Source organism: Myodes glareolus, chromosome X (assembly GCF_982192425.1).
Source record: "Myodes glareolus chromosome X, mMyoGla1.1, whole genome shotgun sequence".
Lineage (NCBI taxonomy): Eukaryota > Metazoa > Chordata > Mammalia > Rodentia > Cricetidae > Myodes > Myodes glareolus.
In genome coordinates this window covers 108,890,074-110,002,912 of record NC_142053.1, presented here as the reverse complement: position 1 = coordinate 110,002,912, position 1,112,839 = coordinate 108,890,074, and the positions used below count along the sequence as shown (strand labels likewise).

Sequence of the window (1,112,839 nt, the reverse complement as noted above, 5' to 3'; positions counted from 1 at the left end):
TGAAGGCAGGCAAAAAATTTTGCCCCATAATCATCTGCAAGTATATACTACATACATGCCAATTTCATGTTAAACCTTTTAAACTCGGATTAGGGAAAGGAGGTCTCTCAGAACATGAGACAGCATTTTTGCTTTTGTTTTGTTTTTGTTTTTCAAAAAAAAAGATACTTGAGCAGATTATGTAAAATGTAGATACCAAATAATTCGCATTTATTTTGAGGAACAGGAAGGGCCCTGGTCCGCAGCACAGCAAAGGGAGACACTACCATTTGTGGCTCAAGTTCTAAGTCCATGACGTCGAGACTTAATCCCCCTGCAAACAGGCAGGTAGACAGGCACAGAGGCCAGAGAAAGAAGGGTGAGCTATGTTGCTCTTGGCACTGAGGCACATGGACATCTGACCTGGGTAGAGCTCCAGGCCCATCAGGTACTTGCTGGCTCATGTAGCATAAGAGAAAGGGATAGATTCTGGCCTCAAATCCCCTGGGTCACTCTAATAGTATCATTTCCTGAGACAGCTGCATGGACCTAATTCCATATGCACTCTGGAGACTCAACATACGCTTCTCCTAATTGAGGTTAATACCAAATCACACAGAAGTCTTAGATGGGAAGAAAATAGACATTATGTTTGATAGGTGCATGGATGTGGGAAGGTCAGAGGTTGGTGCTGTCACTCTCCACCTTATCACTGCACATAGGGTCTCTCAGTGAACCTGGAGTTAGTTCACTGTTTTGGTTAGACTGCCTGACCAGCAAAGCCTTGGAATCTGTGTGTCTCTGCTTCATTAGTGTTAGAGACATGCACTGCCACACCTAAGCGCTTCTATTGATGCTGGGGATACACATTCAGGGCAACATGCTTAGACAGCGAGCACTCTGCTCACTGAGCAATCTCTCCATGTACACATTATTATTTAAAGGTTATTCATTAATAGAATGGGTGTGAGTGCAGGTATGCACTGACCACTCTATGCCCGTGGAAGCCAGAGGACAACTCTTGTAAGTTGTGGATTCTGAGGATTGAACTTGGGTCATTAGGCTTGTGTGGCAAGCATTTTGATCTGCTGAGCCATTTCACTACTATTGCCAGGTTCATATATGTGATTTTGATTTCTTTTTGTCATATATATCCACTCTTTTCTCTTTGCGTGTGCATATGAATTCTCAGGACATCTAATACACTAAATTATTCCTACTTGTGGCCCTAATGTTATAAGATAGTTATATATTTTTTTCTTTCCAGCTCTTAAATTTTTATAGCACAAGAGCAAAGAGCATATTCAGAAAAATTTATATATTAAGAAACCAGTTCCATTCACTTCCCACATCACTTTATAGTTAGCTGCTATATATATACATATATACATACATATACATGTATATATATATATATATTTACTATAGGGTTGCTTCTTTCTTATTGGTCTATGTTCCTCATCAATTCAATTAAGCTTCAAAGACTACCCAATAGTGACCTCCTGTGGCAAGACAAAGCTTTACTTGAAAAGATTTGGCCCCAAAGTTTTCTCTAAAACATCAGCCTTAGATTTCCCAGATAAACAATATTTTCTCTAGTGACATGACTTTTTGCATTAAGCCAAAGAAACCAAAGCTATCTGCTGTATATATCACATACTACTTGCCAGGGTGTTCCAGCAGGACTGTCAGTTGGAGAATACCTCATTCCAAAATAGGACGAGGACAAAGACATACAGAAGACACTTGAGGTAAAGAAAAAGAGGTGACACAAATTCCAAATGTGTACCCCTAAAAAGTTGGTCTTTCCCAGCAGAGGGAGCAGGGGTGGCTAGAAGAGAGCGCTCCTAGGAGTCATAAGCAAAAGAGCATTTTAAACTTGGTCACTTACTTACTCTGGTCTAGTCTCTGTCTGTCTGTCTGTCTGCCTGCCTGCCTGCCTGCCTGCCTGCCTGCCTGTCTCTCTGTATGTGTGATGCAGTGTATATACACTTCTGTGTTGTAGGTACATATGTCTAGAGGCTAGAGAAAGCCACCAAATTTCTTGCACTGTCAGTTCCTACCTTACATTTTGAGGCAGGGTCTCTCACTGAACCTGGAGCTCGACTGGCAATCAGCAAGGGCCAGTGATCATTCTGTCTCTACCCCCCTCACATGCTAAGGTTACAGGGGCTATGCCTGGCTTTAGGGAACTTCAATGCAGGTCATTATGCTTGAGCAGAAAGAGCGCTTTACCCGCTGTGCATCTCCAAAGTCCTCTCCTGTGATTTTTCAAAGTAGGATCTAGCAAGTAGATAGAGGAACTTGGCATATAAAAAAAGATGTTGTTTCAAACCAGTAGAGGGAGGATGGGTGTTTTAATAGTTCTTGAATGACTAGATAGCTGGTGGAGGAGAGGAGGAATTGGACTTTTATTTTACTTTTTATTCCCCAATAAATGTCAAACGCAAGAAAAATCAGAACATTAAAAGAGAAAAAAGAGGTCTTTAAAATATCTAAAATCGCAAGAGAAGAAAAATTTTAGGAGAAAGCCAAGTGCTTCATAAGTCTAGAAGCCAGAATGTGAAGAAAGCAGAAATGTAAGATGGCTTTCCAGGTTCTTCAGGGAATAAGAATATAAAAGAGGGAGGACATTAAAATTCTGAGAAAATGTCTGAGACTCTCATGAAAAGCAGAGCTGGGATTTCCTACCTTTGCCAATCCACAGGTCAGAGTCTCCACAAGACAACACCAGCTCTCATGGAAAACCCATCATACCAGAAAGGATGCCTGCCCTCGCGCCTAACAACCTGAGCTCACGGGAAGAAATACCACGGGTAACCTGCCTGATATGTTAAATGAAACTAATAACATGCTATGTGAGCAGAGCTGGGTACCAAGATACTGGCAGCCATACTGGATAATGCCATCTAAAATATCATTTCTGAAAGACCCACTTTTGGCATTGTCCACCAAAACTCAAATGGCTTGCCCCTTTGGATTGGTAGTTCTATTTCTAAGAGTCTACCTTACTTTGACAAGTATGTAAAAGGTCAAAGCAAGTCTGCTGCCTCTGGACTACACAAACTACAGCGCTTATGTATGAGTGAGTGGCAAGAAATCACAGGAATGAGGATACACACACACACACACACACACACACACACACACACACACACGGGACTATTACATAGCTATAAGAACAACCATGTAACTGAATGCAGGCAGTATTACCCCCGGGAATAGTTTCTTGCACTGAATAGAATGGAGAAGGAATATTACGACCCAGCATTTATTTATGCATGCTCCCTGACCAAGAACACAATGTGACTAGCTGCTTTATGCTCCTGCTGCCACCCTGGCCATAATAGGCTGGACCTGCAAATCACGAGCCAGAATAGATCCCTCCTCCCTTACAAAATGATCAAGAACCTCTGTTACATAACCATGAGATTACTATTAAAACACAGCAAGGGCGTCTTTTAAAAATCTCGGTGGCGAAGTGTGCACAGCATCTCCGCTACTTTGACTGGTGCTCAAACACCCAACAGAAAAGAACACAGAGAGGAGAGGAGAGGCTTCACTTCGGCTCATTGTTTGAGGAAATGAAGCCCGTCATGGCGGGCAGTGGCTGGTAAGAGGCAGCTTCTTGGTGGCAGGAGCAGGTGGCTCATATTTGCCACATCTTAGGGAAACAGGAAGCAGAGAATCAAGAAGAAGCTGATCGGGGCTATAAACGACAGGGCCCACCCCACAGTGACCCACTTCTAGCCACACTGCACCTCGCCAAGCAGCTGCGGAGCAAGTGTGCAGACACAGGAGGCTGTGGGAACCGTTCCATGCTCAAACCGTAGCGCATTATCAGCTGTGTTTGTGAAAAAGGGGCGATCTGTGTTTGAACACTACCCTAACACTGGAAAGAACAGCAGTGCTTAGCAAAGCTGAGTCACTTTTTGTACTATTCTTTCAATTTATTTTAATTTTTTTTTACTACTGTGGGCTTGTGTGCGTGTACGTGTGTATGTGTGTGCATGTACGTGTTTGTGTGTGTGTGTGTGTGTGTGTGTGTGTGTGTGTGTGTGTGTGTGAACATGTATAAATACCAGGGCACAAGTGTGGCCATCAAATAGTAAGTTGTAGAAGTCAGGTCTCTCCTCCTACCACGAGGCTCCCAGGTGTCAAACTCTGGCAGTCAGGCGTCGATGCAAGTACCTTTAGCTGCTGGGCCATCCCCCTTGCCCCTACTTCAATTTGTCTTTCTGAAAGCATGAATGCTATTTCTGTCTGTATATAGAGATAGTTGTGATAAGAAAAAGGAAAAGGCCAAAAGAACTCTAGGGAATCTACTATTCTTTAGACTTACTTGGACCAAAGTTCTATTTTGTTCTTAATGCTAGACAAAATGGTCAGTCACTGTATGATCAATTGATATGAAAATGTCTCTGAGTGCAGTCCCATGCAGGTGAACTGGTACAGCTAGGGGCTGAGTCAGGGACATGGCTGGCAACTGCCAATGGGCATGGGATTTCCTCTTGATGTGATAGAGGTATCCTAGGGATGGATAATGGTGAGAATTGCACAAATCAGAGCATATACTGCAAACCACTTAGCTTTACACTTATAGGGGGAGCTATAGGCATATGAATTACAACCTGCACCTGATATTATAACCCAAGGTATCTAGTACTCCTGGACCCTTCAGCCTAGGAGGGATCTGATAAATGTGAATAGATAGTCTACCTCGTGACTTTGTGAAGCTTCCATAGCAACTGCAAACATTTCCAGGAGAAATGACGCTGCAAAGACACTCACGCTGTTAAAAAGACCCGAGCAAACCTCAATGTATTGACCAAGGTCACAATTGTGCCCATCATGTTCTGGGCACCAAACCCAACCCATGCCTAGCTGGGGGTTAGCTACCTTAACTGCTGCTGACTTTTATGTATCTCCTTCCTGTGCAGAGGCACTTCCAGGCACTGTCAGTGCTCCCTCTCCAGTTACCGGCCCTCTTTCCTTCTTCTCTTCTGTGCAGGGAACCAAAGTGGCTACTGGACACCAGCTGAGAGCACAATTGTGCTCTGCTGAGAATCAGGGCCTCCGCTGTACTGGATGGGCCTTGAGACCGCTTTGTAGGCCATTCCTAAGTTTCTAAGTGTCATTCTAGGTCTGCAGCTGGGCTGTAGGTGGATGAAGATATCAACACTGGGGAGAAGCCGCATGCGTGTGTGTGCATGTGTGTGTGTGCGTGCGTGTGTATGCCCTTTCCCATCTCAGTACTACCCGCCAGACCACCAGAGTACAGCTCCCAGCACCGTCTGTAGGCAGGCAGGCTTTAGCTATTTCCCATTCTTGTTGCGCCACATACATACATTTCTTTGGAATTTTATTTTGGGCTCTATTCTGGCTACTCTAGTCATGTGCTGGTGTTTAGAAGAGACATACATAGATTTAATCTACATGGGAAATAGAAAGAGACAAGATCTCCTGGATAAATTGGGAGCATGGGGACTTTGAGGGAGGGTTGAAGGGGAGGGGAGAGACAGGGAATGGAGCAAAGAAAAATGTAGAGCTCAACAAAAATCAATAAAAAAAGGACTAATTCAGTCAATTGTATTAATTAAATCCCTTTTTATATAGAGTATATATGTGTTCGTTTTATTTTCATGAATGCTGTGAAATGCAGAGAGAGTGATGGGCTTCTGTGCTAAAGGCAAAGCCTAAGGCCTACTTAGTGGCTCATTTATAGGATAGAGTGTTATATAATGAAAAGCAAGCCTCCTGGGAAAAGGGATATAGCTCAATGGTACTTGCTTACCATCTATGAGGCACTGAGTACTATCTATTCTCAGCAACACACACACACACACACACACACACACACACACAGAGAGAGAGAGAGAGAGAGAGAGAGAGAGAGAGAGCAAGAGAGTGAGAGAAAGCGCTTTTATAAAGCGTTCTTCATGTAGCTTTGTGTGGTGTGTACACATATAAGGAGGTCTCAGGTTAATGTCAGGAATGTTCCTTGATTGTTCTTTTATCTTATTCATTGAGGCAGTGTCTCTCAATTAAAGCCCAAGCCAGTCAGACAGCTCTGGGGATTCCGCTCTCTCTGCATTCCAAGGCAGAACTCAGAGGCAGATCATTAAGCACACCCAGCATTTATATAAGTTCTGCAGACTCAACTCCAGCCCTCAAGCTTGCAGGGCAATAGCTTAAGCCGTGAGCTATGTCTCCAGTACACAAAACAGGCCTTCTCACTGAAGACATAGAGAAATACAGAAAGCAGGAAAGCAGCGGGTAAAGACAGAGATCTGCATGGGATCTCTTGCGTGGTACCTTTTGGCTCCTCCAGCATCTGGGGAAACAATGATACAGTTTCTCCATTCAGTGATGTTCTCCCGAATCCACTGAAGAACTGCAGGTTCTGCATATAAATTATCCACAGGGATATCAAAGAATCCCTAAGGAGAGAAATCAATGTCACTTTGCAGGTTTGTTTTCTGAATGACTATGAGGTTTATTAGAATACATGGTTGGTGGGGTCAGTGGTTCAGCACAGTGGAAACCCTCAGGAGGACAGAGCCTATCCTATGTCTGAAGGACCATGACTGGAGATGTATTTGGCCCACATTCATTGGGGAAAAGCTGCTTCTCAGCTACTATGCCTTCCAATTCATCTGTATTAAACTTGGTGAAGTCTTTGAGATGTGGATTTTCCAGCAGTCAGGGACCTTGAACTTGCCCCTGTGCAGGGTCTCAACCACGCTCCTTTTTCTGCAGGTTGGTACAGATCAACAAGATGGCCTGGCTACTGCGCCCTGGTGCTGCTCAAACGTGTTCCATATACCTATCTGAAGCCTAGAGACAGTGTGAGAAAGGAGACATGACGATCTAGCAGAAAATTCTGTTTCTGAGGTCTATTAGAGAAACCCTCACAAGCAGCATCCCAAGTAGGCTGCTATTTGTTGCCACTGCACACCAGGCCCCATGAGGAAAGGAACATAGTCAGAATAATTGGATAAAGGTTTTTTAAAAGGAAAAAATATCTTTTTAAAAGATAACTGCCATCTCTAAATAATATTTGAATTATTTATCTGAAAGTTACCTTTACATAACCCTCTCCCTTTGGCTAATTGCAACAGAATTAAATCTAATGATAGAGATGTTACAAGCCATCTTTCGGTCCATCGCTTTTCTGGGCATGCTCTGATATTTATGTGATGGCCAGTGCACCAAGGGAAAGAACAGCACTGCAGGGCAGAGGGGAATGCAGGTGGCTTTTTGTCGTTGCCCTTGTCCTAGCAGTTACCACAAATCAGATACTTCACATTCATTGCATCCCACTGTGAAATGTGACCTGTTCTAATGACAGACGAAGGAAGGTATGAAAAAATGAAACATGTGTATGGCAGAACTGGGAAGATGGCCGTACAAGCGTCATGTCCTGAATTGGAATCCCCAGAAACGAGAAAACAGCTGGCCATGATAGTGCATATTCTGTAGCAGCAGTGCTGGGGAAGCAGAGGCGGGGAGATCCCCCGGAGCTCATTGGCTAGCCAATCTGAATTGATGAGCTCTGGGTTCAGGGAGAGATCCTGCCATAAAAACAAGATGGAGAGTGATCGTGGAGGACATTGGGTGTTGACCCCCTGCCTTCATGTGTGTGTGCACACAAGTGTACACCAATATACACAATGCATACTACAATGCTGTCATTTAACTATCTTACAGACGTTTAGATGGAATCACAAAGCACATGAAAGGAATTCCTTGCTCCTCCAAGATAAGTTGGAGGCAAGGTGTGATAGGGATGGCGGCCTCAACAGGAAAGACAAACAGCCCAGAGAATGGCTGTGCAGACTCAAATCTTTCAAAGTCAGTTGCAGAGAGTTAGGGCCTGACAGTGGGCAGAAAGACAATGCTGGTACCTGGATCTGAGAGGCATGCAGGTCCATGGTGATGATGTGATCGGCCCCAGCAACTGACAGCATGTTGGCCACAAGCTTAGCAGAAATTGGAGCACGACTCTAAAAAATAGAAGCAGGCATTTAATATCAGAAAAAGATGGAAACTGTTAGAGTCCTTTTGCAAAGATAACCATGAGGAAATCAAATGGATGGTTTGAAATGGATGTAACCACTAAGGAGAATTACAAGTTATGGCAACCAAAGATATATTCAACACATTGCATTTGGTTACTAAATATTGACCATTGGTTGTTTCTGAGCCTGGATCTTATATAGCCCAGGTTGATCTCCAGCTCACTTATGCAACCAAGGATGACCATGATCAAGGCATGTGCTACCATGCTCAGTTTCTGTGGTAGTGGGGCTGGGACCCAAGGTTTCCTGTAGCCCAGGCAAGCACTCTACCATCTAAACTACATCTCCAGCCTCATAGACCCTACTATGAGGTTATGCTCCTGACACTACAGTAGAACACAAATATCTAAGGAATAAAGTCAAACTGAATGCACTTGACAATAGTTTCTATAATTCAAATAGTAAGGAAGCATGAGGAGGTTCAACAAGATGGCTTAAGAGATCACTTTAAAGGGAAGGCCAGCCAATGATAGGATAAGAGTGTTCTAGAAGGAAACAATGAAATATATGAAGTCTCCCAAGCTAAAACGCCATCAAATAGCTTATCCAAGGCCCCAAAGTCCAGTTATGAAAGAAGTACCATGCCCTGAGAGATGAAAGCTAACCCGACTACAAATTCAGCAGCAGCAACAACAACAAACAAAAAACGCTTGTAGGGTATTGATAATTCAAGGTTCAGAGAAACAAGTTCATTGTTACCACTGTCTTTATGCCCTTTCTAAAGTTATCTAACTTCTTTATAGCTTTAGTTTCCACATCATAAATCATGGGCAATGAAAATGTCCACATCAAAGCAACCAGAGAGTCCACACAGATATCATTAGACATAGTCCAGACATGACGTAGGTGGAGATAGTTATTAACAACATTGCATGCCCATACACAAACCACAAAAAAGAAAATACAACCTGAAAATTATATGAAAATGTTAATGTTATGTTTATTTCCTTTCAAACACAATTCTGTCATTTCAGAAAGAACTACATATCCCCTTATAATAAAATATATTTATAAAATTTATACACTTATAAGTATAATCAATAAATATTAATAGTATACAGTCAATGTTATTAATACATAAACATACTCATTTATATATTAATTTTATATTAAATACACACAGACACACACACACACACACACACACACACACACACACACACACACACACACACAGAATCAGAGGAAACACCCCTAACATTAACAACAGATTTTCTGGAAAGTGAAACGACGGGGAAGGCTTTCCTGTTTTCCATTTTCTGAGATGGACTCTGTAGGAGCCCTCGATGTGCTGGAGTATGCTTTGTACAACCAGCCGGGCTCGAACTCACAGAAATCCACCTGAAGCTGCCTCCAGAGCGCTGAGGCCAGAGGGGGAGTGTTTTTCTTGAAAGATTTTAAAATTAATTTTAGGTGTGTGGGTTTTTTTTTGCCTGTATGTATGCATGCACTGCCCTCAGAGGCCAGAAGAGGGTGTTCGATCCCCTGGAACTAGAGTTCCAGATACCCCCCAGATACCCGTGACCCACCATGTGTGTGCTGGTCCTCTGGAACGGCAGCCTGTGCTCCTTATCATGACCTCCTCTATCCAGCATCTCTTCTTCTTACTTTCAAAATATGGGTTTTGGTTTGTTTTGATTTAGTCTTCTCTATACTAACTATACATCATTACTTACATTCTTTTTTGCTTGTTTGTTTTTTTAACTCTTCTGTATGGTATTCCGTGTTGCCTTTGGGAATGAATAAAATTTTCTCATTTTTAATATCCAAAGGACTGAGGTCAGTCTGGTTGTAGCTAACTCCAAACTTCTCTCCCTTGCCTCTGCTCCTGTGCCCTTCCCTGCAGAGTAGACCAGGGACTACTCGGGTAGCAAGTAGAGGACTCTGCTTGCTCTAGAGTATGCCATACCTCGTCTCACATACTCAACTGCCTCCATCTCACCCCAGATCTATACCCGTGTGACTGATCCTTCAAGGCCTGGCTCAAATATTGCAATTTTAAGTACCTATAAGAACTCCAGAAATAATCCCTCTCTTCTAAGGTGACACTTGGTTGACCAAGAACCTTTGACTAGATAGCTCAAGGACCTAGGGTGAAACCAAATAATACTGGTATAAAAAATGAAAAACGTGTAGTAATTAAAATGACTCGTAATGACATTCTGCCATACTCATAGAGCACTGCCTTGCTCAGCCATCATCGGAGATGTTTCCCCGTAGAGCAGATGGGAACAAATACAGAGGCAGACATTATGGCAAGAGGGAGAAACCTTGAAACACTGAACCCTAAATGGAATGAATGCCCCCATCAAATCTGTCCCTTGAGAGCTCAGGGAACCCTGAGGAAGAGGAGACAGAAAGAGTGTAAGTGTCAGAGGAGACACCAAGAAAACAAGACCCTTTAAATCATGTCAACATGAGCAAAGCTCATATGAATTCGCAGAGACTTAGGCAGCAAATCTATATCTATCTCTCTATCTCTCTATCTCTATCTCTCTCTCTATCTATCTATCTATCTATCTATCTATCTATCTATCTATCTATCTATCTATCTATTTATCTGCACCAGGTCCTCAGTGTATATCTTATGGCTTCCAAGGGAACTTCTAAAAGAAATCATTTAATTGGAAGATTACTAGCAGTTTCAGAGGTGAATCCAAGACCATCACGGTGAGGAGCATGGTAGCAAGCGGGAGGCGTGGTGCTGGAGCGGCGCCCAAAGCTCTCCTTACCCACAACCAGGAGGTGCGGAGAGAGACCGGGCCTGGCCTGATGGGGGCTTTTAAAACATCAAAGTCCATGCTCAGTGACACACCTCCTCCTCCAAAGCCACATTTCCTAATCCTTCCCCAACAGTTCCACCAAGTGCAGACCAAGCATCCAGAGCCTACAGGGGACATTCTCATCTAAGCCATCTCAAGTCTACAGACAGAAAAATCAGTGTGGGATTTAAAGAGCAGGTAAAGACAGCACTTACCTTGCAAATGTGAGTACATGAGTTCAAGCCCCAGAGTCCACATCAAAATGCTGTGGTGACAAGTGCCCCCAATCCCAGTGCTGGGGAGGTGCGGACTGACATATACCCTGCGACTCACTGGCCATCCTAGCCTACCTGACAAGTTTTAGGCCACTGAGAAACCTCATCAAAACAAGAACAAACAAACCCCCAAAGATAGACAGCACCAAACACCAGAAGAATGACATCGGAGCGTGTGCTTTTATTCATGCACACAGATGTATACAGGACTTGCGTACATATGTGTTCTCCCAAACACAAACACACACATGTATGCAGACTCCAAGATTACAGAGACTTGTAAAGTCGATCACTTTATCATTGAAATATGAAGATGACCTTATAAATTATTCGGAAAAAGAAGAAAATATTCAAGTTGACAGCCCTTTACTCTCTCAGAAGTAATTATCCCCTGCCTGGCTTACAACCTGCTGTTCTCTCAAGGGCAGAAAACCAGTAATTACTGAGTGTCTCCTGCAAGAGCCAGCAAACATCAGCTCACAGGCTAGACTTGCCTGATGCCTCATTTGGGGCTAGGGATGGTCTCCACACTTAGAAAAGCACTGGGAAACAGACAAAAATAAGATTTTGTAGCATTTGAATGTGACCTAAAATCCAGACTTTACTGGGCATAAATAAAGTACCTTTGGAACACAGTCACACTCATTTATTTGCATATTGGCTATGTCAGTTTCTACACTAAAATAGAAGTTGAGCTGTCACAACAACCATTTGATTGGCTACAAAGCCCTGAATATCAACACTTGGTTCTTTTCAGAAAACTCATTCACTTGTGTACGATAGGCCAGGATCTTCATCCATAGATGGTCCTTAGCATACAGGTGAGGGCCCGAAGGTGCAGAGTGTAAGTGACCTTCACAAAGGGAAAACTGGGTGAATCATGGTGTTGGAATTCAAAGATGAGCTGGTTCACTGCTAAGCTGCGAGTCCAAGGCTTACGTCACGCCTTTGACAATGACTATGACATCACGGTCATTTTCCTGTGTGAATATTCCATTGTCTTAAGTGGCCATTTGTGAAACGGTTTCTTTCCTGTGAGAAGCTGCCCTTAGGTTCTGGTACTTACAAATCAAAGCTAAATAAACTGTTCCACATACACAGGACGAAGGGTCAAACACATGAAACAAGTTTGAAGATGGTTTAAAACCCCAAGATTTTTCCGGGCTTTTTCAGCAGGCACTTCTTGGTAGAAGCGATTACACAGAATTTCTCTGTGTCATTAGAGGTCATGGGTAATACAGTCCCAAAGGAAGAGAAAAAAACAATAGGCGGCCTGGGAGGGCTGCCCAGAGCTCCTCCCATAGCCAACAAGAATGTTCTGTTTAGGGCCAGAGATTAAGTGTAGTATATGGTTTTCTGCGACATTCAAACACCACCTGGCTTTCTGCCTCCTTAAGTGAAGGAAAAAATAAAAGTACCTTCCTCCATCCCAAATCATGGTTGGTGTACTCACGGTCCCCAGATACCAGGAAACAGCAACAGTAGGCTAAGAAATGAAGTACAGTACTAGGTTCTACTAGTTTCTTATTTTGCCTATGAAATCCTCATTGCCCCCACCCAGCAGCTTCTCAGCACCAAGCTAGGCTGCATGGCTCAAGGGAAGAAGTGAATTATGAGAACATTCTGGAATGCCAGGGGTACAACCTGACAGGTTGACCGATGAAACGGAATGGGAGAATGAGTTTCCTCACTGTCGTTTGAGTCATATTGACTACACATATCCTTCTGAAGTCATGGTTGGAGGGTCCAGCCAGGGAGCACAGTGGGTGAAGGAGCTTGCTCTGTAAGCCTGAGCAGGAGCCACATAAAGGTGGAAGGAGAAAACAGACTCCACAAAGGTGCCTTCTGACCTCCACGTGTGTGCCATGGGGTGTACACACACACACACAGACACACACACAGACACACACACACAGACACACACACACACAGACACACACACACACACACACACTAAAAAAGTAAGATTAAAAGTAAAAGAAGCCATGGCTCCAGAACAGTCCATGGGTCTTGGCCTCCTTACAGGTCTCTTTAGCTTACATAGTTATACAAGAATGGCCATGTATCAGACTTGCTGAGAACAGTGCGAGGGTTGGATACTTGTTTCCCAGCAAAATCATCCTTGGGTGGCCTTTTAAAAAATCTCTGGAGCAATGGTTCTCAACCTGTGGGTCCCCTTCACAGAGGGTCACTAAGACCATCCGGCACATCAGATATTCATATTATGATTTATAACTGTAGAAGCATGACAGTTATGAAGCAGCAATGAAAATAATTTTATGGTTAGGGGGTCACCACAACATGAGGAGCTGTATTAAAGGGTCACAGCATTAGGAAGGGTGAGAACCCCTGCTCTAGAGTGTCCGGCTGGAAGTGATCAATGATAGGAACCCTACACTATGTCAAAGTGTAACTAAGCCCGAGCAATGCTCCCCCATCCATCAACGACTGCATGCACTACTCATCGCTGCAGCTGGGATGCTGGTGCCTGGTTTGGGACCATTGAACTTCAGAGTTAGAAGAGAAGATGCTGCTGCTTTTTTAAAGCCATTCCCATTTGCAGTAATTTGTTGCAGCGGTGCTAAAAAAAAAAATACAACACCACTATGGTTGCTTCCCTACCAGAAAGTGTCAGTTTCCTGAGCGGCACCCAGTGTCTCTCAAAAGTCACCATATCCTCCCCTCTGGATGATGGTCTTATTTGCTGCTAAGTTTGGAAAGGCATGGGACACATGTTCAAGAGGGTTCCACATGGAAAACATATCTAAATATCTAACAGCAGGGAAACCGGTAGATAGCTGGTCACACAATGCAGTTCTGAGAAACAAAGCCACTGGGGATGGGAGAAGGTGGGGTGAGATGATTGGGTTGGTAAAGGTGCTTGTCACCAAACCTGTTGACATGTGTTCATTTGATGCCTGGTACTCACATGTTGGAGAAGACAAACAAAGCCTTCTCATGTGTACCCAAACACTCAAACACACCCACCCCCATCCCCACTCTAAATGTAATAAAAATGTAACAAATAAAGTCACTGGTGTTTTGAGAAACCCATAAAGTTCTTTTTGCAGGCATGGCGGATGCCATCTGTCAGAGGACAGGGACCAAAAGACCAACAGATTTCTTGCAAAGCAAGGGGCAGAGCTAGTTTATCTATCAAAACTTGGGAATAAAAGCAAGAAAAGAAATTAGCAAGTACGACTTCAGAAAATGTTACCAGGTATCAGTGATGTCAACAGCCACCACCAAATGTGTCCCAACATTTGTATTCCTTAAAGCAGAATCTGGAGTTCCAACAAATGCCACCCCCTTCTCCCCAAATGGACAGGCCACCTGTAAGGAAAAAAGTACTGAAGATACACTGTAACTTTATCTTCTGCGTGAAAAACAAAATATAAATCCTACAGGAAATAAACTTGATTCGAATTAATCATACCAACAAACCCCTTGCCAATCAGTTTCATTTCTGTTGCTGTAATAAAACAAAGACAACTTAAAGAAAAAAAGGGTTTAATTGCCTCCTAATTCTAGGCTACAGCTCATCATCCTGGGAAACTTGAGGGGGCAGGGACTTCAAGCAGCTAGTCACATCCACAGTCGGGAACAGAGAGAATGAATGCATAAACGTTTATCCTTAGCTCACATTTCTCTTATTCAAGCCAGAACCCAAGCAAAAGGAATGGTGTTGCCCACTTTCTCCCTGGGTGAATTCACATAACCAAGATAATCCCCAAAGACGTGCCCACAGCGGAACCCAACCAAGACAATCCCTCATTAGGTTTTTCTTCTCTCAGGTGATTCTCAGTTGTGTCACATTGACAAATAAAGTTAACCATCTCAGTGAGCAACTTCCTACACGAGTGTGTTATGAAAAGAAAGAAACTGGTCCATTCCCACTCTCTCATTCCTGGCTCACACATATCCCTTCTACACGTGGCTAGCCCCTTTCTCTGCCACATTGTGAACTGAGTGTAAAGCTCCACAGCACCCTAATGCAGCGTGGCTGGTAGACGAACCTAACCTGCTGCATGTTTGCTACTGCTTGTGAGCTCTTAAGTTTCTTTTGCGTGTTTAACTGATTAGGGGAAAATGAAAATAGTATTTCATGGTGTATAAAATTGAGAGTCAGATGTGTCTATAAATAAATTTGAATTCTGATTTGTTTTACGGTTTCACACACACATGCATCCCACAGTGACCACTGTCACCTTGAACCTACCCTGTCACTTCTGTCCACCCTCTTCCTCCCCCAGTTATATATGGTCCTCTAGTTCTGTTTGTGAGATACACAGTTGGGTAGGTGCAATAAAAATCAGCCGTTTATAGAAGAAACTGGCTGACTCTTTCTATCCATATACAGTAAATCATATCTTGAGTGCTGAATGGAATTCTTCATGTCACATTTTAGTGAAACCCTGAGTGACTAGCTGGGTTCGGCATAGACTCTGGAAACTGGTCCTGAAGATGCTGGGATTAATTTTCAAGGAGGTCTCAGGACATGAACTCATGTTAATACAGGTTATTTTGCTTTTCAAATCTATGGGAATCTTGAGTGCTTTTTTGAAACAAGAGCTTCAAGTCACCACTCTTGTAAAGTGAATGCTGTCATCCCAAATTCATACCTGCTTACAAGTCTGGAATGGGATCTCACTGTAGAAAGGTCTTCGAAGATGCTATTATGTAAAGATATGGAGAAGTGATCATTTTGGATAAGAGTGGCCCCAAAACTGATTATAGTGTCCTCATATAGGATAGAAGTGTGTTGTAAGAAGGCCGCTAGTTAGTTCCCGTTGTTCAGTCCCAAAATAATTACTCAGAAAACATATTACTTGCAATACTGTTTAGCCAATAGCTTAAGCGTAATTCTGGCTAATTCTTGTATCTTAATTTAACCAATTTCTAGTAATCTGTATATTGCCACGTGGCTGTGGCTTACTGGGTAAAGTTCCATCTGGCTCCAGTGGGTACATGACTTCTCCCTGACTCTGCCTCCTTTCTTCCAGCATTCAGTTTAGCTTTCCCCGCCTAGCTCTACTCTACCCTATCACAGGCCTAAGACAGTTTCTTTATTAACCAATAGTATTTACATCATACAGAGGGGAAATCCCACAACAGAAGTGGAGACACAGAACTTAAGAAGCCATGGCATGGAAGACCGAAACAGAGACTGAAAGAATGCAGCCAGAATGAAGGGATACCTGAAGCTCCAAGGAGCTGGGCAAGGCGGGGAAGATTTTTCCCTAGGGTCTTAGAGGAAGCTGGATAAAATTATGAAGAACTGAATGGAGGCCTCAAAAAAGATATGTCTATGTCCTGAGCCCCAGAACCTACTAATACCACCTCGAAGTAGCATCATTGCAAATGTAATTAGTGAAGTATCATGAGATGCGATCATCCTGAATAAGGATGGCCTTAAATTTAGTGACAGTGTCACATCTAGAGAGAAGTGTCTTGAAGACAAAGGAAGAGACTGAAATAATGGGGCCACGGACCAAGAGAAGCTCATGTGTCTGGGGACTTGGAAGAGGCAGAAGGATTCTCCCCTAGAACAGGCATAGCACTGACATCCTTTGACCTCGGACATCTGGTCTGTGAACTAAAGAGTAATTGCCTGTTCTGTAAATCTACCCAGCTCCTGGTAATTTATGATAGTGACCCAAACCAACCAAGAAAAGCTCCTTCAATATTTGCTTCAATTCCAACTTTTTCTGATGTTTTATAAAGTCTAAGAACAAATATATTTTCTCCAACTTCTCCTGCAAACTTACAGAGCCTCTACTAATGGGAATTTTGCTAAAATAACAAGCAGTATCAGCGCTGTTTCCTTTATAAGGCTAAAAAGAGATAGAAGATTGATTTTAATTAAATTTTCGGGGGCCACTGTGGATTCACATTCAGTTGAAGTCCTATGGACCCTTATCTTCCAGTGGAAACCACTTGCAAAAACACAGTATTGAAACTGGTGTCTTCACCTTGATGCAATGTGAAGATGTGAGTTAATTTGGATGGTCTTCAGTTCACCTGTACTCACTGAGGTGTAAGTGTGTGTGTGTGCCTTGTGTAAATGTGTATATTTAGCTCTATCCATCACCTTACAAGGTTAATGGTATTTGAATAATCTTTAAAAATATACATTGCCTGTGTTGATACATACAGTAGGTTCAATGACAAATCTGAAACAGACAAGGTGAGGGCACATATTTACATAATCATTGACAAGGAAAGTTAATGCTTCTCGGAAGTCTAACGAAGTTAGTAGGTAAGGAAACTGGTGAGCACAGCAGGTTTCTAGGGCAAGACACACCTCGCCTACCTTGTCCTTTTTATCTTGCCGGGCATACGGGAAGCAGGGTATCACAGCAGTCACCCTGGATGAGGATGCAATCTTGCACGCGTTGATCATGATGAGCAGCTCCATCAGGTTGTCATTAATTTCCCCGCAGCCACTCTGGATGATATAGACATCTTCCCCTCTCACACTTTCACCGATCTCAACGCTACAAAAGAACAGTGCCATCTTAGTTTGCTTTGCCTATTGTTGCTTAAAAACACTCGAGAAAAGTGACTTAATGTGTGTGTGTGTGTGTGAGCACTAATTTTAACCCACATTTCTAGGTACATCCCATTATGGCTGGGAAGTTAAAGCGGCGGGACCTCAAAGCAGCTGGACACATTTCACTCTTGGTTGGAAAGCAGAAAGTATGAACTTAGGTTGTTTTTCAACTCCCTTTCCACTTACAGAGTCTGGGGTCCAGTCCGCGGAATGGGGCTACACACAGTGGATGGACCTTTCTGCATCCAAGAACACAATTAAGATAATTTCTCACAAGCTGGCTCACAGGCCCATCTCCCAGGTGACCCTAGGTTCTGTCAAGCTGACAATTAATAATCAGCCATCACAGCATTGGGTAATATCAAGGTCTCTATGACTCCCCGAGACCACCTCCAACTTTAGCAATCCAGCAGGTCCAATCATGGGACTCAGCACAGAATCACAATCTTGACTGTGGCTTATGAGACAGCATGAACACAGAACAAAATCAGCAAAGGCAAAAGTACACCAGGGAATCTAGGTGGGAACTTACAGGCATTCTCCCCAAGGGGAGTCACAGAAGTCCAGCTCAAAGTGTCCAGTAGTGAGCTATGACAAGCGGTAAGTGTTACCTACTAGGGCAGACACAGAGACTTAGGGCCCAGGCTTTGTATTGGAAGCTGAAGAGTGCAGTCACCCACTGCCTAGTGCATACCAAAATGCTAGCTTTGCACTGGGCGGGTGGGAGCTCAGTGTAAGCCACATTGTTTTCTGGCCATTAATGGTTCACACACAACAAGCCATTCTTATCAAAGAATGGTGTGGGAATCCCTGTGAGAGCTAAGTTCCCATAGGCCAGTCGAGAGCTGCCCGTACAAAGAACCTTTCTAAGTTCTAGGCCTTCTCTGTTGATTTTTTGTGGTAATTCTTCTGTTATTAAAGTTAAGCATGGATATTGTCTTAAAAATTCCAATCACGGGAGCTGGGGAGATGACTCATTTGGTAATGTGTCTACCGGTGCATGCATAGAGGACCTGAGTTGGGCTCCCCAAAACTAATCTTTAAAAAAAAAAAGGCTAGGTGCAATGGCATCCTTAACCCCAGCTCTGGGAGAGCAGAGACAACAGATCCCTGGAACTCGTTGGCTGACCAGACAGCCAGCTGAATAAATGAGCTCCAGGTTCAGTGCGAGTCCTGTCTCTAAAAGTAAAGCAGAGATGGATGGAGGAAGACATCTGGTACTGACCTTTGGCCTCTACATGTACATGACCAAAAAAGCATGTATACATACCACATGCACACAATCCAATCATGATCAAAGTATGCAAGTTCAGCCTGTACTCCTAGTACTCAGGAGACTGAGATAAGAGGATTCCGGAGTTCCAGTTTCTCTCTCTCTCTCTCTCTCTCTCTCTCTCTCTCTCTCTCTCTCTCTCTCTCCAGCCTGGAGACAACCAATTTCAACCTTTGATGATTTTTTAGAGAGAGATTTATTTTCAATTCTCCAGCTACCATGTGAGACTTGAGTTGATTTTTCATAAGGCATCCACCAGTTATTGACTTCTCACTATGGAAGACGAGGGCTTAGCATCTATCTCTTCCTCTCTGCTCCATGACACAGATGGATGCATCCGACCTCATCATCACGTCAATACAGATCAGTATTCAAGCTAAAGTTTGCCTGCTACACTTGAACTCTCCATGATGATCAGAGCTGAGCTGTGAAGTAAACTAAAACCAACTTTTGTATGTTTCTTTCATGCACAAGTTTCGACGTGTGTGTGTGTGTGTGTGTGTGTGTGTGTCTTTTCTCTTAGCCTTTCTCTGGTGAATTTTCTGTTTTCTACACATTTACATTCCACCCTGCACACCCCATTAATAATTGCAATCTCCTAGCGCCAGTCTTTAAGTCCATCTCCACTTTCCCATTCTGCCAATATCCTACCCACAGCAGGCTGACATGGATGGCCCAGCTGCCGTAGGGATTCTCTCCACCTCTTCGTTGCACTCCATTGATCATTTTCTGTATCCCTTTACGGTATACTTCCTTGTTCTGCTAGCTGTCATCCTGTAGCTCCTGAAGAGTTAGTAGTGGCCAACAGCGTGAAAATCATGTGTCTAAAAATATCTGTACTTGAAGGTAGAGAATCTGGGATATTTAGGATTGGAAATTCAGCCCATCCATGTTATATGGCAGTTGCGCAGAGAAGAAAACATGACACACTCTGGCACAGCCGTCCCAGAGTATCAGAGAACAAAGAATCAGATCAGCTCTGATAGAACTCTTGCTTTAAAATGACAGTACTATTCCAATAGTTGCTATATTGGGGATACTATGGACATCAGGTGGATTTTGCTTCTATGTAACTTATCTTGAGACAAGCAGCAGAAAACGGGGGCTATGAATGTTCAGAGCTCAGTGGGCGAGCATTTGCATAAACAAACATGAAACCCTGGGGCCCATCCCCCATAGTAGAAAGTGACTAGAGAAACCTAAATAGAGCTACTTAAAAATCCATCATCAGAATCTGGAGTGATGGCACACACTCGGAGTCCCAGCCAGACTTTGAACTCCTCTTCCTTTTGCCTCCATCTTCTGAGTCAAAGAATTACAGGCATGTGCCACCATGCTGGGCTCGGAAAATGAGTTTTAATATTCCATCCTACTCCTGCATAAGGCTCTCTGTTATGGCTGTTGACAGTACACTGTAAATCCAGGATGAAAGGAACAGAAAGAAACTGAAATCGATCTCCTTATTTTGAGTGCTAAAGAATGAATACAATTCTTGGGCTAACACGGCGGCTTAGCAGATAAAAGCAGACGCTGCACAAGCCTGAGAACCTGTGTTCAGTCCCTGGACTCCACATGGGAAGCTGAATGCTCCAGCTATTGGATTCACACAATCACATCAAGGATAAGGCTAATTTAATTTGGCGTGTATCTGCAACCCCAGAACTCCTACACTAGAGGTACGAGGCTTGGACAGGACAAGCACCCCCAAGCTTGGGAGTCAGCTAGTCTGAAGCCTGCAGCAGGGCAGAAACACCCAAAAGCTTGGCAGCTAGCCTGGAGAACATAGCATTGCAGAAAGGAGAGAAGAAATCCTACTTCTACAAGTGCAAGGAGAGAGCTGATTCCCGAGTTCTCCTCTGCCATCTACATGTGTCGTAGCATTCGCGTGCACATGCATACAAATAACCTACGTAGCACAATTACATCAAGTATAGGGCTGATTTAATTTGGAAAGCAAGTATTGCATAGTTCAGGGCTGACAAAATACAGCACACAACCTCTTTTTGTATAGCCCCCCCCCAACCCAATAAGAATGGTGTGGTAGTCCCAGTAATGAATACCCCCATCCATATCCTAATCCTTTGAATATGTTACATTATATGGCAAGGAGGATGTATATGTTCAGATGGAATTGAGCATGATAATCCACTGATCGTAAAACAGAATGGTCAGACATGACCATTTCAATTTGTCCCATGTGATCACAGCTGACCTTCAAATTGGAAGAGGAAGACAGAGTAGAAAGGGATGTGATGACTATAGCAAGTCAGAGATTCAGCTATTGCTGAAGATCTTGAGATCCCAGGGCTGTGAGGGACCTAAAAACTGAAAAGGGGACTGGGACTTCAGCTTGGTAGAGTGCTTGTCCAATATGCAGGAAATTTTGAGTTTGATCCCCATCAGTAGGTAAAAACTAGGTATGGTGACACCCACCTGTGGTTCTGATACTTGGGAGGTGGAGACAGGAAGATCTGAAGTCCTTGAACTCAGAGTTCAAGGCTAGCCTAGGCTACCCAACGCTGTCTGTAAGCAAAAGAACAGAAAGCTAGAAAAGGCAAGGGAATCGAGTTTTCTGTGAAGCTTCAGGAGGAAAGGCAGCCCCTGCTGACCTATGTAACGCAGCAGTAACAGGGACGGCATGTGGCTGGCAATGCCTAAAATATTTACGATCTGGCTCTTTATGGAAAGCTTCCCAACTCCTGATCTTATGACTGCTTATCCCCACAAGATCACATTCTTTGGCCTGCCTTTCCTCACCAAGGAACTGCAATCCTCCTCTGACTAGCAGTCCAGGGGAGCACAGGAAACACCATGGCAACATTTCTTCCAAGTCAGTTCTGTTTCTACTTTCAAAGGAGACATCCCCACCCCAGTCTGTGGTGTAGGTCTTTAATGGGTTGCGTGGATCAACTCAAGGACAAGAGACCCTCAGACAAGAAGACTGAAGCAATGCTGAGTGCCCATGACAACTTAAAAGATGGGGCTGCAGAGATGGCTCAGTGGTTAAGAGCACTGCCTGCTCTTCCAGAGGTCCTGAGTTCAATTCCTAGCAACCACATGGTGGCTCACACCCATCTGTAATGAAGTCTGGTGCCTTCTTCTGGCCTGCAGAATACATATTGAGAATACTGTATACATAATAAATAAATAAATCTTTTTAAAAAAAAAGATGGCTGCATATTTGATAACATTTCTCTCTATTGTGGCATAGGATCTAAGTCTCTTCCCTAGACTCTCCATCTCTTCCCTAGACCTAAGAGGGCTTTGACCAATACAAAGTCAGAGAAGTGATGATATGTCAGCTTCTAAGCTCAGGTCTTAACAGACTAGTACTTAACCACTTCCTGTCTTTTGAAACGCTCCCTCTTGGAAAACTGCTTCTATGCTAGAAGGCAACCCAAGCAGCCCTGTGAAGTGGTTCTTAGCCAAGCATCCAGGCAAAAGCTAGCCAAACTTATCAGCCACATGAGTGAGCTATCTTCAGAAATGGGTCTGGAGGTCCCAGTACCCACCCTAGCTGACAACAGTAGAAACAGAAATAAACCTTCCTTGCTCTGACCTACACAAATTTGGGGGCTCGGAGCCCCATAAACAGATTGTTTAAAGCCATTGAGTTCTGGGTGACCTGGTAAATGGCACTAACCAGAATACTGGGTCCCATGGTACACGTAAGGACTCAGACAGCAGTAAATTAAGCAGGGTAAAACCCTACAAGAGACCTGGGATACCATAATGATCAGTGCCCTGTAAGTTATGGAGGGTTCACTGGGGTGAGAAGAGAAGCTGTAATATACTGCTCCCTGAAAAACGGAAAGAATTTGGAGAAGGTAAAAGTGGAAGTGTGTCTGTCTCATTAAGTAGCAGTTAAGAAAACTAGGAACCAAGGCGCTGAGGGCTAGGGCACAGCGTCCGGACTTCTCACTACACAAGAGACACTGAGGAAACAGGACCTTACATAAACTGAATCCATTTTTTTCTTGTTTCTGCTCTTTGTTTTCTCATTTCTACAGTCAAACAGGAACAGCCAATTTGAGAACTATGTGTAAAAATCAACCTCTGTCCCCATGTAGCGCATGAGGAAAGTTAGCACATTAGCCCTGTAAACTCTTGGAGCCAACAGAAATGTGAGCTGCAGCTAGGTGTTCTGCATGTTGGCACTCCCAGCACTGGGGAGGTGAAGGCAGGAGGATCATGATTTCAAGGCTAGACTTAGTGACACAGTGAGCTTTGGAACAGGCTAGACTACATGAGACCTTGACTCAAAGGAAGGTAAAGCAAACAAAACAAAATCCCAACCCATTCAGCAAAACACAAGAAACAGAACATGCACGGGCCTGAGGAGTCTCGGACGTCTTATGATTTCTAATGGTCAAACATGGGTAAAAGAGGACCCAAACTAACAAAAACAAGTCTGCTTTCTATTTCAAATAAATGTATGAATAATTACACTTGAAGATCCCAGTGAGTTTCACTCAATAGCCCATATAGGACTTGTAGCAGAAATCCAGTACTAATCCAGCAATGAATTCTAGATTAGCTATGCTCTGCCGCAAAGGATTGTGCTGCCCTGGGATAACATGGAAGAGATGCTTTACTTACTTTCAAAACCCACTCAGTCCAGAAATGTCTCCTTTATTTACATGACAACACCTTCTGAACAAAGACTCCTATTCTATTAGAGTTCCCAGAGCTGCTGAAATTTGGACAGGACTGAGAAAATCCTGCAATATTTAAACCTAGCTCCATTCTCCAAAGTCCTCGAGAACCTTCCAGATATTAAACTCTACAATGGGAGCTGTGGATGTAGCTCAGTGGTTGTCTTCTTGCCTAGCATCCACAAGGACCTGGGATCCATCCTCAGTACTGAAAACCAACCAACCAACCAAGGCAAAGTGGTCTTTAAAAAAAAGGCATTGTTTTATATTTAGCTAAACAGGTAGCAAACCTCCTATGAAGCCAAGGATGCTCTTGAATTCCTGCATCTCGTTTCTTCCACCCAAGTGCTGGGATTGTAGTGTATGCTACCACATCCTGTTTTGATGTGGTACAGGGAACCAAATCCAGGACTTCATGCATGCTTGGCAAGCAAGTCTACCAACTGAGCTACATCCTCAAGCCCAAAGGGGCATTCTTAACCTGCATTGTCTACACAGTAATACCACCTGCCTTCCACAGTGTTTCTCCTATTATCATCAAGGAATCTTAATGTTAATGAAGTTTGCCACCTGGAAAAGGTCACATGGGATGCATATAGCCTTTAGAAGAATAATCTTTGTCACGATACTAATCTAACTCTTAGCTGGGTTTGGTGATACACATATACTTGCAATTCTATACTTGGGAGGTAGGGGGGGTTCTCCTGTGAGTTTGAGGCCTGCCAGGGCTACACACTCAATTCAATACAATCCCACATACCATAGACTAATCCTGTCTCAGAAAACCGAAACAAAACAACAAAAAGGGAAAAAAAAGCCCTTAACTTCAAAAATTCTCGATTGACTCAAAGTCGTCAAGATTTTCTGCTTTCTTCTCAAAATTTCAAAGTACTAGATTTGACATTTCTGTCTACGATCCATTTCAAGTTACTTTGTGTAAATACGGAGAATGGTCTTTCTCTATATGATTTTTCCGTAAACTTGTTGGATGAAATGCAACCTTGCCAAATGTACAATGGGTTACCTGTCACTGAATAGTTGGTTAACTGGACTAAACAGAAGGAGGAAAAGAAATTGGCCTCGGGCAAGTGGAACAAGGAGCCCCCAGTTGAACTTCGGAAGAGGGCTACCGTCTGCCTGATTGCACTGAATACTGACTGGTGACCACCTCTTGCTCACGTGAGAAAGGGGTGGAATTTTTGCCAAACTGAGGTCTTGCGGCTGTGCGCAGCTGAGTTCCATAAACACAAAGAACCGATTAGTTCGCGACATTCGTTGAAGCAAAGTTAAAGAAAGCCCAGGGGCTTTCAACACGTGCGTCCTATGTCCCCAGGTTCTTTCCAACTCCCACACAAACCCACCCTTCTGAATAAGACAGGGCTCAACACCTAGGCTACTCGGAAGAGTCACCTGAGCAGCTGGCAGCACTCTGATCGCCAGCCGCTGGAAGAAGCCTTCGAAAGTTCCCCAGGTAAACCCAGCGCCCGGGACCCGTGCAGAACCTTCTCGACCACGCTCTAGTCTGGGGTGCCGCCTGGCAGAGACTCGGAAACTAGGGCGGGCGGATCCACAGATGTCTCCCTGCCCCCACCATTCCTGGCACTGATGTGATGCCCACAAGCTGCGCCCACTCTCAGACGCTCTGTGACTGCACCGATGTCGCCCTTCCGGACTGAGAACACCAGGCTAGGCGGCGCAAAAGAGGGGCCTGGGGTGCCAGGGGACGACTGGTCGCCAAAGTCCGGTGCTGGAGGTCTGGCCACTAGAGGGACAACAGTGCGCAGAGACTCCAGGGTGGCGGGGTGTGTGTGAGGGGTTGGGGGGGGCTCTCTTGCTGGGCTTCTTTCTCCCCGGGCGCAGACGCGGTGGCTCTGAAGCCGCGTTGCTGCCGTCCCGCCCCGGAAGGGAGAGCACAGCGCCCTCGGAGGTGGCCCGGGCACGCGTTGGCTCCTGCCTCAGCCCTGGTGTAACTCCCACCTGGTCTCCTGGTTGCTGAACTTCTTGGTGACCACCTTGCCCAGTTCCAGGCCCAGGCGATCGGCCACGCGCTGCGACAGGTCCTGGTGAGAGCTGCCGCTGAAGAGCACGATGTTGGGCATAGTGACGCTTCGGGGGTGAGGGGCACTCTGTGAAGGAGAAAGCAACAGCGACACAGACTGCTACTGCTGCTGCCCCTGCTTCTGCCGCTGCCGCTCTTGCCGCTACTTGCCGCTGCCGCTGCTGCTGCTACTTGCCGCTGCCGCTGTTGCTGCTACTTGCCGCTGCCGCTGTTGCTTCTACTTGCCGTTGCCGCTGTTGCTGCTGCGGTGCCCACGGCTGCTGGTGGAGCGGGAAAACGCGGCGGGACCTAGGGGAGGAGAGGAGATGAGGGAGGAGCCAGAAAGAGAGGAGGAGCAACGGACTAGTCGCTGGAGGGTGCTGGGAAGTGGCTTCTGCCCAGGCAGTCTGGGCAGCAGGTCGTGAAGCTCTGGGTGGTCCAGAAACACCTAGGTGCGGTCGCTCCGTCGGGAAGGTCGATGCTTCACACTTAACCTCTCTGATTTGCCTTTAAGTGGGGAGGTCAAAAAACCAGAAGAAGTGGGCACATAGAACCAGCGACTGCAGGAAGGGGCCATGGGGTGCCTCACATCAAGAGCCACCTTTCAACCCGGAAACTCAGAACCCCGGGGTGATAGTTGGAGTTCAAGTACACCCAGCGTCCACGTGAGAGAGACCCACAGAGCGACCTGCATTTGCACCCGAGAGTGAAGCATGTTTCACTTTATATGATGGTACACACTACTTCTGAAGCTGGACTTGCAAAAAGGTTTTCCCACCAGCGATAATTCCTTTTCTCTCATTAATTTAGATATGCATATTTTGGTTTCGATTTTTCAATAATAGCTGAAAACTCGTTTCCTTCCTTATTACATAAATGTCTACGCAATATCTTTTCCTTTGCCTCGTGGTCCACAAAGCCTGGAAACTTTAGCGTCTAGTTCTTAATAAGTTAGGTGTGATGCTCCTTAAAGGAGCCATTGATGTGAGCCACCATTTGAGCCCTAAGCTAAGTGCCTTGTTTTCAGGTGACCCATTGACTCTACCCAATGGGCTCGCAGTCATCACTTTTATGTAGATATGCTGGTCCTCTGACTTCCTTCACAACACCTTCTCTTTGATTCTCTTGAGCCTGCCTCCTCCAGGATACCTCTGCTTCCCCTGATCCTGGACCTCAGCTTTTCTGAGGAAGTTAATGCAGTATCGGAGCCAAACAATGTGCACAAGCGAAATATCAGGAAAGGAGATTTAGCCTGAGCTCATGGAGGAGCGGGGACACTGGAGATCCTAGTGACCATTTTCTAAAAGCCTTCAGAGACAGATTAAAATTGTCCATCTCTGGTTGGGCTCCTCTAATGTCCACCAAGAATCGGCTTGCCATCCACAGCCAAGGCCACTTGCAGCTGAATTCTAACCCGCTCTAAAGCTACTTCCTATGTTACTGGGATTAGGGAGAGATTGTTCATATCCTTGGGCTTTTTTTCATTTGGATCGTTCCTTGCACTTTGCAAATTGGATGTCGACCGTGGTGGGTGATGGAAGCCTTTAATCTCAGCACTCCAGAGGCAGATATGGGTGGAGCTCTGTGAGTTCAAGGTCAGCTTGGTCTAGTGGAACCCTGTTTGTCACTGCCCTAAACACAAGCAAATTGGATTTACCAAAGGGTTTCTTTTCAAACTCCAGTGAACTGATTATCAAAACGTTTTCCAAAGCACCATTCCAGTTGCATTTCTGCCCCCTTTCATTCTCCTTACACAGGTGTATATGTCCTAATGAGATTTTTCTTACTTTATATTTTCATTGATTTTATTAAGCTATACATTTTTTCTCTGCTCCCCTCCCTTTCTCTCCCCTCCCCTTCGACCCTATCTCATGGTCCCCATACTCCCAATTTACTGAGGAGATCTTGTCTTTTTCTACTTTCCATGCAGATTAGATCCATGTAAGTCTCTCTTAGGGTCCTTAGTGTTGTCTAAGTTCTCTGGGATTGTGATTTGTAGGCTGGCTTCCTTTGCTTTATGTCTAAAAGCCACTTATGAGTGAGTATTATATTTGTCTTTCTGGATCTGGGTTACCTCACTCAATATGATGTTTTCTAGATTCATCCATTTGCCTGCAAGTTTCAAACTGTCATTATTATTGTTATTATTTTTTGCTGTGTAGTACTTCATTGTGTAAATGTACCACGTTTTTCTTATCCATTCTTCAGTTGAGGGGCATTGACATTGTTTCCAGGTTCTGGCTATGACAAACAAAGCTGCTATGAACATAGTTGATCACATATCCTTGTGGCACAATTGAGCATCCTTTGGATATATACCCCAAAGTGATATTGCTGTATGTTGAGGAAGGTTGTTTCCTAATTTTCTGAGAAATCACCAGACTGACATCTAAAGGGACTGTATCAGCTTGCACTCCCACCAGCAATGGAGGAGTGTTCACTTTTCCCCACAACCTCTCCAGCATAAGTTGTCAGCAGTGTTTTTGATCTTGGTCATTCTTACAGGTGTAAGATGGAATCTCAGAGTTATTTTGATTTGAATTTCTCTGATGACTAAGGATGTTGAGCATTTCCTTAAGTGTCTTTCAGCCATTTTAGATTCCTCTGTTGAGAGTTCTCTGTTTATGTCTGTATACCATTTTTTATTGAATTATTTGTTCTTTTGATGGTCAATTTCTTGAGTTCTTTGTATATTTTTGAGATCAGCCCTCTGTCCGATGTGGGGTTGGCGAAGATCTTCTCCCATTCTGTAGGCTATTGTTTTGTCTTGTTGACCATGTCCTTTGCTTTACAGAAGCTTTTCAGTTTCAGGAGGTACCATTTATTAATTGTTTCTCTCAGTGTCTGTGCTACTGGGGTTCTATTTAGGAAGTGGTATCATGTGCCAATGCGTTCAAGTGTACTTCCCACTTTCTCTTCTATAAGGTGCAGTGTGGCTGGCTTTATGTTGAGGTCTTTGATCCATTTGGACTTGAGTTTTGTGCATGGTGATAGATATGGGTCTATTTTAATTATTCTACATATTGATATCCAGTTATGCCAGCACCATTTGTTGAATATGCTTTCTTTTCTCCATTTTATACTCTTTGCTTCTTTGTCAAAAATCAAGTGTTTGTAGATTTGTGCATTGATATGTGGGTCTTTGATTAATTTCCATTGGTCCTCCTGTCTATTTTTATGCCAATACCAGGCTGTTTTCAGTACTATAGCTTCCAGAAGTTCTTTCATTGTACAGGATTATTTTGGCTAACCTGTTTTTTTTTCTTTTCCATATGAAGTTGTGTACCATTCTTTTGAGGTCTATGAAGAGTTTTCCTGGGGTTTCAACTGAAATCAGGAAGAAGACAAGGTTGCCCACTCTCTTCATATCTATTCCATATAGTTCTTGAGGTCCTAGCTAGAGCAGTAAGACAACAAAAGGAGATCAACGGGCTATAAATCAGAAAAGAGGAAGTCAAACTCTCACTATTTGCTGATGATATGATAGTTTACATAAGTGACCCCCAAAAATTATATCAAGAAACTTTTACAACTTATAAACACTTTCAGTAATGTAGTAACTCAAAAGATCAATAGCCCTCCTTTACACAGATGATAAATGGGCTGAGCAAGAAATCAGAGAAACATCACCCTTCACAATAGCCACAAATAGCATTTTATGCTATTTATATCTCGGAGTAACTCTAACCAAACAAGTGGAAGACTTGTATGATGTTGAAGAAAGAAATTGAAGAAGACACCAGAAAGGGAAAAGATCTCCCATGCTCTTGGGTAGGTAGAATTAACATAGTAAAAATGGCAATCTTACTAATGATTTTTTTTAAAAGCCAAGGAGATGATTATGTAAATAATCTCATCAGTAGGGAGGTTGAGATGGGGATCAAGAATCCCTGGCCAGCCTCTGCTACATAGTGAGACTTTGCCTCAAAAACAACTGCAGCAACAACAATCTACCTCCAGTGGGTTTTCAGCTACACCCAGTCATGTGTTGCATAAAGATTCAGATGACAAACCACACCATCGAGAATATATTGTTTAATGACGTTACAACTGTCTTGGTTCATTTATGTACACTCTACAATCCTTACAGGAGCATGAATTCACCTCATGCTGTATTTCTCAAAACATACCGCATGGTAAGTGGCATATGACTGTATCCCATAATTAAATTTGCATAATAAATTACCTTAGAGATGAGATTTATACTCATACCCAACCATATGTCTAAAAATTTTATTGAATGAATCTGCTAACATAATTATGCTTAAACTCATCTAATAAAATTCACTAGCAGTAATGTTACTGTAATTTTTTTCTGTCCTAAAATATTTGTCTCATAGATGAAATTTATTAATCATGACATTTCTCTAAGTATATACATGCTTTTATTAGGGGGAAAGAAGTTTCTGCTCAGTGTGGGTCCTGGGATTCTTTGATAACAAAGCCGATGGAACATAAAATAATATTTTAACGTTCCTAATCTCCAGGTTAATTCTAGATGAGATTCTGAAAGCTAAGATTAAATTGCGACCTTGATAGTAGCATGAGATGAAATCTTTGTGTTGGCATGGTAAGGAAAATGCTTGTTGAGAGACTTTGAGTGTTGAGTGTACAAGGGGCAAACTGTACTTACAGTTGATGAGGATCCTAATGGGAGCCAGCAAAAATCATCCTAAGAAGCAGGCTTGCACCAAGCCATCACTGAGAAATATACAAGCTTAAGAAAGCAGCTATAGATTTCGGATGAACACTTTCTCTCCCAAGCACCTTTGTCTTTGATCCACAGGAGACAGATTGTGGAAAACCGTCATCTACAACTGTCTCTCAAGTTCAGCACAACTGATGGACTGGATGATTCTTTGTTGTGGGGCTCTCCTCAATTTATAGGATACTCAGAAGCATCCTGCCCTGGACTCAACCCATGAGAAATCAGTAGCCCCTCTCCACCTGTTGTGACAACCAAAAGTGTCTCTAGGCTCAATTAACTATCTCCTGGCTGGGCAAAATGACCCTGGCTCTTTCCTCCTCCATACAGACATTTTCTGGTGTCATTCAGGCTCCCCCACAATGTACCTTGAGAGTTCCAGAAAAGAATCTCCCAAAAAGACAAACCTCAATGATAAATAAATACATGAACTGAAACGTAATGAGATTCAGCTTGTACTCTCCTAACAAATTAGTTAAGAATGAGAAAAGCCTGACGAACAAACACTAACACTTTGCTTGTACCTTGCTTTCTAGTACCCTGCTGCCCAAAGCAAGTCACACGGTCAAGATCAGAGTCAATGTGCCATGGATGAATGAAGAGAGTTGCACACTATGTCTTACGAAGTTCCGTCTCAGGGAGTTTCATTGCTCAGTGGGAAGATGGAATCTAGAAAAGAACAGCCTTGGCTCACTGTTTAAATTCAGAGGAAGCAAAGACCAAATTCTCTGTGCATATGAACTTTCAGTCCGTACCCATATTGCACAATGTTCAGCATTTTAAGATTGATATATTCGTGGGAAAAAATAAAATGGTAAGAATTCCCGTTGTTAATATGTGACTTCACTTATGAATAAAGAGGAGTGAAGTGGGGAAAGGAAGGTTCAAACTTGGGGACAGGTTTATATCTTGTATTTTCTACTTCATATTTCTGATTTCTTTTCATGTAGTGAGCTTTCTACATGTTAGCCGAATGAATTTATTTCTTATCTAGGACTAACGTATAGAATAAATATCTCAAAGTTGTATGGCTATTCAAAAGTAGCAAAGGAATCAGAATGTGAGTGTCCCAGCACATTCTTTTTCTCTGTTACCCCAAGCGCATATGTTGCAAGTTTCATAGATAATTCATATTTTGAAAATAGCACAAAGAAAGTGGTGTATCATTTTAATACTGCATATTATTTAATACAAAATATTCAAACTAGTATTACTCCAACACATAATCAGCAAGTAGGGATTAATGGGAAGTTCATTGTCTTGTTGGTAGCAATCCCTCAAACTCTGGTGTATATTTTATACCTACAAATTATACATTGCAATTTGGAATGTGACTTTGCAACGCCTGAAGTGCCAGGGAGCCAGGGATGCTAGTAGCTGCTGCCTTTCAGCTATGGTTTCTAAGAACCCTCAAAGCCAAGGACCCCTATCAAGACCATTCTCTTAGCAAGTAATATAGAGACTACTATAAAGCACTGAAGTGTATCTACAATTACTTTTCAAAATAACCTATAGTGGAGGCCTCAGAAGGTGGTCCAGCTGGTAAGAGAGTTCTCTGAGTATGCTTGAAGACATGAGTTTAGATCCTCAACACCCCAGATAAAGGCCAGGTAAAAGCCTAATGTAACCACATGCCTGCTACCCAGTTCTGGGAGTTAGGTCAGTGGAGACAAGAGTAGCTCTGGATCTTGTTGGCTGCCAGGCAAGCTCCAGGTTCAGTTAGAACCAGGTTCAGGTTCTCAAGGGGAGAAAGAGGAAGCGACAGACCAGGACACCTTAAGCTCCCGTCTGTACACATATGTGTACATCACATATGAGCATTTGCACACACCCTTCCATACCCCCTGTATATCCTAAAGTGGGTTAAACCTTATTCCTCTATTAGTGACGTTTTCATTTGGGGTCCATTACAACAGTCCAGTACTTTTCTTATTTTAATTTCTACATGTTTACTTTTTACTTACTGCTTAAGACAAAAATTTCAGTGGAGTTTTAAAATCTCTCCACCACATATAGGTGTTGGAACTGTTAACGTTGTTGCTATATTTTTTTCTAGCTGCTTCAGATGTTCATCTAGTTCTTCTATTCTTTAGTTAGTATCTGTAAAAAGAATAAGACCATCAAACCACACACACTCATCCCAAATAGATAAAAGACCTCAAAGGAAGAGGTGAAATTATAAAACCCTTGGAAGAAGAACTGCACAAGTCTTCATGACTGTGGCTCTAGCTAAGGTTTCTTTGATATGACATGACAATTATAAGCAGCTGCCACTGTAAAAATGTATGAGCTGGACATCAAAACTGAAATAAAGATCTTCAAAAGATAGCATCAAGAAAGCACAAGGGAGCTCAGAGAGTGATAGAAAATGTTTGCCAGTTCAGTATTTCATGAGGATTTATATCGAGAATATGGTATGGAAAAATGACCACAACTCAGTAGCGGAAAGAGAAGTCAGTTTAAAAGTAGGCAAAGGAACCTACACATGGATTTTTAAAGAAGTTTTGTTTCTACTTGTTAAAACTCAGAAACATCTAAGTCTTCAGTAGGTAAAAGGTTAGGTAAATTACGAGATGTCCAGGTGATGGAGTACCATCTGTGAATAAAAGGAAATAGATCATCTCATCAAGCCATGACAGGACAGGGAGAATAGGGTTGAAGATGCAGCTGACTTGGTGGAGTTCTTTTCTGGCAAGCTTGAATCACTGAGTTCTCTCCCCAGCATCCCACAAACAGGGCATGGTAAGGCATACCTATAATCCCAACACTCGAGAGATGGAGGCAAGAGGATTCGAACTTTCACTGTCTGGTTTGGCTACATAGTGAGACGATGATCAGCATAGCATACATGATGAACTGTATTGAAAAATTAGTCATGAAGGAAACGCAAATGCTTGTAACCAAGTGAATATCGCCAATCTGCAACTGCTGGACAATCTGAAAATGACAAAACTCTAAATCCACTAAGAGAGAAATCAGTATCTGCCTGTGGTTTTAAGGAAAGGAAAGATGGATGAACAGAGGATTTTTTTGTTTGTTTGTTTAGGGTGCGGAAACTATTTCTTACAGAGGGTATGTATCTTTGTACATGTATTAAATCCACAGATGGTAGAGCATCGGGAGTGGATTCTAACATCTACTCTAACATGCTGTACCACAGACATGCGCGGGCTGCATGTAGAGTGGAGCTATGTAGTGTGAGAGTCTACCTTTTTACTTCATTTTGGTTTGGATATAAAACTTCTCTAAAAATAAGCTCTTTTAAAAACCATGAAAATACATTCATGAAAGACCTGATTATATATGTCTCAAAAAAAAAAAAAAAAAACAAACCAAAATGACTACTAAGCCACCCAGTAGGGTGGCATTCATCAAAAAGACAGTCAATCTCAAATGTTGGTGAGAATGGGGAACAAATGGAGTCCTGCTATACAGCTGTGAGGTATGGAAAAAGGTTCATTTGCTTTGGGAAACAGTCTTAATGTTCCTTCAGCTTCGTGCACAGAGTTACTGTATGAGCCAGCAATCCCATCTATTGGGATGTTCCTAGAATAATTGAAGACAGGCACTCCAACACTTCACATAAATACTCTCAGCAGCATGATTCGAAACACACACACACACACACACACACACACACAAAAACAACGAGGAAAGCAACCCAAGTGACCACCATGAGTGTATCAATTAAATACTATGTAACCATTTGTGAAAGTTTGAATGTAATTTTCTCATAATCTCATAAGGGAGTGACACTATTAAGAGGTGTGCCTCTGTCGGAGTGGGTATGACCTTGTTGGAGGAAGCGTGTCACTGTAGGGGACAGACTTTGAGGTTTCCTGTGCTCAGGATACTGCCGAGTGTCTCAGTTGATTTCCTCTTCCTTGCAAGATGTAGCACTCTCAGCTCCAGCACCATGTCTGCGGCTGTGCTGCTGTACTTCCTGTCTTGATAATGGGCTAAACCTCTGAAACCGTAAGCCAGTCACCACCATTAAATGCTCTCATTTATAACACTTGCCGCGGTCGCAGTGTCTCTTCACAGCAATAAAAACCCCAATTAAGACACTATTAAGTAGACCGTTCTTCAGCAATACAGAAAAATGAAAAGCTAGAGAAACAAGTCAGTGAATGGGTGGCCGAGTAAGCATGAGGACCAAAGTTGAAATCAACCTAGATTTCCATCACTTGGTGAGTGCAGGTGGGATCCATATATACTGTAAATTTCACTAAGCCCTTAAAAAATTACTAACTCAGCAGGGAAATGGATAAGGAAATACTATATTAAATGAGGGAACTCATGCTCAGAAAGTAGTGCTGGTTCTTTTTCGTATGCAGATCCTAGTTTCTATTTTCTTTGTATTTATATTTGTGTAGGGACAGGTGTGTATAGAACCCAGGAAACTAAACAGGGATTCATGAAAGGAGAAGAAAGACGCTTCCAGGGAGAGTGCTGGGGACCATAGAATTGCAAGAGGAATGCTGCAGAAAGAATTCAAACAGGGATGAGGAGTAGGGGGATGGGAGAAGCCTGGACAGGAGTGAGGGGCGATCAAAAGGAAGTACATAGGAGAATGACATAAGGAAATCTGCTACTTTGCAGACCAGCTTTAAAAATAAGTTCTGCATGGTGACACATGGTTACGACCCCAACACTTGGAAGGTGGAGACAGGTAGATCCCTAGGCCTGACTGGCCAGCCAGCCAGAAGAACTGGCACATTCCAGGCCAAGGGAGGACCTTTGTCTCATCAAACTGACAAAAACAACAACAAGAACAACATCCACGTTGCCTGGCACTTCAAGAATGACACTAGAGGTTGGCAAGGTAGCATCTGGTGCTTCCATGGTCATAGGTGCAAACACGTACATGTGTCCGACAAAGAAATGGAGTTACAATACATGTTACAGTATGGGTTATCCTGGAAAGCAAGTGAGTGAGCAAAAAAGATCCAGACACCAAAGACTACATACTGCCTGATCTTATTTATGTCGAATATTTAGAATTTATAGATCTATGGAGAGAGAGTAAATAAGACGTTATCAAGGGTTGGGAGGTTGGCAAGATGGAGGGAGGTGGAGCTTTGGCTAGGGGTTGAGTACTTGGTAAGATGTAAAGAGAGTCTTCAGACATCAGTCATGGTGCCAACTCTGTATGTAGGCTAACAGCCATCAAATTTTATACTTTAATTAGGCAAATTGGGTAATAAGTGAATAGTATCTCAGTAAAGTTGTTCAAAGCAAAGATTCTTGTGGCAAATCTGAATAACAATAGTCCCCAGAAACTCATCTGTTTGAATATGTGGTCCCCAGTTGGTGGAAGTGTTTAGGAGAGATGACAAGGTGTGGCTATTGAGGAAGTGTGTCACTAGAGGTGGGGAAAGCCCACACCATTTACTGTTAGTTGTCTTGTACTGTGCTTGGAGGTCAAGATGTATGCTCTCAGATAGCACTTCCATGCCATGCCTGCCTGCCTGCCTGCCTGCTGCCATACTCCCAGACATGATAGTCATGGACTCTAATCCTATGGAACTATGTACCTCCAATTAAACTGTTTTATAAGTTACCATGGTCATGGTGTCTTATCACAGCATTAGAAAAGCAACTAAAACAGAATAAACATCACTTTTGTCTCTAACACCATGATCACACAGAGGGTATAACACATCAAACTCTCCTACAGTTACTGTGAAATCCATTGCTGGTTTTCATGTAACGACAGCCAGTTTCTTTCTATTGTGAAGCTATTTTGAGACCCCTCCCCACAAGCAAACATTCTAATCCTGCCATCCCTTCCTATCTACAGGAATTAGTTGGAATTGCTCAGTAAGGCGCTTCCCTTTCTCTTCTGGTGACAGTTGATTACCCTAATATTTGGTTTGGATTAGAAAGGCACAATACAGGCTTACATTTTAACCCAGCAAGGTTTGTTTGCTATCTTTAAAGGCATTTGCTCTCTTTGGAAGTCTGGTCCATTCAAGTTCTGGGCAGGAATGGATGGGATGTGTAACAGGACTTAGTTGGTTAGGTATCTTGACGAAAAGGAAGTCAAGAGGGGTGGCATACACCTTTAATCCCAGCACTCAGGAGGAGGCAGAGACAGGTGGATCTCTGTGAGTTCAAGACCAGCCTGGTCTACAGATCAAGTTCTACGACAGGCTAAAGCTATATAGAGAAACCCTGTCTCAAAAAACTAAAAAAAAAAGAAAGAAAAAAAAGAAAGGAAGGAAGAAAAGGAATAGGTCAGAAAGATGAAAATGCCAGTTTATGTCAGTTACTATGATTCAAAACTAAGACAATGTGAGCAAAAATTAATTCAACTGTATACATATATGAATTTTTATAAGAATAAAAATTAATAAAATTGTAATGACTTAAAACATAACAAATATGTAAAAAACCAATAAGACCAAATGCAATTACTCAAACAAAAACCTGAATAAACTAAGTAAAGATTTTCATTAAATTCAAGTTATATCTATTTTTGTTGCTTTGAAACTAACTGGTTTTCATAAATGGGAGACGGGGAGGAGGTGGAAATTTTTAATAAATAAATAAAAATAAGTAAAGAAATAAGATATGAATTGTCAAGCATTAAAAATAAAAAAAAATGTTCATTAAAGTCAAAGTTTCCTGAGAGGCAAGGTGTAGGTGGAATGACTCCAATATCTCTGATTATTCCATGAAATTTGATGGTGTTAATGAGACCGTCATTTTCATGTGAGCTGTGTCAGACACTTTTGGAAATCAGGTCAAAGGAGTCTGGTGGCCTCTTTCGACTGCAGATAGCTGGATACAGGAGGGCAGTATGCATAATTCACACAGAGTAGGAGTGGAGGTAAGACAAGTAGTATGGAAATTCCCAACCTGCGTACAGATGGGAGTGTATGGAACGTGTGTAACAGCCAAGGTAGAAGGGTCTTGCAGGGTGTCTCTCCACCATTCATGTGTTGGAAGTTTGATCTCCAGCACGGCAGTGTTGGGAGACTGTGTGAGAACATGAAGAGGCGGAGCCTGTGGTCGGTCGGTGTAGCAATGTTCTGGGAAGAGGAAAGTAGTGCTTGATAGACCCTCAGCTGGCTCTTAGGAGAAAGTTATACAACGAAGCAAAACGATCCAACAAAATGACTCTTTGCTTTCCTGACACATGGGCTCACTTCTATGTGATGCCATCGGCCATGAACTTAGTGCAGACAACCTGGTCCAATTTAACTTCAGTGTGAGGCCAAATGAATAGAGAAGTGGAGAGTTTAAGGTAAGTAAGCACCAATCAAAGCCAGTTGCCTTGAATCTTTCCCAGAATAAAGTGTATTTTGAGAGAAGGAGCCGTTATGCTGTGCCTGCTGCTTTTTGAAAGAGGGCTGACTTTCAAAGGGCTCCGCGAGGTCAGAGAGCTCTGTGTCATGGCTCTCTGTCTCCTTCCTCACTTCATGTAAGCACAAGCAACAGAACCAATTTGACATTGTTGAGATTAAAAAAAAAAAAGAGGATTTCTCATTTCTTGGGACAGTGGATTCAGCTTCTAAATAATACGTGTGTGTGTGTGTGTGTGTGTGTGTGTGTGTGTGTGTGTTGTGTATGGATGCTCATGTGGATGCATGTGCTTGTGGATGCACATGTGTGGAGGCCAGAGGTCATGCTTGAGTATTTTTCCCCAGGCTCCATTCACCTTTTTTCTGTTTTTGAGACAGTCTCTCACTGGCCTGGGCCTTGACATTTAGATGATCAGCCTGAGCCGGTCTGCCAGGGGTGGGTAGGGACCCACCTGTCACAGCTTCCCAGCCCCCACAGTGGGCTTCTTTATATGAGTTCTGAGGTTAGAACTAGGTCCCTATGCTTATATTCCAAGCACTTTCCCTACTGAGACATCTCCCCAGCTCTCAGTGATGCAGTTTGGATGAAGATTGCCCCATAAGTCAAGAAATGCTGGAAAGTGTTTTAACATGCTCCTTCGCTCCCTCCTTTGACCGCCCCCCTCCCAAGTTCTGGTCATGGAATTCAGGACTTCATGTATGCTAGGCAAATGCTCCCCTAACAAGCTACCCCCCGCCAGTAAGCCTTAGCTTTTTAAAATTTTGCTCCTTTGCACTCCCTTTGATGTTAACAATACCCATTACTTAATCCTTCATGTCCCTAGCTTACACCTTTTCTTGGAAGGTCAGAGTTGAACATACAACTATACGCACAAGGGTTAGCAAACTATGGCCCAAGAGCTAGATCCTGTCTCTACCTTATTTTTTTGTAACCCAAGTTTTGCTCACCCACATATTGTCTTTGACTACTCTCGTGCCACCAGGTGGGTTGAATATATATAAATATTTCTGGCCTGGAATCTCCCAATCTGTGCTTCCTCTCACTGGCTCCTCTACCGCTTTTTATCTTGTCATCTTGGCTTAGTTAATGTCACATCCTTACTCTCCCTGAAGACAATTCTCTTTCCTTCATGCTCCCGTCCCCAGTTTTTAATTTCATTACTCTCTGTGTGTATTGCCATTGTAACAGTTATCTTAGTTTATCAATATCTTGGCTCTGGTCACAAACTGATTGCCTTCAGCGTTGTGACTAAAATGTGGGCGAGATTAGTCTGGGGATCACATACATCTGAAGTACAGTTTGATCTTCAGACTCCCCCACACAGTGGCAGTTGAGACAGTAAACATGCTTGGCTTTGTAGGCCACAGAGTCTCTTGTCATTCATTACCCAAGTCTTCAGTTGTAGCACAGATAAAGCAATGGGGTGTGGTGGTGTAACCACAAACATTATTTATGGATACCCACGTTTCAATTTAATTTCATTCTTAATGTGCCATAAAATCTTTTTTTAAATGTATTATTCTTGCGGATTTTCCTCCAATCATTTAAAAAAATCCACAAAACCATTTTTAGTTAAAAGACCATATGGAAGCGGAACTATGCAGAATTTGACCAATAAGCCATACGAAGCTTACTGGTCCCCCACCTAGCACACTGGAAGACAGATTCGCATAAAGAAGATTCTGTTTTACATAAAGAAGGCCTACAGAGATGGACAGGCTGACACATGTCTGTAATCTCAACTTTCTGGAGGCTGAAGCAGGAAGATTGAATCTTAGGGAAGCCCCAGCTATATAGCAACACCAGTTTTCTAAATAAGTAAATAACTAATGTAAAAATAAAGAATTGTGTAGTCAACTTAAAGATCAAAAATGGTCTCCATCAGAGTCTCCTTAAGCTTGCTTTTCTGAGAAAGCATAGTGCATGTTTATATGAAAGCATGATTCCTTTGCAATTGATGGGATGTAGGCAACACCCAGGAGTTTGCTAGGTGTTTACAACCTTTGAGACCCTTTCTCCTTATCCCATGCAGGTGCAGCCACGCTCATAAACAGTTTAACTGTAAAACATCATTGGGAACTGTGAGTGATCCCTAGAAACTTCTTAGAGCAGTAGGTGCTAACAGCAGCAAAAGACACCTTTCTGATCAACATGGAAAAAGGCACATGCAGCTAAAACAGCAGGGACCCGCTAAGTTCTACCACAGGTGTTTTGTCCCCCCAGATCCTGAGTTGTCTCTTCCCTGTCTTCTCATGCATACAGGGATGGGGGTGGGTGGGTGTTGAACATCATCTCATCTAAGGGGGTTTGAGCTCTACATCATGACTCAGATGTTTAGACTGACCCTGTTGCTTTCTACCGTCATCGGGTGGTGAGGACTGAGATTATAATGTTGTTTCTCTTTATTAACCCGTGTACAGGATTCTTTGTAACTTAAAAGACCAGAAATGAAAGCTTAAAACAGGGACAGTAACTAGTCAGGCGGTGGTGGCATATGCCTTTAATTCCAGCACTTTGGAGGCAGAGGCAGGTGAATCTCTGTGAGTTCAAGGCCAGCCAGGTCTACAAAGCAAGTTCAAGGACAACCATAGCTACACAGAGAAACCCTGTCTCAAAAAAATGGCTGAGAATGGTGGTGCATGCCCCTTAATCCCAGTACTCAGGAGGCAGAGGCAGGTGGATCTTTCATTTTAAAGTCAGCTTGGTCTACGGAGTGAGTTTCAGGACAGCCAGTACTGTTATACAGAGAAACCCTGTCTCACAAAAATAAGGAAAGAAAGAAAAGACATCAACAATAACTAAAGGTGGTGACACATGTCTATTATCTCATTCTGGAGGCTAAAACAGGGAGATCATGAGTTCATGTCTGAGTTAAACAGTGGGACCTTGCTTCAAGATAAATAAGATAGTAATTTTTTTAGGCTAATATTTTTTCTCCAGGGCATCGAGGAAACACGAAAATCAAGGCTTCTTTAACATTTTAACTTTGTTTAAAATATTATTTTTTAAAAGGTAAATATTTTCTAAACATTTAATTTTTTCCAAAGAGTACTCAGAAGGAGGAAGGAAGTTCAGTACGTACTCTCTCTGAAGCGTTAGCATCATACCAGGATTGGATTGCATCCACAGTTTGGGAGCAACAAAAAATATGCTTTCCCATGAATGCCAACTTACGTTGAAAACTGTCTCCATACCAATGCTGAAAAACATGATGTGGTTTTGTTTTAGAGCTTTTCAAAGAAGGATTAATGTGACCTTATTCCGACTCGAAAAGCTTCAGCTCAAGTGTCTTTAGGGAAAAAGCCCTGCTTAGTGAATGATTAACTTCACTGGCATGCCTTCAAGGTCACCCTGTCACGGGTAAGAGAAAAATTGGCCAGCCACTACCAGGAATTTTCGATTTTGCAGTCTCCTCTGTGCTGCTGTGTAGACCCTCAATACCAGATGCTTCAGACAAAGCCATTAAAGCATAGTGCGTGAAATACAAAAGCTAGAAATCATATCAATCAGATACAGTAAAAGATTGATCGTTCATTCATTTGTTCACAGATGGGACGCCAAGAGATGAGTTAAGTTCATTTTCTTATGCATATGGGAGTCTCACAACAGCCTTGCTGGGGCATTGCTCCCACCAGTTCAAATGAAGAAACTGAGCCTCACACACAAGAACACATCCAAGGGTGTCTAGTATTAGAGACGGCAGGCTGACCCTAGGGAGCTAGAGGAATTCAAGATATCTTCAGATATCTTGGGTATCACTACTTTACCATCTGTGAGTCCTTTTCGGTTCCAGCATCCAATCCAGGTTACAAGATCGTAAGTAGTAGATACTTTTTGTCGCTTACATTTTTAAATTTTGTTTTATTTTACATGTGTTCATTTGTGTGTGTGTGTGTGTGTGTGTGTGTGTGTGTGTGAGAGAGAGAGAGAGAGAGAGAGAGAGAGAGAGAGAGAGAGAGAGGTGTACCATGACATGGCTGTGAAGATCAGAGGACAACTCTTAAGAGTTGGTTTTTGGCTCCCACCATGTGGGTCCCATGTGGGTCTTCAGGTCATCAGACTTTATGGTAAGCGCCTTTATTCTTTATTCACCAAGCCATCTCACCATGCGTGCTTTGTTTTTATAGCCCAGGCTAGCCTTAAACTCATCTTCCTGGCATAGCCCACACTAGGAATTTTGGATAATTCTTGTTTGTTTTTTTTTTCCTTCCTTTCTGTCTTTTTTTTTTGAGATAAGGTTCCCACATCACTCAGGTTGACCCTGAAGCTATCATACAGTGTGGATGATCTTGACCTTCTTACCTTCTTATCCTCCTGCCTCCATGCCCCAAGTGCTAAAATTGTATATGGGCCTGCACTACTATACTCAGAAATTTGTAAAAAAAAATTGAGGTAGGATTTTACACATTCTCAGCTGGTCTGGAACTGGATGTGCAGGTTAGGAAAACCTTTAGTGTTTGACCCTTCTATCTATGTGAAGATAATCTTGGACCGCTAATCCTTCTGCTCCCATTTAGCCAGTGCTGGAAATAAATAAAGAGGTACGGATCACACCTGGCTGGCATTTCCCCTTAATATATCTTCTAGAGAAAGATAAAAGGAGCTCTGCATCTGCGTCAGTGTATACTTTTTGAAGAAATCATGCCCCTATACCACAGTTAGGAAACCAACTTCCAACACATCTCTCTTCCAGGTCTGCATAGACGTGTTTTGTCGTTGCCTTGAATCTGAGCTAGATGTCAATCAACTGTAAAAATGTGAAAGACTCACATAAACATCAGATCTGTGGCTTCTCTTAAAGAGCAACCCGTCTGGCAACCCTGATACCACCTTCCCCTGCAGCCATGGCAGTCTGCCTGTTCTACAACTGGGACTGACCCCTTTGCCCAGGGTAGCAGCCTTCCCCCTAGCATCTGTACCAGCTGTCTCTACGCTAGTTCCACCAAGACTATATGGTCGTTGTACTTGTCTCATTCGACTGTGCTTGAGTTTGCCATTGAGCCAGGGATTAACCCGCTGCATGATTTGTAAGCTGTTGTAGGCATCTGCTTTTGCCTGTGTGCCTCTAAGCCTCAGGACCCGTTTAAATTAGAGGGCAAATAGCTGCCTGTCTCCAATTATGCTGGGCCTACACTGCAGCTCAGGACGTGCACCAGGCTGCAGAAATATAATTACCTTCCTGGAAGAGAGGGCGCTTTCACTCTGCAATGAAATACAAACAAACCAACAAAAACCCCAAACCCACCAAACAAAAAACAAACAAGCAAGGAACCCACTAAGCAGGTTGAACGAATATGAACAGTACATGATCCAGAACTTAGATCCAGCCACTGTGATAAGACAGCAGCTAGTTCAACTAGAACACTGCAGCAAAGGCCAGGGTGCCAGGGGATTGGGACCTCTCTTCCTCACCGCAGAGGATCTGCTGCCTGACTTCTATTCTTCGATAAATAAAATTTTCATCTTCAAATAAATAATGTAGCCCCGAGAAAGCAGGAACAACAGAACTGTGGGCCTTCTGATTTGTCCTTCAGATGTTGCTTCTTGAGAACGTTCTGCTCCATCTGAGTTGTAGCTACAGGGAGCTGGAGAGCTGCGGGTTTGGCTTAGGGTCCCGAAGAGTACTTATTTTCGAACATATGTCTGCTTTCATTGCATTCCAATAAAAGGATTTATTGAATCATCATGGTTTGAATATTGTCTGTATGACTGGGAAGAATTTAAGTGTGGAAAATAATCGCTATATATGTTAAAACCTTTAGTGAGAATGAGAACTCACCAATTTACCTTTCCAGAAGAAACTTCCGAGGCATTGTTTCTTGAAAAATAAAGAAAATTTAAGAAAATACCACTTCTTGGTTATATGCGCTCATGTATTATAAACTTGCATTTTTGGGGGCAAAGAAAAGAGATGGCTTGTCATGGATCATGTATTATATTACACAAATAAGGCAACCAACTCCTCTAATAAATTAGCACTCGAGGACAGCTACCCTTCAAAGACATGGGTATACATATAAACACACACACACACACACACACACACACACACACACACACACAGAGGTTTTCTTTTAAGTGAGTCAACTTTTGAAAAAGAAAATAACTTTACTAAAACCTTTTCATAAAAGAAAATAATTCTAATTGTGCCTATTATTTATAATGATGAACAATAAAATATTTATTTAATTTTCTTCTTGAGAGCTTTCTTGGAGGCTCTAACAGAGGAGCACAGATACTTGTCCAGTCCTCCTCTAGTCTTCAAAACGGTGAGTGGGAAGCTTCAGGAGGGACACGCATGGAAGAGTAAGTGAGGAAGGAGACACTGTCTAGCCAGATCATCCTCATATCCCAATTTGCTTCTTGAAGTAAATCATTGAACTCTATTCAGCCGTAATACGTGTAAATCATTGATCTGTACTCTATTCAGCTATGATGCCTAAAGAGACCATATTGTGAATTTTCAAACATTCCACCATTTTCATTCATTTATCAATTAATTTTCATAAAACCCAAAGAGGCATAAACATTTTATAGATGAACCAATTAAAGACTAGAGAAAAAACACTAGCCTGGTGGACTTCTATGGAGTGGCAGAACCGAGATTTCAGGAGTTCCTAGTATCCCAATCTGTCTGCTGAATCCCCCACACCTACTGTCCTTACTTACTGTAATAACCTTATAGTTTGTGATTCCTGTATTAGGCAAAAGAAAAGTAGCACCTTTCTTCCTCCACCCCCTACCCCACTCCGTAGCCACTGATGTGAGCAACAAAACAGGGCTCAGAAGTCTCTAGCCTCCAGTCGTCTGGACACCTGCTTCCTGATCAGATATCAAAAGTCTGGAGCTAAAATTATGAAGTGTGTGTGTGTGTGTGTGTGTGTGTGCGTGCGCGCATGCATGCACGTGCACGTGCGAGCATCTGTTTTAATTTTATTTCCATTCCTAAAGGGATTTGGACCAGTTTCAAGACAAACAGCACATAATAACCAGACTAAACCCTACTAACACAGATTATAAATGACCAAGTTGATTTGGAGGAATTATGTTGGAAAGCCCAAGTTACAAAAAAACATGTGAAATGCCAAGCAGCCACAAGCTTCCAGGAAACCATGGGAGATCTAGAAAGAAACAAATGTCTTCATGGTGCATGTTGGTGACAGAGAGAGGAGCCCACAGGCTGGGGCCTTCCAATGATGCCTTTGATGGTGTCTACTTGCAGGAAGAAATGAAACTCACAAGCCATGATAAATTTAGCACCTATGTTCTTAATATACCCATTTGCTGAGTTCTTTACTCCGTTAGAGGATAAACCCCCAAACCAGTGGGCAAGATTGAGTCCATTTAATGTTTCATATATATGTATGGGCTTAAGGCTGACTACCTGGGGTTGGTTCATCAGTGGTCTCAACCATCGAGGAAACTGAGCTCTCTTTACAGGAGTCAGAGAGACATTTGTACTTAGAAGCCAACCCTCCAAAGACCTTCAGAAACATATGTTATAAATTTGAGAGGGAAAGGGGAACATGGGAAAATTTGGAGGGAAATAAAGAAGGGTGGAAATGATGTAAATATAGTAGTGGTATCTGAAATTCTCGAAACAAGAAGCAGAAATTTTAAAAAGTTGTACAAGGACTTCATTCAAAAATCAAAAGAAAGAGATGTCTTTATATGAGTAGAGATTTGACTAGATTGAAGCCACCGAAGCCAAACAGACTTGAAAGTGGTAACCGGCTAGTCACAGCAGACACTGCTTCTTCCACATTCCCAGCCTCATAGGAGTCCTACCTTACTGCACACCCAAGAGTGTGTGCCTCGTCACACAGTGCACACACTGCACTCATAACATATTTCGATTCTACTCCCCCATGTTCTCCAAGATGCACTCCCTCCTCTGCACACGTTCAGCTTCTTGTTGTCTCTCTTTCTTGTTTTTTTTTTTTTTTAAATACCGAGTCTCAATTTTTGTTGCTCAAATACTCCTGGGTCTAGGTCCTACCCTTGACTGTGGTTAACCCACCAGGGGTCACACCTTTTAAAAGCCCCGACTCTCTCTCTCCCTCAACAACCAGATGCCGTTATCTCAGCTGGGGGGGTGGTGCTACTTCGTTCCTGCATCCCTAGCTCTACACTAAGATTTTATCGAGAGCTAGAGATGGAGTAGTGTATTGCTTGTGCTGTCACAGCCACTGTGAGGTGAGTTCAGATGCACATCTGTCCTGCTGTGTCTGGAAGACAGTGGTTCCTTGGAGTCATCCATCACATCTGGCTCTCCCAATATTTCTGCTCCTTCTTTCTTGAGGATTCCTGAATTTTCGGGCGGGGGGTGTGATACAGATGTTCCAGAATTGCAACTGAGTTTTTAAGTGGGATAATGAAAAATAAAGACAAGGCGCCAGTCATCAAAAAATTCTGTGGTGAGTTAGTCCTTAAAAAAGCCTTTCATAGAATAATTGTTTCTAATGATTAATTCAGATTTTTCTGTATTGAACTTGGTCCAGGGGAACGCTGGTAGAATGCATAGATCCCAAATCTATAGAAGAAATTGCATGCCCGGTTCCTAGCTCTGGCCTCTCTTTGCTACTGTGGGTCACTCCACCTCCTTTAGAAAGCTAATTTATTTAATGGAGGAACATCTAGGCTTACATGATCGTCATCAATTTCCCACCCCAGTCATCCTTGGGCCATCCACTTGGCATGCCTATCCAGAAATTTAAGAGCCACCCAGGAGCCTTGGATGCGTGCACACTACAGGAACGGTGCGTCTGTACTTACAGCAGTGGTTAGATAGGATCATCTGTTCCAACAGGTTCTTGAGAACTGGGCACTTCCAAACTCATGCTTGATCCCAAAACTTAGAAATAAGTGCTAAACACTAAGACGCCAGTGACTCCCAGTGATGGTAGCATCTGGAACTTCAAAATATGAATGCCTGGACCACTCCGGGATATCAGGATTTAATTGGTTAGAAATGTGACCTAGACTTCGGGAGCTTTAACAGACACCCCCTGCCCCCGGGTGGTTATCGTATGTAGATATATTTCAGAAGCACTGCTGTAGTTCACACCCCTCCCCTTTCTTAGGGCAAACTGACTTCAGGTCCTTTTTCTTTGGATGATGACTATGATGATGAAGCTCATTAGCATACACAGAAAAACTCATGGCACGTGTACTTGTCAGACTTCGCTTACCATCAGGCATGGTCCTCTACTCCTTTAATCCCGTCACTCAAAAGTCAGAGGCAGATGGAATTCTGTGAGTTCCAGGCCAGCCTGAGCTACAAAGTCTCAAAAAGAGGAGGAGGGAGCAAGGGGAAGGAGAAAGGGAAAGAGGAGGGGAAAGGGGGAGAAGGGAGGAGGGAGTAGGGAGAAGGAGGTGGAGGAGAATTTTTGTTCTGATAGATCCATACTGGATTCTTGTGCCTTGATAAAATAATTTAGATATAAATTTTGTCAGATGTCTTTTTCTTTTTTAAAAAAATCTCCTTGTGTCTGTCATATGTCATATCTTAAAACTTTTGGTTGAACCACATGCAATTTATGCATCAAACATCTTTGAACAAATGCACCACATCAGTTCAAGTTCTTCCAAGTTTCAAGTTCCAAGGAAAAGTTATCTGAGCCTTCTGCATAGACTGACAGTGTCAAATGAATTATTATCAATTTGGCCACTAGATGGCAGGGCTTTATAAATTAAAATAAACCCACAATTTGTAATAAATCAAGCATTCGTTTCTCAAAAGCAAATAAATGCCTGCTGGTGAGGATGACATGATCTTAAGTGGTATTCTAAACATAATTCATTCATCATCGACACATAGAATTTTACAATTTTCTTTCTTCTTTATCTGCTTGTTATTTTGTTTATTAATACTAGTAGTGGAGCATGCATATTCCCTCTTCCACAGTTTTCTCTGGTAGTCTCAGTGCTCCGGCAAACTGAGAAGACCCAGGAGAGCGACTCAAATGGCCGACTAGACAAATTACGCCAACCTCAGGCCCTTTTATGCAAGGCCCGGGCAAATGTTTGCTTGTTTTTGCATTCCCTATCTTTTTTTCAATTCATGCTTCTCCCAGGCAACAACACAACCAGTAATGCCAGGAAGGGAAGCACAGGCTTGCAGCCACAGGATGCCTTCTGTGTCCACTTGGTGGTGGAGGAAGCCAGAGGTTTGTGGGATGGGAGGCCAGCAGGCGCACTGGTTTGGGCACATAGACCACAAAAAGGGAGACTGGAATTACCTCCAGGCTTAGGCATTGCAAAGAGGGAAAGTAAGGATAGTTTGAGTAATCCTAAATTATTACCTGTATGTGCTTGCAGGCAGATGTAGCTGCTTCGCTTTTTTAAACAAATTATTTTCTAGCCTCAGGTAAGGTAGGTTTTGCTCAATAGGCCTGAACTCTTAGAGACACTACGCCTTTTTATGTCTAGCCTTGCTTTTGCTCGTCAGCCCAGCACTACTGTTAGAAGACTTGTTTCTTTTACCAGTGACAGCTCGAAGAAGTTTTCTGCAACTGTGTTTTTCCTTCTTTCGGAGTACCTTGTTTGAGTGGGGAAAGTCCTGACATTCAGTGGCAAATGGTGGACGAGAAACAATTTTTGACATCCTGAAAGTCTGAAAAATGCCGTGAGCATACTTAAAATTTGATTGACTGTAGAATTCTTGATTGGACACCACTTTTCTTCAAAATTTTATACTTGTGGCTCCCATTGTGTCTGTTAAGAGGGTCAGAATGAGTTTTCTTTGTGTTGTTTCTCCTATCTAGAACCACCTGTGTGTGCGTCTCCCTCTTCCTAGCACGTGTCTTAGTGTGGGAACATTTTCCTCCTGCAGACTAGATGACTCTCAGGGACCCTTCCGTTTATGTTTTTCAATTCTGGGGTAATTTCTTGAATGATGGATCCTCTTCTCCCACGTTTTCCTGTTGTTTCTTTCTGGAATTTCTCTTATTTAGGAGTCAGAGCTCCTAGAGAAGAGATTTTCAACCAGCGTTTCAACCCATTTGGGGGTTGCACATCATATGTCCTGCATATCATAAATTTACATTGCAACTTCTAACAGTAGCAAAATTACAGTTATGGAGCAGCAATGAAAATAATTTTATGGTTGGGGGTCACCACAACATGAGGAACTGTATTAAGGGGTCACAGGATTAGGAAGGCCGAGAACCACTGCTCTAGAAAGATAGCTCTTATATTGTTTCTAATTTTTCACTTACTCTTCTCTTTCCTCTATTTCCTAAGAAATTCCTTCAATGTTGTGTGTGTGTGTGTAAGTGTATACACATGTATGCACATGAGTGAGTAGGTGTACATGTGTATGCACATGAGTGAGTAGGTGCACATGTGGAGGCCAGATGTTGACATCAGACATCTTCTCACTTTAGTTTTGGCAGAGAGTTTCTGCAGAACCGGAACCTCCAAGGATCTGCCTGTCTCCACCCTGCCGCAGCACACATTACCTGTTTTAGAAGCCGGTAAACTTGCTCAGCTTTAGGTGGGTGCTCTGGCTCTGAAACGTGGTTCCCAGGAATCCTCAAGAAGCACTTTACCCACTGAACCATCCCCACACCCTCCTCAATTTTTTTATTCTCTTGAGTTTTTCATTTCTGAGTTCATACGATGCTGAAGCATGAAATTGCCAATATTTGAAGATTGTTATCTTAAGAACGGCAATTTAATATACTTCTACACTGATGTTTTTAATTTCCAAAAGCATGTACCTGTTTTCCAATGTTCTGCTGTTTTGACAGCATCCTAATTCTTATTGCAGGATGAAGTCTCTTCTGTTATCTCTCAGAGAAGATATTAATGGCAGGTACCTTTGTGCATTTTTGTCTTCTTGTGTTGTCTTTCAGCAGCATGCTCCTGCCTAATCATATTGTTCTCTTTCACTTTAAAAAGTTTCCTCAACTGATGAGAAAAGCAGATAGTCTGATGTGTTTTCTCTATATTAACTCGATTCATCTTAAGTCCTCCGTGGTAGGGGTTTTTACAGATGAGTGAAGCTATGGCGCACGTGTTGAAGCTGGTTGCTTCTGGTCACAACATGTCTCCAATGAAAGGGTGCCGTTAATGGACCTGTGAACTCTGAGGACTTGCTGAGAGTCAGAAAGATCTCTATGCTTGACAGAATAATGAGCCCGAGACTGTCCACACTCCAGTCTCTGGAACCCACGGATATATTATCTCATATGGCAAAGGGGGACTTTGCACAGGTGATTAAGTGAAGGACTTTGAGATGGGGATCATTTCCTGTATTACTCAGAGGAGCCCCATATAATCAAAAGAGCCCTTTGACATAAAAGAGTCAGTCTGGCAAATAGGAGTCAAAGAGAACATGGCAATAGAAGCAGAGGCTGAGGTGATGTGGGTCCATGAGTCAAGGAATGTAGAAAGCCTCAAGATACTGGAAAAAAGAAATGAAGGGAGAAAATGAATTCTTCCCACTCTAGGTTTTGGTGGATATAACAAAATATTTGAAGCTAGGCACTTTATAAAAAAAAGGTTTATTTAGAAGGTTCAGGTTAGGGTTAGAGTCCGGGTTTGGGTTCTTCACAAAAGCAGGAGTGTGTGTCAAAGAGAGCACATGGCAAAACAGGAACCCAGAGATTGGAGGTCACCTAGACTCTGTCTGTAGTAGTCTGATCTCACAGGGTGTCACGTAAGAGTAAGAACACACTAGTATAAGAACAACATCAGTCTCTTTTACTGACAGTCTCCTCCCTGGTTGGGTGTGGCTCATGGTTAGTGTCTTGGCTTAGCCTTCTCCAAGCTTTCCTTTCCAGACACCGCAAAATAGAGACCAGAGTACTTTTCTCTAAGCTCCTCCCCTTTAAAGTTCCAGCTGTGTCTCACTGGGGACCAAGCATAAGCACAGGAACCGCACATCACATTTAAATTATGGCACTCAGCTCCATTGACCTCTCGATTTTAGTTCAATGTCACTCATTTTGAACTTCTGTCCTTCAAAACTAGAAGACAACAGAGACAACAGATTTGTTCATTTTGAACTACTTAATCTGTACTTACAGCAGCAACTGAAAACTCCTATGTGGTAGGTACATTCTGTCACAGAGACCCTAATACTGTTTGCAGTTTTGTTTGCAGTTAGTTCCTTCCTTCCTTCCTTCCTTCCTTCCTTCCTTCCTTCCTTCCTTCCTTCCTTCCTTTCTTTACAGGGTTTCTCTCTGTAGCTTTGTTGCCTGTCCTGGCACTAGCTCTTGTAGACCAGGCTGAGAGTGAACTCACAGAGATTCGCCTGCCTCTGCCTGCTGAGTGCTGGGACTTTCTTTCTCTCTCTCTCTCTCTCTCTCTCTCTCTCTCTCTCTCTCTCTCTCTCTCTCTCTTTCTTTCTTTCTTTCTTTCCTTCTTCTTCTTCTTCTTCTTCTTCTTCTTCTTCTTCTTCTTCTTCTTCTTCTTCTTCTTCTTCTTCTTCTCTCTCTCTCTCTCTCTCTCTCTCTCTCTCTCTCTCTCTCTCTCTCCCCCTGAGGTAGGATCTGTAGTCCAGGCTGACCCAGAATGAATGATCCCTCTACTTCTGTTTTCCAAGTGTCAGGATCACAGGCATCAGTATCATTTCTTTTGGGTTAGTGCAATTTTCAGGGAAGAATTTTAAATTTTCTGACTGAATGTACACAAAAGAATTTAACATAGCTCTGTTGTTAATCTGATGCCTTAATCCTTAAGCATAGCTTGTTTCTGTAAGTGCAGGGGACCTTTTAATTTTCTTAGTTAAGAGCACAGAGCTGGTTCTTTTCCCAGGGCAGATGAGAGGATGCTTCCTGGTGGGGACAATCACTTGCTCCCATCTTTCACTAGTACTTTAGGGGGGCTGTCATAAAGTACCATAGAGCTGTGACTCATGCAACCAAAATGTATTTTATAACCATTCTGGAGGCATAAACTCTGCGGGCAAGGTGCTGGCACCTTCACCCAGGTGTTACTTCTGAGTCCCATAATGGGTGGTTCCATTATAAGCCTTTCTCTGTGGCATACAGTCTTCTTGTCTTTTCTTATTGTCTACCCTCTGTCTATGACTATGCTCAACTCATCTCTTCATATAAACCCAACAGCTGTAGAGCCATGCTAACCTGATCATCTCTTTAAGGACTCTAACACTAAATAGTGTCATCATCTCGGGGACTAGGGGACAAGCTGCTAACGGGTAAATTATGGAGCATAACTCATTAATGTTCTTTTATTTCCCGCTTCCAGAGAAAACTGGGGTTACCAGTTCCTGAGCCTTCTTGGGGACCAGCTTCTTGACATCTGCATTATGGAGTTAGGATTTGGCTGTCTCCAGCTACCAAATCAGTTACTATTTATTTTCTCATTTTTCCTCGTTCAGTGTTGTTTTATTATATCCTTTTCTCCAATTTCCTGTGTGTGGGTGTATGCCTAACAATGCACTCCAATATTCTGCTGAGGAGACTTTTGAATGGAGCAGAATTACTTCATTTTAATGGTCGTTTTTCACTGAAAGTTCTGGTTATTAAATTGATATTTGTGTGTCTAGACAGGAACCAAAATAAATTGAAAATCTGATTTTAAAAACTCATGTGGCATCCCTTGAAGCTGAGCCAAATTAGCTAGATCAATGTCTGCTCTGTCTATGGTTTTTCCTTCTTCCTATCCTTCTTTCTTCACCCACTCTTCCTTCCTCCCCCCCCTTCTGTCCATTCTTCCCTCCCTCCTTCTGTCCATCCTTCCTTCCTTTACAGGTAAGGTTTTACTGTGTAGTGAGGTTGGCCTCAGACTCTTGGTAATTGTGCCATTCAGTTTCTCCAGTGCATGGATTATAAGCATGTGCTAGCACTCCTGGTTTTCCATTTTCTTTAAATGGTTGGATAAAACTCCTAGAAGAGTTTTGAGTCAACCTCAAATCTCTGTTATCTTTAAATGGCAAAACAAAACAAAAAAAAATGATGGGTGATAATTACCTGGAGAACAGGAAGCAGGAAACTATTAGCATATCTTAACATATTTTTAAATAACTACTTCTCTTAGTCTCTGAGACGTGTAGATTTTGTCATTTACATTTTAACTTTTGTGTTTTTTTAAAAAGCAAATCATCAAACACACAACTCTCCCTCCTCTCCATTTCCTCTTATCTTCTCTACCATGATTTCTTCCCAACCTCATGTGCTCTTATGACAAGAGACCTTGGTCCTCTTAGTGCTGCCAGTGTGTGTCTGTGTATGAAACTGAATCATGGCGTAGCCTCTCAGAGGGACACATCCTTTAAAACTACGTTTTTTCCCCGAGAAGCCATCAACTGTTATTAGCTTCTCAGCTGTGGGTGGGACTTGTGACCCCCCTCATCTGTCCATACATGTATGGCTTGATATTGTGCAGGTCTTGTACATGCATTCATAGTTCATGTGTGCGACAATCCTCTCAAGTCCAGAAAACATGATTTTACTGCAATCATCCTCTATTACTTATAATTTTTCCATACCTCTTCTGCAATGACCCCTGAGCCTTGGGAGGAAGGGGTTTAATATAGATGTTCCATTTAGGTCAGAGCACTCCAAGTTTCTTCTTCTCTCTTCAAGGGCCAGTTGTGAATCTCTATATTAACAGCCCTCTATTACAAAAAGAAACTTCTCTGATGAGAGTTGAAAGAACTAATCAATGGGTACAAAGATAACTATTTTGAGGCAGGTTAATGCAGTTTATTTATAATAATTGTTTGTTTAGCAAATAATGTCAGGCTCTCCCCTCAGGTCTGTAATTCACCCACCATGGGTCTTTGGTTTAGTTATTGATATAACACTCGAGTTTTATCTTGTGGACCAGGCCTTAAATCCAGTCATAAAATGGTTGTTTACTCCCATCCTCTCTTGCACCAGTAAGCATATTCCTGTCAGGCCAGTAGTTAATGCTAACCCTCAGAGTTTACAATGGGGTAAGACTGATGATGTGAAATATATTTTTAATTCAATAGATACTCACATGTCTAAGAAGATCATAGGCTCCATAGAGATGGATATTCCTAGGAACAATCCTGGGACTCTTATATGAATTAAGCTGTGAGAAAGAAACAAATACTTACAATTTCCAATGATCTTTCAGCATACATATCTTTTCATAGCATCTCAATTATGGTCATTATATATTTTCCCCAAAAGATCCCAAGTTCTCGACAGAAAAAAATTACACATATTACGATTGACCCTATTATATGAACATTCATGAAGGAAATTGGTATTTTGTGTAGTTGGAAGTCAAACTGACTCAATCTTTCTCAGGTGTGTTTATCTTCTACCATTCTCCCTTCCTCTTGAATCTTACATCCAAAGCATGCAATACTCTTGAAAAGCCATGCTTTAGGATAACTACTTTTCATTTTGCATGTATATATATATATATATATATATATATATATATATGTGTGTGTGTGTGTGTGTGTGTGTGTGTGTGTGTGTGTGTGGTATCCAAGTTCACCTGTGTGGGGGAAGACATATGTGTGGGTGCATGTGCATGTGTGTTAGGTATAGGCCAGAGGCTAAAGTTAGATGTCTTCTTCCATTGCTCTCAACTTTATTTTTTCATTTTTAATTTATTTTTATTTCATACAATACATCCCAACCACAACCTCCCCAAATCCCACTCCCTGCCCCATTTCACCCCTCTTCCAAATCCACTGCTTCTCCATTTCCCTTGAGGAAAGAGCAAGTCTCTCAGTGATTGCAACTGAGCGTGATATAATAAGGTGAAATAAATCTAGACACAACCCTTTATGTCAAGGCTGGGCAAGGCAACCTAGTAGAAGGGAAAGGATTCCAAGAGCAGACAAAAGAGCCAGAGATACTCACACTTCCACTGTTAGGAGACCCACCAACACCCCAAGCTAAAAAACCACAGCAGCTATGCAGAGAACCTAGAAGCAGACCTATGTAGAGTCCGTGGTTGGCTATTCAGTTTTTGTGAACCCCTATGAGTCCTGCTTAGTTGTTTCTGTGGGCTTTGTTCATCTGGGTATCTTCAACCCCTGTAGCTCCAACAAACCTTCTTCCCCTTCTTCTTCAGGCTTCACTGAACCCTGCGTTATGTTTGGACATGAGTCTTGGCATCTGTTTCCATCTGCTACTGGAGGAAGCCTCTCTGAGGACTACTGGGCTAGGCACCAAGCTATGATTATAGCAGAATATCTTTAGGATTCATTTCATTGACCTTTTGGGTCAGTTGTGTTTGGTTCGATCCCAGTTCTCTGATCCATCCAGCTCCTGGTTCCTGGCCATCCAGGCAGTATCAAGCATGGGCTCCCTCTGGTGGCTTGGGCCACTTTGTTTACTGGAGCTTCATAGTCTAGCTAGGGACCTTGCCTTGGCGATCTCCTGTTTCTGCCTCCCTAGCACTAAGATAACAGGTAGCCTTCATGCCTTGAATCTTTTTTACAAATATGGATACAAGGGACCTGAACGGTGGTCCTTAAACATGTCCAGCATGTGCTTCGCCCACTTAGTCATCTCTTCACCTCCAGAATGTCTACCTTTGCAGACTGCTTTTGGAGCAGTGGCTCTCAAAGTGGGGTCCATGGGAACAGCAACTTCAGTGTGACCCTGGCACTTGTTCGAAATGCAACTTTTCCTTCCACTTCTGTCCCACCCAGACCGTTTAGAAGCTTGGGATTTGATTGTAGGGAGAGTTCTAGGAAGCTCTCCAGGAGACGTGTCAAACAGCCGGGCATCTCTTTTGAGGACTCAAGAAGAATCTATGTCAACAGCTGACATAGTGCCTGGCATACTGAAGATGCTCAAGGCATTCTTCAGAGAAGGAACCCTCAGAAGCAGTCACTGGAGACACAGACTGTTGGAAGAGACAGCCTATTGGGCACAGCCTGTCTTTAATCATTATGCAGAATCAATAGACGACTCCTTCATGCAGACAGTCAATGAGTATTGCTTAAGCATATTTAAAGATATTGTATCCATTTCACTTCTTTAGTACCATGTTGTGATAAATGAGCTTACTTTGAAGAAAATGTTTGTCCCTGAAGAGGAATGAAAACAAAATTTGTAACCCAAGATTGTCAGGAAATTTACAGCTGTGCAATAATTTTCCACTTCCTTTGTCCTCTTCACATGGGCCTTTTTATTCTCTAACTATCTCCTAATGCCTTTTTTTTCTTGACCAGGTGATCAGCCTCAAAGCAGTTGGGAATAAGTAGGTTACAGATTTTCGTTAAACAGTTGCAAGAAGGATTCAAGGCAGCTGGAAAGGCAGAGGCAGGCGGAAGATGCTGAGGCCGGAAAAGTGACCTTTGATCATGAAGTTTTGCAGGAAACACTAAGGAAAAAGCAACAGGTGGGGTTGTGATCAACGGCTTGCCCTTCAGCGCAGGTCATCCGAGGCAGAGCTTCAGAATGCTTGCTGAAGTGACAGTGACATGCACACGAGGAGAACACATGATAGAGAATAGAGAACTAACCAACCTACCAAAACAACAGCACGCCCGGACAGCCACCACCAGCTTCTGAACAGATTCTGCTCATCCTAATCTGGGGACTTGAACTCCTGATCTTCTTGCTTAGCCTCCCAAGGCCTGGAATCACAGGCATCTGGCATCATATTTGGTTTATATAGTGCTGAGGACTGAACCCTGGGCCTTATGTATGTGCTAGGTGTCTTAGGGCTTCTATTGCTGTGAAGAGACCCCATGACCACAACAACTCTTATAAAGGAAAGCATTTAATTGGGGGTAGCTTACAGTTTAGCAGTTTAGTCCATTGTCATCATGGCAGGAAGCATGACAGTATACAGGTAATCATGGTTCTGGAGAAGGAGCTGGAGAGTTGTACTTATAGATCAACAGGCATCAGGAAGAGAGAGTGACACTGGGTCTGCCTTGAGCATTTGAGACTTCAAAGCCTACTCCCAGTGACACACTTCCTCCACAAAGGTCATAGTCACTCCAACAAGGCCACACCTTCTAATAGTGCCACTCTCTTTGGGCTTACGGGGCCATTTTCATTCAAACTACTCCAGTACGCAAACACTCTACATTAAATTAGGATCATTTTAAGCCACAAAGTTAGAGTGTTTTGCTATAGTGATAGACAGCTGTCACAGAAGCTGACCATATGTGTCCCTTAGGTCTCAGAATGTCACGTTCTTATCCTATGTTTTGTCGCTCCTTTCGTACCCCTGCCAGTCCCTTAGACTAGATAGCTGGATTTTCTATACTCTGGTCTTTTCTTTCCTTTTTTGTTCTTTGCTGAGATCTATCTCATGGTTCCATTCAGAATAAATAAAGTTCAGGTAGTCACCCAGCAGCCCAGTCTTCAAACAGACAGTGACTTGTTCATGTTACGGGTGGCATCCCTCTGCTTCCAGCAGAGTGGGCTTCTGTCCCAGCTCCAGAGACCAAATGAGAATCAATGTAAACCAGTCATTTGGTTTAAGTTCATTCCTCGTGGTCTGCCCGAGGAGATGAAAAGGGAAGTTTTCTTAGAAGTTTCTCTTCTCAAAACAAGACATTTCCATATTGGCAGTGAAGTTCTTTTGACTTTGGTCTTTTCCATTCATTCCTGCATCAAGCAGGAATTGTTCTGACTGGATGTTTCAACGCCTAAGACAACATGGCCAAGTGATACAGGAGCACGCTCTCTGCTGGCATTAAGCAAAAAGGGGTCGTGATGAAGATGGCAAGTTGCTTATAGATGCTTCCATGAGAACAGAAGCTATTGCACACAAGAAAAGATTAGAAAGGGCTAGGGGTTAGCATAGCAAAGTCTAGAATAAGAGGACTTGTGGGTGGGTGTGAGCTAACTGAGATAGATAAGAGGCACAGAAGGCCTCTGGGTTGGTGACAGATGCCCCATCCCCCTTGAGGGACATATCTTTGGCACTGTTGTTCTTTATTTTTAAAACAACTAACTAATGACATTACACACACACACACACACACACACACACACACACATACACACACACAGTACAAGGGGACATTCCATGGAACACATGTGAAGGTCTGAGGACAAAGTGGAGGAGACAGTTCTCTCCGTTCACCATGAGTCCTGGAGATGGAGCTGAGGTTGTCAGGCTTGGGAACAAGGTCCCTTACCTGCTGAGCCATCTTTTCTTATATCCTGGTTTCTACTGCAGCTAATTTTGACAGACTAAATTGTGATAAAGCTTACATTGAAAAGGACTACCTTAAAACTCCTCACAGACAAGAAGTATGTCTGTGAGATAACCATGATATGGGCATCCCATAGTCTCGGGTCCTGTTGGAACAACAAGAAAAAAAAAGTGATGCAAAATGAGTACCAGGATTCCCTTCTCTCTGCTTTCTCACTGTGGCTGCAATGTGCATTAGTGGCCTCATTCACCTGCCATCACGTTTTCTCCATCATGACAGGTGGTCCTACCTTTAAACTGCGAGACAAAATAAAGCCCCCTCCCTTTAGTAGCTTGTTCGTTATTTGGTCATGACAATGAGAAAAGTATCGAATAAGTAGAAGGAAAAATTTAAAAAAAAGATATTCCAATGTTCTCCCCAAATTTGGGGACTATACTTTATGTATTCTGAAAGCTTCTTCCCCAATTTTGGTGCATTTCATTCCTGATTTTGAATACCTATCACTTTCATTGAAGGTCCGCCATTGGTTCTGTATGGTTCTGGAACTAGAGCAGCAAGACCATATGATCCATGGCAGCATCTATTGCTGTGGGAGATCCTTCTGCTCCTTCAGCCTATATCCACGGAGATACCAGCCCACTGGGGCGTGGTCTCTCTTTAAAAAAGCAGCAGTAGCCCTCCACTTGCTCTCTTGCTCCTGGCTCTGCTTCCTGCTACTAGACTCCTTTCCTGATTGGGCAGAGGACAGTTGTCTGGGACGGTGATCTGTAAGGTTTTCCCCTTTAAATAAATAACCATTTTATTAATCATAATTCCAAACTGTTGTGGGATTGTTTGTGACTTATGCCTTCATCGGGCGCCCAAACGTTTGGTTTTAGAACCCCTCCTCCCCTCGCTTGGCTGCCTGCCGCCAGCTCAGCTTGGCACGAGCCCTCCCTCAGCAGCAGCCTGTGCCATGTGCGTGGAGTCAGTAGTTCGATATAAATTATCATGCAGTGGCTTTTCTTGCTGTACTTCTTTATATTTTCTCTTTATATGCCTCAGATTGGCTTCAAGTCCCACACACCCTATCGTTGGCCTCCCCACATGGATTTAAACTCCACACCTCCCAAGCTCCACAGGCCTGGAGAGTCTCTGCCCACCTGGATTGCTCTTTTCTAAGTAGTTTTTAAATCTCCCTTGCAAGTGCAGTGCTTAAGTGGCGCAAATCAGAGTGCAAGCGGTTAGCAAAAGCTGCAACCCCTCAGGGTGACTCTGTCACATGGAGGCATATGTGACTTCCGGGTTGCTCTTCTATACTCCTGGATTCTGGGTTTCTGGTTCCGTGTATAGAATTGATTTAATTACATTTACTTTATTGAGTAACTCATATTTCCCAGTTTTTTTTCAAAGTTTATTAAATTATAAAAGTTTCCATTTCCGCCACCCTCCCAACACCCTCCTACTCCCCCCCACTCCCTCTCCTCCTCCCTCTCCATCCCTAAGAGCAGTCAGGGTTTCCTGCCCTGTGGGTAGTTCAAGTTCCTCCCCCTTCCCTCCAGGTCCAGGAAGGTGAGTATCCAAACAGACTGGATCCCAAAAAAATCCAGTATATGCAGAGGAAACAAGTCCCAGTGTCATTGTCAATGGCTTTTCTGAAAGACTCTGGGCAAGCCACATTCAGAGAATCCGGCCACATTCAGAGAATCTGGTTGGATCACGTGCTCGTTCAGTCCCAGTCCAACTGGCCTTGGTGAACTCTCATTAGATCAGTCCCCTTGTATCAGTGGGTGATAGCACCCCTCGCGGTCCTGATTTCCTTTTTCATGTTCCTCCTCCTTCTGATCCTCATTTGGACCTTGGGGGGGCTCAGTCCGGTGCTCCAATGTGGGTCTCTGTCTGTATTGCCCTCCATCATCGGATGAAGGTTCCCTCTGGTCTTGCCTTCTTTGCTCACGTTCTCTTCCCTTCTGCTTCTCATTTGGACCTAGGGAGTTAAGTCCAGTGTTCCAATGTGGGTCTCTGTCTCTATCTCCATCCATCGCCAGATGAAGGATCTATGGTGATAAGCAAAATATTCATCAGTATGGTTATGGGCCAAGGCGGTTCAGGTACCCTCTCCTCTGTCCAGAGAACAATCCGGGGATCTCTCCTTGGACCTGGGATCCCATTTATAATCAAGTCTCTTGTAAACCCTAAAATGACTCCCTTAGTTGAGATATATTCTTCCCTGATCCCATATCCATCCTTCCTCCCTCCCCCTCATCCCAGTCCCCCGAGCTTTCCCCATTCCTCCCCTACTCCCTTCTCTCTAACCCTCTCCCATTCCGACAACCCTCCCACCCCCCCATGCACCCGAGGTTACCTGGGACTCTTGTCTATTTCCAATCTCAAGGAGGATAACTACATGATTTTCTTCAGGTTCACCTTCTTATTTAGCTTCTCTAGGATCACGTATAATAGGCTCAAAGACCTTTAATTATGTCTAGAATCCACTTATGAGAGAGTACATACCATATTCCTGTTTTTGGGTCTGGCTTATCTTACTCAGTAAAGCGTTTTCTATGTCCATCCATTTGCATGCAAAATTCAAGATGTCATTGTTTTTTACCGCTGAGTAAAACTCTAATGTATATATGTTCCACACCTTCTTTAACCATTCTTCTATTGAGGGGCACCTAGGTTGTTTCCAGGTTCTGGCTATTACAAATAGTGCAACTATGAACATAGTTGAACAAATGCTTTTGTGGTATGATAGGGCATCTCTTGGGTATATTCCCAAGAGTGGAATTGCTGGGTCCTGAGGGAGGTTGACTCCCAGTTTCCTGAGAAACCACCACACTGATTTCCACAGTGGCTGCACAAGTTTCCATTCCCACCAACAATGGATGAGAGTTCCCCTCTCTTTACATCCTCTCCAGCATAGGCTATCATTGGTGTTTTTGACTTTAGCTAATCTGACCGGTGTAAAAAGGTATCTCATAGTTGTTTTGATTTGCATTTCCCTGATCGCTAAGGATGTTGAGCATGACCTTAAGTGTCTTTTGGCCATTCGGAGTTCTTCTGTTGAGAATTCTCTGTTCAGATCAGTACCCCATTTTTTAATTGGGTTAATTAGAGTTTTAGTATCTAGCTTCTTGAGTTCTTTGTATATTTTGGAGATCAGGCCTTTATCTGATGAGGGGTTGGTGAAGATCTTCTCCCAGTCAGATGGTAGCCTTTTTGTCTTACTGACGGTGTCCTTTGCTTTACAGAAGCTTCTCAGTTTCAGGAGGTCCCATTTATTCATCGATTCTCTTATTGTCTGTGCTACTGGGGTTCTACCTAGGAAGTGGTCTCCTGTGCCTATGTCTTGTAGACTACTTCCCACTTTCTCTTCTATCTGGTTCAAAGTGGTCAGATTAATGTTGAGGTCTTTAATCCATTTGGACTTGATTTTTGTGCATGGTGATAGATATGGATCTACTTTCATTCTTCTACAGGTTGACATCCAGTTATGCCAGCACCATTTGTTAAAGATGCTTTCCTTCTTCCATTGCATGCCTTTAGCCCCCTTGTCGAAAATCAAATGTTCATAGGTTTGTGGGTTAATATCTGGGTCTTCTATTCGATTCCGTAGGTCGACTTCTCTGTTCTTATGCCAGTACCAAACTGTTTTCAATACTGTAGCTGTGTAATAGAGTTTGAAGTCAGGGATGGTTATACCTCCAGAAGTTCCTTTATTATATAAGCAACTTTTACTGCTTTCTTTACTAATACAATGGATTATATCATGCGAGGTTTATATGACTATGGGGATACCTCAACTTACTAGTTACTAGGTTCCAGCTTTCTTTTCCATATTCTATCATTAAGGAAGAATATGGCACTCCTAAGAATGATACAGTCTTAGACTTAACCTCATAAAGAGAACTTCTTGGATTCTTTCTCGAATTGTACGTGATGCACCAATAACTGGAGCTTGTACATTTTATACTGATGCAAATAAATCAGGGAAAGCAGGTCATAAATCAGAAGAATTGAGTAAGGTGGAGCAAAACCCTTATAATTCTGTCCAGAAGTCAGAATTATATGCCATTTTTATGGTGCTAAGGGATTTTAAAGAACCTCTTAATATAGTTACGGATTTACAATATACAGAAAGAGTTATCTTGCATATTGAAACTGCTGAATTTATACAAGATGATACAGAATTGACTTCATTGTTTATCCAGGTGCAAGACATAATCAGGAATAGGCTTTGTTCTATGTACATAACACATATCTGATCCCACACGGGTCTGCCTGGTCCTTTAGCACAAGGTAATGATCAATTATTGATTGGAAGAGTGTTGCAGGCCTCAGAATTTCATAAAAAACATCACGTCAATAGCAAAGGTTTCAAGAAAGAGTTTCCTATTACATGACAACAAGCTAAGGAGATTATAAAGAGGTGTCCTATTTGTTCTTTCTATAATCAAACACCGTTGCCTTCAGGGACTAACCCAAAGGGTACTCAAGGAATGATATATGGTAGATGGATGTGTTCCACTTTATGGAATTTGGTAAATTAAAATATGAACACCACACCATAGACACATATTCAGGTTTTCAATGGGCAACTGCCCTGAGCTCAAAAAGGCTGATTTGGTAATCACACATTTATTGGAAGTTATAGCCATCATGGATTTACCTGCACAAATAAAGACAGACAATGGTCCAGCATATGTATCTAAGAAAATGAAATGCTTTGTTTGCTTATTATAATATAAAACATATTACAGGTATACCAAATAATCCTACAGGTCAGACAGTTATAGAAAGATCAAATCGTACTATAAAGGATATGCTGAACAAACAGAAAGGGATAGAAAATACCTCCAGAAATAGATTGCATAATACTTTATTAACCTTGAGTTTTCTTAATGCTAATGAGAAAGGAACAACAGCAGCAGCAAGAAATTGGATAATGGAAAAGTCTGCTGAACTAAATCAACCGCTTTATTTCAAAGATGTGCTGACCTCTCAATGGAAGCCAGGAGAAATGCTACACTGGAGAAGGGGTTTTGCTCTTGTTTCCACAGGAGAAGAAAAATTGTGGATACCCTCAAAATTAAAAAAGGTTCAACTTGAAGAGGAGAAACCTCTTGGAAAGGAGAAATAACAGCTCATCCACAAGGATAATGATCATACAGGTGGTAAGAAAACATATAGAATGGGGTCAGGGTTCTGTTCTTATCTCCGCAGGAAAACACTCATCTTTGAAAAATTCAAGGAACCCTGGATATTTGAATACTGACAGATGGAAAAATAACTACCCAATAGGGACTATCAAAAAAACTGAACAGGCTCTGTAAGTATAAAAATCTAAGATAAACTATATTATATTTCTAAATTTATAGAGCTGGTTTTGAAGTTGGACTCTGGCTCAGTCCCTCTCTATTTCCAAGCCTGTTGTTAAGAGAAAAAACCAGAGTTTCTGGAGTTTCTGTCTCATGTCTAGAGCCATAATATGGACAGAAAGAAATATGAGTTTAGAAAACATCTTTTCTTTTCTTCATATCTATCATACTTTTCATTGAATATCTATCATACCTTTCATTGAATATATATATATATATATGCCTGTAAATGTCTATATGATTAATGTTTAAGTTTTCCACAATAAACAATGAGTTTTTCCTGCAGTGACATTCGAAGTTTCCAGGAAGAAGATGGGGCCCCATAACAACAACTCCACCTGGTTGATATGATGTCATGATACTGACAGCACTACTACAAGACCTGTTTTGGGTACTACCTGCACAAGACGGTTCTAACTAGGTTAGCTGAAATTGTGCACATCTTTTACAACATTCTGGCAAGGCCTCTACAAAATACTCAGAGACTATTTGCAATCTTACCAGACATTAATCTTGAAATTTAACCATCATTTTACTTTCACAGGATCCCCTAGAAAGAATGTTGCCCCCATGACAGCTGGAAGTAATTCTAGAGGACTATGTCCCCTTTCCCAGTAAAGTTTGTCCTTGGGTTTAGGGACATCAGTTAGGGGTTGATTATAATTAGTATATGATTGAGGGTTGGGGGAGAAATTTTATAAGCTCAGGGATCTTTTTGGAAAAAAAAGAGGGATAATGGATAATGGAATAGTAGATTGGTACTTGTGAGTTATTGTTTTTAGACAAATATATTGGTATCAATTCTTGTATATTGATACAAAGTTAAATTATATTGAGTATTGTATGCATGTATGCTTCTACCTCTGTTTAAAACATTTTTATGTATTGATATATATAGTATTGATATATGTATATTTACCATATTGCAGTGTACATTTCTACCTCTGATTAAAATACTTATATATTGTTTATGTATTAATATATATTTACCATATTGCAATGTATACTTGTACATTGTGTACATTTGGAGGTCATTGTCCTCATTTATTGCTCAGCCGTTTATTGTCTTAGTCTTTAAGTTAGTTATTGAGAATTATATAGATCAATAGTCATCTATGTCATTTATAATAAGGCTAATCAGGTTCTTTAGATACATAGAGATTATATTCAGTATAGATAGGTAATCTTCAACCTCTTCAAAGAGTTGTAGACATGGCCTTTAATCTAACTCAGAGTTCCGTGGTAGTGAGACACAATCACTCCAGGCAACACTGATCTATTCCCGAGAGAATGTTGAGCACCAAAGACACTCCACCTGTTGCCTTTCTTCTTGGCAGAAATGGCCTTTGGGCAAAGAAATGCCCATACCTCAACCACTGACAGAGATACAGAGTATCCATAATTGGATAAAACAGGACTGTCATATCCTGCCAAAACAGGGTAAGATAGTTTTGAAAAGTTTCTTGCCTTTGAAAATGGTATGTCAGTTAAATTAGGCCTTAGTCGAGCTTGGTTGCTTCAACGTTGATAACATGACTTTGGGTGATTGGCCAGGTAGCCAGTTGTCTCTGTGATTTGTTGCATGTTTTGGAAGTTGTTTGATTGCACTTCCTAATTACTCAGGTAACATTATTTCCCTTCTCAGAACTTAGATGGGGTTGAAGACTATATAAATGTAGTTACTTTCCTCTCATGACTTGGCCAAGTTATTTATTATACAAGACTTAAGCTAAGTTAGAATAGGATATTTGTTCTTATTGTATATAATTTCGTAGTAGGTTTAGAACTCTCTTACTTAAACAAAACGGGGAGGTGCTGTGGGAGCTCCTTCTGCTCCTTCAGGCAATAGCCACCGAGATACCAGCACACTGGGACATGGTCTCTCTTTAAAAAAGCACCAGCAGCCCTCCACTTGCTCTCTTGCTTCTGGCTCCACTTCTGGCTACTAGACTCCTTTCCTGATTGCACAGAGGGCTGTTGTCTGGGACAATGATCTGTAAGTTTTTCCCCATTAAATAAATAACCATTCTATTAATCATAATTCAAAACTGGTGTGGGATTATTTGTGACTTATGCCTTCAATCTATTCTTCTTGAACAGCAGTGGTAGCAGACTGATGGGGCAGGAGGAGGGATGTCTGGCTCCTTTCTCACAATGTAGAAGCGATTTGTGGAGGAAATATACACACTGATGCCCATCATACGCCCTCGGCTACTAAAACAAGAGGAGGATGGAACCCAGGTAGATTACCTCCAGGGTTGAAATGCTTCAATTTGGCACTCTTGCTTATGTATGCACAAGGTACAGAAACAAAATCTAAACTTTATAAAGTTGTTTGGATGTTTATCAAAACCGCATTTAGGCTTTCAGATGTCCCATTATCCTTGAGTTCTTGTCACTATGTGCATTCAATTTTCATATATTTACATTACCATATGGCATTTCATGTTTGGAATTTCTTCTTTGTTACACAAAACACTTTCCTCAACCCACAGTCTTCTCTTCCCAATCCTCTACACTTTGAAAGTCATCCTTTTCGGGACCCAGCTCCACCCCTTCTCAAGGCAGCTGATACTGGAGACAGGTGGAGGGTGCAAGAATTTAAATACTAGAATTAAAATTTTGGCTTTGCTACATCTGAAAGGTGTAATTACTTCAATTCTTGAGCAATTTAATTTCTCTGTGTCACATCTCCCTCAGCTATAACATTCAGGTCATAATAAAGGTAGTGACTTAGTGTGATTTTGGGGAGGCAGAAACGAATATGATTTATACTACCCATGGCAGAGGACCTGTAACACAACAAATACTTAATCCATTACTGGGAACATTACATTTTGCCCTCATTCTGCAATGCCATTCTGGTTGGATACTGGGTTTTTCATCTGCAATTTTTCTTTCCTCCATTTTTTTTATGGTTTATGGATGTTGTTTCACTTTCTTGGTGTGCGAGGTAAGTATGATAGCCTTTATGAAAATTGGCCACTTCTTTCTATATTGTAATATTTAGTATTTTTGAAAATCCTGATGCTAACTCTTGTCTTTATAAGCAATATTTTTATGTCGTATTTTAGGCTTTCATATGTGCATATAGTGTGTAGTAAGCATATTCTGCTCAAGGCACCTTTCCTCCCTTCTTGCTTTCCCCTAACCTCATCTTAGTCCCCTTTATCCTCCTCGGCAGGTTTACTTCTCCTTTCATGTAATATATATAGCACATATATTATATACAATATATACGTATGTGACTTTAAGGAGCTATATAAAACCTTGCAACCAGAAATGAGAGGCAATGTATGACATTTATCTTCCTAAGATTCATTTAATTTACTAAATACATATATCTCCAGTTGCATCCATCTTCCTGCAAAAAGTCTTGACTTGCTTCTTCTGTATGGCAAAAATGTATTCTTCTGGTATGTATGACACATTTTCCTTTTCTGTCCCTACTATTGTTGGACATGTACAATGATTTATTGCAATCTGAATAATACTTATAAGCTTCGCTCTGTACTTCCAGAGATCAAGAATGTTATCCAAGTGCTACTACACAAATCTCTCTGATTATCAGGACTTCATAGAATCTCTTCACCTTCAGACTTATTTTTCTTCATTCCAGGAAAAAAATCATTTTCATTATTTCTTTACTTTTTCGCATCTGGCCAGGCCCCCTTTCCTTTCCAGGAGACTAATTACCTGCATGTTGTATTTTCCCAATTTGTCTTCTGGTGTTTCATCTTGTTCCTTCATATTATTTTTGGGTTCTCTTCTCCAGAACTTTCTCATCTTTCCACACTGAGTTGTACTTATTAAATCATTTCTTCCTCAGCTTCTGGAAAGTACCTTCCTATTTGCTGTCATTGCAAATATCAGCACTATATATAAGTGGAACTATACAGTATCTGCCCCTTTATTGTCTTATCGTATTTCTCCTAGAACAATGTCTTCAAAATTTATCCAGGCAGCAGCATGCTCCATGACTCCGGTCTTTAAGGTTAAATAACACCTTATTGTCTGTGTATAGCATATGAGCATTAGCCTTTGATCTGTGCATGTACATTTGGGTTTCACCCACCTTTTACTTAATGTAATCAATGCCGCTGAGTCACTAATCTCCACTTCTCTGTTCATGTTCCAAACTTCAAAGGTCTGGCCATGTGCCTGAAGTGGGATGGTTGCACGAGAATATAATTCCATATCCAGTATTTTAGGAGCTGCCATGCTATTTTTGCACAGTGGCTTCAAGATTTTAGATCCTCACCAGCAATGCCAAGGATTCTAGTTACTACACGTTCTTATTGGAACTAGTTATTTTGGGGATTTATTTTTAATTTGGTTTATAGTTTTAGATAATATCCATACTAATAGTTGTTGGAGCATCTTGTTGTTTTGAATGGGATCTTCTTAATTGTATGGCATCTTCAGCCCACCTTCTCTGGGGTGAATACATTTTTCTGAGACAAGGTTTCATGTATCCCGCACTGGGTGGAAGGATGATGTAACCAAGGATGACTTTCAAGTCTGATCCTTTTTCCTTCGCCTCCTAAGAGCTGGGATTCCTGGTTTGTGCCACTACTTCTAGCTTGAGTGGTGCTACAGACTGAGCCCAGATTCATTTTGTGTACGTTAGTCAAGCACTCTATTGATATACATCCCCAGACATTGAGGTCAAGGATTTCTGGTCTCTTTGTCACTTTAGTTTCATCCATTGGATTTTATTCATTTAATCATTGCATATTTCTGTACTTACTATGTGTAATGAACAAGGCTAAAAGGAGTGAACAAAATCAATAAATTCTTTTTTGAAAATTGGAAATAACTTGTTTTTAGTTCTATAAGTCTTTTCCTAATGTGGAAGGGATGATTTGGAGATGGGAATCAGAGGCAGGTGGATCTCTGGAGCTCACCGGTCAGCTAACCTAATCCAATGAGAAGTTTTATGAAGTTTTAGGCCAATGAGAAACTAACATTGGACACCCAAGGAATGATACTTGTCTTGGTTAAGGTTTCTATTGCTGTGACAAAAAAGCAAGTTGGGGAGGAAGTGGTTTAACTTTGCACTTCCACATTGCTGTTCATCACTGAAGGAAGTCCGGAACTCAAACAGGGCTGGAACATGGAGGCAGAAGCTGATGCAGAGGTCATGGAGGGGAGCTGCTAACTGGCTTGCTTCCTATGACTTGCTCAGCCTGCTTTCCTGTAGAATCCAGTACCACCAGCCCAGGAATGGTAACACTCACAATGGGCACCACCATCTTCCATTGATCACTAATTGAGAAAATGCCTTTCAGCCGGATCTCTCTGAGGCATTTCCTCAACTGAGGCTTCTTCCTCTGATGACTCCAGTTCGTGTCAAGTTGACACACAAAACTAGCAAGTACAATACTCAAGGTTGTTCCTCGTATCTCCATACACACAAGTACACATGTTCACACACACACATGTACGCACATGTACATGCACCTCCACGTACATGAACACATGCACACACTCATCCACGAGGGAATCTTCTCCTAGTGTTAAAATTGAATTTGTTGAAGTATCTTCTTTGGTCGGTGGTGAAATGTGAAATTATGATAAATAATGACTAGTAATACATACATTATCCACTCTTGTTCCCTATTTTAGGGGGTTTGATTAATTCTTTCCCCATGACTGTTGGGATCCATTCACTGAGAGCTAGTCTTGTATAAGCAAGTGAACTGGGGATGTTGATGCAGGCATGGCAAAATGTGGTACTCTTCTCTTAGGTAGTAAAGTTAGCCCTCATGTAGCCTGGTTGGAGAAACAGCATTTCACTGTCAAGATCTCCATAGCTGTTACTTTAAAGATCTTTTGCTTACTATTTTTCTTCTTGTTGTTGTTTTATCTCATAGGCAAAACTGGGCCGACCTGAGCAGTTATTGCTCACAGGTGTTTTTGGAAAGGAAGAGTCAATGGGCTCTCCTACGATACTGCACACTCAGGCAGAAAACCAACTTCCAAGGGAGAATTCAAACATCAGCAACTCCAGAAGACTGGGTTTCCTTTATTAACTCTATTCCCTTTACTAGAAACTATTGGTTCCATCTTGTTTCTGTTAAAGCATGTTTGTATGATAAGCTTGCAAAGCTTCCTCTAAACCAGAAGGCTTTGGTAATCTGAAATTTTAACCTAAAATTCCTCTACAAATTCTCTCTACTTTCATTGTTTGGGAATGGGATTTGAATTATGGCCACTGGTGAAGGAAAGAGAAGCACTGGGGATAACAGTAGTAGTAAGAGTGATTGAAAGGATCCAGTACAAAAGTTTTAGTTTGGTACTTGGGGATGGAAGTGGTATAGCTAAGAATGGGGTACCCACAGGAGCTCCACACGAAGGGAAACATAACATTATACTTGATACAGTGGAGTTACTTTGTTCAATTGCAGCATCACAATATGGCCAATTTTATGTATCAACTTTTTTTGGGGGGGGTCACAGCATGTCTGGATAATTTCCAAACGCTGTTTTGGGATTGTCTGTAAGGGCTTTTGTGGATGAAGTTAACATTTAAACTCTTTTCATAATGTTGGTGGGCCTCACTCAATCAGCCTAAGAACTGGATAGGATAAAAAGACAGACCCCACAGTATAATTCTGTGGGGAATTATACTGCCTGATAGCCTATGAATAGGAATATGTGCTCATATGTGCTCTTTTTTATTTTATTGCATCCTGATGGCTGTTGGGATCAAAGCGATGTGTCAACTTGGCAGATTCTTGATTTGCCACCCTCTATAATCTCATGAGTCAACTCCATACAACACTTTGGTATAGGTATTCATACATCTGATTGGTTCTGTTACTCTAGGAAAGCCTGTGTAATACACTCTCCACAAGTTTCTGGAGAATTGACCTTCAGCTTGGTGGCTTCATCTTCTCTTTCTTGTTTCACTAAAAGAAGAGTGCTGTGCCTAGGCTGGAGAGATGGCCCAGCAGTTTAAAAGCACCAGCTGCTTGCAGAGGACCTAGGTTTGTTTTTCAGAATCCCAATAACAGTTTACAGTTGTGTTTAACACCATTTTCTGGGGGTCAGATGCCCTCTTCTGCCTTCGAGGGCACCAGGCAATATATGGCACATATACATACATGCTTCAAGCACTCACATACATGAAGTAAAATAAATATTTTTTTAGAGAAAGATAAGTAATTGTTCTTTAAAAGGAAGCCATTATTTCTTGTGACAGTAGACTGTAAACTCCCTTTCAGAAATGGATCAGGTTGAACATCCTTCTCAGTTGAAGGAAGGAATGACTTTACTTACAAATAACATCCATACAACACTCCATTAGTAAATTCCTTATAATTAAATGAATGGACCACTCTGTTAATGTAAGAAATGTGTGATACAGAGATGAAAAGTATATACACACACAGTTTTTCTCTTTTACTCCAGTTAATTGTCTTACGTGAATCTTGGTGTGTTTGCAGTCCATATTGTAAACATTGCAAACCCACTGATCTACCCAGGGCTGAACTGTGGCTGGAGGATGTTTTCCTGCTCTTCCTTCTCTGCAGAGATTCTCCCTCAAGGACATGCTTGTCATAAGACACTATGTGTAAGTGTGGTTGTCACATGGTTTCTACTTTTTTTTGTCATTGTGCTTATTCAGTCACATATCAATTTTATCATTATGACGATGATCTAGATACATGGTCATCTTACTTTCCACTTTAAAGTACAGGGAGTTGAGGATCAGAGTGGTAAGTAGATTCTGAAAAATAGCGTAACTGAGGGCCCAGGATGATAGTACAGTTGATAAAGTGCTTGCATTGCAATGGACTAGAGTTCCATGCCCAGAACCTATGTAATGCCAGCTGTCATGGTATCTGCTTGTAATCCCAGCCCTGTAGTCAGAAACAGGTGGATCCCTGGGTCTAACTGGCTAGTCAGTTTAGGCCATTTGGTTGAATACTAGTCAGTGATAGAGCCTGCCTCAAAAAATTAAATAAAAGTGGGTAGTACTGAGCCTGAGATGGCCAAAAGGTAAACACACATATATCACACAACATGAACACACACACACACACACATATTTTTAAAGAAATCATCAAATAAGAAAATAAAATAAGGGTTGGGGAGCTCGTTCAGTCGTTAAGAGATCTGGCTCCTCTCCAGAGGACCTAGGCTTGATTCCAGCACCCACAAGGTGGCTCATAACTGTCTATAACTCCGATTTCAGGATATTTGACTCCTTATTCTGGCCTCCTAGGCTACCAGGCATGTACATGGTTCATAGATATATATGCATGCAGAATACACATACACATAAAACAAAATATTAAAAATAAAAAAAATACAGCAGCATAACTGAGATTTGATTTCCAATCTCCATAACTTCCATGATTCTAGTTCCAGGAACAGCTCTGTATACTCTGACAACTGTATTGTTGTTGAGGTTTTCACAGTTTAGTAAGGAACAGACTTTACTTCCAGAGTAAACCTGGTCTTTTATGGATTAGCTATTTATTAACTGCTGTTTACACACAGTCTATGAGAACATGCAGGACTTGGGGCAGGGATCATTGATTCCTAAAAATTAAAAATAAAGCTGTGACATTAAATTTAACTAATGTATTCAATTAAAATGGTCATGGGATTTAACATGTTAACTTTACACATTATCAGATTTGGTAAGAATAAATGTTCCCAGAAAATCATGAATTTGAAAGAAATTTCTGTGTATTTTTAACACGACTTACAAATTGGAGTTTGTTCTTCATGAAGTGCCTGAATGTTCATGAGAAGAGCCAAGAAATTATGGTCAAATGTTAATTGGACGATTACTCACAATGAAATAGTTCCAAAAGCAAATTACAAAAACATTTCTTTTAGAATGAAAATGTTTGCTTAGTGTGGGAACAAAGTGACTTTTAAAATTCTGCTTTCCACTGTTTTATAGAGAATTGTTGGAAGAACAATGAAATGATCCCACATGTACTCATCACCTAAACTGAGCAATTGGCAACATTTGTCATAATTTGCCTTGCTCATTAGGCATTTATGAATAATTTTTGTCAAGACCTGAAAGAAAGTTGCAGTGATGATATCATATTACTCATCCCCTAAAATAAGGACATTTGCAATGATATTTTAATTTATTCTTTGAAAATTTCATACATGATACAATGTACTTTGATCATATCAATCTCCCTATCCATGTCTCCAACTTCTTCTAATCAGCCTTCAACATATCTCTTGCCCGACTTTATGTCCCTTTGTTTTTTAGTAACCCACTGAGTCCAGTTAGTGTTTCCCATATGTATACGGGTATGGGACCATCTACTGGAGAATGATCAACTTAACCAATGCCACATTTGTAGAGAAAAGAGACTTTCCCCTATCTCAGTAGCCATCATCTGCCAATAACTCCTCTATTAAGAGTAGGACCTCAGAAGCCTTTTCCCTCATAAATGTTGAAATTTTTACTGTCTCAATCTTGTGCAGGTCTTATGCAAGTGTGGTAGTTTGAAAGAAAATGTCCCCCAAAGGGAGTAGTGCTATTGGGGGTGTGTTTTTGTTGGAGTAGGTGAGGCTTTGTAGGAGGAAATGTGTCACTGTGAGGTTGGGCTTTTAGGTTTTCTTTGCTCAAGCTATGATCAGTGTAGTAGACAGTTCACTTCCTGTTGCCTGCAGATCAAGATGTAGGACTCTCATCTCCTTCTCCAGCACCCTGTCTGCCTGCATGCCACCATGTCCTGCTGTGATGATAATGGACTAGACCTCTGAAACTGTAAGCCACTCCAATTAAATGTTTTCTTTATAACAGTTGTGGTGGTCATGGGGGTCTCTTCACTGCAATAGAGACTCAACTAAGATGACATGTTACCATAGTTGTGTAACATCTATGCCCTGTTCAGAAGAGTACTCATGATCGGTCACTTATTCTCAGCTCTTTGACCAGTTAGGAGTCTCTGCATTAACCATTGTCTACTGCAGAAAAAAAAAAACTTTTCCAACTAAGGCTAAGAAGATCACAGATCTATGGGCATGAACATAAATACTTGATAGGAAATTTGACAACAGAACTGTTTACCAGGACAACAGTCAGTTCCTCCTCTAAGGCCTATGACTTCGCAAGCCTTTGGCCAGCTGTGCAGAGTCAGGCATGAAATCCCTCTTGTGGAACTGGCCTCATATCCAGTCAGAAGGTTGTTGACTGCCTCCATAAAGGTATGCCAGGATCGTACAGTTGGTGCATCTTGCCTGACACATCAGCATTGTAACATTTAGGGTCCAGTGTTAGGTAAAGTCATTGATACCTTTCCCTCCCCAGTAGTTGGCGTAGCACCTTATTGCACTATGAAAGCTAGTCATCTTAGAGTATGTTTCCCCATCAGTTTGATTTCTCTGCGTACTGTAAACAAATTGTGTCGTGTCTTCAGCAATAGAGTATGGCATGTAGTTATGACCGGGAACCATGGACAGAGGCAAATAATAGCCTGTGTTCCTTTGGGTACCTCTGAGGCCTACATGGCCAATAATCTGTAGGGAGATAGCCTGTGTTGGACACAGAGGTTTTCCTTTAATAATCTATGTCTTCTGGGAGGAGTATTGAAGCACATAGTTTTACACAATGTCTAGAACGTTATTGTACTTCAGAAAAGTAATATTGACTTGAGAGCATACTATAAAGTGTACATATGAAACATTATCATTGTTCCCTGTGTATGTTATCTATTGCCATAAAATAACACCCCAAAACTTCATACACCACCCATAGCCAAAGATGTCTTACCTCACTCCTAAGTATAGATTGAGCTTTATTAGGTTGTTCCAGTTGAATTGAGCTCCTGTGTAGCTATGTTTTGTTGTAGATAAGCCAGGTCATTCTGGTTTTGGAAGTTGTCTATCAGACAAGGTATCAAGTGCAACATAATCATTATATCTCTCTTCCTCTGGCAAGCTTGTCTGAGATTACCTAAGCCTAACTACAGAATCTATGGGACAGCCCTCTCTAATGAGTGCAGTTCTTTCCAGGGCTTCCAGCCCTGTTTAACAATAGGTTCATCTTTTGCTTTATTATTTCAGCTACCCATATGGCAGTTACTTAAACCTAGGAAGCATGAGTGACTTATTAATTATGTAACATTCAGTCAATCTCCACTTCTAGTTTGTTTTCTATCTTTTGCCTACCTTTGGGCCTTTGGTCAGTTGTGCCTAACCTTAAGTCACCTGACACAGCAAAATTCATAACAGCAAAAACCAACCATATATATGCATAGGGGGTAGTCAAACACCAACCAGCCAGAACCAGACCATCTACTGCTCTTTAATTTCTGAAACTCAATGTAATCGTAAGAGTTACTGAACATGCCTCCTTAACCCTCTATTCTGCTTAGCAAAGAATTCTAACCATTCTTTACCTTCTTTCTCCTTCCCATTGAAAGCCCTGTGCACAGTTGATGTATTCATGAGTGAGCAAGAAAGATAGCAGAGAGAATTTTAGTACACTCAAATGAGGGGCATTCAACTACACTTGAATTTTCTACTAGAAAAAGAAAGATGAATTCTCAACATCTCCATATGTTCTAAGTTTCCCTAAAGCATTACCTCAAAGATCAGAGTCATGTTTCTTCCCTGCTATTTCCTCTTTTCAAAGTCCAGCTCATCTCTCAGATGTGAGAAGTAAACAGGACCACAGAATTCTTTGGAAGATTTAAGGAGCATAGTTGAAATAACAACACTGTGCGAACCTTGGGAGTCATTGTTAAGACAAGGTCATATAAAGAACAGAATAAAGCTTGGAGATATCAGCTTCTTTCTGCTTTGTTTTTATTTTTTTCTTGGTGAGATAAGGTCTCACTATGTATTATTGGCTGGCCTGCAGTTTGCTATGTAGACCAAGCTGGCATCAAATTCTTAAAGCTCCATCTACTTCTTTGTCCTGTGTTGAGCATTGGGATTAAAGAAATGCATCATTACATGAGACCTGAATCACCTTCTGAATTACCTGGAGTGGAGGGTAATTATTTCTACATTGTCTTACTTAGTATTACTATTGCTGTGAGGTGGCAACATGACCAAGGCAACTTATAAAAAAGCTTTTAATGCGGGCTTGCTAGAGTATCAGAGGGTTAGTCCATTATCATCATGGTGGAGCGTGTGGCATTGGACAGACAGGCATGTTGCTGAATAAATAGCTGAGAGCTCATATCTGGTCAGCAAGTTGCAGATAGAGAGGTAGGGATTGGTCCTGGACCTGAGTCTGGCAGAAACTTTAGAAACCTCCAAGCTCACCAACAGTGCAACAACGGCACAAATCCTCCCACAAGGCCACACCTCTTAAACCTTCTCAAAAAGTTCTACCACCTAGGGGGTCAATCATTCAAACATATGAGCCTATAGGAGTCATTCTCATTCAAAGCACTCCACACGCACTCATCAGAATCTCACCAAAACTGCTGCCTCACTTGAAGAGCGACCTGTCCTTCCAGTGATGAGCAGACATCACAGATCAGAGTCTCTAGCAAATTGTTCCCTTCACTTAGAGCATTCATTTTGTTTGTTTGTTAGAGCTTATTATATAACATATAGTTTGGGAAAGTATCTCTTAAAAAGTGTGCACCATACAAAAATGGTCAAATAGGAAGCATTTTCTCTCTGTCATAAAAATTAGGAGACTGAAACACATTCACACTGGATGTCTCACCCAAATTCACAAGTCACCAAACCAATGAACAAGGAGCAACAACAACAACAACAAAAAAAACCAAATCAACAACAACAAAACCAAAGAAAAAACTTGGGGTATATGATTTCACCAACAGCAAGGTGATTCTAAGTACAAAATTACTTAAAGTCTAAAGACCAAACACCTAAGTACAGAATGTTGTTTTCATTTATGAAAATTCTTGCAACAACAAAAGGTTCTGTTTATTCATAAAAACCAGGCCCATTAGGACAACTCTCGTTAATAAAGCTCACACTAAAGAGCATAAGTAAAAACACTTATCTGGAGAAATAATTCTATGTATCATTAAATCTGAAAATTAAAAAAAATCATTTGGAGCTCAGCAGCCTAAAACTGTATTTCTCTCTGGAGAGTCATATTAAGCACTGAATTATGTATCCTTCATTCCCAGCACTACTTGGTGGGGCATTCTAGCCTAATGATACTTCGACGCAGCCAAAATGAACAAATTTGCATAAAGCTAGGTCCTAAAGGGCTATTGGAGATCAGAGTTTATTACTGTTATTCATTCAACAGTAAACATTTAATGAATATCTGTTATTTGCTGTTTACTAAGGATATCTCTAGTTGTTTGAACATATATGTATGTATATGTGTGTGTGTGTGCTTGTGCGCGCACATTTATATATATACATATGCATATACATATAATTAAAGTACTTGTCTGAACCTGAGGAATGCATTACTCAAGAATTAAGATCTAGTGAGCTGGGGGCTTGGAACAACCTGGAGAAGCTCTTGGGATACAGAACAAGGGTTGTTTATGTGAACTGAGGCTCAGAAGGACAGATGTTTTCTTAATAGAAAAACTGATAGCGGGGAAGCTTTAGTAATTTCCCCATTGAGTGTCCATCTTAAGACTGAGGATTATAAGCCAAGGCTTCAAATAGGGATCCAAGACCCCTTCCTCCTTACAATGTGGGATTTGTGGGATTTTAGCATAATGGGCCACTTTCCCATGACAGATGGTCCCATGACAGATTTATATTTTCATCCAGTGTACCATATATAAGCAGTTAGCCTGTGGCATTTAGGGAGTGTCCATAGGTGGTGAATTTTAGGGGCTTGGGAGCAAATCTTAAAGTAGTGTTTCAAGAGAATATGCAGCAGCAGCCGTCTCATTTGGGAACTTTCCAGAGATGCAGATTCTCTTGCCCTGAACTGGAAACTCTGGGACAGTAACTGTGGGCAAAAATCCAACTGTCATATTCCTTTCCAAATGTCTATGGTGGCTGAGATGGAGAAGTGCTGTTTTAGATAAGTCGACAGATGCCAAGGTGTAAGTTGTATGTGTCCACAAGTTTTAATGTGATGACAGATAGATAGAATAGTATTAATTTAAAATTTTATATATCCACTAGGGTGGGGATGCAGCTTAGTTGGTAGAGGTGGTACTCATGTATAACCTAAGTGTTTATTAGATTGAGACTAGAGGACCAGAGGTTCATGGTCAGCCTTGGCTATATTTTAAGTTGAAGGCCATCCTGAGTTACACGATATCCTGTCTCAAAACAAAACAAAACCTGACAAATAAATTAACCATATTTTGTTTATCCATTCTTATGTTGAGGGGCATCTAGGTTGTTCCCAGGTTCTGGATATTAAGAATAAAACTGCTATGAACGTAGTTGAGCAAATGTCCATGTGATATGGTAAAACATCCTTTGGGTATGTACCCAGGAGCAATATAGCTGAATCTTGAGATAAATAAATTTGCACTTTTCTGAGAAATGACCATACTGATTTCCAAAGTGGCTGTACAAGTTTGCACTCCTCCAGCAGTGGAGGAGGGTTCTCTGGCTCCACATCCTTGTTAGTATGAGTAGTCTTTTGTGTTGTTTCTGATATTAGTTATTCAGACAGGTATAAGGAAAATCTCAGAGTTGTTTTGATTTACATTTCTCTGATGGCTAAGGATGTTGAACATTTCTTTAAATGTTTCTTGGCCACTTGAGATTCCTCTGTTGAGAATTCTCTGTTTAGATCTGTGTCCCATTTTAATTGGATTATCTGGTTTGTTGATGTCTAGTTTCTTAATTTCTTTATATATTTTAAATATCAGTGCTCTTTCAGACATGGTGTTTGTGAAAATCGTTCCCTATTCTGCAGTCTGCCATTTTGTCCTATTGACAGTGTCCTTTGCCTTACAGAGAAGCTTTGAATTTCATGAAGTTCCATTTATTAATTGCTAATCTCAGTGCCTGCGTTGTTGGTGTTTTGTTCAAAAAGTTGTCCTCTGTGCCAATTATTACTCATCTCTTAAAATAATAACACCATGATATTTGCAGGAAAATGCATGGAATTAGAAAAATATCTTGAGTAATGTAACCCAGACAAGAAAGACAAACACGGTATATACTCATTTAAAAGTGGATATTAGTTGTAAAATAAGGGATAACCATACTGCAATCCACAGATCCAGAGAAACAAAGTAAAGAAGGACTCATGGTAAGATGCACAAATCTCCCTGGGAAGGGGAAAAAGAATAGATATCATGGACAGGGGGGGGGGGACTAGGGATGGGTAAGGATGGGCACAGGAGGGATCAGTTTGAGGGAAGGTTGAAGGAGAGAGTACTGGGAGAGACAATTCAAATTGGGAGAGGCATTGTGGGGATAAGCTGAGAACATAGTGCAATGGAAACTTCCAGGAGTCTATGGGGTGACCCTAGCTAAGGCTTCTAGCAATGGGGAACTGGCAAAAATGTCAATGAAATGCTCCCCAATGATATCCTGCTATACTTGTAGACAGGGGCCTACCGTCATCATCACCAGAAAGGATTCATCCAGCAACTGATAGAGACAGACTTGGAAATTCACAATCAAACGTTAGGTGGAGCTCAGGGAATCATGCAGAAGAGGAGAATGAAGGATTGTAGGAAGCAGAGGGGTCCAGGACACCACAAGAAAACACACAGAATTAACTAACCTGGGCACATAGGGGCTCCCAGAGAGTGAACTGATAATCAGAGAGCCTGCATGGGTCTGACCTTGGTCCTGTGTTCATATGTTACAGTTGTGTACCTTGGTCTTCCTGTGGGACTCCTAATAGTGGAAGTAGGGGCTCTTTCTGACTCTTTTGACTGCTTTTGGAAGCCTTTTCTCCCTACTGGATTATGGCATCCAGCCTTAGTACAAGAGGAGGTGACTAGTCTTACTGTAACTTAATATGCCATGTTTAATTGATATCTCTTGGGGTGGTGTCCTTTTCTGAAGGGAAAGTGGAGTGGGTGGGGGATGTGGGGCTGGGAGAAGAGGAGGGAGATGAAGCAGCAGTTATAATGTAATATGAAAGAAGAATTTAAAAAAACAACAAAAATATACTCCATAGCAGTTTCATCACTAACAGATTTTTTAAAAAGTTAGTATTGTAATAGAAGCATTATGAGGATGGCAGCTCAGAGGATGGTAGTTAGGTGTGGTTGGAGGGTCAGTCCCAAATGGCAGCTCAGGAATCTCAAATGTGCTTTCAAAAAGGATGAGGACTGGAACAATGGTTTAGCAGTTAAGAATATATGTTACTCTTGCAGAGGATCCAGGTTCATTACCCAGCACAGACATAATAGTCACATCCACAGCTGTCCAGTTCCAGGTTATCTAATGCCCTCTTCTGTCCTGCTTCGGCATGAGGTACAACACGCGGCAAAGAGACCTATATGCAGGCGAAACAGCCATACACATAAAATAGATGAAATTAAATTAGAGCAGCAGGCCTTCGCTAGTGAATCAAAGCAGGAGAAGGGCATTGTAGACTACTGATGGAAGGCACAGACCCAGGGGACACTTTGGGTGTTCTGGGGGACTGCACAGATTTTTAAGGAGGGGAAGCAGTGCAGTCAAATTTGCACTTCAGAATGATGCCTTTGAAGCAGTAATATCACCAGTAAAATCTAGGGCTCATTGTGTCCCAGTTTTGCTTCTCCGTCACTGTGATAAATCCCTAACTGAAAACAGCTTGAAGAGGAAGGGGTTTATTTCAGCATAAAAGGAATATTTTACTGTTGAGGGATGCCAGGGCTGGAATTTAATGCAGGAACCCGGAGGCAGGGACTCTTGGAGAAGGCATGGAGAGATGCTGTTTATTTATTTATTTTTTTGTTTTCCATCATTTGTTCAGCCTGATTTCTTATAGAACCTAGGACCACATTTTCCTACTGTCTTTTACTTTCAAGTTAGAGGTTATTAGCTTTCCAAGCTGATAGAAAAACAATGGACTAAAGCCATCAATGATATGAGTTAAACCTTCTTCTATATTTGACTACCTAAAGAATTAGGTTATAGTGGACATTTGGCTAGTACAGGCACATTAAAAAAATCCCTTCATCAGTTCTTCCCACTATTTTTTTTACTACTATAATGTACTAAAATGTTTCCATGAGCATTGCTGCTCAAATTTTGCATCATTATATGGGTTTGTTTCTCTCCAGCCTATGAGTGGTATAACATGAAGGGCTGGCTTGTTGGGGTTTCTATCCCGCCCAGTACCCCACAACCGGCAAGGCCCAAAGAAAATCACACAGAGGTCTCCATAAGATTATAAAACTGATTGACCCATTAACTCAGGCTACTTATTAGCTCTTGTAGTTTATATTAACCCATTATTCTTATCTATTAATAATAGATAGCCACATGGCTCAATACCTTTCTCAGTGGGGTAGGTCACATATTGCTTCTCGGTGGTCTGGGCAGGAATGTGGAGGGAGCTTCCTGCTTCCCAGATTACTCCTGTTCTCATCGCCCTGTCTCTACTTCCTGTTTGGTTGACCCACCTATACTTCCTGCCTGGTTAATCAGCATTTATTTAAAACATGATTGTCAGAATACAGACAATTCTCCCACACCAGAGTGGAGTTCCTGAGTTATATAGTAACTACAGTTAATCATTAGAGGAATCAGCAGGATATTGTCTCTATATTTGAAGTCATGCCAAAGCACTGAGTAGAGAGTGGAAAATTTGTTTTATGCCATATTCAACCCTGGTTTCATGCTACATTCAACCCTGACTTCAGGCCATGAAAGATCTCAGTATTGTGGATTATGTATGGATTCCTCTTTTCTTTCTTTTTGTGAAATACAGTATTTAAATTGATTTTTAAGAATTTCATATAATGAATTTTGTTCATATCCCCCCTTCCTCCCCCAAACTCTTCAGATACCCCATCCCAACTTTGTACCCCCTCTTTATAACCCTTTTTATATCAAGTTTAATTTATGATTTTCTCTTTCTTCCTTCCTTCCCTTTCTTAACTTAATGATACTTATTTTCACATTTATATTTTCCTTTCTTTTCTTGTATAACCTTTGTTTTCTACCCAGTGCCATTTACCTTCAGGCTAAACTACTTTACTTCCTATTTCCTGCGCTGAAATTCTGCCAGCAACACATTCTCTGGTCTTGTTCATCAGAGAATTTTTTAAATTATTTTATTTTTATTTTACTTCCCACTTGAAAGATAGCTTCTGGATGGGTGTGGATAAGTAATTACCGGCGATTGCTTCTGACAGTTCTAACACTGCAGTCTAAGAATGACTTGACTTCCTGTCTATCTTGAATCCATAATTACTTTCTGCTTCCTCTCTGCCACCATTCCTGGGGAACTAATAGATGTCCTACAGCCTTCAACCCCCATCCCAACACACTATCTCAAGTTTACACCTGGAGGCACTCTCAACCTGGGCATCCACTGGCCATGCCAGCCCAGAATTTTTTGCAGGACATCCTCCCTCTCTTCTGTTCTCCATTTCCAGTTCTCCCAGTCTCACCCTTAACCCGGTAGCATGCCACCCACAGGGCCCTGTCTTCTTCCTCCATTCCCTTGCAACTCCACAGGTTTTCATGGCAGGCCAAACTTTCTTGCCTCCTGTAGGCCCTCTCAGCACCCTGCACCCCCAGTTCAGTCCCATTTCTTCGGTGTCAGCTCCCAATACCTAGAAACACATTCTACCCAGGACCCCCAGTGGCCATACCTTGCAGGAACTCAGAAGTACTCTACCAAACAACCCACAGCCAGGCCAGTGAACTAAGATCCAAAGAGGATATCAGAATCAAAGAACACCCACCCAACAAAGATATGACCAGATACCAACACCTAGAAGTACAATCATTTCAAATCCAGATGCCTAGATGCCAGCACAGAAACACAATTGACAATCGCCATGGCACTATGTCTCCTTGACATACTAAACATACTAGAGCCCAACAACCCTACTATGGTAGGCCCTGAGAAATGCAATATAGCTGAAACACAAGACAAGAGCTTCAAACAAGCTATGATGAATACATTCAAAGACCTTAAGGAGGATATACATGTGTCCATTAATAAAATCCATGCAATTATTTTCTGTCATATCTTTTGCGTGTTTGTATTTTGAGCTAGTTCCTTGCAGTGTAGCTCTGGGTGGCCTGGAACAGATACATAGTGTAGGTTGACCTTGAACTCACAGAGATCCACCTGTGTCTGCCTCCTGAATGCTGGGATCCTTGTTTTACTGAAATAATGATAAGAAGGAGCTGCAAAAAAAAACTTCAGACATGTTCCTTGTAAAGCAAGTCAACTGGTTTTAGTATCCTCCAGGGCAAAAATGATCACCAATGCTTAGCCAGCCATAACTGTTATCACATTTGTAGAATGTTTGTGGGCAAGTCTCTGTGGACTTCTTAATTGGATCATTAAAACAGCAAGCAGGTGCAGTTTTGAGAAGGATTTCCCACAGAATATTTGATGCCTACAGAATATATATGTAAATTGAAACCATGTGTAATAGGTATAAATTGTTTTCTGTGAAAATCTTGGCACAAGTGGAGCTCATTAGAGTCAGTTTGTTATTCTTCGTTGCATACACGACAAAGGTAAGTCAATACTTTGAGTTTAGTGCTAAAGGTATTTCAGGTCTATAGAGGAATTTGGGAAAGGGACTTCTTAAGCTCAGAACTTCTGATATATTAGGCCAGATATTTTTTAAAAATTAAATGTAGTTATTTATTTTACATCCTGACTACAGTTCCCCTCCCCCTTCCTCCCATTCCTTCCCCCACCTCCCCGCTTCCCCCCCATCCACTCTTCCTCTGTTTCTGTTCAGAGGGGGATAGGCCTCCTATTGATATCAACAAAGCATGGCATATCAAGTTGCAGTAAGACTAAGCGTCTCCTCTTGTATTAAGGCAAGGCAACCCAGTATGAAGGAAAGGTTCCTAAAAGTCGGCCAAAACATTAAAGGCAGCTACTACTCCCACTGTTAGGAGTTGCACAGGAAGACCAAGCCATACATTTGCCACATATATGTACAGTGCCTTGGTTGGACCCATGAAGGTTCTATGGCCCAGGTGGTTTATGTAGGTTCATTGTGATGTCCTTGATCCCTCTGGCTTATGTAATCTTTCTTCCCGCTCTTCAGCAGATTCCCTGAGTTTGGGTTAATGTTTGGCTGTGGGTCTCTGAAGCTGTTTCCATCAGTTAGTAGATGAAGGCTCTCTGATGACAGTTGGGATAGTTATCAATCTTTGAGCAGAGCAGAATATTATTGTTAGGCATCATTATCTTGACATTTTTTTTATCCAATCATGTTTGGTTCTTATTTTTTGTTGGTGTGTGAGGGGGATATTAAGCATTTGCGATATTTTAGGGGTGTGTGTGTGTGTGTGTGTGTGTGTGTGTTGCATTTGCCCATGCATATACATGTGAAAGCCACATCTTAGAATCTTCCTTTATCCCTTTCCACTTTATTTTTGGAGAAGTGTCTCTTACTGAACCTGGAGCTCACCAATTTGTCTAGGTTAGTTGGTCAAGCAAGCAGCCCTGGGATTTCAACTGTCTTCATTTTCCAGTGCTCAGAATGCAGATGTAGGCTGCCATCCCCAGCTTGTACATGGATGCCGGTGATTACAACTCAGACCCTCATGCTTGTGCAGCAAGTACATTACCCTGCTGAGCCATCTCCCCAGTCTTCCACAGCCAAGCACTGGGCTGAGTTCCAGGAATCTTGCTGGAGAAAAGGAGGAGGATTGGACAAGCCAGCGGGTTCATGATGGGTGAACTCACAGAGACATCTCACCTGAGCTCACAGGAGCTCATGGACACTGGACCAACAGTAAGGGAGACTCCACAGGACCAACCTAGGCCCTCTGCACGTGTGGGACAGTTGAATAGCTTGTTCTCTTCGTAAGGCTTCTAGCAGTGATATCAGGGCCTGTCCCTTGTTCTTAGCTGGCTTTGGGGAACTGGTTCCCCATGCTGGGTTACCTTGGCCAGCCTTGATGCAAGGGGAGAAGCTCCATACTGCCTCAACTTGATGAGCTACAGCTTTGTTTAAGTCCATGGGAGGCCTGTCCCTTTCTAAGTGAAAGAGTGGAAGGCCTCTACTCTCTGGTATTATTTCCTATATTTCAGTATATAAAAATAAGTTTCGAACTTGCTCCAAAGTTGCTCATGATAAGCAATTGTCTCCAGCTGATAGAATTACCCAGATAAGTATTTCCTAGTGTGAACCAACACTCTGCTACATCTGTGTACCTAAATCAGAGGAAAAGTCTGATTTTTGGGTGACCAGAATGTACTTGAAAAAAATTACAAGAAGATACAGAAGATTTGAGAAGAATGGAATAGATAAATTTGATAGAGCCAAGTCATATAAGAGGTAGAGTCAACTCCTACTTATTTAAATCATAGAGCTAAATAATAAAAATAAGCCGTATGTAAGCACTGTATGGCACATCCTCCAGTTTTCTTGTCTCTTGGCAGAAAAACCATAGATTCCCAAGCTCAGGCTTTTTGTGGTAGACTCCCTTTGTGTGTGTGTGTGTGTGTGAGAGAGAGAGAGAGGGGGGGGGGGGAACAGAGACAGAGACAGAAGGAGAGACAGAGACAGAGAGACAGAGACAGACAGAAACAGAGAGGGCCCAGGTATCCATTATCTTCGCCCCTAGCACTGAGGTTGTAAGCACATACCATCATGCCTGAGTTTTATACAAGGTTTCTAGGGACCAAACTTACGTCCTTGTGCTTGGACAGAAAATAATTTACTGCCTGAGCTGTTTCTCCAGCCACAGAACCTTCCTTAAAGCTGAGGGATGACCATGTGCACTGTTGTACATGAGAAAGTCCAAGTGTGAGTGTTGGGCATGTGTGGGGGAAGGTTTTGAGGAAATTTTATATGGCAGCTTCTCGTGCCAGATGAACTTTCGCTTGACTCACTGAAGCTACAGAGAGGTTAAACCATGTTTAAAGCCACTGACAAAGGGTTCAGAGTCCAATTTCTCTCTTACTAGACTGCCCATCTGGAGTACTCCTTCCCTTATCTGGCCAGAAATGTATTAATAGGGCTCTCACTTTGTAAAACAATACAGTTCCCCTTTTGATGACCACACCACTGACCCATTCTGGAAAGTACATTTCTCAGTGTGGCTCTGGCAGGTGGTGACCTCTCCATTTTGCCTCCCTCCTAACAACAGTGAGCTCAGTTGCTCTTAATAGGCTCTTAATGGGCATTTCAAAATGTTTCTGAAGGCACTCTGCTTCAGAAGAATCTTTCAAGGAAAGAGCTCAACCTTGGAAAGTCAGAACACTTAACTTGGGACCTCTTCAAGCCACCTGTTGATAAGCCCTTCCCCCAGGATACTTAACTTTAAATTTGAAATTATGATCTGTATCTTGTATACACAATAGTGACTCAATTAAATATATATATATATATATATATATATATATATATATATATATATATAAAACATGGTGACTTTTTATAGAGCAAATGCCTGTGCAACAACCAATCAAGGTGTAAATTAGGGTATAGTTCACAGCTCAAAGCCCCTCCCATCGCCTTTTATTCACATCCTCCTTCCCTTGTAGACAGACATAACGCCTCTCATAGCCTTAGTAATACCCTGCTTGAGCCTTGTTTCAAAGCTTTAGTACAGGTATGTGAATCATTGTCTTTCAGTTTTTCTTGTCTGGTAATGCTTATCAAAACTAGTTTGATTTTTTTTGCTTATTCTTTAATGTTACATAGCACATCTTTCAAAGAATTTGCTTCATGAGAATTTTAGATCAACTATCCTCTAAGTTTAGAAAACAACAGATTTTAAAAGATAAATTTTAAGTAATAGCAAACAAAAAGCATTCATAATGCCGTGAATTTGAGAGTCTTCAGAATGGTACCCAGATTTCAAGATGGCTTCCAGTGATCCTTCCCTCCTACAAGTCATGCATCCTACAAGTCATGCTCGTATTCACATTGTACCAGAATCTATACAGGTAACCGACAGAATACAGTTGAAGTTGTAATATATGTCTTCCAAGATGATGTGTCTTTAGTCTGTTTGTGTTGCTGTGACAAAACACCCACAAATGAGTAATTTATGATAAATACCAACTTCCTTCTGATGGTCTGAAGGCCGAGGAACCATCATTTGGTGAGAGTTTTGCTGCATCATTATACAGAATGAGACAAAAGAACAAGAGGGAGGTAGAGATGGGGCAAAATGATTTTTATAAATACCTTATTACTAAGGCAACACATTTACCCTTGATACCAACATTAATCTACCCATGAGAACACAACTCTTTTTTTAAATTAATTATTTTTTTTAAAAAAAGAAAACAAATAATCCTTTTCATTTTACATACCAATCCCAGGTCCCACTCTGTCCCCTCTATCCCTTACTTCTACCTCGTCCCACCCCATCCCCTTCTCAGAGAGGGAAATGTCCAAGGCCCTCCCTACTATTATCTAGGCTGAACAAAGTATCCATCCAAAGAGAATGGGTTCCAAAAAAGCCAGTAAACGCAGTAGGGATAAATCCTGGTGTCACTGACAGTGTCCCCTCAGTCTGACCCAGCCCTACAACTTTCACCCACATTCAGGGGGACTAGTTTGGACCTATGCTGTTTCCTTCCCTGTCCGGCTGGAGTTAGTGAGCTCCCATCAGCTCAGGTAGACTGTTTCAGTGGGTGAACCCATCATGGTCTTGACCTCTTGGCTCATATTCTCACTCCTCCCACTCTTCAACTGGACTTTGGGAGCTCAGTCCAGGGCTCCGATGCAGGTTTCTAACTCTGTTTCCATCAGTTGCTGAATGAAGGTTCTATGGTGACATTTAAGATATTCATCAGTCTGACTACAGGGCAAGGCCAATTCAGGTCCCCTCTCCTCTATTGTTTAGGGTCTTATCTGGGGTCATCCTTGTGGATTCCTGGGAATTTCTCTAGTATCAGGTTTCTTGCTAGCCCCGTAATGGTTCCCTCAATCAAAATATCTCTTTACTTACTATCATCTCTATCCTTTCTCCATCTCAACTATCCTGTTCCCTCACATTCTCCTCTCCCTCCCACCTCATCTTCCCCTTCTGCTCTCCCTAACCCATCCCCCATGATCTGGGTGGATCTATGTATGTTTTTCTTGATGTTCACCTTGTTACGTAGCTTCTCCAGGATTATAAATTATAGGCTCAATATCATTTGCTTTACAGTTAGTATCCACTTATGAATGAGTACATACCATGTTCGTCTTTCTGGGTCTGGGTTACCTCACTTTGGATGGTTTTTTATCTAGTCCCATCCATTTGCATAGAAATTTCAAGATGTCATTGCTTTTTACCGCTGAGTAATACTCTAATGTGTAACTGTGCCACTTCTCCTTTATCCATTCTTTGGTTAAGGGGCATCTAGGTTGTTTCCAGGTTCTGGCTATTACAAATAATGGCTTATATGAACATAGTTGAACAAATGTCCTTGTAGTTTGGGTATATGCCCAAGAGTGGTATTGCTGGGTGCTGAGGTAGGTTGATTCCCAATTTTCTGAGAAACTGCTACACTAATTTCCAATATGGTTATGCAAGTTTGTACTCCCACCAGCAATGGAGGAGTTTTCCTCTTACTCCACATCCTCTCCAGCATAAGCTATTATTGGTATTTCTGATTTTAGCCATTCTGACAGGTGTAAGATGGTATTTCAGAGTTGATTTGATTTGCATTTCCCTGATGGCTAAGGATGTTGAACATTTCCTTAAGTGTCTTTGGCCATTTGAGATTCTTCTGTTGAGAATCTCTGTTTTGACCTGTAACTCACTTTTTAGTTGGGCTATTTGGCATTCTTAACAGACCTTGTAATAACAATATTCAACTTCGTATGGAAAAACAAAACAATACTGTACAATAAAGGAACTTCTGGAGGCATCAACATCCCTGACATCAAGCTCTATTATAGAGTTACAGTATTGAAAACAGCTTGGTCTAGACATAAAAACAGAGAGGTTGACCAATAGAATTGAATCAAAGACCTGGATACTAATCCACACACCTATGAACACCTGATTTTTGACAAAGAAACTAAAAACATGCAATGGAAAAAGGAGAGCATCTTCAACAAATTGTGCTTGTATAAAACTGGATGTCAACCTGTAGAGGAATGAAAATAGATCCATATCTATCCCCATGCATAAAACTGAAGTCCAAATGGATTAAATATCTCAAGATACATCTGACCACACTGAACTTAATAGAAGAGAAAGTGGGAAGTAGCCTTCAATGCATGGGCACAGGAGACCACTTCCTAAATATAACCCCAGTAACACAGACACTGAGGGCGACAATAAATAAATGGGACATCCTGAAACTGAGAAGCTTCTAAAAAGCAAAGGACACAGACAATAAGACAAAAAGGCAGCCTATGGAATGGGAAAAGATCTTCACCAACCCCACATCAGACAGATGACTTATCTCCAAAATATATAAAGAACTCAAAAAATTAGACATCAAAATTCCAAATAACCCAATTATAAAATGGGGTACAGAGCTAAACAGAGAATTCTCAACAGAAGAATTTCAAATGGCCAAAAGACATTAAGGAGAACATAACTCTTATGACACAAATCCTTCTTTGATGTCCTACCTCAAAAATTCCTCCTTCTGATTCATAAATTCTGGGGACACATTTGAATCATAGCACTGGGCCAGTGATGAAGTTACTTTTTCCTCTGTAAAACTATGAAAGCTCATGCATGCTTCAGATGCCATTATTTCCCTGGATTTCTTCCAAACCTTTTGTAAAGGCCTTAGTAATGTTTTTGAATGATTATGAATTTCTATACAAAAGTATTGTAAGTTCATGCACACTCTCCTCTGCTGCCCAGGGAACAATCTGGGGATCTCTCCTTGGACCTGGGACCCCCTCTAGAATCAAGTCTCTTACAAACCCTAAAATGGCTCCCTTAGTTGAGATATTTACTTCCCTGTTCCCATATCCATTCTTCCTCCATCACACCCATCTCATTCCCCCAAACTATCCCGAATCCTCCTTCTCCCTTCTCTCTACCCAACTCCCCTTACGTCCACCCCTCAACCCCCCACCCCCATCCCCCGTGCCCCCAAGTTTGCCCGGCAATCTTGTCTACTTCCAATATCCAGGAGGATAACTATATGATTTTCTTCAGGTTCACTTTCTTATTTAGCTTCTCTAGGATCACGACCTTTAATTATGGCTAGAATCCACTTATGAGTGAATACATACCATATTCCTCTTTTTGGGACTGGGTTACCTCACTCAGTAAAGCATATTCTATTTCCATCCATTTGCATGCAAAATTCAAGATGTCATTGTTATTTACTGCTGAGTAAAACTCTAATGTGTATATGTTCCACACCTTCTTTAACCACTCTTCTATTGAGGAGCACCTAGGTTGTTTCCAGGTTCTGGCTATTACAAATAGTGCTGCTATGAACATAGTTGAACAAAAGTTTTGTAGTATAGTGCATGAACTGGCCTTGTCCCATAACCATACTGATGAATATTTTGCATATCACCATAGAACCTTCATCTGGCGATGGATGGAGATAGAGACAGAGTCCCACATTGGAGCACTGGACTTAGCTCCCTAGGTCCAAATGAGGAGCAGAAGGAGGGAGAACATGAGCAAGGAAGTCAGGATCACAAGGGGTGCGTCCACCCACTGAGACGGTGGGACTAATCTAATGGGAGCTCACCAAGGCCAGCTGGACTGGGAGAGATGGAGCATGTGATCAAAATGGACACTCTGAACGTGGCTGGCAATGAAGGCTGACTGAGAAACCAAGGACAATGGCATTGGGATTTAATTCTACTGCGTGGACTGACTTTGTGGGAGCCTGGTTTGTTTGGATGCTCACCTTTAAAGACCTGTATGGATGGGGGAGGACCTTGGACTTCCCAAGGGGCAGGGAACCCTGAATGCTCTTAAGACTAGAGAGGGAAGGGGAGGTGGGAGGGGAAGGTGGGGAGAGGGAGGGAAAAGGGAGGTGGGGAAGAGGTGAAAATTTTTAATAAATAAATAAATTATATAAAAAATAAAAATAAATAAATAAATAAAACAAAATAAAGTATTGTAAATGGCATGTGATTTAACTGACATTAGCTAAAAATATTGTCTCTGTCCTGACATCTTTTCCATTACTCTTGTTACTCATTTTTAATAGCAGGAGGACAACTGTGAAAGAAACTAAATAAGGAATATATTTAGCCTGGACATGTAGGCTGCAGTTACCCAATTCTTGGTTGCTTGTGTGTGCACTTGAGTTAATGATTGCCATCTTGGTGTAGGAAGACCTTCTAAGAATACTGCTTTTTCCTGCTGACTTGACTCACCTGGTGATAAGGCTGAAGTTTTATCTCAGTGCAGATATATGCACAGCACCTAGGATTTCAAACAGCAAAGGGAAATCCAACTAGAAATAGCTGAAGTCAGAAGTTAGTCTGTGGAAAAACCCTCTTCATTACTCAAATGTGTACGATTGTAGGCAGAGGATTCAGTTCTGATTTCCAGCTACTTAAAATATAACTTCTCTCCTGTCATAATAAACTACTTTACAATTTATTTCTCAGGGTTTTGATACAAAATTATATCAATTAAGCCATAAAATTTATACTATGATACTACCATACAGACATACTAGTCTGTCAATGTGGGGACCTCACCCCACACAATGGTACCAACCACATGCAGGGTAGATCTTCTAAATTCAGTTAGCTTAATCTAGAGACTCATTCACAGAAGTTCCCAGAGGCATGTTTCTCTAGTTATTATAAAACCATTCAGGTAAATGATAACGATTAACCAAATGCCATCATGCCTCACAAATCCGGAACGGATTCGGATAGGCCCAATCAATATGGCTGACTATTGGCTTCTTAACTCTAGCCTAGTGAGGACCACGAACAGAAAGTATCAATATGTGTGCTAGACCTCTTTTAGTACCCCTTATTTGCCCAACTCTTTTCCCTCCCAGGTTACATGACCCTCTAGATGCCAACCAAGTAATATCAGACAAAGGGTCACAGTATCTTTGTTAATGGCTTACTAGTGTGACTAAGATGCTCCTTGGAGGAGTAAAAAAGACATTTGGAAAGACACTCGGGGTCAGAGAGTGGAAAATATAGAAGCCTTTGGACTGTATCATCTGTGGGAATGTAAAATATTTCACTCCAAATATGTTTCTTTTTTTGAAAGTAATTTTATTAAATTATAAGAGTTTCCATTTCCACCCCTCCTCCCACCACCCTCCCACTCCCCCCACTCCCTCTCCTCCTCCCTCTCCATCTCTAAGAGCAGTCAGGGTTTCCTGCCCTGTGGGAAGTTCAAGTTCCTCCCCCCTCCCTCCAGGTTCAGGAAGGTGAGTGTCCAGACAGACTGGATCCGCAAAATCCAGTATATGCAGAGGAAACAAGTCCCAGTGTCATTGTCAATGGCTTTTCAGAAAGACTCCGGGCCAGCCACATTCAGAGAATCTGGCCACATTCAGAGAATCTGGTTGGATCGCGTCCTCGTTCAGTCCCAGTCCAACTGGCCTTGGTAAACTCATTAGATCTGTCCCCTTGTATCAGTGGGTGATCGCATCCCTCGCAGTCCTTACTTCCTTTTTCATTTTCTTCATCCTTCTGCTCCTCATTTGGACCTTGGGGGGCTCAGTCCGGTGCTCCAATGTGGGTCTCCGTCTGTATCACCATCCATCATCGGATGAAGGTTCCCTCTGGTCTTGCCTTCTTTGCTCACGTTCTCTTTCCTTCTTCTTCTCGTTTGGACCTAGGGAGTTAAGTCCAGTGTTCCAATGTGGGTCTCTGTCTCTATCTCCATCCATCGCCAGATGAAGGTTCTATGGTGATAAGCAAAATATTCATCAGTATGGTTATGGGCCTAGGCCGTTTCAGGCACCCTCTCTTCTGTCCAGAGAACAATCTGGGGATCTCTCCTTGGACCTGGGATCCCATTTATAATCAAGTCTCCTGTAAACCCTAAAATGACTCCCTTAGTTGAAATATATTCTTCCCTGATCCCATATCCATCCTTCCTCCCTCCCCCCATCCCAGTCCACCGAGCTTTTCCCATTCCTCCCCTACTTCCTTCTCTCTAACCCTCTCCCCTTCCAACAACCCTCCCACCCCCCCCATGCACCCGAGGTTACCTGGGACTCTTGTCTATTTCCAATCTCCAGGCAGATAGCTACATGATTTTCATCAGGTTCACCTTCTTATTTAGCTTCTCTAGGATCACGAATAATAGGCTCAAAGACCTTTAATTATGGTTAGAATCCACATATGAGTGAATACATACCATATTCCTCTTTTTGGGTCTGGGTTACCTCACTCAGTAAAGCATTTTCTATTTACATCCATTTGCATGCAAAATTCAAGATGTCATTGTTTTTTACCGCTGAGTAAAACTCTAATGTGTATATGTTCCACACCTTTTTTAACCATTCTTCTATTGAGGGGCACCTAGGTTGTTTCCAGGTTCTGGCTATTACAAATAGTGCTGCTATGAACATAGTTGAACAAATGCTTTTGTAGTATGTTAGGGCATTTCTTGGGTATATTCCCAAGAGTGGAATTGCTGGGTCCTGAGGGAGGTTGACTCCCAGTTTCCTGAGAAACCGCCACACTGATTTCCACAGTGGCTGCTCAAGTTTGCATTCCCACCAACAATTGATGAGTGTTCCCCTCATTCCACATCCTCTCCAGCATAGGCTATCATTGGTGTTTTTGAGTTTGGCTATTCTGACAGGTGTAAGATGATATCTTAAAGTTGTTTTGATTTGCATTTCCCTGATCGCTAAGGAGGTTGAGCATGACCTTAAGTGCCTTTTGGCCATTCGAAGTTCATCTGTTGTGAATTCTCTGTTCAGTTCAGTACCCCATTTTTTAATTGGGTTAACTAGAGTTTTAGTGTCTAGTTTCTTGAGTTCTTTGTATATTTTGGAGATCAGACCTTTGTCTGATGAGGGGTTTGTGAAGATCTTCTCCCAGTCGGAAGGTAGCCTTTTTGTCTTACTGACAGTGTCCTTTGCTTTGCAGAAGCTTCTCAGTTTCAGTAGGTCCCATTTACTCATTGTTTCTCTTATTGTCTGCGCTCCTGGGGTTCTGCTTAGGAAGTGGTCTCCTGTGTCTATATCTTGTAGACTACTTCCCACTTTCTCTTCTATCAGGTTCAAAGTGGTCGGATTAATGTTGATGTCTTTAATCCATTTGGACCTGAGTTTTGTGCATGGTGATAGATATGGATATATTTTCATTCTTCGACAGGTTGACATCCAGTTATGCCCGCACCATTTGTATACCCGGGTCTTCTATTCGATTCCATAGGTCGACTTCTCTGTTCTTATGCCAATACCAAGCTGTTTTCAATACTGTAGGTATATAATAGAGTTTGAAGTCAGGGATGGTAATGCCTCCAGAAGTTCCTTTATTGTATAAGATTGTTTTGGCTATCCTGGGTTTTTTGTTTTTCCATATAAACTTGATTATTGTTCTCTCAGGGTCTGTGAAGAAGTTTGATGGGATTTTGATGGGAATTGCGTTGAATCTATAGATTGCTTTTGGTAGAATTGCCATTTTTACTATGTTGATTCTCCCAATCCAAGAGCAGGGGAGGTCTTTCCATTTTCTGGTATCCTCAATTTCTTTCTTCAAGGACTTAAAGTTCTTGTCAAATAGGTCTTTCACTTCCTTGGTTAGAGTTACCCCAAGATATTTTATGCTATTTGTGGCTATCATGAAAGGTGATGTTTCTCTGATTTCCCTCTCTGCTTCTTTATCCTTTGTGTATAGGAGGGCAACCGATTTTTTGGAGTTGATCTTGTATCCTGCCACATTACTAAAGGTGTTTATCAGCTGTAGGAGTTCTTTGGTGGAGTTTTTGGGGTCGCTTATGTACACTATCATATCGTCTTCTAATAACGAAAGTTTAACTTCATCCTTTCCAATTCGAATCCCCTTGATCCCCTTATGTTGTCTTATTGCTATTGCTACAACTTCAAGCACTATATTGAAGAGGTATGGAGAGAGTGGACAGCCTTGTCGTGTTCCTGATTTTAGTGGAATGGCTTTGAGTTTCTCTCCATTCAATTTGATGTTAGCTGTCGGCTTACTATATATTGCTTTTATTATATTTAGGCATGATCCTCGTATACCCAATCTCTCCAACACCTTTATCATAAAGGGGTGTTGAATTTTGTCAAATGCTTTTTCTGCATCCAATGAAATGATCATATGGTTTTTTCCTTTCAGTTTATTTATATGATGGATTACATTGATAGATTGGCGTATGTTGAACCATCCCTGCATCTCTGGGATGAAGCCCACTTGATCATAATGGATAATTTTTCTAATGTATTGTTGGATTCGGCTTGCCAGTATTTTATTGAGTATTTTAGCGTCAATGTTCATAAGTGAGATTGGTCTGTAATTCTCTTTCTTGGTTGTGTCTTTGTGTGGTTTTGGTATCAGGGTAACTGTAGCTTCATAAAAAGAGTTTGGCAACTCCAAATATGTTTCTTTAGCATATTTAATGTTGATGGTTCAGGTAAGCTATATACAACTGAATACAGGAGGGTTCAAAATGTTGTGCTTTTGTAAAAAGAAATGCACATGTATCTCTGCATTAGTAAAATAAACGAGTGTAGATATACTTGTTAAAGGAGAGCCAGGCCGCTTGTTTGTCCTGGACACCTGGCTAGCTTAGCCCTGAAATAACCACAGAGAAATTGTATTAATCAAATCACTACTTGGCCCATTTGCTCTAGTTTCTTATTGGCTAACTCCTACATCTTTATTTAACCCATTTCTATCAATCTGTGTATCACCACGAGGTCATGGCCTACCAGAAAAGTTTCAGCACATCTACCTCTGGCTGTGGATCCATGGTGTCTCTCTGACTCTGCTTTCTTCCTCCCAGCATTCAGTTCTGTTTTCCATGCCTACCCAAGTTCTGCCCTTTCAAAAGGCCAAGGAAGTTTCTTGATTCATTAACCAAGGAAAGCAACACATAAACAGAAGGACCTCCTACATCATATAGTGGTATATTATTTGTGTTTTAATAATGAATTGTAATAAATAAGGCTTGCTTGAAAATCAGCACAAAGCAGTCATATTAGTCAGCCATACAGGCCAGGCAGTGGTGGCACACACCTATAATCCCAAAGCCACACTAGTTAGTCATAGAGGCCGGGCAGTGGTGGTACACGCCTTTAATCAGAACTAGAGAAGAATATAAGGAGGGATGAGACAGGTGTTTCTCTCAGTCTCAATCTGAGGATTTGTGAAGGCAAGATTGCCCATTTTTGGTCTGAGGTAGAGGTAAGAGCCAGTATCTGGCTGCTTTGCTTTTCTGATCATCAGGATGAACCCCAGTATCTGTCTTTGGGTTTTTATTATTCATGCTGCATGTAGATATGAGCTTTTCTTCTGTACGTTTCCCAATTTCTTCCTAGGGAGATCATCCCATAGAAAGAAGAGATTGAGTGTGTGACATCTACTCAGATGGAGATGGCCACCGGTGGATGCTTTCAGGAAATCTTCTGTATCAGTCAATTCTTGCTCAATATGTGTCTTCTTTTCAAGCTTTCCGTAGCCCCTGTCACTTTCCCTAGTCTCAGATGCCAGAGGTTTACATGACAGTCAACTTGGGTGGGAACTATAGTTCAGTATGGAACACTTCTCCTGGAAGTCAAAGCCCTGCATGGAACCCTCAGTACCACAGAAAAAGGTGGGACAATTATTTGGACCCATGTGAATACTCAGATGTCTTAGAGATGTAACACAGTTTGTGTACTCTTACAGTTTTCTGTCTATTGTCCATTTATTTCATAGATGAAAACTACAGCAACATCAGAAGGATATGAGTAAACCTAAAATTTCCTTTGCCAGAAACTAATTGGCAGTCACTCCATGATTTTGAATAAAATTATTCATACACACTTATGAGAAAAAGGGAGTGAAATGTTTCGATAATGTCAAATTATTAATTATTATTTGGAATGGTAGAATAATGCTTTAAATTATATATAATAATGTATTGAAATTCCATGATTATTTGTTATTTCGGTATTTAGTTTTATAAGATGTAGTGAAATTAATTTTGGTTTAATGTTATGGGAGCTTATTTGATTTATTTGACTCTTCTCCGATAATTTTTATATTTGGCCAATATGGTTAATAAATAAAATGACCCATTCTGGGCAGTGGTGGTATGCACCTTTGATCCTAGCACTTGAGAGACAGAGGCAGGCGGATCTCTGTTTGAGACCAGTCTGCTCTACAAAGGAAGTTTGGAGACAACCAAGGCTGTTACACAGAGAAACCCTGTTTTGAAAAAATAAAATAAAAATGAAAACAACTCTATCGCAGCAATAGAAAAGGAATTGACACAGCTGTGTACAGTGAGCGATTCAAAACGGATTCTGAAGAACTCAACAATCTTCCTGACAAGTGATCACTTAAATTGTAACTGAAAATCAAGATGTATTGACCCCAAAAATCAATTGTTATGATAGTCTTAACTTGTAATGATTTGTGTGTTGCTGTAGCAGGATGTAAATACAGGAAAAGATTTAACCCTTCTCAGACCTAACTTAATTTTTATGTCTTCAGTATTTTTTCTTACTGTGTCAGTTCTCAGCATAGTTGACAGGAAACTGACCTGCATGGAAACTGTACAGAGAAACATACTTTCTCCCTGAAATAACATAAAAACACTATTAAGATGACCAGTGGACCATACTTATTATTAAAACATCTGTCTTAACTGCTCTGTGTGACTTCTGATAGAAAAATTACATGGATATTTTTATTAGCATTTGTGTTTCTATCTTAACCATGCTTCTTCCTTATATTTAGGGTTGCCAAGTGCTTTCAGAAATAATCTTATAATTTCATTTATATAAATTTGCTGTGGTAAGGAAGTGAATACACCAAGATACTTTCGCTCTTCAGTTATAGACTACTTCAGTGAACCTCAAAGCCTCCACAACACTTCTCTAAGTTCTACTTAAGAACTTAGCTATCTATTTCTCTCCAGAAGTCTGCCCTTGACTCTTCTCAATAAAGGAAATTCCCAAGGCATCATCATCCCTGACTTAAAACTCTACTCTAGAGCTATAGTAATAAAAACAGCTTGATATTAGCATAAAAATAGACATATGGACCAATGGAATTGAATCAAAGACCTTGACATTAATCCACATACCTATGACCACTTGATTTTTGATGAAGAGGCCAAAATGGAACAACGGAAAAAGGAAAGAATTGTAAAAGGAGCAGCGGGCCGCTTCCCGCCGCCTACCCGGCTAGCTTTACCCCCGAAATAACAACACACAAATTGTATTTTTTTAAACACTGCTTGGCCCATTATCTGTAGCCTCTTATTAGCTAACTCTTACATATTGATCTAACCCATTTCTAATAATCTGTGTAGCACCACGAGGTGGTAGCTTTCCAGGAGGATTCTAACCTGCAGCTGTCTCAGAGAGGAGAGTCATGGCGACTGCCTGCCTCTGCTTTCTTTCTCCCACAATTCTGTTCTGTCTACTCCACCCACCTAAGGTCTGGTCTATCAAAAAGGCCAAGGCAGTCTCTTTATTAACCAATGAAAGTAACATGACCCTTCTTCATCAAAGAATCTTTAACAAATGGTGCTGGTATATCAGGATGTCAAAATGTAGAAGAATGCAAACAAATCTTTATCTATCACCCTGAACAAATCTTGAGTTCAAATGGATCAAAGACCTCAACATAAATTCAGCTACATTGAATCTGATAGAGGATAAAGTGGGAAGTAACACATAGGCACAGGAGACCACTTCCTAAATATAACACCAGTAGCATAGAAACTGTGAAAAGAAATCAACAAATGGGACATCTTGAAACATAAAACTTCTGTAAGGAAAGGTCACAATAGATAAGACAAAACGGCAAACTAAGTGGGAAAAGATCTTCACCAACCCCACATATGACAGAGGGCTGATTTTCAAAATATATGAAGAACTCAAGAAGCTAGACATCAAATACAAAATAATTCAATTAAAAATGATGTACAGAGCTAAACAGAGAATTCGCAGCAGAAGAATTTCAGATGACCAAAAAACATTTAAAGAATTTCTCAACATCCTTAATCATCAGGGAAATGCAAAAACGACTCTGAGATACCATTTTCCACCTGTCAGAATGGCTAAGATCAAAAGCACTGAGGACAGCCTATGTTAGAGAGGATGTGGAGTCAGGGAGTCACTCCTCCACTGCTGGCTTGCTGGAGTGCAAACTTGTACAGCCACTTTGGAAACCAGTATGGCGGTTTCCCAGAAATTTGAGAATCAATCTACCTCAAGACCCAATGGAAAAATAAAAGACCCAACAATGCCATTCCTGAGCATATACCCAAAGGACGTTCAATCATACCACAAGGACACTTGCTCAACAATGTGCATAGCAGCATTATTTGTAGTAACCAGAACATGGAAACAACCTAGATGCCCCTCAACAGATGAATGGATAAGGAAAATGTGGTACATTTACAGAATGTATTATTGCTCAGCTGTGAAAAATGATCTCATGAAAATTGCAGACAAATGGATGGGACTATACAAAATCCATCCTGAGTGAGATAGTGCAGACTCAGAAAGACAAACACAGTATGTATTCACTCATAAGCAGATATTAGATGTAACACAAAGGATAACCAGACTACAATCCACACCTTCAGAGTAGTTAGGTAACAAGGCGATCCCTAAGAGGGATGCATGGATCACCCTCGAATGGGGAGGTAAACGAGCGCTCCTGAGAAAACTGGAGGTGAAGGAGGACAGTAAAAAGGAGGGGTTGGAAGATGAGATCATGAGGGAAGAAGATGGTCAAACCGGGGAGAGGGACGGAGTGGGAGCACAATAAAAGAGCTCTTGATAGAGAGAGCCATTATGGGATTAGAGAGAAAATTGGGGCTAGGGGTATTTGCAAGAACCCACAAAAATGACCTCAGCTAAAACTCCTAGTAAGAGTGGAGAGGGAGCCCGAACTTGCCTTCCCTTGTAATTAGATTGGTGAATACCCCAACTATCAGCATAGAGCCTTCATCCAGCAGCTGACAGAACCAGATGCAGAGATCCATAACTAAGCACCAGGCTGCACTCTGGGAAGCCAACTGAAGAGAGGGAGGAGGGAATATGTGATCAAAGGAGGTCAAGATCATGATGGAGAAATCTATAGCGACAATTGCACCATGCTCATAGAAACTCATGAACTCTAGATTGACAGCTGTGGAGCCTCCATGGGACCAAACTAGGCTCTCCATAAGTGAGAGACAGTGGTGAAGTTTGGACTCTCTGTGAGGTTCCTGGCAGTAGGAGCGGGATCTATCCCTGGTGCATGAACTAATTTATTGGAGCCCATTCCCTATGGTGGGATGTCATGCTTGGCCTCAATGCAGGAGGGAGGGGCTTGGTTCTGCCCCAAATTAATGGACAAAATTTTGTTGACTTCCCATAGGAGTCCTTACACACTGGGAGAAGTGGATGGGGGTAGGTTGGGGGAGAGCTGGGAGGTGGTGGAAGGGAGAACAGTAGACGGAATGTAAGATGAAGTTTTAAAAATGAAAATGAAAAAAAATGTATTTTGATAAGGAAGTTATATTTTTGCTCTTCCCCCTCAACTTTAGTGAAAGACTACCTCGGTGTACCCTCAAAGTCTCCCTATCACTTCTCTAACTGCTACTTAAGTACTTAGGCATCTAATCCTCTCCTGAAGCCTGCACTTGACTCTTCTCAAGGACATCTGTTCTTTCTCCTTACCCAAAAGCTCACTGATTTTGTTTCACTTTGACTTTCAAACATGCATAAGAGGTACTTGAGGCTCCGAGACAGATGCCCCCTCTTTTTCCTCCTGCATGGAGCTTGACTCTCTAATGCCACTAGCATTACTTCATACTTATGAATGCCCCTCTGTCTTCAAAGATAGATTAAAAAAACAGAACAAGCACGGGCATTATGGTGTGCAACTGTAGTTCCAGCATTTGGGGAACTGAGGCAGGATGATCATGTTTTGGTGGCTAACCTGAGTTACCTAGTGTACTAGGATACCTAGGGATATAAAGCAAGGTCAAGGCCAGTTTGGGCAATATAGAAAGTTCAAGACTAGACTAGTCTACTTAGCAAGCCATTATTTTTTTTTATTTTTTATTTTTTTAGCATTGGAGTCTGAACTCAGAGCCTCACACGTGCTAGTGAGTTCCAACTGCAGCACACAGGCTCGCTCTTGAAGAAACCAACAAACAAAACAAAAAAAGGACAAAAATTACACAGAACAAGATAAAGAAAACATATTCTAACACCACAGCTGAGTTTTTCTGAACAGAAACATCCAATGAGAAGAGAACCACAAAGAAGAGAAATGAAGAACAATAGGGAAAATGACTTTCTGGGTTTGTTCATTGCTTTCATTATGCTATGTTATTTAAGATGCTTTTAAAGGTGACCTAGTGACATTTTCTACATTACTGGTAAAATGATAACATCTTATTTCCTATTCACTTTCATTGCACACCAGAAAATAATTCTAAACTATCATCTTTCACTCATAACATAATGATGTGACAAAAAAAGGGGGGCCTGGTCTCCAGAGTCCCACAACCGACTTTCTGAGGATTGGGCAGTAGGCAGGTTCTGACACCTCACAGAGGGGCACCTCCAGTCTCCAGCCTCGAGCCCTGCTATTGGTCAGGTTCTGGTGATCTGGGTCACAAAGGTTGCTAGGTGCTGGGTGGAGAAAAGAGAAAAGACTCAGCTGTGACAATCTATCTAGTGTATGTTGTGTGGGAGTGTAGTGTGACTGTCAATGTCAGGATACCAGCTCTTTTCACCGTGGACCCCACTGGACGAGAATTTGCGATGGCTACGGCACACAACACCTACCCTTTCATCCAAACACCCTTTTCGGGACTCTTATTTCTTACCACAATCCCCTTCTGACCTTGAAGTACAAAGGTGCTTTCAGGAAGTTGCTGTTGTCTTAGACAGCCCACCGGTGGCTAGTGCAGAGAGCCCAGAGTCACCTGGCCAAGCATCAGAGGACCAGACCACCGACAAGAAGAAACTACTGGTTAAGAAACCTGAGCCGATCCGCCTCATTGGATTGGATGCTGTCTTTGGCGGGTCTATTACAGTCCAGCCACCTAAGTGGACTGGAACCTTCAGAGTTTCAGACACATCAGCCTTCTCTAAAGTTGTCAGTAAGAAGCAACAGTGGCCCACAGGACTCAAGGAGCCTCAGATTGAGATGATCATGGCTATGTGCAAGCAGATGCTACGCTCGATCCTCCTCCTGTATGCCATATACAAAAAGTGTACCTTTGCCCTGCAGTACTCCCAGTAATGTGCCCCCATCTGACTCCTGTACTTCACACCACACTCTATACCTGGAGCCTATAAAGATCTGTCCATGTAAATCAATCTGGAACATCATGCTTGCTAATTTGCTCCTCTGTCAAGATGGGAGAATCCAGAAGCTCCCCCCCCCCACCTTTCTTTTCAGAATCAGGGCCAATGAGCCTGATCAGAAAGGTCATTTTGGCTGAACAGACATTTAAACATGAAACTATCATTGCCATGACCGTGTGATAAAGAACAGTTAAATCACCCAAACCAACCAATCTAGTGTGAACATACTCAAGCTCCAAAGATAACGAAGAGCTGGCAGCAGAAACGGACGATAAAAAAGACGGGCATGGAGTTTTCAGTGTACCAGAAGATGAAGAGATCAACAATCAAAATCTATGTGCGGGTTAAGTGCTATTTTGAGATCAGCCTCCCATCATCAAACATACCCTAACTGCACAACCCTACCTAAAACAAACGTGGACAAAAATATTAACAAATATTAATCTTTACAGACTGACAAGGATGAAATTGGTAGCATCTTTAAGACTGGACTTTTTAGTGAAAGACAGGAGAGTCCTCATTTCAGCTCCCAGTGTTCAATCACCAATAAACTACAATTGCTTTATTTAGAAGGAGTTGAAAGTTTCTCATTTCAAACTGTAATTTAGTCCTAAATACAGAATTATTATATAGCAAATAAACAAAATGGTAGTTTCACCCTATTATAACTGGATTCTGTTAAAATTATGAGTTTGAAAATTGTCCAACAAAAGTTGCGTGTTCTCTAATTAGTGGCTCCAAGCTCCAAATCTTCAAATGTGAATATATTGCTATAGTAACTATAGAAACCACCAAAGTACAATGGGGCCATTGCTAGAAGAAGAGAGTTGAGGAGCAATAGCGAGGGGAAAAGTAGATTACAAGTGATATGATCAGGGAAATGGGAAAGGGGGTTCATTAGGAGAGGGGAAGGAGACAAATACAGAAGAAGGTTGGAAGAGGGCAAAGAGGAATGGTAGGGATACAGTGATCTGATAGCAGAAATGGGAAGGAGGCACTGTACAGAGAGTGAGCGAAGTAAGTACAGAAGGAGACAGGAGGAGGGTAAAGGGAACTAACAGGATATAAATAATCATGTAGGGGCAAGTTCCTTAGGGAAGGGGAGAGAGGAAGATATAGGAAGATGGGAGGGATAAAATAGCAGTACGGATGACTGAAAAGGCCATAAGAAATCATACTATTAACCATTTACCTAAAAACCCTATAACATATCTAATTAAATACTTATATACATACATAGTTTCGTTGAACTGTTTTCATCTGTGCTGATGGTACTTCTTCAAAGAGCCACAAACCACCTAATACAAAAACTCAATACCTGACATGAGAAGTACTATTTTGAGTTTTGGCCAGGGTTGTCTACGAAACTCATCAAAATATTGCTTACTGCTGTTGTCCTTGGTTATTCCTGAGAGTTGGAAGATAAATACCTATTGCTGAAGACCCCAAAACAGGGCCCAGAGACCCATTAGCTAGAACTGACCAGAATTCACCCTCCCTGAGGACTAGCTTTATGATACCAGAATGTACCTTGTAAACTTTCAAAGAAGAGAGGCAACCAACAGTCCTAACTCACTATAACACCCATGAACCGTGCCACAATGGGCTGGACCTTCTCACACCAGTAATTAAAAAAATACCCTAAAGACTTGCTAACATCCTGACATTATGGAGGCAGTTTTTTCAATTGAATCTTCCTTGTCTCTGATGACTCTAGCTTGTGTCAAGTCGACAAAAAAAAAAAAAAAAAAACTAGCCAGTACAACTGACATCCTGTCAACTTGACACATAAACACATCGTTTTTCATTTAGAAACTTTCCTTTCTCATTCATCTCCCATGGCCCCCATGTTAATATTCATATTATAATATAAAATATAAATAGCTTTAAAAGTCCCGAGGTCCTTACAAATTCAAACATATTAAAACTCCAGCCTTTTTAAAATATCAAATTTCTTTAAAAAATTCCAAATCTTTTAAAAATGATTATTAAAAAAATTCCAACTGAAATAACCCCTCCATCCACTCCTCTTCCATTTCCATTCAGAAAAGCACAAGGCAACCCTCCCATGGATATCAACAAAACATCGCATATCAAAGTTGCAGTAAGATGAGGCATTTCCCCTTGTATTAAGGCTGGACAGGGAAACCCAGTATGTGGAATAGGATGCCAAAATCTATTTAAAAAGTCATAGAGAGCCCCTGCTTCCACTGTTGGGAGTTTCACAAGAAGACCAAGGTATAAAACTGTAACATATATGCAGAGGGCCCAGGTCAGTCCCATGAAGGCTTCCTGGTTGTCCATTTCTTCTCTGCGAGCCTCTCTGAGCCCACATTAGTAAATTCAGTGGGCTTGCTTGTGATATTCTTGACTTCTCTGGTTCCTACAGTCCTTCCCCCCACAAAAGTTCAAAGTCATTTAGCTTTACACTCCTGCAAAACTCAAAATTAAATAACTTCACATTTCAAGAGGGAAGAACCAGGGCACAGTCACAATCCGAACAAACAAGACCAAACTTCCAATGTCTGGGATTCACGTATTATCTTATGGGCTCCTCCAAAGGGCTTGGGTCACTTCTTGTCTCTGCCCTCTGCAACGCACACAACTTGTCTTCTAAACTGTGCCAGGCTCCAATTCAAGGGTGCTGCTGTTCTTGGTGACTATCCCATTGTTCTGGCATCTCCAAAGTGCTGGGATCTTCTCCTGCAATTGGGCTTCACTTTCACCAAGAGCCTCTCATAGGCTCTCTTTATGTTGCCAAGCATAAACTTCTTTCCATGACCCCTTCAGTCCTGGGCCTTCAAGTGCTACTGATGCTGCACCTTCACCAACGGCCTCTCCTGGCCTTTTATAGTGCCAAATTGCAGCTGCTTGCCCTGAACCCTTCATGCCCTCAAAACCACTACCACCTGGGTGATGCTTGGACTATCACAATCAGCTGCCAGCTATGTCTGGAGCACAGATTCTGTGTACTGACTCTCTGGAAATACTTTCCAGAAGATTTCACATCAATGAGGCTGGTCTCTCCTTAATTACTGCTAATTTCTCAGCTTCAGATGACCAGAATTGAGTTTCCCAGCAAAACAAAGGCATCACCTTGGTAGTTCTGGTATCTTGTTAATCACAGCTGATTTTTCAGCCCAGCTGACAAGAACCACAGACTCTTAATTTAAAATAACAAATGACCCAATAGAGTTTTTAAATTTCCTACTGAAACTTCCTAAGACCAGACTCCATTGTCTGTACTGTTCTAAACATTATTTGTGTTCTTTTTTATTAAATCCTTCCCATTTTAATTGGTTGAGTAGGAATGTGCTATACATTTCTCCCCTCCCATTTCACCTTCTTACCTCCACTTCTACCCTCTCCCTGCCTTCTACTATCCCAATTTACTCAGGAGATCTTGTCTTTTTGCCCTTCCTAGGCAGATCCATGTATGTCAATCTTAGGGTCCTCTTTGTTTCTGTTTCTGAGGCACTCTAGGTTGTCCTTTGCTTTATGTCTATTTTCTACAATTATATTTGTATAATATATATTTGTATATATATACATACATATATATATATATGTATGAGTGAATACATATTATATTTGTCTATCTGTATCTGGGTTACCTCACTCAGGATGACTTTTTCTAGTCTTGTCTATTTGCCTGAAAATTTCAAGTCATTTTTACTGCTGAGTTATCTTCCATTGTGTAAATGTGCCACACTTTCCTTATCTGTTCTTCTGTCAAGGAACAGTAAAATATCCTTCTGAGGTCTTTGATTAAGGTGAATAATAGATGAAATAGTTATATTTTTCCTTAGTTATGATAAAATATAAAGTAGATATAAATATTGTAACTATAATTCTTACTTGGTACCTGTCTTGTTATATGTAATTTTATTATGTAAAAGTTAAAACCTTCCTTTTTATTTAAACAGAAAAGGGGAAGTGATGTAGGGTTCCCCTCTGTATGCTGTAAATATCATTGGTTAATAAAGAATCTGTCTTGGGCCTGACAGGGCAGAATAGAGGTAGGCAGGGAAATAAGAAGGCGGAGTGAGGAGAAGCCATGTAGCCCTGCCAGAGACAGATGCCGGACAGAACCTTGCCAGTAAGCCACAAACAAAAGGCATTACACAGATTAACAGAAATGGGTTAAATTAAGAGGCAAGAGCTAGCCAACAAGAAGCTAGAGCTAATTGGCCAAGAAGTGATTTAATTTAATTTTCTGTGTGGTTATTTTGAGTCTGGGTGGCCAGGAAACAAGCAGCCTTCTACAACGTGTTCAAGTGTACTTCCCACTTTCTCTTCTTTGAGGTTCAGTGTGGCTGGCTTTATGTTGAGCTCTTTGATCCATTTGGACTTGAGTTTTGTGTATGGTGACAGGTATGGAAATATTCGCAATCTTCTACACGTTGACTTCCAGTTATGCCAGCATCATTTGTTAAAGATGATTTCTTTTGTCCACTTTATACTTTCAGATCCTGTGTCAAAAAATCAGTTTGTTGTTCATAGGTGTGTGGATTAATGTCAGGGTTTTCAATTTGATTGGTTCAGGTGTCTGGTTTTGTGCCATACCAAGCTGTTTTCATTACTGTAGCTCTATAGTAGAACTTGAGGTCAGAGGTGGTGATGCCTCCGGAAGTTCCTTATTTTTGTACAGGATTGTTTTGACTATCCTGGGTTTTTTGTTTTCCATATGGAGGTGAATATTATCCTTTTAGTTCTGGGCCATATTTTGTTGTGATTTTATTGGGTATTGTGTTGAATCTGTTGTTGAATTGTGTTGAATGGTTTTTTTTTTGGTAAGATTGCCATTTTTACTTTGTTAATCCTACCTATCCAGGAGCATGGGAGATCTTCTCATTTTTTTTGCGTGTGTCTTCTTCAATTTCTTTCTTCAAGGACTTAAAGTTCGTATCATAGAGGTCTTTCCCTTGTTTCGTTAGGGTTACCCCAAGATATTTTGTGTTATTTGTGACTATTGTAAAGGGCGATTTTTCTCTGATCTCTTTCTTGGTCTATTTATTATCTGTATAAAGGAGGGCTACTGATATCTTTGAGTTAATCTTGTATCCTGCTATATTAACTGAAGGTGCTTATGAGTTGTAGAAATTCCTTGGCAAAACTTTTGAGGTCACTTAGATACACTATCATATCATCAGCAAGTAGCAAAAGTTTGACTTCTTATTTTCCAATTTGTATTCCCTTGATCTCCTTTTCTTGTCTTATTGCTCTAACTATAACCTCAAGTGCTATATTTAATAGATTTGGAGAAAGTGTCCAGCCTTGTCTTGTTTCTGATTTCAGTGAGATCACTTTGAGTTCCTCTCTATTTGCTTTGATGTTGGCTGTTGGTTTGCTGTATATTGCCTTTATTATGTTTAGGTATGATCCTTGTATCCCTGCTCTCTCCAAGACCTTTATCCCGAAGGGATGTTGAATTTTGTCAAAGACTTTTTTGGCATCTAATGGTTTTCCCAATCAGTTTGTTTATATGGTGGATTTCATTGACAAATTTTTATATGTTGAATCACCCCTGCACCTCTGGGATGAAACCTATTTGGTCATGGTGGATGATTTTTCTGATATGTTCTTGTATTCGGTTTGCCACTATATTTTTGAGTATTTTTGGATTGATGTTCATGTGTGAGACTGGTCTGTAAATCTCTATCTTAGTTGTGTCTTCGTGTGGTTTGTAGCCTCATAGAAAGAGTTTAGCAATGTTCCTTTTGTTTCTATTGTATGGAACAATCTGAGGAGTATTGCTTTCAGCTCTTCTTTGAAGATAGAATTCTACACTGAAATCATTTGACTCTGAACTTCTTTTGTTTGGGAAACTTTTGATTACTTTTTATTTTCATAGGGGTTAAAGGTCTATTCAATTTGTTTATCAGGTCTTTATTTAATTTTGGTATGTGGCACTTATAAAGAAAATTGTCAGTTTCCTTTAAATTTTCCAATTTTGTAGAGTACAGGTCTTTAAAGTATGACTTGATGATTCTCTGGATTTCCTCAGTCTCTGTTTTTATATCCTCATTTTCATTCCTGATTTTTTTAATTTGGATATTCTCTCCATGTCTTTTGGTTAGTTTGGATAAAGGTTTCTCTATCCTGTTGATTTTCTCAAAGAACCAACTTTTTTTCTCATTGATTGCATGTATTGTTTTCCTTCTTTTATTTTTTTTAATTTTTTATTATTATTTACTTATTCATTTATTTATAAAAAATTTCCACTTCCTCCCCTCCTCCCAATACCCTCCCATTCCCCCCACTCCCTCTCCTCCTCCCTCTCCAGTCCTAAGAGCAGTCAAGGTTTCCTGCCCTGTGGGAAGTTCAAGTTCCTCCCCCCTCCCTCCAGGTCTAGGAAGGTGAGCATCCAAACAGACTAGGATCCCAAAAAGCCAGTACATGCAGACAAAACAAGACCCATTGTTTGGATTCTCAGTCAGCCCCCATGTCAGCGACATTCAGAGAATCCAGTTTGATCACATGCTCGTTCAGTCCCAGTCCAGCGGGCCTTGGTGAGCTCTCATTATATCAGTCCCCTTGTATCAGTGGGTGAACGCACCCCTCGCTGCCCTGACTTCCTTTTTCATGTTCTCCCTCCTTCTGCTCCTCATTTGGACCTTGGGGGCTCAGTCCAGGGCTCCAATGTGGGTCTCCGTCTCTATCTCCATCCATCGTCGGATGAAGGTTCCCTCTGATCCTGCCTTCTTTGCTCACGTTCTCCCTCCATCTGCTTCTCAATTGGACCTAGGGAGTTAAGTCCAGTGTTCCAATGTGTGTCTCTGTCTCTATCTCCATCCATCGCCAGATGAAGGTTCTATGGTGATATGCATAATATTCATCAGTATGGTTATGGGACAAGGCCAGTTCAGGCACCCTCTCCTCTGCTGCCCAGGGAACAATCTGGGAACCTCTCCTTGGACCTGGGAACCCCTCCAGAATCAAGTCTCTTGCAAACCCTAAAATGGCTCCCTTAGTTGAGATATATACCTCCCTGTTCCCATATCCATCCTTCCTCCCTCCCCCCATCCCATTCCCCCAAGCCATCCCCAATCCTCCACCTCTCCCTTCTCTCTAACCATCTCCCCTTACTTCCACCCCCCACCCCCCACCCCCGTGCACCCAAGTTTGCCTGGCAATCTTGTCTACTTCCAATATCCAGGAGGATAACTATATGATTTTCTTCAGGTTCACCTTCTTATTTAGCTTCTCTAGGATCACGAATTATAGGCTCAAAGACCTTTAATTAAGGCTAGAATCCACTTATGAGTGACTACATACCATATTCCTCTTTTTGGGTCTGGGTTACCTCACTCAGTAAAGCATTTTCTATTTACATCCATTTGCATGCAAAATTCAAGATGTCAATGTTTTTTACCGCGGAGTAAAACACTAATGTGTATATGTTCCACACCTTCTTTAACCATTCTTTTATTGAGGGACACTTAGGTTGTTTCCAGGTTCTGGTTATTACAAATAGGGCAGCTATGAACATAGTTGAACAAATGCTTTTGTAGTATGATAGGGCCTCTATTGGGTATATTCCAAAGAGTACAATTGCTGGGTCCTGAGGGAGGTTGACTCCCAGTTTCCTGAGAAACTGTCACACTGATTTCCACAGTGGCTGCACAAGTTTGCATTCCCACCATCAATGGATGAGTGTTCCCCTCACTCCACATCCTCTCCAGCATAAGCTATCATTGGTGTTTTTGAGTTTAGCTATTCTGACAGGTGTAAGATGGTATCTCAAAGTTATTTTGACTTGCATTTCCCTGATCGCTAAGGAGGTTGAGCATGACCTCAATTGTCTTTCGGCCATTCGAAGTTCATCTGTTGTGAATTCTCTGTTCAGATCAGTACCCCATTTTTTAATTGGCTTAATTAGAGTTTTAGTGTCTAGTTTCTTGAGTTCTTTGTATATTTTGGAGATCAGACCTTTGTCGGATGAAGGGTTGGTGAAGATCTTCTCCCAGACAGAAGGTAGCCTTTTTGTCTTACTGACAGAGTCCTTTGCTTTACAGAAGCTTCTCAGTTTCAGGAGGTCCCATATTTTCATTGATTCTCTTATTGTCTGTGCTACTGGGGTTCTACTTAGGAAGTGGTCTCTTGTGCCTATGTCCTGTAGACTACTTCCTACTTTCTCTTCTATCTGGTTCAAAGTGGTCAGATTAATGTTGATGTCTTTAATCCATTTGGACTTGATTTTTGTGCATGGTGATAGATATGGATCTACTTTCATTCTTCTACAGGTTGACATCCAGTTATGCCAGCACCATTTGTTAAATGCTTTCCTTCTTCCATTGTATAACTTTAGCTCCCTTGTCAAAAATTAGGTGTTCATAGGTTTGTGAGTTAATATCTGGGTCTTCTATTGGATTCTATAGGTCGACTTCTCTGTTTTTATGCCAATACCAAGCTGTTTTCAATACTGTAGCTCTGTAATAGAGTTTGAAGTCAGGGATGGTAATGCCTCCAGAAGTTCCTTTATTGTATAAGATTATTTTGGCTATCCTGGGTTTTTTGTTTTGCCATATAAACTTGATTATTGTTCTCTCAGGGTCTGTGAAGAAGATTGATGGGATTTTGATGGGGATTGCATTGAATCTATAGATTGCTTTTGGTAGAATTGCCATTTTTACTATGTTGATCCTCCCAATTCAAGAGCAAGGGAGATCTTTCCATTTTCTGGTATCCTCCTCAATTTCTTTCTTCAAAGACTTAAAGTTCTTGTCAAATAGGTCTTTCACTTCCTTGGTTAGAGTTACCCCATGATATTTTATGCTATTTGTGGCTATCGTGAAAGGTGATGTTTCTCTGATTTCCCTCTCTGCTTCTTTATCCTTTGTGTATAGGAGGGCAACCGATTTTTTGGAGTTGATCTTGTATCCTGCCACGTCACTAAAGGTGTTTATCAACTGTAGGAGTTCTCTGGTAGAGTTTTTGGGGTCGCTTATGTACACTATCATATCGTCTGCAAATAACGAAAGTTTAACTTCATCCTTTCCAATTCGAATCCCCTTGATCCCCTTATGTTGTCTTATTGCTGTTGCTAGAACTTCAAGTACTATATTGAAGAGGTATGGAGAGAGTGAACAGCCTTGTCATGTTCCTGATTTTAGTGGAAAGGCTTTGAGTTTCTTTCCATTCAATTTGATGTTAGCTGTTGGTTTGCTGTAAATAGCTTTTATTATATTTAGGTATGATCCTTGTATCCCCAATTGCTCCCACACCTTTGTCATAAAGGGGTGTTGAATTTTGTCAAATGCTTTTTCTGCATCCAATGAAATGATCATATGGTTTTTTTCTTTCAGTTTATTTATATGATGGATTACATTGATAGATTTGCCTGTCTTGAACCAGCCCTGCATCTCTGGTATGAAGCCTACTTGATTTAAATGAGTAATTTTTCTAATGTGTTCCTGGATTCTGTTTGCCAGCATTTTATTGAGAATTTTCACATCGATGTTCATGAGTGAGATTGGCCTGTAATTCTCTTTCTTGGTTGTTTCTTTGTGTGGTTTTGGTATCAGAATAACTGTAGCTTCATAAAAGGAGTTTGGCAATGACTCTTCTATTTCTATTTTGTGAAATACATTAAGGAGTATAGGTATTAGATCTTCCTGGAAGTTCTGGTAAAATTCTGCTTTGAAACCATCTGGTCCTGGGCTTTTTTCGGTAGGGAGATTTTTGATAACAGCTTCTAATTCTTCGCGACTAACAGATCTATTTAGATTGTTCACCTGTTCTTGGTTCAATTTTGGTATATGGTACTTATCTAAAAAAATGTCCATTTCATTTACATTTTCCAATTTTGTGGCATGCAGGCTTTTGTAGTAAGATCTAATGATTCTCTGAATTTTCTCTGTGTCTGTGGTTATGTCCCCCTTTTCATTTCTGGGATCTTATAAATTTGCATGTTCTCTGCCGTTTGATTAGTTTGGATAGGGGTTTGTCGATCTTGTTGATTTTCTCCAAGAACCAGCTTTTTGTTTCATTGATGCTTCGGATTGTTTTCTGTTTTTCTATTTTGTTGATTTCAGCCCTCAGTCTGATTATTTCCAGTCTTCTACTCCTCCTGGGTGAATCTGTTTCTTTTTTTCTAGAACTTTCAGGTGTGCTGTTAAGTCTTTAATGTGTGCTTTCTCCATTTTCTTTAATTGGGCACTTAGTACTATGAACTTTCCTCTTAGCATCACTTTTATAGTGTCCCATTGGTTTGAGTATGTTGTGTCTTTATTTTCATTAAATTCAAGGATGACTTTAATTTCTTTCTTTATTTCTTCCTTGACCCAGGGGTGATTCAGTAGTTGACTGTTCAGCTTCCATGAGTTTGTTGGCTTTCTGGGGGTAGCATTGTTGTTGAATTCTAACTTTAATTCATGGTGATTTGACAAGACACAGGTAGTTACTAATATTTTTTTGTGTCTGTGGAAGTTTGCTTTGTTACTGAGTATGTGGTCAATTTTTGAAAAGGTTCCATGAGCTGCAGAGAAGAAGGTATATTCTTTCCTATTTGGGTGGAATGTTCTATAGATGTCTGTTAAGTCCATTTGATTCAATACCTCCAATAATTTTCTTGTTTCCCTGTTAGGTTTCTGTCTGATTGACCTGTCCATTGGTGAGAGAGGTGTGTTGAAGTCTCTCATTTTTAGTGTGTGTGGTTTGATGACTGCCTTGAGTTCTAGAAGTGTTTCTTTTACATAAGTGGGTGCCTTTATATTAGGGGAATAGATATTCAGGATTGAGACGTCCTCCTGATGAATTGTTCCTGTTATGAGTATGAAATGTCCATCTCCATCTCTTCTGAATGATCTTAGTTTGAAGTCAATTTTGTTAGATATTAGAATGGCCATACCCGCTTGTTTCTTACGTCTGTTTGCTTGGAAAACCTTTTCCCAACCCTTTACTCTGAGTAGGTGTCTGTCTTTGTGGTTGAGGTGTGTTCCTTGGAAACAACAGAATGTTTGATCCTGTTTTCGTATCCAATCTCTAAGTCTGTGCCTTTTTATAGGTGAATTGAGTCCATTAATATTAAATGATACTAATGACCAGTGGTTGTTGACTCCGGATATTTTCCCTTTTTTGGGGGGGAGGTAGTAGAGTGTGTGTTTCCCTTCTTTGAGATGTGCTTGTGAAGGGTTGCTAGATGTCTGAGTTATTATAGGCAGTATTGGCAATGTTGGATTCCTTGGGTTGTGATTTTCCTTATTTTACTTTCTGTAAGGCTGAATTTGTGGCCACATATTGTTTATATTTGTTTTTTATCCTGGAATATTTTGTTTTCTCTGTTGATGGTGAATGATAGCTTGGCTGGGTATAGTAGTGCGGGCTTGCATCCATGGTCTCTTAGTTTCTGCAGTACCTCTCTCCAGGACCTTCTGGCTTTCATGGTTTCCATAGAGAAGTTCGGTGTAAATCTGATAAGTTTACCTTTATAAGTTACTTGACCTTTTCCCTTTGCAGCTCTTAATATTCTTTCTTTAATCTGAATGTTTTGAGTTTTGATTATTATATGGTGAGAAGATTTTTTTGTTCCAGTCTATTCGGTGTTCTGTATGCTTCTTAAACCTTCATAGGGATATCGTTCTTTAGGTTGGGGAAGTTTTCTTCTATAATTTTGTTGAATATATTTTCTGGACTTTGATCTGCCATTCTTCTCCTTCTTTACCCCTATTATTCTTAGATTTGATTTTTTTTATTGTGTCCCACCTTTCCTGAATGTTTTGTGATGAGAATTTGTTGGATTTGCTGTTTTCTTTGGTCAGAGTGTTTATTTTCTCTATGGTGTCTTCAGAGTCTGAGATTCGTTCTTCTATCTCTTGTATTCTGTTGGTTATGCTTTTTTCTGAAGTCTCTGTTCATTTATCTAGATTTTCCATAGCCAGCCAGACCTCGGTTTGTGTTTTCTTTATTGCCTCCATTTCTGTTTTCAAATCTTGAACTGTTTCCATTACCTGTTTGATTTTTTTTTTTTTTTTTTTTGGTTTCCCAGGGTTTCATTTACGGATTTACTCATGTCTTCAAACTTTTTGTTATACTTCTCTTCCATTTCTTTACTCATTTCTTCAATCATTTTCCTTATACTTCTCTTCCATTTCTTTACGGCAGATTTTCACCTCCTGTTTAAGTTCCTCTATTATTTTCATAAAGTTCTGCTTAGAGTCCGTTTCTTCTATTTCTTCTGGAGTAGGGTGTTCAATTCTTCTAGTTTCGTGATCCTTAAATTCTGGTGATGTCATGTTGCCTTTCAGGTTGTTGGAGGACTTCTTGCATTGGCGCCTGCCCATCTCCTCCTTTCTGGATGGAACTCTTCAGCACTGAAGCAGGGACAGCCAGTACTCCAAGGACACAGGAGACAGAAGGGCGACCCTCTCTGGATAGAACTCCTCAGCACTCTCTGAATAGAACTCCTCAGCACTGAAACAGGGACAGCTGGTATTCCAAGGACACAAGAGACAAAAGGGCGACAGTGGGGGCAAGGAAGCATCCTGTGGAACACTGAAGACCCTGCCACAGAAGCTGAGGGGGGGGGCTGTGCTCTCTTCTGGGACAGTCCGCCCCAGCTAGCACCCACTCACCTCTCTGGATAGAACTTCTCAGCACTGAAACAGGGACAGCTGGTATTCCAAGGACACAGGAGACAAAAGGGCAACAGTGGGGGCAGGGAAGCATCCTGTGGAACACTGAAGACCCTGCCACAGAAGCTGATGGGGGGCTGTGCTCTCTTCCGGGACAGTCCGCCCCAGCTAGCACCCACTCACCTCTCTGGATAGAACTCTTCAGCACTCTCTGGATAGAACTCCTCAGCACTTCCTTCTTTTATTTTTATTGATTTCAGTCCTCAATTTGAACATTTCCATCTGTCTGTTTCTCCTGGTTGAGTTTGCTTCTTTTTATTCTAGAGATTTCAGTTGTTCTGTTAATTCACTATATGTGATTTCTCTACTTTCTGCATGTAGGCATTTAATGCTGTGAATTTTTCTCTTACCATTGCTTTCATTGTGTCCCATAATTTTGGGTATGTTGTACTGTCATTTTCATTGAGTTTTAGAAAGTCTTTAATTTCTTTCTTTATTTCTTCCTTTACCCAGTCAAGAGTCAGTTGAGCCTTGTTTAATTTCCATAAGTTTATGGGTTTTCTGCCATTAGTGTTGTTGTTGAGTTCTAACTTTAAGCCATGGTGACCCAATAAGATACAGGGGATTATTTCAATTTTTTGTATCTATTCAGGTTTGCTTTGTTACCACGTATGTGATCAGTTTTAGAAAAGGATCAATGGGGTGCTGAGAAAAAGATATATTTTTTTCTTTTTAGTGGAATGTTCTATATATGTCTGTTAGACCCATTTGAGTCATAACATTTGTTAGTTCTTTTTATTCATAACATAGAATTTGTTAGTTCTCTGTTGAGTTTCTATCCATCAGACCTGACCATTAGTGTGAGTAGAGTATTGAAGTCTCCCACTATTAGTGTGTGTATCTTGATGTATGATTTAAGCTTTAGTAATGTTTCTTTTACAATTGAGTGTGCATTTGTATTTGGGGCATATATGTTCAGAATTGACGACTTCGGATTTTTCCTGTGACAAATATGAAATTACCTTCTCCATCTATTTTGACTAATTTTAGTTTGAAGTCTGTTTTGTTAGATATTAGGATAGCTACATCAGCTTGTTTCTTAGGACCATTTGATTTAAAAATCTTTTCTAAACCCTATACTCTGAGATAATGCCTGTCTTTGTAATTGAGGTATGTTTCTTATATGCAGCAGAAGGATGGATTCTGTTTTCAAATCCAATCTGTTAGTCTATATCTTTTTATGGGTGAATTGAATATATTGATATTAAGAAATAATAATGACCAGTGATTACTAGTTCTTTTTATTTTTGTTTTTGCTGTTTGGTGTGGGAGGTCCTACTCTCTGTGTGTTGCTTTTATCTGTTAAAGAAACTGTCTTGGCCTGTGATAGGACAAAAGAACAGAGCTAGGGAGGGAAAACTAAATTGAATACTGGGAGAAAGAAGGGATGAGTCAAAGAGAAGCCATGGAGCTACCAGACACAGATGCTGGGGACTTTAGCCGGTAAGCCACAGCCTCAAAGTCATACACAGATTAATAGAAATGGGTTAAGTTTTTATGTAAGAGTTAGCCAATAAGAAGCTAGAACTAATGGACCAAGCAGTGATTTAATTAATACAGTTTCTTTGTGATTATTTCAAGTCTAAGCTAGTCTGGCAGCAGGGAACCAATAAGCAATCTCTCTCCTCCAGCAGCTGTTGGTGGTGGTATTTTGTGTATGTTTACCTTCTTGGTGGTTTGCTGCTGTGAGATTATTATTGTCTGTGTTTTTGTGGATGTAGTTAATTTACTTTGGTAGGGATTTTCCTTCTAGTACTTTGTGTTGGGATGTATTTGTAGATAGGTATTATTTAAACCTCGTCTTGCCATGGAATACCTTCTATTCTTTATCTTTGGTGATTGAAAGCTTTGCTGGATATAGTAGTCTGGGCTGGCCTCTGTGGTTTCCTAATGTCTGTCTAATACTTGACCAGAATCTTTTGTCTTTCTTTGTTTCCATTGAGAAATTTGATGTAATTCTAATAGGCCTGCCTTTATCTGTTACTTGACCTTTTTCCTTTGCAGCCCTTAATGTTCTTTTTTTATTCAGTATGTTTAGTGTTTTGATTATTATGTGGTGAGTGGATTTTTTTTTGTTCCAGTCTATTTGGTGTTGTGTAAGCTTCTTGTATTTTTATAGGTATGACCTTTAAGTTTGGAAAGTTTTCTTCTTTTTTTTTTGAAAGTAATTTTATTAAATTATAGAAAGTTTCCATTTACACTCCTCCTCCCAACGCCCTCCCACTCCCCCCCTCCCTCTCCTTCTCCCTCTTTGTCCCCAAGGGCAGTCAGGGTCTCCTGCCCTGTGGGAAGTCCAAGTTCCTCCCCCCTCCCTCCAGGTCCAGGAAGGTGAGCATCCAAACAGACTGGATCCCAAAAATCCAGTATATGCAGAGGAAACCAGTCCCAGTGTCATTGTCAATGGCTTCTCAGAAAGACTGCAGGCCAGCCACATTCAGAGAATCCGGCCACATTCAGAGAATCTGGTTGGATCACATACTCGTTCAGTCACGGTCCATCTGGCCTTGGTAAACTCTCGTTAGATCCGACCCCTTGTATCAGTGGGTGATAGTATCCCTCGCAGTCCTTCGTCATTTTCTTCCTCCTTCTGTTCCTCATTTGGATCTTGGAGGGCTCAGTTCGGTGCTCCAACGCGGGCCTCCATCTGTATCATCATCCAACGCCAGATGAAGGATCTATAGTGATAAGCAAAATATTCATCAGTATGGTCACGGGCCAAGGCCGGTTCAGGCACCCCCTCCTCTGTCCAGAGAACAATCTGGGGATCTCTCTTTGGACCTGGGATCCCATATATAATCAAGTTTCCTGTAAACTCTAATATGACTCCCTTAGTTGAAATATATTCTTCCCTGATCCCACATTCATCCTTCCTCCCTTCCCCCCATCCCGGTCAACCGAGCTTTCTCCATTCCTCCCCTACTCCCTTCTCTCTAACCCTCTCCCCTTCCAACAACCCTCCCACCCCCCCATGCACCCAAGGTTACCTGGGACTCTTGACTATTTCCTACCTCCTGGCGGATAGCTAAATAATCTTCATCAGGTTCGTCTTCTTATTTAGCTTCTCTAGGATCACGAATAATAGGCTCAAAGACCTTTAATTATGGTTAGAATCCACTTATGAGTGAATACATACCGTGTTCCTCTTTTTGGGTCTGGCTTACCTCACTCAGTAAAGCGTTTTCTATGTCCATCCATTTGCATGCAAAATTCAAGATGTCATTATTTTTTACCGCTGAGTAAAACTCTAATGTGTATATGTTCCACACCTTTTTTAACCATTCTTCTATTGAGGGGCACCTAGGCTGTTTCCAGGTTCTGGCTATTACAAATAGTGCTGCTATGAACATAGTTGAACAAACGCTTTTGTAGTATGTTTGGGCATCTCTAGGGTATATTCCCAAGAGAGGAATTGCTGGGTCCTGAGGGAGGTTGACTCCCAGTTTCCTGAGAAACCGCCACACTGATTTCCAAAGTGGCTGCACAAGTTTGCATTCCCACCAACAATGGATGAGTGTTCCCCTCACCCCACATCCTCTCCAGCATAGGCTATCATTGGTGTTTTTAACTTTAGCTATTCTGACAGGTGTAAGATGGTATCTCAAAGTGGTTTTGATTTGCATTTCCCTGATCGCTAAGGAGGTTGAGCATGACCTTAAGTGTCTTCTGACCATTCGAAGTTCATCTGTTGTGAATTCTCTGTTCAGATCAGTACCCCATTTTTTAATTGGGTTAATTAGAGTTTTAGTGTCTAGTTTCTTGAGTTCTTTGTATATTCTGGAGATCAGACCTTTGTCTGATGAGGGGTTGGTGAAGATCTTCTCCCAGTCAGAAGGCAGCCTTTTTGTCTTACTGACAGTGTCCTTTGCTTTACAGAAGCTTCTCAGTTTCAGTAGATCCCATTTATTCATTCACTTAATATCAATGGTCTCAACTCACCTATAAAGAGGCACAGACTTAGAGAGTGGATACGAAAGCAGGATCCAACATTCTGCTCTCTGGAAAGTTTTCTTCTATGATTTTGTTTAATATATTTTCTGTGTTTTTGAGTTAGACTTCTTCTCCTTCTTCTATCCCTATTATTTTTAGGTTCACTCAGTCTTTTCATGGTATCACAGATTTCCGGAATATTTTGTTTTAAGAATTTGTTGGATTTAAAGACTTTTTGACAGATGAATCTATTTTCTCTATCGTATCTTCAACTCCTGAGGTTCTTTCTCCTGTCTCTTGTATTCTGTTGTTTATGTTTGCATCTGTAGTTTCTGATCATTTGCCTATATTTTCCATTTCCAGAGTTCTCTTGGTTTGTGTTTCATTTATTGCTTCTCAGTTCTAAATCTTGAACCATTTCCTTTACCTGTTTGATTGCTTTCTCTTAGTTGTCTTTAAAAGATTCGTTAATTTCTTCCATTTTTGTTTGTCTTTTCTTCCATTTATTTTAGGTAATTTTTCATTTCCTCTTTAAGGACCTCCATCATCTTCATAAAGTTTTTTTCAGTGTCATTTTCTTGTGTTCTGTGTTAGGATAGTCATGTCTTCTTTCTGTAGAGCTACTAGTTTCTGGTGTTGCTCTATTGCTTTTTGGGTTGTTTAGTGTGTTCTTACCTTGTTGTCTACCCATCTCTTCCTCCAATCAGAATGAGTGGAGCCTGTGCTTGGGGGTGGTGGTCCCTCTTCCTCCAATTTGTGTGGCTGGAGGCTATGGCTCTGTTGAACACACCTTCAGGTGCAGGCAGGGCTAAGCCTCCAGCAATTGCTTCTCTAGGTGGAGATGAGCCCAAGGCTCTCAGATAGTCACTATTTTTGGTGCAGACAAGACAATGGCTCCAGTGGTCACTCCTCCAGGTGAATGTGGGGTAATTTCTCTGGTGTTCCCTGCTCTAGGTGCAGATGAGCCTTAGGCTGAGATTGTAGATAAGGTGAAACCATTTTGGTCAAGTGGTATGTGTGTGGGGTAGGTGGGTGGGTATTTGTCAAAAATTTTTAACAGGACTATATTGAGAATGTTCATTTTAGTTTTGTTTGGAGAAGGAAGTTGAATGTCATGTAGTTGTCCATTATTGGGAGAATAGTAATGATGGTAGAGGTACATGATGAAATATTATACAGTAATTGGAAACCAGTATTCGGCTATGGAGTCCATAGAACAACATGGAATTGAATTTTTTACAGTAGTAATATGGTAGACTTAAAAATTATAATAGTAGAAATGAGATCCATAAGTAATATACATGCACAAAACAACACTGTTTTTTTCTAAGATACATCATAAGTTGTGCCTCCTGAATAAATAGGTTCCTTTTCTTTCATTTCTCTCCTCTGTCTCTTACCTTTGTCTATTGATTTGTCTGGGTGTGCCTATGAATCTTATTAAAATTCCACTGCAAATGTTTTTCTATGTTGTCGTGAAAATAACAAAACATTTTCTCATAAAAATAGGAGTTAAGGGGCTGGAGAGATGGTTCAGTGGTTAAAAGCTCTGGTGGTTAAGTAGCATTGGCTACTCTTTCAGAGGACCCGGGATCAATTCCCAGCACCCACATAGTGGCTCATATGCCTTTGTAACTACAGCTCCAGGGGATCTGATGCAATCTTCTGGCCTCTGTGGGCATCACACATGCATGTGGTACTCAGTTCTAGATGCAGGCAAAACACTTATACCTATTATGTAAAATTACTTAAAAATAAAGGTAGGAATTGGAGAAGAGAGAGTAGAAGTGAATTTGATCAAAATGCATCATATACATTCATGAAATTCTCAAATAATAAGACAATATACTTAAAATATTTAAATATGAGCATGCATATTTAAAAGCACTTTGGTTTGGGTCAGTACAGAAGAATGCTATATAAAATAAATAATTTAAATATTTAATTAGGTATTAGATATATAAATTATACATAATTTTTCCTGGAGAGAGCAATTAACATATATCCATGGCTACCTCTTCTTATATATCTCTTTTAGAAAGTCCGTCAACTTTGGTAGCCTAAATATAAGGACACAGTAAGGAATTGACTGTCAATAGAAGGAAATCCAGCATGATGGATGTAGCCTGCTTTGTGCATTATTTTGATTTTGCACTCCCTGTTGCTGGTTAGCCCCATCCAATGCAGCTGAGAAAGCTGGGGAAGAGTTCCTTTTCAACTTTTGCACCTAGACAGGTATTCTAGTGATACATGTCAGGACAAAAAACACAGCTTCAAAAATGTGTTTTGAAGTCCTTTAGCAGCAAAACATTGCAAACAACATGAATATCCACTAAGAAAAGCATAAATTTACTTTACAATACACTACTCTGAAACAATGAAAATAAACGACTGTGAGTTACGGTCTTCAAAAAGTGTAGACTAATGTTAAATTATAAACTAATATTAAACAATAAAATCAATGATTGAACCTTCCCCTGTGATCAGATTGATGACTATCTTCATTGTCAACATAGAACCTTCATCCAGCAACCTGATGGAATCAGATACAGAGATCCACAGTGAAACACTGGACTGAGCTTCTGGAGACCAGTCCAAGAGAGAGATGAGTTATAATATGAGCAAAGGGGTCAAAAGCATGATGGGAACACCCCCTGAAAAAGCTGACCTGAGCTAGTGAGAACTTACTGACTCTGGACTGACAGTGGGGGAGCCTGCATAGGACAAAACTAGGCCCACTGAATGTGGAGGACAGCTGTAAGACTTTTGCAGTCTGTGGGGCCACTGGCAGCGGGTCTCATCCCTAGTGCCTGAGCTGGTATCTAGGAGCACATTCTCTTTGGAGGGATATTTTCCTCAGCCTAGATATAGAGGGGAGGGCCTTGGTCCTGCCTCGAAGTGATGTTTCAACAAAGTCAGACTTTGTTGACTTCTCATGGGAAGCCTTACCCTTTCTGAGGAGTGGGTGGGGGTGGGAGGGAAGGATGGGACAGGAGGAGGGGAGGGAGTGAGAATGGAGATAGCTATGTATAATGAAAAAGGATTGTATGAAAAATTCTTACATCAAAAAATCAATGATTGAAAGGATATGCCCACTAACATACAGTTTCACAAATATGTTTAAAAGCATTGTACATTGTACATATTAGACAAGTTTTGAGGCATATTATTTTAAGGTGTGTGACTTTTGTTTATGATGCATTTGTTTGACTCTGTGAAGCTGTGATTATTGGCCTGTCTAAAACACCTGTTGGTCCTAATAAAGAGTTGAAGGCAAATAGCAAGGCAGGAGCAAGGATAGGCAGGGCTGGCAGGCTCAGATGAAAAATAGAAGGTGAAACAAGGAAGAGAGGTAGCAAGATAAGAAGGAGAGGAGGACATTAGGGACCAGCTACACAGCTACACAGCAAGCCACGGTGAAAGAAGTAACAAATAAGCCTCCATGTATGATTTACTTGGGACCTTGGTGGAGGGCCCCCAAAAAGTCAAAACATTAAAACATCACAAAACAGACAAGCACATAACTTAATGGGGATTATACAAATAACTAGAGGTAGCATAAAATCAAAACCAAGTGTGTTGATTTCTGAGGAGAGAGGGATAAGCATGTGATAGAGAAGGTGACTCAAAATATTTTAGCTGTGTCTCTGGTGATTATTTTTTATAAAAGCAAGAGCCAAAGCAGCTCCCAGAATCTGACAAAAGTGGTAGGTATAAACACAGAAACTGATGAAGAATGCATGCTACCGCTATGTCACACTACCATCACAATGTGCACAGACACTCCCTGAAGGGGAGACATGAACAGAGTCACCCATGTATCTATGTAAATCTATATCATGGTCCTAGCTTGATATCAATATCGGCCATGGCCACACCACAACTAAGGATCATAAAAGTTTCAGAGCACAACTCTACATGCAAAAGAGGATTTCATGAAAATAACCTACATCTTTGCTCTGAATCAATACCTGTGAATAACTCATGATTTTTATTCATTGAATAAACAGACAATGGTAAGACAGCAAAATAAATAAACAAATAAATGGAACAGAAGGAAAACAATCGAGAATTAAAGCAAGACACAAGCTTCTAAGGGAAAAGTGGGTAGAAAGATTGAAAATTCTAGACTTGAAAACAATGTTTCAAAACTGAGATTACTGAGTTTCTTTTTGGTGAAGATGGAGAATACTAGTAGAATAAAAATAACTCATCAAAGTGATGCAAATAGATGCTAGGGCAATGGCATTCATGTGATTTTTTAATTCTAGAACCCTATACACAGTGAAATTATCAATTACACAAGGGGAAAGCAAAGCTATTTTCAAACTGTAAGAATCCCAAAAGGTTACATTCTGCATAATCTTTATGAGGAAATTCCTTTAGGTAGTACTGGGTATAGAAACTTCAGGCTCTATTCTGAGAATGTAGGAAGGAGACAGTTCCTGCATACTGTTTGTGCAGATTAATACCAGGTTCATGCTAGAAATAGAAGCCAGAAGCTCCAGCCACAGCTTATTTCATGGAACAGATAATACAAATGAAATGCTGGATCATGCTGTGGTTTTGGTGCCTCATGTTGCTCCTGTTTGCCTCAAACTTGCTGTGTGCTAAGGATGACCTTGAACTTCCAATCCACCTGCCTTGACCTCCCCAGTGATGATATTACTGGAAAGGTCTACTATGCCCAGGAAAGTAACACTATGCCCAGATTTATGCCAGGATGGACATGTAGTTTAGTTGGTAGAATGCTTACCTAGTATTAAAAGATATTTGGATTTGTTCTCTTGCACTGCATACACTGTATGGTGATGTATGCCTGTAATCCAGTTGTGGAGGCAAGAGAATCAGAAGATCATGCTCATCCTCAGGTAATTAACAATTCAAAGTTAGCCTGGGTTATGGAAAGTACATATGCGCAATTAAAGATGGCTGCACATTTCTTTCTTAATTTTGTCAACTCTACAGTTGATAAGAGAATCATTTCCTTTTGCTTAAATCTGGCTTGCTTTGATGACTTCGAAAGTTATTCAATGAGTATCTAGACTAAGAGAGAAGCCTCATATCTTGGCATGCTCAGACTGAGATTTTCTATCACTGAGAGCCATTCACCATGTAAGAAACGCTGGTTTTCCTCAATGCTGTGATAACAGAAAGTCCAGCCTCAGGGAAATGACCCCAGGTTTGCTAAGGCTTGATAGACCCAGCTAGTCTCTCGGTCCAATGGTAGCTAGCCATTTGGGAAGAATTATCAGACCTGTGTCAAGCTGCAGTAGGTTCTGACTCCATAATCACCTGATTGCAAGTCCTTGGGAGACTTTATATGAGAACCACCAGTTGAGTCCATTACTACCCCGAATAGGTTAGATAGTAACTGGTTCTTTGTTTCCACATCTTGGACTGGTTTTCATTGGTTATTGCTTTTGTTTTGGCAATGCTGCAGACTTGAATTCAGGACCTTGCATATACTAAATAAATGTTCTATAGCTGAACAACATTTTTGACCTTTTGAGATAGTTTCTAATGTATACATGCACAGTGTATTTTCATGTTGTCATTATGAAAAAGGGGAAATCTACAGAAATACCAAGGAAACTTTAAAAGAAACCTAGCAAGTATTGAGTCAAGTATAGGGAATTCAAACGTGCCATAATTTTGAGAAACTGATGTACTTTAATAAAAAATTAAAAGAGAATTAATTATAATTCAGTTCAATGAACATTATTTCAAATGACCCAGGAAACAGGATTTGATAATGTAGAGAAAATTCTCATAGCCCAATTATTATCATAACCGAAATGTTGATTATTTGGCTAAAGAAACCTAAATCAAAGTAGCAATGACTTCTCTTTGATCAGGAAATGGGAAATATTATTCCATACATGGATACCACCACATAGTCAAACTCCCCTTTTGGAAGGAGCATAAATTAGAATTCCAAAATGCAAATACACTAAAAGTTTGTTAGGTAATATGGTGTGGAAAATTGTCTTGCTATGACATTTATAGATTACACGAATTTCAAATTGTATTCTGTGGTGGGAGCTTGATCCATTTAGCTAATGACATTTGGGATGACTAACCCTGTAGGTGTGGCTTTCTCTAGATACTTGATGAGATAAAATAGAAGGGTCACACACCCTCTCTTGGTTGGTTGAAGCAGGAACAAGCCTTGGGATTGGTATGGATTCTTGTATATTGACACAAATGTAAAATTATTTTTATATTACTGTTTAAGATAATTTGTATATTGACACAAATTCAAAATTATCTTTTTATATTGTATATATGTTTCTACTTCTGTTTAGAATACTTTTGCGCATTGATATGAATGTAAGATTATTTTGTCATACTGTGTGCATGCTTCTACTTCTGTTTAGGATATTTTTATATTGAACAAAATTAAGGATATTTTTGTCATATTGCACTATACAGTTTTACCTCTGATTAAAATATTTTTATATATTGTCACAATTTCAAGGTCATTTTCCTTATACTGTTTATCTGTTTATAGATTGTTTATTTTTATAATGTGAGGCTTTAGTCTTTAAACTTTATAGGTTATTAAATTTACAGGTTAATAGTCACCCATATTTGTCACACTTATAGTTATGTTAGTTAGGTTTTCTAGATGCACAATGATGCATTTCATATAGATAGGTAACCCTCAAACACATCAAATACCTACAGAATATGACATTTAAATATTTTAATAACTTAAAATTCTCTTGCTGTGATACATGACTGCTCCTGGTAGCACCCACCTACTCCAGAGAGAATGATTTGCACTGAATACACTCCATATGGAGCTTGTTTTCTTCTTGGCAAAATTTTCCTATTGGACAAAGGACTGCTCTTGACTAGATTGCTGACACTTAGCATGCTGTCCAATCCTGACAAGCAGAGTCAAGGAAAAATGACTGCTGAACCTTGGCACGACAGTCTTTTAAATTTTCCTGTTCCTAAAAATGGTCTGTCAGGTATTCTAAGCCTACAGCCAAAGTTGGATGCCCCAATGTTGCAGAGAAACTTTAGGTGACTGTCCAGGCAGCCAGTTGTTTCTGTCATTTCTTGTATTTTTTGGAAATTGTTTGCTTGTACTTTCTACTTACTCAGGTAATAATACTTTCATTCTCAAGTCTTTGATGGATTGAACACTGGATAGTTATAGCTACAATTATCTTGCATCTTAGCTAAGGTCTAGGTATAAGACTTAAACTCTTCAGGATAAGACAGCTATTGAACTAAACTCTGTAATTTGTCAATTGCTTATGGTCTGGACATTCAGAATGTATTTCTTTCTTGATGTTGTTCTTATTAGTTGTAGTTTCATTTTTGTTTATGTTATTTCCTTTTTTCTTCTGGACAACTTTATAGTTCTTATTGTATACAGTCTTATGTTAGGATTAGAACTTTCTTTTTTACTCTAATAAAGCATAATTTATTATTTATTTTATGTTTATCTGCAGCATGCTATTGATAAACCCTTTTATCATTAATGAATTTCTTTTTTATGATTCCTTTTATTTTTTTAAATTTCATTTTACATTCCAGTCACAGTTCTAACTCCCACCATTCCCTTGCGTCCTCCACAGTCTACCCCCCGATCCACTCCTCCAAAAGGGCAAGGGATCCCATGGGGATTCAACAAAGCTTGGCCCATTAAGCTGAGAAAGGATCAAGCCCCAATATTAAGGTGAGTGAGCATGGCATCCCACTACAGGGAATGGGCTCCAACAAGCTAGTTAATGCACCAGGGATATATGCTGATACTACTTTCAGGGTGCCTCAGATAGACCAAGCTATACAACTGTTTCCCATATGCAGAGGGCCTAGTTTTGTCCCTTGGAGGCTCCACAGCTGTTGATCTAGAGTTCATGAGTTGCCTCAAACTTGGTTCAGCTGTCTCTGTAGATTTCTCTATCGTTATCTTGGCCTCCCTTGCTCATATATTCCCTTTTCCCTCTCTTGAACTTGATTCCCAGAGCTTGGCCTGGTGCTTGGTTGTGGATCTCTGCATCTGGTTCTGTCAGTTGCTGGATGAAGGTTCTATGATAATAGTTGGGGTGTTCACCAATCTAGCTACAAGGCAAGGCCAGTTCAGGCTCCCTCTTTCCACTATTGTTAGGAGTCTTAGCTGAGGTCATCCTTGTGGATTCTTGGGAATTTCCCTAGCATCAGGTTTCTCCTTGACCCAATAATGGCTCTCTCTATTAAGATAACTCTTCCATTGCTCTCCCACACCATCTCATCTTTTTCTCAACTATCTTGTTTCCTCGTGTTCCCACCCCCATTCACTTCCCTTTACTGGCCTCCACCCCTAGTTTACCCAGGAAATCTAATCTAATTTCCCTGGCCAGTCCACTCCATGTGACCCTCTTAGGGTCCTCCTTGCTACCTAGATTCTATGGAGCTGTGGATTATAGTTTGGATGTCTTTTGATTTACATTTGTTATCCAAGATGAATGAGTACCTACTGTGTTTATCTTTCTGAGTCTGGGTTGCCTCATTCAGTATGTGTTTTTAGTTCCATTCATTTGTCTGTAAATTTCATGATCTTGATATTGTTTTTACAGCTCAGTAATACTCCATTGTGTAAATGAAATACATTTTCCCTCTTCATTCTTCTGTCGAGGGGCATCTAGGTTGTTTCCAGGTTCTGGTTACTACAAATAAAGCTGATATGAATATTGTAGAACAAGTGTCCTTGTAGTATGATTGAGCATCCTTTGTGTATATACCTGAGTCGTATCATTGGGTCTTGAGGTAGATTGATTCCCACTTTTCTGAGAAACTGCCATACCGATTTACAAATTTACAATACCACCAACAGTGACTTACTCCAAATCTTCTCCAGCATAAGCTATCCTCAGTATTTTTTTTTATCTTACCCATTCTGACAGGTATAAGATTGTAACTTAGAGTCATTTTGATTTGTATTTCCCTGATGATTAAGGATGTTGAACAATTCCTTAAATGTGTTTTGACCATTTGAGATTGTTCTGTTGAGAATTCCTTGTTTAGCTCTACTCCATTTTTAAAAATTGGATTATTTAGTATTTTGATGCCTAGTTTCCTGAGTTTTATAAAATATATTTTTGAGATTAGCTCTCTGTCATATGTGGGGTTGGTGAAGATCTTTCCCCATTCTGTAGTCTGTCATTTTATCTTATTGGCTGTGTCTTTTGCTTTGCAGAAGCTTTTCATTTTCTGGACGTTCCATTTATTGGTTGTTTCTCTCAGTGTCTGTGCAACTGGTATTATCTTTAGGAAGTGTTCTCCTGTGATGTTGTGTTCAAGGCTACTTCCCAGTTTCTTTTCTATCAGGTTCAATGTAACTAGATTTATGTTGAGGTTTTTGATCCATTTGGACTTGGGTTTTATGCATGGGGATAGGTATGGATCTATTTGCATTCTTCTACATGCAGACATCCAGTTATGCCAGCACCGTTTGTTGAAGATCCTTTCCTTTTTCCATTGTACCATTTTGGGTTCTTTGTAAACAAATCAGTTGTAGAAGCTTCTCAACAAGAAAATAAATAGGAAAATGCTGTGGAAGCTCAATTCATTTAGCCAATGACACTTGGGGTGTCTAGTCCTATGGGTGTGGTTTTCTTTGGATATGTGACCAGATAAAATGGATAAGCATCACACACACTCTTTCTCTCTGGTGGTTGGAGCAGAAGCAAACCTTGGAATTAGTCATCATAACCCTTGGGAAGAATGGCAGACAACAGCAGTTGGATCAGCAGCAGCATCTACCTCATTCTGTATTCACGAGTCTGTTTTTTCATTGCACCCCTTAATAAATTATTGGCCAGGTTTTGTGGGTTCTTGCTGCAATATTCTGTCTACAGGAATGAAACTTGTTTCTTTCTCTTTCAGCCTGCCTTCCTCAAAATTTATTTATAATGACAACATGAGATGGTCATATTGCCATAACAACGTATTTTCAAATTTAGGGAGAGTTACCTTGTTAAAGGATTTCACACAGTAAATTTATGATGGAACAATATCCATTTTGACTGATTGCCTTATTCAAATATCCAAAATTACCTGGAAGGTTTCTCTATTACAGATATCACACACTTTTGTAATTTTCAGACATTGAGGTTTCTTTGGTTGTTTTGTTATGAGCAAATATAAGTGAATATCCCCCGCCACCTACCACTCATGTTACATTTATTCTGATTTCTCTTGTTTAATAATGTTAAAAATCCTTTTGGAAATGTTTATCAAAGACTCTTTGTGCAGATTTAACTTTTCCAATATAGCTTAAAGGATTTAACTTAGAAGACAATGGATAATGGCATGAAGGGTCCTGGTTCTTAAACAGTAACTGTTAATCACTCAACATGCAAGTATCAAATTTGAGTATTCTTTAGGATGATGTGGAAGATATGCTAAGTTACAGATATCTAGATACTACCCAGTTCCTTCCGTTTTGGGTGAAGCCCAGTGGTTGCCATTTCCACCATGTTTCTAGATGATACTGATAGCTGAGGGGCCTCATTTTGAAATCCACTACCTCACAGTAGTGAATTTAGTTAACTGTATTTTCCTTCCATGCCTAGGGATTTTTGCTTTACTCCATGGACGAGCTCTGGATAACCTCGTGATGTTTTGTTTATTTGTTTGTGTACATGTGTATGTGTGCATGCATGTGGAATCAGAGGTCAACATTAGTGTCTGTCCTCAAGTGATAGCCACTTCATCATTTGGAAGAGTGCCTTTCACTGTTTGGAAGGTTGCCAGATATGCTAGGGTGGACAGCCAGTTAGCCTCAGAGATTCCACCTGTCTCCACCTCCCCAGCGCTGAGATTACCATGCCCAATTTATATACCATGGCTTCTGGGGATTGAACTCAGGATACCTGGCTCTTTACTGAGATTTTTTCCTAGTCCAACTTTGTGGTTTTTTTTGTGAAAGAAGTTGACCATGCTGTTTCTCTGGCTACAGTGGTTTAAATAGATGTGATCAATCACTATAGAAAATATTATTAATAATGACAAGATTAATTATGTAAATGGGGAGAAACGGTGGCCTAGGATAGAAAGGAGTAAAGAAATGGTGAGTGGAGGGAAAGAGATGATAGGGACACAAAGTGCTCCCTTTCTCATAGGTGAAAACTCAGAGAGATTGCCTAAAGAGGATTGAGCAAAACAAAAATGTAACAATACAATATAAACTAAATAAGTAGCCAAGACTATAACATAATGATGTCCTCATGGATCACTTGTTAGGGGATGAGAGGATAAAGTGAGGGGTGATGTAAATAAATTATTTAATTGTTTTTCAGTGGTAGCTGACAAAAAACATTTCAAAGTCAGCAAGCCATGAAGTTGCATTAACTATACCTTTGAACAATTACACAAAAATTCCTAAAGACAGAAACTGGGGCCAGGTTGGGCTGGAGTATGTGCTTACGTTATTATTATGTGTTCCAAGGCAAGGATCACCAAAATAAGCAACACTAAAAAGAAGAAAATAGATGAATTATGGATTATCTTACATGGTGGGATGAAAGATAGTTGTTTTTTGTTGTGAGTTATTTGGCAGAGGTTATTTATTTTGTATGAGGGAGGAATGTGCCGTGGTATATGTGTGGGAAATTGAAGGACTGGTTGTTGGAATCTGTTCTCTCCTTCTACCATGTGGATCCCAAGGACTAAACTCAGGTCATCAAACTTGGAGTCAGGAACTGCTGTCCACGGAATCATCTCACTAGCTGGCCTACTTTTGTGGAACTTAACTGAAAACAACAACAACCTACATACTGCTATTTCTTTAGTAAAAACATGTAAGCAGGCTACTCAGTTTAAAACTACAAAGGAAAAGTGCAATAACATTTTTTTAGACAGGTTCTCACTACATAGATTAGTTGGCCTTAAACATTCGGCAGTTTTCCTGCCTCAACCTCCTGAGCCTGATGAGTTCAAACCTCAAGTCTCACTGACATGTATGATTTGGAGGTAAATTGCTTGGAGTCTCTAGCCTCAATTTTCTTTCTTGAAAGTTGGGAAGATAATTTATCACAGATTATTCTGAGAATTTGATGCAATAATTATGCACAAAGATCATTTAACACAGCATAATAAGCCAATAATTTTGGCCACCATTACTATGAACATCATTATAACCACACTGGCAACAGACTAGCAACTGGATTGTCAGGAGTTATAGACAGAATGGAGGCAGGAAAGTCAAATCTGATCCTGCATGGATTACTGAATGGCGTGTTATCGTACACTTATTTACATCCTGTGTAGTAGCATATATGAGTGTCTGGATTACTTTACCATTGTAAATAAATTCAAGAAGTAATAAAGATAGAGTATTCTTTTTCTGTAAATCTGATTCAATAGTCTGTTTACTATAGTTTTCCTAGGTGTGGTGGCTCACATCTATAATCCTCGCATCTGCAAGGCAGAGTGTTATGAGTTTTCTGGCAGCCTGAGCTACCTAGTGAATTCTAGGCCCTCTTGGGCTACAGGGTGAGTGTAACTTGATAAGATTTTGAAAAATAAAGAAAAATAATAAATGGGCATGGAGTTTATAAAGAAATGAGTCACACTTCATATTCATCTTTGCTAGAAGGCACATGAAGGGCACAACAGCCTCTTAAGATACTTTGTCTGGAGGTTCCCAATGCAATCTGGGGTAGGAGCAAGTGACCTGAGCTGACTTCATCCTCCTGCCCTATACGTCCTTGAGAAAGGCATAGTTACACTAAAGTTCTGCATCTTCAATAATTCATCTGTCAGGTTGAATTATTTCATCTAAGCGGATCCTGACGTTATAACTTGACTCTCTAATGAGTGCAGTGAGAAAAGTCATGTTGCCACCAGAAGCTTACCTATAAAGTTAGCACTAATAAAGTCTTGACCCGCACAGGTCAATACATCATAATTATTGGACTTTCCATCCCCGGGGCAACTTGGCATGTTAACATAGAGATATATCTAGAGAATAGGCCTGCACCAGGACAAAGAAGAACACAGGCATCCCCTGTCGTCTTTAAGGACTCTCACAGGGGCTGTATTTCTGCAGCAGAAGAAACGTCTCCATTATTCCTTCTGACCAGGAAACGATGGAGTTGAGTCAGTAGCTGAGGCAAACAGATGCCAAGGTGGTCTTGATGGTTCCTGTCCCCAGTGTTCCTGCCCTGTCTGGTCCTCTCCCCTGAAATCTGAGCAGGATTTGTGATGTGTGATGTGCTTCAAACAGCGCGCAGTAAAGGTAAAAGTTTAGAGATGAATTAAATTTCCAAATAGGTTAGTTTGTTTTTTTAGAAAATCTGTTTGTGTGTGTGTGTGTGTGTGTGTGTGTGTGTGTGTGTGTGTGTGAGAGAGAGAGAGAGAGAGAGAGAGAGAGAGAATTTAAAAGTGAGCGTGGTTGTCCAAAGGGACCAGAAAACAACATTGGATCCTCTGGAGCTGTAATATAAGCATTTTTGAGCTCTCTGATGTTGGTTCTGGGAACTGAACTTATATCCTCCGTGAAAGCAACAGATACTCTGTGGTGGTTCTTCTTGGTTATCAACTACTTGACTACATTTGCAACTAAAACCCCCAAATGGAGGGCAGACTTGCAATGGGTTTGTTGTTGTTGTTGTTGCATAATCTGAAGATTTACCTCTAATCTGTCTCTCTGAGTTTGGAAGATATACACCTTTAATCTAGGTCTCACATTCTGTTGGAAGCCGGTAAAAAGATATAGAAGAAGGAAGCTTTTGTTTTCTGCCTGCTTGCTCTCACTTTGCTAGCAAGTCCTTACCTTCACTGCCATTAGAGCTTATGTCTCCAGAATTGCAGTGTACGGTGAAGGGAGCTGAGACGTCCAGCCTTGTGGACCGAACAACTTCTGGATTCTTGGACGTTCTGTTCATAGTCAGCCATATATAAGCCATTCTATTCACAGCCAGCCTATAAAAGGAACTCAAAGAATATATATGTATATATATATATACATATATATTCTTTCTATAAGTTCTGTTACTCTAGAAAACCCTAAGCAATACATGCTCTTAAATGCTGAGCCATCTTTCCAGCTCCAGTTTTTGGGAAACGAAAAGGAAGATTAACACTAGCCTGATATAATCAGACAAAAACCCTTAAATGGGGACTGGATCCCCCTTTAAGTCAGAATTCTTTAGGGATATATATATATATATATACATATATATATATGTATATATATGTATATTCCTAAAAAATTCTAGAATATATATATATATTCTACAGAATGGCAAACAGCCTCTATGACCTCCTAGAAGACTCAGTTTTTCTAGTCAGCAAAATGTTAGGACTTCAGGAAAATGATTGCAGGGAATATATATTTTTCCAACACCTTGTGTAAGCTCAAAAGCTGACTCATCCTCCACTACATCTTTGGATGAAATTTCAGCCCAGGTATAACCTTGATTAAACCTTTGTGAGACTAGCTATGTCCAAATTACTGATCCATAGAGACTTCAACACAGTAAATGTATTTCATTGTAAGTCACTACTTTGCTTTTGTTTTGTGGAATGGAACTAGGAATCTAACTGAGAGACTCACACATACTACCTTGGCAAGTACTATACGTCTAACCCCTATGTTAATGTTTTGTATAAGTGACAGGAGAAACAAAGGGGAGAAAGAAGACACTGAGGAAATAATGCACCACTGAAGACCATATTTCAATTGGCATCCACAAAATTATGAGTACATATCCATCTGCCCTGCCTCATATCCTGAAAAACATGTTGGGCTATATTCCGTATATTCCATAAACTTTGGAGTAGTTTTGAACCTAAGATGTAAGTTGGATCCAAGCTTAAGCAGAGTAAAGTCCAGACTCCGAGCTCTGGAGTGATATAGGTTCAGACTATGTTAGGAAGGACGTGTTTCAGGCAAAATGATTTTGAAACTCAAGTGTACACAAAATTCTATCTTAAATGTTTAGATCTTGGGGAAGAATAGTTAATTGTGCAAGTCATACACGACTGGATAAGGCACTGTGAAGTACATTTGAGTGTGTCTGTATGTGTGTGTACATGTATGTGTATGTGTGCCTGCACATGTTTTATTTCTGAGAGTTTGCCCAGATATTTCTTTTTTAAAATTGTTTTTATTGAGCTATATACTTTTTTTCTGCTTGCCTCTCTTCCCCTTCCCTCCCCTCCCCTTTGACCCTCTCCCATGATTTCCACACTCCCAATTTACTCAGAAGATCTTGTCTTTTCCTACTTCCCATGAAGATTAGATCACATGTGTCTCTCTTAGTGTCCTCTTTGTTGTCTAGGTTCCCTGGGATTGAGAACTGTAGTTTGGTTTTGCTTTGCTTTATGTCTAGAAGCCTCTTATGAGTGTGTGCATATTATATTTGTCCTTCTGTGTTACCTCACTCAATATGATGTTTTCTAGATCCATCCATTTGCTCACAAATTTCAGGATGTCATTATTTTTTTCCCACTGTGTAGTTCTACATTGTATAAATGTACCACATCTTCTTTGATCTTCAGTTGAGGGGCATTTAGCTTGTTTCCAGGTTCTGGCTATGACAAATAATGCTGCTATGAACATAGTTGTACACTTGTCCCTGTGGTATGATTGAGGAGCCCAGATATTTCTTAACCTAGGATATACACAGAGCTAAGGAATGGAATTTGGGTAAAATGAACTCATGTTGGATCCAAAGAAAGAAAGAAAAGCCTTTATCTGATGCAATCTTTATTAAATATACCATTGAATGTTTTCAGCATTTCCTATGTGAAATGGGTAGCTAAAATGTTAAGTAAGAACACAAGTTTATGTTTAAATTAATTTAAATTGTATAAAGTTATAAAATCAGTTCCTTGGTCAGCCATGTTCAAAGAACCCAGCAGTCACATGGAATTAATTGCTACCACTTTTAGCATCACAGTTAGAAAAATGTCCATTACTGCAGAAAAATTCTTTTGGATAGTGAAGGATACTAGTTTTGAAGGCTGGCTTAGAATGACATGACTTTACATGTCAGAGTATGACAGTCCTCGATATTCATAGCTTGATAAGCATAATTTTCAGTTGCTATGTTTTATCGGATCACTAGTATCTAGCAACGTGGTTTGAATTCTCTTCCTACAGTATGTTATCTGTCATTGTTTAGAGGACCAACTTTGGGGCAAACTCTTCGATCCAAAATTCAATATGTAAATAGAATATGTGTGTGATGGGTAGCAGCCAATCACATCACGTCTTTCAAAGACTGACAGCAACTGCTCATTGAGTACCCACTGGTCAGTTCCTGCCCAGAGCAGAGCCTGTAGCTGCGCTGCCTCCCTCGGTTCCCCGAGAGATGAGACAGACCCAAGAACAGTTTAGAAAAATGGGACACTGGGATAAAAAACCAGCTAGCAAAGCTGAAAGTGCCACAAAAAAAACCAAAAGTGGCTGTGCTGAAGGTGGAGTAATTGAAGCAGTAGCTGACAGTGGGAATGACAGTGTCTTCATTTGGAACTATCGATGTGCAGTCAGAGACATGCCGTGAAGGAGAGTACTTGAGAGAAAAGGATGAAGCTGTCTCAGAGGAAGTGACAAAAAAAGTCACATTAAAAGAACTCTTTGAGGTATTTCATAAGACTCAAAGCACAAATGCAAAAACGGTTAGCAGCTCATCAAAACGTAGAAAAGTGCATGCCAATTTGTCAAAGCATAGAACTTTTCAAAGTACTTTTGATAAGGTTTTATGGGAAAGACCTGCTTAAGTTCTTTAGTTTCTGATGTTCTTTGCTTATTTCTTGAGTTCTTGAGAGTTTTTTAAAATTTGTGTATATTCAGTATCCATTGTGGATGGACTTGACAAAAACAATTTTTCTAAACTATATCTGAGCACGTTGACCATATCTCCTACCCCAATTCTTTATTTTCTAAGGCATAGTCTCACTAATGATTCCACGTTGTGCCCATACCTGGCAGGAGAGTAACTTAAATAAGTGAGTAGAATCAGCCTGCTTTTTTTTAAGTAGGAGACAGAAAATAGTCGTGGATTATTGATGGGAAGGCAGGATAGATAAACAACTGACACTAGTGAAGATGGAAACAGTAGAAATAGCATTTAGTTGGAGGTTTCCAAGGAAGTTAAGATTCCTGGCTAGAAGCTTCTGTAGCAGCAGTTTTCCATTTGACTTTTTTGAAGGTCTATATAGTGTTTATTATCTCTCTTCATACTTACACCCACTATAGGGGAGTTATCATCAGTCTTACCCTCTTGTGAACCTTGTGACCTGCAATATCTACCGGCCTGGCAGGGTAGTCCCACTTGCAAAAATGTTAAGGAAGTAACCAACCATTTTCTGATTTGATTTTAGGCCCACTCCACAGAATTATGCCAGGTACTATTATTTGGTCCCAAAACTCATGGATTGATATAGTCATAAACTATAAGGAGACCTTAATGCCTTAATTCTGCTAAGAGGACATAGTATTAAACTGACCTCCTCTTTCTTATTTCTATATGTATATATTAGTTCTTCTGTTATTGATGAGCTCATCAGAGGAGCTGCTTTTTTCTGTAGTAAATGGCTATTAATACAGGGATCACAACTGACTAGTATTCAGAAAATAAGATACTATGAAGTGCTCAGTTCTAAATTGAACAGCTATATCACATCACCTCCCCAAGACTCAAGGATCATAGTGAAAGAGGGGTAAGAAATATTGTAGGAGTTAGAATCAGTGGGTGTTTGCTGTGAAACTGTTTTATTGGCTATGAGAAGGCTGCTGCATAGACGAAATTACAATGGCTATGACTATGTACACAAGATGTACAGAAGAAAGAACCATGCAGGCAAAATCTCCCCATGAATTTGGAGGGGGCTCACAAACTCCTACTTCTAGTTGAGCAGCTATTGGCAGTTGATAGCTGGTGAGGGAGGGGTCAGTTTTCTTCAGGGATGAACTCCCTGAAAGGCATCCATGCACTAGTAGATAGTCCCACACTCATTCACATAAAGACAGTACTAAGTAGACTCTGTGGGATTAAAAACAGAGCACATGAAGTATGGGAAAAGAAAGTGATAGGGAGATAAGAGAAGGGCTTTGGGAGAGAATGGGCTAAGGCTGTCTTGCACTGGTAGATAGTCCTACATTCACTCATACAAGGGCAGCACTAAGCAGACTCTGTTGGTTTCAAAACAGAATAAATGAGGTATGGGAAAGGAAAGTGATAGGAAGGTGTGAGAAAGGTTGGAGGGGAGGAAATGGGCTGAATTTGATCAAAACACATATTCATATATTAAACTCTCAAACAGTAAGAAAATAAAGTACAAATACCACATAATCTATGACTATAGTGAATTTTACCAATATATTGTGAATAATATGTCACATATGGCACAGAAGTTTGTTTCAAGCTGTGGGGTGGAAATGAGAATAAACAAGAAGAATGAAAATTTAAAAAAAATTGAAGGCTCTAAAATGATTATGTGAGAAGAAATTGGTGTAATTATAAAAATGGTGGGAAAGACCAGAAGCATATCAGCTGAAGGTTGCAGGTTAATTTTATAAGCCACATGAGATAATTATCTATCTATTTCCCAGCAGGGTAGGTTTTATTTTCTTTCACTATTTTGTGCAGCAACAACATTTTGTAGATAGAATTTTTCCCGTGGATTTCCTATGGGGGGCGTTGAAATTACAAAGTGATCTTTCTCAACCTTCCTTCCAAGGCTCAGAGAACATCCTGGTGGGGGGGTGCGTGAAAAATGTGAGAGCCTGAGCCTGGGTAGGAGTCATAGCACATGCTGGTGTGGGAGAGTTGTCTCTATTCTGTCAATCATATTTTAAATAAACAGTGATTGGCCAGGCAGGAAGTATAGGCAGAAAAAACAGACATGAAGTAGAGGGGATGCAATGAGAACAGGAGAATTCTGGGAAGGAGGAAGCTGATCTGCTCCCAGTCCTTCGCAGACCACCAGAGGAAGCAGGATGTGAGCTGCCCCTCTGAGAAAGGTACCGAGTCATGTGGCTAACATAGATCAGAATAATGGGTTGATATAAGTTATAAGAGTTAGCAAGAAATCTGAGCTAATGGGCCAATCAATTTTATAACTTATGAAGATCTCTGTGTGAGTTTCTTTGGGGCTTGCCAGCTGTGGGGTACTGGGTGAGACAGAAGGCCCAACAAACTGGCCTTTATGTTACAGAATGGCGCCCCCGTGGGTAATTGCGTCCACAGAAAGCCTGAGATAGCTTGGGAAAGACGAGAGTAAAGCATTTTGGATTTCAGCCATAGCAGGAAAAAAGCTGCACTGTTTTAAAATGCCGGCTTTCTGGGCCGTCCTGCCAGGGAAAACTCTGACTCTTTCAAGCAGGCAGGCGGTCCTGACTATGGAGCTTTTGAGTCTTGTTTATGGACACACTGTTGCAACTTGCTTCCTGGCAAGGACCTTGAAATGCCATAGAAGCTTTGAGTGTTGTTTATGGACATACTGTTGCAGCTTGCTTGCTGGCAAGGACCTTAAAACGCCATAGAGTTGTGGCAAAAAACGTGGCTACAATAGGTACCTCCACCATAAGGGTGGAATTTCAAAAGTCGAGGAATGGGCTGGATCTAGTAGTCAAAGCCACAGCTTTAATCTTCTCCATATTCCTTAGAAAATTAAAGACCTACATGGTCAGAAAATAGAGATATACAGTAAAGAGAGATTCAAAGAGTAAGAAAACCTCTAAATGGTTTACAGTGTGCTAAAAATATATACAGACTAAAAATTAAAGTTCTCAAAGTAAAACAGAAAGAAAGAAAGAAAGAAAGAAAGAAAGAAAGAAAGAAAGAGAGTAGCCGGCTGTGGTGGCACACAATGGTAGGATTTGCTTGGGAGGCAGAGACAGACAGATCTCTGTGAGTTCAAGGATAGCCTGGTAAACAGAGGGAGTTCCAGGACAAAGATACACAGAGAACCTGTCTCAAAAAGCCAAAAGTTAAAAGTAAAAATAAAAGAAATAGAAGTTAAAATAAAGCCACATAAAGATGGAAAATAAACAGAGAATCTTGATACTGTATGTTATTATGCTGTTTTTAAATTGTTTGAATGCTGAGGATGGAGCAATGGCTGCTAAAAGATATTTGCTTATAAATGCTGCAGAATTAATCTAAGATAGGTATTTTGAAACTACCTTGACTTCAAAATTGAAGTCAAAAGGTATGTTACTTTGGAGAAGAGATTTTTCTTTTGTTTCCACAGAAAGTGAGAGGCTCTGGATTTATTCAGAGTTAAGAAAAATCAGCTTTGATTAAGGAAGATCACCTGAGAAATCTCTGCAGGAATAGATGGCCCAGATGTCTGAGTTATTCATCCAGAACAGGTTCAAGACTGCTGCCTGAGATGATCAAGACTCACAGGATACTTCAGTCAGGACTTGATCATAACTCTAAATTTTTTTTAGGTCCCCATAAAATTATCAGTGCCCCCAACCAGCTGGAAGTAGCCTGGAATACTACACCCCCCCTCAAATCAAATGGACTATGGATAGTTTCCTTTGCTTTTTTTTAATAGAGCGAAAGTGGTGTGGTAGAATTGTCTGTATTCTGTCAATCATGTTTTAAATAAATGCTGATTGGCCAGGCAGGAAGTATAGGCAGGAAAACCAGACAGGAAGTAGAGGTGATGCAATGGGAACAGGAGAATTCTGGGAAGGAGGAAGCTGATCCCTCCCAGTCCTTTGCAGATCACCAGAGGAAGCAGGATGTGAGCTGCCCCTCTAAGAAACATACCAAGCCATATGGCTAACATAGATAAGAATAATGGATTGATATAAGTTATAAGAGTTAGTAAGAAGCCTGAGCCAATGGGCCAATCAGTTTTATAACTTATGGAGATCTCTGTGTGATTTTTCTTTGGGACTTGCTGGCTGTGGGGTACCAGGCAGGACAGAAACCCCAACAAGCCAGCCCTCATGTTACACATGCTGGTCTCTAATCATCGCCTGGCCAAGCCACTCTTTCCCTTGCAACAGCTGTGGTCACCTGCACAAGAGTGAGCCAACTAAATTTCTTCTTCCAGCATGAGTGATGGAGAGACTTAGGTGGCTCTGCCTTTATCTGAGGAAGAATAAGAAGATGGGGGGGTGCATGTGCTGGGGAGACCTGGGGGGAATTGGAGAGGAGAAATTGGAGTGGGTATTTCAGTTATATATTGTGTGAAATTCTCAAAAAATCAATTTTAAAGTATTTTCAATTTGAGATAGGTAGCCAATGGATAACTGGAATAACTAAGAATACCCAGTTCGGTGATGATGATCAAGTTGCTATAAATACAAACTCAGTTTAAAAAATTGAATTCTTGTTCCTTGATATTTTAATGCTGTGTAGCTATTACTATAATCTGCTTTTGAGGGAGGATTAAACACATTGCATCTAAATTTCTTTTTCATACTTTATGTACAATCAGAGAGAAAAATGAATATTGAAATCCATAAAGACACATTGAAAGCTTGTCTCATAGACAAACAGACACACATACACATCAAAAATTGATCATGTTCAAAGGAAAGACAAAATCAGGCTAGAGAAAAATGTAATATTTATGTGCTTTTATCACCCACAACCATAATCTTCTTTGTCTATCTCTTGTCTCTTCATTTTCCCCCTTTCTTTCTTTTCCCTTTCCTTTCTCTCCCCTCCCCTTTACCCTCACTTCTGGGGATGGAACCCAAGGGCGTACATGTAACTTTCTAAGTGTTTAGATAAGAAATTGGCTGAACATAGCTGATTTGATCTCCTTAGATTTCCAATTTCAAAAACAGTTATCAGGAGCCCAGGGAGTGATGAAGAACAAATTGCCCCATTTCCAAGCAAAATTCAGGAAAAAGAGATTAAAGCAACATTCTGAGTGGCTCCGAGATAACGTTAAGGTATATGACAACTTGCATTGGAAGTCTATGGAACCAGAATGTAAGTGGGTGGAGCATCTTTACCATGAAAGATGGAGTTCTTAGCAAAAGAAATCAAACTCTTGTATTGATATTGTACCTGGTGGTTTCAAAACTTATTTTCAGCCTCTCTTTTCTGGAAAATATTTGCCTGTGTGATTAGATTCATTCCTGTTGAACAGAAAGTTGGTGGCATTTGTGTTAACTTTGACACCCAAAGAAACTGTATCAAATAGTGGATCTAACTAATGCTGCAATTGTTGTTCATGTGACACCTCTCCCTGTCATGCCAACTATGTGCCTTCTGATAAATCCACTTGCATAAGTATGAAGGAAATGGGGTCCAAGTGCTCAGACCACTTCTGAGTTCAAAGTTAGACTCAGAAGAATTGAGGACACTGAAATGTATATAGAAACTGCTGATGGGGGAAAGAGACAGCAATTGTGAGTAATGTCTTTGGAGGCCGGGTTTGTCGAGGATTTTTGTTTTCATTACCATTCACTTCTCTAACACTTGTTTAATGATGTGGAGAAACTGTTCATTTCTGATATGTGAAGTGGTCTGGTTATGTTTACAACTTCTTATTCCCAGAAGATTCTTCCCGAGGTATTCATGGATTAAAAATTATGATGTCTGGAATTTGCCTCTAAATTATACAGGCTGGAAGGAGGTGAGTAGAAATAGAGAAAGTGAAACTGGTCAAGAGGTGATGGACAATGAGTCCCCAATTGGTTCCTTGTATAATTGTGTGCAACTTTGCACACATTTGTACCTTTTATAATGACTGCCTAATAAAAGTGGTGGGAGATACACTTGGGAAAACAGGCTGGACACTGAAAGCTAACAAACTCCAGTGCCAGGTAGCTTTGCTCTCCAGTTCCATGCTCTTCAAACTTTAATGACTCCAACTCTACCTGTGACAGTATTTTGCATATATGCACCAGGCTTATTTGTTTGATTGTTTATTTATTTATTTATTTATTTAAAATTATATACATGTACCACTGTACTATTAGCCATTATAAAACATACACAAACATAAAAAAACTAGATAAAAATAAACACAAGTATCATTCTAGTATGTTCTTCCTATACGCTAATGGACCTGGGCTTCAGTGAGAAGCCCCATGCTTAGTGAAGGGAAGGGGGCCTTTTGAGATTTTTGAATAGTAAAGACTGTTTAGGAGAACAGAAACTTACTTGAGTAGCCACAGGAAATATGAGATTGGCTAGAAAGACCCAGAGCTATTTCCCTGAGGCTTCTCAAAGAACCACAATGGACTAGGAAGTTGTTCTAGCTAGATTTGCAATTTGAAAAAGGACCATCATTTCCTTGTAAGCTTCTTTTCAGTATATGCACTACACATAATGTGTTCTGCACACAGTCAGGATACAATATGCATAGAAAACAAATATCTTCCACATAGTATCTTGGGCAATATATGTAACACAACAATCATGATAATTATAATATCTAACATTGAATACTTATTCTCCATCAGATATTGTGGTAAGAACTTTACAATACACAATTTTACTTAAAACTTGTGAAAACCCTATGGAAATAGATCTCATTACTGAAGTCCATTTCACAATAAGGAAATCGAGACTGCAAAAAAGATAGCTTTCTGAAGATGAAAGGGCTAGGGAATGGCTGGACCAAAATTTAAATCAACATGTTTCAGATCCCAAGCCCCACATTTCATAACTTCAAAACCATAATGCCACCAGAAGGAACTAATATAGTGTCCAAACCAAGAGATCGTATAGATGATTAAATGAGATAATACATGTGATAATGTTTAGCACATTGTCTGACACAGAGCACACGTCCTATTATTGTTTGTATTATAGTACACGGAATATTTACTACGATTTTTCCACAGTAAACACCACTAATGTCTCTCAATAGCAAAACACCAAATATTTAGAATTGTAATGAAATAATGTTTTATAATCAAACATTATTTATAATAACACATGTCTGAATGCCTTTCATTGATTACAATCTACAAATCTGTGGTGTGGCTTTTGCTGAGTCTCTGTAGACCTTGCTAGGTCTCCTGCACGGCAGGCTAGAAAAATGGGAAATATTGGTTCTTGCTATACTACTCTTATTCTAAGAAGCCATTTACATAAATAGAATGGGGAGAGCTTGACTACGGAGTGATCCAGGAACTACATATGTACATATCAATTGAACTTATGATCAAAGAGTTTGCCTTCTTTTGTTTTGACCCAAATATAGTTTTAGAGAGATCATAGTTGAGAACACACCTTTGCATTCCCTTAGTTTCACTTGAAATGATCAAATTTGCCATGTTTCTGTTCAGATTGCATATTTCTATCAGCCAAATGAAGTAGTCATTAAATAAATACTACGTTTTGAACCATGGTGTCAATGATCAGAGTAGTCATTTCTCCTTGATTTATTGGAACGTCCTAGATTTGAACTTTTGTCTCAGTAGTAGGCTGTCCTTCCATGATTTGTCGCTAGCCATAGCTCCAATAAGGGAGGCGCCACAGAAAGCTCTTAGAGCTGAGGGCTGGGAGCTGAAGGCTGACATGTGCTTCGCAGGTGCTGGTGTGTGGTATGATTTACAATACCGGGTCTGTACGTTTTGTGATGATTATGTCTTCTGTTTTGTGTAATTCTATGAATATTTTACTAGGTGCTCTCTAAAGGAAGTCAGAAGCTTCATGGTTGAATCGGAAGAAAAGAATGCCTTTGGTTTATGTATTTTGACGTTGAGTCAAAGCAGATCTCTCTTTTGCACTAAACAATTTAATTTTGGCCTTACTAATTCCATTTATTTTATGCAATTAGATAACCCATACCTTTAGCGATTGCCTAGGATCCTGCCCATCATTTCCTCTGTTCTTCTAGTTGGGGAAGTTTTAAAGTCTAGAAATACTGTAAAGAGCGTTTATGTTGACACAATTGAATCTGCCCTACTCCCTGCCCATCTGTAGCATAAACCAAAATTAAATATGTGGGAATTCTTGGAAGAAAGCATCCAATAACAAAACACTATGAGCAAAAGTTAATTTATTATAGATGTTTCCTAATAATTCATAATAACTTCTTGAATTTTAAATATCCTTTTGCTAGCTCCAATGCTTAAAATCATAACTTTTAAAACACAAGAACTGTTTTATATACATTTTGATTTCTTTTCTATTTTTTCTTTTGATTTTTACTTCTAAATATGAATGATAGGGTCTCTAGGTATCCACTTGGAAGGAGAGGGAATAGGACTCATTATTTTCCTCTAATATGGTAGAATTTAAAATTTCACATCATATGCCTGGAGTTTTGACTATATGAAAAATAGCCAAATGCCATCATTTTCTCATATATTCCTTTTACATGTAATATATGTATAATATAAACAGAATACATCTGATTAGGACATTTCAACATTTCATCAATGTAACTTCTATCTCCTATTTTATATAAAAGAACAAAATATACAGAGAGAAGAAAGGAGACATCTGTTCATTGTACACAGAAAGTAAAGAAACGTTCATGTATGGCTTTGCAAAGATAGATTATGATGTGACTTTCATATTTATTTATTTAAAAGCATCTTGAGAGAACGTGTTAGTGTGCTTACAAGAGCGGCCATGGTGGTTGAATGTCGCATCGATAGTCCAATACTAGGATCCCCAGTGGTCTTGCCAGTGGCTGCCTCAGCAGCTTTCAGGAGACAAATATAGTTTATGACCACTTCATCAATCTTCGCTACAATTTCCTGCCGCTGTGTTTCAGAGTTCACGACTTTCACTAACCGCATACATGCTTCTGTTAGGCAACAGAGCACTTGAAAACTGGAACTCATAGCTAGGAGCATCTCTTCTGGGCTTTTCTCGGCCATTGCCATTTTTCTACAGGCACTTCCCAACTGTCTGGACTCAATGGATAACAGTTGCTTATACTGAGAAAGTGTAAGGTCATATGCTTCAGGGCGTGATTCCTCCCTCTTCGCCTTGGTTGCCCTGACAAGGCAGAGCAGCTCATTGGCATCATTCTGGGCTTCAAGGAACCCATCGGGCATTTCATATGTGCTAGCCTTTAGGGCATTTATTCTTGCAATTCGGGCATCAAAAGCCAGACTGCTGAAGTCCAAGTCATCTGGGCCACTGGGGTCTTCTGTCCAGACTTTCAGCACTGGCCCCCTCGACAGTTCTCCTTGTTTCTGCAGTCCAACACTCAGAGATGACTTGCTTGGTTTCTGCATGGCTTGAGTTATCTGTGGTCGATAGAGGCAAGAGACCTGAAGGGTGGTCTCTCCCTCTTCTTCACCTTCATCCCCATCTTCATCCTGCCCTTGGTTCAGAAAACAGTAGCTGAAGGGTCCTCGACATCTCCAGTTGCTGCCCTCCAGCTTCCTCAAGGGTAGGGTCCTATACAGCTTTGAGTCTTTATGAGACACTGGGGACCTTTTGTGAAACTTTCCCTCAGAGATAAAGTGCATTGAGCTTTGGGAAAAACTTTTGGTGAGCTTCTTCCCCAGGGGGAGTTCCGCTCGTCTTTCCGAACTGGCCTCATGTGCTTCTGTGATACCTGGATACTTCAAGCTGACTGCACCCTTGGTTCTCTCTTGGAAGGTCTCCAAACCTACGGGTCCTGAGAGGACACTGCTGCTTTGTCTGAGTGCCCTCTGGCTGGGGGGTGTCCTGAGGCTCCCCCGTCTCAGATCCGCTGGCCACCAGCTCACAGCCTCTCCAAATGCCTGGTTTGCTTGGGAGAAATCATTAGGGTCTTGATTTGGGCTTGGCACCTTGGATTCCAAGTGAATATTTGATGGTAGCAGGATGGGATCAGCTTCAGGATGTTGAGACCAAGCTGAAGGCATGCCTCCTTGTCTCTCCTTCCCAGGCTCTGTCAAAGCTACACTAGGGGTAGTAGAAAAACAGAGAGCGTCGTTAAGCATCTCCTGGGTGAACATTTTCACTACTGCTTTATGTGATACCAGTTATTTTTCAAGGGTCCATTTTCAAAGAACTGCCATGTGTCAGGGCTACCCTGCTTCCCAATGAGTCCTCCCTGACATCACATAACAGCTTCTGATGTCGGTATAGGGCAAGAACTCCTGGAGTCTATTACTCCTGGACCTACTGACCCAGACGAACTTGTCTAGAAATCTGAAACATTTGTATAGAGACAATTGCATTTCATGAATTTTCTTGCTCATTGTATGTTCCTACAAAAGGTTAGACATATGGTTAGTAAATAAACAGCACACTGCATATATTATTCCAACAAAATTGCGATTGAGAAATTTAAGTTCCATCTTAAGGGAGTTGGGTTAATTGTGGCACGGGTTACCATTTTTCAGTGTCTCAATTGAATTCTTGCTAATTAATTCAGCTACCTGTTTTAAAAGGACAATATGAGCTGTGACATTTGCTTGGCACAGGGCTTAAGGTCAAGACACTAGACAAGTTACTCAACTTCTATAGGAAAAAGAAACTGTCATGTGAAGAAGAGCAAGAGGTCATGGAGGAAAAGGCTCTTTGCAAGTCATGTAGGTTAAACGGCACTGTTTGTATTATTTATAGGTGAATGTGCAGGTAGACAATGACTTGGGTAACGTTTATAGACAACTTTCTTAAGGCAGCCAAAGCTAACGGTGAGTTTGGGGGTGAACTAGAAAATCTTCTGAAGACTCTTAAGGATATTTTTAAAAGGTAGAACTAGAAATCGACCTGTATGAGATCTCAGTAACCTTTACTGGCCACTATGAAAAAAAACCCACTAATGTCAGAACAGGAAACATTAAGAGCATCTACTTGGGTCACCTGATGGCCAAGCAAATAGGCCAGAAAGAGGGTAAGCCTGCTGGGTGGTGGGTTAGGGTGGATACAGAAGGTACCTGTGTTAGTAATTCTACTTGATATAGATTTGATTTCAGGGGCTCATCATAACCCTTGGTGTTCTTCCCAACACTGATGCCCATGAAAGCCATGAGACTATTACTTTAGGGAAAGTGTTCCCTAAGGGTGAGGGAAGAATCTATGACTCTGCTGAGACACATAGAATCTTGACAAACCTCCAGCCTCCCTCCGTGTCTGCTCTATATCCTTCCCTAAACAACACAGCAACAAGACTAGAAAGGGGTTATCTCAGCAAGAAGGAAATGAAAGTTCCATGTGACCTTAAGCAATACTATCTTGTAGCCGGGAGTCATATAGGGACCTGTGCACTCAGAACTCAGAACAAAATTTATGACTCCATCAAATCCTAAAGTAAGAGCAAAGCAAGATTATAATGAGAAAACCCTATTTCCCACATTGTTTCAGATTGAGAAGCCACTATTTATCGCCAATGAGTCAATGATTGCTTTTTAGCAGCTCTGTGGCCTCTTTTCTACCTTTTACTCTATATTTTTAGGTTTGTTGTAAATAAGGTTCCCCTGGCACACAAAATAAAACACTAAATCCATCATTGCTGTACCTGTGGTTTCCTTAATCTTGGGCAATCGATGGCATCCATCTCTCAAAGTGCCAAACAGGGGGTCGGCATTAATGGCTGTGTGCAGAGCAGGCACTGACATGCGCGGACACATTCCTTCTGTCTGTGGGTGTAATTCCTTGAAGGTGGCTCCGTGGTTGGGATGGCCAGTGACTCTCTCCTCCGGTGAAATATAACTCCCTCCTTTCCCGGAAGCATCCGGAATCAGGTGCTTCGCCATGGAGGGGCAGAGGGGCGATTCCACAGGCGTGGCGCAGGTACTACTACAGCTGCCCGGGCCACAGCCTGTGTCCACTGAAGAGCCTTGAGAACTCTGTAGAGAAAAATGGCCCTCGCTCTGCAGGGATGACATCCGCTTGGCCAAATGGTAGTCACAAAGGCGGGCCACGCTATCTTCAGTCTCAGGAAGCTTAGTGGCATGGTCACAAGTGGGCGAATCAGCATCTTCAGGGGTTTCTAAGTCTTTGGCTGAGGCCACACAGGCCATGTCTGTTAGGAAGCGGTCCCCTTGGTCAAGTCCTGAACTGTCATTAGCCTCTCCTTCCAGAGTACCATCCTCCTTCCCTTCGGCTTCCCTGTTTCCCAGACCTGGACCTCTGGGAAAAGTTTTCATGGCTGGTGCTTCCACGCCGCTTTTCTCTCCCACCCCACCATCAGAGGCCACATACCATCTTTGGCTGTCCTTGCGAAAGGCAGTTCTCTCCAGGTTAAAAGTGCTGAGGTGTGGACTGTCTCTTGAAGACACAGTGCCAACTTTGCCTTTGGTGTCTTCCTCCATCTCCGCCATTTTGGTTCCTTGCTGTTTTTTTCCTGGCGCATTCCCACTCAGGGAGGCTTTCCCCTCTCCCTCAGCAAGTTTGCTTTTCCTTTTGCTGGTACAGGAATATGCCACTGACCCCATATGCAGTTTGCTAAAATAGTCCGTGACCGACTTGGTCTCCATGGTTTCTGGCTCCATTTCCATGTGGTCTGAGTGAAGGATCTGCTTGGAAGGCACAACTTTGGGTGGGAGGTCGGTCGCTGGGCGAGCAGCCAGGCCATGTGAGGACTTTGGAGGCAAGCCCCCTGAGGGGGCCTTGGAGGTGGGGAACTCTGTCTGCTCTTCTGCCAGAGGGTGATAGCCTTCGTGAGTGGCCAAGAACATGCGGGAGAGACTTTCCGACTGCTTCTGGGCTGCAGCTAGCTCAGAACCCTCTGTCATTTCAGAAGAGTTAGTCTCATTGCCCGAGTCTGATGAAGACTCAGGGCTATAAGCCCGCAAGATGGCTACACCTGTATGCCATAAAAAACAAGAAGCAGTTAATGGCTGGAGCAGAGACACTTAGAGACATGCAAGAAAATGTGACTCATTATTATTACAAAAATGAAAGCAAACAACCACAATGACAAAAATAACAAAATAAAAAAAAACAAGATTTTTTTCCCTTTTCAGTAAGGACTCTGATTTTATTACACAGTTGTTCCAGAGAGGGGGAGGGGTGCCATAATTTATTTTTAAATTAGCAACAAAGGACATCACCTAACACAAAACCCCCATGATGATATATTTATGGATCAGCATATTTATGAAATGGGACATGGATGAAACGGAAAACATCACATAACAGGACTCCAGGGACAAATGGCTCAAAAGGATGATGACAATGGTTATCAGTGAATAAATGTAACAATGGTGAAAGAACCTGAATTGTCACTCTTCTGTTGTTCTTCTGAAAGCGCTTCTAGGGCTTCTAGTGTGGAAACGACAGTAGGGTCCAGTCCCTTCTCACACTTGCCCTCCGCGCTGGTGGGCACAGCATCAATGAGGGACACAGGAATCTCCTCATTCTGGAGGCTGCTGCTTTGCTCCTTGTCCTCCTGGAAGGATGTTGCCTGGCTCTGAGTGTCCTCCTCATCAGAACTGTCTCTAAAGCCAGGCGGGGGAGCAGCGATGGCCATGTTCAGAGAGCGCAAGAGGAAGTCATCCTCATTGTCATCGCCTTCTGGAGGAGGCAGGGTCGTGAGGTCAATGATATCATCGCTTGAGCCTGACAGGTCAAGGATGGCTGGTTGATTCATCTCACCCACCACAAGGTCCTCCTCGCAGCTCACCTCATCTTCATCTTCTGCATCATCAGTGTTTTCTGCATAACAGATGTCATGTAAGAGGGGCTCCTCTATTCCTTCAGGGGCTTCAAAGTTCTTCACATCACCGATGTTCGCATATACAGAATTTGCCACAAACTGGATGCTGTCTGTGTCTGGAGTGAGGTCCAGGTTTTTCATGTCATTGGCACTGCTGATGTAGAGATTCCTCTGCTTCTCCAGCATTTCTGGATTCTCATCTAACAGTCTTTCATAGCCTAGAGTTGGGGGACTCATGCCATCATCCAGGGCAAGATCTCCAAAAATAAAGGACACTTTAGCTCCTCTTGGGGATTCCTGTGCTTTCTTAAGAGTGTCTGGTCCTGAGAGGGTCAACAGGGACCGCTGAGCTAGGCTTCTGTAGTCAGCCTCACAGGGGGCATCTCCTGGCTGAGTCAGTGGTTGGCTAAGTTCATCAGAACTGTATGAGTTGTCAATATATAAATGTCGGTGCTCTTTGGGACATAAGGTGCTGTCTGTCATCTCAACTGTCTTCTGCTTGGAATCTATATATGTGATTTGGGCTTCTTGCTCCCCTTCGCCAATGAAGGTGGTCATCTGGGGCATACAGTTCCAATCAGGGCCAAGGATATTGTGTTTGCCTTTATTTTCTGTTCCTAAAGAGAAAGAATCAGGTAGATAGGTTATTATGCTGTATGGTTTTGGGGATGGTAGAGGTTCTCTCCCTCCTCTCTCTCTCTCTCTCTCTCTCTCTCTCTCTCTCTCTCTCTCTCTCTCATGCAGTATATACATATGTGTATATGTGGGTATGCTCAGCCATGAGTGTGCACATGGAAACCAAACAAATGACTACTATCTAACTCTACCATTTTTTATCTTGTATTTTCCAGTCAGGGTCTCTCACTGAACCCAGGGCTTGGTGATTCAGTTAGGCTGACTCACCAGTAATTCTCTGGGGTCCACTTCTCTCTGCCTTTCCATTGTTGGGGTATAGTTGCACACCACCAGACATGGATTTTCATGCTGTTACTACAGACCCAAACACAGGCTTTCATGTTTGCACAATAGGCATCTCATCTACTCAGTCATCTTCTCAGTCCTGTCTGTGTTTTATAATTTAATGGCTTATACTATCATGGTGTTAGCACATCATCCAGCATTCCAAATAGGGCACTATTTGATGTAAGCTCCAGGTGTTAGATTCCTTGGTTAGGAGATTTGCCCTTAACCAAATTGACACTGCATAAAATAGAGTTGCTAATTAATAACTAGCATCTTGGAGGAGAGGATGATGTTTTAATTCTACCCTTGTTACTATTATTAGGCCTCAATGATCTCTATGAACAGAAATATGTAAAACGACTTTTACAGTCTTTAAAGGTAATATTCCAATGGACAGTTTTCCCAGAAATTATTTTATTTATTTTGTGATGTGATATATAACATTCTCTACTTGGTGAATGATGATAATGGATTTCCTCTTCCTTGGGTTTTGAGAAAGGCATGGATCTTCATAGTTCTATCACATTTATGAGGAAACTAAATGTAGTAAATCTATTTTCAGCCTACTTGTACCTTAGTGGGTATAATATATTCATGTATAAATGCCAGTATTCATATTTATATGTATGTGTATGTGTGTATATAATGCATAAGATAGATCCCTCACAGGACCTCCTTTTGGCTACTTCTGATCATATTTAATATTTGGGCTCATTTCAACGTTTTTTGCATCATGAGAGCTTGCGAAGATTTGTTTGATACTTCTCACCAATTAAAACTGCAAAGCACAAATTTAAATATTATTGTTTCATTTGCTCTTCAAAGATGTTGGAATGTGGAATTTACGTGTGTAGATTTGCTCTGATATTTAACAAGAGAGAAAAGTAGGTCATTCTGTGGCTATTGTTGTGTTGATTCCAGAAGCAACATTCTGAGGAAAATTCAGAGCCCTCCTATCTTTTCCTCAGTCCCATATTTGGGGCATACTGACATCAGGTTTATGTGACATTTGGAAAAGAAAGTCAGTTTTACTAGAGTAGTTTTTGTTCTTCACAAATTATATAATGTTGCGCAATCATACACCGGCCATATTTGCATTTAACTTTGCAGTCAAACTGTCAACCCTGTTTCATCAAAAACAATAACTAGATTATGATACTCTCAGTGTGTTTGTATGTATGCATGTGTGTATGTGTGCGCACACACATGTGTACAGGACTGATTGTTGCCAAGAGACAGAATAATTAGTAGAGCTTCCACTGTAACATGGCCAAAGATTTAGACAAGAATTTGACAAAGCCGTTCTAGAAAGAGGGTCAGATAGTAAATATTTGATGCTTCTTAGACTAATTTTAATGCAATAGTAGTCAGAGGTGATAGATACGTAAACACATGGAGGTATGGGTTAAATGGCAGTCAGCAGTCTCCGAAAGACATGGCCACTTGAAGAATGCTTCTTTAGTGAATGTGTGACCATATTTGGAAAATATTTTTGTATATTTAATTAAGGATCTTGATATGAGATTATCCTGAATAATTTAAGCACTTTCTTAATCCTGTGGCAAGTGGCGTTAAGGCAGAAGAGAAAGAAAAGAATCTGAGCCACACAGGGAACAACTGAAGGCTGTGTGAAGACACAGGCAAAGGCTAGAATCACCGTTCTAACCATAAGTAATGCTGGCAGCTATCAATGATAGGAAATATCTTCACTTAGATCTATTGGAGGAAGGCAAGATATTTTTACACCTTGATTTTAGTCTACAGCTTTATTTTAGACCTCTGGCCTTCAAACAATGAAAGAATCAATTTCTGATTCTTTCTCCAAGTCATTGCATTTACAATTATTTCTTGTCAGAACCTCAGGAAAGTGGCATAATGTATATGACTTCATTTCGATAAAACTTTATTCATTAAGAACAGAGTCAGCACATTTGTCATGGTTTTCTAACTCTTGAGTTTGAATAATAAGTAAACTAAATAGGTCAGAATGCTTAGCACAAATTACACTTATTCAGAGTTTCCTATTGCTAACAATTGCATATGTATGTGGGGTCAGGAATTTTGAAAACGTTTAAAGGTAAAATTTCAAGATAGAATAAAACTGTTAGCTTATAGGTTCTTATTAGAAAGTATTGACTAAAGTCTATCTCAACTTGAGATAAGAAAAAAAATCTGTGCTCAATTTGGGCTTTGTTCTACAGTGTGTACTGTTTACCTTCTTGGAATAGTCCAGGAGACGTAGAAGACTCTGGGATGGGAATTGTGGCTTAGCCTTCACTGAACAAAGCATGAAGTGTAATGACTAATCTCCATTGTTGACTTTCTGATTTTCCAGCCTCTAGGAGACACACTTACTGAAGGTGTTTGCAGAATGGTGTGAACAGAGCAGGGGAGACACAACCTGAATGTGGATGACAGTGTCCCAGAGACTTGGGTACCAAGCTGAACAGTATTGATCAATTGCTGAATGCTATCCTAGCAGTCAGTACTCTTGACCTCCCTACTGCGGATGTGATGTTCCCAGCTGCCTCGGGTTCCTGCCCCCATGCCTTCCCTGCTAGGCTGGACAGTAGCATTCCCTGCCATGTTGGGCAGTAGCCTCAAACTGCTAGCCAAAGTCAACTTTTGCTTAAGTAACTTTGTGCCAGGGATTTGTTCACAGCAAGGAGCAAGGTAACTGATATCAGAATTTTGTTCTTTATCTTTCCTCTATCCCAGGAGACCTTCTGGGAATTTCCAAAGCAGGGGTGGGGGTACTAGCCATTACAGCTCCTAAGTATCCTAGTTCACCTGACAAGAAGTAACTTAGGGCAACAAAGGTTTATTTTAGTTCTAGTTTACACTCCACCACAGACGGGCAAATCAAGGTGACAGGATCTAATGACAATCTATTCACAGCCAAGATCAAAGAGCAATGAATGCATTGCCATTGCTAGTGCTAAGCATACTTCTTCCACTCTTTTTTTGAGACAGGGTTTCTCTGTGTAGTTTTACAGCCTGTTGTGGAACTCTCTCTGTAGACCAGGCTGGTCTCAAACTCACAGAGATCCACCTGCTTCTGCTTCCCAAGTGCTGGGATTAAAGGTGTGTGCCACCATTTCCTGGCACTTCTTCCACTCTTAGACAGTACATAAATCCTGGGAATGGTACCACCCACAGTGGACTCAATTTTCCCATACCAATTAACACAGTCAAGAAAATCCTTTCAAGACATGCCCATAGGCCAGCTAGACAGCTCCTCATCACATCTCGTTGTGGTGGTTTGAAAAGGAACAGCCCCCATAGACTCATAGATTCCAGTGCTTAGTCATTGGGGAGTTTCACTACTTGACAGTCTTGGAGAAAGTATTGCTTGTTGGAGAAAGTATGTCACTGGGGGAAAGCTTTGAGGTTTCAAATACTCAAGTCAGTATCTCCCTCTTTTTGTTGACTGTGGATCCAGATGTAGAACATTCAAGCTATTTCTCCAGTACTATGCCTGCCTGAATGACATCGTGCTTCCCACCATGATGGCAGTGGACTAAACTTCTGAATTGTAAGCCTGCTCCAATTAAATGCTTTTTAAATAAGAGTTACCGTGGTCATACTATCTCTTCACAGCAGTGGAACATTGACTAAGATACTCTCCTAACAGGTTATTCTAGATTATGTCAAGATGACAACTTCTTTTATGTCCCAAGGCCTTAATCCCTAGGCAATCTTGATGCAGGATCAAAGTGTGTGCTAACTGACTGTCACACTAAGTCCCACACCTTAGGCCTAGAGCTTCAACATTTTGTTCTTTCGGTGGCTTGTCTGTGCCACTCTGTTAGAGTGACGAATGTGGAGAGAGTACACATCTGTACCTTCACTCTTGCCATAGCATTGAGCAAGACCACTGAGAGGCTAAACTTCTATTCTTCCTCGCAATAATAATGCCTCTACTCACTACGTCATTTTGCCTCCCACTTTTAACTGAACATCCCATCATGTGTCACTAACAACTGGACAGCACCAAGACTTCTGTCACCATTTTTAGAGTGGTCACTTTCCTTTTCTTCTTGCACCTGTAGAATTTCAACAGCTTATGGGGGAAAAAGGATTTATTTTCTGGGTAAACTTTATGATTTGAAAATAAAAAGCCAGACAGCAGTTTTCCAATGTGAAAAGATTGCACTAAATTGCCCAACTGTTCTTTGGACTCTCAAAGGTCATTGTTGAACGGCTGTAAATCTCCCTCAATGAAAAACATGGTTGTAAAAATGTTCACCACAAGACTCTCTGTATGTACTTACCACTTCCTTTTCATTTTGTCCTTTAAATTTTCTTTTGGTGTTATGTGGCCCAGGGGATGGAACCCAGAGTCCTGTGCATGGTAGGTAATAGTTTTACCATAAACTACATCTTTGGCCCTTTCTCATCATTTTTACTCATTTACATCTCGCAGAGCCTCTCCTCTCTCTTTCTTTGACTTTCATTATTACTTTTGTACCGACCCCCCATGACTACTATTAGATCACTAAACATCACTTTAAGCATTGCACACCGAATCTTTCCTAATTGTTACCTCCCAAGCTAAATTTTTAGTAGAATTATGTGACTGAGGAAACTCAAACTTCAAGAATTTTGGAAACCCATACCACTTAAAGTGGTCTGGAAATTAAAGCTGCCTTCAGAGTATCTTTCTTTCTTCTCTTTATTTCTTTTCGTATGGCTGCCCCTTATCCATGGCTAAAACTCCTTCTGTGTTTCCCAATTATCATAATAAACATTACACAAGACTACATGTACAGATAGGTATGTACATATTACAGTGAAGATTTATGTTTTGGGTTCAGTTTAAAAATAAAATGATGTTTCTTTTTGCCTTTTACAAATAGCGACAATGATTTTGTTCTCAAGAATTCTTTATATATACATACATACGTGTGTGTGTGTGTGTGTGTGTGTGTGTGTGTGTGTGTGTGTGTGTGTGTACACACCATGGTAAGCATGTACAGGTCAGAGGACAACTTACAAATGCTAGTTCTTTTCCTCCACCATGTGGGTCCTGGAGAGCAAACTCAGAATTTAGGTTTAGCAGCAAGTGCCTTTACCCCTTTACCCATTGAGCTACCTCACTAGTCCTATAATTCTTCTTATTTCCTTCTTCCTCTTCTTCTTCTTCTTCCTCCTCCTCCTCCTTCTCCTCTTCCTCTTCCTCTTCCTCTTCCTCTTCCTCTTCTTCTTCTTCTTCTTCTTCTTCTACTACTACTACTATTACTATTACTGTTGTTGTTATTTTGAGACATTCTTCTTATTTAGCTGTAGTTGACCTGGAGTTTTCTATGTATCTAAGGCTGACCTCAGACTTGTGGTGATTCATAATAATTTGTCACTGAGTAAATTCTAGGTACTTGGATTACAGGTGTGCTACTATGTCTAGATGGTAGATCTCATTTTTCTAAAAACAGAAGTGCTATTTGTGGGACCATTGATTCTAATATTTTTCATTGTTCAGTAGTTCTTACTTGCATTGTAGCATCTCTTAGCTATATTTACTGGGCATCCACCCAGTCAGAAAGAAATGAAAACTGTGGAAAAAGTCACGAAACATATTATAACTACTTTCACTCACTGGAACAGCCAATTTAACACCTATGACCCTCCTTGACCTCACTCTGGTATAATTTTTGTCCTATCAAGTGGCTGGCATTAACTTTGTGATATTTTTGCCTTATCAATTCCCATATTATGGCTACAAGATGGTGCCAGGGTAGAAGAAATTCCTTCTGGAACATCCAAGTCCAAACTATGTGTGGTGACTCACACTGAGAATTCCAGCACTATGGAGGCAGAGCCAGGAATGACATAACTTGAGGTTAGCCTGGGACATGGTGAGTTCCAGGCTAGCTTGGGTTGTACATTTTGTCTCACTAAGTAAACACATACACACATAAGTAAATTGGTGACTTTATAAAATGTCAAAGCTGTAGTCTAGGATTTTAAAGAAAGAGAAACTCTCCAGCAGGGAACTTAATTCTCAGGGTCCTGGCCAAATAAGCATGGGACAGAAAAAATATAGTCACAGAACCACGACAGTAGCTTAGTGGCAGAGTGTCTAGTATAGAAGACTAGGTAAGGACCTGGGTTCTATCCCACAAGCACCAAGAATAAAAGAAAGAATGGGAAAAGGACTGTCAAGAGTTCACAGTAATAAAAACCACTGTCTTTGAAGTGAGTACCTGTCATTTCCAAGTTACATTCCAGCTGCAATGGGTAAATCAGCATGTTTGTTTTTAATTGTTATCAGTGCCATCAGTACTTAAAGGTTCCATGTTGTATTTGGATATTACATTTTTTATAGGTGCAACCCTAAATTTTCTCTTTTCTTCATGGTAATAAGGATTGAAACAAGGGTCTCACATATGCTAGGCAGGCATTCTACACAATTCTCTCTCTCCCTCCCTCTCTCTCTCTCTCCATATATATATATACATATATATATTTATGTGTGTATATATACACATATATATATATTTATGTGTATATATATCTGATCATATGTGTCTGTATATGCAGGCGCACATATGTCATAGTATACACGTGGAGGTCAAAGAACAGTTGTAGGTAATGGTTCTTATCTTCTACTGTGTTTAAGGCAGGGTCTCTTTCTTGCTTGCTGCTGAGCTGTATAACACAGGCTAGCTGGCCACAAGCTCTCAGGGATTCTTTTGTCTCTGCCTCCTATTTTGTTGTAGGAGCACTAGGAACACAGACATATATGATATGTCTAGTTTTATGTGAATTTTGAACATTGGAACTCAGGTACTCATGTTTGTGTGAAATACTCTTCCCATCTCCCCAGCCCTTGGAACCAGTATTCTTAAGTATAAGTAAGACTTTACTTTTGAATTCTGTTCCTGATTACTGTTGTTGGGGAAGTCCTCAATAGTTAGGTACGGGGGTCAGCAATTCATGAATTTAGGAAGAAAATACCTGTGTCCTGTGTGCCTGCATTTTTCTTGTTGGCCATGTTAAATATTGATCTCCTGGAGTCCACAAGCAGCCGGTAGTATCCAGCCGTCAGACAGGCCAGGTTCATGGCATCTGATGACTCCATAAGGAGTGTGATGGGCTGCAAAACAAAGAAATGCACAAGAAAGTATTTTTCATTAAAATCTTTCCCTATAGAGTATTTATAAATGCTTAATAACTGTAAGCAAATGAAGGTACTGAGTAAACATTCCGTTGGAGAAATATAAATGAGGGGAGAAACTCAGAGACAACACAAGGTGGTCTCACTGAGAAAACCTTTAGGAGACATGTTTGTTGAAGCCTGTTGCCTTCACAGAGGAGTTGACATACCCGGCAGAAGAGCTCTGAGAGAAACAGGGGACTGACCTAGCCCGAGTCACACTGTCAAGTAGGGAGGAGTGAGAGGAGTGGATTAAGGGTGTTAGAATCAATGGGGAAGATTCTCTGCAGAGCAAATGAGAATGCACCCGTTCTCTGCAGCAGGAAATATGACCATAGCAGAAACAACATAGAGTTCACACATGCTCATTGTGCTTCTGTGAATATATGCACTGAACTTAAAATCCCCTTTCAACTCATTCAAGAAAAAGAAAAGTACCAAGCCCCATGAAACATTGGCTTTCTTTTTATAATAGCTAAACATCTGTAGAGTAATAGTTAAGGCTGCTATTTTACTTACCAAGGATTAAGCCTATGATGTGAAAACATCGGGAATATTAAATTTGAGATTCATGGGGCTGAAGAGATGTCTCTGGTTGAGAGCTTAGTAGTGCTCTTCAGGGGCACTTGAGTTTGCTTTCCTATACTTCTACTTGGTGGCTCCCAAAAGTCTGTAACTCCAGTTGAGGAAAGCCAATGACCTCTTCTGTCCTCTCTCTCTCTCTCTCTCTCTCTCTCTCTCTCTCTCTCTCTCTCTCTCTGTCTCTCTCTCTCTCTCCGTGTGTGTGTGTGTGTGTGTGTGTGTGTGTGTGTGTGTCTGTATGGGTGCACAGACACACACACTTCAGAAAATATCTTTTAAAATGTAAGATCTGTAGTGAAAATGAGTGTTCAAAAGAAATAAAATGCAAGTCAGAATTGAGACTGCAATTGTGTGGAAAGTGTCAAAGAGAGCTGAGAAAAGAATGTTTCTAAAAGAAGTTGTAAATTTACACAAATGTAAACTAGAGCTGAGAGCTGGGAAGAGGCACTGGTAAAACTCGAAACAATGAGCTTGTAAGGGGCCATGTGTCTTGGGTATGGAAGGAAATGCTGACAGGATAATCTTTCCCATTGGCTTGCAAGGCTATGTTCTTGTTGGAAGAATGAGCAAAGGATACAGAAATGTGGGAGCAGAAGAAAGCAGACAGCAGAAAAGATCAAGAGAAGAAAGTGACTGGTCTCTATTTCTCACTCTCAGGAGTAATACACTGGCCAGGAGCTGTGCCTTTGATTACTGGAACAACACTTGCCATCCAAAATTCATGAACTGTCATTTCCACCAGAACGGCAGTCTCTGCTTCATCTTTAAGCCACCCCATCAACATCAGTCAGTCCAGAGAGCAGCCCTGTAGCTGGAAGTATTTTCTGTCCTTTTGGTCCCCCGGACCAGTTTTTCTCTGGCTGCCTATTCCTCAAGTTGCTTATGAAATAACCACTCTGAGGCTTATTAGCAGTTTTATTGTTTAGCCAATGTCTTGGGCTTCTTACTGGCTAGCGGTAACTATCAAATTAATCCATTTCTATTAATCTGTGTATTGCCACAGGCTGCGGCTTACCGGTGCAGCATGTTAGTCCTTTGTGAGCTACATGGCATCTCCTCGACTCTGCCTACTCTCTCTCTCTGTATCTTCGTTTGAACTTTAATCTGCTAAACCCTTGGCTGAAAGAGCTTTATTCATCAACCAATAAAAGCAATACATATACGAAAGGACATCCCATATCATCTTCCCTTTTGTCTAATTAAAAAGGTTTTAATTTTAACATAGTAAAATTATATATAACAAAACAGTTCTGTTCTTGTCTTTGTGGGAAAATAGAAACTACCCATCTTCATTAAGTCAAGAGACCACGGACATCTAGACATCTAAGGAAGAAAAGATAGCTAACCATCTGACTTATGATACCAATATTCTTTGCAGGGTAAAAAGCTCACTACCTTAACATCCATATCTCCTTACTTTTCAATATAGTGGTAGTAGTGACTCACTGAAAAATCAAAGTTGGGTTTGGTGTTATCCTATGGCTCTCTCCTTCTCTAAATCCATGTATGTTGTTAATAGAAAAATGTAGAGTTTCTATATCAGAAGAGCCACCTGGTGTGGGACAGAAGAATAAAAATCTAGGGACTAAGGTTCTCAAAACTCTGCTTTCAAATATTCTACTTTTGCCCTTACCTATTTTTGTCTCTATGGCAACTTTTCCTTTGATATATGTCTATCAAAATTCAAAGTTTCCATTTTGACATTAATAATGCTTAAGTTCTCCAAAATGAACAATACATTTTCCTACAGAAATCTCTGAAGTCTTAAGAAAGAAGATGCGGGTCCCACAGCAATGATTCCACCTGGTTCATATGATACCATTGAGCCAAGAAACACCACTCAAAGACCAGTTTGGGGCTACAAACTGCTCAAGATGATTCCACCTTCACTAACTGAGACAGTACACGTTCTTACAAAACTCTGGCCAGAACTTCAAATAAGAACCTCAGAAAAACCTTACCCACTACTCAGAGACTGCCTACAATTATTCCAGACAGTACTCTTCAGACTTTATCACTGTTTTAGTTTTTACAGGATCCCATAGAAATATCTTTGTCCCCATGACAGCTAGAAATAATTCTAGGAAATGTCATCCCCTCTCCCAACAGATTTTGTCTTATCAGGGCTATAGATACTTGTCATCTGTTAAGGGTTGGTTATAAGTTATATAGGGTTGGGGGTGAAATATGAAGTAGGATCAGGAACCTCTTTTTGAAAAAGAAAAAATTGGGAATGAATGGGATGGGATAATAGATAGATTAGTGATCCATTTGTGAACTATTAGTTATAGACAATATACATTGGTAAAGATTCTTGTATATTGATACATATATAAAATTACCTTTGTATTTCTAAGATAATTTGTATATTGATAAAAATTCAAATCATATTTGTTATATTGAGTACACTCCTATTTCTGTTTACAATATTTGTACACAAATGCAGTTATTTTGTCTTATTGTAAGTATGTATGTTTCTTGCTCTGCTTAAGATATTTTATATATTGATGTAATTTTAGGACTTTTTTTATCATATTGCACTATATATTGCTACCTATGATTAAGATATTTATATATATTGTTCCAGTTCGAGATCATTGTCCTCATTGCTGCACATCTGATTAATCACTGTTTATTTTTATAATGTGAAGCACAATCTCTAAGCTATATAGGTTATAAGAATTACAGGTTAATAGTCAGACATTTTTGTCATGTTTAGTTATATTATTTAGGTCCTCTAGATGCATAGAGATGTACACTGCATACATAGGTAATTTTCAGACAGTTCAAAGAACTGTAAAATATGACATTTAAATAACTCAAGATTCTGTTGACACGAGACATGATTTCTCCTGGCAGCACTGATCTATTTCTGAGAGAATGCTGGACACTGAAGACACTTCACTTGGAGCTTGTTTTCTTCTTGGCAAAATGGGCCTTTGGGCAAGGAATTGCCCTTACCTTGACTACTGACAATATGCATGATGTCCAAACTGGACAAGCAGGATACAAACAAACGCAACTGCCCAACCTTGCCAAGAAAATGTAGGGAAGTCTTTTGAATTTTCCTGCTTCTGAAAATGGTCTGTAGGATACTCAAGGCCTTAGCCAAAGTTGGTTGCCCCAACATTGCGTAAGAGACTTTGGGTGATGATTCAGGTAGCCAGCTGTCTCTGTCATTTCTTGCACCTTTTTGAAGTTGCTTGCGTGCACTTCTTGCTTACTTAGGTAATATTAATTTCCTTTTCATATCTTTGATGGGATTGAAGACTAGTTGGTCATAGTCATTTTTCTCTCTTCACTTAGCTAAGACATTTTTAGTATAAAACTTAGACTCCTCAGGTTAGGATAATTATTGAAATAATCTTTGTTATTTGCTAATCACTTTAGACTGGACATTTAGCATACTTTTTTCTGTTTGATGTTGTTCATGTTGGTTGTAGTTCTATTTTTGTATATGTTTTCGCCTTTTCTTTCTCCTGGACAATACTTGATATTTGTTCTTATTGTATATATTTTTGTATTAGGTTTAGAACCCTCTTATTTAGATAAAAGGAGGAGGTGCTGTGGAATGCATTCAGTCAATAGCCTTTTGGTTATCAGTCCATTAGGGCATGGTCTGAGGTACTATGTGTGAACTAATAAGCACAGACAAAAAGTGTGTTTGCTTTCTTGGGTGGTGGTTGGAATTCTGTTTGCAGCTTCCAGTATCCAGAGAGCAGGGGACCACGGCTCTCTACCCTTATTGCAAGATTTTCTCCAAATAAATATTTGTTATCTTTTATTCTGGGCTCTTGTGGATTTTCCTAATTTTGTCTACAGAGACCATTTTCAGGATCTCCTCACTCATTTCTCTTTGGGACTCACTCTTCCTATTACTAATGACAACATCCAGTTCCCATACATTAAGCATTTTTCCTACAATGTGACTGTTTCTCTCATCATCTTGGATGATGAACTACCAAGAATCTTGCCACACCTGTGTTTGTCTTGGAAGCCAATTGGAGTCATCTGGAATTAAGGTCATCACATCATGTGAACCTCCATGTTCCCTCTATCATGGTAATCTCGTGCTGCAGAGCATGCTAACAGATCCTGATGTGCTTTGCAGAAAATGTCTATAATCACCCCAGTGTCCCTTAATCTTTTTCTCCAAATCTGCCATAGTGGAAGTGACATTAGGGCTGGATATCCCAATTTAACCAAAGAGAATGAGAATGTTAATACACCTAGCGGAGCTCTCACTGATTCCCCATGTGAACATTCTAGTCTAGAAGTCAAATGGGAACACATTTTCCCTGATGTTATATGATCACCAGTATTCTGCAATCAGAAGGGCCTGAGAGATGATGACTTGCTTTTTGTACATAAATGAGGAAACTTTGCTCTAAGAAATATATCAACCGGTCCCCAAATCATATAGCAATTTAATGAGGACTAGAGTCCCTGGACTGGAGTTCTATGGATTTAGTTTTCTTTTTCCTTTTTTTCTTCTTTGCAATATGGCATCTTTGAGACTCTGAGCACAACTCTTTCCTGCATGGTGAGTGTTATCAATGTTATCAGAAATGATCTGTTCAAGCCAGGGCCATGGGTCAACATTTCAAAGACTCACCTTCACATCCAGCACGTGCAACTCCACCCTCACCAAACTCTCCTCTTCCGTAAACATTTCAATCCTGTTGACGTGGCTGAAGTCAGCTAAAAGAGCCACGAGGTTGGTTTTCGTGTTTATGACATGGCTTATGCCATAGCGGGGACCAACCAGAAGAGTCACTTCTGAGCGCTTCTCTGCCTGCTGAGGGAAAGAGAGTGACAGAATATTTCAAAGTCTGGGCTTCTGAAGCACCTTGTAAATCTCAATCTGAGAGTCTGTTTTCATAAGATCACATTGTTTTCTTTACAAAGATTTTTCTGGGTCACACTGTACTAAATCACCCAATTAGAAAGGACTCGGATATGAGTGTATGGAAGCGCTGATAAATTATGAATCGCATAGAAAGTAAATGTTATCATGCTGCAATAAATTTATAAACATCAGAAGCTTTGAGAAGTGAGACTTGTGGATATTTTCCCCTTCTGGTTCAGTGATTGAAAGGCTACCGTTGTTAAGAGTCCTTTGATTTGCCTGTTTCGTTGCTTTTCTTTTTCCAGGGACTGCTACAGCAAAGCTATCTGGTTTGAACAGTTCGCAAACTATCTTTGGCCTGTGATGAAGTCAGTTAGGATTGAAGACTGGGAAAGACTCCCAGCCTCTTTGATTTTGTCATCAGGGACAACTCGAAGAGAGCCCGTGCTGTGGCACCTGGCAGACCTCTGTGACTGCAAACAGAAAGAAAGAAAGAAAATGAAATTACCACTAACGTTGCCTTGAACACACGACCTCCATATAGTCGCAGGTCGCTGAGGAACTTGAGATAGTGAACCTTGGCTTGCAATGCAGACAGCTGAGGAGAGAAAAGAAAACTCAGATGTGGATTCCAGTGGGTGGGGCCCTTTCTACTGTAGAAACAAAGGCACAAGGGAAAGATGCGTTTTTGTTGTTGTTTTGAGACATGGCTTCATGTATCCTCGGCTATCCTTAAATTTGCTATTTAGCCAAGAATGACCTCAAACTTCTGATCATCTTGCCTTCAACTCTAGAGTGTTAGAATCACTGGTGTGTGTCACCATGCCCAGTTTATGCAGTACTGGGGTGGAATTCAGGGCTCTGTGTTCTCTGTCAACTGAGTTTCACCTCCAGCCCCAAAGGATGCTTTTATTGCTGGGGAGATGGGGTGTAAGAAAGACTCCTCAGTAAGAAGGGTAGTAAATTGCTATATCCCGGGTTTTCTGGCGTCAGAATGCAATTTGACATCAAGATTCAAACTTGATGTCTTCTGGAGGTGTGTGTGTGTGTGTGTGTGTGTGTGTGTGTGTGTGTGTGTGTGTGTGTGTGTTGGGGTAGATACATAAGTACGAACACTTGATTCACACCATTCAAAAATGAGAACAAAGTGAGACATTGCTCCCTGAAAATGTCTGCCCACTGGGAGCTTACATTAGGAAAGGAATATTTTCCAACTGTGATTAGGGCCAAAGGAATGGGGCATGTGGCGTGTGGCATGTAAATGCTCTAAGGACACAGGATACACACCTGTACATAAATTTGTGGGAGTATCTGAATTCTATGCAAACTCTTTAAGCAGGCTTGCTCACCTCCCCTCTCAAGCTGTTTCCACTCCTTTCAAGTTTCCAGGGAGAATGAGCTTTCTGAGCTCTGACCACTGGGAATTGGTCTGAGCCTGCTGTGTAAACCCTTGTTTGGTTAATTCAGCTCTGAGATCTGTTAAGAATTCTCTGAGTTGCAATACAAATACCCAGATAGAACTCATCTGTGTAGAGACTTCAAAATTGTAGGCTTTCATATCATTTTAAAAAAATGGAATTTGACTAGAAGTCTGTCTTTGTTTCATATTGAATGCAAAAGGAATATTTCTTCAAGTAAAATTTTCAACAAGGCAGAGATGATCACCATTAAGAGGCAAAGGCTAAAATTCCGTTTCAGCCGTGCTTGACTTTCCAACTCTTGCTAACTTCAATAAGAGATATTGCCCTTTGTGCAGTTGGGATTTTGCACTGTTCACGCTCTTTAAATCTTGCCAAAACCTGAAACAATTTAAGCAAACCACTCACTCATGGCTGGAAATGATAGTTTATAAAACACACACACACACACACACATACACAAAATTGGTACATGATAAATGATAGAACTAACTAAAATTGGTGGTTGCCAAATTATTATGAAACCAGTAGATGAGGCTGGGAAAATAAACCAAATAAAATTAGATAACAGAAATCAATTTTGGGCAAATAAGGACAAAATCCACGAAACTCAAGTGTGCAGGTGTGTGTGTGTACATGTATGTAAGGGTGTGCATGTGTATAAGTGCATGTGTGCATGGAGGACAGAGGACAAACTCAGGCATGATTTCTCAGAAGTCAGTCACCTCATTTTATTGGAGAGTGTAGCTTATAGGTCTGGAGGTCTTTAAGCAGGCTAGACTGGCTGGCAAGTGCCTTCGAGTGAGTTGTTGCAGTGAGTTGCAGTGAGCGTATGTCCATCTTCCCAGAGCTGGGATTGTCACCACATGCAGCATGCAGCATAATTACATGGGGTCCAGGATGGATAGAACTATGTTTTTTTTTGTGTTTTTTTTCTTTTCAATACAGTGTTTCTCTGTGGCTTTGGAGCCTGTCCTGAAACTAACTCTTGTAGACCAGTCTAGCCTCGAACTCACAGAGATCACCTGTCTCTCTGCCTCCCATGTGCTGGGATTAAAGGCGTGCACAACCACCACGTGGCCTGCGGTTCTGGGATTGAATTAAGATCCTCCTCCTTGTGTAGCAAGTGCTTTCCCGACCGAGCAAGCTCCCAGCCCTAGGAATCATAAAACTATTGACGCATGGTATCTTGCTATTTTTCTGAAGCTGAGTGCTCACAAGGAGGTGATGGGGGTCATTTTCCTTTGAAACTGGGAAGGAGAGTGTGGCTGAGAGTGTACTGAAGTTGATCATATGGTTGAAAAAACGTTTATGAGGTGAAACCTTATAAAATGACAGAGAATAGGATACTAAAAGCAAAGGACCACCTGCATGGATGGTGAATTGCATTGGGGTCAGGCAAGTATCAATAGCCCATATCAGCTGCAATGTGCACAGGCCGTTCCCTGTTTTATAGGCTCAGAGATTTAAGACTCCTTGCCTTTCTCCTTACTGGAATTTTTGTTGTGTTATTACTTCTAAGCCATATCTTTCTTTTCCTGACCAACAGTATCCATTTAAATGGACTTTGTGTGTCTCCCACTTAATGAAAACAGAAATGAATACAAGGATTTTAACACCACTGACCAGGGACAGGAATACCTTTGCTCTCTCTTCCCATTGTAGGATTTAATCTAATGGTTGTCACTGGGAATGTTGGTGGGAGGGATTTTGATTATTAGGGCACATTTTTGTTTGTGATAATTAAGGGAGGGGTAACACTGGCATGTGGTCAGAATAGAGCAAGGAAGAATGCTGCTTCATGTTTCACAGTGCCAAGAGTATCACCGTTATATCTTACCAATTGTCCACAGCTCCCTTGGAGAGAATCCCTAAGGACTACAGTAACTGGCCTGCAGGGATTCTTAGTTAGTCTGAGCAGTAACCAGTTGCCGGATAAAAGTGTACAGTTGTCTTGTGATTTGATCCCTGGACAGAATAGTCTCCTGTGAGCACCACTTGCCTCTGGCCCCGTACAATAAAGAGTTTCCAACTTGTGAGAAAGGAATAGATTTCTGGACCAGAACATCCGTCCTTCCGGAGGGGTGAGTGAGTGCTTGACAAGTGGCCAGCCTGACGCCCTGGAAAGGGGAGCTCAGACACCCCCCCCCCATTCCCCTAAACTTTCTGGCCATTCAGCGGGGTCTTCCCCCTGGCTGCTGCCTTACTCTTCTTATCCCATCCCAGCTTGCCTCCCCAAGCACCCTTCTCCATCTGTGGGGTCATAGGATCCCCCAACTCAGCCTGCATCAGGGCTGAGGGTCTGGGGACAAAGTGGTGAGGGAATAGATTTCTGGAAGGATCAACAGTTTTTGTTCTTTTTAGACATATGTGAATAGTGTACAAAGCTCTTCTAGAAATACGGTGTGCCAAGTATGTTCTTTATGGGCTCATCTTAAAAGATGTCTTGAACGAAGGCAAATGTCTCTGCTTAAAATCTAGATTCTATTAAGATGTAACTGGGATACCTTTTTACCCGGTGGTACCAAGTTTTGATTTGCTTTGACAAGGTGGGATAGAGCTTTCTTGATGTTCTTCTCTTTCATGCTCTGCAGCACAGCAGATGGAAGAAATGTCTCCAGGCCCCATTCTTTTCTGCAACAGAAAGCGCATCATTCATTCCCCAATTCTTGTGATGACAACTTTCATAAGACCAAATGTCACTCTGCTATTTGTTGGAAGAAATGGACTCTTGGTAGGACAGAGAAGCAACTTTTCTTTACATGCAGGAAACCCCTTATTGGATAATTGATCCTCATGTTCACATTTCAAAGGAAACATATATATTCCTCACTCTGAAGAGAGAACAATAACAATGAACATTAAAGAGTCATTTTGTTCAACCAATTTCAGTCTCCAAAATACATCCATCCTATATCTAGATACTTCCAATATGTTTCTTTGTCCTCCTCAGTTTGCCCTTATTGTCTTCATTGATTTGCATGCCTTAGGGCTATTTGTGTCTTTATTTTAAAACACACACACACACACACACACACACACACACACACACTCAGACATATGGGGGGCAGTGGTAGAACTCAGAGCTCAGAGACCTACGGTAGAACAAAACATGACTGACCACCACCACCACCACCAAAAACCCAGAAATCAATGAAATGATTCCTAACAATATTCTGCTACTTTCATACTTCAGTGCCTAGACCAGTCTTCATAAGAGAGGCTTTCTCTGGAAGCTGATTGGAGCAGATGAGGATACCCACACCCAAATATTAGGCAGAGCTCAGGAACCCCATGTAAGAGGTCAAGGAAGGATTGTAGGAGCGAGAGGGGTCGGGGGCACCAGGAGAACATGGCCCCCAGAGTGTACTAAGCATAGGTCATAGGGGCTCACAGAGACTGGAATGGCAATCATGGAGCCTGCATGCATCTGACCTAGGTCCTCTGCATATATGTTATGGCTCAATAGCTTGGTGCGCTCTTCAGATTCCTAACTGTGAGAGCGCAGGATATCTCTGACTCTTTTGCCAGCTGTTGGGCCCCCTTTTCTCCTATGGGGTTGTTTTCTCCAGCCTTGATCTGAGGGCTTTGTGCCTAGTCTTATTGCACCTCATTATACTGTGTTCAGTTGATATCTCTGGGAGCCCTGCTCTTTTCTGACGGGAAACAGAGGAGCAATGGATCTGGGGGAGAGGGGATATAGAGGGGGTTACCTGGGAGAATGGGGGAAAGGGAGGCTGTAGTCAGGATGTATTGCATAGATAAGAATAAAAGAAAAATTCAAAATAAAAAAGATAAAATATACACACATATAAAACACATATATATGCATTGGAGGGGCACATCACTAGGGCAGGAAGCCAGGGCCTCATTTAAGCTAGTGATGTGCCCTAGCCCTATATTATTATCTTAGTAAGTTTCCACATCATTGTATCTTTTAAAATACACTTTTTTGGGGAGTTTTCTACAACATGTTTTGATCACAGTGATCCCCACTCTCATCTTCCTAGATTTATCTCCTTCTCTGTCTACCCAACTCTGTGTACCCCCGCTCTCCACTTACCCTACAAATACTAATTCGCAGTGTCTAGATATTCTTGGACGTGTGTTCTTCCACTAATATATCTTTGCACCTCATCTTTACACTCGAATCACAAGGTCCTTGATAGTTAGGATTATATTTACTACAAATTAGTGCTTTCTACTCTCTGATGGAAATACCATGTACAACGCTCAGTCAACATTTGGTAGATGAACTAATCGCTGCCAACACAGTTGCAGACTGCAAGATTGCGAGTGAAGCTACCTATCTTTGAGAGGTTCTGGTCTGCACAATGTTCTCCTTGGGAAGAAGTGGCAAGACAGGAGGGGCAGAAAGGTGCGATAGTTTTCTGATGATAGGGTCTCTCACTGACCTAAATCTCACTGGGTTGGCTAGTCTTGCTGACTTTGCTTCGTCGGTGCTAGAATTACATACACATGCCACATGTATTGCCAGCTTTTAATAGCATGGGTTCTGGGCTCAAATTCTGGTCCTTATGTTTACACAGCAAACACGTTAGTGACTGAGCTGTGTCCCTGGCTCCCCAAATACATTTTAGTTGTCGGAATATGTTTTCTAGTTGTATATAGGTGCCTTTGAAAGTGGCAGTCAGTTTTATTTGTCCCTAGAAACTTTAGATAGCAAGAGAAGGAACATGTGAATGTGTCCAGCTGATTCTGAGACCTGTTTGTGAACAGCCTCTCAGACTACAGCCATTATGCGTATGCCCCAAGGAAAAAGGGATGGACCACTCAATGGAGTGAATCATATAGGAGGGCTTTTCATTATTTAGTTGGCAGTAGGTAAACTTATAATAGTCCGAACAGTAGCACTGGGTGGGGGGGGGGGAGGGAATTGGAGCTCCAGTCTTCCCCATCCCAGGCTCCAAAGCCTGTTGAGAAAAGCCTTCAGGTTGGGTAGTGTGCCATCATGGGTACTTTACAAGCATCCCCTGAGAAAGTGTCTTTAGAGAGTGGGATTATTTTCATGGGTCCTTGTTTTGAGTGCAGATGGGAAGAAATTCCATGCTGTTAACATGGCGTGGAGATACGAATTCAGTCTGGTGAGTTCACCTTTTTGTTACCATAAAGAGCTGCTGGGATGAAGTAAGTGGTGTTTACTTTAGGCTAGAGAATCTCTTGCTGAGAGACTGAGCGCTCCCTCTTAAAGGATGACCCTTAAATAGATGCATCAGCTGGAGGCAATACAAACCACCTATTTTCTAAGAAAAGAGAATTTTCCTTGGCCAAAGAGGGACGCTGCTGGTAAAATGGCATCCTCGGCGAGAGAAGGCGTCCAAAGTTTACAAACAAGATCTGCTTCACAGAGTCAACTTTGTTGCGTGACATCTTTGCCAGCCACTCTACGGCTTTTTTCCCCTATACAGATATCAAGGCACTATGCTTTCTGATTGGGGCATATTTTTAAGATGTATTTTTATTTTACGTGCATGAGTGTTTTGCCTGCATGTTTGTATGTGTACTGAATGCATGCACGGCGCCCACATAGGTCAGAAGAGGGTGCCAGTTTGTGCTGGGACTGGAGTTACAGATGGTTGTGAGTCATCAGATGGATGCGAGGAAGCAAACTCATGTCCTCTGCCAGAGCAGCAAGTACTCGTAACCACTGGCTCATTTTTCCAGCTCACTCTTTATTATATTTTTTGTCATGGTCTTATTATGTAACTTGGGATGGCTTGAAACTTGTGATTCTTGCTCAGACTCCCTCAATGCTAGGATTCTAGGTGTGAGCCACCAGGCCCAGCTGGTCTCCTGCCATGAAGACGCTTCAGAAAATGTCCCTCCGTAACAGTGGTTCTCAACCTTCCTGATGCTGCAATCCTTTAATAAAGTTTCTCAAGTTGTGATAACTCCCAACCACAAAATTATTTCATTCCTACTTCATATCTGTAATTTTGCACTGTTACATATCGTAACATAAAGATCTGTGATTTCTGATGGTCTAAGGCAAACCCTGTGAAAAGGACATTCGAACTCCAAAGGGATTGTGACCCACAGGTTGAGAATCACCCTAGCAAGAGAGGAGGGAGTCTAAAGAGACAATCACGCCCATTCTTTGTTCTAGCAGACTGTTAAGACAAAGGAACGCCTAGAATATGGATTCTTCCAAGAATATCACACTGGAAGAAGGTGATGGCTGAAGTGTGGTACCATCCAGAGGAGGAACTTGCCCCCTAGAAAGAAATACATACAGTCCTCACAATTTATCTGAATACCATGCAACAGAGACCAAACAATGATGAGTAAGTGGTAGGCGGGCCCACACCTTGATCAAGACTGCTGAGTTACATATACCTCTTGCCCTCTATTAGAACCTAAACTCCACAAATCTAAATCTCATGTCAGGACCCTAAAGATAGACTTGGGGCTCAGTATACCCATTTTTTTGTTCCTCTTCTCAATTCTACCCCATGAAATTCATCTTATTTCTTCTTTTCTTCCTATAACTTGTCTCTTTAATTGGTGTATTTTTGAGGGGTGGCCAAGCCTAACTAGACTCTCACAATAATCCTGTCTATCACACAAACGCAGGCACAAAGGGTAGTTCCATTGCTTGAGATTTAACCCTACCCCACCCCTACCCCTATACTGTGAATTGGAAAAGTAGCAAGCTACTTAATAATCTTGTACCTCAGTTTACCCATTTACCTTTGAAGTAAACCCTGGGCCCCAAATGTGCTGATACTGATTTTCTTTCTGACTCTGAGATAGGGGCACAGTAAGTTGCTCAGGTTGGCCTTGCACTCAGTCTTTTGCACCAGAATTTGGGATTCTCCTGCCTCAGCCTCACAGTAGCAAAATTATGGGCCTGCACGATCAGGCCGAGCTGTTTCTTTATGGTGTTTTATGGTATGGACAAAATCTTGTTATGTGGTCCCGACTGGTCTTGTACCTACCCATGGTAAGTAAGCCTTCTGCCTCAGTCCACTCTACCGCTAAAGTTGATGGGATGGCAGGACTGAGCCATCATTCTGGGGCTCACCTGTCATTTTAAGAACTTGCTTTCCCTTTGCCTGCAGTTTTCTAAAGGTGGGTAAAGTGAGAAATGAATCTTTCCTATTATAAAAGACAAAATATTTGTCTATTTTTCCACTAGTGTACAAAGATTTGGCTACGAACAAGATGAACTTTGCAAACAGATACAGAAAAGTAAAAGAAAACCCGCAGCATCTCATTGCACCAAGTGTGAACACTTACTCAATGTACTTGAGGGAGATTTTCTGCGTCTGTTTGGTGGTGACAGTGGCGATATACATTTGTAAGGCGGCCAGCCGCAAGGCGATGTCGTATTTCAGCTCAGGTCCAAATCGCTCCTGAACGACGTCGTTACAACTCTGCAGAGAGACCAGCAGAGGGCGCAGTTCATCAGCGCATGGGCTGCCTTGTGCTCCCCTTTGGAGGAGCAGGTGACAAGCGTTTCCCCAGTGTTTCAACCTTCACTCTTAGAAGTGAAGTACTGAGGCTAAATGTGGAAACGTCTCCACCATGCTGCTTGGAGTCGAGTCAGTCTTTAATTGCACAAACACAGAGACCACACAAGACGTTCAACAGTCATCGACAAGCTGTTATTTAAATATTTAGCTTTTGGTAAAAATAATTAAGAATTTGGGGATGGAGCTGCCAAACACAGGTGCTGAAGCTGAACACGGAAGCATGGTGGAGGAATGTGGTTTTTGCTGCTGGACTTGGAATCCTGGCTTCCAAACTTCATTCATTTCACACAAGTTGTGGCCTTGGGCAAATTTCTAACTTGATGGTGCCTCAGTTTTCCTTTCTCTAAAATGGAGTGATACTGTTTTCTAATTGCAAGGTGTTGTGAGGTCTAAAATAGTTAAACTGTACTTGGAAGCTGTAAGCACACTTCTAAAGATTTATTTATGTCATTCCTAGTCTTTCTTTGTGTGGAACTGGGGTTTGCAGTCCTGGCTTTGCCAACAATAGCTATCATGCTTGAAACTTTACCGTTTATTTGAACTCTTGACCTCAGTTTATTCATCTGTGAGTGGGGCTCATAGGAACCACTTCACTAGAGCTGCTTTAAGGATTACAAGGTGGCGTGTGCTTTATCACCAGGCATTGGTGCATGCTCTAAGGGTAGCTATTAAAATCTTCTATTCATTTCAATGGCTGCAGCCCTCCCATTTCAAACACGGGAGTATGTGAGAGTTATTCTACATCTCTTGGAATCGGTATGTTCAGCGCTTGGGTCAAAATGTAGGCCATGTATAGTTTCAGCTACTTCTGAAGCTGGGGTATGTGAATATCTTAGCTTTTCTATTGCTGTTCTAAGTATCACGAACAAGGCAACTTACAGAAGGAAGAGTTTATTGGGGGTGTACAGTTCAGAGGGTGAGTGCATGACCATCATGGCAGGGAACATGTCAGCAGGCAGGCAGGGATGGTGCTGGAGCAGTAGCTGAGAGCTCACATTCTTATTCAAAGTGAGGCAGAGACCTAACTAGGAATGAAGGCTTTTGAAAAGTCAAAGCCCACATCCAGTGTCACACCTCCTCAAACAAGGTCACACTTCCTAACTCTCCCAAACAGTTCCACCAACTGGAGACCAAGCATTCAAATACAGGAGCCTGTGGGGACCGTTCTCATTCAAACCATCACAGTAACCTACAAATTCAAGGCTAGCCTGAGCAAAATCACCAGACTGCATCTCAATTAGCCAAAGTGCCTGAGTATGTATGGTAAAATGGCCACAGATACTAGACTCGAGTAGTGGATTCTTCTCTCTTGTTAGGAGCAAAGTTGGGAGCGGAGAGTGGAAGGAACATGCAGACTATGTAAGCAGACTCTGTATGTGTGCTGACTGATTTTTATATTGACAATTGGATTCTAGTTCGAGAAAAATGTTCCTGCATCCTTATTGGATTCTTTGCCTTCTCTCAAGTAGGACATTAAAGGGAAACACATGCAGCAATTTATTTTTTGCTTCCTGTCTAAGAGAAGCACCTTAGTAATCACCTCGTATACTGATTTCATGAAGTTAGGACCACATACCACTACGTGGCTTCTGTATGTAATATTTAAACACTGCATACTTAGCACATCATAGGCTTTGTATCTACATATGATGATGCATATTTCTCAGTCCAGCGCTTCATTGCTAACTGAGTCCAGTTGTCGTCCCAATGCATCCCTAATAAGGACTTTTCACCCTTTGTTTCCCAGAAAAACCTTACAGTTTCCTGGAGCACACAGCAGCTTGTGTTTGAAGGGGGTCTGTTCAGCAAGAAGACCTGGGATGGTTGGGTCATACCCTCCAAAACACTTCAAAGCTGCAGCTTTGGTGGTTTTTATTTTGATTTTAACAATCATGCCCAAGTGTTCGAGGCAATCTTGGCCCCAACATGTTAACAGTCTAGGTAAGATTGCTTCATACAGTACAGTAAGAGAACTGGAAGCCCAGAATGTGGTGTGTGCCCATGTGTGCTCACATGTGTGTATGGGTGCACAGGCATATGTGTGCTTATGTGTCTTAGGGTCAAAGGACAATTTTGGATGTTGGACCTCAAAAGTCATCCACCTCTTTATTGCTATTTATAGTTTGACAGGATCTGTCACTAGCTTGGAATTTATCAAGGCTAGGTAAATTCCCAGGCTAGGCTAGCTGGCTGGCAATCCTCTGGGGTCTACTTATCCGTCTTTACTTCCTAGATGCTGAGATTGCAAGCATGTGCTTCTATGTCTTACTTTTGCTTAATGTGAGCTCTTGAGATCAAACTCATGTGTTTATGTTCTTTAAGGACTGAGCTATTGCCCCAGTCCTAGAATCTGGTTTGTGAGAAGTTATTTTGTCAAATAACATTTTTGAAAACTGCTACTGCATAAGGATTCAAAACAGATGTGTGTGTGTGTGTGTGTGTGTGTGTGTGTGTTTGTGTGTAGAAAAAAGACCCAGGTTTGACAGTAGGCTATTTAAATTACCAATACAGTTACTTTAGCCATGACATGTTAGTTTTCTTATGTAAAAAAATGGTTGGACTCTGAAGAACAACTAACTTGAGAGCTAGCTAATTTGAAAGGTTGTTGTGATAGCTCTAAGGTGATCATTCATAAATGGAATGTGTTATAGAAACACGAGTCATTACTTTTACTTTTCCTAAGACCTCTGGCTGGCCTAAGTCCTTTTTTCCATTCCTGTTTTACCTTGATGTGGTGGTTTGAATAAAAATGGTCCCTATAGGCTCATATGATTGAATGCTTGGTCTCCAGTCAGTGGAACTATTTAGGAAGGATTAGGAGGTGTAGCAGTGCTGGGGTAAGTGTATCATTGGGAGTGGGCTTTGAAGTTTCAAAAGCCCATGACTTTCTCAGTTATCACTTTCTGCCTTGTGATTGTGGATCAAGGTAGAAACTTACAGCTACTGCTCTAACAAAATGCCTACCCGCCTGCCACCATACTTCCCACCACGATCGCATGAACTCTCTGAAAATATCAGCAAGCTCCAATTCAATGCTTTGCAAAAAAAAAACATCTGGAAAAAGTTGCCTTGGTTATGGTGTTTCATTACAGCAGTAACTAAGATACTTGCATTGCATTTAAACAGACTTCTGCTTGAATGTTTCAGCAAGGCAATTACTTAGTCACTTAATTATTATATAATTAGTCAAGAATGACCCTGGAGAGTTGGTGTGCAATATGAATTATACACACACGTGTATGTGTGTGTGTGTGTGAAAGAGAGATTAATCATGCTTTTATTACTCTTAAATCTATTATTTAAAATACAGTCTTTCAGGTGAATAGTGTATGCTTATAAAAAGTTCATTTGTAATTAATATATGCTTAAGAGGAAAACAATACTACTATTAACATGTTTGTAAAGATTTTGGTGGCTCATGGGTTGTATCCTGTTTACTAATTGGTATAAACAACCTTGTTTTTTCTGAACAGAGAGTGAAGAGGGCAAATATCAGCAAGCATATAATCATTATGAATTACAACAGTCTAGATCATTAGAGTTTACTGCTAATATATATGCTAAAATCTGTAAAAGACCTCATGGGCTATTAATGACTCAGAGATGAATACATGTTATCACTCCTGAAACCAGTTTGCATCTCATGCTTCATCTGGCCAGTGGTGACTGTCCTCATTACGAGTCTGCTAAGTTAAATTGGTTTTGGTCTTGTAAAGTACTATGTGCGGCTTCTGTTTCCTCTCCTATTCTCCAGGCAGTTTTCATTGTGTCTTTGTAGTAGCTTAAAACTCAACACAGGCTCACAGGAGACCTGTTGACTTCTAGTAGACAGATGGGTTATTTTAGACACACCATACAGTTTGTGATACAGTCATTTCCAAGTAGAGACTGAGGCAAAAAAAAAAAACCCACGTTCATTTCTTATTCTCTGAGGGAGAAATATAAGATGATAGTCACTTGATTTTAGTCTCCATTGCTCATAGTATATGGCTATCCATCTCCCCTGCAGCCTATTCCTTTAAGGAGTAGATACCCCCCCCCCCCCATGAAAGGCAAGGTAGGGAACCAGAAACAACATCAGCCTTTCTCTTCCAGTCCCCAGGCAAACTCTCCAGACAGTTTGTCTTATTTTGAGGCTGGTCCTCTGGTATAAAAGATGTCTTTCAAATGATAAAACTCTCCATGCATTTAATTTGAGCAGACATGCCTTAAACAAAACACAATGAGCGTTAGAGGTACTCCTTGTCTCCCTTCCCCAAGACAAGCACAGCCATGTTTTTCCCCTTTACAAAGGCAGTAGACTTCTTGTGGTGTTTAAACAGAAGCTGAATGGTTTGAAAGCGCCAACCTGTTCTCAAGATGAGACTGTAATTACAGAGAACAGCCTGTACCTGTATTTCACTGTCTAAAGCTTTAGACTATCAGGTACCTGGAGCTATTCATTTGCTGCTAACTAGCTAATAATTGTAGCACATGGTCTTATCATAGGTGACCTAGCCTCTGAGTGATGCTCAGCTGGAGTATGGTGAAGACACAGTAACCAAAAAGCTGAGAATCAAACTCTTCATTTTATACAGCCATAATCGGCTAGGTTTCCTGGTCCCTTGGAGGAACAGAGGTCATTGTTGCCAAGTCAGGGGTGCATATGACCTCATTTAACACTGAGAAAACCCAGAACACGATAGTCTCACTGTTTAGGTTGGAAAATCAATATACATTTAAAATTATTTTTTTTTATAAAAGGTTGTACATACTGAACAGGATTAGACTTATCTTGGAGGAGCAGAGCTATCTTCATGAACATTAATCAACCTCTTGAGCTAAAAAAAAAAAGTCTTGTTCAAAGACCACAGAGATGGGGAAAGTTACTGGGGTCTTTTCTGAGGATCCTGCGTACTAGAATGTTCTTGTACTTTCTGCTTCTTTTTCTCTTTCTGGCTTCTTTTCTGATCTCTAGGGCTTATTGCCACTTGATCCCAATATAAATAATTTGTCATATCTATCTTGTTTGTATCTCTCTTTAACCTAATATCTACTGTCTTTTGACTTGTTTTTCTCCTGTTTTTGTGAATGTGATAGTAAAAAACATGCTTCCAGACACTTTGGGTGATTATATGTACTACATATTAAAGAAATGGATGCTTCGTTGAGGTTTTTTTTATTTTTATGTGTATGAGTGTTTTGCCAATAAGTTTGTCTATGTACCATGTGCATTCAGTGCCCATAATGGCCAGTAGAGTTCATTAGATCCCTTAGAACTGGAGTTACAGGTGGTTGTTAGCTGCCATGTGGAGGCTGGGAATCAAATTCAGGTCCCCGGAAGAGTATCCAGTACTATTAACTCTTGAGCCATCTGTCCAGACCCAATAAATAGATTCTTAATGTTTACTCCAATTTCTTTGGAAAATTTAAGTCAGAATGATAGGATGGATTCACAAAAATATAGGAACATCTAAATATTAAATCACCTAAAGTTACCCACATATATATATATATATCTCAATACATTTCCTCTTAGATAAATTGTTCCAGACACTCATCTCTGGAAGTTTTATTTTGTGGGGAATTATACCTCATAATAAAATATAAAATAGACCATCTAGAGAAGATATACGTATTTTTACAAAACTTAAAATTCTGAAAATTATTAATTCTAATATTAATCATTACTGTGGTGTCTCGGAGAAATTTAAGTACCAAAATGAATGAATAAACATACAGAGAAGGAAAAACTTTTACAGTATGCCAACTGATCAACAAAGAAGACATAATGAGATTAGACATGTCATTTGAAATCATCACGATGACAATAGATTCAAGCAAGAATCCCCCATTAATACTATTAATAAAAATTAGTGGGTGACAATTTGATGAACTATAAGATGATAAAAGTCACAAAATGACTTGCCACAAATTTCATCATCATTACAAAAGAAACGTTAATAATTTTTACAAGGACACTACCCACATAAGGGGCAAAGTTAGCCTCACAATTAAGGGCATAACCTGGCAACATGTTGCTCCTCGTATGCCAGTCTGAGAAGAACACAGTCACTTATGCCATTCCTTGCGAACTCATATCTTCAACCTAATCCTGAGAAAATGCTAGAGAAACCCAAATGGAAAGATTTCTATGAAATACCTGATTAGTACTTTTTAAATTCAATGTCACAAAAGTGACCAAAGGAGGATAAAGGAGAGACTTGATTCACAGACACCAAAGAAACTTGACAACCAAACTACGTGCAAAATTAGATTCCACAGTGAATTCTATTCTGGAAAAACTGATGGTATAAAGGATATTTGGGGTACAACAGGCATCATTTGGATGATAAAAGATGAGATAAGGGACATGCATCGGTGCCCTATTTCTTGATTGTTTTATTGAAAAGAGTTTATATAAGTAAACATCCTTGTAATTGGCAAATACATGGCATATTTAATACAAAAAGAACACATGATTCAAGCAACTAGCTTTCTTATGCTGCAGAATAAATGTTTGTGTGTGAATTTCTGTGATAAAAGAGAACAGGAATATGTACCTGCATTAAACTAAAACACAAATGAGATAATACTAACAACTGATGAATCGGAATGGAGGGTGGAGATTCTTGAAACTTTCATGGGAGTGTAAAATTATTTCAAAACCAAATATAGACATGTAAAGAGTATCACACACTTATTTTATGGTTTGTTGTGCTTAGGATGGATGATGGAAAGAAAAACAATGACAGGGTTGATTTATGTTCCATCTCAACATTTATATAGAACAATCTAAACATTTACCTACCTGAACATAGAGATACTCAAAAGCGACCGGATCTCTCCTTAACAGGTCAATGGGATCCTTTGGGACAAAACTGATCCGGAAAAGACACCTCATTTTATGGGAGCTGGGTCTCTGTGTCACCTAGAAGAACAAACACATCATTTAAGAATTCACAGGTGCTGACTGATAAAGGACTGAGAGTCACAGAATCACAATCCCCTTTCTTTCTCCGTTAACAAAATCTTCAATTTGGCCTTTGCACAAGGCTGGGGTCCCCAGAAGCAGACTCTGAGTCTAGGGGTTGTACATAGCAGACTTGTTATGGGAATGTTCAAAGGAGAGGCTGGGGAAAGAAAGAGAAAGCATCACGGGAAAGGAGAGACGATAACAAGAGCTCATATACACAGCGATATCACACCAATTCTTATCCTGCTCTGAGACTCTAACAGTTTCGTTGTACTGGACAGTTCAAAAGGGTGGAGTTGCTTTGTTTCAGGCTATTTGGCCCATTTTATTAAGTTTTAGATATGTAGTATCACAAAAAGTTTTGATTCTTTGTTCACCTCAACCACCACAATGGTTTTCTATAAGGTCCGTGCAGTAGAACTGTAAGGGAAAGATAAAGTTGTAGAACTTCCGTTAGACTCAGAAACTGGTGGGCTGTCCACATCACTCTCACGTACAGCCACAAACTGAAGGCGGTTTATTACATGTGCCTGTGACCATTGAATGGGTCAGGGAATTTGAGGAGTCATCAGGCATAGCTTGCTACCAGTGACAAGCCAACTGCCTGCTCAGCGCACTCCAGGTAAGTACCACTGACACACGTGTCTGAGGCTGCCACTCAGAGCCCTCTAATTAGATACAGCTCCAGGTCCAATGCTGGAAACTGGCTTGCTGAGAAATTGCTGTTGGCTCCCAATTTACCCCATTCCTATTTTCCACCCCTCTCCCAGTATTGATCATGATCTCTCAGGGAACTTCCACACATTCAAGTGTTTGGCTAAGGTTCTATTTCCAGGGGAACTTGGATACACAGTGAGCTTTCACTTGGGGGGTTCTGAATATAAGTAATGGTTCCCCTACGACATTGCATAAAATAAGTCACATATTTCTCAGAGTGCTTTGCTGTGAGTTATTTTGCAAGTGATTTTAAATATGACTATGTAGATTTAAACCTGATCATAGGTCAAATTCGATACAGAAGTGGCAATCAACATGTGTTGCAACTTTCCTAATCCGTCACATCCTGTTGGGATGCTGTCAAAACAAATAGGGCTATTGGAGGGAATTGATGTGTAAAATGCGAGGTGTTGATTTTTGTTTAAAGAATTATTTTCAGTTTTAATTATGTGTGTACATGTGAGCTGCCGGTCCCCAAAGAAGCCGGAGGCGTCAGATCTGGAGCTGATGTTCTAGGCCATGGTGAGTCACCTGATGTGGGTTCTGGGAATTGAACTCAGGTCTTCAAGAAGAACAGTACATGTTCTTAACTGCTGAGCCATCCCTCCAACCCATCCTAGACAGTAGCTTTTAATTATGCACCCAATAAGAAGCACTTTATCATGGCGATGCTTCCGGTCATTCCATCCCTTGGTGGTATCTTGCTGCTTCAGCTGATCATGCCCCCCCCACCTCCTCTTTTTAGGATTATCTCTTCCTCGAGCTTTCCTGTGCAAGAGGACTTAGTGGATGCTTAGACACTCGAGCAAGAGGTTTAGCTTGTTTCGAGTTGAGACAAGTGAAGGTGGTATGCAGGCTGCAGCAGTAAGCAGTGGGCTTGTCTCCCCAAAGAACAGATGGGGTGTCACCTTTGGAACCAGGAATTGGGACACATCAGTAGATCACATATTTCTAGTGGGCGGGACTGGGGCACTGACTGCAGGCTCCCCAAAATAGTCAAGAGTATGCACCCAGAGCGGAAGACTACATAGATGGCTCTGACTTCGTTTACATGCGTTTGTGAACAGTTTTGTTTTTAATGATCAAAACAAGCAGAGAAACCATTGCAGTAACATAAAATGTCACCCTGCAGAGCTACATTCCAGTATCTGCTTGGCCTCTGAATGACAAATCTGGAGAACTACTGAAATCCTATGACAGATTGGCCAAAAAAAAAGGGAGGCTGTCTCCTTGAGGTGTCTGAGAAATGCTGAAGGTAGTGCTTCCTTCAGAGAGGGCCTGGGGGATAGAGAAGCTCCAATGAGGGGGCTGGAGGGAGGGCCTCCTGAGCTACCACAGGCTCTTCTCCCACCGGCATTATCATTCTTGGGGTTACTCCACAGACCTGGGTGAGTGTCTCCTGCTCATGAAGCAACAGCAGCTTGGTCCCAGCCCCTTCGGTTCTCTGCTCCAGCATGAGGGAGAAGTGTTCGATGCCTTTGATAGACAGCTTCTCTTGCAGGGTTAAGATGACATCCTTACAGAGCAAAGAGTGACACGGAGAGACCAAAATCAACACTGTTCTTTGTCGTTTTTAGAGACTATCATGACCAGAAAGTGTTACATCTATGTAGGCTTTACTTTCCGTAATGGAATACTGTCAATTGGTACGGAAATCAAATAGCATTAAGAGTGAAAAGCACAGAATCGAGGCTCTCTTTTCTTGGCCCTTTATGGCTTCCAGCATCACCCAAATTTCCTGTGGATTTCAATACTGACAGGTAAGATACACAGCTGGAAGAGGAGCTTGGTGTTCATATAAGCTTCTTTTTCTTCTTCTTTTTGTTTTTTAAACGTATTTGGGTGTTTTGCCTGCATGTGTGCTGTATATAGCACTCACAGGTTTGGTGCCCAGGGAGGCTAGAAGAAGGCCTGGAATTGGAGTTACAGGCATTTGTGAGCTACCATGTGGGTACCAGGAATCAAAGCTGAATCCTCTAGAAGAGCTGCCAGTGCTCTTAACCACTGAGCAATCTCTGCAGTCTTGTGTAAGGGTTTAAATTAGAAAGCTTTTTAACAGATAGAGGTCTAGCTTATGTCTCCCTTTTTCTCAATGAGAAAACAATTAAACCAACACTGAAGGTATTCTACATCAGGGACTGGGAAAGTATGGCTTGCATGTCAAATCTAGCCCACAAACCATTTTGATAAATAAAGTTTTAGTGGGACTGAGTCAACCCATCTCTTTATTGTCACGGTTGCTTTATTGTCCATACACTTCATGAACAGACTTGAGCCTGTGAGGCCTGAAATATCACCACTTTAGTCCTGCCCCCAAATAGTATGTGTGCCTGAGACTGTCATTCTGAACGAGCACCACGTTAGTAAAGAAGCTTCTGAGAATGTCTGCTCTTAACTTCTAGTCCTCATGCTTAAACAACGTCCCAGCGCTGGGAAGTTATTCGATTTCTCAGTATCTCAGTTTCCCTACCTGTAAACTGGAAGTGATAATAATGCCTGCCTTGGGATTGATATAGGAATCAAATGAGTTCGTACTTACAAGGCATTTATTATAACACCATTTGCACAGAGAGCACGCCACAGCAGTTTCTGTTTATTTTACATCCCTGGGGAAGGTGAAATGAGCAAGCTATGTCTGTAATCCTTCATAGGATTAAACATTTAGAGTCAGAATGTGTGGAGTAAACAAGGGAAGACTGTACTGAAGGCACAGCTAGTCGGCTCGGCCTTTCATTGGCTCAGAGATTCGAAACTAGCAAATTATCACTCTTTAAGGTAATTTTTAGTCAAATACCAAAGTCTTGTAGACTTGTTCTTCTCAATGCGAGGAAATGGTGTCCTAGAGCAACATTTGGACATTTTTTGGAGACACCCTTTGGTTGTCACAGTAGGGTTGGAATTGTCATGGAATTGGGTGGGTAGAGAGTTTTAGCAATGCACAGGATAGTCACAGCAAAGAATGATCTATTCCACAACCACAATAGTTGGTTGCTAAGGTAAAAAAAAAACCCTTCCCATCTATGAAGTTGGTTTTTGATGGACGGTTTTGCTATTTGAGTCTACTTTATGTTCCTTTGCCATTTCTTCAGGCCTTATTAAGACAAAATCCACAAAAGCCAACCCTACACATACACACCCCGAAAGAATAACTGTTCAACCAAAATGCCTTGATTGTGTTGAATGTGATCTAAAATATTTCCTGCTGTATAATCTTTTTGCAACAAAATCCAAGAAGGAAAAACACAACCCAGGTTTTGCAAGGCTATGTGAACTCTACGTGACATTTTTGTAAACCAGCGGGGGGCGTGGAAAATGACCCTGACAATTGCTCCCTATTATCTAACTCTGTAAGAAGAGTTCTGGCAAGTCGCAATCAACAGTTGTCAGCTTCCTTTCATCACTGCGCTCTTTCCGTTTTATGCCCATCAACCAGTGTCTGTCCTGCCAATAAGGCTATTAGGTCCAAGATAAGATAGCTTGAATTTGATGTGAACTCTCCACAGTGCCTAATCTCCTCCTCGTCACCTGTAATCCACCAGGAAATAAACTCAGACTAGTGTGAGTTGCTGTTATAAAGAAGTCAAAAGGATTAGCAGCAGAACTGTTCTTCAGTTTAGACTGGTTTCCGGTAAGAAATGTACTCAAGTCTTACCATGTGTCTTCAAGTGAGCTAGAAGGTATAACAGCAAGGAGCTGAACAGTTGAGAACAAAGAATGGGTCCAAAAGGCCAGAGAGATTCATAGTAATGTATTTCTGTGCATGCATTCTAAGGTCTGCAAACAACAGCCCATGGGTCCAACTGGGCATGCTCATTTGCTCATGCAAAGTGTATGCAGGAACGGATTAGCACTACCTAAAGCAAGACGTGGCTCTGTTGTGTCACTCTTGGGAAAGGACCTTTTTGCTCTTCAGTGGTCTGCTGGGCCGGAGTCATTATGCTGTCTCTAAAGCGCAGGACTATAGCATACAGTCTTTGCTAACAGTAGTCCACAAGTCTTGGGTCATGCAATATCAACTTGACCTCTAGAGGGGCGAGTTCCTAAATCCACCCATGCAGTTGTGTCTGTGTGACCAACCTCTAAAAGTAAACTCTGGACACCAAGACAAAGGGGAGTTTTCTTAATAATACTCTGTGTATATTGTTACATTATTTCTGGGAGACTATAACACTGTCTGTAGGTGTCCATAGGAAGGAGACTCTGGAAGCTGTCCTATGGGCTGACGTCCCTTGTTGAATCTGGCTTCTCACCCTCTTCTATAATGAACTAGAATGTGGAAGGACAAATGGTTGAGTTCTCGGTGTTCTTCAAGAAGATCATTCACCTAAAAGGTGATCCTGAAGTCCTCCCAATACCACCTCTCTGTGGCTGCTTTTCTGGTGCAACAAATAATCCAATAATCCCTACAGACAATGAAAGACCCCAAAGCCCAAATTCTTTACAGAAAGAATTTTCTGACTCTCCTTTTAGGTGACTGATTATTAGATCAACTATTGTTCCATCATATGTTGGTGCTGAGTGGGAAAAGAAGGAAAAATCTTTTATCAGCCATCACCATTCCAAAGTAGCAGTCTTATAGGAAGGGAACTAGTGTTTCATCTGGGGCAATTAAGGAAGACTTAGTGTTCCTACACCCATCTACCAATATTGTGCCTTCCACTGCCTACTGAATCACCATGTATTTAAGGCAATTTAAACCCAGCTGCTTGCTGGTATTATGAAAATAAGAATGCACAGCAAGTAGGCTTTGTAGAACCGCTTGCACAGGTGAGATCTACTCTGAGTCCTTTCAAACGCACAGAATTAATGGTTGACTATTGATAGACATTTTAAACACAGACTTGATAGTCTCTTGCTAGATTATGGTACAGATCATCACTAGGTACATTTTTACCTCCATAAAATCTTTCTGACTGTGCCATTTGAAGAAAGTCTATTTTAGGCTGATGAGACATTAGGGAGCAATCAATTTCTGAACATACTTTTGTACAATAAGAAAAAGAGGAGACTATGCACTTTTCTTTTCTAGGAAAAAAGCATGGGGGGAAGCCATATGCTTTGCTTTGAAACCCAGTATGTAAAACTCACCTGTGGCTCAGAAATCATGGGATTGCATGGTGGTTCTTCCTTTAACCTCCTTCTGAGAAGTAAACTCAGGTCCAACTTGCTATATAGCATTCTCCAGCAATTGGTTAAAGCAATCAAAAGTAAATGTTATCTTTAAATTATTATACCCCTTGCTTTTGCTGGACACCAAAAGTGGCAGATATTCAATCAATAGTTAACATCCTAATCTTCTTGGTGGCTGAAATTGCTGGGAAATCCTGTTGACTTTGGGCAGGGCGCCAAACCTTCTTGGTGACAGTCATGCAATTTTAATTAATCTGGAGTTGCATTAAAATCACTAGCCCTGGTGTTTCTTCATAGGCAGCATGTTATAGTGTTTGTAGAACCAAGAGTGACAAAAAGCCCAGAGCCATTCTGTTTCTGCACTCCGTCTTGGTTTGATCTCACATATTGAGTACAGGCCCAGAGGTTCGAATGTCATCTTACCTTGATGGAGGTGCTGCAGTCAAAGCGAAACGATTTGGTCTGCCCATTTTCCAAATAGACTTTCAAAACATTTGGCATAAAAAGAAGTGAGTTGTCTTTAACAGTTTCCTGTTTAACAACAGAAAATAGGCATGGTGGCTGCAAAGGTCAGTCAAATTAGAATTTTACTCTTGGCACTAGCAACTTATGTCTATTGTTTATTCTTCTCACAATATAATAAAGGATAAGTAACCAGATGCTCAAAGACCAATTAGGTATCCCTTTGGTGGTAACTGAACTAAGGTGTTCATAGCAATATTGTTTTCCAGCTACAAATAACTCACAACAATCTAACAAAAGACATTTTGCCTATCAGAAAAATCAGATGCAGTCTTTTCTTACAAAGCAAGATTCCCAATGGAAAACGTTATTACAGACATAATTCCTTTGTAGTCAAGCATCTGTGTTTGGGAGCACAAGTCCTGACTTTTGTGGCTCAGGATTAAATGAACAAAATGAAGACCATCAATGGCGCTGTCTGACGGGAGCCTGCTGGTCTCTGGTGGCTGTCATGCAAATCAGTCACAAGTCTAAAGGAGCGCAAGGGTAAAGTTATTTTTTGAAATTCTTTGTAACCCATTTAGGAATGCTTTTCAACTCAAAAGGGAAACGTAAGAGGTGAGCTAGTGAGCTAAAAGAGAAAAACACAGGGTCAAGGCTTTCAGCTCCGTGGCATAGCACTTGCTTGATGCCCTAGTTAGCTCTTTTGTTGCTGTGATAGCACACCAGGACTAAAAGCCACTGGGAGAGGAGAGAGAGGAGAGGATTTATTATAGCTTACAGGCTACAGCTCATCTTTGGAGGAAGCTAGGGCCGGAATTCAAGGTAGGACCTGGAGGCAGGGCCTGAAGCAGAGACCACCCAGGAATACTGCTCACTAATTTTGTTCCAGGCTCCCATTCAGTTGCCTTTCTTATACAATCCATGACTAGAGATGGCTTGCCCTGGGCCCTCCTCCATCAAGTAGCAATCCAAAACAACCCTGGAAACAGGCCCAGAGGCCCACCTGATGCAGACAGTTCCACAACTAACTTTCCCTCTTCCCAGGTGTCTCTGGTTTATACCAAGTTGACGAAAACTAACGAGCAAACCTGGCATGTAGGAGGGCTCTGCATTCCATTCCCAGTGCCACAAAAAAAGAAGCAAAGTGCTAAGTCTAAGCGATAATGAACAGCTCATAATATAATCTAGAAATAACTCAAACAGGATGCCAATTTGAAATATGACCAAGAGTGAACCTGAAAAACACATTCCTTAGGATCTTTCTTTAATTGGAAAGCATGAGAAACAATGAGAGAGATTAAGGAGAGAAGTAGATGTCTTCCTGTAAGAGTCATGCGTCCTTGGAGGAAGCTGTGTTATACGCATGTATTTGGTGTCACAGAGTCACGAGGTTTTGGGGGTGGGGGACTTAGAAATAGCAAAGCCATATATGTCCTTTGGCTTCAAGATGAAGGAACTGAAGACCAGATGCACAGATGTTTCTAAGTGTTTTACAGTCGGAGCCGACTCGGCCCGTGTATAAGTCATTAACTGGTCCCTTGGTTTTCACTGTTCATTTCGTTCTCTGAATTTCTTCTCATTTCTATTGCCGCGGCTTTCCACTGGAACCTTCTTGCTTCCTGTTTCACTGAGTAAGCCCAGCTTTAAATCAAAAGACAAGGCACCTTGTGACTGAAAAGAGCACGTTAGAAAGGGTGAGTTTTCATGGGCCTAGGGTTAGATACGCAACTGAAGGGCCTAACTTTAGAGAATCGTGGCAAGGCAGCAGAGACTGCAGGAGACCACTGTCCCTGCAACAGTGCCTCACACTCCAGCTGCCTCGCACGAGCCCTGTTATAAATGGGGTTGAAATGACATGGTCACAGAAGCTTCTAGACCACTATTCTCTCTTTAGATGCCCAGTCACATGCCGAGAAGCCCTGGTGTGGAAAGGTAAGTTTCTTATGAATTTTTGATGTGATGCACTTATTTTTTTTCTATGCCTGGATTCTTCTGCTCCCCCAGTGAGACAGAGTTCTGGTGACATGTGGGAAACGTGTGCCTAGATTAAGGGACATCCATTGCAGCGAACAGAGCGCATCAAGTTTACAGGGCAGTACAAACTGTGCCCAGGATAACAGTGACAGCCTCAGACCTTTCCCCAAAAGTGCCCCAACAGTTTGCCAGATTGACCAGCCATGATCCTTATTCTCGATGACCAATTAGCTTTGACTGAGAGCCAACTAGAAGACTAGGAAAGCATGTCTCTGTGAGGACTTTTCAAAGATGATTGACAGTGGAGCGAAGACCTGCCTGAATAAAGGGATGTCATTAAATAGGTGGAGTCCAGATGCAAAAACAGGGAAGAAAATCTCAGACCCTCTATGTGCATAGATTTTCCTTCTCTCGTCCTTATTTTATCTGTCGTATCTATCTCTAGCTCAATTTCTCTCTACTTCCTGGATGTTTCGGGCTGAGTACCCTCTGCTACATTCTTTTGCTGCTATGATGTTCTGACCAAAGGTCGCAAATCTTTGCCACTGTGAGGATCCTTCCCCCATTAATTGGTTTAGCCTTGGTATTTTATCATAGCTGAAAGAGAATTATCACATACTTCAACTTGCTGCTCTCCAAGCTGGGCAGCCTTAGGGAGGACTGGTCATAAGCAGACTCAGACGTGCCTTGCTCAAAGCTTGTAGACACATGCCCACAGTTTCCAATCCAGAGCCAGGGCTAACTTCAGGAAAGAGTGTGTGATCCGCAGCAAACTGCCCACAAATGGCTGTCTATCTTTAGGGATTCATTTAAATAACATCAACAGCAGCCAACAACTATCAACAATAAAAATCTGAAATTTCCAAGGCCCCCAAACTAGTAGTACCCTTGGAAAAAGCTTCCTAAAACCTAAAAAAAAAAATAAAAATGAAACAGAACCCACTCTTTGAAAAGTGTAGAAAATGAAGTATCCTCTTGATGTCGGCATTATCCATGTGGAAGATTATGAAGCCATGCTTTTCATGAAGACCTATTTCTACTGACCTGGGGGACAATTCTTCAGCTGTAGCTCTATATACAAAATCTGTTCTTTCAATGACTTTCATACATGCCTTTCATACATGCACACACCATGCAACTCAAGAAAGACATAAATCTTTTTACGAAATACATAAAAGGCTATTCTGTGGAAACATAGCTAATTGACACAATGTAGTAGAAATTTCAAAGGAAGCTTATTTTACATAATATAAATAAGGCAACCTTAGTGCTCCCAGACCAAAATAGTGAGGGTTCTAATACATCAAGTATCATCAGAATCTCTGGGCTAGCTCCTATTCTGGTTGTGTTAGCTCTAACGACAGTGAGATGGTGGTTGTTGTGATATTTCATTTGTATTTTAATAAATAAAGCTTGCCTGAAGATCAGAGAGTAAAACAGCCCCCTGGTTAGCCTTACAGACCAGGCAGTGGTAACACACAATTTTAATCCCAGTAACCACACTAGCTGCCATAGACACTGGGCCAGGCACGCCTTTAATCCCCAAACTAGAGAGGATTATAAAATGAGAGAAGACAGTTCTCAGGCTCAGTCTCATTCTGAGATTCCTGGAGGCAGGATCGCCATTTTGTACTGAGGTCAAGGTAAGAGCCAGTGGCTGGGTGCTTTGCTCTTCTGACCTTCAGGTTGAATCCCAATATTTGTCTCTGAGTTTTTATTAATCATACTTCAGTGGTGAGTCAAGTCCTTTGCAGTTAAGATTTGACACCCCCATGAAAGACAAGATCCAGGTCCAGAATGAGCATTCCAATAGCATTACTGGCTTCACTAGAGTACAGAGTCTCTGCCTCAGTGATTCTCTGCAGAACAACACAGAGAGATGTGAACTTACCGACACTTGGCCATTGATGATGACCTCTTCAGAAAAGCGCACTTTGACGGGGTTCGACTTCAGTCTTGCCTTTTTTGCAGCACTAATAAATGCTGATTTGGGAGACTAGAGGAAATGGAAAGATTTTTATCTGATTACCGGCATGCTAACACAAACCTTGCGACATTGGTTTCTCATCTTTATCCTCAAAGGTATATGCAACACGTTGCTAAATCAGTACATACACGGTTCAAGGACAAACTGCAAATTTTGGGTGTGATTGAAACACTGTCACGACTGCAAATTAATAATCTTGATTTAGCGACCAGACCTATGTTCTTTCTAAGTACAATCCCAAGGATTTTCAACCTTGTTTGAATGCGGAGCTCTGAACACAATTCAGTTGCGGGAAGTGATTCTGCCTTAAAACACTATGCTTTAGGTCTCTAGAACCTGACTTTCCGCTTCATGTTGGTAATCTGTGGATCTTGGATCTTAGTGGGCAGAGTGGGAGGAGACTCTGATTTAACATTAAGAGTTGAACTCCGGAATTCAAGGTCTGCCTATCTTACAGGTGCATTGTATTTTGTGATTCTTCCATGTTTTTCTTGGAATTGAGGACCGAATGGCACAGATCCTCCTCAGAAACCGTAAGAGCAATAGGAATGTTGTTTAAAAAAAAAGTGCTGGGACAAAGGGGAGTCCTTGCTGCCTGGCCTTGCTCAAGTCAATTCATCTGAGAATGATCATTATGTAATTTTAGCACAGCTTAAAGACAATTGAACTCCCATCTATTGAGAGCATCACTGGTTAAAAAACAAAGACAAGTCAGACAGTGGTGGCACTTTGTGCCTTTTTAATCCCAGCACTCAGGAGGCAGAGGCAGGCAGATCTCTGTGAGTTTGAGGCCAGCCTGGTCTACAGAGTTAGATCCAGGACAGTCAGAGCTGTTACACGGAGAAACCCTGTCTCAGAAAACAAACAAACAAAACAGGACGAAAACAACCTTCATTCTCTATTGAATTTAGCAGAGAATCAGATGATTTCTGGTTCATAAACTAAAATGGTCAAACATTGACTATTCCCTACCGTACAGATTGATTAACACACTCCTTATTCTGCAGGCATTGAAGCTTTTGCACAACATGTTCTAGTAACTGACCCTTGAATCTACATAAAGGCTTAATATGATGGATATAATGTTACTTTCATGGCCCCCAAACTAATGATCATAACCCATACTTCTCTTTTTAAACAAAAATAACAAACAATTTAAAAGACTCCCAACCTTGCCAAATATGCATATTCTGGAAATCAATTAAATAAAGAAACCCCAACATGATGAAATGGATCTATAAAATGTGGTATGTCCATACAAGAGAATGTTGATTGATGTTATAATCTTGAAAACATGGTATACATAAAATCAGACAGAAAAGATCAAATATAGTATAATTATACTTACGTGAAACAAAAAAGACAGAAAGTTTTGAACAAGGGCAGAAGAAAAAGGAGGAATAAACGTTTAATAGATATGGGATTTTCTCTATGAGTGATGAGAAGGTTTTACTATGAGATAATAGTGATGCTTAATGCATCACAGATGTACTTAATATTGCTGAACTGCACAGTTAAAATGGCACACTTTATGTTATGTGCATGTATTTTATCATAATATAAAATCATTATTGAGCATATGCAATGACAAATATAAATGTTTGGGGGCACAGATTTTTGTCTTAATATTAGGAGAATACTATTTTTTGCTTATTTTTGAGACAGGGTTTGGTTATGAATTCCTGGGGCTTGGAATTAGAAAAGTAGTTCAGGGTGGCCTTGGCTTACAACCCTTCCAGCTCACCCTTCCTGGCACCGGAATTACAGGTTTGCAGAACTATGCTAGGTGATATTGTTTCCAACACTCCTCTGCACACCTTTCTGAACCTATCTGAATTGGAAGCAGTATCTTAGAAGACTTGTCAGATGGATGATTTTATTATGAAGTTTCAATTTGCCCACTTATATAAGCCATTTAAAAGAGAATGGCTGTCCTCCTTTTTTTTTTTTAAAAAAAAAAACTTCAAAAGGACTCTGAATGAGTGCTCCTCAAAAGATGCCTGTGTTCCGTAAGCTCTGTGTGCGTTTTAGAAGTCATACTGGGATGCTGGAGCAATGTGACAATGTATGTTCTCATAGTGTCTGTGTAATTATAGGCCAAGTGCAGTGATGATTAACGAGCAAATCATACAGTGGTGAGTTCATTTGCTTTTGATATGCCATTTTTTTTAGCTGAAGGAAAAACATTATTCTCCCTTAACGATTCTGAGTGGCAGTATTTACATTGACTCAATGAGTTTAGCACGAGTGAAGTGGCTGTAATGAAGATACCAGAACAGACCTGACTCATAGGATGAGATGTCACAAAGAACGCATGATTGCTCTAGCATTATTTGGCAATAAAATGTTCAACTCGTGTGACCATATTCTCAATTTCAACTTCTCTACTGCATTCTGGGTATTCTATTTAATAATTTACTATATTTTTCTAGAATGTTCTACATAATTCTTTACCTCAATAAAAAGATACACATATTGGAACTGACTTTTGAGATGTGTATATTTGATATGATTTTAGAAACAGTTCATCAGCTTCATTGAAAACCTAGAGTGATTTGTCTAAGTTATGGTTTGAATATGAAAATTTCCCCATAGGCTCATGCCTTGAACATTTGTCGCTAGCTAGTGGTGCTGCTTTAGGAGGTGATAGGAACTTAGGAGCTAGGTGGAGGAAATGGGTCGCTGGGTAGGATGCTTAACATCACTTGTTAATTTGACAGGTTCTGGAGTCCCCTAAGAAACAAACCTCACAGCCCATGCGAATGATTACCTAGATTAGGTTCACTGAGGCGTGAAGGCCCACCTGAACTGTGGGCAATATGATGGCCATGAATTGTGGTCTTGGACTAAATACAAAGACACAGAGATGAAAGTGAGCTGGGCACCTGCTTTCCTCTCTGCTTCCTGTCTGGGGATACACTGAGATCAGTTGTCACAAGCTCCTGACGCCATGATGGTCGGTATTTTCAGACTGTGAGATGAGACAAACCCTTCTTTTCTTAAGTTGCTTTTATCTCAACAACAGTATCTAATACACTAGGCCTGTGCCTCCAAAGGTTTGACCTGGTTTCTGGGCCCTCTCATCTCTGTCTGTTTTCTGTTTGCTATGAGGTGCAGAGTTTCCTTCTCTGACACACACTATTACGCCATGATACTTTGTTTCACCACAGGCCCCAGTCAAGGACTGACATCTGGGGACAGCAACCTCTGAAACTGTGAGCCAAACTCAACCTTTCATCCTTTAAGTTGTCTCGCAGCTACCTTGTCCCAATCAGTTTTCTGTCAATTTGATAGAAGCTAAAGCTGTCAGGGAAGAGGAGCCTAGATGGAGACAATGTCTACACCTGATTGTCCATGGTCTATTTTCCTCATTAATGACTGACATGGGAGGGCCCAGCCCACTATGGGTGATGTCATCCCTAATGGTTCTGGGTTGTATGAAAAAAGCAGGCTGTAAAGGCCATGAAGGAGAAATCAGTAAGCAACATTCATCTATGGCTTCTGTTTTAGTTCCTGCCTCCAGGTTTCTGCCCTGTTTGAGTTCGTGCCCTGACTTCTCCCAGTGATGGACTGTGATATGGAAGTATAAGATGAAATAAATACTTTCCTCCCCAAGTTTCCTTTGGTTGTGGTTTTCATGGCAGCAATAGAAACAGAACCAAGGCACTAATGTAGTTTATAAAGTCAATGACTAGAGAGAGCAGGATGTGTCATGCTGGGGATGCTTCTCTTTTCTTTGTAACTTTAGTATGTATACCCTGGCTAGGCTCTCATTACTATATTAAACCATGTACTACTGACTAACATGGGAGTCGGAGATGATCAAAATAGAAATTTGAAGTCATTAACATGACTTTTTAGGAGCGGTAGAGATGGCTCATCACTTCAGATCAGCAACCGTTCTTCCAGAGAAAACAGGTTCAATTCTCAGCACTCACATGGCAGCTAAAAAACCATCTCTAACTCCAGTTCCAGAAGATCTGATGCCCTCTTTCGGCCTCCATGAGCACTGCATACATGCACGTGGTATACAGGCACACAGGCAAAACGTCCATAAACATAAAACAAAACAAAAGGAATCAAAATACCTCAAAACTTTAAAACTACTTTTTGATGATTAAAAACACAAAAAGTCTCCAAGAAGGCTATCTAATGAGAATTGGCCACATGGCACCTTGCTTACTTTGCTAGCTAGAGTGTCAGGTAGATAGGATAGTGCAAACCAATTATGAACACAGTTTTAACTTATAATCCCCTTTGTTAGTCAAAACACATATCCTGTACAAGCTCAGAATCCTGGCGAATTAGCTATCAGCAGCTGTAAGTGCTAATCCTATGCATTTTATATCACGTGGCAGAGCTGACACGCAATTAACACTTAGAATAATGAAATTCTCCTGCTGTTAGTTGATTTTAACTCTATCACGCCCCTAATCAATTTCTACATTATTTTCCACATTTGCTATTGCTAAGATGGGCCATAGGATAGTGACTATTCCCCAAAGGCCTTTAGAAATGACCAGAACAGTACTTGAAAAAAAAATATACACAGAGAAAGGGCTGGAGAAATGGCTTAGTGGTTAAGAGTACTTGTTCCTTCTGCAGAGGATCCTAGATCAGTTCCCAGTAGCCACATCTAGCAGCTTACAATCACTTGTTAGTCAAGTTCCAGGGGATCTGACGCCTTCCTTGGCATCCTTGAGCACCTGCACACACACACAAACAGGCTCACACCGAAACCAGTAAGTAAAAATGAGTAAAACAGTTTTAAAAGCACAAGTAAGACTGATTTCGGTAACTACATAATATGGCTTTGAACTTGTAGCCTGGGAGTAACCTATAGCTACTAAGTGACTTGTTTTGTAATCCTCACAAGCGGATACTTGGTTAATGCTTCATAAGCTGGTAGCTAGTCCGGGAGGTGCTTCTAAGAAATCTGAGCAGGTGAGTGGGAAAAGGAGACGGGAAGAGGAAATACGCCACTGAAGTTTTCATTGTTAAGTTGGCACCACCCCAGGCAACTGGATCTTATTCCTCCTGAGAATCTCTGGGAAGCAAGGCTGACCACATTCTCCAGCGTTACATTGTTCAAAGGACAGAGACGTTTATCTGCCAGCTCTTGTGATCACAAACTGAATGGCTACTCGGATAAATTTTTAAAGCTTTTGCTTTCCTGAAGTGTCAGCACCCCAGCAAACAGCCTCTGAGCACCCAGTCTAGGCAAGCGGGTACACTAGTGTGAAGAGGTGGTCCTACCAGAAATTCACCTTCATATCCACCCCTGACTTTGACCTATTGACGTTTAAAACCATCTTACAAGTTTTCTTTCTCTTCTTCCTCTTCTCTTCCCTACTTCTTATTCTTTGACAGGATCTTGCTAAGTATTGTCTAGACTGGCCTTGAACTTTTCATTAGGAAAATGTTGTTGTCATCCTGTGTTGTCATCCTGGGTGCTACGATCAAAGGCACATTCAATCAGACCCATCTCTCCTTAACTTTTGTGTATGTTCGCCCCTCACCCTCAATACATGGACTTGTCCACAGGTCCCCCCCCCCTCTCTGTTCCTCTCCTACTAGGTTGAACGCAATCCCTTGGTGCTCCCTTTCATGTGACCCTCCTCTCGATACCTAGAGACTAGGTCTCCTTAGGACCTGTGAGTGTAACAATGGTGCTTTCCTGTTCCTTTTCTGTGTCCTCTTTCGTGAATGTTCTGACTGATCATCCTCATGAAGAACACAAAAATATGCCCTCCAGGACTGGATTCCTTAGCACATCCAGCTGGCTTCATGAATATCGGCCATCCTGGGAGTTTGACTGCCATGCTTAGCAGGGGATGCGGCTTATGCTGTGAAACCACGCGCTAACCCAGGAAACTGTGGCAGCAGAGTGTCCAGGAGAAAGGCTTAGCTTCTCAGGTGCATGGAACACACTTCATTGGAGCCCATCAGGAAGCAGCAAGGCAAACGTCTTCAGAATTTCTTGCTAGCCAGTTCCAAAAGAAATGTAAGTGCTCTAATGGTCTTGAAAATTCACAGATTTTTCTCAGACAGAAGCAGAATCTATGGATCTTCTCTTGTTTGGCTGGGTTATTTGTCATTTTTAACCTATCTTGTTTATAACAATTTAAACCTTGACTTTTGCTTGTTTGTTTATTTTGTTTTGATACAGGGTCTCACTATGAAGGCCAGGTTGGCCTAAAACTCACTGTGATAGCCCAGGCTGGCCTCAAATTTGCATCAACCTTGTTACCTCAGCCAGCCTCGCAAGTGTTGAGAATATAGCCTATACCCAGATTAAATTTTTTTAAAAGATGCAAACTAGAAGGGGAAAAAAATCCGAATATAAAGATACAAGTAAAATCATTACAGTCTCTTCTGCCATCTGCTCTTCTCCGTCTATCCAGTTTACCTATTTCAGTAGCTTCAGAATATGCACATCCACGGTTCAGAGGAGGAAAAAGTCATGTTGGAACAGCAAGGATGGGCATTAGAGCAGTACAGTGGCTCTCTGCTGAGAACAATTTTATTTTGAAGAGACACTTAGCAAAATCTGCAGATATTTTTGCTCGTCATAACTTGGGTGAAAGGGTGCAATTCGAATCTGCTGAGCAGATGTTAGGGTTGGTCGCAAGCGTCCCCTCTTCTGCAGGCCCACCCCCAAACAGGAAACTCTCCAGCCCAAATGTCAGCAGGGTCATTCCATAAATGAAACCCTCGGGCAGCATTTAGAATCAGGGCAGAACCTTGAAAGACTGGAGGATTGGACTGATCAGAGGGAATAGGAGTATTGGAAAGCCTGGCCGGCATCTCAGGGAGGAAGGGGAGTTCAGGGTGAGGGTACCCTGCAATAATTGGCTAGGGAAAGAATGGAGTAGAAGAGTGGCTACTGACAAGAAGTGTGTGCGGCGAGCTCTCCTGAATGGATTAACTCTCTGTGTCAATGTAGAAAAGAAGTCCCCGGACTCTGGAAAACAACTGAGATTATCAAATCCAAGTACCTGGCTTCAATGACAGTAAGGAACACTTCTGTACCAACAAGTCATGAATACTCTGCTGGACAGGAGAGCCAATCCCTAAGCCCTTACCCTAACCTATTAGGTTCCGTTTGAACTTGAATGCCAAAAGTCTCTTTTTAGTTTTCCTTTCTCTTTTCTGCATGGGCTAAAACAACTGCACACAAGGCAAGAAATGAAATTAGTCTGGAGTTATAAAGGTTCTGATCATATGTTTTTAAGCGGTTGCAAAGTAAAGAGAAAATTCAGGTAAAAGAATGCAAATTTGGGAGACGGGAGGAAAACCAGCAACCAACATCACACTTCACTTGGAAGATACATAGTACTCTGTGAGGAGAAAACATGGAAGCTATGCTGGTTAGATTCTCTTCCTGTCTATATAAAGGCCCAACAAGGTGGCTGGCCAGAAAGCCATTTTCTTTGGTATCTTCTGAATGTATGACGCTTACAAGTCAATGTCAACAAGCCTGTAGAAAGAGGTAGATGAGCAGTTGCCTGGGGTGGATGGTGGGAACAGGGAGTAACTGGAAATGGGAAGCAGAGAGTGGAAGCGTGATGATGGATCATTCTGAAACTGGACTGCGGCGGTGAATGTGCACTTCCCTGTGCTTTGCAAAGACCTCTGCCTTACATGTGGAAAATGAGTGACTTCCACACCATGAAGGTTATACCATCACAGAACTGTTTTCAAAAATCCTAAGAATTGGGCTTGACGGTATAGCTCCGTTGGTAGCGTGCTTGGGGAGCACATGCCAGGCCATGGGTTCAATTTTCAATACTTTATTAACTGGGAGTAGCGAGCAATGCTTGCAAGCACAGCGCTAGAGGAGGAGACGGGAGGATCAGAAGTTCAAGGTCATCTTTTGGTCACTTCCTTAGACACATGCAACTGTGTCACAAACAAACCAACAAACAAACCAGAAAGCAGAGGAAATGAAAAGAGTATGATCATAATCAGTTCCTCCCTCCTAACCAAGGTATCTGAACTCGAATTCTGACAGTGGTGTCCCTCGCACGCCTCCTTTGAATCAGGCTTAATTATCCCGTTCTCGACCAAAATAATTAGATGGGGACAAGAATAAAACTTTCACACAACTTCCTGTAATTAGATATTCCCATGAGACTTGTGACTTGGAAGCTGGCAAACAAGAAAGTCTTGGGTTTTGTATTCGTTGCAGATGTGGAGCGCTCCCAGGCCGGCAGAGCCGATTGTCTTTCAGGATATTTAGGGAAGCGCGGTAGTTTCCACGCCAATGAATGGTTTTGGCAACCCAGAACACAATAGAAATGATCAAGAATTTTAAGCTCGCGTTTTGAGCACATGCAGTTTGTCTCCACTGTTATGCACCCCGGTGGATTTCCTGGAATGGGTTGAGGGGATCAGAAGCTCAAGGACATGGAGTGGCACTTTTGCTCACAGAACACTTACAGGGTAAGGCTGGATGACAGTGAGCAGGATCGATTCTTTGCAGCTTCTGAAAGAGAGAAAAACAAACAGATTTACACACTGTGCAAAGCGCAGACTCAAACAGAGACGGCTTGCTTTTGAGAAGAAATGTGAGTAGAGTGTTGACAAATGTTCCTTGGGCTTCCAGGGCAGGGAGAATGAAACAGCTCAGAAGAAGGCTTCAGACCACAGAGCAAACCCCGATCAAGGGTTTTCTGACTGCAGCACACCATCCGATTGGCAGATTCATAAGCAGATTCTATCAGCCATCTGAGTTGTATGACCAAACAACCGGGCGTCTGAATCAGACCCGGTGAGGGAAGAATGATTTCGAAAGCACCAAACTCAGTCAGCCTCTAGACTGTTCTTGGCTCTCAAAATTGATTCTCCCTTTCTGATTTTCATATAGCCTACTTTCCTCTGCTGCTGGAAAATTTCTGTTGCTTTCTTAGAGGGGAGAGATTTTGGAACATTTTATCAATGCATGAAATGTGTTCTCAGGGAAAGTATCATGGAAGAGAAGTGTCCTTGGAAGTTGTTTATTTTCAAATGGTAACATTGGTAACCTTGCTCCCCACACTGTGCAACTCAGTACATGCCATACCCAGGACTAGAGCTGCTGAGTATTTCTGACAGGCAACAATTGGGACATAGTGTTCACAGTAGGAAATGCTTCACAGCTAGAGCAGAACAATGGACTAGAATTGTTTATTTAATTTCCTCCAAGTAACCAAAACCCTTGAGGAAAAATCATATTATGGCTTAGAATATTCTCTTCCCTCTTTCTTTGTTCCTTTTAAATCCTAAGTAAAAACCACTCGCTATTTTTCTGAAGAAGAGCTATTTTTACTTTAGGTTTCAAGGGGTTACTTGTTTTTGTGATTTTTGGTCAAACGAGTGGGGTGAATTCTGTTGCCTTGGAGAAACCACTGTAAATGCCATTTCTTTCACTTTGGTGGGTCAGCATGCTCACTCTGTATGGTCAGACTGTGATCTACCGACTCCTGGAAGAGTGTGCGTCCCTTGAGCCGAAGTATGGTGGCGACGTGAGGGTTTGTCGGGATTAGAAGGGACTCTATCTAGATCTACAACTCAAGGAAGAAGCAGGACACTAAGGATAATGGTGATACTGACAGATGGATTGCACAATGCTATCGGCGAGACCACCCACAATTCCTCAGTTTCCGGGCTGGCAGAGTACCCCAAAACTGCAGTAGGCAGAGCGACAATATATAATGACGGTTTCAGTGGGTATGAGAAAGGATTATGTGGTTGTGGCTGTGGGAAAGGTCATTGGGCATCATTAGGTTAGTTCAATATTTAAAAATACAAAAAAATACTATTACCTAGCCAGTACATCCTGATTTTATTTCTCAAAGAATCCTGCCTCTTTCTCTTAAGGAAGTGTAGATAACAATGCTCTCTGAAGCTGAACGTGTGGGGCTGACATGTTGGAAGCATGTGGAATGTCCATTTCAGGGGACAGCAGATAAAAAACAAATAGGCAGGAAGAAAGAAAACAAAGAGAAGAAAAATGATGCAACTTAGTTTTCACTTCTTGTCCAAATGAAAAAATACATGTTCTACAGATGAAATACAATATAGGGCCATGCAGGCAGCTTAGTCAAATAAAGTGTTGATTCTATAATCCTGAGGACCTAAATTCAATGCTCAGTAACCACACACACACACACACACACACACACACAGAGAGAGAGAGAGAGAGAGAGAGAGAGAGAGAGAGAGGTTGGTGGCACATACTTATAATCCTAGGTCTGGGGAAGTAGAGACATGTAGATTCCTGAGGGTCACTGGCTATCCAGGTTAGCCTTCCTGGAGAATTCCAGGCCAATGAGAGACTTTATCAAAATGAGAAAAGGCATTTGAGAACACCTGACCTACACACACACACACACACACACACACACACACACACACACACACACGTACAACACATTCATATGTTTTACCCACAAGAGCACCCACACACATATAACACACATATGTGTGCACACAAATCATGAAATAACCACCATAGATCACTGTATCTCTCAACCCTTATTAGAGAAGCTTCACAGTAGATGGCAATTAATTTAGAGACCTGCAATCGGTCAGTGTGCAGAGAAGAAGAGTCTGGGGAATGCTCAGCTCTGAATATCCCGTTCAGTTTCCCCCGCCACAAAGTCTCAGGATTCATTGCAGAAAAGTGGGAAGAAAGATTGTAAGAGCCAGAAGGGGTGGGTGACCAACGTGAAATGGTGTCTTCTGACAAAAGAAGGTTTTGTACACGTGAGCTCCTAGTAGTTGTGACCGCATGAGCGAGACCTGTACAAGATTAAGCTGAACAAAATCGCAGCCTGGATGATCGAGGCGCTCATGAAGCCCCACCCTTACCCGAGGAGCTATTGGCAGTCGATGGCTGGCAGGTGGGTAGAGAATCAGTTTTCCTCCAGGATGTCACCCCTGGGAGGCTACTCATACTACAGTAGATGGCATTACACTATGCACTAAGGACTAAGTCGATTCTTATGGTTGAAAGAGTAAAGAGCACCTGAAGCTGGGACGGAAAACATGTTCGACCAAAACATGTTATATGCATGCATGAAGTCATCAAACTATAGCAAGTTAAAACTGTACATATGCAAATAGCTTCTAAAATAGTTATTCCATTCTCTTATATAAACAGAACAAAACAATGGAATGCTGTTGTCGAATATATTTTTAAAAGTGTAACATTTACTCTTGCAGTGGCACATTTGTTTAATGATGCAAAGATGTGTTGCATTCTTTCTCTTCCCTTTGTTTAACTCTGTGAAGCTTTGTTACTTCGTCTGTGGAAAACACCTAACTGGTCTAATAAAGAGCTGAATGGGCCAAAGCCAGGCAGGAGAAAGGAGAGGCGGGGCTGGCAGGCAGAGAGAAGAAATAGGAGGAGAAATCTGGGAAAAGAGATAGAGGAGCAAGAGGAGGAGGAGGAGGACACTTGGGGCCAGCCTCACAGCTGATACCAAGTAAGAAGTAAATATATACAGAAACAGGAAAAGATAAAATCCCAGAGGCAAAATGTAGATGGAATAATTTAAGTTAAGAAAATCTGGCTAGAAAGAAGGCAAGCTAAGGCCTAGAATTCGTAAGTAATAATAAGTCTTTGTGTGTATGTATTTATTTGGCATCTGGGTAGCAGGTTCTTCAAAGAGCCTAACAGGGGGAAAAAGCAACCAATTGCAGAATGCTATTCTATTTAGTTTTAAATTTATAGTCTATTAAGAACCAAATACATTCATTTAAAATATAATATAATGGAACTCCAGAGTGTGGCAGCCAAGTCAAACTTATCTGCTCAACATGGCCTATTTTGCCCAAATTTGCTCCCAGAGACTTCAGTAGTAGGCAGTGGATCCTGAGGACTCATCCTCTGGGACAAGGTGATCATATGAGAATGTTGGAACGAGCCAATCAGATTTCTTCTCTCCCACAATAGAATGAGGAAACATGGAGACTAAGAAGGACTAGGAGGCAGGGTACCAGAGTACAGGATAGAGATGGCCTGAATCCCGAAACAATCTTGACTCTGTCTTTCCTGAGGGCTGCTTGTTCACTGCTCCATTAGAAGTAAAATAATTGATGTAAAAATTCTCAGTGTGATATCTATCATCATTCTAGGGAAGAGCTTTTACCTCTGTTTTCTCTCATCTGTAAGTACTTAATCATCACCTGCCAGACAAGAAGAATTAACTCCATTCTGTTTTCAGATCCCTTAGGATTCTTAAGCCAATCTTAGAAAGAAAAAGACAATCAAAGCCATATGTGTTCATGTGGTATAGGATGCTAAAATGGATTTAGACAGCTTTAGTGGGGCCCCACGCCAATAAACACCAGTCATCTCCACAGGTGAAGGGAGGGTGCTGTGAGATATTAACAAGAGACATTGGAAACCAGGATTTGTAATATTAACTCTTAACTCACTTTCAGGTCTATCTCATATCTTCCTACAACCCCCAAATAGGCAACAGGGAGAAAGAGTCAAAGCAACACACCCCCAGAGGGTAGAAGCTACATTTGTGAAATGTCTGCCCTTCCAACTGAGGTGGATCCAAACGGTGTGCTTCCTGGGGAAACTAGTAGAAGGTACGGTGGAAATGTGGGATCGGACCATTTTATGAGGGCTTCCTGAAAACTAACTGCTTCCAAGGGTGAAAAGGACTTAGCAGCAATGTGTGGAAGCGGAGACATTCTAGCATAGCAGCATAGTTCATTCTGACCCAAGGAGGCTAAAACTGCGGCCTCTCCACAGAGAAATCATCCAGGCATCGGCAAAAGCACCCACACAAGAGAATCAGTGATGGTTCTTGGCAGTGGATAGAGGAAATGAGTGCTGAGTTTTACCGGGCACAGTTAAGGGAAAACTTTCTTTTATTTCATCACTCTGGCCAGACTTTTTTACAATTCCAATGTGTCCACAGCTAGAAAAGAATGCTAGAAAGACAAAGAAACCATTGATGACGTTCCTTGATGCTCTGCAGCTTATCCAAGTCCTCGAAAGGGGACAAAAGAGAACTTTGGTGGAGTAGGGAGTTTAACTATATCACAAATGAACACTTTAATTATACTGTGCAAATTGTTGTGATTACAAATGAACTAATGACTGGAGGACATTTCTGAACCTGTTGAATGCATTTTGGAGACCATCTTAAGGTTTTGTTGAGGCTATAATTAAACACGTGGAGCTGTTGTGAATGGATAATGATAGAAAAACAAGATTGCCTTGTGATTGCACCCTGTAAGATCTGTTTGCCACATCCCCACAAAAAAAATCTTTAATTATGTAGTCTTGAATAGATAGATGATTTTCTTTGAATTCAAGAAATTGACTTACGGCAGGTAGCACTCCAAGAGGGAATAATAAAAACATGAATATACGATTCAAGGCTGAAGATTCAAGGCTGGAGAGATGGCTAAATGGATAAAGACGTGTGTTGCACTCATCTGGAAGCCTGAGTTCAACACTGGAACTCACATACCAAAGTCAGATGCAATGAAGCAAATCTGTGATCCCAGAACACCGATGGGAGTTAGAAACAGTGGTCCAGAATTTGGCGTGACTGCTAAGCATGGAATACACACTGTGTAGCAGTGGAAACAAAAAGAGGGACCCTGGTTCAACGCACGAAAAGACAAGACTCAGGCCACCAAAGTTGTCCTCTGACCCTCACACATGCATTTCAGCATGCACACGTGCACGCCTTCCCTGAAAAATGTTTTGAAAGCAGGGCGGTGGTGGTGCATGCCTTTAATCCAGCACTCAGGAGGCTGAGGCAGGTGGACCTTTGTGAGCTCGAGGCTAGCCTGGTCTACAGAGAGACCCTGTCTGGAAAAAGAATGTTTTAAAAGATCAGTGTAGCTCAGGAGACAATGGATGCAGTGGAGGACATGAAAGTGGGTGTAACCATAACATTTGAGATATGAGTTTCTTTACTTTTGAACAACACTCAGTGTCTCTAGTTTTCTTTATTCCCTTAGGTCAGTGGAGCTGCCCTTCACAGACCTACTGCAGTAGTTGCTCGGAGCAAATGGACTCACTAAGCAAGGTACTCTATTAGCTTTCTTCTGGTACTGTGACATAAAGGATAAAGTTAGTAACTTAAGATACAAATTTACTGTCTATATCTCTGAAGGTCAGACGTCATATAAAGGCACAGAACCCAAGGCAGCATGCGCAGGGCCTTGAGGGGTCTGCATCAGATGGGGTCCTAGAGCAGAATGTAGAGATGGACACAGGCCCCCAGTCCTGACCCAGAAGCTATCTCCAATTGCTAACCACTTGCAAATGAAAATTTAGCTTTTGTCTCCAAGGGAGTCTCCCTGGAGAAACAAACTACTCTCAAAGGTAGGCCGCATGCCCAGCGGTAGGTAAGCAACAGAAATGTCCTCGATGGGACTTTGGGTGGTTCCTGGTCTCATAATATTATTTCAGTGCTTTTCCATTTTTGCTTTTTTTTCCTTTTTAAAAATTATCTTATCATCATTTATACATATATATATTTTCTCTTTTTACCCTGTAGGTCCTTTGTGTACATATTATGGCTTCCAGTTTAGCATTTTTATGGGATTCCTGAGCGGGTAAACAAGTGGATTTCTGTTTCTTGTGTCTTGTTTGGGGGCTCTTTTCCTTCTTTTTGTTTGTTTTGTCCCATCCTGATATATTAGATTCTGTTTTATCTTATATATTTATTTTATCATAAAAGAGATTTTCCTTTGCTAAATCAAGGGGCCAGAGCTCCTGACACTCACAAGTGGTTATGGGAAAGATATAATTTGCCATGCAGAAAAAAATGAAGCTAGAACCTAACCGCTCACCCTGTATAAAACTTAAGCACAGTGGACCACAGGCCTCTACATAAGACAGGATAGTCTCGAACTGCTTGGGGAAAAAGCAATGGGTACATGTTGACTTCCAGGCACAGGGAAGAACTTTCCAAATAGGACTCAAACAGCACAGAAAATAAGACCAACAACTGACAAAGCAGATCTCATCCTAAAGAAGCGTCTGCCGACACAGCAAAGGGAATTGTCAATAAGGGGTGGTGTAGCAAGCAGAATGGGAGAAAATATTTTCCAGCTGTACATCTGACAGAGGGTACGTATAATATTCTAGACGCTAACATTATTAAACATCAAGAAAACAAGCATCCTAAGTAAAATCAGGTTGTAGGTCTAGAAAGAAAGTTTTCAAAAGGAGAAATGCAAATGGCCAGTAAACAGCGTTAAAAGTGGCCTATTTTCTTAGTTATCAGGAAAGCACAGATGAAAACTGCTTCAAGCGTCCACTTCACCCCCAATTAACACGTAATCTAAATGGCAACACATGCTGTCATGGATATGGTGAGAGTGGGCGTCTTACACACTGCTGGTGGGAGTGTAAACCAGTGTAGCACCTATGGAATGTGTATTGAAGTTTCTCCAAAACAATGAGAAATAGAACTACACTATAAGCCAGCTATGGTACTCCTGGGCGTAGGCCAAATGCTTTTCTATCTTACTACTGAGGCACTTGCACATCCATGGTCACTGCTGCCATATTCACAATAGCTAGGAGATGGAACAACCTAGATGTCCATAGGCTGATGAATGGTCAATGAAAATGTGATTCATAAACAACACGGAATATTACTCAACTGTAAGAAAAAGTAATTAAATTTTCAGGTAAATAGATGGAACTATAAAGAAATTATACTGACTGACGTCATCTAGCACCCCAAGGACAAACACTACATATTATTTCTAACAAGTTTTCTTTCTTCAAATCTTATGATCTTAAGTTTTGATTTGGTTTGTTTTTTTTCAAGACAAGGTAGCTTTGGAGCCTGTCCTGGAACTTGCTCTTGAAGATCAGGCTGGCCTCGAAATCACAGCTTCCTGAGTGCTGGGATTAAAGGCGTGCACCACCACTCCCAGCCAAATCTTATGTTTTGTGGGTTGAAATTGGCATGTATGGAAGCTAGGAACCTAGAATTGAGCCATTTGTATGGAGAATGTACTTAGGGAGTAGAGGTCGTAGAATATACGTGGAACAGACCTAAAGAGGGGTAATAATGAAGGAAGATGGGTCAGTCAGGTAGTGGTGATGAGGGAATGACGGGATAGAAGTGTGGACCAAAATGAAGTAAGCATGAAGAAGCTGATGGTGACCTGTGATCTTGTAAACCAAGTGAATATAATAAAAGATGATAGTAGAAACACATGGGACATGAAAAAAACAGACATGGAAAATACTGGAAGCTAAAAAATTAAGTCAAGATGGGAGAAATGAGAAGAGGAATGAGTTAACCCAAAGAAAGGTTTTATGAAGCTTTATGACAGCCTACTAGTTTGTGAGTTCAAGTACTTTTTAAGGGGAGTTTAAACAGAGGTATCACACATGGACAAACAATGCTGCTCCCAGAAGATATAGATTATTAAATGAAAATCTCAGTGCCCGGACCAGGTACAGGTTACCTCTCTGAGTATTGGTAAAGGAGGCCCCCAGGGACACCCAGAACAAGACAGGCTATTGTCATGTCTTTTGGTTGCCCATGTACACTAGATGGTAAGATCCTATTGTTGAAGCTACCTCACATTTTAGGAGATAGAGAAATCAATTCAATAGAACCTCTTGCTTCATCAAAATCAAGAAAAGACAGCCCATTGGCATGATAGCTACAATTTTATGTAACATAATTATGGAAGTGACTTGACCTTTACCATATCCTGTTGCTTAGAAACAAGTCATGGACCCCAGTCATGCTAAAAAAAAAAGTGGGGAATACACAAAGTTACAAACACAAAGAGGCAAGGATCTTAGCCGGCCTTGCATTCTGCCTGTCACACTGGGTTAGAGGGACTGTGACCAAGGGTCTTAGTGACTTTTCTGGTTTCTGTGACAAAATGTCACAACAAGGGCAACTTATAGAAGAAAAAGTTTATTTGTATTTATGGTTCCAGAAGGATAAGAGTTTATAATGGCAGCCGGGCAATGGGGGGTGCATGTCTTTAATCTCAACACTCTGAAGGCAGAGGCAGGCAGATCTTTGGGAGGTTGAGGCCGACTGGTCTACAGAGTGAGTTCCAGGACAGCCAAGAATACACAGAGAAACCCGGTCTCTAAAAACAAAGCAAAACAAAAGTTGGTAAAAGTGCTCATCGTGACAGGGGGGCATGGCAGCACGGGACATGGCTAGCTAGCATGGCTAGCTCCCATCTAGAACCACAAGTAGGAAACCAAGAGAGTGAAGTCCAAATGACATGAGTTCTTAAGCTGTCAAAGCCTGTCTTCCATGACATACTTCCTCCAGGAAGTTCACACCTCCTCAACTGCCGAAACAGTGCAATCAGGGACCAGGTCTTCAAGTACAGATAACTAAGGGGTACATCCCATTCAAATTATCATGCCGAGGGAAACAAGAATTTATTGTGCATCACAGTTCAGGTGCACACATCCAGGGAAGATTGTGGCAGGGAAGGGAAATATCAGACAGAAGCTTGAAGTGGCTGGTCACATGGCATCACAGTCAGAAACCAGAGAGCAATGAAGAATGTGAATGCTCTGCTTTTTTTTTCTTCCAGTTATCTGGTCCAGGATTCCGGCCATGGAATGGTGCTACCCACACTGGTTAAGTCTTTTCACTTGAATTAATGCAATCAAAATAATGCCCATAGGCAGGCCCAAAGGCCCTTCTCTCAGATGGTTCTAGATTCTGGCAAGTTGGCAGCCCTAACCATCAAACTTAAATATCTCAAAAGTGGTTTCTATCCATGGCTTCCCCATATGCAGATTTATTTTCCTACCAACAACTAGAAAAAGTATTGATCTTTATACCTTGTAAATTTGACAATAGGAGACATTAAAAAATGTGTTCATTGTTGTTTAAAATTGTCTTGCCTGTTGTAATGTTCTATAATTTGCCTAAAACATAACTTAGATTGATTTTCAATTTTACAAATTAGGGCAAGAAGTTATCTGAATTGAAACACAGTATTCTAAAATGATATTTGTCATTAAGGCAGGAGATATGCTTCTCTTGTATTTTCTCTCATCTAGTCATTATTTAATTAGAACCTGCCAGGAAGGAAAAATGAACTCCGTACTATTTTGTGTTCCTTAGTATTCCCAATAATACACTCCTAGGGCAAAATGTAAGGCACTTTAAAATTGCTTCAGCAGAAAGATAGAATCAGGAATAGAAGAGCAAACATTCAAGCAAGCAGATAACCTCTTTTTAGGAAGGCCTAAAATAACTTGAGGCTTTTAAACATCTAGGCAGAAGCAAATTTAGAGAAGTATTTCGTAATAAATTCCAAGTAAAATTTCTACTTTTGAGAAGTAATTTTAAGTTCAGTGCCAATATTTTTTACATCTGCATTTGTTAAAATGTTGGCTTGCCAATGTGGGCAGGGGAGACTCCACATAGCCCAAGCCCTAGATGAAGAACTCCATGGGCCAATAGCTGCTGAGAGAGAGCGAACTGGGGAACAATGCATTTAAGAGACTCAGGAGGGGATTAATGGGCTAGGGAGGGCTAGGTGAGGTAGATACAGTGCTTATATACAAAGTTCTAAAAATTATAAAAAAAATCATTTGAATTCCTAACTCATAGTGTTGAGTGGCAGGGGAAAATTAAGTCTAACAGTCCTAGATGACCTTTTCCAAATTTACTCTCAGTTCCTATGTTTTCATTTCTTTGACAGAAGCCTTGTGTCAGCCTTTCTTGATGGAGGCTCCCTTGAGACCTGTTTGGGACACCCAGCACAATCATATGGTTGCCCAGTTTCATTGGACATGATTCTATATATGTAAGCAAACAAGGGGAAGAAGAAGCTCACATTTTAATGAGGTACAATTTTCCTGTGTTAAATTTTTCTGATCCTTTTCTACTTCCCATGTAGATTAGATCCATGCATGTGTCTCTTCGGGTCCTCATTGTTGTCAGGTTCTCTGGGATTGTGAATATTATAGGCTGGTTTTCATTGTTTTATGCCTAAAAGCCACTTCTGAGTGAGTACATATGATATTTACCTTTTTGGGTCTGAGTAGAAAACGACAAGATCTCTTGAGTATACTGAGAGCATGGGGACCACGGGAGAGGGTAGAAGGGGAGGGGAGAAGAAGGGAGAGAAGCAGAGAAAAATGTATAGCTCCATAAAATCAATAAAAAATAAAAAAACAGTACTCATTCCATAACCACAACAATAAAATCTTTCTGACCTAGCCCCACAAGCACTGGGGACTGAAATCTGAACCGAGGACATGCTAGGCGGGTGCTCTGCTGCTAAATTACCTCACTACCCCTAAATTCCCTCTGAACAATGAAGCTCAGCTGGTACTCTCAATTCCTTAGAGCAACATGGTCTGGTACCTTTCTTTAACTGCCTTTCCCATGTTGTAGTTAGACTATTTTAGCTCTTCACCATGTAATCATATGAGCATGGGAAACTTCTACACCAACTAATTAGATCCCTTGATCCAACTCAGAAACTGTTATGAATTTAACTGCACCTCGATTTTCCTCAGAAATTGTGAAAATGAATGGAAATAAAACTCAAGCAACAGAAATCAGCAGCAGAAGGACATTGTTGATAAAAATTTAAATGTCTTTCTTTAAAAAAATTAAATCCAGACAAGTAAACAATTGGACTTTCAACCTGAAAAGAAGTACTCAATCTGGGGAGGCTGGAAGGTTAAGTTTTAAAAGGCAAATAAAGAGGTAATTTAGGACTGCGGAAGGAAGGGATTCTGTAAATTATAAAATGACATTTAAAAATAACTCAAGAGACTGTTCTGTAGTGTTGTTATTTGGAGGGCAATGTGAGACACAGCAAGAGAGATTTGATCTTGCCCTTCTAAGCTAAGCATGTATACACACAGCATTCTTCTTCTCATACTTCAGAGTTCTTAAAAGAGATTAGAAAAATTATTCTTTCCTGCAAGCTAGTACTTGCCAGCCCTTGACCTCCCAGCTTGTGGGCAGCCACTGTTGATGGCAACAATAACCAACCAACAGGATTTCTCCAGTGACCTGGCTCAGGAGGGGCATTCTTTGGTCCTGGTGTGTTTTGATGGGGCGCGGTGCGATCGGTAATTAATGATCTGCCAGACTAGCTTAATACAAAATATATAGCTTCAATAAACAGAAGGAAAACTTACACCAGAATCCCAACGATTCGTCGAGATGCAGGAACCAGGCAAGAGAGCTAGGGGAAGTGCACCCACCAGGTTTATAGGTAAATTTTTGCCTTAGGGCAACACGCCCCACGGACAGAATGTGATTAGCTGAACTCCCCTATCAGTGTTTTGCAATAGAACCTCTTACTTTGATTCTATTTTCTCTATTCGAACTCAGACATGGGAAATAAACAAGAAGATTCTTTTGACCAAATACCCAGTCATAGGGCAGTGTCAGCCTAATCAGTCACTGACAAAGTTGGAGGAAGTACTGTTGTCACCGGCCACTTTCAGAAAAGTCAGCACAGACAGAACTAAACCTGGAATGGGTTCCAGTGCTCCATCTCGTCGATCTCTGCAACAGTCTGAGCAGAGATTGTAATTATCCACCGAATCAATTCCTAACGGGTACTGAAGTCATTTCTCGGAGATACTGGGGATGTCCAGAATATGAGTGCGCTCTCAGCAAAGGTCAGTCAGTTGAGGCTGTACTCTATCTTGGACTAGATGAACCGCTGAATCTTCACTTATTGCTGCAGAAGTCAGAAGTCTGCCATTACAGTGATACCATCCAAGGAGAAGAATGGGGTTATTCATCATTCTCAGTTACCTTGTAGGGTTGCTATGGAAGAAATTATGCACAAATGAAGCCACCGTATCCGTATGAGTAGTAAAGGCAGACAGAAGCTGGATTTAAGAGTGATTGTGCTCTTTTGTTGATCTTTCAGATGACCCAGGTTTGATTCCCAGGACCCACATGATGGCTCATTACTGTCTGTAACCCCAGTCCCCGGGCATTCAACACCGTCGTCAAGCCTCTGCATTCACTTAGCACTCATGGGGTGCACAGTGCATGCTATAGGCCAAACACTCATATACATAAATTAATAAAATAAAGCTTAAAAAGACTCCTCTTATACAGCAGAATTGTCTTGCTTTTTATGAATTCTTCTGACAATGTCTCTCCCATTATCACTTTCACTCGAGTGAGAAGTTAGATTGCCAATTAAAAACACCACCAGTTTAGTTATCAATGGAAGAAGTCAGGGGAATTTAAGAAAGCATCTGTATGAGGCAGTATGTTCTCCCAATACTCAAGGCTTGTCCTGTTTAGCTTTTTCCATTAGCAACACAGAGGCTTTAAAGATGAGCCTTAGACGTATCTGGTGTTCATACCTTCCTGTGGTCTCTATCTCTTGACTCTTAACTAGCCCTGCAGTAGTAGCGTACAACTTCCAGGTTGCATTTGGAAGACTTCGAGAAGCCTTGTATCATCCACATGGGTACCTTAGAATGCTCAGTTTGGAAGAAGCCAGTTGCATGTGCATAGTCCAACAACCCTGTGATCTCCATGCTGTAAAGAAGTTAGCCATGTGAAACAGTGTGGAGAGAGAGAGAGAGAGAGAGAGAGAGAGAGAGAGAGAGAGAGAGAGAGAAGCCTAGCCAACCCTAGTATGTCAGATCTCCAAGATCAGAAATAGTTGTGGATGCCTGGCCCAATCAAGCCTTTCGACAGGGCCTACCACAGCTGTCGTTTAACTGCAGTCGCACTTGAGGCAGCCCACTGAGAACCATCTGGACGAGAAGAGCCACTTTATGCAACCAGGAGAGTAATAAATGGTTTTATTAAGCCATTATGTGTGTTTGCTAGACAGTAACAGATAACCAGAACATCATTTTCCCCCAAAGAATGTGAAGAGTATATATTTAAAACAATAGACAATCAAAGGGGCGAAGTGGATTTGAAACGGAACATGTTTCTATTATCAGGCAAGGAAAAATATCCGAGATAATGACTCCCCAGGATGTTGTAATTATGACGTACACTACAACAAACAAAACACAAACCAAACAAATGGGCAGAAAAAAAAACAAACCTTCTTAGGCAAACATAATGTCCTTATTGCCAGGGGCAGGGTTAACACAACTGTAACATTAATTACGGACTTTTGGAGATTGGTGTTGAAGAAGAAAAAAACTAATAAAATTAGGAGAGAGGACAGGACTCCATTAACATCTTGGCCAAAAGTTGTCCTCAAAGAATAATTTGGAGAGCACAAGTGCAATTGCACCGTGGAACACAGATCTGAATTATAAACAGAAAGGAGCGAAGTCCATTGTAATTTTCAGGTTCAATCTAAACAGCTTACATACAATCAGTGCCTTGATAGAAGCACAAGAGAAACAAGATTTGTTTGCACTGAGGTCACACTTTTAACGATTTCTTTTTCAATGAGTGTTTTGCCTGCATGTGTGTATGCATGCCTCATGTAAGCTTGGTGTCTGTGGAGATCAGAAGAGGCTGTCAGAGCTGCTGGGACTGGAGGTATAGATGGTTGTAAGCCATCATGTGATTTCTGGGAATTGAACCTGGGTCCTCTGCAAGAGCACTAAGAACTCTTAACCTCTAAGCCAACACTTTATCCTCTAACTCACATTTTACTTGAAGATATTTTCTACTTAGGCTGTGATTTTCTTTGTGAAGCATATTAGGGTATTAAAGTTAAAATTCAGATAACTGGTATAGTGATTATCAAAATTAACATTTTAATGAAATCATTTCAAACACTTTATTTTATTGATTTTTTTATACTCTTGTAATAAATTTTAGGAGCTGGCACTTGGAATTTAGAGACTGCTACTCAGAGGGCTTTGTTTACATGTGGTGTGTTTTTGGCTTGGTGTGATTGTTTTGTTCATTAAATTTATGAATGAGTGCTGTCTTTGACATTTGAATTAATTTAATTAATGGAGGGAAATGGAACTTACATTGAAGATTTAATAGAGAGTAGGATCTTCTGAGGTGTTACACATGTATGATACTAAATGGCTCTCACTTGAATGATCCCTATAATAAATATTTCTTGAATACCTACCTCAGACCAAGAATTTGAGAAACATCACTGATTCTCAACAAGAGATGATTTCTACTACAGGGCCTGGGCATTTAGAAAAGTCTGGAGACATGTCTGTCTGGCTGTTTCAACTAGACAAAGTGCTAAAACATAAGCCAGGAATGCTGAAAAACATCTTCAAATTCTGAGTTTGGAAGTGGGAAGATCATGCTTTGCAAGCATGAGGGCCTGTGTTCAATCCCCAGAGTCCATGTGCAAGAAAATTCCAGCATGATATTGGGTACTTAGAATCATGGTGCTGAGAGAGGGAAAAAGCTCCCTGGGGCTTGTTGGCCAATCAGCTTAGCTTACTTGGAGAGTTTCAGGCCAGTGAGAAACCCTGTTCTACAAAATATGGGGTAGAGCGTGACTGGGGTACCTGAGGAAAGACACCAGAGTTTGTCCTCTGGCCTCCACACCCATGAACAAAAATGTACAAACATGTATGCATGTTTACCCATACAAACAGACATATACACATACCATTAAATATTTACAAGAAAACGCCCACAACAAAGTATTATATGTAGCACAATATACCAATAACAAGAATGAAAAGTCTTTGAGCAATATCATGAATGAAAATAGACAATGAAATGTCTAACTTGACACACTTAACCTTCTAGAAAAGGAAGACATCCATTCAAAAATAAATAATGGAATATCTGAAAAGTTTTTTCTTATTTGTTTCTTTTCTTTTTTAGTTTTAGTTTTTTTTTTAAGAAAGTGTTTCTCTCTGCAACAATCTTAGCCATATTGAAACTTCCTCTATAGACCTGGCTGGCCTCAAACTCATAGAGATCTGCCTGCCTCTGCCTCCCAAGTGCTGGGATTAAAGGCGTGCGCCACCACCTCCCACTCTCTTCCCTTATTCTTGACAGATGTTTCAATTTCCCACTGGATGCTCAAAACTATGAGAAGTACAGAACTTTATACTTCCTGAACTTGAGCTCCATATAACCTTGACAATGTCTCTGATAATCAAGACAGATACTGTTGTGATTTGAATGAGAAATCCCTCTCCATTTGGTGGTATTATTTGACAAGGTTTAAGTGGCGCAGTTTCACCTATTGGAGGAAGAACATCACTTTGTCAGTCTTTGAGATGAAAAACCTCCCAGCACTTCAAGTTTGCTCTTTCTACTTGGTGCTTGCTGCTATTTAAGATATAAGCTCTCAATTTCATGTCCCTGTATCCATGTTTCCTACTCGCTCTCATGCTTCCTCCATGATACACTCTTGTTCCTCTGTAACTGTAAGCACAAATGAACTCTTTCTTGTATGAGTTGCTTTGTCATGGTGTTTGATAACAGTTGGAAAGTAACTAACTTTCCTACTAGGTAGGTATCTCATACAGTGTAGCTACGTGGGTCAAAAAGATGATTTTATCTCTCAAGGGATGTGAGCAGGGCAATGGAAGATTTCATTAAATTATGCAGAAGCGTGCACAACGGAAATATTTTGAATTTTAATTTTGTAATGTTCCATTTCATATGTTGAGACCGAGTTGAGCACAGGCGACCGAAACTATGGGAAACAAAACTGGGGGTAAGTGGTCATGCAGTGATCTACATGTAATGACTCACACTTAAGATGATGTGGAGAAGAGAAAGATAGGATGCAACTTATTCCAGAAGTCGAGGATACATTAAACAAATCTGAACATGCTCATGTCAATAGAGCAATATGCTAATAGATGCAGACTTCTAGGAGGATACTTGCTGTCAAAAAAGATTAGCAAATTGTATGCCTTATTTCATACTTAACCAGCATGAAAGATTTACATGTAGATCAAATGCCATTTCTAAAGCAGAACACATTCTATGTGCATTTGTGCATTGGTTTCTTTTGTTCAGTTTTTAATATTTCCATTAGAAACTAACTATCAGGAATGTTTCCTTTAGACAATTTGGTAAAGTTTAATGTTAATTGGGCAAATACTATACAGTCAATAAAAATATAAAGATTTTGCGATGTTACCTAGTATAAGAACAAGATGATGTGGGAATAAAACAGGCCATTTGTGCACGTTCGATAGTATGGACAAGTTAGATCCCATTCTCATTAAGAGGTGTATCCGAGTAGCAATTTAGGAACGATGGCATTTGGCTACGCAGATGTCTCAAGAATGACCCTTTCAGGAATATAGGCATTGCTGCTACAAAGACTTTAGATAGAGCGATAGCAGAGCACTGACAAATGCATCTGGGCATTATCATGTATTAGTTACTTGTCCTTTGTTGTCACCAAATATTTGACAACAAACAACCTAAAGAAGGAAATGTTCATCTTAGCTTGTGGTTCGGGGGAATATGGTTCATCATAGTGGGCAAGGCATGGCAGCAGGATGCCCATTGAGAAGATGCTCATCTCAGGGGGACACAGCGTGGGGAAGGCTTTGCTCAGTAGGATTTCTTCCTTTTGCTTTGTTACTCAGTCCACAGGAAAGCAGCCGCCTACATTCATGACCACCTACAACCAGTTAATACTTTCAGAGAAAAGGCCCTTATGGAAATACCTAAAGGTATAGCCTGGAGTGCTTTTTTCTAAAGAAAAAAATTTAAATCAATCTGACAAAAGAAACTAAATAGCGCACTGCTAATTGTTAAACCACTAAGTGCAAGACCCCATAGAGGGCTCCCAAATGAACCCTTTTTCTTGCCACCTCTTCCTTTTTAATGTCATTGATAAGACTGCTAAAGTCAACGTTCTCCTTTTAAATTTTATTTTATCTTATTACTTAAAAAAATCTTTTAAATTAAAATAGAATCATCATCTGGTTTTGTAAACAATGTTAGAAGGAACTGATGGAACAAACCGAGAGCACAGAGAGTACTTGGGAGAAAATGAGTGGGGATGGTTTCTTTAAATGCCTGTCATGGACAAAGGAAAGTGTACACCAGGTGAAAACCTGTCACTGCACTCTATGACCAAAGTTCAGAATGAGCAATGGGAAAAATGGGGTGGCTATTAAGACAGAGCCACCAGGATTCATTTCTAAAGACAAATTCAGTACATTTGAACGTGTATCTCATTTGTGAATATTTCTCAAATTTACATCACCTAAGACAAGATTTCCCTTCCTACCTCGTTCTTTTCTATTGTCCCTAAATATAAACAGTGACTGAAAACAGGCTGACCCTGTTTAACCTATTTATGAATGGTGTCATATAGCAATTATTCTGATATTTATTTAAGGAAACTTCAGCTCTGGTCCTTTTAACATACTTCATTATTCGGGCTAACTTTAAAGCGAGCAGCATTCTTTAGCATCCTAGAAATTTTCCTGTTCTGGTAATATGGCCATCGATTTTGCCCAGGAAGCCCAGTGAATGTATTAATTCAAGGTGTGTTTGTTTTGTGTTTTGAAACAGGGTCTTATTCTGTGACCAAGGACGGCCTGGAATTCACTATGTAGCACAAGCTGGCCTGGAACTCATGATAAGCCTCCTGTTCCAGTGTTGGGATTGCAGGCATGATCTACCATGTCCAGTGTAGGACCCAGCCACAACAAGCTCAATAGAGGCCTGAGTCTCAGTGGCTTACCCTAAGGCAATACCTGGTTCTAAGAAAGACCACACACTGAAACTACCCAGGTACTACCCAGGTACTACCCAGGTACTACCCAAGAACAGACCATCCAAAGGAAATTTCTAACATTCCAACCATTGTAGATAGGATCACCTGCCAGCACATACCCGTTGCTTTCCACCAAGACACCCCTAGACAAATGTCAGGAAATCAGGGGTCCTGAACCTTAGAAATTCCTCACTTCCACCTTTGCTACTATAAAAACCCAACCCTAACTGGGGCTCTCCGATCACTCGGAAACGTTGAATACTTGTGTAAGAATAAAGACTCTTTGCTTTTACATATAGTATATAGTCTCCTAGTTGGTTGGGGGGACTTCATGATCTGGGCATAACACCCAGTTAAACTCAGGTTTTGATTCCATCACACGGGGCTGCCTTTCTGTTCTTCAATGTTAGGAACACTTATTCCCTTGCCTATCTAACGGTAAAGAAGCCTTCAGCACTCCAATAATCATGGTTTTCCCGAGTGATGGTAACTACAGCTTACACTATAATAAAGTAGAAAGCAGAGGGAGCAAAACAATGTCAATCCTGCAGCTTCCCTAGCTAGCAGAGGTTGGGATGGAAGAAGGGACTTTGTTTCCTGAGACCAAAGTTCATTTAAGAACTTCTAGGATGATACAATCGATATGAACACAGGCTCTAAGATCCCGAGAGCATGCTAACTAATTATTTACTCAATTAAACGTTTAAGGCTAAATATGGACATAGAAACCTATACAAGTCTGAAGAGTACAATGTATTAACTATCGATAAAAGGAAAGGCCACTTGATAGGCAGACATCAAGATGATTTCCAGCTCTCTGTTCTTGTGGTGTTCAGACTTAGTCTGCGGAATAAGGGAGGCCCTGGATGACAGTCATTAAGGAACTGGGGTCTGTCAGTCTATGAAAAACAAATGCCTGTCTAAAGTAAATCCTCTGAACACCTGAGTCAAAGTGGAACCCGGCCCTTTGTCAGTTGGTTCTCAGATGAAACTACAACCTCAGACACTTCCTGGATTACAGTTATGTAAGGGAACTTGAGCCATAGGTGCCCAGGTAAACAGTACTCAATTTCCTTATCTACAGAGAACATGAGTTAATAAAGAATTATTGTTTAAAAATGCTAGTTTTTAAGGTGATTTTTTTATGACAGTAGTTAATTACAGGATAATTCAGTTAGAAAAAACAGAATATTATCAGTACTCCAGAACTCCCTATGCCTTTTCCAAGGTAACTATGTAGAGTAATCTGATTTCCACAACCAGGCAATAAAATAATTTCATTTGAAATGTCATTTAAATGTTACCATGAAGTATAAACTATTTTTCTTTTTGCTTTCCCACAGGACTGATTCTGAGATTCACTTGCGTGTCGTGTACACTGACGTTGTAACCACTGCAGAAAGGTATCACAATTGATGTACTCTGCCTCCCACTGGCATCTGAGTATCTCTCAATCTGGGGTGCAGTGCTGCATGCTTGTAACTATCTCATATGTATGTTTGGGTAAATGTGCATATAGATTTCCACATCACACATGCCTTATATTGAAATAAATATGCTGAAGGATTTGAGTGTGACCCTGTTTCATTTGGCTATATCATTTCTTCCCAATCCTGTGGCTTGTGTATATCTAATTGTGCGGACTCTAATAACCTTCTTTACATTACTCTTCTATGCTGCTTAGCATCTTATGGAGCCCCATTGATTCCACTGGCTATTAGAACGCATTGTAGTCCATCAATACAGACTGTCATCTAAGCACTTCTCTCCGAGTACATGTGGAGATAAATGCTACTATTACTGAACGGCATCATGTTGAATAAATGGTCAATTTGTGTTCCATAAAGAAGAGGCTGGAGAAGAATGTCTGTAAATTATGTAAAGTATTTAAAGCTTTGTCAGCTGACCCAGGGGTGCTGAAAATGAGTGTGTGTATCCTATGCAACACACTCCAGGTAAATAGCAAAAACTATATAAAAATTACTGTGATCTCCAAGCCCCAGTGTGCAGGTGGATTAATAGCTCATGCTCTCCATGCAGAGTGATTTACACAATGTCATTCATTTGGGGGATGCTGCGATACTTTACAGTGATTGCCAACTTGATGAGATCTAGAGTAACCTAAGAACAAAGCCTCTGGGCATGCATGGGAGGTTGTAGATTAGGTTAATTGACGGAGGAAAACCCATCCTCGAAGTAGGTAGCTGCATTCATGGGCTAGGATCCTGAAAGGAAGAAAAGGAGAAAGGGAGCTGATCAGCAGCGTTCATCTTTGCCTCTCCCTGGGTCTTGACTGGGGACATATTATGACTAGTCCTCCAAGCTCCTGCAGCTGGGCCATTTCCAGTAGGGTGGATATAACCTGGAATTCTGAACAAAAGCAATTCCCCTTTCCCTTATGCCTTGGTTGGAGTATTTGATCCCAGCAACAAGAATCTAATCTAAGAGATTCTGTGACACATTTCTCATATGAAGGCTTCCTATCTTTGCACCAATGATCTTGAAGAGTTATTTCAATAGTTGCATATCAAAGTTTCAAGTAACATTTTCTAGAACAGTCAAAGATGCTTCAGGATCTATGTCAACTAAAATCTATAAAATAAAACAATAATGTAACTGGAAGTTTCTCTCCTTCCCACCAGTTCCCAAATAACCACTCTGAGGTTTAATATTAATATAAACTGTTTGGCCTAGTAGGTCAAGCTTATTATTAACTCGCTCTTACAACTTAAATTAGCCCATTTTTATTTTTTTTATATATTTTACCAAGAGGCTCATGGCTCTTTACCTTACATCTTGCTTCCCTGTTGGCTGCCGCTGTCTCCTGACTACTACTTCTTTTTCTCTGTTCCTGTGTGGATTTTCTGCCTAGCTATATTTTGCCCTGCCATGGGCCAAAGCAGTTTCTTTATTAACTAATGGTAATAAAATATAATCACTGCATTCAAAAGGGTGTCCCACATCATAATAAATTCCAGGTCCTCTGTTACATGAGTTACATTTGGGGTGCCCAACTTTCCTATGTAGCTGGAGGCTACCATATTCCATCATTGCAGAATGCTACTATAGATGATATTCTAGAAAGAGTGTCTCTGGAAACAATAAGGTGTTCCTATCCCCATAGATTAGCATGCTTTCTCCCTTATTTGAGAAGCATCGTGTGTGTGTGTGTGTGTGTGTGTGTGTTGTGTGTACGTGCACATGCATGTGTGTGAGCAGCTAGGAACACATTACTATAATGCACAGAGACACAGAAGTGGTACCCAAAAGCTGGGTCTAGAAGACTCATGTCTGTGATCCTACCACTCAGAAGTTTGAGGGAAGAGGGTTGCCACAAATATAAGGAAAACTTGCCTGTAATCACAACACTCAAGGGGATGAGGAAAGAAGAGTGCCGTGTGTGCAAGTCTAGTTTGAACTACAGAAGGACATCTTGTCTTAAAGATAAAAAGAAATGAGGGAGGAAAGAAAGGAATGATGTGAAAGAGGGAATAATGGAGGAAGGGAGAGAGGATAGATGTGTTCACTTGTTCAAAGATAAGGAATTGCCCTGAACAATCCTCCCGGCATAATCCTCACAAAAGCCCATTCTCTTGGTGGAAAACCTTAAATAATTTCTCCCTAAAGTTAAGACAGGCTGTCTTTTGTAAAACTATAGGATGCTTTCTATGGATTTTAAGTACTGATGTCTCACTTTCCACCAAATATATTCCCCTTTGTCTGAGTAGGTATAAAACTGAGAGAAACTTGAAATATTTGTAAAAAGCACTCCATAGAAGAATATGCATTTTCCACACTGCTTAGGACTCCCAGTGAGTCAGTTTCTAGGTACTGGAATCCTCAGTTGGAGACTAGAAAGCTGAGGTGCAGATAAATTGATTTGAGAACTTCAGTTTCAGCTGGGCAATGCAGAGGGAGTACATGGACCCATGATTTTCAGACTCCACAACAGAAACATTAATGGTTAAGTTATTATAAAGAATTCAGGATGGGTCTTCTAGAAGAACAATATAGAAACTAGCATGGTGGCACTTTGACAGTGGTACTGATGAAATGACCCCAACATGATTAGTGTTAATGATACTTAACAGAAGATTCTGTGATTTTCCCTACATTCACGCTTAGAACATCCTATAAAACTAGTATTAGCCTCTTTCCACCCAGAGGACACTGACCTCAGAGATGCTAAGGATTTTCTCCAAATCTCTACAGCTACTTAGTGAGTGAGAGTATGGACTTGTATTTCATGATCTTCAGCTGTCAACTAGAAACAAATCTAGGCATACCTGGGAAGAGGGACTTACAACTGAAAAAGTGCCTCTGTCAGATTAGCCTGTGGGCATGTCTATATGGGATTTTCTTAATTGTTAACTAATCAAAAAGGGCCTAACTTATTGTGGAAGTTGCCATCTCTGGGCATGTGGCTCCGGGTGGGATAAGAAACTAAGCTGAGTAAACCATGGAAAGCAAATCAGTGAGAAGTGTCCCTCCATGGCCTCTGCTTCAGTTCCTGTCTCCAGGTCCCTGCCTTGAGATCCTGCCCTGGCTTCCCTTGAAGAAGGATTATAATGGAAACAAACTCTTTCCTCCACAAGTTGTTTTTGGTAATGGTATTTATCACAGCAACAGAAACTAATCTAGAACAAGAATATGGAAGTTGTATATATTTGTATGCACATGCATATATATGGATAGTTGTATACGAGAAGTTATATATATATTTATTATATATACATATTTATCATATACATATAATATATATACATATAATATATATATATTCTGTTCATCAATCTCTTTTACTTTTATGTTATGCAGACAAGCCTCCTTTCAGTAGTATATCTGAGTTCCTCACTTGGGGTTAATCATACCTGAGAACTATGCGTATATCCTACTATGGTATATATCTGAAGCAAGGGATAATTGAAGATGCAGACAGGAGAATAGAGTAAACCAAAGAGATTATCACAGTCCAGTAAGGCCACTGAAAGTTTTCAGAACTCAACACAGTATGAACAAGGAGTTGAGAACTTCCACACTCATCTTGGCTCCAACATTAATTGGCCATGTGATTTGACAATAAATCACATAAACCAAACAGATTTGATTTGATTTTGAATATAGAAGAACAGAGACCTTAGGCTACACTAAAGATTTTCAAGTAGTGTTCCATGTAACTGTTCTGAGGTAGATTCACAAGTGGCCAATCCATAGATATCCCTGTGGCCTTTTAGACAGATTCCCCCTCTACTTACTGGGATTGTGATATCTCTTGAAACATTTGGAATAGGCAGACTCATAGAGACAAAGTATAAGACGGTGGGTTACTGGGTGCCTGCAAAGGAGAGAACGGAGTGGCAACACTTAATGAGTTACAGATGCGGTTAGAGGTGACAAAGAAATTTTAGAAACAGTGATAACAATTATATAATATTGTTACTTTAAACAATGTCACCAGTTATACACTTTAAAGGAACTAGAGTAGAAAATTTAACCACACACCCCGCCACACACACACACAGAAAAATAAATGTACAGGAAGTCATTGCAATCTTGTCATTATCTGTTAGAAGAAGACAGCCGGCTGGTACAGCCACCGCCTTATGGGACAGCTAGTACATAAAGAGAATGACACCAAATACAAAGAAGGAAGGCAGACATAGGAGTTGTAGAATTCAACATCTGTCCTGTTGAATGAAATCTATCTATCAAAAACAAAAAATCAGTAGTGGTCCAAAGGAAGAAGTGACTGTTAAGGCAATTAGAAGGGATCATTGGCAAGTGGCTCTTGTCAAGTCAGGACATTCCCATGGGGAGACCTTGTATGTAAAATGACTACAGGAATTCAGAATGCAGGAAATATTTTTGAGGTATGAAAATGTGTGAGCCAACATAAATTTGGAGGCCGAACTGGTAGAGATTCAAAAGAGACCGATAATGTCACCTGCAAAGTTGATATACAAAGTCATTAAAAATATATGCTTATGCAATTCAAATCAAGTTGCCTTGACAGTTACTTTCCATTTCCTTTTGAGCTTGGAAGATGTTTCTGTTTGATTCTGTTCTCCCTCAGTGTTCCCTTTGGCTCCCATGCAGCAATCCTGCAGGCTCTCACAATACGGGGATTTAATGCATTTTTAAATGATAAAATTAAGCAGAGGTCCAGAGATTATAATGGAATATGTGGCACAATCACAAATGGGAGGTGTAGGTAGAAGTCTATTTTTTGGACTGAGAATAAGGGGCTAATATCGTCCAAGAAATTAAGTGTTAGCTAAAAGACTCAGCAGCAAGACACGTGACTGCAAAATGGAAATAATAATAATGAGGGGGTTAATAATAATAACAGGCCTGCTCAGGGGACTGTTATGAGAACAAATTATAGACGGGTGAACTGCTTTTAGTGTCTTAGAAGGAAGGTATTACATAAATTCCAGTTCTTTTTTTCTTCTCATTATTTTTCCTTGAAGAGTGCCAGAAAGAAAAAGTCTTTGTGGGTGGATGTGGATAGGAGCGAGAATTGAGGGAGGAGAGAAAATATTTCAAGGAAGTAGGAATAGTGTGTTTGAAGTACTTCTCAGCGAGTGCATTTGCGGCAGTAAACTTCATCTACTTCACCAAATCCCTGCTACCCAGACACACTGCTTAGAAGGAGGTAGAATGATGGGGAAAAGGTTTTCTTTGCTCACTCTGGTCCAGCAAGTGTCTAGAGTCTGTACTGCAGAGAGGATCCCTTTCTTGGTAGTCTGACTATAGCCATCGTGACCATCACCATGTCCTGTAATTTCAACACGCACAGAAAATGTTTTACTGAGCCACGTATAAACTGGTCTCCAGGGTAGGTGCTGATGCTTTAGGCTGAGCAAAAGAAAGTATGCAAAGGACGGTGTGTGTTTTGAATTGAATATTGAAAAATGTAGGTTGAACATCACTGTTTTGCAATTTTTAATGACAGACATTCAATTTCTATTTTGATTCTATAAATAAGAATCTAAGTGAGATGAGACGAGAAGCTTATGGTTTCTGTGACAACTACATTATTTTTGAAATTAATTCATCCAGCAACTATACTTGGAAAAACAATTTTTAGGAAGAAATGGAATGTCTGTCTTGTTTTCCTCCGGTCTGTTTAGAAACAACTGATATGTTGTTCTTAAGACATTATAATGAGAGTCCATGTTCTCCAGGGTTGCAGCTTCTGAAAAGTTACCCATGTTCCAGTAGATGGTCCAACACATATGCACACACAGGCAGCACTTGCTAGATTCAGTGAGTTTAAAAAAGGAGAACATAAAACTGAGGGGGGAATCATGGGGAAGGATGGAGGAGAAATGGCAGGGAAGAGAGGGATGGTTGGTTTGATTAAAACACTTTTATATGCATGTATGAAATTCTCAAACAATAAACATTTATTTTTACAAAATACTGTGATGATTTCCAAGTTCATCATGGTTTCGAACAATCCTTTATCTTTCCTTCCATTAGGAGTCATTCCCTGTAGTTTTCCAATTACTTCCTTTTATCTACCTACACTTTAAAAATTATTAAAGTTCATTCCTCAAGGATTGAACAAGTTCACACTATCCACCAGACCGTTTGAGACTACTTGGACACACTGTGTAGCTTAAGTTATTTCTTGCCCATCCCGGGATGCCATTCCAGGAAAGTAATTAGGACTCAGTTGATGGAAAAGAGGATCCCCCAGATGGCTGGAAATATCTCTGGATATTCTCTTATACGACTTAGCTGTCTTGGTTCTCATCCTGAAGACAGAGAAATTGGAAAATATTTTAAACTACATACATTTGCTTCTTCTAGAAACCCTTCCAATTGCTGCGTGCCCTATAGTAGTCAAGGGAAGGGTCTGGAGAGATGGCTCAGCGATTAAAATCACTTATTACTTATTACTCTATTACTTATTACTTTAGCAAAGGGTGTGAGTTTGGGTCCCAGCACCAAGAAAGTGGCTCCCAATCACATGTAACTCCAGTTCTGGGGTGATCTGAAGCCGTCTTCTGATTTTCACTGCCTCTTGCACTCATGTGGTACACACACATACACAATAAGTATTTTAAAAAAGAAATTTGTATAAACATGTTTCAATGATTTGATGTAGTTTTCTTTCAAATGTTATGGTGCTGGAAATGGGATACCCAACACTGTCAGGATAAGGTAGCTGGATCTCACAGAAGGGAATCGGTAACTACGTCATAGGTGTTTCATGAACAGAGTCATACTATCTCATCAGAGAAGGCTGGTAGAAACTTAGGCTACTCCATGCCTTGGTCACCCTTTGCCAAGATATTAGGCAGTGATGTTTGGTACTTCCACCCACCAGAACTAGAGATCAACTTTTTCTTCTTTTGTTTCAAGCACACACTCTCAGATACTTTGTTACAATAACAGAAAATGGAGTAAGATGGTCATTCATCTAAAGTATTTGGCTAAGTGGTTTTTTTTTTTCAAATATTCTTTGGAACACTATCCAGAAATCACTTATTTTGACACTTCCAAGATTACCCCATCTCTTCTTTTTCTTCTTAGAGCAGAGAGAAAAAAAAATGGGAAAAGAGAGAGCAAGTTTCTTGGACCATTTGTGCCACAATACAATACTGTAATAATACCTGAGAAGAGCAGCCTAAGGAAGGGTTTATTTGGGCTCACAGTTTGAGGATACAGTTTATCATAGCAGGGAAGTCATGGCAGAAAGAGCTCGAGGCAGCTGGATGTAGTACACCCATAGTCAAGAATGGGAGAGAGAAGAACGCCAGTGTTCAGCTCATTTCCTCATTTTCTCTCAGTCCAGGACCCCAGCTCACGGAATGGTGTGGCCAATAGTTAAGGCAGGCATTCCCATCTCAATTAACCTAATGTAAACAACACCACAGAGGCATGCCAAGAGGCTACCCTCATCTAGAGAATCCTTCACGGGTGTGTTTGAAGGCATGGCACCTAGGTGATTTTAGATTTTATCAAGTGCACAGTAACCATTACAACTACAATGTCTGAAGCTTCATTATAAAAACATTAAGAGGTGTTCAGAATCCATGCGTGGCTAGCCAAAGTTATTCTCAGAGCATATTCTTGTATAAGCAGCCATTTATCTCATGTCTGCTGTACGCTAGGTACTGTGGAAAATACCTCATCCTCATGAAGTATTTTTATGTCCTCCTTTGTATATCGGGATGTTGCTGTTAATACTTCAAATAAGAGTTGACTATCAGAGGCTCTGGAGTTTAAAATGTTTTTAATATCAGATGCCATAAATAAAAAAGAGAGCAAATTTCTTCATTCCTTCTTCAATAGCAGGGGCCTTGCTACCATGATATAATCACAGATCAATGCTATGGAAGGATCTGGGTCCAGTAAGGAAGCTTTAAGGAGGGTAGAATACGGGCAGGGCATCATACACAGCCCTTCAAGGAGGGCTTTATAAATGCTGGTGTCCACTGTTGTTGTTCGTTATTAGTAATTATCACTAACTCTTGCCCCTGGAGCTCCACAACACAGCATGTCAGCAGATCCAGGGGAAAGCCTAGCCAAGTGATAGAGTTGGCTCATCTTATTGCCGCATAAGGAATGGCTCTTCTCCCTTCTCCCATGTGGGATGCACATTCTCAGAGCTTCTTTCTGAACCCGCCATCCTTGAGGTTCCCAGAATAACTTCTCAAGAAGCTGAGATGACACTCTAGACTGTTCTCAGCCATGACTCAGAGAACCCTGGGGTGCACTGAGTTGCAAAACAGGATTCTAAAGTAAGATCTTGACACTTGTCCGGGTCAGCAGTATCACCTCTAAGGATAGAATTCTGTCTCACGGGTCTGACAGTCATTTTTTCTCAGGCCTTGTCAAGTCACATAATATTGTCTCCCTCCTAGGGTGTGAGTCTTAGTCTTTCAGGCTCCTACAGGAATGTTGGGAACTATTTGGGGTCCTGCTATCAGAGCTATGCCAGCTTCCATTTATAATTCTTCATGGCTAAGCCAACCTGAGTCAAGCTGCCTAACCCTCATCGTTTCTAGTCTTTACAATAATTCTGTAAGGCGGGCTTTGCTATTTCCACTTCATCTGTGAGGAAATAGACATTCTTCAAAGATATTATGCACCATGTTAGAGGTGCAACAATTCATTTGAGCTAATGGAAGGAGTCTAAACCAGGCCATGAACACCAATGTTTTTTTCATCTGTCCACGACGAAGTCATCTTCCATTTCGAAAGTAGCCACAACCCAGGAGTTTGTTTTTATTGATTGCTTTGTAAACACTTTGTATTAGAGCTACATGCAGAATTAGTTTTTACAAGTTCAAAAACAGATTCTTTCGATCTCTACAGTGCAACTGAAGGGTACCAATCATTCCTTCAATTTGGAGTTCATTCAACTGAGGTGTGGAAAGGTTAAGTAATTTGTTCACTTCGCCTAGCAGGTTGGATTTGAGAGCTACAAGACAGATACTACAGATATCCTGTAAGCAATAGTTAGGCAGGAGAGCGATAAGCAGGACTGCCAGACAGAGAGAATAAATAGGAGGAGAAATCTAGGCTTGAGAGAAGAAAAGAGAGGAGAGGAGAAGAGAAGAAAAGGGGAGGGGAGGAGAAGGGAGGGGAGAGAGAAAGGAGAGGAAGAAGCCACGGGCCAGCTACTCAGCCACACAACCAGCCACAGAGTAAGAAGTAAGGAAAGGTATATGGAATAGAGAAAGGTAAATCCCAGAGGCAAAAGGTAGATGGGATAATTTAAGAAAAACTGGCTAGAAACAAGTCAAGCTAAGGCTGGGCATTCATAAGTAAGAACAAATCTCCATGTATTTATTTAGGAGCTGGATGGTGGGAGACCTAAGAGTGAAAAAACAAAAACAAAAACCAACTAGTTATGTGGGAATACTAAGACTGACGATAACACAGTGTAGTCAGGGGTGGTGGCAATGTGCTTAACACCATCCTAAAGGATGGCATGGAGTGAGGATTGCAGCCAAGTCAGCATGACCCTGATCACAGTGAGTTTTTAATCTATGGGATTAATATAAATTTTGTTTCTGAAAACAGTGCATTAACCCAATATGTTAAGTCTCTGAGTTGAGTGGAAGATAGGGAGACCAAGAGAAAGGCCAAAGGAAGGGTCAGAGAGCGTGGAGAAAAGGGCTCAGGCAGAGGCAGTTCAGGAACCAGGAGTTTGTGACATTAGAAGAGATCCTTTGTAAGTGTCCAAAAAAGTTCAAGGTGTGGAGATAGGAGTTCTTGCTAAACATAGAACGCTGAAAGAGGGGAGAGTGAAGGAGATGGAGAAACTGAGATGGCCTTTACCCGTTGAACATTTAAATGTTGAGATTAACCCAGCATATGGAAGAGAACTCAGAAGGTGCCAGATCTTAAATACATCTAGGGAATATCTTTACACATGGAGAATTTGTGGTGGTACTGTTGGAGAACCTAAGTAGTGAACAGGAACAAATTTTGAAGAGGAGTGAAAGAATAATGGCCTATGAATTAATAATGAGAAGCCAAAAGAATGGCAGGATAAGGTAAGAAAAGGGCAGATCTCAGAAAACAGCAGAGATTAAATATTAAGGTTTGTTCATTTTCAACAGAATAGAGATTCCAGAGGCTACAGTGGAAAATGTTCAGAGCTATGGCAGACAACTGGAGTTCCTTTCCCACTTCTACTGGCCTGTGAGATCACTCTGCCAAAGTCTAACCTATGGTTCAGCAGAAGGGCCAGGGAATTACCTCCCAGAGAAAAATTAGACAGGATTCAAAGTATAATTACTCCAATCAAGTTGATTCTCAGTTGAATAACTAAGGTATTTCACTTAAATTTTAAAAAAGTTCCACTCCAGATGATGAAGTTGCATTTCCCCACAATGGTAAATGGTTTTATAACTTGCCATCTAGGCTAAGCATGGTAGTGCATGCTTTTAATCACAGCACTCAAGAGACAGAGGTACGCTGATCTCAGAGTTTGAGGCTAGCCTGTTCTACCTAGTAAGTTCTATTTTGCTATCTATTCCTTTTTCCTCCTTTTCTCCATTTCTTAGAGAAGTTCATACATGAGTATAGCATTTCCACCATTTCCACCCTTTTATCAGCACTCTCCAACTTCCTCTCACATTTACAACCTCTTGTTCCAAAATTATTGCTTTCTACACACACACACACACACACACACACACACACACACACACACACACACACACCCTAATGAGTCCATTTAGTTTTGCTCGTATGTTAGCCATTTTGATGCATGCCAAGGAATGGCATAACTGGATCATATGCAAATCTATTTTCAGCATTTTGAGAACTCTGCACAGTGATTTTCATAGTGGCTGCACCTGTCTGAAAACCCAACAGTAAACGAGGGTTCCCTTTCCTCTGAATTCTCACTACTATTTTTTGTCAGTTGTCTTGTTGATCTTCCTGCCACTCTGACTGCGATGAAAACTCAAAATAGTTTTAATACATATTTTTTAACTGTTATGGATGTGAACACGTTTTGAGATACTCTTCAGCTATTTTTTCTTTCTGCCTTTGAAAACTCTGCATTCACATTCATAGCCCACTTTTTAATTAGATTATTTGTTTTCTTGATTTTGTTTATTTATTTCTTTAAATATCCTGGATATCAATCTTCTACTGGATGTATAACTGATAGAGATTCTTTCTCCCTCTTTGGGCTCATTCACTCAATTGATTTCTTCTGTTGTGTTAGTTTTATGAGGTCTCACTTGTCAATTGCTAGTCTTAATTTCTGACCAAATAGAGCCTTGTTTAGAAAGTCCATATCCACACCTGAATCTTGTAGAGTAGTGCGTATATTTTCTCATAGTACTTTGTGTTTCAGGTTTTACATTGAAGTCTTTGATCCAATGGAGTTATTTTTATGCAGCATTATAGATATAGTATCATGTTCATACTTCTACATGTGGACACCGAGTGTTTACAGCATTGTTGAAAATGCTTTTCTTCATCCAGTGGACGATTTTGGCATCATTGCCGAACAGCAGATGGTTGTTGTACCATGTATTCATGTTTGGATTTTCTCCGCTGTTCCATTAGTGTGCATGGCTGTTTTGTGTCGGTCTCACGCCGTTTCTGTTACAGCGAACTTTGCTAGCCTTTTCATCTCTTTATCTCTATTCCTCACTCTCTGAATTGAATTTCTTGTGAGTACAGTCGGAATTAACTGTGTACACAGAAATGCTTTCCTCAGAATTGGCTTGATGGGGGAATCAAAATTAACACAGAGGTAGCTACAGGGAGACTGCCAAGTCACAGTAAGGATGGACCTGATGTCATAGAGATGCTGGTATCCAGGGAAATCTGTTGGAAAAAGGCTGCCTGTTTGTTCCCTGGCCTCCTGGCAGATCAGACCCGAAATAACCACACAGAAACTGTATTAATTAAATCACTGCTTGGCCCATTAGATATAGTTTCTTATTGACTAACACTTATATCTTAATTTAACCCATTTATGGTCACCTGTGCATCACCACAAGGTTGTGGCCTGCCAGCCAAGTTTCAGCGTGTCTGTCTCTGGTGGAGACTCCATGGCTTTTCTTTACTCCGCCCTTCTTTCCTTATTACAACAGAAATCTGCGTCCAAAAGTCTCTCATTTGGAGTGTTACTTAAGACTGGGCAGGTAAGAGGCACAAACAGAATTAAGTGCTAATAGAAAAAGGTTCTATTTTCTGGACTTAGTGGCCCTACATTCTGAATGTAGAAGTAGTGCAGGTCTCAGGTGTTTCTTAGGGTTAATGGTCTACATCCAGAAATTGGAATGATGTAGAGAGCTCTGCTAGGATTGGTCCTGTGCTTGAATATTAGCCATAAAGGTAGAGTTGGGAAACTCTCACCCTAGTTGGAAATGTTCATTTACATGGGGGAAGTGGAGCGTCAAAAGGGAAGTACTATTTTAAATGTTGGCATGGGTAAAAATAATGGCCTCAAAGAAGCTTCAATTAAAAGATGATAACATGCAGATATTTATAAACTTTCATATTTATAAACAGACTGGATTATCTTATCAGAAGGTGAAATTCAGGTTAAGGAAGAATGGATGTATAGTTCAAACATGACTATTCTGAAATAAACCTCAAAATTGCAGAAATCCTAGCAATGTCCTGATCCTTCTTAAAAGCTTTGCAGTAAATCACTATAGGATTTTCCCTGAGGGGAGGATGGTGGTGGAATTACTACTGTATTTCTAAAGTGTGCCTCTCGTTTGAGTTTAGTCTCACCCTAGGAAAATTCCTTATAAATTGGTCAATGGCTGTACTTTATCCACAGAAAGGCAAAGAGAAATCTTGTTTTCTGCTCTGTTGGGAAATCTGCTTTGAACATGAACTTGAGCTACACAAACTGAGAACTTCCCATTTTATATTTAGAGAGTTTGTAGTTTGCATTGGGGCTGGCTATGTGAAAAATGAAAGGGTTTCACTCCCCAAAGCTATCCATGTACTACATGAAAGAATCACAGGAAGATTACTTCTCCACAATAGATACCCACTGGGGCTAAAGAAAAAAGATAAAACAAGTAAACAAACACAAGTAGAAGAAGAGCTTCCTCACTACAGAATCCAAGAGCATAGCTTGCTCTGTTCCTTTACACGTCCCTTAAGATAATAACACATAGATTTCGGTAGTCTTGTTATCTCTTGCTCTTTCCACTCTCAAGGCTATATGACACAGACAATCGAGGCTGTGTCGTCCAGCTTTAGTGGTGCTGTAGTTTTCATTCTTGCTTCCAAATGGAGTTTTAAGTGGAAGCTTAGATCCAGAACTAGAGTGGATTACAAAGGATGTTGGTCCAAGCAGAAACAATAACCTTTTGAAAACCAGCTGCTAATTTTCTCACCCTAAACAAAACATTTTTTTCTTGAGTTTGTCAGCACCCAAGCAAGAATCAGTCCTTAGATCAGTAAAAGAGGGAAATGAATTCAAAATGAGGCAAGAAGAAAATAATTTTTTTTAAAAAAGAGACTGATTGAAGCTTCTAAATATTATCTGGTTTGTGATATAATTTATTTTACATAAAGAATAGTGTAAGCGCTTGACCTGGAAGGACACACCTGTATCCTCAGCACTTGGGAGGCTGAGGAAGGAAGGCTGAATCCAATTCAAGATCTGACTAGGCTGAGTAGGATGTTATACTATATGGATCAGGCAGGGAGGGTGCCCTGTCTCAAAATCAAAAACACTAAAACCTAAGAAAATGAATAAGTAAATCTAAAAATAAATACATAAGCAGCAAAAAATAAAAAAAAACAATGAGGTCCCAATGAATGACAATATGAAGGACTATTTCACAGTGATATACAGTAAGTAGAAGAATATTACTATGTGAATTTTATTTGGATAAAACTGTAAAGCTCTGCTGTTTTGTATCTGCTGCCTGCACTATCAACATTTAAAAGTGTTGTGAGGTGTGATAATAAGACACACATTAGAGATTCTTTTAAATTTTTTATTTGCCCAGATGAGATCATAATAGTCCCTTTATGACCCATATGATACATTAAAAATTTATCCTCAGAGTTTGGGGGTCTTAGATTCAATCCTCAGGATAAAGGGTGAGGGAAACAAACCTCAAACAACTCCACACAAACAAAACTCCATGTCTATCAAACTGCTAGTGAAAATCTGAGTAGAACAGGTAGTTACTGGGCATAATTAATAACTAACCATTTACATGTGATTTCTCCATGATAATCTGCTGTGTTTTCAAAAAAGAAAAACAGGACTCTCCATATATGTCCCCAGAAATGATTCTGCATGAGTAACTATTCAGACTTTTACACTGTATCAAATTCAAACCAGGGCTGTGCTGTGGGACAATGGTTTGTACCCTGTCAATTGTATTTTAATAAAATGCTGATTGGCCGGTAGCCAGGCAGGAAGTATAGGCGGGACAAGCAGGCAGGAAGTAGAGGTGGGGCGATGAGAACAGGAGAATTCTGGGAAGAGGAAAACTCATTCTGCAGTTTTGACCCAGCCTTAGAGGAAACAAGATGTGACTGTGTCGCCACAAAACATACCAAGCCACGTGGCTAACTCAGACAAGAATTATGGGCTAATGTAAGTTATAAGAATTAGTTAATAAGAAGCCTGAGCTAATGGGCCAATCAGTTTATAACTAATGTAGACCTCTGTGTGATTTCTTTGGAGCTAAATGGCTGTGGGACTTGGAGGGACAGAAAACCTCAGTCAAAAGGGCTGGGCCCATTACGTAACAGATGTGTGAATTTTCATATGCAACTCCCAACTTCTAAATTTTTCATGTGTGTATTTATATGAATTGATGTCAGCAAACTAGAATGGGGTGTATGAGAAGGTAGGGTAAAGACTTAAAGGAGGAAGTGGGAAAGATAACAGGACATGTGTGTTGGTACGTGAAAAGGGGAATATTGGCAGTCAAATTACAGATGAGGAAGAGGGTAAGGAAATGGGAGAGAGGAACAATTCAATTGAAACTATATATGAAAATGCCATAAGGAAGCTCAAAATGGGAAAATTGATAATAAAAATTGGGGATGGGGATTCTATTCACCTTGGCTGGAGTAGAGCAGACAGCCAGTGAAGCTTCTGCCTATTCTCTTAGCTTAGATGCTTAGATGAGTTAACTTGATGTAGGATACCTTGTTAGGGCTTAGCATCCTCAGAGAAACTGTTTCCCACACTAAACACAGTACTGGAATCTTTTGATATAAAATAGGACCTGAGAAATATTAGTGTTTGGTTCCCCAGGCTACCATTAACAAGCTAAATGCTATGGTGGCAACAACAACTCCATACCTATGTGCAGTATCATACATTTAAAAATGTTTTAAGATCTTAGGACTTTTCATGACAATGAGACATATCTGTTTCTGGAAGCACCAATCTGCTTCATGAGGATGATGGGCACTGAAGAGGCTTCTCGTGGAGTTTGTTAGCCATTTGGGCAAGAAACTGCTCTTGCCTGGACTGCTTTATGCTATGATGTATGAACTGGACATGCAGGACCAACAAAAAAATGACTGATAAAGCTGCCTAAGAAGGTGAGACAGTCTTTCAGGTTTTCTGCTTCATGAAAGAGTCTGCCAGACATTCTTCAGGACACAAAATAAAGTGACCAACAAACTGCCAACATTGGTGGAACTGTCTTTGAAATTTTCTGCTTCATGAGAAAGTCTGCCAGATACTATGGGCCTGTAGGCTGAAGATGGATGCCCACAGTGTTACAGAAGAACTTTAGGTGACTGTCCAGGCAGTGAGATGTCTCTATCAATTCCAGAGTTTTGGAAGTTGCTTATAATGCACTTCCTGTTTACTTAGGTAATATTATATCCTCCTGCAGTCTTTGATGGAGTTGAAGAATAAATAGTTATAATTTTCCTTAGTTATGATGAAAGATAAAGTAGATATAAAAATTGTAACTGTAATTCTTGCTTGATACCTGTTTTGTCATATATAATTTTACTATGTTAAAGTTAAAACCATCCTTTTTTTAAACAAAAAGGGGAAAGGGTGTGGGAAGTCATTCTGTCTATGTGTTACTTTATTGGTTAATGAATAAAGAAGCTGCTTTCAGTAAATGGCTTAACGGAGTGTAACCAGGCTGGAAAAGCTATCTCTCTCTCTCTCTCTCTCTCTCTCTCTCTCTCTCTCTCTCTCTACATATAGATATACATATACATATACATATATAGATAGAGAGAGAGAGAGAGAGAGGGTCATAGAGCCACCAGAAGGAAAAGACACAAGCAGCCAACTGGAAACTTGCTGGTAGGCCACGAGCCTTTTGGTAAGATATAAAATAATGGAAATGGGTTAATTCTAGATGTAAGAGCTAGCTAGCAATATGCTTAAGCTGTTGGCCAAGCAGTGATTTAAATAATATAGTTTTCTGTATGATTATTTCAGGAGTCTTGGCAGCCGGAAAACAAACAAGCAGTTTCTGTACAACAATACAGTATGTCCCAAATTTGTTCGCTGAACAGTTCATGCCAAGGTACATATAACTTACTTTTGGAAGCTTTTCATTAGTGATCTCAGATACTTGTAACGTTGAAAATAAAGCCAAAACTTAACTTATGTGTATGCATAATACATATGTGTGTGCATAGAACGCTGAGGATTTTCTTATACTCTCATGGGCTCATCTCAGAGTCCAGCATTATTACATACTCAGTGGTCAAGCTAGAAGGTCAGGGGCTTCGTTCTATTTCTTGATATCTCTCATTCTCTACTTCTGTGTACACAGCAAAGTCCTAACGGTTATGCCCAGATTTTCTTTGCACCAAGAGCACTGCTCTAAGTCAGTCTCATCCAGACTCTTTTAAGAAGTTTTAATGGCTTCTTGCTTCACCCTGGGTTTCCATTTTCCACAAGGTATATCTAGAATGAAATTATTTTTTATTTCATTATTTCATCATTTTTTAATTTATTTCCTTGTTTCAAAATTGCACTTTATTTATTGGGGAAGGGCATGTGAACATAGTAGCACTTGTGTGTGGAATCTAGAGGCCAACTTACAGGAGCCAGTTCTATCATGTGGTCAGACTTGGCAGCAAGAGCCTGTACCTGCTGAACCATATTGCTGACTTGAGTTTCCTTCCTCAATTCTATTGCCTAAAACTCTTTTGACTCCTCTCTTGCCTGGAATAAATCGCAGACTTCTTTTCATGATCTAGACAAGGGGTCAACACTCCTATTCTGTAAGGAGACAGTAAATATTTTAGATGTTGTGGGCCAGATAGTATGTTACATTTCTTGCACTATATAATCATAGAGTAGAGATAGCCAAACACAATACTTAATTGCAGGACTGTGGTTGTGTTTCAAGAAAAGTTGACTTAGAAACATTGGCACCTGGCTGTTGCTCATTTGTCAACTTATATTCCCAATTACCACCTCTTACTTCATGAGTCATTATTTCTCATCTTTTCACACCATTTTTTTTTCATTTGGAGATCAAGGACCTCCATACAGCTCTTCCTTCACTTCCCTGAAAGTCAGTCAACCTCATTTCCTTCCTTCATTCTTGGCCTGATTGCCTTTTCTCATTTAAACTCTAGGCCACAACTAAAACATCATATCCTCATTGAATCTGAATCTCTTACTCCTGTACCAATATTATTTTCTTTGGTATTCAATCTTTGTTTTTATGACAAATATAATAACTTGTAATACTTATGTGTTTTGTTTCACTTTTTTAAAAAAAATCTATCTTCCACACTAGGTCATACCACCATGAAAAGAATGAACCAGATCCATTTTTTTTGTTATTTCATATAAACAGCACCCACCCTGAGCCTGCAACACAGTGATTATATAATAGCTATCAGTTTCATCTCTTTGAGCCTTAATCTCCTCACCTGTAAAATAAAAATTAACAGTGTAATTTTATGCCAAGTAATAATGTTTCAGTCAAAGATGGACTACATAAAAATGAAAACAAAAAAAAAAAGGCTGGAGCTAGGTGCGGTGGCACACACATTTAATTCCAGCATTCAGGAGGCAGAGGTAGGAGAATCTCTGTGAGTTCCAGGACAGCCAAGGCTGTTACACAGAGAAAACCAGTCTTGAAAATCAAACAAACAAAACAAAAAACAAACAACAACAATGACAAAAAAGTACAACACCACAAACAAGATGGACTGCATACACAATGGTTGTGATTACTTTGTCTAGTGATGTCATAATTTATTTTGCATAGTTATTCTCTATAATGTTCACCCAATGAAAAAAATGTCACCTACTGATATACTCTCCAGTACATGTCCCCAACATTAAGTGGTGAATAAACATTTTTGCCTTAAAGGAGTGCTATGATGATTAAATACACCAAATACCCAGAGAAATGCCCGAGACTCAGACACTTTCCTTGTTCTGGATTTTCTTCTGCATAGATATAGTATTAATGGATAAGGTATTTCTTACCGGTACCATCCATTCTTTTAATTGGTATTTGAGTGGCTGGTGATCTATCACCCCTGTCAAAACTTTCAGGCTATTCTGTTTGCATATTTATAATTTGAGTTAAAGATCAGAAGAGCAGACATTTGACAGCAATTATATTTTTTCTACTTAATTTAGTCCAAAATAGTTTCTCTAGAAATTATAGTCAGTGAAAGTGGAATCTTGCCTATACATAAACTTTAGACCTAAGTATAGGTGGTCTCCATTTTTAGGTTTGGTACATTTCTAGAAAATGAACTAGAATCGGACATTCTTTTTTTGTTTTTTCCTTTTGAGTCTTTGGAGCCTATAGAAGATCACACTAGAAATAGGGGGAATAGACTTCATGTAAGCAGAGAGAATGTACCACAGGGCAGTAGAAAGATGGCACATATACGAAACTAGAGTCCTCTCACTCCCAGCATCCAGCATCTAATTTCGACTCTTTACATAAAATTTTCTCAGATCACTGAGTCTGTGTTACCTAAATATGTGGTAGGTATATGGTGAACCTGCAGGCAAGTCTTTAACCAGTGAGCATCCTTGAAAACACTATCCCTGATGGGACTACTCTTAGATGGCACTCAATGTATCTAGAATTCTCCTGCAGACTCATACCACATCTTTGTTCCCCACCATGTCCTTCTTCTTACCTTCCTAATTCAGTTTTCTTATGAAGTCTTCCTACTGGACTACTTATACACTTCTTATCTTGGAGTGAACTCAGTTCATTCCAGAAGCTTACTCCAGAACTTAAGGCACTGAACACATGTTTAATGATTGAAAGCTAACACTCTTAGTCATTTCCCTCCCACGTCTACACTTTGGGCAAATTTTTCTGGAAAATATACATCACCACACACACACACACACACACACACACACACATATATATATATATATGTGTGTGTGTGTGTGTATAAACCTAAGTTTGGAAAGTCTTAACTTAATGCTCTTCAATAATTCTTAACCAGAAAGAAGAGAAGAAAAAGTAAATAACAATACAACAATAAAAGAGAAAGGAATGACTGAGTTAAAAGTGTAACCTCTCATGTCAGGGCCATACTGGGTACATCTTCTCTGTATTAAAATATATTGAAATAAGCGTCACTAATAAGGATCATTCTATTCAAGGCATGACTGGGACTGTTCTTCTAAACCAAAGAAACGCCAATCTGCATTAGGCTTACATAAAGATTTCTCTGAGCAAAGAGGTAATTACAGCTTGGCAGATGCCTAGAATAGCCTTGATTCTATGTTTCTTTTTCAATCTAGAGGTGGGCAGATAACACCCTAGTGCCTCTCTGAATTAATAGCTTATAAAAGTTAGAAGAAAAAATTTAATGAGTTCTAATGTTTAGAATATATAAGTCTTGCAAGGACCTTCTTACCCCTTCTCCCAAGGGGACTGAACCCTTTGCCCACAGGCTGAATGTAGCCTAGGACAGCTATGAGAGCAGGCCAACACCAAATCATAAGCTGACTTAAGATATAATGATTCTTTTGTGAGTTTTTTTTTTTGTAACTCATTTGCGCAATTCTGGAGTGTGAGCTTCGTAAATGACAACATTGTGTCAAAGCGTCACAAGACTGGACAGCGTGCAAGTTATAACAAATGGACAACCTGCTTTCTTCTTGAATAGTAATGGGTAGAGTCACAGTGACTTCCAGTTCATTTTCCTCTGTGAGATCTTGGGCTCTGGGCCCTGCTATTAACCGAAAGCATAACTGTAAGAAAAAGCACCACTTCTTGGAGTTCCTCAATCCCAGGTGGAAGTTAACAAAGACCCTGTGGGTGAATTTACTATTTTGAGCAGGCGAACCACGTTCCCTACTCAAATCTATTAATTATGGAAGCCCTTATTTGTTGAAAAATAATAGTGACAGACACTACCAATACAGGAAATAATTCCCATGCTATTTTACAGAAGCTTCACGTTGCATAAAGTCAATTAAAAAATAAGATAGGTTTTGTCTGATGTTCACAAGTGTAAAATTCCTGAAAATTAAAATGTATACAACCATTACATGTGCATTGTAACAGGTGGGTTGTTACTTACTTTCTGGGCGGTGGGGGGTGTCTCTGTCAGATCAGCTAAGTTTTATGTTTCCATAGTGGATGATTAACTTGTTCTCACTAAGCTTTTGAGAATTACCATTTGCTTAGAATTCTCTGCTCATTGCTAATCATGCTAATTAAAGTTTTAAATGATCATAAGAGCAATTTAGCACTTATAAACAATTCTTCAAGGTATGCTTTTTTTGATAAAAACTACAGCCATCCTAGAATTATGGAAGGTTGGAAAAATAGGTTGGCTCACTGGACTCCTCCTTGAAAAGATAAGGCATTTCTAAGATACCAAAGGCAAACATCCAGGAATAAAAACACTGGCCATAGGAGCTCGCAAGATATTCCTACGAACTGATGGAGAGAAACTACAAGCACTGTCTGTGTGGAAGGAAATGGGGGGGGGGGCGGCGAGAGGGTCTTGTGGTGTCTTATGAACCAGAAAGCTGCTGAGACTGTTTACAGGTCCTTGTAAGAAGTAGGCAATTCTCGTGATGGCAATCCACCAGAATGCAAGCTCCAGATACACACCTTAACCAGCACAACAGCTGCTGAACCAGAGTGGGGAGACTCAGGCACACATTTGCCTACACAACCATGACTACCACTATATGGGAGACAGGAGACAACTGCATCAGTTTGATTCCGACAGATGTGAATATAATCCACACAGGGGGAGGAAGAAAAACGTTTGAGAAGCATAGAGTGGGAAGCTGCCTGGCTTGTATATATATTAAAGTCAACTGGGAATAAAAAATCCCTGCTTCTACTCCACTGTTCAGAAAGAGAGGGATAGGAGCTAATAAAAGCTTATTCTGCTAATTTCCATAATATATCATAGGAAACAAGTAATCACTTGGGAGAAAAGGTATAGACAGGGTAGGGGACTAAACTATTATATAAATGTATTTGTTTGATAACCACATAAATCAAAATGTGAATCTTTGAAATTTTTAGAAGCTACACTTGTATACACACAAACACAACTATTCACAACTCTGTATGTGTGTGTGCGCGCACGTGTGTGAATGTGTGTGAAGACACAATACAGTGGGTGTTAAGTATAAATTGCTGCAGGAAACATCACGAATAAACACTTGTCTGGTATACCACTGTTTCTAAGAATGGAGAGGGGTTAGATCGCATACTCATATTTAACAATGAGAGATGGAGGATGGAGCTGAGGTGCATGGTAGAGTCCATGGCTAGCATGCACAAAAGTTCTGAGTTTAATCACTAGCAACTTAAGACAAAACAAACAAAAATCCACAATGGAGGATTTCATGGTAAAATTAAATTTTAAAATGAGTGAGACACATAGTGAAGAAAGGAGAATAAAAACAAGGGCCTGATTTGTGTTTCTTTGAATATAGATGTTATAGAGTGGACTTAGGAGTCATGGAAACATTATACACTATCTAAAGGTTCAATTAAAATTTAAGAAGCAATTCCCAAAGATTGCATTCCAAATGAAATGAAGAACTTCCATATCCAGTTGGTGTAATGGTTATAGTTACACATGATTTTAGAAACAAAATTAAATGAAAACGCTGTCCCTGGGAACTACACGTAAGACAAAATAATTAGATCCCTTAATCCAGTTATTGGCAGAGTGACATAAAATGGAGCTCTCCCAAGTGACTATGCAACAGTCACATGATATCCTTGAAGCATGTGCCACCAAGACATACTGATCCATCATTTAAAAAATTAATGAATGGTTTGGTCCTTTCCTTTTTCTTTCAGGTATATGTGTGTGTGTGTGTGTGGTGCACATCCATATATGTGTGTTCACATGTGTGGGAATGCCTACATGTATATGTACGTATGAATACATGTGTATATATCTTTGTATGTATGTGTAGACCCAGGGTTGGTGTTGGGACACTTCTCTGATAATTTATTCACCTTAATCACTGAAGTGGGCTCTCTTATCAGCAAATCGGCCTTGCTGCTATGGCTAGTCTCATTAACCAGCTTGTTCCAGCAATTCTCAATCTCTCCCTTTGGGGTTTGCCATTGCAGGTGAGCAGCCACACGCAGCATCTGCCATTTCCATGGGCTCTAGAGATCTGAACCTTATGGTCCGCAGATTTGGGCAGCAGGCGCTTTAACCAAAGAGACACCTGCCAGTCTGATTGCTGTTTTCATTTGTTTTGGTTGGTTTGTTTTGAGACAGAGTCTTGCTAAGTAGCTCGGGTTGGCCTAGAACTCTCTACAGCCCAGGGTGGACTCAGACTGAGTGACTGTGATTCTCCTACCTCTGCTTCCTGAGTGCTGGGATTACAGGCCCAAGTTACCAGCCTTGGTTAATAAAAACATTTTAATGTGTTCTGTAGTTACAATATTTGTGGTATTGTTGTTGCTCAGAGGCTGCTGTGTATGTGTGACATACGATGCAATCAAAAAATGATGTTGTCAATGAGAACTGGGATTTATCGTTAGAAGACAATGAAATAAAAATTTAAGATAGGGCTGGGATGTATCTGAGTTATCAGAGTACTTGCTTAGTTTCATGAGGTCTGGATTCCATACCCAGCAGCACTTAAAATTGCACTTGGAAGTGGAGGCAGGAGAATTTGAAGTTCAAGGTCATCCTAGGGTATGGGCAGAAGCAAGAGTTAAGATAGGTGAAGTTCTACAAAACCTTTTTTTTTTCCTTAAGATTTTATTTTTTCGAGGTCTGTGAAGAATTTTGCTGGGCATTGCATTGAATCTGTAGATTGCTTTTGGTAAGATTGCCATTCTTACTATGATAATTCTACCTACTCGCCAAAACAATCCTCTACAATAAAAGGACTTCTGGAGGCATCACAATCCCTGACTTCAAATTCTACTATAGAGCTATAGTACTGAAAACAGCCTGGTATTGTCATAAGAACAGACAGGAAGACCAATGGAACTGATTAGAAAAGCCAGATATTAAACCACACATCTTCGAATGCCTGATCTTTGATAAAGAAGCAAAAAATATCAAATGGAAAAAAGAAAGTATATTTAACAAGTGGTGCTGGCATAACTGGATATCAATATGTATAAGTTGATACTCAAGTCCAAATCTATCAAAGACCTCAGCATAAAGCCAGCCACACTGAACCTTATAGAAGAAAAAGTGGAAAATACACTTGAACGTATTGGCACAGGAACCACTTCCTAAAGATAACCCCAGCAGCACAGACACTGAGAGAACAATTAATAAATGGGAGCTTCTGAAACTGAAAAGCATCTGTAAAGCAAAGGACATGGTCAACAAGACAAAACGACAGCCTACAGAATGGGAAAAGATCTTCACTAACCCCACATTAGACAGAGGTCTGATCTCCAAAATATACAAAGAACTCAAGAAATTGTACACCAGAAGAACACATAATCCAATAAAAAATGGAGCACAGACCTAAACAGAGAAGTCTCAACAGAGGAATCTAAAATGGCTGAAAGGCACTTAAGGAAATGTTCAACATCCTTAGTCATCAGAGAAATGCAAATCAAAACAACTCTGAGATTCCATCTTACACCTGTAAGAATGGCCAAGATCAAAAACACTGATGACAACTTATACTGGAGAGGTTGTGGGGGAAAGGGAACACTTCTGCATTGCTGGTGGGAATGCAAGCTGGTACAGCCCCTTTGCATGTCAGTGTGGTGATTTCTCAGAAAACTAGGAAACAGCCTTTCTCAAGATCCAGTAATACCACTTTTGGGTATATATCCAAAGGATGCTCAATCGTGCCATAAAGATATGTGCTCAACTATGTTCATAGCAGCTTTGTTTGTCATAGCCAGAACCTGGAAATAACCTAAATGCCCCTCCACCGAAGAATGGATAAGGAAAATGTGGTACATTTACACAATGGAGTACTACCCAGCAGAAAAAAATAATGACATCCTGAATTTTGCAGGAAAATGGATGGAGCTTGAAAACATTGTTTTGAGTGAGATAACCCAGACACAGAAAGACAATTATCACACATACTCACTCATAGGTGGTTTTTAAACATAAAGCAAAGAAATCCAGCCTACAAACCACAATCCCAGAGAACTTAGACAACAATGAGGACACCAAGAGAAACTTACATAGATCTAGTCTACATAGGAAATAGAAAAAGACAAGATCTCCTGAATAAATTGGGAGCACGGGGACCTTGAGGGAGGGTTGAAGGTGGGGGAAAGGCAGGGAGGGGAGCAGAGAAAAATGTAGAGCTCAATAAAAACCAATAAAAAAGAAAAGAAGGTTTTAGTTTTATTTTAAATTGTATGTGCACACATGTGTGCATCTCTCTCTCTCTCTCTCTCTCTCTCTCTCTCTTTCTTTCTCTCGGTGTGTGTGAGTGTGTGTGTGTGTGTGTGTGTGTGTGTGTGTGTGTATGTGTGTGTGTGTGAAGTTGAGTGCAGGTGACTGGAATTCAGAAGTAGGTTTTGGGTACCCTGGATGTGGAGTTATGGGTGATTGTGCCACCGTATGTGTGCCTGGAAACAGACAAAAGTGCTCATACATTCTCTCCCTCTCTTTAAAAATAAATTTTATACAATTCATTCTGATAATGACCATGGTTTCCCATTTTCCAACTCCTCCCAGATCCTCACTCTCAATGGCTGAACCATCTTAAGTTCTGAATTAGAATTGAGTACATCCATGTGAGTGAGCTCATGATGTATTCAACAGCATTTACATAGTCTTTTATTTCTGCCCTTATCAGTGAGCATAATGGCATTCAGATCACTGAGCAGTATTTCCCACTAACGGGAATAATGGGTCCTTGGAGAATTTACTGATTTCAGACATGAAACAACAAACATACAAGTTGATCCTTGTTATAGTAACAAAAACTACTGGGATTATTTTGAAAGGAAAACAGTCAGTTTGAATAGGCTCCTACTTACTGAAAGTGGGCAAATTGAGCCTCAACACAGAAAATACCAATGGTCTTAAATGCATTCCATATACTTAAACACACTGTATTTTATTATAATGCTGTTTTTCCTTAAAACACCTTTTTATGGTTCTTTGTTGGTACACTGTTTTGCAAAGTGGCAAATAAAGTCACAGTCAAGCACTTTTTTTTGTTTTTCACTGGAATTCTTCCTCCACGTATGCATATAGTTCTTCTTCACAGAGTTATTCAGCTAATAATTGCAGAAGAAATGATGGAATCAGAACAATCCCCTTTTGCATGCAGTCATTAACAAATGGATGGACCCTATCAAGGAGTATCAAACGATGTTTATGTCTCAGCTAGTGACACCTTGTACCACAACCCACTCCATACAGAAGTGTATCAGACTCTCGCAAGACTAATGTGAAATGGCCCTCAGAGATGCAATGCACAGAATTCAGTCTCTGAGACAGTCTATGAGATTAATAACTCTGGTAGTTTGAATAAGAATGGCCCACATACACTCATATATTTGAATGCAGTCGCTAGGAAGCAGCACTATTTCAGAAGATTAGAAGGATTAAGAGGTATGGCTCTTTTGGAGGAAGTATGTCACTGGAGTGGGCTTTGAAGTTTTAAAAGCCCATTAGAGGCCCAGCACCACTTCTATCTGCATGCTCCTATGCTCCCTACCATGACAATAATGGACTAAACCTCTGAAACTCTAAGCGAGTCCCAATTAAGGGCTTTCTTTTATAAGAGTTTCAGTGGCCATGGTGTTGCTTCACAGCAATAGAACGGTAACAAGGATAATGACCTATAAAAAATACAAAAATGTTTTGGAAAATCAAAGAAATGAAAACTGAAACCACAGATTAAAATGATCTTTAAAAGGTTTAGCAACAATCATCACTTTATATAGATCTGGGCTTACATAAACTAAGAAATTATTTTTCCGAGACCAAGGAAGGGATTTGACTGCCTAGATATTGATTCTTGTTAAGGAGACCTTCATTTGTAAGGTATGATTGTAATGCTGTGGGAGTATCTTATAGAGAGGGCTTAGGTCCTCTTCGAGATCGAAAGCAAATTACTGCAGAAGGAGTGATGTGACACCTAGAGATTCTTACAGTGTTACCTAAGGTTGATGAAGCTCCATAGCAAGGGCTTCTGAGCTTAGTGATGAGAGCATAGGTTGACCATACTATTCCCTGTACTTACGATTCTTTTCACAGTTAACCACAATAAAATGTTTCTAGAAAAACCTGCAGCCACAAAAGATCAAGAACAGTGACAAATGTTTCTTTGACTTAACCAGGATCCTCTCCATTCTTTTAAAATGCATTCAGAGTTCCTTTATCGAGCAACCTTCCCCACACAGAGGTGATGGAAACCATGGCAGAGTTGTTCTGGACCCCCTTTCCCAGTGACAAGCACAAACTATCTGTGGTTAATTTTGGGTGCCAACTTCACTGGACTTAGAATTTCAAAGTGTTAAATATATTTGGGGGTGTTTCCAGAGAAAAATGGCATGTGATTATTGAATAGAGCGACATGGGCACCATGCAGCAGGATGAAGTATAGTGGGAAGAGAAAAGGCTCTCATGTAGCATCTGGAGTGGGATCTTACCTCCTCCTGTTGCGCCAGCAAATGAAGCTCCAGGATCTTTGACCTTTGCACTCCAGACTGGTACCAGAAGCCCTCTTGTGTCTCTTAGGATTTCACTCTTAGTTTGACACTACAGCTTGAGTCTACCTACCGCTGAGGCTTCTAGCTTATTGAACTGTGTTAGGCTACAGACTTTAATGACTTGGTACCCAGCAGACAGCCTGCCATGGAACTGACTACCTCTGTGGTCACACATGCCTGTTTTATTGCTTCCATTTCTTTGGAGAATGCCATTAAACCTTTCTAGGATATTCCACACCAGAGTGGCCCTAATTTATTTGAATGTAAAAATCACCATATTGGGCCAATAAATGCTCCGAAGAATTGATCTCGTGGATTAATTGAGAAATGTGAAGTTGATAGAACGCAACCCCTGAATTTGTGAATAATCACAACACGACTTAGAGATTGCATGGGGATGGGGGGATGAGACAAACATAGGAAGAGATGGATAATGAAAAGTGTCTCACCGAGTCAAGTCTCAGCAGTCAACTTTCCATTTGCCTGGCCATCTCTGCCTTTCATCTTTTTGCATTGCCAGTGAATACATGGCCTTCATGGCTTAAGGCGCCTTTAATAGTGTTTCCTTCACTTTAGACCTACAGGCTCTTACTAATCGCAGCTGGGCTACTTTAGGAAACACTGTACATTTGAGAACCCAAAGAGAGGGGCCTTGTGGAGGAAATTATAGGGAAAGGCTACTTTTAAGGACCTCTCATATATTGTGTTGTTTTGTCAAATAATGGAAACTTGTAGATCATTGTGCTGAAGAAACATAATGCAGGCAGGAAATTAAAGGGGATCAGAAACATGTTCTCTAAAAAAATCTGCACTTTTAGAAGCGTTCCCTAAATTGTGTATTTTATTATAAGACCCAAGAAAGGTTTTCTTTGTTACCATGTTAGGTGATTCAGTTTTGAAATTACCAAGAACCAAGCTACCCAGATACCCTGATGTGCTTCACCAGAAAGAACATTCCAAATGTTATTTCTGGAATTCAAAGTGAGCTGATTCTGTTGATTGTACTCAATGAAGAACAATCTGTTCCACTTCTAATATCCTTGATTTAACATTAAATATAAATGAAAACACCCCGGGGTAGAGTTTCAGAGCGTGTGATGAAAATTTAGCTTTGACATGTTTCTTGTAAAAATCCAAGAGTGCTCAGCCCACAAAGCAATCCCATCTATTAGACACAGAGATGGGGGTTGTTCTGTTCATAAAAATATAAATAGAACAGCAGCAAGGCGCTACAAGGGAAAGATAAATTTTAACATTGGTAAGTTCTTCTATGGATGAAGAATAACAAAACTTTTATCTTATGGATCCTTCAGTATTTGACAAAGATGTGGCAACAGATCTGCCCCTTAAGCTGTTTTAAGTTTGAAATAAGACCAGAGTGTAGCAATATGAAGTAAAATGAAAGAGATAAGATATAAAAGGCAAAGGTAATGTTATTAAATGAAATCTCAGTGGGAATAATTATATATCACAATTGCTTCTTTCAAATGTCAAGATGCACAACTTTTGGTATGTTTCTGTCCCACGTATCACTGCATGAAGGAAATGAGTATAGGAATTATCTTTTCTGTTGCTATCAAATGGCTTATTAACTGCTTTTAAGTATGTGCAATATGGTGGTATATTACTTGGTGCACTTGAAAAGGACAGATTTAAAATGTGCAGATGGCTGATAAGTAAAAATGTTGAAATACAAATGAAGTTATATCTTGAATAAGAGCCATTTGATAGACATGATCGCCTATTGTTGTACATGGACTCAGAATGGATTTAGAGAACAATAGAATCACTAATGGAAGACTTCATTTTCTCCATGTTCTCCATTTTATCTAAGACTAAAGCAAAACCATGTAATATTTATAGAATATTTACTTTATATTTCATTTATTCTAAATATCATATTCCATCTCTTAACTTTTTATGTGTGTATGTGTGTGTGTGTGAGAGAGAATGTGTGTGCACGCATGCTGTGTGTGCATATGGGCTCATGTATGTGGGCATATAGGCACATAGGTGTGCATGCATGTGCAAGCGTGAGGTTGATGTCAAGAATCACTTTCGATTTCTTATCGATTGAAGCAAGCTCTCTGAATCAAACTCAGAGTTCACCAATACTGCTAGTCTTGCTTTGAGGATCCTGGTTTTGTCTTCCAAGCCTGGGATTGCAGGTGTGCTAGCACTTTAAGTGGACTTTTGAGCATCCAAGTTCTGATCTTCATGCTTATATGGTAAGTATTTTAACCTTTGAGCAACCTCCCAGTTCTCATGCCTTTATTTTTCACTGGACTGTGCTCTATTTGGGAAGTGTTCCTCCCATGACTAGGTCATTTGAAGTTCTCAGGAGATGTTACCTGCTCTCACATTCAGAATCAGCTGTCTAGTGGCTCATCCCAACCAATCACTTCACACTGGTGCCCTCACTGAAATTTAACTCAGGCTGTTTCCAACAAAAGAGCCTCTCTTTTTTAACTACCTCTGGAGATGAAGCCCAGTTCTTTCCCATACTCTACCACATTTTTATCCCTCTACACAAAAATTTATACCCAAAATGGCATATGTATGGATATAAGGTTTACTTCATGAGATTATTCATATTGTCCAAGTGTCCTTGAAAAAAATTTCAAATTCCAGAACATTTCAGTAGAGTATGGAGGTCTTTACATCACTTGTCTAATTCTGTTCCCTCAACTGTAAAGCAGTCCAATTATTTCCACTCACAGAGATGTGCAAAGACCTGGTCCACTTTGCCCAAAGGATCACTTAATAAATGATGGGTACTTCTTTTCCTGCTCCTCCTTCTCCTCTTTCTCCTTCTCATTTCCAAATTCAGTTCAAGTGCTTCTTTCAGTATTTGTTTACACACACACACACACACACACACACACACACACTAGCAAAGGACTGGCTTGAAACCACAAAAATTCCTTTGCGCGTCTTACTTATTCAAAGAATAATTTTGTGCCTGAGTTTGCAGATATAGAAGCTAATACATGCTACAGGTCTCATTATAACTAAAATTCACTTCTTCCCATTTAGTTTATAAACATGCTATCATACTGTCTCAGTTCCCAGTACGGAAGGATCAGATCTTGGTCATTGCCACCTCTTGCTCTCTGTTCCATTGCTTGGGTACAGGGACAGAACTTGCCTAAGTATCAAATATCTCTTGAATATGCTCCATCTTGGAACATTCCTACCCACTAAAGAACTACCTACCTTTAGGTGAGACACTTCTGATATCAATCATAGTATGTTTAAAGTGCAAATTGGAAGTAAGGGGGTAGGGAGAGGTGGTAGGAGAGTAGGGAGGGGAGAAGGAGATCCAGGAGGAGAACATGAGGCATCAGGAAGATTAAGTTGGGTAAGACAGAAAAGGAGAGCAAGGAAAAAGATACTTTGAAAAAGAGAGCCAATGTGAGGTTAGTGAGAAACCAGGCACTAGGGAATCTCCCAGGAAACCACAAATAGGACTCCAGCTAAGAATCTAAGCAATAGTGGAGAGGGTACCTTTTAATTGCCCTTCCCTTGTAATCAGATTGATGACTAACTTAATTGTCATCGTAGACCCTTTATTCAATAGCTGATGGAAGCAGATGCAGCGATCCACAGCTAAGCAGTGGGCTGAGCTCCTGGAGTCCAGTCATAGAGAGGGAAGAGTGATATAGTGAGCAAAGGAGCTGAGACCATGCTTGGGATACCCACAGAAACTGCTGTTTCGAGCTAATGGGAGCTCCCTGGCCCGGGACTGACAGCTGGGGAACCGGCATAAGACCGAACTAGGCCCTCTGAATGTCAGTGACAGTTGTGTGACTTGGGAAGTTTATGGGACCACTAACAGTGGAACCAGTATTTAGCCCTAGTGCATGAACTGGCTTTTTGTAGCCCATTTCCTATGGAGGGATACCTTGTTCAATCTAGATATAGTGGGGATGGCCTTGGTCCTGCCTTAAGTTATGTGTCAGACTTTGTTGACTCCCCAAGGGAGATCTCACCTTCTCTGAGGAATAGATGGGGGTGGGGAGAAGGTGGGGTAGTCGGAGGGCTGGGATTGGTATGTTAAATAAGATTATTGTAAAAGTAAAAAAGGTAAAAAATAAAAGTTCTAATAACACTCATCTGAAGTAGTTCTCAATGGGGTGAGGGCATATTCTATTAGTGGAGAGCACCAACAAGATTTAATGAAAGGGGTCCCAGACTTTCAAATGTTTTCCATGGAAGGACAGATGTGTACAAAGAAGAATGATCCCAGAGAATTAATAACTAGGATATACAAAAAATTCAGCTAAACATCAGGAAATCAAACAACCCAATCAATTATCAGGCTGAAGTGAACAGGTGCTTCTCAAAAGATAAAACACAAATGTTTAACAAATAATAAAAAATGTTCAGCCTACCTACCAATCAGAGAAGTTAAAATTAAACCCACACTAATATTTTATCTCAGCCCAGACAGAATGGCAGTCATACAATAAAATCAGAACAAATGCTGGTGAGGATGTAGGGAAAGAGGCATCTTTATACATTGCTGGTAGGAGATTTTTCCAGCCAGTATGGAGGTCGGGATGGAAGTCTCTCGAAAAAAAAAATTCAACTAAATGTTCCACATGACCCAGCTTTAAACTCCTGGGTATTTATCCAAAGGACTCTAAACTGACATATCACAAAGATATTTGCCCATTAATGGTTACTGCAGCAGCACTCCCAGTAGCACAGTAGCTACATTCTGGAAGCAGCCTCTGCAACAAGAGAAGATGGAAAAAGAAAATGTGATTGTATACACAACCATTTTTTAACTTTTCAGCCATAAAGAATAAAGTCATATCTTTTGAGGAAAATGGAAGCAACTGGAGATCATCACCTTAGGCAAATTAAGCCAGTTTCAGAGGGACAAATATATGTTTTCTCTCATTTGAGGTTCCTAAATACTATGTATGTACATAAAATCATATGTGAATATTTGACATGAATGTAGAAATGAAACTGTCCAGGGAAACAAAGGGAGTTATGGTGTGGGAAATCAAGGGGAGGGAGGCATTGAAGGAAACAGTATCTTGTGTCCAGTGAATATACAGAACGAAACATTTAGAAGTAGATAATAAATATTCATGCTTTAAAAACAAAAAAAGATAGTGCTTTCACATAAAATGCCTGTAATGTCTCTTTCCAGCTGTTGGGAGCACGAGACTCTGAAGGTATTATATGTAGTCGAAAAAAGTTGCTCAGAGAATTCCTAGTATAGAACTGGAATCTTCTCTCGCCTAGAGGCAAGTATCTCCTGAGCATAATGGCATCTCTGCATAATGACAAGTGGATGAAGGGAAATTATACAGCTTAGATAGTGATTCAGTTAGTGGAGGAGAAAAAGGTTTAACTGCATATTGATGTAAATGATACATATTACGGCATAAATATAACCCCCTAAAAGTCCTCACAAAAAGGTCAAGGAATGTTTCTGCCCCCGAGGAATTGAATTTAGTGAAAAATTAGACTTCAGTAGAAATCCATGGGATTCTGCTTATCCTGTGCATGTGATTTGACACAGAATTAGGACAGCAAGCACAGGAATGGCTGAATTTAGGAATGATGATTTCAAAGACTACCAAACACTTCATTTAATGAATGGAGCCTATGGAGACATGAAGAGAACATGAGGACAGGAAAAGTGAGGCAGATGGCGATCGTCCAGTGAATGGCGCTGACGAAGTGATGAAGAACTTTGGACCATATGTTATGTCAAGGATAAAATCAATGGAGTCAAAATCAGGAAACTTGCAATGGGCCTGCTTTGGAGTACAATGTGGATCAATTAAATTTGATTTGATTTCCAAGATAAATTGCAGTGATCTTTTTAAAGATGAGTAGTTTTCAATTGATTTGGGGGTGTTCTTTCTGCAAACATTTCATTCTTTCCAATTTAGCGCTGAGCACCAGAATAGACCCAAAGGCCAATATAAGTGATTAAAATAGGATCAGAGTAGAGCACAGCTGTGTGCTTGGAAAACCTGATCCCCGAACTCAGGGGCCATTTAGGCGGGCTACACGTAGCTTCCTGAACAGGTCGAGTATGGCTGGTTTCTTGTCAATGGAAAGGCAGTAAAAGTCTTTTCCACCCCTTCCACAAGTCTTTGTATTCTTTCCCCTCTGCCAAATGGCAAGGACTAACTGGGAGTTTTGTGTTGACAGTAGCTGAGCTACAAGGTGGCCAGGATCTGGATCACGGTCCGGTATGTTTCTCTTTGAAGGAGAGGTATCTTTCTGCAAGGAGAAGCTGTCACAGACATTCCATTCTCTGTGTCTTTCAGCTGTGACGGAGCATTCACCTAGTTTGGGGTTTGCAGCTCTGATGCTGCCCCCATACTGGTTCTTGTCAGCAAGAATTACAGAAAGCAGTGACAAGGAAAGACAATCTTGCAAATAATAACAGGTGTAGCACAGAGCATAATGACAGTGTATTTACCTCTCAATGGGTAAAGAGATTTCCCTGTAACAACCAGGGAAACCAACAGAGAAGTCTGTGTTGTTTTCCTGCCTGTTTGCTTACTGTCTTTCCCACTTGACTACTTTCTACAAAAAGACTTTAGGTAATAGCTGCTTTATCTTTATCCTTCTTTCAAACACAAAGTCTCCACTTTATTTTTTGCGTCTGTACTCTCGATTCTTCAGCTTGGGTTTCAGGATGGTCTGAGTACTAAATTTGGCTCATTCATCTCTTTTTAGTTTTTATATTGCTGTGTTCACTTAATTTTGAGTTTTTAATTATATTTTGAACTCAAATAGAGAGTTATCAATTTTTCCTTTCCCTTGTTTCTCTTAAGCCCTTCTTAGGTACCCCCCATCAGTCATTTCCACTCCCAGCCCTGATGCAGGATACCCCTTTGTATTTTGTGAATATATTTTATTACCATTGGTTAATAGAGAAGTTGCTTTGGCCTGTGGCAGGTAAGAATACGGCTAGGTGGGAAAGTCAAACTGAATACAGGGAGAAAGAAGACAGAGTAGAGGGAGATGCCAGCAGCCGCTGGAGAAGCAAGATGTAAGGTAACACCACAGCCATGTGATAATATATAAATAGAAATGGGTTAATTTAAGATGTAAAATCTAGTTAGTAACAAGCCCGAGCCATTGGTCAGTTTGTAGTTAATATGAAATCTCATAGCAGATATTTGGGAACTGGCAGACTGGAGAGAAACAACCAGTTCTACCGCTCCTACTTTCAAGTTGATAGACTCTTCTTTGATTATTATTATACATACATACTTCTTTTTTATTGATTTTTATTGAGCTCTACATTTTTCTCTGCTCCCCTTCCTGCCTATTCCCCCTTCAACCCTCCCCCAAGCTCCCCATGCTCCCAATTTACTCAGGAGATCTTGTCTTTTTCTACTTTCTACTTCCCGTGTAGATTAGATCTATGTAAGTCTCTCTTAGTGTTCTCATTGTTGTCTAAGTTCTCTGGGATTGTGGTTTGTAGGCTGGATTTCTTTGCTTTATGTTTAAAAACCACCTATGAGTAAGTACATGTGATAATTGTTTTTTCTGTGTCTGGGTTACCTCACTCAAAAAAAATGTTTTCTAGAATGCATACTTCTATGTATGCACAACTCTTTAAATATAACCTTCCAAATCCATTTTTGTTGTTGGCCTTCAATTTATAGAGATCACCTGCCTCTGCACCCTTGGTGATGGGATTAATGGTATGGTCAACCAGGCCCAGCTAGCATACCCATTGAAAATGGCCTTGTTCTGGTCTTGTTTGTCAGCTCTTTCTAGGACAGACTGCTTTTATAGCAAACTTACTCATACTATGGCTCTTATATTCTCTCTACCCTTTCTTCCATGATGTTTCCCGAGCCATGGATACAGGAGCTGTAGTACAGATGCATCCAATTGACCTGGACTCTCCATGATCTATTGATCTTTGCACTGTGCCCAACACCTTGATGGATAACCTGCCATGATGGTCACTATTGTGGGTCATAGGATGCTGCAGTTGGGTAGGACTACTACCTGCTTCATTCCCTTGAAACCTTGCGCAGTATTTTTTGGTACCGTGGAAGCTAGAATGCAGAAAGTCTTTCAGGTCAGATCCAGCTTGAATCATCTGATCATGTGTCCTAAGTGTGTGGTGTCTTTAGCAATAGGGACTTACCTTAAATAGCTACTATAGCACTAGTCAATATTGTTTTGCGAGTCACTTGGACTAACCTAGCCAACCATTCAGAATGATGTTTCCCTCCTTCTCCTTCTGTACTGACTTCCCTCACACCTTTGCAGTGGGAGCCCCTCACCATTATTCCACTTCTCACTTCATATCACTGGTATCCAGTTATTTCCCTTCCAAGCCTCCCTCCTCACCTATGGTCCCTTTATACTTTCCTGGTTTCTGTGGTTACTCTGTGTTGTATAAACACATCTGAAGATTTACAGTGAGAAATCTCAAATGAGAGCAAATATTTTGTGTTTGTTTTTCTTGGCCCGAGTTACCTCTCTCAATATAATCTTTTCTGGGGCCACCCATTTACCTGTACATTTCATTATTTTATTTTAGTTACAATCAAACTGAATTCTACTGTCTACATGTACTGCATGCCCATTATCCACTCACCAACTGAATGACATTTAGGTGTTTTCATCCCATGTTTATTGTGAACAGGGTGACAATAAACACTGTTGAGCAAGTATCTGTGGGGTAGGGTGTCAAGTCCTTTGGGCATGTGGCAAGGAGTCATATGGAATATTTATTTTTAGTGTTTGAGGATTCTTCACACCACTTTTCAGAGTGTCTACACCAATTTGCATTCCTAGCAACAGTGAATGAGGGTTTCTATTTTCCCGCACCTCCTTTAAAATTTGTTGTTATTTGTTTTGGTGATCTTAGTCATTCTGACTGGGGAGAGATGAATCTCAAAATTGTCCTAATTTGTATTTTCTGAATGCTAAGGACGATGGGTACTTTTTGAGGTGTTTATTGGCTATTTGCTGTTCCTTCTATTGAGAACTTGTTGTTTAGATCCCTAGCCCATTTTTTAATTGGGTCATTTGTTTTCTTGACTATTTGGTTTTGAGTTCCTTGTTGACAGCCAACAAAAATTCATATTCAACATATGAAGGCTAAACAGAATACTGGAAACAATTCTTTGAAGTAAAGACAGGAATAAGCACAGCCAAGAGACTCTGGAAAGAAAACAAATGCAGCTGTAATTTAAGGAAATACAAAGCATAACTAAGAACACAAACCAGCAAAGAACAGCAAAATAACTTCAATCTCCACACCTTTCAATAATAACTAACTCTCAATGTCAACGACCTCAATACTGCAATCAAAAGACCAAGGTTAGCAAAATGTTTTAAGAAACAAAATAAATCTATCTGTTGTCTACAACAAACTCATTTTAGCTTTAAGGAAAGGTATCACCTTAAAGAGAAAACATGGTAAAAAAAATATCTCACACATATGGGATTAAGAAGCAAGAAGACATTGCCATTGTAATATCTGAAAAAATATAATTGCACTTTAAAATTAATAAGCAGATACAAAGAAGGAAAAATCACTTCATTCTAATCAAGGGATCAACTAATCAAAAAATATCACAATATAAAACACAGCTACATCAACCTCTGGTGATTCAAATTTTATAGAAATCCTACTAATGGTATTAAAGATCCATATTAACACAAACCCCCTACAAATAGTAGATAATTTTAACACTATACTTTCTCCAATCGGTAGGTCATCTGGACAAAAAAGTAAACATGGAGACCTTAGAATGAAATGACATGTTACATCTAACAGATACCTACAGGATATTCCACCTAAATAGCAAAGAATATGCATTCTACTTAACAACATTGTCTTAGTTAGGGTTTCTATTACTGTGAAGAGACATCATGACTATGGCAACTCTTATAAAGAAAAGCATTTTATTGGGGTGACTCGCTTACAGTTCAGAGGTTCAGTCCATTATCATCATGGTGAGACATGGCTGTTTGTAGGCAAACATGGTGCTGGAGAAGTAACAGAGCATTATACAACTTGGTATGCAGGCAACAGGACATGTACTGAAGTACTGGATGTGACTTGGGCATATATGAGATCTTAAAGCCCATCCTCACTATGACAAACTTACTCTAACAAGACCATACCTATTCTAACAAAGTCACATGACCTAATAGTAATAGTGCCACTTCCTATCAGCTTATGGGGGTCAATCACACACCAACTACTACAAAGGCATAGAATCTTCTCTAAAATAGACCACATGTTGAGGTACAAAACAAACTAACACAGACCAACTGAAATAATCATATGTAACCTATCCAATCATTAAGCAATAAAACCTAAAAAATGACAGCAAACAAAACTCCAGTAGGTACATAAACTCATAGAAATTAAAGAACTTATTACTCAATGATCAAAAGGTCAAAGAAGAAATAAAAAAAATCAAACTATTCCTGGAACTAAATGCAAATGAAAACACAACACAAAAATCCTTGGGACGTATTGAAAATAGTCCTCAGAGGGAAGTTTCTGACTCCAAGTGACTATATTCAACTATCTAAAAGAGCACAGATAAATGGCTTAATGATGCAAACCAAGAATTTTGAAAAATTAGTACAAACCAAACCCAAGCCCAGCTGATGATAAGAAATTAAAAATGTCTACATATGTATTATGTTTGTGAGCAACATGTTGTATGTTTGTGTGTGTGTGTGTGCATTAACAAAAATCATGTTTTTATATGTGTGGTGTTTCTGTATATGCAGATGTATATGCTGTATGTGTGTATGTGTTAAAAATCTCTCATGTCTGCATATGTGTGGTGTTTGTGCGTTTACAGATGAATATGTTCTCTTTCTCTGTGTGTGTGTGTGTTTTTTACATGTGTAGGTAAGAGAAATACCCATCTCAGGTGTCATTTTTCAGGTGCTGACCATTTTTTTAGATAGATTCACTGACCTGGTATTTATCACTTAGGCTAGACTGACTGGCTCCAGAGATTTGCCTGTGTCTGTCTTTCCAAGGCTGTGATTACAGGCACACACCACCACACCAGGTTTTCTCGTGGGTTCTAGGGACAGAACTGAGGCCTTTACACTTGCAAGGCTGACACTTCCCCAACGGAACTATCTCTCTGGCCTGTTACCTTTGATTTGCTAACTAAAATTGTATTTGAACCTGGCAACAAATATTTGTTATATACCATTTATGGCTGCTTTGTTGTGCTCCAATCGCAGAATGAGGATGGAGACACGATCACAGAGCTTTGCAGAGGCTGAAAACTTTCCCATCTGGTCCTTTACAGAGAAAAAGATTTGTTGGGCTTTGATTTTGTTTGTTCTAAACTGATTCTTCATCCCTGCACAACAGATGCTGGGATTCTTGTATCTGTATAACAGAACACTGAAGTAACTGTTATCCTTGTCACCGTGTTGCCCCATTGCTTTATTTGTCTTACTACCCTATTTTGTTCCCAGCGTCATGCTCAACTGCCAAGCACTGGGTTCCAATACCACAGTGGTGAGTCCTGGGTGCCTGCGTCTCAGAGACTTTTAATCATTACTCAAGTTATCTCTATCCTAAAAGGCTAGATTTCTGGCAGGTTATTTTCTTTGGTTTGATTGGATGTTCAGGCTTGTGCTCACTTGCCCTATCCTTCAATTTCAAGAGTAGTAATGGCAGGCCTCTCCTGCAATGACTTAACTGATTACAAGTCACAAAGTGCCCTCCCATTTGATCCTTAGACAAAGGCTTAGAAATTAGGGGCACATTTACAGATGAAGGGACTAAGATCCAAAATTTAAGCAATTTGCTTAAAAGCACCAGCTCTAGTGATGAAGTTGATGAGAACTTTGATGAGGACATCAACAGTCCTGATTCATTAAGTGCCGATCACATGCTCATAGTCTGCCGAGAGCTTTCTTCACTGTGCTTTAGCTAATCTGTGCAATAATTCTGTAAGCCATATCTTTATCTTATAGGCAAGAAAATCAGAAACTATAAAAATCAAGTTCTTCGTCCAAGGTCACAGAGAGTCAGCACGTAGGCATAGGATGCAAGTTCACAGTGTTCTGATTTCTATAACTAGTTACTCTTGGCTGTCAGCCTAACTGGATCTGGACTCAGCAAAAAGACGAAGCACAGAGGACACTTGTGAAGGATTTTCTTGATCAGGTTACTGGTGGGAAGACAGAGTCTAAACATAGGCTACCACCAGAAGCCAAAAAAAAAAAAAGAGATGGAAGTAAAGAAGTTTTGACTTTGCCTACTTGTGATCCTTCTCCCCAGCCAGTTCATGTACTCTGTTGCTGCCACGTTCATTTACTGACATAAGAACCCAGCTTACTTTGGCTTCTAATATGTATTGCAAACCAGAAACCCCCCAAAACTCCTTCCAGCCTTCAGCAGTAGATTATTGCTACTGTCGCACCCAGCCTTAGTAACTGAACCACTAATGAGTTCCCAGTTCTATGTCTAGGGAAGCCTGGCTGGTACAGTACCAGGTGTGTGTTCATTAGGTTAGTAGAATGGTATTTTGAAATACTTTATATAGTTCTCATCTCGATCTCATTATTTTTTGAAAAAGAAAACCAACAACTCTGCTTGGTACTTATATTTTTTTGCCCATTTGGTCAGCTGGATCTTACAATATTTACTGTTTGAGGACTAAGTACTTACAGAAGGAAGTAAAGGGCTTTCTGGGTTTGAGAAACTTGGGGTAAATGTGGGAAGTAGATCCAATGAACCAGAATAAAGAATGCTGATCGCTACAAAGGGACTAATCCAACATGGGGGAAATTGGGCATCTCTAGGGCAGACACAAAGGCACAGACTTCGTGCGGCCTATGAAAGGATAGGCGAGCTCTTCGTCTTCGCAGAAGCCATTTCTAGAGAAAGAACTAATTAGGAATCCCCAGATAACCTTGGGGAATTAAAAAACCTTCTTTCCTAGTCAGATCTCTAAGATCTGTAGGTCCTGGAGGAAATTAGCTCCAGAGGTGATTATATGTCTCAGTCTGGCTCAGGAATGGTGGTTATATCTGGGATGACAGAGACATGACTGAGAAAGCATTGAAAGCAACAATTAAAGGACTGGCATCATGGCCCCGTTCTTCTGTGAGTGACTAAAGACAGACTGACTAGGCACAAGGATATCTTGGGAAATTCTGGAGGGCAGATAACCCCAAGGAATAGATCATTGTAAATCTCAGCTCAGCACCGAGGAAAACAGAATGAATTGGTTGAGCACAGGAATGTGGATATGAAGAAAATGATGCATTATTATGGATTGTTTATAGGTAACACACTTTAATATTTCATCAGACTGCAAGGCAGTGAGTCTTGCTCAACAGTTCCACCCATTGTGCAACGTGTAAAATGAGCTTCCACCTTTGAGTTCCTGAGAACTTCTACTAAGCATCTCTTGGAAAGTAGCCCTATTTGCTTATCTGTGGCATCTTCTTTATATATATATATATATATATATATATATATATATATATATATATATATATACACATATATATATAGTCAATTCATTTTCTTTTTTAAGTTTATTATTTTTAAAAGGAAAACAAACTTCTTATTTTTCATTTTACTAACCATAGCAAAAAATGTGTATACTCTCGACAGAGGTTTATTAATCATGATGGGTGATCTTAATAGGATTTAGAGCCACCAAGGAGATTCATCTCTTGGGGTGTTTATGAGAACTTTTCCAGAAAAGTTTAACTGAGGGGGAAAGTCACACCCTTGTATGTGGGTTGCACAATCATATGGGTTGGGTTCTAAGACTGAATAGGAAGGACAAAGTTAGATGAGCATCAGAATTCTTCTCTCTGCTGCTGCAGTGTGACAAGCCATGTCCAGTTTCTACCAGCAAAGCTGGGGCATATTTCACCACCAGACCATCATGACCATGATGAGCTATATCTTAACTATGCAGGTCAAAATAAACTCTTTCTTCCTTAAGTTGCTTTTGTTGTGTACACAGCAATGAGAAAAGTATTTTATGTACTTATTTATATTTTGTCTTCTTTTCAGCGACTTAGAGAAAGGGCATGCAATGAGTTATAAACTTACATAGTTCCAAGTGATGACAAAATAATAATTATCTTCTATCATTTTTGCTTAATACAAGTAAAATGTTATGACAGTCCGTCTTGGCAAGTATACGGGATCATTGAAAATATGCCCTGATTTAAATTAGTTCTGGTTCTTCAAACCTAAACATTCATTTTATACACATGAGTTGCTCAAAAGCTCTCATAATAATAGAGAGATTTGATGAGCGAGTGGGAGATGGTCATTAACAAAATCTATGAATATTAAAATAATCTGGCTGAAGCCATTTGCATCCTGATTTTCACCATTATGGGTTGTTATAGCATTTATGAACTATGAACTCAGGTTCCTTTTCCTCCTTAGTCCTCAGGAGAATGACTTCTCAAACTTTGCATTTTCTGGACGTACTGACCTCTTTCTCCTTAGGCTCTGTAATTTGCAATTGTCCGAAAACATGTATACTGCAAGTATGGATTAGGAGAAACCACGATCTGTAATGTCAGCATAGCATGGGGCTGTTTCTTTTGTGTGTTTCCTGAAAGTGTTTACTGCTCTTACTCTAATAAGGTCTTATTATATCATACAGCACCATACATAATTTATGGGCAGGTTGTTCAGTAGAGATCTTTGCTTTGTTATTTCACTAAGTGAAACCATGATGCACCTCAGACCGGCTGAAATTAGGCAGGAAGGTGACCTCCTTAATGTATTCTGTAGACACAGTGCTCCTAAAACACAATGCAATTTGACTTTCCATTATACTCTTCAGGAAGAAGAACTGATGAAAAGGAAGACATGCTGAGAGCTGATCTTTAGATGGATCCCTTGTCAAGGTACCCCGCCTTAATAGTCTTGCCAATCTCCCACTGACTGCAACCAAAAAGTCCTCCTGAGTACTCTCTGTGCTTAGTGAACCTAAAATAGGAGGCAGGCCCCTTGTATCATTAGCCCCAAATAGAGTGCATTTATGTGTCTTCTGAGATAAAGCTAGATTATAAAGGCCAATCAAAGCGCTAGGGTTTAGCATGATTGGCCTTCTTTAAAACACTAGAACCTAACAGTTTGCACTGGATCCCTCCATTCCTACCATACCTTCCCCCCTTTCTCTGACCACCAGACAAGGACTGGTACCTTGCCCAGCTTTAGGATCCCCCATTTTCATGTAATCACAATAGACCTTGCTCACATAGCAGCTGTTAGGAATGTGTATGGCAAAATTTTGGAAAGCCTTCACCTAAGAGCAGATTGGATTGGAAGCCATAGGTTACCTTCTTTGGAGTTTTGTGAAGGCCTTGTATCATTCTGTGCTTCTGTTATCTCATCTCCAGATTATGGTTAACCTGCAGACCCATACACCATTGGTGAACACTGAATGTGTTAATATATCAAAATATTTAACATATTAAAATTAGCTAGTCTCAATAAAAGGAGGTAGCAGGTTTATCACAAAATAAGGATGTTGATTCTCAACATACAATGATATCAATATTTTTCTTTCCTTTCTGATATGTCAAAAAGCCATCCTTAAAAATTATACACAGCTTTGACTTTAAACGTGGAGGTGATTTGGTCCATTGTTTTATGGTAGGCATGTATGTGTTTTAGCCATACATGAGTTCTCCTTTTAAGCATTCTTATTAGAATTATTAGACTAACCTTCCTATTCTTAAAACAAACTTTGGACACAGGAGACAGTGTGCTAGCTAGACACAACTTGACACAAACTAGAGCCATTGAGAGGAGGGAGCCTCAAATTGAGAAAATGCCTCCGTAAGATCCAGTTGAAAGACATTTTCTTTTCTTCTTCTCTTTAAAATCTGGTCTTCCCTCATACAATACATCCTGACCACAACTTCCTCTCCCTCTACTCCTCTCAGTCTTCCCTCACCTTCCCTTTCCTGTAGATCCACTTCTCCCATCTCCTCTCAGAAAGAACAGGCCCCCCCAGGGATATCAACCCAACATGGCTTAAGAAATTACAAGACTAGGCAAAAATCCTCATATTAAGGTTGAACGAGGCAACTCAGTGGGAGTTAAAGGGTCCCAAGAACAAGCAAAAGAATCAGAGACACCCTCCACTCCCATTGTCAGGAGTCAGAGTGGTACAGTGGAAAATGCCTGTAAGGCATTTTCATAATTAGATGCTGATTGGGGAGGACTCAGCCCACTGTGAACAGTTCCATTCCTGGACTTTTTGTTCCTGGGCTTTATAAGAAATCAGGCTGCAAAAAGCCATTGTGGGCAAGCCAGTAAGAAACATTCCTACACGGCACCTCCATCAGTTCCTGCTTCCATGATCCTGCCCTGTTTGAGTTCCTGCCTTAACTTACTTTGGTGATGAACTGGGAATCTTTTACTCACCCCAAGTTGCTTTTGGTCATGGTGTTTCATCACAGCAACACTAACCCTAACAAAGACAGGTGGTGCATTCATATTAAATGTTCAACTTAAACAGTCAGTAGAATAATGTTTTGGTCTCTCATGAACTAAAGTAATAGTCAATAATTCATCATTGACTCCCTTTTTTCTCACTTCACTAAGATCTATTTGATGCATAAGCACATACACATTGTGAAAACAATATTCACATTCAAGTTAGTCTGCACATCCATCACCTCGCATAATGATGAATGAGGGATTGAGAATAATAAACTTCTATTCCTTTAGCAGATTTCAACTGTATAGTATAGCATTGATGATGCCTATAATCATTATGGGTTCACTCTGCGCTAGTTGTAGCAGACGGACATAGACTGCTTAATTAAGAATGAATACACATTTATTGGCCAAAATGTCTAGAGAATGGGAAGTCCAGGATTGAGGAGACAGAATCCAGTGAAGTCCTTTTTGTTGCACCACCCCACAATAGGAGAAGAAAATGCAAGAGAACTCACGATGGGAAAGACCTCTCTTAAACCTTTGGTCATTTCACAAGGGCCCTTTGTGTCCTCGCAGGAGGGCTTGCTATTATGAAGTAAGTGCTGTTTAAAGGCCTTAGTTATTAATATTGTTCATTATGTTATGGATTAGGCTTTATCTATTAATTGTGGAGGGACAAAAATCACTTGAACATAGCTTTCTGTTCCTGGTCCCTCATTTTCCCATTTGTTATGTCAGTATTGCTGTATACTAGGAGATCGAATATTGGGTGCATATATACTTAAAACAGGATCTTTTTGATAAAGTATGTTTTCTCTTAGGAGACATTTTGAGTGAAACTTTACTTTTCCTCATGGAGGTATAGCCATCTCTCCTCTCTTCTGATTTCCATGAGAATAGAGTATCATTTTTTTCCCATCCCTTCACTGTTCAGCTCAGCCTGTGGATGAGGAGCTGATATGACTTTCTTTGTACATAGAATCTTGCTACATCATGTTTTCTTAACCACTCCATACCCTATCTTTTGACTGGAAAACTGAAACTGTTTGCATATATACTAATCACTTATTGGTAAGGACTTATTGATAGTCTAGTCTGTTCATTGGTTTCAGACTTTTTTTTTTTTTTAGATATTTCGAGACAGGTTTTCAGACTCTTTCATTGTTCCTTTGTTCCTTTCTTCCTCTGTTTCTGGCATTGCTTTTGATTTACTGATACTTTTTGATACTGTGGTTTTATTTCTATCCATTTATCCTTTCTATGTCTGCTAGAAGCTTTTCTTTTGCTATTGTCATATGGTTTGCAAAACCGTATTTTACAATTATAATAATTTATTTCAAACAGATACTTGACTTCAACCTCATAGAAAACCTCCACACATTTACTTCTCTCAGTACCCACAATTTTCTGCTACTTCCATCAAACTTTTTCTTTTGTTATGTAATCCATTAGCATATTATTATGGATATACTTGCTGGGATTAAAGGCACGTGCTACCATGCACAGCTTAATGCTTTCATTTTTGATTAGCTATTTTTTGTATTTTAAAATTTATAGTTAAAAGCTATTTATACAAATCATCACAGTGTGTTTTAAATTAGAATTTAGTTATGTTTTTATCTTTACCTGTACAGTTTCTACTTTCACAGATTTTCATGAAGTTTAGCTGAGAATCCTTTTATGTAAAGCCTTAAGACAGGCCGGGAGGGAATGAACTCCCTTCCTTAGCTTTTGTTTATCTATGAATAGCTTTATCGCTCCGTTTTTGAAGAAGAGCTTTGATGGGTATAGTATTCCTGGTTGACAGCTTTTCTTTCAGCATGCACAATACAGTGTCCATTCCCTACGGGCCTGCAAGGTGGCTAACGACCAACTTACTAGTATGATCATTGAAATTCCCTTGGATATCACCAACTATTCTTGTCCTTTTGCTTTCAGACTTCATTGCATTTGTCCTTTGGTATTCCGACTCTGATGTATCTCAGAGTGGGCTTCTTCGGGTGACCTTGCTTGGTATTCTTTGAGCAGCCGGAATCAGGATGTCTATGTCCTTCCAAGGATTTGGAAATATTCACATTCACTAAATAATTTATTGACTAAATATTTTTCTCATCTTGCTTTCTTCTCATATTCCCATAATCTATATTTTGATTAAATTTATGATATGCTATAGGTCCCATATGCTTCCTTTACCCACTTTCCTTTTCTTATTGTTCTCTTAACTGGCTAATTTGAAACAACATGTTTTCAAGTTTGCTTGTTCTTCTGCATAGCTGTATTATTACGTTGCCTCCTACCCCCAAATTTCTGTCTCAGTGTGTCATTCCTTGTTTTTCTTTTGGAGGCAGGGTCTAACGTATCCCTGGTTGGCCTCAAACTTCATATAAAACTGAGACTTGTTTAGAATTCCTGGTACTCCTGTACCCACCTCTTCAGTCCTTGGGTTACAGGTGCTGCCATGGTGCTGCCATGCTCACTTGTTTCATGCTTTTTGATAAAATATTTGTATATTAAACTTCCCATTTTGCTCTTGGATCATTTTCCCGGTGTCGTTTAGTTGTTTGTTTATGATTGCTTGCATCTCATTAAGATCCCGCACGATGACTATTTTGAATTCATTTTCATGCAGTCCATAGAATTCCATTTCCTGGGGGGTTGCTATGGAGAGCTTCATTAGTTTTCTTTGATGGTGAATGTTTGCCTGATTCTTTATGATTCTTATAGCCTCGAGTTGGTGTCTGTGCATTTGAATGAGCAAATACTTCTTCTAAGTTTGAGATCAGTATTTAGGCTTCAGTAAGCAAAACCTTTTCTTGTTGGTCCTGCAGGCTAGCTGGATTTCCTCTAGGATGACAGTCAAGTGGCCCTGAAAGCACACCATTTGGCTGCTTCAGGATCTTCAGTGTGATCCACAGCAGTCCTGTTATTAGGGTCTTTGGACAGTTTGGGTTCCATCTAGACACAGACTGAATTTATTGTCCCCAGGATCTTGGTCAGTTGGGCTGACATTTAGAAAAGGTCATTCATAGCTGAATTTTCAGATGATGGGCCCTGTATAATGTATCCTACTAGGTTCATGGGATGGTTCTTACAAGGTCACTGGACAGGTCCTCAGATGAGAAGTAAGGACCCAAACTATTCTGAGAGAGGCTGAGATTGAAGCACAGGATAGCCTTTTAATTCTCAGCAGAGACTGAGATCCTCAAGTTAGCTTCTGGAGACATAGAAGGACATGTTATTTATTAGGCCACTGGGTAAGCAGAGCTGCTCCTGGATCATAGGAGTGTCAAGAGAATTCAGGGGACACCGTTTATCAGGTTTACCTCTCATGATATGCATTCTTTTGTCTACTCCTGATAGACCCTGTGCAGTCAGAGCTTAATTTGGGGATTGGTTAAGACAGGAGGAAGATCAAGTCAGGGATTATTTCAGAATTCTCATCTGGGACTGAGGTCAGCAGGTATGGGATCCAAGGCATGTACAGGCATAACTCCTAAGTAGCCTGAAAGATGGTGCTAGTGGAAGGACCAAGCTCAAACAAACAAAACTCTGGCTAAGTCTATAGAACATGGGCATCTCCAGATCAGTAGCCATAGTCAGTATGATATCTGACTATCTAGGCATGAGTACATTATTTTTTTTAAATCTTCCTCTTCAATCCTGAGCTCCACTATTGTTTCACAAACCCTATCTGTATTCCAAAGCTCCCATAAAAGTACTTCAGGTTGGAGATGATGACTTCAGCTGGAAAAACCACAAGACCTCTTATCCAGCTACTTCACTAAGTCCTGGCTAGGGAACTATCATTTTTATTCTTTCCATTACAATTACTTTTCTTATTAAATTAATCCTACTGCATTTGGGATTTTTTTCCAGTCCCAGGGTAATAGTTTAGCAATCGTGAATGCCTCAGAGACCCAAGTTGCTTTCTATAGCTAAACGGTCATGGTTATAGACCAGCAAAAATAGTCAGCATAGCAAATGAAATAAAGCAGACGAAGGAATAGTTAGCTTCCTTCTTACAGAGGCTGGTACAAGCAGGGATATGTACCCTATTCAGCCTTTTGTCTTCTTATTTTGAGATTGGTATTTCTCCTTTTCTACAGCTGTGTTAGAGAACTGAGTTGCTCTGTGTTTGGCTTTTCCGTGCTACCTTCTGGTATTCCATATGGGGAAGAAGAGGGAAATGATTTTCAAAGTCCGATGCCTAAGTTTTAAAACTGGGATTGGAGTTCAGGGCCATGATATGTTGTATTATATGAAGAAATTTTGTGTAGATTTTCCTGCCTGGAAGGAGAAGTCTATGCCATTTTCAGGCTCTAAAATGGATCTGTAATCCAAAAAGACTAGTGATCAGGTCTGAGATAAAAGAGTAGTTTTCCAACACTGCCTTGAAGGGGCAACTTTTGAGGTTGTGCTTCAGGACAGCCTCCTGGGTGATAAATTTGTATCTGCAGGCTTGAAAAAGAAGTATTAATTGAAAGGGGTTGAGGTTTGCAGGAATAAAGGGACATGATTTTTCACAACCATTTATCCATGCACAAAGCTTCCCTTTCACTCAATGTTGACGGCTACTCTTCACCCCCAGAACTCCATTCTTGAACCTGACCTTTTAGCATCTTCATGAAACATTTGTACCCTCTTGCAGGTACAAACACAATCCAACCAATCTGAAGTCTCCACCAGGAGGGCAAGGATCATGTCTTCTGTATCTATACATGTTTAGTGCCTTCCATGGTGTACATAGTCAGCGCTCAATAACTGTTGAAGTCCAATAAATGTAACTAGCTTGGCCTTCTTTGGGAGAATGAGGCAGGAGTCACACCACTTCTATGAGCGATTATAGAATGTACTGCTTTCAAAAGTGTAGGAGGTGTTTTTAAGTTGCTCTTAATTGTGAAGAGTCAAAGAAAATGACCTGTGGGTACTACTTCTTTAAGGGAGGATATGGTAACTTGTAGAGGGCATAGATTCCTCAAAGATTTGTCTCCTCTATGACTATAAAGCATACGTTAGTGTTAGCAGCTTAGAAAACTATAAAACGAATGGCACTCATCTAATTTCAGTGCAGCAATTATAGCACTTCTTGAGATGACATAAAAAAAGAAATGTGGTTACTATAGCAGTAAATTGGTCTCCAAGAAACTCTTTCATTTTCTTAGGAAAAAAATAATAAATGTCTATAACAGAGTAGCCAAATGATAATGAAAATAATCCACAATGAAAAGAATCTATCTGAAAACCAAGGAAAAAAACCCATAAATAAGTGCTGTAATGGGGGGGGGGTTGGGATAAAGAAACAAGACTAAACCACTTAGACAAGCAAATAGATGCCAATATTTAAGGAGAGAATTTTATAGTGTTATTAAAATGATGAGTGTTTTTCTGAATTTCCTTAGTGGCTAAGAAAATGGGATATTTTATTAAACAGAAGGGGAATTTATCTTGTGTAAGATACAGACATTAAACCACATACTGGCTGAGGAGACCAGTAAAAAGGGGATTATTTTTTAAGAGCTAAACTTTTAGGTCAGTACACATTATGGCAGACGGATGACTAAACTTACGGCAAGGCACAGGAAAGTTTCGTAATGCATGAACACTTTCATTATTGGGAAATCCACTAGTTCAAATGTTTGGTTTAATGAGTTTTCAGATATAAGATGGCACTGTGTCATCATACTTGAATTATTTTGCTAAAATAAAGCATCCCAATACTTCTATAAAGATAAATTGATTGTCTGATGATTAGAAGGCAGCATTTTTTAGGATCACATTTTTACTTTTTCAATTTTATTCAGATTCCCTGGCTTATAGCCACTAGAAGAATTCCTTTCAAATAATCTTTCTTTGATGTGTTCAATGTTGGGGCTTGTCTGTCTTAATTAACAACTTTAATTGAAATCATTGCTCATAGTACTCTAGATTGCAAGTGCACTAATAGGCTCAGGTTTATTTCATTGATTCCTGCATTACCATTACCTGGATCTCTGTATTATATAGATCACAAGCATGGCATACAAATACTTCATAAATGAGTGAAAAATTGTTTAATGGGCATGTATTCAATAGGTGCTATTCAAATATTTGCAGAATTTTGAGTTGAAGAACTTGGAGGGGACCACATAAGTCTAATTTTCAAAGGGTGCTTTAAAAACCCATCAATACACTATCAAACACAGATCATGAGCCAAGCATTGCACAGGGAGGAAGGTATTTTTTTCTCATGGAACTTGTAGTTCAGGTCAAATGGCCTTCCACATTATAATTGCTTCTCTCTCACATATCCATGGCATACACACAAATGAATACATGCATTACATAATAGAATGAAATTTAAGTGAATGGGAAACCCATACATTCCAAATAGGAGGGAAAATGGACTCTGATAACTTCCATCCACCTGCTCAACGTCTTTGCCTCTACTTCCTCAGTTTTTATGAAAAAAAATGGTAAAGAACAGAAGAACACCTGTGATGTTATCAGGTATTTGGTTGTCTTCTGTGACTTAGTGTTTTCTCCTCAAGTAGCTATCTTGTTGAGTAGGGAGTTTTGTGGTCTCTGAATAAGATGATGATGATGATGATGATGATGATGATGATGATGATGATGAGACACACACACACACACACAGAGAGAGAGAGAGAGAGAGAGAGAGAGAGAGAACACTCAATTCAGACCTCCAAAGGATGGCACCATAAAATAGTTCTATCGGCACCCCTGTTTTTCTTACGACTAAAATCTTCATATCTGAGCTTCATAGCATAGGCAGTATGTAGGTGCGGGCAAGACAGAGGGGCCCAGGAATAAATAGTAGTGAGAAGAGCACCACAGCTTCCTCAGGTGATCCTACCAGGAGTAGTGAAATCAAAATACATCAATATTATTTTCCAACCTGACCTTCACTTCAGAGGGGGAAGGACTTTCAGAGGGGAAAAAGTGGTTTTGATTTATCTCATTTTTATTGTCCAAATTCTATTGCTGTATCAAAATATCTAAGAAAGATAACTTAGAGGGGGAAATACAAACTTTGGCTCATAGTTTCAGAGACTGTAAGCCATAATTTGAATTTCCTGTTGATTTGAGTTTGTGGCAACATCATACATCTGATAGGAGTACTTAGTGTAATGGAGCCTATTTACATATGCGCGACTGAGAAGCCAAAAGAGAAGAGGATAGGGTACTAATAATCCACTCAAGGGAATACTTACAGTGATGTAATTGTTTCTACTAGGTTGTAAGTAGAAGAGATGCCTAGGGTATCAGTAAGTCATGGTTTTGGGGTATGTCTGTGAGGGCACTGTCGTAGGGAATTAATTGAGAAAGAAGAGGCTAACTGGAATATGAGTGGATTGATCCAATGGGCTAGAATTCTGGAATAAAACAGAGAGAAGTAAATATCCAATTGAGTTTCCACAGGCATGCCTCTGCTCTGCTTTCTGATCCATAAGCCTTTCCCATCGCCGCAGATCCCTCATAATGATGGACTACAGCATCACAATCCATAAGTCAAAATAAACATCTGTTTAAGTTGCTTCATGTTCGGTATTTGGTCATATTATTAAAAAGAATAACTATAACTAAGAGACACCCCTCATCCTAGCAGTGCCGTGGACTAGTAAACAAGTATATACGCATAGCTTGGTGGGGCACATTTTGATCATCGCTTTAAAAAGCAAACAGAGGATGTGGTTTTGTAAATCAAAATCCAACCCTTTTCTCTTCAATTCCTCATGTTGAGTTTAGCTCTTTTCTAGAAAGAAGAGGAGATGTAGTTTAAGTGACCATATTGGAGCTTCAAATTGGTCATTCCCAAGTGAGAGTGTTTATGGGTTCTGCCCCAGATAATGTTAATGGTCAGGAAAGGACAACTTAACAGCACACAATTGAAGCCAATGATAGGAGAAAAATAGACTAGTCTCAGTGAATTGAAATTGCTCAATAAATACACATGGAAAGTGGGAATGTCTTTCCGATTGCAGCCTCAGGATGCTGTTCTAGGAGGACCATGGTACAGTTAGAATGTGTTGAATGGTGTGGCAATAGGTTAGTGAGGGCTTTAAGGCCCTTGAGGAGAACTCCCACAGTCATCTCAGAGACTCCAGTCCTTGTCAACACTTCGTTTTCACTTGAAGTGAGGAAGCTCGAAACATGGACAGGGATTTGATAGCTTTTTGATTGGTGATGCGTATGTGCTGATGTATCACACGTTGTTTATCTAGATCGGACACCGGAATAAAATACTACATGGTGAGAAAAAGGAAGGGAAGAGAACCAAGAATAATTTGTTCAAGCATGTCCCGCACCTTTGCCAATTAGAAATACTGACTAAGAAACTCTTATAGTCCCTTTCCCTGTCATTTTCCATGTGAGAATGACTTTGTATGCAGTGTGTGCGTGTACATGTGTGCACATGCTTGGGAAGGCCCAAGGTTAACATTCCCAGGTCTTCTTGGATCACTTTTCACCTTATTCGTTGAGCAGGGTCTCCTGACTGAACCCAGAGTTCACCCATATCACTTGTGTGGTTAGTTAGCTTGCTTTGGGCATCCAGTGTCACTTTCTTCTAAGTGTGGGAATTACCGGTGGGCAACCATGCCTACTTAGGTCCTAGAGATCCAAACTCCAATCCTCAGGCTGACTGTTTACATGTGAAGAGCTTTAAAATTTCTGAGTCATCTCCATAGAATCTTCTCCCATTAACGGGTCATCCCTTTGCTGTGATTTCTCCTAATACAGATTATTATAAGGCTCTATGGCCCCAAGTTTACTACGTGAATAAAAAAATCTTTCCCCATGTTTCCAGCATAACAGAGACATGGAACGCACACATGGTTCCTAGTTCCGTGTCCTGAAAACACCATCTCCTCATCAAGTGTGTGAGAGAGATTACAACTGCATTTTGGAAAAAAAGTCTTTGTATATTATTTAGGGCTTCAGTCTAAATTACGCTTAACCAAAGAAATGAAATCAAATCAGGTTATCCTGTAAGAGTAGACAATACTTTTCTGGGGAGGGCCTGATCGAAAGCACTTTAGACTTGGTGTGCCACATGATGCCCGTTCATCTCAGCTAGGGAGAGAGCATCCTTAGATAATATGGAAATGAACGAGTGTGGCCGCTTCTACAGTAAAACTATATTTACAGACTCAGAAATTTGAATTTCATATGATTTTCATATGCCATAAAGCATTCTTCCCCTTTCTTTATTCCAACATCAAAAAATGTTTCATTTTAAAGGAAAAAAAGCACACTGCTATCTCACAGGTTTTTTTAAATTATGTGGCAGCCCGAATTTGGACTTGGAGCCATTGCCTGCCATCTTGTCTTTTTAATTGGTTCATTTATTCTTTTACATATAAAGTCAGATAGGGTTTACAGTTATGTAATTTTACTCTGACAATGCATTAAACGAGGAGGAAAACAAACAACTTTCTTGGGGGGAGGTAAAAGGAAATGTTTCTAAATGCCCCAGGTAAGATTGCTAGGAAGTGATCACACTTTTAGATAGCTTTTTCTCCATCTCTATCCTGCAGCCAGCAATGCAGGCACAGATATATTATTTCTTCAACCCTTCCGCAAGCGCAAGAATCAATAGGACTAATCACAGAGGTATATACCCAGAGGAAAGCAAAATGGGACTTCTGCCGTTAGACATCAAGATAGCCCCCCAGGACACAAGCTGAAATAATGCTCAGCTGGATGAGGCATGTCCCTTCTGACATCCACACACATCCCAAGATATTAGTGATCTGAAATGGCCTCAACCCAGAGGTTCTAAAAATAGCCTTTCCATAGTTCTGCCTTTCTGATCCACAGAAAGATTGGAACCATTCATTCTCAGGGCAGATCTTGTTCCTGATACAGGTGAACGTGACGTAAGTTTCAGTGTTTGTCCCCATGGAAGAATGTTTTTTGGAGATCTGAATACTCCCTGAGTACAAGCATGAGCTAGCATTCTGGTTGAAGGCTGTCAGTATATTTGTCCCAGACGAATAAAGAATGATCTAGTCTGTTGAGGCTACTATAAAAAATATTTTAGACAAAGTAAATTATAAATAATAGAAGCGTGTTGCTCATGGGTCTGTAGCCCCTGAAGTCTAGAACACAGGTACCAGCATATTTATAATTTGGTAAAGGCTTCATCCTTAAATATAGCACCTTTTGGCATTCTTATTTGGCAGAAGGAGCCTGACAACCTTTCATAACGGCATATGTGAAGGAAAGTTCCCACAACGATGCCCCCTGCCACTCTTCGCCAGCAAGTGGACTTTCTGCAGGGCTGATTAGCTGATACGAACATTAATGGCTGTGGAAAGGTTGGGAAATTGCAGATCTAGAGCCAAATAACATTTTATCTTCGTCTATCTTTAACCTCCTAAATAGCCCTTTCTTGTCTATCTCTGTGTCAGACCTAACATTTTGTAACTAACAGATAAAAATCTTTGGAATGTACTAACTTAATAGAGCACTAGCTTCCATCACCCAAAAGCTAAGAGAGTCATCAGATAGTATCTGAGGCCACTAACAGAGGTTTCCCCATTGTGTTACAACTGCTTCTCTGATGTTTCCATCAATGTACTTGCCTTGATTTATGACTTTCTTTGTTCTATTAGTACAAAAACTTCATGAAACTACTTCCACAATGGAATTTAAGGTGATGGAAATCTCTGTTCCTGGGCCATGACCAAGTGATATGTGTATATTTGGCTCCAGAATAAACTGTTATCCCCTTTGAGGTGAAAGTTGTGCTTTTCCATTTAAACATGTAACGGTACTAACCCCATTCCTGAATACTCCTCCCTTATGACTTAATAACTTTCCCAAAGGCTTCATCTCCTGAAACTATTACAATAGATATTTGGCTGAAAAATATTAATTTTGATCTGCAGAAGGCACAAAGGTCCAGACCATGGCAATGACTAACTGTTTGGGGACTGGCAGAATTTTCTTAGCATGTGGACTTTTTTTTTTTTTTTTGCTCATGTTAAGACTGATAGTTGGTCACTCTAAAATGACCACCCCCTATTTTTCTATTTCTCTGTCTTCTACCCATTTCCAAATTCTTCCAAGGTCACTTAACCATTCATGCATTCACTGTGAAGCAGAAACAAAATTTGAGACCAAATGGTTTCTTCCAAAATTTTCAAAAACACATAATACATTTCTTAAATGCAGAGGGTTTTTTTTTCTGAATGAGCATACATGTTGGGAGATTTTTTGTTTTGGTTTAAAGTGTTGTGATAGTTTTAGCAACTCAGTGGACTTTAAAGCAGACTCTTGACTAGTATTTGGAAGGTCATATAAGATGTGGTTTCTGGTGCCCAATTAAAAATGTCACATAATAATCTTTGTCTGCAATAAAATTAAACTAATAAAAACCATATTTTTTTTTACATCTTGGCTTTGACCTAATTATACTTTTGTTTCAGTTGATGATTTCAAAGTGAATCACTCAGGCAAATATGGAAAAAAATCAGTGAACTTTGTGTATTCATGGAATTATGTATATAAAATTATTCATCACTTTATGCTTTATTTAGCCCTTGCATTTTAATCTCCCTGATTACAGAAAAATTGATGTGTTAGTAATTCCGGAAAGAAATGAAATGCAACCTTTGGCTATAGTAATGTAAATAGGAGTCTTTAAAAGTTTGAAGCTTTCTTTCTTTTTTCCTTCCTTCCTTCCTTCCTTCCTTCCTTCCTTCCTTCCTTTCTTTTTCTTTCTCTTTCACCAGAGGTTAGCATCACTGAATGTTTTATAACATGAACATGTAGGCTCAGGATTCTGCCCTTCATTGTCCCATAGGAAGTTCTTTCTCTGCCAGATAAGGCATAAAACCTGTGCATCAGTCTTTGTAAAAAAAAAAAAAAAAAGCATAATGAGGAACAGGTGGACGAGCATGTCACCTACCTGACCAGGTCGATGACCCGCTCTCTGGGTGCAGCACTGACTGGTTCATCATTAATCATTACAATCTGATCTCCTGGGATCAGTTTGCCTTCTGAGGGGCCGCCTGGAGACAGACAAGAGCAAAACACACAAATGAGAATTCCTGTGGCCACTCATCTGAAATTCCTTCTCCCTCCATGGCTCATTATGAGCAGATGATGCTTTCAGCAAAGGCAAGCCTCACTAACACCAGGGTGTTCTGTGGGAATATATGAGGACCAGGTTGTACCCTGACTTGTCAGCTTCTCTAGGAGTGGACTTGAGCATCATTGGCTCTCTAAAACTTCAACAGCAAGACTGCTTCTACTATCAGTGTTTCCCACATAGTTTCCCTTTATTTTGTTTTATTTGTGTGGGCGTTTTGTTTGCACATATGCTTGTATGCTACGTGTGTACAGTCCCATCAAGTGCCAGAAAACAGAATCCGATGCCCCTAGAGTTATAGACAGCTGCGAACAGTTATGTAGGTGCTGGGGATCAAACCTGAGACTTCTGCAATGGTAGCAAGTGCTCTTAACTTTTGAGCCATCTTTCCAATCACCATCGGTGGGATGGGAGCCAAGATATGTCTTCACATACACACTTCTAACAAACCAGGTACAGCTGGATTTGAACAAAATTGCATGCGTTTGTCCATTTCAAGAATGGAGACAGCACACTCAACCATAGAGTGCTAGGAAAAGACTTCTTATAGAACTTGCTTGTGTGTTAAATACTCTTGGGACAGGTTAAACGAAATGGGGTCTTCTGTAGATTTGATGCTAATTGGATGTGGGAGTAGTTTCGTCATAAACATCGAAATGATTTGCTTATGAGGTTAAATGAAGGACTCATGGGTTTGGGGGGATGGCTCAGTGGTTCAGAGCACTGGCTTCTCTTCAGGAGACCCTGGTTCAATTCCCATCGCCAGCTCACAGCTGTCTGTAATCTCAGTCCCAGGGGATCTAGTGCTCTCTTCTGGCTTCCTCCAAGGGCCCCAGGCACACAGGTGGTATACAGACAGACATGCAGGCAAACACACACACACACACACATACACACACACACACACACACACATATAATAACAAATAAAATAAAATGTATGAAGAAAGCAGACCTAGCTGTGATTAATATTTTAGAAATGAATTTGTTCCTATGTCCAATAGCAAAGGGGTGTGGTTGGTCAAATTTGTAACTTTAAGCATATTGGATGTTTGTGTCTATGTTCACAGGTTCTGGTTCATCATGGTTAATGGCATTGCCTGCTGTTGACGTTTGACATCTAAGTTCAGAGTGGCTCACCTCTCTTTTGAACTTGTTCTCCCAAAGCACAACTGTTTCGAAAATTCAAGCAACAACCCAGATTATTCAACTCTTTGAATTATTTTCACTTGTACAACTGGGTTACCTCCAAAATGCAAACGTGGTGCTGTCTGGTACTGTATCCTTCTCACTGTGTTTCTGGGGACACAGCTCTGGGTGCTATGTGCTGTTCAAATACAGCCTTTCTAATAAGCTTTTTACTCTTTTGTTTAACAATTAAAATGGATGTTTCATGATGAGAACAAGAAATTAAAAGTCGTTTGGCTCTTCTCCAGTTACTGAGACACTTGGCATATTTGCTCCTTGATCTGTATTATCAATGTGTTTTCATGGGAGTGAGAGAGTAGGGAACTGTAACAAGCACCCATATAAGTGATGGAAAACATTCATTTGGGGGATCTGAGAACTGAGCGTCAGTGTTTGCACATACGGAATTCAGACTACGTGCAAACAGTCACACCTATTCAGTCAAGCAGGTAGTTACAAGTCAAATGCTGGTTAAACACAGAATCAATCCCAGAGAAATGGATATGAACTTTTTGGGAGAGAACACCACTCTCAACATAGTCTTAAATTTCACCTAACGATTTTATCTGCTTGTTTGATGAGACCAGGTCTTGCTCCATAGTCCAAACTAGCTTGACACTCACTATGTAGCCCAGGCTGGCCCTGAATTTACAGTTATCCTCCTAAATCAGCCCCTCAAATTTTGGTAGCAATGGCATGGCTTATGCTTTTAGATCAAATGGGAACATTCTTGGTTAATCAACTTGAATCAAGGATTCTAGAAGCGGCAACACAAAACTCCTTCCAAAATATGAAATCATTGCCTTCTTCAGAGAAGTGCTTTATGTCCTTTGCTCTGATGACTGGTTTGTCTCCTATAGAAAATCTGCTCACATCGCTGAAATCACCTGGGACTTGAGCACAGTCACTTTCATGAGCGTTTATTTGACCAACATCTTCACTTACAAAAATAACCAGAAGGGCCCTTTGTCCTATTTTCACGTCCTTTCTACTCTCCTCGAAAATGTTTGCCATGACGTGTTATAGTGTCTCTGAAGCTGAGGGGAGTTTCGGGGCACAGAAAAAGAGAGGGCGGGAAGTTTCTGATGCTTACAATGTCTGCTCTGGACAGCCAGAATTCTGTCTGTGCTCTGTCTATGGGAATGCTGGTTTCTATCAACATGAGTTCCGGAATTCTCTTAGTTATCTTTTCTATAGTGCCAGGTGTGTGTGTGTGTGTGTGTGTGTGTGTGTGTGTGTGTGTACATGGATCTATTTTATAAAACATAAGAAGAAGCAGTCATATTTGGAAAGTACAATCCTCAATGATTTTAGACAGTATTCACAGAGTCCTAAAATAGGATTCACCTCTAACGGATTACAAAGTTCTAAAGATCAAGTAAGAAGCTGCGTGTTGGGACAGCGTGGAGTGAAAATAGTCTTTTAAACCCCAGTATAAAGTGCTCAGTTGTATTTGTGGTGCTTGCCTCGGGCAGGTTATGTCAAAATAATGGAAAATTAAAAATTTAATTAACTTTAAAAATCTATATCACCTCACTAGTCAACTTCTCCTTCTCACCGTTGCCTGACTAAAAGACCAAACCCTTGAGAATTCAATCATAATAATCCAGAAGCTATGGAAACATCTCTATGTACCTCCCTCAGCTTTCTAAGTTAGATGCTATGAAAATCTCCATAACCTGGGTAACACAGAGAAGCTGTATCCAGCTGATAAAGCAAGGGCTGAACATGGATATTACCAAGCCTAATAAGGGCCAGAGACAAAACTCAAATTTAGGTAACATTATGCCAGAATCTTTGGTCTTTCCTAAATGACATCTCCAAGTTTTGTGTTAATGTATCTTGTGCCTGTGTGTACATGTGTATGTGTCTGCATACACATGGAAGCCAGGAGATGATTGATGTCTAGTGTTTTCTTCCAACATTGCCTACCTGAGTCTCTGAGAGATGGTCATACCTTATGGCAATGACATAGTTCAACTATACCCATGCCCCCTACTGCTTAGATAGTGTTAACCAATATGTCATTGGCCAAAGTCATTTACTTGGTCCATGCCAACAGCAATGGGGCTGGAAAACTGTCTGCCTCTAGTGAGAAGGAAAGGGTGTGTATACTTATAAAATCATTCAACTGTCCCATGACTAAATAATACTGTAACTTGAAAGCGCACTGTGTTTCCCAGCAGACAGTACATGCACTGTGGTGCCTGCCTGTCATTATTTGCAGTATTACACTCAGAAATGGTGCCATGGCTACCAACGATACATGACTGCTCTCCTCAAGGCAAGGGATAGGATGGACTGGGCAGTCTAAAAATCTCCTTTGGAAGCCAAGGACAATGGCACTGGGTTTTGATTCTACTGCATGGACCGACTTTGTGGCAGCCTGGTTTGTTTGGATGCTCACCTTTATAGACTTGGATGGAGCGGGGAGGACCTTGGACTTCCCACGGGGCAGGGAACCCTGACTGCTCTTAGAACTGGAGAGGGAGGGGGAGGTGGGGATGGGAAGGGGAGAGGGAGGCGGGGAGGAGGTGGAAATTTCAAATAAATAAATAAATAAATAAATTTTAAAAAAATACTAAAAATAAAAATCTCCTTTGAAATCAGGCACGGGATGCAGGTCTGTAATCCCAGATTTGTGTGGCTGAGGCAGGAAGAGCGCCATGAGCTTTAGACTAGGCTGGGTTGCAGATAGAGTGCCAAGAAGATAGGCCAACACAGCAAATTCTGTCTCCAAAACTCCCCCAATGCACACACACACATACACACACGCACACACATACACACATACGTACGTATGAAAAATCAAGTCCATTTTGATGACACACCTCTGTCTTTTGTTGTCACTCTCTCTGGGTATGGGAAAGTATTGCTTGGTATTCACAGCCTGAGCACCCACAGAACCCCACTGAAGCCACTGCGACCAGCTGCGACATGAAGATCAGAGTTGGTTTGGACACTTACCTGGTGTCACTGAGCGAACAACCACGGGCTTCTCACTCCCTGCCACGAACCCAAAGCCCAGCACAGGGTCTCTCCTCATCTCCACCTTCCGTGGAGCTGGAGGGATGATTTGGCAGCTGGCAAACCGAGGGTCATCAAATGGGATTGCCTGTGTCATGTGACTGTAGAAAACATAGAAAAGAGAAGGAGGTATCAATGTGGGGATGAAGCATTGGCCTTGAAATCACATGCTTCCTTGTTGGAAACTTATTATCTCGGGCAGAGAATGGGAAACATCTAGAACCCAATGTCATCTTTTATGATCTCTGTATTGTCCCTTGGGAACACTGTAATGTGCACGTTAGGGCTTTGCATTGACTATTCATTCGATGTGGAATGTTTGTCCTGCAAATATCTGCAGGTCTCGCCTCTGCCTCTGTCAAACTTCTGTTCACATATCACCATCTTATAAAAACCTACCTTACAATACTATTTTAATATGGTTTTTCTAGTTCAGCACTTCACCAAGCCTCCTTACATTTGTCTCCCCACCATGGCACTACTTACCTATAAATATACTACAAAAAGCATTTATGTTTATAACAATTTTATTGCTCTGCTCTCCACAACAAAATGTACAGTCTTTAAGGATAAAATACTTACTTGTGTGCATAGACATGGGGGGGGATGAAACCAGGGCCTCATGTATGCTAGCTAAAGGCACCATCATTGAATTATAGCCCTAGTCTTCTAAACTTAATTCCAGTCTCTGATTTACTAAAGGACCTAGAACTGTGTCTGATCCACGGCAGGCTCAACAATAAATTGAACTAATAAGCAGGGGAAAAGTTACTTCTTTGTAAAACACTCTCAAGTTATAGCTGAAATGCTGACCAACCGTCTCATAAAGTAACAACCAGTTTTGTTGGCAGGTAGTATATAGGGCACTTGAACCTAGCAAATTTAAAATAATATGGATGATGTTGGTGGTGATAGGCTATCCTGCTACCAAATACATTCCCCACTCCAAAGAAACTGCTAATTTAGCTTTTGGCATTTACTTTAAGGAAAAAGGTGTGAATGATTTAAATGAACTTACTCATTAACACCTCCATTTATGAAGTTGTAGTAACAATTCAAAATTGAATATTCTATAACATTTGGGATGTATAATTCTCTTCAGTGGTGTAACCCCTACTAAATTGCCCTTGTTCCAAAAATAGCCTTCCACCCACATGTGGGTAAAAAATTCTAACTAAACTCAGTGATCCTGCAGAAAGAAGACATGAAAGTACAAGGGGAGCTTAAGAAAAAACTGACTCCAGCAGGAAAAGGAGGGGCATGAGAGAGGGGGGCATAGAAGATGAGAAGGATTAAGATTCGTGGTATAAATGTATGAAACTGTCAATACTCAATAACACTTAAAAAATAAAAATACAGCCAGGGGGTGGTGGCACACACTTATAATCCCAGCACTCAGGAGGGAGAGGCAGGCAGATCACTGAGTTTGAGGCTAACCTGGTCTACAGAGTGAGTTTCAGGACAGACAGGGCCACACAGAAAAACCCTGTCAAAAACAAGTAAATAAATGAACAACAAGAACAAACCAAACCAAAACAAAAACCCTTAAAGTGCTTTTGCCTCATAGTCTTCTCACAGAATAAGGGGATAGAGCAGTCATTGATATCATCCTTGTCAACAAGAAAATTAAGATCAAAATCACGAAGTATCATCGCTCAAGGATCCCTGGCCAATTGGCCAGAGAATCTATCTGGTCAAAACCCGGCTTCCACAACTCCTAGTGAAGTCTTTCTGCACAGCATTTGTCCAAGGCAGCTTTCTTTTAAGGAAGAGCTGTTTGCTGGACAATAGCAATCTCCTTCAAGAAATTCTAGCGACATAAATGACTGACATGGGCTTAATTCAACTTGATTTCATTTTACATTTATGTAATTATTCTGTATGCATGCATATGTGGGTGCACCATGATGGACATGTAGCGGCAAGAAAGCAATTTGAAAGAGTTGGTCCTCTCCATCTATCATGCAGATCCTAAGGCTAAAACTCAGGTCATCATCATGCTTGGCAACAAGTACCTTTATCCACTGAGTCATCTCTCCGGCCCTTAATTCACCTTAAAATATTTGTCTTTAATAAGTAACAGAATATCTTTTTAAGTACCTTGGATGCTGCTGTTCTATATGTAGTCCAAATGCAATAAAGAAAGACAGGGAAGGAGGATGCATGCTGTTCTTCAGCACAATTAATAAGAGTTAGGGAAGATCAACAAAACCTCTGGCATCTGTCCTTTAAATATATATCTGTGCTGGTCAAACACAGAATCCCCTTTAAACAGAATGTAACTGCTTGAGACATGGAACACTGGGAGAAACAGAATGGATAAATGTGTCATGTGCTTTGTTTTAAGGCCGTCTGTTTCAGGATTTAACTCTTAAAGATCTTTCTGTGACGGAAGCGGTCTGACTCTCTTCACAGTCTCTTTGCAAAAGCAATGACAGGAAAACCGCTGAACAGAGAAAGGGGCCATGACAGTGTATGCTCTAGACAACGGGAAAAGAAGACACAAATGATTTGGCTAGCTTCTTTTGTAGTAGCTGTTGGCAATTAAATTGGAATATTCTAAACATCTGTGACTTGATTAGCCTCTTTTAAGGAATAACAATAAAGTAACCGTAAAGGTTCAGTACAGCATCCATTCAATAACTCTTCCATTGTTATAATTTAATAACATGACAGCTATTAAACATCAATTCCATACTAAGCATTGTTTACTCTAAATGCTTTCCGTATGTTAGTTTTCTTAATTCTTCAAGACAACTCCATAATACAGTTATTTATTCATTTAGTCAATTTATCAAATACCCACTGGGTTCTCTAGTCTGGGAACACAAAAGGAACGAAAGCAGACAAAAATAAAATGTTCATATTAGGTTATGGTTAATTCTAAGGAGAGAATCAGCAAAGGGAGTGTAGGGAGACAGCTGCTGAGTGAGGATGCTGCAAGATGCTCTACCAAGGGTCAGGCCAACATCTGGGTGAGGCTGTACTCAGGACACAGGGACCTTGAAGTGCAACACCTAGAAGTACAACATGCCTCCAGGGAAGAGAACATGCCTAGCAACTTGTGCAGTCCAGTGAAAGATAGAGTGGGAATTTGGAGCAGTGATGGATACGTAAAGTAATGATGGTAGCAGTCCTATAGAGATTGCATAGGTTCGTGCTTCTGTTAAAACATGAAGTCAATGGAAAGTTTGAATGTTAGCAATGGACTCAGCTATTGCGTGAACAACATAAAGGAAAGTACATGAAAAAGAGAACTCAGGGCCCATGGCATTCCTTTTGACAGCTCATAATGGCTCATACTTGGGGGAGATGGATAGATATGGCAGAAATTGTGGGACTTTTAATAATATCAGAAGCCATTCGGACAGATCTATGGTCAGCCTCCTACTCTGGACCCTTTCTTCTGCACAGACCTTTTCTCCACATGACTACATGAGTACATGAGACCATGAGTACATGTCCTAATGTATCTTCACTATTGGAGACATGTCTCCTTCCAGTTTGCTTAGGAAACAGGTATTTAAGTCTAGGGTGGACATGGAAACCAGCATGGTTGTTTGTAGTAAGAATTTGAAGCCAGATGACTTGGCTTTGGGTTCTAATTCCACAGAGTCCTAGCAGTATGTCCTGCTTCCTTCCTTCATGCATCATTCGGAAACTGATGACAGTAGTTATAGCAATCTCATTGAAGAGCTGTGCAAACCAAACAAGACATGAAAAGCACTTTCAAAATGTTGGGCATATACTAAGTGCTCAGAACACAATAGCTTTTATTTTTACCTCTGAAGATCAACAAATAGAAGGGAACAAATTTCTCATGTGATGAAAGCATTCCATTGGGAAATCTGAAAAACAATTGTGCTGGCTAGTTTTATCACAACTTGATACAAGTGAGGGTCGTTTTGGAAGAGAGAACCTCAACTGAGAAAATGCCCCTACAAGATTGGTCTGTGGGCAATTCTGTGGTGTATCTTCTTGATTGGTGTGGGAGGGTTTGTCTCACGGTGGTCAGTGTCATCCTTAGGCCAGTGGTCCTGGTTGCTATGGAAAGCAGTCTATATAAGTCAAGAAGAGCAAGCCAGGAAGCAGCACTCCTGCATGGTCTCTCTATCAGTTTCTGTCTCTGGAATTATGGCCTGCTTGAGTTCTTGCTTTAGCTTTTCTCAGTGATGTAGTGTGACCTGGAAGATTTAGATGAAATAAACCCTTTCCACCCCAAGTTGATTTTGGTCATGTTATTTTATCATAGCAATAAAAACTCTAGCTAAGATGCTGGCCTACCATTTCAAATATTTGTAACTCAACTCTTTGAGTGAAATGCCTCATCAATCTCAGGCAAACTCCAAGGCTTTCAATTAAACAATTTAGATCAACTGTAATGACAGAAGGGATACAAATAGGACTTGCCATACCCAAGGCAATACTAGACCAAGGACACAGAAGAATAAAAGAAGATAATCAGAAAGCACTAAGCTTCCTTGTCTGTGTTTCTTGGTCACTAAGAACCATGAACTACCAGGATGGGGGCTGAGCTGAGTCTTGAGAAGTGTTCATTTCTAATCTAAATGAGAGCCAATGCAGGAGGGAGTCTCTTTTTCTTAGATACTGCCTTTCCCTGCGTCAGCACTGTGTCCTACTTCACTGCTGCTTCCCACCCAAACAGTTTACAAACTCAGTCACATGCATATTTTCTGTTCGCTGCTAGTTTTAGCTTTCGGTATTTATTAAAGATTTTTGATCCGCTTTATTTTGCATGTACGTTGAGGAAGATCTTCTGATAGAATTACTATTTTCTTACTCATAAGGTTTCATTTTTAGATTTTAATGATCTAAAACTTATCACTTTCTCTTTTTCAGTAGACAGATCTGCACTAAAATATCCTCATGCCATAAAATGTCAATCTGATCTTTGTAGCAAGGAAAAATTGGGGAAACCTGAACTTACAAGATTGTGTGTGTGTGTGTGTGTGTGTGTGTGTGTGTGTGTGTGCATGTGGATGGTGGAGAGTTTTTATAAGGAGCTAAAAAGTCACATCGTTTCACCCCTTGAACATGCTTCGGTAAATTCTAATGCTGAGACTAGAAGAATGCAAGCGATGTGCTACATAAACCTTCATTCCTGCGCCAACGTCCTCCAGTAAACGGGTATAGATAAGTCAGGAATCTATGACCTGAAAAGAGAGGCTAATAATTGAGGTGGAAAATGGGCTTATCAGGATTAACCAAAGAATCTTGCTATTTCTTGGGGATTTCATTTCTAAAGGGACAGTGGGAATCTTGCTACTTGATTTCCCACGACAAAAGGAAAGGAGTTTTCTTGAATTCCAGGTGCTTTTGCTCCTCAGCAACAATGAAAGAATCATAAAAAATTGCATTGACTGGAAGAAAACCTGTAGTCTTTTCCTGGACTTGATAAGCCCATTTGAGTCAGCAAGATCCTTTTGTTGAAAATGTGCTGAGATGGAAGATTCTAGAAGGGAGAACCAGATTTAGAAACATCACCTTTGGTGTGAATATTAAGGTATCTGACCAGGCACGTGATAGCAGATTGGTCTCCTGGGAGGTTAAAACTTGAACCAAAATGGATATAAATAAGCATCTGTGTCTGAGTTTAGCCCAATAAGGTCACTTTAGTACCAAGAAAGTCCAGTGGAGACTTCAGGAGAGCACCAGTCCACAGCATTTGTATTCTGTCCTCATCTCTGTCCTAGCAGCACTGGCCTGTGTGGGAGAGCAACTTCATCGCCCTTCACTCAGCAGGATGTGCCTTGCCCACCAGATGTCACCATTCTTTCCACTGCCTTCCATTAGGGTTAGTGCAATTTTGCCATCCCTTGACTTTAATATCCCTTTGCCCCCGAAACATTACATGGGTGAACCTAGATCTGACAAGCAAAAATCCTTTGTGTATTTGTGTAGGTGCTTTTGCTATCCTGTCCCCATACTGAAAAGAGCTAACGTGAGCTTCTGTCTCTTCAACCTGGTCTCCAGAATGTACACATGAAAAACAACCCAGTGTCCAAGCTTCATGGAGCAGCCAAGGGGAGCAGAGCTGCCTAGTCCATTGACTACATTAGTCATGTGAATGAGGGACAGTCAATAATAATTGTGTCATGACACTGTATTTGGAAAGTGTTTGTTATGCATCAGAAACTGATTCCTACCATCTTATAGTCATTGCTTTCAATAGCATTAAGAAATCTCTGAAGTTCTGCCTTTCAAAGGGAGTATCTCTATGGACCCATTCCTCTCATCCTTCACAAATAAATATATGGTAGCTGGCAGTAACAGCAGACACCTGTAAAAGAAACCTATCTCCTGACTATCCGTGCAGTGAATTTGTTGGGAACTTCCAATAGCCCTGGCAGGCTTTAGGTAGTCTGTCTTAGAATGGAAGCTTTCACTAAAAGTGCTAAGCTAAACAAACCAGACTTCTCCAACACCGGGAAAAAAAATCAACCTGGAAGGGACAAAGCCGGCAAGGTATGCATTGTTAAAGTCGATAGATTACAACAGAAATCATGATGTAGAGGAGACTATATGACAAGGTCTCCATCACGTCAACATTACAGCAATACTGTGGCAAAATAATATATCAAAAGTATTTCGTTTGCTCCTTTTCCTCACTGAGATTTTGTTCGACCAGGTCTGAAACAGAAGATGACGTTCATTTCAGTTCAGATTTGGAGAAGATGATTTTATTGGGGCTCAAAAGAAAAGCTGACTGCAGACCACTCTTTTCCGACCTTTTCCCCCTGAAAGTATGAATGACGACTTAGTGGAAGAAGATAAGGCTGAAGAATCTAATGAAGCATTGGAAGGATTAGAAGTAGTTTGGTGCTTTGCCTAGGAAGGCAGCATGACCCACAGGTTGAGTGAAATGAAATGGCAGAATCAGTAAAATTTAAGCGACCACACAGATTACCACAGAAGTGGGCAAAGGGAAAGAAAGACGTCGAGGTCTAATGGAATTTCTACTCTGCAGGAGATCCTCGGACATTTTGAATATTTGACATGATCATATCCAAATGGCCAGCCTATAAGAGTTCAATGCAATGATGACATTAGAAATGAGAGTCAGATCATGTGAAGCTAAGGAGATATCACAGATTAGAAGAAAGATGACTAAGTGACCATACGCTGACGGGACAAAATGTTAGGGAGTTCAGGAATTCCTGCTATTGAGCAACCCAAATCTGCCTGTATCCAGAGCTAACACTGGCAGCTGGTTTTCCAGAAGCCAAGGGACTTAGCTATACACTTCTGTTTCCATGTCCTTGGGATCCATCTCTCTTACCATGTACATGTACATGCTTTCATATTCAACTCCCATGTTCTGAGCAAGTCACAGTCCTTGGGGATCAAGGGAGCCAAAGCACATCCCTCCATTGGAGATGAATTAAATGTTTTTCAACAAACAGAAATACCTGCAGCACACAATGGGTTGTCACTGCACGTAACAGTGTGTCTCCTGCTTTTTGCCTGCATGAGCATGTATCTCGTGGGCTCACAAGAATTTAACCTTCACTAATCAATTCCACAGGCCACTGTCAATCAATTCCCACAGTGTGTCAGGAGCACTTAAAGATTCAAAGCTGTTTCGTCAAGCTTAGAAACTTACATAGTTCTTGAAAGCCCAGAGAATCCAGCATGATTAACCTTAAAATCACAAATAAAAGACTTTTGTTGGAGAATTTCAGCAGGCTTTGGAATAAGCAGGGCTTCTCTGCAATCGGGTAGGCTAAATATGAAAAGTTCAGTTCATTCCAAAATAAATTACAGATTTAATGCTGCCCAATAAGGAGATGTGAACAGCCCTTTTTAAGAAATTCAACGAAATGAATTCTAAATTTTAAATGGTATTATAAAAGAACACTGAGTGAGAAAAAGTTATGTGTAGTCTGTTATAAAATGGCAATTCTTAGAACGGTATGATACTAGCAGAAATAAAGAGAAAAGAAACAGTCAAAGGAGTTGAAAAGATAAAGTTCTGTGCAAACATGGTGACCTTGGATCCCAAAATTGTACATCAAAAATTGTTCAATGTGATTCAAAAGACTGCCCAACAGTTCAGAGTCCTTGCTGCTTTTATAGGTAAGACCTAAGTTCGATTCTCAGCACGTACACTAGGTGACTGACAACTACCTCTACCTCTAGCTCCAGAGGATCAACACCCTCTTCTGGCCTCTGTGGGAACTACACACACAAACACACACACACACACACACACGAATTAAAATTAAAATAAAATCTTCCAAAAATATTGGCTGTAGATGATGGCGCAGCCTTGTAGTCCTGGTGCTGAGAAAGCAATTTCAAGAAGACTGCTGGGGCTTACAGGCGATCCTGTTTAGTCTGTGTGTTGAGGTCCAGGTCAGTGAATGACCTTGTTTTATTTAAGAAGGTAGACGGCATTTGAGAATCAACACCCAAGGTTGATCTCTGGCTCCTACACACACATGCATGTTACAACACCCCCCACCACACCTACAAAAATAATGCAGCTATGCTGCAGCAGCGTTGACCACAACAAAATGAAGTTTCCAGGGTAAACTTAGAGGTGGCCACTCCTGAAAGAATTCAATGAAGCTTAGGGTAACAAAGAAACCTAAGTGATTTCACATGCCAACCATGTAGTTGCTTTTGGAACAAACCAGTAAAATGACTATGGAAATTTATTGTCCTCCAATAGAGGTTGTTGGCTACCAGCCGACAAGAAACTTTATAGAGTGGTCTTCTCAGAATAATGGAGATACTTTAATAATGAGTAATAAAGTATTTTTTTTTACAAATAAACTTGGTTTGTGATGAGCATACAGGGAAACAGATGTTTGGATGTAACAGTTGTCTAATTGTTTTATTGAAAATTATGCAAATATGTACAGATAGAAGCTGCAGTCTTTGAAAGCTTGGAAATGGATTTTTCTAACCTGTTTAAAAATCTTCCAAGTGAAGCATTTCAGTGGATTGTGAAATCGTTTGTTAAATATAGGAAAAGGCAGCATTTTCCATATGGTTTGTGAGAACAGTTGATTGGCTTCAGAGAAGTTTCCAGCTGAATCCCAATAAACTCCTTTGTAGAGACGAGAAGAAAAACCAAGCACCAAGTGAGAAGCCCAGCACCACCATTGTTTTCTGTGACTCCTATTCTTTCCCCAATGGTCTGGCTCAACTCAGGGAAAGAATGAAGCTACACTCACAAGAACCCCAAAATTTCGGCAGTGAAGTGATGAAACAAGAGATTTATAAATATTGTCTTCAGGCACTTTGCTTGTCACTTAAGACACTGAATAACTGAATCCAGCAGTGGTACCAAAAATGATCTTAAATGAGGACAAAATGTCTATCTCACTTTCATTTTCTCTCGTTTTGTTTGTTTTGTTCTTCATGTTTCTTTGGTTTATTTAGAGGCTGAGTCTTGCTATGAAGCCCAGGTTGGCCTTTAACTTAAGATCTCTCCACCCCAGCCTCTGTCTGGTGTTGACATAATAGGCCATTCCACCGCCCTAAGCTTATTTCATTTTTAATAGCATCTCATTTCAATATATTTTAAAGATGCTTTCGAGTCCTCAACACATTCGTGGCATTACTTATGTGGCCTGGAGAGATGACTAAGTAGTTAAGAGTATCTGCTGCTCTTTTAGGGGACCCCAGTTCAACTCTAAACATATCCAGGGTAGCTCACAACATTTCTAATTTCCAGTTCTGTAGGATCTACTATCAGGAATGCACGTGGTGCGGAGACATCCATGCAGGCAGGCCCTTATAAAATAATAAATACATAAGAGAGTAACTAAAAATGTAAGTGAATATATATCTGTAGTTGTGTATACTCAATAAAGGTATGAAAGTGAATTAGAAGATTTTGTTTTGTATGTTTCAGAGAGTTCCTGGCGTATGGTGCAAGTCCTGAGGGTGGCTTACATATTCAATAGTGGGCAGACTCATCTATCTTACAGAGACCACTACAGCTCTTCAAAAGCCCAGTTTTCACATTACAATCCAGGGGCATTTTTAGGCACTTAACAAATGAGGGTAGAATCTTATGGGAAATGATGCATTTCCATGGCTTATCTAATCCTACCACAGCAAGCAAAATGAGATAGAATGGCCCCAGGTTTGAGTCACTAAGGAACAGACAGACTGATGGTTCTTATACACACGCTTTGCTCTGGGCTCCAACAGACTGAGTCCTTTGAGGGTTAAAATTCCAATCATCCCAAACATTTCTGAAGTGTCAACATCTGTTGCTCACAGAGCATGAAATGCTGCATGGCTGGGAAACCTTTTTCTTCTTGATTGATTATCTGATTTTTAACCCATAGGAAAATATGTTTTTTGAACAAAAGATTTGATAAGAAGAAGAAAGAGTTTCTTAAGCAAAGCCTTGAAACTTGGTAATAAAGAATAAAGCATTTCTCAAACCAATTAAAATCATCACTTCAGGTCTAGCAAACTGAGTTCCAGCTATATTTTAGGGCAGGAATAGGGTGAGGGTTTAAAGAACAGATTGCTATATTGTGTGTGTTATATTAATATATACAATATATATGTTATATTGTTATCCTTCCCATGCCAGATTGTTATATTATGTTTCCTATGGTACACTTGTATTCTTCAAAAATTACATTTTATACTTAAGATATGATGGTTCAAGCAAATACAAAGTAGAGAAATATGTGATGCAGAGACATACATCGATTTTGACCAGAGATATTTTAAAGAGTTGTCTATATTTTTATAAATGTCCCCATTTTATAATCTGCACAGAAGGCTTTTTTTAAAAGTGATTAACTGATTAAGAGCCTATTTTGATAACTAAATGCTTCTGGAGGAAGTGAAAAGCAGCTGATAAGAAATCCCAGAATCAAAGTTTTGAGATAATATCTGTTTGAACTTATTTTAATTCCTTAGCTAGGCATGTGCCTGGAATCTCAGTACTTGGGAGGCTAAAGCAGTAGAATTTCTCTGAATTTGGAGCCAACCTGGTGTACAGAGTGAGACCTTTTCAAAAACAAATAAATAGGTAGATAAGTAAAGCTAACAAAAAGATATGCCCTTTTAGCCTTTTCCGTATTAAAATAATTATTTCTAGTTGTCACTTAGAGAATTCACTCTTCCTGGACGGAAAGTTTTATTACTGTCTGATTTTATCATCTTTTGTTTGTGTTTCTTTTGTTGTAGTTACTACGCCTGCGAAGTTAATTTCACCCACTACTCAAGACACATTCCCAAATCCTTCTGTGTCTCTCTACCACTGAAGTTAATCCTAAAGTAAATCTGGATTTACCTGGTTTTCTATTGGCTCCAAAATCATGAAGCACAAGCAAGGAAACTGGGTAGAAGGACAGAAAGATTAGGGTCTGAAATCTCTTTGCTGACCTGGCTTCAAAGCAGTTGCTTCAACCATTGCCTTTCATTGCTCCTTGAGGCTTCGTGGTGCTCACAGGTCTCAGCTGCATTAGTCTTTGGTACCCCTGGGTGACTTATTGGCTTTCTTATTGATGTTAACGCCTGTTTTCTTTTCTTGTCAAGACTCTGAACCCTTCACCATGCCTCTCTCTTCCATGGAACAACTTCGATCCCAATGAGCCAGTTCTGCTACTGATGTCACCCAAAGGGCAGTTTCCTTGCTCAGGCTTACAACTGCAGCTTCTTTCCTGATTCTCACCCAACAGCAGTAAAGGCTTTTCCATAGAAAGTAACACCGACATCAATTATTCAACTAACTTAAGTCAACCCTATTTGTATACGCAAAACCGGTCATGAAAACAAACAATAAACAAAATCAGCTCATCCTTATAAAACACACATCCCTCTAAACATGGAGCATTTCCATATATAGACCTTAATTATTGTTTATTATCGTTTATTTTGTCTATATTAATGTCTACATTCGTGTGTCCACGTCATGTCTGTCCATGTGGAAGCCAGAAGTTAATGTTGTTGTGCCTTCTACCACTTCCCTCCTTCCTTTGTTGAGACAGGCTTTCTCTTAGGCCTAAAGGTCCTTGATTAAGGATGACTCATGAGCTCCTAGGTTCCCCCACCTCCACACCCCACGACCCCCAGCCTTGCTAGGATTACAGCTGTGTAACACTACATCCAGGTTTACACCCGTGTGCCGAGCATCTGAATGTAGGTCTTCATGGTGGCATCGCCAGCACTTTACCCTCTGAGCGGTCTCTTCAGTCTATTGTGTTTTTACATTGGCCACTACGAAATTCACATCAATTTAGCTCATTCAAAGGAAAGAGACTTCCGGTTTATCCCAAGGTAGACATTTCTTTGATTCTCTATCAAACTTTTCTCAATAAACTTTTACCTTTAAAGTCAGTATTCCCTACACAGCAAACGGAATAGACTTACAGTACACTTTACAAGAGTGATAACATCACTACATTTCAAACTTGATGGGTCTCACACTTTAGAAGAACTGATATTCTTATTGGAAGATTTTGGTCTACCATTTTCACTTGACTTGGTAGAAATTGGCTTTTCAAATTATGTTCAGATTAGTCTTTTTTGTTATAGTGAATCAAATTCATCCACCATTTATTCAACAATTGTTTAATGAAACTTTCTTGGTGCCTAACATACAATTGTGATTTAGACAGACAAGTAAATTTATATTATCATGCAAGGGCCAGTAAGCGAAAGTTCACAGGCCAAATCTGACATTGAAATAAAGATTTATTGGAATCCAGCTACTCACACTTATTTGTGCAATTCAGTTGCTTTCATGCTACACTGGTAGAGTTGAGTGGTTGTCACAAAGGCTTTGTAGCCTTTGAAACCTAAAATATTTACTAATTTGAACGTTATGGAACTTCACAAACCTGACAGCCCCCACTCTTGTAGAAGGACTGAGACAATAAAAACAGACTAAACATAAGACTACACTATGAATTTTAAGGCACAATAAAGTTGTTTGGGAAAAAATGGTTCATAATTAGCCCATGTTGGCTCAAACTTTTGATCCTTCCGCCTTAGCCTTCTGAGTATTGGGATTCCAGGTAGGCACAATCACAGCCAGATTTTGGGTTAGAGAGAAAAAAAGCTACATCAACAAAAATTGTGGAGGAGGGAAAGGACTGTTGTAACGTGTGAGACTGGAGACTTCCAAAGTATACTAGAGGCAAGATCAAATCATTGTCAAAGACTGAGGAAAGAAAATACCTTCAGGCAGAAAAGCATGCCAGGGGGATTGGATCTTTAGCCAAGGGACTTGAGAGAACTCTCTGCCGGCTCTTTATCGTCTAGTCACACACTCAGCTCTTTACCCAGAGAACCCCATCTTCTCCTCTTCCTTTCCTCCAATATTTTACAAGGTTAGGACGAGAGCCTAGCCTTGGGCATGTTAGCCAAGTTTCCTACTATACTACTGAGCTATAGCAGCGGCCTTCAGGAAAGTCGAATGATTATTAATTTACTATTTTCTGCTTCTGTGAATATAGTGACTTGCAGTATTCATTCACTGCCCTCAAAGAAATTCCAGCTCAGTAGGGGGAGCCAGAGCTATCAGTATCCAAGTATAGCAGGGTGATAGGGAAGCAGGTCCTAGAGAAGGTGGTTTGATCCATGTGGGACAAAGGCAACAAATCGGGGCTAGAGAAAGCCTGGAGAAGGACAATGGGAACTGCCAGGTGGAGAAGGAAAAAAATGGCATCTCAATACAAGAGAAGAACAAAAAACAGTCATAGAAGGATAATAGAAATGGTGTTTAGAAAACTATGCCTTGCTGGGTACTGGCCAGGATAGAGGCTGGGGAGCGGGGAGGTGGGGGGGCAGTAGCATAGCAATGAGCTTGGTGTGGAAAACAAGGACCATGTTAGAACGCTGTCTAGTATCTTCAGTGTTCATTTGTGTAAGCAAGAACACAGCATCCCTAGAAATCCCAGGGACTGAAAAACTACCAATTGACTAGGATCCAGTGCATAAAGAAATAACAATTTTAAAAACCTGAATGTTTTTAAAATTATAGGAGATAAAAGGTGAAGTATTTCAGAAAGCAAGTTACTGTTAACACAAATGCACATGTTAGGAATTGTTTACAATCTGATGATTTTTAGGATTAATCATTTTTAGGATTACAGTTGAAAGGATCATGGTGTTTATGCAGAACCTAGTCTGACCCATTTTTTTTCTCACTCATGCTTCCAGCTTTAGAAACTGAGATGCAGTAAATCAGGGATCTATTAGGGTTTAGAGAAATTAATGCCCAGAATAGGTTCCATTAACTTGTAATCAAATTTATCCTTAACAGCCTCAATTCCAATTGCCAATATCACTACTGCAAACCATTTCGACAATTAGTCTTTTGTCAACAGAGAGATCTTTGCCATCGTTATAGACGATGAATTTGGAGCCTGGGACATGCTTATTGACTGTCACTTGTGAATCTAATTGTAGGATCTAAAAGGGCAAGATGTTTGTCAGTTTTCCTAAAGCTGCAAAATCCCTACAGCTAGGCTGGTAATCAATTACGCTAATTGAGTTCAGTTCAATGTGTTTAAGAGATGACTTTTATGTTAATGGCATGCTAATGTGCAGAAGGCAATAATAATAATAAAGCCATGTCTTTGGGTTTGTTGAGATGGTGAATGGAGATGCTAGCTCTTAACCTTATCTTATACCATCAGCTTCAGATATGTGTGATGCTGACGTGCTGAGATACATCAGGGTGATGTGTTTCAACATGCAACATAGTTTGAAATGAAAGCCATTGGAAGGTTCTGGAAATCACAGAGTCCTTCTGTCCTCCTTTTCCTTTCTTCTCTCCTCACCTCCTCTTATGTCATAGAAACTGGATCTCATCTTCTCTAAAGTTAGCCACAAAACCTAAGCAGAGCTTCACTAAACTTTTGTAAGCTTCCTGTGTAAGAGGTGGCTGCAATGAAATTCAGAGGGGCTAGAGCAATGGTTCCATGTTTGAGAGCACTTGTTGCTCTTGTAGAGGATCAGGATTTGGTTCCCAGAATTCCCATGGCACTTTACAACTGTGGAGTTACAGACATATCCAATGTCTCCTCTGATCTTCACGGACTCCTGTACTCGCATGGTGTATGTAACATGCATCCAGGCAAATTGCTCTTGCACATAAAGTAAAATTAAATACAAGAAAAAACTAGAGAAACTCCCTGAGCTGTCTAGTCTGACAGTAGGTCATAGGAACCTCGTTCCAAAAGAAGTCTGCCCTAATCCTGCTGTAAGGAATGTCATACAGAAAGACTGCAAAGAATTGGAGCACACGTGTCTTGCCTGTTTTTTTTTCACAGCATCCTTTTTGTTTTTCCTAATTTTTTTGCTTTTGTTGTTTTGAGACAGGGTTTCTTTGTAGCTTTGGAGCCTGACCTGGAATTAGCTCTTGTAGACCAGGCTGGCCTTGAACTCACAGAGATCTTCCTGCCTCTGCTTCCTTAGTGCTGGGATTAAAGGCATGGGCCACCACTGCTCGGCCATCCTGTGCATTTGATCACACTGCTTTGCTCAGTGATACTTCTTCAAGTCTATCGATGCTTCATTAAATCTGAGCAAAACAACAGATCATTCTCCTTAAGTCTTTTGGTGTTTGCTTCTGAAGGTTCCACTGTCACATTAAAAAAAGTAACAGAGACAACAATAAAGGCTTCTGTGTTCTGTTTAGTGATATTCACTATAAAGTGTGTTATTTATTCAAGTATCAATATGAACTGTATTCTAGGGGAAGCTGTAGAAGACTTCACACTTCACTATTAGGACTATTCCCAGAGGGTAAACCAGCACAGTCATGTTAGAAAGCTATAAGTAAGCGCAAGCCTGTTTTCTTCAGCTTGAGTACAAAATCATCGGCCAATTGTCCTTTCGTGACACTTGACTGGCAGTGTTTTTATGAACATACTCCAAAGGCTGTGGGTACAGGTCAGTGATGAAGACACTTTCTTATCATGTATAAGGCAGGCCATGGGTTTCCAGGAAGTGATCATGCACACGTGTGCACATACATGCATGCATGTGCATACATGCACACACCCACATACACAGAAGACAAACCAAACAACATCAACAATTACAAAAGAAAATGTGGTGGTTTTTTTGAAAGAAAATGCCACCCCCACCCGAAAGTGGCCCTATTAGGAGGTATGGCTTTTTGGAATAGGTATAGCCTTGTTGGAGGAAGTATGTCACTATGGAAGCAGGCTTAAAGGTTTCATATATGCTCAAGCCATGCCCAGGATCTCAAATCACTTCCTGTTGCCTACAAGTCAAGATGTAGGACACTCGACTACTTCTCCAGGACCATGTCTGGCTGCATGCCACCATGTCACACCATAATGACAATGAACTAAACATATGAAAATGTAAGCCACCTAAAATAAATGCTTTTCTTCATAAGAATTGCCATGGTTATGGTGTGTCTTAGAAACAGTTGTAATAGAAACTCCAACTAAGATACTAAAGCAAGGTAAAAACAAAGCAAACTGAATATACCAGCTTGAGGTGCTGGTGATCAAGGGGAAAATGTGTGAAAAGAAACTGGAAGATAAAACCAATCACACTGAACCTCATAGAAAAGAAAGTGGGAAGTACACTTGAAAGCATTGACACAGGAGACCACTTCCTAAATAGAACCCCAGCAAACACAGGCACTGAGAGAAACAATTAATAAATGGGACCTCCTGAAAGTGAGAAGCTTCTGTAAGCAAAGGACATGGACAACAAAACAAAATGGCAGCCTACAGAATGAGAAAATATCATCACTAACTCCACATCAGACAGAGCACTGATCTCCAAAATATACAAAGAACTCAAAAAATTGGTCATCAAAAGAATAAACAATCCAACAAAAGTGGAGTACAGACCTAAACAGAGAACTGGCAACAGATGAATTTAAAATGGCTGAAAAACACTTACAGAATGTTCGACAACCTTAGCCAACAGAGAAATTCAAATCAAAACAACTTTGAGATTCTATCTTATACCCATCAGAATGGCCAAGATCGAAAACACTGATGACAACTTATGCTGGAAAGGATGTGGAGTAAAGGGATCACTCCTCCATTACTGGTGGAAGTGCAAAGTGCCACAGCCACTTAGGAGATCAGCATGACGAGTTCTCAGAAAATTGGGAGTCAGTCTACCTCAAGACTCAGCAAACCACTTTTGGGTATATACCCAAAGGATGTTCTATCATACCACAAGGACATGTGCTCAACTATGTTTACAGCAGCATGACTTGTCATAGCCAGAACCTGGAAACAGCCTAGGTGTCCCTCAACCAAAGAATGGGATAAAGAAGATGTGGCACATTTATACAATGGAGTACTACATAGTTGGAAAACATAATGACATCTTGAAATTTGTGGGCAAATGGATGAATCCTGAAAACATCATATTGAGTGATGCAAACCAGACCCAGAAATACAAACATAATATGTACTCACTCATAAATGGCTTTTAGACATTAAGCACAGAAAAATCAGCCTACAATTCACAATCCCAGAGAACGTAGACAACAAAGAGGACCTTAAGAGAGACTTACATGGATCTAATCTACGGGGAAAATAGAAAAGGACAAATTCTGCTGAGTAAATTGGGAGTGTGAGGATCATGGGAGAGGGTAGAAGGAAAGAGGAGGAAGGGAGGGGAGTGGAGAAAAATATAGAGCTCAGTAAAAACAATAAAAAAGAAGCCAGAAGATTTGATGATTCTAGTCTCATTCCATCAGGAATGCTCTTTGTTTCAGTAGAGAGCAATGTATGCTCTAGAGTAATCCTGGAAAGTAGATGGGCTGGGATTTTTCACTGTAATAAATTTCCCACCATGAAGCTTCATTTCAAAATATAAACATTGCAATAGCTCAAGTTCAACAATATGCTACTTTCCATAATATTTTTGCCTTCAAGCTATTCATTATGAAATATTTCATTTCCTAGTTACTGTTTGTTCAATAGCCTAAGTCATACTTAAGTTCTCTATTACTCAATTCAACATTATCAAACAATCATAATTCAAAAAGTAAACAGATTTGCTTGTTTTTTATGTATATGGGTATTTTGTCTAAATGTATGTTTATACATCATCTGTATGCAATACTCTAGAATTCCAGAGAGGGGGGTTAAATCCCCTGGAACTGGAGTTGCAGGTCGTTGCTATCAGCTGTGAGGGAATCCAAGTCCTTTGCAAGAACAGTAACTTCTCTTAACCACTGAGCCATTTTTTCCAGCCTCCCCCACCCCTGAATCATTGTTTTTAATAGGAATTTTGGAAGTTTCCGTACAGAGTTCAGTGATACATTTTGAAAAATACTAGTCCTGTGGGAAACATCCAGGTAAAGAACTCAGGAGGTGAAGCAGATGATCAGCGTCCATATATATTGCAATTTTCAGTGTTATTCTCACTACATAGAAGCCTAGAGTGCCGGCATTTGTAGTATCGTCTTAATTTCCTGGGAACTTTCTGGAGAATGTGAGTTAACATCAAGAAGTCTTTACAGGAAGGCAACAGCAATTACTTATGATAAACAACGTGATGAATTCACATTTGCCATTACATTTGCACGCATCAAGCCTGTTGGAAAGCACAGAGAGATTAAAGGCTCATTTTTCACAGTTCCTACGCTCTCTTCTCAGAGCTGAGGACGCACAGACAAAGAAGACAGCTCTCCATTGTCGAAATTTACTTTGCTGTGCCTACTCTTTCACAGACTAGGGCTGGGGCTTGAGACATTTTCTTCCTGAATATCCTGGAATCCACACCAACGTGCCTGTGTGTTTTTTTTTAATGGACTCTTGAGTATAACAATTTGTGTTTTGATTTACTAAGAGACCTTTAAGGAAACGTTTACTTCATTTTTTATTGTTAGATTCATTTGGATACGCTCAAAATAGTTCAAACTTTCAGAGGCCATGAATGCTTAATAGCATATTGAAAATTTTAAAGCACTCAATTATTTTGCAGAATAATTAACATGTGTCACCAGTATCCATTTTACTCGATGCAGATTTCTTATGCGCATAATTAATGTTTAACAAAATATGGAACATAGGCATTTTCAGTGACATATATTTAGCAATTTTATGGATGTCTAATTAGCTTGTCACAATAGTACTCATTTAATTCAATTTAAGGGCTGAAAACTACTTTCAACTTTTATTACTATGACTCTTATTTTCTGGGCTATACAGTCCGTGGGAGAAGCAAATTAAAGTCCAAAAATAAAAATGGCAAAAGATTTTACTCCATCTATCTTCACTCCTATCTCTCTTGCTATGCAGATGCAACACATGGGACTCAGGGCCTCTGTACTTTAGGGAAGTGCTCTACCACTGAGCTATATTTATAATCCCTACCTCTTTGCTTTTGTAACAAAGATGTTACAATTATATTCCTATCATTCCTCCATATAAGTGATTTTCATCTTCATAAGCCATTTATATTTACTGAGGTTGGGGCACAACTTAGCGTGTGTGAGATTCCGGGTTCAGTTTCCACTACAATGATAATCATCATCATCATCATCATCATGTCATATTTGCTTATCCATCCACTGAGATAGATACTGAAGAAAGGAATCATTGGTTTAATACAGCAGTTTCTATAAACAGTCACTGAACTCAACAAGAGCTGCTGTCATTTATACTTATATGGATAACAATTTCATCTTCAAAATGAACCTACAGAGTGGCTATCAACCTTGTTGGCATTCACAGTAGAAAGCACTGGGGAACATAGTAACATAACTGGATACTGGACAGCTTTACATGACAGTGAAAGTAGTCCCCAGTAAGGGTTACGTGATAGAACAAGACATTCTTTCAAGCAAACTGATAAATGCTACAATGGAAGAAGTGTGGTTCAGAAGCAGGCTGGGGACATAGTTTAGTTGGCATAGAGATTGTCTAGTGTGATTGCCAGTACTGCATAAACTGAGCATAATGACACATAACTGTAATCCTATCACTTGGGAGGTGGGAACAGGAGGATCAGGAGTTCAAGGTCATTGTCATTATCATAGTGAGCCCAGGACAGCCTGTGCTACACGAAATTTGGTCTCAAAACAAGGCTTGGGAAGATAGTGCATCAGTTAAGAGCATGAACTGTTCTTCCAGAGGATCCAAGTTGATTCCCTGGACTCACATTGGGCAGCTCACAATTATCTGTAACACCAGCTCCTGGGGATACACCACACTTTTCTGGGCTCTGCAATCTCTATAGTCATGTACATAAACTCAGACATACACACATACACACCCACACATATAATCAAAATAAATAATACGTATTTTTAAAAGAGAGGAAGAAAGAAAGTAACTAGAAGCAAAGCATACAAATAATTTGTATGAAGAAAATGAATAAGTTGTTTCTTAAAATGGGAATGAGAATACTGGAGGTATGGCAGAGTCTTTGTGTAGCATCCTTGAGGGCCTGGGTTTCATTTCTAGCTCTGAAAGAATACAATTAAGTAAAATAAAATGACAAAGTATATTTAGCCGAATAAGCTCTATATACCAAGTTATATGCAAGTTATATATACCACATATGATGTTAAATGTTTGATGTAGAAAAATGAAGTTATGAAACAACTAGAAAAATTATTGCTGACTAGGCCTATAGACTTGGAGTAGAAAGGGCATATCAAGAATAATCTAGAACTCAGAAGCCACAAAGGGAAAGCCAAATATGATTGACCTAGTAACAATTTTAAATAGCAAGATTGTAACATAGTTCTAAGACATCAGTAATGAATCCACAATCAAGATCTTGTGAAATTCATACAAAAGAAGAAAATCTGATTTAAAAAAAAAAAAACATGCCTAAGGATGTTAAAAGGAACAGAGAGGAAAATAAGACAAGTGACCAATGCATTCTTAAAGACACCCACTGTCTATACACATAAAGTAAAAATACTGATATGTAACTTCCTCACTTCCAAGAAGTAGATGTAAAAGTTGATGTTACTTGTGTTTAAAGAACCATAGGCAGCTTTAACAATTTAAATGTCTATATAACACGTCTCTCCAAAAATTCGGTCTTAACTACTGGATAGAGACATGCAAATCAGGATGTACACCGTAAGTTGTTTATTAATGATGAAATATGTATATGTCTACATGCACACACACACAAGAAAAGTCATTCTAGAAATTAAACACTTAATTTCACACTAAATTCACTATGAAGCTTGCAGGAAAAGAGTCAAAATCTTCCAAGAAGTCAAGCCAAAAAGAAAAGTGTGTGAATACAAGAGAAGGAAACAAAATGAGGCAATAATTTTAAAAGATACACAGTCCATAAGAAGTCCTAAAATAGAAAGAAAAAGAATAAGCAATAGAGGAAAGATTTTTTTTTAATGACTCTAAAAGGTCTGAGCTGAATGACCTGAGAATCCACACTGAGAGCCCTGAGACTGACAACAAAAACACTTTCACACCTGGATGCCTCACAAGGAACTTTTAATTACCCATGGATAAAGAAGTTATCTCCAAAGGTATATAGAGAAAAGGATAAAGAAATTACCCATTTGTATATATGTGTACACACACACACACACACACACACACACACATATATATATATATATATATAATATATATCATCAAGATCATCAAGGACAAAGAAGAGAAAATGCCAGCATTATATGACTATAGGCCCCAGATGTGCTAATATAGTGCGGCTTGCCTAGAAGCTGCTAGAAAGACAGTTGAAGAGGTTAATGCCTGTAATCACAGCACCCCAGAGGTTGAGTTGTAAAAGACTGAGTTTGAGGCCAGCTTGGATTACATGGCATAAACATTGTCTCAAGAGTTTAAAAAAAGAAAACATACAAGCAAACAAAACAACTTCTATAGGGAATTCATTTTTTAACCTATAAGTTTATAGACATTTCTAGATATGTACTGATTTTGAAGGTTTACTCCTGACACATCTTTTTGAAGTGAGTCATTGAAGGATATACTCCAGAAAAATGAAAAGACCATGGGATCAAGGAAACAAAGGATCTAATAGAGGGGAAAAAAGCAGTGTCATTGGATGGCAGTATTAACCTAAGAAATCATCAACTCAGCTTAAAGCAAGAAGAATGGAGGACTGCAGGGCATGGGATAGACGATGCTTCCAAAAATTAGACTCCACACCTAAGAAGGACAGCACATTTCAGACAGATTATGTGTAGGGAGTGAAAATCAAAGACGATTAGAAAACAAGCAAACAAACAAAAATATCCTTTTCATTAGTGAAAATCAAGCCAGCCATCTTAAACTGCACCACACAACAAATAACACTTCTTAAGTACTAAAACACTATCCAGTGAGCATTTAGTGTTCAGAATCAACTTAGAGGTAAGGCACAAAAGAGTTGTTGAAATTACAGCATGATGGCAAATATTCTCAATCTTTGTATTACTAAAGACAAGAGATAGAAAACAATAGTGGGGAAAGGAAATGGTAAGGGTATATTGTCATTTTACAGAGTAGCATTACTAGAGTCAGAATATGTTGTTCTCAAAGAAGGGGAAAGAAAAAAAACCCTGCAATCTGTTATTCTAAATTACACAGTAATTGGCGAATACAGAAGCACACTGGGGAGGAGTAAGGTCATCTTTTCCTGACCTCATCATAAGAAAAGCTGCCAACACTTGAACAAACAAAGGCAAGGGGATGAGAGAAAAACATATGGATTTAATTCATGAAAGTTGTATGTGACATGGGGATCTTCAGAAAAGAAGACGCTGAAGACGCAAGGACAGTGTTCTATTTCCATGTTCATGTGGGAGGAAGTAATGGACCAAATGATAGTGGAGCACTTGGGAAAAGCGAGAAGCTTACTCAGCAGACTCCTTATAACTTCTGCATAGCTTCCTCTCTCTGTGGCAGAAAACCAGAATCACCTGCAAACATCAACGCTTGACAACTTAGCACTATTCAATGGTTAATGTACTGGTTGGTTTTGGGGTACTATTGCTGGTTGCTTGATGATTGATTGCCGTGTAAATTATTCTCTGTTATTTGAATACCATGAACTATGTAGATATTTGACTTTTAATTCATCCTTTAGTATATTTACAATTTTATTCTATATTTAAAATACTTACAAAGAAGATGGAAATAATGAAAGTCATTATATGTGTGTGTGTGTGTGTGTGTGTGTGTGTGTGTGTGTGTGTGTGTACACACACACATGCACAAGTTTCGGAAGAAAATAGCAAGTATATGAGCCTGGCATGGTGATACACACCTTTAATACCAGCACCTGTGGGTCTCACTATGCACCTCTGGCTAACCTGGAATTCATTATGTAGACCCGCCTAGCCTCAAACTCATAGAGATTCCCCCTGCCTCTACCTCCAAAGTGATGGCATTAAAGATGTGTACCACCATGTCAGGCTCATGTATTTTCTATTTCCTTCCCATTCTTGTCTCTTTACATTTCTCTTTGCTGCTTTTTCTAGTTTTCTGGCATCTACCCACATTCCTTCCCTCATAACTACACACATATATGGTATACTTGCAGATAACGTGATGTGCACTAATGGTTGTGTGTTTGTTGCACAAGCAGGAGAGCTAGTGGCCATGAAGATTGCTCAGGTTTGGGAGACTGTGGTAGTTGTCCGTTGACTTCAATCCAGCTGGATAATGCTCAAAAAAATCGTGCTTTGCAAAGGTTCCATGGAGAAAGTCAAATTTGCCTTTAAGTTTTAGGAATATGGTTATTGGTACAACACGATAAACTAGAATTCTCGGATATGGTAGGGAGAATAAAGTCTGGAAAACTTAAGCCAACTCTCTTTCCTTGTTTGTCTCTGTTTAATCTTTATAAGGAAGGCATTAAGCTGAAAAGGCTAGTGAATGTCAATAATCCCAGCACTCAGGAGGCTTAGATCTACCTTTATGGCTTCAAATTTGACCTTGACTCACAACTAATTAGACAATAGAGAGTGTGCCTAGATCAACCCAAAGCTAACAACACTAAAAAAACTGTCCATCAAGTGTACAGTTTCTAAGTTCACCTACTGGTAATTCAGATTCAGTGAGACTGGCATTCTGATAGAATTATTTTAAACATTCTTTAAAATGTGTGCGTACGTATGCATTTTTACAGATTGTCTTAGGATATAATAAGTATCCATAATAAAATACTTCAACAACACTTTCATACATGTACATAATATGTTTGGATCATAATCATTCCCTAGTGTATGGTTTCATGTACCTTCCTCAGTCCTGATGATATGCTCCCTATTCCCATCAAGAAAATTTTATGACTCATTTTTTTCCCTTTTTGGTATTTTTGAAGCTGGAATTTCTAGGGCAACAGGAGACTCATATACTTACCCTCAGGAAATCTGGAAACACTGCTCTGTGGTGTCTGCACAATTGACCATTGTATGATAAAGCAGGCTGCATTTTAAGATACTGCTGTTTAAATATGCCCCTACAGTAAACAACTGAAGCTTTGAAATATACTGATCCTGGGTAAAGTAGGAGGCAGCTTAGCACTAGGATTACAATGCTTCACATTAATCTGTAGTTAGACAAGTGAAATTCAGTCAAACTTAGTTCATCTGCAAAATACAACTTAAAAATGTTTCATGGGTTGTTACAAAGATGTTCTGCCCCACATGGATAAATTTAGATTCATTTCAAGTTGGGCTAGTCAACTTTGTCTTATCTAACGAGAAGAAATGGGAAGACTATAAATCAACATTTTCAATCAGTGCTAAAAACACTTGTAAGGCTCATTTGGGGCTTCAGAACTGCATGAAAAACCATGGGTCTTTTTCAATAGGTTTGGGAAAGGCCACTCTAAAAGCTTCTGAAAATATTTTAAGGCAAAAGTCTCAACGTAATGCTGATTATTAGCACTTTTCCAAGCTTGTGAAGAGGCAAGCATATTAAAGGCTCCATTTATTGTTCATTTCAGGAAATTGCCTTTTTCCCTGAAATTGGAGAAAAAGATCCCCAGGATGGCTTGAACTCTTAAAAATTGAATAGCTTGTTTGTATCCCAATGCCAGATACAAGCTGAGCGTTCATATGCAGCAGCAGCATACTTAGGCATGGGCATAGTGTGTTATTTGATTATCAATAGTTTCATGGGATAATTATGCAAAACAGACTTTTGTTCTACTTCAAGTTAAGACCTGAGAAGTATGGATTCAGTTGGTGGAAGGAATTAGCTGATGAATTCTTGCTAGGGAGCATTGAACACCATTAATCATCACCCTGAAGCATGAGTAGAGGGCAAAAGGAATTAAGAAGAAAATGTTCAGTAGAAACATCTGGAAATAAATCTTACTCTTCTTTCCTGAAAAGGGCTGTCTTGCAATGTTATGCCGATAAGTTTTATTTTATGGGCATTATAAACTCATGCACAATTAAGCAAATTAGGCGTGGAAAGGTCAAAATCCATGTTTCACAGGCATGCATCAGCATACAAAGAATATATGAAAAGAATCTGAAAATAAGGATTCAACAACATTCAAGCTACTGGTTCTCAACCTGTGGATTGCAACCCTTTGGGGGTGCGATGTCAAACAACCCTTTCTCAGGGTCGCAGATCAGATATCCTGAATATCACAAATTTGCATTACTATTCATAGCAGTAACAAGACTACAGTTTTGAAGAAGCAATAAAATAATTTTATGCTTTGGGGGGGCACTACAATATGGGGAACTATACTAAATGGTCATAGCATTAGGTAGGTTAAGAAAAACTGGTTTAAGTACTTCTCTCCTGCAGGCATGGAATGTTGGGTGTTGGAAGTAATTAAAAAAGTGTTAATTATTTCCACTGTACCTATGTTACATGAAAAGATAAATCCTTTCTCTGTGAGACTATTATTGCTAAACAGAATGTAACACCTTCACTATTTAATTTGAGATATATTAAAAACCCTAAGAAAGTTCACACCTACAAGCAGTTTCTCTCCCCATAGAATTTTCCTTGAATTCCTGAGAATTTGTTGAAAATGATTAAATAAACAATGGCTTGGTCTTTGGGGAAATACATGAGAGCATCTCCATTTCCTGAATTTTCAGTTTTAGTCTAAAAAAAATCAAGTTAGGTAATAGGTTAATTTAAAACTAATTGGAACGTTTTTAAGGTACTAAGAATCAAATATATCTAAATATTTGTGTTGCCAAAATAGCACATTATGAAATTAATCTTACATCACTCAGAAAGTAATCCAAGTTATTTCAATTCATTTCAACCAAATATTTAGAAGATATTGACTTAGAAGTCCTTTATTTTATAAAAGACGAATAATGAATCTCAAATATCCTTTGATAATTCATAAGAGAATAAATACTGTTGGCAGTATGTTTTAATACTATATTGTTTTCTTTTAAAATACATGTATATAGAGACCATGGAGGTGGTTTGGTGGGTAGAAATGCTCACTATACAAGCATGACAACCTGAGTTCAGATCCCTAGGACCCTTGTTAAATGCTAGATATGGAAGTACACATCTCCCATCCCAGGGTGAAGTGGGAGAAGAAGGCAGGAGAATCACCTGGCAGCTTGTGAACCAGTTAGCTTATAATATTCAGCACAGAAGCATAAATAAGAGAGGGCCTGCCAAACAGGATGGCTGAGTTGGGAGCAGGATGGAGAGGGAGAGTAAGAAAAGAAATATCTTAATATAGGAAGCCATTAGAGGGTTAAGAAGAAACCTAGTGCTAGGGAAAACCTCAGAAATTCACAAGGATGATCACAGCTAAGACTCCTAGCAAAACAAATCAAAACAACTCTGAGAGTCCATCTTCCACCTGTAAGAATGGCCAAGATCAAAACACTGATGACAACGTATGCTGGAGAGGTTGTGGGGAAAGGGAACACGTCTGCATTGCTGGTGCGAATACAAGCTGGTACAGCCCCTTTAGATGTCAGTGTGGTGATTTCTCAGAAAATTAGGAAACACCCTTCCTCAAGGCCCAGTAATACCACTTTTGGGTATCTATCCAAAGATGCTCAATCATGCCACACGGACATGTGTTCAACTATGTTCATAGCAGCATTGTTTGTCATACCCAGAAACTGGAAACAACCTAAATACCCTGGAGTACTACACAGCAGAAAAAATAACGACAGCTTGAATTTTGCAGGCAAGTGGATGGAGCTAGAAAACTCATCATATTGAGTGAGATAACCTAGATACAGAAAGATAATTATCACATGTACTCACTCATAAATGGTTTTTAAACATGAAGCAAAGAAAACCAGCCCAAAAATCATAATTCCAGAGAACCTAGACAACAATGAGTATCCAAAGAGAGACATACATAGATCTAATCTACATGAAAATTAGAAAAAGAGAAGATCTCCTTGGTAAATGAGAAGCATGGGAGCATTGGAAGAGGGTTGAAGGGGAGGGGAGAGGCAGGGAGGTAAGCGGAGAAAAATGTAGAGCTCGATAAAAATCAATAAAAAAGAAGAAAACAAAAGACTCCTAGCAATAGTGAAGAGGGTACTTGAATTGACCATGCCCTATAATCAGATTGGTGACTACCCTAACTGTCATCATAGAACCTTCATCCAGCAACTGATGGAAGCAAATGCAGAGATCCACAGCTAATCCCTGGGCTAAGCTCCTGTAGTACAGTTGAAGAGAGGGAGGAGGGATCATGATGTGGGATGTCCTTCTGTATATGTGTTGCTTTCTTGGTTGTTGAATAAAGCTGTTTTGGCCAATGACTTAGTAGAGGGAAGCGAGGTGGGAAATCCAAACAGAGATAGAGAGTGGGCAGAGTCAGGGAGACACCATGTAACTGTCAAAGGAGAAGGACATGCTGGAACATTAGAAACTTTACCAGTAGGCCATAGCCTTTTGGTGATTGAAAGAAATTGGTTATTTTAAGGTGTAAGAGCTAGCAAGAAATATTCCTGGGTTGTTGACCAAACAGTGTTATAATTAATATAGTTTCTTTGTTATGATTTGGGTCTGGGCAGCCAGGAAATGAATGAGCACTCTCCTACTACAAAATGGTACTCTAACGTGGGGCAACTACATCCACATAAAAACTGAGGAAGCTTGGGCAGGAATTCTAGACACAAAAGAACAGAGTCAAGCACAGCTTCTTGGTAGCCACATTTATTTTTCAGACAGACTCTGTTTGATGGTAGCAAGCAGAGGCACAGCTCTTTAAGAGAAGTCTTTCTGACTCAGTGCTAGCAGCAAAAATTGCATGGCTTCTTTAAGATCTGGCTTCCTGGTTTGTGCTGGCAGCAAGAACTGGTATGACTCTTTTGGGAGGTCCTGCAAGTAAATGGGGTTTGTGAGCACTGCTACTAGTTGCTTACTGGTGACATAGACCCACTGCATCCTTAGAGCTGGGATGGTGAGCATGTCTCACAGAGGTGGTGAACATACCTCTGCCATGTTGGACAGGGCAGAGCCAACACACAGGGTCACAGAGTTGTTTCTAGCCATGCCTGCTATCATATAAAAAGAAAGGTGCTTTTGGTCAGAAAATTACTATAGATAGGCAGTAAAGACAGCTTCGGACAAAAAAAAAAAACCTCTGAATGGGTCACAGTGTGTTTTAAAAATATATAGGCTTAGGAGAGAGAGGAAAAATAGTATAGACAGTTATCAAAAGAAGCAAATAGTTTTTAAAAATCAAACAAAGTCCTTAAAGAAACAGTAAAAGTAATATAAAGTGGTACAGGCAGATATAGATTAAAGAAGTAAAAGGAATTTTAAAAGTCATGTAAAGATGGAAAATACACAGTCTACTAGGTATATTATTGTTTTCTTTGAATGTTTTGACTACAGAGAAATATTTTCTTCTGGGGGCTGCTAAGTTAAATCAACATATATATTTAAAATGTATCTTGACTTCAAAATTTGAGTGTAAGCATATGATACTTTGGAAAACATGTTCTGGTTTTGTTTCCATAGAGGGTGGGAACCTGTGGATTCCATCCAGGCTAATGTGGTGTGATGGAACAAGACCCCCTGAAAGGTGTCTGTGAACCCTAAAAATACTTCACCCAACAAATAGCAGAAAGAAATTTGAAGAAAACTATGCTCAAATTTCCAAAATGATTGTTTATAAATGTTGGTTTTGTTTAAAGAAGGATATGATATAGAAATGAACACATTGGTATGGACTTTGGTCTATTGATACAAATTTAAGATCAATTTGTAACACTCCGTGTATGTATTTCTCCTCCTGTTTAAGGTATTATGTTTTTGCAGCTTACTTAAAAATGTAATGTACAATTAAAATTACAGATTGATATATAGTCTTTTTATAATAGTCAAACTTGTAGTCATGTTAGTTAGATTTTCTAAATGTACAGAGATACATTTCAAATGATATGTATTCTTCAACCTTTTCAAATACCTACAGAATATAGCATTTAAACTGTTTTAGGAACTTAGACTTTTCTCAACAGTGAGACATGTTTGCTTCTGGTAGCACCACTTACTTCAGAGAGGTTGTTGGGAATTGAAGAAAATCATTATGGAATTTGCCTTCAATGTGCCAAGGGTAGCCATTTGGGCAAGAAACTGCTCTTGCCTGGAATGCTTGACGATATGCTGTATGAACTCGACTCGAAGGACCCACAAAAAGTGACTGCTAAACATCCCTAAAGATGAATGGTCCTTCAGGGTTCCTGCTTCACAGAAGAAACTGCCAGACATTCTGCAGGATACAGAAGAAAATGACTGACAAACTGCCAAGATAGGCAAAACGGCCTTTCAAATTTTCTGCTTCATGAAAAAATTTGCCAGATACTATGGGCCTATAGGTTAAAGATGGATGCCCCAATACTACAGAAGAACTTTGTGTGACTCTCCAGGTAGCGAGATGTCTCTCTCAAATTTAGAGCTTTGGAAGTTGCTTACAATGCACTTTCTGATTACTTAGATAATATACCGTTCTTGGGTTTTTGATGAAAATGAAGACAAATGGCTATATTTATAGTTTTCCTTAGTTATAATAAAAGATAAATTAAATATAAAACTTCAAACTCACAAAGAAATAGTGTAACTTTAATTATTTCTTGATAACTGCTTTATATATGTAATTTTACTATGTTAAAGTTAAAGTCTTTCTTTTTAATTAGACAAGAAAGGGTAGGTGATGTGGGATATCCTTCTGTATATGTGTTGCTTTATTGGTTGATGAATAAATCTATTTTGGCCAATGACTTAGCAGAATGAAGCCAGGCAGAAAATCTGAACAAAGATAAAAAGAGAGATTGGGCAGAGTCAGGGAGACACCATGTAGCTTTTGAAGGAGAAGGACACACTGGAGCCATAGGAACCTTAGCAGTAGGCCATAGCCTCATGGCAATACACAGATTGATAGAAATTGGTTAATTTAAGATGTAAGAGCTAGCTAGGAATATGCTAGAGTCATTGGTCAAAGAGTGTTGTAATTAATATATATTCTGTATAATTATTTGGGTCTGGGCAGCTGGGAAACGAATGAACAGTCTCCTTCTACAGGATTATATGAGCAAAGGAGTCAAGATCATGATGAGAAAACCCATAGAAACATTTGATTTGAGATTGAGGAAGCTCACTAACTCTGGACTGATAGCTGGGGAACCTGCATAGGACCAAAATAAGCCCTCTGAATGTGGGTGACAGTTCTATGACTTGGGAAGTCTGTGGGTCCACTGACAGTGGGACCAGAATTTATCCCCAGTGCAAGAACTGGCTTTTCAGAGCCCATTTCCTTTGGAGGGATACCTTGTTCAGCCCGGAATCAATGGATATTGCAGTGGGGGAGAGATTTGGTCTTGCCTCAACTTGATATGCAAGACTTTGTTAACTCCCCATGGGAGGCCTTATACCTTCTGAGGAGTAAATGAGGGGGATGGGGAGAGGTAGGGGAGGGAAGCGGGAGGAATGGAACTGTGGTTGTTATGTAAAATGGAAAAAAAAACCTTTTAAATAAAATATTTTTAAAAGTGTGGGAGGCAAGAACTAGATCCCAGACTTATCTTCCGACTTCCAAGCACATATATATATATATATATATATATATATATATATATATATATATATATGTATGTATAAACACAACTATACATATGCACATTTGAAACAGGCAGAAGAAAATTAAATTAAAAAGCTTTTGAGATATACTGCTAAACCACTGTTATTTTGAGTAAATTGACACTAGCTGTGGAGTGGGCTATTTCATCGCAAAATGAATACAGTGAATTGGAAATTTATGGATTTGTATGCATTGCAGAAGATCATCTGGATTGCTCTTAGTGGGAAAGAAAACAAAGTGAAACTTGAAGATTGCTGCGAAAGCTTGTGTTACCTGTGGCTAGGTTCATTTACCTAGTATTTTGTAAATATTTCTTAGATCTTTGTCAGTGATGTTATCACTATTGATCTATGTAGTGAGCAGAAAAATACTTTGGTTTTCTCCCTCCTTTCCTTCTTCCCTTCCTTTCTTTTTTTCTTTTACTCTTTTCTTTTCTGTTTGTGTGATCAGGGGATTGAAACCAGGATCTCGTGTATGCTGTATATGTGTTTTACCACTGTGGTATAGACCCAACTCTCTTTTAACCTTCTTTTCCTTTTGCAACACACTGTAGCCCAAGGAAGCCTCCATCTTACAAGCCTCTTGCCTCAGTCTCCTGTGGAGTTGGGACATCAGTCCTGCGCCACGAGAAGGAGTACTGGTTTTCATTTCAGATATTCACAGGCAGAGACTATATCCACTTGTCATTAATAGCACTGTGGGTTGTGGTGGTATAGGTCACTCAGTAGACTCGTTTTACATTCCCTGAAGGAAAGACATCCTGGGACGTGGTACTTTGTGCTTCATGAAGATTCTTCTATTATCTGAACTACCTAAGTCTTTTACCCTCCCCTGAACTTAAATATATCATTATTTAATATACCAACTAAGAACTTCTTTTTAAAAACATTAACCGCTTCTTCTTCTGGAAAACACCAAATGGCAGATGACGCCAGTGAAGCTGGAGGGCTCAGAAGACCCAGGGGCCCAGGATTAGGAGGCCGTGGCCTCTTCTGTGAAGGAGTCCGCAGCAGTCTCAGCTGCCGTGGTCGAGGCAGTGGCCAAGGTGAGGTTGTGAAGCCGGCGGAGATAAAGCTGAAGACAAGGAGTGGATTTCTGTCACCATGCTGGGCTGTCTGGTTAAGGACATGAAAATCAAGTCCCTAAAGGAATCTACCTGTTCTCCCTGCCCATTAAAGAGTCCAAGATCATTGACTTTTTCCTGGGAGCATCCCTAAAGGATGAGGTTCTGAAGATCATGCCCGTGCAGAAGCAGACTAGGGCAGGCTAGTGGACCAGGTCCAAGGCTTTCATCACTATTGGAGACTACAATGGTCACGTCAGTCTAGGTGTTAAGTGCTCCAAGGAAGTAGCCACTGCCATCCGAGGGGCCATCATCTTGGCCAAGCTTTCCATTGTTCCTGTGCGGAGAGGCTACTGGGAGAACAAGATTGGCAAGCCCCACACTGTGCCTTGCAAAGTGACAGGCCACTGTGGTTCTGTGCTTGTGCGTCTCATTCCAGCCCCCAGAGGCACTGGCATAGTCTCCACTCCTGTGCCCAAGAAGCTACTGATGATGGCCGGCATTGATGACTGCTACACATCAGCCAGGGGCTGCACTGCCACCCTGGGCAACTTTGCCAAGGCCACCTTTGATGCCATCTCTAAGACCTACAGCTACCTGACCCCCGACCTCTGGAAAAAGACGGTGTTCGGTGTTCACCAAGTCTCCTTATCAGGAATTCACTGACCATCTTGTAAAAATCCACACCAGAGTCTCTGTTCAGAGGACCCAGGCTCTAGCTGTGGCCATCACATAAGGGTTTTTATACAAGAAAAATAAAAGTAAATTAAGTCTGTTAGAAACAAACAACAACAACAACAACAAAAACCCCAAAACATTAATCTTGGTGATTCTTCAGTATTTTACTCCTAAGTATCTTCTAAGCAGAAGTAAAAACAAGTATTTTCTTAAAAAAAAAAAACATGTTCAAGAACATTGACAGCAATGCTACTCATAAGATCCCAAATATGTAAACAACCAAATATCCGTGTGGATGGATGGATGGATGGATGGATGGATGGATGAATCGATGGATATGCAAAATTTGGTCCACACACACATGCACCCATGTTCATACGTGATTCAGGAATAAAAATGAAGGATTGCTGATGAAGTGTAGCTACAATATGAATGGATTTTTACAGTATGGTACTAAGTGAAGGGAGTCAGTCCTAAAAGGCCACCTATTGTGTTGTTCCATGTATATGTAATAGTCAGTAGCACTAAATCTGTAGCAGTTTCATTTGGGGGCATGAAAAGTGTCCAGGAGGTATTTAGCGGTGACACATGAAAACATTAGAATATACTAAATGTCACTAATGCCAAGTTTTAAGACACATGTATGATAACACAATTAAAAATATACTGAAACACCTCCTTTTGAGGAGCCTATTTCCCCTCCATTTTCTACATCTCCCTCCTAAGTTCTATGGGAAAGTTCCTAGGAGATGGAATAACATTTAAAAGAAATGAAAGGTCCCTCAGGAAGTAAAAGCATTCAACTTCCTGAGCCTTTTTGTCACATGACCTTTGCTGAGACAGGGGTTGGAAAGAGGAAAACAATGGAAAAATATAAAGAAACCTGAAAGCAATGCACTATTGGGCTCAGTGTGGTGATACATTCTTTTCATTCTGGTACCTGAGAGGCAGAGGCAGGGGGATCTCTGTGAGCTGGAGACCAGGTTGTTCTACATAGTTAGTTCCAGGATAGCCAGGGCTACATAGAGAGACCCTGTCTCAAACAAAAGAAGAAAGGTGTTGGTGCCACATGTGGTGTTAGGGAGTCTTTTACATTTCAGGCAGGTTTTGAATGGAATGAACTGTGTATGATTCCAAGAAAATTCCCTGCTGCTGGGTCAGCTTTCAACTCTCACACTTCTGGGAGTCAAGAAACAAGCAAACTGCTGGGAAAGATAATGTTGCAAGTTGCGGTTTCAAAAGCTAAGCTAAAAATTGCAGGTCATGGACACAGATCCAGCCTTGCAGGAGGTCACTAGCACTGATGGATGTTGAGATCAGCAATAAAAGAGAACACCACACTGTCTGGGATGTTGCTCAGTTAGTATTTTCCTAAATATAAAAACTTCTGGGTTCAAGTCCCAGCAGTGCATAAAACTGGTTATGGGGGTGCTTGCCTGTAATCTCAGACTTCAGGGAGTGGAGGCAGACCTTGACCTAATAGCAGGCCCATCCTAGGCTTCATGAGACCCTGTCCCAAGCAAATAACTGTGGGTTAAAAGAATATAAGACACGAACACTGTCATTCCTTCCAGGCACCACCAGATTCACAATGGGATTGGGACCATACTTTGGTAGGTGACAGCAAAGAATAAGTTTTGTGACTAGTTGAAACTGCAAGGTGACTGTGTTGGAACCAGTTTGGTGACGGAAGTCCTAATTATTTGGGCATGACTTCTTTGTTGGCTTTTAGGTCTTTTAGGATCTAAGCAGACTAGTTTGGCACTATTTAATCAATTATTGCCTCTGGCAATACAGAGCAATAGGAAAGTCACAGGATACAGTGTGACAAGTTCTGGCTTTGTCACCAACGAGCATCTGGCCTTTAGTTTCTCCTTCCACAATGCACTGAATATTTCTTGAGTATCTCTAACAGGCAAGAGTTTTCTTGAAAGACAAAGTTGCATTAATACATTGACCAATTATTTTGAGAGCCTTTGATGTTCTAGACACTACACACATATTATTCATAATCACCATGACCTAGATTTAAAGAAAGTCTCATTATATTATCATTTCCAATTTTTGGAAGGCATAGATAGAGTTGAGAGAACAGAATTTGAAGTTCAGTGAAGGCTGATTGGATGTATTTATAATTTAAGGCACCTTAGAATGTATTAAGTTATAGAATCAAAGAATCAGTGCCATAAGAGGGACCTGATTGATCAAACTACAAACCTTTGGAATGAAGCTCCTTTTCCAGGGACAGGAGGAGGAATCAGAACTCAAGAGCAAGAACATTAGGAGTCAGAGGAATAAAAGGACCATAGGATACTGAAACTTCATAGCATCCGAAAACCTGCTTGAGGTATAGTGGAAGGAAGAAAGGCAAGTTCAGCAAAAGAATAAGTAAAGTCCAGCAGAAAAAAGATATGGTTGTGGGTACCAGAAGAAGAGAGTGAGAATCAGGCTGAAAACAGTTCATGTTCTTAGTATAATGTGTCCCTATTTCCAGGGACCTTTCACCATGTCCCTCTGTCATGCATTCTGGAAACCTCACTCCAGACAGCCAGTACTCTCAGCAAGAAACAGCTTTGCCTGTGTGCCTAGGCAGCTCAAGCCATTTAGGACAAAGGGAAAGGAACACAGAGGGGTAAAGGGTACCACTTTATTTCAGTATTTTGTCCCTCCCGATGGAGACAAGCAGGCAGTGTGACCTCCAGTGTCTGATGAGTGCCCCTACAGAGCTGGGCAGTAGTTGTCTGTGAAGTTCACATTGTAAACAGTGGCTTCTAGCAATTTCATTTCAGCTATCACATCCTTGCTAGATTGCTTCTAGAGGCTGCCATGAGTGTGACGCAGGACTCAAACTGGAGTAGAGTTTGAGTGAATGAGGTATACTTCTTTCTTTCTTCTTTCTGGATGACCCCCTTTTCATCTGCTACTAGGACTCACCAGGCCAAACTCTGGCCCCTTGGTCCTTAGGCAAAAAATAATATAGGCTCCTTATTTGGAGTTTCAGCCAGATGATATGGAGCCAGCTGTGACTTTCATACCTTTAGATTCAAAGCCAATGGTAAAGCCATGGCCATCTTCCTCTCCTCTGTGTGACCTGGTTCATTTGCAAGTGCCTGGTGTCAAGTATTGTAAAGTATCTTTTAACATACCCAGAAGTTAGAGTTATTTTATGTACAAAGAGCAGGCTGGTAGGTTTTCATGGTCGCACTGGAAGTAGATACACATTTTTACTTTTAGACAAATCTGTAATTTGAATGCTTTACCCGTCTAACAGCTGTTCTCCTAAGGGAACAGAGTCTTATTGTCTTTTCCAAAGCCATCTAGTCCCTCGTGCCAACATCTCTGCTTCTACCCTCATCTGTCTTTCCGGGAAGCTGTAACAAGAAAGCATTTGGAGTTTTCTTTTGTTTATTAGGACTATCTTTGGGCTGAAATGAAGCATTCATGAAGGAAATCAGATCCAATTTTTCTCTCCAGCAAGAACTTAGAGAAGGCAGCAATTCAATAATTTGCTTTTGCTGCATCCAAAACTGGGTTTTCTCTACAAAGATCCATGAATTTTTAAAAATAAAATATCAAAGGCATTGTTATATAACAATGAAGCTACCCAGTTACACAGCCATTGCCAGGCTGAACAGAGCATGGCCAGGCTTAGTTCCTGATTCAGGGTCGCTGAATGTGACTTCTACTGGGTATCCACAAGAATTCGGGATCAAGGTCAGAATGGGGCTGCCCCTGAAGCTGAACTTGTCCAAACAATCCATTATGAATTTGCTCAGTAGATGGTTTTGAAATGCATCCCGATGAGACCAGTTACTGTCTCATCCAATTAAGAGAACCACGATGCTCGTGGGGGCTACACACTACTCAGTTGCCTTGTAACAAGCCTGGGAAGTCTGAGATAATTGTTGAATTATCATAAAATTGGAAGGGTGGCCTGAAGGTTGTTTAAAAAAGGCAGAAAAGGAAGAATAGATCTGAGAACTTCTGTTAGCCTTTTTAAAGAGACAGCAATATCATACTTATCAAATTAGTCCCATTTTTTTACTTATTACTTATGTCAAGTTTTATATGTTAAAGTGAGGGTTGGTTCACAATATTTCTATATTTTGGGTGACATATTCCCAATGACTATTTAATTTACTTCCTTTTGGCTTAATGCTCTTTAAACAGTTTCTTTTCTCTTACTTTTTCTCTCCTGCCCTCTTCTACTACTTTGATTTTCCTGACTCTTGGATTAAAGTCCAGACTACAAATTTCCTTAAAAAGCTACTCCCCATTGTCAATAACATTTAATTGGGGTGTGGCATAGGAATATTGGGAATTGAACCCCAGACAGAGCACATGCTAAGCACATGTCATATCATTTGCTGTTCTTTCATCATATATGTGTGCATGTATATCCCTTGCAGACATATGCATATATTTGCATGCATGAGTCTCTCTCTCTCTCTCTCTCTCTCTCTCTCTCTCTCTCTCTCTCTCTCTGTGTGTGTGTGTGTGTGTGTGTGTGTGTGTGTGTGTGTGTGTACATTATTCTTAATGGGGGACAGTGTTGTCATTCCTGAGATGGGAATACTAGTTGTAAATGAGTCTTGCCTTTTTATAAAGAAAGCACAAATGTTCTTTTATAAATAAAGTTCATACTTACAGTATATGTTGACATTGCTAGCCTAGAAAATGGAAGAGTACCACAAGCCAAAGAATGTGAGCAACTTCTAGAAGCTAGAGACGACCAGGAAGAATGGTTTCTTATAAATCAGTGGTTCTCAACCTTCCTAATGCTGAAATCCTTTAATACAGTTCCTCATATTGTGGTGACCCCCAACCCTAAAATTATTTTCATTGTTACTTTGTAACTATGATTTTGCTACTGTTATGAATTGTAATGCAAATACTTTTGGAATAGAGGTTTCCCACTGGGGGCATGATCCACAGGTTGGGAACTATTGCCTTCAGAAAGGAGCCAGCCTTTCTGGCAACAATTCAATTTTAGCCATGTATGATGTATTTCAGACTTATGACCCCCAGAACCATGAAATAATAAACTGAGATTGTTTCATGTCATTGACTTTAATTTTTTGCAGTAGCACTGAAGAATGAATACAAAGCAATCTCTTTATACACACCCAACTTGGTATGTATGTCCAGGTGGAGTTGGCCTTCTGGTTAAGTATCCGGTAAGGACCTGGTAAGGACCTAAGCAGTCTTTGCTGCATGGCAGAAGCCAAACCTTGTAATTTCTGGTCACTAAAACTCTTTGTATTCACAGCTAAAGAATTTAATTTCCACTCAGAGCCATATTCAAACCTCAGTTAAATGTTCTAATAAAAAAAAATCAAAGTTTTAGCTGAAAGTTGGGTGAGCTTTTTTTTCTTTTTCCTTTTAAAAACAATCTTATTTTACATACCAAATGCAGTTCTCTCTCCATCCTGTCCTCCAGCTCCCTGTACCTTCTCCCCACCCCATCCACTCCTCAGCGAGGGTGAGGCCCCTGATGGAAAGTCAACAAAGTCTGTTACATCACTTGGACCAAGCCCTACCCCTTGTATGTATGCTGAGTAAGGTATTGTTCAATAGGGAATGGGCTCCAAAGAGCCAGTTCATGGACTAGAGATAAATCCTGGTTCCAAGACTAGTGGTCCCACAAACTGCCCAAGATACACAATTGTCACCCACATTCAGAGGGCCTAGTTCAGTCTTATGCAAGTTCCCCAGCTGTCAGTCCAGAGTCAGTGAGCTTCCACTTGCTCGGGTCAGCTGTTTCTGTGGGTTTCCCCATTATGGTCTTGGTCCCTTTGCTCTTAATATTATTCCCCCCTCTCTATGACTGGGCTCCACGAGTTTGGCCCAGTGCTTGGCTGTGGATCTCTACATCTGCTTCCATCAGTTACTGGATGAAGGCTCTATGACAATTAAGGAAGTCATCAACATGATTAGAGGGGAAATGTAGAAAAAGGCACCCTTTCCACTATTGCTTTGATTCTTAGCTGGGGTCATCCCTTTGGATTCCTGGGAATTTCCCTAGTGCCTGGTTTCTTGCTAACCCCATAATGGCTCCCTGTTTCAAGGTATCTCTTGCTCTCCCTCTCTGTCCTTCACCCAACTTGACCTTCCTGATCCCCCCTGTTCTCTCTTCTCACTCCTCCTCTCCTCTCCCCACTTCCCTACCACCCTCCCTCCTCCAATTACAGCCAATTTACTAAGGAGATCTTGTCTATTTCCCCTTCCCAGGGAAGGGGAATCCATGTACATCACCTCTTAAGGTTCTCCCTGTTTCCTAGTTTCCTATCTTCTCTGTGGTTGTGAACTGTAGACTGGTAACCCTTTGCTTTATGTTTCATTTCCACTTATGAGAGAGTACACACCATGTTTGCCTTTCTGGGTCTTGGTTACCTCTCTCAGGCTGTTTTTTGTTGTTGTTGTTGTCGTTTTTGTTTGTTTGGTTTTTTGTGGTTCCATCCATTTTCCTGCAAGTTTCACGATGATATTGCTTTTTAAACTACTGAGTAGTACTCCATTGTACAAATGTACTACATTTTCTTCATCTATTTTTTGGTTAAGGGGCATCTTGGTTGTTTCTAGGTTAAGATATCAGGAAATGGAAAGATCTCCCATGCTCTTGGATAGGTAGCATCAATATAGTAAAAATGGCAATCCTACCAAAAGCAATCTACAGATTCAATGCAATCCCCATCAAAATTCCAGCACAATTCTTCACAGACCTTGAAAGAACAATACTCAACTTCATATGGAGAAACAAAAGAAACCCAGGATAGTTAAATCAATCTTGTACAATAAAGCAACTTCCAGAGGCATTGCCATCCATGACTTCAAGCTCTACTGTAGAGCTAAAATAATGAAAACAGTTTGGTATTGGCACAAAAAAGACAGGTAGGTCAATGGAATTGAATTGAAGACACTGATGTTAATTCATACACCTATGAACACATGATTTTTGACAAAGAAGCTAAAACTATACAATGGAAAAAAAAGAAATAATCTTTCTGTCTTTTTAAAGTGAAACTAAAATAAGAAAATGAGGTTCAAAGCCAACTTCTAATTACTCATAGCAAAATAGCTTGTTTGATTTTTGCCTTGTTCTGAAAAGAACTCGCATTAATGTGGATACCTGAGAATTGAGTGGGTCTTTCTGTCCAGAAAAATTTCTGTGTCCACCACAGCACGTCCCCAGCTGCTACAGGCCTGCAGGCTACATCCTTGAAACAAGCAAGCTGTCAGTCTATTCCATCACCACAGGACCTGCAGGCGCTCTTTTGTGGGCATTCAAACACGCAAACCCAATGCTTTGTCAGGGTTGCAGGAGGCTGACTGATAGTCATGGCAAGATAGACTGAATGCTATTGCTCACAAAGGCCTGCTGGGTGGTACCCTGAGTGTCGCAATGAGACTCTTCCTATACCCCCATGGCAACTCACTGCTACAGATGTCATTAAAACCTCATACATCATCTTTATCACATTGTTTAGACACCAAAAAGAAACAGAGATCATTGAATCTGGAGAATGCAACTAGGTTTTAAGTCACTGTTCTGTCTGTAGTAAGGAACTGTGTAGGCGTGGGTATTGACTCTGAGGTAAGTTTAATGAGCTTTGCCTGTCACTTGGGATGGCCAGAGGTCTTTGAGGGATCAGGGATGCCTGAACTCTGTGATGGCTGTCACATTAAACATCTGATTCCTGTTAACTTCTAAGTTCATGGACCTGTCTTAAGACACCTACTGAATTTGAGCCTCTTGGGGAAAACAACTCATGTCTGACTCATTATCCTTGCACCACACGGAAAGAAAAAGCTTTGTACACAGGTGACAGTCATGTTTACTAGTTATTGGGAGCAGAGGGCACTTGAGCTCTCATTACCAGATATGTATTCATTGCAGCCTTATGTTAGGAGCTCTTACTCTTTGTTTGCTAATACTGTAACAGAATATCTGGAAGTAGGTAATTTGTGAAGAACAGGTGTTTGTGTAGTTCTCAGCTCTGCAGCTTGAGAAATCCAAAATCAAGGGGCTAGCATACGCTAAAGTCCCTCTTTCCATGTTATAGAAAACTCTAACATAGTGAGAGAAAAGGAAAATTTCTGTCCCAGTGTCTTTCTTTATAAAGCTACTAATGTTATCAAAAAGGCCTCACCTTTATGACTTCTAACCCTTATTTAACTTCCAAGGCTCCCATCTCAAAAAATCAACATAAAATTTACTGACATTTCCACCAATGAATTAGCGGAGAGGACATTCAAGCTAAAAAAATGTGGCATTCTGAAAGAAATCACCAGAACCAAGTGTCTTCCCAAGAGAAGGCCGCACTCTTGTATGAGAGAGTAGCCCTTATGCATATATTTGCTATTTTACTAAAGCAGTAAGCACAAGGCACACGCAGAAACCAATGAAAAGGACGTTTACAATAGGGAGTTGCTGGTTCTAGAGGGTGATCTATATGCCATTTTTCAGATGAAGATGGTGACGGAGAAAGTCCATAAAGGGATGGGAGGCTATGGGGGCCCAAAGCTGGAAAACTAGGCTAAAGTTGAGGTGCTGGGTTAAAGGAGGAAGAATGAGCTATTTATACACAGGCCAGGCCAGAGAGTAACTCAGAAGAGAATGAAGGTCTGGGCAAATGCTCATGAGAAATAAGGGATGGGGAAAAAGGCACAAGAGTGGACAAGACCCGGAAGCTAAGGAACCTAGAAAAATATGGCAGGATAGGGGCCAGGCTTGAAGGTAGGTGGTAAGAAACAGCAAATAAGAGTGAAAGGTCAAAGAAAATGTTTTCAAGATATTTAATCATTATTATTACTGGACATTTTCATACATGAATACTGCATTTGCATAATTTACATCACATGCTATGCCCCTTCTGGCTCTTTCCCACTCCCTCCAACTTCATCTTTAATTATTATTGTCACAAACACACACACACACACACACACACACACATATACCCACCCACCCACCCACCCACATATGTAAGTACAACATGCTGCTGAGTTCTTTTAGTGTTACTTGCGTGTGTGTGTGTGTGTGTGTGTGTGTGTGTGTGTGAGAGAGAGAGAGAGAGAGAGAGAGAGAGAAAGTGTTTGTGTGTGTGTGTGTGTGTGTGTGTGTGTGTGTGTGTGTTTAATGCTGACCACTTGGAATGGGATAACCTATTAAAGTACTAAGGTGCTTATGCCTGGAGAATACTGATTCTCCCACCCCCAGCAACCATTAATTGCATGTAACTCATAAGCTAATGGTGGAACCTTATGAGGCTTCCCCATTAACCTTGGCATGGCATGGCAATTGGTATTGTCACTCATTATTCAGGCAACCACGCTGTTGCAATTTCCTGGGTACAGCTCCCTGGGATACATAGATGACACCACTTGTAAAGGATATCTTGCTCTTCGAGCCCTTCTTTTATCTGCACCCCCTTCCATAATGTTCCCTGAACCTTAGGTGCTGGGGTTGCGGTGTAGATAGTATCAATTGATAAATGGCTTTTAACCTGACACAAGGGTTTTGTGTCTTTATCCATTGACTGACTACAGCCTCACAGTCTTTCATCGTTGGCTAATATTTTTTAAAATCCACACAAAGAAAATGGAGCCGATGGTTAGACATTCTTGGCATTTGCATAAACAAAAGGCTTTCCAAGGTAAGGGCAGTGATGGGCATTGCTTCCCTCATCACCGGTGGCCTTTGGCATTCAGTCTCTCTTGAAACCACACATCCTGAAAATGTCATTGTACGCTTGTGACAGAGCCAGGCCACAGAGAACAAGTAACATCTGAGGATTCTGGGGACAATCGTTTTGATAGTGGGCCCCTGCATGGGTACTGAGGAAGCCCAGGAGTGCTTTGATTATACTCCGAGAAGCACAGATGTAGTACGTATCTCAGCGCACCATAGACTCCAGTTAAATAACACCTTGCAGAGTCTAGCAACTGCACACATGGGCTGAATTAAGAGAACAGCTGTCTTACAAAGAACAATTTGACTTGCCTCAGGATGGGTTTTACTTCCTGTAAATGAAGTTAATCTTTGAAATGATAAGAGGCAAAGCCAGCCAGGCAAAGGCTCAGGCTGGTCAAACCCTTTTATGCTAGACCTCTGTCTGCCTGTGAGAGAACTACTTCTTATCCCCCCTCACCCATTGTTTTAGGAAAGTTTTCAAAGTAGAAGAGATTTGCTGTTTTTTAAAGTTATTAATCAGTGAGCTAAAAATAAGTGAAGTTCTCCCTTTCCATCTTTTTTTAACGAGTTGAACAAGCAGAATACTATTAATAATGCTGTCACAGGCAAAACTACAGCACTTGATCGCTGTCCGCAGTGAACACTCCTTAGTCTGGCTAAGGCTAACTTCGAATGTTTTATTTTGCTCAACCTCAAATATCAGATACCAATAGAAGGGAGACAAACTTTGGACCCATTGTATTTCAATGTGACAATCATGTCTTTCCGGGCACATGTGGCACTATCTGGTGGCAATTCAGATTGCCATAACTAAACATGGAGGTTCTTCTAGTGGATAGGGAATAGAAACAGCCTATTATGCACAAGACAGCCTCATACAATAAATAACAACAACAACAACATTTGGCTTCAATTGTCAAGAGGGACAAATAAGAGAGGCTGTATTATAACAAATAAGTTTATACTCGGCTAGGGAGATGGTTAAGTCAGTAAAGCTCTTGCAGCATAAGTATAAGGGCCTGAATTAAAAAAATACAATCCCAGTATTAAGGAATTGAAGAGATCCCTGGGACGTGCTGGCCACTTAGACTTGCCAAATTACCCAGTGAGTAACAATATCTCAAAGAAAAAGTTGACAGCACTTGAGGAATAGCATTTGACATTGTCCACTGACCCCCATATGCACACACACACACACACACACACACACACACACACACAAAGAGAGAGAGAGAGAGAGAGAGAGAGAGAGAGAGAGAGAGAAAGGGTGGAGAGAAAGAGACAAAGACAAAGAGAGACAGAACATTTTTTAATGACTTTATCTTGACTTTAAAATAACTATCTCAGAAACCCTAGTGTTTCTTTTTCTGAAGGCAGTATTTATCATGCTTTCTTAATCATTTCTTTACTCATGCATTTTAAGAATTTTTTGCATGAAAATGTGATTATGTGATTACCTTAAGAAGGTTATTCATTAAAGCTCTGAGTTTAAAAAGATAAAAAGAATGACCTAGTGAATTACAAGCATAAGAAAGTATATTTCTTTTTCTCCTGAAAAGAGAAGCACTCTGAGTTTTAACAGTTTTTAAAAGAAAATTTAAGTCAAAGAAGATTTCTGTTACTTCTGGAATTCTCAGAGGGTGAGATCCAGCATAATCACTATATAAAAGTGGCATTTGGAGAACATAGTCTCTCTTTTAGTTTCCAGTGCTGGGGATAGGACCTAGAGCCTCCTGCATGGTTGGTGAGTTTTTAAAACTCTATCTCCAGCCTGGGATCCTCACTGGGAAACCTTTCCAGGGTTATTTCTTGTCATCAATTTGGAGCAATTGTCTTGGTGCATAATTTACAAGGCATCAGAGTCTTGTGTGGTAACAGAAAACCCATGACTCTCACCGTTTTTGTCTTGTTAGTTTCTTCAGTTTGGAAATATACTCCATTTGTTGGAAAAAAATAAAAAACATTATTATTTTATGGTGATATTCAATACTGACTAAACAGCATGAGCCACTTGGGCAGATCTAGGTTGTGAATATTCTGTGATGAAGAGGTAAGAGGTAGGAGGTTTTCAACCAAGTGAATAACAGTAATTAGGAAAGCCCCCTTTGAAATCTTCCAAATGCCCCCAAAATGTTATATTGTGCAATAAATACATGATTGCTCAGAACTGGATAAATCAAGAAGATTTCACCAGAAGCAGAAAAGAGAAGAGGCCAGTCCTCTGTTTGAGTCTTCCAGACTCAGAATATGCCCTGTTCATTGCCAATTACAGAATGGAATTAAAATTTATCATCTACAATTATGGGGCAGAATTACTGTTCTGAGCTGTAATCTCCAATTACTGTGGCAGGGTTAGTCAAGATAGAAAGTCTGAAACGCTTGGCAAGAGCAAGGGGAATTGGGCACGACAAGAAGAGAGAAATTTCACTCTTTGTTTAACTCTCATGAAACCACACATGTCACGGGCTATATAAATACACAGTTGCAGAAAAAAATACTCACAGATCACCCTCATTTATTGTATCAATATTCAAAACTCCTCTTTGCAAAAACTGCTGCTATAGCAATATCTATCTGCAAAGACTACAGCACATTTCACATGTGAGATATTGTTTTCTTGTGATCGTTAGCTTTCATTGAATTACAATCCTAGGCATGTTTGGCTGGAGAATTAATTGTCCCTTGTGGGAGAAAAGAGGTCAGCAGTTCAATAAGATAATGTCAGGATTAATGTCTCGATAGAGAATCTTGACCCTGATGTGTATGTGTGTGTGTGTGTGTGTGTGTGTGTGTGTGTGTGTGTGTGTGTGTATGATAGATAGATAGATAGATAGATAGATAGATAGATAGATAGATAGATAGATAGATAGATAGTTTATAGATCCCTAAAAATAACATTTATTTTCATTTTTGGTGTCTACAATACTGTTGCATTTTGTCATGAGGTTCTAGAAAAAAATATGCTGAAAGGTAGCTAAGTTCTCAGGGAGTTGCTGTTGTCTGGTCCAGGATATTGTAAACCAACTGAATGTTGCAAGAATATACTAGTGAGCAGAGTGAAGGAGAGCAATATTACTTAGATGATCTAGGCTACAATTTGAGTCAAGTCTCTTGGCCAAGTGTTTTCACCTAAAGGTTGGAATAAAAATGAAATAGTCTTAGGCCCCCCGCAAACCTCTTAGTCAATGTTAATCTGTTATTGGAGAGAGTATAAGCAGAGTATATAGACAATTGCTGAAAGATATCTTAATTTCCACATTTATGGTATATTCTACATTTCAAGTCTTTTTGTTGTTTGAAGCAGGTTCTCATGCAACCTCACCTGGCTGCTAATTCACTATGTGACTGACATTGCCCTTGATTTCCTAATCTTCCTGCCTCTCCTCCCCAAGTGCTGGGATTGCAGGCCTGTGTCACTGTACTTCATTTATGTGGTGCTGGAGATGGAAATCAACGTATCATGCAAGCTACAAACTAAGATCCATCGCTAGCCCTACTTCTGAAGTCTTTGGTAAGAGTTTTCTGATTTGAGCTTAAGGAGGCAAAAGAAAACAGAACCACAGAACTCTAGGAGAGTTCATAGATTTAGATCAAGAAATGTAATGGAGAAGATTATTTTATAGTAATAGAAGGTGGAATTCTCCCTCTTTGTTTCTATGTCTCTATCTCTGTTTCTCCCTCTCTCTCTACTCGGTCTCTCGGTCTCTCTGTCTCTCGGTCTCTCTCTCTCTTTGTCTCTCTCTCTCTCTCTCTCTCTCTCTCTCTCTCTCTCTCTCTGTCGTGTGTGTGTGTGTGTGTGTGTGTGTGTGTGTGTGTGTCTGTAAGCCAGAGGGTGACCTCATGTATCTTAGTGACTTGGAACTTGCCAAGCAGGCAAGGCTGGCTGGCCAGCAATCCACAGGGATCTGCCTGTTTTTGCGCCCCAGCTCTGGGATTATAAACATACACCTCTACACTCGACTTACTTTTCAATAAGAGTTCTGGGTTGAACTCAGTTTCTCAAGTACTTTTCTAGTCAAAATATCTTTCCTGCTATGAAGTAGGGATTCTTACCTATTTGAGAACACTTAGCCTTTTGAAGGTATAACATTAAGATTGACTAGAAGGACAATCATTCAGGGAAAAGCAACAGGGTTTGGCATAAACCAACCTGGATTGTAATTCCATAGCCTGACAGTGGAAAGTTCCTTCACACCTCTGTCAGCATGGCTGTAAATTAATGGACCTATGATTAGATAAGTCCTAACACAAAGTATGTACTCCATACATTGCCTGGTTTTAGGCAAGACTGACGATATAAAAAATTTGACTAATTCTACTTGTTTCATCTTCTGAAATATTTCCCCTCTCAAGCTATTAAAGAGTATTTTTATTTCCTTTTTATCAAATCCATCCAGACGCACAATCATTGGAAATATATACCCTTAAGAGGAAAGAACAAAGTATTAGTATTCCACTAAGTAACAATGTACAACCTGCTGTGGAATTGGGCCATGTTTTTGACTTTGTGTGCACAATTGATATGCTTATGAGGCTCATATATGCCATCAGTCTATAAAATCCCAAGAAGTTACTTGATACACAGTCAACATTCAGGAAGCTCCTGAATTTGTACCCCCATTCACAGGAAGGTCTTGATAGGATATTCTCATATTAGCTGTCATCTGCTCCTCTCCCCACAAAAGACAATTCACCAGGCTTGTCAGGAAACACCAGGATGGAGATCAGTGGTCGCAAGTTGCTCCTCTACTGTCTGGTCACAGAGCAGCCTGGAGGCCAGTTACTGTCTTGCCTGGTCACACTGCCCACCAAACCAAGGAATCAGGATATTGTCTGGCAAGACCCTGAAAAATAGTTCTATCAATCAAAAATAGGTCAAGAGGAAAACACCACTTTCAGTGGAAAACTGCATTGCTCAAAGCATATCGCACTTCTGATTCTGAGGCTATGGGTCCTATTTTGTAAGTTGTGGAAAATTAATAGCCAAGCAAAATCATTCCTGTTTAGGGCTGTGCAAATTCTGCCTTGTCCTGTGAGATTCAACAAATTCCCCATTTTCATGCTGGAGGAAGCTAATTTTGTCTTCATTTGCATATTCTTATCAATATTGCCATCTGTTATTTGGAATCTCCTTTACACTGGTCACACCATTACAGCAGTTAATTCATTAATGGACTAAGCAAACTCTTCAATAAAAATTCATCTCATATCTACAAGAAAGTCATGATTTTCCTTGGTTCTGGGATGTGTTTTAAAGGAGTGTTTACTAAACACTGTGATGGCTGATGCTAACTGTCGGCATGATGAGATCCAGGTTGTTAGTGAAAAGTACAAAATGGCTTGTTGCTTCCGACATGATTACTATAAGCCAACAGTGAAAAGGATAGACTGCCTTGATGACCTGCTGGTGCAGGACAATGCTGTATTCTGTCAATTATGTTTTAAATAAACGCTGATTGGCCAGTAGCCAGGCAGGAAGTATAGGCAGGACAACCAGACAGGAAGTAGAGGCCGGGCAATGAGAACAGGAGAATTTTGGGAAGGAGGAAGCCCATTCCTCCCCAGTCCTGTCCAGACACTGAAGAAGGAAGATGTGACCTGTCTCACCGAAAAAGGTACTGAGCCATGTGGCTAACATATACTAGAATAATGGGCTAATATAAATTATAAGAGTTAATAAGATGCCTGAGCTAATGAGCCAATCAGTTTATAACTTATGTAGACCTCTGTGTGATTTTCTTTGTGGCTAAATGGCTGTGGGACCTGGTGGGAGGACAGAAACCAGGCAGGACAGAAAACCTCAGTCAACAACCTGCAAGCTGGGCCTTGGACATAAATGTGGAAGATAATTTTGATTATGCTAATTGACATTGTAAGACCAATCTTCATTTTGGGCAGGACCAATCCACAGGTGAAGGAGGCTGGATTTAGAAAATGGAGAAAGTGACCCGAGCCCTAGCATATGGTCACCTCTTTCTGTTCCTGACTGTGGATATGGTGAACAGATAGTTCAAGCTCCATCTCCCATCTCCTTTGGCTTTGCTGCCATGATGGACTGTACCCTTGAACCATGAGCAAAGATAAATTATTTCTTCCTTAAGTTGCTCTTGTTGTGAGTATTTTATCACAGACACAGGAAGAGTAACTAAAAAATAGCTACTCTGTGTTTAATGCAATACCAGGCAGAGCTATTGATTAATATATGTTGTATTAGTACTTGAGGTACAAGGATTTTATCTTTAAAATTTACATTCATGCAATATGTCAATGTCACTAGACTACAAGAAACAAAACTCTGCATAAACTACATTTTATTCTATAAACAAGGACTCTAAAATAACAAACAGAAAATTAGAAATGTTTTGAAAATTCCATTTTCAAGTTTCTAACTATACTGCCTGCAGACTTTTAGCAGAAAGTTAAAAAAGATGTTTGGCCATTGATAAACAGAACCATTGTAATTTTGTAATTGATAACCAGAATAATTAGGAAGAAAGGAGACCATCTTATTACCTAATTATCAAAAGAAAAAGTTTAAATTCTGGGTTTATTAACTTACTGTGTAAAGGCATTATAATACTAATTACAGCCTTGTATTAGTGTAACTAGCTTTCTTGACTAAATATTGTTCCTTGAGGACAATCCATACTGAAGAGTCCGGCTCATAGAGTAGAAATCAAGTCATTTTCTACTTTTCACTAAAAAGCTATAGTCACAGCCAAGATTTCTAAGTTTATGGAAGTAAAGCATGCTTTTAGAGAAAATCTAAAATTTCAAATAGTTATGGATGACCGTAAAATGGAAAATAAAGACTGCTTCAGTCCTACAACTCCCAAGTTCCTCATTCGACATATGGGAATGCCATTCCCACTATTTCTTTATAAGAAAATTGATATGAAATATATATTAGAGATAACATTCACATTTATCTATCAGATAAAGATCACTCGATATCACAATGGAATTCTATAAAACATTACAAAAGAATGAGAGCTCGCTTTGTAGCCCCATAGCAAGGTGCTTTCTAGCAAGAGTTAGATCCTTTTTTATCCTCAGCACCCAGAAACTGAACTCCAGAAACTCTCTCAAGATTTAAATAAATAAAGAAAGAAATTTTGTCTTTTGTCAAGTCATTAATAGTTCAGGTATTTTCTCAGTTGGTCTTTTAAATTCCTTGCCTCTTGATCTATTTAACATGTGAAACAATTAGCAGTCATTGAAATGGGTGTTTCCGCTTATAGGCTACTGAGCTAGAAAAGTCTCTTAGACAGTGTGCAATGAAAATGAATTGAAGTATGGAACAAGATTTCAAAAGACTTCTAAAGGCAAGGCATTATTGATAGTATACAATACTTTTCTGCTTTTGTCATTCTGTTTGCTACACACTAAAGTGATTATGTGAAGCTTTACTCACCACTAATATTTTCTTGCCAAATAAAAACGAAATGTGTATAGACTCTCTTTTTACTAAAGACACTGAGTCCTGGCAGCCTTCGAGGGGCAAACAAAAGACTGTTTCATATTATGGCTCTCATTGGACCATTTGCTTGGGGGATTTAAAGAAAACTAGAGTTTTCTCTAAATGTTGGTAATCATTTAAATACACACAATTTAGTTGTTTGAAGAATAGTGGAGGATATGTAGTTCTTGAAAACTAACACTCTTCTTATTTAAAGGCTTGGCTGGTTCAAAATAAGCAAAGAAAAAACCTAGGGTCTTCTGTGTAGTCTACAAAGGCTCTTCAAAGCTTCCAATTCACCATCAGCTACTTAATAGGACTCTAGGTCACAGACCCAAGCACAAAGAATGCTTAAAAACTGTCACTGACTATTTTTGCTGTTTCTTCCTTCCTCAAAGTCCTTGACTTATTTACACAGAATGTCTACTATCCTCTTCACCTTTTCCATTGTAGATTGTTGTGCTTGCTCAGCAATGACCGTTTTGTGATACAATTATTTTTCCTGTGTATAGTCACCCTCCATGAGATAGTAACCTCTTCCCCGAAAGATCTACAGGTTTGTTATTTTAATTGTACCTCCTAAAGTGATTAAGAAATTCACAGCCATGTAGGGTAATTTCTCATTAAAACAGAGCTCATTCTCTCTGAAGTTTGTGAAAGAAATTGACATTGGACAGATTAAGAGGGGGAAGAACGTGTGAACTGACTAGGAGCTAAATCCCACAGGATCATCACACTTGCCGTAGGGCACTCAAAGAAGGTGGAGGTGGTCAAGGTGGCTGAACTGTAACAGAGCTAAACAAAGAGGTAGGGGGTGTGAGTTTGTAGGGAGAAAAGAGGTACCATAAGATATGGAAAGTAAGAGAAGAGATCCTCAGTCATCAAGGTTCATATTGTGATTCAGCAGAGCCTCTCAGGTATCACTCATCCTCAGTCATATCTGCCTGTGCCGGGAGTCAGACAGCAGCCTCTCCTTGTGGAAAGACCCCCGAGGCAAAAGGAAGGACACCAGGTAGAAGAGCCGGCTGATAAAGCTGAATTTGTACTTCGGAATGGAGATTGCCTACATAGAAACAAATTTCATTACAATAAGGCAGCCTTTCGGAATGGATCTTTGTGTGCAGAGATCTGCAGTTTCTCCAAATATCCATCTTAAAATATGCCAAAGAAATATATGAATGGATGGGGAGCTAGAATTTTTCACTTTTTATTTTTGCTGCACAAACAGTCCTACACCACAGAAACATTCCAAAGCAACGGGGCTATTTCTCTTGAGTTTTGTCTGTGCATGTGTGTACATGCACGCAGGTCCATATGTGCATGTGGGTGTTCATTCATGTGTGAGCATGTGGAGGACATAGAACAACCGTGAGAGTCATTCCTCAGGTGGCATCTACCTTTGTGTTTCTGAGACACTGTCTCTCAGTAGTCTGGCTCTCACTGTATAGGGTAGGCTGTCTAATTAATAAGCCCTGGGGATTTGCTGAGTCCCATTTCCTCAGCGCTGGGATTTCAGAGGCAGACCATCACACCTAGCATTTCCACATAGGTTCCGGGATTTTAATCCATGGCTACATGCTTGCCCCCTATTTCACAATGCATTACACTTTTAGTTTGAATTCGAATTGCTCTGGGACAGCCAGCAGCTGGAGGCTCTTGGAGCAGAAGTGTCATGCCAATCACTTGGCCTCGGAGGCCAAGGTAGCAGAGATAGATTTGCCCCTCCTTTCGGGAAACCTAGACAGGAGGTTTGAAGCTGTCACTTCTTTTAACAACTCAGCTGATGGAAATCACCAGCAGTTCAGCGTGTCGTTGTGCATGATAGAAACTAGCCAAGGTAGGAAAATGTGGTGGGAAGAAGAAACTGTGTTTTCTCTTCAAACTAGAAAAAGAGGAAAGTGTGTCATAGGTCGCCTCCCTCTGTGGGAAGATCTTACTGAAATGACAGGCACCAGCACATATTTCTATTTCCTATTCCTCAAGTCACACGTAAGATTTGTATAAAATATCCTTCGATTCAGTTGGACACACTGTTTTAGGCAGATTTCTAACTGGTGTCCAAATATTCCTCAAAGGTGTTGTCCAGAAAGTCAGTAGTTCCTCAATTTCAGAGAACACTGGGAAGGGGAAATAATGGCTTGCAATAAATATTTTCCTAGGCATTTTCATTGCCTTCAATTTTTAAGCATTTGAGACAATTTATTTTCACACTCTTCTTTTAAAATTTCTTCTAGATTCCATGAGAAAGGTAGTTTTTCTGCCCCTATTCCATTTCTATGAATCACATGGTAGAATAATCTATATTTTAGCCAATTATGATGGAATGCTGTGGGATTCTTTCTGTATGTAGTGACTGTGTGTTGTTCTCATTGGTTGATAAATAAAGCTGCTTTGGCCAATAGCAAGGCAGGATAGAGGCAGGCAGGAAATTCCAGCAGAGACACAGGAGAAAGACAGAGTCTGGGAGATGCCATCCAACTGCCCGAGGGACAACATACCAACAGACTGGTAATGCCACAGTCATGCGGCAATACTTAGATTAATTTTAAACATAAGAGCTAGCTAGTAATATGCCTGAATCATCGGCAAAACTTATATTTAATATTAAGCCTCTCAACAGTTATTTTAAAAGTGGCAGTGTGAGCAGGCAGGACAAAAAACCTCCATTTACAAATGACATACCAGCATGAGGCTCTTGAATTTTCATAGGGCCTGAGAAAGCCTTTAAAAAGTATTATAAAATACATAAACTACACAAAAACCAGCTTCCTAGTTGTGCCTCTTCTGCAGGTTGTGGTACATAGGCATTGTGCTATGTGGACTTAAGCACAGCATTAAGGATGCCCACTGCAGTGTAGAGGGATCTCTAAGCTGTGCAGCATGCTGTGTGGTAGGTTTAGCTTTTGTTCATACAGACCAAAAAAGACTAAAAGAATCGCAGTAAAAGAGGTCCTGATGGAAAAACCTCTAAACAGGTTCCAGTATGTTTTACAATGTACATAGGCTTAAGAAAGAAAGAAAATAGGTATAGACAGTTATTGAAATTAATAGATAGTTTTAAAATTAAAACAAAGTCTTTAAAGAGAGAGTAAAAATAATATAACAGACAAAAGCCATGTAAAGATAGGAAATACCTAGGGAGTGGGGGTCTTACACGTTATTGTGTTGATTTTGAATTTCGTGATAGCTGGTGGCCAAGAGACCGCTGCTGGGAGACACGAGACTGAAAGAGACTGATAAAATACACCAACCTAATGTTTTAAAATGCATTCACTTTAAAGCAGAAGTCAAAAATGTATTTGTAAGATTAAAAGCTGCTCTACTTTGGAGAAGCAGGTTTGCTTTTGTTTCCACAGGAAACAAGAGGCTATGGATTCATTCGAGATTTAGCTTTAATCAAGGGAGACCTCCTGAACCTTGACAGGTCCTAACTGGTCTTTCAGGACTTGGTCATTGTCTCAAATTTTCTCAGGGTCCCTAAAACTACTTTGTCCACAGACAACAGGAAACAGTTTGGAGAAAATGATGTCCACATTCCCTAGAGTTGGGGGGTACAGATAGTCTTTGATTATTTAGAGAATTATGGATGTTTGCTGTATTTAGGGGAATATAGGATTAAAAAGACAACTATTAATCTCAGATATTTTGCATTGGCATGGATTTTTGTATAATGATACAATAATTTAATTTTGTTAAAGTATATATGTTTCTATTCTTGCTTGAAGGATTTTTGTATATTCATGCTAATTTGAGGTTATTGTCCTTATACTGCACATCTGCTTCTATTTTTCTTAAGATATTACCTATACAGTTCATACCTATACAGATTACTTAATTATGCAATATGAAGGTTCAGTCCTTCAAACCTATTCAGGATAATAAAGTAAATGTTTTTAATCATTGAGCCATCTTTGCAACCCTTCAAATGAATTTGTTAAATTGCTTACTTATATCAGCATGGACTTGTGACTTTTCATTTTTACAATTGGGTGATAAACCATGATCATGCCAATGCTTTGTCACTCAAGCATGCCAGGTTTGCGATTGGGAACTCATTGAGGTTGACTTCCATGTCCCATTGACACATTGTCTAACCCGTTTTCATTCTTTCACTACTTTCTTCCCTTCCTAGCGTTGAATCAGAGTCCCTGTGTAATCCAGACTGGCCTTGAAATAACTCTAGGGCCGAGGATAGCCTTGAGAATGCAGTCTTCCTGCCTCCATTTTATGTGTGTTAGGATTAAAGACGTGCGCCATAATGTCTGGCTGTTTCCGTAGTTTCTACTACCACAGAGTACTGGTAGCTATTTCCTTTTTCTTTTCCTTCTTACAGCTCCACAATCAGCTAACTTCTCCAAAGGTTACTGTTTACTTTTATTACAGAATGGCATAAACCAATGGTTCTCAACATATGTATCGTGACCCCCACAGGGATCATATATCAGATAGTCTGCCTATCAGATATTACACTATAATTCACAGTAGCAAAATTAGTTATAAAGCTGTAATAAAATAAATTTGTGGGTTGGGGTTCATGACACCATGAATAATTGTATTCAAAGTTTGCAGCACTAGGAAGGTTGAGAAACACTGGAATCCTTCAATGTAATATGAGCCATGAGCCTTCAACTAAAAGTTGATCACACTTGCTGATTTCAATTATAGTGATTTATTGGTATAAGACTCCCTTAGTGTACTTAGTAAGTGACTATTATTAGAATTAAACATGTTATACTTATGGAGTGTCAATCTTTCCAATGAAGCAGTCTTCAAGGAATAGCACATGGTTGAAGAATTTCTTTTCCAGATAGAATCAATCCTATGAACTTTTTTTCATCATGGGTAATTATTTTAGCATAAAATAGAAATCTAAACCTGAGTTTGAAAACTATCATTCAAGTAATCTGTAAATATTTAAAGCAGCACACCAATCTCAGATCTGGAAAGTAAATCTCATAGAGAGATTAGGAGCTAAAGGTAAGTATTAACCAAAATTCAAAGGCTGAAACCTAATTTCCATTGGGATGGAATTTGAAGGTAGAACCCTCAAGGGGCTAATTATGTTATAAGAACAGGATTAGTATTGTTTAGGAATAGGTACTGGGGCTGGGTTTAATAGCTCATTTTCTATAATCCCAACACTCAGGAGATCAGCTTACGCTACACAGTGAGACCTTGTCTCAGCAACAGATGCCAACTGATAAACTAAACAAACAAAACAAGTGTGCCAGAGTTCCCTGAGTTGTGAAGTCCTTCCATTAGAAGACCAAGGAGAATATGGTCATCTCCAAACACAGAGGCAGGTCTCCAATATCCCCCATACAAGCTAACACCCTAACCTAGAACTTTTTTAGTCTCCACAACTGGGAAAAGGAAATGTTCATCTTCTTTTCTTTCCTTTTCTGCAGTGCCAGGGGTTGAATCCAGGGTCTTGATCATAAAATGCTATATGACTGAGCCACACCCCAGTGCTTGACATTTATTATTTAGCTTCAGTCTCTTGCATTTGTTACAGAAGTCTGCATACATAGGAAGTACCATCTAGCAATCACCTGGCAGACATGCTGTTATTACCAATGTAGTTCTTGGCCATGCTGAAAATAACTTTAAATAATGTACTTTATAACCACGGTTCTTAACCTAGTTGTCAGGACTCCCTGGGCTTAGACATACTGAGAAAGTAGTTCCCAAAGCCCTAAATGAATATGTATTGTTTTATAAGGGCATGGTTATGTCAAGGATCAATGCCTCAACCCCCATGGGAGTGTCAAAGCTCACTAGGTGTGGCTCAGAGGGATGACAAAACCTTTTTTCTGGTCTATGTGTGAATGTTCATAGTGTATATGGAAAATGTCCACCATAGCTTTCTACCACTGGATATTTATAGCCTAGAGATCATTCCAAAACAGAAACTGCCCCTGCTGAAATTAACTAAACCTGCATCCTTTGTTCAGCTACTCATAATAACCCCAACTCCTTATTAAGTTGTATACAATAAGCCTAGGCTCCTTATTTTTCTGTAGGTATAACCACTCTTCCTTATTCAGATGTATGGGCCCAGCCTCCCTATTCAATTATATATAGTAAACACACTGTGTTTCCAGGATGCTGTGGCTTCTTCATATGAGAGCACAGCCTATCTGATCCCAGATTTCCTGTCTGTGTGTCTGTCATTTCTTTAGTGTCTGTCCTTTCCTCATTCTCTTGCTGCCCCAAGTCAGGATTCTAGGACCCAAGCCATTCAAGGATACAGTACCCACCAATCAGCACTAAGGAGAAACCCACATTCCCTGGGGTTTTAGTGAGCAACTAATGTTGTGTCAAAAATTATGTCCCATTCATAATTTAAGGTTTCTGCATGATCAGGACTTTCTCATAAAACAACTCTGGTAACAAGATTAAAAGATGAATGAGTCACACCCCTGTAGTACAACATCAAGACTTATACCTCTTTTCCCAGAGAGGATTTCTTAATGATTCGGTAGAATAGGCATGCTAGTCTTGTCAAAAGAAAATGGTACTCTGGAAAGACAGATGTGCCAGTTGTCCCATGTAACTTAAAGTCTTAAGGTTCCAGGGTTCCTCTCTATATGGGCGTGTGGTCTATTGCCCCAAAGGTAATTGAGGGACTAGGAAATGTTCTGTGATAAACACTGTCTCTACCTCAGAGGTGAGTGGGTGTATGGTTGTGTGTGTGTGTGTGGGGGGGTGTGTTCAGACATAATTGTGTGTGATGACATCATAGGACCTTCACAGACAAACTGAACAGCAGAACAAGAGCAAGCTTCCAAGAAAGCCCCGCTGTGCTTCCATGAGTACCCAGTGGTTCAGCCATGTGTGCTGTTTTGGCCAGGTAACTCTTCTAATTGATCTACATGCATACTTGAAGTGCTGTTAAAATCTTCTGAAAATCGCTCCTGTTTAGATACACTCCAAGCTTTTACTCAGGAAAACTGCCTTTGGCATTCATGTGTGATTACAGGCAAGAGACTAAGGCTTCCTTCTGTCGAGACAACCTTCAGGGTGGATTGTGAGCAAACTAGCTTTGAATGGTCCTGCACTCAGATTCTCCATATGTGAGGGCATGCCATGGAGGGTGTGTTTTTGTGAGTTTTCAAGTCAATTTCCTGTGTGATATTCTGTTTCCTTTTCCCACTTACACCATTTCAGGAGAATGAAAGAACTAATCATAACACTTTGTAGGTTTTTTTTCACTCGTTTTCTCCTCCAAAGGAGCTAAAATTGTTTCACACAGAGTTCCTCAGAGATCGCCAGAAATAAGTCTCTTGAGGTTGGTAGGCCAGGTAGAGTGCTAATGTCTTTATAATTGTTTGGATGAAGGAAATGAACCTACCAATGAGATACTTGCTGGGGTCAGCATTAAAAGGTGGCAATGTAGGTACATTTATAGGATAGCACAGTGGTAAATATCCAGGAGATTCTATCCCTCATTGTAAGACAGTAAGAGGGAAGAGGCAATATAGAATGCTTGAATTTTAGAAAGAACATGGCCTTCATTTCAAATCTCTCTGAAGAAAAACCAACTACCTCTGTTTTCACATACAGGTTCACTGACTAAAATGGCAGTTTTAAATCATAAAATTGTGCATATCACATTCTAATTGTAAAATAAAGATGTATGCCTTTGGGCTATCATTAATATTTACTTACATGGAACACTGACATGTTCATAGGTGAGATTTAATATATGAGTGTGAGACAGGGATCCATAGCTCTGGGTTGTTGAAAGTCTGTTAGCGACACAACGATCTCTAGTTTTCTGTTAACTGGTGTTTACCCACTCTTTGACTTGATGGCTACTTAACATTTCATGGCAGTAGATTTGGACGGCTATTAGAGAATTTTTCTGGTCCTTTACTCTACTGAAATAAAATGTGCAGTGTCGGGAATGGAACCAAGCCTTTCCACATGCCAGGCAAGTGTTCTACTGCTAAGTTACATCCTCAGCTCTTCTGAACCTAGAAGAGTGCTCTTTACCTTAACCTGGAATCAAAATGGTTCTAGTGCGCAGTGCTTGACCCTGAAAAATTTGGTGATGAAGTCATAACTGTCCCTATTGGGTGAGGGTGGCAGTAATATTTGTTTGAGACATGATCTCCTATATCTCAATCTGCTGGCCTTGAACTCATTACAAAGCCAATAACTTTGAGTTTCTGGTCTTCCTGCCGCCACAGTACTGGGATTACAGATAAGCATCATCATGCCACGTTCAGGCAAAGCTGGGAATTGAATCCATGACCTCATGCATGTTAGACCACCTTGTATCATGCATAAACTGAGCCACATCCCTAGACCCACTAAGAACTCTAAAGATATTATTTTCCTGATAGCTTCTACTCTACCTATTCAATTTTAATGCCAATAAAATACTATGCAGTGGAAAAGTTGGTTTGTCTCAGCACCCCCATGATCAGAACGCCCCACTTGAAAAGGGATGGTAGCAATAAGTTGATTTGGATATTTTTAATGCTGTGCTGGGGATTGAATCCTGGGTTTTGTGTGTGCTAGGAACACACTTGGACACTAAGATACATTTTAGCCCAGCAAGGATGTTTATGTAACAAACATCTAGTGACTTTATCACTCTTTCTCAGCTATCTTTTAAGAAGCCATGCAACTCTCCCCACCCATATTCCATGTACAAAAAGTGGGACAAATCAACAAATTTGTTCTTGGAATGCATTCATAGTTGCTAGTAACTATATCTCACTAATCTTGGACAAATCATTTTTGGAATGCACTGAAAACAAAAATAGAAGAAGATTTGTTCAAAAGTTCTTAAGAATTTTAACATATTGATAACAGTGAATTAAATAATCACAGGATCTTTTTAAGTACAGGATCCTGTGTGATTTCGCAGGGTACACACCCAGAAGTTTACCTTCCTTCCAGCCACAGCAAATTGTTCAAGAAGGGCACACAAAGCAATCATGATGACTGTTAGACATCTACTTGTGGTAAGACTATTGAGAAAGAAAAACATTCTTACTATTAGTTCCAAAGCTTATAAGGCATGATTCTGAGACTGGAGGGAGTTATGATGACAATTTTGAACGTAAACTTGTAGAAATGTACTGGGTATTAGTGAGGACACATAACTTTGAGGGTGTCTCTTGAAAGTATTGGCTAATAAGGGTAATCTTTCCTTGAATGGTAAAAACACAGTTAGTGTGGGAAATGCTTCTGTCTCTGTGTTGCTTTTATTGGTTAATGAATAAAGAACATGTTTTAGCCTGTGATGGGACAGAATAGAGTTACAACAGATTGGCAAGTGAGTGAGGGGCAAGAATTTCCATAAAAAGTCTATGAAAGCTTTAAAAAAGCTTCTAGATCCACAAAAATGGGAGACAAGTGCAGCTTCTTGGCAGCAACATTTTTTTCAGATAGGCTCTGCTTGCAATGGATATGCAGTAAAAACTGCCCAACTTTAAAAAAAAATGGCAGCTTCCTGTTTAGCCAGCACAAATGGCTCTGACTCTTTTGGGAGGTCTGGCAATGGAGCATTTAAATGAGGTTTGTGAGCAGAGTGCTAAATCTTGCTCAATGGCAACATTGACCTGCTGTGTGCCTGAAAATGGAATTGTGAGCATGGTTCACAGAGGTGGTGAACAGACCTCTGCCATGTTGAACTGGGTGAGGTCAAAAGACAGAAGAGCCTTAGTCCTAGCCAAGCCACTTAGCATTTTAAGAAGTAATCCTGGTCAGAAAAAATATTACAGATATGCAATAAAGATGGATTCAGATGAAAAAGACCTCTAAATGGGTCATAGTGTTGGATAAATGTATATAGACTTGAGAGAGAAAGGAAGAACAGTATAGACAGTTATAATATAAAAAAGTACAAACAGTCTTGTATGTTTAAAAAAAGTACAGACAGTCATAGATTAAAGAAGTAAAGACTATAAAGTAAATATTAAACTTGTAGTGTTGGGTGAGGCTGCTTGTTTGTTTTCTGACCACCTAGAATCCCAAAATAATCACAAAGAACCTATATCATTAAAATCATTGCTTGGTCAATCACTTACACATATTGCTAGCTAGCTCTTATATCTTTGGTTAACCCATTTCTATTAATCTCTATCTTCTTATTGGCTATCTTACATCTTAATTTAACCCATTGCTAGTAATATGTGTATCACCATGTGGCTGTGATATTACCAGCAAGGTTCCATCTGGCATCTGTCTCCATCAGGGCTACATGGCTTCTCACTGACTCACCTTCTTTCTCCCAGCATTCAGTTTTGCTTTCTGTTGTAGGAGGGTCCGCTTGTTCATTCTGGTCACCCAGTTAGCTTATCCCCGAAATAACCACACAGAAATTGTATTAATTAAATCACTGCTTGGTCCATAAGTTCTAGCCTCTTATTGGCTAACTCTCACATCTTGATTTAACCCATTTCTATTAATCTGTATATCACCATGTTGCAGTGGCTTACTGGGAAAGATTCATCATGTCTGACTCTGGTGGCTCCATGGCGGCTCTCTCCTCCACCTTTCTTCCTCCCAGCATTCAGTTCTGACTTCCCTGCCTTCCTAAGTTCTGCCCTATCAGCTAGGTCAAGGCAATTTCTTTATTCATTAACCAATGAAAGCAACACACAAACAGAAGGAACTCCTATACCAGTTTTCCCTACCTAGCACTGTTATTCCCTGTAAAAGTCCAGGACAGCTTCTTTATTAACCAATGGTACTTACAACATACAGAGAGGAATCTCACATCATTGTAGAAGTAGTAATAGAATAAGAAAAATAAGCCACATAAAAATGGAATATATACAGAGCATCTGGTTTATGTATATTATTGTGTTTTCTTTGAATTTTTTGACTGTGAATGAGCTAAGTACAGGAGACATTTAATTGTACAGGCTGCTAAGCTAAACGAACATATGTACTTTAAAGGTATCTTGACATCAAAATTTGAATAAAAGGATATGTTGCTTTGGAAAAGAGGTTCTGCTTTTATTTTCACAGAGGATGAGAACCTGTGTATTCCTTCTAGTGTAATGTGGTTTGATGGACCAAGACTCCTAAAAGGTCTCTGTAAACCCCCCAAATTACTTCACCCAACAAAAGCAGGAAGCAGTTTGGAGAGAACTACTCACAAATTCCCTTAATGATTGTTTATAAATGTCCATTTATATTTAAAGGGGGATATGACATAGAGATAAATATTTTGCATTGGTATGAATCTTGGTCTATTAATACAAATTTAGGATCAATTTGTAATATATATATATATATTTCTGCTCCTGCTTAAGGTACTGCATTTGTATAGCTTGTTTAAAAATATAATGTATAATTTTAAAATACAGGTTAAAAGATATCTATAATAGTCAAAATTGTAGTCATGTTAGATTTTCTAGATATATGGAGTCAATTTTCAATTATATAGACAATCTTTAGTACTTTCAAAGACCTACAGAACATGACATTTAAGATGCTTTAAAAACTTTACAATGAGACACATATGTTCCTAGTAGTACTAATCTACTTCAAGAGGATTATGAATAACAAAGTGGCTTCTTACAGAGCTTGTTAGCCATTTGGGCAAGAAATTGGTCTTGTCTGGATTGCTTGATGTTATGCTGTATGAACTGGACATGCAGGACTCACAGAAAAAGATACCTGAACTTGCCTAAAGGTAAAAGTCCCATTTGGCATTCCTGCTTCATGAAAGAGTCTACCAGACATTCTGAAGAACACAGAAGAAAGCAATTGATGGACTTTGCCATTATAAGGCAGAACAGATCTTTAAATTTCATGCTTCATTGAAAAGTCTGCTGGATGCTATGGGCCTGAAGATTGGATGCCCCAGTGTTACAGAAGAACTTTGGGTGACTGTCCAAGAAGCGAGATGTCTCTGTCAATTCTAGAGTTTTGGAATTTGTTTACAATGCACTTCTTATTTTATTAGGTAATATTATATTCTTCTGGCATCTTTGATGGAGTTTAAGAAAGATAGTTATAATTATAAAAAACAGATTAGATATAAAATTTTAGACTCACAAAGATGATAGAGTATTTTCCTTAATTTGCCAAATGTAAATGGATTAAATATTATAAGTGTAATTCTTGCTTGATACCTGTTTTGTAATTTTACTTTGTTAAAGTTAAAACCTTCCTTTTTATTTAAAAAGAAAATGGAAAATGGCATGGGAAGTCCTTCTGTCTATGTCTTTCTTTTATTGATTAATGAATAAAGAAGCTGCTTTGGCCTGTGATAGGACAGAATAGAGCTAGGTGGGAAAACTAAACTGAATGCTGGGAGAAAGTAGGTGGAGTCAGGGAGTAGTCATGTAGCCACCAGAGAGGAAAGACACTAGCTGACATCTGGATCCTTACTGGTAGGCCATGAGCCTCATGGTAAAATACATGACAGAAATGGGTTAATTTAAGATGTAAGAGCTAGCTAGAAATATAATTAAACTATTGGCCAAACATTATTGCAAATAATGTAGTTTCTGAGTGTTATTTCATGGTATGGGCAGCCAAGAATAAATGAGCAGCCTCCAACAACACACAGCCAATAGCTAAAGGCTATCTGTGTGTTTAAGGATTAACAGAAAAAGAAGCCCAGTTTTGCTATTCTCCTTTCTCTATTTTCTGATCTGCTTAGATATAAGTAAGCTCCTTTTGCCACTCCTTCCCCTCAAAGATAGTCTATGGCCCCTTAATTATAAGTCCCAAGAAAATCTTTCCCTGAAGTTGCTTCTTCAAAGTATTTTGTCATAGTGATGAGTTAATGAATAAAGGTATGACATTAATGGCCAAGAGGGTCTACTTGAAAATAGAGCTAGCTCAGAGACAAAAAAAGAGCATGGAAAAGAAGTCCCCAACTCTGGATGCCATTATTGATACCTGTGTGGATGCCACTCTACTCCAAATTATGAGCTGACAAGACTGCTTTGTGTATAAACGGATTGAGTCACTTTCTATCAGAAAGTCCTAAATAACAACCTATACAAAGCATCCTAAATAACAAGCCTATATCACTTCTTAGTAGACATTAGCAGTTACATGAAGGATACTCATAGTATAATCCACAGACACAGAGAGGCTAACAAGGTGGGCTCATTTGGGGACTTACAAAATTCCCTGGGAAAGGAAAATAGAATAGATTTCATGGGTGGATTAGGGACTGGTGGGGATGAGTACAATGGGAATCAGGCAGGAGTGGAACGGAAGGAGAGAGTACTGGTACATGACTGGAAATAAGGGGTTATTTTGGGGGTGATATGGAAATCTAGTGCAGTGGAAATTCCCTGGAATCTATGACAGTGAGCATAGCCAAGACTCCTAGTAAGGGGTGATATGGAGCCAGCACCAGCCATCTTCTATAACCAGGAAAGGCTTCCAGAAGTGGAACAGGGACATGCTCACCCAGCCAGAAAACCTTTGACCTACAATTTGTCCTGCTTATAAGATATGGAGTAATGGTTGGGTAGAACTCTTGGGAGTGGTCAACCAATGACTGATCAAAATTGAGGTCCATGCCATGAGAGGGAACCCACAAATGACACTACCTGGAGGGCCAAGAACCAGAGGACAGCCAAGAGACCTAGGATAAAACCTAATACAACTGGGAAAGCAATTTCAATAAAGTTATTACTAATGGTATTTTGTTATACTCATAAATCAGTGCCTAGCTTAGTTGTTATCAGAGAGGCATCATCCAGCAAATGATGGAAGCAGATGCAGAGACCCACAGTCAAACACTAGGCTGAGCCAAGGCAACTCTGATGTGGGATTCCCCTCTGAATGATGTGAATATTTTATTGCCCTTGGTTAGTAAGGAAGCTGCTTTGGCCTATGCAGGGAAGAATATAGCAAGGTGAGAAATCCAAAAAGAGATAGAGGAGGAAAGAAGGTGGGAGACACCATGTAGCTGGCAAAGGAGAAAGATGCTAAAACCTTACTGGTAAATCATTAACTTGTGGTGATACACAGATTAATAGAAAAAGGTTAATTAAAGATATAAGAGTTAGTTAATAAGAAGCCTGAGTTAATAGGCCAAACAGTATTATAATTAATATATTTCTGTATGATTATTTGGGTCTAGGCAGCCAGAAATTAAAGAGCAGTCTCTGTTTACAAATGGAGTTCACTGTCTGGAGCATAGATCCACATAAGGCATAAAATACTTAAGAAACAAAAAACCTTCTAGACCCACAAAAACATAAGCCAAGAGCAGCTTTTTGATGGCTGCATTTTTTTCAGATAGGCTCTGTTTGCTGTTGGTGAGCAGAGATGCAGCTCCTTTAAGAGATAACTTCCTGATTTAGCATTAGAAACAAAAACTGCATGGCTTCTTTGAGAGATAGCTTCCCCATTTGTGCTGGGAGCATGAAAAACTCTGGATCTTTCAGGAGGCCGAGCACTTGAATGAGATTTGTGGGCAGCATGTTAAAAGTTACTTGCCAGCAACATGGGCCCACTGCTTCTGAGAGTTGGGGTGGTAAACATGGCTCCCAGAGCTGGCAATAGAATAGCCGTCTGCTGTGTTAGAAAGGCAAGCAGGGTGGAAACAACAGCCAAGGCAGATGCTTTGTCTTAGCCATGCCTGCTTAACAGTTTATAACAATGATCAAAAAATGATTATAGATATACAATAAGATAGATTCAAATGAAATAGACCTTTCAATGGGTTACAGTGTTGGATAAATGTGTGTGGCCTTAAGAGATAGAGAGAAGAAAGAGTACAAAAAGTCATAGATTAAAGGAGAAAATAAAATAAAATAAACATTAAAAAGTGAGGGAAAAAAGGTCTCATAAAGATGAAAATACACAAAGAGTCTGGATTATACATATTATTGTGTTTTCTTTGAATTTTTTAACTGTGAATAAACTAACTACAGAGAGACATTTCATTGTACAGACTGCTAAACTAAGCCAACATATATATTTCAAAGGTATCTTGACATCAAAATTTGAGTCTAAGGATACATTACTTTGGAAAAGAGAGTCTTTTTGTTTCCACAGAAGATGAAAACTTGTGGATTCCTTCCAGGCTAATGTGGTTTGAGGAAACAAGACCCCCTGAAAGGTGTATATGAACCCTAAAATTACTTTGTCCTGCAAATAGCAGAAAGCAGTTTGGAGAAAACAATGTACAAGTTCCCAAGATGATTATTTATAAATATTTATTTTCATTTTAAAAGGGTTGGTTGTAAATGATTAATGGTCACAGTCAATTTCTAAAAAAAGTAGGGGAGCTATGATATAGAGATGAATACTTTGTACTGGTCTATTGATACAAATTTAAGCTCAATTTTGTTACACTGTATATATGTATTTCTACTCTTGTTTAAGGTATTGTATTTGTGCAGTTCATTTAAAAATGTAATGTAATGCCAGTGGTTGTGGTACACACCTTTAATTCCAGCACTCAGGAAGAAGAGGCAAGAAGATCTCTGTAAGTACTAGGCCAGCCTAGTACTGTACAAGAGCTAGTTCCAGGACAAGCTCCAAATCTACAGACAAACTCTGTCTTGAAAAACCAAAACCAAAAACAATAAAATAAAATAAAAATGTAATGTATAATTAAGAAATGCAGATTAATAGTCATTTATAATAATCAAACTTAATTATATTAGGTTTTTTACATATACAGAGGTATATTTCAGTTAGCTAATCTTCAATACTTCAAAGACCTACAGAATATGGCATTTAGAATGTTTTAAGAACTTAGACTTTTCTCAATAGTTAGACATTTCAGGTTCTGACACTACTAATAACTTCAGAGAGGTATGGAAGAAACTTGTTATGGAATTTGTCTTGAATATGAGAAGGCTAACCATTTAGGCAAGAAATTGCACTTGCCTGGACTTCTTGATGATATGTTGTTTATACTTGACATTCAGGACCCACAGAAATGACTGCTGAACTTGCCTAAAGGTGAGACAGTCTTTTGACTGTCTGCTTCATGAAAGAGTCAGCCAGACATTCTGCAGGATATAGAAGAAAATGACTGACAAACTGCCAATATAGGCAGAACTGTCTTTGAAATTTCCTGCTTCATGGAAAAGTCTGCTGCATACAATGGGCCAGTAGGCTGAAGATGGTTGCCCCAATGGTACAGAAAAATTTTTGGTGACTGCCCAGGCAATGAGATGTCTTTATCAATTCTAGAGCTTTGGAAGTTGCTTACAATGTACTTCTTGTTTATTTAGGTATTATTATATCCTTCTGGGGTTTTTGATAGAATGGAAGACAGGTAGTAATAGTTAATAGTTTTCCTTAGTTATAATAAAAGATAAATTAGATATGAAACTTTAGACTCACAAAATAAAACAGATTATAGAATATTTTCTTTAATTTTTGCCTCATACAAATAGAACAATATTGTAACTATAATTCTTGATTGATAACTGTTTTGTTATATGTAATTTTATGTTAAAGTTAAAACCTTCCTTTTTCTTTAGACAGGAAAGGGGAGATGATACAGGATTACCCTCTGTGTGCCGTGAATATGTTTTATTCCCTTTGGTTAATAAAGATGCCTCTTTGGCCTATGGCAGGGCAGAATACAGCAAGATGGGAAATCAAAACAGTGATAGAGGAGGAAAGAAGGTGGAGTCAGGGAGACACCATGTAGCTGCCAAAGGAGAAAGACACTAGAGCCTTACTGGTAGGCCACAGCCTAGTGGTGATGCACAGATGACAAGATTTGGATTAATTTAAGATATAAGAGTTAGCTAATAAGAAGCCTGAGCTAATGGACCAAACAGTGTTATAATTAGTATAGTTTCTGTGTGATTATGTGAGTCTAGGTGGCCAGGAATGAAAAAGTAGTCTCTGTTTGTACAACCCCACAGAAAAAGTGGTGGAATGATGAAAGAAGCCAGAGGGGTCAAGGACTCTATAAGAGCACAGCCTACAAAATCAATTAAGCAGGGCTCATAGGGGTTCACAGGGACTGCGGTGTCATTAATACAATTGTATGGGTCTGACCTAGGTCCTCTGCATATATGTTATGTTTTGGTAGCTTGGTTTTCCTGTGGGACTCCTAACAGTGGGAGTAAGGTATCTCTGACTCATTTGTCTGTTTTTAGGACCCTTTTACTCCTACTAGGTTGCCTTGTTCAACCTTGATATGAGGACTTGTGACTGGTTTTATTGTAATGTGTTATGCAGAGTTGAGTTGATATCCCTGGCAGGCCTGCTCTTTTTTTTTTTTTTTGGAAGGAAAACAAAGGAAATGTAAAGTAGATCTGTGAGAGAAAGGAACTGGCAAGGGGAGAAGTGGTGAGAGTAGAGAGGGTACACTATGGTCAGGAAGTAATGGACAAGAAAAGAATAAAAGAAAAAAAGGAAACAGGAAAAAGATGACCCTAAATACAAATATGCCACTAAAAAACAAAGAAAAAGAAGTGACATGCTTATAAAAGATAAATATACATAGTTTAGTGGTCCTTTCTTCAAACACCTAATAGCTTGTCAATATTTTGTATTTCATATGTAACACATAAGCATTTATATTGCTAAATTATGGCTATGGCAACTAGTTTTTTATTCACTTGTTTGTTTTTCTCGATACAATTTGGTTATTTGCCCTAGGCTGGCCTTGAAATAGCAGCAATCCTTTTACCTCAGCCTCCATCATGCTGGCTCAAAGATTACTTTTAAAATCTTTTAAATGACCCAGAATATAACCTTTCATAGAACAGTTTTTCAGAATTCTCTCTATATATTGAGGTTTTTTTTAAAAAAAAAAAATTCACAAGAATTGATTGCTCATTTAGTACACTGAAGGAAAAGTATAGGTAAGTGTGTTTAAAATAAATATCATTATCAAAGGCCTCAATTTCTTTGAGACAAAATAAAATATTTATGAAGTATATATTTTATTTTTTTCTTGAAACTAAAGAGGTTTCCTAGAAAATACACATTCAAGATGAACATAGAATCTCATGTATTCACATTTATATTTTATTATAAGTAAATGTACTAAAATTTATCAGTTCTTCACATACTAAAAGCAAGGCATATCCCAGGGGATTTTTAGGTATTAGAACCCAACAATTTTTTTCTCATTGTCCCTAAATAGTAAAGATATTCTCAATTTCCAGGCACAAGATTTATTGAGAATCATTGAAATTTTTTTTTAATTTTTATCGAAGAAAACTATCTTTTCCAACACTAAAATTTGATATTAGTCTCCTAGAGCACAGTACAATTTTCCAAAAGTTATCACTACTTTTCTTTTGCTTATTTGTTCATTTCTTTTGGTGCCAGGAATGGAACCTATAGCCATGTGTATGCTAAGTTAAGGACATTATAGTCAAATTACATTCCTAGTTGAGTTTATATTCTGTTCACCCCTTTCTTTTTCCTTCTCTTTTCTCCCCTCTGCTTCCCTTCCTATCCATTTCTCTCTTTTTGTTATCATTTCCCAGTCTTTTCTGTCTTTTTTTCTTTTTGAATTATAAGAAAATATGCAGCATTCAAATTTCTTAAAATTAATAATCATCATTTTGAGGTGAGAGTACCGTAAATTCTAACCTAAAGCCCCTTTAAGATCATTCAGGTGACTTTTTGGTCCCTCTGCATCCTGTGCTTCTGCATTCTGTCCTTCTTCATCAATCCCATCTTGGTTGTTTACTTTTATAAATGTCTAGAGTACTGATATTTTTGTGCCCTTTTTGGAACCCTTAGGATAAACAAAAAAGAAATTTATATATCTAAAATCACATTTTGAACGAAGGAAAAATATTAATTATGAGATATTAATAACTTCACATCTACATGTATACTGTGTGATATTTTACAATGAGTCTAAAATTAGGGAGGGTTTTTTTTGTTTCTGTGTATGTGACTTTAGAAAAATGTGTCTTGAATTGCTGCTAAATGGATTCTGTCATTTTCCAAATGCAACAAATGATGTTTGAATGTACTCTGTAATTGCACGGCATTTGCAAGAACGCTCTCTTTTTTCCTATCTGAACAAAATCTTGGGTTTCCAGGACTGAAAACTAAAAACAGGGAGGGTCTGTTGAAAAGAGTAAGCTTTTTATTCTTCATAGAATAAAATCTAATTTGAAGACATCAACGCTTTCTTCCTCAGATTGTCAATGTATAATCATTGTTCAACCAAGCAAAAGTGCTCCATGCTGTATAATTTTCTGTAACTAAATTTTCACTTAAAGAAGGTAGTCTTTTTTTTTCTCAACTAGAAGTTTATATGACGATTTAAACACAAGTAAGACTCACGCCATAATTACAAACATCTTTGGTGCTTTTTCAAAACTTCCATGCTTTTGCTAACTCTTTCCACTTTACCAAATCTTTCTAAAAGATAATTCTTTCTTCTGGCACCATGTTTCTCTTGCGATTGTGTTGTTCCAAATGTATTACTGACACACTAGAAGCTGTGTTCATTTCTTTAAGAGCATAATTTCTGTGAGTATGGCGAATGTGAATGTAATACATGTGGACCTATGTATATGCATGAGTGTGCCTACATGTTTGCATGCAGAGGTCAGAAGATAATTCCAGGTTTCCCCTCTATCATTCTCTACATCCCTGAAATAGGGTCTCTTTCTGAATCTGGAGCTAGGCTCGCAGCCAGCAAGCCTTAGTGGTTCTTCTAGCTCTGCTCAACTCCCCTACAATGCTAGGATTACACACATTGATAATGTTTGGCTTTTAATATGGGTGTTGGGGGTTAGATCTCAGGTTCCATGCTTGAATAGCAAGTACTTTTACCTGACAAGCCATCTTCCTAGTCCTTGCCGTATTTGTTGGCCTCAATTTGGTATAGTGGAGAAAACTCAGCTCAAATCACATTTTGGGATCAGTAATTATCTTGGTCAATGGATAGACAAGTTTCAATGGGTCTTAAGTTTAAATTTGAAAGTCAGCTCCTTGATTGATTCTTCCTAAGTCAAATGTGGGCATCTGTATACAATTCAAGAAGAGCTCCTATAATATAATACCATGACCTGAACTTAAGTTGTCTCCCTACAGCTTCGTTTTTTAAGACTTTTTTCTGGAAGAGTTCATTTAGCAATAACCTCTGATGATCTCTGAAGAATTTGCTCTTGCTTCTGATTCTTATATTCATGAAAAACAAAACAATTCTGTGTGTTCTCCTTCTGCTATCTTCTTTTGAAAGCAAAATAGCTTTTGAAAAAGGTTGACATTCATCTTGCTGAGGCAGACATTATTAACAAATAGAGCTTATATTTTCAAGCCAGATCACTTCCTAGGAATGTGGCTTGAATCAAAAAGCACCAAATGTCTGTTTTTTTTATTGTAACCTTATTGTTTCAGAGACAGATAATATGCATTGCCATTATACTGCTGACAGGAAGACAGCTTTGACCATCTAAAGGTCTATAGGCCATTTTCTTTTTCTTTCATGTTCTTTTATCAATGACTTGTTAGGCATAAACCTATTCTTTCCCCCTTGCAGATACCAGAATCTCAGCTTTGGGAGGGAAATTGTAAGGCAGTTTTGCATGAGCAATCAACCTTGTGATGATCAAACAAAATAAGTATGGGTTCATCGCAACCCATGAAACAATGTACAAGAAATAGCTGTTATTATCACACATGAATGGTTTAGCTGGTGACTTTGGGGAAGAATGTTGAAGTTTGGGTCTGTTCTTCATCTCTGTAAATGGGGTATTTTGGCAAGGAGACTTTGATTTTGAAATCTTCAGTGTTCCTACCAAATCATATTTTTGCCACATCCTAGCTCTAGGCCTCTGGCTGGCTTCATATTTCTGAATCGGTTATCACCTTTTGTAATGTAGAAGAATGCTGTCAAAATTAGATGAGTTCTCTGTTTCACAACATCATGTCCATAGAGATCATACAATTATTAATTATTTGTTTGCCTTTCTTTCCAAGACAAGCAGGTGTAAACTCTAGTTCATGATGTTATCATGACTTGTTGGACTGCAGAGGAGCAAATAAAATCTGTCAGTGTCCAGAAAGATGGGACGACTCATGGGAAAAAACTAGAGAACTCTCTAGAAATAACCATTCTACTGAGATTTGGGATGGATTTTTTTCTTTTCATTTTTTTTGAGGCAGGGGCAGGGAGATCATTCTGTTTTCTAAGCCAGTCTCGGTTATAAAATAAATTTTAGACAAGTTTGGAAGACAGAGAAAGATTGTGTTTCAAATTTATAGAAATAAATGATATGTATTTTATAAATCCATGATAAAATACACATACAATGGTAATAAAGCCTCCTACCATTCATAATACGATAAATACAAATTTAAATGAAAAATCAGGGACAAATAACATTTTTGAGTTCTGTGAACTAACAAAGTAATAAAGAAACAAAGACAAGACATTCATGTAAAACCCTAAGACTCATATTCACTACCTAAAGTTGAGGAGCGGGTGTGTAGGCTCACAGGAAGGAAGAGAATATTACAAGATTCTGGGTTTTCATTTAAAAAAATCAAGGAAAAAAGAAGAGTCATGATTTTAGGGGGCAATGAGAAAAAGTCATAATATAAGAAATAGAATGTTCTGGGTATGGACTTTGGCACCAAAAGAAGAGAAAGTGATCCACGGGTATAGAATTACTAATCAGCAAGTGGCCTGGGCTGGGACTTGGAGACCATCCCTTTTGACATCTTGGAGTGCCTCTCACAAAAAGAAATGCATTTACATTTTTGATCTAGTGTGCATACATAAGTCCATGTGCTTCTATTGAGAATGGAAGAAAAGTTTTTAAAAATAAGAGCTATGGCAGATGTCAGGAACTTTTACTTTCTCATTGATATCAATTACACTTGAAAATGTTGATTGTGATGTACTGAAGTGACTCCATGATTCACTGGTAGGTCAGGGCTTCCATTCCTAAAATCAGTACCTTCTTGACAGCCTTGGAATGCATAACCTTTGGAAATCCCCCATTGGCCAATGACCTCATGGTCTGTATTGCAGAAGCTTCTGAATGTAGCAGTAAGCCAGGCCTTGAGCATTAACTCTGGAAACGGTGACAGACTGCATTCACACCATACCTAATGCGACAATAAAGCTGCATAATAAATTTATGTTTCTATATGGAAAAAGATTTATACCAAACACACAGAATTTCGCAGATTGTATTTTTGAGCAGAAACATACATTATAATCCAACCCATTCATGAAAACATTGATTATAAATATAAATCTGTGCCACACATATATAGATTTATTTCTAACAAAGCATTAATTTTTAAAATTTTTATTTTATCGTGTGTGTGTGTATACATACTGTGTGTGTGTTGTGTCTATCTGGAGGTGTGTGCATTTAAGTGTAGTACATGTAGAGGCCATAAGCATGAAATCCCCATGGGCTGTAGTTATAGGTAGTCAATTGTGAGCTGCCTACTTATGGGTACTTGGAGCCAAGCTTGAATCCTCTTAGAAAACAGTATATGCTCTTATCCACTAAGCCATAGCTACAACATCACAATGTATTCATAAATCAGAGATAACTATATGCTAACCTCTCAAATCTGCTATTCTTTATTTGTTTTTAAACAGGATCCTATCCTGCATCCCATTGTGGCCTGAGAACTCATTATGTATCCTGGACTGGCCTCAAACTCATAGCTGTCTTCCTCCTTCATTCACCATAGTGCTGTGATTTCAGTCAATAGTCACCCAGTCTGACTTACAAAACACTTTTATGTCTCTGGATGGGTATTTTGATTTAGAAATATATGGACTCAAGCATACATTAACAATAGAGAAATGAGAAATCTCTTTTCTTCTGCACTTGAAGATTCAGAAATTCTGAAGCGGGCCTCTCCCACGCAGGGCTCAATTGTTTTTTTTTTTTTTGACATAAAACTCCTGTCACCATTAGCTTCATAGGTCAAGCCACTCTTTTTGAGAGTCACCTTAAAAAGTTGTTATTGTAGAGAAATGTATTTTACAGAAAACTAGAAATTGTGAGTCAGAGCATTTGTGGAAGGGCATGATGTTTCTAAACATCCTCTGAAATAGAATAACACCAGAGGAATACCATGGGAACATTTGTGAATGGCCTTCTAGAGTAAGATATAGAACAGGGGTGCGAAATAGGTATGCTACAGCTAGGCTTGAACCTTGTGTAGCTAGAATGGCTTGCTTGCTTTTCATAGTCCTTCAAACTGCTGATTTCATAAATGACAAAATTACGAGAAATTGCCAAGATACAATTTTATGTATCTGATAAGAGAGAGAGTGATAAGTTAGGTAGTCCGTTAAACCGGGCTTTCAACTTTCTGTGGTCAGCAGAGAGGAAAATGGAGCGATCGCCTATCACACTCTCCATGAAATAAACTGAGAATTTCTGAGAAGCAAACCATTTACATATGCATTCATTTACACATTCATTTTTGCAGTGTGTGGAGGTCACCCCAGGGTTTGGGGTATGCTTAGGCTACACTGTAGCATGCATAGCTGATTTGACATAGAGGTTAGATGGATATTCCTCTTGAAGTGCTCCTTTAAGAGGAAGGGCAGGGCATTAGTCCATTTTCTGTTGTATAACTGAACCTCACAAATTAGGTATTTATGAAGAAAATAGGGTTTGTCTTTTCTCTTTTTCATCTCAGAGTTCTAGGAATCTATGAAGATGGCTCAGCTGTCAATATAGCATGCAGTGAGGGTCTTGTGCTGTTCTAATGCATGGTGGAGGGCATCTCATGGGGAGACAGAGCTAGCCAGAGACAGCTGGGTTCTATACCAAACATATCTCCTTGATAGTTTGTTGATCCACTAAAACACTTGTGGACGAATTTCCCACTCATGATGACTGAACCTTCATGCCATAAACACCTTATAACAGTCTCATCTCTGTCTGGCTCTATCTCCCCCTCTCTTTTTCTCTCTCATAGAGATCAAATCCATGGTCTTTAAATGCTAGGCAAACCCTTTACCTCTGAGCTAAAGCTGTGAACTTGACATCACCTCTCAATACCTCGCCGGAGAGACTACATTTTCTTTGTTTTAATGATTTATTCATTTTGTGTGTGTCTGTGTCTATGTGTGTTTTGTCTGCATGCATGTACACTCCATATGTGGCTGGTGCCCACTGAGGCAGAAGAGGGTGTTGAATTCCCTGGAACTGGAGTTAATGATGGGTTGTGAACTGCTATGTTGGCGCTAGTGACAGAAAGCTGGTCCTCTGCAACAGCAGCAAGCACATTTAACCACCGAGCCATCTCTTCAGGCTCAAGAGTAAATGGCAGCATGAGTTCTGGTGGAGGCATCCAAATCCTCGAGACAAGGTAATGGGCTTAAATGAGTCTTCAGATTTCATAGATTTGGTGCTCATTCATGCAGCAGGACGAGGTCTGTGTGCACAGGGGCAATCATAAGTGTACATAGGATGGGGAGATCTAAGGACATGGTGGACGGGGTAAGTGTAATAGAGTCAGGGCCCCACAGAGAGGGCTTTAGAATAGAAGCAAAATAGTATATGACATATGTTCTTGCAGTTTGAAGTGATGGACCAGATTTTATATTGGAACACAGATGGATTTTATGGAATCAGCACTGTGTAGGACAGTGTGGAGTAGCATAAAACTAAAACCAACTTAAAAGTCCACTTGTACCTATGGGTGCATAAGAGAATGAGGACTCATTGGGGAGTGATGAAAGTGGGAAGTGTAAGATATATTAGGTATACTGTTATTTATTTACAGACAGCAATATATATCTATATGTGTATGGGTGTGTGTATATGTGTATGTTTGTATCTGTCTGCCTATCTATCTATCTATCTATCTATCTATCTATCTATCTATCTATCTATCTATCTACCTATCATCTATCTGTATGTCTGTGTTGTCAGGGTTTCTGTCCTGCCTAGTTTCCATAGTCATTAAGTCCCAAAGAAATCACACAGAGGTCTACATTAGTTATAAACTGATTGGCCCATTAGCTCAGGCTTCTTAACTCTTATAACTTATATTAGTCCATTATTCTTATCTATGCTAGCCACGAGACTCAGTACCTTATTCAACAAGGCAGTCACATCTTACTTCTTCTGTCGATGAGTTACGACTGCAGACCAAGCTTTCCTCTTCCCAGAATTCTCCTGTACTCATTGAGTTGCCTCTACTTTCTGTCTGGTTGTTCTGCCTATACTTCCTGTCTGGCTTCTGGCCAATTAGTGTTTATTTAAAATGTAATTAACAGAATAGAGACCATTCTCCCACACCATTTCGGTCTTTCTATTTAAAATAACAAGTTAACAGAAGTAATAAAACCAAAGGACAAAAGAAATTACATTTTGTACTTGTGGGGAGATATTCTGAGTAGTTAAAGATGAAGAGGAAAAAATGAAAGATTTAAAAAGATATATTCATAAAGATCAAAGTTAGGAAAATAAATTGAAATTGAGAAAATAATAGAAATGTAGAAAAGAGGGAATATTTAAACTAAATTTAAAGTATAGTAATGTAATTAAACATCACTGGAACAGATTTGGATGACAAAAGATGTACAAAAATTGTTTGACCATTGTCAGTATGGTTTATGATTTTTGGTTTATTTTAAATTTACTTCTATTTGATTGTTTTTTCTGCATGTATTTCTGTTTCTGCTCCAACTGTATGTCTGGTACCTGCAGAAGACAGAGGATGGCACTGGATCCTCTGGAACTGGAGTTACAGATGGTTGTGTGCTGCCATGTGGGTACCTATAACTGAACTCAGGTCCCCTGGAAAAGCAGTCAGTGCTCTGGAAAAGTACTTTTAAACACTGAGCCCTCTTTCCAGCCAAGGGTATTATCATTCTGTGATTGTGTAGGATACGTGGGATGCTGCCAGGGAACACTTGGACGGCTCCTGTTTGACATATTCTGAGAAAGGAGATGCAGATGTCAGAGCAATGAGGCTTTCTAAAATTTGAGCCCCTGGGTCAAATTAGAAGCATGGAACCATGATACATTTTCTTATTTAAAAAGAATACTGGCTTTCTAACTATTAGTGGGAAAGATCTCAAATAACATCTATCTGACAATAATTAGTAATTAGTAACTACTAGCTCCTTGTATTTGACTGAGACACCATTTTTTATTAAAAGCCATCAGGACTTACAGGAGAGATGAGTGATCTATTGGATAGGAAGTGAATAAACAAGAAAGAAAATTCACAAGGAAACGCAAAACCATTGCTGATAACCTTGGGGCATCATCTCATTATTTTGACAGTTGGTGCATAGACTGGAAGTCAAAGGCATTTATTTTGAATCCTCCCCTCCTCCCCTCTTCTCCCTCTTCCTCTCTTTCCTCTCCCTTCTCCCCCCTCACTCTCCAAGAAATCATATTTTTATTTTCTCTTTCATACAAATTGTAATCAGTGTAACAAACACTTGAGCACAGAAAGTTTTTCCATAAGAAAATGTCACGGGTAGTAAATGGAGATAGGTGGGGAGAAGAAAACAGCATTCTTTTCTACCACCTAGTAAATTAAAGTTCCAAGCAAGGATCATCAATGGCGGCTAACATTATTCACACAGAGATGTCATATACCTCTAAATAGGTAACACTCACTACTGCCAATGAAAGATTTTCCCCTCACAAACAACATCAAAAGACTGAAATCAAACTAATACCAAATCCTTAAAAACACAGAATAAGGAGTATGTTCTTATTCATGCCTCATTTCCCTCTTGCAATTCAAAGGATAAGGAGATTGATATATGAAAATGTCATACTGAAATCCATCTTTGTATGCTAATGTAAGCAATAAAAATAGGAATAAAATCAAAAATACCATGGGTACACTGTAAATAAAATTCACAATATAGATAAACATATACAACATTGTTGTCAATTCATAGATGGGAAGTAAGTCAAGGTAGAGAGGTCAGAAGAGATTTGGGACACATATGAAGCAGGGGCTGTGTATGACTCCTATTTTTTGTAATTTTCTCAGGTATATGATAAGACTCCATAACATATTAAGGGATCACTGTCTTTTCTGGCTATGATGGCTGTAATGTCATGAACTATTTAAGACACATATATTTATATACTCATTAAAGTCAGAAACTGTCTTGAGCTTCACTTCAAGTAGTCTAGGTGGGATAGGTGGGTGGAGGGCACAGATGAAATAGTTTGGCCAAGAACTCGTAACTGCAAAAGTTGCAGAATTGGCACATACAGTTTCATTCTACTCCTCTTTTATTTCATACTTGAATTATGCATCTAAGTTTTTAAATTATAAAGTTCTAATACTAGGTGAGAAACTAAGAAATGCTAATCTATTATTTATGTGATAAGCTAAAAAAATATTCAGGGGCTGAAGAGATGACTCAGTGGTTAAGAGCACTTGCTGTTCTTACAGACTCGGATCTGATTCCTAGCACCAACATGGTACCTTGCAACTCTGTAACTCCCAGTTTCAGGGTATCTTATGTCCTCTACTGACCTCTGTGGGTACCAGGAATGCAGTGTCACAAATACATACATGCAGAATAAATACACATACACGTAAAATAAATATTTTAAATCTACAATAAATGGGAAATATAGTCAGCATATAATGTGTACTTGTATGAAAATGCCTTTATCTACCATAAAACCATGTACAACAAATATCTATTGAAAATATTTTAAAACACCTCTCAAAACAGAAAAGAAAACATGGCTACAAAGCAACATATATTTCTCAAGGATATACATACATATATATACATATTTACATATGTATCTATATATATTTTATATATGTATGAAATATTCAGGAAATGAGTTTTTCCAGGAGAGAGAAAAATAGGATATACACAATGTGACTATATATTCACTTAAATATGTATTTATAATATATAATATATATTTGTATATTTATACATGATATAAAAGGGACCATAATAAACACATATTCACGTAGATGTAATATATGGTCTACAAGTGAATAAATACAGGTATTTGAACATAGACCCAAACACAAACCTAGTTGCTGAGAGGAAGCTTTATAAGGATAAAAGATTATAATGTTCTATGAATTGTGGAGTATTATTAAATCAATCTTTTGCATCCAAGATCTAAAAGGAAAAAAAAAACACTGGTGTACTAAAGAGAACAATTCTTGCTACGCGATTTGGCTTAGAAAATGAATACTTTTAAATAAATGAATTAGAAAAGTGGTTTAAGAATTGAAGTTACAAACACTGTACAATATTTCTTGCAACTGCCATGCTATTCTGAAATATTCAATAGCAGTCCATCTCAGTGAATCAAAAACAAATCATTCCATTTTTTCTCATGAAAAATAGCACGTATAATGCTTTATGTTGTTGTTCATAAGAGTCTTATTCTTCAAAAAGATGCTAACATCTTTAAAGTCATTAAAATTCTGTCATCCTACTGCATTTTGTTCTCTTTTTTCACTTTGACTTAACAGAACTCTAGAATATTAATAGAACCTATTGTCAATTTTAAATAATTTAAATATGGTTAAAATTTCCACGTGTCCAAACCTCTATCTCTGCCATTTTCCAATGTGTAATTATACATAATTACTCCCCAGTTAGAAAAGTAATTTCTGAGTCCTAAAGTGTCCATTTAAAAAATATATTATTTCTCTTGCGTCTAACTAAAATGAATCCTGTCACACATTTAAAATCAAATGCTAAGGAGTCATAGATTTTCAGGTTAGGAGATATAAATCTCACTACAGATACATTAGTCTCCACAATAATATTGTGATACCCTGACTATGTTTAAAAATATTTTATGTACAAATGATATATTAGGAAACTATGAAGAGTCGATACTCTTAATGGAAGAAAGATTTTGTTGTGCCTTCTTCAAAACAAATCTGAGCACATGAACATTTTCTCATTTTTAATTTCTTATTTTATTTTATATTTAATGTACTACTGGAGTTCAAACCCAGGCCCTTATACATACTAGCCCAAACTTCTATACTAATAAATACCAGTCAAAGCCTTTTTAAAAATCCTTTTTATATTTTATCTTTTCCATTCTGTTTCACATATAATGAGGATGGCAAGTCTCCAGAAAAAAAAGGTAGAAAATAATGTAGTGTTTTCTTTGACACAATTTCCTTTCCCAGAGTTTTGTTTTAGATTAGTGTTTGGTACACACAGTTTGGGAGATGGTGTTGGCACCTGGATAGTGCCAACAGCAGCAGCATGAAATCCATTAAACCTTGTTGTAGCTGTGATTTAGAGCTTTCATGTTCTGAAACAGATGTAGCAATTGGCAAATTTACAGAAGAAAATTATGACCATCTATGAAGACACACTCTGAGGTTTTGGATTAAAGAACCCTTATACAGAATAACAACTTCTTTTGAGACCTAATCAAGGAGAGGCACATTAACTTCAGCTATAGGACATAAATTAGGATAATCTTTCACTTGAATAATCTAATTTAGGGGAAATTACAGTCAGCATCAGTTAAGAAATAGTATTTGTGCACATGTTGGGTATCTGACTTGGAAAATGAATAACACTTATTTCCTCTTAAGAACTTGTAAAGAGGAGTCTAGTCTGTTAGCATCTCCTTGGATAGAGAGAGGGAGGGATATATATGGGAGGGATATATATATATATATATATATATATATATATATGTGTGTGTGTGTGTGTGTGTGTGTGTGTGTGTGTGTGTGTGTAAGAGAAAGAGAGAGAGAGAGAGAGAGAGAGAGAGAGAGAGAGAGAGAGAGAGACCACACCTAGAGAATTAATTAATTTTTAAAACTACTTCCACTATTGCAAAAGTTATGCCTGATCATTGTAGAAAAGGTCAAAACTAGAGATTTTTCTCTCCAAACCATTCCTTTAACTACAGCTCATTATTAATTGTTTTGGGCATGTTCCCAGTACCCTTTTCTGTTTAAATATTTTGTATAGGTTAGTGAAATCATATTCCTATATACTTTTTGCAATATTCTACCATTATAGCACAAATATTTTGTCATAATATTTCTGGGCTAAAAGTACCTATAGGAATTGTATGGATTATTACACCTGGCTATGTTTTAACTTGATTTTATTTATAGACACATTAGATTTTATCATTGTTTGTTTGTCATAAAACATTCTTCTTCTTGACTTTCAATCCTTCATAAATGCCAAAATCATCCTCAGCTCTCAGCCATATGATTCCAGGCAGTAGACTGTGAATTGCTGATCCAATACCATAATTACAAGAAACATGGCACTGGAGCCAACCCACTTGATTTGATTACATTGTTTCCTAGCTATGTAACGTCAGGCAAATTCCTTGACATTTCTGTATCTTGGTCCCTCAACTGTGGAATGACAACACCCCTTTGCAGGATTTTTGAGGGGTGACATGATTAGCAAAGGCCATGTTAATATTTAATAAACACTATTTTGTCTTGGCATTGATAATGTTATCATTTGTCCACATCTATGCCATCATGGTTTGAATGGCATAGAGGGAGGAGTCACCAGTAAGCAAAGAGTCACTGTATCACACTTCTTGAGTTTTTCTGGGTAGGCTCTTTCACTACTTCTGCTCCTGGGGCAAAGCAATAGTGCATGAAACGGATCATAATTTATTCATATAAAAAAGGCCCTTTGTATTCCAAGCTATGGCTAAATTGTATGCAGACAAAATACTTTTTGTGGAATGTCCTGGAATTTGGCAACCACTTTTCACATTATTTCTATACAAAATTGAGTTCTGTGTTTCAATTTCTGGCTTATAAACTAATAATTAGAGAATGCTGTGGTCATAAGAGAGACTATTGAGCTACCCACGGATGACTAAAAGAACAAGAATAAAGGCAGTTGTCAAGAAATAATGTTCTCACAATTGGGGACTCAATATTTTTCACCAAATGATGACTATTGCAAAACTAAAATTCATTAGAAAATGATGTGTCAAAACTTGGACAGTTCATTCACTGACACATTGAAACCATAGCTCAAAATGATGCTTTGAAAGGGCACTGTTTCCCAGATGCTATTTTTCTAACTGTTCCTAGCAGTGGTTTTTAGCAAAGCTATTATGGTTATACAACAGTCATATCAAGTGGCTCATTGATAATGATAGAGTTCTCACTTCTGTTACTAGATACATGACTGATTGGAACTGGTGCTCGGTTTTTCAAATGCATCCAAAGTCGTGAAGCTTCTAACTGGAAAGAATGCTTTATTGAAGGATTGGCCCACACTATGAAGGACAGAAACAGTGCTACATGTCACATCCCTTTCCTTCCTTCCTTCCTTCTCACCATTTACCAAAAGGCGTCATTAGCTCCCTCTGTATTCATTAATTTTTTTTAATTTGGTGTGACAAAATAGTTGGCAAAAGTGACTTAAGGAAGACAGGGTTTATTTGGACTCTCAGTCCAAAGGGATGTGCTCCTTTGCAGCAGGGAAGACATGGCAGGGCAAGCAAGAGGTGCCTGGTAACAGCCACAGTCAGGAAGCAGAGAACAAGGGATACAGATGCTCTGCTAGCTTTGTTCTTTTTATTCAGATCAGCCCATCGTATGGGGCCCTTTTCAGTTAGAGGTGGTCATTCCTCCACAATCAACCTAAACCCTCTCATTAACATGCCCAGAGAATTGTTTCCATAGTAATTTAAATCCCCTCAAACTGACAACCAAGAGTTAATCACATGCTCCTTTCTCAATCATCTGAAATTTGAGAGGCTGTAGCCTAAGTTTGTCCTTGGCTCATTAACATCCTGTTACCCTTTGTTTGGCAGCATGTGCTACCCAATTTCCAAGGAGTCTTGTTCATCTGAATTAATTTTGGAAACCTGTGGCGTTTTCCCTTTTTGTACTTGGTTCATGGCAATTGCCACAGGCCACCTCCCATCCAGGGAGACTTTGATGTGATCTTTTGGTCCTGATGGCAGACAGAAAGGAGAAAAGCACGTATTCAGCTGTGGATCCACAGGAAATGGCTGGGTTTGACACAGCCATGGAGCTTATCTTGAGAATCAACAAAATTCAACAATCCAATATGCTGACAAATTGGGGTGACAGACAAGACAGCAACGAGTTCAACTGGATTATATATAAATATTCACAAACACAACTGGTCCTGAGAATATAAATGAAAGAGTATTTTAAAAAGTTAGATCTTCAAAGAGGGCTTGGGGAGATAGTTCTGTCAGTAAAGTACGTGTCATATTGGCATGAGGACTTGAGTTCAGATATCCAGCACCCACATAAAAGTTGGGCATGGTCGTGGAGCACATCTGGGACCTTGGCACAGGGAGCAAGAGGAGGAACACAGAGACAGGTGGGTTCCTTGGTTTAGTAGCTAGCCTGTATAGCCAACTGTTGAGCTCTGGGCCCATTGGGAGATTCCTGTTTCAAACCATATAATGGAGAGGTATGGAGGAAAACATCCAACACCCAACATATATGGACATAAACACATATGCACAGGCAATGTATTAACATTACAAAGAAAGGACATTTAGGCAGATGTAAAAATATTCAAAATCCAGTTACTAGGTCTACTTGTGTTTTGGACATAAGAAAGGCTTGAGTGTTATGTTCAATACACATCCATGAATTTGAGTATGTACCCCTGGAAGACTATGGACTTACTCATAATGCAGTAAGTTTCCTAAGAACAGCTGAGTTTTTGGCCATAAATGTCAACCATTCAATATCTCCAGCACAGGGAGATGTCATGAAACAAAATGACAGTTTGTATGAGATGAATCCCCTTGGAAAGATGTCTACTTTTTAAGCATCAACCCCTACTTAAAATGCCTGTTGGAAAGTCATCTTAGTAACCAAGAATACACTTCACTTCTTTGGGGCCTTTCAACCATGGGAACATAGACAGTAATTCTGTCCAATTAACATTTCTTTTTCATTAAGGGGACTGTACAAACTTGAAGTTGTCTATGCTTGGATAATTAAGAAAAGTATGGCTTATTTAAATGATAGCTTGTGACTTTCAGGTAAAGTACATAATTGATTGACTGTTTCACCCTTTTCATTTTAAGTTCAAATTTAATCTGTAGGCATGGGAGAATATTTTCAAATTTGCCATTGTTTTACATTTTTAATTTAGTTTATTATCTTCTGAGATTATTTAAAACTTGGGAAAGTTTTGTTAATTATTTTAGATAAGAACTTTATATTACTTAAACATTAAGTAGAAAGAATAAAAATATACTTGATTAAAATGTTTTAAATTTTCGAAGTTATTTAGATTATGAAGGTGTAAATTATGATAAATATTTTTAAAGCCCCTTACCACAAATTTCTAAAACAGGCTGAACTCTACTTAGAAACTGAACTCAAAGCCCAGAGAGAACTCTTGAAGCAGGTCATTTGGTAGAATGTTTGTTTAGGCCACATGAAACCCTGGGCTCCCTCTCCTGTACCACATATTATTAGATGTGGTGGTACATATCTGTAATCCCAGCTCTTCTGTTGTGAATTTGGAAGGATCAAAATTGAGGAGAACTTGAGCGAATGAGATAGTCGAGATGGGGGAAGGACAGATATGAGAACAAGGAAAGTGATATCTTAATTGAGGGAGCCATTATGGAATTAGCAAGCAATCTGGCTCTAGAAAAATGCCCAAGAACCCACAGGGATGAGCCCAGCTAAGACCCTAAGCAATAGAGAAGAGGGTGTCTGAACAGACCTTACCCTGTAGTCAGACTGATGATTATTTTAAATATCGCCTAGAACATTTGTCCAACAACAGAGGGGAACGGAAGCAATGACCCACATCAGAGCACTGAACTGAGCTCCCAAGATCCAGTTGAAGAGTGGAGGGAATGAGAGTATGAGCAAGGAAGTCAAGACCATGAGGGGGCCATCCACTGAGTCAGTTTGCTTGAGCTAATGGGAGCTCACCAACTCCAACTGAACTGGGAGTGAACAAGCATGGGAACAACCAAGCCCCTCTGAAGAGGGTTGACAGCTAGGGCAGACTAAGGGGCCACTTATAGTGACACTGGGATATGTCTCTACTGCATATATCGGCTTCATGGGATCCTATTCTCTTTGGATGTAAACCTTGCTCAACCTAGACATAGTAGGGAGGGTTTTGAACTTTCCACAGGGTGAGCTGCATGGCACTCCCTTAGGATTGGAGGGGTGAGGGAAAGGTCTGTGGAGGGAGAGGGAGGGGACTGGAAGGAGGTGAGGGAGTGGAAATTTGGATTGGTATTTTTTTAAGTAATAAAAAAATAAAACATACAGTAGTACAAAGGAAATTAATCAAACTAAACTATACATATCAAAATATTTTATAAAGGCTATGGTAGATCTCTCAATCTTATCACTAATGATATTTGGAACTAGAAAATTCAACTTGGGTGGGAGGGCTGTTGTGTGTCATCCCACTCTTCTGATTAGACATCAATAGAACAACTCCTTTTTCTAATTATGACAATGAAAATTGTCCACACACATTGTCAAATGTGACCCAAGGCAAAACTCCTTTAATGAACAGACACTGTGCTACAGTTAAGAAGTGTCCGCCGTTGTTAGCAAGTATAATGAGACAATATAGTAGAGGCTTAAGTGTTTCCAAACTTAACAAACACTTTTCCAAAGTGTTTTTACTTTGAAGCAGTAGAGAAAATAAAGCTGCATCTCCAAAGTAGAAGAGATGGTCAGCCACTAAAGGCTAGCCTTCAACCAAAACTGATACATCTTCCCAAACCAGAATGTGACATTTATATGCATGGGCATGTCATTTCTGTTAGTGACTATGTCACAGGGACAGCTAATATTACTTTACTATGTTGTTTTCAGTCCTGATTGAAGAGATTTCTCACTAACAGTCAAAGGTCAGAAAGGATATACATGAAACCTCCCCACTGACGCTCATAGTCTTTGAATTGTGTCCACAAACATCTTAGCAATCTGAGTAAATCATGGTAGGGCCTTCTTGTTAAGCATAAACGTAATGAATGTGTGAGGCTAAGTTAGTTGGTCTTTATGACATAAATTTTAAGAGACCACAGAGGTCCCCTAAATTTAATATGCTGTTTTACCACTGAAAAACACTGGCTCAGGTAGAGAAAGTCATTTCTTCAAGGTCACGCAATTGTTTACTGGGAGGAATGGGACTTAAGCTGCCTTGTGTACAGCTAACAACATTCCCGAGGGACCCATACTGACAGATTTTCTCATTTGTTTTTCCTGACAATTGGCTGACCTCCCAAACTCCACATATTCTCAGATCACAAATTCTTTCTCAGACAATAGATGTGATCCTTGACCCCTGAACCTTAATTGATTGTGAATGTTTAAAAACTTTAAGGACTGAGAGCCCAGGAACTCAACCTGAGGGCTGTAAACAAAGTATTAAGCCAATAAATGGGGAAGGAAAGTCACGGGGAGAAATGAGAAGGTCAGATCCAACACCTTCATCAGGGATTTGGATGAGGGAAAAGACAGGAGCATGAAGCAGCTACTGTTGAATACTTTTGTTAAGATGTAGGAGTTAGAAGTATCAGAGAAGGAGCAAACAATATACAATCATGCAGGGAGAGCATGCAAGGACATGAGATAAATGGAATTTGAGTTTGGAAGACGGCTGACAGACTGCCATCAATATCAGTGCTATCAACAAATGCTGATATCGTTATCATTGCTACTGAATAATATGTCAAGATCCTAATAATCCAAAGTATCCTTGGTTCAGCAATATAAACATTGCCTGACAGTTTCTGTAAAGTACCAAATCTCAACCCCTCTTCAAACTTTAACACCAGAGCCCACATATTGCTATGTCTATGATCCCAAATGTACTGCAAGCAAGCACCCTGAGAACAAGGGCCAGTTATTAATCATATCCCCTTGTGACTCATGTGTTGGATGATTGATAAATGTTTGCTAAAAAGAACACGTAATCGAAAGGCCTGCATGATCCCTGTCTCCTATTATCCACTGCCTTGTATAATATCATGTCCTTTAACTTGCTTTTACCTAATGGAATATGGCAGCAGTGAAGAGATAACATTCCGTGATTAGGTTGCAAAAATGATGATTTCTGTCTGCCACTCTGTCTAGTCTTTTTAGGTCAAATATTTTCATGAAATAAGCAGGAATGCTAGAAAGGCTAGCTTGAGAAAGAATTTAAGGGCTGCCTCAGAAGAACTTCTAACATGGAATAGGGCCCTCTCTGGTGAAACAAGTCTAGACTACAGCAGTAACTACAAAGTGATGATGGAGGCATCTATTTCACAAAGGTCAATTTTCAATTACTCCGTCCTGATGTAGGAAGTCCTTCTGTCTATGTGTTGCTTTTATTGGTTAATGAATAACCAATCAGGCTTGGCCTGATAGGGCAGAGTAGAGCTAGGCGGGGGGTCGGGGGGGAGGATTAGGCTAAATGCTGGGAGAAAGAAGGTGGAGTCAAGGAGAAGCCATGTAGCCGCCAGAGGGGAAAGACAAAAGCTGCCAGCCAAAACCTTGCTGTTAGGCCATGAGTCTCATGGTAAAATATAAAATAATAAAAATGGGTTAATTTAAGAGATAAGAGGCAGGTAAAAATATGCATAAGCTATTAGGCCAAGCAGTGTTGTGTTGTAATTAATACAGCTTCTGTGTGATTATTTCGGTTCTGGGCAGCCGGGAACAAACAAGTGGCCTCCTACAACACCATTCCTCTCAGTCATTTGACTGTATCCTTTAGAGAGAGCCTGGGGCTAGAGGAATCAGCCATATTCAAATCCCTGATCCATAGGAATTCCGAAATAACAAATATCCATTGTTTGAAAACATAACAGAAGGTACATTTTCATCTTGTGGCGGTCAATGTTGATTATAAGCTTGATGATAATTAGAACCAGAGTGAAAACATATATCTGGTCATGTTGGAGGTATGGTTTTAGTTGGGTTAACTCAAGTTGGAGGACCTACTCTAAACATGAGTGGCACCATTCTGTGGACCGGAGGCTTGGGTAGAATAAAATGGAAAAGGTGAGCTGAGCAGCAGCTTTCATCAGGCTCCACTTTCTGACTGTGGCCACAATGTGAGCAAGTGCTACCAACTCCTGTCTCTATGGTTTCTTGCCATGATGAATGAATTCTTGACGCTATAAGTCTTTCTGAAGTTGCAGCAGTGAGACAGTCGCCTAATACAAAGATCATGCAAAACTGCTATTAAAAAGAGTAAGAAAAGGGAAAGGTTTATTTGACTCATAGTTGCACACGTTCCAGTCCAAGGCCTCCTGCACAAACTGCTTTTTGACTGGACTGAGTGAGAATACCACAGCCCTGGGAGAATGTGGACCAGAATTTGATAACTTCACAGAAGACAATAAGCAGAAAAACAGAATAAGGAAGGGGGCTAGCTTTCAAGGATTTTCCCTAAATGACCTGCTTTCTCCAACTGTTCTCCAACTCTGAAATTTTCTGCTACTCTGCAACATTGTCATCATATTATGAATTTATAAGGGGATTAATCCATTTTGATGAGGTTGAAACCCTCATGGCCTGCAGTGGTTAGTGTTGTCAAATCTGACAAAATCTAAATTCACTTGGGAGACAGGTCTTTAGGTACGTCTGTGGGGGATTATAGCGATTGCATCAGTTGAGGTGGGAAGACCTTCCCAATGTCTATAGCATCATTTCCTAATTGGGATACTGAACCTTCAGTAGCTGCTTTGAGCTACTGCTGCCTTGACTTCCCTCTTTGATGAACTGTACGTTGGACTGTGAGCTAGAAAAAAATCTTTCTCCCTTTAGTTGCTTTTGTTAGATTATTTGATCACAGCAACAGGAAAGGAAACTACAACATGGTTCAAATATTTTCTAAACGCCTATCAGTTCTTAATGTTGTACTGGAAAGAACAATTTAACACATAAGAACTAGAGGGAATATTTCATATGTAAACCATATCAAGTACAAAATGGTGGTATAACTAGTTATTCCCCAACAGATAAATAATACAATGGGAGAACAAGCATAGACAGGTCAATAAATGAGTGACGTAAGGTAGTCCTGAGTGTTCTTAAATGCCAGGCTAAACAAGAGGAAGAAAAGGAGTCCTTTTATAGTGGTTTACTTAAGGACTCCCGATGCTTTTTACAGCCAGTGTGTGGTTGCTGTACATGCTATGCCGTTAGCACAAAGGGCAACAAAGCTTCCAAGAGTCGTCTTGTGCAGAGCAAGAATACTATCTTTCTTCTCAGCCTGTTTCTCAATTGTTTTCTCCCGAGGGTAGCCCAGTGTTTGCTGGGTCAGGTCGCAGAGGCTTTATAATCATACCAGGAGTGGAAGAAGTTACCAGAGGGCAGAAAACAATAAGGAAGAAGAGATATCTTAATTTTGGCAGCTACTTTCTCTTGGGGTCTTCATCCTAGATTTGATCTCCTGCTGTACAGCCGTTAAATATTCTTGTTAGGCTATTTTATACTAACTGGACTCTGTGCATGGCATGTAACAGATAATTAGTAAGCACTATTTTGACAAACGAAAGAATGAATGAATTAAATAAGCAAATTTGAACACACTGCAGTGAATTGTAAACCCTTGTAATCAGAACAACACTGGGGACTTTCTGCCACTTCTCCTGGTGTGTACCATAGAACATGGCACATAATCATTAGCTAATAAATGTCTTGTCATTCATTGGCTGATGGTTCATAACAAAAAGGTTTGGCAATGCCAGGGACTATTGCATATGAGAAAATGTCATTTCCCACATCAAGCCAAAACCATTTCTTCAGCTTTAGAATGAGAATTTTAAAAACCCCTGTGTAAGATTTGAGAGAAAAAAAAATCCAGTGATACCATGTCAGCTCTGCAAGGGACTTTTACTAGTAGACTACAACACATTAAAACAGCACGCGCATTACTGTGGTTGGAGCCACACAGTTAGAGCTTACCTATACTGTATTTTTATCCAGTGTATCTACCAAGAACACATTATTCTTCTTCTATATGCCTATTTGTCATGTAATTATTAGAAATAGAGGAAAGGCATTTATTCTGAATGGAAGTATTTTCATAAATGCAAAGTAAAGGACTGAAGTGATAGTTCCATGGATAAAATGCTTGCCTTGCAAGGTTAAGGACCTGAGCTATATCCTTAGAACCCGTGTTTTAAAAAGCCTGGCATGGTGACACACATTTATCATCCCAATGCTGAGGATCTAGAGAGATGTCTCTGGAGCTTGCTGATGACCATGTTTAGCTGAATCCATCACTTTCAAGCCTGTGACAGACCCCGTCTCAAAAATCAATGTGCATGCGTTTAGAAGAATAACACACAAGGTTGATCATTGCTATTGTCACGTGTTCAAATATATACATAGGGATCTGCACATGCACATGCCTTGCACTCCCATTCCTCCCCCAGACCCCCCACAAACGCCCAGAGTCTAAGGACATGTGAAGACTGATCGCCTTTCTCTCTCTCTATCACACACAGGATTAATAAAGATCACTTACAGTAACAGAATTTTACAGTAACAGAAGCAGTATTTGTAAAAAATCAAGAGAAATGGAAAGCAATGTGGACAAAATGTAGATGAAGGCCAGGCAATTGGCACATAAATACCTCCATGGAGTTCTGTAGGCGAGAAGTCCTCCTTGGTATTCTTCAGCAACTGAACAGGTAGGCACAGCTTTCGTAAAACAGTGTGGGGAAGGTGGGGCTGCCAAAATTACCCAACCATTATTTGTCCCTCAAGCCATACCAACTACGATTTAACAATTTCAAAGACAAAACGAACTGGGTCCTGATTTTCTTATGGGATTGCTTTATTTATTTTTTTTTCCACATTTCAAATTTTGATGTCAGCATTTCAAACTCATGAACCTGGCTGGCTGAACTACATACTGTCAAACTACAGCACACTCTCTTTCTTTTCTGACTTCTAATTCCAGGTCTAGGACTCCTGGGACTCCCAGCAGGTACGTTAGAATAGATGGAGCAGTTCCCAAGTGCCACCTGTGAGTGGCTCCACTTGACAAAATGTACACAGATGTACAAAATGATACCATCTGAAACCACAAGACATGGTTTTGACTTAGAGATAAAAATCAGATTGTTTTCTCACAGAACTCCTAGTGGCAACTAAAAATCTTCCTGGCATCACTGTCTCTCCTGGAAACATTAGGTCTTCATTAATTGTGATTTCCTTGATGCTCCCAAAGGCACTTTCAACGTTTGACCACCAGATGGCTAATATTTTTCCAAGAAGATTGAGAGGGTGTATTATGCAGGCTGGCCTCAAAGGAAAGAAAAAGGTATCTCAAAGGAGACAGGAGATGAGTGAAAGTGATACTGAGAATATTTCCTGGTCCTTCAGATATGGACTCTCTGAAGTTCATAGATTCTGTATCTTATCAACTGCTAATGATGGTGCCTAGCCCAAGGGGCACTTGGTATCTAGGCATGGATTAAGAATAATCCCTAAGGGAAGGATGTCATTGTAAACTGTGTCACTCACTTGGGCTGCTCCAGATTTCAGGAGCAAATGTTAGTATTGAAGGAGCTGAAAATTGAAATTCAGGGCAGATGACAGCTAATGTCAAACTGTATTCAGTTTTTACTTCTGGGACAGTAACACAAGAGACTACACTTTGATGAATTGGTCACACAGAGGGAACTAAGTCATGGGAGGCAGCTGGTTAGGTCTCTGTATGCTTGTGGAGACTGTTAATCAGTGGTGCTCCTGCAAGTATACATTGGGAAGGGCCTTCAACTTCAAATTGCCTCTCCTGTAGCACTCCAAGAGTGAGGGGTTGCAAACTATAAAATCTTTTGGGAAACGAGAAACAAATTTTATCTAAAATATACAAGGCATTCTTACAACTTGTAATTAAGAAAATTTAAAGACCTGATTTTAAAAGAATAGGGAAATTTTATTGGCTGTTTCTCAACAGAAGCTCTGCCCCCACATTCAATTCCATCTTCACCCACTTTCTGTTTTTGCTGGTTTCTCTCAGTGCCTAAGCTTGACTTTTCTGGAACTTGCTCTACAGACCAAACTCAAACTCAGAAAACTGCCAGCCTATGTCTTCCCTATGTCTGGGATTAAAAGGGTATACAGCCACACCTGTCTCTAAGATTTTTTTTAATTTCTTTTGGCAAGTTGGAAATTTAGCTGGGTGGGATCTTGCCCTGAGGTCACCACTCCCTTTATTCCATTTCTTAATCTGTTCATCTTCTCGAACATAGGACTTAACTTGATTCCAATTCCTGATGTTCTTTTTCTCTTCAAAATTTACATTTTGTATTTTTTTTCTTTCTCAGCTGACTCCATTTCATTATAAATTTTCAATGGACTTAACACTAATAATCATGACAATGTCTATAGTAGGCTGTTTTGAGATTTTTCTGCCAATGGGTAATTCAAATCTCTTCACTTCAGACTCAGCAGACTCTTCAGACAAGGGCAAAATTAGCCCTATTCTTCACCAAAATATCTCAAGAATGATCTCTAGGCCATATATTAAAACCTTTTGAGCAAATCCCTACAGTTCACCAAATCACACTCAGCACCACTGTCTTCCATGCTCCTACTAGTATGGCCCATTAGGCAGCACTTAAAGCCTTCAACTGCTTTTCTAACCCGCAGTCCCAATGTCCATATTCTTTCAGACAAAAGCATGGTCACGTCTAGCACAGCAATACCCCAGTCCCTCATATCAACTTTTGTTTTAGTTAGGGTTTCTACTGCTCTGAAGAGACACCATGAACATGGCAATTCTTATAAAGGAAAACATTTCCTTGGGTATCTTACAATTTAGAAATTTAGTCCATTATTATTATGGTGGGACATACCAGCATGCAGGCAGATTTGGTGCTGGAAAAGGAGCTGAAAATTTTACTCTTTGACCTGAAAGCAACAGGAACTGAACTGACGCTGAGCACAGCTATAGCAAAGGAGACCTCAAAAGCCTGTCCTCATAGTGACACATTTCCTCCAACAAGGCCATATCTACTCCAACAAAGCCACACCTCCTAATAGTGCTACTCTCAAAGAGATTATAGAAATATATTACATTCAAACTACCATGCTAGAATAATTATAACAATCATCTGTAACAAAAATGATCTGAACTTGTGAATTTCCTATTTTGGGGATTGTCCAGTTAGCCATAAGGAACTGAAATGGTGGGATTAAAAGTGCTAAAGATATCTGGACAAAAATTCAAAAACTGCCAAAACCCATTTGAGCAAACCATTTTGCAATTTCTTCTCATTTTAGGACAGATCGCTGCTTGCCAATAACCCTGTGAATTTTACTTTTTCCAAGCTTTTTTCTTTTTATCTGCTCGCAGTCATCCAGTCAAACTGGTTCTTTACAGGGATTTGTAAGCTTCATTGCCTGTCCCCTGGTTGCTTCTTACTATTTAGCTCTATCTCCCTTTTCTCTCCTCAGGGTCAGCCTCTGATCCGGAAGATCTTTAAGTCCACATTTCAAATAACTCAATCATTTACATAATGGAACTCGTCCAATGGCTGGAAAATAAAGCCTTTAAGAAATATATCATTCTAAGACAGTTCTAGTCAATTAAATATGTGAGCTAGCAAAAAGATACTGGTAAAGGTGAATATAAATAGAAGAATTGCTTAGCAACATGACAGAGCTTGAACTTAACTCTATAAGGCATGCCTGCAGAATTGAAGTCATATATTTAATTTCTAATAATGGTGTGTGGGGGGAGAATCATTATATTTAATGCTTAACAGCATTCCATCCCATATTTCCTAAGAGCCTTATAGCAAACAAATTATTATATCAATTTGATGTACAAATGGAAAGAAAAGAGATTTTTATGACCTTCTCAATGTTTTGTTGCAAGGATGGCTAAGGATTTTGAGCAAACAGATCAGTTCAGGGTCGTCTCACTAGGGGTGATGAGGAAGCCAGGAGTGAAGGTGACCCAGGTAAAATTATGAAAGAAAATAATTACTGAGCTAGAAGGCATTTGGAGAGCTTATCTAGAACAGGATATGCAAATTACAACCCATGGGCCAAAATCTTACCAGCCACCTGTGAGCTAATAATGATTTTGTTTGAGACCAACACAGAGGAACACACTGTCCTCCAGGCATGTCACAGCTGTTACCATCTTGACACCAGAGCAGTCGTGAGTATGGGCAGGCATAGAAGACCTTCACAAGATTGGGTTCGTTAGCATTCCCTCATGGAGGAAAGACAGACTTAGGTGGTGTACAAAAGTCTTATAGGGAAGTAATCAGTCAGCACAGAAGATGTGAGAAGTCATCCCAAACCAAGGATGTACAAAGTGGTCAACAACTGCTAGGAAGAGAGAGATTTGTCTTCCATAGTTGGGCTGGCCATAAATTGAGCATGATCCTTATGTAACCCAACATTCATGCTCTTGTTAGTGACACTGATCACTGATTACACTTACTAGTCCACCAAGGTTGACTTGGACAGAATCATTTCTTTGGTGTGCGTTGATGACCGATCTGGGATAAATAGATGTTTGTTCTCACCAGGCAACACTCATATGGGAGACTGAATCCAAGGTCTTTTGGGTTGTAGTCTGTTTTGTTTGGTTTTGTATTTTTTTAAATTCAATGATTAAAAGAAAATAGCCCCTTACAATGAATGAAAATTAAATTAAGTTCAAATTTCTGGGTTCATAAAGCTTCATTTGAACACAACTGTGCCCATTCATTTATTTCATATCTATGACTTCTTTCATTAGATAAAAAGCTAAATCATTGTAAAAGAGATCAAATGGCTTGCAAAGTCTCAAGTATTTACCATCTGACTATTTTCCTTGAAATTAGTTGACTCTTAGTCCCACTACTTCACTTTCAAGTGGGTTGGGAGGATTGATTCTACACATACTTGAAAGGTGGGTACTTTTGGCTTAGGCTAACTAGAAGCTTCCATATGCCTCTGGCCATAGTGATTGGTTTGGTCTTTGTGATTACCAAAATGATTATGTAAAATATCCTTAAGTTATAAGATTGTTTTCAAGTGACAACTCTATTCCTCTAAATCTCGACTTCTATGACTTTACATTATAGAAGTTGTAAATTAATCCTTCTATACTATATACATCCATTCATATAGTTATTTTAATTTTGGGCATTTAAACTCTGTGTAAGTCACAAAAGCTCTTCAGCACACCCAAAGTACATTAATATAGATTACTATTTCTGTCCAATTTTTTTGCTGGAGATGAGCTGGGATCCTAGAACAAGTGGTTTCACTTTAATTTTAGTACCTTATTATTTGACGCCACTTGTTTGAACCCACTGCAATCATACTTGTCGGAGAAAGATGCTTTCATTACATCCTGAGTTTTGAAAAGGGGGTAAATAGCCACCCTAATTTGTGAACCAGTAATGAGGCTTTAATGAACTCTTGATGTCTTATTATAGAATGTAAGCTTTACGTAAATGCCTAAATTGTGGTAGTGAAGCATCTGTATGTGTAAGGTAAGGAGATTGCTAATTTTCTCTAAACCTAAATCACTCGCTGATTTTTGACTAATGTTCCAGAAATAGTCCTATTGCTCCAGCCATCTAGTCACATGCTTATACATGCATCCATATAAATGTCTGTACAACAAAAGCTTTTGGCTACTTTCACTGCCCAAAGAATATTCTAGGAAGTGCAAGGTAATCATCATGGATCTCCGTTATCTCCTACAGGTGAACAGTTATTATTCCCTGGTAAGTTTTGAACAGAAATAAAATATTTATCCAAATATTTATAGCCAGGAATTCTTTACCATTTTTTAGTATTTAAGGAGAAATTTCCACTTGCTAGTGTTGGAAAGGAAATGTTGAACTAAAAAGAACCCGCTGAAGAAACTTGAAAAGGAACTTCCCATGAGCTTGGAACAAAAGAAGGAGAAGGCGTCCTGGAAACAGAGAGAACAGTGTGGAACAGAACATCACCCAAAGTGATCTGGGAGCCTTTGTACTGCAGTTTTAGAGAATTCCAGGAGGGTAATATGCAGAATTTTTTCAAACACCATGGACAATTAACTTTTATAAACACAATGGTGCTGTTTCTCTGTAGACCATTAGTAAGAGGAAGTTGCTATGTAATTTTCATCTCCCTAATAATTATTTGCACTTGATTTCGGCATGCCATTGTGACTGGGCAACCCCACTGCTATCATTTCCTAGCCCCCCCACCCAGCACCCTCCTATGAAGGTGCTGATTGGAGGTGGGGAGCAGCTGTGAACCCTGTGATCAACAGATCTCCTCCATCTGAGCACCCACCAAAAGCAAGAGGGGAGAAGTAGAGCGGTTGCATATTAAACGTTTCAGACCTGTGGTGAACTGCAATAATAACATTCTAGAACACTCTTTGGCGATAGGTCAGAGATGTTCCATGCAAGAACTGACAGAAGACAAGTGGTCCATTTTTAATTTTGTACACAAGCAGCAAAAATAACTTTCCTACCCACTGCGGCTCTAATTCCTTTCACATACAAAGCATGTGGTGGCCCCCCACCTCAGATGAGATTTTTGAAGATTTATCAGTTGGCAAATTAAAAATCTGAGAATGGACTCAAGTGCAGCGTTTTCTACAGCAGGAATCAGAAAATTACTACAGGTCAGGGGTCTAATATGGACCCCATTCTGTTTTTATCAATAAAGTTTTATTAGTATGCACCCACATCTGTTTGCTTACACATTTCTTGAAACTACTTTTAACACTCTAGCAACAGAAACACACTAAGGTACTTCTGCCACAACAGATGACGTTCAGATCCTAAAATATCTACTATATCGCTATTGATAGAAGTAGTTCACTGACTTGGACAAAAGAATTCAGGGGGATGGGCAGAGGAAGACAATACATCCTTGACAGGACATACAGACTGAGTTAACAACCAAGCAGATCTTTTTCTTTGCCAGGTCTCTATTGAGATGGACATATGCAATATGAATTTTGTAATAATCATGACTTGAGGTTGCTGATAAGGACTGAAGGCCATTTAATTTTTAATATATGTGGCCTTCTATGAAACATAGACAAGCTAGGAACCCTGTCATATTCTTTCTTAGTCCTACACATCCTTGTATTTACAAACTACTACACTGAACAGAGAAGGAAAATCAAAGACAGAGCAACTCAGAATTTTTTTTTTCCTTCTAGATCTTCCTCACTAACAAGCGAGGTCAAAGCAAAGGAGCATCAGGAGAACGTGCTCATATCAAGAACGAAAAACAAAGTTGGACACACCATTGCATGCTTCAATCCCAGCAAACAGAACACTCAGGGCACAAAAGTCACATGTTCAAAGTCAGTCTCAGCTACATAGTGAAAACCTGTCTTGAAAACTCAACTAAAACAAGAACAGATGTGGGGAGATGGCTTAGTAAGTAAATTAAGGGCTTGATTTCCAAGCCTGAGGACCAGAGTTCAATCCTCAAAACTCATGTTAAAAAAAAAGCCAGGTGTGGTGATGTATACTGACTGTCCCCAACTCCCAGGCGCCTGGATTATAACCCACCCTAACACGGACGAGTCTGAGGCCAGTGAGACATGCTGTCTCAAAAAACCCAAGGTTATCCTCTGTTCTGCACACACAGGAACACACATGCATGTGCACCCTCACACACAGAGACACACACACACACACACACACACAAAGAAGAATGAAAAAATAAGAAAAATTAAAATAATAAGACTACAACAAAGGAAAAACAACAGCAAGGAGAGTCAAAGCAGTCTGTTTTGCAGCATCGCCAGCCCTCTAGTCACAATGAAAGGCATGCACAAGTGAGTGCTATAGCATGCCAACGCACTCCCACCGACTGCACAAAGGAGCTAACCGCTCTCACATATGTACCTGTGGAAAAGGTACTGTACAACATAAGGATGCCAAGGAAAATTAACGCTAAAAAGCAAAATCTTCATTCTTTTTCCACAATGGTGTTAAACAGCAAATTCCAAAACAGGCAAACAATTACACGGTCTCAGAAAGGTCGCAGGCCCCAAAGGAAGAGCCTGACACCAAGGTCCCTTTACAGGCACCTGTATCCTGGTTTTTCATCTACTAGTGGTTCTCCCAGATTATGAAGCCTCTGCTTTATGTTCAGTGCCACCCGTCAACACTGAACTGTCCTCGTCTTAGAGGGCCCTCCCAGTCATTTCAGTGTGAGCTTTCTCTGCCAAGCCTGTGTGCTCTGGGTACAGCGAGTGAATGGCCTGCTCTATAAAATTGGAGGGCATGGAACTCTTGACTTGGACTGGTCAAAGTGTCCAATGGCATAAATCACACTGATGTCTCTGACCCGTCTATTCGAAGAGGCTCTTTGTCAGAAATTGATCATTGAAAGCAAGGCTTTCTCTAGGCTTTGAGAGACGATACAGGATGGAGAAAGGCTTGACAGGGACTGATGCCTCCCATTCTTTGGGGGAAGGCAATAAGGTGCTATGTCACTACCCTCCTCTGACGCTTGCTCTCCCTTTCCTTTTATGAAAGAGGGCAAAGAATAAGGGCAAACCACCTGCCACAAAGGTGATTCTCAAGTTCAGCTAGCCTACTTGCCAGCAACACTCACGTGGAATTTGGCACAGGCTGGAGTTTCTGCATGTGAGCCAGACATAGGCAGTGACATGAAAATTTCTCTCTGCAAGGCCTGCTTCGGTTCAGTCAGAAAGGGCTCAAAGGTGAGTCAAAAGAACCAAGGGCGGCTGGCAGCCTTGAGCTAGAATTTCAATTACAGGCTGGGACAGAAACCTGGTCGCCCAGGTGCTTCTTCCTTTTCACAGGTTAGTCAGCCAAATGGACTTGGTGAGCCACCTTATGTAGCCCCCTAAAGCTACAGTCAGCATAGGTGATGAAAGAGGTGACCCCGGGCATGGAACTAGCCTGCTTCTCACAGCTTGGGCCAAACATGTGTGCCCCAACTCTGCTGTGGTCAAGTGGCCCCAGGAGCTTTGGGTAATTAAAATGCCTTGTGATCCTTTGACCCGCAAGACAGAAAAGAAAAAAAAAAGCCAAGTATTCCAGGCATTTGTCCTCGGTGAAGGCCACAGCAAGTACACCAGCGAAGTTTCAAGACAAAAAGGAAACAAGCTAGGTACAGGAAAAGTCTACTTAGGCCGTGCTTCCGGCCTCTATGCCAAGTTAGATCTGGAATGATAGTGTCAGTTCTGAGCCTCCCTGTTAAAGCCCTACCATCGGCTTAGAAATCCTACCTTCCAGCTGGGAGCAGCAATTATTAACTCAGCAGATAGGTGCTTTGTCAGATTCAGAAGAAAACAAATCTGCTCCAAGGAAGGGAATCGGCAGCCTTAATGGCAGCCCCGGAAGTATGTGCACTGAGGGAACATAATCACCTTTCATTTCATGTAATGACACCATCGCGTTGACTTTGTTCCCACCGTTCCAAAATTACAGTATGTCTCCCTCCCCATGACTAGACGCTTGAAATCCTCAGGAATTTGTTGAACAGAATGCCATTTGATCTTGCCATGAGGTAATTATTGACTGCTTTCTGCAGAACTCACTGTGTATGTTTTGTATTCTATTTCATAATTCTTCATCAAGAAAGAGAGAGCAAAAAGGAGGAAAGGAAGGAAGGAAGGAAGGAAGGAAGGAAGGAAGGAAGGAAGGAAGGAAGGAATTCAACAAATTAAGTGTAGTGCCTCACCTACAACTATTGTTAGTTCCTCATTTTTTGGTATTTCAAAACTTCACACATTAACACTCAGATACCATAAACAAATATCTCCTCTCTCTGTCTCTCTCTCTATGTATGTATATGTGTTTGTGTGTATGTGTGCATATGTGCACGAATGTGTATATGTATGCCTGTGTAGGCCAGAAGTTAGTGACTGACCTCCTCCCCCATGACTCGCCATCTTGTTTTGGAAACGTGGAACTCACAGTTTGGCTGGAATGGCCAGCCCCTGAGCTCTGGCCTGTCTCTGCCCACCCAGCAATAGGATTACAAGGGTATACCAACACACCTGTACCTGGCTGAGTTTTTAACGCGGATTCTGGGGATCAAGTTCAGGTCACCATGCTTGCAAGGCAAGCACTTAGCCTATTGCCTAGGCTGTCTTCTCAGTCCCACAACTTTGATAATTCCCTTCATGGATATGACTTAAAATTCTGCTGAGACCACTAGAACTATATTGCTAGAAACTGAGGGAAGAAACATGTGTGATCTAATCAAATTCATTTGGCCTTTGTTGGGTGTTAAACATGTAGGCTTAATGTAGGAAAATCATATCTGTATTAAGCTAAAATATACTATAGCACAGAGAAGGGCAACATGACCACATCTGCATACAACTGTGTGGCTTAACTCTTATCACTTGACAGTAACTTTTAAACAGAGAAAAATGTAAGGGAATTTATCACAGAGCAACAGGGAAAGATCTCCAACCCCAAAATAAGTCAGAGTCTTATAAAACTTTGGAAGAGAATTTGTTGCAAGAATAGCCCTACAGCTACCAAATAGTGTTGTCAGACAATCAATTACTTCTCTCATTGATATCTGAATTGGATCCGGTAAGTTCTAGAGGGAAGGCTAGGGGCTTTCACAGGTGCATGAGGTGAGGTCTCTGTCTCTGCTTACTGTGATGACCGGATCCTATTGCCTTGAGTGGGCTCTGTTCTGCTGGGATGGATAAGAAAGCAGTGAGAAGATACAAGCTACTTGCGCTTTGCCGGATAATTCTCTGCTCCAAACAGACGAGCTGAAAATGCACTTCCCATTGACCAGTGGAAAGATAAGAGATTGGCAGAGAGGGATGGCTCAACACTTTCCAAGTTAGGCCAAGTCTAAACTGGAGAACAAAGTGGATGTTTCCCCAGCTCATTACTAACTCCACTATTCAGGATCCAGAATTGAATTCTATCGCGTTAAGGAGACAGTAGTTCTGTTTAATTGCCCACCATGGGAATTGCTGGTAGAATAATAGAATGGTGTGTCTTTTCCAATACACGTACACAGAGACACTCTTTCTGCACACATGCGGGGTGATGTGGCTAGAAAGTCAAAGTCCAGGAGGAAAAGTCTCTCAACTTTGTACTTATAAAACCAGCCCGCATACCATACAGTTTAGAAACAATTCTTTAGTCTGTCTGACAACCTTCTATCTCAACTGACAGCTTCAACTTGACTCCCGGTTCTTTATCTTGCCAGCTGACTAGTGTTCATTTTGTCCATGCTTTAATATTTTTCCCTTTATACCCAGAGGAAAGATTTATGAATCTGCCATGCATTAGGTTTGCCCACCTTCCAGTCACACAAGCTTGTTCTTACTCCAATAAGAACTAAAAGGAAAATAACATATGGTACTCCCATTTTCCATGGAACTTCAGAATCTGCACAGAAGCTAAAGTCTTCACGGTTCTATTGAAAATGATGGTTGGACTCTCAGGAGGGTGAAGGCCTTGGCAACAGCTTTCAATTCTGTCATTCCCATCAAAAATCTTACAAGCATCCTTCCTTGGGGGCCTCCATTGCTTCTAAAGCCAGATCTATTATTATCCTTTGTATTTCCACTAACACTGGGGTTCCTTAAAACAGCTGTTTGTCTTACATATCTAGGCAATTGCAGCAGCTATTGGTGCTTAATAAATAATACTAAGTATAGCCACGGAAAGCTTCAGAAGGAAGCATGTGACCAGATACTTAAGTTTATGGCCCAGGCTGCTTTATGGGGCTTATACAGATAGAGGTAAGATGAGCTGAGAGCACATTACCAGACTTAGGGTTCCATCAGAGAGGGAGTCAAAGTCCTAGGATACAGGGAGTTTAGTACCGATTTGACTCCAAGAACTGAGTCTTTAGATGCTAATGGTATGAGTGCAAGCATGAATTTGAATAACAATAAGATATACCATTACAATTCTCAAGACCCTTAAGTTATTTTGCAAGTGAGAAAGAGAGTTTGTGTTGGCATTGACTTCCTCAGAGGACTGATTGTCAATTACATGAAATCTTATGTCTTGGAAGAATATTCTTAATGTTAGTAGTATGCTATTCAGAATAAATTGTTTTGCTTTATCCAAACTAGAATACTTTGAGAGGAAAAAGAGGTTCTATAAATAAGTAATTATTTCAAAAAAAAGTACCATAAACAAGAATTCGCCAAGGTGATTAGATCTTGGGAACAGAAGGCCGTAAGAGCCAAGGTATATTTGGACAGCATGGCATCACTATAGATACCCAGTATAAGTCAGCTAAAACATGACAGACACTAGACGTCCAGGGGAATGAGTCAGCACAAAATGGCTGACAGTGAACGTCCAAGGAACTGGAAAAGTAAACAGCGATGTAATATGTTATATAGTCATTGCTATTCGACTGTCTTGCCTTGGACAGCTTGCCTATATCTGTCTGTCTATAGGCCTGTGTGTCTACCTCCGTTCAGCCTATGTGTTGCTCTTCATGTGTGCCTGTGCCCACTTGGCACCTAGTGATCTGTATGGAAACTATTGCCTGGAGGGAATAAAATAGGTTTACCTGCCGAGGCTCCTCACAATCTTAACCTATTGCCCAGCTTCCCATGACCTTCCTGCATCCTTTGCACCAGATCATACAACTTTACAGCATGCCTGGTGGTTTATGGCCACTGATTATGTACAATCTATATCTATATTTTATATATAAACCAATATCTATATTCTATCTGTATGCATCTATATCTGTACCTATATCTGTATTCATATCTGTATTCACAGCCAGATATGTATCAGTACCCATTTCCATATACACTTAAATTCACAGATTACTGGTGTTGCTCGAATGACAATAATTTCAGCTACCGGGCTTTGTTCCTGTTCATTTCTTATTCTATGCGCCTTTCCTTCTCTTAGCCAGTTCTCACCGTGGTACATTGTCCTAAGTCCCTTTCTTTTCCTTGTAGTTTCTATCTTTTTAGCTGCCTCTGCTCCATCCTCAGCTCTGCTTCCTCTCCTAATATGTAATAATAAGTATTGAAAGACTTTTATTTTGTAGTGTGTCATTTCCTTCAAGTTTGTGCTTGGGGGGACAATACAGGCCTTTTGCCACCACTTGCCAAGTGTTGGAATTATAGGCATACACCACAGTGCCCAGCTTGTCACATTTCCTTGAAAATGTTCTCTGCTCCCCAAACACTGAACTTCAGGTTAGTGGTACAGCTCAGCAGTAACATGTTTGCATGCGTAAAAGCATAGATTCCATCATTGGCATGACCCCCCAAAATAAATAAATCTGTAATTCAGATGTTTCTAAGTATCACGACGAAAGTAGTCCTTTCTTAACAGGATTCTGGCATAGTTGCGCAATGAATTCTAATTCAGAAAATGTATTCGACTTTGGGCATGCCACTGGGTTAGTCTGGGTTTTATCATCAGGAAGATGGTAATAGTGTTACTGTGCGGAAGCCAAAGGGAAGAATCAGGTGAGGCGCACTGCTTCAGGACAGCCACCGTAGTGATTCTATGGAGTCACCTGGGTGCATCTGAAACTTCTTTTTTTTTTCTCAAAGTTTATTAAAATACAAAAGTCTCCATTTCGGCCCCTCCTCCCAACACCCTCCCACTCCCCCCACTCCCTCCCCTCCTCCCTCTCCATCCCCAATAGCAGTCAGGGTCTCCTGGCCTGCAGGCAGTCCAAGCTCCTCCCCCCTCCCTCCAGGTCCAGGAAGGTGAGCATCCAAACAGACTGGATCTAGATGGAGATCCACATTGGAACACTGGACTTAACTCCCTAGGTCCAAACGAGAAGCAGAAGGAAAGAGAACGTGAGCAAGGAAGGCAAGATCAGAGGGAACCTTCATCCGACGAGGGATGGCGATACAGACGGAGACCCACATCTGAAACTTCTTTACCCCCAGACCCAGGCATCAGGGTTGTATTGCTTCTTATGCTATTCTAATATGCTAGCAAGGTTAAAAAACTACCAGTTTCTAGCTATGAGATGTCATACAAGTGTTCATTAGTCTATGTGTGTCAGTATCCTTCATTTTCATTCAGTTTTACTTTATGTACATTGGTGTATGTTTGCATGTGTGCCTATACACTATGCACATGCCTTTTGCCCACAGAGGCCAGAAGAGAGTGCTGGATCCTTTGGTAACGGAGTTATTGAAGATTGTGGGCCACCATTTGGGTGCTAAGAATAAAATCCATGTCCTCTGGAAGAATGCCAAGTGCTTTCAACTACTGAACCATCTCTCTACCCTGTCTCCATTTTTTAACTATGTGGATCAATTATAGAAAATAGTCTATCAACCCTACTTTATATACCTTATATAAGGGGGAATTATACATGTAAATGAAACTTCAGTAAAATTTGAAGTATCTTAGGCCATGTATTGCAAGAATTATAATGATAGAATTTTTATTATTTGGCTATCAGACTGAAATTTTGAATGCACAAAGCCGGATTCCTCCTATCATTTGGTCCATTGCTCAGTGAAAGTTGCACTTCCACCCAAGGCAATGGTCTGATGCTGATATTATTTGCAACCTAAGAAATTTTTTTTAAAAAAAACCATAATCTCCTTCAAAAGGTATGTAAACAAGTGAAAAATTAAATGCAAAGGGGCTAATTACTAACCATAGATCAGTTTCCCAGTTGTCCTTTTAACAAAGAATACTAATGAATACAAAAATACTCTGGAAGGCAAACCTGGCCTCCCCAGAAACTGATAATTGCAGCATCTCTCTCTAAAGGCCAAAGCTCAGTAGGTAGAGGGATTCTCATTATTTGTCAGACTCATTAGTGACAGAGAAGGAACAAGCACTTTCTAGACATCTTACAAGTTCTCTGAGAGGACTATAGAAGTTTACTTTGTATGAAAAAAAAATGGCACAACTTTGGGCAAATGATGCTGGTGGTTCGGGTTTTCAAACCAAGCAGCAGCAATCTGAGTAACCACTTGTCTCTTCTAGTTTGACAGCCAACACCAGAGCAGCAGAAAGCTTAAATTGATACATGACCACCCCATCTAGATGGGAGCAAACGGTAATTCTTAAGGTAGAACTAGCCAGTGTTCCTAGATGCCCTCACAAGCAAAACACAGTTTGAGTTACTACCTTTTGAAAGAGTATCTGGGATATATGTCAACTCCCATAAGAGCAATGTACACTTTCCCAGGGTGCCCTCAAGAGGTAGTTCCTGCATTAGCTGTGGGCTTAAGAGGGTCTTCTTCCCTCTGCAGCAATTGTGGAGAGGAGGAGGGATTTGGGTTCTACAGACTAGAAAAACACCCACAAAAATCCTGTGGTTTTTCAACCTGCTGGCTTCCAGCAATCTTCACTTGGGTGTGGGCTTGAGTAAGGAGTAGAAAAGACTCAAACAATTTAGACAGACACCTTTATAAAAAGTGATTCCCACTCCCCATATAATCTTATATTTGCTAATACACATGCAGCTTGGCTGAAAAAAGAAAGAAAACAGCCTGTGGTAGGAACAAATAATTTTTTTCCTTCCTTTCAAACCGCTACTCAATTATAACTGGACTCTGGCCAACTGTGCTTCCTGATCCCAAATCTATTTTACTAATTTTTTATAATTAAGACAATTTCAGTAGTGTTGGAGAATAAAGACTCTCGCTGTTACACACACACACACACACACACACACACACACACACACACACACACACGCGCGCGCGTGCGCGCGTAATGTAAATGTTCTTCTCACCAAACTGCAAACATCTAGATAATGACCGCTACTCTGCAAACCACTTGTAGTAAGATATGGGGTACTGAACTGAACAGAGAATTCACAACAGATGAACTTCGAAGGGCTAAAAAGCACTTAAGGTCATGCTCAACCTCCTTAGTGATCAGGGAAATGCAAATCAAAACAACTTTGAGATATCATCTTACACCTGTGAGAATAGCCAAACTCAAAAACACCAATGATAGCCTATGCTGGAGAGGATGTGGAATGAGGGGAACACTCGTCCATTGTTGGTGGGAATGCAAACTTGTGCAGTCACTGTGGAAATCCGTGTGGCGGTTTCTCAGGAAACTGGGAGTCAACCTCCCTCAGGACCCAGCAATTCCACTCTTGGGAATATACCCTAGAGATTCCCTAACATACTACAAAAGCATTTGTTGTACTATGTTCATAGCAGCACTATTTGTAATAGCCAGAACCTGGAAACAGCCTAGGTGCCCCTCAATAGAAGAATGGTTAAAAAAGGTGTGGAACATATACACATTAGAGTTTTACTCAGCGGTAAAAAACAATGACATCTTGAATTTTGCATGCAAATGGATGGAAATAGAAAACGCTTTACTGAGTGAGGTAAGCCAGACCCAAAAAGAGGAACATGGTATGTATTCACTCATAAGTGGATTCTAACCATAATTAAAGGTCTTTGAGCCTATTATTCGTGATCCTAGAGAAGCTAAATAAGAAGATGAACCTGATGAAGATTATTTAGCTATCCGCCAGGAGGTAGGAAATAGACAAGAGTCCCAGGTAACCTCGGGTGCATGGGGGGGGTGGGAGGGTTGTCAGAAAGGGAGAGGGTTAGAGAGAAGGGAGTAGGGGAGGATTGGGGAAAGATCGGGGGACTGGGATGGGGAGGAGGGAGGAAGGATGGATATGGGATCAGGCAAGTATATACCTCAACTAAGGGAATCATTTTAGGGTTTACAAGAGACTTGATTATAAAGGGGATCCCCGGTCCAAGGAGAGATCCCCAGATGGTTCTCTGGACAGAGGAGAGGGTGCCTGAACTGGCCTTGGCCTACAACCATACTGATGAATATTTTGCATGTCACCATAGAACCCTCATCTGGAGATGGATGGAGATGGAGGCGGAGAACCACGTCGGAACACTGGACCTAGCTCCCTAGGTCCAAATAAGAGGCAGAAGGAAAGAGAATGTGAGCAAAGAAGGCAAGGGCAGAGGAAACCTTCATCCGACGTTGGATGGCGATACAGATGGAGACCCATATTGGAACACCGAACTGAGCACTCCACGGTCCAAATGAGGAACAGAAAGATGAAGAAAATAAAAAAAGTAATCAGGACTACGAGGGATGCGATCACCCACTGATACAAGGGAACTGATATATTGAGAGTTCACCAAGGCCTGTTGGACTGGGACTGAACGAGGTCGTGATCCAACCAGATTCTCTGAATGTGGCTGGCCCGGAGCCTTTTTGAAAAGCCATTGACAATGACACTGGGACTTGCTTCCTCTGCATATACTGGATTTTGGTGCTCCAGTCTGTTTGGACTCTCACCTTTCCTGGACCTGGAGGGAGGGGGGAGGAACTTGAACTTCCCACAGGGCAGGAAACCCTGACTGCTCTAGGGGATGGAGAGGGAGGAGGAGAGGGAGTGGGGGGGAGTGGGAGGGTGTTGGGAGGAGGGGCTGAAATGGAAACTTTTATAATTTAATAAAAAAAGGAAAAGAAAAGATATTAAAGGGTGTAGCATAGAATCTAACTTGGATCCATCAATTTTATATGCTTATACCATTCCAACTCTAGGTCTAGACCCTAAACAAGTGAAAACAGGAAGAGAACGTGTGAGTGTGTGCACATGTGTGTGCACATGCATGTGTGTTCATCTAGGGACTTGTACATGTAGAACAAACACAACATTAAACTATACCATACATCCCTTCCTAAGGGAATCTATTAAATCATGTTCACAGAAACACTGCCAAGTATCCTGTGACAGATGCACTAATAAGTGTGGTATATACATTCAGTGGAATATTATTATTCCAGCATTAAAAGAGAATGAATTCTAACACACACTATAATATAGATAAGATAGGTTCTTGAAAACTTTATGCAAAATTAAACCAACCAGATACAAGAGAGCAAAAGTTATATAATTTCACTTAGATGGGGTTTCTTGAATAGGAGAATTTATAGGGACAGGAAAAGAGACCAGATATTATTGGGAGATAAAAGTAGCAGAACCAAATACTTGTTACTGGATCAAATGTGACTTACCAGTGACCACAGCCAACTTCTAGCTTTGATTTGACCAGGAGAATGAATACAATTAAAGTAAGAACTGCAAGGCCCTTGGAAGCCATTACTCAAACAGTTCAGTCTCCTCCTGTACCTTCTGTATCTTGTGACACTGACTTGTCTTTGTTCTTAGGTAGACAGCATCTTAGAGTGGCAATGCCCTGCTTAGAATATTTCTTTGAAGGGTTGTGCTGCTGGCTTTTATCAACTTGACATACTTGGGAGTCATCTGAGGGATTAGAATGTCAACTGAGAATTACTATCCACAGATAGTCCTGTAGGCAATTCTACAGAGGCATTTTCCTGATTGATTGATGGTTGGTGTGGGAGTACCCGAATAACTATGGGTGGTGCCATGTCTTGAAGGTGGACCTGGGCTGTGTAAGAGAATGTGCTAAGCCAGACATGGAGAACAATGCAGTAAGCAGCTTTCCTCCATGGTGTTTGCCTCACTCCCTCCATATTTCCGGGTTCCTGCTTGAGTTTTGCCCTGCATTACCTAAGTGATATACTCTGGCTTGGAAGTGTAAGCTAAATAAACTCTTTCCTCTTCCAAGTTGTTTTCTGTCAGACTAGTTTAATGAAATATCAGGAAGCAAATGGAGACAAGGGTGATACAAAAGTCATGGAAATGGATAAATAATAAAGAAATATATAATCACGGGCATTACTAAATAATACATCCAAAGAGGCTTAGGTAAGAAATTCTGTGAGGTATATTCACTTAACACAAAAAAGTAAGACTCTCACAAAATTGTGTACTCTAAATCAATATACAAACAGACATTTTTAGTAAGAGGTGTTATGAAAAATCATAATCCTTTTAAAAGGTGACACAGTAACATTCTTGATCCTTCCTTGAAAATGTTTGAAAGAGCAAAATTCCACATCATTCTTTAGTTTCAGACAATGGATGCAAGTGACCTAGTATTTAATAGTGCCCACTTCTGCTGTGAGCAAGACTTGGCATGCTATGGGGCTAGTTACCAACAATCCAGTTATCCAGGTAATAACCCCACATGTCTGCACATGTAAGCAACCCTAATTAAACTAAGCAAGTTATTAGAAACAGAAAAAGAAAGAAAAAGAAAGTAGAGGATATGTTAGGGAGAAGTTTCCAGAGGGAGGGGCATAAGAGAAGGAAATAAAGGGCCAATATGATCAAAAAACCATTTATACATGAATGCAATTGTCAAGGAATAAATAAAATCTCTTTTAAAGAAACAAAACCAGAAGATTATTGTCAAAAGTCTTTGGTGTCTTTTTAACCTACTTGATGAAGTAGTCACGGCCATCTCGGTTTGTCATCATCTCCCATCCATAGGGTGGCACCTGGTTCAAGGCCCAGGTTCCTGAGGGAGGCGGCCAGCCCGAAGACTTGGTCCTGTGGCTGGAAACAAAGAGAGCATCATCACGTCTGACTCTTGAACATACTTTTTAGATCCCTGCACAAGGGTTCATGTCTTATTCCTCTGAATTGTGAGCTGTGTACATAACTGGTCACAGAACAACTGCAAAGAACATCTTTGCAACAGATAGCATGCTAGGTATTTTGTATGCATTAGAGCACTTATTTTCCATAGAATCCACATAAGGGAAGTATACGCATATACTACATGGATAGAAAACCAGTCAGTAAAATTAAATACTTTGTTATAGGAAGCTTTGATTGAAAGTTCTTTGCAGTTCTGACCATAAGAGGCATACTAGATATGCCAGGTAATTAGGCATTTCACACACATACTTAGATTTCACATTGTTATATAAAGAAACACACATGGAGATAAATGTATGTTTTATGCTTTTATGAAAAAAGCAAGCTGAAGTTTCCTGGATTCCTATGACCAAAATATAACATGTATGCTCACAGTAACCACATGCCAAACAAAGTCAGTCATAGAACATTAGACAAACCCTCACTGTTAACTTGCAACAGATCTTCACACATTATCTTTTCTGCTTTCCAAGGCACCAAAGTCAATTTGTCACTACAGTGAAAGACTGGTGAGTGTTTCTATGTTTCGGATATCTGTCTCCTCAAAGCAAAAGGAACAGCCCATCATTCCTCTGGCAAGCCATTGTGACAGGCAGCATTGCATAGTCCCTCTCCATAACGGGAGACCTGTAGCTAGTTTCTGAAGTGAGCCCCAAAGGCTTGCTTGACCTCTTCATCCCTGCCTTCCCACAAATGCCCAATGCTTCTTCAGTCCTTACCCATGGTACTGGCAGGAAGCAAATAATGCCATTTTAGCCTTAGTCCACATCCCTTGTCGTAGTTCCTTAGATGAAAGAGAAGTAGCTCATTTGATATAGCCAGTCTCTAAGATCGTGCAGTGGTTCCAAGTGCCAGGTTGTCACCAACCAAAGTGAGCGGGGAAAGTGGTGATGCTGATTGCGGGGGCTTTCAGTTGGTGCAGCAGCGGCCACCAGGGAGTCCTTTCCACCAAGAAGGAAGCTCTTTCCCTGGTGTGATTAAATGAAGGGCAGCCTAGAGAGTGAGTGCAGGCAGGGCATGGGTTCCCATTGTCATCTGCCTCCCTTGCTTGGACGTCTTGTATGGGAAAGCAACTTGTGAAGCCTTATATGGTGGCTTTCCTGCAACCCGTTGCCCCTCTTCGGTGAATATCCGGAGCAATACCTCTCCTTAATGCCCTTGCTCTGTCACTGTATCTGTCCAACCAGTGACTCAACCTGTGTCAAGAGATGCAGGCCCATTTCCGGTAACTCCTCCGCAGGAGAGGAAGATTTGCATAATGTAAACCCCTTGCCACGGCTTTTCCTTAACTTCCTTTCAGTCTTGCTACCTCCTCCAGTAAAGAGAGTGGATTAAAAGTGTTCACAAAATTAATAGGAGTGGTAAATTTAGAATGCCACTGTAGGACCATTTCTTGCTCATTGACTATTAAAAGGAAATCCATGGCCACCTCTTTTGTTTCCCTGGCTTATGCAAATGTCAGCAGTGGCAATTTCCTCTGGTGGTTTTGAAGAAAACAAAAAAACTGCCATTTCCCCCAGGTGAGAGAACACACGAGTCTGCTACCCTGAGGTGTTATAACAAACAAACAAACAAAAAATCCCCACAGCAGTTCCCCCTTATGCCAGCAGGGGACACCTTTAGAAAGCGCTCTAAGATGGGACCAAGAAAACAAGTTCTTGGAGGCGTGAATATAGTCTATTTGGTTGTTTAAAACTTTTCCCCAAAACTGGAGTCAACTTAGAAGTGACACAAAGACTATGCTTGACTTTGGAAGGAAGTATTTATACAGAATGCTATGATTTCTCTTGGAATCCTAAATTATATACTGTGCTCCTGTTAAGCCCTTTCTTCCGAGGGACATGTCCAGGATGGCTTTTTCTCCCTTGGTTTTCTGCCCTGGCCACTTTCCACACACACAACATGAACTACTAATCACCCAAGGAAAGGCGCAGGCTCCCTAATACAATTGAAATGTCAAACACGGCATTCTAATGAGGAGCTGCAGGAAGCTTGGATTCTATTTTATTTGCTGAATTTTATTATATACCACATTCTGTCCTGGGTAGTATGTCCAGAGTGTAGCAAACAACCATTCAGCAAGATGGTTTCAAATAAAGTCTCTGCCTGAAATGAAATGCCAGCACCAGAAACAGCTGCTTGACCCGAAACCACTGCCAGACCGGAAACTACTACCAGAACAGAACCAGCATACAGCATGCTAACCGTGCTTCTCTAGGTTAAGGGACATGAAACCGCATGATGGACTAATTAAGATCAGACACAGCTACGTCTTCCTGTTGACGAATTGACTTAAAATATGTGGGTCACAAAAGCTTCAGGAGAACCCAGAAAATTAAAAGTACAAGAAGAACAAACACAAACACCTTTAAAGTATCTATCCAAGAAAGCCTTGAGAAAAATCAACATGTCAGAACTAGGGAGGGGCTCCTATGCAGTGCGGTGAGTAAGAGATCTGCTTCAATAGATTCTATGGCCTTTGGAGGTGGTGAATGCTCTCTGCTAGGCAGAGAAAGGCTCTAAAGCCTCCCTTACTCTTCTGTTACCACAGAGGGTTCACCAGCCTTTGCACTATTCCCAAGTGACCCACTCTCTCACTGCTGGCACAGTCTTTTCTAGCCAGTGTATTTTGTTTTGTGTGTTTGAAAACAGGATCTCATTCCATATTCCAGGCTGTCCTGGAATTTGCTGTGTGACCTAAGTCGATCTTGAACTCATAGCAATTCTCCTGTCTCATCTTTCTAAGTGCTGAGACTGTAGGCATGAGCAATCATGCCTGCTCTACAAAGCCCTTGTGGGACAGCAGAGTGGGTCAACGTACAAGAAAAAGTGGTGGCTGTTTTGCTTTAAGAAATTCAGAAATCATGCTCAGTTCCTTAGAAGAGGCCAGGCAGCTATGGTAACACTGGGCAAAACTGACACTGTTCTGGGCAGAAATCTTCATCTGGGGCACTAATGGTACATGGGGGTGCCTATGAGAGATGCATAACCATCTTCCCCTGACAGCTTCAGAATACACTTATTCTGATTTCTTAGACACAATCCCAGGAGGTGGGGCCATTCTTCTCTTTGAAGGAAGTCTTACTTTTCCTACCCAAGAACATCTCAACGTCAAGATTCATCCTGAACATTACTTTGGAGTCTAAAGACCCTCCTAAGCAGGACCCTAGCAGTTCTGTAGAACTTCTACCAATGTTAATGATGCTAGTATGTTGACTGATTCCACTGACATCATTTGAAGGACACTCTATTAAATTAGAAATGTCCATAGATTACTGTTAAGCAGACCTAGATCTCATAACTCTCACACGATACCAATATCCACTCGGGGTTAAGAATTGCCAGGTTACAAACAGGCTCTTTTCCATTTATTGTCCGTAACCTTGAACAGCTCACTTGACATGCTTATCCTCCTCAAAACGTGTTCCTCTCCTCTGTAAGATGACTCATGTTAGTGTGAGAATATTAACTCCGTGGAGTAAATAGTATGGGATGGTACAGAGTCTAGTGAAAACAATATAGGACTTTGAGCAGAAAAATAATAAAAGGCTCAATCAATTTCCCTTTTCAGTCTGGCAAGAAGAGGCTGAACAAGCAGTGGCCTTTTCCCATACACTTAGAAGCTGAGGAGCTCAACTACTGCCAAGGCAGAAGGAATGACAAAATTTTTTTTTAGCCAACATTTCTGTGATCTGGTAAAGCGGTCCAGCTTCTTCTTTTCCCAGGCAAAGCCATGAGACTTCTTGCAATTCTAATGTTCTGCAAGTCCTATCTGAGATCATGGCTCCGCGAACCACTTTCAAACACTTACCTCAACCTTAAAAATAGCGACCTACATTGTCAGGGCTATTTAAATCATTCCAGAAACTCCCCTAGACTGACTGAACTGGTTTGCAACTTTGAGCTTCACCCAACCGTTGTTTGCAACAGACAGAAACTATCTATGAACAAAACGATGTTGATACCCTTTTTTTTTTTGAAATGAGAACATCTATGTATGAATGGGTCAGGCAAAGTTGCAGAACTCTTTATGTTAAGATGACTGCTTAAAGTAACTGATGCTCTCCTGTTGTGTGTCTGTTACTTAGTGCTGGACTGAATCTCCATGGCCAGTTTATTAAGAGTAGTGAGCTCTTAGAAACCACCAGAAAGCTGTCCAGACTATCTGAGTTTCCTTGGAATAGCTCGGCAGCTCATCATCATGGGAAGGAGGGCCTGAAGGGCTCTGAAATTAGGTTCCAAAGACTAGTTAGGTAGATGTAAATCCAGCCTCTTATTATACCAATGACCCACTGGCAAATCTAACTCTACCTTGTCTCTTCACCTGGGAAAACACTATATCCTCCACTGTATTTCTCACACTATGGTGATGTTTATCACCAAAGCAATTTAGTAATGTCTCTGAACATTTTTGGTGGTCACAGGTAGGATAAGGTTGTTATGCCTTTCTTAGTTCTAGTGGCAAGAGGTCCAGAATGCTGCTAACCCAGGCTTTCCTAGGGCAATAGGGATGAATAGGGTGCCAAGGGTACTTGAAGAGGACCTACATTAGCTTGTTAGCACCCATACAGTGACTTTCAACTTCAATTTGTAGTACAATTCCTGCAGTGTTGCTGTCTCAGTCTCCTGGGTGATATGGACACATGTGTGAGACTACATACTTTCCTGGGAAACTAGATCTCTGGCAGACACCATATTTGATATAGACTTTTCTGGGCACAGAAACAGGGACAGTAGGTAAGAGTCCACCTGAATCATTCTAAACAAAATGGCTGCTGATATTAGATAGTGAGTTAGGAGAAAGCTCAAGATTGACCCCTGCAACTTCCTACTCTAAGGTCCAATGGACTTAGCCTCCAACAGTTAAGAAGGACTAAAGGTCATGAATTTCCTTATATATACAGTAATAATCACATAAGACAGGCAGCCAACATTAATCTGCCGTCTTTGAGACTGTGCAGAGAAGTGAATTATTGTGTCTATTTCAAATATGAGAAAACCAAAGGCTTATCTATTCAGTCTTGACATAAAGAGACACTAGAAAACACAACAAAGTAAGCAGTGATCGAGAATCTGATTATTCTTACTACTCCGAACTCACAGAAATTATTTGCGGGTGAACCCATTATTTGCGGGTGAACCCAAGGTTATACAGTGCTGTATACATACTCATAAAATGGAAAGCATTTCCTCATTTATTTCACTGCCAAGATTAGTGGTTAGGCACTGTGTAGCTATGTCCTCAAATTAGAACCTTCCCTCCTGGAGGGAGGAGAGAAGATCATTAAGACTCAGAAAGTAGATGAAACTTACAAGGTCCAAGAAGTAAAGAAAACTGGTAAATCTTAGGGAATTCTTAAAACTGCCCAGGTTTCCAATAGCATCCCTGAGGTTACATAAGCAGAAACAATTCCCAGAGAAAGGAGACACTCTGATTGGTTAGTTGCAAACAAATTATGTATGGGGCTCTAGGAATGTAGCATTTCTGAATCATCACCTATCCTGGGGTAGGCTTTATGGTGCTGGAGCTATGTTTGAGTCATTTGAACTCCAGTAAGTAAGCTCAATACACTCACCGGTGTACCAAGTTATATTTGGGTGGCATCATTTCTTCGGTGTTCTGTTTGTGTCCCATGTAGGGTGAATAGATACTTATTTATGTCTCTACAGTGTTGGGGGAGGCTGCTAGTTCCTTCTAGGCTGCCCAGATGATGAAATAATCAAACAGAAACTATATTATTTGCAGTACTGTTTGGCCAATAGCTTACGCGTATTTTTAGATAGCTCTTACATCTTAAATTAACCAGTTTCTACTATTTTATATTTTACCGTGAGACTTGTGGCCTACCAGCAAGGTTCCAGTCAGTGGCTCACATCTTTTTCCTCTGGCGGCTACATGGTGTCTCACTGACTCTGCCTTCTTTCTCCCAGCATTTAGTTTAGTTTTCCCACTTAGCTCTATTCTGATAAGCTACTGGCCAAAACAGCTTTATTCATTAACCAATAAAATCAACACATATACAGAAGGACTTCCCACACCACTATCGGATAATTCAAATGACATTGGGTTACAATATCCAAATGCACCAAATACCTCCAAATATCCTTCAACATCAGTTTTCATTTGAAGCAACTGGTATTCATGCTTGCTTCTAAGCTCACATGCAAAAGGTGTAAGGTAAAGGAAAAAAAGACAAGTTAAAGGAAAAAGACAAGGAGAGAGGAAAATTACCAAAAGAAGATGGGCCTAGATAGGTTTTTAAAGCTCCAAGGTTTTTAAATTATTTTTTATTTAAAAGAATTTTTTCAACAATAATTTTTTCCTCCCCTCCTCCCACTCCTACCACATTCTCCCTGCCCAACCTCCCAGCCACTCTTCAGAAATCATAAGGTTTCCCATGGGGAGTCAACAAAATCTGGCACATCTATTTGAGGCAGGACCAAGTCCTCCCACCTATATCCAGACTGAGCAAGATATCCCTCCATTGTGAATGGGCTCCAAAAAGCCAGTTCATGCACTAGGGATAAATTCTCGTTCCATTGTCAGTGGTTCCACTGACTGCCCAAGTTATAGGACTGTCACCCACATTCAGGGGGCCTAGTTTGGTCCTCTATGGGTTCCCCACCTGTCAGTCCAGAGTTAGTGAGCTCCTACTAGCTTGGGTCAACTGTCTCCATGGGTTCTCCCATCATGGCCTTGACCCCTTTGTTCATATAATCCCCTTTCTTTCTCTTTAGCTGGACTCCAGGAGCTTGGCCTAGTGCAAAACTTAAAGTTTTGATGACATCCATGATACTTTTGTGCCTAGCATAGAGTACTCCACTGTGGTTGTAGAAGGATCCTTAGCATGATCCCTAAGGAGGCTTATCCTGTAGTATATTATTTCCATCATGTGTAAGGACATAACTAACAGGTTTGTTAGATGTTATTTATCACACTATCCACACCGACGTGGCCTGAATTGGACTGTATTGTCCTCTACTTCCAAACCTTACTGTCTTCTTATGCAGCTTTCAGTTTAACACTAAGGCATTTGATTTCACATAGTAGGTAGCAGCTTGCTTTCCTATGACCCTTTTTGGGTGGGCTTCGGCAAGTGCACTAGAGGAAACCTAGGTTATATAGGTGACTAGAACATCAAAGCCATCCAGACAGAGGCATCCCACCAACCATTTAAAAGATGTCACTTATGTTGTGACAAGGAGGACATGGAAGTACAATTGAGTAAAACACAGCTTTAAATACTAATGTCAAGCCTTACAATATCACATCATCCCAAGAATACTCATCACAAAGTCACTTTAGTTAAGAAGCAACATATTATGACTCAGGAGCTTAACTACGGTACAATGACATTTGAATGTATAGTCTGACAATGATATTAAACATTTTTCCTGATTAGTTTCATATGCTCCATTATATGATTTTCCAGTCTACACAATCAAACCACTTGTGAGATCACTTTCAGATCAGACTTCTCCCATCTGTTGGGTGAGCTATGTCTTTCTTTCTTTCTTTCTTTCTTTCTTTCTTTCTTTCTTTCTTTCTTTCTTTCTTTCTTTCTTTCTTTCTCTCTTTCTTTCTTTATTAAAAATTTCCACCTTCTCCCCGCCTCCCTTTTCTCTCCCCCTCCCCACCTCCCCTCCCTTTCTAGTCCTAACTGGGAGTGATGGAGCATATGATCAAACTGGACCCTCTGAATGTGACTAATAATGAAGGCTGACTGAGAAGCCAAGGACAAAGGCACTGGGTTGTTATTCTACTGCATGGACTGACTTTGTGGGAGCCTGGTTTGTTTGGATACTCACCTTTATAGACCTGGATGGAGGGGGGAGGACCTTGGACTTCCCACAGGGCAGGAAATCCTGATTGCTATTGATCTATGTCTTCTAATCAGGAAGGAGAAAAAAATTCAGACTAACTGCTTCGCCTTCCAAAAAGAGATGCAAGCACACTTAAGACTCATTTGGCTTTGGATAGGGTCTTTCCCTTTAGCCCAAACTGGTCTAGAACTTACTCTGTAGCTCAGGCTGGCCTTGAATTAACTATTGGTGATCCTGCTGCCTCAGCCTCCTGAATGCTTGAATTACAGATGTGAGCCATCATGCTTAGTATTAAACTTCAGTTTATGAACACTGTGTCAGGCCCAGGAAATCTGATGCGACTGAGGGCTAGTGTCTAGAGAAAATGGATATCACACATGGGAGTCATTATTCAAGTCAGACAGAGTCCTATCTTGAATTATACTTTGGCAAAGTACACTTTTATGTTTTAGATGACTGAATTCTTCAGATTCTAGAAGAACGATTATAAGTTGCCTTAAATTGTACAAGAGACCATGACAGTCAGGTTTCATTGCTAAAAGAGCAAAATATGAGAATAGCAGACAGACTGTCTTAAGTTCTATTTGCTAGAATATGGTCTACATCTTTTCCTGAGTTTATAGTTGTACCCTCCTCCTAAGTAAACATGTGATGCCAAGAAGATACACTAAGCTGTATAGTCACTCTGTAGAGGGAGTGATCATGTTTCTCTTTGATTCTGTGATTCTGAGTAGTGCTGGCATTTGAATAGAATCAACAAAGAAACACAAGTTCAACAGCGATGCAGGCATAGAATCCTATGAATTAAAACTATAGGTTTTGTCTTCTGGATGATAAGAGCAGGTAGGGTGAGAATACCAGGTTTATAAGTTGTTACCTGACAGAAACTGTGTCAGGCACATTCATAGGTTACTGCTTTTTTCCTGTCACAACAGCTTAAAAGGACATGTTAATAATTTAATTATTAGTCAGGAAATCTCTCACCCACCTACATATAAAAGATCCCAGATTCAATCCCAGTACTATCCTCCCCCAATAGTTAATTATTAAGTCTGGGTATGTAGCTCAGTAAGCAGAGCATGGCCTATCATGCAGGAAGGCCTAGGTTCTGTTCCCAGCATTGCATAAACAGGGTGTGGAAGTTCTTGAATGTAAATCATAGCACCCAGGAGATGATGACACGAAGTTTGGGAGTTCAAGGTCATTCTTGGCTATATAGTAAACTTGAGAATGTCCTGAACTACACAAATTACCCTTGGCAATAATTTTCTTCTCGAAAACTACAGCATCAAGTTGTGGTGTGGTAAGGACCACTGTAATTTAGGTCATCAAATGCAATTGCTATCATTACTTTTTATGAATATGCTAACACCTGTAACAAACATTGAGTGACTAGCTTATACCACATGTAGCTCTGAGTGTTGGAAAATAATGTGTAAAGAAATGGACTAGGGAGATGTCTCTGTGTGTAAAAGTACCTGCGCTGCAAGTGTCAGGACCTGAGTGTGAATCTCTAGTACCCACATAAAAACCCAGGAATGAGCTTCCCTATTACTTCATGACTGGACACAAAAGCTAGCACAGCCCAAATGGCAAGCTTCTGTTCTGTCAGAGACCTTGACTGGTGTGGGAGGTCATTCTGTTTAATGTGTTGCTTTTATTGGTTAATGAATAAAGAAACTGCCTCAGCCGGTTGATAGGACAGAACTTAGGTAGGTGGGAAAAACAGAACTGAATTCTGGGAGAAGGAAGGTGGAAAGAGAGACACCATGGAGCTGCCAGAGTCAGACATGTCGAATCTTTGCCAGTAAGTCACTGCCACGTGGTAATATACAAATTAATAGAAATGGGTTAAATTTATATAAAAGTTAGCTAATAAGAAGCTAGAGCTAATGGGCCAAGCAGTGCTTTAATTAATATAGTTTCTGTGTGGTTCTTTTGGTTCTGGGCAGCCGAGACAAACAAGGGACCTCCCTCCAGCACTTGACTAAAGAAAATAAGGAAGAGAGCAGCAGAAGAAGACTCCTGACATCATGCTCTGGCTCTGTTCTCTAAATGCATTTGCACAAGTGCACACACTCACATGTGCCACACATCTACATGTGTATGTGCACATATACACAAAGACACAGGAATCAGAAAACAAAATAGAGAAGGAAAATCAGAATTGGTGATTCAGGAAATGAGTATCTGTAAAGAGTATCTGTAGTTGCCTCACCCAGAATTTCCCTAGCATCATACTGAGTTGTTATGAAGCTACATAAACTGACCTCCCTATCATTCTCTGAACACACGCGTTCTACATTCATGTTTTCAAGTGTTTGTTCATGCCATTTTCTTTCACTTGAATGCCTTGCTCACCTACGCCAACTCCCTATCTCATTCCCTAGCTGTTCAAAACTGATGCTCCTTCTCAAACCCTCATGAAAGACCCCAATGAGTAGAGAGCAGCTTCTGAATATTCTTGTCCTCCCATGATGACCTTATTACTCATGAGAAGTTTTGTATTCATGATGGCAATTAGAAGGGACGCTTCTGTCTTATATAGCTACTGAATACTGTGTGTTCAAGTCCTGGAGAGTAACATCAAGAAACAACATTTTCACAGCCTACAGTTAGCAATGCTAACTATCTGATTGTTAATATGTTCATTATAACAACTTCAGTTAGAATGAGTTCTTTTGTGTCTACTTTATCTATTCTGGTTAGATTTTGTTAACTGGCCACAAATTAGAGTCACCTGGGAGAAGAGAATGTTAGTTAAAGAAATGTCCCTCTCAGATCAGCCTATGAGCATTTCTGTGTGACATTTTTTTTCAATTATTGATTTATGTGGGAGGGCCTGTCCTTCTGTGGGAAATGCCACCCCTTGACAAGTGGTCTTGCCTGGTTGGTGTAAGAAAGCAAGTTGAGCAAGCCATGGGGAGCAAGTCACTAAGCAGCATTCCTCCATGGTTATTGCATCGGCTCTTATTTGAGTGTCTGCTCTGACTTCCCTCAGTTATAGACTGATGATGTGGAAGATGAAATAAACCCTTTTATCTTCCATGCTTGTTTGGTTAGTATTTTATCACTGCAACAGATAAGCAAAGAAGAAAAATATAATTTAGTCAAGTGTAATTTCCTCAAAAGTGAGGATCCAACAGCTTTAGCCTTATATCATCAGAGTTCACACTGTCCTGATAATGATAGATTTGCTAATCTGACACATAAGTTTATAGAGTTTAATTAAAGGTTCATAAATGGATACAAAATTGGGCAGAGAGAAAGGGCTGGAGAGGTGGCTCAGGAGTCAAAAGCACTCTTTCAGAGGAACTGTGTTAAACTCCTGGCTTTCATATAGCAACTCATAACCATCTGTAATTCCAGTCCCAAAGGCTCTGATGTCCCCTCTGGAAACATAGTGTATATATATGTATGTATATATACATATGTATATATATGTATATTATGCAGGTAAAACATCCATACACATAAAATAAAACATTTTAAAATTAGACATCAATGGGAAATTTAACATCACTTTTGGAGGGGTGACTTTCAAGTATATGGAAGTAATAATCCTTAAATTTTAACTTTTTGTCAACAAATGACATCTACATCTTTGGTAGAAGAGAGATCACAGATGGACATGAGACCTCCCATGATTCCTCACCCTTAGGTTCAGCAATGGCCAACCAACTCTAAAACAACTACTCCTTTTGACATTAATAACACGTGTAGGTTTGGCACTGAAACCCAATGCAATAATAGCACTTGTTTGAATGAATGAGTAGCTGTCAAGTTGATGGAACGCTTCAGATAGAGCACTATGACAATGAGCAGTCAAGCAGGTCTAGGATTTTTAAGCCTACAAGGCCAACACGGTGCTCAATAGAACACACTGGCTCAGCAGTCCTAGAAGCTCTCTGCTGTCGTGAAGACAGTGAGTTGGAGGTCTTAAGGGAAGTCAAAGGGCTCAAGTCTAAACCTTACTAATGGTCAACTTTTATGCATTGACCAATTTTCTCGACATAAGCTTGTTTTCATTTTGACAGCTCAAAGTACTTGTAGCAGGATATGCCTCTCCATAGACAATGAGTTCAGGGTACTCACCATACCTGCCCGTTTTTCCCTATTTTGAGAAATATCAATCATATAGAAACATTAAAAGCAGGGTCCAATAAACATCCTTACTTTTTTGTTTGTTTTTCCCAGAGACAGAGTGTCTCTATGTAACCCTGGCTAGCCTAGAATTCTTTTTGTAGACCAGGGTGACCTCAAACTCACAGAAATATACCTTCTTGGTTTCCTGGTTATTGGGATTAAAGACATGTGCCACCATGTCTGACCAACAAACTGTGTTCTTCAGGGACATTCTTTGTTTCTAACCTGGAGAGATGTCTTAGGAGGGAAGAGGGTTTTGCTGCTCTTCCAGAAGACTAAATATTGGCTTCCAATGCCTACATCAGGTGGCTCACAGCCACCTGTATTTCTAGGAGTTTAAATAGCTCAAGGGGCTGTTCCAACACTTTCATCTGGCCTCCATAGGTACCTGGACATATGCACACACATACACATATAGACATACATCCATATATATATATATATATATGTATATATATATGTGCGTGTGTGTGTGTGTGTGTGTGTGTGTGATAACTCTGTTTTTTTTTAAATCTCTGGTTATTACGAGGAATGATTAGACACCTCCCACCCAGGATCACCTGTCAGTGGCTGGTGGTGGGTCTTAGTTGTCACTACTGATGCCAAGTAAAGAGAGGCAATGATACTGATAACTATCTTATAGAGCACAAAGTGGCTTGACTTCTCATTGTCCTGCTCCAAATAACAGCAGTGTAGAGGCTGAGCAGGTATGATCTACCAAACCCATGGTGAATACAGTGGCACACAGACCTTATTCCCTCTCCTTATTCATTTATCCTCTGTTTCTACCCTACCCTTCACTCCTTTAATTCCATGTCTCTACCTGAATCATCATATTGCAACCACAATATGTCATTCTGAATCTACAGGATCAGTCCCCTTTAAAACTGCAATATCACATCCATTAGATTGTATATTGCTACAATATTATTGAATGTATATATAGATCATGTCCAAATCTTCCCATGACTCTAATAACATTCTTTTGAAGGACTTGTTTGTATCAATATCAAATCAAGTTTGATGCTTTGCATTTATATGCCTAATCTCATCCTTTAATGATTTTTAAAAGTGCAAAGCTATTATAATTCTAATACTTTATAAAGTGGAAATGTGGTCATATCCTTCAAATATCAGTAATGATGATGACAGTTTGCAAACCATGAAATGATGATGAAGATTTGTAAACCATAGTTGTTCAAAAATACATACTGAAGCACACTGTGTCTGCCAAAGCTAATTGTCAAGCATCTACTGTTTGCTAATGGAGCTAATGTGCAAGTCATTAAAATGTTTATGCAAAGCACATGTTAATTGTGGATGATACAAATGGTAGAAATGGGCCCTACAGATAACACCCAGAATTGTTCAAGATGTGAAGATAAACTAACAGTTCATCATCATTCAGATATGGAACACATGATGATTAACATTGATTGTGAACTTGATAGGATTCATGAAAGGAACCTCTGAGCATGCCTAGGAGGAATCACATTGATTAAATTAATTTAGGTAGGAAGAGACATCTTAAGTGTTGGTGGCACCATTCTCTAGGCTGGCGTTCCATAGTGACTAAAAAGGAGAAAGCTAGTGGGACAAGTGTATTCATCTCCCTTGGCTTCCTGACTGTAATGCAATGTGATCTGCAGGCTCAAGTTCCTGCCACCATGCCTCCTCCATCATGACGTACTAAACGCTGAAACTGCGAGCTAAAGTACACCCTTCTTTCTTTAAGTTGCTTTGGTCAGAACGTTCTATCACAGCAATGGGAAAGTAACTAATCCCGAAAAGAAGTATCCCAAATTTTAGAATGACAATGTATATCAAGCAGAAATGAGAGAGCATGCACATCAACTTGGTGCTTCCGGAAAACCAGCAGTACAGACAACCAAGAGTAGCAACATACTATAGGTACCAGAAGAAGGGGTTTAGTTTTAAGGAACAATCTCTTCTGACTACAAAGTCCCTCACAGCTGTCTTGATGAACCTAGGACCCAAAGCACAGGCAAGCCTAGTCAATACCAAGCACCAATCTATCCCTGTTCTTCTTTCTTTCTTTCTTTCTTTCTTTCTTTCTTTCTTTCTTTCTTTCTTTCTTTCTTTCTTCCTTCCTTCCTTCCTTCCTTCCTTCCTTCCTTCCTTCCTTTCTTTCTTTCTTTCTTTCTTTCTTTCTTTCTTTCTTTCAGAAAAGATCTGAGGTGAAAAATAAATCTCTTGCTAGATGAATTTGATTTGGCTGATGATGCAAGAGAAGACTGACCGATTTGAGTTAAGAGAATATTCCAAATAGAAACAAAAGTGCTGGGGAGGCCAATCCTCCACATAGAGCTACTTTTCTTGTCATCTCCAAGCCTCCGCTGAAGATTGACCATTCCAAGGTTCTACGGTGAAGTTTATGTATGGCATAGTAACACTATCACATTTTATTCCTTGGATGTGGGCTCAATTTGGGCTAGAATGATTTCTAGGATCTCTTTTTTCTACGAGGTACCTCTTATCTTTAAGATAGTATACTCATTCATTCAATCATTTGACATTGGTGACCATCATTATGCAAGGTAGAACTGTGACACATAGAGTACTTGTCTTTATGGTACTTATACTATTGCTGAGTAAGGCAGAAATTGTGGCTCACCTGACCAGAACATTGTCCCAGCTCTGGGTTGTTAACCTTGGACCTAATCAAAACTCTTCAGAAGCATCTTTGTGTACTAGGCAGAGATAAGTGCAAAAACTCACAAATGGTCAAAGTTCAGAGGAAAAAACTGTCTATGGAGTGTTCCTTCCCCCAAATACTCAAGGATCACTGCAAAAGAGGAGATGGAAGAGAATTTAAGAGCCAGAGGTAAGGGAGAACTCGGGGAAACAGTGTCTTCTGGATATGACAGGTACTCTGCACTCATGAACTCGTGGCAGCTGTGATTGCCTGCATATGACCTGGACACGACCAATCCAGCTAAAAAATTCAGCATTAGTGGGGAGGGGATCATAAGTCCCACCCCCACCTGAGGAGATATTGAGAGTTGATGGTTGCGAAAGGGTGGAGAGTTACCTTTCTTTAGGGCTGTGGCCCGTGATAGATAGACAGTCTATGCTCCAATGGATGTTCCCAAACCCATAAACATATGGGCAGCAGTAATGGAACTTGATGGGTTATTTAAACAGACAGATAGACAGACAGACAGACAGATAGATAGATGGATAAATAAATAGATGTGAAATTGGGAGAGGGATTAGGTATAGATCTGGGCGTAGTTAGGGTAAAGAGAGGAAGGGAAATATGGTTAAGATAAATTGTATATATGTGTTGAAATTCTTAATGAAATAAGAAAACAATTATATTTAAATTTTAAAGAAACTTATCAGTAGTTTGATATAGTAACAATGAGAAGACAGGGGAGTCTTCCAGTTCTTGAGTGATCTCACACAGACAACTTTTAACCCATTCCAATTATGAGGTAGATTTTCTTCTGTCCTAGAGGATCTAGTCTTGTATTTAGCTGCAATATGGAACTTGAATATGCTCCCAGAACCCACCAAATTCATTATGTCGCAGACCTGGACAGTGATTGCAGGATCCCTGGCACACAGCATTAGTTGAAGATACCAATTGGCCTAGTCTAATTCTTAAATGTGTCATTAAAATACTTACAAACACTCATCATCTCAAGGGCATTCATATTTATGTTTCACTTATTAATAGAGGGCTCAAAACCTAATACTGCTGCTCACAGAACTTAATACAATGCAAGGCATTTCCTATTGAATGGGTATGTAGAAAATGCAAACTTTTTTGACATAGATGAAAATTATATTTTCACTTTGTCAAAGATATGCATATATTAATATATTGTCTTTTTTTGATTTTGCAGTTTAAGGCAGACACTGTTTAGACTATAGCACAGTTTATATTCTTGGCCTTGCTTCTTGATTTTCAGAATCCTAAATTTAAAGCATATTTTAAGAACTTGTCAGAAAAGATATATGGATTTTTAAGGAAGATGGAGCATGCACATAGAGTGTAGACAACAACTTGTCGGACAAGTTTTCTCCTTGTATGATGGGTATTCTTGGCATTGAACTGGTGTCATCAAGTCTGGTGGCAAGCACTTTACCCATAGAACAAGCTTGCCAGCCTCAAAGAATTTTTGTTTAGGAGTTAGCAACAAGTTCTTCTCATTGCTTTCTTGGGCAAGAGAAAATATAAGGAGCTGGAGAGTTTGAATTTGCAGCACTTATGTAAAAGCTGAGCATAATTACTGATGTGTTCGTGTGAAACCGAGGCATGGAGAATATGTTAGAGAACAGGAAGATCCTGGGGCCTCACTGACTAGTTTATCTAGCTGAAACAGTGAGTTCTAGGTGCTAAGAGACCATATCTCAAAAAATAAAACAATAATATAAAAAATAGATGGAGAAGCAACCAAGGATACCTGGGATTGTCCTCTGACCCCCCTTTATGTACACATGAACAAGTGAACTCCCATCATACACAAATGCATATACATACACAATGTGTGCATGCTCTCTCTCTCTCTCTGTCTCTCTGTCTCTCTGTCTCTCTGTCTCTCTGTCTCTCTCTCTCTCTCTCACACACACACACACACATACACACACACAAACACACACATACAGACATAAAGTCAAAATATTTTAAAAAGATATCCTGCGCCAATTACAAACAAAAATAAAAGGGAGGCTTATTTAAAAGAAGAAAGGATAGAGAGAGAAGGCACTGAACTACGCAGATACTTTTTGTGAACTGTAAATAAAAATGGATAGGGATGAGAGGACCCTGGTCTAGAAACTAGAGGCTAAGCTCCAGGACTAACTAGCATCCAACACACTTTTCAATAAAACTTTATTAGCACAAAAAATGATATTTGGTAATCAACCTGTAGCAACCAACCTCTGGAAGACATTTATGTTTTTCATGTTTGGTTTCCTCCTTGAGGGAGTGAGTACACAGCTTCCGTGACTCTTGATGTGCTTTCAAGCTCTAGAATGTCCAACTTCATTGTGACAATGCGCCTCTTTCTCAAAAGCTATGATCTTTAACAGGATTGGAAAAGGTCCAAATGCATAGATTCTGTTGGGGAAAACTCTTTTTTTTATCATCAGGATAACAGTTTGCCACTCAGGGGAAATGAATAAATTTTTTGTTTGCCATCGTATTTGAGCCAGAGATTGACTGTTTTCGTTGAGTGCACCATGTACCTGAATATTTATGGGACATTTTAAATCCCTGAGACAAGTGATGTCTTATAAATAGATAGGCCTATGATTCGGATGGATGGTGCTTCAAATATGCAACTGATACACAGTCCCAAACTGTACTGGAAAAAATGCACAGTAGTAGCTGCTTTCCAAAATTCACATGAAGATTTCCTGAACCTAGAGTAACAGAAAGGCAAGCTGCTGTGTAAAAGTTTTTAAATGGGATAAGAAGCTTTCACAACTTAGAGGTGTGATATATAGTAATTTCTATTATTATTGTTGCCTGTTTTGTATTTAGTTAAACTACAATCAGCTAGCAAAAAAAAAGTTCTTTGTTTTCATCTCAAGCACAAGTTATGTATGGCCTGCTATCTCAATGTCTGCTGGGGATGCTTTCTTTCCAGTAGATTATAATCCTAAAAAGCAGATGCTTACAATAAGCCTCTGGGTTTTCTTAGCGAGGCAAGACAGAGAGTGACAGCATACTTAGGCATGCCTGAAGGTGCTACTGCTGACTGGGTGACCTGACTCCCCTCCCAGAGTGTATGCATGTTGGTAATGTTGTCATAGCTTATAGTTAATGCAACCTAAACATATGAAGCTAGTATGCTTTGGTTTTATCTAATTCTGGAAGAGCTCTATTGAATTTCATTTAGAATTACTAATAAAGAGACTCATGCCTTTAATGCTGTACTGACACGACTTTCTCTCTCTGCCGCAATCCTGAATCAACATGCAGCCCATGGTGTTTCAAATTTTCTGAAACACTTAATATAAAGGCACAAATGTGGGCTTACTACTAAATGTAGAGATGAAAATGATTTTCAATGCTGTCAGTCTAAATGTCAAGGGGAAAACACAGCATTTCACTAAAGCCCTCAATATCTGCACATTTCCCAGGTCATGAAAATGTGCAAGGAATAGAGAGCAGGAAAGGCCTCATATGGGGTACAAATATATGCACTTAAAAATAGTTATCTATCCCTGGAGACTTTTCTTTCTAGAATATTTGTACTAGTTCTTTTCAAATTTCGTCCATTTTATTTTGATCATCCTCGCCATTTCTTCTCCCACCTCCTCCCAGATCTACCACCCATTCCACACCCACCCAACCTCATGTTCTATGTCTTGGTTTATTTGACACCTACGGAAGGCTGGAGAAATGGCTCTGAGGTTAAGAGTTCTTCCTACTCTTGCAGAGGACCCGGGTTCAGTTCCCAGAAGTCATGTGGTAGCTCGCAACCGTCTGTAACTCCAGTCTCAGTGGATGGCATGCTCTTTTACTTTGTTGGGAACAAGGTATAATAAGGTGTGTTTGCATACGTGGAAGTAAACCCTCATACATGTAAAACCCCAGATAAATAAATCTTTTAAAAATATCATCAAGTCCACTAAGGGTTTTTATAGTCTCCACTATCACTTGGAAGGAAAGATATTATATGACTATTTGAGAATGCTTCTGTGATTCTGGTAGCCAGTTTGCACACACTTTCCATCTAGTGCCGCCTTTGTATTTTCTTTTGCTCCATTCATTTGAACCTTTTCCTTGAGCAACATTTGATGAGGAGGAATTGCACCAAGTAGATATGGGTTAAGCACTTTCCCTCAAAGAGGGAACCATCTGCCGCTAGGCAGAGAGAAGAAATGGGGCTGCATATGCACTGAAAATAGAAGCATCATACCTGCAAAGAGAAACCCAAATTGTGTTCTATGTCTTTAGCAAATTCGGGAGGCAATAAGGAAGGCCCCTGCTTTAAAGGGAAAAAGTTACTTCCATAGTTCCCCATTCTGACCTCATATTTCCACAACAATTCTGATAACAATGATTTCTTTCATGATAATTATAATACAAACTAGGCAAGATAAATGATGCTATTAGCAAGCATGTTAGACTTCCTTACTCTTCATCCATCTTCTGTGACTTCCATTTAGAGTTCATTCACAATTTTTTCCTTCCATCTGTTCCACCTGTAGGCATATGATAACTGCACACAAGGAAAAACCCAAGGAAATATCTAGACTCCCCTTGCCTTAACTCAAGAAATGGCCACAAGTCCCATCATCTTATGTGTTCAAACATAATTATTTTGTGAATCATGGCCAATCCAAACCATCATGTGCTTTTCCTAAGATGTTTCATAGAGACAAAATGAGGTGAGTACAACCAGAGAAGGCAATAAGGTTCCCATAGTTCTACATCATGGAGTAATTATTTCCACAGCGAGGAAGACATTTATTTACAAACTGCAAGGAAAGAACTCTGTTGTAACAATATGTGACATACAGAAGTTTTTATTAGACACATTCTAAAAATCTCCTCTGTCTGACAATAATAATATATCTGTGGCTGTGAATGCTTCCAGGAAAGATTTTAGCAACTAGCTGATACATTTATTAGAAAAGTGCCTGAAAGTCTTTCATAACATGAAGGATCACACACAGTAGTTTCTGATCCTGCAAGCTTTTGGGAATGTTTGGGACTCGGGTTCTAATGAGCTGTCAGGTCAAGTTGCTAATACTGGTCCAAGGTCCATACCTGAGTAACCAGCCTAATATGATACTGAAGCAGAATATAAGCCTGGTTGCTGGAGGTTTCAATTTGAGGTTTTCAGATGTACAATGGCTGACAGGTAAGACCTGTGAAGGTGGCTTGGCAGGGGTTTGCCAGGGTAGAAGTCAGCACCCACTTCTTGTCTGATACTGATACTGACATTAGGAGTCACTGGTCAAGGGAGAAGAGTCCTTGAGAACTAACTTAAGCAGGCAAAGTGGGACAAAATACATCCATGATCATCTCAGCTTCTAACACAGAAGAATCTTGATCATCATTCATTGGAGTTCTAATTCATTTCCCCCTCCCAACAGTAACCACGAGCATCCACAACAGTCTAGAATCCAAGAGTTCCTTCTCTCGGTGGAATCCTTCTTATAAATGTTTATCTAGGAAGCTTTGTCAACGTGCAGAACTCTAACCCCACACCCAAGAACTGGTTTGTCTTTAATCCTTGTGTTAGCTTTTAGTTCTTTCCCATAGCACATTAAATGTTTTGTGGAACTTTCTCGACTCCTTCACTTAATTCTTATCTAAAGCAACGAGTTGTGTACATAGGGCATCTTAGAATTCACCTCAACTAAAATTAGTTGAAAACAAACAAAACAAACTTCATTTAAAAATATAGATTCCTTCAGGAACATACCCAGTTAGTACCAATTTGGGTACTATTTGTCACACAGTATTACCACTTGTTCTATCTAGTCTGTGCCTTAGTACTCAGCCAACTATAGCACACAGACTTGGTTCCAGTATTTATTTTTAATTTTTATTTATTTATTTTTTATTGATTTTTATTGAGCTCTATATTTTTCTCTGCTCCCCTCCCCTTCAACCTTCTCCCAAGGTCCCCACGTTCCCAATTTACTCAGGAGATCTTGTCTTTTTCTACTTCCTGTGTAGATTAGATCTATGTAAGTCTCTGTTAGGGTCCTCATTGGTGTCTAAGTTCTCTGGGATTGTGATTTGTAGGCTTGTTTTCTTTGCTTTGTAAACAAAGTTTTTATTGGAACATTAGTTGCTACACCTGTTCATCTAAGTATTATTTAAATCTGTTTTGTGGGTTTTTTTTTTAGTAGTAGGAGTTGTTTCTAGTAACAGAAGACATATAGTTTCCAAAGCCTAAAATATTTACTGCTTGAACCTTCTTTCTAGCTACTCAAATGCATTAATTACATTTTATAGCCAAATAAAAATAGCTCAACCAGTTGATGAGAGAGTGCAGAGAGATACATACCAAAACAAAAACCAAAATAAAAACAAACAAAAGTTACGTTATCACCAACAGAGGTGTTTCCTTAAACATAGAGACCAACCAATACTCTGAATCTAATTAAACAAACTCTGGGGTTTTTCTAGGGCACAAGTGAAGCCTTGATATTCATGGCAGGGAAATACCTGAGAGCCATAAGCAAAGACATGATCATTCCTGAAACTAAACTACTGAAAAACATGGTCTTTTTGGCAGCAAAATCAGTGTTTCTAACAGCCGTTTTGTTTGACAGAGCTTTTACAAGAGGCTCTATGGTGAACTGCAACCATAAAATAGTTAATACTAGCTATATCGATTTTTAGTGGGTTTTTACTTCTAAGTCTAGGAGAGATAAAGAGCCCACCAGCACCCGTTCACGACATAGATGACCCAAAGGCACAGCCACTGGCATTGCTGCCTTACAGGTTGTATGTCAACATACATACATGAAGTAGGTTGCTCCTACTTCAGCAACCTCGCTCGTCTGGTATTTACAGTCTTTGCTGGACTCCAAGGACACAGCATAAAAAAAAGGTATAATTGCATTTTGAAAGCAATTACTTGGTTCTTTACCTTAAATTGAAAATAAATAAATAAATAAAATGTCTTTCTGCGTATTTACACATTTTAAGAGTGAAATAAAAATGTATCTATCCCGTTGCCTTTGACGAGGAGGCTAAGTCAAGTATCTTCCTAAATATGTCCATCTACCTCTACCCTGTGTTCTAATTCTCAGCATTGTATTCATAGTCTGTCTTTCGACCAGCGCTCCATTTTCAACACTTTTGTAACATTTTGTTCTTTGTTGGTTTGTCTGAAAGAGGGTCTCATTCTACAGCTAAAACTGGCCAGGAACTCACTCTGTAGCCAAAGCTGGCTTCAAATGCACAGCAATCCTGCCTTCTCAGTTTCCCAGTTGCAGGAATTGTGGCACAAGCCACCAGACCTGGCTTACAACACTGTAATTTTGATTCTCATAAACTCATACAGCTTCTAGAAAATGGTAAGAAAGATGTCATAAGAACTGTGTTCCTAAGAGGCTGGTATGTTTGAGGCCCTTTAAAGTGAACTTATTTGGTATTTTTTTTCTTGAAACTAATATTTACAATTATAATGTTTTCTTACATCTGTTTTCCTCCACTATAAAAAATATAAAAATGTAGATTTCAACTACACTCAGATTTTATATTACAGTTTTACATCTAAATTTAGATAATGTTTTAATAATTTGGATAAAGAAGACCCATAAGTGTTGTGCTTAAATTGAGTTTGCATGACTTAGGCACAGCTTACAGTGAAAATTATGCATTTCATGAATAATCATCTTCAGTAGCTTAAAATCCATAAAATTCTCCTAAGCCACATAAAACAGACCTTGATTCTATGAAGGATGAGAATATAAATATTCTAATGAAAGGTCTATATCCTATATCAACATGCCATTCTGGCATAACAAAAGCCTAATTGTTTATAGAAGATAATGAGGTGTGAATGATACATGCAGGCAAAATTGGTACTCATAAACTTTTGATGGTTCCAATAATTAACTCTGCTGTGTCTGTTCTTCTGTGTAACCTACACCCCCTGCAGGGTAAATGACACTGGCTATCCATCCTCTCAAAGGCTGATTAAACTGTCATCTCCTTCCTAAAAGTTCTGTGCTCAAGTAAAGCCCAATTTGGGGGTCTGTGGATGCCTGCAATATTTTTCTTATGCCGCGTCAGGCTTCCATTTATCCTAGGCATCTCAGAAGCAACAGGGGCTTATATCTTCTATGGATAAGTGTGTTTGTGTGTCAGTGGGAGTCTGAATAAGAATGTGTGGTAGATTGCATGGTGGAAGCCAGGTCAGAATTGGGGATCCTCCTCAATTGTTTCTCTACTTTACCTTTTGAGACAGGGTTTCACATTAAACTCATTGTTTGAGAGTTGGATAGACTGGCTCGTTAGCAAACACTAAGGGTCCTCTGGTTTCTGCCTCCCTAGTGGAATTATAGACATATGGACACCTATAATCTTATCTGAGGGTACCTATAATATTATATGTGGTCACCTATAGTTTTATATGTGGCCACCTCTTGGATTTTATGTAAGTGTGCTGGGGATCCAAACTCCATTCTTAAGACTCGTTTGCAAGCATTTTCCTACTGCCTGAGCTTCTCCTGCATCCCCAAAGCTGAAGATTTACCACAGAATTTTTAGCTACCACACCCAACTTATTAATCATCTTAATTGATTAATACGGTCTCTACCGTATCAATGGCTACTTCTTAGTCCAAGGGCATCTACAAAGAGCTGCATGCATTTCTTTTCTGAGATTGTCTTCTGTAGCCTTTCAGGATATGAGCTGCCTGGCCGTTTAAAGTCATTTCCATTTATTCTCCAGACTAACTGCTTAGCATTCTGACTAAAAGTCATCCTTGGTGAACCTTTCTTAGCAGCTCCCCTTATTCAATCAAGTAGCCACTTTTCACATGTGGTTATTCTGAGCACTGGAAGTGCAGAGGGTCTGCATCCAGATGAGCCATAAGTGTGAAATACCCATTAGAATTTAAAGTCATAATAGGGAAGAGATACCAAGGTCTTAGTAATACATTTACATGCTGAACTGATACTATTTTTTGACTGAGCAAAATATAGCAAAGGCAAATGCCACCAGTTTATTTGGGGTTTCAAATGTGACAATAGAAAGTTGGATGTGGAAGACCAAGCCTGTACCCCATCACTTGGAAGGTTGAAGTAGAAAGACAGAGCTTGACTCCAGTCTGGTGATGGGATAATACTATATTGGTATTTGTGAGTTATTGTTTTTATAAAATTATATTGGCATTGACACATGTATATTGATATATTAATATATTGAACATTGTATGTGAGTATGCTTCTACCTCTGTTTAAAACATTTGTTATGTATTGATATATATACATATATTTATCATATTGCAGTATACATTTCTACCTCTGATTAAGATACTTGTATATTATTTATGTAATGATATACATTGTCCTCATTATTTGCACAGTTGTTTATTCTCTTAGTCTTCAAGTTAGATAGATATCGAGAATTATAAATCAATAGTCATATATGTTTGTCATATTTATATTTAGGCTAATCAGGTTCTTTAGATACATAGAGATTATATTTAGTATAGATAGTATAATCTTCAGCTTCTTTGAAGAGCTGTGAAAAATGGCCTTTAATCTAACCTAGAACTTCATGTTAACGAGACACAATCACTCCTGGCAACACTGCTCTACTCCCGAGAGAACATTGAGCACCAAAGACACTCCACTCGGAGCTTGTCTTCTTGGCAGAACTGGCCTTTGGGCCAAGAAAAGCCCATACCTCGCCCACTGACAGAGTTACAGAGTATCCATAAATGGGTAAAAACAGGACTGTCATATCCTGCCAAGATAGGGTAAGATAGTTCTAAAAAGTTCCTTGCCTTTGAAAATGGCATGTCAGTTAGGTTAGGCCTTAGCCAAACTTGGTTGCCTCAACATTGCAAATGAAATTTTGGGTGATTGCCCAGGTAGCCAGTTGTCTCAGTCATTTGTTGCACGATTTGGAAGTTTCTCGGTTGTACTTCCTGGCTGCTTAAGTAAAATTATTTCCCTTCTCAGATCTTTGATGGAGTTGAAGATTAGATAGTTGTAGTTACCCTCCACATTATTTAGACTCCTTAGTAAAACTTTTGTTATATGTTTTTTGCTTAATACTGTTTGTTGTTTGTAATTTTATATTTGGTATCTGTTTCTACTGTATATAGTTGTATTGGGTTTAGTTCAATCTTGTTTAGACAAAGGGGGAGATGATGGGGAACCTCAGCCAATCACATTCTGCTTAGGGTGTGTCACCCTGGGGCCACACAAAACAATGAAAAGATTCAAGTGCGCTTGCCACTTCTTTTCTTTGCCCCTGCGTTCTAGGACCCTTGGGACTCTGGTGTAAGTTTTCCTTCCTTCTGTTTATTAAAGCTGTATCTTTTATATTAAGCCAGTCTGGTTAATTTTTAACTACCAATCGACCTAGCCCCTTCACCAGCCTGGGCTGCACCATGGCATTCTGTCTCAAAAGATAAAGAGAGTTACTAGAGTATCAGACAACTTATTTAATTTGCAGCTCTTGTTAGGCTTTCATTAGACGGAGCTACTCTGCAACCACGGCATAGGATTAGGTACCCCTCTCATAGATTTCTTTACAATGCCATTCTTTCCCTATTGTTAATTTGCTGGGAGAACTTGTCTACTTTTCTGGACTGTCTTGACTGCCTGAGGCAGGTAACTTTATATTTTGTTCAGGATTATTCCTACAACTGATGCATACTGGACATTTGAATTTGTCAGCTAAATAAAAGTAAAAACTACATTGGGAATCTGGAGACCAGAATCACAGTATGCTAGGCCACAACTAATGTGGAGATAAAACCAGTTTATGTCTGGCAACACTTGTAGTTTCACGGACTCCAAGTAGTCAACACAAGTAGTCAGATGAGGCTCTTCTTGATAATCAGGTTTTCATATTTTTAGACAAACGTGCATTTCTTTTTGCATCTTCCTCTTGATTCTATGAAGTCATCATTAATGAATCTGAACAACAGTAAGGTGAAAATTGCTGCTTGCAAGTATTAGTCAGCTTTACAATACTATAACATTCCTGAAATAATCATCGTACGAAGAAAAACTAGGTCACTTGGGCTTGCAATTTTGATGCTTCTAGTCCATTGTCAGGGGCTCTGTTTTGTTGGGCACGTGATGACACTGAGGAATGGGAGTACATGGTAAAATAAAATCACTCACCTCATAACCAGAGGGATAAATGAAAGGATAAGTAATATCCAGGAGTCCCAGTGGCCTCTGTGAGGACACATCCCAACTAACCTACCTTCCTTTCACTAGTCCCTGCTTCTTTTATTTATTTCTCATTAGTCCCAGGCTGTCTTCAAACTCCTTAAATAGCTGAAGAGGACCTTGATCACCTGATAATCTTCATTTTACCCACTAAATGCTAAGATTACTTGTGTGGACCTTCAAACTTGGTTCATGAAGCCCAGAGCTTCCTGTGTGTGAGGCACGTGCTTCGCCGGTTAAGCTACTGTCAAACATCTCACTTCTCTTTCCGTTTTTCTTTTTCTTTTTAAAAGCAAGGTTTTACTTTGTAGCTTTGTCTGGTCTTATGTTTCCTGTATAGACCAGACCGACCCCAAATTTGTGAAAAATTCTCTTATTTGCCACACTAATTGCTAGAATTGTGAGCATGTGCCCCACCCAGCCTTGGTATCCATTTCTTCAAGAGTCCACCACCTTCTAATAGTACCTAGCTGGGGAACAAGCTTCTAACAAATGGGTTTTGAGATGTCATCTCAGATCCCTAGAGCAGGGAATTTTACGGGGTGATGCAAATGCAGGAGAATCAAAGGACTTGGTGGCATTCTTATTACAAGAGGGGTACAGCAGGGGCATATATAGAGAAGGTGCTGTGGTGAAAGATGCCTCTTTGAACCCTGATAGTAAAAGAACTACCTCAATCCTGTGGGTAAATTCCTCACAGGCCACAACAGCCAATATGCTGTCTCTAAGCGAGACATCTTCCCTTTCAACTTCCTCCTTCAGGTATTAAGAAGCAAACAAAAGAGATAGACTCCATGAACCCTGACTGGTCTTAGGACTGGAGAGGGAGGGGGAGGGAAAAGGGAGGTGGAAATTTTTAATAAATAAATAAATTTAAAAAAAAGATAGACTCCAAAGTCCTTGGAAACTATTGCCTTAGCTCTTTAATGGGATCTTGAGTTTGAAATCACCATTCTGTGAATTCTGAGATGCTCATGTTTGTTCTTATGCTTTATTATTATTATTAAAAATAATCTTATACACTGCAGGAGTTAGCATTATGTGCTGCCAGTTTATATTTGTGTCACTGCTCTGATAAGTGTTTCTGACATGGACGCCTGAAATCATTTAGCCCATTTGCCTTGTTTATGTATGGGAAAAAAATGCCAGTCATCCCTCATGATACGAAAGACCATCCCATCCAAATCAATGTTGTTTTAGTTTTTAAAAGGAGTCAACTGAGAGCTGCTTCATCCAGAGAATGAGCGAAAAAGATAGAAGCAGTGTCTCCTGGAATCCCATTTCTTTAGTAAAAACTACAAAAGGCACAGTCATTATCTATATTCCATGTGATTTCGGCTGGTGATATCTAATGACTAATGCAGCTGAAAAGAAACTCTCCTCTGAGAAAGGAAAGAGTCAAAAATGCAGAACCTGGAAAGTTGACTTTCCTCTTTTCGTGTCTTTTTTTCTTTCCCACTCTTGGCTCTATCATGAGACTGGGTTTAATATATCCCAAGCTGGCCTTGAACTTGGTATATGACTGAAGATGGCCTTGAACTTCAGATTCTCTTGCCTCTATCTCCCAAGTCCTGGGATTAAGGCACGTGTCATCATGCATGGTCTATGGGGAGCTTGAGATGGAAGCCAGGACATTGTGCATGCTAGACAGGCACTTTACCAGCTGAGCTACGTTGTCAAGCCATATCCCTCCCCTATGCCTTCTCCTGTCTTTTTTCTTCCTCCTCATTTCTCCCCTTTTCTTTCTTTTATTTCCCTTATCTTATTTTTCCCTTTATGTAGCCTGCCCAAAGGTTCCATTTTGGAACCTCTCTAATCACCCCTAGAGAATGCAACACTCCAAATCTCAAAGGTTTTTGTTGTGTTTTTCTTCTCACCCACTGCCAGCCTTGCTTTAAGACTTGGCCATGTGTCCTTGAAGCCAATCTGTTTATATAATTGTTCTAATTTCTTTCTTGTAATTACTTTTTACCTATTTCTTTTCAGCCTCACCCTTCCGTCCCATTTCTTTTTTATCTCTCACCCTTGGAGAATTTCTTTTTCTGGCAGGCTCCCTTGTTCTCTTTGGCAGTGTTTCATAGAGGCACAAATCGTCATAATGATCAAAACGTGCAGTTGCAGGGAGCCTCACCTAAGGAGATGACATTGCTCTGCAGACATTAGCTCATCAGTTTCCCCTCCATTCTATAAAGGAAGGGCTTCTTTCCCAGGAGTGACATGCAAGGGTAAGCACAGCCATATTCTGCACCTTAAAAGAACTGTGGGTGGATACATGCTCATCAGAGTACACCCAGCATCTGGGACTTCACTGCCCCTAACACCCCCTTCTGGATATCATCTTGAACTTTAACCTAATTTCCCCCTCTAAATGGTGCTTTAAATCTGCTACTTCCCAGTGTTGACAGGGTGTAAAGACAGAAAACAAAACAAAATAAAATAAAGCAACTGCAGTTTGTTTCATGTTCTATTTTTAACTGTCTTCCTCCTTTCAGATGGCCCCCATACCTGACCTTTCACTTACTTTCAAATTCTTTTCCATGCTAAAGTCACTCCCTTCCCAAACTACTTTCTCCCAGCTTCAGTTTCTTCAGGCTTGTTTTACCTGTGAGCACCTTAGAATAAATTTGAAACCAGTGGGTCATGACCCCTTTGGGGTCAAACAACCCTTTCACATGAGTCGCCTAAGACTATTGGAAAAAAATTGCTATTCATAAGAGTAGCAAATTACTGTTATGAAGTAGCAATGACATTAATTTTATAATGGGGGGTCATCAAAACATAAGGATCTGTATCAAAGGGTCACGGCATTAAGAAGGTTGAGAACCACTGCTACCTGAGAACCAACATTGCCCATTGCAGAGATCACTTCTTTACTGGGACAAAAAAGCGCCCACCAAATGACAGCTTATTCACAACCTTTAAAGCTTCAAGCATGTCTCTGCAAGAGGCATAACACTGATGCCAGTGTATTTCCTCTGAACCAAAGTGTTGCCAAGGTCTAGTGAAAGCTGAGAGTCTAGGGATCTGTCCCCACATTAGCAGAGGGTGCCGAGTACTTCAACTTTGGAGGGGATATTTTCTCAGGGAAAAAAGTCCTAGCCAGGTAGTGGTAGTACACTCCTTTAAACGCAGCCCTTGGGACACAGAGGCAAATGGATCTCTGTGAGTTCTAGTGCTAGCCTGGTCTACAAGAGCTAGCTCCAGCACAGCAAGGTCTGTTACACAGCGAAATCCTGTCTGAAAAAAACAAGAACAAAAACAAAGCAAAACAAAGCAAAAAGAGTCCTGACCACGTTAGAATCCTGCAGAGAATTCCATGTAAATGTGAGATTCTTTACATTACTGTTTATAAGTAGAAAACTAAAATAAAACAAAGCACTTCAAGCCTCAATATTATTTTAGATGTTTTTAAATTTATAAACAAATATGATATATAATACTTACATATATAAAATTTGTAGATCATTCGCAGTTTAAGAATAAATTTCATTGCTAATATATTATATTTGTATGTAACAAGCATGTAGACTATAAAAGGTAGTTTAGATAATTAAACAACTTTATTTAAATGTTGATTCCTTTCTGTAAGAATTTTTACCACTCTAGGGCTGGGGTGATATTTCAGGCAATAAAGTACTGGCTAAGCATGAGGACCAGAGCTCAATAGTTGAGAAGTTACATTAAAACCATGAACTGCATTTCTATAATACTAGCTCTGAGGAGGCAGGGACAGGAAGATCTTTGTGGGCCAGTCATTTCTCAAATTTGTGATCTTCAGATTCAGTAAGAGTTCTCATATATATATATATATATATATATGCATATATACATATATATATGGATATTTTATAAAGGTTTAAAATATAAAATGTAAAGGTGTAGGAAAAAAAGAAAATAAGATGGATCATGATCGGTGGAAATGTTAATACTGGCCTTCACATGAGTACCTATACATACATGTACACACACACATTTACACAGCATGTCTACCACCCCAGTGCTACATAGCACTTGGCAACAGAGACACAGCATACCTTTAATTGCTAGGCTTAATCCTGCCTTCACGACAGCCATTAATAGTAGTCACTGGCACTTGGTGACACCGCCCTATATTATCCTAGGTTATTCTGCAGTTATGTAATTATGCTGGTAGGCTTGACTGCTCATGCATGATATTTCTTTTGTGTTCTGTCAAGAAATACCTTCTTCATAGAGGCACAGTTTGTTATAGCTATTTGATATCATTTCAAGTATATATAGCTGGGTCTAAAACCATTTGTTTATTCCTGACCCCACCCCCAAACTACGGATGTTTGCTGAAAATAAAGGAGGGTAAATCCTCCTCTGATTTACTCAGCAAACTGAGATGAAATTGATACACATTTCCAAAGGCAAGCATGACCAGTGGGCTAACACTAGTAGGAGATTTCTCAATAAACCATGACAATTCAGGAATTCTTCGAATTCTTATGAATTCACCAATTCACATCTTCATGTGTTAGTATATTTCAGCCCCTCCATCTTCAGATGTGCTTCTCTCATCTACTGCTCTCCACTCGGCCCTAAACAAGCCATTTCATAGAGAGTTGTGAAAGCTGTAGCAGGAAAGCAGTGTTTTGCTAGGAGAAGGAAGCCAGGAACCTGTTGGTTCCATTGGATCATAAGGGTTGTTTTGTTTGTTTTATTTTGGGGAGTGGGCTGAGGTATCTCTGACTTAGGATCAGTTTAAACCCTTCACTCACCCTACCATCAATTTCCTCCAGGACACATAACCTGCAGAAAAGATTTTCTATAGAAAGCATATGTGCTTTCCTTCCTCCTTGTTTGCATGAATCTGGAACAAATTAACTTAATGTTGCATGAAAATAAGTAAAGTGTCATTTTAATTAAAAGATAGAAGTGCTATATCCCTTGGCTGAGCCTTAGAAAGCACTTCTCATTGCTTAAAAGGAAAGTGGGTAATTTTCCCCTATGGCTCATCAACTAGACTTTTATCTTAATCTATTTTGATATGCTGGACTGGGAATGTTTGCACTGAGGACTAGCTATTCATCACGTTGAGAATAAACCCACCACGTTTTGACAATTTCACAGCACTAAGCCTGGTCCAACAGGGACACTCAGTTAAAACATCAGTTGGAGTGGTCTTCTGATATGAAACCAAGAACAGTCTTCAGAGAACACCATTTCCTAAAGAGACAGCACCTAATTCTGGATTTTTTTCAATGTACTATGAGTTCAATCATTGAGCTTTCCAGCTTGAGGGCTAATAGAGTCTTCAAATTACAAAGGGAAATTGCTAGGATTTTATTAAAAAGTGCTGTGGCATTACACAAGCAGGTCTAATACAATGACAGAGGAGCCAGTGTGAGGCAAAGCTGTCTTGTTGTTCCTTCAATGTTTATACCAAAGTGGAAGAGAAGATAGCTTTTTGGAAAAAATAGACTACATACTTTTATGCTGAATTATATGTAGGCATTAAATTAAATTATTTTTAAATACATAATTCTATGCATATGTAAAGTATATATATATATATATATATTTAAATTAAATATAAGTAAACCAAAGGAGCATTGACCATCCTGGAAGGTTTCTAGTATAGTGGCCAGCTGCTTTTGTTATATGACACACTGTTGGTAAACTTTGGAAGCTGGGGTGAAATGGCTTGTTCGCTCATTTGCTAACAGCTGCCTTAGGGCAACCGAAGAGTATTCCTGAGGAAGAAGTTGGGCACCCAAGTAGTACAGCTGAAAATTTCTGTAGGAAGGCACATACGCATGCGCATACATATCATACGCCCACTATTTAGAAACTGATACACATCTGTATTCAGAAACAGAAAGAAGGCGGAGCTAAGTAGAACTCTGCCAAAATAAGTAGGCTCAAATACATCAACGTTGTTTAAAAAAATGCTTATTTATTTGTTTACTTATTGTTGCTTTCCTCTGTGATTTAAGACAGCAGGCATTCAAAATAGATGCTCTTTCTGAGCCTTGAAGAGTCCTAAGGAAATCAGTGTGGTATCATAGAACACAAATGGGTAAGATCAGGCAGCAGACTGAGGGTGTTGGTGGGGTGAGGATGCTTTAGGGAGAGATGGAGACCAAAACCAAAACCTAGGAAGGAACAAAGCCCATGAACACATCTTGGGAGGAAAAGGAAGCTCTCAACCACCTGACATCCAAGTATGACCCTTAGCCTTTGCATTTTGCATTACGGGTATTTATATGGGGGCCCAAAAGCAACAGTGGACTCTCCCAAGTGTTCCTGAGACTGAACCAGAACGACTTGTTCTCAGATAAAGAGTTGCATACCCACCTCTTTATGCTGAAAACTCACTAATGCTTTTTAAGTGAAATATTACTTTAAAGTAACAAGGCTAATTGTTAGTCCTACTTTGGTCTTGAAACTGTACTTAAAGTGGTAAAATTATGGCTTTGCCCAAGTATACACATCTTGGCTTTTATTCTTTTCTCTTTATAAATGTTGAAATGTCTTCTTTAGTAGTTTTATACATGCATATAATGAATTTTAGTTATTTTCTGAATACTAACACTCTCCCTCTTCCACTAAAACCTTTTCTTTCAATAACAGAGAGAGAGCATATACATATAAACAGGCAGAATGTCCATACACAGCAAATAAAATAAATAAGTCTTTCCAAGAAATAAACAAACAGTCCCATAGAGAAGCTAACGTCAAAGTGTTTGAGAAGTGACCAAAACCTTTCAGGAAGAAGATTCAGAATGTTCACTGGCCTGTTTCAAAAAAAAAAAAAAATAAGGACATAAAATACAGGGAAGCTGATGGATCTACCAAGGCCAGAAAACTTGGATTCTTATGTAACAAACTCTCTGCATCCTTTCTGTACCTCCAAATAGATGAGACAGCTTACATTGAGAAGAATAATTTCAATACTAGAAGCTATTGTTCCCTTTGCTCGACCTGCTATCTATAATAACAACCTGTGATGGTTGTGTGTTCTAGGCACACGGCCTTGAATGTTCATTTCATTCTTTCATTTAATTTTAAAGCGTCCAACCTTGCCCAGTCAATGCTTATTAAAACCTGAGTTTTCAAATATTAAAAGCTGATCATCAAATATGATTCCATTGAACTTATAAAACCTCATTTCAAATCCAACAGAGCATTTGTTTCGACATGCAGAGGGCAATGGAATATGAGTGCTTTTAAAGCCTCAGCTTTGGAGTATTTGGTTTCTGGTTGTGGCAGGCTTCTGCTCTCAATTGTTTAATGATAATATCTAGCTTAATTTCTATTTTTTGTCATAATGACATTCTGCCCTAGTGTTTCCAAACGATTAACGAAGCATTCCTGAGAATGACACCCCAGAGAGTGAGATCATCATGCACCCCCATTACATCCTTCTCAATCAGCAATTCCAAGAGGGAGGGTCATCCCAGATTATGATTCTGTCATTCCCCCAAAGTAATGACTGTGCAGGAATACACTCATGAGGATGCTGACGCTGAGATACTCAGCGTATAATTCCTGGCCCACACCAGAGAGGATATAGACAACGTGAGATTCATTCACATGACAGTGTCTTTATAACTCTGGATTTTTTTTTTCAGATAATCACTTCTGGTTTTCAGAGACCATCAACCAAAAGACATGTTATCATATGGATTCAAAATACTCTCAGTCCTGGGAAAAGTTAATATACTTACTTAGTGCTTAATATGCATGGAGGAGAACATGGCAAATAGATCAATGGTCCTATACTATCATTTGAAGAATTTTAGAGTATGGAGCTCCATTTCTTAAAAATATGTTTCTCTCTTCATTTTGGCTCCATTGGATTGCCTGCCTTATACATGCCCCTCTATCTCTAGCTCCCATGTGCTATGATATATAGCACCTAATCTACCTGCCATGCGTACACACTCCCTTTTGAATGTATCTCTTAATTGGATTATGGAAATAGCTACAGTTGTATACATAATTACTGATAATGGGCACCTAAAGCAACATTAAGTGGCAAATTGCCCTTCAAGGAAATATTAAGTTCTATATAGCTTGTTTGCCCTTGCTATCATGTACATAACAATTATCTAGGAGACTTTGGTTATAATGGGGCCCCAACAGCACTGCCCCTTAGTAGCCCATAAGTTGTTTTTCCTACTTCATCAAATCATCTGTGAAATTTAGTTTTCAAAATTAAGCTCAAAGAAAATCCCCTAGCGGGTCAATGTGTACTCACATGGACATATATGTGCCCACACAGTTTCAAAATGCGCACTAATAGATGCCTGGGAGAGCCAGAACTTTCCCGTTAGCAGTAAAGGGAAAAGAGCAGTGTTTTCTTGTTGGATTGAAGAAAACACTCGCTAGTGGGTGAGAAGTTCTCACAGGCTACTGGCCCCGCAGAAGCTCCTTCAACGTCTCAGTGGAAACAAGTCTGCACACTAAGGATGTAGCAAGGGTGGGTGGTCCTTATTCATTGGCAGTTTCACCTCCAGAGGCCTGGCCTGGAAGGCTATGAACTTTTCTGTCTGAGAGGCTCCTTTCAAGTTACATAAATGCAGTCTGGGTGCTAATTCAAATGTGCTTGACCTACGGCATGGGGCCACTGAATACATCCTACAGCCGTCATCTTTAAAAGGGCAAGTTTGATGAAAGTTCAATTCCAGGGCTTAGCTAACACACCGAGGCATAGGCCAGAGAGATGTGTGTGTGTGTGTGTGTGTGTGTGTATGTGTGTGTGTGTGTGTGTGTGTGTGTGTGTGTGTGTGTGTGTGTGTCTGTATGTCTGTCTGTGTCTGTGTATCTGTGGGTGTTGTTTGCATTTGGGGATGTATATGGCCACTCATATAAATATGAAGGCCAGAGATTGACATCTGATAGCTGCCTCTAGCCCCCTTCACCTTAATTTTTGAAGCAGACTCTGCCACTGAACCTGGATTTCCCTCTTTTGTCTAGGCTAGATGACCCACAAGTTCATGGGCGCCATCCATCTTTATTACCCCCGTAAACACTGCAGCTACAGACATGCACCGTTGTATTTGGCTTTTCCGTGAGAGCTGATATTCAAACTCAGGTCCTTATCCTTGGTGAAGCACTTTACTCACTGAGCCATCTCCATTGCTCCTAGGTCATGCACCTTTCACTTTGCTTTATAGGTATTTTAGGTCCTGTGGCTCAGGCACAACTACTCAGAGTACCACAAAGCAGACCAAGCCACACCCTAAACTACTGCTTTTCAGCCTGTGGGTCGCGACCCCTTTGTGGGTCAGACGTCCTGCATAGCCAGTATGTACATATCAGTAGCAGCACTATGGTTTGGAAGTAGCAATGAAAATAGTTTTGTGGTTGGGGATCACCACAAGGTGAGAAACTATATTAAAGGGTTGCAACACTCAGAAGGATGAGAACCACTGAAACCTAAACAAATGGGTATTGTGTGTAATAAAACTATATGAAGAACTGGCCAGGTTTGGCTCACAGTGCCTTTCTTTCCTATGTGATTTCAAAGCAATTTCCTCATTGTCTTGAGACGCTGACCCCCACACTGATACCCTACAGGATCTCGTTTTCCTGGTGTTTTGTATTTACTTCTTCCATTCTCTGACTCTCGATTCGGTACTCTACTATTCAAATAAACTACAACTACCATCAACCACTTTTTACCAGAGAAAATAGTACATATCCAGGTAAAGACATCCACCCAGTATTTGCTATCAGAAGTACTGAATGAAGCTGGCATAATGAAATGTCACCCAATGGAAGGCAGGCTCTGGCACCCTTGTGGAAATGGATGCTTACAAGAAGATGAAAATGAAGACAAAGCAGCAACTTCAGGACCTGGGTTCATTTTAGGATGAGAATAAATTGTGCAAGCATTGAGCACTGATTTGCTTAAGACAAATATGCCATGAAGTAGTACATCTACCAGGAAGGGCTCCAGGCAAGGGGAAAGAGTCCTGGCAGGCTCCTTAGTATTGCTGAAGCAGTCCTTGAGCTGACTGATGCTCACGCCATTCTGACAGACTTTTCAGTCTCTCTAGAGTACTGTGGGAAGAGATGGTCTACACACACTTTCAGAACCAAGTGAACAAGGACAATGAGGGCAGCTGCACACCGGGCGAGGGAATGCCGAGTAGTTTTCCACGGTCTTCTTTTGTCTTCCTCAACTTAGCGCATCTCCAAAGAGAATTCCTCCTCTGTGTATTCCCATGATGTGACTACGCTTTGGAGTTTGTCCTTACTTTCTCCTTTCAATAGTAAACATTGTAGAGGGGAAAAATATACTGCTTTTCCATAAAAGATTGCCAGATATGACCTTAACAGGGCCAGTGAAGTGACTGGTGAAATAACATAGCCAACTGCACTAGTCTGGTGCTCTGGACCCAGCTTTGGCACCGGTAATGAAAGAACCTACTTCTGGAAGTTGTCCTTTGAACTTCATACATGTGAGTTGCCATGCATGTGTCCCCACACTAAGAACAAATAAAACTGAAAATTATGTGGCCTTAACAGCAATCTAATTTTCTAATAAAAGAGGACTCAAATAAAATATTTTACTTATTGCATCCCAGATGGGACATTGTACTGGGTTAAGGTCACCTTAAAAGAATATGTCTTTGTCTGCTTAAGTGTATTTAAAGGTGGGAACATAAAAAAACAGGCAAATGTTTGATGAACACATTTAAGGACATTGAGAGACATTTGATGATTACCTTTAAGGACATTGTATATTTGTAGCTATATAAGAAAGTACAATGATGTTGCTAATTCTATGATCAAATATGAGTAGCTCGACTGCAGCCCAGACCTTAAATTCTCAAAAGACTTGGTGTTCAGTTTTCATTAAAAATAATTTTAAAAATGAATGTTATCAGTTCCATCCTTATTTTCTCTAGGGAAGCAAACACCTGATTCATCTTTGATGGTCAATGGAGTAATACAGTTTAGGATTTTTTATTATCATTTCTTATGTTTCTCCTTTTTATTCCAATCCATTTTTCATTTATAAAACTCAAAAATGACTTATTATTTATAAAGCACATTTTTTCGGGCTCATCTCACACTTGCTATGGAGTCAGGGAAGATCTTAAGCTTCTGATCTTTCTGCCTCTACTTGCAGAGTGCAGGGATTACAGGTATATCACACCACTCCTGGCTCTATGTGGTGCTGAGGATTTAACTTAGGGTTCTAGGCAACATAGGGAAGCACTATACCAACCAAGCTGTATTTTCAGCCTCACACTTCATTTCTTTTTCACTGTATGTATGCATAATCTCCCCATGAGCAAATTTCTGCCTCATTCCATTACTGTTAGAGTTGGAAAAATCATTAGCTTGGGCCTAGCCAATAATACTCTTCTTTTAGAGAAACAGTCATAAGCTTGACATAGTGGTATATGCTTGTTATCCCAGCTTCATGAAGACAGAGATAGGAGGATCTCAGCTTCAAAACTAGACTGGTCTACACAATAAGATCCTTTCCCAAAGGGTCAAAAACCAAAACCAATATTACACACACACACACACACACACACACACACACACACACACACATACACACACACACAGCAAATAACAAGTGCTACAGAGTGTGGGTTGGTAATATGAATAATGGTTAAGTGCACAAGCTTAGGACATTCGTAGGTCACGTTTGAAATTCACCTCTGTACATTTTATTTATTTTTTAAATTAAACTAATTTTCTTTTTCCACTGTAGGATCCTGAAATTCAAACTCAAGTCATCAAGTTTATATGGCAAGTGCGTTTAAACACTGAACCATGTAGTGGCCACCATTGCCATTTTGTTGGATTACCTTATACAGGTCATTCCACCTTTCCAAGCTGTACACATATCATTCTTAGCTTGCTGGGTTGTGGTAAAGAATCAGGGGGATAGCATCTCCAGGTGTAACACAAAATGAGCGTGCACATGGAGCCGGAGCTGTACCTAAAGTAGGAGTTACCTACAGCTGTCTTAGAAACAGACTACTACACTGCTTCTCCTGTAGCTCCGGCAGCTGACCTGAATATCTTTGTCTAAATCTTTGAACTAATACACCCCAAAGGCTGAGAACTGAGAAACCCTCAGACACAAAACGCTACTTGCACATCACACAATTCAGACTCCTAGAGAAGAAGCAAGTAGGAACTAAATAGCACATCATCTTTGGAAACATTGAGAGTCATGGCTCCAGGTAGCAAGCCTGAGAGTAACCCCTTCCAAAAGAAGCACTTCCAAGCTTTCTCTGATAACTCTCCTGAACATTTCAATTTCTTTGAAGAACAGGCTCCCCTGTCTTCCAGGTTTGCTCCGAAGATTGAGAGAGACAGTGGCGGTACAGCACTTGGCAGAGGCAGCTGTGAAATATACACTGACTGTGCTCAGAAATCACTGGATTTTGGAGAACTCTTTGATGGTCACAAGCATCACACTTTTCTGATGTCTTATCATCTGCAGAAGGGAACTACGGGACAATGGTTAAATATATTCTCGTCGATGTTGGATGCAAGTTTAGTAATTAAGCATCATTCTGTCAAGTTACCTAAGTCCTTTGTGCCATCCTTATTTACCTAGTGACAATGAAGTGAGTAGGGATGTGAGAAGCCTAGCTGCAGCAATCTAGTTCCTATAAGGATTACATGAGAAAGAATTCAATGCTTAGCAAAGTGCCTCACTCCCATTGCCAAATGCTTCTGTCACGATGTTACTCTTCATGGCCAAAAAGAAATGAGAATTCACCAGAAACTATGGTGAGTTGGCTGCTAGTCTAATTAATTGGGCCATTCTTCTCTAAAAGGTGCCATCTTTCCATCTTCATTCATTTTGGTTTTCCTATAGACCTCCAGAAAAAAAATTAAATGCTCTTAGAGATTATGCAGGCGTTTCCTTTAAACTCTGGGAATAAAAAGTACATGTCTATTTTGTCAAAAACAGCAACAACAACAACAATAAAAGAGGTACAAAACTAGCCCAGGTAGGGTTGCCAATAGTAAAAGGGTTTATTGACTGACAAACTGTGGAGTTTAGATGGATTACTGTCTCAGGGTGGCTATGAGCTTTATTTCTGAAGCTCTGAAAAATTACTATAGTTCAGAGACTCCTTCAGTGAAGTCAAACGTCTGGAAAGCCCCGAAAGGGTAAAAATTTTTCAGCATCAGAAATAACCTGATGGGAATTTGATGATTAGCAGCTTCTAATCCTGACACATGACGTGGAGATATAACTTGGGAAGGGGCCAATTTCATATAATCGTTAGGACTACACACTTGGAATATTTCTTAAAACCCCAAAGCATATGGGAAACATATGCATATATATGCAGAAAAATCAAGCACTGCTTATGATTATCACTAATTATTTTCATCTTTCATCTACCTTTGATTTTCTTCCAGTAATTTTATACAGGAAGAGTAACTCTTATTTAAGATAATTTAGGTTTCTTAATTCAAGATCAAGAAAGAAAAATCTGTAACGCTTCTTTTCTGAGTTGATTTTTTCCTTGAGTAAAAGGAAGTAGGAAGCAGATGAAACAGCAGTCAGGGGTATGCAGATAAAAGGACTCAAAACCATAGTCCTATTTGTAACCTTTGTTGATTTTCATAGTGTAACTATTCACATCACAGTCAACTTAATGTTACTAATGGTTTGTCAGTTCACTCTCAGCAAGGAGAGTTAATTTCAGGGTCGCTTATGTACACTATCATATCGTCAGCAAATAACGAAAGTTTAACTTCATCCTTTCCAATTCGAATCCCCTTGATCCCCTTATGTTGTCTTATTGCTATTGCTAGAACTTCAAGCACTATATTGAAGAGGTATGGAGAGAGTGGACAGCCTTGTCGTGTTCCTGATTTTAGTGGAAAGGCTTTGAGTTTCTCTCCATTCAATTTGATGTTAGCTGTCGGCTTGCTATATATTGCTTTTATTATATTTAGGTATGATCCTTGTATCCCCAGTCTCTCCAACACCTTTATCATAAAGGGGTGTTGAATTTTGTCAAATGCTTTTTCAGCATCCAATGAAATGATCATATGATTTTTTTCTTTCAGTTTATTTATATGATGGATTACATTGATAGATTTGCGTATGTTGAACCATCCCTGCATCTCTGGGATGAAGCCTACTTGATCATAATGGATAATTTTTCTAATGTGTTCTTGGATTCGGTTTGCCAGATTCAACCACTGAATGAAGGCATATGACTTGAGCAGTTATACTAGGTTGAAGTTTACTATGTGCTTGGCAACTACTACGATTGTTTCTGTTTCTATTTCTATATCTCAATAATATCAGTCTAGTATTCGACTGTTTTTGCTTTGGTTTTGGTTTGTTGAGACAGGTTCTCTGTAGCGTTGGAGCCTGTCCTGGAAATAGCTCTTGTAGACCAGACTGGCCTCGATCACACAGAGATCCACCTGCCTCTGCCTCCCCAGTGCCAGGATTAAAGGCGTGCGCCACTACTGCCCAGCTCACAATCTACTGTTTTATGTCCCTTTTTAAATAAAAAAAATCATAGACACATGTAAGTTATTAGCATGTTTCAAGGTATACCAACTTTAGGAGGAATAAAAATGAAATGGATAAACTTTTGTCCTTTCTCTCCAAATGAAACATTTATCATTAATGCATTAACACTGAACCTGGGCACCTAGATGCAAGACATTATCCCTCCCATAACTTGAGTTGGTCTAGTACTGTCCTTGACCAATACTCATTTTATATTGTATCACCAACACTCAATCATCATTGTATCCTATAATAGCAATCACTGTATATCTAGAGTATCAACAATCATTCCTCTATTCCAAGCAGAAGGCACAGAAGAAAGTTACCAGAGAAACCAAAAGCCCCGGGTGACATCAAGGAAATGTTTTATCTTAGAAAAAGCAACAAAGACTTGATGGAACTAATGGCAGAATTTCACATGCTGGACAGTAGGGTCCTCTACAATTAGTCTTTCGTTTTATACTGCACACAGACAAGAACATCATTAGTGAAACTACAAGTAGGTAATTTATTTTGCATAACTTTGTATATCCAAGTTTAACTACTTACCAGATCCCTAGTTGAGGTTCTTCCAAACATGTATAGCATGGAAAGAAGGATCCCAGGACATTTCTAGACACTAGAAGGCTAATTCAGTTTACTCACTGGAGAAGATTAGTATGTGTATATGTATGCAGTGTTTAAAAAATACCTTTATTTTAGAACAATTTTAGGTTGCAAAATTGTAATGCTAATACAAATAGTTCCTGTGTCCACTTCACACACTTTGCCATGGAGGATCTGTCCATCAGAGAAATATCTGTGATATATTTCCATTAACTTAATTCCAGATTGCATTCTAATTTTTCTGACCTTGTCAGAACTGTTAATTAAATAACAAGACGGTGTGTGTAATGTCCGAGGCTCTGAATGCTGTTTCACTTCATAAATATCCCTTCCAGGCTTTTCATCAACTCTGTGAGATTGGAAGGATAGGGAAAAGTTCACAAAAAAAAGATGAAGATGAAGTTTGGTCTAATAGATAAAGATTTTAAAACCTGGCTTCCTAATTACCAATCTTAAGCATTCTTTTATTTTGATAAGCCTTTCTGTCTTAGTAGGGGGAGCGGAAGCCTATTATACTAGACCAATGAACTTGGAGTGAGTAATAAGAATCCCCAGCAAATCTCCAGCCTAAGTTCTTCTTTTAGAATATATTACCAAAATGTATATATTTGCTGGTTTGCTCATCCCTTCTCATTGCAAAAGTGCATTGTTGAAAATAGTCTTGCTCATCAAAAGCAGCTTATGGCAGTCTATTAGCATTCAATAGATTCTACGGCCCATGATTATGCCTTCTTTTATGTTTGTAATTTTTATTTTTTTCATTTTTTCTTTTATGTGCACGAGTGTTTTGCCTTGCATGTAAATATGTGCGTCACAGGATTTTAGTGTCCACAGAAGTCAGAAGAGGGCATTGGATCCCCTGCAATAGGTACTGTGAGCTACCATATAGGAATCCAGCCCTGGTTCTCTGAAAGAGCTTTTGATCTATTGTGCCATTTTTCCAGGCCTAGGTTCATTTTCCCAGTTGCAAATTGAACACAATTTGAATACCAATTTATTGGTTTGGTATATTCCAATATCAGCCCGAGGAGCTGTGGAACATTTAAGTTCAGAGGTTCACTGTGGATTAAAAATAAATAAATAAAAATGGAATCCATGTGGATCATTAATTATTTCAAATCAGAAGTCAAAGTCTCATGTAACTAGATTTTCAGATGCCATTAGCCTGAGCTTTGAGAATTACAATCCGCATTTGCTTTCTTCTGCCACATAAAGTGCTTGATGTTTGGCTTTGAATAACCACATTAGCAAGAGGATACTGGACTGAATGCTGCCTACTAGATACCCCAAATCCTAGAGTGCACTGTAAGGTCTTTAATATCAACATCTCTCCATTCATTGTGGGGAATATGTTTTAACAGTTGCTCCTATTGTCACCCTTTCTCTCCCACCCACAGAAGCCAATAAATATTTATAATAACTAGGAAATAATCTGCTGCTTTTCTTTTCATTAAACAAATATCTTAGTTCAATTATTAACTTTGAAGATAAACACACAAAACAAGGGAAATTCGCAGAGAGTAAAGCAACTTCTTTGTTCTTTCATTACCACAGACCTCTAAGAGCTACATTGCTTTGAAAGTGGATCTCTTTTTCAAGGAGTACAATATCTTATTGTTTGGGCAGTTGTCAAGGCTAATTTTCTCCTGTACTTGGTTAATTTGTTCTATTCACCGTAGGACATTTTTGAAAGAACAAAACGAGCTAAGTGCACGATCTGAAAAAGGGCATCGAAACCTCTACACACTCAGCCACCATTCGTAAGATTCCTTGCCACTTACCTTTAAGACAACAATGAAAATAGAGGGGCCATCTTTTCCTTTTGGGGGAATGACAGTCACATTATATAATTACATAGTTTGGATGTTCTACTGGACCTTCTGTAGTGAAAACCAAAAGTAGACATAATTACATCCCTGCTGAGCTTGAAGGCCAGCCTTGCCATGTGGAGGTCCCCGACAGTGACCATAAAGCCTTCATCATGTCTGACAAGACAGCCAGGGCAACGTGGAAGGCAGATTGGAGGTGGTAATTCAAGGAGCTACAGGAAGCCCGCACAGCAGTGTGTTTTTAGAACTAGCAATTTTAGCCTCATCAGTGGTAATTTACAAGTGATTTAATGGTGTTGAATCATAGGACTGCTTCAACATTTATGAGTGGACATAAAAGTTATGACAGGTTCTCGGTGCAAGACTAATATTAATATTAAAATAAGCTTGCTTTTAACTGATATTCAATTTGTGAGATGTTCAAATTTTAATTTGGGGAGCAGGGGCATAATTATTTAAAATACAAACCCCGAGAGAAATGCTAACAGCGGAAGGAACAGAGGGCAATAAGAGTTCAGTGTACTGACAGTGCCGACCTCTGCCACGTTAGGAAACTGGCATTGGCTGGTAATAGGAGCTGTTTCCTGGGGAGTTTTATAAAGTTTCTTAGTAACTTTTGCTTTGCTCTCCTGTTCTAGTTGTTAAAAAAAAATGATGCCAAGACAGGATTTGTCACCAGGAATTTGTTCCAGATATTAATCCAAAGTCATTCTATGGCCAGCTGAGATGGCTCAGGGCGTAAAGGTACCAATCCAGAGTTCCATCCCTAGTCTTACATGGTGGAAATACACAACAAATTTTCTTCAGTAGTCCTCTGACCTTCATATGATAGTATGAATGCATGTGTATACGAGAACACAATGTAATCGCTGCTGTCAGGGCCAAGAACTTGTGACTAAATGGATCAGAAGCTTTAGGGGACAAACTATTACCATTACATCGCTAAATGGGCACACCCCTAAAATCACTCATAATGTTTTTCTGTTATATCCATAGATTAGTGCATTCCACAGGCCTTGTCAGAGACGCTCCATCTTGGAATAGTCGGCTATTGACACAAACACCCATAGCTAGTCAAGTTGCAAGGACTAAGAGACTGTGTGTGTAATTCTCGGGCCCAAACAGAACATTTATATAGTAGCCTCTCTCAATCATCCCAGGTCACTGTGAATAGAGGAATGGGAAGATTGTAAAAACTGCAGATGTACAAACACAGTTACAGCGCTTGTGATAGTATGCATAAGCTCAAGCTAGACAAAATCCTTAGGTGCCATTCGGCAACTAATAGCTGCTGGGAGAGGGAGGACCATTCTTTTTAAAGATGGGGGCATTGATAGGTTGACCATGAACCACTGAAGACCACATATCCCAGAGAATATGGGCAACTCAAATTACACTTGAGTTTTCTTTTAAAAAGATACTAAGTTGGGTGGGTAGGAAATGGAGGTGGATCTAGGACAAGTTGGGGAAATGGGGTAGATATTATAAAAGTATGAAAGTTTCAAAGAATTAAAAGATAGGAAAAAATGAATGTTAAGATAAAAATAATCATATTAAATAGCAATACAATATATGACAATTGATCTATATCCAAACCTATCCTTTCCTTCTTGATCATTCTTTTTTAAGTACAGTAGGTTTTGTTAGTTTTTTTTTTTTTTTGAAATTTAGGTGCTGGTTGTGATTGACATCAAATCCCTATAGTGAGAGCCAAAGAGATGCAACAGAAGAAAGAATACTCTACTGAGAATTACATAATTAATAAATATTCTTACAGCCTGTCTAATTGCCTTCTGGTATAGTTGCTGGAGGGTGATAGAAGTCTAGTGGGCAAAGAAATAGAAAGAAAAGACATAAAATTGCCAATCATAAAAGCAGGAGAGGAAAACATGTGCTCAGAATGACAGAAGAACATAACTTGTGAGACTGGGCATTGCTTAGTATACCAATTCTGAGAACCTATACAGACATAGAAAATAAGAAAGTAACTAGAGTATACACACACACACACACACACACACACACACACACACACACACACACCCTAGTATAAACCAATAGTGGAAGATACAAGTAATTTTGATTTTGAAATAAAAACTGTTACAACCCAAACTAAGAAATGACAGAATAAGGAGCTGGAAAATTTAGAGACAAATACAAAGAAAGATATTAGGCTTTCAAATGAATGACTTCCATGTTAATGTCCTGTGAACATATATACATACATACACATGTATATATGTATACGCACATACATATATGTATGTATATGTCCAAAGTTCAGAAAGATTTACCACCTTGACCCATTTCTTCATCTTCTGACAATTCTTTGCCACTCTCTATACAACTAAACAGTTAGAAAATGCATCTGATAGAAAAACCAAAACCCAAAAAGTATCTATGGAAGACTTAGAGGTTCTTCAACCATCCTGCAAACACAATTGAGTGTTATCTGACAAAGTGCCATTAAATATATCTTTGCTTATTGAGGAGTAGTAAGTTTAAAGTAGTATTCTATGTACTAGAAAAAAACAGAGAGTAAGAAATTAGATGGGTTTCATAAGAAAACATTTGAACTGAGACATGAAGGAAGCACGTTAGGGAAAGCAATTCCTTACAGTGACGAAACAGAAGAGTGCTTGGTAAACAGGACGGCTTCATCTAACTTTGATGTTCTACCTAATTTTAAACATCTTTTCCAAGAGGAATAAACGTTTGCTATCTTCCTTGTTGGCATTGTTAATGTTTTTCAAATCCATGTAATAGAGGTTAATTATAATAGAGAGAGTGCAGAGCTTTCACTCTTATGTTTTTTCTTAGCTTTTCTTTACATCTTTTAAATCACCAATTCAAATTTTAAAAAATATATCCCCCTCTATAGGCAACATGAATTAAGAAAATCTCTTCATAGGGAAAGAAATCTCTTCATGGATAGCCAGTGCAAACAAACAGTACTTCCTATAATGAAGGATATCTTACGTACTAGATCAGAAAGTAGCATGAAAGATGAAAAGCAGAGACTAACGGGCTAAAGGGATCAGGCTGAGAAGGAAGAGGTCTTGAGTTTGTCCACTCTGGAAGATGGTTCCAGAGTGGAACCTGGCCACTTTGGAACCATGAATGCTGGCCCCCAGCAACGCATTATGTAGTATTAGAAAATTCTACAGGAGGAAAACACTAAGCTGAATGAGAATTACTTGACATAAAATACCTCTAATTTTTCCACCTCTTAAAGCATAAGCATATTGGCTAATATCACAAAGACTGTTTGGTTTACATACTCTTTCAGTGGACAAAACAGATAAAATAATTTGTGATCTTTTCATGAGGCTATGGAGAACTCTATAAAATAACAGCTATGGAAACACTATAAATAAGTTATAAACATTGTTATTAGCAAGGGCATGATCTGTGTCACCATTGCACTTTGCTGTATTATTTCATCATCTTAAGAAAAAATTGTTTTATCCTACAAGTCTAGCCATGCAGATAATCCAATTCTAATAATAAAAAATAAACATTTAAACCCATTAAACCTGTACAACTTCCAAAGCAATTTGAGATGTGCTACCGACTCAATTCGACAGATGATTACAAGGTAGCTCTAATGGTTCCTCTTAACACTCGAAGCCAGGGAAGATCAAAGAGTTTCAGTCACATTGCCACTCTTTCCCAGCTGGGCTGTCAGCAGGGAAGTCTCAGAAGCTCAGTCACTACACCTTCAACTGGTTTATCCTATGATTTTATGTTTCTCCCCAAATATTATATCAGAAATCAGATGATTAACCACAAAGAGTTTGACTGAGAGACAGAACAGCAAAGTCCATAACTCTGAATTTCCCATTGTATAGCTCACTCATGGATTTCTGCATGCAAGAACTCATCAGTCATGTAGGAGATAGCCAAAGAATGACTTTAAGATCTATTAGCAACGTGTCTGGCTATGAGCCAATGTTCAGAGCAGAGGGGTATACTCAAGTCATGTCTTAAGCAAACAACCAGAGTTTTATACCTCACCCCAGCTCCACATAGAGAGGTTGGTGGAGTGTGTACTGGGTCAGCTACTCTCCCCAAGGGGAAAGACTCGCATGAAATCTAATATATCTTACACAGATCATATCACTTAACTACAAATTAAACATACAAATGTAGAGTGTATAAAAGAGAAGCACATTCATTGCAACACACATGACCTTTGGCCTCTCTGCTACCACAAAGACAGCAGCAATTCCTATTAATCTTCCTTGTACAAAAAAAAAAAGCAAACCCATTTGCCTGGGTAATTTAATATTTCCTAGGCATATGCTAGGAATGTGATTTCCTTTCCTGCCCTAGATTTCTTAACTAAATCAATGACAGAAATAATAAAATTCATGAGAGCCCAAAGTGCATTTATTGCTCTTGAAATTGCCTAGTTTATGCTATACTTCTTAGAGAGTTTTATTTAAAGAAAAGGAACTTACTTTATTGCCTGAAGTGTTTCTGATTGAAGAATTACATAATTGGTTTTGTTGATTGTTCATTTTTAATTCAAAGTATATGATCTTATTGTAAACCAACAATATAAATTCTAAAGAATACATTTCTATTATTCTTAGCTCTAAGGGCAGTTACCATTAAAGGAGAGGGAAGAGTTCTAACAGAAGCATAAGTCATTTTGTCTCCTGGGAACAGTAACTTAGTGAACTTTGAGGGGAGGCTGATATGGCTCAGAAATAACAAAATGCTTGTGCTTTCATTCACTGAGTACACAAATGCTCAGTCATTCTCGAAATGTGTGCAGCCAGAGGATTCTAAGGAGATCAAAGAAGGTACTTGTTACATGAAATTGATTACTGTTCTACAAATAGCACCTTCCTTTCTTCTTCCCCCTTCCTCCCCCTCTCTTTTTTTATGAGACAGGATTTCTCTGTGTAACAGCCCTGGCTGGACTTGAATTCACTCCATAGACCAGGCTGGCCTTGAACATACAGAGATCCACCTGCCTCTATCTCCCAAGTGCAGGGATTAAAGGTGTGCGTCACAGCACCCAGCTGCACATTTCTTTATAAGGACAATTAAGTACCCATGGCACCCCACTTCATGTTGTTTCCCAGAAAGATGAAAGCAGGAGTTATGGGGAGCAGACAGTTCCATATTAGGAAAACAGATACCAAAAAGCAGCGCTATATGCAGTGTAATGAGGCCGCACAGAAAGGAGGCAGAGGGAGAGTGAAGGGTACATGGCTGAGGGGGACACCGATTTTTTTGTATGCTATTTGACAATAATTGCATGTATGCTACTAATACATATGTGATTTGTTGCCTGAATTCCTCAAATGGAATTTTACCAGGAACCCCCGAAGACTGTAATTTATATTTGTATTTTACATATAAATAAACAGAAGAAAACTCTTGATTCATGATAAAATTAGACCGTACTATAGCTATCTAGTGTTCATGTCATAACCCTGAGCAACAGAAGTATAAGAAGCATGAGGATATAAGTCAATTGTCAGGGTGATCAGAGGCCTGGGTTCCATCTCTAGGACAACGTAACTGGGTTGGCGATACACAACTGTAATCCTAGCATTCAGGGAGTAAAGGTTGGAAAACCAGAAGTTCAAGGTCATCCTTAGCTATATAGTGAATTCAAGATCACGCTGTCTTAGCCTTTTTGAGACTTTTGGAACTTTGGTGGGGGCAGGGGGAAGAAAGGGGCGAGCGTGAAACTAGCACTGTCAAAGACAAGAGGCGACAAAGAACCGCACTGATTCTATTTGACTCGCTAAAGGTACAAGATGTGCTTACTCCAGGTGCACTGCTAGCTCTCACTTGAAATTCTATTTAAAAATTCAGCCGCCTGAGATTGCTCGGTAGGTAAAAGACCTTGTCACACCAGTCATTGATGAGTTCAATCTCTGAAACTCACAGTACAAGAAAAGAACTCATTCTTGAAAACTGTCCTCTGACTCCTACATACTTGCAATGGCAAGAACATGCCTGTACACACACACACACACACACACACACACACACGTGTGCATATTGCTGATGATGATGATGTCTGTGGGTCTGGGGTTCTTGTATGATTTTGGACTCTTGGTTCTCAACTGGAATGACTTTGTTCCTTAAAGGACACTTGGGAAATTTAGAAACCATTTTGCTGGTCATGACTGGGGAACTAGGAACAGTATTTGCAGGTATTATTTTACTGAAAACCCAGTGATGCTGCTGAGTACGCTTCAATGCCCAGGGGTGCTCAAAACAACAAGAGCCAAAAATGATCTTTCTTGATATATCCATTGGGAAATCCTAGGTGGATAAATCATTCCTAGGTTAAGTATGTTGCTTCCCTATTGGTTTTCTTTCCACTGTTGAATTGGGACTGAGATATTGATTTATCATTGTTAAAATACAGAAGCCCATGAGAGAGCTGACTGGTTACTCATGGTAGTTCTCCAATGGGGTGCTACAGGCGCACTGGGAGGAACCAGCTTAGCAATGTGGGGTGACGCCAAGCTCCTTGCCACAGCTGGCTTCTGAACACTCAACTGCCAAATGTCAGTCATGTTCTCTGTCATTGTCACAGCTGCACTATGCTTACAGACATGTTCTAATGCCCTGAGATCAACCAACCCTAGAGAGGAAGCTCCTGACTTGCCTCTTTCTATTCTGAGTTTGTAGACTCTCAGCCTGGGCAAGGACTTTGGGAGCTGAGAACCACTTTCCTATCTGAGTCAGCTCCTTTGATCACTTTCTCATTTGAAGAAAATTACATCCAGTGACTCAGATTTTTCCATGTGTGTTATAGTTATGTTCAATATGTCAAGTTAGTCTACTGAGTAGTAGAATACAAAAGTCACTAGCTGTTGATGCCCAGCTGGGGGCCACTCATTGAGAAACACCACTCTGCATGGACTTCTATGATGACTAACGCAATGCCTATTGGAAGAGGAGCTAAGCCTCTCACTTGCCACAAAAGCCCTGGGGCTTGATTCTCGGAGAAGTAATCAGAAAGTTCACAAAGAATAGGGCATGAGACACCCCTGGTAACATTCCCAGACAAACTAAGGTTGCAAAGATTGCACCCAGAATAAGGGTAATATATCCAGGAGGGGAAGAGGCAGAAACTGAAGCCTCACATGTGTGTGCCAAGAACACCCATGACTAGTGCAGAAATAAAAACTCAAACTCCATGTCTTCTTTTTTGGAGTAAGCAGCAAGTGAGTTATGCTCTTATTCCCCTAAGAGTGTGTCTTCACGAAGCTGTTGTTTATTCTCCTCTTTCCACAGACCTTACCAACCCTTTTATTCTCAGTTGTCAAAACAAACACAGATTCACTGAAATTAATGTAGGGCATAATTGTGCTCTTGGTCAGGCAAGACATTTCCTTTCAGAAATTTCTTCTTTTCTTTGCTTTTTGGAAAAATTTTGGCTTGAAGAAAAAGACATCTATTTTCTCTTAGGTGTTTTTTTCCCTTATCTTTGCAAGTTCACCTAAATATTACCAAAACCTGCAGCTTTTCTCCCGGAAATCAGAGGATGGCCAAAAGATGGCCAGAATACCGCAGATGGGGTTAATATGTATTCTGGGCTGTGATTCAGACGTCGAGGAAGTAACATCCAACATGTGGGCAGGAAATTAGAACGTGAAAGCAACCGGGAGCTTGAAAGTTAGTTTACAGCTGCCAAAACGATGGGCACGGGGTAATGACACAGTCAGTCACGAGCTTTTCTGCAAACATGAAGACCTGGGTTCAGATTCCCAGAGTCCGTGTAAATAAGTTCAGATATGCAGAACCTGTGTGAAAGGAGAGGTGTCATGATACACACCCATCGTCCTACTGCGGGCCAGATGAAGACAAGAGAATCGTCAAGGCTAACAGGATAATCAGTAAACAAGAGGTTCAGTAAGAGATTCTGTCTCAAAAAATGAGGTGGACGGTGACTGAAGATAAGTCTTGATGTCAACATCTGCCCTGCACGTGTGCGCGCGCGCGCACACACACATGCCTACCCCTACGCACGAAGTAGCAAGAAATAATAGGTACATTGAAGTTCTTCAAAGTACACCACATGAACAGAACATCCACATCTGGGAGATCCAGACAAACATAAATGGGTTGAGTTTATGTGAATTTGCTTTTGTCCTCGAATATCCCCAAACATCTGTGTCCCACGGCTACTTTGACAGCGTAATCAATAGTGTAAGGCAACATAAATACGCTGGCCCTAAGAATAAGCAAAACATAATTAAACCACACATTTGTCTCTGTTTCAACGAAGCAATGCTGGGGTTTAGTCCACTTCAGTCTTCAAATGTAGTCTTATTATATGCACAGGACCCAGAAGCTTGTGCTTATTCATAACCGTTAGTTAGACCCACGCTGCCCACTTACAGTAGCCGCAGGTTCCATGTGGCATTTAAGCATCTGAAATGTGACCAATCTGAATTGCGACGGGCAAAGAGCATAAAACATATACTGGTTTTTCAGAATATAATAGAATAAAAAAAGGCATGAAATATTTCACTAATAAAAAAGTCAATGGTATATTAAGGAAGCATTTTGAATACATTCAGTTAAATAAAATGAATTATTAAATTTATGAGTCTGCTTCTTTTCACTTAATGTATCTAAATAGGCAATTTACAATTACATGTGCTGCTGGCATGATATGCATAATTTATACATTTATTAAAATTAATTTATGCTGTATACTCCTTATATTCTTAAAGTGCACTTTGCTAATGGGATTTTAGTACACATGGAGACTTCTGTAACAATTACCATGTTGTATTTTCAGATTATTTTATCAAACCATAAAAATAACCCTTTACCCATCACCTGCCATTCCCCATCATATTCTTCTAGCACCTTCCTTGAAACCACTAACCTATTTTGTGACTCTTTGGATTTGCCAATTCTGGGTATTTCTGACAAAGAAAATCCTATACCCTGTGCCAGCATTTCATTCTCTGTACGGCTGAAGAGTATTCAGCAATATTGTTCTACTGTATTGTATTTATCCCTTCATCAGTTGATGGATATACATGCTGAATGCTGCCATCTGTATTTAATATGAGTTTCTGTGTCTGACAGTGATAAATGACCCGCCAAACTATTCCCTAAGATTGATCTACCATTTTACATTTCCCTCATAGGAGAGTCAAGTTCTCTACATTTTTATAGACACTTAATTCTGGATTATTTCATACTATGAAGAAGTGGTTTTTGCTGCACTGGTTTTTTGCCAGACAATTCTGAATTAGAGGGTCTTTACAAAGGCGCTTACAGAAACCTAGATTTGTCAAATGCACAGGGAAAATCTGGCTGCATGATTTTTCTCGTTGCTATTGAGTTCTCTCAGTTCATTTCCTCTCCCACCAAAGACCCATTTGTCCCCACAGCGGTGCTCGTAGTCATGTTGTGCCCAGTGAGCAGAGGTCCCTTAACAGGACAGGGCACATCACGTGTCACACACAGCAAGTGATAATATCTGTGTGGTGGACTGGAAAAAAAAATGGACGAGACTGTTCACAGTGTGAAACAAATAGCCCTATGACTCAAGCCACCCTGAAGTCTAGAGAGATGAAAATCTAAGCATACACATAACTATATATTTTACTATTACCATTTATCATCTAAACTGGGACAATGGTTCTACTGAAAGGAGATGCTATAAATAATCTCACCGAGATGACAGACAGAAACCAATTCAGCCCCAGCAAACTGTGACATATAGTTACCTTGTCTATATCCTTTTGTGACACTCTGGTTAGGTTGTTCTACTCTAGAAAGCCATGAACCCCTGGACCAAGCTCATTATGCTATTCTTAAAATAGCCCAACTGCCCAAACTCTTGGGGCTAAAGGGACAATGGAGCTCGATGATCCCAAACTATTTCAATGAGAAATGTTTCCTGTTGGTCAGCAAGAAAATTTGTGATACAATAGGCACCATAAGTGGAATATGTGATGTGATGTGATGTGATGTGGTGTGGTGTGGTGTGTGTGTGTGTGTGTGTGTGTGCGTGCGTGTGTGTGTGTTTGAGTAGGTGGGGATTTGCACATATGTTTACACACATGGAGGTCAAAGGACAATTTTGGGTGTCCTTTCTCATGTGCTGACCATATGATGTTTATGAAGTGGGTTCTATCTGTTACCTGAAGTTCATCAAGTAACCCAGACTGGCAAGTCCCAAGAATTCACTGGTCTCTGTCTCTCCAGCCCTGTGATTGCAAGCACACACCACCTTAACAGGCTTTTAAAGAGAGTTCTGGGGATCAAATGCACGTCCTCATGTTTGCCAGGCAAGTACCTTACTGGCTGAGCTATCTCCCCATCCTCCATAAAGTGGAAATAGTAGTACAATTAAAAGCAAACAACTTTTCACCTTTAATTGTGACAACCTTAAAACCTGGTAGCTGTGAGAAATAGTTCTTTACTGGGGTGAGTAACCTTCAATAATTTGTCCCTCAAGAGCTCATTTCTTCCCAATGCTCAGTCCCTAAAAATAAATACTGCCATGCATCTTGCCAAACACTCTTCCTCTACGTCCAGCTTCTCAGTTTGCTCCTTTTCCCTTCTAAATAATGCACAAGGCTGTGGCAGAATGCCCTGCCTCATCCGCCTATCATTTTGCATACTAGGAGTCTCATGCACAAATGAAAGGGGATGCATGTGATAAGAGACAATCCTTTTGTCATGGAGGTGTTATTTGAAGGAGAGAGGAAGGAAAGAAATGAAATAAATGATTTCAATAAAAGTGTTCCTTTCCTTTTGTGTATTTAATGATTTTTATTTTAATATTTAGAGTTTTATAGGCCAATTCACATACACAACCTCCTAGGGAGACTTCCTCTATTCTACAGATTTTTTTTTAATGTGCAATTTGGGCATCAGTCGAAGGCCATTCAATACCTCACCATTATATTTAGACAAAGCCATGTAGCATTTCATGGCGTTTCAAATTATGCCCTGCAGTTTCCCCACAACATGCCCTTCAGGGCTAGAAACTGCATGTTTATAGTTGTTTCCAGCTGGGCTTTCAGCGGCATGGGAAAGAGAAGATTCCCTTCATTTTCTCTGGACTCAAGCAAAGCTCACAAATTTTACAGAGGCATGCAATAGCCTACAGAAGGAACAATCCCCAAACTCTGTCATGCTAGCATCTGGTAAAGAAGTACTGGCAAAATTATGACATTAATCATTCGCAGTAGTGGAGGCCACTACCCCTTTGACTTTGTCGCTGAGAATCCTGTCTCCCAGAGCTTGCCCCCTAAGTGACTATCAAGCATACATGGTACTCTATAGGTTTTAGAACAGTGTAGCAAAATCATAATCATAAAGTTAGCACTCTGTCCTGCTTCCCTCAGATTCCTTCCTCATTATTTCTGCCTCTGTCACTTACCCACCATCTGACTTGCAATCATAAAATAGAATGTACAGATCTTCTTTGGAGCTACCGTCTCAGGATCTTCGTTTCTGCCTCTGTCAGTTACTAGAGAAAGCAGGAACTATGCTGTAAGAAATAACTAAGAGGTGGAATTATGTAGTATTCTGGTGACTGACAAAATACCCGACAGAAGGCTGAGCAGTGGCAGTACGCAGCTTTAATCTTAGCATTTAGGAGGCAAAGGTGGGAGGCAGAGGCAGGTGTATCTCTGAGTTTGAGGCCAGCTTGGTCTATCAAGAAAGTTCCAGGACAACCAGGGCTACACAGATAAACCCTGTCTTGGAAAACAAACAAACAGAAATAATCTCGGCAAGGAAGTTTTTTTCCCCTCCTGATTACAGACATTTGAAAGTAGAGGTCCATTTCTGGATTCACGGTGAGGGAGAGAAGGTATATTGGGGAGGACAAGGACTCTCACCATGGTCAGGAAGCACAAAGAGGACTAGGAACTGGGCACAATCTTCCAATCTATGTCCCCAGTGAGCTACCATTTCTAAGTAGGCTGCTCAACGTTTTCATCACCTTCCAAAATGCCAACCCACTGAGAGACAATGGTTTCTTACATGAGCCTGTGAGATTTCATATTCAAATCATAAAGTGGAAGAAACATCAAAGCCTAGCTCACCTGTCCTGGTTGAGATACATGTCTGTTGTAATCTGTAATTTAAATATTAAATAGACATATGGTATTTGCATTTTTTTAAATCTGGCAACCTTATCTCTGAGATCCCTTTAGTCATATTTCAGACTCTCATTTCTGTTTTGCTGAGTTAAGATGAAATATGGTGACATTTTAAAAGTTACCCAGAAGCTTTCTAAGTCACATTTAGGATCTTTAGTAACTGGTTTGGGTTGCTTTGCTCATTTGTTTCATCTAGTCTTCTAATTCGGTAGTTCTGAACTTGTCTTGGGAAAAGCTTTGTTGGTAAATTGAGGTTTCCATACTCCATGACCACTTTGCGTATCAAGAGAACTAAAGCACAGATTTTGACAAGATACCCTAGTAAGAAATCATGAGTTGTTCCCAGCAGAAGTACCTTATCTGCTGCCATGTAGTATGACTGCCCCTTATCTGGGAAAAGAAGTCCATTTCCTTTGACTTTGGATAAGCCTGGCTACCATTTCAAGGGTCAAACAGAAAATGGAATTAGCTAGACATCATAGGATGTCCATTCTAGTTGAGCCTGCTGCCATGAGTACCTGACTGCTCCCATCGGAAATGCTACCAACTGACAGTCACCAGTGCTCCCCTTGAGCTTCACCACACGTGGTTCAAATGCCAGTATGAACTAGGTACATTGTTTTGAGCATTGATATATGTAACTGGTTGGTCTGAGCTTCGATCCACTTGTGAGCTAATAAGTCAGTCTGACACATTTTCATGTTGGCCTACAGCAGACATGAGACACCCAGGCCAGAGAAAAAAGAATTTCCTGTTTATGAAAAGATTGTAGTCATAATGTGAACACCTGTACCAGTTTCAGAGTTCTGATTCTCACTGAAGTACACAAAGCATCGGGTGATACCTGTATCTCATGAATTACAAGAATCCTAAATATTGGAAAGCTGAATCATTCTTAATTGACCCTAAACATGCCTGAACTTAGTCCAGGGAGAGACCTTGATTTTACCATAAAAACCAATCCTCACTTTGGATTTATTCTATGACTATCCATATTTACCTATTTATTACATAATAGCCATGTAAAGCTATTTTATAAGGATGGCTGTTGAGGCTTCTATTTGCAAGACATTCAGAAAGCTGAGAGACAGCAGAGAATGCTCTCCAAAAACTGTCTAAATCCATCATAGATTTTACCTCCGTCTAGAACATTCCTTATGCTAAACTTCTCACTTCATTGCCTCCTCCATGATGACCGTACAGTTCTTTGAGACCAGCGGCAGCTATGGAAGGAGGAATTGCCTTCCTTGGGTGTGGTATCAGAACCCTGAATTTTGGAATTTCTTCATTACACAAGTATGCACTGAACACCTGCCACCTGCAAGACTCCATGCGCTGGATTAAAATCAGGCTGTCAGGATTAATCCCCTTTCTCTTCTTAGAGAACCATCCTGAATCCTTCTGAGGCGTCCTTTTCTCTAAACTAAGAAGAACAAAGCTTTCTCTATACCATTAGTAGGAACGATTGAGCCATTTTTGAAATTATCAAGTGATACGCTCATCCAGCTTTCTTCCAACGTGGTCTTTTCAATATGAGCCTGGCATATTACCCTATGCAAATCTACTGTTCCCCAAATTTCATTATCGGACCAGCGTGTTTAATGAAACAGCCAGGAGTGGGGGAGGAGGAAGGGTAAAACAATTTTCTCTCCGATCTCAAATTGCAAAATGGATGTCAGAAAAATTAAGGTTGCTTCATTAATATTCTGTTCTTGGATGTCTCATTTCACAAAGCCTTTGTGTGCTGTGTCTGCTTAAACAGACTTTTTCTACCTTGACTAAAACAGCAGGATGGTTTCTATCGTAAGGTCATCTGAAAAGCTTTTGTGGACTGGCTTGTTGATGCACTTAGCTGTGAAATAATGCACCTGGATACAATCCAAATAGCTTTTAATTCTCTTTACGGCTAGAAAATCACAAAATAATAAATCTCTAAAGGCCAAAGGCAAGGTTGATTTATCTATCTCTCTCCTTTATTTTCTAGGTTTAGGTTAAGGTTAAAAAGAATTGGTATCAATAAATCTTGTTGTATGATGTTAAAAAGGACTCACAGATCTTCCAGTTAGCCATGGGACTTTGAAATGCCTAACAGGACTTGCTTCTTCCGAAATCCCTGGCATGATTCCTTCTCCTAACCTCATAGGAAAGATGTACTTGTGCTTCAGACACTTCTTTGTAAAAGTCAGAAAACTGCATATAATGGAAAGCAAAGGAGGCAAAGACAGGCAAGATAGGAGGCACAGCTGGAGAGGTAGTGGCATCAGAGTTCTCATCAAAGGAATAAATGCCCAGAAAAGAATGGACCTTCGAATGATATCTAAAAGCCAAGAAAGTTCTGGGGGGAAATCACACAGAACACCCAAATCAATATTTAAGAATCATATGCGCTGAATTGTAGAAAGTTCTGGGATGAAACAACATAACTCAGGAGGAAGAGTCCCTTTAGGACCCAACTCAACTTAACTGAATCAACACAATAGAAGCAACAAAATGGGTACAGAAGAGGCTCAGAACAGAAAGGTTGTTAAATTTATGTAAGTACTACATGGAAGAAGTCTTGGGGGTGGGACACTTGTTGGGATCTTGGTTTGGTCTGAATTGAGAAGTTAAGGATCATGCTTAAGAGAACAAGGAGTGACGAATTTTATATTTTCCTTGAGAAAAAAATAACAGAGTTCACATGGTTGTAATACAAGTACGCAGGAAGCTGAGGCAGGAGAATTGAGTTCCAGTCTCTCTTTCTCTCTCTCTCTCTCTCTCTCTCTCTCTCTCTCTCTCTCTCTCTCTCTCTCTGTGTGTGTGTGTGTGTGTGTCATAGTGATTCAGGGTCAATCATTAGATCTTGTCCAACTTGACTTTGTGAGACCCAGTCTCTAACTGTATTAGAGCTCACCGAAGAGGCTGAACTGGCTTCCAAGGGGAACATCAGGGCTCATTATCATACCTCTAGCTCTCATATAACAAGTTTCTTCATGTGGCATCTATGGATAGGATCCATGGCCTCATAGCAGTTTACTAACTGAACTATCTGCCCAGGCTTGGCTCATCCTTCTTGAGCCATCTGATTGCTCTTGTTCATTTTATCTCCAGGTTGGATTCTCCTCTGACAATTTTTCACTTGTTTCTGCATTGCATAGCCTGTCCACATGCTTCAGTCCGTTAACTCAGAAGACAGAACTGTGGATTTTGGTCAACCTCTCTGAAGAGTAATCTCTTCCTAGCAACAAGAGATCTATTCAATCTCCACATTTTCCAATCATTGGAAGTCATTTGTAACCTGGGAAATGGCTGTGTGCGTGCAAGAGGAGATGAAAATCTCTAGGTTGCATTTATAGTTTAATGTTATCCATCCTCTTTCCCTGTCAGGAGAAACAGACTTCTTGTTTGGCACTGTTTAGTTCTGTCTGGGACTTTGTTTACAAGAGAACAAGCTCCAAGAGAACAGACTCTGTGTTCTTGAAAGTTTAGATAGCTCTTCAATACACATTCAATACTAACAACACAGTTTCAAAGATACGCCTTAAAACATCAATGTAGGGCACGATAATATATTCATAGCTCTTAACACACTCCTTCCAGAAGCATTGCTACAGTCATTGCTGTGGCTACTTGCCATCTTCTATACCACAACAATGGCCTTCCTTTTGCTTTACTTAAAAATGTAGTTAGGAATTAACTAAAGTCGGAATTTGAAAAAGACTGAAAATGAGATTTTTAAATCCCTACTTACTCACAAAGTGCTCATCAACAAGCCAATGTGAGGTGGGATTAAATGATTTAAAAGATTATTTTCAGGTTTCATTTCCAAAAATCTCCATATTCTTTATTAAAATTTACTTTATGAGGTAAGTAGCTATTTGCTTAATATTTGGTCAAAATTTATAAATGTTTTACTGTGCAAGGATCATGGAGCTATTTCATAAAAGAGAAAGCAAAGCCTTCTTAATTCTAGAGAACATATTTGTTAGAACAGATTCAAATATTTGTGTCTCCCTTCATTTATAATAAGCAATATTTCTTTTTATTTCCATTTCACCTCACCCTTCCTTCTCCTCGCCCACTGATTTTACAATGTATTGCCTGAACACAGTGTTTCTTAGATAATCATCTTCTTGGTTGCCATGTGATGGAGAACTGTTTGGTAACTAACTTTCATTGAGTAGAAACTGAAGCTGTTGCTAAATATCCCACAGTGTATAGGGCATCCATACAGGTATATCCTGTCTACCATCAAGATAGAGCTATTCTGTCTACAGAGCATTTGGACCAAGGTTGCAGAACCACACTAGGCACCTAATAATATAGAAAAATACCATCTGATCATGTAAATACACTTAAAAAATACATCCCTCATTTTACAACAAATGGAGACTGTTACAGAAAAACACATCTGGAAACAATGTAGAGACCAAAAGATGGTAATTATCCAAGACCAAATAAAGGTTCCTGTGGCTAACCTCAACTGGCCATCCCCTGGGTTTGAATTGGTGGCTTCCCTGATTGCCATCAGAGAGCCTTCAGTGACTGATGGAGGCAAATTTAGAGAGCCATGGCCAAACATTGGGCCAAGTTTGGGGAGCCCTGCTGAGGAGAGGGAGGAGGGATTATAGGAGTCAAGGGGTAATGGACACCACAGGAAATGCCACAGAAATGGCTAGCCTGGCTCATGGGAATTCAGAGTCTGAACCAATATTTAGGGAAAGCCATGTGTGACAGTTGCGTAATTTGATCAATTTGTGGTCCTTCTGGCAATGAGAGCAGGTGTTGTCCCTGGTGCCTAGGCTGGCTCTTAGGGACCTATTTCTCATGCAAGGTTGCCTAGCTCAGCTTGAATTCAGGGGGAGGGAAGTACTTGGTCTTACAGCAGCTGGATATGCCATACTTTGGGGATGTCCACGGGAGGCCTGCCCCTTTCTGAGAGAATATAGAAGAGAAATAGATTGGCAGGGTGGGGGAGGGGGAAAGAGGGAGGGAAGAGAGGAGGGAGGGGAGGCTTTGATCAGGATGTAAAATAAATAAAATTGCATCTATGACTCGGGGAACATTGCAGAAAACGGTGTGGAAAGACTGTGAAAACCAGGTTACCAGGAAGTTGGCTGGGAAACAGTCTCTCCTAGAAGACCTGAATAAGGCAAAGTTAATGGACATGTTAATGTGGGAGGAAGAAAACTTCAAGGATTCCCACCCCTAGACAAAGAATTAAGACAACTAATGATCTCTGGGAGAAAAAAAAATTAGCCTCTCCAAGGATGAGACCCTTATTGGTTGTTCAATGCAGAGTGATCAGCTCTGGACCCATATACACACAAGTAAAAAAAAAATAGATTCAGCAGGTTGCACTTGCATACTAGTTCTTACATATATGTACAAATACATGTGTATAGAATGATAATAATCAAAGAAAATTAGGTGGGGATTGGAGGGAGGGAAACACAGAGGCTCGAGTAAGGAAAGGGAGATAAGCAATGCAATTTTATTCCAATTAAAATATACTTTAATAATTAAATAAGTATTTTAAAAATGTTCTCAAGGAAAGAAATAGAGAGTCTGGGGCCCCACAGGAAAACACAATGAGATAGTGATAAGAATTTATTGATTTCATTAAATCTCAGGAAGTTTTAAACAAAGCTAAATGTATATGCTGGAGAAGAGATTAGACATGGCTTCTTTTTGGCGTATGTGAATTGCTATCATCAGCACTCTCATACTCTGCGGTCATTATTAAGTTCAATAAAGGATATTTGAACACAAGCCTGGTGCCACTGGGACACTCAATCTGATAAGCGGGAAAGCTTTTAAATGATTAACGAGTATGTAGTATATACAGCGTGGACCTGCCGTAAAAAGGAGTGATTCAGATCCTGAGAAAGACAGACAGAGGTTAGGAGATTTTAGTACACTCTTTGGGATCCTATGCAATTAAAAATTTATGAACTGTTTATTTCTGTAATTTTCCATGTAATATTTTCTGGACTGCGGTAAACGAATACTCAGAACATAAAAATGCAGTTACAGGGGAACTATTGTACTTACTGTTGGTAAGGAACTATGAGGAATAGACTGGCGGATCAAGAAGTAAAGAGAATTTTCTGCAGAGCAATTTGCCAATATGTCTCAACAATATAGGAACCATATAAGCCTTTTCCTCTGAAGCATCATTTCAAAGAAGGTATAAGAAAAAGTAAAGTTATAGAAAACCCTCCCAATATTAATATTTTTAATAGTAAGGTATTGAAAACAGTCATTAAGGTCAAAAATGTTATAAGGACACTATACTACTATTAATTTCAAACAATATGTTCTAGTTCAAAAAAATACAGTTTTAAAAATAAGAAAATCTGCAACAGTACATAATAAAATATATTCTGGATTTTGTTTACAGTCTCTTTCTGAGACACACAGAAATGAGCACATGCATACACAAAAGAGCAAAACTGAAAACACGGAGCGCCTGCTGTTTCACTTTTTCAAACAATTTTGAGATAGGGTCTCATGTATCCCATACTACCCTCAAACATGCTATAATGTAGCAAATACACAGATTGGGTCTTCCGTGGTTAGCCATTGACTGACAATCATAGACCAATGGGGACAGATAAAACCCAAGACAAATTAAAAGGAGAAACAACAGGTAGCCAACAGAAACTACAGAAAAATGAAATACAGTTAACTATTATTGCTGAGAAGATTTAGGGAAAACCTACAGAACAAGAACAGAATGTTATAAAATGGAACAACCAGAAAAACAATGAAAATTATAAAAAAAAACCACTTTCTTAATAGAGGAAAGTTCCTATAATGTTCCTATAATTTCTTTTTAATAAAACAACCTTCAAAGAAAGATAAAGAAAGCAAAACAGATAAATAATCTGTATGTTTCAACTGTCATTGAAGAAAAGTATCAGAATAAAAGAACAAAATAAATACAGGTAATAGAATTATCAACAGTTCTAGGGGTCAGGTTCAGGCAAGTTTAGAATAGAGTCATTCATGTATACTATGAAATGTGACTGATGTTTCAGGAAAAATGTTGAGAAACATCAATCACCTTTTGGGATACACATGTTCAATAGAAAATGCTGAGGAGAAAGATAAAACACGTATAAAACATGCCATCTAATGAGCATCAGAATACTCATCAATAATGAGGGTATGTTAGAACTCTACAAACAAACAAAAAAACCCAGTAAATCTGTGGTCCCATATCAAACAGGAGGACCTAAGTAGATTTACATAAGAATGAGAGGGGTAACTTCCCATTCAGCTTTTCCTTGAAAGATACTTAAGAATGGACTCAAGTAAGACAAGAGTGTGAAAAGCAAAAGCAAAGAGAGAAAACATAGTGGCTAAGAAGAAACACCAACGAAGGGAGGATAGTCCAGGACAGCCATGCCTCAGGCCTGAAACTTGCTCAGATGGAATGAGAGCAAAAGAGAACTATCAAGATGATACCTTGTATAGACAGGCAAACTAATACATTATCAAGGCAAGTATCAAGGAATATGCTATTAGTATTAAAACAATGAAGACGTGATTAAACAAATTATTTAAAATTTGAAATAACTAATAGAGACTACAGAATATGTCTCTATCTCTATTATATTCATAAAAGTTCAGGAATAAAACCATGATGTGGAGTTATGAGGAGGGAAGCCACTCGTTCGTTCCTGGCTATTCAGACCCGAAATAATCACTCAGAAACTATATTAATGTGGTGATGAAAGAATTCACTTTCCTTATAATCTTAAGCCATGGAGTATGAAAGAAGACATTATTAAAAAGAGGGAAGAGGAAAGGAGAGGGGGAGAGTGGGAAAGGGAGAGAGAGAGGGAGAGAGAGAGAGAGAAAGAGAGAATAAGAACACATAAGATTTCCCCAGAAGTTCATCTCATAGACAGCAAGCCTAGCACATACAATGGGAAACAACAACGCCAACAAAACCCAAGAGACCCTGTTTCAAACAAGACAGTAGGTGAGGACTGGTACCCAGGGTTGTTCTCTGACTTATACGCATGCTCTGATGCTCTGTGGCATGTGTCCATACTCACATATACAAACAAGCAATCTCTCTCTCTCTCTCTCTCTCTCTCTCTCTCTCTCTCTCTCTCACACACACACACACACACACACAGAGAGAGAGAGAGAGACAGACAGAGACAGAGACAGAGAGACAGAGAGACAGAGGCTCACTGTATATACATAATGATAAATAAGAAACTAAAGTGTCAACTTCCCAGAAAGGTGTTCACTGACAACTTTTATGAAATGCTGGAAGCCCTCATGCCCATTTTCTGGCACCTGGGAAGTTCCTTGTCATCCTTAATTTGTTGCCCCAAAGTACTTGCTACACAAAATACATATACCTTTCTTACTCATTGCTGAGTAACGAATTACCCTAGAATTTGGATCAAAGTCTCAAGAGGCAGTGATCATGATACTAAGGTCATACTCATCTCAAGATTTCACTGGATCTGGGTCTGCTTCCGGGATCACTTGCCTGGCTGCCAGCAGGATGTTATTTTTCTATGGTTATTGTACTGAGGGGCTCAGATCTTTTCTTGCTGTACCAGATCAGCTTCTTCTACAGGCAAAGAAGTCAATAAATGTTGAAGTTGAATCTAACGTGAACAGACTTACATCTAAACTATTATTCAAAAAGTTGAGAACATGACTATCTTTCCTTTGTTACTTTCCTGATTTTTATGAAACTGACTTTAGATGTCATGATCATATATATATATGTATGTGTGTATGCATATATATGTTTTACTTTATGCTTTTGACTTCTTAATTTCTTGAGATTATATTATTAATATTATATATTATGTATGTATCAATAAACTATGTTCTCATATATATATATATATATATATTCACAGACACATAACATCCTATAAACTGCTTAGAATTTAGAAGGTTTTCAGTGTAGTCTGAATAAGTGAACAGGTACATGGATTGATGATACTTTTCTCAAAGCCAATATGAAAAGCCATGTCTCTTAAATATACTGTTTAAGAGCAACTTGATGTGAAGCTCAACACAGATATTGAATAATTCTCTACAATTTGAATATAAATACTACTGTGAACTCTGGGTATAAGTAATGTTTTAGTCTGGTAAACTAATAGCAGGAGTGCTTCAGAGAATGTTTGTCATCTTAAAAAAAAGAGACTTCAGTAATTTTACTTTCTCTTAAAAATAAAGTTATATCTGTGAGGGAGATGTTAGAAAATGTTTAGCAAACTTAGAGATGAACCAGAGATGCTGAGTGTATGTTCATTGGCCGTAAAATAAATATATAAAACTCAGAGAGGTAATTCATTAATCACACAGAGCACTCAGAAACTTGCCCAACTGTATCTTGTCATTTAGAATCATGAATTTCCAACTCTTGAAATTGGTCTTGGCACCAGAGCAATAGATAAAAGTAGACATGACACAAACATGAAGGTTGCTATTATCATTTAGACAGCTATCATCAAAAGAAATGTCATTCATCTGTTTGTTGAGCATGTATTAACTGACTACCTATAAGCAAGGAATTCTACCGCTGACAAAGACAGACAGACAAATGAGGTGGTGTCTTTCCCTCAAGCCTTTTCCATTCGCTCTTGGAAGATGGCTGTGGAAACAGATGAACAATGTTATTACAGAGAGAGCAGAATTAAATGCCAAGAGCTAACTGCAATCTGGATGGGAAACTTGGAAGAGGAATATCTTTCCCTCAGAGTCTCAGTGGGCAAGGGGGAGAAGCACACAGTGATAAGGAACATCTCAGTCATTCCGTACATTTGGGAATATTGTTTTTCACAGACTATATTTACTGACAAAGAGAAGTATTTTGGATGGGATGAGAAAGGTTCCCCAACGGCTCAGGTGGTGAAGATTTGCTTCCAGGTGCAGCAGAGGTGGTGCTGCTGGGAGGGGGGAGTGTATCAATGAGAGAGCTCCAACTCAGTTGGTAGTTGATGCCAATAGATTCTTTCCCATGATCACATTTGCGGGAAGTAGTGGATACTTGGGAGATAGCGTTCTAGCTGGAGGAAGTAGGTCCCCCAAGCGTATGCCCTAGAAGTCTGTATGTTGTTCCAGGCTCTCTTGTCCTTCTCTCTCTGCTTGCTGGCTGCTGTGAAGGGAGGCTCCTCCCCATGGTGCTGCCTCAATGTGTGCCGACGAACCATGTAGACAAGTGTCTAATGACTGAAACTCCGAAGCTGGGAGGTAAAAGGCAAGCCAAATCTTTCTGCCTTTGCAGTTGTTTCTCTCAGGTATTTTGTTACAGTTATGAAGCTATGACCATCACAAACAAATGCACATCCTTATGGAGTCGACTATATAATTCCAAATATGTATAGAATGAATAATTATTAAATATGACTAATATGCATTTCTGTATCATTAAATTTTCATCATTTCCTTGTCCTGGGAACATCTGAACTTTTCTAGCCATAGATTTTAAAAAGTAACTGTCAAATGTTTTCTCTCATTTGCAGTTCCTAAATTCTATGTAGTCAGTAAAATTGTGTGTGTAGATATTCAATGCAAGTACCAGTGAAATTATGAACAAAATGAGACTAACAAGAGTAGGAATGGGTATCAAGTCAGGGAAAGGAAGAATCTGTTCAACACACATTTAATCATGTTTAAATTTTAAATGAAAACAAAGAGAGACTTCACATACTCAACTTATAGAAAGAATGGCTTGCCTGGGGGACAGAATCTACATTTCCTGTCTTTGAAGAAGCTTATGTATTGTTGAGCTAGTACCACTTCTAACTCGGTGTAAGGGGAATTATTTGTAAATTATGTAGCCCTTATACCAAGAGATGTTCAGACACATTTTTAGACAGTTAAAATAATGATGGGGGCCTTCATGTTTTCTAGAATTGACAAAGCACATAATGTCTTCCCCAATGGAAAAACTGCATCTTAGGAGGAGATACCATTGAGGATGTTTTGGGCAATGAGTTAAATTTGAAGTCAGGCCTTGCTTTTACCTGACTGCTTGGAGTTGGGTCTGTAGGCTGGCAGCATCTGTATGGGTTGGCACCTTGGGTGAATGAAGAAGGCCAGTCCCCACCCAAACTGGAATCAGAAGCTGTGTTCAATAGTTTTCTCATATAATAGCTATGCTCAGGGGGCATTGAGAAGTTAGGGCATCCATGTTTACCATCCAAAGTTATATTTTATGGAAGTTTTTGTGGTAACCAAAGAAAATGGCTTTGAAAATTTTCTTTTTTAATACAGGGAAAACATCTTTTAAAGTAAAATTTTGATATTTTAGGAGTGTTCTGGACACAAACGAAAGCCAAACAGAAGGCGACCAATGGTTAAATGAAGCTCTCACTGTGGATGTTTGGTCTAAGGAAGGCTTGGTCTGGCTCATGGTTAGCATGATGTAGTAGGCATCTACCTGAAAAGAAATGGCAAGGACAATGCTGAACATTGAGAGTGGAAACTCTGTGATCACCTCCCACACCCATGGTAAATACTGTCTAGCTTTGCTTTCCAGTGACATGTTTCTGTTTCTTCATAAATATAGTGCTGGGCTAGGATACTGATATTCACAAATAATTAACAAGTAACTGAAACCTGAAGATGGCCCTCTAAATGTATTTGAAAAGTGTCTCTCTTCTCTTTGCCTCCTCCTCTTCCCTCACCCTCATATTTATTGCCTTTAATTGGACCAGTAGTTTGTGACTTGAGACTACTGGCTACCCCAAGCCTTGCTGGGCCTTGTCACCAGTCCCCAGATGTTAATATCTTTAGTTGACAATTCTCTTCTATTAAAATGAGGAGGCAAAATTCAACACACACGGTAAAGAGTTAGCTGAAGTAGCAAGCAACCTCTTCTATACATGAAAAATAACATTGGGCATTATTTAATTAAGAGACAATATGATAAACCTTTTCAAAATACAACAAATTCGAAAGCCAATCTCAGTATGACTGCGAAAGACATTCCAGGTAGAAATGGTTAGTTTGTCCTTGTTTTCTCTTTCACCTTACTTGGGAGCAATAACACAGTAACAGGAAATATCTCAGAGAGGTGGAAGTTTAGAAGCTTAAACTTCATAATCCGTGACATGGCAGCCAAAAACATAATTAAGGAAAAATACTCATTTAAGTTTCTTTTCCATCTGAAACCTAATCTCAAACTTTCCCCCAATACTCTGAGGAGAAGCTACAGTTTGAGGTCAAACTTTGAACAATAGTAGATTATTGTTAAGCAGACGCCATGACCTTATTCAGAATGAAATCACGTGCCCAGAGATTTTAGAAGTCAGAATTGTTGAAAGGCACTTTGCTCTCCCAGAGCTGGTAAATAATCCTTTCCCACAAGGACATCAGGAACACTACGTTATTGCTGTGGTTTTTGGATCCTACTGAGTTTCCACAAGCAAGATCTTAAATACCCAGCTGTCAAGGAAACCCTTGCCCTCAGAAGCCTGGCTCAGTGTGAACAAACATGACATATCCATCACCCATCCCTCTCTCCAGTAAACAAGAACATTGAAAAAAGGAGAACACAGAAGCACGCAAACACACACACACACACACACACACACACACACACACACACACACAGAGAGAGAGAGAGAGAGAGAGAGAGAGAGAGAGAGAGAGAGAGAATCATATCTTTCCTGGTGTTTGAATTTATTCCATATCTTTTTGACAAAGGCCAAGCAGGAAGCAAGAAACAAACAAAAACAAGTATCATAGGAACAACGGAAGCACTGTGGAAATGAAGCACCCTTGTTAACAATGAATCTAGCTGGAAAGCCTGTACGCTTGCTACCTTGACCCTGAAGTGACATAGTGATTGTCCACTTTCATCAAGCTGCTTTTCAATGTTTCTGCCACAGTAATTTGTTTCCCTTTCAACAAAGATGCAAGAAGATTTTCAAGCTCATGTTACAATCTCAAGGCACTGGTCATAGTCTTTTTTTCCCTTCCTCCCTTCCTCCCTTCCTCCCTCCCTCCCTCCTTCCCTTCTCTCTCTCTCTCTCTCTCTCTCTCTCTCTCTCTCTCTCTCTCTCTCTCTCTCTCTCTCTCTCTCTTTCGTTTTGAGACTGGGTCCTATGCTCTCAAAGCTGTCAGCTGCCATTGAACTTTTTTTGAAAAGATGTCTTTGAACTTTTGAGGTTCTAGCTTCTGCCTCCTACATTCAGGGATGACAGGCATGCACCACCAATCCCTGTTTATGTTGTGCTGGGGATTTAACCCAGGGCCGCATGCTACACAAGCCCTCTAGCCCCTGAGCTACAGCTGGAGTCCTTTCCCTCTCACTGTATTTTGCAATACAGCTTTGAAGGTCATATTTACATGTGCATGGGGGAGTAGGCCTGCAAGCTTAATACTCAAGAGGCTGATGTAAGAGTATTCTCCTGAGTTGGAAGCCAACCTGGGCTATACAATAAGTGTCAAAATAGTCTGCAATACAGAATGAAAGACTTCATACTCTCATGCAGAGTTTAGTTCACAGTACCCACACTAGGTCACTCACAATTGACTGTGATTCCAACTCCAGGGTGATCAGACACCCTGTTCTAGTCTCCAGGGACAATTACACTCACTTGCATACATACACAAAATCTCACGTATATGATTAAAAATTAAAATAACCTCTCTTCAAACTTTATACATCATGTACTCATATATGCAGTCTGTCGCTAGCATCCTATACAACACCTGCTTCCAGAAGATGACAAAATTAAATTGACTGAACAAAATTGACTCATAGAGCAGATTATGGGCTTTCGGTTCTTCGTGGAAACACATCACAAGAGATAGAGGAGTGAGTGGTGACTTGCTCTTTTCTTTTCAAATGGAACAAAGTCAGAACCATAGTAACTTATGAAAACCATGACTCAGCAACTTAAATAATACAGCTGTACAGGATACACTTTCCACACACATTTTGATCTCAGGGACTTAACAGCATGCCACCTAAGGGTTCATGGAAATGAGGGAGCAGGGAAGAGTATACTTGAAGATGAACAATAAGCAAAGTGGAATGCCTTTGTGCCATCAGGCTTCCTATGTGATGAACTATCCAGCCTTCTTTTGAAAAAGATAGTAAACTCAACTGCCAACATTTAACTTTTCAAGAACTTTGTATAGGAGTCTTTTCCCTCATACTGTGTAACCAACCAAATATTTGAGTAGAGCATATATCACTGGATAAATTCTATAGTTTTGTTTGTTCATCGATGTGATAAAAATAAGGACTTTTTCATATTTTTAATTATATTATTATATAATGTATTATAATTTTATAATATGTTTTTAAAGCAAATAAAGATCATTTTGAGAAAGAATTAAGATAAATAACTTTCAATCCTTTATTCATCTTAGAACAGATTTTTAAAAAATCAGATTTCCATCTCCCATATATGTTCTTCCTTGTGTTTAAATGGGACTTGTATTGCAATTTGGCTAACCTGTTCAAGACTCCCACGGACACCCAAGGTATGGGTCTTGTTTCTTATAACTTCCTTGCAGGCAATTAATAAAATTATACCCAGGTAGTAGACTATAAGCATTATTATTTATGCTACTATAATAAATATCTGAAACAACTCGTTGAATAAGAACAAAGGTTTACCTTGGCTCACAGATTTCAGAGGTTGCAGTCCAGTGATGAAGCAACTGCTTATGGCAGAAACAGGATAAAGTGAAGTTGCTGACTTCAGGGTGACCAGAAAGTAAAAGAGAAAGTGAGAAAGAGTACCATACTCTTCTTGGAGGGTTTCCCATCATGTCTCAAGTCTTAAAAAAAAAAAACCACGTTTTCTAAAGGCTCCACCACTTTCAATTGATACCAAGCTGAGGCTTGGGGCACTGGATTTTTATCATGTGGGTCTTTGAAGACTATTCCAGACCCAAACAATAGCAGCTTTATTTTTGTAAGCACCAAAATTACTGCTTTTCTTTGTTCAGTATCCTCTATGATTGCTCGACAAAAGGAAATCAGTAAAATCAGTTCACCTTCAACATAAGAGATACATTTTAAAATGTGGCTTCCTCATTCAATGACTAGGTCTGGAGAATTCGGGGTTGTATTGCAAAATTAGATGCTGCTGTGAGGAGTTCATAGTAAATAAGATAGGAGGTGGCTGTCTTCCTGAAGGTCATACCAAGCAAGCAATTACATACATGGCCTCCCAAATGTTATCAGAGTGCTTAGACAGGATATTTCAGAAAAACCAGATGTGGGGCAGAAGGTTGAGATGAAGATGGAATCGAAACAGTGTGGCTCAGTCAGCACAGCATGTATTTGAAGTGGGCAGAGGTGGGACAGGTTGGTGTCAAAGGATGAAAGGACAGGCTTTGGGAGGACGGTAGAAAAAGAAGCATCATTGAAGTTCAGTGGATGGTACAGAGTGAAGAGGAACAGGACGTGGCAAGAGTTGAAGCAAGTAAGAGGTGCTAATCGTAGGGTAGGGAGACTTCATGTCTCAGAACTTTGAAAAAAAGCAACAAAATAAGATTTGTACCTTGAAAAAGCTGACTCGGGTATGTAGAAGGAGCGGTAGGCCGCTTCCCGCTGCCCGCCTCCCAGCTAACTTTACCCCTGAAATAATTACACGGAAACTGTATTCTTTTAAACACTGCTTGGCCCATTATCTGTAGCCTCTTATTAGCTAACTCTTACATATTGATCTAACCCATTTCTAATAATCTGTGTAGCACCACGAGGTGGTGGTTTACCAGGAGGATTCTAACCTGCTGCTGTCTCGGAGAGGAGAGTCATGGCAACTGCCTCATTGCCTTCTTCCTCCCAGCATTCTGTTCTGTCTACTCCACCTATCTAAGCTGCTGTCCTATCAAAAGCCAAGGCAGTTTCTTTATTAACCAATGAAAGTAACACATAGACAGTTAACACTCCTCCATCACGGGTGCCATTGTGAAATCAGATTAGCAAAGGGTCAATTATAATGTGCTGTGGTCCTCCAGGGCAGAGAGAGTGTGGTCCATGTGAGACAACAGTACCAGTCAGAGAAGAGAAGATTGCTTGGAGGACTTCAAAGATGGACGACAGTGGGTTTGGAGGTTAATTGGAAAGTATGGCAAAGGCACACACCAAATAAATAACTGGAGAAAGACTTCTGAGCTTCTCACTTAGTAGTCTAGACAGAGGAAGAGCCAAAGGAACACAGATAAATGGAGGAGTGGATGAGGTCCAGATAGGATCTGCTCAGTCCACCATCTATGAACCCAGAGATGCTGGGAGAGTCATCAGGTATATATGGTGCACCAGGATCCTCAATATGTAGGCACAGAAAAGGAGGGAAAGATCTGTGCTGAACACTCCTGATCTTAACCTAGAGATGATAATGGAGAACAGAGAAGGAGGAAGAGGAGGAGGAGAAGAGGAGAAAGGAAGAGAGAGAGAGAGAGAGAGAGAGAGAGAGAGAGAGAGAGAGAGAGAGACTAGTGAGTGTGGTCTGTGGGATGAGATGAGCATCCTGAGAAATCTAGGGTCACTAACCTTGAAGACTGGATAAAAGGAAAGATCCATGAAGGAGACAGACAGGGTGTGGGTACAGGTGAATGAACAGGTTTGAAGAGAGGTGGCCAAGATACTTGGGATCCAGTGGCTTCTGCCTTCTCTACGAAAGAGAATTCTGTGGTAGGAGAAAGGAGGGGTCAGGAATTTTCACTTTCAAATTTTTATTTTGTTTTTATTGTTTGAGACCAAGTCTCACTATGTAGTTCTGACTGTTCTTAAACTCACCCTGGAGACCAGGCTGGCCTTGAACTCAGGATGATCTTCTTGTCTTTGCCTCTCAAATACTTGGATTAAGGTTATTTGAAACCATGTACAGGCAAGGGGGTCAAGAAATTTTGAAAGCAGGGCACTATTTTAACATACACAATCAGGAATAACCATGGAATAACATCTCCTTAAATAAATATACCTCATGATAAAAAATATCAAGAACAGTGTTTGTGGTGTTGGCAAAATTACAAGGCCTCTGAGAAGCACAAATCCATGCAGGCTATTTTGAAACAAACCACAACATAAATTCATCCTCTTTGCCTTTCTAAGAAAAAGCAGCAGAACTGGCGTCTATTTTCAGCTATGTGTAAGCTAGCATTAATAGCATTATCACAGAATGCCATGGTAGCAGCACACGGCTCTGTCTCAACTCAACAGTAACTTTCCTTTCTCCACCTTGTCACGTAGAAATAAATATTGTTTACAAATACAAACACCGATGGGCGCTCCAACCCGCATCTCATCAGTGCTGCTATAACAAAACTCAGTGACTCGGTTTCTGCTTTTGTTTTTTCTTCCACAGTCAGAGGCTATAAGCATGGGGTCATAACAAATAGCTAAGCAGACAACTGCAAGGCAGAGGGCACACAATCACTTCTGAATCTTCTCTGGAGTATATCTGAAGCATAGTCAGGGTAGTTGTGGTAGAATTGTTAACCTTTTCTCTGCCAGATTCCCTTTGCAACCTTTGGGACTACTTTGTGATGCGTTGAATAAAATGTTATCTCCAAATGTTCATATGTGTTCACTTAGTCACCAGCTTGTGACGCTGTTGAGAGGATATTTGGCGCATAAGGGCTCTGCTTTAATCAACTCATCAGTCCGTGGATGAGTGTGTAACAGAATAAGCCTTTAGGAGGGTAAGTAAGAAAAAGTGAGTCACAAAGGGGCATGTCCTGATCTGTCCTTGGCCCCTCCTCTCTCTCTTCTTCCTGGAGGAATGAGATAAGCAGCATAGTGCAGCCATGCCCTCTCTACTGTGATGTTTGCCTCAGTGCTAGGGCGCAGTGGGCAGGCCAAGTGGCTTTGGACTGCTATCTCTGAAACAGTGAACTCATATAAATCCCTGCTCCTTAAGTTGTTTTGCTCAGGTGTTATGCCATGCTGGTCTGAAGCTGATTATCACAGACTTCTCCTCTGAGCAATGTCTTTAAACAAGCAAAATCCAACTTCGTGGAATTATAAAAGAAGCTAATTATACTACAATATAGCTGTCAACATATCTTTACAAACCAAATTTAGAATATAGAAACATGAGCTTCTTGGATAACACAGTTAGTAGAAAATGTCATCCTAGCTGAAGAACTTTTAGTGTCACATGCATCCAGCATGGTAGTGTCTCCTGGTGACACTGGAATCGAATTGGAAGGCAGGTCTACAGATCAGAGGAACATACTGAAGAGATATGAAAGCGGAGGCACAGGCCTGCTGGAGAACAGAAAGGAGTATTCAATGGCTAGAAATGGCCTCATAGAGGAGATGCTGTCCATGCCGAGCCTAAGTCTTATCAGGGAATTAAACCAAAACATTTCAGCTAAATAGGGATGGTGGCCAGATGACAATGAGATAAGGAAACTATGAAAGAGAAACAATATTTCTAATGTTCCCAAAACGAAGTTTTTGTTGTTGGTATTTTATTTAAGCAAAGAGTAAATTTTTTCTTTTATTTTGCCTCCAACTTATAACAAAGGAAGGAATTCAGTCCAGGAAGCCCTACACAAAGAAGCATTTTCTTAAAGAAGGAACAAAGGCCAGGGAGAAGGCTCAGCAAGTAAGAGCAATCATCATGTAAGCATGAGTTCAAGTCTCAACACAAATGGAAGAAGCTGGACGGGGCCACACAGAGGATACTACAGCCCCAGCTGGAGGGTGTGGTGGCAGCAGAGACAAGAGGCTAGCTGGAGCTTACTGCCTAGCAGCTTAGCTCCAGGTTCGAGAGAGGCCCTGTATCAAGGGAATATAGTAGAGAGTGATGGAGCAGGATGACTCACTGGCTCCCCGTCCCCCACACTCATGGACACACAAACATAAAGAAAATGCAGACCCTTGTCAAATGACTAAAGGGCAATCCAATACAAGAAAATCGAAGCACAAATACTTTTTTTATTTTTAAGAATCAAAATAACACTTCATTTGGATCTTGTCTACAAAGGAGACAAAGGAAGACATTCCTAAGTCCCACCTCCAAGGCAATAAAAGAGTAACGATGATAGATTCGCAATACAAAATTGAAAATAGCCTCAGACCAAAAGCTTTTGCTGAAAGTCAGGATAGAGAACCAAGTCTCGTGAAAATTCATTGGGAAGAGCATGCCAAAAGCATGAAGGTGAAAAGATCTTCTGTCAATCTAAAAGGTGTTGATTATCCCTGCTGCAAATTTCCGACAACGGAAGGTGTGGAGGCTATGGGACACAGAGCTTCAAAGCCTTCGCTAGACAGGCTGTTAATTACCATGTAAGCAAATGCTGGAAGGAAGGGAGAAACTGACCTCTAGGAGGACTAGATGAGGTCAGCCAGGCCATGCAGGCTGTGCAAGGTAAGAAATCCACCATCAGTGTCACTGAGAGGAGAGAAGTGCTATCCAGAAGGAATTGAAGGAGGGGAGAGAGTTGTTGTTGTTTTTCTCTTACTCAGTCACAATGTATTGTATATCCAAAATAGAAAAGTGAGGAAAGGGAGGAGGGAAGATGAGCAGGGAAGTAGGAAAAGAGAGGGGGAAGAACAAAAGAGAAAAGAAAATGTAAGGGCAGAGAGGAGAAGGGCCAAGGGAAGGGTGAGGCATTAGGAGGAGAATAGATGCTCCATAAACGGCTTCATAAAGCTTCCTTAACACTCTGCTCTCAATAGCCCATCATTCTGCAGGAGGAAGATTAATTCCACCTCTTCAGCATTGTATATGCTGTCCAACGGGCTCCTGTTTTCCTGAGGAACTCTAAATCATTATATTCCCTGAAAGCCCAATGTCTGCCAATCGCTTGAAATAATGTAAACATGGCATGGCCTTGCAATGAAAGATATCATCAGTAATCACCAGTGTGAGAAATATATTCCTGCAAATTCCGATAAACAGTTCTGCTAGACTAGCAAGGAACGAGGGAGCCTCTCGCCACCTCTGCACACAAGGCTAGGAGTTAGAAGTAAACATAAAGAGTTATCTCCATATTTAGAGTCACAATATGTAAATATGCATCACATTTCACTATTGGAGAGAGCCTTGGTAACCAATCCTATTCCTTATCATGCCAGTCCAAAATGAAATGATACAGAAGATAGAAAAGCTTAAATGGAGGTTGGAAGATACCTTCTGAAATAAAATCCATTAATCAGATTCTTTTCAAATATATTAATTTAGTTCATTGTTGTCCTCCCACTAAGAGCTAAAGAAATGAGATGTGTACCAGTTGGAGAAGAGAGAATAGAGGGAGGAGCTGGAGGCTGTGGAACTCAGAGCTATATCTGTGAAGACAGCATACACAACACAGCAACATTACATTTTCTGCGGCAACTTTGGTCACCCTCAGGGATGCTCAAGAAAACTGTATTTGTGACAAAGACCCTTTAGCCTCAGGAATGTGGATATATAATAATTGAAATGGGAGGCACCTCATCTGCACATCAGTGCAGTGTTAAAAATAAACCTTTACTAAAACCAAGGGCCCATTGTATCTTCTCAAACAGCTTTCTGGGGCCCTAAGCGTGCCGTTTGCAGGTTCTCTCCAGGGCAACCTTCGTGGTGCCCACCTCCTAAATAACACACTGAGCAGCAGCAGCATGAAATGTATGGCATTTCTGTCCTGGTGTCAGAGAACAGCCTATCAGAAAAGTTCCACCTGCCACATAGTACTGAGACTTTCAGTGCAAGCTGGTATTTGGTTATAGAGACAAAAATGATGAAATCAGATACCTACTTGAAGAATTTCAAAGCTTTTCCTGTAACCAACTTAAGGAAATGAATCTTGAATTGATTTCTTCGTGGTTTGGAGAAAAACCAGTGATGCGTAAGGTAGCCCCATAAAGGATCAGAACTGAACAAGTTTCCTTTGAAAAGGAAAGTCTAATGACTTTCTCATCTATTAATTTCAGGCCTTCTTCTCTAAAGTCCCAAGGTTTACAGAAGGTTTTCAGGGCCTGGTTGAACTCTCAGCCCTAAAAAGCCTCATATAAACATGTCTGGACTTCCACAGTTCCCCATGCTTTCCATAAAAGGGAAATGGAAATCTATATCCAAGATATTCCATTATAAGACATGGCGTTTTCAGGGTATCGTCCTTATTAAATTGAAGGCTTAATTATTTTTGTCTTGACCCTGGATCAAATAACATGACAAAATGAAGCAATTGAGACTGAGAAACAATGTATTTCCCATTTCCTAACAGCTTTCTAGGTAATTCAAATAAATCTTTGACTCACAGTCAAATTTCATGCTGAATCAATGGTGGACATTTTTAACTGCGATCTTCAGAAAATTGAAAATAAGCAGATATAAGTTTCATCAGAGGACTCTATTTCAAAACAGTGCTGTGGTGTGGAGAAGATTATCAAAGCCCTGCCCTACTTATTTGTATTGGGATACTAACCTAGAAGGAAGAAGTAATGCATAGAAATTATTCCAATGTGTTTTTGAATGGATTCTTTGTAACAAAAGTTTTAATGCCTTTCATTTACCCAAGACATATTCATATAAAACCATCGAAGCCCCTATTTATAGTCACATAGACCAACGTTGATTTGACAGGAAAGGCCGTCATGTCTCAAACAGTAAATCCGTTGCCTTTGGAATTCAATTAAAAGACATTTATCACCCAGACACTAACTGAATTGGAAGGAAATGGAGGACCAAAATGTTACCTCTTAAGCTATTGACAGTTTTGGAGATCTGTTGTCTAGGACAGTCTCTCATGTCCCAAATAGCACCAGAATTCAAAGCAACCCTCCAAATGATTTAATTGGTGGGCAAATCAGATTCTCAGAAATGCGATTTTGCACATTCAAAAGCTGCCACACAATGTTGCAGGGAATAAGAGTATGCATGCACCAGGGTGCATATCACATTCTCTTTGTGCCCAGTACCTGGCATTTTTGTGTTGAAAAAATAACAATCAACAGATTACGAGACCGAATTCTCTACTAGATCGAAATCTTCATCCAGGGAGAAACCTCCTGTCATTTCTTTGCCTACCTCCCAGAGCATTTACTTACTGTAAAGTGCAGATTCTGCAGGCAGATCTATTTGAGGTGTGTTTGAACCCCACCCCTGCTGCTTCCAGTACCTCTCCATGTTTCCTGGAATATAAATGGAGCACTCATTTTGTTGGTAGGATTGAAGTTCATTTTGTTGTTCATAGAAGCAAACCTCAGGCCAAAGACGCCAGAACAAGGACAGGAGATTCTGCTACAAGAGAAATCTAGGGTCGGGTAGGGTTTCAGGGATGACTCATCGAGTAAAGAACCTGCCAAGCAAGCATGAAGACATGCCTTTGAAGCCAGAGCTCCCACATAAAAGCCTGATGACATGTGCATATATAACCCCAGCATGTGTGGAAGGGACAGTGGAAATGGGCGGCTTTGGGGAACTCATTGGCTAACTATCTAGCAGAATGGATGGGCTCCACATTTAATGAAAAACCCTGTCTCAAACCAAGAAGGAATGTTATCAATGAAGACATATGACTGACCTCTGGCTTCCACAGGCATGGACATAGATGTGCACAAATGCATGAGAAATGTACACACACCACGGACATATAGACAGAAACAAAGAAATAAAGACAAATCCAAGCAGAAAGCAGATAGTGAACAATGAATTACCTAGCTCGCTACCATGGATGGACCTGGTGATTAGAAGCTATTCCTACTACATGAGACTGGTAAAGATGGAAACCTTAAGTCTCTGAAATAGCAAGGAGCACAAAAGCTGGGTGCTTAGCCATAAAATCTTATCAGTCATTTTTGAAGCACTCCCAGACAAAAAGCACAGCAGCTTTAAATAATCTAAAAAGAACTCAGAGATGCAGACGCTGGCTGCTGGAAATCAACTCCTGCAAAATGCCAAGGTAGGACAACATGGGTAAGACTGAAGGAATGATTGTGTATACCATGCATATAGCAGTAGAAGACACATAAGAAGGCGCCTGGTAAATTCTCTTCCCTGTTGCTGCAAGCATCACGTCCTCCTATTAGGACCATTGCTGGTGTTCACAGCAGAAACCCTGAGTTTATCTCATTTGATGAGCCTAATTCTGATGACTCAGGTTCACACAGAAGGGCTCCATCTCTCTTGCCCTTATCAGGTCTGGTACTGAGAATGTTGTGGCAAGATGGACTTTTTCAGTCTGAGTGCTACAGGGTGATAATCTTAGAGAAGTATATAAAAATTATTCGGCATATCCCCTAGAACAGTTTTCCTTATGCTGTGACCCTTTAATACAGTTCCTCACACTGCAGTGACCCCCAACCATAAAGTTCTTTTGTTGGTACTTCATGACTGTAATTATACTACTGTTTTAAATTGTAGTGTCAATATTTTTGAAGATAAAAATTTGTCAAAGAGGTTGTGACCCACGGATTGAGAACTAATGCCCTAGAACTATCCAAACACCTGACAGGCATGGTTTAAGAATTTCTCAAAGCAAAGAAAGTTGCTCAAAAATGTTCTCTCTCAAGCTATGACAGTTTGAACTTCTTTGAGTTCAAGAAGGAACCTCAGACACCAGATGAGCTAGAGGCAGCCATCAATGAATCCTAAGGGCTACAGGAGCGGGGCGGCATCAAATACATAGATGCCAATGCTCTGTGAGTAAGGTAATTTAGATAACATTCAGTGGTGTAGGTAGTAGAGTAGGAGAAGTGACTAAGATGTAGCAGGCAGATCCATCTGCCTCGAGGAACCTGTAGGCTCATTAGGGAAAAGCCACTTTGCCACATTAAACAGCAACTATTACACATACTCAGTGGTACTTCTGAATCACATGTGATGAGAGAAGACTAAAACGTGCAGATTTGTCACAAAACCTTCTACAGTGAATCATCCTATGATTGGAATTAGGGTGGATGGCTTGTGAATCAGGGCACACATGAATTGAATGTTCAAAGGGACACAGTGAGGTAACTGACTTCACCTTTAGCATCAAGGTCATGATTTGTTCTCCACAGGAATAAAGTTACCCAGAGAAGAGTCTCTAGCACTCCCTCAGGATCTTAGGCTTTTCACTGTTGTGTTAAAGATGACATAAACAAAAGCAACTTGGGGAGAAAGGGTTCATTTCATCTTACAACGCTGAGCTCATACTCTACCAGAAATGAGGTCAGGGCAGGAACTCAGGCAGGAACCAAAGTAGAGTTCCTGGATCAATGCTGCTTACAGCATTATTCTCCATGGCATGCATAGCCTGCTTTCTAATCCCTTCCAGGACCACCTGCCCAGGGGTGGCACTGCCCACAGAGGGAACGACCCTCCCACGTCAATCATCAATCAAGAAAATGCCCTGCAGATTTGCCTACAGACTAGTCCTATAAGGGTATTTTCTCAAGATTCTTTCTTCGCAGGCAACCCTAGCTTCTTGAACTAAAAATTAGCCAGCACAGGCAGCCTATCATCAAACATTCAATGATTTGCAAGTTATTTGTGTTTTGACGGCTTTCCTCCTTCTCGTACAGAGAGTATTTATTACTTGTACAGAGTATCTGTTACTCACACAGAAGAGTATTTGTTACTCCTATAGAAGAATATTTGTTACGCATGTAGAGAGTATTTGTAACTTTGCTTGCTGCTGTAATAACATACTTCACAAAAAGCAACTTAAGGAAGGAAATGTTTATTTTAGCCCACAGTTCAGGGGTAGGGAAGACCTGGTAATAGGGGCATAATGTGGCTGGTCATATTGCATCCACGACCAGGAAGTAGCGAGAGATACATGCTGGCGCTCAACGCTCTGTTTAATTCAGCTCAGGACCCTAGCCTGTAGAAGAGCTGCTCACATTTAAAGGTAGTATTCCCTCCATAATTAACCTGATCTAGAAACTCTGTCGTAGATATACCAAGGGCTTATCTTGTAGGTGACTCTAGATCCCGTCCAATTGACAGTCAATATTAGCTACCACATGCAGCTTCCTAGGCCATATTGAATCATAAGTGACCTTGAAAATGAATACTGTGTGCTAAGCATGTAAGAGCAAGGAAGCGGGAAAGGAGTACAAGCCTCAGGTGGATATGGAAGCACATAGGGAAGCTTCAGCGACCCATCTGCACTTGTCTCATACAGGACACACATCATTTTACAAGTAGGATGAGTCTTATAGCCAGTGGTGCCATAAACTGCTCTCCACTAGGCAACATTTGCCTTCCAGAGACATAAGCAATGGAGTAACTAGTATGTGCTCTATGTGCTGATAGTACACATGTAAGGCAGAAACCCCATTTCAAATGTCTTCCAAAAGGTCCCAGCACGATTTGGTATTGAAGTGGAAAGTCAATGGTACACAGAAATACATGGAGATGTAGCACTGGGTTGTAAAGTTAATATTAACAAAGCAAATATACTGAGTACATTTCACATTTACTAGCAAAGGGGCAGATGATTTCAGGTTCTGTGAAAGGAAAATTATCACACGAGCAGGTAAAGTTGCTTTATATTGTGATACCAAGGTGCTTTTAAAGAAGCGTTGCCTACATGAGAAGAATGAGATAAACCCAAGGGTCAGGACTTGTAGGTTAGGTGTCTGGGGCTAGCAGAAAATCTCCATGACAACAGTGGTGAGTGGTATGAAAAATATTCCATCCCTAGGGCTGTTGATGACAGGAACACTTGTATGAACAACTGTTGTGTGGCCAAGCATGAGCCTCAGCTTTTCTGAGTCAAAAAGGCATTCAGAAGGGATATTGAATCTTACCCAGTTTTGGAACTACCTTAACTGATATATTTTGCTCTGAAATTCATTTTGATACATTGACAGGAGTGATGCACTATTTTTTTCTAATTCCAAGCAAGTCTGAAAGGCCTACAAGAGACTCTAAATCTGACAAGAAAGGGAGGGAAAGGAGATGATTTAAACTGTAATGTTTTAGTGGCTGATGGGGGAAGGAAGTAACTCCATGAAATTAGAAGCTAACTAGCCTTTCGTTAGATTTGGGGTTTAAGGAAAGGAATTTTTCTTTCAGTTAGGTTGAAAGTAGGACTGTTTTAAGGGATTTGGGGCAGGATCAATCTGGAGAGACTTGAAATAGGTAGTTTAGCTGTTCTTCACACTGCTTTGCTTTTTTTCTTCCATTAGTCTCTTAGGACTCCATCATAAAAAGAGCAAAGGCAGAGTGGCGCATTGTGCATGAAGTGCTTTTCCCTCCGAAGCCAAGCTAGCTGCACATGGGGAGCAGGATGGTCAGAGAAAACCAGGACTAGAAAGGGCAAGATGGATGAGGCTTTCTTTCTGCCATGAAACACACTGTACCATAAAATACGTGCAAATGTCTAGAAAACACTAACAACTACTTGAAACAAATATTTTTAGTAGCATATATGTGGGAAAACAATTACCTGAGTTTATACATGAGGCTGGCATTTGGGTTAAAATGAAATGAATGATTTGGTTATTCAATCACATAAGGGAATCCTTAAACATCACTGATGATCAGGTCAGAAACTGATTAAATGATTAATTCAATCCTACTCCCTTCCCTTAAAAGTGTCCCTTTATGTTAGATGTGTGAATTGGCACTGTCATAAGACTTCACTAAGATACTTTTTTCTTTCTCTCTTTCTCTTTTTTTTCAAATTTATTTATTTATTTGTTTATAAAAATTTCCACTTCCTCCCCTCCTCCCCATACCCTCCCATTCCCCCCACTCCCTGTCCTCCTCCCCCCCACTCCCTCTCCTCCTCCCTCTCCAGTCCTAAGAGCACTAAGATATTTTAAAACCAAATCGTTTTAAAAAGAATTTAAGAGGTGTCAGAGGACTGGAGAGAGGTTAAGAGCACAATCTGCTCTTCCAGAGGACTTGGGTTCAATTTCCAGCAACCACATGACCTGCCCACAACCCACAACTGTCTGTAACTTGAGTATGCAGGGACCTTATGCCCTTTTCTGGCCGACATAGGCACTGCATGCTTTGCTACACACACACACACACACACACACACACACACACACACACACACACACACAGAGAGAGAGTCAGGCAGACATTTACATATATAAAATTTAAAAATCTTCAAAATTTTTTAAAATTCATGAGAAGAAAAAAGAGGTAGCAGTCATAAGTTACAGAAATAATAAGAAAGAAATAAAAAGGAAAGTGAAAATTTTAATAGTAAAGTTTAGAATTAAAAAAATACAAATAAAAAAATCCTGAAATGTCATTAAATTGAATGAGTTTTGCTAGGTATGTTTTCTTATTTCATGGACTGATTCCTACAGTAAAATTAGCAGCAGGGGCCTAGCAAAGCTGATTCATTGGAACTAAACTTACATGTAGCATACTCTTATTTATTGTTAAAAGTGTGTGTGTGTGTGTGTGTGTGTGTGTGTGTGTGTGTGTGAGAGAGAGAGAGAGAGAGAGAGAGAGAGAAAGGTGCATGGTGCATGGCACATGTGGGTACATATTTTATGGAGTGGGTGTGGAGGCCAACTGTGGAGTATTTTCTCTCCTTCTACCTTTATGTGGGTTCCAAGGATTGAACCCAGGTTATCAGGCCTATGCAGAAAATGCCTTTACTTCTCACTGACCATATTTTTAAATATTCTCTACGTGACCATTCACATATTCTTCTGCATTACATTAACCTGGATGTATTCGAATTGCCATTTCTTCTGTTAATTTATTTTTGGCAAGTCAGCTGCTGAGCTAACCTCATAGGAAGGAATTTTAGAAGTGACTCCGGTGTGTTCTGCTTCTCTGCATCCCTTCCTTTTGAATTTCAGCATCTCCTCAAAGTTCAGTAGCTTTCAATCAAAGAAACAGACTTAAATTTCCATCAAATGTGACCAACAGGTATGGTGTGGAGTGCAGAGCATGGAGTAAGGAATGGATTCACAAAGGGAAGGGCATGTTTATTTTAGTTGAATACAAATGAAGACGACAGCAACAGAACAAACCTATCTACAATACTTTATACTAGGTTTGCCTAATATTACAGTGTTGGTCTTTTGTGCTGGAGGATATTTCTTGGTGGGGGAGGGCATGATACACATTGTCAGATGGCTTGCTTCACATCTTATCAGGAAAGGCCAATAGTCACCTGATGCCAAAGTACCTTTAGAAGCACAGAAAAGTCAGCTGGTTGAGAACAGCTGCTGTGTATGCAGAAAGGGTCGCAGTGACATCCACTAGGAAAAGAGGTTTGTGACTTAACTGCTTTTGCTTATGAGCATCACATTCTCATTGCTGATACATGGTCAGATCACTCGCATGTCTTCTTTGATAGAAAGTATGTTTGCATACTTTTCTGATGTTGCATCCTGGCAACTGTGCTTTATATTCAGAAACTAGATTTCCAGAGCTCCTCACTGCATTATGTCTGATCTGTTCTTCAGGTGAGAGCCTCCTAATATTTGAAACTGGAGGACACCCTGACGTACCACTGGACAGAATGAGGATGAGGCCTGCAAGCTGAAGACGTCTAACCTTTACTAACCAAGGGTAGATACCGCCTCTCTGACACAACTAAAGCCACCTTCTGGAAGAATTATTGCCAAGCCCGTCAGAGTTGTGCCTCCTTTGCTTTCCCAGCTGCCCTTGTTCTTGTCTCTCTTGACACTTACCTCCTTTTTAAATCTCCATATCTCTTCAGTAATATCCTCTTGAGGCCAAATTAGCCCTTTGAGACTCTTCACTTTACATACACGATTTCCTGGGGTCAAGCATGAAATGAATTAATTATTTATCTTAGGTCCCCTTACTCACACTCAAGTGGCATTGACCGATTACCTAGTAAATAATGTTTCCTACTCTTCTGATTGTTTTGGTTTTCTTTGGTTTGATTCTTTTCTTTAGACACCATATATAACACAGGTTCGCATGTAGTTCCCAGTGATCTTTCAGATTCCTGATAATTTTTCTATCTTGGCATCTCAAGTACTGGTATTATAGGTGTGTAGCACCATAGCTTGCCTTCTTACTGTCTTTTGGTGGTACTCTGATTTGAATCCAGGCCTGGGAACATGCTAAGTAAGCCTCTACCACCGAGTAATGCCCCAATGGCTAGCTCTCAAGAAGAGATAACTTCTTGCTCTGAGAAAGAGTCGGGGTTGTGAAGCAAACGCTTCACTTGAGCTGGTATGAGCATCACATCCAGTCATTTACCTCTTGTGTATAGATACTGTTGATTTCTCACAACAGTAAAACTGAATGGTTGTGATAGAAATTATATGATCTATAAAGTTAAAAATGTTTACAATGTGGCCCTTTACAGAAAAGTCTGGTAACCCTGGAATTGTCAGTCCTCACAATAGCTTCCTGGGTGACAATAATGGAATTGTTACATTCCTGGTGTTACGTTTACTGCTTCAGGAGCCTTGCTTCATCAGTAGCCCTCAAAGATAACTCTTCAAGGGAGGTATCATTGGGATATCCATTGGGCAAGGTAAGATAATGTTTGCATGGCTATATAGCTTGTAGTTGATGGCATCTGTATATGAATACTTTCTTCTGTTCCTGGAGCATGGAGCTTTAGCTCTCTGTGTGATAAAAGAGCCAAAAAATCCCAGAGTATAACATGACTAATGCCTTATTTGGTCCCTTGAGAGTTTGGATATAGAGAAAAATATCCCCAAAGATGTCTGTATCTTGATCTCCATACTTCTAAAAATGAAAACTCATATGGCAAAAGGGCCTTTGGAGGGACAATCAAATGGACAATAACAGTATGGAAGATTTTTCCGAGATTGTATAGACAGGCCCGGTGTAATCAAAAGATCATGACAAGTGGGCCTGGGGATATACCTTAGTGGTATAATGCCTGTCTAGCATGTGTGAGTGGGCCTGGGTTTCATCCTTGACACCTTTAAAAAATTATAGCAAGTAAATGAGAAAGGTAGGAACAAAACAAAGCAGGCTAGACATGTGCCGATGGAACCAGAGACCAAGATGTGAACTAAGAGGCAAGGAACAGCAGTGTGTTCTTGCTACTGGAAAAAAAAGGAGCAACTGCTGTCTACCCTGGAACTTCCAGGAGGAATCTGGCTCACATTTTGATGTTTGCCCGGTGAATCTGCAAACATTTGAGGAAAATTTCGGTCTGTGTGCCGAAGGCAAACTAGTCTCAGGTAATTTGTTACAGCAGCCATCAGAAACTCATACTAGACCATACCTTATTTCCATAGGCCAAACTTTATTACACACAAAGCTGCAATAGCAAGAAATGTGTTTTCACTTGAGTTAGTAGCTGGCATTTCTCAGAGCACTGCAGACCCAGTGGGGGTGGTATTCAAGTAGAGAATTAACTCTGAGTACATTATGACAACCTTGAAACAGAAAAGAGAAATTTAGATACAAACTGCCTATGTCTATTGCAATAGGGTCCTGAGCACAAGAGATAGTGGTAAGGATTCTTTTCCTTCAGTTTTTTTGTCTTTCCCCCATCTAGAAATTCAGGTTTTTATTTGTAGATACATCAATGTCACTACTCTCTAGTTTGTTGAAAAATAGTCTTGTGGGACTGGAAAGATACTGTAACTGTTAAGAGCGTTTTTGCTCTTGCATAGGACATGAGTTTGGTTCCCAGCACTCCCCTGGTGATCCCCAACTGTTTGTAACTCCACCTCCATGGACTTAATACTCTCTTGTCATTTCCTTGGCTACTGGGTACACATGTAGTACACATATACACATGCAAGCAAACACACATGTACCTAAGAATTAAATCTGAAAAAAAACTTCAAACCTTTTGTGATTTCATGGATCTCAAATATATCTCTTTCTATACAAGAGAGACAAACTGTGTGTGTCTTAATGAATTGGGGTAACTGCAGGTTTCTCAATCCTAGCACCATCCACACTGGGCACTGTATTTTTTTTTTCCTGATGATCTGGGCTGTGTATTATAGGCTGTTGAACCATGCCCCAAAGATCTCCCTATTAGAGGTCAGGAGACCCTTTTTCTCTAGTGCAATACTTAAATATGTCTGTGGACCTTGACAGATAATGTTGGGGGTGCAAAAGGCAAAGCGATCCTTAGTTGAGAACCCCTAGAATTTAAAAAAACCCACAAATCTTGCTTTTTCGTTCACTCCTACTGTGCTAGTATGCATTTAGAGTGTCTTCCTAGATCCCCAGATTCCCTTCCCTCACCCGGAAGTAAATGAATGAATGAGCCAATGGCATCTTGTAGATAGCCCTGTAAGAGAAAATCTGTGGCAAGCATACAGAATCTATTGCATTGCCAGGCTAGATGTTTTTACTGCTGATTTGTTTGTTTGCGTTGGGCTAGGTCTGGTGCACAGGGCCTTGAACATGGTAGGCAAGCATTCTGCCACTGACCAATGCTTCCAATTCCATAGTGCCCTTTAGATGTCACATTTCCATTCCAAGTTTAGTATGAAGAGAAAATTGAAGTCAATAAAATTTGATTATTCCTTTGCCTTTGGCCACTAACCTGTTAGTTCGAGTAGAGTAAAAGGATGGAAAGGTATGAAGGAACAAATAGTGCTGTGTGCAGGCTGACACTGCCCATCATGCTCTAAACTTCATACAGATGAAGGAGATAGAATGTTGTAAACAGTTGACCATAGCCATAAGTAGACTGTGCCTGTTGGTTCCATACAAACTTTGAACCAATCAAAAACCTGTTCAGAAAGTCAAGAAATGGGATCAATGTTGCTCTCTGCATTTTTTAAAAAATCAAAATCACTTGCAAAGCTCTTAAAACACAAATCCATAAGACATGACTCTGTGGGGTGGGGGGGGGGTCATGTGTCACATTTTCCGGAGGGGTTGTATAGAGGGCAGAAAACAGACAGTCTTGGGTTCCTCACCTTCCATTTTTTTTGAGACAGGTTTTCTCTCTCTCTCTCTCTCTCTCTCTCTCTCTCTCTCTCTCTCTCTCTTTCACTACCTATGTCCAGTTAGGAGCTCTGTGAGATGACCTTCCAGGAAATTTTCCTGTCTTCACTTTCTATTTCCCCATAAGAACTCTGGGATTACAGATACAGACAGCAGCACTTGCCTGACGTTGAGGATTTGAACTTATGTCCTCATGCTTGAGCGGCAAGTTATTGAACATACCAAGCTATCTCACTAACCCAAGACCTGGCTTCTTTAACTAGTCATCAGCATTGAACAAAGCAAAGGAAAGCCAGTAGTCATAAACAAACAGAAGACCCCTCCCCCCGAAACTACCATATCCAACAGAAAGCAGGCCATTGGACGATTATGGCTGGGAAAGATATTTTGGGGACAAATTGAGAAGGTTTTAATATGAACTAGATATCACAGGATTTGAAGACATTGTTAATTTATGTTGTTATGATACCATGAATAGAGAAGAAAATGTTTCTTTTGAGTTTCAGGCTAAATTACTTAGCATGCATGAGCACATAGGTACAGATATGACCAGATCTGACATATTTTATGCTGGCCTCAAACTCCTTGTGTAGATAAGGATTACCTTGAACTGTTAATCCTCCTGTTTTCCATTCTAGATATGGTTCATATCTCACAAATGTTGATAGGTGTCGGTGTCTCTCTGTCTCTTTTCCTCTTTGTCTTTTTCTTTCTACTTTGGATTGGACTAAGGACTAACTGCTTAGCTCCACATCTAATCTTCATTGTACTGTTTTTTGTACCTTCACGAATGCTACAAATAGCAGCAACGAAATCTCTAACAAAAGTTTCTGCACTAGCAGCATGAACTGTGCTAGGCAGGGGCCATAGGTATAGAATTCAGTAGAGAAATATAGTCAAGAATAGTCACAACAATAATCTAAGGGGAACACGTGTCAAGACAGGAATAGGAAAAAGCTTGACAAGACTAGAAGATCAAACCAAAGTGGTCAGGGGGAGCTGAAAGGCCTATACATCTAGCAGGACTGGGGTACCTGCTGTTCTGCTATCCAACCGTGAGTCATTCACCCATCTAACACAAATCAGTTGAGTCATCAAGATCTGCTGGAGGAAGTGAAGGACAGTAGTAAACAAGATACACGGGGAGATTGCGTTATGTGTTGCAGTGGAAGGACATAAGGGCATGTGACAAACAGGCTGATAAGAAGAATCTTCGCGGTGCTAAGAGCAATTGGGAAACTAAGGCAGGCTGACAGGGGAGCGGGGAGGAATGAGGTAGAAGCTAGTTTAGATAGAGTGGTAAGGACCATGACATTTCTTAAGACCGAAATAATGAGAGAGAAGGGAAGACATATTCTAGGAAGAAGGGACAGAACCATGGGATGTGAAGCACAAAGAACCGTGATGATTGCAAAATAAAAAAGATCACATTTAGGAATCCAAGTGGGAGAGTAATCCTAAATGAGGCAGAAAGGGTAGGTAGGGCTCTGATTTGTTGATCCCTGTAAGGCAGGGTGAGGGCTAGAGAGTAGAGTTTAGTACAGTGGGGACACACTAGTACATCCTAAAGCAGAGGCATGGCATTGAGCTTCGTGGGATTTGTTTTCAGCTTGCCATGCTGGGGCTAGAACCTAGGATACCTTGCATGCTAGGCCAATACTCTTATCAGTCAGCTACACCGAAGAGTCTGAGTTTTGTTTGTAAAGGACTTTCTGGTTTGTCCACAAAAGCATGAACTGTAGGGAGGTTCGCTGAGACTTGAAGAAAATGCAACGGTTGCTTCTGTACCTCGGGTGAAATGTGGTGCCTAGTCTGATAGGGTAAAGTACTTGAGCCTGGATAAGTCTTGTGTGTGTGTATGTGTGTGTGTGTGTGTGTGTGTGTGTGTGTGTGTGTGTGTGTGTAGATGTTTGTGCATGCAAGTGCATGTGTATAAAGTTCAACAATCATGCATTTTCCTCAATCACTGCCCATATTAAACCTGGATCACATGATTTGGGGAGACAGGCTGGCTAGCCAGCCACAGGCATCTTTCCTGTCTCTGCCTCATCAGTGTCCCCAGTGACGGCTGTAGGTCGGAACTCAGGTTCTTATGCTTGTACAGCAATCACTGCCCAGCAGTCCTCTCCCCAGCCCAAAGATGGATAATTTCTATGACAAAACAAGTCATTTCTCACAGTGCTGGAGGCTAGAAAGTCTAAAAAGAAGGAACTTTCAGGTTCGGTGTCTAAGAACAACTGGGGGTTCTTTTCTGTTTTAGAAAAGATGTTTCATTGCTTCAGCCTCTGGAGAAGACAATGATTGTGTGCTCACATTGGGGAGGAGACAAAAGATAAAAAGGGAAGTCCTAAACTAGTTCCCTTTCATTTATTTTTCTTTGAGACTCTGTAGCCCAGCTATTCTGGAACTTGCTATAGAGCACAGGTTGGCCTCAGAATCACAGATGTCCTCCTGCTTCTGCCCCAAGTGCTAGGATCGAAGGCATGACCCACTACATTCTCTTGAGTTCATTTACAAGGTGCCAATCTACTGACAAAGGCACAAGCACCATGACATAATCATTTCCTGAAAGGCTCCATACCTTGATACTATCCTGATGATGATTATACTTCAACAGTTCAATTTTAAGGGACACTGTCTACAGCGGTAGAAGATGTTGGTTTATTGTGGTATGAAGCAGTATAAGGTGTGGACCCCAGTATGTTGTTAATAGTTGTCACATCAGGAAACTGGTTCAGGAGAGAAGGAAAGCAGTGGGCTACCTTGGAGCCTGGCTGAGCATGTTGGTGCCATTTAGAGACAGGAAGTCCCCTTAGTCCAGCAAGCATGTGTTTCATCACCCTGGGAAACTTAAGAATAGTCATAGGAGCTACTACTACCAACTTGACTATTCTTCCCTTAACCATCCTTTACTTCCCCTCTACCTCTCATCTTCCTTTTATGGCTTCTCTTTTCTGATTACCCTAGAGGCCTACCTGTATATCCTCAGCAGGTAATAGGGAACCATGAGCTTCACCACCAAGCTTACAGCCAGCTACCTGTAGACTGGTGCTGCCCCCAACTTGATTGGCCCAGAATATCCTTATCCTCTAGGTTAGGCCTAAATACAGAGAACTTGATGTTCACATGCCAAGTGGGACTCTTGGAGTCAAAGCTATGTTTGCTCTTAAGCAACTAACCAGAGGCCAACAGCTCTGACCTTCTCACTTTATTTCCCACAGCATCTTAATACTCTACTTTGTCAAAATAAATAGATAAGCATGACTTTGCAAATAGACTATTTGGGGGATGGATGAATCTAATTATTGGAGCCAATGAACCTTATATTTATTATAGTATCACACAAATCATGATTATATCTAAGAACTGCCCATATGATAAGACAACTCAAGACCAACCAACTGTCTTCAGAAAACCAATATACTTTAATCCTCATCTGTTCCAATTTAACTAACATATTTAGTCATCTTTCCTTGTTTCCTCATTTATCTCTGGCACATTTGGTTCTCCAAAGACAGGGAGTGTTGGAAGATAAGAATAACAAGAAAATCTGGAACATGGTGAAGACCAGAAATGGGGAGCAACACAAGCCAAAAACTATTAGAAGCAACTGTGCTCAGACTGTCCTCACCCAACCTTCCAGGAGCTGCCAAAATAAACCAGCATCTGCATGGAGATTTATCTTCTTGGTATGAGAGAGGGGAGGATGAAGGAAGAGTTGGCAAAGGGAAGAGAAAGAAGAAAGGGGAGGGGAGGAGGAGAGAAGGTGGAGGGTGGGAGGAGAATAGTGACTTCACTTAACTCTCTGCTCAGGTCTTATCAAGATCTAAGAACATACCGCCAGCTGATCAATTGATTTCAATCGTATTTAAATTGCCCATTTTCTCTAGAAAAAGAAAATCACGTGAGGATATGTTTTGGGATGTTAGGCTTCTTTCTAATGACAGATTTTCTTCGGTTAAGATCTCACTTAAACTAAGGGATGCTCAATTTAGCTCTCTGATTCTTATTCCATTCCTCTAAGAAAATGTGAGAATTAACCCATTCTGTGAGTCTTAATGTAAATGAAATTATGAAATGTCTAGTGTTCAGATTCGATACTGTACAATTCTCGGCCATCACATCACTTGCAAGTGTTGTCTCTAAAATGTTTCAGACCCTTCCATTAGCAGAAGAGGAGCAATGACAAGATGAACTATAATGAAATAAAACTCCTCTGTGAAGTCAATATTTGGCCTGAACTTGTTTGAAAGCCAAACTGAATATTAAATTAAACGGGTATAAAGGTCATATAAATTAAAGTGGCAGTTTGGCATCTATCCTAAGTCACAAAAGACACCAAAACCCTCCAAAGTAGGAGGTGAAAGTGTAAGACAGCAATGCTCTTAAAAAAAAATCACAATTCATGGTTTTGAAATGACAACTGTTCATGTGATTTTCCCACAAACCAAGGAAACTATATTCATATATGATATGGCGCTTACACATCCCAGCATATACTGACATTCTGGGGGAACTCATTAAAATTAAGACTCCTCCAATAAATTTAGGCTAAGCACTGCCAGTTGGCATTTTCTCTCCGCTTTAGACAGATTTCCCAAAAGAATACAGTGGCTGCCCATTTTCTAATCAAAAACCTATCCTGGCAAATTAAATATGACAAATATGAAGGATCAGATGGTTCAACTTACTTTCTAGAATGTTTACAGAAGGTTAATTTTCCTAATTATTTCACATGACTACCTCTACGGGACAAGGCACACCTATGTCACCTTCACAAGACGCACTATCTACTACTACCCATGGGTCACTTCCTTTTGTCTGAGGAAAGAGAAAAGGTTTTGTAATTGTGTCACTGCTGCTGTGGTCAGTGTGTATTGGGGAGTAAGGCATATATATGTGTCCCTGTTTATTGACCTATGTGCACATGGGCATGCTGGTGCCAATCTATGTGTGCGACTATACAGGTTGAGGGCACAGCTCAATATCAAGTGGCTTCCTCAGGTGTTTTCCATCTTCATTTTTGAGCCAGGGTCGCTCATTGAACCTGCCGGCCTAGTGACCCACCTGTCTTTGCCTCCTACCCCTGAGCAGGACTGCAGTTATACATAGTGCCTGCTTTTACATAGGGGTGCTGAGAATCAAACTTTGTTCAGGATGCCTGTGCTGCAAACAATGTCCTGAGTGAGTTGTCTCTCCATCCATGCATTGCATTCCATTGATGGCTATTCAGCCATAGACTATCTTTTGGTTAAGGACCTGAGATTTGATATGGTACAATAGTATACTGAAGAAAAATCTGGGTGAGTTGTCTGGTCGAGTACAAATGACAAAGTAAATTCCGTCTGTCCCATCACCATATTTTATCATTAAAGTAATATTGGGGATGACACTTCTACTCTATTCAAATTTTGTGGTGTTGAGAACCTCTCAATTGTAATTAAAATGTGCACAAAACATTTAAAACAAAGTATATCCATATTTTCTATGTCAACAACACTACCATGTCAAAGTCTACATCTATGCTAGCATATGTGTCTACAAGGAACATACTCTGTCAGGAGTTGTCCACAGAACAAGTCACTCCAGTAAACAAGTTGGAAGCTCTATAGGCTGCAAGTTCTATGCTCCTTTTACTGCCCTGCATATGGAATGGGAAGTAAGGATTATGTGTTAATACAGCTTTGAGGGAGGCTCCTGGATACATTTAAACAGAGAAGACTGAGAATATGGAACCTTTGGGACATGGAAGGTAAAAAGAAATATAGTTATCACACATAATATAATTATACCCTAATGCACATGCAGATTTCCTTACAAAGTAATAATAATGTTGAAATTTGTCATACCCTCAAGATGGACAGTAAATACAGAGACACTTCTCAAATCTCAGAAATCACAAAAATACTACTCATGGTATAGCCAATGATCCAGAACAGCACAGTGTTTGGAAGCAAATTTGTACCCTCGCTGTACTATTGGAAATGTGTGCATAGCCTTTTCTTCTCTTCCTTGAAATTATGGAGAAGGAGTAAGTCCCAATTTCTCAGTCCACATGGAGAATCCACGAATTCTTCTGTGATGGCCTCTGACATTATTCAGCACTGGATGTAGCTAAGTCAAAGGCTATCAAAGCTATTGCCAGTATTTTCAGAATGTAATTATTCCCCATCATCCTCAGAAAATTGCATTCAGTAACCAACATTTGTTGAATCCATTCATTTACAATAAATAAGTTTTCAAAGCTAAAGAGATGTGTGAGTGGTTAAGAGAGCTGGCAGCTCTTCCAGAGGACCAGAGCTTAGCACCCACATGGCAGCTCACAGCTATCTGTAACTCTAGTTCCTGGGATTCTGATGCCCTCTTCAGGCCTCTACAACCACAAAGCACAAAAGTGTTGCAAAACATGCACGGGGGCAAAACACATAGTTAAATTTAAACTGTAAAAGATTAGTTTTCAAAAGTAGTCAGATCAAAGGTATTATTCTGATAATTACCTAATTTATCAGGAAACACGTTTCTCAATAATTAGAGAAACATCAAGAAATGATGTCTGGCCCCTTGTCTCCGACAGCCTCTACAGCAAATAGTTCTGTTAGCCCAATACCTTCATATATGTCTGTTAATTCATTTAGCAAATATGTAGTGACCTTGAGATGGCTCTATTTGCTGGGGATACAGCAGAGGATGAAGCAGATGCAGCTCCTTGCCCTCCTGGCATTTACATCTGATTGCATTACGTTGTTAGTTTGAATAGCAACCCAGCTGCCAGACATTTAGGCAGGGCTTGGCACATTTTCTCAGAAGCGTTCAGTGTCCAGTCCTCACTGAAGAATTACCTCCGGGTTAAAGAGCAGCATAAGAAACAGAGAAGAATGAGCAGCCTGCTCCCCATCTCTCCTATTTGCTCATGACCACCAAGCATAAAATCTGCAGCCTGAAAAGAGGTTTACTACATAAAGAAGTAGTTAACACCTTTAAACACTCACAAATAAGATCTTCCATCATACTGAGAGCAGGTATTAGTTTTCTGTAACATTGCTATAATAGAAACATGCCCTCTTATAGTATTTAATGCATATGCAGTTCAAGAGCAGGCATTATCCTGAATTTCTTAGTGTGACTCTTGATCAGTTTACTTGATCAGGTAATGAACATCATTATACATTCTCTGTAGGATGACTTAAAAATGAAGAAAATATACCTCTATACTTGCATTGGTAGTAAAAGAAATTAGGATTTCCACAAGATAATCAATTTTCATTAGAAATTAGCAGTGACATAAGAAGCTTAATGGTGGCAACGAGGCAAAAGAGTGTTTTACTTGCATGAGCTGGAGAGATGTCTCAGCAGTTAAGAGCACGTGATCCTCATGCAGAGGACCCAGGCTTGATTTCTACTATGCACATGATGGCTTATAATCATCCATAACTCCAATTCCAAGAGATGTAATAACCTTTTGTGCCCTCCCTGTTCATCAGACACGAACATAAGACAAAATATGCATATACATCAAATAAATACTTCTACAATTTTTTCTATAAATTATTTTCTGAGTAGATGTATGAAACTCTTAACAGTAGAGTTACATGAAAATCCACACACCTGAATATACGAAACTAGATGCACAATCAGACAGTAGCATTCTAAATGTGATAGAGAGCTTTGATCTATGGCTATCTCAAGTAATTTGTTTCTTACTCTCCAAAACATACAACAGTGCACATAGACATATTTCACCCAAAGTTTCATATGATAGATATACTTCAGACAAAACTTAAAAGTTCAGAACATGTTAACAATGAAGCAAAATATAAAACATTCCTTAACAGGATAAGCAATAGTTTTTATAAAATGTACATTAAGCAAAGGAAACCATGTCATGAAAATATATATGATAAAGCATTGAAAGAGCAGAAAACTTGTATTGATTGTTTGAGGGTAATTAACTTTGAAAATCTCTCCAAAGATGAAAAATATGGGTTATGGAATATATGTGACATGGGAGCAGAAACAAGGGTGTCTGTGGGAAGCAAGAAACAAGCCACTGTGGTGGGGGGAGCATGGCTGGGTAGTGGGGGAGGGGAATGACTTAAAAGAAAGTGCAGTGACTGATATATGGAAATGCCATAATAAAACCCATTACTTCACATGCTAATTTAAAAGAGTAATAAAATTTCTTTTGAAAATGAAATGTTGGCCAATACTGTCATTGTCTATTCTGGGACAAGGAAACGTGTAGATAACCGTTTTCTTCATTCTTTTGTGTCTTAACTACTTTTCTATTGTTGCGAAGAGACATCATGAGCACAGCAACTTACAAAAGAAGGCATTTCAACTAGTGCTTGCTTACAGCACCAGAAGGTGAGTCCATAACTATCATGGAGAGAAGCAAGGCAGCAGGCAGGCATGGTGCTGGAGCAGGAGCAGAGAGCGCATGTCTCGATCGATTCCCAAGCAAGAATCAGAGAAAGTTAACTGAGAATGGAGTGGAAGCCAACTGGGAATGAAGTAGGCTTTTAAAACCTTCAAGCCCGTCCCCAGTGACACACCTCCTTCAACAAAGCCACTCCTCTTAGTTACTTCCAAACAGTTCCCCAAACTAAGGTCCAAGTATGGAACTATGTGAGCCTATAGGGAGTGTTCTCATCTAAACCACCACACTTTGCTTTTCTAAGTTTCTTTTACCCCTCTAATGAACACAAATTATGTTCACCGTTAATAATAAATATATGTAGTTTTTTTTGTTCTTTCATCCATCACCAGTTATGTGTACTGTTGACAAAAAATGATAGTAGACTGCAGAGAATACATAAAAATAGTATGGACTCTTTTACAAACCAAGAAAATGTCCATCCCTCAGAAGCACTAGCTAGATGTCATTAACAATAAGTTGTTAGCTTTTACTAGTGCAGATCAGATTGGCTACCACGATAAAGGGGGAGACAATGACCCACCTGGATAGCATATGCTAGCAAGTAAAACCCACAGTACCAGGAATGGGTTACATATTGTTGAGTCATTGGTCAAGGAGATTTCATAGACTCCTCTCGGGACCCAAACATCACAGGCTATTGTGAAAGCTATTAGTTATATGGTAGTAGTTCCCTACTGCTGAAGACACCACTTACTTATGTCATAAAGAGTAGAGAAATTGAGCTGGCACACAACTAGAAACTTCATCCCTACTGATAAGCATACATCATGCTAGAAGGTGCTATAAACACTACTAGAGGGTAAAGGTAATCATCAATTTCACTTAGCTATGTATGAGCCCTGTTACATACATAGTGGCATGCCTATTAAGACACACTGGTAAGATAAACAAAATGATGCCTAATGTTTTCCTATATTCATAGATCAGTGCCTTACTCAGTCATCATTCGAGAAGATTCTCCTTCCAGTCGATGAGAACTAACACAGAGAGGAAAACGACAATGTACACAGTGTGAGAGACTTTAGAGCACTCAGCCCTAACTGGGTTATCTTTATCAAATTCTGTTCCTCAAGGCTCAGGGATCTATGAAAGAGAGGAGGAGGAAAGACTGTAAGAGCCAGAGGTGGTGGAGGACTCCCAAAGAAACACTGCTTTCTAGACATCACAGGGCAGATATCCATTCAAAAAACTGGTGCCAGCATGTGCAAAGCCACACCAACTCTAACAAGATAAAATCCCAGCTGGAAGGGGAAGTGAACACAAAGTCCCACCTCTAACCAGAGAGCAGATTGCTAGGAGAAGGAAAACTAGTTTTTTTTCTTAAATGAGTTATACTGTGGTATATATACACCACACTCCAGGCAAGCCCCATGCTCAGGAGTAGTTAATCAACCCAAAAATGGAATCCATTTTTAAATGTACTTTGCTGTTTTTTTAATTGTTTAAGCATTAAGTTGAAAGGATAGTAAGGTGGGGTGTATTTGGGAGGACTTGGGGAGGGAAAGAATATGATTAAAATATACTGTATGATCAATTTTAAAAATAAAAAGCTACGTTTTTTAAAATAAAAATAACTACGTATCTACCAAAAATCTATGCCCTCTCATTCACAGTGTAAAGTATTTTTTGTTTTGTTTTGTTTTTGTTTTTTTAACATACCTTGTCAGTTAGGAACTACATTTCCCAGATGTCCTTGTACTGGGTAGGGCATATGGCTGAATTCTGGCAATGGCATAACGGACAAACTCATGTGTATCACCTTTATTCCATACCCATAACACCTCCCATTCTTTCTCTTTCCTGCATATCAACTCTCAAAACCTAGGACACCTCAAGAAACAGGTGTTTTGAACATGGGAAAGTATTTATCACCCTTAATGGCTGAGTGATTTAACGCTTGGCTTCCCACTCTGCTACTGGTTAGATATGAGACAAAAACATTTAGTGTTTGAAAATACAGAGATCTGGGAGTGCATCCCTTAAAGATTCTTCAAATCAAATCACTCCCATGATTTTAAATTAATGTCATTCAGTTCTGTTGTACATAAAGGAAGTTGCACAAGTTGTACTAACATTAAACGAATATATGGTACTCCAATGGGTGTGGTACAAAAAAGACAAAAAAAAAAACCTTGCTTCATTTCGTTTTGTATTCTTACAAAAGTATTGCCAGCACTGTTTCAGGTTCAAGTCCTGTATTGACAATTAGCTTAACATATGGCCATTCTGCCTCTCAGGTTCATGAGATCCCCAAGGTTACACAGTAGGCCAACCGACATTTGGAAGGCCAACCCACCAGAGATTTGTACATCTGATGGAGCTTAAGTTCATGTAGGCACCGTGAACTTGAAAAGCACTGTCTTTTGAAGAGATGGCTGTCTCTAACCACAAACTCTCTTGTATGATGACATGCTTGCCTTCTAACTCAGTTTTGCGACTCTTAAGCAGTGTGTTCCTCACATGTCAGGCACAGTTTTCCTGCGTTTAGGAGGATGACTTCTTCCCCCAAGCTGTGCAATTCTAGAAAGTAAAATAAGGCCGTTCTCTATAATTAACTCCCTGACAGAGTGACTTGGCCAGACGGAAGTCTTTGTAGGGTGATCACAGGAGGACCTTTCACAAGGCAGAATTGCAGGCGTCTGGCCTTGCTAGACCTAAGTCCTTCAAAGATTTATGACCAATTAGGGCAATATTGCAGGCGTCTGTCCTTGTTTTATCATAGTCCTTCAAGAGATCAATAGCAGCTAAGTTGTCCTAAGCTTCCTTCATCGGCACTTCCCTGCTCTGATTCAAAATGGCGATTAACGCTGTGCATCAGCTTTTGATGCTGTAGACTGTTTTTGTTTAGGTGAAAAAAAGGCTGCTAATTGTCTAACCATACCCAAATATTATTAATCAGGCTTGTGAAATGTAAAGTAATGCATGTATTCTTTGTCTTTTCCTTCTTCGATCTCCCAATGGCTTAGTTTTCTCCCTTTGTAACCTGCAACAGCCCCTTTAAGAGACGGTCAGAACTTTCCCGCCACTGTCGCTGTGGTTAGCTACAAACCAGCTGCTATATTTTGCTATGTCTCTTCAACGAATACCTGTGTCCCTGAGAATTTTCCTTGTAGTTTTGTTTTCTATTGCTAGCAAGTTGTTAATGAACAAATTTTATATATGCTTGGGAGTTTGTAACAGCTGAAGAATGAAGAGTATGATTCTGACAGCATGTGTATGAGTTCATCCCATTACCTCTCAGACTAGAAATTTTTTAAGTCCCTTTAGCTATGTTGAGGCAACTGCCGGAAGTCAGTAGAGCTAGACTCATCTGGCTCACAAAATAAAGCAATGGTTTTCATTCCGTGAGTTGTGACTCCTTGGGGGGGGATCGTATATCACATAGCCTTTATATCAGAAATTTATATTATGATTCATCACAGTAACAAAATTACAGTTATGGAATAGCAACAAAATAATTCTACAGTTGGGGTCACCACAACATAGGGAACTGCACTAAAAGGTCACAGCATTAGGAAACTTGAGGATCACTGCTCTAAAGCAAGATAGGGCTTAAGGTAGACCTGAAATAACTCTCCAGGGGGCATAATATCAAAGAAGCATCATCGTGAAAACTTGATAGGTCCCACATACAATAATGAAAAAAAAACTAGGAAGTTTATCTTTTATTGGATCAATACCAGGGAAAGTTTTTCCTATTAATTGTGTGAAACCTTTGTAAGTTGTGATAGTTCATACCACAATCCTTATAGTGACAGAAATAAAATGTGAACAACAAATACATGTAGGGACAAGTTATAATCATTCATTTCCTAAAAGGCAGTTCTTAATTTGTCAAATCAAGTCAGCCCTGTGAAAAGATTTTGTTGGCAGCTATTCCCTTACCATCCATAGTCTCTCTGTTTCTAGTTTCTGATCTCCTGGGAATGATAAATCTGCTGGTATGCTTGTCAATAAAGCTTAACTAATTCTACACTATGCGTCACACAAGCAGTTGGAGGCTATAATTGTTATTGGTCAGTGCCCAACACCTACGCCAACAGATGTCTGTTAGTTAAATTTGTCAACACTGCTAGATAAGAGGGAATTTCATGCTTCAGATGTGGCAGGCTGGATTCACATTGCCTAGAGTCCTGGAAGCACCAAACAACAATACTCTGGGAGCACAAAGACTTGCTTGAAAAATTGTTCATCCTGCGTCCCCAAAATAAGCGATCCTAGATGCATAGGACATTACTCTACCCCAGTCTTTGAAATGAGAAGCCTTAGGCATGTATTTATCATGGATCAGTATTGCTAGAACACATAGGGCTAGAATTTATGAGTGTATCACAACTCCTCCAGTCTGTTGCATGTTACACCAGGTGGATAGAATAAATGACTTTTACCACAGTAAGACGAGCATGGGCAGGGAAGGAGGAAGGGGAAAGGGGGCAAAAAAAGGAGAGATGACAAAAATGAACAAATGGACAAAAGAGAATCAGAAAAATTCACTCTAATAGGCATTGTTGTCGAGGAAAGGTTTAAATTGCCAAAAAAGTTAGAAATCAGTAGCAAAAACTTAAAAAAAACTCTTATCACCAGTGAAAGGTGCATCTATCTCTGTATAAAAGGCTAAGTGTTTAGAAAACAAGCCATACTACTTTGGGAAACGGCTAGGCTGTTGTCTTAGGTCTATGAGCCCTTACCTGTCCACATCCGGGGAATAAGTGACTGTGAAGAGCCTAAGCACATATGATATCCTTGCAAGTCTAAAATCTAAGTTCAGGGAAAATAACCAGGTAAGGAGGTTGAAAGGTTGGAATAGCCAGGGCCCCAAGACACCTGCTGATTGTATTGTCTAGGCACAACAGGGAAAATGTATCCATAAACTCTCAAACACATGGTTGCCTGACCCAAACCAGAATCATGAGAATAGGAGTTGGGATTCTAATGCAGACAGGAGAAATTGTACATGGCCCTATCCCTCGACGAAGAACTACAGGAAATTAGTGGCTGCTGGAGAGGGTCTCTAATTAGTTGTCTCCAGGAATGAACTCTTACATAGGTTGTCCAGTCCCAAGGGGTCAGCCCTGGACCCATGCACATACGAGTAGACACACCTAACAATTATAATTGCAGCAAGGGTCATGAGTTTCGAAGAGGGAAAGGCTGAAGGAGGGAGCAGAGGGAGGAATGTCGATACAGTGCTCATGGGTGAGAGTCTCAGAAACTGAGACTGTGAGTATGTATGGGGAAAGAGCTAGAGAAATGGCTCAGCTAGCAAAGGCTCAGGCTCACAACTAAAAAGAGTTTGGAACCACTCCTCTGTTTTCTTCTTTTTACTTCACTTCTCTCTCCTCTTTTCCATATTGCTCTATGGAGCTGAAACTCACAGCTTTAAGCATACTATACAAACACCCCACCACTGAGCTACATTCCCATCCCACGAGTAATTATCTATTTGAAATGCCATGAAATGAGTACAGAAACGTGAAAGAAAAAGGTCCTAGGATGGAAACAAGAGGTTCCACAATGACGTCCAAGAGAAATTTCTTCTAGAGGAGCCACAATTCAGCTTCAGTTTTAAAACGTCCTTCTTTAAACTTTCTCATTTCACCAACTCTCAGCCTCAACACAGAGATGCATGGTCCCTTCACATCCTGGCACTCTATGTTTCTACTGTGAGTCTCCCCACTTAAAGGGTTGTTACTTTGATTTCTGACAGCCATCAGTGCCAAAATGAGTAGGTCATGACATTTCCATATCGATGTCCAAAGTACTGTTTATCCCTATGCATGTGGTAACGCATGCATGGTGATTTGATCTCAAGTTTTACAGAATGACTCTCAGCTGCTGTCTTTCATAAGTGCTTGAATATCTAGGATTTCCTTGAAAAAGCACTGACTTTTTAAAAATGCATCCATTAGACCTGTCTAGAAATATTTTATAACCTTGTACTCCCTCATGGGTGATAATACTGCCTTGACAAATGGATCACCTGAGGAAAAAAAAATTGTGTGCACATTCCCAATCTTTCTGGAGACAGACATTTGTCAAAAGGCAATGTCTTCTGTCATTTTCCTGAGAAACCAGGTGTGGCTTGCGCTACAAAGACAAAACAGATCAAATGGGAGCCCTGTACATACTGCTTCACACTGTAGATCAGATGTCAGAGGAACACAAAGTCTTTCCAAAGTCCACTGTTCTTTGCACTTTAGTTCAATTGTTTATTAATCCTTTTCCTGGTCCATAGGATAAGCTAGGCCAAGTATATTTTAATTGAGGTAAATTTGAACTAATAATGTGCTTTCCTTTAAGATATTACCACTGGGGATAAAGAAAATCCTGTCAAGAAAGTGTGAATGAAAAGAAAAGATGAGGAAAATACTTCTAAGACTTTCTTTCCTTGCTTTCTTGTTGAAACAACAGAAAGGCAAACAGAACAGCTGTTTTCAACACATGAATGAGGCTGCCAGGTAAAATGTGGAGCACACAGTTATATTTGAATTCCATATAAACACCAAGTCATCCTGTATTTATTATTTTTCCTTCTGACTAAATCTGCCAACGCTATTACTCATCCTTTCTCTTTCGGAACTGGAGAGATTAAGGCACCCAGTGAGGTAGGAGGCTATTGAAGCTAGCAGCAAAGCTTTCAAATAGGCTTTCCGGTACATGCTCTGCAGACCGTTGATGCAACTCGTGTGCATCTTAGCCACAAAGTTTTCTGTCTGTTCCATCCAAAAGTGATCATTTGGACTTATGTCTGTAATTAACCTCAGAACTCGAGAGATTCCAACTGGAGAGCTGTCACAAGTTTCAGTGAGATCCCAGATGGAAAAAAAATCAAAACAACCCAGTATGGTCTAGGATACAGTTCAGCTGATACAGTGTTTGCCTAGCATTGCTCCTCAGTACTGCACAAACTGGAATGGTGGTTTGTGCCTGTAGTCCTAGTATTCAGGAAGTAGAAGTAAGAAGATCAGCAGTTCAAGGTCATTCTTGACTACATTACAAGTTTCAGGCCAGCCCAAGCAACATGAGACTCTTCTGCCCCTCCCAAAAATGAACAAACTAAAAAAGTAAAAGGTAAAGTGAGATGGAATAAAGCTTAATCATTTAAAACCATTTCCATGTTTCTGCTTCATTAGCCAGAACTGTGGCAGTGAGGCCACTGGGCACTTGCCCTAACAAAGAGAAGACTGACATCAGAAAGGACAGACTGGCTTCCCAAGACAAAGAAGTTGGCTTCCCAGCTCTTTGCCGGATCCTCAGACACTCATTCCTATCAGTATTGCAGTTTCCTCATTTCTAAAAGAAGAAGCAGATACTCAACACTGTTGAAAGGTTCTTCTGCCTCCCAAATGCTGTGATTCTTTGAATGAGCAGCACGGAGAGACAAAAGACTAGAGTCGCAGTGAACATGAATCCATTGAGCCGTTGACTCACATGGCACCTTTCCCATTTTCTTGCAGTCATACTGAACCATCATCCCCTAAGGAGCTGTGAAGGCTCCTGTAGCACTCAGTGGATTCATTTCTCACATACACTGGCAGGTAAAAACAATTCTTGCCCAAGAAACTGTCCTTAGAAAACAATTTCTTCTTTCTCAAAGAGCAGAGATTTCAATGCCAGAAGTGTGATTTATTTTATTTAATTTTTCTTTTTTCCTTAATTATTACTGTTACACGGATAGATAGATAGATAGATAGATAGATAGATAGATAGATAGATAGATAGATAGATAGACAGACAGACAGACAGACCTGCCAAGTTTGTTTAGTGATGCTCATGTGTACCTGCTTTGGGGGTGACTCCTTGATTTTGGTTAGTCAACTAGGGGGTTCATCCTTGAGTAAGAATGATTCCCCGTTTGTGGCAGTCATTAATTGACTATAGCTATTCATCTAGGGATGGGGACTTGTCAGAGTTCCCCAGTTCACACTGGCATGTCAAATATTGTTGTTCTTGTTCAGGTCTTGTTTAGGAAGCTGAGATTTCAAGGGGGTAGCTTCCCTGTTCTACATAGAAGATACAATCTTACAGCAGATTTCCAGCCCTTTGGCTCTCAAAATCTTTCCATCTGGTCTTCAATGTTCCCCAAGTCATTGGTGTAAGGGTTATGTTGTAGACATATCAAATGGGGCTAGGCACCCCACAATCGTGTGTTTTCTACATTTTCCCCATTTGTTGGTTTCTGTAACGGCAAACTTCCATGTGAGAAAAGCAATCAATAACCCTACCAAGCTGTGATGCCTACAAAACACAATAAAGTTGAGCTCAACAAGATAGTCTCCAAAGGTGAAACAGTGGCACTTAATTCTTCACGGTAACCAAAAGCGATCTAATTGGATTGAAAGTCCACTCAATAGGAGGGAATTCATGCCTGGTACTGTAAGTCTAGTCAACTCACCCATGATTGGTTGGTCCCTGGAACAAAGGCAAACCTCTTGCAGTGTCTTTCCTAATGCACTCCAACTTTTACTGCATTCTAAATACTAACCTTGCTTATATCTGCAGATAAGTAGCCTCTGTCCTCTCATCATGGAGAGAGATGCTTTGGTCACAATCTTCGACCTCTCCAGGCTCAACCATCTGAACAAGGAGGTGGCACAGGAGGACTGATGATCTTAGTGGGGATATTATTCTCTTGGATGTTTTTAAAATCTTCCCCTAATGTCAGTGAAAAGTTTCTCTTGGAAGTTCAGAAGAGACAAAGATGTTAAGTACGGTTTGGACTGAAGGCCTCAGTTCCCCAAAACCTGACTCTACTCAATACTAGATTCGCAGCATTGCCATTAGATACAGAAATAAAAACCATACTAATACCAAAAGGAAATCAACTGCTTTGTACAATGAATTGATAATTTAAATAAAAAAGCATAGATACATACACAAAATATCACCACCCAAGATGCTGCAATCAGAAAGGTGTGAGAAGAAAGAAAACAGGAGAGAATTAATAAAAGGTGTGCAAAATACAGTTATTGGCCCCTAAAAGTTTTTCATGCCGGAAGAGTGACTCATCCTAGATCCAGAATCAAGTGATTAAAGTAGCTTTGTCAGACCTTGCTTCTAGATTTATAGCCACCCTGAACAAAGAATTAAGTCCTTGGTCATTTATCAAAATCCGTTTTCAATTTGACTTCTTCCCCAACCACAGTTCCTTTGATTCTTATGGGATCATGTTAAACGAATCTAGGATTAAGTCTCAGCATGGGATGTGCACAGTATAGTTTCAAAGGGGAGTTGATTCTCAATGGAAATCCATGAGACTGCATATGGTATGAGCCTTATGATTAATCACTTAGGAAATATATATATAATGAGACCCAGCTTGCCAAGTGTTTTCAAGCATCTCTGCTGCCATTGATTAGATAGAATAGTGTTTTCACACATCAGAGATTCTTTCTGGCTCAAATAGCCAACTCTTCTGTTCATTTAGTAGAAGGTATCTTCTATATTTTTACATTACTCTAAGTTGACAATTACATATATTAATAGAGTATAAAGTGATTTTATGATTTTCATATAATGTAGAATAATTAAAACAAACTGATGTGGTAATCACCACCATTGAAGCTGTTAACAGGATGTCTTTCTTTTAAAAAGCTGGGTTGCATTCCATTGTGAATCAACACCACATTTTCTTTATATTCCCGTACTCATCTATTAATGATCCCTCAGTTAATTGTCTAATTTGACTGCTTTGACTCATGCTGAATTAACCATGGGAGTAAAGACATCTCTTTAACATATTGATTTCCACTGTCTTGGTAAGAGACTTTGCTTCTTTTTCCTTTTTTATTATGAAGGGCAAGGCAAAAGTCTTGGTTTGTAGCTTTTTCTGGTCTGAAATTTACTAAGTAGAGCAGATTTCCCCTGAACTTGTGATAATCCTTCTGCCTCTGCCTCCCAACTGTGGGAATGTGGGAATTATGAGAATGTGACTGTGTAAATTATTGGATTTTACAGAATACTACTTGTATTTAAATATATAAATTTGTTTATAAGCTTGTTGATTAAAGTATCACAAATGTGATGAAGTTCTCTATGTTTATAGATACGTATTTGGCCATGTGACATGTATGCATGCACCTGTATAGAATATATGTGGTCTTCATAAATTTCAGATGCTTTCCCTCCTGGACCTCAGAAGTAACCAGTCCTCTGATTTTAGCAACACGCTGGATTAATAGCACCTGTCTTCAATCTTCAAAAAGATGGAATTATGAGGTGTAAATATTTTGTCACTCAAAATACCATGTCTTTAAAGCAATAGTTCATTCTTTGTACTAGTGTATATTATTTCAGTTATTTACTTATCTCTGCCCCACCAAGCCTTCTATATTCCAGAGGTAAAGTAATGCCAGCAATGGTCAGCCACATAATGGCAACCGAGGAGGTCAATGCAAACTGATACCAGTGACAGGCATGCACACTGGTTATCATATGTACTAAAGTCACAACCAAGACAAAACTATTGTGGCCATGGGGAAGAGTAGAGGAAGAGAAAAGGGTGGGAAATAATTTATGTTCTCAGAATGTATCTGTTGTTCTAATGTGGTGGGATTTTCTGGCACTGGACCCCTGGGCCTCAAATACATAAGGCTAGCAATTAAACACTGAGCTGTAGACCCAATTTTCAGACTTTATTTTTCTGTCATGCTGTTTTATACATCTTCTCCTTGAAGACTTAAAAAAATAGAAAGAAATTTCTGAAACTCATACAAGTACAGCAAATGAGGAACAGTAACTTTATTAATATAATTTGCATTAAATCTCATAAATAAGAAGGATTTCCAAAAAGATGCTTTTACATGATAAATTTATTTTAATTATGTTTTTCTTATTTACCTGATTTAAACTTCTCTCTTAAATCATCAGACCTTATTAAAAAGCTTTCTTCATAGACATAATGTTCCTTCCTGCCTCGGAGTGAGATTCATTTCCCTTTATAATCAATAAGCCTTGTGTTCCATTGTGCCTCTTTCAAGCAGTTGCTTTCACATTATTTAATGTGTCTCAGAATTTTTCTAAAGGCTTAGACTTAATGTGGTAAAGTAGAAATGAACAGCCTTTAATCATTAGGTCTGGCCAAAATGACGTTAACCTAAGTGTTGTGTACCCGAGTCCCTAGGGATATTTGTGTGTTTGAAGAGATTTTTAAAAAGTGAAAAATATTCATTAAAGTTTATATGAAAATTTTGTTACTAAGACACTTCCTGGCATCATTACACATCCCTGTCACATAGGAAGAAAGAAAGGATAGCTTCTGTTTTTGCTTTATAATCTTCCCAATCCGGTAGTTACAAGCACAGAACAACTTCATGGACACATAATTGACACTAAATTCAGTCCAAAAAGCCCCAGCTTGTCAGGCAGTGGTGGCGCAGGCCTTTGATCCCAGCACTTAGGAGGCAGAGGCAGGCAGATCTCTGTGAGTTCGAGCCCAGCCTGGTCTACAGAGTGAGTTCCAGGACAGGCTGATCTATGCAGAGAAACTATGTCTCAAGAAAAAGATGAGGAAAATAGAAGGAACAACTACCTGTAATAATTTTTAAGCCTTCCTATTTTCTTTCTTTGTCAATAATTGCATGATTTTTCCTTTTGCTAGTATAAATTCTGAATGTTCAGCAAACCTGTTTTTCTGCTGTCCTAGATAAATAGAAAAAAAAAACAAACTATAATAATTATTTAGGGCTTCCTTCCTTTACCCAATTCCATCCTATCAGAATAGCTCAGGCACTTTTGTGTGACACATTTCCTCCTCTTTCCATTTACTTATCTCTGTCTCCATTAATGCAATTTGATGAGAGCCTTTTGTCTCGTGAGCTCTGCTTTGTCCTTCTATTCTTCCATGTCAAAGTAACCTCTTTATACTCTGTGGCATACAAAAACTATCAGCATAATTTTGGTGAAGATGACAATGTTTTAGCTACAGTTAAACAATAAAGCCTCAAGTAACTCATTCAGCCCCTTTCCATCCTTTCTATTTCCTGAAATCAAATGGAGTAGGGAAAGAATGCACCAAATGAGTAAGTAGTTTTCCATGACGCACCAGTTCTGAGAGGATCCAGAGACTCCAGAGTGCGGAGAGGAGCCAATGTATCAGACAGATGACTCAACCACAAGAATTAGTAAATGGCCTTCGTAAGCCTCTGCCCACGTACTTTCTCCTTGGTGGTTCATCGGTGTGCTTTCATTCATCCAGTCTGTACACCGTGTTGTGCTCACTTGGGCATCAACTCTCACAACCTATTCTTTTTACAAAGTTTTCTCTCATCACTTGGAAGAGTCACTTCATTGGGTGGCGGTTTCAGCTGCACCGAGATCCTACTAGATGTTCAGTTATACTTTGCATCATTTGGGGTTTGTTTTTAATTAGGAAGCAAAAATAAGTATTCTTCATCTGATTTTCCAAGTAAGGGTTTGACTCCAGAGAATTTGAAAACCATCAAGTTCAGTGGGAAAAAATGGAAGAGTTAAATCATGTTAAAGTTCACCTGACTGAGCTCCCAAGGTCCACTTGAAGAGCAGAAGAAGGGAGAATATGAGCAAGGAAGTCAGGACCGTGACGGGGTGCTCCACCCACTGAGACAGTGTGCCCCTTCTAATGGGAGCTCACCAAATCCAGCTGGACTGGGACTGAACGAGCATGGGATCAAACCAGACTCTCTGATTGTGGCTGACAATTGGGGAAAACTGAGAAGCCAGTGATAATGGCACTGGAATTTGTCTCTACTGCATGTACTGGCTTTTTGGGATCCTAGTCTATTTGGATATATACCTTCCTAAGCCTGGATGGAGGGGGGAGGACCTTGAACGTTCCACAGGGCAGGGTACTCTGCCCTCTCTTAGGACTAGAGGGGGAGGAAAAAGGGTGAGTGGGGAAGCGGAAGGGAAGTGCGAGGAGGGAAGGAAGTGGAAATTTTGAATGGTATTATTTATAAAGCATTAAAAAATAAATGAAATAATAAAGTTCACCTGAATGCAGAGTGCTAATTATTTGTGCACAGTCTAGTTTACAAAGACTGTACCCTGAATTATGTTAAAGGCCTTGGACTGCATCTAGGACCAAAAATTACTTTTTGATTCATTTGTCTGAAGTTCTAGCTCATCTCTACCCCAACCCCACTCTGGTCTTCTTGTTACAGCTTACAGTGAAGATATATATCTGGTGGTGTGACTCTGCCAACCTTCTTGGTTTAACTTCTTTTTCACTGTTGTTAATTACATGTTAATGTCTTTAAATAGCACACCTAAGTTCTTTTCTATATAAATATTTGTGAAATGTATACATTTTTGCATGTCAAGATTTTATGTGTGACAATGTTTTGTCAGTTTCTTAAAGAAAAATTTTCTTATAAATTCAAGTCAATCAAAATATTGGTCTTAAAACAATTTTGTTTAACGGTTCAAAAACAGACTAAGGCCCTGGGTCTACTGTCTGAATTTTTAGAATCACCAGGCAGCAAGGACGAAAGGAACTGGGTTTCTATGTAGGCTTTCCTTACCCAGGTTGGGATAGTTATTTAAGTATCTAGTCCCACCATTTTGTTTGCTTATGTTGAAATGTTGTACTTAAGATCTTGAAGAGCTTATGCAATATTGTTGATAACAAAGGGTGTTAGTAATTTTGAAATTAGTATTGAAATTAGAAATTAGTATTTCTACTTAATAATGCTTTTCTACCAATTTCTAAAAGAGTGGTAACAGTATAAGAAAAAGCAAAACAATACAAACAAACAAACCCCCAAAGACAGTGAAGCTGTGATATTCATAGGGAGACTGAATGCATAATAGAACACACTGATTCAAACTACGTAAGAGAGCTTTTTCCAAAAGACATATTGGGCTGTGTGTGTGGGCAAGGTCATCCAACAGTCTTTATAGAACTCCCTCTGAAACCTAAGCAGAGATGTGCTTTTTCACTACTTAAAAGACTGAAAAAGAGGCCTAGTGATCTTATCAGTACAGTCTGCAGAATGCTGCTGCCTAATATAAATGAGCTCTCAATTATTAAGTTTTACAAAAACTGGGCAATTTTTCTCTCTCTCTCAGAGAGAGAGAGAGAGAGAGAGAGAGAGAGAGAGAGAGAGAACCACTCACACACCACATTTATGGAAAGTCCAGAGATGTTCTTTGACAAACAGGCTTGTTTATCTCAGTTTACTCTTGTGCCGCTAAAGTTATCGGACTGTGCAAACATACTTTCTACTAACATTCCATTTGGGAAACATTCTTGTGTTTGAAAAGTGAAATGTCCCTCCTAGGCTCATGCATTTAAGGACTTGATCCCCAGCTGTTGGTGATGTTTGAGGAGACTGTGGAACCTTAGGCCTTTGATCCCCATTAGAGGAAGTGGGTCACTGGGAGAAGTTTAGCCGCACTTTCTGTCTGACTTTCAATGCATGTCACCACCTGCCTTGCCCTCCTACCACCATGCCTTCCCTGCCAAGAAGGGCTATAGTTTTCCCAGAAACAGTGAGCCACAATTGGCCCTATCTCACTAAAGCTGTTTCTTTTCAGGTATTTGGTTCCAGCATTAAGGAAGGTGGACTGAACCAATTCTCACAGTGAAGAGGAATACAGAGTAGGGAGTGCCGCGTCCCAGCTCTGTGGTTCTAGGCACAGACCCAAATCTCAGATGTCTTCACTCTTTTCTTTTGCAGAATACAAGGATTTATCAAACACAGAGTTTCTTCATGGCCTAGATTTATGGTCAAATTGTATGACAGCATAAATGTGACTCTTATAAGTGTTCTATTCAACTCTGTATTGGGTGATGCCCTCTATAACGGCAATGCCCTCTTTGCTTCTTTAAGACTGACTTGGACCCAGCTTAATATCCCCATATGACATGCTAATACTCTGAGTCAAAACAATTCTTCTCCCAAGTTTTGCAACTGAACTGTGAGAACTTATGCTGGTCATTGGGCCTCCCTGGATTACAGTAGCTTCTCTTCAAATTTATGAGATTGAGCTGAATGACCTTTCAAGTGCCCTTCTTTGCTAACATTGTATGCCACAAGGCCCAGAGGACTTCTTAAATAAAGACACAACTGATGTGCTTCTGGAACTTGTCATTGACCTTATTGATTATTTAATGTCAGGGCCTTGATTAGAAATGCAATTTCTAATTATAATGTTGTTCCAAAGATAATACTGGGGCACCTTCCTGGTATCATTAACATTCATCAGTTCAGCTATCATTTATTAAAAGTCTAATAAAGTGGTTCACAACCTTCCTGATGCTGCACCCATTTAATACAGTTCCTCATGTTGTGGTGACCCCCAACCATACAACTATTTTCATTGCTACTTCATAACTGTCATTTTGCTACTATTATGAATCTTATGTAAATATCCGTGCTTTCTGATGGTTTTAGGCAACCCCTTTGAAAGGGTCATTCAACCCCCAAATGAGGTCATAACCCACAGGTTGAGAATCACTGGCCGAATATATATCAAGTGTGTTGCTGAAATCAGACTACAGAAATTTTAAATATGAACAAGATTGATTTCTGCTACCAAGAGCACACAGTTCAGTGGAGAGAATAACAAGTAACTCATTGTAAAATGACAAGCTATGGGTTTTTTTTAAATTAGATGTTACATCTCAGCATTGTTGGGATCTGGTGTCAGCCATGGTGGACTTATCCGGTACAGTTAGGCATTGTGTGTCATTCTTGACTTTTAACCACCAGATGCCAGTAACATCCCCATTAGATACAATGACAAAATCACCTTTGATTGAGAGCCACTAATTCCAATGCATTCTTTTTATTCATGAGGAATGTTCTACCTAAATGACTCTCACTATAAATTTGTAAGAATGACAATTATGCTATATATCTTTGGGAATAATTCTGTGTATACATCAAGAGAGTGGTTTTTCACAAATTTGCTGTAGCATCTTACTCACTAAGAGGTTTTTTTCCCTTAATAATATGAACTCAATACTGCCCTCAAACTTGTAATCTTCTTTGAGGAAGGGATAGAGAAAAGAGTTTGAACAACACTAGCCATATGGGAAAGGTTGCCAAGTAGCATAATCGGGTGGGGTGTTATTACAGATGAGCTTACCTATAGGATGCATCTGTCCAAGTCTTCCCTCTGGGCCTCTGCATTAAACATGTGGAAAGGATCTGACCATGTGCAGGAAAGTCTCAAGGCTTACAGAATGCTCATGTATCTAAACAAGAGACTACCCTAAAAATTCAAGTGAACAAATCACAGAGATCCTTGTACATTACTGCATATTGCAGCATTAATTCAGAGTACCTAAGCAATGAAACTAACCTGGGTGTCCGTCAGCAGAGGAATGAAAAATGTCTTTGACCAGAAAATAGGCAAAACTGGAAATAATGGTATTATGCAAACTAAGTTTATCACAGAAGAACGAATGAAATGTTTTCTCTCATTTTTGCTTCCTAGAATGCAGAAGGGAAAGTGAATAATAAAGGAGGTTACCAGGGAAGAAGGAAAAGAGGAAAGTAACAGGGCATAGGGAAACATAGGCCAGCATAGCTTTGCATAAAATAGACTTATTTACCCCCTTATAATACAAATTAAAATATATTAAAAGGAAAAGAAAAAAAACAAGAAGCTAGATTGTGATTGTTTTCATGTCTATTAGCTAACTGCCATTTATGCAAAATCCTTTTCCTTTTGGAACTGAGACATAATGGAATTTAAAATGAGCACTTAACAATTTAGTGAAAAGAGAATGAGCAAGTCTCTGTGAGTATGTGGAAGCTCTTCTTTCTAATTTCTTAATAAATTTAATTCAACTTTGATCAAGCTAGTCCTGTTTCAAGGCCTAAGAGCTGATGGGATAATGAAAGGGTGTTCTGTCATGAGTTCATTGCCAAGGATTCAAAACAACATCCTGACACCCTCTTGCACGGCTGACAGACTTTCAGATAGAAAGGGTTCAAAGTATAAATTTGGGGGCTATCTATGTCTTATTGCTTTCTGTATCGGTTGGAATGATTTTGAGTGGCATTGACTAATTCCATGACATTACTTTCACTGCAGAGGATTATTGGAGATGTCAGGCAGGTCATGGAATCCTATCGCACAAGTGTTGGGATGGGGTCCATGAAGTTAGAAGAAAACAGCTGAGAAACCCAATACACATCGTGAGAGCCCACTGGTAAGTTGAGATAAGGTGGTCCAAGGGACAAAGGCCCCAGCCTCATTTGAAGTCATGTGTCAGCTATGTTCCAGAATTTTTCTGAGTCATCTTGAAAAAAAATCACTTTACCTCCGGTCTTCCCATAATTTTTGCTGCTCATTGGAGACAGTGCACACTCTCTTTCCTTCTGGAAGGCTGATAATTAGATAATGTACAAGAAACACTCTGAGCTCTTCAAAAGGGGCACTCTGAAAATGTGAGCTATCACAATTGCTTAACAAATTATGTTAGCAATGAAGTCAGGCACAACTGGCCCCTGACTTGCTTTGTGGCAGACTTCTTCTTAGAATAAGTTGGGTGCTCAAGGAAAGAAGTATTGCAATTTTCGTCCCATTAAGACTCTAGGAAACTTTTCTTGAATGAGCCAAGCACTTGCTTGATCTTAAGCTAAATGGTTCACAGGACACAAATAAAAATGCCTCTTTTGTACTGTTACAAAGATGTACATTCTCTGGTGAAAGGTAAGATGACAGTCAAATTTAGATTGCAGTTTAACATAAAGGAAAACTGGGCTACATCCTTTGATTTTAGGCCCTTACAGCTTGCCATTTTCGACTTCAGAGTTCGGCTCAATATATACTAGACAAGGTTGGGTTCCTGAAGAGGTACATTTTATGTATTTTCTTTTTACTTTGACATCCTGCTATTAAAATGCCAATAAACTGCATATGTATGCCTTTAAAATTCACAAAAAAGTAAACATAACACATCCTAAACAAGAAATTATAAGGAAAAGAGAGAGAGAGAGAGACTGACACAGACACAGATACACACACACACACACACACACACACACACACACACACACACACATCTTTCTAATCTCTAGGCTGAAAGAAAAGATTTTGTCATAAGTCCAAACAGTATTTCTTACCAAGTCATCATCCAATTGGCCCCTAGTTACAACATGGAATTGATGAGTAACTGTCACTTCCAATAGCAAGTTTCTCAGTAAACTTTGCATTTTCTCTTCCAAAATTTTCCTGCTGTTCCCTGTGTTCACATGCTTGGATCAGATATACAGTTTATGGTGCAGAAATAAGAATCTACACGCCATGCCTTCATGAATGCCCGTGTAATCTCCAGTGTTGTCTCCAAAGTGAAACACACACTTGAGAATTCCTCTGGTCTTTGACAACCAATGTTTCTGTACCAAGAACATTTGATGCTATTCCAAGTCTTGTGATCTCCGTTGTTGACAAATTATCCACCTCTCAGTCTAACTTTTTTAAAAAATAAAATTTCTGAAAGATACATCTACACATGCACACTAAGGTATGGATCAACAAATGAAAGGCATATATCTAATGGGTGCATAACAATCCAAAGAATCAATGAAAAAAAAACTGGTTCCTGGAGAAAATCAACAAGATTGACAAACCCTTATCCAAACTAATCAAACGGCAGAGAGAGAACACGCAAATTAACAAGATCAGAAATGAAAAGGGGGACATAACCACAGACACAGAGGAAATTCAGAGAATCATTAGATCTTACTACAAAAGCCTGTAAGCCACAAAATTGGGAAATGTGGAAGAAATGGACATGCTTTTAGATAAATACCATATACCAAAATTAAGTCAAGACCAGGTGAGCAGTTTAAATAGACCTGTAAGTCGCAAGGAAATAGAAGCTGTCATCAGAAACCTCCCTACCAAAAAAAGCCCTGGCCCAGATGGTTTCAAAGCAGAATTCTATCAGAACTTCCAAGTAGAGTTAATACCTATACTCCTTTTTTTAATATTTTTTTATTTATTTATTATGTATTCAATATTCTGTCTGTGTGTATGCCTGCAGGCCAGAAGAGGGCACCAGACCCAATTTCAGATGGTTGTGAGCCACCATGTGGTTACTGGGAATTGAACTCAGGACCTTTGGAAGAGCAGGCAATGCTCTTAACCTCTGAGCCATCTCTCCAGCCCCCCCCTATACTCCTTAATGTGTTTCACAAAATAGAAACAGAAGAGTCATTGCCTAACTCCTTTTAAGAAGCTACAGTCACCCTGATACCAAAACCACACAAAGACTTAACCAAGAAAGAGAATTACAGATCAATCTCACTTATGAACATTGATGCAAAAATTCTCAATAAAATAATCACAAACAGAATACAAGAACACATCCGAAAAATTATACATTATGATCAAATAGGCTTCATCTCAGAGAGGCAGGGCTGGTTCAACATATGAAAATCTATCAACGTAATCCATCATATAAATTAACTGAAGGAAAAAAACATAAGATCATTTCATTAGATGCTGAAAAAGCATTTGACAAAATTCAACACCCCTTTATGATAAAGGTCTTGGAAAGATTAAGGATACAAGGTTCATTTCTAAATATAATGAAGGCAATATACAGCAAGCCGACAGCTAACATTAAATTAAAAGGAGAGAAACTCAAAGCCATCCCACTAAAATCCGGAACAAGACAAGGCTGTCCACTCTCTCCATACCTCTTCAATATAGTGCTTGAAGGTCTAGCAATAGCAATAAGACAGCATAAGGAGATCAAGGGGATTCGATTGGAAAGGAAGAAGTCAAACTTTCATTATTTGCAGATGATATGATAGTGTACATAAACGACCCCAAAAACTCTACCAGAGAACTCCTACAGGTGATCAACACCTTTAGTACTGGGGCAGGATACAAGATCAACTCCAAAAAATCAGTTGCCCTCTTATACACAAAGGACAAAGATACAGAGAGGGAAATCAGAGAAACATCACCTTTTACGATAGCCACAAACAGCATAAAGTATCTTGGGGTAATTCTAACCAAGGAAGTGAAAGTTCTATTTGACAAGAGCTTTAAGGTTTTGAAGAAAGAAATTGAAGAGGATACTAGAAAATGGAAGAATCTTCCATGCTCTTGGATTGGGAGGATCAACATAGTAAAAAATGGCAATTCTACCAAAAGCAATCTATAGATTCAATGCAATCCCCATCAAAATCCCAGCGAAATTCTTCACAGAACTTGAGAGAACAAAAATCAACTTTAAATGGCAAAACAAAAAACCCAGGATAGCCAAAACAATCCTATACAATAAAAGTACGTCCAGAGGCATTACCATCCCTGACTTCAAACTCTATTACAGAGCTACAGTAATGAAAAATGTTTGGTTCTGGCACAAAAACAGAGATGTTGCTCAATGGAATCGAATTGAAGACCCAGATCTTAATCCACAAACCTATGAACACCTGATTTTCGACAAAGGAGCTAAAACTGTACAATGGAAGAAAGAAAGCATCTTTAACAAATGGTGCTGGCATAACTGGATGCCAACCTGTAGAAGAGTGAAAATAGATCCATATCTATCACCATGCACAAAACTCAAATCCAAATGGATTAAAGACCTCAATATTAATCTGACCACATTGAATCGGATAGAAGAGAAAGTGGGAAGTAGTCTGCAACACATGGGCACAGGAGACCACTTCCTAGGTAGAACCCCAGTAGCACAGACAATAAGAGCAACGATGAATAAATGGGACCTCCTGAAACTGAGAAGCTTCTGTAAAGCAAAGGACACTGTCATTAAGACAAAAGAGCAACCTACTGGTTGGGAGAGGATCTTCACCAATCCCTCATCAGACAAAGGTCTGATCTCTAAAATATAAAAGAACTCAAGAAACTAGACACTAAAACTCTAATTAGCCCAATTAAAAAAATGGGGTACTGAACTGAACAGAGAATTCACAACAGAAGAAGATCGAATGGCCAAAAGACTCTTAAGGTCATGCTCAACCTCCTTAGCAATCAGGGAAATGCAAATCAAAACAACTTTGAGATACCATCTTACACCTGTCAGAATAGCTAAAATCAAAAACACCAATGATGGCCTATGCTGGAGAGGATGTGGAGTGAGGGGAACACTCATCCATTGTTGGTGGGAATGCAAACTTGTGCAGCCACTTTGGAAATCAGTGTGGCGGTTTCTCAGGAAACTGGGAGTCAACCTCCCTCAGGACCCAGCAATTCCACTCTTGGGAATATACCAAAGATATGCCATATTTTACTACAAAAGCATTTGTTCAACTATGTTCATAGCAGCACTATTTGTAATAGCCAGAACATGGAAACAACCTAGGTGCCCCTCAATAGAAGAATGGTTAAAGAAGGTGTGGAACATATACACATTGGAGTTTTACTCAGCGGTAAAAACAATGACATCTTGAATTTTGCAAGCAAATGGATGAAAATAGAAAACGCTTTACTGAGTGAGGTAACCCAGACCCAAAAAGAGGAATATAGTATGTACTCACTCATAAGTGGATTCTAGCCATAATTAAAGGACATTGAGCCTATAATTCGTGATCCTAGAGAAGCTAATTGAGAAGGTAAACCCAAAGAAAATCATATAGTTATCCTCCTGGATATTGGAAGCAGACAAGATTGTCAGGAAAAACTTGGGTGCACAGGGGGGTGGGGTGAATGTAAGGGGAGATGGGTAGAGAGAAGGGAGAAGGGGAGGATTCAGGAGAGCTTGGGGGAATGGGGTGGGTGGGATGGAGGAAGAGTGGTATGGGAGCAGGGAAGTAAATGTCTTAATTAAGGGAGCCATTTTAGAGTTTGCAAGAGACTTGATTCTAGAGGGGTTTTCAGGTCCAATGAAAGGTCCCCAGATTGTTCCTTGGGCAGCAGAGGAGAGGGTGCCTGAACTGGTCTTGTCCCATAGCCACACTGATGAATATCTTGCATATCACCATAGAACCTTCATCTGGTGGTGGATGGAGATAGAGACAGAGACCCACATTGGAGCACTGAACTTAGCTCCCAAGGTCCAAATGAGGAGCAGAAGGGGGGAGAACATGAGCAAGGAAGTCAGGACCACGAGGGGTGCGTCCACCCACTGAGATGGTGGGACTGATCTAATGGGAGCTCACCAAGCCCAGCTGGACTGGGAGTGATGGAGCATGTAATCAAACTGGACACTCTGAATGTGGCTGGCAATGAAGGCTAACTGAGTAGCCAAGGACAATGGCACTGGGTTTTTATTCTACCGCATGGACTGACTTTGTGGGAGCCTGGTTTGTTTGGATGCTCACCTTTATAGACCTGGATGGAGGTGGGAGGACCTTGGACTTCTCAAATGGCAGGGAACCCTGACTGCTCTTAAGACCAGAGAGGAAGGGGAAGGTGTGGAGGGGGAGGGAAAAGGGAGGCGGGGAGGAGGCGGAAAGTTTTAATAAATGAATAAATAAATTTTAAAAAATGAAAGGCATATATCTAATGGGTGCATAATAAGTATGTCTTGATAACATCATCAACTTCCATTACCAATCTACTCAACTTGATAATTGAAGTAGATATTCAGTAAACTCGGTTGTATAAGGTGATAAAAGGAAATATCCCCCAAACATAGCAGACTAACTTTTAAACAACAACTTATATGAAAGCTTTAGGAGAAACAACAGACTGCTATTTTCCTCTTCATTCCAGTTCCCTGGGGGTAAATCCAATAGCTGGATTAATTAAAAACGTGTCCTTCTATTTTTAATACAGCTTGCAAAAGATCTCAGAGCCCTAGACAAGAGATTTACTAGGAATTACTTAAATTTATAGTCACAAAAAAAAATCCATCAACTCCTTGTATGGAATACATGTCAGCAGAAGACACTGCCTACACCAGAGCTTCAATTTAAACATAGTCCATGTGCAATGTTTTACAAGAGATAGTCCTACATTTCACTAGGTATAAGACACCGTTTAACTTAGAACATCCCTCTCTCCTCCAGATCCTTCCTTAAGAGATGTGTGTTTAGAAAAGATCAAGACAACTGTGACATTTCTATTAGTCTTGTGACCTTGAAAGCCACAGTCTACGAGATTTAAAAAAGGTAAATAAACGAAAATTCTATCTCAAGCCACTGATTGAATTCTTACAGTGAGATTACACCTTGAAAAGCACCCAGGCAAGAAAGAGTGGATTTACTCATTCATGTGATCTAAAGTTTCTACCACGACTCCCACTGAGAACACACCCATTTCAGGAAGAAGAAAGACAAGAAATTTTGGGGCACTTGAAGATGAGAAAACATTTAGCCCTATAGAGAAATAACTTGCAGACTATGCAGAAAGTGAGGGGCAGAGCAAAACCTCTTCCTTTCTGTTACCAATGCACTGACTAAGAAAATCTAAGCACCATATCATTCTCCAAATTGAGAGGTAACTTTGTCCTCTCCCATGCAATTTCCCTTTAGTATGCGCGTATCCACAGACAGCATACATCACGGCTTACCTTTAACTTACTGGAGTCTGTTAAGGGTCCTTCCTGTCACATCCAGCAGGAATGCACGATGATGCGTGCTCTTCACCCCCAAGTGGCATTTGACTCCTCTCCAAGCAATCACTCAATGCAGTATGGATGAATGGGCTACGTTCAGTTTCACTGCCTTACAGTGTCTTTATTCCTCAGAGCACAGAACTAGCAGGGCAGTGAGCACTGGCTGCTGCCGCCGCCACGCTCCTCTTTTTCAAACTAATGGAAAAAGTGGGCTGCAGAAAGCTCTCTGCTCACTCCCTCTCCTTCTGCTTGCTTTGACAAAGTTAAAGCTGCAGCATTGAAAAAAGAAGAACAAAAGGAAAATACAAGACAAGCTGCCTCCGTGGAGGAGCTTTCTCTTCCAGCAAAACATTATTCAAGGCAGACTGCGGGACAATATCCAAAGTCTGGAACTTGACTAACCCACAGCCCTCAAGCTAAATTGTACAAGCACCTGGACCTGGCAGGCACTGGTCGCCCCATCAGTACCTCAGTAACATACCTGAGGAGTGCAGTGAGGCCAGCAAATAAACATCCAATAACGAGCAGAGAATGAGGCCGACAGCTTAACCTTGCTCCTGCCTTCAATGATGCCAAAGTGTTCTGTTTGCTCAGGACTCTCCTTTTACCAACATTCAATTTGAATGAGCCAGGGCAAGTGCACTGCGCTCGTCAGCTCCTGAGAACAGGATGCATTTATGTGAAACACGAGGAGAATGCCTAATGCCGAGCCACCCTCTGCATTCCCAGGAGCTATTATTACAGGGCTAGCTTACATTGCACCGCACCTTCCTGAGCACTGCGACGTCCAGCGAATGCTTTCCGAACACATTCACACACACACACACACACACACACACACACACACACACACACCCCTCAAATGTTGTGATTGTTACATATTGAGGAAAGCACTTTCAAAAAGCTGCCGTCTCTTCCCGGGGATAAGATTGGGAACCCTCTTTGGAGTGAGCTGACCACCATGCATCTCTTGCATCTTTCCATCAGTGACTTTTCAGACTAAGAGAATGATTGCCAAGGCCCTGTGGAATGACACCTTTATGCTGCGGAGGAAGTGAGTTTCGCTCCTTTATTAGAAACAGATTGAGAAAAACAAGGCACCTTGGCTTTCATTCATTTTTGACATACAACATTAAATAGAACCTTCATAAAAACAAGTTGCCTAAAAGTATGTGATCTTATGTGACAATATAGCAAGTGGCCACCCAGATACACATGGTTAACATTGCAGTAGCTTCAGATCGATGACTACCTTAATTGTCATCATAGAACCTTCCTACAGTAAACGATGGAAGTAGATGCAGAGATCCACAGCTAAGCACTGGGTCAAACTCCTGGGGTCCAGTTATAGACAGGGAGGAGTGATATTATAATCAAAGGGGCCAATACCATTATTGGGAAACCCACAGTGACAGCTGACCCTAGCAAGTGGGAGCCCCACTACTCTAGACTGACAGCTGAGGAAACTGCATAAGATTGAACTAAGCCCTCTGAATATGGGTGACAGTTGTGTGACTTAGACAGCTTGTGGGGACACTGGCAGTAGAACCAATATTTATCTCTAGTGAATGAACTGGCTCTTTGGAGCCCATTCCCTATGAAAGGATACCTTGTTCAGCCTAGGTACAAATAGGAGGGCCTTGGTCCTGCCTCAAGTGATGTGACAGACTTTGTTGACTCCCCATGGGAGGACTCACACTCTCTGAGGAGTGAATAGGGGATGGGGAGAAGATGGGGCGGGGGTGGGAGAATGGGAGGGAGAGAATTGGGATTGGTACTTAAAATAAGATTGCTTTCAAAAGAAAATAATAGTGACCTATTTGAAGCAGCAATGGAAAACAGGTATCTTGGTACATGTAATTCTATACTTTCTCCTCCTTTGTAGCACATTGGATTGCAAAGTCCATTGCTATGGTGGTTTCTTTCATCTTAACATTGCTCTACAACTGGTCCAAAGATTCTGCTTTGTTCTGCATGTCAAAAAACAATTGTCAGACTGACAAAATGACTCAGAGAGACGATGTTTGGTGACAGACCTCAAGACTTGAGTATAGACCCTAGAGCCCATAGCAGAGAGAACCAACTCCTGAAAACTGTCCTCTGACCGCTTTCATCTCTCTCTTTCTCTCTCTCTCTCTCTTACACACACACACACACACACACACACACACACACACATACACACACACACACACACACACACACACACAAATGTTTAAAGGAAGCATTTGGCTCACCGTACACAAGTGAATGCAAACTTACTCAGAACCCTCACCAGAGAATTGTCCCTAGGTTCCTCCTTCATGTTGATAAAATACTATGATATGACCTGATAAAATGCTATGATAAAATACTCTGACAAAATATATTTAAAGGGAGATAAGTTTTTGTAGCTCACAATTCCAGGTGGCAGTCTATCATGGTAGAGACACCATGGGGGCAGTAGCTTGAAACAGCTAGTCATATTCAGAGTAAAAAGCAGAGAAAGAATGGGCTCATGCTTGTTTGCCAATACACAAAAGGCTCTCTCCCTGCCTGTTAGTTCAGGGCCAAGCATATAAAATGATGCTGATACATTCAGAGTGGACCTTCCTACCTCAGCTGACATAACTAAGAAAATCTCTCACAGGCCAACTGACCAAGACGATCTCTCTTTGAGACTCTCTTTTCATGTGATTCTAGATTGTGTAAAGTTGACAATTCAAACTAATCATCATATAGATTTTGTTAGGAAATAGAAATAAAATAGATAGTTATGAATGGAAGGGAGTTGCAATGGGAGGATCAAGTAGGGAGAGGGGGAGGAGAGGGAATTGTGGGAGAGAATACAGGAAAAGATAGTCAAAATTAAGGGCCATTTGAAGCATAGTATGGAAACATAATATGGTAGGAACTTCCAGTACCAGGATTGTGTTACATCTAATCAAGTTATTGGTCAAAGAGTTCCCATGAAATTTCCCAAACAACTCAGGCTGTTTCAAAGACTATAGGTTTCTCTCCACAAACTGACAGTAAGGCCCCATTATTGAAACAGCACCTATACAACTCATTGAACATGGAGATGTCTGACTAATATTTACATAGAACCTCCACCCTGATGTCCCAGCATCCTTGGTACAGGAAGGTACTCTGCATGATCTCAAAAGAGAAACATAAACACCAAGATAGCCATAAACCCTTTATATACAATGGTGTACTACCTGTAAGATATTCTAGTGCAATAGTGGCACAAAGCTTGTAGGAGTAACCAACCAATATCTGATATGACTTCAGGATTACTTCATGAGATCGAACCCATGCCTGGCATTTCTTTGGGTGATCAATAACCTGAGACTGGATAGCCCAGACCCTTAAGGTAAAACCAAATAATACTGATCTAAATAAAGAAAAAATATAGTGATAAAAATAATATTCTGCTATACTCATAGATCAATTCCTTGTTCAGCCATCATCAGAGAAGCTTCCTCTAGCATCAAATGGGAACAAGTAAAGAGACCCACAGCCAAAAATTATGTGGAGAGCGAGAGACCTTGGAATACTCCAACTTAAATGGGATGTCTCTATCAAATCCCTCCTATCAAGGCTCAGGAAACCCTGCAGAATTGGAAGAATGTAATGTAGAATGTAAGAGTCGGAGGACATGGAGGGCTCTCTAAATCAACTGAGCAAGGCTCAGTCACAGAGACTGAAGCAGCATGCATGGGTCTGCCTGGATCTGGACCATGCTCTCTGCATATATATCGTGGCTTCCAGTTTAGTGTTTGTATTGGACTCCTGAGTATGTGAACCTTCTCTTGGGGCCTTTTCCTTCTATTGGTTTGTCTTATTCAATTTCAATGTGATAGCTTTTGTTTTCTCTTATTACATTTTATTTTATTATCTTTTTTAAAAAACGAATGAATGAATAAATGGAAATTTAGCCACTATGGTAAAGGTTACCAAATGAACTGTCATTTATACCTGCTGGGAAAGGGAAAATAAATTTTTCTCCAATAAGAAAATGAAGTAGTTTGCTAACATATTATGGATTCCACAGGATTTTTGGTCTTTGTTTTTGTTTGTGTGTTTGTACATGTGTATGATTTTATTGGTAACAGCTTGGTGAATTTTTGGGAGGGATGATGCTTTATTTTGTTTTCTTGGTTTTTGGGGGTTTTGTCACTATTGCTGCTGTACTGGGTCTTTGTTTGTTTCTTGGGAAAGAATTTAAAGATTGGTGAGTAGAAAGGGAGAGGACAGCTGTAAGACTTGATGACAGGGAGAAATATGATCAAAATATATTTAAATTTAAAAATTGCTTCAAAAACTAAAAAGCCTAATCATAATAGAAATGAACTATAATTTGTGAATGCCAATTAACTCAATAAACAATGAGTGACAAAGGAAAGGTGTTTCACATGACCAATACTTCCACATGTAATTCTTCAGCTCCCTAAAACTCTCTAATGTCTCCATGGATTCAGCTGCTAAAAAAAATGGTTTACTGGTAGACACTGAGATATTAATAAAATAACAGTATCTAGTCTAAAATCAAATGTCAGAGAAGTCAACATGGTTATGAATATGATAAATATATATGTATAAAATTATTCTTAAATTTTCTTTCATTTTTATATGTATGAGGCTTTTGCCTTCATATATAACTGTGCACCACATATGTGCCTGATGCCTACATTGGCCAGAAGAGGGCATCAGAAACCCTGGATTGTAACTGGAGTTACAGATGACTGTGAGCCATCATGTGGGTGCTGGGAATCAAACTTGGGTCCTCTGGAAGTTGAGTCATTGCTCCTAACCACCAATTGTTTCTTCAATGTCAAAACCATCCCACCACATTTTTTAAATCACCCAGCAATATTACTTTCTGTCACCTTCTCTTTGAAGCTATAGCCACTTTCTCTTCCATGAACTAAGAAACAGTGTATGGATGGAGAAAGATACAGCAAGGGAGAGAGAGAGAGAGAGAGAGAGAGAGAGAGAGAGAGAGAGAGAGAGAGAGAGAGAGAGAGAGAGAGAAGATTAATAGCATAGGAGTAAGTATTGAGTTACAAGAATCTCATCCCAGTGTCAATGAAAGACAATGAAAGATAAAAATGTCTGATGAAGAGATTTTATAAATAGTTTGTAAATCGACAGATTAAAAATAAATTCTAGTAGAGTCTGAGACTCAACACAAGACCTAAGTATACCCAGAGGATTTCTAAACATAGATCAGACATTTGAGGCCATTAGTATATGCCAGGGAAGTATGAGTGCTTATATAGGAGAAACAGATGCATATGTTAGCGCCTATGATTAGGGTAGAAAACATTCAGGCAAATGTTCCCTTGAGCTCTGTCAGAAGAGAAGCAAGGTTTTTTGTGATTATGATTGCTCACAGATAGCTGGGACAATTGGATGATGTGTTCCAGCATTTTGAGGTGGGGGGGGGGAATGTAGAGGCAGCTGGTAGGAAATAGTGACTAAAAATATCAACTCAAAAATCCCAAATGGATGATGCTCTGGATGAATGGATTCATGTATATGCATGTAAGCATGTCCCAAGTGCTCTGACAGACAGTGCTCAGTATAACATGTAGGGGGATATGGGAATGAGTAATAGGTCACACCCCCAAGACCAGATGGGGCTCAAGGCCATAGAACTCAGGATGCTTTTCCTCATTTTTCAAAAAAAAAAATCAGATTGCACAAGAATTCTTTCTTGGTTGTACAAAGCAGAAACTTGCCAGTGCTTCCAAACAGCTGACACTTATCTGGCCAAATCCACTGGGAAAGGGGTCTGAGGAATAGCCTAAGGTGGTTGAGCCCAAACAGTGCACACTGAACTCTCTCCCTGACAGTGGCCAGCTGTAGCTGTGCCCATACAGGTCCTCAGAACCCTCACACTGGTGTTTTGCCTTTGGTGGTTTCTTTAGGCGGCAAAGGCAACTGTTCAGATATAATCTAGATTATCAGTCAATTGACCTTGCCATAGGGAGGTTATCCTGGATCACCTGGGTGGTCCTCACATAATCACCAGAGCCCTTGAAGGCAGGGGAAAAAGGCAGAAGAATAAGTCAGGGTGATGTCAAGCATGAGAATTAAGTTGAGTGTAGGTGGCTTGGAGATGAAGGGGCACCCATCGCCTGAATTCAGACCTCAATTCTACATGTGGAAGGAACTGGATCTGCCAACTGCTAAGGAAGTAATAGCATATGAGCACTGGAGCCTGAATGCTTAGGCCCAATCAATGCATTGACTCTGGCCTGGTTAAACCCTAAGCAGAAACTCTAACCATGACATAGCATACTTTTGACTTAGAAACGCTGTGTGATTTGTGGGTTTGCCGAAAGTATTAATGGCGAAATTTGTCTCAGAGTAAAATATCAGCAAGTGACCCTGTTGTTTTGCACATGTTTTCCATTCGCCTTGATCACTGACAGGGAAGGAAGTCCTGACCCAAGCCACAGATGTCACAGGGAATGAGCAAAGTGAGCCTAGAAAGACACTGATTCATACTGATTCAGTGTGGGAACACTCAGAGATGGCGTAGCTAAGTAGACGGCAAAGTGGAATGAAGTACAGTACCAGGAGCAGAGGAGAAATGTAGGGACACAGTGGGATGACCGGAATATTCCAGCTGCCTGAGTAATGTGTATACCATCCCTAAGGAAAACTCAGACCCATCAACTCTCAAAATGTCAGCGACTTATACGAAGTTGAGGTCCCCATCCCTCCTATGACACTGTTTATATACCTGACCCAATTTCAGTACTGTTGCATTTTATCTTTCTCAAATGTGGTGATGCTTTTTCTCTTCCTGAGTTGTGTTCTCCCTTAATTTTACACTGCACTTTAATATTTCTGTGGATAATCGTGTGGATGGGACCCCCCCCCCCGACTGCACTTTTGCTCCTCAGGTCAGTGGCTCGCCCAATTGGAGAACATGCAAACCTGGGTAGATAGCAAGGACTCGGAGGCTCAGGCCATATCAGGGAGCTCCTCCATCCCAGTTCACTAGTGAGTGCTCTAATATAGATCACAAAGGCTTCAAGAAAATGGAGTCTTTTTAATTCAGGGGCTCAATGGAAGAGCTCTCATTTCTCTCCAATCGCAAACTTCAGGCTAAAACTGTAGGTTAAGGTGTGTTGTTATGAGTTGGTCGCTCAACTCTTAAACTGAGCAAAAGAAAAAAATTCACAAAGTTGCAGAAAGATTGATGAATAGTCAGCTTCACATTCTCTCTGCCTGTCTGAAATATTAATCCATTTTGGTTCACACCACCTGGGAAGCAGAAAAGGGAGGGTTGGCAAGAATTCAGGGCAAGCCTGGGCTACACCTAGTTAAAGGCAGTCTGGGGTACAGGATGAGATCCTTTGCCAGTAAACCAAAAATACATAGACTAATTAAATAATTAATAACCTCATTATTCAATTCAAATCATTTTATTGCACATGTATCTCTAGAGCCCTTACTTTGGGCATCCACACAACTATAAGGAAACCTGAATTGAGCTTAAGGCTTTGGTAAAATTCAGGGAAAAATAAATGAACAATGTGGCCTTGTTAGTCCAGTGAGGTCAAATGATTTCTGCAACTCCTGACAGCAGTAATGCACCTTTCAGGGACAACCAACTGGCAGATGTGACCCAAGTGACAGAATGGTCACAGAAGCCTTTGTTCCTCCTTTAAAAGGCTACCACCCTTGTGGGCATCATTTTCTTCCCTGATAAAGCAACACTGGTCTCCCAAACGGTACTCCAACAAAACAGCTCTGGAGTGGATGACTTCAGATTTAATGGGATCATTTTTACCCTAAGGAGGATTTGTTTCCCCTGGAGTTCTAAAAATAGCAGTAGACCACATAGTTTAAGCTTTGGATTATTTACAAAATGGTTTGTCCCACTGGTTTCTTTGCTTTGTTAGCTGGAAAATAATACCATTCTATTGTCAGATGGGGGCTAATTCCTTCTCTCTGTATGGGACTTGACACAAAAGGTATTTTCAGGGTCAACTGAAACCAGGAGGTGAAAGAAAGAAAGAAAGAAAGAAAGAAAGAAAGAAAGAAAGAAAGAAAGAAAGAAAGAAAGAAAGACAAGGAAAGAAAGAGAGAGGGAGGAGGGAGGGAGGAAATGGGAGGGAGAGAGGGAGAGAGGAAGGAAGGAAAAGAAAGCAAAGAAAAAGAAAAGGAAAGAAAGAAAAATGAAACTAGCAGCGAGACATTGATACAAATCTGGATCAAAACAGAGGAAAAGTATTTGCCGTTTACTTTGATATACTTGCAGCATTTATTATCTGGGACTGGGGTTTTTAAAGAGCAAACACTTGCTAGAGTTTAAGCAATCAGCCTCTGATTATTGCTTAATGACTGATCTCTCTTGAAGGCTCCATAATAATTAAAATGCAAAAAAGGGGAGGGGAGGAAATGTCATAGGGGAATTTGAATTTGTAAAAACCCAAGTTAAAGCATGGAAAATGTAATATTCTGCCGGCAAAATGAATTATTTCCTTTTCACTAAGCAGTCAGTTAAAATTCCACTAATGCAACAGCGGAAAGTGTGTGAGTCAGCCCACCCCATGAAAACATGAAGTCATGCATATTGTGATTACGCACTTGATTTTACAAGTTCAAGTCAAAATTCGACACTCTGTACCCGAAGAAGAATAAAACGTAAAGAAACTTCCCTGTGCCTGCGGGATCACAGAGTGAGGCAGCAGTTGGAGGGAAGCCGTGGAGATGTTCTCACAGCTCTCAAAAGCTTCCAAGCTAGCTCCTTTACTCATGGCTGTGACTGGACATCGGACATTAAACAACTTCGGGAGGAAAGATTGCATGTGATTCACAGCTTGAGGGCTAATTCACCATAGAAAGGTGTGGCAGGCAGCAAGACGTGTTTTCAGCTGTGGTGGCCGGGATGTAATGTTGGTTGTTGTCTTATTGGTAGATCAGGAGCCAGAGAGAACAAGATGGGAAGCAAGGTCCACCTCCAGCAACCTTCTTCCTCCATCTAGGTCCCACATGTCAAAGGATCCACGGCCTCTGGAAACACTGTCACTAGCTGGGGACAAAGTGCTTCACTCTATAAGCTGTACACTATGAGGGATATTTTATACACAAACCAAAACAACATGCTGGCACTAAATGATTAGGGATCAGTCTATCAACACCCTGCCTCCCTGACAATAGTACCAGGAAGACGGTAAGGTTCCACAATACTTTACTTCAGCACAGATGCCTTTATTTCCCTGAATGATGTCATTAATAACCCATAGCTCAGTCTGCTTTGAAGAATGATGTCAAAATTGGTTAATAAGGAGTCTGGCTCTCTGGGAGCATAAAACAAAACAACACCCTGTCTGAGCTGAGAAGCCAACATGCCTACTTGATCTTCACAGATTTACTGAGATCCAAACACTGTTATTATCCTGGACAGTAAGAGATGCCTATAGCAGGACACAGAGAAGAACACGGTAGCAAGATCCCTGGAAATGACATGACTGCATCTCAACCAAGGTTTCAGCCTGTTATCCTGGCTGGGAGGTCTCCCCACAGCTGCTGTAATGGAATCATGGCAGATGCATTTAAAACCCTAAGGCCCTGGCCCACCCGAGAAGTCCTGATGTAATTGGAAGCAAGTTTCACCTGTGACCTGGGCCTGAGGATTTTTAAAACAAACCAAGCCCGGCAGTGGTGATGCACACCTTTAATCCCAGCCCTTGGGAGTCAGAGGCAGGCTAATTTCTGTAAAGCCATATAGAAATTACATATAGGGAGTTCCAGGACAGCCAGGGCTACACAGAGAAACTCTGTCTTGAACCTACAAAACAAACGAGCAAAAACATAAAAACAACAAAAAAATAAATAAACCCTTTTTATGTATTACTTCCATTTTATTTTTGGGTTTGGTTCTGTTTTCTTTTGTTGTTTGCTTGTTTTGTAGACTCAGGTTGTACAGGTCAGGCTAGCCTGGAACTCATGGCACAGTCCAGGCACATGCCAATCCTCTAGCCTGTGCCTTGCACGGACTGGAATTCCAGGTCTGAGTCACCGTGCCTGGTAAAATTACTGTTATTTTATCCCAAGTGATGTTAATGGTCAGAGGATATTGAGAACAGCCCAAGAGTAACATTGAAAGTTTTCTGGCAAGTTCTAGAAGTTAGCAAATATCAAACATTAGGAAGTTGATTTTAGTTATTGTTGATATAACACTGGTGCGGGAGAATTATCTGTATTCTGTCAATCATATTTTAATAAAACACTGATTGGCCAGGCAGGCAGTATAGGCGGGAAAGCCAGACAGGAAGTAGGGGTAGAGCAAAGAGACTGCAGGAAGCTCCCTCCGCCACTCCTGCGCAGACCACCGAAGAGGCAGGATGTAATCTGCCCAGCTGAGAAAGGTACTGAGCCGTGTGGCTAACATAGATAATGATAATGGATTAATATAAGTTACAAGGACTAATAAGAAGCCTGACCTAATGGGCCAATCAGTTTATAACTTATAGAGATCTCTGTGTGATTGATTTTCTCTGGGACTTGCCGATTGTGGGGTACCGGGCGGGAACAGATACCCCAACAAGTCGGCCCTCATGCTACATAACATCAATTCAGGAAATTTAGGTTTAATCAATGGCAAAACACTGACTCAGGCAGGGTGGCTCTTGCCTGTAATCTCAGTACTGGAGAGTCAGCTGTGGCAGAGAACTACGAGTTCAAGGCTATCCTGGTCTACATAACAAGACCTTGTTCCCCTCCCCCAATTAGCTAATTTTTTAAAACAATACCTCAGGAAATATCAGTGAAGCCAAGGGTTGCTTGAGATAAGTACAGCATGCCAAGCAGGATAAATAATTATTTGATAAATAGCAGAACTGAGATTTGGTCCAGAAGGTGAAATGCTTGCTGCTTAAAAATAAGATCTTGATTTGGATTGCCAGCACCCACATAAAAGCTGGGGGGGAGCTGAGTGCCTGTAACTTCAACACTGGTGACAGAGACAGGCAGGTTCCCCCAGGCTGTGAGCTCCTAGTTCTGTGAGAGAGCCTGTCTCAAAATGTAAGGTATACACCAGGCACAGTGGTGCACGCCTTTAATCTGAGAACTGGGAAGGCAGAGGTGGGAGGATCCCCGTGAATTCCAGGACAGCCTGGGGGGACAGAGTGAGTTCCAGGACAACCCGATCCTGCCTCAGAAAAACAAACAAAAAACCAAACAAAAATACCAAACACAAAATAGGGTATAGATATGATTGAGGAAAACATCTGACATCAATCTCTAGCTTTCCACATGTGAGTGTGCTTAGGCAAGTGCGAGCGTGCGTTCACACGCATGCACTTGCATGCGCGCGTGCGAGCACACACACTCACACGAGGCATGGATACACATGCAGACATAGACACACGCACACCTACACACAAAAAAGCACCACATTTTAAAAAGAAATATTAAGTTTAGTCTTTCAAAAGTATCTCAGTATGGACACCATTCCACACTTATTAATACATTAATATTTTGGGTTTCTTGATTAAACAGACTGTTCAGTTAAATGTGAATTTCTGAAAAATAGTAAATATTGTGAGTCTGCACATAGCTTAAAAATATATATTTTGTCCCAAATCCTGCATGGGCCATGTGTGGACAAAAATTATCTACCTAGAAGTAAAGTTTAGTCTGCATGCTGTATATTTATTTGCAGTATGTGGCCACTCTGTTCACAATGAACCCTACGTGTGCCCAGGAGTGTAGATACTGATCTCATGTGCCAGTCATTTGTGAAAACATTAGGAAAATGTGACACATTTAACTTTTCCAGAGACTACTGCTGGAAGTAGCCTCCGGCATGTAATAAAGCGACCTTACATGGGTGCGATCTTTACTGCACTGACATAGTCTAGCAAATTGTACACAGTAAGTCTTTAAAATCTCATTTATATACAAGAGTTTTGCAACTATGGATTTAATCAACTCTGGATCAAAACTATCTGCAAAAAAAAAAAAAACTTTCAAGAGCCTCACAAAAACACAATTTGAACTGATTGCAAGGTAATATGCAGACACTTCGCCCTTCCCTCTCTCCCTTCCCCAAACTCTACTGCTTACACAAGCACCGTTTGTCTGGAGCTGAGGTTGTGTACAGTGTAGTCAGGGCCTGCATAGTTGACTCTGTCTGCACTGAACACATATCAAGTTTATTGTCATTATTCCCTAAACATCAAAGTATAGCAAGAATTTACATAGCTTTTAAATTTTATTGGGTATTATAAGTAAGCTTGAGATGATTTAAAGGCTACTAGAGGACTATCACAAACACCACTCTGCTTCAGAATTCACTATGAACAGCAGCCACTTCAGAATCTGTGGACTGTGGTGTGTTTGGGGGAGTCCTAGAACAAACGCCCCACTAATGCTGAATGACGACCATGCTCAGACTAAAATTACAGACAAAACAGGAGCTGGGAAGATGGCTCCGTAGGTAAAAGTGCTTGCGGTACAAGCTTTACCACCTGAGTTCATATCCCTGGAGGCCAGGTCAAAAGCTGGCCATGGCGACAAATAGCTGCAAATTCCAGCACTCCGATGGGAAAACAGAAGATGGAGCCAGGAGAATCACTGACGGGCTCATGGACCAGAGGCCCAGAGTATGCAACTGAGTGACAGAAATAAGTGACCCTGCCTCAAACCAAGGTAGAAGGGAAGAACCAAGTGCCAAAATTGTCCTCTGACCTCCACGTGTATGCCACTGCACGATCATACCTGCACACACAAAAGGACACATGCATACACAAATAAAAACATCTTTAATCAAATAAAATCAAAATGAACTCAATACAGGACTTAGGAAATGTTCGTAAGAGGACAATGCCCAACTGGGGACATCCATTCTAATAGCGAACAGAGGGAGGGAGTTTTCAAACAAAACCGAAGTTTTAGCTGGCCAGTACATGACAATTTAGTATAAAACATGACTAGAAATGGCCTAGCAGCCAAGATGAAAAGGGAAACTCAGGCTTTTTCTGGGTTCTTTATTTAATAACAGCTGCAGGATTTCTGAGAGAGGAAACACCCCACCCAACCCCGGCAATGAGAGTCAGGGTTTGCTGTTTGTTGTGGTACTGGGGATAGAAAAAGGACTTTGCAGATGGTAGACAAACACCCTGCCATGCAGCAATCAATCCCAAACCCTCACACGCCACTGTGCTAATTAATCAATAAGACTCTTGGGACAACAGAGAAGACCATGTCATTGTAAACAACAGAAGCATTCAAAGCTACAAACACTGTCAGGGACTCTACTGGAAAGCAGTCAGGAAGCATATGCTAAGAATGCGTGTAAGGAAGACAGGCTGGCCTCTAATAGTTTTAGAAACTTCAATGAATCTAATTACAGACTATTGTTTTCCAGAATCTCTTCTTGTTCCTGTGTAACATATTTTCCCACACTTCAGATCACTTAAAACACTTCCCCAGCAACTTCCAGTCTCTGTGTTTTCCAGGGAGCTGATTTCCTGAACTTGGGGTGGCAGGAGGAGCCTGGAGCCTGGAAAGGCACTGCCTGGACTCCTCCACTTAGCTCCAGGCAGCCACACCCTTGCACTAGTTCCCTCTGGCCAAGGCCAAGGACAGAGTGGAGCAGCCTCTTCCTGTGAAAGGTCTAGATGAAAGAGCCAGAAGAATTCCGGACTGCTTTGGCTCCTGCTTTTTGTTACCCCTTTCACTTGCTTTCTCCCTTTGAAAAGTTTAAATGAGGGAAGCTGTTGGAAGCAAACACCCTCTGGACTTATTGCTGGGTGGATTGGTTCTATTATTGAAGAGCATAGAGAGGTTTAGAATTGTTTGTTTGTTTGTTTGTTTTCCTTCTTTTTCCCCCTTTGGAAATTTTTGAGGACTGTAAAAGAAATAGTTCCATACCAGAAAATTCTTTTATGTGGAAAAGTTTAGGTCACTTAAGAATACTTTCTTTAAGGCGATTAACAAGAAAAACAATGAGGTAATAGGGACAGGAAAGAAACTGTTCAATACACAATATATACTTGTGCAAAAGCTTGCAAAAAAAAAACCAAATTACAAAATAAAACAAGGAAAAGTAAGGAAATGAATGCTGATGAAGATGCAGAGGAAGGGGAACCCTTATTTACTATTGGTGAGAATGTAAACCTGTGCACCCAGTATGAAAAGAAAATCAGTATGGAGGTTTCTCTAAGAAATAGAATAAGTGTGTGATGCAATTATAGCATGTTTTTGAAAGACTCTTAGTATTACCACAGAGAGACCTGCAATCCATGTCTGCAGATGCACAAGTCAAAGTTGCAGAAGAATGGAACCATCCTGAATGGCCATTACCAGATGAGAGAATAAAGGCCATGTGGTGCACAGACACTAGGGAATTTTATGTAGCCATAGATAAATATGACGTCGTGCCATTTGCAGGATACTGAGTAGAAATGGAGATAACTGTGCTGACTGGAATTAGACAGACTTCAAATTATATACATGTGTGTGTGTGTATGTGCATGTATATATATGTGCATGTGTGTGTAGGTTGTAAAACTAGAAAGAGGATCTTGGAGGGGAGGAATCGACCTTAAGGAAGGGGAGAAAAGAGAGAGTAATGGGATCTATTAGGCAGGAAAGCTGAAAGGGCAACGAATTGGGATGAGGAAGGGAACCAGTCAGAGGGGAGCAGAGGGCACTAAGTAGGGCGGTGTGGAAGGATAAAATGAGAGCAAAGTATAGTGACATATGTATAGAATTGTATGGCGTGCTAACTTAAGGACTTACTAAAAACTTTCAACATACTCTTTAATCTCAAAGACAAGAGGGAGGTTAGATAGATAGATAGATAGATAGATAGATAGATAGATAGATAGATAGATAGATAGATGGATGGATGGATGGATGGATGGATGGATGGATGGATGGATAGATAGATAGGTAGGTAGGTAGATAGATAGATAGATAAAGTACAATGGTTTATACCATTATATCTATAGATTTATATGGTTTATACCATTTATATCTATAGATAGATAAAGTACAATGATTGGAAGAAGAAGGAAAGTTCAAATAGGTCAAGTTCTTCAGTTTGGACTTGCTTATAGGCAATGATCTGAATCAAGGCAGACATATTGTCTGCCTTCCCTCTTCTATACAAATATACACAGTGTTTTATGCATGGTATATGTATATATACATATGTATATGTACACACATATCTCTAACATCTGTCTGTCTGTCTGTCTATCGATCGATCTATCTATCTATCTATCTATCTATCTATCTATCTATCTATCTATCTAACCTCCCTTCTTCTTCCAATCCCAGTCTCTACTCACAGCTCACATCAAAATATATTTGTTGAGCCTATTATACATTATACATATTGGGGAACTTTTCTATAAGGAGAGTGTTCAGGTATGCCTCAGGTATTACCCCGAGGTCTGCACTGATAACAGGTTTGAGTTGCAGTTAAGAGAACTGAGAGGTTGGGGGCATTAAGCGGTCCTTATGTCCTTAAGTGTGCGCCATCAGAAGACACTATGGACTCTTTGTAGTTTCTATGCAATGTCATGAATTCTGGGAAGCCTGTTGTTTCAGAAGCAAAGCTGACCCTTCCTGCTCTCTCTGCTTCCTGGCCCAAAATGAGACCCTTTGCTCTACGACAAGCTGCTGCCAATGGCATCTTGCATTAACTGGGAAGTCCTCAACAGAACCATGCTAATGCAAGCCCATCCATGTTCCAAAACTATGAGCTACATAAACCTTTGCTCTTTGTAAAGGTATCTGCCTCAGCTATTTCAATACAGTGATTAAATTCGAATAGAATTTCTGGTGAAAACATTAACTTCTCTACAGCCATCAAATTCCTGCTCCTCTTTCAAAATTCAGATTAAACACGCAGTGGAGCCTCCACAGAATAAGCCAGGCGTGGATCTTAGCCAATATGGCACTTTATACATACCTATAGCCCTTTCCATACTGTATGATCCTCTTCCCTATTTTATTCTGGACAACTCTCATTCTAATTTTTCCTATTTGAGTTGAGATGGGATCAAGTCAGAGGGGAAAAAAATGAGTTGAGTTTGAAATCAGCTCAGATAACAAAGGAAGCCTGGTATATTTAAGTGATACAACTTACCCTTTAAAACAGTATCTCCCAGAGCTCATTTGGAGACCAGCTAGCAGAATTTCAATTACCTGTATGTTAACACACACTAGGAACAAATTCTCAAAATAAATGTATTTTAATTCAATAGTCTCCAAATCAGAGAATGAAGACTTGGGGCTATGCTTCCTGATCTATTTCCTGGTTGCTCTGATGGGGTGGGTAGGAAGAAAAACGAAGGAGAGGGGGGAGGAGAGACACAAAGCGTTTAAATTTGGTCCAAATTTATTGCAGTTTTTGGTAAATGCAATGTTAACTTACAGCTTTTATTACATATTAGGTCGTTTGTAGATAATAGGCCATATTTAAATGCTTTTACTCTATTGATTTGCACAACATAGCACAAAGGAAACACATTCCACTGCCAACTTGTAATCTACAAACCGTTTTTTCCCACTTTTTTTTTTATTTCTTTCTCAATTTAGTATAGGCTTTCATTTACTGGAAAGAAAAATATGGTATGAATAATTTACAGTAGTTGCTTCTCTAACTCCAGCAAAGCCTATACTTGGTCTGCTTCTCCCTGGTAATTAATGTCAGTTGTAAAGGCCAAATCACTGGACTGTGACATCTTCACTTTCTACATTTCATTTGGGTTAATGCTAGTCTCTGAGTACTGTGGGAAAGAAACCAAGGCACAGAGAAATCGATTTGCTGAAACATTGGCAGTGTGGACAGAGTAAGAAATTGACCCCTAATTTTCTATCTCCCTGTCTATTAGTATAGTTCTCTGACCTCGTAAGATACATTGTGTGTGTGTGTGTGTGTGTGTGTGTGTGTGTGTGTGTGTGTGTGCAGTTGCAGTGGATGTTGGTTAACACAGAAACTCACAAGTGGTCTACATGCAGACAATAAGTGTAAGGGGAGTGTTCGACCAAAAACGGGGACATCTATACCACTTCCCTGGAAAGGCTGAGGACTACTATGGAAACAGGGGCAGAAAAATTGTAAGAGCCAGAGGCTGGGGAGGGCTTGAACAAAACAGTGTCTTCTAGACATGATGGGACCCTGTACTCATGAACTCACATCAGCTATGGTTGCCCACAGAAAATCGAGTCCCTTAACCTTCTAGCATAGACTCTCCAGCCCCGTAAAGGAGCTATTGACAGTTTGTTGGCTTCTAAGCTGAGAGTCAGGTTTCTTTAAGCCTTTGGTGGGTCAGTAACAATCAAATGGATGGGCCTACACCCAAGAGTTTATTAGCAGCACAAATTGAACTCAGTGAGTTACTAAAACTGAAGATGTTGTGAGGGAACAGCGAGGTGTGTGGATGTGGAAGGAGCTGGGGGCCAATTGGGGTGAATGTGATCAAAGAATTAAAGTGCATCGTAGAATTTCAAACATAAGAAATTCTTCAAGAATAAATTAAAATATGAGGTTTTTAAAACACAAAAGAATAATTAAAGGATATAAACGTATATAGAAAACAGTGTTTTGGTTTTGGAGAGTAGCTAGACATTCTCACTCTTCTCTTACTCTGAAACGGGAAGTGAACGAAAGAGGAAGGTGCTATATGGCCATGTTGTTTTGCCTGTTCCCCTGCAGACAGTTGTGGACCAAAACCAACAAAATTTCAGTTTCTTGATGGCCTGAGGAACTCTCTGGAAAATCTATCATGCCAGACAGGTTTCCCTGCCCAGGATCTGAGTAAGAATGACTAGAACAGAGGTAAGCTCTGCTAAAGCCAGGACTAACTAGTTCTTGCCTTTTTCAGCCCTTTACTTGTACTGCAGCTCTGTGCACACATTCTGGGAGTCAGCCAATGCATAGGATGTTCCCTCTGGCTCCCAGTTCATACAACTCAAAGTTCTTCCTCAGTGCTAACCTCCAGCCCGTGCCATAGAATATGCGCTTCAGTACCCACACCTTTCTTTCAATTCTACCTTTAGTCATCCAAATTGTGCACCCATTGGACCTAATGTCTATCTCCTACCAGACTGCATGGCCATTGTAAAATGTTCTTGGGTCATGTTTGCATATCACTCACTATATTCTCTTTACCCAGCATAGAATCCATCTCATGGAAACACTAGATGAGGGTACTTATACTGAGTACCTGTATCATTTTTGGCAAATGCATAAATGTACAGTTTTCTAAGCCTTGATTGTATTCCTATGATTTGCAAGTCTATTTGGGCCAACTGTCATAGCTCCTCCCTGGACTCTGCTTACTCAGTCCCACCCCTGCATAGCCATCAAGGCTGGGTTTGGCTTCTATAATCTGGCCTCATCTGTTGTTTGATTTCTTGGTTCAACCTCTTGCTTGATCCCAACAGACACTCACAGATTATCTGTAGGGTACACTTGAACAAATACCCAGGATAATGGTTTGGATGGGTGTTCACCACTTAGCTTCACCCTTCTGCAGGGGCCTCTAGACCACATGCTTCAAGCCCACCCATACTTAATTGCTCTGGAAGGCTGACCAAATTTTTCATACTGAAATATCTTTGCCCATTCTTAGAGCCATAAATGCCCTAGAATCCTGCAGATGAAGAAGGGCCCTAATTTTTGTTGAAGTTCCCTGAACCCCCAAGCCAAGTGTAATATCAAGGTTACAATTTCTTGCTCTGTGTTTTCACAAGCCTATGTCCAAAGCTTTACCTTAAGACAAAACACATCATGGTGTGCTGTGTAGGGATTTAGTCTGAAATCATTGCCTTCTGGAGACTCATGGGGTTTAAATAAGAAATCTTACTTAAATCGGGAAGCCCCTGAAACTTACAAGATTCACAAAGCGTCTCCCCACAGTTATTCATCCAAAGCAATTGCTGAGAAGAGGAGATTCTGACCATCTGAACTTCCTGCATTTCTTGCAGCAAGCTGCAAGGATGTAGCTTTTGTAAATCACCACTCATGCTGGGGTGGATATTTTGGCTATACTGCCATGTTTGAGTCTCCCATGCTCCTGTAAACAATCTTTCATCCATGCTCTGGAAGTAAGGTCAATAAACCCATGGTTCCCCATGACAGATGCTGGTGGAAGTGTTGCTTTGTCTGTCACTGGTGTCGCACCTAGAATAAAGAGATTCTTGTCCATGTCTTATGTCGGTGACGGTTTGCACCCGCATTACTCAGTTATTTTCTGCCAGTCAAAATTCTGGAGAATAGCAAATTGCTTAAGCATGAATGTCCGGTGATGAGCAGAGAACCTGATGGGTGGGATTAAAGAAGGAACGGAGAAATTAAAGACCACAGGATTCACTTCCTGGGAATGAAAATAAGAATGGTGCTGAGGGTCAGGTGAAACCAGGTGGAAGCTTAGGACAAAACACAGAAACTAAAGACTATCAGCCCTCGAATTTCCCTTGTCCATTGCCCTGCTCTGGGGTAGCAGCAGGGTCTGCTTTGTGGAGTTTCTGAGGGATAGCGAAGAAGTAGGGCATATACGGGCCATAAAAATGTAAGAAGTCAGAATAGGTTCTGACCTCATCCAGGTCTGGATGGGAAATGAAGAGCAGGAGAGGTCCAGAGCTTGATCAACAGGAGAATGGGAGGAAGGATGGGAAACAGCACAAGGCAAGGCCAAGATGCGGAATACAAGTGGCACACTTCATGGCTGCTGCTGTTTAAATGTGGCCGTGAAGGACCAGTGCCACTAAAGTCAGCAGGGGCTGGAGCCATTAAAGACGTGAATGAAGTATTGGGTGATCCAACAGTCTTCATAGAATTCTGTTTGTCATCTAGCCCCTTGAACTTGGCCAGAGGGGAGCAAACCACTGATCTGTTTCCAAATGTGCTGACTACAGAAACTCAAAACCATAACAGGGCCATGTCTCAGCTGAACGCCAGAGAGAGGAGCTCAGTCTCCAGACCTTTAGAGAGTTTAAGAGCCAAGAGTCTGGCTCCAGGTATAGCTAGCTATCCTACTGACTTTGAAAGAAATCATGGATGTGAGAGAGTTGGCTCAGTAGCTGAGACACGTGCGGCACTTTCAGAGGACTAGATTCTGGATCTCAGTACCCATGTCAGTTGGTTCACAACCGCCTGAACCTCCAGCTCCAAAGCATCATATACTATCCTCTTGGCCTCCTTATGTACCTCGATGCCTGTCAACACACATTCACCCACAAATGCACACACTGTGAAATAGAAAATAAAACTATTTAAGAAAGAAATCAGAACTCCAATGTGATATCCATTGTGCCACACAATGGAGTATTACTCAGTTGTTAAAAACAAGGATACCAGGCTTGTCTGTAACTCTTTTGCTGGCTTGTGGGAACCGATTTCTCACACTGGGTTGTCTTGCCCAGTCTTAATACATGGGGAGGTGCTTAGTCTTACTGGAACTTGATACGCCATGTTTTGTTGCTATCCATGGGAGGCCTGCCTTTTTCGGAATAGAAATGGAGAAGGAGTAGAAGGGGCCCAGAGAGGAGGTGATCAGGAGGGGTTGGGAGGAGAGGAGGGAGGGGAAACTGCAGTCAGACTGTAAAATAAATAAACAAATAATTTATTTAAAAAAAAGAAAGAAGTCAGGACTGAGAGAGGGAAGAGTCCTCAAAGTAGAGTGCCTGACAGAGAAGAAAGTTTATGTTCTAACCCTATCACACACCTCAAAAAGATAGATGGAAGGGAAAGGAAGAGGGGGAAAGAAAAGAGAGGATGGTGTGGGTAGAAGTTGTCTCCATATTTCAGATTGTTGTCAACCAAGCAAGGTGTTTGAAATTTGGCACATCAGTCTCCGACCTGTGTGACTAGGACAGTAGGGTTCCAAACTGGTTTGTTATTTTTCCTGGCTTCTTATGATGGTGAGTGAAGTTTTCCTGTTCCTACAGTGGTGAGCAAGTGTGTGTTTGTGTGTGTGTGTGTGTGTGTGAGTGTGTATGTGTGTGTATGTGTGCTGTGCTGTGTGTGTGTGTATGTGTGTGTGTGTGCTGTGTGCTGTGTGTGTGCTTGTGTGTTGAGTTACAATGTTTCCAGCTTTAATAAATTTGGTTCCTTCACATCTGCGTGACATGGCACATGTAAAAGATTACATGACTAAGTGACTTTGTCTTTCCTTTGCCTCTTTTGTGGTCCCTATCTCTCTTTTTAATAGCTTTCTTTCTCCCCTGGGTGTGTTTTTCAAACTAAGTCTACCCAACCCAGACACCACACATCCAACAATCCCTTTTACTGTGCTAGCCACACGAGGTTATACCACACAAGACACACCTGCGCTCAGCACTTTGTGGCCAGAAACCAGACAAGGAAGGACAGCATCTGTGCCCCAGTGTCCCAAGTCTGGCCACTCTGCTTTGTCTATTCCTTCCCAAAAGAAACAATGAAATCACTCGTGCTTACACTGCCCCCCTCCCTGCCTGCCTCCTCACTGACCTTGGTGCTCCCCCTGGTGGATCCAAAGGGAGAGTTTGCCAGACTTCAGGAGGGCCTTAAATAATGAACTCTTCCCACTTCCAGGTTCAGCTACGTCATTACATTTCAGTGTTTCTGAATGCCTTGTATCTTAGACGTATATGCGTGTATGGGATTTGGAGAGTAGGGGTAGAGAATCTGATTGTCTAGTTATCTCCAGAGAAAATAGATTCTAAATATAATCGGATGTTTTGGGGGGAGGGAGTGTGAACTTGTAGTATATATTGTGTGAGTGCAGCTTGGAATCCAACTCACTGCATTCCCAGGTGCTCTGAGGCACCTGATGTGCTCACTTGCCTGTAAGCATGTGGCACTAATATCACCTTCCTCTCTATTTGCAAGATATCACTTCTGGCCTGTCATGCTGGCAACTTGTCACCACAACTTCCTCAAGAGGCTGTCAACTTCTGTTTTAAATTATACACACAACACAGCACTAGATTGTACAGTAACAAATTCAAGGGCTCTGAGATTTTTCACTACCAAGTAACTTCAGTGACAGATGCCCTCAAAACCATTTGATTGGCACCTTGGCTTGGAATGTTATAAACACTGGGCAGATGTCCAGGTTTCTTGGGGTGGCTTAGGGGTCCCTCATTCACTCCTCATCTGGGTTCTTCTCTTCTTTTCTTCTTGTCCACTGATGCCATAGAATATTAGGAAAAATGGCATCTCATATCCCTCCATCATGTCAGATGATTTCTATGACTGCATAGCCCTGGCTGTCCTAGGACTCAAAGGGAAATGAAAATATTGGGATGACACTTGACATCTTGCCTATTGCCCTAGAAATTAAACTGTTGATAAGGCAGTTATGTTGAGATACGAAAATAAATTTACTTATAGGAATATAATTTTAATTGATAGGGTGCTATTCAGTAGAGTAAAGAAAATTTATGCCAGGCAGACATTCCTCAGAATTTTCAGAGACCCAGAAAAGATAGGTTGTCTCTATAGACACTGTATATGGTTAAGCAGGCAAGAGCAATATTGGTTCTGGGAGAGGACCTGGGGGCTCTGTCAGCATCAGCATGGTGCCTCACAGTCATCCATTGGTATGTATGTGGTATATATACATACATGAAGAAAAAACAATCATACACACAAGAAATCCAAAAAAGTTGATTTAAAGATTGTCACTATGGCATCATGACATATAAGAAAAGGAGATAAGTTTTTTGTTTTTATTTTCACTATGGTTTAGTTGATTTTGGTATCTGCAGTTGAATTGTGCTTACCTCCACCAATAAACTATTCTAAGTTCTTAACTTAGTAGCTATGAATGAGACTAAGGTTTCTAAGGATGTAACTTAGAGGACTTAAGGCCCTCAACATTCCTTTAGTAGAGTTTCTCATGTTTTGGTGAACCCCAACCATGAAATTATTTCATTGCTACTTCATAACTGTAATTCTGCTACTGTTATGAATCATAATGTAAATATCTGATATACAAGATATCCTGATATGTAACCCTCTAAGGGGTCAAGACCCACAGAATGAGAACTGCTGGCTAAGGGTGTAGCAACAGCCTAGTAGTGGATTGTACTTACTAATGCACATAAGAAAACTCAAGAGGAAAAGGAAGAAGGTGTGTTAAGGTTCTTGGTTTAAGCTTATGTATTAACTGACTGAATGCTAAATCCAGTAACAAAACAGTAACTAAAGACCTAAACAGAAAGGGCCATATACAGAGGAACAGCGAAGCCGTAAGTAAAGAAATGCTAGGATCAAGGAGAGGAAAAAAGATTCTTCCCCACAACTTGCTATGGGACCACAATTATGTCAAATGCCTTGATTTGAGACTTTTTATAGAACTGTGAGGGAATATTTGTGGTAGGCTTAAGTCACCCAGTATTTGAAATTCAACCCAAGAAACAAATATACTATTCTATGTATATTCGATGTCCAAATAATAATGCCAATCAAATAGCTTTGTCTCAAAATGTTTACAACTCACTTTGTTGACCTTGCATCTGGCAAGTTTTATTTTAGCACTTTTCTCTGGAAGCAGACAAAGCTAAGCAACAGCAACCAAATCTTAGGGGACGCTCAATGGGATGGGATCCACAGAGCCTGGTGCTGCATCTGTCTTCTCCTTGGCATCATGATGAGCTGGCTCCCATGGCTTCCACATTGTCACAGAGTGGTGATTAAAAAGTTCAGCCTAGACCCTTTCCCACATTGGTAGACTCTTTAGTCTCTCTAACAATTTTACTGCTTGTGCCTCTGTCCAGAGAAGGCTTCTTTTGATAGTAATGGAAATTGCATTACTCTGACTCCTTATGAAATTCTTCTCTTCACCAATTCCTAAGCGCCGTTTTAAATATTCCTTCCCAGGCATAGAAAGGCTGACATAGAAGGGTCCCTGGAGCTTAAGGACCTGACAGTCTAACATAATCACTTAGTTCCAAGTCCCAGTGATGGACCCTTTCTCACAAAATGAAGGGCAGACAGATATGCTGAAGAATCACACCTGATGCCGACCTCTGACAAACACATATGCACACATTCCATAAATGTATCCCTGCATATACACACATAGGCTCTCACACACACTCACACACACACACACACACACACACACACACACACACACAACTTCTGTGCCATGTTAAATATTCAGAAAACAGCGCCATTAGATTATATGGTCTGCCATATTTCAAGAAAAACATGGTTCATGGTATCTTTCAAAATAGCCTTATTATATTCGGCTAGTATGCTGCATTTCCCATTATTTTTATACCAGAATAATTCCATCTTCCTCCAAAGATTATAAGATGACAAAACAAAGCTAATATCAAATGATGTCTATGATCATTTCCCAAAGATTCTGAGTTTCATTTGGGTCTACAGAGTTCAAAATACGAGTTTATTTTCACGAGTTCAGATTGTTAGCAGGTGAACCCAAGAGTTACCTCTGAGTTTCTCCCAAGTCATTAGAAAATACATGATTATAGAAGGGAAAAGTGTTGACTGTCAGAAAACTGATTTGCTCAAACACAAAATCATCCTTAAATAGATTCATATCTTGAAGTCCATTTTCAAAGATGGGATTGCCCTCTCCATAGAGGACCACATAGAGGCAGAGCACTTGTCAATCAGTCAGTTTTGAACCTGGTGACGAAATACAGCAATTAACTAGAGCATGAGGGAATTTCATTACCTGGTTGATTGTGGGAGGATGAAACAGAATTTTTATCAGTTGGCTTCCGTGACTCCTAACGTCTTAGGAAATTAGAGGCTGACGAGGAGTGACTTAAATATGTACAAAGTGGGCATTTGAGTAAAAGGACACTATCACATGAACCATCTTCCCCTCATTTCTCCCTACATGGTTCTTGTTGATATAAAAAATAATCAAGTTGGAAAACGCAAGCTTACTAATGTACATTCATGGATGGTCACCCTCCACTAAGTCATCCCCACAGGTTCTAGAGGAACTGTGTATGTTTCAGCTCAACTAACTGACTGCTTTAATCTTGAAAAATTTTACAGTTATTAGAATTTGTTCTCAATGCATCCTGAGCTCTACCATTCTGAATTGAATCACATGATCTAATTCTTATTAAGGCATACACGCATGATGTCACTTAGTATTGAATCCCCTGAAGTGTCAATGGATATTGGCATAGTCCATAAATGGACCTCTGTTTTCATCAACCAGAATGATATTCTGCCAAAAATAGAAAAAAAACAAATCAAATATTGAATAATCAAAGTAATTCTTTAAAGTAGAAAGCAGTAACATGAGGTCTAAAGCTAAATCTCAGAGGGAGCTTCTTGCCCAAGTATGACTAGCAACCTTGGTCAAGTCCCCGTCCTAAATGTCTATGGCAGTCATTAAAAGGTGAAGCAGCGACCTCAATGTCATGTATGAAACTCTGAATACACCCAGCCTTACCCGAAATGAAGCTATATCTGAATGTAGTTGGAAAGGAGGAAGGGGGCAGTAGCTTTTCCCTCTCAGGCAGCCCTTCAATAGATGAGTGGCACTTTGCTGAGGCTGTAGCAATGATATTTGAATGGAAGAAAAGGAATAGAAGATGTGGTTTCCAAGAAACAGTTCTAACCGGAAAACAACAGTGGCTGGGGAGATGACTCAGTGGGGGTAAAGGGCATGTTCTGCAAGCATGAGGACTGGAGATCCCTGTACCCATCTAAATGATTGACAATGCCAGGATATGCCCAGTATGTGGGAAACAGAGGCTGATGATCCTCAGAGCAAGCTGGATAGCTAGACCAGCTAAATCGTTGAACTCAAGATTTAAGTTGAGGGACAGAGAACACACCTGATATCAACTTCCGGCATCTATATGCATAAACACATACACACACACACACACAAACACACACATACACACACACACACCACATACACAGGCAAAAAAGGTGGCATTTACATTCTGGTTATAATTATAATATTTTATAATATTTACATTCCATGTATATGTATGTACCTGTGCCCTTCTCCCAGCATGGTAAATATTCATAAGGAAAAGTAAATGGGAAATGTGCCCTGGCTTCTCATCATTTCATTTGGAACCGTGTCTATTTTTACAGCTTTTTTAATTTAATAAATTGAAGGTCAAAAATCAACTCTGGGCTATGAATAGATCTCACAGCAATCACTTTTGCAGCATCATGGAAACAGACATCACATTGTCTCCATCAAGCATTGACGATAGCTTCCGGCATTCTGTACTCTTGTTTAAATATAAAAAAAGGCAATGAATGGTTCCCTTCAGGGCAGGCTTTGAAGCATCTTTTACAATATGGTTGAATATTTGAAAATTGAGTTTAAAAGTCATTAGGCTTGCCACATTGAGGCAAACAAAAAAAAAATGAACGTGTAAAGAAGCAAGCAAGGGAGTAGCTGCATTCTAAATACTTTCAGGTGGCAGTCCCTTACTTGTTCTTAGAGACAGCCAGCACTGAAATGTTCAAGCTGTACCTTTTGCCTTAAGAACTATAATGCAATTCTCATCTCTCTGTTTCATAATCTTTCTCTCCTGACGTTTAAACCATGGTAAGTAAAGACTTCCTTCAGAGGCTCCCAGTGACCTGAGCCAGGTATTAAAGATGGAAGTGCTACTGAGCTGCCATGGCTGTCAGCTCTTCAAGACAAAATCATCAAAGCTAAAAGCTCCCTGATACCTTTTTGAGCCTCCCGAGACAAAGTAGCTAGGAATGGAGAGTGGGCCAGGAAGATCAATCTCTCTCTGTGTCTTTTGATTTATTGTGAGAAAATACATACAACATAAAGACCATAAAAATCACCCTTTGAAGCTCTAACTAATTCAGTTCACTGGCTTTAACTTACATGCACAGTGTTGTATAACCATAGTTACCATCCAGTCCTGGGATTTTTTTTTCACCTTTCCAAACTGAGTCTATTATACATTTCCCAAACCAAATCTGTATCTGATTAATAACCACTCCTCATGATTTTCTCTCCCAAGTCCTGGAGATGATCATTCTACTGTCTGACTCTAAGAATCTGACTACGCCAGGCATCCCATTTAAGGAGTACTTGACCTTATGTAGATGGAACATTTCAGTTAGCTGAATATCTTCAACATCATCTATGTTGTATCATGCTAGAACCTCCTTCCTTTTGAAGCTTGAATAATATTCTTTAATGTGTATAGACCAAGTGGTGGTTATCTATACCCCCACTCAAATGTTGATGACTAGAGAATTCCCTTGCCACTCTGTTTTAATATTGGCTTTCACTTTGCTAGTTTAGTACATTGGGATCCCAGACTAATAGACAAGTCGAAATTCTTTCCTATGGAGGGAAACGAAAACTGTATTCCAAATGAAAATTAAATGGGAAGGACTAAACAGTTCACCTATTCAAATCTATCTTGAAATTCTCTCTTCTGGAGAAGAATAATCTAAATACTTCTTCACTTTCCTCGTGCAACTAAAATTAAAAAAAAAGCCTCTCATTTACCGCACATTCACTAAAACTTCAGTTAGCACAAAAACTAGACACTATTTAGACATATATGAAAGTGCTTATACATTTATTTAGAGTAGCCAAAATAATTAGAACATGCCTGAAATGTAAAGAAAATGTTTTGGCAAGATACTAGCTACATAGTCACTTCCTAGAAAAAAAATTCTGTTTTCTTGCTTTTGGAAAAATACCAGTCTACCCATCCTCCAACCGGTACAAATGACTTTTCCGTTTTCAAGGAAAAACCCAAATGTGAAAGTCTATTACATGTGGAAATTGAATACATTAAGAAAGATTCACTAATATTCGCCCAAGCCATCTTTTATCACACTGTATTTTGTTCACTGTTCTTTTAGTGGCATCATGGGGAGACAATGACATCTTACTCAGCCACTTGACATTAGTGGATAGATTTTCTAGTTCTGGGCAGAATTCTCTTACATTACTTAATGTGAACTTCAACAGAACAATTTATATTACTGATTAAACAGCTACTTAGAAAAAATGACAGTGCACCACATTTTCAAAAGTCCAAGAGTGTCTCTTACAGTGTAAGTAGGAAGTAAAAAGTCTGGGAAGACTTACATTAAATAACAAAGTCACAACATTTTGGCCAGCCTTAAGCTCAAGATTAACTTTTTAGATGCCATTGCTCTGACATCTTTGTTGCAAGAACTGAATGATGAGATTGAACATCAGAATCCCAGAAATGGCCTCCACTTGGCTTATACTTTTGTGGAGCCAGTTCCCCCAGGGTTCTCAAGACCTGCAGGTGACCTTAGTTAAGCTGAATACATAGCACTGCATTGACACTGCATCCGTCTGCCCAATTCTGATTGGCGAAGTGTTAGATAGCCATGTGTGTCTGTCCTCTCTAGATCTAGAATGTCAGCCGACGGAGCTTCCTTGCTCTGAATTTTGTCCACCACATAGAAAAGGCCAGTGAAAACATGACATATATGTAGTAAACTTGGGCCAGATATCATTTCTTTCCCAACAGGAACACACCTATTGGGGATATTTGGGTATTTGTATCAATATGTTTTGACAGGTTTTGACATAAGTGACCTCTTAAACATTTTAGTTAAGTATTTGCAAATGCAAAGCACCCTAGCTCCCCCACTTTATGAAATATGACCTAGGCAAGCAGCCCCTCTGAGGTCATGTTTCCTGCATTGAAAATTAGGTATAAAGCAGGCATGGTGGGCCACTCCTTCAGTCCCAGCACTTGAGAGCCAGAGAAGGCAGATCTTGGTGAATTCTGATTCAGCTTGGCCTGCATAGCAAGTTCCAGGACAAATAAAGTTGCACAGTGAGACCCCATCTCACAAAAACAAAAACAAAAACAGAAAGCAAAGATAATAACAGTGTTTTTGCTTCTGGAATGTCAAGAATGTTAAAAGAAATTCTGGTGAGATTCATAGTTACAGCAAAATGAGTACTCAGTTAATAGTGACCACCATTCCCAGTGACTCAAAACATTTCACAACTAATTGTAGCCTTCTGTCACAAAGAATCATTAGTCTGGTCAATTTTTGTACTCTCATCCAGAGACACATAAGCAAACTCAGTGAAGAAACATGAGAAACATCCACAGGCAAGTGCTAAGCCAGGTCATTTGGGGCCTGACATTCACGGAAGTTTTGAGTTGGAGTTTATAAAGAGAAATGTTGTAATGTGAAGTAAGCAAAATTAAATGAGATACAGGGCTTTGTAAGGGGTCCTGTGCAAATGGAATGCTCCAAAGCTTAAAGGACAGTAGCTAGCAGGTAAATTGACCTCTGCACAGCTTTCTGATAAGCTACTCAAATGATGAACTTCCCTTGAAAGGTCCAGTGGGATTGACTTCTAGCCTTTCGCAAGGGTGAAGTGACTCTTTGGGGAAGAAAGACTAATAGATGGCTAGTAATGGCCTGGAGTGATGGAGCACAACTTTGGCAGTCAGGTGGTCTGGGGACTCAAGCTGGCCATTTTCTGACAACTTAGCAGTGATCAAGGGCTGACATTCCTCTGAGATACATTTCTCCCAGTACCACTGGGTCTACCTTTGGTGTGGGAGGACTTTCTGTCTCTGTGTTGCGTTTCTTGGTTAATGAATAAAGAAACTGCATTGGCCTATTTATAGGGCAGAACTTAGGTAGGTGGGGAAGATGGAACTGAATGCTGGGAGGAAGAAGGGCAGAGTTGAGACACCATGGATCCACCACCAGAGATAGATGTGTTGGAACTTTACAGTAGGCCATGACCTCTTGGTGATCCACAGATTAAAAGAAATGGGTTAAAATACGATGTAAGAGTTATCCAATAAGAAGTTAGAGCTAATAGGCTAAGCAGTGATTTAATTAATACAGTTTCTGTGTGATTATTTCAGGGCTAAGCTAGCTGGGCAGCCAGGACGAACAAGCAGGCCCTCCCTCAACAAATTGGCATCCATGTGCCCAGCTAAATCCACTTAAAACCTGAGAGAATTTGAAAAGAAATTCTAGACACAAAAATAAAGAGTTTAACACGGCTTCTTTCTGTTTGCTGGTGGTATGCTGCGGTTCCTTGAGGAGAGATTTTCCTGATTCAGCTATAGCAGGACAAAAGCCGCAGCCATTTTAAAATGTCGGCTTTCTGGGTCAGGCTGACAGCACTGCCTCTGGCTCTTTCAGAAGGCCAAGTATTTGGATGGGATATGTGAGCAGATTGCTGCAGCTTGCTTAATGGTGATGTGGACCAGCTTTGTGCCTGGAACTGGGGTGCTGTGCATCGCTCAGAGGCACAAGTGACTCGCCATGCTGGACTGTGCAGGACAAGCAAAAAGTACCATATATATCATAGTAATTGCACAGCTTAAGTTTTTTTTTCTTTTTTTTTTTTTCAAGACAGGGTTTCTCTGTAGCTTTGGAGCCTGTCCTGGAACTAGCTCTTGTAGACCAGGCTGGCCTCGAACTCACAGAGATCCACCTGCCTCTGCCTCCCGAGTGCTGGGATTAAAGGCATGCACCACCATCGCCCAGTACACAGCTTAAGTTTTAAGAAGCACTTAGCATTTTAAGAAGCACTTCTGGTTTGAAAATAATTATAGATATGCAATAAAGACAAATCCAGATGGATTATAGTGTTGGGTAAATGTATGCAGGCTTGGAAGAGAGAAGAAAAAGAATAAAAAGAGTTAAAAAAAGTAAATCATTTTAAAAAGTCTTTAAAGAGACAGAGTACAAATAGTCATAGATTAAAAGGATTAAAGAAAAATAAGCCACATAAAGATGGAAAATACACAGAGAGTCTGATTATGTATATTAGTGTGTTTTCTTTGAATTTTTGACTGTGAAAGAGCTAAGAACAGAGAGACATTTCATTGTATGGGCTGCTAAGCTAAACCAGCATGTATATTACAAAGGTATCTTGACTTTAGAATTTGGGTCTAAGGATATGGTGCTTTGGAAAAGAGGTTCTTCTTTTGTCTGCACAGAAAATGAGAACCTGTGGATTCATTCCAGGCTAATATGGTATGACGGACCGATACCCCCTGAAAGATTGCTGTGAACACCCCCACAACGAAAATATTTTGCCCAATAAACAGCAGGAAGCAGTATGGACAAAACTACACCCACATTCCCAAATATTGTCTATAATTGTTTGTTTATATTTAAAGGGGGATATGATATAGATATGAATAATTTGCATTGGTGTGGATCTTGATTTATTGATACAAATAAAGGTAAATTTTGTTATACTGTATATGTATATTTCTGCCCTTGGTTAAGGTATTGTGTTTGCATAGTTCATTTAAAAATGCAATGTATAATTAAGAAATATAGGTTAATAGAGAGTCATCTATAATAGTCAAGTTTGTAGTCATGTTAGATTTTGTAGATGTATAGAGATATATTTAAGTTAGATAGGTATTCTTCAAATCTTTCAGAGACCTTCAGAATATGGCATTTAAAATGTTTTAATAACTTAGGACTTTTCATGACAATAAAACACATCTGCTCCTGACAGCACCAATATACTTCAAGAAGAAGATGGGCATTGAAGAGGCTCCTATGGAATTTGTTAGATAAACTAGATATACAGGATCCACAGAGAAATGACTGCTGAACTTGCCTAAAGGTGAGATGATCCTTTGGGGTTCCTGATTCATGAAAGAGTCTGTAAGACATTCTGCAGGACACAGAAAAAAAGTGGCTGGCAAACTGCCAAAATAGGCAGATCTGTCTTTGAAATTTCCTGCTTCATAGAAAAGTCTCCCAGACACTATGAAGCTGTAAGCTAAAGATGGATGCCCCAATGGTACAGAAGAACTTTGAATGACTGTCCAGGCAGTGAGATGTGTCTGTCATTTCTAGAGTTTTGGAAGTTTCTTATAATGCACTTCCTGTTTTCTTAGGTAATGGTATATCCTTCTGGAGTCTTTGATGGAGTTGAAGAATTTATAGTTATAGTTTTCCTTAGTTATGATAAAAGATAAAGTAGATATAAATATTGTAACTGTAATTCTTGTTAGAATTTTACTATGTTAAAGCCTTCCTTTTTGTTTAAACAGAAAAGGGGAAATGGTGTGGGAGATCCTTCTGACTGTGTGTTGCTTTTCTTGGTTAATGAATAAAGAAACTGCCTTGTCCTGTTGATAGGGTAGAACTCAGCTATGTGGGAAAGATGGCACTGAATGCTGGGAGGAAAAAAAAGCAGAGTTGAGATGCCATGTATCTGCCGACAGAGATAGATGTGTTGGAACTTTGCTGGAAGGTCATGACCCTGTGGTGATACACAGATTAATAGAAATGGGTTAAATTAAGATGTAAGAGTTAGCCAATAAGAAGTTAGAGCTAACGGGCTAAGTAGTGATTTAATTAATGCAGTTTCTGTGTGGTTATTTTGGGGCTAAACTAACCAGGCAGCTGGGACAAACAAGTGCCCATTCCCCAACATACTTTAGCCTAGAATCTTTTCTCTTAATCATTAATGGATCCATTTCCAGGTCCTAACTAGCCATCCTATCTACACACTTGATATCCTTGCATGAAGACACAGGCATATGAGCTGTGATTCTTGTGTTTCTCAGACTGGACAGCTGATTCAAGATTTTGAATATTACTCAATAACTCCTCATTCTCATTATAACTGTGTGTAATAAAAATAGAAACAACAGAACAAGCTGAACATCTAAGCTCCATTACTTCGGTTTCTATTAAGCTGGATAATAAAACCACAAAATAATATGTGTGTATGCGGAAAACAGTAAACATGCTAATGTGGACAGGGGGCTCATAAGTCTCAACTCTGCACAAAGAACTACCAGCAACTAAGGAATGCTGAGATCTGGAGAAATAGTCTTCCCTACAGAAGAGTACACCGATTGGTTATCTAATGCCAAATGGTTGGCCCTGAAAACATATGTATACAAATACTATCATATAGACTGGACAGGTTATATTTAGGGAATATATAAGTCTATATACATGTATGTATGTGCATGAAATAACTATTAAAAAAGAGGCAATTGATTTGAAAGAGCAAGGAGGGGTACGTGAGAGAGTTAGGAAGAAGGAAGGGAAGAAAATGAAATTATAATCTCAAAAAATAAAAGGAGTTTTTCAAACAACTAAGGTTTGTATCATTCAACAAGGGAAATTTTTGTTGTCATTTATTTAACATTCATATTATCTACATATAAGCATAAATATTAGTGGTTAACAAACTTTGCCAAGTGTCCTTTATGAGGAATCATTAAGGTTTATTTCTGCATTGATACTCTATAATCTGCTTACCCAACTCTCCCTTTTTTAGAAATGCAACTAAAAACCACAATAGGAGTTTACTGAACAAGACTTCAGATAGGCCATATGAGAGAGAGAGAGAAAGAGGGAGAGAGAGGGGGGAAGTCATAAGCATTGAGGAAAGATGGAGAAATGACTTGGAGGCTCGTACATTACAGAGGAGCTTGTACTTCATGCAAATGCTTTAGAATGCTGGAAGTGAAAACTAAAACTTCGCTCATTTGAAGCACCTTTTGCCCCAACAGAAACACTCCTAGATATACATGCAACATAAATACACAGCTATTCACCAAAGGGCATGTAACAAAATGTTCATATCAACACTATTTCTCATAGTTCATAGTGAAAGCAACTTTCATCCTCACCAACAAATGGATGACTAAGTGATTGGTGATATAGTCATTAAGTAAATTTCTACAGCAGTGGACATAACTGCAACTATATGCCAATAAATGAATGACATGAAACAAAAGTTTTCAAAAGGCTTTATTAATTCATGGAATTCAGAATAGGTGTTATGCCTGGCTGACTGGTGGTTCCTTAGAGCCTCAGATGGCCTACTTAGGTTAATTTTTCTGTTCTGACTATAACCACAGCATGCAGATGCTTACTTTGTGAAATTATTAAACTCCTCTAGATGTGACATGTGCATCTGTATTCATATGATTTTCAAATGTTCTGTCTTTGTTGAAACGATGGACACTGTCAATATAATATGGTAGAATCACAATTTGACCAACGATACAAGACTATGCAATTCCCAAGTCTGGAAACCACTTATTTTTAGGCTGAGGAAAAAGTCACACATAAAGAACCAATGATATCTTTCTGTTTCTGAATTGGGGGGGGCATATAATCAAGAACTGATAGAATAAGTCACAAGGAAGAGTAGTTTCAGAAATTGCTACAAGATCAAAATATTTCAGATGACTCTCCACTACAAAATCTCCTAGAAAGAAATGTAATATCAAATTTAAGATAAACACATTTTCTCCAATGGACTTTCTCATTTCCTGCCATTTTCTACTTGGCACATCCTGCTCTGTCATGATGTCCCCTCTTGCAAGAACTTAATCAATAGACTTAAGAACACTCATTTTAGAAGAATTTTCCATGAACCCTTTACTACAGAAATTTTCTTTGCTCACCTCCAGTTTTCATTTCCTGTCTCTTGACCTGTTTTTAACTTATTACGAAGTTAATTTGAAATGTCTAACCTGTTGCAACATGTAGTCCATATCAGGGTAGTTTTAATAAGAAACATTTTGGAAATTTAATTAAATATCAGAATGTTTATCTATAGCTCCCCAATAACTCTCATTTCCAATAAAGATGAGGGCACAATGACCAAGGCTGATATTAAGACCTCTATGAGCAATTTTAAAAGATAACTCTAGTGGTTCATTTACTGAGACCTGGTAAAGACAATGGGTCAGATGTTTCATTTTAAAAGAATACAAAGAAATAAAAAGAAAAATTTAAAAAGAAAACAGTACACTAAAGCCCCACAGAACAAAAGCATTAGTGAACAGAAGACATAAGGAAATATATTGTTCTACCTCCTCTTTCATAGTGGGGTCCTGTGGTCACAATCACATGGTCTGGATTGTTTTAGTTCATGGTAGTTTGGTGGGTTTTATTAAATTTGTTTGTTTTTGTTTTGTTCTGTTGACGGTGTGTGTGTGTATTTGGTACACACACTCTGCTCAGTCACTCAAGGGAAGGACTTGCGCAAGTAGGGTTTGGTTCTCAGTGTTTTCTCTTTCAAGGAGAACAGAAGTACCTATTTTCTGGTAATTCCCAGCACTTGGCAGCACAAGGCAGGAGGATGGAACCGTCACAGAAATACATAAATAAATACCGTTGCTCTTCAAGGACACTTACTGAGTCTTCTAAAACTGCTTGTACTTATGGAGAGCTCTTGTACCAAGTCCCCTCAGGTTAGGCCACCTTTCACTGAGTGTAGCCATTCTTGTCATCATGAGTCATTTGGAGTTGAATACAGTTTCATACCTTGCTTCCTTGGCTACACTAAATTTCTGAGGTTATTTCCCCCTTTGCTTTGTGCTGTTTGCTATTTTTCATTGCCCTGAGAGGTAATGGGAGGGGTGGTCACAAGATTTTTAACTCCACCCAGTAGTTCCTTTCTGCCTGTCTGTCGCTATTGTTTTTATTGTTGCTGTTGCTGCTGCTGCCTGTGATGACCATCAGCTCCTCATTAAAGATGTCCCTTGTTACTGTTGTTCTTTCTGAAGGACTTTCCTTAAGTATTTGACTAGTAGAAAAGGGATCCTACTCCAGGAAGTGACAAGAAATCATACTCTTTCCCCTTATTCTACTTTTGCGCATGATTGGACTCCCAGAGATCTCCAATTTCTTAAGTATCTCCTAACACAAGTAAGATAATTGTCTACAGAAACCATTTCCCTTCTCTGTTTCCTTCTCATCCTACAAAGAAGATGCATAAGTGCTGTTTCTTGTCTATTTTCCTTACTATCTGGCCAGAGTAAACTCACAGGTTGACTTCAAAGGATGGAGTGTCTGCAGCCTCTAAATAGGGCATCAGCTGATGGCATTAAACAGCTCCATGTGAAATCTAAAAACTTCCTTTTCAACTGTGCTTCACTGTGGACACAAGTTGTTCCCTATCCAATGCAGGGGATTATAGATGCATGTTTTTAGATGGTGCTAAATTACTTCTAGAGCTCGAGAGATGCTCACCGAAGAAAAGCACTTGCTGCCCAAGCATGGGAACCTGATTTCAGACCTCTGCAGTTCCACACTCAGAAAAAACTGGACTGGCCATACCCACACCGTTAACTTCAGTGCTGGGGAGAGCAGTCAGAGACAGGAGGACCAAAAATTAAAACAAGGCATGTTTTACTACAATATGACAAAAGAACTCTTTCCTTTTTAATGAGACGTTCAATTACTAACAACTTAATACAATGGTAATACCAGTAAGTTATAAAATAAATTTCCCGATTTTGAAACTAATATTTATTTGATGCTGTATCCAAGCATTTATTCTCTTAATTTTGTTTGAAATTCTAATGCATAGTACACCTGAAGAGTCGCTGTGAAATATTGAGGAAGCATAAGAATTTATTTTCACTATTACCTGGAAGTTATTAAATGTTTCTTCTAAAAATACACATTTATAATTTCGCATGGGTAGCAAAATGGGATGAAAATGTTTTATCAATTTCATATGGTGCATTTTAAAATGTGGTAAATAGTATGGAGATTGTTTTACTAAATGGCCATGAATTAAACACATAAAATATTAAAGACCTATTTTCAGGAATGCAGGCTCTGTAGCTTTTTGGATAAAGTGCTTGTCTAGTAAGGGCATATTTTCAACAGATAAGGAATATAGTTTTAAATGATTATCACATTTTTCCTGTATTCTTGTGCCCCAAACCAGAAAAAACAGGTTTTCTTCAATAGAATTATAGAATTAAACCAAGTATGTACGACAACCTGAATCACCATATTATTCTAGCTATCCTCAATTAATTATCTGAAAAGAAAATGACATACTTCATGGCAATGAAAAGTATTACTTATGTTAATTACTTATCTCAGAATATTGGATAAAACATCCCACATGCTGTCATATCCTGTTTGTAAATCCCAATTCTACTGTTATGAATTAATGACAAAGTCTCAAAGATTTTTTTCAAGAAGAAAGGGTTTGTTAACAGAAATAATGGATGTGACTATGCAATTATTTGAACAAAAATTCTCTAAACAAATGGGGGTAAGTATCAAGAAACTGGTTCCCTTTCTCAACAAACAAAGAAGCAAATTAAGATGAATGAAGAATTAAAAAAAAGTATGTGCTAGTTTTGTCAGAATTAGATGTCAAGCTACAGAACATTATTAAGGGATTCTAAGCCTGTAGAAGGGTGGAAGTATGAATTAATGAATACATGGTATGTTGGCTTGAATGAGAACGACCCATGATGGTTCATATGTTTGAATGCTTCCTACCCAGTTAGTGGAACATTTTGGAAATATCAGGAGGTATGTCACTGCAGGTGGGCTTTGAAGCTTCAAAAACACACACCATCCCCAGTCTCTCTGCTTGTGAACTAGGATGTAAACCCTTAGCTGCTCTTCCAGCCCCATGCCTGCCTGCTTGCTGCCATTTCCCCACCATGATAATCATGGACTAGCACTCTAAAACTGTAAGTCTCCAGTTAAATGCTCCCTTTTACAAGTTGCCTTGTTCATGGTATCTCAGCTCAGCAATAGAACCATAAAAGAGAAACATGGGTAGTATTATTAATCAGGCACACAACAGTTCTCTACAATGGCAATGAGTCTGCAAATTTTACTGAGATGTCAATCTAATCAAAGGAATAATGGTTATACCCTTGCAAGGCTTCAGCAGGAATGATTGCTCAGTGCAAGATGAGTCTGAATTTAGGCCAAGGACTGTGCCTATGCATTGTCCTGTCTTCGCTCACTTATATTCTCAGAAGGTAGCCTCAGTTGGTTTAGCTGCTTGTAAAACTTTGTTATATAAAAAAAGATATTTGCTTCTTATTTTCTGGTTAATTGCAATGCTATTTCATTCTTGATCACTTTCATTCACCATTACTATCCTCATTTTAATAGCATAGCAAATATCTGTTTACTGGTCTATTTTTCTACAATTGACTTCAAATTTTATAATAGTGTGAGTTACTCATACACTTTCAAGGGTTCAAATATTTAAATCTTTTAAGGGCAATATATTCCAAAGGAAAATTATACTCAAAGCTTAAGAGAACTAGTAAAGGTATTTTCTTTTTCTTAATAATTTATTGTTCATAAAGCAGCTTATCAAGGTATTTCTATTGGTGAGGTATATATTCAGTCTTTAGCTAATACTTTTTATAACTTCAGAGAGAACTTTACATGACAACTCTTTGTCAAATTTCTAAGATGTAAACATACCATAGATTGCTAGATTCTGAAAGGCTAGTAAGAGTGACAGTGTGTTACAAATGGGAATAGATTTAGTGTTCAATAAAGTATAGAATTATCATGGTGAAACTAAATTGGCTGAATAAGTGAAGGAATTGCTGTCAATTTTCCAAGTCTCTGAATATACCACAAATCATATATCCATGTTGCAAATGTAGACTTAGTCCCTAGGTAGTTGGGAAAAGGCTAACAATCCACAGATACATGGATAATCCCATAGCTTTCCCAATTGTTTAAGATTCACCATCATTAACTTTGGTCAATGGTTCATGAGCACAGAGAAGCCTACTGCCACCATAATCCAAGTCTAATTCACTGGGAAACTTACTGGGCTTTCCTGCAACTGGAAAGAAACTAGAGAGAAAAAAGAAGTGCTTTCTCTAGGGTAGAATAAAGAAGCAAGCATGAAGGCATTCATAAGTAGACTATTGGAATGTGTCCACCGCTCCTTCTCATGCACTATAGGGGACCACCTCCTTGCATACATACAACTCACTCACTCACAAGTTAGTCCACCCATTCATCTCCCATTGGCACACTGGATATCCACAAGGAAGATAGCTGACATCTTTCCCATTTATCTTAATCAGGATCAACTCATCTCTTCACACAAAAACTCAAGACCATCTTTAAAGGAATTTCAAATACTATTCCCTCATCTTGTGTGAGCTGGGGAAGGAGTGGGTCAGAGAAGACCTTCTCATGTATATAGAATTACTTTACCTCCCCACTACACTTCACCTGAATAAGTAGGTGACTACTCAGACATAGTCAGCGTTTGGAATCTACTAAATGGTGAAATATATATATATATACATATATATATATACATATATATATATGGTTGTGTTTGTTGTAAATAAATATATTCATTTAAAAGACAGAAAGAAGCTCCATAGGAAGTCAGTGCCCCCAGTCAACAAAGGTCAGTAAATTCACACAAAGTCAGAAAAAGATAAATGCATGCTCTTTGGCCAAGAAACTGCTGTACATGGTTTATTGAAAGAAGTTCAGTTCTATTTCAATAATTAGCATTAGGGAATCAATAACTCTGTCAAACAGACAAAGCATAAAGTATCCTCCTCCTCTACTTCCTAACGAGGGTGGTTTTGACAAGGCTCACAAGTTGGAATGTCAGAGAGAAGGCAAAGAAGATGACAATGGAGTATCAAATGATAAACCAATACATCCCAGGGTGTGCAGCCGAACAAGAAGGACAGGGTAAAAGAATGGGAAAGAGAGGAGGGGACAGAGAAGAAGGGAAGTAGAAGAAAAGAGAAAAGAAGTAAAGAGAACCTTCAGCATTTACTGCAATGAATGGGAACTGATGATATGGTGTCCAACAAGAATTTGTGAAAATGTTGACAACAGAATGTGACACCCCCCCACACACGAATACACATCACACATACCCCCATGTTTTACCGCCTGCATCAAGGACCTACAACGTTTTTACAAGGCTTCTTGGGATTGCATCTGTGGTTCCTTTGATGGCATCACCTGCTGAGGTGAGCCTTTCAGCCAAAGAAAACAGTCTGGATAGACAGAATGATGTGAGCTAAGAGGTTTCACAGGAAAGATAGATAGATAGATAGATAGATAGATAGATAGATAGATAGATAGATGGATGGATGGATGGATGGATGGATGGATGGATGGATGGATGGATGGATGGATGGATGGATAGATAGATAGGTAGGTAGGTAGATAGATAGATAGATAAAGTACAATGCAAAAATACAAATGTAGAGCTCAATAAAAATCAATAAAAAATACAAACCACTCTGAGCATATTTTGGGCAATTGTTCTTACTATCTGTGATGTACTGTGCTTTAGAACTCCAAGTAAAATTAAGCAACTAAATGCATGAGTAAAACATCAAATAAAAACACTGTAATTTCTCTGGAAACATACAATGTTCCTGACAAATAGAAATGACTTAGGAACATGGGGAGTACAGGGAAACATGCTTTCAGGCTTTGCATATGAACTTCATTAAGAACGAGGCTACTGTTGAGGTCTTGACACTAAAGTCATTCCAAAGAAACAACAAATGTAGAAAACCAATAAATAGGCATCATTAGGGTTCACCACTGTGTGGCCTCTGATGAAACAAAACCATGTGCAGGTAGAAAACGCTGATGTGGTTTTTGTTGTTGTTTTTCTCCTATAGAAGTTCAGTGACAACTTCACTGATCACAAAATGTTTTAAGTATGAAAGAATGAACCTAAAAAGCAGCAATAAGTTTCTGGCAGTCTCATTGTCAATCCTGAATACTTTCCAGGAGCAGGCAGATGGTTTTGTTGTTGTTTCTTTGATCAGCTTTCTTCTCTCTTTTCCCCTCTGGACATCCTTCCAACCCCTTCTCCCAGAGAGCAAGAGATCCTACTCACATCCCTGGATGTTTATAACCTTGGCCTCTTTCCTGAGCTCCAGACCCAGATTTCCCACAGGCATCCTGGGGCCAGCCAGATGGAAGCCCGCTGACAACTCCCAGTAAACAGAGCCCCAAATGAATCCTTTCGGCAGAAGCTGAAGCAGTCCCTCAAGTTCTTGTGCATGAGGAAATAAAAAGGCATGGGGGTAATCCTCTAGTCCAAGGTCACTGCACAACCGTTAATAAACAAAGTCAGAATTTGAACCCCGAACTCCCGCTTTCAAATCTCATTGATCTGTCTCTCCTCGAGCTTACTCTTTCTCTGATGCCATCTTCCCATCACTGTTGACTATCTCTAACGTCGATGGGAAGGTGATCAAGCAGCCTATCATCCCTCAGACACACATGTTTTCTTCCTCATGTTGCTCTTCATGGTTCCTGAGCTCACTCAGAATGGAAATAGTACCGCACTACCAATAAATTGCAAGTAAAACCATAGGCTCTGGACTCCCGACTTCTTGATCCAAATCTCAACTAATAAGTCCTATTAGCTGTGTGTTCTGGAAAAGTTTGTATTTGGCTTTTCAGTCAATATGACGCAATTGGTTATAATGATACATAGGCTTCATTATAAAGTAATGAATTAGTATGTGTAAAGGGGGTATACTAGTCCTGTTCTGTGAACAGCAGCTTGCTCTGTTTTGACTCTGTGGTCCTCTACAATCTGACCCTTACCTTCCTATAAACCAGAAATCTTCAAATACAGGGCCTCTACCAGATTGACCTGACACTGCTCTATAAATACTTTCTTTCTGTCCTCCTGCCTCAGACAGTTTCCCAAATATTTTCTCAGCTTGGTAGAGCTTTCTGGTCTGTAACCGATAAAGTTGGCATCTATAACCAGAACCCTCTTAAAAACCTCAAGGCATAGGCTGACTTTAAACTAGCTATGTAGCTCAGGATGGCCTTAAAGTTCATGTCTTTCTACCTCCACCCATTCCAGTCCTAGGATTATAGATATATACCATAATGCTTGGTTTATGTGGGGCTGGGTATCAAACCCCAGGGCTTCATGCATGTTGGACAAGCACTGTAGCAATTGAGACATGCCCAAACCTTTATTTTTCTATTCTTCATAATGTATCAGAGATGGAGTCAACTACCATCCATTCATGACCCCATCAAGGGCACTGTTATAGGTTATGATGTCTGAACTTGAATTTTCTGCTCTTTCCTGTGAGGCTGCAACTCATTTAACCTACCTATCCCTAAATTCCTGGTGCACATATGGACTCACAGAGACTGCGGCAGTCTGAACAGGGCTTATATAGGTCTGTTTTAGACCTAAAACATAGAGTTTTAGGGCAGAAAAGAGAAGTGGACACATGCCTTAATCTCTAATCCAGAAGCTACCCCAATTGATAATCATTTACAAATCAAACAATTAGCTTTCTCCCAGGGAGTCTCACTGGGGAAACAAACCACTCTTAAGGGTAGGCTATACACCCAGCAGTAGATGATCAAAAGAAATTGGACTCAATGGTATCTTTGGAAGCTCTTTGTCTCATAATGTTAAGTCAAGGCGCTTTTTTTTAACCTTACAGGTCCTTCATGTATATATTATGGATTCTAGTTTTGTTTGTATGGGATTCCTTTATGTGTGAGATGTCCATGCATCTATATGTGTTTCTTGTGCTTTTTCTTTGGCTCTTTTACTTGTTTGGAGGTTTTGTCCTATTCCAATTTGTTTGGTTTGGTTTTACTTTATTTTATTAGTGTTTTTAGTTGTCTGTTTGTTTTCTAAAGAGATATAGAAAGGGTGTGGATCGAAATGGAGGGAAATTTGGAGGAACTGGGAGGAGTAATGGTAGGGGAAATTTTAATCAGAAGAGATTTATGAAGAAAGTGATTTTCAACAAAAAAATAAAATAAAATGAATACTTCTGTGGGGGGAGAGAGAAAGAACAAAAGAGGGGAGAGAGGAGGGAAAGAGAAAGAGAGACTGTGTGTCATACTGTACCTAAGCTTAAGTCTATAACAGTTAAAAAAAAAAAGAAATGTGGAACACAGTTCATGAATGTTTGCTTTAGGTTGAAAAACTTCATTTTTTAAAACTATAGTGGAAGTTAATTATGAAAGATACAGATTTGCCAAAATTCAGAGACAATACCTTGGGAGGGGAAACTGTAATCAGAAGAGACTGTGTGAAAAAAAACAACTATTTTCAGTAAAAGAAAGAGTACAATAAATATTCCTGTGGGGAGGGAGAGGAAGTAGGGAGAGAGAAAAAGAGTATGCTGTGATGCACCTATACGCAATAGATATTCCTAAGAAGTAAGTGGCCGGGGACACAGTTCATGATTGTTTGCTTTAGACTGAGAAACTTCATATTTTACTATACTGGAAGTTAATTATAAAAAATATATATTTGCCAAAATCTAGAGGCAATATCACTTCTTTGGTAATGAATTTGCTTCTATTTATTTAGTCTTTTTTCCTTTTTTATATGACAAGGTGAGGAAGCAATTATGTGTGGTCTTCCAGACCTAATTCAGAAGGTTTGCGACATTCTTATTTTTAATTTCAAAACCCATCAAAATATCAGAAAGGGGCCTGATTTAAAAGCTCTTTGAATCAAGGCCTGCCCACTCCATTATTGGGAGACAACAAAGGACCCAGGATGGTATGTGGAAGAGTCATAAAGCCAGCCAGCAAAAGCAAATGGAATAAAGTATTAAAAGGTTAAGGGTAAGAGTCAGAGAGATTGCAAATCTTGGAGCTGTCACTTACCAGCTGTGTGACCTCATGCCACTGAACTGCTCTGTGCCTCAGTTTCCTGAACTGTAAGTAGGGACACTAATGCCTGTCTCATAAAACAGCAGAGCGCCTGAAAGATAACAAATACTTAGTAAATGGTGTATGTTAAGAACAATAACAGCAACAATAAAAAAAAACTTGGGAAGAGACATTTGACCTTTTCCTTAGTATTATTTATCAAATTATGATCTACTTGGGTTTGAATGGAATCTGAAATTTTGCCGTAGAGTAAACAATGCAAGCATTTTAGAACCGCATTTCTTTATGCTTCCCTCCCCTGCATCCCTTCCTTCTGATCAATGTTTTAGTTCATTTCCTAATTGATAAATTTCTAAGATATTGCTTCATGACTTAACAGTGAAGCAAAAATGCTTGGAAAGGTAATTCTTCGTGAAGAACAGACCTGGCCACAGAACAGAAGGATGATAGAAATTGAAATAGCAGAACCTCAAGTATAGTTGTTTCCCAGATCAATACAAAAAAAATAACTTGAGAACAAAAGCTCCCATTACCCATCTAAGTTGAGAGCCAGAGCCCTGAAGCTCTGGAAGAACTTTACACTGTAGAGGCATAAACCACACACACTAGCAGCTATGTCTGACCTTCCACTATTACAACGCATTGTTATCTGTGAAGTACATATTGAGAGCTGAGTAATCAGGTCACAAAGAAAAAGAAAATCTAACAACGTTTTGTGTTTGGGGCAATGACTCAGTAGGTAAAATGTTTACTGCTGAAGGAAGAATATCTGAGTTCAAATCCCAGAACCTGCTTAAAGTTGAACATAGTAGCATACATCTGTAATCTCAGAGACCCTGTGGGAAAATGAGAGGCAGAGACAGAAGAAACACTAGAAGTTTGAAAGCCAGGTAAGACTGGTGTACACAGTAGGATCCCATAATGGCTCCCTCTATCAAGAAATTTCTGTCCCTGTTCTCCCTTTCTATTCTTCCCCCAACTCAAGCTTCCCAATTCCTCGTGTTCTCTTCCCCTTTACCCTTCTCTCTTCCCCACTCCCTTCCACCCTTCACCCACACTCCCAATTTACTCAGGAGATTTTGTCTATTTCCCTTCTCAGAGGTATCCACGTATGTATGTCTCTCTTAGGGTCCTCCTTGTTTCCTGTCTTCTCTGGAGTTGTGGACTGTAGGCTGGTTATCTTTGCTTTATGAATGACAGTTTCATTACATTATGTGATCTAAATAGTCCAAGATCTGTGTCCTAAACAATTTCCCATAAACCATACACATAAAATATGATGTAATATGCTCCTAGAATTTATGCATTCCTCTTAAATATAGCTATATTATTCCTGGGTAGACACCCTCGGGTTCTTGATTGACAACTCCATATTGCCCGATATTTCTAGATAATGGCAGTGATGATAATTTTAATTTTGGTGCTTTTTTTGCAGTTGGAAAGATATTTAACTAATAGATGGATTATTAACAGAAAAACATTTTAATGAATACTTGCTTACAAAAAGATCATCTTTAATTTTAGAACTAATCATGAGGCATGAATTGCGCACTGCATGGATTTAATGATAATATTCATTTATTTGTGTTTTAATTGCCCTGATTGCTTCCGTGTTGGTCAAAGCATCTGCAGATTTTAAGTGTTTCAGTGTATTCTGCACATACTGACCTCTTACAACTGTGTTGTCTCTCTGGTACCCACTTGTCTTCTCTCCTGATGGTCAATATTGGGGAGATCTAAAATCAGCTATGACATAAACTTCTGGATACGTCTGTGAGGGATTTTATACTTTTTGTTAGTTGAAGTAGGAGCATCTTCCTAACTCAGTGTGACACCATTCCACGGGCTGGGGAACTAGACTACATTTAAAGGAAAAGGAGAGTCAGCATTCATTTTTCTCTGCTTCCTGACTGTGACCATAGCCTGAGATTCCCACTATCACAGATTGCATTTCTTAATTCTATATGCCTAAAGAAATCCTTCCTCCTTTAAATTCCTTCTGCCTTGGGAGGGTCACAGCAATGAGAAAACTAATGAACGAAAACACACACACACACACACACACACACACACACACACACACACACACACCATCTTATAGTATTCAGTTCCATGCTAACCCTGCTAGCATGCATGCAACCCATCACTCCAAAGGCCCAGCCTGCTCTGCTCTTCTGCCGTATTATTCACCTTCTCAGTTCAATCCACTGCTATGCCCAACCAAAAACTCAGAACTCAGAACAGTCCTAGCTACAATGCTCACCCCTGTGAACCTCTCTTTCTGTCCCTGAAGAAAAAAAAAAAAACACTTGGCTTTGAAGTTGAACATTTTTTTCTCTACCAGCTGTGTGACCTTTCAGGCTCAGCATGGGATTAGTTTGTTCATCTAAATCCAAAATGTTGTTAGTTCTCCAAAGTCCATCAGAATTGGTATAGGGAAAGAGCCTTTGGCCTTTTCTTCTAAAATCAGTCTGCTAGCACCAAATAGTGCAGTTTTCTGCACAGCGTCTGCTTGCTGACTGATGGGGCTCCATTTAAAAATCAGCCATGTGTTAGGTACCTCTCTGGACACAAATTTTAGGAAAGATGTATTCTCTTAGTTCAAGTTGTCAAATACTTTCTCTTCCTGGAAGAAAGGCCGGGGATGACAAAGACAGGATTCAAAGCTCTGAATCCCAAAACTCATTATTCCTTGAGGAGGTCCCAAAGAGATATAATTCTCCAAGCACTGGATGGACAAGGCTACTGTTGTTGTTGACATTCAGCAACCACTAAAAGAGACACCAATTGCTAGAGACAAAGAATTTCTAGGACTTTAATAACTTTCCTACAAACATCTGGACTTTGAAATGCCTTATGCATTCCACTGGCCGCTGTAGAATATGAAACAAGATGCAATGCATCACAACAGTCTTTGAAACTAAAGATGCCCATGACTCTGACTGAAATTGGGACGGGCCACAATCTTTATCTCTGCCATATTTTCCATTTTATGAAGAAAAAATAATAGAGACAATGAACAATGTTCTGAAAATTAGCTCATGGGAGAATAAAGCTTTTTCATTTGGAACCCCAACCAAGCAAAGACAACTCTGTCAAGATGCACAGTTAAGCAAGTCCATTGGTTCCTCCGAATAGACATAGTCAATGGCATTGTGACAATTAGATCTGCAGGTGTGGTGACTAAGACAAGAAAATCATGATGTTAAAGCTGGCTGTTAAAGACGTCAATGAAACCTGTGACAGTGCAGAACTAGCACTCAGCACAACACAATAGAGAAAGTGAGAACAAGAAGGGTGATTGCTCTGAAGCAGCTACAAGCTAGACACTTGCCCCTTGGTAGAACAGGATTTTGAATGTTAGTCAAAGAATCTTGGTGGGGGAATAGGATAGACTTGGAAACTATGTCCACACAGTCCTGATCTCTTCAGATCTCATAAAGTGGGCCAGATGTGACGTGGCTAGTACTTGGATTGGAGGGCAGATTGGGGGTGTAATAGGGCAGAGTCTTATGCTCATCACACTTATGTTTGTAACGAAATGATATGTTATAGTAGAACAAATCATTGCATGCCTCAAAACCACCTTTGAGTTCAGCAAGACAGCTCAACAGGTGAAGGCACTTACTGACAAGTCTGAAGACTTGAGTTCAATTTCTGGGGCCCACATGGTGGAAAGAGAGAATCAATTCCTTCAAGTTGTACTAAGACCTACACATACACACACACAAACACACACACATTCACACAGAGAGGCATACACTACACACTCATAAATAAAAGTAAAAACTGTTTAAAGTAGCTTTATAAAATATAAGGGCTTTTAAGAAGGCAGTATACCCAAATTTAACTCCAAATCCACGCATAGTTCATGCTGCACAAAAGCAGAACCAACTCTTTGGATTGATTTAAATGAAGAAGGGGAGGAACTTGGTGACTTGCAAAAAGTTATTTGACCTCAATGTAGCAATACACATCTGAGTTATACTAACGATGTTTTGTGTCTTTCTCTTTGCTGACTGGGAACTCCTAGAGGGCAGGGGCAACATCTTGTCTAACCCCACAATACAGCCAGCACATAGTAAGTGCACAATAAATGTCTATAACATTGCATTTCAATATCTAGAACTGTTAGTTAATAAGCACAAGAACCAAAACAATTTTTAGCTACCTATCTATATATGTTTGTTAAGTCATTAATAAGAGTATTGCAGATACCATTTTTATGTGTGCAGTGGAGAAAGACTTATGTTAGAAGATGGAGAAACATAGCAAGAATACATGGTCAATAAAAAGTACACATTTGGAAGATATTTACATACATCAGGTACTCTCATTGTATTTAGCACACTACCAACATTAAGCAAAACTGCATGATCACCAAAACAGGCAAATAATGGACAATGATTTCTGGCCCCAAATGCATGGCCTGGTCTTCACATTAATGTGAGAATCACAGGGAGGGGAAAGGCGAGCTGGAGGCAATTCCATCTGCGTGCAGGTTCAATAACTAGGTTGACATTAGATAGATACTTAAACTATTTTAATGCAGACTTAGTCTGTCTCTGAAATAAAAATACAGTACCAAAATGAGGAAACTGCTTACTGTCAAAAGTACTTTGCACTGAAAGATAGTAATGATGTCACAATATCGCTTCATGATTTAAAGATTATAAGAGGGCATGGTACTTTCCACAACGTCCCTTAAGTGTATATGATTGTATTATATACTCTACTATATGTGTATATATATAAGGAATGTTTTCATGGGAGCAGATAACATGAAACCTCAGACTGTAAGATATTGTAAGTATCAGGAAAGTCTCTTCACTATCTAATGATCTGAGAAAACATGTCTACTAAATCTAAATCCTTAAAAATTAATTTTTAAAATTTCTGTGTACATCAGTGTTTGTATGTAGGCATCTCCACCATGTGTGTACCTGATGCCCATAGAGGGAGAATAAGGTGTCAAATTCCCTGGAACTGTAGTTAAAGGTATTTGTGAGACACCATATGGGTGCTGGAAAGTGAACCAGAGTTTTTTGAAAGAGAAGCAAGTGCTGTTAACCACTGGGTTGCCTCTCGAATTCTTGTGCCTATGTTCCTGAAAGGCGGTATCACTATGGTTTCCTGCCAAAACCATTTAGATTTGTAGATAACAACCATGCCCAAAATTTCTATGCCTAAATTTGTTTCCTCTTGCCAGGTACACTTCACAAAGATTTCTCAATCCTAATTAAATTTCACCCCAAGTGAGCTTTGTCTGATTAGTTTCTTAAGCTTTGAGAAGAAGGATGATGATTCTCATCTTTCTTCTAGGATATTATTATGACAAGTTATCTCTACCCAAACAATACAGAGTTAACTTCGATTTGGCAGAAGGAATACAGTGCAACAAGGTTAAGGGATAGCCTAGATTTAATTCTTACAAATAGTTATACATACCTTTGAAGCAATTTTTGATAATATGGATAGATAAAAATTCATTTTGTTAGCATGGTTATGTGTAAAATGACCTTTTCCTATTTGGCATAGTAGTAAATGCTTTTGATCTTAGCACTCAGGAGGCAGAGGCAAGTAGTATCTATGCAAGTTTGGTCTACAGAGTAAGTTCAAGTTTAGTCTGAACTACACAATAAGATCATGTGTTTAAGAAAGAAAATAAAGGTTATGGAGATTTGGAAACAGTTCAACAGTTAAGACCACTATCCATTTTCCCAGAGGACCTGGGTTCAGTTCTCACTACCCACGTCCCAACTCACAACCACCTGTATCTCCAGTTTCAGGAGATTTGATGCCCTTTTCTGGCCTTCCATGTACCCAGCACAAAATTATACACAGGAGGTGCATGTGGAAAAAACACCCCTACATATTAAACAAATAAGTAAACAAAAATAAGTAAAGAATAAGTAAACAAAGAATAAAAATCTTTTCTCATAATAACTACTACTCTTTTTATCCTTAGGTTCAATTTAGTTACTTTTCATTTTGAGAATGCTTCTGGAATTAAAAGCCCCAAACAGAAACATATGCTAGTAGTTCTCTCCTTATAAAGCATTTGAAATGTAGCATGCACCTCAGGTAATGAATCATAAATGCTTACAAAATTTCAAATACATAATTGTCTGTTGTAGTAAAAAGCTGTTTATTCGTCCTGGCCACCCAGAACCAAAATAATAAATCAAGATCCATACCAATGCAAATATCTATAGCATATCTTCCTTTATATGTAAAGAAACATTTATAAACAATATTTGGGAATATGGGCATAGTTCTTCTCCAAACTGTTTCTTGCTGTTTATTGGGTAAAGTAATTTTGGGGGGTATTCATGGCAACCTTTCAGGGGGTCATAGTCCATAAAACAACATTAGTCTGGAAGCAATCCACAGGTCCTTATTTTCTGTGAAAACAAAAGAAGAACCACTTTTCCAAAGCAACATATCCTTATATCCATATTTTGAAATCAAGTTACCTTTAGTACTTCTTAAAAACTTAAGCTGCACCATTGCTAGGGGAAATATAGTAGTGCCTGCTTGCCCCATCTACCCAGCATGGCAGAGCAGCTCGCTGCCTCTCAGAGTCACGCACAGTGCCCCATCTCTAGGTACACAGCCAGTCCATGTTGTTACCAAACAAGCCATATCACATTGCTCACAAACCTCATTCAAATGCTCAGTCTCCTGAAAGGGCCATAGGTCATGTTGGCAGCATGGCCCAGAAAGCTGGCATTTCAAAATGGCATGGCTTTTTTTCTGCTATCACTGAATCAGGAAGACTTCTCTTACAGAAGCTGCAGCAAGCAGCCAGCAAGCAAAGCCTAGGGGGAGAAATGCAGCTTAATTTTGTTTTTTAGTGTCTAGATTTTTTTTACCAAACTCTCTCAGATTTTAAATAGATTTTAGTCAACTATGTTGGGTGGAAATTGTAGTAAGGATCTGCTCATTCATCCTGGCCACCCAGAATTGAAATAATAAACCAAGATCTATACCAATTCAAATCTCTATAGCAGTCTGTCCATAATAATTGTTGAAATTAGTCAATTTCTAAAGTTTGTACATATGACTCATAAAAATATCACTTGTTCTGTGATTAATAGGCTTTATTTCAATGTTAAAGCAAACAGATGTTTATCTTTAAATGAAGTAGAAAATATAATGCTTTAAAAACTTTTGGTACATTCATTATGGTTAAAAATGGCACACATCTGCAGTTAGAAAAAATATACTATGGTTCCTTAGTCCTATGGGAAACCACAAATTAGGAGTTGACAAGTTGCAGGTACTTAAAATGTCTGGCAATATTGCCATTCCATATAAAATAGGAAACTTAATCGGGATTGTATTTACTTTGTCCATATGTTGCTTTTAGGCTGAAGGGCACCTTGCTTTGTGAGACAGTGCTTTAAGAGTAAACTCTTCAAGAAAATCTAAACAGAAAAAAGGTCCAATTAATGGATTTAATTTTTATCTATAAATGGTAAATTATGTTGCTAAGCAATTTAAAAATTCTATTTTTAAGAACTGCCAGGAAAAAAAATGCTTTCAGCATTCTCAATTAACATGAGCCCAAGATCTGAAATCCTAACATTAATTTCAGCTCAAATTTTGTGAAAAGAAAGGAACTACAATCTATGTATTTCCTAAAAGGAAATGAAGTTGAATAGAAATGTGAGAGTACCTTAGTCATGTTTTTAGAAAGTATTTGCATTCCATCTATCCACTGTAAACCCAGTGTGCAGACTGGATGAATATACTTATTTCCTTAGACTTACTGAACTGTAGTTCCCAAGACATGGCTGTTTGAAATCCAGGAATATTATACTGTAGGATAAAACACAAAACTCCCAGATTAAATGCTCTTTTAGTTATCAATTTTTTTCAATTCTTGTAAGTTTTTTAGATCTTTAAAAAAATATTTTAGAATTTTATTTTACATGTAATGGTGTTTTGTTTACATGTACGTATGTGCCCCTGTGCCTGTCTAGTTCTCAGAGGGTCAAAAGAGCACACTGACTCTTCTGGGACTGGAATTATAGGTGGTTGTGAGCTTCTCTATGTGTGCTGGGAATTCACTCTGGGTCCCCTGCAAGAACAGTCTGTGCTCGACTGACTGACTGACGTGTTACTCCATGTCTTTTACTTTAATGTTGAAACATTACATTTATTAAATAGTATTCAATATTGAGTTTGCTGATAAAAAGTTCTTTCTTTTCCTTTTGATAAGGCAGACCTCACTGTGTAGCTGAGCTGGACTTGAAATCACAATCCTCCTGCCTCAGCTTTTGGAAGGCTGAGTCAGGTGTGTGACATCATGCTTCCCAACCACTAAAGATACTAAAAATATATGAATGGTTCTTGAAAAGAATAAAGTAGATGGATGTCATTGTTGCTTTGAATGAAAGTAACCTTCTACATTCATAACTTTTATTATCATTGTGATCAAATAAATACCTGGCAAGATATAACTTGAGGGACAATGTCTTTTGGCTCATATTTGAGAATACAGTCCATCAATCATGGTGAGGAAGGCCTAGCAAAATTCAGGATGGCAGGAATGTAGCTGGCACTCCTCATATCTTAGAGGCCCAGGATGCACAGAGAGAGCTTGGAACAGAAGTAAGGCTACATTAAAACTGTGAAGAACAGGCACACATTGACTTCTTTCCTCTACCTAGGCCTCACCTAAAGGCAAAAGGTTGAATTCAATAGACCTTCACCCAATGAGGATTTAATGTTGAAATGCATAATCTGGGAGAGACGCTTCATATTCAAAATATCACACCTTGCATGCAAGGGTGATTCAGACAGAAGTATATCCTTATTTTGATAGCCTTACTAGGTTTGCACTGAGAATGATACCCTCTTTAGTATCTAGACAAGCTTTTCATTTGACTGCAGTTATTATGTTCTTAAGTTTGTCTCTGATGCTATTCTTTTGGGGCTGGTTTAATAACTTACAGTCTTGTATCATCTCAAGAACAATGTAAACAAACTGTTTTGTGTTCATTTGAAATACTCCTGAAGCGGGCATGTTAGGGTATGCCTGTAGGAATTCTAGTCCAGTCTGTGCTGTAGAATGATATTAGGTATAAAAAATCAAAACAACAACAGAAAAAGAAATAAAATCCTAAAATATTTGCCCTTTAGCCCCTATAAACACAAGAATTTAATTCCTGTCAACTCAGGAATCAGTAAATTAATGCTTGAAGATTTCAACCAATTGTCCTATCGTACAAATAAAGTTTTATTGAACTACCTATATGCTCATTGACATACATATTGCCTATGGTTTTCTATGGCTGCATTGGTACCAGAATGAAAGACAGGCTACATTAGTTGTAGTACAGATTGTAAGCCTTTGGAAGCCAAAAATAATTACCTACTGTCTATCTTTTTACAAAAAAGTGGCAATCCCTCCTTTGAATCACAGTTCTTCTCTTAGTCATTGGGTTGCTTCACAGGGAGTACGCACACTTTCACTCAGCATCCAATATCTATAGGTACATTGCTGAAAGAATTGAAAACACCAGTACTAGGAGCCCATACTTCCTGCAAAAGGTGGAGATTAAGGCACTCTGGTTATATGAGTGCCGTCAACATTGTTTCTGAGTATCGTCCTCTCCTTCCTCAATGTTAGTCTATGATATCTCTATGTTGTCCATCTTAATCTGCTGGACCCACGGAAAAAGCCTCTTATCACCAATGGCTCCTGGACCACAAAGGAGCCTGGCCACCAAGGTAATACTACAAATATTATTCTCTCAAAGCTGTACATGGTAATACATGACTGAAATCCAAGCACTTTGGAGGTGAATGAGGGAGGATCAGGGGTTCAAAGCCAGACAGAGCAACATAGTAAACTTAAGGCCAGCCTGGGCTATATAAGACCCCATCTCAAAAAAAATTCTCTGTGATTATGACTTCTAATGTCAAAATTTCTTATACTACCATTTCTTCTAGAGTCCCAACAACAGACCAAGGGGGTGTTTCCACCAAGTTCTCTCTAGGAAACCAGACAGTATATTAAATTTTCTTATAGAACAATGGCTGAAGGGTTACCAGAAAGAGCATGGGTAGCCACACTGGAAGGTCTGAACTCTGCAGGGATTAGATTCTCCAATGGCTTTGTAGATGGGGTTCCTTCCCCTATATCATCTAGTCCTTCCCCCAAACTCTGAGGGCACACTAATTAGGGGAGAAGTACATACAACTAGTTGGCAGGGGGTGCCTAGGTATGCAGGTCAGAGTCTCCAGCCCGTCCTGCAAATATGGAATGCCAAAAAACAATGAGCCCAACACTGTGGTGACCTTGGGCAAGCAGACCAAGCCAAATACCTGAAGACGGTGGCACTTTGGCTTGGAGGACAGTCCTATACAAACTCAAGTGGGGTGCCTGACTTCCAGGCATTCACTGTTTAATTAAAAACAGTTGAAATCTTGTATCATTATTTCCTAATTTCTAGGCACTTGTAGTAAGAATTCTGCATGAATCACCTCGCACAGTCATCTCAGAGTCTTATTAACGTACCCCTCTTTGACAGAGAAACAAATTGAAGCTGTAAAGATGCAATTGATTGACAGCTGGCCTGAAAAACATGCTATCTTTATTTCTGAGGATGCTACTAGAGGCCTGGCTTCTGACCCTTGACCAACATAAGGGTAGTGGGATTAAAGGGATATGTCAGGGTGAGAGACTTCCTGGACGCCCCCAGGTCAGTTTCTTCACTGATAGTTCTTAAGTGCCCCTTAATTGGTTCTGCAACACTGCCTTGGCCATGACCAAAGGGATTTAGGAATGCTTTCCACCGAGAAATGCTCTGACCTCTCCCTGGGGCAAAGAATCCTCCGGCAGATCCTGGCTCTGTCTGGCCCAGTGTGTAGAGGAAAGGGTCCTAGGTTATTGGACTATCTCCCAGACTCTAGAAGCATATTGCACCACAGCCTTGATCTTTAAACAAAGGCCTCATGTGTATACCCTGATGAATAGCAGAATCCCTCCTAATACATGCCCTTGGGAAATAAATATTTAGGCTCATGCAATTCCCCTGCGAAAGGTGGCATAGCTTAGAATGGTTACCCTACAGCTGGCAACAGCAGGATGACTCTAGACTTCAAGGTTACTGCTTACAATTATGAATGGTGTTACCTTCTGCAAAGGAAGAATAAGAGAGAAACCTAGCATTTAAAAAAGGTATGTGCTCAGGTATACGGTCCCATTACTCAACTCAGCCACCTAAAGGTGCCCCTGTGTTTGATTCTCTATTAAACTAGAATCCTTTATGATATGACAAACTATCTTGAAATGTAGTGACTTGAAATCACAGACATACCCCACTTTTTCAAATGAGCTCAAAACCCTGCAGGCTGGCAGTTGGAAGGGAGCCAGCTGGGCAGTTCTGCTTTAAACAATGCATGCTCATACATCTATAGTCAGATACTGCTTGCTTAGGACAGATGGCCTGCTGTCTTCTACTGGTCTTGCCCTGGTATAATTCCACAGGGACTAAGTAGTGTTCAAAAAAAAAAACAAACCCAAACACACAAGAAGTGTGCAAGCTCTCATCAGGATGCACTTTTCCTGTTTGCTCAGACAGCACTAGTCACAGTGCTCAGAATGCTCACAATTGCTCAGAAAAGGCAAAGACAGAAAGGTGTCTGCTCCACACCACAGCACAGTATATCCTAACAGAAGCACTAGGCTACTTAAAATCTTTTTTTTTATTTTCTATATGTTTCTGGGAAATGATGAAATAGCCTAATGAAATTTGAAATTGGATGTTGCATGCAGTATCTCAGGGGTTACATTCCACAGCCAATTCTCTGGCTGACCTCGACTTACTCCCCCTGGCAACAATTATTACATTCAATTGAATAAATGGCAAATCTGCATGCCAGAAACTCAGGAAATAACCAAATGAAAAACAAAGTCCAATATTTGAAACTGACTATTTTGCCGATTAAATAATATACAGTCGTATTTCTTAGGGAAGTAAATGAATTAGGTTTGATCCACCTGGGGAGATCATGGAGGTTCATCACTACTCATACCAAACTGAGCAGACTGCTGCTCTCCTTTTCACAAGATAGTCATATTATCAAGTGTGACATGTGATGGACCAGTCCTGAGCATTAGCTGTAGGGTTCAAGTGATGTATTTGTACAGATATGTGTATGTGTGCACACACATATGTGTATGCATATACTATATAACACATAATGAAAATGAACCAACAGGAAAACTTTGATTACAAGGAGGCTGCCCAAACTATAAAGTTTTATGTTTTCCCAATTCGCTGCATACTGCTTTAGAGGACCTTATGGTAAGCTGTTCTGGTTCAAAGTGCAATATAAGTAACACCTATGCAACTGTTTTTCTACTTGCAATCACTTCCAATGCAAATATAAATACATGGAGGGGGACCTAGAGGGAGAGCAGGCTAGAGGGCAGCTGAGCACCTGGGAGAAGGCAGCAAATGTTCAGAGGACCCCGGGTTAATGAGACAATGGCTTGGCCTGGAGAAGTGGGCTATGGGTACTATGGGTTTCACTGTGTGTCCCCAGATTTTTATTTCATAACTCACATGGAACATGGAATGGGACACCACAGTGGAGCAGAACAGAGAATGCTGAAGACTAAAGACAGACGTCCTGTGCCTCTAGTTCCGCTGAGGTCATCCAGGAAGGCACAGATTGGCCAACATCTTAATAATCCTGTAGATATCATCTAGTAACATTCTAATAATCCAATAGATATCATCTAGGGACATTTTCTTTATTGGAATACATATGACAATATCTAAGCAGTTTTGGACAGTGCAACAGGAAGTGGGGAACACTATTGGCATCATATAAGAAGAAGCTAGGGATTCCAATAACCATCTAAAATGAGTAGGTTTGCCCCCACAGCAAAGGATTACCTGTTCCCAGTGTTGACAATGCTAAAGCCAAGAAATCCTATTGATTTAGGTAGTGGTCAAACACTGAGTTTCAAAACCACAGAGGCAAGGGAGTTTCCATTACAGCTACAGAGACCTCCACTGAAAGGTCTATTGCTCTGACTTGAGGAATGCAAATGCTCATCAAACATTCCAGGTACAAATATGGGTAGCAAAATCATGGGCCAGCAAAAGAAAGAATATAGTGCTTATATAAACGTGTATATGAAATAACCTCCCCGACCAATTCCTCCAGACTCAGAAGTGCCCATAGCCAACATTTTCTAGAGCAAGACATTTAGAAAATATTATTTTTTAAAAGGAACAAAGCATCTGAGAAGGATCAGAGCCAAAAGTGGAGGTTACTGGTGGCTCAGATAAAGAGTTCCATGATTTCAAAGGCCACAGAGAAGCAGCAGGTTCGACACCAGCTAATATGAAACCTCGGAGTCATCAAATACTTAGTTCAAATAGCTCCCTGAGATATGACTACTTAGTTCACGTTGAAGAGTAGTTTAGAACAGTGCACTTCGAGTTTGAAGCAGCCTGGGAATCTATCAGACGGTCTTGCTAAAATGCAGAGTGGATGCCAAGGATCCTTGGGAGTACCAAACTACTCAGACTGTTCTTCAAGAGCCAAGGCAGCAGGTTAGATTCAGCAGGAGTTTCTTCTTGTAAATAAAGTTTTATTGGCTCACAGCTACAACTATTTCTTTACATGCTGTCTGGCATTGTTCCCGTATAATAAGGCAGAGTTCAATAGTCATGACATAGATCTTGTCTGTGTATTCTAGATGCAAAACTTCTGATTGCTACAAAGTGAGGACATTGGTGCCAAACTTAATTTTAAAGACTACTTCCCACGAATTGAACTAGTAGTCAAATAATTCAAAAAGTGCAACTGGGTTACATTTTCTAGAAAAGTCCAGATAGAAATTTAGTGCATGCATTGTGGGTGGAGGGGGGTCAAGGTGGTGTCTGCATGCTATATAATATCCATCAGTGTTTTCCTTCAATGTTAAGATAGCCTCTAAGTGAAATTAAGTTAGTCAGTTCAGGTGGATTTTGTCTTTTAGAATTACTATTGCTATGGAGAAACACTATGACCACAAACAAGTTGGAAAGGAAAGGGTTTATTTGGCTTATACTTCCATATCACTGTTCAACATTAAAGGAAGTTGGGGCAAGAACTCAAACAGGATAGGAACCTGGAGGTAGGAGACAATGCCAAGGTCATGGAAGGGTGTTGCTTACTGACTTGCTACTTATGGTTTGCTCAGACTGCTTTCTTATAGAACCAGGACTACCAGTCCAGGGATAGCACCACCCACAATGAGCTGGACACTCCCCTATCAATACTAATTAAGAAAATGCCTTCTAGTCCAGTCTTATGGACTCACGTTCTCAATTAAGGTTCCCTCCTTTCAGATAACTCTAGTTTGTGTGTCAAGGTGGCATATGACTAGCCAACACAGAATTCAACCTCAGAAACTGACTATCTAGACACTCCAGTATTCATTCAACAATATGTCTCAAATATTGAGTCTGATATTAAAAATAGATTATGAAACTATTTGATACATTATTTGACAACAACTGATATCTTTCTCTAATGGATAGAAGGAAACAGACCAGATTCATGTAGAATACTTTCCTATTTCAGCATATCCCAATTTCTATTTTGGGTGAGAGAAACAACAGAGAAATGAAAGCAAGACCGATGGAGATCCAGCCCGAGGAAGCATCAGAAAAAATAGTTTGTTGTCTTTACAGAATTTCACTGAATTTGTAGAATTATTTCTAACCTAAAAACATTAAAAGACCATAAAATACCAGTTTGTTTCTGGTTAATGTTGATTTCATATATTGCCATTCCTGTTTTCTTACTTAATAAGTAAATAAATTAGCAGTAGCAATTGCCATCTACATATACTGACTAAAGAAATGTCAATTACTTTGTATGCCTCAACAGCTGTGTTTATGAACATAGTCTTAGGTCAGTAAAAATATGAATGTCACAAAATCTTGGAACTTATTCTTTGAGAGCAGAAAACACTCAATTTGTTAAAAACACAATCCAACATGGCAAGAAACATAGCAAATTTCTCTTCATTTTCAAACAGCTTGATGGTTCCCTAGCAAGAAGATTCCTCACAATACATGAAAATTGTGCTTAAAAATCCAGGGTTATCCTTGAAAACAAAAAAGAACAAACCAAATGTGTTCCTTTGTCGAGCTCAAGAAGTACCCTTTGAAGTATAAAGTGCTCACTCAAGAGCAGAAGCTGTGTCTTGAACACAGACTTAGGCACGACACAAATTATCACAATTTAGTGGTCTTGGAAAGCCTTCAGTGGTGTGATTAATTTTAGCCATAATCTACTGACAATTAATACAAGGCATGTTCTGGAGCACATGTTAGCAAAATGATATGTTTTGACTAAATTCAGCTCCTAGGGAAAATGTTATGCAACTCGAACCATGCATTATTCTCAGGCTGAAAACACAAAGTCAGCAGCGATGGAGTGTCACGCAACCTCAATCCAGAAAAGACAAGTCTGACTTTTCTCTTTTCTGTGAGCACAGGAGAAATAAAGGCCAGACATTGGCCAACAGAGTTGGGAGAAGGGAACAAATACTAAGCTTTGCTTCAAAGCTATGACACAAATTCCTGAGGGTTTTTTTTTCCTGGTATTTAGGTGGTTCACGCCCCTGTGGTCATTCGTACATGTTATCTTTTCATCTTCCTACGAGTGAGCTATTGTAAGCAGTTTGTGATCCCAGCATGCCCTCCCTCCTCTTCCTACCCAGAAGCTCAGCCTTGTTGCACAATAAATATTATTCAGGTTTAGATAGCCAGGATTCTACAAACACTAGCAGACACTGGGACACCAGTTGCCCTAGTTGCTAGAAGAATGTTGGCCTGAAACTTGGACTTCCCACGGGGCAGGAAGCCCTGATTGCTCTTGGGACTGGAGAGGGAGGAGGAGAGGGAGTGGGGGGAATGGGAGGGTATTGGGAGGAGGGGAGGAAGTGAAAATTTTTTTATAAATAAATGAATAAATAAATTAAAAAAAACGAATGTTGGCTTGACTCCCATGTAGGCCCATAGACCTAGTTCTTCTTGACATAGGAGTCCCCTAAAGAGCCAGATGAGCTTTTTCACTGAGCACATTCCCCCAATACAAATCTTCTGAAGAGGTAATAAAGACCACAATGAAAAGCTATAAAATGATGGAACCATTTAAAAAGAGACTACAGGGTGATCTCAGAACAGAGATTACTCCTAAAGTGGGGTCCTCGGGGCCAGCCTGGTGGGTTCATGATTCTCAGCATATTTGGACCTGGTTCTTTTTACAACCGACCCTTGTCAGCCACCCCCATATCTATGGGCCACCCATGGGCCACAGAAGGCCAAAGCTTTACTAATTGTGGGTTGCAGACCATTGAACATGCCTTGGAGAGCTTCAGGCTTTGCCATGTCTCAGAGTTCTTGTGTCTACTGAGCAGTCTCTCTGTGCCCCAGTTACATTTAACTACAGTTGCCTAAGGCTGTAAGCTTGATCACACTCATCTGATCTAGTTATTATGGCCAGTCTAACAACTGAATTGGTTCCCAGAGTCCAAAGCCACTAATCTTTCCTTCCAATCAACCACCCAGAATGAGGTCATCCAATTGAAGGTAGAATTATCTCTATAAATGCTAGGCTGTTCCAGCCTTGCTACCATCATCTAGGCCCCCAGATGTATAAAGCAGGAACTGTGAGCCGTAGTCAGAAATGAGTGTCACATCCCAAACCATACCCCTCATGCATATATAGAATAATTATGCTGTATCTCATCAAGTGTTAGATGCGAATGCAGACAGTTGAACAATATGCTCCGTCATTTGGATATTTGGATGCTTCATCTCCACTTAGTAGAATTGTTTGGGGAAGTTTAGGTGGTACAGACTTGCCGGACGAAATGCATCACTGGAGGTGGGTATTGAGATTAGAAGCCTCATGCCACTTCCAATTTGCTCTTTCTAATTTGTGCTTGAGGTTCAAGATGACTGCATTGAGCTTTCTGCTTCTGTTGCCATGCCTGGTGTTGACTGCTATGTTCCAACACCACTATGGACTCTTATTTCTCTGGAAACATAGCCCAAACAAACTCATTCTTGTGTAAACTGCTGCGGTCTTGGTATTGTATCAGAACAACAGAAATGTAACTAATATATTCCAGTAGTGGGTAGAGGTTTAAAAAAGAAAAATATTAATACTAATGAAACATAATGACAAATCAAAACTTAATTGAATGATGTTCATTAGAAGCACCAAATTCCAAGTAAAGAACTCTGAAATGTTCTATTCTATTCTCACCATGATTTTAAATCGAAATGCTGCTTATGACTAATTAAATTGATTTACTTATCCACTATGTGGATCAATATATAATCTGATATATGTGTGTATTCCACTATATTACATATAATATATAATTCACTATAATCTGAAAATATAGGTCACTCATCCTTAGAGAATTTCATAGGTTTCCTGTCAGTGTTCAGATAAAGCCCCACCCCACAACCTACAGAGCTTTGGGTGACCTGGCTCAGGCATCCTGTAAATGTGCCTGCTTCCTTTCCTGCTTGGCCTGCGACCTTTCACATTGTAGCATCTTTCAGCATGCCAGGCTCATGGTTTGCCTCATGTTGCCCCCTCTTGAAAATCTCTTCACATCATCCCTAGGGTCGATTCTCCCTCTCTTCCTGTATCAGCTTTGAGTTCAGGTCCTCATCCCCAGCATCCTTCACCACAACAACACTTTTCACTGAGAGCGAGAACTCAGGTGTTCTTTAGATCTTCTGAGTAAAGAGACATTATAGCTTTGGACAAGTATGGCTGACTAGCAAACAACATCATTATCTAGAGACCCAGTGTAGACTTGGGTTACAGATTTCTTTCTCAACTGTGACAAAGAAGGTGGAGGACCCTTCCTTCTTTTCCCTTGGCCCATACCCTGATAAAGTAAAGACTATGACAAATTCCCTCTGGGGCTAAAAGAATGGCTCAGAAGTTAAAAGTACTGTTGCCCCTGCAGCATGCATGATCTTATTTCTCAATACCTACATGTTGGGTCAAAAATATCTTTAACTTCAATTCCAGGGGCTCTGACACTCTCTTCTAACTGCCAATGGGATGCATGTGATGCCCATACATACATTTAGGCAAAACACAAACACACATAAAATAAAATAAATAAAATTAATCCAAAAATACTTTTTATTAAGAAAAAAGAAAAGAACATGCCTTCCCTCTTAGCATGGCAGAGCTGATTAATTTCAGGTAAATCAAGAAAAATGTGTAGAAGGAATGCTGGGAAATCTTGTTAGCAGGCCCCTCCATTCCCAAAGTCTTTGTTTCCAGTGCACATATGTACACACACGCGTGCACACACATGTGTGCATAAGCACATGGCATATCACCTTCCCAGACCTCTAAAAATCATCATATAGAGATGATGGGTCAAGGAGAACTCTTGTTAACAAGTGATGATGGTATGTCATAATAATACACACTTGTCATCCACTTGGTAACCAATTTTCCATACGCACCAAATGTATGAGTGTAGAGAGGTAGTCAGGGAGGCATGCTACTTCTTAGAAATTTCTTAATGTTTCTTCAGAACATTAATTGCATGTGAAACTATTCAACTGGCTCTATTTACTGTCAGATTCCTTCAACTAGACTGGAAGGCTCATGCAGACAGAGATCAAGTAATACTAAAATTGTCAATATAATTAGATTGCTATTTTAGCTCCTGATGCATCCATTCAGTGACTCCAGCCCATCTCTAAATGACAAATATCTCATATTTACTCTCATTTGTTGCTCCTAAACATTATAGATAGATAATAGCATATGTGTACTGATGACATGAAATTAGAGTGAAACCGATTTGGGATTGACAGGAACAAGGAGGATGGTGGGGGGGGAAAGTGAATGAGTAGATGGGAAACATACACAAATTATAGTTCTTACTTGCATGAAAAGGGCTTTATATAATCTTGTGTAATAACAAAAATGTCTGGGGCACAAAACAATCGACGGCCTTCCCCACAATGCACACAGTGTACTGATGTAATCGAGGCAAGACTGTTTAGGGGGTGGCTAATCACTTTCAGAATGGATTTGAAACCTGCTCCACAGGTTTGCTGGGAACTGCAAACCTGGCCAAAAATCCATGGTTACAGTGATCACAGGCCCTAGAGAGAACTTGCTACTGATGTTTTGATAAATGGGCATATAGTCAAACTGCTTTCTAAGTATTGGTATTTCTACTTAGTGGACTTTGGTAGCTCTTATCCTGGGTTGGAATAAGTTTCTTTTGCTCTGGGAGTACACAAACTCATAATTGCTCAAAGTACTGAGCATAATCAACTGTGGAGTGCTCTTCCCTAAACAAACCCCTAAATCAGCCTCTCCAAGGCCCAGGAAACATTGCTGAAGCAGGTCGGAGAGAGAGACGGGGAGCTGAGGATGGAGAGGAACAGTATGGGACTCTGTCTCTAGATGTGCCATGGTTGTTTCAGTCTTTAACCCACAGCATCTGGGGCTACCTGCACATGACACACACACACAGTAACATAAAAGGAAGAGGGAGCTATGTATGTTGGGAGGAAGGGTGTCATCAGGAGTGGGATGGGGAGAAGAGACTAATGGGACAAATGCCATCACCATATACTGTGTCTATGTAAAAACTGTCAAAACTTAAAAAAATGAATGGAGAAAATATAAAAAATTAAATGTTAAACCACAATATGTTGCTAACCACCAGTTCTGTAATTTATAAGTCATATAATTTACACCTTTATCTAGTAAGATCCCACTATGAATGCATTTATTTATCTAGTAGGTAGAAAAAAACCACATCTAGTAGTTGTGTTTTCAGACCTATGTCACCGGACATATTGAATTGTTCCAGCCAGGTGTCCATATCCTTAAAGCATCAAAACAATACACTCAATGAGCCGGCACTTTTAATGACCAGATATGACTTAGCTGTGACTGCGGAAGGAAATCTATGCCACTACCTTAGAACTTCTACAGAGAAATGTGAGCCTTGTTTGATAATTGATTTTCTAGCTTTGCCTCAGGGACCCTGTCAAAAGTGTTCAATGTGATTAATACAGGAACAGTTCCCTGTGGGTATTTGGTCTGGAAATTAAAAATTTTTAATAAACTCTTAACTGGAATCACAGGTACAATGGATTACAATGGGTATATTTCTGTTTTCCTTGAGTTGGCTAGGCAAGATTTCAAGTACTTTTAAAAGGCTAATAAATTAAATAAGCAATGTAACCATGTGCTCCGTTACATCACTAAGAATACAAACGACTCAGGAGCCCAAGGCAGCTGGAGAACTTAGCCGAAATTAATTCTCAGCTGGTTGGAGACACCTACTTGGAGTCCCTGCTTAATTTTAAAAAGCAAAATGTCTGCTTCCCAATGGATCTATTTGCGTTTTGCCATTTCAGGCAAAAATGCATTCATAACGTTGGAAAAAAAAAGTTATCTTTGAGGAGGGAGCAGCAATTTGCTCTCGTGATGCCCAACAAACGTCTGCAGGGGGTGGTCCATATTTAGCTTGTTGCACAGGGAAGGAAAAGTATTGAGCTGGGACAAACCAGGTGATAGACTCTGGACCCCTGACTTCCAGTTCTCAATGGCTTTTGCCTTGCTATACAGTTTTGATGAAGTCCCTTGTCCTCCTTTTGCCATTCCCTTCATTTTCTCATTTGCAAAAGGAGGACAGTACCTGACTGTGAGAATTAATGAATCAACCATTTTAAATGGCCAAGATAAAAGTGCTTTAGATTCATAAGACATTTTATAGGATGCAAACTGCTATCTTTTGAATACCCCATATGTGCCAACTCTATTAAGCTGAAAAAAGAACCACTAGTGGTTTCATAGCAAATTATACTAAGTGCTTATAAATTCCAGAGGCAAATGCTGATAAAGGTTCTATAAACAGTGTTTACAACCACAGCCATGCAAAAGGGATGCAAAATAACACTCCACACCAGGTTTTGCAAAATAGGATTATTACTGAAATAATCCTTAGCTCCTAAACTGGCATGCAGGAAAAGAAATCAACTATGATGAAACTTCTCGAACTTGCAGCTCATCTTTCATAGATATTTGAATGCTCTACCACTACCAGGACTGTTGCCAATGGGTTTTCATTGTGCCATGATAAAAATAGGCACTGCAGAGCCAAGAAAAGCTCTGAAAACACAGACAATAGAATCCCATGGGTTTTAGATGTCTTTCAAGTCTGGGAAGCAGTGCATTGTGACATCGCGATTTTGTTTCTTCTTGGCCCTGTGTTGGGGAGGTTGAAGGTTGTGTATGGTTTGACAATGGGTGCTAACCTCAAGATTGTCCTCTTCCCACAACATCTGGGGTCAGTCCTTCTGAAATATCTTTTAGTCATAGAATGTAGGTAAGAAGGATGCTCCAAAGCTCCTTATACATAGCGGGAAGAGGGACACTGTAGGACCTACAGTGCACCCCACACTTATCACTTCAGAATGCTTGTGTTGGGTCAGACGTCAGCCTTTCCAAAACTTCTCTAGACTATTACAATGTGTGCTGCTTGTGAAAAGCAATAGGATGGCATCGTACGAAACATGGCCTGCATGGGAGACAGGGAAGGTTACTCATTTTCACTGCTGCCCTATGAAATCATGCCAAAGGTCAGCAAACTGCATAAAAAATACCTTTGAGTTTTATAGCGCCAAAGGGTCTCTGACTCAGCCAACTGAACACTTCTTTTGCAGCCAGAGACAATAAACAAGTGCCATGCCTTGTGAGCATGAGAAGTGGAGTTCAATCTTCACTGAAACCACATTTTTAGAAAGTCAAGAGTGATAGCATACAGGTGTAATTCCAGCACTGTGGAAGTGGTCTAGATCTATGGGGTCCTCTTGCCAGCCCACAACCTAAACTATGGTGAGTCTCAGACCAGTGAGAGATCCTGTCTCATGACTCTCTCACACACAGCTCACGTCTCATACACACCAGTAAAAAGACCCTGGCACACATACACAAATAATAAGTAAACGAAGGGGGAGTAGCTAGATTAGGTCCCTGAAACCAATTTTGCCATCCCAATGTAAACTCTACTAAGTTATTTGCCTATCTTCTTGTACTAATGGATGTGCATTATAAAAGACAGAGTTGAACATTTGCAGTGGACAGAATAAATGGATCCTTTAAAATGGTTTAATATTAATCAATATTAATCATACAGAATGCAGTTCCATGGAACTAATCCAGTCACAATTTTTACAAAGAGAAGTTTCTTTCTCTTTGTAAACTTTGTAAATTTTTACAAAGAGAAGTTTCTTCATCATGTCTGATGAAGTTTGGTAATGTTAGTTTTGTGATACAGGATGCAGCAATCTGCACATCTGGCACCAAGTTTTTTGCTCACCAGTAACCTATGGATGTTAGGCTAAAGGAAAAAGGATGGCGAGGTGTCAACCCACTTGTGAACTGGCTTAATTTTCTAACCTGTGACCCTCTGTTTCCATCTTATGTCCACTAATCAGCTGTCAATTTTGGTTCTGAACCAATAAACCGAGTCGATTCTCACCTTATCAACTAATCAGTTGTCCTGGAAACTAACTGAGAATTGTTAATTTTCATATTTTTAATCCGTGGGTTTAGAACCCACTGAACCCTTCAATCTGGGAGCTCTTTCAACAGGTGACAGGGTTCGGTATTCAAAATTCCACTCACGCAGCTCTGAGAGTTTTGACAAGGAACACCTATCATTTTCATCAAAAATATATTTGTTTCAGAATATGTTACAAAGGACACAGTGACAAATACCCATTACAAAGTGGCCCAGAATCATGTAACATGATGCTCTTGAAAAGCTGGTAATCATTTGGCCATTGTTTAATATTTTAACTTGTACTAACAAACGCAATCTGTTGATGCATCAAAATCATCGGCTCGAACGTATATGGTTATTAGCACTACCCGTTCTTATCAGAAAAGAATTTGCAGAAACTAAAGAGTAACTTTTAAATTTTAGGAACATGTTGGGAAAGTTGGCATTATAAAAGGAACAAGCCTCTGCATAAAGCAAAAAAAATCATACCTGTGCACCATCTTGTTAAAATATAATGGAAATTATACTGTTTAAACAGTTGATTTGTTTTTTAAAATGTTTATTATTATTACTGTGTGCGTGAACGCTTCTATATGTGCCTATGCCAAGGTCCATGTGTAGATGTCAGTGGCCATCTTTATGGAGTCAGTTCTCATCCTCCTTTACTTGGGTTCTAGGGATTGTACAGGATTGAACTCAGACCATTAGGCTTACAAAACAAATGCCTTTATCTGCTGAAGCACCTCTTGGGCCCTGTTTTTGAGTTTATGAGGCAGCAGGCATGTATCCCAGGCTGGCCTTTTACTCACTATGTAACCTAGGATAGCCTTGAACTTAGATATCTTGTCCTGAAAACTTTCCCTCTTGAGTGGTGAGATTACATGAGTGTGCCACCGCGCTCAGTTGCTACAGTACTAGCGCTATATAATACAGGGCCTCATGCACTCTACCAGCTCAGCCCTGTTTATACTTTTAGTAAATAATGCTACAATTAAGTTAAGCACTAAACAATCAGTCTTAGGAAGAAAATGATGGCATACTATGAAGAAGAACAGGACGTGAGGTTCTGGATAGATGAATGGCTCAGCAGTTAAGAGCTTTGTTCCCGAGGTCTGGCCCCAACACCCACATAATGACTCACAATAATCTGTAACTCAACTTCCTGGACATCTGATGCCCTCTTCTGGCTTCTGCAGGCACTCCATGAATATGGTGCACAGACACCTTAAGGCGTAACATCCACAGACATAAATAAATACATTTTTTAAAAGGAGAATGAGTGATAGTATCTATCATTGGTAACCCTCCCTGTCATAAACAGTCACATAGTCCCCCATTGATGACCAAACATGAAATATGACCAGATGTCAGAGACTCAGCAATAACTCCATCATCAATTCACCATGTTATTAAGGATTATTAGCTTCCTTTTGTGGATGTGGAAAGCAATCATGAGTGCCACACTAGAGTAACTAGAGTACCACATTGCTCCTTCCACTCTATTGATCACTGCAGGCAGAATGCAAAGACATGCAAAGGAGAGGAAAGCAAGTTTGTTGAGGGAATCTTCACATCCTCCTTCCTATGCTGGAGGCGGACTCTGCTTCCCGGAGTCCTCTGTAGCCTTCAGGTCTCGAAGTCAACTTTTACCAGTCAGTCAGTCAGTCATGGCCATGAGAGGATACACATCTCTCATTCTATCTCCTCTTCGGCTAGGTACTATGCTATGCCTAGGCAGGGAGGTGGCAGAGAAGAGGCATCCATATTTGGGAAGTAAACTAAACAAGCAGAATCATCACATTCTCACCCCAAACCACACAAACTCTTTGAGATATTAGAATAAAATAGCACAGCCATACCCACCACGGCTTCCAAGTTGTCTGTCATTTCACCTAAACATCCTTGACATCTCCTCCTATGTTATTGAACAAAACAGAATACAGAAAATCTGTCTCTCAATAGTGACAAGACATACTTATGTCTTTGCCATTAACTTGAAATCTAAACTATTCAGTCACAAAAGATCTTAAAATTCAAACAGTTTCAGTATTCAGATCTTAAAATGGCAATAGGAACTTCATTAATTCAGAACTAAACATTCTTCACTGAATATAAATTTTAACGATTTTAGTAACATTAAAAAATGTTAAAGCTGTGCATGCCATTGTCAATGATCATCATAACCCCATCTAAACCAGATACTGTGATCAGTGCATTCCAGCAGCTGTGAGTCTGGCTTTCACGCAAACTCTGTAACATGAAGGAGAATGGTGACAAAGAATCCTGAAGGTATTCTATGGTGCTCTTCATAATGCTAAAAAGAATCAGACCACAAAGAGGAATTAGCTGGATGCCCTTGGGATAGGACCCATTTTGAAAGAGATATAAAATAATAGGAGGCAAGGGAAAATCAAATATTGTCAACAAAATGTACCACTAGACTAAAAAGGAACAAAAATCAGCAACTATTTTAGATGTGTTAAATAAACCGGATTATGTTCGATCACCTTCAAAGGCCTAATGGTGCAGGATAGTTTTAATATTGCATTTCACTGGAGAAGAGAGGTCATACAATTATCATTGAAGTTGGTATCTGTAAAGAAATATGGAAATTCACACAAATTACAGTTATTTACACTGCTTACTAAACCTAACAGATGAATTTGAGGTCTATGCATGAACCCCACAATGCCCTTGCTAGTCGTCAGCCTCATGGCTAAGGAGGGTGGTTTGTTAGTCTTGGTTCTGTGAAAAATCAGGAAAGAAAATCCTTCGTTGTGGAGCTGCTCTGGGCACTGTGGGCAAGGGGACTCAGAACACAAAATATGTAATGAAGCTCAGAAGCAGCGTGCCTGACTCTTTCTTATTCACCAGGCTGATCCTTGTTCTGCCCAAAGGGACACCAAAGAAGCCAGAATTTGCCTACTCACATGCTGGTCATAGAAACCAGAAGCACTTTTTCCCCAAAGACAAGCCAAAAAATGGGAAAATATTCTGTTAGGACATGGAGATAGGGTTCAGGGGTCAAGAAGTCCCTGAATGGCTCTATGCTGGGTTTCCCCCTCAGTCTATCACTATCACCCTTGTCCAGTGATGTTCCTACAACACTCTCCATGCTTTAGTACACCTATATGTGAAAATGTGCAGTTCAGCTTGCGTCCTCAGTATGATGGCTCCCATATAACAATTAGGGGAAACTATGAACCCCCCAAAACGTTAGCTATATCTCCATTTATCTGTCATTTGTCATAGGTATGTGAGTTTTGACACTTTATGATCGGCAGGAAAGGAGTCACCCCCTCCCTTTCTGCTTCTCCAAGTATTAAAGTGTTGAGCAGTGTGCCAGACTTCCACCTACTAAATGCCAGTTCTAGCCCTTAAGCCCTCACTGTAACACAGAGAATATGACAGGAGTATTGAATCCATTCACTTGAGAGGTAGAAAGAAGCAGGAAGATAGGGAGTTCAAGGTCATCCTCCCTTGCATAGTAAGTCTGAAGCCAGCCTGAGCTGCAGGAGACCTTATTTCATAAAAATAAATCACAAAGCAAAGGTCTCAGGCATGATGATGAATGCCTTTGATCACAGCTCTCAGGAGGCAGAGGCAGGTAGATCTCTGTGAGTTGGAGGCCGGCCTGGTTTATAGAGCTAATTCCAGGACAAAAAGAAACCCTGTCTGGAAAAGCAAAAACAAAAACTCAAGGAAATAAAAAATGTCCCCAGATTCTGGCAGACACGGCCTCTCGTTCCCTAAAGGGACAACATCCAAAGCTGAAACTCCCTTCCAGAAGTCCTAGTCTTCTGTCATCAGAGTTTCCCACATATCAGCTTTACACAGCGGCATTATATCTGCAGATACCCAGCTCCCATTGTCATTTGTCCTCTGTGTCCTGCCATGTGCTTTGCACTGACCTCTGGCAATAAGTTTGCTCATTCACATGTCTTGCCTTCTATACCCTCAGGCATCTCCATCTTTTTAATTTCTGACTTACTCCTCTCATTGTCTGGCACCTCAGCATTACAGACTGTTTTCTGCTTGCTTTCCCAGACTAATCATTGCCTCTGGCCTTTGTTCCACGTTACCCTATAAAGTCACTGCACTAGATGAAATGACAGTGCCATGGCAGTGTGACTTTTAATTCACATTAGGGCATATTCTTAGAAACAAATGGTTAGCGAATAACTATGACCAGATGCATCCTAAGAAAACAACATAGAGAATTAACCATATTTGTACCAAAAATTAAAATGCACATATGAACACACACACACACTTTTTTGGAGTTCCAAAACAAAATGAGGTTTCCAGGTTTCTATTTGAAAGGAAAACAAATTTCAACTGAACAGTCTTTAGCCAAATTTTCTAGTATGCAAACTCTAAACTTAATCACTTCAGACACTAAATAGTGTATTAGTCACTCGGCACGAGTTAAATTTGTAACTGTTAAATCTAGAAAGCCAGAATCAGAGAAACTACAGCATTTTAAAGTAGAATTAGTAATAGCATCTAATAAATATGACATGCAAAATGTGAGCTATAGAAAGCACTGATCCGTGGTATTCACTCAGATGCCTGTGCCGTAAAGATAAAGCATTTTCCTTCCTTTAAGAATTCATTAATTGTGGTGCATTTATGTTTCTTTAGGCAACCCAGCAGCTGTAGTTCCAAACACAAGCCTTTGAGAAATACATCTAAATGAATATTTATAAACTTTTCCTCTAGCAATTATATTTAGTAACTATAGCAGATGCCTCTGCTTTCCCAGTGTTAGCTGTGCCACTAATTAGACTCCCTTTTTAATCATGCTCTCCTCCAGCCACGTGGCTCTCAGGTGGACCACCTACACACTCAGGAGAGGTAGATACACATGGATCTAACAGATCTGTGACCAAGTTTAAGAGAAAAGCCATGAAAGAAGCAAGCAGAAGCCACAAGCACTCAGTGTTCACAACCCCAGACTTTCCCAAAGCAATGATCGATTGAGGTTCTTATGTTGTACACATCGCAAAGAGATGTTATCTCATTTCCCATTGGATAATTCTTGTTCATCCTTTTCTTTTCAAGTTATGCAGTGTAAGGGGCCACAACCACCAGAGCAGAAAAGAGACCTCCGCCTCAGCCCGAAAACTGATTTAGAAACTAAGCAGATAAGCTTAGAAATATAGATTTTATTTTATTTTTTGATTTAGTTTACACGTGTGAGTATTTGGTCTTAATGCATGTATGTACACCTTGTCTGGACAGTGCCCACAGCGTCAAAAGACAGGCTCAGAACCCATGGAACAGGAGTTACAGATGGTGCTGAACAGCCACGTAGGCGTTGAACAATGGTCCTCTCTAAGAGCAGCATCTAATTTTAACCACTGAGCCATCTTTCCAGGCCCTAGAAATACATATTATTGATATGACCTCCAGGCAGAGTGTATACCAAAGATTTTTTTTGTCAATTCAGACCTTCTTTCTCTAAGACAGCAGTTCTCAACCTGTCCTGTGGGCTGTAACCCCCACAGGAGATACCTCTCAGACATCCTGCATATGATATATTTACATTAGGATTCATAACAGTAGACAAATTACAGTTATGAAGTAGTAACAAAAATAGTTTTATGGCTGGGAGAGTCACCAACATGAAGCATTGTATTAAAGAGGATGCAGCATTAGGAAGGCTGACAACCACTGATCTAGGAGGAACGCTAAGTTAACTCCAAGCTGTTTTAAATACTTGGCTTTTGTATTCCAAATGTACGATGAGTTCTCTTGTATCCAGTATCTTCGAGGAACAGACTAGGTTGTTCCTGTCTCACCCTGAACTACTGAATCAATGTGTCTTAGATCTGTGAGTTTTTCCATGCCTGATGTAGAAAAGGGGATTAGTACTTAAGGGAATACTGCTTGCTCTTGAAAATAAAAGATATATGTTGATGTCTGCTAATTTGCCCTACATTTCAGAAATAGTCACGAGAGCTTACACAAAAGCAACAACCACAATATTTATAGACACCTTTTGCTCACTGGTCCTGATCTTCATTTTCGACTTTAATATGGTTTCACATTTCAGTAACTTCTAGAAAGGCTTTTTTTTTTTTTAACTTTTGGAGACCGGGGAATTTTGAAAACTTCAGTGATCTTGAGAAGAACACAGAAATAAAAAAAAAATGCTGGGAAGTCAAAGTCCGGGATAACATTTGCATAATACAAAGAGAACTTCAATACCCGACCACCATTAACGCTACCATCACCCACCTAGTAAGCTAAAAGAAGCTGGTTATAAAATGGGAAGAAGAGGGAAAAGCCCACAAGCTTTACACTTTCAAAGGGCTGCAGGTTTTCTTTTTTCCACTGCACTTTGTAATTTACACAGAGAAAAACCTTCTGAGCCTTGGTCTTGAGCCTTCCAGTTCTTCCTGGGTTCAGAAGAGGGTGTTGGAGCCCCTGGAACTGGAATTACAGATGCTTGTGCATTGCCATGCAGGTACTAGAAATCGAACCTAAGTCCTTTGCAAGAGCAGCAAGTGCTCCAGATCCCTAAGTCCAGCCCTCTCTGTTCCTGAGCTGAAGCTGGCAAAGCATTTATCACCTATACAGCTCAGTGATCAGCAATTTTATGCAAAGGATAGGCTACTATATATTTTAAAATATTTGCTTTGTATGTCATACAACCTTATCACAACTACCCGTTCTCCTCATTGTCTTCCATCTCTTTCCTCCTCCTTCCCCATCTCCTTTCTCCTGCTCCTTTTGTATTTTTTGTGTTTTGATTTGGGGGAGATCAGGTTTTATGTGGCCTGGGCTGCCCATTAACTTCTTTTTTTTTTTAATTTTACATCCTCCACTACAGTTTCCCCTCTCGCTTCTCCTCCCCTTCTCCCCGCAATCTACTCCTCTGTTTCTGTTCATAAAAGGGTTTGTTCATCAACAAACCATGGCATATCGAGTTTCAGCAAAAATAAGCACATCTCCCTGTATTTGGGCTGGGCAAGGCAACCCAGTATAAGGAATAGGTTCTCAAGAGCCAGCCAAGCATTAGGGTCAGGCTCTGCTCGCATTGTTAGGAGTCCCACAAGTAAACCAAGCTACATAACTTTCACACATATGCAGAGGGCTTAGGTCAGTCCCATGCAGGCTCCCTGTTTGTGGTTTCAGTGTCTGGGAGCTCCTGGGAGCCTCCTTAGTTATTTATGTGGGTTTTCTTGTCGTCACAACCCCTTTGGACCCTACAATCCTTCTTCCCTCTCTTCAGCAGGATTTCCTGGGCTCAGCCTACTGTTTGTCTCTGAGTCTCTCCATCTGTTCTCAACAGTTACTGGATGAAGCCTCTCTGATGACAATTGGAGTGAGTAGGCACCAGTCTGATCACAGGAGACGGTCAGTTGAGACTATGTATCCACTATTGCTGGGAGCCTTTGCTGGGGTCATCCTTGTGGATTTGAGTGACTTTCCCTTGCACCAGGTTTCTATCTGATCCTAAAAAGCACCCCCTTTTCAGTCATCTCTTTCAGTACTCTCCCCCTCCACCCACCCCTCAAATTCAATCCCTCAAGTTTCCATCCCCATCCATTCCCAGACCACCCAAGAGATCTCTTCTATTTCCCCTTACCAGGGAGACCCATGCATCCCCCTTGGGTTCCTCATTACAGGATATTCAAGGACACTTGATCAGCTATGTTCCTAGCAGCCTTATTCATAATAGCCAGAACCTGGCAACAACCGAGATGTCCCTTAACTGAAGAATGGATAAAAGAAATGTGGTACATTTACACAACAGAGACTTACTCAGCTGTTAAAAGCAATGACATCAGGAAGTTTGAAGGCAAATTGATGGAACTAGAAGAAATCATCCTGAGTGAGATAACCCAGACCCAGGAAGACAAAAACAGCATGTACTCACTCATAAGTGGATATTATCTGTGACGGATAACCGTGCTACAATCCATAGACCCAGAGAAGTGCCCTTGAACTCCTACTTCTCCTGCTTCCGCCTTACACCTGTTGCAATTTCAGGCACATACCACCATGCCCAGAATTGTTGTAGATAGCAAGCCTGAGAATAAGGCACAACTCTATTCTAATAAAACATTTATAGAAATATGCACTGGCCTAGATTTGCCCTGCAGGCCCTTGTTTGCCAGCTTGTACCACAATCTCATCAGGATGCTGCTATCTCTGTGCTTCAGCCCTGAAACTACAAATCTTCCATTTGTCATTCCGTCTGTCTCAGGAGTCCTGCCTTATACCAACTTTGGAAATTGTTTTCTCAAAGGCTATTATGGTACACCAATCCACCCAATCACACATGTTCCATGTTCCATCCTTTTAACGTTTCCTTGTTCCCAGAGTACAGAGAGCTCAGTGAGTTCTGATTTTTTTGTTTTCTGATGAGTTTATTTTTTTATTTTATGTGTATGGTTTTTTTCCTGCATGTATGTCTATGTACTAAATGCATTCATGCCTACAGAGGCCAGACAAAGACATTAGACTCCCTGGGGTTAAGGATAGTTGTTAGCGACCTCATGGGTACTGGAGATTGAACATTGGTCCTCTGGAAGAAAAGCTTGTGTTCTTAGCGACTGAATTGCTCTTAACCAGACCCTGAATTCCAGTTTTTAAACCATTTTAAAAAATTTAAATCATTACTTACCTCTCTCTCTCTCTCTCTCTCTCTCTCTCTCTCTCTCTCTCTCTCTCTCTCTCTGTCTCTCTCTCTCTCTCTCTCTCTCTGTGTGTGTGTGTGTGTGTATGTGTGTGTATGCATGTGAATGTGTGTGTTTAGGATAAGGAAGAGGAGATCAGAGGAGTATCAGATCACATGGAGCTGGAGTTACAGGCTGTTGAGTCTAATCTGAGTTTTGGGAATTTAACGCAGCGTGTGCTCTTACCACTTAGCCATATTCCTATCCCAGGATTACAAATTTTTAATGAAATTTTTAATTTGTTTTAACTTCTCAGTGATTTTTCTGGCTTTTCTCCCTCTACCACTTCAAAAAAAAAAATCAAAGGATTTCCAGGAATCAGCCTTCCCCTTCTTTGTGATGTATCTTATTCAAGGATTTCATCCATCTTCTATACCTCACTCCACAAAATACAAACAAACAAACGAAAAACCTTATCTAACATCCTCTGCCACAACCCTAATCCTGGACTTCTTCCTTTTCTTCTCTGCCTACATCCTGAGCACATCCTCAGTTATCATTGATGGCTCTTTGGCCTGAGGTACCACACTGTGGGGAGGCAGAGTTACTTTACTGAGTAAAGGCCAACATAAGAAAACGTTTGGTTTCTTAAAAGCATAAATAATAATTGCAGATAGTCTTTGATTAGGATGAGGAAATCAAGGGCCTAATGCTGCTGTCCCTACCAAAGATGAAAGAAATGCATAAAGAAAGAACAACCTATTTCCAGTAATAAATTATTCATCAGTTTTCTGGATAAAAATAACTAAGCAAGTAGAAACCCTTTTTTTTTTAAATCTTGAATTGACCAGAAAAAGGAAACTACAGAAATTCATGGAACGTGAAACATATTTTGGAAAAAAAACAAATATGAATTATATGAATGAAAATATCCATAAAAACATAATTTTTAATACAAATTAGAGCATGCGCAATAAAGAACTAGTGAACTGAAAAATCAGTCCATAGGAATAATCAAAACTGCAGCACAGAGAAACAATACGTTGGTTTTAAATACAGAAGAATGGGTTAAAGATATTTTGGTGGTTTAAAACAAAATGTTCCCCAAAGGGAGTGGCGCTATTAGTAGGTGTGGCCTTATTGGAGTAGGTGTGGTCTTGGTGGAGGAATTATGCTCTCACAAATGCTCAGTTAAAGGGACCATTTCTTGCTGCTTGTGGATCAAGATGTAGAACTCTCAGATGCTTTTCCAGCACCTTGTCTGCCTGCATCCTCCATACTTTTCACTATGATGTTAACAAACTGAACCACTGACTTGTAAGCCACCCCAATTAAATGTGTTCCTTTATAAAAGTTGCCATAGTCATGGTTTCTCTTCACAGCAATAGAACACTAAGACAGCTATAAAGAATGAGCCCATATTTACTAGATTATTAAGCTACCTAGCTCAAGGATTGAGCTTACATTTACTAGAATACTCATCAGAGGCAAAACATGAAGAAAATATTCTACCCCAATGAGACACATAAGACCATAGTCTCATGAAGTACATACAAATGAACAGAAAGCAGAGAGTGCTGGCTAAGCATTCTCCATCTGAAACATTTAGAACAGATGTGTTTCTATTATGATTTGGAGGGGGTGGCAGGAATCTAAATCTATATAATGAGATATCCTAAGTTTGGCAAGAATTCTAATCATGAAATTCTATATGTTTCAGACACACCTGTATATACAGATCGAACACAATATTTCGAAAGTTTGGTTCTGTAACAAAGACTGTGACATGGAATTTTCCACGTGCGGCATCCTGTTCAAAATGTTTTAGAATTTGGGGCATTTCAAGTTTGCGATTTTCAGATTAAGTTTCCGAACCCATATCAATGAAAGAATATGCCAAAGGGCATAAATGAAATGAATATCTAAAAATATACATAGGGCTGAAATTACTCAGAGTAAAAGAAAGAGATAAGATCTTCAAAGGAAATAGATAGTTACACTTGAAGTTGATTTCTCCACCATGGAAATCAAAAGCTAGTCGAAGAACACTCTTAGCAGCTTAGAGATAATTGCTAACTTAGAAAATAATCCATGAAGTATCTTGCAACTGGGAAAGCTCAGTGTGGCTCAGAGGTAGCTTGTTCCAGGCACTAGGTTGAATCTCTAAGGCCAACAAAAAAGAAAATGAACAAAACATTTTAAAAATAGTTTGGAAGTCAGGCAGGGAGATACCATCAATATACTTGCCTACACACATGAAATTGTCAGAGGATAAATGTAAAATAGCTTTAAAACTTTTATAAAAGACAACAGGGCCAATATAAAGACGTATAAAGGAAATTGAAGTAAAAAGTGCACACTAATGACAAAGGAAAGGAGAGTGGGAAGAAGGAAGGGAGGGAGGAAGGGATGAAGGGAAAAATGAAAGGAAAAATAAGGAAGGGAGGGGGAGGGAAGAAGAGCATCATTAACTCATCAGGAAAGATTACTGCATCTTTGCACCATATGAATGCAGTTCTACACTGATCTTGTCTCCAGAGGGGCTACTGATTTTAGCCTCTGATGCTGATGTTTTCTCATTACGTGGAACATGGGCAGCTGGGCTGCTAATGGCTCCTGGTTGGTCTTCCCTTGGTTTCCTTTCACTCTCAATGAGCAGACTGACTAGGAAAAGAACCAGTAAGGAATTGTGTTGACATTGTTCAGGTCATTACGCCAAAGGACAGTGAACACCAAAGTGTAATGTTCCCTCTGTGGAGACCAGCTTACAGTCCTGAGCTGATCAATGAATCCTCCATAAGGGGAACAGTGAGACGGTGTAAATGGAGCAGAGAAAATCTGTGCTGTGGAGATGTGGGACATGGATATGGATGGCTTGCCTAGAGGCTGCTCTCAGTTATCAGGTAAGGGGGCAGCATGGTTTGTATACTGGGATCAGAACACAGTGATTTGTGTTCAAAGCACATATTCTCAAATAGCCGGCCAGAATATCTGAAGACTTTGTTCCTGAATTTACTCAAGAAATGTGCCTTATGCACATATGGCATGGCACTGATTGTCCAATAGTTAGCCAAGAAGATGTTCTCCACCATCCTGAAATACAGTCAAACAAAGGATCAAATAATGAAGTCAACTGTGTGTGTCTCTCTGTGTGCATATATGTATATAAACGTAATGTCATAATGCACGTGTATGGAAGTTGAAGGACAAGTTGTTTTGAGACAGGGTCTCTGTGAACTTTTAGGGATTCTCCTGCCTCTACCAGCCACCTCATCATAGGAATACTGGGATTTCAGATGCTTGTTCTATGTTCTAGCTTTTACTTGGGTTCTGAGGATATGAACTTGGCAGCAATCACTTTTAGCCTGAGGGTTATGTCCCCAGCTCAAAAATCTATTTTCTTTTCTATACTTTCTCTCACTTCATAAGTATCTTTATTGTTAAACACCAATAAAATATAAACAAAGATTGAAAGACTTAAAGTAGAATAAATTGGTAACTTAGACATAAGAGGGGAAAATCCTATTAAATATCAGGACTGAACAGGCCTTATTCATGACCATGTTGTTATAAATAATGGTTTTTTTAGAACACTTTTGCTGATATGCCTGCATGTTATGCTACAACAACAAAATTAAATAGCTCTAATAAGGGTCATATAGTCCACATGGGCATGTATACTTGCTTTTCTATTGGTCCTTTTGAGAAACTTTGCTCTAGAGGAAATTAGGAAAGGACTATATTAAAGGTAAATAAAATGCTTACAGCTTTTTTCTAAAGCATTTTATTTTATTTTTAAATATGTGTATGTGGGTGTAGGTAGGCATGAGAACATGAACGCAGGTGACTATGGAGGCCAGAGGCATTGGATGCCCTGGAACTAAATTTACCAAAAGTTGTGAGCCACATGATGGTAGGTGCTGGGAGCCAAACTCTGATTCTGTGAAATATCAGTATACACACTTAGCTACTGGATCCTCTCCTTAGCCCTTCTACTTTCCGCACAGAGCCAAGTATTGAAGCATTAGAAAAGAGACAGTGATTTGATATCTGGTGCACAGGACTCCGCCTCCTACAGTTGGCTAGGTAGTCACCCAGTGCAATTTTAAATTAAAAAAAAAAAAACAAAAAAAATCATTTCTTTTCTTGACTAAGCCATTTTTTTTTACCACAGTGGATGCCAACATGGCTTCTCTGCCACCTGTAGTGCCCTGGATAGCCGGAAGCAAGGTGTTGCTTTGAACAGGGCATATTGTACCCAATTGTCTCCTAGGAGCCTGCTACCTTCCTGTGGGAGTCTGGTCTCTTTCACCCACCCACATACTGTCTCTCATTGCACTCTACTGTTCTATCGAGACACCCAGAAAAAATGCCAATAAGGTCACTCCTTCAAGGATGTATGTTTCCATCCAAATGCAAAAGCAAAGGAGCCAGCACAATAGGATAGAAAAGCACCCTCCACAGGACAAATGCAGTTGGCCCTTTATATCTGCATGCCCCACTTGACAATCAATCAGACATAGAATGGAGTATGAAGAAGACAGTGTCTGTACTGTACATGCATAGCTTTCTTTCTGGAGTGGAGTAGGTCTTTTTTTTTTGAAACAATACAGGGTCACTTTTCATGTAGGATTGGGCATTAGCAGTAACCAAGACATGGTTTGAAGTATATAGCAGGATTGCATGAGCTATGTACAAAGGAATTTGTGCATATTTGTCCATATCTGCATGGATCCTGGAGCCAATCCTCTGAACACACTAAGGGACAAGAGTCTTTTGATAGAGTAGTTTCAGTAACAGAATCCAAATGACCTTGCAAAATTAGTTAGCAGAGATGAAAATTCTCTGTCCGTAATGAGCCTGAAAAGAGAAAAGCAATCTTCCCTCAACTAAGGACTGAGGAATCTTCTGGGAAAAGGACGATTTCTATGTAAGCCCTACAGTGACCTTGGTGATAATGGATTTGTTTCACTTTCTTAGGGTGAAGGGATGGATCTGTACAAAATGCAAGATGGATGCTAATGAGATGCAGAGGAACACGGCATACAAAGCACACCCAGTGGAGTCCTTGTATTGCTGTGGGTGGGAGCAAAGGAAGCAAACATGTGTAGAACATCTTAGATAACTGTCGAAGCTTTAGACACTCATGACAAGCAAATGGAAATCCTAATGGTATGGTACGGTACACATGCAGTATGATGTGTCCTTCTTTGAAATACTATAGTAACATACATATCCACATGCTCTCATGTTTACCTACACTTGAAATCTCCGAAGGCTTGTTAACACCTCTCGCCCCTCATTCCTCATCCATCGTTCATCAAGCTTAAGATTCGGTCTACCTTTCATGTGTCCCATATCTGTCTCTCAGCTATCCTCAGTGGTCTCAGAGCTGACTCACCGCCCTTCTACGAAATGATTTTCTTTTAGCTTTTTTTGGTTTTTGTCCCATTTTTTATCTTTGTGGTGCATCCATGTTATGTAGTATATCTGTCTTAAGTTTGTCGGTCAATGAATTTTTTACATGTACTTAGACTATTTCCAAATAACCCCAAGCCAATTCCCTGCCAAAATAACCACCACAGGCCCCAGCAGCTAATTAACACCACTGACTAGCTTTGCCTGGTTTTGAGCTTCATACAAATGGTACGATTCTCATCAAACATTTTCCCTTTGTATGCTATGATTGTCACCTGAGTATTGTTACATGGAAATAATATATTACTTATTGATTCATGGTATTCATGCAATGGAACTATGCAACTGTTTGTCTGTTTTACCATTGATGGTTATTTAAGATATTTGAAGTTTAGGGCTATGAGAAAACATTTAGGGGTCTTTTATGTCTCTAACTAAATGATCTCTGACTTCCCTTCTCTCCATCATCCCTACTTCTCACAGAAGCCACCAAATTACTCTCCATGGAAAAGCTGCCACTATAGGACTCACATGTGCCTAATAATTTTCACTGACTTTTAAAATAATACTAGCATCCTGATTTCAATAGTCAAATGTTTGCAGATCTAGGCAAACAGCTCAGTAACTAAAGTGCTGGTAGCACAAACATGAGAACATGAATTTGATCCCCGGGATATAGATGAAAAAGCAGTCATGTTAGTGCACACTTGTATTTCCAGCTTTGGGTAGGGAAGCAGACACAAGGAGGTCCTTGGGGTTCACTAGCCATCCAGTCTACCTACTTGGCAAGCCCCAGGCCAGTAAGATAATGTGTCTCAAAAAATGGTGGACTGTCTACATATGCACATTTACCCATCCTTATGCATCAAATAACCTACACACACACACACACACACACATATATATATATACACGCACACACAAATATATATACATATATATTTATATGTATATAATAGAGAGAGAGACAGAGAGAGAGAGACAGAGTGAGTTGGTGTTGGCAGTTTTCACCACTGAACTGATTCCTCTATTCTCTTCACCATCAATTTCTGGGGAACTGAATGAAGTAAAAGGCACACGTTTTCTTTCCTTTCGTTCTCTTTTTGTGTCTAGAATCCCATTTGGAAAGTAAATATTTGCTTTTGCTAATTATTTAATGCCTTAACAAGTGGAGGATTTGAGCAAGACAGAAGGAAGGAAATTACTTGGATGATTTTCAGTTTGTGGTTAATTTTAATAAAATGGGGATTTAAAGGACATTGACTTTTGTGAGGTTAATGAATGAAAGAAAAGAATTAATAAAAAAGGATCAGCATGCATTCTCATAATAAATCATTTTATTCTTTTCCAATATATGCTGCTCACAGCAAAATCTTGTCATAGGATCTGTGTGGTGATGAGGAAATCATTTTCAATACTCTGCGCACCTTGCTCTCAAGAATCTTCCAGTCTGGCGCTGAGAAGACAACTTTATCTATAAAATGGTTACTGTACAATCACACAGGGCTTAAAACTGATCCCTAGAACCCACATAATGGCCAGGTGTGGTAGCGCAGGCTTGGAATTTCAGCCATTCTGAGGGTGCAGAACCAAGAGGATCCTTGGAGCTAATTGGTCAGTGAGCATAGCCCAGCTGAGCCAATCCAAAGTCAATGAGAAAGCCCATCTCAGTAAACAAGGTTGGGGAGTCCTAGCAAGTGACTTCCACACACACTTGTGCACACATATTTATGTATTCTCCTCCCCCCATACTTCTCAACCAAAACATGCTCATTCACATATGGAAACACACACACACACGTGCACACACAAGCACACACATGTGCTCACATGCGTATGCGTGGTGGGTGGTGGGGTGGACAGAAGTCCAGAATCTACACCCCTATAATATCAGCACATATGGGTCTGAGTCTGGAAGGTCAAGGTTAAAGATCAGTCTGGGTTACACAAGACTGTCTCAAAATTAGCAAAACAAAACAATATAAAGTCAAGAGAGAGGAGGAGATGAAGAAATAAAAGAAAAAATGAAAACAGGATGAGAACAGAATAACTCATGTAAAAAGTGTGTGTGTGTGTGTGTGTGTGTGTCAGAGAGAGAGAGAGAGAGAGAGAGAGAGAGAGAGAGAGAGAGAGGGAAATGAGAAACATAATATTTCTAATTGTGATACTTTCTGTAAGACATTGCCTCTGTCAATCTATAGCTCACAGTAGCATATTGTTAGCTACCTTTAATAGGTTAGGAAATTTTTTAAGTTTTATAAACACAATGTAACAATAAATGATATAAACTTGCAGTGAGAGAATATGAACAGAGCTCCAGGTGAGGGTCTTGAGTTTCCATGTCTTCTAATTCCAATTGGATCCTACTATAGTGTTCCAGCCATCTTTTTCATATAGTGAGTAACCCTTAGCAGGAATTTGTAGACCTTATTATAGAGAGAATTAGAAGAAGATTTTAATTATTAAATCACTTCAGAGCTGATGATGACACTTCTACACGTGTGTAAGGATTTCTGTAGGGAAATTTTGACTGTCTCCCCTCTGGGGAACAAATTTTAGATCATTTCTAATTTTTCTCTGATCAGTGTATCTCTAGAGCCTCCAATCTCTTATATGAAAATTTCCTTTAAGCATATGCTTCCAAATCTGTGTAAAATTCAAGCAAAATTCATTATATGAATCATTTTCCTGCAGAGGAATTATTTAAATTTGGGTTCACAACAACCATTTCCCATAAATCATGCTTCCTAACTCCCCAAAAGTTAGCAATGGACTGTAACTAATTAGTAAAGTGGCAGAGTAAGATCTGATATGCAATGTTCATATTTTATTGAGAGCAACCCAATTAATAAGGTTCTCTATGGCATATTGTTCTACAAAAAAATTATAACGCGATTTCATCATGAATAATTCATTTGAGATGACATACATCAACTCAAAACTCAAAATTGTACACCAGTCATCTATATTTTATATATGACTATAAAATAAAATTTTCCCAGGGTGGCTTCTGCCTCCAGTGAATGAATGACAGCAGAGAGAAGGTGGCTTCATTTTAACAGCTTCACGGGACAGCGGGAAGCAATAGGCTGCTTTATTACTACCAGCAATGAACTATAACAGGAAGTCTATACCCCCATGCCGTCTGCCTTATTTTCTTCCATATGATGTCTTTGGGGCCATGAAGAGCATGCAAGTTGTGTTATTACAGGTTTATTATGAAGCAATGATTTTCTACCATGGGGAATTCTATTCTCAGGTAATATTAGGCAATGTCTAGAGACAATTGTAAGGAGAGCACTGGTATCTGGTATGTAGGAAGCAGATACGTAGCTAAACTTCCAGGAGCCTCCAACAATGTTGTTGCACTGTCAGCAACAAAGCTAAGCGCCTTATTAGAACCAAACATTGGTGTTTTCATTGTGCAAGGTTTTGGCATAATGAAGCACAAACTCATTCTTAGTGTCCTATTATTAAAAGTAGCAACTTAGGACATAGTACGTTATTTAGAGATGACAGCTTGGTAAATTGGCATAAATTCTGTTGTGGCCTATATGTATGAATAAATGACTCTCATATATTTTCAGGATGTGGGTGTAGAGACTTTGCTTTCTATCTTCCAATAATCCAGTTTCGTCTTCACTGCTGTGTAGAACTCTCTGCTCTTAGGATAGCAGTCAGACTTGAGGAGGTTTGAACTTGAGCACACACATGTTCTCTGAAAATCATGTAGTTTTCTTTTATCCTTAGATGATGTCTATTTAGAGTGTGACTTTGGCTGAGTCTACTTTTAAAATTATTCCATCTTCTGTGGTGAGCAGAGCATTGCCACCATCAGCTTAAATTACCCCATTTCTTCTCTTTTTAAGAAGAAAGTATCTCTTGTTAAACACGTGCTCTATTTAGAATTATTGACATTAAGCCAAGCAAGAAATAAGAACAAAATAATAATTAATAGCCTAAATAATATTTCTTTAAGACTATTATTGCAAATGATTATGGTATACAACTAGTAAAACCAGAGATAATTCTACTCTGCATATACAGATGTGCACATGTGTGCACTTGCCTCCATCACTATCAAACATAAACACAGTTTAACAGTTGCCCTAAATTTGAGGACATTATTTTAATAAGCACACATACCACCTACATCAGGTAACTAATGAAAAAGAATACAACAAACCAATAGTCTTATTATATATTAAATCTCAATTATTGTCACCACTATTAATTAATTAATTATTAATGTCATCAATTTTTAATTCAGCCTGCCTTCATGTATGCTACCTACACTGCTTGAAATCAAATTTCATTTTGCTTCTCTAGTTAATGTCTTGTGGGAAAAGGTTTGACTTCAATTTTAATATACATAATATATTTTTATTTGTGTTCCCTTCTAAGAGTCTTGAATCTTGAATCAGTATTTTACTGCTAGCATTGAGGAACAAGATGGAAATTCTTTATAAAATGAGCCCATCTGTTTATAGAATATTACCCCTGGGACAAGCTGATTCTCATGAATGCTATTCAGAAGAAGGTGTCCCTGTAGTCTCTCCTATTTTCTAATATCTTACAGCATATTACACAGGACTTTGAAGACCTTTATCTAGTACATATACATCCCTAGTATGTACTAAGTAAATAAATATTACTGAATATTTATGTGCCTTGTAAAAATATGGCTAGGTGCTTATACATATGTATCTAATGGCTATGTGTAATATCAATAACAGTAATAAAAATAAATTATATGCTATGATGAAAATTTGAGTTTTAGAAGCTTTAGATGTATTGCATACTCCCCAAAACCCTGTATGGAAAGTGTGGTGGTTTGAAAGAAAATGGTCCCTATAAGTGGTGGCACTATTAGGAGGTGTGGTTTTGGTGACATAGGCAAGGCCTTGTTGGAGAAAGTACGTCAGTGTGGAGGTGGACTTTGAGATCTTCTATGCTCAATGTACGCCCAGTGAGACAGTTCACTCCTGTTGCCTATGGACAAAGATAAAGAATTCTCAGTTTTTTCTCCAGCACCATGTTGCCGTGTTTGCCATGATGAGAATGGAATAAACCTCTGAAACTGCAAGCCACCCTAATTAAATGGTTTTCCTTATAAGAGTTGCCATGACCATGATCTCTCTTCACAGCAAGAAAAATCCTAAGACATAAGTAGGTACCAGGGGCTGGAGTATTGCTGTGATAGGCCTGGCCTTGTCTTTGTTTGGAAGAATTTGATCTTTAGTATTTTAGGTTAGGAAAGCAATGGAATGCTTTAAGCACTGCTTAATGGGACATATAAGCCTGGAAGATTTGAACTGTGGCAGTCTGTCTTAAGATGTTTCAGAGGAGAAGAATTTTCGTATGTTGCCTAAGAGATCTTTCTTGTGATATTTTTGTGAAAACTGTCACTGCTTTTGGCCCTTGTCTGAAGAGTCTGCCTGAGGGTAGCTAAAGTGAAGAGATTTGTATCAATTCCATTGGCAGAGGAAATCTCAAAACTGCCTAGTATAGACTCTGCCATGTGGTTATTAGTGGTAATGCCAATAAAGATAAATAATGAAGAGGAGCAAGCTGAGCTCAAATTGCACATTTGGTACAGTCTGAGAAGAAAAGGAGTGCTAGGAAGTAGAAGGTAGCTAAATTCTGTGTTCAAGGGGATAAACAGATAAAGAAATGGAATAAAGGGAGTGGTGAACTCAGGGCAAGATTCCACCACACTGTATTTCCAATATGTGAAAGGAATTTAAAGAAAAGTTTAAGACCGGCATAGTTGTTCAGGTCTTTAATCCCAGGACACCAGAGGCAGAGGTAGGTGGTTCTCTGACTTTGAGGCCAGCCTGGTCTGTAGATCTAGTTTCAGGACAACCAAGCTTAGACAATGAAGGAAACCATAGAAAACAGAAAGCTGGCGAAGATGTAATTGAATGAGGGGGCCGTGTTCCAGTCGCAGCAAGCAGCAGACTTGACAGCTTTGTTTGTGTGGTTTTGACTTTAGAGCCAAATATTGAGGAAAGGGGTTATGGAGTCTTCCACAACTAAGAAAAGCTGCTAAGGCCAGGCTTTTGTAAAGGGTGTCCCTGAATGGAGGCCTAGAGAAGCCATTGTACGATGCTATCAAGTTGAAGCTTGGATTGCCTTGGAGATCCCAAAATGTTAGAGATGCCAGAGTCATGTGATATCTGTCAAGGAAAACTGCTAACAGGGAGTGGAACCAGCCCAAGAGAAAGAAGTATGCTGCTGTCAACAAAGCTGAAAAGATTTGGAGACCTGAAGAGTGCTTTGACATCAGACATGGAGATGCAGAGTTTGGAGTTTGTCCAGCTAATTTTCAGTCTTGCTTTGGTTCAGTATTTCCTAACTGTTGTCCTTTCCCTCCATATTGGAATAGTAATGTATATCTTGTACCATTAAATATTGGAAGTATGTGATCTGCCTTTTTATTTTGATTTTACAGTAGATTACAGTTAAGATATTACATGAATCTTAGAAGAGACATTTAACTTTAGACTTTTAAATAAATTTGAGACTGTTACAGGCTATGCAGACTTTGAAGTTGAACTGAATACATTTTTTGCATTATGATACAGCTACATGCCTATAGTGGCCAGGGAGTAGAATATGGTGGTTTGAAAGAAAATGGTCCCCAATGAGAGTGGCACTACTTGGAGGTATGTGCTCCAAGGCACTACTTGTTGGCGTAGGCATGGTCTTGTTGGAGGAACTGTGTCACTGTGGGGTGAGCTTTGAGGTTTCCTATGGTCAAACTATGCCCAGTGACACATTTTACTTCCTGATGCCTGCGAATCAATATGTAGAAGTCTCAGCTCCTTCTCCAGCACCATGTCTGCCTACATGATGTCATGTCCTGCCATTATGATAATGGATTAAACCTCTGAAACCATAAGCCACCCCAATTAAATGTTTTCCTTTATAAGAATTTCTGTGGCCATGGTGTCTCTTCACAGCAATAGAAACTCTAACTAATAGAGAAAGGAACTTCAAAATGATTACGTAAGTTTATTAAACTATAATAAGTAAGCATTGAGGACTTCTTAAACAGTTTTATAAAAATGGATTTTATGAATAAGTTTGTCAAATAGCAGTAACATTTATTAAACTTATTTGAAACTAAGTGACATATGACACAGAGATAAGGAATAGATTTATCATACAAGAGCTATAGATGTGACCCCAGTAAAAAGTGAATAGCATCTGGATGTGAAGATAGCTTATATTGACATCATCATTCTGTACACAGGAGAAGCCCCATTTTCTCACTGAAGTTAGTATTCCCTTAACTCTAATAAAATTTCACCTAATTTTTTTTTGATTATCAAGTGAGATATGTTAAATGAAATAGATGTTATATGCTACTATAACACATAGTAGATAGTCAATAAATGCTAATCACCAACACAAATTATCTAAAAATGAAACAAACATCAATTAGTAATGGAGTCCACAGGCAAACAGTCTAAAGAAAATTTTCAATCGTCATATAAACTATGAGAGTGAAATAAACTGTGTGAAATGTGCAGCTCGGGGTAAGGAAACCAACCCCAAACAATATCCCAAACAGTTAAATACTACAAGTAACATGCTCCTATCAGAAACTAACAGGATACCCAACCTTCTCTTCTAAACTGTTGGTGGTAGGAACCAAATAAATGGAAAATCTTTGTGTTGTGTCTGCTTTGTTTTTAGCTGAGTCAATTTTGGTAATTTCTGTATGGGCATGGAGCTGATTCCTATGTAAGTAATGTTCTGCTACATGTGGGATAAGTCAATGGGCACAAACCACACACAGTAAATTCAGACTGGCTTCTCTTTGTATAAAAGTCATGATAAAGTGTGCCATGTTCATCCCAGATGGAGGCAGCTATACCTTAAGCTCACATTCAGCACTTGTTATGGCTATTCAACAAATCAGTTGCATTCTATCTGGAATGGGTCCCTTAGTGTACACTTACAGGATAACTATAAGTATCATTTTACCCAGTGGGCAAGTGTCCTTGAGAAATAGAACGTATGAAACTAACAATCTAGTAAGTACAGTATTGCAAAGTGTGTGTGTGTGTGTGTGTGTGTGTGTGTGTGTGTGTGTGTTAAGTGTGAAAACAAGGAAACTCAGGCAAAAACTTCAACAAGCATTGGTTAGAGAAGCACACTGAGAACTGCTTGTAGGGCCAGTATGCTGTGTGGCTGTGGGAGAGTCTGGCTCTTGCCGAAGCCATAACTAGTAATCAGTAATGGCCGCGTGTACATATACAGCAGAGCACACAGACCAAGAAACCTGTACAAGGTGAATCTGCAGGGCTCCCAAACCGGTGAGAGAGGAGAAGAGAAAGCAGATAAAGGACCATTAGGGCTTTGGCTATGGGAAATCTAGTGGATAGTAATAACCCTGCCATCTTCATGGGATGCACATGAAGAGGCAGATGAAAAGTAAGACAGCCAGGCCAGCTGAGGGCAAGGCTCAACTACAAGACAGAGCAGGGCAGCAGGGCTGGTGGAGGCTGCAGGAAAGTTCAGTGCTTCCCATGGCCCTGAGGCCCTGGCATCCACTCAGCCATTGCAATCCAAAGGTAAAATGAGGTTCCACGTCGCTACAGTTAGAACAGCTGTTGTGAAAATCCTGATAGCACTTACACATAGAGATGGAGACAAGGGAACTGAGCTTTAGACGCTGTTGGAAAGGATATAAATTAGCAAGGACACCCTAGAAAACAATGTGGGCCCCTCAAAAAATTAAAACCAGAACGTCCTTGTGATCTGACTATATCACTCCTGAATTTATTACCTGAAGGAGCTGAAATTGGTGTGTGAGACATGGACCCTGCTATGCTTACTGCAGCGGTATGCACAGTAGTCTACAGGTGAGGTGTCCATCAATAAAGGAACTTGATGGGGACAATGTGGTACAGATATGAAGTGGAGCATCTATTTCATCCATAAGCAAGACTGGGATCCGGTCATTTGTGACAAAACAAACAGAAATGGATGAAATCATATGACGTGAAGTATTCTAGGCAGGAGAAGGGAGGCTCATAAGCTTCAGGATTACACATCCAAGAAAGTTCCTATATGAGATTCATGTAGCACTTCCTCAAGTGTATACAAGCTGTAACGATTCTAGAGATGAACTGCTCTGAAAGTTGCGGAGGAAGCTCTGAAATTGCAGCTTTCATGAGTCAGCACTCATGCTAAGGTAGGCTTGTTGGTGATGCAGCTGCCTTTGAGTCATGCATGCCTTTTAAATAACCCCTCACCAATACTCCTTAGAGTAATCTCAATAAACACATTAAGCTAGACTTCAATGCAATTGTTACTCTGGTCTGTCATGAGTGCTTTATCTCTGGTAAAAAGACATTTGTTCACATCTCCCTGGGAAAATCACAAAACTCAATGAAGAACGTTAAAGTTCAAGCTTTTCTTTTTGTTTAAACAGAAAAAGGGGAAATGATGTAGGAGAGTCTTCTGTATTTCCATTGCTTTCATTGGCTAATTAATAAAGAAACTGCTTGGACTGATAGGTCAGAACATAGGTGGGTGGAGTAGACAGAACAGAATGCTGGGAGGAAGAAGGCAGTGAGGTGGTCGCCATGACTCTCCTCTCCGAGACAGACACAGGTTAGGACCTTTCCCGGTAAGCCACGACCTCATGATGCTACACAGATTACTAAATATGGGTTAAAGCAAGATGTGAGAATTAGCCAATAAGAGGCTAAAACTAAGGGCCAGGCAGTGTTTAAATGAATACAGTTTCCACGTAATTATTTCGGGTAAAGCTAGCTGGGTGGGAGGCGGGAAGTGTCCTGCTGTTCTTTCTACAACATTGCACTTCAAAGATGAAGGCAAAGGGCTCCTGACAAATGACTTTTTAGGTTAGTTTCTGAATTCCACATGCACATGTGCAGGCACACTTCACACACAATCACTCACACTTGGGTGTGCCCATACACACATTCACACGTAAACATGCACAAACATACAAAAATGCAAAGAACTAAAAAATTAAAATGAAACTTTGAGCTATACAAACAGAGAATTAGACCGGATAAATACAAACTGTCCATAAAGAGGGAAAACCACTCGAATTTGAAGAGAAAGAGCTAGACAATGCCAACACATGCACAGAGAGACAATCTGAGGCAGGGGCTGAGCTCTGTGATTGACATGAAAGTATGACATGAACAAAGTGATGTAACCAAAAGTTCACAACCACATATTATTTAAACAATAAATAGATGTAGGTTTGCTGTTTGCTTGTAATATTTGTCATTTGGCCTTCATGAAAATTCTCAGCATCTTTAAACAACTCTTTTCCAAAGGTTCACCGCAGCCAAAGACAAGTTCACAGTGACTAGAGAAACCAGGGAACAGTTTAGGGAGGTACATTGCAAGCCAGATGAGTCAGGAAGCATCCAAGTCTCACACAGCTCTGCTGTACAGCAACTGTCATTCTGCAAAGATGACCAGGTCCCTGTTGTATATCCATAACTAAAGAGCCTGGTGCAATTAAATGTTCACGTGATATTGCAAATAAGCCTCATTCAGATTTCAGTCTCACAGAGATGGCCTTTTGATTATTTGGGTTCTCCCACAGCTTCTCTGCAGGGAGCAGGGGGCAGGTCAAATTGATATGAACCTCCAACTGATTGCAAAGTTCTCATTAGATTTATACAATCTGGAAGTCTGATTATAATTTGGCTTCTCACAACTTTACCGATAAGGAAAATAAGTATTGATAGAAGAAAGCCTCAGCCTATATGAGGATAGTATATTTTTATGGTCAAGTCATACAATGGCACTTCAGTATAAATCTATATAAATAACCTCCTCATGTTTACATAAATAAATGAGATATGTAAATTTATACTTCAATTTCATGAAGTTGATTAACAGGATTTCACCCTTAGGAAGCCAATTTGTACTCAGGCTGAGGACCAATTCCTTTTCTCACATTATACATTTGAAGACCCATTGCTTCATTAGGGCTATCACCCAGCCTTTTCTATCTGCTTATTCATGAAAGGATGTTTACCACAGACTGCATCAGGGAGTGAGGATAAATAGGGGAATATTGTCCTTTCTCTAGTGGAGGTACCTTCTCTAGTGGGGAAAATCCTCTCTCTTAGAGTCAGAAATTAGATCAAGGGCAAAAGAATAATAGGATAATTCGCTATTCTACAAAATCAATCAACCTTTCTCTGTCGCTCTCTGTCTCTCTCTCTCTCTGTCTGTCTGTCTCTCTTTCATCATGCACACACACACACACACACACACACACACACACATACACACACTTAAAAGACTCCAAGTAGTGTGTGTGTGTGTGTGTGTGTGTGTGTGTGTGTGTGTATGTGTGTGTATGTGTGTGTGTGTATGATATAAGAAACACCCATTACAATTCTCTCTCTTTTTCCCTCCTTTCTCCTCTCTCTATGTGTGTTTATCAGTTATGGGTTTTAGCTACATTTTGCTGGAGTATTTTATATTTACATTATATTCCCAATGATGAACAAGTTTAATCACCTACACTAGACCATACCATTTGTTTTCTAACTCTTAGTGTGACACTTGCATTTCAAAGCTGTGTTTTGTTGTTGTTGTTGTTTGAGACAGCGTTTCGCTGTGTAGCTTTTGAGTTTTTCCTGGCACTCACTCTGTAGACCAAGCTGACCTCAAACTCACAGAGTTCCCCTGCCTCTGCCTCCCCAGTGCTGAAATTAAAGACATGCGGCACCAGACTCTGTCTTTAAAAAAACAAACAAAATATCAAAGCTGCATTTTGCTTGTTTTTTTTTAAAGAAAGAACCTCACTGCATAACCCTAGTTGGCCTGAAAGTTGCTATGTAGACTAGATTGGCCTCAACCTCAGAGACTGACCTGCCTTTACCTTTCTAGTGATATGATTAAAGGCCTGCACATTACATCTCTCAGGGTATCTTAACGTTATTGTGGACTTCACAGTTTACTCTAATGGATTCCATAATTCCAGGGCTTCACTTCAAGGCTTTCAAACAGAATGCCTTCTCAGCCCTACCACTAATGTCTGTTTACAACAGAGCAGTTGGAAAATAGCCTATTTGAAAGAGAGAATGCAATCCTGAAGGGAAACAAGAGAGAGACAAGAGGTACACAAAACTCTAAAGTAAAGAGCAAACTTGACAGTTCAAATGGACTTTACTTAGCTCTCTGTTTCAACACTGGAGTACCACCCCAGATCTGCAGACTTATTAGCCTGTGCTTTCCAGAAGCCCACGACACCACTTTAAGGGCTTCTTTATTATTCTTCTCCAAGAGACTATTAATGAAATTGAAATTTATTGACAAATACATACAATGCTAAATCAACTTTATGTATGGAACACAACAAGGTTTGTAAAATAATCTTTATGTTTTTAAATATAGGATACAATAGTAAAAACATTTAATTCGTAACACCATTATTATTAAGTATTACACAAATTTATAAATATTACCACAGGAGTTCTCAAAGCAGAGATATTTAAAAAGTACAGCAATTGGCAGGCCCTAAATTCAAACATATTATTCAATATTAATTCTGAAGTCAGCAGCCTAGCCTTATGTAACACAAGGCAATTGATCTTAATTTATTAGTCTTTCTTGCACAACAGCAGCCACTCATAACGACAAGAACAATTTAAAAAATAGTAGAAGAATCAAATCAATGTAGAAAGAATCAAGGGTTTCAATGTATATTAGAATGGACAGTGACACCACTAGCAAATTAAGGTATATTTCTCTCTTGCCATTTCAAAGAATGAACGATTTGCATATTTATATTTTAGTTTTCAAGATGAGTTGGATTTCCAACTGTTCCTCTTCTCCAGGCTGTAATTTACATCAGATACCAACTGCAACACTACAAATAGACTCCACTGAAGTCGATCTATTTTCCAGAGCAGCCTCTCTGCAGAAATCCTATTATTTCTCTCCATCCATGTTTCTTATACCCTATATTCTTATTATTGCAAGCACAATGCTTAGCCTAAATGTTTCAACACTGTGGGAGTACACACTCAAATTGACCAAAAATAGAATTACAATTCCCATTAACTATAGGGTAATGCTCAGTAATCCTAGCCTTGTGGAGAGGAAAATATGTATTCATAGTTACTAGAAAATGTCATCAACAATGATATTCTACATCTCATAGTAGAATACCAGAATATGGAAGTTACACTGTATATATGGTCATGCACACAGAAGCTTCTCTTTATCCTTGACTTACATCCATTTGATTGATTCAAAGTTTTGCTCAGTTCTCTCGGTTATGCTGATTTATACTTAAATGAGATCATCACAGTATTTTCCACAAATGTATGTCAAGAAACTTCACAATCTTGAAAGTATGATTTTTCTATAATAGTACATATGAAAAGGTAGTCCTCGACACTATCATTACCAATTTGAAAAGCATTGGTTCAAAAATGAGAGGATGTGTGTGTGTGTGTGTGTGTGTGCTCCTTATCAGACAAGCTAATAACTCTGTAACTGCTGACTTCGGTATGACTGAGTAGTGAAGGAAATTCTTGTATAATGTAGTCAAGTGAAGATTAAATAGTACACACATAAACAATAAAATGAAAGCAAAATACCAAAATACCAAATATCTTTCTACTACCATTTTGCAAAGCAGGCACTGAATTCATCGGTGGCACTTTATTAGTAAAATACCGATAATGGAAGACAACACTGTCCAAACACATCAATAATAAAGAACAATATTCGTGATTTAATATGTCCCAGGTAAAATTAGAAGTATCCATTAGTGTGCAGTAACCTCCACAATAACACTGATTTCCATTTCAGAGATAAACAAACTGAGCCAAGTACAATATAAATAGATTGCTTCAAATGGTCCAGCAAGTGAGTTATTTGGTGGGAGAAGTGATAACAGAGCGGGAGAAACAAATACAAGATAGTGCAAGGTAGAAGACAATGTAATAGAGTGATGAGACGTTCAGCATGATAAAGTACAGGATACATTGTGGTTAAAATGAGAGCAGCCCCTATAGGCTCCTATATTTGAACACCTGGTCCCAAGGTGAGACTTTTGGGGAAGGATTAGGAGGTGTGACCTTTTCGGAGGAGGTGTGTCAGTGCGGGCAGGCTTTAAGGTTTCAAAAGACTCCTTCCATTAGCAGCTACCGCTCTCCGCCTCATGTTGGTGTCTCAAGATGTAAGCTCTCAGCGACTACTGCTCCAGTGGCATGCCTGCGTGCTTCTGTGCTCCCTACCATGATGGCCCTGAACTCTAGCTCTCTGAAACAGTAAGCCCCAAGTGAACTCCTTCTTCTCTAAATTGCTTCGGTCATTGTATCTTTCTAGAGCAATGAAAAAGTAGCTAAGACAGGGTGGAGACCAGGGAGAAAAGCAGAAGAGACTGTGTCGAGGATGATGAGGATGCCAGAAAGAGTCCAAGGGAACTCATCCATTGGAAAAGAGTGGGAGGAAGAAAGCAGCCCCTGACATCCGGAGCTCTGGGCACTTCCTGCTGGGACTGCTCTTCTAGTGAACATGAACAGATTCACACATCAGCATCGGACAAGATGATTCATTTCCTTAGTGGATCAAGACAAACAACAGCGCTCTGTCATCCTGACCAAAACCAGCAAGAACATTGTCTAAACCGTACCAATGTGCAAAGATCACCTTAACTGGCTAAAATGTGTGACTGCTGCGTCTACACTGAACAATATTGGCCTTGATTCATTTTTCCTCCTTATAGGTAAGATTTATAGGCCTATTTGTTATTCCTGTCTATAATGATGAAACCGCCCCGACTTGCTAAAATATCCCAATCTAGAGCCCAGCCTTATTTGTTTGAATTTTGTATCATGCGTTTATTCCCAGCTCTGAATCTATCTTTTGCGATGCTTTTTTCCTGAGACACCCCACGAGTCTCTGTGGCCGATGTTCTCCGTCATTGCAAATGGGCTATACAGCCCATCTGCTCATCTCCAGGTGTGTTCTTGCTGTCTGAGAGCACACTTTTCTGCCAAACAAAGGCTTATGAATTTTTTTATTCCCTAGGCAACAGAAAGCACAAAGAGGTTCTTTTGGGAGGACAGAGAAGTAAAATAATAAGTGTGGTTTAGGGAAGTAGCTCTTAGAATAATGTAGTGATCTGCTGCCTTAGAATGCTGCTAGTATTCAGACTGAGGAGGGTGCAGTGAGCTGCAGCAGCAAGAAAAAAGAGAAGAAGTAGGGCTGTGAGTGTCAGCAGGAGGGAAGGAGACTTGGGATAAATGTCCAAGGTAGAAGTAAGAAGTGATCGGTACAGCCTAAACTTGAGAAAAACTGATGCATGTTGAGAGACCAGGGTGAGCTCTGACACACTGACTGACAGCTATCAGAAGCAAAGTCAGGTATATGGAGCAACTGGTAAAGAGCATGCACAAAGCCCTATCCTAGATAGAATTGGGTGCGATGGCACACGCTTGTGATTCTAACACTCCAGAGCTGGAGGTAGAAGGATCAAGAGTTCAAGGCTATCTTCTTCTATATAACATGAAGTCTTCATGTTATATGAAATGGCAGAAGAAGAAGAAAAGAAAAAGGAGACCTTGGGGGGGGGGAAGAACTATGGCAAGAGAAATGGCTTAAGAGTTACGAAAACATACTGCTTTTGTAGAGGATCCAAGTTAAATTCAGGTGGCTCACAAGCACTTACAACTCCAGGCGAGAAGAAGCTCTGAAAGCACCTGCACTTACATGGCATACTCAAATAGATAGACCAAGCTTAGAACAACACTTAAAAAAAAAGATAGACCATGCATGCACACAATGAAACATATTTTTAAAAACTTTAAAAAAGATAATTATTAAACTTGACCAACTTTGTGCTGATATTACGGTGGATTATCTATATAAAATAATGCCCTGAATTTGCAAACATAGATGTGGAAAGTAGGAGGAAATCCAATGCCAAAATTTCTAGAGCAATTATCATATAAATGACATCTGAAGCTAGGATGAATAAGGTCAATCCAAGAGAGAATATACTTTGAGACCCTAAAGGGAGCCATGCACAATCCTTTGGGGAATCATTCCAGGAAAGAAAAACATGAGAATCCAAGAGAAAGAAAGATAAAGTTAAGCATGGAGAACCCAAAAGACAAAAAGGATAATTTAAAGACTAATCCAGCAAAGGACAACACTAAGAGTCCGAAGGAAATGAAGGTCAAGCAAGGAGCCAGAAATCAAAAAGACAAGAAGTTTCTAGACTTAGCAAAGGACAGGCATTAAGATGGGATTCAAGGAACAGAAAGATAAAAAGCTGGCCTCAGGACTTGTTAAAGCAAAGTGCTAAAAATAAAAAAAAAACCTTCAGATGCTGTGTAACAAAGGGGCAGGCAAATATAAAAGATTTTTCTTTTCTAATGCAAGAAGTAGTTCAAGCATGTTGACTGGCCGGGGGAATACAGGGAGCTAGAAAGATTATGCATTGGGGGAAAGACATGATAAGTAAAGACATAAGGAGGTGGGAAGAGAATCCAGGGAAATCTTAGCATCATAAAACAGAGGCTACTTTTTCCAAAACAAGATGTAACAAAGTAAAGAGCCCATCTTGGTGTGTTTAAGGGGAATTTTCCCTTCAATTTCTCTGTGAAATATCAGGCTGTGTGTTTTGCACCTGTGAGTCTTATGGGCAGTAGAGTGGGAAGAGTCAATATGAGATCACACCGAGCAGTGTCATATAAGATACACAGGCATCTTCCCACTTGAATAAAATTAAGTCTTGAGTCATTACCTGAATCCCGTTCAGAGTGAGGATCAGATTAAATCAGGCAGTTGGTAAATTCGTTATCACCTCAGTGGCTGTTCAGCAGGAAGCCAGTGAGTGATAGCTCTGTCTTGCTAATGCTAACACTGACAACCACTCGATTTTCCTGAGGGAAGAGCTGCTGTTCGTTGGCTGGCACAGGCAGCTCCCATGTCTGGGCATTTTTCGGATACTATGCAGAAGTAGAATGCTGAACTTGAAAGAATTCAAGAAGGTAGCCTCCTTTTTCATATCAAAATATGGGTGCTGGGGAGTTGGCTCTGTGGCTAACAACATTTGCTACATAAACATGAGGACTGAGCTGGGATACTCAGTACCTATGTAAAAAGTTGGTTATGGCTATAAGTGCCTGTAACACCAGGGCAGGGGGCAGGCAAGTGAAGATGCTAAGATCTCTGGTGCTTCTGGTTGACAACCTCACTCTTGTTTCAATGAAAGACCTTACTTTGAGAATAATAGAGCAAGCCACCTGGCTTCCTGTCTGGTATCTACAAGTATTCCCTCCTCCCAGAAGGGTTTCTATTATATGCAGATAATACACAGACATGAGCAGTTTCTACTATCTCCCGATTCTTCATCATATCAATTAATTTCAGGGTCTCCTTATCAAGGCAAGAGTGTACATGTTACTTTTAAACTTCTCTTAGGAAATGTTCTAGATATCATAGTTGAGTCTTGGCTGAAGGTCACCACCACATCTTCAATGAGACCTGGGGTTCATTTACTGTTAACTTGAGTCTTCTCATGGACTGGCTGAGGGATTTCTCCTCTTTGGTACACCATCTACCCTGCTCATGGAGGTCTTGCTCGAACTGTGTTCAATCAGTTCCTCTCCAAACACACCCTCAAGGCATCACCACTGGGCACACATCCTAAGATACTTGTCTCTTAAAATTATGTTCGGAATTGCTGTGCTATACTGGCCAACATCTCCGGTACCCAGGCTTTCCTCAAAGATTCAGAAGCAGACAAGCACCAAAGTGTGTGACTGAGCTACTCCATGGGTAAGAAATTAGTGAAATACTCTTTTAAATAAGGGGGAAAAGTGTTACTCACTCAACCCTAATAGAAATAAGTGCTTTTCCAAGTCGACTGAGAAAGCACAGCGTATTCTGTTCAGTATTCTTTATTCATCACCAAGGAAGCCTGTTCTGGAATATAATGGAAACATGCCATCTTAGCAGAGATGAATTCTAAAGAAAGAAGGGGTAATCCTGTGTACAATTAAAATACAGAGATGAATTTGGATGCCAAAGAGTTTTCCTAGAGCAGTAGGACACTGCTTCCTTTGGGTACCAGGGAGAAGAAATTGTGCATCTCTATGATATTATAGTTGATAATTATGACCAAAACTCCAGTCAAGATGCCCACACATTGACATTATTTTTGTATTTTTATTTTTTATGTTAGCATTATTTTTAAAAGGGGGAGTGATTTGGATGGAAACATCTGCACATCTGCTGTTTCAGAAAGTGATCCCATCCCCCCCACCACCACCACCCCCTGCTTCATTGGCAGTAGCAACTCCATCTTAAGGCAGTATCACTTCTCTAGGTGAGGGGTGATGGTAGTTTTAGAACATACTCTTGAGTGGCCTGTCCATGGCTGGGTTCCCTTTCTTCTCTGTTCATAGGATTTTGAGTTTGTTCAGTATTTGAATGGCATGGTACTCATATTGGGTGTGCCACAACTTGGTCTTAAAGAAGTCACTGTTCAAAGATACACTAGGAGTCTTAAAATATTAATTCTGCAAGAAGAGAGACAAGTGAGGACATCCCTATTTTTAGCAGCTGAAACATGGATTTTTGTCACAGGTATGCTTGTTCTTCAATAAGATGGCAGCTACATGTCTCACTGTTGTGACCAAATACATGATAAAACAGACTTAGAGAAGACAGCATTTATTTTGGCTCATACTTCTAAGTACAGTCTGTTTTGCTGGAAAATTCATAACTTGAGATAGCTAATGGTATTGCTATGAAGAAGAGTGAGATGAATGCTGGCTCTCAGGTCACTTTCTGGTTTATTCATTCTATGACCCCAGGGCCTGGAATGGCGTCACGGATAGTTAAGGTTTTTTTCCCACCTTAAATAATCCAATCTAGAGAATACTTGACAGATATGCCTAGAAGGTTTTCCCCTAGGTGATTCTATATGCTGTCAAAATAACAATCAATATTATCCTTCACTCAATCCTTTGGGCTTTGTGGTTCTCCTTTGTCGCTAGTCTTTATGATCTATTAGCACCAGACTAACTTGTCTCTCCTCATGGAGTCCACATCTAGTGTTCTCTCCATAATGGTAAAAGTATGTATTTTCTGTCTTCTCCCTAGTCCTCCACCATTACCACAATCATGTTCTTAAGGATGAGTGGGGTAAACACGGTAAATATTGAATAAGTGAACAATGGTAAATGACCAAAAAATGTAGATGGGCATATTTACATATCCTGCCTCAATTGAAAAGCAACAAATCATGTGAAAATAACCCATTCTCCCAAGTGTTCTTGACTTAGGTCAAGTGAGAACCGATGTGTCCAGGAAGGAGTTTGACATACAGGATCCAGGATCCCAGCAGGAAAGTTCATCACAGTTGTGTAATGCCCCAAATGGCACCGCCATATTCTTTCTATTAATACAATGAAAACCATATCAACGGAGCTTTTGATTTCATTGTTTAGAGGCCACCCAAATAGAACACTTGACTTTCTGAAATCAGTACATTCATTAGTTTTCTAACCAACTCACTCTAGACAGTGTCTATATAATAACACATTCCCTAACAATGACACCAAACTACCAATCTAAGAGAAGTTGTATCCAGGGAGTAAAAGTGAAATTTTTCATATTAGAGTGAAAAGTGCATAGAAGCTGGTGCACATATCCCAACGTGCTGCTCAACACAAAATGGCAAACCTATTTTAAAAGTAAATAGTGTGCTTACTAAAGTTTATGAAAACATCACAAAAGTCACAGAGTTAAAAGGGACTTTTCAGATAATATAATTCAGTACCTCGGTTTGGGAACAGAAGAAACACTGGCACAATGAGGGCCTTATTCATGTTTTAGATGGGGAAATTGGCTTGCATCATATATATATATATATATATATATATATATATATATATGTATTCATAATGAAATGTGTGCAGATATGTTATACACGTACACATGATTAAGAGGAAAATAATGGTGAGAATATAATACAAAGCAATAATCCTTCCATAATGCAAACAATTACCCTGATATACATACATCTGTTATCCATGTCACCAATACTCTCTCTCTCTCTCTCTCTCTCTCTCTCTCTCTCTCTCTCTGTGTGTGTGTGTGTGTGTGTGTGTGTGTGTGTGTTATATGATTATATGATATGTCCAAAGGTCTATCCCACTCCAGGTTCATGTGTTTGAATACTGCTTTTATGGGTGGGACATTATAGATCCTCAGAGACCTGAGACCTAGTTTATAGAAAAAGGCCTTAATGGGTGTGTCTTTTTCACATTACAACTTGGCCCTACTGGTTCTGTTAATATGTGAGGAACTGCTGTCTCATGTGCCTGCCACTATCGGTAGGCCTATCCCAGGATTGACATGATAGACTATATTCCATAAAACCTTGAGCCCAAATAACCTTTTCAACCTTGAGTTAATTCTGTCATATATTAGATCACAATGAAGAGAAGTGTGTGTGTGTGTGTGTGTGTGTGTCTTACTGTTTCCTGCTAAAGATCATCTTGATAGAAAAAAAGATTGCTTACAATCTGTCTCAGTCACAGAAACATGTATATTGGTTTATTTATTAATAATACTATTGAATACAAAGGCCATACCAAGAAATTCTCATGTCAGATTTGTTTGTTGGCAGCATTTTCCCAGATATGAATACATGGTTTGTATGAGATTTAGTATCTTATCATATGATCTTCATACATGGCTGGTACTTTGACTGCTGAATGCTTAACTTCTATAAGAATCAACAGGAATTAAGGGGTTCAGATCAAAGAATAAAATGCTACTGAATGTGTATGTTTTTTCTATAATCTTTCCCTGAAATAGAATTACAGGGTTCCTTGTTTAAAATATTTAGGTAACCAGGAATGGTGTAGGCTCAGGAGGTAAGAGCACTGGCTGCTCTTCCATTGGGTTCAATTCCCAGAACCCAATATGGCAGCACACAACTGTTTGTAACTCCAGTTCTAAAGGATCTGATACTGTCTTCTTACCTTCTTTGGTACTGCATGCATGTGATGCATAGACATACATGAAGGCTAAATGTTCTTGCAAATGAAATAGAAATTTTAAGAAAATATTTAGGTATATAAGAGCCTCAGGAGTTCCATTTTCTATGGCCAATTCTTTATAGCCAAAGGTACTCCTTCTATATTCAACCATATTTTACTTTCCCCGTATATATGAAGAGCCTAAGTAATTCACACACACACGCGCACACATGCACACACACACATACTCTCCATATCATATTAGCTGCCTAAAACAGTTTCTCTCATGTACATTTGGACAGAGATTATATGTGAGTTTTGAGTTTGGACAAAGAGTTATTCATTGGACTGATAAGTCAATGAGAAAAAAAATACTAACAAAGAAGTAACAAAATTTTACACACTTACAGACAAATCCAATGTCTCTTATATTTTAATTATTCACTAAGACTATTACGACTCTGAATTCTCAACTAAAACAAAATGAAAATTATAAAAAATATCATGGTTATGTTAAGCCTCATTAGTTAAGAGTCCAGCACTTGTCATGGACTGGCTCTTAGAAGCTAAAATATATCTCTGTATAATAAAGTAAATGTTCTAATAGCACAACGAAGATCCAAGAAGACATGTTATTTGCCAATAAGTGGCAACTGATCTCAGAGATTTGAGAAATACTCATAGAAATAAGGATATGCTAATTGTAAGCCTTGCTTGTCTTTTCATTAAAAACGGTCTGCCCACTTGGCTTTCCCTTGTTCTCTGTAGAGATATTCATCTTCACAGCACCAGAGGAGACTTTGCAAGGACAATTCAGATGCTTCAGAATCCCACTGATGCTTCCCTTGGGGGGTCTGTAACTTAATTTTGTACTCAGGGATACCAAAAGCCAATAATCCTAAACAAGCTTTTAATATGGTATGGGCCAGTGTCAGTGTAGTCCAATAGAAGTTTCTACAGTGACAGCTATTCAGTACTTGAAATGTGGCTCAATTTTAATGAAGTTATATTTAAATTCAATAATCATCTGTGGCTTATGGATGCGAGCAGTGTAGGTACAGACATGGGCTTACTGGAAATATCTCGCCCTCCTCATTATAGACATGTCTTGATGTTGAGAAGTAGGTAACCCCAGTGCATGCATAGCCAATTGATGAGCCAGGGTAAGATGCTGCAGACCAGAGAAGCAGCTGTGACACAAGTGGTCCCCGCTGTGAAAGTATTTCTTTGAGTTTGATGGTGGCCGCTTCATGTCATCACTTTGCACTACTTAAATTTCCCCAAACACTATTCTGGGAGAACTCAAATGTGAAGAAACATTTAAAATAGCAAAACAAAACTTGTTCAAGGTTAGTGTTTCTTGGGTGACAAATATATATATATATATATATATATATATATATATATATATATATATATATATATGTGTGTGTGTGTGTGTGTGTGTGTGTGTGCTTGTGTGTGTATATGGAAGCCAGAGAAAGATATCAAGTCCTGCTCTATATTATTCAACTTACTCCCTTGAGACAGGGTCTCTCACTGAACCTGAACTAGGCTAGTAGTCAACTAGCTTCAAAGATTCTCCTGTCTACAGCACCTTAGCAATGATGAGGCCACAGGTTCATGTGGAGCCACACCTGACATTTTTACAAAATTGCCGTGGATTTGAACTCATGTCCTCATGCATGTACAAAAAAATCTTCTTTGCTGAGTCATTTCCTTAACCCATGAAGTCAGTTTTTGATCTTCTCTGCCACATGCCACATACTTTTCCATAGACTCAAAGGAATTTGGCTTTTTATATACTTTTATAAATGCAAAATATCAAAAATTATATTTTATAAGTATGTTAATATTATAACAAATTTTAACTATATATTAATACTTGTTTTATCAAATTAATTCAGTATTGTTTTGAGTGCTTAAAAGAATTAAATGTATCGTGATCCATCCTTGAAATTGTCAAAGAAAGTGAAACTAGCCAGTTGTTTTGTCCCCTTCACTTGGGCCTGGACCTCTAGTTTTCTGATACTTGTGATTTTTATCAGCCCTTAGGTACGTATCATGGAGAACCCTTGAGTCAGGAGAAATGTGATAGAATTTACAATGGATGAAAGGGCAGATAAAGATAGATTTGATATGGACAATAAAATCCAAATTGCTAACATCTAAATTCATTTGTTTTTAAAAAAATAGTTACCCAAAGGCCTTAATATATCATAACATTTTTTTTCAGAGTGATATCTACTGCAGCACCAGTCATAGTAGCTGAGTTATAGAGTGAACCTGGGTGTTTACCAACAGATGAGTGAATAAAAGTTATATATATAATTCAGTCATAAAAAGAATAAAATTACATATTTTCATCAAAGTGGATGTAACTAGACATAACCATATTATGGGAATTAATTTAGACAGAAAAAAACAAATATCCTGAGTCTTCTTAAATTTATAGAAAGATACATAAAATAATGTATGTATATAGCAAGAAAGTGAAAGTAAAATTGAGTGAAGAGGATAATTGTCAGGGGACGTGAGAAAACAGAGAGCATATATAGGGGAGGGAAGAATGTGGTCAAAATATATTATACACATGTATGGAAATGTCCTAGCAAAACCAAGTACACTGTGTCCAATGAGTTTATAGCACATTCATAAATAACAATGTAACATCCATTTTCTCAGGCCTCTTAACTCATGATCATATGTATAGTAACAGTTCATCAATATCTGCTTCCTAGATAATACTATTCATGTTAAATGAATTACAGACAACATAGGTAAATATGAAGCAAGATAAAGAGAATACACAATGGACTCTCATTAATTAAAATTCAACCCTTGGTTCTATAATTAACAATTTGGGAATATTAGTGAATATCTCTGAACCCTAATTGCCAAAGAACTAAGTGAAAATAATAAATATATAAAACAAAGTTGTCTCATCAGTGATGGTGATTAATAATATACTGAATGCAAAGTCAGATATTTCTCACATCCGAAATCCAGATACTAATTTTAAGGCAACAAAAATAACAAAAGGTTAGTGGAATGGAAGAGACATGCATTTATAAAAGATTCAAATGACTTAGGGTAATTAGCTTCAAATGTAACTCAAGATGACTATGGTTGATTCTTTTGTGCAGTTTCGGGGATTAGGAAATAGAATTTCAAGAAAGGGTAATAATTCAGCCTGCAATGGTACATTCTACAGAGGACAGAAAGAGGAAGATTCCTGTTCCTCAAACATCTATGTCCCCTAGAATGGGTGATAAGTATTTAGAATTAAAAGCCAGGACAGATGGTAGGTTTGTTTCATGCTTACATTTATTTGAGCTTAGAATTTAATTACATTTCTCCTTTCCGTTCTCTCCCTCCAAACTCCAGTAATAATTGAAGTTTCTTTTTGCTCTTCCTCTACAGATAATGAAATAGAAGAACAAGAATGCCTTCTAGGATGAGGGCACTCTAGAAATCAAAACCCCAGCTTGAAAAAAGTCTCTCATGGCTGCTCTTATCCCTATGATTATTGGGGGGTTTTGAGGCTATTGTGATGTAAATGAAGCAAGTGACCATTTATGAGACCGTGGGTTAGTTCTCTAGCATCCCAACCCTTATACACACACAGATACTGAGAGAGACGGAGAGAGTCGGAGAGAGAGAGAGAAGGAAAAGGAAGAGGTGGAGGAGGAGGAGGAGGAGGAGGAGGAGGGAGAGAGAGAAAGAGAGAGAGAGAAAGAGAAGATCATTAATATTTACCAGGAAGTGGGGGCTGGCTGAATGGCAGCAGGGATATTTCAGGTTCTTAGTGGCTGTTCAAATTCAAGTTCAAGGATACTAAAGCTCAAGTTCTGCTTCTCTGAAGACTCATGCCAGTCGATAGCCCAAATTCCCACACTGAAGCCACCTCTGGTTCAGCATTTACAACAGTGACATGGCTCCTCAGATAGCTTTGCTTTTCAATTTTCTCTCTTAAAGTTCACTATGTTTGATCCCCTTTTGTAGGGGACTGTCCCATGTAACATGTAGCATGGAAAGCAAAAGCCTAGAGTAAAAAATTTGATCAGTTAAGGCTAGTTACTACTGTCAAGAATTTATATATATATATATTATGTGTATGTATATATATGTGTGTATATACATCTAGATAGATATAATACATGGTTTACTGGTAAACTCATTTAATCTTCTGAGCAAACATATAGTGTAAGTTGTGTTATTAGCTTCATTTCCTAAGTAAAGGAACTGCAGCAAAGCAAGGTCTGTTAGGAAGACTGGAGAGTTTGTATTAGGATGTAAGGCTGTGTTTTGGTGTTTCTGGTCTCTGCTTGAGATAGTTCTGCTATCCTGTGGACTCTAAGAGAATACTCAGGGGAGTATAGCTAAGAATGTCTTGTGTCTTACAGATTAAGGCCTAACAGAATATTTGATTCTCATGCAGTTCAAATGAGAAGTAGGGAGGTCCACAATCATGTTGGACCAGGCTTTGAAAGATAGGCAACTCTCGTGGATGAGATATCAAGCAAGGTATTCTCTGACTCATAAGCCTACCTCAGGTGGCTTGAAAGAAACGTGTTAGACAGGGCTCATCTGAGGTCAGCTCTGGGCAGGCTCTACAAAACAGAAATCAAGCTCTGTGAAAAGCTACAAATCATTGTTTTTCTTGAATGCAGACCACAATTTCCCCTCAAAATAGGTCAGTCTGAGTTAAGTAATTCCAAGAGTGCCCACATCAGGGGACGAATAGCAAATATTGTGCTATCATTAGCTGGAGGCAGTAGAACTCGCAGCAGAGAGGATGCCATACAAGTACAGGAGATGAAAGGAGAAAATTGGATCTATCCAGAAGACAAGTAAGTCTACCATTGGATTCTGCTGATGAAAAGAACTTAGAGAAAAGATTCTCCATTCAGAATATCAATCTCTCTGGGTTAGCGCACGATCATTACTGACCATTTGAATGTTTATAAACATAAAACATTTTTTCTTTTTTTCCTATCATTTATCCTTCTTCTCCCCCTCTCTCCTGCCTCCTCTTCCTTTCTTCTTTTTCTCTGAGACAGAATCTCACAGTGTAGCCAAGGCTGGCCTAGAACTCATGGTGTATCCCAACTCATTATATAACTAGGCTGATTCCCACTCTCAGTAATCCTTGGTCTTCCAGGTGCTGGGATTACAGGTGGGCACCACTACACCTGGCCAAAATCTGCTTCTAAGCAAGACTGGCAGGGGCAGACTACATAGGGTCGGTTTCCTAGAAGCAGAGTTGAGCAAATCCTGTTTGAAAGATAATACGGGGAGCTCTGAGAAGGTGGAAAGCAGGGACAAGAGAAGGAGTTCATTAAAAGCAACGTTAATTAGCAAGTAACTGCAGTGGCCAACTGGATCTCAGTCCAATGAGGCATCTGGGAGAGTCTGTAGAGTTCAACTAAGAGTTGTAACATATTAGTGAGCGCCCCACCATCTTTTGTTATTAGCTGAGGGGGGCTCACTGCTATCAGGGATGATAATTCACACTTGGGCCTGCCACATATGGGAGTGAGCCAGAGAAAGCTCAGCTTGTTCAACATCCCAGGTGTTTGCAACCGGGGTCCTCAGCATGTCTATGTATAGAGAAAAACAGGATGGGGGAGGGCGTTATCCTCAAGAAGCACAGGAAAGGAAAGATGCCTCTTACCTAGGACCTGGCTTGCATTTATCTCACTGAGTGGCAAGAAAGTCCTACAGATTGTTAAAGCCCAAATCACCTACAGAGATAATGTTTGTTTCCCTCAAGGCAGCTCAAGGAAGACTGCTAAGTCTACCAACTGGACCTGTAAGATCACTAAGAATGTATGGGAGCTTGCTAATGGCCTGGATTTATCCCTGAGCCTCTGCATGCCTGCCATGGAACACGTGTGACCACATGACTATATGCACACACAAATAAATGTAATTTAAAAAGAAAACAGACATTCCTATCTCAAGCCGAAATCTAAACAATGTACCCCCCCAAACCATGAATTTATAAAAGAGAATGATTTTATATAAGACGTAAACAATTCCATGTACTGTGACTTAATTTTTAAATCCTCCTTATTTGAACCTTGTATATTACAACCTTTGCTCAGTATAACAACAAAGCTACAGGGCCATCTACACAGCCACAGTGAAGACCTCAAGGGTGACTTTCCCTTTTGAGAGCCTGTGCTGCTCAGGACATCTAGACATTCCTTCTATCTAGATAACTGATCCATTCACTGATTTTTGCTTCCATATGAATTATCCAGAAAATCATTTCTACATCAGAATAAAGGACTCAACTTAGAGGTCTTTCAGGAAGACAGGAGCCCCTCAGGATGATGGTGGTACTACAGGGCTGCATCTCCCTGCTATCGCTGTCAGTCTCAGTTATCCAAAGTCCAGAACATATTAAAGCCCGCCCCTCCCTTTGCCCTCCTACACACAGAGCTCCAATCAGAATTACATCTCTCCCCTCTTTTCGATTGTCCCTTCCAGGGTTGGTATGCAGGCTGGATTGGAATTTCATTTGGAAAACTTGACTGTGACTTTGTTTTCTCCGCTGCATGTAAGCGAACCATTTCAAACTGAATGGGTTTAATAAATGAGTGAATGGAATAAGTGATGGCCAGAATCTGCTCTGCTCAATATCAAAACAAATGGACAAGGCAGTTGGAAAAAAAGAACGCATTCAGAGAGACGGTGGCTAGAAGCGTCTGTAGCAGAAAGTGACAGCAGAAATAGGTGAAAATCAACATTCCTTGCTACTTCCTGTCAAAGAGCAGGCTTCTTTAGAAGCCTTTTTTTTTTTTTTGGTATTGAACCCCGAATCTTAGATGGAAAAAAACTTATTGAGGAAAAGACAAATGGACACTGTCTGTTTGCTTGAATTTGTTAAGCCCTGTTAAGAGTCAGAAAAGGAAGCCGAGGAGCAGTACATTTTCACTGAGGGTACATGTGTGAGTGGGAGGCATGTGGGAACAAATGCAAAAATGAGGACCACAGGCTGGCAATAACAGAATTCTGGAAAGAGCTAAAAATCTACTGAGCTAAAACTACATTTATCTGAGAAAGCCGTGGCAGCGTGGTGTGTGAATCACCACAGCATAGGACCGCTTCCCTACTCACATGTTAATCAGTGCAGACGAGAAGCTGGAGCCAGTTATTTAAGACTGACATTATCACTGATCATAGAACTAATGTTCCATGTAAACAAACCAAATGTAAGTGTTTTAGGGTGATCTGCTGGAGCAACTGCCAGTAAAGTATTGATGCCAGTGAGAAAAGGGAAGGAGTAGGAGAGTCCTGCAGATCTATGATGGGTCCTCTCTCCAAGCCTGGATTAGCAAATTCAAAGACACTGTGCTTCCCACAAAAGTCTGGCTTTGCTGCCATACGTTCAATTATTTCTTGGGATTCTTAGCACTAACTGTAAGAGGTATGGGTGAACCTAAATCGCGCTATTTCTGCTATTGGGACTCTCTCTCTCTCTCTCTCTCTTTCTCTCTCTCTCTCTCTCTCTCTCTCTCTGTGTGTGTGTGTGTGTGTGTGTGTGTGTGTGTATCTGTGTGCCCATGCATGCGCTCACAGTTGCGTGTGTGCCACAACCACAACTTTCAGTGATTGTCTTGTTTGAGATGGAGTCCCTTGTGGTTCACTCACCTCTGTGAGTTTTGGGAAGTCTTGTCTTTGTCTCCTATGTCACTTTAGGACCCGTACTACTATAACCCTCTTTAAATGTGTTCTGGGGATCAAGACTCAATCCTCACTCTTGCACAGCCAATAGAATCCTCTCTCTAGCCCTGGACACCTCACAGTTTCACACTCAGTATGAAGCTTTGTACTTGTCCTGTCCAATATGATAACCAGCAGTTTCACAAAGCTAGCGAACTCTTAAATTGTGGACAGTTTAAGCAGAGATGTACAACAATTATGTAAGGCAGTCATTATATATGTGCTACATTTCATTTAAGCAATATTTTCCATTGATTATGCATGATATACAACCCTAAAATGGACCACTTTGGCACAAGAATTATTTTGAGAAATAAAGGGCTTTGATAATAGCAGCAGGTTCAGGAAGGGCACCCCTTTTTCTTCCTAAAAGCAGGAGATAAAACTAGTGCTGTACCAGAAAGAAAATTATGTTCACAACACCAGAGACAGGAAGGCAAGGTTGAAAAAATAATCTATGAAAACAAACCTTGTTAAACTAATCCTATCTTCCTAATTACTTTTCCACCATGAACTCTCCTGGCCCAAGTCCCTTGTCTTGTCAGGTTTTCATAATTTGCTCTTCTTTGTCCAATTTATTATTTGAGTATTCAACGCTAACTGCTTCTTTGGTTTTTCATTTCCTTGGGAGGGTTCCCGTGTCACATAAAGCTTATATTAAATACATTTGCCTGCTATTTTTTCATCGATCTGTCTTTTATTATGGGGGCCCCAGCTGAGAATATAGATGACAAAAGGTATCTTTTTTTCCTTTTTTACAATTGTATGTGGTAATGCCAGTGTGTAGAATCTACTCATTTAAATAAAATATGTCATTACAATTAATTTAACCTCTTTGAAAATTTTATGTTGCTACTGGAAAATTTTTATTGCTTATATGCTTCAAATATATATGTATATATGTGTGCATTTATTAATATATGTTGTAAAGTACTTGAAAATTGCTACTTGTGTTCAAATACCTAGTATTTTAGCTAGTACCTGCATGTTTCATCTTATCTCTTTTTTCTTCCTTTATATAATAATGAACTCATTTTTGTGGACTTCACTATGGGCTATCAACTGGCCCTGATGCATAATGCCTTGGTGACAACAAAAGGAGACTAATAGAGTCTAATAAGACCCAAGAATGGTCTTAGCTAGCATTGCAGTCACAGTAAGTTGTTGCCTCTGATGGGTCCTAGTTTATCCATCTGCAGTTTGAGAGGCTGAGCTATAGTCATCTCCAGAACACTGTAATATCATCCCTCAAAGTCCCTAGTGTCCTCCCTGCTAGGCAATATAAAGGAAATCTTTACTAAGCCCTGCCCACTGTCCTTAGCATTAGGGCCTTTCCTACTTCCGTTTCACGTCCCTGCATCTCAGCCACACAGATCTCTTTTGTCATCCTGCAGTCCACTTCTGAGTTTGCCTTGGGTCCTTTGCTGGGATTCCTGTTTCACAGCATTTCCTCACTTGCAAATGTCACCCATCAATCAAAGTTCCAGGGAAATGCTACCTTGCCATGAAAGCTACTATTTCCTTAGCTGGCAATGATCTCAACTCCATGTCTTCCTACCTCCCAAAAGGGAAGAATATTCTCTTTGGGCCTGTGGTTCTTTATGTACATGTCTCATCTCCATGAATTGTTTGTGAACATCAGAGCCTACCATATATCACAAGCAGACCAGGCCCTATGCTAACAGTGGAAGGACCTGAGTCCTTCCTCCTCCTTGAGTCTTCCTTCTAACAATGTCCCATAGCAAATTCTGGGCAGACACAAAAGACAGCTGCCTTTAATGGATTACTTAGCTGCACATAAAAACTGTAAAACTCAATCACGTCTGTTGTTTGCTTTACTGCTCAATCAGCAGTATCTCTTTTCTATAGAAGCGAAGAATGGATGTGCATTTGGTGGGAGTTAAGGGGCCTGCTTTCATTCTCAGGTGGACTGACTGTGAGGCTAATGATGTTTCCATTTCAGGGCCCTATTTGCAAAGATTTTTCCAAGGCACTGGGTGGAGTTCTGGCAATTTATGTTCATGATTTTTGTATTCTTACCAAGAAGGGCTTCTTAGGATGTAATGTTGGAGCCCCTTAAAACTTGGATCGCTACACAATTTTAATTATTTTTTAACTTTTATTTAGAAAGAGTAAATACCCTGGTGAATTCTCTCAATATTAAACAAACAAACTAAGAATTCAGGTATGGTGACACATGGCTTTAATTCCAACACTAAAGAAGCAGAGACACATGGGTTTCTGTGAGTTTGAGACCAGCCTGGTCTTTATATTGAGGTCCAGGATAGGTTGGGTTACATAGTGAGAGCCTGTCTCAAAAAAAAATGAAGAAAAAGGAAGAGGGGAAGAAGGAGAGAAAAGGAAGAAAGAAAAGAAAGAAGGGAAGAAATGAGGGAGGAAGGAAGGAGGGAAGGATGGAAGAAAGAAAGAGGGAAAGAAGAGAAGAAAGGGAGGGAGGAAGGAAGGAAGGAAGGAAGGAAGGAAGGAAGGAAGGAAGGAAGGAAGGAAGGAAGGAAGGAGCTCTCATATACATGAGAATTTGACTCCACATTCTGTATTCTTAGAAGGGTTCCTCTATACAAGAAAGACCTACAAAGCTTATAGAGTAGGTTAGTGAATGGCTAAATGAATGAGTAAGCACATGAATGAAATTTGATGACATCATAGCATTACATAATGTGTGAGAACATCGAAACGTTATAGAACTGGCATAGAAATATAGAAATACTGTCATCTCCAAGAAGGAAAACAAAGTGTGGGTAATCACATACAACAGGAGCATTTCAGATAAGGAAACAAGTTAAATCTGATGCATTTTTTGAGCCCAAAAGACACATAGTCCGAAGAGAAATGTGTTCCCAAAGTAATTCCTGCATGCAAATATTAAAGAGTAATATACGGACTTGTACTTTCAGGTTCCTCTCAGAGCATACATACTAAAGAGCAAAGCGTGCAAACTGCCATTTGTAATATGAAGGGGCCTGCTTGTTGGGGTATCTGTCCCACCCGGTACCCCACAGCCACAAAGAAAATCACACAGAGTCTACATTAGGTTATAAACTGATTGGCCCTTAGCTCTGGCTACTTATTAGCTCTTATAACACATATTACCCCATTATCCTTATCTACGTTAGCCACATGACTCAGTACCTTTTCTAGCTGGGCAGCTCACATCCTGCTGCTTATTCGGTGGTCTGGGCAGGAATGCGGAGGGAGCTTCCTGCTTCCCAGAATACTCCTGTTCTCTTTGCTCCACCTCTATTTCCTGTCTGGTTTACCCGCCTATACTTCCTGCCTGGTCAATCATCATTTATTTAAAATATGATTGACAGAATACAGACAATTCTTCTGCACCAGCCATTGATTACTGTGGTCCATGATCTCATGTGTATCTGCTAAGGCATCATTTCAAGTAATGAGTCTGAGAATACACAGCTCTGAAAATATGTATGCTCAAACATAGCACCATCAACTCAGCATGTCATATGATCATTTGCTATATTTATCTAAATTATCATTTTCTTTCCTGGAACAATGAGAATCTAGAAAATAATCCAGGTTAATCATCATTTTTTTTTTTTTGGAAAAAAATTCTAGTGTCTTTGTGTATGGTTTGAAAGTGAATACAGCAAAACTGCTTCTTAAAAACCCATACTGTACTTTGGCAGAAGACAGAAAATACAAACAAATAGGATACGAGGAACAGCAACTTTATTCAACAATTTTAGGTATCGACTTAAATCTTCAAATTCCAAGATTACTCAGTGCATCTGTAATGCTTTTTAAGAGGTTGATTTGAGAAAACAAATACAAACAACAGAAAGTATATACTATTCGGCCAAATCATCTTTATTTATAATAACACAATTAAAATTAGCATTCCTTGAATGACTTTAGTTACACTGGCGACTAAAATGACAGTCATCTCTCCTTCATTCAACTGTAGTCTCACACAAGACCCAGTTCTTTCACAAATATCTTTAGCTATACTACTTATTTTCTTTCATTATTCCCCCATGAAGGGGCTACATTATTAGATTACATACCTCAAAACAGGCAAAGGTGAAGTACTAAACTAATGAAATAATTTTATAAAAAGAGGCAAGTTAATGGTACTGCAAAGAGACCACACGCCCCTGTATCCTAAACACAAGGGCCATGAATGGAACATCTGGTGTTACACAGGTTTCATGGCCTGTGATCCAGCCACCCCACTTTGTTGATTCGTGTTCTGAAGCAACTAACCTCCATTGTCATCCAAATGCAATCATTAACATTTTAGCCTCAACTCTCTCAGAAACACGGACATATCTACTTAGAAGGTCATACAGGTATAAATTCAATATCAATGAATTATACAAGCATATATATCAAAAATAATATATAGCAAATTGCACACATATGTGAGATATATATATATATATATATTTCAGAAGAGGCCAATTACTGAATAATGACAATGATGACATTTGCTGAGTGCTTACCATTTGCCAGATAAATATTGTTTGGATGGTTTTAGGATCATGATGTTATTTAATTCTCACAAAATCCAATTACCATTTCCCCCATTTGATAGACATGTACACTGAGGCTGGGAAAGATAAGGGGAGGTATTCAAAATCCACAGGTATCTGGCAAAAACAGGACTCAACCTCCATAATCTATTTCCCTGATCTTAATCTCAGCAACCATACATTGCTGAACCCAAATAAGAAAATGCTTCCATCACTGTGTTCCAAGTGTGTTCTTTGCACCTACAACCTCAGGACCAGTGGAAGAGTGGAAGCAATGCAGAATCTGTGGATCTCAATGCAGCTCTCAACCACAGATCTACTTAGTGTATCAAATATGCATTTTAACAGGTTATCATGGGAGTCTAATGTTCAAGATTAAATTTGGCTACACAGGTCATTCATGATTTTAAAAAAAGGTCAATCCTGACTTAATAGTCACTAAATCTCTCCCTCTCTCCTTCTCTCCCTCTCTCCCAGTTCTCATTTTTGAGACAGAGTTTTATATACTTAAGCCTGACCTCAAACTAGCTATATAGCCAAGACTGGCCTTGAACTCCTGATCCTCCTTCCTCCACATCCCACGTGGTAGTATTCCAGTCACACATTACCATACCAGCTTAAAGACTCGCAATTTCATATTGGAAGGACCGCCAAAACACAAATTTAAGGTTTTCCATGTAAAATATTTGGAGGTGCTCAGCACTGTCCTTGTTTCTGTCACATGACACAGGTGAGCAACACAGGGGGCAGTGTGAAAACGAAAACATCTCATAAGGTAGCGTACACAGCCTTTGGGGCTGCAGTGATTGGTTCTGCCACCTTCCTCTGAGCAGGAGAGGAAAAGCATTTGCAATTTTCCTGTACCAAATTTAGAGAGAGGCAAGAGAAATCTGAGGTTTCAACATTCAAGCTATGGTTTCCTTCAGTAAAAGCAAGACCCAGTTAGGGACCGAAAGAAAAAACACAGGGATGGGAGTGGGACTTTGGGTTTCAGCTGTTTTCTCATTCCCAAGCTTGAAACTGATCCCATAAATGTCTTCAATTTGTCACCATCCATAAAATTAGTGACTTTGTTCTGCATGCACATTTCATGTCCATAAAGGCTTATGTCAAAGGTATTACCGTAAGCATTATCACTGTTTAAAGGATATATAACATACTATTAAGAGTTTTGTGTAGTTGACATATAGGAACTGTTATTAACTGGATTAATTAAATGCCTCCCCCGCCCCCAAGCTCATGTCTGGGAACTTGGTCTTAGGCTATTAGTACTACAGACAGTCAGTTGAAACTTTAGGAGATGAGGGCCTAGTGAAAGAAAGGAGGTCACTAAGGGTGTAACCGGAAAGGGTACACTGGGACCTTTCTGTTTAAATTCTCTCTCTCTGTCCTCTCCTGTCATCTCTTCTTCTTCCTCATCTTCTTCCCTGATCCCTCTCTCTTCTTTCTCTCCCTTTGCCCTTCTTCTTTCTCCTTTCCTCTCCTCTTCTTCCTCTCCTTCTCTCTTTTCTTTTTTCTCCCCTCATCCTTCCTGTCTGCCATGAGGTAAATATCCCTGCTCGACCAGATACTCCTAGTCATGATGTTCTGCTTCCGCATAGACCCAAAATAGTGAATTCATGTAGCTTTGGATAAAATTCTCTCATGGTGGGATTTAAAACATACATTTCTCCACTGTAAATCTATTACTTCAAATATGTTGCCACAAGAGCAGAAAGCTGACAGATACCAAATGTATAAATAGCATGATAATTTTCACCAGAAGCATGCATGTGCTCCTTTTATAGAACTGTGTATATGCCTACTGTTGTAAGCATCTAAATTGTTTTGATTTTTAAAAATTTTATCTTAAACACAAAAATGCAAAATAAGGCAGGGAGTTCCCTTGGACCCTTCACTCAACTTCTTGCAATCTTCAAAAACCACTCTATACTATCAGAATAGAAAAATTAACATCAATAGAATATTATTAACAGGAGACTCTGCTGTGCCATCTCTAGGAAAAAATATTCAATCTTAACTGCAAATCTCATACCTTGCAGCCCCCTTCACAAATTGACAAAAGAAACAATGAATAAATAAGTGTGATCAAAAGGTGTTCCGTTTCACTGCTAGACATTTTTTCTCAATATAACTCATAATAATATATGCATATGTGTGCATATATGAATGGGTACATATCAATCACTCTATGTATTAAAATTGAAAAGTAAAACAATCACTGAGTAGACCTGGAAATTAACTTCTCTTCAGGGCATAATCAAATAATTTGAACATAGTCCAAGTAATTACTTAACTGCTCTATGAGGGATCTACAGTTTCTGTTCTTGCAACTCCTTAAGAGAAATTAGCAAACTATAATTTTGAGGAGCTCTGAAATAACCAGATGGTGATAGAGTGTGAAGACACTGGTAAATTGTTTGATATATGGCTTGATTAAGTACCTCATCCAAGATTCACCAAAGAAGATATATTTTGAAGCATTTAATAAAAAAGAAGTGACATTTGGCATGCTAACTAATTTCCACATCAGAAAGACAGTATAAAGGGTATCTCAAGGGCAGAAGACTCTCAACTACTAAAACCAAAGCAAGAGAAAATGTAAGGAACTCTACACCTGTGTGGTGCTATTCACTTTTAACCTCAGCCTTTGAGAAGGAAAGGCAGGGGTATTCTCTGTGAGTTCCAAGCCAGCCAAGTCTGCATATCTAGTTCTGGATTTCATATTTAGAGATAGCTTCTCCATATTCTTCACCCTCTGTATCCATGTGAAGCTGTAATCATTTAAATGCCTGTTTCTTCACGAACCATGCTCTCACGACAATGTCATAGAGTTGGAGACTCAGAATCTTCACATTGTGCCTCAAACACCATGTTTCTAGGGCTTATCACTTCTGAATATGTATTGACATTTGAAGACTGGAGATGAATTAGGCTGCCCTGTGCACGGAAGGATGACCTAGGAGTATTCCTGGTCTCCACCCAATAGATGTTACTAGTACTCCTCATACCAAGCTCAGAGAGAAAACCAAAACTATCTTCAAGTGATGCACAATGTCCCTTGGAGACAGGGGTGTAAAAGTCACCTCTCCTCTCAGAGGTCCTCTCAGATAAAAACTAATCCCTTTCCACAGTGAAGCATAACTAGAAATAGCAATTATCCATGATAGGGATGAACCCAAAATATGTCCCAAGCTATCTTTTAGACTTTTCCCCAACATTGACAGCGAGTTAATGTATAGAATGGAAACTAGTGTTCAAGTCTTCTACAGAATCTTCCAAGATTACCTTGATTCTTATCAACAAAGGAATCAAAGCACTAAAGGCTATGAGTATTTTTTTCAAACCCACTCAGTGAGTCAAGTTGCAGGCTTTCTAGGCTAGAATTCTGTCCCCAGCCTGGGTGGGTTCCTCATTCTTCTCAAACTCTTATTCACATAGTTTAATGTACTATTTATTTCAATAATATTATATATATTTATATAGTAATTCATATTCTTAGACAGGAGCTGCAGATTACTTAGCTATGTGACATACAAAACAAGTCATGACTCTAGCATCTCCATACTGGAAAACAGCAAGAAAGATACAAGAACAAAAGGTAATGGTCAAATGTTACACACACACACACACACCCCGCTCCTAATTCTAAAGAAATAACTCTATTCTAACCGGAAAACCCCACCCGATGTCTCACAGATAAGTAGCTAAAAAAGTTTAGTTATCTCTTCTTTTAGTTCTTTGCCGTCTACGGTCATACCGCCCTGAATGCGCCCGATCTCATCTGATCTCGGAAGCTAAGCAGGGAAGGGCCTGGTTAGAAGTTGGATGGGAGAAAGTTCTTTTCCTTAATTCACTTCTGGTTTACTATTTTATGACTGAAGGGAAGTATAGGATCTGAAAACATTGCAAAACATAGTGAGGAAGGAAACCATTGAAGCTGATTGCTTTTCTCTTAAATAAAAGTAGCAATCTTCATTTTCATTAAGAAGGTAAAGCTCCGAGTGACATTTGTATCAAAATTCCCTCACTATTGCACTTTGGGTCCTCCAAAATAGAAATATAAATTCTTATAGAAGGCTATGCACCCTCAGGAGCTAATGATGTGCTCATATTGTCAACAAAATGGAGTACTTCCATTTGGAAAGAAGAATCACAGAAAATTACAGGGCCAACCTGGCATTGTGCAAAAGATGAGAGAATAGAAAAGAATGACATGGGCTAGGGGTGGAGCTCAGCTGGCAAAGTAATCAGTCGCCATGCATGAAGGTCTGATCCTTAGCTAGAATTAGGTGTGGGTCAAAAGTTCAAGGGCATTCTTAGCTATGGAGCAAATTTGTGGTAAGCCTGGAATATATGAGACCCTGTTAAACAAACAAAATAGAATACAAGAGAAAGAACAGAATTATAATATTTGTCAAAATTTTTCAAACTGCTAGCCTCATTTGATTCTCAAACCCATTTTGAGAGGTTACCATTTTCACGTTGACAGAAGAAAAAATGAGGATGTCCCCTTAAATGGGTCCAAGTGCAGGCTCAAGATTGGAATCAAAATCTCCTGATGAGAAATGCACTCTGCTCATTCAACACTACAAAATGTAGAAGAGAATGTTCTGCCCTTTTCGGTATTAGTAAAATTTGTGTTTCTGCCTATCCTTGCCTGCTATAAGTCATGGGCACTCGCGTGCTTCTCCTTTTCCTGTACAAATAGGAGGCTGTTTTCCAGTCTCCCTTCCAGCTGCCTGTAGCTGGGTAATGAATTCGGTCTAATGCAGAGAAAGAAGTGAGCACGCTGCTCGCACATCTGAGCCATTTAAAAGCCTCCTTGCTTTTCTCCCAATCCACTAGCTAAACACAAACAATGAACTTTTTGTTGTATTAAGTCAGAGAGATTTGGATAGAAATGATAGAAATATACATTTTCCAAGAAGGCTGGGCACCCTAAGGGATTAATGATTTACTCATATATTACTCTTTCTATATAAGAGACAGCTAGGCCAGCTATAAACCAGGGGAACTACAGTCCTGCATATAATCAAGGTACTTCTGGGAGGATGATTGCATTCATGCCTTACTGGCATCTCTGAGGGCAGCCTGCCAAGAGCTTGAGGAAACCTAGTAAGCCTATACACATTAGGAAGTTCTTCCTGCCTCTGCTCAAGGGGTTTGCTTTCCACGGACCTTGGTTTATTTTCTGGCTCTTCAGCAAAAACTCCCAGTGACAGCTGCTTTAAAATACAGGAACAGCAGGTTTCATAAAAAAAAAAAAACAAAAAAAAACAAAAAAAAAACTATGGAAGACCCCATGATTTTTAAGTGAGATTCTCCCCTCCTGGAAAGACTTTCCCATGCAGAAAAATTCATGGAAACCAATAAGACATATAACAGTTTGAATATCACTCTGCAAATAGTAAGTCAGAAGTGAATCAATAATTTATTACTGGGTTTTTCCAAGATCTTCATTAATAACCATGCTTCAAAATTTCATTTTCAAACATTGCATATGTCTTTCGAAAAAGGAGCTATTTGGAGCAGTAGACATTTTTCATGATATAAAGGGGGTGAGCTGTCATAATAACAGAGCTTAGTGAAATTACCAGCACTTAATATTCTAGAAGAAATTGGGGGAAATTACAAGGTGTGTTTGAAATCGTGCTTAAAATATATTTCTGCATCTAATTAGATATCTCTACAATGTGAGGGAAAAGGATAAGGAATGGATTATCTGGGCATCTTTTTAATCTCTCAAATGAGCTATCAGCTACAGTGAATATAAAACCGTGTAGCAGATGAATCTCACCACCCCTGTTATTTGAAAAGAGAAGGATTAAAACATGAAAGCGTGTATATACCATCCCACTTCATTGCAGAAGTTTAAAAACCTTCGGCCTGGACCTGGAACACAGTGGAGCGCCTGACTAACTTGCACAGATCTGGAGGTGTGGTTCCCAGCTCTACAAGGGGTGGTGGTGCATGGCTATAATCTCAGCCCTCAAAAGGTATACAGCAAAGAAAACTAGCCCACAAATAACAATCCCAGAGAAGTTACACAACAATGAGGACCCTAAAAGAGACATACATGGATCTACATAGGTAGTAGAAAAAGACAAGATGTCCTGAGTAAATTGGGAGCATGGGGACCTTGGGAGAGGGTTTAAGGGGAGGGGAGAGGCAGGGAGGGGAGCAGAGAAAAATAAAAATCAATTTTAAAAAAGGTAGAAATAGAAAGAAGAAGAATTCTTGGTCATCCCTGGCTACACAGCAAGCTCATGGCTAGCCTGGCCTACATGTTAAAACTAGTTAAGTAAATAAATACAGGAGCTAAATATCAGAAAAATAATGATCACCTGGCAAAATGATTCCAAGTATGGTCGTAGGAAGAGAAACTGGTATAAACTCTCGCTGGGAAGGGTCTGACCTCACCCACTGTCTGATTTGAGGTGTGGTAACAGAGATTGCGACCATGTTGGCTAGTAGAATGAAGCAGAAGGGTTAATTAATTCACTTCGAAGCTTAAACCTCACGGGGCCTCATGTATTTCCATTTGCTCTCTTGTGCTTCGGGTATCATCACCAAGGTCCAACTGACCCCAGCTGATCACAGGTCACCTCAGCTAACCTCTGGAAATTCAAGGGACACGGGGACTGTCATATGCAATTTGTTTGCAGGGGTAGCTTGTTACATAGCCAGAGGTAACAGCTAAAATATGCCACGGTTATTTTTTCCCATTAATTGTGGTATTTGCCTCTCAAAGGCGAAACAGAGTTGCAAGATCTTCTCAAGACTATCCCCAAATCCTCCCCTGAGATCTGACCGGCCATAGCCCCTGTTTCAACTACATATAAACTTAGATGTTCTGAAGAATTTTCCCGGAGTGCTGGCCCATGTAGAAATGTTTAACGCTGCAAGTTCTCTCCTGTATCAATACTGGAAGTAACTACAACAAACTCATTTCTTCCCAAAAGCTGCCCCTGACCGAATGTATCTTAGTCTTGCCTGCTCCCTCTCTGTTGGGGAAAAATACACATTTCTTTTATGTTTTCCATGGAAGACACAGGTTTTACACCACAGGTTCTAAATTCACGTGCATATTTAAATCACTTCAAGACACTTTTTTTTTAAAAAAAAAAATTCTGATTCCCAAGACAAAACCCAAAGCAATTACATCACAAGCTTTGGGCTAGCATCCAGATATTTTACAAGTTTATGGTACACTGTCTTTTGTTGCCAAAGTAAGGGTAACTCTTACTTTTCTGTTAAAGTGAACTTAATGCTTTCTCTTCTTTCCCTGTATATTAGCATGGTAATACAGAGCATTAAGGCTTAATTTCCCTCTCCTGAAAACTGGCTTACCATTACACCTCAGTTCTTTATCCTGAGACTACTTAGGAGACCGAAGCAAGAAAAGAGCCAATTTCAGAATTATATTTCAGAATTATGTTTCCTAGCAAATTTCACTAGGCTCAATTCAACCTACTCTGTTTTCCCATCTTCAAAAGAGAATTTATTCAAAAGGCAATTCAGAATAACTTCAAATAATTTTGTGCTAGGAAAATTAGTCAAGAAACTCTTTTAAATCAACCAAACAGTACCTCCAGGCGTGCTTCAAAAACATAATATGGCATAATCAAACATCTCTTGGTATTCAAAAATTTGTTATGTTAAGCTAATAGACACATTCATTAAAGTCTTGTGGGAAAACAAACATACGGTAGCCTACGCTTATATTGCATTTAATTCCAATCAACACCTGTTCTAGAGAGATGGACTTATTATCAGATTGTATTTTTAGACATAATAATACAGGAAAGAATCGCAATAAAGTGTTTAGAGAAAACAGTCACAGTGTGAAACAGACAAAGAGCCCCTATGTTATGAGCTGAGAAGGGGGAGTATCTTGAGGCCCCCAGGACAACACCTAGCCTTCTCTCCTGTGACCTGAAGATTTCTGGAACTACACGGAATATTGCTAACTGAAGATTTAATCAGCATGACAACTCAACTTTCCATCTTTCCCTAAGAAAGTGTTTTTATTTTCTTTCGGTCCCAGGAACTAGTCATATTTCTCCATCAATAACTCTACAAAAAAGCAAGTTGATAAGATGGTTTAAGTCTGTAAAATGCTTGCCACACAAGCATGGGGGCATAAGTTCAGGATCCTGGAACCCATATAAAATCCCGGGCCTGAAGGCACAAAGCTATCATGCCAGTACTGGGGAGTCAGAGAGAGGTAGATCCCTTGAACTTATTTTCCAGTCAGCCTGACCAAATTGGTGAGCTTCAGGTACTGCTAGAAACTGTATCGTAAAATAGTAAGATGGGGCCGAAGAGATGGCTCAGCAGTTAAGAGCAGTAAATTGCTCTTTCAAAGGACCTGGGTGCAATTCCCAGCACCCATATGGCAGCTCACAACTATCTATAACTCCACCCTCACACAGACATATATGCAGGCAAAACACCAATGTGCATAAAAATAAATACGAATTATTTTTTTTAAAAAGCAAGATAGAGCCTTTCGTTCTGCCTGGTGATGTAGCTGAGGAAGAACCACTGAAGGCTTTCATCTCCCCACCTTCAAATATCTAAGCTAGACTCTCCCAAGGATCTGCCACCATTGTGGGGGCACTTCGTCAATGGTCCCAGCTTCAGAAAGACTGATAAGAATCTGAGTAGCATTCTGAGCAACGAGAAACACTTCAGACACCAAGTTCTCCAAGGGAACGAGCTTGTCACGTGTAGCACTGTAAACTAGTGGGTGTCGCTATGTAGGGAAGACCACACAAGGTGGAGGGAAGGGTTGTGGATTCAAAGAGCTGTATTAGGAGAAGATTCTCAAAGACCAGGTGCCCAGTTCACTGTGAAAATGTTCTTTGTTGGTGACATTAAACAAGATACTGGTGAGCATCACCTGCAAGAATATTTTGAACAGTATGGGAACACTGAAGTGATTGAAATTGTGACTGGCAGGGGCAGTGGACAAACGAGGAGCTTTGCTTTCATTCCCGTTGACAATCATGACGCTGTGGCTGCCGTTCAGAAAGAACATTCTGTGAATGGCCACAAGTCTAAAGTAAGTCCTGTTGAAGCAAGAGATGGCTAGTGCTTCATCCCGACAAAGAGGACATAGTCATTCGGGAAATTTTGGTGATGGTTTGAAGTGCTTGTGCTAGCCATGACCACTTTGGTGGGGGAAGAAACTTCAGTGATTGTGGTGGCCTTGGTGGCAGCTGTGGCTGTAGTGGACATGGTAGAAGCCAGGGGATAGCTTTAATGGATATGGTAGGGGTGAAAGCAATTTCAGAGGAGGTAGAGGCTACAATAATTTTGGCAATTATAACAATCAGTTTTCAAAATTTGGACCAATGAATGGAACCTTTTGGGATAGAAACTCTGGTTCTTACAGAGGTGGGGACTAGTGTTTTCCTAAAGCACATAACCAAGGCGACTGTGGTGGATCCAGCAGTAGCAGGAGCTAGGGCAGTGGCAGGACGTTCTAATTACTAACAGGAAACAAAACTCAGCCAAAGAGACCCAGGGAAGGCCAGGGAAGCTATGGGTTACAAAGGATTTGTGAACTCAGCCAAGCACTATAGTGGCAGGGCCTAGTTGCTACAAAGAAGGCATGTTTTAGGCAATACCCATGGGTATGGGCAAAAACAAAACAAAAAAAAACCCTCCAGGACTATATTTGTTATTAATTGTACACAGGTTATTTTAGTTTCTGTTCTGTGAAGCATTCCAACAAAGGGATTGAAAGTAGACTTTTTCCATCCGTGCTGTTGATTGACAGATGTAATAGTTTGATCATAAAGCTGAATACATGTGTCTTTAAAAGAATACGTAAAAGAGTTGAGGAAGGTATCTAATGTTGGCCATTGCCTCACACTCAAATATGTAAGAGTGCAACCACATGTACACATATACCACATACACACAGGGTGGGGACAGAGAGAGAGAGAGAGAGAGAGAGAGAGAGAGAGAGAGAGAGAGAGAGAGAGAGAACACTCAAGACCCCCAATGCTTCGCATACTTTCTCTCCACGTGCAAAGTCTCAGAGACTATATTGAACACAAGCTGAAGCTCACTGCTTCTCACTTGTACAAGAACCACAAGACCATGGTTCAAGTCTCTATCATCCTGCATCTGGGTCACTGTGTCCAATTCACAAGTAGTTTCGCAGGAGCTGCCCCATACTGAAGAATGCACAGTCCCTAAGCACGAGAGTTCTTTTCTCTCTGATAATACCCTTCAATATTTTTCTGTTTCATTACAACTCAAGGCTATTTTGATGTGGTTTCTGCATGTGCTATGCCTTGTGCAGGCCTCATCACTGGTCACTGCTCCAATATGATCCTCTCTAGCCACACCTCTCTGCCTGCTACTTCTCTCGCATGCTAGGTGCACTTCCGTTTCTTAGAAGGTTACCAAAAAATCATGGTTGAATGGGGGCATTGTCTTAGATAGGGTTTCTAGTATTGGGATAAAACACCATGAACAACAGAAACTAGGGGAGGAAAGGGTTTGTTTCATCCTACACTTCCAGGTAATAGTCTATCAATGAGGTCATGGAGGAGTGCTGCTTTCTGGTGGGCTTTCCAGGGTTTGCTCAGTTTGTTTTATGTATCCCGGGATCACTTGCCCAGGGGTGGCACTGCCTATCATGGGTTGAGTACTATCATGCTAAAAAACACTCAAGAAAATCTCCTATAGACTTGCCTACAGGTAAATCATATGGAGACATTGTCTCCATTCTTTCTCCTAGGAAGACCCTACCTCGGCCAAGTTGACATAGAAACTAAGCGACCACAAAGACAGAGGAGTTTTGGCTTGAACGATAGGGGACCGTGAGTGATAAAACCAGAAAGTATTGGGCAACCCAAGACAAGTTCATCCTCCTACTTTTCTCTCTGCCTGAATACCATCATTAGTATGCTTCCTCTGCCTCAGTTATGGCTTTGCCCCTCCTCCCTCTCGTATATCCTTATCCCAGTTCCTCCTGTCCCACCTCCCCACATGCCTGTGTTAGCACTCAGCTCTCCATTTTATTGCACGGTTTCATTTCTGACACCCCGATGAGAAGGTAAACCTACCAGAGCTAGTTTCATTGCTGCTCTCATCCCCTAAATTAGACCAATGCCTGTCACATGGGTAACTAAATCTGGGCTGGCTGAAAGAATTCTGTATACTACTCAAAACACACCTGGAAATATTCATAACTCAAGACGACTAGATTGGTTCCAGGTAGTTCTAATTAATCAAATACTGTTTCTTTTGATCTTAAAATCAATAAGATGAGAGGAGAAATCTATAGCACATAGAAACTTTCATGATTATAGAAGAGAGGGAACTCGAAAAGTCAAAGCCTGGAAAGAAGAATAAGCTGGAAACAAGCAGTTATTGTGACTGCCATAACATGCAGTTTGCTACTTGTACATGTACTAATATGCATTATAATCCATTCATACTCTGGAAAGTGCACCGGGGTTTAGCCTAAGTGTTATACCAATCGGCTATTATAATAAGCCCAGCAACTACATTCCAATGATACAAATAATTCACCTGAGGGCAAAGGGAAAGGTTCAATATGTTTTATGATTATTAAAGATTAGCAGTATATCAGGTAGAGAGCACAAACCACCTCATTTCCCCCACAACTGGTTTCATAAACCAATTTATATTATTGCCAGAACATTCTAGGGAGCCCTCCCTAAGTACTGCCTCTTGAAAGAGGCAAATGTTCGCATCATGAAGATAAATGTTAGAATTCTTAATCACTTTTTCTTCTTTCTCTTGTTAATCAGCTTTGAGTTCAGTGTCTGGATATATTGTGCCATCAAGTGCTTGCTTGTAAGGTTCAGGACCCATCAACAGTATACCATACCCTGGTGTACCAAACTCCCTCTGCTTGAAGCGTAGCTCACTTCTCAAGCTCATAAGATCCATGAGGCGAGAGTGCCTTGGACTTCTCCATACTTCTGTAATTCTAACCATGGTCTAACTTTCATCTGATCCCCTGCTTCTGCATAGCCAGACAAAGAAGGCCAAACAAATCGCCCATCATTTTTAAAGAGCTGAATCAATCAAGCAGGTCCATCCCATCACTAAGTTTATGAAAAGAAATAGCCATTGATGCGAGATACAGTATACCCAGTAAACACAGAAATGAATTAAGAGACAGCCCTTGTTCAGAATCCACATATTCCTTTTCACAGGAAACTGTATGGTAGATGGTGAATATGCTCCAAGGATGCAATCACTTGGCCTCATTTTTCCTTAACAGTTTTAGTGTGCAGGGTTGGTTGTGTTTCATTTTTGGATACTGCATATATCTCCCAGGCTTACCTACGACTCACTAGATAGCTAAGGATGACCCTGAACTCCTGAACTCCTGATTCGCCTGCTTCCAACTCCAGAACAGAGAGGTTTGTAGTGCATCGCCTTCGCTTTAGGAGATGTTTGATAATCAGAATGAAGACCATGTACTTACCTAGCTGTCAACTATGCTACATCTCAGGGCCAATGGCTTTAGTTGTAATAGAAAAGGTTTACATACTAGGCTCATCACCTAAAATTTGTTAGAGGGGGACAAGATTGCTCTGGTACAAAAATGTATTTTTATAAAGTAGCCCTGATCTTCAAAACTGAGAACTGCACTCCAGGATGCAGGAAATGAGCCCGACTTTAAGGCCTCCTGAATACAAGTCCGTCACATCTCTACAAAGATATCTGAGTCAGATTGCCAAATGAGCGTCCCTGAAAGAACACACTAATAGCAGCAGCCTACATTTCGCCAACCTTTCTCATGTCCTAAGACTTTTTCATCTTCCTTCCTTACAATGATCGCACACAGAGGGGACCATTATCTTCCTTTGACACTAAAATGCACCAGAAGAATGAATTACTGCTGTAAGATCCAAGGTGAAACAGCAGTAACCTAAAGCCCATTGGTTGTTCTGACTCTAATACTACCTCTGCCATCACCCATGATATTGGTGACAATAAAAATGATGATAAGAAGACTTTCACTAGGTGATCATAGAGAGAGCCAAACTCCATTCTCAGTACTATCCATAGAGGAAAATTTATGCCTCAAAGTCACTTTTCAAGTTGGATTTGACTTTCACTCTTATTTCCACAAGATAAATGCAATCTTAGGGTAACTAAGTGACTCATCAAAGGCCACTGGGGTGATAAGAGGAAGCTCATGTTCAGAATCAGGCATGGCAAACTTTATCTGGAAAAGGCCAGATAAAAAAGTGTTTTAGGTTTTATTAGATAAATAGACAATTTAGCTTTTTTCCCTCAAGTATTTTACCAAAGGAAACCACACACACACACACACACACACACACACACACACACACACACACACACACACACACACACTTTCAAGCACACAAAGAAACCATATTGCTATAATATAAAGCAAATGAAATCCAATATTTTACAGTTATTACCATTTTACAATGAAAATCTTTTGTGCTTTTAAACATGTAAGGTGAATTATGCAATTTTACCTGGCATAGGGAAAGAGAAATAAGGATGTCAAGGTGCACAGATGATCCCGAAATGGAGCTGAATGATGTGGTGAACTGTTTTCCCATACCATTTACCTATGTTGGAAACTTTTATCACGACGAGCTCAGAGCAGAAATACACAGTTCATTGATCAATGATTGATAGTCACGTGTAGTGGTGCACACCTTTCATCCCAGCACTCAGACGCAGGCATATCTTTGTGAGTTTGAGGTCAACCTAGTTTACGTAAAGATTTCCAGTCATCCAGAGTTACATGGTGAGACTCTGTCTCAAAATAGAGAAACAATAAAAATAAATTAAAGAATAAAAAGGAAAAAAAAAAGACATTTGCTGCCAAGTCTGACTGCCTGGGTTCTATCATTGAGGACCGCATGAGGGAAGAAAAAACCAGCTTCTGAAATTCATCCTCTGGCTTCCACACAAGTATACAAAATAAATAAATAGTAAGTAAATATAATAAGAATTTTTTAAAAGACTGTCAACTTAACAGGATCTTATTCAACTAGGAGCTTATTGACATGCCTATGAGGTGTTGTCTAGAGCAGTGGTTCTCAACCTTCCTGATGCTACTTCTCTTTAGTACAGTTCCTAATGCTGTGGTGACCCCCAACCATAAAACTATTTCCATGGCTGCTTCATAACTGTCATTTTGCTACTGCTGTGAAATGTATCGTAAATATCTGTTTTCCAATGATCTTAGATGACCCCTGTGAAAGGGTCATCTGACCACCAAAGGAGTCAAGACTCGCACATTGAGAAATAATGCTCTAGATAAAGTTAACTGAGGTAGAAAGATTCGCTCTAAATGTAGGTGGCACCATTCCATGGGCTAGAGTCCTCAAGTGGACATAAAGGAGAAAAGGAGCTATGCATCAGGGTTTACTGTTCTCTGTGTCTTGACTGCAGGCATAATGTCACCATCTGTCATTAAGATGGAAATGGCCAGATAACAAGATTGCGTAAAATATATTTGAACTCAAGATAAACACAAGGGAAAAAACGGAGAATTAAAAAACGTGTGTATGCCCATGTGCACATACATGTATGTCTACGTGTCTATATGTATTAGGCAAGGCAAAGAGACAAATGTATTACCTACTAAGGGTATGCACATAGGAATCACAAGTACAATATAAATTAAGCCTAAGATAAAAATTGTGGTCAAAATATCTTATCGAGTCTCATGGGCAAATTGAGTTTGCAAAGAAAATCCACAAAGCTAAATATTGGCATAAGAAAATGATATACAGTGTGAGGGGCTCTGATCCTGTGGAGGGATCCTTCATCTGGCGATAGATGGAGATACAGACGGAGACCCACATTGGAGCACCGGACTGAGCCCCCCAAGGTCCAAATGAGGAGCAGAAGGAAGAAGAAAATGACGAAGGACTGCGAGGGATGCTATCACCCACTGATACAAGGGGTCGAATCTAATGAGAGTTTACCAAGGGCAGTTGGACTGCGACTGAACGAGCACGTGATCCAACCAGATTCTCTGAATGTGGCCGGATTCTCTGGATGTGGCTGGCCCGGAGTCTTTCTGAGAAGCCATTGACAATGACACTGGGACTAGTTTCCTCTGCATATACTGGATTTTTGGGATCCAGTCTGTTTGGATACTCACCTTCCTGGACCTGGAGGGAGGGGGGACGAACTTGAACTTCCCACAGGGCTGGAAACCCTGACTGCCCTTAGGGACAAAGAGGGAGGAGGAGGGGGGGGGAGTGGGAGGGTGTTGGGAAGAGGGGCGTAAATGGAAACTTTTATAATTTAATAAAATTACTTAAAAAAAATGCCTGTAACTTCTTAAGATTGGTTCTGGGGATGGTTTTAAAAAGTTAATATATAAAAATAAATAAAAATAAATTACAAAAATATATTAAAAAAAGAAAATGATATACAAGTACTAAATAATTATAGAATAAAGAAAAATGAAAGAGACACTAGGCCAGTGAAACCAAATAAGAGACATTAGCTCTGAAGAGTCAGTTCATTGACACCCTCAATTAGAAGAGCTATGATCACTCTGTAAAGACATTTAAATATCAATATTCCCTCATGGAGTACAGTCCTCAGAGTCCTCTGCTTCTTGAATATTCTAGAAAGTGCCCTACCTCTGAGTTCAACCACAAATCTCACAATTTTTTATTTGGAATCTACCAGCTACTTAAGTCCCAATAAATATTTGGATGTGATAAATATTCAATAATCATACCTTTGACTGTTTTTAAATCCAGAGTAGAATAGAAACAGAATTAAATGGAATTTATAGGAGAAAAGATTCTTTATAAATATTTTTCTGTGCTAAAGATACAGAAAAAACAGCAAGTAAGAAACTTCCATCTATCAATACGTAATAGCCTCCCCTTATCCTAACTGTAATAGTTAATTTTCAGTTGTTGTGATAAAATACGACAGCCAAATGCAACTCAGAGGAGAAAGGGGTTTTGTTTTGTTTTGTTTTTGTTTTTTTTAATTTTTTTTGAGAAAGTAATTTTATTAAATTATAAAAGTTTCCATTTCCGCCCCTCCTCCCAACACCCTCCCACTCCCCCCACTCCCTCTCCTCCTCCCTCTTCGTTGTTTTTGTTTTTTTCATTGGTTGGTTGGTTTATGATTCCAAAGGGCTGGAGTCTATCATGGCAAGGGAAGTAAGGCAGCAGAAGTTTGAGGTCAGCCTGATGCCAAGTCAAGCACAGAGATCCCATTTCATTCACACACAGGAAGCAGACAAAGCAGGAGGAAGGAGTACTCCAAATCCTCAAAGCCAATTCCCAGTGACATACTTCCTCCAACAAGGCTGAACTTCCTAAAGGCTCCATAACTTCTCCAAACAGTGTCACCAATGGGGGTGTGGGTGTTAAAGGACATTTCTCATCCAAAGCACAACACTGATTATGAGTTCTTTTCTAATTCTTATCCTGCCGACCCTTTAACATTATGGACTCTAGATCCAATGTTGGCTAGAACAAAAGTTTTTTTTTTCCTTTCTTTCTTTAATTTGCTTGTTTGTTTGTTTGAGTCAGGGTTTCTTTGTGTAGCCCTGGCTGTACCAGGTGACTTTGAGCCTGGAGATCAGTCTTCCTTTGCCTCCCTCCTGAGTCCTGGGATTAAAGGCATGCACTACCGACACTAGGCACAAAGGTTTCTTAAAGTCAAAACTGTTACTCCCTCTTTGGTAATTTTTGACAAAGCAGAATTAAATCCTTCTGTGGCTCACTGAAGGAAAGGAAAGGCTGACATCTCAATGCCTGTGCAAGGCATGGGATTCAGACAAGTACAACCTGGGTCTCAGTGAAAGAAGCTGCATGATAGCTAATCACCATTGTCAACTTGACTGGATCGGAAATCACCTAGGAGATGGGTGTGGCCATATCTGTAGGTGTGTTTGCAAGGGCATTTCCAGACAAAATTAACTGAGCAGGGCAGATCTATTCTGACTATAGGCAGCACCATTCCAGGGTGCTGGAGTCCAAATAGAAAGGAAAAAAACCAACAAGTTGAGCATAAGTGAAAGAGTCTAGAAAGACAGGGAAATTACGGGGACAAGAGAAGGGGAGTTCCCAGAGAAGGAGCATGTCATGAGAGAGTTTGGTTGAAGCCTCTTGCTGGCTGAGCCACAAGAATTCCAGCATAATTAACAACCACTTAAGGGCTGTCTCCCTCCATAGATGAAAGCCTGTGATTTTTCAGGACTCCTATGAGAAACCCTTTGTGCAACCCTCAGGGCTCCTGGTTTTGCCTTCCAGATTATATTCTCATGCAAGGCACTTCTGGGGTTAGTTTTCAATTTTGTCACAAAGAGATGGGTGTGCTTAACAACTCTTTGAAATGTAACTAAAATGGTACATTTGAGCCACCAAAATGGCATATGTATATATATATATATATATATATATATATATATATATATATATATATACTAAGACAATTGTGATTTTTCTCCTTGGGAAGCCGGCACCCAGAATAAGTCTCTCTTAACCTCATGTTTAAAGTTTTCTGTTGGTAATCAGCAAGTCTTCTGTGAGATGCCCATACCCATGCTTGTGGGTATACTTTTATTCTTTTCTTAATTGCCTTTCTATCTGTAATAAAAAAAAAATCCCTGTAGTGAGGAGCTGTGGGCAGGCCTGCTTTTTGTCCCCCCCCCCCCCCCCGGCTCCTTCACAGCTAGCTTAGCCCCAGAAATAACAACACACAAATTGTATTCATTTAAGCACTGCCTGGCCCATTATCTCTAGAGAGTTAGTTACTGGCTAACTCTCACATCTTGATTAACCTATTTCTAATGATCTGTGTAGCACCACGAGGTGGTGGCTTACCGGGAAGTATTCAGCATGTCTGACCTGGTGGCTGGCTCCATGGCGTCTGCCCCATTGCTCTCTTCCCAGCATTCTATTCTGTTTACTCCGCCTACCTAATTTTCTGTCCTATCAAAGGGCCAAGGCAGTCTCTTTATTGACCAATGAAAATAACACAATAGACAGATAGCCCTCCTCCATCAAATCCCTACTCTGCTTCATTTCTGCTAGCCTCAAAAGGCTTTTCTGAATCAAAGCCACAAATCCTGGGTTTGTGTATACTAGGATGTCCAAGAGATGTAGAGAACTCCTTAGGCTGCTGAGAATAACAGCATGGAGTTGTGGCTCCCTCTCTGTCTGGCTGACACTGGTAATCACTTCCCTCTGCTTCTTCCTGTCTGCCTGATGTGAATGGAGCTGTTCTGCCATGCCGTCCTGGAAACTATGGGCCATGATAAATCTTTCTCCTTTGGGTTTTCCATGCCAGGCATTTCGTCACAGGAACATGAAAAGAAACGGATGGGAACGGCAGAGGAAGTAGAGCTGAAGTTATATGGTGTGAGGAAGAGCAGACCTTCCCCAAAGAGGCTACAGGAAGGACCCAAAAACCAGTAAAGAAGACCTTGAAGGATAAGTTAAATAGCTCTGTGATATACTGGTAAGGCTGAAAGTAAGAATGCTGGCACACAATTGCTACAATGTTGACTGCTCTTAGTCCACAGAACTTCAAGTCAGCTAAGTAAATGTTGGTGTGAAAAATTTTGGTTGAAAATGAGACTGTCAATAAAACAAGACTCATTCCCAGATCTGGTGCAATGCAGAAGTCACAGGACAACAAAGCAAGTGCCGAGCAAATTCCATGGAAGCAGGAATTGAGAAAGAGAAGATCAGCACAGACTTTACAAAACTGGAGCTCACTGGAAAAAAAGCGTCTGCTGTGAAAACCCGAAGACCTGACTTCATATCCCCAACACCAGCATACAAGCTGGGCATGATGCCATGTATCTTGAACTCCAGTGTGAGGGCAGAAGAGAAAGACAGATCCCGGGAGCTCACTGACAAGCCATGCCCAGTCAATCAGTGAATTAAGAGGAGACCCTATCTAAAAGAAAAAAAAAGGTACACAAAGACTACAAAGACTGATAACGGAAAATACTCTGTGTTGACCTCTGGCCTCTGGTTATCAAGGATACACATGTGCACACGTAGAAGTATGCATACATATACACACTCAAACAAACACACATATGCATCACACATATAAACAATTTTTAAATACAAATTTATACAACCTGCCTCTGTCTGCCAGCCCTGTCATCGTAAATCCACAGAGACAGGGATGGCTGCGGCTCTTCCCCTGTGTGGTAATTAAGATTTGGCATCATGTCCTTTCACCGTCACAGCAAGTGGACCAAGCCACCAGGCTCTTTATATTAATATACTAAAATACATCCCAGGACACCTTTCTTTATCTGCAAGAGTCACATGGATTTTATAATCACCAGTCTTAGAAACTAATCAATGGCTTTGTTCCCAAATCTGCCTCTTATCTCTTTCTTTCTTTTTCTTTTTCTTTTTTAATACAAGGGCTCATGTAGCCCAGACTGGCCTTAAACTTTGGGTATCAACAAATGACCTTGAATTTCGGATCTTTCTTCTTCTACTTTCTAAGTGCTGAGACTACGGCCATGGCCTCATCACATCTAATTTAAGCGGTCCTGGGGTTCGAACCCCTCAAAACATGATGGGAAAGTACTCTATGAGATGTGTGGAATCTCCAGTGCTGTCTATAGGTCACATTGCTAAAATTCATGGACATCTACCTGTGAGGTGTTGCTGTCCTGCAGGCTTCCCCCTCTCCTTTCTCACATCTATTCAGACATCAAGTCCATTCAATTACCATGTGCTTCTATACTAGCTCCAGTTTTCTTCATGTCATGGCAAAATCATTGCAGTGGGCTATAAAACATTATCCATAGCTATTCCAGGCCTCCCCTCATCTTTCTCCCTCTCCCTGTCTCCCTTCGCTAATACTGGAAAATCATGTTTCTCCTAATAAATTTACATTCAGACTTTTGGGCCCATGCCACTAGTACGAAACCTCAATTTGCTTCTTGATGAGTGTCTCTTTCTGGGAAAGGAAAGGAAAAGAAACACTACTTTTGGGCCAGCAAGATGGCTCAGTGGGCAAAGGAACACATATGGTAAAAGGAGAAAAATTATTCCTAGAACTTTTCCTTTGACCTCCACATGTATGCGATGGCACACTCTCTACCAGCACCAGCACCACACACACACACACACACACACACACAGAGAGAGAGAGAGAGAGAGAGAGAGAGAGAGAGAGAGAGAACAAATAAATAAATTTAATTTGAAAAAATAAACATTGCTTTACATGTCGTGATCTCCCAATAGTGTACAGTTTCTTAGGGGACATTCCTCCCATGTCTTCTGCGGTCAAATGTAGGAGTATAATCTCTTGCTAATTTTCTTTTTTTTTTTTTTTGAGACAGGTCTATCTAAGTAGTCCTGGCTGTCCTGGAACTCACCATGTAGACCAACCTGGCCTTGAACTCATAGAGATCCACCTGCATCTACCGCCCTAGTGGTAGGATGAAGGACTGCATCACCACTCTTGCTGTAAGAACACTGGGAAAAGACTTTCATTGCAAGGCACTCTTCCACCCATTGCTATGTTTTCTGTAGAAAAAAGAAAAGAAAACGCTGCTGCAGAGGCTTGCCTCATCTGATCATCCGGTATTTCCCACCACCTAGCCCTTCCTGTTTTCTCTTTTCCGGCTCTTTGATGATACTATTACACATTATCCAGTTATTTTAACTAAAATTGTTTAGAATAGTTGTGTTCGTTGTGACATGGCAAGAAATGTCAACCACCAATACTTGTTACTTGCAGCAGAAGGCAATGGCATTACCTCTAGTGTATTTGACTTCAAGACTGAGACGACTCCTTCAATAGATGCATATACATACACAATAGAAAACTCACAGCATTTTAAACAGTCTTATTAAGAGCACCGATTATCTTTAAATTACAGCAACCACAAACGGTTATGGAAACTAAAATAAAATATTCATATAAGTGGGAGGAAGGCAGGTTTTTCTAGACCTTTGAATAGCATCTTTGATAAGTAGGAGGTTCAGTTAGTAAGGGCATCTCACCCATTGCTCCCAGAAGAGCTGAAAGAAAGCAAACATGCTCTCTTGTCTCTCTACTGCCTCTTTCTACCTCTGGATTTCTCATAAATACATAGAGTATCCTCAACCTGCTGGCCCAGAATCCTCCAGGAAATTCAAACATAATTTTAATTCTTTTATATATAATTCAAATTCATTTTCCACCCTTGATCTTGTCATCTCAGTTAGTAAAATACAGTCACATTAATTCTATTATAAACTGGTGACGAATCACATGTATCTTCTAATGTTGTAAGCCTGAGAAGGCTAGATTTCCTCTACACATTGGGAGATCTAACACACCTGAGTTTTTTTTCTCCTAGTACATATGGTTTTCCATATGTCTGATCTTAGCTTCTTTGGGACTAATTAACACATACATGGATGTAATCATATGTAGATTTATGCACATGACCTTCACATTTCTCATGTGATATTTTCAAATTCCCGGTCGCAAAGGCTTCTGAGTACAGCATCATCTCAGATCTCTCATTTCCTCCGGATGAAGAATCAGTACCAAAGATAAGACTCAGTTGAAAGGAAGGAAGAATTGTACTTAGTGAAAGAGGATTATTCATTGTCTGAGGTATTCAAAAAAAGTGTTCCAGACAGACTTTTATGAAGTTCTTCATTCTTCCTTTTGTCATTGCCTACCTATCTTTAGAAGATATTGTTTCTGGCTATTCAAATATCAAGCTGTGTGTGTGTGTGTGTGTGTGTGTGTGTGTGTGTTACTTTTCTCTTGCTGCGAAAAAACCACCATGACTCAAAACAAATTATGGAAGATTTGATTGAGGCTTATTGTTCCAGAGGAAGGGTCCCTAACAGTGGGGGAGGCATGGCAGCAGGCAGCTTGAGCACAAAACCAAGATATCACATCTTCAATTTTAAATACAGAGCAGAAAGATAGAAATGGTAGAACTGAAAGTGGGATGAGACTATACGCTCTTTAAGCCCACTCCAGCATTGCTCTTCTTCTAGCAAAGGTTCCATAATTTCCCCAGCGTCAACAATCAGGGACCATGTATTCAAGTGCATGAGCCTTTGGGAGACATTTTCCATTCAAAGCACTAGTGTGTGTGTGTGTGTGTGTGTGTGTGTGTGTGTGTGTGTGTGTGTGTGCGTGCGCGCACGCCATATGTCTGTGCTGAGAGTTTTTCTCCATCATTTTCCACCTTATTTTCTGAAATAAAACAAGGTATCTCACTAAATTCAGAAATCTTCAACTGGTTAGAAAACAAGTTCCTTCAATCCCTCTTCCTCCATTCCCTAGATCTAAATTATAGACACGTAGCCATGCTTGTCTTTTTGTGTGGGTACAGGAGATCCAGTATCAGGTACTAATGTTTGTACAGCAACCATTCTGCCAACTAGGTTGTGTAGATTCTCAGGCGCATTTTATTACCATTGTATTACTAGAGATCAGTCTGTGAACTTGTTAAAAAGAAAATGTCCCAGATTCCAGACAGCTAGATTCCATGCAGATGTGACTGCCAGTCTGAAGCATTAGGTTCTAGTCATGCCCTATAAACCATATAGCTCACTATAGGGTCACTTTAATGTTTCTGTTTTTATTTTCTCCCCTAAAAAATGGGGTCACTACAACATTCTCTCATAAGCCTTTTTGGTTTGTCACAGAGCACTATCTAGATAAATACATGCCTTTAAAATGTATAACTGAGGTTTATATAAAGATAACATTTATTAAGATTTTTTATATACTATAAATACCTCTTGTTTGTTTTATGAGAGAAATTTATATTTTGATGTGTCTGATTGTCTTTCTTAGACATATTATAAGCACCAAATGCATGCCTGGTGCTTTAAGAGGTCAAAATAAGGAAGTAGATACTTTGGAACTGGAGATACAGAAGGTTGTGAGTCACTATGTGAGTGCTGGGATCAGAACCTGGGTCTTCTACAAGAGAAGAAAGTATTCTTAGCCACTGAGCTATCTCTGGAGTCCCAGGATATTCTTTATGGGAAGCTTTGGTCTGGTTTCACAGGACCCTGAAGTGTGCTATATCTCAAGGGTTGCCTTGATCATAAGCAAATGATTCTGACCTTGGTACCCTAAAACCATCCAGCCATTGGTTGATGAAGCCTCATGTGTTTGTGAGTATGAGTGGAGAAAGACTCTAGGCATCCAGTTCAGTAGGTTCAGATGGCCAAAGGGGATCACAGGGACAAAAGAATAAATGCAAATCTATTATGGGCTAGAAGACAGAAAAACAATAAATATGATGACATGGTATCCTAGAAATACCCTCGCAATGTCCACTGTACTGGAGAAGAAAGACCATTTGCTTAATTCCCCACCTCCATGCCACACAAATAACATTGTTTCTGCATCAACTGAATCTCCTCAGGGTTTGCTTTTTGTGGTGGTTGGTTGGTTGGTTGAAGATAGGATCTCACTATGTTTTTCTGGCTGGCTTGGAATGCACTATGTACAAAAGGCTGGTGTTGAACTCACAGAGTTCCTTCTGCCTATGCCTCCAGGAAATGGGGTTGATGGAAATTCACTGAGACATTCTAAAACTTCAGGAAAAATTCACCAAATCTTCAATTTCATATGCTGTATTTGGGATTTTCCAAGACTTTCCTGGTGGATCAGCTCTTGCAGAATGATTAACATTCAAAGAAAACCAACAAAACTTGGGTCTGTGCTTCACATCCCTGGAGAGATGACCTAGGAAGGCAAGCACTGAGCATGGCTGAACAGATGATCACATATGGCCTCTCCTCCAGCAAAGCCAAATGGAACACAAGAGTATGAGGACTGCAGACAAGGGGCTCTGTGTTGAGGGGACTCCAGCAGGGATGCTGGAGACATGCCTGCTTTCTAGGTTCTTGATCTGTGTTGTATACAATATGAAATGTCTTCTACAGATTCACGCATTTGGACACTTGACCCTTAGCTGATGGTACTATTTCCTGAAGCTGTGGAATCCTGGAGAGGCAGAGTTTTGTTGGAGTAAGCAAGTCTCTAAGGAGCAGGCCTTGATGGTTAGACCAGAACCTTCTTCCAGTTTACTTTCTGCTTTCAGATCTAGGAATATATAAACAAATAGCCTTGCCCTCATGCTGCCAGGTCATAAGCTACTCTTAGCACTGTGCCTTTCTGACCATGATGAGCTGTATACCTTCAAACCATAAGTCAAAATAAATCCTTCTCTAAGTTACTTGTTTGGTGATGTTCGGTCACAGAAGTGAAAAAAAAATATAATCACGTCCTACAATCAATCTGCAATTCCAGATCTCTCTGCCTCTGAAGTACTGCTTACACCCAAACTTTTTCCTCTATATTTTGCTTTCTGTTTTAATGGCACATTGTCTTGGAGAAAACTGAGGATTGTGGCTGGCTGATTAAGGATAAGAGAAGTTTGTGTTTTAATTGCTACAGCCTCCCTTTTAGTTTTGCTTTCTCTTTTTTTATCATGAAACTATGTAGCCTTTTCTGGCCTGGAATTCACTACATAGACAAGATTTTCCTTGAACTCACAGATATTTGGCTGCTTCTAACTTCTGAGTATGGGGATAAAGGTGTGAGCCACCACACCTTGGCCTAATCTTTCTAATAGTAGTTAAAAGAAAGCTTGTTTCTGTACTTCTTACTCTCTTTCCTTAAGGCAGTCAATTTAACTAGGCTAAACAAGCTGTTCACTGAAGATATACCTATACTATTCTATATTCTGTAAGATTAATGACATAACATACATCATTTCCCCTAAAGGTCTAGTCACGTTATTATGTTGCTCAGAAGTAAATTTTACTATAGAAATATCTGGTCAAACATGAGAGCACTGTGTTTGATATAGAATCCTTGCACATGATACTTTAAATGAAATGAACTCAAAAAATCCTAAGATGTAGGTAGTGGGTATAACTCAATGATTGATAGACTGCTTGCCTAGCATGTGGGAGAACTGGGATTTAATTCTCAGCACTGTCACAAAAAAGAAACCAGGAAAGGGTCCATAAGATGTCTTAAGTCATTTAAGTTTAGATAAGCTTTGTGATTGGTTTAGTGTTTTATGCTATGAAAAGAATTGTTGTTCACTGACTATGCTGAGAAGCCACCACTCTCAATTTGCATTTGAATATGGTAATGGATACAATTATATGACCAGCCCTGATCTGCTGCACAAACAAGATCTCTCCCGTTGACCCTGTCCTATCTTGCTAAAAACAACCTCTTGCAAAACAGTAACACACAACCTACGCCAAACAACTCGTTAACATCTTCTTTTGCCTTCTGACAACTTAAGAAAGTAGATTTTGTTTTGTCCTAGCTGGCCTCAAACTCCGTGTGCCACCCAGAGTAGCCTCACACTCAGTGATCCTCCTACCTTAGCTTCTCAAGTCAAAAAAGTTTGGGGAAGGATGATATTTATAGCTTGAGTCTCCACAAAATACTTTCCAGATGATCTGTTTATCTCAATATACCTCTAGTTATTATACAGATACTATTAAATGCACCCCACTCATGCCTAAACTCCATTACATAGATGCATCTAAAGCCCCATTGCTTAGATGCCAGGCAATCAATGCATGCTGGGGATGATGCTGATATATTTCTTATCATGAAAGCATGATCACATAGGAATCAAAAATGGCTTCTTTTTTCCCTTCATTTCTGGTTGTCCAGAGGCAACAATAGTCATAGGAAATGGGAGTTTACTTTCTTAGACTAGGCTGTGTCATCTTCCTTCATTGCTAGCCAGTGCTGTCCATTCCCTTCAATCCCAAACTCACTGGTCTCCTAACACTGTTAGCCGTACCTTTGCCCTGTGGAACTTGTTCAGAACTGTGAAGTCCCCAAATTCAAAGTCTAGACTTCCATCCTTCCTTTAACTTTCAAAATTAGATGCCACAGCCTGGAGTAGGGGATGGGTGACATTACCTGTAACCCCAGCATTTGAGAGATAGAAATAGGAGGATGTGGATTTCAAGATCATCTTAGCTGCATAGGGAGTTTCAGGCCAGTCTGGGTTAAAGAGAACTAGTCTGAAGCAAAACATAATAGAACATTCAAACAATAACAAACAAATTGAATCCCACAAGGATCTCCAAAAGAATACAATTCAAATACACAAAATTTCATATGATGTGACATAAATGGGGAATAGTTGGGCTACACAGTGAGACTTTGTCTCAAAAGGCAAAATAAAATCTTCTTCCCTAAGTTATGGCACAGAAAAGTGCTAGTAAGCTATTTGATGTAGGTTATAAGTGATATGTTGGTTTTACATGATGCTGTTTGCAGAAAGATGGGCCAGAACCACCTGGAGACAACTTGATTGCACAGCATCTCAAGATAGCCAGGCAACTGGAGAGTGGTGGCTTCTCAGCATTCTCATCAAACAATCATTTTTTGCAGCATATTAAATGAAAGCAATCAGGAAGCTTTTCAAAGTTAAATGTATAATGATACTAGAAAACTCTTGTGATTCTATACGCTTGAAAATCCTAACTGCTAAGAGTCTAATGTCATTTTTCTTAATATATGCATATTAATAAAAAAATCAAAAGGATGATACCGTGTCACTGATGCTCCTGCCCCTGCAGTGGCATTTTCAATGATTCATTTTACTTTGTGGGGTTTTACATTGCTTTCCCAAGTGTTACAATATCAATATTGGAAAAAAAGCACGTAAAAGAATAATTCCAATGCTGCTAAATGTAAACAACAATAACTCTTACCACCTTATAATTTTAGCAAGTTTGCTAACATGATGAAAAACTACTTAGTATCTCTGTAGGACATAGGGAATCAACTGGTGAAGAAAGTCCTTCTGTATCTGTATTGTTTTTATTGTTTAATTTAAAAAAAAGCTTCTTATGCCCAATGGCTTAACAGAATCAAGCCAAGCTGAAAGAAATATAGAGAGAGAGTAGGCAGAGTCAGTGCGAAGCCATGTAGCTGACTGCAAGAGGCAGATGTACAGGAACCTTGCCAGTAAGCCACAGCCACGTGGCACTATACAGATTAATAGAAATGGGTTAATTTAAGACATAAGAGTTAGCCAGAATATGCTTAAGCTATTGGCCAAAGAGTATAGCAATTAATACAGATTTCTATGATGATTTCGGGAGTCTGGGTAGCTAGGAAATGAATAAACAGCCTCACCCAACAACCAACAATCTACCATGGTAGGTAGTTGCTGACGTTCCACAAGGATTAGCAGAATGGCTGCTGTGCAGTACAATGTGGTGGCACGTAGCATCCTCACATTTAGGAGGCAGAAGCAAGAGGATGACTAGTTCAGGACTAACCTGGGCTACACAGTGAGACCTTTTGTGATGGTCTGAAAGAAAATGCCCCCCAAAAGGAGTGGCCCTGGTAGGAGGTATGGCCTTGTTGGAGGAAGTATGAGTGTGGCAGCAGGCTTAGAGGTCTTTTTTTTTTTTTGCTCAAGATACCACCTAAATATCACAGACCACTTCCTGCTTCCTGAAAGATGGAAGAGTCTCAGCTACTTCTCTAAAAAGCATGTCTGCATGCATACCACCATGTCCCACAATGATAACGGATTGAACCTCTGAACTGTAAGTGAGCCACCCAAATTAAGCATTTTCCTTTCTAAGATTTGCCGTGATCATGGTATCTCTTCACAGCAATAGAAACCCTAAGACAAAGCTGGTACCAGGGACTGAGGTTTTGTTGTGATAGACTGGGCCAGGTTTTTTGGTTGTTTGTTTGTTTGTTTGTTTGTTTTGTTTTGTTTTAGAAAGGTATAGATTTGGGGAGTTTGGATTGGAAAACCAGTGGAATGCTTTAAGCTCTTTTCAATGGGCCATACTAGTAGGAACATGGAAGACAATGGTACTGATAATGATTCAAATTGTCAGGGACTGGCTCAAGAGGTTTCAAAAGAGAAGAGTTTTAGTATGTTGCCTAAAGATCACTCTTGTGATATTTTGGTGAATAAAGGGGCTTCTTTTTGCCCTTCTGTGAAGAGTCTGCATGAGGCTAATGTGAAGAGGTCTAGATTAATTCCATTGGCAGAAGAAGCTTCAAAACAACCTAGTGTAGACTTCTGTGTGATTATTAGTCATAATGCTGATAAAGATTTATAATGAAAAGGAGAAAGTAGAGCAAGATAAATTACAAAATGTAAATTTGAGGAGAAAAGAAGCACCAGGAAATGGAATGGAGCAAAGTCCTGTATTCAAGGAGATAAACAGATTAAGAAATGGAATAAAGGGAGTGGTGACCTCAGGGAACTATCTCACCCAGCTAACCTTTCAATTTATGTAAAAAACTAAAGAAAAGCTTAGAGTCAGGTGTGGTGTTGTATACCTTTAATCCCAGCACTCAGTAGACAGAGTTTGGCTGATCTCTGAGCTTGAGGCCAGCCTAGTGTGTAGATCCAGTTTTCAGGGCAGAAAACCTTAGGCAGTGAAGGTATCAATTAAAAACAGAAAGTTGCTAAAGATGTAATTGAATAAGGGGACCATGTTTCAGCTCTAGCAAGCAGCAGGATTTGGCAGCTTCAGCCATGTGTTCTGGCTTTAGAGTAAATGAATGACTAAAGAAAGCTGCTAAGACCAGGCATGTGTCAGGGGTGTCCCTGAATGAAGAATTAGAGAGGCCATTGTGTGAAGCTATGAACTTGAAGCCTGGATTGCCTTGGAGACCCCAAGATGTGGGAGATGCTGGAGTCATGGGATTTCTGCTGATGAGAACTGCTAACGGGGAATGAAACCAGTCCAAGAGAAAGAAATATGTTTTAGTCAACAAAGCTGAAAGAGTTGGAGATTTGAAGAGAGCTTTGGCATCAGACATGGAGATGCAGAGTCTGGAGTTTGTCCCGCTGGATTTTGGTTTTAGTTTGGTCCAGTATTTGCTCTCTATACACCTGACTCTATATTTTGGAATTGAGATGCATATCTTGTGCCATTATATGTTGGAAGTATGTGATTTGTATTTTGACTTTAATTTTATGGGGGATTATAGTTAAGATATTACATGAATCTCAGAAGAGACTTCGAACTTTAGACTTTGAGTTTGGGACTTTGAAGTTGGACTTATTGCATTTTTTCATTATGATATGGCTACAAGCTTTTGAAGATCAGAGAATGTAATGTGGTGGTTGGAAGAAAAATGACCCCCAAAGGGACTGGCATTATTAAGAGGTGTGGTCTTGTTGAAGTGGGTAAGGTCTTGTTAGAGGAAGTATGTCACTGTGGAGGCAGGCTTTGGAGGTGTCATATGCTCAAGACACCACCCAGTGTCACAGACTACTCTCTGTTGCCTGAAAGATGCACGACTCTCAGCTTCTTCTCCAGCAACATGTCTGCCTGCATGCCACCATGTCCCACCATGATGATAATGGACTAAACCTCTGAACTTTAAGTAAGCCACCCCAACTAAATAATTTCCTTTATAAGAGTTGCCATGGTTATGGTGTCTATTTATAGCAATAGAAACCCTAACTAAAATAGAAGTTGCTACCATAAACTGGAGTATCCTTGGGACACCCTCCATAAAGAATTTTTAAAAAATGAAGAATAGTATGAACGTTCCTTGTGAAAATGGTTGCTCTGGGAAATTGCCCAAAGATGACTGTGCCATTATGTCCTGGGAGAAGAAGAGAGCTGTAGGAAGCAGGAGCTTGTGCTCACTTTGTTTGCAATGAGAAAGACCTGAGACTAGAAAAAGGGTTTAATGTGAAGCAGTAGCCAGAATCCTGACACCCCATAAAAGTTCCCTAAACTGCAGGAAATCTCAAAACACACACACACACACACACACACACACACACACATACACACACACACACACACACACACACATATTAGATTCTTGGAATTTCAACTCTTAAGACATGGAGGCTGCTAAGCATCTTTCAATTCACAGGATGGCAACCACGACTAAGAACAGACCTGCCTATAATGTCAGTGGGGCTGAGACTGAAAATGTCTGCTCTATATATCAGGAGGCAGGCAGAATGAAGAATGAGAAGTCCATGCAAACTTCATCTACTCTGTGAATCCCCTTAGGAGTTCAGCTAGCACATTGGTCCTACACACAGATGTATAAGCATATACATTCAAAAATCAGACAGGGAGATTTGAAATTATAGATTGTAGTAGTTGGCTTTTTTATATGGGGTTTCTATTGTTCTGTTTTTCTTTCCAGAAACCATCTTTACCAACAGTTCTAGTTTTAAATTATAGACTTAAGGTTGCCAGATTTACATCTTTTAAAATTTTCCATTGCCTTCTTTTTTAAATTATGGGAATGCTTTGGGTTGGCAGATGTCATAATACTCAGTGGTCATCACACCCATGGAAATCTAGGACTTTATTTTAAGATAGCCAGGAACAATTACTCTAAAATGAACACTTAAAAATGTTAGATTGCTTCAGGAACCTCATTCAATATGTATCTACTTTTCTGTGCATCATTTTTCATCAGTATAAAGAAGGAAAGAAAGAAGAATAGAAGGGAAATTACCATAAGAATTATGCAGAGAAAAATATATGTATTTTCCACCTATGACTCTTAAGTGGTTTAACAGCATTTTCAGAGTATATGGAAACTATATCCTTAAAAATGCCCTTGTAGTTAATCTTTCTTCACCTTTAAAGGAATAGACTCCAAAAAGTTGGGAAAATTAAGCTCATCTTGGGAGTCACTATGGCTCCATAGCAGGTTGCTCATTGTGTCCTAGGGTAGTAATGAGTCATTGATGCCACAGACTGAAAACTCCTGCAAGTCTCTCTGTCTTCAGCAAAGACAGACTTCAGCATCTTTGTCTGCTAAGAATGCACAGTGTCAACCTTTATATATCAAAAGATGGGCAAAAGCAGCAGCTTTCCATTACAGTTAAGGGTAGGAAGAGTCAGTTTCTAGAAACAGCTGATGAATCTCCTTGGATTGCAGCATGAACCAAAACTCCTTGACTTTCAACAGAGCAATGATCCAACTGTGAAACAGTCCCTGCTTAAACCCCATGAGGTCCAGGGTTCAGTAGTTTCAAGGAAATGAATCCGAAGAAGCAGTGGTTAGCTGTCAAAACATCTGTTGGCAAAGCCCAGGGGGTGGGGGAGTGGGGGGGAGAACACTCCTGCCATCCCACTGCTAAATCAGAAGGTTCTACAACAGCAATTCCTGTGCAGGCCACTTTGAAGCAATTCATCCATGGTGATTTTATTTGGACACTCTTTATGAGTGTGAGCCAGGAATTCCAGGAAAGGAAAGACGAGTACAGGAGAAAGGAGACCAAGAAGATGAAACCAGCCTGTGATGGCTAGTGCTCTATCAGTAAACTGAAGTTTGCTAGCTGAAGAAGCCTCAGGGATGACCACAGACACAGAGCCTTTGTGAGGAAGGTGTCCATAATCTTGCCTTTTCCTTTTCTTTTCTGTCCTGAGACAAGGACGTATTAAGAGGAAACAGGAGAGGTTAAAACAGTTGCTTCTGTCAGGCCAGTCTCTCTGAACACAGTGCACTTCCATGTGGTTATGACCACCCTATTCTGGGTAGGCCTGCACTCAACGGATTCATCATCTAGGTATGAACACAAATGTAAGACGACCTTCTCTGTGTGTAGACATGTAAGGGTTTTGAACCCAGTTGATAATCCAGAAAATCCAGTTTACACTCTCACCTACTCACAGACAAATATACTTCTATAACAACACACAAGGGAAGCTTCAAATTAAAAGGTTTTACATCTGTGCTACTCCCAGTGACATCACATCATCCCAGAGTCCCATTCGTAACCTGCTCTTCCTGCCTTCACTAGAGACCTATGGAGACACCTGAATGTTCTGTCCTCCACCTATGAGCTCCATGTGACCATTCCTCACTATGGCCCATCTATATGATCCCTGAAAGCATTCTCTGGGCCATTGGAGCAAGCAATGCCAGGGTAACAGGTACCCAGTAAATGGTCTGTACCAGGGGTTGGTAAAATATTATGAAGAAGCCATGTTATAATTTAATGACTTTATAAGGTTTCATACAAGTATATATCTCTTCATTCATGAATATGTTCTCTTCATTCCCTTAATTATTAAAATACAAATAAAGTGTCACTATACTCTATACTTTACTTTCTCCCTTCCTCCCTTCGTGTTGTCAGGGCTTCTATCCTGCCCAGTTCCCACAGTTGTTAAGTCCCAAAGAAATCACACAGAGGTCTACATTAGTTATAACCTGATTGGCCCATTAGCTCAGGCTTCTTACTAACTCTTATAACTTATAGTAACCCATTATTCTTGTCTATGCTAGCCACATGGCTTGGTAGGTACCTTTTTCAGCAAGGAAGTCACATCTTGCTTCTTCTGTGGCTGGGCTAGGACTTGGGAGGAATGGTCTTCCTTCTTCCCAGAAATCTCCTGTTCTCATTGCCCCACCTCTACTTCCTGTCTGGTTGTCCCACCTATACTTCCTGCCTGGCTATGGGCCAATCAGCATTTTATTAAAATATAATTGACAGAATATAGACATTTGTACCACACCACCTTTGTTTAGACCCCATTATCCCTTAGACAGCTTTGTTTTTACTTTTCTTTTTAAAATTTATATTACATATACTTATTTATTTCCAATGGTGGAAGTATACAAATAACAATGTGCATATGTACAGGTCAGAGACAGTTGTGGGAATCAGTCCTCTCCTAACTGGGGTTCAAACTCAGGTCGGCATATTTGTCAACCTTTTCTCATCTGACCAGCTTCATTTCTAGTTTCATTTCATATGTATATACACGATTTTATGCATCCCTATAAAATCTAGGTACTGTACAGGAGAGAAAACACATGATGTTTGTCTTTCAGAGACTGGCTTAATTCACTTCTTATGATGATTTCCAGTAGAATCCATGTTCTTGCAAATGACAAAGTTATACTTTTCATTACAACTATAAAATTTCATTGAGTACCTATACCACATCCTCGCCAATCTCATCCTATTTTGATGGACACTTGGGTTGAGATCATAAACTAGATACTATGAATAGTGCTGCAGTCACCAGTGATGAAAAAGTAGCTCTCTAATGTGTTGGCTTAAAGTCCTTAGTTAAAAGTCTAGGAGTGTATATAGTGAGGTCATATAAAAAGTTCTATTTTTTAAGAGATGTTTTTGCTTTTGGTTTTTGTTGTTGTTCTTTTTTATATTTCATTTGTTTGTTTCAAAAGCCTCCATACTGAATTCTATAATTGCCAGCCTCATTTGGAATCCCACCAGCATGTTGCCTTGTACTTACATTCTTGCCAGATTTTCTTTTGTTTTCTTTTTTATCTATATTGATGCTTTTTTTTCCACATACATCTGCACACCAGACAAGGGCATTGGATTCCATAGACTGCTATGGGCCACCACGTGGGTGTTAGGAATTGAATTCAGGACCTTTAGAACAGCCATTGCTCTCAACCTTCCTTTTTATCAGAAGAGAGAGAGAGAGAGAGAGAGAGAGAGAGAGAGAGAGAGAGAGAGAGGATCATGCTTACTAAATGGCCAGTGTACACTAGTCTGAGGGAGCACATGCCTATCTCTTCTGGTCCTGAAGGGAGGTGATCTTCCAGGAAGCTGAGAAACTTAACTGAACTTAAAGCAGCATCTTCTGATTTGGACAGGACTCCAAATGATAGTCAGCTCCACCAATAATGGACAACTTCTAGGCATACCTTATCTTTGGATCCCAGGAAGGCTATCTCTCCATGTCACCTGCTCATACCTGCTGTGCACTGTAGCATAAGGAATGGGGGTCCAGGGAAGCCACATAGCTGCTGTTATGAGTCATAGAGGAAAACTTCCGCCACCAAAACGACTTAGGTGTGTCCCTACCTGACGATATTCTATAGTGCTACATAAAGATAAGAACAGACCCCTTGCTGTAAATTAGAATAGCAGAGTCCCAGATATATTCCCCTTACCTTCCACATGCATACTGTGACAAACCACAAGGTCCTTATGTTTGCCACTTGCTAACAAAACTGAAGGTTTGCCATATGAACCTGCACATGAGGTAGTGAGAATCCTCAGCACTCACCAGTCTAGAAGACTGATAGAGGTTGTATTGTGGTCATTGGGGAAGAGAACACAAGCTGTACTGTTTAAATATCTTGTATTTAATCCTCATAGTCACCTCTACATTATGACTTAAAAGTGCTTTTTAAGAAAGGGGAAAATTCCGTGATGAAAATAGGAAAATCAGGAGACTTCTAAAAATCTCACATGTTGGTGCATGATGTGGAATTGGAAACACATAGAAAATAGGCTGAAAAACTGAAAATACAACTAACAGCCATCCCCATTCCCTCATAAAGTCTGCCTGTATATCAATGCTATGTCATTAGTAGGAATGTCACCTAAAGAAAAGATCTCATCTGTATTCAATAATGTGTGGCATCCCACATACTGCACACAAAACCATTGATCTATCTAGCGAAGGCTAAATTATTTGGCAATTTTGTTTATGCTTTATGTTAGACAGAATCTATTGTGGACTATAACAAGGCAGATCATTGATATTTAGGGGAAATCAATTCAAGTTTTGGGTAGGTCAGAGATGCATTATTTTCCTCTTTAATATTGTACCATAAGCTTGTTGCATATAAATTCACTTTCAACTACAATCTTTAGAAGGGGTTCATTAGGAAAGAGTTCTAAGAATGATAATACAGAATTGGTAAGCACAGATGACAGCAGATTTTATGAGAAACAGGATGAATGGGTTGGTTATTCAACTACGAACAGACTGTTGTTTGAATTATCAGTCCTGTGGAAGAGTACAATGGATCTCCTTAATCACAAGGTGCAAAAAGCCTTTAAAATATAGATATATTCATATTCAGGCTTAGGCAAAATCTCAAAGTTAGATAATAAGCTGGAAATACATTGAGAACATCTAAAAATATTCGAGGAAATGGAAAATTATCAAATGCCCTAGCAACCTCTTCTTTTTTGTTTTCTACCAGCTGTCCAACACTCACCAGAGCAGGGCTCACAGGTCAGGGATCAAATTTCCGGTGGTAGCACTAGAGAGAGAACTCATCATGAAAGCTAGAGGTATGCTTTCAATGTGCAAATCTCAACTATTGGGGTAGGCAGTATCATTTTCATGGTTATCATTGACAAAGCTGAAAGTACAGAGGAGGTGTATTTGTCAAGCCTCCTCTTCCCATTTTGCATGCTATTGTGACTTTCCCAAGACCTCCTGAGAGTTCTCGTCAACCCAGTATTATCAGCATGAGTGACCCACTTGAACAAGGCAAGCCCCTCTTATCACAGAGTGAGGCTCAAACGGAAATTTCTGGAATGCAGTGAGTCAAACACCAACTTTAAACATTAGTTTTCTTGTTGCTGTTGTTGTTTGTGGTTTTGTTTTTTGTGGGCATATTTATTTATGTATGGTGGCTGAAAAAAGTCTGTCTTCTTTCTTGTGGTCAACTTTTGAATAGTTATTCATCTTGTCAGAAAATGTCCATGCACTTCTCTCCGAATTCAAGGACCTATCAGGTTTTCTTATAAAGGGCTTCCCTTGAGTAATATGAAAATATTCATTGGCTCTTGCTTCTCTCTTAAATGAAAAATCTGGTTGGATCACAGTCTTTGCATTTTTAGGAACATCTACTCCCACACAAAACTCATACTCCAGTGAAGCAACACTCATTACAAGAAAGGGGCCCATTTGCCAATAACTCACAAACATCACCAGGTGCAATCAGACCCAAAAAGGACAACAGGAGCCAGAGAAAGAAAACATTGTTTTGATGGATTTTTCAAAAAGCTCTTGCATGACTTGTTCCATAAATACACAAATGAGCCTGTCAAACTCAACTCAATTATTAGACACCCCTGCTGCTTCCATCACATTGCTTACCTTGATCTTAAAAAGGAGGGCAGAAAAACTTAGAAAAAAAAAAACACCAAGGAAATAAAGTGTGATGAGCTAAAAATCATGAGCGTCAGGGAGAGGGAAGAAAAGAGCTTAGGTGTCTTTACAAAGTTAAGATCTCATTCCATCCCAGTTGACAGCAAGGCTCAACACCGAGTGCACACAAAGAAAACTCCTGTGCAGCAGCTGACACCAACAGCTGTCCACTAAGACCTGTGTGGTCTTGTGTACAAAAGCTTGTTTGGCTGCATCAGCCAGCCTTCCTAACAGTCTCGGGGTGGGGGGAGGATACAGATTTGCATCTGGGAGAACTGTGCAGGTGGAGCCACACATTTGCTTTGCTCTTAAACCCTCTTGACAGAGGCTTCTAGTTTAAGGTTTTAGAACAGAGGTTATCAATCTTTCTGCTGGTAGACGATGTGCAGACTTTCCAAGCTAAATGTGTGGTCTCTGCCATAATTACTCAACTTGACCACTATAGCCATAGGCAGCAAGTCAGTAAATAATTCAGTATAGCTGTGTGCCAACAAAACTTGGAAAAGTGCAAAGAAAATTTGAGTTGTAGCTAATTTCCATGTGTTGCAGATTAGTATTATTTTTTTTGGCAAACCATGGGTAACCGTTGTAAAATTGCATGTGTCATTGACTGCTTGGTAGTACTCACCCTCCCCAGTTCATATACTGAAATCTTAACTCCCAGTTTAATGTTAACTACATCATAAGGCTGAAGCCTTCAACTACTAGGATTAGTGTCCTTATTTTTAAAAAAGCCCAGATGATTATAGGGCACTTGCCTTACATGACTAAGACCTTCAGTTCCTCCTATCATCACCAAACAGTCTCTATTCTCTCCTAGGCTAGGTATGGTAGTGGACTCCTAAAATACCAGCACTGAGAGACTGAGCTCTGGGCCAGACTTAGTTACAAAATAAGGTCCAGGACCGTGTTAACTATGCAATGGGACCCTATCACAAACAAAAATACGAATAAATAAACAGGCCCCAGAGATGTTCCTTAAGCACTATCCCTTCTGATCACATGAGGACAGAATGAGATGATATTATTAGTGAACCAAGAAACAGCACTTGGCACAAAGCAAGTCTGACACACCTTGAGCTTAGACAGCCAGGATTTCTAAATTGTAGACTGCAAACTTCTCTTGTTTGCAAACTAGTCTAGAATGTTCTGGTAGAGGTAAATGTTAAATACTCTAAAACTTCATGCATAGCCCATAAGCCATAAGGTAAGGCTGAATACTGTATAACCAGGGAAAAGGAATTCTTCCCTTCACCCCTGTCAAGCAGTGACATAAGGAAAAACTAGTTTCACCATGTGGTACTTCTCAAAATTTCATAGAGAAAGCTCATCTAAATGACAGTGCATATCTTGACCATCACGAGGCATGAATATACTACACAATTTTTCAGAAGTGAAAATGTTCCTTAGAGAATTATTGCTGTTTCCATATGGGACCTCCTGATAAGCCTTGTCATTCTCCTGAGTTCCCAGAAGGTGAGGGCTCATTTTCAACATTTTAGCTTGTCCTATTTTGTCCCCCTTTTCCTCATTTTCAAACTTTTCTCAAGAATCACTTTATGAGACAACTTTGTAAGTGATTTGGGAACAAATCTACACAATGACAAGGTTCAAAATCATGGTATACTGTGGGACAATGACTTTGTACCCTATAAATATTTACCAGTTGTATTGCTTTAATAAAATTGGCCAGTAGCTGGGTAGGAAGTATAGGTGGGGCGACCAGACAGGAAGTAGACGCAGGGCAACAAGAATAGGCATATTCTGGAAAGAGGAAAGACTCAGTCTGCAGTCATAACCCAGACGCAGAGGAAGAAAGTTAAGAATGCCTCACTGATAAAAGGTACCAAGCCACATGGCTGACACAGTCAAGAATTATGGGATAATGTAGGATGTAAGAGTTAATAAGAAGCCTGAGCTAATAGGCCAACAAGTTTATGATTAATATAGACCTCTGTGTATTTCTTTGGGACTGAATGACTGTAGAACCACGCGGGACAGAAACCTCTGCCAACAATGGTGTTCTGGGTTACACTTTATTTCTGTGATAAATGTCATGACCAAAAGCAACCTGCATGAAAAAAAAACAGTTTTTTCATCTTACACTTCCAGATCACAGTTCATCAGTGAAGGAAACCAGAGCAGAAACTCAAACTAGGAACCTGGATCTCAGAACTAAATGAAATGCCAGGAAGGAATGGTATTTATTGGCTTGTTTTCTGTGGCCTTCTCAGCTTGCTTTTAAGGGACCAAGGAACACCTGCCCAAGGGTGACACTACTCACATTGGAATGGACCATTCCACATCAATCATTAATTGAGAAAATGAGGAATGAAGAGATAGCTCAGAGGGTAAAAGCACTAGCGTTTGTGTAGAGGACTTGGGTTTGATTTCCAGCACCCACATGGCAGTACTCCATAACCCCAGTGTTAGGAGGTCTGATGCCTTCTTCTGACCTTTGTCTGAAGGCATCAAGTACACAAGTGGTACCCATATATACATCAAGGCAAAAAGATTCTTAGGCATCCCACCAACTCTAGCATGTGTCAATCTGACAAAAAAAAAAGTCTAATGAGCAGTGATAGGTCCCTGAGAGCAAAAGTGCTATGAGTTTTAAAAAGACATAAAATCAAGTAAAAAGGATTTTATGTTAAAATGTAAGAAAATTAAAAATTAAAAACGTTCCTGAAAATCTTTTCCCAAGCATAATTAAAAGGTCACTTTTCTTTTTTTTTTACTAAACTCAAAATTTTAGAAATATTTGTATTTGCGTTATTTAACTCTATTCAGGTTTTTAAGATCATCACTCTCATGCTGAAAATTTTGGAGTGAGTATAACACTTTGCATGGATCCTATAACTAAATAGAAAATGCATAGTTTTGTTTTGTTAAGGCAGGGGAAAAAGGATGCACTGGGGAAAGGGCTCAACTGGTAAAGAGTTTGCCATGCAAGCTTGAGGACACAAATTAGGTACCGGAACCCACATAAAAAGAGTGAAGTGTATGTAGGTATATGACTGTAATGCTGACACTGACATGGCAGAGAGGAGAATCTTTAATTGCTTGTTGACCAGCCTAGCCTACTTGGTGAACTCCAAGCCAATGAGAGATCATGTCTCAAAAACAAACAAACTAAAAAACCATATATATCAACTAAGGAGATGCCTAAAAATGTCCCATGCACATGCATGCACAAAAGCAAGCACTATTCAATTCACTGAAAGTTATTGATTCTAACTTATTGTGATGAATTTTTACATAGAAATAATCTACATTCAGTAATAAATTCAGGCATGTCATTTTCTCACCTATATGTGCAACCACAAAAAAAACATTTCATGTAATGGAAGAAATTCTTTTCCTCAAGCCTTATTATCCTGATATTTACAGAATGCACCAGACACTGTAATAAAACTCTCCACTGTTCCTCGTTTTCCAGATTTTATAACTGCTTTGCTATTTCAAAAGGGAGTATTTAAGAGCAGTAAAGTTGTGTGGAAAGAATTAATTATGACAAAGTTTTGTTGATATCTTCATACTTCTCCCACTACAGTATTGCAGAAAACAGTTTCTCAATAATTAATATTTTTAATATTCAGTGATTTTTATTCAGAAAATACATAAAATGTTCAATTTATATTTGAAATACAAAAAATGTGGTGCTACATTGTGATCAAATGATAAATAATAAGTACCTGCACCTATGAGACAACAGAACTGTCTGTACAACAGAACACTGTTTTCAATGTAGTTTGTAGTTGTACTACTTCCCACAAGGAGCCTAAGTGGTTTCCTATTCTCTCCAACCATTGGTATACACATTGAGAGATATAGATCTCAGGACCTGCAAATCTTAGGAAACACATACTTATTATTTTCAGTTTTCCTATCTGTTTCTAAAAGTTTTGTTTCAAGCAATGTGTCAGCTTCAAGCCAATGTAACTAAACACCCAGAAAAGCAAGCATAAAGATGAAGTAGTTATTTTGATGCACAACAGAAATTTTAGTCTATAGCCATTTCCTCCAGTCAATTCCATAGCTGTTCCTGTTGGCTAATAGGCCTATGACAAGGTCTTATACACTGGCAGAAACATGCGGCATGCAAGTTGATCACCTGACAACCAGGAGGCTCATAATGAAGAAGGAACTGTATAGCATACATACACTCTTTGAGTACATCCACTCCACAACCTTACTTCTTCTTTCACAAGGCCCCACCCCTAAAGGTTCTACTCTTTCAATAATACTACACAGGGAACTAAGCTTTTCACACATAAACATTTGGATAACATATAAGATTTAAATAATGACAGGAAAAATGTTTTAATCTTTGAACCTTAATTTGATTCAGACAGAAATATTTGGAGAGAATTTCAAAGAGAGATGAACAATAAAAAATTACTTTAGTGAAGAATTTTCCAGAAAGTTTAGTACCATCTACTTCAGTTTCTGGATGTATGGTCAGGTATGAAAGTTATATAAAACAAAAGTGAAGTAGAATATTTTGACACTAAGACTTGAAATGGAAATTTAATTGGAAATATTCAAATGAACATTCCTCCCCATGAATATGGAAGATATTTGTTCAAAATGCTGAGAGCCCTGCTTAAACAGACCAAGCCTGATTACCAGCCTGAAGTGTGCTATGAGATGATACTTCTCTGGCAGACATCTCACCCATGATAGGGATACGCGGAACACAACCAAATGCACTAAGTCAGCTCTTTTCTCAAACAGTTGCAAAAGAAAGCATGAAGTAACAGAAGACAGTTTACTATACACACATGCACATTGTAGGAAGGACACAAAATGTGCTTCTTAAACATAAAGGCATATCTTCAAATTGTTTTTACCATGTGTTTACTCATTACTGTAAGAACAAACTGTGTGTAAGAAATGGTCTTGGGCTCGGCACTCAGCTCTGTTGGTAAGGTGCTTGTTTCATGAACATGAGGACCAGAGTTGGAATCCCCAGAAAGTATGAAAATAAGGCTAAGTATAGCATTATGTATTTGTGGTTCCAGCACTGGGAAGACAAGAATATCCCAAGGTTCGTGGTTCATGGGTCAGATTGCCTAGCCAAATCAGTGAGAAACCCTGTCGTATAAAATTAAAGTGAAAGCAATATCTTGCCTTCAAAGGCAAAAATTGTACATGGACCCACATAGACACATGGGCACATATATGTACATATGCTAAACATGCACACATGCACACAAAGATAAGGCTATATACAGTATATATTAATTATAATGAATAACTGCCCGTCTAATTGGTTTTCTCACTTTTGGCACAACTGATATTTAAGACTGGATTGTCTGCCATACACCAAAGGAGGTTTATATGAGTCTCTATCTTGCATCTTCAAGATGACAAGAGTAACCCTATCACAAGCTGTGGCAATCAAAAAGCATCTCTATATCTTCCCCCTGGGAAGAAACAATCCTTGCATAAATGAGACATACATCAATCCACATTCTAATTTCCACAATGAAGTAATGATATTCATCAGTGCCGCTGCATACTAAGTAGAAAAGGCCCCCAGAACATATTACTGCTTAGGTCATAAACATGACATGGTACTGGCTGTCAGATGTCTAATTTACAATTAAGCTTGCCCTCAAACATTCTTTCTCATCAGATTCTTAGGACATATTCACTTTGAAGAAAATCATTGTATGTACATACCTCAATATTTACCCACATGATTCTGCAAGTATACAAATTCTCTTGTTTTCCCTCTACATAAATTATGAACTCTATATGGTAATTTATTGTAAAAGCAGTAAGGAAGCAAATACTAATAGGACTGAATCTATGCACTTACAGAACTTTTGGTTTGATACTGATATCTCCCCACTAGAATGTCTATTCTATGAGGGTGTTTTCAATACTGGGAGTAGTAACTTATACAAGCTGAGGTGGGCTGATACAACTACTGGATAAGTTATCACAATTGTTGGTATTTCCATTCTTATTGTTTTGACATATGGTCTCATGTAGTTCGGGTAGTCTTGAATGTTGTGGAATATTCCTTTATACTATGAGAAGATATGTCATTGTGTTTGGTTTAATAAAAAGCTAAATGGCCAATAGCTTGGAAATATTTCTAGGGCAGAGAGAATGCTAGGAAGAAGGCAGGATCATCAACCAGAGGTGGAGGAAGCAGAAGAACAGGATGGTGAGTATAAAAATGAGGTTAAAGAGCCTCATGGTAGCACATAGATAAATAGAAGTAGGTTAATTTAAATTTTAAGAGCTAGTTAAAATCAAGCCTAAGCTATTGACTAGGCTTTCATAATTAATACCAAGCCTCTATGTCATAATTTTAGAGCTTGCTGGTGGGACAGAGAAAGACTCATTACAAATGGCACCCAACATGTGGCTCTGTATAGTCACATAGATCTGAGAATGCTTTAAAAAAAAGAAAAGTTCAGAAAATAGAGATATGGTTACCAGCCATTGTCATTGGGTAGAGCCAGTCACCAGCATACATACACTAAACTGAGTTGGATAATGGCTGACAGAATGCTGCAGATGCACAGTAAAGACAAAGCCAGATGAAAAAAACACCTCTAAACAGACTATAGTATGTTTAAAAAATGTGTGTAGACTTAAAAAAAAAGAAAAGAAGAAGGGTACAAACAGACATTTTAAAAAGCATATAATATATAAATAATAAAAAAGAGTAAAACATGTAGAGATGGGAAATACACATGAAGTCAGAATCCTGTATGGTGTTGTATTGACATTAATTTTTTTGATTTCTAGTGAGCAAGCAATAGCTGATGAGAGGCACTGGATTATAAAAAACTACTAAATTAAGCAAACCTATATATTATTAAAATGTCTTAACTTCAAAATGAATGTCAAAAAATATGTTATATTGGGGAAGAGGTTATGCTTTGGTTTCCACAGGAAATGAAAGGCTATGGATTCATTCAAGTTTAATACAGATCAGATTTGATTGGGAAGGACCCATTCCCTTTGAAAATCCTGGTTACAAAATAAAGAAAAAATAAACCTAAAATAAATACAAGACCAGTGGCATATATTTTACCTGCTCAAACAAAAAACAACAACAAAATCTTTGACTGGCTTATGTACAATGCATAGTCCATACTTCTATTAATATGGATATGTATGTTACCTTTTAAATTTTGTGAGTTTTCAGACCAAGGGGAGAAGACACCAATTAAAATGAGTATTCCAAGTGGTCCAGCCTCAGAGACATCTCCAGTCCAGGACTTCAGGTAAGCCCTACAGTTTTTTCATTACACAAACTAGACCACAGCTAGTTATCCCAAGGCCTTGCCCATTACCCTAACTTTCCCAGACTTCCCCAAAGATGCCACCGCCTCCAAACAACAAGAAGCAGTCTAAAGAACACAATGCTCACATTCCCAAGAAATGGGGTCAGTGGTTTTTAGTCATTCAATGGGTTAAGAATATTTGTCATCATTTAAAAAGGTTGATAACAAGTTGTAATTGGTAGTGATTAGGAAAAAAGATGAAAAAAGAGATAAGAATCAGGGATCTCATTCTGAAAAGAAAAAGGAGGACATAGAAATTATAGAATAAAAGGGTAGATCATTGAACTACTTTTAAACTAGAAAAATCAAGTGCCAGTCCTAAATATTTTACATTGATATGGATTTTTGCATATTGATACAAATTTGGGGTTATTTTTTATTATATTGTATCTATGTTTCTACTCTTATTTAAGGTATTCTTATATATGGATACAAATTTAATGTTATTTTGTTAGGACATACTGCATATGTTTCTACTCTTATTTAAGGTAATATTTAATAAAATGACCTAAACAGCTCATTTAACAATGTACTGTAAATTTCTAGTCCTTGAAAGTTATTATTACAAACTATTTAGGATAATAAAGAAATACAGGTTAGTAGTCAGTCACCTTTAACAATCAAACCTATATATTAGGTAATTTTTCTAGGTCAAACAGGTATATTTTAGATAGACAGGTGGTCATTGAACACTTCAAAGATCTACAGAATATGGTATTTAAGATGTTTTAATAACATAAGACTTTTCATGACAAAGAGACACATCTGTTCCTGGCAGCATCAATCTACTTCAGAGAAGATGATGGGCATCAAAGAACCTCCATATGGAGCTTACATTCTTTGTGGAAAAGTTAGCCATTGGGTAAGAAACTGCCCTTGCCTCAACTCCTGACAGTATGCCATCCAATTTGGACAAACAGGACACAAAAGAAAGTGACTGCCAAAGTTTGTCAAAAATAAGATAGGTCAGTCCTTCAAAATTCTTTCTTCACCGAAAAGTCTGTCAGCTACTCTAGGCCTATAGGCCAAAGAGGGATGTCAAAACGTTATAGAGGAAACTTGGGTGACTGTCCAGGAATCCTTTTCTGTTATTTCTGTAGTTTTGAAAGCTGTTTTCTCTGAACTTTCTGTTTACATAGGTAGAAAAGCTATGTTCTATCTTTGAGTCTCCTTCAACATATAATTATAGATATTGAGAAATGACTCTAGATACATTTGTGAGATTTGGGAGAAAATCAGAATACTGAAAATCATAGATGAAATAGGATGCTGAAGTTTAAGCACTTGCCTTTAATTTACATTTACTTAAAATGCATTTACTTCATCTTATGTGTATAAGGGCTTTGCTGGCATACACGTCTATACACCATTTGTGTATCTGGTGCCCACAGAGGCCAGAAGAGAACATTGAAACTCCTAAGAATGAAGTTACAGACAGTGTGAGCTGCTGGAAGGGTGTTAGCAGTCAAACCCATGTCCTCTGAAAAAACAGCCAGTTTCTTAACTGCTGAGCCTTCTCTCCAGTCACTATAGTTACTCTCTAACCATCAGAGGTAATCTTATAAGAAAGCTTAATAGTACTAATGATAGCATGCATAATAACTCAATGTTGGAAAAGAATTCATTTGCATATTTCAAAAATGGGTCTTATCTGAAGTTCAACTCAAAATCAAATTTTTCCATGGGAAAGAAGAAAATTACCACATTTTTTTTACCCACTCTGGCCCATTTATTGGTAATACTGGAAACACAGAATGGAAGATCTGTCTTCCCATAAGTATAAATTCCTATTAATTAAAACAAAATTTAGGTTGTTAAGCATAAAAGAGATTTCACCATTTTTCTTCTTCTCTTTATTTGCTTTAAAGTTAGAATAGTTCATTTCCTGCTCAAAATTATTCACTCAGAAGAGAAGTGTGGTGCCCTGCACACCTGGGCTATAAATGGCTGTTATTGGACTGGCTCACTAGCCAGCAACTGCTGGCAACAACAGCACTTCAAAAGCCAGTGCCAAGCAAAATGGCATCTGAGATCTGGACGGCACTGTGGGAGTGTTGCAATAACCCATGACAAACCCAATTTGTATGTTAATAACAATGGTGCTTAGGATGGAGTTAGTATGCAAAAAAATAAAACAAAGTGAGGAAGATGAAGAACTAAAATAAAGACAGAAAGATGGAGAAGAAAAAACAAAAGAAAGAATCAAAAGAAGAGAAAGAGTAGAAAAAAGAGAAAGGAAGAAAAGAGTAAGGAACAGGGGAAATGGGAGAAAGAAGTGGAGAAAGAAGGAAGGAAAAAAGGAAGGGAGGAAGAGAGGGAGGAAAAACAAAAGACCAATATTAGCAACCACAAGGACAGGTCACTCTTCAGCTGACAGTCGGAGAAGAAAGTTTGCTCCTAATGCATTTAATTAAAGCTAAATGTAGAGGCTGCTTTTGCTACCAGATCCTGTCTCCTCTCAGCAGTGACAGATCTCATCACAAGTCTTTAGTGTGTTTTCCTTTTTCCCAACCTTGCAACTTGGAACATAGCTGCCCCTTAGCTTCGCCTGGTTTCCCAACACCCAGTCACGCTGCTCCTAAAAGTGTTATATAGACCATAATTACATTTTAAATGGAAGTGAATTTAATTTTGTTTTTGGATATTTCTTGACACCCTTGGAGGTGGCTGGTGGTGTTCCAGGAGGCTATAAAGCAGAGTTGTTACAAAGTGAACAGGAGATGCGAAAAAGTGTTGCTGGGCACAATTCTCTTGCCATGGTGATCTGGGTATCCCCTGATTCTGCCACAAAAAAAGATAAGAATAGATAAAAAAAAAAAAGACCTGCCTAATGCTAAAGCATACCAAACATTGATTTTGCAATTTATCTATGCTTTGGAGATTCCAATGAGACGTGTCTATTATAAGATGCCACATTACAATGTATCCTTAGCACAGCTCTCACACTTTCTCTGCTACGCCTACAACACAAATTCGCTCACATTTTTACATTTTGCCATAGCACTAAAGTATCCACATCACATTTCGACGACACAGGATGAAAAGATGCGCATGGTGCCTCACACCTATAATACCAACAACTTGGAGACTGAGGCAGGAGAATCACTACAATTTCAAGAGCAGCCTGAGCTACATACGAGTTTAAAGGCAAATTGAACTATAGAGTGACATCTTGTCTCCAAAAAAGTATATATAAAAAAAGAAGCCCTTTAATACAGATTTATTTATATGACTTTAAGATGTGAAAGCATAAAGTAAAGTGTGGATGAAGAAAAGGGGCCAGTAACACTTGAAAAGAGGGACAGTGGAAATGGCAGGGAGGCAAAGATTATATATGTGTGTGTGTGCGTGTGTGTGTGTGTGTGTGTGTGTGTGTGTGTATGTGTATGTGTGTGTGTATGAAAATTTCACAGTAAAAACATAAAATTAAGAAGGAAATCTCTCTGCATTATTTAATGGGCTGTACAAACTCACACACCCATACTTACACATCAGGACACACAAACACACACACACACACACACACACACACACACACACCTGCACTAATCTACACAGAATGTCTTCAGATTGCTAGGCTAGTACTTGATCTCTTCCTCCACCGCTGCCAAAAGCCATGTGGGCAATTTGCAAACGTGGTGAGAGGAACCGTGTGGCTTATAGACAGTACCCAGCTAATGAGGGAGTAACTTCTTTTGAAAATGTGTCTTGTCTTCAGAAAGATTGAACTTTTGCCAGACTTACAACCAAGATAATAATATGCCTTGAGACCATTTAAAAGCATGTGGTCAATTTGCTCTCCTACTGTGTGCCCAGCCTGTGAAAGTGTGACACACCTTTAAAAGAACAATGTGCCCAATGTTACTATGCCTTGTATTCCCCATAGTACATAGACTTATTCTTAAATTATATACTTTTCCACACACCAGACCCAGAGTAATATGTGTATGTTTGTACATGTGTGTATGTCCATGCACAGTAATGCACACACACATGTACAAACTGTGGTTAAGATTTGGTGAAAAAGTCAACAATTTGAAAGCAACCATAAATATTAAATGTCCACAAAATGTTGAAACCATCATGTAGATATAGGTTTATAACAACTATTTGCATTTTTAGATGTTATTCTGGGTCAGTTGGAGTCAGTAAAAGTAATCTCTTCCTCTGTCAAACTTTGTCATTCCTCATCTTTTCCTCATATAATGTATTCTGTGCTATTCAATGAAAACAGAACAAGCTGCTTTGTTGGGGACAAGCACAACAGACCTATCAGGGGTATCAGATGCACTTGAAAGGCCAATAACCGCAGGCACAGATGAAAGACACAGAGAGAAGTCAAATTTGGACTCACTCTTGATCGAAACTTCTTCAAAACTAAATCCCATTTTTCATTCTTTAAAACAACATTCATAGATGTTAGTGCCTCCTGTGAGGAAAATTCTCTTTTTTGGTCCTTGATACTCTATGTACAGAAGCTAAGAACTAGACCAGGTGAGTATGTTAATCCCCAGTAGATTATACAGAAGGAAAAACAAAGATCGGCACAGGTAATTTAATCCATCAATTACTTAAATTCTACTTATACTTTTAAAAAATGTATTTTAAGATTTTTCCGGGGACAAAATGAGTTCCATACAAATCCTGCCTCTGGAAAACTTATCAGCCTTGATTACAGGACTCATAGGCAGATGTCTCCATTTCCACATCTCCTTCTGATTTCTGCCCTCGCTGTCAGACTCTGCAGACACTGTTGTCTGCTTTCCACAAAAGACTCAGCCGAGCCCCACTGCTCCCAGAGAAGCTATCCAGCTTTCAGGAGTATACTTTGGTACCTCAGTCTTCCCACTTAGCAATGTTAGAAGAAACAAATTAGTGTCAGTGGAGGGAGACATGGTAACCGCCAGCAGTTTTAAAAGTAACTCCATTCAAAATAGCTCCATTCAAAAATAACTTCCCGAATATATGGAATTGTCATATCTCCATTTGAATTTCAGATAAACAATGAACAATGTGTAGTGTACCTCAAATCATGAGAGGTACCAAAAATGAAAAAAAAAAATCATTGTTGAACTGAAATCTCAAATTAACTTGGCACCTTGAATTTTTGTTTGTTAAATCTAGGAATCCTCTAAATATATGGTTTTAAGACCCCATGTGCTTACAGACACCTAATATTCGAATTCAAAATACTCCCTAAGACATACCTTGGCAGTAACCAACAGTTCTCTAATTAGACTTAATACTCATTGAAAAAGAAGGAAATTATGGCTAATTCTGGAAAGTTAGCCAACTAGCCAGGGCTAATGAAGCCATGGATCTTGGAGGAGAGTCTACAACTATCACTTTGCTAGGCAAGCATAATCCTTAGCTATAATCTATAACAATTTGTCGTTATAGCCACAGTTAAGTATAGTCTTCACCACTCATCGAGGAAACTTTTCTTTGCAAGAGTTGGAGGCCATTACAGAAAACCACAACCAATCAAAAGGCAGAATTGTGGAGCCCAGTTCTAAGTGATATATAAATACTACAACTCCCGCACCTAAGTCTCAGGGAAAGAAGTGATCGGATGATAGGAAGAGGCAGAACATCACAAAGTCTCATTGTGTCTCCTAATGTCGGAAGCCATTTCCATAAAGTCTCTGCAACATGTCTATCTAAACCTGTGCTGCACAAGTAGAACACCAACAGAAAGACATGGCAACAAGAACAGAAAAAGCTCATGAAGCATCAACCCTACTACCGGCAAGGAAGGAATGCTAACTGCTAGAAAAAGTCTTCTCCAGGGAGTATTGAAAGCATACACATGCAAGTAACAGTGTAGGACAATGCAAGTTGTACCTGTGTATTGAGAAATATGCACAAGTATGCATGCATACACATATGTATGTAGCAAAAGTTAACAAAAAAGCCATAATTTTGAAAGAGTAAGGATGGGTATATGCAAGGTGTTAAAGGGGGTGGGAAGGAAATGGGGAAAGATACAATTACATTATAATCTAAAAATATAAAAAATAAAAATAAACCAAAAATACTCCCTTAGAGGCCTACAGCTTCATCTTGATTTTGAAAATTGCATTATTTTAATGTGCATGGGCTTTTTCCCTGCATATATGTCTCTGCAGTACTTGCATTCCTGTCGCCTGCGGAGACCAGAAGACTATCAAATCCTTTGGAACCGGGATTATGTGTGGCTGTGAGCCACCATATGATGCTAGAAGAGCACTCGTGTTCTTAGCAACTGAGCAATCACTCCAAATTCCGATTTGATTATTTTAAACAGTATTTAATGGCTAGAAAGGAATAGAGTGGACGAATTTGAATTTTATACCTTAGAGCACTTATATCTTTTTTCTTAAGTAAGTTATATAGAATGTAGAAGTATTAACTTCATTCAGATAGAAAAAAATGGGCCATCAAAAGTTATGCGAGAGAGTACTGGTTTATGTTTCTGATCTCTGGGCTATTATGATAGTATTCTTGTCATTTTAAGAATGGCCCTCCATTGAGTGATCACGTCACTCATAGAATACTCAAGAACTCATTGCAAATAGGCATGTAGCAAGGACATCCTTAAAAGGGTGCACAAATGCCTGTACCCTAAATGCCCAGGCTAACAACCACAACCACCATCACTGTGCACCTGCACATACTCACCCATGTACACACACACACACACACACACACACACACACACACACACACACCACACTCATGTCTCGCACATATCACTTCTCTCTATGTTATTTGAGAATTAAAAGCTGGGACAACAGAGCAATATGGTGGAATGTGTAGAGTTGTCGCATCCAAAAACAACGAACCAGTGTTAGCAGATTTCAAAAGCATAGAGAACATTCCCTAGGAAGAGAGCCACACTTTCCACACTACAGTAGTACTCGTTCCATGCTCACTCCCTGTAGAAGCTTCTAACGTAGAAAATGTGGACATGGCTAGGATTCCTGGCATTTTAAAGCAAGGCAGACTTCTATGCAAAGGAGTATAAAGCACCTGCTAATCCCATCTACTCATATCAGGGCTGCTTATAAGACTTGGATGTTTAGAAGATGAGTCACATGGGAGCCTAATCCAGGTCTGGCAGGCATTTCGCAAACGCTTTGTCAGACCACAGAGATAAGGGACTATACGCACTGATAGGAAACGCACTTCTGAGGGAAACATCCGAGCTGTGTGCTAACTACTTTGCAAGCACTGTATCCTTTAATCATTTCCCAGAGAGGAGGCTGACACTAAATTGATCAACCTGCTCCAAGATGCATCTCCAGTAGAGGTGTTCACGTCTAGAGAAGATCTGCAGTCAGAGGCTGAATATACCCCCTGGGTCCAGTATGTACAAAGTACTTATTTGAAATACTTTAGTAATGCCTTGCAGATGAGCCTGGCACTGGGTTTGATGTGGGGGGGCAGTATGAATGGTTGAGAAAATTATTTTAATCACTAGCTTTATATAGATGAGAAAGGACTAAAAACTTCACTTTGGCAACAGAAGAGAAACAGGAAAGAAAAAAAAGCTCTTCTTCATACCCAGAGTTCATCAGGCAAGCCTCTCAAGGCCCATCAGAATCATCAACTTCTTCTATCCCCAGACCTTCTAAGATAAGATCCCACCATTTGGAACCCTCCGCGCCTTAATTCAGAAAGTTCACTTTAATGTATGTAGCAAGAATATGCTTTGGTGATTTTGGTCAAAACAAAGACGAATATAGCCTGTGACAGTACTGTCTACTCCATATACCGACAAACATAGTCTGAGTAAATTGGGTGTCAATTTTCCTGTGTTCCAGCAAGGACCTTACAAGGATATTTCTTACATGCTTGAAAGCTAGCAGAGTCAGGTTTAAAAGGATGAATATCAGGAGGAAAATAACAGTGCCCAAACTTTACCACAGCCAACCTGACTGAAAAAGATAGGCCACCCCCCCCCCCAAGGCACTCCTCAAGCGATAATGTTGTGTGGAAAAGGAGCAAAACAGCTGGTCAGAGTTGTCTGCTAACATAATTTAATCCTACTGAATTGCACAGTGTGGGACGGAGCCAACGGGTTATGGAGAATCTTTGTGCAAAACAAGCACTGGAGAGAAGTTTTCATTTTTAAAAAGCCTACAGAACTTCAGGAATCAGAAGTGAAACCCAAGGCCTAGGACGCGTGCTGTTCTGGGTTCTGTCCTCAGCATCCCATAAGCCAGATAGGGTGGTACACACCTATGTCAGCACTAAAGAGATGAAAGTACAGGGTACCTTATTGCTCTAGCTAAGAACTCAAGACCTATATTGAATAAGGAGATATTGGATAAGGAGAGAGTGGACAGTCTTCACTAACCCCACATCAGACAGAGGTCTAATCTCCAAAATATGCAAAGAACTCAAAAAATTGGTCATCAAAAGAACAAATTATCCAAAAAAAAAATGGAGTACAGACCTAAACAAAGAACTCTCAACAGAAGAATTTAAAATGGCCAAGAAACACTAAGGAAATATTCAACATCCTTAGTCATCAGAGAAATGCAAATCAAAACAACTCTGAGATTCCATCTTACACCTGTAAGAATGGTCAAGATCAAAAACACTGATGACAACTTATGCGGGAGAGGTTGTGGGGTAAAGGGAACACTTCTGCATTGCTAGTGAGAATGCAAGCTGGCACAACCCCTTGGATGTCAGTGTGGTGACTTCTCAGAAAATTAGGAAACAACCTTCCTCAAGACCCAGTAATATCACTTTTGGGTATATGTCCAAAGGATGCTCAATCATGCCACAAGGATATGTGCTTAACTATGTTCATAGCAGCATTGTTTGTCATAGCCAGAACCTGGAAACAATCTAAATACACCTCGACTGAAGAATGGATAAGGAAAATGTGGTACATTTACACAATGGAGTACTACCCAGCAGAAAAAAATAACGACAATTGAATTTTGCAGGCAAATGGATGGAGCAAAATAAAACATCATTTTGAGTGAGGTATCCCAGACACAGAAAGGTAATTATCACATGTACTCACTTATAGGTGGTTTTTAAACATAAATCAAAGAAAACCAGCCTACAAACCACAATCTCAGAGAATGTAGACAACAATGAGGACGCTAAGAGAGACATATATGGATCTAATCTATATGGGAAGTAGAAAAAGACATGATCTCCTGAGTAAACTGGGAACATGGGGACCTTGGAGGAGGGTTGAAGGGGGGAGTGGAGAGGCAGGGAGGGGAACAGAGAAAAATGTTGAGCTCAATAAAAATAACAGAAGAAAAAAGAAAAGAACTATACAGAAGGTGAAACTGTGAGAAATCTGCATGGAACTTAGGTAAGAGGTAGCAAGAGGAGGGATTTTAAAGGACAATAAGGAAGTTTGGGAAAAGCAAGAAAGAAACATGTCAGGAGAGTATATTGAAAGCAAAGGAGTGTGTTGGGTCTTTCAAAGACAGTATCCATTTCATGCACATAACAACCTATGGTATAAGTATATTTCTCTTTGAAAGAAGAGAACATTGTGGTTCAAGCAAATCAAGGGATTCCGAGACAAATCCTGAGTTGAAAAGCAAATGTTCCTCATCCCCCTGACTTGAACATGTACGCAACGGAAAGCAGAGCAGTCACAGAGGAAAAAAAAAAACTTTGCCTGCCTTACAGTTTAACTACAGTGAAATGGATCACAAAATCCAGTATGAATAATTAAGAGCATCCTTTACAAAACATCTCCTATCAATTCCACCAATTTGGTGGTATCTCACTTCTTTTCTTTTTTAAAATTTTGTTTTATTTATTTATTTATTTAGTTAGTTAGTTAGCTAGTTAGTTAGTTATTGGTATGTGTGAGATACCTATAAAAGGAACAGCTTTTCTGTATAAAATGTGATCGGATTTGTGCCAGCAAGAGATAAAAAACCAACTTCTATATTTAACATAATGAAAAGCCCCCGATAAATCCTGCAATTCAGATCGTTCCCTATGTCTGAAAACCAAGGCTCTATCAAATTCTGAACAGCTTTATATATGTGGCAGCAGAGTAAAAGAAAAACCAACCAGAAGAACCTAAGAAAAGACATTCTTTCCCACGAACCTCCAACTTTATCTTCTGCTTGCTCAAGAATTTCAAAAATCGCAGATTGTAAGCAAGTTTTAACATTCTACAAGCCATTAAACAGTGAGAATTTACATTCAGGAAAGACTGCTCCAACTTCATGGTATACCAAGCACTGATTGCCGTTGAGTAAATTTACATCCATATTCTGTGATTATGGTCTCTATTATAAGCAAGAATTAACTACTAATATCAATATTTAAATTCTAGAACATGTCTGATGGAGTGGACCTTCTTACTGTCAATGAGGACAAAGTGTAGTAGAAAGAATGAAATACATTGACTTTCTATTGATTTTGGAAATAACTGCAAAGCGATACTCCATGGGTACCCCCCAAGAGCCTAGATAAAAGCCCCAATCTTTATTTGCATTTCAACGGTGAGTGTGAGATTTTTATATTATTGTAAAATATTTTATAGCATGTTCACCAAGCTAGCAGGGCTGCAAGCTTCTCATGAAATGAACACCCCATGTATAAAACTAAAATTCTCTAAACAGGTCAATTGAAGTGAGATGAATTGAAACAAAGCACAAAAACAGCACTGTCAAGGGGCAGAACAAACAAGTCATTAGAGGTACTGGAGATGTAAGGACCCAAAGGACTAGGCTTACATTCAGCATCTTCATACTGTACCTGGCCAAAGACCCTTTGTAACTCATATCTAAAAGTATATACTGGGTTTCTGCAAAACATATTTGTGGTGTACTGCAACGATCAGTTGTTGAGAACAATGAAAAACCTGTATCAAAGAGCTAGTGGAAGAGACACATCATTTTGGTTGTCATCCTTCACTATTTAGTATCTCCTTTCTGGCACCAAGTTTACACACAGCCACATACCCAGTATAGAAATATTCGTAAAAGGTGAGAAGCAGAAATAATTCTCAATGGAAGTCATGCTCCCGTGAATCTTGATATCCCCTCAATTATCAGACAACTTACAGTTTCTTATAGTTACATCCAGTTACTTCTCGGAGCATCAGCCAATATCTCTCGATGTTCTAGAACGGCTCCTGTCAGTGTTCTGCAGGATCCACACCTATCCCTCCCATGCCTGAACATCTGTGTGGAGGACTCTAGCGGCACAATACTGGAGCTTCTTCTACTCGTTTTGTTGATACCACGCTGCCAGGTACCATCACCCTTGGAACCACCACTGAACCTGCCTTTTAAATTGTCAAGAATTGACAAATACGTGATAATTTTACATCTTGACAAATTTACATTGTCAAGAATTGTAAATGTGTCTTTATATGTTGGTGTATATGTGCGTGACCATGTATGTGCAGGTAGGTATATTTGTAGATAACAGAGGTTGCTGTCTGCTGTATTTTTTAGTTACTCTCTACCTTAGGTTTTGGTTTCGTTTTGGCTGTGTGACAGAGTCTCTCGCTGAATGTAGAGCAATTAGACTAGACTGGCAGGTCAGCAAGCCCCAGTGACCTTATCTCTACCTTCCGAGCACCGAGATTGCAAGTACATTCTGCTGAGCACTGCTTTTTATGTGGGTGACAGGCTTGTGCAGCAAGCACTTTACTGAGACATTTCTCTAGATCCTGTCTTTCCTTCTGATGCTGTATTTTGTCACATAATATATCAAAAGCAGTGCTTCTTCGTGGATGCCTCTAGCTTCTAAATGTAAATACAGTTTTTGGGTATTATGATCAAGGAGGCAATTCGCCAGGACCAGCTTGTGTTTCTATATATCCTTTGAGCAGGAGCCCTGTATGCTCTGGACTAATTTTGTCAATGACGTTTGATTATAAATAGACAGCTAAAAGGGAGTGCTTCCTCCAGAAGAAGAGGGCAGATCTGCTTACAGCCCAAGAAGACCGAGATAATGCCTCTCTTGGGAGCCAAGGCTGGATGTGATTACTATCCATTACAATCTCAGGGCTTTTTTCCTGCAAAGACAACCGCTATACATCAGCATCTATTTGAACCTCTTCACAATGTCCTGGAGAAACCGAGGTATCCAAGTGCTTTTCTGTGAATAATGGGCTTTATTTTGTCTCTGACTCAGGTGGCATGTCTTCTACCATACTCCTTGAGGCTGTGCTAAACACCTTTGCCAGTAAGCTTGCAAGTGAGTCCTGTACCATCCTCCTCACTTTCTAACCACACCTTTAATCCCAGCATTCAGCAGACAGAAGCTGGAAGAGTTCCCTGAGTTCAAGGCCACTCTTTGCTGTATAGTAAGCTCCAGAGTAGTCAAGGCAACATCCTCTCTCCGAAGAGTTCCCTTACCAAGCTTCTTGTGATAAAAGATTGTGTGTGTGTGTGTGTGTGTGTGTGTGTGTATGTGTGTGCGTGTGCGTGTGGTATGTGTAACTTAGGATCTTAGTCCTTTACCAGGCACAGAAAATTTTAATTAATGCTCACCCCCCCCCCAGATATTTACCTATCGCTGCAGCTTCAGCAGGCTGAGTGCTATAGCACCCTGGTTCCCCAATCCCATATGTTCTGAGCACCAATGATGCACATAAGTAGGGTTCAAAGATGCTTCCTTCTTATTCTCCTCCACCAACTCTACCATTCCTTATTGACATCTGCTCATTGGAGCACATTTGGAAAATGTTATGAACTGCTAATAAAAGAACAAAAAACAAAATTAAAAACGTTTCACATGAGAATGAGACCCTGTCTAAAGTCCTTCAGGTCAAGCTACTCCAGAACATTCTGCCCTTGGTTATGTTCTGTTGGTATGCAAAAGAATTGGAGCTGCATCTACAAACAAATAAGAAAAACCCAGCTCCTAACAAGTTCCATTTGACGTCTGCATTTTCTTGTTGTTCCATTTGAGTCAATCACAAGGGAAATCACAACGGTGGAGGGCAGGAAGTACTTTGCATTATGCTTGAATGACACTACGTTCTTAGAGCACTCAGAACCCTTAGAGAGAGTGCTATTGATTGAGTACCAGCTGCACTCTGTTATGTGAAACACCGTGAGAAGAGCCATCCATCTTTCTCTGGTTTTGGTTAAACAACATTGGGCCAATTTATTATCAATGGTGAAGCTGACCTGCCCTCATCTCATTTGCTATAATCTCTCCTTCTACTTCCTCTTCCCTTGGGTACATTAGGACTCACTTATACACACAAACTTGCAGCTAATAAAAAAGATTTATGTGCATGGAAGATTTTATTCCTCCCATCAAATGTTTACTTAAGGAGGCTTTATTACATGAAATAACATCCTTACTTGGCACACAGTAGATTTATCTTTTTTTAAACCCATTTTTTATCATTTCATATTTCAAATCTTAGTCTGTCATGGGGATTTTATTTTGCCGAGCAGTTCTGACTTAGCATATTGCCTTCTTTATAGACAGGATGCTTAAGAAAGGAAAAGTATTTGATTATTACTGTTAGAAGCTTAGAAACTGGCAGGGCAGCTTCCCAAGATGTAGAGGGGAAAATGGTTGATTCAAACACTGTCTTGAGTATAACAATGCCTATAGAAATTGGAATTGAACTTTCTCCAACTTGTGCAAGTTTGAAAAACAAAGATAATAAATACACAAACGAAGTCCATAAAAAGATGGGTTAAGCTTTCATCTCAGTAATATACTATATATGCATGTTATAGAAAAATATTTCAAAGTGAGAAAAATACAGAAACTTTATGAACAGCGCAACAAGACTGCAAGACTGTACACAAGGGCACAAAAGTCAGAGACAAACTGAGTAGCTCACAAGAGAAATGTGAGAGATTTTCTGCTTAGCAAGAGACATTTAGAGATAAAGACGAGAGGACACAGTAAAGAAAACTGCAAAGAAAACAGCTTCCAGTCCTCAGCCGCAGTCTCAAGCACAGCAAAGCTCTCTCAGCAGCAAAACTAATCATGAGAAAGGAAATGCGTTTCCCAAGGATTCTTCCACTCCTTCCTTCCTGTCGAAATTCTACTCACTCAGAACACCTAGGGTCCATTTTAACTACTTACCTTTATAATCTGCACTTCTCTGGAGTTTTTATCAATTTACTACAACATACAGTTCTCGACTTAGGGCGATTCCATCTGCCTGGGAATTCTTGGTAAAAAAATCTGTGACAGGGTGTGTGCTGCTGGCATCTACTAGGAAAAGGCCCAAAATAAAGCTAACTACCCTACAATACACAGGATATCCCCCCCCCAACAAACGGAAACAATCTAAAATGTCAATAGTGAGGAGGTGGGCAGACCCTGTTATAGAGTACATGACTATGCAATACTCAAAAATATTTTAAAGAAGAAATCAAAATAAAGAGTATATTCTGAAAAGATTCCTGTGACCCACAGTTATCAGAGAAATGCAAATTAAATCACCGTCCAGTACTACTGAAGTTGCAGCAGAACAGCAAGGATCAAAAGGACACAACTGCTGCCAACATACAGGGAACGTTAGCTCTCGTCCACAGGTGATGGAAAGAAAACTGATGGAGCCGCTGTGGAAAAGAGTTTTGCGGGTCTTTAAAGCATTAAACCATAAAAAAAAAAATGACTAAACACTTCCACTGAGGCCATTTGCCTAAGAGATGTAATAATGTACATCTACACATGTAATACTAATTATTTGGAATTGCTAATCCCTAGAAATAACCCACACGTCCAATATACAGATAAACAAAGCAAGTGGGAGAAAACCTAAAATGTGGTACTTCTGTCTAACCAACTAATTAAAAGAACGGTATACTTTGAATGAGAAAATATCTTCACACAGATTGAAGTATTTAAGCACATGGTTCCCAGTTAGTGTCTTTGTTTGAGGAGGCTAAACTTTGAAGGCTTTGGAGCCTTGTAGGAGGAAGTAGACCACTGGGAGAGGGCTTTGAGGGATTATAGCCTTGCCTGTTTCTTGCTTGCTCTCCCTCTGCTTCCAATCAGTGCTGCCCCTTGTCATTATGAACCTGTACACTAAAATCAAATTTCTTCCTTAAGTTGCTTTTGGTCATGATATTTTATTCCAGCAAGAGGAAGGTAACTAATAAATAAAGACATATTACTGGCAGTTTAAATGATAAAGTGAACACTAAGAACAAATACATGTTGGGTGTAGTGGCTCATGCTTTTAATTCTAGCACTTGAGAACTGAGGCAGAAGAATTGCAATAACCTCTAGGCCACTACATAGTGAATCCCAACCCAAGTGAGACTCTGTGTTAAACAAAATAAAAGAAAAAAAAACGACTATATTAATGGAAAGAAACCCCAAAATTATATTATACGTATAAGAAATTTCTAGACAGAATACAATTATGGAGACAGAAAACAAATCAATGAATGGTTGGATCTAGATATGGCAGTACTCAGTGATAAGCAGTTTTAGAGGAGGTGTCTGAACTGGCCTTGCTCTGCTGTCAGATTGATGACTACCATAATTGACAGCATAGAAACTTCACCCAGCAGATGCAGAGATCCACCGTGGAAAATGGGTCTGAGCTCCCAAAGTCCAATCAAAAAGAGGGAGAAGTGATAATATAAGCAAAGGGTCAAGATCATGATGGGGATACCCACTGAAACAACTTACCGAAGATAATTGGAACTCACCAGCTGTGGCCTGACAGCGGTGGAGCCAGCATAGGACCAAACTAGACTCTCTGAATGTAGATGACAGTTATATGGCTGGGACAGACTGTGGGACCACTGGTAGTGGGACCAGGATTTATCCCTACTGCTTGTAATGACTTTTTGGAACCCATTCTCTTTGGAGGGATACCTTACTCAGCTTAGATAGTGGGGATGGCCTTAATCCTGGCTCAAAGCAATGTGCTAGACTTTGTTGACTTCCCATGGGAAGGAAGCCTTACCCTCTCTGAGGAGTGGATGGGGGATGGGTTTGGGGGAAGGTGGAAGAAATAGGAGGAGTGGAAAGAGTGGGAACTGGGATTGATATATAAAATGAGAAAAGATAGTTTTTTAAGTAAATAAATAAATTTTTAAAAACTTTAAAGAGATAGAAGTCATTAGAATCAGAAGAATTTATAAATTTATAGTCTTGTTTCTAAACGATTAGTGATTGATGAGTAATTTTATATGTTTTATGAAAGTTAGAAAGACAGTTGCCCATTTCGTATGTCAAAGAAACTTGATCTCATCATGTGAACGAAGATTCATGTTGGTCATATTTATATCTAGAGACTACAAATATTAGCTGCCTATTACCTAAATAGTTATTGTATTCAGTACATATCTGAAAAATAAAATAACCCTAAAAAGTCATATTTCCATGTTGCTCTAAATTAGCTACTATCCAGAAACCTGTAGAACAGTATTCAAATATGCAGCAAAGAAGGGGAAGGTCTTCAAAGAATCATTAATATAAATATATAGCTATTGGGGAGTAAATTTCATTTCTACATAAAAATAATTATGCAAATTAAGCCACAATGAACTACCACTTAAGATTCACAAGAAAAAATATAAAATTTTATTTTATTTGCCAGAGCAATAAAAAAAGCAGGGAAAAGTATCATTATTTGGGCCATAAGATCGGGCTGTGCCTTATCATGAGAACAATACACTACAGAATCCTATAGATCTGTTCATCACAATGTTTTCCTTCCCTCCTGGATGGGGTGGGGACATGAAAATGACAGTGAGATAGCTCTTCACGTAAAAAAATAAAACATGTTGCTATGTCTAGAGACCTGAGTTCAAACCCCTGGGCCTACTCATAAGAGAGAAATTGACTCCTGCAGCTGTCTTCTCGCTTCTATACTCACTCCATGTCACTTCCTCCCTGTCCCTTTCTCTCTCTGCGTGTCTCCTTCTCTTTCATACACACACACACACACACACACACACACACACACACACACAAATTAAGAAACTAAAATGTCAGAGAAATTTTAGTGAATTGGGACTTCTGATGACTAAAAACTCCTGAACAGCTAGGTGGACAGTCAGTCAGATAAAGAGAAAACCTGCAGAGGGGAGAAGATATTTTTCCAGCCACTTATCTGACTCATAGAGTATTAATATCTAAATCACAAAATACACACACACACACACACACACACACACACACACACACACAATCCCTCAACCCATTAAAAATATCAGCCTGGAAACTGAACAAAGGGTTCTCAAAAGAAGGGGAAACTTGACTAAAAACATTACCTCAAAAAAAAATGTTCATATTCCCTAATAATTAGGGAAATAAAAATATAAGCAACTTTTAGATTTCATCTTATCCCAGTCATAGCGTCAAAGATCTATAAAACATCCTACAACATGTGCTGGAACAGCTGTGGGTGATAGGAAACCCTCACTCAGCGATGTTGGGTTTGTAAACTGGTCCAGCCATTGTGGAAATCAGTGTGGAGAAGTATCAAAAAGCTAAACATAAATCTACCATATGATCCAGCTATATCAGTTCATGGCACGTATTCAAAGATCTTGACATCTTACTCCACAGATACTTGCTCAGCCATGTTCATTGCTGCTCCAGTCACAGTATCTAGGGCATGGAAACAACCTAAATGTCCTTCAGTTGATGAAAGGATGAAATGAACACTATTCAGCTATGAGAAAAATGAAACCATGAACTTTTCAGGAAAACGGATGGAACTAGAAAAGATCATATTGAGTGAGGTAACCCAGCCCCAAAAAGACTAACATCAAATGTTCTCTTTCATCTGAGGCTCCTCGCTCCAAATCTTCAGATGTGAGTATATATACTGAACTAACTGCACAAAACAGGAAAGTAGAAAGGAACCTTTGCCAGGGATGGGGATGGGGAAGCAATAGAGAAGGTAATGGCAGGACACAAATGATCTGAAAGTGGGGGAAAGTGAGGAGGTCCTAGTTAGGATGGAAGGAGTTCAATATATCAGAAAGAAGAAAGATGGTAAAATAACAGTAAGGGTGTGTAGAAAAGTCATAAGGACTCACTATTATCTACCTGCCTAAAAATAACCAGAGCACACATAAGAGATAAGTCAGTGTATATATAGTTTAAATGAAAATTTCACATCTGGACTGATAGTTCTCCCTCCAAGACCCAAAGACCATCTAACAAGAGCCCAATACCAAGTGCAAGATGCCCTCTTTTGAGTTGCTAGCCAAGTCTGTCCAAGACACTCCCCTGTAATACAGACTGTTGTTACTGCCCTTGGTTGTCCATCACCGCACACTACCAGTAGTGGAAGGTTAAACACCTATTGTTGAACATACCTTGCGCTTCAGACACAGAGCTCAGAGGCCACTGAGCTGAAACCCACTTGAAAGCCTCCTCCTTGAGGATTAGCTTTCATGGTACCAGAAGTACCATATAAACTTCCAAATGTGAGGATCAATCAAAAGTTCTACACAGCTCTAATGCTTATGATTCACAACAATGACCACCACAGCATGATAACCCTAAGAGTGCAATAGCAGAATGCATACTTTGATGGTAACCAACAACTCTCTAATTGGACTTAAGACCTTCTCAACTAGAGAGAAATCACGCCTGATATTGGAAACCTAGCCAGCTACCCAGGGCTAGAAAAATTATGGATCTTGGAGGAGAACCTACAATCTCCACATTACTAAACCATTATAATCCCTAACTACATTCTAAATATTTGTCCTTATACCCCTCATCAAGGAAAACTCATTATAAAAAAAACCACAACCCATCAAATGCAGAGTTGTGGAACCCAGTCTGATACATCTACAATATAGCTCCCTTATCCAAGGCTCAGGGATCACTGTGGAAGAAGGGATGAAAATATTATGAGTCAGAGGAACAGGGAGTTTGCTGTGAGATTCTGTCTCCTATGAATATCAGAAGACAACCCCAGAAAGTCTCACCCACATGACTGTATAAAAATGACCTCAACAAGGACAGCAAGAATAGACATGCTAATGTGGGTGACAGGATGCCTCAACTCTAGAAGATGAAGGAATGCTGAGAGTGGGAGAAAACACCATTCCCAGGGAGAGCACACCAGTTGGTTATCCAACGCTAAACTGTCAACCCTGAAAACACACAAGTCACATTATACAGACTGAGCAGGATGTATTCCTGAAAGGAATATATGTATACATAACAATAACCAACAAACAATAGGCCATGAATCTAAAAGAGAGCAAGAAGAAGTAGATGGGAGACTTTGGAAGGAGGAGAGAAATACAGCAATTCTGTTATAATCTCAAAATACAAAATTAAAAATTATATTTCTGCATATGGCCGGGATCCACACTCTTGCCTTATTCCCAAAGGAATATAGTGGAAAGAAATACAAATCACATTTGAACTTGGATTAAAGGGAGAAAAATCCCTCGGGACATACCTACTGAACACTGGAAAATATTGAGAAGGTGAATAACAGGTTATCTTTAAATGATCTGCTTTTGTTTTTGTTTTTAACCCTGGATGCTATCTACAAGAACATCTTCAGTTGTAAACTTTCATGAACTGCACACTCGTGGTTGATCATGTCCATGTGCCTATCATTTCATTCACTAGTGAATCAAGCATGATTTTATTACGTTCTTCCCCTTTCATGGTCATATTTTTAAGTACTAAATTCTGTGAAAGGAGTGGCTCACTGGAAAATACCAAAATTTGTGTTGCTTTCTTACAGTACAGCCAAACTAACTGCCTATTATACTAACAACTTTTAAAAATTAATGTTTACTAATATTTTAGGTCTACAAGTGTTTTGCCTTCACGTATGTATGTGTACCACATGTGTGCTGGCGTCTATGATAACCAGAAATTGTCAGAAAACCTCAAGGCAGAGTTACAGATGGTTGTGAGCTGCCATGTGGGTTCTGGGAATCAAACCTGCATTTTCCAGAAGAGCAGTCCCTGTTTCTAATCTTAAGCTATCTCTCCAGCTCCCAATATTTTATGCTTTTGAGTAGGATTAGAACCAATTGAAAACATAAATGCATCAACCCATTGCAGAGGAGTTTGACGCCACTGCTCCCTATGTGAAATATTATGAACTGAGCTTCAAGACAAGTCTTGTGGTCCTGGTCACAGCTATTACACTATTATATACACGTGTCACATTGTTCTAGAGTGGCACTTGCATGCTTTGAAATGAAATTTCTGTGCACTCTAAAAAATGGCAATGAATATTTTTAATTCTGGGATGGAGTGAAGGCCCTACTTTGATGCAAGGTGAATAGGCAGCTACTTTCAGATCGCGAAGTTTGACTCAGACTCAAGAAAACAAATGAGCCAACATACTCATTTCTAGTAACCCATACAGATGGAACCAACTTTGAGGCTGTGAGTATTCCTCATGGTTTATTCAACATTGGAATACAATGTTTTCTACTAACAAAGGATGAGGGAACAGTGGGATACATGTGACTACTAGATATGCCATCAGTAAAGGTTTTAGAAATGGGATAGACAGGACAGAGTATTTTTTAACTTGTGAGTTTCCTGATTAGGGTCTGGGCAGAGCAGAAGAGGTTTAGTATTATAGATAGGAGGATGGTGGGGTGGTAGGGTTTTCACGTCAGAGAGACTCATTGCTCTATGGTTCACCCCACCCACTCTTCATAGAATGAAGTGTGGTGTCTAGGTTACACCTGGAATAAACCTTGTGTGAAAGTAACTCTGTGTACCTTCTGGGGCTCCACGGAAAGATGTACCCCCATTTCTTTGGAACTCTCCTAGGGCATGAATTGAGACATTTGGAAGTTTTAGATAGCATGTTTGGCATGCAGTTATAGTTACTTGAGTCAGAAAGTGTGCTCTAGCCAAGGGCTTAGCAAATTTAGTCTTCAGATGGTAAGACACACATGTGACTTTATAGTGGAGTAGTCTTGATGTGTGCCTTATACATAGAATTTTCTGAATGTGAACCCTAGTTTTCAAAGGAAGAGGGGAAGTGGGAGAAGGAAAGGGGTAGGAAAGGGGCAGTAAATATTGAATGATTTTCAGTCCTGATCACAATTATTCCACGCTGTTGTGGCACCAAAAATGTGGTCACAACACAACATATGAGGGAATCCTGTCCCATGTGCCTATCAGACTATGTGCAAAAGCAGGGACAGAGGACAGGTTTGTCCTATAAGATGTAATTTTGTCAGCTTTCTTCTAGACAAAGGAAGGAGTACCTAATATTTCATTCAGGGATTAAATTTTGTGTTTCTTCTAGAAATACTAGCAACCAGTCTCCATGAAAAATAAAGCATGTACATATTGTATGCCTTGGTAGGTAAGCATATAGCCTATGGGTCACTCCTTGAGTAACATGGAAAAACTTCCTGTACCTCAATGTTTTCATCCATGTAAAATAGCCTCACAGACTATTCTAGTCAGGCCTGCAGGTAAGTCTTGGGCTTTCCCATTGCACAGAGATGGGACCACAAATGTTATGGCTAGTTTTTCCAGGACGTGATCATTATCTCAGGATTCGCAGGTTCCCTAAAGCTGCCGTCACCCATAGACAATAGAAAACAGTCTAGAGAACACGATGCCCACATTCCCAAGGGGTGGCATGAATGGTTTTTATTATTGGGTGGGTTATGGATATTTGTTATTGTTTAGGGGGATATAGGACTATAGAATAAAAGGACAATTATTAACCCCAAATATTTTACATTGGTATGGATTTTGGTTTATTGATATAAATTTAAAATTATTTTTGTTATACTATATGTATATTTTTACTCTTGTTTGGACTATTGTGCTTATGCAGCTCATCTCAAAATGTAATGTATGATTAAGAAATGCAGGTTAATAGTCATCTATAACAATCAAACTTGTATTCATAGTAGGCATGCTGTCAAGATTAAACAGGTATATTTTAGATAGATTTTGCAAACTGACATCTGTGATGCTTTCACTTCCATGGATATATGGGAGGCAGAGACAGAAGAATCACCTGGAAGCTCCTGGTCCACCTAGGCAGGAGCACACAGGGCAGCCAAATCAAGAGACCCCATAGTGTCTTCGATAAGGTGGAAGAACCCTAAAGTTGTTCTCTGATCACCACAAACACCATGGTCTGTGTGTGCCATGGTACAGACACGCTCACACTCACACACACCCATGCATACTATAATAACATACGCACACAAAGTCACACAAAGTCAGAATGTGGGTAAACATTCATTTTTAGAAATTCTCATTGTGTACAAATTAAAGTAAGTCTTCCAAAAATCACATGTAGTAAGTAACACATCAAAATGTCTCAAAATATATAGAGTCCACACTTTTAACCTTGAGATGCAAAACATTTTTAAGGAAGTCAATAAGTCAACGCACAAGTATTTCAACAAGCCAAACATCCCCCAGATAAGAATGACTAAGTAATATAATTTAGATTGACAATGAAATGCTATCTTGTTGATAAAAATGACTAAATGATACCATTTGATATGGACAACACAAACTGTGACTGTTCAAGCAAAGCTGATTCAGAGCTCCTCTTTAAGGTAACACATATTCTCAGTTCTCCATAAGCAAATAATTTCCATAACTTTTAGATATTTTTTACTCAGTCCTCAACTTTTATGTATAAAAAAATCAATGTAATCTGGCAAAACATTATTTGTATAATGTAATTGTACTTTTAAGGCTAGCAATGTGAAGTGCCACCAAAAGTTATAACTTTATTCTATTGTACAAATGCATTAGGAACAAAAGAATATGTTTTACGTTTATACTCTATGCCAGGTTATTTTTCTTAATAAAGGCCTTATCACAGGAAAAAAAAAGATTTGGGAAGATTCTGTTCAAGAAAAAGACTGGCAAATTGACCAGAACTCTAAAATCTGATTTATCAGAGCAAGGTGTCAAATTTGAGGCTCAGAAATAGAAGGTTGAGGAAGAAACACAACTGTGACAAAGACCCTAGGTGTCATTCAGGCAATGGGTCTGGGAAAGATGAAAAGCAAGAGGAAAATATTTTCTGGAGGCCACGGAAATGAAGTCCTGCTGTCTCTCCCTTCTGTCTCAAGTCACAGTGTATACTCTGAGACTTGAAGGTCCTCACAGACTAACATGTCTGCCTCATTAAGAGAGGCCAGCCAAACAACGAGCACAAAACAATGCTTGCAAACAAAAGTCATCAGCTTCCTTAGCAACCTATGGGGAGAATTTTCAAAGTACAAGAAAAGTTCCTTCATCCTTTCCTCCTTCTATCCTTCCTTTCTTCCTTCCTTCATCCCTTCCACCCTTCTTCCTCTTTCTTTCTTTCTTCTTCTTTCCTTTCTTCCTTTCTTTCTTTTTCTTTCCTTCTTTTCTCTCTCTCTCTCTTTTCCTTCCTTCCTTCCTTTCTCCCTCCCTCCCTTCTGTCTTCCTTGCTTCCTTTCTTTTTGTTTCCTTTTCCCTTCTTCCTTTTCTTCTTTCTTTCCTTTACAATATTTGAAACAGATCCTAGGGACTTGAGATATGAATCATGTCCACTTAAAAAGTTGGATCATGAAGAAACAGATCTGACAGATTACAGCAACTTGCATGAGCAAGGCGCGTATCCCTGTCTTGAAGAAAAGAGGTTCGTATGTCTATACTTTTCCAGGAAGTTGTCAAAGTACTATGGTATCTTTGAGGGTTACGTAGCCCAGGCTCCTTCTACATTGTCATTCTGTGCTCCCCATGGTACTTTGGACCTGACTCTAGTCGAAGACTGGGTTGCTCTAGGTGTGCATTCCACCAGAGGCAGACAAAGAACACAGAAACTAATCACATGGCAGCCTAGCTATAAGACAATCTGGAAAATGCACAACACCCAAAAAGGGGAAAGGTGTTAGGACTTCCAAACAGGGATCAGGATCTCATGTTCACAGGCCAGACATAGCCTACTGACAGGTTTTATATTGCCAGACAGGAAGTTAGCAGAGCTTGCTTATATTTTTATCTGAGTGTTTAAAAAAATGATAAACAGAGGCTGGGTAGGATGACTGGTGGTTAAGGAAATCAGCTTCTCTTACTGAGGAACTGGACTTGGTACCCAGTGTCTATATGTCACCTCTCCACCATCTGTAACTACAGTTCCAGGGGGATCTGACAGCCTCTTCTGTCTTCTGAGGGCATTGTACCCCCCTGGGGTATTTACATAAGTACAGGCAAGATACACATACACATAAAAATTAAAAATACACATAATAATAACAAGAACATTAAAGTCACAACCATATCCTGGTGTGGTGGCACATACTTTCAATCCCAGCACTCAAGAGGAGAGACACCTGGATCTCTATGAGTTCAAAGCCAAACTGTTCTACATGGCAAGCTCCTGGCCAGGCAGGGCTACAAATCTAAAAAAATAACACTTAGCCTGTTAGAGAGACTATTTTATATCCTGCCTTATACAGAGGAAGATTGGTAAGGCTTGTTTTGGTAGGATGAGAGAGAAGATATAGGAGAGCAAAGGAAAAGAAACAGAAATTTCTACTACAGTGATAAATGGCTTAACATTTGGGGATATTTAGCATTACATAAACAATTAAAAGAACCTAAACTTGCAGAACTAGTCATTTTGAGAAAGGTTAATGAATAATCTTCTTTATGCAATGGATTTAACATATTTTGACATATTAGTCTTATACTAAGCTGAGGAGAACATGAAAACGGATGAGCTTAAACAGAATTTAGGATGTTTCACAGAGGTTGTCTATTCTGTAAGTTTAAAGTATTATATGATTTTTCCATATAGCACATGCTATCTCGTAATATGTAGGAAGCCTCTTGCCTTTGACAATATACTCCAACACTAAGAGTGATGTTAGATATACAAGCCCTGATTGTTTGCACATTGAGGTGTCCCATCAGATCACAGGAACTATATCAAAGAAAATATATTAAATATATAACTGCAGTATAAAATATTTCAGAGCACTAACTACCTTTGAAAGTATATCTGATTATTTAAAAGAAAGTAGAAGTTTTTTTGACTTGAATGAAGTAAATACTAGTTAAAAAACAAACACAAAAGGCATTGTACTTAATTTTACTACATTTAAAAGTAGTATTAATATTAGGTATGGTGACAAGGTTTGGTAACCTCAATACTTTAGAAGTAGAGGGAGGAGTATCAGGGGTTCAAGGTTCAATCTGGACTACATAAGGTACATGAGGGGTTCAAGGCTCAATCTGGACTACATTAGGCCCTGTCTCAAAAAACTATATGCATGTGTATGTACATGGAAATGTTATATACAGAATTTCAAAAACATGATACATCAGGATTTTGCAAGTCGAACTCTAAGCAAGTAAATATGAAGTGAAAAGCCACGCTAGTGTAAACAGTCTCTGCCATATGCAGAGGTTTCTCTCCAGACATTAAACTGAGCACTGACTGGAAAACCAACCCATATGTAAATCCAAAAGGTGGCAAAGCAAGCAAAGCTGCAGGAACCTAGACAGAGCAAGCAGGAAACACATCCAAGTCTTAAGAAGATTTGAGATGTTTTGCCCAATCTTATATCCAATCATTTGCTTCCTGGGTCCTTGTGGTGTTGCTTACCAAAGAAATGTCAGAGAATTCAAGTTATAGTGGGCCCTGTAGTGTTAAGAGCCGCTACAGAAACACCACTCAGTCCAACTGGCAGATGCCAGGGTGCTGTCGCTCTTAGATCCTTACAGAGAATGGAAAGCAAATGCCAGGGTAACGAACAATCATCCACTGAATTCATATACCATTTCATCTTAACAAAAGCATCCTTCAGAAAGACATTCTATTTCATTTGTCACTTTGAAATTATATCTGTAGGTTTTTTTTTAAATGCCTAGTTTTGACATTTTAAAACCTTCATATTTTGGGAAAGTTTAACATTTTGCTGTTTGATATTTTAAAATATAACTTACCATTCAACATTACCTCTTTAAATCTAGTGAATGCTAAGGCTGTCACTTTTCGTCTCATACATCTAAATTCAAAGCCCAGGTCGTCTGGTTTTCTTTTCTGTCTTTCTTAGGGCACTGGGGTGTTCTGTGGATTTCCTGTAGTAACTCATGAGAACTGCCGAACAGCAGTCTTGGCTGCCCACTGGAAACACTGTTGGGCTGGTTTCAAATGTATGGCAAGACACTCCTTGTCTTTTGGCAAGATGAGACATCCTTTGCTCATCCTTTCTGCCTTGTCAGCCATCTTTGCCAATCCACATCTCAGAGGAAATGTTTCTAATGGCAGGATATCAGAATAAACTGCTTTTGCATCTGCCGTTCTGTTTCTGACCTCTCAGGAAAATGGTGAACTTGGTCTGGGCAAAACTGTCATAAAGCTGCATACCTCACTCTGTGCTCAACAAAGGATTTGCCACAAAGTAGGGTCAGTAATTGTTTAGAGAGGTTAGGATGAGGACAGGTACGGGGAGCCATAGTCCCCTTTTCAGGGGCCATGCTAAAATATCCCGACAAAAGCACCTTGGTGTAAAAGTTTCTTCAATTTACATTTCAAAGTTACAATCCACCATTGTGGGAAAGTCAAAGTAGATATTTACATCTGCATTCAATAGCAGAGAGAGAATGCAGGCATGCATGCTTATTCTCAGCTCATACATACATACATACATACATTGCATATATATGTGTGTGTGTGTATGTATATGTGTATATGCATATGTATATGTATACAAACCAGGACATAAACCCAGAAAACAATGCTGCTCACTTTTAGACTGAGCCTTCCCACATCATTAGCTCTACATCATTCCCAAATTAACAAAATAAGGACTAGTCAGTCCCTCCCACACAGACATGTGCACTGAACAACCTGATACAGAATAGTCCTCATTAAGACTTTCTACCCAGATGATGCTAGATTTTCTCAAGTTGAAGATCAAAGCTAACCACCATAAGGAGGAAAGGCAACTGCGTAGAGGGCAAAATGAAGTAGTAGAGAAATGGAAATTGAAGGGTTCCAAGTACAATAAATCTCACTCTGAAGCCTGGAAAGCTCTTCAAGAACGTCCACTCAGGTGCACGCTAGTTCTTGGTTTATGTTTCAGATAAAAATTTAGGGATAAGTCCCTAGGAAGCAAAGGGGTTTAACGCTAGTTGTCTGCCCTGCCATCATTCCCACTCTAACTCAACAAATGCCCCCCTCTTTGTTTTGCCTACCAGGAAGACTGCAATGGAACTTAAAATTATGTGTCAGTCAAAAGTGAAGTGGTTTGGCTAATCTACACTAATACTTAACTTCACACTGCCATTGTCTTTCACTTTACATATGATCTTGTTTTATAAATGTAGTTAGAGGAATTTGAAATCCATATTTTTTAATTAGGTAGGGTAGAAACACATCCAGAGGCCCCAAGTAGCAGGGTAACTACTCCCTCACAACATTCATAAGCATACAAAGAAAGCCAGCTGTTACTGCAGAGCAACCTGAGGAAACACAATGACAGTTTTCCCATCCTACCCTAGCAGCATGCTGCAAAAACCCACCTACTGATTTTACAAGTGCAATAATTTTAAGACATCTGTATATTCTTATTTTTCTTCTTCAGTTTAGTTTTTTATACAGCCTTCTAGTTAAGAGTAGATTTTACATTGTTTTCTTCATTTATTGACTATTTTAAGAGTAAAAATCATACTCTGCCTTATGTATATCAATATAGTTTACATGTTAAATAACATTAAGATAGAAAAAAATTCATGAAGTTTTGGGGTTTTGCTTTTTCAAGATTTAGGCTTTTTTTTTTTTTTTTTGGTGTGTGACTGTGTAAGTTTTTTGCCTGTCTGTATATCTATGAACTATGTGTGTGCAGAGCTTATGAAGACCAGTAGTGGGCATCAGATTCCCTAGAACTACCGTTACCTCTATTCAGGTGCTGGGAATCAACCCTTGAAACTCTGGACCACTGAACATCTCTCCAGACCGTTTTCACATTTTTGTTTGTTTATTTGTTTAAATGACAGGACCTTTGCTCTTTAGCCTTGCTTTTTAGACCCGGCTATCCTTAAACTCAGAGGTCTAGCTGCTCATGCCTCCCAAATGCTGGCATTAAAGGTGTATGCAGCAAGATGCAGAGATCCACAACTAAGCATTGGGTCTCCTGGAGTTCAGTCTAACGAGGGAGGAGCGATAATATGAGCAAGGCCATGATGGAGAAACCCACAGAGACAGCTGACCCTAGCTAGTGGGAGCTCACTGACTCTGGACTGACCTCTGGGGGAACCTGCATAGGACTGAACTAGGCCCTTTGAATGGGGTGACAGTTGTGTGGCTTTGGGCAGTTTGTGGGGCCACTGGTAGTGGGACCACTATTTACCCCTAGTGCATAAACTGGCTTTTTGGAGTCCATTTCCTATGGAGGGATACCTTGCTCAGCCTAGATACAGTGGGGAGTGTCTCCATCCTACCTCAATGTGACATGACAGATTTTGTTGACTCCCCATGGGAGCCTTCATCCTCTCTGAGAAGTGGTTGGGTGGTGGAGTGGGAGGAAGGTGGCAGGTGGGGGGAGAGGGAACTGTGATTGGTATGTAAAATTTTTAAAAAGATTGTTAAAAAAATGTGTGTGCAACCACACCTAACATGATTTAACATAGTTTTAAATAGAAAAAAAAGAAAAAGAAAACTTTCCAGGCAATAACGTGCCCCCTCCCCATTGAAGAACATTTTTTTAAAGTCATTTTTTCCCTAAGGGTGTCAATTTGAAAAGTAGAGACAAACTTTCATAAATACTGCCTCAAAGGAAGAATGCACGCTGGATTCTTTTGGATTGCAAAGAAAATGCTTTTTGCTCCATGAGAACAAAGAGTTGAATTCAAGTATTCACCACAGGGGGAAAATATGAGTTAGTTGGAACCAGAAAATCCAATAGCTTTCTATCTTCTTTCATGAGTCACGTGTCCTTCCTTGCCACTGAACATCACCCCCTAGGGGTCTTTCACCTGAGTTTAACCTGAGTTTTCACCAGTTATTCGGTGTTGAAAGCAATGAGGAAATGGAAGTGATTCACCACCTTCAGGAAAAGACAATTAGGCTTTGGGGAATCAAGGTTACAGTTTATCTGGAAATTAGACACTCAGATAAGTTCCCACCCAATGTGGTGAGGAAGTTTTGACACATACTTTACAGGGATCTACAGATCTGCCACCCCCAAGTTAGCAAGTCCATCTGCTACAGTGAAATCTACTCAAGTAACAGTAAGATTTTCAGACGATGGCTTGTAGATGGTGTGTCCAACATTTTGCAAGGACAAAAACAACTGTATATGACACATGAAGACAAATGCATGATTATAAAGTATCTATAGGTTTTTCTTATTACAGGATTCCAGGTTTTCTGTATATAGTGGCTAAATTAATTACTTTCATAGTATATGATATTAATTTGGGGGATTGCACTTCTCAATAGATAGCAAGAAAATTGGTAATCTAGTTTTATTCTCAAGTGTATACTTTTAAATTTATTCAGTAATATGGGATATTTACTTTTAGATATATGAACCCCAGGTTAAAAAACTCTTTCTGCTCACGTTCTCCCTCCTTCTGCCCCTCATTTGGACCTAGGGAGCTAAGTCCAGTGCTCCAATGTGGGACTCTATCTCCATCCATTGCCAGATGAAGGTTCTATGGTGATATGCAAGATATTCATCAGTGTGGCTATGGGACAAGGCCAGTTCAGGCACCCTCTCCTCTGCTGCCCAAGGAACAATCTGGGGACCTCTCCTTGGTCCTGGGAACCCCTCTAGAATCACAAGGGGTGTGTCGACCCACTGAGACGGTGGGACTGATCTAAGGATCAAAGGGGTGCGTCCACCCACTGAGACGGTGGGACTGATTTAATGGGAGCTCACCAAGGCCAGCTGGACTGGGAGCGATGGAGCATGTGAACAAACTGGACCCTCTGAACGTGGCTGGCAATGAAGGCTGACTGAGAAGCCAAGGACAATGGTACTGGGATTTAATTCTACTGCATGGATTAACTTTGTGGGAGCCTAGTTTGTTTGGATGTTCACCTTTAAAGACTTGTATGGATCAGGGAGGACCTTGGACTTCCCACGGGGCAGGGAACCCTGACTGCTCTTAAGACTAGAGAGGGAGGGGAAGGTGGGGAGGGGGAGGGAAAAGGGAGGTAGAGAAGAGGTGGAAATTTTTAAAAAATAAATAAATAAAAATTCTTTCTGTATTATTACATGTATTTAAAGAACATTGTTATGATTGGCTATACTTAATTTATATGTTGATTCAAAATCAAATGTACTAACTCACAAAAAAGGCAGAGACATATGATACTTTGGTAACCACACTACTTTTAAAAGTAAAAAAAAAATCCATTAAAGCTTAGTTGTGATCATCAATCTCATGAATATTTCTTACCATCAGTTGTTAAAATCAGCAAATCAAACACCTTATTAAAAGTTGACTTACTGCTGGGTCGTTAATCCCAGCACTCAGAAGACAGAGGCAGGTGGATCTATGTGAATTTGAGGCCAGCCTGGTCTACAGAATGAATTCCAGGACATCTAGACCCTCATAAAGCTCATAAAGAAACCCGGTCTTGAAAAACTAAAACAAACAAACAAACAAACAAAACAAAAAAACAAAATCCAAAAGCCAGCTTACTTCAGATATCCAATTCTAATTGTGATTGTTTCCTTTAGTGGATCCAAAATTTTGCAAAGTAAAATGACTACATATATCTTTTCTCTGCTTCTACTCTTTACTCTTCAAAGACAAATAGTAAATAAATATTTGTAGTTAGTGGAAGAATAGGAAAGTCTAATTAAGATTATTTTTCAAATGTAATAAAAAAATTACAATGAATCAAGGCCAGAAATATAGTTCAGTGTAGAATACTTGGCCAGCATTGTAAGGTCCTGTGTTTCACCTCTAGTATCCCACAAAAATAAAAACAAAAAAAATCATAGATGTCAGCCTTAACTGCATTTTTTAAAGGTTGTTTAAATGGTTACCTTGGAAGTCAAGAGAGGGAGTTGGCTCTCCTGGACCTGGAGTTATGAATGGCTGTAAGGTGCCCTCTGGGCACTGGGAATCAAACCTGAGTCTTCTGAAAGAATAAGTGCTCTTACCCGCTGAACCATCGCTCTAAGCCCCTCAGGCTTAATTGCGAATATTACTAAGGACTTATTATCACTGGACAGTATGCTAATTTATACAGATGCTGCTCTGCTTACCATGAGGTATCTTCTCAATAAACCTACTGTAAACTAAAAATAAGCATATATTTAATACATTTAACCTAACCCATATCTTAACTTAACCTAAGCTATACCAATTGTGCTCAGCTACATCAAACAAGTAGCTCAGCTGTATAAGTATATCATACCACACACATCCTATTAGCTCTGAAAAAAACCAAAATTCACAGTACAGTTTCTACCAAATGCACTGTTATTTTCATGCTACTGAAAATATTGAAAATTGCAATTTGAACCATTGTACGTTTGAAACTATCAGTAATAGTATGCTGTCTGCCTATTTTATGTGACTGTCGAGAGAAAACATGAGTTTATAGATCAAGAGATCTTTATCAATAATTCATCAATAACTACAAAAATAATTTTTTAAACAATTTATTTAATTGTGTTTTATGTACACTGGTGTTTTTGTCTGCATGTATGTCTGTGTGAGATGTTGGATCCCCTGGAACAGGAATTACAGACAGTTGTAAGCTGCCATGTGGGTGCTGGGAATTGAATTCGAGTCCTCTGGAAGAGCAGTCGGTGCTCTTAACCACTGAGCCATCTCTCCAGCGCCCCCAAAATAATTTTTTGGCATTAAGGCATTGCAAAAAAATCTTACAAGAGTAAGATACCAAAGAATCCATTTTTCAAATGTGTTTTCTATTGTAAGTTTTCTAACATCTTTTGTATATTTTTGCAATTCTGTGGATGAAAACCCACAGTATCATACACACAGGCAAGCAATCTACAATTGAGGCACATTCTCAGGCATATCTGTTTTTTTCATTTTGCTTATTTTCTGTCTCATGTTATTCCTCATCCTTTTACATAATTTTACTTTCGTACAAATTTGGAATCATTTTATAGTCGTTCTTTTAAATCCCTTGTCAGCTAGTACTAATATGTGAATATCATGTAATCATCAGATATCAACATTGTTTTTCATTTCTTGATTCTGGAGTTGTTTTTCCATGGCTCTTATCTGTCTATCAGTTTGTGATTATAGACTGGGCATTACTAATGATGTACAATCTGGATGGCGTTATGTTCCCCAGAAGAAGATATACCTTTATAACGCTGAAGGATGACTTCAGTTCTTAAGATGGAGCTACTTAAACTTTACCCTTATTTCATTGAAAAGTACTTATTCCTGGGACATGGCTCCCACTGGTAAGGCATGGTTACTTAGAGACTCTAATTCCTAAATTGTTCAATCAACTCTTATTACTTGGCAGGATATGAATGTCCATATGTATTTCTTAACACATGGTGAAATATTTATCTTCACTCTCCCCCACCCTACCTATGCTCCACAGAGTCAGCTTCTCACGTTCCTTTGTAGCTGAGGAAGACCTTGATCTTCCCAAATATGAAGATTATATTTTCATAGCATCACGAGTGCCTTTGTTTACATATTAAATCTTTATTACATATTTATTGTTTGTGTGCTCATACATGTGCACATACTTGTATGAATGATTAGAAAAACAACTTGCAGGGATCAGCTCTTTCCTTTCAGTGCAGGGATCACAGGGATCAAACTCAGGTCCTCCGGTTGGCAATATGATCCTTTTCCCAACTGAGTTGTGTTCCTAGCCCCAGATTTCTGCTTTAGTCTTAACGTTCCAAATGTGCTTTCTGTGTGTTACCTAGACTCACACCTAAAAATGGAGTTTAAGAGGTAACCACAGAATCAGGGGTAAATTTGAAAGTGTCCCATTTACACAATTATCCTCTAGACTCTAAGTATTTTGACAATACTGGATATTGGCTTGTGTCCCTTCTACTAGACAAGAATATCATTTTAAGTTTTAATGTCATCCTTGTGTTCCACAAAAACTGCAAATAATCCAAATAGAAAAACAGTAGATGTTATCAATATATAATGTTCTCTTCTTTCAAGGATCATAACCTCTGAAGATTTGCCTTACTTTTATCAGTCCCCAATGTGGTGGTTTGGATGAGACTACCCCCATAGGCTCATACATTTGAATACTGGTCCCTAAGTACTGGAACTAACATGTTCGGGACAGACTAGGAGGGGTGATCTTGGAGATGTGTAATGTAGGAGTTGACTTTGAAATTTTAAAAGACTTAAGTAATTCCCAGTGTCCCTTTTTGCTTCCTGTTTGTGGTTTGAGATATGCACTCTCAATTACTGCTTTTGCCAACAGGACTGTTGATTGTAGCCATGCTATTCCACCACACTGGGCTCTTCACCCTCTGAACTTGTAAGCCCAATTTGACACTTTTTTTTTAAGTTGCCCTAGTCGTGGTGATTTCTCATACCAATAGAAAAATAACTAAAGCACACAAGCAACTTTGAAACCATTATTTTTATCATTGATAAATTTGAGGTTATAATTATTATTAGCAAGATTCCTAACGCAATGCTGGTTGTTAGACTATAATACCAACACCAGAAAGAGAACCTGGGTGATTTGTTCTTACTTAACAACAAAGAAACCAAAACTTACTCCCTTTTTAATCTATTTCACAGTCCTGGTTAAAACATTGAAAAATCGCTGTCTATTGCAAAGAGCTTTGGGGTTTAATAGTCATATTTTAAATAGAATGTTAATGGTGAGACCGTTTTTCATGCCAAAAACAGAAAATTTTTGAATTGTTTTCTTTATGCATATGGCATTATAAGTCTTGGAAATTCTACAAGGTACATCCATCTCCCTGTCATGTAGATCTAGCAACAAGAAAATGGAAACTCTGGTACACTGTTATTATTATCATTGCTATCATCATCATCATCATCATCATTTGGATAAGAAATGAAACTTGGTAGCTGAAGGAAGATGAAGAAGGTCCAAAGATGGAAAATGCAATCCAGTCGAAAGGAAATGATTAGAAGGATCGATTTTACATAGAATGAAACTGTTACCTTATTTGACATCATAAAATACATCACTGTATAAAGAAACAGGATTGTTACAATGTTTATCACAGCCTTTTTATCAGTCAAAAGTTCTAGTTGTGAAAAACGCAGAGAATCCAAAGAGGATTAATTAAATGTGTTTGAGAGGATTGAGAGATAGCTCAACAGTTGAGAGCACTGACTGCTCTTTCAGAGGACTTGGGTTCAATTCTCAGCAACTACTTGGTACTTACGTACTGTTTGTAACTCTAGTCACAGGGATCTGACACCTTCTTGTCTCCACAGGAACTGCATGCACATGGTGTACGGACACATATTTGGGCAGTCATATACATAAAAATGAAAAAAATCTCAAAAGTAGTGTTTGGTTCTTCACATTCATAATAGCTCTTCAGCAACACCAGCAATTATATGTGAATCTGAAGCCCACAGGGCTATCATATAAAGTCAAATCATAGATGACGAAAGTAAGTGTGCTAGTTTTGCCAACACTGAGGTCAAACACTGAAACCTTCACCCTACAAACCAAGATGTGGAATTGAACTGTCTGGTAGAACCAGGACGACTGTGACCAAATATAGGCACAAGGGCTGCTACCACTCATAAGACATCCCAGGAGCAGGTTCTGACAAGGAGATAAGGTTAGGCGGAAGAGAAAGTCCAAGAGCTGCAATTCTATAAGGTCAAGCCATGGAATTCAAGGTCTAGGGTTGGTGTATCTTATTGGACAATCGGCCCATGGACAGATACACAGAAGGATGAAAAGGTGGGTCTGTGCCATAGTCAGACACTATAGTATGAGTGCCTCTGCCCTAGAACATGCAAATAATTGTAGTCTCTTATGATATCCTGAACTACCAAAGAGAAAAGACAAAAACATTTGGTAAGTACTTAGTCTGATACAGGCCATTTGCTTAACACTGTTAGATGAGATTATTTCATGTAATTTAATCACTACAATCTTTCAGGGCAATTTCTTTGCTTTTCCAAGAGATGACTCTGAGGTTCTGAAAGATCACAGGGCAATACAGACCAGATTTGTCACCAGGCTTACCTAGAGTCAAGGTCACGTGTTATTGAAGAAGGCTGCCCTAAAGCATATTTGTTAGACAGCTGTGTGCCAAATGCTTCCCCCTGTATCTTACAAATGCCTATCACAGAGCCCAGAGCCCTTTCTGGAACTTTCTTATTTACATGACTAAATTCTCAGCTCTACTCTAAAGTCTCTGGCAGGGCAAGACAGCATCTTCTTCTCTGAATCTATAATTAGCCTCCATGGTACCCAAGCACAAAAGAGAGGCCCAATCCTTGTTTGCTGAATAAATTGTAAGAATCTTGAAAATTCATTTCTGCAGTGAAAGGGATGATGCTGAGCTAAACAGAACTGCCTGGCGAAGCTGCATAATTAAAGAGCTGCCCGCTAGGATATGAAGAAGGAAACAATACAATTCACCATTTTAATGCAGAGAGTTGATTCCTTTCAAGAAATAAATATCCTAATATATAAGTCACCTTATAATGACTTTTGGCATTCTAAGTCACTGGTGCAGTAACACCCCAAGAGTACACAGAATGAATTAAACTATTTTTCTTACCTCATACAATCTATCATGTTTTCAAGACACTCATTTAGCCTGAACGCCAACTCCCTTGCTGAAAGTTTTGGCTTAGCATTTCCTTCAGGTAAAAATAAAATCTCCTCTTAATATGAAGGGGAAACTATATATATTTCACGTATATAAAGAAAAACTTAACTCATATTTCAAAATGCATTACTCTATATTCCTACACACTGTTGATTTCTTAAGCAGCGGTGAAGGGAGACGATATGGAAGAAAGCGTTTTCTGATAGGACAGAAACTGGAACTGGTAGTCAGATTGCTCTCTCTGGAAATTTTTGAAAATTAGATAGATCCCCGTGTACACTGGATAATTTAGACTGTCTTGGTATGTTGGAAACAGTCTTTGTGGCCTTCCAAAGTCCTTTCCAGCTTGAGTTATTATCATTTCCATCATGCAAAAACATTCTTTAGCATTGAATTAGTATGATACTGTGATGAGCTTGGTCAAAGAATACCGTGGGGACAGTCTAGGACAGCGAGAGATGACATTCATACAGCATTCAGCAATAAAACAAGGAAATGCAACTGTTAGCTCAATTTATGAATGGAATGTTTTACAACCACTACACATTTGAAATAAATAAAATGGACAGAGATGGGGGTGTATGCAATGAGCAAGGTGGGCCTTGGGGAGAGAAGATGGTGGAAGCAGCTCCAGGATCAGGAAGACATAGGCAGAGGTCTGCGGAGGGTGAAGGGAAGAGAGAGTAGGGATTCTGGAATGGGATGAGGCTCTGCAAAAGGAACTTCAGAGGCCAGGGCCAAGCTGGCAGATGCGCTGCTGTCTGACCGAGGAGGAAGAAAGTGGCTTTGAAGGACAGGGAATCTCCAAATGGTAGGAAATCAAATTGCTGGTGAGAGGGAAGGGACAGGGAGACATCACCAACCTCTCCATTCCACATCAGGAAATCAGAGGGAGCTTTGACCTCAGTTTTCAGTGGAGTGTGGTGGAGGTCATAGGGTTAATGTCAGAGGCATCACTAAGACCCTGAAATCAGGTAGTCCAGCCAGCAGGCCAGGACCAGGACAGAAAGGCCCAGCACAGAAATTGACACGAAAAATAAAAATAGGGGCTGGAGAGATGGCTCAGAGGTTAAGAGAACTGACTGCTGTTCCAGAGGCCCTGAGTTCAATTCCCAGCAACCACATGATGGCTCACGCCCATCTATAATGAGATCTGGTGCCCAGAACACTATATACATAATAAATAAATTTTAAAAATACCCTTTCACTTTTTAACCCTAAACATCTACAGAAATAGCATGCTGTTGTATTTCAGAGACAACAGGATTGGGTAGTAGTGGGTGGGGCTTGGCAGTTCTTGTTGGGAAGGGGCTGCCCTGTGCATCGTGCAGTGTTAAGCAGCAGCCCTGACCTTAACCCTTGTAACACCCTCTCAAGATTATCTGTAGATATTACAAAATGCCCCCTGAGGAAACCAGAGGAAAGTCAAAATAACTTCACTGAAACTATAGTAACATGGAATTGACAAGAATATGCCTCACTTAACTAAAATGAACCTGTTCCTTTTCAGAGAAAAGAAAATAATGTAATTATGAAGCTTAAACTAATATCTTAACAAATCTATAAAAGTACATTAATCATATAAATACATATCCAAAATTTCTTCACAAGAAAAGCCTATGAAAATTCACTTAGAGAACTAATAAGTGATATATTCTCTGACAAAAATCCATAAAGCTAGAAGTCACCAAATAAAATAATCAGAAGATAAAGAAAAACTTAGAATCATAAAGTACTTTAAAATAAAATAAATTATATCAAAGAGAAGATCAAAACAAATTTAAGGTTATCATACATATTTTTATATAATTTTCTTTTATCCTTTGGTTGTTTTATAATGCATTTTGGTCCACTTCATCTCCTCCTCTTGAGACCTTATCAGTCTTCCCTCCCAACTTCTTGTGTTCTATTTTCTTTTTTGTTGTTGTTTTGCTTTGAGACAGAGCTTCTTTGTATATAGCCTTGGCTATCTTAGAACTAGCTATGTAGACCAGGTTGACCTGGAACTCAGTGAGATCCTCCTGTCTCTGTCTCTTGAGTGAGTGCTGGGATTAAAGGCACGTGCTAGTACCACTCGGCTATTCTCTTTTCTTAACTTTGAGGATTTTCCCAACTCTGGCATGTGCCCTGTAGATAAGATACATAACTCGGGAATTGGAGAGATGGCTCAGCAGTTAAGTGCACTGGCTAGTCTTGCAAAGGGGCTGGGTTCAATTCCCAGTACTAACATGGCAGCTCACAATAACCTAAAACTCTCATTCCAGGAACTCTGCCAGCCTCTTCTGCCCTCCATGGCACTGCAAGCATGTGATATGCAGACTTATATGCGGGCAAGACACTCAACATATGAATAAAAGCAAAGAAATATTTTTTAAAAGATGCATGCCTGCACTGTGGTGGGGGCGGGCTCTCTGACAACCTCTCATCAGCCTGCTGAAGAATAAAAAGGGAAATAGAACACCCAGAAGGAACTACAATTTGGCAGGGTTTGAAGAACTGAGGATTATGGCAGACGTGCCATGACACAAAATGAACATAAATGAAATTCATCAGGAGCAGGACAAGGTGAAAAGTCTTCAGGTGATCACTCATACCTTGGCAAATACTCTAAGAATCATATAAGCCATAAGCATGTTTTTATCTCTTTGCAACTGCAAAATGAGAAAAAAAAAACTTGTTTAAGTTTTCAAATCCATCCTCTAAGAATCATACGAGGGCATCAGTGGTGGTGGTACATGAACCGCCGAAGCTTCAATTTACTCATCTCTATTCGCACCATTATAGACACACTCTCCCTTCCACAGCCCAAACCCACTACTGCCATTCTCCCCTGTCCCTCCAGGAAAGTGCTCATTAGTAAACAGAGTTTGTTTCCTGACTTGCCCTAAAAAGGCCTATAAAACACTAGGAAGTTCCTGGCACATCATTTACTGAGTGTTCAAGCTTAAAGCACCTAGCATGGAAATTCACCTTTGATCACCTTCTCTTGAAAGTGAATTATTTAAAGGCTGAGCACAAAGCAACCTATGGCAGACTCACCAAAGTAGGTCAGCAAGGAAAACATTGACCATCCAGACTCTGGTCCCCATTAACAAGCAATTATTCTCAGTTCCTATAGGCAGAAGGTCCATAACATACTCTCTGGTCTTGTAAATTGTTAAAACCATGAGGTGATTTGTAATTCTTTTTCAATAGAGAAATGCTGGGTTTTTTTTTTCCAACTACAAAATAAGATTATACTTACACTCTCCTTTTTTAAAAAAAGTTATTAAATACAAATAGAAATAAAGACAAAACTGACACAAAATCTATCTGCCATAGAGAGCAAGGTAGATTTTTCCTCATTCTTTAAGATATATATACACATTAAAAAATTTGTGCTTCAGGAGAAAATTGCCTTACTTAACATCTGTTATTATTATCATTATTGTCTGTTATCTGTTATTATTATGTGGTGGTGTGCTGGTGGTGTAAGTAGTGTGTGTGTGTGTGTGTGTGTGTGTGTGTGCCTGTGTGTTTGTGCATGCATGCGCTTGTATGTGTGTGTGTGTGTACATCTACATGGTACTTGTTTGGAAGCAAGAAGACATCTCTTGGGAATCAGTTCTTCCCTTTCACCATGGGACACAGGAATGGAACTCAGGACTGGAGGTTTGCTTGGCCAGTGCCTTTACCTTCTGGGTCATCTCGCTGACCTGTAACTCTAATATTTAAGTAACCATTGAGCAATGTAAAAACAACATCTAGAGACTATCAAACAAATTCCACAAGATTGGAATTACAATAGACTCCTTTTCCTACTGTTCAAAAAGCTTCATTTGCAATTCCTTGCAAATTCACTTCACCACTGCTGATATGTAAATGTTCCTTTGCTTTTGAGTCTGTTGTCTTATCTCACCCGCTCTCCTACTGAGTTAAGTAAAAATCTTTAAATGTGTTCATTGTATATCTGTAGAAGAGCCATGATTTTACCTTGCTTTGAAAACCATAAACACACATTATTTATTCATTTGCCACAATAGGTGCTACTGCAACAACTTTGTGTACCCTGCTGTATCCTTTTAACAACATACCGTGGACCTTTGTCTTTATGATGATTAAGCTAGATTTGGAATGACCACATAGTCTTCCAAATGCCTGATTGACTCATGATATTTTGAATGATGCCACAATAAATGTCCTTGCACAAACCTGCACACCAGTGGAATTATTTATTTCAACAGATTTCTCAAAAGGAAAATTGCCAGGCCTGAGTGCTTGCAATTTTAAATACGGAAAACTACTACTGCCGGCTGTACACAGGTGCAGGTCTATGAACACCGTGAGAAGACTCAGTTGTAACAAGGTGGTATAACACATAGTTATAAACTGCTTTTGTTGGAGATCAATGACTCCTCATTCGAGCCTTCAAGGTGACTGAAGGTAGGATGATAGACTGGCATCGATATTTTCTTTTTTTTTTCTAATAATTTTTTATTACTTTATAAATAATACCATTCAAAATTTCCACTTCCTCCCCTTCTCCCACTACCCTCCCGCTCCCCAACTCTTCCTCCCCCCTTGCCCTCCAGTACTAAGAGAGGGCAGGGTACCCTGCCCTGTGGGAAGTCCAAGGCCCTCCTCTCTCCTTCCAGGTGTGGTATTTTCATTTTGCATTTATCTCCATTTCTTTGAGTCACCTACTTAACTCTGAATAAAGTCCTGTTATTCACCCATGGTGTGCTTCTCTAGAAACCAGTGATACCTACCCTATCTCATTCCCCTTCAAGGGTGTTAAATGTAACCACCCACAGGGCCAGGCTGGTACTCAGGCCTTTGTTAAGATCATAAAATGATGGACGGCCACAGAACTGATGAGACTCACTGCTTACCAGGCTCTCAGCATCACAAATATTCAGAGAAGACAACACAGAAACACAGTGTGTCCATGTGCATAAATGGATGTAAACATGCTTCCCTTTACCATTGCAATCCTGTTTAATGTGAGTGAGAAGCAGGCTGGAAATTTTCTAGATTAACCTCAAGCCTACCTATTGAATGAGACCTCCTGCCTGTCAGGCGTTTGATGGGGAAAATCCAGCAGGCTGTATATCTGAATGGTAATGACTCATGGAGACAGGCAACATGTTTCAGAAAGAAAGTTTAAAAAGAAAGAAGAAACAACCATGCTACCAGTCAATACTAAAAAAAATTGTTTGAGGGGCTAGAGAAATTAAGGTTAAAAACACGGGCTGCTCTTCCAAAGGACCAAGGTTTTATGCCCAGCACCCACGTGGTGGCTCATAAATGTCTGTAACTCCTGTCGAAAGGGATCTGACCTCTAAAAACATCAGGCACACACTAGATAGACAAAACACATGGAAAAAATAAAATAAATATCTTTTTAAAGATGTTTGAATACAGGGACTAACTTTTTAAACACTGTATTTCATATTCATGAAAATTCACATTTACTGAATACAATTAAAATTGCCACTCTGGCAACTACATACTCCAGCCTTTCTCATTTTTTTTCTCCAGGTGAAACATTTCTGTGCATTTATTTCAAAACAATCTATTTCCCTTTAAATGAGTCAGAGTAATTTAAATCTTCAAGGGTTCTTTGTAATTTTATGACTACCGTGACCCAAAGCCTGGAGAAGTGTGCAGAGTCTAATGGAAAAGACATTTGAAGGTGCTAGGAGAGGCAAAGAAATGCAAAACTAATCAAACTGTGAAGGAAGTTAAACATCTCAGTGGGGAGGAAGTCATCTGTGAGCAGACTGCAGAAGGATGTTAAATGGCACTTGAATTTGAGACCTCCCTAGTCAAGTGTGGTCACTATACCAGAAGCATGAGAACCCCCTGGAGTTGAGATAAAGTTAGGTCACACATTCGCACAAGCATGCATGCAAGCACGCACCCCAAGGCCCTTACAGAATCCAAACCTGTTTTCAAAAGTCCTCCAGGTGGTTTGTTTACTTCAAAGACTAAGAAGCCCCAGCCAAGAAACCATCATGCTAATAATAGCAATTGTGTTTCCTTCAGTGTCACTAGGTGAATGAAGAAAAATGCAGCCAACATTATAATGTTTGCATTATGCTTATAATTAATCTGTATATATTCGATATTATAAATATTTTATATTCCTTAAGGGAATTTGGCGTAATAATAGCATAGCCTTGGAATTCTAATTTAAAATGGATATTTGAATACCTGCTTTAGATTTGGGGACTGGCTCCCTAACTGGAAAGATTTGTAAATAGGACTGAAACATTGAAGAGAACAAAATACATCCCTAATTCAGAAGCACTAGCTTTCTAAAAGTAATTAAAATGCTTAGAAGGGTGTGGCAGACAGCAGACTTGAACAGAGATGTATAAATGTCATTTAAATGTTTAAAGGCATTTAATTACATTAGAGAAAGTCCACACAAAAGGGAAGGCAAGTTTTGCTTGGTTTATAAGGTTTTTGAATGTAAGGAAGAGGATCTTGAGTATGGAACTTGAGCATGCTCTCTATCAAGTCTGTCCAAAAGTTACCTTTAAATCACCTTCGCTGTGTCACCTGCAACACAGAGCCCAGAGAATCCGCTTGCCAGGCAGGCGTTCCAGCAAGGTGGCTGAGAGAACACAACATGGCCATTGTCTAAGGTCATCTTTTCTCTTTCTTTATTTCAGTGCTTCCTTCTTTGTGCTGCCTTCTGCAAACCTCTCCTTTTCCATTCAGCAATCAATCAGTGCTGAAGAGATCGAATTACCAGGAGCCCACATCTCCTGGGGGATGGGAGCTCCCTGAGAAGTGAGGGCCATTGGGCTGACAAGGGCTGTAATCTCTGGCATTGAGTTACTTCCTTACAGCTGGCAAACCAACAAGCACTGTGTTACTGAGTCTCTGGAGCTTCTTTGGGAAACAAATAGGAAAATCTTAGTGGTAATTTCTCACTAATATATGTGTGTGTGTGTGTGTGTGTGTGTGTGTGTGTGTGTGTGTGTGTGTATACAATTGGGCTGGAGATATGGCTCAGGGGTTAAGAACACTCCCCAGTCTTGTAGAAGTCCTGAGTTCAGTTCCTCTCTTCTAAGTGGTGGCTCACAATCCTCTGTAACCCCAGTTCTGGATCTAACACCCCTTTTCTGACCTTAACCAATATCATGCAGACATGGGGTATACAAACAAATGTACAGACAAAACATCCATACTCATGAAACAATAAAATCAAATAAAAAATAAACCATACATAATTGAGGCTGGTCATGTTGGTACATGCCTGTCACTTCAGCACTAGAGAGGCAGAGGTTACAGGATCACCATTATTTTAAGGTCATCAGAGTCTGCCTAGCCGCTCTAGGCCAGGTAGAGCTTTATAGTGAGAGTCTGTTTCAAATAAACAACAAAGTAATAAAATAAAAATGATAGATACATAACTGAATGCATGCATTCAAAAAGACATGATACACACATGAGGTATATATGCTAAGTTCTGTGAAACCAGATTATTTGATTAAAATACTTTTGGAAAGTGTGCATGCAGAATTTCTTACACATTCGTAAAAAACAGTTCACAGGTTAAACAGGATCTTCACCTTCTTTTTTAAAAAAGGTTTTATTTTATTTTATGGGTATGAGTATTTTGTCTGCATATATATACGTGTGCCTGGTGTTGTGGATCTCCTGGACCTGGAGTTATAGACAGTTGTGAGCTGTTGGGTGTACCCTGGGAATTGAACCAAGGTCCTCTAGAGGAGCACCCAGTGCTCTTAACCACTGAGCCATTTCTCCAGCTCTAGTCCTCACATTCTTAGTGATTCAATTGTCAGCGTGTTTCTTCCATGGTCAAATTGTAGTTAATTACATTGAAAAAAGAAAAAGAGACATATATATTCAAATGTGTTCAAATGCTCTGTTTAGAAGTTATATTTCATAAACAATTGGTTTGTGTACATCTCCTATGCCTCTACAGTTATAGATACGCATATATGCATGCTGCAAACAAACATTTAAAGGCATGATATTACTTTAAAGCCCACTTATTACTGGGCTTTAAACAATAAAACAATAAGTGTTTCCTGCTTCAGCATCAATCACTCGGAAATTAGCTCTTCTGTAAGGGGCCGGCAGCAATGAAGACATTCTAAAGAGACATTTGTGTCTCTCAATGTGACTGTTGAAACAAAAGAACCAAAAGAGAGGAATTTCCTAGGAATCTAATGCTGGTGGAAGAAAAAGGCACCTGCTGGAGGGGAACTAGTTTCTTGCTTGGAAAGAGATTTTACACCATTTAACAACTTGTCAAATCACCTCATAGGGGAAAACTGAAGCCCAGAGAATGATGGGTCCGTGGAGAGTAGGCCTGGAGCTTTACAGGGACTGCTTAGATGTGTCCATTCTTGGCCCTCTACTTAAACTTTGATGTCATTTCAAGACCCAGAAACCTGCTTTGGGGTGGGAGCTCCTGGATCTCTTTATCCCTCTTCCCAATGTTGTCCCATTGAACAAATCCCACTTTCTGCTTCCCGCTATTCATTTGGCTCTTCTAATTGGCATAGTAAAGTCAGCTGGCTTAGGCTGGCTTGGAGAACAGGCTGTGAACTTGGAGTTCAATAACATTTTTAAGATGCATGCAAGTTTAATGAGACGGAGCGTCTATACCATGCTAGATTCAGGCTTCTGCAATCAAGAGCCTCAACTGACCCAAATGTTAGTAGGCCACTACCTTATTCTCTTATTTCCTTTTTCAGTCCTGTCACAGTTTCTGTAATAGTCTGTGCTAAATGAAAGCTCTTGCCTCATACACACTTGCTTCTTCTTAACTAAACCCAAAGCAAAGTGCATGGCGGACTCTGGGAAGCTCTGTCAGTGGTCAGGGAGAATATGAATGGGCTCCCTAGCATGCCTGCCCACACACCCCATCTCATCCTGGCAAATTCTCATGATCATTGTTCTGCAACACTAACCTGGAAGCTGGACATTACACAAGACAGAGCATATTTGACCATTATTCCAGGGATACTAGAAATGGGGTAATGCAGACATCATTGAGGCCAGGCTAAAATTCTTTTTCAGGGCGTGAAAAGTTTGTCATCTATAAGAAATTTAATAAATATCCAACTTTCAACTTATAGACTGGACTAAGATACACTTCGCATTGCTCAATAGGTCTTTTCTGCTTTCAAGGAAACATGAATGAACAATCCAGGGCTTTCAAAAATGCTCTCCACCAAACTTATTCCCACCAAAATTCTTTTACCAAAAATTATACTAGTCTATCCTACAGCAGTACTGCGCATGTGAGCATCTCAGCAGGGCACTGCCAACCAGGCAGGGCCGAGCTGGCGTCTGTACAAATGTGAGGTACAGCACTGACACTTGCCTGGCTTTGGGAAACTCACCTCCTAATATGCTCTTCTTTGATGTTGAGTTCTTGTGCCCATGTGGGCCACTAAACATTGACCTCCCTTCTTCAGATTATGGAATTTCAGTAATCGAAGATAGTTTTGGTGATCATACTTCACGACTGGGTTCTTAACCTCAGATACGTTTTCTTTCTTTTCCTGCAGTGGTCGGTAGGGGCACTTGCTGTGGCCTCATTCAGAGACAATGGGGCAGTCTTGGCCATGGGGTCCTCTAGATTTCGCTGTGCTCTTTTTCTTAGGAAGCCCACCATATACCTTTGTTGTGTAGTGATAATAAATCAGAGTCTAAGTGCCATATGCTGAGTTCCGTGGTTCCCTCGAGGAAAAAAATATTACTAAAAAAGTGTGGGTTATCCTCATGAACACCAAACACTGTCACTGTCTCAACAATTTCCTGTTTAAACTAGCATTTCCACATGAGTTCCCTTTCAAGACACCTGGCTCACAGCTTAAGAATTTAGAGGGGTAAACTAAAATTTCAAAGTCATTGGCATAAATGGTTGATTCCATGTTAACTTTGACTCCTCAATAAAAACAAAACAATACAAAGGAACAAATAAGCAAACTGAAAAACAAACAGAAATCTAGGCAGCATTTAACATGTAGCATGCTTAAAACATGTGTCATGTATTAGAGTTTTGAAGTTGGAACTGAACATCAAATGACATAAAAAAGAAAAGACAGAATTAAGCCAAGGGCAGCATGGCATCTATTAGCCTTTTAGTTCCATCCCTTCGCTCACAGTCTTTGGCAAATTAAGTGATCTTTGATGAAAGGAGAAAGCTAGTATTGGGAACTTCCATTTTATGTGGACATTGTTGTCAATAATTAAATTCAGGGCTTGCTATCAGCATTATCCAAGTGTTGTGCTTGGAATAGAAAACTGTGAAAAGAAACAGTATTCCTTCTGCAAAGAACACATCTGACTCGTTCAGTAAACCTTTGCTCTTGTTAGGTTTTGTTGTTTTGTTTTGATAGAATTTGCATTAGAGATTATAAAACCTTTGGCATTCTACATGGAATTAGAAAATGCTACAATCATTATTGTAATATTTTCCCCCAACCCTGCATTAAAACAAACATCCAAATTTATAGTAATGCAAGTCAGTAAATGACAATGACCAATGCCATGTGAATAAGAAATAGCAAACTTCAATCTCCTCCTTTATGTTCAATACCTGTACCAAAACTTGATAATGAAGCATCATGCCCAAATCATTGAAGTCCCTCCGTGATTAACATGAAGGACTTCTCGCCTCACCTCTCCTACCTGCCTTTATAAATAAAATAAAACTGTGATTTACAATTGGATATGTTCACATATGAGCCCATATTAACACATATCCTAGAGACAACACGATCATACTGAAAGCCTCCTAACGACATAGTCACACTTCAGAGGTAAATAAAGCAAACACCTCAAATCCGTTATCACTCAGTATGCACTGGCAAGATGACTCAGTGGCTAAAGGTGTTTACTGTTAGGTCTAACAACCTAAGTTCATCCCTGCAGACCCACATGGTGGAGGGAAGGAACCGACTGCTACACTTTGCCTTGTGACACCCCCCACATATGTCATGGAATGTTCATGCAGAAGTGTGTTTATACACAATACACACATCACAGAAATAAAAATTTTAAATGTCATATATATGTGTGTGTGTGTGTGTGTGTGTGTGTGTGTGTGTGTGTGTTGGAGGTTTGCTGATTAGCATAAAAGGGTAAGAAATGATTTTCATTGAGGATGTGAGTGGTATTCCAGAAATATAGATTCCTTCCCTCAGAAAACTACAAAATCTGTAGCCTGAAAAATGTACTAGAATTGGGAGAAACCAACAGCTAAATACCCAAGAGAATCTAAATTACAGTGTTCCTCTTCATTTTTACAAAATCCTTATTCTAACTCAACTGGGGATTCATAAACCATCCAATAGCCCATATCTACTCTAAAGAGAATACTTTGGCCAGGTTCTGATCGACTAAACATACTACATCTGTCCTTTTTCTCTTTAATTATTTTCTTGTTTTTCTCTTCCTTTTAGGCTAGCTAACTCATTGTATAAGTCAGGGTTTTCTGAAGGAACAGAACTGATAGAATGAATATATTCAAAGGGCATTTATTAGAATGGCTTATATGCAATGGTCCAGCTAATCCAATAATGGCAGTCTTTTGATGGAAAACCCAAAAATCCAATAGTTACTCAGTCCACAAGGCTGGGTATCTCAGTTGGTCTTTGGTATATATAGGAATTCCGAAGGAAGCTCTAATGCCAATGAAGGAATGCCTAAGAATGATGATAGATAGATTTGGCATTAATTGAGGGCAAACATAGAAAAAGCAAAAGCTTGCTTCCTCTTTGTCCTTTTATATAGGCTGCCACCAGAAGGTATGGTCCAGATACTTAGGGTGGGTCTTCCCACCTTAAATGATCCAATCAAAAAATACTTTTCCTAGTGTGTCCAGCTGCTTGTGTATTAGTTAATCCCAGATGTAGGCAAGTGAAAACCAAGATCAGTCATCACACCCATTAATTATCTATTCAAACTTTACTGTGGCACACATTTTTATTATCACATTGGAAAAAGACATCATCTATCCAGATTACTGAGGAAAAACACCAAATCCCTTCTACATTGTTTTTGTTTCCACATTGTCCAATGAGCATAAGTTCTTTTGCTTTGCCATTGTGCGCTTTCCCGAGCAGCGTTCTAGCCGAAAGTCTCTATGTCTGATTAAATAACAGAATGCTTGGAACCTAAATGGCCTTGAAATTCTGTGACTATTGGATAATATTTTGTAGGAAAGAGGAAAATTTCATTACCAACCATGCAAGGTGGGCATCCAGTTGTGTATAGAAAATGACACGTTTCAAAGTTGCAAGATTAATTTCTGCAGCTTCAGATGTGCTCCGTAAAGAGCTGACAGCACAGTCGGGAAAACAAGCCCATCCGATCCCAAGATGAACAATGCTCTGGTTTGTGTTTTTATCAACTTGACACAAGCTAGAGTCATCTTGGAAGAAGGAATCTCAACTGATGAATTGTCTCCATCTGATTAGGCTGCAGTCCCTGGGGGAATTTTCCTGATTGATGATTGATAGGGGAGGGCCCAGCCCATTGTGGGTGGTGCCATGTCTGGGCAGCCAGTCCTGGGTTGTCTAAGAAAGGTTGAGCAAAGCCAGGAGGAGGAAGGCAGTAAGCAGTATTCTGCTACAGTCTCTTTCTGTTTCTACCCTGACTCCCCTCACTGGTGAACTATGCCATGGAAGTTTAAGAAATAAGCCCTTCCCTCCCTAACTTGCTTTTGGCTATGATGTTTATCATAGCAATAGAAAGCAAACTGAGATGCACAAATAGGAATAAAAAATATATAACCTGATTGTAAAAACGAAGCAAAAGTTCCAATTTTTCTTATTTGTCCTGCTTTTTACCTCAGGCCTGATCTTTGCTTTTAATTTAAACCACAGTTGCCAGTGTTTTAAAGAGAAATCGAGAGCTGGGAGGATGGCTCAGCAGGTAAAAGCACTTGCTGAGCAAGGATGAGTACTTTCATTCAGATTCTCAGATCCCGTGAAGTTAGACTCAGAGTGGGCATCTGTAATCCCAGGATTCTTACAGCAAGGTGGTGGGTCAGAGGCAGGAGAAATTTCCAGAAGGTTGCAAGATAGCTAGGCTGTAGTGGTGAACATGAAAGCTTGTTTCAGACTAAGTAGAAAGCCAAGTTCAATACTTGAGGTTGCTCTCTGACCTCCACATATAGACCATGGCATAAATGTGTGTATGTATGTACACACACATACACACACACACGATTAAAAAGCAGTACAAGCCCTGAGTGTCTCTTCCACACCTTCTGACTTAGAGGCTCTCAGGGTAGTCTCCATGAATCTGTTTATAACAAACCCTCCAAGTACCTTTGAGGGACACTAAAGTGTTGATAAAAATCAACACTTGACATATCCTATAAAAACAAAAGACTGAGTCCAGACATACTATATTCTTTAGGATTGCAAACAGATGGGAAGGAAGTCGATTATTCTTTTAAACACAATTCATAAGCTCAAGAAATGATCTTCAAAGCACCATACAACCTTCCATACTACATCAAACCTAACTCCAAGGACAATAAGGACAAAACATGTCTTTGTACATGTTTTCTGATTATCAGATGCTATTTTGTTGATAGTTCTGAGCATGCCTACAAAGCACTTATTAATTACTGGACAGTAGCACATTTCCCATCAACAGGAATGACAAAGTTGCAGTCGTTAAATCATCATGGATGTCCATATGATACCCAGTGGTATAGAGGCCTTTCACAGCAATACCTGTGTGGGACTCAGAACAAAGCTTTGATTAAGATGCCAAAAATTTGGTTCTGTTTTCAGTGTGATGCAGTTACTTCAGCCTACAGAGAAGAGACAGATTATTTAAATGAAAACTAAACAAGCTAAGGTTTATGAGAAAACTCTTTAGTAACAGCAGTTAATTCGTAACCATCCAATCATTACTGCATGGACTTTATATTTTCAAGCAGTTTTAGGTACATTGCAAAGCTGAATGGAAGGTAGAGAGACATCTATCTACTCACTATCCTCACATACACTGAACGTTTGCCAATCATCAAGCCCCATAATACCATCATAGTATATTTATTACAATAAATGAGCTGCCACAACATTCTCATCCAATGCCCAAAGTTTACATTAAGGCTTACTCTTGGTGTATAACCTATAGATGTGGACAGACGCATAATATCTGTCCATCACTGCAGCATCATACAGAATACTTAAATTCCTCTAAAATATACTGAGTTCTTTGGAATTATCTCTCTTTTCTTCTTTATAACAACCAGTACTATTTTTCTATCATCTCAACACTTTTGCATTTCCAAGTCTTATGATACAATATTATAACCTTTTCAGATGAGCATTTTTGTTCAATAATACATAGTTATGATTTGTTCAAGCAAATTCACTGTTTTTTAAGCTCATTTCTGTTTAGGTGTGAATAGTATTTCATGGCCTCTATATAGAACTTTACCAATTCACACTCTAATTTTGTTGCACCCAGATTCTAATCACTACAAATGAAGACATTATAGACATCTATGTTCAAATTTGCGGAGAGTCATAGGTTTTTAACCCCATTAAGACAATACTAAAGAATGATATTAGATTCTCTGCTAAGTGTATATCCAGTATTGCAAGAAACTGTGAAGCTATTCAATCGCTGTTCCCACAAACAATGACAGTTCCTGTTGCTCCATGTCTTTGCCAACATTTGTGCTGTCTGTGCTCTGAAATTTGGCCATTCTAATAGTGTGCAGTGGTGTGGTATTTCTATTGTATCTTCCTTCCTCTGGTATCATATTAACCGGAGTCTCCTATGCTCATTTGCTATCTGTCTTCTTTTTTAAATGTTTATTTATTTATTGGAGGTGTGTGTGGAGGTCAGAGGATACCTTACAGGAGTTAGTTCTCTCTTTCTGTGTGGGTTCCTTGGCTCCTACTCAGATCATCAAGCTTGGCAGAAAGCACTCCTCCTCCCAAGCCATCTTGCTGGTATTCTGTCTTCTTCATTAAGTTATTTTTGTTGAAGTCCTTGGCCTATTTTTAAAATTAGGTAATTTTCTTACTGCTGAATTCTAAGAGTTCTTTGTACATTTTAGGTAACTGCCCTTTATCGCGTATGTCTTTTGTAAATATCTTTTTCTGGCTGTGGTCTATCTTCTGATGCTCTTGATAGTGTCTTTTACAGAAATGAAGTCATTAATTTAAATGAGTATAATATCAATTTCTCTTTCATGTATTGTGTTGTTTTCTCTTCAGCATACCGCAAATTACCTAGGTCTTCTAGCAGACTTACAATTTTGCACTTTTTTGTTGTTGTTTTGCTTGTTTCTGTTGAAACAGAATCTCACTGTAGTCTTGGCTGGTCTGGAAATCACTGTGTAGACCATGATGGCCTCTAACTCAAGGAGATCTACCTCTCCCTGCCTCTCAAGTGTGGGAAACAAAGGCATATGCCACTATGTCCAGCCAGTTTTTCATTTAATGTTTAATTCAGCTCATATTTTTGCTGCTTTGGTGAAGGATATAAAATTCATGCTTAGAAATTTTATTTTATTTGTGGATATGCATGCATCACTAAGTAAATAAATGGAATGATTAGTTTTGAAGTATGGCATTGCTTAGCTTCTTTGTCAAAAATCAGTTGCCCATATTGATGTGAGTCATTTCTGAACTCACTTTTCTGATCCGTTTAATTTGTGATTTGTGTATTCATTTGTCAATGTCATACATTTTGACTATTGTATTTTTGTGATAGTCTTCAGGCTGGATGTTGCCAGTTCTCTGACTTTGTCCTTTGTGTTGGGTCTTTTACTTCACTATATAAACTTCAGGACATTGACATGCGAGAAATAAGCTGCTGGGAATCAGAATGGGTCCGAACTGAATCTATGGATCAGGTTGAGAAGAACTGATATCATAACAACATTAAGTCTTTTAGGGCATACACATCAAACATATCTCCATTTATCTGCTCTTTGTTTCATCCCCAGTTTGTAGTTCTCGCATATGATTAATAGATAACATTATATAAATATTGCATACATTGTTCTATTTAAGTGTTGTTCTTTTTATGTAGCTGATATCAATAGTATTGTTCTGCTTTTAATTTCAAAACATTCATTGCTGATGCACAGGGGAAATATTAACTTTTTCACACTATCCTGATTACAGCAGTCTTTTCGCTGATTCTTTGGATTTTCTAAGCAGATAGGTGCATTACCTGTAAACACAGATTTCTTTCTTCCCCCATTTCTTGTCTTATTGGCTTATCTAGGATTTTCTAGCATAGTGTTTAAAAGTGGTATTGGAAAGAAACACTGTACTGATCCTGATCGTAGTAACAAAGCAAAGATTTTTAAAAATAAACATTTCTTATTGGGTTGAAAGAGTACTCTATTTCAAGTTCACTGAAATTCTTATCATGGATGGGTTTTGGGTTTTGTCGAATACACTTTTTAATCTATTGATGTGATCATTCAATATTCTTCATTAGTCTGTTTATTGTGACAGATTACATTGAATGATTTTCAAATATTGAGCCTTCTCTGCATAACTTGGATAAATCCCATTTAGTTATGGTAGATAACTACATTTACATAGTATTTCAACCTGTTGAGGCTGTTTTTAGGATTTCTGTGTGTATGCTGATGAAATACTGAACACTAGTTTTCTTGTAATGTCATTGTGTGATTTTGGTACTAGTCTAATAGTGACCTCACTGAATACATTAGATATACTCTGTGCTTCTATTTTACCATGTGCTCATGAAATATGCTTGAATCCCTATAATTCTTTGAATCTAACCCATAAAAATTAAATAAAATATAAACTTGAAACCAACAGAGTGGATTATGAGAACTTCTGAAGTATTTCTTTCCCCCCTCCCAAAAAAAAAACTAATTACAAAACCGCTGCCTTTTAATTCTTGGTAGTTTTTTTTTTAACAATTGGGAGGATAAAAAGGTTTCTCTCATACAAGACAGATGCATCTTTCTCAGATGTTTCAGAATGCTTGTTGGCATGGCTATCACTCCTGTTGTTGTTGAGATATAGAGAAAACACCAAGAGGTGCCAAATATCCCACACTCTTCCTAAAGTACAAGGAGAAGGAATGGTGTGAGCAGAGAGGGTAGCGTGTACACCAAGTCACAAGGCAGGGTGAATGCCTCTGCACACACTACACTGTTGTCATAGCATGGCCGGGATTCTCGTCATTTTATTTATCATGTCATATGGCAAACACATTTTAGCCTTGTTTTATTTTATGCTTTCTTGTGAGGCGGTCACTCTGGTCAATCTGGACTAGACAAGGCATCAAAAATATATTGATACTGTCTCTCTTTCTGGGCTCCATTTCTGGGCCAAATTTAAGGTGAAAAGGAGAACCCCATGTGGGAACTTTGTATCTACTGACTCTGCCTCAATATCTGTGTAGGGGGAGCAAAGACAGAGCCAGGCAGCCAAGGTTTTGCAATAGTTCACAGGCCAGAACAAAGTATTTTCCAAAGCTAGATACAGTGCTAGGTCCTTTGGCATCAGGAGACATGAAAAGATTGCAGTTCACTCTGTAGTTCACAGAGCCAAGACAGATGAAATCTGGAGAAAGATTTGAAAGTGTTGGAATATGAGCTCCAGAAAAATCACTTCTTAGATACTGGAAACTTTGGTTTTGAGATTTGAGAACACACCAAATTAGACCTAAGTTTTGGGATCTGTGGTCTTCCCAGACTTCTGTGTGGTGCTGAGTAGGCCAGGTTTCAGTATCACAGACAAGAAGTGAACAACGGGCTTCACTGGGACCAAACACAGAATCGACAAAGAGGAGGGCAGATGCTGACTCCAGCAGAAGTATTATGGGATCATCTTTTCTGGCAAATAAATTTCACCAAAAGGCCAAATGTGTATATGTTCTGTTATCATAAAAAATTACTTCACCTCTCTCTCTATGTCTCTCTCTTTCTTTCTCCCCCCTCTCTGGAATATTACTGTTTTAATACATGACATCTAATAAATAAAATAAAAACAACACTAACAAGAACTTGGGAGATCCTATTTTTAAGGTGCTGGACATGGTTGTACAGCCTTAATCCCAGCACTCAGGAGGCAGAGGAACAAGTTTGAGGCCAGGCCGTTCTACATAGGGAGTTCCAAGCCAGCCAGGGTTACATAGTAAGGCCTCAAATTAAAACAAATAAGAAAATATAGAATAAGTATCCATAAGGGTTGGGAAAATAGTTAAGTTTCTAAAGTGCTTGCCTTGAAAACAAGAGAATCTAAATTTGATTCCCCCAGAAGTCACATTAAAAATTCGGGTGCTATGGTCAGTATGTTTAATCTAAGTCGTGACAGAGTAGACCTCAAAGGATGCTTAGAACTCATATGCAGGTCAACCCAAGCTGAAACTATGACCCCCAGGTTTAGTGAGAGACCCTGTATCAAAAAAATAAGGTGGAAAAAATGACTCAGGAAGCACAATAATAATGACATAGTAAAATAAATAAAAACTTTAATAAATACATAGAGTCATTTTCTAAACAAATAGTCACAGGCATTCTCATGTGGAGGAAGTAGTGACTATTCCTGCTTCTTAGTGTGATGAAAATAATAGGTTCCAAATTATTAACAGGGAGGAATCTGACTCATGAACTTGGTTATGAATTTGGGAGTGACTGGTGAGCTTTTCCTTTTTTTTTGTAAAGGGTGTGAAGTAAAGAGTTGTAGCGCCTTTGGGATGGAGGCCATTCATGAAATTGCATGCAAACAGTAGAAGACAAAAATGCAAATCACCTACCACTAACTTTATTTATGATACAGGCTCATGGACGCAGTTGTGTGGATTTCCTTTAATAATCATATAATCATCTTTAATATGCGAAGTAGTGGGAAGCAAAAAAACATCATCTCTAAGACCTCCAGTCATCTGTCATTCCCTTTAATCAGACTGGACTTACAGTCATGATTTCTGATTACGAGGGATTTTATGACCCTGGATAATAGAATTCAAAAAACTGCAAAAACTATAATGATTTCTTGTGAATATGCAATAAAGTTGTAGTGGCATTTGATGAATGGAGCCCCTGGGGATAAATTGAGCTCCTTAAATTATCGTCAATATTAACACTCCATTCTGTTCCTTTGTTTCTTATCGAAGGCCAAAGCTGCTTACATTTGCAATGACATTTTCAAAATGACTCAGTGAACAGTTTGTCCCTCTGAGGTGTTTTCTATTCCGGGCATTGTGGGAGTGAAGAAGCCAATGACAGGATGGCCGCTTGTGGGTGTAGAGAGACGTACCTTGGCGTGAGCTCTGGCGCTGCAGAAGCTTGGTGGCCTCATGCTGCTTCAGGAATTCCGTGTTAGATTCATGTATGGGCTGTTACCTTTAGTGTCCATGCTAGACCATCGTCAAATCACTAATCTAGTGGTCATGGGGCACAGTCTCTACAGAATTGTCTACCTGTATTCAAAATGACTTTCATTAACACATCACATCTTAAAATTTCATTTGTTAGGTTTTTGCTGTAGTGTTTGGGATTTTTTTCGTTTGGTTGGTAATGTTGTGGGGTTTTATTTATTTATTTTTTGGTGGTTTTTGATTGTTTAAGACAAAGTATCATTGTGTAGCTCCAATTGGCCTAGAGCTTACTGTATAGTATGGGTTGATCTCAAACTCGCAGAGATCCACCTCCCCCCTCCCCCTCTCTCCCAAGTGTTGGGACTAAAAGTGAGCATGTTCCACTCTGCTGGGCTCTTGCTTTTTGTGCTGAGACTTTGCAGCATAGCCCTGACTGGTTCAACAGTCACTCTGCATTTCAGGCTGTACTCAAACTTCCATTCTTTCTGTCTTGTTCTTGGAAGTGCTCTATGTATGCTATAGGTATGTACTTAAGATCTGAGACGTTAAATGTTGCCTAACCTGTTTGACCATGAAATGCCCCTATATCATCAGACCTTTATTAAAGAAAATGTTTTTTTATGCTTACATTATTTATCCATTTATACGTCTACAGAGGAGGGGCATCCTTGTGCCACACACAGCTCATGTGTGGAGGTCAGAGGGCAACTTGCAGGACTTGTTTTTCAGTTCCAAATCTTGGCCCAAGGCAGTGAACTCAGGTTTTGGAGTTCACTGAGCCATCGCCCACTGAGCCATCATGCCGAATGAATGTTTGCTAAAGTGCATGTGTGATAATGACATACTCTCTGACTCATAGAGGAGAAACATATTGGCAGAATTTGAGATGTAATTTTATATAGCTCTGATGCTTAATATTGCAATATGTTTTAAGGCTAAACCTATAATATGAGTGTTTATCCCTTTCAGAACATGTGTGTATATAAGTGAGTGTGTGTGTGCATGCATGTGCACATGCATTCATGAGAGAGAGAGATAAAGATAGAGACAGAAATGAATGCACATCAGACTCAAATCATTTGAAGTATGCAATTAGACTCAATGATTATCTATCATGTGATGACTGTCTGTCTGGGAATTCACCACAACTCAAAGTCAAAGAAAGTAAGTGTCTTTCAAAAGTCTTTCTCCCCAATATATTTATTTGCTGTTCAGAGTTTTTATGTATTACCATTCCATAAAACTATAGAATATAGCTTTAATGATTATTTCTTCTTTTATATATTCCTGCCTGACTTTTAACTCACTATATAGATCAGACAGGCCTTAAACTTGCAGCAAGCCTCTTGCCTCTCTTTCCTGAGTGCTGGGAACATAGGTGTGTGCCATCTCGCCTGGCAGTCTAATTTAAATTGGAGTATTTCTCTAGGCAAAAATGACAAGAGAGCTTGGGCCTCTTAAAAATCCCAACTATCTTTCAAGCTCTGTTGCTAGTGGATACAAGCATTCACACACTCTTTTCTCTTTCCCTCTATTTCTGTTATCTACCTAGATGCAGTCCTTTCAATATGCAGTCCTACTAGAGAATAATTTAGAATCGTCAGAAAACTGTGCCTTCCTGGTTTTCAGGGAATTTAAAGAGAATCTTTCTTTGACTTATCCTAGGAGACCCACCATTTTAGAGAAAACCCTGCAAGATCTAATTAGCCAAAGATAGGCACCTCAGCCCGACTTAATTTCTCCCTTGGTTCAGAGAAGTCAATTTAGAAAGCTACAAGAGTCTTCTCAATGCTTCTATTTATATTCTGAAGAACACTAGACTGGTGTGTATGTCTTTAAAAGTCACACTGCCTGAGTGCCTATCAGTTGGAACTAAGACAGGATAAGCAGTCTCTAAGGAAGATATCAAGGAGATTAAACCCTTGCACTCTAAAATTTATATGAAAATCCTTCCAAACTGAGGACAGAGGTGTGGCTTGACAATAGAGCACTTAGCTAATGTTTAAGAACTTGTGATTCATCCCCAGCAACACATATCGAACCTTCTAGATGAACCAAAGCTAAGCACAAATTCACAAAAACGACAAAACACATACTGGAGGAAAGAGGACCTTGGTGGAATTATCAGTACATATTTCAATCTCTGGATGAAAAGGCTGAAAATAAGAATTTTTCTTTGCATTGCATTTCCCCCCTAAGCATCAGTACTTCTTGGTTTCACAGAGGACACTTATTTTTAAAAGATGCAGGGGATGGGGGAGGCAGCAAAAGACTATCAGCTTGGGTTTTAATTAATGTAAATATATGCACTGTGGGTTTATGAACGATGACCCATGCTAGTAAAGAACGCATTGCTTGTGGAACTTAGCTGATATAAATGTATTCCTGTGTCTGCTTAGCCAAGCATTTAACTAATTGATGGCTTGTTTATGTGAAGAGGGTGGCAAGACAGCTTCACCTCACTTTCTCCTCTGCTTTCTTACTTGAATGATGCAGAAAAATATACCCTGTAGATCTTGGCAGGTACGGCCTGGGAAGGGGGGAATTTGCTATTGTATTCAGGTACAGCTCTTCTAAGGATTGTAAACCATAATGACATTTAGCGGATGAAATTATGGAAGCTCACATCTGGGGAAACAATTCAATTGATAAAGGATTTGCTGTGAAAGCATGAGGGTCTGCATTTGGACCCCCAGAACACACACACACACACAGACACACGTATATGTATATGTGTGTGTGTGTGTGTGTGTGTGTGTGTGTGTGTGTGTGTGTGTATATATATATATATATATATATATATATATATATATATATATATAGGATGGGGGCAGATATACTTGTAATTCTAGAGCTAGGAAGGCAGATACAGGTTGGTCTTTGGTGATCAAAACACAAGCCAAGGATAGACCCTGTCTCTAATAAGGTTTGTGTGTGTCCCAGTTCTCCAGGAACTATATAGAGTCACTGAAATAGCTGACAAGATTAGACTGTCATTGTTCCTTCTTGATAAGCTGGCTGATATATTATTGTCTGTTCATTCAATTTCCCCCTAAGTTTCAGACTTGAAAGAAAATGGCATTGAATATACTGGCTTTACTAATTCGTGTGTTGGTGAATCAATTACAATTTTACCTCTAAGTGGCCCTGGTTATAGCTGGTATGGTAAACTTTTCCAGGAATTTGATGCACAGTTTTATCAAAAAAGTGAACTTTTTAATACAGGTAATTAAACAATGGGCTGGCCCAGCAGAAATGAGTGGCCAAACCAGAAATCTCAATACAGACACAAGCACACACATGCACACACAAATACACAGGTATATATGCACAATTTTTCCAAAGAAAATGGAAGGCAGACATGAAAAATATAAGTAGGCTCTACGGAATATTGCTCTTGGACTTAAAATAATCTCAAAACAAAGAAATAATAGATCGAAGAGTCATGATACATAGTTTTTTAACAAGATTTTGCTGAACACAAAAACATTACATTAAATACCCATGCCATGAGAAAGCTGTAATACATACATACCTAAAAGATAGAATTTAATATTTAGCATAGAAATTCATTTTATATTGCCCAGATGTCAATATTAAGCTATTTTCTTACAAGTGAAATCATAAACATTGTAGGTAAAATAATGGAACTAGAAAAGAGCATGTTGATGGAGGTAATGCAGACCCAGAAAGACAAATGTCCCATGTTCTTTCTCACCTGAGGATCCCAGTTCCTAATCCTAAGATGTGAGTACACAGCCTAGGGTAAGTTTAGAAATCAGGACCATTGTCAGATGATGTTGGAAAGCAGTAGAGAGAGGAATCTCAAGGTACAAGTGATCTGATCATGGAAATGCAGAAAGTGGGGTGGCTCCTTGGGGAAGGGGAAGAAAGTAAATATAGAAGGAGAGAGGAGGTTAAAATCACAGTCAGGGTTCTGAAGAAGTCATAAGGAGCCACACTTACAACTTTAAAAAAATATCCCCAAAGCTATAATGCATGTAATTTTGTATAAATATACAAGTATAGTTTCAATGGACTTTACTCATCTGGGCTAACAATGTTCCCCCCAAGAGTCAAAGACTACTTCAAAGACATGAGGAGCTCTCTTTTTTGTTTGTTTGTTTTTGTTTTTGTTGTTGTTGTTGTTATTGTAGTTATTTTGAGACAGGATTTCTCTGTGTAAAAGCCCTGGCTGTCTTAGGGAGCCATCTTTTGAATTGTTGGGCTGGACTGTGCAAGAGACTCCCCATAATATACAGCCTATTCCTGTTGCCCTTGGTTGTTCACCAGAGGTTAAATGTAAGTCTCTATTGATGAAGATACCACACACTTCAGAAACATGATTTTGAGACCCCTGAGCTGAAAGTTTCCTCCCTGAAGAACAGCTTTTATTTTACCAGAAGGTACCATGCAAGCTTCCAAAGGAGAGAGGCAACCAAAAGTCATATCCTGCTAAGACACCTATAAACCACATCAGTGACAAGCATTGCACCATATCCTTAAGGATACAGTAGTGGTACCCATGCCTTGGCAGTAACCAACAGTGCTTTAATTGGAATTAAGACCCACTAAAAAAGAGAGAGAATCCATTCCTGCACTGCAAATCTAACTACTCAGTGAGAAGGAAGTCAAGAATATTGGAGGAGAATCTATAACCACTACTTTATGAAATCACAATGATCCTCAACAACAATCTTTTTTCATTATACATAACAATCCAAGTTACCACTCCCTCCCCTCCTCTATTCCCTTTACATACCCTACCACCCCACCCCCATCCAATCCTCAGAGAGTGTAAAGCACATTGCTTTGGGGAAGGTCCAAGGCTCTCTGTACTATATGTAGGCTGAGCAAAGTATTCCTCCAAAGATAATAGGTTCCCAAAAAGCCAGTACTTGTAGTAGGGATAAATCCTGGTGCCACTACCCGTGGCCCCTCAGTCTGCCCTGGCCATGCAACTGTCACCCACATTCAGAGGGACTAGTTTGGTCCTATGCTTGTTCCTTCCAAGTCTGGCTGGTGTTGTTATGAACTCACTTCAGAATGTGAGGTTGAATTCCTCAATCCATGGTATACAGTCAGCTTTGTTTCACCATGGGGCAAAATTTTCCCACCTAAGTTTGTAGGATAACTGTATCCAATCAAATGCCACCTTATTGCAAATGGAGTAAATGACAAACTGCTCCCTGGTTTTCACATTGTGGTGTATAGTCAGGATTTAGCCTCTAGATCACTTCTTGAACTCTTCCAGATTTCTAGTACCCAAGTTACTCTACTCTATTTAGAAGAAGCTATGAATCAATGACACATTACAAACTCTGCCTATGAATTCTCCCTAGTTTGTGTGAGAAGACCTCATGCAAGGGTATTTTTTTTTTGATCTTGTCATTAAAAGAATGACTCTACTTCTTGGTCCCACAGATCTGGGCTGGTCTTATGGTGAAAATGATGTACTGTATCTTTAACATCTGGGGCTTAAGGAGACACAGTTTTAAACACATCACCTTGTCATCTGCCTGGAGAACATTCTACACGAAATAAAGCCTATCTATTGCATTTGAAGAAGAGACCATTTGAAGAAGTGTTCATATCTGGAAATCACTAATAAGCTCCTAAGATTTTCCAGAACTTTCTGATGAACCATGTCTCAGATGAATATAATCAGAAGAGAGAGAAGGCAAAACTAGCATTGGACTTGTCCAAAAAAGCCACTGAAATGCAAGAAATAATAAACTTGTTTTTATAAGTCATTAAGCTTCAGGGTGGTTTGGCATGCATCAATAGATAACAGAAAATCTAACTGTCTTCCATATGTCTGTACTTGGATGGCTCAGAAGAACATCAACCTTTATTGCACATTAAATGTACTCTTTCCCCTGTAGATTCCCACTTCTTTCCCTCAATCTGTATGAGGTTCCCTTGCACAAGGATTGTCCACCTACAGCATACAATATGACACAATTACATACTCACACTACATTAGTTACTTTTCTCATTGCAGTCACAACATACCTTACAAAAGCAACCTATCAAAGGAAGGGTTTATTCTTATGTACATCTTAAAGATACAGTCTATTATACTGGAGAAAGTATGGCAGGAACATGAAGCTGTTGGTTACATTGCAACCAAACTCAGGACTCAAAGAAGGATGAATGCTGGCACTCAGATTGTTCTTTTATTTATTTGTTTGTTTTCAATTTTGTCCTAGCCCACTGACTGGGTCTTCTTATCTCAGTTAACTCAATCTAGAAAATGTTTGACACACATGTCCAGGGATATGTCTCTTAGATAATTCTAGATCCTATCAAATCGGCAATCAATAAAACCACCACACATACCTTCTAACTTTTAGAGCATACGCAATACATTTACTTTATACCATGCATTAATGACCTCTAGAATAGTTATTAGCATATAGCAGGCACTATTTATAAGCTGTCAAGTAGAGAAATCATTAATCTAGACATCTTGGCTAACTACAAACAACAAAATACAAGTGTCACTCAACCAGCATCTCAAAAACTCCCTCAAATAGTAATGTGTCTTATTTGATACAAATTTGTAACAAACCTATTGGTCTGTCATGTAGACCAGACTGACTGTGACCTGAAAGTCACATAACAACCCCTAAAAGTTCATTTCTCTCATATATAAAATGGATGCGAAGTTGGGGGGAGGGGATGTAAGAGGTGAGGATAAATCTGGGAGAAGTTGCGCGGGAGAGTAGAAGGTGAATATATTCAAAATATATTGCATAACATTCTCAAAGAATTAACAAAATATTGCACTATAATATTCAAGGTAACTGTTATGATCTATTTATAATAAAGTGCCTTGTAATGGGTAATTTTAAAACAATGAGATTTTATTTCTCCTATTTACAAGATCAAGCAAGGCATCAGCAATATATGTATCTTTTAAGGCACTGTAATCCATTTTAAAGATGCTGCTTTCCTGCTACATCCTCAGGTAGCAGAGAAGCAAACATTTCCCTCAGGCTTCCTTTATACGGGCAATAATCCCTTTATTGCAGGTCCTACCCTCTTGATCAAATTTTCTTCCTAAGAGTCCACCTCTTAATCCACCTTGGGGAGTTATGTTTTGTGAATGAAACAGGGAAGTGATCAGAAACAAATTCCAAACACTGTGTTAACCATAACAAGATAAGCAACTGATTGTTGGAAGATTGTGAAGATAGGGTCCTCATTCTTAATTTTCTGATAGTGGATAGCATAAGATTTACCAAGAACCATAAAAACAGAGGCTACCACAGTCTACACAAAAAATTAGTTCTACAAGAGCTGCAACTATCTATTCAAACTCAGACCCATCCCTCTTCTGTTATGGATTACTCTGGCCAAGGACAACAGTTTTAAAATATTTAATATAAGTGCTCTCACTTTTGCTTTTGAACATTTGCTGTCTTCCCACCTTTGAACAAGCCCATACCTTGCATACTCCAATCATAATCCTCTGCCACTATCACCTAACTATAAACATACTTCTTTAAAGAAAAGATTATTTATTTTTAATTTATATGTATGAGTGTTTTCATGCATTTATGTATTGCACCACATGCACGAAGTGCTCACAGATACAAAGAGAAGTTGGGTCCCTAATAACTGAAATTACACATGGTTGTGAGCTGCCATGTAGGTAGTAGGAATTGAAACTGCTCATTTGCAAGAGCAGCCGGTGCTCTTAACCACTGAACTACTGCTCTAGCCCCAGTACCAACCTTCTTTAGTTAATCGCTCTCACACATTTTTTAAAGTTAGGTTGATAGATTTAACATGAAATTGTTGGGGTACAAAGAATCAGACTATAGCAGTAGACAAACCAAGACATAAGAAAAGCAAAAATCTTCAGAAACAGATGATAAGAGTCAATTTTATTTGCTGATAAGTACAAAAATAGAGAACACCAAAACTTTTGAGACTCTGATCTGTGTTCTTTGTAAAGTGTTTATCTAAGTCACCTTATCATCCCATAAGTAGATGTACAGTAAACCAGGTCTGAGACCTTATTGCCTTTGTCTACTACCATGACACCGGTATTCAGCCCATCCAAGCATTCAGTAGACTCAGTCAAGTTTTATTATTGAAAGAACAGACTTCACTGTAATCACCATAGGCAGCACAGTTCTGATTTATATTAAGTTGACATTAAGTATGAAATAACAAAACAGGAAAAATATGCATACTATACCAATTAAGGAACACAGGGTAGCAGGTAATATTTTGAAATTTTCCTCAATAAAATTGTTTTTATGGGGTTAGAGAGATGACTGGGAAGATGGAAGTTCAGTTCCCAGCATCCACATAGTAGCTACAGTCTTCCACATCCCCAGTTTCAGATCTGATGACCTCTTCTGACCGCTGTGAGCACCATGAATGCACATGATACAGACTTATATGAATGAAAAGCATGCATGAAAATAACATAAATCATTTTTACTTCCTTTTTTTGAATATGGGAATGAATGAAGCTACCATCATTCATCTGGAAAACTGTGAATATGGACTAGTAGATAAGTGAGTTAGAAAAAATATTTTTTCTCTTGCATCTGGCAAGCTACAACTGTCTTCTGTGTTTACACTTTTGCTGGGCATAATACGTATAAACAATATACCTATAATGAATATTTAAAGGGATTTTTTAGAAAACTTAGAAGATACCCAAGAGTGGAGAGAATAAGTTAATTCACTTTCATATGTCCACATATATTATCCTTCCTCTCATATAACATTAATATTTCACAATGAATCGCTAGCTTAAGAGCAACTGAATAACTATCACCTGCAATCTAATAGGTGAGGTTCCCAGATTCATTTGTGTTTAATGGACACTAATTAACAAGATATTTGTGTTAAGTGATGATTTCATATAAGTACATGAAAAATAACCTACTCCTAATAACCTTTATTTTTACTCATCCACAAAACCCTCAAATGTCACACTAGAATAAATGATTCATTTTAGCTTTAATCAATTACATATTTGTTGCACTTATTAAGCCATTTTTCTTTTCAAGGATGTGAGAAATTGTATTTTCCAGGCATGACAATGGCAAAACAGAATGGAAAAAAAATCACCTAATAGTCTACCTTTTATGCCGAGATGAATTTTGTTTAAATGCCACATTTTCTTTGTCTTTTAGGAAAATAAGACTTCCCAATTGTTGTTCAGTCTTCTGTTCAGAATACAAAACACTATTATTTTCAGTTTAGGTACTGTGGTGGTTTGAAAGAAATTGGACCCCAATGGGAGTAGCACTATTGAGAGCTATGGTCTTGTTGTAATAGGTATGGCCTTGTTGGAAGACATGTATCACTATGGAGGAGGGCTTTGAGGTCTCCTTGGATGAACCTTCACTCCGTATGACAGACTATTTTCTGTTTCCTGCCAGATGTAGGACACTCAGCTACTTATTCAGGCCCATGTCTGCCTGTATACCACCATGTTCCCTGCCATTATAATGAACTGAATCTCTGAAACTTTAAGTGAGCCACCTCAATTAAATGTTTTCTTTATAAGAGTTGCTGTGTTTATGGTGTTTCTTCACAGCAATAAAACCCTAAGACAGAAGTTGGTAGCAGGGACTGGGGTATTACTGTGACAGGCCTGACCATGTGTTTGTTTGAAGAAATATAGAACTTGGGACTGTGAATTAGAAAAGCAGTTGAATGCTTTAAGTACTGCATAATGGGCCATACTAGTAGGAGCATGGAAGACAGTGGTGTTAAGAATGACCTGAACTGTGAGGGGTGATTCAAGAGGCTTCAGAGAAGAGTATTAGAATGTGATCTTCTCTTTGATTTAATTACAGTTAATAGATTGCCATGAGTCTCAGAAGAGACCTTGGCCTTTGAAACAAGTTTGAGAATGTTATAGACTATGGGAACATATGTAGTTGGAATGAATGCATTTTTGCATTGTGATGTAGTCACAAGCAATGGGGATCAGAGAATGGAATGTGGCAACTTGAAAAATGCCCCTCAAAGGGGTAGCACTATTGGGAGGTATGGCTTTGTTGGAATAGGTATGGCCTTGTTGAAGAATGTGTGTCACTGTGGAGGTGGGCCTTGACTTAAACTTCACTCAGTGTGACAGACCATTTCCTGTTATCTGCAAGATATTTGGAAATGAAAGTTCAAAAGAAACAAAAATCCAATCTATAAGCTTCTATTCTGGTTACAAAGGCACACAATAATCAACCAAATGTCTTGCTAGGCATAAGGCCACAGTTCTGTAATCCCAGAACTTGAGAAGGAGAGGCAGTAGGATCTGCTACTTCTCCAGCACCCTGTTGCCTGCATGGCTCCATACTCCCTGTCCTGACGGTAATGGCCTGAACCTCTGAAGCTGTAAGCAAGCCACCCCAATTAAATGTGTCCTAAGAGTTGCTACTGTCATGGTGTTTCTTCACAGCAATAAAAACCCTAAGATAGGTACCATGTTACCGAAACATTTTAGAATATTGGAGACTAATTTTTATAACATATAAAAAACATTAATAACTTCCACAAACGTATGGAAAATTATCTCTAACTTACATACTTGAGTTTACACAAGCATGTTTGAGAGAAAATTTGGGGTAAGTACAACTGTCATAATATTCCTACTCAACTATTCCTTTTGGTTTGAAAAAACATTGGCTTGCCTGCAGAACAGGCTTCTTCACTGCCATAGAACAGAGGTAATTAGAACAAAGGAGCAGGAGTTACTTTTGTTCATGGTTGGGTGAGATGGATTATGCTCATAACAAATTCACTTCATTTCTATTCCACATTAGAGTTACCTGGTATGGGGAGGGGTGGTAACAAATCCTCTGACTAAGTCACAACCTAGATCAATGTGTCTGAAGCAAGATTGACACCTAAATCTCCTAAGAGCTGGTAGTCTGCAGGTCTTCTAAGCTCTGCTCAGGACCATTAATGTTTGTAGCTTCAAGCTGGCAATAGTAAGAGTGTTTACAAGACTAAAATGGGAAAGTAGCATCAGTCAGGACTCTTTATTTCCCAGGAAACCAGCTGGTAATGACTCCCAGAACATTGCCTAGTGGGACCAGTCACTTTCATTTTTTTTTGAAATTCCCCATATGATTTCAGTGTGAAATTATATTTGATGAGTTTGTTAGTCTTTTTTTTCCCCCAGGCTGGCCTTGAACGCCTGATCCTTCTGCCTCTACCTCCTTCAGCAAATTCTACCGGCGTGCGCCACCACAATCGGCAAGTTTGTTAGTCTTAAATTGGCTTGTAAACTTTAGTACTTGTGTTAGAGAGTACTAGGTGTGAGACTAGATAAATGGCTCAGCAATGAAGAGCACTTGCTGCTCTTTCAAAGGCCCTGGGTTCAATTCCCAGCACCAGCAGTTCACAGCTGTCTGTAACTCCACTTTCAGGAAATCTGACACATTCTTAACTTTGCAGGCACCAAGCATTCATGTGTTGCACATACACAGTTGCAGAAAAAAACCACTCATACACATAAATAAAATGAATAAATCTTTAAACTTCAGCAGTCATCAGAATTACTTGGAGAGTCTAGACATAACACCAACCAAGTTTCTGATTCAGTGGGTCTGGAGAAGGTGCATGTGAAAATGATGCTCATGAAACTATCTGGGGGTTCACAGTTTGAGAACCACTAGCCCATAACACTTAATAAATACTAACCACTTAGAAGTAGGAAGCAAGGAGGGGAAATTGTGGTCGGTATGTAAAATAAAGAAAAAATGTTAATAAAAAAAAGAAGTAGGAATTGAAAGGAGGAGAAACAAATATATGACATATATTTATGGGAATAAAGCTGGGAAAATAAGATAATAACACTGGAAATCTCCATTGGTGCCTCCCATTTCCTGTCCATTCCAACACGTGCCTGTCAGTCTTTGGGTATATTTATTTTTTCACTCCTAACCACCATCTATAATATATTTCTGGCATTACAAAATATATTTTGGAAACGAAAGTACAAAAGAAACAAAAATCCAATCTATAAGCTTCTATTCGGGTTACAAAGGCACACAATAATCAGCCAAATGTCTTGCCAGGCATAATGCCACAGTTCTGTAATCGCAGAGAAGGAGAGGCAGCAGGATCTGTAGTTTAAGACCATCCTCAACCACAAACTCAATCTGAAAGTATGCTCTACTCTATGCATACTGACTCAAGAAATCATAAAAAAAATCTTCAAAGCAAAAATAAATGTGCATTATCCGGCCATAGAAAATGTTGCTCACCCATAACTCTATAAACCTGTAGAGCTGGAATGAGTCTCTCTAAAGGTTGATAGAGCAAAAAGGAATAAAGTCCCAAGGGGACTGAGGGTCCCTAGATTGGGTTCAGTGGATTGTAAGTACAGAGGAGCCCTGTAGGCCTGCTCTCAGCCATAGAAGAGGCAGCAAATGATATCTGAGTCTACCCAAGTGGTAGGATAGAAAAGTGCTTTGGATGCTTCCCAGAACAGTAAGATGCCAAGCTTATCAAAGACAACTGAGAATTGTAAGGGGTACCTATCTTTCTTCGGAAGCTTTCTTACACCATGAGTAAGTCAACAGCAGCAGCCATGGTGAATGGAGACCAAAGAAACTCTAAGTTCATATTGCTGGTGTACTTATTCCCTGGAATTCCCACCTTTTCCTATGGCTAGAAATTGGGACCCTCTCCCCTGTACATTCCACCTGCCAGGAAAGTAGTGACTAGGTCAGACTGAATTTGATTTAAGAAGACAACTAGGAAATTTCTTGACACCCATGTTCATTCTTCAGATCACTTCTCACTCTCTTCATTTTGATCTCCCAGAATTAGAATGTGAAAGCTATCTTTCATACTGGCTTCAGTGACTTGTTAAGTACAGGGCAAAGCTAGTGAGATTAAGAGCAAAATGCTTAACTACACCTAAAGGTTAAGTCCTGGAACTGTATTTCACTATGGTTGGTTGAAAGAAACCAGCCAGGTCAAGCCACAGGTCCTGGATAACAAGGTGGATTTAATTTACTATTCCAATGTAAGAAACAAGACCTGGTAATATATTTTAATCACTTGCCTCATCCAGCATAAGAAGAAGATGCTTGAGGCTTTTTCACCATAGAAAGCTATCCACTTCCAGAGATTTCTGATTAGACCAAAGGATATAGAGACATTGAGCCCAGCTTGGTCCAAGGTTTAGGATTTTATATCCTTAGCTCCAAGACCTGTAACAATTTGGGGTTCTTCTGGGTAGAAGATTAATATAGGTTTTGGACAGAGTATTACTTTTTGGCAAAAGTTGTATACACGGGTCTTTAAGTCATGTAATGGAAGCAAAGACTATAATTAGCAAAGGGAATATCTGAAATGCCAGATTGATGATTGAAAATAAGAATGTCATTATAGCCAGGCAGTGGTGGTACACACCCTTAATCCCAGCACTTGGGAGTCAGAGGTAGGAAGATCCCTATGAGTTTGAGGCCAGCCTGATCTACATAGTGAGTTCTAGAACAGCCAAGGTGACACAGAGAAACCCTGTCTAGAAAAACAAAAAAAACAAACAAAATAATTGCAATTATAGACAGTCCCATTTCAGCAGATGTTTACCTTAAAGAAAGGTTTCTTTTACCTTTTGAAGTTTTCATTCGTTCATTCAATGATTCACTATGTTTTCTCGGTTGGTATTGAACTCATGAGCTCAAAAGATCTTGCCATTTCAGCCCCTATCCCCAGTAGCTGGAACTGCAGGCCTTAATCTGCAGCAGACATAAAGGTTTATTTCTATTGACAGATATGACCGTTCTCCTTCCACAGTCTAGATGTTGTGTGTATGCCTTGACTAACAGACCTTGTCAGAGCAGCCACTCTGAGTGTTTCATCTCAAAATCTTCAACTCTTCCCAAGTCTCCCTTTCGTCTTTGTTCTTAAAGTGTGGTCATCAAAAATATAGAATTATCACCTTCTGGAACTTTCTTAAAGATGAAATCCCGCCCCCATACCTACTCAGTGAGGAACCTGCAGGGAGAGAGAGAGAGTCCAGAAGTCTGTGTATTTACACACAGCCTCCCCTCTGTAGGGATTGTTCTACCCACATAGACAAAAAAAAGTTCAGATAATTTGGCATAATGTAGTTTCCAAGGACAGTTGACTCTAGACTTGAAGAGGCACTTACATTATGCCATAGTGTCTGAACTTCATTTCACCCTGAACAGACCTAAACAAAGAAACTAGGTCCTGCTGGCTCAGCATTGACCTAATCTATTCTATGGATATCCTGTGTGTAGCAGAGTAAAAATGGAAAGACATAGCTCTATACCAGCTGAAAATACAGAGGAGAGGAGAAAGTTGTATGACTTGGGCACAGGTTCCCCCTCTCTCTGTACAGATACATATACATATATATATATATATATATATATATATGTGTGTGTGTGTGTGTGTGTGTGTGTGTGTGTGTATACACATATATAATATGTATGCACAAACACACATGTGTGTTTCTGATATCAGGAGCATCAGGAATCCCACCTTGTTGTATTACCAAGTGACAAAGATGGATCCTCTGGGACCAAGCTGCTGCTCAGAGAGTGGCCCTAGCTAAGGAGAGCCAGCGCTGGTTTCATTATTCTGTCTCTTCTTTCATGTTCAAGTCTATTGATATAGTCATATCAATATTCTTGTTTCCACAAGCTGATGACCCTAAGCAACCTCCTGGCTACCCTAAAGTTGTGGAGATTCTGGAGAATGCATTAACTCAGTATTCATTAGTTTCTGTGGAAAACAGCTCCAGAAGGTTTTCGAATCTGTCTACAGTACTTTTTACTTTGTTTGGTTTTGACTTTGAAAAAAATTGAATCCGTAACCAATGCCACCCTGCAACCCTGGCTTTTATCCCGAGTTTTCTTTTCTTTTCTTTTTCTCTTTTTTTTGCCAAGTTATAAGGTAGCTCTTCAACCTCAATAAGCAAGTGAGAAGCACACATATCAAGTTGTACTCTAAAGTGCAGCCGATTTCTCTCCCTATTTTTTGTGTGCTTTTTTATGCATGTAATAGCTTGAGCTCTTTAAAAGGTCTCTAGGATCTCACAAAAGCAAAAGATGAGAAAATTGAAAACTTCACATCTGATTTGGAAGCTGCTTACATAACTATGTCTATATGAAGAAAAATAAACAAATAAAAAAAATAAATATAACTTATGCCCCAAACTGGGAGGTACTATGATTAGAGAGACCTTACAAAGACACACAATTCTTACCTGATATCATTTCAAAACTGATGGCTCTTGCTTGGCTCCGGCTTGTGTGGATCTTTTCTTTGCCTGTTTTACTTTGCAGAAGGTCCATCCCAAATGAAAGGAAGAGAGTTATGATGTCTTATCCCGAATTTTGGAGAAATAAAAACAAGTATCTAGATCCTAAAAAGGTTAAGGTGCCCTAAGTTGGGGAAGAGCTAGGTGTCTTAACAAACCCTCAGATGTTTTGTAATAAACCATTGGTTGCCCATGGGAGCCGCTCAGAAGCACAGTACTACAGCCTAGAAGTCGAAGAATAAGGGGAAACCCCTGGTCACTAAGTTTGGGTATTCTGAGCAAGCCAGTGACAGAAGTCATTCAGGGAAAGAGCTCTCCTTGTGAATCTTTCCAACTTTTGCAAAACACTGGTGTTGCATGGAGGAAAGAGGAGAGCAAGATGAGTCAAGTACCAGAGGTCACAGTGACCCAGTGCTAAAGAAGCAGGGGCCTAGCTTTGACTCCAAGGTCAAATTGCTAGGTTTTCGAGAATCCTCCATCCTCCCCAATTATCACTCAACCAGGCTGACTCACAGGGCCTTTCAGAGATGCAGGGCAGTTTGGAACCCAGAGGTAATGATAAACATTTCCATGTTGTTTTATTATGTGGAAATAACTCTATTCATAAAGAGAAAACAGGAGATCTCAAGCACACAGGCAGTGGCGGGCCTAAAGTATACCTGAATGAAGTTGCTACTGGATTCTTTCTATCTTCTGTCCTTCAATTAACAAGAAAGCAATGTCCTCCATCCACTGGGAAACACGCGGACTGGACTACCATGCATAGTTCATGGAGTCCACACTGTACACATCCTTCAAAATTTAAATATCTCTAGGCTCCTGGATAGATATAAAACTCAATAGGGGGGCCCCTGAGGATATGGGTTCTACTGTCAGCACTTCAATTAAGGAAAAAAAACTGCAGAGTTTGTAAATTTCTGCTTTCCTACTGTAGACATGAATGATTTGTCATTTCTCAGTTACTGACTGACAACCAGAATGCCACCCTCTTTTCAGGCAGCCACAGTTGTGTGACTCCTAATATTGAGGCTAAATTTTGCTAACTATACTGCTGAGTGAGTCTATCATTATGAAAACATCACAGATGTACTTATACAAACTAAGATGACTACAATATCACTAGGTGATAATCTCTAGAGACCACTGTCATATACACAATCTGTTATTTACTCAAACACCATTAAGTACTAGACAACTATATTTAAGAATATTTGAAGAGAACAAAAGGCCTGGTCCTCCCCTGGAGTTTTCTCACTTTTGCGAGAAACTTCTAGAGAGATAAAGTGCCCACATCAAATGAGTTTCCGCAGCTTGTAAGAAAATGTTGTGGACCCAAATGGAATACTCATTCAAATAGTGGAGTATTATGGATACTTTTCATGAAACCGCTGACAATATTTTCTGGGAAATCATGGTTTTGATTTCAGTCTTGAATCTGCACTTGAATGACATCCACTTAGGCCAAGGTTTGCATTTGTATAAAAGTTTATGTTTATGGGACTGGGGAGAGCACTCAGCAGAGTGCTTTCATGTGGACATGAACTTGAATCTCGGATTCTATGTGACAAAAGCTGGGCACGGTGAGACATACTGGGAGTTCCAGTGTTGGGGAGGTGGAAACATGTTCAGGCTTTCTGTGGCCCACTGGTCAACCAGCCTCCTTGGCAAGCTCTAGTTCACTGAGAGACCACGCATCACAATCAAAAATGGGCTCTAATGGAGATGGCCTTTCAAGATTGTCCTGTCTTTCACATGCACACACACACAAGTGAAACTATGCACACAAATCAACATATTAAATACATGCAGATGAGTATGTGAAGCCATATACACAAGTAGGTCCACAAAAAATAGTTTAAGGAAAAACCTCAACTAGGTTATTTGCTTATTTACAATCTTCCTTTCGCATATACAAAATGTTATATGATTAAAATGTGTGCGACCTTTAAAAGTTAAGACCATAATGGAAAAAGACTAACTTTGTCAAACTTTTCCAGGTAAATTATAGACCGTATAATAATTTTGTAATAATTCTTCCAATGGATCAAGAAAGCGGGTATATAAATGTAAACATGCATGGCTTTGTCCATCTCTAATTACAAGTTTTTTATTATTACTCTGCATGTGTGTGCATGATGAGCATGTGTGAGTGTGCATGCCACAGTGCAGGAGTGACAATCAGAATATGGAGTCACTTTTTCTCCATCTGCCTTTATGTGGGTTCCAGGAATCAAACTCAGGTTGCATTATTGGGCAGCAAGTGTTTTACCTACCGAGACATTGTGCAAGCCAATCTATTTTTTTTATTCTAGAGATTCTTTGAGTATGTCACACATGTCTACAGTGTATTTTGATGAAATATATCCTCCATTTTCCTCTTCCACCTTTCCCCTAGTCCTCCTCATCAACATGTCTTTTTCCAAACTTCATGTACTCCACACACTCCACTCCATGTACAACCTTTTATTTTCTAAAATAAAAACAGGAAGTGAACTAGATTTGAATTGCAAGCCAATTTGCAAAGTTAGAATTTAAGTGACGAAACAGTCTGAACACATGGAGATACCTAGCATTCAATGGCATCTTCAATCCAAATAATTCAGAATACATGCCAATTGGCCAATCCTGGGAAATAAATAGACACTTCAATTTCCTGTTGTGGAATAATCCTTTTGTACATTGTGAAGATTTGTCACTCTGATTGATTTAATAAAAAGCTGAGCGAACAATAGCTAGGCAGAATTTTCAGAGCACAGAGAATGCTGGGAAGAAGAAGGATGAAGTCATGAAGAGATGCCATGGCAGACAGAGCAAACAGGATGGGGAGTATGTAAACGAGGTAAACTAGCCTCAGGGCAGCACATAGATTAATAGAAATGAGTTAAGTCATAAAAGCTAGCTAAAAGAAAGCCCAAACTTTTGGCTCAGTTTTAATAATTAATAAGAAATCTCCGTGAGGTTATTTGAGAGTTGCCAGGTGGGACAGAAAAGTCTGCTTACAATTTCTCACCATTTCTTTCTTTCCTACATAGGGGAAATCACATGCACAAAAAGTCTAGATAGCTATATTCAGGTATGAGTTAAAATGTGAGTCTCATCAAAAATGATAAGTGTAATCAGTATATTAGGGCTGTGCTATGTCAAAGAAGAGGGAAGAAACGCTTTGAAGTGAAATAAAATCTAATAAAGTCAGTGCTTTTATCCTCTAAAAATATCTCACAAGGGTGCAAAATAACTTTCAGAAAATTACTTTTATTTTCTAACAGCCTATTTGCCCTGTTTCAGGCACCCCCCCTTTTTTATTAACTGGCCATACAATAAAGTTGTCTACATATTGCGTTCTATAATACTGTACTTGATGGATTTTGTTTTATTTAAAGAGGGGGGTCTCATGTAGGTCACACTGTCTTCAGGTTTGATACGTGACTAAGGATGATGCTGAACTCGTAACCCACTGGATTCTACCTCTCAAGCACTGGAATTACAGACATGCATCATCATTCATGATTTATAGGGTACTCGGATTGAATCCAGGGTTGTGTGCATTCTAGGCAAGCTTTTTGCCAAACTAAGTTATTTTACAGTTTTGTGGTTTTTTTGCTTTTGTTTTATTCATTTTTAACTGGCTTAATTTAAAAAAAAAAACAGATAAACAGCAAAATCAACTTGGAAATTTTAGGAGATTCCTGTTGAAGTTGACTTTTGATTCATTATCCCAGTCCAGTTAAAAGATGGTAGGTGGACAGGCACAGGCAGGTGGATCATTATGAGTTGGAGGTCAACCTGGTTTACAAGAAGGCTCCAAGCCAGCCAAGACCCCGTGTTAACAAAACAAAGCAAAAGATTCAGAGGAGTAGGATATATTGCTCTATAAATTCATTCAAGGTCTTAGACATCTTCTGTTTGTGAGTCAGGCCTATTCTAAACCTGAAGTGCTAGTTTCACATTGTTGGCATTGTTAATTTTAGGGGCCAGATCATGCTTACATGTGTATGTGTGTGTGGGGGTCCTCAACACTGTCAGATATATACAATCACATACTTGGCTTTCACTCACTAGATAATTAGTAATCCCTCACTTGGAGCAACCCAAATACGTAATCATATACTGTCAAGATTTACCACTGACGTACAACTCACCTCTCCCTGTACTGAAAAGTAATAATTCGCTCAAAATCATTATGGACATCCATAAAAGACGATGCATTTCTACATGCTCTGAGAAGACTAGTTTGTTTACTTTGAAAGGATTGCTGGTACTGTTGCTAGAGAGATAGTTCAACTGTTAAGGGCACTTTTGCTCTTACAGAGGACCCAGGCTGGGTTCCCAGCTCCCATACGTGGTTTACAGCCATTTATAATTCCAGTTCCAGCAGATTCAAGGATCTCTTCTGGCTTCTACAGGCTACCAGGCAGACACATAGTACAAAATACATAAATATAAACAATCTTAAACATAAAAATGTTTGCTTTTATAACATTGTTTTTGTCCATGTAGTACACTTGGCACAGTCCGAATTGCTATTAGCTATTGAGAGCTTTATTTATAAAGTCTGTTGTCTCCTGGCACAAAATTTCACAAACCCTGCCTTCTCCCTGTCCCCAGCCTAATCTCACATTATCTTTACGTGCATTTTAGACTTGATCCATTAGACTTAGGAACAACTTCCATGCTTGAATTGTGGAAGTCTTTAAGAGTCCAAGTAGGATGGGTTCCCTTGGGAGTTTCTCCAGCCTTCAGTACCCATCACTTGAATTTTCATCCTCTCTTTAAAATCTCTCCATGCTATCAGCTTCTGTTAAATGGAAGGCGATGATGTGTACGTGAAACTACTCCTATAAGAGATTTTAATTCCTGTGAGAGTGTAAAGGTGGCTGTTTTTTTGGGGTGGGGCAACCATGGGACCCCTGGTAATTATTTCAAAGATCTTTACTCCCTTGAAACCAGAATACTCATTTTTTTTGTATGTTTCTGTTAGTGTCTCATGGTTGGGCAAGGCAGAATAATTTAATTAACACTGGTGGTGGTCTTTCCTATAGTTTTCCCATGATGATGGCATCCAAGCTTTTCTCTGGTCAGAGTTGGCCTCAGGGCAAAAGGCCCCAGGTAGAAATGGTAAGTACTAGCAGGTGCAATTTGTCTAGCTGAAAGGTTCTCAAGTGAAAGATGACATCAATTCAAACTTGGTAACTCCAGGTCTAAAGCACCATGTTTCTGGTTTTGAAAGGCTTGACAGGAGCAAGCAAAGCAATTGAGAAAATGTATGACTATGAAGAATAATCAAACGACCATGGGCTTGGAAACGAAGGAAGAAAGAGGCTCAGAGGAGGCAAAGCCTGAACTCCAGAGAAGGAGAAAGAAAAGATTGGAATAAATTTTCACATTCAGCATGCTAGAACAATTTCACCACAATTTTCATTTGGTCTTGAACATGCCTTTTAAGGCTACTACCATCTGGGGAGACTAGACGCTCTAATTGGAACCTGATGGCTCCATTTGTCATCAAAATCCATCTTCAGACATCTCCGTATTTCATTTTCACCTCCATACAAAAACTGTGCCCTCCTCTTTTTTCCCTCTGTATTTTAAGGATGCACTGAAGAAGAAAATATGAGGGTTCCATAAAGTGCTTGCTATACAGGGATGAGGAACAGTTAGAACCCAGAACCTGCATTAAAAAGTCAAGTATGGTAGTATATGTTCCTAAAGCCAGTACTGGGAGAATGGAGACAGGAGATTTCTTGGGAATTAATGGATAACCAGTATCATCTATTTTGCAAGTCCGAAGCCAGTGAGAGACCTTGTTTCGAAAAACAAGGTAGTTCCTAATATATGATACTTAAATTTGATCTCTGATTCATTCCCACACATGTGCACCTGTACACACACACACACACACACACACAAGCACCCATGTTCACTCACGCACAGAGATAGATAAATAGGTGACAGGGGGTAGAGAAAGAAAACAAGAAAGAAGGAAGGAAGGAAGGAAGGAAGGAAGGAAGGAAGGAAGGAAGGAAGGAAAAGAAAATGAAAGTTTTTATTAACAAAGTAGTCATAAGATGAAGGAAATTCCTACAGAACATGTTCAATCTTAATTTTTCAATTATGGAGAAATTTCTCAAAATGAAGGCATAAGTGGGTAAGCTCGACAACCCATCCTAACATTTGAAATTAGAAAGAAAAGAATGTATCAGATGACACCATTTTTTGACATTTGCAGATTGAATATTAAGTTAAGAAGGAACCTCATTACCCCAAATGCCATGTTTGTCACAAGAAGGTGCCATGCCACCCACCTTTTTGGGCTAGGAGCAGGGGAGTGGTTCCAGATGCTTCTGACAGGGTTCTTGTAGTGGGCAGTGAGTCTAAAAGCATATGCTGTCACTACTGTGATTCATCGCTCCACAGACTAATGCTCCCTGGCACTGTGATCCTCAGTTTTAAGGGCACTAATTGTAAATGTCATTGAAAAATGATAAACGGGAAGTGACTAACTTTATTTTTTCTAAAAAAAAAAGTACATCTGCTTATAGAATAGTAGGGATCTAATTTCCTACTGCATTCTGAGTGGGGAATGTGGGGATCAGGTCTTGCAAGCACATTTCATGCCACACCTCTTTTCCATGGAGAAAGCACTGCCGTCATCTTTCAATCTCAGTTCCTGTTCCTGGGAAATCCCAGAAGCTTCCTTAGGCACATGCCTTGTCGGCCATTTTGGAGAACCCAATGTCACCTCAATGAACTTTCAGTTGCAGATTGTCATGAATTAAATAAACAGGATTACATACGAGAAGCCTGTTCCCACCCTAGCCTTAATTAGTCATTCTCCTAAAAATTAGTAACCAAACCCTATAGCAACTACTCCAGGAGAAAAATAATTACAGGCAATTTAAGATTGGCCTATACAATGCACTCCTCCTCCTCCTCTTTGTCTTCCTCCTCCTCCTCCTTTTCCTCCTCCTCCTTCTCTTTTTTCTCCTTGTCCTACTCTTCCTCCTCCTCTTCCTCCTCCTTCTCCTCTCCCTCCTCTTCCTCCTCCTCCTCCTCCTCCTCTCCCTCCTCCTCCTCCTCCTCCTCCTCCTCCTCCTCCTCCTCCTCCTCCTCCTCCTCCTCTTCTTCTTCTTCTTCTTCTTCTTCTTCTTCTTCTTCTTCTTCTTCTTCTTCTTCTATTTCTGACATTTGATGACAACCATTGTTACAAGTAAATTATATTCATTTAATTCTGAAACAAAAATGTACAGAGGCAATATGGGCTCTAAAGAGAGATGAGAATAAGTAATGGATAGTTATCAAGGGGGCTTTTGGTATTCCAGCTGTTGTATTTTCTGTGCTAGGGTGATAAAAAGTTATGCTATTTTGAAGGAAATGAAAGAAGAGTTTGGGATGTAGCTCAGGGTTAGAGTACAAGCTTAGCTTGCACCAAGTCTGGGATCCATGCTCACTAGTATAAAAAGAGACAGATGACTGGGGGTGTGGGTCAGTGGTACAGCACTTGCCTAGAATGACAAAGTTCTAGATACTATCCTCCACACTTTACACTAAGGGATATAACATTATTATTGTAAAAGACAGGCCATGTGATCCTGAGAGGCAGTGATTGACAGCATCCCTGTGGTCCATTAGTTCCTACACATATACAGAGGCTCCATTTGTTCCAAGGAGAGTGATTGATTCTGTCGGACTCTCAGTGTCCTAACAGAAATAATGATAGAAGCTACCTGATTGGATTTTTGGAAGGCCAAACAGCTGAATTACTGTATATAAGATGCTCATCAGAACCCCAGGGTCACAAGGAGACCTAAACACACTTGTCATGAAGGTAGGAACAGCAGCAGCAGTAGCCATGATACCAGGATGTGATGCTAGCAGTTAGGGTTAATATCATCCATAGATTCTAGAAGGAGAAGGAAGTCATCTTAGCAATGAAGTTCAGAACATGACTACTCAAATGAAAATTGGTAGCAATTCTAATCTGATTCTAATCAATATCAACCATCTAATGCCATATGATTAACAATACAAAAACCACTGCAATTAGTAGCATTCACAATAATACAAATATGTTAGGCCCTCAACGTCCTTGCAGAGTCAATTAAAAAACAAAGTAAAACTGATCTGTTTTGTACAAGAAATTATGGATGCACCCATACTGTGATGGATGTGATGTCCTTCTCTCTTTCTCTCAAAGAAGGTAAATGTATCTTGGAGCAGTTTAAGGAAAAGAGAGCAATCTGCAGATTAAAGGGGATGAAAATCACAGAGGACCCATTGAAGTAAGGGTTATTTATGGTCTGTGTTGATTACCAGTGAGGAGAAAATGCTACTCTGCAAAGAATATAGAGGAACTTGCCCTGAAGAGAAAGAAAGCAGCATTTTACACCAGCAATAGCAGCTTTCAAACTGCCCATTCATTTCTACCAAGAGCTAGATTACCTACTTTTTGAATAATGGTGGCCATAAACATGGTACCAGAAAATGTACAAATTGCAAATTGCAATTTAAAGTGTGTGTGTGTGTGTGCGCGCACGCACACGTATAGAGTCAGACATGCTGCAGTTTGCATATGGAGGAAACAAGTTCCCAGAGTCATTTCTCTCCTGCCATCTTAGGAGAGCCATAGATGAAACACACATCATCAGACCTGCATGCCAGCACTTCTAAGCACCGAGCCCTCTCCCCAGTCCATGAATCAGGTGTTCACTGCATCCGATGAATACCACCGTGTGTCTACTCGTATGAAACCACACTGTTCTGGTGCAGTGAGTTCAAGTGTGACCCTTGTTTTATAAATTGAATTTCTTTCAGTGGGACTAATCCGTGAGAAATGGATTTGAGCACAGTGCAGATTTCATGTTTGCTTATGCATAGGCTCTTCTGAGAGATGCAGTGTCAGAAGACTGTACTTTGCTGGACAGAGCCTCATAGGCACACACTAAAAGCACACATAAACAAACCCTCAGGCTCCCTCTGGGATCACTGCTGCCTCAGTTGAAGGAATGGGAGGAGCGTATTTCTTCTCATCTGGTATCACAGCTTCCCTTCCCACTTCAAATCTTCCTGCTTCCTCTTTCTACCCCTCCACAGCAACTTAGGAACTGAAATTCTTTCCAGCTCCCTCTTCCCCTAGCAAACTCCAGGTTTGAAGGGATTAGGACATGCGCATGGTAGGTATTTACATATTTCTCAATCATTCTGAGTATGTAGAATTGTGTTAGCATTTATTGACCTCTCGTCCTTCCTTCAAATATGTCATAACAAAAGTCTTGGGTACATTAAATGTTATGTTCCTCACCTACCGTTCCTGTAAATTTAGTGTTTTCTTAATCCACAGCATTGCTTATGCGGAATTCTAAGCCAAAGTGAACACAACTTCCTCTAAATCATCTCCAGCCTAAAAGAAAGAAATAGAGGCCACTGACAAATTCCACTACAAGAACATAAAGCTCAGAGTCATACTGTGATTGGCTGTAACAAGGAAACTCAATAGTCTTCAAGGTGGAGACCTTGAAGAGCTCTCAGAGGACAGGGGACTGAGAGTGTAAACTTGGGCTACTCCATATCAAAAAAGGGACTTTCCCATTGAAATGTCGTCATAGAATCAGCACTCTAGGGTCTGATTCTCACCAAGAATTGCCTTCCTGTATTTGCTAATATGTGTTACTTAGAGCCCATTCAGGGGAGAAAGCATCTTAGCCACGACTGGGGGAATAAATAGGCTAGAGAAATGGATCAATGGTAAAGCTAACCGGATGCCCTTCAAGAGGACCCAGGTTTAAGACTCAGCACCCACAGGGGAGCTCACAACCGTCTGTAGTTCCAGTTTCAGGAAATGCAACACTCTCTGGCCTTCAAGGGCACAACGCACACAGGTGGTAAACAGACAAATATGTAGGCAAAACATCCACACACACAAAAGAAAAATAAATAAATCTTAACAAGAAAAATCAAAATAACAGTTTGTGTAAGCAAGCCTACAAAAATGCATGCCGGCTTCTGGCATTTTGGAGACAGAATTCTAATGTCATGGTGGCTCCGTTTGCCCACCCCTCACTAGGTTTCCTGGAACTGGCACCTAATGCTCCAGGAAACCTTGGAGTGGCATTCTTATAAGACTTGTCATAATAGAAGAAATAAGCTGTTCTTTGTCAGCTAAAGTTCAAAATTTTTGGTCCAGTATTCTCCTTAGGTCAGGTTAGGTCCCAAGCTTTCATGACAGTAGCCGCATCTCTATAAATAAATGGCTTAGAAGAGAGGTCTCTAAGGAAGAAAGACCATGTTAAACTATGAGGAAAAGACTCACAGAGAGAAATCTTGGGCTTAGATTTATGAGGGTAATTGATTGGGAAGAAACTAGCAGGATTAATAATATGAAAAAGGATGAAAGAAGAGAAAATCAGATCATATCGGATTCTACTAATATTGCTTGAAACTTTTAATGCTTTTTTTTTGACAGAGCCATATTATACATCTCAGGATGGCCTAGAATTCACGGTGTCAATCATGTTGGCCTCAAACCACAGAGATCCGTCTTCTTTTGTCTTCTGAGTATTGGAATTAAAGGCTTGTGCCATTACACTTGATGAAACTTCTATTTTAATGTTTTGTAAGCAAATGTATATACACATATACCCACATGGGCTGTATGTGTCTCCTCTGTAACAATGGAAAACAAAATTTTGTAGGTGTGTGTACTGTGTATTTTGAGCAGAGGAGTAGACATATATGCAGGGGTATGAACATGTGTCTATATCACTGCTTCTCAAACATTCTAATGCTAAGATCCTTTAATACAGTTCCTCATACTGTGGTGATCCCCACCAATAAGAATATTTTATTGCTACTTCATAACTGTAATTTTGCTAATGTTATGAATTATAATGTAAATATTTTTAAAGACAGAAGTTTCCACAATGGGACGCAGCCCACAGACTGAGAACCACTGCTCTACATGCATGTAAAGACCAGAGGATTATCTAAGGTGATTTCCTTAAAAATGCTATCCTTCTTTTTGTGTTTGTTTGTTTAAAGATTTATTTTATGTGTATGAGCATTTTGCCTGACTTCATGTATGTGTACTGTGTGTGTGTGTGTGTGTGTGTGTGTGTGTGTGTGTGTGTGTGTGTGTTGCCAGAAGACGCCAGAGGATGTCACTGGTTCTTCAGGAAGTGGAGTTACAAATAGTTGTGAGTAGCCATGCTGGTGCTAAGAACTAAACCCAGGTCCTCTACAAGAGCAGCCAGTCCTCTTAGCCACTGAGAAATCTCTTGAGCCTCAGACCCCTTCATTTTTGGGACTATGTCTCTCATTGTCCCAGACCTCACCAATTCCACTAGTTTGGCTAGCCAGCACATTCCAGGGCTCCTTCATCTGTGCCTCCCTTGCCCTGGGATTGCAAACTAATGTCATGGTGCTAGGGATTGAACTCAGGTACAACAATCACTTTATAGGCTAAGCCTTCTCCCCAGCTTCAGAAAAAAGCTTGTTACCATGAATTTTGACAAGAAAAAAAGGGAATTAGAATACTACAACCATTAAACATCAGATCCAGGGTTATACCTCTTCATTCAGGGGAATAGCAGACGCATGCAGCTTAAGTTCACCGCCATCCTCTCATTTAATGCAGTTGTGGCTCCAAATGCAGTCATGACATTAGACAGCAAAAATGGCATCACCGGGGTGTCTTTGTGAACTGTTTCACCATATCATATTGATTAGAAGTGCTTAGGAATCAAAAACGCATGGGTGTGAATTCCTTTTTGATATGACATCCAAACAACAAAGCTGCCTGAGAATTTAATTGGTTTTATTATAAACACCAAGAAAATTATTTTAATTACTTAATTGTTTATGATGATCCTTAAAAACTTCCTTTCAGTTGTATGATTAATGCATGCTTGTTAGAGACAATTTGTTCATTACAGAAAGAGCGGGAAAGAAAAGACCTCTTCAATTCTTGTAAACCCAAAGGCAGCAGTACACAGGACATAGGCAATCACATTTGCCACTCTGTGGAACTCCAGCATTACGAGCTGTTCCCTATCAACGGCAACCACTGTCATTAGGCAGTGACTCAGGCTATAATTATCAGGTACCCATGGAACCATCCATTCCAGATATCAATTTAGCAAATCCTCTCTGCTCTTCAGAACCAGTGCTCTTGATTGCCTAACCAACAGTCATTTCCTCTTTCCTCCTAGTGTCTCAATTTGGCAGAGACAGCCTCAGGTGGCCGTGAATGGGGCTGGTGGTATGATGGCAATAAGGGAACCTGAAATTTGGTCTCACAATAAAAGCCCACTCTTACAGAAGCCAAAGCTTGTCAACGTGAGACTTCATTGCTTTTTTGAATGAACAACTCCTCATTGTAGAAGGATAGTTTGCTCGTGGCAAGCTGTCAAGAATCTCCAGTCTCCTCCTACCATTGCTCATAACCTCAACACCATCCAACATAAAGAACTAAAAATAAAATACCCATTGACATTTGTCAGTTCTGACCTAGGGGTGAAAATCAGTGGGACCCTAAAACAAGCATTGACACACTTTTTCTATAAACTACCAGAAAGTCATTAATTAACTTCTCTGGACCCTATGATCTATGTTACTATTCAAGTCACTCTTTCTCATGCCAAACTCAGCAGCTATCTATATGTGAAGGAATGGACAAGACCAAGGTCTACTGGTTCAGTTTGTCAGTCTGCAAATCTTAACCAGCCCTGAAGGTTCTGTTTGCCGGGTAGATTCAGGAAACATGTGAAGTAGGATGACAGGCAAGGAACAAGCCCTGTTCATCACTGGTCTTTATGTGTGAAGGTATGAGATTTGTTAAGTACTGAAACCATTATACATCCACAAAAGGGAACTAAGAAGATAACTTGGCACCTCAATAGGCCAGTTAAAAGTCTTCAGGACTTGGCCCTTTCTCTGTATTTCTTATGGGCCACCATACATTGTCCACCTCCCTCGGCTATTTTGCAGTGTATTTTCTTCTTGTTTTACAGTTTTGAGAATAAACTTTGGAGTCTTAAACACTCTCCTGCCGAGATACACCTTGGCATGCATGACTTTGTTTTTCTGTTACTGCTGACAATATTCCAATGCATAGACTTTCAACCTGACCACAGAAAAAGAAGTTAATATATGGTAACATACTCTACCAGAATATGAGTGTAGAATTTAGATGGACATTTTTAGCTACCACCCAAATTCAAGTGTTTCTTTTTGTTGCCTTCCTGATACAGCTCTAGTGCCTAGGATGTAGCTCAGTGGTAGACCCATATGTTCGTTCTCCAGAACCAGGGAGACGTTATGGGAAAAGATCATGTGGATTGATTCCTTAATAAAATGGCGGTTACTGGAAAGCAGTATTTTGAATACTTCTTCAACCCATCTTCCCTTTCTCCTCTGTTTGACTAGACCTCAGATTGACTGGTCGCATCTCTGGAGAGGTAAGCCTGGAACGACCAACCTCCCTTTTTAAGGGGGAGTTCTCAGCTTCTGGAAAGAAATGTGATTCCATACTAACAAAGAAAGAACCATGCAAGGGGAAATACTAACAAAGCCCCAGTTACCGCCTGCTCCCTGTCTGTGAACTAAATCAGATAATGGCATGATGCCAAAAGCTGTTGTAACCGCTATCCTCCCGTGAGATCATCAAGCCTAAGACTGAAGGAGCATAAAGAGAAGTAGCCTGTGTGCATGTTGACTATCCTGGGTCAATGTACTGCAATTTAGGAATCACCTATTTCTAGGAATATACGGTTTAAGCCACTATTCATGTGACAGTTCCTTCTTTGTAGCTAAAATACCCAGAAAGGAGAGACTAATGGTGGCATTCTTCACTGTAAAAACACAGAAGCCATTCAAGTTAGACATGGACCGATAAGTAGAGATGTCTTGAAATAAACTGCCATTTATTGGAGTGCTGATGGTTTTAAAACTCCATGAAGTACACATCAACTGGCTAACCTAGTAGGGTGCAGCTGGGGATCCATGTGGAGCTCGTTTTCATCTGCCCTCTTAAGCCGGCCTATTTTTCCAGCTTGGCTTTCCGCGCTGGCCTTGAAAGCATCCACTGAAACAGAAAAGTGACCAATGGGCAGGAGGAACAGTTTATCTTCACTTTGCTTTTATATTTTATATGTTTATTTATTTTTTCCTGGCATGGGGATGTTGTGTATGTGTGTGTGTGTGTGTGTGTGTGTGTGTGTGTGTGTGTGTGTGTGTGTATTTACATTATCTTTAGGAAAGGAGAGCATGCATGTCAAGAGAATATAAACATTGAAAATACAATTTCTGTTTGAGCTCTCTAAGATCTATTTGTGCAGAGAAATAATTTTTCATGGGAGGAATATTTATATAGAAGTAACACCTGGTACAGGGGTGTAGCTTAGTGTAAAAGAGCTCACCTAGCACCTGCAAGGCCCTACATTCTATCCTCAGTACCAAAGGGAAAAAAATATACGCACAGAGAAGCATCTGTAAATGCTTCTCTGTAAATACAAAGCAATGCTATCCAAATCCCATTTATGCATTTTAACACACACACACACACACACACACACACACACAGAGAGAGAGAGAGAGAGAGAGAGAGAGAGAGAGAGAGAGAGAGAGAGGAGGGGGGTGAGGGTCCAGCAAGATTTCTAAACTATAGGCTCTGGATTCATCCATGGTCTTTGCCACTTCTGCTCAATTCTGTTGTTTTGCCACAGATAATATAAAAATTATTAAGCATTATTTTATCCTCCCCACAAAAACTATTCATGGACACTGAAATTTGAATTTCATAAAATTTTCATGTTCCATGAAATATTACAATTTAATTTTCTGGAACCATTTTCAAATACTAAACCTATTCTTAGCTTAATACAAACATGTGCAAGAGGTTGGACTGGGTCCACAGACCAGGCTTTGTCAATCCCTAACCCTTTATTTATGACACAGCAGAAATCATGAAAAGACTTCTAGATGAGCTCTAAAACTAGGCAATGTGTCAAGTTACTGTTCTATGATCATTTCAAAATGGTGACATGGTCAGGGTGTGTAGTGCACACCTGCAACGCCCGCTCTCGGAAGACAGAGACTATGGGATGTAGTGTTTGAGGCCAGCCTAGGCGACAGAGCGACCTTGTCTAAAAATTCCAAGCACCTGCCTATCACGTACACACCCTGGATCCCATCTCCAGCACTGACCCTAAAATATTACCATGCATACCTGTAATGCCAGGCTGTTTAACACATCATCCTATCGGAGATAAATGTAAGCTTACAGATGTCACCGCTCTATTAACACTGAAGGGAGACAACATAAAGGCGTAGTGAGAAGAGGGTCGGATAGTTTATGGTCTACAATGGTTTTAATGAATTTGGTTAAATTGGATTGTGTTTTTCAGCCTGTCAATGCAATATCAATCAGTAAAACAAATTATGAATTAATGGCACCTGGATGTGTATGTTTAGACAGTTGTGAGCCTACAAGTGGGTGCCAGGGACCAAACCCAGGTTGTCTACGGGAATAGTAACTGCCCTTTACTTTTGAGCCATCTCCTTAGTTCCATAAGAGATTTCTTAAAATTGCTTATTTTGTGATAAAAGGATAGAATTTTTTTAATGAAATGAAATCCCAAGAGACTAGCACGTAATTTTCCACGATATGTATAAGAAAGTAAAAGATTGTTTGATTTGCTTGGGGAAAAAAAACTATCAGAAATACCAAGTACCACTGCCCAGGTGTCTATTACCACCAAGAATAACTTGCATAGAAAATGTTACTTGTCAAGTGTAATACCTCTGAGCAACTAGAATGTCCACAATCTTAGCAAAAACCTTTAAATATCATTTTAATAGTATGTCAAACTACCTTCTGATTTTTATGGGGTTTGAAGTATTCAGTAAACTGTTATTGGTGTCATTTAAAAAGAAAAGCTGGCTATGAGATCCAAAGAAGTTGCTATAAAGAAATTCATCACATTGTTATCCAAAGAAATACACTGGAAACAATCTAAATGGTAATGAAATAGAAAATCATTAAGTAAATGCTATTTCATGTGGTTGTTAAAAGTGTGGTTAATGATATGGGAACATAATATTTTTTGAAAACTTAAGTGTATTATTTTCATATTTATATTATCTATGTGAGATAAATGGAAAGCAGAAGGCTAAATGATTATAGCAGAGCTATCTTTTCTTTTGGATATTCATTTTTATAAGGATATGAGTGTTTTGCAGGCATGTGTGTTGGTGCACCACATGCCTCTCTGGTGCCACAGCAGGCTAGAAGAGGGCCTCTGATCCCCTGGAATTGGAGTCACAGACAGTTGTGAGCTACAAAGTGGGTATTGTAAATCAAACACGGGTCTTCTGGAAAAACAGCCATTGTTCTTAACTTCTGATCCATCTTTCCAGCCCCTCTTTTGGTTTTTTAAAATTTCAAATAAGACCTCTAAAGGTCTATTTTTACAATCAGAGAAAAAAAACATTAAGAATATTTTGTTAGTGTGTTCAATGCCTTGGATTTATGTGGCTACTCCATTAACATCTTTGAAATCCAAGTTTATTGGTAAACATGTAGCATATTCCTTGCATTCAAAAATCAAATAAAATCATATAATGCATCTGGGAATGTAGAGCCAATGGCCTAATGTCCCCTAGTCTATTATACAGTACTCTGAGTACTACAGCTTTACAAAGCTAAATATTGTTAGTAATATTATGTATATTCTTCCAGACATTTGAGTTCAGACTTCTAAAATCGATTCATACCTTATTGCTTTCATGTAGCAATAAATGTACCTAGAGCTCTTTCTACATCACAGCAAACAGCAATGCCTTCTTGATTTCATAGCTATGCCATATTTCTTATTAGTGTTTAAGCAGGTTTTCATAATTCCATTTGTTCCAATTTGTTCATTTGGTGCAACATTTTAAGAGAAATAAAGAAGCTAACTCTATGTCAAACATAAGCAAAATAATGCCTTTTATGTAGAATAGTGAGGAGCGCTGCACTTTCTGGCCCTTTACTTCATTTTTCTAGCATACTATATACAAAATATCAAACAATGTGCTTTGTAATATTGCCTTTAAGTGCACAAACCTCTTATTATCAAATCTTCAAGCGTTGTATAAGCATGATATCAACTTTCTTTTGGCAGTAAAGATAGTATGGTTTACAATAGAACTATCAAGACTAGAAGGAAGAAAAAGAAAACAGTAATGAGAATGAGAGAGCGGCCCAGATGTAGGGCCGGGTCCTAAGCTGTAGGTGAAGAGAGTGGCTCATTGCCAAGTGTTCAATGAATATAATCAACATGCAGTGGTGTTATAGTCCAATCTGGTGAATGAAGTCCCAAAGCAGGAATACCTGTGATCATTAATATTTGACACCGTAGGGACACAGTATGCCTTTACCCTAATTCATTCATAATCCACTGAATATTATGAAGAAAAGAAGTTAGAAACAAAGGGTATGCACTCTCAAAGAGCACATAAATGAAACACAGCCTAAAATCATACTCAGTCCTAATGCCATTAACCTTGAACAGCCACTGCCATCATGAAGTCACAACTATGGCATCGTAGGAAAGGAACCATCTGGTCTCATGTTTCCAGCTTTGCCAGATGGTACTCCTCAAGATGAATCTAGCTTCTGGGACCAACAGGTCAAACCAAGCCAAGAAGTTCTCCAAATTAGAAGCAATAAATAAATGGGCAACAGGGCTGGCAAGAGCTCAGTGGGTAAACCGCTTGCAGCGCAGCCACCGTGTCTTAGTTACTCTTCTATTCCTGTGAAGGAACCCCAAGAACAGGCCAACTTATATAAGAAAAGAAAACATTCAATTTCAGGTTTACAATTCAGAGAGTAAGGCTATAAGCTTTGGGGTGGAAAACATGGCAGCAGGAAGACAGGCACGGCACTGGATCAGTATCTGGGAGCTTTCATATTTATCAGCAAGTAGGAGGCAGAGACAGCTAAATGGGAATGGCCTGCACATTGGAAACCTCAAAGCCTACCTCTAGTACTCCTCCCCGCCAACAAGGTCCTGCCTCCTATTCTTTTACAAACAGTTCTATCAACTGGAGATGAAGTATTGGAATATGTCCGCCTATGAGTCATCCTCCTTCAAGCCACAACACGTGGTGACCTGAGTTTGATGCCCAGAGTTGACATAAAATTGAAAGGAGAGAATAAAAGCCACAAAGCTGTCCTATGACCTCCGTACACATGTAGTGACACACATACACCATACACATACAATAATAATAGTTAAACAGTTTTAAAAGAAACAGACAGCAAAGGCTTTCTTCTACCAAAATGGACATTCTGTGGCCCCTATCCATGGTCCATTGACCAAAGGAAGTAACTAGACCAAACCCAGTGCAATGGAGCAGGAAATACTCCCCAACTCTAGTGGAAGGAACTGCAATGCCACATAGAAAGGCTTCAATTTGGGAGAGGTTTAAGAATGCAGAAGAGCCAAGTATGATGGCCCATACTTTTAGTCCCAGAACTCAGGAGACAGAGGTGGGTAGATCTCTGTGAGTGTTCAGCCAGCATACTCTACAGTAAGTTCTGGGCCAGGAAAGGCTATATACAGCAATCCTCTCACAATGATAAAAAAATATAAGAAAACAGAGCAATCTACCACACAGTGAGTAAGTGTTATGAAGAGGCTGGGATGTAGCTCATTTACCTAGAATGCAAGAAGCCCTGAGTTATATCTCTAGACTGGCATAAGCCAGGTATAATGACTCATGTCGGTAATTTCAGCCCCCAAGCTGCCCAGGCAGGGAGAATAGAAATTCAAGGTCATCTTCTGCTACTTAGTGAGTTTTAAGTCCGTCTTGGATACATGAGACCCCTTTAGAAAAAACTAGTATTGTGAGAAAAGAAGGGACCAGCATGGCTAGGAATGACCAGATGTACAACGAAATTAAGTTCCGCAGCTTCTCACATGATTAGATATGGCTAGAGCTCCAATACTTGAAAATACATACAAAGATGAAGGACTTTCATGTGAACCGTAACCCTCCAAACCATTCTACCCCGTCTTCTATACAGCCCCAATCTATCATCTATATAGGATCCTATATTGAGGATTAGAAATCTTGTGTCTTCCAGGTTCCCTCAGTGGTTGTCTGAGTAGAGCATGCTCTGAAAGGACCATTTGCATAGCAATAAGAGGCAACGCCTAGTAGAGAGGGGATGGCAAGGCTAAGCCAGGAAAGGTGCTGATGTTCCTTCTCCTAAAACAAGTAGCTGACAGCAAGCATATGGCCCTAGCTCTAAAGAGAATGGACACACTGGGTAGAGAAAGATCAAGGAAGGACAGTCGAATATCATGTTTGTGGAAAGGACAGGTAAATCTCATAAATATCTTGGGCCTTAAAAGACTCAATGGTCTCTGCCTCGACTATAGGACACCTCCCCCCGCCCCCAACTGGCCACTGGCCATAGATATCAACAGCCAGAAGAGTTCAGGCTGTGATTCAGTGAAACTCTGTTTCCAAAAAACAGATGGTCAAAACACAGTCAGTACAAAAAAGCCGTGGTCAACAAATTCAGTGGTCTCTTGTTTGTCAACTTGGGCCCTGTGGCATTGCCCTGAGGCACAATTCATTTCTACATGTGACTGGCTTGGGACAAAGGAATCGCAGAAGCCTTGTCAAGAGTGGTAGAGGGGACACGCATTTGCATAACAGGAAAGCATTCAACTCAAGGAGTCCTTGTGAAAGCAGCATGGTTAGACATGTGACCCAGTGTAGAATAGACACAGATGCTCTCCATCAACCTGGCTGTGAGTTCACCTGAAGTCAACAACCATACCAGCACTGCTGTGTGCAGTCTTAACATTCACTGGACAAATTTCAACACTAATTTTGAGCATATCTGTCTGATAACCATGTTTTATTTTCTATTAAGCATATATCATAAAACTTAAGGACATATAAAAAAAGCACAAATAAAAACCACAACCCTGCAGGAATGGTCATTATAGGGAGATTAATTTCCTTCTTCCTACCTTTTGTTTCCTACAACAGACATCTAGAAAAAAAATGATTTTAATTAAATTATAACTTTTGTCATGGAGATGATAGCAGCAAAGCTCAGGGTTCTTCCAGACTCAAGTTTATGACATTTTAGTTGCCAATCATACTGAGAAAAAATATGCTTCATGTGTCAAAATAGAAATTACAGTTTGCTCTCTGAGACCTAAGTCATTTGTTTTACTTTATTTTAAAGATTTATTTACTTCTTTGCTTTTATATGTACAAGTATTTTGACTGAATGTACATCTGTCTACCATGTGTATGCCTGGTACCTACAGAGGCCAGAAGAGGATGTTAGATCCCCTGGCACTGGCCGTGAGCCACCATGTGGGTGATGGGAATTAAGACACTATTCTTAACTATTGAGCTATCTCTCCATGCCTCAGGCCATTTATTTTTAACACTTCAATATTTGCACTTGCTTACATTCAAGAAATGCCGATTGTGGTCATTGTTCAGCTAAATATATATGGTCATTGATTGGCAACTTGAAGTAGAATGGATTGTACACAACGTCATTCACTTCTTATTTAGTAGAAGGTATTTGTCACATGTCAAATTTGCAAGCCCTACATGAAAATGTGACAGTTCAGTCAGCAAATTCCTCTTTTCTCCATGCTAGGGAAAAATTGGGAATGTTAACTTCGTTATCTAAAACCAAGGCTTAGATTTCTTCCAGATACCTCCCAGAGCCTAGGCGCATAATGACCCTAATTACTAAAGTGAGCTGCACCGCAGGACGTGGCAGAAAAATGGTTTCCACTCCAAGGCTCTGTGTGTGTGTGAAATTCTTCAAAAGTGAAGTTCAGCTCAATTGCAATTTCTTTGAAGTTACCTGGATTCCTCTGCCTTAAAAAAAAAATCTCCTTATCTAGTATTTCCTTTGGAAACAGATTAATGAAGGTCAGTTGCCATTGGGATCAGATGGCTCAAATGTCCTGTAAGGAAATCCTAGCGTTCTCCTGTTCCCTCCATCACCCGTTCACTGGCACATGCTAGAGAAAGTTGTCCCAGTATTATTGACACTAATTTTTCACCCACGTTGAATTATATGTCTAAAAGCCTCTGAAAAGCCAGTATCACTCTGTAGAGTAATTCACCAGGCCAAAGAATACAGGCAACTTGAGTGACCAAAAAATCTGCATTATTAATGTTCCCAGGTACAACCTGTGGGAGAAGTAGGGCCAGGTTCAAACAATTGAAATAGTGAATATCTTAAGTTTCAATAAAAATAAAGTTTGGTTTAGTTGTGAATATATGTCCGTGAATTTGAGTACTTAATATTTATCTGGCATGTGAGCACATGTGTTTACACATGTCCGGACAGTGTCAAAGAAAGAAAAACAGGAAATGTTACTACAGCTGGGTGTAATTGTGAACCTCTGTAATTCCAGCACTTTGGAGGTAGAATTGGGAGACTAAGGCCAGCTTGAGTTATATAAGAATCTCTCTGTGGCCAGGCAAGTCACAGACCCTAGGATAGAACCAACTGGTATTTTTCTGCTCAATGGACATAGTATTAAATTGACTCTTAATGATGAATCACTATACCCACAGATGGATGCATCACTCAAACCTCGTCAGAGACTTTTCTGTTTGCCCCAGATGGTGATCAATACAAAGCCCACAAGTGACCAAAGAACAGAGACTCAGCCTGCAGATTGCTCAGTCCTAAATGTAACATCTATGCTACAACCCTTTCCTGACAGTTCAGGGATCATTGTGGAAGAGTCGGAAGTGGTAGATGACTACAAGGAAACACTGTTCTCTAGACACAACAGGGCAGCTACACATATGACACATATCAATTGTGACAGCATACACAAGCCCAATACAACCTCAAGCCAGACCAAAGCTCAGCACGGAGATAATAGGTGGCTACCCTACCCTAGGAGCAATGTGCTGTCCTTGGCTGCTGACAATGGCAGAGTTGGTTTTCTTTAGGAGTATTGTCATTTGTTAAGACTGTTGTCAAGGATGCTCCAGTAGGAGACCACAAATCCATAAACACATGGGCAGCACATGTTGGACTTGATCAGTGAAAAAATAAGGGCACAAAATTGGGTAGGCAGGGAAGGAGAGGAATATCCAGGAGGAGTTGGGTGGAAGGATACAGAGAGTTAAAATTCATTGCATGAATTTCTCAAAAAAAAACCAAATAGGACAAATTTTTAAAAAGAAAAGAAGGAAAGAGGGAAGGAAGGAGGAAGGAAGCTAGAAACAGAAGGAAGAAAAAAGTAAACTTTTCTGTAAGAGACTGCAAACGTTTTAGACTTTGGGAAACAGCTTCTCTATGGCATGTTTTCAACTTTGTTGTGCAGCAAATTCAGTCACAGACACTATAAAATAAATGGGCATGGCTGTGTTCCAATAAAACTTTATTTATGAATACCAGAATTTTAATTTTGTATTTTTCTTTTGTTTTGTTAAACCATTTAAAAATAACAAATTCATTCTTAGCTCCACAGACTGTCCCATAATAGCAAGCTGGATTTGGCATTTAAATCACAGTTTGCTGACCTCCTCCTAATTCTCTCTTGATATGATGAGGTTCCAGATCATTTCATGGGGTTAGGTATTGAGCTCAGTTGGTGGAATACTTTAAAAACTTGCATGAAATGCTTAGTTAGGTCCCCAGTATCATATAAATTAGGTATGGTATTTTATCCCTATAATCCCAGCATTGGGGAGAGGAGGCAAGAGTATCAGAAGTTCCAACGTCATCCTCGGCTACATACTGAGTTGGAGGACAGATTCAACTAGATGTGCTCTCCCAATAAAAACAAAAAGAAAATGGCAGGGAATGTGTTGAATGCTTTTCATCCCAGCACTGGGGAGGCAAAGATCTCTGAGATCTAGACTAGCCTGGTCTACATAGAGAGTTCCAGGTCAAAAAGAGCTACACAGTGAGAACGTGCTACAAAAAACAAAAACAAGTAACAAAAAAAAGCACTTAATGACATATAAGGGTGGTGAGCTTCAGAACAATATGCATGTTTCAACAATCTTTTTTAAAGCCTCATTTTTTTATTATGTTAAAAGCAGAAATCAGTGTTTTCAAGATGGTTCCTTAAAGATTATACATTTCTAGAGGCTAGGACTATTACTCAGTAGGAGCATGTGCAATCTTACATTCTATCCCCAGCACAGTAGGAAAAGAAAAAGAAAGCAAAAGCAAAAACAGCATACAGATCCATTGCTTATTCATCAATAATGCTAAACTACTATGGCAAACTGTGAGTGTATGCATGTGTATGTGCGCACACGTGTGTGTGTGTGTGTGTGTGTTATCTGTATGTCTCTGTGTGTCTGTGTAAAGGAGAGAGAACAACTAATTAGCCGCAAGAGCTATAAGCAAAAAGCAAGTATTTTCAGGACAGGCCTTTAAATCACAAGTTTTTCCACCACTACAGTCTCTGTAAGAAAGGGGGGAGGGAGGGAGGGGGAAGAAGGATAGAGAGAGAGGGAGTGAGGGAGAAAAGTAGAGGGAGGGAGGGAGGAAGGCTAGGAGGAAGGGAGAGATGGAGAAAGGGAAGGAAGGAGAGAGGAAGGGAAGGAGGAAAGGAGAGAGGGGAAGAAGGAGAGAGAAGGAGAGAGGGAGAGAGGGAGGACTGAAATGGCAGGGAGCATGAGCTAGGTGCTTTCCCCCTAAAGCTGACTGACTAGCAGCCCCTGAGAAACTAAAGTTAAATATTCCTAAAACAGGAATCTAGTTCTGTTATGAAACTCTTCATCATTTTGCCTCCTGACAGCCATAGAAGTCAGCAGAACCAGAAAGGACTCAGAAGATGAGCAAGTAGCATCTTTAATAAAATTCAAATCCCGAGTCTTTGGGGTCTTTCACTGCTAGTCTCTAGAGCTCCCTATTATCGATGCCAATGCCAAAATTACTCGGGGGAGGGGAGAGGTTAGAGAGGTCTAGAAGGCTCTACTCTTTGTCTCCTTCTTTAACTTCCCTCTTTCCCAGGAAGTGATTAATTCTGGATAATGTAAAAGAAAAACAAGGCAAGCTTCATTGTATCTAAGTAGGTTTTTCTACCAAAATCTATGAAAATTATAAAGGAAAATATTTCACTCTTCTTCAAAAGTTAAGGTACTTGCAACAAAATTAACACTTTACTATCACACATTTTAGTCACTGCTATATACAACAATAATAATAATGGCAAAGCAAAATAATCCATGAAACAATTTGAAAATGTAAAATGCAGCTTGCTATGAATTTTTCTTACTGCCATAATGGAGAATCTTTACATCAACTCTTGGGACCTCACGAGCAAATTGAAATAAAGTTTGCCACTCAATTCATGAACATATTGCTCAGTTTAATAAAGCCCCTATGATTTGGGGGTTTCAACTCACCTCCCCCAGGCAAAAGCAGCATAATCATATGTTTTTCTTCTGAACTGTGTTCTTCTATAAACATTTGCGACAGTGCATCTGCTTTACAAATGAGACAGTCAACACCAAGAGCAGTAACAATAAAAATGTATGCTTATTTTTATACTCTTCCTGGGTTATAAAGCAATCATCTGTAATGCTCTCATCTACAAGGATGAAAAAATGATATATAACTGTTACCAAGGAAACAGTAAAGTCAAAACTGCATATAAACTATCAAGATGTTTAATAACCAGAAAATTAGAATACAGAAAACATCTTCGGACAGAACCATGACACAATGTGTCACACACAATGAATGCAATCAAGGGCCCTAACTCACACAGATGGCTTAAAGGGTCACCACCACTTGCAAGCTAATCTAGCTTGGCAGTATTTAAGTGGCAATGATAAGATGGTACTGGGTTCTTGAGGGGCAATTAGAACTCTGACTTTTCATGTGATTAAAAGGGCACCAAGTCAGCAGATAAATAGTTAAATGTAGGCTCCTCGGAAATTCAAAGCACTTGGCTTATTGATTTCAGCGTAGATTAATATTCTCTTGGAATGCTCTTTAATGATCACTGTCTTTACTCACAGATCGGACACTTGGCAAATATCTGTGACACCAGCTGCTTTCTGAATCAACATTTTAAAAACTGAAGTTCCTAAGAACCAAAGACAAGGCTAAGAACCAAACCTAGGGCAACTGCGTGTATTTGTCTGTAAGTCGGGAGAATTGAAGCATTCACGCCACCACGCTGATCAAAGTTAAATCCTTTAGGAAGATTATTCACCCTGAAATCAGGGAAATCCTGCCATGTAAGCACTTTTATACCTGATTTTTCTAACAGTGTTTAAAGCGCGTACACACACACACACACACACACACACACACACACACACACACCTCTTCTTTCAAGGGCAGAAGCAAACAGCTGAAGACCCGCTAAAGCCATCACTGTTCCAGCTTGAGGGCCATCCTGGAACTCAAACTAAGCAAAAGAGGTACTCTAGTAGGCTGTAAGGTTTCTCAGTGGGCACATTGGTTCAGAACATAAGCACTTTCTCCCTTTAGAACAAACATTCCAGAGAACGACATAAGGACAGAAAGTAAAATTCATACTCATTTACTGAATTTTAAACTCTTCTTTAAAAATAGATTCTAATCTCTGCCCCCATACACACACACACACACACACACACACACACACACACACACACACACACAGCCTAGCCTGGATTTTTATAAAACCTCTGACATGCGTGACTTGTGGAAAACACAAAGTATACTAGAATCTGGCAAAACAAGATACAATTCATCTTTTTGTTGACATGCATTACCGATTTCCCCAGGGATCCAAAGTTTAAGGACTACAATGGAGTATCAAGGTGCTTTGTGACCCCTGCTGGTTTTCACACGAGTCCACCCAAAATTCTGCTACTTTAGTCCACTCAGGCTCTCCCCTGAACTTTTCTGTCCTCCAGTCTCGTTTTCATCTATCATACAGAGGGCAGGCACCACATCATCCCAGAATTGGCCCTTAGCTCTTTCCTGAACATGATTCGTATTTGATAGTTGTCTATTATCCAGACAGAGACAGAAGTATGCAGGCAGTTAATAGGACAGTGGTGTGAAGCCATGATCCTCTGAAATATCAGCATGAAACGAAATAATTTGTCACATTACAGTCGTTGACTACTTCACACATCTGTCTTCTAATGTGCAGGGACCTCTCATGGGTGTCTCTAAGATACGTATTTCTCTAGCATCCCAGTATCTCCAATCTACCCAGAGTAAGTTGCATGGGGATCCTTTCCCTTGAGAAATTAATGTCTGACATGAAGACTGACCCATGTGGTTGAGGGCATATGGGGATGGGCAGGGAAAACAAAGAACTGTGATTTTTTTGGAAATATCTAAACCAAAGGGCTATGAGTGCCTCAAGTAGAACTGGACAAAACCAAGTCAATACATTTTTCTGTCTCAGGTTTTTGAGGCTGTTCATCCTTGCTTTACACAATCAATACATTTTACTCTTATCTGAAAAAAAATAAAGGAAAACATAGGATGCTACTCTCCATACTGAAATTTAAAAGTCCCTATGTGCTAGGGTCTACTTCCTCAGATCTCCAGGACAGAGGGATACCTCTGCCACAGGCTTGCAAGGAAGTGAGAAGGCTTGGTTTTCCAACACCTCTCCTACCCAGCTCTCCCAATTATTGCCCCAAGCACAAGACACGACTTGTTGGTTTCAATGAAGGCTTTGGAAGACAGCAGGGCAGGAGATAGAAGAATATTCAGACTAGATGCTACTTCGGTGGCCCCAACATGGCAGTGTTACTAACTACTCTCCCACCAGCACTGCTGGAAAAATCAGCCTGATGCGATGATTTGTCTCCAATACTAACAGCTACTTATAAGCCCATTTCTAAATCTTCAAGGCTTTAGATTTCCACCTTTACTTAAAGAATGGCTGAATTCTTCTCTTCTACCTCCATGACTTTGCCACCTGGGTCGCTGCTGGAGACATCCAGGTCAACCTTCAAACTGACTTTTCCAGAGCATGGAGGTCTAATTTAGAGGTGGAAAATAGGGGGACACTTTGGGTGTTTGCTGCTTGGAAACCAAGTACCCAAGTACTTTTGGCTTTCCTTAGCAAAATCAATTACAACCATCTTCTCTTGGCCCTTAACATATAACATATACTGTGACCCCTAAGCACCACTGGGGTTTTTCCTAACGGAAAACAAGCTGCCCTGAATATCGTGTGTGTGTGTGTGTGTGTGTGTGTGTGTGTGTGTGTGTGTGTGTGTGTGTTCTCTATGCTTGTGGCTATAAAACCCCTTCAAAAAGGGAGAAATAAGTTGAAAGCAGCAACCTCTGGTCCTCTGGTTCTGGTTCTACCTTAAACCCGGCTGCTCTTTTAAGCTTTTGCTCTTTCCAGATCCCAGAAAAATAAAGCACCAAGTTTCCGCGGCGGCCCTAGGTGCAAAGAAAACCCGCGCGGTCCCTACCTGGAGGGCTTTGCAATCTTCACAAAGCTGAAGACATCCATGCAGACAGCTGGGGACCCCAGAGCCTGGCAGCTCTGTTGCCCCTTCTCACGCCAGCAAACGCAGCCTCAGCAGCCCCATGGTCAGGACCTCAGTGCGCCTGGGGCTTGAGCGGCGGCAGCGGGTGGTGGCGGAGACCCAGGAGGGCCAGTACCTGGAGGCGGCGGCTGCTACCCCCCTCCGGCCGTGAGCTGCGTGTGCATCCCCAAGCAGGACCATTGATGGGCGCCCGCTTCGGGAAAACTCAATGGAGAGGGAGCCAGGCTGGGCGCAAGCAGCGGGGGCGGAGAGCACGGCCCGGGTCCTGCGCCCCGCCCCAAGAGCTCTGGCCCCGAGGACCGCCAGGCGCCCAGAGGACCAGAGGCCAGGGCGAGGGGCTCCGCTCCTGCTTCCCTGTGTCCCACGCACCGCACCGAAGATCGCAGACTGAACCAGGAGGCGGCGGGCAAGCTTGGCACAGGCGCACGCACCCCTCGCAGTACTGCAGCTGCCTCCCTGCCTCCTTCCCCAAGCCTAGTCCCTTTCTCTTTTCCCTACCCCCACTAGACCAGGGGGAGGGGGCACTCCCCTGTCACCCGCTCCGGAGCCTCCAGATCCTTCAGATCTGCTCCAACAGTCCTTAGTGTGCTGCAGGACTGTAAAACACCACCTCCAGTCTCCAAAAACCGTAGGGAGAGCAATGCAACCCCAGGCGGCCCTAGGCTTCCGTAAACAGAACTGGGGATCGGAACGGAACGAGCATTATCGAGATGGGATCGTTTGTCAAAGGGAAGGGAAGAAAGATGCCCAGTGGAGTGGGGTCGATTTGGAGAGCTCAAGAGTTTTCTCTGCTTTCCCTGAACCACTGAAGCGAGACGTGGCTGCTGGGCTGGTTGGAAAGGTGTGTTCTTTGGACAGCAGCACCGCGGCAGCGTCGGTGAAATAAGCACAGGATGCATTTGCGGGGTGCGGGGATAAACACAGCTGCTCCTTACTAGAGGAGAAGAGAACTCAGGGTCCCAGGAGCTGGGTGGGGGCGGGGTACAGGGCTAATTAGGAGGGGCTGAGGATGACAGGGAAGAGAAGGGTTGCAAGTGGGGTCTGGCGGGCGGAGCAAGCTGCCTTTTCAAATTGAGGGTGGGCAAAAGCCAGAAAGGCGAGGGGGAGAGAAACCTTGGCAGAGAAAAAGGAACGCGAACACTAAGCACTCACCTTAGACAGAGTAAACTCCAAGTTGCAGCCATTTAGAACTCCTAGGCTTGCTTCTCTTTTACATAATTACCTTGGATCATCACGCCTGTTCCGTAACTCACTGTTATCCTTCTTGGAGGCTCAGGCTTCTTTCTGGGCTACCCCTTTTTTCTTCTTTCTCTTGGAGTCTGAAGGAGTCGTCTCCCAGACCCTTCACAGTTTCTCCCCAGAGTCTGTGAAGGTCAGCCGGCCTCACTAGGGTGCGTACTCCCACCCGCAAACAGCTTTCACCTGGCGACAGGGCCACCGCAAAGAGCCAATGCCTCCAGCGAAAGATTGGAGGCTCTGGCTTGGAGGCTCTAGCTAGCCAGTGCGCCTCTCTCTCTCCAAGGGATTAAGGAAGAGGAAATAGGTTTAAACTTCCCAGACTTCTGCTTCTGCTGTTATATTTAAAGTCTTCAGTATTCAGACCCAGTACTTCCACGTTATTTTTAAGGCATTTCTCTCCAAATTAAACATAAAATCAGTAGCAATCTGCACAATCTAGATGAAATAAAACTCAGACATAAATTACAGATTTTCTTTCGAGTAGGCAGGGCAATTTTCCTTTAGCATCTTATGGGCAGCCTAGTTTAATGTAAATTTTGTAACTTCTGGAGATCAGGATGCAAGGAAGACATTGGCATTTGAACACCCTATTGCTTGCATAAAATAATTATAGTTTAAGTTTGCTTTATAATTTTTAAGGTGCATGTGCATTTGAGTCTCGTAGCAAGTCATCATAAAAGGCAACATGCTAAAAACAGAGAAATCCTTTTTTATGCCAGTCTATTCGCAAACATAGATTAGAAACACACACATACACACACACACACACACACACATTCAAAGAAAAAACACAAAATATGAAGTAAAACACCATGGGTCCGAAAAGGTTCCATATCTGAATGAAACTGCTCAAGAGTTCTCTCTATTCTTCTTTAAGTGAAAGTCTCTGCCCAACAAAAATCAACAAATCCCTAAATGCTGGGAACCCGCTATATTCCAGAACTTCTCTTCACAGCTCTCTCTCCCTCCTTCCCTCCTCCCACCCACTCATTTGGTTCTAGTAATACTGGTGTTCTTGCTATTCCCCAAACTTACATCTCAACCTTAGGTTTTCACCATAAGTTACTCCCTTTTGCTGTGGTCATTCCCTGAGCCTGGGATATTCTTCCATCAGATATCTGTATGTTTGGCTGCTCACTCTGTCAACTCTGCACATGAATACTACTTCCACAGAAACCTCTAGTAACGCAAGGCCCCCATACTCTGGTCAGTACCCATAAGCTTGTCCTTGTCATTGTTTGAGGGTTTTTTTTTTCCTGTTGCTGATGCACTTATCACCTGCTGGTATATTATATAATTTCTTTTTCTCATTGGTGCTTTCTGAATCTTCCATTGGTATGAATGCTGCACAAGGGCAGAGATTTCTCTTTGGCTTTGTTTGGGTTTTGGTTTTCACTGCTAGATCCTAATGCCTAGAACAGTTACCTAGATATAGAAGGACCTTAATAAGTAATGCTGAATAAACTACATGCTTTTTCAAATTCACAGCCAAGTCAAATATCCCAGGCAAGTACTGTTGCCTCTGTGACATCATGGCTGATGTTTATATATCTCTAAGCCACTGTCCTTCCCCTTACACATTCTGTCCTCTTTCGGGATTACTATTGATAGTGGTGATGGCCCTCTCATCTTCTCCAGTTTTTCCCTTTCATCTCTTCTAACACTTCCCCCAATAAAGTGGAGACTGACATCTTCCCTCATCCATGTTCTAACATCTGGTAGCAGAGAATCAGCTTAACATCTATTGGCAGCAGACCAACCCTGGGCTGGGAGAAGGGGGAAATCAAGCAAACCCTTTGGAGAATGTGCTTGGAAAGGTATTCCCTGGGCTGAGGATGTAGCTCAGTTGGTAGAGTACTTGCCTAGCATGCAAAAGGCCCCATCTTCCATTGCCAGGACAGAATAAACCAGGCATAGCGGTGCCTGACTTGAACTCCAGAATGCACTTAGAAGGTGGAGGAAAGGGAATTTGGGATTCAAATTCATCCTCAACTACATGGAGAGTTTGGGTTCAGCTTGGAATACATGAGGTCCTGTTTCAAAAGAGAACAGTTGTTGATTGTGGTAACAGAACCTATGGAAAAGGTTTTTAAAAAGAGTATCCAATTAAGAAGAAATAGTGTATGGTTTAGTGGTATAGCTTAGGGGTAGAACACCTACTTAGCATGTATAAGTTCCTAGGTTCAACCCCCAAGTTTTGAACTAAAAATCTATTCCAGATACCACATAGCTGTTTATTCATCAGTGAATGTGACAGGAAATAGGCATTTCATGTACTTCTAGAGAAAGCCTCTCCTCAAGACATCTGGTCTACCTGGAACAGCTGGCATTGGGGTTTCTTGCTGTGCCAATTTCTGCACTACAATTATGAATGGTACAGATGCCTTCTCTCCACAGCAAAACAGTACCAGGGGAAATGACTGGCTCTTCCAGGCCTTTATTCTCCTCCAATAGAGTAATTGTCTGGTATGTTTTCTAATGGGTTGATAGCATTTTCTAAAGCAAAGGGGGCTCCCTCCTCACACCTTTGTTTCTTAACTCCCCTGAAACATGCTAACACAGCCAGTTTATACCTCTGAGCCAGCCTGGCAGCCAGGATGAGATCTGAGTGGCTGGTTTCTCAGTCCCATTCCTCTCTCTGTGCCAGATGTGTGCAGCAGAGAATCCGGGAGAGATTTCTTTGTCTAGCATGAAACAGATCTGCCGAAAGCAAACAAAAAGCCCCAGAGTTGAATCTTGAGAACCTCTGTGATTTTCTGAAGATTCAGCTCCAGCCTGAATAATCTCAAAGGTCCTTCTAGACCTTGCAGAGTTACACATCAGAAACTATTTCTCAGGCTTGTGAAAATCACTGTTTAATTTGCTTTACTTACAATCAACAGACATTCTGACAAACAGATGTACAGTCAAACTCTGCTGAATACATAAGCAATTCAGTGATCAGATTCAGTGTAAGTTCCTTAAATCATCTGAGACTCAGTTTCCCCATGTCTAAAATCTAAATAATAATACAATCCTACCTCACTAAAATGACTTGAAATTAGGTTCCATGGGAATTGAGGTACACGGCTGATCACTCCAGAAGGATTTCACCAGGCATATTGACCCTGGACAGTACTGTTAAGAAAAGTTTTTCCTTTAAGTGCACAACTATAAAGTTGAGCAGGGAGTTGTACAGCAATTGACCCAAGATGGAAGTCATTGCCTAAAAATACAATGCCCAGTGGTGAGGCCAGTCACTGAGGCCCTGGATCATTTTATATTTTATGTTCAAAAGAAAGGAAGTTCTTGCCTATCTTATTTCTGGGAGTCCACTATGGGGCAAGATATTCTACATAGGGCGAGGTTGAGGGGTTTTCTCCTTATGACAGTAGTGAGTAAATAAAAGCAAACTTTCCAAAATTTTGTGGAAATTCTCTCATCCTTCACAGATTGTTCTAGGCAATGATAGAAGATTCTACTCGCATCTCCAGCTCATAGAGGGTGTGGCTTGTGGCAGTTTGAATGAGAATAAAAATTACTCCCCTAGCTGGATTTGGATGCTTGGTCTCTAGCTGCTGGGACTGTTTTGGGAAGAATTCCATGTGGTCTTGCTGGAGAAGGTGTGTTACTGACTTTGAGGTTTCAAGATTTAAGACAAAGCCCAATCTCATCCGCCCTGCCTCCAACTTGCTGATTGGGATGAAAGATCTCAGCTATGGCTCCAGTGCCACGTCTGCCTGCCTGATACCACTTTCCTCCACCATGATGGCTCATCCTCTGAAACTGTAAACAACCCCCAAATGAAGGTTTTTATCTTCGAAGTTGCCTTGGTTATGATGTCTCTCATCACAGTAATAGAAAAGTAACTAAGATGCAGAGAAAATAGGCAATGAGAAGAAGAGGAGGAGGAAAAGGAGGAGAAGAAAAAAGAAATAAGAAGTGACTTAAAGTAAGAAAATAGACAATGGTGATATGCAAAGAACTAGAGTGACTTTTATTAGAAGAGACTGAGCATGCAGTACTTAAGATATAGTAGTTAGAGAGGACTTCTTTAAGGAGGCGACATTGAACCAGAGACAGGATGAACAGGAATCCGCTCTAACTCAAGGTTCAGGATGAAGAGAGCATACCACATAGAAGGAACGAGGACAGAACAAGCACAGAGGCCCCGAGGCAAGAACAGCTGTGGTATGCTTGAAAACTCAGAAGACGGTCAGTATGTTTGTCTTCAGACTACTGTGTTTGGGGAACGGAGAGATGGCTCAGCAATTAAGAACACTGGCTGCTCTTCCAGAGAACCCAGGCTCAATTGCCAGAACCCACATGTCAAGTCACAACTGTCTGTGAACTGCAGACCCAGGAGATCCAACACCCTTTTCTGACCCTCATAGGCACTGAACGCACATGGTACACAGACAAGGATGCTGGCAAAATACTCATAAACATATATTTTTAATCTAAAAAAAGTGCCGTGATTTAAAATTTTGAAAAGAACAGGTAGCAAAAACCATCTTTAATCTGGCGCTCTGGAGACAGAGACTGGTGGATTTCTGTGAGTTCAAGGGAAGCCTGGTCTACATAGTAAGTTCTGGAACATCTGGAGCAACATAGAAAGAGAAACAAAGAAACAAGCAAACATAATTTAATATTATTAATATTAGAAACATGTTCTTTTCTAATGAGAGACAGAAAGGGGGTGAATCTGAATGGGAGGAGAAGTGGGGAGGAACTTGGAAATATAGAAGGAGGGGGAATATCTGAATATATTATGTGAGACAAGAACATATTATAAATAAAGAAAAAAAATAATGGGAAAATGGAGAAAGTGAATGGAGCCTAGGCATTCATTGTTCTCTACTCCCTCATTGTAGATGAGATGTGAACATCTGCTTCAAGCTTCTGCATCTTTGACGTCTCTACTATGATGGATTGTACTCTTGAACTGTGGTCAGAATCAATCATTTCTCTCAATAGATAGATAGATAGATAGACAGACAGACAGACAGACAGACAGATAGATAGATAGATGGAGAGAAGTTTCAATGGCTACAAGTATGCATTGCTTTTCCAGAGGACTGATTCCCAACCCCCATACATCAGGCAGCTGACACGACTTGTAACTATAGTTCCGTGGGGATCTGACACATCTAACCTCCTGCGGCACCAGCATTCACATGCGCATAATAGTGCTATATTATTTGTTTTTAATAAATAAAGCTTGCCTGAAGATCAGAGGGCAAAGCAGCCACACTAGCAGCCACGCAGGCCAGGGAGTGGTAGTACACACCTTTAATCCCAAGACTCCAGAGACAGATAGGTGGCTCTCCATTAGTTCAAGGCCACCCTGGGCTGCACAAGATTGAATATGTCTAAAAGAGAAACAGAACTCACACAAAGGTGATACCAGCAATTGGGATCGCACACCTTTAATCCCAGCAGTAGGGAGGTGGAAAGAGTAGAAGTATAAGGGAGAAGAAAAGTCACACAGTGAAGTGTGGAGTGTGGAGTCTTCAGGATTGGTGGAGTCAGGATCTCACCCATTTTTTGTCTGAGGTAGAGGTAAGAGCCAGGGACTGACTGCTTTGTTTTCCCATCTTCAGACTGAGCCCCATTATCTGGTTCTGGGTTTTTATTTTTTATACTACAGCACATACCGTGCCTATACATATTATTTGAAACAATTACAAATAAAGTTTTAAAAAAGATGCTGGAGCGGTGTCTGAGTGCCTTAAGAGCACCTCTAGCCCTTGCAGAAGATCTAGGTTCAGTTGCAAGTACCCATAGAGTGCTCACAACTATCAACTGCAGGGCTAGCGGATCTGTGTTAGTTAGTTCTCTATCAACTTGATACAAGCTAGAGTCATTTGAGATGAGAGACTGTCAACTAAAAAAAAAATGACTCCATAAGATTGGCTTATAGGCAAGTTGGTGAGCATTTTCTTGATTAATGTGGAAAGGCCCAGTCCACTGTATATGCTAATAATCCTCGGCATGTGATCCTCAGTTTTATAAGAAAACAGATTGAGGGTGCTGAAAAGATGGTTCAATAGTTTGGAAGAGTATAAGTGGATGCTCTTCCAAAGGACACAGGTTCTATTTCCAGCACCCACACAATGGCTCACAACTGCCTATAACCCCAGTTCCAGGGAATCTCAAGACCTTTTCTAGCCTCCAAGGGCACTGCATGCACATGGTGCACAGACATCCATGCGGACAAAACACCATAGACATGAAATAAAATAAATAAGATCTAAGCAAGAAGAAAGAAAGCAGGATATGCAACCATGAGGAGCAAGCCAGTAAGCAGTATTCCTCCATGGCTTCTGTTTCCAGGTTTCTGCCCTGCTTGAAATTTTGCCCTGACTTTCCTCAGTTATAGACTGTTACCTGGAAGTATAACATGAAATAAAATCTGTTCTTACCCAGTTGTTTTTGTTTTTTGTGTTTTTTAGAGCAATAGAAACTCCAAGTAAGACAGGATCCAACGTCTCTTCTGACCTGCTCTGGTATGAGGCACTAAACATTATGAAATACATATATCCAGACAAAACATATTAAGTAAATCTAAAACAACAAAAATAAAATAGATATTTAAATCTCAAAAACTAGATGTGTGGAGGGAAGGAATAGAAAGATGATTCTGTAGTTAAGTGCATTTGCTACTCTATGCAGAGAACCTGGGTTCAGTTTCAAGCACTTACATGGCAGCTCATGATCATCTGTAACTCCAGTTTCAGGGGTATCTGCTGCCCTCTTCTGGTGCTTTGGGGCCCTACATTCACACAGTACACAAATATACAGGCACATACTCACACATAAAATCAAAATTATTAATTTTTTAAGAAGAGTATTATATTAATCAAATAGATGACTGGACACATAAAATATGGTACATTTATATACATACTTAATGTATATACACAATTTTATTTACCTTTCAAAAGAACAAAATTTTGACATCTTCAGGATAAGGGACGGAGATGAAAATAACTACATTAAGTAATATAAGCCGGATTTAAAATATACCATCATGTTTTCTATTGTATTCATAACTGAGGTTTAAAGTTATATGTACAGGTAAGTATATGGGGGGACATGAAAGGAGAGATGGGACAACGAGGGAGAAGTCTAAGGGTAGGGGATAAAGAGAAGGTAATGTAATATATGGGACATAAAAGCAGAAGGAAGACCTATTTGGGGAAAGAAAGGATCAATGGATCAACAAGAGAATATAGAGTGAGCAATGGAGCAATTAATTAGAATAAAGACATATATATATATATATATATATATATATATATATATATATATATATATACATACATATGAAAATGTCATAGCAAAACCGAGTATTAAGTCTGGAGAAATGCCTCAGGGATTAAGACCACTGGTTGATTGCAAAGAAGGCCTGGTTTAATTCCTAGAACCCACATAGTGGCTCACAACCATTCATAAACACCAGTTTGTGGGGATCTGAAGCCCTCCTCTGATTTCTTAAGGCAACGAGTACCAATAACAAGCATCAACGTGCAGACAGACAGAACACTCACATACATAAAATAATCTAAAAATGTTAAAAAAATTGTAAACATTCAAAGTAATAACAATAACAACATTAATGAAAGTGGAGACGAGCATGCTGATGAATGAAGTGAGATTCGGTGACTTTACAGGGAACATAGGTAAGGTCCAACAGGGTATATATGCCAGAAGAGCTGCCTGGTCTGGCTGTGGAATGAAGCGCTGTAGGAGGACTTTTTAGCACAAAGCAGAAAGGAAGCATTTCTAAGTTGCCCTGTACTGCACTCATTGGTGAACTGAGTGCGGGGAGGGGGGGGTGTCACAAAAGGAACTTCAATGCCAGATTTAATCATACAGGTGTGACACAGAGGGGGTATTGAGCACAGAGAAGGAATGGAACAAGGAAGTAGTGTATGTTCAGCCCTGTTCAACAAATGTACTAAACAGGATCGGAGGATAGATAGGATGGAGAAGGCAGTGAGCAAACTCGCTGCTGCATGGCATTTTACAACCAAGTCACTTAATCATGCTAAGCTTAGAAACTGCGAGGGTTCTTCTATACTTCTGTGCCCAAGTGCTTTGACATCCTTCTGCTCCTTGCCAACCGTTGACACATCAACCTTCCAGGGTGTGATTCTTGACTCCATGGCCTGCTCAAGGCCCTCAACAGGCACTTTCTCTTTCTCCCTTGTCTGTACTGTTCCCTAAAATGCTGGACCATTTCCATTCAAACATTCAGTGCTTTATGTAGTCTTGTTTGCTTGTTTTGGACAAGGATTCATGTATCCCAGGTTGGCCATAAACTTGGTATAGAAACAAGGATGACCTTGGATTGCTTATGTACCTACGTCTCCAGATATGAGTCATCACAACCAGTTTATACAATGCTTGAAATTGAACCCAGAGGTTCTATGTTTGCTAGGCATTCTGGTTAGATTTTATTGCCCACTTGACACAATCATGAGTAATCTGGGATGAAGGAGGGATTGCCTAGAGATGTGGGAGGGCCCAACTCACTTTGGACATTGCCATCCTGGGCAGGTGGTACTAATTTGCTAGCTGAACATATACCATACTGAGTGATCCATGCCTTCACTCCTCTCCTCAGTTCCTCTCCTCAGGTTCCTGCCTTGCCATCCTGCCCTGACTTTCCTCAGTTATGGACTATGACCTTGACAAGTTAGCTGAAACAAACCCTTTATTCCCCCAAATTATCTCTGCTCATATTATTTATCACAGCGATAGGAAAACAAATGAGGCAAGCAACAACTTCCATCTCCTTCACCTAAACCCTTTTATTCTGCTGGTCTTCACTGCCAAACTTCTCTAAGAAGTTTGGTTTGTTTCCTTCCACTGCGCTCTGAATCTGGCCCATTTGTTTTCTTGTATTCAACACTGTGTTGAAACCATTCCTGAACACGTAACCATGGACATCTGTGTGTTATATTCACCTGCCAAGGCTCGAGTCTAACGCTACTTGAATCAGCTGACCAGATCCTCTCTCTGAAAGCACTTCTGCCATGCAGCTTTGGGGCCACCATATTGTTCTGGTTGTCTTTATTTCTTGCCGCTTATCCCTTTGCAGTATGTTCCCTGTTACTCTTACCTCACTCTTCCCCATCATGTTGACCCGTTGATAGCAGAGTTTCTGCATTTCCTTCTGTTTCAGTGTCTGTGCTGATTTCTCAGGTGATCTCATTGGCGTTGGTGATGTTTAACACCATTTATAGGTGACAGTTCTGGCCTGGGACTCTCGTGACCTTCTTAAACATCTCTATGTTTGATATCTAACGTGAGCCTCAAGCTTTAGGTGTCTGTAGAGCAATTAGTATAGAGAAACCCCTACTGTGTGTGACTGCTAACACCTACTAATTCTTTCTATAGGCTTCATTTCAAAACCTAGACGTCACCTTTGACATTTTCTCTTTAAACCGCACCTCAAAACAGTCACCCAGTCTTTTAAATCTGCTTTTGAAATTGACCCACACTTGATCTATTGGTGGCATGTGCCTGTGAGCCCGACATTCAGGAGCACATGGAAGCCAGAGGCAGGGAGTTTGTCTCAAGTTCAAGGCCAACCTGGTTACATTACAAGTTTCAGGCCAGCTATGCTAACCTCTGGAGATCTGGTATCAAATAAAACAAACCAGGACAAAATCAATAAAAACTAAACATTTTCGTATCGTACATATTTCCCTTGTGTAAGCATGCTCATATACCCAAGCCACCATTGTCTCTGACCTAGAGAACTGCAGTGGTTAACTAACTGGAGCCCCTTCTGCATCCACGGATCCCTATACTCAATAGGATGTGTTGTGCCTTCCAGGAAAGTTCTGCTTGGCATTCAAATACAAAAATTCCCCTCTCAAGCTTTTTTTGGGGTCATTTCATGGGGTTAAACCTAGGACCACAAGCATACCAGTCACATGCTCTGCCACTGAACTCAGCCTTTTTCTGTTTTTCTACATTGTACGTCATGCCATAGCATCTTTTTGGTGTCTTTTGATTTACTGTTTCCTCTATCAGAATATATGTCCCATAAAGTGAGGGGTGGGGGAATCAAAGATCCAGTGAATGAACTGTATCTGACTGCTTAGAGGCATGGGTGATTAGCAGCAGGGAAAGGATCAGAATCCAGAGTCTTTTTCACTTTGCCTTATAATGTGTCTCAAAGCTGAACTAGTCCATAATGCAGAGCAGGTTGTCAGAGAGGAGCCAACCCAAGGAACAAGTAAAGGATTCCTGGAAGAGTGTAGCTTAGATCCTGAGAAGGTACAGTTTGTGTAGGAACCCTCGAGGCAAGGGGAGCGTTCAGTCTCATTTCATGATTCAGGCCAAAATGTAGTGAGATCATCAAAGAAAGAAAGCAGGTCTGGGTGTACAAGGAAGGTAAGTGCTCTTAGACTTTCTTCTGCATGGAGAAAAGAAGGTAGACTGATGATGCCTGACAGGCAGGCATAGGTCATGGGCACTCTATGGTTCATTGCACTTCCAATTCTAACAGAAAAGAAGTGGTTCCCAAAGCCATAGCTTCCATGAATTCTGAAGCAGAAAGAAAATATGGAATGTTAGTTCCCCATGGAAATAGAGACCCTAATCCACAGGTTATCTCTTTGACCCTCCAACTAAGACATCCCTAGAAGCTTTCTCTGAACCTAATTTGAGAATGTTGAGTCATGGAATAATTTGAAGTCAAAAATGGTCCTGACTGGTGAGCAGTTTAGTTAGATCCTTCTAGTGACTCGTGGAAGAGGACTGGAAATAGGAAACCCAGCGCGAGAAAGAGAGGGTCTCTGCAGAAAGAGGACGGATGAAGAGCTGAGGCTGGGGTGATGACTCAAATGTTAAAGTAGGCATGGCAATGCACTTGTGATTCCAGCACCCAAAGACAGAATGGAGCAGGATGGCCAGCTGCATTAGCCATACCTTTGGGCTCTGGGTTCAGTGGAAAGATATGCCCTAAACAAATAGGGTAGAGAGCAATCACCATCGATGCACATATAACCACACGGCAATATACGCCTCCATACATTCAAATGTGCACATGGACACACATACACATGTACAGGGTGGGGAGAAAGGATTCAGAATTGAATATGAGGTAAAAATGACCAGAACTGAGTGTTTGGTGATGTTTGAAAACAGGTAGGATGGGATAAAAGAATCTACTAAATGTCCAATTTGAAGCCCAGGTCAGTGGGGATGCCCCTGAGACAAGGTTTTGAGGAGAAAGACAATGTGTTCACTTTGTCACATACTGATTTATATGGGCTGTAAAACATTCGGTTGATGTGTAGAAAATGTTCAAGCTATGAACATCATTCAAGCCACTAAATAGGATGTATTTAGTACAAATCTTAATTTACCTTCTGCAGGGGAATTTGATGGTCAATAAAGAAGCAATGTTTCTAGCTGTGGGCTAAACAACTAAAGAAAGGGATTCTTAAGAGTCTAAGTAAATGATAGGAAGAAAAAACAAAAGAAAGAAAGGAAGGAAGGAAGGAAAGAAAGGAGGGATGGATAGAAGGAGGGACAGAGGGAAGGAGGACGGAGGGAAGGAAGAATGGAGGAAAGGAAGGAGGTATTTTTCTTCCCCCATTTTTCTGCTTTCCATCTCTTTTTTCCACTTTCTTTTTATCTTTTTGCTCATCCCAATATTCTACAGAGGTGGGAGGAAAGGCAAGAAATTGGAATTCAAGACAAGCTCATTTTTAAAGATTATTATTTTTATTGGTATTAAATAAGGATATGACTCATACTGTACATTTGTAAGGTTCGATTTTTCTAAATGCTTTTGTTCATTAGTCCTGGAAATCACCCTGCAAGTTAGACAGGAAAGGTATTATTATCCCATTTCAGGGATGACAAAAGGGTGAGGCCTGAAAAGCTAAGTGGTGACAATAATTCTTATTAAATATGAGGTTTATTGTACTATGAGAAAGTAGCATTGTTTCTGTGTGATATATCAAGTACCATGTAGGGAACTTACGAATGTGGATTTAGGCAAGAAAAATGTCTCAAGCTCTATGAATAAAATTCCATTTTGGCTCTTATGTTTAATTACTTTAGAGGAGTCTTAAAATTATTTAAATGTGGGCCATTATTTAAAAGATTCAGTATTTGGTAAAAGGGCTTGGCGCACAAGTCTGATGACCCAAGTTCAACCCCCAGAATGTACATGGAATGAGGAAACCTACTCCTGGAAGATTTGCCCTGACTTCTGAAAATAATGACATGCCCGCATTATTTGGTGATGAATGAAAACTGGTAGGGATAAATAAAAGAACACACACACACACACACACACACACACACACACACACACACACACGGCCTTTAGAAAGAACAGCAGACAAGGCACTAGGATTTTGATTCCATTCCCTAAGTTCTTCTATAACTGGCTGTGGTGGGCCCCACCTGTAATGCCAGCACTCAAGAGTCTCAGGCAGGAGGACCTGGAGCTAGCCTGGGGTACACAGGAACACTACTGTCTCTGAAATAAAACAAAAACGCAAGCCAGTAAACAAAAGTTAGTCACATGATAAGCGCCTGGATTTTTCTAAGTGTTCACATCTTTCGATCTGTACGCTTTACAGGGACAATCAGCTGCCATGCCCCACTTCCCTTCCACTCCCCATGCAATAGAGACAAACGAGTGGCTCTTCCTAAAGGCCGAGAGAGGCAAGATGTTCTGAGAGCCCATCTGCTTTGGGAGTTTCGAAATCCAGAAGGAATAGATTCAAGATCTGAATCCTTAACCAATCTGCCGTGCATCTATAAAATGAAGAAAAATGAAAAGCTCAGCTCACTGGCAGATGAACTTTATTCAAGGTTAAGAAATGCACTTGCTATATGCACCTTTCACTAGGTTCATGAAATCACCTAATTCCTTTTATATCTTTACCCCTACCCTTTTGCCCATAGTGTTCTAGAATATACTAACCATCAGCTAATGGAGGATTATAATTAGAGCCTTCCTCCTGAATCCCCTCTAGTGTGATAAGTTACAGACAAAAAGAGAGGAAGGGGTCATTTTAAAGATCCTACAAATGCAGGTTGTCATAATATGAATCTTTACTGTGATAAACCACGTAATAATATTTTGAATTCTTATGCAATGCTTAAAAGGAAAAGAAAAAAATCATAATGCCCCATTTGCCTGAGAGTCATTTTAGCATTTTGGACACATTTTAAACCTCTCAGACTCACTTTCACTTTGATGCTGTCTTTCTGACATACCAAAAAAATGTTCCTGCACTTTGGCCCAGGCTAGGCCTAGACAAGAACTAATCAAACCACTTTGAATAACAGCACTTCTGCTTGATGGATAAATTGCTTCAGTCTTGACTACTATTAGGACAGTGAACTTTAAGTAAGATGCATGGACAAAACGAGCTCACTTGGAACGAATCGTTCTAGGTTTTTGAGCTCTCTTTCATGTATTGATTTACTACTTTACTGATTAATTCACTCAATTAATATTTACTGAGCCATTTACTACACACACTCAGACAAACACACGGGGGGAGGAGAGAGAGAGAGAGAGAGAGAGAGAGAGAGAGAGAGAGAGAGAGAAAACAGGAACCTTGTCTGATTTATCTTTGTTTTGAGGGCTAGAGCAGACATGCCACCTCTTCAAAAAGACTGCATTCTTTCTCCCTCTTTTCCCAGGGGGAAATGAAGCCCCATTCTTCAGACCTTCTAATAGGACTGAGCCTACACTGGGATCCCAATATTAGTGGTATCCCTCACTGATTCCAGTCTCTAAAGGCAGTCCTCGAATCTTGAACTATAGCTATTATGTTTTTCTTAAAAATTTTCAAAGGAGCTGGTGATGTGGCTCAGCAGTGGAAGCATGTATTACAGTTGCAGAGGGTAGGAGCTTCATTCCCGTCATCCATATCAGGTGACTCACAAATACTTGTAACTCCATCTCCAGGAACTCTTACACCTTTGGTCTTTGAAGGTCCCTACACAGAAGTGGCACCAGCGCTCTCTCTCTCTCTCTCTCTCTTTCTCTCTCTCTCTCTCTCTCTCTCTCTCTCTCTCTCTCTCTCTCTCTGACACACACATACCCACACGATTAAAAATGAAGTTGATCTTCTAAAAATTGTTGAAAACTTATTTTATTTTTATAAATATAAATATATAATATATATTTATTAATAAATAAATATAAATATAAATATATTTTTATAAATATAAATAAATAAATACACATTTATTTAGTGTGTATGGGGGGAGTGAATATTCTTTTATGGGGTGCCTGGGCGCAAGTGGTATGTGTGGAGGCAGGCATGCACCTGCCATGGCAGGCCCATAGACGTCAGGCTCCAGTCTCCCACTGTCTCTTGAGAAAGGCTCTCCTTGTTGGTGTTCCACTGTTTGCCCCAGCCTAGCTTCTAGCAAGTGTCTCTGAATCCCTTACCTTGCCTACCATCTCCCTTTAGTATTACTGCACTTAACGATATTTGTGCTACTATGGCCAACTTGTACGTGGGTTCTGGGAATTCATGCCCTGATTCGCATGCTTGTGCAGCTTATACTGTATCCACTGAGCCATTTCCCTAGCCATGTAAGCTGTTTCCCTGAGATCAGGCAATAGTAAGAAATGGAGTAAATCAAGTGAAGATCGTAGCAGTGGGCGGGAGGCTAGAGAAGTTTGGCTCCTGGGATATTGTTTTCCTGAAACAGTCTGCAATGTTGACCTTTAAATTTGCGTTTTATAAGAGAATGGAATCTCTCTTTATTTTGTTTCTATTTCTTTTAGCTCCAGTCAATGAATATCTGACTAATTGGTACAGCTACTTGTTGGGAGTAGAATACAGAGTTGTTTTCCAAAGAACTATAAGAAACTCACTAAGAAAGCACTAGAAATAATTGGAGTGCAAGCCGGACATGGTTATGAGACCCCACATTGAGAGCAAGCTTCCCTGTTTAGAAAGACCCCCGTATAACCCTGTGGGGTAAAGATCATTACCTCCAATTTACAACAACACTACGAAGCCCTGGGGTGCTGCATGACTTGACAGAGATCACACAGCAAGCAAACTGGAGGCAGCAATACTCCTCCAGCAGTATTCTCGTTTCTAATTTCCCACTTCCCCCACAGGATAATGGCTACTAACTGGGCACAATGGCCAAGGCACCTGAGGAAGCCAGAAAGCGTGGAAATAAGAAATGGGGAGGGGCGAACTGGAGTTGAAGGAATCAGATGGAGCTTGGAAAGCCAACTCGTGAACATCGAGTGGGGTTCTTGGAGAATGGAAGTGGGAATTCAGAATAATGTCCTGGAGAAAAGATGATGCCCCGGAGATAATGTTCTTAAGATGGAAATCATAGGACAGGTGGAAGAAGTCTTTCTTCTCAAAATTTCAAGGTTTTGAAAAAAAAAATGTATTATATCCAACACAATGCAAATGCTATGTAAACAGAGCATTGGAGAAATAATGAAAAGTGTACATGGTCAGTTCAGATAGAATCTTTTCTATGCTCATCCATCCGTCTCTCTACTTCTTTTCTCCACTGAATGTTTTCAGTCACCTATAATCCACACTTCTCCCATCCCCTTTCATCGCTCAAGTGGAGCAAGCGTTTCTATTAGAGTGCAGGTTCTGAATTAGAGAAATACAAAAGATGCAAGAGAAAAACTCTGCCACTCCAAAGATAACATTTTAGCAGGTGATGAGGTCCCATTGGTGACTCTAGAACTGAGAAGGTGGAAACAGTCACAATAGGAAACTTAGCTTAACCCACTGTGCTCCGGTAGGATGGAGGAGGGCAGGGATGCCAGGATGTAGAAATCAAGAGAGCTGTTTTTCGAGAGCTCACGCTGTGGCACAAAGGAGGGCAGAGCATCTAAACTGGCAGATACAGTTAGAGGGTTGGCATGGGGAAATGCTGTGGTGCCCACTCTCCATAAAATTATTTCTGTTGATACTTCATACCTGTAATTTTGATACGGATATGAATTATAATGCAAATACCGGTGCTTTCTGATGGTCTTAGGTGACCCCTTTGTGATCTCCAAAGGAGTCACAATCCACAGGTTGAAAACTGCTGACAGAGAGTGTGGTGAGAGATCCATAATTTAAAATTACAAAGGTAAGGGATGTTTATCAGAAAATTTTCACCATACACAAACCTGGTCTAGGAAGCCCTCAGAATAACACCATCAAAGAAAAGTGGTTCTCATTGTCTTACTGCCCCTGCCTGTTGCTTTCTGGCTGAGTCTTTAATAAAATTGCACTTTTTTTCTTCTCTCCCAAATAAGGCATATTCTGCCAGCACCCACACATTCCTCAGCGCATAAAGATTTCTCTTTAGCGGCACCCTACTAACCTGCTTTGAAGATGGTACCTATCTGTTCCTCTTTCTACATCTATCCTCCAAACCCTTAGCTTTGGGAGACAGTAGGATTTGTCACTCATTGTTCCCTGGAGAAGGAGGATGGAGGCACCTCTGTGATCCCCTTTTTCTCAAGGCACCCATTTTGGTGCTGATGGGAAGCCATGGTCTTCTGTCCACTATGACTTTTTGCTAACATTACTGCTATCATGTTATTCATTCTGGCTTTCCTTAGGGTGTTCCCTCTCAATTGGCAGGCAGATGTCCTTCTCTATGGTGTTTCCTGGGTCCTGCTGTGGAGCTGGCTAGTGACAAGCTGTGGCTAAGTTCTCAACTCTCTAATTACAGGACAGTCTAATTACAGACATGTTACACTTGCAGGGCATTATTACCCAGGCTCTGTCTACTATCACCCAGAACGAATCTAGGAAAATGTTAGCTGCAGTATTAAGAGGTTGATGAAATCAGTGATGTAAATTGTTTCTCATTTACTCTTGGTCATAAGGATGCCCTTGGATGGTAAGACTGCATGAGATGAACAGATAAAGCTGAAAGAGCTAGAAGGAAACACTGGACAGGATGCAAAGGTAAGAGGTCAGGAGAATGGGAAAAGAGACAGGCTTTCAGAGACAAAGCAGAATGTTCTGTCCTCATCCCATCTAGTTCTTGGGAGAAGGAAATTGCATTTATTTGCTTAACCCAGTAACACTGGGACTATTGCTACAAGGGACTTTGAATATTAGCAAGTAGGGAGTCTGTGTTTTGGTTGTTCAATTCTGAAGACATTCAAGGATATCAATCTTTCCCTCTACTGGGCCAGGACAGAGCTTGGAAAGACAGCTTTCACACATTTAACCAGAAAGGTCCCAGAGAGGGACCAAGAAATAAACCATTAATGAAAGGAAGACCAAGAAAGGAAAACCTCCCCATTTCCCTTGGGAGACTGACTATCAAGACAATAAGATTTCCAGAGAAACAATATGAGGCATCATCCTGGGGTTTACAGTGTGTTGGAATTAGTCAAAAGGAAGACCATTTTCTTTTTGACAGCACTCATAGAAATCCTTCCTTCTATGGTTCCCTTCTGCCTTTGTAAAACCTTAGGAGGTCCCTCTAATTTAAACTCCAGGTGCCTAATATCTCAGGCTGTTTAAGCTACAGGAGAGTGTTCCAGAACATTAGCCGAAGGCTGTATTTTTCTAAAACTCTTCGGTATTATTTTTTCAGGGAAAATGTACACGTTTATAATACACATTATATAAATAATATCTTCTAGACTTGTACAGTAATATAACTCTAATGAGGGTCTACCTTTGAGATGGGAAAGGGCTTCCTACCTGTTTATACTCTAGTTTTTCAGGGTTGTTTTGTTTGTAATGCTTCTTGCTGTAATGCACCCAGAAAGCAAGACGATGGTATCCAACATGCTGTTCTCACTGTGTAGTTGTCCTATCTCAACAGGTTGTCAGTCCCAGGAGACCAACTTTTCCTATAGGTAAATCCAATAAAGCTCACAACTTCACCTAAGTATACTTGGGCGGGATCATTTCTTTTTCTGTCACTAGTATCCTATTTAGGGTGAAAACAAATTGGTTCACATGTCTTCAGAAAAGTTTCAATAACAGATGCCCATGTTTAATTTACTGGGCCATGTGCTCATTTTCCTCACATATAAGATTGGGAGAACAATGACACCTAACTTGCAAGTGTGTGTTGAGATCCTATATAGACAAAGATCTTCCAGCAATGTCTTAATGTATGTAGCATGAGACTTGATTGTAGCTAGAGACTCACAGAAAGTGGCTTCTATTAACACAGAGCTACATTTTGGCACCAGGTCTTTATCTTCCCAAGGACCCTGTCTTCAGTGTAAACCCCAATTACTTTGGTGACCCAGAGATGAGTTACTTCAGAGAATCCCCACAGCATAAGAATGGGACATGTTGCAAGGCTTGGATGTGACTTTGTTGCCTAGGGAACTAAGCACATAGTTCAGCTTCATCTTGTGTCAGTTTGGGACTGATCCCAAAGCTGTTTACTCTGACAGATTCTCATGCCTGTCCAACCGCCTACTATAAGACCAAAGGAATAGGAAAATGCTGCAATATGCATGCCTCACCCTGTGTGAAGCCATGTTGCCTAGATGAAGTTGTGGCCTACTTAATCTCCAACAGTTTCCTTTTCAGAACCCCCACTGACTTTTAAAACAATGGAAGATTACACCCAAATCTCCTATTTGTATAATCTATATAATCTATCAAGTTTACTGTGTTAAAAAAAAACCACATTTAAATACTTACAACATTTTACAAGTAAGAATAAGTGTCAGAGAGGTGGCCAACATTCATGGATACTTGTCAAATCCTGAAGACATGAGTTTAAAGCCAGATCCCACAGTAGAAGAAGAAAAATGACTCATAAAAGTTGTCCTCTGAGGCCAGGCATAATGGCACAAGTCTTTAATCTCAATACTTGGGAGGCAGAAGCAGATAGATCTTTATGAGTTTGAGGCCAGCCTGGTCCACATAGTGAGTTGCAGACCACCAAGTTAACCCTAAGGAAAAAAAAAACACTCACTTGTCTCCTGACATACACTGATGAACACACACACACACACACACACACACACACACACACACACACACACACACAATGAAATTGTAAAAAATAATCCTAAAGTAGAAAATAAAATAATGACAAATATGATTACTTTTTAATATAAACAGCATTGTAAATGAAAAAAATTCTATTTGCAAAGGAAGAATAGTGGAAAGGGCGGAACTGCTTTACATTTCTGTAAATGTCTTTAGGCTCTGGCTTAAAGAAGGCAGCTGGAGTGTCCTCTCTGCTTCGCCATTCAATCTGTTGAGATATCACACATCACACAGACTCCAGAAAACTCCACAGACACTCATGAGATAATGAGACTGAAAAAAGCCAAGTCTTAGTCTTCCCAGGAAAACCCCTTTTGACCTTACATCCCTTCTAAATGAATCTTGGTGACCTTAGGCTTCCCAGACCACCTGTGCCGAGTTACTAGACATGGGGACCAATGCAGTTCAGCTCTCAGCAGGCCTCACTAGTGAAGAATTCAGATGCTTTATCTGTATTTATCTATTGGGAATTAAGTCTTGTGCATTTTCAAGCTGATCAAATTTCTTACTACATGGAGATGGCTGGGTGCATGAGTACAGATGACCAGGGCAAAACACACAGCATTCGTTGCAAAGGCAAAGCCTGTCTCATCCACTCTCACCTCGAGGCTAGATTTGGTAGTTTCCAATTTTCCTTTTATTTTATCCTTTTATGCATGTAAAAGTGTTTTGCTTGCATGTATGTATATATGTGCACAATGTGCATGCCTGGTAACGGCTGTGAGCCATTATGTGGGTACTGAAAATAGAACACGGGTTCTCTGCAAGAGCAGCAAGTGCGTTTAGCTGCTAACTCATGTCTCCAGTCCCTGTATTTGGTATTTTTTATGCATCTAGCAGAGATACAATTCTATGATTCAATAACAGGAGATAGGTGCCTTCTGACAACTTTGTGGAGAAATTGTGGGGTAGACTGAGAAAGATAAGATACTATAAAACCCTTATTTTTTTTTAAAAAAATAAACAGCTATGTTCACTAATTTGAACTTCCACCAATGTTCCCATTTCCATTTCTGGTACCCCATCTCTCCTTCATGTCTTCCTCATGGTCACTCAGAATCGTCCTCAGCTGTACAGGAAAACGTAGCTCTCGCCCTCAGTACATACTGTCCATTCTACAAAAGAAAACTCGGTGACCGAAGAGCTTTGTTTCTTACATGAATGTCCCATAGAGAATTCCATTAATTAATTTGGTCATATCTGGAATGACTCATTAAGAAATAAAAATGGTCCCAATGTAAATTTTATTATTAGTTCTTGTTTCTGTTGAGTGGCATAGGGCAGGCTTTAGCCTCAAGGAGCTGGAGGCCGTCTCCACAGGGTCCTCTAATGCTTAGCCTATGCCTGGGAAGCCACATTCTGTTCCCACCAGTACCATTAACCCCTGTACACACAGCTCAGTCCAGGAATGACTCCACCTGCATCCTGTAAGGTTGACTTTCTGCTGTCGTTAAAGCCTGGATTCCATTGTGCACAGTTTCCTAACAGCAGACATGAGGTCTGTGGGACCCTGCTTCTTTTTCATGTTTGAGGAAATTCCCACATCATCATGCTGCTGTTTCTTCTCCAGGCTAAACAAGCTCATCAACTTCCTTAAATTGAAACTCACATTTCATTTTCCTTCCCTTTTATCATTTGCTTAGCGTTCTATTCCCCCTCCCCTCGTCTTCTCCCATATGCTCTTTGAGGCTCACAATTCAAGATTGCACCCTGCCTCATATGATGTTGATATTTTAACCATGTAACAGACAATAGAAATTAATCCTTAATTCTTTCCTAACTCATACTGGTGACCTCATGATAACATGCTAGTTGCAGAATTAAATCTGTGTGTCTCTTTATATAACATGGTAAATTGGCCAAGAGAAATACAGGTAAGCTGTGAAACAGTCCTGAGGTATTAAATTCTTTTATATGACTCACTGGCAAATCTCCAGTTCATATAGCACCCTGAACTTTTCGTGAAGCTTGGGAAGTACTGTGGTTTGCGTGTGAAAGGATTCATACAGGCTCCTGTATTTGAAAACTTGGCCCTCAGCCACTCCCATTGTTTGCAAAGGTTTGGAAACATTTAGGAAATCCAGTTTTGCCAGGGGAAGTGGATCACCGGAAGAAATCCTGGAGGTTCTATACTCTGGCTCCACTTCTGTTCATACTCCTGGGGTGCACTGTGACTAATCGTCAGCAACTCCTCCCACCATGCTTTCTCTGCCATAATGGACAATGTCCACTTAAACCAAGAGCCCCAGTACCCTATCCTGCAAACGTTATTTCTTATCAGACATTTTGTCATGGCAGCAAGACAATTAACTAAGACAGAGAATAATGTGAGATTCTACTCACAAGCTTCTTGAAATGAATGACAGGATAAAAATGCTTCTTTTAATGATATGTGGCCCAATTCTGGATACACTGTGATGAACAATTATTGAACACTTGGTCTCAAGTCAACCACCACCATCCAACTAGAGATAAGGAAAAGCTCCTCAGTTGTGACCTACACACAGTGCTGCTAATCAATGGTGATTTGCGACCTACAGGACTATGGATTTGGGATCCTTTTGAGCCCTATAAATGCCGTGAAAATTGTTAGAGAGGAGGGCCTCCAAGGTGGCTCAGAGTCAGGGAAAACACCTGCTGTGGGAGCCTGACAACCTGAATTCATCTCCAGAGCCCACAGCGGAACATGAAAACTTTGGAAAGTTGTCCTCTTGCTCTCCACATGCATGTCATGGTATGTGCTCCTGCATGTACATACACACAAACACACACACATACTAATAATAATAATAATGACAATTTTTTTTTAAATTGAAGATCATTCCAGAGAAGAAATCAAGAGCAGAAGAAATGGGAGAGGTCCTGGGTCTGCCTCACAGAGAAGGGAAAGGGAGAAGAGGAAAGAGCTGTCAGATGCAGTCTCCAGGTTTGTGCCATTCTTATTAAGATTGTGAACATCAAGAATCACAGATCTGAGTGATTGCGTGGCTCATTGTACCACAGACCCATTCTTCTTGTGAGTTAGTTTGAGCCGATTTGAAAGTCGTGCAACCAAATGATTTCCAGGCAATATCCCTTTCCCACCAGAAGGCATGGATGGGCATGTCACATGCTCAGTCACCCTTCCCCCATCCCATCCTCAGTAGCAGGTGTTGTCATTGAACTCCTGCAGACACTCACTGGGGGGCCCTTTCTGCTTCCATTGACAATGACAGTACCCCAACAGTGACTTGGATGTGGTTTCGCTCATTACTAAGTTTGTTAATAGGCAGCAGTGACCTACAGTGGACTTTCATTTGTTTTGAACAAACTATTTAGCCATTTGAAATAGGGAAGCAAAAAAGAGGGGTGGAAATACTTCTGAGCACTGTTGAAAAATGTCTAGATTCTCTGCAGTCCACTTAAGTACATGCTTAACAGGTTTTCCAATAGCTCTCAATTAAGAGAGTTACAGTGGATAATTCTACTTACTAGTATGTTGATGAGACATTAATAAACTATAAGAATTGAAATTAGGAGAGAGTGAGTATTTGGGTCAAAGATATTCGAGTGCACTCTTGGAGAGTAGGTAGGGTTTGATATAGTACTAAGGGTCTCTAGGTGTTGGTAATAATTAAAAGTATATTTTTGAACACTATATAATTCTCCCTTTGCTTATCTTTCTAAGGATTTTGTTGCATTTTAGTAAAAAAATAATTTAAGCACTACTGAACAGTAACAATAAAATATCTCATGAAATGGGGTGAAAAAAATTAGGAAAAGAGAGTATTAGGTAAAAATAAACAAGGTGACAGATACAGCAGGTATAGTTGAGAGACAAAATAGTCCAAACGTGGGCACTGCTAAGAATATCAGATGACATGTGATGAATAAATGTTTACAAAGAAGGTAGTGATGCAGGCTGGAGGGAGGGGAGGAGTGATGTTTGCAGTATATGCAAATAAACACACAATCCCATCTGAACTGAGAGGAGGGATCAAAGGCATGCTGGGCAGACAGAACAGGCCAAATCACTGACACCTTCACTGCCAGGATCCTGAGTTTGCCGCTCACCTGGAAGTCAGCTGGCATGTCTTGCGGACGTTAAATGACAGTGTGTCCTTTGCTTGAGAGGGGGCCACTTATCTTGGTTCAGTATGACTTGAAGGGGACAGCGTGAGAAGGATAAATGGTGACATTGAGAGGTGACAGCGCTCAAAATGCTTTCTAAATATTGATGTTTATCTCTATAGACATGGGCTGCTCTCAGTCTTCGTCAGAGAAGCTTCTTTTTGCAGTGGGCAGCAGTCAATGGACAGATGCATAAGAGGAGAGTGTGCGGAGAGGAAGAGAATGGGGCGCTTGGAGAGATGACTCAGTGCTATCAGTTCCCAGCACCCACGTCACACAGCTCACACACACCACACACCTGCAATCCAAGGTTGGGAAGGTCTGAGACACACTCCCTGGCCTCTGAGGTCACATGCACACACATGGCATACACTCACTCACGCGCGCTTGCGCGCGCGCGCACGCACGCACGCACACACACACACACACACACACACACACACACACACACGAGTAAATGGACCTTTAAAAAAAAAGAATTGCAGTTCTCAGCCCTAAGTAGGCCATCTCCATCAACCCCACTACCACCACCAAGGTAGAGGTAGCATCTTGAAAGAAGAAGAGAAAAGAATGTGTAAATCTTGAAGGCGTGGAAGAAGCGTTGTGAAGTGTCTGCAGGTTGTGACATGGACTTTAGACTCATGAACTCACAGTAGTAGTGCTGATACCTACACAAGGAGCTATTGCCAGAAAATAGTTGCTGGAGTAGGGACACTCATTCCTTTCTGGGGATAAAAGCAAAGATTAATGTGTGGTATAAAGGAAAAAAAGTGAAAGAACTCTAAAAGTTAATCAGCAGTCAGTGAACAAATATGTATGGCAATAAATAAATATCCTCAGGTGCCATTTTTATCAGATATGTTTGACAGCTACCCACATGATGTCTAACTATGCTATATATAGAATAAATTTATAGCCAGAATACTAGGTACTCATGGCGCTCATGAAACTTGAAGGATCAAGCTAAGGAAATTACCAGAACCCAAAATGCCCAGAACAGGTGCTTGTGAGGTGGCTTAGCAATTAATAGCACTTGGGGCTCTTTTAGAAGACCCAATTTAGGTTCCTGGCATCCATATAACAGCTCACAACTATCTGTAACTCCCATTTCAGGGGATCTAATATTCCTTCTGACCTCCGTGGGCACCAGTTATGCACCTTGTATTCACACATATATGCAGGCAAACACTCATACAACAAAAATAAAAATAAAGTGTTTCAGAAACTGACAAGCAGCAGTCTTAATGAGCTGAGCTTCATGTGAAAAGGGAGTTCAGCCGCTGGGCAGCCTGTGGGACACAAGCTTCCGGTCCCTCCCACATCTGCAAGCGTTCAATTCAAGCATGTGGGAAGTCTAGAAAGCAGACCCTGGAAAAGATCAGGCAGACCTTAGGAGATCCTTTGCCCAAAATATAATGTGCAACGAGAAAAGGCTGATGAGAAGCCACGAGGCTGAGGGTGGTGGTAGGTAGGGGTTGAGACATAAAATGTGAACAGGTCATGGAATATTCCAACAGGGGTTGGAACTTACAGAGCCGCAACAGTCACTGAAGTTTGCAGTCTGCATATTTGCCATACTAGGAAAAGTTGGGTCTCAAAGAAATCCTGAACAAATGGCTAGCTGGGGTGCTTATTTACCATATCAAAGCTGTCGGTGATCACTGGTACCTGTTAGAGCGTCCTGGCTCCTCTCAGCACCTTGTACACAGCCCCACATCTCCTACTCTAAACCTCTCTAGCCCCTGAGCATCACTTTCCTTCCACCAGTTTCCCATTCTTATAGCTCAGCCATATTAGGTACTCACTGTAATTGCTCTCCTCTTGGTCCTTAACTCCTCTAGCCTCTACCTCTCTGCCTCTCCCCCTCGCCTTCTGCCTTATCTCTTCTCATGATCCAGCTTTTTCGGCTGGCCATTTTCAGTCTGGACTCTCCCAGATGCCCCTGGCTGTACTTTCTCTCGAATCTACGATAAAAACCATCTCCTTAATGACACCTAAGAGCAGTCAAACCCTCATTTTCATTCAGGAGATTGATGGCGGTGGGAAGGGAGTACTAAGAAAAGAAGGATTAGGAGAGGAAAGAAACTCCCATCTCCAGGATGTCTCCGGGGCACTGGGTCATTTTCTCACAAGCTGATGGACGGGAATCAAAACTCGAAGAAGTTTCTGTTACTAGGCTAAAGAGGCACAGCGGGCAAGGGAAGAGAAGGGAGGAATGAATGGGGAGCAGGGATTTACACAGGACTGAATTGAAGTCATATCAAGTGATACCTGATAAGGCCTCCTGGGAATCACAACAGGGAAGAGAAGACACTCTAGGAATGACAACAAAATCCAAGGGAGGGGACACAAGCTAGTCTCAGATCTCTGATCGTCCTCAAATTTGTGTGACACAAAGGAAAACAAGAAAGAGGTTAGGAAACTCAGAATTAGGGGAGAGCCAACACACAGACCAGGGGAACAAGAAGACGGTGCCGCAATACTGAAAAAAAGGCAGCTCCAAGTGAGAATGACTTAGATACACAGAATCTGTGCATAAATAGGCACACACCTTGGACAGGATGTCATTTACAAAGATGCTGATAACTGAGCACAATGGCTCACCTGTATTCCCACCACTAAGGAGGTGGAGGCAGAAGTATTAGTGTTTCGAGACCAGTCTTGGCTATATAATAAATCTGAGGTCAACCTGGGCCATACAACACTGCCTTATAGTTATTTTTTTTAATTAAAATAAAGGAATAAAATGATAGTTACATGTTTTATTTTTCCTCCTGGAGAAAACCCTATCAGTATAGTGCTAAATCTAAGATCCTGGTGTACACTTATTATATATGTTTAATAAACACATTTTTATTCAAAAAAAGAATGACTCAGCTTTTCAGGATATTTGCTACATAGTCCAGAGGACCTGAGTTTAGTCCCCAAATCCACCAGGCATCTTGCAAACTGTTCATGACTATAGCTCCAGGGAATCCAATGCCCTGTCTATTGTTCTAAGTGCTTTTATTTTAAGTTTAAATTAATTCACTTTCTTTTTATGTGTGGGATTTTTCTGCATGTGTACCACATGAATACCTGGGGCCTACAGAAGAGCACATCAGATCCCCTGAACTAGAATTGTGGATGGCTGTACTGGGAACTGAATTTGAGCCCTCTGTAAGAGTAACAAGTACTCTTAATCACTGAGTCATTTCTTTTATCTATCTATCTATCTATCTATCTATCTATCTATCTATCTACTATCTACTATCTATCTTATGTATAACTATGCTTATATAAGTTCATGTGTGTTACATGCATGCAGGTGCCCCAAGAAAGCAGAGGGCATCAGATCACCTAGAACTGGCATTATAGGTACCAAGTACAGAGCTGAAAAATCCAGACCCTCTGAAAGAACAGCAAGACTTCTTAATCCCTGAGCCACCTCTTCAGCTCCCTACCACCAGCCTTTATTGCTACTCATGGGAACTGTATCCATATACACATACATACATGAAGACACATACATAGATATAAATGAAGAATAAAATAAAATCTTTTTAAAGAGGAAGAAAGGGGCAACTAATAAGGAATAAGTAAGCACCACAACCAGAAGTTCCAAGCCCAAGGAAAAACATCTCATTTCATTTCCCAAACATCCGACCAGAAATTTCGAGCCCAAGGAAAAACATCTCATTTTATTTCCCAAACATTCTTCAGATTATAGTCTCACAAAAAGCAAACAATACCCCAAATATTCTCCCTGAAATCCCATTCATATGGCACAGAATAATTCCATTCCTTTGCTTCTTTTATCCAAGTCTTATTGGTTTATTCCTGATTGCAGAAAAGGAGAGATAAAAAGTTATCTTCATGAGCTGACCTTACTTCTTGTGAGCTCTGAGGTGATAGATCCTGAAGACCACATGATCTAGGCATGAGAAAATTGGCCCTGCTCCTGATAGGAGAGAGCCTCCCACACATAGTTGGGAAAGCTGGCCCCACCCCTCATCCTTATCACAGATGTGGGAGAGTTAGCTCACACCCTCACCTGAGGAGGTTGGTGCTAGTGGGTACTCCCTACCGTCTACCCCATCTATGATCTGCTGGAGCAGGTAAAAGACTGGTCCTACAGAACCATAGCCACAGGATCGCCACAGCTGGGGAATGGTGGGGGTCCAGTGTTGATGGTGTACCAAAAGCCTTGAACCTGACCAACAGCACACTACAGAATGACATTTGTAATAAGGCTGTTGGGATAAAGGGATGCACTGCACGATACACAGCAGCTCCCAGTGCAGACAAAATGAAAGAAGATTTGATGCTTAGGCAGGAAAGATGGAGGACTGAAGTGACTTTTTTGCTTGTTTGCTTGGTTTTTGCTTTGTTTTTTGTTTAATTAATATTATTTGCATTTTTATTTATTTGTATTTCTATTTGAATTTTATTATTTTGATTTTAGTTTTGCTTTGGGAGTATATTATAAGGGTGAAGGGCAGATATGGAGGGACTTGGAAATGAGTGAAATTGGGACGCATGATCTGAAATTCTCCAAAAAAAATCAGTAAAAATTATGCTAATTTTAAAATAGTTACCTTCACATTGCTGGACCAAATCAACTACCATAAGGAAAGAATTTATCTGAAATAATTCCCTTCGAATGATTAAAAGTGGATGGCTTTATTACTGTAGTGTAAACAGAATAGAAGACAAAAAACTTTTTAAAATTAAAAAAATTAAAAATGGGGCATGGTCACAGCATGTACAAGACTCCATGTTTAATCTCCAGCACCTAAACTAAAGCAAAGAAGGCAGAAAAGCATCTTAATAAAGTTGGGGCATAGTTCAAAACACAAGGCCATAGCAGTAGCCTACAGCAGAGATCAGGCAGATACACAGGAAAAGTAGTACAAATTAGATGAGAAAAAGTAAAATTGGAATGTACCAGAAAAAGATGGAAGTAGTCATAGAATCATACAGATAATTAAGACTATATTTGAAAGAATGATTCTGTGGCTTTACTACCCGTTAAACAGTTAAATCATTATTTTTAAATGGTTAAATTGCAATAAAAATATAAAAGATGGTTATTTCTGGCATTCTAGTTCAATAAGAAAAGAGTTTTTGCCTGTTAGAGTAAATTGTCATAGATAAAATGTGATAGTAAGTGCCATTCAGTAAACGAAAAGCGTACACGATGTAGTTTTATGAGCAAAAAGTCAAAATGGACTAGTGAAGTAATATTTCAATTTTTAAAAGATGAGATCGAAATATGCATGAGTATCTAAAGACTAAAAATATTATGTATAAGCTTTTCAGGAAAGTAATACAGGGCTATAGTGTTTACATAAAACAGCAGAGAATAAGAAGCGATCTGCAAGAGAGATTGATTTACTCATTTATGGTGGAATGGGAATTCATGTTTATTTGATGCAAGTCATGAGAATTATCACAAAATATTCTGTAAAAATGGAAGCATGTGACTTAAAATTTCTTGAACTATTTTCTGTCTCTAAGGATGGGGAGAAAAACCAACAATTCACAGAAAGAGAGCAAAGTAAATTTAAGAAAAGAACACATTTTGCTAGAGAGATGGCTCAGAGGTTAAGAACACTTGCTGCTCTTCCAGAGGACGTGAGTTAGGAAACCAGCAACCCAATTTGCTGAGGCTCCCAATGGTCTGTATCTCCAGGTTCATGAGATTTAGCACTTTCATCTAGCCTCTATGAACAACCACACATACCCGGAATATATACATACATACACATAATTTTTAAAGAAAGATAATACATAAATTTTTTGGAAAATGAGAATGATGGTTGAAAGGAAAGAAGAAAAATATAAGGAAAAACATGTGGTAGCAGTCTTAAGTATACAGCTAGCTACATGAAACAAGATATTTAAAGGTGAACGTGAGTGGGAACAGGGTTGTATAAAAGAAAATTCCAAGCCAGGAGTGGTGGCATATACCTTTAATCCCAGATTGAGAAAGCAGAGACAGATGGATCTACACCGGGAGTTCAGACTACCCATAGCTACACAGTGAGATCCTGTCTCCAAAAGTGATGATGATAATGATGAAAATTCCCAGTTGGCTGCATAACAAGTAACACATATGTATGTTGAGACAGGGTTTCACTGTGTAGCAGTAGAGCTGTCCTGGAAATTGCTTTGTAGATCAGGCTGACATTGAACTCAGAGATCCACCTATTCACACTGTGAGCTACATAAGTCCTTGTTGCAAAATGAACAGAGATTAAGGGAGAGGAAACTATTGGAACCATACAAAGTTACATGTATAATAATTTTATATTCTTGTGAAAAATTCTTAAATGTTATCAAAAGAAAAAACTTCATTACTCCAAATATTTATATAAGTTTTTTTTTGTGGGGGAGAATGTGTTGTGAAATATTTGTTTACATTATGAAGATGTGTCTTTGCTAAGATTCCTTCTGATTGGTCTAATAGAGAGCTAATTGGCCAATAGCTTGGCAGGAAGTGGCTAGGCAGGATTTCCAGGGACAGAGAGAGCTCTGGGAAGAAGAAAGTTGGAGACTTCAGGAGACTCAGAGCAAGCAGGATGTGCAGGAGGAGAAGTAACAACTACAAACTATGTGGCAGAATGTAGATTAATATAAATGAGTGAATTTACATTATAAGAGCTATTTAAGAACAAGCCTAAGATATACACCAAGCTTTCATAATCAATGAGAAGTCTCTGTGTCATTATTTGGGAGCTGCCTGCAGGACAGAGAAAGACTCAATACAGGGCTGGAGAAAGTGTTCAGTGGCTAAGCATACTTACTGCTCTTGCTGAAGACCTGGGTTCAACTTTTAGCACCCATATGGTGGCTCACAATTATCGATAACTCCTGTCCCAGGGAGTCTAGATCTCTCTTTTGACTTCTGCAGGAAACAGACACATATGTGGTTCACATATATGCATTCAGGTAAAACACTCATGAACAGAAAAATAAAATATATAAATAAATAATTAAAAGTTACTCTTTCCGTAATTTCTAAATTGTTCTGGTATCTCATGGTCTTTAATAAAGTATATTTTTTCCATATTCTTGGTTGTAAGTGACTGTATTACAAATCAGATTAGCCTAAACCAAAAAGGCGTGCATGTGCTCATTGTGGTATGATGACTAATGCTCCCTGACAAAGATATTCATGCCTTCATCCCTGGAGCCTGGCAGTGTATTTCATGCACAGCCAAAAAGATATTTTTAGTCATGTGGTGAATTAAAGATTTTGAGATGAGTTGTTTATCTTAGATTGCTAAAGAAGGTCCAGTTTAATCAAAAATCCCTTATAATTGAGGAAACAGCCTCAGTAGAAGAAAAGACACATGATTACATGAACAGAAGTTGAGTTGCAGAACCACAAGCAAGGGAATGAAGGAAATGTCCCTAGGGACCAGGAGGAGCAATGAAATGGGTTTTTCCCTATGATTTCAGAAGGAACACAGCCATTTGGATTTAAAACTACAAGACAATGAATTCTTCTTCTTCTTCTTCTTCTTCTTCTTCTTCTTCTTCTTCTTCTTCTTCTTCTTCTTCTTCTTCTTCTTCTTCTCTCTCCCTCTCTCTCTTTATCCTAACAGTTCTTTTTTAATTAATTAATTAATTTTTTAAAACAATTTTCATTTTATATACCAATCCCAGTTCCCACTCTGTCCCCTCCTCGCACTCCATTCACCTTCCCCTCTCCATCCACTCCTCAGAATGGTAAGGCTTCGATGGGCAGTCAACAAAGTCTAGAACATCGCTTTGAGACAGGACAAAGGCCATCCCCACTATATCTAGGCTGAACAAAGTATCCCTCCAAAGTGAATGGATTCCAAAATATCCAGTTCAAGCAGTAGGAATAAATACTGGTCCCACTTGCAGTGGCCCCACAGTCTGCCCGAGCCATACAACTGTCATCCACATTCAAAGGGTCTAGTTTGGTCCTGTGATGAATATCCCTCTGTCAGTCTGGAATCAGTGAGCTCCCATTAGCTCAGACAAGCTGTTTCAGTGGGTGTCCCCATCATGGTCTTGATTCCTTTGCTCATTCCCAGGAATCTACAAGAATGACCCTAGCTAAGACCTAAAGCAATAGTGGACAGGGTGACTGAACTGGCCTTGCCCTGTAGTCAGATCGATGACTATCTTAAATGAACCATAGGACCTTCATCCAGCACCTGATGGAAACAGATGCAGAAGTCAATAGTGAAGCACTGGGCCGAGCTCCCAAAGTACAGTCGAAGAGAGGGAGGAGCAAGAATATGAATTCATTTTTTTAAAATATCACTAAGTTTCTAGTACTCTGTATCTATTACTTAGTAACTATCTGTTACAAAGGAGGACAAGAGTCTATCTGGGAACCCAAATGATGGACTCAAAGCCCGTCTTCTACAAAAATCTCTAAGCAATAGTTTTCACTATATTGATCTCATTCTTAGGTCCTTCCATGCAATTCAAGGTTTACCTTTTCCTTGATGAATAGGAACCTCTTGATTGAGGATGGATGATAGCCATGCTAAAAGATGGCAATCCCAGGATAAAAGCAAGGGCATTTTCTATTCCAGACACCTGAAAAGCCCAAGGGGAATCCAATAGGCTTGCCACAAGTCACATCCTTTCCCTGGGGCTACCATTTAGCCAGGAGGATAGATAGGGCACTTTAATTGGTCAAGTTTGGGTCATGCCACTTTTGTGCCTAAGGTAGGGTAAGGGTGGGTCATTTCTATAGAAACTTCATGGATCTCACGAGAAAGTTGAGTTTAGTTAATTACATGAGAAATAGAAAGGTTAATTCATAAATAATAATTATAGGAATAGGGATGGCCCAGTGGGTTAAGAGCTTATCATAAAATAATGATGGCTCAAGTTTGGAGTCCTAGCATGCATATAAACAAACAAGCATGAAGATATGTAACCTATGTAACCTCAATACTGGAGAAGCAGGGACAAGAAGATGCTCGAGGATTTCTATTCAGTCAGTCTAGTCAGTCTAGGTTCAGGAAGAAACCATGACTCAAAAAATAAAATGAAGAGTGATTGAGGAAGGCCTTTGACATTGAAATCTTGCCTCCATAAGCACACACACACACACACACACACACACACACACACACTCACACACACACAAACAAACACATACACACACACATATACATTCATGTGTGCATGTGCGTAACACATATCCTCACAAAAGAAGTATATGTATTGTAGATTAAGTTATAATACACTAGTTTTATTTGATAAAATTCAATATTGTATCTTCTTTTAAATAGTAATTTAAAAATACAATTTAAAAACTACATAAAATGATAACAATACTAAATTTTGATTAAATTTCTGATTTCATGAATATCTCTAATCCTTATCCTTAATCATGAATATTGCACTAACATAAAGTAGTCTATTTTATATTAACAAATCACTGGATGCTCCGTTGTTAGGAAGACAATTATTAGTAGATAAACCAATTACAAAATTTCAATGTTTCCATGGTATCACATTAAAGCCAAGACAAGCTTGTTTTTATAATCTGATCAAGTTTCAAAAGTCCTTAGATACTGGGATAGCAGAATCCTGAAAAGTCAGTGGTGGGTCAACTCAAATGACAGAACATTAGAATTTTTCTAATAGAATGGCATACCCTCCTCCATTTATTGATTCATTGTCACAGAGGTCTCCCTTCCTGCTTAGAAGAGCAAGGTCACACCTAATGAACAGTGGAGGCAGACACTGAAACTGAAGTAGGCTGGCACTGTCTTACAGAAGAACGGCACTGTTTTCATTCTTTTCAAGGTGCACTCTGGTATGAACGGAGCAGTAGGAAAAGATTTTAATTTACACTAAAGATTTACTGGGGGAATGTTTGAAAACAGATCTGTTATCGCTTGCCAGGTGGGGGGTAACTTACTTATAGTTTTATGGGTCACAGTACTTACAGGGAGCACAATAAATCAATACTGGATGAATGAGCTGGTTTCCTTCTGCTGTCCCTTCTCACTCGGTGAACATAAATTTAACTTTAAGGCTATACACAAAAAAAGACACAGCTATTCTTCTTCATTCTGGTTCGATATTTGTATCATCAGTAACATGCATTTGTTGCCTGCTGCTTTCAGACATTCCTGCTAAGGGTCTGAAGTAAGGGATAAGTGGACGATCAAGGGGGTTATAAGAGGCAATGCTTTTTGACATTCCTGCAACTGAAATAATAATAAACAGACATATTGCACATGAGTGTATACATACATGCCTCCCCCCCCACAGGATACTCAAGGTAATAAAAATTCTAAATGCTGACGATAAAGCAGACTGGAATACAGCCAGAAAAAATGTCATTCTCCTGCTTAATGGAAAGATTAATAAATCAAAGCCATGAATTATATATGAAGTCTCACCCAGGATCTTGGTTATTTTTAGCAGAAGTGAGTAACACGATGCTGCAGGTAGAGTTTGTGCCAGCACCATAACCAGAGGAGCAAGTGCCAAGGAAAACAGGGCTGCGATGTCTCAATCAAGGAAAGCAGAGACAAATACTCAGCCTCCTCCAGAAGACAGATACAGCTTTGCTCATGTGCAAAATCGAATGGCAAATGGGATGGAAGGAGTCCCAAGTGTAGGAAGGGAACATCTCCAGCACACAGATAGCTATGCAAATAACCAAAGAGCTGAGTCTGAAGTGTACTCTGCTTGTCAGGACTAGAAAGGTACTGCAGGGCTGGGATTCTCACTTCTGGGAAGGAGGGTGGCCACGGTCTCCAAACAGCAATGTAGGTGGCTAATTAGCACTTGCCAAAGCTACATCAAGCATGTAGATGAAGGTCAGCACACAGATGGAGCCTGAACTTTAGATCTTTGGTCCTACACTTCCTATTTTGCCTTGGCTAAATACTTGAACCTCTGCCTTTGGTGTCTTGTCTGTAAAATAATAGTTACATCTCTTTCATAAGGTTTTCAGAAGGATTTTGTGACTATGAAGTTGAGTAACAATAGGGCCTCAAAAATAGTTAATGTTTCTCAGAGATGACTATAACAAAGAACAAACAAGATGTATGGATATCAGTAGAATCGTTACAAAAAATAAGTAATTTAAATGTTTTTACATGTGCAGTTACAAAACTTACGGGCTATGGGCAAAAAAGTTTTTGCATATTAAATACTCTTGGAACAATAAAAGCAAGAGTCTTCTAAAGAGGTCAGCTGTTAAAATGAAGAAACAGACAGTTGAGTAAAGAATAAATCTGTAAGGTATATATATATATATATATCACTGGCCCACTCCCTGTCTTCTGTGTCAGAAATTCTGGCCCTAGACCATAATCCTACCCACTAATCGCATTACCTTTCTTAAAACGATTTAGTTTTACTATTTTTTAATTATGCAAGCGTGGTGCCTGCACTTAAATGCCAGAGAAGGACAGATCTTCTGGAGGTGGAGTGGCAGGCAGTTGTGAGCTGTTCACCCTGGGTGCTGCAAACCAAATTCAGGTCCTCTGCAAGAGCAGCAAGTACTCTAAATAACTGAGCCATATCTACCCAGTTTATAATAATTTTTTTTGTTGATTTGAGGGGGGAGTCACATTTACCCCAGGCTGGCTTGGAACTTACTACATTGCCGAATATGGTCTTGACCTTTATTTTCCTGCCTTTAGGTCCCATGTCTGACGTCTTACAACTAAATTTTAATATTAGAAAGCTAATCACCAATAAATTATTTTAGCAGATATTACAAAGAACACTAAAATTCTAAGGATCAATGTTAGAATCAACAATGCTCACATGCTGATTTTAAACAGTAGTAGTGGCCAGATGTAGTGGTACACACACCTTTAAGCCCAGCTCTTAGAAGGCAAAGGCAGGCAGATGTCTGTGAATCTGAGGTCAGCCTGGTCTACCTAGCGAGCTCCAGGACAGCCAGGGCTAGAGAGATCTTGTTTCAATTTGAAAAGCAACTCTTTGCTTTGCTTCTGTGTATGATATAGCATCAGCAATATGGTTCCATCTGAGCAGATAAATATGTATTATTATTAAACAAGACCCAAAGCAGTCAAAGTTTCCATTGATTTATTGACAAATAAAGGAAATCAATTGAGCTATTTTGTTTTTCTGCTTTAATTCTGCCTTATGTTCACATGAAGATCATAATTCTAGCATTTCGAATGTAAAATTAATTTTTTTGACCTCAGATGGTAATGTTTGCTCAAAATGAATACCGTAAGGTAAGCATTGAATTATTACTTCTTAACTTTATGTTGGAATTTATTTACAAAAATGATAAAACAATGAATTTCTCGAGAACACTCAGCCACCCAGCTTCAGTCTCTCATTTATAACATGTTGAAAATAAAATCTGTTTTAGGGCCCTTAAGAGGAAAATACAAACTGATATAGTAGCGAATATGTGACTAATATTTTAATTGCATACTATGCAATTAAGTACATATGTAACTATGCGAATATGCAACTATGTACTTTACATAAGTAAGCAAAGAGTAGAATATCTGCTGCATAGTAACTATTCTGTGAAGAATATTGTTGCTGTTTTAAAATTTTACAGGGAACATAGCTTAATAGTTGAGTGCTGTGTCCAAGGATGGGGGCACATGCAACTGGCAAGTCTTGGAAAAATTTCCCCCAAAGCACTTGCTTTTGAGGTGGTACACAGACTCTACTTCTCTTTCCCTTGTGTTTGATTTGTCTTGTTTTGTTGAATTAAATTCACCCTGGGTTGACTCAAGATTTGAGGCAAGAAGAGAAGCCAGGAAACCTGAGTTTGAGATCTATATTCTTAATATAGAGCCAAACTCTTATGCAAAAGAGAATGTCTCATCGCGTGACCACCAGGATGCCTTAGGCCTAAGGTTTTCTACACTAGAAAAAGACAGAAAGAAAGAGAAAAGGAAAAGGAAGTGATGGGAAATATGAGAAAGGGGAGGTGGAAAAGAGATGAAAAAAAGGCAATGAGTACTTTGTTGTGGGAATGGGAGAGGGGAATAAATCTCAATCCTTTCAAGAAATACCTAAGGTAAATATAAAAAAATACTGGAAAAGGCAAAACTCAGTGATAGATCAAGAAGGGAGGAAGCAAAGGAGGAAGGGTAGGCAAGAGGGAGGAAGGAAGATGGATAAACTGGGTTAAAAAAAGTATTGTAAAAGAAAAAACACTTTCCATCTATAAACAAATTGTGCATACGCCATGAGATAGGCAAACTGAACTCCACCTTCCCAAATGGCAGCCTCATAGTAGGCTCCGTTTCTTCATGGTAGTACATAGCTCTGCACAAGCCGTTTTAGAATTTTACTTAGTAAATATTTATAGTACTCATCATAGACCATAAGAAAATGCAGTGTGGTCCTGCTATGGTTTATGTCTAAAATGTTTCCCCAGAGGTTCAGATATTGAAGGATTTTAGCTGATGCAGCAATATACAGAAGTGAGCATGTTTAGAAAGTGATGAAAATTTCAGAACATCTAGAAGGACGAGGCAGGCAATATAGGTAGACCTTGAAAAGATCTTCTCTCTCTGCTCCATCCTTGTGGCCACAAGACAACCCCTTCATCATTTTATTCCCAGTAAACTTTCTGTCATGTTCTAATTTATCACAGGCCCAAAAACCACAGAGCCCAGTGCGCAAAGGAAGAGATCTGAAAAGCTGTGAGTCAAAAATGAAGTCTTTCCACCTTTTAGGTTGCACCTCTTAGACGTTTGTCACAATGACAACAAGCTGACTAATATAGATCTTATTTTCATGACCAACAATCAGCAAGAATTGGAACTCAATTTTCAGGAAAGTTTCTCTCCTAAAATGTCCATGAACTTTGACTTCGGATTGAAAACTACTTTTGATCATGAATGGAGTTTTCCTCTACTGTAATTCCTACTAAACTCTCCTGCCTCTTCCAACTGTATCTCCACTCCAGAAGTTCTCATTACCTTTCAAAGTCTTTGGCACATTATTTTCTATTGTTGTTTTTATTAAGCTATATGTTTTTATCTGCTTCCCTCCCTTCTTCCTCCCTCCCCTTCTTCCCACTCCCATGATCCTCATGCCCCTAATTTACTCAGGATTTCGATTCATGTGTGTCTCTCTTAGGGTCCTTTTTGTTGTCTAGGTTCTCTAGGATTGTGATTTGTAGATTTTTTTTTTTTGCTTTATGTCTAAAAGCCACTTATGAGTAAGTACATATGATATCTGTCTTTCTGGGCCTGGGTTACCTCACTCAGTAGATTTTTTTTTCTAGATCCATCCATTTGCCCGCAAATTTCAAGATGTCATAATTTTTTCTGATGTATAGTAGTCTATTGTGTAAAAGTAACTCAACTTCTTTATCCATTTTTTGGTCAAGGGGTTGGTTCAACTACACTTGAACACATTGGCACAGGAAAACATTTCCTGAATATAACTCCAATAGCACAGACACTGAGAGCAATAATTAATAAATAGTAAACTTCAGAAACTGAGAAGCTTTTGTAAAGCAAAGGGTACAGTCAACAAGACAAAATGGCAGCCTACAGAATATGAAAATATCTTCATCAGGCTCACATTGGAGAGGGGGCTGATCTCCAAAATATACAAAGAACTCAAGAAATTGGGCATCTAAAGAACAAATAATCCAATAAAAAATGGATTTCCTGATAAAAACGGATTAATCTAAAATTGCTGAAAGACAATTAAAGAAATGCTCAACATCCTTAGCTATCAGAGAAATGTAAATGAAAACAATTCTGAGATTCCATCTTATGCCTGTAAGAATGGCCAAGATCAAAAACACTGATGACAACTTATGCTGGAGAGGATGTGGGGTAAAGGAAACACTCCTGCATTGCTGGTGGGAGTGCAAACTGGTACAGCTGCTTTGAATTTCAATATGGCGATTTCTCAGAAAATTAGGAAACAACCTACATCAAGGCCCAGCAATACCACTTTTGGATATATACCCAAAGGATTCTCAATCATACCACAGGGACATGTGCTCAACTATGTTCATATCAGCATTGTTTGTCATAGCTAGAACCTGGAAACTACTTTGACACATTTTGCATTGGTTACCATGCTTTCCATACAGAATCCTCTGGAGAGGCATTTTAGACACAAATTGTAACAGGGACCACACTAAGTTTTCTTAAGGTCCATGACAAGTACTCTAAATAGTAATATCATACACAGGATGACTGGAAATGTGAAACATGTATCCTTACAACAGATAAATCATGCTGTTAAACTCCTCAAAACACCAAGCCTTATATGCACAAAACGGAAAAAAGTTAAGATCAAAACATATCATGTATGACCTTGAAAGCAGTCCATATGGAGGAAGAATAGAGCAGAATATAACAGAGAATGGGGTGGGCAAGGCTTGATGGAAGCATTTCTTATTACCTGTCCAAAAATATCTATACATCACATATGTGCATGCGCATGCATGTGCACACGTGTACACACACACACACACACACACATTCATGCACACATATGGGAGCATAACTGCACACAAATCAGGAGACAACTTAAATAGAACATGATGACATCTTTTCTTTTTAACGTTTTGACCCCATCACGCGTGGGTTTTTTGCTTAGATCTATAGGTCACTGCCATTGAGAGTGGTGCTCTTTCCTCCAGAGGTGTCGAGAAAAACCTTGATTTGAGAATCAACAAGATTAAGTAAGTTTCATAAACCATGTTCCATGCAGAGCAAGGGGTGAAGAAAGCTAGTGTGAGCCAGTCTATGCTAAGTTCTATCTGAGGCACTGTGCTGGTTTCTGTCAGTTGCACTTTGAAAAAAGTACAGATCAATTCTCATGTATCCACAAGATAGAGTTAACTGCACAATATGTATTTTATAGGATAAAGCATGCGCTATGAATACAAAATCAAGTTACAAAACTGCATAGACTTGAATATCTAATTCAACATATAAAGGCGCACCAACAAGCAGACATCCACACAGTGGAGAGAGAGAACTGATGGATCAGTGCTCTATGACCCTCACACCAGTGCTGTGGCCAGCCAGGCAGAAAGGTCACATCTTTAAACCCAGCACTGGGTAGATCAGAGGCAGGCAGACCTGCCTGAGTTTGAGGTCCACCTAGTCTACATAGGAAGGTTCAGGGCAGCTAGGGTTACGTAGTAAAACTATATCTCAAAATAAAATCAGACCAAAATAAAGTAAACAAAACCCGACAAAAATATATTTCACAGAGCTTTGAGATACGTCCTACTTTATGGCCAGTAGCCCTTCTTAAGGGACCACATTTTGTCACCACCTTGAATGCAGCAGCATTGGGGGCAATTAGTTTGTCCAGCTTCTTTCTCTCCCCCAGCTCTCTCCAAAGCCTTCAGTTAAGAAACACAGGGAAGGGATAGGAAGAAAGGAAGAAATACAAGATCAAGGAATAAAGGAGAAACAAGAATGATAAAGCATATAGACCACGAAAGAAAACAACCAGTGAATGCAAATAAAGTTTCTAGAAAACAATTGACAGCAAGTATCCGACAGAAATATTTACAAGTCTCATCCATCTCCTTCAAATCTAGAAATTTTAGTTTTCAAGATTTCAAACACTTTTCTGTAAAATGTGAGGGTTTTCAAATCCAAAGGGACAGGTGGGAGAGATAGCTAGAGAGCATTTGAGGCATGCACTGTTCTTGCAGAGGACTTGAGTTCAATTCCCAGCACCTTTATCATGAAGCTTATAACTGCTCGTGACTCCTCTGTCTCCAGGGGAGATTGTGATGCCTTTGGCCTTGTCCTGGTTAGTTTTATGTCAACTCGACACAAACTAGAGTCAACAGAAAGGACGAAACCTCAGTTGAGAAAATGTCTCTGTAAGATCCAGGTGTAGGGCAGTTTCTTAATTAGTATTGATGCGCAAGGACTCAGCCCATGGTCGGTGGTGCTATACATGAGCTGGTGGTTTCAGGTTCTATAATAAATCAATATCCAATATATGGTATGTTTTTCCCCTATAGCCGGCATCCATGGGTCCAAGAATCAAGTGATAGAAAAGGGAATATATACGCCCCTAGCAACTTACTCGGAAAAAAATTTGCTCCCTGTTCCCAGTGTCCTTAATTTCTGTTGGCTTAGACATTTTAGTTCTAGAGTGGTGAGCACTGATGCCAGGAGCTGCAATGAACCTCTCACCAAACTGGAACCTCAGACTCCCCCCTGGCCACTTTGGGATTCTGATGCCCTTAAGTCAACATGCTAAGGAAGAACAAAAGTGTTAGAAAGGGTGATTGATACGGGTTTCCAAGGGGAAATTGAATTGCTTCTCCACAATGGAGGTAAGAAAGATTATGTCTGGAGTGCAGGGGATCCTTTACAGCATCTGTTGGTGCTACTGAGTGCTGTGGTTAAAGTCAATGGGAAACTACAACATCCTAAGCCAGGCACAACAACAAAAGGCACAGATCCTTCAGGAATGAGGTTATGGGTCACTCTTCCAGGAAAAGAGTCAAGACCTGTTGAGCTACTTGCCTAGGATGGAGCCAGAAGTGACCCAGGCCCTTTGGAGGATCCCAGATTGTGAGCAAATATCAAATATGGGACACTGAGTGATATATACTCTTGGATTTTGGCTTTATTTTGATCTGATTGTAACTGAGCCTTGGTTCTTCTTTCATGAAGTAAGGAATTATTCAACTTATTTTTTATTTGATAGGAGTCCACAGTTGAGAGACAGTTTTTTAAAAAAGAGATTTTAGATTTTAAAAGAGGGATTTTTAAAAGAAATTGAATTCATGAGTTCTTTGTATATTTTGGAGATCAGACCTCTGTCTGATGTGGGGTTAGTGAAGATCTTTTCCCATTCTGTAGGCTGCTGCTTTGTCTGTTGATCGTGTCCTTTGTTTTACAGAAGCTTTTCAGTTTCAGGAGGTCTCATTTTATTAATTGTTTTTCACAGTGTCTGTGCTGCTAGGGTTATATTTAGGAAGTGATCTCCTGTGTCAATGTGTTCACGTGTAATTCCCACTTTCTCTCCTATAAGATTCAGTGTGACTGGCTTTATGTTGAGGTCTTTGATCCATTTGGACTTGAGTTTTGTGCATGGTGATAGATATGGGTCTATTTTCATTTTTCTACATGTTGATCTCCAGTTCTGCCAGCACCATTTGTTAAATATGCTTTCTTTTTTAAGAAATTGGCCATCAAAAGAATACATAATCCAATAAAAAAACTGGACTACAGACCTAAACAGAGAACTCTCAGCAGAGGAATCTAAAATGGCTGAAAGACACTTAAGGAAATGTTCAACATCCTTAGTCATCAGAGAAATAAAATTAAAATAACTCCGAGATTCCATCTTAAACCTGTAAGAATGGCCAAGATCAAAAACACTGATGACAACTTATGCTGGAGAGGTTGTGGGGAAAGGGGAACACTTCTGCATTGCTGGTGGGAATGCAAGCTGATACAACCCCTTTGGATGTCAGTGTGGCAATTTCTCAGAAAATTAAGAAACAACCTTCCTCAACACCCAGTAATACCACTTTTTGGTATATATCCAAGGATGCTCAATCATGCCACAAGTACATGTGCTCAACTATGTTCATAGCAGCTTTGTTTGTCATAACCAGAACCTGGAAACAACCTAAATGCCCGCTGACTGAGGAATGGATACGGAAAATGTGGTACATTTACACAATGGAGTACTACACAGCAGAAAAAAATAACATCTTGAATTTTGCAGGAAAATGAATGGAACTATAAAACATTATTTTGAGTGAGGTAACCCAGGCACAGAAAGACAATTGCCACATGTACTCACTCATGGTGGTATTTAAACATTAAGCAAAGAAAACCATTCTACAAACCACAATCCCAGAGAATTTAGACAACCATGAGAACACTAAGAGAAACTTACATAGATTTAATCTACACGGGAAGTAGAAAGTAGAAAAAGACAAGATCTCCTGAGTAAATTGGGAGCATGGAGACCTTGGGGGAGGGTTGAAGTGGGGAGGGGAGAGGCAGGGAGGGGAGCAGAGAAAAATGTAAAGCTCAATAAATATCAATAAAAATGCAAAAAAAGAATTTGAATTTAAAAGGGTAATCCATGAGGAAGTGTGCTACGCTACTAAAGAGCTTAATGATTTTGCTAATTCATTCAAGCAGAAGTCTGGGGAATATGTATGGGAAGAGATTGTAAGGGTGTAGGGTAGTGGTGAAAGGAACATAAAACTGAATCAGGTTGGATATATTGATATGGGCCCACTGAGTATAAATTGTAGATTTAATATAGAAGCTTACACGGTTCTGTTCTTTTTTCTTTTTTTTTTTTTTTTTGATTTTTCGAGACAGGGTTTCTTTGTTGTTTTTGGTGCCTGTCCTGGAACTAGCTCTTGTAGGCCAGGCTGGCCTCGAACTCACAAGGATTCGCCTGCCTCTGCCTCCCGAGTGCTGGGATTAAAGGCGTGCGCCACCACCGCCCGGCTTCTGTTCTTTTTTTTTAAAAAAAAAAAGAGTCAAAAGTTTGTTTGAATAGTTGGCTGAAGCATTCGTAAAAAGATTGTCCACTGAAAAGAAGTTGGAGCAACCTGATATCCCTTGGCTTAGTGTTGACGTTGGGATTTTAAGACCCAGGGAAATTGCAGTGGTAGAACAGGTCCCTGTATAAAATCCCATCCTCCACAACGGGGAGACCCAGAAAATATGCCCTTCACTAATCCTGTAAGACATAAAATAGTGAGAGGGCCCAGCACATTTGAATGGCTTTGCTGCCACTCTTTTTCTTAGGGTTGACAGACCTTAGGGCTGAAGACACTGCTGCTCAGTTGTAGGAATTAAATGCAATGGGTTTAATTGGGCCCCGACACAGTGGTGGTCAGGTGGAAGCAACGGTGATTGTAGTTATTGTAGTGGGCAACATAGACGAAGCCATGTCCATAGCTGCCTGATCCATAAAAGCACAGGCAAAGTGCATTTTATGGTGATATGACTCATATGGACCTTTGGTACTAGCTAATCAATCATGTTGTTGACTGGCATGAAATAGATAAGAAACCAAATGAAGTTTTGTTTGATCTGTATAAGCAGAAAGTTTCTCAAATGCAAATAAAGACTGCATTGGATCGTGGCAAAAGGGAATCTCAGTAGATGACAAAATTTCCAGACTTGAGCCAGTTTGTAGACACAGAACCCTTTGAATGAAGGAATGTCCAAGTTTTCCTGAGGAAGGACCTTTATGAAATGCCTAAAAGTTTTATGTTAGCCTTTTTCCAATCCTTCCCCAGAGGGACCTATAGCTCTTTGCAAGGGTAACTGTACACTGCATGAAAGGAAACAATCAGACTTACTAGAGTGTATTGAATATTGGCTCTGAATAGACACTGATTCCAGAAGAACCCAATAAATACTGTGGCCCTCCAGTGAAAGTAGGGGCTATGGAGATAAGGTGATTAATAAAGTTTTGGCTGAATTTCAATTCAGAATAGTTCAAGTAGGTACCTGAACTCATCCTGTGGTTATTTTTCCAGTCGCAGTTTGCAAATTTGGGACAGATGTATTTAGAAGTTGGCTTAATTCTCACCTTGTTTCCCTGGCATGTTGACTAAGAGCTATTATGGTTGGAAAGATTAAATGGAAGCCTTTAGAGATGTCTCTGCCAAGGATAATAGGAAATCAAAAACACAACACATCCCTAGAGGAATTACAGAAATTGGTCCCACTCTCCAGGACTTGAAAGATGGAGCAGTGATGGTTCCACATCTCCTCTTTAATCCCTCTATCTGGCCAGTGCAAATGATGGATGCAGAATGACTATTGATGATGATGGGGGAGTTGACTACTGAAAACTCAATCAGGTAGTGACTCCAATTCCAGCTGCTACACCAGATGTGGTATCTTTACTTGAGCAAATGAACACATCTCCCGGTACACGGCATACAGCTACTGCTCTAACAAACTCAGTTTTCTCAGTACTTGTCCATAAGGACCACCAGAAGCAATTCGCGTTCAGTGAGGAAGGATAGCAATATACCTTCACAGTTTTACCTTAAGGATATATTAGCTCTCTGGGCCTGGGTCACAACTTAGTTCAAAGGGATCTTCATTGTCCAGTCCTATAAAATATCATCCTGGCATTCTATATTGACGGCACTTTGCTGACTGGACCAAATGAGCAGGGAGTAGTAACCACTTAGGACTTGCTGGTAACAGACTTTCACAGGGACTAGTCCTCAGGTTTAAATTCTCACTCTTGCACCCCACACATGTATACACAACATTTTAAAAATAGAAAAATAGGTAAATCTTTAAGTGAGAAGAAAAACAAAAAACATCGTCATGTTTACACTTGCGAATATATGTTACCCATGCGCACACACACACACACACCCCACACATGTGCATACTTCCATGTGTATGTGTGCATGCAGACATGCTTCCATGCATAGGGAAGCCAGCAAGAGAAATCAGGTTTTTGACTTGATTGCGATCTCATTTTGTCTGCTTGTTTGTGGCACGTGTATGCAGGCATGTGAGTGTGCGTACATTTCTATTCGCCCTGAGATGGATTACAGACACCTACTGCCATGCCTGGCTTTGCATGTGGGTTCTGGGAATTGAACTCAGGTCTTCATGTTTGTTCAGTAAACTCTTTACCAGCTGAGCCATCTTCCAAGCCCATTATTTTGATTTCATCACCACCTCTGCTAATTAGCTGTGTGGTAGGAAGAAAGTTAATCTCTCAGAAACTGTTTTCATGTGCATAGTGAAGACAGTAATATCTAGGTTCTCGAGACACTAAGATAACCTTTTATATTCAGGAGTCCACAGAAGATGCTGAATGAAAGAGCTAGGTTTGTACAGTTGTTGGTGTTTATGTTTTACTAAATGTGAAGCCTCATCAAGTGTCTGACTTAGACTTGTGAATGACCATCTTCCTGGAAAAGGCCGGTTTGTAAACATTTTAGCCTTTTCAGGTGGTTTCTGTCACAACTCAGTTCTGCAAAGCTTTATGATATAAAAATGAATGGGCGGGGCTATGTTCTAATAAAATTATTAATAAAAGCAGACAGCTGTCTGAATTCTGGATGGTACTTTGCTAATCTCTGTGTCATGCAGCAGCCCCAAATAACTGTAGAAACTATCACTTTGAATGTTGAGCGTGCTTGCTTTGGGCCACACGGCTCACAAGCAGCAGACTTGGAATTTGAGCCTAGGAGTCTCTGTTCTGGAAAGCATGCTCTTTTCCCTGCATGCTGGCCTGTATTATTCACATAATACCTTCTTTAGCTCTTCTGAAGTGGGGCTGATGGCTCAGAAGAATGACTCTGTTCCTTAACACAAATGGCCTCCAAATACCTCAAGCAGAACACATCAAGATTCCAGGGCTCATGCTTATTGTGAAATTGATAGTCTCAGAAGGATTTGTTCATGTTATTTCCAGTGAGAAGTTGTCCTTGCCAAAATCAAGCGGAGAATCACAACACGAATGTCAAAAAATAATTTTACCCTGAGTTTCCTGGAAGACACTAGTAGATATTTTCTTATTTAAGCTTCAATAACTCAGAGGTTTGCCCCAAACAATCAGTGTGTTGCCATAGAGAAAGAAACTGAGTGATTGATTCTTTCCATAACAAGAAACAGAAATGAGAACATCCACTCTGCCAACATACTAATGCTGAACCTTAATTTGGTTTAAAGAGACCACAGGAGATACACAATATTTACAATAGTTTTGTTTGTTTTATTTTATTTGAGACAGGGGGTCAGGTAACCCAGGCTAACTTTGAAATTCATATATAGTTGAGGCTAGCCTTTAATTCCTGATCCTTGTGCCTCCAAAGTGCTGGGATTACAGACATACGCTACAATTCTCGAATTAGTCTCATTTCATTTCTTTCATTTCCAGTGCTGAGTATCAAACCCAGGGCTTCAAGCATGGTAAGCCATTCTAGATGAAGAATAATCATTTTGGGGGCTAAGGAGATGGCTCAGTGTTTAAGAGCAGTGTTTGTTCTTACAGGGACCTTAATTCAATTCCTAGCACCCACACTGTGGCCCACAACCACCTTTACCTCCAGTTCTTCTGACCTCTATGGGAACACGGCACACATATATTCACAAAGGCTAAGCATTTTTAAACATAAAATAAATTTTACCAGGAGGTGGTGGTGCACACCCTTTAATCCCAGCACTTGAGAGGCAGAGACAGCAAGATTTCTGAGAAGAACACTAGCCTGGTCTACGGAGTGAGCTCCAGGACAGCCAGGACTGTTACACAGAAAAACTCTGTCTCAAAAACAAACAAATAAAATAAACTCTTTTAAAAGTAATGGTTTTGAATTAGATCAGAGAAGAGACAGGGGATTGTTGTTTGTTTCCCGGCCACCCAGCAGCTCAGACCGGAAATAATCACACAGAAACTATATTATTTAAATATATATTATTTAAATCACTGTTTGGTCCATTAGTTCTAGCTTTTTATTGGCTAACTCTTATATCTTAATTTAAACCCATTTCTACTAATTTGTGTATCTCCATGAGGCTGTGGCTTACCGGGTAAAGTTCAGGCATCTATGTTAGGCGGGGCTACATGGCTTCTCTCTGACTCTGCCTTCCTTCTCCCAGCATTCAGTTTTGTTTTCCCTGCTTAGCTCTTCCTGCCCTGTTGTGCTATAGGCTCAAGACAGCTTCTTTATTAACCAATGGTATTCAAAGCATACAGAGGGTACTCCCACATCAGGGAATGACACAGTCAGCTAGAAATCCATCCCAGCATATAGGCCAGGTTTCACCCCATCACTTCCAAATTGTAGATACCTGGATGGGGCAAAGAATTTGTCATCTGGACTTACATAAGGGGAGGCAGTACTTCAGGTGACTCTAGCACTGGAGATGACTCTACAGACTCTACAACATCTTCACAAGCATCCATTCACACAGGGGCTCTCCACTTCTGTATTCCTGGTACTGGGTGCTACAGAAAACTTTGTGGAAGGGTTATCTGGGATACTGTAGGAGGGATCATCCTTGGAGTCTCCTCTACCTGTTACATGTCACTCACATAACATCTTTCCTCAACCATGACAAAGAAAGAATGGTTTCAGACATGCCAACAAATCATATGGGAATTCTAATCACCTTGATGGAGAAGCACAGTGTTAGGATAGCTCCTGTCTGATACTGGCTTGATCTTATTTAAGCTTCTTGTTGTTGAAGTTGTTTTGTTCTTGTCTCGACACATGGAACCATTCTATAGTCCGGGATGACCCTGAACTCATGGCAATTCTCCTCTCTCTGCCCCCTAAATGATGATATTCCAGGTGTGAGTTATCATACCAGAATTTTCTCACATTCAGTCTTAAATACACACATGCACGCACGTGCTCGTGTTCTCTCTCTCTCTCTCTCTCTCTCTCGCTCTCTTTCTCTCTCTCTTTCACTCTCTCTCTCTCTGTCTCTCTCTCTTGCTTTCTCTCTCTCTCGCTTTCTCTCTCTCTCTCTCTCTCTCTCTCTCACACACACACACACACACACACAGAGAGAGAGAGAGAGAGAGAGAGAGAGAGAGAGAGAGAGAGTTCCTTAAATCATTTTTTTCTTCATTACTCAAGATACTAAGAGGCTAAGAGGTGACACAGCGCCCTAACTTTTTGTAAAAGGGTATTCATTTTTGTGAACCTTTGAAGTCAGTGCAAGTCTTAAACATACAATAACCAGCTTTCTTGACATGATTCTCATAATGTTAAATGTCAACTTTCATTAGCTGTAATAAATTTCATGTCAACTTCAGTGCTTCAAGGATCAACAGTTTGCACTAATTTGTTTCACAGTGTTTTCCACACATTTGAAGTAAAATTTTTAGTTACAATCTTTCAAACTGTCTATCACTACTAGCTTTCCTTAACTGGAAATTAATTACTTGAAATATGTAAAACAATAGAAGTAATTCATCTTCAAATAAACGGAATTCTAGTATCAATTAAGAAATGACTTGAGGGGTCTAGATGTTTAGATCAGTTTGCACCCTGCACGTCTAGTATGCCCAAGATCCTGGATGGCTTCCTCGGTACAACATAAACCAGATGGACTGCAGCATACCTCTTATCTCAGAACTCAAGTAATGGAGGCAGAAGGATCAGAAATGGAAGGATGTCCTCAACTACATAGCAAGTAAGAGGCCAGCCTGGGCGGCATGGGACCCTGCCACATAAAAATGTATACATACATGTGTGAAATATGACCTAAGCTTAGACAATAATAAGTATTGGACAAGATGGAAGGTAAAATGGTATAATCCCTTTAAAAGACATGTTTGCAGTATCCATAAATTAAATCAACAATTTATCATCAGACTCAAAATTTATCTACCAAAAAGAAATAAAACCATATATCTACACAATAATTTGTGTCCAAATGTTCATAATATTACTCATAAAAATAGTCAATGTTAGTTAACTGTGAGTGAATACACAAAACGCAATATCTCATACATGGAAAACTACTCAACAAGAAAAAAAGAAAGGTTGTAAAAAAAAGAGAGTACAGCATGGATAAATCTTGAAAATATTACACTACCTAAAAGAAGATGGATACAAAACATACCATACCATATGATTCCATCCCTCTGAAGTGTTCGGTACTGACAAATCCACAGACAATGAGAGTGGGTTAGTCAAACCTGGCTGTATATGTAGGGATAGGAATGAAAAATGACTGTTAATATACATGGTGATTATTTTTAAAAGTATGAAATTATTCTAAAATTAAATCTTGGTGATGGACGCAAAATTCTATAAAACTAAAACCATTGAATTGTATGCTTTTGAAAAGAATACTGTTATGATAGATAACTATATTTCATTATAGTACATACAGATATTTTGTTGAAGCTTAGATGAATCTTTTCCTAGATTAAAAAAATCAGTCTATAAACTTTCATCAACTTGCAACTATCCATCCCTCAGTCCCAAATGAAGATGTCTCTACATTTCTACATCCCTTACAGTTCTACCATTCTCTGCCTTCTCCAAATTAAGGAGACTGAGACATGGCCCCAAGTCCCCTAGGCTCTCATTCCATTGCTTCTGTGATGTACAACAGAATCATGAATCAATTTTCTCATTCACATATTTGTCTATAAGTTAGAAGACAACTGCTGTAGTGAGGGCTTGGAGCTGTGGGCAGACCTGCTTTTCATCCTGCCTGGCTCCTGCATGGCTAGCTTAGTCCCAGAAATAACAACACACAAATTGTATTCATTTAAGCACTGCCTGGCCCATTATCTCTAGAGAGTTAGTTACTGACTAACTCTCATATCTTGATATTAACCCATTTCTAATAATCTGTAGCACCACGAGGTCGTGGCTTACCGGGAGAGATTCAGCATGTCTGACCTGGTGGCTGGCTCCATGGCGTCTGCTCATAGCCCTCTTCCCAGCATTTTGTTCTGTTTACTCCGCCTACCTAATTTTCTGTCCTATCAAGGGGCCAAGGCAGTCTCTTTATTGACCAATGAAAATAACACAATAGACAGATAACCCTCCTCCATCAAACTGCTCCTTTCAGAATAGGCTAGGGGCTTATTTATGGAGGATATACAGGGGCATTTCAAGTCCTCATACTTTGAAGAAGTCTCTTCTCTGGTCTATCCCCAATTATTTTTAGTTCTTTTCATTTAGATATTGTTCATATATCTAATAGTTCATATCAAATGTATATCATACAAAGTGTTTTGATTAATAGATTTTTATCAACCTAGAGATAACAGGCCGGTGTACAGCTCAGGACTATATTGTTATCAACATCACTGAAGGTTTGGATTTAAGAGAGCAGATAATGATAGATTTGGCCTAGTTATGCATTCAGTGGAAATGAACTTGGATGGAGATGCTCTGGAAACAGTGAAGCAAAGGGGAAAAAATTGCCATGGAGAATAGGCTATGTAGCAGCAGTGATGTGTGCTTGTGTGGATGTGGTATTTTCATGTGAGTGGAGCCTCAGAGCAATAATTGCTGTTCCAGATGTAGAAAAAATCTGGACCATAAGATACAACAAAAAAGAACAGACATTCTATGTAGATACTGGAAAGAATTTCCCCTGAAAACAGGAGAATTGGCATGATGGCTACCTTTAATTGTCAACATGACACAACCTAGAATCACTTAGGAAAAGCTTCTCAGTGATAGGTTGCCTACATTGGGTGTGTCTGTGGGTGTGTCTGTGAGATACTGTCTCAATTAAGTTAACTTCTATAGGAAGACCAAGTCCACTATAGGTGGCACCATTCCCTAGGCATAGTGTCCTGAATTGTATGTGACTGGAGAAGTTGAACACAAGCAAACAAGTAAACATGCATATACATTTTAATTTCTCTTTGTCCTTGATTGTGAATATAATAAGACTACTCATGTAATGAGATGTATTGCATGAACTTACTGCCACCTTTGACTTCCCTACTCTCTAGGACTGTAACTTAGAATGTAATCCCGAAACCCTTTCTCCTCTGACTTTTTTTCTTTTGGAGGGGGTCCAGGATATTCTATCAGAGTAACTTGAAATGTCACTAAAATAGGTGTCTTCATAAAAAAAGGAGCTCAAAAAGTCATATTCAGATTTATGATTATTTTGATGAACTTGATCAAGGATCAGTAAGCTCTTGTTCTCAAAGACCATAGAGAATACATTTTAGGCTTCATGGGCAGGAGTGCTTTTGTCACAAGACCTATCTGTGCTATTACAGCAACATAATAGCAACACATAACTTATGAATGGATGCATATGGCTGTATCAAAGAAAGCTGCAATTATGGGCTCCAACTTTTGAATTTCATGTAATTTTCTGTACTATAAAATAAATCCTTCTCGTAATTTTCTTTTGCCAGTAATTCTTGGGTCACAGACTGTAAAAATACAGGACTGGGCTAGATTTAGCTCAGGCACCTGTCAGCTTGTCAATCACTGGACCTGAGAATAGTCTGAGTTTGAGGAAATCATGAAAGAAAAGACATGTCCTGGGTTTTTGTTTCTTCAAAATTATTTATTATAAATGTGTGTGTATGGCATAGGTGGCTGTGGGTTCACACTTATCTCAATAAATATTCAAAGGTCAATGGAAAACTTTGTGGAATTGGTTCTTTCCTTCTATCTTTACATAGGTTCCATGAATCAAATTCAAATAGTCAGGCTTTTGTGACATATACTTTAGCCACTGAGCCATCTCCTCAGTCCTCACGACTTGTCCTGTTCAACTCTTCATAACTTTGCAAATAATTACAACTATAGGCACACTGAATTGAAGATAGAGCACAGAGAATGTTTTGCAATCACCAAAGAGTCAAATTGGTTCTTGGACTCAGGCAGCTGGGTTCTGGGATCACTTTTCCGTATATTCTTTCAATCACTCTAGGCACCAAACCTTCAAGATAGGCACTCTTATGCTATAAGAAAATGGATTCACAAAATTGGTAAGAGATTTACCTACAATCACAAGCATGTAAGTCCTTGAGAGAAAAACTCAAACTCAACACAGCATCCCACTGACTGCCAGGAAAATGGTATAAGACTGGAATTAAGGAAACAGTTGCTGACAATTTAGAACTACAGATAGTTGGTAAATGAGGAAATACAAGAAGTCATACAAGAAGATAAAATAAGTATCTACACCAACAAGAAAAATTAATTCTCTTCCAGAGTTTGGTCAGGGACAAAGCTCTGCTTCAATTTCTTTTATGTCAAATGAAGTATAGTGCTAACATCCAACAGTGTCACCAAGGGGGTTGAGTAAATTCACTCATGCGAGTAAACTGCATGAGGCTTTTAGATAGGAACAAAAAACAAAGTCAAGAACAAGAACCACAGGGCACCAATGTGTATTTATGTTTGCATTTTTTTACATTGTCACCCTTCTGATCTCTGGAAGGCTCTGTGAATAAATAATAGTACAGCAATTCCAGTCAAGAATATCGATATCACTCTGAGAAACCAAATCACAATCACAAGAGACAAAGTTCATTACAACTGGGAAGATTCGGAACACCAAATAGCATTTTTTTTTTAGATTTTGCCCAGCTTTTGTCCACTCACAAGTGTGTTACAGGAATGACAGGCCCAATTCAACCTCTGCATTGCCTTTTTCTTTCTAAGTAAATGGAACATAAAGTTCCAGCCCTTAGGAACTCTCTTGGCATCAAGGTAGTTCCCTACATTCTACAAAGCACCATGTATTATAAATAATACAACAGTACACATGAGGTAGGAGAGTGGAAGCAGAGGCTCCAGCCCAGAATAAGTAGGACCCAAGATTTTGGACACCTTGCAAAGTACATCAAGAGTACAAAATAGACTTCTCCCCTCTTACATATGTATTCTAGCTAATTTTGAGTTGCTGTGATAAAATGCCATGACCAACAGCAACTTGGAGAGACAAGATTCATTTGCATGGCTTACGGGTTTAACAGCCCACTATGGAGGGAAGCCAAGATGGAGTCATAAACTGAAGCCAAGACTAGGGAGGAGTGCTGCTTACTGATCTGCCCCTCCTTTGTTCTCTGCTAGCCTTCTTTGTTTCTCCATTTCCCCTTCATTTTATTATATGCATACAGTGACCTCAGAAGCCAGCAGAGGGTAGTAGGACCCTTGGGACTGAAGTTACAAACAGTTGTCAGCAGCCATGATACTGGGAATCAAACCCTGACCCTCCAAATAGTATCAAGTGCTCTTAACAGCTGACCCATCTTTCTAAACCCTCTGTTAGCTTAGTTATACAGCCCAGGGCAACCATCCTAGAATGGTGATACCCGCAGTGGGCTGGACCTTCCCACATCAATCATTAATCAAGACAATGTACCATAGACATACCCACAAAGCAATGTGAGAAGGCAGGTAGGATTCTTTTTCCTGGTTGACATGGGTTTGTACTAAGTTGACAATAAAATCCAATCAGTTCGATACGCCATTTTAAATTTGCTCACGCGTTAGGTGTGGTGGCACATACCTGTAAGCCTAGCACTCAGGAATTCCAGCTCATCTTCAGCTTTCCAGCAAAGGAGAGGCCATCCTAGTATGTATGAGACTGTCTCAATTATACCCCACTGTCGCCAAATGTGCTGATTTTTCTCATCTAGTAAATTGAAAACTCTCCTTTGTCTTGGTCTCTGCAACTGTTGCAAAGCCAGTCAGACCAGGGGTTCTTGACATTAAATGATAAGAAACAATGAAGGACTTGGGATCTAGCCCAGTGAGCAGAGCGTTTGCCTAGCGTACATGAGACCCAGGGTTTGATCCCCAGCATTGTATAAACTGTGATGATGCATATAATTTTGGCCCTGAGGAAGTGGAGGCAGGAGGATTACGAGTGCATGACTATATTTCTGATCCAAAGTCAATTTAGAACGCACTACGAGGTCCTGTGTGAGAGAGGAAAACGTACGTGCACGGAAAGAATGTGTGTGAATGGATAAATAAACTTCTTGGTTTCCTCCTGGAGAGAGTTATTAATGTCTCCTCCCGCCTTGAGATAGTGATAAAAGCAACTCTCCAGCTCCTAAGCAGTAGACTGTCAAACAGTCAGTGACTCTCTCCCTTAAACAAAAGATGGGGGAAAGTATCTCAAGCGAGGAAGTAAGTGGATAGTCTTTTCTAGCTGGAACTGATACATTTTCAACAACACAGCTCTCATCAGTCTGCTGAGAACCCTTCAAATGAGTCCTTGACTTGTCCACACTGAGAATGACAATCCTGCCCATGACCTACAGACACTGAGACCTCTGGATCTTCTGTCACACACCTGTCTCACTGCTGTTCCTATCCAAATGCAGCTCAGACATCAAGTTCCTTTACTACTCTTGCAATTCACCATTTACCTTCTGACCTTGAGATCTATTCCTGTAGTCAGACTTCCGTCACTGCGACAAAATGTCTTGGGAAACAAAGGAAGGGAGGGAAGGTTCATTTTGCTTGTGGGTTCAGAGCTTTCAGTCCATCATGGTGGGGAGGAGAAGGCAGAGGAGAGCAGCTCAAATCACAGAAGCAAGAAAACAGAGAGAAAATCGCCTGCCTAGGCTTTCTCCACGTTCCCCGTGTACTCCAGCTGTGCTCCAAGCCCGTGGTGATGCCCGTATTCAGCGTGCTGCTTCTGCCTTCTCTGGAGAGGCCTTCAGAGTTACATCTAGGGTTGTGCTCTGCAACTTCCTAAGAGCTTCTCACTTCAACCAAGTTGATGAGCTCACGTATTGCAAATCTTTGTCATCTTGCCTCCAACACACATCTCTGTAAACCACAACAAAGCATTTGTAGTTCCCTCTTGCTGCAATTTCCCTTCCTGGATATCCTGGTGCCTTGTTCTCTTGTCTCTTTCAAATCTACAAAAACTGCCATAGGCCTATTTGAGTCAAACTGGCAGGGTCTGATCAAATTCATTTTATGTCACATAGAGAGTATTAGCTTTCAGGCTGTGCCCAGCCTTGTATTATAAATTTCTAATCTATAATTTCATAAAGTAACAGCCTTGACCTCAGTTACTCCATCTTGAGTATGTGCCAAGACAGAATGACTCTACATCTTGTTTGTACAAGAAAACAAGCGCCACCTTCCAGTATACTGTGAGGGACAAATGGCTAATTTATTTTATGACAGTAAATAATGACACCTGGGAATAAGTCAAATCATAGCAGAAACACCAGTCACATGAACACGAGTTGTAACTCTCACCTAGGACTTTAGAAAAGGAGGAATTCAAGATCAAAATAGGGGAGGCATGCTGACCCATCCATCATTTGGTCAATTGCATGAGCCTGAACCAGGAGAATGGCCATGACAAAGGACATCCGCCTTTGGACCTGGGCTCCACCTCAAGTACATTTTCTTCTAGTCGTGATACTCAACCCATATCAAATTGAGATTTTTATCCTCCTGCTACCCAGACGTACATCTTCTAGTTCTACATCTGAATATCTGTGCACCTACAGTTCTTATCTAGACCTTTTCTCAAGCCTGCATCAGATCTCTGCCCCTTTGACTTCAAGACAGCCCCTCTGAACTCTGTGTTGTGCTTATCCCTTTCTTAGACATTTTGTAAAGTGTGTGTGTGTGTGTGTGTGTGTGTGTGTCTGTGTCTGTGTCTGTGTCTGTGTGTGAACAGTATGGCCGGACAGTTAATACCAATAATTAAGACTTAAAAGAACCTCTGTGTACCAATGGCCAACTATCAAGTGAAATCAGGATTATTTGTCAAAGTAATTACAGCCAAATAAGCTGTCAGGATTTGTTATTAAAAAACATTCTTATATTGTGGAAAGATAAAACATGCCCATCTATGATTCTGACAGAAGGTTCTCCCAGCATAAGTCGAGTCACCTGACTGACTATTCTGAATCCCCCAGGTCCCTCTATCCCTTCGTCATTGCACCTTCCTTTCTCCGGGTTTATTACCTTTCATCTTGCCACAGGAGCTACCTCTTCTTTAGGGCTTTTGGAGGTGAGAATTTCTTTCTGGTTTGGTTTCTATTGCTGTGAGACTATATCATGGCCCGAAGAACTGGCGGAGGAAAGAGTTTATTTAATTTTATAGCTCACAGCCCATCATGAAGGGAAGTCAAGGCAGAAATCTGGAGGCAGTAACTGAAGCAGAGGTCACAAAGGAACACTGCTTACTAGCTAGATTCTCATGGCTTCCTTAGCTTGCTTTTTTATACAACCCAGGACCACCTGCACAGGGGTGGCTCTGACCCCAGTAAGCTGGTTCTCCCCCATCAAACATAACCAAATCAAATGTCTCAGAGACTTGCCTACAGGTGATCTAATTAGTACATTTTTTCAACTGAGGTTCCCTCTTCTCAGATTACCCTAACTTATGTCAGGTTAACAAAACAAAACAAAACTAATAAAAGCAAGCAAATGAAAACTAACCAGAACAGAACTTTGCTGGTTCCAAAACCTCGACTGCCAGAAAGCATGCATCAAAGACTCAGTGAATGTCGGATGAATCCACAGAAGTAAGGCATGACAATGTTAACAAGAGAAGCTTGGCTTGCACACCTCAGCCCTAAGACTTTGCCTAGTTAGCCTTCGGGCAGAGGCTTTCATCTCACATTCATTCCTTATGTCCTCTGGAGTCTGCATTAGTTCTGGTTTTCCAGCTCTATGTCCAACCTCAGTCCTCAGGTTACTCCCTTCAAGACAGTGGGAGTTCCATCACCAGGCGAAATAAAAGCAGTGGAAAGGGGACATATCCACATGCACTAATGGAAGGCAGAACTGCTACCAACAGGGAAGGTATGGGGTTGATTGATGCCTTACTTCCTAATATGGAAAAAGGACTAAACAAAATTATTGATGCCAGACTCTTGCAAGAGAGATTTTTTTTAAGCTAACTGTGGTTGGAAATTTCAACTCTACAAATAAAAACTGAAATGTATATGGCTAGTACTCTCTCCCAGGCACAGCTATTCACAGAGGCTGTCTGGCTTTGGGCCTCCTTCTGTGTAAGGGTTGCAGCCAATGATGTGATTCATTGCAAGAAGAAATAGGCTGTGGGGTAGAATGGAAAGCAAAATCATAATGCCTATTAATGACTGTATTTTGAAACGAGATGGATGATTTTAAAAGTGGTATATTATATGTAGTTATAATAGATATTCAGTTGATGTCAGCTGTTGCTCCCACCGCCATTAAGGATCATAATAATGATTTAGACGTGATGATCTACCTGGAAGACAATAAAGCGCAGTATTGCTATACACAGAGAAACAGACAAGGGAGTGCTCCACAAGATGGAAGACAAGTCTGATTTGATTAATTTAAAGTTTCTCTAACCTGGCATCATTACCATTTGGGACTACATAATGTTTCACTATGTATACTTAATTTACAGGATGTCGCATATTTAACAACATAAAGTTGTAGAAACCGTCATCATGATAAATAACAATGTTTCCAGACATTGGCAAACAGCCCCTAAAGTCTTCATCACCTGAAGTTGAGCCTTAATGATATCTACCAGGTAAGAATATCAGATTTTTTAAAAATTTTGTTCATAGGGATGAGCTATCATTCTGGCTAGGATTAAGAGTAGCCATACCATGATACATTGGGACAAATCTGTTGTGGCACTTGTTTGTACAAGTAAAATTTTATTGAAACACAGACACATTCATTCATTCATATATTGCCCATTACAATGGCAAAGCTGGGACATTCAGCAAAGAGTGAATGGTACACCAAACCTGAAAGATCCGCTTGTTGGTTGTTCATAAAGTTTATGGATTCTTAGTGAACATGACAGATACAATCTGCTTTTAAGTCAATACCAGGCTGTTTTCAGTACTATAGCTCTGTAGTAGAGTTTAAAGTCAGGGATTATGATGCCTCCAGAAGTTCTTTTATTGTATAGGATTGTTTTGGCTATCCTGGGTTTTTTACTTTTCCATATGAAGTTGAATATTGTTCTTTTGAGGTCTGTGAAGAATTTTGCTAGGACTTTGATGGGCATTGCATTGAACCTGTAGATTGCTTTTGGTAAGATTGCCATTTTTAGTATGTTAATTCTACCTACTTTCTGGTGTTTTCTTCAATTTCTTTCTGTAGAGATTTAAAGTTCTTGTCATACAAATCTTCCATTTGTTTTATTAGAGTTACTCCAAGATAGTTTATGCTATGTATGGCTATTGTGAAGAGTGATGTTTCTCTGATTTCTTTCTCAGTACATTTATCATCTGCATAAAGGAGGGCTACTATTTTTTTTAAGTTAATCTGTATCCTGCTACATTACTGAAGGTGTTTATGAGTTGTAAAATTTCCTTGGTAGAATTTTTGGGGTCACTTATGTAAACTATCATATCATCAGCAAATCAGTAGAAGACGCGTTTTAAATGTGAACTCCTTCAGGAAGCTTTGGTTTCCTCGCCTGTCAATGGGGCTAATAATAACAGTAGCAGATCTATAGGGTTGTTGTGAGGATTGAATGACTGAACAATTGATGTGCTCAGAACAGTAAGAAGAAGGCCATAGGTTCTCAGTAAATGTTTTCTGTTGTAGTGGGTGACAGGAACAAGGAAAACCTAGCAATCTTACATAAAGTGTGTGTGTGTGTGTGTGTGTGTGTGTGTGTGTATCACAATGTATGCATGCATGCAAAAGCTCTTCCCAGTGCTGGAGATGTAGTCCAATGATAGAGTGTGTGTGTAGCATGTGAAAGACCTCAGACTCCATTGTCAGAAGAAAGTCAGAACAAAAACAAAAGTAAAGAATCTGCCCACAGAAGAATAAGATCTCTGTGCTCAATAAACATAGGCATTGTTCTTCTTCGATCATCTTTTATTACTATTTGATGTGGTAATTTCAAAGAAGGGAGGAGGCTTTGAAAAATATGATCTTCAAGTGTCTGATGGAAAATCAAAAACAAAGCAAACAAAGAAGGAAAGAAAGAAAAACATTCTTATCTCCAATGACACAATAGGGCTGGATACAGTGGTGCTGAGGTGCCATTTCCTATCAAGAAAAGCCATGCTTCTGGTTTTCTTTGGTTTCCTTATTTAGCTTTTAAACTCCTCTGAAGGAATTTTGGGTGGTGCATGCATTGCTATGGATGTGCAAGCATACACATACAAATCACAAATTGTGTTCAGATCAGTTTCAGGGCTCCAGTGCACAGGATAATATGCAATTCATGTCTGCCCCCTTCACGTTTGCTCAGGCTCTTCTGACCTCACCCGTCCTTGCTTCCCACTTGCTGCTAGCTTAGGTACGGTGCCTTTTCCCGTGGCCTTGACCTTCTCTCTGGACTGCTCTTCAAGTGGAGCAGGACTCTTAGAATTTTTATTTCTCAGCGAGACACAACATACACCAAACACTGACAGTGTTTATTTAAGAGCTTCTCATGTGCCTGCCTTGTTTCCCTCCAAAACTGACAACAACTTGCGGCATTGACCTTGATTTGCACTTTACATAAATGTGTGTGTGTGCATGTACGCATGCACCTGAGTGTATTCAAGGAGCACTATGTTCAAGCAGGAGCCCGTGGAGGTCAGATGAGGACATTGGATCCCCTGGAACTGGCTGGAGTTACATACAGGCAGTTGTGAGCTGTCATATGGATACCAAAAATCTGGGTCCAGAGCAAGATCAAGAGCCAAAAGGGTTCTTTTTCCCTGAACCATCTTTCCAACCTTATGCACTTTAATTAATTAATCGATTGACTGATTGAAACAGAGTGTCACCGTGTAGCTCAGAGTGACCAGCAACTTGCTATATAGATCAGACCAGCAACTTGCTATATAGATCAGACCAGCAACTTGCTATATAGATCAGGCTAGTTACAAAGTCACAAAAATCTACCTCTTCTTTCTTTCAAGTCCTGGTATTAAAGCTGTGCACCACTATACAATGCCCATGTGTTCCTTATAGTCATCTTCTGTTGTGCTATACTTAGAGAGGGAGTTCTTGTAGACACCAATCATATTCATTGATGAAAATTATTCTGTGGGCTGGAAAGATGGCTCATAAATTAAGAACACCGACTGCTCAGGGGATATGGATTTGCTTCCCAGCACATGGTGGCTCACAACCATTTTTAACTCCAATTACTCTCTTCTGGCTTCTAAGGGCACAAGGCATGCATGTGGTACACAAATATACATGCAGGCAAAATGCCCATACATGTAAAATAAAATAAAATAAGTTTATCTGACTGACACCTTACATATATACATGGAAGCACTCACATATATACATATAGATATAGACATATTTAGATGAAGATATTCCCATAAATCAACAAAAACAAAACCAAAAATCTCAAAAGAAATGGTTGAGCCCAGCATGGTAGCACATCTCTATATAATCATAATACGAAAAAAGCTGATAAAGAGGGTTGCAGTGAACTTGAGGCCGGCATGGACTGCATGCAAGTACAAAGCAAGATGTACACAAAACAAAAGCCAAAAATAAATGGTAGAAAAATTGGACACACCACAAAAACTGCTGCAAATGGCCAGCCCTTAGGACCAGATCTTCAACTGCATTAGATATCAGAGAAATGCAAATTAAAATATATTGTTAAAGGCTAGAGAGAAGGTACAGAGGCTTAGGCGATTTGTTGCTCTTTCAGAGATCTTGAGGTCAGTTCCCAGTATACATGTCCGTTGACCCAGAACCATCTGTAACTCCAGCTCCAGGGCACTGATCCCTCTGGTCACTGCTGACACTTGCACATATGTGCACATATTCACATGCATACACATATACTTACATATAAGTAAAAATTATACAAATAATAAGCCCTTTAAAAGTCTGTTGGCTGGGCATAATAACCCACATCATTGACCCCACTACTTGAAAGGCAGAGGCAGAAGGATTTCTGTGAATTCAAAGACAGCTTGGTCTACATAGTTAAGTTCCAGGACAGCCAGGACTGCATAGGGGACCTTGTTTCAAAACAAAAGAGAAGAGTATAATGTTGATATAAATTATACAGTCTCTAGAATGGCTACACCAAATATGGCACAGAGTAAACTCTGATGAAGTCATGGGACTACAAGTTAAATCAGTTTTGGAAAAGCATTCAGCAGAACTCACAAGTTCCTAACATAAATGCATTCTGTGACTCAACAAATTGGTTCCTTGGTATATCCTCCAGAGAAATGCATATACCTGTTCACTAAAAAGCAGATTTTAGAATAATCATAGTAGTTAAAAATCTAGCAACCACCTAAATACTGACTGTTAGGATGATGAGTTACAAGACACCCCCATCCTCTGAATGGAATGTAACTCAACAACGAATAATTACAATATTTTCATCAATAAGGGATGCAGACTTTAAAAATAAAATGTTAAGTGAAAAAAAAAAGCCAGGCAGAAGAGGCACACAAGATGGTGGTGATGATTCACATCTGCAGCCCCAGCAATTATACGGTTGAGGGCAGATGACAACAAAAAAATTGTAGGCCATCTGGAACTATCTACATGGCCAATACTAGTCAAATTTACATAGCCAGACACTATTTAAAAAACCTACAAAAATAAAAGAGAGGGGGAGAAGGAAGAGAGAAAAGGGGATGAGGAAGGGAGAGAAGAGGAGATGGAAGAAGACAAGAGATAAGAGACAAGAAAAGATGAGATAAGGTTGACCTACACCATTAAGACAGTAGCTATTGTAGAGAATAGTGTGAGGAGGTCTTCTCCAGGAAGATGCTAATGTTTTACTTTTTAATCTGAGTGTTGGTAATATGGGTATGCTCAATTTGTAAGTACTGAGTTGTGCAATAAAAATGTGTCCTTCACCATATGCAAACCATTTTACAGCATAAAGTTAAATTTTTGGTTGATTTAAATGTAACTAAATAGATTTCCATTGGCATTATTGGGTTTTGTTTCCAGATAGTGAGTTCTGCTATGCAAAACTACATAGTGTGCAAACTATGTAGATAAGAAAAGTCATCATTCCCCAGAGAAAGAAATCTCTAATGAAAGAGCAGCTGCTCTGCTCAGACTGTCACAAAAACCCTTCAATTCACCAGTACCAGTTCACCACCTCCCAGTCTTCTGCTAAACACACTGGAACATGGCATTCCTTACACAGAGTGCAGAGCCCTTGAAAACTGCAAAGAAATTCTTCACAGCTAGAATAACAGACAAAAAGTAGCGTGGCTGGTCTGCAACTCCATACTCAATTCACAACGGAAGGTTGCAAAGACCCCAGAGTTGATGTGCTACCCTCTCCGACCCCAGGCTGAAATCCTAGTTCCTAAGAAACTGCTTCTGGGTGAGGATCGGGATCTTTAAGAGCTGGCAGAGCGCCAGTGTCTGCAGTGATGTGAAAGAGAAATGATCCCCATAGGCTCTGGTATTTGAATATTTGCATCCCAGCTGGTAGCACTGTTTGGGTAGGGTTAGATGGATGAACGTCATCACTGGCAGCGGGCTTTGAAATTTTATAGCCTTTCTATACCTCCAGTCAGCTCTCCCAGCTTCTAGTTCCCACTGCCACTTCGGCTACCTGCTGCTATGCCTCCCTGCCATGATGGACTTGAACCACAAGCCAAAATAAGTTTTTTTTCTTCTTTAAGTCACTTTTGGTCATGGTGTTTTAACACAGCAACAGAGAAGTAACTAATATAGTGTCCTAATAGAGGCCCAGATGACCTCGTTTCCTGGTTTACTTTGTGGAAGATGTGAATTCATAATCTAGGTACCAAAAACCAGATATCAGCCAACAGTAAATCTGACTGTTTTTTATCTTGGACTTTTCATCCTAGCAAACACTGAGAAAGTGCTGCTTATGTCAGCCCTATGGCTATTTTGTAACCATGAATCAAACACACGAACACAAGTGGGAATATGGGCCTAATATCACTCTAGATGCATTTCTGACTCCTATACCTATAAGGAATAAAGAAGGCACAATGGATAGACACACAGTTCTAAAGACCTCCCCAACTCCCAGTCCATGTTCTGCATGTGGCTGGGGTTAGCTATGAATCCAGCCTCACAAAAAAACATGACCTTATAAAAACTTTATCAGACTTTTAAAAATTCTTTCTTTTGTAATTGAATTGAATGGTCCCCAGTAGTAAACTCTGCAGATGGCCATGCCTGATTGCCACCTGCAATGTGAAAAGCGCACCAAGAAAAAGAGACAGAACCTCAACAAAAGCAGCAAGGAGTCGCCCATCAAAAGATGCTTCTGTGCTAGCTTGACAGGAATGCAGGGGTGGGGGAGATCTTTATTAATTTTCCTCGGGGCCAGTTGTATCCTTCAGAATCCAAGCCTGTACTGATTGCTGCAGCGGTACATCAGAACCATAACTTAGCACTTGCTTCGTAATTATACAGTGCATTGTGCTGTTCACTTGTTACAAGCTTTGGGTGGAAGAAAGAAGAAAATCTTACAAGTCCTAATTCTTCGACTTGTCATTTAAGAGGCAGAAAAAACATCTATATTTTATATTCAAGGAAACATGTTTAATGATGTGGACATTTTCTTATTTGTTTGTTTCTCCTGGAACAAGGCTTTTGTATCAATTCTCTGCTTAGACAGAGACAGGCAAAGCTATCAAAGAGGCCCACAGCTTATGTAACCAAGCCTAGAGAGAACAGCCTGTCTAGCTGGCAGCCCTCCTGAATCCCAATGCTGAGCCGGGGTGACAGCAAGCTGGGGAAGGGATTCAGAAAGGAAGGTTCTGAGGGCATACGCTTGGATCTCAGATATAGCCCAGGGAGCAGGGCAGAGCTGAGCACAATTATAAAATAGCATAGAAAGCGCTCTCCACCATTTTCTGACCTCTCTTCTCCCTTTGATTTTCTTATCCACATCTCCTTTGGTAGGCACACATTGAGGCAATCTCTAATGAGCTTTGTATAATCCCATCTCATCAAGCATAAGACTAGGGCTTTGCTTCTAATAGTCCAGCTGCAGCCAACCTGCGGCTAGTGCTCCCACCATGGCTGTAAATGAAGCCCAACACCAAAGAATAAACTTGCTAAAAAATTAAATTTGGGGTTTTTTTGCTATTCTTTTGTGCTTTGCAATTATGCCCCTTCCAAAATTTTTGAATGTGAACCTTGTAGATGACAACATTGTGCCACTTGGTTGGACACACCTGTTAGTGCATGCCAAGGTAGGTGTAAATTTTGAAAGGCGCCATCTCGGCAGGTGTCATAGAGACTCTCACACTGGGCCTTTAAAATGCAAACATACAAAATAAATGAAACTTGTTTAAAAAAAACAGGGATGAGGTTCTCAGTAGATGGCTCAGAGACTAAGGGCATTTATCACTTTTGCAGGGGGTCCAGGTTCTGTCCCCAGCATCTACATTGCAGTTCACAACTCTGTGGCTCTCCAGTTCCCGAAGATTCAATGCCCTCTTTTTAACCTGTGCAGTGCTAGACTTATGCATTGTGTACATAAGCACACGAGGGAAAAACACTCATACATAAAATCAGATAAACTTTTTTTGTTTTTGTTTTTTAAGAGAGTGGACAAGCAAAATATTCATCAGTATGGTTATGGGCCAAGGCCGGTTCAGGCACCCTCTCCTCTGTCCAGAGAACAATCTGGGGATCTCTCCTTGGACCTGGGATCCCATATATAATCAAGTCTCCTGTAAACCCTAAAATGACTCCCTTAGTTGAAATATATTCTTCCCTGATCCCATATTCATCCTTCCTCCCTCCCCCAATCCCAGGCCACCTAGCTTTACCCATTCCTCCCCTACTCCCTTCTCTCTAACCCTCTCCCCTTCCAACAACCCTCCCCCCCACCATGCACCCGAGGTTACCTGGGAACTTCCCACAGGGCAGGAAACCCTGACTGCCCTAAGGGATGAAGAGGGAGGAGGAGAGGGAGTGGGGGGAGTGGGAGGGTGTTGGGAAGAGGGGCGGAAATGGAAACTTTCATAATTTAATAAAATTACTTTCAAAAAAAAAAGAGAGTGGACATACTGTGAGAAGATCTTGGGGGAGCCTGGGAAAGGGTGGTGTGAAAGCATGGTTAAGAAAAAACACCTAGGGGTCTTGGTCCATAGAATGGCACCAAGAATCATATCTGCCTACACCAGGGGAACTTTGAGAAAGATGATAGGATATGAACGTAACTCAAATAACATATTCAAGGCATCTCTTTTTCTTGCTGCTGTAATTTATACCTTAAATAGCCTGTGAGATCCATGTCTTAGAATGTGGTCCTCAACCTGTGGTACTATAAGGGACGTGGTAGAATCATTGAAAGGGTGAGGTCAAATGAAGGTCTTTGGGAACCCTTAAAGAACACTGAAATCTCTCTCTCTCTCTCTCCTGGCTGTCATGAATTGAATGCCTTTGCTTCACTGTGGCATACTGACAAAAGCAAGGACTAAAAAGGTCTTCTGAACTGTGCAAAGAAATGCTCCAAACTATTATCCTAAACCTTTCTTCTTTTTACATTGACTGTCTCTTGTACTTTATTACAGTGATAGAAAGCTGATTAACACTTGTTCCATCTTTGAAAGTGAGATGTTCACATCACCCTCTTTCTTCAGACAACTGTATCCTGATTTCTCCAGAGCCTTAAAGAGAATTGCTTGCTTGTTACTGTCTGATAATTTAATAACAAAACAGTAATCACCTTAATATCCCCCCTTTAAAAACATTAAGGTTCCACTAGAAAACATATGAATTTTTCCAGTTGTATTTCTGAATTGCTTATCATAATGGAAAATAAGAAACATTTGCAAATTCATTCTGTGATAACATTTGAGAGATGGGGAGAAAAGTAAAATTAAGTAAATTTTAGTACTTCAAGAGTTTTAGAGATCTTTAACACTGTAACGAACTATTTCTTCTCCGTTTTATTTTGTGTATGTGCTTTATGTGTGTGTGTGTGCATGCGCAATCTCATGAGTTATGTTCTTTAGAGTACGCAATGAACATTTCATACATATATAGACATATACATGTAAATGTGTGTGTGTGTCTGTGAGTGACTAGAAGATACTCAAACACAAGGTTGTCAATAAATTATAGTAGTTATATCCAAAGATTGTAGACAACAAGGGGCATAAGAATGAATGTTTCTCTAGTTTTTATTATTTACAAGTCATATTTAAAATATTATAAAAATGAAGCAATTAGACAGCATTTATCTAAATAAACTTGATTAGTTTAATTCATTTAAATAATTCATAATGTAATCAGAAAAATAATTATTTCAGTATTCAAATGACACTGATACCCACAAGTTTCTGTAAGACATTATCCTCCACCATGTATTTTTTAAATAAAAATGTACATATCTACATCTTTAGTTCCATAACTGCTATGTGATAGATTTACAAAAAAACCTTTGTTCATCTGAACTCTGAAGTCACATCTATGAGTAAAATTTGCTACTTTTAAGCAATAATATCATAATAAAAGTTAATTACTAAACTTAGATCAATGTCAAACTGTCAAGCTCTACTTTTTAATTTAATTTTATTTATCAATTATATGAGAATATATGCATACATTGTATTTCATCACATCATTCCCCATCTCCAACTTCTCCCAGTCCTCTCTTCTCACTCCCCTCCAAAACAGGGTCTCACTATCTATTCCTGGCCACACTTGAATTCAAGATGGTTTCATTTCCCTCCACTTCCTGCGTACAGGGAATGCTGTTTGCATGTGTTCCCATGTCCAGCTTTATGCTTTCTTTTCTCCCTAACACCAAGTACTAAAAATACTAATTAGAGATTACAAACATTTAGCCATGTTGTGATCTTCTGATGATATCTAAAGAATTATATTTTTTCCAAAACTTTCTTTGCTCTGGCAAAATTTCAAATGACATACCTGAATTTTTCATAAAGTTTTTTCATTCATTGTTCATATATATATATATATATATATATATATATATATATAGTGTGTAATTTGATGACACATGGATTTGGTTAAGAATATATATATGTATGTATATATATATATATATATACACACACACACACACATACACACACACACACACACAAATTCTTAACCAAATCCATGTGTCTTCAAATTTACACACCAGATATTTTACACTCGACTCTTTATTTGTGATTGCTAGTGTTAGTTGTCAACTTGATAGAATCTAAAATCACCTGGAAGATGAGTTTTTGGATGTGCCTTTGGGGGATTATCTTGATTGCATTAATTAAGTTGAGAAGACCTGCTCACTTTGGGTGGCACTATTTTCTTGCTGTAATCCTGAACCGTATAAATAGAAAAAGAGAAGAAATGGTAACAATAACATTAATACCCTTACTATTAATGTCAGAAATTCCTCCATTACTCTGTTAAAGTACCAAAATTAGCATATTTCACCTACTTATTCATTCAGAAATAAAAACTTTTTGCAAAAAAGACAGTCACATTTCTAAAAACAGATATTTTCTATGAATAAATCAGGAATCAATTGAATATCCCATTTGACTAAAATTTTATTTTGCTTAACTAGTTAGTCAATCTTCTATAGATAATTATTTTTGCTTCATTTCTGAAAGGCTAAAGAAAACTAAAATGATCATCATTCAGGCTATGCCAGGTAATTTCCAAAGTATAAGTTACTGACTGTCTGAATAATGTTCCAGTGAGAGGAAAAATATTTATGGTGGCTCTTTTCTCACATCATAAATTTCACAGGAATGAGGGAATTCCTTTCATATAGAGCAGACGATGTTGATGAAATTTTTAGAGGTAAGAATTGTCAATTCTTGTGACATTAGGAGATTTTGAGTATAATAAAAATTGAAAACCACAACTCCTTAAAGAGTTCATGTCATATATTTCTCCTTTCCCGTTATAAAGTCAATTTATGCCAAAAGAATTAAACAGAAAAAAATATTATTTTAAACAATGTGTAAGTGTATTTGTTAATATATGCCACATGAGTGCAGGTAAACACAAAGTCAAGAAAAGGGCACAGGATTACATGGATATGGAGTTACAGGAAGTTGTGGACCACTGGATATGGGTGCTAAGAACCATACTCAGGTCCTTCGGAAGGGCAGTATGCACTTTTTACTATCCAATCATCTTTCCATCCCAGAAATAAATGTCCTAAAATGTCTATGTGGATGAGAAGGAAACCATGGAAAAGAGAAGTAATGTAGTCATGCCAAATTGCTCATGGATAAAACTATGGCCTAATGACATCTTGACCAACTCTGATTTGCTCATATATAATTGGAAGAAAATATATTCAAAGACTTCCTAGTGTGTGTAGCTTCTGGAGAAATGTGAATTGTGAAAGGATAAATATATTAACCCAGAAGGGAGGAAAATATCAGCATTAACCTCAGTTCAAATACAACTCACAGGTTTTATCTTCAAGCAAGGAAAAAGTAAGCGCAACAGTGTAAAGCTTACTCTTGTTCTCAGGGGCCTTGGCATATGAGGAACATGGTTCCTACTGGGCAGAAGAACAGTTCAATCATGTACAGTTCTGCTCTCCAGAAAGTGACTTTACTCTTGAAATGAACCAGTGTGAGGGACTAAATAGCATGGAGCATGGGTAAGGGGAGCTTTAAATAAGTAGACATAAGATAAGGCCAAAAATAAATAATTCATAGAAATTAAGACTGTCATGCTTTAAAAATACAATCACATGCTATATGTTTTGTTATTGCTTAGCTAGGCTATTCCAGACATTTAGGACATTAGTATACTGGCCCTCTAGACTTTCTTAGAAAAGCAGTTGGGTCCAGACATGAAGCTATATCCTTGAATCCCGGAACTAAGGAGGCAGAGGCAAGTGGATGTCTATGAATTCAAGTTCAGCCTGGTCTATATGAGTTCCAGGCCAACAAATGCTACATAGCAAGATCTTGTCTCAAGAATAAGAGTAGGAGGAAGAACGCAGACAAGGTACATCCTGAAAGGAACATGTTCATACATTCTATTCAAATTGCAGTTCTCACAACAAAAGTAACTTCTAAAAGTCCTAACAGTTGTCTCTTTCTCTTCTTTAAACACTGACTGTCCCTTCCACATTCTCCGGTCTTTTCCTGCAGTAACACACCAGGCTTTCACCTTCATTCCCATGAGTTAGAACGCTTCCCCAGAGACACCTGTGTAGTTGGATGTTTTTTACTCATTCTTCTTTGGGGAGCCTGCCATCCAACTCTCAAGTAAATACACTGAGACTTATTTTTACTTATGAATGCCCAGGCTTAGCTTGACTTACTTCTAGCCAGCTTTTCTTAAATTATCCCATCTACCTTTAGCCTTGAGGCTTTTATGTTTCTTTACTCTCTATACTTTTCTTTCTTACTTACCCCATTGTTGGTTGCGTGGCTGGGTGACTTGTCCCTGCCATCTTCCTTCCTGTCTCATTTTGTCACGTCTCGGTTCTCTCTTCCCAGATTTCTCCACCTATTTTTTTCTTTCTGCCTGTCAATGCCACCTATCCTTTCTCCTGTCTGGCTATTGGACATTCTGCTCTATTGTAGCAAAAGATCATTGCTAACCTTTCTCTACATTAAGACCCTAGCTGCAGAATATATTTCAATTCATATGCCCAACAGTGGAATGACCTCAACAGGACAGTTCAAGACTGCAGATGTTTACAAAATTAATGAAATCATCAGGTTGTGACTGAAGAACTGGCATGGCTTAATTCTATCTCAGCTTGAAAGAAAAACATTACATAATAAAGCAAAATAAAGGGAAATCATTTTTCATGGGTGCCGATGATTGAGATGGATGGGGTCATCTATATAAACCTCCGTTTCTAATGGATTGCAAAACATGCTCCATTCTAGTTGTATACATTTTAATATCTTTTTTATGAGAAAGTAATTTTATTAAATTATAAAAGTTTCCATTTCCGCCCCTCCTCCCAACACCCTCCCACTCCCCCCACTCCCTTTCCTCCTCCCTCTCCATCCCTAAGAGCAGTCAGGGTTTCCTGCCCTGTGGGAAGTTTAAGCTCCTCCCCCCTCCCTCCAGGTCCACGAAGGTGAGTGTCCAGACAGACTGGATCCCCAAAATCCAGTATAGGCAGAGGAAACAAGTCATTTTGAAGGACTAGAAAACTGGAGTTTTATGTTAAAGTACAAAAATAGACATAAAAAGACTCTTTTAAAGTAAACTTTCTCTTTCAAAATGGTTATCAGGGAGGAGCTAGAAGTGTAATTCAGTGGTAGAGTGTGGGCTTAGCCTGTTTGATGTCCTAGGTTCAAACCTCAGTACTTCCTACACTCCCAAAATGAGGTTTCACAGACTATTATAAAAGTTGCCAAATTCTGTTCATCTGTAAAAAGAAATATCCCAAGACTAGCAATGGTAAGAATAAATATTTCAACAACCAAGATACATTATTAAGGGAAGGGAAAGGGGAATTTTGTGGATTGGGAAATATTTTGAAATTAAAACACTGTGTCTAGAATACTCTTATCTTACACACGCCATGTGTGTAAAATAAACTTGTCTTAACAGATGAAGCAACCTGGGCATACAGAAGTTACAGTCAAAGGTAGAATCCTTTAGTAAGCTGACTAAAGCTAGTTCTCAATATTTACCTGCACTAGGCCTTCAGTTCGGATGAAGTTGGAAAGTCTCAAAGCTTTGCTCTTAGCAATTTCACCCTAAATGTGTTTTCATGAATTGACACTGCACAGATTTCATTACATTCAGGAAATGCCCACTGTCTCTGTCACGGAGACGCATGGAAAGACCTTTGCGGAATGTGTCCCAGCTGACCCAAATATGCAGTCCTTTCCAAGAGACACTTGGCAAAAAAAATGTCTGGACACATGAACCTGATACAAGCACAAAATTGGGAACTCAAGTGGCATCTAGTGTACACTAAGCCAAGGATGTTACTAATCGTCGTCCAAGGCATATGACACCTCTATGACAAAGAATGAGCTAGCCTCTAAGAACAGTGTTGAAATGAGAGAAACTGTGAGCGATCTCCATGTGACATTTCCAAGTGATTGCACAGGATGGACTCAGTCATTGGATAATTAATCCAATGTAATTTATATTGATGTCAGTGGGCTAGAAAACCAGATGCTTTTATAACCTCTTTTTCATGGGAGGAGAGTGCATCTGTAGCTTGGTGGTCTCTATGAAAAGTGCTGTTGGGTCTTTGAAAGATGTTTTAGTATGGGAAAAATGGCAAGGAATTATGGGGAACCTTGTTAAGAAGACACGAGTAACATCTGATTCTTCATGGCCCAACAAGTCACATTCTTATAGAATCCATTCCTCTTGAGTATGGATGGAAAATATGACTTGTTTCTAACCAACAGATAATGGAAACATTGATGGGATTACTCCCATTATGATATTATGTTAAGACTGTCTTTCCAAGACTGGAGTGGGAATACTGCTTTTGGTGGTGAAGAAGCAATCTGGCTTATGGTGTCCTGTCTGTCTATCAAGCCACATGTCTGGCAACTTTGGGAAGCTTTGGTGGTTTGAGGGTAGCTTCCTCTCAACAGTCAGTAAGGCACCAAGACCTCAATGCTAGCACTACAGGGAGCTTGGCAGGGCATCCTTTCTCAGCCACAATTCAGATGAGACCAAAGCCTAGAGCTGACATCCAAATCACAGGCATATGAATCCCTGAGCAGAGTACCTAGCTAAACTGAACTCAAAGACCGGTATGGAGGTCACAAGCCACTAACATTGCAACAATTTGTTATGTGGGGCCAGAGATGAATACTTCACAGGGAAGCATGTTTACAGAGATAAAGGGAAAATGTAGAGATGTAACATTCTCTTTGTTGGCCTGACTTCCTAAATGATGCACCCAGAGAAAGACAGAGAGATACAGAAATCTGGGAGTGATGTTCAGAATTAGCAGCACAATACAATGGCATCCAGAAGCTAGCTGGCTGCAATAAATCAAAGGGAATTCCAAACACAAAATGCCAAACGGAAATCCACAGAGTCTCCAGACCTCAAACTCACCCATTTTCTCTATAAAGAGTTCAGATGACCCCTCAGTGTTAGACATACGAGAGGTCCCTTTTCTTTTGTAACTATTTTAATAAAAATGTAATTCTGAGCTGAGTAGAGGTGGAACATGCATTTAATTCCAGCATTTGAGAGGCAGGGGCAGGCAGATCACTGTGAACTTGAGCCCTGGTCTACAGAATGAGTTCTAGAATAGCCAAGGCTATACACAGAATCCTTGTCTCAAAAAATCAAACTATGTATATGTGTAGGTGTGTGTGTCTGTGTGTGGTTATGTGAACATGAGTACAGGACCCAATGGAGGCCAGAAGTTGGAGTTGGAAGCCCTGAAACCCATTACTGGCAAATGTGAGCAGCCCAATGTGGTGCTAGGGAGCAAACACAGGTCTTCTTCAAGAGCAATATGTGCTCTTAACTGCTGGACCATCTCTGCAAGCCCTGAAAGATGCCTTTCTTTTCTTTTTCTTCTTTAAGGGAGGTCTGATTCTGTGGCTCACACTGACCTTGAGCTCATGATCTTTCTGCCTCAGCTTCTCAAGTGCAAGAGAAGCACTTGATCTTATATATATATATATATATATATATATATATATATATATATATATATATATAATCCAGCTTCCAAGGAAACTGGAATTGGTGTAGAACAGTGGTTCTCAACCTTTCTAATGCTGTGATCCTTTAATATAGTTCCTCAGGTTGTGGTGACCCCCCCCCAACCATAAATTGTTTTCATTGCTGCTTTATAACTAACTGTAATTTTGCTACTGTTCTGTATTGTAATGTAAATATCTGCTATGCAGGATATCTGATATGCAACCCCTATGGAAGGGTTGTTCAATCCCAAAGGGGACACAGGGCCTGAATACAAATAAAGACGTGTGACACTTAGCACTGCTTTTAGGTTTCCAAGGGGAAGACGCAAAGACAAACTAAGTCAAATGGTGACTTCCGTCAGTGCTACCTGCTGTTAGGGAAAAGTGGGAGGGTACTGGGGAGATGTGTAAAGAAGAGACCCCATCCAAAGCACACCAAGTACCGAAATATAAGCCGAGGGTTTAAAGAGAAATATTTATAGGGAGAAATAATAAACAGGGATAGAAAAGGCATATGAAGGCAATAATAAGGAGCGTATTTACTCAAGTAAACAAAATAACTCAAACTCTGATGGAAGGAAAACATTCATAAATTCTATAAAATCCAAAGAAGGAGCTGGCTCAATGGTAGTGTGCATAAATACACGAGTTCAATCTGCGGCACCTAAATAAATGAATGGGATCATAACAAAGTTTGTTTAACATGTGCAAACCCCTGGGTTTGTTCTCACAAACTGCCAGAGAAATATCAGAAAAAAAATGAATTAATAAGAAACAAAACGTGAAGTCAGGCATGTGGGTCATACCTTTGCTCTCAGGACTTTAGAGGTTGAGGCAAAAAGGTAGCCTGGAATAAGCCAGGCAGAAAGGATACTACGTGGGGTAAAGAACAAAACAAGAAGCAGTCTGGTAAAATGACAACCTGAGTTCAACCTCTGAAACTCACATAGTGGAAGGAGAAAATCTCCTTGGATTATCCTGTGACTGCCACATGTACACCAGACCGCATGCATATACCTACATATACATACAGACAAAATAAATGATTGTAAATGTATTTTTAAGAGGCCAATCCAAAATAACAATAACATGAGAAACACAGTGGGAAAGAATGGGTTCTGAAATTAAGTCATGTGCTGTTCTGTGAACTAATAGAAGCAGAGCCGTGGCTACTGTTGGAGACACTTTACTCAGAGAACAGAACTTCTAGTTGACTAGAATTTACCGAGGCGGGAGGTGGTAGGGTTCAGAAAGAGAGTGAAAGGAGTGCAACAAAAGCCCCTCAAGGGCAGCAGCAGGGAAATGAGATGGGGAGGAACCAGTGTCCAGAAGGAAGGCAGTCAGGGTCATGTGCTAAGGTCAGTGGTCAGGTGACAAAGTAGAGAAAGAGCGGCTCTCTGTGGTGGAAGGAAATCAAGTGGTCTCCACTGTGGTACATCAAGGACCCTAGATCACTAGGGGCCAGAAAATGGAGACCAGAACTTTCCAGGTGGTTGTAGGAATTACGGTGATTTCACCTAAGACTGTTTTTGAAAAGTGGAGTTTATTGGGTGACTTTTAGTGGGGACATGCATGTACCACAGTGTGCGTGTATATGTCAGAGAGCATTTGGAAAGAGTTGGTTTCTCCCTTCCATCATTTGGGTCCTGGGAATCAATCAAACTCAGTTCCTCAGGCTTGGCAGCAGTGTCTTTACCCACTGAGCCATCCTGCCAGCCTCTCAACTAAGACCCTGAAAGAAAGTGCTAAAGGGTTCACAAACACCCTTGCTTTTTAAAGATGGAACATTTTTTTTTAAACTAACCAATAGAAATTTTCCAATAAAGTTTGTTTGAAGGCATCAGACTATCTTCTAAACCTTTCCAACAGACCAGGATGCCCCTCTGCCATCTGGTTGAAGGCACATTTACTCTTTCTCCAGTATTATCTTCATCTAACGAAGAATAATTTGCCAAAGGAAAGCATCAGCAGGTCAAGCCTGATGATGTGTACAGGCCTGCCAGCACAATTACTCTGGAGCAGTGGTTCTTAACCTGTGGGTCGTGACCCGTTGGGGGTCAAATGACCCTTTCACAGGTGTCAAATATCAGATATCCTAGATATCTGATATTTACACTATGATTAATAACAGTAGCAAATTACAGTTCTGAAGTAGCAATTAAAATAATTTTATAGTTGGGGGTCACCACAATATGAGGGTTGCAGCACTGGGAAGGATGAGAACCACCGCCCGCTGCTCTAGAGGCTGAGGAAAGAGGAACCAAGTTCAAGTCCTTCCTGAGCTACATACAGAGTAAGTTCAAAGCCAACCTGGACAATTTAGTGACACCCTATCTCAAAATACAAAAGTAAAAAGAGAGCTGGAGTTACCATTCAGTAGCATGCTTACTAGGGTGTACTGGGGTCTGGGTTCAGTTCCATGCACTGAAAATCAAAACAAAGTAGAACAAACAAGACACAGAACCTCACTAGTGGTTGCTTCTCTCGAGGGGCCAAGCACAGCGAAGACAGTACTCTGTCTTAGGGACCAAGTATTTTATCCATGGCATGCATCTGATATGCTTCAGACAACTTCCCATAAAACTGAAAAATGTTCTTAATTCTCTACCCTAAATGCCTATTCCACATTCGGCACAGGCTAGGAAGTAATAAGAAAACATTTCTTATGGTTCCATTTCAAAGAGCATAAACAACCAACGGTTTCAAGAAGGATATGAAGAATAATTTTCTGAAATATTTAATAGGAAACCAAGGCCATAATGGGACTAAAAATGAGAGGGAAAGGGGAGGACTTGAAAAGTGAGGAATGTCTTATTTGAAATTCCCTCTCCATTCCCCCAGTACTCTTTGCAATCAAGACGTACAGGGAGCCCAGCTCAGCCAAGGCTTAAACCAGCTCAACGACTTCTATGGTGTGTGGCTGCTTTGATGCTAATTTTCAATTATGAATCTGGGAATCAATATGCTGCTCACTAATTATCAATGAATTCTGGCCAGCAAAGCTAACTTTCCAGGTTGGGGCTGAATTAACAGCTCAGTTAGTAGAGAGTTTGCCTAGTTGCCCAGCATAGCCCACACCTGTAATCCCAGTGGCAAAAAGAAGAAGATCAGAAGGTGAAAGTCATCCCTGGCTAGAGGAAGCTCATAGGTCAGCCTGGTCTACATATGAAAAAAATGAGTATGGAGAGAGAGGGATAGAGGAGAGAGGGAGAGGGAGAGAGAGAGAGCGCACGTGCGTGCTTTTTCTTGATGCTGGTGCTGGGTGGACTTCCAGTGGAGTAACCAGCCACCTGCGGCAGCCTATTCATCTTACTCATTTCTGTCTCCCCCTTGTTCGATTGTCTTTAAGAACATTTTTCAAGGGATTTGGAGAGAAGGCTTAGTGGCTTAGAGCACTTGTTGCTCTAGCCAAAGACCCAGATTGGGTTTTCAGGATTCACAAGGGGGCTCCCAGCCATCTCCAATTCCAGTTCCAGGAGAGACAACAACCTCTTCTGACCTCCCCATGAAGCAGGCACAAATGTGGCGCACATGTATACCAGTAGGCAAAGCACCCATACACATAAAATAAAGCATCTAAATTGGTTAGTAAAAAAATGTGGCTCACACCTGTAACTCCAGCACGTGGGAGGCTGAGGTAGGAGGATCATGAGTTTGAGGGTGTCCTGGTCTACATAGTGAGTTACAAGTCAACCTAGGCTAAAGAGTAAATTCCTATCCCCCAAAACCAAACCAAAAAAAATGACAAAAGCCCCAAACGCCCCATCAGTACTAACAGCAAAATAATGCTCTTAGGTTTGCAGGAACATAGAAAGACATTAAGATTCTCCACATATCTGCTTCTCCCACACTCCCGCGGCCACTGTATCATTTGCAACTGGCACCAAAGTGATGCATCAAAAGTGTCGACGATCCTCCATTAGCATACCAGGAGCAAATAAACCCAGAACATATGCCAGGGTTTGCTCTCCTGGTGATTTGCCTTCTGTGAGTTTGGAAAATGTCACTTCAGTAGCCACCATTACAGTACCTATCATATGGAGTGTTTTCATTGCCCTTCGAGCGCTGGCTCTACCTAATCACCCCTTCCTTCTTCATGCAATTACTTTGAGTTCACTAGAAGCACAGGACAAGTATGATGGCTTTGAATTCAGTCTGATAAGTGTTCAATGGTTGCCTCCGACTGGGGCAGATCAGGGGCTCTGATGATTGCCAGCTGTGCTGTAACATGAGGGCCGGCTTGTTGGGGTTTCTATCCCGCCTGGTACCCCACAGCCGGCAAATCCCAAAGAAAATCAATCACACAGAGATCTCTATAAGTTATAAAGCTGATTGGCCCATTAGGTCAGGCTTCTTATTAGTTCTTATAACTTATGTTACCCCATTATCCTTATCTACATTAGCTACATGGGCTCAGTACCTTTCTCAGTGTGACAGCTTACATGTTGCCTCTTCTGTGGTCTGCGCAGGAGGAGGGAGCTTCTGCTTCCAGAACACTCCCAGTCTCTTTGCTCCACCCCTACTTCCTGTCTGGCTTTCCTGCCTATACTGCCTGCCTGGCCAATCAGCGTTTTATTAAAGTATGATTGACAGAATACAGACAATTCTCCCACACCACTGTGCTTCCTCAGGCAAGTTTCTTTTTAAGATTTATTTGATCATATATATATATATATGTGTGTGTGTGTGTGTGTGTGTGTGTGTGTGTGTGTGTGTCTATGGGTGCATGTGGGTGACTACAGAGGCCAGAAGAAAGTGAAAGATACCCTGGAGTTGAAGTTACCGGCAGTTGTGAAACGATCCCCTTCCCAATGAGTGTTGGGAATCAAACCAAAGTCTCTAGCAAAATCAGCAAGCGCTTTTCATCTCTGAGCAATTTTCCAGATCCTTAAATCAAACTTATTCTTTCTTTACTTTTAAAAACAAACAGGCTAAAGCAAGGAAGACATGAAGAACCATTGTACCTACCTTAAAGTCAGGTGAGTATTAAAAGACATACATTTAGAGGAGATACAAGGAATTACATCCCGTGGCCTTACACATCATAGGCAAGAACTCTACCAAAAAGCTGCATGCCCAGTTTCAAATGTCATATTTTATCTATAGCGCTGAATACAGTCAGTATCAATACTTCATATTGTGATTATTATTAATTTGCATGGTTAAAATATTTTTGTGTTTATTTAATTTTTTGAATATTTTTGCTTGCATGTATGTTTGTGTACCACGTATGTGCAATACTCACAGAGGTCAGAAGCAGGTGTGGACCCCCTAGAAATGGAATTACAGAGAGTTGTGACCTGATAAGCTTCCATTGCTCCCCTCAAGCTATAAGATTCATGCAGGAGTTGTCTTTTCCTCTTCTGGTGCTCATATGGAGTTTTTAGCAGAGGCGTCTAGTGCCTTGTTCAGACTCTACTTTCCAAGTCATTCTGTGAACTCTTCCTCTCTCCTTTCCTTCTAGGGCTCAAGCTGGATTCTTTCACACACTCACCCCCTCAGGCTGCCACCTTGTGACATTCAGAATATCCTTGACCCAAGAGAAGGAGAAAAAAAAAACTGTTCATCTCTGCCCCATACAAACACACTTAAATTATATAATTTTGCCCTGTCCTCTATGGTGTTAAGCTGTCTAATTCTTCTTTTCTTGTGTAAAGGAATAAAATTCCTGCCAGAATGTTCTATAATTTAGTTTTGGCTTCGTCCTACATCTCCCTATTGTCATTACATTTTATACGCTTTTGTTTTTACCCAGGCATCTCTTGAGTTCTTCCTGAATCAACATCCCTAATGCCAGTCTGACAGACATGTACCACCATGCACACCCTGTCCTAATTTCCTCCTTTTCTTTATTTTCTTTTACATACCAACCACCATTTTCCTTCCCTCTTCTTCTCCTAGTCCCTCCCTTCCACCTCCATCTAACTCAACCCCATCAACTCCTCCTCCATCTTTATTCAGAAGGGCTAAGTGCTCCCATGGGAATCAACAAAGCATGGCACATCAAGTTGATGCAGGACCAAGCTCCTCTCCAGCCTGCATCAAGGCTGAAGAAGGCATCCCACCATAGGAAATAGATTCCAAAGAATCAGCTCAAGACTCATGGACAGGTCCTGGTCCCCCAGCTAGGGATCCCACAAAAGACCAAGCTACACACCTGTCACCCAGATGCAGAGGGCCGAGGTTTGTTCCATGACCGACTCCCATCCGTCAGTCATCCAGGGTCCATGGGCTCCCACAAGCTCAGATCAGCTCTCTCTGTAGCTTTTCCCATCATGATCTTAAACCCATGCCCTTTCTGATATAATCCCCTCACTCTCTCTTCTACAGGACTCCCAGAGATCAGCCCAGAGTTTAGCTGTGGATCTCTGCATCTGCTTCCGTCAGGTACTAGACAAACGCTCCTTGATAATAGTTAGTCTAGACACCAATCTGATTATAGGGGAAGGCCATTTCAGGCAACCTCTCCACTATTACTAGGAGTCTTAGCTGAGGCCATCCTTGTAGGTTCCTGGGAGTTTCCCAGGCACCAGGTTTCTCCCTAACCCCACAAAGGCCCCTCTATCAAGATATGGCTTTCATTACTCTGCCCTTCCCTCCCCCAACAACCCTTAGCTGTCTTTGAATGACTCATTCGTAGCCTGCATCATCACAGACCAGAGTATCACTAATGGGGGATGTGATCCAACGTCCTTTCTCTCTGCAAGTCTCTACACCTTTGTAAACACCAATACATAAAAATAGTTTCAGGTATAAAAGATAAAAGCGAGTGTTGTGGTTTGAATATGGAATGTTCCTCTTTGGCTCATATGTTCGAACACTTGGTGTCCAGCTGGTCGCACTATTTTAGAAAGCTGTCGAATCTTTAGGATGTAGACTCTCACTAGAAGAAGTGGTCACTAAGGAAACAGATCTTGAGGTTTAATACTCAAGTCCCACTTCCTGTCCATTCTCTGCTCCCTGACTATAAATAACAATGCGATCAGGTGCCTCACCTTCCTACTGCTGTGCCTTCTCCACCCTAAGAGACTGCATCCCCTCAAACTGTGATCCCGAATAAGATAGATGGTCTTCCCTTAAATTGCTTCTTGTCTGGCACTCATTGTGAAAAGCAACAAATTTAGTAGGGAATGAGCCAACTCCTTTTATATGCCGGCAGAGACATGGACTGCCTCCAGGTTACATCCATTCTTACTCCCTAGGCTCGAGGGTGGATTCCAATCACAGCAAGCACAGGCATCAAACCTACTCACCCTCCAGCTTCTGACATGAACTGGCCAAGGAAATTGCCTTTCGCTGCCTGCAAGCGCATTGCTCTGCGGCTTCTTTGCCACTGGTTACAACCCTCCTCCCACACGTGCTGCAAGATCCTTCTTCCCTTTACAAATGCTACACTTGTCTCTCCAAAGACCATAATTTAAAGCATTTGGGGAAAATATCTCCGAATGTTGTTATAAGAATTATAGGATAAAAGAGATTATCTTAATTATGTCACTCTACGTGGTGCAAGACCCATGCCGAGCAAATGCATTTGCATTCACATGTCACTGGAGAAACGTTAGCATAACATATAATATATTTCTGGAATGCTCCCACACTCTTATCATCTCAAATTTCATTAATATAACACACGAACCATATGCCAAATCAATAATATGTGGTGTTGAAGTAATAATCTCATTTGTCTTGCATTAGAAAGGCAGGTCTCCAGCCATTCAACTAGCTTGATTTCAGGGAGTCAAGAAAATCCTCTTATTTTACTGACTGGTACCTAAAATTTTATAGCAGTCAATTAATCCCCTTAGATTAAGACACTGATCTCTTTATTTGGGAAAAAAAAACTCTAAGCAGACATTAGGCATTTGTATCCAGTGGGGACCAGGTACCAAGATTAAACAGAGCACAAACAAGAGCAAGAATGGCAGAACTCAAGAGGGAGGTGGACCAGTTGGAGGTAAGAGACCTTGAAAAGTGAGAAATGGGCTTGCCTAAAACAAGGGTTTCTAAATTGTGGAGTAGAATCTTCAACAGTGGTGATGGCCTTTCTAATAGATATTAGTAACTTGAGATTAAGAAATTTAACCTGAAAATTTCTTTGATATATAAAGCACTAACATTAATAAAATATCAATAAAATTTTATATAAATGAAGGCAGTACATCAAAGACATGCCTCAAATCTAAGACACAGACATTATGATGTTTCTCTCTCTCAAGAGGCTAGTATGCAGATTATATAAAAAGACAAATTAGCAAGGAAAACAGAGCCAACAACACAACAGAAAACTTGAATGGATAACAAACAAAATTGATATCAGAGTAAAAAAACAACCTAATAAATATACAGAATGTTCTCTGCTAATCTTAAATTAATAGAAAAACTCTGATTTATCAAAAATGCCTATTAAAATAATAGACATCATTTAACATCTGCATTCCAAGACTGATCATATTAAGGGTAAGTGCAGGCTACTGGAAAATGTGGATAAGAATGAATATAAAACTAATTAAATTTATTGTGGAGAATAATCTGACCCTACCTCATAAAGATGGAGTTGCACTTGGCACAGTGATGCCACCTCTAGGAATATACCCTAGAGCCAGGGTTGGCAAATTATGGTCTATGGACTGAACCTACCTCAACAGCTTATCATTAGGGAGGTTTTTTCATACAGTTTTAGATGGTTGAGGAAACAATGTGAATATCTATTCATCAAAAAGTAATTGCATAAATAAATCACAGTGCATTTCTACAGTTAACTAAAACAGAAAAAAAATAGACCTGCACGTACCAACTTGGATAAACCTCAAACTCTATCAGAAAAGGTAACAAAAGCTCAATGCAAAAGAGTGCAATATGAAACTTCTTAGATACATTGTGAAAAAACACCCTAAATGAGATCATTCACAGTGTCTAGACATACAAGGGAGAGAATTAAAGTCTAAAAACTAGACAGGAAAAGCTCATACTCAGGATGCCAGTAATTTCTGTAGAGAGGAAAGGAGGTTGGGGCCATCTATCTGTATAATGTTCTGTTTTCCTTCAAAAAGAAATGCCTGTAGCGAGATGAAAAGAAACTCGATGTGTTTAATTTGAGTATGCATGTGTTTATTACCACAGGCTTTATACCTAAAATGTGTGAAATATTTTTATAATAAAAACTATACTTCAGAGTTCTAAAATCACTATGTTAGCTATTATTTCTATTGTCCGTCCTTTAGCTGACCAGGGCCTTTTCCGAAAATGCCCTTTGAATTACACAACACTTGGGGAAAGACATCAGGCAGGAGGTTGGGCTGGTGTCAGCCCTGCATTGTTGGATGCTAGGCAATGCGTGCAAGCAGGCATGATTAATTACATAGTCCATAAAGCTGTGTTATCTTACTATACACCTAATTACAGTGAACACTATAGGGTATGGGTGACAAAATAATTGCTCTAACCCAAGATAAATGCTTTATGAATTTTGGAACAGAGATGGAAATGGGAAAGAATTCAGTAGCAATAGATTGTTTGAGAAGCCAAAGCATCTCCCAGTCAGCCCTGTGTTAACACAGGAGTCTTTCCCAGGCATGCCTAACACCAAACAGCTTCCATTCCAACAGCAGCCTCTAGATGATAGGAATGGGTCATTACTGGCTATAAGTCCAGAGGGACATTGCTACAAAACATGATTAAATTCTAGCAAGAATGATGTCATCTGTGATAGGAATCTTCCATCTGCTCAAATGTCTAGAGGTATTAGAGGTTCACCAAGGACGGGGTGTACTCATGGAAGGTTGTTTTCTTTTAAGATCAGTGCTGGCTCATACATTGGCCTAATCTTTCCTGGACCATCCTTGGCTGATAAGAGGAGAAGTAGAGGAGTGGGAAAGTTTGGAATATTCTGTGACATGAAGTTGATGGGAAAATGAGACAAGTGACTCTTCAGGCTGGAGAAAGTCTTTAATGATGTCTTTTGATCTTCACTAACAAGTCAAAAAGCCAGACTGCAAGGCATGATGACAGCAGAATCTAGGTTTCTTCCTCATCATTGCAAGCCTAAGGAAGCTCTATGAAGCCTGAGACTCTTCGTAGTCAAATGAATCAAAGTGTATGCGAAAGTAGAGAGATGACTCAGGGGTTAAAACTTGCAGCTTTTGCTGAGGTCCCAGGTTCATAATGAAATTGTGTGTGATAAAAGTAAATGTACTTCCCAGGGTCTTTGAACATTTTATAAGAGAACTTCTAGAACAAATCAATGGTCTAGAAAGGTGAGATGTTGTTAATGGCACTAGATGCTCAACCATGTACTTTCCTTTATGCACTAGGCAGTTTAGGTAGGCCATTGTCATAGATCTGGGTGGTATCTATTCTGGTTCATGTAACTGACAAGGAGGAGGTAGGAGAGGGAAAGGAGGCTGAAATGGAGGGGAGTAGGGGTTAGAAAAGAAGGTGTGAAATCAGTTAAAGTAAGAGCGAAGAGAGGTAGAAAGACAAGGTAGGAATGATGATGGAGAAAAAGCAGGGGGTAGGACAGGAGGAAAAAGGTCTGATCAATAACTCCAGACTAAATCAGCCCTATTTCTGGATTCTGGGCAAGTAACTCAAGCATCATTTGATTGTCACCTATAACATGTAGATAAAAGTAGCCAGGTTTTCCTAATTGCTGTGAGATACCTTTCCAAGACTAACACTTGGCAATCACAAATAAGCCTCAAGGGCACACTTCCCTGAAAGATCTTACTAAGCAACCCAGCTGCACAATTACTGTGATGAAATCGTGCTTTGCCATGCAAATGTCCAAAAAGTTTGAAGAAGCCTGGTACTTTAAATGATTTAGTAAATTGGAGCTCATCTTTGAAATGACTGCTTCAGTACTTTGGGGGAAAAAGCATATATATGGAGAGAAATAGAGACCCATTCCAATGGATAGGCTATCTTTTGTATGCAATGGGGCTAACATAATGATATTTCCCCCCAGTAGAGAGAAAAGCCCTGAAAAGAATTAGCACCATGAACTCGTCCATGTCTAACCTTTATTTATGTGAGTGGCTTCAGGTGTGGTTCAGTGGAACTGAACCATCAGCTGTTCAAAGGAAACACATGTCCACTGTGTTAGAGACCTGAAGAAATTCTGAGTAGTGGGATTCTAAGGGTCATCATATAATCATCATCATCATCATCATCTTCTTCTTCTTCTTCTTCTTCTTCTTCTTCTTCTTCTTCTTCCTCTTCCTCTTCCTCTTCTTCTTCTTCTTCTCTTCCTCCTCCTCCTTCTCCTCCTCCTCCTCCTCCTCCTTCTCCTCCTCCTCCTCCTCCTCCTCATTCTTCTTCTTCTTCCTCCTCCTCATCATTTGCTTTGTTTTTATTTTTGTTATTCTTTGTTTATTTGTTTGAAACAGTGTCTGTCTCTATAGCCCCGGCTCTCCTGAAACTTACTATGTAGGCAGGGCTGGCCTTGAACTCACAGAGATCTGCTTGCCTCTGCATCCCAAGAGCTTGGATTAAGGGCATGTACCACTATTCTCAACTCTAGGTGTTTTCTAATACCAGACAACAACCAATTAGATATATGTAATAACAACCACACAAGTAAAGCATTGTTTGTACATAGGAATTTTCTAAGACAGTCCAGGTTTTTTACATTTTACCTGTTCTAGGACTTTTAAAATATAAATTTCCCTACAATCCCATTATTTCAATACTATTTTGACATTAAAATGGCATCAGCATTTCTTATTGTTATCATTCATGTAAATAAATAAATGCAGGAATAAGTGAATGAATAAATTTAAACAAAAACATGTGTCAGGCTAGGGATATATCTGTGTAGGTAAAAATGCTTGCCTTAGTTCAAATCCCAGACCCAAATAAAAGACAGATGCATATTTCAAGCATCTGTAAGTCCATCATTTCTGTGGGAGAAGTGGGGGCCATAAACAGAATTGCTAGAAACTTACAGGCCAACTAACACGGTTTGTATATGCAGTGAAGAAAAACAAAGAGATCTTGTTCCAAACAAGATGGAAGATGAGGACCAACACCCAAAATCATCTTCTGATTATCACATGCATGAATGAACACATACATGCATTCATATAAACAAATACAAACACATGCAAACACACAGACAATATGTCCCCCATCAATTGTTTCTAAAACATAGGCTGCCCCCTTGTCACTCATAAGGTCAAGCTTTTCACCTGCCTTCTGAACCCCATCACTGTTCTTGTTCATTGATGCTTGTCACTTGAGCAATGTCTTTTATCTCCTTCAGCTCCAAGACCCTCCATTTGAGCACTTCCAGCTATATTCAAAATTCTGCAATACTTTCCATATTAAAAATCAAAAGCCTACTGTCAGCTCCATATTCCAGAGTCTCGCTCACAATCAATTAGTTGTAGTCATAACTAAATTAATAGAAAGGTATGACGCCCTCAGTGTCTCTACTTCCTGTCTACTCACTCTCCCCCAGCCCAGTGCAATCAGGTCTTTGCCCCCATTAGCCCATCAGTTTGCTCATTCAAGGCCATCAGTGGTGATTTCTGTGAGGTCAAGTCCCATTAACAATACCTCTAACTTAATCATTTGAAATATAGTTTTCTTAATTCCTTGAGAATTCAATGCAGTGTATTTTGGACATATTTACCACGTTTTTCAAACTTCTTCTATCAGGAACGTCTCAACCCTCCCATCCCTTTCTATCCATCCTTGAGATTTGTAGGAGGCATGGGGGTCCTTGTGCTCACAGATAACCATTAGGAGAAGCTGGAATGTTAGCATACAGAGTCATTCCTTTAAGGGAATTATGTATAACCTGTTATCTACCCAGTAGGCTGGGAGAGGATGTACTTTATAGCCTGGTGACCTTTGCACTATTTATGTGGCTGGAGACCACACCAGACCCTCTTTCAGATCCCCTATCATAAGCTTGTTTTTCTCAGACAATTTATAGAGTTCATCTTTATGGAAGGTGTCACATGTACTTTACAAAGTGTTTGGATATAGTCACATCAATCTCTATTTATCTTATTTTGTTCCTCAGAGAGATTTATGTATGCTTTACAGTGCACATGGGATTCAGTTCATTATCACCAGGATAAGTTTTCACCAAATTGTGATTTGTTTAAACATGCCAAAAAAAATCACTTGGAGTTAGACTTTCGAAATTTGAAATAGCACTGGTTACATATTCGCCTTGAACACAACTGCCTTCTTACCCTCCATGGATTGTCACTCTGTTGATTCAGGCAGGCACAGAGACCCCTGAAGAGATTAGTTATATTTTTTTCTTCTTCCTCCATCAAGTCCAGTTTGTCTTGAGATTGGAACCTGCTCTGGGGTGGGGCATATCAGGTGACGTATCATTAAAACAATACCTACAATTCCCTTCGCAGCAGCTATGAAATGCAATGTGCAGACAACAAAGAATGTTGGTATATTGAGCCCTAAATCATTGCCCATGCACTGGAATCTTTTTTTGGAAGAAGGGTGGAAAGATTGTAAGACTCTCGGAGAGGTAGTGAATAGCTAAAGGAAGCAGTATCTTTCAGACACAAGGCATACACACATTTGAACTCACAGAGATTATGACAGTGTATCCAAGACCTGCACTATTCAGACCCCCCCCAAAAAAAAGCACAGAAGGGGTGAGGGAGTAAAATGGACATGTTATCCAACTAACAGCTTTTCCATCTTTGTGTCGTATTTTAATGCTGACCTTTCACGGTTCTTTAGAATGATTTCTTCCCAGATGTTCAGGGCACTACACTTGATTATCTCCCCATTTCTCTATAGTTGCCTCTCAGCTTCATTGCTTCTACCTCAAAGCACTAGGGCACACTATGGGTACAGACTCCTCAATATTGCAGTCGCTCCTTGAGGCCCCCAGTGCACAAAAACTGTCAGTACATACAGCACCTGGAACCCTTTCAGGAATTCTAGACTCATATTCCACATCTCAATCCAATCCAGCAGAATGTCATATTGGCATTAACTGAGACACATACTTACAGGATAGTGACTTCTCATCACCTCTGTCATTGCAAGTGGGATTGGTACTGCCATCATCACATCTTGCCTGGATTCCAATTCCCTTGACTTCTGCCCTTGCCACCTGCTGTCTAATCTCTATATGGCAGACAGGGAATCACTCTTTAAATGTCACATCACAGTGCCTCCTCAAATCTTGTCATCATAGACATAGTAAAAGCCCAAATGCTCATGACTGGCACAAGTCTCCATCTGCAGGTATTTTTTGCATTGCATTGAACATGCCAGGCACTTTCCTGGCTTAAGACTCTTGCTTTTAGCTGAGAGAACAATGTTGCTCACTTCCTCGTTTGTTTCGGGGTCTAATTAAATATCAGCATGCTAGAGCAGCCTTCCCTGTCTCCTTGCCTAAATAACGTGAACCCAACTCTCCTTATCAACCCTGCCCTTTGGAGTTTCTCAAAGCACAGATCACCACTAGGAAGCATGTACTATGTTTACATGCCTGATTTGTCTGTAAATTGGCTGTGCATTATCTCAAGGTGACAGTACCTCTGAGACAGGGACTTTTTCTTCTTCTGTGCCTACACAATGCTTAGAATCAAGACCAATACACAGTACACACTCAATGAATATTCATGAAACATTACATTTGACACCAAGTGAACATTCATAGATTGTTGGGGTAATAATATTCCAATCATTAGTTCATTAACCAATGAGTCCAGCCTCTACTGATGGTGAAACTATCGTATTTTAAGAATCTTTCAGGAGGCTAGGAAGATTGGTCAATGGTAAAGTACTTGTTCAGTATACATAATGTCCTGACTTCATTCCATAGATAGACCATAGATAGATAGATAGATAGATAGATAGATAGATAGATAGATGATAAATAGATCAGTTTTATAGTTAAAGGAGAAAATTCGAAAAATAATCTAGGTCCAGGGTTTAATCCTAACATAAATATTATACATGAGGCATTCATTGTACTTGGACAAAAGAAAGCAAAAAGAAGGCAGAAGAATCATGAGTTCAAAATTTTCATCGGTTACATGATGGATTTGCAGCTATTTAAAAAGCAACAAAGCAGAAAAATAAAACAGCTGAAAGAAACCAAAGGGAAAGTGTGCAGGTTGAGTGTCAGAAGGCTCTAATACAGGGAAGGTAAGTTGTCCATAGTGCAGTTGTTCTCTCTATGGCAAGTTGGTATGGTTGTCAACTTGCCATAAATTAGAATGACTTGAATACGGAGTCTCAGCTGAGGCTTTCAACGATGAGGGAAGTCATGTTCAAAATGTGTGTAGCAACTTCTGGCTGCAGTCCAGATAAAAAGGGCATGGAATAAGGAAAATGATTCTTCTTTTGTTCTCTTGATCTTCATTCTTGCCATCAAGTCGATTTACGCTGTCTCTGCTAATTTGGTATAGGAGGTCCTTCTGTCTATGTGTTGCTTTCATTGGTTAATAAAGGAACAGCTTTGGGCCTATAGCAGAGCTATAGGGGAACAGAGCTAGGCGGGGAAAACTAAATGGAATGCTGGGAAGAAGAGGCAGGGGAGAGACACCGTGGAGCTGGCCAAGACAGACACTGGGAATTTTACCTGGTAAGCCACTGTCACATGGCAATACACAGATTAATAGAAATGGGTTAAATTAAGATGTAAGAGTTAGCCATAAGATGCTAAAGCTAATGGGTCAAGCAGTGATTTAATTAATACAGTTTCTGTGTGATTATTCCAGGTGTAAGCTAGTGGAGTGGCTGGGATGAACAAACAGGCCCTCCTCCTCCTACACTAATTCTTTCACTGATATTAGAACCAGCAGGTTTCTATCATTAACTGAAGACAAGAAGCTCTCTAAGAATCCTCCAGGTATGTAGGGCCAGGTTGAGACTCCCCAAGTATGTGACTGCAGATGTCCACAACATTGTATCCCATGGATCTGGAGTTACACTCTGTCCAATATGGGTGGTGGGAAGTGAATGCTCACCTTCTGCAAGAGCGGTATCCATTCTTAACAGCCAATCCATCCCTATGGTCCTTACATTAATTTCTTATTGCTGCTATAAAGAATTATAATACATCTGCTTGTTTCATGCAACAATTTATTTTTCCCCAGTTCTAAAAGAAATTTATAATTGATGTCACTGTGATGAACCTAAAAGGCCAGTGACACAGTGTTTCTCCCAGAAACTCTTAGAGCATCTGTTTCAGCTATCCAGAGGCCATCTGTATCTTCAAGCATTGTCTGCTTCCGCTATTTAAAGCCAGCAATACAGCATCTTCAACCCCAACCTCTTAATGGCCTCATATTTCCTTCTCTATCATTACTCTTCCTGTCTCCACCTTTATGGACCTTTATGATGACATGAAGAAAACCCAGATAATCCAGGATATACTCCTCACCTCAACTCCGGAACTTAATCATTGCAGTGGCCTCTTTGGCATGTAGGCATATTCACAGGTTCTAGGTTTAGAAATAGGACATCTTTGGAATATCACTATCCTGTCTACAACAGGCATCTATTGTGGGAATAGAGGAAAGGTACACTATGTAGAGACACCAGATCAATATCTTGTGTGTCAAAATGATAGCAGAAAGGTGAGGATGACAACACATACCATTATCCCAGCTCTTGGGAGGTTAAAGTGGGAGGCTCATGAGACTGTCTCAAGTAAAATAACAATAGCAACAACTGCAGCAAAATATGAGAATGCATGCATTATTTACATTAAAAACAACTCAATTTGGTGCTTAAAGTGAATGAGGCCATGGAGGGTATGGCAAGAAATGCATGTGCCATAAATATTTCCAAGACTCAGATACTGTGCATAAGTCCGGGTAGAAAAGGATCAAGGACATGGTGGTCACTTTGTGTTCTTGAATGAAAGGTGTTCACCGTGTGACAAACTTAAAGTAGAACTTAGTACTTCTCTAAAATATTGAACCACTATTATACCTAGGTTTTATTTTAATATGGGTCTTAGGTATCTGCAGTATAATTTACAGGAAACAGAGTTTGATTCTTATAATAAAATCTGCCCAAAATGTCCAACATATACTGGTTCTGTAGGCAAGTGCAATCTAGAAAATTTTTAACATATATTAAAACAGCATGAGACACTTGGATGTTGAAGGATATAAAAAGTTCAAACATTTTATTGCTCTTCCAATATTACAAATACCCAAAAAACTAAATGTTCTCTAATTAAATTCTTTGCTCCTCATGAACATGCCCCAAGTAGTTATAGTTTTAAAGGGCAAATAGAACTCGAGTTGTTTAAAGGGCAAAAAGCAGAAAAGAAATGCTGACTATCCAATCAAATGTATTTGCTTAATTGACCCTTTCAATTGTTTCTGGGCACATCATGTTCACAAAATGATGTGTTCCTAGGAAGTTAAATTTCAAGGGTTCATCTCCAACCTTTGTGAAAGATTACAGGAAGCACAGACTTGGAATTTGATTTGTTTCCTTGGTAACATCCCTTCAAATCTGGTATCTGTGCCTCATCATTGTGTTCCTACACATGGATGAGGATCCTGAAACTCCATAGTAGAAAGTTCAGGAAGAGAAACTGACTTGAGCAGACAATCTAAAAGAAGGATCTAGGGTGGGTGTTATTCTGGAAGAAAATTTAATTTACTTAAGTTAATAAAAATAGCAGGAGAAGAAACAAAATTGGAAACTTACTGGAATTTAATTCTCTGCAGGATATTGTTATCTAGTAGGTTAATCTAGAGCCCAAACCAAACGGCTGAAGTTTGTGAAACACACAAAATAGTTCAATGCTTCACCTACAAATGATACAGTTCACAGGGAGAGCAACAGAGTTAGAATTTACAGTATGTGAAAAACAGTGGATAAGGCTCAAGAGACTCTTTAGTGAGAGGTAAAGTGCTGGCTACACAAGTGTGAGGACCCAAGTTCAAAGACCCAGAATCTGTGTAAAATCCATATGCATGGCATCAGTGTCTGTAATCTCAGCACTGCTATTGGGAAATGAAAGATGAAAAGAGTGGAGCCCCCAGAGGCTCTTGGGTCAGCTAGCCTGACATACACAGCAGAGTGAAAACAACCAGCATAACCTGTTTCAAACAGGGTAGAAGGTGAAGAATGATGCCTGAAGCTATGCTTTGACATCCAGATGTGCACTCTGCCACGTGTGTCAGCACATAACACACACACACACACACACACACACACACACACACACACACGTGTGTGTGTGTGTGTGTGGATGAATTCTGAACGTTAACACCAAGTAAAACCGAAAATTCAGCATGAGATCCATGTCTAGTGAATATCACACACAATGTTAAGATATAAATTTGAATAGCCAAATGTATAAATATTAAAATTACCTTGATGAAAGATTAACTTCCTTCTGAAAGTGTAAGAATGTAAGGAGATTCTATATTCCAGTCGGAAGCATTGGAACATTAGTATTGTAGAAAATTTCCCAAAATAATCAACAAAAGTACTATAGAACCAAGTCAGAAGTGAGCACATATAGCCACAGTAAGTTGCCACAGCAACACAAAACAAGAAGAGCTAACTACCTACTCATGGGTTGATATGGAATGTCAGGAAGGAGAAATAGAGCCAGAAGCCCAGAAGTTCTGCTCTAGCTAACTGGCATTTTTTTTGTACAGAATTCTTCTATGTTCTAAAAAAAATCTGAATGGCCCGCAGTCCCCCAGATGACATTCAGGAATTATCGGTTGTCAGTGTCACAGAAGCTGTGCCCTTCTACCACAAGTCACCATGCATTTTAGCTCCCTGCTTACCAGAGTGGTTTTGATTCTAAGTGTGGCTAGGGTAATATCTGGAAGGGAATAATGTTGAGGACCAGGAATTACTAGGTAAATCTCTTAAGAGGCTTAATCGTGAATTTCATTCTAGTAACCTCTGCCTTTTTGAAAAATAAACAGCACTCAGTTTGAAAATGAGATTTAAAATTTGAGAGTATTTTCCAAAGGAATCTTGATGCCCTTTAACAAACCCCAGAAGCCTAATTACTCTATTTTCATGTTAATTGCCTTCATTTTCTTTTATAAATTCATATCATTAATTATGCACACTGACATTCAAAATCATATAGACTCTGTGTACATATTAACAGCTTGAAATGATCAAATCCTTTTCCTTCCTTTACAAATTTATAAAGAAAGCCTATTATCATTAAAAGACATAAAACTTTTCATAATCTTTATTAAAACTCATTACATTAATCCACAGATCCACAGAAATGTACATTTTCCAACCATCATAGGACTCAATGAATTACTATATTTAGGTCTACAAGGAAGAGATGGCTTGGAGCAGTACTTGTTGCTCTAGCAGAGAACCTGGGTTCAGTTCCTAGCACCTACATGATGGATCACAATCATCTTTAATTACAGTTCCAGGGTATCTGATACCTTCTTCTGGTCTCTATGGGTACCAAGCCCACACATAGTACTTAAACCTACATGCAAAAACAAAAACAAAAACAAAACAAAACAAAACTCATCAGATAAAATAAATAATTCTAAAAGTGAAATTTCTTCTGGAGTGTATTGATTATATTGTCAAGAACTGGCATGACCTTTTCCTTTGGGTTGGTTTATGTATTTGGTGTACATGTGTGTGTACATGTGTATGTGTGTAACTTTATAACCTTTCTATGGATGTGACAAAAACACCATAACCAAAGCAACTTATAGAAGAAAGTTTCTTGGGATTACAGAGGGTGAGTCTATGACAATAAAAGCAAGGAGGAGGGAGCATGGTAGCAGGCAAGCAGGCATAGTGTTGTGGCAGTAGCTTAGAACTTACAGGTCAAGACAACAACCAGGAGGCAGAGAAAGAGGGAAATGAGGTAAGGGAACTATCAGGGATTGGTGTGGGCTTTTGATATCTCAAAGACTACTGCTATTGGCACACCTCCTCAAACAAGATCACACCTCCTAATTCTTCCCAGTCTACCTGCTGAGGACCCAAACATTAAAACACAATGAGTCTATGGCAGCCATTCTTATTCAAGCTAGCACAGTGTGGCCACGGATCAATTCCAAGGCTTGCTATCCCTGCCCCATGGTGTGGGAGAATTGTCTGTATTCTGTCAATCATATTTTAATAAAACGTTGATTGGCCAGGCAGGCAGTATAGGTGGGAAAGCCAGACATGAAGTAGAGGTGGAGCAAAGAGACTGGGAATATTCTGGGAAGCAGGAAGTTCCCTCTGCCATTCCTGCCCAGATCACCGAAGAGGCAACATGTGAGCTGTCATACTGAGAAAGGTACTGAGCCGTGTGACTAACATAGATAATGATAATGGATTAATATAAGTTACAAGGACTAATAAGAAGCCTGACCTAATGGGCCAATCAGCTTTATAACTTATAGAGATCTCTGTGTGATTGATTTTCTCTGGGACTTGCCAGCTGTGGGGTACCGGGTGGGAACAGATACCCCAACAAGCCGGCCCTCATGTTACAGCCCATTATACCCAAACCTGGTTCCTTTCCTTACAGTGAGCATTGGAGTAAAGTTGGCTTATTAAAGTGGATGATTGATTTCTTGTGCTTTTGTAGATGAACTTTGTCGTTCCAGTTTTCACTCAACTGTCACTTTCTTTGATGATCAACAATCTAAAGCTCCACATTCGACTATTTTTAGCAAAAGACATAAAACATACTTCTATTCACCCCCAGAAAAAGGCACTGACTAGTAAGTCTCACATTAGTTACAATTCTTGGTCAAATATTGGGTTGTCTCAAAACAGGCCCAGGGAACCATATTCTTGGGATACACCGATTTATCTAGACCTCTGAAAACATCAGTCACAATTTATTTCCATGCCAGCGATAAGGTGATTTTCATTACAAGTGGCGATGACAGATTTGTAAATCCAGATGAACTGAATAAATGTCTATAATATATACAATATAAAAATAAAGTCAGGGGGATAGAGATGATGTGGATTGCCTAGTAACCAAAAGGTAGTTAAAATCAACTTCCAAAACACAAAATAAGGTGTTTTATCAATCCCTCTCATGTAGTATAGCTTATACAAAAGAAAACAACAGAATTCATTCTGTAGGTTTGGTTATCTGATAGCTTCACAACTGACAGTAGGAAATACATGGTGAAATTCACTGTGTTATTTCATTAAAGCAACAAACAGATTATCTCTTCAATGGATAATAGAAAGAAACAGAAGACGTATCTCAGTTGGAAGAGTGCATGATGCCCTGGATTCCATTTCCAACACCTCATAAAACCAAGTATGGAAGCATACACCTGTAATCTCAGCAATTAGGAGGTTTAGGCAAGAAGATTAAAAGTTGAGAGGTATCTTCATCCACACAGTGATTCTGATGCTTGCCAGAACTGCATGAGATCCCGTTTCAAAAATACAAAATAAAACAGCATTTGATAAATTTCAGTATTTGTTTTTCTCTTTAACAGAAACCTAAGGAATATATGAATGGCCAAAAATGTTTTGGTTTTGGTGTTTTGTTAGGTCAGGATCTCATCAGTTATAGACAATCATAAGACAGTTTTTACACAACAGCAAAAATGAATGGCTAGATTCACCTATCTACCCCCTTACCTGTGCATCCATGGGACAGAAAATAATGTAGAAAAATCTCACCAACAATTTAGCAGCAACAACAAAAATACAGAAAACCTATAGAAATATAATTCCAAAGTATTGTTAAGCCAGAAGCTGGGTGCTTAGGTATCCAGGTTTTGTGTGTCTTGAAAAACAGTAGTGAAAGTTTAGGTTTATTACAAATGAAAGTTGATGCAAAAAAATATACACTCCACAGAGTGGGAAGAGACTTAAGTACTTAGCTCAAAAGAGCCCTCATTTTCATTTTCTAGTCCACAGACTTTTAATCATAAAAGGAAGGGAGGAGTTCCCAGAGGAGATGGACCTTTCCTTAACTGATATAGGTGATTGAAATCCCCATACTTCTCATTAATGTTCTATTCCATAATAAAAGTCCGCACAATAAGCAGTCCATATGCATTAGAGGTGTTAAGTGGTTTGTGATTTCCCAAATGGATATTTGGGACAGTCTTTAAGCTTAGTGTGCCTGTGTGTGTCTAGGAGAATCCCCATTATGTGGATATTTTTCCTGCATGTTGAAGAGGGGTGCACCAGGGAAGTACCAGGAATGGCCTTTTTAGGTTATAATAACCCAGAGTTATCTATCCTATTACTTACAGTCACTGTCTCTGACCATACCCCCTGCCTTAAAAGCATTGTACTTAAGAGAGAAACTGGTCATGTTCTTGGAAGGAAGGCTTTGGCATTAAAACAAATGATACTCCTCACTCCCCACAATATATACATTAATGTTTAAATCTGTTGTGTGCGTATCTGGAATGCTAGAAAGCTTAAAAACCCAAAACAGGCTTGTAAGAACTACAAAAGACAAATATCCATGATAACTGTCTTGTGAAATAAAGGAAATACCCCAGAATGATTCCATTAGAGCTCCCCCAAAAAGAAAAATTCTCTCTCTGTATATTTGTTTGTGTGTCGAGGTTTCATGGAACAATAGTATCCTGCATGTCCCAGGCTATAGGTATATGCTACCCCCCACAGTTATGGATTGTGTGCACATACTGAAACCCCCAGATTTTTACAAGGGTTCCAGAGAGATGAACCCAGGTGCCTTTATTTCCGTGGCAGGTGCTTTACCAACTGAGACATCTCCTCAGCCCCTCCCACCTTGGTTTTTTTTTTTTTTTGACCCTCAGATTTATTCCAGGGCCTCACAGAAACCAGCCCATGCTATACCACTGATCTATGTGCCCTGGCTTAAATTTTACAATGCTTCATTTTGCTAAGCAAAAATTGTAAGGATATTAAAGGTAATAGGGGTTTATCTATTAGTTTCTTCAAAATGCTTTCAGATACAAACTGTGTTTTAAGAGTACAAGAACATTGTTCTCAAATTAGGTTAAAATAGATGTTAGTGAAATCCAAATCTGTCAGCTTAACACACATTAATTTACAATGAACCTTAAATCTTGAGCATTAGAGAAACAAAAAAAAGAACAAAACAAGAAGGATGTGAAATTAAGCAAATTATTTTTAAGCTGATTCTTTTGAAAACATCCCTATCATTACATTTGTTCTTCTGAACTGAAGTTTCCAGAAAAGCAAACAACACTTTCTACGTTGAGGATTTTATAAAGCTGATTATCTGATTAGATTTTCCATGATAGTGGAAAGCTGGAATGTTATAGATCTATAGTTGAGTTAAGCTGGGCTATCTTGTGCCCTGAGTAGCCATTCATTGTCTACGTCTGTGTTTGACCTATAACATCTAATATCTATCCAGGTAAACTCTTTTAGAATGTACTAAGGAACCACTATCTTCCTCCAGTCAAAGGGTAAGAATGTCATCAAATACTGTCTGAAACATATAGTATAGAATTCTCCCACTTGACTGTGGCCTGTCTCTCTTATATTTCCACCAGTGTGTTTAGAAAATACCTTGATTGATGAATGCTTTTGTAAGTACTATAAAAAAATGTCATGAGACTGCCAGCACATACAAATACTGTATTTGGGAAATCTGAATCCATGGTTCCATATCATGGTCACTCATACCTACTTCCAGAATAACTATCCCTTATGTTGTTTGAGAGGAGACCTGTGTTTTGTGTCAAAGCTATAAATTGTAAAATCTTCATTTTCACGCTCCCTCTCCTACCAAAACTCATATCATTTTACTTTGCAGCAACCATAAACTTAAAAAAAAACTTTATTTTTTCCCTGGAATTTTACTTGTATACCTTTTATATTTCTTCCTAACTGTAGGCCCCCTATTTGGCTATTCCAACCTTCATAACTTTAAAGGTGGTGATCCCCATTAACTATTTTTTATATTTATTTTTTTTCACTTTCCTCAAATCTTGAGTATTGATGTAGGCCAGAAAATGACACTCCACAATTGGTCTCTTTTGCATAAAGGTTATTTTGAGATGCCAGGAAAAGGTTAAAAACAGAGTAGAAGTCATGGTTAGGGAAATTTTTATTCATTGAGGAAATTCTTCATTTTAAGGCTGCCTTCTTCTTCCAGCTCGTCTTCAAAGTGCCTACAAAGCTTCTTCTCTTTGTTCTGTCTTCTGATACCCTTGCCATCTCACCACCATCTCTTCCTTTGGAAGTTCTAGCACACCTAGTCGAGGTTGACATATTCCCCCTGAGTATTCCCCATGTGTATGTGAAAAGCACGTGTTAATAAACTTGTTTTGCCTCAGTAATCAGTCTTTTGATACAAAAAAAAAACCCTGAAAAGATTTCAGGAGGGTAAAAAGAACATTTTTTCGTCTCCTTCAGTTTCCTAGTCTTGTGAAGAATGTCGAAAGCTTTATGTAAAATACAGAATTGCTATCATTACTAGGCAGCAAGCAATCAGAGAGATTGCAGTGGCAATTTAAAGACAAGACACATTAAACCATGTGTAAAATAGGAGCAGACACTTAAGATCAGTGTCTTTCGCTTTTGCTAAAGAGCCTCAACTCTGCACTTTGGCCTACAGGTAACTAAAAGCCTGATGCCTTTGCCTTCATGCTTGTTTGTCTCCTTTACTTTGCCTGAAGACTCAGAGATAAATCATTGTTCTAAACCAGCAGCCACCTTGGGTTCTAAGAATAACAAAGTCTCACAAAATAGACCACCCACTAGATAAGGGTAAGGCTGTACCCTGGAATAGAAATGACGACCTTGTAAGAACGTGATTGATCCCATCATATTATGAGAACTATATGGAATTCTTTGGCCGCCTTGAGGAGCAGAAACTCAGAGTGTTTAAACACCACAAAAAGTGACTGTGGTTCACGATTGCTTCACGATTAATGCCTCTTGCCTTCCCCCAATTCTTTGTCAAGTTAAGACTAAAGTTTATCTCAGTAACCATAAAACAGACTAGGGATCACTAGACCACCTTATCAGTTTCTCTTCTCAGTGTTGCTACACTGAAGAATTCTCCTCTCTCTGCGTTCTACCATCACCTGTTGTGGTAGTTTGAAAAGGAATAACCCCCTTTGGCTCATAGATTTGAATGCCTGGTCACTAGGGAATGAAGCTTTTAGGAGTTGTGTCCATGTTGGAGTAGGTGTGGCCTTGTTGGAAGTAATGTGTCACTGGGGGTGGTCTTTGAGGTTTCAGAAGTGCAATCCAGTCTCTCTCTCTCTCTCTCTCTCTCTCTCTCTCTCTCTCTCTCTCTCTCTCTCTCTCTTGTTGCTGGTTTCCTTTCCATCCGGATGTAGAACATTTCACTCCTTCAGTACCATATCTGCCTGTGTGCTGCCGTGCTTCCTGCCATGACAATAATGAACTAAAACTCTGAACCTGTAAGTCAGCCCCATTGAAATGTCTTCCATTTTAAGAGTTGACATGGTCAAGGTGTCTTTTCACAGCAATCAAAAGCCTAACTAATATGCCTGCTTTTTAAATAAGTGTGCTGCTGATAGGTAGCTGAGCCTAGCCTACTGGGGCCAACAGAGGCTTAGCTTCTGCCCTAAATACTTCAATCACTTAATCTCAACTTTTCAAAAAAGAAAAGATGCTTTTAACTATGTAGGAGAGTCATGGCTATAGAGTATAGAGAGTATGCAAGCTTCATTTGGATTTTTAGATGAAGTGGGAAAGGGGGGGTCTACATAGCAGGTACAAAGGGGTTGAAAGCAGAAGCCAGGAGCCTTCCTAGAACTGTTCTTTCCCTCCCAGAATGGTGTAATTTTCTTTGCTTAGTCTCATAGATACTGATAAGTCTGATCCTTTAAAGATACAGGGATGTGTAATAAACCATATGGTTGTGTCTTTTCCACTGTATTGGAATTACATTTATAATAGTTTATATTCTTTGTTTTGCTTAGTTTAGTGCCATTGGGGTGAGAATCACTGATTTGGTGCTTTTGATTTTGCTGTTGTTTTCTTTTGCGACAGATTTTCATATATTCCATGCTGGTCACAAATCTGTTATATAGTTGAGGATAACTCTACATGGCTGGTCCTCCTGCCTCTGTCTCTCAGGTGCTAAACCTTATAGGCAAGCTCCACTAGGTATGATTTATGTGGAACCTAAGGCTTCATTCATTGTTAGTCAAGCACTTGACCAACTTAGCCACTCCCCCAGCTCCCCAGTCTTTTGGGGGTGACTTTTGATTATTATATGGTGATGAATAGAACCCATGGCCTCTACTTGTTAAATGCCAGTAACACCCTTGTCCTTCATGTATGAAATTTTAAAATTTCTCCAGACACACCCTAACGCCTTCTTGGGATAGAGTATGCATAAGTGTTCCAACATGAAAACTCACCAGCTTAGTGAAAGAATGAACTTTCTCCTTTATCTCATAGGAAAGTCTCTAAATACACCTGTTTCTGAGGCAAGGTCTCACTATGTAGAGAGACCTATCTGGCCTGCAATTTACTGTGTAGACAACTGTAGCATTGAACTCAGAAATCTACCTGCCTCTCCCTTCCAATGACTGAGATTAAAGGTACACATCATCATACTGGACTCTAAATACTTCTGTTTAAAACTTCAGTGATTTTATTGTCAGTAGTAATAGTAGTACAGCTATTTTGAGATTATTTTTTCACTTGCATTTTTTACTCTTTTATTGCACTATACATTTTTCTCTGCTCCCCTCCCTTCCTCCCTTCTCCCTTTCTACCATCTCCTATGCCCCCCACACTCCCAATTTACTCAGGAGACCTTGTCTTTTTCTCCTTCCTATATATGTCTCTCTTACGGTACTCTTTTTGTCTAGGTTTTCTGGGGTTGTGGATTATAGGTTAATTTTTCTTTGCTTTATGTCTAAAAGACACTTATGAGTGAGCACATATATTTGTCTTTCTGGGTCTGGTTACCTCACTCAATATATTTTTTTTCTAGATCCACCCATTTGCCTGCAAATTTCAAGATGTCCTTATTTTAAGGCTGAGTATAACTCCATTGTGTAAATGTACCACATTTTCCTAATCCATTCTTCAGGTGAGGGACATTTAGGTTGTTTCAAGGTTCTGGTTATTACAAATAATGCTGCTATGAACATAGTTGAGCACATGTCCTTGTGGTATGATTAAGCACACCTTGGGTGTATACCTAAAAGTAGTATTGCTGGGTCTTGAATTGTTTTCTAATTTTCTGAGAAATCACCTTACTGATTTCCAAAGCAGCTGTACAAGTTTGCACTCCCACCAACAATGGAGAAGTGTTCTCCTTACCCCACACCATCTACAACATAACTGAGACTAACAGTTAATAAATGGGACCTCCTGAAACTGAGAAACTTCTATAAAGGAAAGGCCACGGTCAACAAGACAAAATGGCAGCCTACAGAATGGGAAAAGATCTTTTCCAACTCCACACTGAACAGAGGACTGATCTCTAAAGTATACAAAGAACTCAAGAAACTTGACACCAAAAGAATAAATAATCCAATAAAAATGGGCTACAGATGTAAACAGAGAACTCTCAACAGACCAATCTCAAATGATTGAAAGACACACAAGGAAATGTTCACCATCCTTAGCCATCAGAGAAATGCATATCAAAGCAACGCTAAGATTCCATCTTACACCTGTCAGAATGGCCAATTTTAAATACATCTTTTAATAACTTTTATAAAATATATTTTTAGGGATAGCATGATGGCTTTGCTGGTAAAGGTGCTTGCAGCAACACCTGGCAACCTCAGTTTCATTCCCAGAAGTCACATAAAGGTGGAATAAGAGAATAGATTCCACAAAGCTCATGTCACCTGAGTTCCATCCCCCAACCCCGAACATGGGAGAGGAAGGAGAATGAATGTATTGACTCCTGCAGGGCTATCTTCTAAATGATATACAGGTAAACACACATACACATGCATGCACACATACACACACACACACATTCAGAGTAAATAAATGAAAGTTAAAAAAAACTGGGAAAGTTGGGCCTGGAGTCATGGTTTAGCAGTTAAGAGCACTTGTTCTTGCAGAAGAACTAGGTTTGCTTCCTATCACCCACATGGTGCCTCACAGCTATCTAAAACTCCAGTTCCAGGAGTTTAATGTCTTCTTCTATGGTGAGGGAGAATTGTCTGTATTCTGTCAATCATGTTTTAAATAAACACTGATTGGCCAGGCAGGAAGTATAGGCGGATCAACCAGACAGAAAGTAGAGGCGGGGTGATGAGAACAGGAGAATACTGGGAAGGAGAAAGCCTATTCCTTCGCACTCCTGCCCAGACCACCAAAGAAACAGGAAGTGATCTGCCCCGCTAAAAAAGTTACTGAGCCATGTGGTTAACATAGATAAGAACAATGGGTTAATATAAGTGACAAGAGCTAATAAGAAGCCTGAGAGCCAATCATTTTATAACCTAATGTCGACTCTCTGTGTGATTTTCTTTGGGACTTGCCGGCTGTGGGGTACCAGGTGGGACAAAAACCCCAACAAACCGGTCCTTATGTTACACTTCTAATTTTTGTAGGCACCAGAGAAACAACATATAAAAAAATCTAGAAAAAAAATTGAAAGAAAAGTGTCATACCCCATCATGACATACTATTTTTATTTAATAGAATTTATTTTTCCCACTTACCCTGTAATGAGCTTACAGCCATTTTATTTTCTGATTGAGTCTCACATGAAATGTAATTCTGCTTTATGACATCATTTCACAAAGTAATTTCTGTTGTGAGTGGCAGGTGACACCCTCTGTGTTCCCTGTGTAATTTTATTTTACTGGCCTTGAACATATTCTTGGGAAAGACTGAAACTGGAAAGAGGAAAACAATTTAGAGAGCCTAAAGAAATACTGTGACAGGAAGCACCATTTGTGGTTTTACAATGTCCTGCCCCCAAGCCCTGGAGTCTGAGACTATCTAGAAAAGTTAGAATTAGGAAAACATCTCTAGAGCAAGTAGAGAATTAGAGTCACCATGCTGCAGGAGCTCATTCCTACATTATGTACTGCGGAACAGCCAGATCTAGGGATGACTATCCACTAACTTATTTGTGCACTTGAAAAAAATATTAAGTGAAGTCCAACATGGTTTGGAGGCAGGACAGAAATGCAGAGGAAATTATGGTGACAATAGAGGCAAAAGGAGCCCTTTACCCTGGAGTCTGATTGAAGTGTATTGCCCGCTAAGAAGAAAGAACTCCAATACCATGAACAGTTGTTGAAAGGCCTTTCTCTTTTCTCAGATGTAAAACTGCAACCTTCTAGACATCTTACCACCCCCCACCATGAACAGTAAGAGGACATGTCCTAGCCCCTATGTGTAACTCTATCAGTTCCTATTCTTATCTTGTGTTATTGTGATCCCATTCAAATCATTCTAGTATCAGTTATTGAAAGGAGAGAGAGAGAGAGAGAGAGAGAGAGAGAGAGAGAGAGAGAGAAGAGAAGAGAAGAAGAGAGGATCCCAGAAAAACTGATAAGCAAGGAAACTCACAAAACCTCCAAAATCCTATATCCAGTCATTTGGGGCATAGCTTATTTCCTCTGTTTTCCATTAATCCCTGTAATCTTCATGGATGTTACAAGTATCTTTCAATAAATTTTAACTCTACTTCATAATGACTTGTCCTGAAACTATTTCCTTCAGTGAAGTCAAGAATATGGCTTTACCTGTTCCTAAGCAATTAAAAAAAATTCCCTAGGCTTCAGGCAGTAGAACAAAATAGTATCCATACCCAAATATTGCTGACAGCCTTGTTTACAAAGGCAAGCATGACATAGTCCTGTACCATATCCAGTTACTTGGTAACAGTCTGGTGAGATGCTAAGAAGAGGACTAGGAAGTACAATGGGTACAGTTTTAGGCATTGTTTGAGGACACCAGAATAGAAGACCGTCAGGAAAGCAGGTGATTAATATTAACTTAAGTTCTCTCCTGTTTAATGGTCAAAGAATTGCAGCTCTGGGTTGGACACTTATTTCCGCAGGTCATGCACTTGCCTACTATGCAAAGTCCTGGGTTTGATCCACCAGCATCACATAAAAATAAGCATGGTGGCACATGCCTGTGATCCCAGCACATGAGAAATAGGGGCAGCTGAATTGGAAGTTCAAGGTCATTTTCACTACCCAGGAAGTTAAGGCTAGCCTGGATTCAGGAGATCCTGTCTCAAAAAAAATTAACAAAACCATTAAATGTCTAAAAATATTTACTTCGATTTATTGTATCTGACAATTTCTCTTAAGTAGTTCATACCCAGATAATACTTGGAGTAAAGAAGCATTTTTTTCTGTATTTCACAATTTCTTAACATATACCATTACTAATAACCCCCATAACAAATTTCCAACAACCAGGGAATTAGATCCAAATCTAAATTCATGTTGTAAATATTTAAGTTGATTCTATTTCAGCCAAAAGTAAGACATGACACAAAAGAAGTAACTAAAAATAGTAATTCTGATTTTGATTCTTTTCAGTCATGCTGATGAGTCTAAATTGTGCTCTGTTCAAAAACACCATAATCAGTAATGTAACTAATTGACAAGTACAAACAGAAGGGACATCTGCCAAAGTTTGTATAATTAAAATAAATGCCCATCTTCATTATGTTCACATTCAATTTATCATACAATTATTGTATGTTGTTTTTAGTTTTTGCTCCAAAGCATTTTGTAGCGTTCAAAGTTGTTTATTTTTCAGATGGTGTGTGTGTCCATGTGTGTCTGTGTGTCTGTGTGTGCGCGCACATGCGCGCCTTTACAGATCACATGGAAGTCAGATGACAACTTCTGGGAGTCAGTTCTCTTCTCCCACCTCCTGAGGCAGGTTCTTTCTTTTTTCTGCTGCTGTGTGACATACTCTAGCCTAGCTGGCCCTTGAGCTTCTGGAAGATTTGTCTGCTTCCACCTCCCATCTAGCTATAGAAATCCTGGAATTAGAGATGTTTTTCTCATTAACAGTTTTTTATCTCTGGGGATCAAACTTGGCAAGCATGGCTGTCACTTTTACACAGAGTCATCTTCCTTTTACCTCTCACACCCCCTTTATTGCTTTTCGAGACAAGGTTTCTCTGTAGCTTTGGAGCCTGTCCTGGAACTAGTTCTTATAGACAAGGCTGGCTTCGAACTCACAGAGATATGCATTCTATGCCTCCCGAGTGCTGGGATTAAAGGCATGCACCACTACTGCCTGGCATTTTTACCCCCTTTTAAAATCTGCATAAAATTGAATTTACATAGTAGGGGGAAAAGAAAATATAATTTACTCTTAAGTGAGCTTTTAACTATTTTAAAGTAGAACATATTTGATGAGTCATTTGAGTAGACACAAATAAAAAATTTCTAAAAATAAATAAGAATGATAATTACAGCATTAATTATTGTGACAAAACAAATACTTCCCTATGTAGCCATCAATATGGGTATTGTCAAAATACATTTTAGTATATTTTTTTGACAGTACTCCTATTGATGGTAACACACACCTATAATATCAGCACATCAAAGGCTAAAATAGAAGGATTGCCATTAGCTCAAGGCTAGCCTGAGCTACATAATGAGTTTTAGGTGTGGTGGTATAATGCTCTTGTACCCTGTAATTAATTAATATAAGCCTCTCTGTGTTTTGTTGGAACTGAGCGGCTGCCAGACTAGGCAGGACTTTCATCTACAATAAATCCTCCAGTCAAAAAATCAACCGTACACACAAATTTAAGAAAAGATAACATTAGAAAATAGCAGTGCAGAGAAGGCATGACTTAGAAAATGTTACCTTTACGTTATTTACTAAGATTATTATGAATTATGTAGCCCAACGGTCAACAAAGTGAATGCTTGTTTCAATGTGTCACTTCTCAGAAGAGAATGTTGCTCATTGATAAAGCTTGCCTGGCATGTCCAAGACCCTAGGTTCCATTTCCAGTGAAAGGAAACATGTCATTTCTAAAATGTCTAATTGCATCTCATAAATATTCAGTCAACTTCTAAATCTTTCCTGTCCCAACACAAGAACAATACTTCTAACCTCTCCTCCTAAACTGCTAAACAACCTACTTCCCTGGGTCCTTCTAGGTACTACAAACTAGAGAGAAGTGCTTAATAGTCTCCCCATCCCTATTTCAAACCTGTATTGCTTCATTTTCTCTATCTATTCTACACTTCACTACAGAAACATTCTAACAATACCCCATGGGTTGAATCATTAACCCTTTCTTTTCTTTTGAGTCAAGTCTGAGAGACTAGAAACACACATACATTCCAAAAAGTATTTTTTTTCCTCAACTGTGTTTGTTTTTGTTTTCTGAGACAGAGTTTTGTTTATTCCAGGAAGAACTTGAACTGGCTCTATAGTCAAGGATGACCTTGAAGTTCTGATCTCCTACCTCCACCTCCAGAGTGCTGGGACAGGAAGAATGTTCAATATCCCTAAGTAATTCTGTAATGGATATGAAACCCAGTACTCTACCGAGATATCAGAGTCTTAAAGGAATAACTGACAAATAAAAATGGCATATATTTACAATGTACATGTTTTGAGGTATTGTATAGATGCATTGCAAAACAAACTAATCTCCTTACCACATCCTATACCTCACATAGTTATCAATGCAAGCAGTTACGCATTAATCAACTGTGATGCACATCACATTACTATAATTTCTATATTAAATACGATTTACTTAAAGTGACAAGTGTTATTCATTTCCATTTGCTTAGCATGAATCAAATATATGTCCAATGACATATTTCCATTTTCACCTTGTCAGAGTTAATTAAGTTTAATTCAACAAGTATATCCTGACCAGCTGTTGACCAAATCAGAATAGTGACCAGATAAACATTTATACCCTTGAAGAGGTGGCATTTAGCAAGAAAAGGCAAATGCTTCAACAGAGAACATAACATGTTACTAAATTAGAGAGGGAGCAAAAGCAAGATGAAGGGAGTCATAAAAGGGGGCAGGGTCAGGAAAACACAGCAATTGGATTTTCAAGAAACTAAAGGATCAAGCTATATATAGTGGTGTACACCTGTGATCCTAGCACTTAGAAGGTGAAGGCAAGAAGATCCAGAGTTCGAAGCCAGTCTGGTCTATATCTTGAGATTCAGTGAAAGTGGAAAATGGGAAAGAAGACAGGAGGGTGATTGATAAGAATGTGTAGAAAGACAGAAGAAACAGAAAAGTCCCTCACCCAAAGACCTGTCGCCATTTCTCCTCAAAGTGGTCATAAAGTCTACGAAAGAGGAAAGAGTTCATGAGACTCTCGGTAAGAGATGCTGTTTCTATAACGAGAAGAAAGGAGCATCTTATCTGAAGACACAAGGGCACAAAAAATCATCTCAACAAACTGAAGATGCTAAGCTCTCCCAAGTTCATTCCTAGGACATAACATGCTCTGACTAAATCTATTTCTCCACAACAGTTGGCCCTTCATTTACCCTAGCAGAAAAGTACACAAGTTGAACTATATTTTCAATTCTGTCTTCCTTTCTCTTTAACTATTTTGTTTTTAATGATGTGTATATTGTGGGGGGGCAGATTTCACACATGTGAGTGTAAGTGCCCATAAAATCTAGAAGTGGATGTTGGATTCCCTGGATCTGGAGTTACAGGAAGTTCTAAGCTGACAGACACGAGTTCTGAGAACAAGTCTCTTCAGTCACTAATCTTTTATCTATCTATCTATCTATCTATCTATCTATCTATCTATCTATCTATCTATCTACAGATATCTTGAGATAAGGTCTCATGTATAGCAGGCAGCATTCAAACTCACTTCTGAGGATGACTTTGAAGTTCTGATCTTCCTGCTTCTTCCTCCTACACACTTAGACTACATGCATGAACTGACCAAGGTCTCTTGCAAGCCAGAACAAGCACTCTACCAACTAAACTACACGCCAAGTCTGGGTCTGCCTTTCTAATGGCAGCTCATGTGCTCTGTCAAGCTCACAGTCAACAGTACCTGTGTTTATCTCTTAGCAATCTTTCATTTGTTGAAGAGGTCCCAACCATGAGCTTAGAATAGATGGCCAAGCTCAATTCGCTGTCTTCAGCAACTATTTAGCCATCCCCAAATATCATGGCAGTTTGCCCACCTCTATGCTATATTCTCCCACCCTTCATTGTAATAGTTAGGCAAACTTTTGTTGAACTTGCACCTATATTCCTCTTAACATCTTGATATCTTTGTAACTGCCCTTTAATTCTGTCGTAGAGGTTTTTTTTTTTAAAATTGGGGGACTATGACTAATTTATTGTAGGTGACTTTTTGTAAGTAAATAAATTGATAGAGAGAACTCCAATTTGACAGTGGTAGACCTGATAACACAAACTGATTCATCACTGAGGGGTGTCAGGGTGGGAATTCAAGCAGAAACAGTAGAGGAATGCTCCTTCCTTTCTGGATCTCTTACAAGCTTATGCTCAGCTCAGTTTCTTTTAAAATATCTCCTGGAATGTGGTTCTTGGGTTATTATGGCTCTCTTACTTCATGTATAGCAAGTAGAACAAAGAAGCATTCAAATTATTAGAAAACAAAGATTAAGGCAATCAGGAGATAATTGAATAAGAAAGAGCAGAGACTGGCAGTGAAAATACCGTTCACAGGAACTGTTGATGTGATTCCATTGCAATTAAAGAAAATGGTTTACTCAGAAAACCAAGTACTCGTTGACCCAGGTATGTCAAACTTGGAACATATTAGTGGTGAGCACTCTGTGAGCACTCTGAGCACACTGTGAGTTCAAGGTCAGCCTGGTCTATAGAGCAAGTTCCAGGACAGCCAAGGCTGTTACACAGAGAAATCCTGTCTTGAAAAACAAAAATCAAACCAGAAAGAGAACTATAGCTTCAAAAAAACCATCTTCTGTCAGACTTAGTCACCTACTGCAGAGCAAAATATAGGAAAATGTTCAAATTTGTTAATAATAGTATGCACTCAGAATTGTTTTAGGAAGTTGATATATTATACAAAATTGGATACGCTACACATTTATGGTAAATAAAGATATTTAAAGTAATTGTTAGTTTTGAAAATCACAAGTATTTTAAAATTCATTATCAATTATTAATGGTTGTTAATAATTATGCAGCAGCAGAGCGAAGAGCACACTTTACACTAATATACATCAATAGGCAGTATTTCAATGGAAATGTAACCTGGCTAATAATATTCTTGATAAATATTTTACACCCCTCCCACTGTGGCACAATATAAATGCCCTGAGATTAAAATGTAAGTATTTGAACATAATATACAAACCAATTTCCACATGCTTTTTCAAAGTTAGCAACTAACTTACAGTGATGATGAATGTAACAGAGGTAGATTCAATAGCACAAACTGATTCATAATTCGATGAATTTTCATAAAACGGAAATTAATATTTTCTTGTATTTTAGAAATAATCTAAAACATCACTTTAATTTTACAGAGAGAATTTGATTACTTCTTTTATTTTGGAGAACATAATCACATCATTTTCCCATCCCATTACTTCCCCCAAATTCTCCCATATGTACCTCCTTTCTTTCCTATAAATTCACGGCTTCTCTTTTTATTCATTGTTTTTACATGTTTATTTATATGTATATATACACATATGTATTCCTAAACATACCCTGCACAGTCTGTATGATGTTACTTGCTTGAATGTTTTGAGGGCACTGTACAACGAATTACTGTGCTCTTTCCTGGGTAGGGTGGTTTGAATGAGAATGAACTCCATAGGTTCATATATTTAAATGCTTGGTCCTCAATGTATAAAACTGACAAGGATAGGGAGTCTGGTCTTACTGGAAGAAGCGTTTCAATAGCGCACATTATTCTCAATTAGCTCTGCCTCTTTCCTTGCCTCATGGTTGTGTCTCAAGGTGTAAGCTCTTGGTTACTGCTCCAGTGCCATGCCTTTCTGCCTGGTGACATGCTCATTAGTGACAGTCACGGACTCACCTTCTAGAATTCTAAGTACCAATAACCTCTTTCTTCTATAAGTTGTCTTGGTCTTGGTGTCTTTTCATAGCAAGAGAAAAGTAACTAAGACACCAAGGAAGACTATTTTCCCTGCTCTCAGCATCCCTTAGTCACCTGAAATTCTTCATGTAGGGTTGAAACCTTGTAGGCTTTCCACAGGTTTACATTAGCATGTTTATTGTTGCTTTTGTATGGTTCACGTGTAGGATATCATGTTGGTGAGATTTTGAGGGTTTGGGTTCTGACACTACAAAGAACCACAGTGCATCCCTAAGCCTTTGGCTCCTCCAATCTTTTTAACTCCTCTTCTACAGTGTTCTGTTCCCTGAGCCTTATATTCAGGAGTTGCTTTAAAGACACTACAAAGAAACACAGTGCAGTCCCTGATCCTTTGGCTCCTACAATCTTTTTAACTCCTCTTCTACAGTGTTCTGGTCCCTGAGCCTTATATTCAGGAGTTGCTTTAAAGATACAACCACTGAAACTGGAATACACAGCTCGGCAATCTGATTGGTTGTGATTTTCTGTAATAGTTTCATCTATCGCAAAGTGAAGGCTGCAAAGAGGGGTGACAGCTACATTTATCTGTGGGTATAATGACAGATACTTAAAAATATTTAGGGATTACTTAGATACCTTTCTTATTCATCCCCAAACCACACTGGATTGGATCTTACTGCATCAATTAATAATCAAGACAATCCCTTATAGATATACCTCTTTTCAGGAAATTCTACACTGTGTCAGATTGATAGTTAATGCCAAGTAAGATACCCATTTTGCCATAGATATTCCTTGGTTCACTCAAACATATTACTATAAAGATATTATTGGAAAACTAAGATGTCCTTTTTCCATCATTCCATTCCAACTTTCTCAGTGAGTGAGATCAAAGCAACAACCTCATAAATTTCCATGATGTTTAGGTTAGGCTATCAACATAGCCAGCTCTAGACAGAAGACAAAGAGTGTTTAATGGCCACAAGGAACACTTTTACAAGCTTCCTTTCTCTATAAACCTGACACAGTGATTTACAAAGGATTCATTTGCTTCAACCTTTGACTGGCAGAAATTGACTCAAGAATATGGAGCCTAATAAATTACTGGTGCCTTAATTTAGTGCAGTACATCTAAATGGCAGTGAATTGCATTTAACCTTATTATCATGTTTCTCAACTATTATTCTATGGCTCAAATGATTTAAAACTATCTTTGAGGTACATAATAAAGTATATATAAAGGATTAGGAAACAAAATTGTTACACTTGGTGAGCATGTGTTGTTAGTTGAGCATAGTGACATATACTTCTAATCCCAGCATCTTGTCCAAGTCTTTTGATAGTTTGGCACAATTGTGAACCCATGCTGAGTAAGATTGGAAGCACAAGGCCACAGGACAAGCCTTTGATTTAATAGATATTGCAAGGTGGCTCTTCAAAATGGTGACAGCAATTTCTAAGTCAACATGTATGTGAAAACTGTTGTTTTTTTGTCTGAAGCAAAGTCTGATTTTGAACCTTGAATGCAACCAAAGATGAGTCTGAACTTCTCATCCTCCTGTTTCTGCCTCTCAAGTGTGAGGACTATAGGCATCTGCTACCACACTTGGCTTATGCCATGCTGGAGATATAACCTAGCGTTTCATAAATACTAGACCATACCAACTAAGCTACAGCCTCGGTTCCTAATATTTGAAAGTTTGGATAACACTGCATTTCACCAACATGTTCTATTACAATTTAATTTTTACTTATTTTAATTATGTGTACTGGTATCTTATTTAATTAGATGTTATATAGATCAGTTCTCAACCTATGGATCATGATGCCCTTTTCAAAACCTCTTTCTCTAAAAATATTTACATTACAATTCATAACAACAGCAAAATTATAGTTATGAAGGAATAAAAAATAATTTTATTGTTGGTTAACACCACAACATGAAGAACTATATTAAAGGGCCACAGCATTACAAAAGTTTAGAACCGCTGCGTTAGATATTGATAAAGATAAACATGTATGTTGCCTGCTTAGATGTCCTCTTCATGAATTGCCTATCACAGTCCTTGGTTATCTTTCAATTTGATGACTTTATTTTAGTTTTTCCATTGAAATTATTGCACTTGAAATATTAACTTATCAGTTACATGAACAAGGTCATCTTCCCTACATGTGGCTTTTCTCAAATGTATTATGATACACAGAGTTCTCCAATAGCTAATGCATTGTGTTAGTGCATTCCTTTATACTTCTTGTAGAGTGTTTGAGAAATCTTTCCTATGCAAACGTGTGAGAATTATCATCCAGTTTCTGTTTGGTTGCTTTTGAGATAGAGACTAGCTATGTAAGTCTGAAAAGGCATCAAGCTCAGGATCTTCATTGCTTCTGCCTCCTAAGGGCTGAGATTAGAGGTATATGCTCCAACGCCATGCTTCTTACTGTATATATATTTTTTAAAACATAGGTATTTAAAATTTTAAAATACTGTTTGTCTCATTATAAAACTAATTTACTGTTAAGTAATATCCAGTGTCTTTTCTTGTTTATGTCTCTCCAAGGCATGTTATGTCTGTATATATAAACACATTTATGAATGGACATGAATACGCTCATGAATATGCATACATAAATAAGTATTTTGGATTATATATTTTAAACATGATGCACTAAAGTTAGAAATCAGCAACAATAATCTAAATAATTCCCTGCATATGTGGAAGTTAAAAAACATTTATATTTAACTCATAGACCAAAAAAGAAATTGTAACAGAATTCATATATATATATATATATATATATATATATATATATATATATATATATATATATATAAAATACTATACTTTAAAATTCATTGGTCATCACTAAGATGATTTGGAGAGAAGTAGATTTATGATTCTATGTTTTTAGGATTATAAAAAGAAGAAACTTAAAGCTTAAAGATTGAGGTACTTTAGTTATGATATGAAAATAAACCCAAAGAAGTGAGAAAGAACTAATAGAGGGCGCAAGTAGAATTAAAAAATATAAGAGGGGAAAAGTTAACCCAACAAAGTTTCGTTATTTGATAAGGCTATATTTTTGCACACTCATATATCCACACATACATATACTCTTTAATGAGTCATTTTTTTCATGATACATTTGTCTTCTATGATTCTCAGATGCTAATACATATTCTTGCTTTTCTTGTGGTGGTAATGATAGCATAGAATCTCATGCTTGACAACATTTCATTGAGATACATTCTCCAGCCTGTTTATCTCTTTTCACACTCAAAATGTATTTTAAAAAATATCCTAGGCTTGCTGAGCAGTAATGGCACAGGCCTTTAATCACAGCACTCAAGAGGCTGAGGCAGGTGGATCTCCAGTTTTGAGGCCAGCCTGGTCTACATAGTAAATTCCACACCAGGCGATGCCACATAGAGAAAACCCAACTCAATACAATACAATGCAATGCAATGCAATGCAACGCAACACAACACAACATAACACAACACAACATAATACAATACAATGCAATACAATGCAATGCAATGCAAGGCTTATGAGCCATCCAAAATAAGGTAGGAGGTGGTCTTGGTCTGGAGTCAAATGTTTCCCAGCCTTCATTTTGAAACCTTTTCTAATAATTATGATATAATGTCTATATTTTCTATTATTAATAAAACTGAGCAAAATTAATACTTCTTAATTTTAAATGAAGATTTCTGCTTCAATAGCAATTTTCTCAGCAAACTCACAAAGAGAAGGTAAACCAGAGTGCGACTAATACATGGACGGAATCACAATTCTCTGTGCATTACTCCAATAAAGTAATTAAGTTAGCACTGATCTGGAAGGACAGAATTTAATAATAGGATTTGTATAGCAGGGATGAGAAACGATTAAGTGACTTGATCAGAGTCTAATCTTCAGAGAGTGGCATGTAAAGCCCTAGTCATTCCTCAAAAGCCAACTCTGAGAGGGAAAGGTGGATAAAGCTCTTGCCCTACGATTATAGAGCCCGAATTCAGATCCCTAGAAGCAACAAGAAGTTAGGTGTAATATCACGCATTTGCCGTCCCAGCTGGCTATGGCAGGGTGTGAGGTGGAGTCAAGAGCTTTCCCCAAGGTTCCCAGGCCAGCCAACTGAGATATGGTGAAAAGACCCTGTCTCACAAAAACGTGGATAGTTGTGGATCAGGTTATCCTCTGATCTTCTCATGGTACGTGCATGCCTACATCCATACACATGAGCACACACATATACACTACACAAACATACAAAATACACACTCGTGCATGGTTATTTTTTTAAATTCTAAAGCAAATTGGCCACTTCCTTACCCAAGCCTCCTTTGAATGGTCCAACATAAATGTGTCTGTCGTCTAAATCATTCTATCGTTGATGCATACGCCATGGTATGTTGCAAACTGATTTTCAAGCTTTCTCAAAATCTCTACTTGTGCCCAGATCCCTCACGTGCTGATTATTAAAATTCATGTAATTCAGGTTACAAACATAACCAACTATTTAAAAATTAGTTGACTTCTTATCATCTAACTAATATAACACAAAAAGCATGATATATGTAAATTCTTTTTATATGCCACTGAAGCCCAGAATCTTTAGCATACAAGTATTGTGATAAAAGCATAAAAAATAAATGATTGTGAATGTGGATTACTTGTTATCAAAGCATCTAACCATTGTTAAATTCATTTTATCTTTAATTTTGGAGACAGTCTTATGTAACAGAGACTGGCCTTGAACTTTCTTTTTAGCTGTGGATGAACTTGAACTTCTGACCTGCATGCCTACACCATCCAAGGGCAGGGATTGCAGATGTGAACCACCGCCCTGCACATTTCTAAAGGAATTCAATTTTTAAAACCTTTTAAAAATTGTATATGTGCTCTGTGCATGCCTCGTGCTCACAGAAGCCAGATAAGGGCGTCAGATTCTCTGACCTAGGGCCTCAGACATTGGTGCGCTCCATATGGGTGCTGCAACTCAAAGCTATGATCTCTGAAAGACCAATTAGTACTGTTAAGCACTGAGCAATCTCTCCAGCCCCAAATAATTAATCTTAAAAGGAAGATTTAAGAGCTAGGCTGGTGTGTGCTTCTGTGGTAGAGAATTTACTTAGCACGTATGAGCCCCTGGGTTTGATCCCAAGTACCTACACAAAATGAAAAAAAAATATCCCAAAGGTGCCTTTTCCTTTAAGCCCAAATAAGGTTTGAACATTCAGAAAATTTGGGGAAAAAAACTCAAATAGCTAAATTACAGAGAAGGGAAAGCAGCAATTCATGTTTCCTGTTAGCTTTACAGAAAAAAGCTTTTCTCATGAAGAACAGACTATATCCAATTATCATAAAATGGTATCTTCTCTTTTAAAAACTGTCTAACAGAATGAAAGGAAGTAAAGCATTTATTTTATTTTTCAGAAACTGCAGCAATCTTTTCAAACAGCTACAGAATAAACATAGAGGGGCAGGTGTTTTGCCGAATATGAGTGTGGTAGGTGTATTCCTCCATTACCAGTCATCAGTGGCATCTCTTAGATGAGATAACACATTTTTAATTCATCACTTCTTACATTTTTTTTACATACCAACCAACCACAGTTTCCCCTCCCTCTTCTCCTCCCATTCCCCTCCCTCTGCCTCCCTTCTACTCCCCCAATTCCACTCCTCCTCCATCTCCATTCAGATGGGGTAAGTCCTCCTATGGGAATCAGCAAAGCATGGCATATCAAGCTGAGGCAGGACCAAGCTCCCCGACCCCCTTCCCCGTATCAAGGCTCAACAAGGCATCTCACCATAGGGAATAAGTTTCAAAGAGCCCGCTCATGCATCAGGAACAGGTCCTAGACCCATTGCTAGGGTCCCCACAAAAGACCAAGCTACACAACTATCTCCCAGATGCAGAGGGCCTAATTCTGCCCCTTGCTGGCTCCCTAACTGTTGGTCCAGAGTCGGTGAGCACCCAGAAGCTCAGGTCAGCTGTCTCTGTGTATGTCCCCATAATGACCTTGACCCACTCCTTTTGCTGATATAATTCCTCCTCCCTCTCTTCAACTGGCCACCCAGAGCTCAGCCCAGTGCTTGGCTGTGGATCTCTGTATCTACTTCCATCAGGTTCTGCACAAAGACTCCGTGATGACAATTAGGGTACTTACCAATCTGATTATAGGGAAAGGCCAGTTCAGGTTCCCTCTCCACTATTGCTATTAGTTTTAGCTGGGGTCATCCCTGTGGGTTCCTCGGAGTTTTCCTGGCACCAGGTTTCTCCCTAACCCTATAATGCCCACCTTTACCAATATATGTCTTTCATTACAATGCCCCCTCCTTTCCACTCCCAACTCAATCACCCCAATTCTTCATGCTCCCATCTCTCATCCCATCCCCTCTACTCCCCCGCCCCCATTTTATCCAAGAGATCTCATATATTTCCTCTGCTCAGAGAGATTCATGCATCCTCTTTGGATCCTCCTTGTTACTTAGCTTCTCTGGGACTGAAGAACACTTGCTCAAATGTGTTCATAGTATCATTATTCTAAATAGCCAGAACCTCGGAACCTAGATGCTCTTCAACTGAAGAATGGATAAAGAAAATGTGGTTTATCTAAACAATAGGGTATTACTCAGTGAGGGAAAATCGATGACATCAGGAACTAGAAAAAAACATACCGAGTGAAGCAAGCCAGACACGGAAAGAAAAACATGGTTTGTACTCACTCGTAAGCGAACACAAGACAAAAAGCAAATGAGATAGGACATTTTAATACTAAATGTCAAGAAAAAATTATGTTAAGTAAAAAAACCCTTATAAATGAAATAGATGTGGGTTTGTAAAGAGGAATGTTAAATTTTTGCTTGTCTTTTTTTTTTTTAAATTGGAGTGCTGATCAAAGAAAATAACTTAGCAGGACAGAAAAGTGTAAGCCACTCACAGCCCAGTGTTTGGGGATGCCTAGATTAGAATATATCATCTGTCATGTCCTCTGGGCTGGAAGTTTCTGAATATAAGCAGATTCTGATTATGCACTATCATAAAGTATGTCATGTGTGATGCCTGTCCTTTGTGTGTGACTGTGTTTGTGTGTGTGTGTATGACAGAGAGAGGGAGAAAAAGGGGGAAGAGAGAGAGAGAGAGAGAGAGAGAGAGAGAGAGAGAGAGAGAGAGAGGAGAAGAAGGAGGAGGAGGAGGAGGAAGAGGAGGACCAGGAGGACGAGGAGGACGAGGAGGAGGAGGACAAGGATGAGGAGGAGGATGAGGAAACTTAATAAACTCCCTTCAAACATACATCAAGCACATATAAATCTGGATAAATTGGTCACAAACAACCATGTCAGAGCTCCAGAAAGAGAAAAGCAAACAAAAGAAAGTTTGAAAAGTTACAAGCACTTCAGGCAGACTTCCGCTTGTTCCTGGTCTGCTCCTCTGGAACAGCCTGTGCCCAGTGCGAAGTTCACTGACGTTGTCAGTGAGGGCATTCCCCAGGAGGCTTAACTGGGGAGGAAAAAGCCGTGTGGGAGGTGGAAAGCACTGTGTCGTGGACTGGGGTTCCTGAACTGAATTAAAAAGAGGACATGGGGCAGGAACAACTGATCACCACAGTTCACTGTTCTCTGCTCCCCGACAGACAATACAATGTAGCCCACTACTTTTAACTCCTGCTGCCTTCCCCACCATGATGGACTGTATCCCTTCTTAAACCTTGAGCTAAAATAAACACTTCTTCCTTAAATTGCTTTCCTTGGGTATTTTGTCACAGTAATAAGAATAAATAATTGATACCCTGCCCAGGAGGGTGGACTTGGATTGAAGTGCAGCTGGAAAAGCCACGCCCAGCAGTACTGTGAGGAGAAGCGGCAAATTCAGTGGAAGCTTATCATGAACCCACAGCCCTGCTAACTTGAGCTTTCAGGGCCAGTAGGATGCCATGCAGACATTTAACAAGGGGTTAGTACTGGAAATGAGATCTCCTGAACCTGAAGCCACTAATTGGTTCAACTAGTTAGCCAGAATGCCTTATGGACACTTGTATCTCTCACTTCCAGTGCTGGAATTATTGATGCTTTGGGGCAGGTACAGAAGATTTGAACTCAGAGCCTCACACTTGTGTGGCAGGTATTCTACCTACTGAGTCATCTCCAAAGACCTTGTTCTATGTCTTAGTTGTAGTGATGGTTGCACAGCTGTATGTAGTCACTGAATAGCACCAGAATTACCTAAACAAATGAACACAGTGAACAAGTAAATATAAATGGAGAAAGAAACTTACAATTATAATGCTCATAAAAAACACAGGTAGGTCCTCTCATGGTAAGAAAAAAAGTAATAATATATATATATATATATATATATATATATATATATATATATATATATATATGGCTGAGCTGAGAACATTGGAAAGTTACCTGAAAATGAAAATTCCACGAATGAGTGCCTCTCCTGTGTGAGCTGAAGGTATAAATATTTTTAGTAGAGTTTCAGTGGTCAGTAGAGGGCTATATTCTCATAGTTGCTCACTAAATATTTTTATTACCCAATGGAGAGAAAGATGAATTCTAACAAAGATACTTAGTCAAGCTCAGATCTTCTCGAGTGGAGCAATATCTGATGACGTGTGCAAACAGAGAATCCTATTAGTTAATGTGGTGTTCCACATTGCTCTGTCAAGGGTTACTGGGTGACTGCCAGAGACTCCTAATACACAACACTACTGCCAAATCAATAACCAAGCAAACATCCTTTAAAAGGACCAGATATAAAGGAGAAGATAGCTTCCAAAAATTAAGTCAGTTAGATCAAAACCAAGAAACTATTCAAATGTTAAAATTTTTCATAAGTAAATAGTTGATCTCTGAGGTTAGACAGTGCCAGCACTGAGCCAAGGATTGGAATAAACTTCTTTCCCTTGGCATGAGCAGAATGCTTTATTTTGGTAGCATTTTTAAACAATGGAGCAAACTCAAAGGGTTCCTGAAAATTTGTCTTTACTTAGTTCTAGATTGTAACCAAAATATCATTTGAATAATTTCATGTTATTTCTTTTTAATTAAACTTTCTATTTATTCTCTGTGTCCTTCACATCATGCAACTCGTTCTCATTTATTTCCCCGTCTCTTCATATCCACCCTCTACCCTTGCAACTTCCCCCCAACTCTGCAAATAAAATTTAAGAGAAAGAAAGAAAAACTCTCATCATGAAAGCATTATTTTTTTAAAAGTCAAATGTTCTCAATTGTTAGCAAAGTTGCTGTTCTTTTCCCCCCCTTTTCAACTTTTCATTTTACAAATTTTCCTATTAATGTCTTTTAGGGAGGTGGGGGAACTGGGAGGAGTGGAGGGACAGGAAACTGTAGTGGGATGCTTTGTATGCAAAGAGAGAAAAATGTTCCATTACAATCATGTCCTTTCCCTGACTCAGATGTAATGCACAGTATTTTCTTGCCTGGGCTCTTCAGATTCTTTTCATTTTTGTGCAGGCCCCTGGATTTCTATGTCTTTCACATCCTGCTTATTAATTATATCATTAACTTTGTTGTACAGTGTTCCTTGGCCTTGGTTTAAACTGATTTCATTTCGTTTTGTTTTGTTTTGTTTTAAACAGGATCCCATATAACCCAGGCTATCCTCTAACATGCTATTTATTGAGAATGGCTTTCAACTCTTGATCTTCCTGCTGCCACCTTTCAGGTGCTGGGTTAGTATTCAGTGTTTCTTAAGATCATGATTTAGTGTTGAGGCAGGTATTCCACAGACATGACACTGTATTCTTTAAGGTACATCACACCAGAAGGCTATGCGTTCTCTTGCTGGAAGGTATAACCTGGATCATTTTGACTTTTGGAAGTTTTAAAATTTTTATCTGTGTGGGTGTTTTGACTGCATGTATGTCTGTACACCATGTATGAGTGCCTAGTGCTGGAAGACCAGAAGAATGTGTAGGATTCCTTGGCGTCTGGAGTTACAAACAGTTGTGAGTTGCCTTGTCGGTGTGGGGAATTGAACCTGGGTCTTTGAAGTGAACTCAGAACAGCAACAAGTGCTCTTAAGTTATGAGCTATCTCTCAAGCCCTTGTTAGACTTCTTTACGGTTAAGAGGATTTTAATCTATTTATTTAGAGACAGTATCTCATATATCCCAGACTAGCCTCAGACTTATATAGCAAGGGTGATGTCCACTCCAACTTCCACCTGTTGAGTGCTGGAGTGATTTGTATGCACCACCATGCCCAATTCATGTGGTGCAGGAGATCCCAACCAGGGCTTCCTGAAACCCTTAACAACCTAGCTACATCCTCGGCTCCTAAGGGGAAAATATTGCTCATTATAAGTAATAAACAACCCATGGAAAATATTTTGATAGATCTTTTGTTCTATACACATCTAACATTAGAACATTATTGCACTGTCTAATATGGTGTCCTTGAAAATGAACACATTAAATTGTTAGAAATAATTTAGACAGAAGGATACATGTAGTTACTATGTAGGCTTTCAGAGAGTGTTATGATAGCTTTTTCTTTCTTTCTTTCTTTCTTTCTTTTTTTTTTTGACAAGGTCTTTCTGTATATCCCTAGCTGGCCTAGAACTTACTATTCAGATCAGACTGGCTTTAAACTCCCAGAGATACGTGTGCCTCTGCCTCACGAGGGTTGGGATCAAAGATGGGTACCACTATTTTTAAGGCATAGCTTTAAGTGGAAGTCAAGAGAAGGGCTTTTCAGAAATTGCCCTTTTTCTGTGTGAACATGAATCTTTGTGCTCAGGAGTGCTGTTGAACCATTTCTTGTGTTTAAAATTCAAAAGCAGCACTCTTCATTCTAGAGGAAACAGAATACTTTGCCAACAAATGCCCCATCTCACCAAATATCAAGAAACCCAAGAGGCCAGACTAGATCAATAAATAAACGTCTAGCTTCTGGCCTGAGCTCCAATGATTTAGTTCCATTTATAAAGCGTTAACCTTGAAATACAGCCTGCGATCAAGTTGAACACACTTTATTACGGTACAAAGTGGAAGTGCTCAGAAAACCTCATTTGCTCAGGGTTAGCACTTTATGACAGAGGGATCCCTTGAGTTTCAGACAACCAGTGATTTTAGCTTAACTTTATCACTTAAACTGGCCTTTCTGAAAATCCTTTTATTCATCTTTAAGTCAAGGCTCAGAGAACAAACTCGGTGGGGTTGTAGGAGTAACAAATCATATTATACATGAAAGAGCTCTGGAAACCACAAAATACTTACAAATGTCAGCCAAAAGTGGGAAGAGCTTTCCCAAATGCAGTTGTGCTGTTATATGGAAGACTATTCAGTTTGGTTCTGATTGCAAAGCAAAGTCTATTTATTAAAGAATTATCAACACTTTTGACATCTGAAAATGAAGAATGAGGGTTGTATGAATGAAGAGAACAGAATTTTAATGGTGCCAAGAGCCAGATAGAATACTCCTTTCTATGCAGACTTCACACAGCAAAGTATCATTGGAAGAGAGTAGCTGCCCATCTGCGTGTCAGGCCACTGGGGTCAGAGTTGCTCGCACACAGTATTTGTTGCTCTGATTAGTCCCATAGAAGCGTACACACCATCATTCAGGCCAAGAAACTACTCCGTTTACCTAAAGTTGCACCCATCACATAAAGCCTTGGTGCAGCTCTTAATGAGTTCGCCGAGTCAAATTCATTAATGATGAGATGACAGGGAGGGTGACTGAGTGTGCTTTTCTAGTGAAAGAACCAAATGCACTGGAGACAAATAGTCTGCCTGTATTGTTAGGTCTATTAGACTCTCAAGAGCTGAAATAAGTTATGGGAAACCCAGAGACTTCCCCTGGACACTTCCTGTAAAACAAGAGTTGTGCACCAGATGAAAATCCTTTCAGCTTTATCGACTGCCAACAGAAGGAAGCTGCAGCAAGCAAGAGCAAGATGGATTGGGGCTTAGCAAGATGGATCAGCAGGAATAATGCTGCCCAAACTATCAGGTCAGGTGATTCTGGCAAGGGATCGGCAACTGGAATCTGAGGAGAGGGAATATAGTGACCATCTGCATGCTCTCTTGGCTTCTTTCCAGCTTCTCTCCATCTTGACAACCACAATCCTCCATCAAAGATTGCATTCCTTTGCATCGGAGCTGTTGCCCACTCAGACCAAGTCTTTACCTGTCTGCAGCATAATCTTCTTAATGTTTTCGCAGTGGTTGCTCAGAATGCTGAAATTGGGGCTCATTTCCTTCCTTCTCTCCCACTTGCTCTCCTAAGTCCCCTTGGGTGAAGTCGGCAGGCTCCTCATTTTATAAGAAGTATGGTAGATGATCAGAGCTCTCATCTCCTCTCCCTACAAAGTTACTGGTGCAAGTCCTTATCCTCAGCCTTGAGTTAAAATAGTGCTTGTGTACCTGGTGCCCCAAGAGCCACTTTCCCCTTGCCATCACCAGTGTCAGCTTATTTAATCTCAGCAGCCCTCTGTGGGGGGGGGGTGGAACCCAGGTTCCCGGCCCTGCTAGGACAGTGCCTGACCAGTGAGTGACATCCTCGGCTCCACTACATTCACATTGCTTCACAAATGGAAGGGATTGTTTGACATAACCAGCCATAATGGGATCTTAGGATTTTTTTTAACTAAGTATCCTCTTTGAAAAAGTGTTTGGTTTTTTTTCTGCACGAGAGTGTTTTGCCTCCATGAATATATGTGAACTATGGCATGGTGCAGATGGAAGCTGGAAGATATCATCAGATCCCATTGAACTGGAGTCATGGACAAGCTGCCACATTGATACTGGGAATCGAACCTGTGTCTTCTGTAAGAACAACAAGTGCTCTTAAGCACTCCAGGCCAAGTTGCCCTCTTTCAAGGCTAGTAATACCTCTTTTCCAATTTCCACAACAGTATTTCAAACTTGTCTTAAATTCCTCAAAATTCTTACATTAATCCCACATTTCCAGGTAACTTTGTCTGTTGCTTCTTAGAAGAGAAATTCTCATGCACTTATCTCCTTACCACTTAGAAAGTCATGAACTTACTAGCAAGTTCCATCATGATTTCAGAGATACCACATGATGTTGCTTCTAAAGCTAGTTTCTATCATTTGGGCTTTGGGGATCCTCTTCTTTAGCCTGCATTTCCAAACTGTCCATTCAGTTGGTGCCAGATTTCAACGTTCAAAGATTTTCTATTTCTCAATATTTATTGAAATATTCTAGGGGGTTATGATGGTACAGACCTATTATGCTAGCACTTAGGAGGCTAACATAATAATGAATATGAGTTTGAAACCAGTATTAACCACATACTGAAACTCTGGCTCCAAAAAAGAAATAAAACAAACAAACAAAAAAATGTCTCTTGTACTTCTGAACCAGTGTATTTTCTTTTATTAAAACCAAATGCAGCCAACCATAATGGTACATGCCTTCAATCCCAGCACGTGGGATTGCTCTCTGAGTTCAAGACCAGTCTGGTCTGTGTGAGTTTCAGGACAACCAGAGCTAAATAACAAGAGCCTGTCTCAAAAGAAAGTGAAAAAAAGGTGGGTTGAACTGGCTAGTTCTCTAAGGTAGGCTATTTCTTTAGCACGTGGTTGGGCTACCTGAAGGGTGTGGTACCAGCATCAGCTCAGTTCTGGTGAGTACCTCATGCTGAATGGAAGAAGCACCGGAGGACCATATAGCAAATCAGGAAGTGTAGCTTGAGGGCCGGCTTGTTGGGGTTTCCATCCCGCCCGGCACCCCACAACCGGCAAATCCCAAAGAGAAATCACACACAGGACTCCATAAGGTTATAAACTGATTGTCCCATTAGGTCAGGCTTCTTGTTAACGCTTATAACTTATATTAACCCATTATTCTGATCTATGTTAGCCATAATGGCTCTGTACCTTTCTCAGCTGGGCAAGTTACATGCTGCCTCTTCGGTGGTCTGCGCAGGAGTGGCAGAGGAACCTTCCTGCTTCCCAGAATTCTCTGTTCTCATTGCATCACCTCTACTTCCTGTCTGGTTTTCCCGCCTATACTGCCTGCCTGGCCAATCAGCGTTTTATTAAAATATGATTGACAGAATACAGACAATTTTCCCGCATCAAGGAAGAAAGAAATGCCTGATGTCCCAGTCCCTTGTACAGGCACCCAGTTGAACTAGGTAACTTCAACAGGCCCACATATCTCACAATTCCGTCACCCATTATTGCCACCCTGAGGCTCAACCCTTCACTGAATGAACCTCTGGACAATAGGTCACATGCAAACCCTACAAAATATATAGTCCTCTCTAGTTTTTGTTTCTGTTATTCTCTCTTTAAGGTCAAATGTGACATTGAAACTATTGTCCCTGTTAGTATGAGTGAAATCCTTATTACAAAGTTATTGAATATATCCAGTTAGACATTAATTATTGCCAAGGACTCCCACCTTTCAAACATAGTCACGGAAGTACATTATGCAATATTCTAGTACATGTGCAGGAATGCCTTTGTTCACTTTGGGAGTTCCTCTTGTCTAACCACCTTTGAAAATCTGGAGCCTTTCTCTCTGTTAGTTCTCATTATGATTGCAGTGTCTATGACTTTAGTTGCTGTAGGATGTTATCAACTAAGTATATGTATCATTTACAGTACTTACTTATGTTTCAGATTCTTCCCTGCATACTGGGTTATGCCACTGGACTCCCTGAGTATGCATATCAAACTAAGAATATTTATTTTGTATATTGTTTTATTCCCATCACATTTCTTTTGTCTTAATAAATGACATCAAAACAAAACTCAGACTTTACTTCAGAATTCTACAATGCATTTATCAAACACTTACAATACAATGTCAAATTTTCCTGGATTCTATTCCCTAATTTTAATTGACTCTATCTGCTTGTTATCCCTCTCAAATGCCTTTATACCATAATTCTAGTCCAGAGTATAGGTATCCCTTGGCCTAAGGAAGATAGCTACTCTTTAAGAAGTTCCTGAGACCAGGTTGGCTCCATTTTAGGCCATTCTATATCCTGAAAGCAAAGGGGAAAAAAGCACACCCCTGAGTATGTGGTTTTCTTTCCCAACACTACAAAGCAATAGCCTGTTCTTCAGAGTTCATATTCCAACCCAGCTTAGATATGGATTAGGGTCCTGTTTTCTATGACGGCGCATCTCTATTTCCCTATCCTCCCCTTACTGCCTTGCACATCCCACTCTATCCACACCGCTTTCCTTCTCCAAGTGTTGTGTGCTTTCTCCCTCATCACTCTAAGTGTATCTTCTACTACCCTCCATGTAACACCCCCTGCCTGTGTACTAACCCTTTACCAGTGCTGTGCTTCGAAGGAGAAATACCGTCTCATAGGCCCAGGCATTTACATACTTTGTCTCCAGTTGGTGGAACAGTTTGCAGAGGTTATAGCACCTATAAGATGTGGAGCCTTGCTGGAGGAAGTGCCTCACTGGGGGCAGGCTTGAAGGGTTTATCCTCTCAGCCTTCTTCCTGTTCTCTTGCTCTGCCTCCTGTATGTGTTTGATATGTGATCTCTTGGCTTCCTGCTACTCGACGCCATGTCTCCCTGCCAGATGGACACTTATTACTCTGGAACGCTAGGCCAAAATAAACTCTTTGTTGTTGGTGGTGGTGGTAAAATGCTTTGGGGTCAGGGATTTTATTGCTGCAAGAGCAAAGTATTAATAGTTGTACTCACTCTTTCAGACCACATTTTGGCTATGATGTTCTCCATGATGATGTTCCCGAACTGCTAGGTGTGTGTCGGTACTCCTTCTTTGAGGACACAGTCACTTTGAGGACGCAGTCACTTTGAGGACTTTTCACCTAGAAAGTGTGCATGCGCACATACACACATACATATGTTCATTCCCTGGTGGAAAGCTCAATGGGGATAGAAGGATTATGTCAATTTTTTTCTCAATAGATTTCTGAGAAATCACTGCTATGTCTGACAGCCCAAACATAAATGCAATGCAAAAGTACATGAATGTATACTATTTAGCATGACCATCTCACAGAATATACATAAGGAACCCATGACACTTACACTAAGACTGATTGAGACATTCTTTTGACTGCCTATAAGAAAGGCATATCTGACAGAATAGTTATCGTAAAAAGAAAATCATGACCAAAGGAAACAAAGATTTGAAATGGAGCTATTGTGTTCAAATGTTCAACAATGATGACTGAGCTTCCAAAAGTTACCCCAAATTTCCTTTCTGCTTCAAGCAGAAGAGGGAAAAATCTATTATTATGAATTTTACTGAACATGCCCTAAAATTTTCCAGCTAAGTATATACTCTTTCACCAGTGAGAAAATGATGGTTGACTATCTCAGTAGGGCATGCATATTTTAATTACGACACAGTGTTGCCATTTGACAAAAGTAGAAGGAAACTACTGTGCTGTGACTTTGTGACTCTCTCTAGAAGTAATGAGCAGGCAGGGTGGATGAATCATACACTATACACAGGTTTCATCTCATTCAGTCACAGAACTGAAATGTCCAAAGCAGGGTTTCACAGCCTTTGCATTGTGATATTTTCAGTCAGATGGTTCTCTCTCAGGGAGGCTGTTGTGTCCATTATAAGATACATAACAGCTCACTGGTACCTGTTTAACAGATACCCATAGAACTGCCTCTCCTTCCCTAACTTGTGATAACAGAAAATACCTGCAAAAATTCCTAAATACCCCCTGAGGGGCAATTTCATTCCTGGTTGTAAACTACAGACCTCGCGAGTGATAAAAAAAAAAAAAAAGACAAGCTTCTCAGCTCTTATGCTTCCAGCGTTCCATCACTCTGACTATTTCCAATTTCAACTGAAAAAGGGAAAGAAAAGGAAAAGAAGACCAGTCACGGACATCATCTCATTCAACACTCTGCGCTTTGATATTCCTCTCACTCTCCAAATTCCTATCAAATTTCTATTCCACCTGCCCCAGACCTCTGGCGGATTTAATTTCACAAACAATTTTTATTAGTACTGAAAATTGAACCTAAGACTGTGTACATGCTAGGCAGCTGTTATACCACCAAGCTGTATCTCCAACACATTTTGTACATTTTGAGTAGAAACAGGATCTCACTAAGTTGTCTAAGCTAGACTTGCACGTGACGTCTTCCTGCTTCTGCCTCCCAAGGAGCTGGAATTCTAGACATGCACCACCAGTCCCAGATTTCTAAAAAGCAATTGTTGGTTCTTGGCAACACTTATCATACAGCACCAGCGATGCTGCAGGTTCTCTACAGTATCTACCCACACCAGGCATGGTGGCACATGTCTTTAGCCCTAGCATCTATGAGGCAAAAACTGACAGATCCCTATGAGTTCTCAGCAAGCTTAGTCTACGTAGTGAGGTCGCAGCCAGTCAGAGCGACATAGTGAGACCTTGTTTGTATTGTGACTCTTCTTTCTATGTCTTCTCGTCCGTGACAACAAACAGTGGGACTTTCACTTCTTACTATCTTCTTCTAGAGAAATAGCAATGAATACTAATCCAGCCTATCAAAGAAGCCCACATGGCAACATTTCTTCTTGCATTCCTTACATGGCAGGCACTGTGGTGGGTGTTTCACAAACATCAGTAGCCCTCCCCAAATCCATCCATACAAACATTCCTGCCATCGTTGAGAGCACCTTTGAAAGTGTATCCTCAGTTAGACTGCGTATAATAGGAGACACACTGTAAAAGACAGAAATGTCTTTTATCAAAAAACAGCTCTTATTTTTTGAGCTTGTACATTATTTCCACTAACATCCTTTCCTTCTTATCTGTAATATGCTCCAGACTATCTCTAAATTGTTTTTGGGTTTCACTTTTTCTCTCCCTACATTCATACACATTTGTCTTAGAATGGCACAGATTCTTCTTGTAACAAAGGAATTGTGATCCACTGCCATCCCCAGATTTGTTATAAAGGATGTACATTCTGCTTTGCCTATTGTAAGAACTGACACTGGGCATCCACAAATTTCAGTTTACATGAAATAAGGCCTTCTTTGACATTATCCCAGTGCAAGATTTGAATATATGCCCTCATGCATGCTAGCAAACACTCTAACACTCAGTTATAATCCTAGTTCAAGACACTCTTTGAATAGTTCATGATGAAATCAAATTGATGGCCAGTATCAGGAGATTCTGAAACAATTAGGTGAGAGCCTCCCACGTATCCACAAGCCTACTTAGGGACAGTGTGATATGCAAGTTCACGCCACCATCTTGACTGTGGATGGGCTTGTTTATCTTTACTTTGAGGGTGTTGTGTTGGTGAAGTGGAAGGGAAACAGAAGAGAAGCTGCCATGAACACACTCATTTTTCTGAAAGTTTAGTCTCTGAAATGATCTAGAAGGCAGAGAATTTTCTACCAGGATTCCAATGTGCCGTATGAGGTCTGAACAGTTTCTTACAATTCTGTAAGTAGGACTGGTTTGTGTCTTTAACCCAGTAGATTAAACAGAAAGCAGAGCCACTTGCGGGGCTACCTGCTACAATTGTCATCTGTCAGATGATAAATGTGAGGATCATAGAGAATATGCTAAACTGATTTCTAAGAACTGCCCAGTTTCTAGGCCCAGATTACATGCCCTCAGGCGCTCTTATGAGTAGGTTACATTCTATGGCAAATAGTAAGAGATTTTGCAAATCAAATTCATCAAAAGGAGATAACCTGGGTAGAACTGTACAAAGAGATGAATTCTTTAACAGGGGCCTACACACAAAACACAGACAGCATGTTTCATAGAAATTAACTTAAAATATATCACAGACCTACATTTTAAAAGATAAAGCTATTAAACACCTCAATGACAGCAGGAGAAAAATCAAGAAGATTTGAGGTTTGATACAATCTGTGAAAGAATTGATGGGTTGGACTTCATTAAAATTAAAAATAAATCTTCTACTAAGTAATACTATCAAGAATAGGAAGGCAAGCCACAAAATGGCAGAAAATTTTTACAAATGACATATTTGATTTTTTAAAAAAGTTATCCAGAATGTACAAGGAACTCTCAAAACTCAAAAATAGGAAAACAAATCAAACTCACTTTTAAAAATGGAACAAACATCTTAAGAGGTAGCTCATGAAATAAGAAATACGGATAAAAATAAACACATCAAACATGGTCCACATTATTGCATCATCTGGGAAATGCAAACTGCATCATCAGTGAAATAGCACTATATACATATTAAAATGCTCAAATCCAGAACACTGGCAACAGCAGCAGGGTTAACAAGGCTGTGGAGCTACAGGAAGTCCCATCCAGTGCAGTCTATCCACTTCAAAAGACAACTTGGCAGCTTGTTAGAAACGAAGCATACCTTTACCAGATTGCCCCGATAACAAATTAAGGAGCAAAAGCGCTGACTTCTTCTTGAGTGAGTTCGGCCAAGAGTGAATCCAAATTTGAATTCTCCACTTCTGTCTCTGTGTCTTATGTCTGTCTGTAGCAAAGAGCTTTGGACTACATTACTGTATAACACAGAAAATATGGTATGGGAAAGGAATGAGGGCTACTTCATAGCCATTTTTACCAAAGATATATGAGTTTACATTGCTGATGTCAAGTGGCCCAGAATAGCACTCAAGAAGTTTTTGACTTGTACCTATATCTTGCTTCTGATATTTATGGGATTATTTATTTCTTAAGTTTTTTTCCAACCTGTTGGCTGTCTTCAGCACATGTTTACGAAAACACATATGCATACACACTTACATCGTTCTGGGTCAGGAGCATGGAAGAGTGCATAATGCTAAAGCTATGTTTAGCCTGGACATAAAAACCAATTAATTATATGGGAAATTGAAGGTCGGTTGCATTGTTCTCTAAAAGTCAGGTGAAACTTAGCAGTGCTGGGTATATAATAGGATAACAAGCTAAGTACATAATTTTAAATGATCTTAAAGCAAAGTATTAACTTGACTGCAAGGCCCAGCAGATATTTTGGAGTCAAAAAATATCTTCAAAAAATGTATCACTACACACCAGTTGACTCAATAATTGCACTCTTACCCAAAGGAGCTCAGAGGTTATGTCCCCAGAAAAGCTTTACAAAATCAAGATATCCTTCAGCAGATGAATGAACAAAGAATCTGTGGCTCTCCCAAACAATGAGACCCTGTTCAGCACTAAAAGTGAATGAGCTTTCAAGTTGAAAAGATATCTAGGCAAGAAAAATGTTTATTACTAAGTGAAAGAAGCCAGTCTGTAAAGGCTATATATTGTGTGAATTAAAATGTACAAGATTTTAGAAAAGTCCAAACTATGCTGATGGTAAGAACAGAAGTTGTCAGAGTTAGGGGAGAAGAAGTACTAGATAATGGAGCATGGAAGCTGGGCAGAGGAGGATAGGCAGTAACATTTCTTTCTGATTTTCCAGTGATCCATGTCACTATATTTTTATTAAAAATATACAACTTCAAAAGCTGTAGTCTGGGTGGGCAAGGCAGTGATCTTTGAGTATAGAAGAATGTTATTGGAAGTCATTTGATTGCTGTGCTTTGTTGTTTTATAATAGGAGTATTTGGTTTTAGTTTTAGTCTAGGTCTCTGGGCTATCTAGTCACTGGTTCTTAGTCCCCCCAAGCAGTGACATGTATGGGTTCTACCTTGGGAAGTGAGCTATGAGTAAAATCAGATATTTGTCGGTTACTTCCACAAGCTTTGTGCCATTAGCATGGTAGTTCTCATCCTTCCTAATGTTGTGACCCTTTAATACAGCTCCTCGTGTTGTGGTGACCCCAGAACCATAAAATTATTTTGTTGCTACTTCATAACTGCAATTTTACTACTGTTATGAATTATAATGTAAATATCTAATATTCAGGATATCTGATATGTGACCCCTACGGACAGGGTCATTTGACCCCCAAAAGGATCTTGATACACATGAGTTGAAAACTACTGCCTAGCATAGCTTATAGTCTGGGTACCATTGTAGATAACTTGTTTGTGACTGGATTGGTGTTTCTGTTTCTCTTTTGGTAGCATACTGAGCACCTTCCTGTATCAGAGGCATTGGAACATACGGGGTAAGATTCTATGTAAACACCATCTTGATCTTTCCATATTCAATTAGTTGTATAGGTGTGATCTTCAGCAATGTGGCCTTCAGCTTTCCTCATGCAAAGGATGGGAACAAATACAGAGACCCATAGCCAGACAACAGGCAGAAAGTAAAAGACTTCTCTGAGCACTCAACCCTAAATAGGGTATCTCTATCAAATCTCTCCACTGGGCCTCAGGAAGCTTCACAGAAGAGAAGGCAGAAAATGTATAAGAGCCAAGGAAGATGGAAGACACCAAGAAAACAAGGCTCTATAAATCAACAGGATTAAAGCTCATATGAACTTGCAGAGACTAAGGCAGCATGCCTATGGCATGCACATGTCTGCACTAGGTCTTCTGTACTTAAATTATAGCTTCCATATGATTTGTGGGATTCTTGAGTGTATGAATAAGTGGGTCTCTGATTCTTGTGCCTTCTCTTAGGCTCTTTTCCTTCTGTTTGTTTGTCTTGTCCATCCAGCTCTGACGTGATAGCTCTTGGTTTATCTCATTTTATTTGGTTGTAGTTTATTATTACCCCTTAAAAACCTGTTTGTTTTCTAATGAAAGACAGAAAGAATCTAGACAGGAGGGGAGATAGGGAGGAACTGGAAGGGATGAAGGGAGGGGAAACTATAATTATGATACAATATGTAATTTTAAAAAGTCAATTTTCAATAAAAGGGGGGAAGCGATTTGTAGACTGGGGTTGGAGAGGTGACTGTATCCATGTCACTGTATATTTACACAAATGGACAATATTAAGACTTGTAGTCTTGCACATATATTTCAGTTGTATGGCTTGGTCTTCTTGTGGGACTCCTGGCAGAGGGAGACATAACTGTCTCTGACTCTATTGCCTGCTCTTGAGACCCTTTCCTCCTGCTGGGTTGCCTTGTCTAGCCTCAATAGGAGAGAAGGTACCTAGTCTTACTACAACTTGATATGCCACGGCTAGCAGATATATATTCTGAAGGGAAGGGAAAAGAAGTGGATGGCAGGGAGGATGGACTGGAAGGAAAAGAGGGAGGGAGGAAAAATTGTGATTGGGTTGGGAAAAATTAGTTAGTTTTTAATTCCCAGCACCCAAGTCAGGCAGCTCATGACCATCAGTAAGTCCAGATTCAGAGGATCCATGTCCTCTTCTTGTCTCCGGGGCCACCCATATGCTCATAGAATACATTCTCACAGACAAGGATGCATACAAACACACCCATATAAATTAAAATCTCTTTTTAAAAATTTGCAGTGTATGGGAGATTACAACATGACAGAGTATGTCCATCAACTGGAGCAAATAAACCACGACGATGGGAGATGTTGATTTGGGGAGAAGTGTAGGGGTGGGGATAAAAATATATGGGAAATCTTTTTTGATTTTTGCTATGAACCTTAGTTGCACAGTCATGTTTATTGTTAATCTCTTCACAATAGCAAGGATATAGAATCAGCCTAGTTGTCCATCAAATGATGAAAGGATAATTACAATTTGGCATATATACACAATGGAATTTTATTCAGCCATAAACAAAACTAAGTTATGAAAGTTACTGGAACATCGATGAGATAACCCAGGTTCAGAGAGGCAAACCTTACACATTCTTTCTCACGCACAGATTCAAGTTTTTAATATATGTGCATGTGTATGGGAGTAAGTGTGTTTAGAAGTAAGGAAGCTAGATAGGGACATGGACACATGGAAGGGAGAAAAGAGGAGGGAATACGATCTTAAAGAAGGAAAGTGGAAAGGATAATAAGGAGCAATACTGGGGATGCAGGGGAGGGTGTGTGTGTGCAGTGGAATGAGGGTATGGAGCAGACAGAGAAGACCACCAAAGAAAATATGTATGAAAATTCAATAAGGAAGCTTGATAGTTCATAGGAGGACGAAAAACAAATAAAATAATAAAAATAAATTGAATAAACTGAGAAAAAAAGCGTACAGGCTGGGGAAATAACACACAAGATCCGTTCACATTTATTTTTCAAAATAGCCTGGGCTTCCATGTGATTCTCCTGCTGGCTCTGAAGCACTCAACTGCTGTGTCCTGAGAAGGTCAAGAGGGACAGAACAGCAGAGCCGGCAGGAGCTGCAAACAGTTCTCTGCTGACAGCCAATAGGAAAGCTGTCCCTTCAGTCCCACAACTGCAAAGGAATTCTGAAATCTGCTAACAACCACATCACACCCATCTGCTTGAACTGCACTCAGCCTGGCTAACATCTTGCTCTGCAGCTTCTGCAACCCTAAGCACAGAAGCCAGCTAAGCTATGCATAAGGCTCCTGGCCCATGTAATCTCTACATGCTCTCAGTTCATAAGTTTATAGTGATGTATTATGCAGCAAATGAAAATGAACACATCCTGAATGCTGGTATATAAAATTCAGGGGTTGACAAGAGAGGGAGACTAATGGCCTACTTAATAAATGTGTTTCTTTCATCTTAAAGGAACATCAAAGATGTGGGCACAATTTAGACAGAAGACAAAAGAATTTTCAATGACTCATAAACAAATAATCCCTTTATATTTAATAATTCAGTGGCCATTTGTCAGGAATAATTTTTTGGTACAAATATTAATTTATTATTTATTTTGACTAGGAAAAAGACATGAATTAGTTCAAAATATTTTACTTTGTAGCAATACATACTTTACAAAGTCTTTGAACCATGACATAGTGGCAATACCTGTGATCCCAGCACTCAAAAGGATGGAGCATGAGGATCACTGATAATTGAAATGCAACTTGGGTTACCTACTCAGTTCCAGGTCAGTCAGGGATATAGGCAGAATGACACCCTGCCATGCTTTAAAACAGTCAAAACCAGGCGTACTTCTTTGTCACTTACTTTTCTTCTATATTATTTTTAAATTTTATTTCATTTTATGTGTATTAGTGATTTGTCTGCATCTGTGTATGTGCACCATAATCATGCAGTACCTGTTGAGGCCAAAAGAGGGCATCATAATTTTGGAATTAGAATTATGGATGGTTGGATGCACCACGTAGGTACTGGGAACTGAAATGAGGTTTGCTGTAAGAACAGCAAGAGCCCTTAACTGCAGAACTCTTTCCCTAGCCCCTTGTTGCCAATCTTTGTATTTATACTCAGCAACTTTGCATTCAGAAAAAAAGGATGATGATTGAGTCTATGATGAATTTGGTTGATTATTTGGTCACATTTCATGGAGAAGGAAGGAATTGTTCCACACTGACTCTAGATTTCCTCACATAGATTGCTCATCCATGTCACACAATTCCATTAAAACCTGTATGGCTAGGGAAATTCCACTTTTTCCACAATTCAACATTTGAACACTCTCTCTTGCCACAGAAAATCTATTGAACTCAAGAGTGAACAAATTGGGTTAACTTTGAACATCTAAATACAATACAAAAATCTAAAAAGCTGGAATCCTATGGCATTTAAGATTTTCTATCCATATAAATTTGCAAAAGAAGCAAACTCTTGGTTACGATTACCCAGTTTAGTCAGAATGTATAGACTCAAGAGGAAAAAAAAAACGTCAAGACGAAGCAAAGAGATGACAGGAAGGCTCAGAGGAAAAAACCAGTTACCACACAAGCCTGGAGACCCACATTAAATCCCTGTATCCCACAAAAGATAGGATGAGAGAAACATCCCCACAAAGTTATCCTCTGATCTTCACACACACGACATGGCATATCAATACTTATATGGCATATTTAGACACACACACACACACACACACACACACACACGATGGTGATAATAATGATGATGATAATGTTGAAAATACACAAGAAGCCAAATCAACTTTTTTTCTTCTAACAGCTACACGAACTGCTTTTTGAGTTTGTAGATCAACAGTTATTCAGAGTGACTACATAGAAGTTATAGAATCACCAGCTTTGAAGGCTAAAGAATCAATCTTATACTTGAGGGAAAATGAACCCAACAAAAGTAGAAGTATCCATTTTAGTTTTAAGATTCCAAAACTAAAATGTGGTATATTACAGAAACTCCTCCACCATTATATACTTACAGTGGAACAACATTTGTGACATATGTATCATATATAATACAATATATCATATATATTATAACAGTAACTCTTCTCATTATATACAATTCACCTGGTTTATGGGGGAAAATACTTTTCACTTAGGTATAATGCATCTCTCTGGTAGAGAAGTGGATTTGAATACCCAGACAACATTTCTTGTATTAGAGATAGCATTCTTAGCCATTCACACATGAGAAGGTAAATAAAGGAGAGTCATTAGTCAGATGATGACATGTAATCTGAAGTATTAAGAATAACTTCCACAGCCATAGCTTTCTACACAACTGTATTGGGTAGCAATAGAGAACAATGTAATCTGATTCGGAAGAAACAGTTGCCCCTTCTTGAGAGAATTGTCACACTTTTTGGTTGACACCTCTCTCTCACATTCTATTGCAAACTCTCCATGATTTACTTTGGAAACATACCAGCATTTTTCATCACCATTTCTGGTACTTCAAAAAGGTCCCTGGTGATATATAAAAATGTAGGTAGGTGAATAAATAGTAAGTGAAGAAAGGATAGCTGGATACAATGCCCTTGATACCCTTAAGGAACCTATATAAAAACCCCTCATTTCTCTCTCAAGGTGAGAGATGAGAGTGGCTTGGCCAAGTATGTGTTCATGGAGAGTTTAAAAAGTAGACATACATGTTCCCTACTTTTGAAATACAAGGTAATAGACTAGCAAATGGTTTGCTGTGATGGATGAAGAACATGGTAGGGATGACTTAAAAAACTGAATAGCCAAGTGGATAGTTTATTGATATGAGGATCGCTGGGAGTTGAACAACATTTGTATGAATTATCCAATGTTGTAAAATGACCCCCAAACATAACAGGTTAAAACAAAGAGCATCATCTCCTAGCTTATGAATATTTGAGACATGGTCTAATGCAGTCTATGGTGGCTTCCAACTCATTATGTAGCTGAAGTTAAACTTGAACTCTTGATATTCTTGCTACCAACTTCCAAGTGCTATGATTACAGGCATGTGCCTAGCTCAGTATCTCTGAGTCAGGCATTCCTTGTTCTTTTCTGCAACATACTAATGTTCAGGAACTAAATTCCTGGGAATTTAAATATTTAGAAAATGATTTTTCCCTCAGTGACTGTGCTGCTGGACTTAATTTTAGGAAGTGGTCTCCCGTGCCAATGCATTCAAGTGTACTTCCCACTTTCTCTTCTATAAGGTTCAGTGTGGCTGGCATTATATTGAGGTCTTTGATCCATTTGGACTTGAGTTTTGTGCATGGTGATAGATATGGATCTATTTTCATTCTTCTACATGTTGATATCCAATTATGCCAGCACCATTTGTTAAAGATGCTTTCTTTTTTCCATATTATATTTTTTACTTCTTTTTCAAAAATCAGGTGCTCATAGGTGTGTGGAAAAATATCTGGGTTTTTGATTCAGTTCCACTAACCTCCTATCTGTTCTTATGCCAATACCAGGCAGTTTTCAGTACTGTAGCTCTGTAGTAGAGTTTGAAGTCAGGGATTGTGATGCCTCCAGAAGTTCTTTTATTGTAGAGTATTATTTTGGCTTTTTTTTTTTGCTTTTCCATATGATGTTGATTACCATTCTTTTGAGGTCTGTGAAGAATTTTGCTGGGCATTTCATTGAATCTGTAGATTGTTTTTGGTAAGATTGTCATTTTTACTATGTTAATTCTACCTACCCAGAGCATGGGAGATCTTTCCACTTTCTGCTGTCTTCTTCAAATATAATCCCAGGAGTACAGACACTGAGAGAAACAATAAATGGGACCTCCTGAAACTGAAAACCTTCTGTAAAGCAAAGGACACGGTCAACAAGACAAAAAAAAACAGCCTAGAGAATGGGAAAAGATCTTCACTAACCCCACATCAGACAGAGGGCTGATCTCCAAAATATACAAAGAACTCAAGAAATTGGTCATCAAAAGAACAAATAACCCAATTTAAAAAATGGAGTACAGACCTCAACAGAGGAATTTAAAATGTCTGAAAGACATTTAAGGGAATGTTCAACATCCTTAGAGAAATGCAAATCAAAAACAACTCTGAGATTCCATCTTACACCTGAAAGAATGGCCAAGATCAAAAACACTGATGACAACTTATGCTGGAGAGGTCGTGAGGTAAAGGGAACATTCCTGAATTGCTGGTGCAAGATGGGACAGCCCCTTTGGATATCTGTATGGCAATTTCTCAGTAAATTAGGAAACAACCTTCCTCAAGATGCAGCAATACCACTTTCGGATATATAACCAAAGGATGCTCAATCGCACCATGAAGACATGTACTCAACTATGTTCATAGTAGCATTGTTTGTCATACCTAGAACATGGAAAAACCTAAATGCCCCTCAACCAAAGAACGGATAAGGAAAATGTGGTACATTTACACAATGGAGTACTACACAGCAGAAAAAAATAATGGCATCTTGAAATTTGCGGGCAAATGGATGGAGCTAGAAAACATCATATTGAGTGAGTTAACCCAGACCCAGAAAGACAGTTATTATATGTACTTATTAATAAGTGGTTTTTAAATATAAAGCAAAGAAAACCATTCTACAATTCACAATCCCAGAGAACCTAGACAACAATGAGGACCCAAAGAGAGATATACATGAATCTAATCTACATGGGAAGTAGAAAAAGACAAGATCTCCTGAGTAGATTGGGAGCATGGGGACCATGGGAGAGGCTTGAAGGGGAGGGGAGAGGCAAGGAGGGGAGCAGAGAAAAATGTATAGCTCAATAAAAACAATGAAAAACAAACAAAAAAAGAAAATGATCTTTCCAAAAATGACCCACATAATCAACTAACCAGGTCTCACAGGGTCTCTCAGAGACTGTACCAACAATCAAGGAGCCTGTATAGGTTGAACCTAAGTCTTGTGCATATATGTTGTGGTTGTGTGGCTTGGTGTGTTCTTGTGGGATTCCTAAGAGTGGAAGTGGGGAGTTATCTATGATTTTGCCTGTTTTTGGAATGCTTTTACTCCTTCTGAGTTGCTTTATCCAGCCTTAATTGGAAGGGATATGCCTAGTCTTGTATCTTGATATGACATTTTCAGTTGATATCCATGGAAAGCCTGTCCATTTCTGAAGGAAAATGGAGGAGAAGTGAATCTGGGGGAGAGGGGAGGTAGGGGGAGGGACTTGGAAGAGAGGAGGGAGGGGAAATTGCAGTTGGGGTGTAATATGTGAGAGAAGAATAAAAAACAAAAAAACCCAAAGAAACTAAAGCTAACTAAGTAAGGCACAGAAGAAGGAAGGAAGGAAGGAAGGAAGGAAGGAAGGAAGGAAGGAAGGAAGGAAGGAAGGAAGGAAGGAAAGATTTTTACAAGAATCAATGGATTGAGATTTGCATATGGTGAAATAAAATGAAAGTGGGCATGGAAAGATTTGTTTCATAAAATCTTGACTTACATAGATTGTGAAGATCTGAATGAAACTGGAGCAGTAATTTTAAAGTATACACTGTGTTAGTTACTCTTCTCATGACAAAACTAGCTGATAAGATACGACCTGCATGAGGGTTTGTTTAAGCTTACACTTCAAGGTGATACAGTCCATCTTGGTGGGAAAGCCATGGCGATTAGCATGTGAGATAGCTAGCTGCATTGCCTCTCAGTGAAGTAGAAATTATGAAAGTTTGTTTTCAGTTCACTTTTTCTTTTTCATACATTCTAGGACCCCAGCCTATTGGAATGGTGTTGCCCACATTTAGAGTTAGCCGTCCAACTATAACCTACCACAATTTCTCACAGACATGCCCGCAGGCTTGTCTCTCTGTTGATACTACTTATATGCTATCAAACTGACAATCCATTTTAACCATCACATATATGCATTTCGTTAACGTTTGACCTTGATCCTTTAAATGATATTAAGTTAGTTTAGGACTAAGTCGAATGTTTACTTACTATCTTATGAAGGTAATTATCAATTAAGACTTACATATAAGCAATATTAGCCAAGAATATATGTTTTAAGTAAGAGAACAATTTGGACCCCTAAAATTCTCAGCCTTGCATTTTCAATAAATCATTTAAACATTATTCTAATATTTCCTATTTTGGAAATGAGAAGAATTGGGTTAAAGTGGTAAATCTATTATTATTTTCAGTTCACTAGTTATTGGACAGGTTTGAGATGGGAAAACAAAAATACTCAGCCAAATAGCTTCTCACTGCATAAGTCAATCAAGATGAAGGGCAATTTAAGTAAACAGAAGCATTGACTCATGAGTGTGTGATTATTTTTAAATGGACGAATAATCTCTTAGCATCAACCATGAAAAGACTAATGAGATTAAAGCATCCCTGAATGGCACATGTCCCTAGGAGATGCCTCTGCAAACCTCCTTATGTCAATACAAATTCTAGAACTCATTAAATGCAGTACATATTTGTAGGTAAATAAGAGAAATACAGTGTGTAATCTGATTTTATTTGGATTTTAACATAAATTTTCCCAATGTCCTGAAGCCATAGTAGAAAGCATGGTTTGCACAAAAGCAAGAGAGTAGTCTCCAGAAGGCTGATGAAGTAACTACCATGCTATTGTGATGGCTGCTGGATTGTGATATGGTGAGCTCCAATATATGCATTCTCTGTTCACTTGACCTCCTAGACACATATATACTCACCTGAGTGACATTTCTCAACACCCTTTGTAGAACAATGTGGCCCGATGACTGAGCTCAGATATGTGAAAAAAAAAATGGTCTCTATTTCCAAACCTGGCTCACAAAACCACTCATGTCCTCTTCTTCAAGAGTCTTACTTTCCAAACGGCTAGAAAGAAGACAAGCCTGAGATAACTTTGAAACTGAGGTGATGGAGAAAACACAGTCCAGGCATTAAAGAAAACCCCTGAACCAAGGATTTGAATGTAGTTCTCAGTTGGTACGAAGGCCTGGGTTTGATTTCCAGCACTGTGTAAAAACAGGTAGAGTGGCACGTGTTTGTAATGCCAACCCTTGTGGAACAGAGGTTACCAAAGGCAAAGGTGTTCACAGTCAGCCTGAGCCATATGGGCCCAGTTTCTGGAGAAAAGAAAAGAGGAGGGGAGGGAGAAAGGGACGAAATGATGAGGGAAGGAATGAGGGAGGGGGGGGAAAGAGGGAGGAAGGGAGAGAGAAAAAGAAAAAAAGGAGGAAAGGAAGGAAGGAAGGAAGGAAGAAAGGAAGGAAGAAAAAGACACTAACCTAACCCTGGGAAAGGAGTCACCCAAGAAGAACTATCTACAGTGACTGCTTGGCGGTCTACGTGACAGAAGCACTAAGAGGTCTCCAGTGGATTTGGGGTGAGCCAGTTGGCAATGAGGAATGATCCAGGGAATGGCTTAGCCCAAACTGCAGAATCGTAAGACGGGCCCAGAGGACAGAGTAAGCGTAGCTGAAGATGGCTGGGGAAACTATTGGAAGGCTAGAAAATTTTATATGTTAAAATAGGAGACAACTTGGCACCGTGGAATTAGAGAGAGATTACTAGAAAGAGTTCCAGAGCTTTGAAATTCATGCCTTGGCCCATAATTCATCATATGATATTCCACCATCAAATAAAGTTCCCAAACTTAAAGTTAAGTCATAATTCATGCGGCAGTAAAGTGTGACTTGACGTGATGAGGTTGTGTCAGTGGTCTATGCCTCACTTGGTGTGAATTTGGTTGATATTTCTGTAACTATAATATAGTATTTGCATTCCTAGTGCTGCCGGGAGTGTAATGTAACAGATGGTGCCTGCCTTGTGCGACTTTTCTACAATCTGAACGACTCTGGGTGAACTGCCCAAAGAGACTCCATTTTGTCCTCACTTTAGCTAACTCCATCACCTACTTCACCCAGCTGTCCCCTCCCCCAACTTCATAGTGCTGAGCAGAACATCCTCACACAGCCACACCTGCAGCGACCAGAGGGCCATTCTTTTATAATATAAAACAAATGGTTTTAGTCAACGGAACTGAATCTTTTGGAACGTCTGTTATTTTGTCTGCCTCTGTTTGATGTAAAAGTTTAGAAATACTGTCTTGCCTCACCATTTAAGAGTCTAGCGTCCTTTCTGGGGTGAGCCTGTTCTCTTCCACAATGGAACAAAGGACTCTTAATCTGACCTCCATTCAGGGGCTTTCTTGGGTGTAACACTGGATTCTAAAACTCCCCTGACCAAAGGCTTTCAGATAAGAGATTGATGGGCATTCTGGGGTTGAATTATTTTCTGAAAAGATACATTGACATACCGCCCCCATAGCTGTGATAGGAACCTTTTATTGGAAATGGGTCTTTTTCAGATGTGATCATTAAGATGAGTCACTAGGGTGGGCTCTCACCTAGTATGGCTGGTGTTCTTTTTAAAAGGGGAAAACACTACACAGAAACAGACGTCCACAGAGATAGAACACGACTGAAAAGGGGACATCTGACTTTTTGCCTGCTTATCAAATCAAATTCCAGGGACATTCCTATTCCTGCCTTGCTGAGCGACGAATGCTATGAACACAGAACAGGCAGGAAGTTCTGTTGTGTGACTGAGAGAAACAGGAAGGAGTTAGAGACAGGTTCCTATAAATGTCCTGCTGAACAGCCCTGACTCCTCCTGCATCTGACTCTTCCTGCGTTTCCTCCACTTTTAACCCTATAGAAGAACTCAGTGTGTGGCAAGGGCCGAGTTCAGAAACTCAGGAAGTAGCAGCAGGAAGTAAGTCGTTGCCTAAGGAAGCACTAGAAAAGAAAGCAGGAAGTGTGTGGGAATCAAGACAGACCTGCAAAGAAGCGAATACAACTACTAAAGATCAGGGCAAGTGAGGATTCCTAAGCTAGGTCAATCAGCAAGAAGCAGGAGGATATAAATAGACATGGTATATGGGGCAAGCACTATTCTAAGGCCAACAATAGTCTAGTGAATGGAGAAAATAGAGGAAGAGTGTAAAAGCTCAGGAGGTCAGACGCCAGCCCTGGAGAAGTGAGATCAAAGTCTGCTCTGGCCTGCTCTGTGGGAAGACTGTGTCTTGCCCTAGTGTAGAGGATCTGAAAGCAGACCTGAAATCCTTAAGAGAAAGTCTCCCTGACAGGAGGAATAGGGTGGAGAGTGCAAACAAAGGTGCTCCCTGACGTGAACAGAACTTTGGTCTATGAACCTCACCCTCCAAAGGCAGAACTCCCCTTTACCAGCATGGAGAATCAACTGAACCTAAACAGTGAATTTCAGAAGAACACTGGACAATTTTAATGTATTTCTTTAGCTAGCCTTTCATTGCTTCATAGGCAGGTGCATAGTTCTCAAGGTCAAACAAGCATGCCCAAAATCTATAGCACAGATGAGAAGGGATTAGGTAGAATAACTAACTCTCCCCCAACACAACAGCTCTTCCGGACAAGTACATTTGTAGAGAGGCATTAGTCATTATTTTCCAAAAAAGATGGCAGCAGACAGTCGCAGAAAATCAATTCACTCTATGTTTAATGCACTCTGGTCTGCTTAATGCACATAATGAGTGTACTAACCACATTGAGCCTCTCTCCTCCAGCTCAACCGCATTTAATACAGGAACATTAGACAGCCCACCAACATGCGTCATTTCCCACCCACTTCCTTCAGCTTCACTCAATGAGCAACACTTCCATTACTCTCCAGTGGTGTCCTGATCCCCGCTCAACCTTTCACTCTCCCACCGACTTCTCCAATCTTGCAGTCCCAGGAAGAGGGATAGAACACAGACATCACTCCAGAGAGTGATGCTCTACAGTCTAATGAGACAGTTGGCTTCTTCACGTAAAACAGTTAGAGCCTCATTCCTTCTTTGCTTATTCTTCTTGCCGCTGCTTGGGGAAAAAAAGTCAGTAATGAAGATCAGTCATTGTTTACTACTTTGGGGGTTGATTTTTTTTGTTTGTTTGTTTGAGACAGGGTCTTTCTATGTATCTCTGGTTGGCTTAGAATTTTTTTATATAGAACAGGCTAAACTTGAACTCACTGAAATCAGCCTGACTCTGCCACTCAAGAACTGGAATTAAACCTGGTGCCACCACAACCTGCTATTTATTTTTTCTTGTGTTAACATTAAGTCTCAAGAAGCATGTGGTTCTGGGTGCCACGGGAGAACTTGTAGGTCAACCATCTTTCTACTCAGCCTCCTTCCAGGCGCTACCTCATGCTGACAAAGCAGTTGCTCCTCTTCTAATACTGTGACTGTAGCCAAGTAAGAAAGAATACAGCCAATAAGCATGAACATGCGAATCAATTACATTTCATGCCATTTTAAAGAACATCCCCTAAGATTCTCGACCTCCCTAATCCTGTGATCCTTTATTAGTTTCTTACATTGTGGTGAATCCCAAACATAACACTATTGTCATGTCATAACTGTCATTTTGTTACTGTTACGTATGAATCGTAGTGTAAACATTTTTGGAGGTTTGGCAAAGGGGTCATGACCCACAGACTGAGAAGGACTGCCCTGAAGCTCTATCATATGGTTTTTCACTCCCCCTTCCTCCTCCCTTTCCATCATGCTTTCTCTCTCCCAACAGGTCTTGAACTCTCTGTGAAGACAAAGATGACCTTTAATTTGTGATCCTCCTGCCTCCATCTCCCAAATTTTGGGATTATAAAAATGTGCCACTCTGCCCACTTTCTAGAGTGCAATGGATTGAACCCAGGACTTCTTGGTCTACTGGATACAGGAGAGAGTTCCCGAAGCTTTGGGTATACTAGACAAGCAACCAATCCACTGGGCAATATTCCCTGTAACATTTATCTACATCTTGTCAGAATTGTGTTATGTGGCCGCAAGACATGCATAGGAGTCCAGGAAATGTAAATTTTAGGTAAGGACATCTGTATCACCTTCAGGCAAGAATAAAAAGGACAAGCCTTGGTCAAAAGTAAAATGAAAACAATATAGGCTGATACAATACAGGAGCATCCAGGTAGGCAACGTGATATAAGGAAGGGAAGAGGAAGTGATTTTGAAGGTTTTTCCTGGTGATAGAACTGGATAAATACAAAGGAATTAACTAGTTGAAGGTGTGGCGTGTTCCAAACTGGGAAGACAGCTACAGAGACAGATGCAGAAACCAAGCTTTTCAAATCTACTGGAAAATCAACCATAATATAGTCTGGGGAGATATGCATTGTGAAAATTCTTGAACTTGTAGAAGACTGTGTTATATGTGCACTCAGGAGGCAGAGGTAGACGGATCTCTGTGAGTTCGAGGCCAGCCTGGTCTACAGAGTGAGGATAAACCTTTAAAAAGGCACACAGCACTAGATGCTATATATTTGCAGCAGCTATTGAGCCAGAGCTATCTTAAATGAATTTACACACACACACACACACACACACACACACACATACACACTCCAATATGCTAAAATTTTTTTCGTAAGATTTATTATTTTATGTGTGAGTCCAAGTATATGTATGTCCACCATGTGGAATCCAAAATAGGGTGTCAGATTCACATGAGATCTGAGTTCCAGCTGGTTGTGTGCCTCTGATGCCAGTTCCAGGAGCTGAACTTGGGTCCTTGAGAAGAGCAGTGGGAGCTCTTACATACTGAGCCATTTCTCTACCTTGAGATATTGCGAAGCGTATTAACTTGCTACATTCTGTTGTGATGAATAAAGCCTTCATGCAAGTTGAGATATAAAACAATCCCAAAGGGCTGGGCACGGTAGCACACACTCAGAGGCACTCAGCACTCAGAAGGCAGAAGCAGAAGAATCAATGTGAGTTCTAGGCCATCTTGGTCTATATCAGCGGTTCTTGACCTGTGAGTTGTGACCCCTTTGGGAGAGCCTAATGACCCTTTCACAGGGGTCACATATCAGATACCCTGAATATCAGATATTTACATTATGATTAATTACAGTTGCAAAATTGTAGTTATGAACCAACAATAAAAATAGTTTTATGGTTGGGAATCACCACAGCATGAGGAATTGTATTAGAGGGCCACAGAATTAAAACGGTTGAGAATCACTGAACTAAAAATATAAAGCACATGACACAAAACACCCTCATAACATAAATAAATGAAAATTCCGATGAAAGAATATTGGGGCTTGCTTTATTTCTCACTGTCTACAATAACTTGTTTAATTGTTTCTATACTTGCCCTTAGGGCAGACTCAATCAAATATTCTAGCTCGTGAAAGGAAGTTTTCACACTCATGCAACAACCAGAGTGTATTACTAAAAATAATCACATATAAGTAAGGTATGCTTCCTGCCTTTGGAAGTCTGAAGCAGGAGAACCGCCATGAGTTTGAGGTCATCCTGCACTGTCCAGTAAACTGCATGCCAACCTGGGCTACAGGTGCAGAGCCTATATCAATAAATTGTAACTATTAGGGGAGGTAGAGTCACCGAGCTTTATAAAGTTCCCCTTGTGTCCAAAGTTTGCTTAAAACATTTTGATGAAGACCATGGGTTAGAGGGAAAGAGGATTAGCTCTTAATGTTTGAGCAAAGAAAGCCTGAAGAGAATCTCACTCTCTTTCCTTCCCCTTTTTTTCCAAGGTTTATTTTTATTACTTATAATTATTTGTATGGAGGTGGGTATGTGTGAATGAACGTAGGTACCTGAAGAGGGATCCCTCTGAGCTGGAATTACAGATAGTTGTAAATCACCCGATGTGGGTACTAACTGAGCTTGGGGCCTCTGGAAGTGCATCAAGTACTCTTAATTACTGAGTTATATCTCTCCAGGGAGCCCCCTCCCCACAACCTCTGTTTCTTCTTGTTTATGGTCAGTGATATACTAAAAAGCCTGGTGGTTTCTACACTGCCAGCTCTGGAACTAGCATCCTTCTGGTGGAAACAACAATAAAATATGAGCAGATACCTCTTCATTCCTGGTGTGGGGTCTTCTAGAAGAAAGGAGGACCTGGCTTTGGTGAGATATTTGATAAATATAAACAATGTCTGCCAAGAACACCATGCGGATATGGGTTAAATAATAAGCTCAATTTGAGGCTCATTGAATGAAGGCTCCTAACACATGCACTGTACTGTGTTCAGTCCACGAAAGCTGGTCTTCAGTACACCGTGATGCTGTGTCTCTGTGACACAGATAAGGAATTTAGAGACTATATATAGGATATATGGTTGGAAATCAGAGAGGCAGTTAAATAGTTCTGACAAGATGGAGAATTGTATAAATACAAATTTGGAGCCATTCAATGACAACATATCTGAATTAAATTATGAAGGAAAAGAAGGGGCAGTAGCGATGCGCTCCTTAAATCCCAGCACTTAGGAGGCAGAGGCAGGTATATCTCTGGAATTTGAGGCCAGCCCAGTCTACAGAATGAGTTCCAGGACAGCCAGAGATATCCAGTGAAATTCTGTCTTTAAAAAAAGGAAGAAAAAGGCATAAGCTCAGCAGTTGAACTATACCAGGGACTGGTGACTGTAAATCCAACAAAACAGCTCCTGTAGAGCTGAGTAATGAAGGTGGTGAAGTTCGTAGTTGACACCAATTAAGATAATCTAGTGTTTAGGAAAAAATAGGAAGTTATCTCCACGGGACAGAGCCAGGGGCAGGTCCAGCCTCAATGAAATGTCTTTCCTCCATTCTTTTTTTTTTCTCTCTCTCTGAGAGAATGAGTGTTTGTGTGTATACGCATATATGTGTGGTTGTGTGTGTATACACATATGCATGGCTGTATGTGAATGCCAGATGTGAATTTTGGAACTTTCCTCCAACTTTGAGACACAGTTTTGCACTGCCTTGGAGCTAACTGATTAGGCTTGACTAGCTAGCAAGTCATCGCTGGAGATCCTTCTGTCTCTGCCTCCCCAGTGTTGGGATTGCAAGACCACCAGTACCCACAGTTTATTTTTTTTTCATGTGGGTCCCGGGGATTGGACTTATTTTCTCATGCTTGTGTGGCAAGCATCTTTATACTAACCAGCTATACTTGTACCACTTAACACATTACTCTCAAGTGACTTAAAAATAATCTTACGGTTGGTACTCTTAGTTCTGTGAATCAGTGATCTGAGTCTGACTTGTTCTGAAATGAATCTCAGGAACTGAAGAGGTGGCTCAGCAGTTAAAACACATGTGGCTATAGCAGAGAACCTAGGTTCAGTTCTCAGCACCAACGTGGTGACTTACCTGTGAGTTCAAGGCCAGCTTGGTCTACATGGCATGTTCTATGACAGCCAGACCTACATAGATAGATTTTGTCCCAATAAATGGGGGTATGGTAGTGAAAACAGGAAGAAGGGATGAAGGCTAGTATAGAGAGCTGTAAAATGCTAAAAGTCTCTGAAATAAGAAATGGGCAATGAAGCAAAGCTTCTCTTCAGCCACGGGCACAAGGGTATAAGGAGTTGGGACCAGCATCACCAGAGATTAAAAAAATATTCTGAGTCAATAAAGTGGCATGGCAGTTAAACCAAAGGAAGCACGAAACTACCTGGATACAGAGAGCAATAGTTTATATATAGGCCCTGGGGTGAGGTTTATTTACCACGTTGTCTGCGAGAGAACGTAAAATCTCCAGGAGACTCTTAAGTCCATCCTTGGCCCTAGATGTCAAGGGATTGATGATGCCTCAGAGAGTAACGGAAAGCTGGAATTACAACAGAGACTGCAGCGGGATACACAGCTCAGCTGTTGCGTTTGAAGAAATAGCGAGCAAATGTTCGATTGTTTCCATGCACAATTTCATTAGAATGAAACAAGCATCTAACTCCTCCTTCTCAACCACAAGACAACTTGACCAATGAGACTGGAGGTCTTTGTACAGGAAATCTTGTACTGACGGGAGGTGCTATGGGAAGCCTGTTAGGAACTGTAAACTGATTACTTAAGCCGGAAACCGGAAACCGGAAACCGTGCTATACTCATTTCTATACCACTCAAGGTCATCACTCTCTAGCTCTCCATCTCAGGAACATCTCTACATCTGTGTCTTTTCTCATGCTGTTTCCTAAGATACAGAGTCTTTCTTTTCTGATTTCCACCATCTCTTCTTCCAATTGGTCTTTCTGTCTTCTCTCTATAGCAGGCTAGCACATCATTTTAAAACTATGTATTCTCTGGATGTTGGAGAGATCGTTCAGTCATTAAGAACTTATATTGTTCTTAAAGAGGACCGGAGTTCAATTCTCCACACCCACATCAGGCAATTTACATCCACCTAGAACTCCAACTCCAGAAGACCCAACACCCCTCTGACTGCCTCATACCCAGTCATGTACACATAAATAAGTAATAATAAGAATGCTAAAATTACCATTTATTCCCATGTCAAATTAATAAGTTATGAACACTAATGGCTATAAGGTATTCCTCCCAAGAGATAACGTTTGTCTGCAGTAAGATGTGAGTTCTGCATTGCTTCTTTAGTAATAGCTATATTGTGGGTATCGTAGGGGCTGCATCACATACCTAAAGTACTGTGTTGTCCTTTCTGGTTGCCAGGTAAGAGAGATGCTTTAAGAGATGGTAGGCACAACCAGTCACATAGCTTGTTTCCAACACAATAAGGTGGTTAGAGGCTAATGAATAATTAAGTGAAGAGATAAGAAAAGGTGATTTTAAAAAAAGCTTAACAAAGTAAAGCAAGGACAGCACACTGCCATGACTAAATGCACTGATAGCAACATACTCAAGACAGAAGGACAGCTGTCCTCAGCCTAATAAAAAATAGCTGACAACCCACAGCTGCTACTAGCCTTAGTGGTGAAAGACTGGACAGCTTCCTACCCAAGACCAGAAGTGAGACAGAGTTTTACCTTTAATGTGTGTGTTCACCACTGTACCAGAGAAACTAACCAGGACAATTTGGCAAGAAAACAAAACAAAGGACATTATGTTTGGAAAAGAAGAAACAAAATGATAACTATTTGCAAATAACAGGATTTTATACATAGAAGAAAGCATGGAAATTGCCTTACGGCACAAAATGGTATACCACTGAAACAAAAGCAATGCCTTATATTTATGCGTCACTCAGATTCACCAGAACAATGCATCCTTTTATATTTGTGACCACCTGTAGGCTGTGTCCTGCCTTTACCACAAGTTACAGATAACAAAGGCAGTATTTCAACAGTAAAGTACACAGTACTGGATGCACAGTTATTAAATGTCTGAACTGTTACCCAAATCTCCAGCCCCAGACTCAGAGCCAGTTCCTTCAGATTCTGTGTTCTCCCATCTCTTAAGAGCACCCCAGTCCAACAGAACTTCTTGAGAAAACTGAAAGATTCTGAGTATGCGCTGCTCAATAGAAAGGCTGCTAAGCGCCCACTGAAAATGTGAAAAGTGGCAAGAGTGGCCAAATCACAAACTTTGAAATGTGATGGAAATGCATATTCCCGTGACGATAGTGGCTACAGGGCTGAAGACTTGTTCTAGAGCATCTGTCCCACACTGAATCAGACAGGCCTCCTCATGGTTCTGACTCCTGAATGCCCAACCTACATGCTCTGCATCCATCGGTGAGTGATATATGTGGCATCGTGAAGGAAAACAAAGCACCCCTGGGAGTGATTAGAGGTCCAGCATATCTTTAGCAATGTCTAAAGGCAGTCTACAACATTGAAAGATGTGTAGGTATGCTAAACAAACTTAGGAGAAATAATTCCCCAGCAATTTCAACTCAGCGCTCCCCAGGAGAGTAGGCAAAGGACAGAAGAAATGTTTAAGTGACCATATATTGTATTCCTTGCTTCAGTCCACTGCAACGGATTCTTACTTTCAACTCACTCTTCACGTTTGCCCAACTAATTGTTCTTCCTTAAATGTCTTCCCATATTTCCACCCCATACCTTTTTTTGCTTGATTGGAAAATAGTTATGTCCATAATTTTACATATTGTCATCATAAAGGTTGCTTTTATTTTATAGTAGTCAAGTTGAATAGAAGCAACAGAGATAAACTGATCATCACAGTTAGTGTATTTCTTAGCTATGTCTGCACAGAATATAGTTTTTGAGCCTATATTACCACAAGTTTCTGGAATATGCACAAAAACTGTGTCTGATTTATTTATCCATTTACTATGTGGTTCTGGGGATGGAAGCCAAGGGCCTTGCACATGCTAAGCAACCACTCCACCCCTGAGCAACATGTATATCCTTGATTTAGTCTTTCAAGTGTTCAAAAAGCCTAGAATATTGCCCTACATATGACAGCAACGTCATAAATATTTTAATTAGATCTTACACTTACGGAGAATTAATGGTAGTATCTGCCCATGCATGTCAGTTTTCTATCTGTAAACAGAATTGCAGCTAATTTCTCATTTATTTCTCAAGTTCCTTCCCAACATAGAATACACAGATGTCACTATCCACGTTCTGTACCCTTAGAAACAGCAGTGTGAGAGCCTTGCCTACGGTCATACTGCCACTAAGGAGGTGCAAAATCATAAAACTGTGTCATGAATCTTCTGGTTTCTACCCAGCACTACCTCATTCTGCCTCTCCCTGCGAAGCTATGTTCTTTCCGTTGAACAAAGACGCTAATGAAACCAGAAAGCAAACGCAATAGATGTAACCAGTAAGTTAGTATTCATTGCCCAGACACGAGACATTTAATGGCAATCCAACTAGCTGTATAAGAACCAGGCATTAAAAACACTTTGGTCTTGGGGCTATAAGAATGATGCAGCAGTTTAAAAACACTTGCTGCTCTTGCAGAGGCCCATGGTTGGATTCCCAGTCCCCACATGGTGGCTCACAATTGTCCTTACATCCAGTTCCTGGAGGATTCTCTACCCTTTCCTTGCCTTACAAGGCTATACTCACGTGTACTAACACACACACACACACACACACACACACACACACACACACACACACAACGAAATAAAATTTAAAGTAACTAACCATTTTTAAGGTAAAAATAATTTCATCTCTCTAAATTTAAAAATGATGCAAAAATAATTTTAAAATTTAAATTAAGAGTTACAAAGACTTACAAGGAAAACCCCCTTCCTAAAGTAGAGGGGTTTTAGTCACACACACTCCAATTTCAAGAATTAACTGCAATATAAATTTTTCACATTGGTCACACTGATTGGCTTCTGTTTGTTCTTCATACAAAGTGAGCTGGTCTTGCTCTTGTTTAGCATCTTGTGTCCCATGCCTTTAATCCCAGCACTTGGGAGGCAAGAGGCAGACAGATCTCTGTGAGTTTGAGGCAAGCCGGGTATACAGAGCAATGTAAAAGTTACCTAACTTTCATCTGAATATATTAAATATTACACTACAATATAATAATAATACATTTATATTAAATAATGACATGTTTTGACACATAAATGAAGTTTTTAAAAATACCTGTTTTTCTGAAATGGGTCATGTTTGTTTTACTTGACTGTTTTTTTCAAGTTTACTGAACAATAACTGACAAGAAAAACATGGTATATACTTAAGGCATAAAACTTGATGTTTGGATATAACATGTACTGTGAAATAATCACCATAATCAAACTAATTAACATGGCCATCCCCTCACCTAGTTACTATTTCATTTCTGTGTATGTGAGAACACTTAAGACCTACTGAAATGGGTCACATTCTTTACAATTACAGAGAGGCTACTTATTTCTGCCCAGTGAGAAGGAATAGATTCATTTTCAAGGCTCTTTAAGGTGTTACAGTCAGTTTAAATTATGCATGCAATTTAAAGCAAATGAAAGGTTTCAACAGAAGCAGGTGGTTCTCTGAGCTGGAGGCTAGCCTACTGGCCAAACAAATACCATGTAGTATGCATCCAGCTCTCTGCAGGACCTCAGGAAATGTTTAGAGACAAAAAAACATCTGCGTCTAAGTATTTTTTTAAGGAAAAAAGTTAATATTTTCTTCCAAGCTACTAGAATAAGGGCTATTAGAATTTCAGTAGTGTGGGAACACATATCTAATATATATGTGACCTAGTTTCCTGGCTGATCACAGTAAGTTGTGCATTGACTACAATCATCTACTCTGCCAATCAGGGCTCTGTATGTATGTTGAGGAAAGGCCACTGGACTAGCTTGGAAGTGGGTGACACCCTAAATCAATCTCGTGTGTGTGTGTGTGTGTGTGTGTGTGTGTGTGTGTGTGTGTATTTATTACTGCTGGGGCCACTTGACATCCATTCTCTCATAATTCTTATTATATAGAGCAACACATTTTCCATTCACTTGTTTTTGCAATTTGAATTCTGTGTTTGCTTAGTAATTCCCTGTCTTCTTCTGATGACTTTGAGCAGGCTACAAAAGCACATATGATCTTTGGAACATGAAATTGTACTTAAAACAAGACAAACGCAGCACTTGTAAGTGTGATTCCTCTGGTGCTTGACATGTGCCAATGATTAGAAGTCTATGGCAGGGGCTGGAGATGCACCTTAGCTGGCAGAGTGCTTACCCATTATGAGTTAAACTCCGAGTTCAATGCCCAGCACCACGTAAACTGGGTATAATACCTCACACCTGTGATACTGGCACTCAGGAAATGGAGGCAGAAGGATTAGAAATGCAAGACCCTTCTTGGCTGCACAGTAAGCTCAATGCCAGCCTGAGATAGATAAGAGTCTATCTCAAAAAAAATTCTGTTGTGAACTCAAACTGGACTACCCAAAGCTCTGTGTCTAGAATCTTGATATCAGTCAAAGATGGAACACGCAATGCAGACAGCCTCCCCGGAGTTGAGCCCTGCTTCTGAATTTTGGTAACTCCATACATTGTTAGTGACGTAATCATTGATCTTTTCTTCTCACTGTGCACCAGTTTTCCAAAGCATAGTTCAGTATCCAAATAGCTATATTTGTCACAAAGCCCCACTGTACCTGCAGGCAGAAGGAATGTCAGTACTAGCTGCAGTCACGATTCAGAATTGCCCCAGCAGCGACTCAGAACAACCTCAGCCAGGCAAAGAAAACCCATCTAAATGTATGTCTGATGTCCTTCCCATTTCCTGTTTCCTCCTGCATAGCAGTTTCCTGTTTCTCTCCAAGAATTCCTGAGGGTAGAGTTTCTATCCTGTGATCACTGGCAGGTCAGTCCCTACCCAGAGTTTAACAACTGCACAGACCAGGCATAGTAGTAGCAGCCATCCCAGCACTAGCAAGGCAGAAGCAAAAGAATCAGCTCCAAGGTTGGCCCGAGCTCTGTAATGAGTTCTAGGCCAGTCAGCGATATTCAGCAGGACCCTGATGGAGACAAATCCCATCACAGGTTTTCAGCTGGATCGTAGAGATGCAGAAATGCACTTCTGTCTTTAAAAGGAAGAGCTAGAGGGCTGCACTTTTAGTACTGGCGAAAACACTTGCTGTTTGTATAATGATAACAGCAAGGAAGAACTCATAGGCTGTCTCTTCCTCTTGACTTAAAACACACTGTCTTGCTAATCAGTGAGTTCTGAGGCGGGTGTGGTGGCGTTTCCCTGTAGTACAAAGGATGAAGTAGGGGGATCCTCATAAATTTGAGACTAGAACAACCTGGGCGGCGTAGTAAGTTCCATGCCAGCCTAGGGTTACAGAATGCAACCCTGTCTTGAGGAAAATGATGAGTGAAATATTAGCAAGAGGGGAAAACAGGGACAGAGAGCCATTTGGATGGTGGTTTCTGTCAAGGAAAAGCCCTGGCAGTCACATCCAAGGTCATTCTTGCTGGGCAAATTCAGCCAGGACATTGTCTGCAAAGCTGTGGCAATGGAGTTCCCACCTAAAACTAGAGGAGCTGTTGTGTGGGCTCGAAAGGGAGGGTGTTAATTATTCTCAGTATTGTTGCCACATGAAAAATGACTTCCAATCTTAGCTTAAATGAACAGCCATCACTTAGGTTCCTTCTATATCTGCAAGAGGGATAGGCCCAGTGTCAGCAGGGCACTCAGTTCTAACGCAGCTTATTCACATGGCTGCCAAGTTGGCGCCACTTGTGGTTTGACTTCAGTTTCTCTTGATATGGGCCTTCACAGAGGCTCCCTCAGAACCTTGACTTTAGGTGCTAAGAAGGACAGTTCCTCGGGCAGGAGTCTCTAAGGACAAGGGTCTCTGACATTTTAAGGTCAAGACCGAAAACAATGTAATCATAGATTTTGTGTGTGCGTGTGCGTGTGCATGTGCGTGTGCGTGTGCGTGTGTGTGTGTGTGTGTGTGTTTAAGAGAGAGAGAAAGAGAGAAACAGGGATAGAGACAGATATGCGCACGTGCGCGGGCACACACAAACACACACACACACACACACACAGAGAGAGAGAGATTTTATAGACCATGCCAGGCTACTTTCAAACTTGTGGTCATCTTACTCTAGACTCCCAAATAACTGAAGTTTCAGGTGCAGTTCACCCCACCTAATGAATTCATCATCCATCCCAATCAACATTCAGATTCAAGTGAAGGACAGAGGACATCACCTTCTAATGAGAGCTATGTCAAAAGATTTGTGCCCATCTCCATTTGTACCCATCTTAATTGTAAAAAGGAATGCTGATATAAGCCTCATACACTGTTTCTTCTCTGTCTTCTTGGTCAGCTAAGTACAGCAGAGATGGTGTACTGGGTACCTCGAAATGATGGATCTCAGGCTTAAGGCCATAGAATCTCTTTGGCCTATACTTTAAAACTTCTTCCCTTTGGCTTTCTTGTTTACTTTTCTAAAATCTACCTTCTGCTCCTTCCTAAGGTTGATGATCTCAGTCTCATTGGCTAAGGTTCAATTATAAAACAAACATGCTACAGCTGGGCCAGGATGGACGGCTATAGTGAAATGTGCTATGTCTCTCCCGGGGGATGGCTGTGCCTTCTCAGTCACCAGGTGATGATGAATTTTTGATGAGCTTCTAAATGATGACATTTCCCACCACACATTTACAAATACAATTTAATTAAAGGCAAGAATTGGCAACTTTTTGTGGCTTGTCTGGCAGTAAAACCATTTACCATCCCATGGATTTAGTTCAAGGTGAGGCAAGCATCTCTACAAACAAAACAAAACAAAATAACCTGGAATTTAAAGACATCAAAGAAATCTTCCTTCCTGTTATTTCTGCTTTGGTATTAATTTTCATATACACTATGCAAATATAATACGTATGCACATACTATTCTTCTGTTTTTATAGAAATTTGTACACACCTGGAGGGCTATTTTCTTAAGAATCAACTATCATTATGAGATTTTTTACAATAGGCTTAAAGAGCAAATGTTCAGTGTATGATAAAACTAGTTGTTGAATCCTAGGTTTGGAGGAGCCAGAAAAGAAAATCAAAATAATCAGGGAATTCTCTAATAAGTTGTGAAAGATAAAGTTGATTTAGACGCGAGGACCATGCACTTGAGGCAAGCACTGCTATGGAAAATCTGCCTTTGTCTGGAAAAGAGGCCTCATTGTACAAAGGCTATAATCATTTTACCATTTCTTCTAACGGCCTGAAAATTTTCTAATAAAGAATCAGATTCTTAAATTTGACCCAAGGGGCGGGTGAAGAACCTTTGGAGAGACTAATGACTAATGATTTCTTCTCTAAAAATAAATCCTACTTTTGTATGTGGCAGCCCGAGAGGAGACAAGATCACAAGCCCACCGTTTCCCTAGTTGGTACCAGGGACAGGGTCTTTTGTCACATTCCTGAAAACCCTCCCAAGTCAGAGTCACTGCACACGGGACACACGGAGCCATCAGCTCTTGTGGGACCCAAAGGCATATCAGTTGTCTCTGTCCGAGCTCAGAGGGATGACGTAATGCATTTGGTAAGGGCTCACATGTCTGTAGAAGGATGACTCATCAGGGTAAAAACTAGGACAATAGAATTCTACAGAGTGCTTCCGTCCCCAGGTGCTTAGGGATTAAAAAGCCACATTGGAACGAAATGGACTTGGTCAAGATTGGAAAGCAAAACGTCAAAGAGATCCAAGCAAATGATGATTTCCATTCAACCCCGGTCACAAAGCCTTTATGATGGTATTCCTAAGTCAATGCAAAGCTGAAGTTCAAAGATAACCCCTGAAGCTCAAATGAAATATCTGTAAGTTAGGTTACCGCTACTGAAAATTCTGGCCCATGAACCAGCAGCAGCAGCATGCGTGGGAAGCATATGTGAAGTGCAGGTTCTTGGATACCACCTCAGAACTACTAAATCTGAATGTGTGTGGGACAAGAGATTGTGGGGATTTTGCTCCTGTTGCTTTAACTTCTGTGTAGGGGTAGTTTATCTGCATACATGTCAGTGTACCATGTTCATGCAGTACCCACAGAGGTTTGAAGAGAGCATCAGATTCCCTGGGGCTGGAGTTCCAGAAGGTTATGAGCTGTCATTGTGGTGCTTGGAACTGAACCTGGGTCCTCTGCAAGAACAGCCAGTGCTCTTAACCACTGAGCTTTGTCTTCAGCCTCAATTGCAGAGTGGTTTATTGATTAATTATAGTGACAATTTCATACATGAAGTGCATGTATAGATATAGTAATCATGTATATGGATAATTATGCATATATGATTACCTTTCCCCTACTTTTTGTATCTCTTTCCAATCCCTGTCATACCCTCCACATACAAACATACACTTCCTTTCTACTGCTCCCATACATGACTTTTAGTTTTGTTCTGTGATACATGTGGCTTAGCCAGGCCACCCGTGTAACTACCAAATGTGAAAGCTAATGTGGTCATTAAAGGGTACCCAACTGAAGGCAATGGTTTCCCTGTTCTGTGAGTCTATCAGCAGCAAGTAGTTCCGCTATGAGGGGTAGAGTCTCCTGAGCCCCTCCTCCGGTCACACCTGAATGTGGATGAGCTAGCTCATGCTTATACACCCACTGCATGCATCCAAAGCTGTGAGGGTAACATGATTTTTGTAATGTCTGCCCAGGAGATTGCATTTTGCAGTTCTTCTATCTTCTAGTTCTTACATTCTTTCTGGCCCCTCTTCATCCCTGTTTTACAGCTATCCAGATGACTTCTGAATATACTATAGTGAAAGAAGCCCCCACCCACCCAGTTAGGGTGGATAGAAGAAAATGAGCAAAATAAAAAAAGCTTCAGTTTACTCAGTATTGATTTAAAAAAATATATATAATGAGCTGGATATGATGGTAATTGGCTGTAATTCCAGCACTTGGAAGACAGACACAGGAAGATCATTGTGAGTTTGAAAACATGCTGGGATAAATAATGAGTCCCAGTCCATCTCAAACAACATGTTGAGAAGATAAAATGGAAAATAAATAAAGTGTGGCATATTTCATGTATTATTTAGGCATTTATAGAATTGTTCAGTGTCAAATGATAATCAATAACTTGACAAGTTCACAGATTAGTTACTAAATTCACTTGTGCGCAAGTCATAGATAGTGTATTTCAGATTTCAAAAAATATGGTCATGATCTGGGTATCGTGGTGTGCACCTGAAGTTCTAAGCACTCAGGAGTTTGAGACAGGAGGATTGTTTAAACTTAGGAATTAGATCATCTTAGTCAACATAGTAAGATACACTTTCAAAACCCAGCCAAGCAACCAAGTAAAGAAGGCTGCAGTGAAATTTATATGTGGTAAAATAAAAGTACAAACCAGGGCCTCGAGGCAGCCCAACTGTTCAGAGTGCACACATACTGCTCTTGCAGAGAACCCAAGTTCAATTGCCAGCAGCCCAACATGGATCCTGACCATGCAGCGAAGCAGCTTGACAAATTGTTGGTTCCTGTACCCAGGATGGAGGAGCACCTGACCACAGTACGAAGTCCCATTGGAAGGACTGTTCTGGATATAGCATGTTTCCTGTCCATGAGAGATCACGCTCAGACATCAATGTGGACAGAGGAAGAAGAGAAAATGTGAAGCAGAAGCTGAACCACAAAATCAGGACCTAAACACCTAACCTATTTCCGCTTGTTTCCTTTGCTGTGGGTTGACATCAAGCAGTTTGGAGTGCTGGTAAACACTTGAGTGTGAGCTAGATTAAGTCTAAAGGGTAGCCATGTAGATTGCATGGAGATGAATGTAGAATGGCCAATTAGAGAGCATGCTGCACACTGTTAAGTATACTATGTTTGTATGTCCACAACAAAGGAACTGCTACTTGTATCTTCTACAGCAATGACTGAGCAAGCCCCAAGCATAAGCTCAACCAGAATTCTAGAGCTGTAGGTTAGCAGTAACATGTGCTTGATAAGGTGAGAAAACACCGACCCAAGTTAAAAATCTTCCATCTATTTGAGACCTAAATAGAACTCTGTTTTACAACAAGAGCACTTCAATCTCTGCAACTTCTTTTAATACTTTTATTAGTTCTTTGAGAGTTTTATAAATATTCTTCCCTGTACTTTGACTCGGTCCAAATTCACTTTCCCTCCCTACCCTAATTTGTTTTCTTTTTCAATCTTTCAAGACTGGTTTGTGCTTCACAAACATTCTTATAGGTGAGGTCTTCCACTGGGGCATGGCCAGCTTAAGCAGAGGCTAAGTTTTCTTAGTGAAACCATCTCCTTCTCCCAACAGGTAACCATGGCCAATATCCACAGCAACAGGTAGTGTTGTATGTTCAATCCCCCACTTTTTTTTAACACAGGGTCTCATGATGTACCCAAGAATGCGTTGGAAACTCATGATCCTCTTCTCTCAGCCTCCCAAATGCCAGGGTTGCACCGCTGGACCTAATAATCTTTAGAAATTTTAAGTACATGGTGAAACAGACTGAGCTTGGTTATATAGCTGAAGATGGAAGCCAGCAATAGCCTCAGGACACTCAACAACGGGTTCTATTATATAGTCGTATTACAGACGAAGGGCAGGTAAAAGAAGGAGAGAAAAAGTCTAACCTGGCTCAGCTTGCCCTTGAGGAGTTAGAGAGAGGGGAGGATGGGAAAGATTCATGATGGGAGGCTCCACTGAGCTAATTATGTTAGGAACCTGTGCGGCTGCAATACCCGCATGCAATCAGTTGTCTGCAGCCTGAGATAAAGTGTAATGAAAAAAAAATGGTGCATTTCATATTAATGATGTCCATTTGGATGAATGATGGGTAGAATTTTTTTTTAAGGCACCATGAAAGGAACCGGTGAAAGAAACTGGGTGACAAATGGGAATGGAAAAGAGCAACTTTCCAGCAGAACCCTAATATATACTTACCAAAGAGCATTGAATTAATAGGTGCTTCCATGCAAGGAACATAGCAAGGCATAATGTGTCGCACTGGGTAGTCATCTGATGGTCTCTATTAATCCTATCCCATCCCTGTTTTGTAGATAAAGAAATCAAGACGTGAAACAGATGAAGAAACTCACAGAGCTAGCACCCCAACTCCATCCTCTGGACTCTCAGACTGCAGCAGTAGGAAGAGCATGGGCAATCCAGTGCCACGCTGCTGCTCTGGTTCACTACAGTTTGAGATTGAGTTTCTGGGGTGGCCGGGTCTTAATGCCCGATAGCTTCTAAAACAGTTGGTGAATACTTCTCCCATGTCTTCTTACTTTACAGAAGCCGCACCTGATACTATCCCAGGGCCCAGAGCTATGAAGGAGAGCTTCCTATGTGATTGCAAGGCATGTCTACTGTAGCAGGTCTAGTTAACACATATTAGTGGGTCTACAGGCTCACCAAACCCTGTCTCCCTTGGCTTGACAAACTAAGGAATGCAAGATTTACCTTCACACGCTCCATGCCCAATCTTATGAGACACTTAATCACCGCTTAATGGTGGTCTGCCGTATGGATGAACTGTGACAACGGAGAAATGCAGCGATTCCATCCCCAGTTTCCGAAGGACAGTCACAACTTGTTTCACACTGCAGACCTAAAGGGTGTCATGTGCCCCTTTTGGGAAAAGGGACATTGAACACAACTAAAGGCTGGAAAGTTAGCAGTTCTACTATAGTAATATTAAAGGCTTAAATATTAGGGAAGTACAAAGCAAACAAGAAAACAGTACAGCTGCACTTTATTTGGTGTCTCCATTGCATTCTTGCTTTAAAGTACTCCTTGGCATCGCCCTGAGGTGAGAAATGCATCTCTAGCAGCAATGCCTCCTTGTTTCTTGCAACTACTGACCTAATATGTAAAATCGCTTGCCTCTGAACAAGCCCTGGAAAATAACTGATTCCCCCTCATAGCTGGGCTGGCAGAAGCAGGCAGACTATTGTTCCTGTAGATCATCCGAGCTGCGTGAACAGAAGTGAGGGGTTCAAGAACTCACTGGAGAGACAGAAACTTAATTAAAATGCATTTTTCATTGTCTCGAATTTGGATAATAAATGTCCAACAATGAAAAGGATGTTCAATACTCTGCGGTCACGTTTTACATCTTCCTTTTAGGCCTGATGAGAACTAGCCTCTAAGGAAACGCCCATTCCCGTGTTTAAGACAAAGTGCTCTATGCTGGTGGAGACAGTGTAAGCCCTTGGGAAGAGGAAGCATCATTGTTATTTCTATCTACTTCCTAGACTGGTTACATGCAGACATCATTACATCTGTGCCCCACCCTGTCTCATCTTTTCCAAAAGCCTGGGCCTGCGTTGTAGTCTGTGAATGATGGTAAGTCAATTTTTATTCAAAACCAATAATCTCTGACAAAGAGATGATGAGCTTATTAATTCAATGGCCATTCTAAAGAATTCACTTACAGGGACACATTCCAACAGTTTCATTCTATTACAACGATTAAAAACCTGTCAGTTCTGCAGGTCAAGTGTTTCTAGCAAACCTCTTATGAGTCAAGAATTCCACATAGAAACATGTACTAAATACAAAGACTTTACTAGCTCTTTGGATCTGGAGTTTTGCTTCCCCATGCCCCTTACATTATCTGTTTCTTTGTTCCAGACACTATGGTTGGAGGGTGGGGTAGAAGTTATCTTTGTTTTCCTAAATCAATATTAATCAATTCTCATAAAGTACCTATGCAGTATATGGCCATTTATATAGTCTCTTCTTTTGCTACTAGGCTTCCTCCTTAATTTAAACTATCTATCATCTATCACTTTCCTGTATTTTCAATTAAGCTTCTGTGTGATTGTCAAGTAAATCATCAGAAAAGGCAATTGAAACTCCCGCGCTTCCAGCTCAGTCCACTTTTAAAGGGATGCTAGGGAGCAAATGATTGATGGGACTGTCTCCCAGTCTTTGTCATAGCTAGTAGCACTGCCAACCTTAGCGAATATAAATACCTGCTCACTCGGTGCCAAGCACTGTACCCAGGCGTGTGCTGATACAGACAGATCCATTTACCTGTCTTTTCTTCGGAATGGAATCCATCCTTTTTCTTCTGCTTTCCGGCAGGTGAGATATGTATTCACTCTCTATTATGTAACCCATTGGCAAAGAGACAAACAGCTCCTTCTAATCAGGCACATTGATATTTCCAAAGGTAGCTGTATGAATATTCACACACACTTGACAAATAAAAACTATAAATAGATACCCATCAGCTGTCAAAATGTATCCAGTAAGTAGACAAATTATATCAAGTCCAAGGAAAGATCTAGTGCTATAAGTCAGACTTTAGGCTTTCTATTGGCTTATGCCTGCAATCCCAGCCCTTGGGAGGCTGACACAGGAAGAAGATCACTGGTGAGTCACACACCATTAAATAATGGGTAGGAAAACCAGCCAGAGGGTGCCATAGTCACACTGAGTAAGGATGCAGAATATTGTATGAAGTATTTGGAAGCCCTTCCATGAAAGGGTGATGCTTCAGCTGCATCCTAAATAATAGGAACCAATTTCAGAGGAGAAGAAGACTGTCTGAGAAAGAAGAACATAGTCTAGGCAGCTACTGTGAGCAGGGGGAATGGGCAGGAATGGCTTAGAATGAAAAGCACTAATCTCCATTCTATTATCATATTGGCATGCTTTTCTTCTGCTAAGCTGCATGCTCATATCCAAGCAGCCTTTTATTAGAGTCGTGCTGGACTTTATCTTTCTCTTGCATAATTCTAGTCACTAGCCTAGAGATATCTGAAAGTAACAGTTGAAGTCGAGATACAGTTCTTTGCCTTTTATACCATCTCATCTCATAATATTCACAGAATTCTTTGCAGCCCTATAGTTCATGCCCCAAAGTTGATTGGGCAGAAAGTAATCCAAATTTGTACCAAAATCTACAGAAATGACTTCATGTGTACAAGCAGAGAGAGGTGGATTGGAAACAGGAAAAGAGCTCAGTAAATACAAATCCAATAATGTATATTGTTTTAATTATCACTAGAACACCTAACGGGCAAGACATGTAGCTCAGCTGGGAGGTACTTAGCCTGCATGAAACTCTGGGCTCTGTCTCCAGCATCACATAAACTGGGAGTGGTACTATATGCCTGTAATGTTCTCTGGAGGTAGAAGGCAGAAGGATGGGAAGTTCAAGGACATCCTTAGCTCCGTGTTGAGCTTGGGGCCTGATTAAGCCTCTTTCAAAAACAAAAATAAGTAAATAAATAAACCAAAGCGAGGTCACAAACTAGCAAATCAGATAAAAATGCCTGCTGGACAGGCCTGCCAGTCTGACTTTGATCACTGGAACTCACAGTGGAAGCAAAAGAAACATTGCTCTCTGAGCTCCTCAGGAATGTGTGCATCCCAACCCCTACCCCATCCTCTCTCTGTCTCTGTCTCTCGGTCTCTCTCTCTCACATACACACCACAAATAAGAAATTAATTAAAAGTTTAAAAATCTGAATGGAATTTTAAAAAATGAATCAGATGATATTTATTAGTTTATCCCTGAGAACTCATTTCTAGAGCCTGGGCCTGTTAAATGTCAAATTGAGTTCTTTTCCTCAAAGGAAAATGAAAAGCATAGAAAGATTCTCTCTTCTCTCTCCCTCCCTCTTTCCCTTCCCCCTCTCTGCTGCTCCCCTCCTCTCGACAAGGGAAGTTCATCTTTATCACTCTCTGAATAAGGCTGATGGGCTCTTCAATACAGACCCAGTCAGCCCCGGCCGGCACAGATGGTCTCATCATTGCATGAAGAGGTGTTCAGTTGGGAAGCTGGTGTGTTCCACTTGCAAATTGCTTCCTGTTCCTATTTCTCTGTAAGCTCCCATTCAGACTTGCCTGCTGCCTTAGAAGAAGCGCTGATGTGATCAGCATTGGAAGAAGCACAACCACTCTTCATGAGGCTGTTGTTACAGGTGCGTGCACCGCCTTCCCATGCTACCTTGTCTGGCCCTGGTGAAACTGGCAAGAAAAGCTGGAACTTCCTTGATTACCTTCCAAATATTCTTCAATGCCATTGTCAGGGAAGCATCGCAGCCCACCCAATGGGACTCCTCTTCTTCATATCTGCCCTTTTGACAGAGTTGCAAGAAAAATCCCTTTTTTCAACTTGGAACTTTTCTGACCCAGTGCCTGGCATTGTTCTTTCATTATGAACACTACATTAATCTAGACTAATTGGGGGTTGGAGATGTAGCTGATGGGGTAGAGCGCTCAGTAGCTACGCATTACACTCTAGGTTTCATCCGGAGCACCACATAAATCAGGAGTCAGTAGCTTGGACTCAGTAGGGAGAGGTGAAAATTGGTCTTTAAGGAGTTTTCTTTCTATAATGTTTTCTTATTTTAAGAACAATCTTATTTTAGATACTAATCACAGTTCCCTCTCCCTTCTGTCCTCTTGCTCCCCGTACCTTCCCCCCACCCCACCCCATCCACTCCTCAGAGAGGGTGAGGCCTCCCATGGAGAACAAACAAGTCTGTTGCACCATTTAAGGATTTTTCTTTTTTAAGGACACCAGAGGGTGGGTCTGGGAAGAGCTGGGGGAGAATGGCAAACATGATCAAAACCCCTTGTGTGCAACACTCAGAAAATTCATTTTTTTTAAAAAAAATATGCAATTATACCTACAGGTTACACCCATAGATTAGGGTAGCATTCAGCCCTCAGCAAAGACAGTTCTCAGTACAGTGTGAACAGCAACTAATGTAGAGACTCAGACCTGGTCAGAGTGCAGTGAGTGGGTGGCACTAGTGTTCTAGGCTCCAGATGGGGCATCTTTATCAGTCCATCTTTCCCAAAGTTTGGGGGACATGAAGGAATAGGGAGCGGAAAGATTGTCTGATCCAGAGGTAGTGAGCACAGTTGTGAAACAGTGTCTTCTGGACATTAACTCACAGAAGTTCTAGCTGCCTGCACAAGATTCAGCCCATCAGCTTTCCACCACAGAAGGAGGAGGGGATCATGAGAGTGGTTAATTGCAGCTAAGGGAGAGAGAGCCGGCTTAATTACGAGTATGGCCTCTTATACATTGCCCCTCCTCCAGTGGATGAGCCTACACCCATCACATACGGACAGTGCTAATTGGAGGAGGAGGAGAAAAAGGGGATGAGAAAGAGGAAGAAAGATTAATAATTAATTACTTAATTAATAATTAAGTTGGCAAGGGGATGTGGGGGACTAGAAAAAGTTGGAAAGGGAAAGTGTAGTAAATATGATCAAAGCATATTGTATGTATATATGAAATGCTCAAAAAAATAAATAAAATAGATAATAAATAAATTTGGAGAATTAGACCCCGGACCTCTTACCTCGTTGATTTTTCTTTAAAATAGGTCTGGAGAAGTCAAAAGCTGAACTATCCACTTGAGGGCCATACTGCTTGCAATGTTTTTGCTGTCTCTCGATTGAGTGGCCTGTACTATCCAGATATGACAACTGCCAAGGGACTACAGCGGCTCTGAGCGGAGTCCGAAGATGGGCTCCTGGGATAAAGTCAGATGGGAGGTGGGGCAGTTCTCCAGCCTTCCGTCCAAAGGCAGCGTGTACAAGGGCTTTCTAATGCCACCTGGATAGGACAGCCGTCAGATGAGCAGCTATGAGTTGACGTGTGAAATCCTCCAAGAGTCAAATAGCTCATTCAGAAATGGCTCCTGAGCTATTCCTGCAGACTTCAGTTTTCTTATTAAGTGAAGGAAAAGCATCTTCCCATTCAAACTGAAAAGCACTTAGTCAACTTGTTTACGTGACTGTGCAGCTGTTCCTGATGCAAGCTATTAGGAAAGACAAGTTGTTTTCTAAGACTGCATTTAAAGTTTTCATAACGTTCTCAACGTTAAAAAAAAATCCAACTTTTGGTGCTGAGTTACATAAAGTGATGGTACAATCATTTCTCTTTGAATATGAACAACCGAACAGTCTTATCTTTTAAATGTGACTTGTGAATTGAATACAAAAGAGCATTTCAAACACCCCATATATATATATATATATATATATATATATATATATATATATATATATATATACTTTTTGATTTTGAGATAGGGTCTCAACTATGCAGCCCAGTCTGGACTTGAGTTCACAGAGATCTGACAACTTGTGACTCTTGAGTTCTGGGATTAACAGCATTACCACAATTCCTTTGTACCAGGTACTTGGCTTCTTGCTGCAACGAAACACCAAACAAAGCAATTTAAGAGAGAAATGGTTTATCCTGGCTTACAAATCTAGGAGGATACTGTTCATCCTGGCGGGAAAACAAGGTGACCAGAGCAGAAAGCTAGTCAGTGACATTTCAGCTGCATACAGGAAGCAGAGAGAGAATAGCAAGTGGGGCTGGGTTGTAAAATTTCAAGGACCCCCCTCCAGTGACTCACTTCTTCCAGCAAGACTCCACCATCCTAAAGGTCCCATGGCCTTCCCAAACAAGTACCACCAGCTGGACACCAAGTGTTCAAACACACGAGGCTATAGGGAATATAACACATCCAAACCACAATATTCATTGTGGGACAAAACTTTCAAAAATCAACATTTTAGACATTTAGACAATGATACAGGAATGACTGTATAGCTATGCTCAAGATTACAATACAGCATTAATACAGATGGTTTTAACATTCATGCAAATACGGACCACCTAAAAGTTTTACCGTAGATGCAGGTGCACTTCAAAAAAAGTCATCCCAGTTATGTGTATATGCATATCTGCTCCAAAAATCATCACCTAATTTCTCTTCTTGAAATGAATTAACTTCCCTGCCCAATTAAACCAGGCTTTATTACAAGAATTTATGCTGACTAAAGGAACAGAACTCAACTTGAAACCCTAAGCTTATTTGTGTAAATTGACTTGACCTTTGATCCGCCTACTACACCAAAGAGAATAGCAACCTTAGTTAATCGTTGTCTCTTGAGCCCAGGCCTAGAGGTTAAAAGAAGCTTGCAGTTCAAAACCTAGAACCAAGTCTCACCATGTTCTAGAGAGTACCAGGAGTCACTCAATATAACTCAAGGCTCTTGAACAATAAAATGAAGTATTTGTTTTTTAAACCACGGAGCATGAGGGCAATTTGTTACAAAGCATTAGTACAGGAATAACAGACTCACACATTCATGCTAGGATATATGAGAGTTTCTGCCTCTGCTGCTTCCAAATTTGAACTATCCAAAAGATTTTTTTCCAGTCTTTTATTGGAGTTAGATTAGTAGAACAGCCTTCTAAGCAAAACTCCCAAGCCTGTTTTGGCTCAGCTTCCACTCTGAAGTAGATGTCGTTTATTTTCTCTCAAATACTACCTTTAGATCCTATCTTATCTCATATTCCCTTGTGCCATTTCTGATTTGAATTTGTTCTTGTTTCCAAACACTAGAGAGCTTTATCACTTTACTGTTTGTATCCCTAATTCTTCATGCTGTATACTCTGTTCAGGAAGAACAACCTCTTCCAACATGCCTGTCTTAATTTCTTCTCCTGTTGCTATGATACATAAAATACCTTGACAAAAGCCACTTAAGGGATAAAAGGTTTGTTGTGGTTCACAGTTGAATGGAACATCAGGGAAAGGAAGTTGGGGAAATATAACCCAAGGTAATTAGTTACAGCACATCCAAATCAAGAAGCAGAAAAGGACGGATGAATGCTATGCTGGTACTCAACTAGCTTTCTCCATTCTATACAGTTCAGCCTCTCTGTCAGGGAATGGCGTCACCTACAGTGGGTGAGTCTTCTCACCTCAGTGAACTTAATGCAAATAATTACCCAGGACCATGTCCTGAAGCTAACTTAGCCTAGACCTTCTCTCATTGGAGTGCCCAAGTTTGTCTCCTGGATGATTTTAAAATCCTGGCTGATCTACAACACTATTCATGAGAAAGTTTCAGCACCGGGGTTACAGACACACCCTGCCACACCCAGATTTTAAGGAGGTACTGCATATCCAAACTCAAGTCCGCATGCTCAAACAGCAAAAGTTTGATTCACTAAGCCATCTCCCAAGACCCAATTTCACATGCTTTTTTTTTTTTGATGTGGACCAGGTTTAAGACTCGTTTGACAATGCAAATGCAAAATTCTGTTAGTGTGTTCTGTCTCATTACATCTTGTGATATGTGTTGGCTTTTTAAAAAGAAATCAAAGAAGGAAAGAAGAAAAACAAAAAGAAATGAACCATGACCTATGTCTTTAGGGGGCTTTATAATAAATAGCAACAACAAATAAATATACCAAAGGAAGCATCAGAGCTACTGGGGGAAGGAATTTCATTTTATTTGTTGCATATACTTTCAATTTTTATTTGACTGGCAGACTTAGGAGCCACAAGGCAAGCATGAGAGATGCAGTTCCCACAATCACAGTCACATCTTACCCAGAGAATTTCCTTAACCTAATTGCCACTGCTCTGAGAACATGACTGCCATTCCTCATCTAGTTCCTTTGCAGAGGCAGTAAAGAAAAGCCAAAGGCTTCTGGGAAAAGAATCTTCTGCTAAAGCACACGGATTTCATTTTCCATAGTTTACTAGACACAGATTTTAAAAGTGTTTTCTTAATTTTGCCCTTGTCATTGGATGGACATGCAGCAACACATCAGGATGAGAATTCTTATTTCTAAGTGCAGTGCCTGATTCTTCCATCTTTTAATGCATTTTTCCTTTTTCTTTTCTTACTTTCTTTTTTTTTTTTGAGGGAAGGGTATTGATAGTTGAACTCAGGGCCTTGCACGTGCTGGGAAAGCACTCTGTCACTGAGTTACACCGCCAGTCCCAGTTTTGAACTTTCTTATACATTTGTGTGTGCATGTGTGTATGCACATGTGTAGATGTGTAGGGGTGCCTGTGTGTGTTCATTAATGTAGAGACAGGTGGACAACTCTAGTCCCCATTCTTATGAACACCATCCACTTGCTTTGAAACAGTGTCAGTGAGCCTGAAGCTCACTGGCTCAGCTAATGCCAAAGACCCCTCTGTCTCTGTGCCCTCCAGCACTGGGATTACCAGCATGTCCCACCCCTTCCAGGAATTTGACTTGGATTCTTGGGATTGAAGATCTCCTATTTGTAAGGAGTAATCACTTTTACTGACTGAGCCATAGCTCTATGCCCACCCCCTAGTCTTATTCTTAATTATGAAACAGAAGGTACTAACAGAATTTTATAGTGGCAGCCAGGAAAGTCTGCAAAACAGGCCTGGGACATTTAAAGGAATGTGAAATTCTTTTGAAGATGATGTCCCCCTCCAAGAATGACTACATTCGGTACACATAAGATTGGAGTTCTGGACATTTCTAATACAACTTAATACTAATTATGGTGCTGGACATTCATCTGTAAAAATGAATATTGTTCCCCACACTGCAATCTAAGGTAAAGATGATGAAAATGAGAGATGTCAGAGAGTCAGTCCATATTCTACTGGATCAAATCTTGAATTGATCAGGATGGACTATGGTAATGATTGATGTTGATAGATAGACTGACATTTTGACTATTTGAATGAGTTTGGTTTTTTAACACTCTGACGACATGTTTAAAGATCTTCCAGTGTGAACTGAATTTGGAGCTTGCTTGGTAGAGTGTCTGCCTGGCATTTTCAGGGCTCGAATCATTAAATCCACTCCACTGAACAAATAATTAATAATTAAGTAACCAACGAAAGTCTCTCAAAAAAAAAAAGCTCTTGGGATTTGGAGATGACTCCATGGTTAAAGCACTTACCGCACAAACATGAGGACCTGAGATCAGCACTCCAGAACCCATATAAATTTCTTAGTGGGCTTGGTGGCCCATCTTTAATTGTAGCCTTGGAAGGTGGCAGACTACAACTCCTCAGGGAAACTTCTCTAGTGAAACTATCCATCAGTGACCTCTTGGTTTGACTGAGAGACCCTGCTTAGGTGAATAGGAAGAAGAGCAATGGGAGATGATTCCAGATACCAGCATCTGCTCTTCATATGCACACACACACACACACACACACACACACACACACACACACACACACACACGTGCATCATCACCACCACATATGCATGCTTGAAAACATGCATCTATGCACATACTACACAGATGGGAAAATGGAAAGGGGGGACTTTCCATTTTCAAAATGAATTTTAATCTTCAATTTGAAGTAGTGTCTTTCAAACAGAGTAGGACCTTCGCCATGTCTGTTATTAAGGAAAAGAAACCTGAAATGTGGAGGATTCAAGGATATTCACAGCTCAGTGGCAACCAAAATGGGAAAGGCTAAGAAAATAAAGATAGCAGGGCCCATGCAAAAGTTGGGAAAGATTGAGATGACAAAATTAAATTTCTCTGGGACTTCTTCCAGGCTGATCTGGAATGAGAAAAAAAGTTACAGTATGCCACTGTGAAGGAACAGATGTCAGGAAACCCCAATTTTAGGGGATGCTGTGCCTGGAAGAACATTCTGGGTGACATTCTCAGTAATCGACTGTGCTCTTCAGTTCACTTTTGAAAGTTTCTGCTTTCCCTGTAGTGAACTACAACTCAGAATGGAGAAACATGAGAGTACAGAGGCAAAATAGATACTCCAGAAAAGGGAAAGATCAAAAATACACGTATTTGAGCTGTTTGGAGAGAAAAATGTAACGAGATGCTATAAAATGTCTAAGAACCTTCAGTGAAAGCATGCGGAGGCAAAAGAAGTTAAATATATATATATATATATATATATATATATATATATATATATATATAATAGTATTTCATCCGATACTGAACCTACTTCAGCATAGACCTGATATTCAGTAAGCAAAGATGACAAGTAAAAGACAGATGGGACTGGAGAGATGGCTGAGACATTAAAGTTTTGTGTTCTTCCAGAGTACCTATACTCTATCTCCAGTACTCAAATGACAGCTCATGCCTATCTGCAACTCCAGTTCCAGGAAACTGAACCCCCCTCTAGCTTCCATAGGCACCAGACATGCATATGCTATACAGGCATACATGCAGACAAACACACGTATATTAAACAGGAAAAAAATAAAGGAAAGGTACAGAGCCATAACCAGAATGAAAGGTCAGACAAAGGGTTCCATACAAAACTGATATCTATCTTCTAGAAGTTCATGGATTAACTGCAAACCATGGGCTACTTCAGTTATTGGATGATTAGAGCTAATTAACTATAAAGTGCTGGCCCATCTTTAAAATTAGTTTCTTAAAACTAGTTTCGATTTAATCTCTCTTTTAACCTCTCTGTCTCTCTGTGTCTGTCTCTGTCTCTGTCTCTGTCTGTCTCTCTGTGTCTGTCTCTCTCTGTCTGTCTTTCTCTCTCTCTCTCTCTCTCTCTCTCTCTCTCTCTCTCTCTCTCTCTCTGACACACACACACACACACACACACACACACACACACACATCATGCCTACCACAGTTTGTCATTTCGTCTGCATGTAAGCCTAAGATAACTGCTGAAATCACCAAACATGAGGAAAAGAGGCATGGTAGATTTCATTCCCTCCTGCCCATTTTAGCAGCTTCTCCTGTACTCAAAGAGTTATTTTCAAAAGTCAAGGCACCATGTTTATAAGGCTGGCCTCTAATTGACTATGTGCTTTAAGATGACCCCGAACATCAGTTCCTATTGCATTCAGCTCCCCAGTACTAGGATTACATGTCTATCCCAAACATACCAGGGTTTATGTGGTGCTGAAGATCAGCCCCAGGCCTTCCCCAGGGACTCCACCAACTGCACTATAGCCCCAGAACATTCTTCTTCCACCCTCCAACATACACCCCAAAGATGCTCTGTTCAGAATCTTCTCCTAAGAGCTAATGCTCTGGAAGGTCCTGACATGCTATCTAACTCCATATTTTACCTACTCCAAGATGCTCTGCTTCTGAAAAGAATATGTAAATGATCTGTGCTAGAACCCAAGAAACTCCCACAAGCCAAAAGAGGGGTGATTTTTTTTTCTTGGCAAAAGTAATTTTCTTCTGACTCCAGGTTGCTTTATGTAAGGACCTCCTCCTTTCCCACACATCTCTGTCAGGGGTTTTCAGCTTTGATGTCTGGGCCCAGACAATTTAATATTTTTTTTCTATTTGGAGCCATCCCACGTGCTGTGGGATATCCAGCAGATCACCAGGTGAAAAGGGCAACCCCTCAACCAGTTTTGAAAATCAAAAATGTACAGACACTGCCAAGTATCTCCTAGAGGGCAAAGTCAGCTAGCCAAGGTTCACTGGATCATGGGAAGAGGGGCCTTATTGCTGGCATGAGCTTTGCTTAAATACCCTGTCTTGTATTTTGTTTTTACTATTTGGCAGCTGTTAACAGTACAAAAGTCCTTTCTTAGTGAAGGGACAGAAAACACGTTCATCACAAAAATAATTAGCAAAATTGGACGCTAGTCAAGAGCTTTTGTTGTTGCTTCAAGAAAGAGAATGTTCCACGTGAATAATCATCTGAAGGAAGGAAAGACTTGGGCGCTTTCGTATCTGCTGGCGTCTGCCTTATTTACAACACTTGTAGACATCCTAAAGAAACAACTGAATCATTCCTTCAAAGTCACCATAGCCCTTGAAATTATTGCTCCACGACACCTGATGAAGATCTTTTAAGAATCTAAAAGGAAGTAAAGCTTTCTTTCACAAGTCCTAATATTAGATCTCTGGTTTGTGGAACAGAGGTCTTGGGCTCAAGACAAATACAGTAATTCAGATATTGATCTGACAGCTCCACTCCTTTTTGTGGTCCTCAATCTCATTTCTTATGGTTTCCCGAGGTCAGTGTTTCTCAAGTAGTGTCAGTTTTACCTCGCAGGGAACTTTTGTTACTGTTGAGATATCTTTAGTGGCCGCACTGGTTTGTGTATATGTAAATAGCATCTAGTGGAGAGGGGCCAAGCATGCTGCTAAGCACTCCAGAAGGTACAAAACAGCTCTCCATAAAAAAGAATTATTCAGCTCCAAATAGCTCTGGTGCTTAGACTGAGAATCTAGGTCTACACATGTTAGAATGCCCAATCACTGAGCTTAATTAGATTATGGCCAATGATAATACTCCATTTTCCCAATGTTTAATGCCCTGTGATATTTGCCATGATGCTATATCCATTGACAGACACAAACACGTGTGCACATGTGCACTCATGCACACACACACACACACACACACACACACGGAGAAGAAAAAAAAACTTTAACCTTTTTCTCTTGGCTAAATTTTGCAGAAATAAAAAATTAAATAAAGTTCTGTTTTAAAGGAGATGAACTATATATATCATTTGCAAAACCAAACAAAGCAAAGCCCCAAAAAACAGCAACAAAAACGGGCCAGGAAAGCCAGATAGCCTTGATTACCCTTCACTTATTTGTTCAGTAAGCATTAGAGCCTGCAGGGGGCGCTCAATGTTCTCTTCCTCAAGAACCTTCCCCCCTCCCTTCATATTCCACCAAGAGGAAGAGGCAAATTGAGGAGTAATAACCTAAATGTCTGGAGAGGTCACCAGGAAGTCACCATGCTACCAGGTAAAGTAAATAGTGGACTGTAAACAGAACTGGACGATGGGGGACAGGACTTGAATGTCCCTCTTCCTTTAAGTCAATTTTCTCACTATCTCTTTTCTCTTTTGTATATCATTTCTGGACTAGCCAACAACAGTTTCTTAATGAGAACTCTGCTTGAACTTAACCTCTCTTTTTAAGGATCTATATAATCATATCCCTTTGCTCCAAGTTCAAACAATGATAATAAAAAATCATGAAGCAGACAAAATATTAAAGGTCCAAGATGTGGGTCCTGGTGAAGTAGCCAAGGAAATGTAGATATCTTCATCTTGGGGTACCAAATAAGCTACAATGTATTCCTTTCCTGAGTCACTACAACAGTCACAAATAACACGTTAGTTTTCTTAATTGTCTTTGAACATGTATAAATAAACCAAATCGCTGTAAATAGAAATCCTCTGAGCTCTTCTTGTGATTAAGAATTTAAAGCAATCTTCTCTTGGGCTTGAAAACTTCAAGAACAAAAAGTTTTAAATGGAACTGGAAAATTGTTAGATATTACCAATACACCCATATTGCTCATGGAATATTTATGAGTCATGGAATGATCGCTCTGATTATTCCCAGCTGATTTTAACAAGGGATTTTTTCCTGTCTCTTAATTACGTGTCTGCGTGCAAACAAAAACCTATTATAGGACCCAGAAAGAACACACTGAATAAAATTAGAGCAGATCCATCTTTGAAATCTTTGGATAATAGTCTAGATATAAAAATACAATGGTCCGTTTTAAGCTGGATATAAACATGCTTGCAATAAAATTGCAATACAAGCGAAAAGTCATCTCAACTCTTCTGTGTACTGGTAACATTTCTCAATGAAAATACTGGATTCATTGCCATCAGAGACATTTCTATCTCCTAGTTCACTTGAGAAAGGACATTTTTTATATGTTCTTAGGTGACTATGAAGCCAATGACTGAAATTTAAAGGTAATTACTTTTCTTTATTGCTCAAGAACAAAAGAAAAACTTCAGTTTCATAAAGATGGAGAAAAGGTGGGATTTTTAAACAGAATCAATGTCCTTGAGCTTGACATTAAATGTCTATTTGATGGATCTAGGGTTATAGTTCACTGGACAGTAAACTTACCTATCTATCCTTAGGACTTGTCTTCTATTCCTAGGACCATATAAACCTGGGCAGTGGTTCACACCTGTAGTGCCAGCACTTGAGAGGTTGAGGCAGGCGGGTCAGGAGTTTATGCTCACCTTTGGCTACATGGTAAGTTTGAAGGAAGTCTGGACTACATACCCCTTTTCTCTTTTATTTAGTTTTTTAAAGGTTACCAATTATCATCGCTGTCTAAAATTAAAATCTCTTTTGTTGGAACAGAGGCAAAGGGCTAGAATTCTGTTGTACTATATACCACCTCTGTCCTTATTTGAGGTATCTTCTCACCAAATTCTGTTTCAAAAAAAATCAAAGATGAAAAATATTTAGAGGTATATGATCTTTGTGGACAACAAGATGGGACAGGCTCTTTCTTTCACGTGACAATCTATGGAGTCATAAGTTGAAAGCTTTTATATCAGAAACAGTGAAAGATTGGACCCTGAGGCAGGCATTCCCTACAGTGATCCCTCCCCATGATTCCTAACTCTTGGCATTTATACAAATCAGCATGAACAGAATTTAGGAGTTGCCAATGGAAACCAGAAGTATCTGGGCTGGGAGAGGGCTCAGTGCTAAAGCATTTGCCTGCAATTTTAAGGCCTTGAGTTCAGAATGTACAGAAGGTATCACACATCTATAACCCCAGTTCTTGAAAGGGGAGATGGGACGAGGAGACAGAACACCAGGACGCTTGCAGGCTAGTTAGCTTGGTTCATCCACTAGTAAACAAGAGACCCTGCCTCTAACAAAGTGGAAGGTGAGGTGAGGTCTAATGCCTGAGATTGAACTTTAACCACTACATACAATATAGCAGCATGTGCTTGCTTGAGTGTGGGCGCAAACACACACAAAGGAAAAAAAAATAGACATCACTTCCAAGATGATGTCATTTTATATAGAATTCCATCCCAATAACTGGAGTGAGGCCCTCCTCATGAGACTAAGTTAAGTAAATTTCCATAGCAGGGGAAGACCCACAGCAAGGTAGAGCAGGCAGCCTCCATGACATCAAACCAGTGTCTAGTTGTTGAGTGTGGCTTTCATCCAGTAGCGAACACAAAATCAGGACGCACTGTCCTTCGGTCTCAAGGAAATAAATTCAGCCAATAAAGGTAATTCTTCACTAGTCATGCCTTCAGATGAGAACACATTCAGCCAGCGCCTTCGCTGCAACCTGCGAAGGTGGAATGGAGGACGTAACTCCTCCATGCTCAGACTATTGGCCCATGGAAACAAAACTGACGACTTGTCTAAGTCAGGGTTTTTATTGCTGTGGAGAGGCGCCATGACCATGTCAACTCTTATAAAGGAAACATTTAGTTGGGATGACTCACTTACAGTTGCAGAGGTTCTCATCATGGTGGGGAGCATCATGGCAGGCAGACAGATGTGGTGCTGGAGCTTACATCTTGACAGGCAGCTAACAAGAAGTCATTGGCTGTCACACTGAGTGAAACTTGAGATAAAGACCTCAAAGCCCACCTCCACAGTGACGCACATTCTTCAACAAGACCATACACATTCCAACAAAGCCATACCTCCTAACAATGTCACTCGCTGTGAGCTTATGGGGGGGGAGCAAATACATTCAAACTACCACACAAATGCATTAGTTGCAGCTTGTGACTTGGTGAGAGGAAATTAGTACAGAATGTAATTCTTTTAGCCACCCGTAAGGCCGCACTTCCGGGTTCTGAAGCTGGCACATGTGCCCCCTGTGTGCACATGCGTGGGTCGCCCGCCATCTGCACCATCAGCATCTGATGCAAAAGCCCCTGTATGCAGATGCAAGGCGTTGCATCGTCATCAGCGTCTGATGTAGACATGCCTTTCCCCTCGTGCGCATGTGCTAGGAAGCCTTTAAAAGCTGGGCGCACCATTTCTACTTCCTTTTTTCCACACCGTTTCCCCGGGCCATGAGCACAAACCCCCTTAATAAAATAAACTCCTACGTGGGTTCGTTTGTGTCTTGTGTCCTCTTCTCATTTCTGCCAGACATATTTACAGACACCTAGAACATCATGAAATAGGGTAGCCAAGTTTTGTGGGCCAAGATTTCAAAATCCAAATGGAAGTTTCATATATATATATATATATATATATATATATATATATATATATATATATATGCAGAAAGCTAAGAAAGAAATGAAAGAGGACAACAAATGAGCCTAGTATTATTTTCTTTCATTTTTTTACATTTATTTATTTATTTGCTTGTTTGTTTATTCTGGGCATGTGGGTGGATGCACATGACACCATGCATGTGTAAATGCCAGACAAGTTGCAATAGTCGGTTCTGTTTGCCACTTTACAAATTCTGGGGATTGAACTCAGGTCATCAAAGCTTAGTAGCAAGTGCCCTTACCCATTGAGCCATCTCACCAGTCTCAGGGTTTCTAGTACTGTGCAAATGCCTACTTAGTTTGTGGAGGCTCTATATTTTAACCATATTCCTTTATATTTTTAAACTTCTCATTAATTTGAGGTGATATTTACATAAATTAACCATTTTAAAGTAAGCAATTCATTATATTCAGTGCATTGACACTATTGCACAACCAGAACCTCTATCTAGTTCCCAAATATTTTTTTCATTGCCAAAAGGAATTTGTACCCATAGAATTCAATTTCCATTGCCTGCCTTAAGAGGTTGTGAAGATTATTAATCTGCTCTGTCCCTGTGATTTACCTATTTTTGCTATTTCACAGAAATTAAATCATGCAATGTGATCTTTTGTGTCTGGCTTCTTTTACTTACCAATGTTTTAATGGTTTATTCACTATGGTATTAGGATATTATTCTCTTTGGTGGTTGAGTAATGTTCCACTTTTTTTGGAAATCACCAGAATTTAGTAAATACCAACATTTACTTATCTAGTCATCCATTGATTCATCCATCCTCTGTTCATACTGATGGACATTTTGGATACTTTTCACCTTTAGTTATTTTATGTACTGTTACTCTAAATATGTTTGTATATGTACTTATTTGAGATGTTTCCAACCTAGGGGAGTACATACTTGGGAATAAAAGCATTGCATATTTTGACAATTCTGAGTTTTTAACGACCCCCCTGCACTCTTGTCTAAAGTGGTTATACCAATCACATTCCCACCATCAATGGACAATGTTTTATTTTCTGTATATTGTCACCAAATTTATCACTTGAGTTTGTATTTTTTGACAGAAGTCATACTAGTATGAATTGGTGCTTCAATTATTTTGTTGTTTTAAGTATGTATGTGTTTATGTATGTGTCATGGTGTGTGTCTGTGTGTGTGTGTGTGTGTGTGTGTGTGTGTGTGTAGTGTGGTATGTATATTGGGGGAGAATACACTTGCAGAAGCCAGAGGAGGATGTTGGTTGGATGTGTTGCTTTATATTGCACTGCACCTGAAACTTGGCTGGCAGTTGGCAATCCCCAGTAATCCTCCTGTCTCTACTCCCTCCCTCCATAGCTCTGAAATTAAAGGCACACATAATTAATAAATTATTATGTTCTGTGGATGGGCTGGCTTTTTGTATGTCTTTGGGAAGCTGTGCAGTGAAAGTTGTCTTTCTGTTGTTAAGTTGGAAGAGTTCTTTTTAAATTATGTTTTGTATTATAAGCTTATTAGACCCTTATCAGCTATGTGATTTATAAATGTCTTCTCTTATTATGTACACTGTGTTTTTACTTTCTTGAAAGAAATCCATGATCCAGAATATTTTAATTGTGATTAAGTCTAATTTACATATTATTTCTCTTTATGCGTGCAATTTTGGTTTCCTATCTAACAATCCATTGGCAAGTCCAAGGTCATGAAGATTAATGTCCATTGATTTAGCGCCTTTATTTCTTTTTCTCTGATGCCTATGTGACTATTAAATGTGAGTTAATGTTTGTCAGTGGTGTTTAGTAAGACTTTAAGAAACTTGTAGCTGAGATACCACCAGCTTATTTTAAGGTTTGTAACCACTTAATTTCCCCTGGGTCGACCATTTCCACAGAGATTTGGAAAACAACAAATATGTATAACAAACTCAGTTTTAAAAATGTATGCATCTGTGTATTTATGTCTGTGTATCATGTGAACGTGGGTAGTTATGCATTTATTCAGATGCCTTGCACACACGAAAATGCAGAGGTCAGATCAGGATGTTGGAAATGCTCTCCACGTTGGCACCTTGAGACAAGGCTTCTCACTGCAATTTGGAGCAAGCAGTTTTTTTTTTTATCCTGGCCTGGTGGCCAGCAAGCTTCAGTGATTCTCTTATCTCCACATTCATAAAGTTGGAGTGACAAGCATTCATGACCACACCCAGGTTTTGTTGACTCTATGGACCCAATCTTCTGTCCTTACGCATGTACATCAGGCACTTTTACCCACTGAGCAACGTAGCCCTGATTATGTACAAACAAAATGCTTAGTGATTTTTTTCCACTGTATTTTATTACATTCCTATCTTACAGTTTCATCACTGACATTCAAAAATTAGTAGTATCTTCCTTTACAAACATCCCGTTGCATCTTTAAAGCAAATCCAAATCAATGAAAAGTTAAGGGACCTACCCAGCAGAATTGGTCTTATTACAGGTCCAAGATATAGAGGGTCAATCTTGTGGCCGCAGGAAGCCAGTACTACAGACTAGAAAGGACAGAGTTTCAGCAATGTTTTGTCCATGATACTACTTATAAAACCTTATAATTCTGCAATCATGACAGGAACTGTTTAGATATTTAGAAGCAAACAACAAACCACCAAAAGCAATGGCTTACAGTCTCACAACTACCTAAGTTAAAAAATAACTTTCTTTTTAATTGAGTCTAGAACACAGGTAATAAAGATTCTATCATGCCAAGAAAAGAATTCACACGTTTCTGATTTGTTCCAAGCATTTTCCCGTGAATAGCAGTGGAAAAGTTAGAGGTGGCCCTGTCTTCACTTCTGCTAACAATGCAGAGTAGGGAGGCAAGAATTGAAAGCATTCATCTTTATCATAAGGAGTCTTTGCTGAAAACAAAGGATTCCAAAGTCCTACCAAAGTACAGTAAAAAAAGAAGGGCGAAGAGCCCTTCTAAGATGAACAATGAAGAAGAGAACCTAGGGCATTCTTTCCCTAAGTGGTTACACCACTCATTGTGTATATCAGTGGACCTATCTCAAATGACCCTTTCACAGGGGTTGCCAAAGACCATTCAAAAACATATATATCTATATTATGATTCATAATAGTAGCAAAATTACAGTTATGAAGTAGCAATGAAAAAACATTTTTAGTGGGGAATCACCACAACATGAGGAACTGAGTTAAATGGTCATGGCATTAGGAAAGTTGAGAACCACTGTTGCATATGAATTAAGATAGCGCGGTTTGTATAATGTTTGCTCCACAATCACGAGGACCCAAGCTTTATCTCCAGCACTCATAGAAAAAGAATAACATGGTGGAACAATGTTGTCTTCCCAGAACCAGGGATGTGGACACAGGTAGGTCCTTCTGGCTAGCTTACCAGTCAGTCCATCTCTGTGTGAGCCTGAGGCCAGTGAAACAGACTCTGTCTCGAATGGATAAACTGTGCAAAGAACTGATAACTGAGGTTTTTATCCAACCTCCATGTGTACAAACACACACCTGCATGCACACACACATACAGAGAGGGGAGGAAGGGAGGGAAAGAGAGAGAGAGAGAGAGAGAGAGAGAGAGAGAGAGAGAGAGACCTACCAAAAACAAGAAGTCATCAAATAAGTGTTTCTGACTTTAGTGTTAGGAAAAATTCATTCTCCTAAGTGCGTTCAATACAGCTTGTAAACATATGGGCTTGTTGTTGCATTTCATGTTACCAGTGTGAGGGGGAAAGCTTTAGGTTGGAAATTGAATTAAGAATAACCCCAGGTTGGAGCTATTCCTAGGTGACTAACAAGAACAAACATGGGTATTTTCTGCAGGAACTTCATCTCACCCAGACATCAAAGAATGAGCACAAATAAACTTCCAAAGTGCATGACATGAGCTCTAGTGAAAACAGTAAAATTGACAAAGCATGACCCAGAATCAGCAGCAGGCTCAGGTCCACAAATATATTAGACATTAGAATGATCAAACTCCAAGTAAAAAATAACTGATTTTTATTTTACACACACACACACACACACACACACACACACATATATATATATATATATATATATATATATCACACATATAATACACACACACACACACACTCACACACACACCAGGTTTTCTTGCAATCCACGCTAACTTCCAATTTACTAAGGATGGCCTTGAACTCCTAATTCTCCTGCCTTCACCTCTCAAGTCCTAGGATTACAGCTATAAATCACCATGTCTATATATATTTAGTGCTGGGGAAGGAATCCAGGGCCTTCTGAATGGATTTTAAATACCTACTACGTAAAACAGTCAGTTTGACATAGCTCAATAACTATCTAGAGAATATTTGAGAAATTGTTCAGAAAACAAGGAGTTTTAAAGGCGAAAGTGTCGGGAAGCATGGTAGATAACGTTAAGACATGTCATTCATCTAATTGGGTTAAATGGGAATAATCTAGAAGGAAGGAGTGTGGGTAATCATAGGGCTGGGAATTTTGTAGAACTGTTGAAAGATATCTCAAGCTTCATACCAGGGAGATGTCTCAGGAAGTAAAGGTGCTGGTCATCAAGCTGGATGATCTGAGCTCAGGTCTCTGGACTCCCATGGTAGAAGAAAACAGACTTCTGCGAGTTGTTCTCTAATGTCCACCCATGTGCCATGACACGCAAAACCCCTTCCCACAAATACATACATATATACATAAGCAAACAAACTTCAAAATGTAAAAAGAGATCTCAATCCTGCAGCGCAGTAATTTGAATGAATTACAAGAAGAATAAAGAGGGAATTCATTACAATAAAATCATTGTGGAAACGTATAACAGCAAATAGAGACCATCTAAAAGAAAACAAAACGCATAGTTTATTTACTAAGATCTGCAGTTTGACTGATGGATGCCTCATCATCTCTAAGAAAAATGTTTGCACTTAGAATTGTATACCTAGCAAAACTACTTTTCAGCAATACAATGAAATACACATACAGTTAGGCAAACAAAAATAAATAGAATATGTTCACGCAAAATACTCGCCAAAAATACTCTAAAGCATAGATATTATGGGAAAAGGAAGGGGTAGAGAGTGTAAATTACAGAAATAAGTAGTACTATATTTATGAAGAACTATAATGAAACATTGAATGTATAAAAGTAACCTCTAATTTGGAGAGCTTAGAAGATTGAAATGCCACACACTATGACATAGAAGTTGAGAGGAATGGAAAAAAGAATTGTAAATTTCATTTTGCCTTTAGCACTTTGTCAAGACATTGGTTAACTTTGCAATGTTAACATGGTAAAGACACTGCTTTTTTTTTAAAAAAAAAAGTTCTGAAAGTTTCTATAAACTTTTAAATGTTTCTATAAAAATAGAACCCATAACTTCAAACTTCATAGAAGGCAAAAATATATTTAAAATTTAAGGAACAAAGATATCATTCTAGAAGAAAAGAATGTGTGGCAAGGAAGAGAAACACACTTCGGAACAAATGCTTGCATTTAAAAAGCACCGAAATAGACCAGTGATTAAGATTCAAACAAATAAGAAGGAAATATAGACTTATGTCTTAAGAAGTAAAATATGTCAGGAAGGATCCAAATCAATAATCATTCTCATACATTTTTAAAAACATTTTAATGGGGTAAAAAGCAGCAGATGACACCTGTCCAAACACCAGTAAAATCTCCAGAGAATAAAGAAATAGGGGAGAGTCGAAGAACAACTATTCTAGGACTGATCATGGAAATAGTTTCAGTAACAACGAAATGAAACTTGTAAAGGAGAAAGGAGAGAGAGAGAGAGAGAGAGAGAGAGAGAGAGAGAGAGAGAGAGAGATCCAGAATGAGACAGCAGTGAGAGTTAGTTCCAGAAGGAGAAAGAAATCAGTTCCTGAGTGCCTGAGTGAGTCAGTTCCCTAGAGTGCAAGAGAGTGTGTCAGTGTAAGTTCAGAATGTCTAACCCTGATCTAGGAGTGTTGTACTCTCAGAGAAAGTACAACTGCAAAGGATTAGCTCCAATGAGTACTACAAAGAAAGTAGAGGGGGAAGGAAGGAGTAAGGAGAGAGGAATGGAGGGAAGGAGGGAGGGAGGGAGGGAAGGAAGGAAGAAAGAACCAAAGTTGTGAAATGCATCTTATAATGGCAGAGGAATGGGGATGCATACAGAGAATTCCAGCTACTCGGGAGGCAGCAGCAGAGGATATCTGGAGGCAGAAGTATAAGGTTAGCATCATCAAAAGACTGAAAGCAAAACTGGCAGAATGTTAAGGAGATTAGATTATATTGAGAGATATTCATTACTTAATTATAGATTAAGCATGCAGAAGAATCAGCATTATAAATCATTTGAATAGCATTATTAGCAAGGCTATTCAAAAGAGAATATTTAGATGAATTCACTTAAAATTCTTAAAATTTAAAAAGCTACAATAAAAATCAAAGTATTTCAAATGGTATAAAACTTGCAATCCTGAAAAATAAAATGTTTGAGATGGGTTTCAGATGATACTGAAATGAGCATGTTCAACTGTGAAATAATTCACCAAGTTATAAAGGTACAAGGACTTTATCATCTTAGGTTTATGTTTTAATAAAAAGGACAACATGTTTAGTAAACACACACGCGACCTTTTTTTTAAGGAAACAACAATGATTCTATAAAATAGAAAATAAAATAAAATAAGAAAAAGAAAACTTTAAGTTAATTCTTTGGAGAGATTATAAAATTGACAAGATGAAAAAAGAATGCTCATGCTACAGAAGACTGTCTAAAGAGTTAAGGTCTCCCTGCTTAGTTCAGACTGACACTGAGCAGCCAATCTTTGTGCTTCGACCTTCAAACTGCTGGGAGTGTGCCGCCAAACTCAGGAAGATTTCACACATAAAATCTAAAACTGCAAATGAATACTTTGATGAGTTCACTTGTATTAAAATCATTAAGAGGTTTACTCTGGCAGTGATCACTGGAACGAGAGTGAAAATACAAATTATAAACCATAAGTGGACATGACTAAGTTTAGCATTGAGAAAACGAGCCTCAAAATCAGTAACACGATTGACAACTACTTAAAAAAATAGAGAAGACACATGAAAAGGCATTTCTAGTGTTACTGGAAAAAAAATGTACACTAGAAGATGATTACCCCAACAGCCATCAGTGTAGGCAACAAGAAGGCAAGCCATCATGAAATAGCATTTGGGTTCCCAGACTAGCAAAGAAAAGAAAATGAGAGAGAGAGAGAGAGAGAGAGAGAGAGAGAGAGAGAGAGGGAGGGAGGGAGGGAGGGAGGGAGGGAGGGAGGGAGGGAGGGAGGGAGGGAGGGAGGGAGGGACGAAAGAAGGAAAGAAGGAAAGGAGGAAGGAAAAAATTTGAGATGATGAGAAGTATCAATGAAATATGTATGGAATTTAACTAAGGCCATTACAAAGGAAAGACGATTTCCAGAAACAGTTGCTACTTTTTAATACAATCTGGTCTTAGGTTGTGTATGCTCCCACTCTATGATTGAGCAAGTCCAACTTCTTAGTGTATAAACTAGAACAGTTTGCAAATGTACTCCGGAAGATGAGCAGAAGGCCTCGGAGAAATGTCATTCATTAGAGAGGATGCAACAAGGAACAAATGCATGTTGACTGGGGCTGAAGAGAAGGCTCAGTCTTTGTTCCCAGTAGCCACATCAGGTGACTCACCTTGGAAGTCCCATTCCAGATCAACACTCTCTGTGTCTCTCTCTCACACACACACACTCCACAGTCACACACACACACACACACACACACACACACACATACATGCACACAAATAGATACACATGAATACACATCAACATCTTTAAGGTACATCCACTACAGATTGAACAAATGATACCTTTGTTTTCACGGTTATGTTGAGTCTTCTGAACATTTGCCTTATACGTCCCCATAATTACTTAAAAAGGACAATTACCAAGAAAGCCTTAGTACTACAGAGCATCAGTGTTGGATACTATAAGAATAAACAGGAGCTGTGCTAGGGAGAGAGTTGTTGCTGAGGACAGTGGTTGGAGAGGGAAGATAGAAGGTTGCAGTTCTATATATATTGAGCTGTGAACACACTTTAAAAAAAACACACAACATAGTGACCCTAAGGTGAATTAAATTCTTAAAGATGTTCTTTTCTTCCATCCTCTAATTTCCTAATTGCTTCAAAATAAAATTTTGTATTTGTGTGGTGTGATTTATTATCTACCCAGCACTACTCATTAAAATTCCATTTTCTTAGCAGTCCTGACTTATAGCGCTCATAATAAGCATTTCATTACTTTAGTGATTCAGTTTAGACTTCTCCTGCAGTAATTACCAGAAGAACTTCTTTTTCTTTCCCTCTAAGTCAGCGAGCATATATTTTTTCAGTTGGTTTCCAAATGTATTTTGCTTTGTGTTTTTTTTTTTTTTTTAAGCAAGCCAATACACTATCAGTTTCAATCTCGGCAAAGCAAATATGCTATGATATTCTTGGCTGTGGTTCTCTTCTCACATCTCCAGTTAAGATTTTGAAAAGGAGTAGCCAATGCCTTCAGACTCATGGGGGGAAGACATCTGCCTTGGGGCTTTTCAGGACACACAACCAGTGTGGCGCTTCGGTGACATGAGATCCTTTCAACTATGCATGGGAGCAGCAAGAAATCAAAACATGTGACCTGATGGGTATCCTTCAAACCAGTGCTGAGTACATTTTGTTTCTAAGACCCAGAAACACATTGGATTCATTCTAAACAGCAAAAGTACACAAATACAGTTATTTGCTCAGAGTCTGTTTGCAACAGCTCCAACAACTATTTCTTAATAAGAAGCAGCAAGCAGTGTGCATGGACCTGAATGCCTTTGGCAAAGTTTTTCAATGTACACGAAGAAAAAAAACCACTCCTTTGGCACCATTTTCCTAAAGCAAACTTCATACTCTTTGTTTCTCACAACAGTAATGCTTTTGTACAATAAATATTATCTCGTACAAGGGTGGATTAAATTAAACATCTAATGCAATTTTTTTTCAAACAAAGGGCACAAAGTGAAACTGATCACATAACTGGTTGCATCAAAGCTGATGAGTCATGACAGGAAAGGATGAAGGATCAAATCTAATGAAGACCTCTGAATCACAGCCATTCTGAGCTAGGGTCATCTCTTCAATTGACCAGTCATCAGGAAATTGTAAGGCATTAATTCTCTGTAAAGCAATAACCTAAACAAGAGTGGGTTTGTTAGTTATAAAACTGTGTGATCTGTAGAATGCCATTATAAGTGATCAACTAATGTGTTATTAAAACCATGGCTTCCCATTCGTTTGGCAGTTGAAAGCATCACGGTCATTGGCCCAACCAGATAAATGTCCCAGCAGGAAAATGGAGTCTTTAAAAATCAATCTATTGCCCAAAGCTCACAGGTTACTTGAAAAATAGATGTGCAGTCAAGAACGTTGTATTTTAAAAGGGTTTTTTGGACAAAAGAAGATAGTGCCAGCACATCAAAGCTGCATGACTTTAAAAAAAAAAGAAAAAGAAAAGCCTTTAGTGAAAACACTTTTATCTATTGTAGCATTTGCTCTCAAAAGGACTGTGGCGCCTTCTCATTCTTTCATAAGAAATTTGTCTTTAACTTGTCTGTATGTGTGTGTGTGTGTGTGTGTGTGTGTGTGTGTGTGAGAGAGAGAGAGAGAGAGAGAGAGAGAGAGAGAGGAGCAGACAGACTTAAGCTACAGATTATTCCGATGCCTCTCTTATACCACAAAAATTGCAGGGGAAATAAATCCCCTTAGCCCACTCGCAGTAGGAAAGTACAGGAATGGCTAGGCAAAAGAGGGGCTCTTCCAAAGTAGGACTGGAATGTCAAGTGAAAGGAAGGATAGGGATATTATAAAACCTCCATGTCCACAAATTTCTCTCCCATGACCCTACCATAGCATCAAATAATCCTACTATCAGAGTCACAGCTTGTAACAGCGGTCTTTCTCTGGAAAGCCTGGTTAAAATGTTGACATTTTGTCTGGACCAAGTCGACTACTTACCTGTCCCTACCCATTAACTTCAATAGCAATTAGCCTTATCTAGTATTCCCCAAATAAATAACAGCTCTTTGGTTTTAGTTGAGATATTTGCTCTCACTTTGCACACATTGGTTTCCAGGACCACAATGAAGAAAGCTGTGCTTCTTGGTGGCATAGGAACTGCCCACTAACATGAAAGGGGACAGGAAAAGAGCTGTTCTAGAGCGAAGCTGTGTGTGCAGCTTCTCGAGAGGGTTCTCTCCATTAATTACGTGCTTAACAAAGGAAGACGTCCATCCTCATTTGTCACCCACTAGAAATGGAGTGAGGATCTTCGTGTAGTGAATGCAAAGAGAATAGTGCAATTTCCACAATGGGGCCATCATACAGAAAGTGAGGGATCAGGCGGCAAGTGTGATTCGTTTTTCTCCTTACTTATTTAGTTGCATCTCAGCAAGTCCCTGATGTATGTTTGGAGTTAGTATACTAAGTGGTCTATGTGTTTTAAACCTTGCCAACAATCCTCGCAAGAAGTTAAGACCTTCTCAACTGTCTGGAAATCGTGTGGGGAGGGCAGAAACCCTGAATGAGTAGAGTCCTGAGAAAATGTGTGCTGTTAACAGGGGAATGGCCATGTTGAGGACTCCAAAGTCTCAAAGCCATTGGGGAAATTGCCAAACTTTTGCCTGATCCATGGGTGGGCATTAATAGTGCATGCAGAAAATGTCCACCATAGCTTTCTCCACATCCCCATGTTTATAGCCTGAAGACTACACTCCAACAGAGGCTGGTCCAGCTGTATACCATAAACCCTGCCTGCTTGTTTATCCCCATGCAGTAGCCCTGCCTCTTTGTTCAGCTGTATGTAATAACCCTGCTTCTCTGTTCAACTCTATTAAATAAACGTGCTGAGCTTCCAGGATGCTGCGGTTTCTCCATCAGGGAGACCCATCTGCCTGACCCCAGCATTTCTGTGTTCACGTGTCTGTGTATCATTTCTTTGTTTCCTCACCGCCACTGATCAGCTCCAAGTCCTGAAACTGTGCATCTGGTTCCCTGACCATACTATAGCAGGGAAGCCAGGGCACTCTTCCATTAACCCTTCTCACTCCAGATTCTTGAAGCTTCGTCTGAGGCAAGAACTTCTGGGTAGATAGACACCTCTCCCAATGACTCACTGTCTAGATGCCAGCCTGGGCGTCATTTCATTATTGCTTCCGATGCCCAGTGAGCCACGTGCAAAGCACCCACCCAAACCACATCACTGAATGAGAACTGAGTCATTCTCATCAGCAGGGTGGTTCTGGGGTTGATGCCCTTTTGTTTTCACCTCTGAAACTCTCAGGCACCTTCAGTTTTCTGATCATTGCTTTGGACGTTTACTAACCTTTAGAAAGCTCTTCTCGACTTTGGCCTTTGCTTTGTGAAGTCCTCAGCCCAGTGCTAAGCAGTGTGCCTCACCCCAGCTCTACAGCTCAAGCTTGACTTAAAGGTTTAGCTCTTCCTAGGAGCTACTCTGCCAAGTGCTGGGCTTTGCCCTGTGTCTGTCATCCCTGGCTCCCTTTCATCCCAGGGCCCAAGGGAGTCTTTGATCACTGGCAATAACTGTTGAATCTAATCCTAGTTCTCATCAAGATGGAGGAAAAATAATCAGTTGCTATCTATACAGTCTTGGAGCCGCTGCGGCAGAAGCTGTCTTTTCCTACCTGTTTTTAGAGTTGCAAGCATTGCTCATAACTATTGGATCTTTCTTCCTTCTGCTCTTAATAAATGCTTGCTTTGTCTCCCTGTGACAGAAGGCAGAAAAAGCAAAGAATGAATGCTTAGTATAAAATCAAAGCCCTGCATCCCAATCAAAAGATGAGCTCGACAGTCAACTCCCCACCTTTGTCCAAATGAGTAACAGGCTTCTTAAACTTGTACATCTATTCAAAGGGCCTGTTAAAACCATATCCTGCTTCCATAAAAGAAGGGAAATGCTGCTGAGGTTTTGCATTCCCAGTATGGTATCATGTGATGCTCAGCAACATCATTGAGATCTACTGTACTAGTTACCTTCCTTTTGCCCTAATAAAACGGCATGGTCAAGGCAACTTACAGAAAGAAGAAAGGATTTGGGCTTATGTTCCAAGAGTTAAGGTGGTCAGACACTTAAAAGAAATCCCACACTAGTTCAGAAATAAGAAATAGGCATTTATTAAAGGGTAAACTCACAAATCTGAATTCTATGCTTGACCGGTTGAATGACGCAACCCAAAGGAGCAGCTGACAGGGTAAGGAGCAAGGGGAACGAGAGCAAAGGGGCACATGCATGCTCGGCTTCCCTGTAAATAATAAGAGAGGCCACGCCTTGGGCTAATATAAGCTGTAACACTTCCTACAGCACCTCCCCCTTTTCTTTAAATAAGAGAGTTTTAAGCCTAATACAAAATCATATATAATAAGAATAAATATCCTATTTTAACTAGCTTAAGTCTTGTATAATAAGTAACTTGGCCAAGTCATGAGAGGAAAGTAATTACACTTATTTAGTCTTTAACCCCATTGAAGATCCAAGAAGGGAAATAATGTTACTTGAATGAGTAGGAAGTGCAATCAAGCAACTTCCAAAAGGTGCAACAAATGACAGAGACAACTGGCTACCTAGACAATCACCCAAAGTCTCATTTGCATCATTGAAACAACCAACTTTGCCTAAGGCCTAGAATAACTGACAGACTATTTTCAAAGGTAAGAAATTTTTAAAAATCGTCTTGCTCTGTCTTAGCAAGATTTGACAGTCCTACTTATCCATTTTCGGATACTATGTATTTTGTCAGTGGTTGAGGTATGGGCAGTTTCTGGCCCAAAGGCTGATTTGCCAAGAAGAAAACAAGCTCCAAGTGGAGTGTCTTTGGTGCTCAACATTCTCTTGGGAATAGATTGGTGCTGCCAGGAGCAATTATGTCTCATTTTAACAGAACCCTAAGTTATTTAAATGTTGTTTTTTACAGTTCTTTGAAGTGGTTGAAGATTATCTATCTATGTCGAATAAAATCATTATGTATCTAAAGAACCTGATTAGTCTAACTATAAGTATGACAAACATAGATGACTATTGATCTGTAATTCTTAACACCTATATATCTTAAAGACTAAGACAATAAACGACTGTGCAATAAATGAGGACAATGACCTCCAAATGTAAACAATGTATCAACACCCATAGGTGGACTAATACAAGCTGTAATACTTCCTACAGCAGGCTTGCAGTCCTGGAATGATGAATCTATCACTGACATGGTAGGGAGGCGTAGCAGCTGGTCGTTATGGTGGCTGAAGGAACAAGGTGAGAGCTCACATCTCTAACAGCAAACACGAGGTATAGAGAACACACTGGGAGTGGTGTGAAACTTTGAAACCTCCAATCCCACCCCTAGTGACACACTGTTTTTGGACAAGGCCACACCCCTTAAACCAAACCCAATAGCATCACCAACTTAGGACCAAGTATTCAAACATTTGATCCCATTAAAACCACCATATCCATGCAGGTTGTAGTGGCACACGCCTTTAATCACAGCACTTGGGAAGCACAGGCAGGTGGATTCCTGTAAGTTTGAGACCAACCTCATCTACATAGTGAGATTTAGAACAGCCAAGGCTACAATAAAACTCTGTCTCAAAATAACAAAAAATCAAAATTAAAAAAAAACAAAGTGAACAAACAAACTACCACCATATCTAAAAATTGAGTAACAAAGTCCCAGATCTATGGCTACTTAGGCATACATTTATAATTAGTATGGTGGTTTGAATGAGAATGCCCCCATAGGCTCATATATTTGAATTCTTAGTCACCCATAGGTGGAACTGCTTGGGAAGGATTAAGAAGTATGGCCATGTTGGAGAAGGTGTGTCACTGGAGTGGGCTTTGAGGTTTCAAAAGACTCAAACAATTCCAGTATGTCTCACACTTTGGCTCATGATTATAGTAGATGAAGATGTTGGCTCTGAGCTGTTCCTCCCTACAACCATGCTTTTATATCACAATCATGAACTATAAAATTCTAAAACTATAAGCCCAAATTAAACACTTTCTTTTATTAATTGATCATGGTATCATATCACAGCAATAGAAAAGTAACTAAGTCACTTGGTGTCACCCCCCAACTGTGTGCATGTGCATACATGTGAGTGAGAGACAAAACATATGTAGAGGTAAGACAAGGTAAAACATCTACATTGAATAATGTCACCTTGTATTTTGAAACAAGTCTCTCACTTAATGTGGAGTACAAGAAGTAGTGAATTAAGTTTTCTGGCTACTGCTTTCCCAGTACTGAGATTACAGAAATATATCACCAAACCATGATTTTTACACAGACACTGGAGACCTGAATCACATCCTCATGTTTCTATGGCAAGCACTTTACTAAACTGAGCCATATTCTCAGCCCTTCTAGCTTTTTTCTTAAGCAATCTGACCAATATTAAGTAGCCTTGGGATCTAATTAAGTGCAGAGCCCTTTTTCCTGGAATCAAAGCATTGTATAGCACTTTTAAGCAAAACTAAATGCTTTAAATTTAACAAGGAGTTATGTATTGATAGTTGTAGGAAAGAGCCCAAGTTAATAGAAGCAAGTTACTTCTATGAGCTAAAGGAGGAGAAGGGACATAGCATGGACTGAAAAGAAGTGCTGAAGTGGAGGTTACTGGGCAACCAGGCAAACAAAAGCAGTCACTCAGTTTCGCTGCTGAAAGATCAGAAGAACTTGTGGGGGAGGGAAGCAAAAATCAAGGCTTCTATTTCAGAATTATGCCCTGGACCAACTATAGAGAAAACTTAACATCATCTGGACACTAAATCTAGTTCTTCTATCTTCTGCTCTAGCTCCTTTTATTGATAAGGGAGGCTTCCATCTTACCCACCTCCATATTTATGCTTTTACCAAAACTGATCTTTTCTTCTGTGCTGACTAAGGCTAAGGCTACCTGAGGACTATCTCTTCAAAGTATGGCGTATACTTAAAAATGACTCCTTCTTTTGTTTGTTTTTCAAGACAAGGTTTCTCTGTGTAACAGTTCTGGCTACACTGGAACTCTATCTGTAGATCAGGCTGGCCTTGAACTCACAGAGATCGGCATACCTCTGCCTCCCAAGTGCTGGAATTAAAGGCATGCACCACCATCTCTGAACTAAAAATGATTTCTTAATCTCCCCATTCTTACTAATATTTAAAAGTCATTCATCTTATGCTTTACATATTTTGTATGTATCTTTTCTTCCCAGCTGCCCAGACACAAATAGTCACACAGAAACTATATTAATTACAATGCTGTTTGGTCAATGGCTCAAACATATTTTTTTTAGCTAACTGTAACATCTTAAATTAACCCATAATTCGTATCTATGTTTAGCCACGTGACTTGGTGCATTTTCTCAGTGAAGCCTTTTCATCTTGCTTCCTCTGCATCTGGCTGGTGACTGCAAACTAAGCCTTTCCTCTTCCCAGAATTCTCCTAGTATAGTCTCCCAGCCTACACTTCCTGCCTAGCTACTGGCCAATCAGTGTTTTATTAAACCAATATGAGTGACGAATCTTAATAGGGTACAAGAGCATTATCCCACACCAATTTTGAGCTTGTATAACTGTTCGAACAAGGCAGAGGGCAGGTAGTCTGTAAGATTCATAGGACAGAAAAGGAAAGGGGTACATCAAGTGTGTAAGGTCACTAGAGTGAACACCAGAGGCAGGATAGGAACTCAAACAAGTACTCTTCTATACTGCTTAGACATTTTTGCAATGTGTCTAAACTGAACAATTCTAATTTACCTTCTTGTAAACTTTTTGTAGATGACTCATCTACCATTCTAATGCCAAGTCCAAATAGACTAAAGAATGAAGACTAACCATGATCTTTAAATCTAGCCAAAGAGAGCACATGAAAGAGATGTACTTTTCACTTACATGCAATGTTTTGCTTGCAGTTTGTGCTAGATGATGGTTTGGATTCTGCCCTAACAGCTATTTCTCCTGCTCAGTGGACTGCCTATCTTTACTGAGTTCAGTATCCTTTATGCAAATCATATTTAAATAAGCTTAGCAAGTTGACTTACTTTTATAGTTCCAATGTTTGAGATGTAGAGCCAGGAGGATGACTGTTAGTTCCAGGCAAACATGGTCTACAAAGCATGTTCCAGGGCAGGCAGAGCTACATAGAGAGACCCTGGATCAAAAATAATTTTTAATTTTTATACTTAAGCCTGTATGATTCAGGTTCCAAAATTTAAAAATAAACTGGTTTGAATGATAAAGTGAACATATTAACAATACAACCAAAGAAATAACCACTATGTTGAGAACCTAATTCCTGCTTGACATTCTTCATTGCTCTGAAACTCTTGACCACATGATTAACCTGGCTCGGAGTTGGGAAGTTTTGATAGCCAGGATTCTCAGATCTATGAATTCTATCAGTTCTGCTTAAGAATAGCAATATCTCTTGTAATGAGTCTTTCTCTGTCCCACCAGCCAACTCCCAAATAATGTCATGGAAATTTCTTGTTAATGATGAAAGCTTAGCCTTGTTCCCAACTAGCTCTTATAACTTGAATTAACCCATTTACATTAATTTACATTCTATCACGTGGTATTACCTCTCTTCCATCCTGCCTCCAAGTGTCTCCCGTGTACCTAGATTCTACTTCCTCTTCCTTTCTCCAGAAATCTCACCTATCCCTCCTGTCTAACTATTGGCCATTCAGATTTTTATTACACCATTCTCAGCAATACACCTTCACACAGTGTACAAATATTCCACAACAATCTCTACCCTAAATTATCTAACCAAAGTCATAGTTTCACTGTAATCAAGCCTGTTCTCCATTTCTTATTCATTGTAAGATGCTATTTTTATAATAATAATATTTGGGGATTTTATTTCTTTGAGACAGGGTCTTTCTCTTTAGCTCTGATCTCCCTGTGTAACACCAGGCCAGCCTTCAGTGTGTAGCAATCCTCCTGTCTCAGTCTCCAAAGCATTGGAATAATAGACCTGAGTCACTATGTGATGTGGGAGAATTGTCTGTATTCTGTCAATCATGATTTAAATAAACGCTGATTGGCCAGGCAGGAGGTGTAGGTGGGAAAACCAGACAGGAAGTGGAAATGATGCAAGGAGAGCAGGAGAATTCTGGGGAGGAGGAAGCTGATTCCTCCCACTCCTGCCCAGGCCACTGAAGCAGCAGGATGTGAGCTGCCACACTGAAAAAGGTACTGAGCCACATGGCTAAAATAGATCAGATAAATGGGTTAATCAAGATATAAGAGTTAGCTAATAAATAGACAGACCTAATGGGCCAATCAGCTTTATAACTTAAAGAGATCTCCTGTATGATTGATTTTCTTTGGGATTAAACAGCTTTGGGAACTGGTCAGGACAGATACCCCAACAAGCCAGCCCCCATCATGTTACAACTATGTCCAGCTTTTATTGTTATCATTCTTTCTTCTCTTTTTATTCCTTTCTTTTCTGGTTCTTTTGTATGATTTAGTTTAGAAACAATATGTGATACAGACTAGCTTCAAACTTATAGTAATTTACCTGCTTCATTCACCCCAAGTCCTAGGGTTACAAACATGAGCCCCCATGCCCAGGTTGAATTTTCCTCATTTGTGCTTACTGTGCCCTAAGACAGTATGCCATTTGTGGTATTTGCCCATAAGATTACTGACCTAAACCAGTCAGGAACTCCTGAAAGATCCAGAGTGGCCCCAGCTGTGGTTCCAGATGGCTGTTTCCCACAGAGGAAGGTAGACAAAGGGAAAACAGTCAAAGTGTTCTTTACACTGGTGACTACACACCAATTGGAGGGGTCTAATTGTAAAAAAAAAACTATTCTTTTTATTTACTAAAATAAAAGTAGTTGTTGGATGGTAGCTATGAGCTGGTACTTTTTAAGGTGCTATAACACAAATGATTAATGAGACACAGCTCCTGCCTTTCAATGGCTCATATGTTCCTTATATTTAAATTGATAAATTCCTAGAAAAACATGCTTTTATATAGGCAATAAATAGTATTTATGTTGTTTCTGAGTTACGCTCTACAAATAATAACCAAATGGTAATCAAACACAGGACATGGTAAAGCCATAGAAATGTCTAGAGGTTACCTTCAAAAAGCCTGGTTTCTGACCCAGAGAAGATCTTGTACATATAATGCAGAGACCAAGCCCTCAGATACAGAGTAAGACTAGCAGGCCAGTTTACAGCTGGGATACATGCAATGACAAACAGATTCTAGGAAGATAGGAAATAAAAGAACCCTGGAGATCAGATCATGACCCACCCCACAGTAATCTGGAACATCCAATAGAAAAATCTCCCACCGAACTGGGACACCATACAGCAGGTAACACAGAGAAATGATCTGAAGAGAGGATGAACAACTGTCAACTTCAGAAGCCACCTGCCGTACTAATACTTCATTTATTTGGGGGTAGCTTAAGGTGGGGAGCAACCTAATAAAACCGTTGTCATCAAAAGACAATTACCTTCTGTGAGATTCTTGGGTGGGAAGCAGTTCTCTGCCTCAGCTGTGTGTTGTAGGAACTAAATGGCAAGCATTTGTATCCAAACCTGAGGTCAAGCTAACTCCACTAGCAAAACCAGCAAGTGTTTCAGGCAAGCACCAAAAGCTTCCGGGAAAATTCATTGCACGTAGTGGAAGGGATTTGCAGCAGCAGAAACGTGATTCCTGACCGGGATTCGACACCTATTCTCAATTCAGCTAGTTGTGACTCCTCTTCCTCTTCCTCTTCTTCCTTCTTATACCTTGTGTTTGTTCACATGCGTGAAGTGTACCCACATGCAGGCCGTTGCACATGTGAAAGGGCAGGGGATCACCTCGGTGTCAGTGACCTTCGTTTGAGGCAGAATCTCTTTGCTATTTGTCAACTCTCCTGGACACAGCAGGCTAGGGGGTCTACAAGTTTCCAGAGTCAGTGATCCCTGCCTCTCCTCTCACTATTAGAGCACCTGGAGTACAGGCATGTTGTGCTTTACCCCATTTTACAGGGGTTCTGGGGATCTGAACACTGATCCTCATACTTGTACAGCAAGTAATTTACCCATTATGCCCCTTTGTCAGCCCCTCTGGTTCTTCTTACATAACATAAACCGGTGAATGGCAATGGCATCCTTAAGTTCATTTAGTCTTGGACTATTGTAAGTTCATTTTTGTCATTCAGACATAGCTTTCTAGTGATCATCACAAGAGCTTTCCCCTATTTCTCTCTGGGAGTCTGTGAGACCCTTTCGTCTTTTTATGACACATAGATGCCGGACAATGGCAATGAAAAAGGGTAATACAAAAGTTTTCCAACAGCATGGCAAGCACTGACCCCATTTGAGAATTCAGAGATAATGGATACAATCATCTATCACCAAATGCAAAAAGCTAAGAGACAGTCACAGTATGGGACTCAGGAAGAGAAACACATGATACAACGAAAACTTCCCCATCAGTCTCTCTGGACAGCTGCTGCTTGTTGTGGAATAAGGCTGTTTGGGTGACAGGAATGGTGTGAGTTTCTAGGTTCTAGAGGAAATGCCCAAGAGCCTCAATAATACCTCTGACCTGGGCAGGGGACCCCCCCCCAACTGCCACAAAATGAGCTGTTTCCAAAGAGGCAGCACACTGTCTCTGTCTCTGATTTGGCTATAGTATCCTAGGAACCCCCTCCCAAGTACCACGTCTACTTAAGCTAAGGAGCCTGCAAAGTCTGGGGAGGGAGACATGATTAGGGAGTGTGGAGAGGCAAGCTAAAGGTGCCCATCAAAGTCTATGAAACAAATTCTTCCGTGTGATGCAGAGTGAATTGACAGGCTGGGGATGTAGCTCAGAGAAAAAAGGCCTGCCTACCATGTGAAAAGCTCTCAGATCGATCCAAAGCATCACAAATAAAAGACATCTTTGTAACCTTTTTTAAAGATGTATTTATTTTATTTTATGTGTATGTTTGCCTGCCTGTATGTATGTGTGTGTGTGTCACGTGTGCACAGTGCCAGTGGAGGTCAGAAGAGGGTGTCAAAAACTGGAGTTTTTGAGTGGTTGTGAATCACCACATGAATGCTGAGAACTTAACCTAGGTCCTGCAGAAGAGAAACCTCTGCTCTTAATGACTGAGTCATCTCTACAGCCACCACACAGTATATTTTTAAAGAACAAAGGAAATGTGTGAGGTTGTATAGATCTCTGCCTTCCTTTGTCCCCAGACTCACCTATATTGTCACAGACCTCATCATTCACATGGAAACTTCTCAGTGGGTCAGTATCAGGATGGCCTGCTCCTAACCGGTTCTGGTGATTGCTGCAACTTGTCAAGGCTACTTTAGCTGTGAACTCAGGTTCCCAGAGATGGGGTAACCCCTTCCCACTGCCTTAGGGTCTCTCAGAAATTTTAACACCTGGTTCCTTCATTCTGTTACCAGTGGCAACAATGAAAATCTATTTTTAGATCTAAGGTTACACCCCATGGAAGTCCCTGACTGATGTCTTCATACTTGAGACAGCTTTATCCTACCAGGCATGTGCTTGCAGTATGTAGCTCCCAGGAGGTATTCCTGAAAATCGACTAGGAGATTCAGCAACATGGCCTGGTTTCAGGACAGGGATTAGAGGCTTTGCTAGGGGTTACCCAAGATGGTTTCACAAGGCTCACGGGCACAAGAAAAGAGCTGGGAAGGGGCTCCTCTTCGTGGAGCAGTTTCAGAGAGAAAAACAATTAAGAACAGCCCCCGTACTCCATCAAGGTGGCAGAAAAACAGGGCAGCAGGAGATGAGCACCGATCACCTGGGTCAGGACCTCCGGAAACATAACCTAAGAGCCATGCATAGGAGAGTTCACCACAGTCTCTGTTCTCAGTAGTAACAGGTGGAAGAGCTAGTTAGGGACATAAACTCCAGCATGCCTAGTATACATTTATATCTAAAGTATATGCACAGTTCAATCTCAGGGAAGGTGGTTGGATTTTCTTTCTTTTTTCTTCTTGTTGCCATGAAAGGGGTGAACAAAATCCAGAAAAATGAAAAGTCATTTCTAAACTATTCAACTGCTGAGGGCTGAAGGTGGGGTAGTGTAAAGTCCAAAGACAGGATATTTCAAAGACTATTCTCCAATTTGATCCACATACATGTTTTAAAAGTCAGTTGCATTCATAGAGGTGAGTCTCCTAAAAATAAAAGAAACGGTAGATTGAAGGGAGGAAGCATTCAGGAGAATTTGGGAGCAAAGCAAAAATCAGTACGAATAGAAAAACGAAACCTGAAACTGGGCATGGTGGCAAAAGTAAAGGCAGGGAGATGTCCATGAGTTTGAGTTCAGAGTGATCTACAGAGTGAGTCTGGCATGGCCAGGGCTGCACAAAGAAACCCTGTCTTATAAAAAAAAAACAAAAGGAATGAAGGAAGAATGAAGGAAAGAAGGACAGAAGGAAACAAAAGAAAGAAAACATTCTGTCAGTTGATATTACTGGAAAGCTTAAATAGAGGAAATGTGATAGTCAATTAAGTTGGATTTACTTATGGATTTTCTTTAAAATTGGACTGGAAAGAAATTTTTTAATCTTGGTTAAAATACCATTTTGAAATCTCCAATGACTTTTATAAATGACTATGCTACCTTTTTAAACAATGATGTGACAAATTGAAGATCATAACTAGGGCTAAAATATATTACATCTAGTTATGACTATGTCCCTCCCAGAGCATATGGCTGGAAACTTTATCCCTAGCAGCTGTGTTGGAAGGTAGTATCTAATGGAAAGTACTCGGGTCATGAGGGCTCCATCTTCAGGAATAGATTGAAGGTCTTGAGATTGAGTTCTGTCTCTTGATCCTCCACATATGCCTACTCTTTTTGCCTTTCACATGGAATTCTGGCCACTTAGACTTTAGACTTCCTAGTACCCATAACTATGAGAAATACATCTCTGTTCTTTATAAATCACCTGGCTCAGGAATTCTAGATGATATCTTAATCCTTGGGAATCTTAAAATAGAATATCAACAAGAGCAGCCAATCTTGAAATATCAGAAATGTATTGTTCATAGTAGTAAATGCTGAAAAGTCCAGCGCCAAGGCACCAGCAGACTCAGTTTGTAGTGAGGGCTCATTCTTTGCTTCAAAGATGATGTTTTGGGCATTGTGCTCACATTTCCTCGGGGCTCTTTAAAGAGGACAACTAATCCTGTTCATGAGGTCAGAGGCCTCTTAGACCTAATCCCTGAGCAAAGGCTATACTTCTTAACACTACCACAATGGATATGAGATATTAACATATGAATAAGGGGATAGAAATATTCCAACCACAGCATATTATTAGTTGCAAGTGGTTTCTATGGCCCAGAGAAAGCCCATCAATTCTACACTTTGTATACATGTTCTTGCATTCCACTATCTTTGGAGAACAGCTTAACATGACTGAATCCCAGTGGCACATACATTTGCATATATTTTCTCAAGGTTTTAAGCCTTATCTAGGCAAGGTTTAATTTTTAGATGCCTTTTATCAAACACGACGCTTAATAAATACCTCTCTGATTGAGTCACGAAGAGAGTTCAGCAAGAATTGGAATACTTTGAGAAATACAGGAAAACCATTATTTTCCCCATTGTAGAGGGAAAAGAAGTTCTTGCCTCACAAGATTACGGAATATAGTCTTGAGAACAATCAAATCAAGACTCTATTCAAGTTCCATGCTTGGATGGAAATAGCGAATCCCGTTTTCTTTTGCATTCATTTGTTTTGACTTCTTTCTACTTAAGAGGCTGAGATAATGGAATCCAACGAACAGGAAGCACATCCTACCGACAAAACAATGTTGATGCCTATTCCCAGGAAGAGTGGTGACATGAACGACAGAATGGTGGTCTGGGATTTGTATTCTGCCAGAAATTGCAGGACTGTGGAAGTAGTGATTCATTAGCAAACAATGAGGAAGAAACGGCAACGGCTACAACAGTGTGCATATTGATCTAAAGAGGCAGAAAGAATGGCGTTTGTACATGAAGATGAGTCAAAGTCAATGTGTGCGTCAGCTTTCTAATTAAAATGACTTTGAAGTACGGAGCAAGTACTATGAAGGGGTCTTTTGAAAATGCTAAGGACTAGAGGCGCTCTCACACAGCTTCTAGCCCAAAGTCACTCATTCAACAATTCAATTCAGCAATTAATTATTGAATGATTGCTCCAACCAAGCACTTTTGTAGCGAAAGAAAGAAAGAAAGAAAGAAAGAAAGAAAGAAAGAAAGAAAGAAAGAAAGAAAGAAAGAAAGAGAAGAAAAACAGGCTTTCCTGTGGGCTTGGAAAACAGGTCATAAGGTGGATCCAGTGATGGCCTAATCCCCCAAATCTATGATGAATGTGCTACACAAAAGCAAGGCACAGCTGAGGTGCTAGCAGTTTAAACTGGCTAACCATCCCACCTTACAACAGGAAGGTTAGCCTCACTTCGAGAGTGGGCCCAGTATATTGTTAACAGTCCTGAGAATCAAAAGTGAAAGACAGAACAGAGCCCAAGAAACACTAGTGGGAATGGGATTGAGCATGCCTTTGGTGGCCCACGACTAAAAAAGGAAGCCCAAACTGAGGACTGTGGACTGCCCATGGGAAGCTGAGAGAAGCAGGAAAGGCAGCTTCTCTTCCCAGCCTGCAGAAAGAATGAAGGGCGCTAACACCCGAGAGCCCAGGGCACACGTTTCACCTTTAGATCGGTAAGGACCCCATTAAACTTTATAGTATCTTGTGAGATGCAGCCAGAGATGCACAAGTTCTTAGAGTGCCTAGAGCCAGGCAGACCAGGCCATCCACTTCACAGCCCATTAGAATTGAGGGAGAGATCCATTCTCTTTAAGTTCTTGGGGATGGTGTGGGAAACACTCCTGTATTTGACCTACAGTAAGGCTACACATAAGGGCTACAAAGCCACAAGTATTATCTGAATATTCTTGGGGGACATCTTAAAACTGAGTCCCAATTCTACACTCAAATTGCAGACATATGCACTAATTCCATCCAAGAGGAGAAACAAGGAGGCAAGCAGATGTCGTCAGAGAGAAGCTGGGAGCATTTCCAGCTTCCTTGGGCCTGAGGATGAATTGAGTGGTCACCACAAACAGGTGGAAATGCCAGTAAGCTACAGGATCACTTTGGGTCTTTGCCAAGCGAGGACCCCAGGCCTATCCCACAGCACACATATTACTCAAGGAAGCTTTCTCCCTCGTATACTCAAGCCTCTAAACAAGCGGTCCCTGGCTAGTGTCACTGTTTGAAAAGCTGTAGAAATGGTAGGAGGTGACGCTTCACCAGAGACGTGGAGTATTGGGGGTAGGGCCTCCGGCATTAGAGAATGGCTCCACTGCCTATATGGTCTGTTCTGTGAAGGCATGGAAAGGCAAGAGGTCCCAGCTGCCACCAGGGAGCTGCCTACTACCTAGTTCATCGTTCCCTCCATAATGAACTAAGCTTCTCTAAAGCTAAGCTGGAGTAAAGCCTTCCTTCTTTACAACGCTCCTAGTTGGGTGTTTGGTCACAACAGTGAGAAAACGCCACAGAAGGAAGAGCTCCATAAGAAGTATGGGAAGAGCCATTCCAGCACTGTATTAGGTATTTCCCCCTTGCACTGATAAAATGCCATGGTCAAGGCAACTTCCAGAAGCAAGACTTTATTAGGCTTACAGTTTCGAGGAGAGAAGAATCTATGATGAGCCCTGTCAGTGGTGGCGCACGCCTTTAATCCCGGCACTCAGGAGGCAGAGGCAGGCGGATCTTTGTGAATTCGAGGCCAGCATGGTCTACAAAGTGGGCTCTAGGACAACCAGAGCTACATAGTGATACCCTATCTCAAAAAAAAAAAAGCCCTTTCATGGAAGGCCTGGCAATAAGCATCAGGCATCACAGCAGGAGCAGGAAGTTGAAAGTTGAATCACATCTTCAACCATAAACACAAACTGAGACAGGGAACTGCAAATGAAGTTAGGCTGTAGACTCTGAAAGCCCATCCCCAGTGATGTACCTCCTCCCGCACTCCCCCCAAACAGGATGGCCAGCTGAGGACCAAGTATTCAAATGAAAACCTATGAGGGACATTTCTCACCTAGGCCACACACAGGCACCCCTACTCTGCCGTCAGCACCCCCATCAGCAGTTTAGGCTTTTGCAACAAGATGCTTAACTTATAATTACTTGAACTGCAACTACCTGGTGCAATCCAAAGGGGCTACCGAAAATATGTACCAAAGAGCCACTAGCAAACTCTAAACACAAGAGCAGAAAATAACTCCGAGACAGCTTCAAAGGGTACAAAAGAAAATTGCTTTATGATTCCATCCCGTAAGTCATTTTTGGTTCCACAGACTACCAATAAGGAGGTAATCAGAAGAAAATAAAGGTAAAAACAAGGAAACAAGACTTTGGTAACTGGCTGAGGAATCTGGACTTACCCCATTAGGGAGAAAGAAATGAATTCAATCTAAGACAAATTTGTAGCAAGTATCATATGAGGGAGTGAGAATGTCAAAATGAAAAGAAAAACGGGCCACCGAGGGACGAAGCAGCAGGTCCAGAGTCAGCATACTGTGATGACTCTGATGATGAAGATGTGCACTGAGTGCTGAGTGGACAGTGTGCACAGAAGCAGATTCAGAAGGGAAAGAACTGGGCTGGGGCTGGAGTTCAATTGGTAGAGGTCTCTCCTAGCATAGAAAGCCCTGGGTTACATCCCCAGTATTGTGTAAATGACCTAGGGTGGTACACATCTGTGTGTGATCCCAGCACTTGGGAGGCAGAGGCAGAAGGATCAGAAGTTCAAGGTCATCCTTAGCTATATACCAAGGCTAAAACCAGCCAGGGCTATAGGAGACCCTGTCTCAAAATATAGTAAAATAAAGTAGAACAAACTGTGGGATTAAAATACAGAATAAAAGCATGTAAATTCAGGAGAGATGTCACATTCGTCTTTATAATTATTTCATATTATAATTTGCATCTTTAGCTATATGTGTGGATATTGAACTTCTTAATTTTATTTTGAGCCAAGGGTGTCTCTAGAAAGTTGTGCCAGGAAAGGAGGGAAATGACAATCATCTTAAAATATCAGACTCTGATATGAATCCAGGGCCTCTGGGCTCCAGGATGCCTCTCAGGCTCTCTTTGGCAGAATACCTGCCCTTCCCAAGGACAGACAGACGGCAAGGACACCCAGAAGAGGGAAGCAGCTGGCAACTGATCAACAGCAGGTGAGAAAGACTGATTTTTTTTAGCTTTGAAAAGCCACGCAGTCCCTGGCAAAACACACACACACACACACACACACACACACACACACACACACACACACTGGCAAGGAAAACTGAGGGGATTGCAGGGGAGGGAAACCTAGGGAACCCTGCATTCCCTGCGTGAGCACAGCTCTGTATTGACATATGAGTCCCTAACTGTGTAATCATTAGCACCGTAATATGCTAGGCCTATTCTGGGCTACACACCCCAGCTGCTGGAAAGACTAATACACCTGCTGCTCACTGGGCATGCTGTTCCTTTTCAATCCGTATGGATGAGGAGTTCTTGAATTCATCTACCTGTGCCCAATCCTCAAAGACACCGGAGCCCCCAGCAGGGCTGATGCTGGCATCATTGATTACTGTTTGCTGCCTTTGAGAAAGCTCGTGTCAATTAAGGACTTTTATATCCTTTGTAGAAAGCAGTGGTGTTGGGAACGAGGCATGCCAGCTTCATTTATAAAACAGTTTTATGAAATATAAACTTCAATAATATATAGCTTGGGCTTTTCTTTTAGTATTGCTGCTTAGGACACAAACTGGATTGTGAGTTAGGGGTTTTACAGGATTTTGTTACTGTTGTTTGATTTTCTGCTTATTTGTTTTTCTTGGTGTTTTGTTGTTGTTGTTATTGTTGTTCTGAGACAGATCCTCCTAAGGCCAAAGATGACCTCTAACTCTATATGTATTCACTGGCAGTCTGGAATTTCCAATCCTCCTGCCTCTGTTTCTTCTGGGATTACAGGTGTGTACCACCACACCTTGCAGTGCATTTTAAAATTTTTCGTTAACTTAATGGAGTCAAACATAACTATCTCACATAATCCTGCATTCGCATGTTGGATTTTACTACTGAGTCAAATGTGATTCTCGAGGTATTAGTTGCTTTTTTGCTGCCATGATGAAATACTGTGGCCAAAGGCAATTCAAGAGACAAACAGTTTATTTTGACTTATGATTTCAGAGGGCTAAATTTCTTTCTTGACGGTGGGGAAGGCATGGCATGTCCCTAGGCATTGCAGCAGGAACCAGAGGCTGAAGGAGCACATTTGAAAAATCACAAACAAAATCCAAAAGCATCATCTTCTGTTTTTCTAAGATTGCCTTCTGATGTCCTCATGTCTGGAAGTCATCTTCAGTGTGTGCAAATCCATTTGCCTCCACCATCCATAACAATATACAATTTGTCACCAAGTCATGGTGCTTTCTGCCTCAATGTCTCCTGTAGTCCAACCTTCCCCTCCATCAATTCTGCCATTTTCTCCCGCTGAGTTCCTTTGTCTTTGACCTGAAGTGCCTCTTGTTGGAGAATGACTCGAGTCTTCTGCTTCCACTTCCTAGATACTAAGATCACAGGCATGCCCAACAGGTCTCATTGCTGGGGATGCTGGGATTTAAACCTGTGGCTTCATGAAGGCTAGGAAAACACAATCAACTGAGCTATATATTATCAGCCCCAAATTTGGGAGTGTGTTTTGTTAGAACTCAGACCTGATCCCACCCAATCCCTCTGTAGTCTCTCTCCCCTCCCAGCTGCTTTGAAGAGCTGACTTTCCACACATAGCTCCTGAAAGTCTTTCTCCCTTCCCAGCTCTCACAAAGACCCAAGTCCCCACCCCCGCCTACTTCCAGAATGAGACACAGCATGGCTTGGTAACACAGAACAAGTCACATATTAGGTAAGCCTGCCCTCTCTTGATGTAGAACCTGAAAACAATATGTTTGTGTGTCTCTCTCTCTCTCTCTCTCTCTCTCTCTCTCTCTCTCTCTCTCCCTCCCTCCCTCTCCCCTCTCTCTCTCTCTCTCTCTCTCTCTCTCTCTCTCTCTCTCTCTCTCTCTCTGTGTGTGTGTGTGTGTTTGTGCTTTAACAGTGTCCCAAAGATAAATCAGTTCTATAACTGTCTTTCAAGAGAATGGTTGTCAGTGAAGAAACAATATCTTTCCAGTCCATCCTTTAATTCCAGCACAGAGCATGACCTGTGATTCACAGAGACAGAGGCAGGTGAATTTCTGTGAACAGAAGGCCAACCTGGTCTAACCTAGCAAGTTCCAGGCCAGCCAGGGTGACATCATGAGACCCTGTCTAAAATCAAAGAGAAAGAGAGAAGATGTCTTCTATAAGACATCTTGTATCTGTACTGTTGGGGCACGGATAGTGAGGCAATGTGTGTATATTTCTAACTAGTCTGGCTGGGGATATTATATTAAAACCTAATCTTTTTGTTCCAGTAAAAATTACCTTTGTTTCTATATAAATTATTACATCAAACATAAGGGCACTTTTAACATTGTCACCATTTCTTGCTAAGTACAAAAGCTTCTTTCATTTAGTAATGTAAAAATGTTTGAATAAATAATATCAGTATATTCAATTACAAAAGATACAATTTACAATATCAGTCATAAAAACTGTATGGGAATAGACCTGTGCAGTCCCATGTCTGGTATGTTATAGGTACCCATTAAATCATGTAAACAAGGAGGAGGGGGACCAACCAAATTTGTATGATAATCTAGAATGAAAATCTAGAGGAAGCAAGAATGACTATTGAGTATCTAGAATGGGAACAGTATACACTGGGTAGGATATGACATTCTGGGTTGACGGATGTCACTCTTCATTTTGCCTGCCCTATATTATACCTGTATGAATTGTGACAGCTGATAGTGGTAAAAATAAGTTTTGCTCATAGATATATAACTACAACTATAGTTTTATATATATAAATGCACTTAGAAGCTGCTTTTGAAAAAAAACCGCATTGACCACCTCACTTGTGCCCACAGGGTAATAAAAGCCAGATGGAAAGGCAGCACCACCTCTGCTTTCATTTGGGGTCTGTCTCCTTTACTTTGTGTCAGATTCTTGCTGGATGCTGCAGACATAATAAGCACTCAGAGACTGTCTTCTAGCTAACCCATCTCAGCAAAAAATAAGCCATGGTCATAAACCTTTAGCACCTTAGACGCCAAGAACAATGCGGACCTGGCAGGAAGGACCACACTCCCGCACAAGGGCAATGATTTATGACAGGAGGCTGCACCGTGGAGCAGGAGTTGATCATCTCGTAAGAAGCAAATCACACCCCTCCAGCTATAGCTCTGATAATGTCTTAGATCACCTGGCTGAACCAGAGCGAACCCAGTGATTAACCGGACCACACTGGGACAAGGGCGGCTTAATTATGCAGCCCTCTTGCACCTTGCCCCAGACATTCCTCCGTGTAAACCCAAAGCTCTTGTCAGTACCCTGAAGGTAAACTTGGGAGTCATTGAACTCCTTTATTTGCTTTTTCCCACTGTGGCCACACTGGATACATCTCCACTCTGCTTTTTACCATTACTCACCCCTTAATTGGTATATTGAGATGACTGGCTGAACCTCCCTTGTTAGAGATGCAGCAACCTGGGCCTTTACATTAAAACCCTGCTTACAAAATCTGGCTGGTGACATTTTAATCGATCCTTCAGCCATACTTCTGGGGGAAAGGGGTGTCACCAGTGTATGTCCACTTGTAAATTCACCTCAATAATCTTTACCCTACAGAAGTCAGTGGTTCAATAAGTCTACTTGAACTGGCTAATCGTATGGTTTGATTAATGAGTTGCATCAAATATTTTATGAGCTCATTTTAGATTTGCATGAGATGTATGGATTTACTCTTTGCTTTAAAGTTATCTTTTGGGGCTGAGGATGCAGCTCAGGCATCAGAGTGCTTGCCTAGCTTGCATAAAGCTGGAGGGTAAAACACAAGCACCATACAAAGAATGTAGTGAAGAACCCTTGAAATTCCAACATGTCAGAGGTGGAGGAAGGAGGATCAGGCAGACAAAGTCATTCTCCGCTCTATAGTGAGTTCAAAACCAGCTTGGACTACATGAGACCCTCTGGGGCAAGGGAACAAAGGATGAAGAGAAACTTGAAGTTTTACTCAGGAAGCTGTGAATATTCAAGATAGCCACAGACAAATGACACCAAAGGTGGAATTCATCTAGATCTTTCTGGTGACTCACCAAATCACCAAACACCACAGCGTTTCTAGAAAGGAAGAGTATTCTGTGGAGTTAAAGCAAGTATTCAAATGTTCTTGAAAATCAAATGTGCCAGTGTAAACACATAAACTGATGCTGTGTTCATAGAGCAGTCCCGTGGGGGTGGGGAAAGGCTTCAGTGTGGGCTGACGTCTGATAGCACACACAGTCAGGATACACACACACACACACACACACACACACAGAGAGAGAGACAGAGAGAGAGAGACAGAGAGACAGAGAGACAGAGACAGAGACAGAGACAGAGACAGAGACAGAGACAGAGACAGAGACAGAGAGAGAGAGAGAGAGAGAGAGAGGAAAAGAGAAAGAGAAAGAGAGAAGATCCACACTACAAACCTGTGGATGAGATCCTGCAGCATATGTTACTAGCTAGCCTGCTTCTTTCTGTGAAATTCTATCTCAGTTCTAACTTTAAGGTAGAAAAAAATCTTAATGCTCTGAAAATGTTCTAAGTTTATTTAGTGAAAGGCCAAGGATGAAAAGGAGAAAGAATAAAGATGCTATTTAAAAACCAGTGCAGAGGAACGTTGCAAAGAATTCTCTAAGCCAAGAGGCATGAGAAGGCCACAGGAATTATCCACAACAATAAAATATTCGGCAGTTCTGAAGACCAGTTTTAGTTATTCAGTTATTCACCTTTTCTCAAAGCCAGCCATAAATTCCAGGCCCTTCTGCCTTCACCTCCCCAGTGCAGAATTATAGGCAAAAGCTACTGTGCTTGGTTTATGCTGTGCCAGTAAAGGAAACCAAGGCCTCATACATGACAGGCAAGCACTCTTCCAACTGCAGTACACCTCTAGCCCTAGAGGCTAATTTTAAAACAGCATACATTTCTCATGGCATCAGAGCACCCAAAATCCCACCAAGTGGGGGTAACCTAGCTGAATGCTGACTCTGATGTGAGCTCCTTCATTATTGTGTTGGTGTCATGTCTGCTTTTATGTATTTGACTAATTCGTGTTCTGTAAAGAAGTGGCCTCTTTGCCAATCTTCAGATACATTGTTAACTGAATTGATCATAATGCTCCCTTTTAGAAAGCAAGAATACAGAGGAGAGGGTCATGGTAACCTCTAGTCAGGCCCGGGGAGATACAAGCATACAATAGAGAAACAGAAGAGGCAAGCACCAAGTCAGAGTCAAGTGGGAATGTGGGGCTTAGGGACAGCTCCATTGTGGTGGACACACTAGAGCTCAAGCACACGGTGGTAAAAAAAAAAAATTAAAAAAAAAGATTAGAGAGCTTTTTCAGGGACTGTTCTGCTTGCCTGTCCATCTGCTTGCTTGCCTACTTGCCTATGTATGTCAGAACTGATGCCACAGCTTAGCAGAGATCAACTTGAAAGGCAAAATCATGAAATCCACACTTAAAAAATGCTGGAAGCAGAAAACTGTCTGTGCAAAATGGGACAGTTCATTGTGCATTTTCGACGTTTCCTAAAATAATTGGATATAACCTTAAATAAAATCAACCTAGTAAGGAGCAACGGGGCTGGAGAGCTGGCTCCCTGGGTGGGAGTGTTTGCTATGCAAATATGAGGACATGAGTTCGAAGCCTTATCACCTATATAAAATCCCGGCACAGCCACACATGCCTGCAGTCCCAACATTGGGTAGGTAAAAACAGGTAGATCCTGGTAACAGGCTTGCTCGCTAGCCTTACCAAACTGAAGAACTTAAGGTTCAGTGAGAGATCCTGTCTCTAAGGAATAAGGCAAACAGCAATAGAGAATGACACCAAATGTCTTTTCCATGCATGCACAGGTACATAAATCTGCACACACACAATTCCTAATGAAGAATTTGCAGTTCGTATAATCAACTTGTATATAATGTAGGACACAGTGATAAATAACAATAGCGCAAAACTATCTAACAGTGCAGCAAGGGCCCAGGATAATATTAAAAAGCATTTGTTTATTTTTTTTAATGTGTGTACTGACTGGTTTTGTATGACAACTTGACTCCAGCTAGAGTCATCAGAGAGGAAGGATCCTCAGTTGAGAAAATGCCCTCATGAGATCTAGCTGTCAGGCCTTTACTCCATTAGTGATCAGTGGGGGAAGGGCCCAGCCCATTGTGGATGGTACCTTCCCTAGGCTGGTGGTTCTGGGTTCTGTGAGAAAGTAGGTTGAGCAAGCCAGTGAGCAGCTCCCCTCCACCGGCTCGGCAGTGGCTCCTGCCTCCAGGATACTGCCCTGTTTGAGTTCCTGGGCTGACGTCCTTCAGTGATGAACTGCGATGTGGAAGTGTAAGCCAAATAAAACCATTTCTCCCTGATTTGCTTTGTGTTCATAATGTTTCATTACAACAAAAGAAACCCCAGCTAAGACAATGTGTGCGGGTATTGTCCTGCATGTATGTCAGTGTACCACATGAATGTCGTGTTCAAAGAGGCCAGCAGAGGTCTTTGGATCTCCTGGAACTGGCACTGGAGGTGGTGATGAGCTGCCTGCCATGTGGGTGCTATAAATCCAACCTGGATCCTCTAGAAGAGCAGCCTGTGTTCGTAACCTCTGAGACATCACTCCAGCCCCTATTTTAATTACCCTATAGTGATGTAGTCTGCTGGTGGTCACGGAGGACCGCAGCACTAAACCTTTTCATATCTAAGAAAATGAAGGTGCTAGAATTAGCTTAGTGATTGCTTAAGAGCACTTGCAGAGGGCACAGATTCAGTTCTCAGCACACCCACTGTAGCTCACAACCATCTATAACTTCTTCCAGGGACCATGACACCCTATTCTGACTTCTACAGACACCAGGCATGCACATGATATACAAGCAACATGACACATGCAAAACACTCATGCACATTAAATGAGATCAGTAAATCTTTAAAAAAAATTGGGGTGAAAACTTGAATCATTTTTATTGAGCTATATATTTTTCTCCTCTCCCCATCCTTCCTCACCCCTCCCCATCTACCCTCTTCCATAGTCCCCATACTCCCAATTTGCACAGGAGATCCTGTCTTTTTCTACCTCCCATGTAAATTGGTCATCAAAAGAACAAATAATGCAATAAAGAATGGGGTACAGACCTAAACAGAGAACTCTCAACAGAGGAATCTAAAATGGCTGAAAGACACTTAAGGAAATGTTCAACATCCTTAGTCATCAGAGAAATGCAAATCAAAACAACTCTGAGATTCCATCTTACACCTGTAAGAAAGGCCAAGATCAAAAACACTGGTGACAACTTATACTGGAGAGGTTGTGGGGTAAAGGGAACACTTCTACATTGGGAATATACTGCTGGTGGGAATGAAAACTGTTGCAGCCCCTTTGGATGTCAGTGTGGCGATTTCTCAGAAAGTTAGAAAACAACCTTCCTCAAGACCCAGCAATACCACTTTTGGGAATAACCCTAAATCTTTCAAAAAATTAATTAAACTTACTTTTCCCTAACCTCTTCTTAAAGTTTCCCTGCTTTTAGTAGTTTTGCTTCCATTATGCTTTCAACATAGGAAAAATAGAAAACACTCAGCCATGGTGATTCTTTATAGAGGGTGCTAATTTAACCGTACTTGAAGGGACACAGTAAAGAAACTGCCAACATGACTTCTCCATGCTAAGGTTGAGGTTTATATTTGAGCTAAGAAAAGGCAGCGAGAAAAAGAAGAAGACTGGATATGGCCAGCAGGCTGGACATGGCAAGGGCTAGCTGCAACAGAAAGGAGAAATAGCAAGAAATAGGAAATAGAGAAAGCGTAGTGAGAAAACCTAAGAGACTGAGAGCATGAATGAGAGAGGGTACATGCAGGAATAGTAGAGAATGGTGTGCTAGAAGGAGCGTGAGTAGCTGGGGAAAGGGAAAGCCAGGAGCCCAGCATGGGAGCTTTGGGGTGTACTCAAGTCCATGTGAATAGCGACCGAGGGAACCTGGAAGCTGGCATGGGCTTTGATACGCAGCCACAGGTATATGTCAGCGAGTCTATGTTCCTTCCGCCAGAGGTAAGGGGAATGACTCCTTTTGCAAGAAAGGAATCACTTTCACAAGTTCCTGAGGGATGCTGGCTTTTATCCAACCACCAGAAATCCTCCTACAGTTGAGGTTGAGAGTATTTCTGGATATCTGGATGGCCTGGGCCCTCACAATAACAACTGGTGTATGACTTCATAGCTCATTATTCTCGTATCAGTTCAACATATTGTACACGTCAGATTCACAGCTACAGAGGAAGAAATACTTACCTTTTTCAGTTGCAACTCCTACATTCGGCTTTAAGTAATTCACACAATTCAGTCCTTGAAGTAAATTTGTTAGAATAATAATAAAATAATAAACAATCATAATATAACTTTTAAATCTCTGGGGGCTCAAGAAATGGCTCGGTGGTTAAGATTGCTTGCTGCACAATCACGAGTTCAAATCTCAGCCCCCACCTATCAAGCTACAGATGAGCTTCAGGCCTTTTTCTGGCCTCTGCGCATGTGCAGATACAGGCACCTCATACACATATGTGCATATCCATAAACGCAAGCAAGTAATCCTTCTTTTAAAATATGTTACACATTTGCATGTGTTGAATGCTAATTTTGGCATGACTTTCCTAAAAGAGAGGTTTAGCAATTATCTAATGAAGCCAATTCCCTTTAATTACGAAACAGATAGGTTAATCAAATTAAAGTCAACAACTTTGTTTTTGTGATTTGAAAGAATTGCTTTATTAGAGAAATGCTGAGAAGTTTATCTTTTAACACTGACTGTGGCCTGGAGTAAATCACACCTGTGTTGAAGGTTCTGCAGACTAATAAAAAGGTCAAGTGTTAGAATGTTTTTGATTGACAGCCAAGTTTATCTTGAGCTATATTTATTTCCCACAAGAATCACTTCATTTACACCTCTGTGTCTTATCTAACAAACTCCTTTCAATTATCAGGTGAAACCTTTGGGATGTATTACCTCACCAGATAGATCATGGACCCAAAAGATTATGCCATCAGATACCATATGAAAGTGGGAATGCACACACACACACACACACACACACACACACACACACACACACACCACATGCCATTGTTCATGTAGGTCAAGGCCAGATACAGACTTTTCAAATTTCCATTTGTGATCCTAAGTGCCCAGCTGAAATGTCTGTCTATAACCCTGCCCTATCTAGACAAATACCTATTAACACCACCAAGTGCCCAGCAAGCAACTCCTTGGGTGTCCATCTGGACACCTGGCTAGTGATAAGCAAAGCCATCTCCTTCTCACCCTGCTCTGCATAACTGGATCCTCTCACCTTGGCAATTTGAGCAAATGCTCCCAGGAAGGAGCCAATCCTGCACTGTATATTCACCCATGGCTGATGGACTGATCAGACCGTCAGTGACCGTGAAACTGTAGCTGCAGATCTGGCCTGAGTTCTTTCAGGATAGACATTCATCACCCACCTCTTTATCTGACCTAACATCCTTATGACTGTCACAGGAAATCTTTTGGGATCCATCAATTTAACAGACTCTTAGCATCTACTAATACCAAAGCTAAGAACATCATTATATAATAACATCGGAGGCCCATTGCAGAGGTTTCCCTGCCATCCTGGAACTGAACCACCTGGTTCTTCCACCGATGTATTGGAAATCTATGTTGATGTCTGACTTTTCTTTGTTCTGGAACTATAAAAACTTCATAAAACTGCTACCATGGCTAACATGTAATTTGGGATAATCTCAAGCTCTCTTCCCAGGCCATAGTCATGCATGTTTGGCTCAAGAACAAATTCGTATTGCCTTTGAGGTGAAAGCAGTGTTTTTCATGTGGTCGCTGACTTCTTGGATAACCTTTCCATCTGCCCAGCCTCTGTGATGCTTGCAGATCTTATGGTTGGCCTAATCTCACTGTCACTGGCTTTCCTCCTCCACCCCAACTCTCCTAACCCCTTTCAATAGCAAGTCTTTTGAAGAAAGGCTTCCTTACCTGCTTGTCTCAACCTGGCTTTGCTTTTCTATTCCACGGTGTGAATGTGTCTTAGTGTATGATCACGAACCTTAACCTTCTCTGGCCCATTGTCGGAAAATCCCACCCCTGATATGGGACATAGTTAATGAGATCTGTCATCAAGTTAGAGTTCTAACTCCAGGGCAACATGCAGCGTTAGAAGAGGTTATCTTTCCTCTCTCCCCACTAGTTCTTAAATCCTAATCAAATAGATTTGCAGTGAAATTTACATAGTTTCTTGGAGGGAGAGGGATATTTTCCAAGAATAAAACAGCTGTAGGTGGTTGAGGGCAGGAGGTGGTTATTTCCGCCCGGATGAAGGTGCTACAGTGTGGGGGAGCATCTCAGGCCATGCCTGGATGAGTTTCAGGGGATTTGTTTAGTCTGCTTATCTCTCTGTGGTGAACACTAGAACTCAGAGCTAGCTTTTAAAACTGTTTCATTATGCAATCTAATTACTCTGGTAGGGATGAAGATATTCTACAGAGACATTTCTGCCCCTCCCTTTGGCTATCAAATGATCCCCCTCCCCAAGAAATTGGCATCTCACCAAGAATTTCATGCTGGGAAGAGGAGAAGGCAAGGAGCCTGATACCAGCCAGAAGAGGAGTAACTCTCCTACAAAGAGAGTGGGCACAGTGATACCAATTTGTCAGACCTCCTTGTCAGAGAGAATACAGGCCACACAATGATGGATTAGAGATGGATGGAACCATACCTAGACTAGGAATGCTTAGTTATACAAACTTCCTGTCCTCTATTTAAATCCAAACCCCTTGGCAGTACCCCAAAGATGAACTTGGGGGTGTATTCATGAGACTTCTTGTATTCTCCTTCACCATTTGGCCATAGTAAATAAATTTCCTCTCTGCTTGCCACTATTCCTTGCCTCTTTTATAGGCCCGTGGAGGATGGGTTGAGAAGCCTGCCTGGTCGGGACTCAGAGGACTCAGGTTCTGACTCTAACCCAGTGTGATCAGGTGTCTTCTCAAGGAACTGCAAATTGTAACTCCAGTAAAATTCCCTAGAGGACTCTTCAAACGCCTAGGTCCTCCTGATTTGGGTGGTAGCTGGTGGGTGCATTTCTAACAAGTTACTAGGTGAGTCAGGTGTTGCTAAGTATCCGAGCTGGGCAGCTCATTATCCAGCCGTATCTGGCCAGGGCAAGCCAATCCTCCAAGGAGATGTTTGTGGAAAGAGATACAAAAAGGGGATGAGTGATGGCTGAAAATGGACCCCTAGGGAGACCTTCGTCCTTCCTCACATCTCTGAGAAGGGAAGTATTGTTTTAAGGCAAATAATAGAACTTACTATTGTCAATCTCAAAATCTACTTGCTGAGAAGGAAGAGAATGCTAAGTACTGGCTGGCAGCTGCCAGGCCCCACCATCTTTCAAGATTGCAATTGAGCTCCGGGGAAGACACAGTTGATGTTGCTCCCCTGAGATGCAAACTGCAGCATTGGAGATAAACTGAAGGAAACGGTTACTCTGTTACGCATGACGTCCCTAGACAACTCTGGAGGTTCCACTCTTCATTCATGACGTCCCTAGACAACTCTGGAGGTTCCACTCTTCATTCTTGCCTGGGACTAACTTTGTAACCATGCACTAAACACCAAGGAACTGCTCACTATTAAAGTGGATGGATTTTATGCTCTCCCAGTTACAACTCAGGATTTTGTTTGTATTCCCTCTGTTTCCTGGTGACAGGGACTCTCTGTCTCTGTTTGCCAAGACCGGAATACAGGCATGGGCCACTACATTCAACATTTTTGAAACAAGAAAACTGTCAATAGTAAAAGAGGGAAATCGACTCAAGTGATTTAAAGCATTTGTTGCTCTTGTGGAAGATGAGGGTTCAGTTCCCAGCATCCATATGGGTGCTCACAACCACCTGTAACTCTAGTTCCACGGTACCCAATGCCCTCTTCTGGCTTCCTCCTGCACCAGCCACACACATGGTATACAAACATATATGCAGGCAAAACACCTGTGTTCATTGGTTTTGTGTTAACTTGGCATAAGCTAGACTCATCAGAAAGGAGGAAGCCTCCATTGAAAATAGGAGTCCCTCCATAAGACTGGCTGTAGGCAAGCCTGTAGGGCATTTTCTTTATCAGTGATTAGTCAGGAAGAGCCCAGCCCATTGTGGTTGGAAACACATTTGGGCTGGTAGTCCTAAAAATAAGCAAGCTGAGCAAACTATGGGGAGCAAACCAGTAAGCAGCATCCCTCCATGGCCTCTGCCCCAGCTCCTGTCTTCATGTTCTGTTGTAATGAGGAGCGGCGGGCTATGTCCCTTCCCACCTGGCTAGCTTAACCCCCAAAATAACCACACGGAAATTGTATTAATTAAATTACTGCCTGGCCATGAGCTCTAGCCTCTTATTGGCTAACACTCACATCTTGATTAACCCATTTCCATTAATGTGTATTGCCACCTGGCTATGGCTTACCGGCATGAGTCTAACCAGGATCCAGTTTGAAGAGGAGATCCATGGCATCTGCCACACTTCCCTTCTTCCCAGGCTTCTGTTCTGTCTACTCCACCCACCTAAGGGCTGCCCTATCGAAAGGCCAAGGCAGTCTCTTCAAGAGGTGTTTGAGTTCTTGTCCTGACTTCCTTCAGTGATGGAGTTGAAGTGGAAGTGTAAAAAGAGTCAACTCTCTCCTCTCCAACTCCAACTTGCTTTTCATCCTGGTGTTTCACTCAGAGACAGAAACCCTACTTAAGACAACATCCATGCATATAAATATAAGTCCTCTTAAAATTTTTAAGAGGGAAATAAAGAGCTTGTAGATCAGAAGGTACAAAGTGACAGTGTAGAAATGTACAGCAGGACATGAGAACGAAAGAACACTCTGTTGTGCGCTGATAGTTAGCTGGGAGCACATCTCAAGGGCTCTCATACAATACAGTACAAAATGCATTATACAAATAAGCTAATGTATACAATGATTTGATATACTATAGTCATCTCACTCTTTGCGTGTGTGTGTGTGTGTGTGTGTGTGTGTGTGTGTGTGTAAGTATATATGTATCAGGGCACCATACTTTAAATATATACTTTTTTAAGTGTTTATTTTTATTTTATGTGTATGGGCCTTTTGCCTGCATGTTTATGCACCAGTTGTGTACTTGGTGACTGTGGAGGCCAGAAGAAGCTCAGGCCATGTGAATAGTATACACAAGGGTGAAGAAAGAGTATTGAGTAGTGAATGCTTTCACTTCTGTTCTAGTAAACAAATGCTTTTTATTTTTATGATGGTTTAGGGAGGGAAAAGACATCAGGTAATTTGTCCTGTGATACTTTGAGTTTATTTTATCATCTTCCAGCTCATCGTCATCAGTGTGTGTGTGTGTGTGTGTGTGTGTGTGTGTGTGTGTGTGAACTCTCATGTCAAAGCACTCATGCGGCAGTCAGGGGACAACTTTCAGGACTCAGTTCCCTCCTTCAAACCCATTGGTTCTGGAGATCAATACCAGGTGTTCAGTCTCAATGACTGTTTCCCCAGCATATCTTGATTTTTAACTATTGGTGTTGAAGGTCTTTCCAAAATACATCATTCCAGTCCTTTCCAAGCTTGTTTGTATTGAAAGGAATCTTTCCTCAAACCAAATCCTAAGTGGAAGTCTTCAAGTTAGGCGATGATTTAGGCCTTGCCTAATCATTGTCATCAACCTGACATTTCTGCAGGAGCTCTGGCATTCCACCACTTAAGGTGTGAAAGGAACATGCTTCAGATTCTGCATGTGATAGCCCCTTAGGACCTTGAGGTCACTAGTGCTGTTAGATAGCTAAGCAGACATTCGCCAGCTGAGAGGTCCTTAAGGATGGATGGACCCTTTCTTCCCAATTCACTCTGGATCCCACTTCCTATTTCTCTGGTGTCACTAAAAAGGAAAGGGTCACAACTCCTTCTCCTTAAGATATAAAAAAAAAACAAATGAAAAGGCAGAGATTTCAGGGTTTTATTGAGGCCCGTTATTGGAAAATTACTTGTTCCTGATCAGAAGAATGGAATCCAAGATCTACCTCTGGCCCTAGATCGTGACTTGGCCTTCAGATTTGCCCCTAAAGATTAAAGAATGACATATTATTGTCCCCTCCCTTCAGAGCCAATCCAACTGGGACTGTCGATCACCTGCCAAGAGACAACCCCTCAGAAAAGAATTTCCTTAAATACTTATTAAGGAGATGGGAGGAATAATGAGCTAATGTACATGCACTCCCCAGAAGTTTCAGTGCTAAGCCTGTATGGTTTGCTGAGTTCTAACTCAAAAAGCTTTTTTTACGAGTAAAAAAATAGCTTTTTTTACTCGTTTTTTATCTCTTCTCTGGGTACCAGCCAACATCTTAAGTATGCTTGCCCTAATCCTCTGTGCTTTGTCATTGTTTTCCTGAAGATACCCCAATCACCCTCCCTATATAGCTGCCTGCCAACTAAAGGCAGGGATCTGAAGACTGTAGAGAGGGCTCAGTGGCTAAAAGCATAAACTGCTCTTGCAGAAGACCAGAGTTTGTCTTCCAGCACCAGTCTCAGGAAGCCCACAATTGCCCGTAAAAGTAGTTCCAAAACATCCAAAATAACTAGCATCTACAGGCAACTGCACTCACATATACACACCTAAACACACACACACACACACACACACACACACACACACACACACACACACATTTTAAAGTAATAAAATAAATATGTTTTTTTTGAAAAGTATGACTTTCTAGGCTGGGAGGTGGTGGTGTGTGCTTTTAATCCCAGCACTTGGAAATTCAAGGACAGCCTAGTCTATCGAGCCAGTTCTAAGACACTGAGAGCAACACAAAGAAACTCTGTCTCAAAAAAAAAAAACAATAAAAGTATGACTTTCTCTTCTTTTGTGTCTCTCCTTCCTCCCCACAGCTGTTAGGATTTACAGCTTGCCTGCCCTGTAGCTTTTATTTCAAGTTAAATGTTCCTTGAGCTTCTTCCTTCTGAATCCATTTCTAAATTCTTTTATGAACAAGACTGAGAACCCCCAAAGGGAGCCCCAGTTACCAGGTAACATAACAATGTTCAGTTGCAGTTGACAACCTGACTACAAAAGCCACGGCAATTTATTTCTCAGAGGTCTGGAGGTGATCCTTCTCACTCAGCCACTCAATTCCAGTGCTGGCCTCTTCTGGAAACACACTCATAGACACAATCAGAAATACTTTGCCAGCTATTAGAGCGTCCTTTGTCCAGTCAAGTCGACATGTAAAATTAGCCATCACATGAAATAAGCACCATCGGGGACATTTCAAGCCAGCATTCCAGTGTAAAGCAAGCTCAAGTTAACTGTAAACTGTATTTTAAATATTGCCTTACAATGACATTTCTCTGGGCTGGAGAGATGTCTCGGCAGTTACGAGCACTGGTTGCTCTTCCAGGGGACCCAGGTTCAATTCCTAGCACCCACATGACAGCTCACAACTGACTGTAATTCCAGTTCCAGAGGATCTGGCACCTCACACAGACACACAGGCAGGCAAAATTTCAATGCACACAAAATAAAAATAAAGAAAGGAACTCTTTCATACCTTTCACTTTCTTAAGTAAAAATAGTAAAAGAAATACTTCCCTTATAAGGACTGGTTATGAGGATTCAGTGAGATTAATATATGGAGAATATATAAAGTGCTTTCTGAATTGGAGCTATTATTCATTAAATTACATCTTTTTCTTATGCTTCTATTTTATATCTATAATGCTTGGGAACCATAATTACAAATATACAATCCTCATTTTATCAAGTGAGAATGCTCTTGCCAACTGTTACAGCCTGAGTCAAGTGATCTGACAACAGGAAATCAGCCTAAGGAAGGTTTGTCTTCAGATGGTGTCATCCTGGTTGTACATGCAGATAAATTGTTTGGTAGCTTAATAATGCGGCCTGGGCAGTGTGTTTGCAGAGTCCCATGGATACTGACTAAAGTGTGGCCTGGACTTCCAGAGTTTTCAATGTTTTGGGTCCTCTCAGAAAGATAAGGCATTTCCTTAAATATCGGAGCCATTTTTGCTAGCTGGAAGCAAATGAAACAACAGCTGCTTCGTTAGTTGATTATCTGTTGCTGGGATTAAAAACACTGTGACCAAAGCAACTTATAGGAGAAAGGGCTTATTTAGCCTCACAGTTTCAAAGGGTTAGGTTTCACTGTGCTATGGCGATCCCGGCAGGAGCAGCAGTCAGGACAGCAGGAACAACTAAGAGTCACATCACTGGAACGTTACAAGTTTAGAGTCAAATTATCACGGACTATCTTCACCCCACTTAACAGCTACCTACTGCCTACCTTTGCATGTAATGTACACACAAACTCTTTGAAATGGACAAATATAACTCTAGCTGCCATCAACGAGAAGACTGAAACTATCACCAGATGACATCTAAAACTACTGCGAAAATGTTACTCTGCGAAGCCAGTCTACAATGAGAGGGATTAGTATAGCCATTTTATAGACCGCCAAACAAGAACCTAGCTGGATGCATTGGCCACTTACTTCTGATTCCAGCACTGGGGTGCTAAAACAGAAGCCCAGTGAAAGGCCTGAAATGAGGACTCAGTGCTTAAGAACACTTGTTGCTCTGGCAGAGGATTTGGTTTAGGTTCCCATTACCCACGGAGTGGTTCACAACCATCAGTGACAGCAGTACCAGGGGATCCAACGACCCCAACTTTTTCAGACACCAGGCATGAATGTGATGGAGCCATATACATGCATGCAAAACACTCATACTCATGAAATCTTTTTTTTCAAATATTATTTTAAAGAAGATTATTGCTGAAGCTTCACGGGCAGCCTGAACTGCATGGCAAGACCCCCACCTCAAAAACCAAACACAGAACAAATAAAATTGAACCAAATTTGTAGTTGTGTTCAGACTTTGTCCATCCTCAAAGTGACATGCAAACACCTCTGGTTAGTGTACCTTTTTGTCTCCATGGCACAGATGGTCACAACTGAAGACTGACAATTGACAAGACAAGGCTATCCGAGGCTGGTTTAGATAGCCATGTTGCTTTAGGAAGGAAGAAGACGACCTGATGTTTTAAGCAGAGCAGAAAAAGCTTCCCACGTATGGATCTAGAAAACATGCCTTTCTATGACTTCAGAAACACACACAATTATTTCCACGCTTTGGTCTCTCTTGCCTAAATCTTTTTAGACAAGATAAACCTACATGCTTGCTTGAAGCTGAATGGATTTCTTCAAACTTTGAACACCTGATTTATCACAGCAACAATACTGCTCTCCTTAAGCTTTTAAATACTTGAGAAGGAACAATTTTTTTTCTTAAATGAAACACTGTCCGTGTGCCTCCTGTTGGAATAAGCCATTATATATGAGAGCTGTTTTTCTTCTCCAAGAGGCAGTAATCTGTAAGAAGCCTTCAGGGATTAGGTGGTATGTGTCTAACTGGGGAACAGGGGGTGGAATGGGTCCAGATTTCACCAAGCACTGGCTGCTGTAGAGAATGCAGTTACAAGCAAAGACCCCATTGACCTATACATAAACATTGGGCATTTCTTGTAAGTCACCTCCTAAAACCTTTCAACAGAACTAAGAAAACAAATCACCAATAGTTTATGTCCCTGGTAGAAATTCAGGGTCTCAAATGGCCAAAGGTCAGTGACAAACTGGCATACAGGAACTCAAGCATCCTTCCATCTTTAGGGCAGAGGGGATCCAAGTACGACAGGAAGGCAAACAAATTCTTTAAAGCTTTGAGTCTTGACACCAAAAGGCACGGAGTGGTCTTTCCATCTACCCACTCAGCATGTAGACCCATACGTCTCACTTGGAATTCTTTGAACCTGAGATTATGAGGCAGTACCCTGATGACCTGGCGTTCACTATCAAACTATGATGATAAATGCATAAGACCTTTAAGTAGGAGGGGCAAGAAAAGCATGGTCCAGGAGAGCTGGTTTGATACCATGAACAAGCCAAGGCTGTTTAATTGAAATACAAATTCTACACCTTCTCTCATCTGAAGAGTTCAATTTGCAGAGAAAATGAGCACGGAGGCAAACATAAATGAAGGGGCAAGGTTATTGCATACTTGATCAGATTTATCAACTGAGTCATAATTAGCAGCCCTGCCACTGAAATAATGTAATTTGATGCTACATTTACTCCACTGAGAAGTAAGTTGTCCCCAAAGGGGGGGGGGGGGAGATGTTCTCAATAATGCCACCAAATATTTTGTGACGTTTGAGCTGTGTAAATGCATACATTTATTCTCCTTCCTAGGGCAGAGGTACACTTGGTTCCTAACCTGGAACTGATATCAAAGGCTCTGAGACTCAACGGTGGTTCTCATCTCTTAAAATTGCTGCATACAAATTTTGATGTTAGACGAGCTGAAAATTATTCTTGCAGCAATTTGGGGGAGAAGGTTTAATCTTCTGCGGATTTTTTCATGGTTTACTGTGACACCCACACATCTGGGAATCTTTGCATTATCCAGATCAAGAATATAGTCAACCAATCACATGAGGCTCCTGAGACGGTCCCAAGTATATTAAAAGGAAAAGAAGGAGGAGTAGGAGGAGAAAAAGAACTATCTGTAAATGAGCAAGAGTATGAAAAGATAAATGCTGACCATGAGCAGTCTTTGAAAGAGAATCCATTCTTTTTATGATCCATGGAAAATGAAGCCACTGATATTGGCCCCCATAGCCACAATGAGTAAAGTTGTCTCTATGTCTAGAATTGATGGTCTCTGCATTTCAAATGAACTTCCAAAATATCAATAGTGTTGAACTCTCTCTTTTGTTCAACTGTGTACCCAAGTTTAGAGTGATTTGGGGGGGGGGACTTGGTATCATGAGCAACTATTATGAGAAGCCAGGTACTACTACAGAGCTACAAATGAGAAAGCAATACCCATGCTTTCAGTGTACAGATTCTAAAACAGAATCCGCCAACTTGATGTATGGGCCATGAAGAACTTAGAAGATGTAGCTAGTGAAACTGCCTCTGGTGAGTAGGGAGGAGTCAGTGCAGGTCTCTGAATGGAAAAACAAGGATATGAAAGAGTGGACCAGGAAAAACACCCAGGATATGGGCCTGGAAATGTAGTTCACTGGATAGAGTGCCTGTGAACTCCCACGTTCCATCCCCAGGAGCACACAAAACTGTATATGGTGACACAGGATTGTACTCTTAATACTTGAGAAGGGGAGGCAAGGGAGAACAAGAGTTCAAAGTTGTAGGTTTGAGGCCAGCCTTGACTACATGAAACCTGATTCCTAAAAATAAAAACAAAATCAAAAATAAAAGTAAACCCCACCTAGGAACACCTGACAAGGCATTTTGCAGGCTTCTTGTTTCTTTCTTAGGTCCTTTGGAGAATGTCCCTTAGTTCAAACAGGAGAACAATACTTACTTTGAACTTTTCACACCAGTTGCACGATGAGACACACCAACTCAAAAGGAATGTTGAACAGTTTCATAGTTGAGTGCACTGCTGGCAATTCCTCTATGGCATGGTTACTTGGACAGGTGTTCAAGCTCTTAATTTGAAAAAGTTTTCCCCAAAGAGCTTAGTTTTAACCCTCAGTATTTTTATATGATTTCTGTATAACTGGTACTGTTTCACTTAATATTCAACTTAAAATATGCTGTTATTAAGTTAGAATCGTGTTTCATACCCCTGGCTGACTTGGAAATCACAGTGATCTTTCTGCTTCAGGCTCCTGAGTGTTGAGCTTACATACATATGACCTGTCTTAGTCTTTGGAGGCAGGGCAGGATATCTCTGCATATCCCTTGTTGGTCCAGAAATCGTTATGTTAGTCCAGGCTAGCTTGAATTCAAGCTTGAGGCAATCCCGCCCAGCCTCCAGAGTGCTGGGATATTAAGCAATATCTTTTTTCAAGTGCTGAGCACTGAACCTTGCTAGCAAGCAAGGTAGGGCCCTGTGCTTGCTAACAAGGCCTCTACCACTGAGCCACGTTCCGAATTTCTAAATAGTGTCTTCAGCTAGAAAATGTGTAAATTTCAGAATTCCTATAATAAGAAAGATGGAAGAACAAATGTTAGGGAAAATTAAACAAAGAAAATATGATAAATTATGAGTGAAGAATATTACATGAAAGATGAACTGAAAATATTGATGAAAACCTTTTTGATTTAAGGTAATTTGTAGATTATTTCCTCCTCTTCATTTATACCTACAGAACGTTACCTGATTTATTATAACTTACTTAAAAAAAGAACCAGCAGAAGCAGCAGGTAAAGGTACTTGTCACCAAGCCTAAGGACATAAGTTTGATCTGATTCCTAGGACTGACACTGTAGAAGAGAAGGTACTCTCACTAGCTGCCCTCTGTCCTGCACATGTATGCTATGCCATGTGTGCAGGTATGCTAGCATGCATGCATGCATATAGACACACACACACACACACACACACATACACACATAAACACACACCAACATAGACACCATGCATTCAGACATAAACAATAATCAATTTTACAACAGAATTGTAGTGAATTTTTTTTTGTAATAAGATTTCATGCTAAATAACAGAAGAGAGGGTTAGCATAGAAGCTTCCTGGGCTGGCTCAGCATTGTGAACTATGTACACACTCTGTGATCAATAGCATGACTTGATAACACCACACCAGGCTGGCAGTAAGCTCTTAAGAGTCTGCAGAGCTGTCCTCCTCTTTTATAACCTCACAACAGTGTCATGGGGCAAGTATGGTACCTTGTACTTGCTACGAACACATTCTCAGTGTAAAGGGTATTAGCACTTCTAAAACACGGTCACCTCTTGGCCATGCCAGCCTGGCTGCATTCATCAAATGTTTATTGAACGCCTATAACATTTGCTCTGCTTGAGGCCCACTGTTAGAAATGTAGCTGTTGAAAACTAGTCTCGAGATGGACTACAGGTGGCTGCCAAGTCTTTGTCGGTTCCCGTTCAGACACGGAAGTGATTTCTCCCTGACAGAATTTGTTGGGTGTGACTGCTTTACCCAACAGAATGCAGCAGATGTAAGGGTTGTCCTGCCACTGGCAGAGCTTTGACGGATACTCGAGCACTGTATCTGCTTTCTCTTTGGTCACTCACATTTAAGGCTTAAGAAAAGAGCCCTACTGCCTCCTGAAGAGGCAGCATGAGAAAGATACATGGAGAGGGGAATGACTGGGAATACGTGAAGGAGAGAGATACAGTTACCCTAGTGTCCCAGAGAGTTTTCAGCACATCCTACAGCTGTCTATTATCAGACTACAACTATTAGAAATTCCCAAAAAGGCCAACATACTGCTCAACTGAGCAAGGTGGCCTTGCTTATGTACAAAACAGATCGAACCAATCCCATGCCTGTGTGTGTGTGTGTGTGTGTGTGTGTGTGTGTGTGTGTGTACGTTGTGTGTGCATGATAGTGTATGGGGGTACAATTCTGTGCAAGTGTGAGGCCAGAAATGTGTGCAAATGCAGCGGATGCCACATCTAAGCCCAGCAGAAGCTTCAAAAGTCTTCTGTCAGTTCAGCTACATTCATCCAGCTTACCTATACCCTCAGCCATCCCCAAGCATGGCTATTTTTATAGATTTCACTTATTTTTCTTGCTTTAATTTTTTTAATCTGCTCCATTCCTTGATTTTGGTCAAAAGAATGGGATCTGAGTCTGTGTCTCTTGCCCTGGGTGAAGACATGACCTTCTGACCTGCCAGGAAGATCACACAATTACTGTCTAGAAGGACAGTGTGTGGGAAAGAACAAAGACATACTACTGTCCCCTTCCCCTACGAGTTCATTCAAATGGGCTTGTCAATCATGTGGATAGGAAAACTCCCGTCAGGAAATCTGTCTCTGTTCCAGCCACTCTTTCTTTGGCATTTAATTAATTATTTATTTAGTGCGTATATACACGTGTAAGTCACAGGCCATTTTGTGGGGGTGGCTTCTCTCCTTCTACCATAGGGGATCATGGAGAGAATTCAGGTCAACAAGCTCAGCAGGAAGAGTCGCCATGCTGGCTCTGTTCTAGAGACTTTACTTTTTTAAATATATATATATATATATATATATATATATATATATATATATATCACTTACTTAACTGTCTATTTCAGTAATAGATTTTTCGGGGAGAGAGAGAAGAGAAGTGTCATAGAAGACTTGAAGATTCCTTTCCACTAAAATCAGGAACGCGACAAGGCTGTCCACTCTCTTCATACCTCTTCAATATAGTGCTTGAAGTTCTAGCAATAGCAATAAGACAACACAAGGAGATCAAGGGGATTCGTATTGGAAAGGATGAAGTTAAACTTTCATTATTTGCTGACGATATGATAGTTTATGTAAGTGACCCCAAAAACTCTACCAAAGAACTCCTACAGCTGATAAACACCTTTAGTAACGTGGCAGGATACAAGATCAACTCCAAAAAATCAGTGGCCCTCCTATACACAAAGGATAAAGAAGCAGAGAGGGAAATCAGAGAAGCATCACCTTTCATGATAGCCACAAATAGCATAAAATATCTTGGGGTTACTCTAACCAAGGAAGTGAAAGACCTATTTGACAAAAACTTTAAGTCTTTGAAGAAAGAAATTGAAGAGGATACCAGAAAATGGAAAGACCTCCCCTGCTCTTGGATTGGGAGAATCAACATAGTAAAAATGGCAATTCTACCAAAAGCAATCTATAGATTCAATGCAATCCCCATCAAAATCCCATCAAACTTCTTCACAGACCTTGAGAGAACAATAATCAAGTTTATATGGCAAAACAAAAAACCCAGGATAGCCAAAACAATCTTACACAATAAAAGAACTTCTGGAGGCATTACCATCCCTGACTTCAAACTCTATTATAGAGCTACAGTATTGAAAACAGCTTGGTATTGGCATAAGAACAGAGAAGTCGACCTATGGAATCGAATAGAAGACCCAGATATTAACCCACAAACTTATGAACACCTAACTTTCGACAAGGGAGCTAAAGGTATACAATGGAAGAAGGAAAGCGTCTTTAACAAATGGTGCTGGCATAACTGGATGTCAACCTGTAAAAAAATGAAAGTAGATCCATATCTATCACCATGCACAAAAATCAAGTCCAAATGGATTAAAGACATCAACATTAATCCGTCCACTTTGAACCTGATAGAAGAGAAAGTGGGAAGTAGTCTACAAGATATAGGCACAGGAGGCCTTTTCCTAAGTAGGACCCCAGCAGCACAGACAATAAGAGAAACAATGAATAAATGGGATCTACTGAAACTGAGAAGCTTCTGTAAAGCAAAGGACACTGTCAGTAGGACAAAAAGGCTGCCTTCTGACTGGGAGAAGATCTTCACCAACCCCTCATCAGACAAAGGTCTGATCTCCATCCAAAATATACAAAGAACTCAAGAAACTAGGCACTAAAACTCTAATTAACCCAATTAAAAAATGGGGTATTGAACTTAACAGAGAATTCACAACAGATGAACTTCAAATGGCCAGAAGACACTTAAGGTCATGCTCAACCTCCTTAGCGATCAGGGAAATGCAAATCAAAACCACTTTGAGATACCATCTTACACCTGTTAGAATAGCTAAAGTCAAAAACACCAACGATAGCCTATGCTGGAGAGGATGTGGGGTGAGGGGAACACTCATCCATTGTTGGTGGGAATGCAAACTTGTGCAGCCACTGTGGAAATCAGTGTGGCGGTTTCTCAGGAAACTGGGAGTCAACCTCCCTCAGGACCCAGCAATTTCACTCTTGGGAATATACCCTAAAGATTCCCTAACATACTACAAAAGCATTTGTTCTACTATGTTCATAGCAGCACTATTTGTAATAGCCAGAACCTGGAAACAGCCTAGGTGCCCCTCAATAGAAGAATGGTTAAAAAAGGTGTGGAACATATACACATTAGAGTTTTACTCAGCGGTAAAAAACAATGACATCTTGAATTTTGCATGCAAATGGATGGAAATAGAAAACGCTTTACTGAGTGAGGTAAGCCAGACCCAAAAAGAGGAACAAGGTATGTACTCACTCATAAGTGGATTCTAACCATAATTAAAGGTCTTTGAGCCTATTATTTGTGATCCTAGAGAAGCTAAATAAGAAGATGAACCTGATGAAGATTATTTAGCTATCCACCAGGAGGTAGGAAATAGACAAGAGTCCCAGGTAACCTCGGGTGCATGGGGGGGTGGGAGGGTTGATGGAAGGGGAGAGGGTTAGAGAGAAGGGAGTAGGGGAGGAACGGGGAAAGCTCGGTGGCCTGGGATGGGGGGGGAGGGAGGAAGGATGAATATGGGATAAGGGAAGAATATATTTCAACTAAGGGAGTCATTTTAGGGTTTACAGGAGACTTGATTATATATGGGATCCCAGGTCCAAGGAGAGATCCCCCAGATTGTTCTCTGGACAGAGGAGAGGGTGCCTGAATCGGCCGTGGCCCATAACCATACTGATGTATATTTTGCTTATCACCATAGATCCTTCATCTGGCGAAGGACGGCGATACAGTCGGAGACCCACATTGGAGCACCGGACTGAGCCCCCCGAGGTCCAAATGAGGAGCAGAAGGAGGAAGAACATGAAAAACGAAATCAGTACTGCGAGGGATGCTATCACCCACTGATACAAGGGAACGGATCTAATGAGAGTTTACCAAGGCCAGTTGGACTGGGACTGAACGAGGAGGTGATCTAACCAGATTCTCGGAATTTGGCCGGATTCTCTGACTGTGGCTGGCCCGAAGTCTTTCTGAAAAGCCATTGACTATGATACTGGGACCTGTTTCCTCTGCATATACTGGATTTTGGGGATCCAGTCTGTTTGGATACTCACCTTCCTGGACCTGGAGGGAGGGGGAATGAACTGGAACTTCCCACAGGGCAGGAAACCCTGACTACCCTAAGGGACGAAGAGGGAGGAGGAGAGGGAGTGGGGGGAGTGGGAGGGTGTTGGGAAGAGGGGCGGAAATGGAAACTTTTATAATTTAATAAAATTTACTTAAAAAAAAACAAAAAAAACTTGAAGATTGACATCCTTTATTAGGCGAAAAAGTCCTTAATAATATCATAATATCAGCTGGACAGGAAGGACTTGAAGCAGAGTTTAAGGCCAGAAAACAAAGCAAACAAACAAACAAACAAAGTATCCTAACTTAAAGACTTTCACTGGAAGAGACGGTCTTGTGCTACAAGGAAGCAAACTTAGTTAACATGTAGCCTGTGCTAGGTGACAAAGCACTGTGGGAATATTGGAGTATCTTTGAGAATGAATGTCTTTTTTGGAAGAGTTGGGATCCTAGAAACTTCATAGCCACCAAAGCCACTGTCTTTCAGATTCTTGTCTCTCAAGTTCATTTCACAGATCCTTGAAGGTGAGTTTTAGAGAGATATCTATTATAGGTTGTGAATGGGAAGGGAGCAGAAGAACATGGCTGCTTCTGGTATGATGGAGGGGAAGTTTATTGCAGGTACGTGGGAGAACTTAGCTAGAGCCAGGGACATCTGGGAGAGTCCAAAGTGGGCATGACCAGACTGAACCACGCCATATAAAGAGACAGAAGGGAGAGAGGACAGGGGGAGCAGCCAGGAGGCCCAAAGGTACAAAGAAGGTAGGTAACCAAAATGGTTGGGTTCTACAAGAAATAGTAGCCCAGCTTCTCAGACTGGAAAGTTTAAGGTAGGGGGTGGGGTACGCCAGGCAGTCAGGAGGACCTAGTAACTGGTAGGGACTGAGAGATGTAGGGAGCACCTGGAGGCCAGGTACACATTGACATATTAGACAGGCACCTCAGCCATTTGTCCTGGCTTTCAAACCTAACAGATTGGTAGGTGAGAACTTAAGAGCAGAGAGAGAGAGAGAGAGAGAGAGAGAGAGAGAGAGAGAGAGAGAGAGAGAGAGGCTGTTGGAGTTAGGGATGTAGATAAACCACATGGCAGATAAGCAGTCACACATTAGGGGGAGGGACTTTAGATAAAGGAGGAAATTCCTAAGTATCAGAGAAAAAGTACATAACCTCTGACCAGAATTCAGAAAGACAGAAGAGAAGGCGAGTGAAAGGTACACCTGACACGGAAATGCAGGCAGACCTAACGGAACCTCATGACAACTCACAGAGACTGTTACGGGGAAGGTGGGAATTCGCCTCACTTGAGCCTGATGTCACACACCTTGAACAGCTTCCTTGCAGAAGCAGAGGCAGGCATAGCTGGCCTACACAGGGAGTCCCAGGCAAGCCAGCGGGATATGTAGTAAAACCTCAGTGTAGTGTGTTGCCCTCTACCACGGTCTCTGCATTGCCTACTCTCACCCCATGTGCCCATGAGATTTTTTTTTTTTTTTGCAATGCACTCTCTGGCTATGTTGTTGTTACGGTCCTCGGAAATTCCTTCCCCAACCAAGAAGAAGTACGGCGGTTTGAAAGAAAATGGCCCCCAAAGGGAGTGGCACTATTAGAAAGTGTGGCCTTGTTGAAGTAGGTATAGCCTTATCAGAGCGAGTGTGTCACTGTGGGGTGGCCTTTGAAGTTTCTTTTGCCCAAGCTTTGCTCAGTGTAACACTCAGCCCCTTTCATGTTACTTGCAAGATGTGGGCCTCTCAGCTACTTCTCCAGCACCAAGTCTGCCTACTTGTGATGTCCCACCATGGTGGTAATGGACTGAACCTCTGAAACTGTAAGCCACCCAATGCTTTCCTTGTAAGAGTTGCCATGGTCGTGGTGTTTTGTCACAGTAATAGACACCTAAGACAAGAAGCATGGTAGGCTACATGGCCGTGGACAAGGATGCGAGTCTTCTTCCATAGTAGAGTGAAGAATTGAGGTCAGCTTGACTCCAGTGAACTGAAGCTTCTTGCTAAAGTTCTTGACTAGTTTTATTTTGCCTTTTCAGAGGACCCTAGGAAAACTCATGCCGAAAGGTTAAGGCTTTCCGTGGGGAGTCAACAAAGTCTGACACTTCACTTTGAGCCAAGATCAAGGCCTTTCCCCGTATATGTAGCCAGAGCAAGGTATCTCCCTAAAGAGAATGTGTGCAAAGACATCCGTTCAAGCACTACAGATAAATCCTGGTCTCCCCATGGGAAGCCTTACCCTACCTGAGGAGTGGATGGGGGGTGGGACAGGAGCAGGGGAGGGAATGGGAATGGAGATAGCTACGTAAAATGAGAAAAGATTGTTTTAAAAAATTCTTAATACAAAAGCAAAAAAATATTCAGAAGCCAAAAAAAAAAGAAAACCAAACGAAAAAATCAAAAACAAACAAACAAAAATTCATGCAAAAAAGGAACAAGGGTGAGGACACCGAAGATAAAAGAGGCTTCTTGCAGTTTGAGAGTTCATGGAATGAACAGTGGCTGTCCTTAGTAGATAGACACATGTTTCATAAATCCATTGCTTTTTCCTTGGGCCTGGCTCTCAGAATTTACCAGAACTGTGGTCTTGACCAGATTTCATTCACTCTTTGAATATTAACTTACTGAGCTCTACAACAGGAAGACTGTTAAATGCTTCTCAGCATTGCTTTTTAAAAAAAATGAAAGAAAGTTCTGGCGTGTGGGAGGTTTTTATTAAGTATATTTTGCTCTTCATGTTTTCTAAGACTGTATTCATACTTCACGCTGTAGGAAGAAATCTGCATGTACAACTGAAAATGGATTCCTCTTGAGCTCCTCTTCAATCCACATGTCATCTCACCTGTGACTGCTCAGGAGGAAGGCAAGACTCTAGCCATGGTGAAAATGGACTACTCCTTCCCTGCTACACAAAGGAACGATACTTAGAGAAAGGAGAATCCACCTTCTCTGATGACAAGGAAAGAAGAAGCAGAGGCTCAGAGAGGAGGTCTGGACCGAGGGGCAAGACTAAACTTGGGATGGATTGACTGCCTTGGTTTCCCTCTCCTATATAATCTGCTCGGTAAGGACGAGATGCAAGACCAAGTTCTAGGATTTTAACCTGCCTTCTTTTCAGGTAGCCATCTCTGGTGGGTGGGAACGACAATTTAAAGACTCAATTCCTAATATTTTCCTGTGTGTCTAATAGCAAGGACAGATTACACGTTCTTCCTAGGCTTCTTTAGAGACTGAAGAAATTCTTGATGAGGGGAAGTATAGCTTCAAGTGCCATGTTTTCATCGTGTTAAGAGACCTTTTCTCCTTGGTTCCAAGTGTCAGACTTGGAATTGGGCCCCTCCTCCAGGAGTCCCTACCATGCCAAAGAGAGTGATTATCAGTCTGTAAACTGTGCAGAGCGGGGAGGGGAAAGGGAGAGAAAGGCTGCTATGGAAAAAAGTGGGGTTTGGATGACCTTGCCTATAGCATTACAAAATTACTTATATAAAATTAAAACTATTATTATTGGAAGTTAGTAAACAGCAAGGCAGAAACACTCCCATCAAGTCCTACCATGATGAAGATACAGAGTCATGCAATGATTCAGTTGTACGTAGGATTACATATAACAGTATCCATAAGAAAGCCATGCTTCTGGGGAGGGGGTAGATTGCTACTATGTGCCATACAATCACCATCTTTCATTCAATAAGCCATTTGAGCTACCAAGGTTTTTCTTTGTATAAGTCCTTAGAAGTCTAATAAAAAAAAACTTTTCCTAATAAAAAACTATATGATTCTGAAGCACAGTCTGGCTTTGCTTCATTCCCTGTTCTGGAACCTTCCAAGTCATGCCAATGAAACACTGATTATCAAGACCAAGCTGTGTGCATGAAGAAAACTTGGCTGAACTCATATACAGGTTCACAGTACAACTAACCGAAGTTCATTTGCATAAAAACATTGACATTAAACCAGGCATGGTGGTACTTTGACTTTAATCCCAGCACTTCAGAGACAGAGGCATGTGGATCTCTGTGGGGTTTGAGGCTTGTTTACATAGCAAGATTCAAGCCAGTAAGGGATAAACAGTGAGACCCTGTCTTTAAAAATTTGTCATTTAAATGAAGATATTACTGCTAATCATTCGTGATTAAAATCCCCACAGTTCTGGCCAGGTGGTGGAGATGGTGTAAGCCTTTGATTTCATCACTCGGGAGGCAGAGGCAGGTGGATCTACAGGACCTATTTCCAGGACAGGCTCCAGAGAAACCCTGTCTCGAAAAACATAAACAAAACAAAACAAAACAAATACCACAATTCCTGCAAAAGCGAAAGAATCACTGGACATTTTATTTTTTTTTCTTTCTTTCTCTTATTTCCCCCCTGGTCTTAGCACTATAGGATCTTTTTATAATTAATTTTTCATTTTGTACTGTTATAACTCTCTCTCTCTCTCTCTGTGTGTGTGTGTGTGTGTGTGTGTGTGTGTGTGTGTGTGTGTGTGTAATGGGTGAGTGGGACATATATGTCACAGCAGGCGGGTGGAAGTTGAAAACAACTACTTCAGGGCATCAGTGTTCTCCTATATTGGGACTCAGAGATTGACCTCCAGTTGTCAAGCTTGCACAGCAAGCGCTGTTACCCACTGAGCCATTTCATCGGCCCTAGAATTTCGATGGTGCGGAATAAAAAATTCTCTCTGTGTTTACTAGAAGCAAAAAGGAGGAGGCAATCTTGGAACTTATTTCAAGAATTTAGAGGGTAGTAGGGAAGAGAATTTAGTGTGCGTGTCTAGTGTTTCATAAAAGGACACCAGCTGTGTTGTTTTTCATTCAGGAATTATTGGGCTAAAAAGAGATTTACTCACTAATAAATATCCATTCCCTTATTCTGCGCTGCCATATTGTCCTTCAGCAATTCATTACTAATTCCAGAATGGTTTAATGCATAGCTAGCAGACAGCAAAAACAGTGCTGCCCCAGATCCTGAGTTCTTTGCCATATGTTAACTGACACTCTAAAGAGGAACAAGGAGGGGAGGGAAAGGGAGAGGAAAGGAGGGGAGAAGAGGGGAGGAGGTTTTAGAGGCTTGAGTATGAAAGGGAAACTGGTTTTCTCCATATGCTTCCTGTTTGACTTGGGGAACCTTTCCCCCAAACATCCATCAAATAAATGGGCAGCGATTGTCACTGGACCCTCCAAAGCTAATCACCAAGTATGACCTCTGTCCCCTCCACACCCAGTGGAAGCTTTTGGAAGTGGTTTAAGATTCACCCTTCTCCCACAGGCCTCACGATCCCTGGATGCAACATCTTCTCTGACATACTCTGTCCTCACCGCCATCCAGTCTATAAGGCTACAGATGAGATGCCAAAGGACTCACTATTGAGTCACAGCAGATATTTGTGTGGTGTTATATAATTGCTTTTTAGACTTTAGCACATATCCAAAGCCTTTCTCTAGAAATGCTGTTTGTTTAGAAATAGAGTCTTCCATAACCAAAATCTAGCCTCAAACTCACTATGTGGACAAGAACAACCTTGAACTTCCAATCCTCCTGTTTCTGCCTGCTAAGTGCTAGGATTACAGGTATTTACCATGACAACCGGAATATACAGTGCTGGGAATCAAACACTGGTCTTCTTACATACATAATCCATCATTTATGCTGTGGCAATGCCTAAGCATGCACGGGCAGCCTGTTTCTGGCGATTCTGCAGCTGTTTCTATCCTGGGAAGTCCTAGATGCTTGTGTTATTGTTATACCAAGGTTCCACAGTCGTCCTTTATGTTATCCATCCAGTACTTTTGGGGCCTTCCTCTTGACCTTATCCTATGCACTCTATAAGCAGTGCTACCTTCGGGTAACTGCTGTCATTCATTCTTATATCATGGCCGAAGTATCTCAAGCGCCATTGCCATATCCTGTAGTTTACTTCCAGAGATGGAGATGTTTGTTAATGTCATCATTGCCCAGACTCTCTCCTTGTGTGATACCTAAAATCTTCCTGAGACATGCTATCTCAAACACATTCAGTTGCTGTTCTGAGGAGCATTTCATTGTCCAGGTTTTGGAGTTGCAACAAAGACTATTTATCGAACTACATCTCTAGACCCAAAACATTGTTCCTGATTGAGAGCAAGTTTGCCTCCTAGGCAGTATTAAGCAGAGTATGCACATATTTGGGGTTGTAAAATATCTGGAAGTGAACATGGATGCACCAAGCAGTCTAAGATGCCAACAACGCCTGCCCTAGAAACCCAGATGATGATGGGGAGTGCAGTCTCAAAGCAGGTAGCAGAAATGCTGTTTCCTACTAAATCAACCTATTAAAAAGGAACAAGAGTCTGAGAAGAAAGGCCACTAGAAAAAAAATTCACCAGGAAAACATCCATGGTCACTATGTGAACAGAGGAAGAACCATCCCAGATTTTACACAATGCCATGCCATTCTGTAAATGTCATCTTCCCACCTTCCATCTTCTTCAGTGTGATTCTCTCATGACTAAAGTCATACTCATTTTTAATACTATCTACCTTTACTTTTCTGGAAAAAATACAAACACTTTGACCAATCTCTCTAAAATTTACCTGGCCCCACTACTGCAAAATTTCTTTGCATATATTGTGGGTGTGGCTAGAACATGCAAAATTGTAAATTCAGTCGATTTCTCTCCAAAGTCACTTCCAATCCATCTATGTGTCTTTATCTTAGAGACATAATGAACCAGTCAAAACCAAGCCTCCGACTCTGAACATCCACAACTTCTAATTAATACCTCTATTTTTACAACTGAAGTCAGACAAGCATCTTGTAAACCAAGAGAACATGTATGCAGTAGTGCAAGCACTGGATACATGATCCTTTCATTTGTCAAGGTGACCGTAACTGAGGTAAGAGTACCCAGAATCAAGGAGGCAGCAGAGAGAAAGGAGAAACATATGAGATCAAAAATGGATCCTCATTCTGTCCTGAACCTCAAAAGCATCAGGGCTGAATCACCTTCTAATACCTCATCACTTTTGCCTAATTTGTGATGATGGCAGCTACAACTCAAACTGACACATTTGCACAGAACAATCTATTAAAGTAGAAAGGGTTAGAAACTTCCTCTTATTGCTCTCCTTCTGGGACAGAATTAAGCCTTTGCCCACTTCTGGCTCCACTAGTTTCTCAGTTCACATTAGCAAACAGAACCATGAATCCATTCTTTATATTTAAAAAAAAGCTGAAAAAACAAATGATTTGCACTTTAGTGCTAGTGGAGGACTGTTTATAAGAAAGAGGATATGATGGCATCAACTGCTTCTTGACAAAAGTGTTCACTCTCACAGACAAATGTGGCTTTTAACCTTGAAGCTTTTCTTTGTATTAAGTGGCAATAAATACTGATATGTTGGATGGGGCGCAGCCAACAGGCAGAGCCATGAAGTTGGTCCTAGCCATGTATGCTTAGCATTTAAAAAAAAGTGCTCATGGTCAGAAAATGATTATGGATACACAAAAAGACAGATTCGGGAACAAATAAACCTCTGGGTGGGTCACGCTATGTTTAAAAAATATATGTAGAGTTGGAAGAGAGAGGAAAAGGCGTATAGACAAGAGTACAGACAGTCATAGATTAAAGGAATAAAGATAATAAAATAAATATAAAAAAGTAATAGAGTAAAAAGTAAACCATGTAAAAATGAAAAATATACAGGGAATCTGTATATTTTCTACTTTCTACTTAACATGTAGATTAGCTCTATGTAAGTCTCTTAGTGTCCTCATTGTTGTCTAAGTTCTCTGGGATTGTGGTTTGTAGGCTGGCTTTTTTTGCTTTATGTTTAAAAACCACCTGTGAGTGAGTACATGTGATAACTGTCTTTCTGTATCTGGGTTACCTCACTCAAAATAATGTTTTCTAGCTCCATCCGTTTTCCTGCAAAATTCAAGTTGCCATTATTTTTTTCTGCTGTGTAGTACTTCATTGTGTAAATGTACCACATTTCCCTTATCCATTCTTCAGTCAATGGGGCATTTAGGTTGTTTCCAGGTTCTGGATATGACAAACAAAGCTTCTATGAGCACAGTTGAGCACATGTCCTTGTAGCATGATTGAGCATCGTTTGGAAGTGTACCCAAAAGTGGTATTACTGGGTCTTGAGTAACCGTGTTTCCTAATTTTCTGAGAAATCACCACACTGACATCCAAAGGGGTTGTACCAGCTTGCATTCCCACCAGCAATGCAAAAGTGTTCCCATTTCCTCACAACCTGTCCAGCCTAAGTTGTCATCAGTGTTTTTGATCTTGGCCATTCGTACAGGTATAAGATGAAATATCAGAGTTGTTTTGATTTGCATTTCTCTGATGACTAAGGATGTTGAATATTTCCTTAAGTGTCTTTCAGCCATTTTAGATTCCTCTGTTGAGAGTTCTCTGTTTTGGTCTGCACTCCATTTTTTTTATTGGATTATGTGTTCTTTGATAACCAATTTCTTGAGTTTTTTGTACATTTTGGAGATCAGACCTCTGTATGATGTGGGGTTAGTGAAGATCTTTTCCTATTCTGTAGGCTATCATTTTGTCTGGTTGACCATGTCATTTGCTTTATCGAAGCTTTTCACTTTCAGGAGGTCCCATTTAATTGTTTCTCTCAGTGTCTGTGCTGCTGGGGTCATAATCAGAAAGTGGTCTCCTGTGCCAATGCGTTCAAGTATATTTCCCACTTTCTCTTCTATAAGGTTCAATGTGGTTGGCTTTAGGTTGAGGTCTTTGATGCATTTGGACTTGAGTTTTGTGCATGGTGACAGATATGGGTCTGTTTTCATTCTTCTACATGCTGATATCCAGTTATGCCAGCACCACTTGTTAAATATGCTTTCTTTTTTCCATTTGATATTTTTTGCCTCTTTGTCAAAAATCAGGCATTCAAAGTTGTGCGGATAGATATTTGGGTCTTCTATTCAATTCCATTGGTCCTCCTACCTGTTCTTATGCCAATACCAGGCTGGTTTTAGTACTGTAGCTCTGTAGTAGAGTTTGAAGTCAAGGATTGTGATGCCTCCAGAAGTTCTTTTATTGTACAGAATTGTTTTGGCTATCCTGGGTTTTTTGCTTTTCCATATGAAGTTGAGTACTGTTCTTTCGAGGTCTTTGAAGAATTTTGCTGGGATTTTGATGAGCATTGCATTGAATCTGTAGATTGCTTTTGGGTAAGACTGCCATTTTTACTATGTTAATTCTGCCTATAAAAGAGCATGGGAGATCTTTCCACTTTCTGGTGTCTTTTTCAATTTCTTTCTTCAAAGATTTAAAGTTCTTGTCATACAAGACTTTCACTCGTTTGGTTAGAGTTACTCTGAGATATTTTATGCTGTTTGTGGCTATTGTGAAGTATGTTGATTCTCTGATTTCTTCCCAAGTCCTTTTATCATCTGTGTACAGGAGGGTTACTGATTTTTTTAGATTAATCTTGTATCCTGCTATATTACTGAAAGTGTTTATGAGTTATAGAAGTTCCTTGGTAGAATTTTTGGGATCACATAGGTAAACTATCATATCATCAGCAAACAGTGAGAGTTTGACTTCTTCTTTTCCAATTTGTCTCCCCTTGATCTCCTTTTGGTGTCTCATTGCTCTAGCTAGGACCTCAAGAACTACACTGAATAGATATGGAGAAAGTGGACAACCTTGTCTTGTACCTGATTTCAGTGGAATCGCTGGGAGTTTCTCTCCATTTAATTTGATGTTGGCTCTTGACTTGCTGTATATTGCCTTTATTATGTTTAGGTTTGTTCCTTGTATCCCTGCTCTCTCCAAGACCTTTATCATGAAGTAATGCTGCATTTTTTCAAAAGCTTTTTTGGTATCTAATGGGATGATCATGTAGTTTTTATTTTGTAGCTTGTTTATATGGTGGATTACATTCACAGATTTTCTTATGTTGAACCATGCCTGCATCTCTGGGATGAAGCTGACTTGATCTTGGTACATGATGGTTTTGATGTGTTCTTGGATTTGATTTGCCAGTATTTTATTTAGAATTTTTACATGTTCATGAGTCAGATTGGTCTGTAATTCTCTTTCTTAGTACCATCTTTCTGTGGTTTGGGTATCAGGGTAATTATAGCCTCATAGAAAAGAGTTTGGCAATGTTCTTTCTGTTTCTATTGTATGAAATAATTTGAAGAGTATTGGTATTAGTTCTTCTTTGAAAATCCTGTGGAATTCTGAGCTGAAACCATCTGGCCCTGGGATTTTTTTGATTGGGAGACCTTTGATGTCTGTTTCTATTTCTTCAGCAGCTATAGATCTGTTTAATTTCTTTATCTGGTCTTGATTTGATTTTGGTAAGTGACATTTATCCAGAAAGTTGTCCATTTCCTTTAAGTTTTCCAATTTTGTGAAGTACAGGTTTTCAAAATATGACCTGATGATTCTCTGTATTTCCTCCATATCTGTTGTTATATCCCTATTTTCATTTCTGATTTTGTTAATTTGGGTATTCTCTCTCTGTCTTTTTGTTAGTTTGGATACAGGCTTGTCTATTTTGTTGATTTTCTCAAGGATCCAACTCTTTTCGTCTCATTGATTCTTTGTACTGTTTTCTTTGTTTCTATTTTGCTGATTTCAGCTCTCACTTTAATTAATTCCTGCTGTCTAGTTCTCTTAGGTGAATTTGCTTCTTTTTGTTCTAAAGTTTTCAAATGTTCTGTTAATTCACTAGTGTGGGATAAGGTAATTTTTTGTATGTATATTTCTACTCTTGTTTAAGGTATTGTGTTCATATAGTTCATTTAAATACACAATATATAATTTGGAAATATGGATTAATAGATATTCATTTACAATAGTCAAACTTGCAGTCATGTTAGGTTCTCTAGATATACAGAGATACAGTTACATATATGATTTTCAATACTTCAAAGACTTACAGAATCTGGCATTTAAAAGGTTTTAAGACCTTAAACTTTTTTCAATAGTAAGACATGTTTGCTTCTGGCAGTACCAATTACTTCAAGATGATGATGGGCATCAAAGAGGCACCTTATAATGTTTCCTAGCCTTTAAACCACTCTTGCATGGACTGCTTGAGGGTATGCTGTATGAACAGAACATGCAAGACCCACAGAAAAGTGACTTCATAACTTTCCAAAAAATGGAATGATTCTTCAGAGTTTCTGTTTCACAGAAGGAACTGTTAGACATTCTGCAGCACACAGAATAAAGCAAGTGATGAACTTTGCCAGCACAAGGCAGAACAGATCTTCAAACTTCCTGCTTCATGAAAAAGTTTGCCAGATACTATGGATCTGTAGGCTGAAGATGAATGTAGAACTTGGGGTGACTGTCCAGGCAACTAGATGTCTCTGTCAATTTTAGAGATTTGGAAATTGCTTACAGTGCACTTTCTGTTTACTTAGGTAATACTATATCCTTTCTGGGGTCTTTGAAGAGTTGAAGTAAGGTAGTTATAGCTATAGTTTCCTTTAGTTATGACAAATGATACATATAATTCTTGCTTGACAGCTATTTTGTTATAAGTGATTTTACTATGTTAAAATTAAAACTTTCCTTTTTGATTAGACAGAAAATGGTAGATGATGTTGGATGTCCTTGTTATATATGCTGCTTTTATTGGCTAATGAATAAATCTCTTTCCAGTTAAAGGCTTAGCAGAGTTAAGCCTGGTGGGAAATACAAACAGAGATATAGAGAAAAAGTAGATGGGGTCAGAGAGACAACATGTAGTTGCCAAAGGAGAGAGATTCAGGTAAGCCACATCCTCGTGGTGATTTGCAGATTAATAGAAATGGGTTAATTTAAGATACAAGAATAGCAGGAATTCACCTAAGCTATTGGCCAAACAGTGTTGCAATTAATATAGCTTTGTGTGATTATTTGGGTCTGGGTGGCCAGGAAATGAACCAGTGACCTTCAGTTAAAGAATACAGAAACCCATGACTACTCAAAGTACTGTGACTAAGGGATTGAGTGTTCAACCCTAATAAGGGCGTTTACAATTCCCATCAATTGCCAAGGTTTAGAGAACATTGAGGAAGAAGAGATGGAAATACTATAAGAGCCAGAAGTTAGGGAGAAAGGCTATGAAATGCTACCTATTGATCATGACACAGACACTGCAACCATGAATTCACAGAAGCTACAGTTGTTGGTACATGACTGGACCTATCAACAGTCATAAATGGAGGAAGAGTTCACTCACGGATCTCTATTCCTCTCTGTTGAACTATTGGCTACTGATGGATTTAATTATCAGAAAGATAATTAAAGATAGAGAAAGAGAGGGGATGGGGAAGGAGGAAGGGAGAAAGAGGAGTTGGAGAGGTTGATAACTCGGTGGATAAGAGCACTTGTTCTTTCAGAGGACCTGAGTTTCGTTGTTAGCACCTACATGACTATATGTGGTACACATAAATTCATATGGGCACACATACATATACATAAATTTAAAAATTAATAAATAAATATTTTTAAAAGAGAAAAGACTGCGAAAGTTTCTATAAGAAGTCACATGTCAGTGTTGCCATGGCCTAGTAATCTGTTCTTCATGGTATCAAGACTGCCATGTCCTCTCCTCATGGAACCTACAACCAACCACATAGAGACTCACATTAACATAAGGGTTGGTGGTCATTGCCATGTAGATTTATGGGGCATGACACAAAGCAAGGAGTTGTTGGCACTATGTAGTGAGGTCAAGGAGCCTTCTCTTGAAGTCGTCACCTAAGGTAGAAGCCCAAGGAGTTATTTTCAAATTTTCAAACTCTTCTTTCCACCTCCTCATATGTAATTCATGCATCTTCACATATTATCACTACTCCTTTCTTCTCTCTCCTTTCTTCTGATTGCTAGACATTCATTTAATCCATTTTCCACAATACTACCATGATTCTATTTTCCAAACTCCCACAGTGCAATGTCTGAAACTTTCAGTAGATCTTCGTGGTTTTATAAAAACCAAAGCTATCCTCCTTAGGCTGGTATGTAAGATACCACAAGCTTTTTCTTCACCTGCCTTTTTTAACCTCCTCTCCTACAACTTCCCTTAACACAGACAAATTAGGATATTTGACATTTCTCAGATGTGCCCCATAATTTCACATCTCTATGCTTTTGCACAGATCACACTACATTCCTGGGATGTACTCTCCCCTGCATCAATATCCCTTTTTTATTTATCAAAATTCATCACTCTATGCACACCATACATATCACCATTTCTATCAATCTTAGTTTACTTCATTGGATCAGAGTTAGTCTGAGTATTCAGAATCTTTTATCGATCTTCTACTGGAGGACAATTCTACTGTACCTATTATATCTTTCCTATGTGTTGGGCATTTTTCACTCTTCTTCCTTGTCTATTTTTTGGTATTTTATTGTTATTAATTAAATTTATTGATTTGTTTTACATTCTGATTGTTGTTTCCTCTCACTCCTCCCCTTCCCTCCCCTAGCCCCTATCCACTCCTCCTCTGTTTCTGTTCAGAAATGGTCAGGCCTTCCATGGGTGTCAACAAAGCTTGGCATATCAAGTTTCCATAGGTTTAAGCTCCTGCCCTTCTATCAAGGCTGGGCAAGGCAACCCAGTATGAGGAATAGATTCCCAAATGTCAGTCAAAGTGTTAGGGACAGGCCTTGCTCCCACTACTAGGAGTCCCACAAGTAAACCAAGGTATACAACTGTCAACACACGCCAGCAGAGGGCCTAGGTCGGTATCATGCAGGCTCCCCAGCTGTCTATCCAGTCTGGGAGCTCCATTGACCATAGGCTAGTTGATTCTTTGGGTTCCCTTGTAATGACTTTGACTCTCCTGTGGGCCAGGAGTTTTTACAAGTGCTTCATTTGGGGCTAGAGAAATAGCACAATGGTTAAGAGCACTTGCTCTTCTTGCAGAGTACTGAAGTTCAGTTCCCACCCAGCACCCACGTCAGGCAGCTCGCAACTGCCTGTAACTCCAACTACAGGGAACCCAACACAATTCTCTAACCTCTGTGGGTACCAGCACTCATATACACATGTGTATCACACACACACAAACACACACACACACGTAAAGAAAAATATTTTTAAGTTCTTGATGTGAACCCATTTGTGCTTCATACCATCTCCCTAAGAGATAGCCTCATTTGATAGAAGAGGGAAACTGAGGCAAAGTAATCTTAAGGAGCTTTTCTGAGCTCACATAAAAGGGAAGTACTTCATTATCCATTCAAGCCCAATCAGCCTAACTTCAGAGGGGAGTCGAACCCCAGCCCTGTCTACTAGAGCTTCCTGGAATATAGAGCTGGCATGAGGCAGCATGACTAGGGAACTGAATTATCTTTTGTAGTATCTTAGTCAGGGTTTCTATTAGTGTGAAGAGATGCCATGACCACGGCGATTCTTATAAAAGAAAACATTTCATGGTGACTGTCTTACAGTCCAGAGGTTTAGTTCATTGCTGTCATGGTGGGAAGCATGGTGACATGCAGGCAGACAAGGTGCTGGAGAGGTTGCTGCAGGTTCTACATCTGGATCAGCAGGCAGCAGGAAGAGAGAAAGAGAGAGTCACTAGGCCTGGCTTGAGATTCTGAGACCTCAAAGCCCAGCCCTTATAAAACATTTCCACAAGGACACACCTACTCCAGCAAGGTCTCCTAATAGTGTTACTCCTATGGGCCTATGGGGTCCCTTTTCATTCACACCACCTCGACTATTGTTGGTTTTGTTTGTATGGGAGATACTATTTATTTGGTTGTTTTTTGAGGTAAGGTCTTACACTGTTAGCTCAGGCTGCCTTCAAGCTCCATACAGACCTCCTACCTCACTCCTTGCTAGTGCTGGCATTATAATCAGAAGCCACCAAACACAAAGGCTGGAGTTCAAATCCTAATTAATTCATTTTAATGTAACCAACTAATTAATTTTTGAATCTAACCATATGTGGCTATTGGCCATGACATTTGATAATGTATTTCCATGCAATATGCCTCTCTGAGGGTGGGACAGGGACTTCCTTGCAGTTATCTCCGGGTCCCAGCCTACATGCTCATTCAATTAAATTAGCAGTTTTATATACTTTCCTGCCACTGTAACTGAGGGGCAACATTATTTTGCTGAATCGCCACTTTGAAGCACATGCTGAACCATTCTTATTATTAGAAATTTGGTTTAACTACTCTACTTGAAAATACTTCTCAGAATAAAATACTTACTCATTAGGAAGGTAGGGAAAGGTTGGAGAGGAGTCAGGAGAAAGAAAGAATATGATTAAAATACATGGTATTAATAAACACAATCATTTTTTTAATTTGTTTTCTTTCTGTTACAAAGACAATTCACCAGCACATTCTGAAATATAATTTCACTTATTGATGATTCTTATTTATCTTCACAAGGTCAACATCCAATAACCTTTCGAAGGTCAGCATATTAAGCCAGGGAACATGAAATAAACATCAACGTAGTCAAGGGAAGTACAGTTTCAAAGTTCTTTGCTTCATTGTATGCTACTAGGAAGATTTTTTTCTTTTAACTCTAAAAAGTTTACTTCCTATGGAGATTTATCCCTAGAAACTTTGGCAGATATCTATATCAAAAGTTAAATTAATTTAAATTTCTGAACAGTATTCAAAACTCAATGCAAAAACATCTAAGTGACAGAGACAACATATGTTGTGTCTACAGCATGTTATTTAACATATACATAACAAATGTTTCTTTTCCTCCTATCCAGGACAGTACACAGAGAATAGCAATGGCCATAGAAATAATTTCCCTATATGTTTAGCCACAGCTGCTAAAGTTTAAAGGGCTGTTTGTTTGTTTTCTTTCTCCAGGGGAAAATGAGCCTGGGAACAAAGCAGCATTTTAAAAAAAAAAAAGCAATGAAGAGTTATGAAATAATTCAAGGGTTTGTAGCCTTAAAGCTAAATAACACAAGCCTGTAAGCAGGATGCTCTAAGATTTTAGTGGTCATTGAATTTTTTTTTCTTCCTGAACAGTATTTTATTTAAGATATAGGTGTAAGGCTGGGGTATAATTCAATGGCAGAGTGTTTGCTTAGCATTCAAAAGGCCCTGGGTTCAATCCCCAGCACTGGAAAAAAAATAAACCCAATAAAATAAAATGTGTGTTCCAATAGTTTCCAGCAAGACTCTCTCATGCCAAGAATTTCCACAAGGCCCATCTCTCTTCACATTTTGTAGTGATCAGGAGATGTGATTGCATGTGCTCATGTATGGGGATGCCAGAGGTCAATCTTGGGTGTCATTTCTCTGATGCCACTTACCTTTTTAAAAGCAGGAGCTCTTTCAGGGACCTGGGGTTTGTCAAGCAGCACATGCTGGCTAGACAACCAACCCTAAGGATTCTGTCTACAAGTCCCCAGTACTGGGATAACAAATGTGGATCACCATGCCTAACATTTTTACACGTTGTGGGGATAAAAATCAGGTTTTCTTACAGTTTATAAAGCAAAGCTTCCCAGTCCTTCCTTCATATCTTATATCTCTTTCGATTTCTTTCTAGTTAGCTTGCTAGCCTAGAGTCCAGTTGGCATTTGAATTTTCAACCCATGTAGGAAGCATTCTATTAGCACTCAGAACACTCCAATGCTTTTCCATTTCTTGTAACTGTTCAAACGACATCATTATTGAAGGACACTGAAAATACTAACTAGATGGATGCAGCATGCCATGTGTTTTCCATTGAGTCTTTGCACAAGAAGAACAAATTTATTTCTTCCATCTATCATGCTTCTACTCATCTGGAATTAATTCATTCAGGAGATATTTGTGGATTGCAGGCTTGGAGGCTTTAGAACATGCATATTCTTCAAGTTAAAGAATTCTCACCGAACAACAGTTCCGGGACATATTGGCAACCTTCACTGTCTAGCCTCGTTAGAGACTACTACAAATGTAATTTAATTGATTTACATCAGATCTAAAGCCATGAATATTCTCTTCCCTTTCTGTCTGCGTCAGCTTCCTGGGTCTGTCACTGAAAAAGGAAGCTTGATAAGGGGCAAAATCCATTCCTAAACACTCCTTGCTTCTTCACCTCATGCCATCCCCTCTCTTGGCCTCACAGTTTCAAGAAAAAGCCATTGTTTGCCTTGTCTTATTTTTGTGATGGAAGAAATGAAACCCAGAGTCTCACACCTGCTAAGCAAGTACTCCACTATTAAGCTACACACTCAGCTCAGCTTGAGAGAAATTCTAGATCAATCTAAAGCAAGGGCTCAGATTCTATAAATGTGGAGTTTTATTGCTACTTTCCAAAAAGACCATGATATTTCAATTTGGAATTCTAGAGGAAGAACTGAACAAAGATGCTGATGTCAATTAATTTTCTTATAAGACCATCTGTCTAGAGGATATCCAAAGGTGGAGCCAAATTGTTTATACTTCTTCAAGGGAGCAAGTGATTATCGTATCACTTAGTGATGACATTGAGACCAGAACTAGTGGGATCAGAGACCCATAACACTCTCTGTCCATCAGACTGATTGTATTAGAAGAGACAGGGTTTCAGATCTAAATACTGGTCATAGGGCTCTGCTGAACAAAATTTGAGGCAAAAGGTCAAATATTGGTAATGAACAACCTTGTAGGTGATACATTGAATGCCGGCGTGGAGACCTCTAGGTCCAGACTAGCTCTCATGTGTAGGCAAGGTACCAAACCCAAAAGGTATGCCTGCAATGCTGGGAATTGATCACCTAGTTCTCTGAAAAGCAGCTGTACTAGGCTTTTAAGGATTTTGAGGTCCAGATATTACTCAGTTCTCCCAGAAATCTGTGAGTGCATGAAACACAACCATGCACTAGGCAGAGTACAGAATATCAAAGGAATACTGGCTTTGAAGAGGGATAGGCATGGGAACATCAACCAGGCTACTTGAAAGCTGCAAAAATCCTTTAAAATCTCTTTTCTGGGTGGAGCTGGAGAGAGGGCCCCAAGGTTAAAACCACCTGCTGTGAAATCTTGAAACTGAAATTGCCAGTCCAGTACTCATAGAACAAGTTGGGTGCCCCATGAATGACCGGAGCCCTAACTCAGACTGGGGCAAAGACAGAAGGATCCCTGGGATTGCAGGATTGTGACACTGCTTAAAGCAAAAAAACTAAAGGAAAACAAAAGCAACTGTGACCTCCAAGCTGAGGGACAGACCTTGCCTCAAAGGACTAGGGAGAGAGTGAGAGGGGGACAGTCATTACACCCACGTACACATGTGCATGCCTATATTCACACAGACACAGACACACACACACACACACACACACACATACACACACACTGATTTCTGAAAAAGCCATGCCTAACAAGAAAGATGAGATCTCTCTCTCTCTCTCTCTCTCTCTCTCTCTCTCTCTCTCTCTCTCTCTCTGTCACACACATACACACGATAACTAAAGCAATCTTGAACAATAAACGAACTGCTAAAGGTACCACTATCCCTGATCTCAAATTATACTACATATCTATAGTAATAAAAACACCGTGTTATTGACATAAAACAGACACATTTCTCAATGTAATAAAAATGAAGACCCAGACGTAAGTCTACATACTTACAGACATCTGATTTTTTACAAACAAAAGAAAAAATATACACTGTGGAGGGAGGCAGCATCTTCATCAAATGGTGTTAGCTATACCGAGTGGCTACATGTGAAAGAATACAAATAGATCCATACTATCATTCTGCACAAAACTCAAGTCTAAGTGCATCAAACACCTCAACATAAAGCCTGATACACAAAACCTGATAGAATAGAAAAGCTTGAACTTGTGAGCATAGGAAAAGACTTTCTGAACAGAACATCATTAGCACAGGCACTAAGAACAGCAATTAATAAATGGGACCTCATGGAACTGAGAAGCTTCTGTAAGACTTTTCATCAATCGGACAGATTGGCAGCCTGCAGGATGGAAAAAACATTTTTATCAACCACATATCTGGTAAAGTGCTAATATCCAAAATACATAAATAACTCAAATTCCTGGACATCAACACTTAATAGTAGGCCCCATGCCCGGCAGTAAATGTCCAACACAAAATGAACTCCATGGTATTTGTGTAGTCTTTTGTCTCATATTGCTTTGCTTAGACATTTTTTTTATCTTACTGGTCTTTTCTTGTGAATTATGGTTTATGATTTTATGTTACTACGTGTTTTGTTGTTCTGTATGTGTTTCTTCTTTTTTGTCTGTTTTTTGCTAAAGCCAAAAGAAAGAACATTGGTAGTTTGGTGCTGTGTCGGTGGGGAGGATCTGCAAGAGTTGGAGGAGAAGAAATTGTAATCAAAATATATAGTATGAAAAAATTTTGTCAATTAAAAACTGATATTTTTTTAGCCGGGTGGTGGTGGCACATGCCTTTTATCCCAGCACTCGGGAGGCAGAGGCAGGCAAATCTCTGTGAGTTTGGGGACAGCCTGGTCTACAGAGCAAGTTCAGGACAGGCTCCAAAGCTACAGAGAAACCCTGACTCAGAAAAAAAAAGATTTAAAAAGCTGATAATTTTTAGCTATAGTTTTATTGTGTGAGTACATGTGTAGGTGTGTGTATGCATGCATGTATGGTGTAAGTGTTGGCACATACATGCCACAGTACATATGTGAAGGCCAGTGAACAGCTTTATGGACTGGTGTTCTCTTTCTGCCTTTATTTTTTATATGTCCTCAAGCTTCTGCCACAAGTTTTTGCTTCCTAAACCATCTTGCCCCTTTTGTTTAAATATTGATTTTATTGTATATGTGCATACAAACACAAACACACACACACACACACACACACACACATGTCCTCCGTCCCCACACACAAACACAGAAACAGCTGAATAATGAAGAGTATATAAGACTCCATGCAGCGAGAATGACAAGTGGTTATGAGCCAACTGATGTGGGCGATGACAGCCAAAGTCAGCTCACCCACAATAGTAGTATGTACTCTTAACCCTTAAGCCACCTCTACAGCTTTCCCTATCCTCCTACCACCTACACACACACACACACACACACACACACACACACACACACAGAGAGAGAGAGAGAGAGAGAGAGAGAGAGAGAGAGAGAGAGCGCAGTTTTTGTTGTTGTTGCTGCTGCTGCTGTTCTTTTTTGACCCATGATCTCATGTAGCGCAGACTGGCATCAACACACAATGTAGGATGACCTTTGCTATTCCCACCCCACACACTGGCTGCCAGTGCCAGGGTTAGGGGAGTTGATGATCACTTCCAGTTTTGCTGTACTTTCTTAGTGTCCCCACCAGGAAGCATCATCATTGCTCTCAGAATTAAAAGAAATAAAGCAAGGTTATAAAAGTATAACCCTCAATCTTATGCCCTGGTGAAGAACTGTCAATCTATACATTCAGTTCCCCACTTTTCCACTGTCTGGAAAAAGTTACTGCCCTACTCCCCTCAAATAATCTCATTTACTCTTCTATAAATATCAAGAAAGCAGCCATTAGTTCTCATGTCCTACAATTGTGGTCAGACAGCAAAGTGCTTCTGCATATTTTTAAAAGTTGGACATATTGATGGGGCTTTTAAATGTTGTCTGCTTTGACAAAAAAGGTCACCCACAGGCAAAGCTCCAGATCTTGTTCTCTCACCATGCGCATATAGAATTCCCCCCCCCCCCCCATGGGCTAAGAGAAGTTCAGTAGTTTTTGAGGCCAGCAGACTCATCTGTCAGTGGCATTTTTGTCCTGGGAGAGATTTTGAGCCTTTATGTTTCTTTTATGTGTTTATTATCCCAACAAACCATTTGCTAGCGAACTTATGAAAGCACTAGTCTGCTAAAACTGTCTGTTCATTGTGTCGATCATTTAGATGGAAGCCAGGGAGGAAAATATATTTCCAGTAAACGATCTCTACTTTGATCACTAAGGAGGCTAAAAGCATGAGCTGCTGTTTCCAAGGGTCACATCCCAATACTGAGCTATATATAAAGCTGGGAGAACAACCCAGTATCAAAGAAAAAAGAAAATGAAATAAAACAATATTTTAAATTTTTGACTATTTTTATGTGTATGGGTGGTTTGCCTCTATGCATGTCTGTGTGCCACTAATGGACCTTGTATGCACAGAGGCCCAAAGAGGGTACCAGATCCTCCTTAACCACTGAACCATCTCCCCAACTCCAAAATCACTTTTCGTAAAGTTACAACTTACAGGCCAAATTAAAAATGCCATCTGTCTTTATGAATAAAGCTTTATTGAACCAGAGCTGTATTTATTGGGTCACATGCTGTCTGTGGTTGCTTTTTCAATACAATGGCAAAGTCAACTAGATGGAATGCAGACTACACATTCTACCTTATTATTTATCCCTGTACAAAAAAAAAATGCTTGCTGACCTCTCGATTACACTAACAGCAATTAGTCCAAAATAAGATGTCAGGACTCTTAAGTAGAATTGACAATGGGAGAGTCTGGCAACAAAGTAATAAGACCAATTATATTCAATGTTTTCCAGAAAAATTGAAGAGGGTGATATCCAATTGATTTTATGAAATTAGCATTATTCAGATACTGAAACAAAGATATGAGAATAAAACTAGAATCCAGTATCACTTGTGAACACATACAGGTATATACTTTATAAAATGTCACCAAAGAAACTAGGGAAATATGTTGGCTATGGTGGCACATGACTGTTGTTCCCCTACTGGGATGTCATAGGTAGAAATATTGCTACAAGTTTAGGTTGTCTGGTCTACCCAGGGAAGCCAAGGCCAGCCAAGACTACATAGGAAGACATTGTCAATAGAGAATTCAATCAATAAATAAATGAAGCAATAATGCTGGGTATGGTGGTATAGATCTGTAAATTATACTACTTAGGAGGTAGAAATGGAATCAGGTATTCGTGGGCAGCATGGACACATAGTGAGTTCTCTCCTAGTTTGTACTACTTGAGACCTTGCCCCAAAATACAAATTAAATAGAAATAATTTATTTAATTAAATATGACAGTCTATAACAAAACTGTGTGTCATAATCAAGTACAATTATTCTAGTGATGAAGTATTTAATAGTACAAAAAAGGATTGTAAAAGAATGATTTTCAATAATAACTGTGTAAAGAAGTCTCTTTCCCAAACAATTATAAAACTGAACTAAATTACCAATAATTCAAGGCTCTCAAAACAAAGCAGAGATAGATAACTTTAGATATAATTCTTCATGAAGAACTGGTAAACCTGATGTAAAATAGTGACGTCTTGGGCCATATTCTCTCTCTCTCTCTCTCTCTCTCTCTCTCTCTCTCTGTCTCTGTCTGTCTGTCTGTCTGTCTCTCTCTCTCTCTTTGTCTCTGTCTGTCTGTCTGTCTGTCTGTCTCTCTCTCTCTCTCTCTCTCTCTCTCACACACACACACACACACACACACACACACACACACACACTGCTCCATCCACCCTCCCAGATTATCAGGAAAGTGGGTATTGTGGAATATTCTAGTGAGCAAACAGTGTAAAATCAGATTTACCACTAGATGGAGCTATACTGACTGGGAGCAGAGGCAAAAGGACTCTGTGTGACTGTGTGAGAGTTTGGGCTGCCAGTAAAAACAGCAGATTCTACAGGAAACAAAAAGGGACTGTCCACAGCTCAGTGTTTGCATTGGGATTTGATTTGTATACCAGCTGGAAAGTTGTAAATGTAACAGGTAGATCTGGGAATTGGAAATCCAGAGAGGGGCTCTACACAGTCCCCTGGCTAATAAGAATGATGTGTACAGGCACAGCGCAATCTGGAGAGAGTCCAAACTATCAATAAAGACTTGTGTAACTGGAAGACATGTTGCAAATGCAAGGAAGCCCTGTGTGTACAGGAACCAATTCAAAAATGACAAGTGCTCAGTCGTGGAAAGTGATTCTACGCTCACACTCAAATCTACCAACAGAGGGTAGAATCCTTACTGAATGGTTGGATGTCAAAGGTTAAGTCACAGGAACCCAAGTTAAGAACTCAACAAGAAGATAAACAAAAATGAAACAGTAGAGCCATCCCCGTCCCCAGCCTGGGGACTGAGGCAAGAGTGGAAATGATCCCAGACTGATGGAGAACAAGTTAGCAAACAAAACCAGAAAAAAACATCAAAAACAAGAACCAAATCCAAACTCGCAACATGTTCATTTTTTGGAGGTAGATTGGGCCTTCAGCAAATAATTATAACATGGGTCTAAAGTCCTCATGAAGAGAGCAAAGCCCTTATAAAACAGGCTCCAAAAAGTTCTTCTGTGGAATCACTCCTTCACTCTCATGTAAAGACTGGAAAGTTTTCAGTCTCTAAGGCCTCACCAGAACCCAGCTGCATTAGCACTCCCATCAAGCATGGATCTCCACCCTCCAGAAGTGTCGGAAATAATTTTATTATATATAACTTATGGAGTCTATTGTGCTCTGTTATAGAAAGCTGAACAAAGAAGACCAAAAATGGAAATATTCAACTTTCAAACTAGACTTCAATGACAAAATGACACAAAATAACTGGAAAGTGTAATTCATAGTCAACAAAAGACTTTTAAAAGAGCCAAATTATTGGCTCTGAACAAATCTAGTATGTGGATTCAGCAGCCTTCAGGGCAGTTATTATAAATGTGTATAAAAACTTAAGGAAAGCCTGGAGAGATGGGTCCAGTAGTCAAGAGCAGTGCCTATTCTTCCTCAGGACCTCTATTCAAGTCCCAGCATCCACATAGTGTCTGTAACATCAGTTCCAGGAGATTCAACACACTTTGTGGTCTCCCCAGGCACAGACATGTGGGTGTAACACAGACATGCATGCAAGCAAAACACTCATGCATAGAAAATGAAATAACCAGCCAATGAAAATGAGGGAAACTGTGTTTCTCTGAGACTTAAAGAAAGCTATGATGACCATGACTGAAAGGAGACTATGAGTATAACAACAGAAACTATACTAAAAATGAAAAAATGAAAATTTTGATGTGAAAAATTGCAGTAACTGAAATCATAAATGCCCTGGTTCTCAACCTGTGGATAGGACCCCTTTGAGAAACCACTATCTCCAAAAATATTTATGTTATTATACATAACTGTAGCAAAATTACAGTTATGAAATAGCATCAAAAATAGTTCTATGGTTGGGGGTCACCACAACATGAGGGACTGTATTAAAGGGTTGCAGCATTAGGAAGGTTTAGAACCATTAGTACCAGATGAATTGATACATCACACAAATCTGCAAACTTGAACTAGATAACTGAATTACATAATCTGAACAAATGAAAAGGTGGCAGAGACTTGAATACCTAAGGAAACACAAAAGAAAAAAAGGTCTATTTACGGGCTTTCCCTCAAAAGTCCTATTCTTAAATTTCATTGGCCAAGAGTCACATGACTACCTACTTTGTATGAAGGGCTAAAAAAAGGAAGTATTTCTCAAAGGAAAATGGAATTGTCACACATTGACTTAAAGTATCAATTTAGAACATTGATGTAGACTCATTTCCTGGGGATGTGCACATTACTGCCTATATAAAATTGAGCTTTCTCTGGTGATAAGAGAAAAACAGAAATGTTGCCCTTGATTCAAGCAACTAAGTCCACTACAGAAAGCCATACAAAAACATAGTCTTGCTGTTTGGGGAGTGATTTCCATTTTTACCAAAACTCGATTTACTTTCTACAAGACAATAACACTGTTGCCTCATTATAAAGGAAGCCCAGCCAGGCATGGTGACACACACCTTTGTGCCAGCACTCCGGAAGCAGAGATGGGTAGATCTTTGTGAATCCAAGGCCAATCTGGTCCGTGTGACAAGTTCTAGGTCAGCTAGACTGTGTCACAAAATTAAATATGTATATTATATATGTATATATATATAAAATAAAGAAAATATAAATTTAAAGTGGTGTCAACACTTCCTAGTTCCAACATTAAAGAGAGAAAAGCTATCAAGTGATCAGTAATAATTTTGTCCTTGGATGGTCACTGTTGATCCTAAAAGGTAGCTAATGAGCATTGACCTCCCATGGGGCTCTGAGGTCCAGGCTGATGCACAATCAATTCCAGCTTGCTTCCTGAAGGGAGTGAAAGACAGGAAATTAGATATTTGTTAAAGTTAATTGTGTAAATCTACTTTCTCTTTGGAGACAGAACAAGATGGGTTGACAAAACCCACATCTAGCTCTTGCCTACTTACAGCCAAGATTCTAATAATATTGCTTGCCCTTCAGCCAACATGATTCCAGACCAAATGGGCAGATGCAGTGAGGAGGTACTGCCCTTTCTTTTCCTCCAGCTCCCTGACAGTTGCTCACATGTTAGGAAGTCTACCTTCACCAGGGAGGGCTCTGTCTAGTTTCTCTTGACATAGACCCTGGGTCTGGGAAGATGGATAAGTATATAGTGTGTAGTTGTTCTTTTGTTTGTTTGTTTGTCTTATACTTTTTGTGGGCCTCCCCACCCAAAAAAACACACAGAAACTTATACTTATGAATGCCCAGCCTTAACGGGACTTGTTTCTAGCTGGTTTTTCTAACTTAAGTTAACCCATTTCTCTTCTATATTTTTGCCTCTGGGCTTTTTACCTTGCCTTATTCTGTATATATTTTTTGTTTCCTTCTTACTCTGTGGTGAACTGTGTAGTTGGATGGCTGGCCCCAGAGTCCTCCTCTCCTTCCCCTTTCCTTGCTCCTCACCCTCTAATCTTGCCCTTCTCTCAAGTCTAGACTTCTCCTATTTATTCTCTTTGATTGCCAGCCCTGCCTATTCTTTCTCCTCCCTAGCTGTTGACCATATGGGTCTTTATTAGACCAGTCAGGTGTTTTAGACAGGCAAAGTAACACAGCTTTACAGAGTTAAACAAATGCAACATAAAAGAATACAACACATCTTTGCATCATTAAACAGATATTCCACGGCATAAATTATTGTAGCATATTTTAAACCTCAACAGTAGTGTTTCCATGTAGGCACAGGAACCTCAGTTCAGAGTCTCAACTTCCATATAATATCTGAGTGCAGTGATGCATATCTATAACCATAACAATTGGAAAGGTGGACAAAAGTAGATCCCTGAAGCTTGCTAGCCTGCCCATATATGTAAACTATATAGCTCTGGGTTCAGGGAGAGACCTGGTCTCAAAAAATAATAAGATAAAGATGAATAGAGGAAGATGGCTGAGTTCCCTTGTACACATGTTTGTCTGTAAACATGCATATCCAGAGAGAGAGAGAGAGAGAGAGAGAGAGAGAGAGAGAGAGAGCCCAAAAAATCAAGACAGAACTGCTTTAAATATGGTAAACATTTATACTGTCTGTTTGAAAGGAAACGATGTAAAAGGCAGCAGAACTTTCACAGTAAATTGACAATCCTGCCAGTAATCCTGATGGTTCACATAATATCTCAAAATCAGACATAAAACTTTGTAAAATGCAGTAGTACAGGCTTTTAAATAATAGTCAGTAAAGAAGAGAGGGAGAGGGTGAGAGGAGGGAGAGGAGGGGATGAAATTAGTTTTAGCTAAAAAGTTACAAAGAAAAGTTTTATGGGATGTGGACTGGAGGACACAGAATCTAAATTTACACCCATGATTCAAATGTTAGGTTTCTAATCAACTCGATGACTTTAATATTTTTTTCATTGAAAAATATTTTGACTGCAAACAAGAAAGCCTGAAATTTAAAAGACAGAATCTGAGAGAAATAGATTTGTTATTTTGGTTTAAATTGGAAAAGAAGATAGGGACTAGGAAGAGCCGAGAATGGATTTCCTTGTACTGTATTAGTATTGCACAATGCAGTGAGTGTTTTGATCATCTGGTTCAGGAACTTTCCATTGTATACAAATTCAAGCTGCTTTAATTCACACTTATATCAAGTTTTACCCAATTTGACCTTCACCAAACGTATATTAGTGTAAATTACAGTTGAAGATTCTACCATTTAGGAAAGTCTAACAGCATAGTCTGTCTGAGAGTTGAAATATATATTCCATACTGACACATAAGCACATACTACTTCACATTTCCAGCATTATTCATTTATGAGAAAGATCTGGAAAGTGTCCAGTGGTGGACTGGACTGAAAGACTGTGAACGAGATAGAAAATGGCTTCTCCCTCCTGCTGACATTTCATTCTGCCGAAATCTGCCTTCTTACGATCCCTGCTACAACCTTCTGAAGACACCCTGCATTTCTCCTGTAATTCAGGCTAAAATTCTTTCAGCTACCTGTGATCTATATCATAGGTTTTGAACTAGTTACCTTTCTGGTGGATATGACAACATACTTGAGAAAAGCAGCTTGAGGAAGAAACAGTTTTTTCTGGCTCATGGTTTGAAGGGATACAGTCCCTCATGGTAGGGAAGTCATGACTGCAGGATTATGAGGTGGAAGATCACATTGGTGCACAGTCAATAAAAAAAGAAACATGAATGCTCACCTGGGTTTCCCCCTTTTCTCTTCTTTACTTTGGAATCCAGTCAGTGTGCTGACGCTAAGTTCAGGGTGATTCTTCCCTCCTGGATAGAATCGCTCTGGAAAAATATATCTAGAGGTATGTGTTCTATGTGATTTCTAGTTCAGCCAAGTTGACAGTGAAGATTAACATATCATAGTTACCCAGCAATGCTGTGGTTTGAATGTGGAAAGCTTCCCATGGGATCAGGGGTTTGAACACTTGGTCTCCAGCAGGCTGATGGTGGTATTTTAGAAGTCTATGGAATCTTTCGGAGGCAGAGCCCTACTGGAGGAAATGAGCCACTGGGGACAGGCCCCACCCCACTTCCAGTCAGTTCTCTGCTTCCTTATTGCAGGTACTGTGTGACCACCTACTCATCCCTCCCCCTCCATGATGAATTGCAGGGACAACCTTCCCTCCATTAGATTTTGGCTTCCTCGTTGTGGGGATTTTTGTCTTGCTTTTTTATTTTGTTTTGTTTTTGTTTTGGAGGAGGGTCAGGGAATTTGTTGCAGAAACAAGAAAGGTAACTTATAGAAGTCCTCAAATCTTATTCAATCTCCATTTAAAACAGATTGAGAATCTACACAAACTCACAGGCAGCTCAAAGATCCCAGGCCCCAGTATCAATCTTCTGGCCCTCACTTCTACTTCTTGTATTCTGAGTCTTCCATCTCATGGTGAATGAGAGAACAATAACAAACCCTTGGTTTTTCTATTCTAACTTCATCCAAAGAGAGTATTTCCAGTACAAATAGCCACAAAGGAAAAATTTAATGAAAGTTATATAACAAATATCACTGAAAGGCGATTGTTATGGGTTGAATAACAACCCCCCGTCCAAGTTCATACATTAAAATACTAATAAGTCATGTGGCAGGGAACCTATGATGGGGTTTGGGATGAGGAGATGGCTGTATAAGATCTGGGACAATGGTTCTCACTATGAATTAAATATATTTTCACACTGACCTACAGGCTAGCAGACTCTAGGAATATGAGAAATACATATCATTTAAGCTGCACAGTCTATGATCTCTATTAGACCAGTTCAAGCTGAATAAAATAGCAACTTAATGTCTGTCAAATTATCATCTGTCCTATAGAATTACTTATAATTGTATGAAAACACAAAAGAAGAACAAAGAACTCACCTCTTGATAGACCCAAAGCAAACTACAGAAAATTGTTTAGAAGCCTGGACCTCTGAATCACTAATAGTTTGGTCTTTTCAAAGACCACACATTTGGATAATTTGTTAATATCCAATACTTTTGTATTGCTGTGAGGCCGTGATAATAGCAGAAAATGACTGGAAGAAAGTATAATGGGATACTGATAGTGAATAATAAAGTTATTAAAAAAGAGAAACACTGCCTACTTGGAATTGTTCTCTCGGCTGTTGGCACAAAATAACCCTGTAGATGATCACAAAAACTATTACACATCAATATCCAAAGTAACTGAACATGTACTTCTAGTCAGAACTTTTATAAATACGACAGTACTCTTGTATAACTCAGTGCCCACAACACTATCATAGTCTATTATCTACCATTTAAATCACAGCGCTTATCTCTAATGAGAAGATGAGGAGAAAGAAGCTAATGAAATGACAGTGAATTGCAAAAGCAAATAAATACGATTCAAAGCTGAGGGTGCAAAGTGTCAGCTATGAAGAATGTCCACGTCACTCCTAAGTCATGGCAAGAGAAAATTAGATCAGGATGGATGCAAGGTTTTAGGTTACAATAAACACTTCCCCCATTTTATGCTCTAATAACAAATTACTCTGCGACATCCCCCTTGCTACAGCCACCAGGCATGGCTAGAAAAGAAGCAAACACATTCTCAATCACCCGGGAGCATCTTAGGCATGAAAAATTAGGATGCCGTGAAGAAGAATGGAGACGATATTGCCATTACCTGCCAACATCACAGAAAATGACCTACAAATTTACAGTTCTAACGTCCTATATTTCTCAATAACTTCTCAAATTTGATCTGATGGAAAAGCCATTTTATGGTTTTTAGAAAGCTATTGTATAGACATAATACCTAGCTTTGAGGAAGTTGATGTTATATTCACTGCAGAATGGAGGGTTTATGAACAAGTCTTTAAAGCCTCACCTGGATACCCTTAGCAGTCTTCCCATATCAAAGGCAACTCCACCTTTCCATTTTCTAAGGCCCCAAACCTTGGAGACATCATTCGCTTTCTGCCACTTCCATAGTCTACATTTAATTAACTATTCTAATTACACTGATCCTTCTAATTATACTTTCAAAATAGTTATAATCATCTCTCTAGCTCCACAGCTTCCACATTTTCTTATGGTCTCACATTAATTATATATATTGATATATATCAGTACAATACATATTAATACATAATATATTAAATACACAGTGACACAATGTGAAATGACGAAATCAAGAAATCAAGGTGGTATAATGGATATGGTGATGCACACCTTTAATCCCAGCAGCACTCAGGAGACAGAGGCAGGTGGGATTCTGGGAAAGTAAGAGGTCAGCCTGGTCCACATAGTGTGCTCCAGGCCGGCCAGGGCTAGATAGATAGATAGATAGATAGATAGATAGATAGATAGATAGATAGATAGACAGACAGACAGACAGACAGACAGACAGACAGACAGAGCTATTTAGCACATCTATCATCTCCCTTAGCTGTCATTTCCTAAAGTCTAGCTTGAGTTGTTGATGGAGGAGATCTGAGGTTGCTCCTAGGTGATGACGATAATGCCTTAGTTACAGTTACTATTGCTGTAACGAAACACCATCACCAAAAGCAACTTTGGAAGGACAGAGCTCAGTTAGCTTGCATATCCCGAGTCACAGTCCATTGAGGAAAGTTAAAGCAAGAACTCAAACAGTGCAGGAGCCTGGAGGAGGAGCTGATGCAGAGGTCATAGCAGATTGCTGCTTACTTGTTTGCTTACAGTTTAAGAGGGTGCTAGTCCATGAACGTCATGGCAGGGAACAGGACAGAAGCCTAACAAGCATGGCATTGGAGCAGTAGCCAAGAGCTCATATCCGATCCACAAAGTGCAGGCAGGAGCTAACATGATTGGGCCTGATGTGGGCTTTTGTATCCTCAAAGCACACCCCCAGTGACACCTCCTCCAACAAGGCCATGCCTCCGAAATCTTTCTAAACAGATTTGGTAACAAATGAGAACCAACTAGTTTTAAATATATGAGCTCGTGGGGGAAAATTCTTGTTTAAACTACTGCATGGTCCAAGAACTGGAACTGGGTGGCAGGTCTTTAAACAGTATTGCAAAGTGAAGATGTCTTGAGAGGAGGGGTGAGTTAGAAATGAGGACAGTATCCTTGACTACAAATGATAGGATACAGGGGAAGCATATGCAAGCACCTGAGAGGGAAGCGCAAGGGACAGATGACCTGAGAACAGTAACCAGGTCACCTGCCCACTTCCCTCCAGCTACACCCTCTAGAGTCTCTTCTCAGGCCAATAGAAAGGCTACACCACCCCGAACAAGGAAAAAGCCAACGTCATGGCAGCAACTAAGACCCATCAGCACCCTGCTTCTTTGCTTATTCTCATAGTCTGCACATACCCTACTGGCTCACAGGGACCAATACCTTCTTCCCATTGGTTGGAGCTTTAGACTGCTGCTGCTTGGAACTTCCTTCTGATAATTGTTCCTTATCTAAAATGCTAGAAGGCTGTGAGCTTGGAAAGATTTTGAATCATGTAGGAGACATATCTTTGAGCATGTCGGTGAAGGCATTTATAGATAGGCTTAAATGAACATGGCCCCACCCTGAGTGTTGGCGGCACCACTCCGTAAGCTGGAGTCCTGGGCTGAATGAAAAGGGGAAAGTGAGTTAAGCACCACTATTCTCTCACGTGAGTACTCAATCACAGACACAATGTGATCAGCCACTGTATAATTCCATCACTGTCCTCCCCATTTATGATGGACTGCAATCCTGAGAACAGTGTGCCAAAATGAACTGTTCCCACCTTAAGTTGCTTTTTACCAGGTCCATGGTCACTGAGACAAAACAAGTCACTAACACAGATGTTCAGTCCCAGTTATCTATAGGAACTAATGTGGCCCTCCATGAAGATCACAAGAGTGATTTTGCTGGAGAGCATGAAACAGTTGGTCACATTGTATATGGAATGAGGAATACCAGTGCTTGGCAATCTTTTTACATTTTGTTCAGTCTGGGAACACTTCTGTCTTAGTTAGGGTTTCTATTTCTGTGAAAAGACACCATGACCACAGTAACTCTTAGAAAGACAATATTTAATTTAGGCTGGCTTACAGTTTCAGAGGTTTAGTCCATTATCATCATGACTACGAGCACGGTGGTGTGCAGGCAGACATGGTGCTGGAGGAACTGAGAGTTCTACATCTTGATTCACAGGCAGCAGAAAGTAAACAATCCCAACAGGCTCAGTTTGAGCATAGGAGACCAGAAAGCCTGCCCTCAGAGTGACGCACTTCCTCCAAAAAGGCCACACCTCCTTACAGTGCCACTCCCTATATACCAACCAAACACGAGTCTATGGGGGCCATTCTTATTCACACCACCACACCAGCTGACTACATGGATCATCGCACATTTAGACTTTTAGCCTCAGTTAAACCAAGACAGAAAATCTCTCAAAGCTGTGCCCAGGAGTATGCCTCCTATGTGATTCTAGATCCCATTAAGTTGGCTATCAGTATTAATTACCACAAAGAGCCACCTGGAGTCCTCAACGCCTCTAGAACCCTCCCTAAGTCTCACTTCCACTACTTCCAGTCCCCCTTGACATTTATGTTGAATACAGTGTTGTATTTACTTAGTTGTTATGGTAATCTGTCTTCTAACCCCACAGTGCAAGCATCATGACTGTAGGACTGCTTGGGACTTTTATTGCTTGCTGTATATCCATTATGAAAAAATAATCTCTATTATGTTAATGAACAAAAGTGTCTTGAAACATGCTATCTCCTCTGACACTCACTTAAACCTTTTACACGAAAAATTAATGTGAACTTTGTCTTTCATTGATTTGATTGCATTTTGGGTCTACAGAAGTGGATCGTGGCGTGCTTAAGCCACATACTCAGTATCCAGCTAATACACTCAATATCACTAATACGCAATTTTGTTTTAGGTATAGTCACATCCATTTTCACTCCTGGGAGGCCACTTTGAAGTGAGTTACAGGATTCGTATAATTTATATATATACACACATATATATATATATATGAATTAATAAGAACCATTATCACTCCTAATAAATTTAGACAATTCCATAATCACCATAAACCCCGGCCCAAGTCACGCACTGTTCTGATTTTTGTTACTCTAGTTATGGACAATCGTAGTTTTTCGCAAATTTGAGTTGGAGGCATGCTTCCAGCCATAATGTGCTTACCTTGGGATTACAATAACCTGAGTTCAATCCCCTGAACTCACACTAAAAACAAAAACAAACTAACAACAACAACAACAAAAACCAAAATAAAAACCCAGACACATTGAACATGGTTTTAAACCCAGTGCTATAGAAGCAGAGACATACACATTGCCAGAGTTTGCTAGTCAGCCAGTCTAGTCTTCTGATAAGTTCCAGGTAAGTGAGAGACTTTGCCTCAAAAAAAAAGGTGGGGTGGATGGCTCCTAGGATTGATGATTCAGGTTGACCTAGACATAAACAAATGCATGCATGCACTCTAGAATACAGAGAGAGAGACAGAGACAGAGACAGAGACACGGAGGGACAGAGAGAGAGAGAGAAACAAATTTTTTTCACTTAAATAGAATCTTTAGCTCAGCATAATGTTTTTGGAATGAACCTATGTTTCAGACCAGAATTGCAAAGCAGAAAACATTTATCCAGTTTTTCCAGTAAAGCAGGGTATGCTGGTTTGAATGAGAATGGCTCACATTTAGTTCATTCGAATACCTGAATTCCAGTCAGTGGAATTGTTTGGGAAAGAGTAGGAGATGTGGTTTTGTAGGAGGAGGTGTGTCACTGGAGGCAAGCTTTGGGGTTTTCCAAATCTGACACTGTTCCTGCTTAGCTCTCTCTATGCCTCCTACTTGAATGAAGATTAAGATGTAAGCTCTCAGTACACTGCATTAGAGTCTGCCTGCCTGCCTGTCTGCTGCCATGTTCCCCACCAGAACGATCATGGATTCTGTGTATATAAATAACAGAAATTCATGCTTCAGAGTTTTGGAGTCTTAGGATTCTAAGATGAAGGTGAGGATCTCAGTTTCTGGTTTAGGCTTTGCTCTCACCTGGTAGATAGGGCAAGGCAGGTCTCTGAGATCCCTTGTCAAAGGGCTGTAATTTCATATCTAAGCATCGAACATCATGACCACGCCCCACACCACCTTCCACAAACCTCACTTCCTAAAAGCCTTGGTGGATAGGTCTTAAGTGTCTGAATTTTGGAGGGACACAGACATTCGGAGCATGGAAGCCTGGTACCTTTGCAAATACTGGAGCTTGGCCTACAGGCAAAAGTATAGGGACCCAAGGAGGAAGCAACTAATGGGGTCATGTTTGAATTGCCTTCTTTAACATACTTCACTATGCCTCTCAGATTGAGGCAAGCTAATTGGATTTCCTGAAACTACAGCAGCCTGAAGAGCTTAAGGGTGTCTGTGCAATTACCCAGGGGAAATCATTCAGAACTCATAGCGGGAAGTCAATGGAGACGCCCCATGCAATAGCATCAGTATTTGGGTAGTTCCTTTTGAAGAAAAGAATCCTTGTGCTCTCCTGCATTCATCAAAATCCAAAAGGGTAACTTGATTAAAGGGGATTAAAAGTACAGGACAAAAGATTCAGGAGAAATCATAGCAAGCGCTAAAAAGACTCCTTTCCTTAAAGTTTTTGGAAGCTCGCATAACTCCATCAGAGCTGGAAACACTGACCCAGCTGCTGGAAGAAAGCAACCTCTGGGAGGTGGGGCTCTGCCTATTACACGGTTGACAGGTTTCGAGAACAAGACACATAGGCCCTGGGTAGGTAGCTAATGGAAGACTAAAAGCCAGGGACTCCCTGGGTCTTACCACAATGTAAGGGGAATGTGCACACTGCGAAAGTCAGGCTTCCTACCCATCTCTGTGAGGCTCTTGTCAGCAGCAGAGCAGCCCTGCATCGTCTCCTTCAGGGAGCTTTTGATTGATTTTTAATAAGCTCGTTGCATTTGAATGACCCCAAAGCCTCTTCTTGCTTTCTTTCTTTCCATTTTAATTTTTAAGTGTATGTGAGTTTTGCCTGCATGTATGTATGTGAACTACACGTGTGCCTTGTGTCTGAGGAGGTCAGAGAAGGTGCCTACCTTGTCGGTGCTCGGAACTGAACCTAGGTCCTCTGCAAGAGCATCCAATCCTCTTAACCACTGAACCATGTCTGCAGCCCCTATTGCTCTCACGTCGTTCTGCCTGTTAACCACGTGCTCCTGTTCTTCAGAACAGAGACTCCATCTGTTATTCACCCCCCCCCAACAGTCTGCATAAATTCTCTGTCTAGAACTCAGCACAACAGCCCTATGTTAACAAGAAGTTCATGTCAGAGGCTCTCAAGTGGAGGTGATTTTGCCCCACCCAGACACTGTGGTTGCTAATTAAGTACCTTACCCAGGAGAAACAGCAGAAGAATACAATGTTACACAGTCTTATAGCAATGGTAATGAAGCTATGACAAATAAAATAAAAATCTCTCTCTCTCTCTCTCCCTCCCTCCCTTTCTCCCTCCCTCCCTCCCTCACCACTCCCTCCCTCTCTCTCTGCCTTTCTCAAAGCAAAAAAAAAATAAATCCCCAAAGCCACATAGCCCTTAGATAGTCTTGCTGTGAAGCTCAAATTCAGGCCAGCCTTCAATACTGCCTCCCAGATACTGGTATTGTAAACAAATGCCACTGCACCTGGTTTCTCCCTGTTTTCTTCAACTGTGAAAAAATCCCAAGCCCCTCTCTCAAAACTCGGTGACTACGCAAAATTCCTTCCACTTTCCCTCTCCAGGTTTTTAGCTATAGATCCCTACTTCTTTCTGCTCAGCCTTTCTTACCTCTGGCATATGTGAAAGCAAAGGAACTAGTGGCTAACAGACCTCAAGACCTTGAAGGAACTAAGACAATAAGAATTATAAGCTTCTGCTCAAGAGTACTACTCCCTAGCGGTGTGGTGTGCACTCTCCTTTAATCCTAGCACTTGAGAGGCAGAGGCAGGCAGATCTCTGTGAGTTTGTGACCAGCATAGCCTACAAAGGGAGTTCTAAGACAGCCAGGACTACAAAGAGAGACTTTGTCTCCAAAATAAATAAATATAAACAAATTAAATTAAAATTCTTAAAAATTTAAAAAGGAACACTGTGGCTCCCTCATCCAGGGAAGACTGTGGTTTGATTGCCCCGGGGCTCAATTGAAACACAAAACAACAGTAACTGCGTTGATGAAAAGCCATCTCTAGACTCTAGAGTGATGGGGGTCACTTGGGGCTGAAGAGAGGGTTCAGAGGTTTCGAGTAATTCTTGCTCTTGCAAAGGACCTAGGTTCAGTTCCCATGCATGACAGCCATCCATAAATCCAGTGAGATCCAGGTCCTTCTTCTGAACTCTTTGGGTTCTAGGCATGCATGTGGTCTATAACAAACATGTAGGCAAAACACGAGTAAGCATAAAATAAAATAAATACACATTTGAATTTAAAAAAAAAAGGCTGCACCATGTCATGTGGAAAAGACCTTAAATAATGCCTCACATTCCCCCCTTTTTACTCTGAATCTGGAAAGGATCTAGTTAGGTAAACTTTAAAGCAGGATTTTGAAAAGAAAAATAATGTAAGAACCTATAAACGAAGAGGGAGTGGGTAGAGGAAGAATGATTTAAAACTTATGACTAGATAAGCAAGCCTGAAACACATTTTAATTTTTTTCTTTATCAACGATTTATTTTTATTTCTATTTCTCTGTGTACCTATATGAATGTATATGCTTGGGTATGTATATATGTGCAAGTGTGTGCAGGTGCCTGTCGAACCAGAAGATGATATCTGAGACCCTGAATCTGGAGATACAGGCACTTAGGAGTTGCCTGTTGTGGGTGCTGGGAACAGAACTCATGTCCTCTGCAAGAGCAGCAAGCACTCCTAACTGCTGGGCCATCTCTCCAGCCCTTTGACAAATCTTTCTAACCTTCCCCACACACAGTTTCTACTTACACTTATACACTTGTACCAATTACCTATGTGCTCAACTCTCTACCCATCAATGCTCTGAAGAATCAAAAGAAAAAACATAGTACAAAACTCATCTACTGACAGCCTCGCTCATTCATTCATCCACAAAATAATTGGGTCCTACTATGTTCCAGGAACTTGTGTTGGAGAAGACAAGACAAAGTTTCTACCTTCACAAAAGTTTTCTCATCAGTAACTGACTCTGATCAAGTAAATACTGAATGCCATCACTGGACTATATAAGCCCTTTACATATATTATTCAATTTATTCCTCCCAACAATCCTATCAGGAGATAAAATTCCTTCAATTTTTCAGATGAGAACCCTATGGCTTAGCAAGCTCAAGTCACTTACCCAAAGAAAATGATAACCACAGTTTTAATCCAGAGAGAGGAACGGCAGTACCTGAGCTGGCCTTACTGCTCACTCAGTGCAAGATGTCAATTGTCCATGTCTGCTGTGCTGCCCAAATGTGCTGATTGGACCAAAACAAGCATAAACACTGCTTCATTTCTTTCTTATATAGACAAATTTGTTCTTGCTGGGCCCTCTCTCCCCACAGCTTCTGAGTTTGGGAAGAGGAATGTCCTTGCTTTTACTTGGTCTTCATTCCTCATTTCTGCCTCTGTCATCCCTGGACAGGAAACAGCAAGGAGGAAATTGCCTTTCCAGCCCACACATAGCTGTCAGAAGGAAATTCTGGTGGGTGCCAAGCTCTCCCAAAAGAGGGGGTCTGGGAAGAGCCTCCCCTGCTCCTTCCAATGGCGGAAGCATTTTTCAATGAGCTGTATGCACACGGCACCTGTTATGAGCAGTTCAGGGTTTGATACTGACTCCCTGATACATCGCAAACAAGGCTCTCTGGCCCAGGTAGAGACCTGAGAGGCAGAGGGAAGATTTTTGTCAAAGGGAAAGCAGGGAAAGTGTTGGATTGAATTCTCTGAGCAATGGCCTTTGGAGACACCCCAAGAGGCAGCTGCCCAACTGGCAAGGCCTGTGTCAGGCAGCTGTGCACCCAGGAACAGAGAGCGGCACACATACGGCAGAGTGGGGTTGTGCCATCTGCCGCACGCCCGTGCCAACCACTTCACTTCAGGCAAGTTGGGAGTGGGAGGCTTCAGGAGGGAAGTGACAGCTCACTAAGGCAGCCACATGCCACAGCTTTCCACTAACAGTCTCTTCCTCCAAACATTTAGACTCTTTGACCAGTGGCAGTTGCCAAGGGCTACCATATAGTAACTATGAGTAGGGTTCTGAATGGGAAAACTCTAAGTTCTGAATGTCTCTGTTCAAGTGCAGGTGATCGCGATAAATTATTTGACCTGTGTCTGAGCAACCATTTCCTGTTTTGGAAAATGGAAAACATGATGACTCATGCGTGCCTTCTTAGAATTCATGAGGCCAAAGTAGGAGGACAGTCATACGTTCAAGACCAGACTTGGCTACTGAGTAGATTCTCAGAAAATCTGATGTGAAGTATGAGACCTACTATCTGCCGGGCACCTTTAATCCCAGCATTCAGAAGACAGAGGCAGGTGGATCTCTGAGTCTGAGGCCAGCATGGTGTACATAGCTAGTTCCAGGACAACTAGGGCTACCCAAAGAAACTCTGTCTTAAAAAAACCAAGGGGGGCGAGAGAGAGAGAGAGAGAGAGAGAGAGAGAGAGAGAGAGAGACTTACCCTTCAAAAAGAAAAGGGGAAAGAGTAAAAAGAATTGAAGGAAGGAAGGATAAAAGAAGAAGCAAGACACCCAGGGCAGAGGGTGTGGCTCAGTTGGAGAGTGCTTACCTAGCATGCAAAAGACTCTGGTTTTGATCCTCAGCACTGTACACACTGGGCATGGTGGTATACATCTATAATCCCAGCACTTGGGAGATAGAGGCAGGAGGATCGGTGCCATCCATGGCTATATAACAAGTACCCTATCTCAAAGATCAAAAGTATAAAAAGAAAGAAAGAAGGAAAGCAGAGTTATTATCATGACCAATTACACTTATTATGAAGAGTAAATTCAGTAGCATTTGTAAATTTAAAATAGTGCTTTAACATGTAGTAAACAATAGGGAAAGTAAGGCCTTTTACTTGCTGACTCAAGTCTCTGACTGCAGCATGACTTTCTTTGGTTTGCAGTAAGTTTTCTCCTATAGTTTCAGGAATAAAAACAACAAAGGTATTTCCATGGCACATTAATGTGCATTCTGAGTCCCTGGGGATGCCAAGGAAGCCAGATTCTGATTAAGGGGTTCTTATCAATGAGTTCCCAGTGGTGCTGATCTTGCTGGTCTGAGGACTATGCAGATGGATGGCTTAGGAACCCATCTGTGGAATACCGAGCACTCCATTTCACTTCTCTAAGTTTCTGCTTTCTCTGAAGCAAGTATTTTTCAATTCATCTAAATCATTTCACATTCTCTTCATGATACCATATTGTGATAGAGTCTCTGACAAGGAAAATGGCTGCCAATCCTTTCTCTCCAATGTCCTTGTGCAACGTGAAGCTGTAGCTCCTCCAGTAGAGAAGGGGCAGCCTCTGAGTTGTCCTATGGCTTGTTCGGATCAGGAAGCTGTGGCAGACATCCAGCTGTATGGCTTACAGGCCTCATTCTTAGGAAGCCAGGCAATTTTCTGAATATTTTTCCCTTCTTGGGATTCAGCTACCCTAACCTAGTTAGAGGAATAAAGATATTGACCCAGTCAGGCCCAAGCTCTGCCAGACACCACTACTAAGGAGTCAGACACGAAACATAGTCATCTAAGATACTGCAACCCAGGTACCACCTAGCTTTATGTAACCATACACAAGAATTCAGCTAGGATCCTCTGAAGTAGATGAATCATCCTTCTAGATCCAATTCACAGAATTATAAGAAGTAAATCATTGCTTTAAGTTATGGAGTTTGGGTAGTTTTAGCATAGTAATTGATAACTGATATACACACTCTACTCATAAAAGGTAATAGTTGGGGGATAGGATAATGGGGGAGTGGAAACGATCAAAGAATATAAGTATATGAAAATGTCATAATGAAATCCATTTATTATATATAATACATGCTATCTGAGTTACGGTTTTACTGCTGTGGAGAGACACCATGACCCAGCAACTCTTATAAGGGAAAACACTGAATTAGTGATGGCTTACATTTCAGAGGTTTAGTGTAGTAGGCTTTATTTTGTGCCACCAACCAGTTTCAAATCATGACATGAAGACTTATTATTAATTATGAATGCTCAACTTTAACTTATGCTTTTCTCACTAGTTCTTGCCACTTATTTTAACCTGTTTCTCTTCATCTATATTTTTGCTTTGGGGCCTTTTACATTTCTTTTATTCTATAAGTCCTACTTTTGCTGCTTTCTTCATGTCTGGCTGGCAGGCAGCTGTCTAGGTGGCTGGGCCCAGGTGTCTCTCCAGTTTTCTCCCTTATTCTCTCTCCTCTTGTTTTCTCTGCCTACTTATTCTCTCTTCCTGCCAGCTCTACCTATCCCTCTATTGCCTAGCTATTGACCGTTCAGTTTTTTATTAGGTATCTTAGGCAGGCAAAGTAAAACAGCAACACATCATTACATAATTAAAGAAATGCTGCATAAACAAGCGTAACACATCTTTGTCTAGTTAAACAAATGCAACATAAACATGCAACACACCTTTACATAGCTCAAGTAATATTCTGCAACATAAACAAACACAACACATCTTTACATAGTTAAAGTAACATTCTGCAACATTTTCCCCATTTTGTCTAAATAAAAAGGAAGGTTTTAGCTTTAATATAGCAAGATTATATACAATAAAAAACAGTTATCAAGTAAGAATTACATTCACAATATACCTTTGCATTTGGCAAATTCAGAGAAATCACTCTGTTAACTATCCTATCTTGATGAGTCCAAAGCTCTGCACCTAATTTCACTTCTATCATAACTAAGGAAATCTGTAACTATAACTATCTAGTCTTCAACTCCATCAAAGACTCCAGACAGATATAATATTACCTGAGTAAACAGGAAGTGCAGAACAAACAGCTTCCAAAACTATAGAAACAACAGAGACATCTGGCTGTCTGGACAGTCACCCAAGGTTTCTCTGCAACATTAAGGCATCCATCTTTGGCCTATAGACCTAGAAGATCTAGCAGACTTTTCTGTAAAGCTGGAATTTTGAAGAACTTTCCAACCTTATTTTGGAAAAGTTGAGCAGTCTTTTTCCTTTGTGTCCTGCATATCCAGTTTGTACAGAATACTATCAGCAATCAAGACAAGGACTTTTTTTTTTGCTTAAATGACTAGCTTTGCCACAATGAAAGCAAACTCCATATGGCAGTACTTTGATGTCCATTATCCTTTTGTGAAGTAGATTGGTGCTGCCAGAAGCAGACATATCTACTGTCATTAAAGTCTTAGCTTGTTAAACATCTTAAATAGCATATTCTATAGGTCTTTGATGTGTTTGAAGATCATCTATCTATCTAAAATATATCTCTGAATCATCTTCAAAATATAACTAACATAACATATTTGAATGTTATAGATGTCTAACTACTAACCAGTATTTCTTATTTTTCCTAAATCGTTTATAATAATAGCTTTCAAGGACTAGAATTTTACCTTACATTTTTAAATGAACTGAATAGGTAAAATACTTTAAACAAGGATAGAAACATATATAGAGTATGTTGTAACAAAAATAACCTTAAATTTGCATCAATATACAAAAATCAATAGCAATGTAAAATATTTGAGATTAATAGCTGCTTTTCAGTTTTAAATAGTTTCAATAACCTGCCTTTTATTTTATAATTCCTAATTCCTAGTATAGTCCATTATCATCATGGAATCATGGTGGCATGCAGGCAGTTATGGTGCTGGAGGGGAGCTGAGAGTCCTACATCTGGATCCATGGGCAGCAGGAAGAGACTATGAGCCACTGGACCTGGCTTGAGCTTCTGAGATCTCAAAGTCTACCCCTAGCAACACACTTCCTCCAGCAAGACCACACCTACTCAAACAAGACCTAATAGTAACATTCCATATGAGCCTATGGGGCCATTTTCATTCAAACTACCATACATGCTAATAAAATTATAAAACATAATAGAAAGTATTAAAGTCAGAATAATTAGGGGATTCATTAAAAATGTATCTATGGGGGCCAGGAAGAGGGGTAACAGTTAACAGCACTGCTCCTTTTCTAGATGATCCTGGTATATCTCACAGAACCCATCCAGCTCACAACCATCTGTAAATCTAGTCCCAGGGGGTATCAATGCCCTCTTCTAGCCTCTAGCATTGAGCCCATGTGGTATACAGACATACAAAACATGTAAGCAAAACACTCATGCCCATGAAGTAAAATAAATAATTTTTTAAAATAAATGTACCACTGGGTGGTGGTGGCACACCTTTAATCCCAGAACTCAGGAAGAAGTGACAGGTGGATTTCTATGAATTTGACGATATCTCAGTCTACAGAGAGAGCAGCCAGTGCAGCCTGGGATACACAGAGAAACACTGTCTCGAAAAATTATTATCTATCAACTGGAGAGTTAACTTTTCCATCTATAGAAATCTTTATTGAAGAACTCTCTTTAATATTTACTTCAATTTGATAAACATTTACTTAAGGCTAATGGGAATTTGAAAAAGTGGAGGCTTATTTCTAAGAAACTTGCAGCATATTTTGGAATGTAAGTTTAATACAAAGAAAGCCATCAGACAGTACAAATCCATTCATTCATACTAGTGCACTAAACATGTATTTGAATCTCAAAATATTATAGCACCAACAATGAAATTTTCTAGATACTTAAGAGGAAGACAATCATGTTTGCTCATGTTATCAGAAAATATTTCAGTGAAGGAGGTAGAACTTAAATACACATTTGTGAAGTGATTAAAAGCATTCTTTCTTTAAGTAATATTGTTCATATTTTCTATAAAAAATGAAAGAACCCTATTGGCAAATATATTCTGCAAAGTCTCACAGTACTTTACAGAGAGACCTTAAAAATCATTATTTACTGTACCACATGTTAATTCCACTAAATCACTAATTGAGGGAATGGAAATATTCTGGGAAACATATGCAGCAGAAAAAAATTTCAGAAATAATACAGGTAACATTTGTGTAGTATCAAAGCAATGACAGAGTAGAACTTTAAAGGTAAAAAACAAACCCATCATAGATTTGGGAGATTAATATATTAAGGATTTCATAGGCTGGGGTCATCTTAAGCTCTCATACATCTTAGCTTTAATGTCTTTCATTTGGAAAATATTCCCTACTTATTGATTGTTTTCAGTGACAAGAAACCTCAAAATTAACCATTTCCAATAATATCTCAATAAAATGTTTCAATGGTTAAGAATGTGATATAAAATATAAACAAAATTAGACTTGTTTTATTGCATTCTTTAGAAGCATGTTGTAAAAAGGAAACTACATACTAACAAACCACGTTTGCACTATACTTTCTCAAAGGGCACCCTGGGTAGAGAAAGTCAGAAGTACAGGACTTTCCAGCCTCTTTTCATTTCTTGTAGTTAAATCTTCCTTTAAACAGTTCTTCATTTATTCATTTAACAATGAAGCTACAACAACCTCAATTTGGAGTAAAAGCATAGTCCTGGGGGGAAAGATACAATAAAAATATATGCATAAGCATAAGAACCCTGGTGGTGAAGAGTCTTTAAGAGCAATAGAGCCTTTCTGAGCTCCTGTGAGCTTAGAAAGGTCCACATACCGGAGGACCAACAGTCACCAAAGTCAGACCATTTTCCAGATTTGTTGTCTCCTGATGTAAAATAAGGATCACAGACAGAGACTAAGCAAAATGAAAATAGATTTTATTGAGGAAAAGGTGAAAAGGACCCCCAGGGAGGAAGCTTCTCAATTACCCTTTTGAAGACTTCACAACAGGAACTAGATAGAAACTGGGCTCATCTTTATTGAGAGTATTTATTCTTCAAGTATATTCCATGAAAAAAAACAATGAAGGGTCTAAACACAATCTGCACACCCACACCTCAGTCAAGCATGGGAGGTGATCATGATTTGCTTGTTCCATTGTGAAAGTGGTCACATGTTGTGATAACCCTTGTAGGCCTTTCCTATTAATTCATTTTACTTATTTTGAAAGTTATCGATCTAGTAATTATTATTTTTTATTCTCTGACTTTATGACTAGTTTATGATTTACCAAAGTACCTTGCCCTTACTTCTTCCAGGAGTGAACTCCTGTCTCAAGGTGATTAGGAGGCTGAAGAGATACAGCTGCCTGTAATTACCACATAAAAACTAAATAGTCCAATAATGAAGGAAAAGGATGTAGCATGGAATATAAATAAAAAAAACCAGTACTCAGGTTATAGTTCAGTTGGTAGAATGTTTGCCTGGCATACAGGAAGCCCCTGAGTTCAATCCCAAAAACCACATAAGCCAGGAATGGTGACCCATGACTGTAATCCCAAGAACCTAAGGGTGACAACAAGAAGCTTAGAAGTTAAAATTAATACATAGTGAGTCTGAGACCAGTCTGGGCAATCAGAGAGTCTGTCTCCAAAAATCAAATTTAAATTGATTTGAAATTGTTGTACCTGGAGATAGCTTTTGTATATATGAATATGTATGCATATTTCTTGCAAGGGGCTTTGAATTACAAAGTGGGGAATAAAAGATGGTCTTCTACTACAGCAAATATATGAAAAACACAGAATTTCTAATCCATTAATTTCAGTTCCATGGGAAGATTGTGTTTGGTCCCATCAGAATTATCTCCGACATAAGATGCCACTCTTCAGCTAGGAATGGGCTAGAACAGGTCAAAGTCTGATCACCACCAAAGGAGTTACTTAAGTTGTTGTCAAATTGCCCGGGGAAAGACTTCTTGATGTGCAGGTTTGCTTAGCCAAAGTACCACGTTTGTCTGGGCTTTGAAACAAAAGGAAAGGGTCTGTCTATTTGGATCTCAATCTTCTCTCCAAAGTCCATTACATTTCCCAGTTCTTTCTCACAGAAAACTATTGCTTTTTATAGAAGATTTTGCGCTCTCTCTCTCTCTCTCTCTCTCTCTCTCTCTCTCTCTCTCTCTCTCTCTCTCTCCCTCTGTGTGTGTGTGTGTGTGTGTGTGTGTGTGTGTGTGCCTCCACACTCACATACACATACGAGCAGGTGCCCTCCAAGACCAGAGAAGAATATCAGATCCCAGATCCCTTGTAATTGGAGTTACAGGTGGTTGTAAGGCTCATAAAAAAAATGGGTGCTAAGAATGAAACATTAGTCCTCTACGACTACTGTTAGAACACAGTCCAAGAATGGAGTCATGTGAAAGGAATTCTGAGTGCTTGTGAGAAAACTCAAAAGAAAAAAAAACAACAACAAAATGAAAACCAAGAAAATAGTCTTGTGACCTCAGTTTTGCAAAGACACAGAATTGTTCTTTGAGTATGCTTCCATGTCCCTCCCAGGTACAGTGAACAGGAATGAGTTCGCTACAACTGCCTATTGCTATTGTTTATTTACCTCTATGAGCATGCTTTTGCCACAGCTTGAACTCATGAGAACTTTATCCAGGTGACCTTTCTAACCCCTCATGGTCTAAATTGTCTGTTGCTTTGAATAAAATTGACTATTGCATGAGACTTTAGTCTCCCTCATTTGGGGCTGCCATTTTTCCAGGTTCCAAGGCACCTTAAGGGCAGTAAATACTTTACAAGCATTTCAAGTACTCTTAACCACTGATCCATCTCCCCAGCCCCTGAAATACATTCATTAAATCACCATAAACGTCCTCAAGCACTACTATGGTGGTTTGAAAAAGAATGGCCCAAAGGCTCATATATTTGAATACTTAGTCACCAGGGAGTGCTACTATTTGAAAGGGTTCTAAGGATCAGTAGGTGTGACCTTGTTGTTGTAGGTGTGGTCTTTTTCAGGAAGTATGTCACTGAGGGTGGGCTTTGAGGTTTTAAAAGCCCACGCCAGGCCCAGACTCTTTCTCTCTCTTTCCAATTGAGGATCAAGATATAGCTCTCAACTAGTTCTCCAGCAGCCATGCCTGTCACACCTGCTGCGCCCTGTCATGATGATAATGGACTAAGCCTCTGAAACCATAAGAAAGCCCTAAATTAAATGTCTTATTTGATAAAAAGCTACTGTGGTCATGGTTTCTCGCACAGCAATAGAACAGTGACTGAGGCAAAAACTTTAAAATTCTTCTGAAAAAAAAAAAAAAGAAAACTGATGAGTAGCAGTAGTAGGTGGTGTTTAAAGTATCAATCACCATTGGTACAGCTTCTTGGTGTGTGTGGGAAAAGCTGAGAAACTAACAGATAGCAGTACTCTGGGGTTTTCACAGTCCTACAGAATTAAGGCATAATCTAACATGGGCAGCTCCCAAAGCCGCCTCGCTTTTCAAAGGATTTTCCTATGAAATAATAACAGCTCCTGAAAATATAGATGGGATAATAGATAGCACTAATGAGCTATTATAAGACTTTCCTTTATTTGGGTATACGTTCAGCTCAAACCCTGGAAATAATAGCTTTTATGTGCATTTAATTTAATAAGGTCTATATGCACAGTTAATTTAATATGGTCTATTGAATAGAAGCAATCTATTAGGCAATGTTTCTAAGCCTGTTTTGATGGGGTCAGGGAAGGGGGATCACATGTTCTTTGAGAAACTGAAGTGATGAGTCCTTTCCACCAGAAGAAGAAAAAAAATGTTTAAGAAGATAAGAATTTGTATTAAGAGGGATGAAAAGGTGGTTCAGAGGTTAAGAGCACTGAGTGCTCTTACAGAGGACTCAGGATTCCATATTCAGCACCCACGTGGCAGCTCACAACCATCTGTAAGTCCAGTACCAAGAGTTCCAGGGTCCTCTTCTGGCCTCTGTGGGTATAGAATACATATGGTGTTCAGAAATACATGCAGGCGAAACACCCACAGTCGTTAAAAAATAAAGGGGAACTTTTTAAGAATTTGGGTGGAGTTTTGTCTTAGTTATGGTGTTATTGCTGTGAAGAGACACCATGCCCAAGGCAGCTCTAATAAAGGAAAACATTTGATTGGGGACAATGCTTGCAGTTTCAGAGGTTTAGTTCATTATCAGTATGACAGACGAGCATTGCGGCGTTTAAAAGGCCATGGTACTGGAGAAGGCGCTGAGAATTCTACATCTGGATCCACAGGGATCAGGGTGAGAGAGAGAGATTCTGGGCTTGGAATGGACCTTTGAAACCTCAAACCCCATCCCCAGTGACACACTTCTCTCCAACGTTATACCTCGTAATCCTCTCAAGTAGTGACAGTCCCCGATGATTAAATATTCAAATTTATGATCCCACGGGGAACAGTTCTCATTCAAACCACCACAACTACCAAGGAATTGATGGATACCTTCAATCTACTATTGATCTCCCTGCAGAGAATATGACAATAACAACACCGCTGATCTGTATACAAAGGCAGTGCATGTTAATGCAATGGTTTTTCTGAAAATTTTGAAAGATATATTGGCTAAAGGTGGGAGATAAGGCCCAATGGTTAAGAGAACTTCCTGTTCTTACAGGGGACCAGAATTAGTTTCCCAACACCCACATAACAGCTGCTCACAACTGCCTATAACTCCAGATCCGGAAGATCTGAGGCCCTCTTCTGGCCTTCCAGGACACCAGACATACATGTGTCACATATACATACATACATACATGCAAGCAAACCACAAAGATAAAATAAAGATAAAATTGAAACATTTAAAAAATATACTGTGGTCAAAAACAAACAAAAATTAAAAACCTAACACAGAATAGGTCTTAGCCATTTTTCTAGTGAGAATTTCAGTACGCTAGGTTTGTTCATATTGTTATACAACTGATCTCAATAACGTTTTCATCATACAAAACTGAAATGTTACATTGGAATGAAAATTACAATGACTAATTGCCCACCTTCTCTTCCCATAATCCCTGGAAGCCACCATTCTTTCTGTTTCTATTAAACTGACTACATGAAATATCGCATGTAAATAGAATCAGACAGCAGTTGGTTTCCTGTGGTTGGCTTCTTTCATTTAGCATAATGACTACAAGGTTGATCCATTGTGTATCTATAACTCATCACATTTCTCTATCTATCCATTGATGGACACTTGGATTACTTTCAACTTTTGACTACTTTGAATAATGCTGCTAAGAATATTCATGTATGAGTATCTTTCGAGATACTTTTCTTATCCATGATCTCTCTTTCCAGTTTCTGTTACTTAGCAATTCTGAGTTATGTCTGTTGTCAAAAAGACCTTACAAATACATGAAATTGGTGTCTCACTGCCAAGACATTGATACAGAAGATACCCTTGATCTTTATTCTATGCTTAACTTCTCAATTATGCAGATTTCACTTTCTCCTTTAGTTATTACAGCATTTTTTGAATTTTTACATGTATGAATTAATTTTATAATAAAAGGAAATAAAGTTTCTTTTACTGTCGATTATAATAAAACCTCAAAGAATATCTCAGCTATCTCCTAAAGTCACCAATTCAAAGGCAATTTATAATATGAATATTAGTGAATGAATATTTTCTGGTGAAGAACTGATGGAGACTTATCTGAAGAATGGAATCCTATGCAGTGTGCAGCTGAGAATAAGAACACAAAAGTTCCTCTTCCCCTTTCACACCAGACTCTAATTTAATGCTAACCAATGAAACTGAGTGTGATGAAGAAGAAGCCTTTAAGACAGGAGAGATGGCTACCTTCTCCATTGTCTCATGGAAAGGGACTAATGTTAATCTCTTACTGCACCTAATTCATAACTTAAAACTTTACTATATCGCGTGTGCACACACATAGTCAATGAATGAAAAATCTATAGATCTAACCTCAAAGGAAATAAGAAGGAAATAAGAAATAGTTAATTCTGGAGCCAAATATAAGTGAGCATGGCTGAGAACCTATAGATTCAGGTTTCCCCAAATACTGTGCCCTGCCATGGGAGTAGTTACATGAGATTTGGTTAGTTACAGAACAAAAAAGGCATAAATCAAAGTGTTTTCCAAACACATTGGTAAGGACCACAGGTGATTGGCTCATGGCAAAGCAGAGATAGTTCTGCTATAGATTTTAGATCATATCTGATGGCAGTCTTAGCTTTTGTGTGGATGAAAAGTAGTGGTCTATTATTAATGCATTGTAAGATTTTGATAGTCAACAAAATTTTAGATCAGACACAGGGGAGGCCAGTGAATGGTTTCCAAAGAGGATAAAATTAGAAAGGATAATTTGGTTCTGGTCTGCAACATTTTCACCCTCCATAATGTTGAAGTTCAGTCACTTGACCTTGTAGAATCTTATCATGGGTGCACCCACTTCTCTCCCTCCTTTTGGGAACTTCAGATATAACAGAAAGTGAATACATACACACATATACATGGTACTTTTGACACTATCTGAGGCTTTGAGCATTGCCTATTTAAATAAGTGCAATTCTTTACTGAATATAAACAAGTAATTTTAAAGGTAAAATTAATCAACATGATGTGTAGACTACTCATTCAAAATCTCGATAAATTGTATAGCGTAAACAATTACTCCGCTTAGACTAATCCTTTATGAGTGAAAGAGAAAGGTTAGCATTTCATTTCCTGTCAAGGGTGGTTGGCCTACTAGATGCTTCCTGAATCCTATCCTGTACCAGCATTTCTCAATATCACTTTGTCCCAATTCCATTACAGGCAATATGAGACCTTATGATGTAGAAAATATAGTAAATTTAAATTTTATTATTATCAGAAGAACTGGAATGTATTTTTATTATTTTTTGTGAGTGTGTGTGTTGTCTATGCGTGAGTAAACATACATGGAGGTAAAAGTCAAATTTCAGGAATTAGTTCTCTTGCAGGGTTTCTCTTGTTTTGTTTAACCATGTACTCCAGGTTCTATGGTCCTATATGGCCAGGTGAACCTCCTATATCTGTTTCCCCTCTACCTATAAGAGTGTTATGACTATGAAAGCATGGTAGCATATGCTTTCAACCCTAGCATTCCAGATAGAGGGAGGTGACATTGAGGCCAACCAGGGCTACATGCCAAGCTCCAGGCCAGCTGTGACTACATAGTAAGACCATATCACAAACAAATAAACAAGAAGAATGAAAAAAGCAAGGTGGGATAACAGGTATATACCACTATAGGTAGCTTTTGTTTGTTTATTAACATGAATTCCATGTATACCTGACAACTTGAGTTTTTACCCACTGGGCCATTTTGCTGGCTTTGCTTGCCTGCTTGCTTGCTTGCTTGCTTGCTTGCTTGCTTGCTTGCCTGCTTGCTTTCTTTCTCATTTCACTAGCTTGTCTGGTTGGTCATAGTGCTAAAGACTAACTAAATATAGGGCCTTGAGCCTGCTAAGCAAGTGCTCTACCACTGAGCTACATTTCCAATCCAAAAGGCAGAAATGTAATGATTTGTGTTTTGGGTTACCTCAAAATAGTGGCAACAGTAGTAACTTAATGATGGTTGAACGCTTAGGCCTAACAATACATATGTGCTACCCCATCACAGAAGAGGAAATTGGAAAGAATGTGAGAGAACAAAATGCTATATTCTGGCCATGACAGGGTCATTGTGATTATGAACTCACAGCAGCTAGGGTTACCTGCAGTGGGCATGCATAAGATTGACTTAGTCATGGATGGGGAAGGGTCCCATGGGTCCTTCTCCTTCCTATGAAACTACTAGATGCTGGATGATTTCTAGGTGGGAGAGTCATTGTCTTCAGCTCTGTATCCACTGATGAGATCACAAGGGTCCTCTGGATATTTCCAGACCCATGGTCATACAAACAGCCCCGGTTGAGTTCAATGGGTCACAAAATGGAACAAAGGCACATGAATGTGGAAATGGAATTTATAGGGACAAGAGAAGATTGGTAGGGGCGATAGGGAACTAAGGGGGGGGACAAGAGTAATTAGGATGAATTATATATTTGTATGAATTGGTCAAATAACAAATTTAATAATAAAAAATCAATACTTAACTTTAGTTACAATATCTCTAACAACATAACTGTTCAAATTATTTTCACTGATTAAAAAAATCGTTAAAGCATCGTAGGTCTATCTCTATGGTTCAAAGTCAAACTCATGACTTTGGCATATGTAACTGGAAGTTGTGGATTCACATGTTCCAAAACTTGTTCAGAACATGCTCCTTTGAAAAGTACACTTGTCCAATGCTTTACAATACAGCCTGTGCATGCATGAGGGAAGATGGTATTTTCTCAAAAGCCTAGAATTTCTGATTGTTACCTTTTGGGTTATTTGCAAGCACCATGGGCATTCATAAAATATTCAGAACTGATATATTCTTGTAGACTTCGTAAATGATTTTAGAATAGGGACCAGGCCTACCATGTATTAACTTGTATTAGAACTTAGGAAATGGTCTCCATATCAGAGATATTTGTTAATTTGGAGACAGCCTCTGTTAAAAAAGATAAAGATGCTAATTACCAGGATGTCGTTTCTTTAAAGGAGGGGTTCTGGAGAAAGGTCTCAAAGATTAAGAATGCTTACTACCCTTGCAGAGAACCAGGGTTCGGTTCCCAACACGCACATCAGCTTACAACCACCTGTATCTCTAGTTCCAGGGGATCCAGGGCCCTCCTCTGGCTTCCATAGTGACTGTATGTACATGGTGCACAGAAACTAATGCAGGAACGCATAAATACACACACACACACAAGCAAATAAACAAATGAATTTTTAAGAAGGAAAAGTGGATAGATGAACACCCTTGACATTATAGCATAAACTTGATCCATCTCTCCTCTCATAGAAGAACCAGCTTTGTTGGTAAATCATTTTTTGGAGATGGGATAGAGATTAGCTTATTTAATCAACTTCTAAGGCTTAGATTTCGATCCCTGAGCCAAAGTCTCTTGATCTGTATTTTCGGCCCAGACTGCCACTCTTCACAGCTGCCATCCACCAGGTGCTGTTAACATGGATGTTTTAGAAACCGTTCACACTCTATATTTTCCAAAGCCAAATTTCTCACTTAGCTCTGAAAATAAGAGTGCTGGATCGTTGTTTCGCTTACTATTGGATTCCTAGGTTAAGAGAATAGTGATCTCCTTAATGAAAAATAATGGATAAATGAAAAAAAGACAAGCATAATATTCCATTCATGTCACAGAAGTTGTTGAAGAGTTCTCTAGCATTTGTTAGGTGTGGCAGTTTGAATATGGGGTGAGCCAAAGAAATGGCTCAGCAATTAAGAGTACTTACTGTTAGGCAGAGTAACACGCCCCTTTAATCCCAGCACTTGGGAGGCAGAGGCAAGAGGGTTTCTATGAGTTCAAGGCCAGCCTGGTCTACATAGCTTATACCAGACCATCTAGAGCTACGCTGTGATAACCTGTCTCCAAAAGGGATACAGTTGAGATCATGAACCAAGTAAAAGGGAGGAAAGCTAAGCTCCAGCATTCCTCTCTCTGAGCTTCCTGACTGTGGCTACAATGTGACCAGTCACCTTGAGCTCCTGTTGCTATGACTTTGGCACCATGATGGAGACTGTGAGCCAAAATAAACCTTTCTGTCCTTAATTTGCCTTAGTAATGCATTTTGTCACAGCATTGGGGAAATTAACTACTATTATATTTTATATTTATTTCAGTCAATTTCCAGGAGTGAAAACATGTGGATGCTTTTGTTTGTTTGTCTGTTTTGTTTTGTTTTTGAGACAGCAACTCACTGTGTAGCCCTGGCTGATCTATAACTTATCTATATAAATAAAGCCGACCTAGAACTTACTGTGTAGACCAGGCTACCCTCTGACCTCCCAGAGATCCACCTGCTTCTGTATCCCTGGTTCTAGAATTAAGGTGTGGGTGACACAGCACACCCCAACTAGCGATCACATGGGTCTTACAGAAAGCATATGTTTAACATTATGAGAAACTGCCAGACAGCCTCAAAAGTGGCTTTACTATTTAGCCAGCAAATTATACCGGTTCTCTATGAGAGTTTCTATTTTTCTACATCCATATCAGCACTTGACAGTGCCAATATTTTTATTTTAGTCATTCCAACAGGTGGGGTATTGTGTCTTTTTACTTGTACCCTAGCACTTCTTTACAGTGGTAGACTCTCACTGATTATGTACTGAACTGAAATAAACTCATCCCATTTTTACTTCTGTCTTGTTCCATTTTTATTTTTTATGCATGGTGGCAGTACTGAGGATTGAAATTAGGTTTCCGTGCATGCTAGTCAGATACTCTACTATTGTATGCATCCCTGGTACCTAATTCTACTTCAAAATCTTCCAGTAATGGACTCAGTGTTTATTATTCTTTTAGTAAGGTTTGGATGTAAGGAAAATACAAAGAAACCACAAAACACAGAAATGTTGGACTCCATCTTACGCTGTTATTCTAAATGAATCACCCACCCTATTAGAATAGGATTATAGTATTATAACCTCTAAGTTTATATGAACAGACTTAACTTAACAATATGAATTTGAAGGTTGTCAGCAAAATTACATATGAAATACTCTCCTCTTACTGTTACTGGAATTACCAAGAATTACTATCAGTAGTCACAACACTAAATGTACTAGGCATTGTGTCAGGATCCATGCCTATCAGCCACTCATTCCTCCAAACTAACTGTGGAAAGGCAAGCCTGGCATTTAATGATGCTGGCACACTTGCCCAAAGTCATACAGCCAATACGGGAAGGCAGCAGGGTACACAACAAAGTCGGGGTGCTGCCAGGAACCTTGTTCCTAACCATTCCGTGAAGCTGATTGATGGGCAGAGGGACTAGCTGCTTCTTGCTTTAACCAATGGCAACACCACTAAGTCTCAAATTGTTTTAATTCAGAGAAGGAACAAAGGTCCAGGAAAGCAAGCCTTGTCTCGCATGAGTGTTGGGATGACTTCTTCGGATGAGCCAAGAGGCGCATAGATGGAGTAGGGTGGGAGCATTTGGTCTAGGGAACCTAAACTGCCTGATGAGCAGACAGGCTAAGGATCTCAGGTCTTATGCTCAAGAAGCAAGCAGCACAAGTGAGACTCAAATGAGCTGAAGTTATGTTACCAGTAACTTCCTGTGTTGTTTCAAAACAGTAGGGTGGCATTTTACATGTAATCTTGGCATGCAGAAGGTAGAGCTAGAAAGATTATACAACCAAAGTCATCCTTCCCCACTATATAAAGTTCAAGGTTAGCCTGGGCTTCATGAGACACCCCGCACAGGCAAAAACAACGATGACAAAAAACCCTCCACCAATCAAACAACAATAACAAAACATAAAATAAAATAAATAATATGCTAACCTAGATCATCTAATGACTACAGAGTGATTAAACAAATCTCGGGATAACAAAGAACTCAGACTTAAGAGAGAAATATAGTTCTAATTAAACATGATGAAAGAAGATATTTCACTAGGCACATGCAGTTAAAACTCGGGCCAACAAAGCTCCAGGATGGAATTCAGTGGTTTGGTCTTCATCGTTTGATTTCATACAGTTCTTAGAGCTTTGGTTACCTATTTTCCTCCAAATCTATTTTTAAAAACTATGCTTCTGTGAGCTTAGAGCTCAATTTATTTTTTGAATATTTTTGGCTGGGCAAGATAAGAAGTATGTGCCAGGTTCCCGTGTTAAGTGGTCACTTTCCATGGCCCAGATATCCAATTCTTTCACCTTTCAACTGTGAAATTAGAAAGAGTATACTAGATAGGAAAATTAGCCAATGAAATCTTGTCACAAGAAAGCAGTCATTTCAGGAGATCACCCAAATAAGTTCTAAAATGTCTGATTCACATGTTTTAGTCTCACAGAAAGAGAACATCTGTTTCTAAATTTTCTGTACCTTGAACTGCATAGCTGAAAAGTTTCACTTCCTCCCATGTCAAAATGATTCTAAACAAACTGTGCGATCATGTAATTATTGTCGTGGAAAATTATGGCCACCCTACAGGACATTTGTCTCAAACTTGCAAGTATGAAAAGTCAAGGGGAGTGATTTTTATGGACCTGGAGAGATTCTCTTGGTTTCAGGATGTCCCTGCACACTTGGACATGTACATAATGTTCTTATTACAATGTTTCAACACTCAACAGTCAGAGACCACAGTGAAGGAATCTCATTTAAACAAATTCATAAATGGCTTACAACGCCCAGTGTCAGTGATTAATGAGAAAGTATTCAGTACTTGAGTGACTGGAAATTTTCCAGTCAGCGTTTCTGAGTGCATGTGTTACTGGGGAGTCTCCTGTACTTGAAAGTTAGACAACTCTAAGGAAAAAAAATACATGCTTATAAAAATCAAAAGTCACTCAGCAATCATCTGAACTTTCTATACAACTGCATATTTTTTTCTTTCAAAGGAGAAAAACCTCTTTAACAAGCCCACAGAACAGAAAGGAGCAATTAAATACAAATTAGTTCGCATAGCCAACATCTTAGCACTTGTTCAAATATCAAAACTTTTCATCTTGACAGGTGCATTTGTCCTTGAGAAGACACCGTTTTTTAAAGCAAAATAAAGAGAGCAAGCCAATTTCCCCAGTAAAAAGTGCTGTCAGATTTTACTGTGAATTATAGCCTATTATTACACCATATAAAAGAACAAGCAGCTAAATTTCTCTTCTCCCAAAAGTGCCTCTAGATATTTATTTTTAAGGAAATAAAACAGTCAAAACAGTTTGGGGGCTTGTGTTTTTGTTTTGCTTGCTATTTCTGGCCACAGTTCCAACATTTTTCTCCACTTGAGCCAAACTCTGAGGTACCCCAACCTCATTCTATTCAAGGCATCATTCATCCCTTGTGCATATAAACTCATCCTTCTGAAAAACAACTCGGAAGACAGAGACGAGCCTCCAGATAGTCCCACCTGAAGACCATTACTCACCGGCAACCATGTTCTCCATTATCCTCTGCTGCCTTTCCGAAGCCCCAGGGAATAGAGAAGGTCGACCAATTTTGTCCTTCAAGGTCCTCCTCCATAGTAGGAAGCCAAAACAGCCCACTTCTCCTGAGGATGGAGAGAAAGAGTCCTCTTCTTTATTCTTCCCTAAGAAGGATGACTGTCTCATAAGAAACAACTGCTATCCGAGGGGGGTGGCAATCAATACTAGCTGGCCAATCATATTTCATCCCTTGGCTACTTGGAAACCAGATATGCATAAACAATCCCATGTTCCAGGAGGGCTGAGGATACAAAAGAGGAAAAGCTCTGCCTTTTGTAAATTATTAACAGGATTTTTTTTTCCTGATCACGATCAAAGATGCAGAAGCCACTCCTTTCAGATGGTTTCAGGAAACCATCAGGGTTGGCATAGACAAGCTCAAGAAGGGAGCTATCTGATGGCCGTTCTGCCACTGACCTCTCTGAATCAGGACAACCCCCATGCAGTTGAAATCCAAGTGATATAACACTCAGGGTGAAATGGCAGCTTCTGGAGGTCTGAAAAGGCCAATCTGCAATTTCAGCATTTGCCTCCGATGAAAATGAACCCTTGCTCTTTCCCATGGGAGGATTCACTATGGGGTATTTGGCAGTCCAAGATGGAATGAAGCCACCTGCACACAGTTCTCACATCCTTCCTCGATTTCCAAGTGAGGCTGCACAGCTCCTCTGGCATTCTTGAGCTTCATCCAAATTTGAGATTTAACACATCTACCTTGGAGCAATTTGAAAGCTGCCAATTTGAATGTTAGCCCCTACTCAGTAATTTCAATTCCATGGGAAAATTCTGATCCACAAAGTATTTAGAAAGTACCAGCTTCCCACAAGAGGAAGCATTTCCGTTATCCTCTGATCCTCTGTTGGATAATAGGCAATGGTTCCTTTTCTCTGAACCCAGACCTCTTACCCTTGGCAGCTTTAGCAGTGTAGGCTAAAACTCTCTCTCTCTCCCTCTCCCTCTCCCTCTCCCTCTCCCTCTCCCTCTCCCTCTCCCTTCCTCCCCTCGTGTGTGGAGAGGCTGTCCAATACAGTGGATGTTCAGCAGTATCCCTGCTCACTCGTCAACAAATGACAGCAGCATCTCTCTGGTTGTGACACCAAAAATGCTGTAGGCATTATCAAATCACTGCCCCTGCCTCTGAGAAGAAGTATCAACTCCAAATGAAACCACTGGCCCAGTCTGCTTTCTTTGGTTCAGTTTGTTCCAAGAAAGAAGAACGTCACTGTGAGAACCTTAGATCTGAGATAGGTTTGTGTCAAAGGCAGATGGTAGGCAAGTAGTCAAAGCTTGGGGTGAAGCACACGACTCATCTGTCCAAGTGCAGGTGGCTAATTAGACTTGTCAAAATAGAGACACATTTAACACGATGGGAAAAAAAATTCCATTCTCCAATGACATTTGCCAAGCCTCTTGCTGTCATAGTGCAAAACAGATCTGGAATGTGTTCACTTCTCCTTAGTTCGATAGTCATTATTTTACCTCGGTGGCAGTCAACTCCCTGCAAAGCTGGCTTCTTTCAGAGAGCTCTTCCTAGCTGATCTTTGACAGCAAAGCAAATGACGGCACAGATAACGAGGAACTAAATCCTCTGCCTAGTTACGTAACCCTTAGCCAACCCCAGTTGGGATGTTTCCTTGAGTACAAAGGGTTTGGGGACAAAAGATCTTCTCAATTAAATACACTATCAGCGGTCTGGCTACGCAGTGAAAATGAAGTGGATGGTGGCCCAAGCAAAAGCACATTTCAGCGAACGCGAGCAGTGTTGGCACCTCATTAAAAAGAATGGCATGCCCGAGGGAGAAGCAGTGCAGAGGGGACATTTTCTTAAGAGTGGGGGTGGTCAAATTAAAGACAGGTTCTTCAAGGGGTCAGCTGTGTCAGCACTGCTTCTGCTCCCCTCAGAGACCACTATAGAGCTTTTCCCCTCTAAGTCATGACTTTTCTCCTCTAAGTGTTTGTAGGCTTTCTTCTCCTCACCCACCTAGACCGGCATGTTCCTTCTACTTGATTAAAAGTCCACTTCTTATAATGCTTTCCACTTCCTCCAAAGGAACACATCATTCGTTTTTCAGTGCCTCTGAAGGACTTCCTGCCTCAGGAAAAGACACTGTCACACTCTGCTTCCGGTCACGTTTCTCTGTATTCACCATTTCTGAGAAGAGTACAAGTCCAATGAAAATAATAAGTTATAGTTGTTGGGGTTTGTTTTTGTGGGGGGTTGGTTTTTTTGTTTGTTTTGTTTTTGTGTTTTGTGTTTTTTTAAGGGGATGGGCTGCTGGATTTTTTTTTCTGGTGTGGTTTTTGTTTTGTTTTGCTTTGTTTTGTTTTTCGAGACATGGCTTCTCGGGGTAGCCCTGGCTGTCCTGGAACTTCCTTTGTAGTCCAGGCTGGCCTCGAACTCACAGCAATCTGCCTGCCTCTGCCTCCAGAGGCATGGGATTAAAGGCGTGTGCCACCATGCCCCCAAAGAGTTGTTGTTGCTTTTATCAGTATACAAAGTATTAGGTTTCATTATGGCATTCTTCAAAATGTTTACATTTGTTGATTTTCCCCTCCATCTCTTGTCCCCCAACCCTGGCTACATCTTGTGCCACCAGTAGCCTCCTTTTTACTTCCATATCACATGTGTCCTTTTGCCTCTCCCTTCACAGCCTATTTCCAATTCCACACAAACTTATGCATACATAGAAACATTAAAAGTTAACATCCACATATGAGAGGGGATGAGCAATTTTGGTTGTCCTGAGTCTGGGTCATTTTGCTTTCTATAATACTTTCTAAGTATATCCGGCAAATTGCACAATTTCATTTTTCTTTACTGATGAGCAAAATTCTATCTGGTATCTGTACATATTTCTTTAGGCCAGCAATTCTCAACCTGTGAGCCACAACCTCTTTGGGTTCGAATGATCCTTTTAGAGGGGTCACCTAAGATCATCAGAAAACACAGCTATTAACAATATGATTCATAACAGCAGGAAAATTACAACTATGAAATAGCAATGAAAATAATTCTGTGGGTGGTAAGTCACCACAATATGAGGAATTGTATTAAAGTGTTGTAGCATTAGGAAGGTTGAGAATCACTGCTTTATACAGTTATCAGTTCATGATGCATTTACAAATGTTGGTTATATCTTCTTACTATTTTTTCCTGTAGCTTTTGGTATTATCTTTTTTAATTTTTAGTTTGGGTTTGTGTAAGTGATCTCATGCATGCACATGTGTGCAGGTATGCACACACATGCACATGGAGGCCAGAGTTCAATCTTGGTGTCTTTCCCAAACACTTTCTACCTTATGTTTTTCAGACAGGGTCTCTCACTGAATGTGCAACTCATTGATTTGACCAGATTGGCTGGCCAGAAAATCCCCAGTATCCTCCTGTATCTGCCTCCATAGTACTCGGGTTATAGGCGTGTTCCACCATACTCGGTGTTTTTCACACTTTTAGAACCTCATGCCTACATGGCAAACGCTTTACTAACTGAGCAATCTCGCCAACCCCCTTCTTGTTGATAGTGTGAATATTGCAACAATAAGAACAGACATGCACCTATCTCCATGGTAGAATATAGTCTTTGAGGTATGTGTCCAGTGACGATACCACTTTGACTACTTTGTAAAAATAACCCAGAACACTGGACTTCCCCATAGCAAGCTTCCAATCATGAAATTCAAAAATAAGTAAATTACCTTCTCTCTTGTTAGAGCATAGAGTCTTTAAAGACAAAAGATAAGAAACAACAAAACTTATCACATCGGGCAAGGGATATAACATAGTACATAAAGACCTGAACTTGAGCCCTAGAACCCATGGAAAAGCTGGATACAGTGGCATGTTTGTAATCCTGGTGCTGGGGAGATCCAGCCCTTATGGTTTATGCGATGCTAATGATCTAACCTAGGGCTTCAAAAACCGCTGAGAAATGGCTCTCCTAACTGAGCTGCATTCCCAGCCCCACTGATGGTTTTTTGTCCCTGAACTTAAACACTTAAATACACACGCGCGCGCGCACACACACACACACACACACAAAGAGAGAGAGAGAGAGAGAGAGAGAGAGAACTGTTACCCTTTCCTAACAAAGAAAGCAATGAAAGTGCATTTTCAGAGCTAAAATGGGAGCTATAGTTTACATGTTCATTGGATGTATGGCTAATGGTCATTAAACTGGAAAACATTCATCTCCAACTCAAAGGCCAATTATGGTGATTTATGTCCCACAGGTTAGTTTACCATGTCACTTGGGTTTTAATCTCATTATTATTGGCAGTGTCTAACTCAAAAACATCAGACTTTGGAGCATTGATTCTCAACCTTTCTAGTACTGCGACCATTGAATACACTTCCTCGTCTTGTGGTGACCCCCAACCGTAGACTTATTTTGTTGCCACTTTATAACTGTAATTTTGCTTCTGTTATGAATCGTAATGTAAATATTTTTGGAGATGAAGATTTGCCAAAGGGTTTGCTCCCCACAGGTTGAGAAGTGCTGTTTTGAACCATCCTTGAAGTTTGTTCTTGTCCTGAATGCTCTGCTCTGTTTACTATACTACTTCTGGTTTTCCTCCCGCGGGTGTATTTCCTCTCCATGGATTTTCGTTCACAAAGCATCCTTTTTCACTGAGTTGTGTTCATGTCGACTGCATTATAAAAGTCCTTTATATAATCAAGATACAATTCTTTTGTTGAGTACATGTTTTGCAAATATTATCTTCCAATTGCTTTTTCATTTGAACAAGTATCTTTTTTAAGCGTCACTATAAACATGTTGATCAAATCTGATTTAAGCTGGCTTTCCTTTTCAATAATTTCTTTGTAGCAAAAGAAAAAAAAGCCTGCCAAAGCCAAGGCCACAAGATTTTCTCTTATGTTTCCTCTTTTCTTTCTTCTCCTCCTCACTCCCCTCCCCTACCTTCTTTTTAGTGTGTGGGTGTGGTGATGGTGGAGAAACAGACATAAACTCCTTATGCAGAACAAACTGGCATGAACTTCTTGCATAAACCAAATAGTTCTCAAACCTGCAGCCATTTTCCTCTCTCTCCCTGGTGTTTGGTTTAAAAGTATATGTCACCATACCTAGTCTCTTCTACATTTTCTTTCAGAAAGCTTTTAGCTATAAGACTCACGTTTTAGCCTATGTTTCTTTTTCTTATTTGCTTCATGGATGGTACATGTACTGATAGAGATACAATTTTAAAAATTTGACTGTTTGGTTGTTTCAACCTCATTTTTAAAGAGATTGTCTTTTCCATCTTTGATGTGGGATTCCTCTTCATATGCTGTGAATATGTTTTATTACCATTGGTTAATAAAGAAGCTTTAGTCTTATAGCAGGGCAGAATAGAGTCAGGTGGGAAAAATAAGCTGAATTCTGGGATAAAAGAAGCTAGAGTCAGGAAGACACCGTGTAGCCACCACAGGAGACAGATACACCCGAATCTTGCCGGCAAACCACAAGCTTCATGGTAAAATATAAAACAATAGAAATGGGTTAATTTAAGATATAAGAGCTAGCCAATAGGATGCATGAGTTAGTAGGCAAAACAGTGTTGTAATAATGCAGTTTCTGTGTGATTATTTGGGGTCTGGGAGGGCAGGAAATGAAGAGAAGTCTCTGCCTACACATCTTTGCATCCAAAAATTAATTAATCATGTATATGTGAGTTTATGTTGGAACTTTATTTTATCCTATTAACCAAATATGTCTACCTAGCTATCAGTCACAGTGTTACAAGCGAAACGTGGGTTTTTTCCTTTGGGTTCTTGGTATTGTTAATAAAAGAATTTAAGATTGGACTCATTTTGTTAAGATTTCAAAGAAAGAAAACACTGGGAAGGCAACCTATTAGGAGGAGAAAAATGAAGAAGTGCTTGCTTTCCTGAGACTTGCTCTGGAGACCAGGCTGGCCTAGAACTCATGGAGAACTCATGGAGATCTGCCTGCCTCTGCCTCCTGAGTGCTGGGATGAAAGGTGTGTGCCACCATGCCCAGTATGGCATTTTTAAGTTAGGCATAGAGATGTGGCAAGCAGTCACATAGCAAAAAGGAGGTGGCTTCAGAGAAAGACTGAAAAGGGTCAACGTACCAGAGAATGCATTCTTGGACTCTTGCCAGCAACCGAAAGAAACAGAATGAAAAGAAGAAAATAAAAAAGTTATACCTTTCTGAAACTCAGAAGACCAGGCCGACCTAACAGAGACACCTCGTGGTAACTCCATGACAACTACACACCGCAGTGATACTGGGAAGGAAAAGTATATTATTTCATTAAAGAGGTAATTATTCCCATTTCTTTAGCATGGCATTAGGTCAGTTTGCTTTTCTGAGGGGTAGTTGTATAGCCAGCTAAGTGGTCTAAAGGGCGAACTCTTCTACTGTGGGTAACAACAGCTTTTCCTTAATTGGCTTCAATAACACCTGGATGGAGGCTACTATAATAATGAAATATCCTGGTAACTATAGCCTAAAAATCAGTTTTGTTCTCTTAAAGTTGGTTTTGACTATGACACATAGTTTATATTTCCATATGAAGTTTACAGTTAGTTTATTAATTTCTGTGAAAGGGCCTGATAAATTATAACTGGGATTGCGCTGAGTCTGTAACCAGCTAAGGGTAATTGACATCTAAATAATAGAGAATCTTCTGATTCATGGGTATAATATACCTCCTTGTGTACACAGGTTTTTAGATTTCCTCAATAATATTCTGTAGGGTTCTGTAGGTACATAATTTGTTAAATTGATCCCTAAGTATTTCGTATTTCTTTTTTGTTTTGTTTTGCTTTGATTTTAAAGAGAAAGCCTCACTGTGTAGCCTTGACTGTCCTGAAATTTGCTCTGTAGACAAGGCTGGCCCTGAACTCATAGAGATCCTCCTTCCTCTTTCCTTCCAAGTGCTGGAATAAAAGGCATGCACCACTACAACTTTCACATTCAAGATGATAGTGTCAGATGTAATTCTTTTAATTTGATTTCTGACTGTTCATCACTATAGCAACCCTGTGTCTGTAACTGTGAGAAACTCACTTGTTTTTGACACGAGTCATCCTGTCAAGTCCAAATGAAATCTACATTGCTTTTTCTTATTCCAGCCCATTTTCTTTCTCGCCTTGGTACAATGGTCAGAACAGAGGCAAGAGAGTAGAGAATAAGACCTAGAAGCCTTACAAAAAGGCTACAAATTAGCATATGAAAAAGAAACCACTGGCAGAGAGAAAAATAGGAATGGCCTGCCCTCTGCCATGTAACACATAGAGAGACCACATTCCAAAGCACTTTTCTTCTAAACAATCGACTTCGTCCTTCGAAATGTAGCTTTTTCTAATAAGCTGCCCCTGCCTCTGCTGCCATTCATATATCTGTCCAATTCTTTGTTTGGGAACACAAGAACCTAGAAATCTTAGTGGGTGTCAACTGAACCCCAATATTTGCCAATATTGGGAACCCTCCCACCATGGCTGAGTATAAGTAGCAAAAGCCTAAACCCCTCATCTTAAGAGAGAAGTATTCATAAATAATCCAAAGAGTTGAAAATTGAATTGAAAAGAAAGGGTTTAAAGTGTACAGTATTGAAGCTGCTTTTAAACATATACCTATATGCAGAAATCCTGTTTCTGGGGATTTTAATGATTGGTATTTTGAGGTATCATCAATCTGCTCACCATTGTGGCTGTACATTTCTCCACAGCCTCACCAAGCCATACTGTTTTACTTTTTTACACTTTTGTGTTTTATTCAGTTTAGTAATCATATACTTACTGGAGAACTGAATGAAATATGCCTGTAATTGTGTATATATCATAAGATTTGGACTGAACAACAAGACCCTGCCCTGATACATATAGTCATCCTTTTCTAGTGCATAACAGGTAGCATTAACTCAGATAAATGTGTGAACTTTAACATCATCTCCAGAATAAATAATCCTAAATTGAGAGTCCCCGTTGGGGAGCAGTATTCTTGAAGTTTTGTAAAGATATTTTGCTCTAGTAACAATAAAATCTCACATTAGAAAAGTTGGGGATTGTGAACACTATGGCTGTGTCTACATACTGTCATTTGCTTGCCAATGTCCCTTTGTTTTCACGTTAAAGGAATAAAGAAAATACTACCTAACTTGCTAATAAAACCAATCTTTTCAACTCTGAAGTTACAGTTAGAATTAATGAATATAGGATGAGATGTTAACCCCTTTGCCTTCCTGGAAAAGAGAAAAGGGCATGCCATTAAAAATACAAAATTGATTACAGTCTTCTGAAATTAAACAGAAAATTTTTCTACTAAACTCTATCTAAATGCTTCAGAATTTTTTTTTGTTCAAGGTTCAGATAAGTTGGCTATTAAATAAGTTAGCTTTGAACCCACGAGTGGCATTCAAAAACCTGTCTAGCTAAAAAAAAGTATTAAGTTGTATTGCACATGCAATAAAAAAATAAGAAAGTATTAGAAAAGCTCATTGCTTAAAACTCATATACAAAATTCATACTTTCTATGCATCTACAATCAGATGCAAGTTGTTGCTCGGAAAGACCCAGTGAGTTTTCAGGAGCTACCCTTTTCCATACAACCTGCATGACATAATGTGTGTCTCCATCAATTTTACCTGTGGTTCATTTGGTGTTTCCTGGAAGTCAAAAACATGGACAGTAGGGCTAGAGAAGTGAATGATGCCTGCTCAAGCTTCATAACTGCAGCATCTCCCTCCCCTTTTGCTTCCTAGAGCTGCACGTAGCTTGGGCAGACCTCCCCTTTACCACCCGGATTCATCTCTCTGAACTGATGTGATTAGACAGTGAGGTCAAAACGAGCATAGGGAAGAAACCAGAATGGAAACTCTTATCCACCAAAGTGTACATGCAACAGGGCATGCTCAGAAGTATCCACTGTACAAATGCCTGAATCTGCTGGACACTGACTCCATTGGGCCTTTGGCCTTTCTCCAGCTCTCCCACATTCACCCCCATAAGTGCCTTTCTCCCTTAACAAATTATTTCTTCTTCTAAATATTTACATGCCTGGATCCAAACCTTTGTCAGAAATATAATAACCTGGAAACATCAGTGGGTACCTACTTCACCCCAGTATCGGCATATAACATAAACACTTCCTTTCTTCCATCCCATCTACTCTTTGTTCATTTTCTCCCCACCCCCATGCCTCAAGAGTGTGCCCTATAAAATGGTCCCTCTGATCATTGTTCATTCTCATCCTCATGAAAGTGTTTTCTGCAGGGGTTCCCATGCTCACTCTTACCCACTTAGCTCTAAAAAATACTCTACACTACACCTACGTACCTGTGTGTCCCATCTGAGATCACACAGACAGGGCACAGTTATAGGTGCCTGGCAAAGAAACTTAGGGGAAACCAGAGCAAGATCTCAGTATCAGAACATACACTAAACAGTGAATAACTTAGCTCGAGTCCTTCATTGTTATTACTAAATCTGGCAGCCCTGCTAAGGATGCATAGAACATGTTCCTAAGAAACTGGCCACAGGAAATTCATGCAAATCCTACTAAATTAATCAGGCGAGTATTTGCTTGGGACTGGTCTTCAATTGTGCTTCTTGGGTATAATCCTGAGATAGAGACCTGAATGCAAATTGGTGACTTACAAACTGACATGAGGGAGAAAGAAAACGGAGCCAAAAGACTGCAGAAAAAAAAAAATACGTTATTGCTGTGGGTGGGTGAGAGGCAGCTAGAGAAGCCGCTCCCAAAGGACAGCATGCCGTATATCATTCTTTGTCTCACACTGTGGAATTGTTTAAGGGGTTCTCTCAGGGATTTGGACTCCCCTGCATTTCCAGCCAAGCATATCTTGGAAACAGTTGAAGGCCCCAGTCCCAGTCATGTATGCTTGCAGTGAAGCTGGAAGAGACTCTGAGTACCAGGGGGACTCTGCAACCTGGAACTCTCGAGAGCATGAGCTCAACTTTATATAATCTAAGAGTCACACAGAAGTCTAAAAACATGGAAAGTAAGAAGTGAATAAAACTTCAAAGACATGGGGCTGGAGAGTTGCCTCAGAAGTTAAGAGCACTGGCTGCCCTTCCTGAGCGCCCAGATTTGATCCTCCTGCCCACTTCATGCTCACAAGCATCTGAAACTCCAGGTCTAGGAGATGCAATGCTTTCTTCTGGCTTTCATGGGCACCAGGGAAACAAGTGGCACACAGACCTATTTGCAGAAAAACCTACATAATAATAAAAATGATTTTTTTTTATTTTTATTGAGCTCTACATTTTTATCTGCTTCCCTCCTTGCCTCTCCTCTTCCCTCTTCAACCCTCCACCAAGGTCCCCATGCTCCCAATTTACTCAGGAGATCTTGTCTTTTTCTACTTCCCATGTAGATTATATCTATGTAAGTCTCTCTTAGTGTCCTCGTTGTTGTCTAAATTCTTTGGGGTTGTGATTTGTAGGCTTGTTTTCTCTGCTTTATATTTAAAAACCACATAAGAGTGATTACAGGTCTTTCTCAGTCTGGGTTACCTCACTCAAAATAATGTTTTCTATCTCCATCCATTTTCCTGCAAAATTCAAGATGTCGTTTTTTTTCTGCTGTGTAGTAATCCATTGTGTAAATATATCATATTTTCCTTATCCATTTTTTGGTTGAGGGGCATTTAGGTTGTTTTCAGGTTCTGGTTATAACAAATAAGCTGCTATGAACATAGTTGAGCACATGTCCTTGTGGCAAGATTAAGCATCCTTTGGATATATGCCCAAAAGTGGTATTACTGGGTCTTGAGGAAGGTTGTTTCCAAATTTTCTGAAAAATTGCCAAACTGAAATCCAAACGGACTGTACCAGTTTGCATTCCCACCAGCAAAGCAAAAGTGTTCCCTTTACCCCACAACCTCTCCAGTATAAGTTGTCATCAGTGTTTTTGATCTTGGCCATTCTTACAGGTGAGAATTACAAGAGATTACACTCTGAGATTACAAGATGGAATCTCAGAGTGGTTTTGATTTACATTTCTCTGATGATTAAGGATGTTGAACATTTCCTTAAGTGTATTTCAGCCATTTTAGACTCTTCTGTTGAGAGTTCTCTATTTAGGTCTGTACTCCATTTTTTTTAATGGATTGTGTGTTCTTTGATAACCAATTTTTTGAGTTCTTTGTATATTTTGGAGATCAGACCTCTGTATGATGTGGGGTTAGTGAAGATCTTTTCCCATTCTGTAGACTGTCATTTTGTCTTGTTGACTGTGTCCTTTGCTTTACAGAAGCTTTTCAGTTTTGGGAGGTCCCATTTATTAATTGTTTTTCTCAGTGTCTGTGCTGCTGGGGTTATATTTAGAAAGTGGTCTCCTGTGCCAATGTGTTCAAGTGTACATCTCACTTTCTCTTCTATAAGGTTCATTGTGGTTGGCTTTATGTTGAGGTCTTTGATCCATTTGAACTTGAGTTTTGTGCGTGGTGATAGATATGGGTCTATTTTCATTCTTCTATATGTTGATATCCAGTTTTTACAACACCACTTGTTAAATATGCTTTCTTTTTTTTCCAATTGATATTTTTTGCCTCTTTGTCAAAAATCAGGTGTTCAAAGGTATGTGTATTAATATCCGGGTATTCAATTCAGTTCCATTGGTCCTCTTGTTTGCTTTTATGCCAATACCAGGCTGTTTTTAGTACTGTAGCTCTGTAGTAGAGTTTGAAGTCAGGGATTATGATGCCTCCAGAAGTTCTTTTATTGTACAGGATTGTTTTGGATATCCTGGGTTTTTTACTTTTCCATATGAAGTTGAGTATTGTTCTTTCAAGGTCTTTGAAGAATTTTGCTGGGATTTTGGTGGGCATTGCATTGAGTCTGTAGATTGCTTTTGGTAAGATTGCCATTTTTACTTACATAATAATAATAATAAATCTTAACAACAAAAAAAGATTTCAAAGATGATGTGTTCCAATTTCTTTATTTCATATAACAGACGCGTCTTATGGGTCAAAAGAATTTCTGGTCTAGACAAAGAGTCACTTATTGAAATCTAAGATTATACTTTTGCTACTGTCAGGTCACTAGAAAACAGAGATGATTCATAGTATTGGCAATTTTATTGGATATGGCATCAACTACTGGGAAGGCCTATAGGGTATGTCCTAGAAGAATTAAATGAGGTGTCACGAGTGGGTGGCACCTTCTGACAACAGGCCAGATATAAAGAAGTCCAAGGGAAAGGTTACTCTTTGCCTACCTTCCTTCTCTCTCCGCTGGTGAGTACATTTGCCTCATTGCTGCCGCTGCTTCCAGTCTGTGCTAACAACAGAACCCAGCTTCTTCGGGCTTCCAGCATGGACTGAAGCCTTACAGCTCTCCAGGAATGTTAAGGCCTATATCACCAAATTAGGACTGCTGAGCTTCCCAACTTTGTGATTGCTCACATTCAATCACACAGGCACTTGGCCTTCCTCACATGTGGAATGACAAAAAGACAGGCCTATAAAATATGAACATTCTTGGTAAGGGTTCAAGTCAGGGTTATCCAGAGAAATAGAATTGATAGAATGAAAATGGATCACAGAGGAAATTTGTTAGGGTGACTTACACGAACAACTCTGACTACAAAGTCCAACAGTGGAGTCCATCTGTATCCTGGAGGAATGTCACTTGGGTATGAACTTACAATGCGTTAAACTGACACTGGATTTAGCCACAGGAACCTCTTTGACTGTGGACAGAAAATGCAGACTCCTGCTTGCATCTGAGATGATCAGGGCAGTGTGTGTATTTGAAACCCAACCTCTAGCATTCAGAAGCTATTTGTTACAATGCCTGGTCGGCCTCATCCACCCACCCCCCTTTTCTCTCTCTCTCTCTGCCTCCTCTCGTGTGTCAAGATGTGAGCTCTCAGCTCTTCCTGCTTCACCATCATGGGCTCTAAACCCTTTGAAACCATAATTAAATGCATTCTTTTGTAAGGTGCCTTGGTCATGGTGTCCTGTCACAGCAATAGAAAAGTCACTAAGGTGCCCGGGTCCCTTACTTAGAACTAACTATTTAATCCCATATCAGATTTTAATATATTTTACCTCTTTTCATGCAGTTCCTGAACAACCCTTGACTATATGACTTGATGGGAATAATCATATTCTGTGACCAGTGATACAAGGCTGGTCAATAGTACTATGGAAGTACTATGGCAAGTATAGAAAAAATAGTCAATACAAATTTTATAAACTGAACAAAAGTTTTGCAGAGCTAATCATTTTTGAAAGGTATTCATGAGGACCAATCAACACCATATTATTGATTGCCACTTAACAGAGATTTTCTACCACAAGCTAGTTTTTTTCCCGATATTAACAAATATTTTTCTTATCTGGCCAATAAACGACCTCCCAGCAAGTCAACAAAATGCATTTGGGACTTTCCGGGCATATTAACATTACTTTTCACTCAATATCCCTGCCCACACATAAAGCACTAAGTTGTGAGAGAGGCCATTTATTAGAGTCCTCAGAGCTGCTTTACAATTAGCAAGGCCTTGTGAGAACTCCAGGCAGAATAAGCAATACAAGGAGCCGATCACGTCAAGCATCTAAATACCAAGCCACAGAAATATACTCAATCTGGAATGCCTTGTGTCTTTGAGATTTATGTGATAAAATCCTTAGGTCAACTTAATTAGAACAAAATTTCTCCAAATCATGTTTTCTGAAAAGTGAAGACAACCAAATGCTTGTGTCATCTTCAATTTGATTATGAACTCAGTGTCTCAGCCTCTGGAGCAAGGGTTCTCACCTTTCCTAAAGCTGCAGCCCTTTAATACAGTTCCTCATGTTGTGGTGACCCTCAACCATAAAATTAACTATAACTTTGCAATTGTTATGAATCATAATGCCAATATCTCATATATGATATGTGACCCCTGTGAAAGGGTTGTTTGATCCCCAATGGGGTCGTGACCCACAGTTTAAGAACCACTGCTCTAGGGGGGTCCAAATGAGATCTCTGGAATGGATCTAAGGTTCCTTTTGCTCCATTTCACTCATTTAACTAATGTTGAAATCAATGCCCAAAGAAGTTGAGTATCTTTCTCTAGCTCTGTGACTAGGCAATTTCCTGTAAGGGCCAGAGAGAAAATATCTTGGGTTCTGCAGGCTGTTTATTCTTCAGCTCAGCTATTCCGCTCTGCTGTTGTGCTGGGAAAGATAGGATTTAGACAAATGTGCATCAGTGTGCTCCAAAAGCTTCAGTAACCTGGATGGAAAACACAGCTGAGGAAGCTCTCTGTCCTAGAAACACTAAAAAGGTATAAACCTACTTCAAACTTGGGGATGACAAAATGGTCTTTCTGCCCGTTATCCATACTGTCGCTCCTTAAGAGTGTTTTCTGCCAAAATGGTCTACCTAGCCATTGTTCACTCTCGTCCCACAAGTACGTTCCTTCCTAGTGGCCCCTACAGTCATTCTGACTTTCATCTCTTGAGGGTATCTCGATTTGCTCTGTAATAACTTGTATTTTCTTTACCATGCGTGTGTTTCATGTGAATTGATTCTATGAAAATCACAAGAACTAGGCAGCTAAGTTGGGGATCAGAAAGAATTTAAAGACATTAGGCCAGTCCTGATGGTGCATACCTTTAATTAAGCGGTGAAGACAAGTGGATATCTGTACATTTGAGGCCAGCCTGTGCTACGTACTGATGCCCTGCCTCAAAAAAAAAAAGATGAGTTTAAAAAATGTGGTGAAAACAATAAATGTCAATAAATTCTGTGAAAAGATACAAAAACCAAAGAAAGTAATGGAAGCCAGGAATGGCGTATAATGCCTCAAATCTCAGCAATTGTGGGGTAGAAGCAGGAGAATACCGAGTTCAAGTTCATGTCTGCTACATAACAAGTCTAAGGTCAATCTGAGCTACATAAGAGCATGTCTCAAACCCAAATGTCAGCTTAAGCTACATAAAAGCATGTCTCAAACCCAGATTCTATTGACCGGGGCATTGCCTATTCTATACTACGAAAACACACTTGCTCTTGTTTCTGTAGGAAGGAGTCTACATGCACACTGCTTCTTTCTAGGTGTCATCCAAATGATGGCCTCAGTGGCCTTGGCGTTTGGGGTCCTACCTCTTGCTGTACAGAGAGAGGGTTGATGACAAGGCAAAAATTACCAGCACAATGGATCTCTAGACAAGACTGCCTACCTGACCAGAGAGGAGAAACTAAACTTCCAAATGATTGACTGCCTTTGTTTCCCTTCCCCATGTATTAGCGGTCTGAGGATAATAGACATGTCTTTAGAATGCTAATCCCGTGTCTTCTCAGATTGCTGGCTCTCTATGAGAAACAGCGTAAGCATTCCATTCCTGGTGTTGACTGCATCACACGCAGCATGGGCTGTTAACACTGAGACCTTGCACAACGATTCCCAACCTGTGGCTTGCCACCCTTTAGGGGCCAAATGACCCTTTCACAGGGGTCACCTAAGGCCACGAGAAAACACATGTTTACATTATAATTCATAACAGTAGCAAAATCACAGTTAGAAAGTAGCAATGGAAATAATTTTATGGTTGGGGTCATCACAACATGAGAAACTGTATTAAAGGATTGCAGCATAGGAAGGTTGGGAACCACTGGCCTTAAAGTTCTGGTTACATTCCATGCAGTATTTCTACTCACCAACCTGCTGCAAGGAACTGACTGCTATGACCCTACAATCACAAACGGACATACCCTCTTCCCCTCCTGTTCCCCAAAACCCAGAGACAACCTGGCTGCAGTAGGAGTGATTTATGAACATACCCTGGTAGCATAAGACATCCCCTTTTCCCAAGGTTCCCCTTCGAGAGAGGGAACCTTGCTTTCTCTGGTGGGGGGGGGACTGAATTATGTTGTTTCAGAACCCCACTATAATGTATGCAGTATTTATAACACCCCTGATAGGTCCAGTGAGATGGTTCATGGGGTAAAGGCACATGTCATTAAACCTGAGTTTGATCACCAGGACCAATATGGTTGAAGGAGAGAACCAACTCCTTGGAGCACACAAGCATACACACACACACACACACACACACACACACACACACACAGGCGCACACACAACCACAAAGGCACACACACATACAGCCACACAGTTACACTCACAGAGGCATGCACACTAAATAAATGTAAAAAGGAAAGTGTCAAAATAAAAATTCCCCTAATAAAAGCTCTCCCCTGAAAAACAATTCAGCTTGTACCTCTCTTCGGATCACCTCTTATCTTTTAAGAATTTATTTACCAAAAACTTGGAATAACTATTTGGGAGCTGTAGACAGACAGAAGGGGTTCCATAGAAAAACAGGAATCAGGGAAGGACTCTTTAAGGGAGTGTATTTTGAGGAAAGTTATGATTGGCTGTTAGCACCTGGACAGAGGAACTGGAAACTTGGGCGTCAGGGCTGCCTATGGGTAGAGACAGGTGATAGAAGCACCTGGACAGAAGAGCGGAGGACTCGGGGCTCAAGGCTGCCTGTGGGGTAGGTAAGTGCAAGAATACATCATGGAAAAGAGGAGTGGAGATGGAGGAAGGGCGGATATAGGAGCAGCGAAGAAGATTCCTACATTAAGGGATCTATTTTAGGGTTGGTAAGAGACTTGACTCTAGAGGGGATCCCAGGTGTCCATGGGGATGTCCCCAGCTAGGTTCTTGGACAGCAGAGGAGAGGGTGCCTGAACTGTCCTTGCCCTACTATCACACTGATGATTATCTTGAATATCACCATACAATCTTCATCCAGCGACAGATGGAGATAGAGACAGAGACCCTCATCAGAGCAACAGACTGAGCTCCCAAGGTCCAGTTGAAAGGAAGAAGGAGGAAGAAGACAAGCAAGGAAGTCAGGACCACGAGGGGTTGGTCCAGCAACTGAGGCAGTGTGCCTGATCTAATGGGAGCTCACCAAATCCAGCTGGACCAGGTCTGAATGAGCATGTGATCAAACTGGACTCTCTGATTGTGGCTGACAATGGGGGCTGACTGAGAAGCCATTGACAAAGGCACTGGGACTTGTTTTTATGGCATGTTCTGGCTTTTTGGGACCCTAGTCTATATGAATGCACAGCTCCCTAGACCTGGATGTAGAGGGGAGGGCCTTGGACTTCCCACAGGGCAGGGTCCCCTGCCCTCTCTCAAGCAGGGTGGGAGAGGAAGGAGGGAGTGTGGGGGAGCGGGAGGGGATTGGAAGGAGGAAAGGAAGTGTAAATAATTGAATGGAAAAATAAAAGAAGAAAAGAAAAAGAATACATCATGGGGAAGGGGGGTCATCAGGAACCAGGGGAGACCTATTTTCATAAGGCACAAGGGCAATCGTATATCAGAGTTTCAGGAATTTAGCAAGGCAAAGGTTTGGGCATACATCCTGGGATTACAAGTTCAGTTTAGGTTGAGAAATGTGCTTTGGAGAATACATTAGGCTTAAGAAACAGAAACTTATTCTTGCAAGGTATGGAGACTTAATGACAATGTATGACAGTGTAGCCCCTTAACAACAATGTGGCACCTATTTGGTTTCACAATAGTTTTAACGCTGCAGGACAAGGTTATTAGAGATTCTGAGAAAAACAACAAGTCCAGAAAACTATCAATCTCAACAGCTCACAACAGGGACATGGACAGAAGAAAGAAAGAAAGCTTGGCCTTTGGAAAGGAGACTGGCAAATGCAGCTGTCATAGAAGGTAAGTTGGGTAGAGTGTCTCCAAAGCAAGAGATACATTCTGCAGACCCTGTTCAAGATAACCCAATGGAGGGAAAGACGAAAATGCATTTTGTCTAACAAAGAACTAAAAGAGAAAACACAGAAAGAAATTCAGCTTTCCTAGTGAGGTCATAGAAAGAGTGCCACTGGCATGCTATGTTAGTTAGAATATCTAAAGATAACGGAAGACGTGTGTTCCCGGGAAGTATGAAGAGGGAGTATTGCAAAATTTTGGGTCTGTCCTAGATGTGTGTCTTTGTGAATCAGTGTCCAGATTACATTTTCTAGGTGTAACTAAGTGAACCCCCAAGCAGAAGTCAGACGTCTTTAAAAGCTCTGTGAAGGCTGTGGAGAGAGCACGGGCAGCGTCTCCCGAACCCACAAAAAAGGTCAGGCACAACTCAAAAGATACATAGGAAAGCAAGAGGCCTCTCTGACCTCCATCCTCCGTGTAACATAAACCATGAGCATGTGGCGTGCACACACACACACACACACACACACACACACATACACATACACACACACACACACACACCAGCTTTGTATGAAAAAAATCAAGGACTGAAAGTAATGCTGATTAATGACAAACACAAAGAAAAGCAAGAAAAGAGCCCATTTCTATTTCTCCTTCTAGAACGAACAGCTATAAGTCCTAAGGAAAAGGCCAAGACACTTATAATTTTAAAAGGTAGTGGTAGTGGTCGTTTCTTTTTGTTGTTTTTGGTTTTTTGTTGTTGTTGTTTGGTTGGTTGGTTGGTTGGTTGGTTGGTTTTGCTTTTTGAGACAGAATTTCTTTGTAGCTTTGGAGCGTGTCCTGGAACTAGCTCTTGTAGACCAGCCTAGCCTTAAACTCATAGAGATCTGCCTGCCTCTGCCTCCGAGTGCTGGGATTAAAGGCATGCACCACCACCACCCGGTGGTTTCTTTTTGAGACAGGGCCTTGCTCCACAGCTTTGACTGGCCTGGAACTCACTATGTAGATTGGAATAGCCTCAAACTTACAAAGACTTTCTTGCCTCTGCTTCCTGCATGCTAGCCTTAGAGGTGTGTGCCACCACACCTAGCTCTTTCCAGTGTTCCTAGCATTTCATGATATAATTTAATATGTAAATATGTAAATATATACTGAGATAAAGACCTATAACTGTAGTAAGCACTTCTTGAAGCAATACTCATTAGAAATATACTATAACATTTGATCTTTCACTTTATTTTTAAAATATTAATTATTAATACTATAATCCACTAAAATATCACTGTGGTTTAGAGAAACAAGACATACACATACACACAAAAGAATTAAGACAGTAAAATGGTTTAATATCCATTACTGCCAACCACTAATTTAACCACAAAAATGTATTTCTCCCTTAGAACTTGGCTAATGGTAGTAGAAAGTCACGACAACTTGAAATATATTTTAAAAACTAAACCTTGAGACTACGGAAATAAACCACTACAATACTTCTTAGTAATATTAAAAACTAATGTAACATTCATTTCTTCACCTTACAAAGCTTGAACCTTATTAGCTTATTTTAAATGTTTTTCCAAACCCCCTGCCCCCTCAAAAGCAACCTTTTTTTTCAGATCTTGTAATATATTAACTCAGTACTAGAGACGTACAATTTATAAAGATATATAATTGCAGATACACAAGGACATGCTGCTTCTATTATTCTGTTGTTGTTATGGCTTTTTTTTGTTTATTTACAAGACTAGCAATAGAAGATGCCAGGGCTTTGCACATGCTCGGCAAATGCTTGACAACTGGCCTAGACCCATAACTCACTCTGCCACTTTTCTTACTGAGTTAATGTGTAGATAAGATTCTGAAAGGTCATAAAACATCTAGCCTGGATCTCTAGTGGTTGTAGACTTCTAGGACTCCACATAAAGGAATTCTGCTTCTAGTTTCTCATACTTCCATCTAAATACATTGGTCTCAGAGTTTTCTCACCCGAAGTCTATTAAGTAAAACACATGAGAATCCATTGATTTGGACGGAGCTACCATAAGAGGCCTCACGAGACCAACTTCAACCAACTCACAGAAAAGTTCCACATCCCTAAACTAAAACCTGGGAAAATCTGACATTCCAAGAAGTGAGGAGGAAGAAAGTGGTCAAATCACCTTATGCTAGCAAGAGGTTAATTAGCTTTTAAACAGCTGATTGGTGCTGGAGATGTAGTTCAGTTGATGCTTGTCTAGCATGAAGGAAGTCCTGGGCTGTATAATAAAGCCACAAAAGAAGTTGAGGTGATCTACACCCGTAATTCCAGTACTTGGGAAATGGAGGCAGGACAAGGTTCAAGGTTGGATACAGGGGTGATGCCTCAGTGGGTACAAGTGCCTATTACTATACAAGCCTGATCATCTGAATTCAATCCCTGGAACTCACATAAAAAGCCAGAAGTAATGGATCACATCTGCAATTCCAGTTCTTATATTGTGAGATGGGAGGCAGAGATAGAAGAATCATCCAGAAACTTGTTGAGTTAGTGAATAACAAGTCTACCTTAAGCTTAAGCGTCCAAGCCGTCTTATAGTAAAGACAAACAGGGCTCGTTCCTGTTTATCATTAAACCTCTGTTCCTCAAGTATCAGGCTGTGCCCCACCTGTAACCTTAACTATACATGGTTCTGTACTGCCTGTTCCACAAACGACAACTACATCTTTGTTTCAAATAGTTGGTTATAACCATCTTAAAAGCTTGCTTTTGTTCCAAACGGTTATATGATCACCTATGGCTGACTTCCTTGTTCTGATGATGACTACCTTGTTATGTCCACCTTGCAACCATGTCTTTGTTTCAGGAGCTCGCTAGGTCGCTAGGACTAACTTGTTCTGTCATGTTCTGCTCCTGTAGCCCCACCTATTTTGCCCACCAAATCCCCCACCTGAAAAACCCCACCCCTGAGCTCTAATGCCTTGTCTGCCTCATAGCCAGTGCTGCCCTCTTTACCCTGCCTTTGGGGTAGGCAGTCTGTGGATAGGAATAAAAAGATTGCTTTAATTAATTGCTTGTTTTAATCAATTTGGTCATAATGATTGGAGTCAGTGGTCTTTTTCTCCCTTCTTTGGGATACACATTAGCCTAGTGTCAGGTCCAAAGGAACCTCCATTTTTCCAAATTTCAAAAAGAGAAGAAAAAAAAACAAACGAGGGGGGAAGATCAAATAGTTATCTGTTGTGTGTATCAACATAACAAAGCACCTGCTGGCCTCCACCTGTCAGTATCACAGGTACCTCTTACATGTCCCAAAGTCTACGCTAGCATCCTTGCTTTTCTTACCTCAGCCTCTACCCTAAACTTCGCTAGTGCACAGCCTTCCCTATGCCCCAGCTACTCATTTTCATTGCTATTTTGGCTGTTTCCCATTCTCTTTCTCTGTCTCTCTCAGTCCCTGTCTCTCTGAGTCTCTCTTCCTGCTCCTCCTGGTCGTTTATGCTCCCTCTCCCTCTATGTCCCTCTATCTCCCTATTCTGTTCCTGCTTCTCTTTATTGGGCTCAGTTGACTACTTTTTCTCTCTGCTCTGGACTCTTTCAGATGCAGTTTTCTCTCTCTCTTATCTATAATAAAAACCCTTCCCCTTCGCCATACCATGGAGTGCTTATGTCGTCAGTTTATTCCCCTGGATTATGTTGAGCAGCAGAAGGAACGAGAGACTCTTCCCCCAGCAAGGTAGAAGGTACAAAACAACTCAGGAAAAGTCCTCTGCCTGTGGCAGGGGAGCCGATATTACTGTAGTCTTGGAGGTATTTGAGGCTTTGCACCCACACTCCCACCCCACATTTCCCGATAACACTTGAAAGGTAAACATCAACTTTGTCCAGCCAAAGAATTTAAATTGCCATCTAAAAAATGAAGGTACTTTGCTGGAGCCTGTTCAGGCAAATCTACTTCCTCCAGGTGAAAAGAATAGAGTCAGCTCTACTTCTCACCTTGGGTGGAGACCTGACATTCTAAACTAATCAAAACATTGCATGCCATTGTCTTTTCCTTTTGAGTTAATCCAGCTAGATCTGTCAATCACTTTGATGGTAGTTCCTCCCCACACCCCATACCCGGGAAATCTGATTCACCCAGAAACATGCTAAGGAGAGGGAAGATTCATCCCCCTGTGCTGAGCTACCGAGATTTACAGCTTGCATTCTTGGTTGATTTTCTCTCAAACACTAATAAAATTGTCCTGGGGATTCTTTTGAAGTCCACTTCTAAATTTTTTTATTAACAAAACTAAGAAAGAGCAAAAGGGAACATGCTTATGTCCCCAGCAACATCACTCCACACAATTAATATATAATTTAATTTTTTGAGATAGGTTTTCATATATTCCAGGCCTGCTTTGAACTATGTAGCAAAATAAGAAAAGATGCTTTGCGCTTGAGAACAACTGAACAACTAAAAATCAAACTATTTCCCATAAAGGTTACACACAGCATGGTGTCTAATTCTCTAAATCCACCTCCCCACTTTTTAGGTTTTGTTTACTATCTTTAAAGCTTTTAAAAGCTTACTATCTTTTGTTCAAGTTAATGTTCTGTATTTTAGGATTTCTAAGTTCATTGACTGTGAATTAATAGAATTGTAAAATCTGTAACAAGAAGTTAGACTAAAACTTCAAATAGAAAGGGTTGATAGTTACAAATAACTTATACATAGGAAATCTTAATTTGCTATATCGTGCTTGTGTGTAACTTGAATTTAGCTCTTGTATATGTGCCTGATGGATTCATCTTGGAGTACCTTGTGGCTTGCCACCACCTTGGCTGATGACCTAGGCACACTTGAAGTAAATAACAACCTTGTTGCTTGCTACCATCTTGACTGATGACATCATCCGGATGGAAGTATGCCACTATGATCTTAGTCAACGTGATTACATGGTATCCCTCTATTTATCAATGTATTCCCTTTTTGGGACTAAGGGGAAGACCAAGCTTCCAAGGTGATTTGTTTTAAAACTGGGTCATACAAAACCTATGATATTTTTGCTATCTTTGTTCAACTTTAGCTATTTGGATAAACTGAGTCATATAAAAAGTGGCATTTTATAATGGAGCATTAAAAAAGCTCAGTCTGTGGACTATATTTATGGTTTAAAGCTTATTTTAGTACTAAAGTACCTTTAATTTAAGAATCATAATTTTTAAGACTCAAACTTAATAGGAATAAAACTAAAAAATTCTAATCTCATAAAATAGTTTGCTATTTATAAACTATTAGAGATTAATTAGGATATACAAATCAATGGTCAGTCATGCTAAATACAAACGTTATTTTTTTACAGAGAAAAACTAGCTTGGAGGGAGAGACCAATTCTTATCCCCCAACATAGCGTCTTCTCTTCATTCCCATCATACAATATTCTATAAATATTGCCACAGTTAAGCTTGAAACAAGTAAGTCAAAACAAATTAAAGTAAACTTGAAGCTTGTTTAATGTAAAATAATGGTCAAAATCAGGTATATAAAGATTTGTTATAAAATACTGAATGCTTGAGTAAATAGGTGAATTTTGCAATGCATTTGCATTGCAGGAAACCTCAGGCTCAAATAGTTCCCTTGAATTGCAGTACAAGTACCATTGAGTGGGGCACCAACCCATCAGAGTAAGTTGCTTGTTAGTCTCATTACAGGAGAAGTATTCATGGGAAATAAGACCCAGCAGAAGGCTACTGCTACTGCCTCTGATTGTGTGGGCCAGACCACACAAACTTGTTTGTAGGCCAAACCAGACAAACTTTCCCCTTACCTACAGAAAAGATGAATCACTCCACTTGTCTCACAGAACAGGGAGATGGATTCTCTTGCCCAATGAAGAATCTCAGAGTCTACAACCACATCCTACATGTCTCAAACAACAGATAGACAAATAGCTATTACTCTGCTTCTCGATGTTTGCTAAACTGATTGATGAGAATGCTGTGAACAGAAGAAGTGTGTACATAAGCTTCCTATCCAACAGGTACAGGGCCTGCATGCTAGTTCAATTGGCTATACCCTTTGCCTTGACATTCAGTTCTTCCTCTTAGCAAAAGTTAATTGCAGGGTCTATACCTTAACCAGCCAAGTTCCCCCATTAAAAGAGGATGCTAGATACTCTGTCATCAAACTCACAGCTTTGGAAAGTTCTTCAGAATATCCAGTTGGTATCTTGGACCTTAGTTTTGTATCTGTAGAGTCAACAAATGATTCTGTTAAGTGATATCTCAAGACCTAGATTCTTTATTAAGGGCTGACTTAAAGGAAGGAGATTTTTTGCAGCCCAGGCTTGCCTGTGGTACTTTAAGAATATCATCTAGTCTCTACACAGATATAGTTGTCACGTTTGTGTTCTCCCCTTGAAGCCAACAAGGAGTACACAGGTTTTGACAGAGATGCTTGTGGATGTTTTCGACGAAATCCCAAAAGTCCTTAGATGTTAGAACCCATTTAATTTGGTTATCTCACTTTATAAATTTTGCCTCTAAATAAGCAATCTTTGATTAAAAATGAAAAGCTCTTAAGTCATACGCTTACTGCTGTCAGTATATAGTGGCCTAGAAATGTGTCCATGGGCAGGAAAAGCAAAGAGTTGGCTGTAGATCTCTTTGTCAATTCAGTCTATGTTAGATGGAAGGTTCTTGTTATTACAGATTTAACATGACTGGCTACTTTCATGCTTCAGCTGCGAGTTGTGTGTACAGAATGCAAATGTAGAGATTTATCAAAGATTCCTTAATAGGGTTAATTTAAAAAGTTCTTCTGGTGATTCAGTGCCAATTTTGTAAAATGAATCATTTCCTCTTGACGAAGCAGCCAATGTTTCTGGGAATATATTTCTTTTTAATTGGAAATTGAAAATTATTTACTGTTCAGAAATACAACTTAGAATTAAATTGTCTCTTGCACTACAGGTACAACAATTTGACACTAAGAAAAATATTCATTGTCACGTTTTCAATGACTAGAAATGGTTATTTAAGGTGCCAATTTTTAAAATTTTACCTTATCAAATTGTTTCTAACCAAAAGTTGTATTTTGCTTGAGATACTCTATTTTTGTTCATTAAATAATAGCTGGCATTGTTAATATTTCAAACAAATATGGAAAGTTTATTATATGTGGAAGCAAGGAATATCACATGTTTTCTGTTCAGATTCATTCCTTGATGTTTACTTTACAGACTTCTTTACAGAGCTTCTGGCTGCTTATTCCTTATGCAAAAGTCTAATATAAACAAACAGCTAATTAAAGTCACCTTATCCTTCTATGGAACTCGTGTATGCCCAAGCCAGTTGTACAATTGCTTTTAACTATATGGTATAGTGATTGACATTAATCTTGATGCAAAAGTTTTCTGCGTATAACTTCGTCTCTTAATGTTTCCCACAAAGCTGTAGTTATTATTGTTTGGATAGAAGCCACATCCCAGCCCCTGTCATCTATATATCCAAAAGGTCTGGGATGTTCAGTGGAAATTCTACCCTAAGCCCCCTCCCCTGGGAGTTGCCTCAGTCCAGACTCCACCCCGAAAGCCCACCAAATTATGATCCCTCCTCAGAGAAGCTCAAGATCACTTCTACAGGGTATTTAAACTACCCCCACCCTGAGAAAAAAAACACATGGTTTTCAGGTCTTCCTTCCCTAGCTCCTCTCTTTGGGGCTGGAAAGCCATCCAGGAGCATTGGGATCCATTAAATCTGGGCTTTTTCTAATTTGGTTTGATTTGGTCTGATTCGGATTATTGCCTCTGCAGAGATGCTTATCGGGGTGCAGAAACTTTTCGTCTGGAGGTTCCACCGAGAAGCTCTTTCTCCCACTGGCCAAGGGCAGAAACGGTGAGAAAACACCCTCCCTCACACCTGCTCTCTGCCAGGCTAAAATTGGCTACATCTGTGTCAGTTCCAATTTTCAAGTTATTGCTTTTTGAGGTCCAAGGCCTCCTGTGATTTTTGGGCTATCCTGCAAAATACACAACCAAGCCAGGCTCCTGACTTGTTGCCGGGACAAGGACCTGCCTTGTCCTGTGGTATCCCTTTTTCAGGAGATGTTCTGTTTGTGGAAATTTCTCCCACGGCTCTGTTTTTGTGACCAAAGTCTAGGCTTTGGTCAGGCATAGACTTGCAAAATGGATACCTACAATTCGAGGCATGATCCACAAATGCCCTTGGGCTCCTTTTTAGAAAATCTTTGTAAATTGGGGCTATCTGACACCAGTAATTCCTTGATGCCTATTTTTTTTTTTGCCTGCGTGGCAACAAGTAAACAAACCCCCATAGTCCATGGTTTCTGGATCCTGTGCTCCCTCCCCACCTCCTCATTCCCCTTCCTAATCCTCTAGCTGTTTGCCATTTGTCTGCATTCTTGGCACGTCATCTGGTCACACTGGGATTCTCCCTGCAACAGATTCATTCCCCCTGTCCTCCCACTCTGAGCTGCATTGGTGTTCCGTCCTTATGTTTCTGGTCTCCCTTACAGCATCTGCTGATCCAGTACTCAATGGGACACCTGTGTACTTGCCCGGCTTCTGCAGACTACCCCAGGATTTTTAAGTTGGTCAACTGACATAGTTTCCTGAAAAAAAATTGTTTGTCTGTCTGTTAATATATATGTGTAAATAATGTGGCCACGGTATGCTTGTTTTACGTCTCTGTGTATATGTGTGCTTGTTTTAAAATCTGTAAAACTTGTAACCCCAGATTACAACAGCTCTGGAAAAAATGCAAACACATGGCTACCCATCATTTTTGGCTGAGGTCAAAGCAGAAACCTCAGTGCCATCTTTGGTAAGAGTGCCCCTGTGCTGAATCTACCAAGGAGACATTCTGCCTCCAATATTCTTTGGTTTACAAAAATGTTCCTTCTAATCTTCTTGCCTCTACTGACATTGGTAAACTGAAACTGATTGGGTAAACTATATGTCTAAATTCAGCTTTTATCTCTAATTTAGATATACCTGACAGGTAATGGTACTCTGATTCTCAAGTGCCTTCACAGATCTGAGAGTATGGCATTTACAAAAGAGCTTCTTATGATAGAGAGACGTGCCAGCTCCTGCAGCATCCTATAGCTCTTCCAAGAAGATGGATGTTGCAGAAGACCTTCTGCCTGGAGGCTTGCCTTTGGATATGGCAAAGTCACCCACACAGCAAAAAGCCGACTTCTACCTCATCAGCTTCCTGGACACTATACTGGGAGATTGATCGTCTCATCCTGCCAAGACAGGTAGACAGAACCCTACCCCCACAGGAAAATCTGTCAGGCCTTATCAGCTGAAAGCTAGTACTGCTTCTAAGACTGATATTTGCCAAAGACTAAGGAGACACTTGGGATTGCCTGCAGAGCTGGAAAAAGCTGTCTCACGTCTGATCATTTATTTATCCCTCTCAGATCTGTCTGATGTCACTTGATGACTTAAAGGTACTGGTAACTCATTACTTCATTTGTTAAATTTCCTGATAAAAATACAGACAGGTATGCCTCTTTCATAGGCTTCACAGTTCAGAGTTAACAAATTTCAGATGTATCTTCAGAGGTTCAAAGTTTCCAATCTCCTTTAACTGTCTTCTAAAATGTCCATCTCTTTTAACCTAATGCCATAGCCTTTTGCTATGACATCTGCATCATAGACTGAATAACTATCAGATTCTTGGACCTTCTGTTTATAGGCTGCTGTTGTTGAATTAGCCAGACCATAGCTTGTATGCCATTCCAGTAAGTTCCCTTCTTTCTATTTACACCCTTATCTCTATTTACATAGAGATTCATTCCATAGGCTCTTTTCCTCTATAGAACCCTGACTAATACTTTTGGTCAAATAGTGAAAAGTTTCTGCACTCCATAAACATCTCCACTGGCACAATAATACAAATCAGACCAAATCAAACTGAATTAGACAAAACCTAGGTTTAATGCATGCAAACGCTCCCGGGTGGTTTTCAGTCCCGCAGAGAGGAGACAGGAAAGGAAGACCAGAAAACCACATGTTTGTTCTCTGGGGGGCAGTTTAAATAACCTGTGAAAGTTATCTTGAGTAGTTCTGTTGCTGTATCTGAACTCTGGTCTGGTGAAAATTAACAGTCTCTAGAGCCTATTTTGACCCCATCCATTTTCAGGCATATTTTACAGGTCACTCCTATCTGGGTCAAGACCAACTTACAGAGGGCCCTCCAGATAATGCCAGCACCTGCACCACCTCCTTGGACTTCACCATTGGTACCGCCTCTCCCACCTCAAATGGGGACCTACCCAGCACCTGAAATCTGGTTTTAAAGGGCATATCTGCTCGCATCTCACTCATACACCCTTGCCTCTTCTGTACAACCAGGGCACTTCTCCATCCCATTCTTTCTGGCAGTTAATCATCCTTCCCATTGGCTAGCCCCATTCATAGGGCCAGTAATGACAATCTAGTTTTTTCTCCTAGCAACCTGCCTTCTCATCTCCCTCTAGGAACAGATGCCTGAGGTCTCCAGGATGGCAATTAACCAGATGCCTCTCCACCCACACCTCCCGCTGAGCATGAGTCCACCCACTCCCAACTCTCCCCTCCCCCTCATCGCCTTATGCCCACAGGAAGCAGCTAGACTTGAACCAGCACCCCTATACCCAAAGAGTCTGGAATGTTTGGATGGAAGCCACACCCTAGCCCCTGGCATCCATATACCCAATGTTATTCCTTTTGGTCTGGTCCCTTTAAGGGGAAGCCACGCCCACTTCCAGCCACTTCTGACCTCCTGGTCACCATCTTAATCTCTTCTGTCCCTCTCTCTCTCTCTCTTCTCTCTCTCTCTCTCTCTCTCTGTCTCTCTGTCTCTGTCTCTGTCTCTCTCTCTCTCTCTCTCTCTCTCTCTCTCTCTCGGTGTGTGCACACGTGTCTCCTCTGTCTCTATGTTTTTATGTCTCTATGTCTCTCTGTCTCTGTCTCTCTGTCTCTCTGCCTCTTCTTTAAGTAATAAATGTTTAGCCTTATGTTTAGCCTTATGTCTATTTACTCCACCGTCCACTGCACCCACCCGCCTGCTCTCCGGGACGCATGGTGGGACTAGCTCTGCCGCTTGCTGCAGGGAACCTGCACCCCTCTGGCAGCAGCCTGCCACCCTGGGGATCTTGCAGGGACCCACAGCTGTCCTTGTCGGACCAGCGGCTGCTCTGCGAGCCTGCCAGGGAACATGTCAACATTAAACAACAACACCCAAAGAGTCTGGAATGTTCGGGTGGAAGTTCCAACCCAAGCCCCATCCCCTGGGGGTTGCCTCAGTCCAGACTCCACCCCGATAGCCCACCAAATGGTGATCCCTCCCAGAGATACTCAAAACCACTCCCACGGGGTATTTAAACTGTCCCCCAGAGAAAAGCACATGATTTTTTTTTTTTTTTGGTCTTCCTTCCCAGCTCCTCTCTGGGAGGCTGGAAAGCCATCCAGGAGGATTGGTATCCATTAAACCTGGGCTTTTTCTATTTCAGTTTGATTTGATCTGATTCCGATCATTGTGCCAGTGGAGAGGCTTATCGGGGTGCAGAAACATTTCAATTACCTCCTGACTTATGTTCTGGATCTTTGTCAAGTGTTAAGTTTTATCATGGCCCCTTGGCTCGAACCTCTCCTGAGGCACTCTACTGCTGCCTTCATTGCCTTTTCGTCAGCGATGAGGAGGTTACACTAAAGATTGATGCCCAAAATCCTTAAAAGCAGTTCAGGTGACCTCTGAACAGTGACTAGTGGGCAGGTCATGGGCCATCTAATTCATCCCTCTTCTTGCCACTCTAGGTATTGGTTTGGGGATTTAGAACTAAAACAGTTGGAGTGAAACTTTGCATCAATCAATGTCTATGTCTCATGAGTTCGGTTCAGTACAACTTCCTTCAGGACCACCTCAATTCTTTGACTGCTGTAGCATTCCAAATGTTCAAAGGGCTTCCTCTGACTGCTGCTAAGGATGGGATTTGTGACCTGCTCAAACAATGCTGCTTCTATGCCAACAAATCCTAGGTTTGAAATGGGGCCTAAACATGTAGACACTGGACAAAAAATTTTTTTTGGTTCCCTCCCATTCTGGCTCCTCCCTTTATTCATTCTTTCTTCCTTATCATTCTTATGCTTGTTTTTACTCTGTATTTTAAATGTTTTACTTACAGAACTTCACCCTATACCCAAATAAGACGTTCCATGCACGCTCTCCTAATAGCTCGCACCTTACAACAGCTCTGTTTGTTCCTGATACATCTACAAAAAGGCCTTTAGATGCAGTGGAGAAAATGCCTAAAAGGAACCTTCATCCCTTTCATCCAAGGCCAGATACAATTCTTAACATTGGTTCTCTATTTTCTCCTCTTCCCTTCCTTTGATGCCCTGTTACTCTTGTTAATTTTGAAGCAACATTTCTGGCAATGGGACTAGTCACTGTCCACTCTGTTTTTTCTGTCTCTATTCTTCCATATTCTTCAACCCCCCCCCCCAAAAAAATCTCTGATTTATTCTGTAACCAAATCATCTGCTTTTTAGCCCACTGATAATTATTTTCCAAGTCTCTTCAGGAATACAGAATGGTAATGGTCTGATTGTCATGGCCGTCCAAGTTAAGACCTCACACCTGCTACACGACTTAAGGACCGCCCTTCAAGGGCCCAGAACTAAACCCTCCAACCAAGACCTTCCTCAGCAGAAAACAGTTCGAATCCCTGCAGTGCATTTTCACCTACTTTCAGAGCTAGGGATGAAAGTTTCCTGCTGAACTACTGTGCTTCCCACCTCCCTTTGTGTACTCATTTCTGACTCTATTGGAGGCCATGGCCCATCTTCTGTAGTCATTTGGCCATTCACACACATGGGTAAGAACGATGCCCACTCACAGCGAATAAACATGCTCCTCCTAAGGCCAGAACAAGCCTCTCTTTCTTTCTGTCTTTAGTCTTTCTATAACTACCCTTAAACAGTCAAGCAGAAACAGAGCAGCCAGTATGGGTTTTCTTCTTTTCTGCTTCCCTCAGCCTGCCCTGCCATCAAAACCTACACTCTACTCAGCTCACAGACTTTCTGGCTATTCGGTAGAATGCATGGTGTTCGGCGCATAAACTGTCAATAAAAAAATAATCATCTTTAAAACTCAATATCTTGACATTTTCTTCATTTTCAAAAGATTTATCTCATGTGTTGGAGAGTTGGCTTGGCAGTTAAGAGTAATCACTACTCTAGTAGAAGACCCAGATTGGGATCCGAGCACCCATCTTGTGACTCCAGTTTCACGGGATACAATGCCTTCTTCACACCTCTGAGGGCTTCTGCATGGACGTGCTCCACATACATACACTCAGGCACACACACATGAAATAAAATTGAATAAATAAATATGTTAAAAGTATTTATTTTATTATTTGCAACTATGTGAGTGTGTGTGTTATACACATGCTTGTGTGTGTTGTGCATGTGTCTGTGTGTGCTGCACACGCTCGTGGAGGTCAAATGAGTAGGGTCACTAAGATCTGGGCTTACAGGTGCCTGGGAGCCACTAGATGTGGGTGCCAGTAGTTGATCTTTAGCACCTATTTATTTTTTGAGGCAGCGTTTGTCCTTAAACTCATTATATAGCTGAGGATGTCCTTGAGCTTCTGTTCCTCCCACCTCCACCTCTATTACAGGCATGCGCCACCACATCTGGTTTATATAGTGCCTAAAATCAATCCCAGGGCTTTGTGTATGATAGGGATGCACTACCATCTGATCTAGACTCCCAGCCCTTCATGCTTTACCACATCAGTTCACATATGTTCGGGAATAAGAAAATAACACGAGTTTACTAACATTTGTGAGACAACTCCCATCAATTTTTAAGTTAAAGTGGCACCGTTGCCTTGGCCACTGTTTGTTTCACAGTCAGCAGGCCAACCTGGAAGATGAATAAAAACACTCACCTGTATTTCCAAAAATGCTGATGAAATAGGTCAGGGTTTCGAATTGTGTATTAGATTTCACTCTGTAACTTATAGCCAGGTCATTAAATGATTGCTTTTTTCCTCTTCATTTCTTTTCCATATGCCTATAAAACAAATAATACTTGCTTTTCATGATCTGTGAACAAAACATTACACATTTTAGTAGCACTATCATGTATTTACTCATTTGCAAGATTTGTTGCACAAGAACATCACAAATGGATGTTTTTCTGATGTCTCTATCTCTACTACCCTCCATTTAAATAATTACTAACTTTATGACGCGCCTGACAAGGAAAAGTTATATGGGCTTTTCTCCCACATTTACTAGAGAAAGGTCTATTTTTGCTGCAGAGAAAAACATTTTTTCCATAATCAGAAGTCAAGAATTGCCAACAAATCGAAGAGTTAAAAGGTCAGTGGACTGTGTCCATTACACATCGATATTGGAATGCGTCTTTGTTCTTAATGGAAAAGCAACTGAAAGGAAGTCACACTGGAAAAACAGACCCAGTTCTCTAAAAAATGCTTCCAGAACACCTGGCAGGTTAGCTTTGCCTGTAAGGACCTGACTACCCTTTCATTTGCTAAATGCTCAGGAAGGAGCAAACAATCCCCTCCCCCCCTTCACCGCATTCTTTCTCAATTTTCTCTCCTTGGCTCTGGTGCCCCTCAGTTGTCTTCTGACTTTGCCCTTCCCGGTGTCTGACCACAATCCTTTTACTTTGTCAGGACAATGCCTTTCCATGCCCTCCCTCTGCAACAAGGCTCCACTATGCTTGCATCCTAATTCCTTCACTCCTGCTAGCATTCCAAATAGTAGCTTTCTTTCTTTTTTTCTTTTTTTTTTTTGCAGTTATCTCCATAGATGATGCTTTCACAGCCCTATGTGATGTATGCCATTTGCCAAGACTACATAGCCTTTATGGAAATTCATCTTCCCCTTCTTCTGCCTGGCAGCCTATTGTCTCCTTTTCAGAGCTGCAGCAAAGTCATAGCTTAAGGCTTTGACATTACTCTGATAGCCAAGGCAACCAATTGCAAGGTCCTACATGCAGATTAACCTCAACAGGAGCCACAAAGGCTTAGTAAAAGGCTAATTAAGGTGTGTGTTTCAGCAAACATCTTTATTCATTGGGAACTGAGTGGAAGACAGGGCTGGCTGTCAAGAGTTGTAGCACAAATTAGGGTGCGTTCTTTCATAATTAGTTCACATAAAAAGAAGGAGTATTGTAAGTTAAATTGTAAGTCCTTGCCACAGTTCCTGATGAAATACAGTCAAAGTGCTCTGAGAGGGGACAAAAATGGAGACAAGAATCTCCATGGAAGAGTAAAAATCACACGGCAAGGTGTAAACCAGTGGTTCTCACCCTTCCTAATCCTGTGACACTTGGTAGTTCCTTACGTTGAGGTGGCCCCCAACCATAAAATTATTTGTGGTGCTACTTTCTAACTGTAATTTTGCTACTGTTATGAACTGTGACGTAAATGTCTGCGTTTTCTGGTGATCTTAGGTGACATCTATGAAAGGGTCATCTGACCCCCTGGTCGAGGACCACGGGTATAAGTACTGGAAGCAGCAGGGAGGAGAGAGACAGGGGTGGGAAGAGGTTAGGTAGGGGTGGAGAGGCCTTCAAACAAATGATAAGTGTTGAGGAAACATGCTTATGTTTAGGATTTTGGTTGGTATCCAAAGAAAAGAGAGAAAGTGGAAATAAGGAAGTTATATTACTGAGTTAGAACTAAACTCAGAGAAGCAAGCCGTTGCTTCTTAGTATGTAGCCCAAGGGGATCTTGAGCTCAATCACAGTCCCCTTGTCTCAACCTCTGGAGTGTTGCTAGAAATGCTTTTTCCTGCTGGCATCTAGAATCTAAGCTAAGCAAGTCTACTCCACGCAGTTCTGAGCTTACAATGCACTTCCGGGTTGGTACAGTGCATGCTTAGCTATCACAAAGCCCTGGGGTTGATTCCCCAGCCCCACAGGAACTGGGTAATCCTAATATGGAGGCGAAGTAATATTAGAGGCTCAGAATTTCAAGAGAATTGGCTTCATAGAGAATTCAAAACCAGTATGGTATACAGAAGACCCTTTGTTTAAAAAAAAAAAAGACATCAGTTGTGGTAGTTTGAATGAAAATGGTCCCATAGGCTCATAGGAAATGGCTTTTGTTTTGTTTTGTTTTGTTTTGTTTTGTTTTTCAGGACAGGTTTTCTTTGTAGCACTGGAGCCTGTCCTGGAACTCACTCTGTAGACCAGGCTGGCCTTGAACTCACAGAGATTCACCTGTCTCTGCCTACTGAGTGCTGGGATTAAAGGTGTGCACCTCCACAGCCTGGCTCGGGAATGACATTTTTGGAAACATTGGACATATAGCCTTGTTAAAGTAGGCGTGGTCTTGTTGGAGGAAGTGTGTCACTATGACAATGGGCTTTGAGGTCTCATATGCTCAGGCTAGACCTAATGTGGCAGTCTCCTGCTACTGCCTGTGGATCAAGATGTAGAACTCTCAGCTCCTTCTCCAGCAACATGATTCTAACCATAATATAATGGACTAAACCTCTGAAACTGTATGCAAATCCCAATTAAATGCTTTCCATTCCCAATTAAATGCTTTCCTTTATAAGAGTTGCTGTGGTCATTGTACTTCTTCACAGCAATAGAACACCGATTCCTCCAAAATCAGAAGCACTAAAATAAAAGCAGAAATTATTATTTTAAGTTAACTTCTGAATTAACTAGTGTTGAAATTACCTGTTTTCTACAGTCTTATACAATATATCTTTTACAGATTGATTTTTGTAATGGGTCACAAACTTAAATGGCTTCCAGTTGGGTAATAGCCTCAGGTCATGAGGAACTGGGTCAAGCTGTACAGGGCAATAGCCCTAAGTCATAAACAATGGCTTAGCCCCAGCCCGACTGACCTGTTCCACTTGCAGAAACAATATGCCTGGGTGTTGAAAACAACCTGCCATGCTCCAGTCTAATCACAAAAATAATTGCAACTTTCTGGTAGCTAACTAGGTATAATCCCCAGCTTCTCAATGTGCTCAGCCTACAACCAGAGGAAAGGTAGGGGGTCCACTGGCGAGAACGAAGCAGTCTCAGCCTGTTGAGATGCCGTCTGTTTCTCTGCCTTGCACTTCCCACAAGCAGCACGCAGAGGAGCCTAAGGAGTGCTATAACCCTCTAAACCTCTGCCAACACTGCTCACCCATATATCTCTTCTCCAGCATCCATGTGAGCCAAATGAAAGCAGCGTGTCCAGCTTTCCCATAGCCCCATGCCTGCTTGCCATTTGTAGGGCCTTGCGGTTGGTTACCATGGATAACTTCCGTCCCCCATGCCTCCAAGTCAAACTGCTATCTGTAATAATTAGAGATGACTACTAACTCGAGTCACCTAAGAGACAAACCTCTGGGCACGTCTATGAGGGAGTTTCTAGACTGGGTTAAATGAGGTACAAGATCTGCCCTACATATAGGTGATACCATTCCACGGACCGAGGTTCTGGAATAGATTTTCAAAAAGAGAAGGCAAACGAAGCATGAGCATTCATTTCAATCTGCTTCATGACTGCAAAAGCAAAGCACAGCCTCAGGCTCCCACTGCCGGGATTCGTGCCGCCACCATCAACTGTGCCTTCACACCGTGAGCCATAAGAAAGCCCTTCCTCTCTTAAAGTGCGGCTTCTCAGAAATTTGCTCATGCCCTGAGAAAAGGAAGGAACTCACTCATTAAAATTGCTTGCTGAGTCCTGGTCCACTGAGACACAAACATCATAATGAGAGCAAATGTGCATGGACTTCTTTAAATGAAAGAACTACCTGTGTCAAAGAAAATAAGCATGGCGTAGGCAAGACTAAGTGAGCTGAAAGACGCCACTTTCCCTTAGGTAGCCTCATCCCAGATTACCTTTCTGTTTAAGGGATGTACTGAAAAGCTCTCGAATCAAGGTAAACCACGAGGAGAGGCTGTCTCCTGGTAAGTAAGTTACACCTTGGCATCACCGCTATGCGGAGTCATTGGTGGCTGAGGTTTAGGGGTATGGGAACATGATTCGCAGCGCTGCTCAGGGACAGGTGCTGCTTACCTTGGAAAGTCTGTTTGGGGTATTTATGGAGCTATAGTACCATCGGTGGGGCCTGAAGCAGGTGTTATTAGTCCACTGTGATTGTGGGCTTGGCAGGTCAGTACAATCGTAAAATGCAGATAGGATGTAAACATTAAGTTTATGTGTATGAGTGTTCGCCTGCCTGTATGCATTTGTGTAATGCAGCTCTTCAGGAAGCCAGAAGAGGGGGTCAGATCCTTTATAACTGGATGCAAAAGATGGTTGTAAGCTGCCACATGGATGTTGGGAACAAAACCCAGATCCTCTGCAAGAGTAGCAAGTGTTCTTAACCACTGAGCCATCTCTCCAGTCCTGGGTATAGATTCTACTTTGCTTTACCCTAATAACTTCTGCTTGCTGAGTTGGTGTGTCTTGCTAAAATGTTCTCTGTGTGAATAAAGAATCAAAGGATGCCCATTGCAGTAACAAGTTTATCGCCATAGCACACCTAGACCAGGCCTGGAGCACACTATAGACTAGGAACTAAAAGTAAACCCTTACTTCTGATTTGTTTATTTTTGTCTTTGTACTGATTTTTTCCCCATGAGATTAACATGAACTATCAAATCCAAAATAATAGAGAACTTAACATTCCAGGAAAAGAAAAGAAAAGAAAAATAGACTGAGGAAGAGACCTCGTCAGTGCTGCAGTCACAGAGAATGTCACACAGTATAATTAGCTGACACAGCAAACTGACCCAATAAATGATTATTTTTAGAGGGATTTAAACATTAAGTCCTAATAATAACTTTTTGGCTCTCTTTTCGCTTTTTCTCAGATATCACTTATCTCAGATCTGAGGGGGAACTTCTTATGAGAGCGTTTATTTGACTCTTGGTCACCCTTGACCACTGTATTAGATATAAATAAAGGCACATACAAAATGCCTTTAAGTTATTTGAGTCCCTTTACAGAGAGTAACATTTTTATTTTTATAGAGGATTTATTTTTATATTCTGGAAATGGTGGGGGCTGGAGACACAGGCAGTTGTGATTAATCTGAGTGCTGAGAATTGAACTTGGATCCTGCAAGAGTAGTACATGCTCCAAACCACTGAGCCATCTCTCCGGCACATTTGATTATCTATCTATCTATTTATTTACTTAGATATTTACTTCTTTATCGTTTAGGCTCTACCAATCAGTCTCTGCCTCTCGAGTGCTGGGATTCAAGGCGTGCATCACTGCTGCTCAGCTTTGCCCATTTATTTAAATGCTTCACAAACAAATTTCAACTGAATTTAAGAGGCTACACTCAAAAGCGAGTCTCCAAATCAATTCTTTTCTTAGGTGAACAGAAAAATCTTGTCAACTTTTCAATAAAAGAACAGTCGGGGGTAAATTAAATGTAAGCAAGCTTTATATCCCACCATAAGACAGAATTTGCATCTTCTAGAAAGTCCTTAAAACACACCTCACATCGATTTCAGCAATGAAGCAACCATCTAGGCCTAGTTTCATGTAAGAAAAATCCAAACTGGCTTTGAAAACTTTTGTCTCATTCCTGAGTTCATTTATAATCAGGTTTCAAGAACTTCATAAATTGCTTCCAAGGCAGAACCAGTTTTCCTCAAGACAATTCATTCCCTTCAAATATCATTAAAGTGTGATTGGCACAGGGCCCTGTGCCAGAGGAGCTGACACCCAGAGGGAGAAGCACACGACACTAATAGGGAAACAGGTGCCAACTGGCTCTAAGTTGGCAACTTCATTGCCTAGAAAAACAGGCTATCCAGGCAAAGGCAGTGTTGATGAGAACCAATAGAAATTTTTCAGCAGTACCATTCTTCTTGGCATGGGATAAATCAGGACTGCAAATGTCACCTTAGTCATCACATAGCACAGATGCACCCTGGAAGCAGCTAAACTTAAGGCCAACATCTCACAGAAATTCCTCTAGCAAGCTGCTACTAAGCTTGGGCATCACTCGCAAAGGTGATGACTCCTCCCAGGGATTGTAACTATATGTAATTAACGTGTTTGGACCAAGATAATCAGGAAACACAGTAAAGCATTTGGAGAAAACAATATCTGGAGAAATTATTCTTTATTAAATCTATACTTCATTTCATCTAGTACAACCATTGTAGCAAACTAACATGAATTAGGGATACTGTCCCAAAAAGTACCCTCATGGATTCTTGTCTTAATGCTGTGATAAAAGCCATGACCAAATGCGACTTGGGGAGGAAAGGGTTTTTTTGGCTTACATTTCTATAGTGTAGTCCACCACTGAAGGAAGTCGGACAGGAACTAAAACAGGGCAGGAACTTGGAGGCAGAAGCTGATACAGAGGCCACGGAGGGGTGCTGCTTACTACTTTGCTCCTTCCCTGGGGTGGCACCACCCTCAGTAGTCTGAGGCCTCCCACATCACTCAGAAATGAATAAAATGACCTACAAACTTCCCTACAGGCAATCTGGTGAAGGCATTTCATGTTTTGAAGGTTCTTCCTCACAAATACTGCTAGCTTGTGTCAAGTTGACAGAAACAAACAAATAAAGCCAACTAGCACAATACTTCAGCTCCTCTGGGCCAACCACCATGCTTGAGAATTTGCAGCCCGTGGTGAAAAGTTGAGTAAAGGTGGTAAAAGTGAGAGTCGAAATAGCAAAGCTCACAAGGCAGGACGGGAGTAACTGGTACTAGAAAGATTGTTAGGACCAAAGGAAACTTCAGCTCCCCAAACCCCAAAAGGCTGTCCAGACATATAGAAATGAGCTTGACCTGGACTACAGGAGGATTTCCGGCAGTTAAATAAAAGTCAGCATTCCTCAGAAACTTCTGAAGCCAGTTCTTATCTGCCAAAAGAAATTATTCTCCTTACCTCTAGAAGAAGGGACATGTGACTGGCTACTTGGGGCACCTGGGCTCCTTTAGTGTCTATCACAAGTACTTGTTGCACATGTCCAAGTCTGTCTATGAATCCTTGCCCTTCTCCCCTCCTCTCCTGCCCTTCCAGGCTCCTTCCAGCTCACAGGCTCTCCTCTCCTTATCAGCTCATTCTTCTTATAACCCTGCTATTCTTGACATGTTTCCCCTCCTCTCTGTTCTGTCCCTGCTCCTCTCACTATGATATATATATATATATATATATACATATATATGTGTGTATACATATATGTGTATATATGTATGTATAGTTATATATAACGTTATATATATAGTTATATAGTTATATATAGTCTCTATCTTCTGCTATTCTCCCCTCTCCTTGAGACGGTCCTGGTCATGTCTAGTCTGCTAGCCATGTTCAGTCTACCTCTTTTTCCCACTGTTCTGGACTCTCCCAGAGGCCTCCAGCCCGTTCCCTCTCTCACACCTATAATAAAAACCTTCCCCTTAACCATGTCATGGAGCTGTCACATCAGCAGTTTGTACAAAGATAACTTCAAAGAGAGAATGACCCAAATGGGGAAGAGAAAGAAATGCCTATAAAGTGGCAATAGCAGCCAACATGGGGGCAGGGACAAGTAAGGGGGAACTATGAGATGAAATCAGTTAATGTAACAGGAGAGAGAGAAGCAGGATCGTACAGATAATTCAAACAGCAAACACCTACAAAGTATGGGGTGGGGGGCACATCAGCAATTTCTTCTTTGAACTTCAGTGCTTTATTATTTTTCTTTTAAAATAGGGTCTCTGTATGTAGCTCTGACTGTCCTAGAACTCACTGTATAGGCCAGACTTGTCTTGAACTGACAGAGATAACCCTTGCCTCTGACTCTTGAGTGCTGGGATTCAAGTCATGCACCACCAGACCGGGGCTGTTTTATCATTAAGTAAGTAGAAATTCCTGGGCCAGTTAGATATCTCAGTGGGTAAAGCCACTTGCTACCAAGCCTGATGACTTTAGTTTAAGCTCGATGAAAACCAACTTCCATGAGCTGTCCTCTTGTGTCTACATTTGTGCTGTGACGCCCGCGCCTTGCCATCCCACCAGAAGTATGATTTTCTTTAAACAGGAAAGTGAGAAAAGTGCCAAACAAAGCAGCCCTAATTATCTGCTTTCTAGAACACCAAAGGTAAAAACACATTTGGGGGAAGGGCTTTCTGTTGTGTGCTAATGGAGGGATTCTGCAGCGCTAGCATACTGTTTCCATTTATTTTTATTATCCTAGAAAATGTTCCTTGTATCTTAAGAGTCAGTCTATCCCAAAATGATCAATTTGAAACTGAAAACTAAAAAGGTGAGGGTTGGCATGATAGCTCAGTTCATGGACTATTTGTCTGCTACTCTGGCAGCCCTGAGTTCAATGGTCAGCATCAGATAAACCAGGAACATAATTTGAAAAAAAAATGAAGTGTATGCTTAAAACACTGTCAATGCTTAATCCATGCATGGGCAGCTCGTATTTGTTGGTACTGCTGAGCTTGTCCATATTGGGTTTCGTGGTCTACGTTGATGAAGACAACTCACCAGATCTCATTACAGATGGTTGTGAGCCACCATGTGGCTGCTGGGAGTTGAACTCAGGGCCTTTGGAAAAGCAGGCAGTTCTCCTAACTGCTGAGCCAACCCTCCCCTGAAAAAAAAACAACAAACATGTAATACATTCCTGTAATCATAGCAATCAAGTGGTTATAGTTCATACACTAAATGTAAGGTCAAAGGGATGCAACAAACTAGGGTATCTTCATGGTAAACAAAATTAGCAGTCTTGATTGGAACTCTAAGAGAATATCCTGGAGAAGATGAGGCCATATGCATTAAGGCCTTAAGGCTGGCTTGTTACTATTCTAATATAAATATCTACGGATGAAGGGAGTGTTATTAATTCATTATATCCAGTCTCCACAGCAAATGTTAATTGTTCTGGAATTCTTGTTTCTCAACTTCTTTCCCTTCTCCGTCAACTTTCTACAGTCTGTCATCTCTAATGAGGGGGATGAAAGCAATGAGTTAGGACTTGTGGTAGTTGATCTTGATTGTCAGTTTAACCGGAATTAGAACCAACTATGGAAACAAATAACTGGGCATTTCTTTAAGGGAATTTCTAGACTAGATTAATTGGGGTGGGAAGAAGCACCCTGGATGTGGGCAGCACCATGCCATGGGCTGAGACGAAATCAAAAGGAGAAAGGGAGCCGAGGAGCAACATCCTTCACTCTCTGCTTCCTTACTGCTGCCACAATGGGATCTGCTGTCTCCTGCTCTTACCTAGCTGCCATGATGGACTGTGTGTGCCAACCGTGAGCCAAAATCTACCCTTCCCTCCTTAAGTAGATTTTGTCACCTATTTGTCACAACAGTGAGACACGTTAGCTAATACACGCTTGTACCTCCCATTGTTGAAAGAAGTCTGCATGAACATGTTGTAAATAAACCAGCACATACACAATGTTATTTGCTTGTTTGGTCACAGTTCACCTTTACCGTAGATGTAATCCAAATGGTGACTTGGAGCCCAACATTGTTGGCATGTGTGCCCATGCCCCATACACCTGGAAACATAGTGAGGAAATGACCACCTAACGAGAGAGACAAGACTAAACTTTGAAATAACTGACTGTCTTTTTTTTCCACTTCTTATTCTATCTTCTGGCTGAAAATGTAAGACAGAACATTAGGATGCTATCTTCTGAGATTGCTGGCTCTCTTACTAAATTGAAAGTTGAAGATCAACTCCCATTCCTATGTATTGAGTTCATAGTGACAGGCAGCATGCTCTTGTTTTACAATATATTAAAAAATAATACCTTGTTATACTATCTATTAACATTAAACAAATTGAAAATTAAAATTAAAAATCTATCTCCTGTATCACCTAAAAGAATATATTGTTCAGGAATAAATTTAACCAAAAAGTCTAATATCTTATATATTGAAAACTAATAAAATATTGCTGAGAAAAATGGAGAGTCAGACAGAAATCTACCAAGTAAGGAGCATTCAATAATCATAAAGTGTAAAAGGCTCAGTGCTATTAAAGTGAAATTTCTCTCTCAAACTGATCTATATAATAATTCATTATAAACTCTACAGAAATCCAAGCAGGATAATTTGCACAAATTGATAATCTGATTTTAAAATTTGTACATAAATGCAAAAGACATGGAAGAGGTCTCTAAAAGTACTTTCGAGCAAACATTGGAAGGTTTACAATATTTACTGTAAAGCTACAGGAATTCAACAATGTGAGATCGATGAAAGGCCAGGAATAAATCCTTTCATTTATGGTCAATTTACTTTCAACAAAAGTACCACGATGATTCAATGAGAAAATGAACAGCTTTTTGACTGCATGGTTCTGGGACAAGTAGAAAATCACTGGCAAAAGGAAAAAAAAACATTGTTTAAATGCTTACTTCATACTGTATATGAAAATTAATTTATAATGTACCTTAGACTATAATGGAAGAGTTAATACTATACAACTTCTAGAACAAAATAGAAAAAAATCTTCATGACCTCAGTTTTAGAACTCTGAATGTTATTAAAATTAATTTTTTACTTCAATAGAAGTGATTAAGAAAATTAAAAGAACTAGGTGGTGGTAACCAACACCTTTAACCATAGCAATTAGAAGGCAGAGGCAAGCAGATCTCTGTGAGTTTGGGACCAGCCTGGTCTACAAAGTGAGTCCCAGGACAGCCAGGACTGTTAAACAGAGAAACTCTGTCTCTGAAAGAAAATAAAAAATAAACCATAGACTAGGATAAAATACTACAAATTGTATATGTGAAGATGGAAACAATTGTTAAAATTCAGTAAGAAAAAGGCTACCATTTGTGTGTGTGTGTGTGTGTGTGTGTGTGTGTGTGTGTGTGATATGATGGAAGTCTCAGTTCTCAACTTCACTATATCTGGAATTAACTAAAATCAAAAAATGGAGGGCACAAAAAAGTGCCAGCCAGTGGTGATGCACACCTTTAATCCCAGCACTTGGGAGGCAGAGACAGGTGAATCTCTGTGAGTTTAACGCCAGCCTAGCCTAAAGAACTAGTTCGGGAACAGCCAGGGCTGTTATACAGAGAGACCCTGTCTTGAAAAACCACAAAATTGGGAGCATGGGAACCTTGGGAAAGAATTGAAGGGGAGGGGAGAGGCAGGGAGGGTAGCAGAGAAAAATGTAGAGCTCAACAAATATCAATTTACAGAAAGGAAAACCAAACACACACACACACACACACACACACACACACACACACACACACACACCAAAAAAATGTGAGGAATTTTTGTTTAATTTGAAGTAGATCAATCCACTTCTAATTTGGATCTTTGAAAGAGGAAGATACATCTTTAATGCAGATCTTGAAGTGGGAAGACACACACCTCTAATCTGAGCCATGCCTTCTGATAGAAGCCTATATAAAGATATGGACAAACCAAGACTTTGCTCTTTGCCTGCTTGCTCTTTCCTTGACAGTAAGTTCATTCCTTCACTGGCATTAGAGCCTACTTCTTCCGGATTCCAGTGTCTATTGAAGACCAGCTGTTACTGGTGTGGGACAGTTCTGTATTCTGTCAATTATGTTTTAAATAAACACTGATTGGCCAGTAGCCAGGCAGGAAGTATAGGTGGGACAACCAGACAGGAAGTAGAGGCGAGGCAAAGAGAACAGGAGTATTCTGGGAAGAAGGAAGCTATTTCTAACAGTCCTGTCCAGACACCGAAGAAGCAGGATGTGACCTGTCCCACTGAAAAAGATACCGAACCATGTGACTATCATAGACAAGAATAATAAGCTAATATAAGAGTTAATAAGAAGCCTGAGTTAATGGGCCAATCAGTTTACAACTTATGTAGACTTCTGTGTGATTTCCTTTGGGACTTACCGGCTGTGGGAACTGGGCAAGACAGAAACCCCAACAAGCAGGCCCTCATGTTACATGTTACATCCTACTTTGTGGGCTGAGAAACTACTGGATTGTTGGACTTTCTGTTCACATCCAGTTGTTGTTGGATTATCCAGACCTCAGCCTGTAATCATTCTAATAAATCTTATCTATCTATCTATCTATATCTCTATATCTCTATATCTCTCTCTATATATATTCATTCTCTAAAATCTGTTATTCAAGAGAATCTTGACTAATACAAATAGGTCAGACATTTAATAAGCATTTAACCATTAGAAAGAATTACAGGACATACCAATAAACAACAATGAGATACCACTATTGAGAACAGTGTACAATAAGAAGGGAAATAATAGCAAATCTTGATGAGGGCTGGTGCTAGAAAAGGAACTAGGAGTTCTACATCTTGATCCACAGACAGCTGAAGCAACTGTGTCACTGGGCATGACTAAAACACATATGAGTCATCAAAGCCAACCCTCACAGTGACACACCTCCTCCAACAAGGCCACATCTACTACAAGGAGATCACACATTCTAAGAGTGCCACTCCCTATGGGGGGCCATTATCTTTTAAAAAAACATACATACTGTGATGGTTTAAAAGGAATGGCCCCTATAGGCTTATATATTTGAATGTTTAGTCATTAGGGAATTAGGAGGTATGGCCTTGCTGGAGTGGGTAAAGCCTTGCTGGAGGAAATGTGTTATTGGGGATGGGCTTTGGAGTTTTCAAAGATCAATCTAGGCTCAGTGGCATTCTCTTCCTGTTGCCTTCAGATGGGGATGTAGAACTCTCAACTGCTCCAGAACCATGATGTTTGTCTTAAATACCTTCCTTTATATGAGTTGCCAATGATCATGATAACTCTTCACAGGAAAAGAACACTGACTAAGATTTGCATGTCCAGCAAAATTCCAGCAAAATTCTTCAAAGACCTCGAAAGAACAGTACTCAACTTCATTTGGAAAAGCAAAAAGCTCAGGATAGCCGAAACAATCCTGTATAATAAAAGAACTTCTGGAGGCATCACAATCCCTGACTTTAAGCTCTACTACAGAGCTATAGTACTGAAAACAGCCTAGTACTGGCATAAGAACAGACAGTAGGACCAATGGAACTTAATAGAAGACCCAGATATCAATCCACACATCTTTGAATGCCTGATCTTTGATAAAGACGTAAAAAAAATTATCAAATGGAAAAAAGAAAGCATATTGAACAAGTGGTGCTGGCATAACTGGATATTAACATGTAGAAAAATGAAAATAGACCCATATCTATCACCATGCACAAAACTCAAGTCCAAATGGATCAAAGACCTCAACATAAAGCCAGCCACACTGAACTTTATAGAAGAGAAAGTGGGAAGTACACTTGAATGTATTGGCACAGGGAACCACTTCCTAAATATAACCCCAGCAGCACACACACTGAGAAAAACAATTAATAAATGGGACCTCCTGAAACTGAAAAGCTTCTGTAAAGCAAAGGACACAGTCAACAAGACAAAATTACAGCCTACAGAATGGGAAAAGATCTTCACTAACCCTACATCAGACAGAGGTCTGATCTCAAAAATACACAAAGAACTCAAAAAATTGGACTCCAAAAAAACACAAAATCCAATAAAAAGGGGGGGGGGGAGTAAATACCTAAACAGAGAACTCTCAACAGAGGAATCTAAAATGGCTGAAATACATGTAAGGAAATGCACAGCATCCTTAGTCATTAGAGAAATGCAAATCAAAACAACTCTGAGATTCCATCTTACACTTGTAAGAATGGCCAAGATCAAAAACACTGATGACAACTTATGCTGGAGAGGTTGTGGGGAAAAGGGAACTCTTCTGCATTGCTGGTGGGAATGCAAGCTGGTACAACCCCTTTGGATATCAGTGTGGAGATTTCTCAGAAAATTGGGAAGCAACCTTTCTCAAGACCCAGTAATACCACATCTGAGTATATATCCAAAGGATGCTCAATCATGCCACGAGGACATGTACTCAACCATGTTCATAGCAGCATTGTTTGTCATAGCCAGAACCTGGAAACAGCCCCTCGATCAAATAATGGATAAGGAAAATGTGGTACATTTACACTATGGTGTACTACACAGCAGAAAAAAATAACGACAGCTTGAATTTTTCAGGAAAATGGATGGAATTAGGAAACATTATTTTGAGTGAGGTAACCCAGACACAGAAAGACAATTATCACATGTACTCACTCATAGGTGGTTTTTAAAAATAAAGCAAAGAGAGCCAGCCTACAAACCACAATTCCAGAGAATTTAGACAACAATACAGACACTAAGAGTGACTTATATAGATATAGTCTACATGGGAAGTAGAAAGTATAAAAAGATAAGATCTCCTGAGTAAATTCGGAGCATGGGGACCTTGAGGGAGGGTTAAAGGGAGAGGGGAGTGGCAGGGAGGGGAGCAGAGAAAAATGTAGAGCTCAATAACTATCAATAAAATAATAAAAATGGAAGTTGATACCAGGAAGTAGGCCATTGCTGTGATAGACCTGGCCATGCTGCTTGTTCATAGGATGTGGACTTTGGGACTTCAGATTAAGAAAACAGTTGAACATTTTAAGCAGAACTTAATGGGCCATCCTAGTAGGAGAATTGAAGATAGTCATGCTGAGAGCAATGTAGATTATGGCAACCCAGCTCAAGAGGTTTCAAAGGAGAAGAATATTAGTAAATGCCCTAGGGATTATTCTTGTGTTATTTTGGTGAAGAATGAGTCTGTTTTCTGCCCCTGTCCAAAAACTCTGCCTGAGGCTAAACTGGAGAGTTTTGGATTAACAGCCTTGATAGAGGAGATTTCAAGATACCTAGTACTGGTTGTATTGTTTGCGTATTAGTGATTACTCTTATGTAGATCTATAATGAAAATGAGCAGGTTAAACAAGGAAAATGTGAAATGTATAGTTTAAGGAGAAAAGAAGAAACAGAAAGTATAATGAAGATAAGTCTTGTGCTCAAAGAAATAAGCAGATTAAATGCTAAATGGGATAAAGGAGTGGTAACCTCAGGGCAAGACCTTATTCAGCAAAGCTTTCAACTTGTAAATAGGAATTAAAGAAAAGTATAAGCAGTGAAGGATACCATCTAAAACAGAAAATGGATGAAGATGTAATTTAAAGAAGGGGCCGTGTTCCAGCCTTAAGAAGTAGCAGAACATGGCAGCTTCAGCCATGTGATTTTGACTTTAGCATCCAGAATATAAGAAAGAGGATATGGAATCTCCTACCATGACTAAGTAAAGCCACTGATGTCAGGGATGTGTCAGAGGTGTCCCCACATAGATGTCCAGATAGGCCATTACATTAAGCTGTGAAGATGAAGCCTGAATTGTCTTGGAGACCCCAAAATGTTGGAGATGCCAGAGTCATGGGATGGATACCTGCTGAGGAGAGCTGCTAACAGGGAGTGGAACCAGTCCAAGCAAAAGAAGTGTGTTACAGTCAACAAAGCTGGAAGAAACTGGAGATCTGAAGAACTCTTTGGCATCAGACATGGAGATGCAGAGTTTGGAGTTGGCCCAGTTGGTCTTTGATCTTGCTTTGGACCAGTATTTCCTCACTATACTCTCTTTCCTTCCTTTTGTAATGGTAATGTATATTCTGTGCCATTGAGTGTTGGAAATATGTGATCTGCTTTTTGATCTTGTTTTTACAAAGAATTTCAGTTAAGAAATTGCCATGAAGGCCAGGTGGTGGTAGCACACGCCTTTAATCCCAGCGCTTGGGAGGTAGAGACAGGTGGATCTCTGTGAGTTCGAGGCCAGCCTGGTCTACAGAGTGAGTTCCAGGACAGCCAGAGATGTTATACAGAGAAATCCTGTCTTGAAAAACAAAAGGAAAGGAAGGAAGGAAAGAAGGAAGGAAGGAAGGAAGGAAGGAAGGAAGGAAGGAAGGAAGGAAGGAAGGAAAGAAGAAGGAGGAGAGAGAGAGAAAGAGAGAGAGAGAGAGAGAGAGAGAGAGAGAGGAAGGAAGGAAGGAAGGAAGGAAGGAAGGAAGGAAGGAAGGAAGGAAGGAAGGAAGGAAGGAAGGAAGGAAGAAAGAAAGAAAGAAATTGTCATGAGTCTCAGAAGAGATTTTGAACTTTGGACTTTTAAACTATGTTAGACTATGGATGGCAACTTTTGAAATTGAACTGAATGCATTTTTGCTTTATATGATAAGCTTATGGTGGCCAAAGAGTGGAATGTGGTGCTTTGAATAGCAATGACCCCTATAGGTTCATATATTTGAGAGCTTGGTCATTAGATCTTGGAGCTACTTGACCCCGATAGGCCATACCATGAGGAGGTGTGACCTTGTTGAAGTGGGTATGACTTTGCTTTGTGTTTTCAAATAATCAGTCCAGGCCAAGTGTCAGATGTAGAACTCTCAATTTCCCCAGCATCAAGATGTCTGTCTGCAAGCAACCATGCTTCCCGCTATCATGACAATAAACATCTGAAACTGTAAGCAAGCCACAGTTACATGCTTTAAACTCTAAATCTGTAGGCCCCTTGTAACATGAGGGGCCCTGTTTGTTTGTCTTTCTGTCCCAGAGAAAAAACAAACAGAGGACTCCGTAAATTATAAAGCTGATTGGCCCGTTAGGTCAGGCTTCTTACTGGCTAACTCTCACATCTTGATTAACCCATTTTTCTGATCTATGTTAGCCATGTGGCTCAGTACATTTTTCAGTGGGGCAGCTCACATCCTGCTGCTTCGGTGATCTGGGCAGGAGTGGGATGAATCAACTTCCTCCTCTCCAGAATTCTCCTGCTCTCCTTGCATCATTTCCACGTCCTGTCTGGCTTTCCCGCCTACACCTCCTGCCAGGCCAATCAGCGTTTTATTTAAAACATGATTGACAGAATACAGACAATTCTCTCGCACCAAGCCCTAATTAAATGTTTTCCTTTGTAAGAGTCGTCCTGGTCATGGTGTCTCTTCACAGCAACAGTACTTTGATAAGATACACACATATCAGTATGAACTCTTCTTTTGGTGTGTGGGTTAAGTAGGTCTATGTGTGTGCAGACTGTGACTACATATGTGTGCAGAGTACATCTACATGTGTGGGGACCAGAGAACTCTTTTCAATATTTTCCTCACTTTCCACTTATCCTAGTTTGCTTTCTTTTACTTTGATAAATTCCATGACCAAAGCAACTTGAGGTGCTGGAGAGATGATTCACCTGGTAGTTCACAACTACCTGTAAATTCAGTTCCTGGGAATCCAAACCCTCTCCCGACCACTTGTGGGGCTGGATAGATGGCTCAGTGGTTAAGGTAAGAATATTGGTTGCTCTGCTGATGAACACTGGTTTAATTCCTGGCATCCACATGGGTGCGCACAACCGCATGTAGCTCTAGTTTCCATGAATTTGTGGGGCACCAAGCAGGCCAAGTGGTGCATGAATATATATGCAAGCAAAACCCTGATTCACATAAAGTGATTTCTGAAAGTAACTTTGTGAAGAAAGGGCTTGTTTGCCTTACAGTTTACAAGGCCTTACCAAGGAAAGCCAAAGCAGGAACCCAAGGCAGGAATTGAAGCAGCACCATGGAGGAATACTGCTTACTGCCTTGCTTATCATGGCTCACTTTGCTTGCATTTTTATATAACCCAGGACTATCCACCCATGAGTGGCACCACCCACAATGGACTGACCCCTCACACATCAATCAATAATAAAGAAAATGTCACACAGGCTTGTCTACAGGCCCATGAGATGGAGGCGTTTTCTCAACTGATGTTAGTAGACCACTCTAGCTTGTATCAAGATGACAAAAACACCAACCAGCATTCTTCCTTAGTTTTTGAGACAGGGTCTCTCACTGAACGTGAAGCTCATGCATTTGAATGAGCTGGCTGGTCAGGGAGCTCCAACAATTTGCCTATTCCCACCTTCCCAGGACCAAGACAACAGAGACACATAGCTATACCTGACATTTTAGGAAGATAGTGTGTATCTGAACTCAGGTTCTCAGGCTTGACCAGTAAGCTCTTTACCTTCTGAGCCATCTCCTCAGTCACTTACATAAACACTTGAATGTCAATATCCATAGCAGTGTTATCAGTAGTCAAAAATGAAAATAAGACCAATATATTGCAAATGGTAACCCAATAGACAGAATTAAAAAGCAACACTCTATTAATAGGTTTTGATGGTTTCTTTTCATTGGTAAATTGACACAACCATTTACAATCATTGGTAAATTGATTTTATCAGAATCATCTGATAAAAATGATCTGATAAAAATGAGGGACTGTCTATATTGGGTTGGCCTGTGGGCATGTCTTAGGAGAATTGTATTCATTAAGTTATTGGTGTGGGAAGTCCCAGCTTACTGTGGGCAGCACCATTCCCTGAATTTGGGGACTATATCATATAAGAAGTGAGACTATGAGTTACTTTGTAAGCATGCATGTATGCATTTCTTTCTGTTCTTGACTGCCTTAAATTCTTCACAATGATAGGCAATAACCTCGAATTGTAATCCAAACAAACTGCCTCCCTAAATTGTTTTTCTCTTAGGTATTTATCAAAGCCAGAAAAATGAAACTAGGACATTCATAGTATGTCATGAATGAATCTCAAAAGCATTTTATTTCCTAAAAGTCAGAGGCAAATGACTGTGTATTGTATCAGTATATGCATGACATTCTTGAAGTTCCTTTTAGATTTATTTATTTTTGTGTACGATATTTTGCCTGCATGTATGTATGTAAACTACATGCATACGTGGTGCTCTGAAGGTTATAAGAAGATGTCAGATCCCCTGAAACTGAAGTTGCAGATTGTTGTGAGCCACAATGGTGGGAGCTGAGAATCGAACCAGATCCTGTACAAGAGCAGCAAATGCTTTTAAACACTGAGCCATCTCTCCAGCCCTTTATGGATCTGACATAGAAAAATTTCAGCTGTAGGAAGTCTATGATGCCAGCACTTGGGAGGCAGAGGCAAAGACAAATGGATCTCTGCATTCGAGGCCAGTCTGATCTACACAGTGAGTTCCAGACAGCCAGGACTACACAGAGAAGCCCTATCTTGAAAAACAAAACAGCGACAACATTAAAAATAAGAAAACTTCATAACTCCATTCTTCAGTACAGAACATATCCAAATATCCCCATAGCACCTTTGCCTGTGTCCCATATTTCAATCTTCATATTTCCTCCTAATTTTTCATGTGTGCGTTAAAGAAGGGGGTTCTATTCTCCATGGTATAAAGAAAACCTTGGAATACAGGTCAAGAATATGTGCTAGAGTCCTTTAAATTTATACAATTGTATTTATTTTTATTGAATGTGTGTGTCTTTATGCATGCCATGGTATATATATGGAGGTCAGAGGAGAATTTATATAATTATTTTTATTGAATGTGTGCATGTTTATTCATGCCATGTATACGTATGGAGGTTAGAGGACAGTTTATACAATTATATTTATTTTTATTGACCGTGTGTGTGTTTTTGCACGCCATGGATACGTATGGAGGTCAGAGGACAGTTTCCAGGCCTCAGTCCTCTTTCTCTACTGTTTGAGTCCTGGAAATCAAACTCAGCTCATCAGATTTGGTGGCAAGCTCTTTTCCCTGCTGAGCCAATTCGCCAGCACTGTGCTCCATTCGTGATGATTTCCTTTCAACAGAACTTCTCAGGTTTAGATTCAATGGAACAAAGTTGTTAAGCCTGAACCACTTTCTCCTCTCCAGCTTGATGGCTTTTCAACTCATTCATTACTCAGTGTCGGCTGCTGCGAAAAATCTCTTCTTGTGGCACCCTCCTTTTACTGTATCCTTAGGAAAACAAGACTTTCCAATTAATGGGAACAGAACTATAAAATATCAGCTTCCAAAAACGTCTATCCAAGACCATTCTAAAATCATTTTCCTGAAAGTCCAGTGGCATAATTATTTGTGACTCCTAACTTAACAAGTTGATCAGTACTGCTTTTCCGAAACTAAGAAAGAACTGTGAGGAGAGAACGCTCAGCAGATGGCCGGCAAGCAGTGCGGCGGGTAAAGAGCAAGCCTGGTGACCTGAGCTACACTGTGGGGCCCAGGGAATAGCAGAGGTGCAAAAGAACCGACTCTACCAAGTAGTCCTCTGGTTTTCATATTCACGCATGCACCTCCTTCTTATGCATCGTACATCTCACACATAATAATAATAATAATAATAAATAAATAAATAAATAAAGGAAGCATACTGCAATAGTTTAAGTGCAAACTAAAATAAAAGTCATAGCTAGAAAGGCAAATTACAATTCTCCATGACCATAGTTAGGTTTAGTCTCTGCAGAGTAAGGCCATAAGGAAAATGATTAAGAATTAACTTTAGGTAATTCTGAGCTTATATCTTTTTATTGGCTAATTCCTAGTATTAGGGACTGAGGGAATCGATAGGAAAACAGGCACACAATTTGTACTGGAGGACAGACTGGGAGAAATTCTTGAAGAAAAGCCATGTTGAGGGGGCTGGAGAGATGGCTCAGTGGTTAAGAGCACCACCTGCTCGTCTAAAGGTCCTGAGTTCAATTCCCAGCAACCACATGGTGGCTCCCAACCATCTGTAATGAGGTCTGGTGCCCTCTTCTGGCCTGCAGGCCTGCATGTAGGCAGAATACTGTATGCACGATAATTAAATCAATCTTAAACAAAAAAGAAAAGGAAAGCCGTGTTGATTTTTGCCTTTTGCTTTTTGCATTGCATTTTTTGAACTATGAACATATACCTCATTTATATTTCCAAACCTAGTAAGAATTATTTGAGAACAGAATAGAACTTTTGACTTCTCTCATGTGTAATCCCTTTGGTAGGGAAGTACAGCAAGAGTAGACGTTAAGAAGAGAAAGCAGAGACTTTGCAGCACAATGCTTACAGTCCCAAACCCACAGCTCTGAAGACCTTTGTTTGTCTTATGATTTCACCAGCATGGAGAAACTGCGTTAGTTTGTTTCCTCCTTATACATCTCTGTTACTTAACTCCTACGTTTCATTTATCATTTTCTCTCATGTCTAGTACCACCCACACATACAGTGGCTAGCAACTGTACCCAGGGTCATTGCTTATGACAACAGTCACCTAGAAGAAATCACCGTAAGGGGAGCCTAGAAGAAGCCATGTTCACTTGCCCACATCCTGCCTCTTAAGCTATGTTTATAGACTCTTTCTTCCCCTGACTCCTACTTGAGACTGGGAGTCCAGAGATTTGTGGGCTTCTGCCAGGCAGGCGCAATGACCAAGCACAATTCCCTGTAGTTTCGCTCCCTGAAAGGAAACAATGGTATTAGTGCCCCAGGTAGACAAACCACCTACCATTTAGAGGTTAGTTCATAAACAACCTCAGACCGCAGCAAACCCCAATATGGAAAAAGGGGGTTTTTTGAAGCTAGCTGTATTGGACCCGTTCTGTGTAACACTTTTTTTTCCCCAATCCAACAATTGGAAGACAGCAGAAGTTACAGAGAAAAGGATTAATAATAATTAGTTAGTTATTTGATTAATTAAAATAATTATACAACTACTTAATTGAGGTAAAGGGAGATAGTGAGAGGAAAGAAGAGGAGGGAAGACTGGGAATACACAGGCGCAGCACACCAAGGAATAAGCAAGGATCTGGTTGAACCTGTCACCAAACCTAGTTTCTCAGACTCAAGGCCACCTGAACCTACAGCACCTTTACCACACACTCATCTGTGATGATCTTCTTTACAATCTGGCTGTACTGAAACACCTAGAAGACATGCCTCTGGGAGTGTCTATGTGTGGGGGTGGGATGGGACTGGGACATTTGGAAAGGTGTAACTGAGAAGGGGAACACCACCCTGAATACGGGAGCCAACATCCTATGAACTGAGGTCACCACATGAATAAATATAGCAGGGGGAAGAATGAGAGGGAGGGAGAAGAGGGGAAGAAGGGAACAAAACCAAGAGAGAAGGAGAGGGAGAGGGAGAGAGGGAGAGGGAGAGAGAGAGAGTGAGAGAAGCATTTGTCTTGTCTTTCTCGGCTTTCTGAATGCCAATGCAATGGAATCAGTTAGGTTGGACTACATCTCCAAAGTTTTAAGGTGAAAGAAGCCCTTCTATCTTTAAGCTGTTTTTCTCAGGTTTTCTGTCACAGCGATACAAAAGTAACCAATCCAGTTCCACCACTGCACACTCCTCTACACATGCGCAGTGCCGGATGTCTAGTTTTCAAGTTCTCAGAGACTGTCTCTGTACCAGACCCACACACCTCCACCAGCACAACCACAGACGCCAGGATTCATTTGCTACATCCCCATAGGCTAGCTGGACTTGACTAGGACACTTCTCTCTTCCCAGTCCTTAGGCTCCCTCCTGGATCTCAGCTCTGTTCACTCCAGCGAGTTGGCCCTTTGGCCCTGGTGTCTTGGTGCTGTCTGACTGCTTGATAAATAAAAATGTGAAACAAGACAGAGGGAAAGTCCTAGAGGGATAAAGATTAAGTGGTGTCCAAAGCAGATGGCAGAACAGGCTCACACAGCCCCTCTGAAATTTGAAAGAAATACAACTTTGGCTGTTGTATTTCGAAGACAACAGACATTGGAGGGGGGCGGGGATATCATGGCAAAAAGAGCCCTTCTGGGACTATCTTTAAATTACAGCAGCCTCCTTGATTTCTGGGAGGTCACTGGTTAGTACTCTCTTTTAGCTATCTTGAGCAAGGTTTTACTTATTTTTTAACCGAAAGGTGTGTATTCTTCCAACCCTCCCCCTGTGGACATTCCAGGCTCCTGGACAGTAAAGGAAGGTAACGAAGCTGTTCTCTGTCCCGTTCTCTTGTAATTGAGAAACATGGCAGCTCCTTTTCTCCTTTTCACACATTCTGTATTTTAAAAACTGCTGTCAGACTAAGGCTTTGCCAAGATCCAACCACAAGTGAAAGCATAGCAAGAAAACTAGAAGTTGTATAAAAAGCAGATGGATTGTAGATCTAATCATATACCCTATACATGGCTTGTGGTTTGTTAAGTAAGTTCATTCCTCTTAGGATAAATGCACAATATTATCCATAATTTTGTATAATGAAATTTGTATCCTTCCATTACTCTATTTTCTTACCATCAACCTATATACGGCCTAAGTCTAAAGCAATTTGGGAAAAAAAATGATAGTTTTCTATTTTCAATTACCTGAAAATCTAGCCAATAAAAGAAGAGAAATATATTTTCACAGATCTAGAAAGCAAAAATTGACCAAATAAATATTAGATCATTTTCATTAGGCTCATTAAGTTCACTTAAGAGAAAAATGTATTAATCAGATCCTTCTAAAACAAATATGGGCTTCCTTACATGAAGTTATGTTAACTTCCATTGAGTATGGAAACTAAACATCTCCTCATCACAGATAGGGCACCATACACAGACCAAAGCAAAGATTCCATCAAATCTAGCTTGTCAAACCAATGAGTTGATTGGATTTACTTACAGGAACTTGAGTGAGGGGTAAGTTACAGGAATTGGAGAGATCCCACAATAGCTAAGTGGCAAAGGGTCTATACCATTCCCATCATGAATGACAACCTCATAAAGCTGCATAATAGAGTCCTATTTTTAGTTGTCTCTCTACTTCCTGTAGACTCTAGCATTTCCCAAGATCATCAAGATGGGAGAAGGAGGCAGAAGAGAATAATGTGTATAATCCTAGGGGAGTGTTCTAAGACCCACACCTTTTTCCTTCTAGAGACAGTTACTAGCTCCATTGGCTTTGCCATAGACCTAGCTATCTCCACGTTAGTTTGTGTATTTCGGTGCCCTGGCTGTGAGACCAAGGTAATCTCTACTCCAAGGTGGCAAGGAGACAATCGCATCATACACAGGGGAGAAAGCTGTACTACAACTGTTGAGCTCTGTCTATACCGCATTCTAGGTTATCCCACATTGTATAAAGCAGTGTTTTTCAGGCTGTTCATAAATGAGGAACTAAAGCCAATTATACACGAACCTATGAAACAGAAGCCAGATGTGCCGACACACTAGCTGTATTAGGCGTTTCATACCAACCTGAACTACATGAGAATGAGATCAAAGGTCATGGCCAGGCTATATTCTACATTACTCGAGACTGTATAAAACAGTGGTTTGTCAGGCTGTGCATTGCCCTAGGAGACTTCATTTTAAAGCAGATTTTGACCTCCTTTTGAGGGAAGATGACTGCAACCTCTCAGTGGACACGCAAACCACACCAGCTGTCAGACACCACCATGTAGCACAGACTGACACATGACTTTGTCCTGGAAATGTTAACCGAGGTGAGTTGAAACTGTGGGGGCACAATGGGTATATTAAAATTAGATGAGGGTAAACCAGGCTCAAGAATTGATTGGAAATGCCATACCAAAGTAAGAATCTGACTCTCACTGGACACCAAAACTAGTGAGGGACAATTAACATTGTGATGTCATTGTCCCACACCAATATATCTGCTATCTGTTCTGTGCATCAAGAACCCACAATCAGAGGCCTATCCCACTATCCCTGGAGCTTTGACTCGAGCGCATCTCAATACCCTTCTGTGGGCATGGAATGCTTTGACTGCCTGCCTGCTCTGACCTCTTTCCATTACCTGCTGTCATCCTGGAATTCACCTTGTTAGATCATGAACCTGCCCCTTTAATATGTTCCTAGATTTAAAAGGCCAGAACTCACAGTCAAAAAGAAGTCAGGCCACCCCTACCCCCGTGTAACTCAAACACTTATACTCTCTCTCTCTGTATCTTTCTATCTATCTATCTATCTATCTATCTATCTATCTATCTATCTATCTATCTATCCATCCATCTATCTATCTGAATTAAGAAGCCATGCTGTGCTGAGGCCAAACATACAGTCCTAGCCAGTACCTGTCTTTTGTCATGTATGCTATGTTAAATTAAATCATATGGTGCAAAATCTCATGCCAGTCACAAAACTTTAATAAATGTCAGATTAAGCCAGGTGGTGGTGGTGCACGCCTTTAATCCCAGCACTCAGAAGGCAGAGGCAGGCGGATCTCTGTGAGTTCGAGGCCAGCCTGGTCTACAAGAGCTAGTTCTAGGACAGTTTCCAAAGCTACAAAGAAACCCTGTCTCAAAAAACCAAAATCAAGCAAGCAAAAAGTCAGATTATTTTCTTTTGCACCATGTCATGCCACCATGGTTATCTGGTTTACTCTTATTTCAAACTATTCCTCTTAATGAGACCCCTCTCTGTGTTTTAAAGGGACATCTCTCTTTTCTTCTAAGGCCCTGTCATGTTGCCACTAAAATGATTTATTTTCTCTCATAACGCTCTCCTACCTCAAGCCCCATCCATGACCCCCTATGGTTACAAGTTTTTCTCTCTTATTATTAGCTCATTATTGAAGGGCTATTTTGTTATCCCCCCCTCCTCAACCTCTCCATCTCCTTTTTCTAACACCCATACATATAAAATAAGTAATACAAGAATTTAGAAATCTAAAAACCTATAAAAAGGAGGCAGGTGAGGGCAGTGGGGCTCCATGTCGACTACCGGGTGCTCCAACGTGAAACAGGAAAAGGAAGAAGCACATAGAACCTTGAGTGTCTCAGACCTACACTGAGGTTTTCCTGTTTGTATTTCTATTGACCAGAACTCAGTCACAAGGATAGGGAGCTAGGCAGACTTGGAGGCCATTGAGGATGGAACATTCCCTTTGTGATCATTTTTAGACCCCACCTCAAGCTTCCGTGGTGTCTTCATTAGTGTTCTTATTGCTATAAAGAGACACAGCGACTCTTAGAAATGAAAACATTTAAATGTGGTGGCTCACTTATATCCTCAGAAGTTTGGATCATTATCATCATGGTGCAACATGGTGGCATGTAGGCACACATGGTGCTGGAGAAGCTGAGAGTTCTCCATTGACCCTCAGGCCACAGGAAGTGGTCTGACTCGCTGGGCATAACTTGAGCATCTATAAGACCTCAAAGTCCACCCCTATAGTGACACACTTCCTCCAACAAGGCCAGACATACTCTAACAAAGCCACACCTCCTAACAGTGCCACTCGCTATGAGTTTATGGGGGCCAATTACGTTCAAACTACCACACACATGGTAACACCAATTTCAATAAAGAGAAGTATTACAAATGCCCCTCCTCAGAACTTAAAGTAGCATATGAAGGTGTTTAGAGACAATTCAGTGTTTAGGAGCACTGACTGCTCCTCCACAGAACTCAGACTCAATTTCCAGCACTCTTATGCTGGCTCACATCCGTCTGTAACGCCAGTTTCAGAGCTTTCTCCACTTTCTCCTGTCCTCCTTGGGGACAAGGCATGAGTGTGCTACACAGAACATGTAGGCAAACCTTCCATTCACAAAAAATAACTTTAAAAAATTTTAAAAGTAAATAAAAGGAGGCTTTGTGGAGTCCCCAAAGGGAAAATCATTTCTTCTTGGCAAATGACAGTTTTCTAGACATCCTTTTGCCCCCCTCTTTATTATTTTTTCAAAAGATTTATTTGGTTTAATTTTATGTGTATGAGTGTTTTGCCTTTACATATGCATGTCCAACTCAAACATACCTGGTACCAAGAGAAGTAAGAAGAGGTTGTCAGATCTCCCAGAAATAATGTTCAAAATAATTATGAGCTACCCTGTGGGTGCAGAGAACCAAACCCAAGTCCTCTATAAGAGCATCAAGTCATTTGAGTGTTGAGCCCACTTTCCAACCATCTACTGTCTGCTTTCTTAAGAGCTGGTCCAACTGGAACTATATGATGGCTATTCTTGGTTGTCAGCTTGACTACATCTGGAGTTAACTCGAACCCAAGCAGCTGGGCATGGGCACACCCAGGAGGGATTTTTCTTAGTTATTTGAAGTGGGAAGGTTCGCTTTTTAAATCTCTTTTTAACATTCTTTATTTATGTGCATTGGTGTTTCGCCTGCATGCATATCTGTATGACGGTCTCGGGTCCCATGGAAATGGAGTTACAGGTAGTTGTGAGCTGCCCAGTAGGTGCTGGGAATTGAACCCAGGTGCCCTGAAAGAACAGCCAGTCAGTGCTCTTAACCCCTGAACCATCTCTCTGTCTCCGGGAAGTTTTACTTATAATTTGGATCTTTTAAAGTGTGAAGATACACCTTCTGTTGGAAGTCTATATAAAGGATATGGAAGAAGGAAGCTTCACCCTATGTCTTCGAAGGGGTTGAGACTCACAGGTTGAGAACCAGTGCTCTAGTGTCGCCAGCTGCCCCCATTCCCCTACCTTCAGCACTGTTCCGACTAATACAGGCTATAATGTACAGATTAATATACCTAGCCAGTAAACCAATCCTCAGAGAAACTGCTAAGCCAAAACACATGAGATGGGAGGGATAGCTCCTTAATGAGACAGGTATGTGGAGACTCCAGAAGTCCCTCTGTGCGCTGAGTTGCTTACAGACCTTTACCACTAAGCCTTGCCTTCTTTTTTTGAGTTCTAACTCAAAAAACAGGAACTTTTCTTTCTCCTCTTTCTTTGTTTTGATATTGACCCAAATTCTAAGCTTGCTTGCTCTAACACACTGAGCATTCTTCCTCTCTCTGAAGACCCCCAGCCCTACATAGCTGCTTACAGACCTTCGTCAATGAGCTTGACCGCTTTCTGGGATCCTATCTAAAAAGACAAGACTTTCTCTCTTCCTCTTTTCTATCACCTCCTCCCAGTAGCTACCAGCATATACAGTTTGTCTGCCTTATTGTTTTTCTTTCAAAATCGAATAGACCAATCTTCAAGCTTACTTTTGAGTCCATTTTAAAATAATTTCATCTACAAGACTGAGAACCCAGGAAAGGCAACCATGATTTTCAGTAAAAATAAGAACCCAGCCTACCTATAAGGGAGGTTGGTACTGGACTGGAGGAAATGAGAATTCCATGGGCTGGCAGGAAAGTGTGCACTCAGAGCCAGACAGAACTCTGCATCCAAGTAAGGGAGCTTCTATTACTCCTTATCCCTTAATTCCCTAGAAGGTCCTCTTCTCCTCAGCCATTAAATATGCACTGAATTGCTGACATGATGAATTATCATAGTTTGATCACTTAAACAGAATCTAGGAGCGGTCAATATCCAAAGAGCAGAAACAGAACAAGTGATGACAGAGATGTAAAACACAAAAACCCTTTCCTTCATTGCTAAAGGAAATGCAAGATGTACATTTTGGGAGACAGTTTGGCAGCTTCTAACAAAATTAAACATCTTCCCACGATATGATCTAGCAATACTGTTCTTTTGTATTTACTCAAAAGAGCTGACAGCTTTAGCCTGGACCGAGTCTGTAGCTCAGTTGCTAGAATACTTGCCTAACACGCACAAAGTTCTGGGTTCACACCTCTCAACAGCATGGAGGGACCTGCGTTAGTTACTTTCCCCCTGTTGTAATAAAACGCTGTGACCAACAGTGACATATGGAAGACATTTTGTGACTTATGGCCCAGAGGGATAAGAATCCATCAGAGTGTGGAAGCATGGCAGTAAGCAGAAAGCATGATGCCTGGGGTAGGGGGCTGAGAGCTCACATTCTCAACCATAAGCACAACGCCTAAAAGGCAAACTGGAAGTGGGGCAAGACTATATGCTCTCCAGAGACTTCCTCTAGCAAGGGTGCACAGCTTTCTCAAACACTTCTACCAACTGCGGACTGTTAAAACTTGGAGCCTATGGGTAGAGAATTTCTCATTCAAACCCCCATAGCAGAAGTGACAATACATTCTTATAATCTCAGCACAGGTGGGCTAAAGGCGTGGAGGCAAGAGTCACCCCTAGCTACACATGAGTTCAGGGTCAGCCGGGGGTACGTGAGGCCTAATCAAAAACTAAAATAAAGAACCAAAACAAGACAACGTATGTCCAAAAAGAAACCTGCACATATGTGTTTTTGAGAATGCTTTATTCATAGGTGCCAAAAATTGTAATCAATCAATCTCTCCTTCAGTTGGTGGATGGAAAAAGACACTGCAGTTCATCTGGACAAGAAAATATTATCTAACACTAAAAAGAAGTGAGATATCTGGATATGGGTGTTATCCAATCTCAGAAGCCTACTTGCAAAGGCTGCATACTGTATGATTCTATTAGACATTCTGAAAATAGGCGAAAATATGAAGACCGTAAAAGCACTACTGATTGCTAGGTAATAACGAGGAATAAGGGATGAACAGGCAGCGCTCATAGGATTTTTAAGGCATTGAACTATTCTGTAACAAAACTATTCTATAATGGTGGATATATGTCATTATACATTTGTTAAAAACCCATGGAGTACACAGCAGCAAGAGTAAAACCCTACTTTATACTATGGACTCTGGGTGATAATGATGTGTGAAAGTGGGTTCACTTATTATGATGACTGAACCACTCCAGAATGGAGTATTGACTGTGGAGGAAGCGAGGCCTGAGTGTATGGGTCAGGGGTGTATGGGAATTCTGCATGTTCTACTCAATATTGCTAGAAACCTAAAATGTCTCCAAAAGCAAACTTTCTTAACAACAACAATAATAAAAAGATTGCGGCAATGTTCCTTTTCAATAAGGTCGTAGAAAAGATATTTCTTTGTCAGGAAGCAAAGCAAATGACTTCTTAAAGTTCCTTATCACCCTGCTATTCCTGATTTCTATGCTCCATTGGGTATCTGAAAACGACTGGTTCTTAGGGCAGGAAGGGATTTTAAGGGTCAACTAATGGATGGATTATTTCTTCACAGTACAATCACGGAATGGTTATCTGCACTTCAAAGAAAATACACCCACCGTCGCTTTCATTAACTACTTCAAAAACCTGCTTAAATAACTTTATCTGAAAAATGTACCCTCATTGAACCATCTGTGTCTCCATAGCTCCTTCCTATTAGCTAGAACCATAGTAATGAAAAAGACAAAGGTATCTTCAGGTGAGTCTCTTATCTGTTCAACAAAGTCCCACCACTAAACCTGAAGGCCTAGTTAGAGTTGGGGAGAGTGGAAGAAACCAGACAGGTATCAGTAACAACTTGACAGATTCACAGAAGTTTGCAAGCAGTGCTGGGAGTGACACACATACACCATAGCACAACAAATATGACAAATAAATATAATAAGCATATAAGCACTTATATTGTGATGTTCCTCACTCAGAATAGGAAGATGAGAATCAAGATCCAACTTCTAATGCTGCTATTGTACTTAAATTCAAAGGGCACTGCAATCAAGGGAGGGAATATGGCACCATGTTTTATAGCAGTTCGAGAACTGAATGTCAAAATGTATGTATGGCATTTGAAACAAGTTGCTGCATGAAATATAAGAGCAAAATCAAGCAGTTTGTGCAACAGTGCAGTGTACATACCATGTGCTCTCACTAAAGTTTAAGATAAAACATTGAAGGTAGACATTTGGCCATTGCAACTCTTGTCCTAAATGATGCCTTCTCAAGTTGAAAAAAGGAAAGCTATTTTCAACCTTCAAATTTAACAAAATTATCATTTGACTTTTATTCCAGGGCCAATTATACTCAGGCATATATTCTGCTCATTTCTCCAGTCCAAGATGTTAGTCAATCTATCCTTCCACTACCGGTATTCCTCAGCATTCTAAGAACAAGTCTGCTGATCTAGTTCGTGTTCTGCCTGAAACAAACAATGCCTCTTGTCTTCCATTTTGTAAGTGGAAGGAGTAATTAATTATTTTCCCTCAGTCCATCCCTCCCACTCCCCATTAGCCTGATTCTATAACTGTGAAGGTATCAGTATAACATGCCTTTTACAGGCTCAAACAAATAGAAGGCTTGTTGGCCAGCTGGGAGTACCATTTTGGTAATCTTCAGATTCTTTAAGGTATGGGGTCCAGTTGGAGACAACAGGTTATGTGGCTGTGCTCTCGGAGGCATAGTTTGTCCCAGCTCTTCACTGGCTTGCTTTTCTACTTCTTGGCTACTCACTCCTTCCACCATGGTGCTTTACTTCACTGCAGACCAATAAAAAATAGAACAGCCTGGCAACAGACTGACCCCTTTAAAACTGGGACATGAAATAAACCCTTCCTTTTTTAAAAAAAAATTGGATTCTATATTTTATTTGTGGGTGTGTACACCTGTGGGCATGCACATGTAGTAGGAGGTTGCTTGTTCATTCTCGGCCACTCAGACCCAAAATAATTACACAGAAACCATATTATTTGCAATATTGTTTGGCCAATAGCTTACGTGTATTTCTGGCTAACTCATATCTTAAATTAACCCATATCCATTAATCTGTGTATTGTCATAAGGCTGTGGCTTACCAAATAAAGTTCCAGCATCTGTCTCTGGCAGGGATACATGGCTTCTCCCTGACTCTACCTTCTTTTCCCCAGCATTCAGTATAGTTTTTCCTGCCTAGTTCTACTCTGCCCTATCAACAGGCCAAGGCAGTTTCTTTATTCATTAATCAATTAAAAGTAACACATATACAGAAGGACCTCCCACACCATTTCCCCTTTTCTGTTTAAATAAAAAGGAAGGATTTAACTTTAGCATAGTAAAATTGCATACAACAAAACAGGCATCAAGCAAGAATTACAGTTACAATATTTATATCTACTTTATCTTTCATCATAACTAAGGAAAATTATAATTATCTATTCTTCAAATCCATCAAAGACTCCAGAAGGATATACTATTACTTAAGTAAACAGGAAGTACATTGTAAGCAACTGCCAAAACTCTAGAATTGACAGAGACAACTCATGACCTGGACAGTCACCCAGAGTTCTTCTGTGCCATTGGGACACCCATCTTCAGCCTACAGGCCCATAGTATCCAGCAGGCTTTTCCATGAAGCAGGAAATTTCAAAGACAGTTCTACCTATATTGGCAGTTTGTGGTGGTGGTCATGCCTTTAATCCCAGCACTCTGGAGGCAGAGGAACAGGTGGATTTCTGTGAGTTTGAGCCCAGCCTGGTCTACAAGAGCTAGTTCTGGGAGAGCTAGAACTGATATACAGAGAAACCCTGTCTCAAGAAACCAAAATAGATAGATAGATAGATAGATAGATAGATAGATAGATAGATAGATAGATAGATAGATAGATAGATAGATAAAAATTAAAAAATAGAAAGGAAGGGAGAATGTGATATAGTTTGGAGCCCTGGTTGTTGTGTTGTAGAATATTACATTAACTAGGTAAAGATGTATTACATTTGTTCATACTGTGGAATAATCCTGTGGTATGGAATATTTCTTTAACTAGGTAATGTTGTGTTACATTTGTTCATGCTGTAGAATATTGCTTTAACTATGTGAAGGTGTATTATATTTTTATGTTGCCTTTGTTAATGACATAAATATGTGTTACATTTGTTTTGCTGCATTTGTTTAATTATGCAAGGATGTGTTGCATTTGTTTCACTTGTTCATTTGTTGCACTTGAGTGGTCAAATAAAAAGCTGAAAGGCCAATAACTAGGCAGGGGAGGGATAGGTGGAGCTGGCAGGCAGAAAGAATAAGTAGAAGGAGAAATCTAGGCAAGCGACAGAGAAGGGGAAGTGAGAGAGGGAGGGAGAGGAAAATGAGGGAGAAAGAGAGGGACATGCTCAGGGTCAGAAGCCAGGCAGCCAGCAGACAAACAGATATGAGAAGCAGTGAAAGTAAGATATACAGAAGGAAAGAAAGTAAAAAGCCCAGAGAGAAAACATAGATAAACATGTTAATATAAGTAATAAGAACTAGTAGGATAAGCATAAGAAGAGGCCCAGAATTCATAACTAATAAGTCTCTGTGTCATAATTTGGGAGCTGGTTTGTAGCCCAATAGAAAAGATGTTACAGGACTGAAACTCACTGTGTAGGCTAGGCGGACCTCATATTTACTGTGATCCACCCTGCTTTATCTTCCTGCTTCTGTGCTGAGGGCTTGGATTACAGGCATGAACCACCATGCCTGACTCATTATTTCTCCTTTTCAAATTGTTTCTCTCAGCTCTTTGTCACAGCAACAGAACAGAGGATAAAGCTTATCTAAGATTTTTTTCACCCAGGGTCATAAAACATAAAAAATGTTACAGATTTATTTGGTATGATTTAATAAAAATTTATAAATTCAGTTACTTTCTTTTTATTTTTAATAATGTTCATATATAATAAGATTTTTTATGTTTTAAGGACATATTTTATTTTTTTATCATGTGTATGTACCTGTTTCTGTGTGTGGACGAGCGTATATGAGTACAGATGCCTCAGGGGGCAGAGGCATCATATCCCTTTGGAGCTGGAGTTAGGCAGTTGTGACCTGTCTGATGTGGGTGCTAGAAGCAAAACTCAGGTTCTTTGCAAGGGTGGTATATGCTCTTAACTGCTGAGCCAGCTCTCCAGTGGTGTGGGAAGTCCTTCTGTATATGTGTTGCTTTTATTGGTTAAAGAATAAAGAAGCTACTTCAGCCTGTGATAGGGCAGAATAGAGCTAGGTGGGGAAAACCAAACTGGATGTTGGGAGAAAGAAGGCAGAGTTAAAGAGAAGCCATATGGTCGCCACCTGGAACAGATGCCTCCTCTGGAGTGCACCAAAACTTTGCCAGTAGGCTACGACCTCGTGGTGATGCACAGATTAATGGAGATGGGTTAGTTTAGGATATAAGAACAAGTTAGAAAAATGCTTAAGCTATTGGCCAAACGATATTGCAAATAATACAGTTTCTGTATAATTATTTTGGAAGTCTGAGTGGCCTGGAAATGAACAAGTGGCCTCAAGATTTTGCTTTCTCAACCTTTTGATTGTGTTTTACTCTTTTGATTTCTCTATGACTGGCCTTTGCTCCAGAATGTTCAGTCACTCAGCTTTCTGGAGAGACTAGAAATCATTACAGGGAAAACAGAAAGTAAGATCAGAACATGGTTATCCATACCTTTAATCCCAGCACTTAGGAAGCAGAGGCAGGGGGATCTCTATGAATTCAAGGCCAGCCTGGTTTATATAGTGCACTCCAGCTAGGGCTATGTAGCGAGATTTTGTCACAAATAAAATAAAATAAAACAAATAAAGCATCTAGGGGAATATTTATTGTTCGTTTTTATTTAAAAATGACTTATAAGCAGGACACAAATCTTCCAAAACTAGCTATATTTTTAAATATATTTTATTTGTGTGTGTGTGTGTGTGTGTGTGTGTGTGTGTGTTGCCTACATGTATGTCTGTAACCATGTTTGTGCATGGTGTCTGCAGAGGCAAGAGAGGGTATCAGATTCCCTGGAACTGGAGTTACAAATGGTTACAAACTACCATGTGGGTTCTAGGAATTGAACCCTGACCCTCTGGAAGAACTGATAGTGCTCTTAACTGTTGAACCATTTCTTCACTCCAAAACTTGCTATTTTGATGAGAAAGGGTTCTCTAGATGACTTCTACGTTCCTCTTGAGCTTCCCCTAAAGCCAGGATTTAGGACTTTGGGAGTTCTACAATAGCCAAGCAATAGTCCGTATACCTTTGCCAGCTAGGTACTACGGCACATAAGGATTATGCATTAGATTGTTATTCAGCCAGATTTAATCTCTAGAGAACCCCATATATCTGATCCACCCAGTGTCTCCATTCACTATTAAATGTGTTCCATATTGAATGATATATGTTTTTATAGTTAAAAGAGAAACTAAAGAAAGTGTTTTATAGGAGCTAATTTTGGGTCAAATTGACTAGGCTACAGTATGGTAAAATGTTTGATCAGAAGTGATCATTTTCCTATTTCTGTGAGCATTTTCAGATGAAATTAACATTTAAATCTATGGACCCAATACCCCTCCAATGTAACTGGACCTAATCCAATCAGTTGAAGACCGGTAAAAGCACAAAGGCTGACTTGCATCTACATGAGAGAGAACTACCTCTCCTGGGTGAATGCCTTTAAATCAAGCATTTAATTTCCACTTTTGGAGCTGACCTGGAGAATGAACTCTTCTTGGGTCTTAGGCCTGCCAATTTTCAGGCAGGGTCTATAGCCATAGCTCTCCCATGTCTCCTGCCTTGCCAACCACTCTACAGATTTTAGAGTTTAGCATGCATGATAGTCCAAGCCAAGTTCTTGTAATAAATATCTCTATCTTCTACAATGTCTGCATAGCAACTGATCTGTCTGATTCTGTTTCTTGGAGAATCCTGACTAATAGATACCACTGCCTCCTCTTCCCCCACCCTAGTTTGTCTCATATCTAAGGCTGGCTTCCAGATCACTATGTACCTGGGGATTTTGAATTCATGATCCTCCTGCATCCACTTCTGTAGTTCTAGGATTGTAGATATGTACTAAGACCATGCCCAATTTATGTGATGCTAAGGATCAAACCCTGAATACTGCACACTATGTAAGCACTCTACCAACTAAATTACATTTCAAGAATCTATCCTACTCTCTTTTTACAATTTAATTTTATGTGTATGAGTATGTTTTTCCAACATGCATGTATGTGTATTGCATGTATGCCTAGTGGCTATCTATGGAGATCAGAGGAGGGTGTTGGATCCCCTGTGTTGTTGTTTAAATGAGAATAACACCCATAGGCTCACAGACTTAAATACTTGGTTACCAGGAAATGGCACTATTTGAAAGGATTCCACCTTCTTAGAAGAAATGTGTCACTGGAGGTGGGCTTTGAGCTTTTCAAGTCCAAGCCAGGTCCAGTTGCTCTCTCTTCCTGCTACCTGAGGATCTGGATATAGAACTCTCAGCTTCTTGTTCAGCACCATGCCTGTTTGTGTGCCACCATGCTCCCCACCATGGCGGTTATAGACTAAATCTCTGAATCTATAAAGAAACCCCAATTAAGTGCTTGCCTTTATAAGAATTTTCATAGTGTGTCTTTTCCAGTAGTAGAACACTAAGCCACACTGGAACCCATGTTCCAGGTTTTAGCCACTGTGTGAGTACTGGGGAATGGAACATAGAGGGTAGCCAGTGCTCTTAAATACTGAGCATCTCTTCAGCCTCCCTATGATTTTTGTTGTTGGTTTGGTTTGGTTTTTTTTTTTGTGTCAGAGTCTTTCTTTGAGCTCTCTGACTGACCTGGAGCTAACTTTGTGGACTAGGCTGACCTCAAAATCACACAGATTTACCTCCCTTTGCTTCCTGAGTACTGGGTTTACAGATGTGCACCACTAAGCCAACCATACACTGTCTTTTGGTGTAACAGTTTATGGTGGAGAGCATGAAGCAAGAGACAAGGTGGGCATGTGAGTTTTCACATTTCCTCTCCAGTCTGTGCCAGATGAAAGAGAGGACGATGGACAAATTGGAGAGAATACCAAAGATACAGGACTTGGAGATGAAGCCACCTCACACTAAAAACTCAGTCTTCTCCTAAGGGAGAAAGGCAGAAGAGAGCTGGGTGTTTGTATGTTAGTGTGAACTATATTCCTTGCCAATTTTAAACATTTGTGAACTGCAAAATGGCAATCATATGCTTCAAGCTACATAAAAAAATTAAACATACAACTCAGACTGCTGAGGTGACTCAGTGGGTAAAGGCACTTGCTGTTAAAGCTAATGACCAGAGTTTGTCATTTTGTCATTTTTTTTCTTTTTCTTTTGCAGTGGAGGCAGGCAAGTGGTCTACCAATGTACTAAATTTCCAACCTCTGATGACCTAATTTTAATTCCTATGAAAATACATGGTGGAAGAGGTGAACTGACCTCTGAAATTCGTCCTTTGATTTTCACAATGCACCCCCCACACACATACAAATAAATAAATAAATGTATAAGAAGAGAGAAAAATTTAAATACACATACAACTCAACAATAAAAAAGCATCCCAAGCTCTCAAAAATTTATATGCAAGTGGTCAATAAACAGTGAAACCTAATGAAATGCTACTTTACATCTACTAACCTAAAATCAAAAGGATAAAAAGGGTTGGAGAAATAGCTCATTGGTAGAATACCAGTCTAGCATAAGCATAAACCTAGGCCTAATTCCCAGCACTGCGAATAGTCTAGCAATAATAACAAGACTGGTAACGCACTACAGAAGTTAAAGCCTTCAGGCCCTACTGATAGAAATGGAAAGTAGCTTGTTGACTTTGGGAAACATTGGGCCTGCTCCTTAGAAATCTAAAGAGAGTTCTCATAGAATCCAACAATTCTACTCCTGGATATATATTTCATGAAAGTAAAACATGTTTACACAAAGCCTTGTGAGGAGATGTGCATAACAGTATTGTTGACAAAGCTCAGGGTATGATAGAATAAAGAAAATAAAATGTGATCACATAAGGAAGTATTAACCAGGTTATAAAAAGGATGAAATGCTGATGTATTTTATATAGACTGATCTTAAAACATTTGCTTCTCTTTGAGACAAGGTTCCATGTAATCCAGGTTTTTCTTCATCCTTATGTGTCTGTGTGTCTGTGTTACCGCACTGGTGCAATTTGAAGCATACTGGGCAAGCAGGCAATATGCCCAATAGTTCAACATCAACAGCCCAATAGTTCTTCTGTTGTTGTAGTTGTTTGCCTTTTTGAGACAGAGTCTTTCTATCTAGTCCTAGCTGTCATTGAACTCACTATGTAGACCAGGTTGGTCTCAGACTCACAGAGATACTTCTACTTCTCCTTCCCAAGAGCTGATATTAAAGGTGCGCCCCACTATGCCATGCCCCACAGGTTTTGAAATGAAATAAACACAAATAGCCACATATTGTGTGACTTATTTTATTAATTAGGCTTTAAAAAACAATAGGATGTTTTTCTTCATATCTGCAATATGATCTGATAAGATTGATTGATCTATTCTATATGGAATGAAGACTCGGTCTTCTCATTGTCTGGAATTTTTGTAGCTTATAACAGTGGGCTAGCAATTGTACAGGAAAACCTTTTCTCCTTTCAGTAGCCACAAACAAGCCCACTTTTGAAAGGTTCTTTTTTTTCTTATTTTAAAGTGTGTGTGTGTGTGTGTGTGTGTGTGTGTGAGTGTGTGTGATTTCAAATGGGAATGTGCACATGAGTGCAGTTGTCCATACGGCTGAAGGACAGAGACACTGCAGCCTCCTGGAGAAAATATTATAAACAATTGTAGCTTGCAATGCCTGCTCTGGGTGCTGGAATCAAAATTCGGGCCCTTTGGAAGAACAATATGTGTCTTAACCACTGACCCATCTTTCCAGCCTCCATTTGTCCACTTTCAAAGGGCACATACTTGTCATTGTGCCAGTGCTCTAGTCTCCAGCCAGCATCACTCATATGACCTATCCAGCTCTGAGTCTATTAAAGTTTCTACTGCCTTGTCAATGAATCAATTCATATTCAGCAATATATTGTGCCTCTACTTTGTCTGATACAGGATTCTGTTTAACAGTAAATAGTCAAGACTTTGGTATTATCTTTAACAAACAGTAGTTCCTCCTTCTCAAACATAAAAAATATGGAAGTAGTCAGGTGCTAAAGTTTCATCAAATTTTCATTGATACCCCAATGTTACAGAGACTACTAGGTGTCTATCAAATATCTGTCTTCTCTTTTCTGTGAAATTTAAACATGAGATTCTAAGTTCCAAATAAAATACCATGTCTCTCTCACAAGTGGGAGCACTTTTATGTTAGTAAAAGTCTCAGAAGGGAGCCAGGAATGGTGGTCCAAACATGTAATCCAGGTGTTACAGAGAGAAGGAGAAGAGGATCACAACACGTATGAGACCAGCCTGAACTACATAGTAAGTTTCAGGCCAGCTAGGAGGGCTACCCAGTAAGACCCTGTCTCAAATCTCAAATCTCTCCTTTCCATCTCTCTCTCTCTCTCTCTCTCTCTCTCTCTCTCTCTCTCTCTCTCTCTCTCCCTGTGTGTGTGTGTGTGTGTGTGTGTGTGTGTGTGTGTGTGTGTGTGTGTGTGATGAGGAGGAGGTCCTTCTGTCTATGTTCTGCTTTTATTGGTTAATGAATAAAGAAACTGCCTTGGCCTATTGATAGGTCAGAACTTAGGTAGGTGGGGAAAACAAAACTGAATGCTGGGAGGAAGGAGGCTGAGTCAGAGAGAGACACCATGGAGCTGCTGCCAGAGACAGATGTGCTGAAACTTTGCTGGTAGGCCATGACCTCATGGTGATATACAGATTAATAGAAATGGATTAAATTAATATGTAAGAGTTAGCCAATAAGAAGTTAGAACTAGTGGGCCACACAGTGACTTAATTAATACAGTTTCTGTGTGATTATTTTGGGTCTAACAAGCCAGGCAGCTGGGACCAACAAGCAATGCTTCCTTCATATTTCTCTCTCTCTCTCTCTCTCTCTCTCTCTCTCTCTCTCTCTCTCTCTCACACACACACACACACACACACACACACACACACACACACACACACACACATCAAGTGTGCACACCAAAGAAGAGGACTTTCAGTAAGGCAGTTGGAATGTGGGTAGCACATTAAATAAAATTTTCCCTTTGCTTTTTCCCTTCTTCACAGCTGGGATGAAAATATGATGTTCAGGGCTGCCTAGCACACATGAAGCCTGGAGCTCCATTGTCAGCATTGTATTATGTCAGGTACATCGGTTACTTGTTTCATTAGTGTGACAAAATATATGACAAAAGCAGCTTAAGGAAAGGATTTAGCTTGCTTGGCTTGCAGTTTGAAGGTACAGTTCAGCATGCTGAGGAAGGGAGAAAGGCATGATGGCAGGAGCTTGAGGAAGTTGGTCACCTTGCATGCACAGTAAGAAAGCTAGTCTTTGGATCACTTTCTTCTTTATATTCAGTACAGGACCCCTGCCCATGGGATGGAACCACCCACATTTGTGGTGAGTCTCCCCATCTCAATTAACCTAATCTAGAAAACCCTTCACAGACATGTCCAGAGTTTTATCTCCTAGGTGACTCAAGATCCTGTCAAACTGATAGCCAATATGAACCATCATACTGGCCATGGTGATGAAACCCTGTAATCAGGTTTCTCAGCATTTGTGGGTTAGAGTCAGGGGCATTAGCAGTTAATGTCCAACTATATAGTGAGTTCAAGACCAGCCTTACTATAGGAGTCCATCTCTCAAAAAGTAAGGATGGAAGGAAGGAAGGAAGGAAGGAAGGAAGGAAGGAAGGAAGGAAGGAAGGGAAGAAGGAAGGAAGGAAGGAAGGAAGGAAGGAAGGAAGGAAGGAAGGAAGGAAGGAAGGAAGGAAGGGGGGAAGGAAGGGAGGGAGGGAAGGTCAGAGAGGTGGGAAGGGAGGGAGGGAGGGAGGACAAATATGATGACCAGTACTCTAACGAGCACCTTGAGAACAGACAGAATTAGCTCAGACCCAAATGGTGACAAAAATGAACAGAACCAAAAGGAGCAGAAGTCCCCATTCATGTAAACATACTGACAATTCTGAACTACCCACTGTAGATCTAAATAAAGTTATACTTCAAGGCTGGGCTTTTATTACCTGCAGTTGACTACAAGCTCTAACTGACTGAGGGTCAATGTATCTGTAGCTATACTGACATTACTCAATAAAGTTTAAAATTTGTTACTGCATTACTCATGGCATAGAATAGAAGAAAGCATTTGTCACAAGTCGTAAATTCCTGGTTCCCTAAAAGGTACAGAAAACACAAGGGTATTATTCTAGCAACAGATGTTTATCTCACCCAGTTGTGAGCATAAGTTAAAATCAATTGTTTATTAAAGATGTAACATGTAGCTCAATAGGTGAGTGTCTATCTAGCATGTACAAAACGCTGGGCTCATTACCTAGCACCAAATGAGGTGGGAACAGCAGAGAGAGCCTGTAATCTCTGTTGGAAGGTAGAGACAGGGGTAAAAGCATTCAAGGTCATCCTCAATTACATAGAAAGCTAGAAGTCATACATAGATCTAATTTACATGGGAAGTAGAAAAAGACAAGATCTCCTGAGTAAATTGGGAGCATGGGGAACTTGGGAGAGGGTTAAAGGGGAGGGGAGAGGTAGGGAGGGGAGCAGAGAAAAATGTAGAGCTCAATAAAAATCAATTTTTAAAAAAGCAAAAAAAAGAGAAAGTTAGAGGTCAATCTGGGCTATGTCAGACCCTGTCTAAGAGTAACAGTAATAATAATAATATTAATAATAATAATCTTTTAAATTTAAAGTCAAACACTCATTAGATCTTGTACAAATGCACTAAAATCATGTGGCACTGAGTATCCAACAAGACATAGGCTCCTTAATATGATTGAGGAAAAATTTATATGTATATAAACACACACATATGCACACACACTTACACATATAGTTTTCTTATAAATAAAAAAACAAGTTTTGTGTAGCACAGGCTGGCTTGAAACTCACGTTGTAGTCGAACTGTCCCTCAAACTTGCAAGACTCTGCTCTTGTTTCAGCCTCCAGAGTGTTGGGGTGACAAATGTAAGCCACCACATCTAATGAAAGCATATGAATTTAAAATTTTTTTGTGGCAAGCTCAATACGTGCCAAGAATATCTCCTCTTACAAAAGTTGTACTGTCCTAAATAGTTAATGGCACTCCTCCTTCACCTCTACATATTTCTCTGAGCTATGTGTGTGTACCTCTCTCCATGTACTTGGCATTTGGGAATTCAATTCATTTCCTGTCCCTTTTTGCTTTGTCTAGGAGGCTTCTGAGGTCAGCAACTGCTGTTCTCTATTTCCTTACAGATACATCTAATTACTTAACACCGGATAAATACACTACAAACCCTATTTGATTTGAATAAAGCTCTAGAATAAAAGCTCATCACACTTTGAAGGAGACTCATCAGCAAGACATATCTGAA

At 40.0% G+C, this 1,112,839-nt stretch overlaps 3 protein-coding genes, 1 long non-coding RNA gene and 2 pseudogenes across 10 annotated transcripts in view; 3 read left to right on the top strand and 3 right to left on the bottom strand.

Annotated features, from left to right (window-relative positions):
* Prps2 (phosphoribosyl pyrophosphate synthetase 2) overlaps positions 1 to 25,691 on the bottom strand; it is a 36,847-nt gene extending 11,156 nt beyond the window's left edge. The window contains exons 1-4 of one of the 2 annotated variants that reach the window (XM_048446241.3): positions 25,556 to 25,691; positions 17,402 to 17,594; positions 7,887 to 7,985; positions 6,295 to 6,419 (exon numbers count right to left, since the gene is read on the bottom strand). In XM_048446241.3, coding sequence (XP_048302198.1) covers positions 6,295 to 6,419; positions 7,887 to 7,985; positions 17,402 to 17,594; positions 25,556 to 25,677 — 539 coding nt within the window. In that variant the 5' untranslated portion in view covers positions 25,678 to 25,691. The remainder of the gene's footprint in view (positions 1 to 6,294; positions 6,420 to 7,886; positions 7,986 to 17,401; positions 17,595 to 25,555) is intronic. The other variant, XM_048446242.3, reaches the window with a different exon arrangement.
* On the bottom strand, positions 6,861 to 6,982 carry LOC125408163 (small nucleolar RNA SNORA70; annotated as a pseudogene).
* A 371-nt stretch (positions 25,692 to 26,062) lies between the features above and the next one.
* Positions 26,063 to 31,155, top strand: LOC125408121 (uncharacterized). The gene is made up of 3 exons (XR_007234388.3): positions 26,063 to 29,387; positions 29,707 to 29,752; positions 30,858 to 31,155. It is a non-coding gene; the product is annotated as an uncharacterized LOC125408121 (long non-coding RNA).
* Positions 31,156 to 100,840: 69,685 nt separating this feature from the next.
* LOC125408122 (FANCD2 opposite strand protein-like) lies at positions 100,841 to 102,136 on the top strand. Its single transcript, XM_048446191.3, has one exon. The coding sequence runs from the start codon at positions 100,914 to 100,916 to the stop codon at positions 101,448 to 101,450; it is 537 nt and encodes a 178-aa protein (XP_048302148.1). The 5' UTR covers positions 100,841 to 100,913; the 3' UTR covers positions 101,451 to 102,136.
* A 38,783-nt stretch (positions 102,137 to 140,919) lies between these two features.
* On the bottom strand, positions 140,920 to 1,071,268 carry Frmpd4 (FERM and PDZ domain containing 4). Of its 6 annotated transcripts, XM_085684903.2 has the most exons (19): positions 1,071,150 to 1,071,268; positions 1,039,483 to 1,039,605; positions 546,401 to 546,497; positions 384,225 to 384,341; positions 276,156 to 276,316; positions 271,819 to 271,921; positions 196,710 to 196,755; positions 188,172 to 188,276; positions 184,265 to 184,372; positions 180,096 to 180,227; positions 177,830 to 177,949; positions 170,804 to 170,940; positions 166,051 to 166,177; positions 162,634 to 162,723; positions 161,892 to 162,074; positions 156,496 to 156,634; positions 148,134 to 149,192; positions 146,434 to 147,723; positions 140,920 to 144,867 (listed from the first exon to the last, which is right to left on the bottom strand). In XM_085684903.2, exons 3-19 carry the CDS (start codon positions 546,415 to 546,417, stop codon positions 143,546 to 143,548), a joined length of 5,256 nt encoding a protein of 1,751 aa, XP_085541029.1. In that variant the 5' UTR covers positions 546,418 to 546,497; positions 1,039,483 to 1,039,605; positions 1,071,150 to 1,071,268; the 3' UTR covers positions 140,920 to 143,545. The 6 variants fall into 6 exon arrangements, with proteins under 6 accessions (XP_085541029.1, XP_087758617.1, XP_085541028.1 ...); XM_087902491.1 differs by lacking the exon at positions 1,071,150 to 1,071,268 and having other exon boundaries at positions 1,039,483 to 1,039,673; XM_085684902.2 differs by lacking the exons at positions 1,039,483 to 1,039,605; positions 1,071,150 to 1,071,268 and adding an exon at positions 757,327 to 758,191.
* On the top strand, positions 712,589 to 713,072 carry LOC125408160 (large ribosomal subunit protein uL5 pseudogene; annotated as a pseudogene).
* Positions 1,071,269 to 1,112,839: the final 41,571 nt, after the last annotated feature.

What these genes read in the sequence shown, in the direction of transcription:
- LOC125408122 (XM_048446191.3), top strand. Translation starts at nt 100,914, where the DNA reads ATGTCAGGATACCAGCTCTTTTCACCGTGGACCCCACTGGACGAGAAT.
- Frmpd4 (XM_085684899.2), bottom strand. Translation starts at nt 757,367, where the DNA reads ATGGATGTCTTCAGCTTTGTGAAGATTGCAAAGCCCTCCAG. An exon ending in GGCCGTGACTACTTCATCAA is followed by an intron (nt 276,317 to 384,224) that starts GTAGGTTAAAAA and finishes TGTTTTCTACAG; the next exon opens with TCACATGACACAGGCAATCC. An exon ending in TGCAGGCACACAGGACACAG is followed by an intron (nt 149,193 to 156,495) that starts GTATTTTCTTCC and finishes CTTTCTCTTTAG; the next exon opens with GAACAGAAAATAAAGGCAAA.